Source organism: Geotrypetes seraphini, chromosome 3 (genome assembly GCF_902459505.1).
Source record: "Geotrypetes seraphini chromosome 3, aGeoSer1.1, whole genome shotgun sequence".
Lineage (NCBI taxonomy): Eukaryota > Metazoa > Chordata > Amphibia > Gymnophiona > Dermophiidae > Geotrypetes > Geotrypetes seraphini.
Window position 1 is genome coordinate 219,520,445 of NC_047086.1, and position 1,153,433 is coordinate 220,673,877.

At 44.7% G+C, this 1,153,433-nt stretch overlaps 7 protein-coding genes and 1 long non-coding RNA gene across 14 annotated transcripts; 6 read left to right on the forward strand and 2 right to left on the reverse strand.

The window, feature by feature from the left end:
- Window positions 1-39,309: 39,309 nt before the first annotated feature.
- Window positions 39,310-68,203, reverse strand: LOC117356349. Its single transcript, XR_004538622.1, has 3 exons — window positions 67,982-68,203; window positions 41,170-41,314; window positions 39,310-39,424 (listed from the first exon to the last, which is right to left on the reverse strand). It is a non-coding gene; the product is annotated as an uncharacterized LOC117356349 (long non-coding RNA).
- A 124-nt stretch (window positions 68,204-68,327) lies between these two features.
- On the forward strand, window positions 68,328-108,910 carry RHEBL1 (RHEB like 1). The gene is made up of 8 exons (XM_033935455.1): window positions 68,328-68,700; window positions 69,716-69,787; window positions 93,809-93,876; window positions 102,556-102,638; window positions 104,279-104,335; window positions 104,635-104,682; window positions 104,761-104,845; window positions 107,552-108,910. The coding sequence occupies exons 1-8, from the start codon at window positions 68,649-68,651 to the stop codon at window positions 107,639-107,641; spliced, it is 555 nt and encodes a 184-aa protein (XP_033791346.1). The 5' UTR covers window positions 68,328-68,648; the 3' UTR covers window positions 107,642-108,910.
- Window positions 108,911-188,773: 79,863 nt separating this feature from the next.
- LOC117357919 (histone-lysine N-methyltransferase 2D-like) lies at window positions 188,774-293,324 on the forward strand. 5 transcript variants are annotated; one of them, XM_033939181.1, is made up of 5 exons: window positions 189,162-189,782; window positions 197,846-197,973; window positions 201,178-201,261; window positions 292,731-292,845; window positions 293,096-293,324. In XM_033939181.1, the coding sequence occupies exons 1-5, from the start codon at window positions 189,748-189,750 to the stop codon at window positions 293,202-293,204; spliced, it is 471 nt and encodes a 156-aa protein (XP_033795072.1). In that variant the 5' UTR covers window positions 189,162-189,747; the 3' UTR covers window positions 293,205-293,324. The 5 variants fall into 5 exon arrangements, with proteins under 5 accessions (XP_033795074.1, XP_033795075.1, XP_033795076.1 ...); XM_033939182.1 differs by having other exon boundaries at window positions 292,734-292,845; XM_033939183.1 differs by lacking the exons at window positions 189,162-189,782; window positions 197,846-197,973 and adding an exon at window positions 188,774-188,925.
- On the forward strand, window positions 293,291-761,824 carry LOC117357250 (histone-lysine N-methyltransferase 2D-like). Its single transcript, XM_033937621.1, is given in 55 exon segments — window positions 293,291-293,297; window positions 293,454-293,531; window positions 293,534-293,562; window positions 294,087-294,249; window positions 324,211-324,376; window positions 341,329-341,443; window positions 351,342-351,523; window positions 358,933-359,090; window positions 385,568-385,660; window positions 385,790-386,751; window positions 392,309-392,369; window positions 400,105-400,159; window positions 413,773-413,861; window positions 413,864-413,898; window positions 414,162-414,272; window positions 414,370-414,474; window positions 414,640-414,821; window positions 435,575-435,739; window positions 435,908-436,017; window positions 436,807-436,854; window positions 443,019-443,228; window positions 443,354-443,503; window positions 469,906-470,022; window positions 470,148-470,272; window positions 470,586-470,766; window positions 471,128-471,205; window positions 478,945-479,064; window positions 479,885-479,969; window positions 480,364-480,587; window positions 490,905-490,978; window positions 491,088-491,138; window positions 491,273-493,087; window positions 540,169-540,330; window positions 545,869-546,020; window positions 547,779-549,925; window positions 550,634-550,757; window positions 585,556-585,643; window positions 607,962-608,028; window positions 623,961-624,193; window positions 654,100-657,909; window positions 658,285-658,425; window positions 658,693-658,857; window positions 660,350-660,494; window positions 698,140-698,221; window positions 698,330-698,505; window positions 698,741-698,901; window positions 699,362-699,500; window positions 699,594-699,733; window positions 729,623-730,775; window positions 731,278-731,414; window positions 731,650-731,780; window positions 741,315-741,600; window positions 748,056-748,129; window positions 757,755-757,863; window positions 758,790-761,824. Coding segments are annotated over 55 exon segments (16,059 nt in total). The 3' UTR covers window positions 758,883-761,824.
- Window positions 761,825-791,800: 29,976 nt separating this feature from the next.
- Window positions 791,801-859,441, forward strand: PRKAG1 (protein kinase AMP-activated non-catalytic subunit gamma 1). Of its 2 annotated transcripts, none has more exons than XM_033939108.1 (13): window positions 791,801-791,996; window positions 811,896-811,947; window positions 821,846-821,952; window positions 834,489-834,570; window positions 834,711-834,769; window positions 834,939-834,984; window positions 847,077-847,131; window positions 847,538-847,664; window positions 848,063-848,228; window positions 848,425-848,462; window positions 854,264-854,410; window positions 854,511-854,604; window positions 857,307-859,441. In XM_033939108.1, the coding sequence occupies exons 3-13, from the start codon at window positions 821,881-821,883 to the stop codon at window positions 857,321-857,323; spliced, it is 903 nt and encodes a 300-aa protein (XP_033794999.1). In that variant the 5' UTR covers window positions 791,801-791,996; window positions 811,896-811,947; window positions 821,846-821,880; the 3' UTR covers window positions 857,324-859,441. The 2 variants fall into 2 exon arrangements, with proteins under 2 accessions (XP_033794999.1, XP_033794998.1); XM_033939107.1 differs by having other exon boundaries at window positions 791,801-791,956.
- LOC117357251 lies at window positions 857,957-902,580 on the forward strand. Its single transcript, XM_033937622.1, has 6 exons — window positions 857,957-858,054; window positions 861,515-861,639; window positions 862,731-862,868; window positions 865,174-865,321; window positions 865,426-865,608; window positions 895,312-902,580. The coding sequence occupies exons 1-6, from the start codon at window positions 857,957-857,959 to the stop codon at window positions 899,690-899,692; spliced, it is 5,073 nt and encodes a 1,690-aa protein (XP_033793513.1). The 3' UTR covers window positions 899,693-902,580.
- Window positions 902,581-969,575: 66,995 nt separating this feature from the next.
- On the reverse strand, window positions 969,576-1,009,911 carry WNT1 (Wnt family member 1). The gene is made up of 4 exons (XM_033937623.1): window positions 1,009,814-1,009,911; window positions 978,409-978,662; window positions 972,922-973,187; window positions 969,576-970,365 (listed from the first exon to the last, which is right to left on the reverse strand). Exons 1-4 carry the CDS (start codon window positions 1,009,909-1,009,911, stop codon window positions 969,877-969,879), a joined length of 1,107 nt encoding a protein of 368 aa, XP_033793514.1. The 3' UTR covers window positions 969,576-969,876.
- Window positions 1,009,912-1,016,709: 6,798 nt separating this feature from the next.
- On the forward strand, window positions 1,016,710-1,050,272 carry WNT10B (Wnt family member 10B). Of its 2 annotated transcripts, none has more exons than XM_033938465.1 (5): window positions 1,016,710-1,016,844; window positions 1,026,140-1,026,322; window positions 1,031,102-1,031,364; window positions 1,044,578-1,044,954; window positions 1,048,173-1,050,272. In XM_033938465.1, the coding sequence occupies exons 2-5, from the start codon at window positions 1,026,255-1,026,257 to the stop codon at window positions 1,048,629-1,048,631; spliced, it is 1,167 nt and encodes a 388-aa protein (XP_033794356.1). In that variant the 5' UTR covers window positions 1,016,710-1,016,844; window positions 1,026,140-1,026,254; the 3' UTR covers window positions 1,048,632-1,050,272. The 2 variants fall into 2 exon arrangements, with proteins under 2 accessions (XP_033794356.1, XP_033794355.1); XM_033938464.1 differs by lacking the exon at window positions 1,016,710-1,016,844 and adding an exon at window positions 1,025,151-1,025,296.
- Window positions 1,050,273-1,153,433: the final 103,161 nt, after the last annotated feature.

The window sequence follows — 1,153,433 nt, forward strand, 5'->3', positions numbered from 1 at the left end:
CCAGTGCACAGACACGCAGCGAGACCCCTACAACTGCCCCATACCGGACACCTTGCAGTACATACTGAGCTTATCTCAGGGGGACCTAAAACCCACTTCCATCAAGGTCCACCTAAGTGCAATCACGGCATACCACGCTGGCCTAGACAGCAAACCAGTGTCGAGGCATCCAGTAATCACAAAATTTCATGAAGGGACTGTCCAATCTGCACCCACCGGTCAGACCATCACCGCCCGGATGGGACCTCAACTTGGTGCCGCATCTTCTCACCTCGACCCCTTCAAACCTTTGGGGGAGGCAGACCCCGTATTCCTGGCTGGGAAAACCCTGACCATCGTGTCTACCGACACACTCCCTCATGAGAACAGGGTGGTACCCAGAACCCACCCCTGATTCTTGCCGAAGGCGGCTTCAGCGTGCCTCCCGGCACTCTACATCTCCCCACAGGGAGGCACACTGCCACCTCAGCAACACCTCCTGGACTGTGTGCGGGCCCTGACTATGCAGCAGATTAGACAAGCTTCAATTGTTCGTCTCCTACGACCAAAACAGACCAGGACTTCCGGCCACCAAACGCAGGCGCGCGCGCTGGATATAAGAGTGCATCCCCTTCACCTATAGAAAAGCGCAGCATCAACCGCAGGTGGGAGCCAACGCCCACCAGCGCAGAACCATAGCCAACACAATGGCACATCTGCACCACACACCAATAGGGGACATCTGCGATGCAGCCACTTGGTCCTCCATGCACACCTTCACCAAGCACAGGTTCCCTCCCGGGAGGGACAGCAACCACTAGCACAGCCTTGACAAACACTGATCAAGTAGGGTGTTATAAATATCGACAAACACTGTTCAAGTAGGGTGTTATAGATATTGATAAAGTAGGTCTTCCAGCACTCCTTCCTAGACTGAATGTGGAATAGGCAAGTATGAATTCTCACATGCAAGTACGATTTGTCACTGTTGACCAGTTGGTTTCTCACTGTTCATTGATTGTCATTGACCAATTTCACTGTTCTGTGAGTTAAGTAGGTCTTCCAGCAATCCTGTCTAGTCTGAATGTGGAATAGGCAAGTATGAATTCTCATATGCAAGTACGAATTGTCACTGTTGACCAGTTAAGAATTGTCACTGTTGACCAGTTGGTTTTCTCACTGTTCATTGATTGTCATTGACCAGTTTCGCTGTTCTGTGAGTTAAGTAGGTCTTCCAGCACTCCTGTCTAGACTGAATGTGGAATAGGCAAGTATGAATTCTCACATGCAAGTACGAATTGTCACTGTTGACCAGTTAAGAATTGTCACTTTTGACCAGTTGGTTTCTCACTGTTCATTGATTGTCATTGACCAGTTCACTGTTCTGTGAGTATTATTGCTCAGTTAACACAGCACTTTATCTAAAACCTTGTTTCCACAACTTTACCTGCTTTGCCTGATTACCCTGCCCGGCTCGGCCTCCACAGCCAGGCGAGGGATGCACAAAGCGCTAAGGTGCAGGTCCAGTCGGTACATCCCTCGGCTAGGGAGTCACCCATATGTGGCTGACTCATCCTGCTTGTCCTAGGAGAAAGTGTAGTTACTTACCTGTAACGTAGGTTCTCCGTGGACAGCAGGATAGTCAGCCACACAACCCACCCGCCTCCCCATACGGCCGACCCGGCCACAGCTAGAAACATCCTGGGGATTAGGGGGAAGCAGGGGGAAATGGGTAGGGCTCGGGCATGCCCAGTGGGGCCCGGGCACTGCACATGCTCAGAGAAAAAAAAAAAAAAATCTCTCTGAGCTATTGGAGAGCTTATCCGCAAATTGGGAGGTGTTGGGACAACACCCATATGTGGCTGACTATCCTGCTGTCCACGGAGAACCTACGTTACAGGTAAGTAACTACACTGAGTCACTGAGGCTGCTCCATGCTGTGTCTGAGCCTTGCTGCCTCCTGTCCAATGGCTCTTTATCTCTCCTCTCTTCTTTTTCCCTGCCCCAGCTCTCAGTCTCTTTTCTTAGATTGTGAGCCTATCAGGACAGATAAGAAAAATGCTTGAAGTACATGTATGCAAACCACTTTGGGCTAGATTCACTAAGCAAACCGATTACTTTGCGAGCCCTTTGCAACCCAATTTCCCTCTAACCCGATTCACTAACCTGTGTAGCGATCCAATCCCAATCCTCCCATGCAAAATAGCCAAGCGATTGATTCACTAACAATTGCTTGGCTATTTTGAATCAGGTCTTACTATTGTCAAACTGAGTTACCGACAGGTCTGCAGGTTTCTTGACAGGCCTACCTGTCTTTTTAATTCATTTTTTTCCATGGCACAGATATTTTGCATGTGTTACACATGCAAAATATCTGCACCATAAAAAAAAAAAAAAAAAATGAAAAGACAGGTAGACCTGACAAAAAAAAAGCTGAGGGCCCCCCCCCCCCGACAAATGCGATCCCCCCGGTGACCCACAAATAACAGGAGGGATGCCCACTCCCTCCTGCCACCAACTGACTCACCTCCCAACTGGCCCGTCTCACCCCCCGACCGGCACAGCACTCACCCCTCCCCGGCCCGGACCGATACTGGGGAAGGGGTAAAACGCGAACCTCACAGACCTGACGGACCTCGCAGATCTAAACTCGTACAGCCTTAAAAATCTGAGGTCCGTGTCGGTCCGTGACCGTGGCGTTTGTAATTGCTGTTGCTGACAGACCTTGATGAGATTTTTGCACTGACGGATCCATCTCAGCATAGGGAGGGAAAAGTGTTAGGATCCGTCAGCGCTAAAAATCTCTTCCAGGTCTGGCAGAGCCAAAGACTAGTGCTGGAGCGGCAGAGTAGAAGCCAAGAGAGCGGGGACATAGGTTTTGGATGTGCATTATGGAAAAGAAGTCTCCAAACTCCAGCACTAGTCTCTGGCTCTGACAGACCTGGAAGAGATTTTTAGCGCTGACGGATCCTAACACTTTTCCCTCCCTATGCTGAGACGGATCCGTCAGTGCAAAAATCTCATCAAGGTCTGTCAGCAACAGCAATTACAAACGCCACGGACACGGACCAACACGGACCTCAGATTTTTAAGGAAGTACGGGTTTAGATCCGTGAGGTCCGTCAGGTCCATGAGGTCCGCGTTTTACCCCTTCCCCCAATACTGCCTGAACCTAAAAGTTGGGAGCAGGAGGGGTGCTCAGTCCCTCCTGCTCCTCCGGATACAGCGAGCATCTGCTTGGGCTTTAGGCCCTGCCCCGGTGCATCATGTGATGCACAGGGAGAAGCCTAAGGCCCTGATTGGCTCAGGAGCCTCGGGTTCCTCCCCCCTTGGGAGGGGCCTGAGGTGCCTAAGCCAATCAGGGACTTCCTTAGGGCTGAGCCCAAGGGGGGAGGAACCCAAGGCGCCTGAGCCAATCAAGGCCTTAGGCTCCTCCCTGTGCATCACATGATGCACCGGGGAAGGACATAAGGCCCAGGCAGACATGTCGTTGGACCCGGAGGAGCAGGAGGGACTGAGCATCCCTCCTGCTCCAAACTTTTAGGTATGGACGGTGTTGGGTCGGACCGGTCGCAGGAGGGAGGCCTATGGAGTAGGAGGGACTGAGCACCCCTCCTGCTCCCAACTTTTAAGGACGGGGGTGTTGGGTGCCATGCCAGTCAGGAGGCTTTTTTTTTTTCTTTTTTTTTAATATGCCTGATATTTTGAGGCCTATTTAAAAAAATGAAAAAGAAAAAAAAAAAGACGGCAAAAGTCCTGACAGCAGTGACAGGAGGCTGCTTCTCCTGTCACTATTGTCATTGTCTGCGCATGTTTCAGGATCACTCTCTAGCAATCCATGCCATGGGTGGAGGGGGGGGGCGTGTCAACGATTGTTCCCATTTGCATGCAGGCCTTATGTGAATTCGTTGGCCTGCATGCAATCGGGAACGGATTGGAGACAGAATCTTGGGTTAGTGAATCTAGCCCTTTAAGTGTAGTTGTAAAACTATGAAAATGAAAACTATGAAAATGTAAAACTATGAAAAGCCTCAATCCTTTTCCTTTTCCCTTCTCTACTGGATCTCTGCTCCAGATCTTGCCATACACAAAAAAAGTTTGGCCAATCAGGTACCAACCTGATTCACTAACCTCTGTACCGATCATCCTCCGATCTGCACATGCAAATGAGAGGGAACAGCATGCAAAGTAGGAAGGACGCGATTCACAAAAAAATTTCAGGAACACCGACTGTGCTGCCCGATCAAAAAACAAGTGACTGCTGAGGACCAATCACTGGTGCAAAAACCCTGCTCTGTGCCCCGATTCTGCTTCTCCCGCTTTTTGCCCCAACTCCGTGGCTTTAACCCACGTGAAGCCCCGCTTTCAACCCACGGGTTAAAACCACAGACTCGCAAAAGTTTCCAGCTCTAAAAAAAAAAAAAAATGTTTCCTGCTCTTCCTTCGCGGTGAGCATGCGCAGACCATCTACAGGCAAAGAAGATGGTCTACGTATGCTCAAGGATCGCTCTCCAGCGATCCATGCGGTCAGTTGGGGGGGCATGACTCTGATCGCCCTCATTTGCATCACCCCCATTTGTGAATCAGTCGGCCTGCCTCGGATCAGACAGGATCGAGCAAGTTAGTGAGTCTAGGCCTATGTTCAGGAGCTGGGCGGCACTAAGTCCACATGACACCCCTTGCCAGGACTGGCACAAAAGAGATAACAGTATTGTACTTATGGAAGGTTTTGCTACCCTTTGTCTGCACCCCTCCCCCCATGCTTATCCCATTTGTGTTGCACCAGACCATCTACATTTAGATTAAATTACATGAACTGCCTGTGGTGCCATACAGGTATCAGAATGCTGCTACCACTGCAGGTCTTGGCACCACTAATCTGTTTAGCCTTGCTTCAGCTATGACTGAGCCATTCTAACCCTTTTATCACGTTTGTAGGTCTTTGTTGAATCCAGATTACGGCAGCAAAATGTATTCGCCATGGACAAGCAGTCTCAGTCAGCCACACATCGGTGACGTCATCTGACAAGCCCAAAATTCCAATCGATCTTCGTTAAAGGATTTAAAGTGTACTCATTCCAATTACAGGGCCTCGAAAGAGTCCTGTATTGTTATTTTTCGTCACTACCTCCCCGAGTCGGGAGTGGGTAATTTGCACGCCTGCTGCCTTCCTTGGATGTGGTAGCCGTTTCTCAGGCTCCCTCTTCGGAATCAAACCCTGATTTCCCGTTACCCATGGTCACCATGGTAGGCGCAGAAAGTACCATCAAAAGTTGATAGGGCAGACATCCAAAAGTATCGTCGCCGTCACGGGGGATGTGCGATCGGCCCGAGGTTATCTAGAGTCACCAAAGCGGCCGGGCGAGCCTGGATTGGTTTTGGTCTGATAAATGCATGCATCCCAGGAGGTCAGCACTCGTCGGCATGTATTTTGGGCTCGTCAGATGACATCACCAATGTGTGGCTGACTGATCCTGCTGTCCATGGAGAACCCACGTTACAGGTAAGTAACTTTACTTTATTGCATCTCTTTGGAAAGAAGCAATTGAACCAACACCATAGCCACAAGAGGGCACAGGTGGGCATAGATCCACCTGCTTTGAACTCAGGCCCACCCAGCCGCAGGGCAACTCTGATGTGGCTCGTGGGGATTCCCAAGCCACACCAGCTGAAGACTCTTGGATTCTCTCTCCCCCATCCTCCCAGGCATTTGGGGGTCTCTTGACTGCACTTCCTCGACCCCCCCTGGTACCAGATTTTCCATCTGGTACCAGAGGACACATGACCCCGCCCTATTCCACCCCCGGGTCCACCCCATTCCACTCCCCAAACCCAGCCAAAACACACCTCACTTCTTTGAGCCGGGACTGGAGTGCTTTTGCGCATGTGCAGATGCGCCCCGACTCTGATCTCACCAGCTTTTCAAAACCCGGACAAAGTGCCGGGTTTTGAAAAGCCGTCCAGACGCCCGGACATGTCCTCTACAAGAGGACATATCTGGGGAAATCCGGACGTCTGGTAACCCTACTTTTAAGTCCTTCACTTCTTCACCAGCAGTGAGCAGTGACTCAAACCTGTAGCTCGCCCCAGCCCTGAGCCGTTTTGATAATCGGCCGCTAAAATACATGCATTATAAACCAGCTGTAACAGATTTAGCAACATCATTAGGGGCATGGTAAATTTTAAGAATCTTCCCCAAAAGACTTAGGGCTAGATTCACTAACCTTCGATCCTTGTCCGTTTGCATGCAGGACGATGAATTCATTAAAGGCCTGCACGCAAATGGGGGCGATCGTTGACATGCTCCCCACCGACCGCACAGATTGCTAGAGAACGATCCTTGAGCATGCACAGGCCATCTTCCTTGGTCTGCATATGCTCTCAGCAGGAAACTTTTTTTTTTTTTTTTTTTTGCAAGCCCGTGGTTTTAGCCTGCGGGTTAAAACCACGGGGTTGCACCACGGGGAAGGGCAGGAGAGTCGAGTCAGGGCGGCAGGAGAGATTCGGGGCAAGAACAGGAGATCGGGGCAGGCAGCAGATCAGGGCTGAGAGCAGGAGATCGGGGCTGAAGGCAGGGTAGTCGGAAAGGACTTGAGCGACTGGTCCCCACCAGTTGCTTCTTTTTGGATCGGCCAGCCCAATTGGTGTTCTCCTCATTTGCATGAATCGTAAACGGGTCGGAGGGAAATCGGGTTGCAAAGGGCTCGAAAACCGATCGGTTTGCTTAGTGAATCTAGCCCTTAAAAAATACCACCGGTGGGGGGGGGGGGGGGGGCGGGTGTTGGAGGACTGTAGTTAAGCGACACACTTCTCTCCCGATAGCCTGGGGGCAGGAGAGGAAGAGTGTCTTTCTAAAATGTAAGATATGCTAAACATGAAACAGATTACAGACAGATAAAGGAATAGCAGGGGAGGTTTCCAATAATTAGAAAGCCTAAGAACCTTTTCACAAAACCATCTGTAAATTCATCCACCCTGTTGTACGTGTGATGTCATTTCTCAAGCTGATTTTGAGCAGGCTCCTACATTATCAGGTTAAACCCAGTTTCATTTGTCCTCCCATATCTCAACTTCCCATCACTCCCCACCACAGGTTTTTGAAAAGGTGAAAATCACTTTAAACTTATTTTGTTCCTTATTTCAAAAACACTGCTACAGGTCTGTGATGTTTCCCAGCACAGGAGTCTAATCTAATCTGAGATTTATGAGTAATGCTATGCCTGAAAAGGTTCAAGGCGGTTTACAATACAATTTATGAAGATACAGTTTAGTGCAGTGCAAGAATGCAATCGAAAATACATTAGATCCTCTGAGATTCTATGAGGTAGAGATTGTCATACCGTGCAGTTTAACAAGATAATTTGATACAGTATAAACATTTAGGGAAGGGATAAAATATAACAAGATGGGCTAATACGGATTGATGAATGATGCCATGAGTTATAGACTCTGCTCTAGTCATTAACTGGTGGCTAGTTGTGTGCCATGGTGGCGATGGGGTGAAATGTGGTTACGTGGGTCAGTTTCATTGGGTGAGTTTGATTATATTATATTAGCATTTTTTTTAAATTTTTTTTTTTGCTACTTCAGCTTGTCTGCGGTGTTCTTTGCTCACATGTTTAAAGACAATAGACTGTTTTCAGTCCAATTCTTTATATGTGAGTTTGCAAACCATCAGACCCCTGAGGAAGGCATGTTCACCGAAACACGGACCGTGTAGGGTCCGGTTGGATTTTTATCATTGTACTTTTTTAATTGAATTTTCATGGTTTTATATGTCAGTGTTTAATAAATTATCTCCAGAACATCTGTATCCACAGTTTTTGTTTTTATATTATATTAGTGACATATTCCGCCTTAACCTTGCAGTTCTAGGCAGATTGCAAAAGTGGTAAACTGGACATTATCAGGAGAGTTACAAGGTAAAGTACTAGTTACAGGCATAGCGATAAATTACGGCATTGCGTTAATATGTCCTGACAAATTTTTTGAATAGCAGGGTTATTTCCCTTCAGAGGGTTTTGTAATCAGGTGTTGCTATCAGTAAGCTGGAGAGGTAGTGGTCAAGTTTCGCTGCCTGAGTTGCTACTAGGTACAACTAAATCCGAACAACCATCAGAGCCGAAGTCTGGTTCTGCTCTGATGGTTGTTGGGATTTAGTTGTTTGGAGTCAAAGAGCTAGGTCTTCAGTTTCTTGCGAAATGTAAGGTAGTTTGGTTCAGACCTGATGATTGTTGGGAGATTGCACCATGTTTTCACGCCAGTGAATGTGAAACATTGTGTTGAATATGCATTTGTTGGAGAAGGTTTCGTCTTTCCTGACGAGGTACACTTCTCCCTCCATATTTGTGGTTTCAGCAATCGCGGTTTCAATTATTCACGGTTTTTTAGCTTGCTGGCTCCTCCCTCCAAATTACATCAGCTTGCATAGAGAAATCGCTGATTCCAAGTGTTTACAGAGAAAATCGCCGATTCCCAGCACTTTCTTCACCGTGTTTTGCCTCTCGTTCAGGAACAGGCCAGGTCTCCCACCATGTTATTTGCGGTTTCACCATATTCACAATGGTTTTTAATAGAAAACAACGAATAACGTATGAAAAAGTTATTTGCGGTTCTGTTAATCCCCTATCACAGCGAATATGGAGGGAGAAGTGTATTCCATTTTTGAGGAAATCTTTAAACCAATTTAGTTGCAGCACCTGTCACTCCTATTTCAGTGAGCTTCATTGGGAAGAGGTGGTGGTGATCTACTGAGCTGAAGGCAGTGGAACGCTGCTCTTCCGTAGTCTGTTGTAGGGGAAAACACCCTCCAGGGTTTCAAGACTAAGCTGGACAAGTTCCTGATAAACTGTGATGTATGCAGGTGAGGCTGGACTCATTTAGAGCACTGGTCTTTGACCTGGGGGCCACCGCGTGAGTGGACCGCCGGGCAGGATGGACCACTGGTCTGACCCAGCAGCGGCAATTCTTATGTTCTTAATTGGAGAAGAGCTGCTTAATGTCTGTTTGATTTTTGTAGCGCTGTGCTGTGATCGAAATCTGAACTGAGAGGGATGTTGCAAGTTGTTTGCTTACCTGGGTTTCCAGGAACTGAGCCTGGACTTTACATGCAGCAAGAAAGCACAGGCCTGCTTAAAGAAAACAATAGTACCAGCACACATCTGCGGATGCAGTTCTGTACATAAATAGAAAAAATGAGTATGAATGTGGAGTAGGGAGTGAGGTTGAGACAGCAAAATGGTAGAAAGAGGTGGAGGGTTCAAAGGGTGAGCAAGACAGAGGGACAGTGGGAGTTGAAAAGTTGATAACGAAACTGAATTGGAAGCCAATTAAGTTTTTGCATTGCAAAGAAATCTAGCTGCTGTATTTTGAAGAAATTGCGGTATCCTTTGCAACACCGTACAATCATTTTGAGACCAAAAGAACTGTGAAGCTGGAATAAAATGTTGTGTTGATTTTTATGGGATGAGAAAGTGTTACAGTAGCTGTATGATAAACCTAGAATGACAATTAAGAACTTACAGCTATTGAAAGGACTTCCAGATATAAGAGCTTATAATATTGCCTGTAAATTGTGTTATGTACCTGGTTGGACTTTTGATTCTTCAGAATTCTGTGATGTGTCTTTAAAAAACCTCCATGGGGAGAAACTTGGCTCTATTGCATGCTAGAACATGGAGCCTACCATAAGCATTAAGACAACATGTGCTCCTGAAACCAATGTGCTGGGCATGGTGTATGACAAGGAAAAACTTCAGATGGCACTTTCATTGTTAACAATACTTACCTATTATATGTAATGGTGATTTTTCACCAGGTTTGACTAGCCCTTATTATAAGTGCTGGAAAACCAATGGATCAACAACAATTTATTATTTCTATAGCACTACCAGGCACACTCAGCACTATACATTGTACATGCAAGAGACAGTCTCTGCTCGGAAGAACTTACAATCTAATTATGACAGACACACCGAGGGATAGAGGAGGAAGAACCAATCTTTTACCATATGATCTGTGACTCCAGGATTGATATTCATATTTGTAGATCAGATATTATGGTTACAGCTTATCACATAGATAAGAAGATAATTTTCAAGAGCCTCTTCCAGCAGTTCTAAAGGCTGTTGGGCAGATACTTTGAAGGGTTCCAAAAGGCAGTAAGTAAGTTGCCATCCTTTTCAAAAGACTGTGAACAACTGGCAACAAAAGTTTAGGGAGTATTCCCTTAATAATTTCAAAATGAATCTACATCATGGACTAGTGTTAGTGGAGAGGGCAATGTTACGTGAACTACGTAATAAATGTCTTCTTCACATACTGTATACAGGTATATTCATCCTGATCAAGCCCCAAAAATGGGATTTCCCAAAGATGGTAAAGGTCCTAATTGTGACTATCTAAACACCACGTACTAACATTGTGTTTGGGAGTGCATGCAGATTTTGTTTTTTTTCAAACCCAAAAGGAAAATTACTAAATAAATCAAATGAAATTACATCAAAAAAATTCCCCAAAGATGTAAGCAGCTTTCAAAAACTGTCCAAATGCAACACAGTTGATCTCAAAATGATTGTAAGGTGTTGCAAAGGATACCTCACTATCAGCACACATGTGCGCAGGTACTGAGATGCTCTGCTGGGCATAAACTTTTTGTGATGCCAATACTTATGTGCAGAATAGCATTCCAGCAGCTGCGCAGATGTGTGCTGATATGGATTTTTTTTTTTTTTTTTGCTCAGACCTGTACACAGCATGTTCTTAACGCACAACTGTTGCTCCTTCATTCTGTTATGGTTTGGAGGTGGGTTTTTTTTCACCCATGCTCTTCAGGTAAGCCATTAAAAAGTTGGCATGCGTATGCAGTGGCGTACCTAGGGGGGGGGCGGGGGGGGCGGGCCGCCCCGGGTACCAGCCCTAAGGGGGTGTTCCCGGCCTTGCCGTTCAGTCCCCCGCCACCCCCGAAGGACCGCTCGCCCCCCTGGCCTCCCCGCACCACCTATGAACAGCCGCAGCAGGATCGCGTAGTCAGCGTCAGCATCCCTGCGCTGCTTCCTACGACGCGATCCCGCCCCTCCTCTGACGTCAGAGGAGGGGCGGGACCGTGGCGCAGGAAGCAGCAGGGATCGCTGACGCTGACTTCGCGAAACTGCTGCGGCTGTTCATAGGTGGTGCGGGGAGGCCAGGGGGGCGAGCGGTCCTTCGGGGGTGGCGGGGGCCTGAGCGGCAAGGCCGGGAACACCCCCTTAGGGCTGGTACCCGACGCTGACTTCGCGATCCTGCTGCGGCTGTTCATAGGTGGTGCGGGGAGGCCAGGGGGGCGAGCGGTCCTTCGGGGTGGGTCGGGGCATCAGGCCTTCAGGGTGGGGCGGGCGGGCAGGCAAGCAGGCTTTCAAGGGGGAGGGGGTGACAGGCAGGCAGGCAGGCCTTCAAGGGGGGACAGGCCTTCGGGGGGGGGGGTGCAGACATTCAAGGGGTGCAGGCCTTCAAGGGGGGCAGGCAGGCCTTCAGGGGGGTGCAGACCTTCGGGGGGGGGGTGTAGGCCTTTGGGGGGGTGCAGACCTTCAAGGGGGTGCAGGCCTTCAAGGGGGGAAAGGCAGGCAGGCCTTCAAGGGGGGGACAGGCCTACAAGGGGGGGGGACAGGCCTACAAGGGGGGGGGACAGGCCTACAAGGGGGGGGACAGGCCTTCAAGGGGGGGTGCAGGCCTTCAAGGGGGGGGTGCAGGCCTTCAAGGGGGGTGCAGGCCTTCAAGGGGGGAAAGGCAGGCAGGCCTTCAAGGGGGGGGACAGGCCTACAAGGGGGGGGGGACAGGCCTCCAAGGGGGGGGGACAGGCCTACAAGGGGGGGACAGGCCTTCAAGGGGGGGTGCAGGCCTTCAAGGGGGGGGCAGGCCTTCAAGGGGGAGACAGGCCTTCAAGGGGGGGGAAAGGCAGGCAGGCAGGCCTTAAAGGGGGGACAGGCCTACAAGGGGGTGGGACAGGCCTTCAAGGGGGGGACAGGCCTTCGGGGGGGGGCAGACCTTCAAGGGAGTGCAGGCCTTCGGGGGGGGGGGGTGCAGTCCTTCAGGGGTGGGGTTTAGGCCTTCAGAGGGGGACAGACCTTCGGGTGGGAGGTAAAGTCCTTCGGGGGGTGCAGGTCTTCAGGGGTGGGGTGTAGCCCTTCGGAGGGGGGACAGACCTTCGGGGGAGGGGGGTCCTGGTGTAAAAGTACACAGAGGGAGAGAGGGAAGGGGGGGTTCAAAGATACATGCATATGCCAGACTTTGGGGGTTAGAAATAATGGGTCTAAAAACAGAGGAGTGGGAGAGAGATGGTGCATAATGGGATTTAGGGAGGGAAGGAACAGAAAGGGAGAGAACTTGGAAACAGGGGATGGTGTGGAGGGGGGATAGAGATACTGGATAGGAGGATAGTTGGGAACAGAAAGGGAGAGATGGTGGATCCTGGGGTGGTGGGGAGTTGAGAAAAGGTGAATCTGTGGATGGAGACAAAAAAAAGGAAAGATGCCAGATCTCCGGGAGAGGGAAGGGAAACGGAAGGGGAGAACAGAGATGGCAGACGGATGGTTAGCACGGAGAAAGGAGACCCTGGCAAGCAAGACAACAAGAGCCTGGGACCAACAAGATTTGAATATTGATCAGAGAACAAAAGGTAGAAAAAATAATTTTATTTTCTGTTTTGTGATTACAATATGTTAGATTTGAAAAGTGTACATGAGACAGCTTGAAATGGGAACTTTTCTATTTTTGTGAATGGCAAGGCTGAGTTCAGTTAAAATATATGCTTTATAAGAAAATATAATAATGTGTTTTATAAAGTTTATAAGCATTGCTGGCATACTCGGTGAGGTGTTCCTAGTGTTGGTGGTGGTGGTAGCATGTCAGTGTGTTGAGAGGAAGAGGTAGTCTGGGAAATTCTGCTGAGCAAACTCTGAGCCCATTTCCACCCCCAGTTAGTCCACTCCACTCAACTGGTTCACACACTGAGTGGGTCTTTGGGTGTTATTTCTGGGTAGTTGTTTTAGAATCTCTTCCAGTGGTTTGTCAGTATCTCCTTCTGGTCCAAGGAAGGAAACTTTGTCAACCTTAGCATTGACCTTCAGAATATGTTTGTAACAGCGCTGCTTGTGTGGCATTAGGCTATGTAGTGATCGAAAGAAAAAAACAGACCTTTGCACATTTTTGCACTATATGGTGGGTGTATGAGGAGATTCATTTCCTGCACAGTTAAGTCCATTTTTTCTACTGAATAATAGTATAGGTACAATGAAAGTAAATAGCAAAAATGTTTGAGTAGATAATTAAGGAAATCTTTTTCATATTGCTTGCTTATGGACTGGGAAAAAAGACTGTTCAAGCAAATGTCTCCAGAACTGCTTTAATGGAAAAATGTGATTTTTTTTTTTTTAAGTACTTTGTGAAATTTATTGTTGTTGTGAAATTTATTGTTATACTTTGTTTAAACTTAAAAAGCGGTGTCATTAACAGTGAATCTAATCGAAAAATCGATTCAACAGGGTGAATCGGATCGAATGAAATATTTTTCTCTGAATCGGGCAGCACTATTGGCTACCATGAGAATGGGCTACTGGGCATGATGGACCATTGGTGTGACCCAGTTAGGCTATTCTTATGTTATGTTCTCATCTGTAGGGGCCTTTGTTTTCACTTCTTATTTTAATGTATTTTTTTCCTGGGAACTTATCAGTGTTTTTTTATAATGGGAACAAAAATGGAAGAGAATTAATGTGTGTGGAATGGGGGGGGGGTAACTAATTTCTTCAGCTAAATAATTCAATCCACTTCAAACAGACATAGGAGAACTCACGCACCATTCACACACCCTCCAACCAAAAACGTCAAAAGAAAAAAACTGTTCGACAACCTCCTAGCCATTCGAGCTGCAACACTTGACCCCCAACTCTACAACCTATTGACCTCGACCACAAACTACAAAACCTTAAAAAAAGAAATAAAAACCCTTCTATTAAAAAAACACATAAAACCAAACTAACATAATCAGAACTGTCCCAAGCATCACCTGCAACTACTCCATATGTACTTCTGATGTCATGACAATTCAGACATAATTTATGTTATGTTATGTTTGGAATAATGGTTACATAAATGAGGTTCAATAAAAGAAAATTTTCTGTGGGAGCATTTGTTGGAACTTCTGTTATCCTGATTTCTTCTATCTGTGGGCTTTCTTTAGCTAACCTACTTATCTGGGGCTTTCCACTTCTGCAGCTGCCCTTTTCACGGTCCACTTTGCGCTTGCACTCTCTGGGGAGGGGGGGTTGGGTCTGGGCTTGGTGGGGTAGGTGTGTCTGGTAGTTTTGTCTGGGTGGTGGCTGGGTGTTTCTTGGGTGCTTGTTGTGCGGATTGGTGTGTCTGGTGAGCGGTCTGGGTGTTGTTGCTTGTGGGGGTTTTTTTCATTATAAAATATGGCTGAGGGTCTAGTCCGGCTTATTATTCTTGTGGGTTCTGGGGTGGGATTTGTTTGCTTGCCCCAAGTTTTGGCCTTTTGTTGTGTATTGCTATGCCTCTCATTGGCAATTTTCTCTTGGAAGAGGCTTGTTCATGCTTGTTGTTGCTGTTACTCTCATTCTGTGTTCTTTTTGATAATGTATAAGTTTCTGTACAGACCATGGTTGCTTGTCTGGACCTTTTGCCATTCTCAATAAAAATACTTTGGAAAAAAAAAAAAAAAAAAAAAGAAAATTTTCACTGCCTGTTTCTATTCTGACCATTTATTCCATTTCATGGTTATTGCAAAAAAAAAAAAAAAAAAAAATTTTACATGAGGGGGGGGGGGGGGGGTGTCAAAAAATGATGGGCCCCGGGTGCCACATACCCTAGGTACGCCACTGTGCGTATGGTTTGCGTGCAAACGAAGAACGGGCATTAAATTCTCACAAACTCTTCTACACCTCCTCAGATTTGATGTTAAAGCTCAGAATTGTGCTCAGTCTTCAGCACGATTCTCTGCATTGGGACAGAAGAGCTGATAGCCAGTGCCTGATTTAGACTTGGTGAGGCCCTGGGCCTAAGCTTATATAAAGCTTGGAGGCCCCTTGTTAATAAGTTATATCATATCATATCATATCATATCATATATTTATTTATTTAATTTGTTTTCTATCCCGTTTTCCCCCAAAAGCTCAGAACGGGTTACAGGTTAACATACATAATATACATTACCCTTGAAACAATATGTAAATGGAATTTTTAAAATAATTTTAGCATTATCCTATGACACCATATTGTTTGGCATGGCAATGAGGGCTAAAAGCCAAATATCCTCTAATAACAATAAGCTTCTACTCATTATGACAGGGGTTGCCATACAACAGATTACAGATAATTGGAAAAATTGGGATAGGCTGAATTATAGCTTTTGGTGGAACTCTTTGTGTCACATATTCAAAATGGAAAGGGTAATTGCCATGCAGCAGGCAAATTTTAAGAAATTTCAGGTTATTTGGGAGCCATTAGCAAGATACTGTAAAGATTGAAATTACTGCAAAGAATAAATATTAATTTTTTCCCTTTTGTTCATACATGTCCAGGGTGGGGTGGGATGGGTGGGAATATTTTATGATTTCTTTTGCTTATGAATAATTGTTGGGTATAAGGGATGGGGAATATTTGATGAGAGTTCGAATTTGATGATATATTAAGTGATGTTAAAGTATAAAATGATTGTATGTTATGTCACACTTATTGTGAGTTTTAAAAATGAATAAAGATTTATAAAAAAAAATAATAATAATTTTAGCATATTTTTTAAGCATTATATTTTTTAAAAAAAATTTTGTCAGCTAATATATATATATATATATATATATATATATATATATATATATATATATATAATTGCTGACAAAATTATTATTTTTGATCATTTTCTGAACTTTTGTGAGGCCCAAACTGTAGCTTATTTAGCTGATAGGTAAATCTGGCACTACTGATAGCCTCATTGACACAGCCATATATATGCTGTGTGCTACTGTTGACAAGGTCTTGTGCAGGGTTAGTTAGTGCTCCAAACCCCTTTTTGTATTGTGCACCCACAAAACTGTGTGCTAAAAATGTGTTAACCTCTCTGGGGGAGAATAATAATACCCCCGTGAACTACCCACTAAAAGCTGTTAAGCAAGTCTACACAAATATCTCAAGTGAAGATCATCAATAAAAGAAAGCAGAACAGCTTCCCCCCCCCATGTAAAGTGTCCCTTCAGCTTCTCACCCCCAGCTGTGCTACTATCCCCACCCCCCAAATACTTGGCATTCCAAACACTGCCTGTTTCCTCTTCCCCCTTCTGGAGCCTTTGACCCTATTCTCATCCTTAATGCGTTTTACTCCACCTCCTATTCACTCACAAATGAAAAGGCTTGATACACTAATTTAATTAAGATAAAACAGCCAGGGTTAATCAGCTGTTTATCCTGCTCTTTTTTTTTTTTCTTCCTCCTTTCAGAAAGATAAGCAGGGGTTATCTTCCTCCCCCATCCTGTTTGTAGGGCTAGATTCACAAAGCAAACTGTACCGATGGGTTTGTGACCCCTTTGCGACCAGATTTCCCTCCTGCACTATTCACTAACCTCTCCTGCGATCCGCTTCGAATCCGTGCTTGCAAATGAGGAGAAACGCATGCAAAGTAGGCAGGGACGCGATTCACCAAAGAAATTTCAGGCTGGCAAATCAGCCCAAGAAGCGACTGCTAGAGACCAGTCGAAAACGTCTTTCTGACTCTCCAGCTCCATAGAAGCCCTGCTCTCTGCACACCCTGCTCTCTGCTGTCCCGAATCTCTCCTGCCTGCCGCCCCGATGCTCGTCCCTATCTCTCCTGCCTGCTCTGCCCCAAATCGCCTCCCTACTCTGCCCCGATGTCTCCTGCCTGCTTTGCCCCGATGTCTCCTGCCTTCTCTGCCTCAAATTGCCGCCTTGTTTGTCCCCGGTTTTCTCCTGCCTGCCTGCCGCCCTGAATCTCTCCTGCCCTTCCCTGCAGAGCGAGCCTGTGGTTTTAACCCGCGGGTTTAAAGCGGGTTAAAACCACAGGCTCGCTGGGCCACAAAAAAGTTTTTAAAAGTATAAATAATCATAAAAAGTCACGTCTCGGAGGGGTCTTGACACATGCACAAACCATCTACCGATGGTCTGCACATGAGCGGGATCGCACACTTGCGATCCGTGTCAGCCAGATCAGGGCATTCCTCCAAACGCCCTCATTTGAATTTTTTACATTGCTGAATTTGTCGGGCCTGCTAGGATCGGCTACGGATCGCCCAGGAAAAACGGGTTAGTGAATCTAGCCCTAAGAGCTAGCTTCACTAAGCAAACCGATCGTGTACCAATCGGTTTGCAACCCTTTTGCGACCCAATTTCCCTCCGGCCCGATTCACTAATCTCTCCTGCGATCCGCTTCCAATCCGTGCATGCAAATGAGGGGAAACGTATGCAAAGTAGACAGGGGCGCGATTCACCAAAGAAATTTTTGAAATCAACTGGGCTGGCCGATCAACACAAACGATTGCAAACGTCTTTCCAACTCTCCAGCTCCATTGAAGCCCTGCTCTCTGCACGCCCTGCTTTCTGCTGCCCCGAATCTCTCCTGCCTGCCACCCCGATGCTCTTCCCTGGATCTCTCCTGCCTGCTCTGCTCCGAATCACTGCCCTGCTCTTTCCTGATCTCTCCTGCCTGTTCTCTCCCGAATCACCGCCCTGCTCTCTACCGAATTGCCGCCCTTCTCATCGCTGGATCTCTCCTGCCTGCCGCCCCAAATCTCTCATGCCTGCCGCCCCATGCTCTTCCCCGGATCTCTCCTGACTGCTGTACCCCAAATCGTCGCCCTGCTCGTCCCTGAATCTTTCCTGCCCTTCCCCGCACTGCCCTTCCCCGCACTGCGAGCCTGTGGTTTTAACTCATGGGTTTTTTTTGGGGGGGGTTTGTAAATCTTTATTCATTTTCAAGACTTATAGAAAGCGCAAAGAATACAATCAGAAAAAAATATATATAACAGCACTTTTCTTCGAACAAATACTAAACAAAAATACTTTACTCCCCCACACCCCCCACCCACCCTCTCTGGATGCGTGTAAAGATCATCAAGGAATTAAAGGTTCATCAATTAGTCAGTCTATTGTTTAACAAATGTATCTAATGGACCCCATATTTTTTTAAAATTTTATATTTCCCATTTGCTTCGCATACATTCTTTCATATCTGTAATACAAGCTAAGTGTTTCCCACCAAAAAGAATAACTTAGTCTATCCCAGTTTTTCCAGTTTTTGGTTATCAACTGCATGGCCATCCCTGTCATGATCAGAAGAAGTCTGCTTTTATATATATATATAATGGATTCTTAGCTTTCAACAATGTCCCAAAGAGGATCACATCGTAAGACAATGGTATCGAGGCCTTGAGCACCATATTAATTTGTCCCCATATTGATTTCCAAAAATTGAGTACCAAGGGACAATAAAACAACAAGTGATTCAGTGTCCCTACTTCAAGATGATAGTGCCAGCATTTATTAGACTTTGAACTATCCAACTTTTGTAAACGAACTGGAGTCCAAAAAATTCTATGTAACAAGAAGAACCAAGTTTGTCTCATAGATGCTGATGCTGTACATCTCATCCTCCAAATCCAAATCCGTGGCCATTGAGTAAAGCAGAAATCTGCTGCTTTATCTCAATGCTCCAAATGTCTTTTAAGCTTGTTTTAGGTTTTTTTCGCCAAATAATCAGATATTAAAGCAGGTTAAAACCATGGGCTCGTTGGGCTACAAAAAAAGTTAAAGTTAAAAAAAAAAAAGTTGCAGCTCAGAGGGGTCGTAGATGCATGCGCGGACCATCTACAAGCAAAGAAGATGGTCTGCGCATGCATCAGGATCGCTCTTCTACGATCCGCGTGGTTGATTGGGGACGTGCCTCTGATTGTCCTAATTAGCATAAGAACGCATTGTGAATTGGGGGCTCGGACATGGATCAGACACTAAGGGCTAGATTCACTAATCTGCCTGATCGTGACCGATCCATGTCCGATTCAGGCAGGTCCGATGGATTCAAAAACCAACAATATTCTAATGGGGACGATCGAAGGAACGGCCCATCCACTTTCCCTGTAGATGGTCTGCGCATGCGTTCGTGTTCGTTTCTGCTCCATTTTTGTTTTTTAGTTTTGGGGGGAGGGGCCCCGACACTCCTGTTGGCTTGAAGGGCGATCCCAGGTGGCAGCAGCCTCTTAAACTCACTGGCCCTGACTCTCCTGCTCTCTATTGCCTTCTCTGCAATACGAGCCCGCAGGTTTAAAGTGGGGCTGCACTGTGTAGTGCAGCCCCGCTTTAAACACGCGGGTTAGCACTGCAGGGAAGGAGGCAGAGAGCAGGAGAATCGGGGCAGCAGAGATCAGTCTGGGCGGCAGAGATCAGGGGGAGTTTGGATTCGGGGTAGAGAGCAGGGTGGTAAGTAAGGGCAGAAAGCAGGGTGGCAAGAGGAGAGTTGGGGCGGTGGAGCTGAAACGCAGGAGAAGGGCAGAAAGCAGGGTGGCGAAAGGAGCTAAACAATGCGGCAAACAGCCACTGCTCTCCCCCAAATCTGGCCCAAGGGCTTCTGCAGAGTAAAGGCAGCGAGTCAGGGCAGCAGAGATCAGGGCGTGCAGAGAGCAGGGCGACAATGGAGCTGGAGAGTCGGAAAGGATGTTTGCGACTGGTCCCCAGCAGTAGCTTCTTGTGTTGATTGGCCAGCCCTTTCGGTTTGCAAAATTTGTTTAGTGAATCGCGTCCCTGCCTACTGTGCATGCCATTCCTCTCATTTGCATGCGCAGATCGAATTCGGATCGGCAGAGAGGTAAGTGAATAGGGCCAGAGTAAAATCGGGTTGCTAGATTTACTAACCTGCCCGATTGTGACCGATCCATGTCCAATCCAGGCAGGTCCGATAGATTCAGTAACCAATAATATTCTAATGGGGCGATCGGAGGTACGCCCCCATCCGCCGACACAGATCGCTAGTGTGCTATCCTGATGCATGCGCAGACCATCTGTAGATGGTCTGTGCATGCATCTAGAGCCGTGACTTTTTCTTTTTAAACTTTTACTTTTAAACAGCCCAGCGAGCCCGTGGTTTTAACCCACGGGTTAAAACCACAGGCTCGCAATGCAGGGAAGGGCAGGAGATCAGGGCTGAGATGGGGCAGAGATCAGATCGGGGCAGGCAGGAGATCAGGATGCCAACTCCCTCCCCGTGCCTTTAGCTAGGCCGGCTGGCTGGCCGGGTCCAGCCCACACCCTCCCCATACCTTTAAAATCGTTGGGAACAGGAGAGGTGATCAGTCCCTCCTGCTCTAGGCCATCTCCGACACGCACTGGGGCCTTAGGCACCAGTGCATGGCCTAAGGTCGCAGTTAGTGTTGAAACATTTTATTAATTTTCCAAGAAACAAAGCAGCAAACACTAAACATGACATAACAAAGTACAACAGCCCCATCCCACCCCAATCACCTCTCACCCAAAGGTTGCATTCCAGCTCTAGAAAGTCTACCACAACATGAGGCTCGGAGATCTGTGTTCTGATAATCCCCGAACCCACACTCCACAATACATAAGCAGCCTGGTAGTCACTCCACCGCCCACCACAAAACCCCCTTATGGTCAGAAGCAGTCCCCCCCACCCCCTTCTCCAAACTAACACCCCAAAATCAAGAGAAGCCCAAACCAAGAGAGCACATGATTCCCAAAACTAACTACAGAATGCTCACTCCATATCTACCATTCCTAAGGTCGCAGTTAATATCGGAGGAGGCCTGGAGCAGGAGGGACTGAGCACCCCTCCTGCTTCCAATGATTTTAAAGGTACGGGGAGGGGGAGGACGTTTGCGACTGGTCCCCAGTAGTCACTTCCTGTGTTGATCGGCCAGCCCAGTCAGCTTCAAAAATTTCTTTAGTGAATTGTGTCCCTGTCTACTTTGCATGCCGTTCCCCTCATTTGCATGCACAGATCAGAATCGGATCGACACGGAGGTAAGTGAATCGGGCCGGAGTAAAATCGGGTCGCAAATTTGACCACGAATTTGGACTTGGAGGATGAGATATACATTACATTACATTAGTGATTTCTATTCCGCCTGTGCCTTGCGGTTCTAAGCGGATTACAGTTAAAAGAGATCAGGACATTACCGAGAGAATTACATTACAACGATTTAAATAAATTACATGTTGTGGTATAGAAATACAAGTATAAGATATCTGAATTTATCGATAGAATAACTTGACAGGGTTCAAGTAGTTACAAGGTTCAGTGGGGAAAACAATATAGGCAACTGAAGAAAGATACCTAACTTTGAAGGAATCAGTTGAGTGGATACCTAAGGGAGATGCTTATTTAGGAGAAGGTTAAATGGATACCTAAGGGAGATACTTATTTAGGAGTTTGGATATTTTTGGTAAATGAGGTTCAAGGGGATGACTAGTGTGTTATTTGCTGGGGAGAGTGCATGTGCGATTGGGGAGGGGAATATTAAGTAAGGACGTGTTTCTTGAAAATAAATGTTTTGATTTCTTTCCGAAACACTTTGATGTCTGTTGTTTTGATCATCAGTTTGGTGATGGTAGGGTCAATTTTCGCTGCCTGAGTTGCTAGAAGGCTGTCGTAAAGTTTCTTACGTCGGGTACCATTATGAGGGGGGAAGGTGAAAAGATTCTGAGTTCTTCTTGATCTGGGTAGTCGGTAGCGGCAAAAACGGTTGTTCAGGTAATTGGGGGCCATACCATGGGTTACTTTGAAAAGTAAGCAGTAGAGTTTGAATTGAGTTCTTGCTTTTATCGGAAGCCAGTGAGAGTCTACATAGGCGGGTGTGACGTGGTCGAATTTGCTGAGCGAGTAGATGAGTCTGATAGCTGTGTTCAGCATCTATGAAACAAACATGTTTTTTTCTGTTACATAGATCTTTTTGGACCCCTGTTAGGTTGCACATGTTAGACAGTTCTAAATCTAATAGATGCTGGCATTGTCAATTGGACATAGGACACTGAATTATCTGTTGTTCTATTGTCCTTTGATACTTAAATTTTGGAAGTCAATATGGGGTATGATTAACAACATATTGGAATCATCAATTACACTGACGTATGAGGAACGTTATTACATGTTAAACCCCCCTATGGATTGTTATAAATGCCACCTTTTTCTTGTCATGACCGGGATAGCCATGCAGATGGTAACTCGAAATTGGAAGAACTATGACCGCCTAAATTTTCCTTTCTGGTGGGCAAATTTGTGCTCCAGCTATAGATATGAAAAACTGAATGCCGATAGTTTGGGGCACAGTAATTTATTTAAGCTGGTTTGGGGGCCGTTGACATCATATATTACCTCACTATAGTAGGTCTTTGATTATGAGTTATTTTTGGTTTATTTTCGTACACATCCAGGAAAGGGTGGGTGGGGGGAGTGGCTATTTCTGTCCTAATTTGACTTTTGAGTATGTCCACCTGGGGTGGGAGGAGGGTGGGAGGATATTTTTAATCTATATAGGGTAAGGTTATTGGGACAGTCTATGTTTCTGTGTTTTATTGAATAATCATTGGGTGGGAGGGGGAGAAAATGGTTGGTTATGTATATTTGTAAGTTGAATGTGCTTTTATTAACTTATATGATATAGATTTGTGTATTGCACTTTTGAAGTTTAGAAAATCAATAAAGAATTTTTAAACAATAAAAACATTTTTTTTTACTTTTTTACTCACGAGCCCGTGGTTTTAACCCGCAGGTTTAAAGTGGGTCAAAACCATGGGCTTGCGCTGCAGGGAAGGGCGGAGAATCGGGGCAGAGAAGAGTGCGGGCGGCCAGTAAGGGTCGGGGTAGAGAGCGCGGGGCGGCAAGCAGAATCACGCTGGAGAGCAGGGAGCAAATTGTTCACTTTCCCCTTTCCCCACCGCAGCTCGCGCAAGCTGGGCTCCCTGGGACTCCTTGCCTCCCACTCAGGGAGGTTGCAACTACCATGGAACGAGATCCTTGGGAAAGCCTGCATTTCCATCCAAACCATAAAGAGACCCGAAGGGATCCACCATAATTTAAACAATCTCCCCAATTCTCATGTGTGAGCAGTTGATGGGGGGATTGAACCCTCCTGAGAGGCAGCACCTAGACAAGCTGACAAGCCTCAAACCAATCGCGGCAGAGAGCAGGGCAGAGGGTCAGGGCAGAGCTCAGGGCAGAGAGCAGGGCTTTGAGTTGGCAGGGATTTCAGGGCAGCAATGGAGCAGAAGAGTTGGCAGGGATGTGTGCAACTGGTCCTCAGCAGTCGTTTGTTTTGGGATTGGCCAGCCCAGTTGGTATTCCTCTTTTTTGTGTGTGTGTGAATCGCTGCCTGTTTATATTTGCATGCCATTCCCCCTCATTTGTATGTATATATGAGGCAGGAAACATGACATGAGCAAAGGGTTAAAGAGCAAAACAAGCTAGCTGGCACCTGGGCTGAGACAGCTGAACACCTTTTTGATTGAGAGAAGAGAAGTGTCCATACAATCTAACCTCTGCTCCCCAGTTGCTGATACTCTGTAGGATAAAAAGTGACCCAGCCTGTTCCTCTGTCTATGTATCTAAAGGGAACCAGGCCTGGGAGAGACAGAATGGTTAGGGACTGAGTCCCTTTATCTGTAAGGACAAGTTAGGGAGGAACAAACTAGCTAAAGTTCTACTTCCCTGGCATCTATTGCAGCATTGCTTTTGATTTTGCTCTAAAGCTCCAAAAATAGAAACAGAAACATCTGCAGTAACCATTACCTCTTCTTTGAGAGATCCCATGTGCCTGTCCCAGGCCCTTTTGAATTCAGACACAATCTCTATCTCTACTACCTCTTCTGGGATACTGTTACATGCATCTACCAACCTTTCTGTAAAAAAGTATTTCCTCAGATTACTCCGGACCCTATCACCTCTTAACTTCATCCTATGCCCTCTCATTGCAGAGTTTCCTTTCAAATGAAAGAGACTCGACTCATGCACATTTACATTACGTAGATATTTAAACATCTCTATCATATCTCCCCTCTCCCACTTTTCTTCCAAAGTATACAGATTGAGATTTTTAAGTCTGTCCCCATACGCCTTATGATGACCACATACCATTTTAGTAGCCTTCCTCTGGACCAACTCCATGCTTTTTATATCTTTTGGAAGGTGCAGCCTCCAGAATTGTACACATTATACATGAGGTCTCACCAAAGTCTTATACAGGGGCATCAATACCTCCTTTTTCCTACTGGCCATACCTTTCCCTATGCAACCTAGCATCCTTCTAGCTTTTTCCGTCAACTTTTCAACCTGTTTGGCCACCTAAAGATCATCACATACAATCACACCCAAGTCCCACTCTTCTGTCATGCACATAAGTTCTTCACCCCCTAAAATGTACTGTTCCCTCGGGTTTTTGCAGCCCAAATGCATGACCTTGCATTTCTTAGCATTAAATTTTAGCTGCCAAATTTCAGACCATTCTTCGAGCTTCACTAGGTCTTTCTTTATGTTATTCACACCATCTGGCATGTCTACTCTATTGCAGATTTTGGTATCATCCGCAAAGAGGCAAATCTTACCCGACAATTCTTCAGCAATATCGTTTATAAAAATGTTAAAAAGAACAGGCCCAAGAACAGAACGTTGAGGCACACCACTGGTAACATCCCTTTCCTCAGAGTGATCTCCATTGATCACTATCCTCTGTCGCCTTCCACTCAACCAGTTCTTGACCCAGCCCGTAACTTTGGGACCCATCCAGAGGGCACTCAGTTTATTTATTAGATGTCTGTGTGGAACACTGTCAAAGGCTTTGGTAAAATCTAAATACACCACATCTAACGCACATCCTCTATCCAGTTCTCTGGTCACCCAGTCAAATAAATTGATCTTATTTGTCTGACAAGACCTACCTCTAGTGAATCCATGTTGCCTCCAGTCCTGTGATCCACAGGATTCCAGAAACTTGACCATTCTCTGTTTTAAAGGTGTTTCCATTAATTTGCTTAGCTGTAATACCCTACTTCTTCCTTTCTACTTTTGTGGAGAAGGACCACATCTGCCCATCTCCAGTCCTCCTGTACCACTCCTGACTAGAGACTCGTTGAAAAGGTCACTCAGCGGAGCTACTAGAACTTCTCTAAGTTCCTTCAGCACCCCAGATGTACACCATCTGGCTTCATCACTTTGTCTACCTTTATTTTAACTAGCTCCTCATAAACACAACCCTCTGAAAATCGATCAGGATCTATTACCGGTACTCCTCCATCCCTAGTCACGTTTGTCTTCTGTGGTCCCACTCCCGGCACTTCAGCCGTGAACAGAGAACAGAAATATCTGTTAAGCAATTTGGCCTTTTCTTTATCAGCTTCCTCCCCTTCACCTTTGAGTCTCACAATGCCACTTTTGCACTTGTTCCTATCACAAATATTGAGACTACTTACTGTTGATGGCTGTAGCCTGCTTTTGTTGTATGTTAATTTAAATTAATATTCTTATTTCTCAAGTTTTATTTTGGCTCCTCACCAATAAACAAAGCTGTGGATCATTAAGAATAGCCTTACTGGGTCAAACCAATGGTCCATCAAGTCCCTTAGCCGGTTCTCACGGTGGCCAATCCAGGTCACTAGTACCTGGCCAAAATCCAAGGAGTAACAATATTCCATGCTACCATTACAGGGCAAGCAGTGGCTTCCCCCGTGTCTTAATAACAGACTATGGACTTTTCCTCCAGGAATTTGTCCAAACCTTTCTTAAAACCAGCTACGCTATCCGCTTTTACAACCTCTGTTAACGTGTTCCAGATCTTAACTATTCTCTGAGTGAGAAAATATTTCCTCCTATTGGTTTTAAAAGTATTTCCCTGCAGTTTCATCGAGTGTCCCCTAGTCTTTGTAATTTTTGATGCAGTGAAGAATCGATCTACTTCTACCCATTTGACTCCACTCAGGATTTTGTAGACTTCAATCATATCTCCCCTCAGCCTTCTGACTGTTTATTGAGATAAGTATGGTTTTCTATGTTAGTTATTGAACATTTGGTAAGTGGCCAGAGGAGCTGGTCTCACATCCCCTGTTAACATTATTCATAAGTTTGCTCCAGGGGTTGACTGGCAACCCCAGTTATAACATTCTGCCTGACATGCCAGCTACATCTCTTGCAGACTGATCCCACTGTAGATTGCAGGTCTTCAACACAAGCACTGAAATATGTTGATGACCAACTTTGCTGATGCTGTAAGAAGTCATAAGTTCAGCACATCAATGCGGCTGGACTCCCTGGTTTGGACATGCTCTTAGTGCTGGCACTGTAGTTTATTCAGCATTTGGGCAACAGTGTTTTGAGTCTTTCTGTTGGAGGGAAAGACACCATTTTCCACTGCAGGTCATCACTAAAAGCTATATTGGCATTTCTTTATATCTCAGCTACAAAACTGCCAGTTCTACTCTGCTTCCCTTGAACTGTAAATTCATGACCATGTGTTCTAGAACCTTCTTTCAAATAAAAATAATAGTTTTCTTGTTTACATGTTTGAGGTATTTGAACAGCTCTGCCATATCCTCTCTCTTTTCTCCTTGAGGGTATACAATACATATTTCACTTCTTAAATCTCATGTCACAGGGCTTTAATGTAAATCCTTACACCATCTAGGTAGGCCTTCTTTGGACTACTTCCATTTTGTCTACATCCTGCTGGAACTGCAGACTTCAGAGTTGGGCAAATACTCCAGCCGAAGTCTCAGCATTGATTTGTAGAGGTATTATCACCTCCTTTTTTTGTTGATAGCATCTCTGCCTATCAATCTTGACATTCCTTTAGATCTGGTCACCACTCTGTCACACTGTTTTACAACCTTGAGACGATCAGATATGATAAACCTCACATTTCCCTCTGTATGGTGTGAATCAATATCTTGCTATTTTCTCAATGGGTTGTTTATCACTCAACCAGTTCTTGACCTAGCTTACCAGCCTGTAACCTAAACCTTAGATCAGTTTTCTGAACCCAGGGCTGGATTCACAAAGCAAATCGATCGTGTACCGATTGGTTTGCAACCCCTTAGCGACTCCAGCCCGATTCACTTACCTGTCTTACGACCATCCTCAGATCCGCGCATGCATATGAGGGCAACGGCATGCAAAGTAGGCAGGGACGCGATTCACTAAACAAAACCCTGCAACACCGACTGGGCTGGCTGATCAAAAAAAAGTGACTTCTGAGGACCAGTCACTGAAGCCCTTTACGACTGCCCTGCCTTCTGCAGCCCTGTTCTCTGCCCTGTCAGCCCTGATCTCCTGCTGCCCCAAATGCCTCCTGCAGCCCCGAACATGCCTGCCTGCCTGCCCCAACTCTCCCACCCTTCCCTGCACTGCAAGCCCATGGCTTTATCCCGCGGGCTTAAGCGAGTTAAAACCACAGGCTCCTAAAAGTTTCTCAATCGCCTATTTAAAAAAATCTATGCCAGCCCTGAGGTCCAGCACTTTTCAGGTTCCCTGGCTGCGCTCAGTGTAAAAAAAAAATAGAAGAAGGAACCCCCCCCCCCCCCCAACTCCGACAGCCCGAGCGATCCGTGCCTGCAGATGGAGGCGTTCCTCTGATTGCCCTCATCTGCATGTTGGAGTTTGCTGAATTCATTGGACCTGCCCGGATCGGGCCGGATAGGGCAGGTTAGTGAATCCTGGCCTCAGTCCTGGAGTACCCCCTTGCCAGTCAGGTTTTCAGGATATTTATTTATAGTATTTATATACCACTGAGAGTCAAAGTGATTTACATTCAGGTACTCAAGTATTTTCCCTCTCTGTCCTGGCAGGCTCACATTCTATCTAATGTACCTGGGGCAATGGGGGATTAAATTACTTGCCCAGGGTCAGAAGGAGCAGCGAGGGATTTAAACCCACAACCTCAGGGTACTGAGGCTGTAACTCTAACCATTGTGCCACACAATCCACCATGAATATGCGTACACTTGATTTGCATACACAGCCTTCTTTATATGCAGATTTATTTCATGCATATTCATGGTAAACATCCTGAAAACCTGACTGGGAAGGGGGTACCCCAGGATCGAGTTGAGAAACACTGGCTTACCAGACACAACTTGCACCTAACATAAATATTGTTACCTTTTTTACTTACTTCATCAAAAAAAGTGACATAAACAGAGCATTTAAATGTCGAAGACCCTGCCAACTTTATCACCTCATGTAATTTCACTCAAAAGGAAGTTTGCCAGAAACCAGAAACAGCCCAATAATGGACCTCGTGACACAAACCAAATCAGAAGGGTGTCACTAAAAAGTAACTATATAAAGTAACTAGACATTATGGCCTTCTTTTACTATGCCGCAGTAGAGGTCTATCCCACAGCCCAGGGCACCAAATGCTCCCAACGCTCGTAGAATTCCTATGGGTGTTGGAGCAGAGTTGGAGCATTTAGTGTCCCGGGCTGCAGTAGAAACCACTATCGTAGCTTAGTAAAAGGGGGGCGGGGGTGGATATTGTTCATTACTGACAAATGTACGGTAATATATTACAGTTACGCATTACTGTTGCACAAAAATATCATTACAGTTACTCATTACTTTAAAAAGTAATATATTACAGTAATATACTACTGCCCAACACTGCCAAGGATGTAGAAGGGAAGAATGTGCACTGGTTCTGTACAGTGGCCCTCTCCAATGCTGCCACACAGCTAAATGGCAGTGTCTTGTTGGACCCACCTCCTTAGGGGCACAGAGAAAGAGGTGGGGGGCTAATGGGACAGCATAAAGACGGTAACATTTACGTTGATTTACATCGAAACTAAGGTTGTCTAAATTACATTCCAGATCTTTATTTTATATCTTTATTTTTGTCACCTTTCATCCAGGGAGGGGGAATTGATTATGGGATGGAGGGGGGGGGGAAATTAAAAGATTTGGAAGGAGGGGGTGGGGGAGGGAGGAAGGGGGAGGGAATGGGGAGGGCCGGGGTAGGGAAGGAGTGAAAGGGGGGTGATAGGGGGGATTATGGTTTATTATATAAAATATTTGGAGGAATGATAGAGTTTTATAGAATATATGGATTAGAATTTTAACATTTGTGAAATCATTTGTAAAGAATATCTTTCTTTATAATATATTTGTATTTTTACTTTATTCTTTCAATAAAATGTTTGAACATAAAGACGGTAACATGAGCTGCTGAGCCACCTCACCTGGAATATATATTGAAAAAGAAAATCCATATTGAAAGATTAAAGAAGTTAGGACTCTTCAGCTTGGAAAAGAGATGGCTGAGGGGAGATATGATCGAAATCTACATAATCCTGAGTGGTGTAGAACGGGTACAAGTGGATTGATTTTTTACTGCATCAAAGATTTACAAAGACTAGGGGACACTTGATGAAGTTACAGAGTAATAATTTTAAAACCAGTAGGAGGAAATATTTTTTCACTCAGAGAATAATAGTTAAGCTTTGGAATGCATTGCCAGAGGATGTGGTAAGAGTGGTTAATGTAGCTGGCTTTTAAAAAGGTTTGGACAAGTTCCTGCAGGAAAAGTCCTTAGTCTGCTGTTGAGACAAATACAGTGGTACCTCGGTTTACGAGTGCACCAGTTTGCGAGTGTTTTGCAAGACGAGCAAAACATTTACTCATTACGTCATTTGATGTAACTTTGATGACTCTCAGATGAGTTGAAGGATATTTGTATTTTTTTGTACCTCATTCTGATTAGGACAATTCCACTCCATTTATCACTTACAAACATCTTGGGAAGAGGGAGGCAAGGGAAAACTATCTGGTCAGATCGAAAGCTGTCAAAAAGGCAGTCAGGGAGGCCAAACTACGAACAGAAGAAGATCTAGCACGGAACATTAAAAAAGGGGATAAATCCTTCTTCAGGTACATTAGCAACAGGAAGAGAAACAAGGATGGGATAGAGCACCTTAGGCAGTCAGATGGAAACTACGCGGAATCTGATTCTACCAAAGCAGAACTACTAAACGAATACTTCTGCTCAGTATTCACCTGTGAAGCACCAGGAGCTGGTCCGCAACTACAGACAAGAGACAGCCAAAAAGACCTGTTTCAAGATTTCGAGTTTACACCCAGTAGCGTCTACTACGAACTTTCAAGACTCAAAGTAGACAAAGCCATGGGACCAGACAATCTACACCCCAGGATGCTCAGAGAGCTGTGTGAAGTTCTAGCTGAACCACTATCCGTGCTCTTCAATCTTTCCATGCACACGGGAAGAGTACCCCTGGACTGGAAAACAGCTAACGTAATTCCACTCCACAAAAAGGGCTGCAGAACAGAAACAGAAAATTACAGACTGGTGAGTCTCACATCCATAGTGTGCAAACTCATGGAAACACTGATCAAACAGGAACTCGACCAAATACTAGACGAAGAAAATCTACGTGATCCACACCTACACGGATTTACCAGGGGAAGGTCCTGTCAATCTAATCTGATTGACTTCTTTGACTGGGTGACTAGTCATCTGGATGCCGGGGAGTCCCTGGACGTGATTTATTTGGACTTCAGCAAAGCTTTTGATAGCGTCCCATACCGCAGGCTGTTAAACAAACTAAAATCTATGGGATTAGGGGATATCACTGTTTGCCGACGACGCCAAACTATGCAACATAGTAGGTAAAAGCAGTGTGCCTGACATTATGACGCAGGACCTACGGCAGCTGGAACAGTGGTCGTCAACTTGGCAGCTAAGCTTCAATGCTAAAAAATGTAAAGTGATGCACCTAGGTAAAAAAAATCCACACAGAACTTACACACTAAATGGTGAAACCTTGTCCAGGATCAAGGCAGAACGTGATTTAGGAGTGATCATTAGTGATGATATGAAGGCTGCCAATCAGGTGGAGAAGGCTTCGTCCAAGGCAAGACAAATGATGGGCTGCATCCGTAGGGGTTTTGTCAGCAGAAAACCTGAAGTCATAATGCCGTTGTACAGATCCATGGTGAGACCTCATCTGGAGTATTGTGTTCAATTCTGGAGACCGCACTACCGGAAAGATGTGTTGAGAATTGAGTCGGTTCAGCGAATGGCTACCAGGATGGTCTTGGGGCTCAGGGAACTCACGTACGAAGAAAGGCTAAAAAAACTGCGGATGTACTCGCTGGAAGAACGAAAAGAGAGGGGAGACATGATTGAGACCTTTAAGTATATTACGGGACATATAGAGGTCAAAGATGCTATCTTCTGTCTTACAGGGCCCTCAGTTACAAGAGGGCACTCGCTGAAAGTCAGGGGAGGGAAATTTCATGGTGATATCAGGAAGTACTTCTTCACCGAAAGGGTAATCGATCATTGGAACGAGCTACCTCAGCAGGTGATTGAGGCCAACAACGTGTCAGATTTTAAGAGAAAATGGGATATTCACGTGGGATCTCTAGGGGAATAAAAGTCAGGGAGTGGGTCATTGGTGTGGGCAGACTTGATGGGCTAAGGCCCTTTTCTGCCGTCAATTTCTATGTTTCTATGTCTTATTAGAGATCCAGTGGGCAAAGGCTCGTAGTGCTTTCCCGATGACCCGGGTTAATGTGGCATCTCGCTTCGTCCTGTGACCAGCAGCCCTTGGTGCATATGTGCAGGAGATTTGCTCCCCAGCTGAAATTGGATGTATCCATTGTGAGGGTTACCTGGTGGAGTGGGGGTTGGAGGGGTGTTCCCTTGTAGAGGTTCTGATGACTCTACCACCAGCTGAAAGCAGATCTGGCCGGCTGGTTGATTGCCACCCTGTGCATTAAGGATTGACAATGCTGGTTCCATCCCTTCTTTAGGTGCCACTGGAGGAGACACATGTGCAACTTGGCCAGGGGAACCACACAGATGGATACTGTGAAGTGCCCTAGGTAGCATAGTAGCATCCTCGTTATAGTCTGTTCTGTGGAGGCTATGCGTTTTGCTAAAGTTACAATCGACTGGCCTCTCGGGAAAGGGAGGAAGGCCTTGCTGGCAGGTGTGCAGATCTTGGCCCCGATGAACTCCAAGGATTGGGTTGGTTGGAGTTGTGATTTTTGCAGGTTGATTAGGAAGCCAAGTGTTTGGAGTAGGTTGATTGTGGTGCTGACTGCCAAGGCTGTTTCATGTGCTGAGGTTCCTACTAGTAGCCAGTCATCTAGGTATTGAAATATGCAACAGACTGCCCAAGTCTATCATGCAGGCCCCATGCTGGCAGCTGCCCTCTATAGCACACCCTGCCCTCCTCCCGAATCCCCTCCACACACATACTCCCCGACCTAACCTCCAACCCTCCCAAAAACACACGCACCCAGCACACACTCACCACCCACCTCCCAATTACAGACCCCACGTCCTCCGAACAGCAGAAGCTGTCCAGGCCAACAGGTAAGTCCAGTGACATCAGCAACCCTCTCACATGGGCTGACCTGGTGGCTCACTGCTCACAGCACTCCGCGCTGTCGCTCCTCTGGTCTGTCGCCGCCATCCGGAAGGTCCAGCTCTCTCGTTCCCCACTCTCCAGCAGGTCCCCTCTCAGGAAGGTTAGAAGCACCTAGTTCTTGTAGCACTGACTAGGCCTCCGCCACTGTACGAACACATCTCGTCGCGCTCCCCACCGTCACTGCCAAGCCAAATGGATAAAGCCACCGATATCTGAGGCCCTCTCTGCGAAGATAGGTGGTCACCACTTGCATATCCCTCCGCTTTCGCAAGGTGGAAGCCACCACATCTTGATAAATGTCCACCCACAAGTTATTCCATTTGTACTTCCTCTGCTTCCACACTGCATGGAATATTTCCTCCTTCACCCGAAAGCTGCCCATGAACAGAACAATGTCACGGGGCAAATTGGATTTAGGGCGCCCCAAAGCCCGATGCGCTCGTTCTATTTCTATTTCCGGCACCCGCTCCTCACCAGCCAGAGCACTAGTGAGGATGTCTGTATAGATGTCCAAGACTGTCTGGTGGGCATCTTGATAGGCACTTTCTTCCGGCAGCCCCCGGATCCGGAGATTACACCTCCGGGTTTTGTTCTCCAGATCTTCCAACTTTTCTCACATCGCCAACTCCTCCGCGCGTACTGCTGCCACTGCCTGCTGCACTGCAATGATGTCCTCTGTCATGGTGTTAACATGTGCTTCCACCGCATCCTGCCTCTTCACCAGCTCCCCCAAATCTTGTTTTAAATCTGTTACTGCTTTTGTGACATCATGACGCAGGGATTGCATTTCTTTACGAATGTCAAGCAGCAGATCTCTCAAGGAATCTGGCACCTCCTGGGAGCTCCCCTGCACACCACCTCCCAGACGATCCTGGAGTTCCACGCCACCCCCCTTAGCTGCTTCCGACACCGCCATTTTGGCTGCCTGTGGCGGGCTAATTTCCGCTGTCTTCAGGGCTCCTTGCTTCTTTCCCGCAAACCGTAGCTGTCTAACTTTCTCCTTGTGGACATCCTACGCGTCCGTCAGGGGGTCATAGGCACTGCTTATGGGGTGATTAGGCAATGATTGCAACGTCTCCACCAAAGCTCCCATCAGGGTCTCCTCCACCATATCAATACTTCCGTGCACTCTCCACTCCACCACTCCACTCTGGTGTTCTCCGCTGACAAACAGGGCTGACTGAGACCTCCCACCGGCAAGAAGAGAGGTCACCAGGTGCCCCAAAGAAGGAACCAGCTCCCACCAATGTGAGCCTAACTCCTTTCAAGAAGTTGAGCCTGGAACAGCAGTGCCAGTAAACACCAACCCCATGGGCCATCCAGGGAACCATACTGGAGCAAGCGAAGGGAGCACGCCGCAATGGGTCACTCAGGGCAACAGAGGGTATAGCTCCAAAACAGTGCGGTCGTGCGAACATGGGGCATGGAGCTCGTCCGTCCAGTGGTCATCAAGAAGGGCACCCGCCCGAGATCACGATCACTAGCTCTCCAGGTCTGTCCATCCGCTCCGGCGCTCCCTGCCTGCCGCCCACAAATTCCCTCACAGTGTGCTCACCTTCCATTTCTCATGCGCAGGCAGGGGAGATGCATGCCCAGCAGACTCTCCAGCACCACTTGGTCAGCGGGCCGAGGATCCGTTGCTGAGATGCGGTCCATAGATAGCCCGTTCGCGCCGCTGCCGGGATGCCACGGTGCCTGGGGGGTGCTTCCCCTTCTACCACCGATGCGGAAACCGCCGCGCCACCGCCAGCATGTAGAAAGTTGGTGTTTTGCAGCGGCTGAAGACAGAGCCTCTGAACTTGGCTGCCATCTTCGTTGGTGATGTCACTTTCTCCCCCTCTGGCTTTCTTTAAGACTGACTCCACAATGATAGAGTGGTGTGGGAGTTGAGGTTTAACAAAGCCAGGTGTAGGTGACACTTGGTACTTGAGGTCCAGTCTTTTTGAGACCGCTGGTCCCGAGAGTGGTGTCTGCCAGAACTTGTTGCGGCAATCCAAGAGCATGTTGTGAATCGGCATTGCTGTCAGAGTTTTTGGAGTGTCCAGGTATTTCAGGATGCCTTTCTCCTCTGTGCGTGTTTCTGTGGTCACTGCTGAGGAGAGCTCCAGTGCTATGGACACTTTCTGGAAGAACTTCAGGTATGTAAAGTCCTCAGGTGGAGGCGTGGGTATTGAAGTCTTGGGTGCTGATTCGTCGGGAGTCTCTGCTAGAAGCGCACCCTGCTGGTCCTCCCCTTCTGATGGTGAGTTGAGGCTGTCTTGGTAGGAAAGCTGCAGCTCTGGGGGTGAGGAGCGTGTGGGGGTTGCCTTTGCTGGTCCTGAAGAGGTGGCTGTCTCTTCCATGGAGGATGGAGCAGACAGAGAGGGCATAGGGGCCGCCTCTGGCATAACCAGCTGGGAGATGAGGTTGTTGAACAGGTCCAGGAGCTGTTGGTGTGGTGAAGGCGCTGCCTGGGGTCTCTCATGGGCTGCGGTGCTCTGTGCATTTGGGCGGCCTGTCGCCTTACACCTTCGGATGGGAGAAGGGGAGCTGGATGTAGAGGATGGTGATCTGTCTCTTCTCCTGCACTTATGGTGTCTGGGAGGACTGAGGAGGGATACCTGTGTCTTCTGTGCCTGGCCTGTCTGTGATAGCTCCTTGTGCAGGTCCCTGATCCTTTTCTCCTCTCTGCAGGCTGCTGAAGGTCTGAGCAGGAGTCTGGGTTGTATTGGGTGCACTGTCCCTTTAAGAGGGCGGTGTCAGGGAACTCTTTGGCAGATGTGGGTGGGGTTTCGCATGTGAGCTGTGATGTCGACATCGAGCCCGTTGAAACACTACTTGGCACCGATGGCTGCAGGGAGGGCCGTTTCCCCTGAAAGGGAAGGCCGGGAGCAGTCTGATGCCTCAGAAGTCTTCACCGCCGGTTGTTGCAGTTGTGGGGAAGATGCTGTTTCCACTGGGAGTAGCAGAAGCAAGCGTGGCGTGGAAGGTTTCACTGCCGGATCCCTGAAGTGAGCCGGGATGGTTGTCTTTGCCGTCACTAGTGTGCGGGCTTCAGGAGGGGCAGCTTGGTAGTTGGTTGTCTCTGTTGCCCGGGGCAGGTGGGCCTCAACCTCCGTAGTGAGTCGGGTTGGTGGCCTGGAAAGTCCTGAGGCAGGTGGGTGAGGAGATACCCTCACCTCCTCGTGTGTCGCTGGCTGCTTCTGTTTTTTTAGTTTTCGGCGGCTTCTCTATGAAGTCCCAGAGGGTCTGCAGCCTGTGCTTGCGAGTCCTTGGTGACATTTGCAGGCAGAGCGGGCAGGCAGCCCTGAGGTGCGCCTGGCCCAGCCACCAGACACAAACTTCATGGGCGTCTGTGGTGCTCATCATGGTCATGCATGTCGGGAAACACTTGAATCCTGTCATAAGAACTGCCATCTCCGGATCAGACCTTCGGTCCATCAAGTCCGGCAATCCGCACACGCGGAGGCCCAGCCAGGTGTACACCTGGCGTAATTTTAGTCACCCATATCCCTCTATGCCTCTCGTAAGGAGATGTGCTTTTAAATCCTAGAACGGTGGATTCCGCAATAACCTCCTCTGGGAAAGCATTCCAGGTGTCCACTATTTGTTGTGTGAAGCAGAACTTCCTGATATTTGTCCTGGACTTGTCCCCTCTTAGCTTCAGTCCATGTCCTCTTGTCCGTGTCACATTGGACATTGTAAATAATTTTTTTCCTGCTCTATTTTGTCGATTCCTTTCAGTATTTTGAAAGTCTCAATCATATCCCCTCGCAGTCTCCTTTTCTCAAGGGAGAACAATCCCAGTCTCTTAAGTCGGTCCTTGTATTCCAAGTTCTCCATACCTTTTATTAGCTTCGTTGCTCGTCTCTGCACCCTCTATAGCAGTTTTATATCCTTCTTTAGGTTGGGAGACCAATGTTGGACACAGTATTCCAAGTGTGGTCTGACCATTGCCCTATAAAGTGGCATTATAACTTTCTCCGATCTACTTTGCCCTATAAAGTGGCATTATAACTTTCTCCGATCTACTCGTGATTCCTTTCTTTATCATGCCTAACATTCTATTTGCTTTCTTTGCCGCTACCGCGCATTGTGCCGACGGTTTCAGAGTCCTATCTATCAGTACACCCAGGTCTCTGTTCAGATAGTCACTTCCATTAAACTCCTCGGTGTTACTTTCAACGGAAAACTCTCTTTCCATGAACAAATAAGCTCAGTAGTTAAGAAATGTTTCTACCGTTTTCGAATGATTAGATCTCTTGCCTATTAGATCAATCATCATTAAATATTCTTATTCATTTGTTCGTTATTTCATGCTTGGATTACAGTAATGCACTATACAAATAAATCACTAATAAAGAAATAAAACGTCTTCAAATTATTCAAAACACTGCCATTAAAATTATTTCAAAAGCACGTAAATATGATCATGTCACACCTCTTGATCAATGCTCTCTGGCTTCCTATAGATCATCGAATTTCCTATAAAATAATGTTGCTAACTTACAAGACCAAAACTTCCGGCCAACTTGATTTCATTAACAGGCTATTAATCCCCTATACCCTCCATTGTACATTGCGTTCATCTAATCAAAACTTGCTAGCCATCCCCTCTTTAAGATACATTAACATTATGCGCACTAGCATTTTTTCTGTCACGGCCCCTACCATCTGGAATTCAGCACCAAATTATATAAGAGAAATTACATCGCTTGATAAATTTAAAAGTAACTTGAAGGCTTTTCTTTTTAAAGACGCATATGATGTATAATAGTCCTTTTAAGGACGGTAGTGGAAATCTGTTCCTTGCCATCTTTTAATCATTTTAGCTTATTTTACATTATTCTAGACTTTTTATACGTTGTTCCCCTTCCTTTTGTCTTGATCCCTCTTCCCCTCTCTTTCTCTTTGTACAAATTGTATTTTTGCCCTTCTCCATCTTGTATCGGTAAGTTAATGTTTGTCAGTGCGTTTGATTGTTTGTAGTATTGTTTGTAATTTGTTTTTAATGTACGTTCTTATTATACTTTGTTTTTATATTATGTAAAACCGCTTTGAATTTTTAATAATGCGATATATCAAATTTTTAAATAAACCTGAAAACTTTACGTTCTTCTTTTGTTGCATTCTCATCTTGTTGGTTGGTTGTAGGAGAGCAGGAACTGTCTGCTGGGCAGATGGTAAAAACTGAGGCTGCATGGCTACAGCAGAAGTATATAAAGGGGGCTAGCACATGCTCGGTGGGGGCTACCAAAAGCCTTCTTCTGAGCTCTGGGAGAGCAAATCCGTTTTCAGGGCCGTCGGATGATGTCACCATGGGTGGCTGACTCATCCTGCTTGTCCATGTAGAACCCCTGTTACTAGTAGGGAGGGGGATTATACTTTTTCCAGGGTGTGTTTGATTGTTCCTCCTCTCTCTGTTTTATCCCATTGCCACTCATGAGATAATGGAAGAATGTTCCTGCCATTCTCACCCTGTATCTGCATGAAAAACAAAGGGCAGCCCACCCAGCTTGAACTGAAGCCTATCCCCCTCCCTCCTCACCAGCTTCCAAAACAAAGGAGTGCCTGGGATACACCTCACACACCCGCTTCAGACTCTGCTGGGTCTAAACCTTTGTTTACAAACTAAGCGGCCCGTGCACCCACCACCTCAGCCTAGAGTTTTCAGAATGTATTTTGTGTGCTCGTTTTGAAAGAGCAATTAAACTCTATACAATATAGGGTTATTTTGCAGAAAGGCTCATGATGTCACGATTTGTAGCAGGAAGCATGCTCCAGATGGATGGAAAATCTGAGGAATTATCTAAGTAAGCCTGAGGAATGGTCAAGAGTTTAGCAACTAAGAATTTTCATGCCAAATATACAGAGTTATGTTTACTGGGTGCAAAAGTCCAAGGCAGCAGTATGTGGAAGGAGAGAGCATGAGGTATTCAGTAGAGTAGAAAGATCTCATGGAAGGGAAAATGCCATTTCTCCTACATAAGCTTTCCTCCCACCCCATGGAATTAACAGTCCAGCCACCTAATAGAATTTAGTAGGTTGCAGCCTTATTAACATAACTTAGGCCTAGATTCACTAAGCCCACCGATCTTACCCGATCCGTGGGCGATCTGAGGCAGGCCGATCGATTCACCAACCATCTTCATGCAAATGGGGGAAATCGGAGGCATGCGCCTCACCAATGACACGGATTGCTGGAGAGCAATCCCGATGCACGCGCAGACCATCTACTTTGCCTGTAGATGGTCTGCACATGCGTTTGCTGTCCGTTTTGTTTTTTTACTCGCCCCAACTCTCCTGCTCTCTGCTGCCCTTCCCTGTAGTGCGAGCCCATGGTTTTAAACCACGGGTTTAAAGCGGGTTTAAACCACAGGCTCACGCTGCAGGGAAGGGCGGCAAGCAGGAGAAGAGAGCTTTTTTCGGCAGGAGAATCGGGGCAGAGAGCTAAATGGAGGAGGGCTGGTAGAAGTTGGCTAGGATTTCAGGGCTTAACCTAAATAAACTAATCCAAGTGGTATATGTGATCAAAACCAAGGTATATATAAATTTACCACTTATCTGGAAGAGTACATCAAACATATAACAATTATATGTAAGGTAATATGATTATTTTTTTGATACATACAGGAAAAGGCCTCAGAAATGGAGCCTACGCACAGTCGTGTAATCACGGACTGGGTTGGTCTGCGTAGTTTTAATGCTCCTTGCTCCAGTCATGGGCCAAAAACCTGTTTTCTAATATCTTATTTTACCATAAAGAATTCAAACTCGTTTTCCCTCTTTATAACTTCAGTTCAAAGATTCACCATTATTTCAAATATTAGTCTTTTTTTTTTTATTATTTTTTTTGTATAAACTGTTTTTATGCACTACTCCATTAAACTAAAAACGGTGACTAATATGTTACTTATCTTTAAAGCGGTGCTTAGCCTATAGAAAATGCCGACGCGGCCAGCATTTTGCGGAGTTATTTTCTTATCCGCTGCTTCAGGGCCAAAATTCAGGCATTACAAGCTTCTGCATCAAAAAGAAACAAATGTTTATTTATTTTTATATTAGAATTCATCTAAACTATCAAGTAAAACAGTACTTACTACGTTGCTCTATACCAGTGGTCTCAAACTCAAACCCTTTGCAGGGCCACATTTTGGATTTGGAGGTACTTGGAGGGCCTCAAAAAATAGTTAATATCTTATTAAAGAAATGACAATTTTGCATGAGGTAAAACTCTTTATAGTTTATAAATCTTTCCTTTTGGCTAAGTCTTAATAATAATATTGTCATTTATAGCTAAAGAGACATACGACCAAGAAACAATTTTATTTTACTTTTGTGATTATGATAAACATACCAAGGGCCTCAAAATAGTACCTGGCGGGCCGCATGTGGCCCCTGGGCCGTGAGTTTGAGACCACTGCTCTATACAATCCACAGTTTTCAGTTAACAACAAGATGGCGACAGCGTCTATTTAAAGCACTCAAAGACGTGCTTACTTGATTATTCCCTAGATGTTTGATTGGTGCACAACAGTTTTCAAACCCCACAGATCTAAAGGGTCACACAACAGGAACTAATAGAAATATTGCCATTCCATGTTTTTATTAAGACCGCTTGGATACAAAGTATCCAGACGGTTAATCCATCATTGTTCATGCTGGGCTAGAAAACGCCTAAAGTTATCTCTTCTACTCCCTGGTTTTATTACTTCAATTATCAACGCACGCAATGTCCAAAAATGATGATTTTTTTTCTATACAGTGTCTTGCAAAAGGAGCACTCATATTTTTATTCTTAATGTTACTTTTATGTTCTGCAAGGCGAATGTTAAACTTTCTAGACGTTTGTCCTACATATATTAATTCACACGGGCACTTAAGGACATACACCACCCCTTGAGTTTTGCAATCAGAAGTGTGGCTTAGAATAAATTCTTTTTTATTTCTCGGATTGCAAACTTTCTTAGTACATATCATTATCTCACACATTTGGCAACTCCCGCTTGTGTGATTATCATTTCCCCTAGTGAAGGTAATGTTTGGGAGCATTGAGGGGCATAATATCTCTTTAAGATTACGATTCCGTCGATAAGCTATTCTTAAATGACAATCCTTAAACACTCCTGCTATTATCTCCCAATGTTTCTTGAGAGATCGGACAATCTGATAACTATTTTCTGCATATGTTAATACACAAGTTATGCACTGCTCTTGCATAGCCTGATTACCCTGAACTTTGGGAGTCAAAAGAAATTCACGATGGTTACAGTAAGCTCTTTTATATGCTGCTGTTATTATTTTCAAGGGGTAACCTCATTGCAAAAATTTCTCTTTCAGGACATTTGCCTGTTTTTTGAATTCTGCAGTAAATGTACAAATTCTACGAATTCTTAAAAATTGAGAGAAAGGTAAACTTCTCTTCAATGAACCAGGGTGAGCCCTGGAAAAATGAAGTACAGAGTTATAGTCCTTTGGCTTAGTATATACTTTTGTACAGAACTTCCCATCAGTAATCTCCACACACATCTAGAAAGAAAAACTGTAAGAATGAGTGAATTTTACTTTTGGGTGGCACATATTAATATATGTTAGACAGCTTGTTAGTTCTTCCAGTCCTCCATTCCAGATTAGAAATATATCATCAATATACCTAGTCCAAAATTTAACATATTCAAAAAAATTGGACTGGTATATACATTTCTGTTCAAATTTATCCATAAATAAATTAGCTACCGACTGGGCCACTGTTATACCCATCGTTATACCTGATCTTTGACGAAAAAGATGATCTTCAAACATAAAAAAACTATCTTGTAGGACTAAAGCAGATAACTGGCATATAAATTCCGTCGGAACTTTAGGGTTAGTTCTCTTATTCAAAGTTTCCCGGATAATGTCCAATGCTTCATCCTGTGGAATTATGGTATAAAGAGAACAAACATCAATAGTGACTACCAGGGAATGAGGATCTGGATAAATTCCCTCAAGTTTTCTTAAGAATTCTGTTGTGTCCTGGACATAAGAAGATGTTTGTTTCACAAAATTTTGAAGAAACTTGTCAATATATATATTGAAACAGCTTCCAGTAGTGCTCCACGATTAGAGACAAAAGGTCTACCCGGGGGGGGGGGGGGGGAGAGGGGAGGTTTGAGATTTATGTATTTTCGGTAACAAATAAAAAATTGGAATCTTAGGATATAGCACATTAAGAAAACGAAATTCCCTTTTGGTTAAATAACCTTTATCTAATGCTTGTTTAGTTAAAGTATTAACTTTAGCCTGTAAAAATTCCGTAGGATCTGTAGTGAGGACATCATAGTCCTCACTAAAAAGTTTTCTGTGTGCTTCACCTACATAATCATTTCTATTTAATAAAACTATCTTACCACCCTTATCAGCTTTTCTTATTATCAAGTCTTTATCCATCGTAAGAGTCTTGATGGCAGATTTTTCTTCTCTACTAATGTTATGATGTTGTCTATAACAATGTTTATTCTTTTCAATCTTTACCATGTCAGCCTGAACAAGTTTATGAAAAGTTTCAATTACTGGGTCAACTGGACCTGGAGGCATCCAGGTTGATTTTGGAGTGACTACTGAGTTCTCATCCTCTGGTTCTAGGATTTCAGGGCGGCATGGAGCAGGAAAGTCGGCAGGGACATGTGCGATTGGTCCTCAGCAGTCGTTTGTTTTGGGATCAGCCAGCCCAGTTGGTGTTCCTTTTTTTGTATGTGTGTATCACTGCCTGCCTACATTTGCATGCCGTTCCCCCTCATTTGCATGCACGGATCGGATCGGGTGCGGGAGGAAGGTTAGTGAGTTGGGTCGGGGTTGCAAGGTGATCACAAAGTGGTCGGGACACGATCGGTGTCCTTGGTGAATCTAGCCCTTAGTGCAGTCCTGCAAACATACCTGAGCCTTTATCAAACAAACAAAGCCAGCCTTGAGTGGCCTAGTGGTAGACCTACTGCTTCAGCACCCTGAGCTTGAGAGACTAAATCCCAGTGCTGCTCTTTGTGACCCTGGAGAAATTGAGTTCCTGCGGGGACAGGGACAAATTTGTCCCCATTTCATTCTATAATGCTAATTACTGTTACTCCACCCTCCAGCACAGTTCCAGAGCTTTATTATTAATTGAGTGAAAAAAAAATCGGTATATCCCCCCCCTCTTTGTACTGTTTGAAAGAGTAACGTTTCAATTAACGTTTACTTGTTCTACTCCACTCAGGATTTTGTAGACCTGTATCATATCCCCCTCTCAGCTGTCTCTTTTCAAAGATGAAGAGCCCGAACTAGTGAAGTCACTCACTTGAGTGCATACAAGTCTATCAGGAGTAATACAGATCATATTTCAGTTCAAATCGGAAATTGCATTATAATTCTGGATACCCACAACACAAGCTCACAGGCAATGTTGCCCCTGAGACCCCCCACCCCGAAAGATACAGTCTAAACATTTCCCACTGAAAAGGTAAGTTCTAAGGCTTCTTGTATGCATTAAAACAAAGGACATTCTGTTCCACATCAGAAAGTATACCTGTCCCTTCCAAGCAAACCTTCACACTCCTGGTATTCTCCCCTTGCCTGCTGGACGTAATTATCATATACATCGGAATAATACCATTCAACACTCTTTAGGACTACCTCACCCAGCCTGACTTCTACCATGCTCATGACAGCAACAATGTGAAATTAATAGGTTCTGAACTTAGTGGCCTCTAAATCTTCTGCAATTAAGGCCTATCTCATTGCCACTGAGAACTGATTGCATGTGAGGAAAAAAGCACCAGCATTCAACAAGAGCATACCTCCTTCAGCAGATTCTAGACAGGATATCTGATGGGCCCCTCCACCCAATACAAAATGAAGTCCTCACCTCTGGCTCTTTGATCAATTTTCCACTTGTATACCCTCAACTTGACCTGATCGCTACCTGCAATTACATCACTTTCTTTTCCAGGGATAAATAAAAAAAAGATTTGACATTGATATGTGAACATTTCTTAAGAAAGAACTAAATATTTCATGGGGTGTCCTAATTTTTTCACATGATTGTATATAGTATTAGACCCCTAGTATATGTCAAGTTAGGTAAAAAAAACATGTATTGTGCAATTTGTAACCTATTAACTGTTTATATGTATGTTTAACCTGTAACCCATTCTGAGCTCTTTGGGGAAAACGGGATAGAAAACGAATGAAATAAATACATAAATAAGCAAGCAGTGGGTTTTCCCAAGTCATTGTAATAATTACATTATACTTCTCACGAGGGGCGTTCAATAATTAATCTACCTGAATATGAAAGTAGCAAGCGCTTTGAAACAAGTCTCTGCATGTTATGACATGTCTCAAGGTTACTCTTACACTGTTGTGGCTCTGTGCAAGTCTAACATTCCAAGAGACAGGATGTCAGGAAAGTCCTTATGTGAATCAAGTAAGAAACTGCTAGATTTGGAGCACCATTCAGTGATAAAATTTATCAAAAAAGAAAGGAAAAAGCCAAAGGAGATCCATGAATGCATGACTGTAGTTTATGGTGAGTCTGCCCCATCATCATACAAAGTAAAATTTTGGAGCAAACAGTTTAATTGGGGTAGAGAGTCCATTGAAGATGACCCTCACATTGGACGGCCTATGGAAGCAAGTTGAGGATTTAATTTTGTAAGACAAATTAAGGTTTCCTGAATAGCTGAAAAAATGGACATCTTGGCAGGTACAGTTTGGAAAATAATCAATGAAAAGTTGAGCATGTCCAAGGTTAGTACAAGATGGGTTCCAAGAAAGTTGACATCATGTTAGAAGGTCATGAGGCACCAATGCTATCAGGAGAACTTGGAGATGCTCCATGAAGACCAGGTTAATTTTTTTCATTGTTTGGTGATTGGAGATGAGGCTTGGGTTTATCACAGAGATCCTGAGCCCAAAATAGAGTCGATACAGTAGAAGCACAAATCATCCCCCAAACCAAAAATGTTCAAGACAGAAAAATCTGCAGGCAAAGCCATGGCAACTGTCTTCTGGGATGATGAAGGACTTTTGCTTCTGGAGTTCATACCACACAAGACAACCATAACTGGGGAGAGTTACGCCAACACAATAATAATTTTGCGGGAGTTAATCAATGAAAAAAGATGAGGAAACTCACAGCAGGCATACTGCTTCTTCACAACAATTTGCCAGTTCACATGTCACGACAATCACAGGCTGCCCTCTGAGAATGAGGGTTTCGGTAGCTGAACCATCTACTCTACAGTCCTGACCTGGCTCCCTTGGATTAGTTCCTCTTCCAAATTTTGAAGAAATCTCTCCGCTGACAGTGGATTTCAAGTGATGATGTCAAGGAAGCTGTGACATCCTAGTTTGAAGGTCAAACAGAATAATTTGTTTCAAAGGGGTTAAAGTCTTTGCTGGAAAAGTGGATGAAGTGTATGGAGCTATCAGGGGACTATATAAAAAAATAAAACAAAAATGTGAAAACTTTTTCCTACTGAGGTAGACAAATTATTGAATGCCCCTCGAATATTCTGCTAATACCATCATAGTTTTATGTGATGGCACCACGGAGTGATACAAAGGCATTATAATATTCTCAGTTTTGTTCGCCATTCCTTACTTAATAATTCCTAGAATTATATTTGCCTTCTTAGCGCTGCTAAACATTGAACAGAGGGTTTCAACGTATCATCAACAAGACACCTAGGTCTTTTTCCTAGGCAGTAACTCCTAGTAAGGAACCTTGCATTATGTGACTATAGTTTGGATTCCTCTTTCCTACGGATGTGTTTTGCAATTGTTCACATTAAATGTCATTGGATATTTGGATGTTTACATATGCATGCAAGTGATCAGAAAACTGGCCCTTATGCGAGTACTTGGTGCTTTCACCTGGGCAGCTCCATATAGAGTTATCCCCTAAGTCCCTCCGTTTCTCAATCTTTGCCTCCAGATGCCGGGATGTCATGGCCACTGTGTCCAGCTTTATACCAAGGAAGATCAGCACTCCGTTTGGACTTTTCATGAGCCAACCGAATCTCAAACTGCTTAACCAGTCTTTAAAACCCCTAAGCAGTCTCTTGAATGCATCAGTGTTTCCCAGGGTGGCTTTAAACCATTATTCATGACTAGGTGATTGCTTAGGTTTGGGTTACATGCTGCTACCTTAGCAGAATATTGCAGGGTTAAACGTATACCCAGAGGCCTTCGCATGCGTACTGAGCCACGCTTATTCCTAGACAATACCAACTTTTTGCAGAAATGGAATGCCATTTTGAATAAGTGTTCATATGATTTGATGCTATTGATCATTGAGACCACCAAGGTAGAATTAAATGAATATAAGATTGATTTACAGACACAAGTTGAGTATCTGAAGGATCATATTCAAGATGATGTTTACACCACACAATATCAAGAGCTGACCAAGAAGTTAGATGACTTTAAACTGGAATTAAGAGGGACCAAGATTAAAAAGCTTCGTAGGGATGAGTTGGACTATCAACGAGGTTTTGTTTATACATGGATGGATAAATCCAGACGTAAAGTTAACAAGCGTCCCACGTATGCTCAGACCTCCAGTGACACCTCAGAAGAAGACTCACACCCTAACACCGCACGGAGTGTCACAATTGCGCCAGGAACAGTGGCCTCCGTTCAAAAGAAGTCTTTTTTAGTGCCCAGTACCAAACCAGGCAATCAACGGCCTTCGAGACACAAGAACCCTAAACCATAGGTTGTTCCCAAATATTCAATTTATTTCAGAGAATACTTACTGATGTTGAAATGCAAGTCCTTACCAAAGGCCTTGCATTTGTTCCTACCACACACTATAATTCACTTGACACTTGTATATGTCTTTTTAAATTCATCCGTAAGCTCAAACTCAAGCATTTTTTTGAAGACATACATGCCAGTCAAGACTTACAGATAGATGTTAGTGTAGAGGATACTAGGATCACTTCGAGGAGATTGAAATCCACTTGGTGCCCACCGGGTCCAGTTGATCCCCACATTCAAGTTTTTGAAAATCTGGTAGCGTGACATCATTGAACTTGAGTCACACCAATCCCGTGTTAAAGACAATCTTACTCCTCCTCAAAGAACAGCATTAAAGTCCCTGTCATCGGATAAAAATATTGTAATACGATCAGCTGACAAAGGTGGAGGTATTGTGGTTTTGGACACATCTTCATATATCCAGGAGGCCCAGCGACAGTTATTAGACAACATATACTATAAGCCTATCGATCATGATCCCACCACAGAAATAACTGAGGGCATCACACATCTTTTAATACAGGCCCTGGAAGCTGGCACAATTACTGAAGGGGAATATAAGTTTTTGTGCTGTGTACATCCTGTCATCCCAGTAATATACTTTGTTCCCAAAATTCATAAATCCATGGTGAATCCGCCTGCCCGCCCTATAGTGGCAGGAATAGGTTCTGTTTTAGAACCACTGTCGGAATTTTTAGATCTTCAACTTAAAGATCAAGTCCCGTTATCTCCTTCATACATCAAAGACATGGGAGCCATGATCCAGCTTCTGGAAACTTTTCAAGATGTACCTCCTCATGCCATTCTAGTATCTCTAGACATAGCCTCATTATACACCAACATTCCACAAGATGCAGCCATTCATATTATTACTCATCATTTACAACAGAAACACCTGTCTGTTCAACGGGTTCAATTTCTAGTTAACATAGCCAAGGTAGCCCTTGGCATGAATTATTTTCAATTTGACCAGTCATTCTTTCTCCAAATTAAAGGCACAGCCATGGGTGCCAAAATGGCCCCCACCATTGCATGCCTATATGTGTCAGCATTTGAGCAAAGATATATATATCCTTCTGAATATTTTTCACATTTATTAACGTGGAAACGATACATCGACGATGTGTTTGCTGTTTGGTTGGGCACCCCTGAAGAGTTAACAGCATTTACCTTGTGGTTAAATCAAGGTGATCCCAACCTTCAATTTACCACCAATTTCAGCATGCATTCTTTGTCATTTTTAGACATTAACATCTCTTTGCAGGATGGCAGGTTTTCTACTACCATCTTTAGGAAACCTACAGATAGGAATACCCTCCTGAGGTATGACAGCCATCACCCTAAACATCTGCGTGACAATATCTCGACGGGCCAGTTTTTAAGGCTACGCCGCATATGCTCCACTCAAGAGGATTTTTTGCTTAAAGCTGAAGATATGAAGCAACGCTTCAGGGAACGTGGGTACCCTCACTCTGTTATCAAGAAAGCTTTTAAAAGAGCTTTATTTGCTCCAAGAGAAGTTCTTTTTGCTTCTCATAATAAGGAGTCTGAGTCTTCTCCAGTGTGTGTTATCCCTTACTCCCAGCAAGCTTTCAAGATCAAACGCATCATAAAATCCCATTGGAGTATCTTACAACATCATGCTGTTTTTCATGATCCTCCGCGTTTCGCCTACTCCCGTAGTTGAAACCTTAAACAATGTCTGACAAGGTCCCAATTTTTATCCAAGGACCTTGTGTTGAGTACACCTGGGAGTTGTCATTCCCCTTGCTCATCCTGCAAAGTCTGTCCTTACAGTGTGCCACTCACTAACATCAATGTACCTTCATGGATGCATCAACGTACTAATATACCTTCTACCAACTGTCTAACTAGTGGAGCTGTGTATGTCATCCAATGCCCTTGTAATAAGCTATACGTGGGTCATACCATCAGAAGCATTAAAGTACGTATTGGAGAACATCTTAGCAGGATTTCCACTCGAGTGATGGAAGCCCCTCTCACCCAACATTGGGTTACTGAGAATCATCATCTAACTTCCTTGCAATTTTCAATTTTGGAAGTCCCTGTGCTACCCCGTGGAGGCAATCTGAAAGCCAAGCTACATGTGAGGAAGCAGTTTTGGATTTTTAGATTAAACACCTTGCACCCACAGGGCCTCAATAGTGAAATTGAGTGGCGCGCTTTTTTGTAAATCTCTTTCTTTGTAAATCTCCATTTTTCTATATCTACCTTTGTTGCTTTGAGAAATGCATTGTTTTTAACTGGGCAGTCCCTTCAGTCTTTTGGCATCACTGTGTTTCCGTACTTGGAGTGACGTCATCACGTGCATTAGGCATGAGATTACGTATTTGGAGCCCTTTAAAATCTCGGCGGTTTTTCCGCTCTGGTTACCTTTTCAAAGCTGCCAAGCTGTGCGCTTCGCTATATGAGACTTTAGTCCTTGCTGGTGAGTCTTTTTTTCCTGTATAGCCTATAACTGCACTTTAATTTTACATGAACTCTTTTTACATGAACTCTTTTTAAATTTGATTTTGAATAAAGCATTGATTCATTTAACTTTTTCTTTCCAGAATCTCTTTATACCCATTGCATGAGCGTTTTTTCATCTTTTCCTGTGCGTTCCCTGAGGCAGGACCGAAACATGCATGTCGGAACTCGCAAGCTGCAAGTTAAGTTTGTTTAGTTTTTTGACTACAAGCTCAGTAAACAGTAGTTTTTTCACATCAAAAACATATATGAAATGATATAATGCTCTGTTTACTTTTCATGCGATGATTGGGCTGTGAGGTGGTTTTTCTGGGGTTCGCCCCAGTTTTCCCCTCCATAATTCTGAGCAAACCTGTGAACTTTGTTATATCATCCATATAATACTTTGAATTGGTCTTGAGTGATTTTTTCTCATTTCAATATAGGTTTGGGCAAAGAGCAGCTGCAATCAAAGCAAAACAACAGATCCAGAGAGTGAGACAATTCAAAGAAGTTGCATACCTTGCATCAATGCATACTTTAACCCACAGGAAGAATGGGCAGTTTTCAAATAGCCCACTTACCTGGCTCTAGAAAATTGTCCTAATTTCACACACACACATAGACGCACAGAGCAAAGGTTACTACACAAATATGATGTTCAATTATGTGTTGTTATAGAATTGCAGTGGGATAGGTGGTTTGGGATGATCATGATGATGAGTTTAATTAAGAAAACCTGGGGGAAGTGTCTAAAGTTGAAGGTTCATCTCGGATGTGTGGTTCTGCTATGTTGCTGCCTACAGCACCTGGTATTCCCAGGTGGTCTCCTATAAGAACATAAGAATTGCCACTGCTGGGTCAGACCAGTGGTCCATCATGCCCAGCAGTCCGCTCCCGCAGCAGCCCCTAGGTCAAAGACCAGTGCCCTAACTGAGACCAGCCCTACCTGCGTACGTTCCGGTTCAGCAGGAACTTGTCTAACTTTGTCTTGAATCCCTGGAGGGTGTTTTCCCCTATAACAGCCTCCGGAAGAGCATTCCAGTTTTCCACCACTCTCTGGGTGAAGAAGAACTTTCGTACATTTGTATGGAATCTATCCCCTTTTAATTTTAGAAAGTGCCCTCTCGTTCTCCCTACCTTGGAGAGGGTGAACAACCTGTCTTTATCTACTAAGTCTATTCCCTTCGATGTTTTGAATGTTTCTATCATATCCCCTCTCAGTCTCCTCTTTTCAAGGGAGAAGAGGCCCAGTTTCTCTAATCTCTCACTGTACGTCAACTCCTCCAGCCCCTTAACCATTTTAGTCGCTCTTCTCTGGACCCTTTCGAGTAGTACCGTGTCCTTCTTCATGTATGGCGACCAGTGCTGGACGCTGTATTCCAGGTGAGGGCGCACCATGGCCTGGTACAGCAGCATGATAACCTTCTCCGATCTGTTCGTGATCCCTTTCTTAATCATTCCTAGCATTCTGTTCGCCCTTTTCGCTGCCACCATCTAAGTACTAGCCAAGTCTGACCCTACTTAGCTTCTGATAGTAAGAGTGGGCCTACTCAGAACTGCCAGGCTATAAGCTAAAAGGCCAATGGACCTTCTCTGCATTCACTGAAAGTAATAGCATTTACACTCTTAATTGCTTTGCTTTCAATATTAAGTACCAAAATTCCTCTTATACTGCCCAGGGCCAGCCAACCAGGCACAAACTCAGATTTGGGTACCAAACAGAATAATGTTGTCACCAATATCTTTGTAAACATTTTAAAGTTGCTATGAGCTACATGTTGTTAGATTTTTAAGGCAAAGTAGGTGGGATATGATATACTGCCTTTAAGTGCTTACATTCAAAGCAGTTTACACATTATATACAAGTACTTATTTTATACCAAGGACAAAAGGAGATTTAAGTGACCTGCCCAGTGTCACAAGGAGCAGGAGTGGGATTTGAACCCTGGTAAGCAGACCAGTGCACTAACTACAAAGCTACTCCTCATTCCTCATTTTGTTGGGAGCCCCGCTCCAACGAGGCACGCGAGTGCCATTCCTGCCCCTGCCCCGAGCCAGCGGGAGAAGGATTTGACCAGCAGTGGCCGAGCTCCATTTTGTTGGGAGCCTCGCTCCAGCGAGGCACGTGAGTGCCGTTCCTGCCCCTCCCCCGAGCCAGCAGGAGAAGGATTTGACCAGCAGCGCTAACGGCGTGCAGCCGTTCAGCGCACGTCAAAGGCGCGTGCGCCTTAGTACGCGCCTTTGTGAAGCGTCCTTGGTGAAGAAAACCTCACAGATCGAACCTGCCGCACAAGACGAGGCTAGGTAATCGACCTTCCCCATCCGACCCCCACGGTCTCCAACGGCCCACGTTGAGTCCAACAACCTCAGGGTACCCAAGCCGCCTTCCCCCTCGCCCGGCCAGGCCTGTAAACATGCCTCCGTCCCCAGAAACGTCCTGGGAGCCCTTCCCCCCACAGCGGCTAAAACGGACCTCCTACTACAGCCCTTTTACCCACTACCTCCAACACCAACAGCCAGCTAAACTTTTCAAGTTCTCTGCCAAACTCAGACACTCACACTAAAATAGCCAGTTCTTTAGATGCATGCGCAATAGCTAGAGGCACGTGTAACCACTAGAGGCACGTGTAGCTGTCAGAGACATGTATAACTGTTAGAGGCATGTGTAATTATTAGATGCATGCGCAATCGTTAGACAACCGGTAGACATAGTTAATTATTAGAGGCATGTGTAATGGTTAGATATATGTGAATGCGCTAGAGGCACCATTAGATAATATACCAGCATGCGGTAGGGGCATGCGTTACTGTTTGATGCATGCATAACTGTTTAGGGGCATGTGCAATCGATAGATGCATGTGTAATTGTTAGTTGCGTGAATATCAATCTAGAGGCATGTAGAGGCATGCGTTACTGTTAGATGCATGCATAACTGTTCAGGGGCATGTGCAATCGATAGATGCATGTGTAATTATTAGCTGCATGTATAATTAATAGACGAATGTACAATTATTGAAGCTTGTGCAAGCGATAGAAGCATGTTTAACTGTTTGCTGCAAGTGTAATGTTAGATGAATGCACAATTATTTTATTGATGTACAATTATTGATGCTTGTAATTAGGACTTCATAAGAACTATATCCACCCGGGTCACCTACTGGGACACCCTAAGAACAATATACACCTCAGTCATCTTAAAGAACCACATCAATCCACCCAACAGCCTACAAAGTATAATCCAAAAATTTTAGCGATACCAAACAGTCCCGTCAGGAAGAAACACACTCTCCTACAATCATGAATCTCCCACTAATCTTTCTAATAAATGGTAGCATCAAAAATGTTATCTCACTCTACCCACATCTACAATTAATCTACTACCCCGACCTATCAGACACGCACATCATTAACCCACAGGTAGACACAATAAATCACATTAATGTTATCTCAAATAAAAAAAAGACACCAACGAACCTTTAAAAAAAGAACAAAGGAAGTAAAACCCATCAGAACCACCACCTCCACCGAAACTATCACAACCACATCTATTCCCTGTGCATATCTTAATACAAGATCTGTCCAGAATAAGGCCTTCCTAATTAGAGATTGGATCATAAGCAAGCAAATAGCCTGCCTCTTCCTAACCGATACATGGCTATTGTCTGAAGATGATCCAATAATAATTGATCTCCTACCTGACAATTTTAAAATCCTTACGCTAAACCGCGCAGATAAAAAAGGTGGAGGATTAGCAATTATTCTTAAAGAAGGATTTGAATTCGAACTAGTGGATTCCAAAGTGACCGACAAACTAGAGATCTTAGCCTGTAAAATCAGTAACAATCAACTAGAAGAATCCCTATCTTGCATACTATTCTATGTCCTACCAAAAAGCTGGACCAAAGCCAAAGAGGACTTCTGTGAATTTGTCCTACACAATTCAATTGGGCCTTCCTACAATATCATAGCAGGAGACGTAAACATACACCTAGATGAAGAGAACAATGCAGACACAAAAGAGTTTAAAAACTTTCTTTCCCTACTCAACTACAACCTCCCTGTACCCACACAAACACACGAAAAAGGTCATCATTTAGATGTGGTAGCCATGTCCACAAAGGAAATCCTTAACCCTGCAATCTCTCTACCTGTAGGCTCCTGGAGTCACGACATCTGGTCTGACCATTTCACTTACTATTTCAAATTAATCTGGTCTCACCGAAAATCTAAAACACGTCCGATGATAAAAAGAGAGCATCACACAAGAGGGTACATTAATCCAGAAGACTACTGGTCTCAATACGAACTGCAAACAGAGATAGTAGAAGGAGTCGATTTCTGGGATCACTGGACAACAACCAGCACATCAATCCTAGATAAAATAGCCCCTAAACATAATAGCAAAAACAATGCAAATAAATATAACAAATGGTTTGACACCGAACTCCTAAAATCAAAACAACTAGCTAGACGACTAGAAAGAACCTGGAAATAAACAGGAGAATTGGCAGACCGTAACAAATGGAGAGCCAACATAAAAACCTACAAACAACTAATAAAAGACAAACGTAAAGCATTCTACTCTACTAAAATCAACTTATCTTGCAATAGTTCTCAAGGAATCAATACAAAGGAGCTGTTCAACCTGATCACAAATCTATTTGACCATACCCGTGCACAACTCTAAACTAACCTCTGCAAATGACCTAGTGCTGCATTTTGATTCAAAAATTAAAAACCTAAGAAACAACTGTTTAAAAAACGTCCCCAGCGACCACCAAATAGCTAACGATCAAGGAAACGAAATACCAGCAGACATGATCTGGAGTTCCTTTCAAGACTTAGACTGGAATAACTACACCAAACTATACAACAAATACTCTAAATCTTACTGCGTCCTGGACTCATGCCCCCCAGAAATTATGAAAGCAGCGCCATTAGAATTTAAATTATCATTGCTACACTACTTAGCCCATAACCTAAAAAACTGGAAGTTCCTCACTAACAACGATCACATAATAATAATCTCAATCCTAAAAAATAGAAAAGAACCATCAGCGTTAATAACCAACTACAGACCTATAGCATCCATCCCACTTATTGTAAAAATCATGGAGGGATTGGTTTACACCCAACTGATGGAATATCTCAACCAGTTCTCTCTCCTCCATGAAACTCAATCCGGTTTTAGACCTTTATTCAGTACGGAGACAGTAATCATGGCTATCTTAGACTATCTGCGACTATTGTTTAGCAAGGGCCACAATGCCCTGATCTTGCAATTTGATATGAGCTCTGCTTTCGATCTGGTAGACCATGAGAAATTGCTTCAATGCCTGGATGCCATTGGCATCAGGGATGAGGTGTTAAACTGGTTTCGGGGCTTCCTTACATCTCGCACCTATCAGCTACGTTTCAACTACGATCTCTCCGATACCTGGAGCAATTCTTCCAGTGTGCCACAAGGGTCACCGCTATTCCCATTGCTTTTCAATGTCTACATGTCCTCACTGGGCAATTGACCCAGCTAGGGATAAAACTATTCAGTTACGCAGATGACTTTACGCTCATCATCCCATTTGCTAACTCTATCTTGGAAACTATTCCTAAGACAACAGAAGCAATAAATGTGATGGAACAATGGATGACAGACTTCAAGCTCAAACTTAATTCAGAAAAAATGAAATTCTTTATTGCTTCCCCTCACCCGTTTGACACCAAAACCCCACTAAGCATCAACGATCTTAGTTACCCTATTCAGTCCACCATGAAGATACTGTGTGTAACTCTAGATCAGTGCCTAACCATGAAAGACCAGGTGGACTCCTTAATCAGAAGGGGTTTTTTCACTCTCTGGAAACTGAGATCCGTTAAGTCATATTTCGATACATCAGCATTCAGAATCCTGGTACAATCCCTCGTACTAAGTCAACTTGACTACTGCAACATCACCTATTTAGCAATTTCCCAAAAGAATATGCGACGTCTGCAGCTTGTGCAAAATGCAGCGGTCAGACTTATCTTCGGGTTAAAGAAATTTGATCACGTAACTCCTTATTACCGGCAGTTGCACTGGCTACCGACAGAAGCACGCGTAAAGTTTAAGTTCACCTGCATCTGCTTCAAAGTACTATATTGTCTAGCCCCTAAATACATAACAGACCTTTTTACCTTCTCCACCAACAAATACAAGAGAATCTCACACCTGAATTTCGTTTCCCCCAGTCAGAGGTTGCAAATTAAAAAAAACACTACGAACACCTTCACATCACATCACATCACATCAAGCAGCATTATGGGGCAAAGACCTAAAACAATTGCTCTCGCCCTCCACTTACGAGGAATTCAGGAAGCGCCTAAAAACATACCTATTCCTGAAGTACCTAGACAACTGACCCACACTCCACTCTCAACAACGGTTTTCTTGACCTATTTCTCACTCTCTTCTCTCATCAGGTCACTCATTTTGTACCTCTTGTAATCTTTTGTAAACTGCATAGAACTTCACGGTATTGCGGTATATAAACTGTTGTTATTATTATTATTCCTTCACTCCATGCCTTCTTTTAAAAGCTTTATTTTAACTATCATATTGTATAGATTTTAACTAGCTTTTTCAGAACATGCAATCAATCACAATTACCCCTGTCACTCACATGGAGTATGGTTTCTTAGTTTTGTCCAACCGAGTGCAATACAATTATGCAAGAGGGCCTACTAGCTGGCTCTTGAACTGTTTATAGAATGTAGTAGTTACCCATCAACCCCTAGCAATTTTATAGCTAATAGCATGTATGGTAGGTGATTGACATATTAATACCTCTTTTCCTCCTCATGATAGGTAACCCTACCTGTTTCCACAGAAAAACATAAAAACAGTGTAAAATAAAGGTAGATAGAGACCATATAGAGTAGACTATCCAGTTTGCCCATCCATGCTATCTACTCTCCCTTAGAGATCCTATTTACTTGCTCCAAGCTTTCTTACATTCAGATACAATTTTAATCTCTACCATCTCTACCGGGAGGGCTGTTCCATTAATTCACCACCTTTCCATGAAGTATTTCCACAAGTTACTTCTGAATCTGTCCATTTATACCTTCATCCCATGCCCTACCATCCCAGAGCTTCTTTTCAATTGAGACTCACCTCCAGTGCATTTATGCCATGGAGGTACTGAAACATCTCTATCATATCTCCCCTCTGCCTCTTTTCTTGCAAAACAGATATATTAAGACCTTGAACTCTGTCCCTAGATGTTCTATGAAGAACACCACTGAACATTTTAATAGTTGTCCCCTGGACCAACTCCATCCTGTTTATATCTTATTGAAGGTGCAGCCTCCAAAATTGTATTCTAAATTAGGTTTCACCAGTACATGGACTGAAGCTAAGGGGGGACAAGTCCAGGACAAATATCAGAAAGTTTTGCTTCACGCAACGAGTTGTGGACACCTGGAATGCTCTCCCAGAGGAGGTTATTGTGGAATCCACCGTTCTAGGATTTAAAAGCAAACTAGATGCACATCTCCTTATGAGAGGCATAGAGGGATATGGGTGACTAAAAATTACAAGTAAAGCTGCTAATAGTGGAAGGTAGCAGGCTGAAAGGCAAGTATCTAACATGGAGAAAAAGACCTCAGTGTTTCAAGGAAGCAACCAAGAAACTATATGACCAGTTATAAACTGTCATACAAAACATATCCCAGGTCAAAAAACTCCATGAAAAAGGTTTATAAAATTACAGTTTAAAATACACAAGTTAAACTGCAAATAACAGCAAAAAACTGTAAGAAACTTGCACTTATCTTCCATTCATCTCCCAACAGGCAGTGGAATTAGATATCCGTTGCTCCAGGACGGAACCAGACACAATTTTCAAATAATGAACTCAGTATTCCCGACAGGCCCTGTTTCGCCAAGTGGTCACCAATATCTTTGTAAACATTTTAAAGTCATCACCCAGCAAAGATACCAGTGGCTATGAGCTACATGTTGTTAGATTTTTAAGGCAAAGTAGGTGGGATTTGATATACTGACTAAAAATTACGCCAGGTGTACACCTGGCTGGGCCTCCGTGTGTGCGGATCGCCAGACTTGATGGACCGAAGGTCTGATCCGGAGATGGCAGTTCTTATGTTCTTTACAGGGGCATCATTACCTCTTCCCCCCCCCCCCCTACTGGCCATTATGCCCATATTTCCCTCTTTGTGACAGATTCTCTAGCATGTATAGTTCTAAACAGCTCTGCCTTTCTAATATCTATATCCTGCTTGTCTTTAATCGTATGGGTCTCATAATCAAAACTTAAATACATCTAAAAACCCGTCCCTAAGTGCCGATAATCAAACTGACTTTCTGGATGTGTTGAAGGACTTTTTATGCCTCTGAATGCCGCTGTGCGCCCAGCACTGAAAGGGGCATATCTGGAGGAATGGTTAGGGCAGTATGTGGACCGACCTAGACTTAGTCGTCCTGCAGGAATAATCAAATGTTTTACTAGACATCCTGGATGAAACTTAAACATTGTAAGTTAGACAATGTAAAAATAGGTATAAGTGCCAAAAGGTATCCAAAGTGACCAGATAACCACTGCAAAGAAAGTAAAGACCCTTACACTCCCCCAGTATTCACTGACCACCTCACTCCCCCACAAAGATCAGAATAAAAAAGTACATACCTGTCTCCAGAACATCAGCACCTGGTATAGGAAAGCCTAGTAGAGCTGCACACAGGTGTCTTAAATAGTCTGGGGGGTGGGCTAGTGAACTATAGAGAGAAGGACCCAGGCCCATAAGCCACTCTAACCACTACATTTATAGTGGAACATGTGCACCCCCGAACCCTACTCTACTGCCACATATGTGCCACCTGCAGCCATAAGGGTTATTGGGGTTGTAGACAGGTGGGTATAGTGGGTTTTAGGGTTATTTTGGGAGGCTCACTATAACCTATAAGGGAATTCTAGTGAGATATTTATCTAGCACCCTTTTTGTGAAGTTCACAGCAATGCCCTCTAAGGTGCCCCACTGCTCTGTTGCCATGTCTGGGTGGCCAGACCATTACAAGATTGCCCCCTCCCATGTCCAAATGGTCTTGTTCTGGGCGTTTGGGACTTGGATGAAATTTTGGTCGAAAATGTGGTATAAAGTGAGACGTCCTGGAGGTCTGGACAAACAATAGCTGGTCGTCCAGATAGATGATTTTTGAAAAAAAAATAAATTATTCTAGACGTATTTTTCGAAAATGGGCATTTTCCCACTGCTGACATTGGACATCTAGTGCCATCTACACAAATTGGACTTAGACGTATGTTTTGATTATGGCCCTCCACATATCTGACTCCTGGAACTTTATCAGCAACCAAGGCATCAGTCTACTTGCTTTATTTCCTTGCAATCATAACATATAATTATTTTATTTTTTTCTCTCTTTATCTTTCTTCCACTTTAATCCTATGGCTATGAACTTGCCCCTATGGATGGCCTTAAGAAAGGCATTCCCAAGCTACCTCAGGAAACTGTTCCCATACATCATTGATTTGCTGGCATTAATCAATATTTTTTTTTCTCAGTGCTTGTGTTTCCTCTCCATTAAATAACAAAACTGTAATCCTCTGTCCTCCTCACAGTCCCATAGCTCACACCACACAGGAACAAGTCAGACCACAAAATACTTTCCATCCCACACCCTATTATCCTCAGCATAATGGATGAACATATGCATGTATGGAATCAGTTCTTGAATATGAACCTTACACTGTAGAAGAAGAAGAATCACATGCCTCGGGGTGAATTTCTTGCCTTCCATGTCCCATTTAATCCTTCAAACCCATTCACCCTTGGGTTAGATATTGTTAAAAATTTTTATCAATGTTCGGATACCCAACCAAAGCTCCTCAAACACTCAGCATAAAAAAAACCTTGTTTGATGTTAGGGGAATTTACATTTACTATAGTATTTTTCTAATCTTTAATTTTTTTTGCTTTGATATTTATTTATTTTATTTTAAAAATTTATATACTGTTTAAACCTAAACGGTTTACATGTTGTTACATACATACTTCAGTATGACAAATAAAATCAAACAAACATTAACATATAATCATCGGAAAATCACGTAAAGTACCCATCAAAAGAACAATTGCAAAGATCAGTTCCTAGAAAAATGCATTAACAAATATCTGCATTTTCTGAAATTACCCTTGTCATAACATTTTCGTAATTGACCAACAAGTGAGTTCCACACAGTTTGACCCCCGCACAGCAAAAGACCATTTTGAATTAGCATTTGTTTTTAATAATGAAACAGTCTTCGATATTGCTATATACAGTACATGCAAACGCTGGCATTGGATCTCTCTACAGAACAAGACTCCTCCCTCTCTTCTTACTCTCCTTTTTCCTGGAGGTAAATTGCACTTTGTTGTAGTCTGCTCAGTTTTTCTTGTTCATATTGCCAAGGATATATCCCTATTGCAAAATACACAGTGTGAGTACATACAAGATCTCACTCCTTATCCAGGACTGTTTTTTCTTCTTCGTCCTCCGCTATGCTCCACCCTTCTGGTTAGCTGAGTATGGAACATCACACTCGGCACCTCCTAAGCACAAAGTTCCACAGAATTCCAATAGGCACCAACACTTGCAGGATTCTTTGCATACCCAAAGATCACAGGCTGCAGATACAAATCCTTCCTGGATAGAATCTTCATGTTCCAAGCGAATAGACAGCAAGTCTGGCTGAGAAACTGCATAAATGAACCCAAACTGACTTACAACGCATTCCGAAAATCAATTTAAACCGCCCTATTCGACCAATTCATTGACTAAAACAGACCACCCTCTCTCTCTATGATATTCCCCTCTGTAAACGCTATTTAAATCTCTCAGGAAGCTCCAATTTTCATGTATTCTTTATCCATGGAACTCCAATTAGTATGTAACTTTTCTATTTTAAGCTTCTTGTTATTCGCTGACTGTCCAGCCTTCTTTTAATGTGAACCGCCTAGAAATCGCTTGACTATGGCGGTATAGAAAAATAAAGTTATTATTATTAAAATTATTCTTATGCAAAATTCTAAAATTTTAGCTCACTGTGGCCTTTCGGGGTGGCTTCTTGCAACCACCAATATACCATACTAGCCAAACCAACACAAGAACTGCACAGCCTGCCAGAAAGATCTGGCAATGTGAAAGCCTCTGTTTCTGCTAGGCTTGACAAGACCCCCCCAGTCCATCACCCCCTTCCCATTTTCCCTTTCAGCTTGCTTGGGTATGGCAGAATTTACTGCCATGGTTTAAGTGCCTATTGTGCACTGCCCGCTTCCAGAAAGCTTTCCTCTTATCCCCCACCCTAACTTTACAGTACCAACTGGGAGTTGTACATAAATTAGGGATTATAATTTGGGGCATTCGAACTTCATATGATCATAGTAGGGACAGTATTGGCTACTAGAGGAGCCAGGTGAACTCTAATATGTTGTGTGGCTCAAGATGGAATAGCTGTATCCAAGTATGAGCATCCTTTCTAAATGGTTGTTATTGTGGTAGGAGTGTTTGAAAATGAGAAGATATGACAAACCTGCTGGTCCCAGAGAAGGGTGGGGTGCAAAATGCATTCTTAAGCATGTCTATTGACTTGCTCGGGTACTAATGTACTGTCACATTGATGTGGTAGTATACTGGGGTTACCAGATATTCAGATTTACCCAAACGTCCTCTTTTTAGAGGACTGTCCAGATAGATTTAGAAAACCTGGCACTTTGTCCGGGTTTTGGACAGCCCTGGCTCTGCCAGAGCTTGGGGCCACATCTGGGGGAAGGGGCCCTCCGAGCATGTGTGGGTGTGATGCAATGAAGTCACCTGTGTGTCATGTCATCACATCACATCCATACATGCTAGGAGGCCTTCCAGACACGGCCCCGAGCTCCAGGAAGAAGAGAAGATGAGATCGTTTGAGGGCAAGGCTGAGGGCAGAACGAAGCAGGGCCACATGTCCTCTTTTTTTCCATAAAAAATATGGTAATTCTAGGTATATTATCTTGCCAAATCACATTAATGTTAAAATAAAGCTATGGCAAAAAATTATACCACTGCTACGACATGTTTCATCTTGAATTATTGGTCTGACTGGCTCTCCCTTTGTTCAAGTGAGCAAGGGTCTGTCCGGTACAGTTTGGAGGCTGGACCAAGGGGTCTTAGAAGCTATTGTTAATATTGTGATTGCAGTTTGACAGACAGACCCAGGTACAGGCACATCTGTTTCTTTCCAGGATTAATTATTCTGCAAACACAATCTAAAGAGAGGAGGGGCAGGCCCTTATATCTCTTGGTTCTGATCTCTGAAAGACAGAAAAGTGAGAAAAGGGATGAAATAAGAAGGGTTGCTTAGCATTATCTGTGAGCAGGGCTAGAGATGAACCAAGGGTTTCTAACAGCTAGGCAAATCTACAGTCAGCTCACAGTCCAACATTTCCCCTTCCTTCTCTCCCCCATTACATATTGGCTGTTCTCTGTTCTGTTTTGGCTCCTTCCCCAATCCCCATCTCTTCCCTGCAGCCTGCCTGGAAAGAATGTTCTGGAGTCGCATATATACCCCTGCCACTCTGGAGTCTGAAGAGGCTAACTGCACCCTGACCAGAAATTAAGCCCTACTACTCAGCAAGCTAGGCTGCAGAAGTCAATGTGATATTGGCAAGACAGCAATGCTTGACTTTTGAGTATCTGTGCTTGTGCAAGGCTGCCTGCATCTAGCCCCCTTCAACAAGAGTTTGCATTAGATGGGGCAAAGTGCTGTAGGCCTGGAGAGTATGTGAGTACTTAGAAGGCCTTGTGCAGAATTTCTTGTTTGGGCGTAGTTTGGCGTTCAGATAGTGACAATGGCAGCAGGAGGAAGGGAAGAAGAAGAAATGCTGGACATGATGGGGAATGAAGGGAGATGCTAGTCATGAAGGCAAGTAAGTGGAGGGAAGGAGAGATGATGGTTCTACTTCCTAATCCAGCACCTCTTCCTCTGTTGCTTTTGCCTCTGTCCCAAGCTTGCTCCATAGTTCCATTTCCTTTTTGTCTACAAATAGGTAATATATAGAAATAAAACAAAACAAAGGGTGATACCTTTTTTGTTGAACTACCGATCGGTTTGCGAGCCCTTTGCAACCCGATTTCCCTCTGACCCGATTAATTAACCTGTGTCCCGATTATCCTCCAATCCGTGCATGCAAATGAGGGGGAATGGCAGGCAGCGATTCACAAACAAAAAGCCTGCAACACCGACTGGGCTGGCCAATCACAAACAAGCGACCAGTCGCTCAGGTCCTTTCCAACTGCCCTGCCTTCTGCCGCACTGCTCTCTGCCCTATTTTTCTGCCCGTCTGCCCCGATCTCCAGCACAGTGGAGGTAAACTTCAGACACAATCTTGTTAGTATCTAGCTAGGTTGGATTACTACAGCTACTGAGCTGGAAAATGAACTGAGCAGTCCGGCTTTGGCCTTGCTTTCTTTGAGCCCAAGGTTGTCTACTTTTGTGTCCGATTTCCTGCAGCCCCGACTCTCCCACCCTTCCCTACAGTGCAAGCCCGTGGTTTTAACCAGCAGGCTTAAAGCGGGTTAAAAAAAAAAAGTTCCTAATGAGAGCATGCGCAGACCATCTATAGGCAGGCTCAAGGATCATTCTCTAGCGATCTGTGCCGTGGGTGGGAGGCATGTCAACGATCGTCCCCATTTGCATGCAGGTCTTTTGTGAATCTGTCGGCCTGCATTCAATCGGGCACGGATCGGACACGGAATCGGGGGTTAGTGAATCTAGCCCTTAATGCATTTTTAAAAAATTAACTTTCAAAGGTAGCCCTTCTTCTTCAGATCAGAAGCCCTGATTGTAGAGCTATTTTAACTTCATTAGATATGCAGCCAATGGTACAAGGAAGGGCAACTAGACCTTTCTCAAGTCTTTTCTCACATTCTATACTTATGGAAAACGGGATTGATGTCCTCCCTAAAGCATCACAGAAAAGATCCCAGCCCTGAGGTGGGACTGCTGTTAATGTTTCACAATCAGAGACAATAGGTGTTGAGGAGAATCTGAATGGCTTTGCAGGCACTTGATCCCCTGCTGGGTTATCTAACTCTCTCACATCTTTTGGGGGCTAGGACTTTTTGAATGCCCTCTTCACAGAAGCAAAATGTTCTCTTTCTAAATGCTCTGCCTGCAAATAACGTCCCACCCAATTTTCTCCTTTCTGTCTGTTCTCCTCTATTACATTCTAATGTTCATGGGATTAATTTCTATCTCCTCATTTCTAGGTCTAGCACTCCATTCTCAGTTCTCTGCATCTTGCTCCTAGCTTTTGGCAGAAGACATACAGAAGCACTAGAAAAATATAAGTGCTCAATATTTAAACCCCATAAATGGCATTTATTTAAAACAATTTTATTGATGAATATTGGAATATACAATAACATAAGAACCCACTTCAGCAGTCATCAGCATTTTGTTGTATAACCCCTAGGCCCCAGCATTTTAACGTATAACCCCCTAGGCCCCAGCAGTCCTTCCCACAAATGTATCATAATACCAAGCTGCCATCTAAGCCTAGATTCACTAAGGACACCGATTGTGTCCCGATCACTTTGCGACCCTGACCCGATTCACTAACCTTACCCCAGACCCGATCCACGCATACAAATGAGGGGGAATGGCATGCAAATGTAGGAAGGCAGTGATTCACTAAAAAATTTCAGGAACACTGACTGGGCTGGTCAATCAAAAAATAAGCGACTACTGAGAACCAGTCACTCATGTCTTTTCTGACTGCCCCGACCCTCCTATTGCCACCCTGCTCTCTGCCCAGACTCTCCTGCCCTTCCCCGCAGTGCGAGCCCATGGTTTTAACCTGCGGGTTTAAAGCGGGTTAAAACCACAGGCTCGCAAAGTAAAAAAGTTAAAAAAAAGTTTCAAGCTCTGCACACTATATTACACTACAGTCATTACTGGAAAGCCACGTTGGCCCTTTCCAGGGATACTGGACCCTACATCAAAGGAAAACAATCTTGGTGCACCCATATCCAGCTGCTTCTTGGAAGAGAAGTCTATAGATTTTTATCCAAGACTTGATTTTTTATCCAAGACCTTGAATCCCTCTACACTGGGGTCCATGTAGTAAGTCCAATAGCTTCCTGTGAGAGGTCCTACGACATACTCCTCTTCACCCCGAAAGGAAATAAGGGCACCTTAACCCCAGACTTATCACTCCAAAAGAAGGCAAACAACGGTCCGCGGTCCGCTCTATAACTTTCAAGCTCTGTCATAGCTTTTAGCTGCACTGTCTCCCTGAGAGGCCATACTGTGGGAACTAGACGACATGCTACATTTCTCACTGAGCTGTAAGATTCCTTGATCATTTATTTTTATGTGTGATTAAAAATACCAAATTGTTATAATATGCAGGAAGGTTTGCACAGCACTGCCTTGTGATATGAAGAGATAAACACAATGCTAAGATGTTATGTTCAATGCTTTAGTGTTTAAAAGTGATATTACCTTATAAATAGATAAATCAGCCAGAGAACAGCTTTGTACGAGTGGCTTCCTGATTGGTCATTTGGGCTGCAGCTGCTAACTGATTGGCTGTTCAATTCATATTTTCTCTCAAGCAAGTCGATGTGCAGCAGCACTTAGTTGGCTCCGCATTTGTTCGACAAGGTTAGCTACATCATTGGACCCCTGAAGAAGGTCTTGCGCCAAAACACAGCCTGTGTTGGGTCCGTTCTATACAAATGTATATTGTATTAAGTTTTTTGAAGAATTAAATATTTTAAACGTTGGTTTCCACAGCTTTGTTTTTGTTTGATATTCAATTTAAGCTGTATCAGGAAATAATAGTCCAGGGAAGCTAATTTTTAAAGATCTCTCTGAAAGTGCTGCATTCATTTCTGAGTTGCACTCTATTCAGCAGCTTTCAGTCACTAAGCAAATCTCAGCAGCACATGTTGATGCACTTTGTAATGATTAGGTGAGTTCCAGTGAATAGGGAGATCTACTTTACCCCCCCTTTTACTGAGAGCTCCTTTTACAAAGCCACGCTAGGGCCTTAACGAACGGGATAGCGTGCGCTCAATTGCCGTGTGCACTAGCCGCTACACTTCCTTTTGAGCAGGCGGTAGATTTTCAGCTAGCGTGCACTATAGCGCATGCTAATCCGGTGCGTGCATTAAAAATGCTAGCGCACCTTTGTAAAAGTAGCCCTAAGCCATGGTAGAAGTTTCTACCATGGCCCAGAATCCTAAATGCTCTGATGCTCATAGAATTCCATGAAAATCAGAGCATTTAGCGATCCAGGCCATGGTAGAAACCTCTACTTCAGCTTAGTAAAACAGGGCCTTAATTTGATTGGTTTACTTACATATTCTGTATAATTTTTAATTTAATTTGTTCACCTGTACCCTTTTTGCCCTAAAAGGAATCCAAGGCAGTTTATAGAATCTAATAATATGCAATATTAATACAATATAATACAAAATCCCTAGCACAGACTGACCTACTCAGTATTCTTGCTATCATATCATTGATAACAAAAATTTATCTATTTTAAATACATTCCTCCTCCAATAAATAAGTTGTGGTTGGTATATTTTTATGGACTATCTAAATACATTTTTGACTTGTACATTTTGATACTTTTATAGGTCCGCTAACCGATTTAGCATGCACTAAATGCTAAGGTGCCCATAGAATATAATGGATGCCTTAGCATTTAGCGTGCCTTAATAAAAGGGCCCCTTAAAGCAGTGGTGCCTCATGCATATTTTTTATGCCCCTGATCTCAATTATATGTTGGTGAAAAGTTTACTTTTTAATTTTGCCTTTGATTGGGAAGTTAATAAAGGACATAAGGTTCTGGACTTTCTAACACATTATGAGATATAAAATTCTGTTGCATATCAACCTCCCTCCAAGATCTGTTTTTGTTATGTAGCTGCACAAAGGGAGGAAGGCAAAGTGCTTACAATGTAACTTCTGGATAAAGTGGAGGAAATGAAGAAGGTGTGAGTAAAAAGGAGTTACAAAAGCCAATAGAATAGTGTGAGGCTTTGTGCACAGTTTAGTACAGGTTCTTTGCACAATTTTGTGCACTATTATGTCAAGGTTGTTTAGTGCACATGAAATAACTGGGTAGACAGTGCACGACTCATTGAAATCAAATGGTAACAAAGATATTAGCTATTAAATGTGGAAGCAAAGATCTGGAAACACACAACTTAAATGATTAATCATGATTTTCTAATGCCAGGTTTATTATTATTATTTTTTTAGGGGGGGGGGGGGGTGGAAGGAGGCTGTGATTTGAGGAGAAAGAAATGATTTGCTCAATTTCTGTTGCTGGTGTTAGTGAGGTTTTGTGCCAGTCTATTTTCTTGCACTAGCCTAAACTACCACAACTTTCCTTTGCTTTTAAAAAAAGCTATAGGTAGAATCCCCCCCAGGATAAAGAGCTAAGGTTATTGTTGCAGAGTGCAGGGTTAATCAGGTGCTGTAGCTGTAATATGGGAATGGGCCTGACTGCAGAAATCAGCTGACACCAAACCAATAATATTACTGTGTGGAATATACATATTAATTTCAGACACCAGATACCACATATGCATAAGCTATGCACTCAACACTCTCCGAGGTGTTGATACATCTCAGCAAAATATTGGTTCCGTTATTAACACACACCTGTGACTGCACATTTCCATGGCCACCAGTGTTCTGTTTGCCTACAGTTTTTGCACACAAATTATTGCATATATATATATATATAATTTTTTTTTTTTTACTGCATGGGGGCATAAGTATTAGTTTTTACAAATATGTTAAGAAACTGTGCACAGATCTAATGCATGGTTTATTATATTGGCCCAACAGAGAAACCAAGAAACATATGTTGACCAATATAGTTTCAGTACAGCTCAGCATCACAATCTCTAAAACAACAAACTGATTCAAGATATAGGATGAAAATAAAACATTAAGAAGCCAGGGATCTTTTTTTAGAAAGGTCTTTTGACTTTACTCTTTGACCCATCCAGAGTTATTTGGCAGCTGGGATTCTCAAGGGAAAATCTTTAGGAATGTGACCTCCCTCCTTACCCCCCTCAACACACACCCCTCCCAAGCTGGCAAACATAAACAGACCGAATGGCCAAACAAAAACAAGAGACTTCCACTGGATGTGCGTGCTATCTATGCTATGTAATATCACACATAGCTCCTACATACATTCGTTAACCCACCATATTTTACTATTCCTCATCCTATTGTCTAAATTTACTACTGTTAATGCATATTCTGCAACTAACTATGGGATCTCTTCTCCTACTGCCTATGCAATATACTGCCTATGCAATCTACACTATACACATCACCCTTACCTTGGTAAATCTTAAGTATAAAGGGCAATACATCTTTATCTGCTATTTTGTTATTTATTCAAGGTTCCTTCACGGACAGGGGGTATACCTCAAGAAAAACAGGCATGAGAGACAGGAAAAGCTAACTACTGACCAAGGCCAGTATCCTTATCTAGCAGTCAAACTGGTGGGATAAATGCATGGGCCAGAAAACAAAGACAGAACTTATAAAGAAAACCCCAGGTCTTCAGATTACCCTAGTCCAGTGGTCTCAAACTCGCGGCCCGCCAGGTACTATTTTGAGGCCCTTGGTATATTTATCATAATCACAAAAGTAAAATAAAACAGTTTCTTTATCATGTCTCTTTGCTATAAATTACAATATTATTATTAAGACTTAGCCAAAAGGAAAGATTTATAAACTATAAAGTTTTACCTCATGCTAAATTATCAGTTCTTTAATAAGACATTAACTATTTTTTTCTGAGGCCCTCCAAGTACCTATAAACCAAAATGTGGCCCTGCAAAGGGTTGAGTTTGAGACCACAGCCCTAGTCTGTCTTTAATCGTGCCCCCTCCCCCCAAACCACCACAAAGCCGTGCCCGAGATCTTCAAATTTGGGGAAAACTGTCTACTGTTAAAGCAGAATTTCAGGATGGCAGGCTCAAAATCTGTCCAAGCTGAAATATAACCCCCCACTTCGTATAGAATAAACGCAAAATACAGGTTCAGAGAAAGAAAATAACTGCCCGAAATATGGGCGTTTCTTCCGACATCCGGCTGTCCTAACCCCAAAAAAAATTGAACTGCAACACAGAGCTCGAATGCCATGCCTTACAATATATTTACACTGCATATTTTGCTTGCTTGCTTTACTCATGAGTATTCTATATAGCAGCTTGATTTGCATGACTACATTGCATTAGCTTGTATTACATAATAATGGTGGTGTTGGATGATTTTTTTTTTCACATGTGCAACGTTGCATTACGTCCAGGATTTGTTGTTCTTTCCTCCGGACCGAGGCCGCGTCCTGCACAAGCTCCACCCACCACAGTCTGCTATTCCAAACAATGAATGGGTTGAAGGCAGCAAAAGGCGACTCTCACCGCGCAGGCGTCTTGGCTTCCAACAAGCGAGCCAATCGTTTCGTGCCATGCTGCCTCGACACCCGCCTCCATCACACAAGCGAACCAATGGGGCGAAGGGGGAGGCGGAACTCCGCCGGCTACGGCTGGGTATTTCATGGCGAGCCGGGTGGCGAATCGAAGAATCTGTAGTAGCGGCGGTTAATGCTGAGGGGGGGATTAGACTAGCGGACGCATCTGCAGCAGGCGCTTGTTCTTTATTTGCAGCACACCTGGGTCCGTGAGCGCGAGTCGACGCGCCGCACGGGTAGCACGAGAGTACCGTTTGTTGTCATCACGTGACCGTGCCGCGAGGCGCCCGGCTATCCGCCTTTTGCAGGGTGTTTTTTTTCCCCCGCCCTCCACACCCCTTTACTCCTTCCTACTCCGCGCGCTCTCTCGGCCGGTGGGAGTTTGGAGTGTGCGCCTCGGGCGGTTGGTCGGTTGGTGAGCGTCTCGCGCCGGGTCCTGTGGACATGCCGATGCCGAAGTTCCGCAAGGTGGTGATCCTAGGCTACCGCTCGGTTGGTAAGTGACGTTGCGCGCATCTCCGGCGAGAGGCATGGGGAAGCCTCGAGGCATGCTCGTCGTGCCCATGTGGCCTTGGACTGGGAGGGATGCTATCGCTCTCCTCGCTCCTCCTTTTCTGGGCTGCGTCTGGGATCGTGACTCGCCCTTTCTGAGCACGAGTTTTAATTTTCTTGCTCTGTCCTTGCGTTCCTAATCGTAGCCGAGGCATGCGAGAGTGCGTGGCTTGCCCGAGGCATGTTACTCTTAACCGCCGGGTTTTTTTTTTTCCTTCCTGCGACTGGAGGTGGAGGGAAGAGGGGCTGAACAGATTAAGGAGGGCTTCATACATTGGTTTTTATCAAAGCGCTTGTTATATGTTCGCATTGTTTGTGGCTTATCTGGGCCCCTCCTTGTTTCTGAGGGGTCCGGCTCGCATGTTGGGAAGCTAAGAGCGCTGGCCTTGCTTTCCTCGGGTTCTGGCTAATTATTTTTAAACTTTGTTCTGCCCTAATATTCATAATCTGATAAGAGAAGGGGGGGGGGGTTTGAGAAGTAATCAAAAGTGACCGATATCCTGGAGGCCGCATAGAGAATCGTGAGCTTTAGGCGGAATTTACTTGTGCCTGGCGGGTTTAAATTTGGGGTTGCTCGAGGAAACGAGATTGTTCTGTCCACGTGCGGATGCTTTTTTTTAAACTACCTCGCCGCGGTAATAGTTGGTATTGCCCACCAAGGCAACGCTAAGTGTTTCTCCTCTCTTCTCCCCCCCTCCTCCCCTCAACTTCTTTTTTTGGGGGTTTGTATTTATCATGAACGTGTCCTGTGTCAAAGGCAAAAATTGCTAAACGCGAGTCCAGTTTTATCTTAACAGAACCCTACACAATCCATGCACTCAGAAGTATGATTCTTTCTACCTGTTAAGGAATTAGAGTGGAAGGAACTTGTTTTCTTATGTAATTTTTGCACTACGTTTTATCTGGGGGAAGGGCTTTCTGGATGATTGAGCTTTTTCTGTTTTGGTTTTTCCTTACAGGGAAATCGTCACTGGCACTTCAGTTTGTTAAAGGACAGTTTGCTGAGGATTATGATCCAACTATTGAAAATAGTAAGTTGTGGGTGTGGCTTTTGGGGGGGTTTCCCTTTAGGCACTTGATGACTATATGTACACTTATATTTTAGTTCATAATCTTGAGCTAAAAAGTATGAGGTATCTGCTGGTTATTGCACTATTAGTGTGGTAGTGCAGAAAATCAGTAATGAAGTTACAGCTAGAATAGGAAATGTTTATCCTCAAACTGACATAGTTAAATCTTTATATACAGTTATTCAAACCAACATAAGGTAACTATGGAAATAAAACAAACATAATGATGGAAGTAAGGTGATGGCTAGAATACTGACTTCCCCCTTTGTTCTCTACAGACAGCAGGAGACACACTTGTTGAATTCTCACCTTGCATTTTAATACTAATTTTAAAGGCAAGTGCAAACAGTCCAGGGATAGCAAGTGTGACTGTATTTCCATGCTGTCTGGGGAGAATCATATTAGAGATATAATGGCCATCTCGGCTACTCCTTTTATTAAATAGTACAGAAGGATTTATCTGACATCCAAGGGGATTCATGGATGCTGAATAACTGTTTTACTGGTTGATTGAGAGTGCTATGAACACAGATCTCAATCTCTCCTGTACCAACACAACAGCAGTCCTGACATGCAACAGCCTCCCTCCTCTCCCTTACAAAGTGGCAAAGTATGTGGTGGTCCTGAACTGTAAACCCCTCCCTCAAGCCCTGAAAAACTAGAAGTGGTGGCAGTCCTCAGCTGCAAATCCCCCCCACTTCCCTCAAGTCTCTTAAGCTGCTGATTTGGGGGGGAGGGGATTTGTATACCAGCAGTGCTTCAGGGAGGGAGGTGGAGTTTGCAGCTCATGACTGCAGCCACTTCTAGTTTTCGGGGCTTGAGGGAGGGGGTTTTGCGGCCCAGGGCTGCTAGTGCTTCAGGGGACTTTTCCCACTGGCAAATCCCCCTCACACCCTGGTTAGTTTGGGTGAGTGTCTGTTAACTGAGATTTTACTGTAAATAAAATTGCAAAGTATGAAAGACAGGACTTGACAAACATTGGGTGCCATGATCCAATTTCTAAGCACGATGGTGGCCTGGTACCTGAGATTTCATACCACTGAAAGATGATGGGGCTTTTCCCTACCACATCACTGCCTAGAACCTCTGCCTTGTGTAGCGATCAGGCTCTGCATATACTATACTATATATTATCTTTAAAGACTGTTTATTCTCCCTCCCCATCAGCTATCTTGTTAGTCATTAAACATAACACAAATATCTGTGATGCATCTATCACAAGGCCCCTGCATTGGAAAATGCAACTACAGTACTAGCAACCACAAACTTAAACCTCAAGATGTTAAGATTTGCAATTCAACCCCAGAGAAAGAGAAACAGTACTCTACACTTGGAATATAGAAAGAAAGCAGTGCAGATTTACAGTAAAACTGCATTTTCTGTTCATGAAATTATTTAAAAAAAATTTTGACTTACCTTATTTTCTGGCCATATATTCATGTTTTTATCCCAGTTTCTTCTTTTCTTAATTTTCTTTCCAATGTCTGCAGTCTACCTCTTCTATCCTTCCTGTCTTCACTTCCTCTCATACATCATCTCTGACTTTAACCTTTTCCTTTCAGTTTTCCTCTATCTGCATCTATTTACAACTTTCATTCTCCCTCCATTTATTCTCCAGGTTGTTTTTTTTGCTAATTCTTCCTTCTCCTTCCCCTCTTCCAGCATCTTTTCTCTTCCCCCTCCTTTTCAGTCTTCTAACCAGTATCTACTATCTTGCCCCCTCCATCCAGCATATCCTCTTTCTTCCAACACATCTCTCTTCCCCATCATCTTATTTACTTCTTCCAACACTACCTATCTGGGGAATGGAGTGGGGGGGGGGGGCAGGCCTGTCATAGGCAGCTGATTCCTGCTAGTGGTGGCCACAAGTGGTACTCCATGCTCTTGCCCAGCCACCTGGAGGAGGGGAGAGTGGAGTTAGTGGTGCATTTGGATTTCGAGCAGCCCTACCTTCAGTCCTGCTAAACTGTCTGGCAATAGTGAATCTGGATGCTGAGGCTCTGCTGGTCTCAATCTCATCCCCTCTGATCCTGATTTTGAGGGATGGGATTGAGACCAGCAGAGCCTATAGCAATTTGGTAAAAGGCCCCTGTGGTATGTGGCTTCATTTATTGCCAAGACGGTTTAACATGACTGGAACAGAAGACAGGGCTGATCACAATCCGAATGCACTGCTGATTCCCCTCCTCCTGGTTACTGGCAAACCGCATTGAGGACTGCCATGGGGAGGAATCTGCTGTATGTCAGGCATGCCTCTGATCCATGACTATTCCCCACAGCAAAGACCCCCCTGTAAGTTTTGGGATTTTTTTTTTTTTTAAAACTAGTGGTTGAAGTACTCGGTGTAGAATATAATTAAAAAATTGGAAAAGAGTGAATTATAGTTTTTGGCGGAGATCAGTGTGTCATTTATAAAATGGAAAGAGCATTAGCTGTTCAAAAAGGATATTTTTTTTAAAATTCTTTATTCATTTTTAAACTTTCAACAAGTGTACAATATAAGTAATACATAGATTTACTAACAACACTTGGTATATCTATCAAGATAATAACAAATGTATATGTATCTAAACCCTTCTCCCCCCCTCCCTTTCCACACTATTTTCTTAATTGAATCAATCTTTTTCATAGTTCTTACCTTTTTTTCCTTTATTTATACAATCCCTCCCCTTTCTCCTCCATTCATAAGTAATGTTAAGAAAATGGTGTTTATTCATTACAAAACAATGTCAATGGCTCCCATATTTTATTAAACCTTTTATAATTTCCATTTTGTATTGCTATTGAACATTCCATTTTGTATAGATGACAAAGTGAATTCCACCAGAAATTAAAGTTAAGTCTGCTGTGATCTTTCCAATTGGTAGTAATATGTTGCATGGCAACTCCTGTCATAATCAATAAAAGTTTGTTATTACTTGCCGATATCTGACTCTTTTTTCTCATAGACATGCCAAATATCACAGTATCATAAGTTAATGCTACAGGATTTTCCAATAAAGAATTTATTTGATCCCAGATCGAATTCCAAAAGGCTAATATATAGGGACAATAAAATAAAAGATGATCCAAAGTCCCTACATCAAGCTTACAATGCCAGCATCTATTAGACAATGAACTATTTAACTTTTGTAATCTAACTGGGGTCCAAAATGCTCTATGTAAAAGAAAAAACCAAGTTTGCCTCATAGATGCTGACAGTGTACATCTTATTCTCCAAGACCAAATTTGTGGCCATTGAGATGCTGAAATTTGATGTTTAATCTCAATGCTCCAAATATCCCTAAGACAATTTTTAGGTTTTTTATTGACCAATTCACTAATAACTTTGTACCACTGTGCGGCCTGGTGACCCAGAAAATCTGCCTGGAAGCATAAAAATTCCATGCTATATTGAGAATTTAGATTTTTCCATTCAGGGAACCCTGCCTGAATGGCCTGCTTCAATTGCAACCATTTATAAAATTGTGATTTATTCAGTCCAAATTTATTTTGCAATTGTGTAAACTCAAGCATATTTCCATTTGAAATAACATCATTTAAAGTTCGTATTCCTGCATTTAACCAATGCTTCCAGACAATCTTAGATCCGCCAATTTGAATCTTGGAGTTTTGCCATATAGATTGATTTGTTGATTTATTTATAGGAATTTCAGTTAAATTACTTACATACCTCAGAGTTTTCCATGTATCTAATAAAAGTTTATTTTCTTTATACAATCTGGGCATCTTGATACTGAGAATGTGACAAAGATGTAAAGGAGACATGAGTCGCCATTCCAAATATAACCAATCTGGAGTGTATTCAATGAGATCTGGGAGGACCCAATACATACCTTGACATAAAATATAGGCCTGATGATACCTATAAAAATTTGGGAAATTTACCCCACCCTCCTTAATTGATTTCTGTAAAGATACCAAAGCAATTCTAGGAGTTTTGCCAAGCCAAACAAACTTAATAATTATTGAATTCAATTTTTTATAAAAAGAATTTTGGAAAAATACCGGAATCATACACATTTGATAGCAAACCACAGGCAATATCATCATTTTTATAGTTTGAACTCTCCCCCCACCAAGATATATGTAATGGATTCCATTGTTCACATAATTCCGAAACCTTTTTTAATAAAAGTTTTTCATTTTCTTTTACTGTATCTTCTATTGAATTTTTAATCCAAATTCCTAAATATTTTAATCCATCCTCTTTCCAAACAAAAGGAAATGAATCAAACATAGATTTTATGCAATGTACATTAAGCAAAAGTATTTCAGATTTATTCCAATTGATTTTATATCCTGAAAACATTCCAAACCTTTCAATCAATTCTAACAAACACGGTATAGTTGAACCTGGATTGCGCAAATATAATAAAATATCATCCGCATAAGCAGATAATTTGTATTCCCATTCTTTCAGGGGAATACCCTGTATCCCCTTTGTCTGATTAATAGCTATCAATAAGGGTTCTAACACAATATCAAACAGTAAAGGAGATAGAGGACATCCCTGTCTAACTCCTCTATGTAGTTTAAAACTTTCAGATAAATTATTATTAATGTATAATCTTGCCATAGGGGAGCTATACAAAGTTTTAATCATTTGAACAAAATCAGGACCTATACCAAACCAATCCAAAGCCTGATACATGAATGACCATTCTACCCTATCAAAAGCTTTTTCTGCATCTAAAGATAGAGCAAAAGCTGGTTCATTCATCATTTTAGTTAAATTTAAAGTATGAAATGCCAGTCTTGTATTGTTAGAAGAATGTTTGTTAGCAATGAAACCCGTTTGATGTACATCAATTATGTAAGGGAGAGCCTTTGCCAATCTTAATGCCAGTGCTTTGGCCAATAATTTTCCATCTATATTAATTAATGATATTGGCCTGTAATTCGAAACCAAAGTGGGATCTTTATTTGGCTTTGGCAAAACAATCACCACAGATTCTGCCATGATACTTTTAATACAACCTTTATTAAGTTGGAACTGATACTATTTTAGTAAATAGGGTAAAAGATTTAAAAATTCCATACCTTTTTGAACTTTATCATCAGAAGACTCGGAAGAATACAACTCTTTGTAAAAAGCCAAAAATTGATTTAAAATATTACTAATTTGATTATGCATATTTCCTTTCTCATCTTATTGCAATTATTTTTATTCTTCTCTTCTTTGCTTTAAGATAATTTGCAAGTAAACTTCCTGCCTTATTGGATTTTCCATAATACAAGGTTTGCGAAGAAAACAAATCTTTCCTTGCCATTTTTGAAGAAATTTTAGCCTTTAATAAAGCTTGCAGATTTTCATGATTCCATTTATCAATTAATTTGGACTCCAGCAGTTTAATTTCTTTTTCCAAATCTGAAAATTGTTTAATAAGTTGTTTTTTAATATATGCAGAATAAGAAATAATATTACCTCTTATAGTAGCTTTAAATGCATCCCATAAAATTTCCGTATTAATATCTGCTGAAGTATTTATTTGGAAAAATTCCAAAATTTTTAATTTAATTTCTTCAAGAAAAGTTGAATCCGAAACCAATGCATTATCAAACCTCCATAATGATCTATTATGTTAATTATTCTCTAGTGTAAGTGTAATCCACACTCCTCCATGATCAGACAAAATAATTGGATCAATGGAGGCTTGTGTCACTTGTTGCACCATGGAATATGATACCAATATGTAATCAATTCTTGAAAAAGATTTATGAACTGGTGAGCAAAAAGAGAATTCCTGATCATTAAAATGAAGAATATGCCATATCTTTCAAATTACAAGTATTCACCAAATTATCTAAGCCTAATGATTTTATATTTTTGCTTCTTTTTTTATCCAAAAAAGATCCATAACAGCATTAAAATCTCCAGCTGCTATTAAATTAGAAGCAGCCAGTGGGAGTATTAATTTTTGTATATTTGTAAAAAAATCTTTTTGATTCGAATTCGGGGCATAGATATTTATTAAAGTCAAAGTATTATTTCCCATACTCATTTCCACTTTTATCCATCTCCCTAAAGGATCAAAATCCATCATTTTGAATGAAGCTAAATATTTTTTGTTAACTAATATAGCCACTCCTGCCTTCTTCCCCACTGCAGGAGCGAAGAAACAGTGTTTCACCCAATTATCTTCTAACTTTCTGGATTCTGCCACTGACAAGTGTGTCTCTTGAATGTAATACACATCAGCCTGTTGTCTTTTTAAGAATGCTAACATTTTTTTCTCTTTACTGGGTGATTAAGGCCATTGACATTGAGTGAAAAGATTTTAATCTCCATCATTCCAATTAATTTTTACAAAATCTTTTTCATTTCTTGTATCTGAACAAAAAACTGAAATTATTTGAAATGAATAAACACCATTCTCTTTTATATCCCCCATATCAACATCCCTACCCCAATTATCAATTTCCCTTAACCCCCCTCCCACCCCTCCCTCTCCCACCCTTAATATTGACTGATAAAACCTGTTATCCCAGGACAAGCAGGCATGATATTCTCACATGTTGGTGACATCATCTACGGAGCCCCGATGCGGAAGCATTTTCAAGCAAACTTGATTGAAGATTTAAGTTTGCTCTGCTGCTCCACGCATGCGTGCCTTCCTGCTCCACTAGGGGGCGCATCCCCTCGTGGTCTCCAGTTCAAAATTTTCCGCTGAGCTTAGAAGTCGTGTTTTTCAGGCTCTGCCCCAACTGCCTTCTAGCACCGCGATTTTTCCTTGTTTTTTTCTCGATTAAGTCGCTGTGCGCGAATTCTTTACTTTTCAACTTGATTCCTGCTTCGTTTTTGACGACCCGGAGGCTTCCGGGTCCCCGTGGCCGCGTGGCTACTCGAGCCGCAGCTACTTTCAATTCTATGTCCCGGCCTTTGACCGGCTTTAAAAAGTGCACCCGGTGTGAGCGGCTTCTTTCCATCACAGACCCGCATCGCCGGTGCATCCTCTGCCTGGGGGCGGCTCAACCAACCGACTCCTGCCCCCAGTGCGCTACTTTCCAGAACCGGGCCCTCCGTCGAAGAAAAGGCCGCATGGCGGACCTTTTCGCCACAGACCAACTCTCTACCTTGGCCTCGAGGTCGGCCCCGGCCTTGACCTCGGCCCCGAATACCTCGGCATCGCCCCGAGACCCGAATCCGAAGCCCTCGGGACAGCAGAAAGCCTCGGCCCCGGGTAAGTCCCCTCTTCCTTCTTCAGGTTCCGTAACATCGAAGAAGCCAGCCTCGGGGACACCATCGACGCATGGCGGAAGCCCCATGCTTACAGCCCCGGCTAAGCCCTCCAAGCCTTCGGGCCGTGCCTCCACCACACGGGAATACTCTGATACGAGGTCGCCCCCGGTGGAGTGCACCGAGGCAGTGGACATGCCTTCGATGCTGTCCGTGCCCGTCTTCCAGGACCTACTCCGAGCGATGATCTCGTCGGAGCTGTCCGCTGCAATGGCCCAGTTACAATCGGCCTCGACCTCGACCCCGCAGGTGCCAGACCAGCCTGAGCCTCGCATCGAGCAACCTCGGGGAAAAGTGCGCAAGCTTCGCCGCATCCCATCCTCCTCGCCGAGGCGCCCGAGACGCTCTCCCTCCACAGACCGCCGCGGGGCAAAACGTCGTGCTAAAACGACAGAAACCTCGAACCGCCGTACCTCCAAGAAGGCCCGAGGTTCACCAACTCTACGAGGCTGTTCTACACCTCGTACGGGACCACTAAGGGTGGCTGAGTTATCACTCTCCAACCTGCGCATCCTCTGAACTCCCCCTCAGACCTGGACCCCGACCCAAGGTGGCAGGTATTCTCCGAGGGAGTCCGGGTCGAGGTCACCGATTCGACATCGATCGGTACCCCGAACCCCGGCATCGTCTCCGAGGGGCTCCTCGAGACGCCGAAGATCGACGACCCTGGAACACTCTCACAGTGCTTCCCCGGTCTCGGAGCGTGGATCGGAGCAGGAACCTCGATACTCGAGGGAAGCCTCCCCATCCTTCTCCACCCGACGGAGGTCTCGTTCACCGACCCCGCACGGGGCCCCGGGAACATCCCGCCCATCCTTCACTCGCTTTGTCCAGGACATGGGCCACGCCTTGGACTTAGACCTTCAGTCCGACTCCAGATACTCTAAGGAGTACCTAGCGGAGCTGGATATGCCATCACTGCCCAGAGAGTCCCTTCGCTTACCACCTAACCCGGTACTCCAACAGGCCTTCTTCAGGAACCTGGAGACCCCCTACATGGTCACAGCCGTACCCTCCAAAATGGAGGCCAAGTACCGCACAGTACCCTACCCGGGATTCGAACAACCACAGCTCTCCCACCAGTCGCTGCTAGTAGAATCCTTGAAAAAGGCTCACCCATCCCGGGTCTCAGCTGCGGTCCCCCCAGGCCGAGAAGGCCGAACCCTGGACAAGTTCGGCAGGAGACTATATCAAAATGCAATGATGGCCTCTAGGGTGCAAAGCTACACTTTCACCTTCATATCCTACCTCAAACACCTCATTGGACTATTGAGAGCCTTTGAGACTGACCTACCGGCCTCCCGGCAAGAAGCGTTTGGCCTGCTTTTAGAGTCCCTTTCCAACCTGCGCCTCCATCTATTCCATGCGGCCTACGATAGCTTCGAACTCTCCTCCAGAGAGGCAGCCTTTGCTATCGCCATGCGCCGACTAGCTTGGCTGTGCCTGGTCGACATGGCCTCAACTTGCAGGACCGGTTGGCTAACCTCCCCTGCGTGGGAAAAGAACTGTTCGATGACACTATCGAGGCGGCTACAAAACGCCTCTCCGAACACGAACGCTCGTTCGCCTCCCTCGTCCGGCAAAAGCCTAAACCAACCGCGTCCAGGCCGTTCAGGGCCCCTCCGCGCTGATACCCACAAAAATCCACTCCTGCCTTCTCGCGGCCTCCACCCAGGCGCCCGCAGGCCCACCATCGGGCTCTACCCAAGTCCCAACCGCCTGCGACTACCAAACCATCCCCGTCCTTTTGACGGGATACGTGGAAGGGGGCGGGCCCCCTCCGCCATAGTCCCAGGCCTCCTTCCCATCGGGTGTCGCCTCAAAGCCTTTTACCCTCGCTGGGAACAAGTCATGTCGGACGCATGGGTCCTTGGCATGATCTCATCAGGATACTCTCTCAACTTTCGGGCCATTCCTCCAGACAACCCTCCAAGGAATTGCCCTCCCAACCGGACGCAGCTACCCCTGCTCCTCTCCGAAGCTCGAGACCTGCTTCGCCTGAGAGCAGTGGAGCAGGTTCCCTCCGATCAACGGGGGAAAGGCTTCTACTCCCGTTACTTCCTGGTACCGAAAAAAACGGGAGACGTACGCCCAATACTAGACTTGAGACGCCTCAACAAATTTCTGGTACGGGAAAAATTTCGGATGCTTTCCCTACCGACCCTCTACCCCCTGATCGACGAGGGCGACTGGCTCTGCTCCCTCGATCTGAAGGAGGCATACACACATGTCCCAGTACACCCCGCTCACTGCAAGTTCTTGCGTTTTCAGGTGGGGGACTGGCACCTACAATACCGAGTCCTCCCCTTCGGCCTAGCATCATCACCTCGGGTCTTCACCAAGTGCCTAGTGGTGGTCGCAGCAACCTTACGTTCCCAGGGCCTCCAGGTATTCCCCTACCTGGACGATTGGCTAATCAAAGCCCCGTCCAGGGTAGGGGTTATCTCAGCGACCCAACAGACTATTACCTACCTACAAAGTCTGGGGTTCGAAATAAACTTCCCAAAAACCCATTTAGTTTAACCTTTGTCACGAATGTTCAACAACAATTATGGACAGTATGATCTGATTACCACTCTGATACTGTAGGTTTTCTTTCATTATGTTTATTTCCGCTGTTGCTGCCCGGGTGGGGTGGGGAGGGGAGGGGAGGGGATGATTGGGTGGGTTGGGGATTTGGGAGAGTTTGGTTCTAATCACAAAATGTCTTTGATGTCTGTATCTGTGTGTTGACTTGATGATTTAATAAACATTACTTCTATAAACTTCCCAAAATCCCAACTACGCCCCTCGCAGTCCCTACAGTTCATCGGGGCCACGCTGGATACGGTTCGCCTCCGTTCCTTCCTCCCCCCTCCGCGCCTAGAGGCGTTATGAGTCGAAGGATCTCTCTGCTGACCTCGGTATCAGCTCGACAGATGATGACTCTCCTAGGGCACATGGCCTCCACCATCCATGTCACACCCTTCGCCCGCCTCCATCTGAGAATCCCTCAATGGACCCTGGCCTCTCAATGGCGTCAAGACTGGGACCCGATTGACCGTCACGTGACGGCGACTCCTTCCTTGCAGAGATCGCTCCGCTGGTGGGCCGACTCTTCAAATCTTTCCAAAGGTTTACTCTTCCTCGCCCCTCATCACAGCAAGGTACTCACCACGGACTCGTCAGAGTACGCTTGGGGAGCCCATCTGGACAGCCTACGCACGCAGGGGATGTGGTCAGCGGAAGACCGCCGCTGTCACATCAACGTGCTAGAGCTCCGGGCCATCTATCTCGCAGCTGTAGCTTTTCAACATCTGCTCCACGACCGGGTTGTCTTCATCCGAACCGACAACCAGGTTGCAATGTACTATGTAAACAAACAAGGAGGAACAGGGTCTTGGTCCCTCTGTCGGGAAGCCCTGCGCCTCTGGAAATGGGCAATCTCCAACAACACCTTCTTTCGAGCGGTGTACATACAAGGAGAACAAAACTGCCTGGCGGACAGACTCGGCCACCTCCTCCAGCCACACGAGTGGTCACTGCACTCTCAAACCCTACGACAGGTGTTCAAACAGTGGGGGACACCTCAAATAGATCTGTTCGCATCCCCCCACAATCACAAACTGCCTCTCTTCTGCTCCCGGATGTACTCCCCGGACCGGCTCGAAGCCGATGCCTTCCTCCTAGACTGGGAGGGAAGGTTCCTGTATGCGTTTCCGCCGTTTCCTCTGATCCTGCGGACGCTTGTCCACCTGAAAACAGTACAAGCCACCCTGATCCTGATTGCCCCTCGCTGGCCACGCCAGCCTTGGTTTTCCCTTCTACTTCAACTCAGTGTCAGAGATCCACTGCCTCTGCCTCTGTTTCCCTCTCTACTGTCACAAGGTCAGGGTTCGTTGTTACATCCCAATCTTCAATCTCTTCATCTGAATGCTTGGTTTCTCTCCCCCTGACTGCTCTCTCCATGTCTCAATCAGTCAAGGAGATATTGGAGGCCTCTAGAAAGACCTCGACGAGAACCTGCTACTCCCAAAAGTGGACCAGATTCTCAACCTGGTGCTCCGCACACAGCTAGGACCCGGTGTCGGTCCCCGTCCCTCTGGTCCTTGACTATTTACTTCAATTATCTCATTCCGGCCTAAAGACCAACTCCATTCGAGTACACCTCAGTGCGATTGCGGCCTTTCATCAGCCCCTGGAAGGGAAAGCCCTCTCGCTCCATCCCTTAGTCTCTCGCTTCATGAAGGGTCTTCTGAATGTCCACCCTCCTCTCAAACCCCCTCCGGTGGTTTGGGACCTTAACGTGGTTCTGGCTCAACTAATGAAACCTCCATTTGAGCCCCTAGACAAATGCCATCCAAAATTCCTCACTTGGAAGGTGATTTTCCTGCTCGCGCTCACTTCCGCCCGGCGGGTTAGTGAACTACAACCTCTGGTAGCGGACCCACCTGTCACTGTATTCCATCATGACAAGGTGGTACTCCGCACTCATCCAAAGTTCCTGCCTAAAGTAGTGTCTGATTTTCATCTCAATCAGTCCATTGTCTTACCTGTGTTTTTTCCCAAGCCCCACTCTCACCCCGGAGAGGTGGCGCTCCACACTCTTGACTGCAAGAGAGCGTTGGCCTTTTACCTCCAACGCACTCGACCACACCGGAAAGTCCCACAATTGTTTTTGTCTTTCGACCCAAACCGGTTAGGTCACCCAGTTTCCAAGCGCACCTTGTCCAACTGGTTGGCCGATTGCATCTCCTTTTGCTATGCTCAGGCTGGTTTCGCGCTGCATGGTCGAGCAATGGGACACAAGGTCCGAGCGATGGCAGCCTCCGTAGCATTCCTCAGGTCCACACCTATTGAGGAAATCTGCAAGGCTGCCACGTGGTCTTCGGTTCATACCTTCACCTCCCACTACTGTCTGGACTCACTGTCCAGAAGCGATGGCCGGTTCGGCCAATCGGTATTGCGAAATCTATTTGCTTAAATCGCCAACTTCCCTCCATCCCTTTTCAGTTAGCTTGGAGGTCACCCACATGTGAGAATATCATGCCTGCTTGTCCTGGGATAAAGCACAGTTACTTACCGTAACAGGTGTTATCCAGGGACAGCAGGATTCTCACAACCCGCCCACCTCCCCGAGGTTGGCTTCTTTGCTAGTTAAGTGAACTGGAGACCACGAGGGGATGCGCCCCCTAGTGGAGCAGGAAGGCACGCATGCGTGGAGCAGCAGAGCAAACTTAAATCTTCAATCAAGTTTGCTTGAAAATGCTTCCGCATCGGGGCTCCGTAGATGACGTCACCCACATGTGAGAATATATGCCTGCTGTCCCTGGATAACACCTGTTACGGTAAGTAACCGTGCTTAACTGCACATACAAGACCAAGTAAAGCATAAATTGAAAGCTCTATACAGACCACAATTATAGAACAATGTTGTATGTAATAATCATATGTATTAAAATATTAATAAATAAAAAAACTAAATAAAGATCTTTCACTCACTTTATAAATGAGAAAAGAGAATGTGAAACTCTATATTTGCTAAAAATATTAGACTTGTAAGAAGCCCAAAAAGAAAAAGTAATTATTGATAATATGTACCCCTTTTTTATTATTATATATATTTTTTTAATTTTAAAATTTATATATTCCCCTTAAGTAATCTTAAAGGAACCTATTAAACCCTAAAACTAGAGTTCCTTAAAACTCTTTGTTAACAGAAATTATTTGTATTTAAGACTTTTCAAAAATCTCTAACTCATCAAAACATATAAACTAAATCTGTCACTATAAGTTCTGTATATTAACATCTTATCTTCATGAATGTAATATAATAACTTATCAGATTTTAGTGACTTTTCAATATATGTAGCAGGAAAGAAAAAAAATCATTTCAACTTTAAAAAGTCATCTTTTGAGATAGAGAGATTAAAGGCTCATAGAGAGACAAACTGCCTTTTTCATCAGCATTCCATTTCACAGTTCCCATTCAAAATAAAACAGAGCCAAACTGTCATTTAGCTCACAGGCTCATCAAAGCTCATAGTTTTGTTGTCAATAGTTATTTTCATAATCGCAGGGTATATCAGGCCAAATCTAGCTCCGATGTCTCTTAACTTCGGCCTCGTATCTAAAAAATTTTTTCCTTTTATCTGCCGTTGTTTTAGCGAAATCAGGAACGATTTGCACTTTGGCATTCTGACATTTTAAATTTGCATGTTCTTTAGCCATTCTTAACACCTCTAAAACTTGTTGGTGTCTTAGCAACTTGAAAATTAGGGGGCGAGGACCTTGTAAAGTATCAGGTCTCCTCATTGGTATGCGATGTGCACGTTCAACTTCTATCGGGTATTTGGATTTGAGGGGCAGGACTTTCATCAAGAAGTTTTCAACAAATGAGACCGGGTTATTTTTCTCCACCCCTTACGGTACACCCAAAAGTCTCGGGTTACTCCTCCTCATGCGATTCTGGCAATCCTCCATTTCCCTGGTGAGTGCAAAGATTTTATCTCTGTCCAGTTTATATTGCCTTTTTTCAACTTCAAAACTGTCCATTCTCATTTCTAATTTCGTTGTTTTGATTTCTAGCACTTCAGTTTTTTAATTTAAAGTCGCTATTTCTTCTTGTTTTTTTGGCGTTTTTCAAAAGAATTTCTTTTATTTCTTGTAGTTCTTTCCATAGATCGATGTCACTTTTATCCCTTGACAATGGACATTTCGACGGTGTCGCCGGCTCTGGCTTAGCTCTTTTGACACTGCCAGAATTTGAGGGCATCATATCGGACTTATTCTGCTTTCCTGAAGCCATAACGTTTTTGTTTTTCTTCTTTTTATATTTTAAATAAGATTTTTATTTTCGTATTTTTTGTCAGTAATGTCTGAATACGGAGCCTCTGCCTTACCCGACCATCCTCGTGCACTCGCAGGCTACACTCCCCTCAAAAAGGATATTTTAATAAATTTCAGGATGTGTGGGGGCCATTAATAAATTATTGTAATGAATAGATATAATTTTTCCCTGATTAACATAAATGAAAAAAAAGGGGGATGGGTTTTTGATTTTCATAATTTGTTATGAAAGGAAGGAAATTTATTATATTATATGTAATATTTGATATTAGTATGGTGGGAGGGGAATAAATCTTATTTAATAATAATAACTTTATTCTTATATACCGCCAACAATCTTGCGACTTCTAGGCGGTTTACAATGAAGAGAAACTGTACAGACAGCGAATTACAGAGTATAGCATTGAACATCTAGTGATAGTAACAGGAGAGTTACAGGGCTGTGTATTACATGGTTTCACAATGAGTAGCATTATACAGTCGACGATATTCAGAGCATAAGTAGGAGAAGAGAAAGGAGATTGCGCTTTGAGTTACAAAGGTGCAAGGCTGCGAAGGTGAAAAAGATAACATAAGATGTTGATGAGAAGTAAGTTAAGTTGGTACATTTGAACTAAGGACGGGCACCAGTGGGAAAAACTGGTAACAATTAAAGATAGAAATTTTGGCAGAAGAGGGTAGATGGACTCCTTGGGATGGGAGGAGGCTCCGATTTTAGGGGAGAAGTCTGGTTAGGTTATAAATTTCTTAAACAATGTGGTTTTTAGTTCTTTCCTAAAGATACTATATGATTCTTTGGCGGCATAAGTGAAGTAGCCTGTCCAAGTTGAGGAAATTTGTGGAATTGCAAGTGATGTATTAAATTAATTGTTGTTATTTTCTGTGCACTTAATGTAACATATAAAATGAATAAAGAATTAAAGAGATCCCCATTTTGGGGCCATTTCTTTGGCCCAAAAATCCGTTTATATTTGAATTTTATACGGTAGATGCTAGCTCCTAGATCTTATGACAATTTATCAAGGCCCAATAAGAGACAATTAGAATTACACATAAACAGGAAAACTACAGAGGAAAACTCCACAACAAACTGAAAAGTATGTACTGTACTTGGAAGGATACAGGGGGAACAACAAATACTTATTAAAAATTCAAAACTTATTTAAAGTCTATATTTGTACAAAGCTTTGAATTTAAGCCTCTTCTCAAATTAACACTTCTTTTTTTTTATTCTCCTGTATCCATCTAGGTGCACTTATACTGTACACTGGGTTTTTTGCTATAACTAGAATAAAACAAGTACAGTATAGGCAGTTCTATTTGCTAACTAGTTCACTCTAGGTGAATTAGAAATCTTATTTCCTTAATGTGTTGGCATAAAGGGAATCTGCCCAATCACCTGCTTCTGTAATTATCTGAGTGCACACAAAGAATCCATTTGGAATTTCATACTCGCAAAGATTGTAGCTTTTTCAAATGGCTACCAATTATTCATAGCCAATTCTATTTGGTTGAATGATTTAAACTTGAATATGAACCTGGGGCTCTATGGTATTAAATTCTGCTGAAATAAACACTTGATCTGACTTAATGTTGCTGCTTTTATTATTTATAGCTTAATGTCAATATTCAGCTGAACAATTTTTTTGTTGTATTCATCTGAATAGTAAAATATGCTATTATCCCAGGACAAGCAGGCATGATATTCTCACATGTGGGTGACGTCATCTACGGAGCCCCAGCGCGGACAGCTTTTCAAGCAAACTTGCTAGAAGTTTCAAGTTTGCACACTGCACCACGCATGTGCATGCCTTCTGCCCACTAGAGGGCGCATCCCACCTCGTGGTCCTCAGTTCAATTTTTTCCGCGGAGCAAGAAAGCCCTGTGGATCTGAGCTCCAGTGTTTTGCCTTCTAGCTGCCGCGTTTAGTTTGTTGTTTTTTCATCGAATTAGTTCGCGGTGCTGCTTTCGTTCTGTTCTTCTCTTAAAAAAAAAAAAAAAAAAAAAAAAAATATTTTGTTTTTCGTTGGGCTCCGGGGGCTCCCGGAAGCCGTGGCCGCGGGACGTTGGTCGTTCCCGGCCTTCTTCTTTTTCTTCGTTGATGTCCCGTCCTGTTACGGGATTCAAAAAGTGCAGCCGGTGTGAGAGGTTACTTTCCATCACTGACCCTCACCGGTGGTGCATTGTCTGTCTTGGGCCCGAACATCCGACAGCGTCGTGTGATCGCTGTGCAACTTTCCAAAACAGGGCCCTCCGTCGCCGTAAGGCCAGAATGGCTGAATTGTTCGCCGTCGACGCGCCGCCTAAGGCCTCGACGTCGGCCTCGGCTTCGGCCCCGGCCTTGACCTCGGCCTCGGCGTCCTCGGGGGCCTCGGCTTCGCCTCGGCCCTCGTCTTCGAAGGCGTCGTCAGCGAAGCCAGCTTCGGGTAAGTCCTCTGTTCCATCCCCTTCAGCAAAGAAGCCATCCTCGACTCAGGCTAAGGCGGGTGGGTCGACCCCGGCCCCGCATCGGACCTCGACTCCGCACACCCCGAGGGAATACTCGAGACCGAGGTCGCCCTCCAGGGAGTGTGCCCCGGACTCGGAACTCCCCACCTTCGTGGGGATTCCGGCCTTCCAGGATCTCCTTCGAGCCCTGATCTCATCGGAGCTGTCGGGAGCCCTGGAAGTGTTGCAGCGTGCTGCGGTTCCGGCGGCCTCGACCTCGGCCGGGGCGCCTTCGGTCTCGGAGGCCCCGGCCTCGGCCCCCTCGACCTCGGGAGCCCCGGCCTCGGCGACCTCGGTCTCGGGCACTGTGGCCCCGTTCACCTCGGTCTCGGCCCCGCCCCTGACCTCGACCTCGGGGGAGCCTCCTGAGCGTAGTGTGAGACCCAAAGAAAAGTTGCGCAGAGTGCGCCGTCTTTCCTCCTCTTCCTCCGGGTCTTCCCGGGACGCCTCGCCCTCGACGCGGCCTCGGACGAGGCGCCGATCGAGGAAGTCTAAGCGGCCCCGAGGCTCGCCTCGGCGCGATCGTTCCTCGTCGTTCGGGGGCGAGGCGCTGCAGGTGTCGGAGTTGCGCCTCGACAACCCGAGGCTCCTCCGCTCACCTCGTGGGAAGTCTTCCCGTGCCGCCTCACCGAGGAAATGGGAGAGTGTTCCACGGACCCCGGGGTCCTCGCCCAAGGGTTCTGCGAGGAGGATAATTTCCCCTTCCCCCTCGAGGGCCTTGGAGAGGGGATCCTGGGATTCGGGATCTGTTAGGGATCCTCATTATTCTCATGAGGCCTCCCCCCTCTCCTCGGTGGGGCGGTCGAGAACCCCGTCTCCCCAGGCTAGGCCGTCCTCATTTTCATCCTTTGTTCAGGACATGGCCCGAGCCCTGGGGATTGACCTGATGGTAGGTTCTCAGTATTCCAAAGAATTTTTGGAGGAACAGGACCTTCCCACTCCTCCTAGAGAGGTGCCTAGACTCCCTCTCAACAGTGTCCTTCTGCAGACCTGGCTGAAGAACTTGTCAAACCCTCTTACAGTCACGTCTGTGCCTTCAAAAATGGAGTCGAAGTATAGGACGATTCCCCCTAAAGGGTTCGATAAAGCGCAGCTCTCCCACCAGTCTCTTCTGGTGGAGTCTGCTCTTAAAAAATCACAGCCCTCACGGGTTTCTGCGGCGGTTCCACCCGGCAGGGAGGGGCGGACCCTGGACAAGTTTGGCCGTCGCCTCTATTCAAATTCCCTGATGGCCACCAGGGTTCTAAATTACGCCTTCACCTTTTCCTCCTATTTGCGTGGTATGGTGAAGGACCTTCCTCAATATCGAAACTCGTTACCGGACTCCCAAAGAGCAGGATTCGAGCAGTTTATGTCCAACCTGTCTCAATTGCGGTTGTACCTATTCCATGCAGTGTACGACGCCTTTGAGCTGGTTTCGAGGGTGTCGGCCTTTGCAGTGGCCATGCGCCGCTTGGCCTGGCTTCACACCCTCGACATGGACCCAAACCTGCAGGAACGTCTTGCAGACTTGCCTTGTGTGGGGTCCGAGTTATTTGACGAGTCATTGGATGCGGCGACCAAGCGGTTGTCGGAGCAGGAGCGCTCTTTAGCATCCCTGGTCCGCCCCAAACCTAGGCCCCCGCCGCAGAAACCTTTCCGGCCTCCGCCGCGCCGATACCCTCAGAAGTCGACCCCGGCTTTCTCGAGACCGCCTCCGAGACGTCCGTCTCAACGAGGCAGAGGGGGACAAACCCAAGCCCCGGCGCAGGGCCCTTCTAAGCCCGCGCCTTCCTTTTGACGGGCTGAGCGGACGGGGCGGGTTCCCCTCCGCACTTTCACAGAAACCCCTTCCTATCGGGGGGCGTCTTCGGTCTTTCCGGGAGGCATGGACGGGGATTACCTCAGACGCTTGGGTGCTCCGGATCGTCTCCGAGGGCTACTCGCTCAACTTTGTGTCCTCGCCGCCGGACAGTCCCCCAAGTTTAGTCTCTTGCAACCGTTCGCAGCTACCGACCCTTCTGACCGAAGCCAAAGCCCTCTTGAAGCTTCGGGCGGTCGAGCCGGTCCCCAAGGACCAGTGGGGTACGGGGTTTTACTCCCGTTACTTTTTGGTCCCAAAAAAGACCGGGGACCTGCGCCCCATACTGGACCTCAGGAAGCTCAACAAATTCCTGGTCCGGGAGAAGTTTCGAATGCTATCTCTCCCGGTTTTGTATCCTCTCTTGGAGGAAGGGGACTGGATGTGCTCCCTCGACTTGAAGGAAGCGTATACCCATGTTCCGGTGCACCCCGCCTGCCGAAGATTTTTACGTTTCCAGGTGGGGGACCTCCACCTCCAGTACAGGGTACTGCCCTTCGAAGTGCATGGTGGTGGTTGCGGCAGCCCTGAGGTCTCGTGGGCTCCATGTGTTCCCTTACCTGGACGATTGGCTCATCAAAGCCCCGACCAGGGAGGGGGTTATCTCAGCGACCCGACAGTCTATTGCCTTCCTGCAAACTCTCGGGTTCGAGATAAACTTTCCAAAGTCTCAGTTGAGGCCGGCTCAGTCTCTTCAATTCATAGGTGCGGTGCTGGACACGGTGCGCCTGCGCTCCTACCTTCCGACCCAGCGGTTGGAAGCCTTGGTACGGATGGGCCGCCAGGTCTCTCAACTATCGATGGTGTCGGCCAAGCGCATGATGATGCTGCTCGGTCATATGGCCTCGACGGTACACGTCACGCCGTTTGCGAGGCTGCATCTGAGGATCCCTCAGTGGACCCTCGCATCCCAGTGGCGTCAGGAGTGCGATCCGGTGTCTCGCCTCATTTCGGTGACTCCGCTTTTGCGGAAATCGCTGCGTTGGTGGACAGACTCTTCAAATCTGTCCATGGGGCTACTGTTTCGCACTCCCCCTTTTCACAAGGTCCTGACCACGGACTCCTCGGAGTACGCGTGGGGAGCCCACCTCGACGGTCTTCGCACGCAAGGCCTGTGGTCGGCAGAAGACCGTCGGTGTCATATCAACGTGCTAGAGCTTCGAGCCATCTTCCTAGCACTTCGAGCCTTCGTTCACATATTGCAGGACCAGGTGGTCCTCGTCCGCACGGACAATCAGGTGGCAATGTACTATGTGAACAAGCAGGGGGGAACGGGGTCTTGGCCCCTCTGTTCCGAGGCTCTTCGCCTTTGGGAGTGGGCGGTCTCCCGGAACATCTTCCTCCGGGCGGTCTACATCCAAGGAGAACTGAATTGTCTGGCGGACAAACTCAGTCGACTCCTGCAACCGCACGAGTGGACTCTACACTCAGCAGTTCTGCACGAGGTTTTCGCTCGCTGGGGAACGCCACAGGTGGATCTGTTTGCCTCTCCGGAGACACACAAACTACCACTGTATTGTTCTCGGATGTACTCGCGGGATCGTCTGGAGGCGGATGCCTTCCTTCTCGATTGGGAAGGGAGGTTCCTGTATGCATTCCCTCCTTTCCCTCTAATCATGCGAACGTTAGTACATCTAAAATCGTCCACAGCCACGATGATTCTCATAGCACCTCGATGGCCGCGTCAGCACTGGTTCTCCCTGCTGCTTCAGCTCAGTGCCAGGGAGCCTCTTCTTCTGCTTGTCTTTCCTTCTCTGCTGTCTCAGAGTCAAGGATCCATGTTACATCCCAATCTGCAGTCATTGCACCTGACAGCTTGGTTTCTTGTTCCCTGACTCCTCCGGATCTGTCTCAATCGGTGAGGGAGGTGTTGGAAGCCTCCCGCAAGATCTCGACGAGGCTTTGCTATTCGCAGAAATGGACCAGGTTTTCCACCTGGTGCTCGTCTTTTCACCTGGATCCGGTATCGGTTCCGGTATCCTCGGTTTTGGACTATTTATTCCATTTGTCGCGCTCTGGCTTGAAAACCACTTCGGTGCGTGTTCATCTTAGTGCGATTTCTGCTTTCCACCAACATCTGGATGGACGCCCTCTGTCACTCCATCCCTTGGTGACACGCTTCATGAAAGGGTTACTCAGGGTTTGTCCCCCTCTTACGCCTCCTTCTGTCGTGTGGAATTTGAATGTGGTTTTAGCTCAACTGATGAAACCCCCTTTTGAGCCACTCAACAAGTCCCTCTTGAAATTTCTGACTTGGAAAGTGGTGTTTCTGATTGCCCTCACCTCCGCTAGGCGGATTGGGGAGTTGCAAGCCTTGGTGGCGGACCCCCCTTTCACCGTCTTCCATCATGACAAGGTGGTTCTCCGCACCCATCCTAAGTTTGTCCCTAAGGTTGTTTCTGATTTCCACCTCAATCAGTCCATTGTCCTTCCTGTGTTCTTTCCTAAGCCCCACTCCCATCCGGGCGAGGCGGCGCTTCACACGCTTGACTGTAAGAGGGCGTTGGCGTATTACCTTCAACGCACCAAGTCTCATCGGAAGGTCCCTCAATTGTTTTTGTCCTTCGATCCCAATCGATTAGGGCATCCAGTTTCCAAGCGCACTCTGTCTAACTGGTTGGCTGCTTGCATTTCCTTTTGCTATGCTCAGGCTGGCCTTCCTCCCCCGGGTCGAGTCACGGGGCACAAGGTCCGAGCGATGGCAGCTTCGATAGCTTTCCTCCGATCCACTCCGATGGAGGACATATGTAAGGCTGCCACTTGGTCTTCGGTTCATACATTCACCTCTCATTACTGTCTGGACACTTTATCCAGGAGTGACGGCCGGTTTGGCCAGTCAGTTTTGCAAAATCTGTTTTCCTAAATTGCCATCCTCCCACCTGCCCTTTTTTGGTTGGCTTGGAGGTCACCCACATGTGAGAATATCATGCCTGCTTGTCCTGGGATAAAGCACAGTTACTTACCGTAACAGGTGTTATCCAGGGACAGCAGGCATATATTCTCACAACCCGCCCGCCTCCCCGGGGATGGCTTCTATGCTAGTTATGGAACTGAGGACCACGAGGTGGGATGCGCCCTCTAGTGGGCAGAAGGCATGCACATGCGTGGTGCAGTGTGCAAACTTGAAACTTCTAGCAAGTTTGCTTGAAAAGCTGTCCGCGCTGGGGCTCCGTAGATGACGTCACCCACATGTGAGAATATATGCCTGCTGTCCCTGGATAACACCTGTTACGGTAAGTAACTGTGCTATTCCTACAGCTCATACATAGGAGTCTGTATGGGTGCATAGCACTCCCACCTCCAATATTAAGTAAATTTCCAATGGGTGATCTGTTTCCACTCAATATTGTTTTGAATAGTCGATTCCTGTGTCAGGTTATACCCCAGAAAGTTTGAAGAGTATTCATGTTAGAGCAGGGGTGTCAAACTGAAATCACATAAGGGGCTAAAATCTATTTTTTTTTTTTTAAATTTCTTTATTCATTTTTAAACTTGCATCAAGGGTACAGTAAATATCAAACAATTATAATACAACATCACTTGAAAAATCTTCAATATCATACACCAAGAAGATTTAACTCCCACCCCCTCCCAAATTCATATACAACTAATACCACATGAAAATAATATCTTATGACAATCATATATTCTTAATGGAAAACCAAGAAACCCCCCACCCCAAATCCACATGTTTATTAAAATTGGGAAAAGTGTAACTTATTCATTACTGTAATTTAATAATGGTCCCCACACATCCTTAAATTTATTATAATAACCTTTTTGAACTGCCAATGCTCTTTCCATTATACACATGACAAACTGAATTCCACCAAAAACAATAATTCAGTCTTCTACAGTCCTTCCAATTATGTTATTTGTTGGATGGCAACTCCTGTTAATATCATCAAAAGCTTGTTATTAGCAGATATTTGACATTTAGCTCTCAGACATGCCAAATAAGATTGTGTCATATGACAATGCTACATGATTCTCTAACAAGCAAGGGGCTGAAATCTAAAACACAGGCTTAAGTTGTGGGCCAGATTTTTTTATTAAGATGTTACCCCCCCTCCTTTGCTGATGCACAGCATGGGCCCCAGAGCCAGTGGTGGCTCCGATGCTCACAGACTTCTGTGAGTGTCTGATCAATCGCCACTGGCGCCAAAACCCACACTACGCCTCCAGCAAAGCAGGGGGGTTATTCTTAGTAGAAGTATAGGGATACAATCTCTCCAACCCCACGCCGACTACAAAATAAATGACTTATCCTCTCTTAGGTCCTAGTTCATGCTCGCTGTCTTTAATACCAGCTCTGACAGGATACATATTTCAAATCTGGCATATTGTAATCACAAGATAGAAAATAAAAACTTTTTTCTTTTTTTTTTTTGTAAATCTTTATTCATTTTCATTTCTTACATCAAGTGAAAATACATACTAAAAGACAATTATTTCATAACACTTGAATTACATTCAAATACTCTTATAATATAAAATAAATATCCTCCCTTTTTGTCAATATTTCTATTTCCAAATAAAATAAAATTACCCCCCCTATATACTTTTTTTCAACCTTTTTGTTGTCTGGTCATTTTGCTCTAAGTCCCAGTTCCTCTTTCTGATTTTGTCTATCTTCTAATTATCTTTCCTTTTTTTTCTCTCTCTCTCCTGCTCCAGTCCCTGTCTCCCAAAATATAGATTTTTCCCTTTCAACTTCATCTTTTTTCTGCCTTTGTCCCATCAAGTCTTGCCCTTTTTACATCCTTCTCCTTTTTTTAATTTTTCAGCTACCTATCAGTTTTCCATCTTCTCTTATTCTGTAGCTCTCCCATTTCTCATCTCACTCCTTTCCCAGCCTCCTATTTACTTCTCTCTCTCCTCTTGGTCCAGCATTTTGCTTCCTCTCTTTCTGTTCTTCCTTCCCCCTTTTGATGCTGAACAATGAGATGGAAGGAAAAAAAGATGCTGCATCTTTCTGTCCCTTCCACCCCCAGGCTTAACATTTCTCCCTTTCATTTCCAGATCCAACTTCTCTCCCTTTCTCTTCCCAACTGCCCCCGATCCCATCTCTCCCCTTGTCAGCCTGCCTCCCTCCCCCCAGGTCCACCATTTTTCCCAACAGTTCACCCTTCAAGTATCTTTTGCCCTCTCCCTTCATCTTTCTCTCCTCAGCTTGCCTTTCCCTCCAGTGCCGATCCCTCTCTCCTCGCAGCCCGGCGTCTTTCCCTCTGATCCCACCAAGGAATCTGCCAGCCTCAGCAGTTTGAGTGTTGTACGTGGCTCCTCTTCTTGCTTTTCGCTTGCCGTGGTCTCACTCCAATGACGTTCAACTTCCTGTTTCCACCCAGGTGGACGGAAGGCAGGAGGGGGGGGCGCCATAAACACTGCCAAATTGCTACTGAAGTTGGACTGGCACAGGAGGGAGGACATGCTGGGCTCAAGAAGGGGAAGGTCGGGAGCATTGCCGTGGGCCACATAAAAAGACCTGGCAGGCCGGATTCAGCCCGCAGGCTTTGTATTTGACACGTATGTTAGAGAGCTAGTAGCGTGACTTCTGATTCTCATTAATATTTCAATTGTGTTTCAGCACTAAACAAGAGCTTGATGATAGGTGAAGAGGAATTCCAGTTGCAGCTGGTGGATACAGCTGGGCAGGTGAGTTTCAAGGGCTATGGTATGTTAGGATGGACTTACCAGGCATAGATGCCACCTAACTCAAGTCTTATGTCTAGCTTCTATTTTAGCTGTTGGTTCTAAAGTTGTCATAGCTCGTATGGAATGATTGTTGGCACAGTCTAACTGCTTTGGGATATGTGGGGTCTGTAGCTTGAGTATAGGATCTCTTGTGCCTGTATGACAAGAACTATAGCATCCTGATCAATCTAGAGGCTTGTGGCTTATGCCCATCTACTAGTAGGTGGAGATAAAGAACATCAGATGTACTGTATTTCAGATGTTCCCAATATGTGTGGAGGGGTACATGGCACTGGCATGTTTCCATCTTTCGCTCCCTTCTCTTTTTTTTTTTTTTTTTTCTCCTACCCTATACCCTGACACTCCTATTATAACTTGCCTGCACAACTGCTAGCATTAGCACAGGGATTCCCTCTGGCAGCCTAAGGGTGTTTGCTAGGCCTGGCCCATCTCTAATGCAACTTCCTCAGCGGCAGGCCCAGCCTAGCAAATTTGCTACTACTAGTTGGGGTAGGAGAGGAGGTGCTGCTGAGAGTTGGTGGTGGGGGGTGGTGATGATTGTATTGCCACTGGTGGTGGTGCTAGTTGGGTGAGTGGGAAAAGGGAGAGGTGGTGCTGGTGGGGGGAATACTGAACTTTGGGGAGGAGAAATGTAGATTGCAGAGGGAGACATGAAAGCCACAGGGTTGAGGATGTGGGCAGAAAGAATACAGGTAATGTGTAGAGAAGAGATAAGCATGAATGGGGAGGTAGAAGGGCAATACTGATTTCAAGAGGTACAAGGACACAGGGTAGATACTAGACATAAGTAGGGATGCATAGGGAAGGTGGACATGGAGAGAATAGATATGTCAGAGAAACACTGCAAGTAAAGTGAATAGGAAAAAATAAAATACTCGGGGGGGGGGGGGGGGTGTCTTGAGTAGCAGGGGGAGCTGCAAAGCAGCTGTTGGCTTTGGGAGGGTTGGGAGGGGTCCTACAGCTCAGTTGATCTCGGGCTTTCAGGGAGAGGGCTCTTTTTTTTTTTTTTTTTTTTTCTATACCGGGCAATGCGCAGCTCAATATAGCAAATACGCATGCTACTGTGGTGTAGGAGCTAGGAGCATTGTGCTGCAGAGACGCCAATGCAATAACTACTTGTTCTGAGGAAGGAAACTGGGTCCTAGTTGGGATTTTGTTGATTTATCATTTTTTATTTCCTTTTTTTTTTTTTTCAAATTCTTTATTCATTTTTCTATCTTACATCAAGAACACAATAGTACATCATTTAAACCTTGTAAACATCACTTGTACTTCTTTTAACATCATCTTATAAACATATTTATACCTTCCCCTCCCACCCTTCCCACAAATATTTTAATCAAAAATATCATAAATATTATCAGTTGATCAAACCTTAATATAACTTTATAGTTTATACCCACCAAGTTTGTCTCATAGATGCAGACACCGTAGATCTCATTCTACAAGACCAAATTCGTGGCATTGAGACGCAGTAATTTAATGCTTTATCTCAATGCTCCAGATGTCCCTAAATTCATTCAATCTAGTCCAATTTAGTGTTATTAGATGAATGTCTTCCAGCAACTAATCCAGTTTGGTGCATATCAGTAATAAAAGGGAGAGCCTTGGCTAAGTGTAACGCCAAAGTCTTAGCCAAAAGTTTTCAGTCTACATTAATTAATTATGTAGGCCTGTAATTTGAAACCAATGTGGGATCTTTGTTTGGATTTGGCAAAACTATAGTCAATGATTCCGCCATAGTACCTGTAATGCAACCCTTATTTAGTTGAGACTGATATAATTTCAATAAATGAGGAAATAGGGTAATTTGAAATGATTTATAAAATTCTACCGTGAAACCATCACCACCTGGAGCGGATCCAACTCTAAGAGAATTCAATGCTGTTTCTAATTGTTTTAATGATATAGGCTCCAAAACATTTTTTTATATGCTCAGGAATTTTCAGACCCTCAATTAGATTCAAAAACTCTAAACCATCTTTTCTCCTATTTTCATAAGGCTCAGAAGAATATAGGTCTTTATAAAAATTTAAAAATTGACTTAAAATGCTTCCAATTAGTGTGTCTCCTTTCTCATCCTTTATTGTAATAATTTTTGTTTCTTTTCTTCGCTTTAAGATAATTTGCCAATAATCTTCCCACCTTATTTGAACTTCCATAATATAAAGTTTGTTGGGAAAACAAATCCTTACAAATTTAGATGAAATCTCATATTTACCTTTTGCTTTTAATAAAGCTTGCACGGTACTTTGCTCCCATTTATCAACTAATTTAGCTGCCAAATGTTTAATTTCTTTCTCCAAATCAGAAAACTTAAGTTGTTTTCTAATATGCTGAATATATTTCCTCTCATGGTAGCCTTAAATGCATCCCATAATATTTCTATGGTAATTTCTTCTGAAGTATTAATTTGAAAAAATTCAATCATTTAATTTAAATTCTTCAAGGAAGTTTGAATCCACAATCAGTATATTTATCGAATCTCCAAACAGACCTATATTTTTGCTCTTCAAACTTAAATTCAATCATTTAATTTAAATTCTTCAAGGAAGTTTGAATCCACAATCAGTATATTTATCGAATCTCCAAACAGACCTATATTTTTGCTCTTCAAACTTAAATTCAATCCATACACCCCCATGATCAGATAAAATGATAGGATCTATGGATGCTTTTGTAACTTGTTGAACTAATTGATTTGAGACAAAAATATAATCTATTTATCCCAGGACAAGCAGGGCAGGTATTCTCACTAATGGGTGATGTGATCCAACGGAGCCCCGATGCAGACGCCTTGCAAGCATTCTTGCTTGATAAAACTCAAAGTTTCGAGTCGCCCGCACCGGGCATGCGCGAGTGCCTTCCCGCCCAGCACAGGGCGCGTCTCCTCAGTTCTTACTTTTCCGCAGAGCCGAGAAGTCGTCTTCGATTCTCTGCGTGAAGTATTTTCACTTGTGCCTTCTGAAGTCCGCGGTTTTGGGTTCTTTTCTCTTAATCGCTGATTTTCATCGTACTTTTATTTTTCAAAAAAAAAAAATTTCTACATATTTAAGATATAATGATAAGATGTACAAGTGCTTAAATTTATTTTATTTGTTATAATTTTTGTACACTTGATGAAAGTTTTTAAATGAATAAAGAATCTTTAAAAAAAATTTCTTCCATCCGTTCAACTGGGCAGACCACGTGGCCGCAGCCCCGCGGCTTCGATCTTGCGGCGGAGCTTTTCCGGCCTATGTCCCGGCCTTCTACTGATTTTTAAAAAGTGTTCCAAGTGCCAGTTACTTGGTTTTTTTTATCCATTAGTGGATCCATAACAGCATTGAAATCCCCCGCCACTGCTAAATTAGAAGCAGCCAGTGGGAGTAAATTTTTGGAGCTTATTAAAAAATTCACTTTGATTCATATTTGGTGCATACACATTAAACAATTCCAGGATATTTCCCATGCTCATTCTTACATGTACCCACCTATCCAAGGGATCCGAATCCATCAATTGAAAATTAGCTGAACATTTTTTTGTTTATTAATATGGCCACCCCAGCTTTTTTGCCAACTGCAGGGGCAAATAAACTCTGTTTTATCCAACCCCCTTCCATTTTTCTTGACTCCACTATTGATAAGTGCGTCTCTTGGATAAAATATAAATCGGCATTTTGTTGTTTCAGGAAATTAAAGTCACGTAAACCCACAGACGGGCATTAATAATTATATGAAAATAAAGACTTTGCTCCCATTCTGGATGTGACATCTCCAGTGCCTCTTTGTGCTATCTTTCCTACAGCATTTTAAGGCTTTGTTCCCTCTTTTTGGCTCTTTAGTATTTTTTTTCACACATAAGGTTGCTCTGAGTTCTGAAGTTTAGTGCTGTGTTAAGGGTAAGATTCTAAGTTTGTGCATAGTATTTTGCAGTGGCGTGATTGTGTGTGTATTGGCTTTATTGAGGTGATATTGATTTTGATAAATCAGACAAGGATTTAGACACTTTGCAGTATCTGATGTGTTAAAGTGCAAGAAGAGCCGCCTGTTCTTGTAATTCCCAGTCTCATGAGACAGCAAAATCAAGCTCTGAGAGAAAAGGGCAGGTGGGGTGTGACTGTTGTGAGAGCACTTGCCCATAATGACAAATCAGAATTCATGTTTTAATTTTCCCAAAAACTATGTTACTAATGGCAACTCCTGTAGAAGTCTTCCTTTTCTCCTGTTATAAATAGGCCCCCATCTAAGTGTTCAGTTTCACTCAGTTTTGAAAAGTGGTGTGCTCTTCTTTTTTTTTTTTTTTTTAAATTCTTTATTCATTTTACATCTTACAGCAAGTGTATCATAAAATAACTTTTGAACTTATAGAATATTACTTGATTCTCTTATCAATTTAACTTAAATTATAGTATTTAAACCCTCCCTCCCTACCCTATTCATATGTAGTTGCATATATCATATAATATATAATATATACTGTCATATTAATCTAATCATTTAATTTCAAATCAGAAATCCCACCCCCCATACTTTGCAGTTATACCTATTAGGGAAAAATGATAATCCAATAATTACTCATTACAATATTCTTAAAAGGGGCATGTTTTATGAAACAGAAATATAATGGATCATGCTACATCTGCCTTGGCCTGTATGCCAGTTGCAGTGACCTGTATTTATGTATGTTGCCTGGTTGGTTTAACAATAAAATATCTATTTCAAAATCTTAGCTGCTTGGAGCTCAGGGGTATTTGGTTGAAAATTTTTTGACCTTGGACAGTGTCCTGCAAATATTTCAGCGCCAGGGCACACTAAACCCATTACCACAGCCAGAAAGCATTGAAGTGCATTGACATTGACACAATGTCGCTGATGAAAGCGAGCCAACATGGCTTCTGCAAGGGAAGATCGTGCCAAACAAACTTACTGCACTTCTTTGAGGGGGTAAACAGCCAGTTGGACAAAGGGGAACCTGTAGACATCATTTACCTTGACTTCCAAAAGGCCTTTGACAAGGTACCCCTTGAGCGGCTACTTAGGAAGCTGTGGAACCACGGGGTGGAAGGGGATGTACACAGATGGGTCAAACACTGGTTGGCAGGCAGGAGACAGAGGGTTGGAGTGAAGGGTCACTACTCGGGCTGGAGGAAAGTCACGAGCGGAGTTCCGCAGGGGTCTGTACTTGGACCGCTGCTGTTCAATGTATTTATTAATGACCTGGAAACGGGGACGAAATGTGAAGTTATAAAATTTGCGGATGACACTAAACTCTGTAGAAGGGTTAGAACTACGGAAGAGTGTGAGGACCTACAAAGGGACCTAAACAAACTGGAGGAGTGGGCGAATAAATGGCAGATGAAATTCAATGTAGGGAAATGCAAGGTCATGCATATAGGGAGAAAGAACCCGATGTTCAGCTACCAAATGGGGGGACTAGTATTAGAGGGAAGTAACTTTGAAAGAGATTTGGGTGTACTGGTGGATACAACAATGAAGTCAATGGCGCAATGCGTAGCAGCCGCGAAGAAGGCAAACAGAATGTTGGATATTATTAAAAATGGTATTACGACCAGAACAAAAGAAGTCATCCTGCCGTTGTATCGGGCAATGGTGCGCCCGCACCTGGAGTACTGTGTTCAGTATTGGTCACCGTACCTTAAGAAGGATATGGCAATACTTGAGGGTCCAGAGGAGAGCGACACGAATGATTAAGGGCATGGAAAACCTTTCATACACTGAAAGATTGGAGAGGCTGGAGCTCTTCTCCCTGGAAAAGCGGAGACTCAGAGGAGACATGATAGAGACCTACAAGATCATGAAGGGCATAGAGAAAGTAGAGAGAGATAGATTCTTCAAATTTTCAAAACATATAAGAACAAGAGGGCATTCGGAAAAATTGGAAGGGGATAGATTCAAAACAAATGCTAGGAAGTTTTTCTTTACTCAGTGGGTGGTGGACACCTGGAATGCGCTTCCAGAGCACGTAATAGGGCAGAGTACAGTACTGGGGTTTAAGAAAGGATTGGACAATTTCCTGTTGGAAAAGGGGATAGAGGGGTATAGATAGAGGATTACTGCACAGGTCCTAGACCTGTTGGGCCGCCGCGTGAGTGGACTGCTGGGCACGATGGACCTCAGGTCTGACCCAGCAGAGGCATTGCTTATGTTCTTATATATGATGTCATGTTGACATCCAAGCATGTGTGGAGGCCCTCTGGCAACGACCCTGAACCTGTCACTTAACGTGGGGGATCCTGGAGGAGGGGGAGATGCAGGGAGAGGAGACACACCAAGTTATCTGCACTGACTGCCTATAAGACATGGCTTGCACTGCGAGAAGCATATCCTGTAAACAGTCATCAGGTGCCTCTCCTTGCGGTGTGCTGTAGCACATAGTTTGCGATACACTGATCTAGGGGTACTTGGTCTGAAGTAGGGAAACCTGCTACCTAGAACCCTGGGCAGCATCCTCACTTCAGTATATTCTGTCTCTATCTGTGGATGGTTGTATCCTGCGCAGCTCCCGTGCTGGCTCCTGACCTGTTCCACAGGTCTGGTTGCACTTTGGGGTTGTAAATTCTCTGCTTTAGATTTCAACACATGATGGTTCAAGACCCTCCTTGATCTCCCTGGATGCCTTTAAAAGCTGTCCTGCCTTTTTAATTGAGAAAAGAGGCAGAGTAGCATTTTGCAGAAGTCAGTACCACCAGTGTTGCACAGGATGCTAAGATAAAAATTCTGGAAATGAGATTGCTGCACAGGAGGCCTAGATTAGAGAATGACACGGGGAAAAAATCTGTCCCCGTCACCGCCCCGTCACCGGCCCACCATCCTCTGCACCGCCCCGTCACCGCCGTTCCCTTCACCGCCCCGTCACCGTCACCGCCATCCCTTTCACCGCCCCGTCACCGCCACTGCCATCCCATTCACCGCCCCGTCACCGTCCCCGCTGCATCCATATAAGCCTTAGTACTGTAATATTTAGCTTATTCCTTTCTTATAAATCAAAGTTCCTGCTGCTGAACTAGAGAAAGAGATGTTCAGCTGGCAGGGCTTTGTTTATAAATTTTTATCAACACAACTAATATACTATTTTATCCTAAAGCAAAAAATAAATAAATAAATATTATTTTTTTTTCTACCTTTGTTGTCTGGTTTCTGCTTTCCACATCTTCTCATTGAATTCCTTCCATCCACTGTGTGTCTTCTCTCTGCGTCTTCCATTTGCTGTTACTGTGCCTCTCCCTTAACCCCCCCCCCCCAATTGGTCTAGCACCCATCTTCTTCCCTCCGCTCCCGCATAGTCTGGCATCTGTCTTCTTCCCACTCTGTCTTCCACATTTCCCTTGGGGGTCTGTTCCTCTCCACCCTCCTTCAATGTCTGTTCTATTCCTTTCCACCACCACCCTTCCCTCCCTCCTTTACCATCTGTTCCTTTCTACTACCCTTCAGCTCCTCTCGCGTGGCCTATCTACCTTCCTTCCTCTTATTTTCATGGCACGTTACAATGTAATTTGTGCAAGCCACTGGAGCCTGCAAGCTCGGTCCCTGTCCCATCCCCACAAACCATCTCGCTTCTGTGCTCCTATTTTCTCCATTTCTAATATCTCCCCTATGTATCTGTCATTGCCCCCCCTGTGTCCATATACCATCCCCATGGCATGTCCCCTTTATGTCTCTGTCCCTATGCCCCATGCACATAATTTCCCCTCTTTCTGTTACCTTCCTGTGTCCAGATTTCCCCTATCTTCCTCTTCCATACCAGTGTGTCTCTTCTTTTCAACCCCATCTAGCTTTTTTCCCTCTTTCTTCCCCCCCCCCTGCTTCTAGCATCTGGCTCACCTGCCTGTCCTTCCCTTTCTTTCCTGCTGTGGATTTTTCTTCCGTTTTCATCCCCTTGGCCCAGAATCCTTTTTCCTTTCACTCCCTCCTTCCAATTTGAGCCGGGAACACTAGCGATCGCACGGTCCCCGCGGCCACTACCTGCCTGCCCGGTCGATCCTGGTGTTTGGCCGGCTCTCTCCCTTCTCCTCACCTTGGTTTGTGGGTTTTCTTTTTCGGCAACCTGCGCGCTTTCCCAGGGAGCCGCACGCGCGGCTGCTCAGTGTTCGATCTTCTGCTCTGCTGCAACTTCCTGTTTCCGGTTGCGTCAGAGCAGAAGATCGAGGCTGAGCAGCGGCGGGTGTGCGCGGCTCTCTGGTAGCGTGCGGGTCGCCGAGGAGGAGGATCTGCAGACTGGGGTGAGGAGAGGGGAGAGAGCTGGCTGGACACTGGAATCGATTGGGCGGGCGGGTGTGAGCTGCGGGGACCGCGCGATCCTTCATGCCTCACTGCGGGGGACAAGACCAGTCACCGCCCGTCGCCGCAGCGACTGCTAGTTTTCTTCCCTGTTTTCGGCGGGTGACCCGCGGCTAAAATGCGGTGGCCGCGGGTAAACCGCCACCGTGTCATTCTCTAGCCTAGATGGCAGAGGTCTGGTGAATGGGTGTAACCCACAAGCCTAGATTGATCTATTGGAACTAAGAGAAATTTTAGGATGTCTTTTTCATATTGGAGATGTATTATCTATACACATTGTAGATATCTGTTTTGCTGGAGATAAATGACTATTTTAGTAATGCTGCTTTCTTTTCTCAGGATGAGTACAGCCTGCTGCCTCATTCATTCATCCTTGGTATCCATGGATATGTGTTGGTTTACTCTGTCACTTCTTTAAAAAGGCAAGAACTCTTGTAGCTCTTCTAAAGCAGAAAAGTTAACACTTTTTGGATATTTCAAGGGAACTTGCAGTACTGGAAAAATTCCAGATTTCTAAAATGGGTGCCTGCTGCACCTGGCCAAGGCCTGCAGTAAGTAGATTGCTGTTTTGTGGGAGGCATTATAGAACAGAGAATGACACGGGGAAAAAATTTGTCCCCATCCCCGCGAGCTCGCCCCATCACCATCCCTGCAAGTTCAGTCCCCGCAAACCTAGAGAGAAGATTTAACTTAAATAGGAGTTAACCATAGTGGATGGGATTGGGTAAGGGAGGTGGAGAGGTAAGGAGAAAAGGCAGGGGAGATTGATAAAGAAGAGTCAAAAGGGATAGCGATTCAAATAGTCTCAATGTATCTTATTCCCCAGCGACTTCTCCCTACTTTCTCTTCCCCAGTTCCAGCACTCTTCACGTGTGGTCCAGCAGCTTCTTCCCGCCAGCCATACATCTCCCTCCCTTCTCCATTACCTTCTGTTTGTGGCAATTTCTATAAGGCTATGCATTGAATTGCAGCCAGAGCCTTGAAGTCGCATTGCGTTGGCTGCTGGAAAAGTCTCCTCCGATGCAACTGGAAAAAGGAAGTTGCCTCGGAAGAAAATTTTCTAGCAGCCACAAGCAACGCAACTTCAAGGCTCCGGCTGCAATACAACACTTAACCTTACAGAAATGGAAGGGAGGGAGGGGGCTGCCGGACTGCGCATGCTCACCCCTTTAACTGTGGATACAAGACCATTCACTGCTCCATGGGGCAGTGAATGGCCTTATCCCTGTACTCGTGGTGACTCTTTTTTTTTTTTTTGTCACCATTTTGGTAGGTTACCCTCAGCTATCGGCCACCATGTCATTCTCTAGAACAGAATTAGAAATGGAAAGGGGGGCATTGGGGAGAAGTAAATTAGCTTCTCTGGTAGTCTGGTTTTCCCACAGAAGATTTAATCTATTCCTGCTCTTCCCCCTACCCACCAAAGGTTATTGTCCCTATTCTCCAAGTCTTTGGCTTAGTCTAAATTCTCAGTTCTGAGAAGCTTTCACAGTTAAACCAGCCCAAAATATGGGTTTGGGTTTCAGCTGAAATTGGTAATTTTTTTTTTTTTGGCTGAATTAAAAATACCTAGCCCTCCATAGGCCTACCTTAAAGAAGCTCTAGTGGTCTCTTTAGGAGCAGGAACAAAGCCCACTTGCTCATGCCCCATGATGCTGCAAAAGAATGGCACAGGAGGTCTGACAACTGTTTTGGTGGGGCAGGGACAAATGGGCTTTGTTCCTGCTTCCAAAGAAGCCACTAGATCACAAAAGCTTGCTTCTCTAAAGGTAAGCCTAGAGAGGGAATCTGGCAGGATGGGGGAGAGGTTCAGAGTGAGTAGGGCTGCCAAAAGAACAACCAGTCTTGGTCAGGCTGTAGAAATCTTTTTTTTTTTTTTTAATTTCTTTATTCAGTTTTGCATATTACAACAAGTGTATCAGAAAAATTCATATAATCTTATAAATACACACTATTTTAGGTGGTTGCAATTGAAGCAGACTGTAGAAATCTTACAGGATGTTAAAACTCCCATATTATGAGTTAAGCATTTGGTTTAACTTTCTTTGTTTTTCCCTTGTAGCTTCTTAATTGCCAAGGTCATTCACAGCAAGCTGCAGGATCGTAGAGGCAAAGGCTTGTAAGTTTTGGGGGTTTATGTCCCCTTGTCTGTCATTGAGTTAACTTGTAGGAGTGTGGTGTGGTTAGAGCTACAGTCTCTGCACCCTGATGTTTCAGTTCAAACCCTGTGCTGCTCCCCATGACCCTGGATTAGTCACTTCCAGGTACATTTAGATAGATTGAGTTCATTAGGACAGATAAAAATGCTTGAAGTAACTGTACAGCTTGAATATATAAAATATCTGTTGGGACTGAAGTTGAAAGAAGGAACTGGTGGTACCCTTAACCTGAATGACTGTATTTGTATTTTATCTATAGGATGCCTATTGTCCTGGTTGGAAATAAAACTGATCTTGCTTCTCAAAAGTAAGCATGCCATCTACTCATACTTAAACTTTGAACATCTTTTCATGTGATCACACCTAACACTTTCTCCTTTTTCAGCCGAGAGGTTAAAGCAGAAGATGGGAAGAAGTTGGCAGATACATGGGGTGCTGCTTTCATGGAGGCATCTGCTAAGGATGGAGAGGTAAATATATCCTGAAGGATGGAGGGGAAGCAATTTCATGGCTTGGTACTTGTCACTCCTGATCCTTTTTAAAAAGTTAATTATTCTTTGCTAGCCCTCAATTTTGTTTTGAGGAGTTAGTTTAAGCCTCCCCTATCTTCACATTGCTAGAGGCTGATAATAAAGGGGGAGTTTAAGGCTACAAGCTTTTAATAATGCGAACTGTACATTCCATCCAGTTGAATTTGAATTATGAAGGTTCTAACGGGTTCCAATCACTAAAAAGTATAATTTAAAGTATTCAAAAGTATAATCCCAATCAGCATATCCACTTATAAACTAAAATCACCAAATAAAACATTAGGGAAAAGGTTTAAAAAGATTTGGGGGCCATTGATTATTTATTCTAATGATCAGACATCTTAAACACCTCAGTATTGGAAAAGATAGAGAGAGGGTGGGAGTATGAATGATAATAATTGATAATTGTTAATTATTAGTATATGGGATGGAGGGATGGAATTCTTTTATATTTATGTATTTGGAAGATTACAAATAAGATTGTCAAGTGATTAATATATTTCTGATGGATTATTGTACACTTATAATTTTTGAAAACGAATAAAGATTTATTAAATAAAATAATGCGAACTGTACAGTATTTTAGACCAGTGTTTTTCAACCTTTTTATACCCATGGACCAGCAGAAATAAAAATTATTTTGTGGACAGGCAAACTACTAGGACTAAAACTTAAAAACCCCGTTTCTGCCTCTTCTCCGAACAAGGTCCCCGCAAATCATCTGATCCCATCCACACAAGCCTCAGTTATGATTTTATATTGAATGTATTTTATTAAAGTATAAAAAGAAACAATATTCTGTACAATTGTCATTGTATAAATACAAATACAGAGCAAGGATCAACAAAACCCCTGTCTCCCCTCCCCTTCACATATATATCCCCTCTACTATCAAGAAAACTGAACAAGTCAAATTATTACAGAATGCTAAACAGAAATATCATGCTAACAGAATACTGCAGTCACACATGACAGGAATAGTTTTAGGGGAGTGCAACTGCCCCCTGGTCAGAGCACCCTAAGTCAGCAGGAAGCTAAAGAAGCATTGCCTGGGCTTTGCAGTCCTCAGTTATGTCTAACATCAGATCTAGCAGGATATATATTTAAAATCTGATATATTCTAATCACAAAATAGAAATAAATATTTTTTCTACCTTTTTGTCGTCTCTGGTTTCTGCTTTCATCTTCTTTTCACTCTTCCTTCCAGTGTCTGCCTTCTTTCTCTTCAATCTAGCATCTGCTCCTTCCATCCACTATATGTCCTCTCCCCCTTCCATATGGTATCTGTCTTCTTTCTATGCCCCTCTCCATCCAGCCTGTGCCCCCTCTCTCCTTTTTACATGATTCATTACAGCTTCACTGCTCTCTTCATTTTTATCTCTCCTACACCAGATCTACCATCGTTGTCCCTCTGCTTATTTTTCTGCTGACCCCTTCCCATCATCAATCTCTCTACTTTCTCATGCCCGTCTAAGTTTCCAAGTTTATTAATAAATTTGATAAATCGCTTATTTGAATTACTAAGCGATGTACATAGTCAAAATATAATATAGTAAAAATAAACAGAATTAAATACAATTTCATATAAAACAGACATGAATCGGGAGGGAAGGAATAAAAAATTACAATTTTCAGTTTGTGGTAGAAAGTGGAAAAAAACAATAGGGTAGGGGTAATTAAACCGCAGCATGATTAAAATCTCACTGAGAATTAAATGTTAAAAGCATCTTTGAATAAATAAGATTTTAAAAGTCTCTCCCCTTCCCCTCCTCTAATCTCCCTGACAGCTGTTCTCTTCCTTTTTTCCTTCTCCCTTCCCTCCAGCAGTATCTCCTCCTTCCCTCCAGGGCCAGTAGCAGCTTCTCAGACTCCTTTCCATCCTCCCCTCCCAGTAGCATCTCTCCTCCCTCTCCAGTAGCAGGGGTCCCTTTTTTTCCCTTGCCCAGCAGCTTCCCAGACTCCTTTCCCTCCCCTCCAGGTCCAGTAGCAGCTGTCCCTTTTATTTATTTATTTTTTTAAATTTATTTATTATTATTATTATTATTTTTTTTTTTTTTTTGCAATGCCAGCAGCTTCCCAGTCTCTTAACAGTGTCTTTCTCCCTCCCAGCAACTCTCCTTACTTCCCACCGCAACGATTCAGGAAGGCTGCCTCGGGTCCTTTGTTGGGTCGCGCCGCCTCTGAGGAAAGAGGAAGTTGCATCATCAGAGGCAGCCGCGACTCAGCAAAAGCCCCAAGGCTGCCTTTCTGAATAGCTGAGCTGGTAAGTAAAGGAGAGCTGCAGAGAGGGGAGAAAACCACTGTTGGAGGCTCCCCAAGATCTCTCCAGCCCAGCACGGACCAGATGAAAATAACTCCTCGATCTTGCCGGCCCTGCACAGACTGGCAGAAATTTCCTGCGGACGGCAGTTGAAGAACAGTTTTAGACTACTGTAAAAGCTTTAGTATGTCTGTTCCCACAGTGCTTTTCAGGTTTTGAAACCTGTTTACCAAGGGCTATCTGAATTAAGAGATGTTCTTTGTTTTAGCAATACCTTACTTTGATTTGGTGGAAACATTCAAATTTTAAATATCTTCTGTGCTGGCAAGGTTAGAACTTCAGAGATGTTACTGAAAATAAAACACTTGCTTTTCTTATCTTTACAGAAATGTCACAATATTTTCACCAAGATCATAGAGGAGATAGACCGTGTAGAGAGATCTTTCGGAGATGAACGTAAATGTGCCCTGATGTAATTTTTTCACATTGGGGCATCACCTGGGACCTGGAAGGTGTGACAGTTGGTTGTCTGCCTGGTTTACTGTAGTAACTTATGCTGGAATGAATCCATGTTCTAAATAGATCAGATGTCTTGCTAGTTCAGATCTGTGAAACACCCTGTTCACTCTAGATTCACCAATGTGTACATAGTTTGCACTGGTAGTGAATGCTAGTGGATTACTGACTGTGGCAGGCTCTTTGACACAATTGCACATGTTATATGCCATGCCCATAGTTGCAGTCTGACTCAAAATTATTATTTTTTTTATTTTTCAAAAATTCTTTTGTTAAAGGTTTTTTTCCCCCTTCTTTAAATAGTCAAGTTACAAGACATATCCCAGACTTGGGGTGGGTGTGTCTTGCTATGAAGCGTGTTTTGGATTTTTTGTTGGTTTGTTTCATGTCATTGGGAAACAATGTAATTGGTGAAGTCTTGTTTATTTTTCTTTGTAATCAGTATTTTGTATTTGGACCAAAGGGTGAAATATGACCTAGTCCCTACCTGCTATACAGGCATGTATCTACCTACAATTTTTTTTCTTCATATTACTCCTGTCAAGTGTCAAATTCAGTGAGTTCTGAGACTGGAAAAGTGAAAGATTAACATACAGCCTTGCATGCTGAATTTCAGACATGCTTTTCCCATACCATACCTTTCTACCCCGATCAGTGTTTTTTTGTTTTTTAAAAATTTACAATGTAAAGCTTGAGCTACACAAGAGGAGGGAGAGAAGCCCAGTCTTGCACATCATGGGCACTGGGATATTAGATGTTTAATACAGATAGGAGAATAGGGTCTCGTTAATGCCTCCATGTTTTGCTGCTATTTCTCTGCTCTCAATGGATGAGTAATGGGGGAAGGAAGAGGGTAAAACTGTTATTGCTGCTAGAAGTGGATCCTGTGTATGCCAAGATAGCCCAGCAAATTGTGCTGGACTAATGGCTCAAGTGAGCTGCCTTGCAGGTGCTATGTTAAGATAGTGTTCTCCAGTCCACAAGGGAACACTGGTGAGTTAAAATATTGGTGCCTTATTTTTGTTTTGTTAGTCTGATTTAGGGCATTTGGTTGAGAAAAAATGTTATGAATGTGAAAAACATTAGAATTTTTTGTTTGTTTTTTGTATTTTCTTAAAGGTTATGTTTACAACATGTCCCTTTTTGGAGGGCTGAAATACTGTTTACATAATGGTTTATTTAAAATGAGCAGATTTGTTTTGTATGTAAATAAAAACATTAGACTTCTGTGCAGTGTCTCCCTAGTGTCATTTTATCTCGGTGGGTAATACTTGTGCAAGTTTTGTAGGAGACAGGTTGTTTGTCTCCAAAAGGCAATGCAATCCTTTTTTGTTGAGTATGACAACTGTAAAGGAAAGTGAATTATCCTGCCAAAATACAACAAAACAAAACAACCTGGAACCGTAACAAATAAAATATATGTGAAGGGAGAGTTCTGAATGCACAGTGCCTAATGTGCTGCTCATGGCTGCAAAATCAAAGATCATGCATCTGAGAGAATAACCAAATTAGATGTCAAAACAGCATTGGCTCAAATGAAAATGGGGAAACAATCTGCTGCTGACTAGCTAGTGAGCAGACTTAAGAGGTTCTTGCATGAATACATAGTCAAGTACTACTTTGTGATATACATGCAAATTTTAATTTTTGTTTAAATTTAAATGGTTTAAAAAGTGGCAACAGCTACACTATGTCATCAAAAAAGGGCATGTCCCCTCTAATAACTCCAAAGCAAAACACCCCTCCTTTAGCAGCTCTCCAACCCAGCCACTGATGGATAATAGTTCACCATGACCAGCAGGTGGAGACTGAAATAAAACATTTTGGCTGTAATACAAGTAACTGTGCTTATCCCAGGACAAGCAGGCATGATATTCTCACATGTGGGTGACGTCATCTACGGAGCCCCGGCGCGGACAGCTTTTCAAGCAAACTTGCTAGAAGTTTCAAGTTTGCACACTGCACCACGCATGTGCGTGCCTTCTGCCCACTAGAGGGCGCATCCCACCTCGTGGTCCTCAGTTCAAATTTTTCCGCGGAGCAAGAAAGCCCTGTGGATCTGAGCTCCAGTGTTTTTGCCTTCTAGCTGCCGCGTTTAGTTTGTTTATTGATCGGATTAATCGCGGTGCTGCTTTATTTTTCGTCCGTTTTACAAAAAAAAAAAAAAAAAAAAATAATAATAATTGTTTTTCGTTGGGCTCCGGGGGCTCCCGGAAGCCTGAGCCGGGGAACGTCGGTCGTTCCCGGCCTTCTTCTTTTTCTCGTCGATGTCCCGTCCTGTTACGGGATTCAAGAAATGCAGCCGGTGTGAGAGACTACTCTCCATCACCGACCCTCACCGGTGGTGCATTGTCTGTCTTGGGCCCGAACATCCAACAGCCTCGTGTGATCGCTGTGCTACCTTCCAGAACAGGGCCCTCCGTCGCCGTAAGGCCAGAATGGCGGAATTGTTCGCCGTCGACGCGCCGCCCAAGGCCTCGACGTCGGCTTCGGCCCCGGCCTTGACCTCGGCCTCGGCGTCCTCGGGGGCCTCGGCGTCGCCTCGGCCCTCATCTTCGAAGCCGTCGTCATCGAAGCCAACTTCGGGTAAGTCCTCTGTTCCATCCCCTTCAGCAAAGAAGCCATCCTCGAGTCAGGCCAAAGCGGGTGGGTCGACCCCGACCCCGCATCGGACCTCGACTCCGCACACCCCGAGGGAATACTCGAGACCGAGGTCGCCCTCCAGGGAGTGTGCCCCGGACTCGGAACTCCCCACCTTCGTGGGGATTCCGGCCTTCCAGGATCTCCTTCGAGCCTTGATCTCATCGGAGCTGTCGGGAGCCCTGGAAGTGCTGCAGCGTGCTGCGGGCCCGGCGGCGTCGACCTCGGCCGGGGCGCCCCCGGCCTCGGAGGCCCCGGTCTCGGCTCCCTCGACCTCGGGAGCCCCGGCCTCGGCGACCTCGGTCTCGGGTATTGCGGCCCCGTCCACCTCGGCCTCGGCCCCGCCCCGGACCTCGACCTCGGGGGAGCCTCCTGAGCGCAGTGTCCGCCCAAAAGAAAAGTTCCGCAGAGTGCGCCGACTTTCCTCCTCGGCTTCGGGATCTTCCCCGGACGCCTCGCCCTCGAGGCGACCTCGGACGAGGCGCCGATCGAGGAAGCCTAAGCGACCCCGAGGCTCGCCTCGGCGCGATCGTTCCTCGTCGTTCGGGGGCGAGGCGCTGCAGGTGTCGGAGTTGCGCCTCGATAATCCGAGGCTCCTCCGCTCACCCCGGGGAAAGTCTTCCCGTGCCGCCTCGCCGAGGAAACGGGAGAGGACCCCACGGACCCCGGGATCCTCCCCCAGGGACTCCCCTAGGAGGATGATTTCACCCTCCCCCCTCGAGGGCCGTGGAGAGAGGATCCTGGGATTCAGGATCGGTTAGGAATCCTCAGTATTCCCATGAGGCCTCCCCCCGCTCCTCGGCGGGACGGTCGAGAACCCCGTCCCCCCAGGCTAGGCCGTCCTCCTTCTCATCTTTTGTCCAGGACATGGCCCAAGCCCTGGGGATTGACCTGATGGTAGGTTCCAAATATTCCAAGGAATTTCTAGAGGAACAGGACCTTCCCACTCCCCCTAGAGAGGTACCTAGACTCCCTCTCAACAGTGTCCTCCTGCAGACCTGGCTGAAGAACTTGTCGAGCCCTCTTACAGGCACGTCTGTCCCGTCAAAAATGGAATCAAAGTATAGGACGATTCCCCCGAAAGGGTTTGATAAGGCGCAGCTCTCCCACCAGTCCCTCCTGGTGGAATCTGCCCTTAAAAAATCACAGCCCTCACGGGTTTCTGCGGCGGTTCCACCCGGCAGGGAGGGGCGGACCCTGGACAAGTTTGGCCGTCGCCTCTATTCAAACACTCTGATGGCCACCAGAGTTCTAAATTACTCCTTCACCTTTTCCTCCTACTTGCGTGGGATGGTGAAGGACCTTCCTCAATATCGGAACTCGTTACCGGACTCCCAAAGAGCAGGATTCGATAAGTTTATGTCCAACCTGTCTCAATTGCGGTTGTACCTATTCCATTCAGTGTACGACACCTTTGAGCTGGTTTCGAGGGTGTCGGCCCTCGCAGTGGCCATGCGCCGCTTGGCCTGGCTTCGCACCCTCGACATGGACCCAAACCTGCAGGAACGTCTTGCAGACCTGCCCTGTGTGGGGTCCGAGTTATTTGACGAGTCTTTGGAGGCGGCGACCAAGCGGTTGTCGGAACAGGAACGCTCTTTAGCATCCCTGGTCCGCCCCAAACCTAGGCCCCCGCCGCAGAAACCTTTCCGGCCTCCGCCGCGCCGGTACCCCCAGAAGTCGACCCCGTCTTTCTCAAGACCGCCTCCGAGACGTCCGTCTCAACGAGGCAGAGGGGGACAAACCCAAGCCCCGGCGCAGGGCCCTTCTAAGCCCGCGCCTTCCTTTTGACGGGCTGAGCGGACGGGGCGGGTTCCCCTCCGCACCTTCACCAGAACCCCTTCCCATCGGGGGGCGTCTTCGGTCCTTCCGGAAGGCATGGACCGCGATTACCTCAGACGCTTGGGTGCTCCGGATCGTCTCCGAAGGCTACTCGCTCAATTTTGTGTCCTCGCCACCGGACAGTCCCCCAAATTTAGCCTTGTGCAACCGGTCGCAACTACCGACCCTTCTGACCGAAGCCAAAGCTCTCCTGAAGCTTCGGGCGGTCGAGCCGGTCCCCAAGGACCAGTGGGGGACGGGATTTTACTCCCGTTACTTTTTGGTCCCAAAAAAGACCGGGGACATGCGCCCCATACTCGACCTCAGGAAGCTCAACAAATGCCTGGCCAGGGAGAAATTTCGAATGCTATCTCTCCCGGTCTTGTATCCTCTTTTGGAGGAAGGGGACTGGATGTGCTCCCTCGACTTGAAGGAAGCATATACCCATGTCCCGGTGCACCCCACCTGCCGAAAATTCTTACGATTCCAGGTGGGAGACCTACACCTCCAGTACAGAGTCCTGCCCTTCGGCCTGGCCGCGTCCCCACGAGTATTCACGAAGTGCATGGTAGTAGTGGCGGCAGCCCTGAGGTCTCGCGGGCTCCATGTGTTCCCTTACCTGGACGACTGGCTCATCAAAGCCCCGACCAGGGAGGAGGTTATCTCAGCGACCCGACAGTCTATTGCCTTCCTGCAAACCCTCGGATTCGAGATAAACTTTCCAAAGTCTCAGTTGAGGCCGGCTCAGTCTCTTCAATTCATAGGTGCGGTGCTGGACACGGTGCGCCTGCGCTCCTACCTTCCGACCCAACGGTTGGAAGTCTTGGTACGGATGAGCCGCCAGGTCTCTCAACTACCAAGGGTGTCGGCCAAGCGCATGATGATGCTGCTCGGCCATATGGCCTCGACGGTACACGTCACGCCATTTGCGAGGCTGCATCTGAGGATCCCTCAGTATACACTCGCATCACAATGGCGCCAGGAGTGCGATCCGGAGTCGCGCCTCATTTCGGTGACTCCGCTTTTGCGGAAATCGCTAAGTTGGTGGACAGACTCTTCAAATCTGTCCACGGGACTAATGTTTCGCACTCCCCCATTTCGCAAGGTTCTGACCACGGACTCCTCGGACTACGCGTGGGGAGCCCACCTCGACGGTCTTCGCACACAGGGCCTGTGGTCGGCAGAGGACCGTCGCTGTCACATCAACGTGCTAGAGCTTCGGGCCATCTTCCTAGCACTTCGAGCCTTCGTTCACGTAGTACAGGACCAGGTGGTCCTCGTCCGCACGGACAACCAAGTAGCAATGTACTATGTGAACAAACAGGGGGGAACGGGGTCGTGGCCCCTCTGCTCCGAGGCCCTTCGCCTCTGGGAGTGGGCGGCCTCCCGGAACATCTTCCTCCGGGCGGTCTACATCCAGGGGGAACTGAATTGTCTGGCGGACAAACTCAGTCGACTCCTGCAACCCCACGAGTGGACTCTACACTCAGCAGTTCTGCACGAGGTCTTCGCTCGCTGGGGAACGCCACAGGTAGATCTGTTCGCCTCTCCGGAGACACACAAACTACCACTGTATTGCTCTCGGATGTACTCGCGGGATCGTCTGGAGGCGGATGCCTTCCTTCTCGATTGGGACGGGAAGTTCCTCTATGCATTCCCTCCTTTCCCTCTGATCATGCGAACGTTGGTACATCTCAGATCGTCCACGGCCACGATGATTCTCATAGCTCCTCGGTGGCCGCGTCAGAACTGGTTCTCCCTACTGCTCCAACTCAGCGCCAGGGAACCCCTTCTTCTGCCTGTCTGTCCTTCTCTGCTATCTCAGAATCAAGGATCCATGTTACATCCCAATCTGCAGTCATTGCACCTGACAGCTTGGTTTCTTGTTCCCTGACCCCTCCGGACCTGTCTCAATCAGTGAGGGAAGTGCTGGAAGCCTCCCGCAAGATCTCGACGAGGCTTTGCTATTCGCAGAAATGGACCAGGTTTTCCACCTGGTGCTCATCTTTCCTCCTGGACCCGGTATCGGCCCCGGTACCCTCGGTTCTGGACTACTTATTCCATTTGTCGCGCTCTGGCCTGAAAACCACTTCGGTGCGTGTCCATCTTAGTGCGATTTCCGCCTTCCACCAACACCTGGATGGACGCCCTCTGTCTCTCCATCCCTTGGTGACACGCTTCATGAAAGGATTACTCAGGGTTTGTCCCCCGCTCAAACCTCCCCCAGTCGTATGGAATTTGAATGTGGTTTTAGCTCAACTGATGAAACCACCCTTTGAGCCACTCAACAAGTCCCTCTTGAAATTTCTGACTTGGAAGGTGGTGTTTCTGATTGCCCTCACCTCCGCTAGGCGGATTGGGGAACTACAAGCCTTGGTTGCGGACCCACCCTTCACCGTATTCCATCATGACAAGGTGGTCCTCCGCACCCATCCTAAGTTCGTCCCGAAGGTTGTTTCTGATTTCCACCTCAATCAGTCCATTGTCCTTCCTGTGTTCTTCCCTAAGCCCCACTCCCATCCTGGCGAGACGGCGCTTCACACGCTTGACTGTAAGAGGGCGTTGGCATTTTACCTTCAACGCACCAAGTCCCATCGGAAGGTCCCGCAATTATTCTTGTCCTTCGATCCCAATCGATTAGGGCACCCAGTTTCCAAGCGCACTCTGTCTAACTGGTTGGCGGCGTGCATTTCCCTTTGCTATACTCAGGCTGGCCTTCCTCCCCCGGGTCGAGTCACGGGGCACAAGGTCCGAGCAATGGCAGCTTCGATAGCCTTCCTCCGTTCCACCCCGATGGAAGACATATGTAAGGCTGCCACTTGGTCTTCGGTTCATACATTCACCTCTCACTACTGTCTGGACACTCTGTCCAGGAATGACGGCCGGTTTGGCCAGTCAGTTTTACAAAATCTGTTTTCTTAAATTTGCCATCCTCCCACCTGCCCTTTTTGGTTTGGCTTGGAGGTCACCCACATGTGAGAATATCATGCCTGCTTGTCCTGGGATAAAGCACAGTTACTTACCGTAACAGGTGTTATCCAGGGACAGCAGGCATATATTCTCACAACCCGCCCACCTCCCCGGGGATGGCTTCTAAGCTAGTTATGGAACTGAGGACCACGAGGTGGGATGCGCCCTCTAGTGGGCAGAAGGCACGCACATGCGTGGTGCAGTGTGCAAACTTGAAACTTCTAGCAAGTTTGCTTGAAAAGCTGTCCGCGCCGGGGCTCCGTAGATGACGTCACCCACATGTGAGAATATATGCCTGCTGTCCCTGGATAACACCTGTTACGGTAAGTAACTGTGCTTTCTCCCTAATATATTCAGTCTGTTCTGTCTTCAAGCAGGTGTGGTAAGCTGTTGCCAGTCTTCACTAGATTAGTGTAGGCCTGTTGGAAGTTTAGTGGCCTTCCCTCTTCTGCCCCCCGACAGTACAAAAGTACAATCCAAACTCCCTCCTAGAACCCCCCTCCCACCCACACACTATTGTACACTCCCTCCTCCTTACATAAAAGCATCTATTGATAGATTCATAATTTGTTCAACTTTGCCCTCTAAGGATTCCATGTATGCAAGAATATTATCTGCTTCCTGGTATCTCCAGCTTCCCAAATGATGAAGCATGTAAGCCAGGGCTTCTGCCACCATCTATGTTTGTAAAACACATTTGTGGGTAACTGAAACTATTTTATGACGCCAAACAAGGGCTCCCTATTTATACAGCCAGATGCTGTAGGGGAGTCCTGTATCAACTGAGCCTTAAATTGATCTGCCCAAAAGGACTGACAGTTGACCACATGCTGCCAGAACTGCTGAGTTTTAAGGCAGGACCAAAAGGCATGGCCAAAGGCATTCCCTAGCAATCCATGTTTGAGACAAAGCAGGGATGGAATACCCCCACTATAATACAATTGCTGCTACATAAAAGGCATGCAGGATAATTCTATAATAGCACAGTCAGTTGTGGCATGGGTCTTAATCCCATTAATGTGCCCTGTACTAGCTACCTGGGAGTAGGATATGAATTGCTTTATAACCTGGACAGTTATTTCCTGGCTGAATCTGTATCAAAGCTCACAATTTAGCCCCCATATGCTTGTTGAATTGTGCTCAAGCAAGGGATACCACATAAGTGAACAGATTGCTCCAGGTGTTCTCTCTCTTCCCCCCCCCCCCACCCACATGAGCTGAAGTCAAATGTCTGTAAAGCCCCTTCTTCATCTGATGTTCTAAATACTCTCTTGTTTCCAGTCTTGAAAGACTGTTCCCTCTGCCTGGGTCAAACCATACATTTCCCCTCGTAGTAAATTTGTCACCCCTAGATCATCCCAATAGTTTTGAACCAGTGCCATGTGGCCTGTAGTGGACAGAGGAGCAGATTGACCCTGACCTCCAAAGGGGTTTGATTCTGTGGTATAGCAGTAATTCAAGGATTCCATCTCTGTAGGCCTATGCTGTATATGTGCAACCCAGTCATCCAAATGGTGTAAAAGACAAGCATGCATGCTAGGCAACCCTATGCCCCCCCCCCCCCAGGCCTTCCACTCACCATCACCTGGAGTTGTAACTTAGGTTTCTTAGAGGCCTGGCAAAACTTAGTGAACAGATGATGCAGTTTACACACATCCTTACACAAGGACAACATCTGAAACAGCCATTATCCCAGGACAAGCAGGCATGATATTCTCACATGTGGGTGACGTCATCTACGGAGCCCCAGCGCGGACAGCTTTTCAAGCAAACTTGATTGAAGTTTCAAATTTGCTACACTGCACCACGCATGTGCATGCCTTCTTGCCCACTAGAGGGCACATCCCCACCTCGTGTTCATTCTCTTCCGCGGAGCCAGAAGCCCTGTGGAAATTGTGCTCTTAGTTTTGCCTTCTGTCACCGCGGCTGTGTCTCTTTTTTGACTCGGTCGCTGTGTTTCTCTTTTTTGTTCCTTTTATTTTTCAGTTTTTGTCGAAAAAAAAACCCAAAAAAAAACTTTTTCGTTCGGCTCCGGGGGCTCCCGGTAGCCGCGGGCCGCGGGACCTCGCTTGTTCCCGGCTGGTTTTTGGGCCCATGTCCCGTCCTGTGACGGGCTTCAAAAAGTGCACCCGGTGCGATTGGCTTCTTTCTATTACCGATCCTCACCGGTGGTGCTTGCGTTGTCTGGGCCCTGAGCACCCCACCGACACTTGTTCCCGGTGCTCCACTTTTCAGAGGAGAGCTCTCCGCCGCCGTTAGGCTCGTATGGTGGAGCTCTATGCAGTGGACCCCGTGGCGGGGAAGGCCTCGACGTCGGCTTCGGCCCCGGCCTTGACTCCTTCGTCCTCGCCCCGGGAGCCCTCGACGTCGAAGCCGGTGTCTTCGACTCCGAAGTCGGCGAAGGGTAAGTCCTCACTTCCTTCTTCACTTTCAGCCTCGAAGAAGCCATCCTCGAGTTCCTCGGCGGGGGCGGGTGGGTCTGGGTCGTCCTCGGCCCCGCCCCGAGAGCCGAAGTCGGGTGCCCCGCGGGAATGCTCTGTACCGAGGGAGCACCCGACGGCCCCAGATCTGCCAACTATGATGGGGGTTCCCGTCTTCCAGGACTTACTCCGGGCTCTTATCGCCTCGGAGCTGTCCGGGGTCATCACGCACCTTCAGCAGGCTTCGGCCTCTGCTGCCCCGGCGTCGGTGACCTCGGTCTCGGTGCCCTCGACTTCGGGCCCGGGGGGGGGTTTCGGCCCCGACCTTGCCCTCGGCCTCGGTTGACCAGCCTGAGCGGCCTCGGGACAAGGTGCGGCGAGTTTGGAGGATCTCTTCCTCTTTGTCGAGGTCCTCCCGGGGTTCCTCGCCCTCGGGTCGGCCTCGGGCGAAGCGTCGATCGAGGAAGCCCAAACGCCAACGGGCTTCTCCTCGACGCTGCGGTCGCTCCTCGCCGACCGGGGCCAAGACCCTGCGGGTCTCCGAACTACGCCTCGATAATCCAAAGCTGTTCCGTTCGTCTGAGGTTGAGTGCTCGAGGGACTCTTCGCCAAGACGAAAGGGGCGTGCCTCGGTACCCCATACCCCGGGGACTTCCCGAAGGGGTTCCTCGGGGCATGGGCGGTCCCCGACCCCGCCTCGATCGCTCGGTGCGGCTTCTTGGGGTTCAGGGTCTGGCACGGGAAGGGAACCTCGTTACTCACGCGAGGCTTCTCCTTCCTTCTTGGCGAGGCGCTCGTCTCGATCTCCTCCACCTTCAAAGCCCTCCTCTTTCTCTAGATTCGTTCTAGATATGGGAAGGGCTTTGGACCTTGATCTGGGAGCAGGATCATAGTACACCAAGGAGTTTTTGGAGGAGCAGGATTTACCCTCTCCCCCCAGAGAGAGACCTCGGCTCCCTCTTAATAAGGTTCTTAGCCAGACCTTTTTGAGGAACCTTGACTCCCCTCTTACAGTCACAGCGGTGCCTTCTAAGATGGAGTCCAAGTATCGCACTGTTCCGTGCAAGGACTTTGATAAGGCACAGCTGTCCCACCAGTCCCTACTGGTGGAGTCGGCTTTGAAGAAGTCGCAGCCTTCCAGGGTCTCTGCGGCAGTTCCCCCTGGACGGGAGGGACGGACCTTGGACAAGTTTGGTTGTCGCCTCTATTCCAACTCTTTGATGGCGACCAGGGTCCTAAATTACGCATTCACCTTCTCGTCTTATTTGAGACAGATGGTGAAGTCGTTGCCGAGGTATTATGGAGTCATGCCGGATTCCCATAAAGAGGATTTTGGGGCTTTTATGTCCAATTTGTCCCAACTGCGTCTCTACCTCTTCCATGCTGTGTATGACGCATTTGAGCTCGCCTCTTGCGTGTCCGCCTTCTCGGTGGCCATGCGTTGCCTGGCATGGCTCCGTACCCTGGATATGGACCCGAATTTGCAAGAACGTCTGGCCAATCTTCCATGTGTTGGCTCAGATTTGTTTGACGAATCCTTGGAGGCGGCGACCAAGCGTTTGTCTGAACACGAGCGCTCTATTGCCTCGTTGGTCCGTCCCAAACCCCGGGCTCCGCCGCAGAAGCCGTTTAGACCCCCTCCGCGGCGGTACCCGCAGAAGTCGACGCCGGCCTTCTCCAGGCCACCGCCCCGACGTCCCCAGCAGCAGGGCGTCCCAACCAAAGCCTCTAGCACAAGGAGCGTCTAAACCCGCTCCATCTTTTTGATGTGATGCGCGGTTGGGGGCGGGCCCCCTCCGCACTGTCAAAAGACCCCCTTCCTATCGGGGGCCGATTGCAGGCCTTTCTTCCAGCCTGGGCCGAGATCACGTCGGACGCTTGGGTGCTCCGGATCATCTCCGAGGGTTACTCGCTAAACTTCTTAGCCATGCCGCCAGAACATCCGCCGGGGGCTTCTCTTGGCTTTCGAGCCCAGCTTCCTCTTCTCCTGACCGGAAGCCAGGTCCTTGTTGAGCCTTCGGGCGGTGGAGCCCATGCCCCCGAACCAAAGGGGACGGGGGTTTTACTCCCGTTACTTTTTGGTCCCGAAGAAGACAGGGGACTTACGCCCAATTCTGGACCTCAGGAGGCTCAACAAGTTCCTGGTCCGGGAGAAGTTCTGTATGTTGTCCCTTCCAGTCCTGTACCCTCTGTTAGAATTGGGGGACTGGATGTGCTCCCTGGACCTGAACGAAGCATATACTCATGTTCCTGTGCATCCCGCCTTCCGCCAGTACTTGCGGTTCCAGGTGGGGGAGTTGCACCTCCAATATCGCGTCCTTCCCTTCGGGCTGGCCTCGTCTCCTCGGGTCTTTACAAAGTGTATGGTGGTGGTCGCGGCTGCCCTAAGATCTCAGGGACTGCAGGTCTTCCCCTACCTGGACGATTGGCTGATCAAGGCTTCGTCCCGGGAGGGGGTTATCTCAGCGACCCGACAGACTATCAGTTTTCTACAACGTCTGGGGTTCGAGGTAAATTTTCCCAAGTCGCAGTTGTGCCCGGCTCAATCCCTTCAGTTTATCGGGGCCGTGCTGGACACGGTTCGCCTTCGTGCGTTCCTTCCCTCGTCGAGACTGGAGGCTCTGCTTCGCCTGGCCCGCCAGATTCTGCGGCAGCGCTCTGTCTCTGCGCACGGGCTGATGATTCTGCTCGGCCACATGGCTTCGACAGTTCATGTCACGCCGTTTGCCAGATTGCATCTGAGAATTCCTCAGTGGACCTTGGCCTCCCAGTGGCGTCAGGATCGAGACCCGCTCTCCCTCCCTGTAGCGGTCACTCCTTCCTTGAGACGATCGCTCCGTTGGTGGACCAACTCTTCCAATCTTTCCGGGGGTTTGCTCTTTCTCGTCCCTCCACATCACAAGGTCCTGACCACGGACTCTTCGGAGTATGCGTGGGGGGCTCACCTCGACGGTCTGCGGACTCAAGCGCTATGGTCGGCGGAGGACCGTCTGTGTCACATCAATGTGTTGGAGCTTCGTGCCATCTTTCTGGCAGCTCAGGCGTTCGGTCATCTGCTGCGCAATCAGGTGGTCCTGGTACGGACGGACAACCAAGTGGCAATGTATTATGTAAACAAGCAAGGGGGAACGGGCTCCTGGTCCCTGTGCCAGGAGGCCTTGCGCCTTTGGGATTGGGCGACTTCCCAGAACATCTTCCTGCGGGCGGTTTACATTCAGGGAGAGAAGAATTGTCTGGCCGACAAACTCAGTCGTCTTCTCCAGCCGCATGAGTGGTCGCTAAACTCCCGAGTTCTGCACGAGGTCTTCGACCGCTGGGGAACGCCTCAGGTGGATCTGTTTGCCTCCCCGGAGACTCACAAACTGCCCCTCTACTGTTCACGGATTTACTCCCAGGACCGTCTCGAGGCAGACGCCTTCCTTCTCGACTGGGAAGGGAGATTCCTTTATGCGTTTCCTCCTTTTCCTCTGATCTTGAGGACGTTGGTTCACCTCAAGTCATCCAGCGCCACTATGATTCTCATTGCGCCTCGTTGGCCTCGTCAGCACTGGTTCTCCCTGCTTCTTCAACTCAGTACCAGGGAGCCTCTACTTCTGCCGGTGTTTCCCTCTCTGCTGTCTCAGAGTCGGGGTTCGCTGTTGCATCCCAATCTTCAGTCATTACATCTGACGGCTTGGTTCCTTTCCCCCTGACTTCGGCGGTCAGGGAGGTGTTGGGAAGCCTCGCGCAAGACCTCGACTCGGCTTTGTTATTCTCAAAAGTGGACCAGATTTTCATCCTGGTGTACCTCGCACCATCTGGATCCAAGTTTGGTTCCGGTGTCCTCGGTTCTGGCATATTTGTTGCATTTGTCCGAGTCTGGGCTGAAGACAACTTCCATCCGGGTACATCTTAGTGCTATTGCTGCTTTCCATCGGCATCTAGAGGGACGTTCTCTCTCTCTCTTCATCCTCTGGTGGTTCGTTTCATGAGGGGTTTAGTTAATATTAATCCTCCTCTGAAACCTCCTCCTGTAGTTTGGGATCTTAATGTGGTCTTGGCTCAACTGATGAAACCTCCTTTTGAGCCTATTGACAAGTCTCTTCTTAAGTTTCTCACTTGGAAGGTGGTCTTTTTACTTGCGCTCACGTCTGATCGTCGGATTAGTGAGCTACAGGCTTTGGTTGCGGACCCGCCCTTTACTGTATTCCATCATGACAAGGTGGTTCTTCGCACCCATCCTAAATTCCTACCTAAGGTTGTGTCTGATTTCCACCTCAATCAGTCTATTCTTCCGGTGTTCTTCCCGAAGCCCCACTCTCATCCTGGTGAGGCGGCGCTTCACACGCTGGACTGTAAGAGGGCGTTGGCTTTTTATCTCCAACGTACCAAGTCTCATCGGAAGGTTCCTCAATTATTTTTGTCCTTTGATCTGAATCAGCTGGGACATCCTATTTCCAAGCGCACCTTGTCCAACTGGCTAGCTGTTTGTATTTCTTTTTGCTACGCTCAGGCTGGTCTCACGCTCCATGGTCGAGTCACGGGGCATAAGGTCCAGGCGATGGCAGCTTCTGTTGCGTTCCTCCGGTCTACTCCTGTGGAGGACATATGTAAAGCTGCCACTTGGTCTTCGGTTCATACGTTCACCTCCCACTACTGTCTGGATACTTTGTCCAGAAGCAACGGCCGGTTTGGCCAGTCGGTGTTACATAATCTGTTTTCCTAAATTGCCATCCTCCCACCTGCCCTTTTTTGGTTGGCTTGGAGGTCACCCACATGTGAGAATATCATGCCTGCTTGTCCTGGGATAAAGCACAGTTACTTACCGTAACAGGTGTTATCCAGGGACAGCAGGCATATATTCTCACAACCCGCCCTCCTCCCCGGGGATGGCTTCTTTGCTGGTTATGGAACTGAGGACCACGAGGTGGGGATGCGCCCTCTAGTGGGCAAGAAGGCATGCACATGCGTGGTGCAGTGTAGCAAACTTGAAACTTCAATCAAGTTTGCTTGAAAAGCTGTCCGCGCTGGGGCTCCGTAGATGATGTCACCCACATGTGAGAATATGCCTGCTGTCCCTGGATACCACCTGTTACGGTAAGTAACTGTGCTTTTTGGTAAAATGATTATAAAATTAATATGGCCCATCAAAGAGATCAGAAGATCCCTCCAACAATACCTGGGTCCTATCCATCAAATAAGTCATGTTCAAAGAATACAAATCAGTGGTATTCATAGCCAACAGGGTACTTAAATGCACAAATTAACCCTCTGCTCAGTGCCATGGAAAGTGCTCTCCCTACAACCATTTGACTTCCAGAGAGGAAGAAAGGGCCTATGACTTCTTGAGATTAAGCTTCAACCCTGAATAGTCCCCATACTCCTTTACCAGCTCCAATAAGTGGCCTAGGAAGTCCCTTGCATTCTCTAAATGCACCAGAAGATAGTCTACAAATGCTGGAAGCTTAAAAACAGCTAGACCCATCGGTACCTCCTAGATCATAGGCATATGATGACTGTCTCTAATGAGGGGATCTAAGGTAACACAAATAATAGAAGCAATAGGGGACATCCCTGCTGGTTCCTGCAACTAATAGGAAAGCACTCACACTCGATCATTAATTACAATTTTTGCTTGTGAAGATGTGTACAGGGTACTAACACCTGATAGCATTAAGCAAGGAGATTGGTCGATATGAGGTCACTAAAAGAGAATGACATGGTGGCTGTTACCCACGGCTAGCCGCGGGTAACCCGCCAAAATGGTGACCAAAAAAAGGTCACTGCAAGTTCGGGAACAAGGCCATTCACCGCCCCGTGGAGCGTTCGATCCGGCAGCCCACTCTCGCTGGCCATCCATGCATCTCCCTCCCTCCTTTTCCCTTACCTTTTCTTCTTGAAACTGGTGATTTCTATAAGGCTACGAGCTGTATTACAGCCAGAGCCTTGAAGTCGCGTCACATTGCCTGCTGGAAAAAGTCTCCTCTGACACAACTTCCTGTTTCCGGTTGCATCGGAGGAGACTTTTCAAGCAGGCAACCCGACGCGACTTCAAGGCTCTGGCTGTAATACAGCTCATAGCCTTATAGAACTTGCCAGTTTCAAGAAGAAAAGGTAAGGGAAAAGGAGGGAGGGAAATGCACGGCTGGCCGGCGGGAGGAAGCTGCTGGACTGCATGAAGGGTGCTGGGGGGATGGAGAGGAGAAGATGCTGAAGACGGGGCCGGGGCGGTGAAAGAGACAGGGGGGATGGTGAAGGGGACGGCAGAGACTGGGACGGGGCGGTGAAAGGACCAGCGGGGACAGGGCGGTGCAGAGGATGGTGGTCCGGGGACATTGACGGGGACAGAATTTTTCCCCATGTCATTCTCTAGTCACTAACTCCAGATCTGTAAATTTTAAATTCTTTTAGTGTTTTCTCCAGACTGGCACATTTTATTGATGGGTAATGGCTCACCATGACCAGCAGGTGGAGACTGAGATATAAACTTTTAGCTGTAGTACAGGAGGTTGGAAGGGAGGAGGAGTATTATTAAAATTTTCCTGTATATACTTTGCTGATATCGGGATTGTCTCCCGCTTACCTTTTTCCTCATTTTGTGTTGCATAGCCCTTCAAGAGAAATTAGAAACTTTTACTTATTTGCTCATCCAAAAATTAATGGGTGTAAAGACCTTAGATTAGGACCCTAGCATTTCAAGCTGGTAGGCAACAATCTTGGTTAGGTAAATGTATTCAGCAAGCTATGTTATCCTATTGCAGTTTTTGGAAATGAATTAAGACCACTTTGTTCAATAAGTTTATTACTTAGTGTTATTATTGAAATTCTATTTTACAAATATTTGTGGGTTTTTTTTTACTGTATTGTATTTCACTCATTGTCCAGTTCTTTAGTGTAAACCGCCTAGAACTTTTGGTTATGGTGCTATAAAAGAATAAAATTATTATTATTATTTCGCAGTACACTCAGCCTGTTCTCAGTCTCCAGCAGGTGGGGTTGGTAAGCTTGTGCAGTCTTTCCTAGTTTAGTGTAGGCCTATTGGATTCTGTTTAGGCCTTCTTGTCCCATTTGGTGCCAGATTGAGCTTGGGGGACCCTTTTGGGGGTCCATCTGACCTCAGGGGGAGGGGTATCACACTCAATGGGTTGAGTCCTTCCCCCATTTCCCTGAAATTTTTTTGGTTAGAGGTACCTCAGCTGATACCAGTAAGAAATATAGCTTTGAGTGCCATGTGGGGTCTGTTCCAATTCAAGAGACAAGAAAATTTCATTTAAGGAATGAGAAAGGTCAAAGATGGACGAAAACTGTAATAAACACAAACAACATCAATGCAGGTGCCATAAAGCGGTAAAAGGGGCCAAAAGAGACTACAAGGAAAAAATAGCCAAGGAGGCCAAAAAGGTCAAGCCGTTCTTTCGATATATTAAGAGGAAACGACCCGCGAAGGAAGTGGTGGGACCGTTGTATGACCATGGAATAAAGGGAGTGCTGAAGGAGGACAAAGCAATTGCCGACAAACTGAACACATTTTTTGCGTCTGTATTTACTGAAGAGGATATACACAGCATACCGGAACCCATCAGGCTATATGCTGGAAATGACATGAAGCTGGCAGGGTTGATGGTCAGTCTAGAGGAGGTATGTAGGAAGATTGATAGGCTTAACAGCGATAAATCCCCGGGGATGGATGGCATCCATCCGAGGGTCATCAAGGAACTGAAAGGGACTATAGCTGGACTGCTTCAACCAATAGCCAATCTGTCAATCAAATCAGGAAAGATTCCGGAAGACTGGAAGGTGGCGAATGTTACGCCAATCTTTAAGAAAGGTTTGAGGGGAGATCCAGGAAACTACAGACTGGTGAGTCTGACCTCGGTACTGGGAAGGATGGTAGAGGCACTGAAAAAGGACCGCATCATTGATCACCTTGACAGACACGGTCTGATAAGGACCAGTCAGCACGGTGTTCAAATGCAGATCGTGTTTGACGAACTTGCTGCACTTCTTTGAGGGAGTAAACAGGCAGATAAACAAGGGCGACCCGGTCGACATTGCATATCTGGATTTTCAGAAGGCGTTTGACAAGCATCCACATGAACGACTACTTCGGAAAATTGCAAGCCATGGCATTAAGGGTGAAATACTCACGTGGATTAAAAACTGGCTGGAGCATAGGAAACAGAGAGTGGGGTAAATGGACAATACTCGGACTGGAAGAGCATCACCAATGGGGTGCCGCAGGGCTTGGTGCTTGGACCTGTGCTCTTCAACATCTAAAATGATCTGGACATTGGTACGACGAATTAGGTGATTAAATTTGTGGACGATACAAAGTTATTCAGAGTAGTGAAGACATGGGGATTGCGAAGATCTGCAACGTGACACAATCAAGCTTGAGAAATGGGCATTGACATGGCAAATGAGGTTCACCATGGATAAGTGTAAATTGATGCATGTCGGTAACAAAAATCTCATGCACGAATACTGGATGTCCGGGGCGGTACTTGGAGAGACCTCCCAGGAAAGAGACTTGGGAGTTCTGATTGATAAATCGATGAAGCTGTCCGCGCAATGCATGGAGGCAGTGAAAAGGGCGAACAGAATGCTAGGAATGATAAAGAAGGGGATCACGAACAGATCGGAGGAGGTTATCATGCTGCTGTCCCGGGCCATGGTACGCTTTCACCTGGAGTACTGCAGCACTGGTCGCTGTACATGAAGGACATGGTACTACTCGAAAGGGTCCAGAGAAGAGCGACTAAAATGGGTAAAGGGCTGGAGCAGTTGCCATACAGTGAGAGATTGGAGAAACTGGGCCTCTTCTCCCTTGAAAAGAGGAGACAGAGGGGACATGATCAAAACATTCAAGATACTGAAGGGAATAGACTTAGTAGATAAAGACAAGATTGTTCATCCTCTCTAAGGTAGGGAGAACGAGAGGGCACTCCCTAAAGCTGAAAGGGGATAGATTCCGTACAAATGTAAGGAAATTCTTCTTTACCCAGAGAGTAGTAGACAACTGGAATGCTCTTCTGGAGTCTGTTATAGGGGAAAACACCCCACCCTCCAGAGATTCAAGATAAAGTTGGACAAGTTCCTGCTTAACTGGAACGTATGCAGTTGAGGCTGGACTCGTTTAGACAACTGGTCTTTGACCTAAGACCGCCGCGTGAGCGGACTGCTGTGCAAGATGGACTAAGGGTCTGACCCAGCAGCGGCAATTCTTATGTTCTTATGTAAATGTGCTGGCAGCAAGCAGTGGAGAAACCCAGGCTTCTTCCACCGCCCACATAGGGATTTCCCTAGCCACCAATGGGCAGGGAGATAAGGTTTGCCTTACCGCCGATGGTGCTGGGGATTTCCCTTTTGTGGCTGCTGGCTGGTAGCAGCTGAGGTGGTACAGGCCTCTTTGCTGCTGCAGGCCTCAGGGGAGTTTTTCTCGGCAGATTTTGTGCCAGTTTTAGCGGGAAGCTCCTCCATTTTGTCTACTGCCAGGTCTCCTTCTTTGGAAGGGAGTCCTGATTTGCCGCCAGTGGTTTTTTCACCAGATTTTGTGCTAGCCTTGTGCAAGGCTTATCTTCAGGCAGCCAGGGGTCCAGTTTCTTCTCCAGGGGTCTCAGGTTTTTCAGGGTGGGGGTTTCACCCTCTATATCCACCCCCATTCGGCCCCCTGCAGCGCCAGTTCCAACCCAGTCTCCCCCCCACCCCCCCGTTTCATCCAAACATCCGAGGATCTCATGGGACGAAGATCTCCAAGGTAGGGAGAACGAGAGGGCACTCTAAAATTGAAAGGGAATAGATTCCGTACAAACATAAGGAATATTATATGGATTGGGATGGTACAGACAAGTTTTGAAAGGGGGGACTTTTCTTGAAGCAGCCTAATGGCGAAACATGTCGAAATGGCAAGTCCCTTCCCAATGAGATAAAGAAGAAATGAAAAAGGATTAAACCAAGATAAGTTTTAAAATTTATATAAGGATTAAGTTATTGAGTTTTGCACGTAACACTTTAAAAGTTTGATAAAAACAAGAAAAAAATAAGAATATAATGGGGCTAATGAAGAAGCCATAGCCATAAAAAATATATTTGGCAACCATGGAAAATGTCTGGTGACCAAATGGCATTGAAGCCCTGATAGAATGTAATGAGGAGTTTAAGAGGCTAATGGACATTGAATGGTATATACTAATGTGAATATTTTATCAATGTCTGATTTTTGACTGCAGGAGATACTGGCACTCATCTTGACATTGGACCATCTGTTGTTTTACTGTCCTTTAATACTTAGTTTTTGGAAGTCGATATGACATATGATGTAGTCATATGTGGGACGTTATTACATCTTAAACCCCCTTTGGTGGGCAAATTTATGCCTCTGCTATAGGTATGAGAAAATGAATGCTAATATGTTCTATAGGAGGCACAGACATCAGTTGGTCCCACTGCATAGCTCTAGGGTCCTTCTTCATTGATGGATTCGCTAAACTTCATAGTCTCAACCTAGCACATCTGCTCCTAGTGCTCAAGAATGCTGAGACAGGTCTCTAGTACTCTAATGAGGTCTCACCAGAGACTTATATGGAGGTATTATTACTTCTTTTTTTCCTGCTGGACATTCCTCGCCCTATGCATCCAATCATCTTTTAAGCTTTTATTGTTACCTTTTTTACCTGCTTGTGGCCACCTGAGTCCTGCTCCTCTTTAATGAACAAAGGTACTTTTCCCTAAATTGTCTTTCCCTCAGGCTTTTGCACCCCCAAAAAATGACACTTTATTAACACTAAATTTTAGATGCCAAGCTTTTCTAGGTCTCTTAAATCAGTGTTCTTCAACCTTTTTACACCTATGGACCGGCAGGAAAAAAAATTATTTTGTGGACAGGCAAACTACTAGGACTGAAATTTAAAAACCCCGTTTCCGTCCTGTCTCTGCGAGCTTGGTCCTCGCAAACCATCTGATCCCATCCGCACAAGCCTCAGTTATGATTTTATACTGAATATAGTTTCAAGTTTATTTATGATTTGATTAATCGCCTATTCCAAATTCTAAGCGATGTACAAAATTGGTAAAATAAATTGTCTAAAATATACATAAAATAGACCATATAATTAACAAGGGGATAAGTCACAAAACAAACTAATTAAGATAAGACAAGAATACAATAGGACAGGTGGGATAGAAATACAATCTTAGATAGGAAAGAATCAACAATTAAAGGTAAAACACAACAGGAATCGAAGGACAAATAAATAAGTAAAATAAAAGTAGACAAAAGAGCAATTAACGAAAGAGCAAATTAACATTGAATGCATCTTTAAAAAGAAAGCTCTTAAGTTGGCTCTTCAATTTTTCCAAATTCTTCTCCTCTCTTAAGTATAGCGGGAGTGAATTCCAGGTCTGAGGCGCCGTAACAGTAAAAATAAATTGCCTTCGAGTATTGATAATTTTGAGAGTGGGGATGACCAACAAGAGTTGGTCGTTTGATCTCAAAAATTTGGGAGAATTATAAGGTATCAATGCTTTATAAATAAAAGCTGGAGTTTTATATAATAGAGATTTAAATGTAAGTAAAGATAATTTGTATAGAATACGATGGGACACCGGAAGATAATGCGCATTTTGAAGTAAGGGAGTTACATGGTCGAACTTCTTTGCTCCCATAATTAATTTGATAGAGGCATTCTGGATTATCCCAGGACAAGCAGGCAGCATATTCTTGACTGATGGGTGACGGCACCGACGGAGCCCCGGTACGGACAATTTTAGAGTGATTGCACTCTAAGAACTTGGAAAGTTCTGGCATGCCGCACCGCGCACGCACGAGTGCCTTCCCGCCCGACAGAGGCGCGCGGTCCCCAGTTTCTTAGTTTCCGCGGAGCTAAGAAGACGCATTTTTTCAACGGCTGTTGAAAATTTTTTGACTTGCCTTCCTGCTCGCGTAAACCTTTTTGGCTTTTTGCCTGTTTCCTTTTTCTTTCATTTTTGTAAAAAAAAAAAAAAACAAAACTTTTCTTTTTTAGTCAATTTGGCTTTTCCCCTGCGGGGCCTTCTGCCACCATCGAGGCCTCGGCCTTCGATTTGGCTGAAGCCGTCTTTACGTTCATGCCCCCTCAGCCAGGGTTTAAAAAGTGCCAGCGGTGTGCTCGGCCTATATCTCTCACGGACCCACACAACTGGTGCTTACAGTGTTTGGGTCCTGAGCATCAGGCCTCCACCAGAACCCGCTGTGCCACACTTAAAAAATGAACATTAAAAAATCGCCAAATACACTTCCGGTGACGTCACCACCCTGAATGGCGGGTTAGAGCCGGAGCTCTGATCCTCGAGCGAACGTTCCCCCGATCAGGAGCAGGCAAGCCGCGGTAGCGAGCGGGGCACCCGGTGAGCTGTGCGAGTGCAGCGGAGCGGCTTCAGAATATGCCGTCTAAAAAGAAACCCGACGAAGGGAGACCGCACGAGAAGGCGCCAGAAAAGAGCGGCCTGCGCCAGTCGCGCGGAGCCTCGTGCGCGTCCCAGCGTGAGTCCGGGGAGAGCGGGTCCGATGAAGAGTCGGAGAGGGGGTCTTCTCCGAGACTGCGGAGAAAGGATTCATCTTCCGCAGCTGTGACTAAAGCAGACCTCCAGCAATGGGTCTGCGACATTAAGCAGGAAGTTGCTGGAGTCAAAGGGAAAATCCGGGATGCAGTGAAAGAAATCAAGAGGGACATAGCCGACCTCATGGGGAGAGTGGAGGAGACTGAAAGGAGAATGGGGGAGCAGGAGGAGGTGGTACAAAATTTGAGTGGGGCATTTGAGGCAGCCCAAAAGGACTGGCAGGACTGTTACCACCGGGTGGAGGATTTGGAAAACCGGTCCCGCCGGAATAATGTCCGCATCCGCGGTGTACCAGAATCGGCGAATTATGCAGATGCGGTGAAGGTGGTGCAGGAGATATATCACTCTCTCTTCTCCCTGGCTGACGACGGTGGAGAGCCCAGTGGGGTCTTGAAAGTGGACCGGGCTCATCGCACACTGGGACCCAAGCGAGATGACTATCCAAGGGACATTATTGCATGTCTCCACAATTATGCAGACAAGGAGCGGATGGTGCGCAAGGCCCGTGATCTGGGGTCGTTTGAGTGGAAGACCCACAAAGTGGAGGTGTTTCAGGACCTTTCTGCTATTACTTTGCAACGCAGGAGAGAGTTTCGCCCGATCGTGATGATCCTGAAGCAGAACAACCTCAGATATAGATGGCTGTTCCCCTTTGGGCTCCTTCTCACTATTAACGGTGTCCATAAGAAAGTGACCACTGTAGCGGAGGCTGGCAAACTGTTGCGGAAGGAGGGGATCCTTACTGGAGAGGTTCTGATGTCGGACCGGCAAGGGACCCAGCAGTCAGAGAAATTTCGCTGGAGAGAGCGTGTGACCAGGTCCCGAAAGCCGGGTGCTGGTGGTCGAGCGGTGGAGGAACCATGTGGAAGAGGCGGAGCGGGACCTTCCAATGGCACTGGCGAGTGAGCAGTGGCGAGTGAACAATAGCGGATCCTGCTTGGCTGCACTTGGACAATTGGGACTGTCAATGCCTTGACTGGGCAGATGTGTGGCTGGGACTGTGTGGGGGGTTGGATGTGAGGGGTTTTCTTCATGGGGGTGAGTGTGAGAGGGTGCCTATGGGAGTGAGACTGAGGATGAATGCTTGTTGGGGGGCTGGGGAGGGGAGGGGGAATGGATGAGGGGTTCATGAGCTGGGGGGGGGGTCACCCGGAGTCATGGAAGGGCTGAGGAGCAGGTGGATATGGGTAGGGTTGGGAGGGGGGTGGGGCTGGTGGGGGGTGGGGATAGGGGGATGGGTAGGTGACAGCATGGGCTTTTGGATCTGGAGTGGGGGGAAGGGGAAGAGGGGTGCAGGGTGTGGGGCAGGATTCTTGGGTCATGGGACCTGATTCTTTGAGATTGGGCAGTTTCAATGTTAAGGGCCTCAATATGCCACGTAAACGCCAGCTTTTGTTGAAGGAGTTGAAAAGGCTGCGTATTGATATCAGCTTCATTCAGGAAACGCATTTTGTGCGTCCTGGGGAGAAGCTGGTACAATATAGAGAATATCCGGGAAGGGTCTGGGCCTCTAATAGGACAGAAAGGAAAAAGGCAGGGGTGGGCATTTTGTTTGCTAAACGTCTTAAGATCGTGCCTGAACGGGAATGGAGGGATGAGCGGGGGCGCTGGGTGATTTGGGTGGGGCAGATAAATGGGGAGGTAGTCACCCTGGTGAATTTATATGCCCCGAATTCTAAACAGGGTTCTTTTTTCGATGAGGTATTGGCCAAGGTACTGCAGGTTAAGAAGGGGTCGGTGATTGTGGGAGGGGATTTTAATTTAGTTATGAATCCCAGGTGGGACTCTACGGGGGTTGGAGGGGACCGGCTTAAGTCCGATAGGAAACGCCTTAGACATTTGGTTGACGTACTCAATATTGTAGATGGGTGGAGATCTCAGCATTGCCTGGATAAAGATTATACATACTACTCCCATGTTCATGGGGTCTATACTAGAATTGATATGCTATATCTGGATAAGGGATGGGGGGGTAGACTACTGGGGTCCTCCATTGGGGACATTGGCTGGTCAGATCATGCTCCCATTTGGATGGATGTGCGATGGGGAGCTTCGAGAGTAGGGGATCACTACTGGAGATTGAATGATAGTTTATTGAAAGATCCGCAGATGGTTCGCAAGGTGGAACAGGTTATTGAGGACTTTTTGGAGCATAATAATGTTGATTCCTACTCTCCGATAACAATATGGGAAAGTTTGAAGGCCGTACTGCGGGGGGAGCTTATTTCTATGGCCGCTCATAAAAAGAGGCTTCAATTGCAAAAGGAACGGAGTCTGAGAGAGACTTTACGTCAACTGGTAGATCAACATAAGAGGGGCCAGGGGGGAGCTCCCCTTGGGCTTCGGATAAGGGAAGTTCGGGCGGAATTGGGGAAGATGGAGGATGAGGAGATTCAATTCAATCTTGAACGTCTTCGTTTAAGGTTCTTTGAATCTGGTAATAGAGCGGGGAAATTGTTGGCTCATCGTCTGCGCCTGCAGCAGACGCAGTCTAATATTATGGCTATTAAGGATGGCTCGGGACAAACATTGACAGCTGAGGGGGCTATTCATGCACGATTTCGTGAATTCTATCAGCAGCTTTATACGCCAGAGAGTCAGGGGTCGGGGGAAGAAATTGGGAAGTATCTTCAGGATTTGGGCTTGGCATCCCTTACGGCCTGTGAAGCGCAGGGGCTGGATGAGGACATTACGTTGGAGGAGGTACATACTGTGATTAGACAATTGAGACCGGGGAAATCACCGGGCTTAGATGGGTTCACGGGGTTGTTTTACAAGAAGATGTCTACATTGGTGGCTCCATTGTTGGTGCGTTTATACAATAATCTGAGAGAGGGAGCCCAATTGCCCTTTTATATGCGGCTGGCTGGGATCACGATTTTACCAAAGCCAGGGAAGGATGCCACTCAGTGTGGGAGCTACAGGCCTATCTCACTGTTGGGTATTGATACCAAAATTCTGGCTCGAGTGCTGGCTGATCGTTTATCCCCTCACATGCCGACACTTATTCACCCAGATCAGGTGGGATTCATAGGGGGAAGGCAGGCGGCAGATGGAATCCGCAAAGTCTTGAACTTGATTTGGCAGGCCCGACGCAGTGGAGGTCCTTGGGTAGCAGTGGCGGTGGATGCCGAGAAGGCCTTTGACCGCGTGGATTGGCGTTTTATGGAGGCAGTTCTTCACCATGTAGGTCTGGGGGCCAGATATGTGTCTTGGATTCTGTCTTTGTATAACGGACCTCTGGCGTGTGTGAAAATTAATGGGGTATACTCTGCTCCTTTTGAGCTCAGGCGGGGAACGAGACAGGGTTGTCCGCTCTCACCTTTGCTTTTTGCTTTGGTGATTGAGCCTCTTGCGCAAAAGATCCGACTAGCCTCTGGGGTGAAGGGCGTACGGGTTCAAGGGGGTGAGCATAAATTGTCCTTATTTGCTGACGATATTTTAGCAATTGTGGAGGGCTCGGCGGAGTCCCTTAGATCCCTTCAGGATCTTATGACAGACTATGGGGCTTTATCAGGCTTTAAAGCCAATATGACAAAAACGGAGATACTTAATATATCGGTCCCGGTAGCGGATATTCCGTGTATTCAGAGGGTGGTGCCCTTTCGATGGGTTAAGGGCCCTATACGATATCTGGGTATTCAGTTGGGGGTGGATTGGACATCCCTATTTCAGCTTAACTATATTCCCTTGGTAGCATCCCTAGCTAGGGATATGGATCGGTGGGCCTCATTATATGTGTCTTGGATGGGGCGCATGGAGGTTATTAGGATGTTGGTACTGCCGAAGTTCTTATATTTTTTTCAGGTTTTGCCTATTGAGGTCCCTAGACAGTATCTTCTCCGATGGCAGCGGAACCTTTTACGATTCGTGTGGGGAGGTAGACGACCCAGGGTGGCTCAATGGGCCATGTTCAAGTTTAAAGCGGAAGGGGGTCTGGGACTCCCCCATTTGGAGCATTACTACCGCGCGGCTCAACTCCGAGCGGGAGTGGAGTGGCATGCGCCATCTTTGAAGTTGTGGGTGCAGGTAGAGCAGGGAGTTTTGAGTGGCTCGGGTGGGGCTCGTACCCTAGGGTCGCTTATGTGGGGGGACTTGGGGGCACGGGAGTTGGGAAGCATTTCTAACCCGTTTACTAATTGGACAATGAGGGTGTGGAAGGGAGAGGCTGGCAAACTCTTGGGTCGTAGTAAGGGGTTGCATCATTTACCAATGTGCACTGCCTCTGATTTCGTACCGGGCAGAGAAGGGGGGATATTTGTGCGGTGGGCAAGGAAAGGGTTGCAGTACTTTGGCCAATTTATAGAGGGAGAGTCCATTCGTGCTTTTCCAGAGATCCAAAAGCTTTATCAGCTTGATTCTAAGGACCTCTTCCCGTATCTACAAGTGAAAAGTTATTTGCAGAAGGCTAAAAGGGCAGATGTTGCAGCTTATAGCTGTTCTGACTTTGAGCAGCTTTTGGGGTCCCCAGTGCGCAGAGGTTGCATTTCGCTGCTGTATAAATGGGTGCATCAGGATAAAGGCCGGAAGCCTTCGTATTTACTGGCTTGGGAAGGGGACTTGGGGCAGGTGTTTGAGGCATCTCTGTGGGAAACTATTTCGTATAGGATACATCATTTAGCTGTAGCCCCTATGTTGGTGGAGAATGCGATTAAAATGCTGGTGCGCTGGTATCTCACCCCAGTGACTCTGAGCAAGATGTCCGCTACGGGCACAGCCTTCTGTTGGAGGGGATGTGGGCAGCGGGGAACATTCTTTCATATGTGGTGGAGTTGCCCCTCCATTCAAGACTTCTGGAGCCAGGTGTTTAAGTATGTGGGGGCTCTCCTTCAAGTGCCTCTCGCGAAAAGAGCTGAGGTGGCCTTGTTGGGGTTTCCCTCTGGAGGGGTAGATGACACCCAGGATAGATTGGTGCGCTTGGCTTTTACAGCGGCTAGGTTGACTGTGGCTCAACACTGGCGCAGTACTGCTTCACCTACTTTGGCTCTGGTGCGAGAGAAATTGGGATGGGTGTGTGAGAAATATCGGCTCTCGGCCCTGTTGACTAGAAAATGGCAGCAATATCACGATATTTGGGGGAGATACCTGGCAATGGAGGGTTTGGGGATGAATAGTTCTGTTGTCAGCTGAGTTATTGGCTTCGGCCGGATGGGTTTTGTGGGGGTGTGTCTTCTTGGGGTTCTTACTGGGGGTCTGTGACCTTAGGTCCACTTCTTTTCTGATTTTTCTACTTTTCCTCACGTTGGGGTGTAATTGTGCCTATTGGTGGTGTTCTTGGGTTTTTGGGGGGAGCAGGGGGCTGTCACTAGGGGGGGGGGGGGGGTGGGGGGGTGACATCAGGAGATTTGTTGATCTGCAGATTACCTGCCTGTATTGTAGTTGGATATTCCTGATGTTTTGCTGTGATGTTTTTCTCTTGTCATAAATAAACAGTTACAAAAAAAAAAAAAAAAAAAAAATCGCCAAATACAACAGCGATTACTGTTCGGTGCCGAGATGTCCGATCCCGTTCCATCGACCCCGACTTCGGCACCAGTTCAGTCGGCACCCTCTTCTTCGACGCCGCGCAACACCGCACCGGCGTCCCAGCATTCAGGTAAGCCGGCTAAGAAGCCTTCCCCGCTGGAGCGTCCTCCGGTCTCGAGTGCAGTGAGTCCAATCCTGCCGACTGTGAGGCGCCAGCGGAAGCGCTCCGCCCCTATCGAGGTGAGTCCCTCGACATCGGGCTCCTCATCTCCGGGGCGTCGAGGGGCACCGCAGGTACCGCAGAAGAAAAAGGCGGTACCGGTGCCATCCCTTGATGACCGTATTACGGCCATTCTCCAAGTACAGCTGAAGGAGCAATTACAACAGCTCCTTCCAGCTATCCTGGCACCGAACCTTCCGGTGCCGGTCCGCACTGAGCCGGTGCCGATAGTGGAACAACCTGTGCTGTCGGTATCCACTCCTTCGGTACCGCTTCACTCGACCTCATCGGTATCGATGCCAGTCCTTGCACCGGAGCCGAGAGCTCAACATCAGTCGGTGCAGACTTTGGCACCGGTGCCACCGATTACATCGCCTGGCTCGGTATCGATGAGATCGGGTAAGTCGGTGCGCAAAACCCGACATGTAGAACCATCTACTCCAGAGTCTCGGGACCGTTCTTCCCATGTCAGGGATCCTGATCTGTGGGGAGATTCAGAAGAACCCTTTCTCTCTGAAGGAGAATGTTCCTCAGATGAGGAGGATTCTGCTGTACCTGACCCGTCCTCTAGGCATGACACTTCATCTTTCTCGACTTTTTTGAAAGATATGTGTGACTCTTTGTCTATTCCTTTGGAGGCTGAGTCCAAAAAGTCTAAAGCTTTTTTGGATGCCCTTGACTTTGACCAACCTCCAAAGGAATTTTTGAAGCTCCCTCTTCACAACATCTTGAGGGAGACTTTCTACAAGAATTTGGAGACTCACGTAAATTAGACTCTTTATACAAGGTAATTCCCATTCCTGGGTTCGACAAACCTCAACTTTCACACGAATCTTTACTTGTCGAATCCACCCTTAAAAAATCTTCAGGAGCCAGTGTATATGCTTCTGTACCTCCTGGCAGAGAGGGTAAAGCCATGGATAAATTTGGTAAGAGGCTCTACCAAAATGCAATGTTGGCAAATAGAGCTGGTAATTATGCTTTTCATTTTTCTTTCTACCTTAAACATCTCCTTACCACCATGGCTTCATTTGAGAAGTACCTTCCCCAACGGAAACAACAATCCTTTCACCATTGCTTGTCGTCTCTGTTTCAACTGCGTAAGTTCATGGTTAGGTCCATTTACGACACTTTCGAACTTACTTCCAGAGCGACAGCAATGTCTGTGGCAATGCGTCTCCTGGCCTGGCTTCGGGTATCTGAACTTGATGTTAATCATCAAGATCGTTTAGCCAACGCCCCGTGCCTAGGGGATGAGCTTTTTGGGGAATCCATGGACTCGACTACTCAAAAGCTGTCTGCTCATGAGACACGCTGGGATACCCTGCTTAAAAATAAGAAAAAGCCTCCCCCAGCAAGGCCTTTTAGACAACAGTCAGCCTATCAACGCCGCTTCACAGCTCGCCCATTGCCAGCAACAGCTCAGCAACCCAGGCGTCAGCGGCAGCAACAACGTCAGCCTCCCAGACAACAGCAGCAACAGCAGCCTGTGAAGCCACCTCCACAGCAGAAGGCACAGACCTTTTGACTTAATTCTCCAAAGTATAGCCAGTACTCCTGTATCTGCTCTCCTGCCTCAACCTATAGGAGGTCGTCTCTCTCTGTTCCTCAGCCGGTGGGAAGTTATCACTTCGGACCAATGGGTCCTCAACATCATCCGCCACGGCTACTCTCTCAACTTTCAGACTCTTCCGCCCCAAAGCCTGCCAAAAGAGTCTGCTTTGAACAGTCCTCAATCGGCCCTCCTTATTCAGGAAGTCCAATCCCTCCTCCTTCTGAACGCTATAGAAGAAGTTCCTCTAGATCAAAAGGGGCAGGGATTCTACTCCCGTTATTTTCTAGTACCCAAAAAAACAGGAGATCTCAGACCAATTCTGGATCTTCGCGATCTCAACAAACATCTGGTAAAGGAAAAATTCAAGATGCTTTCCTTAGCCATTCTTTATCCTCTTCTCAATCAAGACGACTGGCTATGCTCCCTCGATCTCAAAGAGGCATACACTCACATAACGATCAATATAACCTCAAGACGGTATCTCCGTTTCATGATCAATCATTGTCATTACCAATACAAGGTGCTGCCCTTCGGTCTTGCTTCCTCTCCAAGGGTGTTCACCAAATGTCTTATTGTGGTAGCTGCTTTTCTACGCTCTCACCACCTTCAGGTATTCCCTTACCTGGACGACTGGTTAATCAAGGCCACATCCGCTCAAGCAGTTCTCCTGGCCACCAACCAAACCATCCTGTTTCTACGAATACTGGGATTCGAGATCAATCTACCCAAGTCTCATCTCATCCCCACTCAGAGACTTCAGTTCATTGGAGCAATGCTGGACACACTCCTCATGAGAGCATATCTACCATCCAATCGTCTTCAGACCCTTCAGTCTCTATGTCAGCAGGTGCTTCCACAACATTCCATCTCGGCCAAACAAATGATGATACTCTTGGGTCACATGGCATCCACAGTCCATGTCACACCCCTCGCACGTCTTCACCTGCGCACTCCTCAATGGACCCTTGCTACTCAGTGGTCCCAAGCGACGGATCCTTGCTCACGACACATATCTGTGACATCATCTCTTCGTCAGTCTCTACAATGGTGGTTGGTATCCTCAAATCTATCCAGAGGTCTTCTGTTCCATCAGCCTCCTCATCAACTAGTCATCACCACCGACGCCTCTCCTTATGCATGGGGAGCTCATTTGAACGACTTCCAGACTCAAGGTCTTTGGACAGCCCAGGAAAAGAAGCATCACATCAATTTCCTGGAACTCAGAGCGATGTTTTATGCCCTCAAGGCCTTCCAACATCTTCTCTTTCCTCAGGTCCTTCTGCTGTGCACAGACAATCAAGTGGCCATGTACTACATCAACAAACAAGGTGGGACAGGCTCTCGCCTCTTATGCCAGGAAGCACAGAAGATTTGGACTTGGGCCATAAATCACCATCTATTCCTGAAAGCTATCTACATTCAGGGAGAACAGAATTCCTTAGCGGACAAGCTCAGCAGAATTCTCCAGCCTCACGAGTGGACACTCGATCCTGTAACTCTACAGTCTATCTTCGCTCAATGGGGCACTCCTCAGATAGACCTCTTTGCAGCTCCTCACAATCACCAGCTGCCCCTATTCTGCTCCAGACTCTACTCTCCTCACCGTCTGGCAGCGGATGCATTTCTCCTCGACTGGTCCAATCTGTTCCTGTATGCTTTCCCTCCTCTGCCTCTCATGTTGAGAACCTTATTCAAGCTCAAGAGGAAACGAGCCACCATGATTCTGATTGCTCCGAGGTGGCCCAGGCAACATTGGTTCTCCCTTCTACTTCAACTCAGTTCCAGGGAACCTTTTCTTCTTCCTCTGTTTCCTTCTCTGCTTACACAGCATCAGGAGACCCTTCTACATCCCAACCTCCAGTCTCTGCACCTGACAGCTTGGTATCTCTCGGGCTGACCTCTCATGATACTCTTTTGTCTCAGCCTGTTCGTTCCATTCTTGATGCCTCCAGGAAACCAGCCACTCTGCAATGTTACCATCAGAAGTGGACGAGATTTTCTTCCTGGTGTCTTCTTCATCATCTTGATCCCACTTCCCTGGCAGTGGAGACGTTGTTGGATTATTTGCTTTCTTTGTCTGACTCTGGCCTTAAGTCCTCTTCCATCAGAGTCCACCTCAGTGCCATTGCTGCTTTTCATGAGCCGGTCCATGGAAAACTTCTCTCAGCTCATCCCCTGGTGTCCAGGTTCATGCGGGGTCTTTTCAATGTGAAACCACCTCTTAAAGCCCCTCCTGTTATCTGGGATCTCAATGTGGTTCTTTCCGCCTTAATGAAGCCTCACTTTGAACCTTTGGCTACCTCTCCTTTCAAGTTTCTCACTTGGAAGGTACTTTTCCTTATTGCTCTTACCTCTGCCAGGAGAGTCAGTGAGCTTCATGCACTGGTTGCAGATCCACCTTTTACGGTCTTTCACCATGACAAGGTGGTTCTGCGTACACATCCAAAGTTTCTCCCTAAGGTTGTCTCTGAATTCCATCTCAACCAATCCATTGTTCTGCCTGTTTTCTTTCCAAAACCTCATTCTCATTCTGGGGAACAAGCTCTGCATACTTTGGATTGTAAAAGGGCTCTAGCTTACTATCTAGAGCGTACGAAACCCCACAGATCAGTTCCCCAACTCTTTCTGTCCTTTGATCCGAATAAATTGGGACGTCCTGTTTCTAAACGTACGTTGTCTAATTGGCTGGCAGCGTGCATTTCATTCTGTTATGCTCAGACTGGACTGTCACTGTAAGGTTCTGTCACGGCCCATAGAGTCCGAGCAATGGCAGCATCTGTAGCTTTCCTCCGTTCCACTCCTATTGAGGAAATCTGCAAGGCTGCTACTTGGTCCTCAGTTCATACTTTTACATCTCATTATTGTCTGGATGCATTCTCCAGATGGGATGGACACTTCGGCCAATCTGTTTTGCAAAATTTGTTTTCCTAATGGCCAACCTTCCCTCCATCCCTCTTTTTGTTAGCTTGGAGGTCACCCATCAGTCAAGAATATGCTGCCTGCTTGTCCTGGGATAAAGCACAGTTACTTACCGTAACAGGTGTTATCCAGGGACAGCAGGCAGATATTCTTGCGTCCCACCCACCTCCCCGGGTTGGCTTCTTAGCTGGCTTATCATAACTGGGGACCGCGCGCCTCTGTCGGGCGGGAAGGCACGTGCGCGGTGCGGCATGCCAGAACTTTCCAAGTTCTTAGAGTGCAATCACTCTAAAATTGTCCGTACCGGGGCTCCGTCGGTGCCGTCACCCATCAGTCAAGAATATCTGCCTGCTGTCCCTGGATAACACCTGTTACGGTAAGTAACTGTGCTTTATCTGCAATCTTCTAATTTCTTTTTGAGCCATTCCCTTGAATAATGCATTACAGTAATCAATATATTTTATTAAAGTATAAAAAGAAACAATATTCTGTACAATTGTCATTTTATAAATACAAATAATACAGAGCAAGGATCAACAAAACCCCTGTCTCCCCTCCCCTTCACATATATCCCCTCTACTATCAAGAAAACTGAATAAGCCAAATTATTACAGAATGCTACACAGAAATATCATGCTAACAGAATACCGTAGTCACACATAGCAGGAATAGGGTTAGGGAAGTGCAACTAGGGCAACTGCCCCCCTGGTCAGAGAGAGCCTTAAGCCACTGCCTGGACTTTGCAGTCCCCAGTTGTCTAACACCAGCTCTAGCAGGATATATATTTCAAATCTGATATATTCTAATCACAAAATAGAAATAAAATTATTTGTTTCTACCTTTTGTTGTCTCTGGTTTCTGCTTTCATCTTCTTCTCACTCTCTTCCTTCCAGTGTCTGCCCTCTCTGTCTCTTCAATCCAGCATTTGCCCCTTCCATCTATTGTCTGACCTCTCCCCCTTCCATATGGTATTTGTCTTCTTTCTATGCCCCTCTCCCCTTTCCATCCAGCCTATGCCCCTCTCTTTTTATGATTCATTCCAGCTTCACTGCTCTCTTCATTTTTATCTCTCCTACACCAGATCTAGTATCTTTGTCCCTCTCAATTTCTCTGCTGACCCCCTTCCCATCTCATTCCTGTCTCTCCCCTTCACCTCCTCTAATCTACTTGCCAGCTGTTTCCTTCCTTTTTTCTTCTCCCTTCCCTCCTCCCCCTGTTCAGCAGTAACTCTTTTCCCTTTCCCTCCTCCCCTCTCAGCAGTATCTCTCCTCCCCAGGTCCTGTAGCAGCTATCCCTTTTTTCCCTTGCCCAACAGCTTCCCAGACTCCTTTCCCTCCTCCCCTCCCAGCAGCATTTCTCCTCCCCAGGTCCAGTAGCAGCTGTCCCTTTTTTCCCTTGCCCAGCAGCTTCCCAGGCTCCTTTCCCTCCTCCCCTCCCAGCAGCATCTCTCCTTATCCCTCTCCAGGTCCAGTAGCAGCTGCCCCTTTTTTTTTTTTTTTTACCATGCCAAGCAGCTTCCCAGCCTCTAACAGTGGCTTTCTCCCTTCCCAGCAACTCTCCTTACTTGCCAGCGCAGCGATTCAGGAAGGCAGCCTCGGGTCCTTTGTTGGGTCGCACTGCCTCTGAGGAAAAGAGGAAGTTGCATCATCAGAGGCGGCCGCGACTCAGCAAAAGCCCCAAGGCTGCCTTCCTGATTTGCTGCACTGGTAAGTAAGGACAGCCGCTGGGAGGGGAGAAAGCAAACTGTCGGAGGCTTCCCATGATCTCTCTGGCCCTGTGCGGACTACAGCTCGATCTTGCCAGTCCTGCACGGACTGGCAGGAAATTGGAGATGTTGATCTTGCCGGTCCTGCGTGGACCAGCAGGAATTTTCTGCGGATCGGCACCGGTCCGTGGACCGGCGGTTGAAGAACAGTGTCTTAAATAATGCCCACATTTCTATTTAAGATTTTTGTATCATCCACAAAGAGAAAAATCTTTATAGATAGACCTTTGGCAATATTTATAAAAATGTTAAAAAGCAGCCCAAGAATTGAACCTTGTGGCACACCACTGGTAATATCCCTTTCTTCAGAGTGAGCTCAATTTACCACCACTCAAAACTTGGCCCATTTTGCTTCAGTGTCCTGCCCTGTACTTGCCTCCAGCTGTGCCTTCTTTGGCCTCTGGACTGGCGCACCTTCGAGTTCATCTCCATTGTCTCCCGCTGGATCCGACGCTGTGAAGTTTCCCTTTATCATGAGAACAGCCTTACTGGGTCAGACCAATGTTCCATCAAGCCCAGTAGCCCATTCTCATTGTGGCCAATCCAGGTCTCTATTACCTGATCAAAACCCAACATTGGTTCGGCTGGAAGGCCACTGAGATAAGTGTTGTTGCTCTTCTATAAAGTACATATTCAGAAGCAATTAATAAATGGATTTTAAGATTTGATAATACAATAATAAATGAAACAATATTTAAAAATTGATTAAAGGGTTGTATCCCCAGTTAGTTAGATAGCTTTTTTAATTAATTAAAAATAAATAAATAATTAAGTTTAGGAATAAGGTTTTGAAATAAATGATTACATCACATGCATTCAGGATGAGGACTTGAAATAACATCTAAGTTATAAGAGGTCTCTTTACTGAGAACAATGCATATTTTATGATACTTCAACCTCTCTGTTAAATGTGGGGTGTCCAACCTGCGGCCCCATGAAGTATTTTGTGTGGCCTCGGTTGAGGGCGATGCAGTATTTTCCTCTGCTGCCCTGTCTTGCCGGCTCCCTCCTCTATCTTGCTGCAGCGTTTGTGTGGCCCCAGAAATATTTTTCGGCCAATGCGGTCCAGGGAAGCCAAAAGGTTGGACACCTCTGCTCTAAATTATTAGAATAGTGGGTGACTAAGAGTGAAATATTAATCATTTATAAATTAGGACACTGATGTGCAAAAGATTGCTTAAAGTAAATATTATAAATTATCCTTTATACCCCCTTTCTCTTTACAAAACCCAAGGAGTAGCAACATTCCATGCTACCGATCCATGGCAAGCAATGGTTTCCCCCATGTCTTTCTCAATAACAGACTATGGATTTTTCCTCCAGGAAATTGTCCAAACCTTTCTTAAAACCAGCTATGCTATCCGCTCTTACCACAACTTCTGTCAATGAGTTCCCAGAGCTTAACTATTCTCTGAGTGAAAAAAAATTTCCTCCTATTGGTTTTAAAAGTATTTCCCTGTAACTTCATTGAGTGTCCCCTAGTCTTTGTAATTTTTGGCAGAGTGAAAACTCGATCCTCTTGTACCTGTTCTACTGCACTCAGGATTTTGTGGACTTCAATCATATCTCCCCTCAGCCGTCTCTTTTCCAAGTTGAAGTTCCAAGAGTCTTTTTGTTGCCCTTCTCTGTACATTTTTTAATTCTGCTATATCTTTTTTGAGATGCAGTGACCAGAATTGCACGCAATACTCAAGGTGCAACTGCATCACATAGTGATACAGAAGCATTATAACATTCTCATCTTTGTTTTCCACTCCTTTCCTGATAATTCCTAACATTCTATTTGCTTTCTTAGCTGCTACTGCATACTGAGCAGGGGATTTCAACATATCATCAATGAATGACATCTAGATCCTTTTCCTGGGTGGTGACTCCTAATGTGGAACCTTGCATTACATGGCTGTAGTTCAGGTTTCCCCCCCCCCCCTACATGCATCTCTTTGCACTTGCTCACATTAAATGATACCCAGACTCACAGTTCCTTTCAATTTTTCATAATACTCTTGTGATTTAATAACTTTGAATAACCTTGTCATCAGTAAATGTAACTATCTCACTAGTTATTTGCATCTCTAGATCATAAATAAATATTTTAAAAAGCAATGGTCCCAGCACAGACCCTTGAGCAGATTAACAAAATTGCAACCCCTTCTAAGATAGGAGGAAAAGCCTCAGAGCACAGCACAGGACCTACATCCTCAGAAATTTAACATTGCATGTATTGGTATTATATAAGATATAGGTGGGGTGGGATTGGGAAAGATAATAATTGCTAATTGTTTTATTATTAATAAATGGGTGGGTGGAAAGGGATTCTTTTATATTTTAATGATTATAAGTAAGATTGTCAAGTGATTTGTTAAAAATTTTTCTGATTGATTATTATACACTTGTTGCAAGATATGAAAATTAATAAAGATTAAAAAAATAAAAATAAAAACATTGCATGTATTGAATGTTGGGTTGTCTCACGTGTTTCTATTATGTTTAGACAGAAGAACCCCACTATTTACCCTTCTCTATTGAGAATACTGACCATTTAACCCTACTCTCTGTTTTCTATCTTTTAACCAGTTCTTAATCCATAATAGAACTGTAGAATATTGTGTATAATTCTGGAGTTCACACTTTCAAAAAGGTATAAATGAAGTTGGTCCAGAGGAAGGCTACTAAAATGGTCAGTGGTCTATGTCAGTGTTCTTTTGACACCTATGGATTGGCGGAAATAAAATAATTATTTTGTGGACTGGCATCGGTTCGCGGACCGGCAGTTGAAGAACACTGGGCTAAGTCATGCCCATCTCTGCCCCAGACCCTGCCTCTATAATAGTACTAATTGTAACACCATTTTTTCCATTAATTTTTCATCTACAGTGGTACCTCGGTTTATGAGTGCACCGGTTTGCGAGTGTTTTGCAAGACGAGCAAAACATTTGCAAAATCATTGCCTCAGAAACCGAGCATGGCTCGATTTACGAGTACCCCCCCCCCCGCAATCCGGCACCCCCCCCCTGCGATCCGGCACCCCCCCTGCCTCGAACCGGCACCCCCCCGCCACGATCCGACCCCCCCCGACACGATTGGGCACCCCCCGACATGATTGGACACCCCCCCGACACGATCCGAACCCCCCCCCCCGACACAATTGGGTACCCCCCTGCCGCTTCTTACCCTCATCTGGGCACTCTTGAAGATCGGCCCTCGTCTGCTGGGCCTTGAGGATCTGAGTATGCTCAAGGCCTGCGAGTTCACATTCTGAACGGGAACGTGAACTCGCAGGCCTTGAGCATGCTCAGATGCTCAAGGCCCAGCAGACGAGGAGTCCGATCTTCTAGAGTGCCCAGATGAGGGTAAGAAGCGACGGGGGGGTGCCCAATTGTGTCGTGGGGGATGTCGGATCGTGTCGGGGGGGGGTGCCCAATCGTGTTGGGGAGGGGGTTGGATCGTGGAGGGCGGGGTGCCGGTTCGAGGCAGGGGGGTGCTGGATCGCGGGGGGGGGTGCCGGATTGCAGGGGGGGGCTTCGAGGGGAGCAATGCCGGTTCTCGGGGGGGGGGGACGCATCAAAGCGAGTTTCCATTATTTCCTATGGGGAAACTCGCTTTGATAAACGAGCATTTTGGATTACGAGCATGCTCCTGGAAGGATTATACTCGTAATCCAAGGTACTACTGTATACACACACATCAAGTTCAAGTTCACTTTATTTTTGATGAATCGCCTAATTAAAACATTCTAAGCGATGTACATTTAAAAACAGATTATAAAAGAACATTCAGTCATATTAGTAAAACATTAAAAAAAACAATAAAACACGTATTTGTTAAATAATTAAATAATACATTAAAAACAAACATGAAAAAGGGAGGAAAGGGGGGAAAAGTTACATATTTTCTAATGGTGTAGGAAAAAAAACATATATTAGGAAAAAACATAAAATAGGGATGAGAAAAAAAAAAGAGAAAAATTATTCATTAAAAGCATCATTAAATAAAAAAGTTTTTAAGAGTTTTTTAAAAGAGATAATATCTCTATCCTTTCTAATAAAAAGAGGCAGAGTGTTCCAGAGTTGGGGAGCTAAAACAGAGAACATATCGTTTCTCCTTGTTCCCACAATTTTGAGTGAAGGGACCAAAAGTAACTCTTGTTGTGATGAGCGAAGAGTTCGATTAGAATGATAAGGTATAATCATTCTAAATATAAATTGAGGGGTGTAATATATTAGAACCTTAAAAACTAAAAATGCTATTTTAAAAGTTATGCGATGATTAATAGGTAACCAGTGTGATTTAATAAGAAGGGGTGTTACATGGTCATATTTTTTTGCTTTATGTATAAGTTTTATGGCCGTATTTTGGATTATTTGGAGTCTTTTCTTTTCTTTTTGGGAAATATTGTATAGCAAAGAATTACAATAATCTAATTTAGAAATGATCATGGAGTGGACAAGGATATTAACAGATTTTGGTTCTAAGAAGGATGAAATGGATCTTATCAGACGTAATTTATAAAAACAGGATTTAACCGTTTGACTTATGTGATCATGAAAAGATAAGTTCGTATCAATTATAACTCCTAATATTTTTATGGATGAAACAGATTCAATTGGATTATTTTCAAGTAAAAAAGGAGAAATTAGTATAATGTCTTTTTTCCATGTAAATAACATTGTTTGTGTTTTTTGTATATTTAATGAGAGTTTATTATTACAGAGCCAATTTTTTATTGTATCCAATTTGGAGTTGATGGCTATAATTTCATCATATTTTCCGGGATCAAGTGGGTGGAGAAGTTGGATATCGTCAGCATAGGAAAAAGTTGTAAAGCCTAGTGATTGACAAATTGTAAGAAAAGGTGAAAGAAAGATATTGAATAAAAGAGGAGATAGAATAGAACCCTGAGGTATTCCAAAAGGCGAAGTGTAAGGGGTAGAGTGATCTTCTTTGATTATGACAGTTGAGGATCGGTTGGAAAGAAAGGATTGAAACCATTGTAGTACTTGTCCTCCAATACCGAAGGATTCCAAACGATTGAGTAGGAGAGCATGATCTATAGTGTCAAAGGCTGCTGAAAGATCCAAAGAAAAAAGGGCGACCGATCTGTGGTGGTCTAAGTAGTAATGAATATTGGATACCAAGCCTAACATTGAATACTCTGTGTTATGGTGTTTCCGGAAACCGGTTTGATTAGGGTGCAGTACGTTTGATGACTCAATGAAGTCAGTTAATTGTTCGAAAACCAGTTTTTCAGTTATTTTTGCTAGGAAAGGCAAGCTTGAAATTGGGCGATAATTGACTACGTCATTACGGTCAGCATTATATTTTTTCAATATTGGGGTGACGATAGCTTTTTTCCAATTAAGAGGGACAGTAGATGTAAGAAAACTCTGTTTAATAAGCGACTGAATATAGGGACCAAAGCAAGAAATGAATTTTTTCAAATAAAAAGGAGGGATTAGTTCTGAACGAGAATTTTTTAATTTAATTCTTTGAAGGACGCCTTCTATTTCTTTTAAGGTTGGAATTTTAAAATTTAAACATTTGGATGTAGGTAGCGTGAGGTCAGTATTATTGTGTAAGGTGTCGTCAAATTTCTTTGTAGTAAAGGTTTCTCGTATTAGTGCAATTTTTTTACAGAAGTAATCAGCTAGATCTTGAGCTTTGAGTGTATTTTCCAAACTTTTATTATTATTATTTTTTTTAAACTCAGGAGAAATGGATTTAAGAATTAAGAAAATTTCAGAGCTATTATTGGCCTTGTTAATTTTATTAGAATAGAAATGTTTTTTTGTTTGATTAATTTTATTTTTGTAAAAGTGCGCTTGTTCCTTATAGCGTTGTAAGTTAATAGATGTTTTTGATGAGCGCCATTTTCTTTCCAGAGAACGGAGTTGTGTCTTAATAATAGATAGTTCTGTAGAATACCATGGATTACGTGCTTTATGAATAGGTATAGTTTTAGATATTAAAGGTGCTTTTTCATTCAGACAGGTTTCTAGTAAAGAATTCCAAGAAAGGAGATGGTCATCAACTGAATCAAAGTTAGGAATATTTGTCGAAGGACTGAAAAAAGGGGTAATATCGGCAGTTTCTAATTTAGAAAAGTCTCTAAAGAAGATTTGTTTTGGAGGATCAGAAGAGGATACTGTTTCTGTTGAGTAAGTGTAGCAGCAAGCAATAGAGATTAAGTGGTGATCAGACCATGGTACAGGAGAAATGCAGGGTATCGCATGAGATATAAATTGAGATTTAGTAGTAAATATCATATCTAGAGTATGTTTTGAGGAATGGGTAGGCTCCTTTATGTGTGTAACCAAATCTAAGGTTTCAATGAACTTGAACATGTCAGTTGTATAATGATTATTAAGGTCGTCAAAGTGGATATTGAAATCTCCTAATATTATAGAACATGTAGAAGCTGAACAGAAATCAAAAATTAAGTTTTGTAAAGCAAATAGTTTAGTGTGATCTATAGGAGGGGGAATGTAGAGTAAAAGGAGATCAGTTTTAGGATTCTTATTAATTTGGACATGTAAGAATTCGATGGTATTATTATTAAAAGATTGGTTGCATATTGAGATTAAGTTTTTTTGAAAAATAACAGCCACTCCACCTCCTTTGCGGTTTATGCGATGATTCCAATAATAGTCATAGTTTGGAGGACAGCAGTATGAAAGAAACGCCTCGTCACCAGATGTAAGCCATGTTTCTGTAATACATAAGATATGAAGACCCTGAAGAAGAATAACATCTTTTAATAAGTGATGTTTATTTCGAATAGATCTTGAGTTTATAAGACCAATGTTTAATGATTGATTAGTGCAAGGAGAGGGATTTCGAATAGAGGTAAAAGTTTTTAATTTGAGGTTACTTGAACTTACAGACGAGGTAGGAATTGTTACGAGTGATTGGGGAAAACGTTTGTTAGGTATTGATGTAATAGGTCTAGAGGGCCTATTCCCCCACAAGACTGAGATGTTACTATTTGACATATTTAAAATGTCTGAGTTATGTAAACCAAAAATGCAAAATGTCAAAATAATCAAACCAAAGCGATAAAAGGGAAACGATTTATAAGTATGATAGAGAAATGTTAAAAGAAGTCCTGGAGAAGAAGGGGGGGCACGCCGAGGGTGCGCTCGAAGGAGCGCACAAAGGAGCAGGTTCTGCTCCTTATGCGCGCTCCTTCGGCGCGCGCCTCTGCGGCGTGCGCCGCAGAGCAGTTCTTTAAATAGGGCATACGCTGACCTTGAGGGGGGCGGAGTCCAGCGGAGTTCGCGGCGGCAGAGGAGCAGTAAGGTAAAGAAACTGAAAATACAAAATATAGTTGGTAAACATCTCAATTCCACCTTGAAAATTCACTCGACAAATTCAAGACTAAACTAAAAACGTTCTTATTCCAAGACGCATACCATAGCATCTAAATATTTCCTTCCAACAGCTAGTAATATAAATATGAACCGCTTTTAAGAAGTGATTCCCTTTCCTGATGTTATATCCTCCCCCTTCCCTTTTTTAATTTGTTTTTAATGATGTAATTATTAACTTTCTCCTCCCCCTTCACCCTCAAGCTCATGTTCGTATCTATAATTTGTCCACTTAATGTTCACACTTCCCCTCCCCTTATAACAATTTATTTTAACCTTTCATTTTTAGCATTGTAAACCGGCCAGGTGCAAGTTGATGGTCGGTATATTAAAATTAATTAAACTTGAAACAACACATAATGGTTAACCACAAAATTAAAATACACAACTATGCTTTTCAACATTCATTCCTACCAGAAAACAGATAACCCCTTGCAAATGCAGGACCAAAAACTAAAAGTACTAATATTTACAAACAAACCCTAAGATGCAAGACTCTGCAAGCAGTCCATCCCCAGAGGAAAAGAAACAAATGCATTTCTTCCTGAAGACAGCAGATGTAAATCAATCACCAAATAAAAAAATAAAAGCATTCCCCCTACCGATGTTGTCTCTCTCTTTCTATGCTGTGCTTTGCCTTCTGGCCTGCCCCCCGGTGTTGTCTTCAGGCCGGTCCATGGTGCGATCAATGCGGCTTCTTCGGGCCGGCTCCCTGAGTGCTGCATTGCACAAAGCTGTGGGCAGCAGCTCCTCGTGGGCATCTCACACCTCATCTGGAAGCCTTCCCTCTGACATTGTGATGTCAGAGAGAAGGCTTCCGGTTCCTTTACCCACAGCTTTGCGCACTGCAGCACTCAGGGAGCCGGCCCAAAGATGCCACGTTGATCGCACCATGGATCGGCGGATGAAGAACACTGTCTTCTGCTTGATGGATGTGCCAGCCCTGTGAACCGGCGGTTGAGGAACACTGGTCTATGTCATAAGGCGTAGAGGGACAGAGTTAAAGATCTCAATATGTATACTTTGGAGAAAAGGCAAAAGAGGGGGGATATGATAAAGACATTTAAATATGTACGTGACATATATATGCACGAGGTGAGTCTCTTTCAATTGAAAAGAAACTCCAGGGTGAGAGGGCAAGGGATGAAGTTAAGAGCTAACAGGCTCAGGAGTAATCTAAGGAAATACTTTTTTACAGAAATTGTGGTAGATGCGTAGAATCGTCTCCCGGTAGAGGTGGTAGAGACAAAGACTATGTCAGAATTCAAGAAAGCATAAGACAGGCACATGGAATCTTAGGAGATAGTGGATGCTGCGGATGGACGGACTAGATGGGCCATTTGGACTTTATCTGCTATCATGTTTCTATTACCGCCTATCCCGTGACTTTCTAATTTCCTCAGGAGCCATTCAAGAAGTACATTGTCAAATGCCTTTTAAAAATCCAAATACACAATATTGACTGGCTCACCTTTATCCACGTTTACTTTAAACAATTTTTATTGATAACAATCATATAACAGTAACAATATCAGCAAAGTACAAGTGAATCCAAACCAGGAGATACATACTATTCAAGTCATCAAATATTTTATAGTAAAGCACAAACACCCCCTCCCCTTCCAGCCCCCCACCCTACACATATGTCTGAAAAACCTCTGTGCACAGTGCTGTATTATACATCATTCTACCCCAATGAGAAAACATCCAAAACTTACTAAACAAACCAATCTACACTGTCCCCCACTGCACCCTCCCTTCTTCCCTCGCTAACCTTTATTCACATGTTTATTCATTTCTTCAAAGACATGTAGCACACTGATGAGGCAAGATTTAATTTGTCTAAATCTCTCAAGCTCGGAGTCGACTTTTGAATTTGTGACTGCTTGTTACAGCTTAGTGTGCTCTTTAATTGGTTTTGCATTATAAGATATGGGGGGAGGGTTGGATGGGGGTGGGGACTACAATGCAATGTGCTTATACCAAAGAAAACTGTTATACTTTGTTCTGTTTGCGTGTACTTTGACATTTAATAGATTTAAGCATAATTTGACTAAATCCATGCTTATGTACAGGGTGCTCACAGAAACACTCCTTGATTTTAAATGGTTACAAAACCAAAATTTATTGGAATATTCTTTCATATGGCATCTGTTGATTACATACACTAGATGTGCGCCCCACCTGTTACTCGGCAAACATCAATGTAATAATTGAGCTCGGACCAGACTCTCTGAAGCATATACGGCGTGATCGTGTTTATACGTTCAGTGATGCGTTCCTGCAGATCATCCATAGTTGCGGGTAGTGGAGGTAAGTACACTCTGTCTTTCATGTACCCCAAAGGAAAAAGGCACAAACAATAATGTCTGGTGATCTCGGGGGCTGCTTGAGGAACAACCTGGTCATTTTGTCGCATTGCATTGTTTGAAGGTTGTAACTTATGCACTAACTGCAGCTTATAAGGAAGAAAGTGCAAGTGATTGTGTAAGATCTTGCTAACTGTGCTTTTTAGGACTTGTATTTGCTGTCATCTTATTTATAAACATATTCCAATAAATTTTGATTTTGTAACCATTTAAAATCAAGGAGTGTTTTTGTGGGCACCCTGTATATGCTCTGTAATTTTCTTCTTTATAATAGTCTCTACCTTTTTGCCTGGCACTAATGTCAGACTCACCAGTCTATAATTTTCTGGATCACCTCTGGAACCGTTTTTAAAAATTGGTATTACATTGGTCACCCTCCAGTTTTCTGTTACCATGCTGGATGATAAAGATAAATTACAAATTTCTAACAATGGCTCTGCAAGATCATTTTTTAATTCTGTCAGTATAGGAGTGCCCTTATCCATGGTTTACACCGAGTGCTCCCCCTGCATTCTACCCCACTGTGCTGACAGCTCCCCCCCACCAGCATACCTCTTCAAATCTTCATCAGTAGCAATAAGCATCTCCTGCTTGCTGCTCATGCTTGGCATGAGCTCCCTCCTGAGGTCATATCTGGGCCATGGGACTAGGAAGTGACATCAAGGAAGAGAGCTCAGGCTGCTGCGAGCAGCAGGCAGGAAATGCTGCTTGCTGCCAGTGAAGATTTGAGAAGGTAAGCTGGTGCTCAGGCCATGGTTAATTGCGTTATAATAGCATTCGCTGTTATCCATGGATTCACGTATCTGCAGTAGGTTTTGGAACCTATTACCCGTGGATACAGGAGCCTTACTTTACTCTGGGATGTATACCATCCAGTCCAGTTGTGAAAATGACCTTTCTCCTGAACAATTTGTTTCCATTATACATAAAAGTAGTCATAGGTTAGTTCCACATTAGGGAAAACTAAATGAATCTTGTCTTGAAAGATGACTTCATATAGATCTTTGTGACAAATTTGTTCTTTTCCTGGATACTTCTGCTTGACATAAGCATGAAAGTTCACCCATAAAGCTGATGTCAACTTGTTTGGATACTCTTTCATTAAAGTTTCTACTGCAGCATGTAGCACTGCTTCTGAAGCTTCTAAATCAACTAACAATTAAAATTTGTTTGTAGCATAATTGTAGACTGTTGCTCTTTGTCTTAAGTGTGCTTCCAGGGCATCTACTATCAGAATGAAAGATTTCACTCAAAATTTGTCTCTTAGAGAAAATTCTTCATCAGCATTTGGTGCAGCTTCATCATTGGTTTGTATCTTTCTCACCCTCCTTTTCTCTGTACATTTGAATTTAACTGCTTATTCAATATCACCAAAGTTTCTCAAATATTTTTCATAAAGTGGGAAAGTGATGCGTGTAGATTTGTACATGTGGTAAGTGCAATCTGTGGATCCTGGAAAGCCTTACTGGTTTTGTGAAACTCCTTCAAATGAGTCCATAAGTGTAGCATAAAAACAAACTCCAGTTCCTCCATTTTTTCCATAAGAGTACCAGCTTGCAATCTAGTATCACCCTTTATCCCAGGACAAGCAGGCAGGTATTCTCACTAGTGGGCGATGTCATCCGACAGAGCCCCAATGCGGACGTCTCACAAGCATACTTGCTTGAAGAAACTTCAGAAGTTTCGAGATGCCCGCACCGCGCATGCGCGAGTGCCTTCCTGCCCGATGGTCCGGGCGTGTCTCCTCAGTTATTTTCGTTCCGCGGAGCTGAGAAGTTTTGCTTCAATTATGCGCTAAGTGAACCCGTGTTCTTGCCTTCTAATCACTGCAGTTTTGGGTTATTTTACTCTTTATCGTGTGTTTTATTCATTCGGTTTCTTATTTTTTAAAAAAAAAAAATTTCTTCCGGAAATTCAACCGGGTCGGCCGCATGGCTCAGGCCCCGCTCCTTCGATCTAGCGGCGGAGCTTTTTCGGCCTATGTCCCGGCCAATTACCGATTTTAAAATGTGCAGCAAGTGCCAGCGCGTGATTTCGTTGACGGACCCGCATCGACGCTGCCTGCAGTGTCTTGGTCCAGAACATATTCCGAAATCGTGCCGGCCTTGTTCCACTCTCACAGCACGTGCTTTTAAACGTCGCTGTTTTTTGTGGGAGTCGATGTTCAAGATGGAAGCTGCTAAGGAGCCTTCGACTTCAGCTTCGACCAGCGCTTCGCCTACACCTGCGAAGCCTTCCACTGCTCCTGCTACATCAGGTCTTCTGAAGCCGGCCTCCTTCATTCCGGCTTCGACCCCGCCTCCTGCTCCGGTGCCTTCTTCAGTCTCCTCAGATCAGGTACCTCCTCAGACCATTCCCCCGGTGGTTATCAAAGTGCCGAAAGCTTCTAAGCCAAAGCACTCGACCACTCGGGACCGTGAAGACCGTTCAGGAGGTCCCATTTCGGGTGCGGCTCCCTCCTTGTCGGCTTCGTTGCGGTCGATTATGGAGGCTCAATTCATTGAGATTATGACCACAATGGGGCCCAAGTGGCTGGCTACGATCCAGGGTGATCAACCGGTTCCCCCTCGGGGGGGCGAGCCGCCCCCTCCTCCTCCCCCTCGCCGCTCGCTCTCGCTGCTCGGGGAGGATGAGCGACGCTTGGCAGCCGGTCCCTCGAGGCGTGCTTCGTTTAGTGACATGCCGCCTCTGGAACCCATTACTCCCCCGGGCGAGGATGTTTGGAATCTTCCTTCGGGTAGTCGAAGCCCTGGGCATCGCCAGGAAGAGTTCTTCCGCACTCCCTATCAAGCATGGAATGCGTCTCGAGAGGCATCGCACCCCCCTCTTCGCTCTACTGCCTCCAGTCCTATATACTCCTTGGAGGCTTCTGGGGATCACTCTAAGCATCACCGGTCCAGATCTCCTTTGAGACACCGGGAGGGGCATCGGTCCAGGCATTCCTCGAGGCATTCCTCCAGGCATTCTGCAGTATCGCCTCAGAAGAAGCTTCCTCGGGTGGGATATTCCTCTTCGGATGTCTCTCCCCCTCCGGGCTCGGAGTACGAGGATCCCTATGGCTCGTTCTCGCCCTGTCGATCACAGGTCTCCCTGGATCCCGAGGCTTCGACTTCGTCCAGCCTGTCCCGCCGGCCTGTGTTGGCAGACCAATTGTCCTTTTCGTCTTTCCTCAGGCAGATGGCGGATGATCTCGACATCACCTTGGACTTCGGTTCCCGATACTCCAAGGAATACCTGGATACCATGCATTTGCCTCATCCTCCTGCCGAGTCTCTTCGTCTCCCTCTGCACAAACTCCTCGACCAAACTTTTATGAGGTGTTTTGAGACACCGTACTCTATTCCTGCTGTTCCTGGCAAACTGGATGCCAGGTACCGAACGGTGCATCACATGGGGTTCGAGGGCTCTCAACTCTCTCATCAATCCCTGTTGGTCGAGTCCTCCCTCAAAAGGTCTCATCCATCCCAGGTGTATGCCTCGGTGCCTCCGGGCAGAGAGTGTCGGACCATGGATAAGTTCGGGAGGCGCATATACCAGAACTCGATGATGGCATCCAGAGTTCTCAATTACACTTTTCATTTTGCAACTTATTTGGAGTTCTTCCTGCCTGTGCTTCGGAAGTTTACACCTTACATCGAGTCTCAAGCTCGCTTTGAATTTGAAGAGGTGGTCGCCTCGCTGTCCCAGCTGCGCCTTCAACTAATGCAATCCTCCTATGATGCCTTCGAGCTCTCGGCACGAGCTGCTACTTGCTCCGTGGCCATGCGTCGTTTGGCCTGGCTTCGGACCATTGACATGGACCCGAACCTCCAGGACAGGCTTGCCAACGTCCCCTGTGCGGGTGCAGATTTATTTGACGAGTCTATTGAGACCGTGACGAAGAAGCTGTTGGACCATGAAAAATCCTTTCAATCCATTCTTCGTCCCAAGCCTAAGCCTGCACAGTCTCATCCTTCTCGACCACCCTTGATCTATCAGCGGCGCTATGCACCCAGGCAGGCTCCTGCTGCGAGACAACCAGCGAAGAGACAGCCTCCACAGAAGGCTCAGCAAAAACCCCAGCCTTCTGCTGTCCCTAAGGCCCCTCAGCCTTTTTGACTCTCTGTTAGGGAGCATAACCAACACCGTTCTGCCATCCCCTGTTTTTCCCATCGGGGGCCGCCTCCATCATTTTTATCATCGATGGACGACTTTCACCACCGACCTTTGGGTCCTTACTATCATCAGGGAAGGATATTCTCTTCAGTTCCATAGGGTCCCCCCGGACCACCCTCCAAGAGAGTATCCTTCCAACTTGATCCAGATCGCCCTTCTTCTTCAGGAAGCTCAGGCTTTGCTCCGGCTTTGGGCCGTCGAGCCGGTCCCTGTGGACCAACACAACCGGGGGTTTTACTCCCGATACTTCCTTGTTCCGAAGAAGAAGGGCGATCTGCGTCCAATTCTGGACCTCAGGATCCTCAACAAGTTCCTGGTCAAGGAGAGATTTCGCATGCTGACCCTTGCTTCTCTCTACCCCCTCCTCGAGCAGAACGACTGGTTATGCTCTCTGGATCTAAAGGAGGCCTACACTCACATTCCCATTCATCCGGCCTCTCGCAGATTCCTCAGATTTCGGGTGGGACATCTACATCTGCAGTATCGAATGCTTCCATTCGGCCTGTCCTCGTCTCCCAGAGTCTTCACAAAGTGTCTGGTGGTAGTGGCTGCTGCACTCCGGAACCAGGGTCTTCAAGTATTTCCCTACCTCGACGACTGGCTCATCAAGGCCACCTCGGCCACTGGGGTCATCTCGGCGACACTAACAACGATTTGGTTCCTGCAGAGTTTGGGCTTCGAGATCAACTTCCCAAAATCTCATCTGCAACCGACCCAGTCTCTCCCCTTCATCGGGGCGGTTCTGGATACTATTCAACTAAGAGCATTCCTTCCTCCACAGTGCCTGGATGCTCTTCTTCATCTCTGCCAGTCAGTATCTTCTCGCCAGTCCATCTCAGCGAGACACATGATGGTTCTCCTGGGCCACATGGCCTCTACAGTTCATGTGACTCCTTTTGCCAGACTTCACCTCAGAATTCCTCAGTGGACCCTGGCTTCTCAATGGACACAGGTGTCAGATCCTTTGACTCGTCACATCATAGTCACTCCTGCTCTTCAGCAGTCTCTACATTGGTGGATGACCTCTTCAAATCTATCCAGAGGTTTGCTGTTTCACATTCCTCCCCACCAAAAAGTTCTCACGACCGATTCCTCGACCTATGCATGGAGAGCTCATCTGGACGGTCTTCGCACTCAAGGCTTCTGGACCAGTGCGGACCGGCTGTGCCATATCAATCTTCTGGAACTCAGGGCGATCTTCTATGCTCTTCAAGCGTTTCAATATCTGCTTCACGACATGGTGGTCCTCATTCGCACAGACAATCAGGTCGCCATGTATTATGTCATCAAGCAGGGGGGCACGGGCTCGGCCTCCCTCTGCCAGGAAGCTCTCAGAGTCTGGGATTGGGCAATTCGCCACAACACCTTCCTCAAAGCTGTCTACATTCAGGGGAAGGACAATGCATTGGCGGACAACTTGAGTTGTCTCCTCCAGCCTCACGAATGGACTCTCCATTCCAGGCCCCTTCATCAGATCTTCTCTCAGTGGGGGACGCCTCAGATAGACCTCTTTGCTGCCCTTCCCCCAACTTCAAACTGCCTCAATTCTGCTCCAGGATCTATACTCCTCATCGCCTCGAGGCAGATGCCTTTCTGCTGGATTGGGGGAATCACTTTCTGTATGCGTTTCCTCCATTTCCTCTCATTCAAATGACTCTGGTCAAATTGAAATCCGACCATGCCACCATGATTCTGATAGCTCATCGGTGGCCCAGACAGCCTTGGTATTCCCTTCTACTTCAACTCAGCAGCAGGGAGCCAATCTTTCTTCCAGTCTTTCCTTCACTGCTTACTCAGCAACAAGGATCTCTACTCCATCCCAACCTGCAGTCTCTCCACCTGACAGCTTGGTTCCTCTCAACGTGACTCACTGTCAGTTTTCCCAGGCGGTGAGGGATGTGCTGGAGGCTTCCAGGAAGCCTGCTACTAGACAATGCTACTCCCAAAAATGGACTAGATTTTCTACCTGGTGTGTTTCTAATCGTAAGGAGCCTCAACGAGCCTCCCTGTCTTCTGTTTTGGACTATCTTTTGCACCTATCTAATTCTGGCCTCAAGTCTACATCGATACGAGTCCATCTGAGTGCAATTGCGGCTTTCCATCAGCCTCTGCAAGGGAAACCTCTCTCTGCTCATCCTGTGGTTTCCAGATTTATGAAAGGTCTTTTCCATGTCAATCCTCCTCTCAAACCTCCTCCAGTGGTTTGGGATCTCAACGTTGTCCTTTCTCACCTTATGAAACCTCCTTTTGAGCCTCTCAACAAGGCTCCGCTGAAGTTTCTCACTTGGAAAGTGGTTTTTCTAGTTGCTCTCACTTTTGCTCGCAGGGTTAGTGAGCTTCAGGCCTTGGTGGCGGATCCACCTTTCACAGTATTCCATCATGACAAGGTGGTCCTTCGCACTCATCCGAAATTCCTGCCTAAAGTGGTCACTGAATTTCATCTCAACCAATCCATTGTTCTTCCTGTGTTTTTTCCAAAGCCTCATTCTCATCCTGGAGAATCAGCTCTTCACATTCTGGACTGTAAACGTGCTTTGGCTTTCTACCTGGATCGCACCAAACCACACAGAACTGCTCCTCAACTTTTCGTCTCCTTTGATCCAAACAAGTTGGGAAGACCTGTATCAAAGCGTACCATCTCCAACTGGATGGCGGCTTGCATCTCTTTCTGCTATGCCCAGGCAGGATTACCCCTTCCCTGTAAAGTCACAGCCCATAAGGTCAGAGCAATGGCGGCCTCTCTAGCCTTCCTCAGATCGACACCGATTGAGGAGATTTGTAAGGCTGCCACTTGGTCCTCGGTTCATACATTCACCTCTCATTATTGTCTGGATACTTTCTCCAGACGGGATGGACAGTTTGGCCAAACAGTATTACAAAATTTATTCTCCTAAGTTGCCAACTCTCCCACCATCCCATTGAGGTTAGCTTGGAGGTCACCCACTAGTGAGAATACCTGCCTGCTTGTCCTGGGATAAAGCAATGTTACTTACCGTAACAGTTGTTATCCAGGGACAGAAGGCAGCTATTCTCACGTCCCACCCACCTCCCCTGGGTTGGCTTCTCTGCTAGCTACCTGAACTGAGGAGACACGCCCGGACCATCGGGCGGGAAGGCACTCGCGCATGTGCGGTGCGGGCATCTCGAAACTTCTGAAGTTTCTTCAAGCAAGTATGCTTGTGAGACGTCCGCATCGGGGCTCTGTCGGATGACATCACCCACTAGTGAGAATAGCTGCCTGCTGTCCCTGGATAACAACTGTTACAGTAAGTAACATTGTTTTTCATTCTCATTAGTATGAAGATGACTTAAGAGTAGTGATCTTGCAAGGCCCACAAGCCAATGGCGGCTTGCACTGTAGTCTGGGTTTCTTGCCCTCCTCCACATGATTCAATGCTTCTCCTTCCCATCAACTGCTCTTTCACTCTTCAGGCTGCTGGCAGCATGAATAAGGTAAACTAAGGTTAACTAACTAACTACTACTACTAACTAACTACTCCATCCCTCAGACCAAGAACTAACTAACTACCTCTATCCCTCCCTCAACACTTACTGACCAACACCTAACAGCCCCCACCCTAACAAACATCCTAAAAAAAAAAAAAAAAATTTAAATTAAGAAATAATAACAATAAACCTTTGTAATGGCAGGAAGGACTAGAAGCAGCAAGACTTCAATCAAAACAGGCAGTTCAGTCACTGAGAGCACCCAGGGGGTGGCTATGGTCCGAGTACAGATGGAAGGAGAACCAGGACGGAGGGCAGAGGTCTCTGTACAGACCGAGGCCATCCCCTCAAAGATGTCAACAGTCTCAACGCAGACAGAAGTAATGGATCAACCGGACGAAAGCCTTTTGATGGAGCTAAAGAGCCTGAGAGAGGAGGTTCAGCGCTTAAGGAGCATCCGAGACGACGAGACCTTCATCGATGGAGTAATCCAGGAGCTGTCTCAGATCGCTGAACAGGAACCTGACAAGACCACCCTGGGAACACCCATAGCATCCAAAACGGCCACCTTGAGACAAACTACCGGAATGCAGGAAGTGGTTGGAGACGCTGACTCCTGGCAGTTGGTGACTTCCTCCACAAGAAAATGCAGAGAACCTAACTCTGTCTCTTTTTCCCCCATACAGGACAGCTCAACATCAACACCTCATATCGCCCTGAGGAACAGATATCAGCTGCTACAGGAAGGTCCGGAGAAAGAGCTACAAGTAGTTGTTCAGCAGACGGTTCCAACTCTGGAATCAACAGTACAGCCCACCCCTAAGAAGCGCAGAGTGGTGGTCATCGGAGATTCGCTGCTGAGGGGCACCGAGGGACCAATCTGCAGACCAGACCTACAATCAAGAGAGGTCTGCTGTTTGCCAGGGGCCAGGATCCGGGATGTCACTGCTTGCATTGACAGACTCATCAAGCCCCGAGACCACTTCCCCATGGTTCTAATCCACGTCGGAACCAACGACACCGCAAGGAGCAGCCCGGACAGCATACCTGAAGACTTCAGGGCCCTGGGGGAGAAGCTGAGGTGGATGGATGCGCAGGTAGTCTTCTCCTCGATTCTCCCAGTGAGGGGCAAGGGCAGAGCCAGAGAGGATCGAATACAAAGGGCGAACGACTGGCTGCGAAGATGGTGCAAGGAGATGAACTTCGGGTTTCTGCACCATGGAGAAGCATTGCAAGGACTACAGGGACACGACGGGCTACACCTAACCAGAAGAGGGAAGAATGTCCTTGGACACCGCCTAGCCCGCCTACTCCACAGGGCTTTAAACTAGGTAAGTCGGGGGAGGGTACAGGCACAAACAACATACCAGGCGAACTAAAATGCCAATACATTTATGAGGCTGAGGAAAGTAGACACCGAAATTCTGGGTCAGGGGTGAGTGCACACACTTTTGAGTCGGGAGTAGGGTCACATCATATTTATGGGTCACATTGTAATTCCGGGTCTAGGGGGAGTACACACTGTAGTTCTGGGTATATGGGGAGTACACATTGTGGTTCTGAGCCTCAGGAAAGCACAAATAACACAAACAATGCTAAAGGTGTTCAAATAGCTCAAACAGGAATATCCCCACTGAGACATAACAAAAATATAACATGGACGGCTATGTACGTCAACGCACATAGTTTAGGAAACAAGATCCTGGAATTGGAAACAGAACTAAGGAATGCCGACCTGGATGTGGTGGCGATATCCGAAACCTGGCTCACAGACTCCCATGGGTGGGACATGGTCATACCGGGTTACAACTTGCTTCGCCGGGACAGAGAGGGTAGGAAGGGAGGGGATGTAGCATTATATACTAAAGATGACATTAAGGTCACAAGAATCTCAGATGTCCAGTATACTGGGGAATCCCTTTGGGTTAATTTGGCCAGAGGGAAGGACAAATGCTTGTATCTTGGTGTAATTTACAGACCCCCAAGACAACAGGATGACCTGGATATGGAAATAATCGAAGATATAGAAAATATCACCTTGCGTGGGGACACAGTATTGCTAGGTGACTTCAACATGCCTGATGTGGATTGGGTTACACTTACTTCTGCTTCCGGCAGCAGCAGGAGGCTATTAAACTCTATGAAAGGAGCAAGCCTCAGGCAACTGGTGTTGGAACCGACAAGGGATCAGGCAATATTGGACCTGATACTTACCAATGGAGAAAGTGTCACAGAGGTCTCGGTGGGCGACACATTGGCCTCCAGTGACCACAACATGGTATGGTTCAATATCAGGAAAGGTTTCACTAAATCTACTACACTAACCAAAGTCCTCAAATTCAAGGACACAAATTTCAAAGAAATGGGAGACTTCGTTCACCAGGCGCTACAAAGCCAAGAAGAAACCGATAACGTGGAAGACATGTGGTCGACTTTGAAAGCAACCATACAAGAAGCAACAAACCGCTATGTAAAATCAGTAAGTAAACGGCGAAGGAACAATAAGCCACAGTGGTTTACTGCGGAGATCTCAGACCTGATCAAGGAGAAGAAAAAAGCATTCATCTCTTACAAACAATCAGGGAAGCAGGACTCTAGAGCAAAATACCTGGCCAAATCAAAAGCCGTCAAAACAGCAGTCAGGGAGGCTAAATTCCTCATGGAGGAGTCTCTAGCAAAGAACATCCAGAAGGGAGATAAATCCTTCTTCAGGTATATCAGTGATAGAAGAAAAAACTCAGGCGGGATTGTACGTCTTAGGAAACCAGACGGAGACTATGTGGAAAAGGATTCGGAAAAAGCCCAACTATTAAATGAATACTTCTGCTCAGTCTTCACTCGAGAAGCGCCAGGGCTCGGCCCTCAGCTACAGACAAGGGTTGGCTCAGTTGACCCGTTTAGTAACTTTGAGTTTACACCCAGCAGTGTCTACGGTGAGCTGTCAAAGCTCAAGGTTAACAAAGCAATGGGGCCGGACAACCTGCACCCCAGGGTGCTTAGGGAGCTGAGTGATGTCTTGGCGGAGCCACTGTCCGCGCTCTTCAACCTCTCCCTTAGTACAGGCAGCGTCCCGTTGGACTGGAGGACGGCTAACGTCATTCCACTCCACAAGAAAGGCTCAAAGATGGAGACAGCAAACTACAGACCAGTGAGTCTAACATCGATAGTGAGCAAACTAATGGAAACTCTAATCAAACACCAATTAGATAAGATCCTGGATGAGGAGAATCTACGGGATCCCCGACAACATGGATTTACTAAGGGGAGATCCTGCCAATCCAACCTGATCAGCTTCTTTGACTGGGTAACGGGGAAGCTGGATATTGGGGAGTCCCTGGACATCATGTACCTGGACTTTAGCAAAGCATTCGATAGCGTACCACACCGCAGGTTACTGAGCAAGATGAGTTCTATAGGATTAGGTAACACATTGACGAAATGGGTTGGGAGCTGGCTTGGAGGTAGGCTCCAAAGGGTGGTGGTGAACGGCACCCCCTCCGAAATGACGGAGGTGATTAGTGGAGTACCACAGGGCTCAGTCTTGGGCCCAATCCTATTCAACATCTTTATAAGAGACTTGGCAGAAGGGCTTCGAGGTAAAATAACATTATTCGCCGATGACGCCAAACTGAGTAATGTAGTGGGCAAATGCACAACAGACGAAGATTCAGTGCCCGACAACATGATGCACGACCTACTCCTACTGGAGCGATGGTCTAGGACATGGCAACTCAACTTCAATGCCAAAAAATGCAAAGTTATGCACCTGGGCAGCCAGAATCCATGCAAGTCTTATACCCTTAATGGCGAGATCCTAGCAAAAACGGTAGCAGAACGAGACTTGGGGGTAATCGTCAGTGAGGACATGAAGTCTGCCAATCAAGTGGAGCAGGCTTCGTCCAAGGCAAGACAAATCATGGGCTGCATACGAAGGGGTTTCGTCAGTCGTAAGGCGGAAGTCATTATGCCATTGTATAGATCCATGGTGAGGCCCCACCTGGAATACTGTGTGCAATTCTGGAGGCCGCATTATCGCAAGGATGTGCTGAGACTGGAGTCGGTGCAAAGAATGGCCACCAGGATGGTCTCGGGACTCAAGGATCTACCATACGAAAAACGGCTTGACAAATTACAGCTATACTCGCTCGAGGAGCGCAGAGAGAGGGGGGACATGATCGAGACGTTCAAGTATCTTACGGGCCGCATCGAGGCGGAGGAAGATATCTTCTTTTTCAAGGGTCCCACGACAACAAGAGGGCATCCGTTGAAAATCAGGGGCGGGAAACTACGAGGTGACACCAGGAAATTCTTTTTCACTGAAAGAGTGGTTGATCGCTGGAATAGTCTTCCACTACAGGTGATTGAGGCCAGCAGCGTGCCTGATTTTAAGGCCAAATGGGATCGGCACATGGGATCTATTCACAGGGCAAAGGTAGGGGAGGGACATTAAGGTGGGCAGACTAGATGGGCCGTGGGCCCTTATCTGCCGTCTATTTCTATGTTTCTATGTTTCTATGTTATGTGAAGAAATATTTTCTCCGGTTAGTTATAAGAACATAAGAATTGCCATACTGGGACAGAACGAAGGCTGTAGCTCTGACCACTACACCACATTCTCAACATATATCACAGAAAACTAACAAATGTCAGAAAAGCATAAAACTTAACCTTCTAACATTTATTAATTTTTTTTTTTTATGACCAGATTTTTAAATTTGCATGCAATTGAGGCAACACAGGCAAATCTATATCATGCATATTCATTGTGGATATCCTGAAAACCCTATAAGATTAGATGTGTTCCGAGGACTGGGTTGGGAATGGCTGAACTAGTGGATATGCAGCATCTCCTTGAGTTTGTTAGCAAAGTGTCTTGAAGTGCAGAATCTATGCCTGGGTTTACATATGATCCAAGGGATGTTTGGGATGGATTAGCCAATCGGAGCATAAAGGTTACCATAGCCCTGTTCATGGCAGCAGTAAGGATTGCCTCAACTTTTCACTGTCCTAATAAGTCTTTTAGAGGCAGTGATGAAATGTCTGTGGTGATATTTTAAATTTAGACTATGCAAGAACAAGTCTGTGGCATCCAGCTCTAAATTAGATGCATATTCACTGGGAACTTCGGCGGACTTCGCCTAGTAACGATGGCGCCGCCAATCCAGAGATTCTACAAATACTGCGCCCAGAAAGCGAGCTCGAAATGGTAAAACCAAGCCATCATCAGCCAGCGGAAAACACTGAAAAAAGAGGAGGCAGAGGCGAGAAAGGAGCCCTGCAGCCACCCCCTCTGACTCCCACTCCCTGGGCCTGCTGAAGAAGCTAGGCAGCTTAGAATTGAGAGACAAGGTCATGAGGTCCAGGTCAAGGAGATCTCACGTCCATAAAAAGAGCTAGAACGCCTGAGCCCCAAACTCAACAACCAGGATGCAGAAGAATACACTATTACCAACATGCACACTTTCCAGCGTACACAGCGCTGTACACTGGAACCTACAAGAAAATGAGCCACGCTCAGATTCCGCGGAGAGAAAGTCTATCCAAACCCCGCTAACCGAAGATGAAGATGAAAGTCCACCCATTGCAGTAGACCAACTTCACCTGCCAACTGAGGACAACACCTACTGCCTAAGCTGTAGAGAAATACCCCCATCCTAATACTGACCAAATGATCGGCGGTCATGAGCTATTCCAGTAAAGACCGCGGCATGCCTTGAAAAGAGAAATCGCTCTGAGCCACCAAAGATAAAGAGCGATGCAGGGGGAGCCTACCAAAAATTTGGAGTCCTGAGATACCAGGAACCACTGAAACAACAGTGAATAACAGTACTGCTTCCACTATCTCCTTCCAGGAAGAAGGAAGGAAAAGCGAGCATGATGTAAAAGAAAGGATGACATCCCCCTAGAAAGAAATAGTGGTACCATCCGAACTGACACCCCATATGACGGAAATAAGGAATAGGAATCCCCGTTGAACAAGGCCTGCAACATCGCAACTGCAAAGCTGAAGCCATGACCACAAGGAATCCCATGGACAACCGCACAGCTCTTTAGAACTCCAAAGGACAAGGCTAAAATGAAGCCATCGGTAACTTAGAAGAAGTACGTGAATGAATTACACCAAACCAGGCTTTCTAAGAGGTGCATGAATATACCAACATCGCCGCACATTATCGGAACCCCGAGTGAAGAAATGAACCACACGAATGATACACTGGCACGCCCTTGACACCTACTCCACCTTGCTGTTTGCTAACCCATAAGGCAGCAAAACCAAGTGTAGGCAGCCAAACTCAGGGCAGAAACTTACGCTTCAACAGTCACTGTACGTCAACTCCTCCAGCCCCTTAACCATTTTAGTCGCTCTTCTCTGGACCCTTTTGAGTAGTACCATGTCCTTTTTCATGTATGGTGACCAGTACTGAACGCAATACTCCAGGTGAGGGCGCACCATGGCCCGGTACAGCGGCATGATAACCTTCTCTAACTGTTCATGATCCCCTTCTTAATCATTCCTAGCATTCTGTGTGCCCTTTTTACTGCCGCCACGCATTGCATGGACAGCTTCATCGACTTGTCGACCAGTACTCCCAAGTCTCTTTCCTGCGGGTCTCTCCAAGTACCGCCCCAGACATCCTGTATTCGTGTATGAGATTTTTGTTACCAACATGCATCACCTTACACTTATCCACGTTGAACCTCATTTGCCATGTCGCTGCCCATTTCTCGAGCGTGGTTATGTCACCTTGCAGATCTTTGCAATCCCCCTGTGTCTTCACTACTCTGAATAACTTCATATCGTCTGCAAATTTAATCACCTCACTTGTCGTACCAATTTCCAAATTGTTTATAAATATGTTGAAGAGCACGGGTCCAAGCACCGAGCCCTGTGGTACCCCACTGGTGACGCTTTTCCAGTCCGAGTAGTGTCCATTTACCCCCACTCTTTGTTTCGTATCCGCCAGCCAGTTTTTAATCCACGTATTTCACCCTCGATTCCATGGCTTGCAATTTTCCAAAGTAGTCGTTCATGTGGAACCTTGTCGAACGCCTTCTGAAAATCCAGATATACAATGTTGACTGGGAGATCTTGCCTTACCAATCTGCTTGACTTCTTTGAAGGTGTGAATAAACATGTGGATAAAGGTGAGTCAGTTGATATAGTGTATCTAGATTTCCAGAAAGCTTTTAATAAAATTCCTCCCGAGAGGGTCCTGAGAAAATGAAAACATCATGGCATAGGTGGCAAAGTTCAGGTTGATGTGTAATGTCTTCTCTTGGGCAGACCAGTGACCTTGTGTGCGAAGCCCGTCCAGGTGAGCTCCCCAAGCATACATGGACGCTTCTGTGGTGAGTACTTTCTGATGTGGAGGGATGTGAAACAGGAGACCTCTGGAAAGAAAACAGAGGGTAGGGCTAAATGGTCATTCTTCTCAATGGAGGAGAGTAAACAGTGGAGTTCCGCAGGGGTCTGTACTGGGACCGGTGCTATTTAACTTATTTATAAACGATCTGGAAATTGGGACGAGTGAGGTAATTAAATTTGCAGATGACACTAAACTGTTCAAAGTTGTTAAACGCATGCAGATTGTGAAAAATTGCAGGCGGACTTTAGGAAACTGGAAGACTGGGCATCCAAATGGCAGATGAAATTTAATGTGGACAAATGCAAAGTAACATGGTGGCTGTTACCCATGGCTAGCTGTGGATAACCCGCCGAAATGGGGGAGAGAAAAGAGGTGGTCGCTGTGGATATGGGGAGAAGGCCATTCACCGCCCCATGGAGCGGTGAATGGTCTTGTCTCCGCAGTGAAGGGAGGGAATGCGCACGGTCACCGATCGCGCTCCATCTCCTATACTGATAGCCGCCGCCCGTTTGCTGCCGCCGCCCAAGCATCTCTCTCCCTCTATATCACTGCCGCCTGAGCCCGATCGCTGCCGCCTGATCATCTCCCTCCCTGCTCCTTAACTTCGCAGCAGGCAATTTCTAAATGTGTTTCCTACCAGCAGCCGGAGCGTTGAAATTGCATCAGAGATGGCCTTTCCTGCAGCCACACGTGATTTCAACACTCCGGCTGCTTGTAGGAACCACATTTAGAAATTACCTGCCACGAAGGTAAGGGGCAGGGAGAGAGAAAGGGAGGAAAGGTGGGGTGGAGAAAAACAGATGCTGAAGGGAACTGGGGGAAGGTGGGCTAGAGAGGAACAGATGCTGAAGGGAACTTGGGGAAGGTGGGCTAGAGAGGAACAGATGCTGAAGGGAACTGGGGGAAGGTGGGTTAAATAGGAACAGATGCTGAAGGGAACTGGGGAAGGTGGGCTAGAGAGGAACAGATGCTGAAGGGAACTGGGGAAGGTAGGGTGGAGAGGAACAGATGCTGAAGGGAAATGGGGAAGAGAGAGATTCCAGACTATAAGGGGGGGAGCAGAGGGAAGAAGATGGGTGCCAGGCCATTTGGGGTGGGTGGGATGAAGGGAGAGGCACAGTAACAGAGCAAATGGAAGACGCAGAGAGAAGACAGACAGTGGATGGAAGGAATTGAATGAGAAGATGAGGAAAGCAGAAACCACACACCAAAGGTCTAAAAAAATTTTCTATTTATTTATTTCCTTTTTTTTTCTTTAGGATAAAGTAATATATTAGTTGTGTTGATAAAAATTTATAAACAAAGCCCTGCCAGCTGAGCATCCCTTTCTCTAGTTCAGCAGCCAGAACTTTGATTTATAAGGAAGGAATAAGCTAAATATTGCAATACTGAGGCTTATATGGATGCTGTGGGGACGGAGTGGGCACAGTGGTCGCGGGGATGAGGGCAACAACTTGGACAAATTTTTTCCCCGTGTCATTCTCTAATGCAAAGTGATGCACATTGGAAAGAATAACCTGAATCACAGTTACTGGATGCTAGGGTCCACCTTGGGGATTAGCGCCCAAGAAAAGGATCTGGGTATCATCATAGACAATAAGATGAAATCTTCTGCCCAATGTGCGGCAGCAGCCAAAAAGGCAAACAGGATGCTAGGAATTATTAAAAAAGGGATGGTTAACAAGACTAAGAATGTTATAATGCCCCTGTATCGCTCCATGGTGCGACCTCATCTGGAGGAATGCGTTCCAATTCTGGTCTTCTTATCTCAAGAAAGATATAGCGGCACTAAAAAAGGTTAAAAGAAGAGCAACCAAGATGGAAAGGGGATGGACTCCTCTCATATGAGGAAAGACTAAAACGGTAGGGCTCTTCAGCTTGGAAAAGAGATGGCTGATGGGAGATATGCTTGAAGTCTACAAAATCCTGAGTGGAGTAGAATGGGTACAAATGGATCGATTTTTCACTCCATCAAAAATTACAAAGACTAGGGGACACTCGATGAAGTTACAGGGAAATACTTTTAAAACCAATAGGAGGAAATATTTTTTCACTCAGAGAGAATAGTTAAGCTCTGGAACGCATTGCCAGAGGATGTGGTAAGAGTGGATAGCGTAGCTGGTTTTAAGAAAGGTTTGGACAAGCTGGTTTTAAGAAAGGTTTGGACTAAGACCATAGAGTTATTGAGAAAGACATGGGGGAAGCCACTGCTTGCCCTGTATCGGAAGCATAGAATATTGATACTTCTTGAGTTTTGGCCTGGTACTAGTGACTTGGATTGGCCACTGTGAGAACGGGCTATTCTTATGCTTGCATAACGGGCTATTCTGTGGAGCAGCAGCGTGTCTGGCCGGCTCCCTTGCTCAGTCGATTGTTCCCTTCAAAGCTGCAGGTGGCGGCTCCTCGCGCTATCCACTCTTGCATCGGAAGCCTCTCTGACGTCACAACATCAGAGAGGCTTCTGACACAGGCGCGGATCTCGCGAGGAGCCGCCACCTGCAGCTTTGAACGGAACGATTGACTGAGCAAGGAAGCCGGCCAGACACACTGCTGCTCCACAAGGAAGGGAACGGAAGGGGAGGGGAAAGAGAAATGCTTCTGCTGCATAGGAAAGGGGGATCCTAGGGAAATGCTGCTGCTGCTGCACAGGGAAAGGGAGAGGGAGGGAAGGGGAAGAGAAATGCCTCTGCTGCACAGGAAAGGGGGAAGGGAAATGCTGCTTCTGTTGCTGCTGCACCCAATTGGGGAAAGAGAGGGAAGGAAGGAGAAGGAAGACAAGGGAGAGGAGAGGCACAAGAGATGCCAAGTTCATGGGAGGGAGGGAAGGAAAGGAGACACCAGACTAGGAAGGGGGAGGGAGAGATGCCAGGGTATGGGGGGAGGGAAGGTGACAGATGCCAGACCAGGGGAAAGGAAGGAAGGAGGGAGAGAAAGGAAGGAAAGAGATGTCAGACCATGGAAATAGGACGGAAAAAGAGAGATAGGAAGGGAAGGTAAGACATGGAAATGTAGATTTTGAAAAGAAAGCAGAAAAAGATGAATACAAGGCAGAAAGTGAAGACGGAGAGAAAAAAAGTCAAAGGACAAGAAGGCCCTGGAACCATAGTTAAAAGCACAGAAAAATAACGTCACCAGCCAACAAAGGTAGGGAAAATGATTTTATTTTCAATATAGTGATTGAAATGTGTCAGTTTTGAAAAAGAAAGATATTAAACTTTAAATGTGAGGGCCGCAGAAAAAAATAGTTAATGTCTTATTAAAGAAATGACAATTTTGCATAAGGCAAAACTCTTTTATAGCTTATAAAACTTTCCTTTAACAGTTAAAAGGAGAGATATGCAAAATTGTCATTTCTTTAATAAGACATTAATTATTTTTTCTGTGGCCCTCCAAGTACCTACAAATCCAAAATGTAGCCCCACAAAGGGTTTGAGTTTGAGACCACTGGTCTAAGCAATGATAGACCATTTTTCTGGTATGTACGATTTTGATCTCCCTTCCATGCTGCCTGAAATGATTTTATTAAAGTAAAGGTTTTGAATTAGGTTAAACATTTGACTCTCCTTTGTTTACAGAAATGCCAATTACCTGATGAGGATTTGAGTCCTATTGTCCTCAGAGAACTTCTATTACAGTCATGCAACTTTATCAGTAGTATCTAACTTCCTCTTTGACCACTGATGATGCATTTGTTCAGAATTGCAGACTTGACTTTAATATTTCATATACTTTAATAGTCAGTTAAGATGTATGGCGCTAAATACCAATCATTAATCTCACACTGTTTCAAGAGGGCCTAATTTGCAGATAAAAAAGGAAGTGGAACTGGGAAAGGCCTGGATGGGCCAGGAGCAAGATGAATTAGAGATTACAGTAATTGTTCTCAGCTTCGCTCCAGGCTCATAACCTACCCTCCTCTTCCCTGCAGGCTATTTGGGAGGAAGGGACTAGAACAGAATGCCCTTGCTTCTTTGGAGTCTGAAAATAAGTGGTGGAACAATTTCCAGTATATCCCCTTCCTCTATTTTTGTAACCCATTATCTCCTGTCCCTCTCCCCAGCATGGTCTAACATTTCCCTGCCCTTTATCCCTATCTTTCCATCCCTCCCCACCATGGTCCATCATCTCACCTCCTTTCTCTCCTCCCCTTCGTGGACCATCATCTCACCTCCTCTCTCTCCTCCCCTCATGGTCCAACATTGCTCCTGCTCTCTTTCCTTACATTCTTCCCACCTCTCGCCCCATGATCTAGCATCTCTCTAACCACCCACCCCCTGTTCAACATTTCTCCTTCTCATCCCCTGCTCCAACATATTTCTTGTTCTTCCCAACTGCCCTTCCATCTAAGATCTTCCCCTCCCAGGACCTACCTGTTTCCCCTTGGTCCAACATAGTAACACAGTAAATGACAGCAGATAAAGACCCGAATGGTCCATCTAGTCTGCCCAACTATACATGCTCTACAAATTAATCATTTTATTTAAATAGTCCTTTTTCTTAGATATTTCTGGGCCAGAAACCCAGAGCCCTGCCCGGTAGTATGCTTAGATTCTATTTATTGGAGTCTCCATCAAGGCTCACTCCAGCCCATCTTAACTATCCCGCCATCAACTGAATGTCCATATACAGGACACAGACTGTGCAAGTCTGCCCAGTACTGGCCTTAATTCCTTCAATATATACTCATTATTTTCTGATTAGAGATCCTCTGTGTTCATCCTACGCCAATGTTTTCCTCTCCACCACTTCACTTGGGAGCACATTCCACACATTAACCACCCTCTCCGTGACAAATTTCATTCCTCTGCTCGCAAAATTTGTTACTCATCAAACTGTAAACTCAAAAAGAGACTGACACCCTATATAGAAGACTTTTTGTCTTTTGACTGTACCGTTTGGCTTCCTGAAGAAATGATGAAATGTGGCACGTCAAGGCCAAAGAACTTTATATAACAAGATAAGTGCTGATTAGTATTTTTTGATCAGAATGTATGTGAAACGTATTGTGAATGGTATTTAGTAGCAGGTAATCATTCATACCACATTTACAAAAATTATTGACATCACACCATCAATATGGAAAATTATAGAGCAACGGAGAAAAATAAACCTCAATAGTATTTTTTGATGCCATACTCAGTATTACATCTTTGTAAAGTGGAAGTTTTGCAATGATTGAGTGGTGAGGTTTTTTGGGTACTTTGTTCGCCTTTGACCTCCATGTCTCTGAGCACAACCTATCCACATAAGAGTACAAAAAAACCTTTCTACAAATATATTTTTTCACTTTATTATAGTGTTTAATGTAAGCGTGTTGTTTACTAGTTTCCTGATTATACTTTTCACGCTTTTTATTTTTTAATTTTAATTTTGTGTCCTTTTTGTTTTTGACATAAAACTGCAGTGGTAATGTATGGGGTGAGAGGAAAGTAAAAGAGACGCTGGACCAAGTGTAAGAGAGACACCCTGGAGTGAATGAAGGAGAGAGGAGAAATGTATTACTCCCCACACATGGTCTACCCCTGCCCCCCAAACTGGAAATCTGCCTGAGTCCCTGTAAAATCCCTTTCTCCATCCCATTGCCCACCAAGTCTCTCTCTCTCCCTACTCTTTCATAATTTGTTTTTATCCCAGGACAAACAGGCAGCATATTATCACATATGGGTCATGCACGGATCCCTGGTACGGACAGCTTTAAAAGTATATTGCCACTTTAAGAACTTTAGAAAATTCGTGACTGACCGCATTGCGCATGCGTCTTCCCACCCAACGTAGGTGCGCGGCTCCTCAGGTCTTAATTTTCCTTGGAGTTAAGAAGTCGTGTTTCTGAACGTTGTTCAGTTTTTTTCCAGTTGCCTTCCCACTTACGTGGTTTTTTTTTCTTCGTTTTTGTTTTCTTTTACAATATGAAGAGAAATCTTTCTTTCCTCTTTCTCTCGGGGTTTTTTTGCCACTGAGACTCATTTTTTCCTCAGCCATCGTTTTTGGCTGATGCAGTCTTTTTGACCATTTTTTCACTAAGTGCCTAAGATGAAATTCTCTTCCTGGCACTTTGTATTTCTGGTTCCTTTACCCGGACCATCAGGTGAAACTTGTGCCCTTTTTGCTATCCTGCAGATATCTTTGAGATACTCCAACAGCACAGATTGTTCGGGACCGGCATGGGCATTGGTCTGAAACTTTTGTCATTGAAGACAATGGCATCGACACCAGCATCAGAAGACATTGCTCCATCTGGTAAGACAATCCAGAGGCCACCAGTTTTATAATCGGCATTGCGGGTCACTTTGCATCGAGTTACTTGATGTTGACCATGTAACAATGTCCACCTTCCGACTTGCCTCAACTTCGAGGTGTGCATCCTGATAAGGTCACCCTCTTTGAGGCAAGCCTTGATACTAATGGTACAAGCAGATAACCCAACAGTACCGGTGATTTTCTTCTGGACACAGCTCGATGTGCTGCTCTGTCTGAAGTGACTTGGAGGGCTGCATCTCCCTGTTTATTTTGGTACTGGTACAGTCTACTTGGTCCTATGGTACCACAGCTGGGTTTTCCTTCAGAGTGACATCGATCTCATCACCGGTCCACTTCTTCAAGGACTATCCAATTAGCATCGTTCCTCCTCGGATGTTTCAAACAGAAAACAGCGCTTTTCCATGTTCTTTGCAAACAACCACAGCTTCGCATCATACCTCTTCTGACATCGGACCGGTACCGGTCTCGAAGCAAGCATTGTTTTTTTCCTCGATGCATTTCTTCATCGCATCCTTCCAACTGATGTCTCATTTCAGACTACAAAGTCTTCACTGAATTCTCCACTATATATTCTTCTGAAAGAATTTCTGTTCCTATACACAGTTGGGGAAAAGAGTTACTACTTGAGCTAGAAGCTGATTTCTGTCTACAATGCAAATTCAATGAAGGTCTTAGATTTTGATCAACCTCCTAAAGATCTTCTCCGCTGTTCCTCTTTATCAGCCTAATCCTCAACTAATCGGACTCGACTCCAACTATATTATTCCCATTGGACTGATTACCACAACTGGATTCTAAACATTATTTGAGAGGAATACTCTCTTCACAAGCACTAAGAAACTTTGACTTTGTCTGTGCCACCATGCTGGGCGGGGCAACCTCTGGACAGATTTGACCATCGCCTTTACCACAATTCCATGCTGGCCAACAGGGTCATAAATTACAATTTCTGTTTTTCCTGTTACACTCACTCAACTATGAAAGTATATGGTTTGATCTGCTTACGATACTTTTCAATTGTTTTCCAGGGCCTCTTCAATGTCAGTGTCCATGAGTCATTTACACTAGCTTTGAGCTGCAGATATAGATATTAATCTACAACCCCTACCTAGACTGTATCAACCTGGATCCATATCCTAAGGAGGAATCTAAGAGTCTGTAAAGTTAGATTCCTCCGCATGGCATACATCATGCAACTTGCAGCTGTTTCAGGATTTCACCGTGGGGTAGAAAGCCTGTAAAGTATTTTTTTTCCTGTTGTCTCCATAGCAACAGCCTCCCTCACGGCTTGCCTCTTCTCTATCGAAGACTGCATCTTCATCACAGTCGCCCTCTTCGAGTCGAGCCATTACACCTTTGGTACCGGCAGAAAAGCCAACGGTACCAGTGTTTCCTTTCCAGAATGGATGGATGCGCCCTTTTGCTTTCAATTCTACATAAAGTGACAGTCTCTAACAAGGGTATAGAGGCTGTAAGTTAGATTCCCGCCACCTTAACACTGCTTCAGCATTCCACCATGCGGGATAGAACCTGTAAGGTGTTTTTTTCCTATTGTTTCGATACAATTATCCATGAAATGGCGGGATCTAACAGGGGTATAGGTAGAACCTGTAAGTTAGATTCCCACCATATTAGAACCTTCCACTGTTTATTCTTGAAGCAGGATCAACCAGGTGTTATTTTTCTTACATGTCTTCCACTGTTCTATCAATATTTATACAGTACCTTTTAAAAGACATCCATATAGCACAGTTACTTACCGTAACAGGTGTTATCCAGGGACAGCAGGCATATATTCTCACATGTGGGTGACGTCATCTACGGAGCCCCAGCGCGGACAGCTTTTCAAGCAAACTTGATTGAAGTTTCAAGTTTGCACACTGCACCACGCATGTGCATGCCTTCTCGCCCACTAGAGGGCGCATCCCACCTCGTGGTCCTCAGTTCCATAACTAGCAAAGAAGCCATCCCCGGGGAGGCGGGCGGGTTGTGAGAATATATGCCTGCTGTCCCTGGATAACACCTGTTACGGTAAGTAACTGTGCTTTATCCCAGGACAAGCAGGCATGATATTCTCACATGTGGGTGACCTCCAAGCCAACCAAAAAAGGGCAGGTGGGAGGATGGCAATTTAGGAAAACAGATTACGTAACACCGACTGGCCAAAACGGCCGTCACTCCTGGACAGAGAGTCCAGACAATAGTGGGAGGTGAACGTATGAACCGAAGACCAAGTGGCAGCCTTGCATATGTCCTCCACAGGTGTAGAACGGAGGAAAGCCACAGAAGCTGCCATTGCTCTGACTTTATGCCCCGTGACTCGACCCGGGGGCGGAAGACCAGCCTGAGCATAGCAAAACGAAATACAAGCAGCCAACCAGTTGGACAAGGTGCGCTTGGAAACAGGATGTCCTAAGCGATTAGGATCAAAGGACAAAAACAATTGAGGAACCTTCCTATGAGACCTGGTGCGTTGGAGGTAAAATGCTAACGCCCTCTTACAGTCAAGCGTGTGAAGCGCTGTCTCGCCAGGATGGGAGTGGGGCTTCGGGAAGAACACAGGAAGAACAATGGACTGATTGAGGTGGAAATCAGACACAACCTTAGGTAAAAATTTCGGATGGGTGCGGAGAACCACCTTATCATGATGAAACACAGTAAAAGGAGGGTCCGCAACCAAGGCTTGCAACTCACCAATCCGTCGTGCAGATGTGAGGGCAATCAGAAAAATTACCTTCCAAGTCAGAAATTTCAAAAGAGATTTGTCGATTGGCTCAAAGGGAGGTTTCATCAGTTGAGCCAAAACCACATTCAGATCCCACACGACGGGAGGAGGTTTCAGAGGGGGACAAACCCTGAGTAGTCCTTTCATGAAGCGTGTCACCAAAGGATGGAGCGAAAGAGAGCGTCCATCCAGGTGTCGATGGAAGGCCGAAATGGCACTGAGATGAACACGCACAGATGTCGTCTTCAGACCAGAATTAGACAGGTGCAACAAGTAATCCAGAACCGAGGACACCGGAACCGAAGCAGGATCCAGGTGAGAAGAGGAACACCAGGAGGAAAACCTGGTCCATTTCTGAGAATAACAAAGCCTGGTCGAAATCTTGCGGGAGGCTTCCAACACTTCCCTCACGGGTTGAGAAACCCGGGGCGAAGTCAAGTGGCAAGGAACCAAGCTGTCAGGTGTAACGACTGAAGATTGGGGTGCAACATCGAACCCTGACTCTGAGACAGCAGAGAAGGAAACACAGGTAGAAGTAGAGGCTCCCTGGTACTGAGCTGAAGCAGCAGGGAGAACCAGTGCTGACGCGGCCACCGAGGCGCAATGAGAATCATAGTGGCTGCGGATGATTTGAGACGCACCAACGTTCTCATGATCAGAGGAAAAGGAGGGAACGCATACAGGAACCTCCCTCCCCAGTCGAGAAGGAAGGCATCTGCTTCGAGACGGTCCAGGGAGTACATCCGAGAACAATACAGGGGCAGTTTGCGAGTTTCCGGAGAGGCAAACAGATCCACCTGCGGGGTCCCCCAGCGGTCGAAGACTTCGCGCAGGACCCTGGCGTTGAGCGACCACTCGTGCGGCTGAAGAAGCCGACTGAGCTTGTCCGCTAAGCAGTTCTGTTCTCCCTGAATATAGACCGCCTGTAGGAAGATGTTCTGGGAGATCGCCCACTCCCAAAGGCGAAGTGCCTCCCTGCAGAGGGGCCAAGAACCCGTCCCACCTTGCTTGTTCACATAGTACATCGCTACTTGGTTGTCCGTGCGAACGAGGACTACCTGATCTTGAAGCAGGTGGTCGAACGCTCGAACCGCCAGAAAGATGGCCCGAAGTTCCAGCACGTTGATGTGACAGCGACGGTCTTCGGTCGACCACAGACCTTGGGTCCGGAGACCGTCGAGGTGGGCCCCCACGCGTACTCCGAGGAGTCCGTGGTCAGACCTCGGAACCTTGCGATATGGAGGGACGAGAAATAGCAAACCCCCGGAAAGATTGGAAGAGTTGGTCCACCAACGGAGTGATCGTCGCAAAGAAGGAGTCACCGTAATGAGACGGGACACCGGATCGCAATCCTGGCGCCATTGGGAGGCCAGGGTCCACTGAGGAATTCTCAGGTGTAGCCTGGCGAACGGAGTGACGTGGACCGTCGATGCCATGTGGCCCAGAAGCATCATCATGCGCTGGGCCGACACCACAGGCAGTTGAGAGACCAGACGGCCCAGCCGAACCAAGGCTTCCAACCGAGGCGGCGGGAGGTACGACCGTAGGCGCACAGTGTCCAGCACTGCTCCTATAAATTGAAGTGACCGGGCCGGGAACAACTGCGACTTGGGAAAATTTACCTCGAACCCCAGTCGTTGAAGGAAGGTGATAGACTGTTGGGTCGCTGAGATAACCCCCTCCCTGGTTGGGGCTTTGATCAGCCAATCGTCCAGGTATGGGAAAACATGAAGCCCACGAGATCTCAGGGCTGCCGCGACCACTACCATACACTTCGTAAAGACTCGAGGGGACGAGGCCAGGCCGAAGGGAAGGACCCTGTACTGGAGGTGCAGATCTCCCACCTGGAACCGTAAAAATTTCCGGAAGGCGGGATGCACCGGAACATGGGTGTATGCTTCCTTCAGGTCGAGGGAGCACATCCAATCCTCTTCCTCTAAGAGAGGATATAAAACCGGGAGAGACAGCATTCGGAACTTCTCCCGGACCAGGAATTTGTTGAGCTTCCTGAGGTCCAGTATGGGGCGTAAGTCCCCGGTCTTTTTTGGGACCAAAAAGTAACGGGAGTAAAAGCCCGTCCCCAGCTGGTCTTTTGGGTACCGGTTCCACCGCCCGAAGCTTCAACAGGGCCCTGGCTTCGGCCAGAAGGATGGGAAGTTGGGCCCGATTGTAAGGGGAAGCCCCCGGAGGTTGATCCGGCGGCGCTGACAACAAATTGAGAGAGTAGCCTTCGGAGACGGTCCAGAGCACCCAAGCGTCGGATGTTATCTCGGTCCAAGCCACATAGAAGGACCGGAGACGCCCCCCTATGGGAAGGGGTTCCTGTGAGATCGCGGAGGGGAACCTGCCCCATCCGCTCAGCCCGTCAAAAGGAGGGCGCGGGTTTGGAAGGACCCTGCGCCGGGGCTTGCGTCTGTCCCCCTCTGCCTCGCTGAGATGGGCGTCTAGGCGGCGGCCTAGAAAAAGCCGGGGTTGACTTTTGGGGATACCGCCTCGGAGGAGGACGGAAGGGTTTCTGCGGCGGGGGTCTAGGCTTGGGACGGACCAAGGAGGCCAACGAGCGCTCCTGTTCCGACAACCGTTTGGTCGCCGCCTCTAAAGACTCATCAAACAACTCGGACCCCACACAAGGCAAGTCTGCAAGACGGTCCTGCAGGTTTGGGTCCATATCGAGGGTGCGAAGCCAGGCCGACACTCTCGAAACCAGCTCAAATGTGTCGTACAAAGCATGGAAAAGGTACAACCGCAATTGAGACAGGTTGGACATAAATTTGTCAAATCCCGCCCTTTGGGAGTCCGGTAAGGAGTCACGATATTGAGGAAGGTCCTTCACCATGCCACGCAGATATGAGGAGAAGGTGAAGGCATAATTTAGTACCCTGGTGGCCATCAGGGAATTAGAGTAGAGGCGACGGCCAAACTTGTCCAGGGTCCGACCCTCCCTGCCGGGTGGAACCGCCGCAGAAACCCGGGAGGGTTGTGTCTTTTTCAGGGCAGACTCCACCAGTAAGGACTGGTGGGAGAGCTGCGCTTTCTCAAACCCCTTGGCCGGCACCGTCCTGTATTTAGCCTCCATCTTGGACGGGACGGACAGGACTGTAAGAGGGTTAGCCAGATTTTTCAGCCAGGTCTGTAGGAGGACCTTATTGAAGGGTAGCCGAGGAGCCTCCCTAGGCGGAGTGGGAAGGTCCTGCTCCTCGAAGAATTCCTTCGAATATTGGGAACCCGCCGTGAGGTCCAACCCCAGGGCTCGGGCCATGTCCTGCACAAAGGTGGAAAAAGAGGACGGCCTTGCGGGCGGTGAAGGGGTTCTCGACCTCACCGCCGAAGAAATGGGAGAAGCCTCGTGAGAATAATAATGGGGATCCCTGCCGGACCCCGAGCCCCACGAAGTCAGCTCCAAAGGCCTCGAGGGGGTAGGAGAACGTCCCCGCCTCGAAGAGCCTCTAGGCGAGGTACCCGGAGTCCGGGGAACGGGGGCACTCTCCCTTTTCCTCGGCGAGGAGGAACGGGAAACCCTTTTAGCATGGGACCGGAGAAGCCTCGGGTTATCGAGGCGCAACTCCGACACCTGCAATGCCTCGCCCCCGATCGGCGAAGAACGATCACGCCGCCGAGGAGAGCCCCGCGAGCGCTTCGGCTTCCTCGGCCGGCGCCTCGTCCGAGGTCGAGTCAAGGGCGAGGAGCCCCGGGAGGACCTCGAGGAGGAGGAGGAGGAGGAAAGGTGTCGCACCCGCCGCATCTTGACTCGGGGCCGCACGCTGCGCTCAGGCGGTGCCCCCGAGGTCGAGGTTAAAGCCGAGGCCGAGGTCGGAGGAGCCCCGATACCCGAGGTCGCCGAGGCCGGGGCCTCCGAGGTCGAAGCAGTCGGGGCCGAAGCCCCCTGCAGCTGTGCAAGGGCCCCCGACAGCTCCGACGAAATTAGAGCTCGGAGGAGGTCCTGAAAGGCCGGAATCCCGACGAAGGTCGGGAGGTCCGAGTCCGGGGAAGGCTCCCGGGAGGGCGACCTCGGTCTCGAGTATTCCCTCGGGGCGTGCGTGGCCGGAGCCTTAGGCGGGGCCGAGGACGTCCCACCTGCCTTGGCAGGAGCAGAGGATGGCTTCTTTGCAGACCCTGTAGGGGATGGAAAGGAGGACTTACCCGAGGCAGGTTTTGTCCCCGACGTCGACTTCGAGGTCGAGGCGAAGCCGAGGCCCCCGAGGTCGCTGAGGCCGAGGTCAAGGCCGGGGCCGAAGCCGAGGCCAACGTCGAGGCCTTCAGAGGCGCGGGGTCAACAGCAAACAACTCCGCCATTCTCGCCTGTCGGCGGCGGAGAGCTCTGGGCTGGAACGTGGAACAGCGGTCACAGGAGGCCGTAGGGTGATCGGGGCCCAGGCAAATTATGCACCACTGGTGGGGGTCAGTTATGGAGAGCAACCGCTCACACCGGCTGCATTTTTTAAAGCCCGTCACAGGACGGGACATGAACGATGAAACAGGCCGGGAACGAGCGACGTCCCGCGGCCACGGCTGCCGGGAGCCCCCGGAGCCCAACGAAAAGAAAAATATATATATATATTTTTTTTTAAAAAACGAATCGAAACGACACGAAAAAACAAAAATAGTAAGCACAGCGACTGAATGGAATTCAGACGCGGTGGCAGAAAGGCAGGCAAAGGGAGCTCAAAATCCACAGGGCTTTCTGGCTCCGCGGAAAAAATTGAACTGAGGACCACGAGGTGGGATGCGCCCTCTAGTGGGCGAGAAGGCATGCACATGCGTGGTGCAGTGTGCAAACTTGAAACTTCAATCAAGTTTGCTTGAAAAGCTGTCCGCGCTGGGGCTCCGTAGATGACGTCACCCACATGTGAGAATATCATGCCTGCTTGTCCTGGGATAAACTTAAGTCTTTTTCCCTACATCTGTTGTTTTAATGAACATTCACCACAATTTTACTCCATTGTCTTTTTGATTCCAAAAGCCCGGAGGTTTGGGACTGGCTGTAGGGGAGGAGGAGGCCATTACATTTAAAAAACAAAATTATTTTTGTTTGAGAATGTTTTTCTCTTCTCTAAATTGCTATGCTTCCCAGACCTCCAAGAGACTCTTCCTTCAAGTCGTCTTTTCTTCTTTTGAAGAAAAATTTTCACATCTACAGAGGAACTGAGGTTTTTACTTCCACTATTTTCCTCATTCCAACAGGGATGGGAGGTTTAGGATCATATTTAGAAGCCTGAACAGATTTCCTCTGAAGGAAAAAGTTTCATTTGTTCCCTTTAGTGATTTTATATTTCTTCTCAGATTGCAATGACCAGTGCTTTTGAACTTCTGGATTTTACTCAGTTTTCAGATAGCGCAGCACCTACTTTTTGGCCTTGTACCCTCTTCCACAGTAGGCATCAGGGGCCTGGTTGTAGTGGCAGCAGCATTACAGACAGGGTCTCCAATGTTTTTTTTCCTGTCTAAACGATTGGCTTATCCATCACTGGGGATTCAAAATTTTTTCCTACATCCCAACTTCAATTTGTTTCCAATCTGAGATTATCAAAACTCTGCTATACACCCTCAGCACTGATTCAGCTTTGCGTGCAATTTTATCTTCTCCCATCAATCTTGCCAAGACATCTGATGGTACTCCTAGTCACATGGCATCTATGCAACATGTTTCTCCGTTTAAGTGTCTTCTTAAGACTCCTTAAGAGACTCTTGCATGTCACTGGTCTAAATCTCATTGCCCACTGTTTCATTAAAATCTGTAGTGGTGGATGAGCTCTTCCTTCCTTTCCGGGAGGTTTTTTTTTTTGTTCCATATTCTTTCACATCAGAAGGATCTGACCATGTACTTGTCCTCCTACCCTTCTGGGGTTTATCTGGATGGTCTTCGCACTTAATGTTGCTAGTCTTCTTTCAAAGGTACACTAAAATCATCCACATAAAAGTAAATCATCCACATAAGAGCCTTAAAGGACCTAGTCTGCTAGGGATACAGGACCCAACACGGTTCGCGTTTCAACAAAAAGTCTTCAGGGGTCCCTGGGGGTCCTATAAAGGCGAGTACGTGGGAAACAATTGTGTGGTCCTTTAAGGCTCTTATGTGGATGATTTACTTTTATGTGGATGGAATTATTTTATGTGGATGATTTTAGTGTACCTTTGGAACTTTGATACTTTCAAATAAAGTCCATTTGGGAACATTGTCACTCCACAGAGTTTTGATTTTCTCTGGATTTTCTTTGTGGATATTTTGGGGTCAATTCCTTTTGTTTTTTGCTAGTCTTCTTTCACCAGTTCTTTTCTATTTATATTTCTGGTAACTCAAAGCACTCTACAATGCTTTCGTAACATTTCAATGCATTCTGATTCACTACATCCTCCTAACCACCACAGACGTTCAGGTTGCAGCGTATTACACACATAAACAAGGAGGCAGAGGTTCTCTCCTTTGTTGTCCAGAAGCCCAGAATGCTTGCAACTGGGCGACTGTTCACTATATGTTTTTGAAAGCAATATGCATTCAAGAAGAGTAGTTTTCTCTCCCAGACGGATTCACTAGGTTTTCTTCATTAAACTTTGCAGTTTCACCATTTTCTTTTCTCTCTTTGGGGGACTCCTCAGATAGACCTGTTTGTGTTCCCCTCCACAATCACACATTGCCTCTATTGTGCTTCAGGCAATATTCTCCCTAACGCCTGGAACCTGATGCGTTTTTCTCTGGATTGGATATGAAAGTTTCTTTATGAGTTTCCTCCAATCCCTTTCATCTTTGAGCCGCTTCTCAAGCTCAGGCAGGAATTGGGGTGATGGGACAAAAGCGCACGAGACTTCAGCGCACCAACATGGCAGCGCCGACAATTCGGCGCAAGACCCTGGTGCACCGCCTAAAAAGTGACTTTTAAAGAGCTCTGACGGGGTGTGTGTGGGGGGAATCCCCCCACTTCAGACTGTTCGCACTGCCGTTGGGGGGGGGTGCAACCCCCCCATTATAGAGAAAACTTAACTTTTTCCTAAAAAATCGGGAAAAAGTTAAGTTTACTCTATAATGGAAGGTTCCAACCCCCTCAACGGCAGCACAAACAGTCTGAAGTAAAGTGTGTATGTGTGTGTGGGGGGGAGGGGGTTCCCCACTCACATCCCGTGTCGGAGCTCTTTAAAAGTGAGCATCCTTGGTTCTTCCTTCTACTTCATTGCAGTATCAATGAACCGATGTCTCTTCAGACTTTTCCATCTCTTTTGCTGCAAAGTCACCGATCTCTTCTGCTTATTAATCTACAGGCTTTACACCTGACAGTTTGCTACCTCCCAGGTTGACATGGATTGGGTTTCACCTTTCTCCTCTTGTCAGACCTTTCATGAAAACCCTCTATGAAGAGATGGATGGGGTTTTGTTCTGCTTAGGTGTACTTTTCATCATCATGATGCTGTACCTCCTCTTTTCAGCAGTATTGGATTTTTTCTATATTCATCCAATTTAGGTCTTGCGACCATTTCAATTTGAGTTCATTCCAGTGCTCTCAATACTTTTCACAGTCCAGTTGATGATAGATATCTTATTGCTCATCCTGTTTCTGTTCAGATTTCTTAACATACCTTTTCAAGGTCAAACCTTCTCCCAAACCATCTTCAGTAGTTTGGGGTCTCAAGTTATTCTCTCTAGACCAGGGGTGTCCAACATTTTAGCTTCCCTGGGCCGCATTGGCCAAAAAAAATGTTTCTGGGGCCGCGCAAATGCTGCAGCAAGACAGAGGAGGGAGCCGGCAAGACAGTAAACACCCTGGGGCAGTAGAGGAAAACACTGCATTGCCCTCGACCGAGGCCGCACAAAATACTTCACTGGGCCGCATGCGGCCCTTGGGCGCAGGTTGGACACCCCTGCAAGTCTAGACTTATAAAGTCTTTTTGAATCAATGTTTTCGTCTTATCTAACTTCCTTACTTCTGTTCAAGGAATGAGTGGTCGTCAAGCACTGGTGGTGGATTCCATTGTTCAGTTTTTCCTGATAACACAGTTGTACTTAGCACCCATTCAGAATTCCTTCCAGAGGTAATTACGGAATCCTTCTACTCCATCTACTGTACTTCCAGTGTTCTCTCCTAAAACTTTCTGGAAAAATGGCTCTTCCTTCTTTCATTCAAAACAAACCTGGGTATTCAGCCTCACAAAGCATCGCCTCCACTTTTCATCTCTTCTAATCCCCTCATAAGTTGGGACATCCTGTACATAAGAGAACTATATCTACAGGGTTAACAATTTCTATTTTTTCACTTATGCTCAAACTGGGCTCCAACTGCCAGTTGCACCACAGCACGCAAGATCTGAGCTATGGCAGATTTTCTTGCTTTCCTACGCTCTGCTCCTATCAATGAAGTATGTAAAGCTAATACTTGGACCTCAGTTCATATATTCACTACCGTCTGGAATTCTTTTCCAGACGGGAGGGTCACTTCGGCCAAGCAGTATTGTACAATTTATTTTCTTAATGGCCAACATTCCCTCCATCCCATTCTAGTAAGCTAGGAAGTCCCACATATGAGAATATGCTGTCCTGGGATAAAACACAGTTATGGTAAGTAACTGTGCTTTCTAGTCCCTCTCTCCTCTCCCACCTCTGGTCCACATTCCCCCTCCTCTCTCATCCTCTGAGCTAACTTAAAATAGCTCCAGGAGGCCCCGCAGTCCAGACATTGATTCCCCTTCTCAGTCCATCTCCCTCCCTAACCCCTCACCTTTGCGGTCTTTCAATATCAGTTTTCCTTTTTTGGAGGGGTCCCAATGTGGCAGCCATTCTCACAAGTTGCCCCAGAGTTTTCCCTCTGTCACAATCTGTCTTCTCCATAGTTGCCAGGTCTGCAGTTTTTTCCCCCAATTAGGCTGCTTTGGAACACTGGTTGCAGGAAATTTTGAGTAAGAACATAAGAACATAAGAACATAAGACTTGCCTCTGTCGGGTCAGACCGGAGGTCCATCGTGCCCGGCAGTCCGCTCACGCGGCGGCCCCTCAGGTCCAGGACCTGATAGTGCTCCTACCCTAAAACTCACATATGCTTTTCGCTTTTATCCTGTAGTGTAACCTTCTATCTATACCCTGTAATCCCCTTCTCTTTCAGGAAGTCATCCAGTCCCTTTTTGAAACCCAGTATTGTACTCTGTCCTATTACCTCCTTTGGAAGCGTGTTCCAGGTGTCCACCACCCTCTGAGTGAAGAAAAACTTCCTTGCATTCGTTTTGAATCTGTCCCCTCTCAGTTTTTCTGAGTGACCTCTTGTTTTTGTTGTCCCCGCTAGTCTGAAGAATCTGTCCCTATCCACCCTCTCTATGCCTTTCATGATTTTATATGTCTGTATCATGTCTCCTCTCAGTCTCCGCTTTTCCAGGGTAAAGAGCCCCAGTTTGTCCAACCTTTCGGCATATGAAAGGTTCTCCATTCCCTTTATCATCCTAGTTGCTCTCCTCTGGACCCTCTCAAGTATCGCCATGTCTTTCCTAAGGTACGGCGACCAGTATTGGACACAGTATTCCAGATGCGGTCGCACCATTGCTCGATACAATGGCAGGATGACCTCCTTCGTTCTGGTAGTGATACCTTTTTTGATAATGCCCAGCATTCTGTTCGCTTTCTTTGAGGCCGCTGCACATTGCGCCGCTGGCTTCATTGTTGTATCCACCAATACCCCCAGGTCTTTTTCTAGGGTGCCTTTCCCCATCTCCCTTCCTCCCATCGTATAGCTGTACATGGGGTTCCCTTTCCCGATGTGCAAGACCTTACATTTCTCCACATTGAAGCTCATCTGCCATCTTTTTGCCCACTCGCACAGTTTGTTCAGGTCGCTCTGTAGTTCTTTGCATTCCTCAACAGTTTTGACCCTGTTGGAGAGTTTTGTATCGTCCGCGAACTTGATAACTTCACATTTCGTGCCCGTTTCCAGATCGTTAATGAATATATTGAACAGCAGCGGTCCCAACACTGACCCCTGGGGGACACCACTCGTGACCTCTTTCCAGTCAGAGTAGTGTCCTTTTACTACTACCCTCTGTTTCCTATCCATCAGCCAATTTTGGATCCATCTGTGGACGTCCCCTTCCACCCCGTGGTTCCACAGTTTCTTCAGCAGGCGCTCGTGGGGTACCTTGTCAAAGGCTTTTTGGAAATCCAGATAAACTATGTCAATGGGGCTACCTTGGTCCAAATGTTTGCTTATCCCCTCAAAGAAATGTAGTAGATTCGTTTGGCACGATCGTCCTTTATAGAAACCGTGCTGGCTTGATCTCATCAGTTTATTTTTTTCTATATGCTCATTGATACCCTCCCTGATCAGTGATTCGACCATCTTCCCTGGAACTGAGGTCAAGCTCACCGGTCTATAGTTCCCCGGGTCGCCTCTCGATCCTTTTTTGAAGATTGGTGTAACATTTGCTATCCTCCAATCTTCCGGGATTATCCCTGATCTTAAGGATAGGTTGCAAATATGCCTGAGTAACTCCGCTATTTCGTCTCTGAGCTCTTTCAATATCCTCGGGTGGATCCCATCTGGGCCAGGAGATTTGTCGATTTTTAATCTATTTATCTGCCTTAGAACGGCTTCGAGGCTTACCTCCATGCATGATAATATACCCTCCTGATCCTCCTTGAAGATTTTTTCTGGTTCCGGCACGCTGGATGTGTCTTCTTTTGTAAAGACCGACGCGAAGAACTTGTTTAGTCTATCAGCCACCTCTTTTTCCTCCTTCACCACTCCTTTCTTGTCTCCCTCATCCAGGGGTCCCACCTCCTCCCTTGCTGGCTGTTTCCCTTTTACATATCTGAAAAATGGTTTAAAGTTTCTTGCTTCCTTGGCTAGTCTCTCCTCGTATTCTTTCTTGGCTTTTCTGACCACTCGGTGACATTCTTTCTGATGCTCCCTGTGCTCTTTCCAGTTTTCTTCCGTTTTGTCCTTCTTCCACTTCCGAAATGATGTTTTCTTGTCTCCTATCACTGTCTTTACTTCATTGTTTATCCATGCTGGGTCTTTAGTCTGATTCTTTTTGCCTCCTTTCCTAAATCTGGGTACATATAGGTGTTGTGCCTCGCTTACTGTGTCCTTGAGTAGGGACCAGGCTTGCTCCACAGACAGAGCTTTCTTGTAGCTGTTTCTGAGTTTCTTCTTCACCATTTGTCTCATGGCATCATAGTTCCCTTTTCTGAAGTTAAACGCTGTTCCCTTTGTTCTCTTCCCCTTTGGTAATCCTACTTCCACTTGGAACAGAATCATGTTGTGGTCACTGTTTCCTAGCGGTCCCATTACTTCCACTCCCTTTGCAGGTCCTTTAAGCCCGTTGAGGATCAGGTCCAGGATCGCTGCCCCTCTCGTTGGAGTCTGTACAAGTTGTTCCATGAAACAATCCTGGACGGCTTCCAGGAACTCCGTTTCCTTCGTGCATTTTGAATTTCCAAGATGCCAGTCTATCCCGGGATAGTTGAAATCTCCCATAACTATAGTGTTGGCGCTCTTGCATTCCCTCCTCAGTTCGGCTACCATTTCTGTATCCTCTGCTTCAAATTGCCCAGGTGGACGGTAGATCAGACCCATCTTTATCTCGGATCCGTTTTTTCCTGGTATTTTAACCCACAATGACTCTAGTTGTCCATTTACCGCTGCTGTATCCACACTGGTTGAGTGAATGGTTTCTCTTATGTACAGTGCTATTCCGCCTCCCTTCTGATAATTCCTATCTTTTCGGTAGAGTTTATACCCTGGCAGTACTATGTCCCATTTGTTTTCCTCGTTCCACCATGTTTCCGTGATCCCTATGATGTCTAGGTTCTCATTTTTGGCCATGACTTCCAATTCTCCCATTTTGTTCCTTAGGCTCCTTGCATTAGTGTACATGCAGTTCAAGTCCTGGCATTTAGTCTTCCTCGCTGTTTTCCCATGTGCTTCAGTCCTCTTTCTGTCCTCTTCCTGGCCAGCCAACTCCTGTATTTTATCTCCTTTGTCCTCCCTTTGTGATATGTTTCTATTGCCTCGCCCATGTGGCATGTTCGTATTTACTACTTCCTGAGCCTTCCATTCTTCCTGATCCTTTTTGACTTCCCCTTGTAGTATGTTTATCATGTCCTCCTCCCTCTTCGGGTTGTGGTTTTTTTGGGCTGGTTTTAGATTTTTGTGCTATAAATTGGGCTTCATCATGGCGCGGTATCCTCAAATTGGCTTGGCATTCAGTAAATCAGCACTTAGTGCAGACCATGTGTTCAGTATCCCATCTATGACGGCCCTTGCCTGCCCTCTCCCCACAGCCAATCATAATCAGAGCATAGCCTTCTCCAGGGCTGAGCCCTATCTCTAACACTATCAACACTCAACAGCTACCCCCCCCTAGACTAGAGCCACTACTATGTCTTAAGTCATTTCCTGCCTGGTCCCCCCCAAACACTAACAGGAAGATTAGGAGTGTAGCTCCACTGAGAACAGGATTTTCAGTCCATTGCTAAAGCAACAGGATTAAACTCTCAGCCCCCCCAACAAAACAAGCACAAAAAAACCTACAAAAACTCAAAACCAATACAGGCCAACATTTATTCGACTGATGAGGAATATGTTCTACCTGACAAATACTTTGCAGATGAATAAGGTATGTTATGACTTTAATTATAGCTGATTATGTAATTTTTATGTTATGCATTCTTGGGAATATGAAGAAATAGGAGGAGGTGCTGAAAGGTGGAACGAAAAAAATGGAAATTCACTGGACTAAGTGTATAGCCCTTGATGGAAACTGTCCCAATTGAAGTTAGTTGGGCTGATAACTTTTCAGCACCCCCTCCTACATTGGGCTGTTTTGGGGCTGCGTTTTCAAGGTAATTGGGCGAGATTATTTTTTTAAAAAGTATCTGGCATCACTGGTCCTCTCTTATGCGACTAACTGTTTCTGCCGAGGAAGAGATGTCCCGACCGCGGGGCCCACTGGAGCTGGGGGGGGGGGAGGGAGGCAGGGTAGCTGCCCTTTGTGCCCTCCCCTAACGCAGGCCCTGCCTCTTAACTTCATCCTATGCCCTTTTATTCAGAAGCTTCCTTTCAAATGAAAGACTCCCCCTATGCTTTTATACCACATAGATACTTAATGTTTCTATCATATCTCCCCTCTCCTCCAATATATCTATATATCTAGAGAGAGATCTTTAAGTCTGTCTCCATACGCCTTATGACGTTCAGTTGCATTACTTGCTGCTTTAAAATGCAACACAATAAGAGGAAAGGTGAGTTATTAACTGGGGTTTGAACATAAAATCCTGCTTCGGCTCGCAAGAAAAGAGCAGTAGAAAAGGAAAGAAATCCCTTCGTTCAACAATGGCAAGGTCGACGGGAGAAAGACAGATGAAGCAGGCAGGATTTGAAAGGGGGAGAACTGTACAGTAAAAACTTAGCTGTCGCCTCCGAAAAGCTATTAGGCCCGCTTTAACTGAGCTCACTGTGCATCTTTCTCCAACTCCCAGCGTCCAGGCCAGATTGCATTACCGTACTTCTTCCAACCCAACCCCTGCTTTCCGGAGCGCGGCCCGACTCAGGTCACCTCCCTTCCCACGTGCTCGCCGGATTACAAGGGGTTAAGGCAGTGGCGGAGGGATCGCTGACTGCTACGGTCACCTCACCCCCGACGAGACCGTGCGTGTCCTTCCCCGCCGCTTCCCGGGGAGCCGCCAGCGCAGCTTCGCTAGCACCGGCGCGCTTCACGTTACGAGTGTCCTGCTCGGTCGTGTGTCCGCTTGTTGCACCCGACTACGGACTCCCTTCCACCTTCGGCGGTGCACAAATCCAGCGCCGGGACTCCTTTCTCTCCGGCTGCGAAGATGGCCGCCTGGGTGCGCGCTCCCAGCTCTGTTTCCTGAAGCTGCCGCCGCCCGGGAGTCCTGAGGCCTTGCATCCTCCGCTCGCCCTTCCTCTCCTTCCCCCCCATTGCAGTCGTCTACTGGAGGGCCGCCATGGTGGCGGCGAGGAGCTGCGGCGGGGCCTGAGCGCGCTGAGCCTTGGCTCCCGCCCCGCGCCAGGCCCAGGCCCCGCTGCCCGCCCGTCTCCGTGCGATGGTTCCCCCGGTGAGGGGCTCCGAGTCCGGCAGGTGAGGGGAGGCCGAGGGGCCCCGGGGGTGGGGTGGCGCTGGGCCCGCCGCTCTTCCCACCCGCTGTCTGTTTTGCTCGTTCCCAAGAGGTAGTTGCTGCTGGGGTTTGTGGTCTCTGACGCTGTTTTTCTTTGTAGGGGCCAGTGAAATACATTGGGATAGAAGAGAGGCTTCACTTTTTTGCCTTTTGCATGCAGGGCCTAATTTGGTGTGCTGTGTTCTGAGGGACTTATATTGAGGTTCATTTTCTGGGATTTAAAACGAAAGTTTGCATGTGTGTATAGAGCTTATATATATATATTTTATGGGGAAGAGTGTCGGTAAACTGATTTTCTAGCTGGGGGCCGCAGCGAAGGTGGAGTTCGGGGAGTGGGGGGGGGGGGGGGTCCGTGACTGGATCTTCTCCCCTTTAACCGGATGATATTAAGCGTGTGAACTGTTGTGTGTGTTTGGATGGCTGATGGTACTTTTGGGGTTTACTGACGTCTAAGTGTTTGCCGTATGATGTTTATCCCCTACCCTGCTTTGGGGGTGTGTACAGTTCTCATTGGGCTTTTATTTTCGTAGTTCTTTTCGTTTGTTCGGGGCCTTGTTGACACGTCCTGTTAACATTTGCAGTGATTATTGTTCAGGTTGGCAATGTTTTCCCTTCTATATGTGGTGTTTGTTTTTTTTTTTTTGTTTGTTTTTTTTAGTGTTTAAGATTAGTTTAAAGATAACTATTTTACTTTGGATGGAAGAGATGATTACTATGTCATTGAGAATTTTTGCTTTTAGTTTTTTGAGCCCTGCAGTGCTTGAGAAATGGGTCTCTGGAGCCACATGTTTGTGTATTTGTCCTGTTTTATGTTCTCATTCTAACTGGGGTGATGCATATGGAGGTTTTGGACCACGTTGAAGTTAGCACAGTATTCTCTCATGCAGGGCTCAGAAGAGGACCATTTAAAGCCTCTTGTCCTAGCTTTGAATTCTGCTTTGCTTTCCTCACTTCCTCTTTTATTTTTCTTCACTTGTTTCTGAAGATAGGACTTTACCACAAGTCTTCTGTTCTTTTATAGACCTGCTCTTGGCATTTATGAGATCTGAGTTAGGTCTGGCTTTCCTAAGCTACATCTGCCACATCCCTCTTAACAGGGTAAGGTTGGAGTGGGCCAGGCTCTACTTTGTATGGTAGAACAGCTTCATTTATCTTCAGACAGGTCAAACCGTTTGTTTTTTTTAAAGCTTCTGAAGGCCTTTGTCAGAAAAACTTGTTCTTATAATAAATTATGTTGGTACAATGAGGGACTTGACCAAAGGGCAGAAACGCAGCAATGTGAGCTAAACTAGTGATCCTGGTAGCTTTGACAGATGGGCATATTACAGGTTCTTTTTCTCCTTTTGTCATGATTTACAACTGTTCCTGTATGTATAAACAAGGTTTCATTGTAGTATATGGAAGAATGGAAAAATGAGATCTCCCTAATACACACAATAAGCTATGTTGTGTGAACTGTATGCAGTTCTGTATACAGGCATGGTAGAAAAGGACATTTAAAATATTCACCCCTAGTGTCTGTTTTGATGGGTGTTGCATGCACTTTTGCAAAAAGTGGATTAAAGGTTTAAGGTATGTACTTTACGGTGAACAGCTGTTGGTGGGTGGGGTTTTTGGGGTGTTTTTTTTTTTTTTTTTTTTTTCAAACTTTGGTATAGTATTATTTCTGACGTGACATTAATATTGTGGGAGAATTTCATGTTTCTATTACTAAACTGGTGAAGTTTTCTGTAGTGGACAGGATATTGGTGATCAGATCTCCTTGAAATTTTTGTCCTTTCAGCAAATATGCCATGACATGGCAGGTGACTTTTTCCAGTAATACTAGTATTGAATGTTCCTGTTTTATATTTATATTAACAGCTTTTATGCAGATTAACCCAAGGCAGTGTACAGTAGGTATAATTCAACATAAACTTAGGGGCTCTTTTACTAAGGCGCACTAGTCAATTTAGTGTGAGCTAAACACTAACGCGCCCATTATAGCCTATAGACGCATTAGCGTTTAGCATGCGTTAAAACAGCTAGCGCAACTTAGTAGAAGGACCCCTTAGTTTTGTTAACAACATAACAGTAGTAAAAAGACCAAATATAGACATAAATATAATGAATGAGGAAATTAAAATTGAAACTTAATAGTACTACCACAAAACAGTTTTAAAAAATATACTTAACAGCACTGAAATTCAGATAAGAGAGAGATAATACATACAAAAAGAAGACATAATACGAGGGACCTTCAAAATGTTTCCGCACTCTTATTTTTTAAAACACTATTTATTAAATATCTCAAAAGCAAATTGCAACACTTTTCCACATAATCACCGTTTCCTGATTGACTAGTCACATGACACTCTATGACACTCCCTCTTATAATTTCTCCTGCCCCAACCATTTCCCCAGAAAATATGAAGTGCAGAAACATTTTAAAGAACCCTTGTTCTTATGAAACATCTAATAAGCACAAATCAGAACATTCAGTTAACATAGGCCCTCTTTTACTAAGTTGCGGTAGACCGTGGGCCGGAGCACTAAACGCTCCAACACTCATAGGAATTCTTTGAGTGTCAGAGCATTTAGCGCTCCGGACCGTGGTAGAAACCTCTATCACAGCTTAGTAAAAGGTGTGTGTGTGTGTGGGGGGGGGGAACGGACGGACAGACTAGATATGCTTTTCTATAGTATAGCTTATCCTATTTACTTTGTGATAAAAACTGAAAAAGACATTACACAGGCTGTTGGTGTAAGACAAGCTGAATTGTGATTTAGGATGCACTGGCATGCTGAATGGCAGAAAAGGAAGTTGGATTTGTTTTTAATACTGGTTATAAGAACTGCTATCTCCAGATCAGACCTTCAGTCCATCAAGTCCTGCGATCCGCACATGCGGAGGCCCAGCCAGGTGTACACCTGACGTAATTTTAGTCACCCATGTCCCTATATGCCTCTCGTAAGGAGATGTGCATCTAGTTTGCTTTTAAATCCTAGAACGGTGGATTCTGCAATAACCTCCTCTGGGAGAGCATTCCAGGGAGAACATTCCAGGTGTCCACCACTCGTTGCGTGAAGCAGAACTTCCTGATATTTGTCCTGGACTTATCCCCCCTTAGCTTCAGTCCATGTTCTCTTGTCCATGTCACATTGGACATTGTAAATAATTTTTTTTCCTGCTCTATTTTGTCAATTCCTTTCAGTATTTTGAAAGTCTCAATCATATCCCCTGCAGTCTCCTTTTCTCAAGAGAGAACAATCCCAGTCTCTTAAGTCATTCCTTGTATTCCAAGTTCTCCATACCTTTTATTAGCTTCATTGCTCATCTCTGCACCCTCTCCAGCAGTTTTATATCCTTCTGTAGGTTGGGAGACCAATATTGGACACAGTATTCCAAGTGTGGTCTGCCCATCGCCCTATAAAGTGGCATTGTAGCTTTCTCTGATCTACTCGTGATTCCTTTCTTTATCATGCCTAACATTTTATTTGCTTTCTTTGCCGCTGCTGTGCATTGTGCTGACTGTTTCAGGGTCCTATCTATCAGTACATCCAGGTCCTTTTCTTGTTCACTCTTACCCAGAGTTGCACCTGACATTCTATACTCGTGTTCCTTGTTCCTTCTGCCTAAACGCATTACTTAGCACTTTTCCACATTAAACTTCATCTGCCATTTCTCCGCCCATTCCTCTAACTGACACAAATCACTCTGGAGTTCCTTGCTATCCTTCTGCGATCTGATTGCCCGGCATAGCTTTGTGTTGTCTGCAAACTTGATGATCTCACTGGATGTTCCTTCTTCTAGGTCATTGATGAAAATATTAAATAAGATGGGTCCAAGTACCGAGCCCTGGGGCACACCGCTAGTCACTTTCTCCCAGTCTGAGAACTTCCCATTTATGCCCACTCTCTGCTTTCTGTTCTCCAGCCATTTGACTACCCATCTTTGTATATCCCCCTCTATTCCATGGCTTTGTAGTTTCCTGAGAAGTCTTTCATGTGGAACGTTGTCGAACGCTTTCTGGAAGTCCAAGTATATTATGTCCACCGGTTCTCCACTATCAATTTGTTTGTTCACGGTCTCAAAAAATTGAAGTAAATTCATTTTAATAAGCCTGGCATGCCTTTGAGGAGAAGGCTTGATGCAGTAGCATAGCAATACTGGACTTAGGAAAATCTGGTTTGTTGTAGGTGTAGAAAGGAAAGTAATATGGGAGAGGGTTAAAAAAAAATCAATCTACAAAAGTTTCCCTGGACTCAGTGAATCTGCATTTGTTCTATCTTACAGAATTCCAGAGATAGGCTGCTGCTGCTAAGTTTGTGAAGAGTGGGGTCTATAGTATTCTTGTTATTTCTTTATTTTGTTTCAAATTTATTTTTGGTCTTCTTTCATAGTGTATTGTCTTTTTGGATCCTTAAACTGCACTACTTTTAGGATATTTTTTTTAATATATGAGGAGGCAGAAGTGTATTTAGTTTATAGGTTCAGTCACCCACCCTTGCTTCAAGGATTGGCATTAGAGTGGACTCTCATGACTGTGGAAGTGTATGGACGTAGAGAGATAATCTTTTATAACTTTTGACTTTCATTATCTTTAATTTATGAAGCTTGTGGTTATGCGTTTTCTCCTTTCTTAAAGTGAGGTTCTCCTAACTATACTCTCCTTGAAAATAATAGGCACGAGAAGATTAGACTTGTTTTCCGTAATGGGCCCCCAATGGTGGAACTCAGAATATATTAAAAATGAAAAAGATCTTTCCTCTTTAAAAAATCACTAAAAACTCATCTTTTTAAAGAAGCTTTTAACATTTAAATTTAAGACTTGTTTTATATACTCAGATTTTTAATCCTCCCGTCCCCCTTTTGTTCTCCTTTTTTGTTTTTCTTCACAACGAAAAAAACTTGTAAATTTCCCACTCTCTCCTCCCAATTCATGTTTGTCTTGTTGTCACGTAATTGTCATTTGTTTGTCTTTTTTGCATCTCTACTCTTTTTATAATTATGTACATCGCCTAGCAAACCGATTAAGCGATTCATCAAATACTAATAAACTTGAAACTAGTTACAAGCATATACTGGTGGTAGTCATGGTACATGGGCTTATTGTGCCACTGGGGCTTGCACATGTCTGAGAAGCTGAAAGCTATGCCATTGGTAGTTTTACTACCAGCAGGGCCTCCTAAGGTGGACAGGTTTCAGTGGAGATGTCAGACTAACGATGTACCATTCATATGGGCAGTGGTGGAGACTGAGGATTGTGTTAGATGTGACAACATCGAATTTATACTGCACAGAAGAAAGGCCCGGCAATCTACTGTATTCTGCCATGAAAACTTGATGATCAAGTTGCAAGGACTCGAATACGGGTCGATGGCACCTAACTGGTGGTAGTAACTATGGTTTCTGTTTGGATGTAAGCACTCAGAACTGGACACAGTACTACTAATATCGTGTGTAGGTTTATAAGTGATGTTTATGAAGTATTGGATAATAGTTTTCTTGCATTTGCGCTGTCATTGGATTTCACAGCAGCCTTTGATCTTGTAGATCATAGTTGTTACTTAATAGATTATCTACATTAGGATTAGGAGCTATAATACTTAAATGGTTTGAGTCATTCTTAAGGGATAGGTTGTATTCAGTTGTTACTTCTATAGAGTGGTCAGATAAATTAGGTTTACAATGCGGTATCCCACAGGGCTCCGCGCTATTGCCTGTTTTATTTAACATTTATCTGGCACTGTTATTGATCGAAGAGTGTGGAATTAGGGTCTATTGCTGTGCAGATGATATCCTATAATTAGAAAAAATAGAGAAAAATTTCTCTGTCATTAAATACAGTTCTTAGAGGTCTTGAACAAATTCAAAAGTGGTTAACAAAGAATAAATTAATGGTAAACTTTGATAAAAGTTTTAGCTGTTGGTTGACAGGACATTTACCTGTTCTGAATGCATCTTTGCATTTTCAGGGAGGGAAATACACCTTGTGCAGAAATTTAAATATCTTAGGATTATCATGGATTCTCAGTTTACATTTTTTGCACAGGTATCAGAAGTAGTAAAAAAAAAAATAAAAAAAGGTTTTACATCCTAAGATCCTTAAGATCTGTGAGAGATTTATTTATATGATAATGACAAGTTTTCATACTTTGATCCATGTTTTTCTGGTAGCTAGATTTGATTACTGTAATGTGGTTTATGCAGGTCTTACTAAATTTAATATCAGGCGATTACAGACCTTGCAGAACATTGCTATAAAGTTGCTAGGACATAAAAGTAAATATCATGTAACCTCTCTTTCTAAGCACTATCATTGGTTACCAATTGTTTATAGAACTCAGTTCAAAATATTAACGCATTCTATACCATGGTTCCTGATTATTTGAATTAATTGACTATTCCGTATTCTTTAGCATGTATGTTAAAGAACAAGATGGGAATCCACTCGTAATAAAGCTTTCTTTTTCCTAGCGCCCAATATTTGGAATAGTCTCCCAAGGCACATTAGAGCTGAAATAAATATTAAGGCTTTTAAGACATTGTTAAAAATCTATTTTTTCAGGTGGCACTTGGAGCAGATTTGCTGCCTGTGGATCATATTTACTGAGAATTCTTCAGGTGTTCCTTAAATGCACAGTGTAATTAATATTTGTATGTTATGTTGTGTGTTATGTTCTTTGTGTGTTATCCTATTTGTTATGGCGTTCCTTTTTTATTTTTATTTGTTTGAAATTTTACTGATGTAAACTGCTGAGAACTATGTTAAGATTTGGCAGTACTGTATATAAAATTTTAATCAATATAAATGTACTAGTTAGATTTAGGCAGACTTTTTTTTTTTTTTTTTATAATTGACCCTGAAAATTGACAAAAGTCCTTGTGTCAATGGTGCAAAATTTGAAGGAGTGTTCTGATGCAGCTATTCATACTGAATTTCTGAAAATTTGACAATGCAAGGATGATAAAAAAAAAAATCTGAAGTCTGTATTTACTTGCTCTGGAGTTATAGCAGCTGATGATAGACTGGTCAAAATCTGTCATGACAAACTGTGACAAGTTTTAAAGACACACTTTGAGCAAAATGTTTTAAACAAGCTTTTGCATCCATAATGCTCATACTAGCATCACTGAAACTAGCATAAAAAGTTGTGCTGGACTGCCAAAAATTAGTATTTTTCAATTATTTTCAGCTTTTTTGAGCAGCTAAAATGACATTTTATTCAATGCTGTGCACGATGCAATGCTACCAACACCCAGTAAAACAAGTTGGGGGGGGTTGTCTAGCTTAGTAACTATTGCAACTAAGGATCAGATATTTGGAAAAACTTTTTTTTTAAATGCTGTGCTAGTTCTGCATACAAATTTTGAACAAAATCTGAGACATAATGGTGGGAGCTTTTTTTTTTATTTTAGACCACTTGGTATGGAATGACCCCCAACACTTATAACCTATGTGGGAAAAATAACTGCCTTCTTGGTTAATCAATCAGTTGATAAAATGTAATTGATAATTAGATTCAGCTAATTGTAGCTGTTGAATCTGAACCTTGCTATGAGAGTAAAGTACTGTATTTATATGTATAATAGGCACATGCACGTAACATTTGCTATACCAGTTAGTTTTTCTAAAGCATGCTATTGCAAAACTAATACATTTTGGTTTTAAGGGCTATTCCTTTTTTTATTTTGGGTGTTTGTACTCATTAGTCCATGAAAGTGCAAAAAGTCTAAAAAGAAATTAAGCCTTAATAATAAATATGCTAATTTTGCAATTAGTGCATCTTAGTAAAAAGTATACTGGTATAGTTTGCTCATTCACATAGTGTGAATGCTTGGTAAAATGTGCATAATATGTGCGGTATTCATATAAATATGATAAATCACTACAAAATTTCTACAGAAACCTATGCTATGGTCAAAGAAAGTTCCTGAACATAAAAATAAAGTTGTTGAAATATATGTCTGGAAAGGGTTGCAAAGCCATTTCTATTGCTCTGAGACATCACTGAATAACAGTGAGAGTCATTATCTCCAAAGGGAGAAGACTTGGAACAGTGTTGAATCTTCCCAGGAGCGGCTGGCCTGCCAAAATTACTCCAAGGATGCAGCGACAATTCATCTGGGAAGTTGCAAACCTTCCCGGAAGAAGATCCAAAGAACTGCAGGTATCTTTAGCTTTAGCTAAGGTCAGTGTACATGACTCCACAATAAAAAAAGACTGAACAAAAATGGGATTCAGGAAGGTAGGCAAGGTGGAAACTGTTACTATCCAAGAGTAACATTTTTGCAAATTTGAAATCAGCACTAACACCTGGATGATCCCCAGGCTGCTTGGGATAATGTTAGGGATAGCTGAGTTCAAAGTTGATTTTTTTTTTTTTTTTTTGGATATGCAGCATTCCACAGTGAAAGTATCATACTAAACAGCTACATGTGTTAGTAGTGTGATGGATTAGAGATGCTTTCCTGCCTTTGGACCGCGACAACTTGCCAGTATTAAAGGAACCATGAATTCTGCTCTCTACCAGAAGATTCTTAAGGATAATATCCAGTCATTTGTCTTTGAGCTGAAATTATAATTGGGTTATGCAGCAAGACAATGATCTAAAACAGTGTTCTTCAACCTTTTGACACCTATGGACCAGCAGAAATAAAATAATTATTTTGTGGACCGGCAGTTGAACACTGAGCTAAGTTGTGGGCCAGACCCTGCCCATCTCCACCAAGTCTCCGCCCCAGACCCCGCCTCCATAATAGTACTAATTGTAACACCATTTTTTCCATTCATTTTTCATATATATACACATACACAATATAATCTTATTAACAACACATAACAGTTAATCACAAAATTAAACTACACAAAGCACACTGAATGCTTCTCAATATTCATTCCTACCAGAACACAGATAACCCCATGCAAATATGGGACCAAAAACTAAAAGTACTAATATATACAAACAAACCCTAAGATGCAAGACTCTGCATGCAATACAACCCCAGAGGAAAAGAAATAAATGCATTTTTTCCTGAACAGTGCAAAATACAGACAGCAAATGTAAATCAGTCCCTTTTATGTACTTTTTCTTTAAAATTGTATTTCCTCCCCTCTTTCCTATTGTTTCCCGTGGTTTTAAAAAGCAATTACCCATGTAGGTCTCGTTAATGTATTATGCATATGTGATTTCTCCAAAATCATATTTTTACCTTTTGTACAACGCTTTATAATTTGGAAAAGCGTTCAATCAAATAATATGAATAAACTTGAAAACTTGAAAATTAAAAAATAAAATCATTCCCCCTACCATTGTTGTCTCCCTCCTTCCATGCTGTGTGCCTTGCCTTGTGGCCTGCTCCCGCCTGGTTGTTTTATGCTGCCCCCCCCCCCGGTGTTATCTTCGGGCCGGCTCCCTCTTCCTCAGTGCTGCAGTGCATAAAGCCATAGGGAGCGGCTCCTCGCGCATCCCGCGCCTCTTCTGGAAGCCTTCCCTCTGAAGTTGCAACGTCAGAGAGAAGGATTTTGGTTCCGGCGCAGGACGCACGTAGGAGCCTCTGCTCATGGCTTTGTGCACTGCAGCACTGAGGAAGAAGGAGCCGGCCCGAAGACAATGCTGCATTGATCGCATTGTGGACTGGCGGCTGAAGAACACTGCCTTGGGCTCAATGCACATGCTGGCCCTGCGGATCGGAGGAAATTTCTGTGGACCAGCACCGGTCCACAGACTGGTGGTTGAAGAACACTGATCTAAAATACAAAAGTAAGTCTACATCTGAATGACTGAGGATAAACTAAAGTTTTGGATTGGCCTAGTCAAAAGCCCTGACTCAAACCCAATAGAGATGGTCGTTCATGCACAGAAATCTACAAATGTGTCTGAATTAAAGCAGTTCAGCAAATAAGAGTGGGGTAAGATTCCTCTACAGCAACGTGAAAGGTTTTTATATAAAATTATAGAAAGCATTTGGATTGCAATTATTGTTGCTAAAGGTGGTGCAGCCAGTTATTTAGGGGCCAGTTACTTTTTTTACACAGGTGGTAAGGATGTTGGGAAACTTTGCTCCTTAATTAACCCCCCCCCTTTTTTTTTCCAAAAACGCAAGTGGTTTTTTTTTTTTAGCGCAGACTGGCACGCTGAATACTTTGTGCTGCTCCCGACGCTCATAGAGTTCTATGAACTTCAGAAGCAGTGCAAGAGCATTCAGTGCACCAGCTAGCACTAAAAACCACTTTTTGTGGTTTTGTAAAAAGGGGGAGGGGGGGGGCGGGTAAATGAAGTAATAATTTAAAGATTGTGTTGTATTTACTCAGGCTCCCTCTGTCTAATGTAATTTTACATGTTGCTTAAAAATCAAAAAACATTCAGTGTAACATACAGTATATGCAGTACTAGGGGAAATCAGGAGGAAGGGGGAAAACTTTTTCACATCATTGTAATTTTAACTAATTTCTCTCATTTGTGTGTACGGACAGCATTATATAATATAGGAAGTTGTGAATGTAACTGTAGTGTTCATTGTACTAAGCTGGAGATGGGGCCCTCAGATAATTGTCATATGCTTTAAATTTTATGCAGGAAGTTTGACTTGTTTTATGGACATCTGTGATACAGCATAGGCTTATTGAAGAGGAAGCCTACTTAGGATAGGGTTACTGAAGGCTTGATCACGCCAGGGAAATTAGGGGTGGGATGGACTGATGCCATTCTAACTAGGCTTGCTCTAATTTTTATCTTTTCACATAAGGACACATCACAATTTGCCTGTGGCTTTGGTATAGATAACTTGAATATTTCTTAGCTAGAAATATTATATTGTTGATAATTTACTCCTTAGTGTGTAGTAGTCTCAAGTTTGTAAATGATTAGACTATTTTTAGCAGACTAACTGTAAAAATAAGTACATTGACTTGAAGTGGATAGTGTGGCCCCAATGTCACTGGTCCAGGGCTAGAGAATGACACAGGGACAAATTTGTCCCCGTCCCCATAGGAACTCAAGTACCTCATCTCGTCCCCGTGTCTTTGGTTGCTGTCTCTGCCTTGAACACTTATGATTTTAAAGTGTGTTAGGTTTGTGCAGATGAGGACGGAGCTTTCAGGAATGGGGCAGGGACAGGAAAGGAATTTAAGAGGACGGGGAAAATTTTGTCCCTATGTCATTCTCTACCCAAGGCAAACAGGTTATTGGTCAGATAATGCATGCCTAGAAAATGTATGGTTGTTTAGTTAATTCATCTATCTTCCAGTTCTTTTCTGCTTTGTACAGATTGGCAACAGGGAACTCTATCCATGCTCTGTCCTGTTTTAGCTTGACAGTGTCCAGCTGACTTTCTCTGTTTTAGACTGACATCTTCCCTCGCTTTTTTCCTAGGTCTCTCTGTGACGGACGATAAGTCTGGAATAGGAATGGAGGATCGGAAACCCACCGATGAGGAGAAAGACTCTGAGGCATCGGGTAAGTCCACTGGGACTGTGACCTGTTCTCTGCATCAGTTTTATCCTATTGGTGCTCCATAATGAATGTGGTGGCATTCTTGCTTTCTGCATTCTGAGCAGAAATTGAAGTGCCATAGCCATGTACTAATTGCATTTTGTGAAAGCTTTACACTCACTATTCTGTAGTCTAGTTTTCCAACTGGGCATCTCGGAATTTGAACTTGCAGTCACCTGGTACTAAACTGGGAACAGTGCTGCTGAGTTAATGGAGCAGCTTCTTTGTCTGTACTGATAGGAGAACCCTGTCTGCTTTAGCCAGATTGCTCATATCTAGCCTCCTAATTTGTGTGCTGTGACACTTGTTGGTGATCCTTGGATTTTCTTCTTTGCACTAGTATAGGGGTTGGAAAATATTTTTGGGCAGAGTACAAAAAGAAACACTCTTTGTGAGCCTTTAAAGAGGAAGGCATTCTAAATTAGGGAGCAACCTGCTGGTCATTTGGTGGTATTTGTGCCAGGCATTATGTTTTGTGACCTTTTTGTAAGTTAATTAACCTCTCTATAGCTCTGTTCCCTCAAGTGTGATTTGAAAGTGTTGCTGATGTTTAGCACTGTGGAAACTGTCATAAATACAAGATTTTAAAATTGGTAGCAGGAGTTTTTCACACAAGATGTTAATGTCCACAATACTTACTTTACTCATGTAGAGTTAGCAGGGTATTACTTTCATAATAGGGCTGAGGCTAGCTTTTGAATCTTGGAACTTGCAAATCTGTAACTTCTCTTTACTAGTAGAAGACACTGGATTGTTGTTTTTTTTTTTTTTGTTTTTTTTTTTGGGGGGGTTTCTTAAGATACTTGATGCTACAGTGTTTTCGTCTGCCATCAATAGCAGTGTTCTTCCCCAGAAATTTTTTCCAGCCGGGTGGCATGAAAAAGTAGCCGGGTGGGGCAGGATAGGGAAATTTGGTGGTGGGGAAAATCAATGGCTCCTTTTACTAAGCTGCAGTAGTGTTTTTAGCATGTGCAGAATTGCGCTACATGGCTAGAACTAACGCCAGCTCAATGCTGGCGTTAGCGTCTAGCACGTGCGGCAATTCTGCGCGAGCTAAGCGTGGGTAAAACCGCTATCGCAGCTTAGTAAAAGGAGCCCTAAATGTGTACTATTTGTATTAGCTATTTGTATTAGTTAATTATTAGTTATTTTCCAATGCTCAATATGACTTCCTTTCTTAAGGTTTGACACTTACTTGTTCCATAATATTTTTATTAAATTTAACAAGTATCCAATTCTAGAAGTGAATAATTCGATATTTGCCCTCTTTCAAATGGTATAGAGCAGCGTCTCTCAAACTTTTTTTTAACTCCGGCACACTAAACGGAGCAAATGTTTTTTTGTGACACACTAAATGCAGCAAATGTTTTTCATGGCTGGAAAAAATTTCTGGGGGGAACACTGTCGCCGTTAGTTTTCAAGGTCCAATCACGTCAAAGAATGATGCTTATCTGGGCAGTTGTATAATAAAAAGAATGGATAAGATAACATGAGAAGTGAAATTGTCATGAATCGGAGGGATACATACCCTGTAGGTCCCAAAAGCAGGCTTGTGGATTAGATATAAAGTATGAAGGCAGTGGTGTACCTAGCATATGTAAACACTTTCAACACTGAGTGTGAGATGTCCAAAAATGTAAGACAGGAACAGCATAGACTTAACGCAATCCAAAAAATGAAGGAAAAAGCCTCAGAAAGGGCACCAAAACGGCTCAAAGAGGTGGTAGAGTGTTCACCTCACTGGCAAAAAACCTTCATTGTATGATAAAGTCTTATGCTGTACTGTAATGTTACAACAAAAATTAACATAATAGAGGAAATATTCCACTTATCTTCACTGATCGGTACACCAACGATGGCCAGCATTTCACAAATTCATGCTGCCTCAGGGTGTATCCCGACCGATCAGGTTTCTTTCTGAACAGAACCCCGCAAATTTTTGGGGCATACTGTAAACCATATTAGTGTATCCTGCACTCAAGGTCAGGACCGATCAAGTGAAACTGGTTTCTTTTGAGAGAAAGGCAGCCCCAAACCCTGTGGATTTACCAGTTGGCCTCATTTGAGACTGTTGTGCTCCTTAGGAGAAAGGGGCTGTCTCTTTTCTGTCCTAGACTTTGAGCTACTTGAATTTGACTTAGTTGTTGGTCTTAGATTCTGAGTTGTATTTGCTTTTGGATTCTGAGGAAAGAAATCCTCAGAATTTCATAAGGCTGAAATTTGGGTGAAAACCAAGCATGAACAATTTTCCTTGATTGATCAAGGAAGAAAATAAATCCATTGTTTTGTAGGATCAGTAAGTCATGAAGATAGGTTTTACGTTTTTAGAAAACATTTCAGTCCTTGATCAATTATCCCCTGATGGGAAATTCCTTATTTTTTTGGTGTGATGTATTGGGTGATGAGTTTCTGTAAAGAACCTTGGGGTTGACACAGAAAGGCTTGAACCATATGTGGATATTTGGTTTTCACTGTGATTGCAATATGATGCTATGCAAAATACTGATGGCATGCTAATTTTATAGAGAAGTAAACAAATTTATTGCTTATCCAAAGAAAATATCTTAGTAACAACACTTTTTTAAATAAATTCTTCAGGACCATTAGAGGTGACACTCTCATAGCAATTTCAGTGGGAGCATACTTCACCATATATCTTCATCAGTCCAAAGTATTGTATTTTGTATTTCTTTTTAACTTATTTTAAGATGTGAATCCATGTTTCGCCAATACAGGCTGTTATCTCAAGGCAATATCCCCCTGCAAAAAAAACATGAGTTAATTCTTGGGGAAGCAACAACTTCAAAATATTTCTTCAAGAATTCTTCCCCTGACAGTCTCACCCTATATGTTAATCTTCCTTTCCATGTTCTTCACAATTCAAAACATGTGAAAATCTTAGAAAGGAAGATTAACATATAGGGTGAGACTGTCAGGGGAAGAATTCTTGAAGAAATATTTTGAAGTTGTTGCTTCCCCAAGAATTAACTCATGGTTTTTTTGCAGGGGGATATTGCCTTGAGATAACAGCCTGTATTGGCGAAACATGGATTCACATCTTAAAATAAGTTAAAAAGAAATACAAAATACAATAATACTTTGGACTGATGAAGATATATGGTGAAATATGCTCCCATTGCCATTGCTGTGAATGTCACCTCTGATGGCCTGAAGAACTTATAAAAAGTGAGACTCATATGTAGGCGCAGAAAAACAGATGCCAACCTGTGCTTTCACTTTTGGTTTTGTTCAGACATGTGCACATGCCTTCTACCTCCATCTGCTTTTGAATCTTGCAAGGACTTCCTTCTGATTACAAAAGGATTCAAAAACTTGCATGAAATCCTCTCTGTGAAGCCTTTGTATGCTAACCTGGTTCTGATTTAAAAAAAAAAAAAATTCTCGCAATAGCTGTGCATCTGCAGCCTGTTTTCTCACTGCGTTGCTGTGGAATACTTAGCCTCAGTTGCATTAATTTTAATAGTGTGTGGTCATGTATTCTGCATAAGTTGACACCTGCAACTTTGTATTGCTTGGCGTGTACAACCTGCTGTGAATTCATAGCACACAGTAACTTTGCATTGGCCCTTTGGGCTCTGCAACCCATAAAAACATAACCTTACTGGGTCAGACCAATGTTCCATCTAGCTCAGTAGCCCATTCTCATGGTGGCCAATCCAGGTCCCTAGTACCTGGCCAAAATCCAAGGAGTAGCAATATTTCATGCTACCAATCCAAGGCTTCCCCCATGTCTTTCTCAATAACAGACTATGGACCTTTCCTCCGGGAACTTGTCCAAATCTTTCTTAAAACCAGCTAGGCTATCTGTTCTTACCACAACCACTGGCAATGCCTTCCAGAGCTTAACTATTCTCCGAGTGAAAAATAATTTCCTCCTATTGGTTTTAAAAGTATTTCCCTGTAACTTCATTGAATGTCCCCATATCTTTGTAATTTTTGATGGAGTGAAAAATCGATCCACTTGTACCTACCTGTTCTACTCCACTCAGGATTTTGTAGACTTTAATCATATCTCCCCTCAGCCGTCTCTTTTCCAAGGATCATTGCATTATATCAACATTTTGGTAGGGCATATTTAGTCTAAAGGATACTTTTTGAATAAAGTTATAGAAGCGTCGCCCAAGGGGCTGTGTGAATTTCTGGAAGTCTTGAAATAAGATGGTGGTCTTTTATATTTACTGTTCTATGATTTATGACTGTATTAAGCAGCCTCAAGTAGGGGGTATAGCAAAAAAAAGTGGGTTTCAATGGCATGTGGGTGGGGTTGTGGGAACCTTTTTTTTATATGTAAGCTTTTGTTTATAGCACTTTTTTTTTGTTTCAGTTTAATATTTTTTTGATGCCTTTGCTTTATTGTACGTCATTTAAAAGAGCTTTGGCTCTGATCTAACATTCATAATCTTAAATCAAGTCTGAAGAGGCAGTTGGATATCCAAGGAGGGCAAGACCATAGCAGAAAAACTAAATAAATTCTTTGCTTTGACCTCTACTGTTGATGTTGGGGAGAAAACTCAACTGGACTGATCTTTGAAGATGGTGATTGAAAGGAACTTGAAGCAAATAACACTGAAATGGGAAGATGCACTAGAATAAATTGACAAACTAAAGAATAAGAAATCATTAGGAATAGATGGCATTCATTCCAGAGTTCTAAAAGAACTTGTATATGACATTTCAGACCTGCTACTAGCACTCTGTAACCAATCATTAAAATGAGCCTTTGTGCCTGAGGACTAGAAGGTGAGCAATGTAACACAGATTCTTATAAAAAGGGCTCTAAGTTAGATGCCAAATAGTATTGTGAACAGAATAGTCAGGACTCGGGCATATGTGTAGACATGATTTAATGGGGAAGAGGCAATGTGTATTTAGCAAAGGAAAGTCTTGACTTACTTTTCTAGTAGAATTAAAGGTGTTGACAAGGGTGAGCTGTTCAGTATAGCCTATTTGGGGTTTAAGAATGCATTTGACAAATCTACCAGAAGATCAGTGCACCAGCTACCATCCAATTGCTAACTTTTCTATTGTCAAATAATTTTTATTGAGCTCCGCACAGAAAAAATACAGATAATTCAAACCAATACAGACAAGCCCAAATTTCCAAAACACACAAATCCCCCCAACCCAACCCCCCGTAGTGCTCCATCCAGTCAAGTGCATGAGATGATAAAGTGAAAAGTTCACAATGACTCAAATAAAACATACAATAACATTTGATTCAGCAATTCAATAAATGACTCCTCGCCAGGGGAGTTTGCTAACTTTCTATTCATTGCCAAACTCACTGAAAAAACTTTTCAATCAACTTTCTGACTTTCTAGAGAAAACCAACGCCTTCCATCCTAATCAAACAGGCTTTCGCGCTAACCACTCCACGGAACTCTCTAATTGGCCTCACCACCACTATCCTCTATTATCATGACCACTGTAAGTCTGCCCTGCTAATAATATCCCTTGGCCTTACAGCATTCAACATGATTGATCACGCTCTTCTCCTTAACCGTCTTCAAAGTAACGGAATCACAGGCTATGTACTAAAGTGGTTCTCCTCTTACTTCTCTGATAGAACCTTCATAGTCAATTTCAACAATTCAACTTCCACTCTCATCTCGCAAACATACGGAGTTCCCCAGGGTTTTATTCTTCCCCCCCTGTTGTTTAACATATTTTTAACCCCCCCACCAACTCTGGCACAATCAATTGGATTTACCGTCCACGACATCCAATTACTCTACCCCTATTAATCCAACAAATGCAGATGATATCTAGGAAATAAACACAAAACTTGACAAGATTGACAAACTTGACGGCTGATTCATAATAAACGATCTCTAAATGTAACAAAAACAAGGGGTATCTTTATTCCTAGTTTCTGACAAGGAAAATCTGAAAGAACCTATATGTTTAGACTGCAGCCCAATTCAGATTGATACTAAAATCAAACTCTTGGGGGTCAACCTGGATAAAGACTTCAATTATCATGATTAAATTAGTGTATGGGTGTCAAACATAGTGGGCCAAAATTAAAAACTTGGACAAAGTCACAGGCCAATCTTGATATTTACTGAAAAAATGTCTACAACTGAGGAAGCCAAAAATAGAGAACTGCAAGACTAAGATTGTAAATATAAAAGTGGCAAAGAAGCATTGTGGGCACATAATAAACTACCCCCCCCCAAAAAAGGAAAAATAATAACAAAACCTTGCGTGTGGAAAGGTTTAAAAATGCATAAATAGAGTCTGCTGCAGAGTGTGAAAAAAGTGTAGCTGTCCTGCACTAACAAATGTCACAGTGTGGCAATAGACTATAGAAAACATATAAACCATCAGCTGATATTTTATGGGGACTTAAGATAACTTAAAATAACTATGTGCACGTTGAAAATAAAAAGGAAGAATGAAATAAAGCCATGGTGGCTCTTACATAGTAGAGACAATCTGTAGCGCTCTGAGCTGAGCAAACTGAAAGTAAAACCGGCTCGAAAAATACTGACAATTTAAAAAGGGGGGGTCACATGACAAGTGGCGCAGTCATGAGCAAAAAGTGGCACGAAAAGAAACGTTAAAGAAATTGATGGTCACATGATAATTAAAATCCGATTAAAAATAATAAAAGTGAAAGGTGTAAAAACAACTGACACATCGTGAAGATAGTATAGCTGTCATACATTGATATACCCGGCGGGCCAGCTCTAGTAGACATTTGGTATTTTCTCGCGGGCCAAATATAATTACACTGCAGGCCAGATTTTGACATCGTTTGATACGATTGATCACCAATTACTCTTTGATAGACTTCATTCTGTAGGGATTACAGATGAAGTTCTAGCTTGGTTTACATCATACTTTAAGGATCGCACATCCACAGTTATTTTCAATGAATCTTTATCCTTACCCTCACATATTACACATGGGGTTCCTCAGGGATCTATTCTTTCACCTTTGCTTTTTAATATTTTTTTGGCTCCACTATTGACACTATGCCAATCCATTGGATTTCATGTTTTTGCCTATGCCGATGATATACAATTATTGCACCCATTAGTTAATAACAACATAAATGAAATTTTGGCTATTAATGAGAAACTAGATCAAGTGCATCATTGGCTGGACAAAAACAGACTAGCTCTTAATATTAAAAAAACTAATGTCATGCTTTTTCCCTGGAAGGATAGTTTTTCTCTTGTTACTCCTATTTCAATTTCAAACGTTCCTCTTCAATTAGTTAAAAATATAAAAATTTTAGGAGTAATCTTTGATAATAAACTCAACTTTCATGACCATATCAGTAGCATTGTGAAAACTACCTTTTACAGATTGCGGAAAATTTGTTCTATTTCTAAATTTCTCTGTCCTAAAGCACTAAATATACTTATTCATTCTCTGGTGATATCTAAAATCGATTATTGTAATTCCCTATTCAAAGGAATTGCTTTACAAGAAATAAAACGACTACAAATTATTCAGAATGCATCAATTAAATTAATAACTAAATCCAAAAGTTTGATCATGTAACACCACTCCTTAAAAAGGCTCACTGGCTTCCTGTTATGCATAGAATTACTCATAAATTATGTACAATTATTTTTAAAACTTTATATAATAAGACCCCAGCATTTTTATTTAGATTACTTATCCCTTATTCTGCAAAGAGAACCTTGAGATCTAGCGAACAAAATCTTTTATCTATTCCCTCTCTGAAAATTATCAATACAAGGAGACAATTTATCTTCTCTTGTACGGCACCGCAGACATGGAACGCCCTCCCTATGTTTTTACGGGAGGAGAAAGAGTTTGTAAAATTTAAAAACGAGTTAAAAACTTTCCTTTTTAGAGATGCATTTGCAAGTTAATCTTTTATCTTATTGTTTTGTTTATTTTATTCCCCTCAAATGTCTTATTCCCCTTTTGTATTTTCCTTTGATGTCTCCTCTTTACTTTACAAATTGTATTTCATCCCTCCTTACCTTGTGTTTAACTATGTTAATTTTTAGCATAATAAGTTTATTTATTAATTGTATGGACTGTTTTGTTACCTAATCTATGTAACTTTTTAAATGTACACCGCTTAGAAACTTTGTTTAAGGCGGTTAATCAAGCCATCTAATAAACTTGAAACTTGAAACTTGATCTCTGAATTAGTGCAATAACTCAACGATGCTTCTATAAACTTAGATTAATTTGCTCAATCACATTGCTTCTAGACTCATCCTCAATGTAAATTCCGATTCACTCACTGGTGGTTTCCCACATCGACTACTGCAATTCTTTATATCACGGCATCACACAAAAGGAAATCCGCAGACTTCAACTCATTCAAAATATGGCTATCAAACTCATACATAGAGCAAGGAAATTTGACCATATTACCCCTCTACTCTGCGAAGCACACTGGCTCTACATATCGCATCAAACAACATACAAAATTCTCCTACTTGTTTTCAAGATTAAACAAATTCTCCAGCCTTTCTTGATAAACTCCTCATTCCCTGTACTTCATCACGAGCCTTACGATCCAGTATTCAAAATTTACTTAATATCCTATCCATAAGAGAACTATTCTACACACGCAATACTATATTCTCTGTCACAGCCCCTTCTCTATGGCATGCCCTACCATCGGATGTCAGACTAGAAGAATCCACTGATAAATTCAAATGCAATCTAAAGACCTTTCTATTTAGGGATGCCTTCCATATTTGAAAAAAAAAAAATGCCTTCAGTACACGTGGCCTAACGGAGTAATAAATAAGAACTGTTTTTATGAAGCGATATCCTCACCCTATTGTTTTCTCCACCCCCTCTTACCTCCCTTTTAATTTATTTTATCTCGATGTACTTTACTTCTCCTTAACAATGGACCCTTTTGTTGTTATATGTGTCTATCTGTTTTGTCCACTACGAAACGCCCCCCTTTTTAAAAAAAAATTTAAATTTTAGAATTGTAAACCGTCTAGGTAACCATTGATAGACGGTATATTAAGTATGAAATAAATTTGGAAACTTAGTGGGATAGATGGCTATGTTTTGCTGTGGGTTGATACTGGTTAAAATATAGGGACATTTGGATTACCGTATATACTCGAATACAAGTCGAGACCCCCCCTCCCCCAGGAGGAAAAATGGTTGACTCTACTATATAAGTCGGGCGGCTTAATATTCAAGTGCCCTGCCCTGTCATGCTCTGCACCCAGCCTCCTCCCTACCAAGCTCTGCACCCAGCCCCCTTCCCTCCCTCCCACTCCTGTCAGGCACTGCACCCAGCCCCCTTCCTTCCTCCCTCCCCTGTCAGGCTCTGCACCCTCTCCCCCCCTCCCTGTCCTATGATCAAATCTCCTCTTCCGATCTGAACTCCTGCTCATGTTGCTCAGTGGCCGAAGAAACTCGATCTACGACAGCCAGGTAGCACAGGAGCTCGCGCTGTACCTCCACTAGGGATCGGCAGAGGAGGTATGAGGATAGGGTAGGGAGGGGAGACAGGGTGCAGAGCCTTGTAGTGGGAGGGGGTGTTGGCTCGAATATAAACCAAGACCCCCCCATTTTGGGGCCAATTTTTTAGCCCAATAATCACGGTTTATATTCGAATATATACGGTAAATAGTTTTCTCAGTAGAAAAAGGTGTCTAGTAGAGTGTCTGGGAGATATGTACTGGGACCAGTGCTGTTAATGTGTTCTAGAAAAGGAAACAGTGTTTAAGGTGATAATTACATAAAATGGTTTAAAGTTTGCTACAACATGAGCAGATTGAGGAACTGCGGAAAGATCTTAAGAGATTGGGGAACTGGGCATTTAAATGGAAGATGAAATTTTATGTGGACAAATACAGAGCAATGGGAAAAATAATCCTTGACTTTAGGTGTTTTGAGTAGCCATCATCTTCTAGTACAAGATTTTGTAGTCCTTAACAGTAATGCTTCTCATGGGGAAGGACAACCTATGATCCGCAGTCTTACCTTGCTGCCTATAAAGTTGCTCCAGGTCCCTTAGGTGGTGTCGGCTGTGAGACTGCTATAGCCCCTAACCTTGATCTAGTTATAATGTCCTTGCATAGATAATTTCCCCCCTTCACATTTGTGACTCTAAAAGTAGATTTTGCAACAGTATTTGGGAAGCACTGCCTCATGGGACATTGAGTGGTATTTGCAGTTCTGGTTGCCCTGTTTCAGAAAAGATAGTGAAACTAGAAAAGTATGGAAAAGGACAACAAAAATAAGTTGCTGGATCAGCTCCCTTTCTAAACAGGTTAGGGTGGTTCAGCTTGGAGAAAAGATGACTGAGTTTATAAAATCAAGTGTAGTGCTGATACTGGGCACTTTATGAAACTTGTAGCAGATTTGAAAACAAATTGTAGATTTTTTTAATTTTATTTACTACTCTGTCAGAGTTTGTGGCCCAAGAACAAATTTAAGACATCTGGTGTAGCTGGGTTTAAAAGGAGTTTGGGTAAATTCTTATTTGCATCTGTCAGGGATTTTCTAGTGACCCATAACTGAATATTTGATTTCATCTGGCATGGTACATGTTGTATCAAGGCTCTGCAATATTAGTAGTCATCCAATTGTATTTTTGTAATCAAAATAATGATAAATAACAGATGAAGGAACAACAATAAAACAGATGTAAGGATGCACTTTCAGCAAAACAAAAATGTTAAGCTTAACATTTTTAATGTACAGGTAGTCCCTGGGTTAAGAACAAGGTCATATTTTTTAAACTGTTCTTCAGTTGAATTTGTATGCAACTTGGATCCTGTACAGTACATTAAGCATTAAAGAACATTAAACATTAAAAACAGTCCTCAAAATAAAGTACTGTAGTTTAAATAGAAAGAAAGAGAAGAGGTTTACACTTTCATTCTTCATTCATCCCACTTTTCCCTCGCCACTGCCACATCCAACATTTCTCCCTCTCATCTTTCTCTTCCCCATGCATCTGTACCTCACACCTCTCCCACCATCATGGCCAATATTTCTTTCTCCCTCTCTATGCCCAACAATTCACTTCTTTCATCATTTCCCCATTACACCATCTCTCTTTTCGTCTTGCTCAGACACCCATGACCAACAATTCTCCCTTTCTATTCCCTCCCCACCTCGGCATCTCTTTCCCTTACTCCCTCCATTCTTCCATTCTATGTCCCCAAGTTCATGCTCCCTCCCTCCTTTCTTCCTTCCATCCTTTGTCTGAAGTTTGTACTCTCTCCCTTTCCTTGGTGTCCTAATGTGACATTTGTCGTCCTTCCCTCCGTTCTGCATCCCAAATTCATGCCTCCTTCCCTCCCTTCCGTGGGTGCTTATCTCCGCTGGCCGGCTGTCTCCTCCCAGCCGTTCTTCTCTTCACAAAGCTGCAGCCACGGTTCCTACATGTGGCCTGCAGCTGACCCGGAAGCTTTCCCTCCAGTATCGGAGAGAAGGCTTCCGGGTCAAACATGTGGCATGTGCAGGAGCTGCTACTTGCAGCATTGTAAAGAGAAGTGCGACTGGGAAGAGGCAGTTGGCCAGCGGAGGTAAGCACCCACGGAAGGGATGGAGGCAGGCATGAATTTGGGACGCAGAATGGAGGGAAGGACGATGAGGAGCATATTGGGTTGCAGGAGGAAGGTTGTCTTTGGACAGGAAGGGAGGTAGAGGGGTCATGTTGGCATAGGAAGGGAGAGGCAGGACCCCGGTTTGTAAGTACGAAGCCAACATAAGTTGGACATTCTTAACCTGGGTACTGCATGTATTGCCCCTCTTCCCATAATACCCCCACACCACCTTTAATTCACTACTACACTTACCAGGAGGCTTAACTTTTATACCTCCCAGTGATGCAAAAAATTCAAAATAAAGTGTTGTGCTTTAGGAGCCAGATATTGAATATAAACTTCCCAAACAGACAGAAATAATATCCTATACTTTTAAAATGACATTTCCCCCCCCCTCAATTCAAATGGCATTAAATTACAGAATTGGTTATGCTGTTGCCAAAAGGTTGGAAGTTCAGCTTGCACTCGCTTTTGCAGAATGCAGTTTTTTCCATAATATTATTTTGGCCAATAATTTTAGTTTCTTGTACAATCGGGACCAGTGGGTTATTTCCGTCCACCTGCCAGGACTAGTTATTTCCATCTATCCGCCAGGATTTTATAGGAAGCCTCAAACTTCAGAGACGAACCCCTCCCCCTCTTAACTCATTTCCTTCCTACAAGCCATGTTATAGGAGCTTGTATTTCTGCTCGTGTTTCATTTCGTGTAAATTCAGTTTTTGTGTTCACGGTTTTCGCCCTTGTGCTCTGACTGCGGGAGATTGCAGACCTTTGGAAAAGTTTGCTTCTGGGGGCTTCCCTGCTTGTCAGTAAACCCCCTGGACAGCCTGCACATCAGATTGGGGCTCAGGTTCCGTTCCCTTCAGAGCTTGCTCACCTCAGGTTTATCCACTGGTGGGTCGAGCATAGGCTGTGTGGGTTCCATGGAAGTATGCCAGGGATTGGAGCCAGACTGCATTCCTCCACCAGTAGTCTGTGCGACGTGTCCGAGGATGGTGGAGGTACTCGGCTGTGGAGGTCCGGCTGGTGGGACAGTCAGAAAACTCAGTCCATCTTTCCAGCTATATGAGGCAGAGGATCTTCCTGCGAGCTGTTTCAGTTCTGTCTGCAGTATTTTCCAGTCAGCACATGGTTCTGTGAGTACAGGCTGACAGCCTGAATCAGCAATTTTGGAGGGGGTCTTAATAAAGGGTTTTTGGGTGGTTTTCCTGCATATCCTACCCCCACCCCTAAAATCCTAAAATTGCCATTTTTGAGTGTTCTCTGTAGCTTTCCTACCCTATTTTTAGTTAAAATGGCCATTTTGGATTTTTCCTGATTTGAATTATTTTTTATACATCCTAGCTTTGTTTTTGAAAGAAAGCCTCCCCAGGGCAGGATGTCATGGATTCATGCCTCATTTGTGGTGGAAGGCTGTTAGATATGCAGCCACGTGTGCTGCGGCCCGTGAGGGGTGCGAGGCTTGTCTAGATTTGCTGCCTTTGCCCTCCAAAGAGGGTCTTCTAATGCCTTCTGCACCGATTCCTGCAAAAATAGTGTTTGGAGGGGAGGGGCCCTGGGGAGTGTGCAGGCAATGCTATGGTGAAATGCAAGCACGTTTCCGGAGATAAGCCTTGTAAATTTTCCAAACAGTCCAAAACTGGTATGCAGGGATTGGCTCCCGCAGCTGAAGATGGATTTGCCCCGGATTTTGTTAATATGCTTTATCCCAGGACAAGCAGGCATGATATTCTCACATGTGGGTGACGTCATCTACGGAGCCCCGATGCGGAAGCATTTTCAAGCAAACTTGATTGAAGATTTAAGTTTGCTCTGCTGCTCCACGCATGCGTGCCTTCCTGCTCCACTAGGGGGTGCATCCCCTCGTGGTCTCCAGTTCAAAATTTTCCGCGAGCCTAGAAGACGTGTTTTTCAGGCTCTGCCCCAACTGCCTTCTAGCACCGCGATTTTTTCTTGTTTTTTCACGATTAAGTCGCTGTGCGCGAATTCCTTACCTTTTTACTTGATTCCTGCTTCGTTTTCAACGACCCGGAGGCTTCCGGGTCCCCGTGGCCGCGTGGCTAATCGAGCCGCGGCTACTTTCGATTTAATGTCCCGGCCTTTGACCGGCTTTAAAAAGTGCACCCGGTGCGAGCGGCTTCTTTCTCTCACAGACCCGCATCGCCGGTGCATCCTTTGTCTGGGGGCGACTCATCCAACCGACTCATGCCCCCAGTGCGCTATTTTCCAAAACCGGGCCCTCCGCCGAAGAAAAGCCCGCATGGCGGATCTCTTCACCCCGGACCAACCCTCCACCTCGGCCTCGAGGTCGGCCCTGGCCTCGGCCCCGGCCTTGACCCCGGCCCCGGAAACCTCGGCATCACCTCGAGACTCGACCCCGAAGTCCTCGGGACAACAGAAAGCCTCGGCTCCGGGTAAGTCCCCTCTTCCCTCTTCAGGTTCTGTAACAGCGAAGAAGCCAGCCTCGGGGACAACGGCGACGCATGGCGGAAGCCCCATGCTTACAGCCCCGTCTAAGCCCTCCAAGCCTTCGGGCCGTGCCTCCACCACACGGGAATACTCTGATACGAGGTCGCCCCCGGTGGAGCGCACCGAGGCAGGGGACATGCCTTCGATGCTGTCCGTGCCCGTCTTCCAGGACCTACTCCGAGCGATGATCACGTCGGAGCTGTCCGCTGCAATGGCCCAATTTCAATCGGCCTCGACCTCGAATGTGCCAGACCAGCCTGAGCCTCACACCGAACAACCTCGAGGAAAGGTGCGCAATCCTCGCCGCATCCCATCTTCCTCGGACTCCTCGCCGAGACGCCCGAGACGTTCCCCCTCTGCGGACCGCCGAGGGGCAAAACGTCGGGCTAGAACGACAGAAACCTCGAACCGCCGTACCTCCAAGAAGGCCCGAGGTTCACCAACCCTACGAGGCCGTTCTCCCACACCTCGTACAGGACCACTAAGGGTGGCTGAGTTATCACTCTCCAACCCGCGCATCCTCCGAACTCCCCCTCGGACGCATTCTCCGAGGGAGTCCGGATCGAGGTCACCAATCTGACATCGATCGGTACCCCTAACCCCGGCATCGTCTCCGAGGGGCTCCTCGAGACGCCGAAGATCGACAACCCCGGAACACTCTCACAGTGCTTCCCCAGCCTCGGAGCATGGATCAGAGCATGAACCTCGATACTCGAGGGAAGCCTCCTTATCCTTCTCCACCCGACGAAGGTCTCGTTCCCCGACGGGGCCCCGGGGACATCTCGCCCATCCTTCACTCGCTTTGTCCAAGACATGGGCCACGCATTGGACTTAGACCTCCAGTCCGACTCCAGATACTCTAAGGAGTACCTGGCGGAGCTGGATATGCCATCACTGCCCAGAGAGTCCCTTCGCTTACCACCTAACCCGGTACTCCAACAGGCCTTCTTCAGGAACCTGGAGACCCCCTACATGGTCACGGCCGTACCCTCCAAAATGGAGGCCAAGTACCGCACAGTACCTTACCCGGGATTCGAGCAACCACAGCTCTCCCACCAATCGCTGCTAGTGGAATCCTCCTTGAAAAAGGCTCACCCGTCCCGGGTCTCAGCAGCGGTCCCCCCAGGCCGAGAAGGCCGAACCCTGGACAAGTTCGGCAGGAGACTATACCAAAACGCAATGATGGCCTCTAGGGTGCAAAGCTACATTTTCACCTTCACATCATACCTCAAACACCTCATTGGACTATTGAGAGCCTTTGAGACTGATCTACCGGCCTCCCGGCAGGGAACATTCGGCCTGCTTTTAGACTCCCTCTCCAACCTGCGCCTTCATCTATTCCACGCGGCCTACGATGGCTTCGAACTCTCCTCCAGAGAAGCAGCCTTCGCTATCGCCATGCGCCGACTAGCTTGGCTGCGCCTGGTCGACATGGACCCCAACTTACAGGACCGGTTGGCTAACCTCCCCTGCGTGGGAAAGGAATTGTTCGATGACACTATCGAGGCGGCAACAAAACGCCTCTCCGAACATGAACGCTCGTTTGCCTCCCTTGTCCAGCAAAAGCCCAAACCGCCAGCGCCCAGGCCATACAGGGCCGCTCCGCGCCGCTACCCACAAAAGTCCACCCCTGCTTTCTCGCGGCCCCCACCCAGACGTCCGCAAGCCCATCACAGGGCCATGCCCAAGTCTCAACCGCCCGCGACCACCAAACCATCCCCGTCCTTTTGACGGGACACGCGGAAGGGGGCGGGCCCCCTCCGCCGTAGTCCCAGGCCGCCTTCCCATCGGAGGTCGACTCAAAGCCTTTTACCCTCGCTGGGATCAACTCACGTCGGACGCATGGGTCCTTGGCGTGATCTCATCAGGGTACTCTCTCAACTTTCGGGCCATTCCCCCGGACAATCCCCCAAGGAATTGCCCTCCCAACCGGACCCAGCTACCTCTACTCCTCTCCGAAGCTCGAGACCTGCTTCGCCTGAGAGCAGTGGAGAAGGTCCCCCCCGACCAACGGGGGAAGGGCTTCTACTCCCGTTACTTCCTGGTACCGAAAAAAACGGGAGACCTACGCCCAATACTAGACTTGAGACGCCTCAACAAATCCCTGGTACGGGAAAAGTTTCGGATGCTCTCACTACCAACACTCTACCCCCTGATCGACGAGGGCGACTGGCTCTGCTCCCTCGATCTCAAGGAGGCGTACACACATGTCCCAGTGCACCCCGCTCACCGCAAGTTTTTGCGTTTCCAAGTAGGGGACTGGCACCTACAATACCGAGTCCTCCCCTTCGGACTAGCATCATCACCTCGGGTCTTCACCAAGTGCCACGTGGTGGTAGCAGCAACCTTACGCTCCCAGGGCCTCCAGGTATTCCCCTACCTGGACGACTGGCTAATCAAAGCCCCATCCAAAGAAGGGGTTATCTCAGCGACCCAACAGACTATTACCTACCTACAAAGTCTGGGGTTCGAAATAAACTTCCCAAAATCTCAACTACGCCCCTCGCAGTCCCTACAGTTCATCGGGGCCACGCTGGACACGGTTCGCCTCCGTTCCTTCCTCCCCCCTCCGCGCCTGGAGGCGTTAGTAAGTCTGAGCCGAAGGATCTCTCGGCTGACTTCAGTATCAGCCCGACAGATGATGACCCTCCTGGGCCACATGGCCTCCACCGTCCATGTCACACCCTTCGCCCGCCTCCATCTGAGAATCCCTCAATGGACCCTGGCGTCTCAATGGCTTCAAGACCGGGACCCGATCGACCACTCCGTGACAGTGACTCCTTCATTGCAACGATCGCTCCGCTGGTGGGCCGACTCTTCAAATCTTTCCAAAGGTTTGCTCTTCCTCACCCCACCCCACAGCAAGGTACTCACCACGGACTCGTCGGAGTACGCTTGGGGAGCCCATCTGGACGGCCTACGCACCCAAGGAATGTGGTCAGCACAAGACCGCCGCTGCCACATCAACGTGCTAGAACTTCGGGCCATCTACCTCGCAGCTGTAGCCTTCCAACATCTGCTCCGCGACCGAGTGGTTCTCATCCGAACCGACAATCAAGTAGTGATGTACTACGTAAACAAACAAGGGGGCACAGGGTCTTGGCCCCTTTGTCGGGATGCCCTGCGCCTCTGGAAATGGGCAATCTCCAACAACACCTTCCTTCGGGCGGTGTACATACAAGGAGAACAAAACTGCCTGGCGGACAGACTCAGCCGCCTCCTCCAGCCACACGAGTGGTCACTACACTCTCAGGCCCTACGAGGAGTGTTCGAACGGTGGGGGACGCCTCAAATAGACCTGTTCGCGTCCCCTCACAATCACAAGCTGCCTCTCTTCTGCTCCCGGATATACTCCCCGGACCGGCTCGAGGCCGACGCCTTCCTCCTCGATTGGGAGGGAAGGTTCCTGTACGCGTTCCCGCCGTTTCCTCTGATACTGCGGACGCTTGTCCACCTGAAAATAGTACAAGCCACCCTGATCCTGATTGCCCCTCGCTGGCCACGCCAGCCGTGGTTTTCCCTTCTACTTCAACTCAGTGTCAGAGATCCACTGCCTCTGCCTCTGTTTCCCTCTCTACTGTCACAGGGTCAGGGTTCACTGTTACATCCCAATCTTCAATCTCTTCATCTGAATGCTTGGTTTCTCTCCCCCTGACTGCTCTCCCCGTGTCTCAATCAGTCAAGGAGATATTGGAGGCCTCTAGAAAAACCTCGACGAGAACCTGCTACTCCCAAAAGTGGACCAGATTCTCAACCTGGTGCTCCTCCCACAGCCAGGACCCGGTGTCGGTCCCAGTCCCCCTGGTCCTTGACTATCTACTTCAACTATCTCATTCCGGCCTAAAGACCAACTCCATTCGAGTACACCTCAGTGCGATTGCGGCCTTTCATCAGCCCCTGGAAGGGAAAGCCCTCTCGCTCCATCCCTTAGTCACTCGCTTCATGAAGGGCCTGCTGAACGTCCACCCCCCTCTCAAACCCCCCCCGGTGGTTTGGGACCTTAACGTGGTTCTGGCTCAACTAATGAAACCTCCATTTGAGCCCCTAGACAAATGCCATCCAAAATTCCTCACTTGGAAGGTAATTTTCCTACTCGCGCTCACGTCCGCACGGCGGGTTAGTGAGCTACAAGCTCTGGTAGCGGACCCACCCTTCACGGTATTCCATCACGACAAGGTGGTACTCCGCACCCATCCAAAGTTCCTACCTAAAGTAGTGTCTGATTTCCATCTCAATCAGTCCATTGTCTTACCTGTGTTTTTTCCCAAGCCCCACTCTCACCCCGGAGAAGTGGCACTCCACACTCTTGACTGCAAAAGAGCGTTGGCCTTTTACCTCCAACGCACTCAGTCACACCGGAAAGTCCCACAACTGTTTTTGTCCTTCGACCCAAACCGGTTAGGTCACCCAGTTTCCAAACGCACCTTGTCCAACTGGTTGGCCGATTGCATCTCCTTTTGCTACGCTCAGGCTGGTCTCGCGCTGCATGGTCGAGTAACGGGACACAAAGTCCGAGCGATGGCAGCCTCCGTAGCCTTCCTCAGGTCCACACCTATTGAGGAAATCTGCAAGGCTGCCACGTGGTCTTCGGTTCATACCTTCACCTCCCACTACTGTCTGGACTCCCTGTCCAGAAGCGATGGCCGGTTCGGCCAATCGGTGTTGCGAAATCTATTTGCTTAAATTGCCAACTTCCCTCCATCCCTCTTCAGTAAGCTTGGAGGTCACCCACATGTGAGAATATCATGCCTGCTTGTCCTGGGATAAAGCACAGTTACTTACCGTAACAGGTGTTATCCAGGGACAGCAGGCATATATTCTCACAACCCACCCACCTCCCCGAGGTTGGCTTCTTGGCTAGTTAAGTGAACTGGAGACCACGAGGGGATGCACCCCCTAGTGGAGCAGGAAGGCACGCATGCGTGGAGCAGCAGAGCAAACTTAAATCTTCAATCAAGTTTGCTTGAAAATGCTTCCGCATCGGGGCTCCGTAGATGACGTCACCCACATGTGAGAATATATGCCTGCTGTCCCTGGATAACACCTGTTACGGTAAGTAACTGTGCTTTATCAGGCATACTTGGAAAAACTCTCTGCCTGTTTCCCTTCTGCTGGCCTCTGTGCCAGTCACAGGGACCCCTGCTCCTGTGGACCAAGGTATTTTATCTTGCCTCCCCTTGTGGATGTCAGTAGGTAAGCCGGGGGTGTCAGCAGGTAACCAGAGGTGCCAGCGGTAGTGCCAGATATGCTTTCCATACCTTTGCTTTTGCAGGGGGGGGGAGCACTGCAGCGGCCGCAGAGGTGGCAGATCTACAGGATCCAGACATGGATTTGATTTCTAAATCTCTCCAGGAATTAAAACTACAGTCTGAGCAGCCTATTACTGCAGAATGTTCCCTCATGAGTGACTGGAGGCCCCAATTCACCTTTTTCCTGATCATCCTGACCTTGTTCGGATTTTTGTGGACATCTGAGAATCTCCTGAGGGTCTTGTGTCTTGGGTAGTGTATTGCAAACTTTGTGCTGAGGTGAGATTCCGAGTGTGCTGCCAGTGAATGATGTGTAGTGAATCTGTCACTGCCAGCTCCGGCACCTCGCCTCCTTTCCGCCCCCTGCGTACTTCTGTAAATGTTCTGCCACACGATAGCTCAGGGCTGCCCCTGCACGGACCTATGACCATACGCGAATATTGATGTGATGTCACATGCATGTGCACATGCGTGTGATGTCATGGCATTGATTTCTGCGCATGCTCAGAGGGCGGAACTGTGAATGGAACAGGCGGGGCCATGTGTCCTCTTTGTGTCGCAAAAAACATTGGCTCCATTAGTGTGCTGGAACTAAAAAAGAAAAAAAGTTTGCGTGATACTGGTCTTGGCTATTCACAATGTCCCAAATTAGAGGTTCCAGAATAAGCCCAAAAGGAAGGTGCAAAAATAAACATCACTGTTTTGTTCTCTGGCTTATAGAAAAAAATCTTTGATATTTATATAGAAAAAAATCTTTGATATTTAGTTAACCCATATTTCCACAGATGGGCCTCAATTAGAGAGCTTGAATAGCTCAGAAAAAGCCCTGTAAAGCCATAGGAAATGAGAATTTCAAACATAAAGATTAAGTAGCCCAGTTGAACACCTTCCCGCATCAAAACTGATTAGCAGAGAAGGCATCAACTCACATCCTATCCAAGGAAACTAAAATCTTAACAAATATTTTTTACTACTGAATGAGAGATCTCACGAAACCCACTTGTGGGCCTGCCAGTAGTTGAGGAAGAATGTGCGCCAAACAATTGATTAGAATCTTGGCAGATAATTTTACCTCATAGTTAATAAGTGAGATGATCTATAGCAGTCAATCCTATATGGGTCCCTACCCGGTTTCAAGAGTACTACACTTTAAACTTTTGTTAGTGTCAGGCAGCATTCCTATATGGATAAAGGAGTTAAACACGGTAGGTAGACATAGGGTAACCTCCTACTGCCAACATTTTGTAAAACTTCAGAGGTGAAGCCATCTGTACTAGGGTTTTATTTAGTGGGCTAGTATATATGACCCATCTTGCTTCCTTTTCCGAGATAGAAGCATTCAAGCGAGCTCTTTGAGACTCGTGCAGGTTTCAAGTTTATTATGGCTTGATATACCGCTTTTCATTTCCAAAGCGGTTTACAACATTACAAATCTTTAAAAATTAACAACATCAAAATTGTAGCAATTACAAATGCAAGTATACAGGTAGACAAATCTCATGACCAACTACAACACACACAAAAGGGAAAAGGGTAAGGCTACATTGCTAAAATAAAAAGGTGGTATGGAAGAAAAAGACAAATGGGCAAGCTGCGAAGTATAGGTTAAGTTCAAGGTTTAGGGCTCGTATGCTTCTTTGTAAAGAGAGGTTTTGAGCATTGATTGTGGCATTTCCTGGCTTGATAAGTAAGTCATGCTATCTAGACCCTGATCTTCAGGAGGGGAGAAGAGAACACAAGAATAGCCTTACTTGATCAGACCAAAGGTCCACCAAGCCCAGTAGGGTGAAAAACAGAGGCCATTCCAGGTCACTAGTACCCAAAGAGTAGCAACATTCCATGCTACTGATCCAGGGCAAGCAGTGGCTTGCCCCATGTCTTTTTAAATAACAGACTATGGACTCTTCCTCCAGGAAATTGTCCATAACCTTCTTAAAACCAGCTACACTATATACTCTTACCACAACCTCTGGCAAAGCATTCCAGATCTTAACTATTCTCTTTAGTGAAAAAAAATTTCCTCCTATTGGTTTTAAAAGTATTTCCCTGTAACTTTGAGTGTTCCCTAGTCTTTGTAATCTTTGACGGAGTGAAAAATCAATCCACTTGTACCCGTTCTACTCCACTTAGGAATTTGTAGTCTTCAATCATATCTCCACTTAGCCATCTCTTTTCCAAGCTGAAGAGCCCTAACCGTTTTAGGCTTTCCTCATATGAGAGGAGTTACATCCCCTTTACCATCTTGGTCGCTCTTCTTTGAACCTTTTCTAGCGCCACTATATCTGAGATAAGGAGACCAGAATTGAATGAGGTCGCACCATGGAGCAATAGAGGCGTTATAACATTCTTAGTCTTGTTAAAAATCCCTTTTTAATAATTCCTAGCATCTTGCTTGTTTTTTTGGCCGCCACCGCACATTTGGTGGAAGGTTTCATCGTGTTGTCTATGATGACACCCAGATCCTTTTCTTGGGCACTAACCCCTAAGGTGGACCCTAGCATCGGTAACTGTGATTTGGATTATTCTTCCCAATGTGCATTACTTTGCATTTGTCCACATTAAATTTCATTTGCCACTTGCCCAGTCTTCCAATTTCCTAAAGTCTGCTTGCAATTTTTCACAATCTGCATGCGTTTTAACAACTTCGAACTTTGAACAACTGCGGCACTTCACTATTTACTTTCCTCCATTGAGAAAAATGACCATTTAAACCAGGGGTCTCAAAGTCCCTCCTTGAGGGCTGCAATCCAGTCGGGTTTTCAAGATTTCCCCAATGAATATGCATGAGATCTATGTGCATGCACTGCTTTCAATGCATATTCATTGGGGAAATCCTGAAAACCTGACTGGATTGCGGCCCTCAAGGAGGGACTTTGAGATCCCTGATTTAAACCTATCCGATAACCAATTCCTAATCTACAACTGAACTTTGCTACTTATCTCATGGCTCTTTAATTATCTCAGGAGCCTCTCGTGAGGAACTTTATCAAAAGCTTTCTAAAAATCTAGATAAACTACATCAACCGACTCACCTATATCTACATGTTTATTCACACCTTCAAAGAAGTCAAGCAAATTGGTGAAGCAGGATCTCCGTTGACTGAACCCATGCTGACTCTGTCTCATTAAATCATGTTTTGTCTAAATTTTCCACAATTTTATTTTTTTATAATTGTTTCCACCATTTTGCCAGGCATTGAAGTGAGGCTTACCTGTCTAATTTCTCGGATCTCCCCTGGAACCCTTCTCCGACCTAACAGGAGTATTATGTTACATCCCTTCTGGATTCCATATGCTAGATGTTCAATCCCAACCTGCAATCCAGGAGTTGCAGAAATCTAACTGAGCACATGCTCCTTCCCTCTTAGCCAGAAGTCTTTTGAATTGCTGTGCTTTTTTTTTTTTTGTTAAAGTTCATTTCTTTCGGTGGCTTCAGTGCCTTAAGACCCCTTTCCGCTGGTCCTGCGGAGCTGGACTGTTGCTTCACAGATAAACTCAGTTTTTTTTCTATTTCTTCGCCTGCCAGATTTTCCAGACTTTGGTTGACTGCAAAGACTCCACTATGGCTATAGATTTTTTCATAGTTGAACAATACTGTATGTCAGAGGTGTTCCTTCATTGGTGTAGAGCTTACTGCTGCTGCTTTATATCTGCTTCCATGAGAATCTATCAGAGAGCAGAACTTGTAAAGATGGTTCTCCTATTCTACTCATCTTAACACCTTGGTTTCTCAACATGTCAAACTATGTTTGACACTCGAGGCGTGGAGCCTGTTCAACTTGGATCTTCTCATCTGTTGTTCAGTGGCCTCCACTCTGGTGTAGCGCCTATAAGTGGATTACTTTGTTTTGGCAGTTCTCCATTGCTAAGACTGCTCACAACTTTCCGCATGTTCCACACAATTTTTCTCTTGAAGACTTCTATTACACCTACAGCACACCTCATTAGCCATTGAATTTCAATGAATCTCTTGGGAAGATTCTTACTTTGCCTCTTCCCAATCTGTCACAGATGTATGTTTTTTTGCCGGAACATATCTCTCCCCATCGTCATGCCTCCGCAGGAGCTTTCCTCTCTCTTCAAAACTGGACTGATACCGCCATTGTTATTATCTTTATCAAACAGATCAACAGGATGTTCTCCATACTTTATTGAGGTTTCTATAATCCCCTCCCCCCAAAAAATGAGGACAGTAGAAGAAAACTTCAATTCCTTTGTTATTCTAATGAACTTGGAGATTGGGGAGTGTATGTAGGGGAGGAGGATTTACACTTTTTAGGATGATATTTACACTATTTAGGATGATATTACACTTTTCAAGCTTCATTTGCATTCATTTTGGTCTACTACCTGGAAAATTTCTACTCCTTGCGTAATCCTCTGATTATTCCTTAGTACGTTGCTGTAGCTCACCAGAGTTGTTTTATTCTCACTGGTGCACAGGGGCTTAAATTCCAATCCCTTCAAGGGTCCATCCTTATATTTTCAATGAAGGAACTAACTCTGTTTAATATAATTACTTGCTTCTATTATGTCGCATGTCATACTGCTATTTTTACATTTTTTTTTCTCCATTCCTCTTCTATTTTCTATGAGGAATGGCTATTGTGTTATTTACAGTTCAGACTTTTTCTCTGTCTGTTATATATTCTTCTGCTTCATGGCTCATTATTAAATACAGCCACCATTATTCACAATTTTTTTTAACTATTCTCTAAAACCCAAAACACTCACCCCAGAAGGGTGATGCGCCTCCCTGGTGGAGCTGCTACCCTAGGCTCAAAGGTTGTGCAACTGGGTCCCACTACTGCTCCTCAAATGACATCATACCCTCACTGGCATCTTTTCTCCTTTATTCCTTTTGGATCAATCAAGTTTTTTCTCTATTGCATTTCTTCCTGCAATGTATTCTATTCTTTTCTTCCTTGCTGACCCTTTCATTACTTTTGCCTATGTTGTTCCTTTCTCTGGAAACTTCAGCAAATCCAATATTTGGTACAGTTTCTATGACACTCTAGAGTACTGGAGTACTTTTTTTTCCCTGTTGTGGTTGTTTGGGCCTCTAATTTTTTTTTTTTTCCCTCTGACCTATCTATGTGCTCCTTCATGTTTACAACCTGCCATGCTTTCAGTGGAATAGGTCTAATGCTTAGACTGGCTGCCTTACCACTTTGAGGTTTTGAGTTCAACTCCCAGTGCAGCTCCTTGTGATTTTGGGCAAGCTACTTAACATTTCAAAACTGTTATTTCTAAGTACTTCATTTTCCAAATTTCAAACAACTGCTATGTTGGATTTTAATTTCCCTGGTGCTCTTTTCTATTATTCAAGCACACAACATACTTCCTTTCCACTAGTGGTCTTCATGTTCCATTGCCACTATTTGTCTCTTTTTCATTTGGATATACCCACATTATCCCAGGACAAGCAGGCAGGTATTCTCACTAGTGGGTGATGTCATCCGACAGAGCCCCGATACGGACATCTTGCAAGCATGTCTTGCTTGAAGAAACTCAGAAGTTTCTAGATGCCCGCACCGCGCATGCGCCAGTGCCTTCCCGCCCGATGGTCCGGGCGTGTCTCCTCAGTTCTTTTTCTTCCGCGGAGCTGAGAAGTCTATCTTCAATTTGCGCCCATTGAATCTCTTTTTTTGCCTTCGGTTTTGCCGCGGGTTGAGTTCTTTTGGCTCTCCTGTGCATTTATTTCTTTCTTTGATTTCTTTTTTCAAAAAAAAAAAAAAAATTTTCCTTCCGATACCGGGTCGGCCGCGTGGCTGGGGCCCCGCGCCTTCGACCTTGCGGCGGAGCTTTTCCGGCCTATGTTCCGGCCGATTACCGGTTTTAAAAAGTGTAGCAAGTGCCAGCGCGCAATTTCGCTCACGGACCCTCATCGACGCTGCTTACAGTGTCTGGGACCGGATCACTTCCCGAAATCGTGCCGACCTTGCTCCACTCTGACGTCGAGAGCGTTTAAGCGCCGCTGTCTACTGTGGGAGTCCATGTTCAAGATGGAAGCTTCATTGGATCCTGCAGCTTCGACATCGACGGGTGCTTCGACTCCTTCAGCGAAGCCCTCTGCCTCCCCGGCTGCTTCGGACCTCCTGAAACCGGCATCGTTCACACCGGTTTCGGCCCCGGCTTCGGCGCCGGTGCCTTCCTCTGTCTCCTCGGAGCAGGTATCGACCCCTACAGTTCCACCGGTGGTGCTCAAGGTGCCGAAGACTGGCAAGCAGAAGCACGCAGCACCGAAGGAGCGCGGAGACCGTGCGGAAGGGCCCCCTTTTGGTGCGGATCCCTCCATATCGGCTTCGTTGCGGTCCCTTCTGGAGGCTCAGTTCGTGGAGCTCATGCAGACCATGGGGCCTCGGCTGATTGCCACCATCCAGGGTGACCTCCCAGCTTCGGCTTCGAGGGGCGGACCGCCCACTCCTCCTCCTCCTCCTTGCCGCACGACCTCGTTGCTCGGCGAGGAGGAGCGTCGAGCGGTGTCCGGGTCCTCGAGGAGGTCCTCCGTTAGTGCTGTGCCTCCTTTGGAACCGATTCCCTCGAGGAGGGCCTCCCTTAGTGATATGCCTCCCTTGGAGCCCATCCCCTCGAGGAAAGCCTCGTTTAGTGACCTGCCTCCCTTGGAACCGGTTACTCCGCCCCATGACTCAGTGTGGCGTCCACCTTCGGGGCCACCCAGTCCTGGGCATAGCAGGAAGCAGGACGAGTTCTTCCAAACCCCCTATCAAGCTTGGGCGGCGTCGGGGGAGGTGCCGACTCTTCCGCCTCTGCGATCGATGGCATCGAGTCCGATCTGCTCCTTGGAGGCGTCTGACCCAGTTTCTCACAGACGGGCTCGATCCCCTTCCAGGCATCGAGAGGGGCATCGATCCAGACATTCTTCGAAGCATTCCTCTCGGCACTCGACCGTCTCGCCTCAGAAGAAATTGCCTCGGTTGGGGTATGCTGCTTCGACTGGGTCTCCTCCTCCGGGCCCGGAGTTCGAGGACCCCGAGGTTTTCTACTCGTCCTGTTGCTCACAGGCCTCTCTGGAGCCTGAAGCCTCTTCTTCTTCTAGTCCATCTCGCAGACCGGCGACGGCGGACCAACTGTCCTTTTCATCGTTCCTCAGGCAGATGGCAGATGACATGGACATTACTCTCGATGCTGGGTCTCGATATTCCAAGGAGTACCTCGATACCATGCACTTGCCTCGTCCTCCGGCAGAGTCCTTGCGGCTTCCCCTGCACAAGCTCCTCGACCAGACCTTCATGCGATGCTTCGAGTCTCCTTACTCTATCCCTGCGGTCCCTGGCAAATTGGATGTGCGGTACCGCACGGTGCATCATAAAGGCTTCGAGGGTCCTCAGATTTCTCACCAGTCCCTCCTGGTCGAATCCTCGCTCAAGCGGTCTCATCCTGGCCAAGTCTATGCTTCAGTGCCTCCGGGCCGCGAGGGCAGAACCATGGATAAGTTTGGTCGACGCATCTATCAGAATTCGATGATGACGTCTCGAGTCCTGAATTACAATTTCCACTTTGCAACCTACTTGGAATTTTTTCTACCTGTGCTTCGGAAGTTCACACCATACATCGAGTCCCAGGCTAGGTTTGAGTTTGAGGAAGTGGTTGCTTCGCTGTCCCAACTTCGGCTTCAGTTGATGCAATCTGCCTATGATGCGTTCGAGCTCTCAGCCCGAGCGGCGGCCTGCTCGGTGGCGATGCGCCGGTTGGCCTGGTTGTGGACCATTGATATGGACCCGAATCTTCAGGACCGCCTGGCGAACGTCCCGTGTGCTGGGGCGGATCTTTTGATGAATCCATCGAGACTGTCACGAAGAAGTTGTCTGACCACGAAAAGTCCTTCCAATCTATCCTTCGGCCGAAGCCTAAGCCTAAGCCTCAGCAGTCTCGACCTTCTCGCTCGCCGTTGATTTATCAGCGGGGTTATCAGCCGAGGCAAACTCCACCTGCGAGGCAACCGGCGAAGCGACAGCCTCCCCAGAAGGGTCAGCCTAAGTCTCAGTCGCCTGCTGTCCCTAAAACCACTCAGCCTTTTTGACTGTCTCGTCGAGGGCATAACCAACCTCGTTCTGCCTCCCCCTGTTTTTCCCATCGGAGGGCGCCTCCATCATTTTTATCATCGCTGGGAGGCCATAACAACCGACCTCTGGGTCCTTACTATCATCATGGAAGGATACTCTCTTCATTTCCATCGGGTCCCTCCGGACCACCCTCCAAGAGAGTATCCTTCCAACTTGACTCAGACCGCCCTTCTTCTTCAGGAAGCTCAGGCTTTGCTCCGGCTTCGTGCCGTGGAACTGAACCAGGGGTTTTACTTCCGGTACTTCCTTGTTCCGAAGAAGACGGGCGACCTGCGACCCATTTTGGACCTCAGGGTCCTCAACAAATTCCTAGTCAAAGAGAGGTTTCGCATGCTTACACTTGCTTCTCTCTACCCCCTCCTCGAGCAGAACGACTGGTTATGCTCTCTGGATCTCAAGGAGGCCTACACTCATATTCTCATTCATCCGGCCTCTCGCAAGTTCCTCAGCTTTCGGGTGGGACATCTCCATCTGCAGTATCGAGTGCTTCCATTCGGCCTGTCTTCATCCCCCAGAGTCTTCACCAAATGTCTGGTGGTGGTGGCCGCGACCCTCCGGAACCAAGGTCTTCAGGTATTCCCCTACCTCGACGACTGGCTGATCAAGGCTCCCTCGGCCTCAGGGGTCATCTCAGCGACCCTGTCAACGATTCTGTTCCTGCAGAGTTTGGGATTCGAGATCAACTTTCCCAAGTCTCATCTACAGCCGACCCAGTCTCTTCCATTCATCGGGGCTGTCCTGGATACCGTACGTCTCAGAGCATTCCTTCCTCCTCAGCGCATGGATGCTCTTCTTCATCTCTGCCAGTCTGTGTCTTCTTGCCAGACCATCTCAGCGAGACACATGATGGTCCTCCTGGGCCACATGGCCTCTACAGTTCATGTGACGCTGTTTGCCAGACTCCACCTCAGAATTCCTCAGTGGACCCTGGCATCTCAGTGGACTCAGGTGTCGGATCCGTTGACTCGACACATCACAGTCACTCCTGCTCTTCGGCAGTCTCTACTCTGGTGGATGACCTCTTCGAATCTATCCAGAGGTTTGCTGTTTCATTCTCCTCCCCACCAGAAGGTTCTCACAACCGATTCCTCGACCTATGCCTGGGGAGCGCATCTGGATGGGCTTCGCACTCAGGGATTCTGGACCTGTGCGGACCGACTCCATCAAATCAATCTTCTGGAGCTCAGAGCCATCTTCAATGCTCTTCAAGCTTTTCAACATCTGCTTCACGACATGGTGGTCCTCATTCGCACCGACAATCAGGTCGCCATGTATTATGTCAACAAGCAGGGGGGCACGGGCTCGGCCTCCCTCTGCCAGGAAGCTCTCAGAGTCTGGGATTGGGCGGTTCGCCACAACGCCTTCCTCAAAGCTGTCTACATTCAGGGGAGGGACAATGTCTTGGCGGACAAACTGAGTCGTCTTCTCCAGCCTCACGAATGGACACTCCATTCCAAGCCCCTTCATCAGATCTTTGCTCAGTGGGGAACGCCTCACATAGGCCTCTTTGCGGCTCCCCACAATTTCAAGCTGCCTCAGTTTTGCTCCAGGATCTACGCTCCTCATCGCCTCGAGGCAGATGCTTTTCTGCTGGATTGGGGGAATCGCTTTCTGTATGCGTTTCCGCCATTCCCTCTCATTCAAAAGACTCTGGTCAAGCTGAAGTCCGACCATGCCACCATGATTCTGATAGCTCCTCGGTGGCCCATGCAACCTTGGTTCTCCCTTCTACTTCAACTCAGCAGCAGGGAACCGTACCTACTTCCAGTGTTTCCTTCACTGCTTACTCAGCATCAGGGGTCTCTGCTTCATCCCAACCTGCAGTCTCTCCACCTGACAGCTTGGTTCCTCTCAACGTAACTCTGCACCAGTTTTCCCAGGCGGTGAGGGATGTCTTGGAGGCTTCCAGGAAGCCTGCTACTCGTCAATGCTACTCCCAAAAATGGACTAGATTTTCTTCATGGTGTATTTACAATTCTAAGGAGCCTCAGCGAGCCTCCCTATCCTCTGTTTTGGACTATCTTTTACATCTGTCTCAGTCTGGTCTCAAGTCGACATCTATACGAGTCCACCTGAGTGCTATTGCGGCTTTCCATCAGCCTCTACAAGGGAAACTTCTCTCTTCTCATCCTGTGGTTTCCGGATTTATGAAAGGACTTTTTCATGTCAATCCTCCTCTCAAACCGTCTCCAGTGGTTTTGTCAATCCTCTAAATGTTGTCCTTTCTCAGCTTATGAAACCTCCTTTTGAGCCTCAGGGCTCCACTAAAGTTTCTCACTTGGAAAGTGGTTTTTCTGGTGGCCCTCACATCTGCTCGCAGGGTCAGTGAGCTTCAGGCCTTGGTGGCGGACCCACCTTTCACAGTATTCCATCATGACAAGGTGGTCCTCCGCACTCACCCGAAATTTCTGCCTAAAGTGGTCTCTGAATTTCACCTCAACCAATCCATTGTGCTTCCAGTGTTCTTTCCAAAGCCTCATTCTCATCCTGGAGAATCAGCTCTTCACACTCTGGACTGTAAACGTTCTTTGGCTTTCTACTTGGATCGCACCAAACCACACAGAACTGCTCCTCAACTTTTCGTCTCCTTTGATCCAAACAAGTTGGGACGACCTGTATCGAAGCGCACCATCTCCAACTGAATGGCGGCTTGTATCTCTTTCTGCTATGCCCAGGCTGGATTACCCCTTCCCTGTAAGGTCACAGCCCATAAGGTCAGAGCAATGGCAGCCTCTGTAGCCTTCCTCAGATCGACAGCGATTGAGGAGATTTGTAGGGCTGCCACTTGGTCCTCGGTTCATACGTTCACCTCTCATTATTGTCTGGATACTTTCTCCAGACGGGATGGGCAGTTTGGCCAAACTGTGTTACAAAATTTGTTCTCCTAAGTTGCCAACTCTCCCTCCATCCCATTGAGGTTAGCTTGGAGGTCACCCACTAGTGAGAATACCTGCCTGCTTGTCCTGGGATAAAGCAATGTTACTTACCGTAACAGTTGTTATCCAGGGACAGCAGGCAGCTATTCTCACGTCCCACCCACCTCCCCTGGGTTGGCTTCTCTGCTAGCTACCTGAACTGAGGAGACATGTCCGGACCATCGGGCGGGAAGGCACTGGCGCATGCGCGGTGCGGGCATCTCGAAACTTCTGAGTTTCTTCAAGCAAGACATGCTTGCAAGATGTCCATATCGGGGCTCTGTCGGATGACATCATCCACTAGTGAGAATAGCTGCCTGCTGTCCCTGGATAACAACTGTTATCCCAGGACAAGCAGGCAGATATTCTTGACTGATGGGTGACGGCACCGACGGAGCCCCGGTACAGACAATTTTAGAGTGATTGCACTCTAAGAACTTAGAAAGTTCCAGTAGGCCGCACCGCGCACGCACAAGTGCATTCCCGCCCGACAGAGGCGCGCGGTCCCCAGTTTCTTAGTTTCCGCGGAGCTAAGAAGACGCGTTTCTCTCAACGGCCGTTGTGAGAAAATCTTTTTGATTCTTCCCGCTCGCGTAAACTTGTGAGGGAAATATTGTTTCATTCCTATTTTCTTTATTTAAAAAAAAAAAAAAAAAAAAAACATTTGTTTTTTTCCTTCTTCTTTCGAATTCGCCCCGGCGGGGCCTTTTGCCACCATCGAGGCCTCGGCCTTCGATTTGGCTGAAGCCGTCTTTACATTCATGCCCCCTCAACCCGGGTTTAAGAAGTGCCAGCGGTGTGCACGACCAATTTCACTCACTGACCCACATAATTGGTGTCTACAGTGTCTTGGTCCTGACCATCGAGCGTCTACCTGCACCCGCTGTGCGAATTTGAAAAAGAGAACTCTTAAAAATAGAGAAATTCAACAGAAATTACTGTTTGGTGCCGAAATGTCTGATTCTACCACACCGACACCGACGGCACCGGCGCAGTCGGCACCCACATCATCGACACCACGCGATACCGCGTCGGTGTCGACTCCTTCAGGTAAGCCGGCTAAGAAGCCTTCCCCGTTGGAGCGTACTCCGGTCTCGATGGCAGCGAGCCCAATCCTGCCGATCTCGAGGCGCCCACGGAAGCGCTCCGCCCCAATAGAGGTGAGCCCCTCTACATCGGGTTCCTCATCCTCGGGGCGTAGAGCGGCACCGCAGGTACCACAAAAGAAAAAGGCGGTACCGGTGCCTTCCCTCGAAGAGTGTATAGCTGCTGTTCTGCAGACACAACTTAAAGAACAGTTACAGCACCTCCTGCCTTCGCTCCTGGCACCGAATCTTCCGGCACCAGTTCGGTCTGAGCCACCGGTACCGACAGTGGACCGTCCTATTTTATCGACTTCCACTTTGTCGGTACCGGTACAATCTGTTTCCTCGGTCTCCATGCCGACTCTTGCACCGGAGCCAAGAGCTCACCATCAAGCTGTACAGACTTCGGCTCCGGTGCATACAGTGACATCCCCCGGTACCGAGTCAGGCAGGTCAGGGAAATCTCTTCGCAAATCCCATCATTTAGAGCCTTCCACACCGGAATCTCGAGACCGGAGTTTTCAAGTTCGAGATCCTGACTTGTGGGGTGACTCAGAGGATCCTCTTCTTTCTGAGGGGGAATGCTCTTCTGGTGATGAAGACCCGTCTGCTTTGGGACCCTCCTCTAGACCAGATGTGTCTTCTTTTTCTTCCTTTTTGAAGGAGATGTGTGATTCTCTCTCCATTCCTTTGGAGGCTGAGTCAAAGAAATCCAAAGCTTTTCTAGATGCTCTGGATTTTGACCAGCCTCCAAAGGAATATCTTAAGTTACCTCTCCATGACATCTTGAGAGAGACTTTTTATAAGAATCTGGAATCTCCTTTAACTATCCCTGGAGCTCCCCGAAAATTGGATTCCTTGTATAAAGTCATTCCTATTCCTGGGTTTGACAAACCCCAACTGCCTCATGAGTCCCTTTTGGTTGAGTCCACCCTAAAAAAGTCCAAAGGGGCTAGTGTATATGCTTCAGTCCCTCCTGGCAGAGAGGGAAAATCCATGGACAAATTTGGAAAAAGGCTATACCAAAATGCGATGTTGGCCAATCGATCAGGAAATTACGCATTTCATTTCTCTTTCTATCTTAAGCAGCTTATTCAAAATCTCACTGCTTTTGAGAAATATCTTCCTGATCGGAAAAAGTCTGCTTTTCACCAAACTTGTTCTTCTCTTTTACAGCTTCGTAAATTCATGGTCAGATCAATTTATGATACCTTCGAACTGACCTCCAGAGCCACAGCTATGTCAGTAGCCATGCGACGGCTGGCCTGGCTTCGGGTTTCAGAACTCGACGTCAATCACCAGGATCGACTAGCCAATGCACCTTGCTTGGGGGATGAGCTGTTTGGAGATTCCATGGACTCCACTACTCAAAAACTATTGGCTCATGAGACTAGATGGGACACGCTTCTTAAAACTAAGAAGCCTCCACCGACCAGGCCTTTTCGTCCACAATCGACCTACCAACGTAGATTTGTGGCTCGTCCTCTGCCTCAAGCTGCACAACAGCCTAGACGTCAGAGACAACAACGACCAGCTGCTAGACAACCTCAACAACAGCAGCAGGTAAAACCTCCACCTTCGCAAAATTCTACTCAACCCTTTTGACTTGGTTCTCCAGAACATAGACAGTCTTGTTCCTTCTACCCATCTTCCACAGCCTATAGGAGGACGCCTTACTTATTTCATAAGCCGTTGGGAATTCATCACGTCAGATCAGTGGGTCCTAAACATCATCCGCCACGGCTACTCTCTCAACTTTCAGACTCTACCTCCTCCAAGTCAACCAAAAGAGTCTGCTTTGAACACTCCTCAGTCTTTCCTTCTTCTCCAAGAAGTTCAATCCCTCCTCCTTCTGAACGCCATAGAGGAGGCTCCTCTAGATCAGAAGGGGCAGGGGTTCTACTCCCGTTATTTTTTAGTTCCCAAAAAAACAGGAGATCTCAGACCCATTCTAGATCTCCGCGATCTCAACAAATGTTTGGTCAAAGAAAAGTTCAAGATGCTTTCTCTGGCCACTCTTTATCCTCTTCTCAATCAAGGCGACTGGCTATGTTCCCTCGATCTCAAAGAAGCATACACTCATATACCGGTCAATCTGGCCTCCAGACAGTACCTACGCTTCATGATCAATCGTCATTACCAATACAAGGTGCTGCCCTTCGGTCTTGCCTCCTCTCCAAGAGTGTTCACCAAATGTCTGATTGTGGTGGCTGCCTTTCTACGATATCACCACCTTCAGGTCTTTCCTTACCTGGACGACTGGTTAATCAAGGCCAATTCATCTCAGACTGTTCTCCTGGCCACCAACCAAACCATCATGTTTCTTCAACTTCTGGGGTTCGAGATCAATCTACCCAAATCTCATCTCATCCCCACTCAGAGACTTCAATTCATCGGAGCTGTCTTGGACACAGTCCTCATGAGAGCGTTCCTGCCATCCAACCGTCTTCACACACTTCAATCTCTGTGTCAGCAGGTGCTTCTACAACTTTCCATCTCTGCCAAGCAAATGATGATACTCTTGGGTCACATGGCCTCCACAGTTCATGTCACACCCTTCGCACGTCTTCACCTGCGCACTCCTCAATGGACCCTAGTTACCCAGTGGTCCCAAGCGATGGATCCTTGCTCACGTCACATATCTGTCACATCATCTCTTCGTCAGTCTCTACAATGGTGGTTGATATCCTCAAATCTCTCCAGAGGTCTTCTGTTCCATCTACCTCCTCATCAACTAGTCATCACCACCGACGCCTCCCCTTATGCCTGGGGAGCTCATTTGAACGAGTTCCAAACTCAAGGCCTTTGGACAGCCCAGGAAAAGAAGCATCACATCAATTTCCTGGAACTCAGAGCGATGTTTTATGCCCTCAAGGCCTTCCAACATCTTCTCTTTCCTCAAGTTCTCCTGCTGTGCACAGACAATCAAGTTGCGATGTACTACATCAACAAGCAGGGTGGGACGGGCTCTCGCCTCTTGTGCCAGGAAGCCCAGAAGATCTGGACTTGGGCCATAAATCACCATCTATTCCTGAAAGCTATCTACATTCAGGGAGAAAGGAATTCCTTAGCGGACAAACTCAGCAGAATTCTCCAGCCTCACGAGTGGACACTCGATCCTTTCACTCTACAGTCCATCTTCGCTCAATGGGGCACTCCTCAGATAGACCTCTTTGCAGCTCCTCACAATCACCAGCTGCCCCTTTTCTGCTCCAGACTCTACTCTCCTCACCGTCTGGCAGCGGATGCATTTCTCCTCGACTGGTCCAGTCTGTTCCTGTACGCTTTCCCTCCTCTGCCTCTCATGTTGAGAACCTTGTTCAAGCTCAAGAGGGAACGAGCCACCATGATTCTGATTGCTCCGAGGTGGCCCAGGCAACATTGGTTCTCCCTTCTACTTCAACTCAGTTCCAGGGAACCTTTTCTTCTTCCACTGTTTCCTTCTCTGCTTACACAGCATCAGGAGACCCTTCTACATCCCAACCTCCAGTCTCTGCACCTGACAGCTTGGTATCTCTCGGGCTGACTTCTCATGATACGCTTTTGTCTCAGCCCGTTCGTTCGATTCTGGATGCCTCCAGGAAACCGGCCACTCTACAATGTTACCATCAGAAGTGGACATGGTTTTCTTCCTGGTGTCTTCTTCATCATTATAATCCCACTTCCCTTGCAGTGGAGACCTTGTTGGATTATCTTCTTTCTTTGTCAGACTCTGGCCTCAAGTCCACTTCAATCAGAGTCCATCTCAGTGCTATTGCGGCTTTTCATGAGCCAGTCCATGAAAAACTCCTCTCAGCTCATCCCTTGGTGTCCAGGTTCATGCGGGGCCTTTTTAATGTTAAACCACCTCTTAAAGCCCCTCCTGTTATCTGGGATCTCAATGTGGTTCTTTCCGTCTTAATGAAACCTCCATTTGAACCCTTGGCTACCGCTTCTTTCAAGTTTCTCACTTGGAAGGTTCTTTTCCTTATTGCCCTTACCTCTGCCAGGAGGGTCAGTGAGCTTCATGCACTAGTTGCGGACCCACCTTTTACAGTATTCCATCATGACAAGGTGGTTCTGCGTACGCACCCAAAGTTTCTTCCTAAGGTTGTTTCTGAATTCCATCTCAACCAATCCATTGTTTTGCCTGTCTTCTTTCCGAAGCCTCATTCACATTTAGGGGAACAGGCTCTGCATACTTTGGACTGTAAGAGGGCTCTTGCTTACTATTTAGACCGCACTAAGCCCCACAGATCATCTCCCCAACTCTTTCTGTCCTTTGATCTGAATAAATTGGGACGTCCTGTTTCTAAACGTACGTTGTCTAATTGGCTGGCAGCGTGCATTTCATTCTGTTATGCTCAGACCGGACTGACACTGGAAGGTTCTGTCACGGCCCATAGAGTCCGAGCCATGGCAGCATCTGTAGCTTTCCTCCGTTCCACTCCTATTGAGGAAATCTGCAAGGCTGCTACTTGGTCCTCAGTTCATACTTTCACATCTCATTATTGTCTGGAAGCTTTCTCCAGACGGGATGGACACTTCGGCCAATCTGTTTTACAAAATTTGTTTTCCTAATGGCCAACCTTCCCACCATCCCTCTTTTTGTTAGCTTGGAGGTCACCCATCAGTCAAGAATATGCTGCCTGCTTGTCCTGGGATAAAGCACAGTTACTTACCGTAACAGGTGTTATCCAGGGACAGCAGGCAGATATTCTTGCGTCCCTCCCACCTCCCCGGGTTGGCTTCTTAGCTGGCTTATCCTAACTGGGGACCGCGCGCCTCTGTCGGGCGGGAAGGCACTCGCGCGTGCGCGGTGCGGCCTACTGGAACTTTCTAAGTTCTTAGAGTGCAATCACTCTAAAATTGTCCGTACCGGGGCTCCGTCGGTGCCGTTACCCATCAGTCAAGAATATCTGCCTGCTGTCCCTGGATAACACCTGTTACGGTAAGTAACTGTGCTTTACGGTAAGTAACATTGCTTTCTTCCTTCACCACAGCAATTAGGATGGCAAAATGGTCTAGGCGCTCATCTCATAGAAATGTGCTCCCATGGATTTGAGCCCTACTACTAGTAGCATTTCAATTTCCCTTATGATTGTCAGGTTTTTATAACTTTTCTAATTCTTCACAGCCATCTACTTTCTTTGGTGGCCTTGACCTCTCTTGCTTCTACACAACCATTTCTGAAGCACCTCTAATGCAAGAACACGTAGCAACAGTAAAGTGCAATACTGAGGACTCTAGCCTAGGCACCTTGGGTTGTGAGTTCGGACCCTGAGCATCCCCTGTGAACATGCTTGAGTAACGTAGGGTTTTTTTTCCTCTCTCATTCCATTTGTAAAACTTCACTCAGGCATATAGTTCTGGTATTGGGATCAAATCTCCAAGATTCAGATTCCAGGCCACTTTTGGTACATACTAGAGAATGACACGGTGGCGGTTTACCCGCGGCCACCGCATTTTAGCCGCGGGTCACCCGCCGAAAACGGGGAAGAAAACTAGCAGTCGCTGCGGCGACGGGGACAAGGCCATTCACCGCCCGCGGGGCGGTGAATGGTCTTGTCCCCGCAGTGAGGCATGAAGGATCGCGCGGTCCCCGCAGCTCACACCCGCCTGCCCAATCGATTCTAGTGTTTAGCCAGCTCTCTCCCTTCTCCTCACCTTAGTTTGTAGATTTTCTTTTTCGGCGACCCGCACGCTATCAGAGAGCCGCGCACCCGCTGCTGCTCAGTTTCGATCTTCTGCTCTGACGCAACCGGAAACAGGAAGTTGCAGCAGAGCAGAAGATTGAACACTGAGCAGCCGCGCGTGCGCGGCTCTTTGGGAAAGCGTGCAGGTCGCCGAAAAAGAAAACCTATAAACTAAGGTGAGGAGAAGGGAGAGAGCTGGCTAAACACTAGGATCGATTGGGCAGGCAGGTAGTGGCTGCGGGGACCGTGCGATCGCTAGTGTTCCCGGCTCAAATTAGAAGGAGGGAGTGAAAGGGAAAAGGATTCTGGGCCAAGGGGATGAAGTCGGAAAGAAAAACCCACAGTAGGAAAGAAAGGGAAGGACTGGCAGGTGAGCCAGATGCTAGAAGCAGGGGTGGGGGAAGAAAGAGGGAAAAAAGCTAGATGGGGTTGAAAAGAAGAGACACACTGGTATGGAAGAAGAAGATAGGGGAAATCTGGACACAGGAAGGTAACAGAAAGAGGGGAAATTATGTGCATGGGGCATAGGGACAGAGACATAAAGGGGACATGCCATGGGGATGGTATATGGACACAGGGGGGGCAATGACAGATACATAGGGGAGATATTAGAAATGGAGAAAATAGGAGCACAGAAGCGAGATGGTTTGTGGGGATGGGACAGGGACCGAGCTTGCAGGCTCCAGTGGCTTGCACAAATTACATTGTAACGTGCCATGAAAATAAGAGGAAGGAAGGTAGATAGGCCACGCGAGAGGAGCTGAAGGGCAGTAGAAAGGAACAGATGGTAAAGGAGGGAGGGAAGGGTGGTGGTGGAAAGGAATAGAACAGACATTGAAGGAGGGTGGAGAGGAACAGACCCCCAAGGGAAATGTGGAAGACAGAGTGGGAAGAAGACAGATGCCAGACTATGCGGGAGCGGAGGGAAGAAGATGGGTGCTAGACCAATTGGGGGGGGGGGGTTAAGGGAGAGGCACAGTAACAGCAAATGGAAGACGCAGAGAGAAGACACACAGTGGATGGAAGGAATTCAATGAGAAGATGTGGAAAGCAGAAACCAGACAACAAAGGTAGAAATAAAAATTATATTTATTTATTTATTTTTTGCTTTAGGATAAAATAGTATATTAGTTGTGTTGATAAAAATTTATAAACAAAGCCCTGCCAGCTGAACATCTCTTTCTCTAGTTCAGCAGCAGGAACTTTGATTTATAAGAAAGGAATTAGCTAAATATTAACAGTACTAAGGCTTATATGGATGCAGTGGGGACGGTGACGGGGCGGTGAATGGGATGGCAGTGGCGGTGACGGGGCGGTGAAAGGGATGGCGGTGACGGGGCGGTGAAGGGAACGGCGGTGACGGGGCGGTGCAGAGGATGGTGGGCCGGTGACGGGGCGGTGACGGGGACAGATTTTTTCCCCGTGTCATTCTCTAGTACATACCTAATTTTTTCCATCCTAAGGACTATGTCTTTTTTTTCTATTTCATTATCTTCATAACTAATTTTCCAGCCATCTGGTCATTTGCTTCCATTGGCCTATATTTCTTTCTGAGTATTCCTCTTCTGATGACAGCCACATTCTTGGTTACTCTCTTCACTGAACCTTTCCTACCAATTCTTTCAGGGGGAAAAGTCCTACTTCTCATCATTAGCATTCTGATGTCTGAGCGCTGTATTCTTTTTTTTTTTTCTCTCGGTACAGTTTGTAGCCCGAGGTATCCTAATAGTTAACAGGACTGCCTGACAGTGTGTCGTCCTGGTTTCAAATCTAACTTGAATTTTTACATATGTTTCCAAAATTAGTTTATTCTGCTCTGTAAAATTTTCAAACTTTACTACTTTAACAGAAGCTTTTCTTGCTATTTCCTGATTGACTCTTGATTCAGTCCCTTCCAACTAGTTCTCCTTTGTTTTCTTTTCAACATATATTATGAGAAGAACTGCTTCTCCTTTGTTTTTCTTCTAATACTCCAGATGAAGTCGTACCATGGAGCGATACAGGGGTATTTATAACATTCTTAGTCTTGTTAACCATCCCTTTTTAAATAATTCCTAGCATCCTGTTTGCTTTTTTGGCTCCCGCTGGTTTCATCGTATTGTCTACGATGACACTCGAATCCTTTTCTTGGATGCTAGCATCCGGTGACTGTGATTTGGGTTATTCTTCCTAATGTGCATCACTTTTGCATTTGTTCACATTAAATTTCATCTGCCACTTGGACGTCCAGTCTTCCAATTTCCTAATGTCTGCCTGCAATTTTTCACAATCCGCATTCATTTTAACAACTTTGAACAGTTTAGTGTCATTTGCAATTTAATCACCTCACTCTTCGACCCAATTTCCAGATCATTTATGAATAAGTTAAATAGCACCGGTCCCCGTACAGACCCCTGCGGCACTCCACTCTTTACTCTCCTGCATTGAGAAAAATGACCATGTAACCAACCCTACCCTCTGTTTTCTATCCGATGACCAATTCCTAATCCACAACTGCACTTTGCCACCTCTCCCATGACTCTTTAATTTTCTCAGGAGCGTCTCTTGATGAACTTTATCAAAAGGTTTCTGAAAATCTAGAAACACTACATCAACTGGGTCACCTTTATCCACACCTTCAAAGAAGTCAAGCAAATTGGAGAGGCAAGATCTCCGTTGGCTGAACCCATGCTGACTCTGTCTCATTAAATCATGTTTGTCTAAGTGTTCCACAATTTTATTTTTTATAATTGTTTTCATTTTGCCCGGCGCTGAAGTGAGGCTTATCGGTCTGTAAATTCCTGGATCTCCCTTGGAACTCTTAAAAAATTGGCATAACATTGGCTACCCTCCAATCTTCAGGTACTATAGACAATTTTAGCAACAGGTTACAGATCACTAACAGCAGGTCAGCAATTTCATGTTTGAGTTCTTTTAGTACCCTGGGATGTATACCATCCGGTCCAGTGATTTATCACTTTTTAACTTGTTGATTTGGCTTAGTACATCTTCCAGATTCACCGAGATTTCTTTCAGTTCCTCCCCATCATCACCCTTGAAAACCATTTCCGGTTCAGGTAGATCTCTTACATCTTCTTCTGTAAAGACTGAAGCAAAGTATTCATTCAGTCTCTGCGTTATGGCCTTATCCTCCCTGAGCGGTTTGCTCCTTGATCATCCAAGGGTCCCACAAATTCCCTCACAGGTTTTCTGCTTCTGATGTACCTAAAAAAATGAGTTTTTGCCTCTTTTGCAAGTTTATCTTCATATTCTTTCTTAGCTGTCTTTATCAATGCTTTGCATCTTAATTGCCAGTTCTTGTGTCTCTTATTTTCTTCATTTGGATCCTTTTTCCATTGTTTAAAAGATTTTTTTTTTTGGCTCTTAATATATTACCTCTTTCACTTCACCTTTTAATCATGCCAGCTCATGTTTCCTCTCCTTTCTATCTTTGCCGATACGTGGAATAAATCTGGTCTGGGCTTCCACGATGGAATTTTTTTTTGGGGGGGGTTTTAATGTATAATCTTTCTTTATTAGGCAAAACTAACAGCATACAGAAACAAGAAAGAACAAAAACACATCCACAGAGCAGGGCCACCCGCCCAAGCAAGGCAGGTTAAAAATACAAATCAATAATGCAGCAAAATACAGATGGGATGGTATTTTTAAATAACATCCATATCTGGTTTACAATCCTAACCTTTGCAACTGATCCTTTTAGCTTCTTTTTAATCATTTTCCTCATTTTATCAGTTGCCTTTTCAAAAATTAAATGTTTCTACAGTAGATTTCTTTTGCCCGTTACTCCCAGTTTCAGCTGAAATTTGAAAGTTTCCCAGCGGACCCAACACAGTTAACTCCTGTACTATGCCTTGCATTCCACTAAGGACCAAATAAATTGCTCCCCCTCTTGTTGGTTCCCAGTAGTGCTGCCCGATTCACGATTCGAATTAGGTGAATCGATTCAAATCGGTTCGTTTTGGTATTAAACCGGACTCACCGATTCAGCCCCGATTCAAGTTAATTCTTTTTTTCACCACCGGCCGCTGGACTCATTCCCATCTAATGTAATTTCCGGTTTTGCGAAACCGGAAGTTACATCGGAAGAAACGAAAGGACATGGGAGCGTCGAGGGGGGAGCGATCAGACCTCGTAAGCAAAGGGTAACCGGCAGGGGGGGCTGAGAATCGGCAGGGGGGCTGGTTAGTCTTGTGGGCTGGGAATGGAAGCTGGGAATCGGCAGGGTGGCTGGTAAGTCTTGGGGGCTGGGGATGGAAGCTGGGAATCGGCAGGAGAGCTGGTGAGTCTTGGGGGCTGGGGATGGAAGCTGGGAATCGGCAGGGGGGTCTGGTGAGTCTTGGAGGCTGGGGATGGAAGCTGAGAATCGGGCAGGGGGGCTGGGGAAGCTGAGAATCGGGCAAGGGGGCTGGGGAAAATTAGAATCGGGCTAGGGAAGCTGAGTATCAGACTGCCCGATTCACGATTCGAATCGATTTACCATGACAAAAAATCGGCCTCCCAATTTGTTGACTGACCCTCCCCCTTCACCCCTAAAGCAGGAGCGGCACGCTGCCTCTTGCTGGCCTACCACTCCTGCATTAGAGGGCGAGTGGGGAGGGTCAGTTGGGAAGTGGCTTCCCCGCATCAATTTACCTAATTTTAGCAGCCTGCCCTGCAGAAGATCGCTGGCTCTAGCGATCTTTGCAAGCTGCCATACATCGTCCGAGTTGTCTTCTCTCTGCCGCGGTCCCGCCCCTTCTCTGATGTCAGAGGAGGGGCGGGACTGCGGCAGAGAGAAGACAACTCGGACGACGTATGGCAGCTTGCAAAGATCACAAGAGCCAGCGATCTTTTGCAGGGCAGGCTGCTGAAATTAGGTAAATTGAATACTCAGGCCTTCAGGGAGGTGCAGACGTTCAGGGGAGGGGGCCCTGATGTAGAAGTACATGGAGGGAGGGAGGGAAGGGGGGTTCAAAGAGACATGCATATGCTGGACTTTGGGGGGAATAAATAAGGGGGTCTAAAAACAGAGGAGAGGGAGAGAAATGGTGGACAATGGGATTTAGGGATGAAAGTTACAGAAAGGGAGAGATGCTGGATGAAAGGGTAGTTGAGAAAAGGTGGATCTGTAGATGGAGATGAAAAAAAGGAAAGATGCCAGACCTCTAGGGGAGGGAAGGGAAATGGAAGGGGAGGACAGAGATGGCAGATGGATAGTTAGCATGGAGAAAGAAGAAAGAAGGAGACCCTGGCAAGCAAGCTATCAGAAGACAACCAGAGCCTGGGACCAACAAGATTTTAATAATGACCAGACAACAAAAGGTAGAGAAACTAATTTTATTTTCTGTTTTGTGATCACAATATGTCAGATTTGAAACGTGTATCCTGCCAGAGCTTATGTTAGACCACAAACGTGAGCTAGGATTTAACAGAGAGAGGAAAAGTCTTTATTTTGTTTATACCACAGCACCAGTGTGTTTAGGAGAAGGCAAAGGGGGTGAAGAGGCTATGAAATAAACCCATCAGGATGTTTGAAAAAAACGGGCAGGAAAATCGAATCGAAAAATTGATTCAGTAGGCTGAATCGAATCAAAAATTCTTTTTTCCTGAATCGGGCAGCACTAGTTCCCAGACCAGTTGCTCCTAGAAGCAGTCATTTATGACATCTAGGAATTTTACCTCCCTCGCACTCCCTGATGTAACATTTAACTAGTCAATGTTGGAGTAATTGTCTTAATATTTCACAATCTGACACACAGTCTTCAGTGGCTACTAACTCTCTCCCAAGACGTTCCCGGTCCATGAAACCATGCAGAAGCTCATTTTGGCTCAGGCAGGTCTCCGGGTGGTGAAGGCTATGAGGCAGTTATCCAGCTCATTTTGAGCCAATGGATATCCAATCCAATCCTATCCTTGGTCTTATATCCCGGGTCATTCCCAAAAGGAACTCGATCCAGTTAACAAAATTATCCCAAAGAGCATAGAAAACCAATAATTGGATAGAAGATTCATCTATTACAAATCCTTATTTGTCGGTTAAAAATTTCTTGAACAGATACGTCTTCAAAGTTTTTTTCTAAAACATATCAAAGAGGAGAGGAGTCTAATTTCTGAGGGAGGTCATTCCAAATTTTTACCATGGCAATTGCCACAGAGTGTGAAAGCCTACCTAAAGTTTGAGTACCTCTAATAGAAGGGAATACTAATTTAAATTTATGTATTCCTCTAGTGCGAGATTAGAGAAACTGGGCCATATACTCCCTTGAAAGAGGAGACTGAGAGGGGACTTGATCGAAACGTTCAAAATACTGAAGGGAATAGACTTAGTAGATAAAGACAGACTGTTCACCCTCTCCAAAGTAGGGAGAACAAGAGGGCACTCTAAAGTTGAAAGAGGATAGATTCCGTACAAACGTAAGGAAATTCTTCTTCACCCAGAGAGTGGTGGAAAACTGGAACGCTCTTCCGGTGTCTGTTACAGAGGAAAACACCTTCCAGGGTTTCAAGACAAAGTTGGACAAGTTCCTGCTAAACTAGAACGTACGCAGGTGAGGCTTTACTCATTTAGAGCACTGGTCTTTGACCTGAGGGCCACTGCCTGAGCGGACTGCTGGGCAGGATGGACCACTGGTCTGACCCAGTAGCGTCAATTCTTGTGTTATGTTCTTAGTAGAAAGAGATTGTTGAGAATTAAAATTTAAGCTTCCTAAAGTGGGTGCTCTGGTGGTTGTGGTTACCAAGAAAACCACATTGCCCATGGAGGGAGGAGTGGCACTGAAAGACACTCTGGATAGAAAGCTGGAGACCTCCATGAAGTTGTCTTTTGAGATTGCAGCTGTGTGTAGTTCTTATGTGGTATCTGCTTGACTTCAATGGATTCAACAGATTTCAGATGGGATGGTGGAGTCCAGAGCTGCTCTTTTGCCGGAATTCCCAAATGTTGAGACTGGACTGGTGTATCTGGCAGATGCTTTTTATGATATCATTTGTACCTCAGCTAAACAAATGTCTCTCACGGTAGTTTCTCGGAGATCATTGTGGCTTTGCCATTGGGCGGTGGATGCTGCTTCAAAACATTTGGTACGGCTACCTTTTAAGGCTGCGTATAATTTGGAGAGGACTTGGAGGTGTTAAGGATTTTGGGGATTCCAAATCTCAACAATTTCTGGAAGACAAACTTAAGGGTTCCTTTAAGGCTCTATCTCCCCTAATCCGCTTCAGAGACACCAAGCAGTATAGGCTGTGTAAACCTTCTTACACTTCCTCGTACAATTCCAAACCAAGGTTTTTGCAGAAAAGTTACTTGATATAGTTAAGACAAGTTTATCCACAGGAACCAAAAGCATGGAAAAAGTCTACTATAATACCAACAATCAAAGATTTCAAAGTAAGTCCCTTAGAAGAGTCTAATTATCGTCCGATTGCAAATATCCCTTTCCTAGCCAAACTTAAAGAAAAAATTGTTTTATCCCAAGTTTCCGAATTCATCGAAAAAGCACAAGTTCTAAATCCAAACCAAACTGGGTTTAGAAAGCATCATTCTACGGAGCTTTCATTGTTTGGATTGACCACTAACATCCTCTACCACCTTGACCACCACAAATCAGTTGCTTTTATTTCTCTGGGCTTATCCGCTGCTTTTGATACAATCGATCACAAACTACTCTGTATGATATCAAAATTAGAGATCAAATTCTGGACTGGTTTGTTTCCTATTTTCTGATAGAACCTCAAAAGTCATCTTTAAAAGAGACTAACTCTAACTCTTTTTCTAATGAGTGTGGTATATCCCAGGGTTCCATTCTATCCCCGTTGCTATTTAAAATATTCATGTCTCCCCTCTTGACTCTGGTCAGTCAATTAGATTTTCCATATTCGCTTACGCTGATGACATTGTTAATTCACCCAATAATCTTGACAGTCAAGAAGATATATCCCTTATAAATCAAAAGATGGAAAAAATATATAATTGGCTGAACACTAATATGTTAGCATTAAATATCAGTAAAACAAAGGTTATGATTTTCCCAGTAAGAGATGGCCTGTCCTTATCCACCCCAATCTCAGTTTCATCGACTCCCCTACAAACAGTGCAAACATTGGGTTTCACCTTCGACACTACCACAGTCATATTAGCTCGGTAATCCTAAACTGCTTCCAAAGACTCCATATGATTTGCTCACTTTCCAAATTACTTGATCCAGCATCCATCAACATCTTGATTTACTAGTAATCTCATGTCTCGATTACTGCACTGTTCTTTATAAAGGCATAATCCAGAAGGAAATAAGACGCTTGCAGATTGTGCAAAATACTTAGATTAAAATGATATCTAATGCAAGGCAATACGACCACATTACGCTGTTACTAATTTAAAGCCCGCTGGCTTCCTATAGAGCACAGAATAGCCTATAAAATCCTTTTACTAACATTTAAAACCCGTACCACTAATCTTCCTGATTTCATTCTTATTCCATACCCCCCCCCCAAAGGTCCCTCTGCTCCACATCTCAATATTTACTTGCCATTCCATCTCTTAGACATATTAGTGTTCTCCCCAGAATTTTTTTCCAGCCGGGTGGCATGAAAAAGTAGCCGGGTGAGGTGACATGGGGAAAATTAACCTCCTCTTTTACTAAGATGCGCTAGCGTTTCTAGCGCGCAAAAAAACCCCCCGCACTATGTGGGAAAACTAATGCCAGCTCAATGCTGGCGTTAGCGTCTAGCGCATGAGGCAATTCTGCATGTGCTAAGTACACGCTAAAACCACTATCGCAGCTTAGTAAAAAGAGCCCTAAATGTGTTCTATTTTTATTAGATTATTATTATTATTTTCCAATGCTCAATATGACTTCCTTTTTTAAGGTTTGACACTTGTGCTAGAATATTTTTACTAAATTTAAGAAGTATCCAATTCTAAAAGGGAATAATTAGATATTTGCCCTCTTTCAAATGGTATAGAGTAGGGGTGCCCAATACGTCAATCGCGATCGACAGGTTGCTCGCTCAAGCGACCCCAGTTGATCGCAGAGCGGGTTCCCTTTTTCCCTTCTCTTTTTTCACCTCCTGACTGGCCCACTCCTGAATTCTGCTGCTGCCGCCGCTGCTCAACATTAAAAAAAAAACCGGCTTGGAGAACTTATGTTCCGGGGGCTAACGTGTGCTTGTACCGGCTTCCCTTCTCTTCCCTCTGAAACCGGAAGTTATGTCGGGGGGGGGGGGGGAGAGAAGGGAAGCTGGCATGCACATGTTAGAGCCCCGTTCGCGGGCTAAAGCGGGAGACAGGTCAGTGAAGCTTGCGATTTGCTCTTCTTGCTGCCAGGTCCTGCCTACTTTCTGTTTCCTCAAAGGCAGGACCCGGCAGCATTTTTCCCAATAGGTCGATCTTGGGCCGCTCAGCCTTCCTCTCCTCAACGTCAATTCTGCCATCGGAGAGGAAGTTCTGGCCAACGGAACGTCCTCTCCGACGGCAGAATTGACGTTGGGGAGAGGAATGCTGGTGGGCCCGAAGCAGGGAGAGCTTGGTCAGCGGTGGGCGGCTTTGGGGGCCTGTTATCCGATGGCAGCGGCAGTGGCTTGGGGGAGGGCAGGGAGGGAGAAAGAGGGCAGGCAGGGAGACAGAAGGAAAGAAGAGAAACAGAAAAAAAGAAAGGGGGCATGAAGAGAGAAAGAAAGAGAGGGCAGGGAGAGAGAAAGAAATCGTTGGGGGGGGGAATGTAGTTAGGAGGAGAGGAAGCATACAGGCTAAAAGAAGGGAAGAAAGATGGATGCACAGTCAGAAGAAGAAACTGCAACCAGAGACTCATGAAATCACCAGCCAAGGTAAGAAAAATGATTTTATTTTAAATTTAGTGATCAAAATGTATCTGAATTTATATCTGCTGTCTATATTTTACACTGTGGTCCCCTTTTACTAAACCGCAATAGAGGTTTTTAGCGCAGGGAGCCTATGAGCGTCGAGAGCAGCGCTGGGCATTCAGCGCAGCTCCCTGCGCTAAAAACTGCTATCGTGGTTTAGTAAAAAGGGAGGGGGGTATTTGTCTGTTTTTGTATGGTTGTTAGTGAGGTGACAGTGCATAGAGTCATCTGCTTTGACCTCTTTGAAAAACCCTGGAATAGGAATGATGATTAACATTTTCTATGCGTACAGTGTGCTTTGTGTTTTTTTTTAATTTTATTGTTGTTAGATCATTTTGACTTGGTCATTTTAAAAGTAGCTCGCAAGCCCAAAAAGTGTGGGCATCCCTGGTATAGAAGTTTAAAAAGGGAAATGCGTTAATGAAGTCATTAGGTTCAATCTAGCCTTTTATTTCAGCATGAAACAATTAAAAAAAAAAAAGATAAATATAGCTCATCCAATCATACAAGAAATGGCTCTACAGCACCTCTAATAATGTTTTGATCATTAGATTACTTCTTGAGGTCTCGATGAGGATATGAAATAGATGCGATCCCCACTTCCAGGCCTCTTCCACATAATTTAAGGAGAGGTGTTACTGAGCCTTGAAGGAGACCTGGGTGATTGATCTTTATCTGCTACTTTTTTTATTTTGCTGTTGTGCAAAATGAGAGCTAGGGCAAAACAGTTTAGATAAAGATGCAGGTAATAATTAGCAATGTATTAAAAATATTTTATTTTTATTTGCTTATAATGTCATTTGAAAGCTGCTTGATGTTAATACAACTTTAATTTAATTCTTTATAGTGTATGTGGGGGGGATGGGTTGGGGGGACACACAACATCTACATCAACAGTAAAGTTAGAATAGGGTCATTAAATCCAGTGGCATACCTAGTATATATGACAGCCAATGCTGATCATTTTTTAACAACCCCCTCCTATATAAAAAAGATATTTTTAGTAATAATCCATGAGTCACACAACAAGGGTGCACCTAGGAAAAGGCAGTATCTTAAACACTGCAGTGAGCACTAGAACACCGACATACGCATTGTAAAACTAAACAAGCCAGATCCTGCACAGTCAATTGATCCAGAAAGCCATATCCTTTTCATACACACAGACAGATACACCCTCGCCCAATATGGAATAATCACAATCTAAAAATAGAACTATGTAGACAAAAGTTAAAGTGAACAAAGAAACCAGACTCTGCATATATTGCAACACCACAGAAACAGTGACCCGTCCCCTAATACAATGCAAAATATAAAGACAGTAGATGTAAATTTGAAAACAACTGCTACATAACAATCACCACTTTACAAATTAACAATAGAAATAAAACAAATAATGAGAAATAAGAAAATACCATTTTATTGGACTAATCCATTTTTCAGTTAGCTTTCAGAGGCCAAATCTTTCTTCAAGACAGTACAGCAGGGGTGCCCACACTTTTTTGGCTTGCGAGCTACTTTTTAAGATGGCCAAGTCAAAATGATCTACTAACCATAAAAATTTAAAAAACAGAGCACACTGTATGCAGAGAAAGTATTAATTATCATTTGTATTCGGTTTTTTTTTCCAGAGGTCAAGGCAGATGATTTTAAAAATATGCAATGTGACCTCAGTAACAACTATACAAAAATAGACAAATATACCCTCTCCCCTTTTACTAAACCGTGATAGTGTTTTTTAGTGCAGGGAGCTGCGCTGAATGCCCCGTGCTGCTCTCAACACTCATAGACTCCCTGTGCTAAAAACCACTATTGTGGTTTAGTAAAAGGGGGCCATATTGCAAAATATAGACAGTAGAAATAAATTCTCAAAACGGACACATTTTGATCACTAAATTGAGAATAAAATCATTTTTCCTACCTTTTTGTCTGGTGATTTCATGAGTCTCCGGTTGCACTTCCTTCTTCTGACTGTAAATCCAATATTTCTTTCTTTCTGCCCCTCCCCTTTTCTTTCTGTCTCTCTTTATTTCTCTCTCCCACTGCCTGCCTGTCTTTCTTTCTCTTTCCCCCTGCACCGCTCTTTTTCTGCCTTTCTTTCTCTCTCTCTCCCTGCTTGCCTTTCTTTCTCTCTCCCCCTGCCCCCCCAAGCCACCATGCCAATTTCTCCCTGCAGCGTCCCCGAGTAAGGCCAGGCACGTACAAGCGCCGGACTCTCAAGACTTTACCTCTGATGTCAATTCTAACGTCGGAGGGGATGTTCCAGGCCAGCCAGGCAGTGATTGGCTGGCCCAGAACTTCCTCTCCGACATCAGAATTGATGTCAGAAGTGAAGTCTTGTGAGTCTGGCGCTTATACGCGCGTGGCCTGGCTCAGCTCGGGGAGGCAGGAAGAAAAAGATTGCAAAGGCAACACGATCGACTCACATCCCCATGCGATCTACTGGTCAATCGCGATCGACCATTTGGGCACCCCTGCAGTACAATATATTGCTGTTATGGTATCCTGTCCTGACCTGAGGAAAAGGGTTTAGTCCTAAAAATATTGCCTTATTTCCATTTCCTATTTATAAACTTTAATCAATACAGTTACAATACTATTTGATTCTATGTAAAGCAACAAAAAAAAAAAGATTTTCTATCTTTTGTCGTTTCTGCTTTAATCATCTTCTCTTCGCTCTCTTCTTTCTATTCAGCATTTGTCCTCGTTCCCTTCCATGCAACAACTGTCCTCTCTCTTTGCCCCTTCCACCCAGCCTCTGCCCTTTCTCTCTCTACCCCTTCCAACTACTGTTCACCCTCTCTCTGCCCCTTGCATCCAGTGTCCGCCCTCTCTCTGTTCCATATGGCATCTTCCCTCTTTCTATGTCCCTTCATTAAACTGTATATCCTGTGCCCTTTCTCTCCTTTGTACATGATTCATTTCAGCTTCACCCCCTCCCCTATGCTCTGGCATCTCTCTCTTCTCCTCTTCTCCTTTCCTTCTTTCCTTTCCACTCCATTCCAGGGTCTGGCATCTCTATCTCCTTCCCTTCTCTCTCCCCCTGCCCTGGCATCTCCCTCCTATCTCTCCCTCCTTCTCTGGCACCTCCTCTCCTTTCTTTCCCTCAAGTCTGGCATTTTGTCTCCTTTAGTTTCCCTTCCTTCCCCCTATGCCCTGGCATCTCTCTCTTCTCCTTCCATCCCCCCTCTCACTCCATTATCTGGCATCTCTTCTTCCTTTCTCTCCTTCCTTCCACCTGGTCTGGCATCTGCCTCCTCCCCTTCCCCTATATGCCCTGACATCTCTCTCCCCCCCCATGGTCTGATAGCTCCTTTCCTTTCCTTCACTCCCATGGTCTTGGCATCTCTTTCTTCTCCTCTCCCTTCCCTGGTCTTCCTTATCCCCTCTCTCTCCTCAATTGGGTGCTGCAGCAGCAGCACTTCTCTTCTCCTATCCCCTCCCCAATTGGGTGCAGCAGCATCATTTCTCTTCCCCTATCCCCTCCCCAATTGGGTGCAGCAGCAGCATTTCTCTTCCCCTATCCCCTCCCTAATTGGGTGCAGCAGCAGCACTTCTCTTCCCCTATCCCCTCCTCAATTGGATGCAGCAGCAGCACTTCTCTTCCCCTATCCCCTCCCATCGGCAGAGTCACGAGCTTCCCTCCATCGCTGACCTATCTTCCATAGGTCAGCGACGGAGGGAAGCTTACAACTTGCTGTTCTTCCTTGCTTCGAGCCTTCCTCGTTGCTTGGTCTTGCCTTTGTGGAAACAGAAAGTAGGCAGGACCCGGCAGTGAGGAAGGCCCGAAGCAAATTGTAAGCTTCGCTCTGTTGCTGATCTGTCTCCGTCACTGACCTGTCTCCCTTAGCTTCCCTCTGTCGCTGCCCGGAGCGAACTCATGCCCCGGGGCTCGAACGTGTGCGTTCCAGCTTCCCTTCTCTTCTCCTCCCCCCGGGCCATGACTTCCGGTTTCAGAGGGAAGAGAAGGGAAGCCGGCACGCACATCTTAGAGTCCCGAAGCATGAGTTCGCTACGGGCTAAGGCAGCAAATCTCCAAGCCGGTGAGAGGTGGGTTTTTAAAAAAAAATGTTGAGCAGCGGCAGCAGGATCAGCGATGGATGGCAGCCGGGCGGTCATCTTAATTCGTCGGGCGAAGCACCTGACTAAAAGGCCCTAGGGAGAACACTGCATATCAATATGATGCATTCAAACATCTTTTTGGTTACCGCACCATCCCTCTGGAACTCTATACCAAATCATTTACGAGAAGAAACTTCTTTAACTTACTTCACGTCCAAATTAAATACCTACTTTTAGGGACACTTTTTAATGTATAACAATCTGGTTAAGGATGCGATCCTTTTGATTTTTTTATCAATTTACCTGGCAATCTATCCCTAACCTTATGTTTTCTATCCTCTTCTTTGTAATTTTACTTTAAATAATGTAGTTCTATCGTTTTCCTCATGACCGAGTTAGTTCATTTGTCTTGTTATTCCTTTGTCAACTGATATTTAAGGTTCTGTTTTTATAATTGTATGTTATTTTACCCTTTTGGATGTACACCATCTTGAAGTTTGATTTGTCGGTATACCAAATTTTTAATAAACTTGGAAACCTTTGTCCCTCTAAAGCGGCTACCTCCCAGCCAGTCTGTCCGCAGGCCTCATACGTTCCACAGTGACGGGTCTTGGCTCCCTCTGCCGAATCTATTAGGGGACGGCTGTCTTCCTTCCTGGTGGAGTGGGCCAAGATAATGCCAGATCAGTGGGTATGAAATGTTGTTCAAGACAATTACAAGTTAGAATCTGCGATGTGAGGAGAATTCTTTCTTGGTTTCCCCGTGTTTGGGGGCATCCAAGAAGGAATCTGAGAAGCACCCTCAGTTTGCTTGTGGAACACAGGAAAGGGGCCAGGGAAGGTACTCCATTTGGAGGGGTCAGTCAGGCCCATTCTGTATTACAAGAGGGTCAATCAGTTTCTCAATGTCGACATAAAGCAACACTCAAGGATGTCACCTTGAAGACGGTCTTTCTGACTGCCATGGCGTCAGTTCAACAGGTGTTGGAGTTTCAGGCATTATTCTGCAGAGATCTGTTTTTGTGCTTCTCGGATTTAGGGGTCTCGTTTCGGACAGTTTCTTACTTTCTTCTTAAGGTTGTTTTGACCTTTCATGCCAATCAGTTTCTCTCCCTTCTGGGAAGAGGACTGCGGGTCTCGATTTTGTTTCTTGTGATTGCTTGATGTGCATAGAATGCTCCTGTACTATTTTCAGATTATTAATGGCGTTAGGCATTTGGATCACCTTTTTATCTTATTCTCAGGACACAATAAGGGTATGGTAGTATCCAAGGCATCTGTAGCTCGCTGGGTCAGAGAGGCTATTGCTTCTGCTTATTTGTTGGCGGTCAAGCAGTTGTCGGCGGATCTCCATGGTCACTCGACCAGAGCAGTGGCTGCTTTATGGGCTGAGTCCAGGGGATTCTCCTTGGAAGAGATTTGTAGAGTGGTGACAAGGTCGTCCTCGCACATATTTTCTAAACATTAATGGTTGGATGTGGCGGTGAGTGCAGAGGCATTTTTTAGTGCTTCAGTCATTGCTGAGGCAGCATTTGCTTCCCATTACATCCCACTAATCTCTGGATTCATCTACTGCTGTTGTTAAGGAAGGAAAAATTATGTTCTTACCTGCTAATTTTCTTTCCTTTGGATGAATCCAGAGCCCCACCCTTTATTACTATCTGCTGTTGGTTACCTCACGGAGCATTCCTGTTGTGTGTTATGGTTGGTAGTTGATTTCAGTTTGGGTGTTTTTTTTCAATTTGATGATATTTATGTGAAAAGTTTTTTTACTTGTGCAGTTTGTTTATTCCTAATGCTTTGGCAAAGAGCGATGCTAATTGGCCAAGAGGATCACCTGCAAATCAGTTCTCTATCTCCACCTTCTGGTAGATGTGTGCTGTCCCACTAGTCTTTGAATTCATCTGCTGCATCTAAAGGAAAGAAAATGAGCATGTAAGAACATAATTTTTCTATAGCCTCCTGGTAGGACTGTTCATATACGACTTAATTCTTCAGTCACAGTCTGTCTTTTCAGTTCTCTGTTAACGCTATAGTACAGAATGTCTTTTCTTTTCTATGCTTTTGTTCCCTGTTTCATTCTACAACATTGTTTATTCAACGGGAACCATTCTTTTTCCTCTCATTTCCTGTCTTCTCAAGGGGAAATGAATGGCTTTCTGGGATTTTCTCATTTGGCACTTCTATATGTGCCATTTTTTTTTCTTTCACCCCTTTTTACTTTCTTTAGTCCTTTTGGTGTCTTCCTTGTCAAACTCTGACTCACCCAGGTCATCTCTTCTTAGAGCCTCTCTCCATATTGCTATTCTTTCCTTCATACCCTTTCCTCTCTCATAGGATGAGCTTTATGCTTTTTGTTCTTTTTCTTCCCTTGCTCTGCCTGCTCAAATAGGACAATATATATACTGTATATTGTCCTATTTGAGCAGGCAGAGTAAGGGAAGAAAAAGAAGGCTATATCTATCTATCTGTCCATCCCACTTTGTCCCACATCCCAAGTGAGAATATGCTGCCTGCTTATCCTGGGATAAAGCATAGTTACTTACCGTAACAGGTGTTATCCGGGGACAGCAGGCAGATATTTTCACTTTTCACATTCCACCCACCTCCTCTGGTTGGCTTCTTCACTTGGGCATGGAACTGACGTCCTTGTGAGCCGGTCGGGTAGTGTAGGCAGACTTAAAGCTTTCTAAAGCTTAAAGTGACAGTACACTTTTTACACTGTCCATACTAGGCTCCGTGGATAACGTCACCCACATGTGAGAACATCTGCCTGCTGTCCCCGGATAACAGTTACAGTAACTGTACTATATAGCAGAATACTTACAGGAAGTAGTAGCAAAAGCTGTAATGTGAATAACATTTTAAATGTCTAGTATGCAGTTTAGTCATAAGCAATGCTGCAAATGTATCCAAGATGAGAAGAAATTTAGAAGAGCTTAAAGAGAATACCATGTTAATAATATGGTTGCACTGCTTATTTGCTGTACCTCATAGCCAAAGACTTGAGTATCTCAGAAATAAAGACTAATGTTGAAATTGCTAAATACTTCCGTAACAATAATTTTGCAGCAATTCTGAAAAGAATGGGTAGAACCAAGCTAACGCTCCCACAAGAACTCATACTTGGAATGTTTAGAGAAGTATATAAAAAAACAGGCCTATTCTGATGACAGTTGTGAACAAAATCAAGAGAAAATAGATGGCACTGTTACGGCCAAAATCCTCAACATTGGGCTTAAGAGAACTGTTGAAGATATGCTGAGAATTCTGAAACCCATTTGTGAAGCTTTAAACAAAATACAGAAAAATCACTGTTTTATTGCTGATGCTGTTGAAATTTGAAAGGAACGGAGTGAGCATTTAAAAACAGAACTGCTCAATGACAGAATTATATTACAAGCATAACCTCCCCACACACAGAATAGGACAGTTCATTTTCTTGCAAATATTGTCAATATCTGATACCAAGGTCAAACTAAGTGCTGAAGAAGATGAGTTAGCTATGACATGGGTAACCAGCAATCATCCATCTGTGATGCCAACTATAATAAACTTCAGAGCTAAGAGAGAACCATTCAAGAAATATGTTTGTTGATTTATTTATTTAATTAATTTATTTATTTAGTTATTTATTTATTTAGCCCGTTCTCCCAAAGGAGCCCAGAACAGGTTACAAGAGTACATTCATAGTAAGGGTAGGACAAATTTTAGTGAGAAATACAGACTTTACAGCATGGACAAAAAGGTTTAGATTACAGCATTTACAGTATAGACTACAGTTCTTCAACCACCGGTCCGCGGACCGGTGTCGGTCCGCAGGAAATTTTTGCCGGTTCGCGCAGGGCCGACAAGATTGACTCACTTCAACTTCCTGCCAGTCCGCGCAGGGCCAGCAAGATCAACATCTGAAGCGTGTGCTGGGCCGGAGAGATCTTGGGGAGCCTCCGACAGTGGCTTTCTCCCCTCTCTGCAGCTCTCCTTTACTTCCCAGCGCAGCGATTCACGAAGGCAGCCCCGGGCTTTTGCTGAGTCGCGGCTGCCTCTGATGATGCAACTTCCTCTTTCCTCAGAGGCGGCGCGACCCAACAAAGGACCCGAGGCTGCCTTTGTGAATCGCTGCGCTGGGAAGTAAGAAGAGCTGCTGGGAGAGGAGAAAACCACTATCAGAGTCTGGGAAGCTGCTGGGCAGGGAAAAAAAGGGACAGCTGCTACTGGAGAGGGAGAAGTAGAGATGCTGCTGGGAGGGGAGGAGGGAAATGAATCTGGGAAGCTGCTGGGCAAGGAAAAAAAAGGGACAGCTGCTACTGGAGAGGGAGAAGGAGAGATGCTGCTGGGAGGAGAGAAGGGAAATGAATCTGGGAAGCTGCTGGGCAAGGGAAAAAAAGGGACAGCTGCTACTGGAGAGGGAGAAGGAGAGATGCTTCTGGGAGGGGAGGAGGGAAAGGAATCTGGGAAGCTGCTGGGCAAGGAAAAAAAGGGACAGCTGCTACTGGAGAGGGAGAAGGAGAGATGCTGCTGGCAGGGGAGGGAAGAGAATTACTGCTGGACAGGAGGAGGAGGGAAGGGAGAATGAAAAAAGGAAGGAAACAGCTGGCAGAGAGATTAGAGAAGGGTTAGGGGAGACACAGGCATGAGAAAGTAGAGAGATTGATGATAGGAAGGGGTCAGCTGAAAAATAAGCAGAGGGACAACGATGATAGATCTGGTGTAGGAGAGATAAAAATGAAGAGAGCAGTGAAGCTGGAATGAATCATGTAAAAAGGAGAGAGGGGGGCACAAGCTGGATGGAAAGGGGAGAGGGGCATTGAAAGAAGACAGATACCATATGGAAGGGGGAAAGGACAGACAGTGGATGGAAGGGGCAGATGCTGGATTGAAGAGATAGAGAGGGCAGACGCTGGAAGGAAGAGAGTGAAAAGAAGATTGAAAGCAGAAACCAGAGACGACAAAAGGTAGAAAAAAATAATTTTATTTCTATTTTGTGATTAGAATATATCAGATTTGAAATATATATCCTGCTAGAGCTGGTGTTAGACATAACTGGGGACTGCAAAACCCAGGCAGTGCTTGTTTAGCTTCCAGCTGGCTTAGGGCGCTTTCTGACCAGGGGGCAGTTGCCCTAGTTGCACTCCCCTAAAACTATTCCTGTCGTGTGACTGCAGTATTCTGTTAGCATGATATTTCTGTGTAGCATTCTGTAATAATTTGGCTTGTTCAGTTTTCTTGATAGTAGAGGGGATATATGTGAAGGGGAGGGGAGACAGGGGTTTTGTTGATCCTGCTCTGAATTATTTATATTTATAAAATGACAATTGTACAGAATATTGTTTCTTTTTATACTTTAATAAAATACATTCAATATAAAATCATAACTGAGGCTTGTGTGGATGGGATCAGATGATTTATGGGGACCGACTCGCGGAGATGGGGCGGAAACGGGGTTTTTAAATTTTAGTCCTAGTAGGTTGCCGGTCCACAAAATAATTCTTTTTTTTCTGCCGGTCCACGGGTGTAAAAAGGTTGAAGAACACTGGTATAGACATAACATGCAAACTAACAAATACAGACTTAGTGGACATTGGGTGGTTTAAATTGTAGCATTTTCAGTGTAGATATAACATGGAGGTGAACTAGCTTTTCTCTGCAGGTGGGTGCATCTTTGTTGTCAGAGAATATGGTAGTAATTCAGGTTATATTTGCGGTGGCATGTGAGATTTAGTGAGATTCCATTTGATATATTAGGTGGTCCGTCCGGAGTGTAGATGTGGGTCTTCAAAGAGCTGGGTTTGTAAAGAGGAAGGTTTTCACGGCTTTTCTGAAGTTCCAAAGACTTGTCTAGTGATCTAATGGATGGGGGGATGATGTGCCACATTCTGGGTATGTAATGAGAATATGAGCATCTTCCAGCTGTCTCAGATGTGAGTGAGAGGCCGAGTGGCAGGACCAGCCGTTTTTCTGTTTGGGATCTCAGTGATCAGTTGGGGACGTAAATTTGTAGTTTTGATGCTATGTAGATTGGTGTCATTTTGTGGAAAGTTTTGAAATAGAGAATGACGGTGACAAAATTCATCACCGTTCCTGTCCTCGTGGATAACCGCGGGAAATAAACCCATGTCATTTTCTAGTGTCTAGTTCATCCTCTGTCCTTCTACACCAGCGTTATTCAAAGCAAAGCTTGCGGGTCAGTGGTTCTGGCCATTCATACTCTGATTCTTCCCTCTTTCCTTAAAGAATGACATGAAGATGGTTTCCCACGGTTATCCGTGGGGACGGGAACGATGATGAATTTTGTCACCGTGTCATTCTCTATTTTGAAAGCTAACACCAAGGTTTAAAGGCGCATTGTTTTTTGATAGGCAGCCAATGCAGAGTTGACATGATTGCAGAAGCCCAAGTTGGATTCTGGCGTTTTACACACCTTGTAAACGGGAGAGTATTTTTGCGGTTAAGCCCATTAGTAGAGCGTTGCAGTAATCTAAACGGGATAGTACAAATGCATATAGTAGCTGGGCGAAATTGTTTTCTGAAAAGTAAACACGGATGCATTTTAGTTGACGGAGGTAATAGAATGATGAAGATACTAAATTTGATACATTGTCTGAGAGCGACAGGTTTGAGTCGAGGATCACTCCTATGCTGCGGACATTGTCTTTGGCTGTGAGGGTGTCATTTCCCCAGGAAAGAGATGAGTGGGGGTATGTTTAGAAGTCCTTATGTGACGTTCTTTTTTTTGATGTGTTGAGCTTTAGTTCATCCACTTTTTATTTCTGTTAGGCAGCAGTGAAGTTTTTTCATTTGCACATCTCAGTGTTAAAGAAAGTCACACCAGTGAACTGGTGGAGGTCACTTCTTAAGCACTTGATTTAGACTGTTGAAGTACTGATTTCACTTTCATTAGCAGTAGTTTCTTCTGCTGGCATAGAATATGTTCTTTGGACTCATTCATTGTGAAATTGTTTTGGACCCAATAAAGCAGGAAAGCTTATTTTTTTTTCTTTTTCTAGATTAGGTACAAAGAAGAAGATGAAGATTAGTGAGCTACAGAAGACAGTATTTTAAGTTTCTCCTGTGTGGACCTGGTTGATAGTCTAAAGTTTTTAAAGATATGTTGTTTAACCACATCAGTTAACATGGATGTTTAAGCAATAATGTTGTTGTTTTGGTTAAATAAAACTATTTAACTTGTTAAGGTATTGATTATTTTTCTGCTTTCAATAAAGTTCAGCAGAAAAGTTGTCCAAATATGAATTATTAAACTGAGTTAGTTCAATTTGCAATAATTTCATAATTATTTATCTATGTATTTCTAATAGTATAACCAAATCAGTAATTTTTTGGTTGTAAAACTAATCTGAAAAGTTATTTTTCAAAAAATGAAACCTTCATCTGGTTGTAAAATATTAAGATTATATCAGCAAGAATGAGTCTTTCTGCAGAAAACATTGATTTAAATCAAGTCTTTCTGGCTAATAATGTATTGTAAAGTGATTGATTTGGTTTAAATCAAATCCTCCAAACAAAATATTGCCTCCTATCCCATGATTCTTTAATTTTCTCAGGAGCTTCTCAGGAATTTTTGTCAAAAACTTTCTGAACATTTAGATACACTATGCCAATCGGCTCTTTTATCTATATGTTTATTCATATTGTCAAGAGAAATGCAACAAATTGGTGAGGGTTGAACCCATGCTGACTCTATTCCATTAAGTCATTTTTGTGTATGTGTTCCATAGTTTTATATTTTATAATGGTTTCATTTTAACTTCCCTCTCTGATGTTCTACTTTGAAGGAGAAGGCCTGTAATGCTAAATACTACCTAGTTTGTCTGCTATTATGATTTCTCATTTGATTGAGTCATTTCAAAGGAGCATGATCCATGACAGATGAACTCGTTTCCAATAAGGTAATAACTTAACATCTCTAAGGCCTCCTTAATGACCAAGCATTCTCTCTCTACAGTAGCATAATTCCTCTCATGGAGAAATAACTTTCTACTCAGGTATATCATGGGATGTTCCTCTCCCCTTTTCATTTGCCTCTGAGGCATCAGTTTGTAAGATGAACATTTTGAAAAATCAACTTCCTTTATTATAGGAGGCTGACATAAGCCATTCTTAAGCTGCTTGAAGGCCTGTGCTCCCTGCTTCTGCCATTTGTAATTGGTTGGGATGGTGACATTTAAGCATTTCAATTAGGGGATTTGCGTGTTTGGCAAAATGGGGTATAAACCTTTCATAGTTTCCTGGGTTTGGAGGGATATTATGTAAATGCTTTTTTGTGGTGGGTTGAGGAAACTCTTGAATACTCTCCACCTTAAAGATTTTACCTGTCCTTGCCCCATAGCATAATCTCTCTCTGGGCAGAAATGCATTTCTAGGTATTCAGGGTAAGTGCTTCCCTCCTTTAGAACTACTCTGACTCTGGGCATGCGAGTCTTGCAGTCTGGGCTAAAAATTATTATTTTGTCTCTATATATGGCTGCATAAATATGGAATTTAAGGATGTCGTTGATAAGCCTTTGGTAAGGAGCAGCAGCCTCATTCAAACGAAAAGGGAGACACCTAAACTGGTAGAGTCTTATTAGAGTGCCAAGGACAGTCTTTGGTCATAATTTCTGTGCAAGGGGAATTTGACAGGAGCTTTTGATCAAGTCTAATATCAAATACTCAGCTTGTTCTAAATGGTTCAAGAGCTCATAAGAACATAAGAAGTTGCCTCCATTGGGTCAGACCAGAGGTCCATCACGCCCAGCGGTCCGCTCCCGTGGCGGCCCATGACCTGTGAAGTGGTTTCTGACTATTCCTATAACCTACCTCTACTTCTATCTGTACCCCTCAATCCCCTTTTCTTTTAGGAACCTATCTAGACCCTCCTTGAACCCTCATTGATGCATGGCATAGAATATACATCAAACTACAATATAGCACTGACCTGGTAAAAATCTTTGTGAGCCATCTGTTTTTGGAACAAACAGGGCTAGACCAAGGGCTCTGGGAGTCTTCTGTAATGCCTAGGTGCTCCATTTCCTTCTCCTGCCTAATAACGTCTTCTTGCTTGGCCTTAGGCAAATAAGGGCTCTGCTTTTCCTGGAACAGTATGAATTTCATACTCGGTTAAATGATTTTATCCTAGGACAAGCAGGCAGCATGTCATCCACGGAGCCCAATATGGACAGTGTAAAAAGTTTTCAGAAACTTTGTGACTGCCTACACTGCGCATGCTTGAGTGCCTTTCCGCCCAGCGCTGGATTGTGGTATCTTAGTTCTTCGTTTTCTGCGGATCGAAGAAGTGCTTTTTCAGGACTCTGTCCATCGTATGTTGCCTTCCTGTCAATGATTTTTCCTTTTGAACCTTTTGGCTAGTTTTTTCCTGTTAATTTCTTCTTTGGTCTGTGAAAACTTAATTAAAATATATTTTTTCTTTTTTTTCTATTGTGCCCCAGTTAGGCCTTTTGGCCCTCTCTATTTGTCCTTGGTATTTTTTCCTCTTCATTGTCATTATTGAGTTTAACCTCGTTGCTGTGATTTTTCCCATCCATGTCGAAATCTTCAAGCAGGTTAAAAAAGTGCTGTCTGCCAGCGCCCTATCTACATCAATGACCCACACAGTTGGTGTTTGCAGTGTTTGGGCCCTGAGCATCAGGTAGACAGTTGTACTTGTTCTACCTTACAGAAACACTCATTGAAGGCTTGTCGTATTCAGCAGGAAAAGCTGTTTGGAGGGAGAGAGGAGAAAATCCACTGAAGAAGGCATGAGGGAGCAGAGAGAAGGCAGAGGGTGAGGGGCTGAGGCGAGAGGTTGCTCTGCCCACTCCCTGACATCACCCGAAGCAGACTCGAAGCTCCCCCTTAAAAGGGGAGGAGCCAAAGGCGCGCAGCTGTTCGGCACGCAGCGAAGGCGAGCGGCAAAGGCGCTCACCTTAGCGAGAGCACCTTTGCGAAGGGCCTCAAGAAGGGCCAAGTCACTACACCCAAGGACACCAGGGAAGGACAGCAAGCAGGCAGAGAGGGATAGAGAGAGGATACCAGCAGCAAGCAGAGAGAGAGAACGACAATGGAAGCAGAGGGAAACCAGAAGATGAGCTTTCCAGTGTTCTGCACAGACTGTTATATGTATGACTACCTCCCCTCAGGGAGACAGTCATACATATGCGGTCAGTGCCAGGAGCTGGAAAGCTTGAAGAAGGAAGTAAAGTGACTAGAGGACAAGATACAGGAGCTAGAAGTACTTCACACTACAGAGGACCCAATCAGGACAGCTATAGACTTCATGAATGAGAGAGACATTGAGGAGGAGGTCAGTGAACTCGAGAAATTCATTGAGGAAGCCTACATGAGGAGAATGGAAGAAAACCAACTTCAGATGAACGATGAAGTTACACCAACACCAACATGGAAGGGAGAACAAGAAGCAGATGACCTCATAGAAGACACCCACAGAGGAACATCGCACGAGGGAGAATAAATGGCTAGTCGATGCCCAGGAGAGGAAGTAGCGAAGCACACTGAGGACATTGACCTGAGACCGAAGCGAAACCTAAAGAAGGGGAAGTCAGCGATCCTAGTGGTAGACTCGATCCTGAGGCATGTGGACAGCCACATAGCAGGAGGGAGAGAGGATCGACTGGTGACCTGCCTACCAGGAGCGAGAACCAAGGACATTGTGGACAAAATGGGAAAGATCCAGGAAATGAAGACAAGAAAATACCAGGATCTAAATTGCATATATACTAATGCAAGGAGCCTAAGAAACAAAATGGGGGAATTAGAAGCCATGGCCAATGCAGAGGACATAGACATAATTGGAGTCTCTGAAACGTGGTGGAATGAAGAAAACAAATGGGATACAGCAATGCCGGGGTACAAGCTCTATCGCCAGGACAGGTCAGGACAGAAAGGAGGTGGAATAGCCCTATACATAAAAGAAAGCATACAATCGACAAAAATGGACACAGCAGAGACGACCAATAAGCTGGAATCGCTATGGGTTAAAATACCTGAAAGGAAAGGGCCTGAAATAAAGATGGACCTATACTATCATCCACCTGGGCAAACTGGAGATATCGATGAAGAAATGGAAGCCGAGATGAAGCGAGAATGCAAAAGCGGTAACATGGTTATTATGGGAGATTTCAACTACCCCGGGATAGACTGGAGTCTTGGAAGCTCAAAATGCGCTAAGGAGACAGAATTCCGGGAGGCTATACAAGATTATTTCAGGGAGCAGCTTGTTAGAGAACTAACGAGAGGAAATGCCACTCTGGATCTAATCCTAAATGGGTAAAGGGGATCTGCAAAGGAAGTAGAGGTATTGGGACTGTTGGGAAACAGCGATCATAATACAAGACTTGGATTCTCCCAAAAGATCTCTCCATATCAGTCTCTGAGCTTTGAATAATCTGCAGTGCTGACATCAGAAGGAAGGCTTCTAGGTTAGCCTTAGGCAGCATGCAGGAAATGCACGTGGCTTTGTAAAGTACAAGTTAAACTGGAAGGCAGGAAGAACGAAGCGCTACTTGGACGAGTGAGGTAATTCATCTGCGGGAGCCCCTCAAGAGGTGCCTCCATTCCTGCAACCCCATTGGGGATTCTCTTGGTATCTCACTCCCCACTCACAAACATAAAGGGACTGTAATAATAAAAAAACTCAAATACCCTTAGTGCAAATCCTGTTCTCAAAAAAAGAGATTTCACTTTTTACTCCTTTACAATAGCATAATTTTAAACCTCTTCCTAAGGCTCAACAATGCACTGTGGACTTAAAACTCAAAAAGTCACTACTATGCTTCAGGAATCTTGTAAAGGGGGAGAAAAAGCCTCAGACTAATGCCTGCTGCTAATTTTATAAGCATTCAGGCTACTATTAGAGTTACCTCATCGGCATAAAAAACCCCTCCTCCAAGTATTCCTACCTTCAGTAATAAATATTTTTTCAATAATAAATACTTTTCAAATATTTCAATAAATTTGACAATGGCCAGCCAGCATTTCGCTAAGCTTTGTCGGGGCTTCCTGGGCTGCACTAAAAAATGATATAAGTAGACATATTCTCAGTTATCAAACAATGCAATGCCTGTAGTTTCCCGCTTCATCCCTGTGACCACTTTTGTGAATAGGGACCACATCCACTCTCCTCCAATCCCCGGGAACCACTCCCATCGCCAGAACCTCTCTGAGCTCCTATCCACTCCCACTGAAGACATCTGTAAAGAAGCCACCTGCTCCTCAGTTCATATCTTTACATCCAACTATTGTTTGGAAAATCTTTCCAGATGGGATAGTTCGGTCAAGCAGTTCTACAAAATGTATTCTCCACTTAGATGCCTTCCTTTGAACCCTTTTGGTTTTGCCAGGCTCATAGTAGTTGTCAATAACCCTCTTCTCAGAGGCATGATCCTGGCAGTTAGGGAGTCCCATGTGTGAGAATATACTGCCTGCTTGTCCTCAGATAAAACATAGTTTCTCAAATGTTGTGGAAGTTATCTGAGGATAGCAGGCAGATATTCTCATAACCCTCTTTCCCTTGGTTGGCTTCTTAGCTTTGTTACTAAACTCACAGTCCCGCAAGTTGAGTGGGAAGGCACCTGCATGAGTGCAGTATGGGCATTCTTAGAGTTTTAAAGAGACACTGTACTTTTTAACTGTCTTATGATGGGTTCCGTGAATGACGTCGCCTATATATGAGAATATCTACCTGCTGTCCTTAGATTATGCCCACTACATGTGAGTAACTATGCTTTCCCAAAACCTCTGCTCTACAGGGGTAAAGGAATTTAGGATCAGACTCGAGGGATGGGACATGAGGATGCTCCTGGCTATGACAAAAAAATATATATACAGTATACGGGGAGGGCGGGATGGGGAAATTTGGTGGTGGGACCCATTTGACAAAAAAACCAAAAACATCGGAAAAGTGACCGCAAAGGTGAGGGAGAAATGCCCAGACCGTGAGGACCTAAACTGCCCTAAAGCACTGCACTGAGATGACAGCCGGGCGCTTACCTAGGCTAAAAGATGCTAGGGAGAACACTGTAGAATTTGGTTTCTGGAAGTTAAGCCATAAATGTATTAAAATTAGTCCAATAAAACAATCACCATATTTCCATTTTTTATTTATAAACATTTCATCAACACAGCTACAATACTACTTTATCCTAAAGCAAAAATAAATAAAAAATATAATTTTTTTCCTACCTTTGTGTTTGGATATTCCCATTTGCACTAGAGTTCTCCATAATTTATTGTAATCCACACAGTCAAAAGCTTTGCTGTAGTTGATGAAGCAAAGATATAGGGTTTTTTGGTATTCTTTGCACTTCTGCAATATTCATCTAACATTGGACTAGGACTCGAGCATGAGTTGATGGCACCTAATAACCTTTATTGCCTGGTTTCTGCTTTCCTCATCTTCTTGTAATTTTCTTCCTTCTATTCACTGTCTGCCCCTTTCAGTAACTGTCTGCCAACCCCTTTCCATCTTTCCTCTTGCCCACCCTCCCCCCCATTGGTCTGGCATCCATCTTCTTCCCTCTGTTCTAGAGAGTTGCGTGGGGACAGAAATCCCACCCGTCCCCGTGAGGAATCCCTCCGTCCCCGCGAGGAATCCCCTCCGTCCCCGCGAGGAATCCCCTCCGTCCCCGCCCGTCCCTATAAACTTCAGAAATAGTTATTTCATTTAATTATGCTACTGAATTAAAGGCTCTGGTAGAAACCCATTTACAAATAAGCAAAAATACTTTATTAATTTGGAAATATTAATTGGGAAGAATACATACTTTGTAAACGGGTTTCTACCAGAGCATCTATAAATTTTTATCAACACAACTAATATACTACTTTATCCTGAAGCAAAAAAAAAAAAAAAGAAATAGAATTCTTTTCCTACCTTTGTTGCCTGGTTTCTGCTTTCAAGTTTCAAGTTCAAGTTTAATAGCTCATTTGATTAATCGCTTAATCGTAATTCTAAGCGATGTACAATTTAAAATACATTCAGAGGGAAACAAACATTACAGACTTTAAATAATAACATTAAATTAAAAATAGTCCAATATACTCATAACAAAAGGCAATGAAGGGAAGTGAAATACAATTCATGATAGAAAAGCAGAACAAAAAAAGCTGCTGTAAGAAGGTAATTTAGATTCGCGGTTAAGGGCAGGGAGGTTTGTCAGACTGGGGCTGTTGTCGGTCTGTCGGGGAAGCGCCACAAAAGTAAGGGACCTGGCCGGCTGTGCTGCACCCGGGGCGGACTGCCCCCCTCCCTTGGTAGCCACTCGAGCCGCGAGGCTACTCTTCTTCTCCTTACCAGCCCTGCCTGCAGCACAGAGCCGAGCTGAAGTCTTCCTGACGTCAGCGCTGACGTCGGGAAGACTTCCGTTCGGCTCTGTGCTGCAAGCAGAGCAGGTAGGGAGAAGAGCCGCGCATCTGAGTACATCCAGCCCCGCAGGAACCCCGCGATCCTCGGAGGCATCCCCATAGGATTCCCGCGACCCTAGGGGCCGTCCCCATGGGATTCCCGCGACCCTAGGGGACGTCACCACGGGATCCCCGTGACCCGAAGGGGGAATCCGTGGAATGCCCGCAGGTCCCGCGGGATTCCCGTCATCCCCGTTCCCGTGCAGCTCTCTACTCTGTTCCCCCCATGGTCTGGCATCTCTCTCCTTCCCTCCCCCTCACTCTTCATTTCCTCTACTCAGATCTGATGTCTGTCTCCTTCCCCCCATGCTCTGGCATCTCTCTCTTCTCTATTTTCTGGCTCTGTCTAAATTAAATTCTCTTACTATTCAGTCCTCGGTTTCCCTCTTGTCACTGGGTCTACCCACAGATTGCCACCTCTTTCGTTCACTCATCCACTATCTCAATCTTCTTCCCCCCCCCATCCAGCATATGCCCTTTTTCTTTATCCCCTCCTTCCATCTAGTATGTGTTCTCTTTCTCCACTTCCATTCAGCATCTGCTCTCCCCTCTCAACTAACATCTAACGTCTGCCCTACTCTGTCTCCCCCTTCTTCCAACTTCCATCATCTTCTCTCTCCCCCTTCTCTCCACCTCCATCATCTGCCCACTTAACCTCTCCCCCTAGTTGGCCCATCTCCCTCCCTTCCCTGCACCTTCACGGTCACCTTTCTGATGTTTTCTTTGTCAAACGGGCCCCGGCATCGACGGTAAAATATTATCTTGCAAGCGGTGCTCGGCCCAAAGCTTCCCCTCTGATGCGAGCTGCCAAAGCAGAACCAGAAAGCTGCGTCAGAGGGGACGCTTTGGGCTGAGCACCGCTTGCAAGATAACATTTGCTGTTATGCCGGTGCCCGTTTGACAAAGAAAACATTGGAAAGGTGACCACAAAGGTGAGGGAGAAATGCATACGAGAGTCCTTCCTTTGTATGTTCCATTTGAATTGATTGGTTGATATAGTTTTTCTATCTTAGTTTGATCAGCTAATAGTTGCTGTGACATACTTGATTTAAAATAAGTCTTGCAATATATCATGACTGTTTATATAACAAATATTTGGAACAGTCATAAAACAATTGAATTTTATTTTCAAACATTTTTATTAAATTTTATGAACTGTAACAAAGGTAAGAAACATGTTTTTAGTACAAAAAAATAATTGATCCCCAGTCCCCTCCCTACTTCAGTGTCATCTCCTCCCACCTCTTTTAACAAGAACTGGTCACAAGCTACAGGTGACCTTGGTTTTTATTGCCACCAGTGTTAGATAAAAAAAAATTACACACCAAGAGTGAAAAGCTAAGTCTAAGCCGCCCCTTCAAAGTGACCATACATTCATCTTCTGGACAGCTTGCTCACAGTAACAACTGCATTCAAAATATTTACAAGGAATTCAAAATGAGGCTTTTTCCCCTTGGAGACATTTGTTGAAGATAGTTATTCCATGTCTTTAAAAAATAATTGTTTATGCTTAAATGACCCTTTAGATTCCTGGACCTCCCATACCATAAGCTGATCCCATCCAAGACTACAGGATACATTTACACGCAATTTAACACATTTTACACTGATCTTGTGCAGTATATTATCTGCAGTCATAACAGGAATTATCAGGATGGTTAAAACAACCTTGTCTGTCCATAATAATTATAATATCTTTGACAAAAACAAACAAAATATAAAAATTCACAGGTAGATAAAGCAGCACAATCACTTTTTAGTATAAACTTTCAAATTACTGGTATATGTGATCGATGAGCTGTCCTAAAATGCAATATTGTGTTACAGAAACAGTAAAATTCTGATGCTTCACGGTAACGTTATTGACAAAAATGATATAAACACAAACTGACACATAACTTAAAAACAGGATGTGATAGACGAAATTGTGATATGGAAGGGTAGGGCGGGGAATAAGGGAAATGAAAGAGGGAAACAGCAGAGATGAACGGGGAGGGGTGAACGTATTTTGGAGTTGTGTATTTGGATTGTGTATGAATGGGTTAGTATGGATGATATTTTTTTGCTGCTTATTGTAAGCCTATGCAAGTATCCATGGTAATACCATTTTTTTTCTGTACTTGGGGGGGGGGGGGGCGGCGGCCCTTGCCCTTGCCCTTGCCCTTCCCCTGTTCCCTTTCAAGATAATTCTCTGTATTATTACATTATTTTCTTAGTTTTTGACATTGGCTAGTTTGAAGATCATGACATTGAATGTTGCAAGCATTCATTTACCTGTTAAATGAACCAAAATGTTAAATTATCTGTAGAGGGAGCATACCGATATAGTATATCTACAAGAAACTCACTTGAATTATCTGGAACATAGCAAGCTTCAGAGAGACTGGGTGGGTCATATCTATTTTTCTGCTTATAATTCTAGGCAAAGAGGGGTAGCCATCCTTATTCATAAGAACATACCATTTAATGTTCACAAACGGATCCAAGACCCAGAAAACAGATTTATCCTTTTAGCTGGAGAACTATGGGGCCGACAAATAGTATTAGGGAATGTGTACTTCTTGGACAATATCATCTGGAAGCTTCACCAAAGGGTCTTGCATCTATTCCAGCCTTGGCTGCAGATCTTACAAATAAAACCAGCCCCCCTCTCCTAGGTCACCTCCCAGGACACTCCCCTCCCAGTTCAGTTTGTTTCTGCAGCCTTGCTGAGAACTTCTAGTTTCTGCTGCTCTTGAGTTTTTTTTCTCAATTCCTAGTATTTTATTTGGTTCTGTGCCGCGGGTATTGCCCAAGTGCTGCGGATTCACTTTGGGAGAGTGATCCTTCGGCAGGAGATTGCAGACTTTTCCTTAAAGATTGCCTGTCTGCTTCTGGGGGTGCCCTGTTAGCAGAACCTGTAGTAAGCCTTCCAGACAGCCTGCAGATCAAATCTCCATATTGGGAGCCATCTCACCCCTGGTTCGTCTGCTAAGGAGTAGAGCGCAGGCTGCTGCGGTTCCATGGAGGCATGCCGGGATCGGAACAGGACCGTGTATCTTCCCTAAATCCCCTGAGGGGTCCTGGTGGTCGTGATCTGAGGTGGCAGGGAAGGTGAGGCAGTCAGAAGACCTGAAAATACAGTTTTATCAGCTCCTGAGGTATTGATTTATAGATTTATTTCCTAGTCAAACAACTCGCCCTATTACTCAACATGTTGATACTGCATATTCTTACTAATTGTATTCTGTATTCACTGACTGTTCAGTGACTTCTTCACCATTTGTATTCTGAATTTCGCTGGCTATCCAGCCCCCTTCATTGTAACATATTAATATTATATTTCTTACTAATTTGTACTCTGTAATCACTGACTGCTCAGCTCAGTGACATCTTCCCTATTTGTATGCTGTAATTCGCTGATTGCACAGCTCTTCACTGTGAACCGCCTAGAAGTCGCAAGATTATGGCGGTATAGAAAAAATAAAGTTGTTATTATTATTATTATTTGCTTGCACTGTGTATGCTGGCTGCCATAGAAATGCATTGCAGCACATGTCTCTGAGGAACCTGTGTGTCTCTGAGTTTGGCCCTGTTCCCCCCCTCCCCCCCACCTGTAAAATCGCCATTTTTCATGATTCGCTGCATTTTTCCTGGGCCATTTTAGGGCAAAATCTGCACCTGTGGTGGCCATCATTAAAGTTTTTAAAAGTTTATTTTTTGGACTTAGAAATCTCAGGAAGAGTCTGGCGGTTTCTTCTCTACGTGTCCAGATTGCGTGACTGTTGTGTTTGGGTCACTGTTCTCTCAGGGATTCTCTGGCGTCTCACCCAGACGTTGTATGCTTCTTACGGAGGGTGGGGAGGCTGCGGTCTTCCTTGAGACTGCCTTGTCCTACATGGAATCTGAATCTTGTTCTCCACTCGCTGGCTCGTCTGCCCTATGAATACCTGGATGGGCTTTCTTTAAAATATCTTACCATCAAGACCGCTTTCTTTGTGGTGGTCACTTCTGCACAGACAGTGTCAGAGCTTCAGTCTCTGTCGTGCAGAGATCCTTTTCTACGCATCACGGAGTCTGCAGTTATTTTGAGAACCGTGCCGCCTTTTTCTTCTGAAAGTGGTTTCCGCTTTCCGACTTCCCGACTTTATTCCGTTGTGTTCCAAGTTTAAGGACAGTGTTTTGTGGTCTTTGGATGTGCGGTGTCTCCTTTTGAGATACCTGGAGGCTACAAATGACTCGTCTATCGGACCATCTATTTGTTTTGGCGGCCCCACACATCGGGGTCGGCCTGCTTCCAAGGCTGCTATCTCTTGATAGATCCATACTGCTATTTCCGCTGCTTATGTGTCAGTGGGAATGGCTTCCTTGTGGGCTGAATCCCGTGCGGTCTCGCCTGATGTGATTTGTAGGATGGCCACTTGGGCGTCTCTTCATACCTTTACGAAGTTTTACCTACTTGATGTGGTGGTTAAGCATGAGGCTGGTTTTGGGGCTTCAGTCCTGGTGGCGGGCGCATCAGGCCCCCCCTGGGTATTGGGACTGCTTTGATATGTTCCTGTGGTGAAGCTTCCAGAGGTTATTGTCCAAGAAAGAAAGATTAGGTTACTCACCTGTGTTAATTTTTTTTTCTTGTAAATAGCCTCTGGAAGCTTCACACCCACCCATCTATTCTGTCCGATTCGCAGGTCGCCTGCCAGTAACTGGTAAGTTGGATGTCTGTCTTTGACCAGCCTCACTAAGAATCTCATAAGTGTTCTTTTATACAAGGTTAAGGGGTTAGAGGGGTTCCAGAGTGGTGTCCCTTCTGATCTTCAGGCTGTGTCTCCTTTAGAGAAAAGTTGCTCAGTTTTGCAGTTTATGCATGTTCAAATTTCTAGACTAAATATGGCCTTTTTGGGGTGTTTGTTGTTTGTGTTTGGTTATTATGAGCAGAATTCACTTGTAGCGGGGAGTCCCTGCACCCCCCCACTCTCTCTTCTTGTGTTTCCTGGTTCTCCTATATGTTCCTGGCTTTATTACCTACTGAGCTGGAAGAGGAGTTTCTTGGGAGGTGACCTAGGAGAGGAAGCTGGTTTTATTTGTAAGTTCTGCAGCCAAGGCTGGAATAGATGCAAGACCCTAGGGTGAAGCTTCCAGAGGCTATTTACAAGAAAAAAAAGATCAAAATCAAGTCGTTCTTATTCGTACAGACAATCAAGTAGCCATATACTACATGAACAAGCAGGGAGGAACAGGATTCCTTCTCCTTTGCCAGGAAGCTCAGAAGATTTGGAATTGGGCAATTCCTCACAACATTTTTCTGAAAGCTTTCTATATTCAAGGAGAGAAAAATTCACTGGCGGACAAATTAAGTCGCATCCTGCAATCTCACGAATGGATGCTCAATTCACCAACTCTCCATCAAATTTTTTCTCAAGTATACCTTTTTGCGGCTCCCCTCAACAACAAACTGCTCCAGTTCTATTCCAGACTCTACTCTCCTCGTTGCCTGGAGGCAGATGATTTTCTCTTGGAGTGTATGAACAAATTCCTCTATTCGTTCCCTCCTTTTCCTCTTATTCTCAAACAAGAATATGCCACCATGATTCTGATAGCTCCTTGGTGGCCCAGCCAACCTTGGTTCTCCCTTCTACTTCAACTCAGCAGCAGGGAACCACTTCTTCTATCAATATTTCCGTCTCTGCTTACACAGTCACAATTCTCTTCTTCATCCCAACCTGTGCTCTCTACATCTGACAGCCTGGTACCTTTCGGCATGACTTCAATCCGTCAGTTTTCACAATCTGTCAGCGACATTTTGGATGCTTCCAGAAAACCTGCCACAAGACAATGTTACACTCAGAAATAGACTAGGTTTTCTGCTTGGTGCGATCTTCATCAGGAGCCTCAGTCTACCTCCTTGTCTTCAGTTCTGGATTATCTATTTCATTTATCTCAATATGGCCTCAAATCCACCTATGTTTCAGTCCTTCTCAGTGCAATTACTGCTTTTCATCAACTGTTAGATGGAAAAACTTTCTCTGCTCACCCTGTAGTTTCTAGATTTATGAAAGGACTTTTCAATGTCAAACCACATCTCAAACCACCTCCAGTGGTTTGGGATCTGAATGTTATACTTGTTAAATGAATGAAACCTCCATTTGAACCAATATTTATGGTTCATCTTAAATATCTTACTTGGCAGGTTGTCTTCCTCGTCTCTCTCAGGTCTGCTTGCAGAGTCAGTGAGCTACAAGCTTTGGTAGCGGACCCACCATTTACAGTATTCCATCTTGATCAGGTGGTACTCTGCACTCATCCAAAATTCTTACCTAAAGTAGTTACAGAATTTCATCTCAATCAATCAATTGTTCTTCCAGTGTTTTTTCCTAATCCTCATTCACATCCTAGAGAAACAGCTCTTCATACTCTGGACTGCAAACGTGCTTTCGCCTACTATTTGCAAAGGACTAAATCACATAGATCTTCTCAACTTTTTGTCTCCTTTGATCCAAACAAGTTGGGTCATCCTGTTTCCAAAAGGACAATTTCCAACTGGTTGGCTTGCACCTTATTTTGTTATGCTCAGGCTGGGCTGCACCTGGAGGGTGAGTCACAGCCCACAAAGTTAGAGCTTCAGTAGCTTTCCTTAGATCCACTACTATTGATGAAATATGCAAAGCTGCTACTTGGTCCTCGGTTCATACCTTTACTTCTCATTACTGTCTGGAATCCTATTCCAGATGGGATGGCCATTTTGGCCAAGCAGTATTACAAAATTTATTTTCCTAAACGCCAACACTCCCACCATCCCATTCTGGTTAGCTTGGAGGTCACCCATACGTGAGAATATGCTGCCTGCTTGTCCTGGGATAAAGCATAGTTACTTATCGTAACAAGGTGTTATCCAGGGACAGCAGGCAGATATTCTCACAACCCACCCAACTCCCTGGTTGGCTTCTTAGCTGGCTATCTGAACTAAGGAGACGCATGCTTTACGTTGGGCGGGAGGGCACTTGAGCATGTGTGGTACGGTCAGTTGCAAACTTTCTAAAATTCTTAAAGCAAAAGAGCTTTTGCAGCTGTCTGCATCGGGGCTCCTTGGATGACATCACCCATATGTGAGAATATCTGCCTGCTGTCCCTGGATAATACCTGTTAGGGTAAGTAACTGTGCTAAACACCACATGGGTTACTCCATCTTTCATCTTTACCATATATACTGTGAATTGAAAAAAAATCACACCAAAATGTTTTTTTGCCGTATCTTCCATAGAACTCGGCCAATTCTTATGAAGTTTAATGCATTGTGTCCTGAATGAAGTTGATGTAAAATGTTGTAAATATTTCCCACCGTACCACAACACTACCTTGTGAAAATGAATTGTTGCTTTGGGATATGTGCAGAAACAGACAATAGTTTGTAAACAGTCTGTGTATCAAAATGGTTTACACTGCAGAAGACCGAATTCTGATAAAGAAATTGGTACTTCTAAAAGGTTACAGTAGTCAACAATTGCTGAAAGAGTTCTCACAGAAGGGTTGGAACAAAAATGGCCTTGAAGTGCTGTTACGCAAGATCCGAGCAACAGGCACTGTGGATTGTAAGCCAGGCAGCAGATGACTGTGCTCGATTTGCACACGAGCACATTGCCGTACGCAATCTTGTACTGAGCCAGGAGGACACCACAAACGCACAAAACAACTTGCCAAATGGCAAGAGAAGCAGGAATAAATCAGACAACTGTGGTTAGGATAATTCATGATGATCTGAAATTAAAGCGTCTTAAAAAGTTTTGTGCCCAAGAGTTAACTTTACACAACAGACACCTGCCTGAAATAGTGCAAGCAGCTTTTGACCAAGTACTTGGAGCATAATGTCTGCTTCATCTGGTTTACAGATGAAAAGATATTTACAATAGTTCCACCGATTAACACACAGAATGATCGCCATCATGTGCCTTCAACAACACTAAGAACAAAAAACAGAATCCAACACAATCTGCAGTGAGGAAGAGACAGTACAAACAAAAGCAAAGGAAACTGCAGACAAGCGTACAAGATGCAGACTATGTTTATTATATCTTTTTTTTCCTTTTATTGGAAAATAATGCAATTAAAAACATCCAAATTTATAGAGTTGTATACAACACAATTCATTGATTCATTACATCATTATTACATAATAAATACTAAAATTTTAAAATTGAGTGGGCAGACTTGATGGGCCATGGCCCTTTTCTGCCTTCATTTTCTATGTTTCTATAATGTCTGATATTTCTCAACCCTCCCATCTCGCCCTCCAATCTCCACCCCCAACCCCTGTGGAAGGATGGGTGCAGGAGATATGTATAGTGTAAGCACAGATTTATAAATCAGAGATCAATTGGGATGATTGTTTTGAGAAGTAATCCAAATTTCATATGTACTCCAAATGATATTATAATTCTGTAACTGATTTCTCCGAAGAACTGTTAATTTATACATCTGCTGTATATATTTTACTTTAACCAAATAAGTGCCATTTTGAGAGAAGCAGGCCTCCCGGTATACAGCTGACAGCGTGGAGATAACCTGGTGTAAACGAATCCCCTGAAGTAGCCTGCTTTCAGGCGAAATAGAAGATCTTTTCTATCGGGACGAAGATGTTTCTTCAGATGAGTGTTTGACTCTCTTATACACGCTACTATGCAGGTTTTATAACCACGCTACTAGACCCTGTTTTGAATTTGCCTACAGCTGTAGCTGATTGCCACATATATAGTTAGTTTGGGGCTGTTTCACCTATTTACAGAAAATTATAGGACGTTGAAATTCAAATCCTTTGAGAATATTTTGAAAATTATTCTTTTAAAGAGATACTGAAGTATGAAAGTAACTTATAACTGTACGGAGTTGTTTTTTTTTTTTTTTTTTATAAACCCGTGATGAGGTGGTGAGCTTTGGGTACTTGTGTAGTCCCGGCGACCCACAATTGAGGTTTATTTTTCTCCGTTTATTTATGATTTTGTCAAATGTCCTGTTTTTGTTATTTTTGGTGTGAATGAACCCCTACTTTAACTATCTACAACGTATATTTATATAATATATTTTACTTTAGCCAGTAATAGTCTCAGCCCTGGTAGTTCTGGTTGTTTCCAGGCGGATGCCAGAACAAGTCTTCTTGCTGTCATTATCAAATGTATCCATTTCTGATACTTCAAAGGTAGGGCTTCTGGTCCTTTGTTCAACAAACAGCACTCCATGGTCTTAGGGATTGGAATGCCTAGTACTTCCTCAATAAAGGAAATTACTTTTTCACAATAAATCTGTGCTTTAGTACAGTACCACCAAATATGTTCAAAAGTGCCTACTTCTATACATCCTCTCCAACATTTATCCGATCCATTCCCATACATAGCTCACAAGCATGCTGGCGTATAATACCAACAAAAAAGCATCTTATATCAATTTTCTATAGTGCCATAATAAGAGAGAATGCAATATTTTAAACCATTCCTTGTCAGAGTAAGTTTTACCAGTAATCTTTTCCCAGCGACGTCTATATTTCAAAGGGGGATGAAGATGCCCCAATTGTGCACTATATAATCTAGTAATGCTTCCTCTCCCACTCTCTCTTATCATTGCCGTCTCTAAATCCGACTGTTGTGCAGCAACTGATTCTTTTAAAACCATTTTTCTAATAAAACTTTCGATTTGTCTGTAATAAAATAAATCGTTTGGTACGAGGCCATATTCTTCTCTCAGTAATTCAAAAGGGATAATTTTCCCATCTTCCAACAATTGGCCTAATACTTTGAGACCTTTCTTTCCCCAGAGATGAAAGGCCACATCAACTTCTCCCGGAGTAAAATTAGGCATATATATAATAGCTACCCTCATAAAATATTTTTTATCCCCGTAGCATCACCTATGTACCTGAATCCACAGGTCAAGAGTGTGTCGTATTACAGGGTTAGAGTTCTTAGCTATTATAGAGAGTTGTGAGAATTGAAGCCAAAGTATTGTCCACAGTGGAAACCCTCCCAGTAATTCCTGTTCCGTACATACCCAAGATTTTCCACTATCCCATTTCCAATTTACTAAATATCGTAATTGGGCTGCTTGATAATAATATTGAAATTGTGGTACTGTCATTCCTCCCAATTTTCTAGGTTGATACATCATTGCCGTGAAACTCTTGGAGTTTTATGGTGCCAGATAAAAGTGAATATCTTCCGCTCTAGCTGTATAAAAAATTTTTTTGGGTAAAGGTATTAGTAGGGCTGAGAAAAGATATAACAGCCTCGGAAGCACCACCATCTTTATTGTTTGTACTCTACCCAGCCAGGAAATATTTAGATGTTTTCATCTTTCAATATCCTGCCAAATCGCTTTCAGAAGTGGGAGATAGTTAACAGCATATAACAGTTCTACATTTTTTGTTAAATTAATCCCCAAATATCGTAAAGATTGTTGTGCCCATTTAAAAGTGTAGTTACAAGAAATCCATCCTCTAACTAAATCTGACAAGGTAATATCCAAGATTTCTGACTTCGACATATTTATCCGAAATCCTGACATCTGTCCAAAAGTTGTAAGAACTTCTACTACAGCTTTCAGCGAGGTGGAAGGGTCTCGTATTGTGAAAAGAATGTCATCTGCAAGTAATAAGATTTTTGTTTCCAACCCACCGCAGCTTATACCAGAGATGTTTGGAGTTTGTTACACCAATTGTGCAAGAGGCTCCATAACTAATGCAAAAAGAACGGGTGATAAAGCACAGCCTTGGTGAGTCCCTCTCCCCAAAATAAAGCATTCAGTATATCCACCATTGATATTAATTGAAGCCAATGGGGCCTTATATAACAATAGGAGCCAGTGTAGGAAAGTTCCAGATATCCCCAACTTTTCTAACACTTGAAATAGATAATGCCAATAAACCCTATCAAATGCCTTCTCGGCATCGATACCCAAAATAAGAGTCGAATCATTTCCACCACCAGCTTGACATAATATATGACAGACGGATATTACTGAAGGTCTGTCGACCTTGTACAAATCCCGATTGATCATCAACCACTAGTTGCAGCATATATATTTGTAGACGTTTAGCTAGAATCTTAGTAAATAATTTATAGTCCACATCTAGTAATGAGATGGGTCTATAAGAAGAGCAGGATATCGGATCTTTACCAGGTTTTAATATCAAAGTTATACCTGCTAGATGCCATGAATAGGGCAGTTCCTGTCTGTCTACCAAGGTATTAAAAAATTTCAGCATTGGGATCAAAGTCGTTCGAAATGTCTTATAAAATTTTGCAGTAAAACCATCTAATCCTGGTGATTTTCCCAGTGGTGTATTATTTATAAACCATGTTAGTTCTTCCACTGTGATAGGGAGGGAAAGTTGCAGAGTAAGACTAGGTAGCTGTATTGAATCCAAATACGCACGAATGTTAGCTTTTTCCACTATATTTTCAGGTTGGTATAATTGTTGATAAAAGTTAATAAAAGCTTGCTGAATCTGGCCTACAGTAGTACAATCTCCAGTGGGGCCTTGTACACGAGTGATAGCATTACGAAGTTGTCTTTTTTTCAGCTTATGGGCCAAGATTCTACCCGCTTGTTTCAAAGTATTCTTGGCATAGCCATTGGAGTCTAATACTTATTATCTCCAAATCTAACGCCTGAAGATCTAATTTAAGTTGTTGTAATTTTGCTTCTTTATCAGGTGATAGTGTCCCACCCTTACGGTTCCATTCTAGTATGTAAATCTGATCACGCAACTCTCTAATCTTATGCATACGTTCCCTCCGAACGTGTGTCCCCAGGGCAATAATTTTACCCCACATTACGGCTTTTAAGCATTCCCAAAGGGTCTCTGGAGAAGTTATTACATTACATTACTGATTTCTATTCCGCCAATACCTTGCGGTTCAAGTTATGTTATATCAAGTTAATTTGCAGTTAATGTTACCACCTTTTTACAAACCAAGGAACCTGGACACGGTCCGTGTTTTGGCTATACGCCTTCATCAGAGGTCCCTAGTTGACAAGGTATCAAATTAAATCGCAAACAAAAATAAACATGAACCTGTGTAATCGCTGGATGAGAATAATCACTGCCACAAGCTGAATTGATAGGGTTCTGTATGTCAACTCTCATCTCCTTCCCAGGGAGCTGCTCCTGCCCCCTTAATTTGTTTTCTGCAAGTAAGTTGCTCAGAAGTGCTTCTAATCTGTTCTGTGGTTTTATTATTTTCGGATATTTTTCTCAGTGTTCATTTGGAGGCTTTGTACCCAGAAGTTTGCATTGTTGGGACCTCTGTCTGGGAGAAGACGCTGACCCACGCAGCTGAGGTCTGCTGCTAGCAGGATTAGCCCTTGGGGACACCTAGATTTGCCAATCTGATTTTAAAGTAGTGGCCAAAATTGTGGAAATTTGTTTTTTTGAGATCATAGAACTCTATTCAACTGTTGCTCCAGTTACTTATTTAATCCTGCAGTGAATGATAATTTATAAACATTCTTTGTTTATAAACATTACTGGTAATATTGTGTAGTAATTTTATTTTGTGGTTAGGAATGACGTTTTAGTGATTTGACACCAAAAAGGTAAGCAATTGGTTGTGTTTCTTTTGATCTGTATTGCTTAGATTTTGAGTACATACAGTAGGTTGTTTCATTTTCATGCTCTGATATTTAGCCTGTGTGCAATATGACAATTTGAATTGCTATTTTTCATTAATTGTGATTTAATTGAATTGAATGAATATTGATTGTCTAAATACACTAAAATTACAGCTGTATGCTAAATTTTACAGAAGAGACTTGACTGGTTACCTATAAAGAGAGCAACAGCCATAACCTTAAGAAAAGAAGGCTACAGTTGCTGAGAGATTGCAGCCAAAATTTGTCAAGATGTGTACTAGCCGGGGTACTGAAACTCTACAAGCACTTTGAAGAGACTAGAAGCATCAAAAACAAGGCTGGAAGGGGCTGGAGAAAGGTTATAACACCTCAGACTGATAAGATAGTGAGAATTGCTGTACAGAATCGGACATTAACTGTCACTGATGTCAATGTCACTGGCTGAAACAGGGGTGTCGGTGTCAGGCTGGACAGTTTTCTGGAGACTGGTGAAAGCAGGCCTGTGAACAAGAATTCCCAGAAAAAAACCCTTCCTCAATGCAGTTCAGTGACAGAAATATTTGACTTGGGTAAAGAGCATGCCAGCTGGACCACAGAGCAGTGAAAGAAGGTGTTGTGGAGCGATGGGACCTGAATCTCTGTATTTGGGAATGACTGTCTACTATGTTCGTTGGTGATTAGGCAAGGGCTATTTTCCAGAGTGTACTACTGCCACCATGAAGCATCCTCTGAGTGTGATGGTGTGGAGCTTCATATCCAGAGATGATGTGGGTTGATTGCAGGTGCTTGATGGAATGATAATATGCTGACAAATAGATAAAGGAGGTCCATTCAGCCTAAGGTCCCTCAGCCACAGATATCTTTGGTGTCATTTGACCATTCATTTTTTCAACAAGATGGCACAGGAGGTACATTCCTATGGAAAGAGACTCTTTCTGGGCTGCTCCGAAAGTAGTTTGACCAAGTGCTGTCACATGGGTGCCGCTGAGCCCAGGAAGACCGGGAGGGGCCCCTGCTGTGCTCAAGACTCCCAGTACAAAGCTTCACTACAGATTTTATGAACCTTATGTAGTATATTTATTTGAACTGCTGGGGATCCTCAGCATCTGTTTGCAGCATACCAGTGGCAATGGTGCAGGAGAGAACTCACCTCAACATGCACCCTGACCAGATTGATGACACAGACCTGGACCAGGAGGTTCAGTTTGTTATAGAGTGGGAGGATGGAAAGTCCAATTCCTTGCCACTTTTGTCCCAGGATGAAGTTTTCTCTGGCAGAGATCTGCTAGCTTTGCATAAGAACAGCAGTCAAGAAGCAGTGGCAGTCCTGGATCAGGGAGAAGAAGATCCCCATCAGTGCGCTGGTTGTTCAAAACATCTATGCTCTCAAGCATTATTTCCACTTTGCTATAAGAATTAAAGCTGGACGTTCCTCCAGCTTCCTCGTCACAGTGCTCAGTTATGAGTAGCTCTGTGGTTCCAACCACGTTTTTGCCCTTGTATTACATTACATTACATTAGTGATTTATATTCCGCTTGTGCCTTGCGGTTCTAAGCGGATTACAATTTATAAGACTGGACATTTCCAGTAGCGGTGCAGTGCATAAATTCAAGAAAGTGTCAAGATACAATTGTTAATCTGGGTTTTTCGGAAGAGCTTGAAAGCTAATAGTAGATTATGATAAGTAGTTGTGATGAGTAGATATAGTAAAGTCAGGATTCTGGTAGGTTGTTGTGATGAATAGAAATAATAAGAGTCAGGGTTCTGATGTATTGCTATGGTGGTGATGGTGGTGGTCATGGGAGTATTTTCTATTGTTGTTGAGGGGTTATGATGATGGAAAGTGTTTTTTGAAGAGATGAGTTTTGATTTCTTTTCGGAATATTTTGATGTCTGTTGAATTTATCAGTAGGTTGTTGATGGTGGGATCAATCTTTGCTGCTTGTGTCACCAAGCTGGTCAAGCACCACTGGGAGTCACCAGAAGAGTCCCTGCAAGTGGCTAAGACTATGGCAAAGCTTTATCTGATGGCGCTGGATTTTCAACAGCTGATTGTTCAGCTGAAGGTGGACTCGCTTGTGGTTCAGGCCACTAGTGAAGAAGGTATGGTGTTAAAAGATACTCCAGGACTGTAAAGTGGACTTGCTCTTCAAGCAACAATTTGATGCTTTGGCTCTAGGGATTAAAACAGTAGCTGTCTTCCTTTGTGGGACTTGCTTGCCATACCCACCTATCTTGAGCCTCAGGCCTGCAGAATGATGAGATCCCCAATGCTCCTCTCTGGGTTAAATTATATACTCTTTCTCCGAAAATAAGACCTATCCTGGAAATGAGCCCTAGCATGATTTTTAAAGATGCTCCTAATATAAGCCCTAGTTAAGATTGACCCCTAAAGCCCCCCCCCTCCCGAATGTCCCTAACACTCCCTGACTCCATCCTTCACACTAGTGCTACCTGATTTGCTGAAAAAAATCGGATTTGTCAATTTAGCAACCCCCACCCCTGCTGCTTTAGGAGGCATTACAGCGGAGGTATGTCAGTCTCACGGTGGGAGGGTTGTTGGGGTTCTGCTGTACAGGGGAATGGGAAAGAAGGGAGGGATAGAAAGATGCTTCACAAAGGGATGGGTGAGAGGGGAGAAATGATGCGGCACATGGAGGGGAGAGAAAGGAAAGTGGAAGAATTGGGGTGGAGGAGAGGAAGGAGAGATGATTGTTGTACATGAAAAAAAGAAGACATCTCCGAAAGTAAGCCCTAGTGCATATTTTGGACCCAAAATTAATATAAGACACTATCTTATTTTCGGAGAAACACTGTAATAGATTATAGATATCATATAGCTATCACCAGAGTTATGAGCAATGTCTCAGCCTATGCTATCTTCCCGATGAATGCTCTGGATCAGCCAGTGGGTGGGGGGACTCTGCCTCTAAAGATATGTTAAGCAAGATTCCTTTTCAGGGGCAGATGCTTTTTGGCAAGGGCCTAGATGACCTGATGGCCTGTTGTGGACTATTGCCCCAAGGTCTTACTAGACAACAGACCCTGGACAGCCTGGAGTTGGGGGTCATATCAGAGGTTCAGTGGGGGCAGAAAATAGGAAACCTCGGGCTCTCTTCTCTACAGCGTCCAAGAAAGCACAATGATGCAAGGCAGGGGCTGAACCCCCGCTCCCATGTAGGGAGCAGACTGTCAGCCTTTTGATTGATTGATCTCAGATTGTTGCAGACTGATGGGTCCTAGAGGGGTACAAAATTGATTTCTGTGTCCCCCCCCCCTGCCAGACCACTTTGTAGATTTTCCAGCTGGCTGGCCAGAGAGAGCCCTCAAAGTTCAGGCTTCAGTACAAAGGCTACTGGCTCTTCGGGCAATAGAGCTGGTCCCGGACGCAGACTCTGACTTGAGCTGATAGTCCATATACTTCATTGTGCCAGAGAAAAACTCTGATAATTGGAGGCCAATTCTAGACCTCAAGTTGGTCAGTACGGTACTGAAGGTACTGCACTTCTGCATGGAGACCGTTCGGTGAGTCATAGCAGGGGGATTTCTTGTCTCCGTTGATCTGACAGAGGCCTATCTTTACATTCCCATCTTTCTGGCCCACAGGAGGTACTTGCAATTTCATGTGCTGGAGCATCATTTTCAGTTCTGTGTGGCTTCCCTTTGGCCTGGCCATGGCACTTTGCACCTTTACAAAGGTGATAGCGGTGGTGACAGCACACCTTCACAAATCTGGGGTTCAGTGCCACCCATATTTGGATGATTGGCTCATCAGAATTCCATCCAAAGAGGAAGGTGAACTGGTGGTTTTGAGAGTGACTTGGGCTGGATAGACAACTTCAAGAAGAGTCAGCTGGAACCGACTCGGCGCCAGGAGCACCTGGGAGTCGTGTTCAAAATGGCCCTAGGCCAAATGTTTCCATTCACACTGAAGCTCCAGAAGCAGACTTTGAAGCTTCTCCAGAGGCTGGTTCGGACGACATGGCATTATCTTCAGGACCTGGGGTCGATGGTGGCAACCATTGAGGTGGATCCCTGGGCCAGAGTGCACATGAGACCCCTCCAAGACTTTCTCCTCTCTTGCTTGTCCCCCTGGCTACATACAGCGAAAAGCAGCCTTTGGTGGTGGCTGAGGTCAGCTGCTCTTTTCCAGGAGCATGCCTTTTCGTATCTCCTCCTGGGAGATACTAACGACTGATGCCAGCCTTTACAGTTGAGGGGGAGTCATTGCAACAGGCCTAGGGGCATTGGACTCAGGTTCAGCAGAGCTGGAACTTGGAGCCATTCATTCATTTGGTGCTTCAGGCACTAGAAAAGTCTTTGGAAGGCAAGGCAGTCAGTCTTCTCAAATAATGTGACCGGTAGATATGTCAACAGACGAGAAGGCACCAGAAGTTCCCTGTTGTGCCTAGAAGCTCAACTTTTTTTTCGGTGGGCAGAAACTTACTTGCAGTCTCTTTTGGCCTTGCATGTAGCAGGAGAAGAAAAGGTGCATGCTGACTTTCAATAGGCAGACTCTTGCCCTGGGGGAATGATCACTGACTCTACATTCATTTGATGCCATAGTTTGACGGTGGGGGCCTCCAAAGATACGAACTCGGAAGCGAGGGGTTGGGCACGTTAGTCCAACTGTGACTGGAGACGAGAGCTCTTGTATATGTGTGTCTTGTGGCCCATGCTCAGTTGAGTCATTTGTAGGATTGTGAATCATCCAGGTTTGGTGGTCCTGGTAGCACCTGATTTAGGCTTCGTAGACAATGGTATGGCATCTCCAGAGGGACGAAGGACTCAGACTCTCAATCCAAGCAGATCTTCTCACTTGGGGACCAGCTCCTATCGATAATCCGGAATGCTTTAAGCTTATAGCATAGCTCTTGAGTGGGTGGCCATGACGAGCAAAGGTTATTCATATGTCGTCGCCCATTGCTCAGAGCTAAGATGCCATCGACGGTGGCAGCCTATGCTAATTGATTCACTGATTTGATTCACCGAATTGATTTGATTCACCAATTTGAATCAAGTGAATTGATTTGATTTGTTTTTTTAAAAAATCAGCCTCGCAGATTCAGTTACTAACTCTCCCCCTTGCCTCCTAAAGCAGGAGCGGCAGCGCTGAATCTTGCTGGCTTGCCGCTGCTGTTTAAGGGGTGAGGGTCAGTCAAGAAGTGCTGCCTTGGCTTCCCCCTGGCCTCCCCGCTCTTACGTAAAGATAATCGGCATCCTGCAGAGAGGATCGCGGTGCTGTAGAGAGGATCTTTGCAGGCTGCCGTAGTCCTCAGCACGACATTGGCTCTGCCGCAATCCTGCCCCTGACGTTAGAGGAGGGTCTGCACCGCGGTAGAGCGAACGTGGTGCTGAGGACGATGGCAGCTTGCAAAGATCGCTACAGCACCACGATCCTCTCTTCAGGCTGCTGATTATCTTAAGGTAAGAGCGGGAGGCTCGGGGGAGGGGGGCCCTGGTGTAGAAGTTCACGGGAGGGAAGGGGAGGTTCAAAGAGACATGCATATACCAGACTGGGGGGGGGAAGAAATAATGGGTCTAAAAACAGAGGACAGGGAGAGAGATGGTGGATAATGAGATTTAAGGAGGGAAGGAACAGAAAGGGAGGAGAGAAGGACACAAGGGATGGTGTGGAGGGGATGTGGGGGATAGAGATACTGGAAAGGAGGGTAGTTGGGAAGAGAAAGGGACAGCTGGTGGACCCTGGGATGGTGGGGAATGAGGGAAAGATGCTGAATGAAGGGTAGTTGAGAAAAGGAGAGATGGTGGATCTGGGGATGGTGGGGGTCCATCGCTGCAGCTGAAAAAATGGAAAGATGCCAGACCTCCGGGGAAGGGAAGGGAAACGGAAGGGGAGAACAGAGATGGAAGATGGATAATTAGCACGGAGAAAGAATAAAGGAGGAGACCCTGATTAGAAGACAACCAGAGCCTGGGACCAACACGATATGACAACAAAAGGTGGAAAAAATTTTATTTTCTGTTTTGTGATTACAATATGTCAGATTTTAAATGTGTATCCTGCCAGAGCTGGTGTTAGACCGTGAACGTGAGCTAGGATTTAACAGAGAGAGGAAAAGTCTTGTTTATTTTGTTTATACCACAGTGCCAATGTAGGTTGGAGAGGGCAAAGGGAGTGAAGAGGCTATAAAATAAACCCATAGGATGTTTGAAAAAAAAAAAAAAAAACAACAACAAAAAAAATACCCCACCCAATTGGGCAGGAAAATCGAATCGAAAAATCGATTCAATAGGCTGAATCAAAGCAAAAAAAATTTCCCTGAATTGGGCAGCACTAATGCTATGGCCTGGAAGTCCTTTCTTTCAGTGATGGTGTGCGATGAAGGATGTAGAGCATTCACGAGCTTCGATTTTAATAGTTCTTGACTTCTTGCAGGAAGGTCTTCAGAAGGGGCTGTTGGTAGGATCACTGAAAGTGCAGATGGCAGGCCTTTTATGTTTCAAGTTTGGGGGGGAAAGAGGCTCCCTAGCCTCTCATCCAGATGTTGCTCGGTTAATTAAAGGGGCTCTGAGTTTGAACTCTCTGGCACTTTCCTGTTTTCCTTACTGGAACCTTAACATCGTGTTACAGGGTCTCAGTACAGCTCAGTATAAGCCCATAAGGGAGGCTTCCCTTTTGGATCTTACAATCAAGACAATATTCCTGGTAGCGATTACATCAGCACAAGTTTCCGAGTTGCAAGCTCGTTCCTGCAGGGGACATTCCTTATATCACAGAATCAGAGCTCTCCTTGTGCACGGTTCCTTTCATCTTTTCGAAAGTGGTCTTGGCCTTCCACGTCAACCAGGAAGTATGTTTGCCCACCTTTCGCCCTAGAGGGGTTGAAGAAAAAGGATAAAACGTTAAATTTGCTGGATGTCAAATAAGTGGTTCTTTGGTACCTCAAAGTTACCAATGAGTTTTGCCTATCAGATCAATTTTTTGTTCTTACCAGACATGCCAAGAAAGGGAGACTTGACATCTAAAGCCTTGATTTGCAGATGGATTCAAGTGGCCATTTCCTCCACATTTGTGGGCTGTGGTAAACAGCCGATGATCACATTTAGAGCACATTCTACTAGAGGAGTTACTGCCTCATGTGCAGAGTTTAGGGCTGTCTTGCCCATGGAGATTTGTAAAGTGGCTTCATAGTCTACTCTCCATACCTTCACCAGGTTCTGTAGGGTGGACATTGCATCCGGGAAGGATACCGCTTTCGGGGCCTCCATCTTAAAGGCAGGTGCAGTAGACCTGCCCTAGACTCTGGGGATTGCTTTGGTACATTTCTATTGTTTCAGGGCCACTAGATACATTGCACTAGAAAGATTTGTTTCTTACCTTGGTAATCTTCTTTCTTGTATATGTATCTAGTGATCCTGAAGCCCTGTCCTGTGAATGGGCTTTGCCTGCCTTCTGCCTTAGGATCAATAGTCTGGATATGAAGAATTCTCTGTATGACAGAGGAGGTGAGAGGATTAAAAAAAATAGATAATGCGATTAAAAAAAATAGATAATGCATAGGAAAATCCTTAGGACTATATGGTCTGGTTTAAGCCTTTGTTTGATAGCAAGCCATGCGGGTAGCTACAAGCTCTGTACATGGTTAGTGCTGGTTGTACAAGTTTGGATGTTATGTTGATTGCTATAAGAACATAAGCAGTGCCTCTGCTGGTTCAGACCAGAGGTCCATCATGCCCAGCAAGTCCGCTCATGCGGTGGCCCATTAGGTCCAGGATCTGTATAGTGATCCTCTATCCATACTCGGTGTTCTCCCTAGGGCCTTTCAGCTGGGCGGTCCGCCTGGGTAATTTAGATGACCGCCCAGCTAAATTCTTCTGCCACTGCTGCTGCTCAACATAAAAAAAAAAAAAAAAGCCGGCTTGAAGATTTCACCTTAGTCCGTAGCGAACTTATTCTCCGGGGCTCTAACGTGTGCGTGCCGGCTTCCCTTCTCTTCCCTCCGAAACCGGAAGTTATGTCCAGGGGGGAGGGGGGGAAGAGAAGGGAAGCTGGCACGCACATGTTAGATCCCCGAAGCATAAGTTCGCTACGGGCTAAGGCAGGAGACAGGTCAGTGAAGCTTTCCATTTGCTCTTCTTGCTGCCGGGTCCTGCCTACTTTCAGTTTCCGCGAAGGCAGGACCCGGCAGCATTTCCCCCAATCGATTGTGATGTTGGGCTGATCAGCCTTCTTCTCCAACGGCAGAATTGACATCGGAAAGAGGAATGCTGGTCGGCCCGAAGTAGGGAGAGCTTGGGGGGGGGGGCGGCGGCCAGCGGCTTTGGGGCCTGTTCCCCGATGGCAGTGACATTGGCAGTGGCTTGGGGGAGGGCAAGGAGAAAGAAAGTAAGAGGACAGGAAGAGAGAAAGAAAGGGCAGGAAGAGAGGAAGAAAAAGTTGTGGGGAGGGGAATGAGGTCAGGAGGAGAGGAAGCATACAGGCTGAAAGAAGGGTAGCAAGATTGGATGCACAGTCAGAAGAAGAAAGTGCAACCAGAGACTCATGAAATCACCAGACAATAAGGTAGGAAATAATGATTTTATTTTAAATTTACTGATCAAAATGTGTCTGAATTTATATCTGCTGTCTATATTTTACACTATGGTCCCCTTTTACTAAACCGCAATAGCGTTTTTTAGCGCAGGGAGCCTAATGAGCGTCAAGAGCAGCGCTGGGCATTCAGCGCAGCTCCCTGCGCTAAAACTGCTATCATGGTTTAGTAAAAAGAGAGGGGGGGAGTATTTGTCTATTTTTGTATGGTTGTTACTGAGGTGACAGTGCTTTGACCTCTTTGAAAAAACCAGAATAGGGATGATTATTAACATTTTCTCTGCGTACAGTGTGCTTTGTGGGGATTTTTTTTTTTAATTTTATTGTTGATAGATCATTTTGACTTGGTCATTTTAAAAGTAGCTCGCAAGCCCAAAAAGTGTGGGCACCCCTGCTCTAGAACATCGCTCCTTAGTTTTATCAAGTGGTGCAGTGAGGGGGGGGGAAGGGTTAACTTCTTTTAGCATGTTGTTCCATTAATTCTGAGTTCGGTGTTACAATATGTTGTTCTTGGTTTTTAGTTTACACATTATTTATTCTTTTCTATGACATGTTCTTATCGCAATTTTACTCAAAAGTATAAATAGGTATCCATATTCAAGTTATCACGGTGCTCTGGTTTTGACTCCAGTATTTGTCACTTCCGTCCACCAGGTCTGGCTATCCGTTACCGTCTCATATTTTAAAGACTCACTCGTTATAATTAGCGGTGATCCACATGTCTCTTCGTAATGGACATGTCCGATTTTAGCATTTGGATCTTAGTACTATGGGTTTGGTCTTTTCTGGTTTCCTGTCTATAGTCTGCTTTTCGTCTGGAGTCTTTTGAGTGTTGAATTGCATTTTATGACATTTTTGTGGTTATAATTGTATGACATGTCTAAATCGGTCAAGTTATCCATTCTTTCTATTATTTTTTGTCCCCTCATACAGTGGCAGACCGCCCCGGGTGCCAGCCCTAGGGGGGTACACAGCCAGCTGGATCCAGAGCCTTCCAAGCTGCTCTAAATGGCACCTGCACCTCAGCACGGCTGCCGTACTTATTCTGAAGCAGAGTCGGCAGCCGCACTGAAGTGCAGGAAGGTCCTGCGATGACTGCATTTGCCGCCTCTGCCTCCAGAAGACGTAAGTGACGTCAGAAGGGGAGGACCGGCAGCTGCAGTCATTGCGGAACCTTGCTGTAACTCCCTGTGTCTGCCGGCCCACCCCCTCCAACATCACTTACATCTTCCAGAGGCAGAGGCAACAGAAGCAGTCATCATGGGACCTTGCTGGTTTGGAGGGAGAGAGGAGTATAGAAGGGTGATGGAGGGAGAAAAAGGAGGTCAGGGTGGTATGGAAGGGTGGTGGAGGGAGAGAAAGGGGGCAGATACTGATGGAATTGGTGTGCAGGGAAAGGAGAGAGAGACATAAGGGGGAAGGATACTGGATGGAATTTGGTTGGAGGGAAAGAAAAGGGGCAGATGCTGATGGAAGTGGGGGGAAGGGAGAGAAGAGAGTGAAATGCCAGACCATGGGGGTGTGGGAGAGGGAAGGGAAGAAGAGGAGAGAGATGCCAGACCATTGAAGGAGGGAAAGGAAGAAGATGGATGTCAGAATAATAGGGGTGAAGGGAGAGATGGAAGGGGAATACAAGGAGATAAGATGCCATAAAGAAGGGGCAGAGAGAAGGTAAACAGTGGATGAAAGGAAGAGAGTGTCAAGACTATGAGGAAAGCAGAAACCAGAGAAGACAATGTAGAAAAAAATTATATTTATTTATTTTTTTGCTTTAGGAGAGATGCATTGCTGTTTCTGTGGTGTTGCATTGTATGCAGAGTCCAGCTTCTTGGTGGTTCAATTTAACCTTTGTCTACATTTTTCTATTTTATCCCCTTTTTACAAAACGGTAGAGCGTTTTTTTTAGCACCGGCCATGGTAGTAATTGCTCAGAATTCTATGAGAGTTTGAACTATTACCACCATGGCTAAAAACCACATTACAGTTTTGTAAAAGGGAGAGGGGTTAGTTTGTGATTACATATTCCATACTAGGCGAAGGTGTGTTCGAAAGACATGGTTTTCAGTTAGGATTGACTGTGTAGGATTGATCTGTAATAGTCTGGCTTGTTTAGTTTTACAATGGGTGTATTGGATGTACTGCTCACTGCAATATGTAAGATGCTGCCTTTTCCTAGGTATACTCTTGTGTGATGTGTGGATTGTTACAAAAAATCATGTTTTTCATACAGATGGGGAGGGGGTGTCAAAAATGATGGGCCTCGGGTGTCACATATGCTAGGTACGCCACTGCCTTCATAGTTTATATCTAATCCAGAAGTCTGCTTTTAGGACCTACAGGGTATGTATCCCTCTGATTCATGACAATTTCACTTCTCATGTTATCTTATCCATTCTTTTTATTATACAACTGCCCAGATAAGCATCATTCTTTGACGTGATTGGACCTTGAAAACTAAGGGCATCAGTGTTCTCCCCAGAAATTTTTTCCAGCCTGAAAAGCATTTGCTGCATTTAGTGTGCCGGAGTTAAAAAAGTTTGAGAGACGCTGCTCTATACCATTTGAAAGAGGGCAACTATCTAATTATTCACTTCTAGAATTGGATACATCTTAAATTTAATATATATATTATGGAACAAGTGTCAAACCTTAAAAAAGGCAGTCATATTGAGCATTGGAAAATAACTAATAATAATTAACTAATACAAATAGTACACATTTAGGGCACCTTTTACTAAGCTGCGATAGTGGTTTTACCGCACGCTTAGCTCGCGCAGAATTGCCGCACATGCTAGATGCTAACGCCAACATTGTGCTGGTGGTAGTTCTAGCCGTGTAGCGTGGCAATTCTGCACGCGCTAAAAACGCTATTGCAGCTTAGTAAAAGGAGCCCTTAATTTTCCCCACCACCAAATTTCCCTGTCCCGCCCAACCGGCTACTTTTTCATGCCACCTGGCTGGAAAAAATTTCTGGGGAGAACACTGCATACTCTTCTATCCCCTTTTCCTTCAGGAAATTGTCTAATCCCTTCTTGAATCCCAAAACCGTACTCTGTCCTATTATACCCTCTGGAACCGCATTCCAGGTGTCCATCACCCTCTGGGTAAAGAAGAACTTCCTAGCATTGGTTCTGAATCTGTCCCCTCTTAACTTTTCTGAATGCCCTCTCGTATTTGTAGTTTTCGAAAATTTGAAGAATCTGTCCCCCTCCACTTTCTCTATGCCCTTCATGATCTTGTAAGTCTCTATCATGTCCCCTCTAAGTCTCCGCTTTTCTAGGGAAAAGAGCCCCAGTTTCTCTAATCTTTCCTTATATATTTGTCCAATAGTCTCTGGAGGTTACGGGAAGTGTTGATGATTAAAAGATTTATTCACAATAAATGTTCAAATATCAAAATATATATAAACCATATATTTTTTTATTTTCTTTTATTGTGATTTCATTGTGTACATGTTATTGACTAGTGTGTATTGACTGTAGTGTGTATATCTCTTTTCCTAAAAACTTTATGTAAACCCGTTCTGGGCTCCTCGGGGAGGACGGGCTATAAAAATGAACAAATAAATAAATATTGCTCAAACTGCCAATAGCTATTGGAATTATGATTTATATATTTGGGACATTTATTGTGAATAAACTTTTTAATCACCATTTCCCATGACCTTCAGAGACTATTGTTCCATTGTTTTGGATTTACCAGTTGAGTTGGGACATAGGGCCCTTTCTTCCTTTTTGTGATTACTATGTTTGTTACAAGAGCAGAACAGAACTGTAGGTATTGGGGATTTTCCCCGTTTTCCCTCTTTCCAATTATGTCTCTTATTAAAATACTACTTGATTGCTTTTGTACAAACTGAGGGGGCAGAAGCAGTTCTCTGGGAAGGAGGTGGAGTTGAAAACATGACTGACAGTTTTCTGTGAGCAACTTGCGAATTGAGATACAGAACTCTATCATTTCAAGATCAGTAAACACATCTATAAGAAAGATTACCAAAGTAAGAACCTAATCTTTCTTTCTATACTAAAATATGAACTGAAACCAGATTGTAAAGAATGAATGGAGTATATTATGGCGATCCAAATAGTCGAAAAACTGAGATGTTACCAGTCCATCCATAAGCTTTGTAAAGAAAGGGCTAAGTTAGTTGATCTAAAATTAGATGTTAAATTACTAGACTCCTTTCTGTTTTTTACAGTTGGAGTGTGTCTGTTGTGCAGACTGGATGGACCATTCATGTTTATCTGCTGAGAGTGTGGTGCAGTGGTTAAAGCTATAGGCTCCAGCACCCTAGGGTTGTGGGTTCAAACCCATGCTGCTCCTTGTGACTCTGGGCAAGTCACCTTTCCCCCCACATTGCCTCAGATACATTAGATAGATTGTGAGCCCGCTGGGGACAGACAGGGTAAAATGCTCGAGTACTTGAATAAATTCATGTAATCCGTTCTGAGCTCTTCTGGGAGAACGGTAGAGAAAATTAATAAATTTACTACAAATGAACCTCTCTTCTAACTGAGAGTATTAGGCATATGGTCTCAGTCTCACATCCCCACTCAGAATTTCAAGCTCCCTCCAATCCTTCCGCAAACACCTGAAAACTTGGCTCTTTTCAAAAATCTAACACCTCCCGCTCTTTGGCACCCTGTTCCTCTTTATCTTCTTAGCTCCTTTCCTATAACCCTTCATTGTAGCTCCTTTTCAACCTAACCCTGTAAACCGTGCCGAGCTCTACGCTTGTGGAGTTGGCGCGGTATACAAACCTAAGGTTCAGTTTAGTTTAGTTTAGTCTCTCAAATTTACTGCTAAGCACTTTGTTATTCTTCTGATTCTGTGTGTGATGTTGTACTTAGGAAGGGTTTGCAACATACTGTCGGTCTGTTTTTATATCTGTGGTCCCTTAAAACAAGAAGATGACAGTTCTTCTTTATCACCTAGCAGATGGAAATGTTTCCTCTGGGGAGAGTGACCCTAATGAAGGTGAAAGTGCCATCTTGTGTGGGGGAAATTCAGCACCACCTCAAACACAACAGCAGCCTACAGCACAATCCAGGTAGAGAATCTTGTGGAGAAGCAAAAGAAGATGGTTGAGCTGTATTTTGACTTTTGTTTAATGAAATTTATGCAGTTTATTGCATTCTAATCTGTTCTTAAGTTTTTAAACTGCATTAGAAGATTTTGCTATTGGTAGTATATTAGTATTAAAATGAAGTATGGGATGCTCGCTGTCATTATAGAGTGGTAAAGGTTGGCCTGATCTTGTGCTTTTTTTTTTTTTTTTTTTTTTAATATTGCTGGTATAGCAAAGTGGAGCACAGACGGTGTGCACTCTGTAATTGTGGTGAATGGAGCCCTCCATGGGCAGAGGGTAGCTGCATCGCTACCAGCCTTCAGCAGACTGGATGGAGCTGACATCACGCTTCCTGGACAGGGCTGACTTCTGTTCTCCTGTGTGCCAGGAGACATTATATTGGGATGAGCTGTCTCGGATTGGATTCATGGAGAGTGTGTTGCCGAAAGAACTCTTTGAATCTACAGTGGTGAGTAGGGTGTAGGATGTTTGTGGTAGCATATTGTGCCCTATTTGGTCATCCTTGATTGCCAATTTGAGGTAGAATAAGTGATGTGATTATCTTTCTCTCCCCCCCCCCCTTTCATTAGGGCATTGCTGGGTTCATCACTGGTGTGCATCATGGTCACTTGGTGTTCATCATGAAGATGGAGCAGAGTTGACCGATGTATACAAGCTGTCTTCTCAGGGATCTCACAGGTGATGTGGATCCTGTTCTCCTGTTTTAAAGAACTCCTTCCCAAGTAACACCGACTTCCTAAATCTTCCAGTCTTTAAACACTCTCCCCGCTCTTCATTATTGCCATGGTGTAGGACTAGATTGGTGCACATTTGGAGCATTTGCTAAAATTCAGCTAATTTTTCCCTGTCCTGAATTCTTGGTTGTTACAGGGCGAGGGGCTTATGTTTGTTACATTCACTGTGTTTACAATGCACTACATAAGAACATAAGAAATAGCCTTACTGAGTCAGATGCAATAGTCCATCTAGCCCAGTATTCCGTCTTCACATGTATCTTGCATAAAGTGGTTTGGTTTGTATGCAACAAATTATTTGGTTTGGTTAAAATAAACTTTGCCTGCATCTTGTGCATTTGTCTAGCAGTACCTTTCTTTGTCTTTTGTTCATCGTAATTTTACATGCAGATCTCTTGGATTCTCTTTTTGTCCTTAAAAACCCAAATGGTAGCAGCTACTAAATTCGTTATCTCTGCTTTATGATAGAAATGTGAATACTGTAAACGAATGGGTGCTACCATTCAGTGCCACTCGAAGGGATGTTTGCGATTCTATCACTTCCCATGTGCAGCTGCAAGTGGTTCTTTTCAGTCCATGAAGACCTTAAATCTGTTGTGCACAAATCATGTGGAGGAGGCAACTGAGATGGGTAAGTTTCTAGTGCTTGATACAAATAGTCTTCTTAGGTTTCTATACGTGCCTATAGTGGGAGAGGGAGAAGGAAAGAAAGGGAAAATATTAGTGTGTGCTTCAAAATTGTTTAGTAGAGGTGTATACTTCAGTGGAGTCTTGGCAACACATAAAATCACTTGAATTTGTGACCCTTAACATAACAGCAATCTTAAGTTGGAAAGCATTCTCTCTCTTCCTTGGTAGCTGCATATATATTTAAGCCTTATTGGGGCGTTTAATTCTTGGAGAACCTGTATACTTGTAGCATTTGCTTCTATGTATGTTTCTAATAAGATTATTTCTAGTGCAATAAGGCACAACGTTGCTTGAACCTTGAGGTTGTGTATCTCTGATTAGCGAGATCTGGTATGTAGAGAGCCTCATTTACAATTTTTGCTCCACCTCGCCTCTCTCTGGGCTTATCCTGATAACTCGCTCAAGTTTTACTCAATTCTACTACGCGAGATGGGTAGAAGCCTGTCTGTTCTGTTCATGTTTATTTTTCCTTTTAATTTCATTTTTTAAAATCCTGTCATGAGGCTTTTTGGTGCTGCAGAGGATCACAGTTACGAGACATCTCTGTTTGCAAGAGAACACACTCTGAGGGCAGTAGTCTTTAGCCAAGGGGCACCTGCTTGGCCAACCTGTATTAACAATCCAGGAACTTGGGGACCGTTCCCTTGGGAGTGAGCTTGCTCCAGTTTTTGTTCGCAGAGAGCTTGAGTGCAGGCTGAGTGTCCCTGTGGTGGTTTTTCACCATCATTGGGTATTGACTGTGCCCCCTCTCACACATTCAGATGGGGGTTTGAGGTCTCAGTCTGGCTGGTAGGACTGAGAAGCAGTCTGAAGAAGCAAGATATCCAGGTTTCCAGGCTTGTCTGAGGCAGAAGTTCTGTGGCAGCAATTTCAGCCTAAGCAGCTCCCAGCACCTCCATGGCACAGTGAATACTGACTTTAACAGTCTGTGAGAGAAATTGGGAGGGAGGTCTCTAAAAGTAGCTTTTAGAGGTTTCTTGGGCTAGGGTCTTCTACCTCTAAAATCATATCCCCTGAATTTGACTCCTTATTTAACTCCCTCAGACCATTTTTGGCGCTAACATTTTGGGATTTCTCAATTTTAGAATAAAAGCCTCTATTTGCCTCAAAACATTTTGCTTTGGCTCAAAATCGGTTTCGATTGGGCTTCTACAATCTAGAATACTTCAGGATTCCTTTCCAGATGTGTGCTGGATGGCTGGCCAATGACCATTTGCATCCCATGTGCGTGTGTGTGTGTGTTGGGGGGGGGGGCAGTGTGGGAGCCAAATGGCTTAGCCTTCTCGAGTCCCTCTGGTGGTATGGGGTTCCAGATTGGACTTGAGTTCCAGGTCAGAAATCCTGATTGGAGCTGAGGAATGGTGTAAGTGTCCCCCCGACGGAAGTGCAGCCCCTCATCTGCTGAGAAACCTCAGAGTGGCACACAACCTTCAGCAAGGGCCCTCTGGGTGTCCTGGTCCGGCTTTTTGCTCTAGATTAGAATTTATAAGTGTGATGAAAGATGTACACTTAAATTACAGTGGTCGCAGTGACCCCTCAGGGGTTTCAGCAGTGGTAGCACCAGGGGTTCTTCCCTCTAAGAGCACAGTTTCTCCACAGCAGAGCCATGCACAAAATATGGGGGTACAGTCAGAAGAGGACTGGGATGAAGTGGAGTATGTATCTATGCCTTTACTTTCCCAGTCTGGGTTCTCAGTACTAGAAGATTTTGTCTTGCGCCTGGGAGGGCCAGGCTCCAACCAGATGGTAGCCCTGGATTTCGGAGATGACCCAACTGTGCACAGACTGTTTAAGTCCACAGTGCTTTGGAAATTATTACTGAGTCTCTCCAAGAATTAAAGATAAAGCCTCCACATATCTCTACTGCCCAGTGCTCACTTAAGTAGCACTAAGACTCGGACCATATGCTTTCCATCCCATCTGGACATTACTAAGATGCTGACAGGCAATTACTAAGATGCTGACAGACAATTGGGAGGTCCTGGAGGGGCCCCTTTGGGTGGCTAAGGCTATGGCAAAACTTTACTTGATGGACGCTGAATTTTATCTGATGTTTATTCCGCAAAAGTTAATTCCCCTAGCAACAGCAAGCAGATGAATTCCAGAGACCAATGGGATAGCTCACATTCTACCAGCAGGCGGAGGAGATAGAGAAACTGATTAACAGGTGGTCCTATTGGCTGGCACTCCTCCTGTTTATCTAGTATTCTCTATCTTCACTATGGCTTCAAACTACACTAAGGGAAGGTCATTTCCCACCGGAACTAGGAGAAATCATAATTACTCCTATCCTAAAGATCCCAAAGGTCCTATAGGACAATCCTACAAACTACAGACCAATCGCCTCAATCCCACTATATATCAAACTAACAGAAGGCCTAGTCGCACAATATCTCTCCAATTTCCTTGAAGACCATCACATACTGCATCCATCCAATCTGGATTCAGATCTAACCATAGCACAGAAACTCTACTGATATCACTATTAGACACAGCCCGACAACACCTTAGCAAAGGGAAACAAACTACTTCTCATTCAACTTGATCTCTCTGCTGCATTTGACCTAGTTGACCACCCACACTACTCCAGACATTAGACGCAATAGGAATCTCTGGTAATGTTCACAACGGGTTTCCAAGGCTTCCTTAAAACTCGAACATACAGAGTCAAGTCAAAAGAGCATCTATCCGACCCATGGTCAAACCCATGTGGAGTACCACAAGGATCACCATTATCTCCTATATTATTCAACCTCTTCATAGCATCCCTCGGCAATACCCTAGACGCCCTAAACACAATATCATTCAGCTATGCGGATGATATAACAATCCTCATCCCCTTCAACATACAAGACCCCTTAATCCACAAAACCACCTGAAAATAATAATGGAAACGGTAGAAAAATGGATGTCAAGTCATGTGAACTCGGAAAAAACTAAATTCCTACTATTAGAGAAGGAAAAAAAACCTTCATGCACAGAACTGGAATTAAACACAATCAAGTACCCAATGCAAAGCACACTCAAGATCCTAGGAATTCAACTAGACAGAAATTGCACAATGCAGACCCAAATCCACAAAATCATCCAAAGAGCATTTTTTCACAATGCGTAACCTAAGAAAAATAAGAAAATTCTTCATCAAAGATCAATACAAGATAGTAGTACAATCCCTAGTACTAAGCATAGTAGATTACTGCAACAGCCTATACCTATCATGCCCAAACTACATGATAAAACAATTACAGACTGTTCAGAACACGGCCCTCAGACTCATCTACTCCCTCAGCAAATTTGACCACATCACCAATGCTTACCTTGACTCACACTGGCTACCAATAAAAGCAAGATCCCAGTTCAAATTCTACTGTCTACTATACAAAGTAACACACGGAACAGCACCCAGCTACCTAAACAAAAGACTACACCGTAATCTCTCACACAGATTAAGGAGAACTCAAAACCTATTCGCTTACCCTCCTCTCAAAGGTACACGACGCAAGAAACTATACGACAGCCTTTTAGCTACACAGGCAGCAAAAATTGACACTACCATTTCCAATCTACTGATCAATTCAATAGACATAAAAGAATTCGAAAAGAAATCAAGACTCATCTCTTCAAAAAATACTTTCCATCATCTTAACCTCAACATAGCACTAGAAAATATACACACGAACACCACCACCATAACTATACCTAAACATTGTACAACTCACTTCAACAACCTACTATTTATCTACTATGTGCTCTAAATTTCTCCTGGAAACTTCCAGACTAACAATTGTAACTTGATACATTCCTGATTCTATGTACTGTAATATTCCTGAAATTGTACAGTCTCCTAATTTGTAATCCGCTTAGAACCGCAAGGCACAAGCGGAATAGAAATCTGTAATGTAATGTAATGTATCTCCCAGCAGGAAAAAGTCGCTATTCAACTAGCTCCTGAATTCTGGCTGTGGCTGGAACTTTATTTTCTCCTGTTGAGGTTTCTCTTCAGTGAGACTGCCATTCTGTTTCTCCTGTTGAGATTTCTCTTCAGTGAGCTGGCAGTGCTATTTCTCCTGTTGAGATTTTCTCTTCAGTGAGACAGGGGTGTCCGGCTGATCGGTGCCGGCTTTAGAGGTTACACTTGGGCCCCCCCTTGTCCCTGCCTCACCCCTCCCTCCAGTGATAGAGGGTCTGACTGGGTCTCAATATTTTTCTTCTTTCCCTTCTCTGTAAAAAAAAAAAAAAAAAAGAGACCACAGTTGTTACATTTTGCCATGCTTTTGCTGCAAACTGGCTTCATCCGGCCCTAGCAGCAAGCTGTGAGTATGTCTGGCTTTTACGGTTGTTTGAACTTCAGGTTCTGTTTGGGAGTCTTAGTACTGTGGGTTCGGTCATCGTACATTTAAGGTATGGATATTTTATTGAGGCTAAGTTTTATGACTAGAAATCCGTGGAGGGTAGCCGGGACTTCCCGCCCTTTGCATGCACGCGCTTGATTTCCTTGTTGGTTACAGCGCGGCAGTAGCGATGCGATTTCATGCTCGTACTTGTTCTCATTGTTGGGTTTCAGTGCAGCAGTAGTCCTGTTTATTCTGAGGCTCTCTTTCATCGGTGTTTGTCACGGCCATGTGCAGCTGATTGTGCAGGTGCCGGTTTATAGCAGCATGAGATGGGACATGTTTTTTCCGGCGCTGTGGGCCGTTCTTCTGGTTATTCCCTGAGTCTGATTTTATTTTCTATGCAAGCCGCGGCAGGGTAAATTTTGCGGGGCTTGAATCCAACTATGTTTCTAGGAGCGTTGATGCAGCGGCCACGTGTCAGTGAGGAATCCGGCGTGCGCTTGGGTCTCCGGCGATGGCAGGAGAGCTGCAGCATTCCGATAGTTTGTTTTCCAGCTGACTTTGGTCAGGGTATGCCGGGGCTTTTCTCCTTTCCAGTTCAGACAAGTTGTATGTGTTTCATTAACTTTGGGACAAGCTTGGGCAGATTTATATGTCTATGTCTGTGTTCCAGCTGTACTCCCTTGCAGGAAGCTGCTTGTTTAATCGGACTCTGAGGTTAGCACTCAAGGGGTTTACCAGAGAGACTCTGACCTGTGCTAGGTCACCCAGTCTCGGTTTGTCTCCGGACTGGGGCGACATATGGCAACTCACGGCACGGTGAGATCAGCAGTAAGATAGTGCCCTGTATTACACACAGGTATCTCATTGTCTCTCTTGGGGTCCCTGCAGATTGAGCCTTTGTCTGTTGGTGACTGTCCTTATTTGGGCCTCTGTGCTGAGCTGCATGTGTCTAGTAGTGGCACAGGATATATATGCCTAAAGGTAGTGCAAACAGTTTCCAAGTTCGGACTGTCTCTATGGGCATAATGACACTGCGCATATTCCTGCGGCCAGGACTCTTCTTTCTCTATTTCTGAGGGGGCCTGGACTTCAGATTTCCATGCTTATCACGCTGGTTTCCTCCTGTCACCATTTTCTCATGGCACATGCTAGACGGGCCCCCCGACCAGACAGGAAGGGCTTTATAGCTCCTTTTAACAAGGAGCCAGTTACCTATTCTATCAAACCCGCGGAGGATAACGCGCTTTGTGGCTGTTAGCCTCATCCCTGAAGCTCTCATTAGCGATGTGAGCTTTGTCTGATACCTGTAAGGATGCTGTTGTTTTCCACAGGGCGGTAGATGCAGCATCTTGATTGAGTCTAGTACGTATTTACTTTAAAGGACATAGATATTTTGCTCATGTTGCATGGGGTTAGTACTGTTTTCATGGTTCCAGTATATTCCTCTTTACATTGTGAAACTTGATTTTTCCTAGGAGAATCTTCTTGCAGATCCTGCAGTCTCATCCTGCCATTCCCTGACCTTCTGCGCTTCATCTTTGCATCCTCCTCAGGTTTCCAGTTCGTTCTTGGAGTCTCTATGTTTTGTGTTTTCCTTTTCAGTGTTACTAGTCCTCAGGACAGTTCTTGTAGTTCTTCGGGAACTAAGGGATGTTGTTGCACTTACTTCATGGTGCCCGAGATGGGGGCATTGGAGCAGGCTGGATCCCATATCTGCTGAATTAGTTTCTCTGGGTTACACATTTCTGCAGACAACCTGGGAGGATATTTACATTTTCTCTATGGACTCCGAATCGGCACTTGGTTTGCCTGCCTCTCTTGGAGCAGCACTTTCGGTTTTGGCACATGCCATTTCGCCTACCCAAGGCTTCACGAATGTTTTAGGTGATGTGGGGCAGTGGTACCGTTTTGGTGCTACCAGGCGATTCATCTAATTTCTTCTTGACTGCCTGCTTGATTCGGACGACTTCCAGTCGGGCCATTTGACTGACACGAAAAGGGTGGTATTTTTTCCTCAGTTCTTTACACGTGCATCTTCGAATTTGCACAGCGCTCTTTTCTCCTGTACTATTATAGGTATATTGGGGTAATGTTTTTATTCATATAGGAGAGACATGTGTTTCTTTCCGGGAGACTTGGGCGTGGAGTCTCGGTCTCAGATTGGTATTCTTCTTCGCTTACCATGACCAAGAGTATGGGATTCTGTACAGTTTCTGGGATCCAATTGCTGACTCCACTGGGAACTTCGAGCTTGCTTTCCCCCTTCTTACGCTACAGCAGTCGCTTTTGTTCCGGTGGTTCCCGGTAGCTCAGGGCTCCAATTATTTGATATGTTCCTCCTGCAGCGCTCTGTATGATTTGGTGGCTCAGCACGATTTCTCTTTCAAGGCATGCCTCGGTCTTTGCTGAACTAGCTCATGACCACCGACCATCCCGGGCTGTCGGGTTGGGGGGCTCGGTGGCTTCCATCCTCAGCTCCAGGAGTCTGGTCTTCAGAGGCGACTCAGTACTTGTTCATTCTTCTACTCTTGAGCAGGGTCAGGTTACCTTTCTGGAGCTTCAGATCATTCTTCCGGATTGCCGCTAAGGTTCCTTTTGGTCAGTATTAGGATGGGAGTATTTCTCTATAGCTTGGGCAGTAGGTGTTGTACTCAGTTGGCAGGTGAAGTTGGTCTGCTTCAATGGGTGGACTCTCATCTTCGTCTTCTGTTGGCAGATCCTTTTCTGGATCAGGATAAAAGTTTGGATAGACTTTCTCTCCGTGGAATCTGAGCATGGCCCATTTCTTGTATGTTACTGTGTACAGCGCTGTGTACGCTCTGGAAAGTGTGCATGTTAGTAATAGTGTAATCTTCTGCATCCTGGATATTGAGATTTGTGGCTCAGGCGTTCTAGCTCCTTTTATGGACATGAGATCTCCTTGACCTAGACCTCATGGCCTCGTCTCTCAATTCTAAGCTTCCTAGCTTCTTCGGCGGGCCCAGGGAGTGGGAGTTAGAGGGGGTAGCTGCATGGCTCCTTTCTCACCTCTGCCTTCTCTTTTTCGGTGTTTTCCGCTGGCTGGTGATGGCTTGGATTTGCCATCGCGAGCTCACTTTCTGGGCACAGTATTTGTAGAATCTCTGGATTGGCGGCGCCATCCTTACTATGCGGATTTGATGAGTCTTTTGACTGCCGGACTAAGGAGTTTCCTGGTATCTCCGGCTTTGCTCGCCTAGGGTCCGATCAACATGGATATTTGTACTACTTTAGTATGACGACCTAGTTTTTTGAAAAATCTTGGCTGATGTGTAAGGGTTATGCGAAGCAGGTTGTTTCTTCTCTTCTCCAGGTGCTACGGACGTCTTCTCCTGTGGCTTCTGCTTCCTTTTGGAGGTCTTTCCTTTCTTGGGTGCTTCTTAACGTTTGAACCACTCCAGAGTTCCTTTTTGGCACAAGTGTATTGCCCAGGGCTTAGCGTTCAGCTTCTAGTGCCATTCTTGGCTTGTTACATGGGCTAGGTATATTGCTCTTCGCTTACTTCTCAGCTTCATGTAGTTCAGTTCCTAAACAGAGTGCGGTATATTCATGCGCCTCTTAGAAAGCCCGGTTTGAAGTACAATCTTCACGTACTTCTTCTCAGTTTACCGAAGGCTTCATTTCAGCCTTGTCTTTTGGGACTCTAAAGGGCTGTGCCGTTGAACATGGGGTTTCTTGTGGCCATGGCTTCAGCTCTGCAGTTTTCTATGTTGCAGGCCTTGTTCAACGGGGATTCCTATTTCTGATTTCCGAAATATGGGGTATCAGTTCGGATGGTACCACTATTTCTTTCTAGGGGGGTGTCATCCTTTCTTTTATGTCATGCTCGCTTTTCCTTCCTTCTTCCTGGGAGGAGAAATTGGGAGCAGTGCTTTTATTCACTGCATTTTTTGATACGTACGTAGCGTTCTCTGCGAGCTCGGTTTCTAACGACTTTTAGTTGTTTATATCTCCTTTTTGTATTCTTCAAGGGCCGCCTCAAACGTATGGCGGCATCCGGAGCCTCCATCGCTCAATGGGTCCAGGAGGACATTCTTTATGCTTGCTTGCTGGCAGGGAAGCGGGTGGCGAAAGAACTTCATGACCATTCCGCCGGAGCGATGGCTACTTCTTGGGCTCGGCCCCAGAGGTTTTTTTCCTTGGAGGAGATTTGTCTCGCGTCTAATTGGTCTTCCGGGAGTGCTTTCTCTCCGCATTTCTGCTTGGATGTAGGGGGTGCATGCGGTAGGGGCGTTTTGTGCTTCGGTTGTTGCGGAGGCGGCGTTTGCTTCCCACCCAGATTGAGGATTGCTTTGCTACATCCCATTGGTCTCTGGATTCATCTGCTGCTGTTGCTAGGGAAGGAAAAATTATGTTCTTACCTGTTAATTTTCTTTCCCTTAGACGCAGCAGATGAATCCAGAGCCCCACCCTTTCTGGATATTGTCTCTCGGTTTTTTTCTTTTGCAACTTTCGCAGTTTGTTATTATGGCAGGTTGTTTTCCTGTATTATTGCATTTTGAGATTTGTTATGGGAAAGAAGTTTTTTACATGCTATGCCTATTGATGGTTACGGATGCTTGGGCAAGGAGCTATACTAGATAAACAGGAGGAGTGCCAGCCAATAGGACCACCTGTTAATCAGTTTCTCTATCTCCGCCTGCTGGTAGATGTGAGCCTATCCCATTGGTCTCTGGATTCATCTGCTGCGTCTAAGGGAAAGAAAATTAACAAGTAAGAACATAATTTTTTTCCTTCCCTGGTTGCCGCAGGTTACCAAGTGTACCCCTATCTCCTGTGAATGGGAAGTGGTGTACAGGACCGCAGGCTGGATTTTGTCCGTGAGAGGCAATTGGAGGCTGCGGCATTGGGGTTGAAGGCAGCAGCGTCATCACACTTGCTTGGGTTTTGAGGTTATGTTGTGCTCTGGCAAAGGATGCCAATGTGGCTCCCCAGTCTTTTATGTTGAGAATGGATTATTTGGCAGATGTTTTGTATGATCTTTTCAGGGTCCTGAGCAAAGTTTCTGCGTATGCTGCAAGTATTTCCATCTGTAAAATGCTTTGGATCAAGACAGTAGGTGGGGAGATTCAGCCTCTAAAGTTACACAGAGACATTTGCTTTTTAAGAACATAAGAAATGGCTTCGCCGGATCAGACTCTAGGTCCATCCAGTCCGGCGACCCGCACCCGCGGAGGCCAAGCTAGGTGTTCCCTGCTGAGAAACCTTGTTTACTCGTATCCCCCAATGTGATTTGCAAGAAGGTGTGCATCCAACTTGCTCTTGAATCCCAGAATGCTGGTCTCCTTCACGACCTCCTCAGGGAGAGCGTTCCAAGCGTCCACCACTCGTTGTGCGAAACAGAACTTCCTAATATTTATCCTGGGCCTGGTGCCCCTTAGTTTCAGTCCATGACCTCTTGTCCGAGTCACATTTGACAATGTGAATAACGATGTTTCTTGCTCTATTTTGTCAAATAGGGTCAACTGCTCTTTGGAAAAGGGCTTGACAACTTTTTTTTTTTTTTATCTTTATTCATTTTCAATCGTAAAACAATGCATACAAGAATTCATACAAGTTATTTGAAAAAACAGAGAGAGAGTCAGGCTTGGCAGATACTCCAATCCAATCCTTGGTCTTATATACTGATTCATCCTGATGATGGGGCTCGAATTGGTTTACAAAAGATTAAATAATAGGACAAGGAAAGCAAGATATAAAGTACAGGTATCATCATTTATAATCCTTATTTATGTTGAAGAGTCAGTTAAAAATTTCTAAAATAGATGAGTTTTTAAAGTTTTCCGAAAAGTTAATAAAGAAGGAAGAAGTCTAACTTCAGCAGGAAGATCAGAAACATAGAAACATAGAAAATGACGGCAGAAAAGGGCCACGGCCCATCGAGTCTGCTCACTCTAATGACCCACCCCCCTAACTTCTTCCCCTAAGAGATCCCACATGCCTATCACATTTTTTCTTAAAATCTGGCACGCTGCTGGCCTCAATTACCTGCAGTGGAAGATCAGTCCAATGATCAACCACCCTTTCGGTGAAGAAATACTTCCTGGTGTCGCCATGAAATTTCCAGCCCCTGATTTTCAGTGGATGCCCTCTTGTGGCCGTGGGTCCTTTAAGAAAAAAGATATCATCTTCCACCTCGATAAGGCCTGTGATATATTTGAACGTCTCAATCATGTCTCCCCTCTCTTTACGTTCCTCGAGTGAGTATAGCTGCAATTTACTCAGCCTTTCCTCATACGGGAGATCCTTGAGTCCTGAGACCATCCTGGTGGCCATTCGCTGAACCGATTCAGCTCTCAGCACATTCTTTTGGTAATGTGGCCTCCAGAATTGTACACAATATTCCAGATGAGGTCTCACCATGGATCTGTACAACGGCATTATGACTTCGGGCTTCCGGCTGACGAAACTTCTACGGATACAACCCATCATTTGTCTAGCCTTTGATGAAGCTTTCTCCACTTGATTGGCAGTTTTCATGTCTTCACTAATGATCACTCCTAAGTCTTGTTCTGCTGCAGTCCTAGCTAAGGTCTCACCATTTAGGGTGTAAGTTCTGCACGGATTTCTGCTGTCAAGGTGCATGACCTTACACTTTTTGGCATTGAAGCTTAGTTGCCAAGCCGAGGACCAAAATTTTGCAAAAGTGAAAACAAAATAATAATAATAGTTTATATACCGCAGGACTGTGAAGTTCTATGCGGTTTACAATGATTAAAAGATGGTACAGAATGAGTGAACTTAACAGAGTTAAAAGCTAGTGATTAACAGCTCTAGGGATCAGTTATTGTGGAGAAAGAGTTGTGTGGGTCAGCTGCCTAGATACTTCAGGAACAGATATGTTTTTAGGCATTTCCTAAATTCCCCATAAGTAGTAGGCTTAAGCAATTGTTCTAGATCGTAGTGCTGCCTGATGTGAGAAAAGGTGTTGATTTATTTTGAGTTTACATCCTCTAACTGGAGGGGAAACAAAGTTCAAATGTGAGCTTCTCTTATGTCTGTTGGCTGAGAAAGAGAAAAGGTCAATGTTAGGGGCTAGACTGAATAGTACCTTAAAGCAAAAAAAACCAAACTTAAACTTTACACGTGCCTCCATCGGCAAAAGATCAACAGATCTTGCCTAAAGCTTTAATTCTCTTAATAGAAGGGAAGGCTAGTTTATATTTATGAATTCCCCTGGAGTAGAGGCTGTTGAGAATTAAATGAAAGAGCAGTAAATGGGGAAAAAAAATCCCATATAGAATTTTAAATGTTATGCTGGCACATTTGAGTTGGACTCTCCATTAAACCGGAAACCAGTGCAAGGCTTTCAACAAAGAGTAACGTGATCATATTTACTCTTACCAAATATCAGTGTTTTGAATAAGTTGCAGCCTTTTCATGTTACACTTACTTAAGCTGATATAAAGAGAATTTAAATAATCCAAATGAGCTAATATAATTGCCTGAACCAAAACAACAAAATGTTGATGAAACAAATGACAAACCCTTCTCCCCATCCGAAGACTGAAAAAACATGTTTTCATTATATTATTGATTTGATTTGATAAAAAAAGAATGGAATCCAGAACTCCCCCCCCCCCCAATTTTTATTTTTTTATTTATCAAAGTTTTCATACAATTCTTAAAGAACAGTAGTTCGATTGATATTTGGTCTGAAGAAGAACGACATTAGTCCATATTATCGATTATTGCATTGGCTAGCGTTGGAAGCAAGAATATTATTTAAGTTTTCTTGTATTTGTTTTAAACTGATTTCAGGAGAGTCTCCAATTTATTTGTCACCTCACTTTAAATTTTATAGACCATCAAGGATTACAAGAAGCTCCAGCTTATTTACCTATCCTAAGCCAATTGGTGTCAGATATAAGACCTTTTTTTGAAAGGACCTTAGCGTTTCAGGCAGGCAAACTACAATGTTGGCTCGATGAATGTTTTCATCAAGCCATGTCTTACTGTTCCTTTCAAAAATTAGTAAATTCTGCTTTGTTTGACAAATTTATCACATAATTAGGTCTTTTTAACATTGTAATTACTTTACTAACTTTTACTCCTGATTTTATATGTATGTATTTCATGGTGTAAACTGCCTAGAACTCTTGGGTAATAGCGGTATAAAAGAATATATTATATTATTATTATTATATAAAGGATAAAGATATACATCAAAATAAAAGGAAAAAATATCATAAATATCTAACACAAATCTTTCTAGCCCACATTAATTTGGGGGAACCACCTTAATAAGTTCAAGTACAATTAAAGAAAATAAGATATTAATCTTGAGAAAAGATACAGGTATAATTAAAAAATAAATAAATCCAACATAAGAAAATAGAAATATTCCCCCAAGTTACATCATTCTAGTGCTTCACTTCTTATTCTCGGACTCCTTTTAAAGATCAGTTGATAACTATTTTACTTTATCTTTCTCTTGTTCCCGAAAATTTAAAAATTGCTGAAGCTGTGTGGAATCCCAAAAAATAAATTCCTTCTCTTGTAGTTTAATTAAACATTTACAAGAGAATTTTAGAAAAAACTAGTGGCTAGGGCTAAAACCCTAGGTTTTAACTGAAGAAATTCCTTCCTTCGCATTTGGATAGCTCTAGCCACATCAGGGAATATCAATACAGTATCACCACAGATTTTTGTTTTTATTTTTAAAATATAATTTCATAAGTAGTTTTTTTATATAATTCACTTAAACAAGTCATCAAAAGAGTAGCCCTAGTTTTAATAACATCTTGGGAATCTTCAAGAAAATGAGTTAAATCAAATTCAGTAGAAACTAAAAGATCTGTTCCCTGATCTGATGTTACTTTTTTTTTTTTTCTGTGGTATATAGTAACAATTTTGTATAGAAAAAGATTCTGAGCTTTTTCAAATATTTTCGTAATAAAATCTCTGGCGATATTAAGTGAGTCATGGGAAAATTAACAAATCGGAGATTTTTTTGATCGTGACTTAATTTCCAGTTTAGAATGAATTACACAGGCATCCTTAACTGCAGAAGTCGAAACTTGCTGCAGCGTGGATGTATGTGTTTCAACCAACATTAATCTTCTATCTACCAAATCTAAGTTGGAATCCACACTTTCAAGCTTCTTTACAACTTCGACTGAAAAATCTGAAGATTGTTTAACAACTGATTTTAATAGCCCTTCCGCACTCTTATTTAATGATCACAAATCTTTTCATTTGGATCCTCTGAGGTATACCAATTATCATCACTTGAATCCAATAAAGTTAATGCTTTAGGTAATGACATATGTTGTAATTTGGATACAGTTATTGACTTTCGGGGTTCCTCAGAAGTTTCACTGGGGCTACTTTAGTCCCCCCAACATCGGATAATTGTGGAAGAGGTGGGGGTCCTTTCAAGGGGACTTAACGATGCCCTCGAAATGGAAGCATACTCTTGGTTAACTTGTGAGGTAGTCACTGGTATTAGATGACGGTCCATAGGGACGGCTGCGGCAGGGGTGGAGCTTTTGGGTTTAGCTTTTCTTTTACCCATTAATATATTCACACACACACACACACAAAATTTTTTTTAGATCTTACCCAAAGATGGTATACCCTCTCAACACCTCCTGACTCGTGGCTTCCAAGGGGTAAGGCATGCACCCTTAGGGCATTCCCCTTTGGCCACTCCTTGCAGCTGCAGCAGTTTTCACATTGGAGGGGGCGGACCCAATGATGTCACTAGCTGCCTCCCCCAATGCCTGACCAAATTGGGAACAGTACCACAGGCAGGAGAAAAGTTCAGGCAAACAAACAGAAAGTTGCTCTAGCTGTTGCAGTGCAGGTAAAAGTCTCTTCTCTCTCCAAGCAGCCTCGGTAACTCTCAGTTCTTTCTCAGCTGCAGCAGTTTTTCACATGGAGAGGGTGGACCCCGATGATGTCACTGGCCGCTTACCTAATGCCTGCCCAAATCGGGAACAGTCCCACAGGCAGGAGAAAAAGTTCAGGCAAACAAACAGAATGTTGCTCTAGCTGTTGCAGTGCAGGTAAAATCCTCTCTCTCCAAGCACCCTCCGGTAGCTCCCCAGCCCCCCCCCCCCAATTTTTGATGAAAATTCAATCAAGCATCACCAGAATTTAACAACAGTGAAGAAGGCAATTGATCTAGTTTAGGACCAAACCATAGGAGTTTTGTCGTAGTGGTATTTATATATTTATTGTGCCCAAAAGAGAATCAGAAGACTGGAGGCTGATACTGGATATGAAGTCTGTCAGTGCTGCCCTCAAGATACCACGCGTCCTCATGGAAATGCTGAGGTTGATCATTGCCTTTGTGGCGCTGGGGGAATTTCTTGCCTCGCTGGATTTTACATAGGTCTAGCTACATGTCCCCATTTTTCCTGGTTATAGGAAGTTCTTGAGGTTCCACATTCTGGAGCAGCAGTTCAGTTCTCAGCACTTCCATTTGGGCTGGCCATGGCACTGCACACTTTCACCAAAATAATGGTTGTAGTAAGAGCACACCTATGCAAGGAGGGGATATAAGTACATCCATAATTGGATGATTGGCTGATACAAGCTCTGTCTGAATTTGAAGGAAGGACAGCAGTGCAGTGCATAGTTCGGTTTTTGCAGAGTCTTGGATGGGTCATAAACTTCCAAAAAAATCCACTTGGAGCCTATTCAATTCCTGGAGTATCTGGGCGTCTGTTTCAACAAGAAAGGAAAATGTTTTTTTTTCCGGAAGACTGCAGAGTGAAGCACTGACAGCTTGGCATTACATGCAGGTGCAGGGGTCAATGGTGGCAACTATAGACATGTTCCTCTGGGCGAAAGCACATTTATGTCCTCTCCAGCACTCGCTCTTATCCTTCTGGTCCCCACAAATGGATGTGTTGTAAATGCCCCAGCCTTAGACCAATAGAAGCATGTTGCAGTATGAACTGGTGGCTGGAACCACAATATTTATCCTGGGGAGTGCCGCTCTGCATCTCCACTTGGGCGATTCTGACAACGGAAGCCAGCCTTTATGCCTGGGGAGCTCATTGTAGTGGTCGCCTGGTGCAGGTGAAAGGTCACTTTGGTCAGCCACAAAACTTAAAGACTTGAAGAAAGCGACAGGTATATTTTATTCAGCATATACGGATCCCTGAGCCCCCAAGCTGGCAACTTCAGAAGTCCCGAAACCGGGAAGTTACAGAGATATTTATACACTTTTCTGGCTATACAACTGAATTCTAGAAAGAACTTCTCAGGTGTTACTTTTCTTAACAATCATTGGTCTTAAGCTCACACTAGTAGGTCACTAGCAGGTCACTTATCTAAGCCCTGCAGTCTTTCTGTTACATGTCTAGGAGGGCGGAATACAATATTGTGTATGATGAGATAATCATAAGAAGCTAAAACACCCAGTGCAGGCAGGCTAGAACATGAGATAAGTTAGATCTGCAACTAAACATAATTCAGCATTTTATTAAAGAGAAAACTTAATTTAAAACTCAGGAAAACCAGTCCCAGACTCCTTCACAGGGACGTTGGTCCATCTCACAGAGGAAGTTATCCATCAACTGGTTGGAGCTGAGAGCCATCTGTCTGGCGCTGCAGGTGCTCAGAAGCTCACTGTAGGATAAGGATGTAAAAGTTTTCTCGAACAATGCAGTGGCAGTAGCTTATGTCAGTGTTCACGTAGACAGCAAGAGTGTTCCTATACGGTTGAGGCCCAAATGCTGATTCTGTGGGTGGAGATCCACCTGTTGGCACGCTCAGCGGCACATGTAGTGGGAGTGGACAGACTCTGGAGAATGAACTCTATCTCAGGAAGCATTCAATAGTATTGTGAGTTGGTAGGGGTACCCGAAGTTCAATCTGATAGCATTGGTGACCAATAAGAAAGCGGCATTGTTTTCAGCTGAAGATACAAGCTAGGAAGCACTGGTCTGGACGTCCTGGTGCAACAGTGGCTGCAGATAGGGCTCCTTTATATGTTTTCTCTGTGGCCCATGATAGGCAGAGTCCTTCGAAGAAGGGGGTTGTTATGCTGCTGTACCGGGCCATGGTGCGCCCTCACCTAGAGTACTGCGTCCAGCACTGGTCGCCATACATGAAGAAAGACACGGTACTACTCGAAAGGGTCCAGAGAAGAGCGACTAAAATGGTTAAGGGGCTGGAGGGGTTGCCGTACAGCGAAAGATTAGAGAAACTCGGCCTCTTCTCCCTTGAACAGAGGAGATTGAAAGGGGACATGATCGAAACATTCAAGGTACTGAAGGGAATAGACTTAGTAGATAAAGACAGGTTATTCATCCTCTCCAAGGTAGGGAGAACGAGAGGGAACTCTCTAAAATTGAAAGGGGATAGATTCCATATGAACGTAAAGAAGTTCTTCTTCACCTAGAGAGTGGTAGAAAACGAACGCTTTTCCGGAGTCTGTCATAGGAGAAACCCACCCTCCAGGGATTCAAGACAAAGTTAGACAAGTTCCTGCTGAACTGGAACGCACGCAGGTAGGCCTAGTCTCAGGGTGCTGGTCTTTGACCGGAGGGCCGCTGCGTGAGCGGACTGCTGGGCACAATGGACCACTTTTCATCCAGCAGCAGCAATTCTTATGTTCTTATAAGAATGTCACATCTGGGGCTGGTTGTTCTTGTTGCACCGGACAGCCTGAGGCGTCTGGTGTGTGTGTGGTGCAGTGGTTAGAGCTACAGCCTTAACATCCTGAGGTTGTGAGCTCAAATCCCTCATTGCTCCTTGTGTCCCTGGGCAAGTCACTTAATCACCCCATTGCTCCAGGTAAACTAGATAGAGTTTGAGCCTGCCAGGACAGATAGGGAGTCAAAACCAAAAAGTTCCCCCAACCCAAAAGAACAAAATGGAGGACAGAGACAAGCAAACCAACCAGACCGACCTACTGCTAATAAATGATTGTAAGTGGGATACCCTCAGTCTCACAGCCTGCATATAGGAACAAGTCCTTAAAGCACCAGCTGTCACAATCAAAACCCACAAGGGTATTTACTTGTGAAACATCCCTGGGTTACCCAACTAAATTTAACTAATGCACAAAAGTGCTAAGTGAAAAAATGTGAGAAATAAACCAAAGAAATCAATAAAATACAGTGGAATGGTTCGCATGTCTCTATCCCCCATTCGGGGGTAAATGGCGTCCAAAATCAACCGGGCTGGCTCAAGAATAAACAGGAGCGAAAAAAGAGTACTTAGCTTCTCAGTAAGTCGAAAATGTAGAATAACCAGCTTAAAGTTGACCTATCCAACGGGGCTCCGTTTCAAAGGGAAAAACCCTCCTTCCTCAGGAATCAGCTGTGAAGTTGTGCTATGCTCTCAATACCAGCCAAAGGATGAAAAGTCCGGAATGAAGATGGCGCTATCCAAAGGAGAACGTCTCTAAGCATTTAACTGCAAGGCTTCTGACATAACGACGTCAGTAAGACGTAAAATGATGCCGGGAAAGATTGAAAACCCGAAAAAACTACAACATACCAGAACGATGATTATCCCAGGACAAGCAGGCAGCATATTCTTGACATGTGGGTGACGTCATCCATGGAGCCCCGTCGCGGACAGCTTTTCAAGCAAACTTGATTGAAGATCTCAAGTTTGCTAGTGCTAGTGCTGCACCACGCATGCGTGTGCCTTCCCGCTCAGCTAGAGGGCGCGTCTCCTCAATGTGGTCTTCAGTTCTTAGTTTTCCGCGGAGCCAGAAAGCCCTGTCTCTCTTCTCTGCGATCCTGTGCCTTTCTTGCACCGTGGCTTCTTTTCTTGTTTTCGAGTCAGAAGTCACTGTGCTCTGCACTTTATTGTTTTCTTTTTTAATACCAAAAAAAACTCCAACTTTTTTTGTTTTTGGTTCTCCGTGACTGGGATGTCCTGGTCTTTTTGTGGCCGCTCGGCCTCGCCTGCACCACGGCCCCCTCGTTTTGCCTTATGTCCTGGCCTCTCACTGGGTTTAAGAAGTGCACGCAGTGCGGTCGGGTTATCTCGTGTGTATCCTTTGCCTCAGTGTCGATCACCCCTTGGACTTCTGTCCTCGTTGTGCCACCCTTCAGCCTCAGGCTCTTCATCAGCGTTGACCTCTTCACCATGGAAGCTGGTAACACCTCGACCCCGGTCTCGGTCTCGACGTCGACCTTGAAGACCTCGGTCCCGGGCAAATCTCTGCCTTGAAGTCCTCGGGGACCCCGGCTTCGAAGACCTCGGGGACCCCGGCTTCGAAGACGGCTTCGGGTAAGTCTCCTCTTCCTCTTTCAGGTTCAGCTCAGCTACCGAAGAAGCCTTCCTCGGAGTCTCTGGCCACCCAGGCAGCGAGCGTAGTCCTGCCGGCCTCGAAGAGACCTACTCCCAAGCATGCCTCCACTTTAAGGGAATACTCTACATCGAGGTCGCCCTCGTTGGAGTGCAGTGGAGCACTGGTTCGTCCGAATCCTATGGTCTCCGTGCAGATGTTCGAGGATATGCTTAAGGCTATTTTAACCTCGCAGATCTCCTCGGCTTTGGTCCAACTTGCCCCTGCCTCGACCTCGCTCATTGCGGACCAGCCTGAGCATTGCGCCAGGGACTCTTGAGGCAAGTTGCATCAGTCTCGATGCTTGTCCTCGAGTGATTCCTCGCCGGTTCCATCGAGGCGGACTTCTCCCTCCGCCCGGCCTCGTGCGAAGCACTGGTCGAGATGTGCAGATATTCTCGCAACCCTCCCACCTCCCCGGGTTGGCTTCTTTGCTAGCTATCTGAACTGAAGACCACGTTGAGGAGATGCGCCCTCTAGCTGAGCGGGTGCAGCACTAGCAAATTTGAGATCTTCAATCAAGTTTGCTTGAAAAGCTGTCTGCGACAGGGCTCCATCGATGACATCACCCACACGTCGAGATTATCTGCCTGCTGTCCCTGGATAACACCTGTTACGGTAAGGAACTGTGCTTGTTGGGAATGTCATTCAAATGGTACAGTGCCATTCGATAAACTCATTTAATCCTGATAGTTGTACAGATTGGAATTCAAAAATCCAATATTGTTCCCTGCGTTGTAAATAGGAGATTTTATCTCCTTCATAGTTCTCAGGAACCTATTCTATAATGCCCCAACGTAGATCTACAAAAGAATGATGGTGTTGAACACAATGGGGAACCATAGGAGAGCTTAAAGATTGAGTATTGATCCTACTCCTATGTTCTATAAGACGAGTTCTTATGGTCCTTTGTGTCCGCCCCTCATATGCAAGGTGGCACAGACAGATTATGATGTATATAACCCATGATAGTTGCATGAAATGGTGGATTTCAAAGCATAGATTTTTGAGTCTGTGGATGAATCCATTCGCTCCCCTGAATGATATTTTTGCAAATGCCACATCTGGTACTACATTTTTTCTGATGTTCATTGTTAGTAAAACTCCTGATCTCTGATGAAAATCTAGAGCGAACTACATGGTTCGCCACATTCTTGGTCCGAGAATAGGCAATGCAAGGTTGGTCCTGGAATATAGAATGAAGTTGAAGGACATGCCAGTGACAGATAGGGAAACATGATAAAGTACCTGGACATAAGTGGTATATAAATAAAATAAACAAACAAACAAGATCTGGCTGTCTAAAGAGGAATCAGAGTCTCAGACTACCCTATCAGCCAGGGTTAGTCTCACAGGGCCTAGTCACCCTGGAGGATCCGGAGAACTTTGGTCTTTCGGCATGACTCTTGAGTGTGCAGCATTATCATGCAAAAGCTATTCGAAGTGGTGATTGCCACTTTCTAAATCCAAGAAGCAGGCAACCTTGGCCACCTGTGTGAAGGCCTGGAAGTGCTTCTAGGACTGGTGTGCACAGAAGAGGGATGACCTGGTCACGGCACCGGTTCTGCTGAACCTGGCTTTCCTTTAGAAAGGGCTGGAGAAAGGCCTGGTGATTCTAGTGCAATATATCTAGTAGTCCTGAACAATAGGGGCTTGTATTTGAACCAGCAAGTTGCTTGCAGAAAACTGTCAATCATGTCTTCAACTCTACCTCCTTCCCAGGAAGCTGCTCCTGCCCCCTCAGTTTGTTTTCTGAAAGTAAGTTGCTCAGAGATATTTATGATCTGCTCTGCAGTTTTTTATTTTTGGGTATATTTTTTCTTAGTATTTGTTTGGAGGTTCAGTGCCCAAAGGTTTTCACTTGTTGGTACCTCTATCTGGGAGAAGATGCAGACTTGTGGTGTGAAAGTCTGCTGTTAGTGAAATCATCCCCTCAGGGACACCTAGCTAACCAGCCAGCTATTTTTTTTTTTTTTTATAGCTCAGGAGCTGTCTTCTGCATAGCTGCTCGCATCCTTGATTTAGTCAGGAGCTTGAGCTCAGGTAGCTTGGATGCCTCCTTGGCTTGTCTGAGATTAATAGTGGGCTGGCTGTGTGGTCCTCCGCGATGAGGTTTTTTGGAGGTTGAGGCTCAGTCCGACCTCGGTTTGACTGGCAACCTGAAGACCAGGTTCATCTAGCGAATCTGTGAGGCAGATCCGTTCTCCATTTGTTCCAGCTGAGTTCCTATGCTGGAGCAGGAAGGCACCTCATGGCACAGTGAGTAAGGCTATTATAGCCTAAGGGGAGAATGAAGGTGGGGGGAGAGAGGACAGTCTTTAAAAGTTTATTTTTAGGGTTTCTACTCCCAGAGCCTAGGTCCCCCTCCTCTAAAACCCCTTTTCCTCTGTTTTTTATCTATCAGGGAGAGATCTCCATGGACCATTTTTGGCACGATTTTCCTGGTGGTGGCCATCTTGGATTTTAAAGTCTTTTTTTTTTCTCTCTAAAGCCTCCATCTGCCTCAAAATTCCTGGATTTTGATTAAAATCAACAGGGATGGACTCCTTAGATCTTTTTACCCCTATATCATTCCAGGTTTATGATGAATGTCCATGTCCCGTGTACAGCAAGGTGGAGGGCGGGAACCTTGGGCTCAGCCTCCTCTGAGTCCTCCAGGGTTGGGATCCGCAGAAGGTTTCTAGAGCTCTCTGAAAGTGCATTGCCCCAGTGCAGATGTGTGGTGGCTGCGGAGCCTAGGAGGACTGGGTAGGGGGTCCCTGCCAGGGTCCTCGAGATCACCAGTCCAAGGCTTCACCCCAGATTTTGTGAGCCTCATGTGGGACACCTATTTCTTGTACAATCCCACTTTATTCTGGGACGATTGAGTTAATTCCATATACCCGCCAGGACTTTGTGGAAGCCTCAAATTCCCAGAGACTTGAGCTCCACCTGTCTCACCTCAGCACTGCCCCCTCAGGATTCAGTTTTCCTTTCTACAAGCCAGGTTGTAGGAGCTTGTCTTTTCTGTTCCTGTTTTATTTTGTGTAATTTCAGTCTTTTCTTTCGTGATTTTCGCCCTCATGCTGTGGAGGTTCCCTGCAGGGACAGCTCTGACGGCGGGAGATCACAGACCTTTGGAAAAGTCTATTTCCAGGGGATTCACTACCTGTCAGTACACCCTTGGGACAGCCTGCCCTTCAGATCAGGGCTCATGGACTGTACCCTTGGGAACTTGCATACCCCAGGTTTGTCCTGCTAGTGGGTCGAGCGCAGGCTGCGTGGCTCCATGGAGGAGTGCCTAGGTTTGGGGCCAAACTGTTCCTCCACCAGATGTCTGTGCCGGCATGTCAAGGGTAGCAGAAGTTACCTGGCCTTGGATTGTCTGGCCAGTGGTCTGTCAGAAGAATTGAAGTCCAACTTGCCTACTTCCTAAGGCAGAAGATCTCCCTGTAAAACTGTTTCAACTCTCTTTGCAGTGTTTTTTCCATTCAGCACATGTCACAGTGAGTACAGGCTGACAGTTCCCTTTGTTTTTCACGATTTTGTTTTAAAGTTATTTTTAGCACTTGCAAGCTTTGTTTTTGCAAGGAAATCATTCAGATGGACTCCAGAGGATATGATGGATTCATGCCTTGTTTGCGGTGGATGGCTGTTGGGCGTGCTGCCGTGTTCCACATGTGCTGCAGCCCATAAGGGGGTGAAATTTGCCCTGACCCTGTGCCTTCGACCTCTGAGAGGGTCTTCCCGCTATTCCTGCACAGGTACCTGTGAAAATGGTGTCAGGGGACCCTGGGGAGTTTAGAGGCGATGCATAGGCGAAATGCAAGCACTCTTTGCAGGGTGCGATCTCGCAGTTCGTCCAGACATTCCATTGAGAGTCTGCAGGAGCCAGCTCTTCCCCATAGGATAGAATTTCCCTCCATTTTATTAATATGCTGTATTGGACTTCTCTGGATAAGAAACCTCTGCCTTAACCTTTTTGCAGGTCTCATTGCAAGCCTTGGGCACCTCCTCCTCTTGGCCAGGGTCTTGTCTCTTGCCTCCCTTCTGGGGTCCCAGTTGGTGCACTGGTTATGCCTGCGGTTGCTCCAGATGCCTTTTCCAATGCTTCGGCTACCAGTACTGTGGCAGCCCTGGCAGATCTCCAGGATCAGGATCTGAGTGGAACCCACTGTGCACAGATTGTTTTCCCCAGCCTGCACTTCTGGTGGATTGGATTTCAGAATCTCTGCAGAAATTGAAATTGTAGGCTCAGCAGCCTGTCACTGTGACATGTTGCCTTATGTGTGATCAGCGGCCGTCATGCTCATCCTGACATAATTTGAATCCTTACAGGCATTTGGAATGTGCCTGAGGGTCCCTTGAAATGTGATTATGCCATGTTTAGGTTTTCTGACCAGCCTTTATGAGAGTGCCCTTAGAATGGGTTTAGCACTCAGTTTTGGGGGGTCCCTAGTTCAGGCATCCCCTTCTGACAATGCAGACTGTCTCTTATAGCACTGTTTATCCCAGGACAAGCAGGCAGGTATTCTCACATATGGGTGACGTCATCGACGGAGCCCGGATGCAGACGCCTCACAAGCAGACTTGCTTGAGAAACTCAAAGTTTTTGAGTCGCCCACACCGCGCATGTGCGATTGCCTTCCCGCCCAGCGTAGGGCGTGTCTCCTCAGTTCTCAGTTTTTCCGCGGAGCCGAAGTCCGTCTTTGACTCTGCGTTTAACTTCGTTCCTTTGTGCCTTCTCTCCAACTGCGGTTTGTGTTTTTCCTCACGAATCGCTGTTTTTTAGTTTATTTCTTTTATTTTAGTTAAAAATAAATAAATTTTTTTTTTCTTCTTCCGTTCGTTTTCCGGGAAGGCCGCTTGGCCACAGCCCGAGGGCTTCGATTTTGCGGCAGCTCTTTTTCCTTCTATTTTCCAGCCTGCCACGGGCTTCAAAAGGTGTAGCAAGTGTCAGTGTGCATCTCTCTTACGGACCTCACGGACGCTGCCTCAAGTGCCTTGGGCTGAAACATCATCCTAGGTCGTGCCTGCCATTGCCAAACATTTCAGCCTCGTGCTTTTTAAGCGTCGTTGCATTTTGGTGGACAAGCCTCTTCGAGATGGAGTCTTCTCGGATCCCTTGACTTCGAAGGTGTCCTTCGGCCTCGACTCCCACCGAGGCTCCTTCATGCACCTACTGCTTCCACCTCGAGCCTCATCAGACCTTCCATCATTTGCCAGTGGCTCTTGCTTCGACGTCATCTGCTGTATCTTCCCCTGTTTCCTCAGGTCAGATAGCTCAGCAGTCGGTTCCGCCCGGTGGTGATTAAAGTGCCTAAGACTCCCAAGTCGAAGCCACACACACACTACTCGAAGGAACCTCCAGCCAAAGCAAGTGGTCCGGTTTCAGACGCGGACCCGTCCTTTCCAGCTTCTTTCCAGACCATGTTAGAGAAGCAGTTTATTCAGTTCCTTACTAACATGGGATCCCAAACTGCTTCCTCTTATCCAGCCTGGGCATTCAGCAGACTCCCGCAAGGTCGAGCCGCTTCCCTTTGCCCTCAGTCTGAACTTACACACTCTTTGCAGGGAACAGAGTCTCTGCTAGTGTCTGGTCTGGTATCCAAGCACGTACAGCAAGGAGAAGATTCTTTGCGAGTGCCTCGACGAGAATCCTCACACTCTATACAAGGAGCAGGAGTCTTTGAGAGTGCATCGAGGTTCCTCCACCTAGCCTCTGGAGCTTTGATCTACAGCCTCTAGTCTTATTCATACATCGGCATCGGCTGCCACGTCTCGAGGCGAAGTCTCCTCAATCCTCGAGATTTGGTTCCAGACACAGTTCTCACCAACATTCGAGGCCTTCATCGAGGCATCCTTCCAGGCCATAGTTCGTCTTCTCACGACAGACCATCTTCTCGAAACCTCGATCTACTCAACCTCGACCAGACCTCGAGGATGTCCCAGTCTCGATTGCCTCGTCCAAGTCACTGGGTGATGCCCTTTTTCCCTGCCGAAGCTTTATCTTCGACACAGGCTGCCTTGACATCCTCGAGTCCTTCTCGAGGCAAAGCATTGGCAGATCAGCTATCTTTCTCGTCTTTCCTGCGACAGATGCTGTAGACTTGGATATTCAATTGGATACTGGCTCCAAATTTTCTAAGGAGTATCTCGAAGTCATGCATCTTCCTCAACCCCCGGCAGAGTCTCTTAAGCTTCTACTTCATAAGCTTTTGAATCAGACTTTTGGTCGTTGCATGGAAACACCTTTTTCCATACCAGCTGTTCCAGGAAAATTGGATTCTAGATATAAGACTGCATCGCAAAGGGTTTGACAACTCTCAGCTATCTCATCAATCCCTGCTCGTTGAGTCCTCCTTGAAAAGGTCTCATCCTTCCAAGGTTATGCCACCATCCCTCCTGGAAGGGAAGGGAAAACTATGGACAAATTCGGACGTTGCATCTACCAGAATGCTATGATGTCCTCTAAAGTCCTCAACTATAATTTTCAATTCATCACTTACTTTGAATTCCTTATTTCTCTTTTACCAAAGTTTTTGAATTATTTGGATACCCAAATGCATTTTGAGTTTCAGGAAGTCATTGCTTCTTTATCTCAATTACATCTGCATCTCCTCCAATCATCTTATGAATGCCTTCGAGTTATCTGCCCGAGTGGCTGCTTACTCTGTAGCTTGCCTGGCTTCGTACCATTGACATGGACTCTAACCTTCAAGACCGCTTAGCTAACATTCCTTGTGAGGGCAACGACCTCTTTGATGAATTGAGGCAGCCACCAAGAAATTATCTGACCATGAAAAAAATTATTTGCTTCTATAGTCAGACCTAAGACAAAGCCAGCTCTTGCCAAGCCTGCACGCCCTGCTCTTATCTATCAAAGGCGTTTTTCCTCCAAAGCCATCTCCTTATACTCGCCCTCCTCTGAAAAACCAGCAAACCTCGGAAGCAACAGAAACCCCAACCTTCTGCTGCTACCTAAGGCTTCTCAGCCTTTTTGACTGTTTACATCAGAGCATAACCTCCACCATTTTGTCTCTGTCTCCTTTTCCCCCCTATAGAAGGTCGTCTCTATCATTTTTACAACAGTTGGACGATAATTACATCCGTCCTCTGGGTACTTACCATCATCAAAGAAGGATACTCTTTTCATTTCACTCAGGTTCCATCAGAGCTTCTTTCAAGAGAGTATCCTTCTAATCCATCCCAGACCGCCCTTCTTCATCAGGAAGCTCAAGCTCTTCTTTCTCTCCATGCCATCGAACCAGTTCCCTTGGAAACAGCAGAACAGGGATTTTTACTCCCGTTACTTCCTTGTTCCGAAGAAGACGGGCCGAATCTGCGACCATTCTGGATCTCAGGGCTCTCAACAAATTTTTAGTCAAAGAAAAGTTTTGAATGTTGTCCCTGGCATCCCTTTATCCCCTTCTCGAGTAGAATGACTGGTTATGCTCTCTGGATCTCAAGGAGGCCTACACTCATATCCCCATTTATCGCGCCTCCCGTCAATACCTCAGATTTCGGGTGGGGAATCTGCATTATCAATACAGAGTACTACCCTTCGGCCTGGCCTCGTCTCCCAGAGTGTTCACCAAGTCCCTGGTAGTGGTAGAGACAGCTCTCCGAAACCATGGTCTTCAGTATTTCCCTACCTCGATGACTGGCTCCATCAAAGATTCCACATCTCAAGGGGTTATTGTAGCGATCCAACGGACTACCTGGTTCCTACAATAGTTTGGGATTCAAAATCAACTTTCCCAAGTCTCAACTTCACCCCTCTCAGAATCTACAATTCATTGGAGCTGTTCTGGACACTGTCCAATTCAGAGCATTTCTTCCACAACAACGTCTGCAAGCTCTTCAAACCTCTGTCATACAGTGTTTTCCCGCACTTCCATCTCAGCGAGACAGATGATGGACTTCTGGGTCACATGGCCCTCCACAGTACACGTGACTCCTTTTGCCAGACTTCACCTCAGAATTCCTCAGTGGACCCTGGCATCTCATTGGACGCAAGTTTGCGACCCTCCTTCTCGACACTTTTCAGTCACTTGTTCCTTGAAGAAGGCTCTACCGTTGGTGGATGCTCTCTTCCAATCTTTCCAGAGACTTGCTTTTTCAATACGCCCCCTCATCAAGAAGGTCCTCACGATAGACTCTTTGACCTATGCTTGGGGCGCTCTTCTCGATGGTCTCCGTACTCAAGGCCACTGGACCCAGGACGGATCGTCAATGTTGGAACTCAGAGCTTTTCAACATTTTCTTCACGACCAGGTAGTCCTCCTCCGGACGGTCAACCAAGTCGCCATGTTTTTATGTCAACAAACTAGGAAGGACAGGATTTGCCTCCCTTTGTCAAGAAGCTCTGAAGGTTTGGGACTGGGGCAATCCGCCACAACACCTTCCTCAAAGCTGTCTACATTCAAGGGGCAAAGAATTGCTTGGCGGACAACTTGAGTCGTCTTCTGCAACCTCAAGAATGGACTCTCCATTCCTCGCCCCTTCATCATATTTTTTTCACAGTGGGAACTCCTCAGCTAGACCTCTTTGCGGCTCCCCACAACTTCAAACTGCTTCGGTTCTGCTCCAGGATATACTCTCCTCACCGCCTCGATGCAGATGCTTTTCTTCTAGAATGGACGAATCTTTTCCTCTATGAATTCCCTCCATTTCCTTTCATTCTCCAAGACTTCTGGTCAAATTGAAGAATGATCATGTCATCATGATTCTTATCGCTCCTCGGTGGCCAAGACAACCTTGGTACTTCCCTTCTACTTCAACTCAGCAGCAGGGAGCCATACTTCTACCAGTTTTTCCTTCTCTGCTTACACAGAGTCAAGGGATCTCTGCTTCATCCCAACCTGCAGTCTCTATACCTGACAGCTTGGTACCTTTCAACGAAACTCCTCTTCAGTTTTCTCAATCTGTAAGAGATGTTTTTAGAAGCTTCTAGGAAGCCTACCACTAGACAATGCTATCACCAAAAATGGACTAGATTATCTATGTGGTGTTTTTCTCATCATAAGGAGCCTCAATATTCCTCCTTATCTTCTGTTTTGGACTACCTGTTGTACTTATCCAATTCTGGCCTCAAGTCTACATCTATCCGAGTCCATCTCAGTGCAATTGCGGCTTTCCATCAGCCTATTGAAGGGAAACCCCTCTCTGCTCATCCAGTGGTTTCCAAATTCATGAAAGGACTCTTCAATGTTAAACCTCCTCTCAAACCGCCTCCTGTGGTTTGGGACCTCAATGTTGTCCTTACTCAACTCATGAAGCCTCCATTTGAAACCAACTGATAAGGCTTATCTGAGGTATCTCACTTGGAAAGTGGTGTTTCTCATAGCCCTCACTTCTGCTCGAAGAGTCAGTGAACTGCAAGCTTTAGTTACTGGACCCACCATTCACTGTGTTCCATCATGACAAAGTGGTTTCTTCATACTCATCCTAAATTCCTGCTTAAAGTGGTCTCGGAATTTCATCTCAACCAATCCTTTGTACTTCCAGTGTTTTTTCAAAAACTTCATTCTCATCCTGGAGAATCAGCTCTTCATACTCCTGGACTGTAAACGTGCTTTGGCCTTCTACTTGGAACGCACCAAACCACACAGAACTGCTCCTCAACTTTTTGTTTCCTTCGATCCAAATAAGTTGGGCCATCCTATTCCAAGCATACCATCTCCAACTGGAATGGCGGCCTTGTATCTCTTTTCTGCTATGCCCAGGCTGGATTACCCCTTCACAGTAAAGTCACAACCCATAAAGTCAGGAGCAATGGCAGCTTTCCGTAGCTTTCCTCAGATCTACACCTATTGAGGAAATTTGTAGAGCTGCTACTTGGTCCTCGGTTCATACCTTCACTTCTCACTATTGTCTGGATACTTTCTCCAGACGGGGATGGACAGTTTGGCCAAACAGTATTACAACATTTATTCTCCTAAATTGCTAACACTCCCACCATCCCTTTCTGGTTAGCTTGGAGGTCACCCATATGTGAGAATACCTGCCTGCTTGTCCTGGGATAAAGCACAGTTATTTACCGTAACAGGTGTTATCCAGGGACAGCAGGCAGCTATTCTCACAACCTTTTCTTCGGTTTTCAGAAATGGGGTAGTGCTACTTTCTTGCCAAAAGTAGTCTCCAGTTTTCACATCAACCAGGCAGATACAGTTGCGAGCTTTCAAACCCTCGTCCAAGAAGAGTGACAAAGCTCTGAAATTGCTGGATGTTTGTATAGTGTTTGTTCATTATCTGGACATGATTAATGAGTTTTCAGCTGTCACTTCATCTGTTTGTACTGGCTGCCGGGGCCTGCCAGTTTCAAAAGTGACCTTTTCTAGATGGATTTCATGTGCCATATCTTCAGCTTATATCGGCAGCGGAAAGCAACCTTAAGGCACATTTCACTAGGAGCGTTGCTTCCTCATGGGCGAAGTCTAGAACAGTTTTCCCTGAAGAAATTCATAGAGTGGCCACATGGTTCTCTTTCTCCATAAGTTTTATAGGGTAGGATATCGTAATTGGGTACTGCATTTGGATTTCAGTACTTTCAGCAGGCTCATCTGTCCCACCTAGATTCTGGGGAACTGCTTTGATATGTCCCACAAGTTCAAGAATAATGTGCCTCTTGCATTAGATGGGTTAGATTAGGTACTTACCTTGATAACCTCCTTTCTAGTAAATAGGCACACCATTCTTGAAGCCTGCCCTGTCAGATGTTCATTAGCCTGCTTACTGTCTCAGACATGTCAGTATTACCGGATATCTTGTTTATTTCCTTTGTCCAGCATAGTTTAAGAAAAGAGGAGCCCACTCCTATTTTGAAGAGACTAGAGAGTATCTTTCAAAAACTCCGAGGCTGTTAGTTCAGGTTGCACTCAGGTAGGTGGCTTGTTCGTTCCATTCTTGTTATATGTTTAAATATTTCATGATTGTTTCATGTTAAATGTGATATGAGCAGAACAGACTTGTTTTTTTTGGGGAGACTCCCTGTACCCCTCTTCTCTAGGGCTGACCATCTGCTTTGATATGAAACTGAGGAGTTACAGAACACCCCAGAAATGAGGGGAGGTGGAAGCAGAAGAAAATGTAAATGAGGCTCTCATACACTAGATCTCATGAGAGATACACACCTACAGGTTCAAGAATGATGTGCCCTATTTACTAGAAAGATTATCATCAAGGTAAGGTAACCTAATCTTCCCATTTGTCTTCATTCCATCTTCTGAGTTGTCATGTCACAGGACCATGCATGTGTTCTTCAAGGCATTTACAGTTATTCTTGCACTATGTTTATTGTCAGATGATGCACGCTGTATGCTTTGTGATGCACCTGGGGACCTCCGAGATCTCCTTTTCTGCACCAGTTGTGGTTTGCACTATCATGGTGCATGCCTGGAAATTGTTGTGACACCGCTGAAGCGCTCAGGTTGGCAGTGCCCGGAGTGTAAAGTATGCCAGACATGCAGGTAAGTGCCACCCTCCTATCTATAAATGATTCTTGCTCTTATGCTGTGTCCTTGCTTGGAATAAACTATAAGTATGCATGTGAAGTTTAGTGTGAAAACACTGCTGCCAGTATTAATCTATAGAAACCTGAAGGCAGATAAAGGCCAAATGGCCCATTTAGTCTGCCCATCCTTTAATAAAGAACATTACTGTATTTTGCTAAACCAGGTACTTGTATTTTTGCAATTTTTCTTGTATTCTGTATGTATAAGAACTTCCAAAATGTGCTTCCTTGTAGTAGCTGATAAGCATGAGATTCTTGAGAGCTAGTTGAGCTATAATCCAGATGTTATCCTCCTATGTTTTCATTGTAGCTCCTGTCTTCACCATGTCCGGGTTTGTCTGACATGTTATATAGTATGAATAGAAATGAGTTGATGAACTGGCATCTTTTCATATGGTGACTTGGTTCTGTTACATATACACAGGAGTCTGTACAGAGTACTCGGGGAGCCAGCCTGCTTGGCATTCATGAGGAACATGGGGTCTGTTCCTCTGGGAGATGCTTGCCTGCTGATTTCTTCAGAGGCTTGAGCGCAGGCTGTGGTGCTCTTGAGTAAGAACCCTCTGCGCAGCTTCTCCCTCAGTCACTTTGTGAGGAATTTTAGGGGTAGAAATCCATGGTTGAGGTCTGTTCAGCCGGAAGCCAGAAGATTTTCATTGACGGTCCTTTGAGGCAGAAATACCATACCACACTTCACTGCAGTGCAAGTTCCCACTAGGATTCAATGCAGTTATACAATAAGATTATTGATCAGAGTTCATGAACAGGGATAGGGTGTCGAGTTCATGTCACTGGTTTCAAGGAAAAAAAGGTGGGGTTTTAGTCTTTTCCTGAAGATATACGATATTCTTATTTAGGCGCAGGTGCAGTGGGAGGTTGTTCCATATTTTGGGTGCCTGGAATGTGAAGGTGGTTTTCATGCAGTCTCTTACGAAGTATTTGTGAAGAGGAAGGGAAGGTCATTTTGAAATGTTGTTGCAGTCTGGAGTTGAGAAACGTTGATGTCTGTGCTTAGCCCTTTTGAGTTTTTGCCATAGATGGCTTTGTGTTTCATGCGTGCAATTTTATATTGTATTCTCTTTCTTATGGGGAGCCAATGTAATTCTCTCAGGAGTGGGGAGACATTCTCAAATTTGTTTAGTCAGAAGATTAGTCTGGCAGGTTTTGAAGCAGCTGCAATCTTTATTGGTAAGACCACAGTATAGGGAGTTACAGTAATCTAAGTAGGGGAGAAGAACTGGTTGCACAATTGTTCTGAAGTTAGACTGACTCAGAATGGATTTGATCACTTTCTGTTGTCTGAGTAAAAAGAATTTCCTCACCAGATTGTTGATATGATCAGTGAAGATGAGGTCCAAGTTTGTAATTACACCCAGAATCTTTGAAGTTTTCTCAAGTTTGAGTTTTTCTCCAGATATCAGCACCAGATCTGTGTAAGGTAGGGAGTTATAGTTTCTGAACCATAAAACCTTAGTCTTTAGCTTGTTGAGGTTGAGAAAATTATTTATTGTCCATACACTGAAGTCTTCGTTCAACTTTCCTATGTGTTTGGTGGTGTCTTCAAAGATGTTGACAACTGGCTCAGCAGGAAGATGTCATCTGCATAGGGGAATATGTGGATTTGAGAATTTCCTTCCTAAAGCGCTGAGTTATATATTAAACAAGGAGGGAAGCAGAACTGGGATGATTGGAAGTCCTTTCCATCCCTTTATTGTCACATGGCTGTTCAGTGTCTGGATGATTTGGATTCCCTGACGTGGTCCGGCAGGCGTGGCAGCAGATCACTGTGATGATTCCTCAGTGAATTGCCTTTTCAAATCAGTTTCCATTTCCCATGCCATTTCTGACGCACTCTTTATGTAGAAGCTTGATGCCCAGCAGCCCTCCCACATCGCAATGCTCCATTATGTGTGGCAGTAATGCACAGATAACCATTTTTTCCTGCTCATCCAGACATCACCTCCTTAGTCCCTGACTGGGAGTTTGCCTGAAGGCTCTCTAAAGGTGGCCAAAGCTACGTCTAGGCTCTATCCTATAGCTCCAGATTTCCAACAGCTGTTTGTACAACCTAAGATGGACTCCGCAGTATCACAAGTCAACAAACGCACCTCCCTTCCTAGTGAGGATGGAGTGATGTGGAAGGACAAAGTCCTTAAGACAGTTTGAAGTGCTGGCTTTGGGTATCAAAGCTGCTGCAGCTGCCTCTTTCATGGCATGGGCTTGCCATACCAGATTGCAGACTAGTTCCTCGGAGCTTGGGGACTCCTGTCCCCACATGTTTGAGGGAATGAATTATGTGGTCGATGCCCTTTAAGATATCATAAGAGTCCTGAGTGAGGTTGCAGTTTACTCAGTTTCTGCTCACTGAATGTTCTGAATCAAACAATGGCGGGCGACTCAGCCTCCAAGGCCACTTTCAGCAGATTACTCTTTAAGGGACAGATGCTTTTTTGGCAAAGGGCTGGATGAACTCATGGCCAGTGTGGCAAATTGCCATCCCATATCCCTCCTGGATGGCAGGAGCCATCATTCTATCTGAGGCGACAGAGGCAGTTTTCGTGCTCTAAGAGATCTTGCCACTTTTCCTCCAGTTTCTCTTGTCAGAGGACCTTTCAGGAGGCCAGACAGATTTGGTAGTTTTAGGCACCAGGGCTCGGCCTCCAAGAAGCAGCAATAATGCCAGGACGACTACTGTGCCTCCTCATATCAGTGGGTGGCTGTCAGATTTCTGGAAGGAATGGGAACAGATTTTGTACAACTGTTGGGTTCTGGACATTATTTGGGAGGGGCACAAGGTCAAATTTTCTCTGCCCCCTCCAGATCTGTTCCTTCACTCCAGCTGACGGCTGGAGGAGGAGGTCAAAGACCGAGCAACAGTTCAATGACTCTTGGACATTCATGTCATAGAACCAGTTCCCGAAGAAGTATCGGGCTCGAGCACATACTCGTCTATACTTCATAGTGCCCAAGAAAGGCACCAAAGATTGGAGGCCCATTCTGGATTTAAAGTCTGTAAATGAGGCTCTAAAGGTTCCCCACTTTCGCATGGAGATGGGCTGCTATGTTATAGCAGTGGTGGCTCCTGGACAATTCCCTGTCTCTCTGAATTTGATGGCGGTGTATCTTCACATCCCCATCTTTCGGATCAAAGGAATATTTAAGATGCCACATTCTGCAGTGACACTTCCAGTTGTGGTCCTCCCTTTCAGATTGGCCATGGCTACCTGCACCTTTCCAAGGTGTTGGTGGTTATAGTAGCCCACTTACGCAGGATGGGTGTCCAGGTGCAATCTTTGACCTAGATGATTAGCTGATCAGGGCCCCTTCTCTACAGGATGGCGGTTCAACAGGTGGTGAGCCTCCTGCAGAACCTGGGTTGGATAGTCAACTTTCAAAGAGTCACCTTCAACCGATTCGGTGCTTGAAATATCTGGGAGTGCATTTTGACGCTGCACAGGGTTGTGCTTTTCTTACCAAGCCACACAACTGAAGCTCAGGAAGCAAATCATGGAGATCTTAGCTCTTCCAAGTCCCTCGGCCTGGTATTACCTACAGGTTGCTAGGCTTGATGGCTGCCTTCCTTGAAGTGATTCCCTGGCTGAGAGATCATATGCGCCCACTCAAGTACTTTCTCCTGTCCCAATGGTCTCTGCAGCACCCCTCCCTGCAGACGCAGCTCCCCTGGACTGTGGAGGCAAAGCACTCCAGGGGAGATCTTGTAGAGGGGTATGCATCTCAGAATCAATACAATCCATGCCAGTCTAAGTGGCTGGGGGCTCACTGCCTGTATTTGCCTCCTTTAAGGCAGGTGGACTCTCTCGGAGAGCAAATCGTCTGGAATTGAGGGCCCATTCAGTTGGCCTTGCTGAAGTTGCAATCTTTCCTGACAGGGAAGGCAGTCAGTGTTTTCAGGACAATGACACTGCAGTGACTTACGTGAACAGACAAGAAGGCATCAGAAGCACTTCCCTTCCTCCTGGCGGCACAGATGTTATTCCAGTGGGTGGAACTTCATTTGCAAGCTCTCTCAGCTGCCATATGGCAGGGATAGAGAATGTCCAGGCCGACTTTTCTCAGCAGGCATATTCTGGATCCGGGGGAGTGGTCTCTGTCCCAGATGGCGTTTTCCCTCATTGTTCAGAATTGGGGCAAACCTGACATGGATCTAATGGCCACAGGCAAGAATATGAAGGCAGTTCGTTTCTACAGTTGAAGAGCCAAGTGGGGAAGTGTAGAGCTAGATGCCCTAGTTCAGCCCTGGCCCACAGAGCAGCTTCTCTGTTAATTGTGTGCCATGGTGGGTCAGATCATCTGCAGAATAGTGAACCATCAGGGTCTGGTGATTCTGGTTGCCTCGGACTGGCCCCGCAGGCCTTTGTATGCAGATTTGGTGCATCTGAAAAGAGGCAGGGGCCTCAAACTGTCGGTTCATGCAGGGCTTCTCAGTCAAAGCCAAATTACTGTGAAGAATCTGGATCGTTTTGGTCTTACAGCATAGTGCACAGTCCTGATTTGGAAGGGTTACTTGGAGGTTGTGGTAATAACTCTCCTTAGAGCAAAGAAACCTACAATGGTTGCGGATTACACTAAGATCTGGAAGACCTTCCAGTTAGTGTGCCAGGGAGCAGGTAGAGCCTGAGAGGGCTCCCATCCCAGTGATCCTTGCATTCCTGCAAGCCGGGCTTGAAAAGGACCTGGCGGTTTTGTGTCTCAAAGTGCAGGTAGCTTTTGGGTTCGAAGTGGCTTGCATTCTCTGACGTCTCACTCAGATGTCACTCAGCTTTTGAGGGGGTTTCTCAGATTATGACAGAAAGAAAGGAAGAAAGAGACAGGGGCAGGGAGAGAGACAGAAAGAAAGAAAGACAGACATATATTCTAGCACCTGTTAATGTAACGGGCTTAACCACTAGTATAAAAATAAATTACTATTATTATTAAAGAGTTTCATTTTTAAATTACCACATGTGCCTTTTAGCATTACATGTTGCACCTGCAGTAAAGCTGATGCATATGTCTATAGGTATTTTTGTACACTCAAGGATTCTATAACAGTCCACCTATTCTATAAAGGACGCCTCTACTTTCCTTTATAGAATACTGGAAATACAGAACTATAATTTAGGTATGAGCACTTAGGTAAAAATTCTATAAACTGCTCAGCGAATTCAGCATTTAAAAAAATCTGTGCTGAATGGTATTCTGTAACAGAGTTCTGGGATTGATTTCGCACTTTTATCACATGGACAAGAACGGTCATGAATTCTGTCACGTGCCATTCTCTAATTGATGCCTTTATACTGTTAATATCGCTTAGCCGCCAGGATTCACACTCAACTTTGGGCACAAAGAGTTACACGATGAACCCAGGTGTAAATCCTGGTGTGCAAGTGGGCATGGATCTCTTTAATGTTATAACACCACACATTTTTAAGGGAATATCCTTGGCTCGCAATGCCCTTCCCTTGGCCATACCCCTTTTGTAGATCCATGTGGATCCATATTATGCACACCGTTTCCATCTTGGGACCTCAATGTGGTCCTGAAGGGCCTGTCCCGTGCTCTGTATGAATCTCTTAATGGAAGCTTCCCCTGTTGGATCTCACAGTTAAAACAATGTTTTTGGTTTGCCATAGTCTTGGCGAGAAGGATCTAAGAGTTACAGGTCCTCTCATGTAGGGAACCCTTTCTTCATTTTATGGAGTTAGGTGTTTATCCTAGGACAAGCAGGCAGCATATTCTCACATGTGGGTGATGTCATCCAAGGAGCCTGGTACAGACAGTGTTAAAAGTGAACTGTCACTTTAAGTTTTAAGAGACTTCATGAGTACCTTCTCGCTCAATGCCAGCTCATGGTATCTCAGTTCTTCGCTTTCCATGAAGCAAAGTGCTTTTTCTGGACTCTGTAAAGTATGTGTTGTCCTTACCTGTACGTTTTTTGTCTTCGAGTGGCCTTTTGACCATTTTTTCCCAAGTTACTTTTTTCATTTATTAGCTTTGTTTTGAAACATAAAAAAAAACCTAAAACCAATTTCTTTTCCTTCACTTGGGCCTTTTGGCCATCCTGTTCCTCCTCAGTGGAGCTTTATACCCTTTTCTAGAATGAAACGAATGGCTATGCTCTCTGGACCTCAAAGAGGCTTACACAAATATATCCATACATCCTGCTTACAGAAAGTTTCTGTGGGGTCACATAGGTCATCAACATTTCCAGTACAAAGTTCTGCCATTCGGCCTGGCTTCTTCTCCAAGAGTATTCACCAAGTGTCTAGTAGTCGTGGCAGCAATCCTACGTACTCATGGATTTCATGTGTTCCCATATCTAGATGATTGGTTGATTTAAAAGCTGCATCTACTCAAGATGTACTTTCCACAACACAGTTTACGATAACATTTCTTCAGCAACTTGGGTTCGAAGTCAACTTTCCAAAGTCCCAACTTCAACCTTCTCAAGGTCTGCAGTTCATAGGAGTCTTTCTGGACATGGTTCATCTATGGGCTTTTCTACCTCAACAAAGACAGGACACTTTGCTTCAACTTTGCAATCAGGTCTCACTTCTGCAGACCATTTCAGCCTGACAGATGATGCAGCTCTTAGGTCATATGGCATCCACAGTCCATGTTACCCCTTTCGCAAGGCTCCATCTCAGAACAGCTCAGTGGACTCTAGCATCTCAATGGTCTTAAGCTCTCAATTCCTTTTCTCAAAAGATTAGTCACTCCACCTCTTCATCAATCTCTTTGGTGGTGGATTGATTCCTCCAATCATAAGAACATAAGAATAGCCTTACTGGGTCAGACCCATGGCCCATCAAGCCCAGTAGCCTGTTCTCACGGTGGCCAATCCAGGTCACTAGTACCTGGCCAAAACCCAAGGTGTAGCAATATTCCATGCTACCAATACAGGGCAAACGGTGGCTTCCCCTATGTCTTTCTCAATAACAGACTATGGACTTTTCCTCCAGGAACTTGTTCAAACCTTTCTTAAAACCAGCTACACTATCCGCTCTTACCACATCCTCTGGCAACGCGTTCCAGGGCTTAACTATTCTCTGAGTGAAAAAAAAATTTCCTCCTATTGGTTTTAAAAGTATTTCTGTGTAACTTCGAGTGTCCCCTAGTCTTTGTAATTTTTGATGGAGTGAAAAATCGATCCACTTGTACCTGTTCTACTCCCACTCAGGATTTTGTAGACTTCAATCATATCTCCCCTCAGCTGTGTCTTTTCCAAGCTGAAGAGCCCTACCGTTTTTAGGCTTTCCTCATACGAGAGGAGTTACATCCCCTTTACCATCTTGGTCGCTCTTCTTTGAACCTTTTCTGTGCCACTATATCTTTCTTGAGATAAGGAGACCAGAATTGAACGCAGTGCTCCAAATGAGGTTGCACCATGGAGTGATGCAGGGGCATTATGACATTCTTAGTCTTGTTAACCATCCCTTTTTAAATAATTCCTAGCATCCTGTTTGTTTTTTGGCCACCGCCGCACATTAGGCGTAAGGTTTCATCGTATTGTCTACAATGATACCCAGATCCTTTTCTTGGGCGCTAACCCCCAAAGTAGACCCTAGCATTCGGTAACTGTGATTCAGGTTATTCTTCCCAATGTACATCATTTTGCATTTGTCCACATTAAATTTCATCTGCCACTTGAACACCCAGGTTTCCAATTTCCTAAGGTCTTCCTGGAATTTTTCACAATCCACATGCGTTTTAACAACTTTGAACAGTTTAGTGTCATCTGCAAATTTAATCACCTCACTTGTCGTTTCAATTTCCAGATCATTTATAAATAAGTTAAATAGCACCGGTCCCAGTACAGACCCCTGTGGCACTCCACTGTTTCCTCTCCTCCATTGAGAAGAATGACCATTTAACCCTACCCCTCTGTTTTCTTTCCATAGGTCTGCTGTTTCCAACCCTCCACATCGGAAGTACTCACTACAGAGTGGTCTGCCCAAGAGAAGACAATACACATCAACATGTTAGAGCTGAGAGTAATTCACAATGCTCTAAAAACCTTTCAGAACAGTCTTTCCATTCAGGTCTTCCTAGTCCACACAATCAAGTAACAATGCAACACATCAACAAAACAAGGAGGAACAGGCTTTCTCCCTCTTTGTCAAGAAGCCAAGCACATTTGGAACTGGGTGATTGCTCGGAACATATTTCTCAAAGCCATATATGTGAAAAAATTAGGACACCCCATGAAATATTCAGTTCTTTAAAAAATGTTCACATATCGGTGTTAGATCTTTTTTTTATCTTTATCTCTGGAAAATAAAGTGATTACAGGTAACAACAAAAATTTTTCCTTGATTCCACTCATAAAACAAAAGATAGCCACAAAAATGTATATTCTAATGAGGAATAATTTAGGATACCCCCACAATATCCTCCCACTTAAAGTGGCTCAGATCACACCACAGGTGTATCACATTAGGAGCACATGATTAGAACATCGTTTGCTCAGCATTTTGAAGGAGATTTGCCCCTACTTAAACCTCAGACATTTAGTTTGTGTGCTTATGACTGCTGCGGTGAGAGTAAGCACCATAGTGAGATCAAAAGAGCTGTCTGAGGCTTTCAGAAAGTAGATTGCGAACAGGGGGAGAAAAGCAAGATGGCGATTTGAGTGGACGTGTGTGTCTAAGCTCCCATGCTAGAGGCCTAACTTTGCCTTTTAAACTCTTTACTTACAGTTGTTTACGATGCCTAAGATAGTGCTGAACGTCAATATTCTTTATAACACAAAAGCATATATGGAATGATAATAACGTTTCTGTTTACTCTCCATGCGATGATATGGGCTGTGAGGTGGTTTTTCTGGGGCTTGCCCAGTTTTCCCTCCTTGATTCTGAGCAAGTTTTTGTTGAACCGAGTTATATCATTAACTTTACTCTTTGAACAGGTCCATAGAGTGATTTTTTTTCTCTTTTCAATAAGAGAAGGGGAAGGCAGAGGAATATCCCTCTTCCTTTGTCAGCGACTTCGACACCGCATCAGACTGCAATTACAGCCTTTGCAGTCCTGATGGCGTTGAGTGTGTCCGCAGCTGAGCCCCAAGAGCAGCCCAGCATGGAAAGCGAGATTTCGCTGAGCCCTTTGGGACCTGACCCGCCCCCTCCTCTGGGAGCAGCAACTGAAGTCATCCTTCGTTCGGAGGGACCTCAGGAGCAACTGAGAGGGGAGGAGACATCACTGCCTGTGATCCCGGAGAGGATTGCAGTGGGAGGAGGTGCACTGCAGTCGAGCGGTGGTGAGTCTGGAGGAAGTGAGACCTGGGAAGGAGAACCAGACCCTGGGATACCTCAGCTCAAGCGGCTCGTGAAACTGGCAGTGGGTACTCTGGACTCACTATGGGGATCTATAGAAAATCTTCAGACAGTATGTACGGGATTCATATCCCTCATGGCTGATGTTTCAACTAAAGTCGAAAAATTAGAAATAGACTTTCAAGATCAAACGAAGCAAGTCGGGGATATTCAAAAATCTATAATAGAGATTAAAACTGTTAATAAACAGCAAGCAATGGATAAAGTTTTTCTGCTTCGCAAGATTGAAAACTTGGAAAATTAAAATCGGAGTTTAAATTTAAGGATTTTAAATTTTCCTATATCTAAATTTAAAACTCCCAGAGAGACTTTCAAGGACTTTTTAATCTCTATATTAAAAATTTCAAAAGGGAACATACCACCTTTGCAAAAATTTATTATTTAAAAAGAACAATAAAAGAAATTAATACAACAACTGAACAAGAATTATCAGCACATAAGAACATAAGAAGTGCCTCTGCTGGGTCAGACCAGAGGTCCATCACGCCCAGCAGTCTGCTCATGCGGCGGCCCAACAGGTCCAGGACCTATGTAGTAGTCCTTTATCTATACCCCTCTATCCCCTTTTCCTTCAGAAAATTGTCCAATCCCTTCTTGAACCCTAATACCTATCACACCCTCTGAAAGCTCATTCCAGGTGTCCACCACCCGCTGGGTGAAGAAAAACTTCCTAGCATTGGTTTTGAATCTGTCCCCTTTCAGCTTTTCCGAATGCCCTCTCGTTCTTGTAGTTTTTGAAAGTTTGAAGAATCTGTCCCTCTCCACTTTCTCTATGCCCTTCATGATCTTGTAAGTCTCTATCATATCCCCTCTAATCCTCCTCTTCTCCAGGGAAAAGAGCCCCAGTTTCTCCAGTCTCTCAGTGTATGAAAGGTTTTCCATACCTTTTATAAAACGTGTCGCTCTCCTCTGAACCCTCTCGAGTATCGCCATATCCTTCTTAAGGTACAGCGACCAATATTGAACGCAGTACTCCAGATGTGGACGCACCATCTCCCGATACAACGGAAGGGTAACTTCTTTTGTTCTGGTTGTAATACCCTTCTTGATTATATCTAGCATTCTATTAGCTCTCTTGGCCGCTGTGCACTGTGCCGATGGCTTCATTGTCTTGTTCACTATTACCCCCAAGTCCCTTTCTTGGGTACTCTCAGTCAATAACATCCCTCCCATCGTATAGCTGTACCTCGGATTTTTGCTTCCCATATGCAATACTTTACATTTCTGTACATTGAACTTCATCTGCCATCTCGTCGCCCACTCCCCTAGCTTATTCAGGTCCCTTTGTAATTCTTCATAGTCCTCTTTAGTCCGAGCAGCACTAAATAGTTTGGTATCGTCTGCAAATTTTATTATTTTGCACTTCGTCCCTGTTTCTATATCATTTATAAATATATTGAATAGCAGCGTTCTGAGCACCAAGCCTGCGGAACATCACTCATGAGTCATGACCCTCCTCCAGTCCGTAGTAGTGGCCTTTTACTTCTACCCCCTGCTTCCCACCCGCCAATCAATTTCTGATCCATCTGTTGTACGTCTCCTTCCACCCCATGGTTCTTCAGTTTCCGAAGTAGGCATTCATGGGGTACCTTGTCAAAGGCTTTTTGGAAATATACGATGTCTATGGGGCCCCCTTTGTCCATCCATTTGTTAATTCCTTCGAAGAAGTGCAGTAAGTTCCTTAGGCACGATCTCCCCTTGCAGAAGCCATGTTGGCTTGAGATTAGAAGTTTATTTCTTCAAAATGCTCATCGATCGCTGTCTTATCAGCGCTTCCGCCTTTTTCCCCGGAACGAGGTCAGACTCATCGGTCTGTAGTTCCCCGGTACCTCTCGATCCCTTTTTAACGATGGGCGTAACACTTGGCTATCTTCCAATCCTCCGGGATTACGCCTGTTTTCAAGGGATAGATTGCAAAACTTGCTGTAGTAGTTCCGCTATTTCCTCCTTTAGTTCTTTCAGAACTCTGAGTGGATTTCATCTGGGCCACGGTGATTTGTCAGTTTTATATTTTTCTAACTGCCTGCATATCGTCTTCAAGCTCTTACCTTCCATGGATGTTAGTTTATCTCGTTTGGTCTCCTTTGAAGATTTGCTCATGTTCGGTATGTTGTATATACAGACGAAAAGAAAATGTTTAGTCTTTCTGCCACTTCTTTCTCCTCCTTCACTACTCCCTCTCCTATCTCGTATCCAGCGGTCCCACCTCCTCCCTAGCCGGCTGCTTCCCTTTAACATTATTTGAAGAACGGTTTGAAAATTTTCGTGCTTCCTTGGCTAGCCTTTCTTCATATTCTTTTTTGGCTTTCTAACCCATATGGTGACATTCTTTTTGATGCTTCCTGTGCTCTTTCCAGTTCTCAGTCTTTTGCCCCTTTTTCCATTTTCCTGAATGAAATTCTTCTATCACCATCGCTTTCTTCACTTCTTTGGTTATCCATGCCGGGTCTTTTTGTTTTCGATTCTTTTTTGCACCCTTTTCTGAGTCTTGGTATAGGTAGATTTTGCGCCTCGCTCTCACCTTGTCCTTGAATAAAGACCAGGCTTGTTCTACAGACTGCCATTTCTTGAGGTGTTCCTAAGTTTCTTCCTTACCATACTCTCATCGCTTTGTAGTTTTCCTTTCTTGAAATTAATGGTTCTCTTTCCCTTCGGTTATTCCTACTTCAACTTTGAACTTGATCATATTGTGATCGCTGTTTCCCAACAGTCCCACTACTTCCACTTCCTTCGCAGGTCCTCTTAGCCCATTTAGGATTAGATCCAGAGTGACATTCCCTCTCGTCAGTTCTCTAACAAGTTGATCCATGAAGCAATCCTTTATAGCCTCCAGGAATTCGGTCTCTGGTGCATTTTGGAATCATCAAATCTTGAATTGTCCGGATGAGCTACACTAATAATTTCCTTAGTATTTGATTAGGATAATGAAATGACCTTGAAACTTTATTATAATTTGTAACAAGTTTCTTTTTTGGGAGAAAGAATATACATATATCCGGATGTTTCTAAATTAACTCAGTCAAGAAAGAAAGAATTTCTTACATATCGGGACAAAGTTATTTTATTGGGTGCCTCCTTCCAGCTAAGATTTCCCTGTAAATGTTTTGTTGTATTCCCAAACAATATGTATATTTTTTTTATGACCCAGATCAATTGCGTTTCTTTTTAGAAGGGAAAGGAGTTTTGTTTGCACCCAGTGATTTCTGGAATAATTCAAGTCCGTTATTGATGCCATCAGTTTCACTCTAATTTTCTTTTTATCATGATAATATGTTCTCTTTCCTGGAAGAGTTTCTTTTTTTGGTTTTTTTCCTCCTCCTTAATTTGAAGACTATGTTTAAGTTAATTATTGCTTTTTGGCATATTTCTGTTTAACCCAATAGATAATTGGATGTACTAATATCGTTTTATTTCCTGTTAAACACAATCCTGTACTTAATTGAAAAATTAAATAAATATTTTTTAAAAAACCAACAACAGAAAGAAAATTGCAGCAGCATATAAGTTTGATAAAGGATTTAAAAAGATCTCGAAATAATTTGACATTAGCCATTTTACGGTCCGGAAAATAGTGTACAAGTGGAAGACTTTCCAAACAATTGCCAGCTCTCCCATCCAATCACTCTGCAGTTTTTGGTTTTTTTTAATGCTTGGTTGTGGTAAGATGCGTCTCCTGAATAAAGGCCACATCAATTTCTCTCATTTGATATAAGTAAGCATCTTCATCCTCTTAACCGGCGAATGCATTCTGGCCACATTAAAATCAGAAAACTCAAATTAGCCATTATCCCACAAGAAATGTCTGTCTGAACACAGGAGTACCAAGAATCAAATCCTTCTGAGAGGTCTCCCAGCTGAACCTCTGGGAAGGTGCATCCCCAAGCAGGCTGCAGGAAACTATCTCCCTGTTTGCCCCCCTGCCCTCCCAAAATCCCTCCCTCAAAGACCCACCATCTCCAGTCACACCAACATACATAACCCATACCAAAACCCACACCCCCAGACATACCCCCTTCTAGAGAATGACACGGGGGAAAAAATTTGTCCCTGTCACATACCCAATCCCTGCGACCACCCACCCTGTCCCATGACCACTGTCCCCGCCCTGTCCCCATGACCTTGTCCCCGCCCTGTCCCCACTGTCCCTTGCCCCCATCCCCGCGACCACTGTCCCTGCAGCATCCATACAAGCCTCAATACTGCAATATTTAGCTTATTCATTCCTTATAAATCAAAGATCTGGCTGCTGAACTAAAGAAAGAGATGTTCAGCTGGCAGGGCTTTGTTTATAAAATTTATCAACACAACTATATCCTACAGCAAATAAAATAAATAAATATATATATTTTTTCTACCTTTTGTTGTCTGGTTTCTGCTTTCCTCATCTTCTCATTCATTTCCTTCCATCCACTGTCTGCCTTCTCTGTCTCTTCCTTATGCTCTGTTACTGTGCCTCTCCCTTCCATCTCTCCCTCCACCCCCACCCCAATTGGTCTGCACCCATCTTCTTCCCTCCGCTCCCCCCATAGTCTGGAATCTCTCTCTTCTCCATTTCCCTTCAGCGTCTGTTCCTCTCTAGCCCACCTTCCTCAGTTCCCTTCAGCGTCTGTTCCTCTGCACCCCACCTTCTCTAGTTCCCTTCAGCGTCTGTTCCTCCATACTCCACCTTCCCCAGTTCCCTTCAGCGTATGTTCCTCTCTTCCCCACCTTCGCCAGTTCCCTTCAGTGTCTGTTCCTCCGCATCCCACCTTCCCCAGTTCCCTTCAGCGTCTGTTCCTCTCTACCCCACCTTCCCCAGTTCCCTTCAGCGTCTGTTTCTTCTCTACCCCACCTTCGCCAGTTCCCTTCAGTGTCTGTTCCTCTCTAGCCCACTTCCCCTAGTTCCCTTCAGCGTCTATTCCTCTCTACCCCACCTTTCCCAGTTCCCTTCAGCGTCTGTTCCTCTCTACCCCACCTTCGCCAGTTCCCTTCAGCATCTGTTCCTCCGCACCCCACCCTACCTTCTCCAGTTCCCTTCAGCATTTGTTCCTCTCCACCCCACCTTTCCTCCCTCCCTGCCCCTTACCTTTGCAGCAGGCAATTTCTAAATTTGTTTCCTACTAGCAGCAATTTCCGGTTGCATCAGAGATGACCTTTACTGCAACCACACGCAATTTTAACGCTCTGGCTGCTTGTAGGAAGCAAATTTTAAAGAAATTGCGTGCTGCGAAGGTAAGGAGCAGGGAGGGAGATGATCAGGTGGTGGTGGCGATCGGGTGGCAGTGATCGGGAGGGAGATGCTTGTGCGGCAGTGGCGATCGGGGGCGCTGGCTATCAATATGGAGGGAGGGAGCGCGATCGGTGACCATGCGCGTTCCCTCCCTTAACTGCAGAGACAAGGCCATGCACCACTTCACTGGGCGGTGAATGGCCTTGTTCCTGTAGCCGAGGTGAATACTGTTTTCCCCCACCGTTTCGGTGGGTTACACGCGGTCACCTGTGTCATTTTCTTCCCCCTTCCACTTGTACCCCCATCCATACCATCCCAAATCCACAATCCCCTCTAACCTACCAAGCTCCCCTTTAGATAAAAAGACTTGAGAAAACCCCCTACCCCTACCCCGAAGGCACACATGAAACCTCCAACAAAACAGCAAGCATTTATGACATAAAGAACTGTACATGAGAAGTTATGTGGAAGTACAGTGAAAAACAGAAGCACTATACAGTTCAACCAACTACAAGCATTCCACATGGAGTTGGGGGAGCACTGGTTGAACTCCCATGTGGGCACCCACCTCAGCCCCCGATGCACAGCTATGAAGCATTCCACTCCCTTCACAGAAGGCGCTGCTCCAGCGACTCCCCCAGAGTGTGGAAAATTAGAGAGAAAATATTAGCAGAGAAACATAAGGGAGTGTACTGTCTACGATGCTCACACCAAATGTCCACTCAGGGAAGCCCTTGTACAAAAATCCAAAGGTCCCTCCAGAGAGTCACAGGTCGTGGTGCCCCACTCCATCAAAATCTTGACCTTGGCAGGGTATGAATCTATGAAGCTTTCCACTCCCCTCACAGAAAGTGCTGCTCCAACGTGTCCCCCCCAAATGTGAAAAATTAGAAAAAAATAAAAGTAGTAGTGAATAATTAGTGAGAAAATATTAGCAGTGAAACATAAGGGAACGTCTAACAGTGATGCTTACACCAGATGTCCAACTCAGGGGTTCTCCAGATAGTTGTAGGTTGTGGTGCCCCGCTCCATTGAAATCGTGACTGAGCAATATGGTGCCAGGGCCCTACTCTTCGCCACTACTTCGGCAGAGTAATCATTGAACTTTAGTAGTGATGTGCCTTTGTAGTCCAGTTTTCCTTTCTTCTAATACAAAGCCATAATACGTTCCTTGTCCGCAAAGTTGAGAATACGAGCCACACAGGTGTAGGTCTTGGAGCATCGTCCTTTCTTGGGCCTACCCAGTGGATCCCCTCAGTCTGCATGCATGTGCCTGTTGGTGTGAGGCCCACCGCTTCGGGGTTCCAAGTTTCCATAATTTATTTCAATTCAGAGTCTTTCACAGTCTCCGGGAGCCCGACCAGTCGAATGTTATTTCAGTGACTCCAGTTTTCTTGGTCCTCGAGTTGCGAATGCAGCACCTGACAGCACATTTTTAGCTTGTGAATTTGGGCTTCCATTGCTGTCGAGTGGTCTTTGGTCTGCGAGATCCACTGCTCTGTTTGAGCAAGGCGCTGACCTTGACGCTCCAACCCATCTTTTATATCCTTCACCATTGCTTGCAATTTCGACCGCCAAGAGGGTTTCTAGTCAGTTCTTTGACTAACTCATCTTGTAGTGTGAAGGATGGGGTCAGTGATAGTACAAACACCATCTTGGAAAAGTCATCTCTGTGCTTCTCCCTGAGTGGCCTCCAGGTTTTGGTTGGCATACCGCAGAGACCCACGCCTAGGACTTCCCTGCTTTACCACAAAACAGCCCCCAGGTGTCTATTGTCGGGGTAAGCCAAAAAGGTGAGAGTTTGACAAGGGGAGTCAGGAGCCAAGGTGAAGAGCAACCGCTTAGTTCTGTATCGTCATGTGACCCTCATGTGCGTAATTTATTGTTCATATGTTTGCTTGTTAAATGTTTATTGATAATTATTCTATTTCCTGAGTTTCAGAACAGAATGTGTATGTTGCCGGGGAAGCTTCCCGTGTCCCTCCTTCTCTTTTCTTCTGTTTAAGTGGAGTTGATTGCTTTGGTGCCAACTGAAGAGGGAGCTGTTCTCCAATGCAGAAGGGGAGGAGTTCAAGATCTTAGTGATACCCTTCTGCAGATCCGTGGTTAGTGGGAATCAACAGCTAAAGTACGGACGCCTGTGTATTTAACAAAAATAAGATTATCAAGTAAAAAACCTAATCTTTTATTGGTGTCTGGATAGCTACATTTTGGATGATCTGTGTGAAAAGTATTGAGCAGATCCAGGGACAGTAGGAAGTTATACCAAGATGTATTACTTTTTTAGCCTTTCTGTGTGCAGAAACTATTTGCTTGCTGTTGCAGATGTTTTAATGATTCCTGTGTCCTCATTATTCTCTCTTGTAGGCGGCCTGGGGAAGATTCCATGATGCTGGTGTGTGATGCCTGTGATAAGGGTTATCACACCTTTTGCTTGAAGCCTGCTATTGAGAGTTTGCCCACAGACTCCTGGAAATGTAAGGTATGTGAGAGTTGGTTATAGGTAGGGGAACTAACTGAGGTTAGCACTTAAAAATTTTGCTTATCTTCCTGTGTAGCCCATGGTTGTAAGTGGGGAAACAAGGCTTCTGATGACAATCTTGAATACCGCAGCCACACCTTAGGTAATGCCACCTGATGGCTTCTGGGATGGAAGTTTGTTGTCTCAAAGCTAGAGCCATTTGAGAGACTTTACTGGGCATGTGTAGTATTTCCAGCTCAAATATTCTGTATCCAGCTTCTTCAATTTCTTATTCAGTGCAATATGTCTAGTGGTTCTGAACTGTAGGGTTTTGCATCTGAACCTGCAAATTGGTTGCATAAAACTGTCAATCATCTTTTCAACTTCACCTTCTTCCCAAGAAAATGCTCCTTCCTCCTCAGTGGTGGCTTCCTTTGTGGCATGTTCTTGCCACACCCATCTGTCTCGAGCTTCAGACTTAGAGGATGAAGAAGATCTCCCAATGCTCCTATCCGGGGTGAATTATACAATAGATGCTCTGTGTGATATGATCAGAGTTAGGAGCAAGGTGTTGACCTATGTGATCTCTGCTCGGCAGATGCTATGGATCAGACAGTTGGCAGGAGATTCTTCCTCTAAAGCCACATTTTTAGGGACAGATGCTATTTGGCAAGGGTTTGGATGACCTGATGGGAAGTGTTGTGGACCGTCATCCCAAGGCCTTTGATGGACAGCAGAACCCAGATGGTTTTAGGATTCTGGAACGGGGCGGCTTTTGAAGATTCTGTCCTTATGCGGCAGGCCAAGCAATGCAGAGGTCCTGTCAGAAATCACATCAGAGTTCCAGTGGAGCCAGGAGACAGCAAACCTTGGGCTCTTGCTCCTTTCAAGCCTCTAAGAAATCAATGATGCCACTACAGGGGCCGAGCTTCCCCCACTGCTCCAGATAGGGGGCAGGCTGTTGGCCTTTTGTTAAGTCTAGGCTCTGATTTGGCACAGACTGTTGGGTCCTAGAAGTGGTTCACGATGGTTACAAAACCAAATTTTCGGCTCCCTTTCCAGAATTGGGCTCGGGCAGATATTCCATATACTTCTTCATGTGAAAGAAATCCTTAGAGGACTGAAGCCAATTCTGGACCTCAAGACTGTCAATGCAGCCCTGAAAGTGCTGCATTACCGCATGGAGACGGTTGGTCATAGCTGCAATAGCACTGGGGGAATTTTTCGCCCCTCTCGATTTGACAGAGGCCTAGCGCCACATTCTGATTTTTCCGGCCCACAGGAAGTACTTGTGATTTCATATGCTGGAGCAGTACTTCAGTTCTTGGTGCTCCCCTTCGGCCTAGGTGGCACCTCACACCTTTACCAAGGTGATGGTTGTGGTGGCGGCAGTACACTTCTGCAAGACTAGGGTCCAAGTGCACCCATATTTGGGCAACTGGCTCATCAGAGCTCTGTCCAAGGAGGAAGGCTAATTGCAGTGGTGCAACGCCTCCAGGACTTGGGATGGATTGTCAACTTTAAGAGGAGTCAGCTGGAAATGACCCAGTAATTGGAGTACCTGGAAGTTTTGTTTGACATGGCCTTGGATCAGGTTTTTCTTCCAGAGCCACACAGACTGAAGCTCCAGAAGCAGATTTCGGACCTGCTTTAGAGGCCAACTCCAACAGTGTGGGCACTATCTGTAGGTCCTAGGATCGATAGTGGCAGCCATAGAGGGATTCCTTGAGAAAGAGCGCACAGGGGACCCCTCCAGATTTCCCTTCTTTCTCCCTGGTCTCTTCAGACGTACTCACGTCAGCAAATCAGGGGTATGCTTCTTTGCATTTCTTTCTGGGAGATACTATCAACTGCTGCCAGCCTTTATGGTTGCAGAGGTCATTGCAATGGGCACCCATTTCAGGGTCATTAGACACTAGCTCAACGGAAGTCCATAAATCGCCTGGAACTCGGAGACATTCGACTAGCGCTTCAGGCACTAGAGAAGTCTCTGACAGTGCGGACTGGTGGCCTATGTCAACAGGGAAGGAGGCAACAGAAGTGCCTGTTGTGCCTAGAAGCACAACTCCTCTTTTGGTGAGTAGAAACTCATTTGCAGGCTTTCTTGTCTGCATATGTAGCCAGAGTGGAAAATATACCAAATTGGATCAGCAGAGCCGAGGTGATCCAAGATGGCCGCGGTCGTGGTCTGCTGAACGCCGTCGGCAAGCCTTACTTCTTAAAAACTTACTTCTACGGCGTTGGTGCTGCAGAGAACAGGAGTGTATAAACCCCTTCCCCCTCATAGTGCAAACGGGAAGGCAAAAGGTAAGCAATAGGGTGGTGCGCATTTGTCCTGTGCGCCAGTGTTAGGGTGGAATTGTCTGCACGCCAATGTCCATGCATTTGAGGGGTCACCCTGTCTCAGACTGCAGAATGCTCTGGATCTTGTTTGGGGGTCTGGAGCTGACGTCGGAGAGAAGGCTTCTGGGTCATGCTATGTGCAGCAGCTTCTCACGTCCCTGCAACAAGTGCCGCTGAAGGTAGGAAGGAGCAGCCCAGCTGAACGGCCCTGAAGGAAGCGAGTGCTGACCTGGAGTGAGGAAGTAGGGAGAGAGAGGACATGATCTGGGAGGAGGGGGGGGGAGGCGTGGTAGGAGCGTGTTGAGAAATGAGAGGGGTACGATTTTGGGACAAAGGCTGGAAGGCAGTGAGGGGGTCACGAACTTGGGACATAGGGAGGGAATAGAAAGGGAGAATTGTTGGGCATGATTGTGTGAGTGAGAAGGATAGAGATGGGTGCACATGGGTAAAGGAAGAAAGGAAAATTGGGCAGAGAGAGAGAGGAGTGAGGTAGAGATGTATGGGGAATAGAAGGATGAGAAGGAAAAATGTTGGATATGGTGGTGCAGAGGGAATAAGAGGGACAGATTGAAGGGGATGCAAGGGGAAAGAATGTTGGATATAGTGATGGAGGGAGAGATGTAGCATGTTGCTGGGGAGGGGTGATAGAAGGAGAAATGGGCATGGGGCTGGTGGGCAGTTGTAAAAAATGCACATGATCTGGGGAATGAGAGAGGGAGAAATGTTGCCATTAGGGGTGGAGGACAGAGGAAGAAAAGTTGGACTCATGGAGGGTTGGAGAGAGATGTTGGTTGGGGAAGGGAACGAGGCCCAGAGGAGAGAAAGCATGCAGGAGACTGAAAGAAAGAAATATTGGATGCACAGTCAGAAGGAAGTGCAACTAGAGACTCATTAAATCACCAGACAGCAAAGGTAGGAAAAATGATTTTATTTTCAATTTAGTGACCGAAATGTGCAGTTTTGAGAATTTATATCTGCTGTCTATATTTTGCACTATATTTGTCTATTTTTCTATATAGTTGTTACTGCATATTTTAAAGTCATCTGCCTAGACCGCTTTGAAAAAAACCCAAGCCAAATATAAATGATCATTAACATTTTCTCTGCATACAGTGTGCTTTCTGTGTTATTAATTTTATGGTTACCATTATGTATTAAGATTATATTGTGTGTGCTGTATATGAAAAATGGATGGAAGAAATTGCATTACAATTAGTACTATTATGCTGGTGAGGTCTGGGGCAGAGCTTGGGTGGGGTACTCGGTTGATATTTGTTAGGGGGTACTTGCTTGAAGAAGTTGAGAAATACTACACTAGTGGGTCGAGCACAGGCTGCGTGGTTCTGTGGAGGTGCGCCCGGGATTGAGGCCAGACTGTGTTCCTCCAGGTGTGCTGTGAGATGTGCTCGAGGGTGGTGGAGGCGACCAACCGTGGACATCAGGCCGGTGAGGCAGTCAGAGTATCTCCATGTGAGCTGTTTCAGCTTTGTCTGTGAGTACAAGCTAACAGCTTGAATCAGAGATTTTGCGGTGGTCTTTAAAAAGGGAGTTTTATGTGGTTTCCCTGCATGCCCTATACCCCCCAACCCCCCCCAAAAAAACCCCCAAACAAACTAAAATTGCAGTTTTTGAGGGTTCTCTGTGGTTTTACTGGGCTATTTTTGGTCAAACTAGACCTTGGTAGCCATATTGGATTTTTCCAGATTTAATCTTAAAGTTATTTATTATACTTGCCAGCTTCATTTTTGAAAGAAACCCACATAGATTACCTCCCCAGGGCAGGATGTCATGAATTCAAGCCTCATTTTCTGTGGATAGCTATGTTCCACATGCGTTGCGGCCTGCAAGAGTTGCGAAGGCTTGTCTGGATTGGGTGCCTTTGACCTCCAAGGAGGGTCTTCTAGTGCTTTCTGTCCTGACTCCCGCAAAAATGGCATTGGGGGTCCTGGGGAGTATAAGGCAATGTTTCTGTAAAACACAAGCGCGTCGCAGGAAATAAATCCCGTAAATCCTCCAAACAGTTCAAACCTACGTGCGCAGGGGTTGGCTCCCACTGCAGAAGGATAGGTTTTCCCTGGATTTTAATATGCTTTATCAGGCATACTTGGTTAGAAAGTCTCTGCCTGTTTCCTTTCCACCAGACTCCGTGCCGGTAAAGGGGACCCCCTGCTCTGGTGAATCTGTGTCTTTTCTCCTGCCTCCCCTCGGGGATGTCGGCACGTAAGCCTGTAGTGCCCACAGTTGCGCCTGATATGCTTTTCATGATTCTGCTTTTGCAGGGGAGCACTTCAGCGATGCAGATGTGGCAGGTTTCCAGGATCTGGAGAGGTGTGGAGCCCCTGATTTGGAGGAGAATCCCACTGTGTACAGATTTTTCAAGCACGCGCATCTTGTGGATAAGATCTCTGAATTTCTCCAGGAATTAAAGCTACAGTCTGAGGAGCCTGTCAGTGCAGAATGTTCCCTCATGAGTGACTAGAGGCTACAATCCACCTCTTTTCCTGATCATCATGACCTTGTTTGGAATCTTATGGACATTTGGGAAACTCCTGAGGATCCCTTGAAATGTGTTCACACCTTGTTATCCCATGGCGGATGCCTTTAACAAGTGCTTTGCTTCCCTGAAGGTGGATTCCTTGGTGGCATAGGTCACCAAGTGCACTTCTCTCCCTAGTGATGGGGGATTTTGTCATCAAGCGTCTGTTTGATTCTGCGGCTGCTGGTGTTAAGGTGGTGGCAGCCTCTTCTTTCGTGGCAAGGGCATACCATTCCAAACTGCGCCATGTTCCTAATACTGTGGTGCTTTGTGACTTGTATTTTATAATCTCGGAAGTGGATTATATGGCTGATGCCTTGTATGACATTTTGAAAGTCTTTGCTAAGCTTTCTGCCTATTCTGTTTTGGCTCACTAGATGCTCTGGATCTGGCAGTGGTCTGGCGATTCTTCTTCTAAAGCGACCTTGAGACGGTTGCCCTTTAAGGGACAGCTGCTGTTCGGCCAGGTTCTGGATAACCTTGTGCTAGTGTGCAGGATCTCAAGCCTAAGTTGCTGCCTGTGAATGGATCCCGACCTTCCAGAGGTTTGGAGTGTTCTAATTTTCATCCCTTCAGGTGGTCCCGTCTGTACTTGGGCCCGTCTGCGAGCCAGCGATCATCTTCGTCTGCCAGATCGTGATTCGGTGGTTCTCGACGTCAACTGTCCACAAGGAGTCGTACGGTGTCTCCTGCAAAGAAGCAGTTCTGACACCAGGCCAGTGTGCCGTTCCTCCCCCCGCCCCCCTGTGCATAGGGGGTAGTTGTTGGCTTTTCTGGTGGAATGGCAGGCCATTACCTCTGATTGCTGGATCTTGGAGATTTTCAGGGATGGCTACAATCGAGTTTCTCTGTCCTCTGATTGAGTATTTTCTGGATTTCCTAGCGGGCCGCCTAACATTACGATCAACAAACGAGAACAAGTTTTAATATACGGTTTATCTTTCTCTTAACTCGTAACTCTCCCTCAATCCTACTGAACTCTCATCTCCCTAGTACTACCACAAAGCCATTTCTAGTAAACAACAACCAGTCACCACTGTGGCCTATACTCCCATATCCACAGTGCTACCAAGCTCCAAGATGGCTGAGTCTTCCCTAACTTGAAGAACGCCTATCCCCCAACCATGTCTTTCCCCTCAATACCTGCCCTAACCTACCCTTTCACAGAGTTATTTTGGTCCTAGGTTTGATACATGGGCTTCAGGTCCCACTCATTTAAGGTGAGGCTACAAGCTGTTGAAGGAAGTGGGTGCATTTAATGCATTCAAACTTGCAGGAAACCTTTCTTTCTTCTAAGTGTGTGTTTGGGGTGGCGCAGCTTCAGCAACATAAGTGAATGCAGTCTATTTCTCCAGTGCAATGAAGAAACATTACCGATCCGGTGGCATAAGACGCGTATATTTTTCCCCATCAAGACCACTTTATGTACAAATTATCAGGGACTCCTCCCATGTATCCCTCTAAGTTCATCTTTTGGAACAATGTTACCATGGGGTCTCCTCAAATTCTCTGACCCAATACTTTCACCAGATAGTTAAAAAAAAAAAATGGTTACCCAAAATTAGCAATCCCAGGGAGCATGAAAGAAGTCAGTTTGTTGATAGGTTGAGGCATACTGAGGACTGGATGATCCCTTCCTGAACTGCTTGTGTTTGAGAGCAGTAAGCCCTATGTATTATTCTAAACTAGTCTTATAGCCCGTTACATTAACGGGTGCTAGAATATATGTGTGTGTGTCTGTCTTTATTTCTTTCTCTCTCTCTCCTTAGCCGCTTTCTTTCTTTCTGTCTTTCTTTTTCCTTGGCTGTCCATCACCACCCCTTGCCTGCTCCCCCTGTCCATTCTCCCTTCCTTTTACCTCCCCTGTGTCCACCACCACCCCTTCACTGCTCTCCTTATGCAGCAGCAGCAGCCCTTCTCCCTTTGTTTTACCTCCCCCCTGTCCAGCAGCACCTCTTTCCTTCTCCCCCCTGTCCAATATTAGGTCTCCGTTCCTTTTTCTTCACCCCCCCTGTCCATCAGCACCTCTTTCCTTCTCCCCCTGTCCAGCAGTAGGCGTCCCTTCCTTTTTCTCCCCCTCTCCTCCTTATCCCTACGATACACTTACCTTGCTCTGCCCCTGATCAGAGGTTCCCGACAGCCGCCCAGTTGCACCCATTGGAAAAGTTCCCTCTGCCGTATCCCGCACCCCTCCTGACGCGACTACCGCTGTCTTTCTTTCTTTCTGTCTCTGTCCCTGGCCCCCTTTGTCTTTCTGTCTTTCTGTGCATCTCCCTGCCCCTGCGTCTTTCTTCTTTTCTTTCTGTCTCCCTTCCTCCCTCTGTCTGTCTGTCCAAAGCAGCATTCCCTCCCCCTCCATTTCCCTCCCCCACACCAGTTCACTGCAGCAGCATTAGCGTTTCCTCTACCCCCCTTTCCCTTCCCGTGGTACAGACTACAAACCTGGCAATTCCAGCGTGTGCAGCAGTCTTCACACGCTGCTTCGGGTCCTTCTACTGGCCTGATTTACTCTGTCATGTCACTGATGACATCATCAGAGACGCGGCAGAGCAAATCAGGGCAGTAGAAGGGCCCGAAGCAGCGTGTGAAGACTGCTGCACATGCTGCTTGAATTGCCAAGGTAGTTGGATCCGCGGGAAGGGAAGGGGTGGGCGGCAAAGGACTCGGGTCCCGAGCTGGGGCGGAAAGTTGCTGGGCTCCTCGGTGGGGGCGCTGAGCGGCCGCGATCCCTCTCCTCCGAGACACCCCCTCGCCTGCCCGCTCACCCGCTGGAGGAACGGAGATCGGCGGCTGGCTGCGGTCTCGGCTTGTGGAGGCATCGGCGGCTGGTGACGTAAGCGCGCATGCGCACTCCTACCTAAGGTGCCCTACATCTCACGGAAAACGGACGCACGCAGATGGGAGTGCGCATGCGCGGCCTAGCATTTTATTATATTAGATTGACTTTCATATAGGTGTGTGCCATGTATGGCTCTAAATATGAGGTCTGACAAGTTCATGAACTTGCCACCATGCGCTTATATTGGCAGCACAGTACAAACAGCTCGATAAGGTGGATCATTGGTTTGACCCAGTATGGTTATTCTTATGTTCTTATGATTTACTTAAGAAGGGTCTTGATGGTTAAGAACATTGAACTCCCAAACCTAATTCAAGCTTTCAGTGACTCAGAAGATGATTAAAGTCCTTCTGGAGGGGATATAATTTGGTAAAGTGCTTTGTGTTAAGAGGAAACCACACCCTGATCCAATTGCTCAGAGCCACCAAGTTTTTCCAAATGATTGTCTGTGTGTGCCCCAAGAGCCTGGAGGTCCATAGGCCTGTTTTACCCTCCCCCCTTTTACTAAATCACAATAGTGGTTATTAGCGCAGGGAGCTGCACTGAATGCTCCGCACTGCTCCCGATGCTTATAGAGTTTCTGTTTTTCTTGTGGCCATTACCTCAGCGAGAAGGGTCTCGGAGCTACAGACCCTTTCAGAGAGCCTTTCCTTAAATTCACTGAAGCTGGAGTTTCTTTACGCACTGTCCCATCTTTTTTGCTGAATGTTGTTTCAGTGTTCCATGTCTATCAGGAAGTCAGATTGCTGGTGTTCCAGTCCACAGGTTCCAAGAAGAAGGACTGGATTTTGAAGAAGTTGGATGTTAGAAGAGTGCTTGTTCAGTATCTTGAGATCACCAATGAGTTCCAGCTCTTCGTGCTGATAAATCCAGCTAAGCATGGTGCACCAACTTCCAAGGCCATGATTTCCAAATGAGTCTGTAGGGCCATTTCTTCAGCATATATTGTTTGTGGTGACTAGAAGTGTGGCTTCTTTGTGGGCAGAAGCTTGGGTGGTATCCACCGAAGAGATTTGTAGGGCAGCGACTTGGTCCACTTATTTTCCAAGTTTTATAGAGTAGATGTAGCAGCAAAGGAGGACTCCACTTTTGGGTACTCGGTGTTAAGGGCTGGTGCAATGTCTCACCCTAGATTTTTAGGACTGCTTTTGTACACCCCATCTGTCCAGAATGACACATCTATTGCACTAGAAAAAGAGATTAGGTTCTTCCCTTGCTAATATCTTTTCAAGTAGATAGGTGTGTCATTCTGGAGCCCAGCCCTGCCATTTGTGTCCTGGGCCTGCCTAATATCTCAATTGGAAAGTTTGAGTCCAATCTGATATTTGGTTGCCAGTCAGACCTTAAGGGTATACAAAATAGACCTTTCTGTAGTGTTTTGGGGTATTATTTATTCTGGGGTATTATTTATTTTCATATTTTAATTGTTAATGGCAGCGTTTATTATGTCCATTATGTTTCAGAGCTGGACAGAATTGTTTGGGGAGTTTCCCTGTATCCCTCCTTCACAGGTGTTTCTAGAAGAGGCTATTGCCTGCTTTAGAACAAACTGAAGGGAGCAGCAGAGCCTTCTAATGAAGTAGGAGGGCTTCAAAAGCTGGAATGGATTCCTTCTGCATGGCTTGTGAGCACTGGGATATTACCCATCCGTCAGAATGACACACTTATCTACTAGAAAGATATTTGCAAGGTAAGAACCTAATCTCTATATTCTGCCCTGAGATGTTGGTTATCAGTAAACTGGAGTTACCATCCAGCTAGTCCTTGTACATTGGTCTATTTGGGAATATATTTGAGGTGTGGGAGGGAGTAAGCATGGTGATAAAATGGATAAATAAAAAATGATTGTTTCTTAAACAGATGTATATAATTGTTGTTTTACTGATTTGTTCTGCTGTATTGGTTGGTCAATTTTAGTTAGTAAAGAGTTCCATAATAGAGGAGGCAAGGAAACATGAAAAAAAATTCAGCAGATTACTTCTCGTCCTTCAGTTATCATTAAGCTGAACACAGACATTTACTTATGACCAGGGTGGAAAGTCAGATTGTTTTCCTGTGCATAAGCATTTGTTGGGAAAAACTTTTCCAAGGTGGGATCCAGAGAACAATTGAGTGGAGATTATGGAGGGTAGGGTTCCAGGGGTTTTCTGGAGAGGTAAAGTATAACAATCCATTAACTGTCCTAATCTCTCTCATTTTAGAATTGCCGGGTATGCAGAGGTTGTGGCTACCGGCCAGCACAGCTGCCGCCAACATGCCAGTGGTACCAGAATTACACGATGTGTGAGACATGCCATCAGCAGCACAATGGAACTGTGAATTGTGGCCCATGTACTAAATCAGAGCTGGCAGGGAGTGTACCATTCAGCCAGACCTACCAAAAGTAAGCATAGGAGTTGAGGTTTCTCCGTATTTGAGGAGAGGTGTGGGGGGGAGTATAACCTCTCTTCTTCATCTAAAGTTGTTTTGTTATTGCTGAGGAGAGAGGGAGGATATTTCCTTATCAGAGGAAAGGCTTTCACTTTAACAGTAATTTCCTCTTGCTTGGACTTCTAGCTCATTTGGAACCAGGATTAGGATCTGATGCCACGAGCCTTCATTCACATTGATTGCATATGTTCAGATTCTTTATCATCCCTCCAGACCGGCACAGAACAGATGGGTTTACGTTCCTCTGTCAGCAGGTGGAGACTGAGATACATTGACTTTTGGCTGTAGTACAAGTGGGCTGTGCAGTTCATCTACAATCAGTCTGTTCTCAGTCTCCAGCAGGTGGAGGTGGTAAGCCTGTGCAGTCTTTCCCTTGTTTAGTTTACGGCCTGTTGGATTTGATTAGTGGCCTTCTTGCCCCTGTTTGTGGCTGCTGAATAGAGTTTGGGGGTGCCTCACTCGAATGGTCGAGTCCCTCCCCCCATTTTTCCCCACCTCCCCCAAATTTTTTGTTTTAGAGGGTCCTCAGCTCTAAACCTTGCCACAGTTCAGGCAAGGCATATAGCTTTAAGAGTTGTATTTAACCCACCCTTCCAAATATCCTGAGACAGTGCTGGTCTGAAAGAAAGCTTTATATTAACTTTAAGTGACTTTAATTGTTAACGGTGGCTTTTACTTTCCCTTTTAGTGGTTCGCAATAAGCACTTTAAAGAAGCAGAAAATGCTCATTCTGTTCCCAACGAGCGGTGGATGCGGCCGGCGTATGCATGAAGTATTCCGGCCGCTGTGAAGGGGAATCCTTGTCGGCTTTGGGTGCTGGCGAGCAGTGTTCCTCTTCGCATGTTCACTGCTTGTCGGCTGTAGGCAGTGGGGAAGCCCGGGCTTCTCCTGCCGCCCACACAAGGTTTTCCCCATCCACCGACGGTCAGGGAAATAAGGTTTACCTTACCACCGATAGTGCTGGGGATTCCCTTACCACTACAGCAGCTGCTGCCTGCTTTAGTGGCTGGGTCTATTTAGGCCTCTTTGCTGCTACAGGTCTCGGGGTGATTTTTTTTTTTTGGCAGGCTTTTTATTGGTTTAGACGGGAAGCGCCGCTATTTTGCCTGTGGTCTCAGGTGCCCTCCCTCCTGATGTAGAGAGACAGGAACAGGTCCTAAATGTTTCTTCTGCTAATGCAGTGAGTTCTTTTTTGCCGGCAGGGGGTTTTGCCGCCAATTTTGTTTTAGCCATGTACAAGGCTTACTTGCAGGCGACTGGGGGGTCCTGCTTCTTCCCTGGGGGGTCTCTGGTTTTTTTGGGGGGGTTGCCTTTGCCTTCAATGTCTGTCCCCTTTCAGCCCCCCCCCCTCGGCGTCTGCTCCTGTCCAGTCCCTCCCATCTTCGTCCAAGCGGCCACGGATTTCTTTGAACAAGGATTTTTTATTTGTGGACATGGTTTCTCCTGATGAGGACGTGGACCTTTTGGTTGATCCACAAGATCATCTCGAGTGGGGGGTGTGGGGCAGTGTTTGTGTGTGTGATGATGTTGAGGACAATTGTTTTTCTAAGATGCTGGTAGGCGAGGATGCTTTGCTTGTGCACATTTTTCACTGGAGAAGAGCTGCAGGAGCTTATTCTTCAGGTTTCTATGGTTTTGCACTTTAAGGAGGAAGCTGTGGACCTCCTGCTTCGGGGGATCCAGTCAGCCTCCCATTCTTTTCCTATACATCAGGATATTCGGGATATGGTGCACACAGTGGAAGACTCCGGACGCACCTTTCCGCTTGGCAAAGTCCTTGACCAGGCTCTACCCCATCTTTGGGGATAGGGATACCTTTAAGTCTCCTGTGGTTGATGCGGTGGTCTATCGCACATAGACATATGGTTCCAGTTGAAGGCGGTTCGTCCTTGAGAGACTCCCAGGATAGCAAGATGGAGTCTCTTCTTAAACAGAGTTTTGACGTGGCTGCCTTAGCTGTCCAGTCTGGCCCGGGCTGGTTTCTGATGGTGTGAGCGGGTCCTTGACTGGTCCTTGACTTGGTGGATTAAGAGGTGGCTAAAATTGAGCTTGGCGCTTCTTATCTGTCATGTATGTATGATCTGTTGCGAGCATCTTCCAAATCCATGGCAACTCGCCGTACCCTGTGGCTTCGGGGTTGGTTGGTGGATGTATCTTTTCCTTTTCAGGGCTCCTTCCTTTTTGGGGAGGAGTTGGATAAGCTTGTTCAGGCTTTGAGTGACTAATGTACCACAGCTTCCAGAGAACCATCCTCGCCAGATGTCATGGGGTGGCGTCGCCCATGGGCATTTGTGTAATTTTCATTGGTACCGCCCTGCCTGAGGTGCGGCCTCTTTTCCTTCCATAGGACGTTTCTTTCAGCACATGCAGTCCTTTCGGGGAGCCCATTGGGGGGAGGGGGTTTGTGACTCCACCGGAGGTTGCTCTTCCATTCGTCTGGCCAATGACTCGTTGCAGGTTCTTCCCCCGGTTCTGTTGGGAGCTAGGTTGTGGGAGTTTTACTGGGGGGTGGACCAAGATCATAGTATATCAGTGGGTCCTAGAGGTGATTTGGGACAGCTGTGCTCTTGAATTTTTCCAGCCCTTGCCAGATCATTTCCTCTTTTCTTGTCAGGCAACTTGTAAGAAGCAGGCATTTCATCAGATGTTGTAAAGGTTGCTGGACTTCAAAGTGGTAGTCCCAGTGCTGCCTCAGGAGGTTTGCACTGGCAGGTTATCCAGTTACTTCGTGGTGCTTAAGAAAGAGGGGTCTTTTCGGTCCATCTGGGATCTGAAAGGTGTCAAAAAGGCGCTTCGGGTTCCGTCGTTTTGCATGGAAAGCCTGAAATCTGTGATTCTTTCCATTCAGCCTAGGGAATTTCTGACTTGTCTTGATCTGACTAGAGGCCTATCTGCATTTTCCGATTCAGGCCTCCAATCAGAGATTCCTTCGCTTTGCTATTTTGGGAAAGCACTATCAGTTTTGTGCACTTCCGTTTGGTCTGGCCACGGTGCCGTGGACTTTCACCAAGATTATAGTAGCAGTGGTGGTGGCGGCCCAGTGCAAGGAGGGCATTCTGGTTCATTCCTATCTGAATGACTGGTTGATTTGAGTCTTTTCAAGAGAGCTCCCAGGTCACGACTTGGGTTGTGGAGTTCCTGCAGTCACTGGGCTGGGTGATCAACCTGTCGAAAAGCCGGTTGATTCTGTCTCAGCGCTTGGAGTATCTCGGAGTTCTCTTTGACACCAGCCTGGAGAGAGCCTTCCTTCCCAAGGCCCAGGTGTTCAAATTGCAGTCACAGATTCCCTTCCTGATGAATTGTTATTGTCTGTGGGTGCGGGATTTTCTGCAGGTCTTGGGGGTCGATGGTGGCCTCCCTAGAAGTGGTCAGGTGGGATTGGGCTCACAAGTGTCCCTTCAGTATGTTTTCCTTCGGTGGTGGTCTCCGCAGTTCCAAGATCTGGACTCTTCAGTCCCTCTAAGGGGGCTAGTTCATTGCAGCCTGCACTGGTGACTACAGTCTTCCAATCTGTTTCAGGGTGTGAGTCTAGATTATCTCCATTGGACCGTGCTTCTTATGGACGCCAGTCTCCTCAGTTGGGGAGCTCAATATCTCTATTGCTTAGCTCAGGGCAGGTTTGTCTCCAGTGGAAGTGTCCTGGTCGATCATTATTCTGGAGACCAGGGCCTTTCGTTTGGCGTTGGTGGCTTTCCAGATGTTGCTGGAGGGCAATTCTGTCAGGTTCTCTTGGACAATGTCATGGTGGTGGCTTACGTCAATCGTCAGGGGGGATAACCAAGAGTCATCTCTTCTCATGTAATGGGCAGAGACTCATCTTCTGGACATCTCTGCTTTCCACATAACGGGAATGGACAATGTTCAGGTAGACTTCCTCAGTCATCATGTGCTAGATCCCGGAAAGTGGTGTCTTGGGCTAGAAGTCTTCAAGGATTGTTCAGATCTAGGGCCAGCCGGTCATGAACCTCATGGTCACAAATGTCAGTGTCAAAGCACCGAGGTTCTTCAGTCAGCGCAGGGATTACCAGGGCCAAAGGCTTGGTTGCTCTGGTGCAGGCTTGGCCGACAGACGGCCTGCTGTATTTCTTTTCTCTGAGGCCAATGGTGGGCTGAGTTGTTCTTTGAATTTCTCAGCATGCAGGCCACTTGATCCTGGTGGCTCCAGACTGGCCCAGGCACCCCTGGTATGCAGATTTGGTTAGTTTTCTGTTGACAGATCCTCTTCCACCGCTCCTCTCTCCTGACCTTCTGACTTGTCCCATTCTCATGTTTGATCAGGGTCCCTTTTGTCTTACTTGCATGGCTCTTGAAAGGGAACGCCTAAGTAAGAAAGATTATTTGGATAAGATGATTTCCACCCTCTTGGTTTCCAGAGACTTTCCAAACCTCTCAGGTGTATGTGCGCATCTGGTGGTCTTTTAGAGAGTGGTGTTCCATTCGTGGCATGGTTCCCCTTCAACGCGTCTTTGCCTCACATCATGTAGTTTTTGCAGGATGGCCTGGAGTGGAGCCTTGCCTGGTCCTCCCTTAGGGTGCAGATTGCGGCTTATGTCATCTTTTTGCGGCCTGTGCATAGTTGGCGGTTGGCCTCTTCTCTGGAAGCGATTCGCTTCTGAGATTGGTGAAATTGCTTTGGTCACCTCGTCATGCTTTGGGTGCCAGCTTGGGATCTCAAATCTGGTTCTTTCCGTGCTCATTCATCTCTTTTCGAGCCTCTTGGCTCTTGCATGTTGAAAGACCTTTACTCTTTAAAGTGGTGTTCCTGGTGGCCATTACTTCTTTGAGATGCTTTTCCAACTGTAGGTCTTCATTCCTGGGAGTTTTCTAGTGGTGTGGGTCATGCTGTGGTCAATTCCCCCTTTCTGCCGAAGGTGGTTTTGTCTTTTCATGTCAAGTAGTCCGTTTTCCTTCGGGTGCATGTACTATGAGTCTTTTTTAAATGTACTTTTTCTGCGTATCTTTTCTGTGTTTGTTTTTTATTATACTTTTGTGCCTTCCATTAACTCGGTTTCATTGTTTTTCTTTTTCTTTTTTTTTTTTTATTGAGTTTTATTTTTGGGCCCTCTTAAGGCCTATCTCCAGCCCGGATTGTCAAGCTTTTTTTTTGGTTTATAATCTGCTTGACCTTCCCAAACCTTTTAGTCTTTTGACTTTTCACACAATGATTTTTCCTTTGATGTCCAAGTCTTTTAGTGGATTTAAGTGGTACTCTGTTACGTCCCTTCCTGGATTCCATACACAGGTGTTCAATCCAACCTGCAATCCGGGAATGCAGAAATCCAACACTTTCTGAGCAAAGTTTCTGTGTACTAGCAGCCAGCCCGGCTCATTCTACATAGATTGGGCAGATTTCTATGGGATGTGCAAAGATTCGAACATATATTCTGATGTACCATGGTAATCTGTTTTTAGGAATGATATTGATGTTCACATCCTGAAGCAGCTGGAATAGTAAAATGCTGGCCATCACGATGTGCTTGCAAAATCTTTCCTCAAAGCTGTCTACATTCAAGGGGAGCAGAAATCTTGGCAACCTCAGCAGAATTCTCCATCCTATCTTTGTCAATGGGGCACTCCTCAAGTGGACTTGTTTTGCATCTCCTCACAACCACCAGTTGCCCTAGTTCTGCTCCAGACTTTACTGTCCTCACCGTCTGGAAGCCTATGCGTTTCATCCCATTCCTCTCATTTTAAGACTCTCTTCAAAACTCAAGCAGGAGTCAGCCACCATGATTCTCATTGCTCCTCAGTGGCCTCGGTACAGCATTGGTTCTCCTTTCAGCACAAGGGAACCAATACCTCTACCAATCTTCTTTTATCTGCTACACAGAATCAAGGATCTCTTCTTCATTCCAATCTGCAATCGTTTACACCTGACAGCTTGGTTTCTCTCGGGCCTGACTGCATCTGAACTTCTCTCTCTCAGCAGGTCCGGAAAACGCCTCCAGGAAACCAGCAACTCAACAGTGTTATAGCAAAACAGTGTACTCTTGTTTTCTTCCATGTGATCTTCTTACTCATCATGATCCAACTTCCTTGTTAGTCCGAGTCTAGGACGTCTCCACTCAGCGATACTGGTAGTACCTCCTTGCCAGTCAGGTTTTCAGGATATCCCTCAATAAATATGCCATGAAAGAATTTGATCTAACGAGAGTGCATTGTATGCAAATCAACTTTTCTGAATATTCTTTGTGGATATCCTGAAACTCGATTGGGCAAGCGTTGGTACTCTGGGACTGAGTTGATGAAACCACAGCTCTAAAGGATCTGTTTAAAAATTGAACTCAAACTTTTGTTCAGCTGTTTCCCAGCAAATGGCTATCATCGCAGGTTACCTTTCTATAGAGGATTAAAAGGGATATCAAAATTTCCTTTAGTCTGAGTCTTCCAAATATAGGACTGATTTAGCCTGTTTGTCCATAGAGAAATAAATTTATTTATCTGTAATCGTCTTTCTCTTTGGACAGCAAGATGTTGGTCATACACACACAACTCCATCTCTCCTGGGAGTTAAGAATTTTTTGTTTATTTTTTAATTTTAAGCTGTATTATATAACTGAGGGAGCAACAGATAACCTAAAAGCCTAAGACTTTCCTAGCTTCAGCTAGTGTAAGTTCAATATAAATGCCATTGGATAACATCACTCACATGTGTGAATTTGATTTAGGAGGGAGTTCATTAATATGTGCTACTGTTAAGACAAGTTATTTTACCACAAGTTGTACTGTTTTAGCACAAGGCTTCATTGTATACATTAGGACCCTGTGCTAAAATATCCCGTCTTAACAGTAGCACACATTGATGAATTTCCCCCTTATTCTGCTGTCTATGAAGAGCACCAGTTACTGGTAAGTGGTTTTGCTTTTCATCCCAACAGCTAAGTCCATTGTAGTGACTTTGTTTGCCTAGAACCCAATCACAAGGACTCTTTTTGTAGCCTTGAATTCAGGCCTTAGATGTAAGCATTGTCCAGCTTTCCCAGCCAACCTAGGAAGCAGAAGATTGGAATGACAAAGTGCACCTATACCCTCTGCATTGCAATACACAGCACTGCCAGTGAGTTACTGGCAGAGATGGTTTTAGTGCCAGTAGTGCTCTGTGCTCACAGCAAGAGCAGTGCATTGCTTAGTATAGATCTCTTCTCCTCTGGAATACTTTGGGGAATGGTGATCAGCAGCTGCACAAGTCATATACACACCTTAAGTTGGATCTGGCACTGGGCTGGCCCAAGGATCTCCTTTCTCCATCCTTAATGAGACTGATGAAGGCTACCAATAAATCCTTATTTCTTCTCTCTCTTCTTCATGATCTTGCTAGGCATATGTGTTTAAAAAAAACTGTAAACTGTTGCATGCTTTCAGGGCCTCACTTACACAAAGTGGTGATGTGACGGATGCACCTTGCCTGGCACCCTTGTTAACTGACCCTGTATGCACAACATGTAAGGACAAGCAGGAAGAGCAGATGGAAGGATTGCCCAAAGAAATGAAGAGTTCTAAATGTGAAGCTAAACCACTAGGTGAGTACAAACAAGAAACTTTGATTTAGGAACAAAATTGTTTAGGAAACAGGTGCATCATGCTCACCAGCCAGGCAAGCTCTCTTTACTCGCACACATGCACACTCCTGCTCTCTCTTTTTCCACAATGCTTGCTGTTGCACATGCGAACAATACAGACTTCCTCTTCCTTACACAGACTGCTGCACACATGGATGCATATGCTGCTGAAGAGCAGTGCAACCAGCCCTTACTCTGGTATATAGGACTGGCTCTAGACCTTTGTCTCCCAACCACTTTGTCTTTCAGACTTCCTCAGATGTGCTATTGAAAAATCACTCTTATTTTTAGGTCTAAGCTAGCATCCAGACCCTGCCTCAGTATTTCATATCAATAAGAGACACCAGTAATAGCTTCTAAACATGCAGGAACTTTTTTATGAGCACATGTGTAGTTACACACAGTCTGAACCCCATGGTGTGGGAATTAATGGGCAGCATGCAGAGTGGGTTGTGCTTTGAACTGCCCCCACATTGCACTGAATCTTTCCTTTTAGTTTTCCCAGTCTCTTCAATTATAGATTTATCTAAAAACATATTACTCAAAACAAATAGGAGAAGGACCCCAAGACACAAAAAAGCTATTCCAGCTACTAAAAGTTCTCACAGACACCACAGCCTACATAGCCATCAGCAACTCCACCCCTCCTTCAGCCACCCTCTTAGCCACATACTTCAAAAACAAGATCACAAACATCAGAGCCATGTTCAACGGAACCCCCTCACACATAAAGACTTCTTTTCCCCCCACAGAAAAAGAACCAGTCGCAGCAGATAGAAGTTGGTCCCATTTCTCACCCATGCAATGGTCAGACTTCAACAATCTATATAATAAATACAGCCATGCAGCCTGTGACCTCAACCACTGCCCCCCATACCTACTGAAAACCTCAAGTACATTATTTCGTTCCCTGCTTCTACAATGGATACAATCTTTACTATCAGAGGGTCATTTCCCACAAGAACTCAGTGAAATCATCATAACTCCGATATTAAAAGACCCCAAAGGAACAACGGACCAACCATCCAACTACAGACCCATAGCGTCAATCCCACTGTACGTCAAGCTGATGGAAGGCCTCATAGCCAAAACCATAACCTCATACCTAGACAAACACAACTTACTCCACCCCACACAGTCTGGCTTCAGAGCCAACCACAGCACGGAGACCCTACTAGGAACACTAATGGACACTGCCAGACAATACCTCAGTACAGGCAAGAAAATCCTGCTCATATAACTAGACCTTTCTGCAGCCTTCGACCTGGTTGATCACAATATTCTCATACAAACTCTAGACTCCATTGGAATCTCAGACAAAGTACTTTCATGGTTCAAAGGCTTCCTACAATCCAGAACCTACAGAGTTAAAACAAAGCAAGAAAAATCAGAACCCTGGTTCGACCCCTGAGGAGTTCCCCAGGGATCACCCCTATCACCCACACGATTCAATATATACATAGCCTCCCTCAGCTTCTACCTAGACAAACATGGCATAACCTCATACAGCTATGCAGATGACATCACCATTCTTCTCCCCTTCGATCACCCAAAACCCACCATGACAAGTACAGTACACAAAACACTCAAAACAGTAGCAACATGGATGACAGAGCACAAATTAAAACTTAACCCTGACAAAACAAACTTCATCCTCCTAGAAAACAATAAAACTCCTACCTTAACAAATCTAGTAATAAACTCGATCTCATACCCTATTCAACCCACACTAAAACTTCTGGGAGTGCTAATTGACAGAGGCTGTACCATGCAACCACAAATCAACAAAGTAATAAAAGCATCATTTGTGACCATGAGAAGTCTAAGACAAATCTAAGAAAATTCTTCGACAAGCAACAATTCCTACTTTTGGTACAATCCCTTATCCTTGGACTAATAGACTACTGCAACATACTATACTGCAACATACTATACCTTCCATGTACAGCGACCATGATAAAACAATTACAAACTATACAAAATACAGCCCTAAGACTCATCTACTCATTGAAAAAATATGACCACATCACAGAAGCATACCATGACTCTCACTGGCTTGCAATACAAGCAAGAGTACACTTCAAATTCTACTGCCTATATTCAAAGCTATTAACGGAGAAAGCCCAACCTACTGGAATAACCAACTAACTCAATCCTCCTCATCCAGGCACAGGAGAACCCACTCACTTTCACACACCCACCGTCCAAAAATGTCAAACGAAAAAAACTATATGACAACCTAATAGCCACCAAAGCAGCTAAACTGGACAGACAAATCACCATTCTGTTGTCATCGACCACAGACTACAAAACCTTCAAGAAAGATACTAAAATTTCCCTACTCTTCAAAAAATATATAAAACCTATCTAATATGACCAGTTCCTACCTAAACCCCACCTACCCACTCTACACCCTTAATATACTCTAATATGCTTCTAACTACCCAACTAATGCTAAAATGCCTCCATTCACCCAACACTTACCACCTTAAGATCTTGACAACTCTTTGGCAAGTCTTATGTAACTCTTATGACATCTCTTAATGCTATTCCTGTAAACTTTTATGTAAACTTTTATGTAATCTATGAAAACTTATGTAATCCGCCTTGAACCGCAAGGTATTGGCGGAATAGAAATCACTAATGTAATGTAATGTTATAATTTACATAATCTTATTAAAATAGCATTATTTAAACATTAAAATATAAATTAACCTATAAATTGATATAATTTAAAACATGACAAAAACACACTGATTTTCATAATTCCTATAAAAATTAAATTGAATATTAGCCTAAGAAAGGGGAACATTCTAACTCCCTGAAGAAGTCCAAACAAGTCTAAATCAGGGACTCCCAAACTGTGAGTCCCTACCCTTGATAATTACTAGGTTAAAACTACAAATTGAGGCATCCTTGTTATCCTCCCATTCCTTCCTTCACCAATCAAGTAAAAAATGACCATTTAAAAAGGGAATTGAAAGGGCAGGGAGCACACTGAAAGAGATGGAAGAGATTTTGGGATCAGGACAAGTGAAGGAGAGAATGAGAGACAAACCTGGGGAAGGGTGTGTTGAAGAGTCTGTGGGGAAGAAGTGAGTGATGGTGAGGCTGGAAATGAGAGAGATGGGGTGACACAGGCAGGGAGTAATTGAACCTTGAGGTTTGGGAATCTGGATAAACCGTATAGGTGAGGTGGTGAACCTGAAAAAGGTGGAGGGGGGGGATAATGAGTGGACTTAGGGAGGTGGGGTAGTGGGCAGAAAATGGATAATTCTGTATCACCTGTTAGACCAGTATAGTCCTTACGAATGGGTTATATACCTCACTGCTACCAGCAGGTGGAGACTGAAAACAAACTTGTATTTCAGGATAGAGTACCCCCCTAGCAATCCAGTCTTCTGCAGCAGGTGGTAAGACTAATTTGACTCCCCTCTGCAGCAGGTGGTAAGACTAATTTGACTCCCCTCTTAGCACTGTTGGAATTTGTTTTTGGACTCCTGGGTTCCTCTTTTATGCCAGATGGAGCTTGAACGGGTCCTGTTTGGTGATCCGTCTGACCTCGGGGGTGTTAAACCCGGTGGATCTCAGTGGTCCCTTCCCCCACTTCCTCCACCTCCCCCAAATTTTGTAGAGGTGCCTCAGCCGGCAGCCTGGCCCTCTGGTTGATCAGGCTTCCAGCTTTGAGAGACATGGAGTCTGTTCTCACTAAGTTAAAAAAAAAAAATCCTGAGGCTCATTTTCCTTTAAAACTGCCTTTTTTAAAATTGTATTTCTCATCTAACCAGCACTTTTTTGCAGCTAGGGCGGTTTTCAGCACAATGAGCAGTTTTAAAGGGGAAAAAATGCTCATTGTGCTCCAGAGGCAAGGTACTCACGGCCGGCCTGTGCAAGTGTTGTGCAGGCCAGAGCGGTGGGGGAGCCTCGTTGGCAGTGGATGCCGTGTCGGAGCCCCCGCATACGGTGGACCCTTGCTTAAGGGGATTCGCTCTGCTTCCCTCTCTTTTCCTATGCATCAGGATATTCGGTACATTATGCTCACACAGTGGCAGGTGCCGGAAGCTCCTTTTCGTTTTGCATGCTCTGTAGCCCGCCTGTATCCCATTCCTGAAGGGGATAGGGACACTCTGAAGTCGCTGGTGGTCTCAGCCATCTCTAAGAGGCATACTGTTGAGGGCGGTGCAGCATTGAAGGACACTGAGGAGCATAAGTTGGAGTCCCTCCTTAAACAAAGTTTGATGTGACAGCTCTGGTGGTCCAGGCGGCTATGTGTGGTGGGCTGGTGGCTTGGGTGTTTTCGCTGGGCTAAGCATGTGCTTGACAGTAAATCTGAGGATTGGGAATTGCTAAAGCGCAAAGTGGCAAAGATTGAATTGGATGATTCTTATCTTTCAGATGCCATGTATGACCTATTGCGAGCTTCTGTACGTTCTGGTGCGCTCACCTTTTGAACTGTGGGGCGACTGCTCTTGGAAGGACCTTACTCTTAAAGCAATCTTCTTGGTGGCCATTACTTCTGCTAGACGTGTTTCTGAGCTGCAGGCTTTCTCTTGTAGGGCTCCTTTCCTGGAGTTTTCTAGGGAGCGGGGGTTGTCTTGCGGCCTGTTCCTTCTTTTCTGCCAAAGGTAGTTTCTCCTTTTCATGTCAATCAGGCAGTGGTCCTCCTGGTGTTGGGTAGCCGGGAGGGCTCTTCTGAGCCAAGACAGTTGCGCAAGTTGGATGTCAGTCTGGTCCTTCGCTCTTATGTGCAGAGGACCCAGGAGATCAGGAAATCAGATCATCTCTTTGTCCTTCTAGCAGGTCCTCGTAAGGGGGATGATGCTTCTAAAGCTACTATTGTGCGTTGGATCAAGGAGACTGTTGCTTCTGCTTATGTTCTGAAGAAAAAGTCTGTTCCAGAATTTCTCAAGGCTCATTCCACTTGGGGTCAGGCAGCTTCTTGGCTGAGTCTTCTCTAGTGCCTCCAGTGGATATTTGCAAGGCTGTAGTTTGGTCTTCTCTGCATTCCTTTGTCAGATATTATCGTGTGGATGTTCAGGTATCGTGTGGATGTTCAGGCTGTATTCGTTGAGTGTGTTCTGGTATTGGCCCTTTGGGGGTCTCACCCTTGATGGGTACTGCTTTGGTACTTCCCATTCGTAAGGAATATACTGGTGTATCAGGCGATACAGAAGGAGAAATTAGGTTCTTACCTGCTAATTTTCTTTCTGTTAGCCTGTAGACTGGTATAGTCCCCCACCCTATCTGTCTTGGTGTGGTGATTGCGGATTTTTGTTTTGCTCGTGTGCAGATTTTGTGTTTTCTGCGGATTCTAGTATTTTTCTAGGGCCGGGAAGAATTAAGAACAGCGGCTATGACTCAGCTGGCTTATCTGGTGAGCTGTGGGGATATTTTCTATTCCAGGGTTAAGTTCTACACATGTTCCAATGGTTATTTACAAGTGTTTGTTGTTTTTATACTCTTGTTCGGAGTATGTTTTACTGTTTTTTAGTTGCAGTTTTTCCTAGGTTCTGCTTGGCTATTCAGCAGACTGGATTGCTAAGGGGGAGTCTATCCTGATATATAAGTTTGTTCTCAGTCTCCACCTGTTGGTAGCAGTGAGGTATATAACCCATTCGTAAGGACCATTCTGGTCTACAGGCTAACAGGAAGAACCTAATTTCTCCATCTCGCTGGAGAGATGGGAGTAAGCAATCCTGTGGTGATAGATGAGAGAGAGATAGTTTGTCAGAAATGAGTGTTGAACAGGCGTGCATGAGCCCTAAAGGAGTGAACCTGGGAGTATAAAAGAGAAATCATGATCTGGAGTTGTTGGGGGAGGGAGCCTGTGGTGGAACAGTAAGAGAGAAATGGTAAGTTTGGGTAAATGCAAAGGGAAGGTAGGGAAGAAGGTTTAGAAGTAGAAGGAAAAAAGAAGGAGGGAGCAGCATGAGAGCAGACTGAAGGGAAGAATAGAGTGGACAGGGAGAATAAAGGGAAAGAGACAGTTCACACAATGCTCCCTACCACTTGCTACCATGCCAGCCCTCCTCTCTATATCTATCTCCCTAAGTACAAAATTGCTGATACCGCCCCCACTATCTACAGCCCCCATCTAAATCCAAGCAGGCCAACATGTTGGCTCAGTAGCAGTCCTGTGAGAAGGGCTTGAGAGGCTTTGCCACAACCTGCAAGCCCTGTGTCTCAAGCATGGTGAGCTCACCAAAATTTATTACTTCAAAAAAGCAAAACTTTTCATACTTACCTGTTAATGAAACTTTAAAGAGCACAACTAATGTGTTTGGGTATTTGCTTTGGTTAACATCTGGGGGTCATGTGAAATTGACTGCTGAAATGGGGTCACATTAGAAAAAAAAATTAGAGAAACACTGGTCTAAATCAATACATGCCTCCTTTTTAGGTCTACCAAAATACAGAATTTTATACTGCTAATAAGAAGGGAAAACTGACTCAAGATACGCCTTTAACTGTTTTGAAATGTAATAAAACAAATCTTTTTCATATCTCCACTGCCTGCTCTATACTACATTTTTGGTCCATGTAGATATACTTTTGGCCTGAAAAGGTTATGAACTATACTCTAGAACTAATTTGTATCCCCTTCCAGAAATGTGGGTGGATGAGGTGGTCAGGCTGTAAATGTACTGGGAATGGAGGGAGATGAAATTTCTCCATGGCTCTAGAGCAGGGGTGTCAAACTCAGGCCCATAGGCCAAATTTGGCCTTCTGTTTCTTCCCTCCCTACTTCCCGGCTCCCTGGTCTCACCTTTAAAGCAGCCTGCAGAGGATCGCCGGTCAGCTATACCGATTCTAGCAGGCTGCTGCAGCCACGTTATAGTAGGGGCGGGACTACAGCAGAGGGAATGTGCTGTGGAGGCCGACAACAGCCTGTTAGGATCACTACAGCCGACAGGCGATCCTCTGCAGGCTGCCCTAATTAGTTGAAGGTGAAACTGGGAGGCCAGGGAGGGGGAAGCGGGAGGACGCTACAATGAAGGGGGCCCTGGTGTAGACGTACATGGATGGAGGGAAGGAGGTTGCGTCTAAAGGGCCTCTGAGCATGTGCTGATATTATGACGTCGCACGCATGTGCACATGATTTGATCACGTCACATTTATGCATGCTTGGAGGCACATCCAGGCAGTGTGTGTGAGGGGGGGGAGGGGAGGATGGGTAGATTGTTCAGTAATTTGCAAATATGTAAGTGCTGTTTATTGAATTTTTTAATGTATAATTGTTGCACTTTTTATATGCTTAATAAAATCAATAAAGATTTTTGAAAAAAAAAAAAAGAGCTGGGGCCTTCCAAAACCCCAGACAACAAGCGGTTTTTAAAAATCTGTCCGGACACCTGGACAGTCCTCTAAAAAGTGGACATGTTCCGGTAAATCCAGACATTTGGTAACTCTACATAAATGAACAATTAAAGACTTGTGCAAAAATTTATTGACTATGAAACTCTAAAAATTTGGTAACATAAGTTTTCACACCCTTTTTCTTAGCAAATGCAAATTATCTTAGTTTCCAAAACTTGCCTTAATGAGCTCATAACTTAAAGGCCACCTATTTCCAGTCAAAGTAATTGAGCTAATTCAAATACTCTTGGATGACGTGAATGGTAATGGTATTTGTACATCGCTTTGATTTCATGTAAATCAGGAAGACAGTTTTATAAACTGTTAACTAAATTTGAATCATGGATCTAAATCTGCTGTACACACTGATGTGTGCAAAGAACTTAAGAATAAAGATATTCAAATGTACAGGTTAGGGGAAAGCCATAAAAAATTTCAATTAAGTTTTAACATTATTTGAGGAAGTATCAGGTCTGTCATTCTAAAATGGAAACAGTTCGATACCACCAAATTCTAGTCAGGCTATGTTTGCTTATTTGTTCATTTGATGTACTGCAGTTTCTAAATAGATCAATGTAGTTTACAATAATTAAAACAAAAATATGAAAAGAATTACAAATTGATATAGGAAAGAGTTACTAGCAGAGAAAATAATTTTAAAACCATTACCAATTGCAGTCTAGGCCCACAAACTACTCAAATACCAGTCCTCTCACGACCCAAAGGCAGCATGAAAATAGGTCTGGAGATGACATTTGAATTGAGTGAATGATGGTCCTGACCGAATATAAGAAGGTAAGTCCGAGTTATGGATTATTTCATAATGGCTTGCTTCTGAGCTGGATGTGATAGATGGTGGCCATTGAAGGATCTCAGCAGACGTGATGGGTTATTGGAATGAGCATTGAGGCTAAATAGGCAGTGAGTTATGGTGGTATGCTTTTAAGGTCAAACATAAAATTTTCAACTGAATGCGATATTGGCTAATGAGCCAGTGAAGACAACGCAAGCAAAATGTAGCATGATCGTATCCTTTTTAAAATCTATAGCCATAGATTAAGGAGCTTCTGAGGAAGGTAACTGAGCCTTAAAATCACTTAAAACAAGTAAAACCAAAAAACCTGTGGTATCTGCAAAGACTGGGAAAATGTTCACTGTTTTAACAATTTTAAGATTATTCTGCAAACATAGTCATATAGGGTGACGAGAAGTACATTCATTACTGCTGAATCTTGTCCTGCAGTCTTCAGATCTTGCCAAAGGATTCAGGTCTGGGCTTTGATTGAGCCACTAAAGAGCATCCATTAGTGCTGCCCGATTCACAATTTGAATCGGTTCACCGATTCACTTCGGGTGAATCGATTCGAATCGAAACAAAACAAAATAGGCTTCCCGATTCGGCTGACCCTCCCCCCCTAAAGCAGGAGTGGCAGCACTGCTCTTGCTGGCTGGCCAATGCCACACCTGCTTTGGAGGGCGAGGGGGGAGGGTCAGTCAGGGAGTGCTGGTGTCTGGCTTCCCCCCCTGGCGTCCAGCTTCCCCCCTGGCCTCCCCGCACCGTTTACCTTATAGGAGCAGCCTGTAGAGAAGATCGCGGTGCTAGCGATCTTTGCAAACTGCTTCAGAGCTGTTTCTTCTGATGGAAGTCATCTGTGCAATGCATGGCGGCGGCGAAAAGGGCGAACAGAATGCTAGGCATGATTAAGGGGATCACAAACAGATCGGAGAAGGTTATCATGCCACTGTACTGGGCCATGATGGTACGACCTCACCTGAAATACTGCATCCAGCACTGGTCGCCGTACTTGAAGAAGGACATGGTACTACTTGAAAGGGTCCAAAGAAGAGTGACTAAAATGGTTAAGTGGCTGGAGGAGTTGTCATACAGTGAGAGATTAGAGAAACGGGACCTCTTTTCCCTTGAAAAGAGGAGACTTGAGAGGGGACATGATCGAAACGTTCAAGATAATGAAGGGAATAGACTTAGTAGATAAAAGACAGGTTGTTCACGTTCTTCAAGGTAGGGAGATTGAGAGGGCACTCACTAAAGTTAAAAGGGGATAGATTCTGTACAAACGTAAGGAAGTTCTTCACCCAGAGAGTGGTGGAAAACTGGAACGCTCTTCTGGAGGCTGTTATAGGGGAAAACACCCTGCATGGATTCAAGACAAAGTTAGACAAGTTCCTGCTGAACCAGAACGTAAGCAGGTAAGGCTAAACTCAATTAGGGCACTGGTCTTTGACCTAAGGGCTGCTGCGGAAGTGGACTGCAGGCTGTGCTGGGGAGAAGGGGAAGAGATGTTTGTTCCCTGGTGGTCCAGTGTATATTCCCCGCTGAAATTCTCCAGAAGATTGTAAAGGTAAATAGCCAGCGACGCACCCGGGCCGGCACACAGGAACGAGCTTTTCATACTCCCGGCCAGCCCTGCACTGCTCCTTGATAGGCTGCCGCAAGTTCTTGAGGGATTCGTGGTTCTCGCGGCAGCCTGTCAAGGAGTGGTGCAGGGCCAGCCGGTAGCACAAAAAGATTGCTGCTGTGTGGTCAGCCTGGGTGTGCTGCTGGCTACTTACCTTTACAATCTTCTGGAGGATTTCAGCACGGGATACACGCTGGACCACCAGGGAACAAACAGGTACGCGAGGGAGGGTAGTAATTGTTAGTGTCTGCCTGGGCAGAAGATGGGAGGGATACCTTCTGTTCTGGCCTACCACTAGGTGGTTTAAGTTAAAGGGAACGGTTAATCTGCTGGCTGGGTTAGAGGGCAGAGGGAGTATGGGATAATTAAGCCATTGTGACATCACTGATGAGGTTGGATCTTTTTAGGGGGCAGAGGGTACAGGGAAGGAAGGTGGGACAGTGTTCAAAGCCTGGCAGGGAGGGGGGGACAATATTCAGAGCCTGGTAAGGAAGGGGGCTTGGATTACATCCTGATAGGGAATGGGACTGAGTGCAGGGCAGAGAGGGAAGGGGGCTGGATGCAGAACTTGGCAGGGAGGAGGGCTGAGTGCAGAACCTTGCAGGGGAGGGCGTGACGGAGGGGACACTGGGTGCAGATCCTGGCAGGGTATGGCACTTTAATATTAAGCCCCTGACTTATATTTGAGTCAACCATTTTTCCTCCTTTTTTGGGGGAAAAATGGGGGTCTTGACTTATATTCAGATCGACTTGTATTCGAGTATATACGTTAGTCCACAAGCACCAAATACAGATCATGCTTTCATCAATTACATCCATTCATATCTTCCACTAGGAGAGAACCACGACTAGCAGATTAATAAACTTCATAACTGTCTCTCAGAAATCAAAAATTGGATGTTCACAAACAAACTACAACTAAATGCCTCCAAAACAGAACTCCTATGGATCTGGAAAGAGCACTGCACCTATACCAGTCCTTCTCTCGTCTGGGAATCTACAACCATAACTACCAAAGACCCAAGCACACAGCTTAGGGGTACTCCTTGATTCCAACCTATCACTTACCAACGATATCTCACAAGTGGTCTCTTCCTCATTCTGCTATCTCCGACAACTCTGGAAAATGAGGAACGACTTCTCTGAACCCAATTTTACCTAACTGTTCTATGCCTTCATCCTCTCCTGCATGGACTACTGCAATGCACAATTCAACGGACTGATAGCAAAAAATCTTCAGCATCCACAACGTGTACAAAACACAGCAATTAGACTTCTAAAGAACCTTCATATCCACCACCCCATATCCCAAACAATAGCATTAGCCCACTGGCTACACATAGCTAAACGCTGCATCTTCAAAGGCTTAGTACTAGTATACAAGCCCCTACACAACTTGGCGCCCTGCTACATATCAGCCAAAATTCATACCTTATGTTCCGAGCAGACTGCTCTGCTCCCAGGAAGAAACATGTCTACAAATACACCCTGGTCGTGGCCTCTGATGAGAAAGTGCCACATGCTGTTCCTACTCCCATTTCTTACCAAAATACTGGAATCAACTACCGCTAGATATCAGATCCCTCAAAGGGATTTTGAGCTTTAAGAAAGCAATAAAAACTTCTCTTCACCTAATTCCCTGCCAGTATCCTTATAGTATAGTACCTAGACTATAGCTCCTTCTGCACATCAACATTATTAACAGACTATCAGAGCGTCCAACCCACCTACACTATCTTCTTCATTTTATGTTCAGTCTTTTTTTAATTAAAATCCTAAAATACAAAATTTTTGATCTTGCTATACAATCAACTACTAAGCCTACTTTGAACCCTCCCCCATCCCAATCAATCCCTCATACTACCAAATAATAGTATATCCACAAGACCACTATTACTCACACACATTGCATATCTGTGCCATTAACAAGAACCAAAAAAGACTGTTATGACCTATGCGCTTCTATAAAGATACAAACATACCCAAAACAGCCCTTTACCTCAAATGGGGCCTGAAAATGCAAAAATGAATTGATACCCATAAGAGCAACACCCCACTCCAGGTTCAGGAGACATGCCCGTCGTGGGGATTAGAGAATAATGCACCCTACTCAGGGGCTAAAGTCTTTAGGTCTTTGGGAAAAGAATCCAGAATGGGCCCCTAAGGCCTCGAAGGTTCCACTCCTAAAACTCCTCCCCCCTTTAGAGTACAGCAGGCAGTTCTAACTCTACAATAAGGGAAATAAGAAACCTGAATGAAACACCATCCTATTTCAAATGCCCCAGCTATACATCAATAATGTATTCCAGTGTCCTCTAGTTGATTTAAAATATGATTGCAGATCCGTGGGGATAACGATTGTATGTAGGGGCCCCAAATGGAGTAGTAATGCTGTTGGCACTTGAAAGTTCCTGAGTTGGCACTTGAAAGGCCCTGAGTTCCAGTAACAATAACTCATGAAATTCATTGCTCCAATTCCAAAAGGAAGGCACCACATCCTGAGTCCAATATTGAAGAATATGTTTCTTGCCCACTATATATGCCTTTAATACCCACAGCTTTGAGCCTTTACCCCGAACTCCCAGAAAAGAAGTCCCAGTAATATACCTTGTAGATGGAAATTAATAGAGTGTTGTAAAATACACTCTAGATATTTAGTGATCACTCTCCAAAAGGACAAAATAGGATTGCAGCCCCACATACCATATATAAAGGAGTTAGAGGCTTTCTGGCATCTCCTACAAAGATCAGTTGACAGACCACTCATAAGAAGGTGGAGTATGTGGGGAGACATACGCTTGACACAGCACCTGATATTGGCATTCTCGTAGTTCAGTTGAGGTCACCCAAGTAGTGATGGAGCAAATGAGTCGCAACAACTCAGGTGAAGTGCTCTTGTAATTCAAGTCTGCTCTCCAGGTTATCGCTAGCTTATATAGGTCCTTTGTAGGTACACAGTGCAACAACTTTTTGTAAAGTGAAGAAATTGAGGAAGGGTCCTCAATTGGGGTCTCATATAAATCCTCCAAAAGATCAGCAACCTCCAAAGTCAAAAAGGCAGCTGGTAATGATTTTATGTAGTGTATCAACTGCTTATAAGCAAAGCCATCAGACCAAGAAGCACTGGGGCCCCTCAGAGAGACCAAAGACCTCATTTGTCCCGTCCCCCCCTCAGTAAGAACATGTTTTAGTTGTCCAGGTCCCATAGAACCCCAAGAATGAAAACTGGAGCTCTCCATCCTTGGTAAAAAAAATCCCCATTTCCCTTTAAGAGTAGGAGGCAGCTACTGTGAGGATCAAATCATCTCCACCCAGCCAGATCCTTCCACAAACTCTTAGCAACTCTAGTTATTACAGTGAAGGTATGAGCATGTAAAATATAAAGACTTAAAGAGGCACACCATGAACGTTCCATTTCCATAGAAGAATAGTAAGTAGTGGTATTAAGCCAGTCCCCAAAATTACAAAAGACAGATGCCATATTATATAGTTTAATGTCTGGAATCCCCAGACCGCTACGTCTTCAATTACCCAAAAGAGAACACAATCTCAATTTGACCTCCCCCCACCCACCCAAGCAAAAGTAGGTCAGTAAACCATTAAGGACTTTAATGCCTAGATTTCAAATATAAGGGGAGCGTTTGTAAAAAATATAACCATTTGAGGGGAAAACAACCATAGCATACAAACTAATATGCCCCATAAGAGATAAAGGAAGCGGTGTCCATTGTTGAAAATAAGATCTGGTAATAGTCAGTAAATGAGAAACATTGAGCTCATATAAGGTAGAAGTGTCAGTGCTCAATTGAATGCCTAAGTATTTAAATGAGTTATGGGCCCTTTGTAAGGGACAATGAAGCGGTCTCTTTGGGCACCAGCCTGGAAGTGTCACCAAATATTCCGATTTAGTCAAATTCAGTTTGAATCTGGAGAAATTCTCAAATTCAGCAAAGGCCTCTAATAGCGCAGGCAGAGAACCCTCAGGCTAGGTGAGGTGTATGAGAATGTTGTTGGCAAAAGCAGAGAGCTTAAAGGTTTCTGACCCAACGAGAACAACCGCTATCTCCAGGTTGCTCAGAATGTGTCTAAATGAGTCTAGAACCAAAACAAAAAGAGGGGACAATGGACATCCCTGCCGTGTTCCCTATGCACTTTAAAGAACTCTGACACACCTCCATTAACCCCAGTTTTCACTAGAGTATCCTGATATAATGTTCGAACACCTGACAAGAGGGCTCCCAAAAATCCATTGGCCTGTATTGCTGCAAACATAAAGGATCAATTGACCCAATCAAATGAGTTTTCAGTATCAAAGCTGATAGTAGTGATGGCACAGGGTCAATTTTTTTTTACCTTCTCCAAAGACAAAAGGATTCGACTTATGTTCTTTGTTACTGTATGACCCCAAACAAAGCCCACTTTAGGCAAACGCTAAAAGATCTGGCAGGACCTGAGCCATTCTATTGATTAGAATCTTCGTGAATAGTTTAGCCTCATAAGCAATCAGAGATATTAGTCTATAGGAGTCCATTAAAAGGAGATCTTAACCAGGTTTCAAAAGGACTATGATGAGGGCTTCTCACAGGGAGTTAAGGAGCATCTCTCAAGAAAAGAGTTAAACACAGTGGTGAGGCAGCCTGAAATATCAGATTGAAAGAGCTTATAGAATTCTGCGGAAAAACCATTGGCCCCTGGCGACTTGCCCAGAGGGCTATGACCAATTTTATAAAGAACCACCTCCTTGGTTATTGGGGAGTTAAGATTTTGCCTTTGTGCATCAGTAAGGGATGGGATAGCCACATTAGAAAGACACATATTGCTGTCAAGACCTGGGTTCTCAGAAAAAGTGTAAAACTGTGGTTAGAATTCACAAAAAACGTGAGAAATTCCCAAGTCTGCTCTGAGAATATTCTCCTTTTTATCCTTAAGCTGAAGTACTCACCTAGGACCCTAGGCTTTAGCTACAAGCCTGGCCAAAAGAGAGCCAGGACTTTTGGCATATTTGAACAATTGGAATGTATAGTATTGACTTGATTCTTTTGCCCTATCATGTAGTAATTGGTTAAGGATTGCCTGCAAGGTCAACCAGCCTGCCTTGTGGGTTCCCAAGGGGTCAGCACCGTATCGGTGTCTAGCTAGTTATGCTGTTGTTGTCTTCCATCTTTTTTAATTCTGCCTCCCCAGCACATTTCTTATGGGCATTGTATCTTCAGCCAGACAAATGAATGGTCAGAGACACAGGGAGGACCTATACCCACCAAATACAGTCGAGAGGAAAGTGAAGATGAAATCGGCAAGTAATCTATTCATGATTGAGACCCATGTGCCCGAGAAAAACGTGTATAATCTTTACCATCTGGAAAAAGAAATCTCCAAAAACCCAACAAGTCCAGGGAATCACAAATAGGTGTGACCCCTGACAAGAAGACTTATCTCATAAAGGATCAAAGACAGTATTGAAATCCCCTCCCATAATAATTGCTATATTAGCAATTAATGAGTGTGTTATATAAGGTTTCTAAAAAAAAAAAAAATCTTGTCATATGTATTGAGGGCATATACATTAACCAGCATTAACTCCTGTCTATTTCCTGAAATGTGGGCAATAATATTTCTTCCCAGGTCATCCTTATAAACTGAGTGTTTGTCCACGACTATGTCTTTCTGAAGCAAGATGACTACCCCTGCCTTTTTCTGTATAACAGGGTTTTCAATTATATTACTCATCCACCATCTACAAAGTTTATTATGTTTCAAGGCTGATAAATGCGTTTCTTGAAGTAGAGCTATGTGTGCCTTATGCCTTATTCAAGGTTTGCAAAATCTTACTGTGTTTTATTGGTGAGTTCCAAGATATGATTTTATAAGACATTGCACAAAAGACAAATAGTCCAAAGAGAAATACAATTACCCCAAAAAGGAGGCGGTTGAGCACCCCAGCCTGCCCCCTATCTGTTATCCATTCTTGTGTATTCCTATCTAAATGTTCCCCAAATATCAATTCAATCGCTCCACCATTCATATTCCACTCACACCCAAATATCTAATAGCTGCAACAGCTATACTCCCCAGTCCCTGCTCCCTCCCATCCCCCCTTCTCGAAGCTGCGTAGGCTTTTCCTTCTTCATTTTAAATGACCATCCAGTCTGTAATTCCCAAGCAAATGCATTCCTCTTGTATGTTGATCTTAATTCTCTCTATGAAGTCTAACTCAGGATAAACAAACTGTATGCTGAACTAACTTCTTTCTGTGAATTCTAATTCATGACGAGCAACTGTATATTGAAAATTTCTGTGTGTATGCTAATTTATGATGAACAAACTGTATTCTATAAATATCAGTAACCTGTATTGACCAAGTACTTTGTAACTCGTTTTGTCTTTTATTATGTATGTGACCTTGTAACCCATTCTGAACTCTCTGAGGACAGGATGTAAAACCAAATAAATAAAGTAGAGGGCCCTCCTTTCCTAGGGTCCTGTTTGTTATCTTTGGATGAGAAGTCAGCTGAGACTATACCCATGAACAGTATGGCAAAAACAGAGATCTCCTGAAGGGGAAAATACTTCTGATAGGCTGTTCCATAAAGAGGAACTGATAGTGCTCATTCTCCAAGTGATATCTTCCCTGTGTGTGCCTAAAGTTAACAGTTGAGGTAATACTGGAAGGGGTCCAATCCTGGAGGTTGTCAAGTGGCTCTCTAATGTAGATGGAAACTGGTTAAAAGATTTTTTAAAATCCCAAAATAGAGATGTTGATGCTGGTTGTGACACAGTAAAGCTGAGGCTTCGCTGCAGTTGCTAGAATTAACAGAAGCACTGGCAAAGTACCACCACAGAAAGAAACAGCAACCAAGGAGAGAGGGCTGAAGGCAACATGCTAACAGAAGCGAGAGCATAGGTGTGAGCTCTGTGGGTGTTTGAGCACCCTCAGTATTTTTGGGACCTCGTGACCCCGTGCATCTCTTCCTCTTCTGCCCACCTCCCTCCCTTCCCCTCACCTTCCTGCAGTGGCGTATCAAGATGGGGGGCGGTCCGTCCCAGATGCAGTCCATAAGGAGGTGCTCCGAGGCTGGCATCATGAACATCTTCTGGCAGCAGCAACATTCGCAACTCACTGCTCTTGTCAGCTTTAGGCTTTCCTCTCTGCCAGGTCCCATCTACTTCCTGTTTCTGCAAAGGCAGGACCTGGCAGAGGAAGGCCTGAAGCCAATGAGCAGCGAGTTGTGAACACTGCTGCTGTTGACCAGGGAGGGGTTGATGAAAAGAGGGAGGGAATTGCTGTACCCAACTGGGGAGAGGGAGGGAGAAGGAAAACCAGGGAAGGCAGAGGAAAGGAGGGAGGGAATGGAAGGAATGAAGGGAGATGCCATGGTATGGAGGAAAGGGAAGGAGAGAGATGCCAGACCAAGGGGAAATGAAGGAGAGGAGAGATGCCAGTCCATGGAGGGGGAGGGAGAGATAGAAGGGAAGGATTACATTACATTAGTGACTTCTATTCCGCCTGTACCTTGCAGTTCTAAGAGATGCCAGGGCATGGGGGGATAGAAGGGCAGGAGACAGATGCCATTCGGTGGGGTGGGAAGGAAGGAAAGAAAGAAAAGAGAGATATGCCAGAGCATAGGGGAGAGGGTGGAGACAGAGCAAAATGGAGAGGGGAAGAAGTTGAAATGAATCATGTAGATTTTTATGAAAGGGATATAGAAAGAGGGAAGATTCCATATGGGTGGGGGAGAGGGTGGATAGTGGATGGAAGGTACAGAGAAAGAGGGTGGACAGTGGATGGAAGGGGCAACGAAAGAGGGTGGATTGGTTGGAATAGGCAGAGAAAGAGGGCAGAGGCTGGATAAAAGGGGCAGATTCATGGAAGGGAGAGGGCAGATGCAGAAAGAAGAGAATGAAGAGAAAATGATTAAAGCAGAAACGACAAAAGGTAGAAATTTTTTTTTGTTGTTGCTTTAGAATAAAATAGTATTGTGGTTGTATTGAGATATACCTATATATCTATATCTATATCTAGTATATGTATTTATTTATTTTTTGTTTGTAGACATTGCATTTGATTGGTTTGAGTTCCCTCAGGACAGGTTTGGGTATCACTGAAGTGTTAGGAAAACCCTTATTTGAAGCCTGTTCTACATACGCATTTGTGGAATATCACTTAGCCAGAAATTTCTTATTAGAGAACACAAGGAGTTTGTTACCATCCCATCCCTGCAAATTCTGTTAAAATTATTACTGAGGATTTACCATGGGTCTCCGTTCCAGCGTCATTCTCTGTGGTAAAGCAACATGTTAGATATACTACTACTATTTAACATTTCTATAGCACTGATAAGCATATGCAGCGCTGTATAACATATTTAAGAGATGGTCCCTGCTCAGTAGAGCTTACAATCTAAATTAACAGCAAACAAGACAAGCAGGGGCTTAGGGAGGTTTTCGGGGTGCTTAGGGTGAGGGGTTATGAGTTAAATGCATTGTCGATGAGGTGGGCTTTTACTCTAGATTTGAATAGTTCTAGGGATGGAGCTTGACGTACTGACTCAGGCGATTTGTTTCAGGCATAAGGTGCATCAAGAGAGAAAGGGTATAGTCTAGAATTGGTAGTAGAAGAGAAGGGTACAGATAAGAGAGATTTGCATGATGAACAGAGTTCCTAGGGAGGAGCATAGGGAGAGATGAGAGATATTGAGGAGCTAAAGAGTGAATACATTTGTAGGTCAATAAGAGAAGTTTGAACTATATGCAGGAGTGGATGGGGAGCCAGTGAAGTGAGTTGAGGAGAGGGGGTGATATGAACATAGCAACTCTGGTGGAATATAAGTTGTGCAGGAACATTCTGAACGAATTGAAGGGAAGAGAGATAGTTACGAGGGAGGCCAGTGAGAAGCAGGTTGCAGTAGTCTAGGCGTGAGGTGATGGGGGAGTGGATAAGGGTTCTGGTAGTGTACTCAGAGAGGAAAGTTATAGAGAAAGAAGGAACAGGTTTTGGTGGTCTGTTAGATTTGCGCAGGGAAGGAGAGAAAAGAGTCATCTTTGACACCAAGGATTTTAGCTGATGAGACAGGGAGGATGAGTGTGTTATCCACTGAGATAGGGGGTGGGGGGGAGAGAAGAGATGTAAGTTTGAGCGGAAGAATAAGTAGTTCAGTCTTAGCCAAGTTTAGTTTTAAGTGAATGTAGGACATCCAGGCAGCAATGTCAGACAAGCAAGCTGAGACTTGGGCTTGGATTCCTTTAGAGATTTCAGGTGTAGAGAGGTAGATCTGGAATTCATCAACAAAGAGGTGATATTGAAAACCATGAGAGGAGATCAGCCACCAAGGGAATGAGTATAGATGGAGAAAAGATCCCAGGAGAGAGCCCTGGGGGTACTACGATCAATAGTGGGAGAACAGTGGAGGAGGATCCACCACTGCATACACTAAAGGTGCGATGTGAAAGATAGGAAGAGAACCAGGAGAGAATAGGGCCCTGGAATCCAAGTGAGGACAGTGTCTAGGAGAAGACGGTGATTTATAGTGTCGAAAGTAGAGGATAGATCAAGAAGGATGAGAATAGAGTAGTGGCCTTTGGATCTGACTAGGAAGAGGTCAATGGAGACTTTGGCAAGGGCAGTTTCAGTAGAATTCAGGGGTGAAAGCCTGATTGGATTGGGTCAGTGATGGTCAGGGATGATAGAAAATCCAGGCAGTGTCAGTGAACAGCATGTTTTGAGTAGTTTGAATAAGAAGGGGAGGAGGGAGGTCAATAGTTGGCAGGGCAGGTAGGGTCCAGTGAAGGTTTTTTGAGTGGTGGTGGTGGAATTACAGCATGTTTGAAGGCATCAGGGACAGTTGCAGTGGAAAATTATACACTTCTCTCTCAGTATTTGCAGGGGTTAGGGGCAGAGCTGGCCCACGAATATTAAAAAACTGCAAATAATATTTGGGCTGGTTCTGACCCAAACCCTGCCTTTCCCCAGAATCCCGGACCTTACCTTAAGCCCTCTGAGACTCCCTGGAACTGTACCTGGTGGTCTAGAAGGCTTTCGGGGCAGGAGCAATCTTCCTACGCTCCTGCCCCGTGCAGATCACTCATAGGAAATGGCTGCCGAGAGACTATGGGAGCTCACGGCAGCCATTTCCAATGAGTGATCTGCACGGGGCAGGAGCGTAGGAAAATCGCTCCTACCCCGAAAGCCTGCTAGACTACTAGGTAAGGTTCCGGGGAATCTCAGAGTGCTTAAAAATAGCCCCAAAAATTAAAAACAATTAAAAAATCGCGAATAACTGAATCTGCAGATACTGAAATCGTGGATTCAGAGGGAGAAGTGTAGATTGAGGATATGACAGATAGAAGGGGTGACCGTAGGAGAGATAGCATTGAGTAGAGGGGTAGGAATCGAATCAGAGGAGCAGGTGAGTTTGGAAGAGGAGAGATGTGCAGTTTCCTCTTCAGTGAGTTTAGGAAAGGAAGAAAAAGATGCAAGGATTGAGGGAGGATTTACAGAGTGAGCAGAGGGAGGGAGAACTGGTGGTGTCTTGGTTGAGAAGTCCAGGTTAATTTTGTGGACCTTGTCATTGAAGTAATAGTCCGGGGGGAAAGTGATGTAGGGGTTCGAGGTGGGGGGCACTTTGAGCAGAGAGTTCAGCGTGGAAAAAAGATGGTAAGAGATGGAGCCGAGAGAGTTGGATGGGTGTAGTGCATAATTTTTTTGGGCAAGTCTAAGAGCAGACTGGAAGAAGATCAGGAGGAATTTGAAGTGAATAAAGGCAGCATGGGTGTGGTATTTGAGCCAAAGATGTTTGGCAGGAAGAAAAGGAGTGCAATTGAGGTGGAAGAAGGAGTTAAAATCTACAAGAGGGTGAGAGTAGTAACCCAACACCTCTGTGACCAGCTGAGCGAAGTGTATGGGAGAAAAGGTAACCTCCGTGACATAGGGAGGTAGCTGAGGCAGAATCATCAGGATTGATCCAGGTCTTAGTGCATGCAGTCGGAGTGATCAAGAGATAAAGAGGTTGTGGATGTAGGCAAGCTTGTTGGAGATAGAAAGGGCATTCCACAGGGGCACATGAAAGAGCAAGGAGGGCAGCAGAAATAAGTTGGTGACATTGCAGTGTGATCCACATGAGCAGGCTGAGAGTTGATTGGACCAGGATTGGGATTGATGTCTCCAGCAGAGAGGAGAAGGAGCAGGAAAGTACGGATGAGAATAGGGAAGGTATGGGAGGGGGGGTGTCTGCAACATTGTACACAAGATGCACATAGGAAGAGTGGGTTTGGCTGAATGAGTGTAAAAAAGTGTTGAAGCTTTAGGGCTGAGAAGAGAGTAGTAGACCAGAAGGAGGGAGAGGTGATGAATTCAAAAATTGAGTGTTGTGGTGGTGGGGTTTCATTGGTTTGGGGTGAAGGGAGATATTGGGAAGAGCCAATGTGAGGAGGAAGAGGTATACAGGAGCCATAAAAGTGGAATAGAGGAGAGGGAAGCACTGGGAGAAATATGCAAACAAGACCACCTCAGTAAAGCCTCCTTGGTAGTCATAAGATGTGTTCTAGATATGGGAGATTTTTCCTAGGGCTAGACTTATGAAGCAGTGCTGAGGCTGGAACGGGCTATGGGGTCTTCTGCGAAAGGTGCAGTTATATTAGGGGAAGGTAGCAAGGTTAAAGTACAGTATGTGTAAAAATAAATCCTCATCCCCACAAGAAAGAAATATCTGAGGCAGCAAAAAATTATTGAACACCTGGTCATGTGATTAGAAGCAATCAGGCCATGGGCTAAGAGAGAGGGGAGGGATGACAATCCAATTCTGATTTGGGCTGCTCAGAAGAAAAGATGGGAGTCTTGCTTTTCCTACAGAGACAAGCATAATGCATTGCATGTACAACAGAATAATCACTTGCAAGAAAGCCAGTATTTAGTACAGCAGATGAAAGTCACCACAAGAAAAGATATGATAGCAGAACCCGAAGGATAAGGGAAGGGAGGAAACCAACCAAATAAAATGTAACAGATGCTTTAAAAAAACCTTTGCAGAAATCTCTCATAAACTTTTATAGGAGATGGGCAATTCTAATGTAATTACAAAAGCACATACAGGAAGAAACATCATTGATGACAATTCTGACCAACTTATTCCAACTCATTCAAAATAAACAAACCCAAGAAAATGTAGTAAAGTAGGAGCTATAAGACTACAACTTAAAACCAAGTTAGAAACAGCAAAATCTATTAAACCTCTCAAACTGTGCACACAACTCCAAAATGTAGGCATTTTTTTTTTTTTACCTTGACAACGGATTGCTAAAGCTTCCAGAAGATGATAATAAGCCTACCCTGAATCTGTGCAGTGACAGCATGGCAGCCTTTTAAACATCCCTTTCTGTTGGCAGAGGGAATAAATGACACATAAATGGGGTCAATTTAAAAAATGAAAATTATACAGTGAAAACAGCATCTAAAGCAGGGGTGTCAAAGTCCCTCCTTGAGGGCCGCAATCCAGTCGGGTTTTCAGGATTTCCCCAATGAATATGCACGAGATCTATTAGCATACAATGAAAGCAGTGCATGCAAATAGATCTCATGCATATTCACTGGGGAAATCCTGAAAACCCGATTGGATTGCGGCCCTCGAGGAGGGACTCTGACACCCTTGATCTAAAGCCACTTTTTGTTTAATATAAAGGGCCATACTGTTGATCCTCATTGTATTCAGTAATCTTTTATTGTCCCTGAAGTAGGGTTCTGCTGAAACATGTCGGACTTCTGATAGTACTGGATTTTTGATGGGCATTCCATTATACACATTGACAGTATTTATAGACTTCTAACAACCCACTTCTTTGTTTTATATGTGGTGTAATTTCTTTGCTAATATATGTTCTTCTGGTACGTCCCTTCTAGATTCTATACACAAGATATCCAATCCATTCCCGCGATCCGGAGCCTTCAGAAATCCACATTTTTCTCACCATATGCTCCTACTACTGAGAGCGAGACAGAGCCCCCCTGCAGTTTCAATTTCTGCGAGTGATCCATGCAGAAGTCTTTCTAATCTGTTCTGCATCTTTCTCTTATTTTTTTGTGATTAAAAGTTCATTTTCGGTGGCTTGGGTGCTGTCTGACCCCTTGCAGTGGTCTGCTGGAGAAAAGGAAGCAATTCCACAGAGCCGGACTGTTGCTTCACGGAGAAACTTCTATGGACCTATGGGGCCAGCCTGCTCTGTGCCACCTATTTCAGGCTCAGGGTCCATCCCCATGGGAGCTAGCGTGCCTTATAACCTTGTCAGAGGTTTAAGTGCAGGCTGGGTGCATCCTGAATAGTAGCCCCTCGGAGTTTTGCAGCGCCGACTGCATGTCCCCTCTTTAGTTGTGTGAGAGGTTCCAAGGAAGCAGAGGTTTCATTCGGGGTCCATCTGACTGGCAGTCTGAAGATTTTGAAGTTTAGTCCTTTTGGAGCTTTTCTGAGGCAGAAAATCTTTCTCCTCCATTCAGCTGCTGTAAAAAGAGCTGACAGGCATGTCACTTCAGTGACATGCCATTATTTCCTATTGGACCATTGGGGGTGGAATGTAAAACAGCTGACCCACTTCCCTCCTTCCCCTCTCTTGCCCTTTCTCCCCATTGTTCCCACATCCCTTAAGTTAACTCAACTTGTACTCCACTAATCTTCTGTAAACCGCATAGAACTTAACGGTATTGCGATATATAAACTGTTATTATTATTATTATTTTTAAGGGTTTCTGAGGGTAGGCTTCAGGGTTCCCACCTCCCCAAATCGTTACTTTTTCTATTCAAAAATTGTTTATTTTTGCTGATTTTTGGCACAAATTCGCTGTGATGGCCATCTTAGATTTTTATTGATCTTTTTTTCTAGGCTTAATTTCTGCTTCAAACCTCCTCGCTTTTGTTTAAAATTGGTAGGAATGGACTCCTTAGCTCCTAATATGTTGAGTACATATTTGGATTGCATCAGATTGCAGGCACAAGGGTGCCTGTGTGCCGTGTGCCACAGCATACTAGGGGAGGGGGCAGGAGCTTTGGGTCTTGCCTCTTCGGGTTCTTGAGGGCTAGGGAGCCGGTGTGAATCCAGGACCTGGGAAGGAAATTCTGCCTGATGTCTGTTTTGGAGGATGGCGTCAAGCGTCTATACACCGAGTTATGGGACTCCTGAGCAGTGCCAACAACTCAGTGAGACCTGATTGCTGCCCCAGGGTATGCATTTTCTCCAGAGTTTGTTCAGTTCTTGTGGAGAGCGTATTCCATGGATCGAGCTCTTTTGACGTGGCAAGTGAGTGCATCTCCTCCTCCAAACAGGTCTGTCCATTGCTGGAAGTCCCTCTACAGGACTCCTCTATGGCAGCTACCACAGATCCAGATTGTCTTAGCTTGCACATGTATACTATGCCTATTCTATTTCCTGACACTGCTTCCATCCTCAGCAGGTCAATTCAGTGGGATATCTCAGAGAGTCCGGATCTGGGTGAGGACCTTTCCATCTGCAGACTCTTCAAATGTGTATCTATCCATCATCTCATCACATATGCCATGAAAAAACTCAGCTTGGAATCTCAGCCCTCTACTTCACAGTGTTTGGTCATGAGCCACTTTAATTTTCTGACCTCCTTTTTTTCTGCAATGGGATGCCCGGAAGAGTTGCTTTCGGTTGACTAAAGCTGTGTCTAAGCTTTATCCTGTGGCTCCTGAATTTCAGCAGTTTTTTGAGCCGCCAAAGGTGGATTCTGAGGTGGTGCAGGTTTCCAGGTGCACAGCCCTTCCTAGCGATGGAGGTGTTATGTTTAAAGACTCCTAAGATCGCAGAGTAGACATTATTTTGACTGCTTATCCAGATGTTATCAGATTTCTCAGCGGGGCGCTTCGCTTTTATCATCCTTTGTGCCTGCCTTTTCCTATATGGAATCTTAGTATTATTCTGCAGGGTCTTGTGGAAGCCCTTACTGAGCTGCCACCTTTCTATGGATAACAGATTTGGGATGTGTTCTCCGTACGTTCCTTCCTTTCTGACGAAGGTGGTTTCTGGTTTTCATGTCAACTAAGAAGTTCGTTTACCTGTTTTTCACTCCATGGAGTCGGCATGAAAGGATCAGATCTTGCGCAGATTGGACATGCAGAGAGTCCTCCTCCACTATTTGGAGAAAACTAATGATATTCACCTTTTAGATCATCTCTTTGTCCTGATGGCCTAGCCTTGTCGAGGTAAGTCAACATCTAAGGCTTATATCGCCTATTGGTTCCTTATGGCCATTTTGTCGACTTAACATTGCCCATGGCAAACATCCACCAGTTTCTCTCAAGGCCCATTTGACTAGAAATGTAGCTGCATCGTGGGTGGAAGCCTGAGCAGTCAGATGAAATTTAGTCTTCTCTTCATACCTTTATCAGATTTTACAGAGTAGATGTGGCAGCCGCTTTTGGGTCCTCGATATTGAGGGCAGGCTCTTCTACCCCTCCCTAGACGATGTCATTGTTTGGTATGTCACCTTGCGTATAGAATCTAGAAGGGAAGTAGCAGAATGGAAGATGAGGTTCTTACCTTCAATAATCTTCTTTCTGGTAGTCCCTGGGTGATTCTATACGATTCACCCTCTTAATATAGGCGCCTGCCTTTTTCATCCTCGTTTTTTTTCTCTTTACAAGCCGATATATCTTACAGCCATATGGGGGGCTTCACTCTTTTATGTGAATACAGTAGTTACAGATGGCAGGTTTCCACACAGCAGGTTAGTTCTACATTGTTCTTAATTGTGCTGCTTGTTTGCTGTTTATTAATTATGTTATTATTTCTTACAGAACAGACCAGATCTTACTTATGTTTCTGTGCCTCCTACTTTGTTGTTGCCTTGTTCCAGTGTGGTTGCTTAGCTTTCTGACGTAACTGCAGGGGTCTCTCTCTCAGTACTAGTATGAGAGAGGAGCACATGGTGAGAAAAGTGGATTTCTGCAGGTCCCGGGTCACGGGAATTGATTAGACACCTTGTGTATAGAATCCTCCAGGGACTACTAGAAAGAAGATTATCGAATGTAAGTACGTAATCTTCCATTATCATCTATTCATTTTATTGTTTTGACTGATTATATTCCCAGATTATCTGTTACTATTTTTTATTTACCATTTGAGTATATACCTTGATATTTTTATGTCTACTCACATTTTATGAAAGGAGAAGAATATGAGTCTTCAGACATGTTAGTGTACATCAGTGGTCTCAAACTCAAACCCTTTGCAGGGCCACGTTTTGGATTTGTAGGTACTTGAAAGACCACGGAAAAAATAGTTAATGTCTTATTAAACAAATGACAATTTTACATGAGGTAAAACTCTTTGTAGTTTATAAATCTTTCCTTTAACTGTTAACTCAAGCTACTTCACAATCGTGTACAGACGCAGGAAAGCGCTTATGTGAGGTTACAGCCCATTGGATGCGACCGCTGGACACTTGTGGAGTGGACAATCGCATACAGACTGAGGGCCTCAAAATAGTACCTGGTTGGCTGCAAGTTTGAGACCACTGGTGTACATGGACTCCTAGTTTAAAATGGGGTTTCAAAAGCATGATGGTGAAAAGCTTAAGGGCTGGTGTGTATGTATTTTAAAAGAGGAGGATTGAGTCCTGGAGTGCTTTATTGTGTACTAACTTTTGTTTATCTTGAAATTCAGAGAAACCGGTGAAAGAGTCAGAACCACCAGAAGAGGAAAAATTAGAAGAGGCACAAATAGAAAAGTTGCTTTATCCTAGTACTGCACAGACAGGTGAGATGCATGTTCTAATGTAGATAGAGAAGTCATTTAGGACCTCTCATACTTGGTGTCAAAGACTGTATATCAGTGATCCTAAGAAGCAGACAACTCATCTCTTTATTTCTTTTCTTTCCTCCTCAGTACATGATAGTGACAACACATCAAGGGCCAAACAGTGGGATGTCCTACATGATGCTGAGAGGTACTTGGGCTCTGACCAAACTGCTCCTGCAGAGGTGATACCTGACTGTTCCTCCCCAAGAAAAAAGCCTGAGATCATTTCAGAACCGGGTAATCCTCCTCTTTCCCCACAGGCACTGGATACACAGCTTCCAGCAGTGGAGTCCTATTCTGAATCTGCCTCACTAGGGCAGGAGGAAGCTGAGAAGGAACAGCTAGTGGAGTCACAGGAGATGAACATTGAAGAGCAAGAACTGCCAAAGAGTCTGAAGAGTCCAAGCTATACAGTGTCTATGGACAGTCCGTCTTCCTCCCAGGACTTCGCTGGTGCTGTTTGTAGCCTAGGTCTGGTATCTGAAGCTTCACCAGTGACTCCTGTTGAGCATACTGAGGCTGATGTTCCAGCTGGAAGGGACAGTCAGCAGATTTCCGTTTTGCGTGCTGATAGCACAGACAGAAATTTGCTCTCTAGCAGTGGGGAGTGTGAGGCCCCATTAAGTTTCTTCTCTGAGCATAAGTTCTCAGAAGTGGAGGAAAGTATCAGTATAACCCCTATGGAGGTTTTTGCAGACTATAAGCTAAGCAGGACAGAAAGGCAGTCTTTGTATGACAACTCAGAAATCCCTCTCAGAACTCGGGACCTCTTCATAAAATCAGACATTGTGAATGAGATCTCAAATCTCAGCCAGGGAGATACCTCAGGCAGCTTTCACGGCTCTGACCCTATGGGATCTCCAGACCATGATGGGGGGTCACTCTCCATGGACCTCTGCATGACATCAAAGGATGACAGCTCGGTGAGGATGTGTGGGGATTCCCTGGTGGAAACAGATGACTCTCTGCTTTTTGACCCCTCTGGAACTAAGATGGAAGGAGAAAAGTCTCGGCGCAGGAGCTCCCCTGGCCGATCACGGGTAAAACAGGTATTCTTGTTTCCATTGCCGGAGTTTGAATAGGAATTACTAGGAAGGGTGAATCTGTACTGTCTTGTATGTCTGAAAGAACAATCATTTTCTTTCTGCCAGTTTTCTATTAACTCATATAGTAGGACATATGGATAATTCTTCTTAATGAATGCAGTTGACCAGTACAGCACGAAATGTTCTTACAGGCACTTGTCTAAGGTTTGTATTTCCTCATATTCTTCCTTAATCTAAAGCACTTATTAAGGCTTGAACTAAATAAGAATATATATGGTTAACATCATATTAGAATGCATTCTTTTTTGGTATACCATAACAAATTCTTATTTCAAATATAGATAGCTCAAAGTATGAAAAATGGCTGATCCTTCTCCCAAATGCCATGCTCTAGCTTTAAACTCATAAAGGCCTAAGCAGTTGGCATTCAGTACTGAGAAGTTTGTGTTTCAGAAATAACCCATCCCCTTTTATGAAATGGTCAGGAAAATGGGTGAAGGACTGTAGGTGGCTGACAGTAGACAATACTCCCTATTGCTGCTTTTTTTTTCCTTTCCTTTTTTGTGCCTTTCCTGCTGCATATACACAACTGGTGCCTCATCCTCACTTCAGGATGTCTGTCCTGCAGCTATAGTGATAATTTGATAGAAAAGAAAACATGATTACAACACATTTGCTGTGAACCATGGTCCTCATCATATGCATATTCTGTAACTCAGGCCCATTCTAAATAAGCTAGGGAGAGACTGATTATCTTAGGTTGAGGGCTGATCTGGTGAGGTTACAAGGCTGAGAAGTAATGGCTGCTGGAGATGAAGGGTGTGGAAAAGAGAGTAAGGAGGAGATGAAGGAGTGGGAGCTGATAGCTAAACGAAATCAAAGATTAAAAGGCAGTTGGATGAGAGACATGGAGTGGTAGAAAATGTTGGAATAAGAAAGGTGAGAAAAATAGTAATAGGGCAGAAGAGAGATATGAAGGGAAATGACAGGAGAGAGCTATGTCTAATGGGAAAGGAAAAGTCAAAATAAAAAGCATAAGAAAGGAGGGAATAGTTAGGATAGAAACAGTTATTGGATAAATTTGGTGAAAACTTTTTTTTAATTTTCAAAATTTTATTGTTAAATTGCCAACAATACAAAGCTAATAAAAAAGTACAATACATAAGCTCAATACAACCATCAACCCTAAGAAACCCATAACGACCCACCCTATCTCCTCCAATCCCCCCCCCCATGGTCTTACAGCCAGAAGAAATCAAAATACAATTCCAACACAACCATCAAGACAGTGTTTCACCTTGGGTACGCTCTCCAGGCTATATAGGCATCCCATATTTTACAATATATGTGCATAGTGTTATGTCGTATGGCAGTCAATTTGGACATAAGCTGTAGGTATTCCAGATTTAGCATAGACAGCTGACATTACCGGACAGCCCGGTTGCTGCCATCTAGCCGCCAGGACCATTCGTGCTGCTGTGAAAATATAGGCCACCAGATGTTGTTTGTAGCTTGCGTAGCCAGGCAGAGAAACATTCAGAAAGCAGCAGACTGGAAGAAGAGGGCAGTGCTTTCACAAAACACGCACCACCAACTGTCCTACCTGGTGCCAATACAGTTGAATAACTGAGCAGGTCTACCACATATGAAAGAAATCTCCCCTGACTGCACACCCTCTCCAACATTGATCAGAAGCAGTGGGGCAAACTGATGGATCTTAAGAGGTGAAAGATATCATAGACAGTACATTTTGTACCCATTTTCTATAACAGTATAGGACACTGAGAGTTGAAAGAGCCTTTTATAGCCATTTTCTATAACAGTATAGGACACTGAGAGTTGAAAGAGCCTTTATAGTGGCGCTTCCAAGATACCAAGCCACCCTGCAACCCTAAGACCCCCTCCCAAGCCTCCCGATAAGGATCTACTGGGGCTTCCCGCAATAAAAGAGCTTTGTAAATCCTAGAGATACCCCCTCGACCCACCCCCAGATGAAGAGCTTACGTTCCAATACTGTTTTCCCCAAACCCAACTCCCAAAAAGTGTGTTTGTACAAAAAGGTACGCAGTTGAGCATAAACCACAGTATCCCTGGTCCTCCCATACTTGACCCAGTGTCCTAAGTCCTGCCCTGACCCAACGACCCCTAACTGGTTCTTCCCAGCCCGCCAAAAAGCCCTGGGTGATGCAAATTGGGGCGGCAGCAAAAAGGGCGAACAGAATGCTAGGAATGATTAAGAAGGGAATCACGAACAGATCGGAGAAGGTTATCATGCCGCTGTACTGGGCCATGATAAGCCCTCACCTGGAATACTGCATCCAGCACTGGTCGCCGTACATGAAGAAGGACATGGCACTACTCGAAAAGATCCAGAGAAGAACAATTAAAATGGTTAAGGGGTTGGAGGAGTTGCCGTACATTGAGAGATTAGAGAAGCTGGGCCTATTCTCCCTTGAAAAGAGGAGATTGAGAGGGGACATGATCGAAACATTCAAGATAATGAATGGATTAGATTCAGTAGATAAAGACAGGTTGTTCACCCTCTCCAAGGTAGAGAGGACGCGAGGGCACGCTCTAAAGTTAAAAGGGGATAGATTCCGTACAAACGTAAGGAAGTTCTTCTTCACGCAGAGAGTGGTGGAGAGCTGGAATGCACTTTCGGAGTCTGTTATAGGGGAAAACACCCTCCAGGGATTCAAGACAAGGCTGGACAAGTTCTTGCTGAACCAGAACGAACGCAGGTAGGGCTGGTCTCGGTTAGGGCACAGGTCTTTGACCTGGGGGCCGCCGCGTGAGCGGACTGCTGGGCGCGATGGACCGCTGGTCTGACCCAGCAGCAGCAATTCTTATGTTCTTATGGAGAAAGAAAACCCTCTCGGGAAACATACTTTTCTGCAGATTATACCAGGTATGCAACATAACAGCCCAAAAGAGGTTAGCATGCAAAATTCAATCCCGGAGCGCTGCCATGGGCGCCCAGGGCAATTTCCAGCGAATAAAGGACTACCATGGGCGGCCAAGGGCAATCCTCAAAAGAGATCCAAATAACAATTTCCTGCAACAGAGCAGCTCTATAATAAAGTACAAAGTTGGGTATCCCCATGTCCCCTTGAGATCTATCTTGATGTAAAATAGAACGCCACACCCTAGGGAGCCACCATCTCCAAATGTGTGCGAAAACCTGTCGGTGGAGCCTCTGAAAAAATGTGGAAGAAAGCTCAATAGAAAGAGCCATAAAGAGATATAGCAGTTTAGGTAGGAGAATCATTCTGACTGCATTATTTCGACCCAACCAACTAGTATTCAAACCCTCCCACCTTTTTAATTCCACAAAAATCTCATGAAGTAGCCCAGGATAATTAGCCCGAAAGAGCTCCCCAGGATCTGAGGTCAAATTGACCCCTAAATACCGAATAGCTGAAGATGCCTACTGATATGGGAATTGCAGGCATAAGGCCGACATCTGATCCGGAAGCAAATTAATATTCAGAACCTCTGACTTATGAGGATTGATCTTAAATCCAGAGAGGACACCATATTCTCCCAGTACCCAAGATAACGCCACCAGAAACGTCCCAGGTTTCCGCAGGGTCAAAAGGACATCTGCGAATAACAAGATCTTATGTTGTTGCTCCCTCACCAGGAGATCCCTACTATATTAGAGCAGTGTCTAATCCTACACGCCAGGGGCTCAATTGCAATAGCAAACAGGAGCGGAGAAAGAGCACAGCCCTACCGAGTGCCCTGGCAGAATTCAAAAGGCTGCGTAAGATGCCCATTAATCCATAAAGAAGCCAGTGGGGCAAGATAAAGTGCTGAAACCCACTCAAAAAAATCTGCCCTGAATCCTCATTTTGTGTAGTTTACGGAATAGGAACGCCCAGCTCACTCTATCAAACGCTTTGTCAGCATCCAGAGACAAAATAAGAGAGGGTGAGCCAGACGTCCTAGCCGACCAAACAGGATGGAGTGCAGATTTAATATTATCAAAGGTTTGTCTGTGACGCACAAACCCTGCTTGATATTTTTTTTTTTTTTTTTTTTAATCAATTTAGCTACAACCTTCTGCAGCTGGGTAGCCAAGATTTTAGTAAAGATCTTATAGTTACTATCTAAAAGTGAAATAGGTCTATAAGATGGACACTCTGTAGGAAGCTTCCCCAGCTTAAGAAGTAAAACTATAGCTGCCAACCGCCATGAATAAGGCAGCGGTTGTCCATCAAGGGAATTAAATACCCTGGTGAGAATGGATGGCAAGATATGCGAGAAAGACTTATAAAAGCTGCTGATAAAGCCATCCAAGCCGGGTGACCTACCATTAGGCAATGACTTGATGGCCTGCACCGTCTCATCCACTTCTATAGGGCTGGAAAACAAAGAAGTTTCCGCTGCTGTTAAACTAGGCAATGGGAGAGACTCTAGATAAGTATCCATTTCAGCCTTGGTATCCATATCCTGGGCACTATATAAGAGTTGATAGTAATCGTCAAAGAGCTTGCTAATTTCCTGAATAGAAGTGTGAGGCCGTCCCGCATTATCATTAATCTGAGAAATATGATTACACACAATTTGTTTTTTCAATTTAGTAGCCAGAAGCCTGCTAGCTTTATTATTAAATTCAAAGTGAGCTTGGTGAACCCATTGTAAAGACTCACTTATACTAGCCAACTCCAGATCTTGCAAGGCCCGGGTCAATTCCAGTACTCTTTCCTTGGTAGAAGCCAGCCGCCCATCTGTCTCCTCCCTCCCCCCCCCCCCACTCTGCACCTCATGTAACTCCTGCCTCAATTTCTCCTCTTGTTTCCAGGACTTATAAAGATTTGCCTGTAGAGCTGTGATCCAGCCCTGTATAACAGCCTTACATCCTTCCCACAGAATCCTAGGAGAAATATCCCCTTGATCATTAAACTCCAGATATTCTACTAAAGCCTGAGTCAGCTGTTCCACCTGGCCTGGGTCAGCCAGAAGAGAATCTGAATACTGCCAAGAAGGCCGGGGGACTAAAATCACCCCCCCCCTAAGAGAGAGGGTAACTGGATCATGATCAGCTATAGTGCTAGTCTGAATATCACAAGCAACTACCCACTCCAACACCTGGCCATCCCCTAACCACATATCTATTCGAGAACCAGAATTATGTACTGAGAAATGAAAAGTATGGGCCCGAGACTCAACATGATGCCCTCTCCAGATGTCACTCAGTCCCCAATGCGCCATAAATTATTTCAGGTGTTCCCAATCCGCTCCTGCATAATTGACCCAGGCTGCGGTATTATCCTGAGCAGGGTCAAGCGTTAAATTAAAATTCCCCCCCACCCCACCATCATTATCATGCCCTCTGCTTACTGCAACAATAGCTTATCTAGTTGCTGAAAGAACTCTCCCTGATTCTCATTGGGGGCGTAAACATTAACTATTGTAAAATGGGAAGAACCCATTACTAAATGGAGCAGCAGATATTGCCCCTGTGGGTCTCGCCTAATCCGTTTAATCTTAAATTGTAAGGGCTTAGCTAACCATATGCCTACACCCCTAGTCTTTTTCCCCCCTTGAACATTAGAAGCAAAATAAGTATGAGGGTACCAGGGATGATGAACCAAATGCTCATGTCTTGCAAGCAGGTGAGTCTCTTGGGTCAGCAAAATTGAAGCCTGATGCCGCCGAGCTTCCTCTATTCAGGCCTCGTGCATTGCAGGACACCAAAATACAAGTCGTCATTCTAGAGCAGAGAGTTGCGCGGGGACAGAAATCCCACCCATCCCCGCCATTATTCTCTCTGTCCCCGCCAGGATCCACTCCATCCCCACCCGTCTCCGTCAGGATCCTCTCCGTCCCCACCCATCCCCGCAAGGAATTATCTCCATCCCCGCCCGTCCCCATAAAAAGCAGCAATTACTTCTGACAGGATCATCAATTCCACAGTTTCTTTTGTGTTTGCGCTGCTGTTTTCCTTGTGGATTCTCTTTGGTGGAACCCTTTTTTGTTTTCTGTTCAGGTAATTAACTTATAAACCCCCTCTTTTACTAAGGCTAACGTGTCCATTATATTATATGGACGAATCCTGCTTCCAAAGTCTTCCATCCCCGTGGGAGTCCTGTTGGCTAGAGGGGGGTCCCCGTGGGAGTCCTGTGTGCCAGAAGGGGGTCCCCGTGGGAGTCCTGTGGGTTAGATGGGATTTCCGCGGGACCCATGGGATTCCCGTGATCCCCTTTCCTGTGCAGACCTCTATTCTAGAGACCAACCCTCACAATGCCCCATCCCACAAGCTGAACGAGACAAAAAAAAAAAAAGAGGAAACACAAACCCCACACACCTACCCAACAGGACCAAAAATAAACAAGCCAAAGAAGACACCAGCCATCTCCGCTATAAGACCTTGCCCCCCCTACCCACCCATCATCCCCAACAATCCCCCTCCCCCCCCAAGCACCAGCAACCCTATAATCCTACAAGCAGAAGAATCCATCAGGAAAAACAAAACCCCAAAAAGAAAAACAGGAGGAAGGAGCCAATCAACATGCCCCATATATCAAACATATCCCTAACCCAAAATATTCTGACAGAAGTTACTATAACAGCAAGTGTTCAAGTGAAAATCAAATGAAATAGGCCTTAAAAATAAAACCAAGGCCTAAGTCTAGGTCCTAAAAAGGGGGGGGGGGGGTGTGGAAGTACACAGTAGCGACCCTCATTATCCAAAGGGAAAGGCCACTAGCCACAAAAAAGAAATATCAAATCCAAGAGGCAAAACAGTAAACCTTTCACTTTATACCCTTGGACGGTGTAGACATAGGGGATTGCCGCTGTAGCCACCTCTTGCGCAAGACAGAGCACTGCCACCGAGGCAAGGGCAACTTAGAAGGCTCCCGGGGAGGCCTTAGAGCAGAATCAGATTGAAGCTCGGGGAACTTGTTGATGGCCTCCTCCTTCGTGCGGATCTGATACAACTGCCCATCTTTATAGTATGCCAAAGCAAAAGGATGCTGCCATTTATATCTGATGCCCCTATCTTTCAAAAGCAAGGTAAAACGGCGCATCTCCTTCTTTCTGCGCTTTAGCGATATCCTGGAAGATTTCCACCTCATATGAATCACATGGGATCAAGCCATGTGCATGATCCCGCTCTTTCAGTTTAAAGTCACATGACTATGTCCGGGCTACATTATCCCACGGGCAACCCAAGGCATGATGCGCCCGTTCCAATTGAACAACAGGCAGCGGCTCCACAGATTCCTGTTCCTGAAAGATAGACTGCACCATTTTAGTCACAACCTCTTCTACTTTCAAATATTCTGGGGACTCAGGTAGGCCTCTAAAATGCAAATTGCAACATTGTCCTCTATTCTCTAAGTCCTCAATTTTGTCCGGCAATTGAAGCAAAGTTTGCTGACAGTCCTACAGCCCGCGGTCACAACCTTCAATAAATTCAGCCTGTTCGTCAAGGCGCGTCTCAGTCTCCGCCACTCTCCGCCCCAGCATAGCAATCTCCCCCCACAGGTCGGCTGCAAGCGAGTTAAGGTCCCTCCCGGACTGCCTTGATATCCACTTTAATTTCAGCCATCCAGGTGCAGACTTCTTCAAACTACCCTGAGTCCCCCGCCGGCGCTGACGCAGCAGAATCCACCTCCCCGGCACTTACCGAGGGTTTAGCGTGCTCTGTCATCATCTTCTCCCCAGATGGGCCAACCACGTGGCTCGGGGGGTGCTGTTTAGTGTAGCCAAACTCCGTCAGCGTGGCTCCTCGCTGTTTCAGCGCCATCATGCTGTAGAACACCTCCCTCAACAGGGATTAGAAGTAAACCCCCGCAGCAACTGCCAGAGGAGGAAAAATATAAAGATTATGCTGCGGGGCACTCGGATCTAACAGCTGAAGCGTCCATCTTGGCTGCTGACATCACTTCCTCCTTGGTGAAAACTTTTTTTAATTTTAAAATTGGGTGTACAGTATTTTTATATTTATTAAATAACATAACTTCTTACAGTTTTAAGCAGTTTACCATATATTAACATTTGGTAATAAGGATTTAAAGAATAATGACAGAGGAAGAATCAGGGTGAAATAGTGAAAAGGGGATTTCTTCATTATATGTAGCTAATATGCTTGACATCGAACATCATATATTAATAAATAAACTTAGTGCCCTCAGGTTGGGCTCCAAAGGAATGGGATGGGTCAAGAACTGGATGAGTAGAAGACGACAAAGGGTGGTGGTTAATGGGGATCGCTCTGAGGAAAGGGATGCTGCCAGTGGTGTGCCTCAAGGTTCTCTTCTAGGGCCTATTCTTTTTAACATTTTTATAAGCGATATTACCAAAGGGCTGTCAGGTAAGATTTGCCTCTCTGCAGATGATACCAAAATCTCCAATAGAGTAGACACCCCAGATGGGGTGAATAACATGAAGAAAGACCTGGCGAAGCTTGAAGAATGGTCTGAAATTTGGCAGCTAAAATGTAATGCTAAGGAATGCAAGGTCATGCATTTGGGCTGCAAAAACCTGAAGGAACGGTACAGTTTAGGGGAGTGAAGAACTTATGTGCATGACAGAAGAGTGGGATTTGGATGTGATTGTATATAATCTTAAAGTAGCCAAACAGGTTGAAAAGGTGATGGTGAAAGCTAGAAGGATGCTAGGGTGCATAGGAAGAGGTATGGCCAGTAGGAAGGAGATATTGATACCCCTGTATAAGACTGGTGAGACCTCAAATAAAATATTGTGTACAATTCTGGAGACTGCACCTTTACAAGGTATAAAAAGGATGCAGTTGATCCAGAGGAAGGCTACTAAAATGGTATGTGGTCTTCATCATAAAACGTATAGGAACAGACTTAAAGATCTCAATATGTATACTTTGGAGGAAAGGTGGGAAAGGGGAGATATGGTCGATATGTTTAAATACCTACGTTGGATAAATGCATATGAGTCGAGTCTTTCATTTGAAAAGAAGCTCTGGAATGAGAGGGCATAGGATGAAGTTAAGAGGTGATAGGCTCCGGAGTAATCTAAGGAAATACTTCTTTACAGAAAGGGTGGTAGATGTGTGGAACACTCTTCTGGAGGAAGTAGTGGAGACAGAGACTGTGTCTGGATTCAAGAAGGCGTGGGATAGGCATGTGGGATCTATTAGAGAGAGGAAGAGATAAAGGTTACTGTGGATGGACAGACTGGATGGGCCATTTGGCCTTTATCTTCCATCATAGTTGGAATTTTTATTACCAAACAATATAATTGACCAGTGTATATCATAGCCAGTATTTCCCACTTACTACATATAACTTCACTTTGTTGTATTCATTTTATTTTATGTATTTTATTCTGTCCTCCCACTTCTTCCACCTTTTTGCTCCATAGTTATCTAACTGACCATCACTTCTCTGTTCCATGTGATACTCCTCCAGAGCAGAGTACTGTTGGCTACCCCACACTCCACTATTGATCCACCTTGTGCACAATAATTTTAAAATTCTGTATACTTTAAAATTTTTCTTTATTCTTTTTGGCAGAATGTTATAAGGCTTCGGTGCTCCTCAGGCCTAACCCTCCCCAGCAATATTTCTTTCCAAGTATTACCCATCCCAGCTTTCTCTAACCCCAAATCAGCTTGAATCCTTTCCCCTCTGTTAGTAGCTTTAGCATCCAGCTTTTTTTCTCCAAGGACAAGTAGGAGGTGGTGGCCTTCATGTGGGTATGTTCTCCAGCTACTTGTGATAGGAGGCAAGAGGCTGATAAGCACAGATCAAGAGAGGAAGACTTTGGAGGGATAATGTCTGAAGATCTCAAGGTGGCGAAACAGTGTGACAAGGTGATGGCCATAGCTAGAAGGATGCTAGGCTGCATAAAGAGGCATAACCAGCAGAAGAAAGGAAATAGTGATGCCCTTGTATAGGTCATTGGTAAGGAAGGGAAAGGGATTGGGACTTGTATACTGCCTTTTTGTAGTTTTACAACCAACTCAAAGCAGTTTACATACAGGTACTTTAAGCACTTTCCATATCTGCCCTGATGGGCTTACAATCTATCTAATGTTCCTGGGGCAGTGGAGGATTAAGTGACTTGCCTAGGGTTACAAGGAGCAGTGCAGGGTTTGAATCCACAATCTCAGGGTGCTGAGACAGTAGCTCTAACCACTACATCACACTCTCCTCCTAAGGACCCACTTGGAGTACTGCATTGAGTTTTGGAGGGCTGTGTCTCCTTATGCACATAAAACCTGAAGTGGTTCAAAAGAAGCTGAAAAGATTTGGGGGTTGGTGCCAAAAGATGTATGAGAAGAGATTTGATAACCTAAACGTGTTTACTCTAGAACAGTGTTGCAAACTTTGTTGAGCCGCAGCACACTAAAAGTGGCTGCGGCTCGAGGCATCCAGAAGTGTGTGGATGTCACGTGCATGCAAAGGCCCTCCAGACGGTCCCTGAGGCGTTGGGTGGGTGGGGGGATGCCGGCAGGAAAGATGCATGGAGAGGAGGAGAGGCACTGACTGATTGCCTACAAGATATGCCTCTTGCTGCGTGAGGCACGTCCTGTAGGCAGTCAGCTGGCGCCTCTCCTCCCCAGCATCTTACAGCATAACTGAAATCTCAGGAGGCACACAGTTTGTAATATACTGCCCTAGAGGAAAAGAGGAACAGGGGAGATGTGATATGGATGTTTAAATACTTGAAACATATTAATATACCAACATATCTTTTTTTTTCAGAAATAGGGTAATGATAGAACTGAAGGATATAAATTGAGATAGCAGAGCAGCAGGCTAGGAGTAACATCAGGAAATACTTTTTATAAAGGGTGGTGGATGCCTGGCAGGGTGGATTTGATTTAAATCCAGTTGATTTAAATCACTAGTCAGAAAGAATGTATTTAAATCATGTTTTTTCCATTGCTTTCACTGCCACTTAGTACTGCCCAAAAAAGGAATAGTTGCTTGTTTCAGCTCTTTATTTCTTCATAACAACTGTATCAAAATGATGGTAACTTGCACTAATAATAACAAATATATTTTTGCTGAAATATGACAGTTCCTGAAGACAGTTTTTAAGAAATATGATAAGATCAAAACATTTACCAGCCTGAAGATCATGCCTATTCAGACATGTTCCTTTTGTCATCTTCATCAAAGAATGTCTCATGATGATTCATTCAGGCCATCAGGCTCTGTATTTATTTGTCGCAATGTTTGCGTGCTGCAGGCATGCCTGCCTTACCCATAGGTAGAGGAACTTCATTAACTGGGTGTCTTTTATGGCCTGCTGCCATGATAGGTTTTCTCCTCCAAGGAGAGGATAGACTTGTGGAGTATTCAGCTCAAAAGGTTTCACTTTTTCATTTTTACTGCTTACCCCTTCCTCCTTACACTTAGCTCCTTTATCCAGAAATATAAACTTAGCACGTAAGAGGTAAACAGTTGCTTCTGTGTATATAAATTTGCAAAGGAACAGTGGGGCTGAGGTCATTTTCTTAACTCTTTTTTGCTGCAAAGAAGTATATTATCTCTGCAGACACAAATTCACAGTTTTGAGAAATACAAAACCAAGCACCTCTAGGAATATTTTCTGGATAAAAAAAAATTGCCCATGATATGAATGGATTTATGGAATTTATTTACAAAAAATGTAAACATTGCATGAATATACAGCCTCAAGCTAAGTAATCAAAAACTAATCCTTATTTCATATTGATTAACTTTTGGACTATAATGTACTCTAAATAGAAAACTATACTATATAGTTGGGGGGGGTTGTGGTTTTATTTTTTTTTTTAAAGCATTTTATTTTATTTTTTTAAATTTGATTTTCTTTTTAAATCATCGATTTTTATCTGCCCTAATGCCTGGAATACCTTCTAGGGGAGGTGGTAAGAACAAAAACAGCAAATGAATTCATAAATGCACATATAGGGGATCCATATATAAAAAGAGCATGGAATCATTGCAAAACTAAATGTCCTTCCAGCTTTAAACAGAGTATAGAGGGGTGTAGATCAGTGGTCCCTAACCATTTTGACACCAAGGACCCCTTTTATAGAAGCAAATTTTTCCTGGGACCAATGGGGGGGGAGGATTCAGGGTGGGTTGGTAGGGCAGTTTTATACACAATATACGTTTCATTTCTATTATTATTAAGTTATAAATAGAAATTATACAACTTATCATAATGCAGAATCAGTGGGAGCCCTGAGCTTGTTTTCCTGCAACCAAACTATCCCATCGGGGGACGATGGAAGACAGTGACACGCGTGCAGAAGAACCCCGATGACCCCGCCAACCCATCACCCTGCACAGCACCTTTCAATCTCTCCCTCCCATCCCCCAAGTGCAGCAGAACTCCGATGACCCTGTCAACCCATCTCCCTGCACAGCACCTTTCCATCTCTCCCTCCCATCCCCCACGTGCATCAGAACCCCGATGACCCTGCTTACCCATCTCCCTCGCTGCTGCTTTTCAGAACGGAGGTCGGCGGTCAGCGGGGTTCTGCTGAAGGATCTCTTGTGTCCCAGCTGTTAGATGGCGGGCCGTGGACCAGGGGTTGGGGATCCCTGATGTAGATTACATGAAGCAATGGGTAGAATTCTGGCTACAATTAGTGCAAATGCCATTTGTCTAAAGGCTAATCCACATTCAATAAAATTGTAAACTTTTGTGAGTAGAATAGTCGGCCCATATCTTTTAAGAATGAGGACCAAGAGGAAAAAACATTTGATTATTCCCAGACTTGAATGGGATAGGAGGTGTGGACAGTTGAAGACTTGGATAAAGTGGATGATTTGTGTGTGTAGTGCTTTAACAGCCGTCTCAGTTAAGTGAAAATATGGCATTATACAAATATGCCATTATACTTTTATGGTTTCTGGGGGCACATTTAGAACAATTCTGGAAAAGTTTCAAAATGTTAGAAGTTTTTAGATATTAGATAACCATGTAGCTTTGATAATTAAGCATAGTATTGGGTGGATACAATGGCACAATGTTTTCTATATTGACCTCAAGTAACATTATATTGATTAAGCTATGTTGCAGCAAATTGTTGGGCAGATTGTATGGACCATGTGGATCTTCATCTGCCATAATTTACGTTAATTTTTAGTGTTGTCCTGTGCGTGCATATCTTCCTGCCTACTTCTGTTATATAGTTGCAATTTTTTGTACAATCCCCCTCTATTCCTCGACAAGTGGGTTATGCATCTCATGTCGCGAGACTGCTTGTAGGAAACCTCTTTTACATAATTTTTTCAGACCCTCCCTTCTTATCTCAGCACTTCCCCCTAAGTTACAGTTGCTTTCCTACAAGTGAGACACTAGGAGCTAGTCTTTTCTGCTTGTGTGTAATTTTTCTTCTAATCTTGTGTTTTCGTGCTGCAGAGGTTCCCAACGGGGACAGCTCTGACTGCGGGAGATCCCAGACTTTCCAGATAAAGTCTGTTTCTAGGGGGTTGGCTACCTTGCAGTACACTTCCTTGGCAGCCTGCACCTTCAGATCAGGGCTCAGGGACTATTCCCTTGGGAACTAGCTTACCCCAGGTTTGTTCGCTGGTAGGTTTGAGCTCAGGCTGTGTGACTCTGTGAAGGTATGCCTGGGATCAGAGCCGACTGGATTCATCTTCCGGGTCGCATGCATGGTGTGTTCCGTGGATGGCAGAGGTCCCTGGCCGGTGGAATCAGGCCAGAGGGGCAGTCAAGAAGACCAGTCCTGTTTACAAGGCTTGTTGAGGCAGAGGATCTCCCTGTAAGCTGATTCAGTTTCTTTCTGCAGCTTCCTAGCACACAGCATGGTACAGTGAGTATAGGGCTGACAGCCTGTCACAGTGAATTTGGGGGGTGCTCCTGCAGCAGGCCATCTTGGATTTTCCTGTTTTGAATCTAGTTATTTTTTGCCTCTACAAGCTTCGCTTTTGCAAGAAAACCATTCAGATGGACTCATCAGGGCAGGATACTTTGGATTCATGCCCTGTTTGTGGTAGATGGCTGTCTGGCGAGCAGCCGTGTTCCACGTGTTCTGTGGCGCCTGGAGGGAGTGAGACTTTGTCAGCCCTGGTTCCCTCGAACCTTTAAGGGGTCCTGCCGCTCACTCCAGCAGGGGGCCAGTCCAGAAAATAGAAATTGTACCCCGGTGACAGAATGCTTTCAGCCCCAGTGAAATACAGCTGCAATTCGGTGGCAGAGTTTAAGAAATCCTCCAAAGGCTCCAAAAGGAGTTCTCAGGAGGTGGTTGCTGACTCGGATCAGAGTAATATGGTCGCAGATGTGTGCACCTATTAGGAATCTAGCTGCAGTGTTTTGAATTAGCTGTAGGCATGATAGATTGGTTATGCTTGACCCTAGAAATAACGTGTTTCCGTAATCTAAGCGACTAGTAATGAAAGCATTTGTTAATTTTGTTGAATTATTTATAGAGAGCACAGGTGAGGAGGGGAGGGAGAGGAGGACATAGTGAATGGACAGACTGAATGGGCCATTTAGCCTTTATCTGCCATCATGTTTCTATGTTTCTATTCTTTAGATTTTGCTGGAAACATTTAGATGAGATTCACCTTTCTCTTAGGTAACTGGGGAGTTTGGGGCCTGGATATCCCAAATATGTGATTATATAATCAGGCTTATTTGTTGCGACACATTAGAGATTGGATTGTTCCAAGATAACTGTTAGATTACACTAGAGTTGGAAAAGCATTTTATGCACCTTATGTTTTTTTTCATTATTATATATTATGGTTTTCCTGCTTCCTTATGTGCTACATAAGTGTATGATTTATCATCCTTTGAGAGAGGTTTTGAGACTGCTTATAAATAAATTGAGAGGCAGTCCCTCCACACCAATTTATTAACTATTTGGGGAAAATGTGATGATCAGGCTAGAAAACCTGACGTTCCTAGACTGGGAGGCTGCAGGGCTAGTTATGGTAGAAGATTTTAGTTACATCAGGAGTTTTGTTGCCACTGGAGGACCTATAGAGCAAGATAGGGGATGTTTGGGAATCGAGGTTTACATACAATCAGATGCAACATTATATCAGATCTTTGGGTAGAGCGAATCTTGGAAATAGGATAAGTCAGAGGTTGAGGAAATTCTTTGTTGATATCTCTGAGGATGTGGTTCCTGCACATCAGAGGAGAGTAGGGATTTTACAGAAATTAAACATAGATGTAAAAGAGATTTGGGGATTATCTTAGTTACTTGGGACATTCTGTAAACCATTCAGGGAATACCACAGGTTGTCACTAATGCGGGGTTTAGGGAAACATTTTTTTAGGGTGCGGTTGCAGGCCTACTACTCTCAACAACAGTTGCACAAGTCTGATGCAACTCAGTCTCCTTTATACTCCAAATGTAACCTAGCAGATAATACTATCATTCATGCCTTTTAGCAGTGTCCTCAGATTCAACAATTCTTGCACTCCATTATCTATTATATGTCTCTCATTATAGGAATTCTAATGTTTAACATGGACAAGTGTAAGGTGATGCATGTTTAACATGGACAAGTGTAAGGTGATGCATGATGGTAACAAAAATCTTGTACACGAATACAGGATGTCTGGTGCAGTACTTGGAGAGACACACCAGGAAAGAGACTTGGGAGTACTGGTCGACAAGTCGATGAAGCCATCCGCGCAATGTGCGGCGGCAGCGAAAAGGGCAAACAGAATCTTAGAATGATTAAGAAAGGGATCACGAACAGATCAGAGAAGGTTATCATGTCACTGTACCGGGCCATGGTACGACCTCACCTGGAATACTGCGTCCAGCACTGGTCACCGTACTTGAAGAAGGACACAGTACTACTCGAAAGAGTTCAGAGAAGAGCGACTAAAATGGTTAAGGGGCTGGAGGAGTTGTTGTACAGCGAGAGATTAGAGAAACTGGGGCTCTTCTCCCTGAAAAGAGGAGACAGAGGGGACATGATTGAAAACCTTCAAGATAATGAAGGGAATAGACTTAGTAGATAAAGACAGGTTGTTCACCCTCTCCAAGGTAGGGAGAATGAGAGGGCACTCTCTAAAGTTAAAAGGGGATAGATTCTGTACAAATGTAAGGAAGTTCTTTTTCACCCAGAGAGTGGTGGAAAACTGGAACGCTCTTCCGGAGGCTGTCGTAAGGGAAAACGCACTCCAGGGATTCAAGACAAAGTTAGACAAGTTCCTGCGGATCTGGAACGTACACAGGTAGGGCTGGTCTCGGTTATGGCGCTGGTAGGGGCTGCCGCGGGAGCGGACTGCTGGGCATGATGGACCACTGGTCTGACCCAGCAGTGGCAATTCTTATGTTCTTAGACACCCCAGAATACTTATAGGCAAGCAAATCCCAAGGAGGAGTGCAATTAGCACACTATTGAAGTGGAAACTTTCTTATTTCACAGAAATCTGTTCTACAACATTGGGTGGGGGGGGGGGATGAAGCCCCTGGATATTGGCACTGGTGAAATTAAGTATACCAGCTTATGGTTTGAGAGGCACAAGAAGGAAAACATTCATTTAAACATAAGAACATCTTTTTAAAGATTTGGTATGGATACATTCAACATCTTACACCTTGTGGGCGAAGTCGAATTCCTGTAACGTTTTGAGATGCCATTTCAGTGTTGGGGGTGGGAGGGGAAGAGTTAAGATACACATTTTAGTTTTAGTTTAGTTTATTATCATTTCTAGCCTGCCTTTATCCAAGGCAGGTTACAAAATGTACATGCATAATAAAACAATTAACAAAACAACTTGCCTATAACAATCAAACTTCTCACCAAATGACATACTTCATGGTACAGAGTGCATACCTTCCTATCCACTGTTTCTGTTATTACATCGTGTTAAGTAAGTACCATATTTCATAGCATAAAATAGATGTACATAAGAACATAAGCAGTGCCTCCGCCGGGTCAGACCATAGGTCCATCCTGCCCGGCAGTCCGCTCCCGTGGTGGCCCAAACAGGTCACGACCTGTCTGAATCACCAGAAGGGGCTCCCTTGCCACCTTGGTTTCTCATTGAAGTCCTATCTTCCCATTGAAGTCCTAACCCTCCGGTCTTGCACATGCACGACCTGGTTGGGTTTCTATACTTATTACCTGGTTAGCTTTCTATACTTGTGTTACATCCCAGCTCCTCCCTCAGTATCCCACGATCCCTTTATCCCTCAGGAATCCGTCCAATCCCTGTTTGAATCCCTGTACCGTACTCTGCCTGATCACTTCCTCCGGTAGCGCATTCCAAGTGTCCACGACCCTTTGGGTGAAAAAAAACTTCCTTGCATTTGTTTTGAACCTATGTCCCTTCAGTTTCTCCGAATGCCCCCTCGTACTTGTTGTCCCCTTCAGTCTGAAGAATCTGTCCCTATCCACCCTCTCTATGCCCCTCATGATCTTGAAGGTCTCTATCATATCTCCCCTGAGCCTCCTTTTTTCCAGAGAGAAGAGCCCCAGCCTATCCAACCTCTCGGCGTATGGGCAGTGTTCCAGCCCTTTTACCAGTTTCGTTGCTCTCCTTTGGACTCTCTCAATTACCGCCATGTCCTTCTTGAGGTGCGGCGACCAATACTGAACGCAGTATTCCAGATGTGGACGCACCATCGCTCGATACAATGGCATGATGATTTCCCGCGTCCTGGTTGTTATGCCCCTTTTTATGATGCCCAGCATCCTGTTGGCTTTTTTCGAGGCTGCTGCGCACTGTGCAGATGGCTTCAGTGATGCATCCACCAGCACACCCAAGTCTCTCTCAAGTCTGCTGTCTCCCAACAATGCCCCCCCCCCAATTTGTAGTTGAACAACGGGTTCTTTTTCCCTATATGCATGACCTTGCATTTTTCCACGTTAAAGCGCATTTGCCATTTGTTTGCCCAGTCTTCCAGCTTGTCCAGGTCCCTTTGCAGGTCCTCACACTCCTCCCTGGACCTAACTCTGCCGCACAGTTTGGTATCGTCTGCAAATTTTATAACCTCGCACTTTGCCTCCTTTTCCAGGTCATTGATAAACGGCCCCAGCACCGATCCCTGTGGCACACCGCTTGTGACTCCCCACCAGTCAGAATATTGGCCCTTCACTCCGACCCTCTGCAGTCTACCCGACAACCAGTGCTTGATCCATCTGTGCACATCCCCTCCCACCCCGTGGTTCCACAGCTTCCTAAGCAGCCTTTCATGTGGCACCTTGTCGAAAGCCTTTTGAAAATCGAGGTAAATGATGTCTATGGGTTCCCCATTGTCCACCCGACTGCTTATTCCCTCAAAGAAGTACAGAAGGTTCGTTAGGCACGACCTTCCCTTACAGAATCCGTGCTGGCTTGTTCTCAGTAGGCCATTCCTCTCGATGTGCTCGCAAATGCCGTCCTTGATCATAGCTTCCACCATCTTCCCTATAATTGAAGTCAGGCTCACCGGCCTGTAGTTCCCGGGGTCACCCCTCGATCCCTTCTTGAAGATAGGTGTGACATTCGCCAATTTCCAGTCCTCTGGTACCTCACCAGTTTTCAAGGATAGGTTGCAAACATGCTGGATTGTGCCCGCTATTTCTTGTCTTAGTTCCTTCAGAACCCTTGGGTGGATCCCGTCCGGGCCCGGTGATTTACCGCATTTTAACCTGTCTATCTGTTTGAGGACATCCTCCTTACTTACCTCTATGTGCTCCAATTTTTTGGCCTGTTCCCCACTCATGAGCTCCTCTGAGTCCGGTATATTAGATGTGTCTTCGCTCGTGAAAACCGACGAGAAGAACGTGTTCAACCTCTCAGCTACCTCTTTATCCTCCTTAATCACTCCCTTCCTATCCCCATCGTCCAACGGCCCCACCTCCTCTCTCGCTGGTCGCTTCCCCTTTACGTAACTGAAGAATGCCTTGAAGTTTTTTGCCTCCCTGGCCAGCCCCTCTTCGCATTTCCCTTTCGCTTTTCTAACCTCTCGGTGGCATTCCTTTTGGCATTTCCTGTGCGCCTGGTGATTTTCCTCCGTTGGGTCCTCTTTCCATCTCCGGAAGGATACTTTTTTGTCATTTATTGCCCTCTTTACTTCAGTTGACATCCAAACCGGGTCCTTTGATCGCTTGTTCTTGCAGCCTTTCCTGAAACTGGGGACGTACATTCTTTGTGCTTCCTGCAGGGTTTCCCTGAATAGGGTCCAGGCGCTTCCCACAGTCTCCATCCTAAAGATGTTTCTGAGCTTCCTCCCCACCATTTCCCTCATAGCAACATAGTTCCCTTTCTTGAAGTTGAGCGCAGTTGTTGCGGTCCTCCTTACTATGGGTGTCCCCCTTTCTAATGTGAATCTGATCGCATTGTGATCACTGTTGCCTAGTGGTCCTCCCACTTCTACCCCTCTTGCAGGCCCCCCTAATCCGTTTAGGATGAGGTCAAGAGTAGCACCCCCTCGCGTCGGTTCTTTGACTAGTTGCTCCATGAAGCAGTCCCTCACAGCTTCTACAAATCCTGTTTCCCTAGTGCAGTTGGAGTGACCCGTACTCCAGTCTATTCCCGGGTAGTTGAAGTCCCCCATCACTGTTACACTTCCAGTCCTGCATTCCTGTCTCAGTTCCGCTTCCAAGTCGTGTCCGACTCCTTCTGGTGTACCAGGTGGGCGATAGTACAGCCCCAGTTTTATGCCTGCACCCTTGTTTCCCGGCAATTTGACCCATAGCGATTCCAGCCCCTCTGCTTTTGTTGCCATATCCATCCCGACCGAATGGATAGAGTCCTTTATATATAGTGCTATGCCTCCCCCCTTCTTGTGGGTCCTGTCCCTCCTGTAGAGCTTGTACCCCGGCAGCACCACATCCCATTGATTTTCCTCTGTCCACCAGGTTTCTGCAATTCCAATTATATCTAGGTCCTCCCCCTTGGCCACGACTTCTAGTTCACCCATCTTGGCCATGAGGCTTCTTGCATTTGCGTATAAGCACCGCAGGTCCCGTAGGTCCCGTCGTTTTTCCTTCACCTCTGCATTTACCTGGGCCGCCTGCCCTTGGATTTCGGGCAGTTCTCCCGTTCCCTGTGCTTCTGCTTTGCCCTCAGCCTTTACCCTCTTAGCTTTCAGCTTCCCCACATTCTCGCCACCCCACTTCCCCGCTTTTCCTCTGGGTTTTCTAGCCCTACCGGCCCCCTCCTGGGCTATCATCCCTTGAGCCTCTGTTTGATCCCCCTTGCCTTGTGGTACCTCTATATTGCCCTCAGCTTTCGCCCTCGTGCCACCCAGTCCCCCTGTGTCTCCATGCCCCTTAGTCTTCTCCCAGCAAGCTCCCTTTACCTGATGTTTCCCTCGCTGTCTGATCATAAGATCCTCCGGTCCCTCTGCTTCCTCCCTGCAGTCAGCCCGTTCAGCATCTGTTCTGGATACTGTTGTCCGAAGCGTCAACATCAGATCAGCTGTCGGCTTTCCCCCTCTCCTCAGTTTAAAGCCCTCTCGATCTCCTTCCTCACATTGGCTGCCAGTAGTCTAGTTCCCGCTGTGCTCAGGTGTAGGCCGTCCCGCCGGTAGAGCTTGCTCTTTCCCCAGAAGGACGTCCAGTTCCTCACAAAGTGGAAGCCCTCCTCCTGGCACCATCTCCTCAACCATGCATTCACAGCCTGGAGGTCTGCCTGCCTCTTTGCATCTGCTCTCGGTACAGGCAGGATCTCCGAGAATGCTATCCTCCGTGTGCTCCGCTTCAGCTTTCATCCCAGGACCCTGAACTGGTCAGTCAGTGTGGCCATGCTGAAGTTCCTCTGGCTCACATCATTCGTTCCGACGTGGATTATTACCGCAGTCTCCTCTGTCTCTGCTCCGTCCAGGATCCTCTCGATCCTATCAGTGATGTCTCGTGTCTTGGCCCCTGGGAGACAAGTCACTAGCCGGTCCTCCCTTCCTCCAGCTACGTGACTGTCTACCTCTCACAAGATCGAGTCTCCCACCACAATAGCAGACTTCCCTTTCCTCAGTAACCTCCTCTGCCTCAGGTCCGTGTCCTTGGTGTAGTGCGGTGTCTCTCCCTCGGGGTCCCGGTGAGTCGCGGTCTCCTCCTCTTGCGTGGTTCCTCCGCTAGGTCCTTCCCCGGTGTCGCCTTGTGGATCCTGGGTCTCGTCTGCCGACATCCGTCTGTGCAGCTGCTGGTCCCGTTCCTCCACCTTCTTATAGGCCTCCTCGATGAATCTCTCGAGGTCCCTCACCTGGTCCACAATGGGACCTGCTCCGTCTGTGTTCTGGGTTGACCAGCTCGTCTCCTCTGTGGTGCGCAGTCCCTCCAGTCCCTCCAGTTCCTGGACCCTGACTCTCAATCTGCCGACCTCCATCCTCAGGCTTTCCAGTTCCTGACACCGACTGCATATGTACTCCCGCCTTCCCAAGGGGAGGTAGTCGTACATATTGCACTCTGTGCAGTATACCGGAAAGTACTTCTGGGATCCTGGGTCCTCCATCGCTCTCGTAAAGTGCTGGTGTGCTCCTGCTGATTGGAGCCTGTTATTTTGTTAGCTTCAGAATCCAACTGTCGTCACTGCAGGCGCTTCACAAAGGCGCGCGCCTTCATTGGCGCGCTGAACGGCTGAGCGCCGTTGGCGCTGTGCTCTTTTAAATGTTCCCTTTCGGTCAGGGAGAGGGGCGGAGCAGGGCTCCCACGCTGCCTCTCTTCGGGAATAATCTGGATACGCTGTCTCCCGCTGGTGGCCTGAAAGGGGGCCCGGCTGGCTGCTGTGCTCTTTTAAATGTTCCCTTTCGGTCAGGGAGAGGGGTGGAGCAGGGCTCCCACGCTGCCTCTCTTCGGGAACAATCTGGATACGCTGTCTCCCGCTGGTGGCCTGAAAGGGGGCCCGGCTGGCTGCTGTGCTCTTTTAGATGTTCCCTTTCGGTCAGGGAGAGGGGCGGAGCAGGGCTCCCACGCTGCCTCTCTTCGGGAGCAATCTGGATACGCTGTCTCCCGCTGGTGGCCTGAAAGGGGGCCCGGCTGGCTGCTGTGCTCTTTTAGATGTTCCCTTTCTGTCAGGGAGAGGGGCGGAGCAGGGCTCCCACGCTGCCTCTCTTCAGGAACAATCTGGATACGCTGTCTCCCGCTGGTGGCCTGAAAGGGGGCCCGGCTGGCTGCTGTGCTCTTTTAAATGTTCCCTTTCGGTCAGGGAGAGGGGCGGAGCAGGGCTCCCACGCTGCCTCTCTTCGGGAACAATCTGGATACGCTGTCTCCTGCTGGTGGCCTGAAAGGGGGCCCGGCTGGCTGCTGTGCTCTTTTAGATGTTCCCTTTCAGTCAGGGAGAGGGGCGGAGCAGGGCTCCCACGCTGCCTCTCTTCGGGAACAATCTGGATACGCTGTCTCCTGCTGGTGGCCTGAAAGGGGGCCCGGCTGGCTACTGTGCTCTTTTAAATGTTCCCTTTCGGTCAGGGAGAGGGGCGGAGCAGGGCTCCCACGCTGCCTCTCTTCGGGAACAATCTGGATACGCTGTTTAAATTCCTGCAAATCTTTCAACTGTCGTAAATACACAGGTAATTTGTTCCATTCCATAGGTCCTATGCAAGAGAACACACTTTTCCTTGTATTCTCTTAATGAAGGCTTTTTGAAGATGGAACAATCAAACTTGCCTGCGTGGAAGATCTTAATTGTCTCATTGGGACATACAGTGCCAGGCAATCACATAAATACCTAGGCGTCATTTGATTAAAACTCAAATAAACCATCATCAATAGTTTGTATTTTACTCGAAACTCCATAGTCAGCCAGTACATTGCAATATAATGTCTTTGTAACATGCTCAAATTTTCCAATTCCACATAGCATTCGTATTATTGAGTTTTGAGCCACCTGCAAGACATGCATACATATTGCTGGGATCCCCCCCAACAATATTGCAGTAATTCAATCCTGCGAGTACCACAGTTTGAACAACTTTCTTAAAATCATACCTAGATAAGTATGATCAAAGATTATTTAACATTCTCAATTTAAAGTAAGATTTTAAAATTACATTCTGCACATGCGAACGAAAACTAAGTTGAGAATCCAGCAAAACCCCTAAAAGGAACACTTTCAGTAATTTTTATCTGACTATTTAACACGTTTAGTGTTAAAGGAGTATCATCAAACTGATCTCTCGACAGCAACATAATCTTAGTTTTTGCCAAAGTCAGCATCAATTGGTCGTCCAATTTTTTTTAACCAACCCCAATTCTTATTTCTGCTTGCAACAAAGAACCTTCTGCAGGAATAAAAATTGGATATTATCTGCATATTGTAACCGGCACTAGAGTCTAGCCACGGGACTCCTCACTGCCCCTAGTGGTTACAGCCAAAACTTACACCAGCGTGTGACCCAGTAGGGAGTCACCCTGCAGACACTGTATTAATAAGTAAAACAAACCAAAAATCAGAACCAAGGCACACAGCTCCAGGGTTGGTTCTTCAAAAGAAAATTTAATTGTCAGAATGGTAAAAAATGCAAAAATAATTCAACTTGCAAAATACAAAGAAAAAACCCAAAAGGAAAACTTTGAGTAAAGTTCAGGATTTTCTCCTCACCACAGTCAAAAATCTGTGATTCTGCTCTCCACAGAGCTTCTTATAACAAGGCTTCCAAAGCCTGCTCCTTAGCAGATTTCCAAAGAGTTCAGTTCTCTGCTATGCTGCACCAAACACTCACAAACAGTCTCTGCAAAAACACAAGCCTCCAACTTATTTTATAGCACTGCTGGGTCTAGGGGAGTACCTCAAGTTTGCCTTCCACAAGCACACAACAGCTTTCAAAAATCCCGCCCAGTTGGCAAACTTCTCCCCACTAAAAAGGCACTCTCAGCTTCTTTCACAAAATGAGTAGAGAACAAAACCCCACAGTTCAAACAGTCCATGTAGCTGGCTGGAAAACAAAACCAGCCCAAAATATCAATCGACAAAAAAAACCTCAGTTTGCTCAGTCCTGGAAAAGGGTTGCCAAGCCTACTTCCATTGGCTCAGGAACCACTTCCAAGCCCTCAGGGACCAGCTCGCCCTGCAGCTCCATTGGAATTTCCTGCTCTGCTTCCAGCAACTCTGAAGTGGGTCCCGACTCTTCCACTTCCATGAGGTCACAAGTATTACCCATGCTTGAGCTGGGAAGCTCTTCTTTAGGGAGACCTGAGCTTCTTCCCTAACCTGCCTAGTAGCTTGCTAATCTCTACTGATCTTTCTAGAGAAGAGCCACCCCCAGCTCTAGCTGAGCTTGCTCTCACCTGGGCTTCTCTCTGGCTCCCCCGGTGGTCAGTAGAGCAATAGTCTTCCTCATTTTTCTTAGGACTAGGTTTAAAGTCTATGTTCCTAGCCCTCATGTGTGGATGGTTATCATTGTGCAGGGTTTCCTCTTCCCCCCATTCTGGGTCAGTGGCATCCTCAAGCGGGGCAGATTGGTACTGGGAGCTAGCCATGGCAATCTCCCTTTTGGGCTTCTTGGCACCCTTTCTTCCCGCTTTCATAGTGACCTTGGCAGGCCCGGAGCCTGACTGGTCACAATATATCCTATATGACACACCATGCTGCTTCAGTAGTTTACAAAATGGAAACAAATACAAAATAGCTTGGACCGCTGCTATTCAATATATTTATAAATGATCTAGAAACAGGGACGAAGTGCTAAGTAATAAAATTTGCAGATGACACCAACCTATTTAATGGGGCTAGGACTAAAGAAGACTGCGAAGATTTACAAAGGGACTTGAACAAACTAGGGGAGTGGGCGACGAGATGGCAGATAAAGTTTAATGTAGAGAAATGTAGGAAACAGAAATCCGAGGTACAGCTACACGATAGGAGGGCTGTCATTGAGTGAGAGTACCCAAGAAAGGGACTTGGGGGTAATAGTGGACAAGACAATGAAGGCGTCGGCACAGTGCACAGTGGCCGCTAAGAAAGCAAATAGAATGCTAGGTATAATCAAGAAGGGTATTACAACCAGAACGAAAGAAGTTATCCTGCCGTTGTATCGGGCGATGGTGCGCCCGCATCTGGAGTACTGTGTCCAATATTGGTCGCCATACCTTGAGAAGGATATGGCGATACTCGAGAGGGTTCAGATGAGAGTGACACATTTGATAAAAGGTATTGGAAACCTTTCATACGCTGAAAGATTGGAGAAACTGGGGCTCTTTTCCCTGGAGAAGCAGAGACTTAGAGGGGATATGATAGAGACTCACAAGATCATGAAGGGCATAGAGAAAGTGGAGAGGGACAGATTCTTCAAACTTTCGAAAACTACAAGAACGAGAGGCCATTTGGAAAAATTAAGAGGGGACAGATTCAGAACCAATGCCAGGAATTATTCTTCACCCAACGGGTAGTGGACACCTGGAATGCGCTTCCAGAGGGCGTGATAGGACAGGGTACGGTATTGTAGTTCAAGAAGGGATTGGACAATTTTCTGAAGGAAAAGGGGATAGAAGGGTATAGATAGAGGGTTACTGTACAGGTCCTGGACCTGATGGGCCGCCGCGTGAGCAGACTGCTGGGCGTGATGGAACCTCTGGTCTGACCCAGCAGAGGCACTGCTTATGTTCTTATGTAACCCTATCAGTGTCTTTCTTTGAAAGACAGACCCCTGGTCACATACATCTGTCTTCTTATCCTTCAGAATGATTGGACCCAGCAGCACTGGCTATCCACCTTGCAGGATCTCAAAGTCCCTCCTTGAGGGCCGCAATCCACTCGGGTTTTCAGATTTCCCCAATGAATATGCATTTGAAAGCAGTGCATGCACATAGATCTCATGCCTATTCATTGGGGAAATCCCTGAAAACCCGGACTGGATTGCGGCCCTCAAGGAGGGACTTTGAGCCCCCTGCACCTAGGCCACTGTTTGATAGACTAAATCATGACATCTTATTGAGGAGACTATCAAAAGCAGGATATCCAGGAAGGCTATCAAATACCTGGTTCCCTTATGAAAGCCACATCATAGAGACCTCTGCAAATGTGCTTCTGTCAAACTGTCAATAAACAGTTTTTTTTCAACAATCTTTGCTAAAGTTGGTAAAACTGAAACAGGTCTACAATTAGTAATCTGATCTGCCACTAATTTAATATCTTTAATTACTGGCTTTACAGTTGCTGTCTTTAACAACCTGGGCAGCATTCCGTCTTTCCAATATCAGATTCACTATCATTGTGATTTCAGGTACAATCCTTTTCTCTAGCTCTTTAAGAATATAGGAGAACAATATCTATTAAAGACATTAAGGGACAACATGATGATAGATCTTACGAATTTGCTTCTGATCAGCTTCCCTAAATTCTTCCCCAATTTAACATATTCTCAACATCAAAATCATCTATCTTTTATGAAGGTGGAATAGCAGCTAAAATATTCTCAATCTTAATATAAACAAATTCGCTAAATTCTTCATCTGTAAAAGTGCTTAACACAACCTTATCAGTTGACTCCTGGGTCCAATTTTCTATCTACATAAACAGATCTCTTGGCCTGTTCAAAGAAGCTTTCAATTGCTTTTGGTAATAGTTACTTCTAGCTTGTTTAATCATTGCTTTATATTTATTCATCCTTATCAAATATGATCCTTTTGCATCTCCATCCCTGCCTCTTTTGCCATTGACACTCACTTAAATGCAACTCATGCTGCAATTGTAAAAGACCTTGCTCAAACCATGGGCATCGATTTCCCCTCTGACTTACACTTATTAGCTTTGCTGGTGCCATCATCTCCATTGCATTCTGGTTACATTTACAGGATACCGATGGTCATAAGGAAACAGGTCACTGGACATTGATAAGCCATATGAGGAGGGGAAGTTGGGAGTAAATGATACATATTGGTTGCTTTGTCTAATGGAATGTTTTATTAAAGCTGCATCCTGAGTTTTGTATTGATTAATAGAGTATCATGGGAGAGGGGAAAGGAATGGACATAATATATGTAAAGTTTGACCTGTTATAATTGAACTGTCAAGTATCTTTTATGTCATTTGTTCAATAAAATTGTTAAAACATAAGGTTTAGAGGCTTACTGAAGGAGAACCAGTGGAGATTTTAGGGATCACTGGAGAGACACAGATGGTTTAGGGATTACTGGAGGAAATAGCTGAACTCATGGCTTTGTTTCTCTCACCCAGGGTCGTAGCAGCAGCTTTCCTGGAGCGCTCGGCCTCGAGGTGGAACCAGTGCTGTAGGAGGAGACATGGGAGAGGCAGAGGAAGATCACGGTTAAATCCACAGCCTCCTCCATTGAAACACTAGCAGTAAGAAATGCAACTTGCAAACTTCTGAATTGCTTGCTGAAACAACTATTCTAAGGAAAGGAAGCAGCTATTAAGTGCAAGGGGGAGGGGAGGGTCTCTGTCATGGGCTGTTTGAGCTAAAGTAGTTTGTGTGAGGAGAAGGTTGTTTGAAGTCTGTGTGCAGCTATTTGCATTGATAGCGTCGGAAGGTTTTTCTATATACTGTTCTTGGCATGGTCCATATTTTCCTGTGTGGTTCTTGATCTGTGTTCTTTCTTCTCCAGTTAGCAGATATTGACAGCTCCCCAAGTAAAGAGGACGAGGAAGAGGAGGATGACACTATGCAGAATACAGTGGTGCTCTTCTCCAACACTGATAAGTTTGTCCTTATGCAGGTAGGGAGCTGTACTGTATACTTGGATATGTTGTGTAGCTCTCATGCACAGAGGATAACATTTTTAATCCTCTCTTTTTTATCTCCTTTGCTATTAGGATATGTGTGTGGTATGTGGCAGCTTTGGTCGTGGTTCTGAAGGGTATCTCCTGGCATGCTCTCAGTGTGCCCAATGTTATCATCCATATTGTGTCAACAGTAAGGTAGGATTCAGAACCCAATGTCTTACTCTGAGAGAATGGATAATGTGACACCCATTCGCTGATAATAAAGAGAAATGATTCCATATATGAGAATCTCTTGTTCTTTATCAACCCATTTTTCATTTCCTGTTCATTGTGGTGGTGAGGTATTGGTTTTTCTTGCAGATTACGAAGGTGATGCTGCTGAAAGGCTGGCGTTGTGTGGAATGCATTGTTTGTGAGGTTTGTGGAAAAGCCTCCGACCCCTCTAGACTGCTGCTCTGCGATGACTGTGACATCAGTTACCACACATACTGCCTGGAGCCCCCTCTGCACACTGTGCCAAAAGGTGGATGGAAATGCAAATGGTGAGAACATCTTCAAGATCCTTCATCCTGAGAATCTTGAGGTGTTGGACTAAGATTAGTACTTCTGTTCTTAGATGTTGGAATTGTAAATTCAGGGGGCAATATATAGCTGGTGGTTGTAAGCATTTTTTAAAAAACACTGGCCACTGTATTAGACCCGGATATTCCATGATGGCCCTGTTTCAGGGATGGCATTCAGCATCTGGATTTAGGGTGGCTGCAGGGAGTTCCAGATTCTTTGAGGATAAACAGGATACTGTAGTCCTCACAACATGGATAACACTATTTGACAGAGCCTTGCACAAGAATTTTTCTCCAGAACTGACATAAGAATTTTTGAGTTGGCTCAGCTATGTATTATGACCATCTCCCACCAGATGCTGTCCTGCTGAACCATGCCAGTCTTATTGTATAGTCTGTTGTGTTTATTATTCGCCTTATACGATGCGAAATACAAATCAACAAGCATAATAAATGTCATTACAGACGTAAAACCATCCAAAAACACAAAACATAAAAACATACAACGATAAACAGCAATTAAACATCAATGTTCATAGCATGTATTCACATAGCCACAATAGTAGTCCCTCATTCTTCAACCATATTTCATTTTGCAAACCAGATGGCGTTTTAGCAATCTTTTAAATGTTTTCAAATTCCCCTTTCTCCTGTTGTGGAATCATGTTCCATTATTTTTTAAGAGGAGCTGTTGTGACATATTTGTCAGTTTTCCTTGGCTCTTTTCTTTCAGATTTTGTTGAAATTGTGTAAATTCCACAGACATAAACTATCCTTCCCCTCTCTACACGGCATCCTCCACGCAGGTAAACTGGGTAGATCCCTCCTCTCCAAAATCACCGGCCTCTGGAACGACCTCACTGTCCCGCTGCGGAACCTGGACTCCCTCCAACTATTCCAAAAACAACTGAAAACTGGCTTTTCTCTAGCATATAATAATCTCTTCTCCTGATTACACCCCCCTCTTTTTATGCTTTGTAAAACTCTTTCTCTTCTCTCTTCCCATGTTTTTTAAACTCTGTAAACCGTGTCGAGCTCCACTTCAGTGGAGAAGATGCGGTATATAAACCTAAGGCTTAGTTTAGTTTAGTTTAGTTATGTGGTACTCTTTCCAGTAGTCACTCTATTTTTTGAGTGATTGATTAACTGGCTGTCTCAACGCTGTGTAGGTCTTTTTATATTTGCACTGCAGCTATTTTTTCTGAAAAAAAAATGTCCAAAAGTGCTCTTTTTAGTGCAACAGACACTCCATTCCTGAACATATGGATAGTCGTCCCTTCTCGTGAGAATTGTTGTAAGGAACTTCATTAGCAATCTTTGCCTCCCATCCTTCTGGCTATCCTCAATTTCCTCAGCTGTCTCTCTACAAGCGAAATGGTAGGAGCTGATCTTTTCTGTTTGTGGTTGAGTTTTTGATTCTATTTGGGCTTTGGTTTGTTTTTGTGTTTTTTGGACTGTTTGCGAGCTTTTCAGTGCTGCATAGGATCCCACTCTTGGGATTACTCTGGCTACGAACAGTGCAGACTCTGAGATAGAGGGTCTGGACTTCTTTGTAGTGCACCCATTTGGACAGCCTGCACTACCATTTCGTGGGCTTAGGGGACTGCTCTCTTGGAGGCAGGCTTGCCCCAGGTTCATCTGCAGTGTTTTTAGGTGCAGGCTGATTGGCTCTGTGGCATTTTCGAGGATTGGTGCTGACTGCTTTCCTCCCCGTTTGCATGCATGTGATCCGGTGAGAAGTTGTGGTCTCTGGCCGGTTCATTGGACCTCTAGAGGCAGTCAGAAGACACAAGCAGTCGGATTCCAGGATTGTTGAGCAGAGGTTCTCCCTAATGGCATGGCACAAAGTCAGAGGGAAGGGGGTCTATTTAAATAGAATTATTTTGTTGATTTTAGAGGGGGGAGTCTGGGTTTAGAGTTAGTTTCCCCCACCTCTAAAATTGCTAATTTTTATTCCCCAATGTAGCCCTCCTGGGTCATTTTGGGACGCTAAAATAGTTCGCCGCCGCAGCCATCTTGGATTTCCCAACTTGAAAATAAAGCCTCTCTCTCGCTTCAAAACACCTCGATTTGTTTAAAAACAGGTGTGATAGACTCTTCAGGCCAGGATACCTCTTGGATTTATTATGCCATTTGCAGTGGATGACTGACGAAGGATCATTCGTGTTCCTCGTGTTGCTTGGCAGGGGAGGGGGAGGGGAAGGGGCAAGAGCATCTGGGTTAGCCTCTGCTGGTCCCTCAAAGGGTGTTAGTGCCCAGTTGGTCCAAGGGCCTGGCAAAAAGTCCAGATTTGAACCAGGGAGCCACGCAAGTGCATCTTCAGCAAAGCGCAGCTGTAACACGGTTGTAAAACCCCAGAAAGGAGCTTGTGAACATCGGCAGGGGCTGTCTGGACATCCTAGTCAGGGTTTTCCCCCTGAATTCATCAATATGATGTTCGAAGCTTACATGATTAACTAGGGCTGCATGGAACCTTCAGGGTTTGTAGCCCAGTTGGCGCTGGGGATTCCTCCTTCCCCCAAGAGCATAATTCACCATCAACAGTGCCATGTACATGATGGGGAAGATCAGTCTGAGGAAGACTGGGACAAAAAGGGCTGTTTTGATGCCTCTCCCAGTCAGGGTCTACTGAACAAGGAGATGCTGCTTCATCTCTAGAGTGAGCTGGATTTGGTGGAGGCCACAGATTTCAGGGAGGACCCGACTGTGTGCAGGCTATTTAAGCCTTCAGTGTTTTTGGAGGTGACCATGGAATCCCTCCAGGAATTAAACATAGAGACTGCAAAGTCCTCTACTACACTGTGCTCGCTGGAATTAGGTAAAGGGATGCGCGGGAGGCCAGGAAGAAAGCTGGACACCACTGCACTTCCCGACTGACCCTCCCCCTTGCCCTCTAAAGCAGGAGTGGCAGCGGCCGGCCAGCAAGAGACAGCGCTGCTGATCCTGTTTTAGGGGGTGAGGGGGGAGGGTCAGTCATTGAATCGGGAGGCCGATTTATTTATTTATTTATTTTTAATTGTATCGATTCACCCAAAGTGAATGGGCAGCACTATTCCCAACCTCAGCTCTTACCACAACAGGCAGTGCACTGCTTCTGTCTCCTGTAGTAGGGCACTAAGCTCCATTCTACGCCGACCTTCTAACCCCGCCCTGCCAGCACTCTGATTGGCTGGTGTTCTTCAAGAGGCAGATAATTACATGCCAGTCAGGAGGGGGAAAAAAGAGAAGGGAATTATGATTGGCCAGTGTTCTCCGCGAGATGGATTAATTGCATGCCAGTCAGGAGGGGGAAAAAAAGAGAAGGGAATTATGATTGGCCAGTGTTCTCCACGAGACGGATTAATTGCATGCCAGTCAGGAGGGTAAAAAAGAGAAGGGAAACTGCGTGGCTACGCGATCGACTCGGGTTGCCTGAGCGATCGATGTATTGGGCACCCCTGCCCTAGAGGGTTAGGTCATAGTGATTTTTGGGCCTCCAGACAAGCACTAGTTTTCGGGAGGGCCTCTGGACCAGAGATTCTTTCAAAACTCCAGACAAAGATTTTTTTTTTTTTTTGGGGGGGGGGGGAAGCTTGCATCCCCAATCATCAGGATCCTGCTCTGCCACAACTCTAAGAAGCAGTTAATGACACCAAGCCATCAACTGAGCACGCATAAGAGGGAGGTTATCAACCTATTGGAGAACGTGGGCAGAGATCACCACAGATCACTGGGTATTGGACATTATACAGGAGGGGTACAAGCTCAAGTTCTTTCATCCCATCCTGGACCTTTTTCTAGATTCTCTAGCTGGGAGGCCGAGAAAGAGCAGCCAAAGTCAGAGCATCAGTGCAAACGTTGCTGGATCCGGAAGCTCATAGAGTCCATACCAGTAGAAGACTCGTGCTTTGGCAGATACTTGATATGCTTCATAGTGTCCAAGAGAGGCTCAGAAGATTGGAAGCTGATTCTAGACCTCAAAGTGGTGAATGTGACCCTTAAGATTCCACGTTTCCAAATGGAGGCGGTGAGATCGATGATTGCCTCAGTGGCACTGGGGGAATTTTTCACCTCCCTGAGCACAGGACATTTTTGTGATTCCATGTGCTGGAGCAACATTTCCAGTTGGCAGCCATGCCCTTTGGGCTGACCATGGTGCAGTGGGCTGTCCCCAAGATACTGGTGGTTGTTGCAGCACATCTGTAGAGTGGGCATGCAAGTTCATCTATATTTGAATGATTGGCTAATAAGAGCCCAGTCAGAATCCGAAGGCAAACTGGTTGTTCACAGAGTAGTTCAATTTCTTCAGAAGCTGGGCTCGGTGGTCAGCTCTCGGAAAAGCCAACTGGAGCCAACGCAGATATTGGAGTATCTGGGAATCTGGTTTGACACAATGGAAAACAGTTTTCCTCCTGGAAGCCTGCAGAGAGAGTCTACTACATCAGATTCGGGAGTTTCGGAATGAGTTTTATGTGATGGCCTGGCATTATTTGTAGGTACTGGGATCAATGGTTGTGAGTGTGGATGTAGTCCACTGTGCAAGGGTGCTCTTATGTCCGCTTCAGGATCTGCTCCTCTCTTGATGGTGCCCGCAGAGGGATGCGCTTCACCAGCAGCTGCCTTGGACAGCAGAAGGTCATTGCAGTCTAACCTGGTGGTTGGCACCCCAGTCTCTTACCAGTGGAGTTCCCCTGCACATCTCTTCATGAGTTACTCGTTATGATGAAAGCCAGCCTATACGACTGAGGGGGGGCACATTGCTAGGGGCATCCAATTCAGGGATGCTGGTCCCCTTCCCAGAGGAAGTGGTCAATCAACCTTTTGGAACTTCAAGCCATCCACCTGGTGCCTCAGGAGTTTAGGAGCACATTGCAGAAAAAAGCGGTATGAATCTTTTTAGACAGTGCAATGGCAGTAGCCTATGTCATTGCTAGGGGGGCACCAAAAGTGTTGCTCTGTGCTTGGAAGCTCAGATGCTGTTTCGATGGGTAGAGGCCCATCTTCTGCTGCTCTCGGGTCCTCATGTGGCAGGAGTGGACAGTGTGCAAGCGGATTTCTTCAGTCAGAAGACCCTGGATCCTGAGACGTGGTCACTGTCTTAGGAAGCCTTCACCTGCATTGTGCATCAGTGGAGGTGCCTGACATTTGATCTGATGGCATCAGCAGCCAACAAAAAAGCAGTTCAGTTCTTCTGTCAAAGACATGAGCCAGGAAGTGGATGCCTCGGTACAACCCTGGCCAAAGACAGGTCTTCTTTATGCTTTCCCTCCGTGGCCCATGATAGGCCGACTTCAGCTTATGCTCATGGCGGGCCAGGGGCCGGTGATTCTAGTAGTACCAGACTGGCAGAGGTGACCTTGGCATGCAGACCTGGTCCATCTGCAATAGGATTAAAGTCTCTTCCCTGTCATTCACAGCTGCTTACATAGGGTCTAGATTGCGTGCACAATGCTGGCGCGGTAAAGGCTATTCAGGTGGATGTTGTTTTCACCTTTCTAAGATGTAGGAAGAAGTTTGACTATAGCAGATATATTGTAAAGCCAAGCTTGGCACTGCAGGAAGGTCTGAAAAAGGCCTAGTGGTTGACTCTCTGACAGTTCAGATTTCAGGACTCTCCTGTTTTGGTTCTAGGATTGATGAGTGCCATAGCAGCACATCCAGATGTGGCCAGGTATTTTTGAAGGGCATGTTAGGCCTCTGGTGCGACAGCCTTTTCCAACATGGAATATTAATCTGGTCCTCCAGGTTGTTGGCAAGAGCACCCTACAAATCTCCGGAGCAAGCTTTGCTGATGTACCTCCCATTAAGATAGTGTTACTTGGTAGTGATTACTTCCACCAGATGAGTGTCAGACTTTCAGGCTTTGTCCTGCAGAGATCCATTTCGGATTCAGGCGTGGTCTTGCACATAGCCCCATCTTTCTTACCGAAGTGATTTCCAGTTTTCAAATAAACAAGAAGTATGCTTACCTGTCTTCACTCCGTCGGGATCGAGAAAGAGTGATCAGGTTGTTGTTGATGTGTGCAGACTTATGTTGTGGTATCTAGAGGTTATGAATGAATTTCGATTTTTCATCTGTTCATATTGACTGGAGCTGCCAGTAAAGGTCAACCTGCCTCAAAAGTTGCCATTTCTTCAGCATATATCCGTAAAGGTGCACTCTACTAGAGGCTTAGCTTCCTCATGTTTTTCAGTGCTCTGGAAGCTTCGTACCATCAAGAAATATTTTGATGAAGTCCCTTCGGTTGTTGGTGCAATCTTCCATTTTAAGTATGCTGGACTACTGTAATATTGTATATGTAGGGTCTTATTTTAAATTCTTAAGAGATTAAGGTAGTCCAGAAACACTGCTATTCGCCTCATTTTTGGTTTAAAAAAATGGGAGGCTATCACTCCTTTCTATCACAAACTGTACTGGCTACCGGTGGAGTCTAGAGTCTTGTTAAAATTTTTCTTCGTATTTGTTACAAAGTAGCATTTGGTCTGTCACCAGGTTATCTTCTTCCTCATTTTAATAAAAATACACGGAGAGTGCAGTTATTTACTTATCCTATAAATCTGCCACTACAAGAGGTTCCTTGAGAAAACTTTCTCTTTTCAGGCCGCTAAAATGAATACATGGCAGCATATAAATAAATAATAATTATTATTATTCATGAGTGTAATATTTGGCTGTATCTCCTGACGAATCTCTTGAGCTGCAACTTGGTGTTTGTGAACGTATGGAAAGAAATTTTACAAGGTAGATGTGGCGGCCACAACAGGTTTCACATTCAGGTCTTCAGTTCTGACAGCAGGCTTATCTGTCTGAACCTAAACTCGGGGCACTGCTTTGATACATCCACACACTAGAAAGGAGATTAGGTTCTTGCCTTGATAGTCTTCTTTTAATAGGCAAACACTCCATTTTTGAAGCCCGCCCTGTCAGATGTTCATCTTGCCTACGTACTGCTCAAAGTGCCAGTGAATCCAGACATCTTGTTTCTTTCCTTTGTCCAGCCTTGACAAGAATAGAAGACACGACTGCTGCATTGAAGAAACTAGAGGATATTTATGAAATCTCCCATACTTTTTGTGCAGGTGGCACTCAAGTTGGTGGCTTATTTGTTTTTCACCTTGTTATGTATTGGAAATGGTTGTGTTTTGTTTATCTGTTATACTGTATGTTTATTGACGATAAGCAAACAGATATATTTTTCAAGGAGTGTCCCCGTGCACCTCCCTCTTCTGTTTCCTCTCCAGGGCTGACCGTTTGCTTTGGTACGAACTGAGGAATTGGATGGCAGTCCAGAAGAATGGGAGGTGGAGCAAAATAGTGCTAATGAAGCTCCCTATAAGAATTCTTGTGAGAAGTGATTGACTACCCACACGTTCAGGAATGGAGTGCAAATGGACCATATTATACACAAGCCCGGCAACACGTTCAGGAATGGAGTGCAAATGGGACCATATTTATACACAAGCCCGGCCATGATCCCTTTCATTATGTTTGTGTCCAAAGATAAATCAGAGTGATTTGTGGGCATGAAAGTCAATGCAAGAAGGCTTTTTTGGTCACAGAAAAATTTCTCTCCATCATAAGAATAGCCTTACTGGGTCAGACCAATGATCCATCAAGCCCAGCAGCCCATTCTTACGGTGGCCAATCTAGGTCACTAGTACCTGGCCAAAACCCAAGGAGTAGCAACATTCCATGCTACTGATCCAGGGCAAGCAGTGGCTTCCCCATGTTTTTTCTCAATAACCAGATATGGACCTTGTCCAAACCTTTCTTAAAACCAGCTATGTTATCCGCTCTTACCCCAACCTCTGGCAATGTGTTCCAGATCTCAATTATTCTCTGAGTGAAAAAAATGTCCTATTGGTTTTTAAAAATATTTCCCTGTAACTTCATGATGTGTCCTCCTAGTCTTTGTAATTTTTGACAGAGTGAAAAAACGATCCGCTTGTAACCCGTTCTACTCCATGACAAATTTAACCTAGTAAACTGTATATTATGATATGTTGTATCAGAATTGTTGGTTTCTGTGTGTCCCAAAGCTACACTTGGGATGTGTCAACATGGGATTGTGATAATCATCCTCAACATTAAGTGTTAGTAGAGACCATCAGGGATTGGTGATTGTTAGATTCCTATCAGAAGAAGAATAATGATTTGTTGTCTCTGATGCTCCGAGACCACAGTTCAGGTCACCTGATGGAGGTGGAGGCACCTTGATATTGTGACTCTTTGGAACATATAATGCATCAGTTTTGCTGGTGTCTTCCAGATGTTCCCAATAAGAGGACAGCTATCCTTCTGGCATCAGAAAGGGTGCAGCAGTCATCAGCCTGCAAGGAACTGGGACTCTGCTTCTGATTCATTCCAAATAACTTAGGAGGATGTGTGGCACCTCCTACTGTGATGCCCTTGCCTTTGTCAATGGCAGCCTTTGGGAGCTGCTTATGATGTTTGAAGAGAGAGCGGTGTGCTTCTTTACTGAATGTGATGCTACTGCTTGCCCAAACCGACCCTAGTAAAACTGTGTATATTGCCTGCAGAAGACACCTTGACACCAAGGTTTGGCAAGAGTAGTGCTCATCTTTGGTATATATGGGGATAAGGCTTTACTGATACATTGGTTCCTTGGTGTCTCAATGTCCTTGATGTCTCAGTGTACTAACTAAGGTTAGTAGCGATTCCAAACTTCTCCTTTAGGAGTATTTTTCTGAGTCTGTTTTTGAACACACCTGGGAGTCTGAAGACAAACCGAGGTTTTCTCAGATATCTCCCCACCGAAAGTAGCTGCTTTCATTGAGTTTGTGATGGAGATTAGCTCATGCTGTCCCATTTAAGTTAGATACAGAAGAGGAGCCTAGGGCAGAACATTGGTTATCCTTCAGTTCTTCAACTTGCCCAAGGTACTATGATAGCACTTGTTCACAGAATCCTGAAGGAGGCTTAGATGAGAACATAGGATACCCCTCTCTGTATTTCTCCTTTTTTTTTTAAATCATTTTTATTAGGAAGGGAACAACAAGGTTTATTAGTAAATTAACACCTATCCCAATAAACAAGTCAACTAATCAGTCTCTATGGATAAACTCCAAGATCAAAATTGGCGGAGCTCAAATCTTTGGAAGAACTGGATTATTGCAGGCATTCGATCTCTAAATGATGTTATTTCAGAAGGTAAACTGCTGGAATTTTCACAATTGCAACATAGATTTGGTCTTAGTAAAACACAAAGTTTTAAATGGTTGCAATTGATGCAGGCCATTCAGGTTGGGTTCCCTGAATGGAAAACATTGAATAATCAATATAGTTTAGAGTTCTTATGTTTTCAAGCAGACTTCCTAGGGCATCAAGCCGCATTGTGGTATAAATTAATATCTGGATATTTGAATAAAAAACAAAAAATGGTCTAAGAGACATTTGGAGCATTGAGATTAAGCATCATATTACTGGCATCTCAATGGCCACTAATTTGGTCTTGGAGAATGAGATGTACAGTGTCAGCATCTATGAGACAAACTTGGTTCTTTTATTACATAGAGCTTTTTGGACCCCTACACTTTGCAAAAATTAGATAGTTCTAAGTCCAATAAATGCTGGCACTGTAATCTGGAACTGGGACGTTGGATCATTTACTGTATCATTGTCCCTACATTAAAAGTTTTTGGAATGCAATTTGGCCCACAATTAATAATATTGATGGAAATCATGTAGCAACTATCATATGATACAGTGTTATTTGGAATGATGATGAGAAAAAAAAAGTCAAATTTCACCAGAAAATAATAAGCTTTTACTAGTCATGACAGGGGTTGCCATTCAGCATATAACTAATAACTGGAAGAATCATAGTAACCTTAATTATACATTTTGTGGAATACAATTTGTCATATATTCAAAATGGAAAGAGCAATAGCAATACAAAGAGGGATATATCCTAAATTTATAAAATATGGGGGCCATTGACAAAATATTGTAGTGAATGAATAGTAGGATTTCTCTTCTTCTTTTTCTTCTTTTCAATATCTTCTTTGTGACACACATGGAGGGGGGTAGTGAAAATAATTTTTACACAACATGCTATAATATGGTATATAATATGTATGGGGTGATTGGAAAGTACTTGAAGGGTGGGGGGAGGGAGAGGGGATAAAAATATGTTTAGAATATTATGTATTAGATGTAAAAGTGATATTGTGTATTCATTAGTTGTAATTCAATATTTTGTACACTTCATGTAAAATTTGAAAATGAATAAAGAATTATAAAAAAAAAAGGAAGGGAACAACAAGGTAACAGATACAATAAGGACACCAAAGGTGTCAAAATACAATAATTGACTCTGTATACTGAATGCAGAAGGCTCCAGTAGGCAGCAGAATCTGCTCTCTAAAGAGCCAAAGTTTCAGGACTCACTCCTCAATACCCCTGGGAGTAGAGCTTAGAGCTTGGAGTCTTTTGGCGAGAAATTGTTTCAGAATACTACTATAGTAACATACCATGTAGCATGCCTATCAGCTTTTCATGGGCATTTGCTCTTGTGACATAATATTGCAGACTAGCAGAATTTGCTGACACAGTCCCTAGAAAACTCTAGCCAAAGGGAAGGAGTGGTGAAAAATCCCATGCTCTGTTCAACCTATATTTTCATTATGACATCCAGTGCTTTTGATATGGAGATTGATGTTTCAGACTCCCCTGGCTGTGGGCTTTAGACCTTAAGTTTGATATGCAGGAAGAGATTCCTGATGTACCAGGCCATATAGAGAATTTCTTTGGAGATAAGGTGCAAGAAGCTGCTATTCTTATAAAGCAGCATTGTGACACACTTAAGACCCTCTTCAGCCCCATTTCCTCTTCTAGGAGGAATCATAGTGATGGACAGCAGAGATTCTACTACACTCAAAGGAATACTACTATCCTCATTCCAGTCAAGATAGTGATCTTGTTCTCATTCCAGGCATTAGAAGGTCAGAAAACCAGAGCTGCATCCTAAATTAGGGACACATTTTTGACTGCCTCCAGAAGAAACATAGCTTCAGTTTACCATATCTGTTCTGAACAACCTAATGGTATGAGGACTGCTAATTATTTTTTCCCCCTCAAATTGGAGGTCCCTCATAACAGGCCAGTGGGTTCTGAAAGGTAAGCTTAAAATGAATTTATCAGCTTCTTAACAAGGGGGATTTTAATAAAACAATACAAAAATAAAATGTTACATACAATAATATCTTCTGATCAGATATACAGAAAGTTATTATATGGTTGCACTCTAAATTACAAACTGTTAAAGCTGCACTATCTATCTGCAAATAACCTTTATGATGACTTATGTGCACAACAGAAGAGCGGGACTTGAGTGTGATTATATGTGATGATCTTAAGGTGGCCAAACAGGTAGAAAAGGTGACCGCAAAAGCTAGAAGGATGCTAGGGTGCATAGGAAGAGGTATGGTTAGTGGGAAAAAGGAGGTATTGATGCCCCTGAATAAGACTTAGGTGAGACCTTATTTAGAATATTGTGTACAATTCTGGAGGCTGCACCTTCAAAAAGATATAAAAAGGATGGAGTTGGTCCAGAGGAAGGCTACTAAAATAGTATGTGGTCTTCATGATAAGGCAGATAGGGACAGACTTAAAGATCTCAATCTGTATACTTTTGAGGAAAGGCGGATGAGGGGAGATATGATAGATATGTTTAAATGCCTACATAATGTAAATGCGCATGAGTCAAGTCTCTTTCATTTGAAAGGAAACTCTGCAATGAGAGGGCATAGGATGAAGTTAAGAGGTGATAAGCTCAGGAATAATCTAAGGAAAAACTTTGCAGAAAGAGTAGTAGATGCATGGAACAGTCTCCCAGAAGAGGTGGTGGAGACAGAGACTGTTTCTGAATTCGAAAGGGGCCTGGGATATGCACGTGGGATCTCTCGGAGAGAGAAAGAGATAATGGTTACTGCGGATGGGCAGACTAGATGGGCCATTTGGCCTATGTCTGCCATAATGTTTCTATGTTTCTAATACAGAACAGAAATATTTGTTAAGCAATTCAGGCTTTTATTTATCAGCTTCTACATATTCCTCCCCTTCACTTTTGAGTCTCATAATGCCAATTTTGTACTTCTTCCTATCACTGATACATCTAACTCAAGACTCAAAGTAAACAAATCCATGGGACCAGACAACCTACACCCCAGAGTGCTCAGAGAGTTATGTGAAGTCCTGGCGGAACCATTATCCGTGCTCTTCAATCTTTCCCTTTGCACGGGAAGAGTCCCCTTGGACTGGAAAACAGCTAACGTTATTCCACTCTACAAAAAGGGCTGCAAGACAGAGACGGAAAATTACAGACCAGTGAGTCTCACATCCATAGTGAGCAAGCTCATGGAAACACTGATCAAACAGAAACTTGACACAATCTTGGACGAGGAAAACCTACGTGATCCCCACCAACACGGATTTACCAAAGGCAGGTCCTGCCAATCTAATCTGATTAGCTTCTTTGACTGGGTAACTAGACAAATGGATGCCGGGGAGTCCCTGGACGTAATATATTTGGACTTCAGCAAAGCTTTTGATAGCGTCCCACACCGCAGGTTATTGAACAAGCTGAAATCACTGGGATTAGGGGACACACTAACTGCATGGGTTGGGGATTGGCTAAGCGGTAGACTTCAAAAGGTAGTGGTAAACGGTACCCCCTCCAAAATGTCAGACGTGACCAGTGGAGTGCCACAGGGCTCGGTCTTGGGCCCGATTCTATTCAACTTATTCATAGGAGATATGACCCAAGGGCTTAGAGGAAAAGTATCATTGTTTGCCGATGACGCCAAACTGTGCAACATAATAGGTAAAAACATTTTGCCTGACAATATGACGCAGGACCTACTACTACTGGAACAGTGGTCACCGACTTGGCAGCTAAGCTTCAATGCTAAAAAGTGTAAGGTAATGCACCTGAGCAAGAGAAATCCGTGCAGAACTTACACACTAATGGTGAAACCTTGGCTAGGACCTCGGCGGAACGTGATTTAGGGGTGATCATTCATGATGACTTGAAAGCTGGCCAATCAAGTGGAGAAGGCTTCCTTCAAAGCAAGGCAAATGATGGGTTGTATTCATAGGTGTTTTGTCAGCAGGAGACCCGAAGTCATAATGTCGCTGTACAGGTCCATGGTAAGACCTCATTTGGGGTATTGTGTTCAATTCTGGAGACCACACTACCGGAAAGATGTGCTGCGAATTGAGTCGGTTCAGCGAATGGCCACCAGGATGGTCTTGGGGCTCAGGGATCTCGTGTATAAAGAAAGGCTAAATAAATTGCAACTGTACTCACTTGAGAACCGAAGAGAGAGGGGAGACATGATTGAGACGTTTAAGTATATCACGGACCGTATTGAGGTGGAAAATGATATCTTCTGTCTTAGAGGACCCTCAACCACCAGAGGGCATCCGCTGAAAATCATGGGAGGGAAGTTTCATGGTGATTCCAGGAAGTACTTCTTCACCGAAAGGGTGGTCGATCATTGGAACGAACTACCTCTGCAGGTGATTGAGGCCAACAGCGTGTCAGATTTTAAAAGAAAATGGGATACTCACGTGGGATCTCTACGGGAGTAAAGTCAGGGGGGTGGGTCATTGGAGTGGGCAGACTTGATGGGCTATGGCCCTTTTCTGCCGTCATTTTCTATGTTTCTAAGTGTTTAGCATTGAGTTGTTGTTGTTTTTTTTTGTATAAATATTTTTTTATTCTTTTTTTTTTTAATTCTTACATCAAGTGAAATACATGTAATACATTCAATTATACAAAAACACACTTGAAATTATCATTAAATTTTCTTACAATGTGAATTAAATAAACCCCTTTTTCAGAATTTATATCATATTAATATTACAATAGTTTTCCCTCCCTACCCCTTTCTATATGTTCTATACATGTGTTATTATATCTGATCAGTGGAATAAATTGTCAATGGTCTCCATATTTTATTAAATTTGTTAATATAACCTTGTTGTAATGCCAGTACTTTTTCCATTTTTATATATATGACAAATTGAATTCCACCAAAAAGTGTATTCAATTTAGTGTAATCCTTCCAGTTCTGAGTAATTTGCTGTATGGCTACCCCTGTTAAAATTAATAAAAGTTTATTATTATCAGCAGAAATCGGACATTGTGTTCTCATTGCTGTTCCAAATAATATTGTATCATATGATAGTCCAACATGATTTTCTAATAAATTATTAATTTGGGGCCAAATTAATTTCCAAAAATTGATTACCCTGTTATTTTTTTCCAATTTCTTATTTGTGGAAGTCCTGTTTTTGAGCATAGTGGAGTTTTTTTCTGACCATGAAGCTGAACTGATTTCTTTTTCTGCACTTGCATTACAAGGATCTTGTTAGTATTATAATGAGCAATCCATGTAATGCTGTAAACATTTTGCCCACTTTTTATGGGCAAAATTTTCCTACTGGGTCTGAGCTTGTTGTAGCCTTATCTTCCTGTCCACTTCTGCTTGTGAAGGAGACCTGTATATCGCATCAATGTAGCAGTAGAGGAAAACAGGAAGATGAATATAAAATATTTAATTTTTTAAAATACCCAGATAGCATTGTTTATCATAAAATCACAAAATCATGCTGTTTTAATTAAAAACATATTTTTAATTTTTGAAAATGTTACAGAAATAATCACTAAATTAATGGCTTTAATATATTAAATTACTCTTGAGTAGAGGCTTTTAGTAATCAATATATATAAATTCAATTGACGCCACACTCGCCTATATCTTGATATCCTTGGTATCACTTATTGCTTACAGGAATTTCATAGTTTCATAATTGTTTTATCATTTCATTGCAAGACCATTCCAGACTTCTTTCAGAAACTTTACATGGCCTCAGCGGCTACACTCGAGCCCCATTAAGTAATACTCGAGCCCCATTCAGTGTATCTACATAAGATAAGATACGTTTTCTATTGATTCTAAGTTATATATTTATTTGAACTATATTTAAAGATTAAAAACTATTTAAAGGACGAAGAGGAGGCTGGCTATTTTAGGCTCGAGTATTACATTAAATATGACACTCGAGTGTAGCCGCTGAGGCCGTGTAAAGTTTCTGAAAGAAGTCTGGAATGGTCTTGCAATGAAATGATAAAACAATTATGAAACTATGAAATTCTTGTAAGCAATAAGTGATAAATATCCTCTTCTTAAGAGTCCACAAAAGAAAGAAAAAAAAAAAGCTTTGCAGGTTAGTCTGATGTTAATTACTTAGTCGGTAATTACAATTCAGTGAAAGGATCTTGGTGTTATCATAGACAATACGCTGAAGCTTTCCACCCAATGTGTGGTGGCGGTGGCCAAGAAAGCAAACAAGATGCTAGGAATTATTAGAAAAGGGATGGTTAACAAGAATTAAAATGTTATAATGCCTCTTATCGCTCAATGGTGCAACCTCACCTTGAGTATTGCGTTCAGTTCTGCTCTCCTTATTTCAAAAAAGATATAAAATTTCAAAGAAGAGCGACCAAGATAATAAAGGGGATGGAACTCCTTTCATATGAAGAAACACTAAAGAGGTTAGGGCTCTTCAGTTTGGAAAAGAGATGGCTAAGGGATATATAATTGAAGTCTACAAAATCTTGAGTGGTGTAGAACAGGTACAAGTGGATTGATTTTTTTTTTTTTTTTTTTTTACTGCGTCAAGATTTACAAAGATTAAGGGACACTCAGTGAAGTTACAAAGTAATACTTTTAAAACCAATAGGAGGAAATATTTTTTTATTCAGAGAATAGTTAAGCTATGGAGCATGTTGCCAGAGAATGTGGTAAGAGCAGTTACTGTAGCTGGTTTTAAAAAAGGTTTGGACAAATTCCTGGAGGAAAAGTTCATAGTCTGCTGTTGAGACAAACATGGGACAGTAACATGGAATGCTGCTACTATTTGGGTTTTTGCCAGGTACTTGTGACTTGGATTGGCCTCCATGAAGATGGGATATTGGGCTTGATGGACCATTGGTCTGACCCAGTAAGTCTATTGTGTTTTTATGTTCTGTTATATTTATCATAGTTGATGGTTAGCAAAATACATTACCTTTACTACTGTAGCCTGGTGCAGTTAAAGATGTTTCTTTTTTCCTTTAATCCCTTTTCTTTTTATTATCTTTGATTCCTTTTCCTCTATTCTTTCTTAGTTTATAATGTCCCATTGAAATGGTTTATGAGATGTCTGGGTGTCTGAGATACTCTTTTCCCCTTGAGACTTAATGGGGTGAAAAGGGGACAGGAGAGGTTCCAAAGACATAGTTTGGGTGGCAAAGTTAGAGCTTAAATTTTCTTTGGGGATGTATACTACTTCTACTATCAAACTCCCCTTCAGAAGGTCCTAAACCCTCACCTGTTTCCAAAATTCCTTTCCAGAGGTTACCAGAAACTAATATCAAGGTCTATGACAGGTTACAGCACAGGTGTCCAAGGCCTGCGGGCCAAATCCGGCCCGCCTAGTCATTTTATGCAGCCTGCGGTCCAATGCCCCCAGTTTTACCTTGTGGCCGGTTCATTCCTCCTCATAGCCATAGTGTGCACGGAGCCGCGTGCAGCGACTCCTCGCACATCCCTTTCCTCATCAAGAAGCATTCCCTCTGTCGTCAGAGAGAAGGCTTCCGGTTCAGGTGCAGGATGCGCGAGGAGCTTCTGCACATAATTGTTGTGAGGAGGAGGGAGCTGGCCACAAGATGACACCGGGGGGCATCAGACTGCGGGCCGCATAAAACGGTCAGGTTGGAGCCGGCCCGAAGGTTAGACACCCGCCGGAGGGAGGCACATCATGGAGGGAGGGAGACAACAAAGGTAGGGGGTATGGTTTTATTTTCAAGTTAATGTTTGAACTGTGTCAATTTTGAGCATTTTAATCTGCTGTCTATGTTTTGCACTGCTCAGGAAGAAATACATTTGTATCTTTTTCTCTAGGGGTGGTTCTGCATGCAGAATCTTGAATCTTAGGGTGTTTTTTAAAATACAGTCAAACCTCGGTTTGCGAGCAAAACATTCTCGCAAATCTTGTCTCACAATCTGAGCATTGACTCGATTTGCGAGCCCCTTCCCAAGAACCAGCATCGTTCCTCCCCCCCGCTCGTGAACGCTCCCCCCAAACAGCATTTAGCCTTACCCCATCTGGCACCGGCACACAGCCCACAGGACGTGCCAGTACCGGTGAAAGAAGTACCTGCCTCTTGCCTGGGCCTTGAGCATCTGCGCATGCTCAAGATTCTCAATTTTGAGGGTTTCTGACTTAGGGTTCAAGTCTTCCACCTCCAAAACCCCTGTTTCTGTTTTTTTGAATTTTCAAAAAGGTCTCAATGGGCTATTTTTGGTACAATTTTTCTGGCAGTGGCCATCTTGGATCTCAAACTATCTTTTTTTCAAAAGCTTCTATCTGCCTCAAAACCCCTCAATTTTGATTCCATCAACAGGGATGGACTCCTTAGCGGGTGAGGATGCTATTTAATGTAAAATTTATGCCGCTTGTCCAGTGCATGTGCCACTTGTGCCACAGTGCATTTAAGATAGGGGCAAATACTTTGAGCTTAGTCGTATTCTTGTCCTTCAGGGCTGGTGAACCATTGTAGGTCCAAGAAATGTGTAGGAAGTACTGCCTGGGACCCTCTTTTCATGTTGATGCAAAGCAGAGGCACGTGGAGTCTTGAGACCCCATGAGAGTCAAACCAGAGGATGTGCAAGATTCATTTATCCCCAGAGTTGTGAATCTCATGTGGAGAGCTTTCCTAATGCAAGCAGCCATTGGCCCAGGGTATGTCTTCTCGCTTGGTGTGTGCTTCTCAGTTAAACAAGCTGGGTCCTAGCTCCAGTGACTTTTTGGAGCAAGACTGGCTGGATTAAAGATCAGATTCCATTGTGCATTTATCTCGGGGCTCTGATACAGACCTGGATGACTCCGGTTCCTGTTTAGGTTGGCAGTCCAGAGGCCTCTTTGGCTCTTGACTAGGGGGATGACCCTTATATCTGCTGCCTCTTCAAATCTGTCTCTGTCCACCACTTTATTTTTGATGCTGTCAAGGAATTGAAGCTGGAAACTCACTTCCCAATGCACAGTCATGAATGGCTCTAACACTCAGACCTCCTTTTTCCCGGTGTATCTGGACATTACTGCTCTGGTTATGGACCAGTGGGAAACCCTGGAGTGGTCCTTCAGGGTTGCCAAGGCCATGTCCAGACTTTATCCCATGGCTCCTGAGTTCCAGCAACTCTTTGAGCAGCCGAAGGTGGTGGTCTCAGTGGTGGCTCAGGTCACCAAACATACTGTTCTCTCAAGTGAAGGTGGTGGTATGCTGAATGATGCTCAGGATCACAGGGTGGCCATGATTCTTAAGAGGCAGTTAGAAGCTCTCCGTGCTATTCCTTCTTTTCTTCTGAAGGTGGTGTCAGACTTCCACGTCAACCAGGAGATTCACCTGCCTGCTTTCCAATCTACAGGCTTTGACAAATAGGATGGAGTGTTGAGGAAGCTAGACATGTACAGAGCTTTGCTTCAATACTTGGACAAGACCAAAGATTTTTGCCTGTCAGACCACCTGTTTGTGCTCACTGGCCAATCTCAGCTTAGTAGGCCAGTATCGAAGGCATCTCTAGCTAGATGAATTTGCATGGCCATCTATTTGGCATATATTACCTGTGGTAGGCAGCCACCAGTTTCGCTCAAGGCGCACTTGATTAGGGGTGTCACTAATTCATGAGCAGAGTTTTGGGCATTTCCTCCCACAGAAATTGTTCTGCATATTTTTTTCCAGATTTTCCAGAGTGGATGTAGTGGTTTGAGAGGGTTTCTACTTTCTCAATAAAAGGTCCACAACTTTGGAACTCTATGCCTTTAGCACTTCGATTATTGAGCTCATCTGATAAGTATAAAGCAGAGTTTAAAATATTTCTTTTTTCAGATGCTTATCATACTAAACAGTAACATTTGGCTTCTGAGAGTGTTCTGCAAGACACAAGAAGTATTAACCTAAATGCATTTCCCCTTCTACTTTCCTATAACAATTGTAGTTCTGCTTTTAACCTTACTGTATGTTGTGATTTTATTTACATAAGAAATGCCATCTCCGGATCAGACCTACGGTCCATCGAGTCCGGTGATCCGCACACGCAGAGGCCCAGTCAGGTGTACACCTAGTGTAATTTTAGTCACCCATATCTCTCTATGCCTCTCGTAAGGAGATGTGCATCTAATTTGCTTTTAAATCCTAGAACGGTGGATTCTGCAATAACCTCCTCTGGAAGAGCATTCCAGGTGTCCACCACTCGTTGCGTGAAGCAGAACTTCCTTATATTTGTCCTGGACTTGTCCCCCTTAGCTTCCGTCCATGTCCTCTTGTCTGTGTCACGTTGAACATGGTGAATAATTTTTTTTTCCTGCTCTATTTTGTCGATTCCTTTCAGTATTTTGAAAGTCTCAATCATATCCTCTCGCAGTCTCCTCTTCTCAAGGGAGAGCAGTCCCAGTTTCTTAAGTCATTCCTCGTATTCCAAGTTCTCCATACCATTTATTAGCTTCGTTGCTCGTCTCTGCACCCTCTCCAGCAGTTTTATATCCTTCTTTAGGTTGGGAGACCAATGTTGGACACAGTATTCTAAGTGTGGTCTGACCATTGCCCTATAAAGCGGCATTATAACTCTCTGATCTATTCATGATTCCTTTCTTTATCATGCCTAACATTCTATTTGCTTTCTTTGCCGCCGACGGTTTCAATCTATCAGTACACTCAGGTCTTTTTGTTGTTTTTAAACATGGAAACTTAGACGCCACTTTTGGGTCCTCGGTCTTGTGGGCAGGCCGTTGCTTTGGTATATCACCATACGTATGGACTCCAGAGGCAATTTAACAGAATATAAGATTAGGTTCTTACCTGGATATACTTTTTTTCTGCTAATCTCCTATGGAATTCGTACAGCCCACCCTCGATATATTCTGTTTCGCCTGCTTTTCTGCCTTCAATATTTCTAGATTCCAGTCTTGGAGTTCTGTTGCTGTCAACCAGATGGCTAAGCGCAGAGAGATCCTCTATAAGTAAGTGTATTCCTCAGCCTCTGGCTCCCTTAATGTTAGTTTCAGTTGCACACAGCAGATTGTTTCTCTGTGGTTGTTTTAAATTGCTATGCAGTCTTGTTCTGATTCTTATTTTCTAAGTTATAGAGCAGAACAGAATTGTGTAATGTATGTAGGGAATTTCCTTGTGCCTCTCCTTCTTTGTATTTTGTTCCAGTGGAACTCAATGCTTTGGGATGTAACTGGGAGGGCACTGTTTTACCTCTGTATGGGAAGTTCTCAAAGCTGTAAGTATTCTCACTTCTGCAAGTCCAGTTCACGGGAACGGATTGATCACCATACGTATGGACTCTGGAAGAGATTAACAGAAAGGAGATTATCCAGGTAAGAACTTTATCATACATTGTGTCACTTAATTGTTGTCAGTGCAGGACAACATAAATGGAGTAGAGAATTCAAGAGAAGCTAGGGAGAGGTGAAAGTAGTAAGGAAAATGGTGGTTTTTTCCTGGTGTTTATCCAATAAACCCCTGCTGGCTGTATATATTTGTTTATTTATTTGTATTGAGTGTGTTTACAGTTGAAACCTAAAATCAGAAGCCCTAGCTAAGATCCAAGATTGTTGCATGTGGTGTAACTTTTGTGCACCCTTTCAGTATAGGTGATATTTGTCATCTGTTTCTCAGGTGTGTGTGCTGCATGCAATGTGGCACAATCTCCCCAGGTTTTCATGCTGAGTGGCAGAATAATTACACACACTGTGCCCCTTGTGCCAGCCTAGTCACGTGCCCCATCTGCCGAGTGAAATATGTGGAAGATGACCTTCTCATTCAGTGCCGGCATTGTGAACGGTGAGACTGAAGCCTTAATGACTATATTTGGCAATCTAGTTGAAGGTCATGGGCAGTGTCGAGGCCTGAGGAAGTGAGGACAGTGCTGCCTTAGGTTAAGCAACAGGCCTGGACAGTGCACATGAATTTATATGCTCATTGTAACAAAGGTTTCTGTTTTGGTTGTAGGTGGCTCCATGCTGTTTGTGAGAATCTGTTTACTGAAGAGGAGGTGGAGCAGGCAGCAGATAAGGGCTTTGACTGTACTTCTTGTCAGCCTTATATCATCAAACCAGTTGGTATGTATAGATAATTTGGAAAGGGGGGAGGTGGTGGCAAGTGTGTCTTGTTACAATTCTGCTTTGAGGAGACATCTCCATAAGGTTGACAGATGTCCGGGAAAACCCGGACATGTCCTCCTTTTTAGAAGGCTGTCTGGGCGCCCAGAAGGATTTCCAAAACCTATCAGTTTGTCTGGGTTTTGGAAGGCCCCAAGCTCATGGTCACATCTGGAGGGCCTCTGTGCACGTGCAGACTTTGACATTATGACATCACACACATGTGCATGACATTGTGTCAATGTCGGTGCATGTGCAAAGGCCTTCTAGATGTGGCCCCGAGCTCAGGGAAGGAGACATGAGGTTCATGTGGGGGAGAGACGGAACGGGGCGGAACTAGGTGTCCTCTTTTTTTTTTTCTTCTTCTTCTTCACACAACATGTAATTAAACTCTGTAATTCGTTGCCAGAATGTGGTGAAGTCAGCTAGCTTAGCGAGGTTTAAAAAAGATTTGGATAATTTTCTAAAAGAAGTCCATAAGCCAATATTGAGATGGTTTGGGGAAATCCACTGTTTATTTCTAGGATAAGCAGCATAGAATCTGTTTTGCTACTTGGGATGTAGCTAGGTGCTTGGGACCTGAGTTGGCCACTGTTGGAAACAGGATACTGGGCTTGATGGACCTTCGATCTGTTTCAGTATATCAATTCTTATTTATTTATTTATTTTTTTTATTAAGAGGAAATCTGGTAATCCTACAATCTCCAGCCAGAATTATTCTCATCCTGAATGTTTATATGTTCTTTACAGTTCCTGTTGTCCTACCTGAAATAATTCCAATGAAAATAAAAGAGCCAGGTAGGCTTCTGCCTTTGGGCAGGTTTTAGCTACTTGCATGTCCAGCACTGGGGCTGTGTGATTTCTGTCCTTGCCTCAATAGAACACAAAGGCTTATGAGTTCATGCTGACCATTGTGTATGTCCCTTCTCACTCCTGACCCTTATATATTTGGAATAGTGACATTTAAGCTTTGTGTGGAATATGAGTTTTACATGAAGTTCTGTTTTCAGGATATCAATGATGAATGTGTGTGAGATAGCTTTGTATGCAGATTACCATTGTGTGGTTAGCCTGAAAACCAGAATGGTTGGTGTGTCATGTTGACTGGGCTGTGACCTGTTGGGAATAAATATGGACCATTAAGGGGGCATTGGACTTTTCTTCTTTCAAGGGTGAATACTGATTTGAGTGATTGTGGAGAGCACAGAGGGGTTAAAGTTGTCACTGTTTAAAAAAGAAATGTATGTATGGTTGAACTGCAGATATCTAGAATGTTATACTTTCTGCTTGCTTGCTTTTGCATTTTTTGAACTCCCGCCCCCTCCCCCTCATCATATTGGGCTTTCAATACAGTTGGAGCTAGACTTGGGATCTAGTTCCATGAGCCTTTATTTACAACTGCCTGGAGAGTTCCCTCTCCCCAATTTTATATTTCATACTATCTTATTTTAGGACAGACCACTTTCTTGACTTTGGATCTTAAATCCAGCCATTAGGTGTTACAATTGCATGTGTACCTAGAATTGTGCCCATAATCTTCTGCGTGTCAATGTACAGCACTAATCAACAAATCACATAGACAAAATTTCTACAACCAGAGAATCACAACTGCCCTAATTCAAGTTATAAAAAAACATGATGAAAAAGAGACCTCTGAAAACAGCAACCCTTTTCAGTCCAGAAAAGTCTTGCAACAGGATATAACAAGAATGATAGGTCTCAGAAAAAATTCCATGTATTTTCAAAATATCATAATAATAAGAATATAGATCAGCAATGTACTTATCATCTTAGTTGCAGTCTGGGATCAGATAACACCATAGACCTAAAAATACAAGACAAAACAACCACCCCATACATGGATTTACTAGCCTATCAACTTTCAAGCACATCACTCAAAGGAACACTAACATGCATGCTCTGCTACATAACTCCAGGAAACTGGAACACAGCAAAACCAATATTTGAAGATTTTATATACCGAAACTCACTAAGACAATCTACAACTTAATCCTAGGAGACCTCAACCTCCACCTCGAAAACCAATCCTGCAAACAAGTAGAAACCTTACTATCATACCTCGAGGCCTTAACATACAAGATATTGATGGGAACTATGTAGAATTGGACTCCGATAAAGCCAAAATCTTAAATGAATACTTCTGCTCAGTCTTCACTTGCGAGGCGTTGGGATCCGGCCCTCAGCTGCAGACAAGTGAAAGCATGGAGGACCCATTTCGAAACTTCGTGTTTACGCCCAGCAGTGTCTACTATGAGCTATCAAGACTCAAAGTGAACAAAGCTCTGGGACCAGACAAACTACACCCCAGGGTGCTCAGGGAGTTGAGTGATGTCCTGGCAGAACCGTTATCCGCACTCTTCAATCTTTCCCTAAGTAATGGAAGAGTCCCGTTGGACTGGAAAACGGTTAACGTCATCCCGCTCCACAAAAAGGGATGCAAGACGGAGGCTGCGAACTACAGACCGGTGAGTCTAACATCGATAGTGAGCAAACTAATAGAAACTCTAATCAAACGTCAATTGGACACGATTCTGTCCGAGGAGTATCTACGAGATCACGGATTTACAAAGGGAGGGTCCTGCCAATCCAATCTGATCAGCTTCTTTGACTGGGTAACAAGAAAGCTGGATACCGGGGAATCCCTAGACATCGTGTACTTGGACTTCAGCAAAGCATTTGATAGCGTCCCACACCGCAGGTTATTGAACAAGATGAGTTCGATGGGATTAGGCGACACATTAACTGCATGGGTTAAGGACTGGCTTAGTGGTAGACTTCAAAGGGTGGTAGTAAACGGCACCCCCTCAGAAACAACGGAGGTGATCAGCGGAGTGCCGCAGGGCTCAGTCTTGGGCCCGATCCTATTCAACATCTTCGTAAGTGGCTTGGCTAAGGGTCTTCGAGGTAAAATTACGTTATTCGCCGATGACGCCAAACTATGCAACATAGTGGGCGAGAGCATAACAGACAAAAGCACAGTGCCTGACAAAGGCTCAATATCCGACAATATGACATATGACCTGCTCCTACTGGAACTAAGTTTCAATGCCAAAAAATGCAAGGTCATGCACCTTGGCAGCAAAAATCCATGCACGCCTTACACCCTGAATGGTGAGACCCTAGCAAGGACTGTAGCAGAACGAGACTTGGGGGTGATCATTAGTGAAGACATGAAGTCTGCCAATCAAGTGGAGAAAGCTTCATCCAAAGTTAGACAAATCATGGGTTGTATCCGTAGGAGCTTCGTCAGCCGTAAACCCGAGGTCATAATGCCTTTGTACAGATCCATGGTGAGACCCCATCTGGAATACTGTGTACAATTCTGGAGGCCACATTACCACAAAGATGTGCGGAGAGTTGAGTCGGTTCAGAGAATGGCCACCCGGATGGTCTCAGGACTCAAGGATCTCCCATATGGGGAGCAGCTGGATAAGTTGCATCTATATTCACTCGAGGAACGCAGAGAGAGAGGGGGGACATGATCGAGACGTTCAAATATGTCACGGGCCGTATCCAGGTGGAGGAAGATATCTTTTTTCTAAAAGGTCCCATGGCAACAAGAGGGCATCCGTTGAAACTCGGGGTGGGAAATTTCATGGTGACACCAGAAAATATTTCTTCACTGAAAGAGTGGTTGATCGCTGGAATAGTCTTCCACTGGAGGTGATTGAGGCCAGCAGCGTGTCAGATTTTAAGAAAAAATGGGATTGGCACTTGGGATCTCTTCAAGGAGGGAGTTAGGGGGTGACATTGGTATGGGCAGACTAGATGGGCCTTGGCTCTTTTCTGCCGTAGGTTTCTATGTTTCTATATTAGACCCTCAAGCCATACATGAAAAAGGACACCAACTCGACATTGCAGCCTACATGTCCCAACAGCCCATACAACCAGAAAACAAAGCATCAAACGGAAACTGGTACCGTTCCCTCTGGTCAGATCACTATACTTACTCCTTCAAAATCAACTGGAACAAAAGCAAACCAATTACTCAAAAAATAACTTACAACTCACGTAAATACATCGACCCCACCAAATTCTGGACAGAAACATACACCATAATCCAAGACTACAATCCCAAAGACTTCATCTCACAATGAAACCATCTAAGTACAGCAACCCTAGATGAGCTAGCACCAGAACAACCCAAAACCAGAATCCATAGAAAATCAGACAAATGGTTCAATAACGAGCTACTCCTACTCAAAAGGCAATGCAGACAACTAGAAAGAAAATGGAGAAAAAGTAGCCAAGATTCCACAAAAATAGCATGGAGAATACTGAACCAAAAATACAAACAAAAACTGAAAGAAAAAAGAAAGACATACTACTCAAAGCAAATAGGAGAAGAATCCCAAGACACAAAAAAGTTATTTCAATTACTAAAAGAACTCAGACATCACACCCTACCTAACCAATAACAACTCCCCCCCTCCCTCAGCCACACTCTAAGCCGCATTCTTCAAAAACAAGATTGCAACTATCAGAGCCACGTTCAATAGAACATCTACGCACCTAGAAGAAATCAGTTGCAACAGACAGAACCTGGTCCCACTTTTCACCTATACAATGGTCAGACCACAACAAACTTTATAATAAATATAGCCATGCAGCCTGTGACCTTAACCACTGCCCCCCATACCTATTGAAAACCTCCAGTACACTATTTTGCACCCTGCTCCTACAATGGATACAAACTTTACTCACAGATGGCCTTTTCCTGCAAGACCTCAGCGAAATCATCATAACTCCGATCCTAAAAGATCCCAAAGGAGCAACGGACCAACCATCCAACTACAGACCCATAGCCTCAATCCCACTTTACGTCAAGCTAATGGAAGGCCTCATAGCTGGAGCCCTAACCTTATACATAGAAAACCACAACTTATCCCACCCGATGCAGTCTAGTTTCAGAACCAACTACAGCACTGAGACCCTAATAGGAACACTCATGGACACCGCTAGACAACACCTCAGCACAGGCAAGAAAATGCTGATCATACAACTAGACCTCTCCGCAGCCTTTGACTTGGTAGACCATGACATCCTTTTACAAACACTAGACTCAATAGGAATCACAGGCAAGGTACTATCATGGTTTAAAGGATTCCTACAATCCAGAACTTACAGAGTTAAAACAAACAAAGAAAAATCAGAACCATGGTCCAACCCCTGTGGAGTACCCCAAGGATCACCTCTGTCTCACACACTCTTCAAACTATACATTGCTTCCCTCAGCTCCTGCCTAGACAAACAAGGCCTAACCTCCTACACATATGCAGATGACATCACCATTCTCCTCCCCTTCGACCAACCAGCGCCCTCCATGGTAGGCACAGTACACAGAACACTTGAAACAGTAGCAACATGGATGACGGAACACAAACTAAAACTTAACCCTGACAAAACAAACTTCATCTTCCTAGAAAACAGCAAAATCCCAACCTTAACAAACCTTGTAATAAACTCGATCTCATACCCCATACAACCCACACTAAAACTCCTTGGAGTGCTGCTTGACAGAGGCTGTACCATGCAACCACAAATCAACAAAATAATAAAAACTTCATTCGCAACTATGAGAAACCTAAGACAAATTCAGAAATTCTTCAACAGAAAAAAATGCCAACTCTTGGTACAATCTCTAATCCTAGGCCTAATAGACTACTGCAACATACTATATCTCCCCTGCCCAGTGACCACGATAAAACAACTACAAACAATACAAAACACAGCCCTAAGACTCATCTATTCACTGAAAAAATACGACCACATCACAGAGGCATACCACGACTCACACTGGTTCCCAATACACTTCAAATTCCACTGCCTACTATTTAAAGCTATAAACGGAGACAGCCCAATCTACTGGAACAAACGACTAATTCAATCCACCTCAACCAGACACAGGAGAACCCACACACTATTCACACACCCACCAACCAAAAATGTCAAACGGAGAAAATTATATGACAACCTACTGGCCACCAGAGCGTGAAACTGGATAGACAACTCATCAATCTGCTGATCTCGACCACAGACTACAAAACCTTTAAAAAAAGAATCAAAAACCCTACTCTTCAAAAAATACATAAAACTAATATAACACAACCAGATCTGTCCCAAGCTTCACCTGCAATACTATACACTCCTTAGCAAATTAGAAAATGTTCAAACTATTCCTTATGTATTTCTTAATATCATGACAGTTCTTATGTAATCCGCCTTGAACCTCAAGGTAATGGCGGAATAGAAATCACTAATGTAATAAAGAATTAAATTGGAGAGTGTATGCAGATAATCGCTCCACTTTCAATCTCAGTTTTCTAAGCAGCCAAGCCCAACAGCAGCCCTGTTTCACTTCAAGAGCAAGGCGCTACTACTTCAAATATCTTAAGTAAATTTCAGCATAGACTCACCATAAAGTAAATATGGTACAGGAAGACGGCGTTTAAATAGGGCAAAAATTCCTGACAAAACCCTACCGCTATGTCCAACGCAACACCAACAAGACATCAACAACGTAATTACTCAATGTCACGACATCACGTAAAAAACATTAAATGACGTCAAAAAAGGAATCTCTCTAAAGGATATACAAACACATTTCCACCTGATAAAATTTTCATTAGTGAATGGTCCAAAACTAAAACACAAAAATAGCTCAAAAAGTGCTTCAAATGTATACATAACAAAGATCTTCCAGCAAAGGTGTACAGCACTGCCAGTGAGCCACTGGGTCAGCCATCACTGCTGTATTTTTCATCATGATATGGGACACACTGGTCTGAAAAAACCTTGAGCCTTCACCATCTAGATAAAAATATATATACATATATAGGCACTTGAGGATGTTAAGTGACGGGGCCTTTATTGCATTCTGTTGAGATACTATGTGCTCTGCTACACTGCCTACTATTTCAGCCTGATGTTTTTCCCCTTAGAACCCCAGTATTACCGCTTTGAAAATGTGTGGCTGACAGAAGCAGGTATGTCAGTACTGCGCAGTCTCTCCATGTCTCCCCTTCACAAGAAACGTCAGCGGCGCTCAAGATTCTCTACCACAGGGGAGTTGGGAATGGAAGCTATGGACCCTACTGGACAGGATGAGAGAAAGGAAGGAGAGCTGGAAGGAGAAGAACCTAAGTTAGAAGGTACAGAACATTGATGGCTCTTTGCTAGCTTGCCCGCTTTAACTTGCAGCTATATCAGCCTTGTCTCTGAGTTTGTGTATGTTTGTTTATGTATGACTTGTTTGTGTGCATTATTTTCATTTCAGTTCCTGTTGGTGTTGAACCAATGGATTGTGAAATAAAAATTGAACCTCCAGGGAGTCCAGAGCGAGAAGCTGGCGGTGAAGTGGAACCTGGCAAAGGGATTGATGAACTGGAGGATGGAAAAAAAAGGAAAAGGAAGCCTTATCGACCTGGTGAGGAATCCATTTGGCTGTTAAAAAATTTGGGGTGAACATTTGGCAGTGAATACTGCTACTTGATTTTATTCTTGTATGCATGGATCAACTAATCGACTGAAGACCTGAACACCCTCCCTACACCTTAACAAAAGCAGCTGTTGAACAGGGTTAGCCAAGGGCATCTGATGCCCATGCACACCTTGAACCATGTGCTCCCTACTCCTTCCTCAGGTCAGCAGCATTTCCTGTTCTGTTCTCTAATTCCCCCTGCCTCCCAAATTTCCAGCCTTTTTCCTTCATCTCTCTATTCCCCACCCCCAAGTGGCCAGCATCTCATTTCTTCTTCCCTACCCTTTTCTTGGCTGCAACATCCTAGTGGGGCCTCAGATTAAATGAGACTAGGCATTACATGGACCCTGTGAGTATAGTATTGCACTCAAGAGTTGTCCTACCACCCTCAGATAGGAAGTTTGTCTGGGGGAGGGGGGGGTAGAAAACGGCAATGAAGTGCAGGCCTGTACTTTCAGGGCCCATGCAGTGCTCAGTATTTAAGCTTTGGCCTGGTAGAGGAGGAGGAGGGTAGGGAGTAGTAGCAGCAAGACTGCCAGAAGGAAGGCTCTCATGCATGAGAGCTGCATTACCACCTTAGGCAGATGCTTAGTAGCAGAGCCAGCATGCTCTAGAGAGGCATGTGGAAAACTGAGGGGTTTCAAGTTGCATTTAAATAGAAGCATGATGGAAGATAAAGACCGAACGGCCCATCCATAGTAACCATTATCTCTTTCTCTCTGAGAGATCCCACGTGCGTAACCCATGCCTTCTAGGAGTACTCAGCCATAACCTTCGAAAATCAGGTAACAGTGGTAGTTAAAAGAGGCATTTTTAGATAATTACATTCTATTAAAAATATATTAAAACATCCATACTGCAAACTCTATTGCATGCATTATTTGTGTCCAGATTAGATTATGCAACATGGTTTACCTTGGTTTAACCCATAACTTACAAAAAAGATTGCAAATACTTCAAAATGCTGGCATTAGGCTTCTAGGGAATGCCAGATTATACAATCGTGTTACGCCTTTATATAAATTTAAACTGTTATGTCTAGTTCACAAAGCATTATGGGAACATGAACCAGACTATTTGAACAGATGGACTACTTTGTAGACACCTATAAGATAGCCAAGATCCTTGCAAGATTTTAGGCTTGCATCTTCTCAATTTTAAAATTGGCTATTGGTGCCACTACTAGAGAGAGAGTATTTTTCTGGTTAGCACCAAATGCTTGGACACACTACCCAAAGAAATTAGAGCAGAAGTAAATTATATTAAAAACATTATTTCTTAAGATGGCATTTGATGATTAAAGGATGATTGGGGGGGAGGTCAGCAGAAATTCAAAGAAATGAGGGACATTGTACTATTAGTCTTGGTTATACGTTAAGAGTTTTGATAAGTAATAGGAGTATGTATGGATTTCTGTTTGGATGTGGTTAGGTCTTTACTATTATTTTAATAGTTTCTTTACTTTTAGACTTGGTTTTGGGAAACTGTAAACCACTCTGATCCGATAAGGCTGGATGATATATCATGTTTTTAGATAGAACATAAGGCCTTGGGGGGCCAGTTTGTGGTTCCTTTAGTGGGAAACTGTTTTACTAAGTCATTTCTACCAAAATTCTTGTACAATCCCACTGGACGACTGGGTTAATTCTGTATACCCACCAGGACTTTGTAGGAAGCCTCAAATTCCAGAGACTTGAGCTCCACCCCTCTCACTTCAGCACTGCCCCCCCCCCCTTAAAGGGATTCAGTATTCCTTCCTACAAGCAAGGATATATAGGAGCTTGTATTGTTTAAAAACATAAGAATAGCCTTACTGGGTCAGACCAATGGTCCATCAAGCCCAGAAGCCCGTCTTTTCTGCTCATGTTTATTTTCTTTAAAATTCAGTCTTTTCATGTATTGTTTTCACCCTCGGCAGAGGTTCCCGGTGGGAACAGCTTTGACTGCAAAAGGTCTGCTTCCAGGGGATTGGCTGCCAGTCAATGCATCCTCTGGACAGCCTGCACTTGAAATTGGGACTCAGGGACCCATTCCCTTTAGAGCTTGCTCACCCCAGGTTCATCCGCTAGTTGGTCGAGCGCAGGCAGCATGGGTCCGTAGAGGCATGCCCGGGATCAGGGTCAAACTATATTTCTCTGCTTGGCGTCTGATGTGACATGTCAGAGGATGGTGGAGGTACCTGGCCATGAATGACCGGTGAGGCGGTCAGAAGAATTGGAGCCCAGTTTGCCTGCTTCCTAAGGCAGAAGATCTTCCTGTAACTGTTTCAACTCTCTTTGCAATTTTCCCAGTCAGCATGTCACAGTGAGTACAGGCTGACAGCCTGAATCAGTGATTTTGAGGGGTCTTAAAAAGGGATTTTTGAGAGGTTTCCCTGCATGTCCTACCCCCCCCTAAAAATCACAGTTTTAAAGGTTTTTCTTGTGTTTTTCCGGGGCTATTTTTAGTCAAAATTGGCACCTGCATCAGCCATCTTGTATTTTCCTAATTTTGTTTTCAAGTTATTTTTAGCATTTGCAAGCTTCGTTTTTGCAAGAAAACCACTCGGATGGACTCCCCAGGGCAGGAAGTTATGGATTAATGCCTTGTTTGTGGTGGATGGCTGTCAGGTGCGCAACTGTGTTCTACATGCCCTTTGGCTCACGAGGGGGCAAAATTTGCCTGGACCCTGTGCCTTCAACCTCTGAAGCGGATCTTCTCGCTATTCCTGCCCAGTTTCCTGAGAGAAAATGGTGTCGGGGGATCCCATGGAAAGCGCAAGCGGCACGAAGTTGAAATGCAAGCATTTTTCAGGGGCGAAATCTCACAGTTCGTCCATGCTTTCCACAGAGCGTCTGAAGAGCTAGCTCCTGCCCCAGAGGATGGATTTTTTCTCAGTTTTATTAATGTGCTGTATCGGGCTTCTATGAGTAAGAAATCTGTGCCTGTTCCTCCACGAGGCGTTTGTGCGACTGGTGGCTGAGGTGGTCAGAAGAATTGAAATCCAATTTTCCAATTTCTCTGAGGCACAGAATCTCCTGGTGAGCTGTTATAGCTCTGCTTGTAGTTTCTCTCATTCAGCATATGTCACAGTGAGTAAGAAGAGGCTGACAGCCTAAATCAGCAATTTTGGGGGGTCTTGAAAAGGGGCTTATGGGTGGTTTCCCTGCATGCCCTCCCCACCTCTAAAATCCCCAAATCACCATTTTCTGAGGGTTCCTTTAATTTTCCCGGGCTCTTTTTCTTCAAAATCGGTACTCGCAGCGGCCATCTTGGATTTTTCCCGGTTTAAATTAAAGTATATTTTTCATATATGTGAGCTTTGTTTTTGCCAGAAAACTTCATAGATGGCCTCCCCAGGGCAGGATGGGATGGATACATGCCTCATGGCTGTCAGATGTGCAGCCGTGTTCAACATGCGTTATCAATGGAGGTTTGCTCGGATGTGGGGCCTTTGAACTCTGGGGAAGTTAATCAAGCGCCTTCTGCCCCAACTCCCGTGAAATAGCATCAGGGGGCTTTGGGAGTGCGCTGGCGAAGTTTCGGCAAAACGCAAGCGCGGATCTGGCGAAAAATCTCAAAATTCTTCAAAGCATTCCAAAGCTGAGGCGCAGAAGTTGGCTTTCCCCCAGAATTAGTGAATATACTTTATCAGGCATACTTAGTTAAAAAGTCTGGATGAACTTATGGCCATTGTTCAGGATTGTAATACCAAGTCTTTGCCTGGGATTAGGTCCCGCCCGTCTAAGAATTCAGGGCATCCTAATTTTTGTCCCTTCTGGTGTTCTTGTCCATACTTAAGTCCTTCCTCAGGACAATTGTCCTCTTTGTCTGCCAGATCACGCTTCAGCGGGCTCCACCATCAGCAGACCGCTGCAAGTCGGCTAGCAGCTTCTGGTAAGAAACAGTTCTGATACCAGACCGACATCTCTGCACATCAGGGGGCGGTTGTTGGCCTTTCTGGTGGAATGGGAGGCCATTACCTCTGACTACTGGGTTCTAGAGGTTCTCAAAGATTGCTACAAGTTGGAGTTTCTCTGTCCTCTGGTTGAGTATTTTCTGGATTCCCTTGCAGACCGCCTCGAGAAGGTGGTTTGGGTACAGGCCAGAGTCCGCAGACTTTTGGATCTTGCGATAATCGAACCCGTGCTAGAGTGAGACTTGGGGGCTCTGGGAGATACTAGATATACTTCATCGTTCCAAAGAAAGGATCCAACGATTGGAGACTGATTCTGGACACCAAGGCAGTCATAGTAACATAGTAGATGACGGCAGATAAAGAATTGAATGGTCCATCTAGTCTGCCCAACCTTACCCTCTCTTTAAATTACTGATTTAATTTAAATTTTCCTTCTTAGCTATTTCTGGGCCAGAACCCAAAACTCTGCCCGGTACTGTGCTTAGGTTCCATGTACTAAAGTTTCCATCAAAGCTCACTCCGGCCCATCTAAACCATTCCAGCCATCAAAGCCCTCCCCAGCCCATCCTCACCAAATGGTCATATACGGACACAGACCGTTCAAGTCAGCCCAGTACTGGCCTTAGTTCTTCAATATTTACCATTATTTTCTGATTTGAGATCCTCTGTGTTCATCCCATGCTTTTTTGAACTCTGTCGCCGGCTTCCTCTCCAACACATCCCTCAGGAGCGCATTCCAGATATCAACCACCCTCTCTGTAAAGAAGAATTTTCTTACATTACTCATAAGTCTACCATCCCTCAACCTCAAATTATGTACTCTGGTTTTTTACCATTTTTCTTTCTCTGGAAAAAACTTTTTTCTACTTTAATATCTTTCAAGTATTTGAACGTCTGAATCATGTCTTCCCTGGACCTCCTTTCCTCTAGGGCAGGGCTCTATGGCCTGAGTTATCATTTTATCTGGCCCGCGGAAAAATTGTGTGGAAATGCGCCAATTGGACTAATTTTCCAATGAGAATCCGCAAAAAAACAAAAAACGGGTTGTTAATAGATTTCAAATGTTCAAATGCATTAATTAAAATTGTGTTCAAATATATTGATATTCCATATTATGTTAATATTATTCACAACTTTATTTAATACTGAATCATAATTCTATACTTCGCAGTATTTCTTTGTACTTGTTTGGCCTCGATCAACAGTGTTAATTCATGGCATTGTAGGTAGCTCTGTGACTAATCTTTAAATTGAATCTGGAAGTCTTGGGAAATTAGATTGTTTCAAAATCTGTTTGACTATGATGTTGCTGATGTTCCAAGTCAAATTCAAATGGAAATTATTGAACTTCAGGCAAATGAACATATTAAAGATAAATACAAGGAAGGAAATATGATCGATTTTTTAATATATTTTTGAACTCTGAGCAGTTTCTAAATTTGAAGAAATTTGCTTGTAAATTTATCTCCTTTTTTGGGACAACTTATCTTTGTGAACAAATTTTTCCCAAATGAAATATATCTGATGACCATTTGAAGTCGCTACTTGTAATTAGCGTTTCAAAATTTGAACCTCAGTTAATAAGATTTTAAAAGCACAAAAACAGTTCCATTATTCACATTAATGGTTTTATTTTAATTTGTGATGAAAATATGAGCATATGCTGGTAGTGTTCGTCATTAATATTCAATAATTTAATCTCGCATACTCTGTAATTAGTTTATAAAATTTTCTGCTTTCAATAAAACTCGTATATCTAGAGTTATTTATCTTTTTTTTACTACGGCCCGCTGAAAAGTGCTGAAGTACCCAATGGTGGCCCTCGTGGTGAAATGTTTGGACACCCCTTCTCTAGGGTATACATATTCAGGGCTTCCAGTCTCTCCTCATATGTCTTTTGGCGCAAACCTCCTAACATTTTGGTTACCCTCCTTTGGACTGCTTCAAGTCTTCTTATGTCCTTCGCCAGATACGGTCTTCAAAATTGAATACAATACTCCAAGTGGGGCCTCTCCAATGACCTGTACAGAGGCATCAACACCTTCTTTCTTCTGCTGGTTATACCTCTCTTTATATAGCCCAGCATCCTTCTGGCAACAGCCACTGCCTTGTCACACTGTTTCTTTGCCTATAGATCTTTGGATACTATCACCCCAAGGTCCCTCTCCCCATCCTTATATATCAGCCTCTCACCTCCCAACACATACAGCTCCTTCTGATTACTAATCCCCCAAATGCATTACTTTGCATTTCTTTGCATTGAATTCTAGTTGCCAGATATTAGACATAGAAACATAGAAAGATGACGGCAGAAAAGGGCTATAGCCCATCAAGTCTGCCCACCCTACTGACCCACCCCCTTTAGTCTATGCCCTAATAACCCAATTCCTTAACTTAACCTTCGTAGGGATCCGACATAGGCATCCCATTTGTTCTTAAAGTCTGATACGCTGCTTGCCTCGATCACCTGCACTGGAAGCCTGTTCCAATGACCCACCACTCTCTCCGTGAAAAAATACTTTCTGGAGTCGCCATGAAATTTCTCGCCCCTGAGTTTGAACGGATGTCCTCTTGTGGCCGAGGGTCCTTTGAGAAAGAAAATGTCATCTTCTACCTCGACACGTCCTGTGATGTACTTAAATGTCTCAATCATGTCTCCCCTCTCCCTACGTTCTTCGAGAGTGTAGAGTTGTAATTTGTTCAGCCTCTCTTCGTACGAGAGACCCTTGAGGCCTGTAATCATCCTGGTGGCCATCCGCTGAACCGATTCAATTCTGCGCACATCCTTACGGTAATGTGGCCTCCAGAATTGTACACTGTATTCCAGATGAGGTCTCACCATGGCCCTGTACAATGGCATTATGACTTCTTCTTCCCTCTACCCCCCCTCCCACGCATATGGTGTGGCATCTGTCTTCTCTTCCATCTCTCCCTCCCTCCATGCCCCCCAGCAGATTTTATCATCTCTCTCACCTCCTTTCCTCCCCTCAGATATGGTATCTGTCACTCAGAGGGAAGGGAGAAAGGTGCAGGACCTGCAAGGAGGAAAAGAGAAAAGGAAAGAGAAAAGCTGAACCATGGGGGTGAAGAAAGAGTGAGTGAAATATTGAACATAGTGGAGGAAGGGAGAAAAGAGAGAGTGTGAGAAACACATTGGTGTAAGGTAGTAATACAGAGGAGAAGCAGGACACAGGGAGATATACAAAAAGAGGGGAGATGGTGGGATAGGATGGGAACATAGGAACAGGGACAAAAAGGGGAATGCTGCATCTGCATAAGAGTGGTATATGGACACAGAGAGGTAATGCTAGACATGGGAGGGTATATGAACACAGAGAGAAGATGGCTAGACATGAGACCATTCCTCTAACTTTTTTGCAGATCGTTTTTCATGTTTTCCACTCCCTCGGTGTCTACTCTGTTACAGATTTTGGTATTATCAGTAAAAAGGCAAACCTTTCCTTCTAACCCTTCAGCAGTGTCACTCACAAACATATTGAACAGGATCAGCCCCAGCACCAAACCCTGAGGGACTCCACTACTCACCTTTCCCTCTTCTGAGCACATTCCATTAACCACCACCCTCTGGTTTTTATCTGTTAACCAGTTTCTAATCCAGTTTACCACTTTTGGATCCATCAGGTTTGTTCAAGAACCTCCTATGAGGAACCGTGTCAAAGGTTTTGCTGAAATTGAAGTAAATTACATCTAACATGCCCTTGATCCAAATCTCTGGTCACCCAGTCAAAAAATTAAATCAGGTTCATTTGGCATGGTTTACCTTTAGTAAAGCCATGATGCATTGTTCACTATCACTCAACTAAATATGTATTCTTTGAGCCGCAACAATTGACTAATTTTGTGGTTATGTCCCGTTTGGACAAGGATAAATCTAAATCTTGAGCTCTAAAAGAAAAATGGTAGCTCCGTTCCCGATGTATAGAAAACAGCATTACTTTGATGTATTGATTAAATTTTTTTTTCTTAGCTCGCCAGTACAATTTATTGGATCTAACGAGGACTTGAGATAATTTCACCATAATAATTTTTCTTGTAATTTTGCTTAACTTTTGTTAAGTATGGATTTATTGTTTCATGATTGTAATTTGCTTTGGTTAAATTTGCTTTCTGAACAAGTTATACTTGATATTATATTTAAATCAATAAAAAATACATACAAGGAGAGGATGCCTTGGAGGAGCGTAAAGGGGATGTCAATATAAGATAGTAATAAGCTCGATCTGTACCTGATCACAGGCCACAGCCCAGGAAATACTCTTTCCCAACCTATGGGCTCCTTTTATGAAGCTGCGTTAGCGGTAGCGCGCGCTAAAAATGTGTGTGCGATAAAGCCGCTAACGTGGCTTTGTAAAAGGAGCTCTATAGTCTTCATGTTCTAAAGCCACAATTTTTGGTTCTATAATAGGGGGGCAATAAGAGCAAATATGTCTACGATTACATTGGATAATTTGGAGGAAGCCTCTTTAATTATTAAAGTAGGGGCTTGCTGTCTGTTATATTTTTACTGCACACCAGTGTAACCTGACACACATAAAGTATGATTTTTCTCCATTTTTCTCTTCTCTGCCTCTGATCACTTCTATACACACACAAGCCACAACGAGCCTCCCTTCATATATGCACCCCACTTATTGACATCCCCTTTACGCTCCTCCAAGGCATCCTCTCCTTGTATGTGCATGCATAGACCCAAAGGCATCCCTATGTGCATACCCTCAGTCCTCAGTTTTCCTTTTTTCACCTCAACAAGCTTCCAGCTTTCTACTCCTATTAAGAATCCCCCCTCCTCAGCCCTCATTTTCTCTACCTCCTGCTGTCATGTGAATTACACCTCTCCCAAACTCTGCCTTGTCACTCTTACAGAATAACCCAATTTCTGCAGTGATCCAAAAAATGATCCTATAAGCAATAATATTTTCTCAATTTAACTATAATTATGAAAATATACTGAGGCCTTGTGCAGTCAGTTGGTCATTTGCCTACTGTGCACACAACCCATCAGTAGGTTTTCTGTCAGGTAGCTGTACTAAGGCCAACTCGGCCATCCATTTACTTTCAGTTTATAAATGAGTAACCATCCTGGGGAGTGCAGTGTCATCCAGCCCACTAATAGTCTGCCTTAAAACAGTGAAAGCAAGCAGTGGCCTTCATAAATCATTTGCAACTTGATACTTGAAACCTACGAAAATACTGTATTTCAGTTGTGCTCACAAATAATTATATTTGCAGATGTAACCAGTTGAGTACAACTGTATAAAGGATCTTCAAATGAAAATGAATTTTTTTAAAAAGATAGTTAAAGTTAAAAAGATTTTTCCCATCTTTTGTCATTGATAAGAGGCTAATTTAATGATCTGTGTAATTATAGTTATCCCAGGACAAGCAGGCATGATATTCTCACATGTGGGTGACGTCATCTACGGAGCCCCAGCGCGGACAGCTTTTCAAGCAAACTTGATTGAAGTTTCAAGTTTGCACACTGCACCACGCATGTGCTAGCCTTCCTGCCCACTAGAGGGCGCATCTCCACCTCGTGGTCTTCAGTTCAATTTCATCCGCGGAGCCAGAAGCCCTGTGGAAAATTGTGCTCTTCAATTTGCCTTCTGTCGCTGCGGCTGTGTCCTGTTTTCGACGCGGTCGCTGCGTTTTTCTTTGTTCTTTTGTTGATTTCTTTCAGTTTTCGTCGAAAAAAAAAAAAAGTTTTGTTTTTCTTCCGTCGCTCCGGGGGCTCCCGGTAGCCGCGGCCGTGGGACCTCGTCTGTTCCCGGCCGCTTTTTGGGCCCATGTCCCGTCCTGTGACGGGCTTTAAAAAGTGCAGTCGGTGCAACCGACTCTTGTCCATCACAGACCCTCACCGGTGCTGTTTGCGGTGCTTGGGCCCTCAGCACCCGACTGACTCTTGTTCCCGGTGTGCCACTTTTCAGAAAAGGGCTCTCAAACGCCACCGGGCCCGCATGGCGGAACTTTTCGCCGTTGATTCCCCAGCCGGGAAGGCCTCGAGTTCGGCCTCGGCCTTGACCTCGGCCTCGGGCCCCTCGACTTCGCCACTTCCTTCGGTCCCATCGAAGCCTGTTGCCTCGTCCAAGCCTGCCTCGGGTAAGTCTTCACTTCCCTCCTCAGCTCCGGGATCGACCAAGAAGCCATCCTCGGGCTCCTCGACGGCGGGAGGGTCTTCCTCCGCCCAGCCCAAGGTGTCCAAATCGATTGCCCCGAGGGAATACTCGAGACCGAGGTCGCCCTCCGGTGAGCATCGACTGGACTCGGTGCTGCTGCCTGGGATGGGGATCCCGGCTTTCCAGGACTTGCTCCGGGCTTTGATCGCCTCGGAGCTGTCCGGGGCCATTGAGCACCTGCAGCAGGCTTCGGCCTCGACTGCATCGGTCTCGGCTGCCCCGCAGTTGGCGACCTCGGTCTCGGGTACTGTGGCTTCGGGCCCCGAGGCTCGTACTACCTCGACCTCGGCTTTGCCCTCGGACCCGGCATCGGTGGTCCAGCCTGAGCGTAGCGTGCGGCCCCGTGACAGGATGCGCCGGGTGCGGAGGATCTCGTCCACTTCTTCCTCGAGGTCCTTGCGAGGCTCCTCGCCTTCGGGCAGGCCTCGGGCGAGGCGCCGTTCGAGGAAGGCCAAGCGATCTCGGGCCTCGCCTCGGAGGCGCGGTCGCTCGTCGCCGCTCGGGGGCGAGACCTTACAGGTCTCGGAGCTCCGCCTGGATAACCCTAGTCTTTTTCGCTCCCCTGTCAGAGAGAGTTCCCGTGCCTCTTCGCCGGGGCGGAAGGGACGGGCCTCGGTACCTCGTACCCCGGGGGGTTCCCCCAAGGGTTCCTACAGACATGACCGGTCCCCGACCCCCTCGAGGTCCCGGGAGCGAGCCTCATGGGGATCGGGGTCGGGTAGAGAGCCGAGGTACTCCCGCGAGGCCTCCCCCTTCTGCTCGGCGGGGAGATCTCGGACCCCTTCTCCGCCTGCCAGACCTTCGTCATTCTCCAGGTTTGTGCAGGATATGGCGGGTGCTTTGGGCTTGGACTTGTTGGCAGGTTCCCATTACACCAAAGAGTTTTTGGAGGAGCAGGATCTTCCTACTCCCCCAAGGGAATCCCCTCGCCTTCCGCTGAATAAGGTCCTTCATCAGACCTTCCTCAGGAATTTGGAAGCCCCTCTTACGGTCACGGTGGTGCCGTCTAAGATGGAGTCGAAATACCGGACCATTCCTCCTAAGGGGTTCGAGAGGGCACAACTCTCTCACCAATCGCTCCTGGTGGAGTCGGCGCTCAAGAGGACGCAACCTTCCAGGGTGTCTGCAGCGGTCCCACCTGGGAGGGAAGGGCGGACCCTCGACAAATTTGGTCGTCGCCTCTACGCTAACTCTCTGATGGCGACGAGGGTCCTAAATTACGCCTTTGCATTTTCTTCGTACTTGCGTAACATGGTGAAGGACCTCCCCAGTTATCGGGACGTCATACCTGATTCCCATAGGGAACGGTTCGTCACCTTTATGTCAAATCTCTCTCAACTGCGCCTGTACCTATTCCATGCTGTGTACGACGCCTTTGAACTCGCCTCGAGGGTATCGGCCTGTGCGGTGGCTATGCGCCGGCTGGCGTGGCTCCGTACCCTCGAGATGGACCCCAACCTGCAGGAGCGTTTGGCGAATTTGCCCTGCGTGGGTTCTGAGTTGTTTGACGACTCCTTGGAGGCGGCGACCAAACGTCTGTCGGAGCAGGAGCGCTCTCTTGCCTCCCTGGTCCGCCCTAAACCTAGGGCCCTGCCGCAAAAACCTTTTCGGCAACCCCCGAGAAGATACCCGCAGAAATCTACGCCGGCCTTCTCGAGACCTCCGCCCCGACGCCCACCCCAACAGGGTAGGGGAGGTCAGTCTAAACCCCCAGCGCAGGGAGCATCCAAGCCGGCGCCGTCCTTTTGACGGGATGTGCGGTTGGGGGCGGGCCCCCTCCGCAGTATCGCCGGACCCCCTCCCCATCGGGGGTCGACTCAGGTCCTTTTACGGGGCTTGGACCGAGATTACATCCGACGCATGGGTGCTCCGGACCATCTCCGAGGGCTATTCGCTCAACTTCTTAGCGCAGCCTCCAGATATGCCACCCAGCGCTTGCCCGTCCAATCGGAGCCAGTTGGCCCTTCTCCTGGTCGAGGCCAGGGCCTTGTTGAGCCTACGGGCAGTGGAGCTTGTCCCTCTCGACCAGCGGGGTCGGGGTTTTTACTCCCGTTACTTTTTGGTCCCGAAAAAGACCGGGGATTTGCGCCCCATTTTGGACCTCCGGAAGCTCAACAAGTTCCTGGTCCGGGAGAAGTTCCGTATGTTATCGCTTCCGGTTTTGTACCCCCTGTTGGAGGAAGGGGATTGGATGTGCTCCCTGGACTTGAAGGAAGCATATACCCATGTTCCGGTGCATCCCGCTTTCCGCAAGTTCTTACGGTTCCAAGTGGGAGATTTGCACCTTCAGTATCGGGTCCTTCCCTTTGGTCTGGCGTCGTCCCCTCGGGAATTCACAAAGTGTATGGTGGTAGTCGCGGCGGCCCTGCGCTCTCGGGGGCTACAGGTCTTTCCCTACCTGGACGATTGGCTGATCAAGGCCCCGACCAAGGAGGGAGTTATCTTAGCGACCCAACAGACTATCATCTTACTTCAACGTCTAGGGTTCGAAGTGAACTTTCCCAAGTCTCAGTTGTGCCCGGCTCAGTCTCTCCAGTTTATCGGAGCCGTGCTGGACACGGTTCGCCTCCGCTCTTTCCTCCCCCCTCCTCGGCGGGAGGCCTTGCTTCGGTTAAGTCGCCAGGTTTTGGGGCGATCCGTGGTGTCGGCTCAGCGTATGATGATCCTTCTGGGCCACATGGCATCGACGGTCCACGTCACTCCCTTCGCCCGCTTGCATCTGAGGCTTCCTCAGTGGACTCTGGCCTCTCAATGGCGGCAGGATCGCGACCCAGTCTCTTGTCCGATAACAGTGACTCCTTCTTTGAGACACTCGCTCCGTTGGTGGACCAACTCTTCCAGTCTTTCAGGGGGTTTGCTGTTTCTCGTTCCTCCGTGTCGCAAGGTCCTGACCACGGACTCCTCGGAATACGCGTGGGGGGCACATCTCGACGGTCTGCGAACGCAGGGTCTATGGTCGGCCGAGGACCGTCTTTGTCACATCAATGTGTTGGAGCTTCGTGCCATTTTTCTGGCTGCTCGAGCTTTCTGCCACCTACTGCACGATCAAGTAGTGCTCGTGCGGACGGACAACCAGGTGGCGATGTATTATGTAAACAAGCAAGGGGGGACGGGCTCTTGGTCCCTATGTCAGGAAGCGCTGCGCCTTTGGGAATGGGCGGTCTCCCAGAACATCTTCCTGCGGGCGGTTTATATTCAGGGAGAGGACAATTGTCTGGCCGACAAACTCAGTCGTCTCCTTCAGCCGCACGAGTGGTCACTCAACTCCCGAGTGCTGCGCGAGGTCTTCGACCGCTGGGGGACTCCTCAGGTGGATCTGTTTGCTTCTCCGGAGACTCACAAACTGCCCCTTGTTCGCGGATGTACTTCCCGGACCGTCTCGAGGCCGATGCCTTTCTTCTCGACTGGGGAGAGAGGTTTCTCTATGCGTTTCCTCCTTTCCCTCTGATCTTGAGGACCCTGGTTCATCTGAAATCGTCCAGAGCCACTATGATTCTCATTGCGCCTCGTTGGCCTCGTCAGCACTGGTTTTCCCTGCTCCTTCAACTCAGTGTCAGGGAACCTCTACTTCTGCCTGTTTTTCCCTCTCTGCTGTCTCAGAGTCGGGGTTCGCTGCTGCATCCCAATCTTCAGTCCTTACATCTGACGGCTTGGTTCCTTTCCCCCTGACTTCGGCGGTCAGGGAGGTGTTGGAAGCCTCGCGCAAGGTCTCGACTTGGCTTTGTTACTCCCAGAAGTGGACCAGATTTTCATCCTGGTGTTCCTCGCACAGGCTGGATCCGAGTTCGGTTCCGGTGTCCTCGGTTCTGGAATATTTGTTGCATTTGTCCAAGTCTGGGCTGAAGACGTCTTCTATTAGGGTGCATCTTAGTGCGATTGCTGCTTTCCACCGGCAACTAGAGGGGCGATCCCTCTCTCTTCATCCTCTGGTGGTTCGGTTCATGAGGGGCCTAGTGAATGTTAATCCTCCTCTGAAGCCCCCTCCTGTGGTTTGGGATCTTAATGTGGTCTTGGCTCAGCTGATGAAACCCCCTTTTGAGCCTATTGACAAGTCCCTTCTTAAGTTTCTCACTTGGAAGGTGATCTTTTTGATTGCGCTCACGTCTGCTCGTAGGATTAGTGAGCTGCAGGCTCTGGTTGCGGACCCGCCTTTTACTGTGTTTCATCATGACAAGGTGGTTCTACGCACCCATCCTAAATTTTTACCTAAGATTGTATCTGATTTCCACCTCAATCAGTCTATTGTTCTTCCGGTGTTCTTCCCGAAGCCCCACTCTCATCCAGGTGAGGCGGCACTTCACACGCTTGACTGTAAGAGGGCGTTGGCCTTTTATCTCCAACGTACCAAATCTCATCGGAAGGTTGCTCAATTGTTTTTGTCCTTTGATCCTAATCGTCTAGGACACCCTGTTTCCAAGCGCACCTTGTCAAACTGGCTGGCCGCTTGTATTTCTTTTTGCTACGCTCAGGCTGGTCTTACGCTTCCGGGTCGAGTCACAGGGCATAAGGTCCGGGCGATGGCAGCTTCTGTTGCGTTCCTCCGTTCTACTCCTGTGGAGGACATATGTAAAGTTGCCACTTGGTCTTCGGTTCATACGTTCACCTCCCACTACTGTCTGGACACTTTGTCCAGAAGCGACGGCCGGTTTGGCCAGTCGGTGTTACGTAACCTGTTTTCCTAATTGCCATCCTCCCTCCTGCCCTTTTTTGGTTGGCTTGGAGGTCACCCACATGTGAGAATATCATGCCTGCTTGTCCTGGGATAAAGCACAGTTACTTACCGTAACAGGTGTTATCCAGGGACAGCAGGCATATATTCTCACAACCCGCCCACCTCCCCGGGGATGGCTTCTTTGCTTGATATGGAACTGAGGACCACGAGGTGGAGATGCGCCCTCTAGTGGGCAGGAAGGCTAGCACATGCGTGGTGCAGTGTGCAAACTTGAAACTTCAATCAAGTTTGCTTGAAAAGCTGTCCGCGCTGGGGCTCCGTAGATGACGTCACCCACATGTGAGAATATATGCCTGCTGTCCCTGGATAACACCTGTTACGGTAAGTAACTGTGCTATCTTCTCACCTTTCTCTGCCCTAGTAGAATTCTGGCCTTGGCCCCCAGCTGCACTGACAGCAGCATCTGTTGGTAAGGTGTCAATTTGCAGCTTTTACTGCAAGACAGTATTCAGTTCTGGAAGTTACATCTCCAACAGTGGTCTAGAGCAGTGTTCTTCAACCACCGGTCCATGGACCAATGCCGGTCCACAGAAATTTCCTGCCGGTCCACAGGGCCAGCATGTGCATCAGGTCCAAAACAGTGTTCTTCAGTCACCGGTTCACGGTGCGACTGATTGGGCATTATTTTCAGCCCGGCTCCCTCTTCCTCACCGACCCTGCACAAAGCCACGGGCAGCGGCTCCTATGCACGTCCTGCACCTGAACTGGAAGCCTTCTCTCTGATATCGCAACATCAGAGGGAAGGCTTCCAGATGGCCCATGACTTAGCTCAGTGTTCTTCAATCACTGCAGACCGATGCCGGTCCACAGAATAATTCTTTTATTTCTGCCAGTCCATAGGTGTAAAAAGATTGAAGAACACTGCTCTAGAGAGGCTACCAGAGTGATGTAGGCTTTACACCTAAATTCATATTAAATGAGATTTAAGGATCTTAAGATGTGTATTCTAAATAGAAGGGTCAATAATGTGATAGAGAGATGTAGGTAACAATGCAAGAAACAAACCTTTTGTTCATGGGCTCAGTCTTTAGTTCTGGAGGGCTACAAAGTATTTGGTGGGGTTGGTTTTTTTGTTTGTTTTTTTAGGATAGCCTTAATTGGATATGCATGAGAGAGTTGCAGATTTTTCAGTTGCGTATTCATTAGGTCTATCCTAACAACCCAAATTATTTGTAACTCTCGAGGACTGGAACTTGAGACCTTTTTATTGAACAAGACGTCATGATATAAGGTGGAAAAGATGCTAGATGATTGTCATAATCTCCCAGCAGAGATGGTGAAAATAGAAACAGTAGAAGAATTCAAAAATGTCTAGGATAAGCACAAAGGATTCTTATTTGGAAAAGATAAAAATCAATTGATTTTGGTATATAGAAACATAGAAATAGACAGCAGATAAGGGCCACGGCCCATCAAGTCTGCCCACTCTACTGACCCTCCCTATTTATCTTTGCGGATAGATCCCACATGTCTATCCCATCTGGCCTTAAAATCTGGCACGCTGCTGGCCTCAATAACCTGGATTGGAAGACTATTCCAGCGATCAACTACCCTTTCAGTGAAGAAGAACTTCCTAGTGTCACCGTGCAGTTTTCCGCCCCTGACTTTCCACGGATGCCCCCTTGTTGTCGCGGGACCCTTGAAAAAGAAGATATCTTCCTCCACCTCGATGTGGCCCGTGAGATACTTGAATGTCTCGATCATATCTCCCCTCTCTCTACGTTCCTCGAGTGAGTAGAGCTGCAACTTCCCTAACCGCTCCTCGTACGGGAGCTCCTTGAGTCCCGAGACCATCCTAGTGGCCATTCTCTGGACCGATTCCAGTCTCAGCACCTCCTTGCGGTAATGCGGCCTCCAGAATTGCACACAGTACTCCAGGTGCGGTCTCACCATGGATCTATACAGTGGCATAATGACTTCCGGTTTGCGGCTGACGAAACTCCTGCGTATGCAGCCTATGATTTGCCTTGCTTTGGATGAAGCTTGCTCCACTTGGTTTGCAGATTTCATGTCTTCCCTGACAATCACTCCTAAGTCTCTTTCCGCTTCAGTTCTTGTCAGGATCTCGCCATTTAGGGTGTAAACCTTGCATGGATTTCGGCTCCCCAGGTGCATGACTTTGCATTTTTTGGCATTGAAACTAAGTTGCCAGGACCTAGACCAGCCTTCCAGTAGAAGTAGGTCATGCATCATATCGTCTGCCATTGAAATTTTGTCTGTTGTGCTTTTGCTCACTACATTGCTTAGTTTGGCATCATCGGCGAATAATGTTATTCTACCTCGGAGCCCTTCTGTCAAGTCTCTTATATAGATGTTGAACAAGATCGGGCCCAGGACGGAGCCCTGTGGCACTCCACTTATCACCTCTGACATTTTGGAGGGGGTGCCATTCACCACTACCCTCTGAAGCCTACCTCCAAGCCAGTTCCCAACCCATTTGGTCAATGTGTCGCCCAATCCTAAAGAACTCAACTTGCTCAGCAACCTACGGTGTGGTACGCTGTCAAATGCTTTGCTGAAATCCAGGTAGACAATGTCCAGGGACTCACCAGCATCCAGCTTCTTCGTCACCCAGTCAAAGAAGCTGATCAGGTTTGATTGGCAGGATCTCCCTTTAGTAAATCCATGTTGGCGGGGATCCTGTAGATTCTCCTCGTCCATGATCCTGTCCAATTGGCGTTTGATTAGGGTTTCCATTAGTTTGCTCACTATTGATGTGAGGCTCACTGGTCTGTAATTTGCCATCTCCATCCTGGAGCCTTTTTTGTGGAGTGGAATGACGTTAGCCGTCTTCCAGTCCATCAGGATGTTACCTGTACTAAGGGAGAGATTGAAGAGTGCGGATAGCGGTTCCGCCAAGACATCACTCAACTCCCTGAGCACCCTAGGGTGTAAGTTGTCAGGCCCCATTGCCTTGTTGACCTTGATTTTTGACAGCTCGCAGTAGACACTGCTGGGTGTAAACTTGAAATTACTAAACGGGTCAACTGGTTTAACCCTTGTTTGTGGCTGAGGGCCGATTCCAGGCGTCTCGCGGGTGAAGACTGAGCAGAAGTATTTATTTAACAGTTGTGCTTTATCCAAGTCCGTCTCCACATAGTCTCCGTCTGGTTTTCTGAGACGTACTATCCCGCCCGAGTTCTTATTTCTGTCACTGACATACCTGAAGAAAGATTTATCCCCTTTCTGGATGTTCTTTGCTAGAGACTCCTCCATGCGGAATTTGGCCTCCCTAACTGCTGCTTTGACGGCTCTTGACTTGGCCAGATATTCTACTCTAGAGTCCTGTGTCCCTGATTGTTTGTAAGAGACAAATGCTTTTTTCTTCTCTTTGATGAGGTCCGAGATCTCCGTAGAGAACCACTGTGGCTTGTTGTTCCTACTCCGTTTGCTCACTGATTTAACATAGCGGTTTGTTGCTTCCTGTATGGTGGCTTTCAAAGTTGACTACATTTCTTCCACGCTGTCGGTGTCTGCTTGGCTTTGTAGTGCTTAGTGAACGAAGTCTCCCATGTCTTGGAAGTTTGTGTTCTCAAGGACCTTGGTCAGTGTGGTAGATTTCGTGAATCCTTTCCTGAGATTGAACCATATCATATTGTGGTCACTGGAGGCCAAAGTTTCACCCACCGAGACCTCTGTGATACTTTCTCCATTGGTAAGTACCAGGTCCAGAATTGCCTGATCCCTTGTTGGTTCAATTACCAGTTGCCTGAGTCTTGCTCCATTCAAAGAGTTTAATAGCTTCCTGCTGCTGCCGGAAGCAGAGGAAAGTGTGACCCAATCCACATCAGGCATGTTGAAGTCACCTACCAATACTGTGTCCCCCCGCAAGGTGATATTCTCTATATCTCCAATTAGTTCCATATCTAGGTCATCTTGATGTTTTGGAGGTCTGTACACTACGCCAAGATACAGGCATTTGTCCTTCCCTCTGGCCAAATTTACCCAAAGGGATTCCACAGTGTACTGTACATCTGTGATTCTGGTGACCTTAATGTTATCTTTAGTATATAATGCTACACCACCCCACATTTTACCCTCCCTGTCCCGACGAAGCAAGTTGTAACCTGGAATGACCATGTCCCACCCGTGGGAGTCAGTTAGCCAGGTCTCAGATATCGCCACCACATCCAGGTCGGCATTCCTCATTTCTGTTTCCAAGTCTAGGATCTTGTTTCCCAGACTGTGGGCATTGACGTACAAAGCCCTCCATGTTGTGTGTTTGTTGTATATCAGTGGGGACAATCCCTCTTTATCAGCTAGGACACCATGAGCATTATTCGCGTGTCTCTTATAGCATTAAACCAAGAAAGGAGTTGTGTAGAAGATCTTTATGGTGCTAATTTGGTGTTATATTTTGTTTGTGGGACTGTTGACTTTATTCTATCTGGTCATATAGAGCAGTGTTTTACTGTATATACTCGAATATAGGATGAGATTTTGGGGCCAAAAAAAATAAGGGTCTCATCCTATATTCGGGTCATCACCCAATCCCCTCCTCGATTTGATGTAGGCCTCTAATAGGCTGGGACAGGAGAGATCCCTTTAGTCTCCTGCCCCGGTTGACACAAATAATTTTTTTAACCACCCCCCGCGTATCTTTTCTACTAACAGCCCCCCTTCCCCCGGTACCTTTTTAGTTATCCCTGGTGGTCCAGTAGTGTATAGACAGGACTGCGTTCCTGCCCTGTGCACCTCCTTTAACTCGCCGATTGGGGCTCGTGGCATACAGGAATGCAGGAGTGAGCTTCTTGAACTCCCGAATGACCCTGCGTCGCTAGCAGAATGGCTGCCACCAGTTCTTGCGAGACTTGCCTGTGCACCTCGAGCCCTGAGCCCCGATCGGCGATTCGAAGGAGGAGCGCAGTCCTGCCCATACACCGCTGGACCATCAGGGACAACTAAAAAGGTACTGGGGGGAGGGGTGGAGGTGGTGGTGGTAAAAAATTTTATCCCAGGACAAGCAGGCAGGTATTCTCACTAGTGGGTGATGTCATCCGACAGAGCCCCGATACGGACATCTTGCAAGCATGTCTTGCTTGAAGAAACTCAGAAGTTTCGAGATGCCCGCACCGCGCATGCGCCAGTGCCTTCCCGCCTGATGGTCCGGGCGCGTCTCCTCAGTTCTTTTTCTTCCGCGGAGCTGAGAAGTCTATCTTCAATTTGCGCCCATTGAATCTCTTTTTTTGCCTTCTATTTTGCCGCGGGTTGAGTTCTTTTGGCTCTCCTGTGCATTTATTTCTTTCTTTGATTTCTTTTTTCAAAAAAAAAAAATTTTCCTTCCGATACCGGGTCGGCCGCGTGGCTGGGGCCCCGCGCCTTCGATCTTGCGGCGGAGCTTTTCCGGCCTATGTCCCGGCCGATTACCGGGTTTAAAAATTGTAGCAAGTGCCAGCGTGCGATTTCGCTCACGGACCCTCATCGACGCTGCTTACAGTGTCTTGGACCGGATCACTTCCCGAAATCGTGCCGGCCTTACTCCACTCTGACGGCGAGAGCGTTTAAGCGCCGCTGTCTGCTGTGGGAGTCCATGTTCAAGATGGAAGCTTCATCGGATCCTGCAGCTTCGACATCGACGGGTGCTTCGACTCCTTCTGCGAAGCCCTCTGCCTCCCCGGCTGCTTCGGGCCTCCTGAAACCGGCATCGTTCACACCGGTTTCGGTCCCGGCTTCGGCGCCGGTGCCTTCCTCCGTCTCCTCGGAGCAGGTATCGACCCCGACAGTTCCACCGGTGGTGCTCAAGGTGCCGAAGACTGGCAAGCAGAAGCACGCAGCACCGAAGGAGCGCGGAGACCGTGCGGAAGGGCCCCCTTTTGGTGCGGATCCCTCCATATCGGCTTCGTTGCGGTCCCTTCTGGAGGCTCAGTTCGTGGAGCTCATGCAGACCATGGGGCCTCGGCTGATTGCCACCATCCAGGGTGACCTCCCAGCTTCGGCTTCGAGGGGTGGACCGCCCCCTCCTCCTCCTCCTCCTCCTCGCCGCACGACCTCGTTGCTCGGCGAGGAGGAGCGCGAGTGGTGTCCGGGTCCTCGAGGAGGTCCTCCGTTAGTGCTGTGCCTCCTTTGGAACCGATTCCCTCGAGGAGGGCCTCCCTTAGTGATATGCCTCCCTTGGAGCCCATCCCCTCGAGGAAAGCCTCGTTTAGTGACCTGCCTCCCTTGGAACCGATTACTCCGCCCCATGACTCAGTGTGGCGTCCACCTTCGGGGCCACCCAGTCCTGGGCATAGCAGGAAGCAGGACGAGTTCTTCCGAACCCCCTATCAAGCCTGGGCGGCGTCGGGGGAGGCGCCGACTCTTCCGCCTCTGCGATCGACGGCATCGAGTCCGATCTGCTCCTTGGAGGCGTCTGACCCAGTTTCTCACAGACGGGCTCGATCCCCTTCCAGGCATCGAGAGGGGCATCGATCCAGACATTCTTCGAAGCATTCCTCTCGGCACTCGACCGTCTTGCCTCAGAAGAAATTGCCTCGGTTGGGGTATGCTGCTTCGACTGGGTCTCCTCCTCCGGGCCCGGAGTTCGAGGACCCCGAGGTTTTCTACTCGTCCTGTTGCTCGCAGGCCTCTCTGGAGCCTGAAGCCTCTTCTTCTTCTAGTCCGTCTCGCAGACCGGCGATGGCGGACCAACTGTCCTTTTCATCGTTCCTCAGGCAGATGGCAGATGACATGGACATTACTCTCGATGCTGGGTCTCGATATTCCAAGGAGTACCTCGATACCATGCACTTGCCCCGTCCTCCGGCAGAGTCCTTGCGGCTTCCCCTGCACAAGCTCCTCGACCAGACCTTCATGCGATGCTTCGAGTCTCCTTACTCTATCCCTGCGGTCCCTGGCAAATTGGATGCGCGGTACCGCACGGTGCATCATAAAGGCTTCGAGGGTCCTCGGCTTTCTCACCAGTCCCTCCTGGTCGAATCCTTGTTCAAGCGATCTCATCCTGGCCAGTTCTATGCTTCAGTGCCTCCGGGCCACGAGGGCAGAACCATGGATAAGTTTGGTCGACGCATCTATCAGAATTCGATGATGACGTCTCGAGTCCTGAATTACAATTTCCACTTTGCAGCCTACTTGGAATTTTTTCTACCTGTGCTTCGGAAGTTCACACCCTACATCGAGTCCCAGGCTAGGTTTGAGTTTGAGGAAGTGGTTGCTTCGCTGTCCCAACTTCGGCTTCAGTTAATGCAATCTGCCTATGATGCGTTCGAGCTCTCAGCCCGAGCGGCGGCCTGCTCGGTGGCGATGCGCCGGTTGGCCTGGTTGCGGACCATTGATATGGACCCGAATCTTCAGGACCGCCTGGCGAACGTCCCGTGTGCTGGGGCGGATCTTTTTGACAAATCCATCGAGACTGTCACGAAGAAGTTGTCTGACCACGAAAAGTCCTTCCAATCTATCCTTCGGCCGAAGCCTAAGCCTCAGCAGTCTCGACCTTCTCGCCCGCCGTTGATTTATCAGCGGCGTTATCAGCCGAGGCAAACTCCACCTGCGAGGCAACCGGCGAAGCGACAGCTTCTCCAGAAGGGTCAGCCTAAGTCTCAGTCGCCTGCTGTCCCTAAGACCACTCAGCCTTTTTGACTGTCTCGTCGAGGGCATAACCGACCTCGTTCTGCCTCCCCCTGTTTTTCCCATCGGAGGGCGCCTCCATCATTTTTATCATCGCTGGGAGGCCATAACAACCGACCTCTGGGTCCTTACTATCATCAAGGAAGGATACTCTCTTCATTTCCATCGGGTCCCTCCGGACCACCCTCCAAGAGAGTATCCTTCCAACTTGACTCAGACCGCCCTTCTTCAGGAAGCTCAGGCTTTGCTACGGCTTCGTGCCGTAGAGCCGGTCCCGACGGACCAACTGAACCAGGGGTTTTACTCCCGGTACTTCCTTGTTCCGAAGAAGACGGGCGACCTGCGACCCATTTTGGACCTCAGGGTCCTCAACAAATTCCTAGTCAAAGAGAGGTTTCGCATGCTGACACTTGCTTCTCTCTACCCCCTCCTCGAGCAGAACGACTGGTTATGCTCTCTGGATCTCAAGGAGGCCTACACTCATATTCCCATTCATCCGGCCTCTCGCAAGTTCCTCAGATTTCGGGTGGGACATCTCCATCTGCAGTATCGAGTGCTTCCATTCGGCCTGTCTTCGTCCCCCAGAGTCTTCACCAAATGTCTGGTGGTGGTGGCCGCGGCCCTCCGGAACCAAGGTCTTCAGGTATTCCCCTACCTCGACGACTGGCTGATCAAGGCTCCCTCGGCCTCAGGGGTCATCTCAGCGACCCTGTCAACGATTCTGTTCCTGCAGAGTTTGGGATTCGAGATCAACTTTCCCAAGTCTCATCTACAGCCGACCCAGTCTCTTCCCTTCATTGGGGCTGTCCTGGATACCGTACGTCTCAGAGCATTCCTTCCTCCTCAGCGCATGGATGCTCTCCTTCATCTCTGCCAGTCTGTGTCTTCTCGCCAGACCATCTCAGCGAGACACATGATGGTCCTCCTGGGCCACATGGCCTCTACAGTTCATGTGACGCCGTTTGCCAGACTCCACCTCAAAATTCCTCAGTGGACCCTGGCATCTCAGTGGACTCAGGTGTCGGATCCGTTGACTCGACACATCACAGTCACTCCTGCTCTTCGGCAGTCTCTACTCTGGTGGATGACCTCTTCGAATCTATCCAGAGGTTTGCTGTTTCATTCTCCTCCCCACCAGAAGGTTCTCACAACCGATTCCTCGACCTATGCCTGGGGAGGGCATCTGGATGGGCTTCGCACTCAGGGATTCTGGACCTGTGCGGACCGACTCCATCAAATCAATCTTCTGGAGCTCAGAGCCATCTTCAATGCTCTTCAAGCTTTTCAACATCTGCTTCACGACATGGTGGTCCTCATTCGCACCGACAATCAGGTCGCCATGTATTATGTCAACAAGCAGGGGGGCACGGGCTCGGCCTCCCTCTGCCAGGAAGCTCTCAGAGTCTGGGATTGGGGCGGTTCGCCACAACGCCTTCCTCAAAGCTGTCTACATTCAGGGGAGGGACAATGTCTTGGCGGACAAACTGAGTCGTCTTCTCCAGCCTCACGAATGGACACTCCATTCCAAGCCCCTTCATCAGATCTTTGCTCAGTGGGGAACGCCTCAGATAGACCTCTTTGCGGCTCCCCACAATTTCAAGCTGCCTCAGTTTTGCTCCAGGATCTACGCTCCTCATCGCCTCGAGGCAGATGCTTTTCTGCTGGATTGGGGGAATCGCTTTCTGTATGCGTTTCCGCCATTCCCTCTCATTCAAAAGACTCTGGTCAAGCTGAAGTCCGAACATGCCACCATGATTCTGATAGCTCCTCGGTGGCCCAGGCAACCTTGGTTCTCCCTTCTACTTCAACTCAGCAGCAGGGAACCGTACCTACTTCCAGTGTTTCCTTCACTGCTTACTCAGCATCAGGGGTCTCTGCTTCATCCCAACCTGCAGTCTCTCCACCTGACAGCTTGGTTCCTCTCAACGTAACTCCGCACCAGTTTTCCCAGGCGGTGAGGGATGTCTTGGAGGCTTCCAGGAAACCTGCTACTCATCAATGCTACTCCCAAAAATGGACTAGATTTTCTTCATGGTGTATTTCCAATTCTAAGGAGCCTCAGTGAGCCTCCCTATCCTCTGTTTTGGACTATCTTTTACATCTGTCTCAGTCTGGTCTCAAGTCGACATCTATATGAGTCCACCTGAGTGCTATTGCGGCTTTCCATCAGCCTCTACAAGGGAAACCTCTCTCTTCTCATCCTGTGGTTTCCAGATTTATGAAAGGACTTTTTCATGTCAATCCTCCTCTCAAACTGCCTTCAGTGGTTTGGGATCTAAATGTTGTCCTTTCTCAGCTTATGAAACCTCCTTTTGAGCCTCAGGGCTCCACTAAAGTTTCTCACTTGGAAAGTGGTTTTTCTGGTGGCCCTCACATCTGCTCGCAGGGTCAGTGAGCTTCAGGCCTTGGTGGCAGACCCACCTTTCACAGTATTCCATCATTACAAGGTGGTCCTCCGCACTCACCCGAAATTCCTGCCTAAAGTGGTCTCTGAATTTCACCTCAACCAATCCATTGTGCTTCCAGTGTTCTTTCCAAAGCCTCATTCTCATCCTGGAGAATCAGCTCTTCACACTCTGGACTGTAAACGTGCTTTGGCTTTCTACTTGGATCGCACCAAATCACACAGAACTGCTCCTCAACTTTTCGTCTCCTTTGATCCAAACAAGTTGGGACGACCTGTATCGAAGTGCACCATCTCCAACTGGATGGCGGCTTGTATCTCTTTCTGCTATGCCCAGGCTGGATTACCCCTTCCCTGTAAGGTCACAGCCCATAGGGTCAGAGCAATGGCAGCCTCTGTAGCCTTCCTCAGATCGACACCGATTGAGGAGATTTGTAGGGCTGCCACTTGGTCCTCGGTTCATATGTTCACCTCTCATTATTGTCTGGATACTTTCTCCAGACGGGATGGGCAGTTTGGCCAAACTGTGTTACAAAATTTGTTCTCCTAAGTTGCCAACTCTCCCTCCATCCCATTGAGGTTAGCTTGGAGGTCACCCACTAGTGAGAATACCTGCCTGCTTGTCCTGGGATAAAGCAATGCTACTTACCGTAACAGTTGTTATCCAGGGACAGCAGGCAGCTATTCTCACGTCCCACCCACCTCCCCTGGGTTGGCTTCTCTGCTAGCTACCTGAACTGAGGAGACGCGTCCGGACCATCGGGCGGGAAGGCACTGGCGCATGCGCGGTGCGGGCATCTCGAAACTTCTGAGTTTCTTCAAGCAAGACATGCTTGCAAGATGTCCGTATCGGGGCTCTGTCGGATGACATCACCCACTAGTGAGAATAGCTGCCTGCTGTCCCTGGATAACAACTGTTACGGTAAGTAACATTGCTATTTGCATCGGCCAGGTCAGGAGACGGGAGGAATCTCTCCTGGCCCGGCCTACCACTAGACCACTAGAAGTGGAAGAGAAGGTGGGACAGGGTGCAGAGTCTAGCAGGGAGAGGGGACAAGGTGCAGGGCCTAGAGCCTAGCAGAGAGAGGGGACAGGGTGCAGTGCAGAGCCTGGCAAGTAGTGAGGGGGACTGGCTGCATAGCCTGGTAGGGAAGGGGGGGAAGAGGGCTGGGTGCAGAGCCTGGGAGGGAAGGGGACTGGGTGCAGAGCCTTGCAGGGCAGGGAGGGAAGGGGTCTTAGTGCAGAGCCTGGAAGGGGAGGGCATGAGGGAGAGGACACTGGGTGCAGGGCATGGCACTTGAATATTAAGCCCCCGTCTTATATTCGAGTCAACCATTTTATTTTATTTTTTTTATTTTTATTTTTTTCCTCCTTTGAGGGGGGGGGGATTGGGGGTCTCGACTTATATTCGAGTATTCAAGTTTTCATCAAATAACAGTTTGAGAAAGAGGAAGTCCATGAGAGAATATTCAGTTAGAATGTGAAAAGATATAGGCCTCATTGAGGGTACAAATGTGGAAATAATGAGCTTGGATTTTAAATATGTTTTTCCTGAAGGTATTGGTGGTTTCATGGTGCGGCAGCGGAAATCTCACACACGAACAAAGAAAGGCTTGGCTGCACTGCTGGAAGCATGCCGAGAAAGCTTGAACACAGAGATGCATCCCGAAGAGGGTATGATTAGATTTTAGGAATATTGTTGATTCAGTCCCCTCACCCATGGGATACAAAATAAATCAGCAATTCTGTGTACTTTATGTATTTCTGGAGGCTATATGTAATGAGGCTGCTTTCTCTAGCTTCATCTGCAGATCCTGTGGTAGAGGGAACTATAGAGTCCAGCATTGCAGAAGTGGATGATAAGAAGAAGAGACGTGGAAGGAAGAAGAGCAAGTTGGAGGATATGTTCCCTACATATCTTCAGGTTTGAGAGTACAGCACTTGCCCCGTGACATACGAGTCTCCCTAGCAGAAAAAAAAACTGTTTGGAACAGAAGCTTTAGAAACTGAAACAAAACCAGTTTTAGACCTGCTAATGCATGTGCATCCATTCACCTCTGAGTACTTCAGTAGGGTATGGTGAAAACCAGTAGACATGCACTTGCCCTTTGAGGTCCACATATGTCTGGCATGGTTGTAATGTTCTGGCTTGCATAGACATTTTGCAAATATGATTTCTTTGTACCTTGATATCATTTCTTGTTTCATGATCCGTTCTGTGTTTCCATCAACTGCAGGAGGCTTTCTTTGGCCGAGAACTGATTGACCTGAGTCGGAAAGCATTGCTGGCAGCAGGAGACAAAAATACTGGCCCATCTGTGGGTCAGGTAGGTCAAAGCATCAAAGCTGGCATCTATGCTTCTGGCATGGTCCAGAAGATTGCTGTGAATGGAACAGAAACTCCAGGGCAGGAGAGAGGTAAGCAAGAGAGAACATAGGAAGAAAGTGAAATAATTTGGTTTCCTATTGACTATGAAATGTGGACCACTTTGTTTTTAAAGATGTGACATGATATTGTTGTAGAGCTGATAACATGATGGAAGTTGTACATACCAATGTTTTCTTTCATTGCTGAGGCTGCTTTAGTTTTTGGAGTGATAGAAATGTCCCTCTTGCCCTAAGTGGAAGAGACTTAGATTATAAGCTCTTTTGTAACAGGGAGATAACTACAGTACCAGAATATAACATGTTTTGAACAAAATCCTGAAAAAAGGCTCATGGATGTTTTCATACCCTTGTTCAAGTAAGACCAACCTGGTGTGTGCTGTTCTGTCCACAGGCGATGACAACTTGATGGCCAGTTCTCTGGAGGGACATGAGATGTCTAAAGCTCTTGTAATTAAAACAGAAACATCAGGTGAGTACCTAGCATCTATTACTGATTGCCTGTAGGAAGAATTTGCATTTCTTATGGTTTGATACAAAGAGGGACATATACTAAATTTATAAAAATATGGGGGCCATTGACAAAATATTGTAATGAATGAATAGCTGAATTTCTCTTCTTCTTTTCTTCTTTTCAATATTTTCTTTGTGACACACATGGAGGGGGGGTAGTGAAAATAATTTTTACAAAATATGCTATAATATGATATACAATATGTAATGAATGATTGGAAAGTACTAGAAGGGAGGGGGGAGGGAGAGGGGATAAAAATATACTTAGAATATTATGTATTAGATATAAAAGTGATATTGTGTATTCATTAATTGTATTTCAATATTTTGTACACTTCATGTAAAATTTGAAAATGAATAAAAATTATATACAAAAAAAAAAAAAAACTTGATGTGTGTTTTGGCAGGGGGGTATACAGTACCTTATTTCTCAAGCTACTGATCTGAGGGAGAGGTTGTAACATAGAAGCATGATGGCAGATAAAGGCCAAATGACTCATCTAGTCTGCCCATCCACAGTAGCCATTATCTCTTCCTCTCTTTAAGAGATTCAAGGTGCCTATCCCAGTGCATTGTAATAAAGGGGCTCCATGGATAGGGCAGTAACCATTCATGATGTACTAAAAGGGTTTGGAAAAGGTGGGTGCGCTTATCTATTCCCCCCACCTTCCCCTTATAGTGTGTGCATTTGTATATATGAACACACATACAGTAACCTGAGGCAGCACAAAAACATATTTAAGTATAAATTTCTTCAAGTACTATTTATTACAATATCAGCTACAATATGATTATTTGGAATAATACTAATATCTTAATAGACAAAAAAATCCTATAAACTGTCCTAATAGGAAAAATGATATAATATTTGGTTTCCTAATCAAATGAAGTCAAACCCTTCTTACAGCTACAACTTGAATATGATTTACTACTACTACTTCTGTAGCGCTGCTAAATGTATGCAGTGCTGTACATTAAACATGTAAAAGACAATCCCTGCTCAATAGAGCTTACAATCTAAATAAAACAGACAAAACAGAACAAATGGAGGTTAGGGAATTTCTCTGGAGACAAGCAAGGGATATGCAGGCACACTTGTTGGTGAAGTCCTGTGACTGAGCCTTTGTGCCGGTGCTCTCCCCTAGCTAAATAAGCTTTTGGCTTACTGGGCATGTGAGGAGTCCCTACACCCAGAGCCCCTCCCCTCTGCTGTCAGTTTTTCTTTGACTGTTCCTGTCAGTCAGCTCATTCTTCTCTTCATAGAATTAAAAAAACAAAACAAAAGAGAAAAGTAGCTGTTCCGGTACATCAAGTCCTTCAACACCTTTAGTTGACAAATTGGCAAAAGCCCCTATCAGTTTCCACGGCGTCTTAAGTGTCTAGAGCTGAAGTACAAGATTCAAGCTGCACCTGGGCACAACCTACCGCAGCTACTTCATCAATCAATGGTATCAGAATCAGCTATTAAAAAGGCTAAGGCTTCAATGGGGTTGTTGTCAGCACCCCCAGGGAAGGATCTTCGCCTCCTTGACTCCATGGACCGCAAAGTCTATCAAGGATCCATGCTTTCATCAAAAATCATTGCTTATCGGTTGTAAATTCGCCATTTTCTACATTCTATATTTCAGCAATTAGATTCTGCCCCTCCAGAAGCGATACCAGAAATCTACATACCATTTGATTAAAACCAACTATGATGCTTATTACATGACATTTCGTACTGCGGCAATGGCCATAGCAGCCAGGCGCTCAGCATGGCTGCGAGCATGAGATCTTAGAGAGGATCTCCATGACAGATTGGCGGATGCTCCCTGCTTAGGAGACAGTCTTTTTGGTGAGAAGGTGCAGGCAACTTTGACTCAACTTAAAGAGGATTCCTCAGCTAGTAGAGAGCTCTCAGTACATTCTTCAGATCATTTCCAACAGTTTGGACGCCCTTCTTCATATTCTTATCGAAGAGCGTTTCATCAGCAGTTTTTTCAGCAGTATTATCCTTGGTGCAGGTTTATTCTGTATAGCTGCACTGCTCTTCAGAGATCACAGCTTTCTCTTTACACCTAGAAGCAGTGCTTGAGAGACAGGAAACAGTCACCTACACCTCAGCTTCCTGTGCTTAAACCTAGTCCCAGTTTTTGACCATCTACCAGTGGAGGGGGCAGCTAACACAATTTATTTCAGCTTGGCTGGCCATCACAACAGATCAGTGGGTTCTCAGCATAGTTTCCCAGGGGTACGTCCTCAGTTTCCTTCACAACTTCATACCCTCCCAGCCTCCGGGCCCTTCCAGGGCTCTCTGCTCAACAACAATGCCATCGAGCAGGTTCCAAGTGTTCAAGCGAATCAAGGATTCTACTCCCAGTTTTTTTCTTTTTCCCAAGAAAACACAAGGCCTTCATCCCATTCTCAACCTCAGGTCCCTCAATGCCTACCTAAACAAAGAGAAGTTCAGGATGATTTCTCTTCCAGTAATTCTTCCTTTCTTAACAGCAATACGACTGGATAGTCGCCCTAGACTTCAAGGATGCATGCACTCACATTCCAATTCATCCTTCCTACTGGCACTTCCTTCGCTTCATTCTGAATCAACATTTTCAATGCAATGTCCAGCCTTTTGGCGGCACCGAGAGTATTCACAAAGTGCCTAGTGGTGGTAGCAGCTCATCTGCAAAAGCAACACCACAGGGTAGTCTCTTATTTGGACGATTGGCTTCTAGTAGTTCACTCAAAGGACCAGTTACTACTCTTTATTCAGACCACAGTTCGAATCCTCTGGTCTCTAAGGTTTATCATCAACTTCCAAAAATCCAATCTGACTCCAACTCGCTCCTTCACGTTTATCAGAGCTCTGCTAGAGACAGACACTGCAAGGGCTTATTTTCCTCGAGACAGATATCAGTCCATCATTGTTCTGGTGGACCTTTTCTGCCAGCTCACACCAATCTACATCTCCTGGGTCACATGGCAACCTTGATATCCATAGTGCCGAATGCAAGATTCCACATGAGGCCTTTACAGTTGCACCTAAAGTTGCACTGGGATCAGTGCCATAAGTCTCTCGCCAAGTTGGTTTCACTTCCTGCAAAGATTCAGGATTCCCTCCCTGTCCCTACAAGAGGGTTGTCCCTTTCAGCCTCCACCTCCTCTTATCACTATAAAATACAACTTGGTCTCAGCCTTCATCAAACTACACTTCCCCCTCCCTATTTGCAGTTTCGATATTTGCGGTTTCTATTATTTGTGGTTTTTTTCCCCTCAGGGCCCCCCCCCCTCGAGAATCGCTCATTGGCAGCCCGCGTAAAAAAAAAAAACAAAAACAGTCCCGGGACTTGGATCGGGATGAGGAGGGAGGCAATTGAAGGAGGCGGAGGGGGGGGGGTCATCATTGGTGGAGGGGTGCGATTGGAGGCGCTGGAGGCGAGCATCTGCCCCAGGAGCATGGACCTTACCTGGTGGTCTAGCGGTGACGCAGGGCAGGAGCGATCTTCCTACACTCCTGCCCCATGCAGAGCCGTGCTGTGAGTTCCCATGGTCTTACGAGACTACAACAGAGAGTTCCTAGAACCCTAGAACTGAAAGGTATTGGCGGGATAAAAGACATCAAAGTAATGTAATGTAAATAGGTGGAAAATTGTGAATTTCTATACAAGTATGCGGGAAAACGCTATCCCCCCTTTTGGTGATAAAAAACCGGCGCATCCACTTCCACCCAGACCATGCAGTGATCCGACACCTCCCCAGGGCCTTCCTCTGCCAAGGAGATTAAAGAAAATAAACTTTGATGAACAAAAATGTAATCCAAGCGGGAATAAGTACCATGAGCCCTGGAGAGGTGCATGCAGTCCCATTCCCTTGGATGTAAAGATCTCCAAGTATCTATTAAATTCAAGGCTGAGATGACTGTCTTAAGTCATTGTGAAGGCCCTCTCCCCAGATAGCAGACCAGTGGACTAGTCCACATCGGGATCCATAACCAGATTTATATCTTCCAGATCTGTTAGGTTTGCCAATTGATATAGATTACAAAGGCCTAATAAATGCTTATAAAAGCTTTTATCTCTGTGTGCTGGGCCATATACCACTAGTAGCGTGAGGTCTCTCCCCTGTAAATTAAGGTGAAACAACAGAAATCTGCCATGGGAATCCTTATTCAGAGTAACCACTTCACATTGTAGGGACTTGTGAACCAATACTGCCACTCCTCCATGGCATCCTCCTGAAGAGAAGTAAACCTTCCTTAACCAATAGCGCTGGAACTTCAGATGCTCCGCATCAGAAAGTCTGGTCTCCTGGAGACATGGTATATCGGCCCCATGGCGCTGTAAGGATTGTAGAATTTTTGTGCATTTTATAAGAGAAGTAATCCCTCCCACATTCCAGGAGACTAACTTAGCAGAAGTAGAGTGTATACCAGAGAGAAGAATTACCCAAAAGATAATTTCCCAGAGAGAAAGAGCGAGAGGTGCCCAGCCTTCGCCTCCCACCTGGTCGAGCTGCGAGGAGACATAAACATAAAGAAATGAGAAGTGAACAACGATTTATATTCCAGGAGAACACAATATCCTTGCAGATTCCCTCAGCAAGAAACTCGATCCTCATGATTAGACTCTCAATCCTGCCATCCTACAACAAATAGTCCAATAATGGGGAACCCCTCAAGTGGATCTCTTTGCTTCTCAAGACAATGCCCAATGCAGTCAATTTTGTTCATTCCGTCCAGTTCCTCAAGCCATAGCAAGAGATGCTTTCTCCATTCACTGGGAGAACAATCTGCTTTATGCCTTCCTACCATTTCCTCTAATTTCCAGAGTGTTTCAGAAGGTTCCCAGAGACAAAGCGCATGTCATATTCATAGCACCTCATTGGCCCACCTTTAGTTTCTTGTTTCATGAGAGGCTTCACTAACCTTAGGTCTCCTCTACGAATGCCTCCACCATCATGGAATCTCAATGTAGTCTTGGATGAGTTGATGAGGGTTTTCTTTCAAAAACGAAGCTGGCAAGAGTGAAAAATAACTAAAATCAAATCAGGAAAAATCCAAAATGGCCACTGAGGCCCTGTTTTGACTAAAAATAGCCTGGGAAAACCACAGAACCCTCCAAAACAGAGATTTTAAGATTTTAGGGGTAGAGGGGTATAGGACATGCAGGGAAACCACCTAAACCCCCTTTTTAAAGACCCCCCCAAAATCTCTAATTCAAGCTGTTAGCTTATTTTCACAGAAACATGTGATGACAGTAAACTGCAACTTTTTTTCTCACTGTGCTAAGAGAGAACTGCAAGCAGAGCTGAACATAGCTTACAGGGAGATTCTTTTCCTCAGTCGACTGGAAATCTGGATTTCAAGTCTTCTGACTGCCTCACCGACCTGACCACCACAGCTGGAGACCTCCACCACCCGTGGACATGTCGCAGAAATGCTTGGTGGAGGAACGCAGTCTGGTTCCGATCCCAGTCATGCCTCCACAGAACCGCTCAGCCTGCACTCCACCTAACTAGCGGACGAACCTGATGACTCAGGTCCACCTTGATCCACTCAGGGCTTTTGATCCATGTGCCCAGGGCTCCCACCGCCTGCCTTCCAGGTGCTGAGATCTTGAAGCCATCTGCTTATTCCTGCCGGGGCTATTCTTCAGCAGTTGCTTCACAGCAAGCCGAAGTCCACAGTGGTGGCCTGTGCGAAGGTTTGGAGGTGTTACTAGGCAGGTTGACCCTTCTCTTCCATTGATTCCTCAGGTCCTGGAGTTTCTGCAAGATGGCCTGAAGAAAGGTCTAGTACAGATTGCTGGGCTTTTGTGTATGGGCCTTCTTTCCCTGAGGGGCTCATTGGAAGTCCATCCAGATGTGGTTCATTTTCTGTAGGGAGTGTTGTGGCTAAGGCCTCTCCTGCGCCTTCCCTGTCCAATCTGGAACCTTAATCTGTTTCTTTTCTCTCTTGCTTGCCCTCCATATGAGCCTCTTAAGCAGGCGTCACTGATGGATCTCACGCTCAAAGACGGTCTTCCTGGTGACTGTTACCTTAGCCTTCAGGGTTTCGGAGCTGCAGGCCCTCTCCTGCAGGGATCCTTTCCTGTGTATTCTGGATTCCATGGTGATGCTGCATAGTGTTTTTCTTTCTTCTGAAAGTGGTTTCCGCTTTTGTGAATCATGGTGATGCTGCATAGTGTTTTTCTTTCTTCTGAAAGTGGTTTCCGCTTTTGTGAATCCTGCTTTTGCTTCCTCTGGTTTGCGGGAGCAGGACAGAGTGTTGCGGTCCTTGGATGTGCGCAGAAGTTTATTGCAGTATCTGGAGGTCACCAACAAGTTTCACCTCTCTGACCACCTGTTTGTCTTGGCGTGTCTTGCCCGCAGAGGGAAGCCAGCTTCTTACGGTTACCATTTCCAGGTAGATTCTCATGGCCATTTCCGCGGCTTATGTGGCGGCCAGAAAGAGGCTCCCCCTCGGGGTCCAGGCTCCTTCAACCAGAGGTATTTTCCTCCTTGGGCAGAGTTGTTGGCTGTTTCTCTGGATGAGATTTGCAGGCCGCTACCTGATCCTCTTTGCATACATTCACCAAGTTTTACAGGATCAATATGGCATCCAAGCAGGTTGCTGCTTTTGATGCCTCTGTGTTGGCAGCAGGCTCATCAGTCCCACCCTGAATTTTCGGGATTGCTCTGTTACTTTCCACTGGTCCTGTAATAAAGTGGGATTGTACAAGAACGAAAGATTAGGTTCTTACCTCTGCTAATCTTCTTCCTTGTAAATCCACATTTTATTTCGGGAACCCGCCCTATACTTGCTGATTCGCAGATTGTCTGCCTTTACAAATACAGATAAGTTGCATTTCTGTTCAGATTTTCTTAGAGTGCAATCAGAATGGGGTTAGCACTCAGTTTGGGGGGTCCCCAGTTAAGGCACCCTCTTCTGTCAGACTCCTATGTACCAGATGCAGGCAATGTTTATTATACCAAATATTCCATGCAGTTGAAAATACCACCTTATAACAAACCAGGGGACCTGACACGGTCCGTCTTTCGGAAAACATTCCTTCCTCAGAGGTCCATGGTTGCTAAGGTATAAAGTAAACCGCAATAAAAAGTATAAAACAGTCGTCTGTAAGGTATCCTTCTCCACTTAGAGTGTGCGACGCAAAACTAGTAAAATAGTAAAAAGTTTTTATTTATAAGAAATATGAAAGTATCTAGGAATGCAGATGTCCGTTAGGCATAATCATGAGTGGAAAAAACTAAATTTATTCTTATCCAGTGTTAATTCATCAACAACATCTTTAAAATCTGTAAATATGCTTATGATTTTTTTGCTCTCTCTCTCTTTAACCCCTGCTTTTACGGAGCCATGCTAGGAATTCTATGAGCATTGGAGCTAATACTGCCATGACTGGCAATAATAAAAATGCCTATTGCAGCTTCATTAAAGGGGGGGGGCCTAGATTTATTATTGTTCATTTGTTCATCTTTTTCATGTTTTGTCATTTTCTTTGCTGAATACAGTTTTTCTTATGTATTTCAAAAATTTTCAATAAAAATTATTTTTAAAATGAACATTTATCCCACCCCCTTTTATCAAGCCATGCTGTCAAGCAGCGCAAGCTAAATGCTGAGCCACCCATAGGAACAGAATGGGCAGCTCAGCAGCATGGCTTGATAAAAAGAGAGATTAGTTGGTAAAGATTATTTTCCTCCTATTTTTAACTGCAGCAAGTTCGTTAGAAACCAAGGTACCTACTGCTGCCAACACAGTCTCCAGTGTGGAGGAGAAAGCTACTCTCATACCACGTGAGGACATTAGCTCTGATATGGATAAAGGTGATTCCCGTGGTAAGTGTCCATTTATCTAGAAGGTACTATCTGAGTGGTAGTGGGACTAGTTTTGCAATGGTAATTTGATGTAGTGATTTGTTTGAATGTGCTCAGATGTGTGGAAGCTGGACTGACATTGATGGAATTAGTTTAGCAGGTGATATTGGTGAGGTGACAAGTTGCAAGTTTATTGACTTTCTTTACCGCTTTCTCACTTAAAAAGGAATATAAGCGGCTTTCAATGTTAAAAATCAAAAGAATAATTAGGAAAGGAAATACAATAATAAAATAGGACAGCCCCTTCTCAAAACTACCCAAAGGACAGACAGCCATAAATAGACCTTTATCAAAAACAATTCATTGCTCCTTCCCAAAGCCACCCAAAGGAAAAACTATAACTATATTGTATCAATTAAAAACAATTGATGACAAAAAAATAAATGATGATGCTTTGAAGTGGAATAATGACTGGATTGGTATTAAGTGAGTCAGCATGGCAACTGAATTGATGTAGCTCAGATAATGATGGCTGTATTAGTACATTTTAGGTAATGTGGCTGATTTGGGGTAAAATAATTGTAACTAGTTTTGTATTGGATGGGTGAAATGGTGCCTAATTTGACAGGATGGCATGTTGACTGAGCAGTATAAATTAGATGAAGTTCCATAGCAGGTGGATTACCTGAAGAAGCGACAGCAGTGTGTGCAATGTGTTCAGTTTCTTCATTTGTGCAGTATAGGATGTGATGTGAGTTAGTGATATAGGGTTTGGGGATTGAAAAGACTACTTGTCGTGCCATCTCAGTACAAATGCTAGTTTGGGGTTTGTCTTTCATAGGTGCTGTTCCTCTGAGATCTCTTCCCTCTGCCATTTCTGTTGAGCCTTGTCAAGGGGTTGGTCAGCCACACTTTGTGGAAAGCAGGTAAGTATGAGCCTAGGCACTATCAGCGTTGTGTAAGAAAGGAAAATGTTTATGGTCAGACTACTATGACAGAAAAGATTTTATTTATTATGTTTTGCCCTACGTGTACTAAAGACTGTGGAAATAGGGGAGAAGGGATGAGAGGCTGCTCACTCTGATAATGGGGTGGTATTTTGTGAAGATTATTGAGACATCCTTGTGATTTTTTTGTGATAGGTGGAACTTGTTTTCTAGGAGTGCAGTAGCTCTGCCTGGGCCTGACATGTTTTCCATGTTACAAATCTATCCTAGATGCTGTTTCTAATCAGAATGGTGGTTTTCCATCTCATTTTCCCTTGTTAAAGGAACAGATTTCAATTTTTATTCCCCTCCTCTTTTATCCACTTCCCATCAGGGACCGAAGTGGGTTCTTTAGCCCTGAGCATTGTGAGATGGACAGTCCCTGGACCACACCATCAACACCTACTACACCAACAGAAGGGGAGGGAGAAGGACTCTCTTATAATCAACGGAGTCTACAACGCTGGGAGAAAGATGAGGAATTGGGAGAACTATCAACCATCTCACCTGTTCTCTATGCCAACATGAATTTCCCCAACCTGAAGCAGGATTACCCAGGTGAGCAATATTAACATATTGCATGGAGGAGGTTGCTTAGTAGTTAGAGCTGTTGCCTCAGCACCTTGAGGTTGCGAGTTCAATCCCAGCCTGCTCCTTGTGACTAGGCAAATCACTTAACACTACTTTGCCCTAGGTAACAAAGTTAGAATGACATGGTGAAAGGTTCTCGCATCAAATAGTGGTTAGTCCGCGGGAATGGGAAAAATATGGCTGTTTATGGCAGGAACGGGAACAAGGCCTTCTACTACCCCGTAGGAGCAGTAAACAATCCAAAAAAATAGTATCAAGATCAGCGCGGCAACACCCCCCTCTCCCGAAGGCTCAGCATCTACTCCCCAGCTCCCCTTGCGCCTTCCTTACCCAAATGAGTCAGCTGCTCCACCCTGAAAAATCTTCAGAGGCTTGCTCCAAGACCTTCGTTCAGCCAACGAGCCTATCCTTGATGTAACCTCCGGTTTTGCAAAACTGGATGTTACATCAAGGATGGGCGCATCGGCTAAGCGAAGGCCTTGGAGTAGGCCTCTGAAGATTTTTCAGCATGGCGATAGTTTTAACTGAAGGAATCAGGCACACCAATGTTGAAAAATCTTCAGAGGCCTGTTCGAGGCCTTCCTTTAGCCAACGAGCCCCTCTTTGATATAACTTATGGTTTTGTGAAACTGGAAGTTACATCAAGGAAGGGTTCGTCGGCTAAAGGAAGGCCTTGGAACAGGCCTCTGAAGATTTTTTGGCATGGCACATCTGGCTTGTTCGGGTAGTAGGTGCGAGGGGAGCTGGGGAGGAGGTGCTGACCGGTGGGGGGGGGGTGATGTTGCCTGCTGCTATTGCTGTACTTGAGGGGGGAGGGGTGCTGGCAGGCTGGCTGGCTCCAGAGCTGGAGCTGAAGGATCGTGCTGGATGTGGACTGGGGGAAGAGAGGTGTTGGACCTATTTTTTTTTTTTTTTTTGGGGGGGGGTTAAGTTGAGGCTGGAGGGGAAGGGAAGGGAGAGAGGTACTAGACTTATGTAGAGAGTAACTGGAGCTGAAAGGAAGAGAGGTGCTAGGCCTAAAGCTGGGAACTGGAGGGAAGGGATTGATATTGGATTTGTGGGTCAGAGCTGTAGCTTGAGAGAAGGAAGAGAGGTTCTGGATTCTTGGGTAGTGTTGAGAGAGGCTGGAGGGAAAGATAAGCTAGGTGTTTAATTCATGGGAGAAGTGCTGAGGGAACGGAGAGAGGTGCTAGACCTGCAGGGAGGAGGAGAGGGAAGGGAAAGAAATGCTGAACCTAGGGGATGAAGGGAGTGAAATATTAACACAATGGAGGGGTGGAGGGAGGGAGGAAAGAGAGGGTGAGAGACACTTTGGTGTAAGGGAGTAAGAGGGGAGAAGCTGGACACAGGGAGATATAAGAAAAGAGGGGAGATGGTGGGCATGAATGGGAGCATAGGGACAGGGACACAAAGGGGAACACTGCATGGGGGTGGTATATTGGCACAGTCAGTGGGGCAATGCCAGACATAGGATGGTATATGGACACACAAGATGGCTAGATGTGAGGGAGAAGAGGAGCGCAGAAGAGAAATGTTGGACTTTGGGGGGTGCTTAGGAACACAAAGGATTGACACTGGACACGGAGGGGATAGGGACACAGAATAGTGTTGATGATGAAGGCAGGGAGATGAGCACAGGGGAAATATCAGAAAGGGGAGTATAGGAGACAGAAGTGAGATGCTGAACATGCACAGAGATGGAAGATGAATGGTGAGCATGGAGAAAGAAGACATGTCAAATGATCAGGAGACCTGGCAAGTGAGTTAAGAGTAGACAGAAGGAAACAGAAACCAGAACCTGAGACCAATGTGATGTGAAGAATAAAATGACAGACAACAAAAGGTAGGAAAAAATAATTTTATTTTCTATTTTGTGATTAGAATATATCAGATTTAAAGTACATATCTTGCTAGAGCTGGTGTTAGACATAACAGGACCAAAAAGCCCAGGCCGTGCTTCTTTAGCTTCCAGCTGGCTTAGGGCTTTCTGACCAGGGAGCAGTTGCCCTAGTTGCACTCCCCTTTGTGTCATTCTGTACTAATTTGACTTCAGTTTTCTCAATAGTGGAGAAGGATATTTGTGAGAGTGTGGAGAGGGGAGATAGGGGTTTTGTTCCTTGCTCTGTATTATTTGTGACTTATAAAATGACACTTGTTCAGAAAATTGTTTATTTTTATACTTTAATAAAATAAGTTCAATATAAAGTCATAACTATTTGAGGCTTGTGCGGAGAGGATCAGATGTTTTATGGGATGGGGATGGGGCAGGGATGGGGACCAATTTCATGGGGATGTGAACAAATTTTCCCCACATCATTCTCTAGATGACATGTGTGAAACACAAGGCCCGCGGACTGAATTCGGCCCGCCTGGCCTTTTTATGTGGCCCTCGGCAATGTTCCCGATCTTCTCCTTTGAGCCCAGCATGTCCTCCCCTCTGCGCCGGTCTGACGCTGCCAAGCTGGAAAGTCCGCCTGCCTCGGCAGTGCTGTTCGTGGCTCGCCCTCCGTCCACCTGGATGGAAACAGGAAGTTGCGCGTCATTGGAGACAAACCGTGGCAGGCAAAAAGCAGGAGGAGGAGCCACGCACAGCACTCTAGAATCGCTGAGGCTGGCAAATTCCCCGGCCCGGCAGCTACATTGGACCAGCGTCGGAGGGAAAGGCACGACAGGCTGTGAAGAGAGCGAGATGAAGGGAGGCAGGTTGGACCTGGGGTAGTGTGGAGAAAGAGGGAGAATCGTTGGGAAGAGAAAGGGAGAAATGGTGGACCTGGGGGGGAGGGTGGGACGCAGACAGACAGGGGGAGAGATGGGATGGGGGCAGTTGGGAAGAGAAAGGGAGAAAAGTTGAATCTGGAGATGGAAGGGGATGGAAAAATGTTAGGCCTGGAGGTGGAAGGGAGAGAGAGATGCAGCATCTCTTTTTTTTTGTTTGTTTTCTTCCATCTCATTGCTCAGTATCAAGGGGGGAGAGAAGAAGAACAACAGAAAAGAGACAGAGCAAAATGTTGGACCAAGAGGAGAGAGGAGGAGAGATAGAAGGAAATAGGAGGCTGGGAAAGGAGTGAGATGGGAAATGGGAGAGCTGCAGAATAAGAGAAGATGGAAAATTGATAGGTAGCTGAAAATTTAAAAAGGAAAAGAATGAGAAAGAGGGCAAGATTTGAGTGGACAGAGGCAGAAAAGAAAAAAGGAGAAAAGTTGAAAGGAAAAAAATCAATATGTTGGAGACAGGGACTGGAGCAAGAGAGAAGAGAAAAAAAAGTACAGCAGACACTGGAAAGAAAATTAGAAGATAGACAAAATCAGAAAGAGAAACTAGGACCAAAAGCAAAACGACCAGACAACAAAAGGTAGAAAAAATAATTTTATTTTCTATTTTGTGATTACAATATGTCAGATTTGAAATATGTATCCTGCCAGAGCTGGTGTTAGACAGCAAGCATGAACTAGGACCTAAAAGAAAGGAAAAGTCTTTTATTTATTTATTTTGTAGCCAGTGTGGGGTTGGAGAGGTTGCATCCCTATACTTCTACTAAGACTTACCCCCCTTCTTTGCTGGTGCGCAGCGTGGGTTTTGGTGCCGTCTCTGGCAATTGATCCAGTGCTCACAGAAATACTGTGAGCATCGGAGCCGCCACCGGCGCTGGGGCCCACACTGTGCGTCAGCAAAGGAGGGGGCAAGTATCTTAATAAAAAATCTGGCCCACGACTTAGCCTGTATTTTAGATTTTGGCCCCTTATGTGATTTGGGTTTGACACCCCTGCTCTAGATTGTGAGCCTGCCGGGATGGATAGGGAAAATAAGAGTACCTGATTAATATTTAGTGCAGTGTATCACAAACTGTATGCCGGGGCACACTAGTTTGCCTCCTGAGATTTCAGGTGTGCCATGAGATGCTGGGGACGAGTAGAGGTGCCAGTTGACTGCCTAAAGCAGGGGTCCCCAAAGTCCCTCCTTGAGGGCCGAATCCAGTCAGGTTTTCAGGATTTCCACAATGAATATGCTTGAGATCTATGTGCATGCACTGCTTTCAATGCATATTCATTGGGGAAATCCTGAAAACCCAACTGGATTCGGCCCTCAAGGAGGGACTTTGGGGACCCCTGGCCTAAAGGATGTGCCTCTCGTCGCAAGAGGCACATCCAGTAGGCAAGCAGCTGGCGCCTCTCCTCTCCACATATCTTCTCTTCCATAGCAAAGCAGCAGATGAATCCAGAGACTAGTGGGTATAGCTCACATCGACCAGCAGGTGGAGATAGAGAACTGATTAACAGTTGGCCTTAAAGCCTGGTGTTCCTCCTGTTGATTCAGTTTTGCTCTATCTCCCAGCAGGGGTTGAGCTAACTCTCTAGCTCCTGGATTCTGGCTGCTGCCGGATAGATTGGTGTTCTTTTGGATTCCTCTGTTGAGACTAGCTCTCTTCAGTAGGTCAGGGGTGCCTGGCTGAGCGGTGCCGGCTTTGGGAGGTACACCTGGGCCCTCCCAGGTCCCTTCTCCCACCCTCCCCTCGATTGATTGAGGGGTTTCTTGAGTCGCTGCAGGAGTGCTTTCTTTCTTTCTTCATTCCAGTATAAAAAAAAAAAAAAAGGGGCCGTCTTCCTGCTTGTGCTGAGCCGTGCCGTGTTTGAATCGCTTCCAGTACACTTACCAACTGTGACCTGGCTTCTGGTAGAGCGGACGAAAATTTGGGTGAGTAAGTTTACTTACTCGTTTGTAGTGGTTCTTTGTCCGCGTTCCCAGGTGCCGGGGTAGTTGGTGGGCGGAGTCGGCGTTCGGCGGCATTACTCCGCGTGTGAAAAAAAAAAAAAAAAAGTTTTTGTTTGGGTGCTGGAACGAGGTATGGCTACGGAGGCTGGTCAGCGGTGTTCGTGCTGTGGGAAGCGCAGAACACTGTCGGGCTTTTGCTCTGCCGGGTGTATTGAACACACCGGCAGACGATGCTTTTCTGCAGGCATGTGATGTGGCCAATTTCCCGTGTAAGGGTAGGCTCGATCGATGTCCCCGCCGCTCGAGGTCGACTCGGGGTTGCTGCAGGGCTCTTCCACGGTTGAGGGGAGTTCGGCGGCGGTGGGTGGAGTCAGGAGCGCTGGAAGAGGGCGCGGTCCCGCTCCCCGGCACGGAAGGGCGGTTTAGCGTCCCTTCAGTTGGGCTCATTTTCTCCTGAATTTGTGATGCTGTTGCACCGGGCATTTATGTTACAGGGCTCGCAGCCTGCCCAGCCGGTGCCTGTGGCCGGTCCGTCCATTCCTGTGCCCTCTACCTCTGCTGGGTTGAGTGGTGATAATGCCAGACCCACTGCGGGTGCGATGGTGTCGCAGGTAGCAAAGAAACGCAGACTCGCGACCGCGGACGCGGAGGATAATTTGCCAATGTCCCCTTTTTCTCTTCCTGAGTCTTTGGAGGAAGGTGAGGTCTTAGATTGGGAAGCAGAGGATCCCCCGGGTAGGGAAGTGGATGACCCTTCCGCTCTCCGTCTGTTTCATAGAGAATAACTTTCTTCCTTAATTTCAAAGGCCTTGCAGAGTTTGAATATCTCTCAGGAAGATACTAAAGTGTCAGGTAACCCCCTGATGGCAGGAACGCATAGGCCGCCTAAGTCCTTTCCGGTGCATGAAGCCATGCAAGAACTGTTCTCGGCGCAATGGGTTACGCCGGAATCCAGTCTAAGAGTTGCAAAGGCCATGCGGCTCTTGTATCCGGTTGACCCGACCGAACTCGAGAAGTTTAGGTTGCCCAGGGTGGACGCATTGGTGGCAGCGGTAACTAAGAAGACTACCTTACCGGTGGAAGGGGGAGTTACGCTAAAGGATGCACAGGATAGAAAGATTGAGTCTTCACTGAAAATGTCCTTTGAAGTGGCTGCGGTTTCCTTACAGGCCGCAATCTGCAGCTCTTATGCGGCGCGAGCGTGTCTGCAGTGGTCGCAAGGGATGGCGGATAATTTAATGGAGTCCGGGGGTGCGGTCCCTTCGGAACTGGCTGATTTGGAGTCAGGTTTGGCTTATTTAGCAGACTCCTTATATGATATTATTCGGGCTTCTGCGAAGCAGATGTCTCTTTCGGTGGTGTCTCGCAGGTCTTTATGGCTCCGTCATTGGGTGGCAGATGCTGCATCCAAGCTTCGGCTTGTGAAACTCCCTTTTAAAGGGGGTTTATTGTTTGGGGAAGATTTAGATAGATTGGTGAAGGATTTTGGGGATACCAAAACACAGCGTTTACCGGAAGATAGGGTTAGGCCCCCTGTGAAATCCTCATCGTCTAGACCTCGCTTCCGGGATGTTAGGAGATACAGGTCCGGTAAACCATTCCTCAGATCCGCATCTGGTTCTTTCCCTTCTTCGAGACCTTGGTTTCAGCAGAGAAATTCCTTTCGTACGGCGAAAACCTCTTCAGGTCAGCCAGCGCGGGCCGCGGCAAGTCGCGCTCCACAATGACGGGGTCTTGGCTCCCTCCGCCTTTCCCTTAGGGGGACGGCTGTCGGCGTACTGGGCGGAGTGGGCCAAGATCACGTCAGATCAGTGGGTTTTAGACATTATTCACGAAGGGTACAAGTTGGAGTTCGCCTCTCCCGTCGTAGATTCTTTCTTGGTTTCCCCGTGCAATGGGGCGGCCAAGGGAGACTCGGTACGCATGACTCTTCAGGGGCTGCTAGATCTGGGGGCGGTGGTACCGGTGCCCCCGGAAGAGGTAGGCCGCGGGATATATTCCCTTTACTTCATTGTACCAAAGAAGGGTGGGTCGTTCAGACCGGTGCTGGATCTCAAAGGGGTCAACAGATTTCTCAGTGTTCGCCATTTCCGGATGGAAACGGTTCGCTCGGTTATTGCGGCTGTAAGACCGGGAGAGTTCCTCACGTCCCTCGATCTCAAGGAGGCGTACCTCCATATCCCGATCTGGCCTCCGCACCAGCGGTATCTGCGGTTTGCGATTCTCGGCCAGCATTATCAATTTCGGGCAATGCCCTTTGGCCTGGCAACGGCTCCCCGCACCTTTTCCAAAGTGATGGTGGTGGTAGCAGCTTTTCTACGCAAGGAAGGGATTCGGGTACACCCTTACTTAGACGACTGGTTGTCCAGACAGGAGAGTTTAGCGGTAACTCAGAGAGTAATCTCTCTCCTGCAGTCGTTGGGGTGGATCGTCAACTTTCTCAAGAGTTTTCTATCCCCGTCGCAGTCCTTGGTGCATCTGGGGGTCAGGTTCGACACTGCTCTGGGGAAAGTGTTTCTACCCCGAGACCGGGGAGAGAAATTGCAGGCTCAGATTCGCCTACTTCTCGGGGCGCCCAGACCTCGGGTTTGGGATTATGTACAGGTTCTAGGCTCCATGGTGGCGACTCTGGAGGTGGTCCCCTGGGCTCGGGGCCACATGAGGCCCTTGCAACAGTCTCTTCTCTCTCGCTGGTCCCCAGCATCTCTGGACTACAATTTGCGTCTCCAATGGAGTCCTCGGGCGGCTCGCAGCATGCAGTGGTAGGCTACACGAGTTGCATCTTATGGCGAGGCATGCCGTTGGCTACGCCGGACTAGGTGGTGGTGACAACGGATGCCAGTCTGCTGGGCTGGGGGGCCCAGTGTCTGCAGGCTTCAGTGCAGGGGGTGTGGTCCTTAGAGGAGGCCCAGTGGTCCATCAATTTGCTGGAATTAAAGGCGATCAGACTGGCGCTGCGGGCTTTTCAGGCCCTGGTTCAGGACAGGCCGACCAGGATCTTTTCGGACAGTGTCACGGCGGTGGCATATATCAATCGTCAGGGGGGCACCCGGAGTCCGCAGTTGGCCGAAGAGGCAAGGAGGCTGTTTCGGTGGGCAGAGGTGCATGTTCCGTTTCTGTCGGCGGCACACATCGCAGGTCACGAAAACGTGCAAGCGGACTTCCTCAGCAGAAATCTGCTAGATCGGGCGAGTGGGAGTTGTCTGCTCGAGCTTTCGACCTGCTAGTCCGTCGTTGGGGGCTGCCAGTGATGGATCTCATGGCCTCATCCCGCAATGCGAAGTTGCCCTCGGTTCTTCAGCAGACGCAAGGAGAAGGGATCGGAGGGGGTGGACGCGTTAGCTCTCCCGTGGCCTCCAAATTCCCTTCTGTACGTGTTCCCGCCTTGGCCCATGATAGGTCGGGTGTTACAACGCATCTCTCTCTTTCAGGGCAGGGTGATCCTGGTGGCTCCGGATTGGCCACGTCGGCCGTGGTACGCGGATCTGATTCAGCTTTCAGTAGGCGACCGGTTAACGTTCAAGGTAACTCCAGACTTACTAACTCAGGGTCCAATCTTGATGGAAGATCCGGCCCGATTTGGGCTTTACGGCCTGGCTATTGAGCGGTCGAGGCTGAAAAAGAAGGGCTACTCAGAACAGGTTATTGCACGCTACTTCAAGCTAAGAAAATTTCGACTTCTGCCTCGTATGCGAGAGTCTGGAGATTTTTGATGCATGCTGTGGACGACAGGGGATTGCGCCCTTCCATGCATCTCTGCCGGCTATTCTGGCTTTTCTGCAGGAGGGCGTGGCGAAAGGGATAGCCTATAACTCTTTAAAGGTTCAGGTGGCGGCCATTGCCTGTTACAGGGGCCGGGTTGTCTCGCTCATCGCTCGCTTCACAGCCGGACGTAGTCCGTTTCCTCAAGGGGGTTCACCATATCCGCCCATCCGGTAAAGCGAATTTGTCCAACATGGAATCTTAAACATCGTCCTTGGTAGTTGCAGGGGGCACCTTTTGAGCCCCTGTCAGCGGCAACATTGAAGGATGTCACGTTGAAAACAGTGTTTTTGGTGGCGATGGCTTCGGCGAGGCGAGCTGTCGGGAACTACAGGCGCTTTCTTGCAGAGAACCCTTTTTAAGTTTTCGGAAACTGAGGTTGTCGGTGCGAACGGTGCCGTCCTTCCTGCCTAAGGTTATTTCGTCATTCCATGTGAACCAGAGTTTGTATCCTGCCATCCTTCCCGAAAGGAGATTGGGGAAAACGATTTTCGTCTTTACGTCTACTGGATGTACGACGCATGCTTCTCCATTATTTGGGGGTGACGAACGATTTTCGTCGGTCGGACCATCTCTTCGTGTTGTTCGCAGGCAAAAACAAGGGGATGGCGGCGTCTAAAGCGTCCATTGCTCGTTGGGTCAAAGAAACTATTGCTTCGGCTTATCTGTTGACAGGGAAGAAGGTACCCGGATCACCTTCATGCGCATTCCACTCGGGCATTGGCTACGTCGTGGGCGGAGTCCGGTGGGATGTCTTTGGAGGAAATTTGCCGGGCGGCCACGTGGTCGTCTGGGAATACCTTTTCGAAGCATTACCGTTTAGACGTAGCGGCCCGTTCGGAGGCAAGTTTTGGCGCTGCAGTGCTGGCGGATGGCGGCATTGGCGTCCCACCCGGTTTGAGTTTGCTTTGCTACATCCCACTAGTCTCTGGATTCATCTGCTGCTTTGCTATGGAAGGTAAAATTATGGTTTTACCTGTTAATTTTTCTTTCCTTTAGAAGCAGCAGATGAATCCAGAGCCCCTCCCCAAGTGCACTGTCTGTTTGTAGGTTGTTTGTTTGTTTGTTCAGTTGGGGTATGGTTGGTAATTGTATTATTTCATTTCTGAGTGGCACATTTTCTACTGGAATGAAGTTTTGTGGATGCTCATTCTCCTTTCGGGATGCTTGGGCAAAGTGCATAACTGAATCAACAGGAGGAACACCAGGCTTTAAGGCCAACTGTTAATCTCCACCTGCTGGTCGATGTGAGCTATACCCACTAGTCTCTGGATTCATCTGCTGCTTCTAAAGGAAAGAAAATTAACAGGTAAGACCATAATTTTACCTTCCAGCACCCCCTCCCCCCCACTGGCAGCTCAGGGCCCGTCTAGAGGGCTTTCGCGCATGCGCAAATGTCAATGTGATGATATCATGCATGTGCATGACATCATTACGTCGACATCCACACACTTCCGAATGTGTCAAGCTGCAGCAACTACATTTAGTGTGCTGCAGTTTGACAAAGTTTGCGAGACTGATTTAGTGAATTGTAAACTGCTTTGGGTGAATCTCTTCATGAAAAAGGCGGTTAATAAATAATAAATAATGACTAACTCAACTCAAAATTTGTTAATAGAATTCCCAGCTTTGTTGGACCTTGGTTCAGATGTGTGAGGAGATGCAGAATATTTTGTTGCCAAAGACAGTGGTGATGATGAATGGAGGCTTATTCTTTTTATGAAAGCACTTTTAATGGATTTTCTTTCTTTTGCCCTTCATCATCATCATCATCATAGCACAAACCTTTACTGTCTTACTCTTCCTTCTAGATTGGTCCACTCGATGCAAACAGATTATGAAGCTGTGGCGTAAGGTCCCTGCCACAGACAAAGCTCCTTATCTGGTGAGGCTGCTGCTAATATATTGTACTCTTGGAACTTATGGTTTTTTAAATTTATGAGCTCAGAGAGAAACCCTTCTAATTTGTTATATTGTTTTTTAATCTGTTGTAGCAAAAAGCCAAAGATAATCGAGCAGCACATCGTATCAGCAAGGTGCAAAAGGTACATGAGTGGGAGCTACATCTCAGCCTGCGCTTCCTGCTGACTTCATCTGTGTGTAATAGCTTATCTGTGCTTGCTGCTGACTACTTTGTCTGATATTTTTTCACTATTTTATATTTTATTTTTTCATACAGCAGGCAGAGAACCAGATCAACAAGCAGCCCAAAGGTGAAGGGGGACGGAAAGTAGAGAGGCCATCTCTTCATCTCCAAATTCCCTCTCATATAGGGCACCAGTCTGGTTCCTCACAGGTTCCTCCTGTGACAGAGCTGGCTGGCAGTATACCCATTGGGCAGTCTGTCTTTAACACTAGCTCTAGTTTGTCTACCTCATCCAGTGGGTTCCTGAAACCTTCCACCACAGGCATAGTTGGAGCTGAGGCTCCCAGTGACTCCTTTAAGCCTCCTCCACAGTCCCCTGCTCAAGTGCCTTCACATGACCCCTTTGGAAATGTCCCTACTTTTTCCTTGGAGTCTCGTTTCCAGTCTTCCTTGAGTCAAAGTCCAGCCTCCAATGGCTTCCAGACTTACGCCTCAACTGGACCCTCACTTTTTCCAAGCTCACGGCCTGCAAGTCAGCCAATAGAGTTCCACCCAACACCCCCTGGTACTCCCCGAAATCAGCCCTCCACACCAGACCCTTTCTTCAAACAGTGCTATTCAGGTGGTTCATTGGACAATTTGGTGGTCCCTGGGAGCCCAGGGTCAAAGCCATCCTCATTAGGAGACTGTGGATCAAAGCCTGTTGAACCCTTACTGTCACCTTCACATTATGGGGAGCAGAAGAAAACAATGGACAGTATCCTACTGCCTATAAAAAAAGAGGATGTAAGCCTGCAACCAAAGCATGATATGGGAATGATATCTCCTGGGTTTGTGCAAGGCGTAGTCTTTGCTGACTCTCCCTCTAACACTCACCTTGGGACAGAGATGAAATGTGCCAGTAGTATCTTTAAAGCACCTTTAACCCCACGGGTTCCTCAGGTAGAACCTCACAGTCCAGCACCAGTACAGAGGACACTGGAGCCCCATGGGCCAACACAGGCTGCCTCACCACAGCAGCATCCTGAGGTCTATACTTCTCTTTCTTACTCTGATCCATTTGCTCAGCCCACCGAAGGCAGCTGCGCTACTCCTAGGTCACTTCTCTCAGACCCTTGCTCTCGAGTACCTGCTAGTCCACAATCGCAGGCTAGCTCACCAGTGACTCCCAGGCCACTGTCCAGTGAGGCTGTTTGTCAATCCCCAGTCACGCCCCGCTTCCAGTCCCCTGAATCTTACTCAAGGCCCCCCTCACGCCCTCAGTCTCGAGATCCTTTTTCCCCCATGCACAAACCTCCAAGAGCTCAGTTGGCAGAGTCAGTCTTCAGACCTGTGCAGATATATAACTCTCCAGGTAGTAGTGTGGGGTTTCAACAAAGCCTGCCCCCTCCACAACCAGTTGAGCCCCACTGCAAAGTGCCAGCCAGCCCACAGCAGGGTTCTTATGCCAGGTCTCCAGGTGCTGGTGTGTTCCCTGGCTCCCAAGGCCAACTCTGCTTTACCTTTCCTCAGTCTCCCTCAGAATCTGCTAAGGGCTCTCCCTCCCATCAGCCCAACCTCCCTCAGTCTCATAGTTTGAATAGCCATTTTACTCCCACACAGCCTATGAACAAAATGCAGAGTAGCAGCTACTCCTCTCCCAGATTCCACCAGGCTGGCAGCCCTGGATCAGAGAACTATAGTTTGTCTCCACTGCGGCCTCCCTCTGTGCTTCAGCAGGATGGGCCCTACCTTGGTCATAGCTCTGGGCAGCGCACAGGAATCCCATCACCAGCAGAGAAGCGGGAAGAAGCGACTGGTCACGCTAGTCCCCTGGCAGCCCCTTCAAGAGAGGTGTCTGAGTTACAGGGAACTGCAGAAACGGTGCTCAACAACATCAGTCAAACAGAGCTGGAGAAACAAAGACAGGTATGGACAGCATGGTTTACAACTGGAGGGTGGGGACAGTGGCTAAACACTTGAATATTTACAGTGAATGAAAACCTGGTCTAGTAGTCATTTTATAGCAAAGTATCATAGTAAATGATGGCAGATAAAGACCTGAACAGTTCATCCAGTCTGCCCAACAGTCACAACATTATTAATTCATGATTAAATTGTCTTTCTTTGATAGATCATAGAAGTTCAACTGGTACTGTCCTTAGGTTCCAACTACTGGAGTTGCCATAGAAGCTCACGCTAGCCTATCCAAACCAAACCATCTTGTCATTTGCAGGATACAAGCTGTAAAAGTCTGTCCAGCACCAACCTCATGTTCCAAATTACTAGAAGTTCTGTTGAAGTTCTCCCCAGCCTCTCCTAAACAGAATTGCCATATATGGGGCCTAGACCATGCAAGTCTGCCCAGTACTGGCCTTAGTTCTTCACAGCTGGAGTCGCCATCTAAGTTTCATTCAACATATCACACACACATACAATCACTTAAATTTTGAGTTTATACCATTCATTTTCTAGTTAGAGATACTCTGTGTTTATCCCACACTTTTTATAATTCTTTCAACTTTTTCATTTCCACCACCTCCCTCAAGAGGGCTTTCCAGGCATCAACCACCCTTCCATGAAACAGAATTTCTTGAAATTATTCCTAAGTCTACCACCCTGCAATCTCAATTCATGTTCTCTAATTTACCATTTTTTCTTTCTCTGGAAAAGATTTGTTTCTTTATCATCCCTCCAGACCGGCACAGAATGGATGAGTTGTGGCTTCAGTGTTGGTTGGCAGATGCGGTCTCTGAGTCTAAGCTTAGTAAATTTCCTTTTTGGGATTTCTTCCTCTTTGGGGAGGAGTTGGATAAGCTTGTTCAGGTCTTGAGTGGGCGTCTGCGTGAGTTTTATTGGTAACACCCTGGCTAGGGCTCTGCCTCTTTTCCTTCCAGAGGATTCTTCTTTCAGTTCATGCAGTCCTTTCAGGGAGCATGCCGGGGGTAGGGGGTTGAGTGTTGACTTCCCTGGTGGTTCCTCCTTCGCCTGTCTGGCCCAGTGACTTGCTGTGGGTCCTTCCCCCGGTTCCAGTGTGAGCCCTATTGTGGGAATTTTACCGGAGGTGGGCCAAGATCACAATGGATCAGTGGGTCCTACAGGTGATTCGGGACAGCTATGCTATGCTCTCGAGGTTTTTATTATTATTATTTATCTATTGAATTTTTTCAAATTATTAAACAAGCACTTCTATACTTGAATACAAATTTACATCATTAATCAAGAAACTTAATAAAACCTAACATCACTGACAGTAATGTTAGGAAAAGAAAAAGTAGAAATTATTTAGTCCACAAACATAAAATATAGGTCCAAGTATTAGTATAATAATAAGGAAATATACTCATTGATTACAAGAACAGCTCTGGAGACAATGATGTAAACCCCCGATAGCCTGGACTTAAACTGCTGATGGAGCTATTGGACCAATCATCACTCCCCCCCCCCCTTCCTTGGCAGATATAAATTCCAACAATTGTTTTGGTTCAAAAAATAGAAAGTGTTATCCTTGTAGTGAACCACAGCATTTTGCTGGAAATTTCAAAATAAAGGATGCTCCTAGAGCCAAAGCTCTAGGTTTATAAAGAAGAAATTATTTCCGTCTCTTCTGTGTCACTTGAGAAATATCAGGAAAAATCCTAATAGCTGAGCCAAAGAACTTATCATTCATATGTCTAAAGTAAAGTTTAAATACAAACTCTCTGTCATGCTCTAAGGCAAACATTACTAATAAAGTTAATCTTTCCATAACTACTTCCAGGAAATTCTCTAAGAAATCTGTTAAGTTCATTCATCCCTTCTCCATTTCTCCACTTTCATAAGAACATAAGCAGTGCCTCTGCTGGGTCAGACCAGAGGTCCATCATGCCCAGCAGTCTGCTCACGCGGTGGCCCATCAGGTCCAGGACCTGTATAGTAATCCTCTATCTATATCCTTCTATCCCCTTTTCCTTCTGGAAATCATCTAATCCCTTCTTGAACCCCAGTACCGTACTCTGTCCTATCACACTCTCTGGAAGCGCATTCCAGATGTTCACCACCCTTTGGGTGAAGAAGAACTTCCTAGCATTGATTCTAAATCTGTCCCCTCTTAATTTTTCCGAATGCCCTCTCGCTCTTGTACTTTTCGAAAGTTTGAAGAATCTGTCTCTCTCCACTTTCTCTATGCCCTTCATGATCTTGTAAGTCTCTATCATGTCCCCTCTAAGTCTCTGCTTCTCCAGGGAAAAGAGCCCCAGTTTCTCCAATCTTTCAGCATATGAAAGGTTTTCCATACCTTTTATCAATTGTGTTGCTCTTTTCTGGATCCTCTCGAGTATCGTCATATCCTTCTTAAGGTACGGCGACCAATACTGGACGCAGTACTCCAGATGCGGGCGCACCATCGCCCGATACAATGGCAGGATAACTTCTTTCGTTCTGGTTGTAATACCTTTCTTGATAATACCTAGCATTCTATTCGCCTTCTTAGAGGCTGCTGCGCACTGTGCCGACGGCTTCATTGTCTTGTCCACTATTACCCCCAAGACCTTTTCTAGGGTACTTTCACCCATTACCAGGCCTCCCATCATGCAGCTGTACTTCGGGTTACTGTTTCCTACATGCAAGACTTTACATTTCTCTACATTAAACTTCATCTGCCATCTCATCGCCCACTCTTCTAATTTGTTCAGGTCCCTTTGTAAAAATAGGAGTAGAACTCTCCTGTTTCTTCCATGTGGATATATATTGAGCCACGGTAATAGGCAGCAAATTATCTTGTGAAATCATTAAAATATCTTTCAGATATCTACGCATCATCTCAAGTGGAGATAAAACTGAAGACTTGGGAAAATTTAAAAGTCTTAAGTTATTTCTTCTCTGTTTATTTTCCATATATTCCAGGGGGTTTTTTTGAATAGAGGATCTTTCTTTAATAATCTCTTTATCACAGGACAAGCAGGCAGGATATTCTTAACTGATGGGTGACGGTACCGACGGAGCCCCGGTACGGACAATTTTAGAGTGATTGCACTCTAAGAACTTAGAAAGTTCTAGCTAGGCCGCACCGTGCATGCGCGAGTGCCTTCCCGCTTGATGGAGGCGCGCGGTCCCCAGTTTATTAGTTTCCACGGAGCTAAGAAGACACGTTTTTTCCAACGGCTGTTGGAAAGTTCTTTTTTCACCTTCCCGCTCGCGTGTTTTGACGTGAATTTTTTCACTTACTACTTCTTTTTCAATTAAAAAAAATATATATATATACATATATATATATATATATAATTAATCTTTTTTTTCTTTATTTTTCGCTTGGCCCCAGTGGGGCCTGTTGGCATCATCGAAGCCTCAACCTTCGATTTTGCTACTGCCGTTTTTCCCTTCATGCTCCCTTCACCGGGCTTTAAGAAGTATCAGCGGTGTGCACGCCCTATATCTCTGTCCGACCCGCACAATTGGTGTCTTCAGTGCTTGGGTCCAGAGCATAGGGCTTCTACGTGCACCCGTTGCACTTCTCTTCAAAAGAGAACTTTGAAGAATAGCCAAATTCAACAACAGCTTCTTTTCGGTACCACCATGGAGAGTCCTCTGGCATCGGTGGCATCATTCAAGTCGGCGCCGGCCCTTTCGACACCGCAGGATGTGTCTTCGGTGTCGCAACCCACAGGTAAGCCGGCTAAGAAGCCATCCCCTACAGTCCTCGGCCCGCCAGTCGAACAAGCAGTGAGCCAAGTCCTGCAGACTGCGTGCCGGCCCCGTAAATGCTCCGCTCCTATTGAAGTCACTGCCTCTTCATCGGCATCTACTTCGCCTGAGCGTCGAGCTGCACCGCAGGTACTGAAAAGAGAAAAGTGGTACCGGTGCCTTCTGGACCATCACTGGATGACCGTATAGAGTCCATTCTCCAGGTCCAGCTTAAGGAGCAGTTACAACAACTTCTCCTGGCTCTTCTGACTCCGAACCTTCCAGTGTCGGTACCTGCTGAGCCTTCGGTGCCGATCGTCGACCAGCCTATTTTGTCGGCATCGACTTTATCGGCACTGCTGCATTCTGCCTCTTCGGTATCCATGCCTATTCTATCGGCGGAACCGAAATCTCTGCGTCGGGTGGTTCACTCGGCCTCTGACCTGGTACCGCTCTTTGACCAGAACATCCGTACCGTTTCTCATACTTCCCCGGCCACGGTATCGATGCGCTCTGGCAAATCGGTACGCAAGACCCGGCATGCAGAGGTCTCTACTCCTCTCTCTCTCCGATGATCCTCTCTGTACCGATGATAATCTTTCATCGGATAAGGCTGACCCATCTGTGCAGGAACCCAATAGTAAGCCAGAGCACACTTCCTTCACTAAATTTCTTAAAGAGATGTCAGACACCCTTTCCATCCCTTTGGAGTCTGACTCCAAGAACTCCAAAGCATTCCTTGATGCTTTGGACTTTGATCAACCTCCGAAGGAATTTCTCAAACTACCATTACATGACATTTTACGGGAAACCTTCTATAAGAATCTTGAGACTCCTCTCACTATTCCAGGGGCTCCTAGAAAGCTGGAGTCTCTTTATAAGGTTATCCCCATTCCAGGGTTTGACAAGCCTCAGCTCCCACATGAGTCTTTACTTGTAGAGTCGACCCTGAAGAAGACTGCAGGCTCTAGTGTGTATGCTTCTGTCCCTCCTGGCAGAGAGGGTAAAGCCATGGATAAATTTGGCAAACGTCTTTATCAGAACGCGATGTTGGCCAATCATTCAGGGAATTATGCATTCCATTTTTCCTTCTACCTGAAACATCTCATTCATCTGCTAACCACTTTCCAGAATTATCTCCCGGAACGCAAGCTTCCTGCTTTTCAACAATGTACTTCCAGTCTGTTCCAGCTTCGGAAGTTTATGGTTCGCTCCATCTACGATACATTTGAGCTCACATCTAGAGCTACGGCAATGTCTGTAGCTATGAGACGTTTGGCCTGGCTCCGCGTTTCAGAACTTGACGTTAACCACCAGGACCGTCTGGCCAACGTTCCCTGCTTAGGTGATGAGCTCTTTGGCAAATCTCTGGATACCACCACCCAGAAACTTTCAGCTCACGAGACTAGATGGGATACCTTGTTGAAAACCAAAAAGAAACCCCCACCTGCTCGTCCTTTTTGGCAACAATCATCCTATCAGCGTCGTTTCTCAGCTCGACCTCTTCAACCTCATCCTCCTCAGCCTCGGAGACAACGCCAGCAACAGCACCAACAGGCTCGCCAACAACAACAACAACCTGCGAAACCTGTTGCTCAGCCTAAGCCCAATCAGCCCTTTTGACTTCCTTCTCCAGGACATAGCCAGTCTCCCCTCTTCCTCTCCTCTACTACAACCCATAGGAGGACATCTACAATTTTTTCTGAGCCGTTGGGAGGTAATTACAACAGATCAATGGGTTCTATCCATCATCACTCACGGCTACTCCCTAAACTTTCAGGCTCTTCCTCCATCAAGTCCTCCAAAGGAGTCTGCTTCCAACAGGTCTCAGTCCCTTCTTCTCGGTCAAGAAGTTCAGTCCCTCCTTCTACTCAACGCCATCGAAGAAGTTCCTCCAGATCAACGAGGTCAGGGATTTTACTCCCGGTACTTTCTAGTCCCCAAAAAGACCGGAGACCTCAGACCCATATTAGATCTCAGGGATCTCAACAAATGTCTGGTCAAAGAGAAGTTCAAAATGCTCTCTCTTGCCACACTCTACCCTCTTCTCACTCAGGGCTACTGGCTATGCTCCCTGGATCTCAAAGAAGCCTACACACATATCCCTGTCCATATGATGTCCAGACAGTATCTGCGCTTTCTCATCAATCATTCTTATTACCAGTACAAGGTGTTACCTTTCGGTCTGGCCTCCTCTCCCAGGGTTTTCACCAAATGTCTTATTGTGGTAGCCGCCTTTCTCCGCTCTCACAATTTTCAAGTCTTCCCCTACCTGGACGACTGGCTGATCAAGGCTCCTTCCCCTTAGGCAGTACTTCTTGCCACCAACCAGACAATCGGATTTCTTCAACTTCTGGGCTTCGAGATCAACCTTCCCAAGTCACACCTCATTCCAACCCAGCGACTTCAATTCATTGGCGCAAAACTGGACACTGTTCTCATGAGGGCATTTCTTCCATCCAACCGCCTTCAGACCATCCTTCATCTCTGTCAGCAGGTGCTTCCACAGCTTTCCATCTCGGCCAAGCAAATGATGGTACTCTTGGGGCACATGGCATTGACAGTGCATGTCACCCCCTTCGCACGTCTTCACCTGCGCACTCCTCAATGGACTCTAGCTACCCAGTGGTCCCAAGCGACGGATCCCTGTTTGCAACACATATCTGTGACATCGTCTCTTCGACAGTCTCTGCAATGGTGGTTGACATCTTCAAATCTCTCCAGAGGTCTTCTGTTCCATCTGCCTCCTCATCATCTCGTCATCACCACAGATGCATCCCCATATGCCTGGGGAGCACACTTGAACGATCTACAGACTCAGGGTCTATGGACTGCCCAGGAAAAGAAACATCACATCAATTTCCTGGAGCTCAGAGCGATGTTTTATGCCCTCAAGGCTTTTCAGCATCTCCTCTTTCCTCAAGTACTACTGCTTTGCACAGACAATCAAGTTGCAATGTATTACATCAAGAAACAGGGTGGGACGGGCTCTCGTCTGTTGTGTCAGGAGGCCCAAAAGATTTGGTCTTGGGCGACAGCTCGCCACTTATTCCTGAAAGCTGTCTACATTCAGGGAGAGCAGAATTCCTTAGCAGACAGCCTCAGCAGAATTCTCCAACCTCACGAATGGACTCTCGATCCCATGACCCTCCAGTCTGTTTTCGCTCAATGGGGCACTCCTCAGGTGGACCTTTTCGCAGCTCCTCACAATCACCAACTGCCCCAATTTTGCTCCAGACTCTACTCCCCTCACCTTCTGGCAGCAGATGCGTTTCTCCTGGATTGGACCAATCTTTTCCTTTATGCATTTCCTCCTCTGCCTCTCATGTTGCGGACCCTGTTCAAGCTCCGGAGAGAACATGCCACCATGATTCTCATCGCTCCACGGTGGCCCAGGCAGCATTGGTTCTCCCTTCTACTTCAACTCAGTTCCAGGGAGCCCATCCTTCTTCCTCTATTTCCTTCTCTGCTTACTCAGCATCAGCAGTCTCTTCTGCATCCCAACCTTCAGTCTCTGCACCTGACAGCTTGGTATCTCTCGAGCTGACCTCGACTCATTCCCTCCTTTCTCAGCCCGTCCGTTCTATCCTTGCTGCTTCCAGGAAGCCGGCCACTCTTCAATGCTATCAACAGAAGTGGACCCGGTTTTCTTCCCGGTGCCTTCTACATCATCATGGTCCAACTTCACTAGCTGTAGAACTAGTGTTGGATTATCTCCTTTCTTTGTCTAACTCTGGACTCAAGTCTACTTCTATCAGAGTTCACCTTAGTGCCATTACTGCTTTTCATGAGCCTGTTCACGGAAAACCTCTTACTGCTCATCCTTTGGTTTCCAGATTCATGCGGGGCCTTTTCAACGTGAAACCACCTCTCAAGCCCCCTCCTGTAGTCTGGGATCTGAATGTGGTTCTTTCCGCCTTAATGAAGCCTCTTTTTGAACCTTTGGCCACAGCACATTTCAAATTTCTCACTTGGAAAGTGGTCTTCCTTATAGCTCTCACTTCTGCCAGGAGGGTCAGTGAGTTGCATGCACTAGTGGCCGATCCACCTTTCACTGTTTTTCACCATGATAAGGTGGTTCTCCATATACATCCAAAGTTTCTCCCTAAGGTTGTGTCTGACTTTCATCTCAATCAGTCCATTGTCCTACCTGTATTTTTTCCGAAGCCTCATTCTTATCCAGGTGAATAGGCTTTGCATACCTTGGACTGTAAACGTGCTTTGGCTTACTCTCTTGAACGCACTAAACCTCACAGATCATCTCCTCAACTGTTTTTGTCCTTTGATCCTAACAAGTTGGGTCATCCTGTATCTAAACGCACCCTATCCAATTGGCTTGCTGCTTGCGTTTCATTCTGTTATGCTCAGTCGGGCCTGACACTGGAAGGTTCTGTCACGGGCCACAAAGTTAGAGCTATGGCAGCGTCTGTAGCTTTCTTCCGCTCCACTTCCATTGAGGAAATCTGCAAGGCTGCTACTTGGTCCTCAGTTCATACTTTCACATCTCATTATTGTCTGGATGCATTCTCCAGACGGGATGGACACTTCGGCCAATCCGTTTTACAAAATTTATTTTCCTAATGGCCAACCTTCCCTCCATCTCTCTTTTTGTTAGCTTGGAGGTCACCCATCAGTTAAGAATATCCTGCCTGCTTGTCCTGGGATAAAGCACAGTTACTTACCGTAACAGGTGTTATCCAGGGACAGCAGGCAGATATTCTTACGTCCCACCCACCTCCCCGGGTTGGCTTCTTAGCTGGCTTATCTTAACTGGGGACCGCGCGCCTCCGTCGGGCGGGAAGGCACTCGCGCATGCGCGGTGCGGCCTAGCTAGAACTTTCTAAGTTCTTAGAGTGCAATCACTCTAAAATTGTCCGTACCGGGGCTCCGTCGGTACCGTCACCCATCAGTTAAGAATATCTGCCTGCTGTCCCTGGATAACACCTGTTACGGTAAGTAACTGTGCTATTTCTACCTTCTTAATTTGGATAATCTGTTCCTCATGTCTTTTAATTTCATCTGCTTGTTCTCTTAACTTTTCCTCGTGAACCCCAACCTGGGAGCTGACAGAGTCAGTAACTTAGTCATTGCCTTCTGGAGGTTAGAGTTCATGATTTCTATAGCCCTCCATAGTTCCTCTAAATTCACTACTGCTGGCTTAGTCAATTGTCAAAACTGGATGTTGATACTCACAGAAGCTGTTCCTATTCCTGCTTTGAGTGCTGATGTCAGAGCTTCAGTGGGGACTTCTTCCTCCATTGCTTCTCCTTGGGGGCTAGAGAGCAATCCACCTTCCAGGGTAAGCTGTCCAGCCATTCTCTCTGCAGGGCTGCTTCCTGGTTGGACAGGACTTAGCCCCTGAATCGGGCTAAGAGAAACCCGATCGTCACTAAGGTTCACTGAGCCCAGTGAACCTGCTGGAGTCAGGGGTGTCTCCTTTGTCTGGCAGAAGAACCCAGCTTCCATCTTTGTCTGTACTAAGTTCTTAGAGCTCCCGGACCCGGAGGAATAGACTGGGTAGCTCCCTTCCTCTTCCCCATTCGGGACTCTTTCTGTGTTTGGTCCACTGCACGTCTGAGACCTAAAGGTAAAAGACAAAGGCCAGCCAGGCCTAGCAGCCAGCGTGTAGTGTCTGTTCAAAACACCATCTTGGATCTCTTCCCCCCGACCAGTTAAATTGTACTGAATATCAACCCGGAAGTTTGTGCCTAAGACAGTGGAGGGTTCATGCTCTTGATTTTTTTACCAGCCCTTAACAGATCTTTTCCTCTCTTCTCCTTATCAGGCAACTTGGAAGAAGCGGGCATTTTGTCAGATGCTGCAAAGGTTGTTGGACCTCAAAGCAGTGGTTCCAGTTAGAGAATGACACGGTGGCGGTTTACCCGCGGCTACTGCGTTTAGCCACGGGTAACCCGCCAAAAACGGGGAATGAAAATTAGCAGCCACTGCGGGGATGGGGACAAGGCCATCACCACCCCGTGGAGCGGTGAATGGTCTTGTCACCGCAGTGAGGCATAAAGGATCGTGCGGTTCCTGCAGCCCCCACCCGCCCACCCACTCGATCATTTAACCAGCTTCCTCTCTCCACCTCACCTTAGTTTGCCGGCTTTATTTTTCGGCGACCGGAACGCTTTCAAAAGAGCCGCGCACGCACGGCTGCTCAGTATTCAATCTTCTGCTCTGACCCAACTGGAAACAGGAAGTTGCAGCAGAGCAGAAGATTGAACTTTGAGCAGCCGCGCATGCCGGTCTTTGAAAGCGTGCCGGTCGCCGAAAAAGAAAACCGGCAAACTAAGGAGAGCTGGAGAGCAGTAGCGTACCAAGGGGGGGGGGGGGGGGGGCGGGAGGGGCGAAAAAGGTAATGGCGCCAGGCCTTGGAGCACCGAGGCAGACCGCTTCTCCTCCCTCCCAGCCGAACCCTCGCTGACCCTCCTATCTCTCCCCCCCCGTGAACCTTTCCGACCCTCCCAGCGAAAGCAGCAAACCTCCCTCCAGTAGCGTCGGCTTTCTCCTCCCTCTGCCGCATCACTGGGAGGGTCGGAAAGGTTCATGGAGGGGGGGAGATAGGAGGGTCAGCGGGGGTTTGGCTGGGAGAGGGGAGAAGCGGTCTGCCTCTTGCTCCATTACCTTCTTCGGGCAGCAGCAGCGTTTACAATTCGCTGCTGTTGCCGGCTTCAGGCCTTGTTCTCTGCCGGGTCCTGCCTACTTCCTGTTTTCATGAAGACAGGACCCGACAGAGAGGAAGGCCTGAAGCGGGCAACAGCAGTGAATTGTGAATGCTGCTGCTGCCCGATGAAGTTCAGGACATCAGGACATTGGGGAAGGAGCAGGGAGAAATCGGCTGCTGGCTTGGGGGTGAGGGTAGAGAAAGAATCGTGGAAGTGGAGAAATTGGCATGATGGCTTTGTGGGGGCTAGGGGGAGAGAGAAAGAAAGGCAGAAATAAAGAAGGGTCAGGGGGAGAGAGAAAGAAAGGCAGAAATAAAGAAGGGTCAGGGGGAGAGAGAAAGAAAGGCAGAAATAAAGAGGGGGTCAAGAGGGAGAGAAAGAAAGGCAGAAAGAAAGAGGAGGGCCAGGGGGAGAGAGAAATAAAGAGGGAGGCCAGGGGAAGAGAGAAAGAAAGGCAGAAATAAAGAGGGGGCCAGGGGGAGAGAGAAATAAAGAGGGAGGCCAGGGGAAGAGAGAAAGAAAGAGGGGGGGAGGAGAAGAAAGAAGGACCAGAGACTCATGAAATCACCAGACAAAAAGGTAGGAAAAATGATTTTATTTTCAACTTAGTGATCAAAATGTGTCCGTTTTGAGAATTTATATCTGCTGTCTATATTTTGCACTATGGCCCCCTTTTACTAAAACGCAATAGCGGTTTTTAGCGCAGGGAGCCTATGAGCGTCGAGAGCAGCGTGGGGCATTCAGCGCAGCTCCCTGCGCTAAAAACCGCTATCGCAGTTTAGTAAAAAGGGAGGGGGAATATTTGTCTATTTTTGTATAGTTGTTACTGAGGTGACATTGCATAAAGTCATCTGCCTTGACCTCTTTGAAAACCCGCAGAATATAAATGATAATTAACATTTTCTCTGCGTACAGCGTGCTTTGTGTTTTTAAAATTTTATTGTTGGTAGATCATTTTGACTTGGCCACAAAGGTAAGGGGGAGGGAGGGAGGGGAGCTGCTGAAAGACATCTAGTAATCCTTGCAGGCTTGACTGTGCAGGGAATTATTTTTGTAAAATCATGTTTTGTTATGTGACTGGCATTATCTAGACTTTAATTTCTATGAATGAATAGAATGAAAATGATATAAAATTACTTGCTTGCGGGGACCGCGTGTTCCGGCTCACACAAGGAAGGAGGGGGTGAAAGGGAAAAAGTTTCTCTTCCTTGGAAATAGATTCTGAAGTGACCTCATCAAAGAAGACCAGCACCAAATGTACAAGAAATCCCTTAAACAATGTCAAAAGAGCCCAAAATAGAAAACTGCTACTGCCTTGAGACTCCATTATTGAAGGAATCAACTTGAAATCACAGAAGAGACAGGAAAAGGTTAAATGCCTCATGGAATCCTCAGGTACAAAACACAAACCAAATTGTGAATGAAATCAGAGCAGACAGTAAGAATTATAAAATTGATGTCATTATCCATCTGGAAAAAAAGGCGTACTAGAAATAATGCCTCAGCAATACAATTTTCAGAAGTTCTATTTGCTCATGGTAAGGGAGAAGAGAGACTGCTAGTGATGGTGGGGGGACTGATAGAAGATATGAAAGAAGGGTGGTAGAAAGGAACAGATGGTAAAGAAGGGAGGGAAGGGTGGTGGTGGAAAGGAATAGAACAGACATTGAAAGAAGGTAGAGAGGAACAGACCCTGAAAGGAAATGTGGAAGGCAGAGTGGGGAGAAGACGCTGGAAGGGAAGAATACAGATGTCAGACTATGGGGGAGCGGAGGGAAGAAGATGGGTGCTAGACGGGGACGGTGACGGGGCGGTGAATGGGATGGCAGTGGCGGTGACGGGGCGGTGAAAGGGATGGCGGTGAAGATGACGGGGCGGTGAAGGGAACGGCTGTGACTGGGCGGTGCAGAGGATGGTGGGCCGGGGACGGTGCAGTGACGGGGACAAATTTTTTCCCCGTGTCATTCTCTAGTTCCAGTGCTCCCTCAGAAGATTTGCACCAGCAAGTATTACATTTATCCCAGGACAAGCAGGCAGCATATTCTCACATATGGGTGACATCAACCACGTAGCCCCAATGCGGACAGCTTTACAAGTAGACTTGCTTGAAGAACTTTTAGGAAGTTCGTAACTGCCGCACCACTCATGCGTGAGTGCCTTCCCGCCCGACGTAGGGCGCGCGTCTCCTCAGCTCTAAGTTTTCCGCGGAGCTGAGAAGCCCTCGTTTCAAGGCTCTGCGCAAGAGTTAGTTTTACTCATGTCTTCTTGCCGTGGCTCGTATATTTTCTTTTTATTTACTGAGTCACTGTGTTACACATGTTTAAAAAAAAAGTCTTTGTTTAATTTTTTCAGTAGTGTTACGGCGGGGCCTGTTCCGCAGCCTCAGCCTGCGGGCTTCGATTTAGCCGTGGCCGTATTTCATTCCATGTCCCGGCCAGTCACAGGATTTAAGAAGTGTAGCCGGTGTCAATGCGTGATCTCCATCACTGACCCACATAAGTGGTGTGCAGTGTTTAGGACCTGATCATCTTCCGGAGTCGTGCATCCACTGTGCTACACTTCAAAATCGAGCCCTTAAACGTTGTCGAGTTCAGATTGAAAAAATCTTTGGAGTAATGAATCTTTCTTCAACTAAAGCCTCGATCCCGATTGCAGCCTCGACTCCATTGAAGTCTTCTGTGGGGCCCAAAGCTTCATCCTTGACCTCGCTAAAACCTTCCTCGATGGGGAAGTCCTCATCCTCGGGGAAGTCAGCTAAATCCTCTCCGGATGGGCCGTTATCTTCAGTGTCTCTATCTGGTAAGCTATCCAAGCCAACCCATCAGGAGCCACTTGCCATTTCAACAGTGGCCCTGGTGGACCTGGTCGCTTCGAGACTCCCCAGGAAGCGTGTCTCAAAATTGAGGCAACACTCTTCCTCGAGGTTGTCTTCCTCGGAGTCCATAGCCACACCTATTGTACTCGGTGCCGGCTTTGCAGAATTTGTTGGAAAACTATTCTGCATCAGGAGTTTGGTAATATCTTGCCAAATTGACTCCTGCCTCGACCCTGCTTCCTGCAGTCCAGCCTGAGTACTCAGCAGTAATACAAGGAGTTGAGTCCTTGAGAGTACCTCGAGATCAATCTACACGCTGATACAAGGAGTTGAGTCTTTGAGAGTACCTCGAGATCAATCTACACGCTCTATACAAGGAGTTGAGTCATTGAGAGTACCTCGAGATCAATCTACACACTCTGTACAAGGAGTTGAGTCCTTATCAGTGTCTCGACTTAGATCTCCAACCTCCAGTCATACCTCTACACATAAGGCTTTGCCTTCTTCAAAGCACAGAGTGAGAACTCCTCGACATTCCTCATCGAGGCTGGATTTGACGCGATCACGGGCCCGTGATTCGAGACATAGTTCCTTCACATCATTTGTCGAGGCATTCATCGAGGCCCAGGTCTTCTCGAGACAGACCTCGTTTATCTAAGCATCGAGACTCTTCAAGGCCACCAACTACTTTCTCAAGGAAATCTATTGTGGAGCCTCAGTATTCTCGCCAGTTAAGTTCTTCTCCTGCGAGGCGTTCTGCTTCTTCTAGAAGTGGTATTTCATCTTTACCTCTGCCTATGGATTCAGATCTGTGGTACCAATATTCCAGAGAGGCTTTGCCTTCTTTCTCTGCTTTAAAGGATATCTCGAGAGGTTCTCCTTCACCTTCACCTCAACAAGGTCACTCCTCTTCTGATCCAGTGTCCTTTACAAAATTCTTATGTCAAATGAGTAAAGATCTCAACATTACCTTGGAGTTGGAAGAACTGGGTATGCCTAATCCTCCAAGGGATTCTCTCAAATTACCCATGAATGGCATTCTTTCTCAAACTTTCAAGAGGAATCTAGATACACCGTACTCCATTCCTGCTGTGCCAGCAAAGCTGGGATCTATTTATAAGATGGTACATTGTAAGGGATTTGAGAAGTCTCAACTATACCATTAATCTCTTCTCGTGGAGTCTTCTTTAAAAAGATCCAATCCTGCCAAAGTTTATGCCACCATTCTTCCTGGCTGAGAGGGCAGGACCATGGCCAAGTTTGGCTATTGGCTGTATCAAAATTCTATAATGACAAATAGAATTTTAAACTACCATTTTGTCTTTACATCATATCTCAAGCATTGAGTCAAGGCTATGCCTACTTTCTTCAAGTATCTTCCAATACATTTCTTAACAGAATTTCAGCATATGCATTTAACTCTAGGTCAACTTTGCATGCATATGGTTCATGCTGCATATGTTGCTTTTGAAATGTCCTCCAGGGTCACTGTGTTCTCGGTGGTCATGCATTGCCTAGCCTGGTTACACACTGTAGATATGGATCCAAATTTGCAGGATCAACTGGACAACATCCCATGTCAGGGGAATGAGCTGTTTGATGATTCGATTGAGGCAGCTACAAAATGCTTGTCTGAGCATGAGTAATCATTTGCTTCTATAGTTCGGCCGAAGCCAAAACCTTCCACTGCTAAGAGTTACATACCTCCTCCATTTTATCAGAGGCGTTATCCTCAAAAGGCAGCACCTTATTCAAGGCCGCCTCCTAAGAAACAACAGCAGCAACAACAAAGGCAGTATAAGCCTCAAACTCCTGCTGCGCCCAAGTCTATTGAGCCTTTTTGACCATCTAACACAGAGCATAACTTCAATCATTCTGCCTCTGTCCTCTCCTCTTCCCATAGGAGGTAGTCTCCATCATTTTTATCATCGATGGGAACTAATTACATCCGACCTCCTGGGTCCTCACATTAATCAGGGAAGGCTACTCTCTTCACTTCTTTCAGGTTCCACCAGATCTCCCCCCAAGAGAGTATCCTTCCAATCTGTCACAGACCACCCTTCTTCTTCAGGAAACTCAAGCTCTGCGTCGTCTCCGTGCCATTGAGGAAGTTCCTCTGGAACAACAGAGCATAGGGTTTTACTCCCGTTATTTCCTTGTCCTGAAGAAGACGGGAGATCTGGATTTCAGAGCTCAACAAATTTCTTGTCAAAAAAATTTGGGATGTCTCTAGCATCTTTGTATCCCCTTCTGAATCACAACAATTGGTTATGCTCTCTGGATCTCAAAGAGGCTTACACTCACATTCCCATTCATCCAGCCTCCCACAAGTTCCTCAGATTTTGGGTGGGAAATCATCATCTCCCAGAGTTTTCACCAAGTGCCTAGTAGTGGTGGCAGCAGCTCTGTGCAGCCATGGTCTTCAGGTTTTCCCATACTTGGACAACTGGCTCATCAAAGATTCAACAGCTCAGGGGGTTATTGTAGTGACCCAGCAGATTATTTGGTTCCTCCAACACTTGGGGTTCAAAATAAACTTTCCAAAATCCCAGCTACAACCCTCTCAAAACCTACAGTTCATTGGAGCTGTACTGGATACTGTGCAACTTAGAGCATTCCTTCCTCAACAGCGTCAGGATACTCTCATCAGCATTGTCTCAAGGTGTTGTCCCTCACTTCACTTTCAGCGAGACCACATGATGGTTCTCCTAGGTCACATGACCTCTACCATTCATGTGACTCCTTTTGCCAGACATCACCTCAGAATTCTTCAGTGGATCCTGGCATCTCAGTGAGCACAGGCTTATGATCCACTCTCAGCACATTACAGTGACTCCTTTGTTGAGACAGTCTCTCCACTTGTGAATGCTCTCTTCCAATCTATCCAGAGGTTTACTGTTTCAAATGCCCCTCATCAGAAGGTCTTCACGACAGATTCCTCAACCTACGTTTGGGGGCTCATCTCGATGGTCTCCGTACTCAATGGCATTGATCCAGCACAGATCGTCAGAGCCACATAAATCTGTTGGAACTCAGAGCGATTTTCAATGCTCTCAAAAGTTTTCACCATATTCTTCACGATCAAGTAGTCCTCATTCGTACAGACAATCAAGTAGCCATGTACTATGTCAACAAGCAGGGAGGAACAAGATCACTCCCTGTTTACAAGGAAGCTCAGAAGGTTTGGAATTGGGCAATTCTTCCCAACATCTTTCTGAAAGCAGTCTACATTCAAGGAGAGAAAAACTTTCTGGCGGACAAATTGAGTCGTCTTCTACAACCTCACGAATGGACGCTCAATTCATCACCTCGCCATCACATTTTTTCTCAGTGGGGAACCCCTCAAATAGATCTCTTTGCGTCTCCCCACAACAACAAGCTGCCTCAGTTTTGCTCCAGGATCTACTCTCCTCACCACCTGGAGGCAGATGCTTTTCTCCTGGATTGGATGAACAAATTCCTGTATGCATTTCCTCCATTCCCTCTAATTCTTAAGACACTCGTCAAGCTCAAACACAAACATGCCACCATGATTCTGATAGCTCCTCAGTGGCCCAGACAACCTTGGTTCTTCCTTCTACTTCAACTAAGCAGCAGGGAGCCACCATTACTTCCAGTTTTTCTATCTCTGCTTACACAGAATCAGGGTTCTCTACTTCAGCCCAACCTGCAGTCTCTGCACCTGACAGCGTGGTACCTTTCAACATAACTGCCAATCTACAGTTCTCTCAATCTATCAAGGACATTTTAGAGGCTTCCAGGAAACCTACTACTAGGCAATGCTACAACCAGAAATGGACTAGGTTTTCTGCTTGGTGTACCCTTCATCACAAGGAGCCTCAGTCTACCTCCTTATCTTCAGTTCTGGATTACCTGTTTCACTTATCTCAATCAGGCCTCAAATCAACATCCATTAGAGTCCATCTCAGTGCAATTGCGGCTTTTCATCAGCCACTAGACGGGAAATCACTATCTGCTAATCCTGTGGTTTCCAGATTTATGAAAGGACTTTTCAATATCAAACCATCTCTCAGACCGCCTCCAGTGGTTTGGGATATCAATGTTGTTCTTGCTAAGTTGATGAAGCCTACATTTGAACCAATGTCTTCAGCTCATCTTAAATATCTCATTTGGAAAGTGGTCTTTCTCATTGCTCTCACGTCTGCTCGCAGAGTCAGTGAGCTGCAAGCTTCACAGTATTCCATCACGACAAGATGGTCCTTCATACTCATCCTAAATTCTTACCAAAAGTTGTTTCAGACTTTCATCTTAATCAATAAATTGTGCTTCCAGTATTTTTTCGAAAGCCTCATACTCTGAACTGCAATCGTGCTTTGGCTTTCTACTTACAAAGGACTAAGCCACACAGTTCTTCTCCTCAACTTTTTGTCTCCTTCGATCCAAACAAGTTGGGACATCCAGTTTAGAGAATGACACGGGGAAAAAAATCTGTCCCTGTCACTGCCCCGTCCCCGGTCCACCATCCCCTTCACCGCCCTGTCACCGCCATTCCCTTCACCGCCCCATCACCGTCACCGCCATCCCCTTCACCACCCCATCATCGTCACTGCCATCCCATTCACCACCTCGTCACCGTCCCCGCAGCATCCATATAAGCCTTAGTACTGCAATATTTAGCTTATTCCTTCCTTATAAATCAAAGTTCTGGCTGCAGAACTAGAGAAAGAGATGTTCAGCTGGCAGGGCTTTGTTTATAAATTTTTATCAACACAACTAATATACTACTTTATCCTAAAGCAAAAAATAAATAAATAAATATAATTTTTTTTTCTACCTTTGTTGTCTGGTTTCTGCTTTCCTTATCTTCTCATTCAATTCCTTCCATCCACTGTGCCTTTTCTCTCTGCATCTTCCATTTGCTGTTACTGTGCCTCTCCCTTCACCCCCCCCCCAAATTGGTCTAGCACCCATCTTCTTCCCTTCCAGCGTCTTCTCCCCACTCTGTCTTCCACATTTCCCTTCAGGGTCTGTTCCTCTCTACCGTCCTTCAATGTATGTTCTATTCCTTTCCACCACCACCCTTCCCTCCCTCCTTTACCATCTGTTCCTTTCTATCACCCTTCAGCTCCTCTCGCGCGACCTATCTATCTACCTCCCTCTCTCTTACTTTCGTGGCACGTTACAATGTAATTTGTGCAAGCCGCTGGAGCCTGCGAGCTTGGTCCCCAAACAATCTCGCTTCTGTGTTCCTATTTTCCCCATTTCTAATATCTCCCCTATGTATCAGGCATTGCCCCCCCCCCGTGTCCATATACCATCCTCATGGCATGTCCCCTTTATGTCTCTGTCCCTATGCCCCATGGCATATCCCCTCTTTCTGTTACCTTCCTGTGTCCAGATTTCCCCTATCTTCCTCTTCCACACCAATGTGTCTCTTCTCTTTAACCCCATCTAGCTTCTTTCCCTCTTTCTTCCCCCCCCCCTGCTTCCAGCATCTGGCTCACCTGCCTGTCCTCCCCTTTCTTTCCTGCTGTGGGTTTCTTTCTCTCCCTCTTCATCCCCTTGGCCCAGAATCTCTTTCCCTTTCACTCCCTCCTTCCTAGTGTGAGCTGGGAACATGCAAGATAGCGCGGTCCAGCAGCCCCCTCCCGCCCAATTGCAGCGTTCCGTCAGCTCCCTCCCTCCACCTCACCTTATATGCAGAGTTTGCCGGCTTTCTTTTTCGCCCAGCCGCCCGCATTCAAAAAGCTGCGCATGTACGGCTGCTCAGTTGTTCAATCTTCTGCTCTGACGCAACCGGAAACAGGAAGTTGCAACAGAGAAGAAGATTGAACAACTCGAGCAACTGCGTGTGCGTGGCTTTTTGAACGCATGCGGCTAGGCGAAAAAGAAAGCCGACAAACTCTGCATATAAGATGAGGTGGCGACTCATTTTTCCTCTGCGATTATGCCTTGTTATCAGTATCAAAATGCCTAGATTATATAAAGATTGCTTCAAGTCTTTTTATCATCTGCAAAAAGGCAAACCTTAACCTTCTAACCCTTCGGCAATGTTATTCACAAATATATTAAAGAAAATTGGCCCCAGCACCGATCCTTGAGGCACCTTGCCTTCCTTCTGAGTGAATTTTGTTCACCACCACCATTGCTGTTTGTCTGCCAACCAGTTTCTAATGCAGTTCACCAGTTTGGGTCCTAACTTAAGCCTATCAATTTTATTCAAGAACCTCCTCCTAAGAGGAACAATGTCGAAATGTTTTGCTGAAATCTAAGTAAATTACATCTAGTAAACATCCTCGATCCAGTTCTCTGGTCACCCAGTCAAAACATTCAATCAGATTCATTTGCAGGATTTATCTTTAATAATACCGTGTGGCCTCAGATCTTGTAACCCATTGGATTCTAGGAAATTCACTATCTTTTCCTTCAGTGAAGCTTCCATTACTTTTCCAATAACCGAAGTGAGGCTTACTGGCCTGTAGTTTCTCACTGTCACCTCTTTTGTAGTTTTATTTAAATTGACATACCACTTAAAAAAACTGTGAGCGGTGTACAATGATGACTATATAAAACAGGGATGACATTAAAGACCACATCCTCTCTTCTCCAATTGCCCAGAACATCTCCCATCTCCAAGAATTTATTGAACAGATCTTTAAGAGGATTCTACCAGAACCTCTTTCAGCTCCCTCAGTATCCTGAGATGGATCCCATCAGGTCCCATGGCTTTTCCACCTTCAATTTTTCAAGTTGGTTCATAAACACTTTCTTTCCGTGAGTAGTGCAATATTCACTCCATTCTCATATGTAGTTTTGCAAGCCAATCGTAGTCCTTCAGGATATTTTCTTCCGTTAACATACAACAGAAGTACAGTTGTACCTTGGTTTACGAGCATAATTTGTTCCAGAAGCATGCTTGTAAATCCAAAGCACTCATATATCAAAGCTTATTTCCCCATAGGAAATAATGGAAACCCAGATGATTCGTCCCACAACCCAAAAACTAATGTACAGTGTAAAATAACCCAAAAACCAATGTACCTGTATAAAATAAAATGGAGAAAGACACCGAGCCGCCAGAGGAAGAGGAGAAGAACATACAGCCTGGGTGGCTCTCCGATACTACTGCTCCTATCCTTAGCAGCCGCTGTTGCTTCCGAGGCTGGGATTGGTACATGCTGCAGAAGCCGGCGTGGCACTGTGTGGAGCAGAAGCAGCGAACGTGCAGGCAGTATTCACTCATGCTTTCCAGGCTCCACAGCATCTCAGTGCACACCTTACAGGAACGTGAAACACCAGGTTTTGCCATGCTTTCCCAGGCTCCGCAAGTGTCCCAGTGCACACCCTGCAGGGAACATAAACATCCCACCAGCACTGGCCAGACCTGTGCGCACGCGCTGACCCCCACGTCCCGGAGCTCCAAACGCGGATAGTACAGGAGCTCTAACAGGTGCGTGAGGTGCACACAGAAATAGCCCTGCCTCGAGCGAACACATGCACTGTCGCATCTCTGGAGAAGATGCGCTCACCAGTACCTTCCTCAGATCCCGTCACCTCTCAACAAAGACGTACTTCCAGCAGGAAGAATGGTATTTGACTGCTCGTTTTGCAAGTCACAATTTAGCAAATGTTTTGCTCGTCTTGCAAAACACTCACAAACCGCATTACTTGCAAACCGAGGTTTGACTGTATTTGTTTAGCTTTATCTTCATCATGCCTTCACATAGCAGTTGTAGCTTCTTTCAGTGTCACAATTCCAGTCTTCCTTTCTTCCTCTAATATACATGAAATATTTGTCTCCAACTCTTTACATTTCTAGCCATTTGCTCGTCTGCTTATGCTTTCGCCAGATATGTTTCTCTCTCTCGGCTTCCTTCATTCAGTATTCCTTTCTGCCCTCTTCCCTATTGGGTTTTTTTATATTTCATGAATGCCAACTCTTTTTGTCTTTATTTTCTCCCCCACTTAGAGAACCTATATTTTTTTTGTTTATTAAAAATTTGATATTCTGCCTATCGTACTTCTAGGCGGTTTTACATTGTAAATAATTTAATGAGGTAAATCACTAAAAAGGAGGGTAAATAAATATGAGACTAACAAGACTAACTGGAACAAGAGGGTCAAAGGTAAGAAATCCATCTTAAAAAACTAAAGTAATCCAAAGAAGGGAAAATACAGGAGGGAGGGATTTCCTTTTTCTTTTATTTATTTTCCTCACATAAAGGTTGGTAGCCATTTTTTTTTTCAAGGATAAACAGGTATAATCTCACATGGGGGTGATGTCATCCACAGAACCCTGTACTGTCCCTTTAAAAACTATATCGCCTGGTAGACTGTTATAGTCCTTACGAATGGGTTATATACCTCACTGCTACCAGCAGGTGGAGACTGAGAACAAACTTGTACAGGTATTCGTTGACTTACGACCGTAATTAGTTCCAACTGACAGGTCGTAAGTTGATCGGGACATAAGTCGGCCTATGTTAGACTAAGGTAAGAATACTGTATTAGACTGGGTAATAATATTGTAACCATCTTAAAGTAATATTTTATCAACATTTTCTTACTTTCTAAGTCAAGCACAGCTCAATCCCTTTGTGGTGAACATTCATTGTGGTACCTCCTCCTCTTTATATTATCACTGCTCCGTAGCAAGACTTAGGAGTGTGGGAGACTGGGGCTGCTAACAACTGGTGGGGGAAACTAGTAAACGCGTCGTAAGTTCAAACAGTCGTAACTTGAATAGGTCGTAAGTCGACGAGTACCTGTATATCAGGATAGCTTCCCCTCTAACAATCCAGTCTTCCTCAGTCTCCAGCAGCTGGTGGTAAGATTAATTCAGCTCCCCTCTTAGTACTGTTGGAATTTGTTTTGGACTCCTAGATTCCCCTTTTGTGCTGGACGGAGCTTGGACGGGTCATGTTTGGGGGATCCGACCGCGGGGGTGTTAAACTCGGCGGGTCTCGTGCTGGGTCCCTTCCCCCCAACTTCCTCCACCTCCCCAAATTTTTGTAGAGGTGCCTCAGCCAGCAGTCTAGCCTCCTGGTTGGTCAGGCTTCCAGCTATCTAAGTGGGAAAAAAAAAAATCTTGAGGTGTGCTGGCCTAAAGGGCTCATTTCCCTTTAAAACTGCCGTTTTTATTGTTGTTCTCATCTAACCAACATTTTTTCTTACAGCTAGGGCGGTTTTCAGCACAATGAGCACTTTTAAAGGGAAAATGTGCTTGTGCTCCAGACGCAAGGGTACTCGCAGCTGGCCTGTGCAAGCGTTGTGCAGGCAGGAGCGGTGGGGAAGTCTCATCGGCATGCAGTTGCCAGAGGCCAGGGCACCCCGCCACATGTACCTTGTGAGTTGGCTTCGGATCGTGGGGAAGCCCGGGCTTCCCCCGACGCCCATGAGGAGGGTTCCCCAGCCGCCGACAGTCAGGGTGAAAAGGATTCCTTTACCGCCGGAGCGGCTGAGGATTCCCTTTTCGCGCCAGTTTATTCCTTGGCCTCAGTGTCGGGAAAGCCCCAGGTTTTTTCAGATGCAGCATGCTGCAGGAGCTCCGATTTTGGCGGTTTCAGGTCCAATATTCGGCAGGAACCTTCTTCATTTCTGTGACTTCAGGTAACCTTCCCCCTGTTCTGGAAATACAGGGGCAAGGTATGGCTGGTTCCCCTGCTGGGGCAGGGAGTCCCTTGTGGCCGCTGGTTTTTTTTTTCCCCTGACTTTATGTTGGCACTATGTAAAGCTTATGTGCTGCCGGCTGGAGATTCCGTGTCCACTCCAAGATGGAGGGGGGTTGCCCTCGATGTCTTCTCTGGTGCGGCCCCCATACATTGGCGGTTTTGCCCCCCTCTGCTCCTCATCCAAATGCCCAAGGGTCTCTTGGGATGAGGATTTTTGCCAAGAGGAGCAAGATGGTATTGATGAGGACCTGGACCTTTGGGGAGATTTCCAGGATCTTATTGGGCGGCCAGATTCCACCAGCGAGGGATTCAAGCACCCCCCTGCTGGCGAAGATATCCGTGGTGCACATTTTTCAGCGGGAAGAGCTTCAAGAACTAATTCTTCAGATCTGCTCAGTTTTGCACTTTGAGGCTACCGTGTCGGAGCCCCCGTGTACGTTGGACCCCTTGCTTAAGGGTGTTCGCTCTGCTTCCCACTCTTTTCCTATGCATCAGGATATTTGGGATATTATGCTCACTCAGTGGCAGGTGCCGGAAGCTCCTTTTCGTTTTGCGTGCTTCATGGCCCACTGGTACCCTATTCCTGAAGGGGATAGGGATACTCTGAAGTTGCCGGTGGTGGACACGGTGATCTCGGCCATCTCTAAACGGCTTACCGTGCCTGTTGAGGGCGGTGCAGCCTTAAATGACCCTGAGGAGCATAAGTTGGAGTCCCTCCTTAAACAGAGTTTTGATGTGACAGCTCTGGCAATCCAGGCAGCGATGTGTGGCAGGCTGGTAGTTTGGGCGTGTTTTTGCTGGGTCCAGCATGTGCTTGACAGTAAATCTGAGGATTGGGAATTAGTAAAGCAAGAAGTTGCCAAAATTGAATTGTGTGCTTCTTATCTTTCAGATGCAATGTATGACCTATTGCGAGCTTCTGCCAAGTCGTTGGCTTTTGGAGTAGCAGCACATTGTACCTTGTGGCTTCGCGCTTGGTCGGCGGCTATAGCATCCAAAGCTAAGTTGACAAAGTTTCCTTTTAAGGTGTCTTTCTTATTTGGTGAGGACTTGGACAAGTTGGTTTAGACTTTAATTGATTCTAAAGTGCCTCATTTGCCTGAGGATGGGCCTAGGCTGCTGGCTCAGGGTGGTGCTGCTCGTGGGCGTGATTTCCGCCATTTCCGCCCTGGTCAAGGGGCTGCCTCTTTAAGTCTTCTGGGCTCTCTGGAGGCAGGTTCTTCCAGCAGCACGCCCGCCAGATCCCCTGCTGCCCGTCCTGCCCAATGACTCTTTGCCGCTGCCTGTCTTGGTTCCAGTGGGTACCCTGCTGAGAGATTTTTATCCGAAGTGGGCAGACATCGCGTCCGATCAGTGGGTTCTGGAGGTGTTTCAGGACGGCTATGCTCTGGAGTTCCTTGCCAAATCATTTTTTCGATTCTCCCTCGCAGATGGCATGGAAGCAGCAGGCCTTTCGACAGACACTTCAAAGATTGTTGGATCTCCACGCAGTGGTTCCCGTTCCCCCTCAAGAGTGGGGCACAGGTTGGTACTTGATTTACTTTGTAGTGCCAAAGAAATAAGGGACCTTTCAGCCCATCCTAGATTTGAAGGGGGTCAATAGGATTCTTCATGTGCCCTCCTTCCACTTGGAAACACTGCAGTCTGTGATTTTGGCAGTTCAGCCGGGGAAGTTTCTGATCTCTCTAGATCTGACGGAAGCCTACTTGCACATTCCTATTCAGGTCTCCCATCATCAATTCCCCCGCTTTGTGATCTTGGGGCAAAACTATCAGTTCTGTGGACGTTCACCAAGGTGATGGTGGTCGTTGGGAAAAGAGGACATTCTGGTTCATCCCTATCTGGATGACTGATTGATTTGAGCGAAGTCGTTCCAGGAGAGCATCCGGGTCACGGCTCGGTTGGTGGAGAGTCTGCAGTCGCTGGGATAGGTCGTCAACCTTTCCAAGAGCCCGTTGTCTCCATCTCAGCACCTGGAGTATCTAGGAGTGCTGTTCGACACCTCCTTGGGGAAGGTCTTCGTTCCGGAGGCAAGAGTAAGCAAATTGCAATCTCAGATTCGCCTGCTTATGACATCCCGGTGTCCTTGGGCGCAGGATTTCTTCCAAGTCTTGGGGGTCGATGGGGGCCTCCCTCAATGTCGTAAGGTAGTCGCGGGCCCATATGCGGTCCTCTTCAGTATGCTCTTCTCGGAGGTAGTTGCCTGAGAGGTACAGTCTGGATCACCCTGTTCCACTTTCAGGCTTAGCTCAGGGCAGTCTTCATTGGTGGCTCCAGACCCCCCCCCCATCTTGTACAAGGGGCGAGTCTGAATCAGCTGCAGTGATTGGTGCTGCTCACGGATGTACTTCTTCTCGGTTGGGGAGCTCAGTGTCTAGGTCACTCAGCTCAGGGCACCTGGTCCACTGAGGAGGCTTCCTGGATGATAAATGTCTTAGAGACCAGAGCCATCCATCTGGCTTTGTTAGCCTTCCAGTCCTTTCTGTTGGGCAAGTCAGTCAAGAGTTCTTTCGGACAGTGCCACGGCAGTGGCCTATGTCAATCAGGGGGGCACTAGGAGCACTTTTGTGCAAAAGGAGGTGGCTCTGCTCATGCTTTGGGCAGAGTCTCACCTTCAGAGCATCTCAGCCTCCCATATAGCCGGAGTGGAGAATGTTCAAGCGGACTTCCTCAGTCATCACGTGCTAGATCCCAGAGAGTGGTGTCTAAGCTCCATGGCTTTTCAGTTGATAGTGCAGTCTTGGGGTCAGCCCCTCATGGACCTGATGGCCACAAGTGTCAACGCCAAAACACCCCGCTTCTTCAGTCATCGCAGAGACAGGCCGAGGGTCTGGATGCTCTGGTTCAACCATGGCCAGTGGAGGGGCCATTAGTGGGCAGAGTTCTCTGCATAGTTCGACTTCCGGGCCTTGTGGTTCTGGTGGCTCCGGATTGACCCAAGTGACCATGGTATGTGGATCTGGTGAGGCATCTGGTGGCGGATCCCCTTCCTCTGCCTCTCTCGGATGACCTTCTGACTCAGGGTCTCATTCCAATGGTCAATCCGGGGTCCCTTCTGTCTTATGGCTTGGCTCTTGAAAGGGATCGCCTAGGTAAGAAAGGGTATTCAGATAAAGTGATCACAACTCTCTTGGGTCCCGGAGGCTTTCTACCTCTCGTGCTTATGTGAGGGTTTGGCGTATATTTTGAGGAGTGGTGTGCTGTGCGTGGAGTGTTTTCATGCTTCCTTGCCTACCATCTTAGAGTTCTTGCAGGATGGCCTGGACAGGGGATGGCTTGGTCTTCTCTCCGGGTTCAGCTTGCGGCCTTGTCAGCCTTTCGTGGGTTGTTGAAAGGTCAGCGTTTGACTGCCATTCCTGATGTGATTTGCTTCTTGCGGGCAGCCAAATTGTGCAAGCCTCCCATACGCCCCTCTGTTCCATCTTGGGATCTGAATCTGGTTTGGTCCATTTGGTGCGCCCTCCTTTTAAACCGTTGGGCGACTCTTAAAGCGGTCTTCTTGGTGGCAATTACTTTTGCTAGATGTGTTCCTGAGCTGCAGGATTTCTCTTGTAGGGCTCCCTTCCTGGAATTTTCTAGGGATCTGGTTGTCTTGCGGCCTGTTTCTTTTCTGCCAAAGGTAGTTTCTCCTTTTCATGTCAACCCGGCAGTGGTCCTCCCGGTGTTGGGTAGCTGGGAGGGCTCTTCAGAGTAGAGGCAGTTGCACAAGTTGGATGTCAGTCGGGTCCTTCACTCTTATGAGCAGGACCCAGGAGATCAGGAAGACAGATCATCTCTTTGTCCTTCTAGAGGGTCCTCGTAAGTGGGATGGCGCTTCCAAGGCTACTGTTGCACGCTGGATCAAGGAGACTATTTTTTCCACTGTTCCAGAATTTCTCAAGGCTCAATCCACTTGGGGTAGGGCCACTTCTTGGGCTGAGTCTTCTCTAGTGCCTCCATGGGATATTTGCAAGGCTGCAGTTTGATCTTCTCTGCATTCCTTTGTCAAACATTATCGTGTGGATGTTCGGGTGTGTCAGTACGCAGTGTTCGGTGAGCGTGTTCTTGTGTTGGCCCTTGATGGGTACTGCTTTGGTACGTCCCATTAATAAGGACTATACCAGTCTACCAGGCGCTACAGAAAGAGAAATTAGGTTCTTACCTGCTAATTTTCTTTCTGTTAGCCTGTAGACCGGTATAGTCCCCCACTTATCTGTCTTGGTGCGGTAGATTGCGGGTTTTTATTTTTGCTCGCAGATTTTGTTTTTTTCTGCGGGTTTCTAGTATTTATTCTAGACCGGAGGAGAATTAAGAACAGCGGCTATGGCTCAGCTGGCTTAGCTGGTGAGCTGTGAGGATATTTTTTATTCCATGGTTAACCCTTCAGGACCATAAGGATCGTAGGCCAATTTTTGTGGTTTTGACGACATTTTTATGGTAAAAAGGGCTTGCAGATGCCAAAAAATTGATTTTTTTTGTGAAATATCATTATTTTTTTTAAAAATAAATCAAACTTCTGGCTTATGGACAGTGTGGCAAGTGAATCTTCTCGTCAATCTGGCAACGACGCTAATGAATGAATGTCGGGAACCAGTTTGTTTACATAAAGGCAGTATCATATGGAATCCGTACATAGTCAAATTTAGAACTGTAGTACTATCCCAATCAAAATTTATAGGATTTTAAAGTTATGGGACAAATATGTCCCTTGGTACCTGAAAGGGTTAAGTTCTACACATGTTCCAATAGTTATTTACATGTGTTTGTTTGTTTTTATACTCCTGTTCGGCATATGTTTTGCTGTTTTTCAGTTGCAGTCTTTCCTAGGTTCTGCTTGGCTATTCGGCAGACTGGATTTCTGGGAGGGGGGAGTCTATCCCTGTGTTCTTCCTAGCACCTTTTAGCCGGGCGCTCCACCCAGCTAATTTACGTGAGCGCCCAGCTGTCATCTCAGTCGCAGATTCGCCTCAGCCTGACTTTTTATTTTATTTTATTATTTTTTTTAAAGCGCCAGGAAGCGGGGGGGGTTTCAGCTTTACTTCTTTTTCTTATTTTTCCTACTGCTGGTCGGTTTTTACGGTCGCAGCTGGAGGTAGGAGACTCCAGGCTCATTAAGACCAAGTGCGCGAAACCGGAAGAACCCTGATAACCTGTTTGCTTTTGTTCTGCCGCTGATCCCGTAAGATGGGCTGGCCGCTGCTTGCAGATCTGTTTCTGCAGGACATTGGTTTCGCTTTATGCAGGAAAACCAATCGGAACGAGGAGAGTGCAGAAGCCAGCAGTTGCCGTGCTTAAGTAATGCTGCTGGTACACAGAAAAGGAGGGAGAAGTGCGTAAAAGGAATAAAGCAGGCCCAAAAAGTAGAGGGGGAAGGGATTGCAGCGGTTATAGATTAAGGTCCTTTGGGGACTCTGGGCATCTATGTTTTAAAAAGCTTTCATTTGTAGAGCGAGAAACTTGTAGCTGATGTGGCTGCCAGCTGATCTGGCCACCAAAATATGTGAAACAGTGAACTGTTATTAGTGCTTATTTTATATAGGCACAAGATTGATGTTTCCATTAGGTGTCAGCTAGAGTGCTGAGATTCGGTGAAGTGATTAATGCAGATGGCAACCTAGGCATTTCTCCCTTTCTGTCAGCAGTGAGTTAGAATAGGTGGAGCTAGCAGTCAAGACTGCCAGATAACCAAGAAAGTGGAGCTTTCACTTTAGTATATGTATGCTGGATGCCACTGTGTTCCTACTTCATGACTTCCTGTTTATAGTCTTGAACACATAGGAGGTCCTGCACTTCAATTTTCAGCTGCAGACCTGTCTGCTCAGATCTGGTGAAACAGCAAGGAACAGGCCAAGGAGAAAGGGGAGATACTGGACCACCAAGCAGAGGAGAGACAAGATGCTGGTCTGTCGGGGAAGCGGAATGAAAACAGAGGGGAACAAGGAGATACTAAACTATGAGAAGAAGATGGAAAGCACCAAGATGCTGGACTGCCAGGGGCAGAGGAAACGGGCAAAGGTCCAAGACCAAGAGGTTACTTAGAGAGTCTAATAGCCTTGAACTTGCCCTGCATAGGTACTTCTGGCTAAATATTTTATAAACTAAGTCACTGAATATAGTAGAGGGTATGTGTTGTCGTAGCTTAAAGAGCGAGGAAGTCAAAATAATAATATATGACTGAATAAGACTTCTCAGTATTCAAATAAGCAAATATATATCTGGCTTATAAAGTAAGTTAAGTGTTCACATACACTCAGAATTGTGAAATTTGACCAAGAGCGATAGCTCCTATAGCCAAAACCCACCGCCCCATCACTGTCTATGACTTATTTTAAAAGAGACTTGAAATGAGCATACTGTTCAAACATACTGTGTGTGGCGCAGTGGTTGGATCTACAGCCTCAGCACCCTGGGGTTGTGGGTTCAAACCCCGCACTGCTCCTTGTGACCCTGGGCAAGTCACTTAATCCTCCATAGCCCCAGGTACGTTAGATAGATTGTGAGCCCACCGGGACAGAGAGGGAAAATGCTTGAGTACCTGATTGTAAAACCGCTTAGATAACCTTGATAGGCGGTATATAAAATCTTAATAAACTTGAAACTTGAAACTCATACATTCCTTTCTCATCGGCAGGAGCTGAAAGATATTGGAGCCAAATATGGGCTCATGTACTCCGCGAGGATGAAGGTCACTTACAATAACTGCACCACTTCATATGTTGATCTAAACGACCTCAATGATTTCTTAGATTCAAGTTTCAAGTTCAAGTTTCAAGTTTATTAGTTGACTTGATTAACCGCTTAATACAAGTTTCTAAGCGGTGTACACTTAAAATTTACATATATTAGGGAAACCAAACAATACATACAATTAATAAATAAAATAGTATATTAAAAATTAACATACAATTAATAAATAAAAATTAGTATATTAAAAATTAACATTACAAAAACAATAGGTGAGGAGAGGATGAAATACAATTCATAAAGAAAAGAAGAAACATCAAGGGAAAATACAAAAGGGTAATAAAAACATATGAGGAAAATAAAATAAGCCAGAGCAATAAGATAAAAGATTAGTTTGCAAATGCATCTTTAAAAAGAAAAGTTTTTAACTCATTTTTAAATTTTGCAAACTCCTTCTCCTCCCGTAAAAACATAGGGAGGGCGTTCCAGGTCTGCGGTGCTGTACAGGAGAAGATGAATTGTCTCCTCGTTGTTAATAATTTTCAGTGAGGGAATCGATAAAAGATTCTGTTCGTTAGATCGTAAGATTCTCTTTGCAGAATAAGGGATAAGTAGCCTAAATAAAAAAGCTGGGGTCTTATTATATAAGGTTTTAAAAATAATTGTACATAATTTATGAGAGTGATTCTATATATAACTGGAAGCCAATGAGCCTTTTTGAGGAGAGGTGTTACATGATCAAACTTTTTGGATTTTGTTATTAATTTGATTGATGCATTTTGAATAATTTGTAATCGTTTTATTTCTTTTGAAGCAATTCCTTTAAATAGGGAATTGCAATAATCTATTTTTAGACATCACCAGAGAATGGATCAGTATATTGAGTGCTTTAGGACAGAGGAAACTTAGAATAGAACGAATTTTACGCAGTCTATAAAGGTGGTTTTTCACAATGCTACTAATATGATCATGATAATTAAGTTTATTATCAAAGATTACTCCTAGAATTTTTATATTTTTTCACTAATTGAAGAGGAACGTTTAGAATTGAAATAGGAGTAACAAGAGGAAAAACTATCCTTCCAAGGAAAAAGCATAACATTTGTTTTTTTAATATTGAGAGCCAATCTATTTTTGTCCAGCCAATGATGAACTTGATCTAGTTTCTTGTTTATAGCCGAAATTTCATTTATATTATTGTTATTTAATGGATGCAATAGTTGTATATCATCGGCATAGGCAAAAATATGAAATCCAATTGATTGGCATAATGTCAACAGCGGAGCCAAAAAAATATTAAAAAGCAAAGGTGAAAGAATAGATCCTTGTGGAAACCCCTTGTGAAATATGTGACGGTAAAGATGAAGATTCATTAAAAATAACTGTAGATGTGCGATCACTAAAGTAGGATGTAAACCAAGCTAGAACCTCATCTGTAACCCCTATAGAATGAAGTCTAGCAAGAAGTAATTGGTGATCAATCGTATCAAATGCTGCTGAAAGATCAAGCGAGGTTAACAGCACCGATTGATGGTGATCTAAGAAATATTGAATAGAAGTTGTCATACCTATGAGAGAATGTTCCGTACTATGGTGCTGTCTAAAACCTGTTTGATTTGGATGTAACACTTTGGTTTGTTCTACAAACTCTGAAATTTGATTAAAAAACAATTTTTTCAGTTAACTTTGCCAATGAATGGAATGGTTGGAATATTGGTCTATAATTAGACAGGTCAGTTTGACTAATATTTTTACCTTTCATAATTGGTCGAATATATGATTTTTTTCCAGTCTAAGGGCACAGTATGTTGGTTTAACTTTCTGTAACTAATATGTGAATCAGAGGTCCAAAGATGTCAAAATATTGTTTAAGAATTATTGGTGGTATTTGATCAGCTTTCGAACCTTTGATATTCAGAGTTTTTAAGAGTAACCTCAATCTCTTTTAGCGGATTGGTTATTTTGAATTTTGAACATTTAGACGATAATAAATCTTGATTAATTTGATCTAAATCAGTTGGAAGGGATAGTTTTTAAATGATTTCTTGATGTTATTAATTTTTTCAATAAAATAATCAGCAATTTCTTGGGCTGTAGGAATTATGTTAACTGAGTCAATTGTTTTTCTTTTTATTTGAAGTTATATTATTAAGGATGGTATAGAGAATAGAAGGGTTTTTGGCCTTAAATATTTTGTCGAGAAGTTAAATTTCATTTTAGTTTGATTTATTTTTACTTTATAGAGTTCCGAATATTCCTTATATGTAGGCTAAATTAATATAAGTTTTATCCTTCCTCCATCTACGTTCAAGGGATCTTAAGTTGTTTTTTTAGAAGTAGAAGTTCTGCGGAAAACATGGGTTACAAATTTTTTCGAGCAGAGATGGTTTTATTTTGTATTGGAGCCAACATATTTAAGGTAGATTGAATGGCCGATATTCCACCTGTTAGTTATATCGTCTATTGTCTTAGTAGCTGAATCTGAAAAATCCAACTCTAATGTAGATTGTAAGGATTCACTCTGAAAGTTCTTTAAAATTCCCTAACAGCAATTGTTTGTTGTTTAACTTTCTGTTCTATATATGTTCTATATTCAGCCAAAAACGCCATAACCTGACTATGTACAGGATACATACCATTGCCCTTGTATTCTCAATAATGGAATAGCATTGAATTATTGTTTAGTTCCGGTGTGGAACTGCCCAATACTCCATGTGTTTCTCACTGTTCTCTGCAGGAACACCCTTGAACTGTTTGGTTAGTGCACACATCAGCGTGGGTATCCCTCTATACTCATGCTCTGTGTTTATCGTTCTGATTCTTCTCTTCATTTTCTTTTCCCCTCTTTTTCTTTGATGATATACCTATGGAGTGGTCAATATATTCTCTGTTTATGCTGTGTACATACTTGTGACTGTATATATTTAATGTCTCATTTCTTTGACAATGGCTGATTTGCATATACTGTCTTACAATGTTAATGGCTAAATCACCCAATTAAAAGGACAAAATAGCAAATTATATTAAAAGTTAAACATCCTGATGTTATCTTTCTCCTCTGCCTCTGCACTTAAATTATCCATCAAGGGATATTCGTCCCATTTGTCATCCCCTGCTATTCCCAAAAAGAAAAATGGTGTATCTATTCTCTTCCTTAATGATTTACCTATAACCATTTTAGCTCATAAATCAGATTCAGAGGGAAGGTGGTGCCTAGCCATGTTGTGCTGCACTCAATGGAATATGTACTTCGAAATGTTTATGCTCCTGTTCTTGATCACCGTGAATTTTTCAGAGAATTACAGACTATTCTAATGGAGTTTAATACACAAACCATTATTATTGGGGGAGATTTCAACCAAATTACAAGATTACTGGCTAGATAGAATTTCCTCCTGTAAACCATCCAAATTAAAATCCCATCAAGAATTACTTAATCTCAAGAATAACTTCTCCCTGATTGACCCCTGAGGCTCTTGAACCCAAAGGGTAATGGAATACTCTCATTTATCTCCGCTACATTCTACATACACCATTCTACATACATATTATTTAGTTTCGTCCCAGCTTACCCACAATCTGTCTAATGCCATCGTACATCCGATCACACTTACAGATCATGCGGCTATCTCACTGCATCTCACTATCTCTCCCCCAATCCCTCGATCTCCTTCCTGGAGATTAAACAATCATATCTTAATGGACGAAGATATTGCAGAAAACCTCAAATATTTTACTGTTGAATTTTTTACACTTAATTCCAATGATCCTGATCTTTGTCCCTCCATAATTTGAGAAGCATACAAATGCCACTCTCAGGGGGTGAATTGATCAAGCTCTCCGCTTGGATACAGGAAACTTCTGACTCAAAAGAATCCGAACTAGAACGCTCTATTGGACAGCATATGTCCAGTCTCACACATGACCCCGCACTCTATCACCAACTACTGAAACTCAAATATGAATATAACTCTCTTTCAACCTACAAAGCCAGACAAGATTTATTCATGCTCGCCTCTGTCATTACATCGGAGACAATACCATGGGTAGACCTCTAGCTAGATACCTTCAATTGAAAAATAAAAAAAATCAATATTTCATCAACCCAACCGCATCGGATCAGATTGTTACTTCCACTGATTCCATGTCTGCTCAATTTGAATCCTTCTACTCAAATCTCTATAAATCAGAACTTTCTTCTCCTGGTGGGGTCGGATATGCCTCTATAAAAATGACCTTAGCACCTAGACTCACTTATGTCCTATCCATGCTACCCTCCCATGTAATGACCTCTTTGTTTCAGTGGATCAACCAAAAACTCTTCATTCATTTGGAACAATAAAAACCCTTGCATTGCCCTTACCAAACTTAAAGCGTCAAAATAATAATAATAATAACTTTATTTTGTATACCGCCATACCCAGAGAGTTCTAGGCGGTTCACAAACAATTAATTAAAACGATGAAATCAATGGAATTAACCTTTTAGGAATGTACAGGTCATTGAAGTTGACAGGAATGTACAAGATGTGTACAATAGGAAGGTAATATTTTATTTACAGGAATATACCGGTCATTGAAGTTAATAGGTTTGGTGGGTAAAATAAGAAGGGAAGGTGGAGGTTCACGTGTATTGATGGGAGTTGAAGAGGTGCGAGGAGTTGTTAAGGGTTCTGTCCGTGGAATAAGTGAGTTTTGAGTTTTTTTCTGAAGTCAAGGTAGGTGGGGGGTGTCGAGTACAATTTGGGCTAGCCATGAGTTTAGTTTAGCTGCCTGGAAGGAGAAGGTTTTGTCAAGGAACCTTTTGAGGTGACATAATTTTAGGGAGGGGGAAGGCGAACTGCAAGAGTTCATATTATTGTGATTTAGCTTGAAGTGAGGGTTGAGGTAGCTTGGGGATAGACAAAATACAATTTTGTAGCAGATGGCAAAAGACAATGGTGGTATGAATCTCCCAGACTTCCATTTCTACTCCCTAGCTTCCTTGGCCAAATATGCTGCTCATTGGGCTTACACCCAACCTCATCAAGATTTACCCCCCTGGATGGAAATGGAATCACATATTTTGTCTTCCTTACCCTATACATGTTATGTGCACTTATGAATATTCCTAAGCAACTTAAAGATTCCACCCTATTGAGTATGACATAACAAGCTATTCGTTATATTGATGGTAAGGCAGATTTATCTTTTCTTTACCTATTCTACAATGTCCATTTGGAACAATCCCAAACTCAAACATAATGGAAAATGGCAAAAAGCTGGAATATGGATTGTGGATCAGGTACTAAAAATAATTTGATTGTACCATTCTCAGTATTAAGTACTCAATTTCCTCAGATTAAGCATTTTCAATCTCAATGGTCATTATTGTCTGCCGCTTTTGATTCTATAATTTTTCACTCTACAGCAGATCTTTCTCACAATTTGAACACATTTCATCGCTGGAGTGACCTTGTGCTATCTTGCAGAAGGGCGATCTCTACTTTCTATAAAATTCCGAGGGATCACCGGTACACTTTTTCACCTCAAGATCTCTCTCACTGGTCAACTATGTTGACATCACCCATCTCCGACGTGGATTGGAAGTTGTACTGGTCCAAAACCAACCAACCACTTCTCTCTTCTAGAGTCTCTCAATCCTATACTTCATTACTTGGCAAGCTCATTCATCTCACTTATCTCAATTATTTTGTAGATAACTCTAATACATCTAGATCAGTGATCTCAAACTTGTGGCCCGGGGGCCACATGCGGCCCACCAGGTCCTATTTTGAGGCCCTTGGTATGTTTATCATAATCAAAAATGTAAAATAAAAGTTTCTTGATCATATGTCTCTTTAGCTATAAATTGCAATATTATTATTAAGACTTAGCTAAAAGGAAAGATTTATAAACTATAAAGAGTTTTACCTCATGCAAAATTGTTATTTCTTTTAATAAGACATTAACTATATTTTCTGAGGCCCTCCTAGTACCTACAAATCCAAAATGTGGCCCTGCAAAGGGTTTGAGTTTGAGACCACTGATCTAGATGTCCCTCATACTATAATAGATACTATGTTTGCAACTGCCCTTATGCATATTCTTAAAAACTGGAAATCGGCATCTCTCTTGGATTATACTTTTTGGTGGAACTCATTATGTCTATATCATAAACACGCACAATATGCTATAGAAAAGCTTCATATCTCCAGAAACTCTAGACTCTCCTTCCATGATTCCGCCAAAAAGCTACCATGGCTATTCCTCGACCAATTTATACAATCACAATCTAATACCTGACCACTCCATTTCTTTTTGCATGTATGCTGTCCTGATATCTAGTTTATACCCTCCATTTACTTCATTCTTTCTTTACTTATTACTTTCTCATTATTCCCTCTTACTGATTCAGTATATACTTGTGCTGATTGCCTTCGTTAGTAGACAATAGTTACTTGGTTTTAATACCATACGGCGGTCTTTTGCCTGTTTTTACATTTTTTTATATTATGTTATGTATTTCTTTGTATTTGTATTACAAAATTTCAATTAAATTTTTAAACTTAAAAAAAAAAAAAAAAGACCAGAGGAAACATAAATGGAAGACGACAGAGGGTAGACCAGGGGACTGTGGCAACTCTGGTCCTTGAGGGCAGGAAATCAGTCAGGTTTTCAGGATTTCCTCTATGATATGCATTGAAAGCATTGGGGAATATCCTGAAAATATAGAAACATAGAGTATGACGGCAGAAATGGGCTGTCAGCCCAACAAGTCTGCCCACCAACAAAGAACCCTCCCTCTAAAAGAACCCTCCCCCTAAGCATTTCCCGGAGCGAACCCCTCATGCTTATTTCACTTCATCCATTGAAGTACGAGCACGGTTACTGGCCTCAACTACCTGACGTGGAAGACCATTCCAGCAATCAACCACCCTTTCGGTGAAGAAGTATTCCTGATGTCACCATGAAGTCTCCCACCCTTGAGTTTGTAGCAGATGCCCTCTTGTTGCCGTGGGACCCATAGGGAAAAAGATATCTTCTTCCACCTCAGTACGGCCTGTAAGATATTTGAATGTCTCTATCATGTCTCCCCTCTCTCTGCGTTCTTCGAGAGAATATAACTGCAGCCTGTATGGGAGAACCTTGAGTCCTGCGACCATCTTAGTGACCATTCGCTGAATCGATACCATTCTCTTCAAATCCTTTTGATAATGTGGCCTCCAAAACTGAACACAGTACTCCAGATGAGGTCTCACCATGGACCGGTACAATGGCATTATAACTTCGGGCTTTCGGCTGACAAAACTTCAGATGCAACTCAGCATTTGTTTAGCCTTGGCTGAAGCTCTCTCCACTTGATTGGCAGTTTTCATATCTTCACTAATGATTGCACCCAGGTCCCGTTCTGCAACAGGTCTTGTTAAGTTTTCACCATTCAGGGTATATGTTCTGCAGGGGTTATTGCTACCAAGGTGCATAACCTTACACTTTTTGGCATTAAAACTCAGTTGCCAAGTATTAGACCATTATTCCAGTAAAAGTAGGTCCTGCTTCATAGTGTCGGGCATGGTTGCGCTGTCCACAATGTTGCATAGCTTAGCATCATCGGCAAATAATGTAATTTTACCTCGAAATCCCTGAGATAGGTCTTGTACAAAGATATTAAATAATATTGAACCAAGACCGAGCCCTGCGGCACTCCATTGGTCACTTCCGACGTTTCTGAGGGAGTACCATTTCCCACCACCCTCTGAAGTCTACCACCGAGCCAGTCTTTAACCCATGCAGTCAATGTTTCTCCTAGTCCCATTGTATTCATCTTGTTTAATAACTTACGGTGTGGGACACTATCAAAAGCCCTACTGAAGTCCAAATAAATGATATCCAGGGACTCTCCCCTATCTAGATGTTTTGTTACCCAGTCAAAGAAGCTTATCAGTTTGGATTGACAAGACCTTCCCTTCGTAAATCCATGCTGGTGGGTATCCCTCAATCTCTCGTCATCCAGAATCGTATCCAATCTATTTTTAATCAATGTTTCTATAAGTTTACACACTATTGATGTGGCAGCTAATGGCTCTGCCAGGACATCTTTCAATTCCCGAAGTACTCTGGGGTGTAGATTATCCGGTCCCATGGCTTTGTTCACTTTTAGCCTTGATAGCTCGTGGTAGACGTTGCTCGCGGTAAATTCAAAATCCCAGAATGGGTCCTCCGAGCACCCTCTTGTTTGTAGCAGCGGTCCGGATCCCGGCGCCTCACAGGTAAAGACTGAGCAAAAGTAGCTATTGAATAGTTCGGCTTTATCTGAGTCTGAGTCTACAAAGTTACCGTCAGGTTTCCTTAGGCGTACAATCCCGTCTGTGTTCTTTTTTTCTGTCGCTAACATACCTGAAAAAGGATTTATCCCTTTTTTAACATGCCTAGCTATATTTTCTTCCATCTGGAGTTTGGCATCCCTGACTGCTGTTTTAACAGTTCTAGATTTCACCAGATATGTTTCTTTAGCTTCCGGTCGTTGTGATTGTTTGTATGATACAAATGCGCTTTTTTTTTGCTTTACTAGTTTCGAGAACTCCGTGGAGAACCACTGGGGTCTATTATTTCTCCATCGTTTACTCACGGTTTTTATGTAGAGGTTGGTTGCTTCCTGCAGGGTAGATTTCAGAGCCGACCACAGTACCTCCACACTGTCCGTCGTATCCTGGTTTTGCAGCGCCTCATAGACAAAATTTCCCATGTTCTGGAAGTTATCTCCCTTGAAGTTAAGGACCTTTGTCGATGTATTTGACCTAGTGAATCCCTTCCTGAGGTGAAACCACACCATGTTGTGGTCACTGGAGGCCAAAGCATCTCCTACCGAAACCTCTGTGACACTGTCTCCATTGGTGAGTAACAGGTCCAGAATCGCTCGAACCCTGGTGGGCTCCAATACCATTTGTTTGAGGCGTGCTCCCCGTATAGAGGCTAGTAGCCTCCTGCTGCCGCTGGCCATAGCGGAAAGTTTGTTCCAGTCTACATCAGACATATTGAAATCCTCCAACAGCACAGTGTCTCCACGAAGAGTGATGGTCTCGATGTCTTCGATTAATTCTTTGTCTATGTTGTCCTGTTGTCTTAGAGGTCTGTACACAACACCAAGATACAGGCATTTGTCATTGCCCCTGGCAAGGTTCACCCAGAGGGATTCCCCCATATACTTGACGTCTATGATCCTGGTAACTTTGATGTCCTCTTTAATGTAAAGTGCTACCCCTCCTCTGGTTTTGCCTTCTCTGTCTCAACGGAGAAAGTTATATCCTGGTATAGCCATATCCCATCCATGGGACTCCGAGAACCAGGTTTCTGTTATCGCCACCACATCTAGGTCGGCATTTCTCATTTCTGTTTCCAGTTCCAGAATTTTATTGCCCAAACTACGTGCATTAACATACATAGCGGTCCATTCTCTATGTTTGTCCGGTCTGCATGGAATATTTTCCCGTTCAAATTAGTTTGTCCCCCTCAGTATTGTCTTTGACGCAAATACTTACCTCAGACTCAAAGATGGAGTGGTTATTTACCCTACCAGGATGAAAGTGAGTCCCCTCTCCCAGCTCACCTAGTTTCAAGCCCTCCGGAGCAGGCGAGCCAGACGTCGTCCAAAGACGTTCTTCCCTCTTCTGGTCAGGTGTAGCCCGTCTAATCCCTTCAGTCCTTGAAGTGCCTCTCCATGGTCCAGGAAGCCGAAGTTCATCTCTTTGCATCATCTGTGTAGCTACTCATTTGTTCTCTGGATACGTTCTTCCCTAGCTCTCCCCTTGTCTCTTACTGGAAGGATGGAGGAGAAGACCACCTGCGCCTCCATCTGCTTCAGCTTCTCACCCGACTGGATTCCGGCCCTCGAGGACTGGAGTTGCCCACCCCTGGGGTAGACAGAGGGTAATGGTCAATGGAGATCGCTCTGAGAATAGGCATGTTACCAATAGTGTGCCTCAAGGTTCTGTTCTTGGGCCTGTTCTTTTTAACATTTTTATAAACGATATTGCTGAAGGGCTGTCAGGTAAGATTTGCCTTTTTGTGGATGATACCAAAATGTACAATAGAGTAGATACACCGGATGGTGTGAATGACATGAAGAAAGACCTAGCAAAGCTTGAAGAATGGTCTGAAATTTGGCAGCTAAAATTTAATGCTAAAAAATGCAAGGTCGTGCAAAAACCCGTAGGAACGATACAGTTTAGGGGGTGAAGAACTTTTGTGCACAACAGAAGAGCGGGACTTGGTGTGATTGTATGTGATGATCTTAAGATGGCCAAACAGGTTGAAAAGGTGACGGCGAAAGCTAGAAGGATGCTTGGGTGCATAGGAAGAGGTATAGCCAGTAGGAAAAAGGAGGTATTGATGCCCCTGTATAAGACTCTGGTGAGACCTCATTGTATACAATTCTGGAGGCCGCATCTTCAAAAAGATATAAAAAGGATGGAGTCGGTCCAGAAGAAGGCTACTAAAATGGTGCCTTGTCTTCATCATAAGGCGTATGGGGACAGATTTAAAGATCTCAATGTGTATACTTTAGAGGATAGGCGGGAGAGGGGAGATATGATAGATATGTTTAAATACCTACGTGGCGTAAATGCGCATGAGTTGAGTCTGTTTCAGTTGAAAGGAAGCTCTGGAATGAGAGGGCATAGAATGAAGTTAAGAGATGATAGGCTCAGGAATAATCAAAGGAAATACTTTTTTATAGAAAGGTGGCAGATGCATGGAACAGTTTCCCGGAAGAAGTGATAGAAACAGAGACTGTATCTGAATTCAAGAGGGTGTGGGATAGGCACGTGGGATATCTCAGACAAAGAGTTAATGGTTACTGCGGATGGGCAGACTAGATGGGCCATTTAGCCTTTATCTGCCATCATGTTTGTATGTTTCTAACTTTATCGAAGGCTCAATCATCTCACTTATCTCAATTATTTTGTAGATATTCTAATACATCTAGATCAGTGATCTCAAACTTGTGGCCACATGCGGCCCGCCAAGTCCTATTTTGAGGCCCTCGGTATGTTTATCATAATCAAAAATGTAAAATAAAAACAGTTTCTTAATCATATGTCTCTTTAGCTATAAATTGCAATATTATTATTAAGACTTAGCTAAAAGGAAAGATTTATAAACTAAAGAGTTTTACCTCATGCAAAATTGTTATTTCTTTAATAAGACATTAACTATATTTTCTGAGGCCCTCCAAGTACCTACAAATCCAAAATGTGGCCCTGCAAAGGGTTTGAGTTTGAGACCACTGATCTAGATGTACCTCATACTATAATCCCAGTCGTCACTACAACCAGCCTTCCTTATCTGTAAGGTCAAATAACCAGAGACAATCTAGGCAACAAACAGCAAAAAATCACAGTCTCAATCTCACTCTAAGCAGCAGTCATCCTTTGTGTCTTGCTTCTGGAAAGTATTGCCAAAATCTCGCTCACTCTACTTCTAGATCTCCCCATTGGGGGAAGACTTCATCATTTTCAACAACACTGGACTCTCATTACATCAGACTAATTTGTGTGCCAGGTAGTTGCTCAGGGTTATGCCCTACGCTTATCATGAACACCTTCAAATCACTTGCCAAGAGAGTCTCTTTTCAACTCCTGCCAGAAGACCCTCCTTCACCAAGAGCTCTCAGTTAGAGAATGACACAGGGAAAAAAATTTGTCCCCATCTTCGCCCCGTCCCCATGAGCTCGGTCTCCGTCCCCATAAGCTCGGTCCCCACCCCACCCCCACAAACTCAGTCCTGTCCCCTCCCCTGCAAGCTCAGTCCCTGTCCGCGCCCCATCCCTGGAAAGATAGAGATAAGATATGTATATCATAATAAGTACTCAGTGAGGATGAAAATAAAGACTACATAAAAAAAGAAATAAAAATAAAGTAGTAGGTAACAAAAAGGAATATATAATTACAATCAAGCTAAAATAGAAAAAATGAACATGAGATCTATAAAACAAACAGAAAACAGTCATGAAGAAAACTAAGCTGGTCTCTGAAGTAGGAGGAAGCAGACCAGCTAAGTGGATAATGAGGCAAGCAGTCCCCGGCAGAAGAGGCAGGCCAGGAAAGCCTCCCGACATCAGCACTACTTCATTGCCCAACACCCATGCATCCAGACAACAACAGCACTACAAATTCCTCCTGCAGGGGACCAGGCTCCGGAGGGAGGGAAGAAGCCAGCAGCATGGCCATCGGACACAGTGCAGTCCCTTCGTGTGGTCCAGCTGCCCCCTCCCTATTGCCGCGGTCCCGGGCATCTTCCTCCCTCCATCCCTTCCCCTCACCTTTGCTGGCGATTCTCCGAGCTGCCCGAGCCTTTCATTAAGTCGTGTGCGGCCACCTGAAACTTCTCCTCTGACGCAATTTCCTGTTTCCGATTGCGTCAGAGGAGAAATTTTAAGCAGCCGCCATGCAACTTGTTTAAAGGCTCGACCGTGCCACTTGGAGAATCGCCAGCAAAGGTAAGGGGAAGTGAAGGAGGGAGATGCCTGGACGGCGCCAATCGAGATGAAGGAGTGAGTAGGCTTCTGAACCACACGATCGGTGACCACGCGTGTTCCCTCACTTAACTGCGGAGACAAGGCCATTCACTACTCCATGGGGTGGTGAATGGCCTTGTTCCTGTGCCCGCGGCAACCATTTTTTCTCTCTCTGTTTTGGCAGGTTACCCGCGGCTAGTCATGGGTAAAAGCCACTGTATCATTCTCTACTCTTAGCCCTTCTCCAGCTCAGAGAAGTAGAGGATTCAAGTATTTCCTAATACTGAAATAGACCGGAAGTCTCCATGCAATTTTAGACCTCTGTGATCTGAATAAATACTTCACGAAGGAGAAATTTTACATGGTATCTCTGGGAACCCTGTTACCACTATTGGAGAAAACCATTAGTTTTGCTTTCTAGACTTAAAGAAGCTTACACTCACATCAATCTTACCTGCTCACAAGATATATCTTAAGTTTTGAGTGGGCTGTCAGCATTCTTAGTACAGAGTCCTACCCTTTGGCCTAGCTTCAGCATCAAGAGTGTTCACGCAATGCCTGGTGGTAATAGCTGCAACCCTGTGCTCATGGGGGTTTCACATATTTCCTTACGTAGATGACTGGTTGATCAAGGCCTCATCATCGCAACAAGCTCAGCATACTGTCAACTCAACAGTTTGTCTTTTGGAACTCCTGGGGTTTGCAGTAGAATTCGCATCTATAGCCAACTCAGAGTTCAAAGGAGCTCTCTTGGACACTTCTCGAGATTGAGTTTTTCTACCTTTAACAGAGTCGACAGTCTCCTTCACCTGTGTCAGAAAGTCGTCTTCTACACATAATGGCACATCAAATGCTACAACTACTGGGTCACATTACTTCGACAGTTCACTTCATTCTGTTTGCCCATCTACACCTCAGAGTTTCCCAATGGACTCTCTTGACCCAATGGTCACAAGCCACCAGATCTCTATCTGCACTAATACAAGTGACCTCAGACCTTCGTCACTCCCTCAAGTGGTAGATGTTTCTGTTCAACCTCTCCAGAGGCCACCCCTAGAAGCTCCTTACCACAGACACTTCCATTCTAGGCTGAGGAGTCCATCTTAACGGCCTCCACACTCAGAGAGCCTGGACTCCTCAAGAGAGAACTCTCCATATTAATCTGCTAGAGCTCTGAGCAATTTGCAATGCCCACCCCCTTCCAAGATTGCTTACAGAATCAGATTAGTCCTCATCTGCACTGATAATCAAGTCGCCATTCTCTACTTGAACAAACAAGGAGGCACAAGGTCTCACCCCCTCTGCTTGGAAGCAATAGATTTGAACTTGGGTAATTGCTTGCAACTTCTCAAAACAATTTATCTAGCAGGAAAGTAGAATGTCTTAGCTGACAAACTGAAAAGATTCCTTCAACCTCTTACATGATCTCCAACTGGGGGACCCCAAAATAGATCTCTTTCCTTTGTCCCACAACAACAATCTTCTGCTCTTCTGCTCCAGACTTTACACTTCAATTGCCTGTAGCCAGATTTCTTTTTGCTGGACTGGAGAAACAAATTCCTTTATGCATTCCCTCCGGTACCTCTCATCAGGAAAACTTTACCAAACTTCACCAAGATCAGAGCACCATGATCCCCAATTCATCCTGTTGGCCACGTCAACCAAGTACTCTCTCCTTCAACTCACTGTTCAGGAGCCCATCACACTTCAACTGTTTTCAGTATTGCTCACACAGAATGAAAGTTCTATCCTTCATTCCAGTCTATGCTCGTTAGCACTCATAGCATGGTATATGTCTCTGACTAAGTAAACACTTTTACCCTGTTTGCTCCAGTATCAACTATCATTGAAGCATCCAGAAAACTCTCCACAAAAGTGTTACCAGTTCAAATGAACTTGCTTCACTGTCTGGTGTGACCTCCACTCTCTAGACCCTATCACTTGTCCGTTTCCTTCTGTTCTGGAATACCTTATTCACCTCTCCAATTCTGGTCTAAAGACTATCTCAATTTGGATTCATCTCAGTGCCATTAGTACTTTTCATTCTCCATTGGAATAGAAACCTTTATCTGTTCATCCCTTGATTTCCAGATTCATGAAAGAACTTTACCATGCCAAGCCTCTATTGCCTGGGACCTCAATGTTGTTTTCTCTGTACATATGAAATCTCCCTTTGAACCTCTTTCAATTTCCTCACTCAGACATCTTACTTGGAAAGTGGTCTTCCTTATAAATAAGCCTTTACATTTACACACCAGGTTAGTGAGCTACAAATACAGTGGTGCCTCACACAACGAACTTAATTGGTTCCAGGAGCAAGTTTGTTATGCGAAAAGTTCGTTATGTGAAACGCGTTTTCCCATAACAATACATGTTAAAAAAAATAATTCGTTCTGTAGCATAAAATATGCTAAGATGACATAAAAAAAGATAAATTTTTTGTTATTATTTTTATTTAGATACATCTAAAAACATACATCTCCCTGTCCTTTTACTTCCACTATCTTCCTATCCCATCTCTATTCCCTTTTGTCCCTCTCCCCATGATCAATCATCTCACCACCTCTCTCTGCCCTCACCCTCAGGGTTCAAGATTGCTTCCACTCTTTTTCCTGTTGTTCTCTCTGCCTGTCACCCTATGATTTAGCATCCCTTCTGCCCTTGTCCAATATTTCCCCTTCTCTCCCTCCCTCTCATCCCCTGCTCCAACATGTGCTTTCAGCGGCCTTCTCCCCCCTTAAGCGTCTTTTCTTCTCCACTCCACCTTTCCTCCCTCCCTGCCTCCACCTTTGTGGCGCTTTTGCACCCGACCGACAACAGAACAGGCCCGGTCGGACAAATCTCCCTGTCCTGTAGCCGCGAATCTAAATTACCTTCTTACAGCAGCTGGATTATTGAAGCTGCTGTAAGAGGTAATTTAGATTCGCGGCTACAGGGCAGGGAGGTTTGTCGGCCGGGCCTGTTGTCGGTCGATCGGGGGACCTGACCAGCTGTGCACATTCTTCGGGGCGGACCGCCCCCTCCCCCCTCTTTCGTTCGCCATTGCCTTCTTCCTACCTGCTCTGCCACAGCCGCACACAGCCGACCGGAAGTCTTCCTGATGTCAGCGCTGACGTCGGAGGAAGGGAGGGCTTTGCTTAAGCCCTCCCTCCGACGTCAGCGCTGACATCGGGAAGATTTCCGTTCGGCTGTGTGCTGCGACAGGGCAGGTAAGGAGAAGGAGACTACCCTCGCGGCTCGACCAACCCCGCTGCGATCCAACCCCGCAGGAACCCCGGAAGGATGCAGCTCGGGCGACTTCGTTGTGTGAAACGAAGTCCGTTGTACGAATCAAGACATAACGTTCGTTGTGCGCAGCGTTCGCTGTGCGAGGCGACCGTTATGCGAGGCACCACTGTACTTGTCTTGGATCCCACCATAGATAAGATTCTATCATGATAAAATGGTTCTCTGAACATATCCGAAATTCCTCCCAAAATTCATCTCCAAGTTTCATCTCAATCAGACCATAGTTCTGCCTGTTTTCTTTCTAAGGCCACTTTCTCACCTTGGTGGAATAGTTCTTCACACATTGGACTGTAAACATGCTCTTGCATTCTACTTGGATTGCACTAAGCCTCATAGAATGTCCTCTCAACTCTGTGGCTTTCAACCCTAACACACTTGGGAATTCTTGTCATCAAGAGAACCATCTCCACTTGGCTTGCAAACCGTATCTCCTCTGCATATACTCGTGCTGGACTGTCACTTGAAGGCTGTGTTAACTGCTCATAAGCTATGACGACTTTAATAGCCCTTTTTCACTCAACTTCTGTTGAGGACTTCTGTAAAGTGGCCACTTGGTCCTCAATACATACCTTCACTTCACACTACTGTTTCAAATAGCACTTCTGAAGAGAAAGTCGGTTTGAACAAAATTTATTCTCTTTTTAGACATCAGCTTTTCTTCCAACCCCTTTGGGTTTCACCAGACTCATGTTTTTTCACTGTAACCCTCTGCCTAAAGGCATGATCTTGGCAGGTTGGCAGTCCCATATGTGAGAATATTATACCTGCATGTCCTTGGAGAATGCATAGTTATTTACCAATAACAGGTGTTCTCTGAGGACAGCAGGTTTATATTCTCAGAACCTGTCCATCTCCCCTAGTTGGCTTCTTAGCTTTGTTACTGCAGATCCCACAAGCCAATATCGGGGGGTAGGCACTAGCATGCGTGCAATACGGGTAGTGACTTAAAATTTAAATTGGCAGTGTACTTGGTATCTGTCCATACTAGATGACATCATCCACATGTGAGAATAAATACCTGCTGTCCTCAGAGAACACCTGCTACAGATAAGTAACTTTGCTTTTTTGAAAGCCTTTCTTAACCTTGAAAGTTGTGCTGCTTAGTGGCGTAGTAAGGAATGTGTGGTCCACCCTGGATGCAATCTTCCTAAGGGCATGATACCCCTCTTCTGCTGTGTTTGTGCGCCCCTTGCCTTCCCCCATACCTTTTTTCCTTTCCACGTCAGCATCACCACTCTCTCTGATGTAATTTCTGGGACTCATGCCTAGGAAGTGACATCAAAGTGCGCGCTGACACCGACATAGGCATGTACTCACACCGGAGAAGTTTAAAAGGTACGGGTCGCGTGTGTTGGGAGAGCAGGTGATGGGTGCCACTCACCCTTACTATGCCACTGGTGCTACTGCTGTCTCTGAGTAGCCCTTAAATGGTCAGATAATTTTGGGTTTGCTTGATGAAATTGTTATATGGTGTAGTTTTTTTTTACATTAAATCTCAGAAAGTGCTATGGATATTTCCAGTAAGTTTGGAAAGTAACTGCCTTTCTTATGGTGGACTGCAGATTTAAAAAATATATATAGGCACATAAATAAGCTGCTTCATTTTTGAAAAAGAAATAACTTGGCAGACTGAATGCACTAATTGGTCTTATTCTTTTATCATCTATTATGTGATGTTTGAATTTTCTGACACCCCCCCCCTCCCCCGACTCTGAAGAACAGATGCTAAAAGGGATGGTAGTCTCCTCCAGGTTTCTCCATTTCAAACTGAGTGCTCTTTCTCTCTTTCAGCGCCAGAGACTGCGGGAGCTCCTCATTCGACAACAGATCCAGAGGAATAATTTGCGTCAAGAGAAGGAGGCTGCAGCAGCCACTGCTTCCCAAGCAACCTGGAACAGTGATGTCACCAACCCAGCCTTTGATCTAGCAACCAGGGGGGTGCAGCCTTACCAGGTAGCATTATAGGCCCTCTTATTTCTGTGTGTATGCATATTGATGTGGTACTTCAGTTGTTCTGAATAAAGAAAAGAGGACAGTTTAGTGTATCTATAGCATTGACTAAATGGAGTAGTGAAAATATGCATAAATTCACACAGGGGATACTTTCAGGGTGGGAAGTGGGAGGAAAACCACATTTTAAGGGTACAAAGCAAAAAAATATTTTTGCTTCCTTATTAAATATTTTTATAAAAACGTACTGAACATTGTGAGGCTTGTACAAAAGAGTGACTATGATTATAAATGTTAGCTAACAGAAAGCGGATCGTTTCCTAAGTTATCCAACCCACAGAACTGTCATCAATCAAAAAAGAAAAGGGGTATAAAGGATAATTTATACAAAATCTACTTCAATAAATTTTTTGCACATTGGTGTCTGACTTCTTTGTTGTAATTAATCTATTGTTTCTAATAGCCCATTTTTTATCATGCAAATAAAAACCTTTTTATAACAACACACACCCCAATACATAAATTAAGAGGCTGAAGTATCATAGAGGATGCATTGTTCTCAGTAAAGAGACCTCTTATAACTTGGATGTTATTTCAAGTCTTCATCCTGAATGCATATAGTGTATTCATTTACCTCAAACCTCCTTCCTACCTCAAGTATTGTATATTAATTTAATTTATTAATTTAATTAGAAGACTATCCATTAACTAACTAAGAGTACAAACCTATCTTTTGTTAATGGATAATAGATAGTCTTCTAATTAAATTAAATAATAAATTAAATTAATATACAATACTTGAGGTAGGAAGGAGGTTTGAGGTAAATGATTACACTTCATGCATTCAGGATAAAGACTTAAAATAACATCCAAGTTATAAGAGGTCTCTTTACTGAGAACAATGCATCCTCTATGATACTTCAGCCTCTTAATTTATGCATTGGAGTAAGTGTTTTGTTATAAAAAGGTTTTTATTTGCATGATAAAAAATGGGCTATTAGAAACAATAGATTAATTACAGCAAAGAAGTCAGACACTAATGTGCAAAAAAATTTATTGAAGTAGATTTTGTATAAATTATCCTTTATACCCCCTTTCTTTTTTGTATGATTATAAAGGTAGCATGTCTTTTATAAACTAGGTTTCTACCCCAAGTAATGCACAAATGTATGCTTACTCCAAGGAAGGTGTAAATTTGTACGTGTACACATTTTATGAAATAAGCATATATATCTTAACTTCACCCAAGTTGCACCCTCAAGGAATGCCTACCTACAGATTGGAAGCTCAAAGTGTTCTCTTAGAAGTTGCTTGGTTGCAGAAATGAAGGCATTGCCTGAGAGCCACAAGATTCTATCACACAGAAGAAAGGCAACTGATTGGACTCAGACAAGAGCATTACTCCTGCAATAGGGATGGTATGCTGAACCATAGGGTACTCCATCTGTGCTCATGAGTGTACTGCAAAGGATGTCAATCACAGGTTTTCAACTCCTCCTCCATGGTCTCTGCTGCACCCTTCAGTTCTTCCTTGTGCATGCGAGTATGACATTGTCTGATCTGCTCCATTCATTTCTTTGTTTTGCTGTCCCTTTTTCAGTTTTTGGTCCATTCTAGGTTTTTTGCACAGCTTCAAGGGATTGCTGTGCCTGCTTGGAGAGAAGATATTTCAGTCTGCAGCTGACAAGTGTGTCCTTCAGGGACCTGTACAGCCAGCTGAAGATTTGTGGAGCTCAAGGTTCTGGGCCCTTGGAACTTGCTTCCTTGACTAGGTCAGGAGCTTGAACGCAGGCTGTTAGACATCAATAGCGCCCTTCAGGGGCGTTCACAGTATTGGTTTTCTGTGTCATGCGTCGCAGCCAAGGGGGGGGGGGGGGTTAGAAGATCAATCTAACTACAGTCTGACTGGCAGCCCAATGTTCCCGATGTGGCAGCTGACCAGAGATTTGAGGCAGAGAACCCTTCCAGATCCAGTTGCTCTTTCAAGGAGCTGAAGCAGATTGTAGCATCATTTACCTAGTGTATGGACTGTGAGTACAAGGTGTTACAGCCTATGGGGAAATTGGGGTTGTGGGAAAGTCTTGAAAACTGTATTTCTAAATTAGGTCTTTGATCCCCTTCCCCAAAAATCCTATTTTTTTGTGGTTTTTGGTAAGCCCTGAAGCGTTTTTAAGCTATTTTCTGGCACCAAAATTCTACTGCTGCATCAGTCTTGGTTTTCCGGGGTTTTTTTTCTAAGTTCTCCAGCTCCTTTAAAACACCTTAGTTTTCCTTAAAACTGATAGGGATGGATTCCTCAGACTCTTAATACTCTTATATCATGTCTTATTTGTGCTGGATAGGCAAATGAGGAATGCCCTTTTGCCACATGGCATGAGATGAAGGGGCAGGAGCTTCAGGCTTAGCTCCTCCTCAGGCCCTGAGGGCTGGAGAATGGCTGATAGTCCTGTTGGAGGGGGGGGGGGGTGAGAATGAAATATCTTCTGGAGCCTAGGAACAGTGACCATGTGTACCATAAGGGCATAGATGCTTCGCATCCCAAGTAAAGGCGGTTACTCCACCCTAAGGGGCAAGGAGAGTTGCCCTCTCAGGCCTTTACCCCAGAATTTATTAATCTCTGGCAGGCTTTTGCACAAGGCAGCTCTTCTTCCGTGAGAGCAGAGGCTATTCTGGATTCCAATGGTCTATTGGACAGGGACCTGGAGGATGAGGGGTCATATTTAATCTCCTTATTGTCTCAAAGTGAAGCTTTCCTGGGGGAAGAAGTAGCCTCCCATCTGGAGGACCAGGAGGTGAGCTCGGCTATAGACCAGGAGGTGAGCTCGGCTATAGACCAGGGAGAGGATCCCTTGTTCGCCAACTTTTCAAATCCTCTGCAATACTAGAGATCATTACCGAGTCCCTTTGAGAACTAAAGATAGATCCTTCACAAACCCCATCCTCCCAGTATTCTGAGTGGGATCTGAGCTCAATCCACATCTCATCCATCACAGAGCCCTGGGAGACCCCCAAAGGCTCCCTGAAGGTGGCTAAGATCATGGCTAAATTGTATTCCATGGCTCAGGAATTCCAGCACGTGTTGCTATTCCAAAGATGGATTCCCTGGTTGCCCAAGTGACTGAACACACATTCCTACCTAGGGAGGGAGGCATGGTCCTGAGGGATCTGCAGGACCACAGAGTGCATATGGTTCTGGTAATGTAACTAGTTTTAAGAAAGGTTTGGACCATTTCTAGGAGAAAAAGTCCATAGTCTGTTATTGAGAAAGACATAAGGGAAGCCACTGCTTGCCCTAGGTCGATAGCATGGAATGTTTCTACTCCTTGGAATTTGGCCAGGTACTAGTCACCTGGATTGGCCACCGTGAGAATGAGTTACTGGGCTTGATGGACCATTGGTCTGACCCAGTAAGGCTATTCTTATGTTTTTGTGTTCTTATGTCCTCAGAAGGCAGTTTGCGGCACTAGCCTTAGGGATTAAGGCTTTAGCTGTGGCCTCCTTTGTGGCATGTGCCTGTCATTCCAGGCTCCAAAATTAGAGCCTGATGGAGTATGAGCCCCTGCCACAGCTTGTGTTAGCTGAAATAGACTATGTAGCAGATGTATTCTGATATCATCAGAGTCATGGGGAAAGCATTTTCAATCTCCACCCGTTGTATGCTTTGGATCAGACAATGGGCTGGTGATTCAGCCACTAAAGAAACACTGAGTAGCTCCCGTTCAGGGATAAATGCTGTTTGGCAAGGGACTAGATGATCTCATTGCCAAGATCGCAGACCCAAGATCTTTACCAGACAGCTGACCCCGAGCAGCTAAGCTGGGGGTCCTCCCTTGCCAGTACTCAACAGGATCCTCTACCCAAAGAGCCTTTCAAAGTTTCAGACAGAAATTTTCCAGGAACCTGTGGAACCAAGGTTCAGGTTCCCACTCCACAATGCCAGCCAAAAAGCCACAGTGATGCCAGCTCTCAAGCCGCTTCTTTGAAGATTGGAAGTTGTCTCTTGGACTACCTGGAGGCTTGGGAATGGATAATGTTTGGACGCTGGATCCTGGAGATTATCAGAGAGGGTTGCAAGATAGAGTTCATGCACCCTTTCTTCGACTGGTTTGTGGATTCGCAGGCAGGCTGGCCAGAGAAGGCAGAAAAGGTCCAGGCAATGTTAAGACGGTTGCTGGATATTCAAGCCATAGAACCAGTCCTTCCAAAAGACCCTGGCTCTGGCAGATACACCATATACTTTGTTTTGCTCAAGAAAGGCTCAGAAGAGTGGAGGCCTATCCTGGATCTGAAACATGTCAACGCAGCCCTGAGAATTTCTCTGTTCCAGATGGAAGACCATTTGGTTGTCATTGCAGTGGTTGAGCCAGGAGAGTTTCTGGCCGCCCTAAATATGATAGAAGCTTACCTTCACATCTCAGTCTTCCCAGAACACAGAAAGTTTCTAAGATTCCATGTATTGGAGAATCACTATCAGTTCTCAGCCCCTTCCTTTTGGGCTGGCAATAGCACCTCGAACTTTCACCAAGGTGGTGGTGGCTGCTTATCTCTGCAGATCAGTTTGTTTTGTGTACCCATACGTGGAAAATTGACTCATCATAGCCTAATCCTGAATAGATGGAGAGAAAGTGGTGGAGGCGTTACTGAGCTTGGGATGGATTGTGAACTGTTAAGTGAGGGAATTGGGATCCCCAGCTGACATGGAAGGCTTTTCTCGAATGTCAGCTCTGACATCGGAGGGAAGCCTTCTGGGTCAGCTTCGGTGAAGGGGGGCATGCCCAGCTGGATGGCCCTGAAGGGAACAAGTAAGGGAGAGGGGGATATCAATGTGGGAGGAAGGAGCACTTTGGAACATGAGGGGCAAAAATTTGGGATAGAAGTTTCAAGAGATTCAGCCACTCTTTCATTTTCAAACTAACTGAGCTCTGGAATGAGTTCCTGCTTTCACTTAGATGTCTAGGTCCCTTTGTTTTAATTCAGAAAGCTCTGAAAACTTTCTTGTTTACTAAACACTTTGGAAACTAAGCCATTCTAGATTTCATTCTTCTTTTATATTTATGTACTATACTTACATTATTGTAAACCAAGTCAAGCACCTTTTGGTTGAAGACCAGGTCTATAAAATTAAGTTTTAGTTTAGATTTAGTTTATAGTGGAGAGAATATTTGTGAAGGGGAGGGGAGACGGGTTTTGTTGATCCTTGCTCTGTTTATAAAATGACAATTGTACAGAATATTGTTTCTTTTATACTTTAATAAAATAAGTTCAATATAAAATCATAACTATTCGAGGCTTGTGAAGATGGAATCATACGGTTTGTGGGGACTGAGCTCGCATGGACAGGGCAGAGATGGGGACCAAACTCGTGGTATAATTAGCTGAGGAAGAGCTTTTTGGTAAGTTGGCTATGACCACAGTGCAGGCACCCTGAGACCCTGAGAGCTTGGTCAGCTTTGCCCTGCAGTCAGTCACCCACTGAGTTAGATATGGTTGAAGTAGAAATCCACTTTCTTTTCTTCAGTTTTCTCCTCATTTTGTTTTCAGGACAAGGGTATTTTAGGGAACATAAGCAGCTCATCTCCAGGAGGTGGGAAGCTGGCAGGTCCAGTAATGGCACAGGCTGCATTTTCGCAGGATGTCAGATTGTCCAGACCACCTCCTGCAGCAACTCCTTCGAGCCTGGACATTGGGGTCAGGTAGGTACAAGATATTCATAGAAATATAGAAACATAATGACAAGATAAAGACCAAATGGCCCATCCAGTCTTCCCATCCACAGCATCCACTCTCTCCTACTCTCCCTAAGAGATCCCACATGCATGTCCCATGCTTTCTTGAATTTAGATTCTTTAGGACATCAGGCCGCCCGATAGTATAAATTAATTTCTGAATTCTTGAATAAGAAACCAAAAAATAGTCTTAGAGAAATTTGGAGCATTGAAATAAAGCAGTAAATTTCTGCATCTCGATGGCCACAAATTTGGACTTGGAGGATGAGATGTACAGCATCAGCATCTATGAGACAAACATGTTTTTTTTTGTTACATAGATTGTTTTGGACCCCGGTTAGGTTACAAAAGTTGGACGGTTCTAAATCTAATAGATGCTGGCACTGTCATCTAACAATATATAAGAGCCTCAGTTGTACCTTCAATAATATCATATATTGTGGTTGGACATCAGGCCGTTTGAATCTAGACTCTTTGTCACCACCACCTCTACCAAGAGACTATGCCATGCATCACCAACCTTTCTGTAAAAATGTATTTCCTTAGATTACTCCTGAGCCTATCACCTCTTAACTTCATCCTATGCCCTCTCATTTTGTAGCTTTCTTTCAAATGAAAAAAACTCTCCTCATGCACATTTATGCCACTTAAAAACATCTCTATCATATCTCCCCTCTCCTGCCTTTCCTCCAAAGTATACATTTTGAGATCTTTAGTTTTGTCTTCATACTCCTTAGGATGAAGACCACTGACTATTTTAGTAGCCTTCCTCTGAACTGACTCCATCCTATTTATATCTTTTTGAAGGTGCGGTCATTTAGAGTCACAGAAGCTGCTCCTACTTTTAGATTTGGTGGGCATTGGAAGGATTAGGGAGTGTATCTGCTCATAGATGAGAACATTGGCATTTTGGAGGAAGAGGTCTTATATATTATGGAACATTCATAACTGTTAAGCATTTTGCAGCCTGTGAAAGAATAAAATGTGATTCCTTTGGGGGATGGTAGTAAAGAATTCACTGCTTCAGTCCCTATGGAGTTCAGTGAGCTATGTAGGCCTCTCTTTGGTAGAATCGAAGTGCTCTGTTCATTCTTCCCTCAAGTTTATTTATTTTTTAAAAAGTTTATCAGAAAGTATGAGGAAATAATAACATTCAAACAAAATAACAGCCAGATTCACAAAAATTTGGACCCCTCTTGATGAATATATAAGGACTCATGTAAATCCCAATTAACTTTACTTTGTATATTAAATATACTATATTTTGCATATTATTATATATATTTTGGTATCTGCAGCTTATTGTTTTGTTTTATTCTTATACTTTTGTATTTGTAAAATTTCAATTTTTTTAAAAAAAAGTTTATATACCACATACAACTATGCGGTTTCCATACCACATACATAAAATCTTGTTTCCCTCCAATTATCACACTTAACATAGACATGTCTAAACAGCATCGTTAATCATCCCTGTTATAATAGGGATAGAGCACAAATTCAATCAATTCAGAAATACAAGCAAGCTTTAAATCATACATCGATGTCGTAAAAATTCTAAAAGGCGATTATCAACTGAATTATACCTTAGCATAAAAAGACATTGGCAAATAATTGAGTTTTCAACAACTAGTTTGCTAAAAACAAGAAGTATAATTATTTTGGTTGTATAATATGAATGATAGGGAAATGTTCATTTTTGTACTTCATTCATTGTTCTTGCAGTTCCAGGCAAACAGTGGGAGCTTCACAGCCGTTTTTTCCACGAGCTGCTTTCCAGGGAGCTCCACAGCAACAGCACTTATGGCATCTGCAGCAACGACCTTCTACACCTCGCTTCCAGCAACCCTTGAGTCTTGATATAAATAGACCGGCTTTGAATGGCACAGTGGGGCTTCCCTCACGAGTAGCAGTACCAAGTGAACAAATTCCAGCCTCATCAAGTACAATGGGTGCGCCTTATATAGAACTACGCCACAACACTCAGAAAGGAGTCCCTGGGGCCACAGGTGTTCCTCTTGCTCAGCAGAATATTCCAACAAGACCCCGTTTCTTTTTGTCAAACATGGAAAATCAGAGCCTCCAGTCTATGGGTATACGGGCTCAGCTGGCACCTGTGCAAAACAATGGGCTTGTAAATCCTCTTCTGCAGTCCCAAAAGATTTCAACTTTGTCATCATCTCCACAGAATTCTGAGGCAAATAATAGCCAGCGTACTCATTCCAAGGACATGTCACTCTTAAATTCTGGGTTAGATATACTGTCCCAACATACTCCTCGCACACTTTCCACTTCAAATGCTAACCTTTGCTCTAGGGGATTAAAGGAAAGTGCAGACTCTGGTGCTGTTTCCAACTCTGCTACAGTCCCCAGTAAGGTTCAACTTAGCATGAATAGCACAAGGCTTCCTTGTGTAGATCCTGTAGAGCCTGACTTGGATGTTGACTTTGATTCTCATAAGGATCTTGAAGATGATGATGACCTTGCCAACCTGAGCCTTGACCCTGATGTTGCAAAAGGGGATGATGATCTTGGTAACCTTGATAATCTTGAGACCAATGATCCTCACCTTGATGATCTTCTCAATGGGGATGAGTTTGACCTCCTGGCTTACACTGATCCTGAGCTGGACACAGGAGACAAAAAGGATATCTTTAATGAGCACCTAAGGCTGGTTGAATCAGCTAATGAAAAAGCAGAAAAAGAAGCCTTACTTAAAAGGGAGCCTTCTGACTCTTGTATTCAAAGCTTCCCACTTCTCACAGAGCAAGGCAAGGAAAACATTCAAAAGAGCCAGGAAAACAGAGTTAATCACAGATTGGAGGACTTATTATCCTCTGGATCCTCTCCCTCTCCAGTTTCTAATGCTGGCTTTGAAAAAAAACTTAAGGGTCCAGGTGTTGCCAAGGAGACCAACGTAAGGATTTCAGCAGACATAAAACCAAAACTGGAGGATGATGGCTTAAAATTATCTACTTGCCAGTTCTCAGCTAGCACTATTGAGAGGCAACCTATTATCATCAAGTCTGAAGCTATCCAGAATGCAGATAAAATGGCTGTCTCTCATGGTCCTAAAGCAGGACGTAGCCTACTATCTTCTGGAAATAGCCATTTGACTACCAACAGAACCACAGACACTTTAGGAAACGTGAGAGGTGGACTGGCACAGTTGTCAAACAAGGAACACTCAACACTTTCATATGCTTCCTCTGTTCCGGTGCTGTCCCAGAAACCCATGATGAATCAATGCAATCCACCACTGGAAAAGTTTGACTTGAGTGGGAGCCCCCTGAGCTTGCCTAGTACACACAACTCATCAGTTGATGACTTAGATAAGATGGAAAGCTCTTTGGTAGCCAGCGAACTTCCACTCCTGATTGAAGATCTTTTGGAACATGAGAAGAAGGAATTGCAGAAAAAGCAGTTGATGTCTGTTCAGCACCTTCAACCAGCCCAGCAGCACGCCATGATGGTTCGTCCTTCGGGACTGGCCCATCAGATACCCCAAACACAACAGCAGCCACAGCCACCCCATGATGAGCAATCATCCAGTCTTGTTGGGCCCCAACAGCAGCTTCCATTGGGGACAGTTATAAGACAACAAAACTTGGCAAATGCTCCCCAACTCCTACCACAGCAGCAGAGACCTGTTGGACCTCAGGCAGGGCAAGTTCTGGCTCCCAGCACAGGAGTGTCCCAGAGTCAGGGACATAATGTTGGAGTACAGCACACAACGCAGCCTGTGATGCCGCAGCAACAAGGACTGCTTCCAAAGCAGATAGTCGGTGTTCAGCAACAGCCGATGGGGATGAAATCTCAGCCACTTGTTGTTCAGCAGCAGCAACATCCAAACAACTTCTTCCCAGACACAGGTGCCAGAAAACTACTGTTCTCCTTGTTACTACTGGTGGGAGGGAATGGTAAATTCTGGTAAAGGCCATTCAGCTGGTAATGACCTGCTTATGCCCTGTTGTAAGGTTTTAGGGATGGAAGGGTGGATTAATTGTTGGATATTTTTGGCAAAACATTCAATATGTTTCTGCCAGATTCTCAGCTTTTTGCAAATAATGAAAAAATAATTTCATCTTCAACCTACAGATAACACTGGGATTCTTTTACCTTGTGGTTATGGATTCATGTGTTTCACGGTGGGTAGAGCTGCCAGAATGTACAGCATGCTATAAAATGTATAGAGGTGCATTATTGAGGGATCTTCTTAAATTTAAGTGCTCCAGTGCTGAAAAGTTTGGATCCATAAACATAAGTGTCATGGAAATGGGATCCCCATCTATAATTTGGTAATTACTGCCCTCTGTTTCAGTTGAAGGCTGGCTACATCGTACTATTGATATGATTTGCAGAGAATGTATTTGCTGGTCAGTGCAGAAAATATATTGCTGGTCAGTGCAGGAAGGATCCCATAAAGTGGTGGTTAGTTGGGCAAACGTATCTATAATCTAATTCATTCCCTGCACTTATGGAGGATTAGGGTGCAGAAGCAGTTTGATCTGCTCTGAGTAGGTAGGGCAGTGCAGGCTGTTTCATGGTGATAGGCTAAAAGATGCATTTGACTGTTTTAGATCTAGATAAATTTGCTGCTGAGGACATTATGGACCCCATTGCCAAGGCCAAGATGGTGGCACTGAAAGGCATCAAGAAAGTGATGGCCCAGGGAAGCATTGGAGTCTCTCAGGGGATGAACAGGTAAGAGGCTGAAGGAAAAGCATTATTTGAAGTTTCCTTGCAGTAATAAACCCCCTTCACATTATGTTTTTCTTTGCGTTTGTTTTACATTTGAAGATAAAGTTAGATTAATAGCTGTCACAAATAACAAAAATTATATAGCTTTTTTCCTTTCACCAACTTGCCAATTTCATTTGCATGGGTTCTACATAGCAAAGCAAAGTTGCTTATTTATAGTGGGTTCTTCATTGACAACAGGATGTGTCATCCACACACCGGTGATGCCATTTGACATCGCCAGAAACAGATTAACTCTTCCAAAGTTCAGAAAAGCCTAGAATAGGCCTTTCTGTGCAAGTGCTAGCCAAGAAAAGCCTACCATCATGCCTGTTAACTTCCTCTCTCAGAGCATAACCCAGCTTGTAGGCAGGTTCATATGAAAAGGGGAGGAGGTGCGGGTGGTGGGGGCTATGTGGATGACTTATCTTACTGACTGTCCTCAGAGAATTCCTTCCACACACAAACAACTTTTGTTTTCTCCATGGACAAGCAGGATGAGTCTGCCCTACATTAGTGAGGCCTATGAATAGGGATGTAAAAGGGTGGTAGATAAAGGAATGTTACATGCTTACTCTTTGCAGCCCATGGGCAGAGCTTTGGTAGGATGAAAATGCATGAAGGAGCCATGGGTTAGATGTTCTGTTAGGGTTTCCACAGCTGGCATTGTGCATGTTGCAGGTTTCTGGGTCTCACTGCTTCTTTGTCAAGTAGAAACCAATGTTTCAGCCATCATGCTGTGGCTTTCTTCAGGGTATGCTCTGAAGTCTGCAGTGTGACTTTGGAAATAGTGGGTTAGTTAGTAGAGAAAAGACAGGTTAAGAAAGGCAATAATTTTTAGTGTGAGAGAACCTAGCCATGAGCTAGGAATAACACTGAGATAACTGGGTAATAAAACATGTAATGGGCAAGAGTGAAAAACACCCCAAACCCAAGGAGTAGGCTGTATAAAAAAGGCTTAAAAGGCCTTCAAGCAAACGCCATAAAAGAGGTTAAAGTTTAAACAAAATAATTCTCCGGACAAGCAGGCCTTCATTCTCATGGCTGAATGATGTTATCTGACAGAGCCCAGCACGGACCTAGCTAGCTATTATGTAGAAACTTCTTATAGCACCCACCCGTGGGTGCCTGACGCAGGAGCAGAGGTCCCTCAGTCTTTGTTTTTCCGTGGAGCTAAGAGGACACATTCAGATGTTGTCTCCTCAGGATTTTTCATGTGTACATTTGTGCTTTCCTATTGAGTCTTTTTCATTTATTCTTTTCTCCATTTTTCATTTTTTAGTTGTGTCCCTTTCCCGTGTATCTTTTAGTTTTTGTGGCCCTTTTAAGTTTTCTTTACTTTTTGCAGTGTTAAGCATACATTTGGGCCAGAGCCTTGACATAAATTTGAGCATGCCCCTTTTTACTTCACAATTAAGAAGTTTACTTTGATTGTAATTCTTTTACTCAGTATCAAAAAAGACCTCCAGTGGCTTCAAGAGCTGCGCCCAATGTAATTGTGTGATCTTGGTTACAGACACACACAATTGGTTCATCGGATGCCTTGGACCTGCCCGTATCCCTAATGATTGTTCTCTCTGTGTACAAATGAAGTTAAAGACACAGTGAGCTTATCAGGTTCAACAGGAGAAGCTGTTTAGCTCCTCAAAAGCTGGTTCATCAACTTTGGCATCAGAAGTATCAACATTGATGGCTGCCCAGGCATCAGGAAGTGCACCGGCATCGAGGGGGGTCTCCATCTCGACATCAGGTGCTGCTAGCCGTGGGACCGGTCTGCATTGGACCCAACACTGAGGATGCATACAGGATCAACATCATCCTCATTGGAACTGATGGATTGCAATGCTGAGCGTTGGGAGAAACCCAAGAATCAGTCCTCCTCAACAATGACGTGAATGCTGGTACATTGGAGACTCTAATAGCCGAGAAATGTTGGCATTGAGAGGATCACTCCTTTTCTATAGTGGAGGTGCCAATGTGTAAGTCGTCGGACAGCCAGGTCCCCACTTCTGGCTCCCCAACCTTTGCCAGTGCCTATCTCCAATGAGTAGTATTGAACTATTCTCAGGGAGGAGCTAGCACGGATCCTACAATTTCAAACCCACTCAGGCATCAAGGATGCTTGACCCAGTTAGGGCTCTTCACACAGATTTCCGTTGAGCTTCAGGGAGAAGTGAGGCCTGGACCTCAACACCAGTACCTCAAAGTGTGCCAACATTGGCATCAATGAATGCAGGGCTACTTTCGATGGGGGAGGAGTTTGATGGTAGTCTTGTACCTCGACGCCCTTTAGGGCATGGGAACTATCCCACTGGACCAAAGCATGCTGGGGTTCTAGCCAAGCATTCAGACTTGGAAGAGAAATCTGACTGTGACCGCTCATAGGACTCAGAGGATCTATATTATTTTGGGAGGAGGAGTCAAATGGAATCTATTCTAACCCGTCATCACTTCAGGAGAGAAGGAAGTCGCCATCAGAATCTCTCTCTTTCACCATTTCTGTCAGGGAGATGGTTTTTTCCGTTCCATTTAAGTTGGAGATGGAGGAGGGGTCTAGAGCCAAGATGTTGAAAGTCTAGGACTATGAATCTCTTCCCAAGGAAGGGGGTCACAGTGCCATTGCACTCTGTCCTTAAGTAAACACTGATGAGGAACTGGGAACTCTCTGTTCCCCCCCCCCCCCCCCCCCCCCCACACACACACACCCTTCCCTGTGCAGGTAGCTCCTAAGAAGGTAGATGCATGAAGGCTCCTGAGTTCGAGAGGGCCCAGCTTCCTCACCATGCTTTGGTAGTAGAATCCACTTTCAAATGGGCCAAAAGTGCTAAAATTAATGCCTCGGCTCCCCCAGATAGCGAAGCCAGGATTTTGGATTCCGTGGGAGGAAAATTTTTCAGACCTTGGTGCTAACTTCTTGCATCCAATCCTACCTGCGCTATATACTTAAAGCCTCTGATACATAGTATATTATTTCCTGGAGACTCTGTCTCCCTGGAGTAGGCTGAAGAACTTAGCCAGCTGGCCAAGAAGCAGCTGCAGTGTCAAAAGTATCTGGCCAGGAGTGCTTATGAAACTTTTGAATTTGATATTGCATTCAGACTCTCCACAGTGGGTGTGGGGATTCCTAGATTCTCATGACTGCATATCTCTGGCCTGGAGCCAGCAGTTCAGGAGAAGGATAATGGACATCCCCTGCTGTGGAGACAGTCTTTTTGGGACTGAGTGAAAGAAAGAAAGATGATTGATTTTATTAAGTAACATAGACACCATCCACTCTAGGTAACCTGCAACTGCATCTTCTTCTACTAGGAAGTTTTGTAATGGGCAAAGAAGGCATTCCTATTACTTTCAAACAGGGTGGATTTAATTTAAATCATTAATCAGAAAGACTTGATTTAAATGTTTTGTTTTACAGAAAGACTCAATCTTGCTGGTATAATCTTAATATTTACAACCAGATAAAGGTTTCATTTTTTGTAAGATAACTTTCCAGATCAGTTTTAAGGTTATATTAAAAAAAAAAAATACTAATTTAGTTGTACTACAATTTAATAGGTTAATTACTGTATTTCCCCATATATAGGCCGCAACCTATACATGGGTTTTATAAACCTGTGTATGGGGCGCGGGCTAGTTATATGGTGCGGCCTATTTAAAACTTTTGACTCATCTGCCCCATCCCCACTACCTTTTTAGGAAGCTCTCTCGCTTGGGTCTCCAGCAGTGCAGGGCAGCCGCAATCTCTTCAGCATCCAGCCTGCCCTTGCACTACATACTGAGTGGCTGAGGTCAGTTCTTGCAAGTCCCGCGAGAGCTGACGTCGGCCATTCAGCGGGCGGTGTGGGGGCAGGCCGGATGCCGAAGAGATTGCGACTGCCCTGCACCGCTGGAGACCCAAGCCGCACACCAGCGAGAGGGCTTCCTGTAAAGGTACCGGGGGTGGGGGGGGATGAATGTAAAAGGTAGGGGAGGTACCGCAAGATAAGCCATGGCTAATACCATGGGGCGGCTTATTTTCTAGTTTTTAAACATAGGCCACCCTTTTCTGCGGCCTATATATGGATGCAGCCTATGCAGAGAGGTGGCCTATATGCGGGGAAATACGGTATTCATATCTGGACTAGAGAATGATACGGGGATACATTTTTCTCTGTCCCCGCAAGAGCCCCATCCAGTCTCCGCAAGTTTTGTCGCTGTCATTGTACCTGCCTGTTAACCGCACAAACCTCGAACACAAAAATTTGTCCTCATGTCATTCTCTAATTTGGACAACTTTTCTGCTGTACATTATTGAAAGGAGATAAATAATCATTACCTTAATTTAAATAGTTTTATTTAACCAAAACAACATTATAGCATATGTATTCTTGTATTTGCTTAAATATCCATGTTAACTGATGTGGTTAAACAAAATATCTTTTCAAAAAACTTAGACTATCATCCAGGTCCACACATGAAAAACTTAAAATATTATCTTCTGTTTATCCCAGGACAAGCAGGCAGGCATTCTCACTAGTGGGTGACGTCATCCAACGGAGCCCCGATGCGGACATCTCACAAGCATACTTGCTTGTAGAAATTTTTAGAAGTTTCGAGTTGCCCACACCGCGCATGCGCGAGTGCCTTCCCGCCCGATGCACCGGGCGTGTCTCCTCAGTTCTTTCTCTTCCACGGAGCTGAGAAGTTTGCCTTTGAACTCTCTGCGCGAAGTTCCTTTTTTGTGCCTTCTGTGCCCGCGGGTTTGGGTTCTTTGTGATCATTCCTGTTGGCTCACGTTGCGTTTTGTTGTTCCCCCCCCCCAAAAAAAAAAATTTTGTTCGATCGTTCGACTGGGCAGGTCGCGTGGCCGTGGCCCCGCGGCTTCGACCTTGCAGCGGAGCTTTTTCGGCCTATGTCCCGGCCTGTTACCGGTTTTAAAAAGTGTGTCAAGTGCCAGCGCGCGATTTCGTTGACGGACCCGCATCGACGCTGTCTTCAGTGTCTCGGGCTCCAACACCTTCCGAAATCGTGCCGGCCTTGCTCCATGCTCACAGCACATGCGTTTAAGCGTCCCTGTTTGGCATGGAGGCGTCCCCGATGCGGCCCACTTCCCAGGGCGCCACGCCTTCGACTTCCGATTCTACATCTTCAGCCTCGAGTCTGCTCAAGCCTGCCTCGTTCGTGCCGGCTTCGACCTCGACGCAGGCTGCGGTACCTTCCGATGTCTCTTCAGGTCAGATAGCGCAGCCTCCTATCCCTCCAGTGGTGCTTAAGGTGCCCAAGGCCTCCAAATCCAAGCCCCCTGGCGGCCGACTGACCGACGTCCGTGCAGGAGGCCCCATTTCTGATGTGGATCCCTCTTTGCCGGCGTCATTTCATGCCTTGATGGAGAAGCGGTTTGTCGAGCTCTTTACCAAAATTGGGCCGACGCTTCTCTCCAAGATCCAGCCTGGGCACGTGGAAGCCTCCCGCGAGGTCAAGCCGCCTCCGGTGCCTCCTTGGCGCACACTTTCATTGCTGGGAGCAGAGTCTCGACGAGTGTCTGGTCTGGCTTCGGGGCATGTCTCGCAAGGAGTAGAGTCTTTGCCCATGCCACCTTTGGAGCCGATACCCTCGTTCCATGGCTTGCCTGGTCCGGACCCTCGGCGATGCCGGGCCTCGGGGGACCTCATCTCAGCCGCTGATGCTTCGATCCACGGCCTCCAGTCCCATCTACTCAGTAGCTGCCTCGTCTGGGCGTCGCTCACCTCGTCGCTCGAGGCCTGCTTCTCGACACAGCTCCGGTCGTCGATCGAGGCACTCCTCGAGGCATTCATCGAGACACGCCTTGTCTCGTCGGAAGCAACCTTTCCGGGAGTTTTCTCCAGAATACTCGCCTCCTCCTCCCATGCCGGAACTTGAAGACTGCGGGGGTTCGTTCTCTCCGTGCCGGTCCTCGACATCGGCGGACCAGGCCGCCTCATCGTCTTCGAGCCCGCCTCGTGGCCCGGCTCTGGCAGACCAGTTGTCCTTCTCGTCCTTCCTGAGGCAGATGGCGGTGGATCTGGATATCACCCTGGATTCGGGTTCCAAGTTCTTGAAGGAGTATCTGGAGTCGATGCATCTTCCTCAACCTCCTGCCGAGTCTCTGCGCCTGCCTCTGCACAAGCTTCTGGACCAGACTTTCATGAGGTGCTTCGAGACCCCGTACTCCATCCCGGCGGTTCCGGGGAAGTTGGATGCTCGCTACTGCACGGTGCACCATAAGGGCTTCGATGGGGCACAGCTCTCGCACCAGTCTCTCTTGGTTGAATCCTCTCTGAAGCGGTCTCACCCCTCCCAGGTCTATGTTTCCATCCCTCCTGGCCGGGAGGGCAAAACCATGGACAGATTTGGCAGGCGCATCTACCAGAACTCGATGATGGCTTCTCGAGTCCTCAATTACAGCTTTCATTTTGCCACCTACTTTGAGTTTTTCCTCTCCATCCTGCAAAAGTTTTTACCCTATCTGGACACTCAGGCTCGCTTCGAGTACTCTGAGGTTCTGGCATCGTCCCAGCTCCGCCTGCAGATGATGCAATCGTCTTACGACGCTTTCAAGCTCTCGGCCAGACCGGCAGCCTGTTCGGTGGCCATGAGGCGCTTGGCATGGCTTCGCACCATCGATATGGACCCGAATCTCCTGGACAGACTGGCGAACGTTCCCTGTGCGGGGGTGAACCTGTTCGACGAGTCCATCGAGGCGGCTACTGAGAAGTTATCCAAACATGAAAAATCTTTTCAGTCTATCCTCCGCCAGAAGCCCAAGCCTGCCATCTCTCGTCCGGCTCGTCCTCCTATGATTTATCAGCGGCGCTACCCGCCGAAGCAGGCCCCTGCCATTCGGCCGCCAGTGAAGAGGCAGCATCAGCAGAAGCCCCAACAAAAGCCTCAACCTTCTGCTGTTCCCAAGGCTCCCCAGCCTTTTTGACTGTCTCGTAGGGAGCATAACTTCCATCGTTCTGCCCTCCCGCTTTTTCCCATCGGAGGTCGTCTCCATCATTTTTACCATCGATGGACGACTATTACCTCCGACCTCTGGGTCCTTTCCATCGTAAGAGAGGGATACTCTCTTCAGTTCCATCATGTTCCTCTGGAACATCCTCCAAGAGAGTATCCTTCCAACTTAACCCAGATCGCCCTTCTTCTTCAGAAAGCTCAGGCTTTGCTCCGGCTTCGTGCCATCGAGCTGGTCCCTGTGGACCAACGGAACAGGGGTTTTTACTCCGGGTACTTCCTTGTTCCGAAGAAGACGGGCGACCTGCGTCCTATTTTGGACCTCAGGGTGCTCAACAAGTTTCTGGTCAGGGAGAAGTTTCGCATGTTGACCCTGGCTTCTCTCTATCCCCTCCTCGAGCAGAACGACTGGTTATGCTCCCTGGATCTCAAGGAGGCCTACACTCATATTCCCATCCATCTGGCCTCCCGTCAATACCTCAGATTTCGGATGGGACATCTTCAGTACAGAGTGCTTCCTTTCGGCCTAGCTTCGTCTCCCAGAGTCTTCACCAAGTGCCTGGTTGTGGTGGCCGCAGCACTCCGGAACCATGGTCTGCAGGTGTTTTTTTCCTACCTCGACGACTGGCTCATCAAGGATTTCACATCTCAGGGGGCCGTCCGGGCCACTCAGAGGACAATCTGGTTTCTACAGAGTCTGGGATTTGAGATCAACTTTCCCAAATCCCATCTTCAACCTTCACAGACTCTCCCCTTCATCGGAGCTGTTCTGGATACTATTCACTCAGAGCGTTCCTTCCTCCTCAGCGACTGGCGGCTCTTCTTCATCTTTGTCATTTGATCAATGGAACAAGCTTCCAGTACAGGTAATCGAGGCCAGCAGCGTGCCAGATTTTAAGAATAAATGGGACTCCCATGTGGGATCCCTACATGGGTCAGGGTAAAACATTGGCTAATCTTAAGGGGAGGGTCTATAGAGTGGGCAGACTTGATGGGCCTTGGCCCTTTTTCTGCCGTCATCTTTCTATGTTTCTATGGTCTCTTCTTGCCCGTCCATCTCGGCGAGACACATGATGGTGCTCCTGGGCCATATGGCCTCTACGGTTCACGTGACTCCTTTTGCTAGACTTCACCTGCGGATTCGTCAGTGGACCCTAGCTTCTCAATGGTCGCAGATCTCCGACCCTCTGACTCGTCACATTCAGGTCACTCCTGCTCTGCTGCAGTCGCTTCGCTGGTGGATGCTCTCTTCCAATCTTTCCAGAGGTTTGCTGTTTCACATGCCTACCCATCAGAAGGTCCTCACGACCGACTCCTCGACCTATGCTTGGGGGGCTCATCTGGACGGGCTCCGCACCCAGAGCTATTGGACGAGTGCGGATCGTCTGTGCCATATCAATCTCCTGGAACTCAGGGCGATTTTCAACGCTCTCACTGCTTTTCAGCATCTACTTCACAACATGGTGGTCCTCATTCGTACGGACAATCAGGTCGCCATGTATTATGTCAACAAGCAGGGAGGCACGGGATCGGCCTCCCTCTGTCAGGAAGCTCTGAAAGTTTGAGATTGAGCGATTCGCCACAACGCCTTCCTCAAAGCTGTCTACATTCAGGGGTCGGACAATGCCTTGGCGGACAACTTGAGTCGTCTTCTACAGCCTCACGAGTGGACTCTCCACTCCACGCACCTTCATAAAATCTTCTCCCTGTGGGGAACGCCTCAGATAGACCTCTTTGTAGCTCCCCACAACTTCAAACTGCCTCAGTTCTGCTCCAGGATCTACACTCCTCATCGTCTCGAGGCAGATGCTTTTCTTCTAGACTGGGGGAATCTCTTTCTGTATGCGTTTCCTCTCATTCAAAAGACTCTGGTCAAGCTCAAGTCCGACCGGGCCACCATGATTCTGATTGCTCCTCGGTGGCCCAGGCAACCTTGGTACTCCCTTCTTCTGCAACTCAGCAGCAGGGAGCCCTTCCTACTATCAGTGTTTCCATCTCTGCTTACGCAGCATCAGGGATGCTTCATCCCAACCTGCAGTCACTACACCTGACAGCTTGGTTCCTCTCAGCGTAACTTCCCTTCAGTTTTCACCAGCTGTGCGGGATGTTTTGGAAGCTTCAAGGAAGCCTGCTACTAGACAGTGCTATTCCCAGAAATGAACTAGATTCTCTACTTGGTGTTTTTCTCATCACAAGGAACCTCAACATGCCTCCTTGTCCTCTGTTTTGGACTACCTTTTGCACCTGTCTCATTCTGGTCTCAAGTCTACATCGATCAGAGTCCATCTTAGTGCAATTGCTGCTTTCCACCAGCCTCTTCAGGGGAAACCTCTTTCTGCACATCCTGTGGTTTCCAGATTCATGAAAGGTCTTTTCCACGTCAATCCTCCCCTCAAACCGCCTCCAGTGGTTTGGGACCTCAATGTTGTTCTTTCTCAACTTATGAAGCCTCCATTTGAACCTCTTAACAAGGCTCCTCTGAAATTTCTCACTTGGAAAGTGGTGCTTCTCATCGGCCTCACTTCTGCCCGTCGAGTAAGTGAACTTCAAGCATTGGTTGCGGATCCGCCCTTTACAGTGTTTCATCATGACAAGGTGGTCCTCCGGAATTTCATCTGAATCAATCCATTGTTCTTCCTGTGTTTTTTCCAAAGCCTCATTCTCATCCTGGAGAATCAGCTCTTCACACAGTGTTACAAAATTTATTCTCCTAAGTTGTCAACTCTCCCTCCATCCCATTGTGGTTAGCTTGGAGGTCACCGTAACAGTTGTTATCCAGGGACAGCATGCAGCTATTCTCATGTCCCACCTACCTCCCCTGGGTTGGCTTCTCTGCTAGCTATCTGAACTGAGGAGACACGCCCGGTGCATCGGGCGGGAAGGCACTCGCGCATGCGCGGTGTGGGCAACTCGAAACTTCTAAAAGTTTCTACAAGCAAGTATGCTTGTGAGATGTCCGCATCGGGGCTCCGTTGGATGACATCACCCACTAATGAGAATAGCTGCCTGCTGTCCCTGGATAACAACTGTTACGGTAAGTAACTGTTACGGTAAGTAACATTGCTATCTCACTCATCTTCATCTTCTTATTCATAATCTGGAAAAGAAAAACAAGCTTTCCTAATTGTTGCTGTTTTCTGGGTCTTGCCACATATGGGTAGGTAGAATCAATGTTTCAATCGTCATGCTGTGGCTTTCTTCAGGGTATATCATGAAGAAAGCCACTGTATAATGGTTGAAATGTCGATTCTACCTACCCAGACACGGCAAGACCTAGAAAACAGCAACAATCAAGACACCAGCCATGGAAGCTTATGAGAACACAAGCTTTCCTGCTTTATCGGGTCCCAAACAATGAAATCAAACCATTTACCAACCTAAAGAGTCTGCCTGTTCAGACATGTTCTTTTTGTCATGTTCATCAAAGCACTTTTCATGATATTTATTTCGGATCACCAAGCCTTGCATGACTTTGTTGCAGTGTTTGCATTTTGCACACCTGCCTTACCCTTAGGAAGAGGATCTTTATTAAAATATTCCCAAACTGGGTCTTACTGCTTACTGTCATTATAGGTTTCTCCTCCAAGGAGAGAATAATATGATAAACCTCAGACTATACATTATCCCAGGACAAGCAGGCAGCATATTCTCCACATGTGGGTGACGTCATCTATGGAGCCCCGATCGGACACTCTCGCAAGCAAACTTGCTTGAAGATCTTCAAGCTTGTGAGAGTACCGCGCATGCGCGGGTGCCTTCCCGCTTGAGCTAGGGGGTACGTCTCCTCCTCGTGGCCTCAGTTCTTCATTTTCCACAGAGCCAGAAGCCCAGTTCCTCTGCTCTGCGAGATCGGAGTGCCTCTTTCACCGCGGCTTACTTTGGTTTTTTATTTTCGGGTGAATTGCTGTGCAGTGCATTTAAAAAAAAAAAAAAAAATTGTAATCGTAAAACGGTTTTTCTTCCAATTTCTGTCGTTGACCCGGGGCTCCGGGTCCGACTTGGCCAGTGAGCCTCGAACGGCTGCGGCATCGCTTGGGCCTATATCCTGGCCGGTCTCTGGTTTCAAAAAGTGCACTCAGTGTGGTCGGTGATCTCTATCACTGACCCCCACCGTTGGTGCATTGAGTGCCTCGGGGCCGACCATCATTTGGACTCCTGCCCACGTTGTGCTACTCGTCAACCACGGGCGCTTCGGAGGAGAAGGGCCAGGATCCTCAAACTGTTTGGCATGGATCCGGCGGCGGGACCGACCTCTGCCCTGACCTCGGCCTCAAAGGCCTCCACTTTGTCGAAGTTGCCCTCGTCTGTCAAGTCCTCGTCTGCCTCGACGAAACCTGTAACTCCGGGTAAGTCTCCTCTTCCTCCCTCAGGTTCTTTGGCGAAGAAGCCTACCCCTGGGTCTCAGGGGGGGTGCGACAGCCCATGCCCCGTCCAGACCTCCTCCAAAGCGTGCCTCCACTCAATGGGAATACTCTTCATCGAGGCCGCCCTCGTTGGAGCGCACTGCTGCACCTCCTCGACCTGATCCGATGGTCTCGGTGCCGATGTTCGAGGACATGCTGAAGGCCATCCTGCAGACACAGATCTCCTCGGTCCTGAGCCAACTTGCCCCGGCTTCGACCTCGACCCCGGCTGGCCAGCCTGGCTCGACGTCCCTCACGGACGGTCTCGACGGCTTTCCTCTAGTGGGTCATCCCCTGCTACTTCGAGGCCCGGGTCCCCACCCCGTGTGCCTCGATCGAAGCATACCTCGAAGTCCACTCCTTTGAGGCTTCTGCCCTCAAAGAGGTCGAGGGACTCGCCTCCTCGGGGCAGATCTCCTGCCCCGCGTTCCTCGAGGCGTTTCAGGGAGCCGGTGCGGTCTTGACACACTTCTTGCTCCCATCGGCAGTCCTCCCCATCAGGGGTGGTTCGGGGTCGAAGACCCCTCCCTCGAGGCCCTCGGGGAAGTTGGTTTCCCCTCCGGTTCCTCTTACCCCTGGCTCTTCCCCCAGTGGAGGATGCAGTGGGGGCTTCTCTGCCTCTCCGGGCCCTCGAAGCCGAGCGTTTTCTCTGCCCTTCTCGGACATGCCTGGTTCGCGGATTCTGCGTCAGATGTTCGATTGGTGGGGGATCCCACAGGTAGATCTGTTTGCTTCCCCCTAAACCACAAGCTGCCTCGATACTGCTCCAGGATCTATTCCCCACACCGTCTCGAGGTGGATGCGTTCCTCCTGGACTGGGCGGGCCTGGTTCTCTATGCATTCCCGCCCTTTCCTCTGATTCTGAAGACTCTAGTCACGCTCAAGTCTGTGCACGCCTCCATGATTCTCATAGCTCCTCAGTGGCCCAGGCAGCCCTGGTTCTCCCTGCTTCTTCAACTCAGTGCCAGGGAGCCTCTCCTTCCGGTTTTTTCCGTCTCTGCTTTCTCAGAGTCGGGGTTCTCTTCTGCATCCCAACCTGCAGTCCCTACATTTGACGGCTTGGTTAATCAGCACCTGACTGCCTCAGTCCAGTTCTCTCAGTCTGTTCAGGATATTCTCGAGGCGTCTAGGAAGTGGTCCACTCGACAGTGTTATTCTCAGAAGTGGACCAAGTTTTCCTCTTGGTGTTCGTCGCTGAGCCTGGAGCCACGGTCTGCCTCCTTGCCTTCTGTGCTTGGTCTCAAATCCACTTCTAAGAACATAAGAAGTTGCCACCACTGGGTCAGACCAGAGGTCCATCACACCCAGCGGTCCGCTCCCGCGGCGGCCCATCAGGTCTATGACCTGTGATGTGGTTCCTGTCTATTTCTGTAACCTACTTCTTCTTTTTATCTGTAACCCTCAATCCCCTTATCTTTTAGGAACTTATCTAAACCTTCCTTGAAACCCTGCAATGTGCTCTGGGCTATCACAACCTCCGGAAGCGCATTCCATGTGTCCACCACCCTCTGGGTAAAAAAGAATTTCCTAGCATTTGTTCTAAACCTGTCCCCTCTCAATTTCTCTGAGTGACCCCTTGTATTTGTGGTTCCCCACAGTCTGTAAAATCTGTCCCTGTCCACTTTCTCTATGCCCCTCAGGATTTTGAAGGTTTCTATCATGTCTCCTCTAAGTCTCCGCTTTTCCAGGGAGAACAGCTCCAGCTCCAAATCTAGCAGTTTCTTATTTGATTCGTTGGAGCGCACTGCTGCACCTCCTCGACCTGATCCATTGCGGCTTTTCATCGGCCTCTTGAGGGGAAACAGCTTTCGGTTCATCCGGTGGTTTCCCGGTTTATGAAGGGCCTTTTCAATGTTCATCCTCCCCTCAAACCTCCTCCCGTGGTTTGGGATCTCAATGTTGTCCTTGCTCAGTTGATGAAGCCTCCTTTTGAACCTATCGATCGGGCTCATCTGAAGTATCTCACATGGAAAGTGGTCTTTCTTATTGCACTCACGTCTGCACGCAGGGTCATTGAGCTGCAGGCTTTGGTTGCGGATCCGCCTTTCCCCATCTTTCATCATGATAAGGTGGTTCTCTGCACCCATCCTAAGTTCTTGCCTAAGGTGGTTTTGGATTTTCATCTCAACCAATCCATTGTTCTTCCTGTGTTTTTTTTCCTAAGCTCCATTCTCATCCTGGAGAGGTGGCTCTTCACACTCTTAACTGTAAGAGGGCGTTGGCTTTCTATGTGCAATGCACTCAGACTCCTCGGACTGCTCCTCAACTCTTCATATCTTTCGATACGAATCGGTTGGGGCGTCCCGTATCCAAGCGCACCGTGTCCAACTGGTTGGCTGCTTGTATTTCTTTCTGCTACGCTCAGGCTGGTCTTCCGTTGCAGGGTAGGGTCACGGGGCATAAAGTCAGAGCGATGTCAGTGTCTGTTGCTTTCCTCAGGTCCATGCCTATTGAAGAGATCTGCAAGGCTGCCACATGGTCCTTGGTTCATACCTTCACCTCACACTACTGTCTGGATACTTTCTCCAGGCGAGACGGCCAATTTGGCCAGTCTGTGTTGCGTAATCTGTTCTAATTTGCCAACTTTCCCTCCTCCCTTTTTGGTTAGCTTGGTGGAGAATATGCTGCCTGCTTGTCCTGGGATAAAGCACAGTTACTTACCGTAACAGGTGTTATCCAGGGACAGCAGGCAGATATTCTCACAACCCACCCACCTCGCCGGAGTTGGCTTCTTTTCTTGCTATCTGAACTGAGGCCACAAGGAGGAGACGCGCCCCCTAGCTCGAGCGGGAAGGCACCCTCGCATGCGCGGTACTCTCACAAGCTTGAAGATATTCAAGCAAGTTTGCTTGCGAAAGTGTCCAATCGGGGCTCCATAGATGACGTCACTCACATGTGGAGAATATCTGCCTGCTGTCCCTGGATAACACCTGTTACGGTAAGTAACTGTGCTTACAAAGTTCCCAAGACTTGTGGAGTATTCTGCTCAAACGGTTTTACTTTTATTTTTACTACTTGCCCCCACCCCACACTTAGCCTCTTGTGTATATATAAACTTGTAAGGAGTTGATTCTCTGTACATTGATTTGCAAAGGAACAAGGCTATGGTCTTTTTCTCAACTCTATATTTTATAACATTTTTGCTGTGAAGAAGTAGCATCATGTTTCTGCAGACACAAATCACAGTTTTGAGAAATGCAAAGCCAAGCATCTGTGATATCTTCTAGATAGAAAAATTGTCTGTGACATATGAATGGATTAATGGAATTCCTATACCAAAAAATTTTAACTTTTCATGAATATATGGCCTCATGCTACATAATTAAAAACTAATCCTTATTTCATGTTAAATATCTTATGGTCTATAATGTATCTTAAATTTTAAAAAAAACTACCTTTTAGAGAGAATTTTCCTCAAAAATGCATTTTATTTAAAAAAAATTTAATTTAAATAAAATCTGATTTAAATTTTTTAAAAACAGCATTGATGTTTATCTACTCTCCTCTCAAAGGTGTAGGTACCCACCGCCAACTTGATCAGTTTAGCATTCCTAACCCAAGTATTCTTGACCCCCCTGTCAGCTCCCCAGCTCCCCAGTTAAAGTAGGGGATGAGCTTTTGACTGGCTACAGGAAAGCTTACCAGCAGTTACAGTAACTATCCCAGATGACCTGCTGGTAAGAGGGAGGTTGAATTTTTTTCCATCGGAGATGGCCCCTTGTAACCTTCAGTAGGTACATCAAATATTCCGTCTTAGCTACACAATGAATTGGCATCAACGATCACCAAATTGCCCACTGAGAGCTTCATTCCTCACTGCTCCACACTAACATGTACTGATACACAAAATCACCACCCTTTTGAAGGGGGGATGTCCCTAGACCTAAGGACCTTGATCAAATTCCTGGTCAAAGAAAAGTTTAAGATGATTTCTTTAGGCATCCTCCTTCCAATGATTCTGGGAAAACATTAGCTGTGCTCTCTGGACTTAAAGGACATTTGCACCCATATATCGATAATTCACAGTCACAGGAGATATCTCGGATTTTGAATAGAGATATACTACTTCTAGTATCACATTCTGCCTTGCATCAACTCCCAAGGTATTTACCAAATGTCTAGCAAGTAGTAGCAATATTTTTACACAGACTAGGAGTATTTGTGTTTTCCCTATCTGGACAATTGACTGGTCAAGAGCATGATTCAGGAAGGAGCATCAGAGTCCATTGCACAGAACTATTCAAGTGTTGGAGCTACTAGGGTTCATGATAAACTACCACCAAGTCCCACCTACTTCCTGTTCAGAATTGGGAGTGCATATGAGCCCTGCTAAATACTTTGCAGACTCGGGCATTACCAGCATCTAGTGAGAGCTATACCTTAGTAAGTTCAAAGCAGCCAGTGAGTCACAGCTCAACACAGATGAGGGAGATGCGTTAATAACAATATAAGTTAAGTCATTTTATAGAAATATATTTATAAACGAACAGATAAAAAGAATAGATGAGGATTGCAGCCGTGTTGAATTATATTACTCGTGGCAGTCTGAGGATCCTTGGTATAATAGGTGAAATATCTTTAACGTCTACCTGCCTTTGAAAGAATACTCAACGCTTTGATAATGTATATGTGATGAGATTGATTGGCCATATGGCCTCTATAGTGCATGTCATACCTAGAGCATGAGTAGCTCAGTGGACCCTAGTTTCTCAATGGTCTCAGGTTGCTGGGAACAGAGTGGATGTCATCCAAGTGCTGTCAGAATTGAGTGAATAAATTCTCTGGTGGACCATTCGATTAAGTCTGACCCTGAGACTTCCATTCCAAATTCTACCTCCTCTGAAGGTTGTTAATCACATGCGTCCAATTTAGGATGGCTTCACACTCAGGGAAAATGGTTGATCAGGAAACAGAACTCTACATCAACCTCTTGGAGCTAAGGGACTATATGGAGTGCTCTTAGGGCTTTTAGAGATCAGCTTCAGAATCAAATTGTTCCTCATTTATACAAAGAATTAGGTTGCAGTGTTTTATGTGAACAAGCAAAGGGGGTATGGACTCCTGCCCTCCTGTGTCAGGAGGCAGTGGGGATGTAGCAATGGGCTCTTTCACAGGATGATCCTTTAGGATGGTCCTTTGGACCACATACCTTGCGGGCAAAGACAACAGACTGAACAGGGTTTTCCAACCTCCACAAATGGTTGTTCAATAGGGGGCACAGCCCACAAGATGTTCCGAGGAATGAGGCACCCTTTCGGTGGATTTTTTTTTGCCACTCATCTCAAGTAGCAAAGTTCCTAAGTTCTGTTCCATACTCAAGTCACATGGCAGACTAGTGTTGGATACCTGGGTTGGGGAACAAGTCTTCTGTATGAGTAACCTTCAATACCTCTCGTACAGAAGACTTTGCTGAAAATCAAGCAAGATTGCTGAAACCATGTTCCTAATCACTCTTTATTGGCCAATTATAGATCTGGTTCCCTCTTCTGACGTTGTCCTCCAAAGAACTGTGGAGATTAGACTATTTTCTGACCCTCATCACTCAACATCTAGTCCCTGGCTCTGGATGTTGAGAGCATAGAATTTGAAATCTCTGGGCCTGTCTGAGGAGGTTTTCCAAATCTTGCTTGCTTCCAGGAAAGACTCCACTAAGAGATGTTAAGCTTTTAAGTGGAAGAAGTTTGGTATGAGGGCAAGGCCCCTAGATCCATTCCTTGCCTTACATAAAAACAGCTTGAATATTTCCTCTGCTTCTCTTGTTCTGGTTTGAAAACCAACTTTGTAACAGGTCACTTAGTAACATATAAATGACAGCAGATAAAGACCTGAATGGTCCATCCAATCTTCTTACCATTCTTGTGTAGAGGAGATAATTCTCTGTACAGATTCTAGTTGTTTGATTCATGTAGAGGCTTGCTTTTGAGCCACTTGAGTCCTGTCATCTGAAGATTTTGATTCTAGAAAATGGTATTTCAGGTGGCAGTCACTTCAACTCGCAGAGTCAGTGAGCTTAAGGCTCTAGTAGTTGGTTCGCCTTAGACTAATATTTCATCACAACAGAGTAGTTCTCCGCAGTCACTCAAAGTTCTTTCCTAAAGTCGTCAGTTCCATCATAGTCAGTGAATTGTTTTTGCCACATTTTTCTCCAAACCACATGCTCATTCTGATGAAAGCATACATTTAGGCTGCAGGTGAGCCCATAGTCTACAGTCCACCCAGCTTTTTGTTTCTTTTGACCCAAATCAGTTAGGGGTAGCCATTGGCAAACAGTCTCTAGTTGGCTGGCAGTTTGTATTTCTATTTCTTATGCCCAGGCTGGGCTGACTCTTGGGGGGTGATGTCAAGCCTGTTAATGACATAGTGACATTGGTAACCCACCTTGAGATCAGCCTCCATAGAGGAGTATTTGCAAGGCTGCGATGTGGTCATGTGTTCATACATTCACATCTCAGTACTGCCTTGAGCAGAATTCCCAATGTGACAACTGGTTTGGTTCAGGACAGTCCTGAAGAATTTGTTTGTTATCTAGAATCCAATTCCATCCCCCTAGGCCCCATATTTTGTTCTGTTCTTAGGCTGCACCTTCACAACAATATGTTTTATTTTGATTGTTGAACAGGCCTTTCCATTTTGAGTTCCTTTTGTTCTAGCCTTCTTGCTTTTGGTAATACTTGGTAGCTAGAGATTCCTAGTTGTGAAAATTGAAGGCCTGATTGTCCTTGGAGAAAGCGAAGTTACTTACCTTTAACAGGTGATACTCTGAGAACAGTAGGCTGAACATTCTCACATACCTTCCTGCCTTCCTTTGGAGCCCTATTCTAAAAGCTATGTCATAGGACCTGAAAGACCTCTGTTCGCACATTGGACTGAAAGGCACATTGCATGGCTATGGTTTTACTAGATGTTTCTACCTATTAATAGCTAGTTACCTCCCTGCCATGTTCTGTCAGATGTTGTCACCCAGCTGTGAGAATATTTAGCCTGCTGTCCTTGGATAACACCATGATAACAGGTTAATAACTTTGCTTTGCCTGAAAGCAAAAGTATATGTGTATTTTTTGTTTGAAATGAGATATATACGGTAGTTTAGTACACTGCTGTCAGATTATCTTGAATGCCTAAATTGTTGGTTAATACTTTACTACATTATTGATTAATATCTCAAATTTAATTTTTTGTTGTTGATTTATAATCACATTAATTAATAATAATAATAACTTATTTTTTGTATACCGCAAATACCACAAACAGTTCAGAGCGGTTTACAGTGTAAGAGGACTGTACATATACAGCGATGGTACAATGTAAGGGAATGTACTATGCAGTTGAGAGGCAAGTTACAATGCAGGAGACTGTACATAGTTTTAGCATAGGTATTAATACAGCAGAAGACAAAGCAGAATTACGGTGCAGGAGTCTATACATCTTACAGCAGCGATATTTATACAGTAAAAATACTGTTTGAGAGAATTAAAGAGTAAGATGAGGTGGTAGGGTTTGGTTATTTGGGGGGAGGAGGTTCGAGAAATTTATCATAGAGGTAAAGATTTGAGGGAATTTCCTGAAGTAAGATAAGATGGGGCGAGATGAGATGAGGGTGGATCAGGCAATCTGTCCATCTGCCAGCTTGGTATGAGAGAGTTCTATAAAGGAATCTTTTGTAGGTGCATCCTTTTGGGGATGGGTAAGCAAACAGATAGGCATTGCGCGTTCGATTGGTTGCTTGGGAACGCAAAGTTGTGAGGACAGATATATCGGGGACAAGCCAGTTAAGGTTTTGAAGCAGAGGCAGGCGAATTTGAAGATGACTCTCGCTTCTATTGGCAACCAGTGAAGTTTTCTGTAGTAAGGGCTGATGTGGTCTGATTTTTGAGGCCATAGATTAGGCGGACTGGCAGTGTTTTGAATGAGTCTTAGACGTTTTGTATGGTTTTCTTGTAGGAGCCCAAATATATAATATATCAGTATATCCAGGGTGCTTAGATTAGGGATTGGACCAGCAGTCTGAAGGAGAGGGAAGTTCGAAGTAGTGTTTGATGGTTGCAGAGTTTCTAGAGGGTATGAAAACATTTTTTTGACCTGGGCATTGGTGTGATCTTCGAAGGTCAGGCATTGGTCTAGGATAACTCAAGGATTTTGATGGTGGGGATTAATAGGGTAGTAAGTTAGACCGTTGAGTTGTAGGATGGTGGCCGTTAATTTGTGGTTGGGACTTGCAAGGAAGAGTTTAGTCTTTTCTGGATTTAGTTTTAGTTTGAACCGAGTTGTCCAGTGTTCGACCATGGTGAGTACTGATGAGATGTGCTGTTCTGTTTCTTGTGATAATGAGGAGATGGGGATGACAATTGTAATGTCATCTGCATAAATGTAGGATTTCAGTTTTTGGACTGACAAATGTGACCCAGTGATGCCATGTATGATATTGAATAGAGAAGGTGATAGGGGGGAGCCTTGTGGGACTCCACAGGGGTTGGACCAGGTATGGGAGTAGGCTCCCTCTGTGTGTACTCTGGTAGGTGCGGTTCTTTTAGGAAGCCTGTGAGCCAGGTTAGTACCTGTCCCGAAGTGCCTATAGAATCAAGGCAACTAAGCAGAATGTCATGGTCTACCAGGTCAAAGGCACTATGAGGTCAAACTGGAGTAACAGAGCGTTGTTTCCCTGGGAGAATAGTTGGAGGAGGTAGTCGGTTAGTGATGCTATGACGGTTTCCGTGCTGTAGTTAGTGTGGAATCCAGACTGGGAGTCATGCAGGATGTTGAATTTTTCGAGGTGTGACATGAGGTCCTGGTTGACAAGGCCTTCCATCATTTTGAGGAAGAATGGTTATGTTGGCAATGGGTCTGTAGTTAGTGGCTGTGGAGAGTGGTTCTTTGGGGTTTTTGATAGTTGGGGATATGAGGATGTGGCCGAGTTCCAACGGGAAGTAGCTGGTGGATAGGCAGAGAGTTACCCAGATGAAGAGTTCCACTTCTCATTTTCTCTGTTTCACATCAAGCATACATACACTACTTTTTGCTTTCAGGTGACAAAACATTCAGACTAGTTAGGAACCGTGGGCAAGATGCATAGATCAGTGGAAAAGTACCAAATGGTAACCATTACAGAGCAAGGGATGATAGTATCATCTGTAAAAATGTGTGACCAAAAGAACTACGAATCTATGCTAGACAAGGGGTTAGGAGAAACAATAAGGGGTTAGGAGAAACAATAACTGCATGGGTCAATGACTGGTTGAGTGGTAGACTTCAGAGGGTGGTAGTTAACGGTATCCTCTCTAAAACATCGGAGGTGACCAGTGGAGTAACGCAAGGTTCAGTCTTGGGCCCGCTACTTTTCAACATATTCATAGGGGACCTAGCCCAGGGGCTTCAAGGTAAAATAACATTATTTGCTGATGATGCCAAACTATGTAATATAGTGAGCAATAGCAATCAGCCCGATAGTATGACACAGGACCTGCATTTGTTGGAGCATTGGTCCTCGACCTGGCAGCTGGACTTCAACACTAAGAAATGCAAGGTCATGCACCTCGGCAGCAAAAACCCGTGCAGAACTTACATCTTGAATGGTGAGCCCTTGGCTAGGACTTCAACAGAACGAGACTTGGGAGTGATCATCAGTGCAGACATGAAAACTGCTGATCATGTGGAGAAGGCTTCAGCTAAGGCAAGACAGATGCTAGGTTGCATCCGCAGAAGTTTCGTCAGCAGGAAGCCTGAAGTCATAATGCCATTGTACAGAACCATGGTGAGACCTCATCTGGAATACTGTGTGCAATTCTGGAGGCCACATTACTGGAAAGATGTGCTGAGAGTGGAGTCGGTTCAACGGATGGCCACCAGGATGGTCTCGGGGCTCAAGGACCTCTCGTATGAAGAGAGGCTAAAAAATTTGCGGCTCTACTCTCTCAAAGAACATAGGGAGAGAGGAGACATGATCAAGACGTTTAAATATATCACCGGCCGTGTAGAGATGGAAGAGGAGATTCCTCTTTCTCAAGGGACCCTCGGCCACAAGAGGGCATCGCTCAAACTCAAGGGCGGGAGATTTCATGGCGACCACCAGGTAAGTATTTTCTTCACCGAGAGAGTGGTTGATCCTTGGATAATGAGCTCCCGGTGACGGTAATCGAGGCCAACAGTGTGCTAGATTTTTAATGAGCAATGGGATGCCCCATGTGGGATCCATGGAGGGTTAAGTTAAGGAGATCGAGTCCTTAGGAGTGGGATCTCTAGGAAAGTAGACTTGGGGGTGGGTCAAGTAGAGTGGGCAGACCTGATGGGCTATGGCCCTTATCTGCCGTTCTTTTCTATGTTTCTAAGGCAATACTGTTTAGTAAAAGCATGGATGATGGTCTTACAGATCTCATCCAGCAGGAATGAATGGAAATTGACCAGGGTGCTAGTTATCATCTTGGGGCAGTGAATGCAGACCTTGTTAGAAAGAAAGAAAGAAAGATCTGCCTGTCTGTAGGAGGAGGACATAAATCTGATTTATCCTCTGATGACAGTGTTTATTTTTGAGCAATGGTTATGTTGGAGTTGAAGGAAACAGAGGTATGACAGTTTTGCAGAGGGCTAGTCATTTCAATGAATAGGTGGAGAATTAACTACATTCCAGAGTATGCAGATGTTATCTGGAGTGGAATATAGTGGAAACGCCTAGTGTACTTGAATGTAACTCATTTGAGCTACTACTGAAAAAGAGGCATGATAAATCCAAATAAATAAAATTAATAAATAGATGAATTTAGCTTGACAGATAGCAGGATTTTACCAGTTAGAACCTTTATTTCATCAGAAGTTGATTTATTTAGTTGCATAAACTTTTTATTGTTTTGAATTTTCTGCAATTCAGTCTAGATTTTTTGAAAGTCCTTGGTTCAAATTTTTAAGCTGTGACCGTGTCTGTGTGGGCTTTATGACTATAACATTTTAAGATATCCAGTTTCTGTTGCAAAGATAGGATTCTGTACTGAAGCTGTTGTCCTCTAGTTGCAAACTTTGAGAAGTGTGTCGCTCAATACCTTTAACTCCTCCCCTTCACCAGTGGAGAATAGTTCCCTCTTCAGGTTTCCTTCTGCAGGTGAACTGAGAAGGTATGTTCTGATCTGCTCTGTTTCTTTTATTATTTTTGGGTAATTTTGTCCGTCGGTTCTTTTTCTTGTGTGGCTTCAGCCGTGGCATTTAATAACCTTTAAAATCTGGCTATCAAATGCACCAATATTTCTTGACCATCTTCTAATACCGTATACTCCATATAGGACATTAAGATAAATCAGAGCAGCATCTTCTCACTATTTCCCTCCCTAAAAGGTATTGGTACAAGAGGTCTATCTATTTTTCAGTCATAGCTCCTCAGCTTTGGAATATTTTATTTGCGTGGTGAAACATCATTAGAAAAATTCAAAGGCTTTCTAAAGAGTTTTCTGTATAAGGATGCCTTTGAGATATAGCAAGACAATTATTCTATGTTTAAAACTTTATGTTCCTGAGATTCTAATTTCTAATTAGTCTTCATTTGTAGGATTCAACTTTTTATCTTCCCCTTTTCATTTCTTTTCACTTTTTACCCCATCCTGATGTTACCCATATATGTTCTCTTTTTGCTTTAATTATTGTAGTTCATCCCCTTATCCTTTTGTACCTGTATTGAATTTTGTATATGCATATTATTTTGTATTAATGTACTATATAGTCTCTTCTCCATTTTTAGATTTGTAATACGCTTTGAAATATTTGACAGTGCGTGCACATCAAATTTTAATAAAAACTTGAAACTTGTCAGAAAATGGTGGATTCTGAGGATTTCCTGGAGATAGGGTTAGGTTCCCCACTTCCAAAACATCTTTTCTGTGATTTTTGCATTTCAGGAAAGCTGCCACGCACCATTTTTGGCACGATTTTACTGGCAGTGGCTCCAAGTCATGAGGGCGCAAAATGTGTATGGAGATGGTGGAAGTCCAGTAACCCCAGTCAGGGGTCCTTGGAGGCCACCTGACCAGGGTTTTTTTTCAGACTTTGTCATTCTCATGTGGAGAGCCCATTTGATGGGCCTGGGGAGTTCTGTGTTGCCTGCAAGAATGCAGGAGAGTTCTTTTCTAAGAATGCTTCCCCTCCTCAGAACAAGTAGATTCCAAGCGTCAGTGACCAATTGGAGCAGGACTGAGAGGTCTGAAAATCCTTTTCCATACCTGTATTATCTCAGGGCTTGGCTATGTCCTTGGATGATTTGCATCCCTGTCCAGGGCTGGAGGTCAGACAGGCTGTGGCTGCTCTTGATCAGGGTGAGGGTCCCTCAGTGCACCATCTTTTCAAGTCTGCATCTGCTTCACATGTTATTTCGGACACTGTGAGCTGAAGTTGGACCTTCAGCAGCACCCCTCCTTCCATTGTTTTGTCATGTGTGGCCCGAATGCACAGACTACCCTTTTGCTGGCACTTCCAGATATCACTTCGTTAGTCACTGATTTATTTATTTTATTTATTTCTTCCATTTGTCTATCGCACATACCTATACAAGCTCTAGGCGACATTACAGAAGAAGGGGTTAGAAGAGAGTAGGGAGGACTTTGAAGGGCAGGAAGGAGTGGAGAGGAGAGAAGTATATAGGATATTTCATAAAAATTCCTAACTTTACAGATAGGAGCATCATCTATGTAAATCAGGGGTCTCAAAGTCCCTCCTTGAGGGCCACAATCCAATCGTATTTTCAGGATTTCCCCAATGAATATGCATGAGATCTATGTGCATGCACTGCTTTCAATGCATATTCATTGGAGAAATCCTGAAAACCCGACTGAATTGTGGCCCTCAAGGAGGGACTTTGAGATCCCTGATGTAAATGATATCTAAATGAATTAAAGTATTATGTAAAAAAGAATAGAAGGGAGGAATCGTTAAACCAGGGGTGCCCAATATGTCGATCGGGAAGGCAACGCGAGTCGATCGTGGAGCCCATCCTGGACTCCGTGATAGACTCGTGTTGCCGTCCCGATCGACCGGCCGATCAGCCTTCCTCTCCCCGACGTCCCCCACCGCCGCCCCAAGCTCTCCCTGCATAAGCCTCGCTGATAAGCGTTCCACTCCCCAATATCAATTCTGACGCCTACGCTCTTTCCGTTTTTACCATGCACCTCAATTTCGCGGTGTCGCAGGACTCCATCACGGGCGCCGCCACCACAGCTGCACCCACATGAACAAACGCCGTGCACAGGTCCCAGGGCAGGCCGCGGGCTCACTGCGCCAACCATGCTGCGAGCCCGAGCTCCGTCACGTTCCTGGCCATTGGTGAAAAGTCCCATCAACTGTAAAATAGTACTTCTCTTGGAATGAAGGCTTTAAAAACAGTAAAGGGCAATAATCCATGAACTAGCATCAGTTTTTCACAGAAGATAAAAGCGAAGCATTTCCTTTTATCAGGCAAAACTACCAGTCCATAGAACTGCAGAGGTGTTAACAACTTGGTCCTCAGATTTTCTGAAGATTTCCTATATAAGACTGCCTGGAGCAATTTAAGAGCCTTATTTTGACCAATATGCTATTTCATTCCCTATTTGACCATACGTAAGATTGTGTGTTTTTTAGTTATAGATGAAAAAAACCTCTTATTTTATAATGTGTATTCTATTTTGAATGATATGTAGGATTTTTAATTGAGAATGCAGTTCTGGGCCAAGGAGCGACTCCCAATTGTATTATCCCACCCGCTTTCCTGAATTTATTGTAGTTCTTTCCTTTTTCCCTCCTGTTCATGTCTGTCAGATTTGTTTTTAATGTACAACAATTATTAATAGATTGTAAGCCACCTAGAATGATTCCCAATGGGCATGGTAGTAAATAAATGATAAACTTGAAGAAAGAAAGAAAGAAAGAAAGAAAGAAAAGGGGCATGGAGAGAGAAAGAAAGAAAGAAGGGGGCAGGGAGAAAGAAAGAAAAAGTTGGGGGAGAGAATGAGGTCTGGAGGAGAGGAAGTATACAGAAGGCTGAAAGAAGGGAAGAAACATTGGATGCACAGTCAGAAGAAGAAAGTGCAACCAGAGACTCGTGAAATCACCAGACAATAAAGGTAGGAAAAATGATTTTATTTTCAATTTAGTGATCAAAATGTGTCTGTTTTGAGAATTTATATCTGCTGTCTATATTTTGCACTATGGCCCCCTTTTACTAAACCGCAATAGCGGTTTTTAGCGCAGGGAGCCTATGAGCATCAAGAGCAGCGCAGGGCATTCAGCGCAGCTCCCTGCGCTAAAAAAATGCTATCACAGTTTAGTAAAAAGGGAGGGGGGATATTTTACTATTTTTTGTATAGTTGTTACTGAGGTGACATTGCATAAAGTCAGCTGCCTTGACCTGTTTTGAAAACCCATTGGAATATAAATGATAATTACCATATTCTCTGCGTACAGTATGCTTTGTGTTTTTTAAATTTTTATTGTTGGTAGATCATTTTGACTTGGTCATTTTAAAAGTAGCTCGCAAGCCCATAAAGTGTGGGCACCCCTGCATTAAACAATAGAATTCAGTTAATAAAATAAGAATAGGGGTAAAAACAATGGAATAAATTTAAAATAATTCATAAACTGGAAGAAAAAATTGAAAACAAAATCAAATAGTAAGTCTGGCAGAAGTTCAATTTCCTGAAGCAGCTCTGTTGCCTCAGCATATTTTAAATAATCCCAACGGCAAAAGTCTAGATGGGACAGATATCAGCTCAGGCTTTCCAGCTGCTGCAACCCTGACTCATCGCTTTCAGGCAGAAGATGCACAGAGATAGAACAATCCAGCACCGGACCACACTGCTCTCGGTGGGTGGCAGATGCTCATGGGCAGCTCCCGAAGAATACAGCACTCTGCCTCCATCGGACAACCGGGAGGAGGAGTCCACGGCACGGTCCCAATCCACGGATGCGGAGACACCACCAGCTCCTTCCCAATGAGAGAGCAGACGACGCCCCATCCTAGACAACCACCAGCAGCAATCCACCATGCCTCTACTGGTCCCGCCTCCATCAACAATCTCCCCGCAGCGATCTCCAATCACCATTGATCACTGATCAGTCACTGATCAGTGGGAATCCCCAGTAAGCTTCCTAATGGTGGCAAAAGCTATGTCCAGGCTATACTCTATGGCTCTGGAATTCCAATGGCTGTTTCTCAGCTGAAAGTGGATTCCATGCTAGCTCAAGTGACCAAGTGTACTTCCCTTCCTTGTGTGAGATAGGTGATGCTGAAGGAAACACTAGCTTTGGAACTCAAAACAGAAGTGGTGGCCGGTGTTCCCTCTAAGCTGAGCAGGTGTCCTCCAGCTGCATTGCTACCACTAGGGGGTGGAATATTTTCAGTCGCTAAGGACAGGTATGTTCCCTGGAGTCCTGCAGAACTTGCCTGTCCCTCACAATTGAAAAATGTGACAGTAAAACAGCACCCTCTATTGGTGAGACTGTGGGTGGAGGACTCCTGCTCAGCTTAGAGGGAACAGTGGCGCCGCCGCCTCCTTTGTGGCACCTGCCTGTCATACTAGGTTGACACCAGGTCCTACAGAGCAGGAGGACATCTGTTTCCACTTGATTATGGAAGGAATGGACTATGTGACAGATAGTCTGTATGTCATTATTAGTCATGAGTAAGGTATCAGTTTAAGTTTCATTAATTTTTAATATACTGACCATCAACGAGTATCTAGCCGGTTTACAATAAAATGCTATAATAGTGATAAAAAATGATGCTTAAAAGAGATATCTATAAAAAGGAAGGGGAGTGTACATTGAAGACAATGACAAAACGAACTTGAGAGTGATAATTAGAAGGGAGGAGGGGGATAAAGTTACATTGTTAGAGGTAAAATAATAATAAAAAAATAAAAACAAGTTGAAAGGAAATGGAAAGTGAGGGAAAGAACATTAGGGATGGGATCGCTTCTTGAAAACGGTTGGTTAATTTTAAGAAGGAATTTTTCAATTGTGCAATTGAATGCATCTTGGAATAGAAACGTTTTTAAGTTAGTCTTAAATTTATCGATTAATTTTTCTTGACGGAGATAAGATGGTAGAGCATTCCATAGGGTTGGGGCTACTACTGAAAAATTTGATTTCCTAGTATAGAAAAATTCCTTTATAGAAGGGATGAAAAGTAAGTTCTGATCAGATGATCTGAGAGTTTGTGAAGGGCACAGAGGGATGAGAACCTTATTGAGGAAAGATGGTTGATGGGAGAGTTTAATTTTGAAGACCAACATGACGGTTTTATAGGTAATACAGTGTGATGGGAAGCCAGTGAGATTCTTTCAGAAGAGGGGTGACATGTTCAAATTTCCCTAACTTGTATATAAGTTTTATTGCCGTGTTTTGAATTAGTTGGAGTCGTTGCAGTTCTTTTTGAGTAATGCCATTGTAGAGAGAATTGCAGTAGTCAAGATAAGAGATAACTAAGGAGTGAACAAGAGTTGTGATTGCTTCTGTGTCTAGAATTGATGTAAGGGAGCGTATGAGTCGGAATTTGTAAAAACAAGTTTTTACCACTGAACTAATTTGCTCATGAAAGGAAAGGTCTTTATCTATGATTACCCCAAGTAGTTTTATTTTTGTTTCTATTTTTACGGGGTAGGATTTAATGAATATCTTTCCTATTATCGTTTTGTTGTTTTTAACATAAGAACATAAGCAGTGCCTCCGCTGGGTCAGACAAGAGGTCCATCATGCCCAGCAGTCCGCACACGCGGTGGCCCAACAGGTCCAGGACCTGTGCAGTAATCCTCTATCTATACCCCTCTATCCCCTTTTCCAGCAGGAAATTGTCCAATCCTTTCTTGAACCCCAGTACCGTACTCTGCCCTATTACGTCCTCTGGAAGCGCATTCCAGGTGTCCACCACACGTTGGGTAAAGAAGAACTTCCTAGCATTCGTTCTGAATCTGTCCCCTTTCAACTTTTCCGAGTGCCCTCTTGTTCTTTTATTATTCGAAAGTTTGAAGAATCTGTCCCTCTCTACTCTCTCTATGCCTTTCATGATCTTGTAAGTCTCTATCATATCCCCTCTAAGTCTCCTCTTCTCCAGGAAAAGAGTCCCAGTTTTTCTAATCTCTCAGCATTATGAAAGGTTTTCTATCCCTTTTATCAGATGTCGCTCTTCTCTGAATCCTCTCCGAGGTAACGCCATATCTTTCTTTAGGTACGGCGACCATATTGGACGCAGTACTCCAGATGCGGACGCACCATCGCCCGATACAACGGCAGGATAACTTCTTTCGTTCTGGTTGTAATACCCTTCTTGATTATGCCTAGCATTCTATTTGCCTTCTAGTGGCCGCAGCGCACTGTGCCGTCGGCTTCATTTGTCATGTCCACCATTACCCCCCAAGTCCCTTTCTTGGGTACTCTCCTTCAATAATATCCCTCCCATCGTATAGCTGCACCTCGGGGTTTCTGCTTCCCACATGTAGTACTTTACATTCTCGACGTTGAACTTCATCTGCCATCTCGTCGCCCATTCCCCTAGTTTGTCAAGGTCTTTTTGCAATTCTTTGCAGTCCTCTTTAGTCCAAGCTCCTCTAAAATAGTTTGGTGTCGTCCGCAAATTTTATTATCTCACACTTTCGTCCCTGTTTCTAGATCATTTATGAATATATTATAATAGCAATGGCCCAAGCACCGAGCCCTGCGGGACACCACTCGTGACCCTCCTCCAGTCCGAGTAGTGGCCCTTCACTCCCACCCTCTGTTTCCTACCCGCCAAACCAATTTCTGATCCATCTATGTACATCTCCTTCCACCCCATGGTTCTTCAGTTTCCGAAGTAGGCGTTTCGTGGGGTACTTTGTCAAAGGCTTTTTGGAAGTCTAGATATATGATGTCTATGGGGTCACCTCTGTCCATCCGTTTGTTAATTCCTTCGAAGAAGTGCAATAATGTTAGTTAGGCACGATCTCCCTTGCTGAAACCATGTTGGGCTGGTTGTCAGAAGTTTATTTCTTTCAAAAATGTTCGTCGATGTTGTCTTTTATAAGTGCTTCCACCATTTTCCAATGGAACCAAGGTCAGACTCACCGGTCTGTAGTTTCCCGGTCACCTCTTGATCCCTTTTTTAAAGATGGGCGTAACATTGGCTATCTTCCAGTCCTCTGGGATCACGCCTGTTTTCAGGGATAGATTGTAAATTTGCTGCAGTAGTTCCGCTATCTCCTCCTTTAGTTCCTTCAGAACCCTTGGATGGATTCCATCCGGACCCGGAGATTTGTCAGTTTTTAGTTTTTCTAGCTGCCTGCTTGGAAAGAGTAGGCCACATGATTTATCGAGGTTAAGAGCAAGTTTATTAGCGTGAAGCCAGTCGCTTATCTTGTCTAGTTTATTATTAATTTCTTGTATTTCTGAGATATTTGAAGTATCAATGGAGTGAAGTAACTGAATATCGTCAGCGTAAGCGAAAATTGTGAAACCGATTGACTGTGCTAGAGTGAGAAGAGGGGACATAAAGATGTTGAATAGCAGGGGAGATAGAATGGAACCCTGTTGGACGCCGAAGGTTTGAGCGACTGGGGGTGAGGTTTCCTCCTTTGAGTAAACTTTAAAACTGCGTTCATTGAAATATGAGGTGAACCATAAGTGAGCAGATCCTGTAAGGCCGCAGTCTTTGAATCGGTCGATGAGGAGGGAATGATCAACAGTATCAAAGGCTGCGGACAGATCTAAAGAAATAAGAAGAACAGATTTCTGGTGATCAAGAAAATAATATATAGTTGAAATGAGAACTAGTAATGATAATTCAGTGGAGTATGAAGAACGAAAACCAGTTTGATGCGGATGAAGGGCATGAGTTTTGTCTATGAATTCTGCAAGTTGATTATAGATGATTTTCTCTGTCAATTTGGAAATAAGGGGGAGATTATCGATAGGACGGAAATTTGCTGGCAAAGTGGGATCTAAGTTTAGATTTTTTAATTTTGGAAAGAGGAGAGCTGATTTCCAAGCTTTCGGGACGATACTGTCGGAGAGACTTTTAGATACCATTTCCAAGAGAAATGGTCCAAAGAAAGAAAAAAAAAAATTTAAGAAGTAAGGGGGGAATACTCTCTAAAGGGTTGTTGGGCATGTTATGGTTTGTAAAAGTTGGAAGAGGTTGGCTAGGGAGGGGGGCTTGAAGCCACCGGATGCTCTGGATCAGGCAATGGGCAGGTGATTCAGCCTCCAAGGCTACTCTAAGCAGATTACCCTTTAATGGGCAGATGCTTTTTGGCAAAGGCTTGGATGATCCAGTGGCCAGCATGGTGGATCACTAAGCCAGATAACAGAACTCGACATTCCGCTGGGGGGAAGCAGAGGCACTTTTAGTTCTTCTCGGAGATCCCAGAGACCTTCCAAGGGTCCAGACAGAGATTTGGCAACTACAGACACCAACAACTCTTGGTGGTGTCACAGCCAATAAACAGTAATGCCAAGTCAATTGCCATACCTCCTTGCATTGGGAGACGGTCATCTTTCTGGACATTATTCGAGAGGGTCACAGGAGTGAGTTTTCTCACCCTCTTCCAACTCTGTTAATTGCCTCCTCTGCCAGATGGTCAGAAATGGAGACCAAGCAACAGCAATTTAGACATGAGTTGAAGATAATCTAATCTGCTCAGTATCCATTGTACATCTGGAATAGCGTCCAAACACCAACACTTAGCTGGTGCAGTCTAGCCAAAGTAAATATACAAAGCTGCAAATTTTTGTTCATCAGTGGTGTGGCATGGTACTGACACGTTAAGCAAACAACATCCCTTCAATATAGGACAGTGTTTGCGCATAATATGGGAGCAGGAGGCACCCCATCTCCAGCCATAGAGATTGAATTGGGAGGGGGGGGAGCGTGACAACCATATGTCAAAAATCTCCATCTTGCCCATAGTGTCTCCAACACAGAGCAGTGCAATTACCATACATCATTTTCAATTTATATGGGGTTTAATACCATTTGTAATACATTTTGTATCCATTCTCAATATAACCTGTAGACATTGTCAGCTTAGTGTAAATCATGTTTTATTGTTGAACATCACTGAATAGTACACAAAACCTAGCACATGGAATCCTCCAGGGACTAACAGAAGATTATCGAAGATATAAACCTAATTTTCCAATATTGGTTCCACCATGTGCAAGGTTCTACCATGACAGAGTAATTGTTCAAACTCATCCCAAATTCCTGCCTAAAGTCATCTTGCAATTCCATCTCAACCAATCTGTAGTTCTGTATATTTTCTTCCTGAAGCCACATTTCTATCCAGGTGAAGCATCTCTTCACATCAGGGCTCATTCTACTAGAGGTATTTCCTCTTCTTGGGCAGAATCATCGTGATCTCACTGGAGGAGATTTGCAAGGCTGCTATTTGGTCTTTCTTACATACTTTTACCAAGTTTTACAGGATCAATGTGGCAGCCAAGTAGGATGCTGTTTTTGGTTCTTCTGTCTTGGCAGCAGGCTCCTAAGTCCCACCCTAACTCTACGGGACTGCTCTATTATGTCCCACTTGTTCAGAAATAGAATGGGATTGTACAAGAATGAAAGATTAGGTTCTTACCTTTGCTAATCTTTCTTGTAAATCAATGCTCTATTCTTAGAACCCATCCTGGGAATTGCTGTTTTGCCGATTGTCTGCCTTTGCGAGTACATGACTTCTGGTTTACTTACCAGCCTTTCTAAGAGTATCATCCAAATAAGCTTTGCACTTTGTCTTGGGGGTCCTTAGTTGTAGCGCCCCCTTCCGTTAGTGCAGCCTATGTCTCATTATAGCATGGCTTATTTCAGGTTTATGCTTTTTAATAACCTGTTTCGATCGTTTCAGTTGTTTTATTGTTTTATTTCATGTTATGAGCAGATTAGACTGCTTTGTCAGAAAGTTTCTCCTGTACCCCTCCCTTTTGTCTGTGTCCTCTACACTTGCTTTTCTATGAACTGAATACCTGAGGGCAGTGCTGAGGTAAGAGGGGAGGGTCTAAAATATTATATAAATGAGGCTTCCTACAAGCAATCTTGTGACTGGTGATGCATCACCCACTTGTCCTGGAATAGAGCGTGGATTTATAAGAAAGATTAACAAAGGTAAGAATCTTATCTTTTGTTTTCCTCTGTCTCATATCTTTTTTTCTAGCTCTTCTATGTCCTTCACAGTTTCACACCATCTTTCCATTTATGTATTCCTCTTAGATAGTGTAACCTATGTATATATGCCCTCGCTGCCATCCTTCCCAAGTTCCCATTCATTCACTAAGTCCCCACACTCTCACTTCTTTAATCCTTCTCCTCAATTTGCCACATTATCTCAATCATGAAAGCCATACTTGCTACCTCTGTTAGTTCTCCATCAACACCAGGCTTATTCCTTCTTTCTCCTGCTACCCTCAATATCTCCACACACATACCATCCTCTGCCATCCCTAGGATAACCCCATTTCTCTTAACCATACCTGACTTCCCACCCCCATACTCATTCTCTCATTTCCCTTTCAAGATCTATCCCCTCACATGCTTTTAAAACTCACTGTGCAGTGATCAGAGTTTGCAGAAGGAGAGCAGGGGGATTTCTCAGATTTTCTAATTTATAGTCAGCAATGGCAGTAATATCAGCCAGGGAGAGGGAGCAAACTGACATCGATGATTGCAGTGACAGGGGAATGAGCAACAATTCCAACTCAGGCAGGTAGCACCAGTGATTTGCGATAGCAGTACAGGATGCAGTGATGGCAATTGCTGGGGGTTGAGGAGGCACAGACCTGCAACATTTCCAGCATGGGTTAACAGCAATAGTGATCATTTAAGGTGGGAAGAAGCATAAGTAGGGAGTAGTGATTGGGATTTCAAGTACCTGACTTATTTCTGAACTTTCTTGAGCCTGCAAGCCACATGTGTTGGTACAGGTTTGCTTTTTATGCAAAATATTTAGTGATATTCTATCATGTCATAAGGCTCTTGTTGAGATCTGTTGCTCTAGAACTGAGGTGTAAAACTCAGGCCCGCGTGCCAAATTTGGCCTGCAGGGTAATTAGATTTGGCCTGCGATTTGGCCCTCTTGTCATTCCCTTCCTCCATCCCAGTCTCACCTTCAAACAGCCTGCAGGATTGGCGGTGGTGTAGCAATCCTAAGCAGGCTGCTGTCAACCTTCACAGCACGTTCCCTCTGCCATGATCCCGTACGTCAGAAGAGGGGCGGGGCCATGGCAGAGCGAATGTGCTGCGGAGGTCAACGGCAGCCTGCTTAGGATTGCTACAACACCAATGATCCTCTGCAGGCTGTTTGAAGGTGAGACTGCGCTAGAAAGAAGATATAGGCCTTCAGGGTGGCGGGCCCTGGTGTAAAAGTACACGGAGGGAGGTAAGGAGAGTGAGGGAAGGCGGGGTCCAAACAGACGTGCATATGCCGGACTAAGGGTGGGGGGGGAGGCGAAGAAATAATGGGTCTAAAAACAGAGGAGAGGGAAAGAGATGGTGGACAATGGGATAGAGGGAAGGAAGGAAGGAACAGAAAGGGAGAGAAGTTGGACACAAGGGATGGTGTGGAGGGGGGATTGAGATACTGGATAGGAGGGTAGTTGGGAAGAGAAAGGGAGAGATGGTGGACCCTGGGATGGTGGGGAAGGAGGGAGAGATGCTGGATGAAAGGGTAGTTGAGAAAAGGAGAGATGGTGGATCAGGGGATGTTGGGGTCCATTGTTGCAGCTGCGGGGATGGAGACGAAAAAAGGAAAGATGCCAGACCTCCGGGGGAGGGAAGGGAAGGGAAACGAAAGGGGAGTACAGAGATAGAAGATGGATGGTCGACATGGAGAGAGAATAAAACGACAAATGGGAAGGAGATACTGGCAAGTGAGTTATCAGAAAACAACCAGAGCATGGGACCAGGCAACAAAAGGTAGAAAAAAATAATATTTTCTGTTTTGTGATTACAATATGACAGATTTGAAATGTGTATCCTGCTAGAGCTGGTGTTAGACAGCAAGTGTGAACTAGGACTTAAAAGAGAGAGGAAAAGTCTTTTTTATTTATTTTGTTTACATCCCAGAGCCGGCGTGGGGTTGGAGAGGTTGTAACCCTATACTTCTGCTAAGACTAAGGGGTCCTTTTATTAAGGTGCACATTTAGTGCGCACTAAATCGGTTAGCGTACCGTAATAAAATGACTCCTAAGTATCTTAATAAAACAATTCGGCCCTCAACTTAGTCTATGTTTTTGATTTCAGCCCCTTATGTGATTGAGTTTGACACCCCTGCTCTAGAATGTAATTATTTTGCAGAATATACTGTCTACTCTGGAAGCTGCCAGAGAAAATCCTTGCTTTTGACACAAGGATGAGAGACATTCATACTTGTGAGAATATAATGGTGGTGATACTCTGTCCCTTTTACTTAACTTTTTTGTTTTTGTGCTTAAAGGCAACAGGTATCTTTGCTGGCTCAGCGTTTGACAGGTGCTCCAGGGACAAACGAAGCCCAGAACCACATCTCTGCTGGCAGTATACAGGTGAGAGGAAGGTCAGCAGTAGCATAACACAAAATTTAGGAACAGCAAAACTAATGAATTGATATGCATCTCTGAAGGGGGAAAGAATAAGTTATTCTTTCATAAGAACATAAGAATTGCCATCTCCGGATCAGACCCTAGGTCCATCAAATCCGGCGATCCGCACACGCGGAGGCCCCGCCAGGTGTATCCTGGCATAGTTTTGCTGTGTTTTTACATGGTGACTCCATTTAATACAATGGAGTCAAGTCATTCTTCCTTTCTAGTGCGACAGACTACATTATTCCTGAAACTGTGGGTAGTCAATCTATTCCTACAAGAATTCTTATAGAGCCTCATTAGCATTCATTTGCTACTCTTACCCATCTCTCTAGGCTGTCCTCCAGTTGCCCATTTGTATCTCGACAAGCAAGATGGTAGGCGCCTGTTTTTTCTGTTCATGTTAATTTTTTTCTTTAATTTTGTTTTTTGCTTATTGTTTGTGAGGCTTTTCAGTTCTACAGAGAATCCCAGTCTTAGGTCATCTCTGGATGCAGGAGAGCGTAAACTGTAAAGGTTAGAGGTCTGCATCCAAGGGGCAGACTGCCTTGCAACACACCCACTTGGACAGCCTGCACTAACAGCCTGGAAGCTCAGAGACTGGTCCCTTAGGAGCAAAGCTCGCCCCTGGTTCTGTCTGCAGTGGACTTGAGCGCAGGCTGTGTGGCGTTTTTTTCCAAGATTGGGGCTGACTGCATTTCCTCCTCCCAACTGTGTGCATGAGGTTCTAGTGGGAACTGAAGTCTCTGGCCGGTCGTTGAGCCCGAGAGGAGATGAGCAGTTCAGATTCTTGGTTTGTTTGAGGCAGATGTTGCTACTACTATTTATTTCTATAACGCTATTAGACATACATTAAACATGTGAGAGACAATCCTTGCTCAATAGAGCTTACGATTTAATTAAGGCAGACAGGACAAATAGAGGTTAGGGAATTTCTCACAGAAAAAATGATAAAACAGACATGAACTCATTGCAGGCCTTCTTCCTGGGCCTACCTTAAGCTCTGCTGGTCCAGTAGTGATCCAGGGCAAGAGTGATCCTCCTATGCTTCTGCCCTGTGCAGCCTCACTACTCAAAATGGCTGACGTGAGTTCCCACAGTAACCTTGTGAGACTGCCATTAATTCAATTTATATTCGTCAGCCTTTCTCCCCCCCCCCCCTTTATTTGGGGGAAAAAAGGTTACCTTGGTTTATATTCGAGTATATACAGTTTGTAGCATGAGGCTGTATATTCATGCAATGTTTACATTTTTTGGTAAATGAATTCCATTAATCCATTCATAATGTGATGGGCAATTTTTCTGTCTAGAAGATATTAGCAAAGATGCTTGGTTTTACATTTTTCAAAACTGAATTTGTATCTGTAGAGGGAACATGGTATTTCTTCACAGCAAAAGTGTTATAATATAAACAGAGTTGAGAAAAAAGACCTTATCTCTATTCTTCCTTTGCAAATCAATGTACACATTGATTTGCAAAGGAACTTAAGTGCTAAGTTTATAAATCTTGGCAAGGAGTTAAGTGTGAGGAGGGAGTAAAACTGAAAGTGAAACCATTTGAGCAGAATACTTCACAAGTCTTGGGATCTTTCTGTATATAACCTGAGATTTATCATAATTATTCTTTCCTTGGAGGAGAAAACCTGTAATGGCCGTTGGCCATAAAACAGGACCAGTTTGAGAATATTTTAATGAAAGTTCATCTACCTATGGGTAAAGCAGGCATGCGTGTAAAATGCAAACACTGCAATAAAGAAATGCAAGGCCTGGTGGCCTGAATGAAACAACATTATGAGAAGTGATTTGATGAAGATGATAAAAGGAACGTATTTGAACAGGCAAGATCTTCAAGTTGGTAAATATTTTGATTTCATCGTATTTTTTTAAAGACCACCATGAGGAATTATCATATTTGAGCAAAAATATATTTGTTGTTATTTCATATTACCGTCATTTTGATACAGTCATTATGAAGAAATAGAGTTGATGCAAATATTTCTTTTGGGGCAGTACTGAGTGGCATTGAATACAATGAGTAATACTAAATAATCAGGGATGGTATCAATAATAAAATAATAGCATTGACTTTTTAGTTTACGGAAATCTTATCATCAACCTAAAGGATTCTGGAAACTATCCACCTTCAAGATCACCAGCCTCCTGTGCTACAGTTTCAGAGTTATGTGTCCAGGATAGAGTTGGCAATCACATCATATATATCACATATTCACAGTATATCACCTAAAAGAAAGGAAAAAATCTGACATCCAGGAACCACCATAGATATGTTTGTGATAAAAACCAGCAGTTTAGAAAGAGGTAATTGATGAAAAAATTGCTCAGTTTCTGTAACAAATTCTTCTTTCCGTGTAATTGAAAATCCAAACTTCATTAATATAGTTCAGTCACTGAGACCAAAATACAGTCCACTCAGCTGAGCAGATGTTGCAGGGAAACTGCTGAATAAAGTGTGTGACAAAGAAATGGAGTAATGTGCAACAGGTCTGGAGGGTAAAATTGTTAACCTAAATCTTGATGGGAATGTCAACAATGATCCTGTTATATGTGCTTGTATAACAACAGAAGAAGAGCATGTCTTTCTTGCAGAAAGGAAATGAACATACAGCGGACTTCTTATAGGAAGTAGCAGCAAAAGCTATAATGTGAACAAAAACTTCAAATGTCTAGTACGCAGTTTAGTCACAGACAATGCTGCAAATATATCCAAGATGAGAAGAAATTTTGAAGAGCAGAAAGAGAATACCAAGCCAGTAACGTATGGTTTGAGTGCTCATTTGCTGCACCTCCTAGCCAAAGACTTCAGTGTTCCAGAAATAGAGTAATGTCTTTGACATTGCTAAATACTTCCATAACAGTCATTTTGCTATAGCAGCTCTGAAAAGAATGGGTGGAACCAAACTAACGCTTGTACTAAATGTTAGATGGAACTCTAGTGGACTGTTTTGTGCAGTATATCAAGAATTGGCCTTGTCTGCTGATAATTTGTGAACAAAATTGAGACAAAATTACAGCCCAAATTCTCATCATTGGGTTTAAGAGAAATGTTGAAGATATGCTGAGAATCCTGAAACCCATTTCAGAAGCTTTAAACAAAATACAGAAAAATAGCTGTTTTATTGCTGATGCTGTTGAAATTTGGAATGAACTAAGTGAGCACTTAAGAAAGAACTGAACAACAACGGAATTAAATTATAAGCATTAAAAAATGAATAGGATAAGCACTCTTTCCAGCTCATTTTCTTGCAAATATTGTCAATATCCGATACCAGGATCAAACCTTAAGAGCTATAAAAGAGGAGTTAGCTATGATATGGGTATCCAGGAATCATCCATTTGTAATGCAAACTATAATAAACTTCAGAGCTAGGAGGGAGCCATTCAAGAAATATATGTTTGCTGATTAAGTTTTAAAGAAAGTCACACCAGTGAACTAGTAGAGGTCACTTATTAAGCACTTAGATTCAGAGATTGTTGAAGTAATGATTTCACTTTTAAGAACAGTAGCTTCTTCTGCTAGCATAGAAAGAATATTCTCTTCCTTTGGACTCATACATTCCAATTTGAGAAACTTGTTGTTCTTTCCCAGATTGTGAACAAACAGGATGATAAAGATAGAATGAGCTACAGAAGACAGTATTTTAAGTTTTCATGTGTGGACCTGGCTCATAGTCTAAGTTTTTGAAAGATATTTTGTGTAACCATTTCAGTTAACATGGATGTTTAAGCAAATACAAGAATGCATATGCTATAATGCCATTGGTTTGGTTAAATAAAACTATTTAAATTGTTAAGGTAATGATGATTTTTCTCCTTTCAATAAAGTATAGCAGAAAAGTTGTTCAAATTTGAATGATTAACCTATTAAACTGGAGATAGTTCACATCACAGTTATTTCATAATTATTTATCTATGTATTTCTATAATAGTATAATCAAATCAGTAATTTGTTGATATAACTGTAAAACTAATCTGAAAAGTTGTTCTTCAAAAAAATGAAACCTTCATCTGGTTGTAAATATTAAGATTATACCAGCAAGAATGAGTCTTCCTGTAGAAAACCATGATTTAAATAAAATCATTCTAATTAGTGATTTTAATTGTGATTTAAATTGCTTTGATTTAAAACAAATTCTCCTTGAATGGGAATATCCAGATACACTCCTGTAAGGTCAAAGGAGGTCAAATATTCTCCCAGTTGAACAGTTAGCAAATCGCCAATCTCAGAGTTTCTATTGAAAATCTCAGGATCCATATTTCTTTGACCCATTTCAAGTCTAGATTTGGATGAAAGATATCCTTCTCTTTCAGGATCACAAAATGAAGCATCTCCAAAGCCCCTGCTCCTCTAGAGGAACCAGGAATGACCTCTTCTAAATGTACTAAGTGTTTCGAGTCTCCTGGACTTCTCCCACTTTTAACGGGGAATGGCAGGAGACTATGAACACATCTAAGAAAGGTCCCACTAACTCTGATGCTCGAGAACCCAGTAGTACCAGGTGATATGTTTTTACCAGAGGTGAGTCCATATCAGGCATCTGCCCTCAGAATGCTCTACAGCAGTGGTTCCCAACCCTCTCCTGGAGGACCACCAGGCCAGTCGGGTTTTCAGGATAGCCCTAATGAATATGCATGAGAGAGATCTGCATATAATGGAGGTGCCAGGACTGCAAATCTGCTCCATGCATATTTATTATGGCTATCCTGAAAAGCCGACTGACATGGTGGTCCTCCAGGATAGGGTTGGGAACCACTGCTCTACAGTATTGGTCCCTAAATTCTCAGTGAACTCCAGGTCCTGCCAAATACCCAGAAGCTCCTTTACTATCTCCCCTTTGGATGCCCACTAGAAATAAACCTACCATGCTGGGATGTAGCTAATTTCTTTGAGCAATACTTCCAGATCTGAAAGTTTATCTAAAGCAATGCTGCTCAAATGGTGGACTGCACTCTACAGTCTTGACTCCACAGCCTTGCTATGTGGACCACAGGGGTGCAGTGCTCCTACTCCCCCTCCTCGTGCCGGATTAGCACCGCAGCAGCTTACCTATCTCCTGAATATCCTCCAAATACTGCAGCTGGTCACGATAAAGATAAAGCCAAAAGCTGCCCCTCTGGCCAGCAGAGCCCTTTCTCTGCTGCACTCACTTCTCTTTTGTAACTTCCTGTGGGCGGATGCGGAAGAAAAGGCTCCACCAGCTGAAGAGAGGCAGCATTCAGCCCCTGTAAGCTGTTTGCATCTTTACCACAAGCAGCCTCCAGCACACAGCATGGCACAGTGAGTAACAGACTGACAGCTGTTAAAACAAAATCTTGATTTGGAGGGGTGGGATCTTTAAATGTATATTTTTTGTTTGGATTCTGGGGTTAGACCCAGGGTCCTCCATCCCCAAATCGCTAGTTTTTAGACCACAGTGTAGCTCCCACAGGCTGTTTTTGGCGCTAAAATAACTACTGCAGCAACCATCTTGGATTTCCCGATTTGAAAATAAAAGCCTCTATCTGCCTCAAAACACTTCAGCTTTGATCAAAAACAGGTGTAACGGACTCAGGCCAAGATAGTCAAACCTCGGTTTGCGAGTGTTTTGCAAGATGAGCAAAACACTCGAGCAAATCGTGCCTCGCAAACTGAGCATTGACCCGATTTGCGAGCGCCTCCAGAGAACTGGCTTCACCGCCGCGAACGCCCCCTCCACCCACAAATCCCCCCCCCCCCCCGTGACTCGGTGTCACCCGATCTGGCACTGGCGGGCAGCACCAACTCACAGGATGTGCCGGTGGCTGAAGATCCTGCTTCTTGCTTGGGCTGGGCCTTGAGCATCTGCACATGCTCAAGGCCTTCTGGCTCCCGCTCTCCGATATTCTCTGGTTTCCTCCTGAATTCATCAATATGATGATTGAAGCTTATATGATTAACAAGGGCCATAAGAAACCCTTGAGGATTGTGGCCATCTTGGCTCCTTGGGTTCCCCCCAGGAGTGCAATTTCCGAGCAACAGTGCCATGAGCAGGATGTGGAGGTCCAGTCTGAGGAAAACTGGGATGATAGCTGCTCTATATCAATGCCTTTACTTTCCCAGTCTGAATCTTCCATAGCAGGAGATGTTGTTTCATATCTAGAAGGGCTGGATCCAGACCTGGTGGTGGCCCTTGATCTCGAGGGCGACTCGACTGTATGCTAGCTGTTAAAATCCTTGGCGCTTTTGGAGATAATTCCTGGAGAGATTCATTGGTTAACTAGAGAGTCTGCAGTCCTCAGCCGCACAGTGCTCACTTATGAGCAGCATTAAAATGCAGACCACATGTTTCCCCTCTCATCAAAACATTACAAAAATGCTAATGGATCATTGGGAGGTCGTGGAGGGACCCCTTTGGGTGGCCAAAACCAAGGCAAAGCTCTATCCAATGGATGCTGAATTTAATCAGCTATTTGTTCCACCGAAAGTGGATCCCTGGTAGTGCAGGTAACCAAGTGTACTTCCCTCCCAATGAAGGCGGTGTGGTTTTAAAAGATACTCAGGATTGCAGGCTGGATTTTGTTCTTAAGAAACAATTTGAAGCCATGGCCTCAGGTTTTAAAGGAGCTACAGTAGCATCCTTTGTTGCCCATAGTTGCCACTCCAAGTTGTGCCATCATCTGGAGGCAGTGGCCGAGAGGGATCACCAGTTTCTGATGTCCGGAGTGGATTATGTAGCTGATCTCTTCGGTCATGAGTAAAGTGTCTACTTATTCTATTTCTGCCCCACAGGATGCTATGGATCAGACAGTGGGCAGGGAACTCCTCTTCCAAGGCGATCTTGAGTAAATTATGCTTTAGAGGAAAACTAATCTTTGGGAAAGGTCTGGGCAATCTTATGTTCAATGTACAGGATCATAAGCTGAGGACTTTACAAGACAGCAGACCTTGAACCCTTAGGAGGTGCATTCATTTTTGTGTTTTAAGACGATATCTCCAGTTCTTGGAAGGTCTTTACAGACCAGAGATCATTTCAAAACTCAAGGCAAAGAGTCGGAGGAGCCAGACATCCCCAATCTTCACAGTTGCTCCTAAGAAGCAGTTATGAGGCCAAGGTCTCCACGCATCAGGGGGAGGTTAACGCCCTATTAGGAGGCATGAACAGAGATCACTGGGTGCTGGATATTATCCAGGAGGGGTACAAGCTAAAATTCTTTAATCCCCTCCTGGACCTCTTTCTGGACCCTCCAGCTGCGAAGCCAGAAAAAGTGATCAGAGTCTGAGCAATGATACAAAGGTTTCTAGATCTAGAAGCCATAGAGCCTGTACCAGAAGTCTCAGGCTCCGGCAGATACTCAGTATATTTCATAGTTCCCAAAAGATGCTCAGACGATTGGAGGCCAATTCTAGACCTCAAGGCTGTCAATGCAGCCCTCAAGATACCACATTTCCGTATGGAGACGGTGAGGTCGGCAGTTGCTTCAGTGGTGCCCGGAGAATTTTTTGCCTTCCTGTATTTGATGGAGGCCTATCTGGACATTTCCACTTTTCTGAAGCTCAGGAAGTTCTTGCAATTCCATGTGATAGAGCAATACTTCCAGTTCGCAGACTTGCCCTTCAGGTTGGCCATACCTGCCCTTCTGGCTGACCATCCTACCACACTCCTTCACCAAGGTGATGGTGGTAGTTGCAGCACACCTACACAGAGCAGGTATACAGGTGCATCCATATCTGGACGATTGGCTGATAAGAGCCCAGTCCAAATCTGAAGGAGAATTGTCTCTGCAAAGAGTGATTCAGCTACTACAGAGGCTGAGCTGGGTGGTCAACTTTCGGAAAAGCCACCTGGAGCCAACACAGATATGGGAGTCTGGTTCAACACAATGTAGAACAAGGTGTGCCTGCTAGAAGTCAGAGAGAAGCTCCTGCTTCAGATACAGGAGTTTTAGAGCAAGACAGCTCTTACAGTCTGGCATTACTTGTAGGTGCTGAGATAAATTGTAACGTCCATAGATGTGGTTCCCTGGGCAAGAATGCACTTGTGTCCACTCCAGGATGAGCTCCTCTCCCATTGGTGCCTACAGAGTGATGCACTGTAGAAGCAGTTCCCTTGGACAGTAGAAGCACGTTGCAGTTTAGCCTGGTGGTTGGAGCTCTGTCTCTAGCTTGAAGAGTTCCCCTTCACAACTCCTAATGGATGATCCTGACGATGGATACAAGCCTATATGGCCGAGGTGAACATTGCAAAAGTTGTCCGGTTCAGGGCCGTCAGTCTCCTCAGAGGAGGTGGTTGATCAACTGCTTCAGACTTCGAGCCATCTGCCTGCGCTTCAGTCTTTCAGGAGTGCATTGCAGAGCAAAGTGGTATGAGTTTTCTTGGACAACACAACGTTAATAGCCGATGTCTGACATTAGGGGGACACCAAGAGTGCTCCTCTTCACTTGAAAGCCCAGGTGCTATTTTGGTGGATGGAGACCCATCTCTTGGCACTCTAAGTGGCACGTGGCAGGAGTGGACAGTTTGCAAGCAAATTTTTTCAGCCAGAAGACTCTGGATCCCAGGAAGTGGTCTCCATCTCGGGAAGTCACCTACGTTGAGTCAATGGGGGCACCTGATTTTCAATCTGATGGTATCAGCGGCCATCAAGAAGGCGGCTCAGTTGAAGATATGAGTTAAGAAGTGAAGGCTTGGCTGCCCTGGTACAACATGGACAAAGACAGAATGACTTTACGTCTTCCCTCCATGGCTAATGATAGGCAGACTTGTACCCATGATCTAGTGGTGATTCTAGTAGCATCAGACTGGCCAAGGCATCCATGGTATGCAGATCTGGTCCATCTGCAAAGGGATCAGGGTCTCAGACTTCCATGCCATCCAAGACTGCGCACATAGGGCCTATTAACCGGGATGATCCGTACTGCTTTGATCTTATGGCATGTCTCTTGAGTAAACGGCGCTAACGCTCAAAGGCTATTCGAAAAGAGTGGTGACCTCCCTTCTAAGATGTAGGAAGAAATCTACTCTAGCCACCTATGTGAAAGCCTTGAATGGTTCTGAGCCTGCTGTGCTCTAGAGGAGTGAGGATTCAAGCTCAGCTCCAATATCAGTGGTGCTTGCCTTCCTGCAGGAAGAACTGGAAAAAGGCTTTGCGGTTGGCTCACTGAAAGTTCTGATAGTGGGACTCTCGTGTTTGAGCCTGAGGTTAATAACAGCATTGTAGCCACACATCTGGATTAGGTCAGGTTTTTTAAAGTGTGCTTTGTGCTTACATCCTCCAGTCTTTTCCAATGTGTAGTCTTAATCTGGTCTTATGGGTGCTAGCTAGAGTGCCCTATAAACCTCTAGAACAGTGTGTGTCAAACTGTGTGCCAAGGCACATCGGTGTGCCTTGAGAGATTCCAGAATTTTACTTTATGAAGGGAATTTTTAAAAATAAGTATACACTAGAACAGATCAATGTTTATCCCAGGACAAGCAGGCAGGTATTCTCACTAATGGGTGACGTGATCCAACGGAGCCCCGATGCGGACGCTTCTTTGAAGAAAAACTCGAAGTTTCGAGTCGCCCGCACCGCGCCTGCGCGAGTGCCTTCCCGTCCAGACCAAGGCGCGTCTCCTCAGTTCTTACTTTTCCATGGAGCCGAGAAGTCCGTCTTTGACTCTCTGCGCAAAGTTTTCTTCCCTTGTGCCTTCTAAGTCCACGGTTTTGGTTTTATTTGATCTTAATCGCTGATTTTCGTCATGTTTTATTTAAAAAAAAAAAAATTCTTCGTTCCGTTCGACCGGGCAGGCCACGTGGCCGCAGCCCCGCAGCTTTGATCTTGCGGCGGAGCTTTTTTGGCCTATGTCCCGGCCTATCACCGGTTTTAAAAAGTGTGCCAAGTGCCAGCGCGCGATTTCGCTAACGGTCCCTCGTCGACGCTGTATTCGATGTCTCGGGCCTGAACATCTCCCGAAATCGTGCCGGCCTTGCTCCACACTCACCACATGTGCCTTCAAGCGCCGTTGCGTTTTGTGGGAATCGCTGTTCATGGAGTCCTCGACGGAGCCATCGACCTCGAAGGGACCTTTGCCTTCAACATCATTCGCAACTCCACAGCCTACCACCTTTGTGGCGCTGAGTCTCATCAAGCCCACCTATATTTTAAGTTCTTGTAAACCGTGACGAACTCCACAACATCCGTGGAGATGATGCGGTATAAAGGTTTAGTTTAGTTTAGTTTGTCCCGGCTCAGACTCCGGCACCTGCTGCGATGCCTTCCTCAACCTCCTCAGGTCAGGTAGCTCAGCAGCCCATTCCTCCAGTAGTGTTGAAAGTGCCCAAGACCTCGAAGTCCAAGCACTCACACACTGCCCCAAGGGAGCACGAGGCCCGCGAAGGTGATCCCATTTCAGATGCAGATCCATCCTTGCCGGCCTCATTCCAGACCATGCTACAGAAGCAATTCATCGAGCTCTTTACCACGATGGGGCCTCAGCTTCTTTCCCAAATCCAGCCTGGGCCATATGGAGACCTGCCGCGAGGTCAAGCCCCCTCCAGTGCCTCAGCGGGGAACACACTCTCAACAGGGAGCAGAATCTCTGCGAGTGTCTGGTCTGGCAACAATGCATGCATCGCAAGGAGCAGAGTCTTTGCCCATGCCTCCATTGGAGCCGATACACTCGATGCAAGGAGCACAGTCTTTGCGAGTGCCTCCGTTAGAGCCGATTCACTCGATGCAAGGAGCAGAGTCTTTGCGAGTGCCTCCGTTGGAGCCGATTCCATCGATGCAAGGAGCAGAGTCTTTGCGAATGCCTCTATTGGAACCGATCACCCCAACGGGGTTCGAGCCGTTACGGCAACCACCCCTGCTTTGATCAACCGCTTCCAGCCCCATCCACTACCTGGGGGCCTCAGCGAAGACCTACTCGCCTCGCCCTTCGAGGCCGACCCCTCAACACAGTCCACATCACCGATCGAGGCACTCCTCGAGGCACTCGTCCAGGCAGGCCTCACCTCATCGGAAGCAAGCATACCTGGAGTATTCCCCACCGACCACTACTCCTCCACCGATGCCGGAGCTCGAGGACACAATGGGATCTCTCTCACTGTCACGATCCCTGTCCCCTATGGATCAGGAGGCCTCGACCTCTTCGAGCCCGTCTCGAGGCCCTGCAACGGCCGACCAACTGTCCTTCTCCTCGTTCTTTCGACAGATGGCTGATGACATGGACATCCCCCTAGATACGGGGTCCAAATTCTCGAAAGAATACCTGGAGACTATTCGCCTCCCTCAAACACCAGCAGAGTCCCTAAAGCTTCCCTTACACAAGCTGCTGGACTAGACCTTTACACGGTGCCTCGAGACACCTTATTCGATCCCCGCGGTGCCGGTTAAGTTGGACACCAGATACCGCACTGTTCATCGGAAGGGGTTCAACGGATCTCAGCTCTCCCACCAATCCCTGCTAGTGGAGTCCTCACTGAAGCGTTCTCACCCCTCCCAGGTCTATGCCTCCGTCCCACCTGGTAGAGAAGGAAAGATCATGGACCGGTTCGGCAGGAGAGTTTACCAGAACTCCATGATGGCCTCAAGAGTCCTGAATTACAACTTCCACTTCATAACATATTTGGAATTCTTTTTGTCCGTACTTCAGAAGTTCATGCCCTACGTGGATCCCAGGGCACAATTCGAGTACCAGGAGGCGCTGGCTTCGTTATCCCAGCTCCGGGTGCAGCTTATGCAGTCCTCCTACGATGCCTTTGAGCTCGCGGCTTGGGCCACAGCATGTTCGGTGGCGATGCGCTGGCTGGCGTGGCTGAGGACAATCGACATGGACCCCAACCTCCAGGACAGGCTTGCCAATGTTCCATGCGCTGGCTCCGACCTCTTTGATGAGTCCATCGAGGCGGTAACCAAGAAGCTCTCGGACCATGAGAAGTCATTCCAGTCCATCCTGCGTCCGAAGCCCAGGCCTGCTCCTCCTTGTCAATCACACCTGCCGCTGATCTACCAGCGGCGCTACCCCCCGAAACAGGCTCCCCTCATCCGACAGTCTGTGAAGAGGCAGTATCCTCAGAAGCATCAGCAAAAGCCTCAACCATCTGCTGTTCCTAAGGCTCCTCAGCCCTTTTGACTGTCTCAAAGAGAGCATAACCTCTGTCACTCTACCTGTTTCAGCAACTCCACCTATTTTTTCCACCGATGGATGACCATCACCACCGACCTCTGGGTCCTCTCCATCGTCAAGGAGGGATACTCCCTTCAATTCCACCAAGTTCCTCTGGAACATCCTCCAAGAGAGTATCCTTACAACTTGACACAGACCACCCTTCTTCTTCGGGAAGCCCAGGTCCTGCTGCAGCTCGGCACCGTCGAGCCGGTCCCTCGGGACCAGCAGAACAAGGGGTTTTACTCCCGGTACTTCCTTGTTCCGAAGAAGACTGGCGATCTGCGACCCATTTTGGACCTCAGGGTGCTCAACAAGTTTCTGGTCAAAGAAAAGTTTCGCATGTTGACCTTGGCATCCCTGTATCCCCTCATCGAGCAGAACGACTGGTTATGCTCTCTGGATCTGAAGGAGGCCTACACTCACATCCCTATTCATCCGGCCTCACGCCAATTCCTCAGATTCCGGGTGGGACATCTCCATCTTCAATACCGAGTGCTTCCCTTCAGCCTGGCCTCATCCCCCAGAGTCTTCACCAAGTGCCTGGTAGTGGTAGCCGTAGCGCTCAGGAACCACGGCCTCCAGGTGTTCCCTTACCTGGACGACTGGCTCATCAAGGATTCCACATCTCAGGGAGTCGCCCTCGCGACCCAGAAGACAATTTGGTTATTACAACATCTGGGATTCGAGATAAACTTCCCAAAATCCCACTTACAGCCTTCCCAGACTCTCCCCTTCATCGGGGCAATCCTGGATACTACCCAACTCCGAGCGTTCCTCCCTCCCCCACGCATGGAGGCTCTTCTTCACCTCTGCCATTCAGTGTCCTCTCGCCCTTCCATCTCGGCAAGACAGATGATGGTCCTGCTAGGCCACATGATCTCTACGGTACATGTGACCCCATTTGCCAGACTTCACCTCAGGACCCCTCAGTGGACCTTGGTGTCTCAGTGGTCCCCAGACGTCCCACATCCAGGTCACTCCTGCTCTGCAACAGTCTCTTCGCTGGTGGATGCTATCCTCCAATCTCTCCAGAGGCTTGTTGTTCCAAACCCCCCGCCATCAGAAAGTCCTCACGACCGACTCGTCGACTTATGCTTGGGGGGCTCATCTGGACGGCCTCCGCCCCAGGGTCACTGGACCAGCACGGATCACCAGTGCCACATGGAACTCAGGGCGATCTTCAACGCTCTCCAGACCTTCCAACATATCCTTCGCGACCAGGTTGACCTCAACAAGCAGGGAGGAACGGGATCACCCTCCCTCTGCCAGGAAGCTCTGAAAGTGTGGGATTGGGCAACTCGCAACAACACCTTCCTCAGAGCGGTCTACATTCAGGGGGTGGACAATGCCTTAGCAGACAACTTGAGCCGTCTTCTACAACCTCACGAGTGGACCCTCAACTCCACGCCCCTTCATCACATCTTCTCCCTGTGGGGAACGCCTCAGATAGACCTCTTTGCAGCCCCCCACAACTTCAAACTGCCTCATTTCTGCTCCAGGATCTACACCCCTCAGCGCCTCGAGGCAGATGCATTCCTCCTGGACTGGACGAATCGCTTTCTATATGCGTTTCCTCCATTTCCTCTCATTCAAAAGACTGTCAAACTGAAGTCAGACCAGGCCACCATGATCCTGATCGCTCCACGGTGGCCCAGACAACCTTGGAACTCCCTTCTACTTCAACTCAGCAGCAGGGAGCCATACCCTCTACCAGTTTTTCCATCTCTGCTTACGCAGCAGCAGGGATCTCTCCTTCACCCCAACCTGCAGTCTCTACACCTGACAGCTTGGTTCCTCTCAACGTAACCCCTCTGCAGTTTTCCCAACCTGTGAGGGATGTCTTGGAAGCTTCAAGGTAGCCTACTACCAGACAATGCTACCACCAAAAATGGACTAGATTCTCTGTTTGGTGTGTTTCTCAGCACCAGGAGCCTCAACATTCCTCCTTGCCTTCAGTTCTGGACTACCTTTTGCACCTGTCAGTCTGGCCTCAAATCTTCCTCCATACGAGTCCACCTCAGTGCAATTGCTGCTTTCCACCAGCCTCTTCAAGGGAAACCCCTCTCCACCCATCCTGTGGTTTCCAGATTCATGAAAGGACTTTTCCATGTCAACCCTCCCCTCAAACCGCCTCCAGTGGTTTGGGACCTCAATGTTGTTCTTTCACAGCTTATGAAACCTCCATTTGAACCTCTTCACAAGGCCCACCTGAAGTATCTCACTTGGAAGGTAGTGTTTCTCATTGGCCTCACTTCTGCTCGACGAGTCAGTGAGCTCCAAGCCCTGGTCGCGGACCCACCTTTTACAGTCTTCCATCATGACAAGGTTGGTTCTCCGCACCCATCCGAAATTTCTCCCGAAAGTTGTCTCAGAATTCCATCTTAACCAATCCATCATTCTGCCAGTATTCTTTCCGAAGCCACACTCTCACTCTGGAGAATCTGCTCTTCATACTCTGGACTGTAAGCGTGCTTTGGCTTTCTACCTAGATCACACCAAACCTCACAGAACTGCTCCTCAACTTTTCATCTCCTTCGATCCGAACAAGTTGGGACACCCCGTTTCCAAGCGCACCATCTCCAACTGGATGGCGGCTTGCATCTCATTCTGCTATGCCCAGGCTAGATTGCCCCTTGACAAAAAAATCACAGCCCATAAGGTCAGAGCTATGGCAGCTTCTGTAGCGTTCCTCAGATCGACACCGATTGAGGAGATTTTTAAAGCTGCCACGTGGTCCTCGGTTCATACCTTCACTTCTCACTATTGCCTGGATGCCTTCTCCAGACGGGATGGACAGTTTGGCCAAACAGTATTACAAAATTTATTCTCCTAAGTGCCAACTCTCCCACTATCCCACTATGGTTAGCTTGGAGGTCACCCATTAGTGAGAATACCTGCCTGCTTGTCCTGGGATAAAGCAATGTTACTTACCGTAACAGTTGTTATCCAGGGACAGCAGGCAGCTATTCTCACGTCCCACCCACCTCCCCTGGGTTGGCTTCTCTGCTAGCTATCTGAACTGAGGAGATGCGCCCTGGTCTGGGCGGGAAGGCACTCGCGCATACGCGGTGCGGGTGACTCGAATCTTTGAGTTTTTCTTCAAAGAAGCGTCCACATCGGGGCTCCGTTGGATCAAGCCACCCATTCATGAGAATAGCTGCCTGCTGTCCCTGGATAACAACTGTTACAGTAAGTAACATTGCTTTCTCAACATGCAGTACGCATACCCTTAGGGGTACGCAAGCCACTTGTTGGGGTTACGCACCACCATGGATATTGCCTGACTGACTGCCTCTGCCTAAGCCGCCTCCACCACCGGGGATCCCTCCTTCCTGCCCTCCGTCAAAGCCAACCCAACCCCAGCCCCCACTCCTCTCGGCTGGATCCAACCTCTCCCCAGTTCCCGATTCCCCCACCTACCAGTTCCCTGCCGCTATATTTTGAAAACTTCATGCAGCCAGCAGCGCAATGAAACCAGCATCCCATCGTCTGCCTGCTTTTCCTGGAAGTGTTCTTTCTGCAGCCTATGCAGAACGCTGCACAAAGAACACTTCCGGGGTACTGGCAGATGACAGGAGGCATGCTTCATTCCCAATTCCCCCACCTACCAGCTCTCCACTGCTGTATTTTAAAATCTTTGGGCAGTCAGAGGCACAATGAAGCCAGCCTCCCGCCATCTGCCTGTCCCAGAAATGTTGTTTCTGTAGTGTTCTGCCTACACAGAATGCTGCAGAAAGAATACTTCTGAGGTAGGCAGGAAAACGAGGGCAGGCTGGCTTTGTTGTGCCTCCAGCTGCCCAAAGATTTTAAAATACAGCAGTGGGGAGCTGGTAGGTGAGGGAATCGGGAACTGAGGTTGGATACTGCTTAGAGAAGTGGGGGCTGGAGTTGGGAATAAGGGAAGGACAAATGCTGCACGTGCTGGGGTTAGGAAGGGAGGGAAGAGAGATGCTGCTGGTGGGTGAGGAAACAGGAAAAAAGAATTGTTGGATATAGGTGTGGAATGAGAATGAAAGACATGGTGCACATAGGGAAAGGAAGAAAGAGGAAAATTGAGCATATAGAATGAGGAGCGAGGTAGAGATGCATGGGGAGAGAAGGATGAAAGGGAGAAATGTTGGATATGGTGGTGGAGAGGAAACAAGGACAGATTTATACGGAATACAAGGTGGAGGAATATTGGACATAGTGATGGAGGGAAAGATGTGGCATGGTGCGGGAGAGGGATGATAGAAGGAGAAATGAGCATGGAGATGGTGGGCAGTGGTGAAAAATGCTGCAGGGGATGAGAATGGTAGAAACATTGGATGTGGCAGTAGAGGGGGTGGTAGAGATGCCTGGATCTCTCAAGACAGATGGACAGTGAAAGAGAGAGGGAGACATGTTACCAGTAGAGGTGGAGGACAGAGGAAGAAAAGTTGGACTCGTGGAGGGACAGAGAGAGATGTTGGTTGGGGAAGGGAATGAGGTCCAGAGGAGATGAAGCGTGCAGGAGGCAGAAAGAAAGAAATTGATGCACAGTCAGAAGGAAGTGTAACTAGAGACTCATGAAATCACCAGACAGCAAAGGTAGGAAAATGATTTTATTTTCAATTTAGTGATCAAAATGTGTCCATTTTGAGAATTTATATCTGCTGTCTATATTTTGCACTATATTTGTCTATTTTTCTATAGTTATTACTGAAATGACATTGCATATTTTAAAGTTATTTGCCTTGACCTCTTTGAAAACCCCCCAGTATAAATGATGTTTTTTTTAATTTTGTGGTTACCATTATGTATTAATAAGATTATATTGTATGTATATGAAAAATGGATGGAAAAAATTGCATTACAATTAGTACTATTATTATGGAGGTGGGGTCTGGGGCAGAGCTTGGGTGGGGGTACTTGGTTGATATTTGTTAGACTTAGGGGGTACTTGGCTTGAGAAACACTGGAATAGATGGTATATACGTCACATACGCAAGAGTCTGTCAATGTTATGAGTGTCTGTGTGCGTAAGGATACAACTGCCCATGCAAGCATCTTTCTTTGACGTGATTAGTCTTTGAAATCAAACAGCAAGTTAATTTTAATTTTTTATTTTTTTTTTAATTCATTCATTCTTCAGCCCAAAAGAGCCCAGAACGGGTTACAGGGTTACATACACTGCATAGTCAATAATAATAATAATAATAATTTTATTGACAGTTTTTCTGATTCTTCAATTGTATACATTATAAAGTTTGAAATTTTTTTTTTTTTTAATAAATCTTTATTGATAATAATTTTATTTTTGTATACCACCACACCACATAGTTCTAGACGGTTCATATATAGAGAAAAATTATACAATCAATAAGTAAAATACAATTGACTTAAAAATTCATTAAATCAAACTAAAATAAACAATTTAAAATCAATATACAATTTACAAGTCAAGATTCAAGACATCAATTTACAAATATGGGCAAGATATAGTTGGATACAATGACCAAGTTATGGTAAATAGAGAACATCTGAGATACACTAAACAACTATAGTAGATATAATATCCTAGATATTCTAATTAACTATACATGCTTTGGTGAGGAACTTAGCACTATGGCCCAGTTTAAAAGTTTATCTGAGATCATTTAGGCTTGGTCTTTTCATGGAGCTGGATTTGTGAAGAGGAAGGTTTTCATTGCCTTCCTAAAGTTCCATAGGTTGTCCAGCTCTCTGATAGATGGTGGCATGAGGTTCCATAGTTTGGGCATGAAGTGCGAGTAGGTGTGCCTGTGGGCTCATTCTCTATTGAGGCGCATCCAGGGGTTAGGGATAGCCATCTTTCTTTCTGGGATCTTAACAGTCAGCTTGGGTTATAGATTGGTAGCTTGGGAATCATTTAGCCTGGTACCAATTTCTTGAAGGTTTTGAATGCCAGGACTTGAGCAACAAAGAAATCAAGGCTTTGTTACCGTTTGGATCTTGTTATCTTTGCAAACTTGGATTTTCAGCTCTGACAGAAATTAAATTGAAAAAAACAGAGAGCAACTGCAGATGGTGGATGATGAAATGCATATTTGCTTGTCGACTATCAAGCCATGTTTTGAGTTAATTTGCACTCAAAAACAAGCACATCTATCATACTGATTAGCAGTTCTATTCTGTCTACTTTAGTTTCACCATTGTTACATTTACGTATCCATAACTTAAAGAACTTTAAATAAATAACTCTCAAAGTTAATTTCTTGTTTTTTTTTTGCAATTTTATTATTTTGTTTTAATGTGTTCGTGAAAAATAATTGCTCCATTTATTGTGCCAGAGTTAAAAAAAATTAGAGACACTGCTCTAGAGCAAGCTTCACTGATGGGTCTTACAGTTAAAACACTGTATTGGAATTGCAGGCATTGTCATGCAGAGATCCCTTCCTCATTTCACATTCAAGAATAGTACTGCTTACAGTACCATCTTTCTTACCAAAAATAGTCTCTAATTTTCATATCAATCAGGAAGTACAGTGGTCTTCTGCCTTCATACCCTCAGGATTGAGGAAGAGTGATAAAGTACTGAAATTGTTAGATGTGTGCAGAGTGTTGCTGAGGTATCTGGAGGTTACGAACGAATATCAACTGTTGGATCATCTCTTTGTGCTGGCAGGTGCTGCACTTAAAGGCCGACCAGCTTCGAAACTGACCATTTCAAGATGGAGCTGTATGATCATTTCTTCAGCTTATATTGGAAGTGAGAAGTGACCGCCTATATCTGTAAAGGCACATTCCACTAGAAGTGTGGCTTCCTCTTGGGTGGAATCTTCAGAGATTTTCTTGGAAGAAATTTGTAGAGCAGCCACATGGTCCTCTCTATATACGTTCACAAAGTTTTACAGGGTGGACATAGAGGCCAAGGAGGACTCCACATTAAAACATCCATCATCTGTCCCGCCTTAAACTCTGGGGACTGCTTTGATATGTTCCACAGGTTCAGGAATAATATGGCTGTCGCACTAGAAGGAAAGATTAGGTTCTTACCTCGGCAATCTTCTTTCTAGTAGATACACATTATTCCTAAAGCCCACCTTGTCAAATGTTCATTTGCCTGCTTACTGCCTTGAACATGCCAGGGAATCCAAATATCTTGTTTCTTTCCTTTTTCCAGTATTGACAAGGATAGAGGATGCAACTGCCATTTTGAAGAATCTAGGGGGTATCTGACAAATTAACCCACACTCTTAGTGCAGGTTGCATTCCGGTAGGTGACTTGTTTGTTTTCACCTTGTTATGTATTGCAAATGGTTAAGTTTTGTTTCATCTGTTATATGTCAATGATATGAGCAGAAATATATGTTTCTCATAGAGAGTCATAAGAACATAAAAAGCGCCATCTCCGGAACAGACCCTAGGTCCATCAAGTCCATCGATCCGCACACGCGGTGGTCCCGCCAGGTGTACCCTGGCATAGTTTTAGCCCCCATATCACTCTAAGCTTCTCGTAAAGAGAAGTGCATCTAGCTTACCCTTACCCATGTCACTTCATGCCACTCATAAGGAGATGTACATCTAACTTACCCTTAAATCCTAGAACAGTGGATTCCGCAATTACCTCTTCTGGGAGAGCATTCCAGGTGTCCACCACTTGTTGCGTGAAGCAGAACTTCCTGATATTTGTCCTGAACTTATCCCCCCTTAGCTTCAGCCCATGTCCTCTTGTCCATGCCATATTGGACATTGTAAATAATGTTTTTTCCTGCTCTATTTTGTCGATTCCTTTCAGTATTTTGAAAGTCTCGATCATATCCCCTCGCAGTCTCCTTTTCTCAAGGGAGAACGGCCCCAGTCTCTTAAGTCTTTCCTTGTAATACAGGTTCTCCATACCTTTCACCAGCTTTGTTGCTCGTCTCTGCACTCTCTCTAGCAGTTTTATATCCTCCTTTAGGTATGGAGACCAATGCTGGACGCATTATTCCAATATGATGAAATGCATATTTGCTTGTCGACTATCAAGCCATGTTTTAAGTTAATTTGCACTCAAAAACAAGCACATCTATCATACTGATTAGCAGTTCTATTCTGTCTACTTTAGTCTGACCATCACTCTATAAAGCGGCATTATAACTTTCTCCGATCTACTCGTGATTCCCTTCTTTATCATGCCTAGCATTCTATTCGTGTTCTTCGCTGCCGCCGCACATTGCGCCAACGGCTTCGGTGTCCTATCGATTAATATTCCCAGGTCCTTTTTCTGTTCAGTTTTTCCCAGAGTTGCACCTGACATACTATACTTATGTTCCTTATTTTTTCTGCCTAAGTGCATCACTTTGCATTTTTCCACATTAAACTTCATCTGCAATTTATCTGCCCAATTCTCCAATCGGCTCAAGTCACTCTGGAGTTCCTCACTGTCCTTCGGCGATTTGATGGCCCGGCATAGCTTTGTGCTATCTGCAAACTTGATGATCTCACTGGATGTTCCATCCTCTAGGTCATTGATGAAAATATTAAATAAGATGGGCCCAAGTACCGAACCCTGGGGCACACCACTAGTCACATTTTCCCAGTCCGAGAGCTTCCCATTTATGCCCACTCTCTGCCTTCTGTTCTCCAGCCATTTGCCTATCCATCTTAGTATATCTCCTTCTATTCCATGGCCCTGCAGTTTCCTGAGGAGTCTTACATGTGGAACTTTGTTGAACGCCTTCTGAAAATCCAAGTATATAATATCCACCAGTTCTCCATTATCAATTTGTCTGTTCACTGTCTCAAAAAATTGAAGTAGGTTCGTCAAACATGACTTCCCTTTCCTGAATCCGTGTTGGCTGGCTTTCATCAGGTCGTGTGTTTCTAGGTGCCGGGTTATGCTATCTTTAATCAGCGCCTCAACCATCTTCCCAGGGACCGACGTGAGACTCACAGGTCTATAGTTGCCCGGTACTCCTCTTGATCCTTTTTTGAATATCGGCGTGACGTTCGCTATCTTCCAGTCATCTGGTATCTGCCCTATTTTGATTGACTGGTTGGCAAGTACCACTCCCTATTTTGTTTACTCTCTAGGTCTAATATCTTCTTTGGTAGAAACTGAGGAATTGGAGGACATCTGAGAGAGATGGGTAAGCAGAGAAAAAGAATGCTAATGAGGCTTTCTACAAAAATTATTGTGGGAATAGATCGACTACCCACAGGTTTAGGAATAAGGTGGTCTGTCTACTAGAAAGAAGATTACCAAGGTAAGAACCTAATCTTTTCTTAATAAAAGAAGAATATGTACTGACTACATTTCATCCAGCATAAAAAAGTGACTACCCACAACTTATTCACCAGAGATGGTAGTAGCTACAGTACAGAACCTACAGATGTAGTTGATGACATTCTTGATGCAGATATAGCAACGGTGAACATTGACCCATTACAACAGGAGATACACCACAGAAGTTAATGAAAAATTAAGATGATTGACTACAATTTATTTGAATCCTGCAGATGAATAATAGAGTGTTGGCATTAAATTTGAGAAATTCAGATCATAATTCACATATCCTAGCTTAGGTTCATTACTTTGATATGTACCAGGGGTGTAGCCAGAAGTCCATTTTTGGGGATTCCAATACTGCGTGCGCCCCCCCCCCCCCCCCCTTTTCTCTACAACCACTTGCCACAGTAAAATATTACCTTTGCTGGTAGAGATGCCAAGCCCCATTGGCAGAAGACATCTCCCACTTGAAATATGAATGGGTAAATTCACAAATAATACAAAGAAAGATGAATATATGTTATGTATAATAGGTAAAATATATTTATATTTAACTCATGTTGAAACACCATTATTGAACCTTGAACATCATAACTCTTGATAAAAGGAAGCCACTCCCTCATAAGTTACAATGATAAGCCAGATGGACTTGGTGTGAGGAACTGTGGTTCTCCTGCAGGTGATAGAATCAAAGTACAGTTTTTTAAAATAGTTTATTGCTATAGGGTCAGTGTTGTTGAAGACAGTTGCCTATTAATTTATTTATTTTTTTGTCCAAGGGGATGGTAAGTTTTGTTCTGAGCTAGTATATTTTAGATTTGTCATTCAATTTCCCTACCCATCTTTGCTTAGGAAAAAAAACTGCATGACTATTGAAACCATGAATGATGAAACATTGTAGCTATGTGTATTCTCTGAGCAGCTATACAATTCTCTTGCAGGAGAAGAATGGCACAGATTCATCCCAATCACGCCCAAATCCTCCATCATTTGCTCAAGGTGTTATCAGTAAGTATATTTCACACCAGCTATAACAAATCTGGGTATAGAATTTACATCATATTCCCTTCTCAAAAACACCAAAATATATATTTCTAGTGCAATAGGTATGTCATTCTGGACAGTAGCGTATACTCACCATGCTTGTGAGCCTTGCAGAAGGAGTCCATTCCAGGTTTTCAAATCCTCCTCCTTTTCCAGAGAGCTCTGCTGCCCACTTCAGTTGTTCCTTCTGCACATGAGCTGGAAGGTGTCTTTCTGATCTGCTATATTACTCTATTATTTTTGGTATTTTATTTTGTGGATTTTGCGGCTATCAATGTTCCAGAACTTCCTGGTTTGGGGATAAGCTCTGCCTGCGTAGAGAAGAAGCAGACTTGGGTCTGCAGCTGGCAGGTTAATCCCATGGGGACCTGTTTGGTCAGCCTAAAGAAAATTTTGTGGAACTTGGGATCCACAGGGGGCTCAGTGGGACTCTTCATTTTGCCAGCTACAATTTTGCCTCCTTCTCCCCCCCCCCCCCTTTATGTGCATGGTTCTGCAGTGGTTGAGGAATCTTCTCTTCTAGGAGATATATGATTGCAAACAGGAGCAAATATGCAAGAAGCAGTGGTGACTCTCGGTCAAGGGGAGGATCCCAGAGTACACTGGCTATTCAAGTCTTTGGTGGTATTAGAGCTCATTACTGACTCCCTGCAGGAGTTGCAGTTAGACTTCCAGCAGGCCCCTTCCACTTAGTGTTCTATCCTGAATGGTGTGAGAGCACAACAGATGTCTTTCCTTGGCATTCTGATATGAGTGTTTAAGTCACAAAGCACTCCTTAAAGGTAGCCAAGACAGTGACTAGGCTGTATCCTATGGCACAGGGGTGTCAAAAGATGTTTACTCAGCCTAAGGTAGATTCCTGGGTTGCTCAGGTAACCAAGTGCGCGTCCCTGCCAAGTGAGGGAGGTGTAGTATTAAAGGATATGCAAGATTAGTTCAAAGCTTTGGCCTTTGGAATCAAAGCAGCTGCAGAAGTCTCTTTTGTGGTACGCACTTGTCATACCAAGATGCGTGGGCTCAGCTTGGCAGAGGATGAGCCTTTGCTCAAGCTTATGCTAGTAGAGGTAGAAAATTGAATGAATGAATAAATAAATTATGTAACCGATGCTGTCTAAGACAGAGTCATGAGCAAATTCTCAGCTTATTTCATTTCCGCTCACAGAATGCTCTGGATCAGTCAGTGGGTGGGAGATTCCATCTTCAAGGCTACTCTCAACAGACTCCCTTTCAGAGGACAAATGTTGTTTGGAAAGGAACTGATGGCCAGTGTTACAGATTGCTGTCCAAAATCTCTGCCTGACAGCAGTCTATGTACCTCTACTAGAGCACTGTTCTTCAACCGTCGGTCTGCGGACCGGTGGCAGTCTGCAGAAAATTTCTGCCGGTCCATGTAGGGCTGGCGAGATTGAGTTGGCTGACTGTGGTTTCTTCCAGCCTCAGGCGATCAAGACAGGCTGCCGATGTCTGGGCCTACCCTCTGTGAGTCTCGCCTGTTCGGAAACAGGAAGTTGAAACAAAATAGGCGGGACTCAGAGAGTAAAGGTCCTGACGTCGGCAGCCTGTCTTGATCGCCGCCCCTGCCAAGTTGCTGAAGAGGGCTGTGGGGAAGTTGCAAGTGGAAGGGAGATGGTCAGCGTGTGCGGGAGCAAGATCCTGGGGAGCCTTCGACAGTGGCTGTCTCCCCTCCCAGCAGCTCTCCTACTTGCCAGAGCAGTGATTCACCGGCAACTTCCTCTTTCCTCAGAGGCGGCAACGGACCCAAGGCTGCCTAAGTAAATCACTGCTGCAGGCAAGTACTGAGAACTGTTGGAAGGGGAAGAAGCCACTGTAGGAGGCTGGGAAGCTGCTGGATAAAGGGAGAACTGCTACTAGACCCTGGAGGGAAGTAGAAGGAGATTTGCTGGGAGGAGAGGAGGGAAAGGGCTGGGAAGAGAGTTAATGTTTGATAGGGGGAGGAGGGAAGGGAGAAGGAAAAAAGGAAGGAAACAGCTGGCAGGGAGATTACAGGAGGGGAAGGGGGTCAGGGTAGAATGGAGAGATCAGATGAGGGAAAGGGGAGAGAGAGGAATGAGAAAGTAGAGAGAGATTGATGCTGGAAAGGGGGTCAGCAGAGAAATGAGAGAGGGATAAAGATGCTAGATCTGGTGTAGAAGAGATAAAAATGAAGAAAGCAGTGAAGCTGGAATGAATGATGTAAAAAGGAGAGAGGAGGCACAGGCTGGATGGACAGGGGAGAGGGGCATAGAAAGACGTCAGATACATATGGAAGGGGGAGAGGGCAGACAGTGGATGGAACGGGCAGATGCAGGATTGAAGAGACAGGGCAGATGCTGGAAGGAAAAGAGTGAAAAGAAGATGAAAGCAGAAACCAGAGACAACAAAAGGTAGGAAAAAATAATTGTATTTCTATTTTGTCATTAGAATATATCAGATTTGAAATATATATCCTGCTAGAGACATAACTGGGGACTACAGTATTCTGTTAGCATGATATTTCTGTGTAGCATTCTATAATAACTTGGCTTGTTCAGTTTTCTTGATAGTAGAGGGGATATATGTGAAGGGGAAGGGAGACAGGGGTTTTGTTGGTCTGTGCTCTGTATATTTGTATTTATGAAATCACAATTGTTCAGAATATTGTTTCTTTTTATACTTTAATAAAATACGTTCAATATAAAATCATAACTGCGGCTTGTGCAGATGGGATCAGATGGTTTGCGGGGACCGAGCTCGCGAAGACGGGGCAGAAATGTTTTTTTTAAATTTCAGTCTTAATAGTTTGCCGGTCCACAAAATAATTATTTTATTTCTGCCGGTCCACGGGTGTAAAAAGGTTGAAGAACACTGCTCTAGAGCAGGGGTACCCACACTTTCTTGGCCTGCAAGCTACTTTTAAAATGACCAAGTCAAAATGATCTACCAACAATAAAATTTTAAGAAACGCAAAGCACACTGTATGCAGAGAAAATATTAATTATCATTTATATTCTGGTGGTTTTTTTTAAAGAGGTCAAGGCAGATGGCTTTAAAATATATAATGTCACCTCAGTAACAACTATACAAAAATAAACACATATACCCCCTTCCCTTTTACTAAACCGCGATAGCGTTTTTTAGCACAGGGAGCTGCGCTGAATGCCTCATGCTGCTCCCGACGCTCATAATAATAATAAATAATAACTTTATTTTTCTATACCATCAACACCCAAAAAGTTCTAGGCGGTTCACAGAATAAAGAGGACTGGACATTCCAGTGATGATATAAAGCACACAGAAAAGCAGTATAATATTTTAATAGTGAAAAATACATTAAGAAACTATGACATAATCATCAATCAAGTAATGAATTTTTTGAACAAATAGGCTCCCATCGCTAAAAACTGCTATCGCAGTTTAGTAAAAGGGGGCCATAGTGCAAAATATAGACAGCAGATTAATTCGGACACATTTTGATCACTAAAGTGAAAATAAAATCATTTTTCCTACCTTTGCTATTTGGTGATTTCATGAGTCTCTGGTTGCACTTCCTTCTTCTGACTGTAAATCCAATATTTATTTATTTATTTCTGCCTTCCTTTCTTTCTTTCTACCTCCTGCATGCTTCCTCTCCTCCAACCTCATTCCATTCCCCAACCAACTTCCAGATCTCATTCCATTCCCCAACCAACATCTCTCTCTGTCCATACACGAGTCCAACTTTTTCTTCCTCTCTCCCTGCCCCTCCCCTTTCTTTCTCTCTCTGCCCCCTTTCTTTCTCCCTGCCCCCTCCCCTTTCTTTTTTTAAATTTTTACTTTAACAAGTTTTATTGAATTTTCACAATGGCAAATACACCAGATATCCAAATCCCTACCCCAAAACATAAACAGTCATACTGGTACTCTTCAATATAAGGCAATACTATCCTACCCCAAAACATAAACAGTCATACTGGTACTCTTCAATATAAGGCAATACTATCCAACCCAAAATTTCCCCCTTCCTCTCTTTCTTTTTCTTTCTCCCTGCCCCCCCTTTTTCTTTCTGTCTTTCTTTCTGTCTTTCTCTCTCCCTGCCCCCCTTTCTTTCTGTCTTTCTTTCTCTCTGCCCCCCTTTCTTTCTTTCTCTCTCCCTAACCCCCTCCCTTTCTTTTTGTCTGTCTTTCTCTCTCCCTGCCTCTCCCCAAGCCACCGTTGCCGACTTCTCCCTGCTTATCCAATGCCAGGCCAGGCGCCTACAGGCGCCGGGCCAACACCCTTCCCACCCGATGTCATTTCTGACATCAGAGAGGAAGTTCCGAGCCAGCCAGGCAGTGATTGGTCTGAAACTTCCTCTCTGACGTCAGAATTGACGTCGGGTAGTAGGGGGGAAGGTTGTGGGCCTGGTGCTTGTACGCACCTGGCCTGGTGTCAGGGAAGCAGGGAGAACAGAACGCAAAGGCAACGCAAGTCTGTCGCGGAGCCTGGGATGGGCTCCGCAACTGACTCGCGTTTCCTTTGCAATCTACTGGTCGATTGCGATCGACCTTTTGGGCATCCCTGCTCTAGAGGTTCTAAGTTTCATAATTCCAGGTACTTTGACATTTCTCATGAGGAGCTTCATGTCAGAGTTCCTATCAGGACCTAGACCAGGGGTAGGGAACTCCGGTCCTCGAGAGCCATATTCCAGTCGGGTTTTCAGGATTTCCCCAATGAATATGCATGAGATCTATTTGCATGCACTGCTTTCATTGCATATTCATTGGGGAAATCTTGAAAATCCGACTGGAATATGGCTCTCGAGGACCAAAGTTCCCTACCCCTGACCTAGACGAAGCCATACCTCCACTTCTCATCCCACAGCAGCCTCCAAGAAAGTGCAGTGATGCCTGGCCCAAAGTCTTCCCCCTGAGGATAAGAGGAAGGCTCTCGGTGTATGCAGAACTCTGGGCACAGATATTGTCAGACTACTGGATGCTGGAGATTATTTGGGTAAGGTACAAGCTCGGGTTTGCCTATCCCTTAACAGACTGGTTTGTGGACTCTCTGATGAGGCCAACCAAAAAGGTCATGCAGAGTCTTGGCAACAGTACAGAGACTTGTAGAAATACAGGTCATAGAGCCAGTTCTGCCAGAAGAATTGGGCTCAGGCAGATATTTCATAGTGCCTAGAAAAGGCTGAGAGGATTGGAGACCCATTCTGGATCTCACACATGTCAATGAGGCCCTAAAGGTTCCATGCTTTCACATTGAACCATGTGATCAGTCATCGCAGTGGTGGTTCCGGGAGAATTTCTAGCTTCCCTAGACTTGATCGAAGCCTGCCTGCACATTCCTATATTTCCAGAACACAGGAAATTCCTGAGATTACATGTGTTGGAGAGAGATCAGTTTTCGGCGCTTCCCTTTGGGTTGGCAACAACACCCCCGCATATTCACCAAGGTGATGGTTGTGGTGGTAGCAGCACATCTCCACAGGGCAGGATTGCAGGTTTCATCCATATCTAAACAACTGGCTGATCAGAGCTCCATCATTATCAGAAGAGGAACAAGCAGTGGCTTAAGTAGCCCAGATCTTGCAGAGCCTGGGCTGGATAATGAATTTTTGAAAGAGCCAATTGTTTCTGTCCCAATCCCTGGAATACCTGTAAGTACTATCAACATAGCATTAGGCCAAGTCTATCTCAGATAAAGGATATGATGGCCAAGCCAGCTCTGTCTGTGTGGCACTATCTCCAATTACTAGACTCCATGGCAGCCACTATGGTCAAAGGCTCACATGCATTCTCTCCAGAATGCACTACTATCACGATGGTCCCGACAAAACGGACTCCCTTCAAATGACTCTCATGGACTCTGGACCAAATCAGAGTTCTTAAATATCACCCTTTCCCCAGACCGAGAGAGGGCCCTATGCTGTCACTTCCCCTTCTGTTGAGTGAAAGGCACTATGCGCTATTTGAGAATTCATCTAGGCCCTCCTTACTTTTGCCCTTATGATCTAAATTACAACCTGATGTTTCAGAGAATTAAAGAAGAATTGAACACTTCCGATTTGGGTGGATTGAAAGGTGCTTGAGGCTATGCAATGGTGGCTTTTTGCCTTTGTGTGGGCCTGCAAACATCTGCGAATTAGTGGGAGGGTATTGTGCCTACGTTAAACAACTAGGTGACCTTGCTGTACCATCCCTTTTGAAATATTAGGTGGCCCAGCTGAGGGCGCTTCTGGTTCAAACTTGCAAACCCTGGGTGGAAATTGAACAGGGCGGAGATGACTTGATACCCCTTTTGCATTTGCTTTGGCTCCCGGGTAGCAGGAAGTACATGGGGGGGAGAGGAGGAGGTCTGAAAGCATGGTGACCACCCTGCGGGTCTGGCGCTCTGGAGCATCTGGCCCTGCAGTGAAGGGGAGATTCCTAGTATACCACACTTCGGTTTAATCCCGAATTTGTTCCTGGGGATAGGGCAAGGGTCTTTCAATGGTGGGAACTTCAGGGGTTGGTGTGCGTGATACAATTTATTGAAATGGAGGGGTAGCACTGCGACCCTTTGGAGACCTCCAGGAGAGGTACGGCCTGGAATCTAGAGACTTGTTTCCCTACCTCCAAGTGAAGGGCTATATTCAGCGAGCTGGGATTTAGAAAGAACTCCTGGGTGGGGAGGGGGGGAATGAATTTGAAAAGCTATTAGACCCGGAGGTGAAAAAGGGCATGATTGTGGAGGAGTGTGTGGCGCAGTGGTTGGAGCCAAAGCCTCAGCACCCTGGGGTTGTGGGTTCAAACCCTGCACTGCTCCTTGTGACCCTGGGCAAGTCATTCAGTCCTCCATAGCCCCAGGTACGTTAGATAGATTGTGAGCCCACCGGGACAGATAGGGAAAATGCTTGAGTACCTGATTGTAAAACCGCTTAGATAACCTTGATAGGCGGTATATAAAAACCTAATAAACTTGAAACTCGAAACTATTTCCACAATATATGCTTGCCTCAAAAATAGGTGCGCTGTGTCCCTGAAATATACATCTGCTTGGGAAGCAGATATGGGCCGGTGTATCACCCCAGAGGAATAGGACATGACTTAGAAGCATACTTCTACACTTGGCCTGGCCACTGTGATGGTGGAAAATGAGTATAAAGCATTGTTACGCTGGTACGCACCTCTCTGGTGGGGGAGATGGAAAGTGTTGGCTGGGATGCAGGCTTCTAGGTACCTACTTACATATGTGGTGGGACTGTGGAATGGCTCGGGGGTTTTGGATTTCTGTATTTTGAGTCTTATCTGTTTAGGACAGAGTTCTAGAGCCCTCACTTGGACTAGTATTTCTGGATCATTATGATACTACTTGGTATGAGGGGGCAGTTTCTTTAGCTGTTTCTGACGGTGGCTCGCCTTGTTCTGGCTGCCAGTTGGAAACAACCCCCAGCTCCAGATGTGCAATCAGTGCTGAACAAATTGGACGACTGATATTCTTTGTATAGGCTGAAGGCCTTGAAGTATTATAGGATGGGGAGCTTCATTAGGAAATGGCAATGCTATGAAGAGTGGAAACTGTACAGTGAACGTGTTGCTCAGTTTTGTGGGGACTTTTGGGGAGAGGGGGGAATTAATGCTGCTGACTAACTTTTGTATAATGATGGTTATTCTGTATATTATGCCTCTCGGTTGTATTGTTCTTGTTCTTATTGTGCTTATAGATGTTCTGCTTTGTATAATGTAACTTGACAAAAAATAAAAGGGGAGGGAGAGAAAGAGAGAATAAGACCCCATGTTGCCTGTACTGTGTGTGGCAACATATATATTAATGCATGTAAACTGGTATATGTTTGATAAGAGAGACAATTTTCATGTCCCTAATAGGACATTCAGAAGAGAGTTGGGTTTTTTGGGGGGGTTTTTTATTTATCAAATTTTAAACATTATCATTTATACAAATAATAAAGAAAGGAATTTTACAGAAACAAAAAAGAAAAATAATATAACCTCAAAAAGTTATCTCACTAATTTCCTCAAGTCCACATAATTTGAGAGAGAACAAAACAGGCATTAAATGAAACAGAAACATTCAAACATAATCATGATCAAAAAAAGATCAAACACAATGGTGCTTTAATACTACTAAAACTCCAAATATTAATTATGTGGTGACAGAAGAAGAAGAACTAGCTTCATGATGTTGTAAAAATTGTTCTAACTGAATAGAGTCCCAATAAACATAATCATTTTCCTTAAATTTAATCAAGCATTTACAAGGAAACTTTAAATAAAATGTGGCACCCAGAGCTAACACCCTAGATTTCAAAACCAAAAAAGATTTTCTTCTTAATTGTGTTGCTTGGGCCACATCTGGAAATATCAATACATTACCTCCACAGAATTTAGTTTGCTTATTTTGAAAATAAGCTTTCATTATTAAGGATTTATCTATCTATCTTGTACACGTTATAAGAAGTGTAGATCTAGTTTGGATTATATCCTGTGAATCCTCTAAGAAACCAGTTAAATCAAAATCAATTTGTTCCAACTGATCTATACCCTGTTCTATGGAAACTTTTTTCCTCTGAGGAATATAATATAAATTTGTTAGAGGCAAATTTTCTACATCCCTAAAACTTCTTTACAATATTACTTAACCAATATTTCTGGAGACAACAAATGAGTTTTAGGGAAATTGACTAGGGGTAAATTTTTTGCTCTCTGCAAATTCTCCATTTTTTCAAATTTCATATGAGTGATATGAAAATCCTTAACAGCTGTTGTAAAAACTGCTTGTAATGTAACCATTTGTGACTCTGTTGTTCTAATCGATTTTTCCATAATCTTTAGGTTGGAATCAACATTTACAAACTTATCAATCACTTCCTGTGAGAATTTAACATTCTGTGTCACCACAGAATTTAATAACCCCTCCATTCGAGTGTTAATTTGCCATAAATCTTTCAAGGTAACTTCCTGAGGTTCAGCCAGGGGCTCTCTAGCAAACAAAGCCTCATCCTGAAAGGATAAGGCTTTTGGCATCACCCCATAAACTAATGAGGGTGATGTCTGTTGCTCAGAGAGTCCCACCGACTGAAAACTGGAGCCAGGATTGGGCTCCAAAACGTCAGGAATAATTGGTGGAGGCAGTGGAGTTCTACCTGGAGGACTAAGAGATGCTAGCGAGTTCGCTCCCTGGCTATGGCTTAAGGCACTAGATGAAACAAAATGTCTGTCTATGGGACCTGACAATATAATAATAATAATAATTTTATTTCTTATATACCGCTGTTCCATGAAGTTCTAAGCGGTTTACAGTAGAGATAAGTAAGATTAGTTAAGATGAAGAGAGAGTACTTAGACACCTATATAGGCGTAGACACCTTAGCTTTCCCTTTTCTTTTTCCCATATTTTAAAATTTAATACATACAGTTTCTCCCGTTTCTCCCAGTGTTTCCAAGGGGCTCCCAAGGGGCAGGTCGAGCCCCTTAGGGCACGCCCCTTTGGCCACGCCCTGCGGCGTCCCTTTCAACCACGGAGAAAGGACCCGCGTGACATCAGGGCGTCTGTCTCTGCAGGTGCCTGCAGGGATTCAGCTCCCGACCTCCGGCTTGAGATGTTACAAAAGCGCTGCGGTCCTGGGCAATATTAGGTCCTGAAGGTAATAACACCACAAATCCTGTGGCTCTCCAGTCTCCTGCAGTCGCAGCGTCCCTTTCAACCACGGAGAAAGGACTAGAGAGTTGCGCGGGGACAGAAATCCCACCCGTCCCCACCCGTCCCCGCCAAAGTCCCACCCGTCCCCACCCGTCCCCGTGAGGACTCCCACCCGTCCCCACCCGTCCCCGCGAGGAATCCCTCCGTCCCCACCCGTCCCCGCGAGGAATCCCCTCCGTCCCCACCCGTCCCCGCGAGGAATCCCCTACGTCCCCGCCTGTCCCTATAAACTACAGAAATAGTTATTTCATTTAATTATGCTACTGAATTAAAGGCTCTGGTAGAAACCCATTTAAAAATAAGCAAAAAGACTTTATTAATTTGGAAATATTAATTGGGAAGAATACATACTTTGTAAACGGGTTTCTACCAGAGCCTCTAATGTTTATAAATTTTTATCAACACAACTAATATACTACTTTATCCTTAAGCAAAAAAAAAATAATAATAATAATTTTTTTCCTACCTTTATTGCCTGGTTTCTGCTTTCTTCATGTTCTCATTCAATTCCTTCCATCCACTGCCTCTCTTCTCTCTGTGTCTTCCATTTGCTCTGTTACTGTGCCTCTCCCTTTCTCCCCCCTCCCAAATTGGTCTGGCACCCATCTTTTTCCCTCCGCTCCCCCCATAGTCTGGCACCTCTGTCTTCTTCTCTGCCAGCGTCTTCTTCCCATTCCCTCTTCCCCATTTCCTTTCAGTGTCCTTCTCCCCCACCATCTTTCCCATGTCCTGTCAGGCAGCATCCTTCTCCCCTCTCTGCCTTCCCCATGTCCTTTCAGCGGCCTTCTCCCCCCTCTGTCTTCCCCATGTCCTTTCAGCGGCCTTCTCCCCCCTCTGTCTTCCCCATGTCCTTTCAGCGGCCTTCTCCCCCCTCTGCCTTCCCCATGTCCTTTCAGCGGCCTTCTCCCCCCTCTGTCTTCCCCATGTTCTTTCAGCAGCCTTCTCCACCCCTGTTTTCCCCATGTCCTTTCAGTGGCATTCTCCACCCCTTTGTCTTCCCCAGTGCTTTCAGGGTCCTTCCCCCCCTCCTCCCGTTTACCCCATGTCCTTTCAGCGTTCTTTTCCACCCCTTTGTCTTCCCCAGTGCTTTCAGCGGCCTTCTCCCCCCTTAAGCGTCTTTTCTTCTCCACTCCACCTTTCCTCCCTCCCTGCCTCCACCTTTGTGGCGCTTTTGCACCCGACCGACAACAGAACAGGCCCGGTCGGACAAATCTCCCTGTCCTGTAGCCGCGAATCTAAATTACCTTCTTACAGCAGCTGGAGTAGTGAAGCTGCTGTAAGAGGTAATTTAGATTCGCGGCTACAGGGCAGGGAGATTTGTCGGCCGGGCCTGTTGTCGGTCGATCGGGGGACCTGACCGGCTGTGCACATTCCCTGGGGCGGACCGCCCCCTCCCCCCTCTTTCGTACGCCATTGCCTTCTTCCTACCTGCCCTGCCGCACACAGCCGACCGGAAGTCTTCCCGATGTCAGCGCTGACGTCGGAGGAAGGGAGGGCTTTGCTTAAGCCCTCCCTCCGACGTCAGCGCTGACATCGGGAAGATTTCCGTTCGGATGTGTGCTGCGACAGGGCAGGTAAGGAGAAGGAGACTACCCTCGCGGCTCGACCAACCCCGCTGCGATCCAACCCCGCAGGAACCCCGCGACCCTCGGAGGCGTCCCCACGGGATCCCCGCGACCCTAGGGGGCGTCCCCACGGGATCCCCGTGACCCAAAGGGGGAACCCGCGGGATCCCCGCGGGTCCCGCGGGATTCCCGTCATCCCCGTTCCCGTGCAGCTCTCTAGAAAGGACCCGCATGACGTCAGGACGTCTGTCTCTGCAGGAGAAAAGAGTTTTTTAACCAGTGCTGCGTTCAGTCCTTTTTTCAATATAAGTATTAGAAGTGAGTTGCCACGGGGAGAAAAAGCAAGATGGTGCTCGAGCAAGACGCGAGTTGAGAGAGCTCCCGTCGTGTTAGGGATTTTCCTCTTGAATTACCTCCGGTTATGCCTAACAGACGGAAAAGGCAGAGGGACAACCCTCCAGCTGCTCCAGAAACCTCAACACCGCGACAGACTGTGATAACAGCATTCACAGTCCATCAAACCTCAGCGGGCGTTTCTGCTGCTATGCCAGAGGAAGTGCATAGCTTAGACGGCGATTTGTCGCTGAGCCCGCGTGGACCACACACTCCCCCTATGCCTGGAGACACTGAAATGGGACTGACGAGCTTGGAGGACTCACAGACTGGATCTGGAGAGGAGTGTCCCAAACGTCCAGCTAACCCAGATGTCAGCACGTCGTCATCGACTCACGTTTTGGAGCCAATGCAGCATGGAGTTCTTTCCCGCTGGGACTGAATGGTAGTGAGAGAGAGGGAGGCCGTGTCCCACGGAAGGAGCCATATCTCAACCAGCTGATTTTTTTCCCCCCTCAAGCCACTTGTGAAGCCACCAGCGATTACTCTGGATTCTATTTGGACCACGATAGAAAACCTTCGTGCAGTATGTACTAACTTTGTTACTAATACTTTAAATTCATCTGCTAAGATAACTCATTTGGAGATAACCCATTTGTTCAACTTCAGAAGGAAGAGTTAACTAAATTGGAGAAAACAACAAACGAAATTAAGACTTTGCTTGTTAAACAATCTACTGATAAAATGTTATTAATGAGGAAAATAGAAAACTTGGAGAATCAACAAAGAAATTTAAATTTAAGACTTTTAAATTTTCCAATTGCTAAATATATGTCTCCTCTAGAACTTTTAAAAAAAATTTTGGTAACGGTGTTGAAAGTTCCAGACTCCAACTTACCCCCTGTACAAAAAATTTACTACTTAAAAAAGATTTCAGATGATACTCAAGGGGAGAAAACTGAAACTGAGTTAGATGTCTCTGCACTTATGGAATATTTTGAGATAGAGGTGCTAGGCCGTGCTACATAAAGAAATGTTGTTGAAGCTATACTTTAAAATGAAACAGGCCTCCTATTTAGGTGAAAAGGTGAATATATTTCCAGATGTATCTAAATGGACTCAATCTCGCAGGAAAGAATTTCTTACATACCGTACAAGAGTGATTTCTTTAGGGGCAAGTTTTCAATTAAGATTTCCTTTCAAGTGTTTTGTTTCCTATCAAGGGAATAAGTATATTTTCTTTGAACCTGCCCATTTGGGTTTCTTTTTGGAAAGTAAAGGGGTTCCTATCGTGGTCCAGAGCGAAACAGTATAATGTTATCATGGAATGTTAGGAATGATGTATGCTCGAGTAATTTTTCCTTTTTATTATATTTAGTTAAATCCTTGATTCTCACAAGGTGGTTTCTTGATGCTTTTTCTCCCCCCACAGCTGGACTATGTTAAAGATTTTTCTTCTTTTTATGTTTCATATTCATTTATCATTTGATGAATTGAAGAGATGTATTCAGTATTTCCTGTACAATTGTGTATGTAATTATTTGAAATGATAAATAAATAAAAAAGAAGTGAGTTGCCACAAGTGTAAGTGGAATAAAATCCTCTACATATGTTTGTGCAACACTGAGGTTTTCTTTCCCTTTTTTTGATAGGAGCCCTTGATTGTTTTGGGTTTTTTTATTGGATGGTTTTGGAAGTTTTGCTAATACTCTGTGGTAGTCATTGCTGCTCTTCTCAGCGCCAAGAAGCCTGCAATGGCTCAGCTTATGCTAAAGCATGGGTCATATTTCAACACTAGTGCACAAAAGAGAAAGTTGAGCCACTTAATTCAATGATCACGGTGGTGCTAGCTTTCCGCCAAATAGGTCTTGACAAAGGCCTCACAGAGGCATCACTCAGGGTCCAAGTGGCGGGCTTCTCGTACTTCAGAGCCCTTGGACACAAAGCCCCCATAGCTTCTCATCCAGACATAGCCAGATCCCTAATGGGGGCACTAAGGCTCAGACCACCAGTAAAACAACTGTTTCCTTCATGGAACCTTAATGTGATTTTTGCATGGCCTCAGTCAGGCTCCTTATGAGCCTATTCAAGAGACATCCTTCTCGGATCTTACCTTCAAGACCATTTTCCTCATTGCCGTTAAGTCAGTGAGACAAGTCTCGGAGCTGCAAGCCCTGTCATGTAGGGAGCTCTTCCTCAAGATCACAGAGGCTGGAGTTTCTTTATGAATGTTTCCATCCTTTTTGCTAAAGGTCTTTTCAGGGTTTCATATCAATCAAGAGATAAGATTCTGTTACATCCCTTCCAGATTCCATACTCTAGGTGTTCAATCCCTTCCCACAATCCGGAAGTCGCAGAGATGGCTTCATCCAAGGATAAACTCGATTTAAAGTCTCATCTCGCTTAAGTTTTTTTTATTTTTGTCTTCTTAATGTCCTCTCTAAATAAGCAAATCTTATTAAACATATCATTATGTTGTTTTTTAATATCTTCAGGTGGATTATTCTGTTTCAGCTTTCTTTCATCATCCGCAATCTCTTGCTGTAAATCCATTTCGGTCTGGCAAGTAGATTCAATTATCAGAAGCATAAGATCTCGACTATATCTATTTAAAATCACATAGAACTTCATGGTCCTGCAGTATATAAACTGTTATATTATTATTATATTATTATTCTATTTTGAAATAAATATTGGATCAGCTTGAAACATTTTAGGTGCTTTACAAATGCATAGGCCTCTAGGAATCTTTATGCATAGGCCTCTAGTATCTTTAACATATTGTGCCAGTGTGTCAGCATGCAACTCAACTCTAACAAGTCTCTGATATGCATTTTCTAATTTCTGCCATGATGCTCCTTATGTCGACTCACTATCTGTTTCATGGAGAGATGTTCTTTGCAATAGTGCAGTCACTTGGTCATCGGAATATCCAAACAGATCTGGAGTTTTGTTGAGCCATAGTAAATCACACCCCAATCAATCTGATAAATCACTTTAACACAGGTGAAAAGGTTTTTCTAACTGAGCAGAACAGAATGAGTCTCCCCGTATCCCTCCTCCTTATGTGTTCCTATATAGAGCTAACACCTGCTTTGGTACAAACTGAAGTGGCAGCAGAGCCCTCTGGAGGAGGAGGAGGAGTTGAAAACCTGGAATGGATTCCTATTACACAGCTCGTGAGCATGGGGGGGGAATACCCTATGGTCCAGAATGACACACCTAACTACTAGAAGCAAGATAAGAACCTAGCATCTTTATAGAGATAACATCATAGAAGTAAACGCCATTTCTATTTCCACACATACACAGTAGTGGAATGTGTCCTTGAAAGATAGTAATCTGAAAATGTTTGTCTGGTGGTTGAGTCACTCCCACCCAATAAAACCCCCTCATATTTACAGTTAACCTCAGTACTTAAACTAAACTAAACCTTAAGTTTATATACCGCATCATCTCCACGGAAGTGGAGTTCGGCACGGTTTACAAGAACTTAAAAATGAGAAAGGGTACGAAAAGGTTTACATAAGTTTATAAATCGAGTGGAAAAGTAAGGGAAAATAAATTACATGTTAGAGAAGAGCCAGGTTTTTATTCCGCAAGCAACTAAAAACCTGGCTCTTCTCTAACATGTAATTTCTTTTCCCTTACTTTTCCACTCGATTTATAAACTTATGTAAACCTTTTCCTACCCTTTCTCATTTTTAAGTTCTTGTAAACCGTGCCGAGCTCTACTTCCGTGGAGATGATGCGGTATATAAACTTAAAGTTTAGTTTAGTTTAAGTACTGAGGTTAACTGTAAATATGAGGGGGTTTTATTGGGTGGGAGTGACTCAACCACCAGACAAACATTTTTTCTCCATTCTCCATTTCCTATCAAACATTCTGGAACAACCCAATTGTTATAAAGTGTGCCTGTTGTCTCCACTATATTCTCCTCTATAACAGTCTTAACTCCACATTTGTCTGTAACCCATCTTGACTTCTGCCTTATTCTTGTATATTTCCTAAATACTCTGTAACCCTCTTGAATTGTAAGTCACCTTGAACCTAGTTAGGCATAGTGTGACCCAGAAATCCTAGATTAGGTTAGATTTTAAATACATTGTTTGAGATTGTTTGCATGTTTACAGATAGTAGTACAACAGTTTGATTGTGAAGACAATAATACATTGAAAATAGTCGGGGGTATTTTCAGCTGGGTAGTTTGTAATGCCCATATTTCTTAAATGATGGACTGTGGCTGATGGCTGCAGTTGTCCAGTACATACACCTCAAGGATGATAAGAAGTCTTAAGTACTTCTCTTTGAGTGCTTGCTGAATTTTTTTTATGTCTTCCCTCTTACTTCAGATGAAGCAGATCAGAGGCAATATGAAGAGTGGTTGTTTCACACTCAACAGTTATTGCAGATGCAGCTAAAGGTGCTGGAGGAACAAATTGGAGTCCACAGAAAGTCAAGGAAAGCACTCTGCGCAAAACAGCGCACTGCCAAAAAAGCAGGCCGAGAATTCCCTGAGGCAGATGCAGAAAAACTCAAACTGGTCACAGAGCAACAAAGCAAAATCCAAAAACAGCTGGATCAGGTGAGCCTGGTTACATAAGAAGTACTATGCTGTGTCAGTCCATCAAGCCCATGCGCTAAAACCGCTAGTGCACCTTAGTAAAAGGAGCCCTATGTTTTTCTGCTACAATATAGTGATGTATTTTGTTTGTTAAAATTTATTTACTGTTTGCTGGCTTTATACTTCTTTGAAGCTTCCTTTTCCCTCATGGAAATTCCTAGTTAGAGGTTAAATGGACAAAAAGAAGTGTGCTCTTGTGTATGCCCAGAAGATTTTTTGTGTGTTTCTTGGCTCTAGGAGAATAGATCTAAGATGGAATCATTAATGGTGATATCAATTGTGTGTGGCTGTCCTTGTTTGTCTATATTATTTACACTTTAAAACAGTACTTAATTTCACAAAGTATCATCTAGTCTAACAGGTAACAAATTTAAAACAAATCTGACAAAATTTACTTATTTGTAGCAGGTGTATTCCAAGAATAGCAAGATAGAAGTCTTCAAGTATAGGCAACATCATCTTACATCATCTTATTAAGCATGGGCCAGTGAGGTACATTTCTGTGTGGTGTTCCACATATTGGTGCTGTTATACTGGACCAATTCAATTTTCTATACAGCTAATTATTTGGCAGAAGTCAACTCGTAAGAGGAGGTAGGTGGATATTATGAAGCCTTCTAATCTACTTGGTTTTGGAGAACACCACCTACAGGTCAGTAACTTTACTTTCTCAAAGGAAAGGCTTAATAACAAGTACTCACATATATGGGCATCCCTAGCTACTATTCTGCCTTAAACAAAAGATTTTAGACCGCACTGGGAAAGAGCAGGATATAGAGGGAGGAGCCTAAGGCCCTGATTGTCTCAGACACCTAAGGCCCCTCCCTGTGCATTATATGATGCACTAGGGAGGGAAAGCCCCGCCATTCTGGAGCAGCGAGCCTACGAGCAGGATGAGAAGGTACAAGGACGGCAGGGGACCTCCGGTGGCAAGATGGAGTGGGCATCCTTCTTGCCTTTTTTTCAGGGGGGGAAGGAGGGTAAAGAATGTTTGGAGTGGCACCTGGCACGGGAGTGGGCCTTCGGTGGCAGGGGGAGTGGACATCCCTCCTGCCAGTTTTCTTTTGGGGTGGGAAGTTTGGGATGGCAGGAGGAAGTGGCCATTCCTCCTACGTTTTCACAAGGGGAGGGGCATTTCATGGTGTTGGTCCCTCATGGGGGGAGGGCCGTCATTGGTAGGGGGTGCTTTTTTCTCTTTCCTTTTTTTTTTTATGGGACAGATATTTTGTGTATGTAACACGCACAAAATATCTGTGCCATTGAAAAATAATTTTTTTAAAACCAGGCTGACCTGTCGGTAACACAATTAAAGATGTTAATAGCGATTCCATACTATGAAATTGCCTGTAACCCGATTGACAATAATGTAACAACTGAAATTTATCCAGATAATCCAGCAGTTGGTCATACACTACCTTCTCAATAACCTTGCCTAGCAGTGACAAATTTGTTAGCAAGGTTACATGCTTTGGGTATTGGGTGAGTGGTGTTAGATTGGTTCCTCTCTTTTCTAGAGAATAGACTCTTTTGTGTGGAGATAGGGCAGGTGAAGTCTGGTTGGTTACCTTTGAAGTATGGGGGTCCCGCAGGGCTTAACATTGTCCATCTATTTGTTTCTGTTGTGTAAGAAGTTAAGGGACCTGGGTTTAAATTTTCATCTTTATGCTGATGATACTCAGTTTTTGATTCTAGTCTTACAATCTATGACAGAGGCCCTGGATAAGCTTCGTAAGTCTTTCCAGGTTATTCAGGATTATCAGTTGAAGTTTAATGTTTCCGTTGTTTCTTGTGCATTGGTCTTACGAATTAGCTGCGAGTATTGTGTAGACTGAGGGATTATTTGTTAGAGGATAATTTTAGAACTACTATTGTGATGATGTTGAAGTCGGTCTTTAATTACTGTAATGCTTTGTATTTAGGCTTGCTGCAGTACATTCTTAAGGCTTTGCAACTTACTCAAAATGCTTCAGCGCGCATTATTGCACATGTGTCACAATTTGAGCACATTACACAAATCTTGAAGGATTTGCATTGGTTGCCTATCAATGCACGCATTGAATTTTGGATTCTTTGTTTAAATTTTCAAGTTGTTGCATGATAGTAGTCCAAAGGCAGTATGCTCTTTGTTGCAGTTTTATCAGCCAACACGGAATTTGCTATCAATGGGCAAATTATGTCTGGATGTTCCCCCCTTGAGATCAGTGAAGCAAACTGGTTATTGTAATACGATGCTATCAGTACAGGGCCCTATCTGCTGGAATAAGTTACCATTAGCTTTAAGGCAAGCTTCCACTGTATTACAGTTCAGGAAAGAGCTAAAAACTGTATTGTTCTCACGCACCTTTACAATTTGAATTTGTGTATGCTGATTTGGTAGCCAGTTTCTAGTAAATTTGATGTTTAGGTTTATATGTGCAAGGGGGTAACTTACATTGTCATAGATATTGATCCTTGATGGGTCTTTTAATGTATGATAGGATGATTTTTATCTTATGACTTGTTATGTCTCTTTATTATGGATGCTCTGTTGTAATCTGCACAGAATTGTCGGATATGCGGACTATAAATTTGTTAAATAAATAAATAAGCAACATAGCCATCTTTTTCAGATTTACCTTTTTTCAAGTAAGATGTAACTACAGCAACCTTAAGTTTGTTCAGAATAGTCCTCTGTTGTAAAGTGAGATTGACCAAATAAGCTACTGAAGGAGAATGATTTCTCTTAAGACAAAGCAACAAAATCCAAATAGCACCAAAAGGTTCAACAAGAACTGAAAAAGGAAGCGTGTCCAGAACAGCTTAAGAATGTAAATACTGGGGTACTTTCAAAACTTTGAAATCTGAAACTACTTTAAACTCTTTCCAGTTGATAACCTCAACTATGTTCTCACTCTGGACTTCATTATCTTTAACTTTTAGTACAGATCCTAAATTTGAATAATGAATATTCTTCCCCTGAGATAAGATATTTAGGACTCCTTTTACAAAGCCGTGCTAGGGCCTTAACACGCGGAATAGCGCTCGCTAGCTGCTACCGCTTCCTTTTGAGCAGGCGGTAGATTTTCGGCTAGCATGCACTAATCCAGTGCGTGCGTTAAACGCTAGCGCACCTTTGTAAAAGGAGCCCTTAGTGTATTTCTCGATTCTATCAAATCATCTAGAATTAGAACCACCAAACATTCTTTATTACCTGGGTTTGTAACAGAAATCAAGTTTAAGTTTCAAGTTTAATATATATTTGATTAATCGCTTTATCAGTTTTCAAAGCGATTTACACATGATTAAAATTACAATATAAAAGAAATTTTAAAATAGTTAAAGACAAACGAGACATAGACAGTTACGAGACGAACTGGAAACATTGGGATAAGTAGGGGGAGAAATTACAATATATTTAAGCAGAGTGGGAAACAAATAATGGAAAATACATATGGATGGGATAAGAATAGGGATAATTGAATAAATGTTATGGAGAGGAGAATAGATTGGTTCCAAGACTTGTAAAAATATTTTTAAATGAGACCAAATAGTGTTAAATTACAAAGGCGTCGTTAAATAAGAAAGTTTTCAGTTTACTTTTAAATTTTTCTAAGTTGAGTTCTTCACGTAGATAATTGGGGAGAGAATTCCAGGTTTGGGGAGCTGTGACTGAGAAGATATACTGCCGATGCGTATTTATTATTTTTAGCGAGGGAATTGTTAATAAATGCTGTTCATCTGATCTTAAAGTTCTATTAGAGGAGTAAGGGATTAATAATTTATGAATAAAAGCCGGAGTTTTAAATAGAAGGGATTTAAATGTGAGTAAGCAAAGTTTGTATATCAACAAAACCAAATATTTTCTGGAAATAAAAGCTAACTCCCACCTCTTTTAAAATCCTTGGTCTTATTTAGACATACATAATCTATAGGGCACAACTGAACTGAAGATGTTTCTCAAAGATGGTCACTAGAGGAGACTTAGATGATGTCAGCTAACTCTTGATTAAATCCCTGAGATATCTGATGTTAAAGACTGGGCGGAGCTTGCTCCCACACCTTGTTATTGCAAAAGGACCATTTCAGGCTTTGGCCCCCCCCCCCTATAATTGCTCTGTTCAGTGCTCAGGTCCTGAGCGCCAACAATTTCAATGTGATCTCTATATAAAAGAGATCCCTTAAAGTCCGCAAAATCCACTAGTATACTAAATTTTTGGATCTGCATTGGCATCATTTTTGGGTATGGTAGGAGACTTGGCACCAGATGCATAATCTACATTGGCATTGAGCACAACAGGGGATTTGATGCCAGACACAGAACTTGCATCAGAATCTTCATTGCCAAGGAAGCATTGATGATATGCTAATTGCTCTCCACCACATTGACAGCCTTCTGGATCCTAGAGGTCTCCTATAGTTTGACAAGCTATACCACAAGCTGCCTTCTCTTCAGGAGGAGATCCAGCCTATGCTCAAAGATAAACTTTCAGGGCTACTGCATAAGCAATCTACACAGACTTACAGGGTGCTTGCACCAGCCTCAGCCCAGTCTGAGGAAGTTTTTGAAGAATTCTGAGTCAGTTACAGGATGTAACTGACTAAGGGTATGGAAAACCTTACATACACTGACAGACTGAAAAGGCTGGGGCTGTTCTCCCTGGAGAAGCGGAGACTCAGAGGAGACATGATAGAGACCTTCAAGATCCTGAGGGGCATCGAAAAGGTTGACAAGGACAGATTTTTCAATTTGAAAGAAACCACAAAAACAAGGGGCCACTCGATGAAATTGAAGGGGGACAGGTTTAGAACAAACGCAAGGAAATTTTTTTTCACACAGAGGGTGGTGGACACATGGAACACCCTTCCGGAAGCCGTGATAGGAAATAGCACAGTACAGGGTTTCAAGGAAGACCTGGATAGGTTCCTGGAGGACAAAGGGATTGAGGGGTACAGATAAGAGCAGTGGAAGGTTTAGAGATAAATGTAGAGGTAGGTATAAAATTAGTCAGGGACTGCTGCTCAGGCAATATGCCTGATGGGCCGCCGCGTGAGCGGACCGCTGGGCGGGATGGACCTCTGGTCTGCCCTGGCGGAGGCGACTACTTATGTTCTTATGTTCTTATTCAATTCTTTTTTCCTTGGGGGATGATATTGTTGGGTTGATTACTACATATATGACTACAGTGGGATCTTGAATAGAATAGACTCCTGTTTAATCTGGTCAAGATTGAAATCATGGTGATCAATAATGGATCAAATGTCTTCTCTTATTTGAGCATCACAGTACAGGGTGCTTGAATCTCGGTAAAATCAAGTTTAAAGAGTCTGGCTTTGATGTTGGATCCTGTATTGTCCTTTCAATTGCAAATTTCTAAAACTATTCAATCATGTTTTTAATATTTGAGATTGTTTGTTTGAAACCATGCTGAAATTGATTTTTCATATGGTTGTGTAGTATCTTAGAATTCAGAGACTAGACTTTTGTAATGTTCATTACCTGAGATTGCTGCAATGTAAGATCCATGCTTTGTGGGTAATTCAGAATGCAGCTGTTAAGATTTTGGGGTTGGGTAAATTTGAACCTGTTTCCCCAAAGATGAAACAATTGCACTCACTTCCTGTAAACTATAGAATTCAATATAAAATACTACTTCTATTAATTATTTCTATAGCGCTACCAAGCGCACGTAGCACTGAACAGAGTCACAAAGAGTAAAAAAACAGTCCCTGCTCGAAAGAGCTTAAAATCTAAAAAGGCAAGACAGACAAACAGGATGTCATGGATACAGTTAAGGGGAACGGTTAATCAGCAGGCTGGGTTTAAGGGCAGAGGAGTAGAGTTAAGGATTGAAAGCTATATCAAAAAGGTGGGTTTTTAGTCTACTTTTAAACAAGGGAAGGGGCTTGATGGACAAACTCGGGTAATTTATTCCAGGCATAGGGGGCAGCTAGATGAAAGGAATGAAGTCTGAAATTGGCAGTGGAGGAGAAGGGTAACGCTAAGAGTGACATATCTGAGGAACTAAATTCTCTGGGAGGTGTATAAGGAGAGAGAAGCGAGAAGAGATATTGAGCAGCAGAATGAACACACTTGTAGGTCAGCAATAAGATCTTGAACGGTATACGATGGCAGATAGGGAGCCAGTGAAGTGACTTAAGGAGAGGGGTGATATGTGCATAGCGAGGTTGGTAGAAGATGAGTCGCGCAGCAGAGTTTTGCATAGATTGCAAGGGGGAGAGGCGACACTGAGGGATACCAGTTAAGAGTAGATTGCAGTAATCTAAGCATGAGGTTACAAGAGCTTGAACAAGGGTCCGGGTAGTGTGCTCAGAGAGGAAGGGGCGAATTTTCAATATCACCAAGAGATAGAAGCAACAGGTGTTAGCAGTTTGTTGGATATACGTAGAAAATAAGAGGTCAGAATCGAAGACCATTCCAAGGTTGTGTGCAGAGGAGACTGGAACAATGATAGTATTATTTACAGAGATGGAGAAAGGAGGAGGAGGAGCAGAGGGTTTAGGAGGAAAGAGTAGCAGCTCAGTCTTGGACATATTTAGTTTCAGATGACGGCTGGACATCCAGGCTGCAATGTCAGCCAAACAAGCGGAGACTTTTTCTTGGACTTTAGGTGAAATTTCAGGTGTAGAAAGGTAGATCTGGGAGTCATCAGCATATAGGTGATACAGGAAGCCATGGGAGGAGATTAGGGCACCAAGGGAAGAGGTGTAGAGAGAGAAGAGCACCTAAGACAGAACCCTGGGGTACACCAACTGCTAGCAGGGTAGCAGCACTAAAGGTGCATTGGGAAAGATAGAAGGCAAATTAGGAACATAAGAACTGCCTTCTCCGGATCAGACCTTCAGTCCATCAAGTCCGGCGATCCGCACACGTGGAGGCCCAGCCAGATGTACACTTGGCGTAATTTTAGTCACCCATATCCCTCTATGCCTCTCGTAAGGAGATGTGCAACTAGTTTGCTTTTAAATCCTAGAACGGTGGATTCCGCAATAACCTCCTCTGGGAGAGCATTCCAGGTGTCCACCACTCGTTGCGTGAAGCAGAACTTCCTGATATTTGTCCTGGACTTGTCCCCCCTTAGCTTCAGTCCATGTCCTCTTGTCCGTGTCACATTGGACATTGTAAATAATTTTTTTTCCTGCTCTATTTTTTCGATTCAGTATTTTGAAAGTCTCGATTATATCCCCTCGCAGTCTCCTTTTCTCAAGGGAGAACAATCCCAGTCTCTTAAGTTGTTCCTCGTATTCCAAGTTCTCCATATCTTTTATTAGCTTCATTGCTCATCTCTGCACCCTCTCCAGCAGTTTTATATCCTTCTTTAGGTTGGGAGACCAATTTTGGACACAGTATTCCAAGTGTGGTCTGACCATTGCCCTATAAAGCGGCATTATAACTTTCTCCGATCTACTCGTGATTCCTTTCTTTATTATGCCTAACATTCTATTTGCTTTCTTTGCCGCTGCCGTGCATTGTGCTGATGGTTTCAGGGTCCTATCTATCAGTACACCCAGGTCCTTGTTCGCTCTTACCCAGAGTTGCACCTGACATTCTATACTCGTGTTCCTTGTTCTTTCTGCCTAAATGCTTTACTTTGCACTTTAACACATTAAACTTCATCTGCCATTTCTCTGCCCATTTCTCTAACTGACACAAGTCACTCTTGAGTTTCTAGCTATCCTTCTGCGATCTGATTACCCAGCATAGCTTTGTGTCATCTGCAAACTTGATGATCTCAGTGGATGTTCCTTCTTCTAGGTCATTGATGAAAATATTAAATAAGATGGGCCCAAGTACTGAGCCCTGGGGTACACTGCTAGTCACTTTCTCCCAGTCTGAGAACTTCCCATTTATGCCCACTCTCTGCTTTCTGTTCTCCAGCCATTTGCCTATCCATCTTAGTATATCTCCCTCTATTCCATGGCTTTGTAGTTTCCTGAGAAGTCTTTCATGTGGAACCTTGTCGAACGCTTTCTGGAAGTCCAAGTATATTATGTCCACCGGTTCTCCACTATCAATTTGTTTGTTCACAGTCTCAAAAAATTGAAGTAAATTCATCAAACATGATTTCCCTTTCCTGAAGCCATGTTGACTGGCTCTCATCAGGTCGTGTGTATCCAAGTGCTGGACTATGCTATCTTTAATCAGTGCTTCAACCATCTTTCCAGGGACAGACGTAAGACTCGCAGGTCTGTAGTTGCCCGGTTCTCCTCTTAATCCTTTTTTGAAAATTGGCGTGACGTTCGCTATCTTCCAATCGTCTGGTATCTGTCCAGTTCTAATTGACAGGTTGGCAAGTTTTTGCAAAAGCTCTCCGATTTCAACCTTCAGTTCTTTTAAGACTCTCGGGTGAATTCCATCAGGTCCAGGGGATTTGTCACTTTTAAGATTGTCGATCTGGTAGTATATCTGGTCCAAGTCCACTTCTAGTGTGGTGAGGCTGTCCTCTATTACTCCTTTGAACACTTTCACTGCTTCTGGTATTGTTGCGGTGTCCTTTGTAAAGACAGACGCAAAGAAGGAATTTAGTCTTTCTGCAATTTGTTTGTCTTCCTTGATGTACCCTTTTCTTCCCTGGTCATCCAGCGGTCCCACCGCCTCTTTTGCAAGTTTTTTTTCCTTTTATGTATCTAAAGAAGGGCTTGAAATTTTTGGCCTCTTGCACTATTTTCTCCTCTTGGTCCTTTTTGGCATTACTCACCAACTTGTGACATTTCTTCTGATCATCTTTGTGTTTGTTCCAAGCTTCGGTTGTTTTCGTGCATTTCCATTTTTAAAGGAGTCCTTCTTTTCTTTTATGGCTTCCTTCACCTCTCCAGTAAGCCATGCCTGTTCTCCTTTGCCTTTAGTTTTCCTTTCTTTGGAAATCCTCGGAATGTAGAGATTTTGTGCTTCTGTGATAGTATTTTTCAGTAGGGACCAAGGACCATGCTTGATCTACTGTTTTAACTTTGTCCATCTTTTTCTTGAGCCATTGTTTCACCATGACTCTCATGCTATCGTATCTTTCCTTTTTAAAGTTTAAGGTCATGGTTAAGGTTTTGGTATGTTTCCCTTTCCCGATGTCAAGTTTAAAGTTGATCATGTTGTGATCACTCATCCCCAGAGGGACCGTAACTTCTTTTGTCGGTCCCGTAATGCCATTTAGGACCAAGTCCAAGGTGGTGTTTCCTCTCGTCGGCTCTCCCACCATTTGTTTCAGGAAGCAGTCCTCTAGCGCTTCCAGGAACTTGGCCTCCTTGCCCAGTTCGAGGTTCCAAGGCCAGTCTATCCCTGGGAAATTGAAGTCTCCCATGATTATTACAGTACCTGTCTTACATTCTTGTTTAATTTCCTCTATCATTTCTGAGTCTGTCTCCTCCGTCTGTCCTGGGGGTCTATAGTAAAGGCCAATTTTTGTGTCTGCACCATTGTGTCTAGGAATCTTGATCCAGGGGGACTCCAGCTTCTCTGTCCTTTCCGTCGTAGCCTCTCTAACATCTTCTACTCCATCCTGAACATATAGAGCAATACCTCCACCTTTCTGCCCTATTCTTATCTCTTCTGTATAGTTTGTATCCCTGTAGTACTGTGTCTCATTTGTTTTCATCATTCCACCATGTTTCTGTTATGCTAATAATTTCCAGTTCATCGTGTCTTGCTATTGTCTCTAATTCTCCCATTTTGTTTCTCAGACTTCTAGCATTCGTATACATACATTTGAGTTCCCTTTGTGTTACCTTCTAGGACTTTCTAAGCATAGCAGTCTCTACTGTTTCTTTCACGGTATCCTTTTCTACTCCTGTGTTGTTTATATGCTTTGTGGTCATCCCCTCCCGTGTCTGAGTAGTTGTCCTGTCGCCCGGGCCATCGACTGGTGGTTGACTGTCGGTTTTCCCCTGCCCTTTAGTTTAAAGCCTTCTCAATGGCCCTCTTCATGTTGCCTGCCAATGCTCCTTCCTTGTTGAGGTGTAGTCTGTCCTTTCTGTAGTACTTGCTTTTTCCCCAGAACGCCGTCCAGTTACGCACGAAGTCAAAGCCTTCCTCTTCGCACCATCGTCTCATCCAGGCATTGATCGCTTGCAATTCCCCTTGTCTCTTTCCATCCGCTCTTGGTACCGGGAGGATCTCGGAGAAAGCCACCTTCACCTCCCTGATCTTCAGAGTGAGCGGAGCTGGCCCTTCATCTCTTCTCGGTCATACTTCCGTCCGCTCACATCGTTGGTTCCCACGTGGATAAGCACAGCAGTGTCCTCTCCCCTGCGCTGTCTATGATCCTGGAGATCCTGTTGGCCACATCCTTCACTCTTGCTCCAGGCAGGCAGGTGACGATTCTATCCTCTCTCCCTCCTGCGGTGTGGCTGTCCACATGATGTATAATGGAGTCTCCTACGATGATCCCCATCTTCTTTATTCGGAGGTTCCTTGGGGGTCGTAAATCCGTGTCCATGGTGTAGGGCCAATCTTCTTCCTCCTGCGATACGCTTGAAGTTGTTTTCAGCTCTTTGTGTGGGGGGATGTCATCATGCGTTCTCTCTCTTTCTCCTGGTGTGCGGTCGTCCCCTATCTCAGCTTCAGTCTCTTCTGAATTTGTAGGGGAGGACAGATTCACAGAATCTAAATGAGGACAGCATATCAAGGAGTAAACTGTGATTTAAAGTATCCAAGGCAGCAGACAGGTCAAGAAGGATAAGGATAGATTAAAGGCCCTTAGATCTGGCCATGAACAAGTCACTGCAGACCTTAGTGAGGGCAGTCTCTGTGGAGTGTTGGGGGCGAAAACCAGATTGTAGAGGATCGAGAATCTGTCGAGTTGAAAGGAAGACCAAGCAGCGACGGAAAATAGCACTCTCGATTATGTTAGATAGGAACGGAAGAAGGAAGACAGGGCGATAGTTGGATGGACAAGGAGGTTCCAGAAAGGAGTTGAGAAGCGGCTTAACCACTGCAAGTTGAAGGCAGCAGGGACAGTTGCAGTGGAAAGAGATAGATTGAGAATATGGCATAAGGGTGGGATAACAGTATGTGAGATGGGGTCGGATAGAGGGGTGGGAATAGGGTCCGAGGGACATGTAGTAGGCTTGTAGTGGGCTCATCCTGAGGGCTCTCAAATTTTTTTTTATTAGACGACTGTGTGAAACACTGTCAAGACTTTGCTAAAATCTAAATACACCACATCTAGCACACTCCCTCTATCCAATGCTCTGGTCATTCAGTCAAAGAAATTGATCAGATTGGTTTGACAAGACCTACCTCTAGTGAATCCATGTTGCCTCCGGTCCTGTAATCCACAGGATTCCAGAAACTTCACCATTCTCTGTTTTAAAAGCGTTTACACGAATTTGCATACCACAGAAGTCAGACTTACTGGCCTGTAATTCCCTACTTTTGATAGTGTTCCACACCGAAGGTTATTAAACAAGATGAACTCGTTAGGACTAGGAGAAACACTGACAGCATGGGTACAAGACTGGCTTAGCGGAAGGCTTTAAAGAGTGGTGGTAAATGGTATCCCCTCAAAAACATTGAGAGTGATCAGCGGAGTGCCGTAGGGCTCGGTCTTGGGACCGATGCTATTTAATATCTTTGTTGGGGATCTGACTCAGGGACTTCGAGGCAAAATTACACTATTTACCGACGACGCTAAACTATGCAGCGTTGTGGGCAGGGCCTCAGAACCTGACAGTGCAACCAGGCCCAACACTATGGAGCAAGACCTGCTTGTATTGGAAAAATGGTCTTGTACTTGGCAACTAAACTTTAATGCCAAGAAATGTAAAGTAATGCACCTTGGGAGAAGAAATCCATGCAAAACATACACCTTAAATGGTGAAAACTTAACAAGAACTACTGCAGAAAGGGAGTTGGGAGTTCTCATCCGGGAAGATATGAAAGCTGCTAATCAGGTGGAGAAAGCTTCAGCGAAGGCCAGACAAATGCTGGGTTGCATCAGAAGGAGCTTTATCAGCCGAAAGCTGGAAGTCATACTACCGTTATACAGATCCATGATGAGACCTCACCTGGAGTACTGTGCCCAATTTTGGAGGCCACATTATCAAAAAGATGTGAAGAGAATGGAGACGATACAGAGAATAGCCACTAGGATGGTCTCGGGACTTAAAGACATCCCATATGAAGAACACCTTATCAAACTGCGCTTATATTCTCTTGAAGAGCGCAGAGAAAGGGGGGACATGATAGAAACATTTAAATACATCATGGGCCACATTAAAGTGGAGGAGGAAATCTTTTTTTCTAAAGGGTCCCACTGCGACAAGAGGGCATCCACTAAAACTTAAGGGGAGAAGATTCATGGTGACACCAGGAAATACTTCTTCACTGAACGGGTGATTGATCGATGGAATGATCTTCCCCGCTAGTGGTCGAGGCCAGTAGCGTGCTCGACTTCAAGAGTCGATGGGACAAACAGGTGGGAGTACTACAGAGTTATGCTCAATTGATAGATACTCCAGGGAAGAAGGGTCCTTGAGTAGGCAGACTAGTTGGAGGGAGGGTTCTCGAGTGGGTAGACTTGTTGGGCCATCGGCCCTTTTCTGCCTTCATATTCTATGTTTCTATGTTTCTACTTCTTCCTTTTTTTGAAAATATGTTTATTAAAGGATCAATGCATACGAGAATATACAGAGTATGACCATACAATAGGGACATCATGTACAATAATCAAAGGTGCAGGCAGAGAATGAACAAACATGAATAAATCCACAACATATCAACTCCCATACAGATCCAATTTTGAAATGAAACCCTCCCTTCCAACCCCTCCCCCCCCACCCTGTGCACCCGGGATCTCTAACCAGCCCTAAAAGGAGCTCCAATAATCCAAATAGGTTCTAGATTTCCAGCTCGCTGCCCCCCGGCGATGCTGCCGTTCCCACCCAGCCATCGGAGACATATGAGCCCGCCACTGTTGCACTGTTGGCCGCGTTGTACCAATCCAGTGGCGAAGAATTACCATATTTTCGCGGATATAACGCGCACCATTGTAAAACGCGCACAGGGGTATAGCGCGCAGAAATCACGATGATATGTACAAAAACTTTTCTATACCGCGCTCAGGCATATAACGCGCATGCTGCCCGACTCTCCTCTGGCCACCCCGACTCTCCTTTCGCTCTCCCCGACTCTCCTCTGGCCACCCCGACTCTCCTTTCGCCCTCCCCGACTCTCATCTGGTTGTCCCGACTCACCCTGACTTTCGGTGCACTGCCCCGACTCTCCTCTGGTTGCCCCGACTCACCGTTCACCCGCCCTGACTTTCGGTGCACTGCCCCGCCTCTCCGTGCCTGTCCCCCCTTGAAGGTCTGCCTGTCCCCCCTTGAAGGTCTGCCTGTCCCCCCTTGAAGTCCTGTCCCCCTTGAAGGTCTGCCTGTCCCCCTTGAAGATCTGCCTGTCCCCCCTTGAAGTCCTGTCCCCATCCTGAAAGCCTGATGCCCCCCCTCGACGTCCGATTCTTCTCCCCCCTCGGCAGGACCACTCGCACCCCCACCCCGAAGGACCGCCGACTCCCCGACAATATTGGGCCAGGAGGGAGCCCAAATCCTCCTGGCCACGGCGACCCCCTAACCCCACCCCGCACTACATTACGGGCAGGAGGGATCCCAGGCCCTCCTGCCCTCGACGCAAACCCCCTCCCCCCAACGACCGCCCCCCCCAAGAACCTCCGCCCGTCCCCCAGCCGACCCGCGACCCCCCTGGCCGACCCCCACGACACCCCCACCCGCCTTCCCCGTACTTTGTGTAGTTGGGCCAGAAGGGAGCCCAAACCCTCCTGGCCACGGCGACCCCCTAACCCCACCCCGCACTACATTACGGGCAGGAGGGATCCCAGGCCCTCCTGCCCTCGACGCAAACCCCCCTCCCTCCAACGACCGCCCCCCCCCAAGAACCTCCGACCGACCCGCGACCCCCCTGGCCGACCCCCCCACCCCCCTTCCCCGTACCTTTGGAAGTTGGCCGGACAGACGGGAGCCAAACCCGCCTGTCCGGCAGGCAGCCAACGAAGGAATGAGGCCGGATTGGCCCATCCGTCCTAAAGCTCCGCCTACTGGTGGGGCCTAAGGCGCGTGGGCCAATCAGAATAGGCCCTGGAGCCTTAGGTCCCACCTGGGGGCGCGGCCTGAGACACATGGTCGGGTTTGGCCCATGTGCCTCAGGCCGCGCCCCCAGGTGGGACCTAAGGCTCCAGGGCCTATTCTGATTGGCCCACGCGCCTTAGGCCCCACCAGTAGGCGGAGCTTTAGGACGGATGGGCCAATCCGGCCTCATTCTTTCGTTGGCTGCCTGCCGGACAGGCGGGTTTGGCTCCCGTCTGTCCGGCCAACTTCCAAAGGTACGGGGAAGGGGGGTGGGGGGGGCGGCCAGGGGGGTCGCGGGTCGGCGGGGGGGGCGGTCGGAGGTTCTTGGGGGGGGGCGGTCGTTGGAGGGAGGGGGGTTTGCGTCGAGGGCAGGAGGGCCTGGGATCCCTCCTGCCCGTAATGTGGTGCGGGGTGGGGTTAGGGGGTCGCCGTGGCCAGGAGGGTTTGGGCTCCCTTCTGGCCCAACTACACAAAGTACGGGGAAGGCGGGTGGGGGTGTCGTGGGGGTCGGCCAGGGGGGTCGCGGGTCGGCTGGGGGACGGGCGGAGGTTCTTGGGGGGGGGCGGTCGTTGGGGGGAGGGGGTTTGCGTCGAGGGCAGGAGGGCCTGGGATCCCTCCTGCCCGTAATGTAGTGCGGGGTGGGGTTAGGGGGTCGCCGTGGCCAGGAGGGTTTGGGCTCCCTCCTGGCCCGATATTGTTGGAGAGTCGGCGGTCCTTCGGGGTGAGGGTGAGAGTGGTCCTGCCGGGGGGGGGATGTATCGGACGTCGGGGAGTCGGCCGGGCAAGAGGGCTTGGGCTCCCTCTTGCTCCGATCGTGGATGCGGGTGCGGGTGGGAACGCGTGCGAGCGGTCGTTCGGGGTGGGGGTGCGAGCGGTCCTGCTGGGGGGGTGAATCGGGCGTCGGGCGGGGTGGGAACTATGTTTAAAAACTTTTGTATACCGCGCTCAGGCATATAACGCGCGAGGAGTATGCGCGGTACGTAAAATCACGTATAACGCGCGCGTTATATCCGCGAAAATACGGTAGTTTCTTTGTGATTTCTAAGGCCACTAAAAGAAAGCGCCGTCCAGGGTCGCTAACACCCGCTTCCACCAGGGGACCTGTGACACCCAACAGCAACGTCTTGTAAGACCAGTCTATAGATAGTCCTATAACGTTTTCCAGCTCCCGAAGCACAGAAATCCACAGGGGCCCTACATGTGAGCATTCCAAAAAGTGATGTACCAAGGTGTCCCGACGAGCCGGACATCTGGGGCAGCAGTCATCAGGCCATAGCCCCATCTTCCGTCCCTTACATCTCGTTAAATAAGATTGGTGCAGAATCTGCAGATGTACTTCCCTCAAACTCACATTAGGGGAGGCAGAGGCACATTCCTGAAAACACCGAACTAATTCGTCAGCAGTGACCTGCTCTCCCAATGCTGAAGTCCAATCCGTTGCCATAGCATCAAGAAACCTATCAGACCGTCTTTCCCTCCCCACTTTATACCACTCCGAGAGCGTGTTAAAGTCAGATGGGGCGGACAAAAACTGGTGATCCAAGGAAGTGAAAGTGGGCAAGCTGCCCTCCGGCGAACGGAGCGCCAAACAATAACTACGCATCTGCAGGTATGCAAACATAGACCCTGCGGTCCAACCCCAGCAGTCCCGACATGCCAAAAAAGAGGGAACCGATCCTGACCCCACTTCAATCACCTGCCCCACAAAGCGACACCCAGACGTCCGAACTGAGGCAAAAAATGCGTGCAACGAACCAGCAGGAAACTTAGGATTACCCACCAATTCCGTAAAAGGCGAAGGACCCACCGCGCCCCCCAAGGAAGACCGCCACCAGCTCCAGGCCATTCGTAAGGGTCGAAGCATAGAAGGGCAGGGTCCCGCCCCATCCCACAGGAGGTTAAAAACTGACACCGGAGCTGACAAAATGTACCAGAATCCAACCGGGGCAAACCTGGCAACTCCCGTATATAATTCATGCACCCATCTCAACAAAGCAGCCACATTGTAAAGACGCAAATCGGGCAAGTTCACACCACCGTGCTCTCGCCCCCTAATCAGTTTGTTATAGCCAATTTTCACCCGGCGGGAGCGCCATACAAAGGACGAAACGACCCCCCGATAAGCCTGCACATCCTTCTGTTTAACCCAAAGGGGCACCATTTGTAGTGGATACAGGAGTTTCGGCAAGAGGACCATTTTAATAAGGGCAACGCGTCCCAGGGGCGAGAGGGGAAACTCCATCCATCTCCTACATAGAGCTCGGACTGCATCTAATTTATCAAGTACATTCTTCCGATATATCACCCCCGGATCCGCATGCAGATATATTCCCAGATATTTGAGCGTACCCTTAGACCATTGCAACGGAAAGGAAGAATCATGCTGCAAAACACACGGGGGGCGGACCGCCAGAGCCTCTGACTTATCAAAGTTAATTCGCAACCCAGAAAAGGCTCCAAACCTCCGTATAAGATCAATTAAACGAGGAACCCCTTCTTCAGCATCTCCCAGAAAGATGAGCATGTCATCCGCAAACAAATTAATTTTAAATTCTTGGGAACCCAACCGAATACCACGCAAGTCGGGGCTCTGACGGAGCTTAGCCGCAAGAGGCTCTAGAGCCAAGACAAAAAGCATCGGAGAGAGGGGACAGCCCTGGCGTGTCCCCCTCTCGAGTTCAAAAGAAGAGGTAAGCTACCCGTTAATCAGGATTTGGGCCGTAGGATGAGCGTATAATGATCGAATCCCAGTCAGAAAGCTCCCCATAATGCCGAACTGAGGAAGAACCCAAAAAAGATAATCCCATAACACTTTATCGAACGCTTTTTCCGCGTCTAGACTGACTATAAGGGCATTCTTCTGTCCCGGGTGTTGCCCAACAAGTTCAGGATTCTGAAGCACCGAAAGCGCCCTCAGCACATTAGCAGATGAATAGCAGCCCAGCACAAAACCTGCCTGGTCCGAATGAACTAAGTTGAGCAAAACCCGACCCAGGCGAGCCGCCATAATAGCAGCAAACAACTTGATATCTTGATTGAGCAGAGAAATAGGTCTATAGGATCCCAGCTGATCTTCCGCTCGACCCGGTTTCGGGAGAACCACAATATTAGCGTGAGTTAGTCTATGCGGAGGCAGTTCACCTCTACTAAGAGCCCCACACAGGGCTTGAAAGGGGCCCACCACTCGTATCCCCAACAACTTATAATATTCAGAACCCAGTCCGTCAGGCCCAGGGGCTTTAGCCAATTTTAAGGCCCGAATAGCTTGTTGGATCTCCAACCCTCGCACCGGGGCATTTAACACCTCCCGCTGCTCATGTCCCAGGGACGGAAGCTGTAGGTCCTTAAAGAAAGTCGTCCTCTGTTCTGTGTCACAGGTCCCCTTATCATATAGAGCCCTATAGTAGTTAACAAAACTCTGCTGTATCCCAGCTTGGGCAGTTATCTCTCTACCATCAGGCGCCCGAATCTTTGAAATTATTTGCTTCGGAGCCCTGGAGGTAACCAAAGATGCAAGCAGTTTCCCCGCTTTGTTACCCCAGCGGTGGAGGCGATATTTATACAATCTGATATCTCTGAGGGCTCTTTCCGCCAGTAAGTCATTAATTTGCCTACGTAGGTCAAAATATTGAGATCGAGCTGCCGTGGCACCCGGAGCATGTAAACTCCCACGCAGCGCGGCCAAACGTTGTGTTAAGTCCAACAGTGTCTTATCTTGGGCTCTGCGCTTGCGGGCAGTGTACTCTATAATTTTACCCCGCAAGACCGCCTTGCTCGCCTCCCAAAACACCACCTCTGATACATCAGAAGCAGGGTTGTCGTTCACAAAGAAATCCCATTGTTGTTCCAGAAAATCCTTAAACTCATCATCTTCATATAACGTGGGATTCATACGCCAACTGGTAGTCGACCCCTGGGGCCCCGGCCTATCAATGAGCTCCAGCCAAACCAAGTGGTGATCTGACAAAACACTGTCTTCAATCACCACTCGTGGAATACCCGCCAGCAGAGAAGGAGCCACCAACAGGTAGTCCAAACGACTATGAACATCATGCACTAGAGAGTGAAAAGTGAAGTCAGATTCAGTAGGATGCAGTGTGCGCCAGACATCAATCGGACCCAGTTGGTGCATCACAAAGTTCACCCCCTTGTGATCGCCTCCTTTCAATCGGGGCTTAGGCGGCTTGCAATCAACAAGTGGGTCTGCAGTGATGTTAAAGTCCCCACCTAGTACCAATTGGTATTCAGAAAAAGCGTCAGAGCCGCTACTAATACAGAAAAAAATCTATGAGAGTATACATTAGGTGCATAAAGAGAACAAAACACATATTATCCCAGGACAAGCAGGCATGATATTCTCACACATGGGTGACGTCATCTACGGAGCCCCAGCGCGGACAGCTTTTCAAGCAAACTTGCTAGAAGTTTCAAGTTTGCACACTGCACCACGCATGTGCTAGCCTTCTTGCCCACTAGAGGGCGCATCTCCACCTCGTGGTCCTCAGTTCAATTTCATCCGCGGAGCCAGAAGCCCTGTGGATAATTGTGCTCGGATTTGCCTTCTGTCGCCGCGGCTGTGTGCGGAATTTCGACGCGGTCGCTGCGTTATCTGTGTTTTCTTTCTTTGTTTTCTTCCTTTTTCAAAAAAAAAAAAAAAAACTTTTAATTCATCCGTATCGCTCCGGGGGCTCCCGGTAGCCGTGGCCGAGGAACCTCGTTTGTTCCCGGCCTTGTTTTGGGCCCATGTCCCGGCCCGTAACGGGATTTAAGAAGTGTGATAGGTGTGATAGGCTTTTGTCGATCACTGACCCTCACAGGTGCTGCTTAAGGTGCTTGGGGCCCCATCACCCGACAGCATCGTGCCCTAAGTGTGCCACCTTCCAGAAACGGGCCCTTACTCGTCGCAAGGCCCGTATGGCGGATCTCTTTGCCGTCGAGACCCCGACGGGGAAGGCCTCGAGCTCGGCCTCGGCTTCGGCCCCGGCCTCGACCTCGGCCTCGACCTCGGCATCGGACCCCTCGGCTGCCTCGAAGCCGGTTGCCTCGCAGAAGCAAGCCCCGGGTAAGTCTCCGCTTCCTTCCTCAGTTTCATCGACCAGGAAGCCATCCTCGGGCTCTTCGTCGGCGGGACCGTCGACCTCTGCCCAGGCCAAGGTGTCTAAAGGGTTAGCCCCGAGGGAATACTCGAGACCGAGGTCGCCCTCTGCGGAGCGCCCCCAGGTGTTGCCTCCGGGTCTCACGATCCCGGCATTCCAGGAATTGCTTCGAGCTTTAATTTCCTCGGAGCTCTCCGGGGCCATTGAGACCCTGCAGCAGGCTTCGGCCTCGACGCCTTCGGTCTCCGCGGCCCCGCAGTTGGCGACCTCGGCCTCGGGCACCGGCCTTTCAGCGGCCGAAGCTCCCTCGGCCTCGACCTCGACGCTTCCCTCGGATCCGACCTCGGTGAGACAGCCTGAGGTCAGTGTGCGGTCCCGAGACAAGCAGCGCCGGGTACGCCGGATCTCCTCGTCCTCGTCCCCGAGGTCTTCCCGGGGTTCCTCGCCCTCGAGCAAGCCTCGGGCGAAGCACCGCCTCAAAAAGGCCAAGCGGTCTCGGGCCTCGCCTCGGAGGAGTCATCGCTCGACGACGCCCGAGGGCGGGGCTTTGCGGGTCGAGGAACTCCGCCTCGACAACCCCGATCTCTTGCGGTCCCCGATCCGGGAGAGTTCCCGTGCCTCCTCGCCGGGGCGGAAGGGACGGGCCTCCGTGCCCCGTACTCCGGGGGGTTCCCCCAGGGAGTCTCTTCGGCGGGCTGTGTCCCCAACCCCTTTGAGGTCAAGGGATCGTGCCTCGTGGGGTTCGGGATCCGGTGTGGGGATCGAGTATTCTCGCCAGGCCTCTCCCTTCGGCTCCGTTGAGAAGTCTCGGTCACCCTCTCCGCCCGCACGGACATCTTCTTTTTCTAAATTTGTCCATGACATGGCGAAGGCTCTGGGGGTGGACCTGTTGGCGGGGTCACACTATACCAAAGAATTTTTGGAGGAACAGGATTCTCCTGCCCCTCAGCGGGAATCTCCCCGCCTGCCGCTGAACAAGGTCCTCCTTCAGACCTTGCTGCGGAACCTTGAGACCCCTCTTACAGTTGCGGTAGTGCCCACCAAGATGGAATCCAAATACCGGACACTTCCCCCTAAGGGGTTTGACAAGGGGCAGCTCTCCCATCAGTCGCTCCTGGTGGAGTCGGCTCTTAAGCGTTCGCAGCCTTCTAGGGTCACTGCGGCGGTCCCCCCTGGGAGAGAGGGTCGGACCCTCGATAAATTTGGCCGTCGTCTATATGCTAATTCCCAGATGGCCACGAGGGTCCTCAACTATGCTTTCGCCTATTCTTCCTACCTCAGATCAATGGTGAAGGATCTGCCGGACTTTCAGGGGGTGATCCCGGATTCGCACAGGGATAGGTTTGCCACTTTTGCGTCGAACCTGTCCCAACTACGTTTCTATCTCTTTCATGCGGTATACGACACATTTGAGCTTGCCTCGAGGGTATCGGCTTGTGCGGTAGCCATGCGCCGGTTGGCGTGGCTGCGGACCTTCGAGATGGACCCCAACCTGCAGGAGCGATTGGCCAATCTACCCTGCGTCGGGTCGGAGTTATTTGACGACTCCTTAGAGGCGGCTACCAAGCGGCTTTCTGACCAGGAGCGCTCTTTGGCGTCTCTGGTTCGGCCGAAGCCTAAGCCATCACCTCAGAGGCCATTTAGACAGCCTCCTAGGCGGTATCCTCAAAAATCGACACCGGCCTTTTCAAGACCTCCACCCCGACGTCCAACCCAACAGGGTAGGGGGGGGCCCTCCAAGCCCGCTGCGCAGGGGGCATCCAAGCCAGCACCGTCCTTTTGACGGGATGAGCGGCTGGGGGCTGGCCCCCGCCGCGAGGTCGCCCAACCCCCTCCCCATCGGGGGTCGGCTCACGGCTTTTGCCAGGGCTTGGTCAGGGATTACGTCAGACGCATGGGTGCTCCGGACCGTCTCAGAGGGCTATTCGTTAAACTTCTCCAGGCAGCCTACAGACATGCCTCCCGGGGAGTGCCCGTCCAATCGGAGCCAGTTGGCCCTTCTCATAGAAGAAGCCAGGGCCTTGTTGAGCCTCCGGGCGGTAGAATTGGTGCCTCTCGATCAGCAGGGCCGGGGATTTTATTCCCGTTACTTTTTGGTCCCAAAGAAGACCGGGGACTTGCGCCCCATTTTGGACCTCCGGAAGCTCAACAAGTTCCTGGTCAGGGAGAAGTTCCGTATGTTATCGCTTCCGATTCTGTATCCTCTATTGGACGAGGGGGACTGGATGTGCTCCCTAGATTTGAAGGAAGCGTACACCCATGTTCCGGTGCATCCCGACTTTCAGAAGTTTTTAAGATTTCAGGTCGGGGAGTTGCACCTGCAGTACCGTGTACTACCCTTCGGTCTGGCTTCGTCTCCTCGGGTGTTCACGAAATGTATGGTGGTGGTCGCGGCTGCTCTGCGCTCCCGGGGGTTGCAGGTCTTTCCCTATCTGGACGATTGGCTGATCAAGGCCCCGACAAGGGAAGGAGTTATTTCAGCGACCCAACAGACTATCACGCTTCTTCAGGGTCTAGGGTTCGAGGTGAACTTTCCCAAGTCTCACTTGCGCCCGACTCAATCCCTCCAGTTTATAGGAGCCGTGCTGGACACTGTTCTCCTCCGTGCCTTCCTCCCTTCCCCACGTCTGGAGGCACTGCTCCGCTTGGGCCGGCAGGTTTCGCTACTGCAGGTAGTGTCGGCTCAACGTATGATGGTGCTTTTGGGGCACATGGCATCGACGGTCCAAGTGACCCCATTTGCCCGGTTGCATCTGAGGATACCTCAGTGGACCTTGGCCTCGCAATGGCGTCAGGACCGCGACCCAGTATCTCGACGCTTGACTGTGACTCCGTCTTTCAGACGCTCGCTCCGTTGGTGGACCAACTCTACCAATCTGTCCGGGGGTTTGCTCTTTCGCGTCCCTCCGCATCGCAAGGTCCTGACGACGGACTCTTCGGAGTATGCGTGGGGGGCTCATCTAGACGGTCTGCGAACGCAGGGCCTATGGTCGGCTGCGGATCGTCGCTGTCACATCGTGTTGGAGCTTCGTGCCATTTATCTGGCTGCTCGGGCCTTCGGTCACCTCCTGCGCGATCAAGTGGTTCTCGTTCGAACAGACAACCAGGTGGCCATGTATTACGTGAACAAGCAAGGGGGGACGGGCTCTTGGCCTCTGTGCCAGGAAGCCCTGCGCCTTTGGACATGGGCCGTCTCTCAGAACATCTTCTTGCGGGCGGTTTACATTCAGGGGGAGCTGAATTGTCTGGCAGACAAACTCAGTCGTCTTCTCCAGCCGCACGAGTGGTCGCTGAACTCCCGGGTTCTACGCGAAGTCTTCGACCGCTGGGGGACTCCTCAGGTGGATCTGTTTGCTTCACCCGAGACTCACAAACTACCCCTCTACTGTTCTCGGGTGTACTCCCGGGACCGTCTCGAGGCTGATGCTTTTCTTCTCGACTGGGAGGGGAGGTTCCTTTATGCGTTCCCTCCTTTTCCTCTGATTTTGAGAACGCTGGTTCATCTAAAATCGACCACAGCTACTATGATTCTCATTGCGCCTCGTTGGCCAAGACAGCACTGGTTCTCCCTGCTTCTTCAACTCAGTGTCAGGGAGCCTCTGCTTCTGCCTGTCTTTCCCTCTCTGCTGTCTCAGAGTCGGGGTTCGCTGTTACATCCCAATCTTCAGTCTTTACATCTGACGGCTTGGTTCCTTTCCCCTTGACTTCGGTTCCTGTTTCTCAGTCAGTACGGGAAATTTTGGAGGCCTCTCGGAAGGTCTCGACTAGGCTATGTTATTCCCAGAAGTGGACCAGATTTTCATCCTGGTGCTCCTCGAACCACCTGGACCCGAGTTCGGTGCCTGTGTCTTCGGTGCTGGAATATCTGTTGCATCTGTCGAATTCTGGTCTGAAGACGACTTCCATTCGAGTGCATCTTAGTGCCATTGCTGCATTCCATCAACATCTTGAGGGTCGTTCCCTCTCTCTGCATCCTCTGGTTTCTCGTTTCATGAGGGGTCTTGTGAATGTTCATCCTCCTCTCAAGCCTCCTCCTGTGGTGTGGAATCTTAATGTGGTCTTGGCTCAACTAATGAAACCACCTTTTGAGCCTATCGACAAATCTCTTCTTAAGTTTCTTACTTGGAAAGTAGTCTTTTTGATTGCGCTCACGTCCGCTCGTCGGATTAGCGAGCTACAGGCTTTGGTTGCAGATCCTCCTTTCACTGTGTTTCATCATGACAAGGTGGTTCTTCGCACCCATCCCAAATTTTTGCCTAAGGTTGTGTCTGATTTCCACCTCAATCAGTCCATTGTTCTTCCGGTATTTTTTCCGAAGCCCCATTCTCATCCTGGTGAGGCGGCGCTTCACACGCTTGACTGTAAGAGGGCGTTGGCTTTTTATCTCCAACGTACTAAGTCTCATCGGAAGGTTCCTCAATTGTTTTTGTCCTTTGATCCTAATCGGGTAGGACATCCGGTTTCCAAGCGTACCTTGTCCAACTGGTTAGCTGCTTGTATCTCTTTTTGCTACGCTCAGGCTGGTCTCCCGCTCTCGGGTCGAGTCACGGGGCATAAGGTCCGGGCGATGGCAGCTTCGGTTGCTTTCCTCCGTTCTACTCCCATGGAGGACATTTGTAAAGCTGCCACCTGGTCTTCGGTTCATACGTTCACCTCCCACTACTGTCTGGACTCCTTGTCCAGGAGTGACGGCCGGTTTGGCCAGTCGGTGTTACGTAACCTGTTTTCCTAAATTGCCATCCTCCCACCTACCCTCTTTCTGGTTGGCTTGGAGGTCACCCATGTGTGAGAATATCATGCCTGCTTGTCCTGGGATAAAGCACAGTTACTTACCGTAACAGGTGTTATCCAGGGACAGCAGGCATATATTCTCACAACCCGCCCACCTCCCCGGGGATGGCTTTTCTTTGCTTGATATGGAACTGAGGACCACGAGGTGGAGATGCGCCCTCTAGTGGGCAAGAAGGCTAGCACATGCGTGGTGCAGTGTGCAAACTTGAAACTTCTAGCAAGTTTGCTTGAAAAGCTGTCCGCGCTGGGGCTCCGTAGATGACGTCACCCATGTGTGAGAATATATGCCTGCTGTCCCTGGATAACACCTGTTACAGTAAGTAACTGTGCTTTTCTTCCCCAAAAAAACTCCTGCCCAGATCACATATCGCCCCTCAGGGTCCTGTATTACTTTGTGCATAGTACAAGGATGCTTTTTATGAAAGAGGAGAGCAACACCTCGCTGTCTGGAGTTGTAGGAAGCAAAAGCTACTTCCCCTACCCACTCCCTCTTCAGTGTAACATGTTCTGTCACGCTGAGGTGCGTCTCCTGAAGCATTAAAACATCTACTTTTAATTTCTTACAGTATTGAAATAATTTGCTGCGCTTTGAATGCAAGCCATCAATGTTAAAGCTGGCAATCTTAACAGAACTCACAGTAGTAGTTGGTAAGAAGTAAGTTCCCCCAGAGACAACAGGCCTGTGGGGCAGCAGTGCCGGCCTCCCAGCCAAACCGGCACGCCACCCACTGAAGTTTCAGAATATTGCTGGTCATAGACCCCCGGGTGCTCCCAAGATACAACCCACCCTTCCACCCCTCCCCCAACAAAACTTCCTGTTCCTTCAGATAAACCCCCCACCCCCCACAGATATCTCCCTTATCCAGTCCCCCCTTCCGTAACCCCTCCCCAACCCATAACCACACTCTCTTCCACACTCTCATAACACCAACCCCAGCAGCAAGCAAACACAGATACTCTCACTCCCCTCCCCAAAGCTCCCCCTCCCCCCATCTACCCCCGTAACCTTAAAACAAATACCAGAACTGTCCAGAACCTGCAAAAAAAAACAAAGATATGTGCAGGGACATATAACTAGAGACATACAACTGGAGACCTGGAAGGACAACAACATAGTCCCCCTCAGAACCAAAATAAGTTCCCGGGGAGGGGAGGCAGTCCTGCCGTAAAGATCCCCGTTGCAAGTGCTCCCCGAGAGGTCCCCTCCAACCAAAAAACAGAATCAAAAAACACAGTCTCTCACAAACAGTCCCACACGCAGAGACCGGAGACATCAGCAGGGACCCCAAGGGGCCTCTCCCCTCAAGATAGAAACATAAAGATGAAGAGGGGAACAACACAGCTCCGTCAGGTCCAGATCATCCAGAAGGTAAAGATCGGTCGAGTCTTCAGAAGAGGCCTACTGGGCGGGAAGGCTCTCGATGAAGCGCTTGAGTTCCTCCGCCTGGGACACAGTGAAGGTGCGATTTTCATGGGTCAGGCGCACCTTGGCTGGATATAAGAAAACAAATTTTATTCCCCTTGCGACCAGCTGCGAACAATATGGTGTGAAGGTTCTGCGCTGTTCAGCCACCTTAATAGAGAAATCTTGGAAGATCAAAATCTTGGCACCCTCATATTCCAGACGCCGGGACTTCTTAAATAGCTCAAGCAGACGGGCTTTGATAGCATAATTATGAAAGCGGGTCAGCACAGCTCTCGGTCTACCAGCGCTCTCGTGCTCTCGTCGCTGTCCCACCCGGTGGGCTCGTTCCACCACCACTGGGCCCGCATGCTCCGGGAGGCCCAACTCCTTCGGCAGCCACTTCTCCACAATATGGAGGAGCTCAGGGTCCTTAACAGACTCTGGAATTCCGATGATCCGGAGATTCTTTCGTCGGGCTCTATTTTCCTGATCTTCAACTTTCTCCATGAGCTGACCAACTCGAGTTTCCAGCAGGTCTAGCCTCCCGTCTGCTACCCCAGCACGATCCTCCTGGGCCGACATCCTCTGCTCCACGTGCTGCAGCTGAGCAGCTTGTCCCGCCAAGGTGTCCTTCAGTTCATCCATAGAGGCATGCAGTTTAGCTAGTTTGTCATCTAGCAACTGTGACAAATGCCTCATGGACACCTGCAGCACATCGTCGGATCGATCCGTTGGGATGTCGGTTTGCGTGCCGGCCATCTTGCACGCTGGGCTCCCACACTGCTTCGCCGGCCGAGAAACTTTCAGCGGCATGCCCCGCGGCCAAAACTGCGTTCTGCGCCTCTCCGAACCGCAACAATGTGCCCCTGCACTAGCGCCTGCACTGGCATTCAAAAAATTAAAGTTTCACCCGACATGGGCGGCGATTAGGGGGGAGAAACCGGGAAGTCGGAGCGGAGCTCTGTGCACGGACATCCGCTCAGGAACCCGCCATCACGTGACCCCCCCCTACTTCTTCCTTATTGCTACCTCTCAGCTGCAATCTCTGCTGTCATTGAAACATCCAGAAAGCTTTCCACTCAGCGCTGTTACCGCTTCAAATGGACAAGATTTTCCACCCGATATACAGTGTATTCTTTTGAACCTCTCACATGTCCACTTGCATCCATTCTGGACTTTCTTCATCTCTCTAACTCGGGTCTGAAGGCAACTTGGTTTGAGTACATCTCATTGCTATCACTCTATTCTGGACAAGAAACCTCTCTATTAATTTCTTAGTAGCCAGATTCATAAAAAGACTTAACTATACAAAACTACCTATCAAGCCTCTACCTGTTGTCTGGGATCTTAACAAAGTATTATCTACTCTTATAAAGTCTCCTTTTGAGCCACTCACAACTTGCTCTCTCAAACTTCTCATTTGGAAAGTACTTTTCCTCCTAGCTCTCACATTGGCACACTGTGTCAGTGAACTTAAAGCATTTATGTGTGATCCTTCATACACAAAATTTCCAGGCATGTCCAACTTCGAACAGGTCATGATCTACTTTTTCCAGCCAAAAGTGTCAGTGATCTACCACCATGAAAATTAAGTTTCACATTAGTTTCAAATTAGATCTTAACCCAATAAAGTTGGAGGATCCCCTCCCCCCCATATTTAATGAACCTTCTGTCATTTACTTGGATGTGATCAGCTGTTAAGCAAATTAAGCAAAAACAAAACAGACAAAGATCCAGTAAGAACTGCGAGGGGAAATGGAAAGTACATTTTTTCTTAAAGTTTTATTGAGTAATAACTTTCTTTAACTGTCTTAATAACTTTCTTTAACTTTTACTGAGTAATTTTTGTTAAATTTAGTTTGAGTATTGATCCAGGCTGATCTTGCACAATCTTTAATATTTCATTCTTGCTCATTAGTAAGAAGTCTGAGCCTGCATTTCATCCACCAGCTTTTTGAAATTGGGTGAATATTGCATGAGGGCCAGTCTCAGGGACTCCTGGAGATGTTCATCTGCCATGTTGGAACGTTGTGTACTCTGTCATTTTCAGATGGGAAAATTTAGATTCACATAAATAAGTTGAACCGAAACAGGAGTGTACAGCTTCACTGAATCTTCTCAAGTTGGGAAATTCATCTCTAGGCACTAGCTTCCGAAATGATTCTTGCTTAGCACGAGTCTTGAGAAAAATGTCATTTTTAAGGTTAATATTTCATTTTCAAGGGATGGCTTGTTCAATGAGTAATTTTTACTGATAGCAGCTGCAGTTTCTTTAATGTCCACATCTACTTTGAATGGGTATGACAAGTACTCCACAATTGTTCCAATTTTTGGAAAGTCACAGAATCTATTTTCAAATTCCTAGATAACAGAACAGATTTCTATCACATACTTCTCGTTCAGAAAAACAAAATTTGGATATTGTCCCAGATGGTCCTGGGACCATGAAAATGATCAAAAGTGTTGTTTGCAAGGTCAGTCATCATTAGCTCAAATTTGCTCTTGTAGGATGAAACTGTAATCATCTCGTCAATGCATTTGTTTTTACCTTGTAGTTCAAAGTTCATGTCACTTAGTTTGCCTGTAAAGTCAGCAAGAAATGCCAGATCACATAACCATTCCTCATTGTCTAACTCTGCTTGGTCATCTCCCCTCTCCTTCAAAAAACTTCTTATTTCATTCAGCAAATCACGAAATCTTTGCAGAAATTTGTGCCTACTTAGCCACCTTACATCTGTGTACAAAATGATTTCCGCTGCCCCTTCATCAAGAGTAAGATTGAAAAACCGACTTTGAAGTGATCTTCCATGAACTGAATTTACAATTTTGAAAGTGATGTCCATGACAGTCTTTGTATTGATTCTCTTGCTTGCCAAAACTTGCTGGTGAATGATGCAGTGATAAGAAAGGAAATCTGGAAAGTCATCATGCTGTCTACAGAGGGCTATGAAACCCTTACCCTCACCTGTCATTGCTCTTGCTCCATCAGTAGTGATGGAAACAAGTCTATGCAATGGAAGATTACACTTTGTCACAAAAGAATGGAAAACTGAATATTTCCTGACCGGTAGTTCTCCCTTTTAAAGAAATCATTCCAAGTAGTTCTTCTTTAACACTGAAATATTCAAAAAATATCCGGATAAAGACTAGTACTGTAACTGGGCTATGTCTCTTATGTCTGTAGCCTCAAACATTTTAAAACGATAAGCATTTGAGGATTGAGCAGTTAAGGCAGGGGCAGCGACAAAACTCACGGGGACGGGGAAATTGAATTCCTGCGGGGACAAGGACAAATTTGTTCCCGTGTCATTCTCTATCACCTAGTGACAGGGCGAGCTTCTGGAGAGATGGAGCCAAGTGGGGCTGGCGATCTACCTCTGACCCCTCCACGATCTACAGAATAGTGCTCCAAACTCATCCAAAATTCTTACCCAGCATTGTCTCATAATTCCACCTCAACCAGTCCATATTTTTATTTGTTTTCTTTCCAAAGCCACATTCCTATCCTGGAGAAGCAGTTCTTAACACTGTGGACTGCAAATGTGCTTTAGCATACTACCTGGACCGGAAGAAACCTCATAGAGGATGCTCCCATCTTTCTTATAGCTTATGACCCTAATAGATTTAGAGTTCCTGTTACCAAGAGAACCATTTCCACTTGGCTGGTGGACTGTATTTCCTTTGCGTATACTCAGGGTGGGCTTAGGCTGAATGGCCGTCCCACATACCACAGTGTCCGAGCTATGGCTGCCTCGATAGCTCATTTCCGCTCTACATCTTTTGAGGACATCTTCAGAATGGCTACTTGGTGTCACACTCATCCACCTCCCCTAGTTGACTTCTTAGCTTTATTACTGAATTGATAGTCCCATGAGCCAACATTGAGCGGGAAGGCACTGGCTCATGCACAGTATGGGCAACACCAAAAAAGATTAAAATTATAGTACAGTTGATAATGTACGTACTAGTTTCTGTGGATGATGTTACTTGCATCAGAATATGTGCCTGCTGTTGTTGGAGAATACCTGCTATAAGTAAGCATCTTTACTATTCCATATTTACCTTTTCCACCCCTTTCCTCATTTTGTAAATTTCTATAACAATGAACTCTCCTCTTTTTTGTAACAGATAAAACAGAGCATCTTAGTTAATTGATGATCAAGCTCCCCTCTATTTGACTCCATCAGGAGGCGGAGGGTGTATCCTAGCCTGTTGATGCGCCACCCTAGCTCTGCTCATCAATAGGCTAGGATACATGTGATTGTAGCACAGTGTAGACATGAGTATTGATATTTCCCCATCTCTCTCTTGTATCTTGGGATACAAGTGAAATGAATAGGGTTAGAAACTTTGATAAGCAGAGTTTAAAACAGTTATGGGTAACCTTTGGCAACACTGAGCTTTGGAATAGAGTTTCAGTAAGAGAAGTAAAACTGAGGGCATTCTTTTGTCTAGCTTATAATATTCTATGCTGAATTTAGCTTTGGGTTGTTTTTTTTTCATAGGTTCGTAAGCAGCAGAAAGAGCATACAAACTTGATGGCTGAATATCGGAACAAGCAGCAGCAGCAGCAGCAGCAGCAGCAGCAGGCAACTGCAGTGATGGCACTAAGTCCTTCCCAGAGCCCCAGGGTCATCGCCAAAATTCCAGGACAGATGATACAGGGGCATGTAGTACAGCAACAAAGTGGCACCATAGGGCCACAAGGAAACCAGTTTGTAGGCCAAGCTGGCAATCTGCATGTGTCCTCATCAGGAATGACTGTGCCAGTTCAGCAAGGTGTATCCTTCATGAGTTCAACACTGACGCAACAGCAGCAACATCACCCAGCTCCAGGAGGAAGTGCCACTGTTCCTGGAACATCTGGAGGCTTCTTCCCAGCAACTACAACTTTGCGAGGTTTTCCTAATAACAGTCGACTAATCCAGGAGAGGCAACTTCAACTGCAGCAGCAAAGGATGCAGTTGGCCCAGAAGCTACAACAGCAGGGCATTTTAAGCCAGGCATCTCTACATCAGCAGAGTCTTTTAGGTCAGATAGGTCCTCAGAGCATGATAGGTCAGCAACAGACTTCAGCACCTCCACAGAATAACCTGACTCCTCCAGTGGGTGCCAAGCAGGGTCTAATGGGAAACCCCCAGGAAATTGTCCAGCAGCTCTCACCACAACAGCAACAAAATCTAATTGGTCACTCGCAGGTGTCTGTATTGCAGCATCAGGGAGTTATAGGTCACCAGACACCACAGCGACAGGTTTTAATGAATCAACAGCAGAGAGTTTTAGCTCCACCCCAGCTTGTCCAACAGCAACAACAAAACATCATGGGTCAGCGATTGGTTTTATCACAACAGCAGCAAGGAATTATGGGACTGCAGTTGCAGCAGCAGGGACTAATAAATCCAGTAGGTCAGCAAAAAGCTGAACATATGGGATCTACCAACAGCCAACAACAAGTGGGTCTTTTGAACCAGTCTCAGACTTTGCTGACCCAGAACTCCATATCTCAGCATTCATCTCTAATGGGCCAAGCACAACCATCCCAGCCTGGAGTTGTCGGACATCAGCCGACTCTTCTTAAACAGACACATCATTTCCCACAACACTCTGCTCTTGGTCAGATGCCAACAGTGGTGCACTTGAGTCAGGTGTTGCCACAAGCTACACAGAACACAGTCAGCCAAGATCATGGAGGTGTAGAGAATGAGGCGTCACAAGAGGCAACAGAGGGACAGCAGCACCGAGTCCAGCTGCAAGCACCTGCAGTTGGTGGTCAAATAAATCAGGACTCTGGAGGGCAGCTACAGGTGATGGCCCAAGAACAGGTTCTTCAGAGTCAGAACCCTCCTACTACTCTGGTGAATCAAGATCAGGCTCAGCTAGTTCTACATCTACAGCAGCTGCAGCAGCAGCAACCACAGCCACCATTACAGCTGCAGCTTCAGCCATTACAGCTGCAACCACAGCAGCTACAGCAAGGACGAATGGGAGAACAACAGATACAGAAGCACCAGCAGGATATTGGCCAAGTTTTGTCACATCAGCAAAGCATACTGAGTTCGTTGCAGCAGCCTTTGAGAATGCAGAACAGTGGCATAGTTCACCAGTCACTACTTAGTCAGCAAAATAGTGATGGTCATCCTCAAATAGGAGTCAACTTAAGAAAAGAGCAACCTTCATCAGATTCTCACTTACAAGAAATAACCCGTGCTCCTTACTTGTCTCAGCAGAGCTCAGGAGGGGAAGCACAATGCATTCCCAATCAGCCACAAAGCACTATGATGGTTCAGCAACAGAGGATAATAGGACAGGGACAGTCACAGCTGTCTGGCATTGAGCAGCAAGCTAAAGTAATAGGAGGCCAACTCCAGACTATTAACCAACACAGGTTACCAACTGCAGTGGGGCAGCAGAAAGTAGGACTAATGGGTCAGCAGGCATCTCATGCCCAGGGAATTATGGGGCCACAAAATACATCTTTAATGGGGAATATTCGAGCTCATTTGCAAGGAGTTATTGCTAGAAGTCCGCAGCTGCGACATCTCACTCCTCAGCAGCAACAGCAATTGCAAACCCTACTTCTACAGCGCCACCAACTTCAGCTTCAGCAGAACCAGGCTATGAGGCAAGCCCTTCCATTTCAAGGACAGGTTCAAGCTGCCTCTGGCAAGCCTACTCAGTCTCCATCAACTGCCCAAAGTCAGATGGGGCGACCACAGCAACAGCCAGGCCCCATTTTTGAGGTGAGGACAGTAGAACCTAGTGCAGGGGTTCATAACCAGGCACAGCAAGGATTCAATATTCACCAGTCTTCAGCCAGTCAACAAGAATCTCTCTTAGAGCAGCCTATAATGAGTTCCCAGCAGAAAGTTGTTGAAATAGTACCCGATACAGTTCTAAGACCTACAGAATTGTTACAGTTTTCAGCATCACAGACTCCAGTAACTCTACCTATTAAATCATCTCCAAGTGTAGAGCGTTTGAGTCCGCTTCAACAGCCACAGCTGCAACCACAGCTGCTGCAGCACCCCCAGCACATTCAACAGCAGTCACAATTACAGGCCTGGCAGCAGCACCCACCCCGGGAGCAGCAGCAGCAGCTGCCACAACAGGCACCCCGGGAGCAGCAGCAGCAGCTTCCACAGCAGGCACCTCGGGAGCAGCAGCAGCGGCAGTTGCCACAGCTGGCTCCCCAGCGGCAATTGCCACAGCTGGCTCCCCAGCAGCAGCGGCAGTTGCCACAGCAGGCTCCCCAGCAGCAGCGGCAGTTGCCACAGCAGGCTCCCCAGCAGCAGCGGCAGTTGCCACAGCAAGCTCCCCAGCAGCAGTTGCCACAGCAGGTTCCCCAGCAGCAGCAGCAGTTGCCACAGCAGGCTCCCCAGCAGCAGCAGTTGCCACAGCAGGTTCCCCAGCAGCAGCAAGCTCCCCAGCAGCAGCAATTGCCACAGCAGGCTCTCCAGCAGCAGCGGCAGTTACTACAGCAGGTTCCCCAGCAGCAGCAGAAAGCTCCCCAGCAGCAGCAGTTGCCACAGCAGGATCTCCAGGAGCAGCAGCAGGTGCCACAACAAAATTCTAATCAAGAAATTTCTGAAGAACCAAAGAATCTTTCTGCTCCATTTTATGTGAAGTTGCTGGGGTCCATTCCAACCTTACAACCATCAAAACATGATAGTCCCAAAGAATGTAATACACACTCATCAGAGGTTAGTTTTGTTGAATCAGCATCGGTTTTCAGAGTAGTCTCCCCCTCCTGTACTCAGAAGTCAATCCAGAACCAAACTGCGGAGGATTCCATCACCAAAGTTTTGGTATCTCCAGATCCTCTGTATAATACGGAGCTTCCAAACTCTGGAGATGTAAAAACAAAGATATCCCCAAAACCAACTATATCTGTACAAGAGAAGAATAATGCATCATTTGTAGCAACTGAAAAGAGGAACACAACAGGAACTTTGCACATAACAAATCCTCTGGTAAATGGGGAAGTGGGGAAACAGCCATCAAGTCAAGAAACAGGACCAACGAACGCTTCACAGGAGACTGGAGAGCAGCCAGAAAATATTAAAGACCATACCAAACAGGACACTAAAGAAAGTAGTGGGCTAGCTGTGAAGCGAGAAGCCAATGGAGAGCCTCTGCTGCCAGGGTGTAGGTCAGAGGCAGGCCACTTGCTCTTACAGAAGTTGCTTCGTGCCAAGAATGTGCAGCTAGGATCTCAGCATCCAACAGAAGGGCTGCATGCAGAGGTGAATGGGCATGTGGACAGCAAGCTCTCTGTATTAGAGGACAAACTGCAGCCAGTGCCTCTCAACAAAGAGGTGAGACTTTACACTGCACACAAGAAGCACAGAGAAATGGGGAATCTTAAGGGTAGACAGCATATTTTTCTGTTCTGAACTGTAAATATCAGACTAGCAAAATAATCAATCTTTTCTCCTCTCCACATAGAGATGTAGCAGAGGCCAGTAGGAAATAGCATAGCTCCTTCTCTGGAATTTAGGAACATGAACACACACACAATGAGATAAAGGTTTCATGTTCAGCTCGCAAATCTTCTAGTTTGCTAGTTATTGTGGGGAAATTTAGATGTTCCAAACCTAAGGGATGCGAGCAGACTTTGTTCACAGCCCTTCAGAATGTGAGGAGGACAGAATGCATAGGTGTGAAGATAACTCTTTGTATCCATGTCACAGGACGGGTCCTGCAAGAAACCCCCTGCTTCCAAAGCCAAACGATCACAGAAAGCTGGGGAGAGAGTGTCTACTTCACGCAAGAAAATTAAGAAGGAGGATTGCCTGAAGTCCACAGATGCCATTGTGAAACAACTTAAGCAGGTGTGTTATTCAGCCTGCATTTGAGCACCTTGGTTTAGGTCACCTACATGATATTTCTGTATGCTCATTGTGAATAGAGTCATCTACATGCTCTTGCTGGGAACACTTAACTCCATTCAGTGAGCACCAGTGACATGTCCCTAATCTTGCAGCATACTGTACACTTACTGACTTCTAAGAAGCAAACAATATGTATGAGTATTTGCTTATTTCTTTTTCATTTACAGTAACTGATATTGTGTTGGTTATTTTTGTTAAATATTGTAGGAGCTGTCTTTGTTGCCTCTTATGGAGCCAGTGATCACTGCCAACTTTAATCTCTTTGCACCCTTTGGCAGCAGCCCCATCAATGGAAAGAGTTCCCTGAAAGGGTCTTTTGGGAGCGCAGTGCTGGATAGCATGCCAGATTACTATACCCAGTTGCTTTCAAAAGTAAGGCATTGCATGGATAGCTGCTTTCTAAAAGAGAGAAAATAGCTAGCATCATTCAGTTTGTCTAACTTAAGGTATAGAAGATAGCTACCATATGGTATAGAAAATAGCTAACTTTTATGAGTTAGAGAGGCCTCAGAAGAGGTGAGGTAGCAAGACATGTCCTGAGAAGTCACTTGAAGATATAATTTCTAAATTACTCTGCAAAGATGATTCTTAATCTATATCTGTACAGCTCTGTATGCTAGCAGTTTGCAGTAGTGCTGCCTGATTCAGAAAAAAAGTTTTTGATTCAATTTGGCCTATTGAATCAATTTTTTGATTTGCTTTTCCTGCCCAATGGGGTATTTTTTTTTTTTAACGTCCTGGTAGGTTTATTTTATAGCCTTTTCACCCATCCCACCCACCTTTGCCCTCACCAATACCACATCGGTGCTGTGGTGTAAACCATCTAAATAAAAAAGACTTTTCCTCTCTCTGTTAAGTCCTAGCTCATGCTCGTTGTCTAATACCAGCTCTGGCAGGATACACATTTCAAATCTGACATATTGTAACCACAAAATAAAAAATAAAATGATTTTTTTTTCTACCTTCCACTGCCATATCCAACATATGTTTCTTTTTCACTGTCTACCAATCTTTCTCTCTCTCCCTCCCCGCCTTGTACCCTGGGTCAAACCTCTCTATTCCCCTACATGCAACATTTCTCCCTTCTTCCCCTCCATTATCATGTACAACATTTCTTTCTCTCTCCCCATGCCCCATCTCTCCCTGCCCTCCACCCTATGTCCAATATTTCTCCCTTTCTCTTCTCCATGCATGTCTCCTTTCCCTCTACCATATGTAGAATTTCTCCCTCTCACCCCTTTCTACCTCTTTGCTTCATCTCTCTCTTCCTCTCCTCCACCCCAACAGTTCTTCCTCTCTCCTCCCAAAGCAGTGGCGGTGGTCAGCCTTAAAGAGGCAGCGCTGTGAACAGGCTGATTGTGGCCTTCCCTGCAAGGGCTTCCCTCTGCCGCCACATCAGTGATGTCACTGGTGACACGGCAGAGCGAGAGCCCCAGTGGAGCAGGGTGCGAGCAGCCCATTCAGGGTACTGCCTCTGCTGACAGGCCACCGCCACTGCTTTAGAAGGCCTTGGAGGTATGTCAGGTCTCACCTGGAGGGGGGTTCACTGAATTGGTGAGTCTGTTTTTTTTTTTCAGACAGCGAATCGATTCACCGAGATGAATCAGTGAATCGGGCAGCACCAATTTACAGTAGCAAAACACCATTTCTCTCTATTTTACAAAATAGAACTACTCCCATTAGGCCATCTTTATAATATAATTGCCCTACCTACAGGTGTTGACACTGGATTGTTTCCTTGTTTGTTTCTGCCACTGGTGTCGGGCCAGCCTCCTCTTTTCCCATGTAGTATTTGGCTGTACTCTTGGATCTCGTTGAAGCAGATTGAATTATCTTTTTTTTAATTTTTTATTCTTTTCCAAAGAACAACCTAAGTAACCCCCCAACTCCTCCATCCTCCCTACCCCCAACCCCACCTCCCTCCGTCCAGCAGAAGATGGTGAATGGCATGATAACAGAAGATCTGAATGAACCACAGAAGGACTCGGATGATGCCAGAGAACAAAAGGGTAAGGGTGACACACCTCTTGGACTGTTGTGATAACAATGGGGACAGACTCCATGATAGAAGGCTTTTTCCGAAGTATTTGTATTCTGTATAAATAACAAGAGATATGGGTGGCATTATAACCAGAGCCTTCAGTTAATATCAGTAAAATAGATATAGGGGCCAATATTCAAAATAATTGAGGTTCCTAAATTTGTGCCCTATTTTTAGCCAAACTTAGGAACCTAAATTTTCAACTGAAAATTCATCTTAATTTAGGAACTTGTTATGCTTTTAAATTTGGCTTCTCTGGTTCCAATGCTGATAATCAGTGCTAAGCTCCTAACTTCTTTTCTCTGTCCCAAATCCACCCCTTTGGCATCTGCTTTTTATACTCTTAAATTTGAATTTAGTGAAATTTTGAGCATAACTTTAGGCAGGCAGACTTAGTAAATATTCAAAGATGCAAATTTAGAAGCATTACTCTGTTAGAAGCATAAATCTTTTGAATATTGAGACCTTATTTTTTGTTGGCGTGATGCTTGGACCTTTGATCTGACCCAGTATAGAAATATAGAAAGATGATTAAGGCCAAAAGGCCCATCAGGTCTGACCATCCGCAGTAACCATTATCTCTTCCTTTCTCTAAGAGATCCCACGTGCCTATCCCAGGCTTTCTTGAATTCATACAATCTCTGTCTCCACCACCTCTTATGGAAGACTGTTCCATGCATTTACCACCCTTTCTGTAAAAAAAAAAAAAAAAAAAAAAGTATTTCCTTAGATTACTCTGGAGTCTATCACCTTCCTCCTATGCCCTCTTATTCCAGAGCTTCCTTTCAAATGAAAAAGACTCTACTCATGAGCATTTACATCACGTAGGTATTTAAACATCTCTATCATATCTCCCATCTCCTGCATTACCTATAAAGTATACAGATTTGAGATCTTTAAGTCTGTCCCTATATGCCTTATGACGAAAATCACACACCATTTTAGTAGCCTTCCTCTGGACCGATTCCATCCTTTTTATATCTTTTTGAAGGTGCGGCCTCCTGAATTGTACACAGTATTCTAAATGAGGTCTCATCAAAGTCTTATACAGGGGCATCGATACCTCCTTTTTCCTACTGGACATACCTCTCCCTATGCACCCTAGCATCCTTCTAGCTTTCGCCATCACCTTTTCAACCTGTTTTGCCACCTTAAGATCATCACATACAATCACACCAAAGTCCCACTCTTGTATCGTGCAAATAAGTTCTTCACCCCCTAAATTGTACCGTTCCTTCAGGTTTTTGCAGCCCAAATGCATGACCTTGCATTTTTTGACATTAAATTTTAGCTGCCAAATTTCAGACCATTGTTCGAGCTTCACCAGGTCTTTCTTTGTGTTATTCACACCATCCTGGGTGTCTACTCTTTTGTAGATTTTGGTATCATCCGCAGAGAGTCAAATCTTACTCGACAGCCGTTCAGCAATATCGTTTATAAAAATGTTATAAAGAACAGAACCTTGAGGCACACTACTGGTAACATCCCTTTCCTCAGAACTATCTCCATTGATCACTACCCTCTGTCACCTTCAACTCAACCAATTCTTGACCCACCCTGTCACTTTGGGACCCATCCCGAGGGCACTCAGTTTATTTATTAGACATTGTGGAATACTGTCAAAGGCTTTGCTAATACACCACATCTAGCGCACATCCTCTAGCCAATTCTCTGGTCACCCAATCAAAGAAATTGATCAGATTTGTCTGAAAAGCCCTACTTTTAGTGAATCCATGTTGCTTCTGGTCTTGTAATCCACAAGATTCCAGAAACTTCACCATTCTCTGTTTTAAAAGCTTTTCCATTAATTTGCTTACCAAAGAAGTCAGACTTACTGACCTGTAATTCTCTACTTTTTCCTTACTTCCACTTTTGTGGAGATGGACCACAAACACCCTTCTCCAGTCCTCCTGTACCACTCCCAATTCTAGAGACTCATTGTAAAACTCGGTCAGTGGAGCCATCAGAACTTCCCTATGTTCCTTCAGCTCCCTCAGATGTACACCATCCAGCCCCATCACTTTGTCTACCTTTATTTTAGCTAGCTCCTCACGAACACAACCCTCTGAAAATCGATCAGGGTCTACCACTCCTACATCCCTATTCACGTTTGTCTTCTGTGGTCCCACTCCCAGCACTTCAGCCGTGAACACAGAACAGAAATATTTATTTTATTTTTTTTATTTTTTATAATTTTCTTTATTTGATTATTCGTTACAATACATTAATAACAAATATTCATGAATAACAACAAAAACTCAATATAGAGAACATTAAAACATATATAAGGCAATTAATCAACCATGTCCACATTATCGTGGTCGCCAGTAAGTACTTTACAAGCTAGTGCTGTTTCTAATATTAAGGATAGTATGATGACACATGCTAAATTAGAAAAAATGGAAAACTCTATCAGGGCTAAAAATCTTTGTTTATTAAATTTTCCGATTACACATTTGTCTCCGATGGAACTCTTGAGAATGTATTTGAAGGAGATAATTCATTATACTAAAGTGGAGGCTTTTGAGGTTGATAACCTCTATTACATCTCAAGAGATTCTAAGGAAATGGCAGATGAAAGTGAAATGGATAAAATGGTGTCACCTGATAGTTTGAATATATCACAGTTCCTAGAATCGTCTAAAGACATAATAGATAAGCGACCAACTCTTCTCGTGGCCTTTAAGACAGAGGTGGAAAAACGAGCTATTTTAAAATTATATTTTTTGAAAAAACAAGATCTGTTTTGTGGCCACCATGATTCTGATAGCTCCTCAGTGGCCCAGACAACCTTGGTTCTCCCTTCTACTTCAACTCAGCATCAGGGAGTTACTTCTTCTACCAATTTTTCCACCTTCTTATACAGTCATGGTTCTTGTCTTCAACCCAACCTGCCCTTCCATCTCTCCTTTCACCTCCATTGGTCTGGTATCTGTCTCCTCTCCTTCCCCCCTGCTCTGGCATCTCTCTCTCCGCTCCCTTCCTCCTGTTCTTCCTTGGTCTTCCTTCTCAATTTATTTTCTGCCTCTGTCTAAATTGTTTTTTACTATTCAGTCCTCAATTTCCCTCTTTCACTGTGTCTACCTATAGCTTGCCACCTCTTTCCCTCACCCCTTCCAGTAACTAACTCTATCCTCTTCCCTCAATCCTGCATGTGCCCTTTTTTCTTTCTCCTCCCCACTTCCTTCCAGCATCTGCTCCCCTTTCCCTCACACTTCCATTCAGCAGCTGTCCCTCCTCTCCCCCACACTTCCATTCAGTGTCTGTTTCCCTCTCTCTACCCCTTCCATCTACTGTTCACCCTCTATCTCGCCCCTTCCATTCACTGCCCTCTGTGCTCTTTCCATCCAGTGTCCACCCTCTCTCTCTCTCTTCCATATGGCATCGTCCCTCTTTCTATGCTCCTTCCATAAACTATCTATCCCATGCCCCTTCTCTCCTTTGTACATGATTGATTTCAACTCTGTCACCTCTCTGTTTTTCTCTCTCTGTCACCACCCCCTCCCCTATGCTCTGGCATCTCTCTCTTCTCTTTCTTTACTTCCCACCCACGGTCTGGCATCAACCCTTCCCTGATTCCCGGCATCTCTCTCCTTTCCTTTTTATTCCATCTCTCCCTCCCCCTCCATGCTCTGACATCTCCTCCTTCCTTTTCCCTTGGTCTGGCATACCTTCCTCCTTCCCTCCATGCCCTGGCATCTCTTCTTCCCTCCAAGCCCTGGCATCTCCTTTCATTCCCTCCAGTTGGGTACAGCAACACTCTCCCCAATTCTCTCCCCCTCTGTTCCCTTTCTTCCTTCTGTCACCCAAGGCCTGGTGTCCTGAACTTCATCGGGCAGCAGCAGCATTCACAATTTACTGCTGTTGCCGGCTTCAGGCCTTCCTCTCTGTCGGGTCCTGTCTTCATGAAAACAGGAAGTAGGCAGGACCCGGCAGAGAGCAAGGCCTGAAACCGGCAACAGCAGCGAATTGTAAACGCTGCTGTTGCGCAAAGAAGGTAATGGCGCCAGGCCTTGGAGCAATTGAGGCAGACCACTTCTCCCCTCTCCCAGCCGAACCCCCACTAACCCTCCTATCTCTCCCCCCCCCCAAGTGAACCCTTCCGACCCTGCCTGCGAGATGACCGAGCAGCAAACCTCCCTCCAGTAGCGTTGGCAGCCGCAGCGCTAAACAGGCTGCTTCGCGGCTTTCTCCTGCCGGTGAAGCGTCACTGATGACATCATCAGTGGTGCGGCAGAGGGACTCACCGGCAGGAGAAAGCCGCAAAGCAGTCTGTATAGCGCTGCGGCTGCCGACGCTACTGGAGGGAGGTTTGCTGCTCGGTCACCTCACTGGTCACCTTAAATAAGGAGGGAGGGAGCGCAATAGGGACCGGTCTGGCTGTGCACCTCCCATAAGGATGCATCTGGAGCGGACCCCCCCCCCCCCTTTGGTACGCCACTGCTCTCCTCTCAGTGCAGCCCTGTTAGAGCCTTTCCCTTAAAAAGTATAGTAAAATTTCAGTTATCCGGCACCCATGGGAATTGGTGGATACCGGACAACTGTTTTTCTGGTTAATTGAGAGTATGTTAGAAACCTTGTTTAATACGCACTCAATTCCTCTCCCCTTCCTCCTGAGCCGCAAACCCCCTCACTCTCTCCTTAACTGATGTGCAGCAGTCACCAGGATGCACAGGCTGCTCATGGCAAGTCTTGGTAAAGCCTTTCCTTTGACATATCACTTCTGACACCTCAGAGAAAAGGCACTGTTGGGTTGACCACGAGCATCCAGTTTTGAGGCTGCCTTCTGCCACGCTTCAGGTAAGGAAGAGAGAGAGGGAGCAAGGGGTTGGCGTCTCAGACTGCCTCATGCTTCTCCACTTCCGGGCTTGAGGGAGGGAGAAAGGGCTTTGCGACTCAGGACCGCTGCCACACTGGTACTTTGGGGAGGGAGGGGGGTTCATAGCTGCTTTGGGGCTTGAGGGAGGGAGGATTTGCAGCTCAGGATGCTGCCGCTGGTGCTTCGTGGGACTTCCCCCGCCCTTATTCCCGGCAATTTTTTTTTTTTTTTTTTTTTTGCCAGTTGCGTGTGAGTCCTGGTTAACCAAGACTCTACTGTACTGAAACTATATTTAAGTATTATAACGAAGTAACTGTATTTTATTACTACCAAACTCTGGATATTACTATCTTATTGCCAATGCAACAATTAGTAGATGACGCTTCAATCAGAATTATTGGCTATATCCAGTTAATAGAATCCTAGGTATGGAACAGTTGTCTGAAACTCAGTATGGACAAAACTAAATTTTTACTGTTAGGACAAGACTATGGTCTTTGGAATGACAATATTTTGAAAATAAGTGATCAAAGATTTACCTTTGAGAATAGCATTAAAATTTTAGGAATCACACTTACAGGTTTTTTGTCTCTTAAGATTATTCACTTACAAACTGTTGTAATATTAGAAATATTAAAATATCAAAAGGGATATCAAGACAATATACATTCCAGTGCTAAGAAAAAACATCAAATACCTTTGCCTACAGTAGAACATTAGAGGCACAAAATTGGGAAATATACCAAAAAGAAATAGGGAAATAAGTAACCATTAGAAGCACTATCACCATTCATTGTCTCTAGCCAAACAATACAGTGAATTTAGGATATCATACAGATGCATGGAATTCATCCTTAGCTGTAATAAACTCTAATTATTGCTTGAAATCAAATAATTTTTTTTTTTTTTTGTGCTTAAAGCCTACAACACATGTAGATGGAACCCCAGGAAAATGTAGCTTCAAGAGCTAAATTACTGATCCATAAAGCTAAGAACTCATGCTTCCTCTTTTGAGTCGGTCTAGATAAATCTGGAAATATTCTGACCTTAGATCCCAAAAACTGAGAATTAATAGTATGGAAATATAAATGCAACACAGAATTTTTCTCATTCTCAAATGCAAAGGTCATTAATACAATGTGTCTACAAAAAGTCTGTAAGGTTCATCACAGACTCATCCTGACATTTCCAGGAATTATATCGCATGGGCAGTAGCCTTGCTGCTTTCCTAAAAGGGCTTTGCTTGAATCAACCAATCATCCAGAAAAGGATGTACCAGAATGCTTCCTTTCTAATGGCTGCCTCTAGTTCCACCATCACCTTGGTGAACACGTGCAGTGCTGTCTCCAGCCTAAAAGTACACAAAACTGAAAGTGCTGATTCATAACTAAGAAGCAAAAAAATTTCTGACTGTAAAGGAGGCCTGTATATCTCACCAGAAGAAAGGGGTCCAACTTCGTCTGCAGTAAAAAAACAGACCAGAGCAAACAAACCAAAACTGCAGGCTTGTACACAATGCAGGCAAATTTTATTGTGACAAATCAATCGTATCTAAAAACCTTTTACCAAGTGAGGGACCCAACAAGGTCCGTGTTTCGGACAACCTTCATCAGGGGTCCATGGTGATAAAGGAAAAAAGAAAAAATGTCACAAAAGAAAGCTGAAAGAATAACGTTTGATGGCACGCCGAAAGTCGCCAAAGTACTGTAAATATCCACCAAAGTAAAAATTGCTGTAAAGTTTCCATAAGCTATAAACGAACTAGAACCGTATATCTCACCAACATAAATACAATTTCCATTCCCTCTTTCCAGATTAATCTACAATGCGTCTTTACCCCCTATATCTTGCAATTTTGTCACTTAATATTATTCTTTTTTTTTTTTTTTAATTGTTTATTTCTATTTAATATTATTCTTAACATATAACGCCACTCCTCCACTCTTTTTACCTACCCTATCTCTCCTGAATAGATTATAGTCAGGTATAACTACTGTGACTGCCACTAAATCTAATTTAACTTCTACTATTAGAGCTATTAGATCTGGAATTTTGTAACCCATATTATGGCTTTGGTATGCAGCACTTTCCAGCTATCGTCCTTTTGTTTCATTTCAATAACTTTATTTATCATCTCATATTCCTGAGAGTTATTAATTACCTTAGATCATTTTACACCCATTCCCAGTAAATTTAGTTTAAAGCCCTCTTCAGTACATTAGCCAATCTGTTACTGAAGACACTTTGTCCCTTGGATAGATGGGCATCATCTCTGCTGAGCAGGTCTAGAAAAATCATTTCATGGTCTAAGAATCCAAAGCACTCATATCTGCACCATCCACGTAGCCAAGCATTCAGCTCTATGATGCAAGTTTCTCTTATTTGTCCTTTACCTGAGACAGGAAGTATCGACAAGAACACTTCCTGTGCACCTAATATCTTTACCTTCCTTATATAAAGATCTTTTGCTGATTTTATAGCTCTTTTCAGTTTGAACCATAGATCTTCCACCGCTCTTAGTCCTTCCATCCCATCAGCTCATTCTTCAGTTACTCCCCCATTTTAGCAAAGTCAGCATGCTTAAAATCCAGGATTTTGAGCTTTGTGCATCCACATTCCCGTTTAGCTCTTACGTCAAACCATTCAGCATGATGATCACTGTTGCCAAGGTGGGTACCCACTCAGATGTTAGGAACACTATCTCAATTTGTGAGCACAAGATCTAGTGTTACCCCTCCCCTTTTGGGTTTCATCACCATTTGAGCAGCACTCTGTTCAGGACCATCATTTCCTCCCTCTGCCTTTCAAGAACAGTTCTCACCATAATACATAAGTGCAACACATGCATACACACATAGCAGTACCTCTTCTGGGAACTCCCAACACCACAAGAAATGCAGTGCCCTCTCTGGGACCCACCTAACCTCCTATAATCCCCATGGGCCTACTTTCACATTTCCTGGTGGTGTAATGGTTTCTAGACAGGTGAAATCCCTGGTCATCCTGTCCATGCCAGCTCCCTCCTCACAATGGTTACTGCGACCTCTAGCAGCAGTCTCATGGTACCACTATAACAGTAGCCATTTTGAGATGGGAGCTAGCAACAGCAATTGAGGACTGCTGCTATCTGGAAGATCACTAAACAAAAAAAATGTGAAGGTAGGCCTGGGGGTGGGGACGTTCTCAAAAATGCCACTGTTTGTGGGGTTAAGAAGCCCTGAAGGCACCATTGTGATTGTGGGGTTGAATGGCCCCAGAAGTGTCACTGCTAGGGTGGGGAAGGTATGGAGGGATGTTGGAATTTGGTGATCCCCCCCCATGTTTGATCTGACTTAATATGAGCTGGAATTTGCATAAGTCCTGGTGGCCAGCACGTGTCCAGAAAGACCCAGATATTCAATGCCATTGCCTGGACATAGTCATGCATTGAATATCTGGGTCCAGTTTAGCAAGCGATAATCAGCTTTTAAAAATACTGACCGCCGCCAGTTGAATATTGATCAGTTAATTTCCTAAGGAATTATAAAATTAAAGAAAAAGGGTATCCTTTTTTAATATACAGTCAGTTATCTTTATTCTTGGTAGTATGGTTTGTGAAAATGTTTGCAAAATAATGAATAACAAAATGCTGAGTCTATGGGTAAATAGAGATTAGGTTCCAGCAGTACACCTTCTGCCTGAAAATTGTGAACAGTGGATCCTTTTGGAAGAATAGGGTTACGTTCCTGCATGGGACAGCAGTTGAAGCACTGAAGTCCCATTCTTACCACCCTCCCTCCCACTAGTGTTCATTCTCTGCTTGTAGCATGAAATGATTTTATAATGTAGCAATGATATAGTTAATGTTGCTGGGGTTATGAATTTTGAATTTGAATTATTGCCTGACCCAATAGATCATTTATTCTGAGGGACTTAAAGTAAAAATGATATTGTTTTATAATTCTGCTTGGAGTTAAGATGGTTTTATAATTATTAATTCGATGGATTTAAAAGTGAATTTCTAATGTGGTCTTTGAGCCAGCACAGCCATCTGTTCAGAAAGGTGTTAAATGCTCCATTCAATAGAACACAAAAGGAAGGACTGAGCCATCTGCATTCAGAAAGTGTTAAGTATCTGACCAGGGTGGATAACAGGATCTAGGCCAGAAGACCAAATTCATCTCTGAACAACAGAAGCTTATTTTTGTGTTAAATGCACCTATTACAAAAGAAAGAATTAAGGCATCACCTTCAGAAAGTATTAAGTACACCTATTCAGATGAGACAAAAGACATGGCCAAGGTGGATACCAGAGCTAAACAGAACTTTAACAGGATGTTTATCAAACAGAAGCCCTTCACACCAAATTCATCTCAGAACTAACAATAGAAGCTCATTTGATCAGATAACCTCATTTGCCTTTCCTCCATTTTAAACCACTCAAACATAGATTCACACCTCATCTAGCAAGGACAGTAACAATTTTAAGGACTATTCACTTTGTGAGTAACTTTTTGAATCCAGATAAATTATTCTTTCTGCTTTAGCAATATTTGTCTTGTGCAATCTTATTGTCTTTGCTCAAAAGGTCCCACCTGTAACTGCCTACCTGCTTGGTTTTTAATGCTTTTAAATAAACTTTCTGTTTGCTTATATATATACCAGGGATCTCAAAGGGCCATAATCCAGTCGGGTTTCCCCAATGAATATGCATTGAAAGCAGTGCATGCACACGGATCTTATGCATATTCATTGGGGAAATTCTGAAAATCCGACTGGATTGCGGCCCTCAAGGAGGGACTTTGAGACCCCTGGTATATACTGTGTATATATATATTTAATTATTATCAAGCGAGCTAACTTTCCCCAAATTAATAGTTCTTTATAATACCTATTTCTCTAAGCCAGAGAGGAATGTGTATTATTGGTTAAGTTCCATCCAATTAATAATAATTTTCAGTAACATGCTGAGCCTCATGAGACTCCTTCTGGAAGTCTCAGCAACCATTTTTGTCACTGAAAGAGCATGGGCAGGAGCGAGTTGGAATCGCTCCTGCCCCAGTGTTCCACTAGCCCACTAGGGAAACAAGGTAGGCCTGGGGTCCTTTCTCTGGGTCTTGGGGGATTGGTAAGGTCCAGGGAGGGAGGGGGAGTATTGACTTTTCTTGTCAAGTATGGCGCGATGACAATGGGAAGTGCCGATCCATGAATAGTGGTGTGAATGGGGAATATTGGTTGCAATTCATGCAACTGCGGATGTGCAAATTCATGAATCGCGAACATGCGGATAACGAGAATGGACTGTATAGGTACATGTTCATAGAGAACCACCACAATAATAAGAATAAGTTATCCATGCTATAGAGTCCACAGTTCAAAAAATATCCATTTCAGGCATATATGGTGGGATTGCCCAGAGATACAATGGTTTTGGCCACAATTCAGAACTGTAGTCCAGGAAATCACTCAGATACATTCTGGGGAGAACCTGTGCTAAGAATAAATTAGAAAGCATCCTACTAATAGGAACACACATGGTTATCTCAGCTAACAGGGAGATAAACTACCCAATTAGCAGACTTTCTGAGCAGTTTAGAATATAACAACAAAGCAGTAAAAATAATAGGAATGTGCAATAGCTAATAAGAGATTAGTCAACGAGCCAGCAAATCCTCCCAAGGAAAATGAGCAGGAACAAAGAAGAAAAAGTCATCAAGTTGGTCGAACATATCCTGAAATAGGGATGTCTTTTGTTTATTTTTAAGCGCCTCCAAGGAGTGCTTCTATCGGGGGAAAACAGGGAGGGCATTCCAGAGTGATGGACCTGTCTCACTAAAAGCTTTAACCTGATAATATTCAAGCAGATAACATAAAAAGATGGTCGCACTAATTGGTGCAGTGACCTAGGAATATAGGGAGTCATCAATCATGACAGATATTGTGGGAAACCTGAATGGTAAACGTGAGCTAACATAAGGATCGTAAATGTTGTTCTATGATTGATGGAAATAACCAGTTGTCTTCAATGAAACACTAGAGTTAATATGGTCAAATTTCCTAGAGTTTGTAATCAGCTTAACGGACATATTTTTTACTATTTGAAGTCTTCTAATCTCAAAAGAAATTTTTACAGTTCTCTAACCCCTATTTCTCCTGTTTGTCTGTTTTGATTAGATTGTAACCTTTGTCAAGCAAGGATTGTCTCTTATGTGTTTAATGTACAGCACTGCGTATGTCTAGCAGCACTATAGAAATGATTAGTACTAGTAAAGGTTCAGGTAACCATTGAGAGGAGCATTACAATAGTCTATTCAACTAATACTAAGGAACATGCAAAGCATAGTAAATAAACACCACACAGAATACAGCCTCCAAAGCTGGAAAAAAACAACTTTGAACAATGTTATTTCATTTTGAATGTTAATTGTTCTAGTTGAATGTCGAAAACCTTCACAGAAATGCTAATGTGGTGCTGAGATCCTGCAATCATAATGGGGGCAGAAGAATCCAGGCCAACTTTCCAAGTGAAAAGAATACCCTGGAACTTTCCAGAGTTTAATTTTAGCCTATTGGCAGCTGGTCACTGCACAACTGTATCAAGTTTGCTGTTAAGATCAGCAATTTCTTGTGAGCTGCTACAGTCCAATGTCTGGGAATTTGTTTATCATAGACATACACATAGGGTGTTAAATCTAGTGATTGGAGAATACTGAGTAAAGGGGCCATGAAGATATTAATAATGGGGGGCTAGCAGTGAACTCTGAGGGGCACCACTGGGAAGACTAAAAGACTTAGGAGCTGTAGAATTTCACCATAAAAATATGTTTGTACAGTCTGATAAGAACAGTGCCTACCACGCCTATATCTAATAACCTGATCAGTAAAAGATTGTGAAAGCTGCAGATAGAACAGTAATATTGATCTCCTTGGACTTACCTTGATCAAGATAAATCTGTCATAATCCAAGAAAAGGAACCAAGTCTTAGAAATTGAGTTATTCAACTGGCTAAGTAATCAAGAAAATGCTGATTCAAATGCAACAAACCACATCTTTCTATCATTTCATTTGCCAGAGATATACTGTTTCAATTAACAAATTGTTGTATCTGATAAATAGAACCCAACTGACATTGTTGCCTCATTTCTCAAGCGTGCACTAAGACTTGGTACCTTTTCTTAGATTGTGACACAAATGTTGTAATAACTAAGAGAGCTGTTTCACTGCTAAGAAATCTCCTGAATCCAGTTTGATTTAGAACATTAGTTTTTTCAGAAAGAATGCCGACCTGGATGTGATGGCGATATCTGAGACCTGGCTCACAGACTCCCACGGGTGGGACATGGTCATACCGGGTTACAACTTGCTTCGCCGGGACAGAGAGGGCAGATTGGGAGGAGGTGTAGCATTATATACTAAAGATGACATTAAGGTCACAAGAATCTCAGATGTCCAGTACACTGGGGAATCCCTTTGGGTTAATTTGGCCAGAGGGAAGGATAAATGCTTGTATCTTGGCGTAATTTATAGACCCCCAAGACAACAGGATGACCTGGATATAGAAATAATAGGAGATATAGAAAATATCACCTTGCGTGGGGACACAGTATTGTTAGGTGACTTCAACATGCCTGATGTGGATTGGGATACACTCACCTCTGCTTCCGGCAGCAGCCGGAGGCTATTAAACTCTATGAAGGGAGTTGGTCTCAGGCAACTGGTGTTGGACCCAACAAGGGATCAGGCAATACTTGACCTATTACTTACCAATGGAGAAAGTGTCACAGAGGTCTCGGTGGGCGAAACATTGGCCTCCAGTGACCACAACATGGTATGGTTCAATCTTAGGAAAGGTTTCACTAAATCTACCACAATGACCAAGGTCCTCAATTCAGGGACACAAACTTCCAAGACATGGGTTTCTTTGTTCACCAGGCGCTACAAAGCCAAGCATGAAACCGATAGCGTGGAAGAAATTGTGGTTGACTTTGAAAGCCACCATACAGGAAGCGACAAACCGCTATGTTAAATTAGTAAGTAAACGGCGAAGGAACAATAAGCCGCAGTGATTCACTGCGGAGATCTCAAACCTCATCAAGGAGAAGAAAAAAGCATTCATCTCTTACAAACAATCGGGGAAACAAGACACTAGAGCAGACTACCTGACCAGGTCAAAAGCCGTCAAAACAGCAGTCAGAGAGGCTAAATTCTACATGGAGGAGTCTCTGGCAAAGAATATCCAGAAGAGAGAGAAATCCTTCTTCAGGTATATCAGTGACAGAAGTAAAAACTCATGCGGGATTGTACGTCTTAGGAAACCAGACGGAGACTATGTGGAAAAGGATTCCGAAAAAGCCCAGCTATTAAATGAATACTTCTGCTCAGTCTTCACCCGTGAAGCGCCGGAGCTTGGCCCTCAGCTACAGACAAGGGCTGACTCAGTTGACCCGTTTAGTAACTTCGAGTTTACGCCCAGCAGTGTTTACGGTGAACTGTCAAAGCTCAAGATTAACAAGGCAATGGGGCCTGACAACCTACACCCCAGGGTGCTTAGGGAGTTGAGTGATGTCTTGGCGGAGCCACTGTCAGCGCTCTTCAACCTCTCCCTTAGTACAGGCAGCGTCCCGTTGGACTGGAGGACGGCTAACGTCATTCCACTCCACAAGAAAGGCTCAAAGATGGAGACTGCAAACTACAGACCAGTGAGTCTAACATCGATAGTGAGCAAACTAATGGAAACTCTAATCAAACACCAATTGGATAAGATCCTGGATGAGGAGAATCTACGGGACCCCCGTCAACATGGATTTACTAAGGGGAGATCATGCCAATCCAACCTGATCAGCTTCTTTGACTGGGTGACGGGGAAGCTGGATGTTGGGGAGTCCCTGGACATCGTGACCTGGACTTTAGCAAAGCATTCGATAGCGTGCCACACCGCAGGTTGCTGAGCAAGATGAGTTCTATAGGATTAGGTGACACATTGACGAAATGGGTTGGAAACTGGCTTGGAAGTAGGCTTCAAAGGGTAGTGGTGAACGGCACCCCCTCCGAAATGACGGAGGTGATCAGAGGAGTGCCACAGGGCTCGGTCTTGGGCCCGATCCTATTCAATATCTTTATAAGAGACTTGGCAGAAGGCCTTCGAGGTAAAATAACATTATTCGCCGATGACACCAAACTATGTAATGTAGTGGGCAAATGCACAACGGACGAAGATTCAATGCCCGACAACATGATGCATGATCTACTCCTACTAGAGCGCTGGTCTAGGACCTGGCAACTTAGCTTCAATGCCAAAAAATGCAAGGTTATGCACCTAGGCAACCATAATCCATGCAAGACTTATACCCTCAATGGTGAGATTCTAGCAAGAATGGTAGCAGAACGAGACTTGGGGGTGATCGTTAGTGAGGACATGAAGGCTGCCAGTCAGGTGGAGCAGGCCTCATCCAAGGCAAGACAGATCATAGGTTGTATACGCAGGAGTTTCGTAAGCCGGAAGTCATTATGCCTTTGTATAGATCCATGGTGAGGCCCCACCTGGAATACTGTGTGCAATTCTGGAGGCCGCATTATCACAAGGATGTGCTGAGACTGGTGTCGGTTCAGAGAATGGCCACCCGGATGGTCTCGGGACTTAAGGATCTCCCGTACGAAGAATGATTAGACAAACTACAGCTATACTCGCTCAAGGAGCGCAGAGAGAGGGGGGACATGATCGAGACGTTCAAGTATCTCACGGGCCGCATCGAAGCGGAGGAAGATATCTTCTTTTTCAAGGGACCCACGGCAACAAGAGGGCATTTGTGGAAAATCAGGGGTGGGAAACTACAAGGTGACACCAGGAAATTCTTTTTCACTGAAAGGGTGGTTGATCGCTGGAATAGTCTTCCACTGCAGGTGATTGAGGCCAGCAGCGTGCCTAATTTTAAGGTCAAATGGGATCGGCACATGGGATCTATTCACAAGGCAAAGGTAGGGGAGGGTCATTAGGGTGGGCAGACTAGATGGGCCGTGGCCCTTATCTGCCGTCTGTTTCTATGTTTCTGTGTTTCTAATTGATGAGCTAACACAATAGATGCTACAAAAGTTTGCAACCATCATGATGCTGAGAGAAGCATCTTTAATAACTGGGTGAACAAAAGCACTCTTCAGTCTCTAGGGACAAGGCTTTGCTTTAGACTGGCAGTGAACTATAGCATGAATAAAAATGGAAAGTGTTAGAGAGAAATGTTTAACCGGATGGTATGAGATTGTATGGGACAGTAGTAGGCCTAACAGTACCATGAGCTTTTGTAATATCAGCCATAAATGGAAGGTTAAAGCATGAGAACTTGCTAATAAAACATTACTTTCAGCATTGAAAGTGGGGGAAATACATGAGCTATGAGATAAGGAAAGAGATATAATGGTTATGGATGATTGCATTGTCTAATGCAGTGGTTCCCAATCCTGTCCTGGAGGACCACCAGGCTAGTCCGGTTTTCAGGATAGCCCTAATGAATATGCATGGAGCAGATTTGCATGCTTGGCACCTCCATTATATGCAGATCTCTCTCATGCACATTCATTAAGGCTATCCTGAAAAACCGACTGGCCCTAGTGGTCCTCCAGGACAGGGTTGGGAACCACTGGTCTAATGAAGCCCAGCAACCGTATCAGAGAAGTATTTTGCCATGACTTCAGCTATCAGGGATACATCAGAGTCATCAGAACTATTAGGAGTAATATTCATGCTTAGATAAGATTAGGCAAATTATGAATATTGAAAAATGGGAGATCATTTGACGCAGTGAGAAGTGAAAACCTAGGGATGTGCGCCTAGGGATGTGTCTTCACTGCTCCTGGGGCCCTGTACTTTGTCAAGTATTTTATCCATCATCTCCGAGGTTTTTTTTTTAGCTTAATTGCTTGAATACCATGGAGTGTACTGCTTATGGACAGATACCTTTCTAAATCGGGAACACTGAAAAGATAAAAGCCGCAGGCCTGTTGGTAAAATGGTAGACTCTCCCTTAACTGTCTCCAGAATTTACCGAGGGGCAGCTTACTACAGTGGTCACATGAGCAATTGAATCACAGCTGGAGCACTTATCAGGTCAAATAGTTCACCTGGAAACTTTGCTAGCGGAGACAATCTGTCGCACTGGCAGATGACTTTAAAATATGCAATGTCACCTCAACTATAGAAAAATAGACAAATATAGTGCAAAATATAGACAGCAGATTATACATTTTCAAAACTGACACATTTCGATTACTAAATTAAAAATAAAATCATTTTTCTTACCTTTGTTGTCTGGTGATTTAGTTTCTGGTTGGACTTCCTTCTGACTGTGCATCCAACATTTTTTTTCTTTCTGCCTCCTGTATGCTTCCTCTCCTCCGGACCTCATTCCCTTCCCCAACCAACATATCTCTCAGTCCCTCCATGAGTCCAACTTTTCTTCTTCTCTTCTCCACCCCTATTGTCAACATGTCTCCCTCTCTCTCCCTCCTCTGTTATGATCTTGCATCTCTCTGTTCTTCCTCAGGGTCTCTCCCCCTCTGTGTCTTCTGTCTGCACCTTCCATAGTCCAGCATCTGCCTCCTGTCTTTCCCCTTTAGTCCAGGTCTCTCTCTCTCTCTCTGTCTTTCTTCTACTTACAAACAACCCTCCCCCCCCCCCAATATGTCCAGCACTGAGTCTAATAAGTGCTCCAAAAATTAGCAATGCAGCACCCTTTCAGTGTCCAAACAAGGAAGGCAGCCAACCAAGGAAGGCAAGGTCACCTATGCTTCTAGTCACTGTTCCTGACTTTCACTCAGAAAAGCCAAAACTAATAGCCAGAACAGAAAGCCGCCAGTACACGTTTAAGACTGAGCTACCTCAGGGTAGGGCCCTTCACATAGTTTTTGAGTGCCTCCAGAATATCACAGGTCGTGGGTCCAGAATCTGCCATAATACTGGAAATTGGACTAAAACGGACTCCCTTGTAGCGCAGCTCCACACAGTATGGCACCAAAGCTCTGTGACGTACAGCGACCTCAACTGAATAATCTGCTCTGATAGTTCAAAGACCCTTTTTTTTCTGTACAGAGTCAACAATCACTCCTTATCAATGAAATTCAGACTTACGGCCATTACTGAGTGAGGCCATTGCTCTTCATCTCTGCGAGGGCCTAGGCGATGTACCGCTCCACTTTAACACACATGCCTAGATGGGGCTAGGCCCACAGCCTCCGAGAGCCATTTTTTCCATCACCAACCATGCAACATTTCTACTCTGTACTTCGAGGTCATATACCCTCATGCTGCAATATATGCTGTTCCACATTGCAATTCCATCCCGCTGGTGCCCCTCGCGACAGGCGCGGCCTTACCTCTACTGCTTCCCGCACTTATTGAGAGAGGTCGTCTTCCACGCTGTGACCTCTGCTTATCGAGGACCAATGTTTAAAGTTAATTACAGCAGCTTGCAGAGCAAACCTAGCAGGCTGCCGTTGGCCTTCGCAGCCCGTACCCTTTGCCACGATCCCACTCCTCTTATGTCAGAGGCAGGATTGCGGCAGAGGAAATGTTTACTCTGCAGGTGCCGTAATTAACTTTGAAGGTGAGACTAGGGGGAAATCCAAAGGACGCTGAGGGGGAAGCGTTTTACAGGTGAGACTAGGGGAGAATCCAGAGGACGCTGAGGGGGAAGCCAAGGAAGACAGCCGGGCGCTCACCTAAATTAGCCAGGCGGAGCACCCGGCTAAAAGACGCTAGGGAGAACACTGCTGTTTTAAGATATTGCTATTAACCTATAGGTGAACTCATACAAACAACCATCACTATTGAATGACTGTTTCCTGCTGTGTTTCAACTTGGGCCCTGTGCTTTAGTTCTGATGTGTTGCTTCAAATTCCAACTGTCTGTACTGCGCATCAAGAGGTTACATATAAGGGGGCATTTTTTGCTTTGGCCCCCCACATTGTGGAATAGTTTGCCAATGAACTTTGCTTTTGCAAATCGTTTAAAGCTTGTTTTTTTTAATTTGGCATTTGAGCTTTCTTTGCCTGATAGTGAGTAGACATTGAGGATCAGGGCTGTATTGTATAGGTGTGGAATTTAATTTTAATATACGTATTTGGGATTCTTCTAAGGTTGGTTCTGTTTAAGGTCTGTTCTTTCTTGAAATGAAGTTTCTTTTTCTTTAAAAAAAATTTTATTTAATTGGAATTGTACACTGCCGGGATTGCTATGTGCATTAGGTGGTATATAAAATTGTAAACTGTATTAATGATCTGGTATCAGGGAAGGAGAGGTCACTGTTTTGATTCACAAATCACTACAGTGTAAAATGGATTTATTATTATTACATTATTACATTAGTGATTTCTATTCCGCCATTACCTTGAGGTTCAAGTTAGTAGATAGGGACTCAGATGGTAGGTTTCTTCTGTTAAAGCTCTGGGGTTTTAGGGAAAGAATTAATATTACTGGTATGATTTGGATAGATTTAGACCTACCTCCATTTTATTGTGCTTAGAGGGGTTGGAGATTTTCCACATCTCTTTATGGTGACCCATATTTTATTAACTATTTTCTCAAAAAATTGGACGCTATTGTATGACATAATGCTCAACATGTGCATCAGCCTATTTTGTTTTGGTCCACGGCCAAGGCTGTGTTATGTGGTGACATTATAGCATATACTAGTACGCAAAATAAATGCATCACAGCATGTATTTTAAATCTGGAATCCACAACTTCAATTGGCTAACCATAAAGTTAGCCAATTCCGTTCCTCTACTAATCAGGAGACTTTGCATGCTACTCGGGTGGTGTTGAACTCCCTCATTCTTGAATGTACCACCTGGATGTTGTTATACTGTAAAGTTAAACTTCATAGATTTGGCAATAAAACAGGCAAGTTGCTAGCTTAGGTGGGTAAAACATGAGGAGAGTCTCGAGCAGTCGCAGCTTCTTCAAAATCACAAGAACTTACTACCCACCATGCAGAGATAGTGAGCCTATTTGTAAATTATTTTCAATCACTTTATTCTGTGGAGACGTCCTCGGATTGTATAGGCCATCTTAACTTATTTAGGACTCTGGTATCCCCAAACTACCTTTGGATGTTCTGCCCAATTTGAATATGCTTTTAACCGTGAAAGAATTGCAGCAAGCTATTGGATTTTTGAAATTAGGTTCTGCTCCAGGGCCAAATGGCTTTTCTGGCAAATTTTATAGACATCTATAGGTCTCTCTCTGGGGATCCTTACTTGAATATTGCAATGAGGTTATATGAGGATATTCTTTTTCTCCCATGATAATCTGGCTTTGATTACTCTATTGCTCAAGTCAAAACTACTTGCAGACTTGGTAACGTCATATTGTCCAATTTCTATATTGAACGTGGATATCAAATTGTTGTCTGGTATTCTTGCGCCCAGGCTGGCTGCTATACTGCCCCATCAAGTGAGACAAGAACAAATGAGGTTTGTTAAGGGAAGGCAGTTGGGTTTTAATGTGTATAAAAGTTGCTTTTGGCAGTGGCTTGTTGCCAAAGTAATCGGATGCCTTCCTTAGTTGTCAGCCTGGACACTGAAAAGGCTTTTGACAAGGATAACTAGACCTTTAGTAGGATTTTTCTGCTTTTTTTTTTTCCAGGTGTAAGAACTTCTGCAACCACAGCATGGCTAGGAAATATTGTCACCAAAACTGCTGCTCAGGTTACAGCTTCTGTCTATATAGACAGAAAATGTTACCCAGGCATATGGAATGGTTCCATGTGCAAGCTGTCTTCAGCTTGAATCCCTCATGAAGGAAGTAAAGGGAACTGAGAGAGGAGGTGGCAAGACCGAGAAGCATCCGTGAGAATGAGAGGTACATTGATGAAATGGTTCATGAGGCATCAAAGAGTTTAGGCAGTGGGGAAGAATAGGCTCTGCTGAGGGAATAAAGCTGGACTCAGATTACGAAACCCTATAAGATTGACACTGTGACTTCATCTGTCCTTGAACTGAAGAACCAGTATGCTGCCCTGAAAGTGGAGGAGATGAGAACATCCTAGGGAGAGGAAGGACCAAAGCTTGACATCCCAAGAATTGCTGGATCCATGACCACTAGACGGCATAAGGTAGTGGTGGTTGGCGATTGTCTTTTGAGGGGTACAGAAGTGTCCATCTGCAGACCAGACATTATGTCCCATGAGGTATACTGTGTGCCTGGAGCCAAAATCCAAGATGTTATGGAGAGATTGCCAAGACTTATCAAGCCTGATGACTTATCTGATGCTGCTTATCTACGTTGGCACTATTGATACTGCCTGGTACTCCTGCAAATGTATAAATAGTGGCTTTGGGAGAGAAGGTGAAGCAGTCAGGTGGTATTCTCGTCTATCCTCCCTGTCGAGGGTAAGGGCCAGGCCAGAGAAGCACAAATCCTGGAGATGAATACGTGGCTAGGTGGATGGTGGTGTTGAGCATTTTGGCTTCCTGGACCATAGGATAATTTTCCAAGAGCTGCTGAGCAGGGATGGTATCCATATCAAAGAAGAGAAGAAGTGTCCTCATCAACAGGCTGGATAATTACATTACATTAGTGATTTCTATTCCGCCTTTACCTTGCGGTTCAAGGCGGATTACATAAGAATTGTTATGATATTAAAAAGTACATATTGATAAGATATTAAGAAGTACTTAAGGAATAGTTTGAACATTTTCTAATTTGATAAGGAATAGTTGGTAATGCAGGAGGAGTTTGGAACATTATTGATTGTGTTATATTGGTTTTATGTATTTTTGAAGAGTAGGGTTTTTGTTTCTTTTTTGAAGGTTTTTTAGTCTGTAGTCGAAGTCAGCAGATTGGTGAGTTGTCGGTCCAGTTTCGCTGCTCTGGTGGCCAGTAGGTTGTCATACATTTTTCTTTGTTTGACATTTTTGGTTGACGGGTGTGTGAATATTGTATGGGTTCTCCTGTGTCTGGTTGAGGTGGATTGAGTTAGTCGATTGTTCCAGTAGGTAGGGCTGTCTCCGTTTATAGCTTTGAATAGTAGGCAGTGGAATTTGAAGTGTACTTTGGCTTGTATTGGGAGCCAGTGTGCGTCATGGTATACCTCTGTGATGTGATCGTATATTTTCAACGAATAGATAAGTCTTAGGGCTGTATTTTGTATTGTTTGAAGTTGTTTCATCTTTATTGCTGGGCAGGGGAGATATAGTATGTTGCAGTAGTCTATTAGGCCTAGGATTAGTGATTGAACCACGAGTTGGAATTGTTTTCTGTCGAAGAATTTCCAAACTTATCTTAGGTTTCTCATAGTGGCGAATGATGTTTTTATTATTTTGTTGATTTGTGGTTGCATGGTACAGCCTGTGTCTATCAGCACTCTGAGGAGTTTTAGCATGGATTGAATGGGGTATGAGATCAAGTTTATTACTAGGTTAGTCAAGATTGGGGTTTTGCTGTTTTCAAGGAGGATAAAGTTTGTTTTGTCCGGGTTAGGTTTTAGTTTGTGTTCTTTCATCCATGTTGCTTCTGTTTCAAGTGTTCCATGTATTGTGCCTATCATGGATGGCTCAAGTTGATCGAAGGGGAGGAGAATGGTGATATCATCTGCGTAGCTGTAGGAGGTAATGCCTAGTTTGTCTAGGTAGGAGCTTAGGGAGGCAATGTATAGGTTGAAGAATGTGGGAGACAGGGGTGATCCTTGTGGCACTACACATAGGTTGGACCATGGTTCTGATTTTCTTTGTTTTGACTCTATAAGTTCTGGATTGTAAGAATCCTTTAAACCATGTTAGTACTTTTCCTGAAATTCCTATTGAGTCAAGAGTTTGTAAGAGGATGTCGTGGTCTTCTAGATCAAAGGCTGCGGAGAGGTCTAGTTGTATGATAAGCATTTTCTTGCCTGTGCAGAGGTGTTGTCTCGTGATGTCCATGTAGGGTCCTAGTAGGGTCTCAGTGCTAGTAGTTGGTTCTGAGTCAGACTGTGTGGGGGTGGAGTAAGTTGTGGTTTTCTAGGTATACGTTTAGGGCTTTAGCTACTAGGCCTTCCATTAGTTTGACATAAAGTGGGATTGAGGCTATAGGTCTGTAGTTGGATGGTTGTTCCATTGCTCCTTTGGGGTCTTTTAGGATTGGAGTTATGATTTTGCTGAGGTTTTGTGGGAACTGGCCATCTGTGAGTAGGGTTTGTATCCTTTGTAGGAGCAGAGTGCGGAATAGCGTACTGGAGGTTTTCAATAGGTATGGTAGGCAGTGGTTAAGGTCACAGGCTGCGTGACTGTATTTGTTATATAGTTTGTTGAGGTCTGACCATTGTATAGGTGAGAAGTGGGACCAGGTTCTGTCTGCAGCTATCGATTCTTTCTCTGTGGAGGAAATTGAGATTTCTTCTAGGTGAGTAGGTGTTCCATTAAATGTGGCTCTGATATTTGCAATTTTATTTTTGAAGAATGTGGCTAATAATGTGGCTGAGGGAGGGGGAAGTTGTTATTGGTCAGATATGGTGTGGTGTTTGTGAGTTCTTTTAGTAATTGGAATAACTTTTTTGTGTCTTGGGATCCTTCTATTTGCTTTGTGTAGTATGTCATTCTTTTTTCTTTCAGCTTTTGTTTGTATTTTTGGTGTAGTGTTCTCCATGCTGTTTTTGTGGAATCTAGGCTACTTTTTCTCCATTTTCTTTCTGGTTGTCTGCATTGTCTTTTTGAGTTGGAGTAGTTTATTGTCAAACCATTTGTCTGATTTTCTATGGATTCTGGTTTTGGATTATTCTGGGGCAAACTCATCTAGAGTTGCTGTACTTAGAAGGCTCCATTGTGAGATGAAGTCTTTTGGGGTTGTAGTCTTGGATTATGGTATCTGTTTTTGTCCAGAATTTGGTGGGGTCGATGTGTTGACGTGAGTTTGTAAGTTAACTTTTTGTGTAATTGGTGTAAATCTACTGAAGAGAGCTTTAAACTAGTAGTGATGGGGCAGGGTGATCAAAGTCCCCAGGTGAGTATAAGCCCTCAGGTAAGTAAATCACTGAATACTTCTACATGGATGGAAAAAGGGGGCAATGTCTGGAAAGCAGTATATACTAATGCTCAAAGTATGGGAAATAAGATTCTGGATCCAGAAGCTGTGATGGGAGGAAGATGAGTTGGATTATAGTGGTCATCACAGAGACATGGTTCATGGAGTAGTAACATTGAAACATAGATAGATGACGGCAGAAAAGGGCTACAGCCCATCAATGTCTGCCCACTCTGCTTACCCACCCCCCTTGTCTATGCCCTAATGACCCAATTTCCTTATCTTGACCCTCGTAGGGATCCCACATGGGTATCCCATTTATTCTTAAAGTGTGGCACGCTGTCTGCCTCGATCACCTGCACTGGAAGCTTGTTCCAATGATCAACCACTCTCTCTGTGAAGAAATACTTTCTGGTGTCGCCATGAAATTTTCTGCCCCTGAGTTTGAGCGGGTGCCCTCTTGTGGCCGAGGGTCCCTTGAGAAAGAAAATATCATCTTCCACTTCGACACGTCCCATGAGGTACTTAAATGTTTCGATCATGTCTCCCCTCTTCCTACGTTCCTCAAGAGTGTAGAGCTGCAATTTGTTCAGTCTCTCTTCGTACGAGAGACCCTTGAGCCCCGAGATCATCCTGGTGGCCGTCCGTTGAACCGATTCAATTCTGCGCACATCTTTACTGTAATGTGGCCTCCAGAATTGCACACAGTACTCCAGATGAGGTCTCACCATGGCCCTGTACAACGGCATTATGACTTCAGGCTTTCGGCTGACGAAACTTCTATTGATACAACCCAATATCTGCCTTGCCTTAGATGAAGCCTTCTCCACTTGATTGGCAGTTTTCATGTCTGCACTGATGATTACTCCTAAATCTCGTTCTGCTGAAGTCCTAGTTAAAGTTTCTCCGTTCAAGAAGTACGTCCTGCATGGATTTCCGCTTCCGAGGTGCATGACCTTACATTTCTTAGCATTGAAGCCTAGCTGCCAGGTTGAGGACCAACTTTCCAATGTAAGCAGGTCCTGCGCCATATAATTCTGTAAACTGCATTCACTTACTATATTACATGACTGGGATATGTAGTTATACTGGGTTATAATCTGTTCAGGAAAGACAGGGTAGAACGAAAAGGAGGGGGAGTAGCATTATATGATAAAGATCATATTAAAGCCACACAATTGCAGGATCTGCAGGGCAAGTAAGAGGTATTGTGGATCAATTTGGAAAGAGGGAATGGTAAATATATTTACATTGGTCTTCATAGACGGAAGAAGTGGACAGAAATTTAATAGTAGATTATATCAAAAAAAGGGGAAGTTTTATTAGTAGGTGATTTTAACATGACAGATGTTGATAGGGGTATCCCTCTTGCAGGATCTTCTAGAAGTAGAGAGATCCTGGATTCTCTACAAAGAGAACTATTCCAGCAGTTGGTACTGGAACCAATGCGTTATGGGGGTCATACTGGACTTAGTGCTTACAAACGGAGAAAGTGTTTCTGAAGTAACAGTGGGGTGATCTGGCATCCAGTGATCACTGCATGGTATGGTTTAATATTGAGACTGGTATAGAGAGGGCACATTCAAAAGTAAATGTTCTAGAATTTAAAAAAATGAACTTTGTTCGGAGGGGGATTACGTTAAGTAATTGTCTGGATGGGAACATCTGGAAGGAGTAGAAATTCAGTGGGCAAAACTGAAAAGAGTTATTGTAAAGGTGACAGATCTTTTTGTGAGGCAAGTAAGTAAAAGAGGAAAAGAAGGCCGCTTTGGTTCTCAAAAGTAGTAGTTGAGAAGGTAAGGAATAAGAGGATAGCTTTCATTAACTACAAAAGATTGCAGAAAGAGGAAGACAGGCAAAAATATCTGGAAAAGTTAGGAGAGGCAGGTTGAGTAGTCAGGAAAGCAAAGATACAAATGGAAGAAAAAATAACTGATACGATATCAGTGAAAGGAAGAAGTGCAAAAGTGGCATTGTGAGACTCAAAAGTGAAGGTGAAAAATATGTAGAAGCTGTTAAAGAAAAGGCTGAAGTGCTTAACAAATATTGCTGTTCTGTGTACACAGGTGAAGTACTGGGAGCAGAACTGCAGAAGATAAATGCGAATAGGGATGGAGTAGTGGTAGATCCTGATTGATTTTTAGAGGATTGTGTTCAAGAGGAGCTAGCTAAATTAAAGGTAGACAAAGCGATGGGGCCGGATGGTTTAAATCCGAGGGTACAAAAGGAAGTTAGGGAAGTTCTGGTGGATCTACTGACTGATCTTTTCAATGCTTCTCTAGAGTTGGTAGTGGTTCCGGAGGACTGGAGAAGGGCAGATGTGGTCCCTCTACACAAAAGTGGAAGTAAGAAAAAAGCAGGTAATTACAGGTCAGTAAGTCTGACTTCTGTGGTAAGCAAATTAGTGGAAACGATTTTAAAACAGAGAATGGTGAAGTTTCTGGAATCCTGTGGATTACAAGACCAAAGGCAACATGGATTCATTAGAGGTACGTCTTGTCAGACAAATCTGATCAATTTTTTTTATCTGGGTGACCAGAGAATTGGATAGATGGAATATGCTAGACGTAGTATATTTAGATTTTAGCAAAGCCTTTGACAGTGTTCCACACAGATGTCTAATAAATAAACTGAGTGCCCTCGGGATGGGCCCCAAAGTGACAGACTGGGTCAGGAACTGGTTGAGTGGAAGATGACAGAGGGTAGTGGTCAATAGAGATTGTGCTGAGGAAAGGGATGTTACCAGTAGTGTGCCTCAAGGTTCTGTTCTTGGGCCTATTCTTTTTAACAATTCTATAAGCGATATTGCTGAAAGGCCTTTGGGTAAGATTTGACTCTTTGCGGATGGTACCAAAATCTGCAATAGAGTAGATACCCCAGATGGTGTGAATGACACGAAGAAAGACCTAGTGAAGCTTGAATAGTCTGAAATTTGGCAGCTAAAATTTAATGCTAAGAAATGTAAGGTCATGCTTTTGGGCTGCAAAAACCTGAAGGAACAGTACTGTTTAGGGGGCAAAGAATTTATGTGCACGACAAAAGAATGCAATTTGGGTGTGATTGTTCCTTGACCTCATGTTACTCTTCCCCCTGCTTTCCTATTATAAATTGTATTTCCTCCCTCTCATCCTACTGTATCGCATGTTTTTATCAATATTTTAGTGTTTATTGTATTTCTCCTCTAATACTATTAGTTATTTGTATCCATAATAATTTTATTGTAAGCTGCTTAGCTGTAATATGATTTGTGGGATAGCAAATATAAATAAACTTGAAACTTGATGTTCTTAAGGTAGCCAAACAGGTTGAAAAGGTGACGGTGAAAGCTAAAAGGTGCTAGGGTGCATAGGAAGAGGTATGGCTAGTAGGAAGGAGGTATTTATGCCCCTGTATAAGTCTCTAGTGAGACCTTAATTAGAATATTGTGTACAATTCTAGAGGCCACACTTTCAAAAAGATATAAAAAGGATGGCATCGGACCAGAGGAAGGCTACTAAAATTATGCATGGTCTACATAAGGCATATATTGACTACTTAAAGATCTCAATATGTATACTTTGTAGGAAATGTGAGAGAGGGGAGATATTATAGAAACATTTAAATACCTAAGTGGCACAAATGCGCATGAGTCAAGTCTCTTTCATTTTGAAAGGAAGCTCTGAAATGAGAAGGTATAGAATGAAATTAAGAGGTGATAGGCTCAGGAGTAGTCTAAGGAAATACCTTTTTATACAGTGGATGGTAGATGGTGGCACAGTCTCCCGGAAGAGGTGATGGAGACAAGAGACTGTGTTTGAATTCAAGAAAGTCTGGGATAGGCACATGGGATCTCTTAGAGAGAGGAAGAGATAATGGTTACTGCGGATGGGCCATTTGGCCTTTATCTGCCATCATGTTTCTTTTTGTTTTCAGTGCTTACTTATATGGGCTTCCAAGGTTGGTTTTTGCAAGCCCTTCAAACTTTATAAACTTCTCCACAAGCTTGTGTACTGGTTATTAGAGTTTGTTCTTCATTATTTGCTATCTCAAGGGGCATGCAGCTGGGCTGTCCTTTATTGCCATTATTGTTGTTTTTATCATTGGAACCTCTGCTGCATGCTCTGACCTCATCAGGGGAGTGGGGGTGGGGTGGGCTGGAGATCTGGGATCTCGATTGCTTCTCACCAGATTAAGGTACTAACTTGCAGATGATCTGCTAGCTATATTGACGAATCCCCAGATGTCTCTTCCATATTTATTATCCTGTAAAGATAAATATGATACTTTCTCTGGTTTTACTCTTAATTTATTCAAATCTAAAGTACTGCCAGTGTTGTCTGAAGAAATACGCACTGCATGACAGGCACTTTTTCTTTACAGTGGGTGGGAAATACGTTTAAAAACGTTAGAGTCATTATTTCGGTTCAACTTCCAAGTCTGTATGATCTAAATGTGCAGCTTTTGTTGCAAGAATCTTGTGTGAAACTGGATCTATGATGCGCCTGTGGAAACCAACAATGTTCAAAATCCTTGTTTTATTTCTTCAATAACATAAAATATTGTCCACATTGGTATAAAAATAGGCCCACAGAGAAACAATGGCAAACTAAAATGAAAACAGAAACTGTGGAAACCAATAATGGAACCGGATTCATTCATTTAAGATGATACTGGCACCGTGTTGGTTATATATTTTTCAAATGCTTCCATTTATTTTTTTTTTTTTTTTCAAAACGAAAGAGAAAAAGAAATTGCACAACATCATGCAAACATGTTTAGCAAGAAAAGTGAGCAAGTCTCCCTCTTTCAGTTCTTCAAAGTCCAAAGCTATATGGGGGTTTGGGTCTTTTGAATCTGACGTTTTTAACAATGGCTTGTTCTGTGTGTCACATTAGCAATTGGTTCCATAATGCTCAGAATTTTTCTGTTAACACTTTTGGAATTACAGATGACTGACCGTAGTGTATTTTAGTTGTTTTTTTTTTGACATGCAATGGGCCTTTGCCCTCCACAGGATCCTCAGGGACTCTAATCTAGAGATTGACACGGTGAGTAGAATTCATCACTGTTTCGGTCCAGCAGATAGCCACATGAATACACACCCATGTCATTCTTTAGTGTCTATCTCAATCTCAGTCCCTCTACACCAGCATTATTTAATGCAAGGCTTGAGGGTCAGTTTTTGTGCATATTCATACTCTGATTCTTCCACCTCTCCTTAAAGAATGGGCATTGGGATGGTTTCCCACAGTTAATCAGTGGGGACTAGAACAGTGATGTATTTCTGTCATCATATCATTCTCTACTCTCATCTATTGCCTTCAGCAGCTGCAGCATGGCAGTGGGTTTGAAGACATCAACATTTCTCCACAAAAATTACTCCATATGTAGCTATCTGCTTTAACCCATATTTTTTCCCCCAGGACAATCTGCCCTTGCATTTTGCTGATGAAATGCTAAAGGCATATAAGTACTTATTTCATGAGGTGACTTTGGGGACTTAAAACAATAATTTTTCTCTGTCCTCCAGGGATGTGTTCCCCTATCTTCAGATAAACATTAGGGACTAGTCTTCCTTAGAAGGATTTAAGTGAAGATGCTCAGGAGCACTGTTCCCTCTAAGCTCTGCGTGCGCACACAACTTGCCGAACCCGCACACACAAATTAAAATAGCGCATACAAAAAAATTAATATTTGCTAAATGATTTTCACTGCTAAAATGAAATGTTGCAGAAGACAGCTGTTCCGATTTTCCCATTTATCACATTTATTGAAGCGCTAAATATAAATTTTAAGTCATTCACGTGATTCCGTTATCTTTAGCAGTTGAACTTGACATGTCACGTGCCCCATAGGGCCATAGCCTATGGCCCATAGGAATATGAAACACTTCCGATTCTTTGAATTACCTGAAGTTCCGCCATATTGTTTATTTCGTGGAATTGTAGTGTGCAGCGTGGTACTGCGGTTGTATAACTGTATTCATTTATTAAATTGCAACCAGATATAACTCTTAAAATGTCTAAACCACGAATGGTGAAAAGTGTAAAACGCAAGAGAGCTGCAACAGCTTTTAGGTCTGAATGGCTTGAAGAAAATTGTTGAAACGGAGACACCGGAATCTCAAAATACAATGCATGTTCGACTGTGTGAAATATTTACCTATGATGAAGACGATGGAGTTGTGTGTTGTTATTGTAAAGATGCCAAAGCAACTGGAAAATTCTCTACTGGAAAAATATGGGATGATGTTTGGAAACTGGACTTTCTGAAATGCCATCTATCAAGTAAATCTCATACCGACAGTATTAGGAAACTCAGAAGTAAAAATCCGAATTTAAGAGGGGGACTGGTTAACATGTTGCTTGAAAGCCCAACCAAAAAAGAAAACGGGCAAATTAGTAATGAATGGAAGCGTTCCAGTCCTGATGAAATTAAGGTTCTTGTCAAGAGTGTTGTGCTGGCCATTAAGATGAATATCTCAATGCTCTCTGTTCAAGATATCAATGAGCACATGGCGAAGTATGTTAGTATACCTGATAGCTGGAGAAGCAAAAACTATGTGTTTGAATTTCTTGAAATTATCAATGGCATCGTGCAAGATGATCGTATGGCAGACATTAAATTAGCAAGGTATCATACGTTAACTGATGAAAACACAGGCATTTCTGTCATCAAGTACTTAATATTCTACTTTAAGTATCGGCCAGTCAATTCAAATGAGTATAGGACATCATTTGGTGGAATGCTACATCAATAGTAACAGCAATTAGGGAATTCTATAGGAAACATGAACTTGACCTGAATAAAATGGTTATGTTCACCTCTGATGGTGCCTCTGTTATGTTGGGCAAAATAGATGGCATTGCAGCACAGCTGAGAAAAGACATTCCACATTTAGTGCAGCAACATTGTGTTGCACATCGGGAAGATTTGGGACTTTCTGATTCATGGAAAGAAGTAAAATTGATGAAAGAAGTAGAAACTGTAATGAGAACTGTGTACACGGTGTTCTGTCGGTCTTCTACTAAATTATGCAAATTTCAAGAAATAGCAGATACATCTGAATGTGAATCAATTGCTTTCAGACCTCTGAATGAAGTGCGCTGGTTATCTAGACACTTTGCACTTAAAGCAATTATTCGAAATTATGATCCCCTGTTAAAATATTTTGAAGAAGACAAAGCTAATGATCCTATTGCAAAGTACTGCTATAAGAAGCTGGACAGTGAACAATTTCATATTACACTTGAAGTTTTGAATGATGTCTTATCAGAACTGGCTTCCTTAACCATGGCATTTCAGAAACATAGTTTGACACCATTGGAAGCTTATCATCTTGCACAGGGTAAGTTGAACAAACTTCGAATGCAATACTTAGGCGACAAGGTTAAGTGGAGTGATAAAGTCAACAGTCTTCTTGACAACAGGATGAGGTCTGGAGAAAAAGTTTCAGTGGATACTAATTCCATATTAACCTTCATCAACATCCTATGTTTGCATCTGGGTGAAAGATTTCCTGAAAATGAAGTTGACTGTACAGTAATATCACAATGCAACTTTGACTTCGGAAATGGACATATCAGATCTCTTTGTTTAAAGTATAAACAATTTCTTCCGGAGGAAAGTGTTATTATTCAGCAATACAATGACTTTAAATTCCTTGTTGCAGAAAAAAATCAAAAGCAATCTGATAAACAGCTTTCCAGATATGACGAAATTGCATTTCAGAATGATCAATTCGCAGATTTAGCAAAATTGATGGACATTGGTGCCACATTCTTAGCATCTAGTTCAGATTGTGAGCGTGGTTTTAGTCTAATGAACAATTTGAAGAATAAACAAAGGAATTATTTACATTTAGAGCATTTGGAAATGCTGATGTGTGTTAAGTCACCTTCAAGATGGAGGCTCAACAGATCTTGACAGAATTTATTCGGACTGGATAAATATGAAAGATCGCAGGGAAAAACTTTGAAAACTAAATTGCTGTTATTTTCTAAATTTTAATTATAAAGTACAATGATACCTTATTTATAGGTAGCGCTCAATGAAACATTTCAATGAAACATAATTTATGTTTATTGAAATGAGACTTTATGTTACATAAAGTGTAACTAAAATTACATTGTGTTTTCGTTAATTCAGACTAAACTCAAAGACCTGCCCATAACTGAACTCCGGGCCCTCTGGTAATCATTTTATAGCGCACACAAATTTAGTTTTTCTTTAAAATGTGCACAGATGAAATTTTTTACGTACAGAGAACATAAGAACATAAGCAGTGCCTCTGCCGGGTCAGACCAGAGGTCCATCCCGCCCAGCAGTCCGCCCCCGCGGCGGCCCAACAGGTCATGACCTGCCTTAATCACCAGAAGGGGCCCCCTTGCCCCCTAGGTTTCTCATCGAAGTCCTATCTTCCCATCAATGTCCTAACCCTCCGGCCTTGCACCTGCACGACCTGGTGAGCTGTCTATACTTATGCAACACCCCAGCACCTCCCTCAGTACCCCACGATCCCCTTTTCCCTCAGGAATCTGTCCAATCCCTGTTTGAATCCCTGTACTGTACTCTGCCGGATCACTTCCTCCGGGAGCGCATTCCATTTGTCCACGACCCTTTGGGTGAAGAAAAACTTCCTTGCATTTGATTTGAACCTATCTCCCTTCAGTTTCTCTGAGTGCCCCCTCGTACCTGTCGTCCCTTTTAGTCTGAAGAACCTGTCCCTGTCCACCCTCTCTATGCCCCTAAGTATTTTGAAGGTCTCTATCATATCCCCCCTGAGCCTCCTCTTTTCCAGAGAGAAGAGCCCCAGTTTATCCAGCCTCTCAGCATATGGGCAGTTTTCCAGCCCTCTTACCAGTTTCGTTGCCCTCCTTTGGACTCTCTCAAGAACTGCCATGTCCTTCTTGAGGTGCGGCAACCAATATTGAACGCAGTATTCCAGATGTGGGCGCACCATCGCTCGATACAGCGGCATGATGACTTCCCGCATCCTGGTTGATATGCCCCTCTTGATGATGCCCAGCATCCTGTTGGCTTTCTTCGAGGCTGCTGCACACTGTGCAGATGGTTTCATGGATGGATCCACTAGCACACCCAAGTCTCTCTCAAGTCCGGTGTCTTCCAGCAATCTCCCCCCCATTTTATACTCGAACAACAGGTTCTTTTTCCCTATGTGCATGACCTTGCATTTATCTACGTTAAAGCGCATTTGCCATTTGTTTGCCCAGTCCTCCAGCTTATCGAGGCCCCTTTGCAGTCCTCACACTCCTCCCTGGTCCTAACTCTGGCGCAGAGCTTGGTATCGTCTGCAAATTTTATAACCTCACACTTTGCCTCCGTTTCCAGGTCATTGATAAATATGTTGAAGAGTAGCGGCCCCAGCACCGATCCCTGCGGCACACCGCTCGTGACTCCCCGCCAGTCAGAATATTGGCCCTTTACTCCGACCCTCTGTAGTCTACCTGACAGACAGTGCTTGATCCATCTGTGTACATCCCCGCCCACCCCGTGGTTCCACAGCTTCCTAAGCAGCCTTTCATGTGGCACCTTGTCAAAGGCCTTTTGAAAATTGAGGTAAATGATGTCTATGGGTTCCCCTTTGTCCACCTGACTGCTTATTCCCTCAAAGAAGTACAGAAGGTTTGTCAGGCATGACCTTCCCTTACAGAATCCGTGCTGGCTTGTCCGCAGTAGGCCATTTTTCTCGATGTGCTCGCAAATGCTGTCCTTGATCATTGCTTCCACCATCTTCCCTATAACTGAAGTCAGGCTCACCGGCCTGTAGTTCCCGGGGTCACCTCAAGATCCCTTCTTAAAGATAGGTGTGACATTCGCCAGTTTCCAGTCCTCTGGTACCTCTCCAGTTTTCAAGGATAGGTTGCAAACATGCTGGATTGCGCCCGCTATTTCCTGACTTAGTTCCTTTAGAACCCTTGGGTGGATCCCGTCCGGTCCCGGTGATTTGCCGCTTTTCAGTCTGTCAATCTGCTTGAGGACATCCTCCCGACTTACCTCTATATGCCCCAATCTTTTGGCCTGCTCCCCACTCATGAGCTCCTCTGAGTCCGGTATATTGGACGTGTCCTCGCTCGTGAAGACCGACGAGAAGAACGTGTTCAACCTCTCAGCTACCTCTTTATTCTCCTTAATCACTCCCTTCCTATCCCCATCGTCCAATGGCCCCACCTCCTCTCTCACTGGTTGCTTCCCCTTTACGTAACTGAAGAATGCCTTGAAGTTTTTCGCCTCCCTGGCCAGCCCCTCCTCGTATTTCCCTTTTGCTTTTCTAATCTCTCGGTGGCATTCCTTTTGGCATTTCCTGTGCTCCTGGTGATTTTCCTCCGTTGGATCCCTTTTCCATTTCCGGAAGGACACTTTCTTGTCACTGATTACCTTCTTTACTTCATGTGTCATCCAAACCGGGTCTTTTGACCGCTTGTTCTTGCGGCCTTTCCTGAAACTGGGGATGTACAGTTTTTGCGCTTCCTGCAGTGTGTCCCTGAGAAGGGTCCAGGCGCTCCCTACAGTCTCCATCCTAAAGCCGTTCCTGAGCTTCCTCCCCACCATTTTCCTCATAGCAACATAGTTCCCTTTCCTGAAGTTGAGCGCAGTCGTTGCGGTCCTCCCCACTATGGGTGACCCCCTTTCTAATGTGAATCTGATCACGTTGTGATCACTGTTGCCTAGTGTTCCTCCCACTTCTACCCCTCTTGCAGGCCCCCCTAATCCGTTAAGGATGAGGTCAAGAGTAGCATCCCCTCGCGTCGGTTCCTTGACTAGTTGCTCCATGAAGCAGTCCCTCACAGCTTCTACGAATCCTGCTTCCCTCGTGGAGTTGGAGTGTCCCGTACTCCAGTCTATCCCCGGGTAGTTGAAGTCCCCCATCACTGTTACACTTCCAGTCCTGCATTCCTGTCTCAGTTCTGCTTCCAAGTCTTGTCCTATTGTTTCTGACACACCAGGCGGGCGATAATACAGCCCCAGCTTTATGTCTGCACTCTTCTTTCCCGGCAATTTGACCCATAGCGATTCTAGCTCCTCTGCCTTTGTTGCCGTATCGATCCCAATCGAGTAGATATAGTCCTTTATATACAGCGCTATGCCTCCCCCCTTCTTGTGGGTCCTGTCCCTCCTGTAGAGCTTGTACCCTGGCAGCGCCACATCCCATTGATTTTCCTCTGTCCACCAGGTTTCTGTAATTCCTATTATATCCAGGTCCTCCCCCTTGGCCATGACTTCCAGTTCACCCATCTTAGCCATGAGGCTTCTTGCATTTGCGTATAAGCACTGTAGGTCCCGGTGTTTGTCCTCCACCTCTGCCTTTACCTGGGCCGCTTTCCCTTGGGTCTCGGGCCGTTTTCCCGCTCCCGGTGCCTCTGCTGTGCCCTCCGCCTTTACCCTCGCAACTCTCTTCCTCCCCATGTCCCCTCCACCCCACCTCCCCGCTTTTCCCTGGGGAGTACCAGCCCCCTCCTGTGCTATCGTCCCCTGAGCCTTGGTTTGTTCCCCCTTGCCTTGTGTCTCCCCTTTGCCCTGTGGCTCCACCTTATTGCCTTCTGTTTGCACCCTGGTGCCATCTTGTCCTCCTGAATCCCCTGTTTTCCCCTTAGACTTCTCCCAGCAAGTTGCTGTTACCTGGTGTTTCCCTCGCTGTCTGATCGCGAGTTCCATCGGACCCCCGTCCTCCTCCCTGCAGTCAGCCCATTCAGCATCTTTTCTTGATACTGCTGTCCGAAGCGTCATCAGGTCAGCTGTCGGCTTTCCCCCTCTCTGTAGTTTAAAGCCCTCTCGATCTCCTTCTTTACGTTGGCTGCTAGTATTCTTGTTCCCGCCGTGCTCAGGTGCAGGCCATCCCGCCTGTAGAGCTTGCTCTTTCCCCAGAAGGACGACCAGTTCCTCACAAAGTGGAAGCCCTCCTCCTTGCACCACCTCCTCAGCCACGCATTCACCTCCTGGAGCTCGGCCTGCCTCCTTGCATCTGCCCTCGGGACCGGCAGGATCTCCGAGAATGCTATCCTCTGTGACCTCCGTTTCAGCTTCCTTCCCAGGACCCTGAACTGGTCTGTTAGCACAGGCATGCTGAAATTCCTCCGGCTCACATCATTTGTTCCGACGTGGACAATTACTGCTGTCTCCTCCGTTTCGGCTCCGTCCAAGATCCTCTCGATTCTGTCGGCAATGTCCTTTGTCCTGGCCCCAGGGAGACATGTCACCAGCCGGTCCTCTCGACCTCCGGCTACGTGACTGTCCACCTCCCTCAGGATCGAGTCTCCCACAACAATTGCAGTCTTTCCCTTCCTTAAGAGCCTCCTCTGCCTCAGGTCCGTGTCCATGGTGAATCTGGGCGCTCCTCCCTCGGGGTCCTTGGCCTCCTCTGCCCTCCTGGCCTCTCCACTAGGTCCATCCTCTGGTGGGTCCTGGCTCTCGTCTGATGACACCTGTCTGAGTTGCTGCTGGTTCTGCTCCTCGACCCTCCTGTAGCTCTCCTCGATGAATCTCTCAAGGTCCCTCACCTGATCTTCAATGGAGCTGTTTCTGTCTGGATCCTCAGACGCCTGACATGGCTCCTCTGAAGCGTGCAGCCCCTCCAGGTCCTGAACCCTGGCCTGCAATCTCGCGACCTCATACTTCAGGCCTTCCAGCTCCCGGCATCGACCGCATATGTACTCCCGCCTTCCCGAGGGGAGGTAGTCGTACATATGGCACCCCATGCAGTATACTGGAAAGCTCTGGTGTATTCCGGCTGCCTCCATTTCCATCTTATCTGCTCCGCTCTCCGGTCTCCCTCAGCTCTCTGCTCTGCTCCTTTGGTCCGTCTATTTGCTCTCCGCTCTCTCGTCTGCCTGTTCTGCTCTCTCCTCTCTGCTCTCTCCTCTGGCTCTCATCACTCTGGTCTCCTCTGATCTGTTGGTGTCCTCACTCCCTCGCTCTCCCTCCGCCTGCTGCTGCTGTGTCCTCTCTCCCTCTGCCTGGTGCTGCTGTGTCCCCTCTCCCACTCTCACTCTCCGCCTGCTGCTGCTGTGTCCTCTCTCCCTCTGCCTGATGCTGCTGTGTCCCCTCTCCCACTCTCACTCTCCGCCTGCTGCTGCTGTGTCCTCTCTCCCTCTGCCTGCTGCTGCTGTGACCTCTCACCCACACTCACTCTCTGCCTCTGGTTGTGTGCTCACCTCACACCCACACTCACTCTCTGCCTCTGGTTGTGTGCTGACCTTGGTGTAGTGCCTATGAAAAATTAGAGGGAACATTGCTCAGGAGGAATTTGCTCCATTGTATACTCTGGGTGCTCAGAACAGTGTCTCCCTGTCTTATCACTGTAGATACCTTCAAGACACTACTTCAGAATTGGACTTCCAGAAATATGCTAATGCCTGAAATGGGGATCTAAATACAAGTCTTACGGAAACACAATATAAAGCTTATGTTCTGGGCATTCGATCAGTGATGGATAATGTTTTATGCTGGGAATTACAGTACAAGTTCACCTTGTTCTTATACATATCTCCACAATGTGCCCAATATGTGAGCCTTTCTAATTGTTCAAAATGTCATTCTTTGATGGCCACAGTGGGTCAAGTGTTTTATTTATGTCTTAGATTTTCAATTTTTGGAAATGACTGACACGCTATTTATCTACTCTTTGGGTCTGTGGAGTAAAAATTACTTCTCTTTGATGACATCACTGTGCAGTGTCCCATCCCCTAAGGGTTTTAAACATTTCTTGAAACGAGCTTTTTTGTTAGGAAAAATAATCTGATCTTTTATACTAGCTAGTTGGGGTTGGGGGGTTGTTCGCTGTGGCTGTTGATTATTTGAAAATGTGTTATCTTTTCTGCTGATGATTTGTTTCAGTAAACATGATTTAATAAGGGGCTGAAATCAAGGGGAGGGAAGAATGCAAGAGGGTAGGCAGGATTGAATAAAGGGTATGTAATGACAAAAAATCCACAATGTTGCAAATATGATACTATCTTCATCCAATTTGACCTGAGCAGAAAAACATAAGATATCAGGAGAACAGATGGTGGGATGGAGAGAGGCAATTTAGGAAACTTTTCTTCCCCTTTCACTATCTTAAAAAGGAGGCAAGTAATGTGCCCTAGATATTGGTGGACATATGTTTTCAGGAATCTATATTTCATATCTTTTGAACATATCAACAAATGTAGTCACCTTTTTTAGAAAGTGGCACTCTCCAACTTCCTATTTAAACAGGGACGTAGCTACCATTGAGCGATCCTAACAAAATGCCCAAGGCCACCCAACGGTAGGGGCCGCCTGCAGTTGAACCTTCTCTTCCACATGCCATGATGCAGCACCTCCCGCGCTCAGCTACTTACCCACCTACTAGGTTCTCCATAGTTAGTGTCTGACCAGCAGGACCTATCCTCTGCCACATCACGCCATGCTGGTGCAAGTTCCTGTGGGTGGCACACAGCAGAGGATAGGTCTCGCTGGTCAGAGAGGCAGCCTTTAGAGCTGTCTTTGCTGTAGCTGTGGAGGACCTGGCAGATGGGTAAGTATCTGAACATGACAGGGGGAAGCCTATCTCTGTCCTCTATCCAGGGCTACTGAGTCCCAGCTTTGTTGCTATATTAAAGTATCTTTCACCAACTTACACTATTTTCTGAATTATTCTATCTTTGATCACAGCTTTGTCTATTCTAACCATTTCTTAATACATTAAATATATAAAGTTAGTTTATTTTGTATGTTGTTTTGGCTAGACTGTAAGCTCTAGGTAACTGGAATCACTAATATATTTGTACACGTCTAGCAAAGCAATAGAAATTATAAATAGCAGTAGCATTATTTAGATTCCTGTGCTTATCTTTTCTTGTGCTCAGATACTTCAGGGGATGAAAAGAAGAGCTTGGATTTGTTAGCAGCTTTGCCGACACCTCCCCATAATCAGACTGAGGATGTCAGGTATGCAGGGTTTGTGGGAGATGCTGTGTAGATACAGCGGTCCTATGGGAGGTATTATTCACTGTCAGAATTAGGTCACAACTTGTTTTTCTCCTTTTTCCCTTGCAGAATGGAAAGTGATGATGAAAGCGATAGTCCTTACAGCTTTGTGCCTGCCTCATCTCCTGAAAGCATTCTAGGAGAAGAGACTACACAATTCTCATTTCTAACTGAGATGGAAGAAGAGAGAGAGGATCGAGCAGTGTCCCCTGTGATACCAATTATCCCTCACTCTCGCATCCCAGGTCAGTGAAAAGGATAGCCCCTTGGGTGCACCCAGATTTTAAGGGCAGAGATGCCCCTGTGTCTGTGTTTGGTCATTGTAGACACATTGTACACCCTCATTTAAAATCAACATTTTTGGGTTAATATTTAGAGATTCCTGTACCTCGGTGTACCTCAGTTTTGTGCTGCTGTGCAGTGCAGAAGTATTAATCCAAACGTGCATGCTTATGTTTAATATACATACATCTCCTGTAGTTCTTCCAGATACCAAGTCTTATGACAATCCGAGCACTCTCCCTGAACATGCTGGGAAAGTGGTGGTGACGACAGCAACCGCAGTACAGGGTGTGTCTTGGGACAAAGGGACAGGGAGTGAAGTCTCAGTCATGCTGACAGTGTCTGCTGCAGCAGCCAAGGTCAGTGCATGTGAACAGGTGGAGAGGAGGATACTGAAAAAAGTGAGAGTATAAAGTTGAGAAGTGTGACATGGTGGGTAAGAGAGAATGTCCATTGTGAAAAAATGGAAAGATGATTCTTGCTCATCAATGATGTGCTGCTCAGCATTTGCATGTAGCAGGAGAGTGTAGTGGTAGGTAACCTGGTCTCCGTTAAGTGCTGTAGGGAAAGGAGTAGCGAAATTCCTCAGCTAAGGAAATAGTATTAAAGAGTAGATCAGAAGTAACCCATTTCAAAATTTAGAATTCCATTCCTATAGCCAGCTGGATTTAGGATATTAATACTTTCTATGTACATACTCTGTGGGGTCAATAGCTTTACAGTAGTAGTTTATGGGTGTGTAGCATAAGTTGTGAGAGTGCTAGGACATGTTCCCTAAGATATATTTGGTTTAGGGATTTTTCTACTTTTTATCTCCAGAGTTTGCCTGGTGTAATGGCGGCTGTTGCTGAGCTTCTGAACATCAAAATTCCAAGTTCTTATGAAGTGCTGTTCCCAGAAAGCCCGGTGCGCAGCACTGTGGAAGGGAAAAAGAGCCAGGCAGATCATGTTGGAGACAGTGAGTACAAATTTCACTTTTCCTGCCACTGCTTCAAATCTCTGTGCTTCTGCAGCACTTTGTGCCTGACCTTTGACCTTCCATTATATTTAGATACTAGTGATGTAAAAGAGGCCTCCCTGCCAGTTGGAAAGTTCCCGGAGAACAGCAAAGATTGGTTGAAACAGTTTGATGCTGTACTGCCTGGCTATACCTTGAAGAATGATGTGGATATCCTGAGTCTTTTTGCACAAGTAAGTGACTCCAGAAGGAAGGGAAGTTTTATGGTGAAGGATACTGAGAAATGGTTAGGGAAGGCAAAGTACATTGGCCAAGTGGGTGATGAGATCCAGCAGCATCAGGAGAGAGTAGCCTCTCAGAGCTCAGGATTCAAACAGCAGAACATATATATATATATTCTTTCATAGTGGGTCTCTGCAAAGGTCTATCATTATTTTCTTGCGTGCTTTGCCTATTTCTAACCTCTCCTTTCTAAAATAACAGAAAATTGTGGCAATCAATTTTTAAAATTAGTTTACAAGACTAATGCACTTCATATCAAATAATTAGATTTTCGGGTCTCACAACGCTACTGAATGCACTCTCACTGGTCTCCTTGACTATATCAAAACTCATCTTGATTGGGTCAAATATGTCATCCTCCTCTTTCTGGACATGTCTTTAGGGCTCTCTTGAACCAATCATTTGACTTGAATTTATTCATATATGAGGGTCATTTTATAAATGATACATACTATTTTTATGTAATTTATATGTTTTATTTTTTTTTTCAAGTATTTCTTTACAATCCTTCAATATAGTCTCCCTGCTTTGCAGTGACCGAGTCCCAACGTCCAGGAAGCTTCATTATTCCATCCAAGACATCGTTTTTGTTCAGTTGCCGAATGGCTTGGGTACCAGCAGAAGAAAGCTCTTCCAGAGATACAAAACGATGTCCACGCATAAGTTGTTTCAACTTTGGAAAAAGGTCGAAGTCTGGTGGACTCATGTCTGGACTGTAGGGAGCATAAGGTAACACCTTCCAGCCGTATTTGTGTAGTTTTTCATTGATGACATTCCCTATGTGCGGGCGAGCGTTGTCGTAAAGAATGAGTGGCCCAGCCAAGAGCAACTGAGGTCGGGTTTTGTGCATTTTTCTGCGCATTTTTTGCAAAAAATTATGATAATACACTGCTGTGACACTTCTTCCACATGGAATTTTGTCTGTGATGATGATGCCTTCATGATCATAAGCAAAAATCATCATTTTTTGACTTTTGATTGAGCTCGTTTAAATTTTTTGGGTCGTTGGGAAGATGGAGTTCTCCACCATCAATGAAAAACTATGCAAATACAGCTGGGAGGTGTTACCTCATGCTCCCTAAAGTCCAGACGAGTCCACCAAACTTCGACCTTTTTCCAAAGTTGAAACAACCTATGCGTGGCCACTGTTTTGCATCTCTGAAAGGAGCTTTCTTCCCCCGGTACCCGAGCCATTCGGCAACTGAACAAAAACGGTATCTTGGATGGAATAATGAAGCTTCCCGAATGCTGGAACTCGGTCATTGCAAAGCAGGGAGACTATATTGAAGGATTGTGAAAAAAATACTTGAAAAAAATAAAACATGTAAATTAAAAATAATAGTGTGCATTATTTATGAAATGACCCTCATATATTGATTTGTTATACTACCTGTACCAATTCAAGGATCTAAGCAGTTTACATAATAAAATAAATCATGAAAGGAAAGGAATTCCAAAATTTAAAGGAACACCATACATTCAGACACAAATACACCGTATAATAAAATAAAACTATGCTAACTGTTATCCCCAGATCAACCACTCACAAATCTCAGCTGGACCCACTAGAAGATAAAGAAAAAACGGAGTCTTCAACAATACTTTGAAATGAGAGAATGTTTGTTTTGATCAGATGAAGTCCAGGGGGGAATTCCAGAGAGAAGGCACCAAAAAATTAAAAGCTGTATTCCTAGATGTGCCTATCGCAAGCCTGGAGAACATTCTTTTGGAATCTAAAGAGCATAAAGTGCAGGAAGGAGCATAAAGAGCAGTAGATGATGAAAAATACAAAGGAGCGCCTGAGTGAAAATCACTGTATGCAAGAATTAGAATCTTGAATTTGACTCTAAAGTGAACAGGCAACTAATGTAGATGAGAGAGAAGTGGGGAAATACAGTCATATCTCAGTGCTTTTAAAGAGGAAGTATGCAGCACAGTTTTGAAGCATTTGAAGATGTTTGATCTAAGATACTGGATGCCAGCATAGACAGAATTAGAGTAATCCAGTTTAGAGATGAAAAAAGCATGAATCACTATGTGTATAGAATCAAAATCCAAGAAATCTGTTATGGTGTGTAAAGAACGCCGGACCAGGGAACCAGCCTTGATAACATTAGAGATCTGCTGAGTGAAAGACAACTTATTGTCAATCCAAACCCTTAGATAGCAACAACTACAGACAGGAACAATTGAAAAATTAAATAGTGACAGTGGGATGGATGGGGGGTTTAGTGATCCTGAAATCTAACAAGCTGCTGTTTTATCAGGGTTGAGCTTTAGTTTATGGACTCTTAACCAAATGGCATTTGAACAAAGGCAGACTTGCAATGGTCAAAGGTCAATATTGAAGGGTGAAATGGGGTAGAGAGGTAGAATGTTGTCAGCATACATATAGAACCATGATATGGGACTGAATCAGAGTAGCCAAAGGACTAATAAACATATTGAAAAGTAAAGGTGAAAGAACCAAACCCGTTCGGACCCCATATTTAACAAACATAATCTGGGGATTGCTCTGACCATGTGAAAACACAGAACGAGGGATGTGAGAATGAGGAAGACAACCAACTAAGCACCAAACCGGAGATACCTATTTGAGAGAGTCTAATTCAAGAAAGAGTGGTCTACAAAATCAAATGGAGCTGATAGATCCAAGGATATTGCAAGAGTCATGTACCCTTTGTCCTATGTAAATAGCTAGGAACAGAGGTGTCTGTGGTTTCTGTACTATGTCTCTTCCTGATTGGTGTGGATGTAGAATCTTAGTTTTAGTAACAAAATCCAGCAGTTGAGAGTACATTACATTCTCAGTAATCTTAGAAATAAAGCTTAAGTTGGAAATTGGGCAGAAACTAGAAGCTATAGAAGAATCAAGTGATTGATTCATAAGCATGGGAGTCGCCCAGGCTTTTTTCTAAATGGCTGTAACAGTCCCAATGGTAAGACTGAGTGGGAGTCGCCCAGGCTTTTTTCTAAATGGCTGGAACGGTCCCAATGGTAAGACTGAGTAAGTAAGGCTAGGGTCAACACTATGAGTCCACACATTGGCAATTTGAGCCAATGGGCATGGTGTAAAACATATGTTGTTGTTGTTGTTGTTGTGAAGATAGTCAAAGAGGGAATCAGAAATGACCCCTAGATGACAGGAGGCATTATTTGACACACAGGAAAATCTTCTACTGTCCCAGGGGAATTCACAGGCAGAGAAACAATAGGTATTGAACTACGAAGCTATAGAAGGATCACATGATTGATTCTTAAGTATTGGGAGTCACCAAGGCTTTTTTCAAATGGTTGAAACAGTCCAGGTAGCAGGACTGAGTAATTAAGGCTAGGACCAACGTCATGAGTCCGTGCTTCTTTAAGCGTCTCTCCAAACCAGCACAGCTCACTGATGAGTAATAGCTCACCATGACCAGCAGGTGGAGACTGAGACATAAACTTTTGACTCTAATATAAGAGGGCTGTACAGTCCCAAGTACAATCAGTCTGCTCTCAGTCTCCAGCGGCTGGAGGTGGTAAGCCTATGCAGTCTTCCCTGAGTTAGTGTAGGGCTGTTGGATTTGGTTTTGAGACCTTGTGGTCCCCTTCTTTGGTGCTGTATTGAGCTTGGGGGGGAGGGACCCTTTCGGGGGTTCATCCGACCTCGGGGTTGCCACACTCGACAGGTCGAGTCCCTTCCCCCACCTCCCCAAAATTTTTTCAGTAAATTTTTTCAGCTGTAAGCCTTGTCACTGATACTGGCAAGGCTTAGAGAGCCAGTGGGGTCTATTCTAATTAAAGCTGTATTGTGTGGGGGGGGGAGTCTTGAGGCAATGCTAGTATGAAGGGAAGCCTTGAATTGACCTTAATTGTATTTAATTGCTAACTGGCACTTTATTTTTCAGCTAGTAGCGGTTTTCGCAATGAGCACTTTCAAAGGGAGAAACTGCTTATTATGTTCCCACTGTGAGATCAATGTGGCTGGCTTGTGTTCATGGTGCATCAGCCAGGGATGTTTCTGAAGCTTCTTATTCTGATCAATATCCAAATATCCAACAATATTTCTCTATGTTAGTTGTTACTCTTGTCGGGAGTATTGTTACTGTTATAATTTGCACTTATTAGTTCTGCTTGGCTATTCGGCAGACTGATTGTACTTGGGACTGCACAGCCCACATGTACTACAGCCAAAAGTTTGTCTCAGTCTCCACCTGCTGGTCATGGTGAGCCATTACCCATCAGTGAGCTGTGCCGGTCTGGAGAGACTGAAAGAAAGAAAATTAGCAGGTAAGAACCTAATTTCTCCTTTGGCAATTTAAGCCAGGAGGAAGGTAACAGATCCAATAGGCATGATGTAAAATGCTTGTTAACAGTTGTGAAGGTTGTCAAGTAGGGAATTGAAAATGACCCCTAGATGACAGGAGGCAGAGTTTGATGCAAAGGGGAATCCTCCACTGTCCCAGAGGAATGCAGAGGCGGAGAAATAGTAGGTATTGAAATATGAAGAGAGAGGATTTTGTCCACAAGAACTGGGCTAGGGAATTGGCACCAGGCATGTGTAGTAAGGGGTTCTTCCCAGAAAGCACACTACCAAAACTCTTATCCATGCTGTCATCACCTCTTGCTTAGATTACTGCAATGTACTTCTCTCAGGTCTTCCACTCAACCATCTCTCTCCCCTTCAATTTGTTCAAAATGCTGCTGCACGACTCATATTCTGCGAGAGCTGCCATGCTTACATTACCCCTCTCCTCAAGTCACATCATTGGCTTCCCATCCATTTCTGAATACAGTTCAGACTCCTCTTACTGACTTACAAGTATTCATTCACTCTGTAGTCCTTCAATATATCTCCTCACTTACCTCCACCACCACCACCACCCCCCGTGACCCCCCCCCCCCCGTGAACTCTGTTGGATAAGTCCTTCTTATCTGTACCCTTCTCCTCCACCGCCAACTCTAGACTCCAGCCCTTCTTTCTTGCGGCACAGTATGCCTGGAACAGGCTGCCAGAGTCAATTCATCATGCTCCATCTCTAGCAGTATTCAAATCCAAGCTAAAAGCCCACTTTTTTGAAGCTGCTTTCAACTCTTAACTTCCACTCACTGTCAGACTGCCAGAAACTCCTCAACCCTGAGGATGTCCTGTCTGTCTGTTCAGATTAGATTATAAGCTCGTCTGAGCAGGGGAACGTCTATTGAATGTTAAATGTACAGCACTGCGTACACCTTTCAACACTATAGAAATGATAAATAGTTGTTGTGGTAGTAATAATCTCACTTAGATCTTTTTAACAGATGGTTAAAGGAGCGAAGTTCCTGTCTATACCATGCAAGTAACTCCCCACTACACCTTCCATGCCTTAGCCTGTGCATCCAGGGGGAAAGAGAGAAAGTTTTAAAGGAAAATAAAGGGGCATATGTGGCATGATCATCACAGAGAAAACAGTTTGGCTGTGGAAGAGAGTTAATCCATGGGAGATGGAACTTATGGGAGGTCACTGAGTGAGAAAGAAACCAAGTGATGATCAGTCCAGATTACTGGTATAGTTGTAAAGTTAGCAAGAGAATAACTAGAGAAATTTTGAAATGGCCAAATCTAGTAAGGTCAACTATTGTGTGTTTTGGACTCATTCCTTTCTGACTCCATACTAGAGAATGATGCGGGAACTCATTTTACCATCCCATCCTGGCGAGTTCTTCTCCTGTCCCTGCCCCATTCCTGCAAGCTCTGTCCTCATGTGCACAAGCCTCAAACACTTTAAATCATATGTGTTTGTGTGGTTAAGGTAGTAGTTTAAAGGAATGGGACAGGGACAGCGACAAAATTTGCAGGGACAAAATGGGGAAATTGAGTACCTGTGGAGATGGGGAAAAATTTGTCCCCATGTCATTCTCTATTCCATATCCCACACTCTCTTCTAAACTGGCAAAAAATGTTGACCGAGTTGTTAGAAATTAGCTTAAGCTTAATCCTAATAAGATAAATGCCATTTTTTATTTTTGGAGGACTACTCCTCCCTCGTCATCAATAATAAACCCCTTAGTAGCGCATGCGCACTATGATAAACTCTGTGCCTGTATGCCTCCGCATGCGCAGTACATTGCCAAGCAGGGATGTATCCTGACCTGCCAACCCCCCATTCCTTACCCAAAGCAGCAGTGGTAGCGTTGTAAACAGGCTGCTTGCAGCAAACCCTGGCAGGGCCTTTCCTCTGTCGCATCAGCGGGATCAGGGTCCGGGCATGGTAGAGGCGTCAGGGTATAGGTGGGGCTAGTCTAGCACCCGTTACTGTAACGAATGTAACGGGCTAAAACACTAGTTCTTAATAACTATCAAGAGTGTTCAGATCACAGTTAAGAACTCTGTAAAAATCCTAGGTCAAAACTTAATAGGTGGAGGTAAAAGTACAAATTCCAATCTAATGTGGTGAACGGCTCCTTTAAAGCAAATTTGTGCTACCCACTCTCGTGTTTTTTATACTAGCCTTGTGGATCTTTGTTTTTGCAATGTTTGGATTATTGTAACTCCTTGTACAGCCTGAAATCCTCATAACTTAAAAAATTACAAACTATCCAAAACACCTCAGTTGAAGAGCACTTTTCCAAAACTCACTGTCCATTTTTTTTTGTCTGTTTTGAACTATGCAATTAATTTTGTTCTTCAAGGTAAGATTCATTTACTATAGTTTATTCTAGTGCCAAAATTCATGGCCATTGTGAGTTTTGGCACAAGAATATGCTACAGTAAATGAATCTTGCCTTGATGAACAAAATTAATCACATAGCTCAAAACTGGCAAAAAGAAAACAGACTGAATGAGTTTTGGAAAAGTGCATTTCAATTAGGTTGTTCTTTGGGGCTAAGAAATATGACCACATTACTCCATTCCTGCAGGAACATCACTGACTTCTGGTTGTGTATAGATCCCTGTTGAAGATTTCACTATTACTCACCATATTCTACTCAAGCTGCCTACTTTTCTTTCCAGACTGCTGAACCCCAGTATGCCTCAACAAATTTTATGTTCCTTTCAACTCCATCCCTTGGCTATCTCCTTATCCTTATGCAAAATTACTGTATGTTTAGACTGCACTAGAATCTTTTCTTTCAGTGTTCTGGTCCCTTCCTCAAGTGAAATAGCATACCTTTTATACTGTACTAGTTTTTAAGCCCGTTACATTAACGGGTGCTAGAGTAGATGTCTGTCTTGTCTGGGTATTTTTTTTCTTTGTCTCTCTCTCCTTGCATGCTGCCTGTCTGTCATTTTTTCTGTCTGTGAATCTCCCTGTGCCTCCTTCCTATGTCCATAGTGCCCCTTTCTATGTCCTTAGTGCCCCCAGTGCCTCCTTCCTCCCCCCCCTCCGATGTCAGCCTGCCTTCCATTGAAAACCCCCCACCCCCTCCGTTGCCTCCCATAACCCTTCCATTGAAACCCCCCCATGCCAGCCTGCCTGCCTCCCATCCTCCTGAGCAGCATATTTCCATGGAAATCCCCCCCGATGCCATCCTGCGTGCCTACCTTCCATTGAACCCCCCACCCCCTCCAATGCCAGCCTGCCTGCCTCCCATCCCCCTTCCACCGAACCCCCCCATGCCAGTCTGCCTCCCATTCCCCTGAGCAGCATGTTTCCATGGAACCCCCCCCCCCATGCCATCCTGGTTGTCAGCCTTCCATTGAACCCCCCCACCCCCCTTCCGATGCCAGCCTGCCTGCTTCCCATTCCCCTTCCACTGAAACCCCCCCATGCCTGCTGCCTGCTTGCTTGCCTCCCATCCCCCTGAGTAGCATGTTTTTATGGAACCCCCCCATGCCATCCTGTCTGGCTTCCATTGAACCACCCCCACCCCTCCTCCGATGCCAGCCTGCCTGCCTCCCTCCCATTCCCCTTCCACCTGCCTGACTCCCCCCCCCCCCCGCCGACCCGCCACAACTGAAACCCCCATTGACCCTCCCACCGCTACAGGGCTGACAAACCCGGCAGGAGCAGCAGCGTCGCAGGCACACTAAACGCTGCTTCGGGTCTTCTACTGGCCTTATTTCCTCTGCCTCTGATGTCATCAGGGATGCGGCAGAGGAAATTAAGCCAGTAGAAGACCCGAAGCAGCGTTTAGTGTGCCTGTGACGCTGCTGCTCCTGCCAGGTTTGTCAGCTTTGTAGCGGTGGGAGGGTCAACGGGGGGTCCAGCTCCGACGCGTCGCTAGCAGCGGCTTGAAAAAAAGGAGACTGAGGGTCAACGGGGGGTCCAGCTCCGGCGCGTCGCTAGCAGCGGCTTGAAAAAAAGGAGACTGTGACGTTAAGCGTGCATGCGCACTCATGCCGTCACGACGGAACAGGGAACACGACTTTCGAGTGCGCATGCGCGCTTAACATTTTATTATTATTGATAAGTTCAATCATCCTTCCATAAAGCTTCCTTGAAATCTTATTACTTTGAAAAAAAATTTCTGCAGTATTTGCTGTATTCTCCAGAGACAAGCAGGGGATATTCAGGCACACTTGTTGGTGAAGTCCCTGGACTGAGCCAGCCTGGCGGAACTCTCCCCTAGTACAGTAGGGATTCATTTTTTTATTTTTTGGGGGGGAGGTCACTACTGGGCATGTTTGGCCACCTTGCCTTCAGAGCCTTCAGTTTTTTTTCTGACCAGGCTCCTACCAGGTCACAGCTCTCCCCTTCTCCTTGCCTCATTTAAAAAAAACAAACCCAACAAACACCCAAGCTTCTCGGAGGTTTTTTCTTCCTTACGTTTTTCAAAGGAAGCAGCAGACTACAAAAAAAAAAAAAAAGAATCCAACGCCGAATTTTACCACAACATATAGGTGAACAAGACAATAGCAGAAGAATTTCACTAGAAAACGGTAACCGGAACATTTGTTGTCGATCCGTGGCAACTCTTCTCCTGAATCCGGCTGTATTTAGGACCGCAAAGACTCTTCATGGATGGCGGCTTTATCTACCAGTGGCGCTGCAAGCTCACCGAGGCCGCTAACATCCTCAATTCCTCCTCCCCCTCAGGTCCCACGAAACGGTTCTGCCAGAGGCAGGCGCATCTTCCTCCCTACAGCCATCAATGAAGAAATAGTACCGCAAGTCTCAAATTCCACCTCTCACTAAAGCCAACTACCCAAACAAATAACCTTACCCATTTCTTACTCTTTTTGAAAATGACCAATTTTTTTTTTTTTAATTTTTTTTTTGTAAGTTCTTGTTGTAATACATCTTGGATAATTTTTTGTAATCCGCCTTGAACTGCAAGGTAATGGCGGAATAGAAATCCCTAATGTAATGTAATGTAGTGTAATGTTTCAGGAGTGAAATCAAATAAGCAATCGGTGAAGTCTCTCACTAACGCTTCCCCTGCACAAATTTCAGCAGCAGTTCTCGGCTTAATAGTACAGCCTGCATCTGCTTGGCTCCGGAGTGACACTTCTGTTCCTATGCCATAGTCTTCTCATGGCACAAGCCATGATGATCCAGGTATGTCTTCCAGACCTTTTTCCTCTTCAGCCACCAGAGAGAGGGCACTTTCTCCTACCACTGGAGCTGAAGGCATTTCTCCCTCTATACAGGTAGCTCTCTTCAGATGGTGCCAGCAGGTATTTCTCAACCCCCTATGGGGACTCTGTTAGATTTTTTTCTCACTGCTGCTGAATTTTAGAAAGAACAGTTCTGTGCTTCTTCAGCAAAATACTCCTTCCCCGGTTCTTTCAATGACAGTTCACCAATCTTCTCTTCAGATTGACCAATGTCTTTCATCAGATGTATTTCGGCCAGGTCCTTTGTCTGCTCCACTGAATCTTCTCTGATTTCCTCATTCATCGCTCTGTCCTTCTCCTTAACAACAGTCTTCCCCTATTCATGATTGGGTTGAATCTCCTGATAATGCACCTATAGCCGCAGATCCTGACTTGCCAGTTCAGCCTACACTGCAACCAGACCAGGCAAAGGACTACTCTTAAGTTTCTCCAAAAGATTTCCAACCTTCTTTGCTTTTCTCAAGCACTCACACCAGCTGATAAGGGTTTTTTTCAAGTGATCCTACAATCTTGTAAAACTCCTTCAAAGGCATTGTGGCACTGCCAAAGCATCAAATCCTTTAGGACAGTGGTCTCAAACTCGCGCCCTGAGGGCTACATGTGGCCTGCCAGGTACTATTTTGAGGCCCTTGGTATGTTTAGCATAATCATAAAAGTAAAATAAAACAGTTTCTTGATCATGTCTCTTTAGCTATAAATTACAATATTATTATTAAGACTTATCCAAAAGGAAAGATTTATAAACTATAGAGTTTTACCTCATGCAAAATTGTCATTTCTTTAATAAGACATTAACTATTTTTTCTGAGGCCCTCCAAGTACCTACAAATCCAAAATGTGGCCCTGCAAAGGGTTTGAGTTTGAGACCACTGATGTACACTAACATGTCTGAAGACTCATATTCTTCTCCTTTCATAAAGTTTAGGACGTACAATTAGCTAATTGGCAAAAAAAACATTCTGCCTCTACATCTTCCAGACGTCTTGATGTGAAATATAGGGTTGAAAAGGCACCTGGTCACGATCTCCATGGTCGCAGAGTCAGCTATTCATAAATCTAAATCTTCAAAAGCCCATTTCAGTTCACCTACGGGGAAGGATCTCCGTTTCCTAGATTCAGTTGGACATAAAGTTTGCCAAGGGTCCATGCTCAATTCGAAAATCTTGGCTCATCAATTACAGAATTTACATTTTCAACACTCCATTTTACAGCAACTGGATACTGCTTCACCTGCAGAAATTCAGAATTTGTACCTAGCACTGCAGGAATCTACTTATCATTTCATTAAGACTAATTATGATGTCTATGATATGAGTTCCATAATAGCAGCAGCGGTGATTGTGGTTTGCCATTCAGCCTGGCTTACAGCTTCAGACCTCAGGATGGATCTTCATCACAGATTAGCAGATGCTCCATTTTTGGGAGATAGTCTGTTTTGTGAACAGGTTTAGGCTACGATCTCGCAGCTTAAGGAAGATTCTATAGCCATGCGAGAGCTCTCAGCACATGCTCAAGATCATATGCAACCTTATCGTGAGCCTCCCTCTTCTTTGGCATTCCAGAGATCATACCACCAACAATTTTTCCAACAATACTACCCTCGGAGGCGTTTTACTCCCTATTCTCGCCCTCCTCTGATGAGATCTCAATCTTTTCCAATGCCACAGAAGCAACATTCACAGGACCGTAAGCAACAACCAACTACTTAGCTCCCTCCATTCAAAGCTATTCCTAGTTTTTGACCTCTTATCAGTGAGAGACAGCTAATCCATTTTGTTCTCAACATGGCAGAGTCACCACAGATTGGTCCTGACAATCATCTCTTGAGGTTATTCACTCAATATTCTTCCTCGTCATATCTATTCTCATCTTCCTCCACCATTCAACATCACACATCGTCACAGTGCTTAACTCACAGTGGAAATTGTTTCATTACTGTAGAACAGTGGTCTCAAACTCAAACCCTTTGTAGGGTCCGGCGCACATTGGATGGAAGGTTTCATCGTATTGTCTACGATGACACCCAGATCCTTTTCTTGGGCGCTAACCCCCAAGGTGGACCCTAGCATCCGATAACTTTTATTCGAGTTATTCTTCCCAATGTGCATCACTTTGCATTTATCCACATTAAATTTCATCTGCCACTTGGACGCCCAGTCTTCCAATTTTTCACAATCCACATGCGTTTTAACAACTTTGAACAGTTTAGTGTAATCTGCAAATTTAATCACCTCACTCATAATTCCAATTTCTGTGAGATCATTTGTAAATAAGTTAAACAACACCGGCCCCAGTACAGACCCCTTCGGCACTCCACTGTTTACTTTCCATTGAGAAAAATGACCATTTAACTGAACCCTCTGTTTTTTATCCATTAACCAATTCCTAATCCACAACTTGCCACTTATCCCATGACGCTTTAATTTTCTCAGGAGGAACTTTCCTCTCATGAGGAACTTTATTAAAAGCTTTCTGAAAATCTAGATACACTATATCAACCGACGCACCTTTATCCACATGTTTATTCACACCTTCAAAGAAGTCAAGCAAATTGATGGGACAAGATCTCCCTTAGCTGAACCCATGCAGATACCGTCTAACTAAATCATGTTTGTCTACGTGTTCCACAATTTTATTTTTTTATAATTGTTTTTATAATTTTTTTATAATTATTTCCACCATTTTGTCTGGCACTGAAGTGAGGCTTCCCGGATCTTCTCTGGAGCCCTTTTTAAAAATTGGCATAACATTGGCCACCCTCCAATCTTCAGGTATAACTAATATGACCATTTATTTTTTTTCATCAAAACGGGACATCTGTTAATATTCAGACCCGCCCCCAATCCCGCCCTAGACCCACCCCAATCCCACCCTAGCCCCGCCCCCAGTTTCTTCCATTCATTTTTCATGTACAAACAATATCTTATTAATTCATAATGGTAAACATAAAATTTTAAAAAACCACAAAGCACACTACGCAGAGAAAATGTTAATTATCATTTATGAGTTTCAGATTTTTTTCAAAGATATCAAGACAGATGACTTTAAAATATGCAATGTCACCTCAGTAACTATAAAAAAAAATAGACAAATATAGTGCAAAATATAGACAGCAGATATAAATTCTCAAAATGGACTCATTTTGATCACTAAATTTAAAATAAAATAATTTTTCCTACCTTTGTTGTCTGGTGATTTCAGGGGTCTTTGGTTGCACTTCCTTCTGACTGTGCATCCAATCTTTCTTTCTTTCGCATCCAACATTTCTTTCACAATCCAGCCCCATCCCCTTTGGGTCCAGGTCTCTCTCTCTTTTCCCTCTTACCCTCTCCAAATCCAGTGTCAGATCTCATTTGTACCTTTGTTCCAGGTCTCCCTCTCTCTCCCTCCTCTGTTATGATCTTAAATCTCCCTGTTCTTCCCCAGGGTCTCTACCCTCTGTCTGAACTTACCATAGTCCTGCATCTGCTTCCTGTCTTTCCCCTGTGGTCCAGGCCTTTCTCTCTCTAGTCTTTCTAATCTTCTTACAACCACCCCCCTTTCTCTGCCTCTTTCTCACCTTCCTCCCTCCCTCCTTCCCTCCCAGCAGATTTTAGCTTATCTCTCTCCTCCTTTTCTCCTCCCAGGTCTGGTATCTGTCTCCTCCCCTTCCCCCCTGCTCAGGCATCTCTCTCTCTCCGCTCTCTTCCTCCTGTTCTTCCTTCTCAATTTATTTTCTGCCTATGTCTAAATTCTTTCTTACTATTCAGTCCTCAATTTCCCTCTTTCATTGTGTCTACCTATAGCTTGCCACCTCTTTCCCTCACCCCTTCCAGTATCTAACTCTATCCTCTTCCCTCAATCCAGCATGTGCCCTTTTTTCTTTCTCCTCCCCACTTCCATTCAGTGTCTGTCCCTCCTCTCCCCACACCTCCATTCTGCATCTGTCCCTTCTCTCTCCCACACTTCCATTCAGCGTCTGTCCCTCCTCTCTCCCACACTTCCATTCAGCGTCTTTCCCTCCTCTCCCCTTCACTTCCATTCAGTGTCTGTCACCCTCTCTCTACCCCTTCCATCTACTGTTCACCCTTTGTCTCGCCCCTTCCATTCTCTGCCCTCTCTCTCTTCCATATGGTATCTTCCCTCTTTCTATGCTCCTTCCATAAACTGTCTCCTTTGCACATGATTCATTTCAGCTTCCCCCCTCTCCATTTTTCTGCCTCCCTATGCTCTGGAATTTCTCTCTTCTCCTTTCCTTCCTTCCTTCTCACTTCACCCTATGGTCTGACGTCTCTATCTCCTTCCTTCCCCTCCCCATGCCCTAGCATCTCTCCCTCCATGGTCTGGTATCTCCTTTTCTTTCCCTCCCTCCCATGGACTTGGCATCTCTCGTTCCTCTCCCTTTTCCTTTTCTCTCCTTTTGTGTCCAGCATCTCCCACCTGCCTTCCTACTCGTCATGTCTGTTTTTTTTCCTTCACCCTACAACCTTCATGTCCAGCATCTTCCTGTGTTCCTTTTTTTTCTTCCTTATCTGATTTAGCAGCTTTCTCCCCTTTCCTGAGCCAGCCAACCCACCATCTTCCCACATCTCATTCAAGTACTTCCCTCTTTACCCACAGGGAATCAGCTCTTAGCTTAATTTAGAGGCGAGAGTTCCAGTGCTGCTGCGAGACTGAGGGCGATTCTTAGCTGCCATCAGTCCTGCCTTCGGCTGCGCCGGTAATGCTAAACTGCACAGTAAAACCAAAGAGAGAAGCCGCGGGACTTTCCCACTTGCCTGCATCTCTCGAAGTTCTGCCGCTCTCGATCCCGCCCCTCAAAAACAGGAAGTCACTTCAGAGGGGGCGGGATCAAGAGCGACAGAACTTCGAGCGATGCAGGCAAGTGGGAAAATCCCGTGGCTTCTCTCTTTGGTTTTACTGTGCAGTTTAGCATTACTGGTGCAGCCGAAGGTAGGGCTAATGGCAGCTAAGTGAGCTGCCTTGATCGCAGGGCCCCCTTGCCATCCCCTAATGCTGGCCCTGAGAATAGGGAGGATGATTTCGGACCTGGCAGGTCCCCCCTGACCATTTCAGCACTGTAGGGAGGGAAGGAGGGAGGCAGGCTTTAGAGTGGGAGGGGAAGCGATCGCCGGTCCGTTGTCCCCGCGCACAGCTTCTGGACGTTGTCCCTGAAAACGGGACATTTCAGCGTCCCGAAGCAGTGGGTCGGAACAACGGGACGGTAGGTCCCATAACGGGACTGTCCTGTTGAAAACGGGACGTATGGTCACCTTAGGTATAACAGACGATTTTAGTGACATGTTACAGATCACTAACAGCAGGTCAGCAATTTCATATTTGAGTTCTTTAGTACCCTGGTTTGTATACCATCCGATCCAGGCGATTTATCACTTTTTAACTTGTTGATTTGGCTTAGTATATCTTCCAGGTTCACCGAGATTTCCGGTTCAGATAGATCTCTTGCATCTTCTTCCATAACAACCGAAGCAAAGAATTCATTCAGTCTCTCTGCTATGGCCTTATCCTCCCTGAGTGCCCCTTTTGCTCCTTGATCATCCAGTGGTCCCACAGATTCCCTCACAGGTTTTCCACTTCTGATGTACTTAAAAAAATGATTATGAGTTTTACCTCTTTTGCAAGTTTCTCTTCATATTCTTTATCACTGCTTTGCATGTAACTTGCCAGTGCTTATGTCCAATCCTTTCTTGAACCCCAGTACCGTACTCTGTCCTATCATGCCCTCTGGAAACGCATTCCAGGTGTCCACCACATGTTGGGTGAAGAAAAACTTCCTAACATTTGTTTTGAATCTGTCCCCTTTCAACTTTTCCGAATGCCCGCTTGTTCTTTTATTTGTTGAAAGTTTGAAGAATCTATTCCTCTCCACTTTCTCTATGCCCTTCATGATCTTGTAAGTCTCTATCATATCCCCTCTAAGTCTCCTCTTCTCCAGGGAAAAAAGCCCCAGTTTCTCCAATCTCTCAGCGTATAAAAGGTTTTCCATACCTTTTATCAGACGTGTTGCTCTCCTCTGAACCCCTCTCGAGTATCACCATATCCTTCTTAGGTACGGCGACCAATATTGGACACAGTACTTCAGATGCGGACGCACCATCGCCCGATACAACGGCAGGATAACGTCTTTCGTTCTGGTTGTAATACCCTTCTTGATTATACGTAGCATTTTATTTGCTCTCTTAGTGGCCGCTGCACACTGTGCCGTCGGCTTCATTGTCATGTCCACCATATCCCCAAGTCCCTTTCTTGGGTACTCTCATTCAATAACATCCCTCCCATCGTATAGTTGTACCTCAGGTTTCTGCTTCCTACTTATAATACTTTACATTTCTCAACGTTGAACTTCATTTGCCATCTCGTCGCCCATTCCCCTAGTTTGTTCAAGTCCCTTTGTAATTCTTCGCAGTCCTCTTTAGTTCGAGCTCCACTAAATAGTTTGGTGTCGTCTGCGAACTTTATTATCTTGCACTTCGTCCCTGTTTCTAGATCATTTATAAATATATTAAATAGCAGCGCTGCGAGCACCGACCCTGCGGAACACCACTCGTGACCCTCCTCCAGTCCAAGTAGTGGCCCTTCACTCCTACTCCTACCCTTCACTCCTACCCTAACTGAGATGTTATGTTATAATATTGTTATATGAGTGCTCAGTTTAAATCACCATTCAAGCACAGCAGTGTTATTTTCTAATGATGTTACATCCAGACATCATAGCACCCACCTGCCTACCTCACACTTCACTAAAGATGTTAGTATAAGTCAATTTATCCAAAAAATTAGATTAAATATTATGTAAAGGTAGCACTTAGCTAGATAAATATGTTCCGAGATCAACTTCCAGTCTGGGGTGCGAGAGGCTTTGAAAAGTCTTGGTCGGATCAGTACTGCTGGTTTGTGATCAAATTGCATATATTAAGTGTCCTTATTCAAATTGTGCTCCAAAAAGTGAATCCCGTAGCAAAACTACTGCCTTCATTTCCTCTTCCTCTACACCGATCGTGTTTCTTACCTTTTGCTTTATCAGGAGGAAGATTGACAAATTTACTAAAATGGAAATCAAATAAAAAACTTCATAAATATAAAATTGGTGTTTTAAACAATATACTGAAACTATCTAAATCCTAGGTCTTCCTGTTTTATAATCTTATAAATTAGTTCAAAAACATTTGTTATACTGTGTTCTGAATTACCCTCGGGTCTTCTGCCAGGAGGAACACGAATCAAAAGTTTTACTGCTGCTTGTTCGTGTTCTGAAGAAAGTTTCAAATGTAGCGAAGAGATGTAAATACTGACGTCAATCCGGTTACTGCATTATCCAATCAGGAAACACAAACTGCTAAAGGACTTTAATACAGCTGGTAAAAGAGCTTACCGTTTTGTCCATTCAATCTTTTTATTAAATCCGTTAGGAGTAACTGTGTTCCAAGAGAAAATTAAACGTTGTTCATAATAAATCAATGTGTGAGAGATATCACCCTGTTTATGAAAATCAAAGTGCCTGACTACACAAAATCTTAACTCATCCAATGAGTGGTTAGTCTGCTGCCAATGATCCACTAAAGGAGCCTTTAATTTTCTAGTGCGAATGCAGCTTAGATGTTCAACTATCCTTAATTTGATCGCTCTCTTGGTCTGACCTATGTAGATCTTCTTACAAGGGCAAAAAATCGCATAGATAACTTGGGATATGTTACAGTCTAAATAATCTCTTTAAAAATATGTTTTGTTGTCATTAGGGATCTCAATACGATCAGTAGATAGAGAATAACAGCAATATCTGCATTTACCACAACTAGTGTGTCTGCCTAAGTTCAGATTATCTTGAGAGTGAGAGCTGGAATTAAAGTATTCACCTAGATTTCTACTCCTCTTATGTGCAAAAATCGGGGGGGGGGGGGGGTCAGAAAATACTGGATGATAATTTTAAATGTTTCAGTGTTTGTTAATAATCTTCTGCACATGAACCATCTTGCTGGTAAATGGTAGGACACAAGTTATTCTGTGGTTCAATTGTTCAGAAGTGTTCTTGGGTAATAATAACCAATCCCGATTAGCATTCCTAGCTCTTTTACTTGCCTTCTTGATAGCGTGATCTGGATATCCTCGCTCACGAAATCTCTGACTCACGATGATCGCTTGTGATTTATATTCAGCAGTAGAAGAGCATAGACGTTTCAGTCTTAAAAATTGACCGTTAGGAATACTGTCCCTAAGGCGTTTAGGGTGAAAGCTTTTGTAATGAAGCATCAAATTCCTATCATAATAATAATAATAATTTTATTTCTTATATACCACCCAACCATAAGATCCAGGCGGTTCACAGCAAGAGAACTGAGGCATATCAGTGAAGATGCAAGATACAGTAGGAATAAGTAGAATTCAATGCTAAATAATACAATAAAATACAACATGATACAATGTAGAGTGATAGAAAGCAAAGTCATCAGTGCTCTTTCTGTAATGGTAGAATCAAATTTCCCCGCTTGTAATGACAATTGTATATTCAGAAAACTGATCTTAGAATTATCAATGTTGGCACTAAACTGATTATTGGTATCACACCCATTCAAATACAATATGAATTGATCAAGTTCTGAATTAGTACCCATCCAAATAAAAATTATGTCATCAATAAACCTTTTCCAGGTTAAGCTCTTTGAAAAATAATCAGAACTATAAACAAATTCATTCTCAAACTCAGCCATAAAAAGACATGCTACAGAAGGAGCTACCGTTGCCCCCCATGACTACACTCTTTAGTTGAAGGTAGTATTGGTCCTCATATAGAAAATAATTATTCCCAATAACTAATTGACCCATGAACATTAGAAGATCCAATTTATTGCCTACTGTGGCAGATTTGGATAAATAACTTTCCATTGCCTTCATTGCAGCTTCTTGTAGTATACTAGTGTATAGAGAAGTGATGTCTAATGTCACTAGCAATATATTCATGGTTGTTAGGATAGTTAAACTTTGAATCTGAGTCAATAAATTCATGGAATCCCTAATGTAAGATCGGATCTGGTGTACATTCGGTTGTAAAAAGAAATCAATAAACTGAGATAGAGGCTCCAATACGGATCCTTGGCAAGAAACATGGGTCTCCTGGGAGGATGATTCTGAGATTTGTGTATTTTGGGGAGAAACGTGATAGTAGGAATTGTTGGACATTTACATTGTAAATATTTAAATTCTTTTATTGAAATAATACCTTCAGCATTAGCGTGACATAATTTAATATATATCGATTTCTGAAGGCGGGGAGTAGGATCACGATCAAGAAGCTGATATACTAAATTATCAGATAACTGACGTCTAGCTTCCACAGGATAGGTCTCAACGTCCATTACCACAACCCCTCCGCCCTTGTCAGCTCGAATGATCTTAATTAATTTATCCTGCGCTAAGGTATTCAAAGCTGAGCTTTGTGTTTGAGATAAATTATAATACTGTTTATCTTGCTTCTTTTCCATCTGTCCTATGTCTCGAAGAACTAGTTTTTCAAAGGCTCCTATCATATTATCAGTGGTGCCAGGAGGTATCTAAAACGAGGGGACATGATGAGAGAGTCAGAAAAAGATTCTTCCCCCTGAACCTTATCATCAGACCAACAAAAATATAATCTCAATTTTAATGATCTAAAAAATTTGTGTAGCCAGGCACGAAAAGGAACAAACGATAAACCTAGTTGTAACAGAGATTCCTCAGTAGTTGTCAAAGTTCTAGAAGAAATATTGAATACCAACGTTAGCGGTTCTTGTTCAGCTTGCACGGTCTGAGTTTGTTCTGTGTAGTACTGGGATCTGCTATTCCTCCGGTTGTAGGCAACCTTGAAAAAGAATCCGTAATTATGGGTGTAGTTGAAATGTTGCTGGAGCTGTCAGATCTAAAAACAGTTTGTTTGTGATCAATATGCAAAATGCATAAGCAATTTGATCATGAATCAGCAGTACTGATCTGACTAAGACTTTTCAAAGCCTCTCGCACCCCAGACTGGAAGTTGATCTCGGAACATATTTATCCAGCTAAGTTCTACCTTTACACAATATTTAATCTAATTTTTTGGATAAATTGACTTATACTAATATCTTTAGTGATGTGTAAGGTAGACAGGTGGGTGCAATGATGTCTAGATGTAACATCATTAGAAAATAACACTGCTGTGTTTGAATGGTGTTTTAAATTGAGCACTCATCTAATATAATAAAACGCTAGGCCGCGCATGCGCACTCCCATCGCGTGCGTCCGTTTTCCGTGAGCTGCCGGGGGTGGGCAGACCCCTGTCTTGGACGATGAGATATCATTGAGCCCAGCGGGACCAGGGACACTCCACGGCCTGGAGGGATGCAGTGTGATCCGACATTGCAGCGGGAGGCGTTGGGAGTTTCTTCGCTAACGGCACTGCCAATTTTCCCTCTGACCCCGGAAGGATTTGCATCTCAGAGGAGCGTCTCGATGGAGATGCTCTTGCGTGGAGGATCAGGCTCTCAGATGGCACCGGGATGTGTTGAAGATTTACAGAATACAAACTTGACTTCAGCTTCAGAAATTTCTTCTATTCCATCCCTAAAGCCACTTGTGAAGCCTGCTATTGTGGACATGGACGCATTCTGGGGAACCATTGAAAACTTGCATTGGGTATGCTCCCTGTTCATTGCTCCTGTTGTTGACTCTACTAAACAAATAAAAACTTTGGAGGAGAAAATACAGCAACATTCAGAGCTCCTTTTACGAAGGTGCGTTAGGGCCTTAACATGCGGAATAGTGCGCGCTAAATTGCCGCATGCGCTAATCCGGTGCATGCACTAAAATGCTTAGCGCACTTTCGTAAAAGGAGCCCTCAGTTAGAATAGATCAAGTTGAAAAATTGGTTTCTGAAGTTAAAATCCAAACTGGTCAACAGTTAAGAGACAGAAATATACTAATTAGGAAGATAGAAAATCTAGAGAATGCAAATCGAAATCTTAAATTTGCAACTCCTTAATTTTCCTGTCTCTAGATTGTATTCTCCTAAGGAAATGTTTCAATTATTTTTGACTTCTGTTCTGAAGTATTCAGAGACAGATATGCAGCCCTCCAGAAACTGTATTACCTTAATCTTAGTAAGGAAGAAGCAGTGGCAGATAAACCAACTGGATTGCATATTACTGGATTCTTAGAATCCTCTCAAGTAGAAATTACCGTCAGAGCCACACTATTTGTGACATTTGTCTTTCTCCAAGACAAAGAAGCAATTCTTCAATGATTTTATAAAACTGAAAAAGCTGAGTTTTTTGGCTCTAAAGTAGCAATATTCCCTGATGTTTTTAAATGGACACAATCCCAACGAAAGAAGTTTTTAACCTTTTGTCAATCAGTTTTGAATTTGGGGGCTACTTTTCCAACTACACTTTCCATGTATATGTTGTATTTCCTATCAAAGTAATTGTTATGTCTTCTATGAACCTGAACAATTACAATTTTTCCTGGAAGGCAAAGCAGTTTCAAGGATAGTGGAGCCAATGTCCAGGAATCTGGCCAAACATAAATTTGATTAACAGTCTCTGTATTTCCTTTTGCTTTTTCCTTAATTCCAACTTCCCTTGGTTGTGATAGGTTTTTTCTCCCTTGCTCCCTTTTGTGGACTGTAATTTAGTATGTAAGACATGATCAAAAATTTTTTCTTTGAAGATTTGTATTTCTATTTCTTTTTCAAAGTTTGTGCTTTGATTTAAATAAAAGATAATAAAATTTAAAAAAATGAAAACTTACCTAGCTAGGCGAGAGCACCAGCATACAGACTCAGTCAGCGGACTTCACCAACAAGTGTGGCTGCATTCCCCTGCTGTCTATGGAGAACATCTGTTACAGGTAAGCAACTTTGCTTTCTCTGCTCGTTACTTTGCAGTGTGTGCAGGCTGATGTTTCATGGCTTCTGAGTATTCGTGCCTTGTCTCTTTATATGTTTTAACAGTTAGTTTATGGGGATCTCATGATGCTCTGAGCCAAGGCAGATGTCGGCTGCCTGAGCTCCTGGGCCCCGAGTCTTCAATTGCCCCGATATCTGCTGCCGGAGGTGAGAGGACGGTCGAGTTCGGACGCCTTAGGCGCTGATAGCACATGGAAAGATTTCTGTCCTCGCCCGTGCCGCCGATGGCTACAAGAATGCAAAAAAAAGACCACGGCCGCACGCAGCACGGCGCGGACAAAATGGCACCGTCCACCTCAACCGCAGTTCACCAATAGCGCCGGAGGCGCTGAATGCGCTCACGCAGGCAATGGCGTTGGCAATGCAGCCTAGCATTGACAGATTATCTGAACAGCTCCTGAAACTGGAAAATTTACTTACTGAAACAACGAGCCGCACGACAGCTTTAGAAACCCGGGTATCTGGCCTGGATGATGAGCAGAGGACCCAGGACGACACACTGAAGGAATTGCAGGCCCTAACTCAAAAACAGGCAAAGAGGCTGGATGACCTGGAAAATCGTTCACGTAGATCTAATTTACGATTTTTGGACATCCCAGAAACGGTATCGGGGTCTAAGCTGCTACAAGCCCTGGAGGTATGGCTGACAAACACCTTTTCCTTGCAGGAGAGCTTGAGTCCAATACGCTTGGAAAGGGTGCATCGGCTGGGCAGGGAATAAGCCCGGGAGGCGCGACCTCAGATGGTCATAGCCAAACTCCTGAATTATAATCACAAAGTTGAAATTTTGTGCAAATACAAGCAACTCCGCGAGGACTTAAAATTTGAGGACTCTGAGGTGCGCATTTTTCAGGATTACTCAGTGGCTTTGACCGAGCGACGGAAATTATTTTACCCGCTCTGTTCTTCCCTGGCCGAAAAAAAATACGCTTTCTTTTCCTGTATCCAGCCATATTGCGCTTACACCACCAAGGACAATGGCATGCTTTTGCTACAGCCATGGAGGCAGCCAATTATATAAATACCCATGTGCTTCCTCAATCTGACCTTACTTGACTGGATGCCTGGACTCAGGAAGCACACAACTTTATTTGCTTGAAATATTTTTGGATCGGTGATCCCTGGGAGTCTTGGACCCCCACATTTGTGGGGTTCTGGGCTTCCACCTGTTATTACTGTTAGTTTATGGGGTGGTTTGGTTCTGTTTGGAGTAGCATGCTGTGATTGTACTTTTATTGGGCTTTTATTTTTTGGGTTAGCTGTACAACAAAATGCTTTATTTTTACTAGGCAAGCACTTTGTATATAATGTTTTTATTTGGTATGGATGGAGACTCGGGGCATGGAGTGGCGTTCTTTCGTGATCTCTCACACCTCTAGGACCGCCTTAGGGTGGACCTATAGTTGTCTTGTACAGACAAGAGAGTGGGGGGTAGGAATGGGTGGGAGAGTGGGGTGGATAGGGGAGGTTTGGGTTGGAGTCCTTTGCTATTATGGATATTTGTGTATATATTTCTGCTGCGAGAGAGTTTGGATCTGGATCTTACTGGGGGGTCATAAGAACATAAGAAATTGCCTTCGCTGAGGCAGACCAGAGGTCCATCTTGCCCAGCGGTCCGCTCCCGCGGCGGCCCATCAGCAGTGGTCTCAGACTATCCCTAAACCTACCTCTACTCCTATCTGTACCCCTCAATTCCTTTATCCTCCAGGAACCTATCCAAACCTTCTTTGAAGCCTTGTAACGTGATCCGGCCTATCACAGCCTCCGGAAGCGCATTCCATGTATTCACCACCCTCTGGGTGAAAAAGAACTTTCTGGCATTTGTTCTAAACCTGTCCCCTTTTAATTTCTCCGAGTGCCCCCTTGTACTTGTGATTCCCCATAATCTGAAAAATCTGTCCTCTATACATATGCTATGGGAAATGCCAAGTGAAGTGCAGGTACTCGGGCGGGTCCTGGATATTACTCTAACACCCTGGGTTGGGCTGGGAGCTTGGGGTGGAATGCTCATTCGCATTCGTCAATATCTATTGGTGTTTTTACTTTTCCTAGACAATAGCTAACACTTTGCGCATTGTGTCCTGGAATGTGTCCGGCATTACTTCCCCTATTAAAAGAACCAAGATCTTGATGCAGTTAAAACGACATAAGGCCGACATCGCCTGCTTGCAGGAAACCCGCCTGACGGATATAGAACATGGGAAATTAAGAAGATCATGGATGGGTGTTGTTTATGCAGCCTCGTCCCAGCATAAGCGGGCGGGGGTAGCGATTTTAATCCGTAACTCCTTGCCCTGTACTGCTAGGGTGGTCGACAGTGATCCCCAGGGCAGATATGTGTTGTTACATTTGACGGTAGGAACATACTCATTCTATCTTTTTAATGTGTATGCTCCTAATACCTATGACCACTCTTTCTTTGAGGGAATCACAACAAGGTTATTAGAGCGAGTTACAGACCCGGTATACTTAGCGGGAGATTTTAATCAGGTCATGGACCCGAGCTGCGATCGCTCTACACCGGGACATAGTACAGGGGACACACACACTAGAGGTATTCCCTATCTTTGTGCCACATTGGATTTAGTTGACCCCTGGCGACTTCTTCATACCACAGAAAGGGACTATACCCATCGCTCACGTGCCCATAATACACAATCTAGGATAGATTATATTCTTACTACGAGTAGGGCCTTTTTAAATGTAGATGCAGCTGGTATAGGCCCGGCAGTGACATCTGACCATGCGTTGATTTGACTTGATGTGAATGTGGGCTTTGGTCTAAGGGGGCCAGTGCGCTGGCTCTTTCCTAGTTATCTATTCTCCGATGATCATTTCAAAAACTATTTAACCACTAAATGGGAAGAATTTCTGGAATTTAATGGTCAGCATCGTCATGATCCAGCATTGTTCTGGAGCACTGCTAAGGTGGTCCTTAGGGGTGATTGTATAGCATATGTTATAGCTCGAAATCGACGCTTGTCCCGAGGAATCATTCGGTTGGAAAAAGAATTGGCGGCTGCCAAACGCCACTACACACAACACCCGACACGAACCTCCAGGGAACACTTAATATCTATAGAAACGACTCTTAATGCTTATATACACGAGCGTACAGTCAAAATGTTATTATATCAAAAGTATCGTTATCATCGCTATGGCAATTGCGCAGGGAAGCTGTTGGCGAGGCTGACGGCACAGGCCCGGGAACATCGTTATGTGTTGGGATTGAAAGATGACGGGTCATCTGCAGCATTCGACGACTCAGATAGCGCAGATATTTCATGCCCATTTTCAGAAGATATATGGTCGACGGGACTCAGGGGATGTATAACTTATTAGGGACTATCTGGCATATCGCCGCTATCTGACCGAGATGTAGCAATTCTGAATGCAGCCCTGACCCCTAAAGAACTGCAAAAGGCGATTCACTGCCAAAGAAATTTTTCTGTTCCTGGGCCAGATGGCTTCACGGCAGAATTCTATAAACTCTTATCAGTGCAGATCGGACCCTTTTTACGAGACTATTATACTCAGGTGATACAAGATAGACACTTCCCCATGGAAGAGAATGAGGCTCTGATTACATTGATATTGAAGCCTGGAAAGGAGAGTGCTGCCCCCGAGTCCTATCGTCCTATTTCTCTTTTAAATGTGGATATTAAAATTTTATTTAAAATATTAGCAGATAGACTAGCCACTCTTCTTCCGCATGTTATCGCTCCGGCACAGGTGGGTTTTGTGAGCGGCAGACAGGCGGTACACAATGTTCGTAAGGCATTGTTGGCATTGGCCCATACACAATTTCAAAATATACCAATGATGCTTCTTAGTTTGGATGCAGCCCAAGCTTTTGATCAAGTCAATTGGACTTATTTATTTGAGGTGCTGGCCTTTATGGGAATAACGGGGTTGGTATGCTAGAGCACTGGGCACGTTATATTCGTCACCAAGGGCAAGATTGTTGGTTAATGAGCTCATAACAGACCCCATTCTGATAGAAAGAGGTACTAGACAGGGATGTCCTTTGTCCCCATTCCTTTTCTTGTTGTACTTGGAACCATTTCTCCGTACCGTATCTCAAGATCCTGATATTGTTGGAGTGGACTTTGGAGACCACTCCATAAAAGTGTTAGCATTTGCAGATGATTTATTGTTTACGCTCACTGACCCCAGTCATTCTATCATCCACCTTATGCACGCTTTGAATGAATTCAGATTTTACTCGGGCTTTGCCTTGAATTATCAGAAATCTATCGCCTTAGCTAGTCCGATTGCTCTGCAGCAGACATGGGTGGGGGACTTTCCCTTTACGTGGGCGTCGACTCCGATTCGATATTTGGGAATTTGGATTCCCAGAGATCTTAAGACTCTTTATGATAGTAACTTTTCGCCTCTAATGCATGATACTTTACAAAGTCTGCAAAACTGGTCCACTTTCCCCCTCTCGGTAGCGGGCGGGTAGCCCTTTATAATATGGTACTCTTTCCAAGATGGCTGTATCGATTTCAGGTGCTTCCTTTGCTCCTCTCTTACACACACAATGCACGTCTAACTGAAGGTTTCAAGGTTTTCTATGGGGAGGTAAGCGACCCCGAATGCAATTTCTTAGGATGTGCTTGCCCAAAGATAGGGGGGATATGGTTTATTGAATGTGCGCTGCTATGCCATGGCCTGCCAAATGAGACATATTAATGATTGGTTTAGAGGTACCTCTGATTTTACTGTTACATCACTTGAATTATCTCTGTTGGCTCCATTTCATGTCAGCTATGTTCTCCATATGGCCAACCCGCAGTTACGCCCATTGATGTCCGCATACCCTATATTTGCTCCTGCACAGCAAACTTGGCAGTGGGTATGTAAATCTGCTAAATTGCCTTTTGGAGTCTCTCTGTATTTGCCCATCCAGGGCAATTGTTCATTTCAGCCGGGCATACAAAATACGTCCTTCCAAAGATGGGGGGCGAATGGATTACAATATCTCTTCCATCTGTTCTTGGAGGAGGGACGACTGGCAACCTTTTCGGAAATACGTCAGACATTTGATTTATTGGACACGGATCTCTTTGCATATTATCAGATACGTCACTATGTTCACTCTTTACCGGCGGAATGCCTGACTGAGGACAATCGGGAAGCTCTTTCGGAACATTTTAGTCTTTCTGCACAACAGATGATTCCACTTCGTTTTCATATAGTGGGTATCCGGGACTGCCAACCAGGTCCGAATTCGGACATTTTGGCTGCCTCTTGGGCAGAGGATTTACAATGCGCTTTAACGGGACAACAGCTACACCGGGTGTTGAAACACATTCAAAAGGTGTCTCCTAATATTACCCATTGAGAATTACAATTGAAGATTGTTCTGAGACTGTATATTTCACCGGAGCAGGCATCCCAGATGGGAATTACTTTACACCATTCCTGCCCGAAATGTGCTCAGGCCCATGCCTCCCTGGGTTATATGCTTTGGAACTGTCCCAAGATTCTCAGTTTTGGAAAAGACTGGGTCACTATACTACAGTACTTTGGGGCAGGCGCTGGCTTCCTCAGCCGAGAGCTTTATTTGGTTATTATAATATAGCCGCACCAAAACCTAAGGGGATGTCAGCCTTTGTGACCAGAGTGCTACTGCTGGGGAAAAAGGCAATTCTTACTAACTGGTTGTCCCGGGACCCCCCTTCCTATGCTCAATGGAGATCCCTGATGATTATTCATGTGACGTTGGAGCGAAGATTGGTGGGAGACCTGGACAGAGATCCGGGCCGCCAATTTTCTTGGATCTGGGAACGCTTTTGGCTGGACCTTACACCTCATGCCCGTAATAGATTATTGAATCTGTGAGAGTGGCCTTCTGTTTCTCGACATGGCACTGGACTCGTTGGAGTTGGGTGGGGGGGGTAGGGAGGGAATTTCTGTGTATTGGATGACTTTGCTGATTGTTTTGACTGTTGCCATGCTTTGTAGTTGAAATTAATAAAAAATATTTGAACATAACAGTTAGTTTATTCTGATTGCAACTTAGACCCTTTTACTTTTGTCTCATTGTTTTTTTCTCATTCTTTGATTTCCTTTGTCTATGCTTTCCCTTATATATTGTTGTTTTAACTCTGTAAACCTATGGCATAGGTGTTATGTCAAATGAAATGGACTTGTTCTAGTTAGGTCTCTTAACCTGTGAATGACTAAATTCTGTTTTTATTTCCTAAGTTAATTTTTTTAATTCTTAAAAGAAATGAAATCCCAAAGAGGCCCACTGAAGATTTTTTTTCTCTCAACATTGCTTTCTACTTGGCCTCCTAGTTTTTTATAGTATCTGAAGAGAAACTAAATGTCAAGCAATGTCTTACTAGTCATAAAATTGCCTTAAAAATGGTCATGAAATCTACCTTTACTACTTCAGTGTATTGCATGAAGGAAATTTATAGACATGGCTGACACAAACTAGTAGAACAACTAGTGGCTAAAGGCCTTTCTAAGGCCAACCACTTAAGGTAGTCCATTCTAAAACCGTCAGCTTAACAGGAAGTGGGCAACACCTCTCTCACACACAATGGCCTGCAAAATTCATTCATGAAATGGGAAGACCAGACCTCCTCCAGAGCACTAGACAAAGGTACTACAAAGCTTATACAGCAAAATATTAGAGGTGGGGTCAGTACAGTTTCAAGACTTCATCATATATGTCAACACTAAACATATTTGCTGAAGTTACACCCCAGGATATTAGCACAATGCTTAACAAATCTTTTTAGCACCAAGTGCTGTAGTATCACACAGTAATATTTTTCAAGTCAGTCAGTTATTTACCTGTTCAAGATTCTTTAAAGATGCTCTTAATACCTATTCCGATTCAGTTATATATGTGTCAATCCTGGTTGAACTCCAAGATTCAGATTGGTGAGATTAAGATCCTCTGGAAGCAGGCTGGCATATGCACACTGGATAATGTGTTATCAGGTGGAAAGATGCTTGACTTTTCATGACTGCAACAAACATTTGGTATCGCACAATCTCAAGTATATAAGTGGTTGCAGTTGAAGCAGGCCATTCAGAAGGGGTTCCCTGATTGGCGCAATTTAAAAACTCAGTATAGCTTGCTGGGTCTGTGCTTCCAGACAGATTTGCTGGGGCATCAGGCAGCCAAGTGGTATAAATTAATATCTGAATTTTTGAATAAGAAACCCAAAACTAGTTTTAAAGACATTGGAGCATTGAGATAAAGCTGCAGATTTCTGCATCTCAATGGCCACGAATTTGGACTTGGAGGATGAGATGTACAGTGTCAGCGTCTATGAGACAAACGTGTTTTTTTTTTTTGTTGCATAGAAGTTTTTGGACCCCTGTTAAGATTACAAAAATTAGATAGTTCTAAGTCAAATAGATGCTGGCATTTGTCATCTTGATATAGGGACACTGGATCATCTGCTCTTTTGTCCCTTGATACTTATCTTTTGGCGATCCATTTTGGGGTCAAATATATAGAATACTGGAAGTTCCATTGGCATTGACGTATGACATAGTGCTGTTTGTTATGTTATTGATGGCTAAGAGTCCAATAACTTCATATAACAATAAATTACTTTTCATCATGACGGGAGTTGCCATACAGCTTATTTGGAAAAATTGGGACAGGTTAAACTATAGTTTTTGGTAGGAATCCTTGTGCCAAACTTATAAATTTGAACATATGAGTGCAATACAATTGGGACATTATAAGAAATTCAAGGATGTTTGGGACCCACTGACAAAATTTTGTAAAGATTGATTACTAGTTTTGCCCATTGATTATACACATCCAGGAAGGGTGGGTGGGAGGGGTGGGGATATGTATTTAATTAATTATTTGTTGTAATTTTGTTTACCTTGATCATTTGTATTGTTCTTGATTGTTTTTATACTGTATGAAAGGAGGGGGGAGGGATATGTACTTATTATATTATTTGATGGAATTAAGTGCTGTCTTTATTGTTAACTGTTGATAATATGATACACTTTGTGTTGGTTTATAAAATGAATAAAGATTTTTTTAAAAAGATGCTCTTTTGTATGGTGTCAATATCCTGCTGTAACTCTTAGCTTGGGAGCATCCATTTGTGTAGATGATTTATCCTGTTTGTTGATGGAGAAAGGAATTCTTACCTGTGTTTCTTTGTAGCAGTAGGATAAATAAGGCACACAAACACACCTTCCTTCCTAAGAGTTAATGCTAAGGTTTATATTAGCTGAGGAACCCTTGCAGGACCACAATGTGTGAGAAGGTTCATGCATCATATGAATTCTGATCTCTGCTATTCTATCCTGGTGCTGTGAGATAATGTCATTTGTTTGTGTGTCTGATTTATCCCAGTGTCTAAGGAGAGCGCCTATTCCAAATAAGTATCTTTGCTATTCCTATCTTTGTAGGAAGACCCAGTGCTGGAAAAGGTTCAACATCATTATGTGGATCATGTTTCAAATCTGGATGTACGCCATCTTCCCATCATGCCTGAGGAATCATCCCCACCTCTCTCTCCCTTTGCCCCCTCCCCATCTAGTCCTGGTGAACCTAGAAACATGGAGTCAGAACCAGTACCAGAGGAAGATTCTGTGCCACCAGGCCCTCCATCCCTCCCTTCCCAATCTCCACCCAGGGAGGAGCTAAAAGAGCCTTTGAAGATCAAGCAGCGCTCACGACCTTCAGAAGATGGTGAGGAATCCAGACCTCGTCTCAAGAAGTGGAAGGGACTGCGTTGGAAGCGCCTACGCATCTTGATCACCATCCAGAAGGGTGGTTCAAAACGAGACTGTGAGAAGGAGATCTCTGAGTTTATTGAGAAATTGGGGACCACGCTGCGGCCTGAGACCCTTCCCCAGGACTTGCGCAAGTGCTGCTTCTGCCATGAGGAAGGCGATGGGGCCACCGATGGACCTGCTCGCCTACTTAACCTTGACCTTGATCTTTGGGTTCATTTGAACTGTGCCCTGTGGTCCACTGAGGTATATGAGACTCAAGGAGGTGCCCTTATTAATGTAGAGGTGGCATTGCATCGTGGACTTCTTACCAAGTGTACCCTCTGTCAAAAGACTGGTGCCACCAATAGCTGCAATCGCATTCGATGCCCCAATGTCTATCACTTTGCCTGCGCCATACGCACCAAATGTATGTTCTTCAAAGATAAGACCATGTTGTGCCCACTGCATAAGCTGAAAGGGCCTTGCGAGCATGAGCTCAGCTCCTTCACAGTCTTCCGTCGTGTTTATATTGAGCGGGATGAGGTGAATCAGATTGCCAGCATAATTCAACGTGGTGAACGTATTCACATGTTTCGTGTTGGTGGCCTGATCTTCCATGCCATTGGCCAGCTGTTACCACACCAAATGCCTGACTTCCACAGTGTGACAGCACTATACCCTGTGGGATATGAGTCTACACGCATCTATTGGAGCATGCGGTACAACAACCGGCGGTGCTGTTACCGTTGCAGCATCTATGAGAATAACAGCCGGCCTGAGTTCATGGTGCAGGTGATTGAGTACGGGCATGAAGACATAGTGCTGACGGATTCCTCTCCTCAAGGTGAGATTCTTTGAACCTAGAGGAAGCGGAGCTTCTAGAGATAGTCAAGGCCTGATTAAAGGGGAGCACATAAACATTTTGTTTCTTTAAGCTTAACTATTGATTTTATTTTTTTAAGTTTAATCTGACCTTGGAGATCTGTATGTGGGTGGAGATTAATCTCAATGTGGGGTTTCAGTTTTTTTTTGTTTTTTTTTATAAATCTTTATTTAATTTTATAATTTGACATAATAAACAGTCAATTCAAAGAAATATTCCAATACCAGTCTCAACCATTGTTAACATTATAATCAAAAAGATAAATAAAATAGCAAAAAGGAAAATAAACAATTCAATAGTATAGTACAATAGGAAAAATTTTCCTTAAAATTCTAATTATACTGGATTGGAAAAATTAGACCTCAATAAAGGGGGAGGGGTTTCAGTTTTTGACTACTTTTTAGTCTTTACAGTGGGGTTTAAGCAGAGTAGAGATTAATCTCTGGGTGTATTTTCTCTTTAGCTGTTTGGAATCGAATCATTGAACCTGTGGCGAAGATGAGGGGAGAAACTGACATGTTGCGGCTCTTTCCAGAATACTTGAAAGGAGAGGAGCTGTTTGGTCTGACGGTGCATGCAGTGCTGCGCATTGCAGAATCGGTATGTTAGCCTGGAAGGGAGTTTCAAAAACTATATTGGGTATTTCATGAGGACTAGAAGCAACATTAGTACTAGACAGAAATTGGGAGTTTCATATAGCTAATGTAACTGCAGAGGAGAGAGTAAGCAAGAGGCACAGACTCAGGCTGTAAAATGAGCCAAGTGCTGTCATATGGCTGTACAGGATCTCTAATAAAATGTCCCATGTTTAGTTCTCCTTCTCTATTCTCTTCAGTTACCTGGGGTTGAAAACTGTCAGAACTATCTGTTTCGCTATGGACGACATCCACTGATGGAACTGCCACTAATGATCAACCCAACAGGGTGTGCAAGATCAGAGCCCAAAATTCTCACCCACTACAAGCGGTAAGACTTAGATTAGGGGATCGGGGGTTGGGAGCATGTTTTCTGGAGGCTATGGTTCAGAGGACTAGATGCACAAAACTTTCCAATTGTGTACGTTTAGTGACCCGATGTACATTTTGCCAACCCGATGTTGAAAACAGTTCACCATGTGGTTTTCTGTGCAGTCGTACATTTTCCGATTCTGGTATGCAAATGACCTCATTACAATTAAAATGAGGATATTAATATTAAAATCTGCCAGTCAATCGATGGCCTAACATTGCATGTCATAATTGGATCGGTAATACCAACTCAAAAAAACTGTGTTACTGATAGATCTGACATGTTATTTTATTTTTTTCCCTATGGGCACAGATACTATGTGTGTGTATGTAGCACATGCATATCTGGCCCATAAAAAAATAAAGGTTGAGTCTTCCCTCCCGATGATCCCTGGAACAAAAGTAGAGGTGGAGGAATACCCACTCCCTCCTGCTGCTGCAAACTCCTTCCTCCCCCCCCCCCCCCACGTGCTAAGCTGAACCACACCCCCTGCAAGGTCCCCCTCCCCACACTTCGATAATAGCAGGAGGAATGCCCACTCCCTCCTGCCACTGGATGCCACCCTGGCCCCCTCCTCCATACCTCTAAATTACGATGACAGCAGGAGGGATGCCTAGTCCCTCCTGCTCATAGGACCGCCACTCCAAAATGGTGGGCCTTCTCCTTCCCAGTGCATTCCGGGATGCACAGGGAGGAGCTTAAGTTGCTGATTGGCTCAGATGCTTAAGGCTTCTCCCTTGGGGAGGGGCCTTAGGCATCCTGGAATGCACTGGGAAGGGGAAGGCCCATCATTTTGGAGTAGCAGGCTGCAAGTAGGAGGGACTGAGCATCCCTCGTGCTGTCATGTAATTTAGAGGTGATGGGGGAGCTTCCAGTGGCAGGAGGGCATGGGCATCACTCCTGCTGATTTTTGGTAAAATAGGGGAGAAGTCAGTTCAGGAAGGGGGGCTGGCCGGGGGGGTAGATGTTCGCAGCAGCAGGAGTGAGTGACCATCCCCCCTCCTGCCGATTTATTGAAGTGCGGGGAGAGGGGTCCTGCAGGGGGTACAGTTCAGCTTGGCATTTGGGGATTTCACAGTGGCAAGAGAGAATGGGCATCCTTCATGCCTCTATTTTGGTACCGGGGGTGGGGGGCGCCCATATTTTTTTTTAAGGGGCTATATATTGTGTGTGTAACACATGTTTTGTTTTTGAATTCTTTATTCATTTTTGCATATTACAAGTGTAGTAGATAAAATCATATGAACTTATAAATACACACTTGATTAACTCTCATATAACACTTTAAGTACAACATTTCATTACAAATTCATATTCTATAATATTTTGAATATTATGTAATACATCTAATATTTAAACTATTCTTATTAAATAGAAAATCCTCCCATCCCATCCCCTCCCATCACAGTATTACATACAAGTACCATTACAATGAAGCTATTGATATAACACATGTTCAGCATCTGTGCCATTAAGAAAAAAGCCCCAACAGCTGAGTGACAGGAGGTTGTTTTGGGGCTTTCCCTGCCGCTCAGCTGATTGGGCTTCCCCAAACAGGCTCTGCGTATGTGTGAGAACCAGTTTCTAAGCGAGCAATCAGATGGGATTATGACTGCCCTCTGCAAAACTCATTTGAATGGGTGGCTGTTTGAACATCGATCACGGTTTAGAAATCTGCCAAAAAATCAGCCCACAGTGACCCAAACGATCTTAACAACCATTTGTAGTGCATCTAGCCCAAAGTGAGGGAAGCTTCTGAAATTGTAAGAATTGTACATTCTGTTATGTCCCTTCCAGATTCCATATGCTAAGTGTTCAATCCCAACCCACAATCCGGGAGTTGCAGAAATCCACAAACTTTTCTGAGCACATAATGCACCCACTTATTCTGAGAGCTAGCAAACATATCCATTTACAATTTCTGCAAGCAATCCATGCAGAAGTCTCTGCAGTTGCTATGCTTCTTTTTCTTTTTTTTAGCTTAAAGTTCATTTTCTCAATAGCTTCAGTGCATTGAAACCCCTTCCAGGTGGTCCCTTGTCGGAGGAAAGGACACAGTCCCGAGAGAAACTCTGGTGGATCTGTGGAGCCAGCCTGCTGTGTGCCAAAATTTCTAGACTCAGGGTCCCTACCCCTGGGAGTTTGCTTGCCGGTGACCTTGTCACAGGGTTCAAGCGCATGTTGTAAGTGTCTGGAGTGAAACCCACCTGGGTTTCAAGGTGCAAGCTGCCTTTCCCGCCCCTAACTGCGTGGATGAGGATCTGTGGGGGCGGAAGTCATAGTCTGTGTCTGGCCGGCTAGCAGTCCGAAGATTTCAAGTCTGGTTCCATTTGAAGCTGTTTTTGAGGCAGAAAATCCTTTTCCTCCACTCTAATGCTGTTTAAAGCTGCTGACAGTCTGACACTGCATAAGAGTGAGTAAACCTCCATTATCTCCTATGGGAACTTCGGGGGTGGCTTATAAAATGATTTTTAAAGTAGTTTTTCACAGTTTCTGAGGGTCCCCTGCCTCCCCAGACCCCAAATCGCTATTTTTTATTTTCATTTTTTGGCGTGAATTTGGGATGGCAGCCATCGTGGATTTTAAAATTGATCTTTTTTTCTAACTTTTATATCTGCCTCAAAAATCCCTCGATTTGACACAAAATTGTTTGGGATGGACTCTCCAGTCCCTAATCTTTTGAATGTGGACATTGATTGTGCCGGATCAGCGACTGTGTACCATGTGCTATAGTGCACTAGGGGAGGGAGCAAGAACTTTGGACTTTGCCTCCTCTGAGTAATCTTGGACTGGGGAGCCAGCCTGGGTCCATGCCTTCCGAAGAAAATCTCACCCAGAGGCCGTCCTGGAGTTTGACGTAAAACACTGCGTTCCAAGTCTGGGGACTCTTTTGGTGCAGTGCATGTAGCTCAACAGAGCCCTGCCATGGTTGTGGAGTGGACCTTTTCACCGATTTTATTCAGCTCCTCTGAAAGGTGTATTCCTCAGACCCCGCTCGTTTGACGCAGCCAACAAGCGCATCAGGACTTTTTAGGTCTGTTGCACCTGTGGCAAAGTTTACTTTTCAGGAGCCCTCTCATCTGACTCTGCCAGACCTCAATTGCAGTAGTTGCCATGCAGATATTATGATTCCTCTGTCTCCTGCCACTGTCTTTATTTTGGTTCTGGCTGATGCCTTTACTGAGACTGGTCTCCTCAGCTGCCCTGAGCGTCTAGATTTGGGTGCTGACCCTTCTTCGCAGATTTTTAAGCAGGCTTCTGTCCATCTCTTTATGGATGCTGTTCTGAAAGAGCTCCATTTGGATTATCCACCTTTCATTTCTCAGGCTTTGGTCCTGGACCATTCTCCTGTGCACTTTTTTCAATTCAGTCCACGGCTCCTTGGTCTGGTTTCAATTCAGAACAGTGTGATGCCCCAGAAAACTCTTTCCAACCATCTAAAGCTATAGAAGAAGTAGAGAATTACAGGCCGGTAAGGACTTCTGTGGTAAGCTAATTAATAGAAACACTTTTAAAACAGAAAATGGTCAAGTTTCTGTAATCCTGTGGATTACAGGACCGGAGGCAACATGGATTTACTAGAGGTAGGTCTTGTCAGACAAATCTGATCAATTTCTTTGACTGGGTGACCAGAGAATTGGATAGAGGATGTGCACTAGATGTGGTGTACTTAGATTTTAGCAAAGCCTTTGACATTGTTCCACACAGATGTCTAATAAATAAACTGAGTGCCCTCGGGCTAGGTCAAAAACTGGTTGAGTGGAAGGCGACAGAGGGTAGTGATCAATGGAGATATCTCTGAGGAAAGAGATGTTACCAGTGGTGTGCCTCAAGGTTCTTTTCTTGGGCCTGTTCTTTTTAACATTTTTATAAATGATATTGCTGAAGGGTTGATTAAGATTTGCCTCTTTGCGGATGATACGAAAATCTGCAATAGAGTAGACATGCCGGATGATGTGAATAACATGAAGATAGACCTGGTGAAGCTTGAAGAATGGTCTGAAATTTGGCAGCTAAAATTTAATGCTAAGAAATGCAAGGTCATGCATTTGGGCTGCAAAAACCTGGGGGAACGGTACAGATTAGGGAGTGAAGAACTTATGTGCACGACAGAAGAGCGGGACTTGGGTGTGATTGTATGTGATGATCTTAAGGTGGATAAACAGGTTGAAAAGGTGACGGCAAAAGCTAGAAGGATGCTAGGTTGCATAGGGAGAGGTATGGCTAGTAGGAAAAAGCAGGTATTGATGCCTCTGTATAAGACTTTGGTGAGACCTCATTTAGAATATTGTGTACAATTCTGGAAGCCACACCTTCAAAAAGATATAAAAAGGATGGAGTTAGTCCAAAGAAAGGCTACGAAAATGGTATGTGGTCTTCATCATAAGGCATACGGGGACAAACTTAAAGATCTCAATCTGTATACTTTGGAGGAAAGGTGGGAGAGGGGAGATATGATAGAGACATTTAATACCTACGTAATGTAAATGCGCATGAGTTGAGTCTCTTTCATTTGAAAGGAAACTCTGCAATGAGAGGGCATAGGATGAAATTAAGAGGTGATAGGCTCCGGAGTAATCTAAGGAAATACTTTTTTTTACAGAAAGGGTGGTAGATGCAGGGAACAGCTCCCTGAAGAGGTGGTGGAGACAGACTATATCTAGATTCAAAAAGGCCTAGGATAGGCACATGGGATCTCTGAGAGAGAAAGAGATAAGAGTTACTGCGGATGGGCAGACTACATGGGCCATTTGGCCTTTATCTGCCATCATAGTGAAATTAATCTGACAGAGTTTTTGGAAGATACTCAGGATGTTATTCAGAGTAGGTCCACCATGGTATTAACATGCATGAGTGAGATAGACAAAATGTTAATCATGAAACTTTACTTTAAAAACAGGCTGACAAAATTTTGTGGAGATTTAGTCAGAATTTTCTCTGATGTCTCAAGAGCTACGCAATTAAGAAGGAAATATTTTTTGAAATTAAGAGCAAGAGTTTTAGCTCTTGAGGCATCGTTCTATTTAAAATTTCCATGTAAATGTCTTGTTAAATTACAAGACATAGAATATGTATTTTGGAATCCAATTCAATTGCAACAATTTCTAATATCTCGAGAACAGAAATGATATTTTTCTTTAATGCTTATTAATGACTCACTACTGAGAATATAGGTGGATTTGATTCCCAAATAGTATGGAATGGTCAAGATTCTTTATGAATCTAAACCAATTCTTAGTTACCTTTATTTTGTTAGTTGGATTAATGTATGCCTCTCCATTTATTGTAGGCTTGAAAAGGAATGTTTGTGTTTGTATATGATAGTAAAATTTGATGTAAATAACCTTTATCCTTGGTATCTTTTGATATTGTAAACTTTTAAATTTATAAATTAAAAAAAAAAAATCTGCCATCATGTTTCTATGTTTATCACCTGGATCCTGATTTTCGGCAGGTTTTTGAACAGCCTGAGGTAGATTCCGCTGTGACACAGATTATCCAGCGGGCAGCCCTCCCTACTAATGGGGGAGTGAGGTTTAAGGACTCTCAGGATTGCAGGATACAAAATATTCTTTTCTAGCGGTATCTTCAGGTAGCCAAGCAGTGGTGGCCACTTCCTTTGTGGTGCATGACTGTCATTCTGGCCTGCGCAATGCGTCCTCTGTGGAGGTGCATGTTTGACCTCAGCTGGTGATGGTTGGTGTGGATTAGATGCTGGGTGCCCTTTATGATCTCAGTAGTTGAGTTCTTAGTACATTCTCTGCTGTTGCAGTGTTTGTGCGCCAGACATTTTGGATCTGTCTTTGGACTGGGGACGCTGCCTGAAGGATCACCTTAAGCGGAAGTCTTTTCAAGGGCCAGCTCCTTGTTGGTATAGGTCTAGATGACCTCTACACAGGTGTTGCTGAGCGCCGCCCTAATTCGCTCCCTTTGAACAAGTTTCACTGGATGTCGGTAGGGGTTCGTAGTACTCTTCGTTCCTCCTGCAGGTATTATTAGGGATACACAGGTTTTTCCTCCCAGAGACATTCCCAGGGCTATGCCCGCGTTAACAGCGGTTCCAATTCCAGGTGTCCTCAGGTTCCTGTGCAGTAGTTGCCTTGCAGATATTATGAATCTTCTGTCTCCTGCCAATGCACCCATCTTATGCCTAAAAAGCTCCGATGACGCCAGGGGTCGGGCGTGGCTTCCTTATCGAAGGCTGACTTCTCAGTTTTGTTAGGAGTGGACTCAACTTTCATCAGACACTAGTTAGTCCTCCTTTACCTGCCTACGGCTTGGTTTCTGGACTCCGGCAAGTCAACGGAACGGAGTCAAAGGTTCGCGATTCTATGCATTGCCTCTTAGACATTGGGATGCTGTTACCAGTTTCAGAACACAAATTGGTGCTTAGACGAATACTCCTTATACTTCATCGTACCATAAAGGCTCGGAGGATTGGAGACCCATTCCGAATCTAAAGTCAGTCACCTGCTTCTTGCGAATTCCTTTTTTCCGAATGACAACAGAGTACACAGTGATAGCTGCTGTCTCTCCAGGCTTACTTAGGGACCCATTCAATTTAGGGGCAGTGGACTCCTAGTCCTTAATGTTAGTTGACCAATCGTCTGAGCTTCGAGCAATTTTGTTGGCACTTCAGCCCTTCTGAAAGGACAAGCGAAGCAGGTTTCTCTGACAATGCCACAGTGGTGGCGTATGTACATTATGAGGGAGCTCTAGTGCTCTTTCTCTTGGGCCAGAAAGATCATCTGCATTCCACTGGGCAAAAGCACATTTTCTCTCGGCGGCTCATGTGGCCTGAGTCGGCAGTGTTCAAGCAGACTTTCTCGGCTGAAAGTTCTGGACCCAGGACATAGGAGGCATTCCATCTGATCATACAGAGCTGGGGTCAGCCCCAGAGAGCTTCGACAGAGAACTTGAAAGCTGGGCACTTTGTCGGTCGACAAATAACGAGGAAGCTAGGGCTGGATGCCTTGGTTTGGCCCTGGCGGCTCACAAGCTCTTATATGATATTCCCTCCGTGATCTCTGGTTGGTTGGGTCCTCTTCCAAATAGAAATGCATCCTGGCCTGGTGATTCTAGCAGCTTCAGACTGGCCTTAGCGCTCATGGTATGCGTATCTCGTCCATCTTCTGTGGGGTGAGAGACTCCAGCCCACTCTTCATCATACCATTCATTCAGAAAATCACTAAAAACCCACTTATTCGACAAATTTATCTGATCCTTCTATTCCGCTCATCTCTTACCTCTTCTAATACGCTTCTTCTTCCTACCCTACCACCCCGTTCACTCAACTGTCTTACACTCCTTCCCAAATCTAATGTAACCTCATTGTCCTTACAGCATCTCTTGTTCTTGTTATATACCGTCTTGAACTGAAAAGGTATGACGGGATATAAATAAAACTGTTATTATTATTATTATTATTATATCTTCTCAGTCAGGGGACGGTGCATGGAGGAAGCATGGTTTTTCGGATGTAGTGATCTCAGTTTTTTTTTGCGCTCGATGACATCCGATACCCGTCCTATGCCAAAGCCTGGAAGGCTTTTGAAAAGTAGTGTGCTAAGAATCATATGGAGCCTGAGAGGGCTCCCTTTTTGTTTTGGTTCTGGTTCTGGTTTTTCTTCAGACAGGTCTAGAAACAGGTTTAGCAATGGCCTCTCTTACAGTTCAGGTTGCAGGCCTTTCATGTTTTAGAGTGTTCAGAGATGCTAGTTTACTTACTGCTCATCCCGCTGTGTCCAGGTTTCTGGGAGGAGCACTTCGTTTGCGAACTCCCTTGCATTTTCTTTTCCCTTCATGGAATCTTAACATCATTCTGCAGGGCCTTGGAGAGGCCCATTCAAGCCACTGAAGGAAGATTCTCTTCTGGATCTGACAGTCAAGACTGTCTTTTTGGCCGCCGTTGTCTCAGCACAGCGTTTTTTGGGGCTTCAGGCTCTTTCGTACAGGGCGTCCTTAATCAATTTTCCGGAGGTGGGAGTTTTATTCATACTGTACCTTCCTTCCTTTCTACTGAAAGTGGTTTCTGCCTTCCATGTCAAACAGGAAGTTTGTTTGTGTTTCCCTTTGCAGGCTCAGAGCGAAAGGATCGGATCTTGCACAAGTTAACTGTCAGGGGAGTCTTGCTCCACTGTTTGGACAGGATTAATTTTTCCAGCTGGCTGATCGCCTATTTATCCTGACTGCTGCGCCTCGCCATGGTCAGCCAACAGCCAAGGTTTCGATCGCTCAATGCATTCAAATGGCCATTTCCGTGGCTTCCATCACCTGCAGCAAGCAGCAGCCGTTTCACCCACTTGACTGGAAGTGTTGCTGTGTCGTGAGTGGAGTCTCGCGCAATTCATCCTTATGAACTTTGCAGAGTGGCTACTTGGCCCTCTCTTCATACTTTTACCCAGTTATTACCAAATGGATGTGGTGGCTAATTCTGATGCCGCTTTTTGGGACCTCGGTTTGAAGGCTGTCTCTTCTGTCCCTCCCTAGATGTTACCATTGCTTTGGTATGTTACCTAGCATATGGAATCTGGAAGGACATAACAGAATGGAAGATTAAGTTTATACCTTCGATAATCTTCTTTCTGTTAGTCCCTGTAGGATTCCATAGGACCCGCCTTCTCTGTGTACACTCAGTTGTTTGGAGTAGCCTGCTTCTTTCTGCCTTGATGATTCTCTTTACAGGCTTGAATGCTTTCCAGACAGTTGACAGATCCTGTGAGGAGTTTTGTGTGAGTATGCATTACTGAAGGCCTTTCTCGGGGTGCTCGTTGCACACAGCAGGTTAGTTCTACATTGTTCCTCAGTGTTTCTGATTTGCCTTTATGCCTGTTTATCGCTTGTTAATATTTTGCAGAGCAATCCAGTTCAAGAATTACTAATGTTGCTGGGGATCTTCCCCTGTATCCTCTTGTCATGGATTTGTCCAGTATGTTGCTTGACTTTGAGACTTAAGTGGATATGTTTGCTAGCTCTCAGGCTAAGGGGGTAGAGCATGTGCTCAGAAAAGTTTGTGGATTTCTGCAACTCCTGGATTGCGGGTTGGAATTGAACACCTAACGCAGGAGTAGGGAACTCCGGTCCTCGAGAGCCTTATGCCAGTTGGGTTTTCAGGATTTCCCCAGTGAATATGCATTGAAAGCAGTGCATGCAAATAGATCTCATGCATATTCATTGAGGAAATCCTGAAAACCCAACTGGAATACGGCTCTCGAGGACCGGAGTTCCTTACCCCTGACCTAACGTATGGGACAGATAGAAAGAAGATTATCAAAGGTATAAACCTAATCTTCCAGTAATTTAATTCCACAGCTAGGCTTATGTTGTCTTCTGCATACAGGATTATTCTTAATATAAATAAGTTCTGCTTTTCTATGCTGGTTTTGTTGGTTTTTGTTTTGTTTTTAATGCTGCTTAAGCAGTCCTGCATTAGCTGCTACTTCATCTTTTTTGCACTAATAATTCTTTTAAATATAGTACCATCTCTTGCAGGCCTCACACTTTGAACAGCACCAGCATGTCCAAGGCATACCAGAGTACCTTCACAGGTGAAACCAACACACCATACAGTAAGCAGTTTGTTCACTCCAAATCCTCTCAGTACCGGCGGCTGAAGACTGAATGGAAGAACAATGTTTACTTAGCACGATCCCGCATCCAGGGGCTGGGACTTTATGCCTCCAAGGACATTGAAAAGCACACTATGGTTATAGAGTACATTGGTACCATCATTCGCAATGAAGTGGCTAACCGCAGGGAAAAGATCTACGAAGAACAGGTGAGAATATCGCAGTGTAGAATGATAAATCTCTGAATTTGTGCTTCAACCTGTGGGGTCCCTGCTTTTCTTGAGAGATCACAAGGCAACTATCTTGTCAGAAAAACTTTTGTGTCCTTTACAATAGAATCATTTAATATTTACAGGAAGAATGACAAGTTAAAAGAAGCAAAGAATGATATTCCTCTAAGGTTAAGAGAATTAGGTTCATTTAAACTTTTTCACAAAAATTTAAAAACATGGTTATTCTCTAAATTGTAAACATATGTTCTTTTCTATATTTTTTAATTGGTGTAAACTGAGTTGAGCTGGATTATATGAAGATGACCTTGTCTATAAATCTAAGTTTTAGTTTAGTTTAGTTCAGAGATAGAAAGCAAGGCAAACCAAAAGGCATACACTAAAAGTTACTCTCCTCCTTGTATTAATATATTTTCCAGAGCTTTGGATTCTTGCCCAGAAATAGCTAAGAAGAAAAAGAAAAAAAAAAACAACAAATTTTTAGATTGAATCAGATTGGGCAGACTAGATGGACCATTTGGGTCCTTTATCTGCCATCATCTACTACATTACTATATATTCTGGATAAGCAGGTAATTTCCCCCTCATCGCAAGCCTTGCAGAAGGAATGCACTCCGGATTTTTTCTGTAAACCTCTTACTTCACTAGGAGCTCTACTGTCACCTACAGTTTTTTTTTTTCCTTTATTTCATGCAAGTCTGAATGAGAGTTTCTGTTCTGCTCTCCTTTTTATTTATTTTGTTCTGTTTTTCAGTTAATTTTCAGCAGTTTCAGTGCTTAGAGCTTATCATTTTCACAGTTAGCTCTGCCTGTGTGGAGAAGAAACAGACTGAGGTCTGCAACTGACAGGTAATCCCTTGTGGGACCTGTTAGCCAGCTTGCACAAGTATTTTTGAAGCTCAGGGCTGATCCTGCTTACCTTCCCTTACCTACTGCTTAGCAGTGGTTTGAGCGAAGGTTGTAAGTCTTCCATAGGAGGCCCAGTGGTGTCTTGCAGGGTTCTGGCTGATTTCATCACCTCCCCTTTTCTTGTTTTCGCATCTGTTAGTTCATGGGAATGGGGGTTCAGTTGGATGTTGTGTCTGACTGGCAGCCTGAAGATCAATATTGCAGAGGACTTTCAACATGAGGCAGTGATTTCTTCACCTTTCCAGCTACTGTAAAGATCTGAGGCAGGCTGCAGCACATTGCCAGCACAGGTTACAGTGAGAAAGGCTGTTACAGCCTGCAAAGTGAACATAACATAACAGTTTATTTATATACCACTATATACCTTTCGGTTCAATGCGGTTACAACAAGGAAGAAGATAAAATTTTTAGCATTGAAAATTAATAGAATATTAAAAAGCACAAATAATTTTTCTGTCTGTCCCAAATTGGGATTGCAGTTTAAGCTAAGTGCCAAAGAAGTAAATGGTAGGATTATGCAGAAAAGAAAAGAAAAAATAATAAAACAATAAATAAATATTACGAGGATACATATAGAGGGAAGCATATAGGAATGGGATCCTTATGGCAAGGCAAAAATGCTGACAGCAGACCCTTCTTCAGCAGTATCTCAGCGACTGCACTGAGACAGGCCGAAGCAGATGCCACTCAGGCTTAACAACATAACAAAAACAAAAGTGATATTAAAATAGATATAAATAAAAATAGTCAGTTTAAAGTCACTTCAAGTATTCCTCATTTGATGGTCTTCCATTAAGATTGGTTTAACGATCAGCACTCCTCCTCAGGAACTCAACTGACGTTCAGGTTATAAGTTGGAAACCGGTCCCCTCGATCCCGGACACCGCCCACACACCTAACCACGGAGCTCTGATGTTGTCAAATTGCAAGCAGTAAACAGCAGCCTCCACGATCCAGTCCTGGCCAGCGTGAAGAAGAAACAGCCAGTAGCTGCCGAGGAGCCAAAAGTTCAGTCTGCTGGGCAACAGCCAAAAGGCCCGAAGACATCTGCCAGCACGGAGGAGGAGACAGCTAGCACCAAACTGGAAACACTGGCACAAAGCAGGGCCAGCACTCAACAAATCCAGCAAAAAACAGAGCCCAAGCAGAGACAAACAATGTCACACTCTTCATGAACCAGGGAATCGGTGGAAGCTCCAGTAAGAATAGGTAGGCAGTTGGAGGTTTTCTGCCGTTAACAGTCAGGCAGGAGGACTAACAATAAAACTTAAAGCAAACAAAGAACAGGCTAAATAGTCAAAATAAAAAGAAAACAAAATAAGAGTGACTAATTAAAAAAATAAGAACATAAGAAGTTGCCTCCGCTGAGGCAGACCAGAGGTCCATCTCTCCCAGCGGTCCGCTCTCGCGGCGGCCCATCAGGCCCACTGCCCGAACAGTGGTCTCTGACTAATTTTACAAATTACCTCTAATCCTATCCCTATAACCTTACCTCTACTCTTATCTGTATCTTATCTGTAGAAAGTAAAAAGTACAAAACAAATGAAAAAGGCAAAAAGATGGTGAGAGGAACCATAGTGTCTAGCCTGGCGTCATCTTGAAAAAAAAATTATGGGGGGGGGTCTGAAAATACAGTTTTTAAGAGTTTCTCCATGTTTCTCTGTGTTCCCCCTCCTCAAAAAATCCTAAATTCACCATTTTTTATTTCATAGGGTTGGTTTTTTTTAGCGATTTTAGGCACCAAAATCCCGACTGTAGCCATCTTAGATTTTTAGTAATCTTTATTCCAAAAGTTTTCTGCAGCTCCAAATCTTCTTTTGCCTCAAAATTGGTTGGGATGGAGTCCTTGGGCTGTTTTACCCCAAATCCATGCCAATTGTGCAAATTCTGTGCCTCAGGAATGTCCTTGTGCCACGAGGCATGCTGTGCAGCACGAAGAGGCAGGAGCGGCTGGCTAGCTTCTCCTATTGGCTAGCATAAAGGACCAATGGCCTGCTGGGGCAGTCTTTTCTTTTTTCAGGGCCTGGGAAACAGTGACATTCACACGAAAGGATATGGCTGCCTCTATTGAAAAGTACCGATTTGGACCCTTCAGTTCCCTCCCATTACCGTCCAATCACTATACCCTTACTGACAAAAATGATGGAATCTATTATTTCTACATACTATCCTTCAAATGATATGTCATAGACCAATAGCCCTACTGGATATGGATTTCTATAGAACCCTGTGGTCATATTCTTTTGAATTAATATTCTTTTAAACTAGTACCATATTTTCTTAGCAGAAGAAAAAGGACCTCAAGTGCCATGCAGCTGCTGATTGTTAGAACTTGTCTTTGGTAAGTCAGCTGGTAGCGGGCTTTCACTGGTCAAAAAACCTCCTTATTTTTTGACTTAATATTTTTTGCGATTCTTTTTATATCATTATTTTTTTTGTGCCAGTGTATAATTTTTTGAAATTCAAATATCTGTTAAAGAAAACCCTTAACCCTAAAAGATTATACTTTGTTTGGGATGTTTATCGCCAGCTTAATGGGTGCGACAGAGCGATCTCCGTTTCGCTCTGCAACATTTAGAAGAGCTTCTTCAGGAAATTGGTTATCTTGTATTACAAAAACTGAAAAACTTCAGATACCGTTCTAGCCAACTTTCCAACTATTTAGAGAAATTGTCCATTTTGTTACCATTCCAACATGGGTTCAGAACCAAATTTTAGTACAAGAAACCCTCTTAGTGTCACTAATTTCAAAGATTCAAAATTTACAGACGCAAAAATAAATATGCAGTACTCCTGCAATGTGATTTGTCAGCCGATGTTCAATGTTGTCCCTCATGATATCTTGATCTGTATGTTATCAGATATTGGCTTAAATCAAGTAGTTCTGAATTGAGTTAGTAAATGCCTATCACTGCGATCCTACAAGGTATATTCAGAGGGTGAAACATCCTCTTCATGGAAACTGAGCTGTGAAGTACCACAGGGTTCCCCTTTGTCGCCGATTCTTTTTTAATATTTACATGACCTCATTGAAAAACTTTTGTCTCACATCTGTAGAGACTATATTCACCTACGAAGATGATATTTTTATTTTACTGAAGTCGATCCCGATCTCAGTAATTTAGTTTCAAGTATAGACATGTTGCATTTCTAAACTTCAAATGTGGGTGTTGTTCATTCAAATGAATTGAACGCTGCCAAAACTAAACTACTTTGGGGTTGGGCAAAGATTTGGAAAATCTCCCTGTCTCTGTCACACTAAAAACAGGTATTTCATTACAGATAGATTATCTCTTCCAGAGTTCTGGGTATTATCCTAGACTCATCACTCACATTTCATGAACAGAGAAATTCTTTGGTAAAAAAGTGTGTTTTAATCTGCGTATGCTGAGAAAAGTTAGTTCATTATTTCATCAAGACCATTTTTCAGTGTTGGTACTGTCCTATTGTGCTTGCCCAGTTGGATTATTGTAATTATGTTTATTTAGGGTATCAAACAGAGTAGTTTAAGAAGACTCCAGCTAATACAGAATACATCAGCCAAGCTCATCCTTGGAAAGGGAAAGTACGATCATGTCTCCCCTCTGTTGAGAAAGCTTCATTGGCTCTCCAATCCATTTTAGGATCCAGTTTAAATGTGCATGTGTCATTTTTTAAGCTTCTTTACTGAATATTCGGCCCTCTGATCCCTTTATATCGGAATAACCCTTATTCGCCAAATAATTCCAAAACACCTTCTGCTTTAGGGCCAGCTGGCAAAGCTGAGCAGCCTTCTCCTATCAGAAGAATCTAGTGCACTACATACCAGGACTGCAAGTAGATGCTCATGTAGAGCTAGTAGTCCTGGATCCAAGAGACTAGCGATGCCTGGTAAACCTTTCTCCCCAAAAGAGTTTAGAGTCTGAGCCCTTCTATCGGGAGGCACTGAGGCATGGTATATGGCATTCTTAGCCCCTTTGAGAGTGGATTTGACCACCAAGAAGTGGTGTGGCAACTAGTCCTTCTCAAATCTGGGAGCCTTTTTGATACAATACATAGTATCCACCTTCTTTAGTGCCACTTGTTCAGAGAGAGGGGTCTTCCAATTCTTCATCTGTGCATCCCTGAGAATCTTGTGCAGCGGAACTATCACAGCATCTCTGGGAAGAGAATAATAATAATAATAATTTTATTCTTATATACCGCCATACCAAAAAAGTTCTAGGCGGTTCACAACGAGATTCTAGGACCTGGAAGAGCTTGGTTAACTCTCTGAGTAAAACTTAAAGGAAAAGCATCTGCCATTTCCTTAGCAAAATGGGTAAATGAGAGGGGTTCAGGTGGAGATTTCCTCCTCTTAGGTAGAGAAAGGATCCCAAGGATATGCTATATGACCCATCCTCCGAGAGGTAGTTCAGCTGTGGTCTCCCAGGATTGGTCCATATTAAACTCAGCAAAATAGTCTTAATGAGATGCCTGAAATTGAATCTGTGCCTGTCTCGGCCATCTGAAAGTATGTTCAGGCCTCAGGGTCAGCCACTAAGATGCATGCTTCTGCCTCGGCCTTGAATGAGTTTCTTCCCCCTGATGTCGAGGGAAGCTGTGCACATGGTGGCACTGATACCAATGCTTTTCAAGACAAGGGGGTTGGAGGCCACCCCACAGGCTCAGGAAGGCACAAAATTAAATTAAGAAGCACTGATAAGGTGATCACTCAGATGTGTCCTTTCAGCTCTGCGGAAAAAAAATGAGACTGATGGTCCCATGCTTGCACGTCAGATGGGAAGGCACTCACGTATGCACGCAGGAGCTGCTGCCAAAAGCATCTTAAAGTTGTAGGGCGCTGGGCAGCATCTGCACCTGGGCTTCATTGGGATGACATCACCCATGTGTAAGGATTCAATCTGTTCTGCTTGCTGGAAAAAAAGGAGGTATAATAACCTGAATAAATTATCAGGGTTAGCAGACCATAAAATGCAGAAAGGTGCATTTTTCTGTAGAAGCAAATTCGATCACAAGGGGGTCAAGATATGAAGCTAGACAGAGAGGTCCTGAAGAAATATGTGAACAATACTTGTTTCCTGGAAAGAGTTGTCAAATGGCATTCAAAATAACCTGTAAGATAGAAAACGATAGGTGCTTAATATTGTACAGTACAAGGTTGAGAGCTTGAGTAAATAAATTGGGGGGGGGGGGCAGAATGCCTTTGGTGTTCATGGGAATGTGTATGTTCATCCACCCAGAAGAGTAGAGGACCAAAAAAGGAAGGCAAAACTCGCTATGGATAAGAAGCAATATCCACAAGCTATCTCTTATACAAGTGATGACTAGGATATATTTTAGCTAGAATAACACAGAGGGGAACCACCTAACAAACTGGTTAGGTAATAAATTGGCTCTCACATTTATAATCAGCTTGTTACTATGAGGTGATCTGGGCCAAGGTATGATGATGATTTTATTTTTTTATTCCCTTTGTTTTCTGGCTCTGAGCATATTTCTTATGTTAAAATCATTGCAGTTACCTTATTTTTGTTGTTTTTTAGAATCGAGGCATTTACATGTTCCGTATTAACAATGAGCATGTGATTGATGCAACACTGACTGGAGGTCCTGCCAGGTAAATATTCACCAGCTTCATTACACCCAGTCTTCTTGATGCCATCTCTTTAATGTATAAAAAGAAAGTCTCAGAATAGGAGGTGATCCTCCATTTTTTTTCCCAGAGCATGTGAAGAGAGAATGAACTTCATTGGTACTGTGTACTGTATATACTTGAATATAAACTGGGATTTTTGGGCCAAAAATTAGCCCAAAAATGGGGGGTCCTGGTTTATATTTGAGCCAGCGCCCAACCACCCCCCTCTCAGACTTATTGTAGGCCTCTGCCGGGCCACCAGGCTCTGCATCCTGTCCCCTCTCCCTGCCCTGTCCATTGCACCTCCTCTGCCGCTGGACTCCTTGGTGGTCCAAAGGTGTAGCGGGCAGGGTGAGCTTCCCATGCTTCTGCCCCACTGCTAATCTGGTCGGTCACTGCCACGAGTTCCAGCTTCAGCCGCTAAGCAGTACCGAGTAGGAGCGTGCTTTGGCGCTGCTGCTTGGTGCTGAGCAGCTTCCTGAATGGCTCCTGCATATTTGAGAATTCACAGGAGCCATTCAGGAAGCCGCTTAGCGCTGAGCAACAGCGCCAAAGTGCGCTCCTGCTGGATACTGCTCAGCAACTGAAGCCAGAACTTGCGGCAGCAACCAGCTGGTTTAGCAATGGGGCTGGAGCACAGAAAGCTCACTCCTGCCTGCTACACTGTGGACAACCAGGATTTCAGCAGCAGAGGAGGTATAATGGACAGGGAAGGGAGGGAGGACAGGGTGGGAGAGCCCTGGGAGGGAAGGGGGCTGTGTGCAGTGCCTGGCAGGGAGGGCACTGGGTGCAGAGCCTGACAGGGGAAAGAAGGGGGCACTGGGTGCAGATCTTGGCAGGGCACTTAAATATTAAGCCGCCCGACTTATATTCGGGTCTTGACTTACATTTGGATCGACTTATATTCGAGTATATATGCTAAGTGTTACTTTTGTTTTCCTGGGTAGAGAAGGAAAGAGGTATTTGATAATGCTGAGAAGTCTTGGATTAACTGATAAGAAATATGGAATTCTTACAACCCTTGAGAAGAGAGCTACTACAAAGGGAGAAGCACACTATACAGATAGCAATGTAGTGTTCCCCATTCTCTAAACAGGTACAGTGAGCCACATAACTGGGTTATTTGACCTCATAAATAAACAAGATAACAGTACACTTGTATTCTGCAACAACCTCGCTGTTCTGTGTGGTTTACAAAAAGAAAAGAAAACTGCGCATACACAGAGATATTACAATTCAGCTATTTAAAAGTTTTTCTTAAAAAGATACATTTATAACAATTTCCTAAATTTAAATAAGAGTTGGAATTGAAGCTCATCTTACTAAAACTCTTTTCCTAAAGAGCAGCCTGATAAGCCATAATTCTGTTAAAAAATCTCTTGTATAGACAACCTTTTACTAAGGGAAATGCAAAAAATCTAAATTCTCAAGCAAAGCATCTTCTATTTACAAAAGTAAAATGATTAAGGATATAGGTTGGTATTAAACTATATAGTGTTTTGTAGCAAATGTACCAAAATTTGAATAATAATGCTTCAATTTGCAACCAGTGTAGCTTCTGATGATAACCCGTGACATCAAATTGCTTCAGATTAAATATAAATCTGACAGCGGTATTCTGAATATCTTCTATTAAATCCTCCAGATCAGTACAATTCTATAACTGTAATGTCCTGGAATTTTTTTTTTTTTTTTTTTTTTATTTCCTAAAAAATTTTTTTTTTGAAAACCCTGAGCACAATAAAAAGAGCAAAATCACTCTTATTGGTCCGGAAAAAATTCCACCAAAAATATTTATAATCCACTTAATATTTATTGTCCATTTAATATTCAAAAAGTAATAAGTTCTATTTGTCTCCAATATAGTTGTGCTCCAAATTAAACCTGTGTGTTGTCTTCCGTTTGCAGAGTCTCATTCGACAAAAAGGCTCTCATAAGTAGTAGTCAGCAGTTCATAGTAAGAAGAACCTCTTGGTCTTCCAACCTAGGAGATTTGTATTTATAAGCAGTGTTATATCTAGTGAGGCAGCCTATTGGGTGAAACAAGGTGCCCTTATAGGGATTTTCTATATATAAAGACTGGGTTGGAAGAACAGAGGTGGTTTCTACTATGAACTGCTGATTACTATTGATAAGAGGCTTGCTTTGTTTTGAAGGATTCACTGCAGTGGAAGAAGACCAACAGATTTAATTTGGAGCACTACAGTTATATTGAAGATAAATAGAACTCTTATTCTGTTATGTCCCTTCCGGATTCAGTATGTTAGGTATTCAATCTCTTCCCACAATCTGGGAGTTGCATAAATCAAAACACTTTTCTGAGCACATGTTCCTCCCACCTTATAGAGAAAGTTAGAGCCCCTTGTAGTTTTCCAATTCTGCAAGCAATCCATGCAGAAGTCTTTTGGATTTGCTCTGCATCTTTTTCTTATTTTTTTACTTAAAGTCCATCTTGTTCGGTGGCGTGAGTGCCTTGAGACCCCTTTGTCAGAGGAAAGGATGCAGCCTTGGGAGCCGGACTGCTGCTTCACTGAGAAACTTCAGTGGATCTGTGGAGCCAGCCTGCTGTATGCCACCCTTCCTGGACTTAGGGTCCATTTCCCTGGAAGCTCACTTGCCCTTTGACCTTGTCAGGGGTTTAAACACAGGCTGTATGCATCCTGAGTAAAACTCCGGGTTTCAGGGCACAGGCTGCATTTTCCATCCCCGGTTGCGTGGAGAGGATCCTTAAGGGTGGAGGTTATAGTCTGTCCATCCATCTTCAGTCCGAAGATCTTCAAGTCATCTCCTTTTGGAGCTATTCTGAGGCAGAAAATCCTTTTCCTCCATTCAGCTGCAGTGAAAAGAGCTCACAGGCAGGCATATCACAGACTGTGAATACACCTCCATCATTTCCTATGGCAACTTCGGGGGTGGTCTGTAAAATTCTCTAAAACTTATTTTTGAGAGTTTCTGAGGGTAGGGTTCAGGTCTCCCACCTCCCCAAGGCCCACGTTTGCCTTTTCACCCTCGACTCTTCACACAGGGGCCGATCACTCTGCAGGACCCAGGCCACTTTGGCCTTACGGTATATCTCTTGAGCATGACGCCTTAACGGCCCGGGGCTATTCTTCTTTGGTGATAACTACGCTGCTTCACAGCAAACGGAAGTCCACAGTGGCGGCCTACTCGAAAGCTTTGCGGTGCTACCAGGCTTTGTGCCCCCAGCCAGCAGGAGGATCCCTCTTCTCCCTCGGTTCCTCAGGTGCTGGAGTTTTTGCAGGTTGGCTAAAAAAGAACCTTGCAGTGGCTTCCCTACAGGTTCATATTGCAGGCCTGTCCTACCTGGGCCCTGTTGCTTTGAGGGGATCTTTGGCAGTTCATCCAGACATAGTCTGTTTTCTATGGAGCATGGTTCATCTGAGGCCTCCTTTGTTCCTTCTTTGTCCGACGTGGAATTTGAATCTGTTCTCTGCTCCCTGGCTCGCCCGCCTTATGAGCCTCAGGAACAGGTGTTCTTGATAGATCTCACTATCAAGACTGTTTTCCTTGTGGCTATCATGTCCGCTCACAGAATTTCAGAGCTCCAAGCTCACTCTTGGGATCCTTTCCTGTGTATTACAGATACCATGGTGCTCTTGTGTATGGGAAAGTGGTTTCTGTCTTCCACGTGAATCAGGAAGTTCGACGTCTGGCATTTGTGCCTTCCGGTTCAAAGGCCTAGGACCAGGTGTTGCAATCCCTGGATGTGCACAGCCTGTTTTCTAGTTTTCATTGTTGCTGTTTTGCATATATTAATATGAGCAGAAATGATTTGTTTGGCGAGGAGTTCCCCATTTCCTTCTCTCTCATTATTTTCTGTAGATGTTTCTGGCTGCTTGAATACTGACTGGGATCTAAGGAGCATACTCCAGAGGAATGAGTTAAGACTTTAATTATATGAAGCTTTCTTCAGTGCCTGGTGGCTAAGGATGCATAAAACCCACTGTTTCTATAAACTGCGCTTAATAAGATCAATCAGCAAATTCCTTGAGCCTAAATCAATTAACATTTTACTTCACTCGCTGATTTTAGCTAGAATGGATTATTGCAATTCTTTACTTCTTAACATCTCCCTAAAAGAAAAAAGAAGACTTCAAATTATTCAGAATACAGCCATAAAACTAATCCATAACGCCAAAAAATATGATCACGTCACACCACTCCTGATTGACTCACACTGGCTTCCTATTAGTCACCGCATCTTCTTTAAGGTCATGTTCTTAACATTCAAAACTTTAACTTACAGCGAACCTCAATTTATAGCCAGTATGTTAACACCTCACAACTCCACGCGACCTCTTAGATCTTCCTCCCAGAATCTTTTAACTATACCATCCCTGAAAATAATTGGTACAAGGAGATCCGATATGTTTTCAGTAATGGGCCCCCAATGGTGGAACTCTCTACCACAATATATTAAAAATGAAAAAGACCCCACCTCTTTAAAAAATATCTAAAACCCATCTTTTTAAAGATGCTTTTAACATTTAAATTTTAGAATTGTTTTTTATACTTAGATTTTTACAATTCCCCCGTCCCCTTTTGTTTTTTCCTTTTTTTGTTTTCTCTTCAATATGAAAAACTTGTAACTTTCCCCCCTTTCCTCCCAACTCAAGTTTGACTTGTTGTTATATATTTATCATTTGTTTTTTTGTTAAATATGTGTCATTCGATCTGTCCTTATTTGTATTTCTATTTTTAATTTATGATTTTGTACATCGCTTAGCAAATCGATTAAGCGATTAATCAAATATTAATAAACTTGAACTTGATTTAAAAGAAAGAAGATTAGCAAAGGTAAGACTCTAATCTTTCGATCCTCCCTCAGAGTCATCTTTGACTCATCACTCTCCTCTTCACAAATCCAACAGATCGCTAAAGCCTGTAGTTTCTTTCTCTATAATATCGCCAAAATCTGACCTTTCCTGTTTGATTACACTACCAAAACCCTTAGCCACACTCTCATCACCTCTCACCTAGATTACTGCAACCTGTTTCTCACAGGTCTTCCGCTAAACCATCTTTCTCCCCTTCAATTTGTTCAAAAGTCTGCTGCATGGCTTATATTCCGTCACTGTCACGGTGCTCACATTACCCCTCTCTTCAAGTCACTCCATTGGCTCCCTGTCCGCTTCCGCATACAGTTCAAACTCCTCTTATTGACTTACAGGCTCTGTCTTTAGCAATGTTCAAATCCAGGCTAAAAGCCCACTTTTTGAATGTGAACAAAAGCTCCCAATAATTTACAGTCGCCAGTCCTCTTTCTCTTGCAATACTACTAACAATTCCACCTGCTCTTATAACTTACTTTCAGCCTCTTCCATGCCAGCTCCATACTCCCATATTTCACCATATATATCAACAGGAGTGTATCAGATGGTTTGGATGACCACCATTCCTTCACATTTCAGTTCCAAGAGACCTCATTCTAGCTGATTCAGTCCCAAGCTTCACACACCAGTTTCGCAAGGTCTTGCAGTTTTTCACAGTCCTCTTGCAATTTAAAAACTTTGTGTCATCAGCAAATTGAATTATCTTACTAGTTATTTCCATCTCTGTTCAAAGCAGTGGTCCCAGCACAAACCCCTGGGGAACCCCACTATTTACCTGATTCCTTTAAGAATATTGACCATTTAATCCTACTCCCATCTTTTAACCAGTTCTTAATCCATTGTAGGACATTACCTTCTATCCTATGACTTTCTAATTTCCTTAGAAGTCTCTCATGAGGTACTTTGTCAGATGCTTTCTGGAAATCTAGATACACAATATCAACTGACTCACCTTTATCCACATGTTTGTTCACCCCTTTGAAGAAATGTAGTAGATTAATGAGTCAAGATTTCCCTTGACTAAATCCATGTTGGCCTTGTCTCATTAATCCATTCTTATGTATATGCTTTGTAATTTTGTTCTTTATAATAGTGTCTACCATTTTGCCCAACATCAACATCAGACTCACTGGTCTATAATTTCCCAAATCTCCTCTGGAACCCTTTTTAAAAAATTGGCACTCTCCAGCCTTCTGGTACCAAACTGGATTTTATGTTAAATCTACGAGGTCTGTTCAGAAAGTTCCAGGACAGTTTGAATTGCGCACCAACATGAAGTTCTTTTGAGATGCGCTAGGTGGCATTGAGTAGCTTGAAACCTCACAAGTAACCTCCTTTTTCCATTTGTTGATACCTGTTTTTGTCTCTGAGCTACAACAGTTTCTGTGGCAGTGCATTTTCATGATTGGCTATTTTTCATCATGTGCGACCTCAATGAGCAGTGTGAAGTTCTGTTGGGTAAGACCGCTACAGAAACTTATGAAATGTTGAAAGTGGCTTATGGGGAACATGTCATGAGTCATGGGAGGTGTTTTGAATGGTATTCATGCTTCAAAAGTGGTCATGAATCAGTGGAAGATGATTCACAAACTGGAAGACCATCAACATCAACTGATGATCATGTTGATCAAGTGAGGGTTCTTATGCACGCTAATCGGCGATTAGAATTGGCAGAGGAATGCAACATCTCTATTGGTTCATGCCACAACATTCTAACAGAGAAGTTGGGGATGTCTCGTGTTGCAACAAAGTTTGTTCCACAGTTGATGGCCAATGACCAGAACAACTGCATCATTATCTGTCAGTCTTCTTGAGCAGGTAAATGAAGACGAAACACTTCTTGATAAAGTGATGAGATTTGGGTCTATGATTATGACATGGAAACCCAAGCTCAATCATCTCTACAGAGAACCAAAACATTGCCAAGACCAAGAAAAGCTCGGCAAGTTCGGTCAAACATCAAAGTGTTGTTAACAGTTTTTCTATGGTCGCGGTGTTGTTCGTTAAGAATTTCTGCCACAAGGACAAACTGTCAACCAAAATTACTATCTGAAAGTATTGAAATGACTCCATGATAGAATCAGGAGGAAGTGGCCCAAAACTACTACATGTAAACTAAACTACAAATCTACTTCCCAAAGCAGCTGCTGAGGTCCCAAGGAGAAGAACGACTGACCATTCCTCTTGGCTGCTCCCTCAAAACTGAAACAACCCGCAAACGCTCCTACTCATATTTCATACCCAGACTTTGGCACACCATCCCCCCATCTGTTAGATCACTAGATGGACTCTGGAACTTCAGGAAGGTCGTGAAAGCCTTCCTCTTTACAAACCCAGCACCTTAAAGTCATTCACCCAGAAATGCCACTCAGTCAACGCACCTACGCCACCTAATCTCACCAGATGCTACTTAGTGCATATATTTTATTGTCATATCTATATTGTAAATTATTGTCATGTCTATATTGTAATTTATGTAAATTATGTCATCTCGGTCCTGTCTCGATTATTATGGATATACTTTGTAACCCATTCTGGGCTCCTTTGGGAGGATGGGCTAAAAAATTGAATAAATAAATAAACTTTGGAGGGAGCAGTTGTGATTCCTGTATCATGACAATGCGCCCGCTCACACCGCTGTCAAAATTTGTGAATTTTGCACAAAAAACGTGATGACAGATCTTCCTTAGCCACCTTACTCTCCTGACTTTAAGCTCCTGCTGACTTCTTGTTGTTTCTTAAACTTAAATCCACACTGAAACATAAGAACATAAGAAATGCTTTCACCGGATCAGACCCTAGGTCCATCTTGTCCAGCGACCCAAACACGCGGAGGCCAACGCAACGCAAAATTTGACGCAGCGACTTTTGGCAATTCCTGAAGACACGTTTAAGAACTGTTTCCAGAAGTTGAAATGATGTTGGGAAAAGTGTATACGTAGGGAAAGGGAGTACTTTGAAGAGGACCAAATGGAATAAGTTGTAAGATTGTTTAATAAATTTTTATAAAATCAGTCCTGAAAGTTTTTGAATAGACCTCGTATTGTATTGAAACAAACAGTCTCAATTGTCAGTGAAAAAGGCTTGGATAATATCATAAAATTGAAGTCCATAGCCCATTATTGAGATGGCTTGGGGAAATCCACTGCTTATTCCTAGGATAAGCAGCATAAAATCTGTTTTACTACTTGGGATCTAGCTACATACTTAGGACCTGGGTTGGCCACTGTTGAAAACAGGATACTAGGCTTGATGGACCTTTGGTCTATCCCAGTATGGTAATTCTTATGTTCTTATGCTTTTAACAGTCCCTTTCCAAACATACCCCCTTTTATCCCTCCCCATCAACCCCATAACATGTGACAAGATACAATGGGTCAATGGTGTAAAAATTAAACAGAAACAGCAAACAGACGTGCTTATTGAGAAGTTAAAAAACATATGATAGTCGGGAAGTAGTACAAGGTTCAAAGACTAAATATTTCTGCACACCAGGATTTATATAATCTATATAGATAGAAAAAAGAAAGAAACAACAACAAAAAAAACAACCAAACATACAATAAATTCCTACACTACCATTAACAATAGTACCACTCTTTAGGGTGTCTAGGGGGAATAAGAAATAAATTTCCGGATACTAAAGTGGCGTGGCAGGTAGGCAGTAGGTTTGTGGGGGGGGGGGGGATTAGAGAGGTTGGGATTGGAGGGATATGGATGGGTGAGGGGTGTTTGGTGCCTTTTATAATAGTGTCTTTTCCTTTATGTGGTTCACATCTCTTTATTTGTGGCATGTTGCAGAGCTTGGATATCATTTATGATCAATTATTGTTTTGAGATTGGTTGGACACCTATAATACTGTTTCCTTTAATGCGAGGGAGAGGGGAGGAAGGTGATCTATGAACCTGGATGACAAATTTTGTACTATTGCACTTCTTTGTAGTTGTACAGTTGTGAAGTCATCAATAGAACTGTTGAAACATAACTATAGTACCACTCTTTCACTTTAATCTAGAACAAATCTTACCATCATTGTCCATTGACGAGATTGACCTTAAAATTTGTTGATATGTTTCTAAAAGGAAAAAGAGGCTGGACTCTATACCTCTCCACTTGAACCATCCCAAAGACTAAAGGAGAAAGCATTGTACTCTTACACCAACACACATACATTTGAAGATAAACTGTAAAGATAAACTACAAATTACTAACAATAGCTCTTAATTTTCAATTCTGTCAGTATTTTGGGATGTAGCTGGTCCAAGCAATTTGCTACTCTTCAATTTGTCAAATTGCCCTATTACATCTCTCTAGTGTTACAGAGATTTGTTTCAGTTTCTCTGACTCATCAGCAATGAATACCTTTTCTGGCACTTTATCTCCGGGGGGGGGGGGGGGGGTTCAGAGGTCAAGGCAGATGACTAAAATATGCAATGTCGCTTCAGGAACAGCTATAAAAAATAGGACAAATATAGTGCAAAATATAGACAGCAGATATAAATTCTCAAAACAAACACATTTTGATCACTAAATTGAAAATAAAATCATTTTTCCTACATTTATTGTCTGACTGTGTACTCTGAGCAACTCCTGTATAGTATCATTTCTGGATAAATTCTTGAAGTACCCCAGTAAAAGTTGTCAGTTTGCTATGACCTAGACTTACAGCTACTGTAGAGTATAAATGGACTTGCATTTATTCAGCATTGCAGTTCTGTAGTTTCACATCTAACTTTTGGTTGTTTTTTTTAAGGTACATTAACCATTCTTGTGCCCCTAACTGTGTGGCAGAGGTTGTGACCTTTGACAAGGAGGATAAGATCATTATCATTTCAAGCCGCAGGATCCCCAAAGGAGAGGAGGTGAGGACTGTTGATACAGATTTATATTTGCTTTCCAGGTTTAATCGTAATTTTTAGTCATTTTCCAGATACGTAGTAACATAGTCAATTGGATAAAAAAGACAAAATGATGTATCTTGTCTGTCCTATTGAGATTCATCTATTTCTGCTAGATTTGTATGCAGCCCAATAGTAACTTCCTCCTTCCCCTTTTAAAGCTAATCAAAAAACGCATTGTTAGTCCAATAAAAAAGGTGTCGCGTTATTTTTTTGTTTTTGTTTTATTTCTATATATTACCACCTCCCCCATATGACTGTTTTTGTACCACTTAACTTGGTCTCTAGCATGCCTAAAATGTGTTAAAGTGTAGGGGGGGTCCCCCTTCTGTTTTTTGTTACCAAGTTTGTAGCATCCTTATGGCTGCTACTATTGGACAATAGTAAAATAAATAACAAGATCCTTCTTTCCTATTCTTATTCAAGTTTGAGTTTTACTCATGTATCATCCATGCAGACCACTCCAGCCTTCTCGGAAGCCAAAGCTGCTGTACCACTGTTTCAGATTGTAATTATCAATCTCTTCAGATTATCTTAATGCTTTCTTGGAGGCCTAATGCAACCATATTACTGCTGTTTAAATTGATAATGGCTGCTCTGTGCAGTATATACCAGTGCTGCCCTAGAAACATGTTGTAATCATAACATATGTTTTATTCTTAATGGGTGGGGGCAACTGGTTTTCACTCTGTCTAAAAGCCACCAAGGGACCTTCCTTAATCTATGGCTTAATCCATACCAAATTTGGATCTAAGCCAAAGGAATGCTAAAAACGAATAGAAGAGTTAGATTTTAATAATTTGGTTCAGGGGATAATAGGGTGGATATTTCTCCTTAGGCTTAAGGTTAGTAGATTCTCAATTTGTCCTTTGCTTTTCTTGCCTTCATAGCTGACCTATGACTATCAGTTTGACTTTGAAGATGATCAGCATAAAATTCCCTGCCACTGTGGAGCCTGGAACTGCAGAAAATGGATGAACTGAAGTTTTAACATCCAGCAGTGGGTCATGTAAGAATGAATCCCTCACCAAGATGCTGCACTAAGTAAGGAATGCTGTCTTCGGCTACTGCAAACAGCTGTCCTTTCTCCAAACTCTCCACAAGGCTGGAATGCACTGTGGGACTCAGTTGCTGCTAGGTGAGGAAACTTCCTTTGAATGGAAGATAGGTACTGCTGACACAGAGAGGCACAGGGTTCCAGGCTTCTAATTGCCACACGAACCAGCCCTCAGTTGTGGCCTGATCACAGAGCTCACGGCTCATATTTCTGGACTGCTGCTCAGTTACAGTCTCCAGTTTCTTGGCTATGAATTGCTGTGCCCCATGTTACCATGAGTAGGACGGATCAGCATTGCACTCAGCCAAAAATGGCATTGGATGTAGAAAACTCACTGAAGCACCTGATGGAGCCTGTAGATAATCCCTGCGAGGACAGAAATCCCTCGAGGTCTGTACAGAAAACTTCTTGAATGATGTATCTTTTTGTTCTCTGAAGCTCACAGATCCTTTTGCTGTGTACAAATAAGATTAGCAAAATAATATAAAATATTAAAAATAAAAAAAATCACTTGCTAGTTACCAACGTAACGAAGGCTTTGAAGTAAAGACTCATCCAGCTAGACAATCCCAGACTCCAGGAGACAAGATAGATGTTTCTACCGAAGTGAATGATATAGACAGGCACATGTGACTCGTGTCACCAAGAGAGAAATAAATCTCAAGAAGCACCTGCACTCATACCTACCTCATTCAGTGTTGGAGTGTAATGTGCAAATATACCCCCTCCCGTCCTGTCCTCTCCCTGTCATCAAGACTAAATCAGGGCAAAGAGGTGCTTGTATGCAGTGGCAGGAAGTGTTGGTGACAGTTGTGAGGTGTTTGTCAACCTTTGGAGAGTTAGGGGAGGAGGATGGCAGGAAATGTTGGTAGTTTGGGGTGTTTGTCATCCCAGACATGGAGTTAAAGGACATTGGTCAGAGCACAGCAAATCATGCACCTTCTGACCAGTGGAGGCCTGTGGAGTTTCCAAGACCACCTCTGGAAGGATGCTTTCTTCAGAAGCTGTGTGAGCGGTGGGGGAGGGGGAGGTCTTGAATCATGGACCCTCTTACCTTGTTATGTGTAGAGTGGTCCTTGAGTGGAGCAGTTTAATCACTCAAAGATAAATTACTAATTGGGAGAAAAGGGTTGCGTTCTGTTACTTTCTGCCTGAATCATTCTATCCTCTCTTTGTCCAAAACATTTCAGGACAAGTCAGAAAGGAAATCAGTGGTCGGGGGGAGAGAGGACATTGCAAAGGTTTATGGTTGGCATTAATTTTACTGGACCCCTTGCTTTGGGCCCCCCTTCCCCATTAAAAATACACTGCTGCTTTCAGCCAATTACTGTTTGTGCAAAGACTTTTTAGTGTCTGCATATTGCAGAGGGAGGGGGGTTATTTATCTATTTATACATGTAATATATATATGTGGAAATCTAGAAGGAAAGGGAACACTGAAGCCTGTGCTCTCATTGGCTGGGGAGTGAATCCTGCACTGATTGGATAGAGAAGTGATTCTGATCCTTCAGGTGCCCTGATGAGTGTTCCCAAGTTCTGAGGGGGGGGGGATTAAAATCGAGTGTTGGCGTTGGGATTTCTTTTTGCCCTTTTTCTTTTTGTTTGTTTGTTTCCGTATAACAGTAGTTGGCCTTGTATGGTAACTCATAGTCCGTACATTAAAAAAAAAAAAATACCATTACTTGTCACTCTCATCAAACTGCATGTTAAGAGATGACCAGGGTCTACGGTTACTCCTTCTTGTCCAGCTTGTTGGCCACTGGCAAGGAGAAGCCAGGAAGGAATGGGGCAAGGTTTGGGAATGGATATATGATTGGGAAAGATGAGCTCTGTTTAACGCACAAATTAAATTGCCTCCAGCACTGACCTTCCCACCTTTTGGGCTTGTGTTGGAATTCAAATCTTCCACCTCCGCAGGATTTACTCTTTTTTTTTTTTTTTCTTATCCCAAGAGACAGAAGAACCAGCAGGTGCTAGAGGCCACAAGCACTTCCAGTTGAAACCAGAGAGAAAAAGTGCTGTTGCATTTTAACTAACGCTGCTTCCGCAACTGTTCAAAGCTGCAAAAATGTTTTTAAAAAAGTAAATATTTGTAAATAATGGAGTTGTGTAGAGAAATGGCCATTTTTACCTATAAACCACTGGACGATCTTTTAGAAGTCTGAACAATCCGTACATAATTTAAAAAAAGACTTTAAAAAATCCTAACCTTTGTGTTGGTTTGTTTTCCAAATTATTGAAAAGATTACTTAGGGAAAGCATAAAGAATTCCCAGCCAGGCAAAAGCAAGATAAGCTAGGCAGGAAGTCTGACTTCTTAGATTACAGTAGATATAGAGTAATGTAGATTCTAGGTGATCTTATACAGTTTTTAATTTTTATATAAACTATAATCCAATCCCAAACTAAAATGTTCGATTTATTTTTAATTTTTTAATGTTCCCTGCCTGTATAATTGCATTGAAGCATTATGGCTTTGTACACACACATTGTTTTGGGGTTTTGTTTTGGGTTTTTTTTGTTTTTTTTACAATTCCCCCCTCCCCCTCAAATAAAGAATTATTACTCCCCCACACCACAAAACACAAAACAAAATAAAACTTTTATTTTTAAATGTGATGTGTGGACTTCTGAGAGAGGACCTTCTTTTTGCATTGTGAGCATTCTGTACAGCAAAATTGTCCTTTGTAACAAAATAAAATTATTCCTTTTTATAAAAAATAAAAAAAATTAAAAATTGTACGTGGCATGTTTTGTATTGGATATAATTTTGAAATGTATATAATTTATGTGAAAGATAAAGGGAGCAGATTTAAGTTTGCTTCTTTTCTTTGTTTTTAAAGGACAAATAAAATGCATTTTAAATATTGGTAAACTTTTCACGCCTTTAATTGAGGTGAGTGTTTTAGGGTTCTTGACCTTGTATGTTACATGCACTAATCTAACTTAAGTTTGCAGCAGGGTGGGTGGATTAAAAGTAAAATGAAAATCTGAACATCACTCTGCAGGTTAAGTATCATTCTAGTGCAATAGGGGTGTCATTCTGGACAGATGGGTAGTAGCCCCATGCTTGTGACAGAAGGAATCCACTCCAGCTTTTGAATCCCTCATTCTTCACTAGAGGGCTCTGCTGTTCCCTTCAGGTTTTTTTTCTTTTGCACACGAGCTGGAAGTCTTTCTTTTTTTTTGGGGGGGGGGATAATTTTTATTGAAATCAGGGAACAGGCATACCGAAACTCAGCAGAACACACCAATAAAATAGAATACAAATTAGAAAAAAATCAGTCCATATCAGAGGGCTCGTCCGCTCTGTATATTTCTTTTTTTTTTTTTTTGCCTTTTTAATTAATTTTTTTACAGTTTTCGGTGCTTAGACCTCCCCTCATCAAGGGTTCAGCTCTGCCTGTGTGGTGGAGAAGCAGACTGAGGTCTGCAGCTGACAGGCCAATCCCTCTCTGGTACCTATTGGCCAGCCTGCAGAAACTTTTCTGGAGCTCCGGATCCATTCCCCTTGTAGCATTGCTCACCTACTGCATCGCAGGGGCTTGAGCGCAGACTGTCGAGCATCCTTAGGGGGCTCAGGGGGCTCCACAGGGTGCTGGCTGCATTTTGCCTCCCCCCTATTTGTGTCCACAGGGATTCAAGGTTCAGTCAGACTGGAAGCCCAAAGATTCAGCATTGGAGAGTGGTCTGTGTGACATAGTGATTTCTTCTCTCAGATCCACCTACCTTAGAAGCTGGGGCAGGCTGCAGTACATTCCCAGCTCTGGTCACAGTGAATAAGGCTATTACAGCCTATGAGGAAAGTTGGGGGAGGGGAGGGTCTTTAAAATCATTTTTTCAAGTCTCTGTCCCTTCTCATAGGTTTTCCCACCTCCACAATCACAAAATTGCTGGGGGGGGGTTGTTTTAGTTAAGGCATTTTGGAGCCCCTTTTTGAAAAGGTGGTCATCCTAAATGCAGGAGCACAGAGTCCGCGGAGCCCAAGAGACCCAAGCTGGAGACTAAAGGAGACTCCGTGCTGCCTAATATGGCATTTTCTCTGAAATTTTTCAGTCTAACATTGAGAACTTATCTAGATGGCTGAGATCCACAAGGGTCGCCTGTCAGCGCACCAGGAGGTGCGCAAGGGGGCTGGGGCTCCCAAGGTATGTCTGCCTCAGTGTCAGAGGCTGGCCAGTGAGCCTTTCCAAGGGAGACTCAGAGTATGAGGGATCTATTTTTATGCTCTTGCTGTCACAAAGTGAGTGCCCTGTTAGGAGATACAGGGTCATAGGCAGGTGCAAGTGGGCAAGATATAGTGGTGGTCCTCAATAAAGGGGGATGACCCCACAGTCCACCGGCTGTTTAGACCCTTGGCTCTGTTAGAGCTTATCGCTGACTCTTTGCAGGAATTAAACTTGGATTCCCAACATGTCCCCTCTGCTCCCTGCTCTATAACAAGCAGAGCGAGAGCCTAATCTTCTTAAGTTTCTCTGAAATCCTGATATCAGTGTACTGGTCACAGGTCATTGGGATGCTTCTGAATGGTCCCTTAAAGTAGCCAAGACAATGGCTTGGCAGTATCTAATGGCACAGGAGTGTCAGCAGCTGTTCGTTCAGCCCAAGGTAGATTCCTCGGTAGCGCAGGTAACCAAATGCACATCCCTACCAAGTGAAGGAGGCATGGTATTAAAGGATATGCAGGATCGCTGAGTGAATGTGATTCTTAAAAGACAATTTGAAGCACTGGCCTTGGGAATTAAAGCAGTTGCAGCGGCTTCCTTGTGACACGTGCCTGTCATACCAGTTTGCGGGGATTTGAGCCTTTACCCCAGCTTCTATTAACTGGAGTGGATTACTCACCAATGCTCTCTACAACATCAGAGTCATGAGCAAAGTTTCAGCTTATTCAATCTCAGCACACAGAATGTTCTGGATCAGACAGTGGGCTCTACATGTGCGCGCTTCACTCTACCTTCTCTCAAAATGTTCAACGTACAATCCAATCACTCAATTCTAAAGGAGGTAAATCCGAGAATATTCCTCCATTTATTCTTAAAAAGTTCTTCTCTATATTTGGTCCATATATTCACAAATTCATTTGTAGTAGTTTGCAAACATCAACTTTACGAGTGCACCGGTTTGCGAGTGTTTTGCAAGACAATTTGCGAGTCCCCCGACCGCTAACCGGCATTGCCCCTCCCCCCGTTCGCAAACGCTGCCCCCCCCACCGTGAACTGGCATCGCCCCCCTCACGCAAACTGGCATCACCTGCCCACCCAAACTGAAAGCTTACCCTCCAGTGTGGCACCAGCATGGAGCACCAACCCACAGGAGGTGCTGCCACTGGTGCCCAAAGATCCGACTGGGCCTTGAGCATCTGCGCATGCTCAAGGCCTTCTGGCTCTCGTTCTCTCCGAGAATCTCGGGGGAACAAGCAGTGGCTCACATGGCCGGGTCCTGCAGAGCCTGATATTTGTAGGGCAGCAACTTGGTCCACTCTGCATACATTTTCCGAGTTTTATAGAGTGAATGTAGCAGCAAGGGAGGACCGCCTTTGGATCCTCAGTGTTAACTGGCCAGTGCAGTGATTCCACCCTAAACCCAGACTACAAATCCTTCAGAAAAGAAATAAAAACCCTGCTATTCAAGAAATCTTTAAAGACAAACACAGCAAGAATCATCTCAATCCCCAATAGCAACCTGCTCCATTCTATAATACCACGGGAAATGTCCAAATAGCTCCTTATGTAATCCACCTTGAACCGCAAGCTAATAGTGGAATAGAAATTACTAACGTAATGTAATACATATTCTAAGTTTTATAGAGTGAATATAGCAGCAAGGGAAGACCACCTTTGGATCCTCAGTGTTAACTGGCCAGTGCAGTGATTCTGCCCTAAATTTCTGGGACTGCTTTTGTACATCCCATTCATCCAGAATGACACATCTATTGCACTAGAAAAAGAGATTATATTCTTACCTTGCTACTATCTTTTCTGGTAGATAGAAACATGATAGCAGATAAAGGCCAAATGGCCCATCTAGTCTGCCCATCCGCAGTAACCATTATCTCTTTCTCTCTGAGAGATCCCACGTGCCTATCCCAGGCCCTTTTGAATTCAAACACAGTCTCTGTCTCCACCACCTCTTCTGGGAGACTGTTCCATGCATCTACCATCCTTTCTACCATATTTTCTTAGATTACTTTGAAGCCTATCACCTCTTAACTTCATCCTGTGCCCTTTCATTGCAGAGTTTCCTTTCAAATGAAAGAGACTCATGCACATTTACATTACAAAGGTATTTAAACATCTCTATCATATCTCCCCTCTCCCGCCTTTCCTCCAAAATATACAGATTAAGATCTTTACGTCTGTCCCCATACGCATTATGATGAAGACCATTTTAGTAGCCTTCCTCTGGACCAACTCCATCCTTTTTATCTCTTTTTGAAGGTGTGGCCTCCAGAATTGTACACAATATTCTAAATGAGATCTCACCAAAGTCTTATATATGGGCATCAATACCTCCTTTTTCCTACTAGCCATACCTCTCCTTATGCAACCTAGCATCCTTCTAGCTTTCGCTGTCACCTTTTCAACCTGTTTGGCCACCTTAAGATCATCACATACAATCACATCCAAGTGCCTCTCTTCTGTCGTGCACATAAACTCTTCACTCCCTAATCTGTACTGTTCCCTCAGGTTTTTGCAGCCCAAATGCATTACCTTGCTTTCCTTAGCATTAAATTTTAGCTGCCAAATTTCAGACCATTCTTCAAGCTTTGCCAGGTCTTTCTTTATGTTGTTCACGTCATTAGGAATGTCTACTCTATTGCAGATTTTCATATCATCCGCAAAGAGGCAAATTTAATCAACCCTTCAACAATATCATTTATAAAAATGTTAAAATGAACAGGCCCAAGAACAGAACCTTGAGGCACACCACTGGTAACATCCCTTTCCTCAGAGATATCTCCATTGATCACTACCCTCTGTCACCTTCCACTCAACCAATTCCTGACCCAGCCCGTCACTTTGGGACCCATCCTGAGGGCACTCAGTTTATTTATTAGACGTCTGTGTGTAACACTGTCAAAGGCTTTGCTAAAATCTAAATACACCACATCTAGCCCACGTCCTCTATCCATTTCTCTGGTCACCTAGTCAAAGAAATTGATCAGATTTGTCTGACAAGACCTACCTCTAGTGAATTCATGTTGCCTCCGGTCCTGTAATCCACAGGATTCCAGAAACTTGACCATTCTCTGTTTTAAATGTTTCCATTTACAGTACTTGCTTACCACAGAGGTCAGACTTACTGGCCTGTAATTCCCTACTTCTTCCTTACATAACATAACTTTATTCTTCTATACCACCATAATCAAACAATTTCTAGGTGGGTTACACAGAAGAAGGCTGTGGACAATCAGCGAAATACAATTAACTAAAAATTCAACAATTTCTTAACTATGTTTAGTATAAAATTTTTGTTAACCATAGTATCCACGCTTAGGAAATGAATTTATCAAACAGCGCTGTTTTAATTACTTTTTGAAATGCACCATAAGACAACATAACTCCACCGATACAATTACCCCACCAGGACTGCTGCTTTACTTGCTTGAAATGCAAGGGTCTTATCCAAAAAAATCTTGTATCTGCAACCATTAATTTTTGGATAGGCAAATAGATTAGAAGTCCTAGTTATCCTTATTGGGCTGTATAACGCAAAATGAGTTAAAGGTAAGTTGGGGCAATTCCCCAAATCAACTTAAAACATGTACAAGAATATTTGAATAATATTCGTGCCTCTACCCAGGAGCCAATGTAATAGTTGGTGATAGGGACTAATATGATCATTTTTCCTCAGTCCGAATATCAGTTGGACTGCCGTATTCTGTACTATTCTCAGTCTTCTCAAGATTTTCTTTGGTGCTCCCAAATAGACAATATTACAGTAATCCGGTATAGACAAGACTAATGCCTGTACCAATAATCTAAAGGATAATGGATAAAAATATTTTTTTATGGTCTTTAATTTCCATAGTGCAAAAAAGCACTTCTTTACCACTATATTCGTATGTTCTACAATGGTTAACTGAGAATCAAGTGTGACCACATCCACCCTTCACCAGTCCTCCAGTACCACTCCTGACTCTAGAGACATTGAAAAGGTCAGTCAGCGGAGCTACCAGAACTTCTCTAAGTTCCTTCAGCAACCTAGGATATACACCATCCAGCCCCATTGCTTTGCCTACCTTTATTTTAGCTAGCTCCTCACAAACACAACCCTCTGAATGATCAGTGTCTATTACTCCTCCATCCCTATTCACATTTGTCTTCTGCGGTCACACTCCCGGCGCTTCAGCCATGAACACAGAACAGATATATCTGTTAAGCAATTCAACCTTTTCTTTATCAGCTTCTACATATTCCTCCTTTGAGTCCCACAATGCCACTTTTGCACTTCTATCACTAATATATCTAAAAAATGTCTTGTCTCCCTGTTTTACCATGTCAGCTATTTTTTCTTCCATTTGCATATTTGCTTTCCTGTCTACAAGACCAGCCTCTCTTAACTTTTCCAGATATTTTTGCTAGTCTTCCTTTTTCTGTAATCTTTTGTAATTTATGAAAGCTAAACTCTTATTCCTTACCTTCTCAGCTACTACTTTTGAGAACCAAAGTGACCTACTTTTACTTATTTGCCTCACAAAAAGGTTTGTCGCCCTTATAATCGCTCCTTTCAGTTTTGCCCACTGCATTTCTACTCCTTCCAGACGTTCCCATCCAGACAATAATTTCTTGACGCAAACCCCCATCTGAACAAAGTTAGTTTTTTAAATGTCTAGAACCTTTGCTTTTGAATGAGCCCGCTGTATACCCATCTTAATATTAAACCGTACCATGCAGTGATCACTAGATGCCAGATGATCACCCACTGTAACGTCAGAAACATTTTCCCCATTTGTAAGCACTAAGTCCAGTATGACCCCATCCCATGTGGGTTCCATTACCAACTGCTGGAACAGTTCTTCTTGTACAGAATCCAGAATCTCTCTACTTCTAGAAGACCCTGCAATAGAGATACCCCAATCAACATCTGGCATGTTAAAATCACTTATTAGCAAGAGTTCCCCTTTTTTAGATATATTTGGAATGTCTACTATTAAATTTCTATCTACTTCTTCCATCTGTGAAGGAGGCCTGTATATCACACCAATATAATATATTCACCATTCCCTCTTTTTGAATTGATCACAGTGCCTCTTCCTTGCCCTGCAGATCCTGCAATTGTGTGGCTTTAAAATGTTCTCTAACATATAACGCCACTCCTCCTTTTCTTCCTACCTGTCTTTCCTGAACAGATTATAGCCCGGTATAACTACATCCCAGTCATGGTTCTCTGTGATCGCCACTATATCCAACTCCTCTTCTTCCATTACAGCTTCTAGATCTAGAATCTTGTTTCCCATACTTCGAGTATTAGTATATACTGTACTGCTTTCCAGACATTGCCCCCTTTTCCTATCCGTGTAGAGGTATTAAGTGATTTACTTACCTGAGGGCTTGTACTCACCCAGGAGCTTTAATCACCCTGCCCCATCACTTCTAATTTAAAGCCCTCTTTAGTAAATTAGCCACCATCCCTCCTCAGCAGCCCTTGGAAGATCATCCCATGGTCCAGGAAGCCAAAACGCTCTTGATGACACCATCCACATAGCCAAGCATTTATCTCCAGAATGCGAGTTTCTCTGCCCTGGCCTTTACCCTCAACGGGGAGGATGTCATTCTGGTGCCCTGCCCTGTCAGTTATTTCCTGTGCCTGTTTACAGTCTCAATTAGAAAGTTTGAGTCTAATCTGAAATTTGGATGTCAGTCAGACCTTTAAGGGTATGAAGAATACTTATTGCTATAACACATTGTAGTATTATTTGAGCTCTATAAAAGTTTGTTTGGCATGATTGTTTTGCTGTTTTGATTGCTCAATTGCAAAATTTAACATGTTTGTTATAATTTCAGAGCAGAACAGAGTTGTAGTTTGGGGAGTTTCCCTTTACCCCTCCTTCACATGTGTTTCTATATGGGACTATTGCCTGCTTTGGTACAAACTGAAAGGGGGCAACAGAGCCCTCTAGTGAAGGAGGAGAGATTCAAAAGCTGGAGTGGATTCCTTCTGCACAGCTCACAAGCATTGGGATATTACCTGTCTATCCAGAATGACACACCTATCTACTAGAAAAGATAATTGCAAGATAAGAACTTAATCTCTCTTTATGGTCCATTTACTTTTGGATCCCAGCCAAGTCCTGAACAGCATCAAGGGCTCTCTCCTACCACCCAGGTACTACAAGACTACCATGAAACATCCAGGTAGGTCCTGAGGGGAGGGGGGAGGGGAGAATCTAGGGATGGGTGAAGAGTTGGGCACAAGGGTGTAGGACTTGTTCTCTGGGGAGAATTTTGAACAGGAGGAATTGTGGAAGGGGGTTTTGATAGAGGTTGTTGACAGCTGATATTGGAGGAACAGAAAGAGAAACTGATAAGGCAGGAAAAAAAGCTCTGGGCTGGAAGAGGAGAAAACCACCAGAGCAGTGGCATGTAATGCATCTTTTTATTTTCTGGACCTACACCAGGGGTGTCAAAGTCCATCCTCGAGGGCTGCAATCCAGTTGGCTTTTCAGGATTTCCACAATGAATATGCATGAGATCTATTTGCATGCACAGCTTTCATTGTATACTAATAGATCTCATACATATTCATTGGGGAAATCATGAAAACCCGACTGGATTGTGGCCCTCGAGGAGGGACTTTGACACCGCTGGCCTACACCGTTTTACATGCAGTGGCAGATATTCCCATGCTATCTGCTACTGTGTGGTAAATATAAGGTAAATGCTGGACATGCCCCCCTGCATTTATCACAAAGGTTTTGCATAAGAACATAAGAATAGCCTTATTGGGTCATAAGAATTGCCGCTGCTGGGTCAGACCAGTGGTCCATCGTGCCCAGTAGTCAGCTCACGCAGCGGCCCTTAGGTCAAAGACCAGTGCCCTAACTGAGATCAGCCTTACCTGCGTACGTTCTGGTTTAATCCCTGGAGGGCGTTTTCCCCTATAAAAGCCCCGGGAAGAGTGTTCCAGTTTTCTACCACTTTCTGGGTGAAGAAGCCCAGTAGCCCATTGGTGGCCAATCTAGGTCACTAGTACCTAGCCAAAACCCAAAGAGTAGCAACATGTCTTTCTCAATAACAGACTATTTACTTTTTCTCCAGGAAATTGTCCAACCCTTCTTAAAACCAGCTACAACCTGCAATGCGTTTCAGAGCTTAACTATTCTCTGGGTGAAAAAATATTTCCTCCTATTGGTTTTAAAAGTGTTTCAAAGTGTTTAAAATTTGATAAACCGCCTTATCAAATATCAAAGTGGTTTTACATAGTATAAAAAAGAAACTATATAAAATACATTAAAAACCGATTTCAATACAACAGTCTTACACTCTGACAAACCATGACTTACTGGTACAGAAGGTAACTGGGCAGAACTACAATATTTTGATAGAAAAGAGCAGGGGGAGGGGAAGAACAAGTGGAAGAGGGTAGCAGGCAAATTATCTGGTACCCGTTCTACTCCACTCAGGATTTTGTAGACTTCAATCATATGTCCCCTCAGCCCTCTTTTCCAAGTGAAAAGCCCTAACCTTTTTACTCTTTCCTCATACGAAAGGGGTTCCATCCCCTTTATCATCTTGGTCGCTCTTCTATGAACCTTTTCTAGTGCCGCTATATCTTTCTTGAGATAAGGAGACCAGCATTGAATGCAATACTCCAGGTGAGATTGCACCATGGAGTGATACAGAAGCATTATAACATTCTTAGTCTTGTTAACCATCCCATTTTTAATAATTCCTAGCATCTTGTTTGCTTTTTTTGGCCACCACCACTGCACATTGGGCAGAAGGTTTCATCTTATTGTCTACTATGACACCCAGATCCTTTTCTTGGGCGCTAATCCCCAAGATGTGGACCCTAGCATCCAGTAACTGTGATTATCCCAGGACAAGCTGGCAGCATATTCTCGCATGTGGGTGATGTCCCGGTATGGACAGCTTTAAAAGTGCATCGCCACTTTAAGAACTCAAGAAAGTTCGCGAACTGCCCGTACTGTGCATGCGCGAGTGCCTTCCTGCCTGATGTAGGCTCGCAGTACCTCGGTTCTTAGTTTTCCACAGAGCTAAGAAGTCATGTTTCTTCAGAGACAGGCAGGGGATATGCAGCCTCACTTGATGGTGAAGTCTCTGACTGAACCTACTGTGTCGGTACTCTTTCCTAGTTATAGTAAGCTTTTGAGCTTACTTAGCATGTGCAGGATTGCACTACTTCTCGAGCCCCTATCCCTCCTCTCAGTTTTTGTTTTCTGACCCGCTCCTAGACAGTCGCGGCTCTCCCCTATTCTCAGAAAAATACAATAAATTAAATAGAAATAGTACTCTGTTTCCCCGAAAATAAAACCTACGCCAAAAATAAGCCCTAGCATGATTTTTGAGGTAGATCTTAATATAAGCTCTACCCCTAAAAATAAGCCCTTAGTCACCTGCAGCAGCGTTTCCCCGCGCACCCCCCCCCCCCCCATCCTCTGCCAACCCTTCCATCTCTTCCGCTGATCGTGATACCGAAATACTGTACCTTATAACAAATAGCAGCACCACAGCAATGTAGACAGGCTGCTCACGGCCTTTTACTGCCCGGGCATTCCTCTGTCGTGTCATTGATGATGTCATCAGCAACACGGTACACGCACCCAGGCAGGAGAAGGCCGCTAAGCAGCCTGTCTACATTGCTGCAATGCTGCTGTTTGTTACAAGGTACAATATTTCGGTCTCGTGGTCAACAGGAGAGATGGAAGAGTCAGCGGCTGGGTGAGTGACAGGGCCGGGGGAGAGAAGGGATACAAGCTGGAAGGGTTCTGTACAAGGGATGGGAGGGAGGGTTACAAGCTGCAAGGGTTCTGCACAAGGGAGGGAGGGATATAACCTGCAAAGGTTCTGCTGCATAGGGAGATGGGAGGGATTGAAAGACACTGCACAAAGGGGATGGGTGAGAGGGGAGGAAAGATGCTGCACATGTGGTGGAGAGAAAGGAAATAGGAAGAATTGAGGTGGAGGAGAGGAAGGGAGAGATGATCATTACATGAAAAAAAGAAGACCTACCTTGAAAATAAAACCTAGTGCCTTTTTTGGGCCTAAAATTAATATAAGACAGTGTCTTATTTTCGGGGAAACATGATATTTCTTTTTAAGAAAGCCTTGGCTTTCTAGCCCTTAGGGCAAACTGTGAAAAAAAAAAGTGAGGTAAACTACCTAACTCAGCACAAATCACTTCAGTAAAAAGGGAACTGAATTTCCTCACATTTTTCGTACTAAAGAGAAAAAAAAGCCCAGTATACTTCAACTGGGACAAGAACCGTACTGTTTTTCTCTCGGACTTGCCTGCCGACTTTTCTGACACAGCGGCCATTAAGACCACCACGAAGACTCAGTCAGCCATTATGTCTACATCTTTGACGTAGCTGCACGCTGGCACGGAGAAAAAGCTGGCAAACCAACAGCTGATTTCTCCGGCTGCCTCCCCTCAGGGCCCTGCTTCCTCCCCTCAGGGCCCTGCTTCGGTTCCGGCGGGGGAGGGTAGCGTTAAACTGCCAGCGCTGTTAAATAAAAAAAGATTCAGCACAGGCAGTGCCGTAGAAAAAGGACAGGAAGAAAATCTCGACGGTGCAGAGGCTGAATACTCCTTTTCCACCGTTGATGACTACAGTGGCACATCCCGCTAGGTACCAGCCCTCGACCAGCGGCTTCTTAAAGAAGATTTCCTGCGGACCCGGTTGTGGCCTCATGATCCTCTCCCCTGTTAGCTGTCACAGATTTGCCTTCAGCGTCTCAACAAGGAAAACTCCAATCTAAGAGTAAGAGGGTTGCTACTCCTCAAGACACTCCACAGGTACCTCCTAAACATTTAGGTCTGTCTCCTACACTTACAGGCTCTCCTTCTCTTGCAGTTACAGGCTCTCCTTCTCTTGCTTTTCAATCTTTTCAGTCCATGTCCAGCTTTTTCACCTTTTTTCAACAGTTTATGCTGGATAGTGCAGGGCTTTTTCATCACCCAGTTCCTGTGCCTCCTATCCCTGTTCTGGAGCTTCAACAATGTCCTGACTGTGTGGAACCTCTGCCCTCTCCACCTGAGGTTGACATAGCTCCAAATATGGATTGGGGTCCTAGGACTTCTATTTGTTCCTCTCCAACCCAGGGTCCTTAATCTCCCAGAGAATGGCTGGACCAAGTGAAACCCTTGTCTATGGATCCAGAACAGCCTAGAAACATAGAAACATAGAAAGATGACGGCAGAAAAGGGCTACAGCCCACCAAGTCTGCCCACTCTACTTGTCCACCCCATTAAGCCCGAGTGCTAATGACCCAGCTCCTTAACTCGACCCTTGCAGGGATCCCACGTGGATGTCCCATTTATTCTTAAAGTCGAGCACGCTGGTGGCTCTGATCACCTGCTCCGGAAGTTTGTTCCACTGATCCACCACCCTTTCTGTGAAGAAATACTTCCTGGTGTCACCACTAAATTTCCCTCCTCTAAGTTTGAGCGGGTGCCCCCTTGTGACCGAGGGTCCCTTGGGAAAGAATATGTCATTTTCCACCTCGACACGACCTGTGACGTACTTAAATGTCTCTATCATGTCACCCCTTTCCCTGCGCTCTTCTAGAGTATAGAGCTGCAATTTGCCCAGTCTTTCTTCGTATGAGAGACCCTTGAGTCCGGAGACCATCCTAGTGGCCATCCGCTGGACTGACTCAGCTCGAAGCACATCTTTACGGTAATGTGGCCTCCAGAATTGCACACAGTATTCCAGATGAGGTCTCACCATGGTTCTGTAAAGTGGCATAATGACTTCAGGTTTGCGGCTAACGAAGCTTCTATTGATACATCCCATCATTTGCCTTGCCTTGGATGAGGCCTTCTCCACTTGTTTGGCAGCCTTCATGTCTGCACTGATGATTACTCCCAAGTCCCGTTCTTCTGAAGTCCTAGCTAGTGTTTCTCCATTCAAGGTGTATGTTCTGCATGGATTTCTGCTGCCGAGATGCATGACCTTACACTTCTTAGCATTGAAGCCCAGCTGCCATATTGAGGACCAGTTTTCCAACGTGATCAGATCATGCATCATGCTATCCTTGAGATTGCTTTCGCTTACTGTATTACACAGTTTGGCATCGTCGGCAAACAGTGCTACTTTACCCTGAAGCCCTCGGGTCAAGTCCCTTATGAATATGTTGAAAAGGGATGGTCCCAGGACCGAGCCCTGCGGCACTCCGCTGGTCACCTCCGAAGTCTCAGAGAGGGTGCCGTTGACCATCACCCTCTGAAGTCTTCCACTCAGCCAATCATTGACCCATGCAGTTAGTTTCTCACCTAACCCCATCGATTTCATCTTGTTTAATAGTCTACGGTGTGGGACACTGTCAAAAGCTTTACTGAAATCCAAGTACACTATGTCCAGAGACTCTCCCGAGTCTAGCTTTCCTGTCACCCAATCAAAGAAGCTGATAAGATTGGATTGGCATGACCTGCCCCTAGTGAATCCATGTTGGCAGGGATCCCTTAGATTCTCCTCATCCAATATCGTGTTTAATTTACCTTTAAGTAGAGTTTCCATGAGTTTACACACTATTGATGTGAGACTCACCGGTCTGTAATTCGCAGGCTCTGCTCTGCAACCCTTTTTGTGCAGAGGAACGACGTTAGCTGTTTTCCAGTCCAGGGGGACTCTCCCCGTACTTAGGGAGAGATTGAAGAGCATGGCAAACGGTTTTGCCAGAACATCGCATAGCTCTCTGAGCACTCTTGGGTGCAAATTGTCCGGTCCCATGGCTTTGTTCACCTTGAGTCTTGACAGTTCTCTGCAAACATCAGCAGTTGTGAACTCAAAATTCTGAAATGGGTCTTCCATGCTTTGCTTTGTTTCCAGCCGTGGCCCGTGCCCTGGTGCCTCACAGGTAAAGACTGAACAGAAGTAATCATTCAGTAGTTTGGCTTTATCGGAGTCTGTTTCCACATAATCCCCGTCTGGCATTCTAAGTCACAGAAGAGCACTCCTCCTCAAAGTTTTTGCAAAAGGTATCCTCTCTTCTTAGTCTCAACCCAGATACAACTTCTTCAGGTAGCAAGGATTTTCAAACCATCCTTCAATCTTGTAAGTGTCCAGGAAGGGAGCTTATTGCCTTACCAGTGCATTAGATCCTCCAGGATCTGCAACTTACAAACTGGCAAACACCATGGTAAGTATCCACGGCTTCTTGTACAATCCCTCTGGAGGCTGAACACTAGGGTCTTGCATCCGTTCCAGCCTTGGCTGCAGGGCTAACAATCAAATTTTGTCTCCTTCCTCTGAGAATACCTCCCTGGATATTTCCCATGATTCTCAGTTTGTTCCAACAGCCTTGCTACTGGGTTCTTATCTCTTCTGCTCGTGATTTATTTTTCGATTTCTAGTCTTTTAATTTGTTCTGTAACATAGGAATTGCCCAAGTGCTGCGGATTCACTCTATGGGAGTGATCCTTTGGCAGGAGATCACAAACTTTTACTTAAATATTTTCTGCTTCTAGGGGGTGCTCTATTAGCAGAAACTGCAGTAAGCCCCCTAGACAGCCTGCAGATCAGATCAGGTCTCCAGGATCAGGAGCCATCTCATCCGGGGTCGTCCACTAAGGGGTAGAGCGCAAGCTGCTGCGGTTCCATGGTCTGGGATAGGAACCGGACTGCGTGTCTTCCCTAAGTTCCCAGAGGGGTCCTAGTGGTCATTGTCTGAGGTGACAGGGAAGGTGAGGTGGTCAGAAGACCTGAAATCCAGGTTTTCTCAGCTCCTGAGGTACTAATCTCCTTGCTTGCACTGTGTATTGCTGGCTTGCCATTGAATTGTATTGCATAAGAACATAAGAATTGCCACTGCTGAGTTGGACCAGTGGTCCATCATGCCCAGCAGTCCGCTCACGCGGCGGCCCTCTGGTCTAAGACCAGCACCCTAACTCAGACTAGCCCTACCAGCGCACATTCTTGTTCAGCAGAAACTTGTCTAACTTTGTCTTGAATCCTTGGAGGGTGTTTTCCCCTATAACAGCCTCTGGAAGAGCGTTCCAGCTTTCTACCACTCTCTGGGTGAAGAAGAACTTCCTTATGTTTGTACGGAATCTATCCCCTTTCAACTTTAGAGAGTGCCCTCTTGTTCTCCCTACCTTGGAGAGGGTGAACAACCTGTCCTTATCTACTAAGTCTATCCCCTTCAGTACCTTGAATGTTTCGATCATGTCCCCTCTCAATCTCCTCTGTTCGAGGGAGAAGAGACCCAGTTTCTCTAATCTTTCGCTGTACGGCAGCTCCTCCAACCCCTTAACCATCTTAGTCGCTCTTCTCTGGACCCTTTCGAGTAGTACCGTGTCCTTCATGTACAGCGACCAGTGCTGGACGCAGTACTCCAGGTGAGGGCGTACCATGGCCCGGTACAGCGGCATGATAACCTTCTCTGATCTGTTCGTGATCCCCTTCTTTATCATTCCTAGCATTCTGTTTGCCCTTTTTGCTGCCGCCACACATTGCATAGACGGCTTCATCGACTTGTCGATCAGAACTCCCAAGTCCCTTTCCTGGGAGGTCTCTCCAAGTACCGCCCCGGACATCCTGTATTCGTGCATGAGATTTTTGTTACCGACATGCATCACTTTACACTTATCCACGTTGAACTTCATCTGCCATGTCGATGCCCATTCCTCGAGCTTGATTATATCGCGTTGCAGATCTTCGCAATTCCCCTGCGTCTTTTCTACTCTGAATAACTTCGTATCATCCGCAAATTTAATCACCTCGCTCGTCGTACCTATGTCCAGATCATTTATAAAGATGTTAAAGAGCATGGGTCCAAGCACCGAGCCCTGTGGCACCCCACTGGTGACGCTCTTCCAGTCCGAGTATTGTCCATTTACCCCCCCCCCACTCTCTGTTTCCTATGCTCCAGCCCGTTTTTAATCCACATGAGTATTTCACCCTCAATTCCATGGCTTGCAATTTTCCGAAGTAGTCGTTCATGCGGAACCTTGTCGAACGCCTTCTGAAAATCCAGATATACAATGTCGACCGGATCGCCCTTGTCTATCTGTCTGTTTACTCCCTCAAAGAAGTGCAGCAAGTTCGTCAAATACGATCTGCCTTTGCTAAAACCATGCTGACTGGTCCTCATCAGCCCGTGTCCGTCAAGGTGATCAATGATGCTGTCCTTTATCAGTGACTCTACCATCTTTCCCAGTACCGAGGTCAGACTCACCGGTCTGTAGTTCCCTGGATCTCCCCTCGAACCTTTCTTGAAGATCGGTGTAACATTCGCCACCTTCCAGTCTTCCGGAATCTTTCCCGATTTGATCGACAGATTGGCTATTAGTTGAAGCAGTTCAGCTATGGTCTCTTTCAGTTCCTTGATGACCCTCAGATGGATGCCATCCGGTCCCGGGGATTTATCGCTCTTAAGCCTATCAATCTGCCTACATACCTCCTCTAGACTGACCGTCAATCCTGTCAGCTTTCCGTCTTCGTTTCCAGCATATAGCCTGATGGGTTCCGGTATGCTGTGTGCATCTTCTTCGGTAAATACAGATGCAAAAAATGTGTTCAGTTTGTCAGCGATTGCTTTGTCCTCCTTTAGCGCTCCCTTTATTCCATGGTCATCTAACGGTCCCACCACTTCCTTTGCGGGTCGTTTCCCCTTAATATATCGAAAGAACAGCTTGAAGTTCTTCGCCTCCTTGGCTATTTTTTCCTCGTAGTCTCTTTTGGCCCCTTTTACCGCCTTATGGCACCTGCGTTGATGTTGTTTGTGCTTGTTCCAGTTTTCATCCGTTTTTAACCTTTTCCATTCCTTAAATGAAGTTTTCTTGTCTCTGTTCGCTTCCTTCACATCTACAGTGAGCCACGCCGGTTTTTTGTTCTTTTTCCTCTTGGATCCCTTGTTGATATACGGTATATATAGATTTTGCGCCTCGGTGACTGTGTCCTTAAAAAGGGACCAAGCTTGCTCTAGCGTTTTTACAGTGCTTATCCTCTTCTTAATCTTCTTCCCTACCATGAGTCTCATCCCTTCGTAATTCCCTTTTCGGAAGTTCAGTGCTGTGGTTGTTGTTTCGGAACGATGTTTCTCCCCTGCGTCCAGATCAAAGCGGATCATATTGTGATCGCTGCTTCCCAGCGTCCCTTCTGCTTCTACTTCTTGTGCTGGTCCTCGCAGGCCATTTAGAATTAAGTCCAGAATTGCATTTCCTCTAGTATTTTCCTTGACAAGTTGTTCCAGGAAGCAATCGCCTACAGCATCCAAAAACAGAGGTGCCTAGGTTCCAGTCTATTCCCGGATAGTTGAAGTCACCCATGACTGTGTTGCCTCCCTTGCAGTTGCGTTTAATCTCGTCTGTCATTTCTCCATCAATTTCTTTGGACTGCCCTGGGGGTCGGTAGTAGATGCCGATCTTCGTTTCCAGGCCATTTGTTCCTGAAATTTTGACCCATAGAGACTCTAACTTATCCGTCAGTTGTGGCGTGTTCTCTCCAGCAGATTCAATTTTCTCTTTGACGTATATGGCAACGCCCCCACCTTTTTGAGCCACTCTGTCTCTGCGTTATAGTTTGTATCCCGGTAGCACAGTGTCCCAGATGTTTTCCTCAGCCACCATGTTTCCGTGATGCCTATGATGTTAACGTTATCTTTTTGTGCTATGGCTTCTAATTCACCCATCTTATTTGTAAGGCTCCTTGTGTTTGTGTACATACACTTGAGTTTTACGCTTTTTCCTTTCTTGCATTTCCTTCCCTCTTGTGTCCTTTTCGATCTCTCTTGCTTGTAATCTGGTGAGTCTTTCCCTCTATTTTCTTGCACGGTATCCTCTGGGTATACCAGTTCCCGAACCATCAACTCTCTCTCTCTGTCGACTGTCGGCATATGTCTCTGTGTGTGTCTGTGTACCCACGAGATAGCGATTTTGGGGGGTGTTGAAAAGGGGTTTTTGGGTGGTTTCTGTACATGCCCTAGTCCTCCACCTCCCCCCCAACCTGTAAAATCATAAAATTGCTGTTTTTCCGGGTTCCCTGTGATTTTCCCGGGCCGTTTTAGGGCAAAATTGGCACCTGCAGTGGCCATCTTGGATTTTTATTAAAGTGTATTTTTTGACCTTAGAAGCTTTTATGGAAAAAGAAAAAGGGCTATGCCTGTTTCTCCCACTCAGACTCCAGTCATCAGTCTGTTCCACCTTTGGATTCCAGCATGTCGATTTGTTCCTTTGCTGGGGTGCCAGAAAGCAGGCGGCCAGCCCCCGCCATTGCTTCTGTTTCTGCTTCTGTGTCTATGCCTTTGCTATTGCCTGTTTCTTTGGCGGAGTCCGCGGACGTGACTAACTTAGCAGATTTTGGGGATACACAGAACAGTGGGTTCCGAGACCTTGGGGATGACCAGGTGGTGCACAGGCTCTTCAAGTCTAGCTGCCTGCCCGACCTTATTTCGGAGTGACTGCGGACACTGAAACTTAATTTAGATCATGCGGTTCAGGCAGAATGTTCAGTCATGGGTTCTGAGCCCCCGCTATCCGCTTCATTTCCAGACAGTGCGGTTTGGCAGAAATGCTCTTAGTCTGAGAGTCCCCAGAGGGTTCCCTGAAGTGCGCAAGGGCCATGGCAAAGTTGTATCCCATGGCATCGGAGTTCTCCAAGTGCCTAGTCACACCGAAGGTGGGTTCGGCTGTGGCTCAGGTCACTAAGTGTACCTCTACACTTGGATGGAGGGGTTGTCCTGAAGGATATTCAGGCAGTAGGGTGAATTTTGTTCTCAAGCATCTCTTTGATTCCGCTGCAGTGGGAGTGCGAGCTGCTGTAGCCACTTCCTTTTTGGCTCGGGCATGATTCCGAGGAGATTGTCCTTCGTGATCCTGACTTCCTGTTATCCGAGGTGAATTATTTGGCAGACTCGCACTCTATGACATCTTGAAAGTTTTTGCTAAGCTGAGAGCTTCTTCAGTTTTCGCTCGGCGAATGCTATGGATTCGCCAGTGGTCAGGTGATTCTTCATCTAAGGCTACGCTGAGCAGGTTACCTTTTAAAGATTCGCTCTTGTTTGGCCAGGGTTTAGATGACTTTAGGGCCAGTGTTCAGGACCGCAAGCCTACGGTGCTCCCTGGCTCTAACCTCCAACCAGGGGTGCAGAACAGCTGAATTTTCGTCCCTACCAGCGCCTTTCACAGTTCGCCAGGACAGCGTTTTGGAGCTCCCTCCAGACCTCCCTTTGGAGGTGCAGCATGCCAACAATCTTCCAACTCTCATCCTGCCCCTCCCAGGAGAGAATTATGATGCCGGGTGTCTGGCAGGCCTCCCCCCCCCCCCCCCCCAGGTTTGAGGGTGGCTTTCGGCCTATATTCTGCAGTGGTAGGAGATAACTTAGGACCAGTGGGTCCTCGAGGTGCTCAGGGAGGGCCTTCATCTGTAGTTTTTCCTACCTCCGCCAGACTTCTTTCTGTATTTTTGTGGGAAATCCGGACATAGCCCACAAGGAGCGTGCCACAGTGTGCAGGTTGCTGGATCTGGCAGCCTTAGAACCTGTTCCAAAGGGGGAGACTTGGGCTCTGGGAGATACTCGATCTTATTCATCATGACAAAGAAAGACTCCGAAGATTGCAGACCTATTCTGGACCTGAAGGCAGTGAATTCCTTCCTGCGGGTTCTGCATTTCTGGTTGGACACGGTGTGTTCTGTTGTGGCAGCAGTGGTGCCCGGGGAGTTTTTGGCTTCCTTGGATCTCACGGAAACATACCTCCACATCCTGATTTTTCCAGATCACAGTAGGTTACTGAGATTTCAAGCAACTTTGCTTTTTCTACCTTTATCTGAGCATGTTATTTTTCCATTTGCTTTGGTTCCTGTGTCTCCTGCTTTTCTCAGTTTTTTTAGCTACCGTATTTTTCGCTCCATAAGACGCACTTTTTCCACCCCCAAAAGTGGATGGAAATAAGGGTGTGTCTTATGGAGTGAATACCCACCCACCCCTTACTTTAATTCCTCCGGTGGTCCAGCGCTGTAGGGAAGGAGCTTTCAGCCTCTTGCCCTTCCCTCCGGCTGACTCCTGAGCGGTGGCAGCAGCGTCAGAGCAATGCAGAAGGCAGGCGTGAGCTTTTCGTTTCCTGCCTTGTCCCTGCACTGCTCAGTGATGGAGGAGAAGCCACCGTTATATAGCCATCACGCCGCCAGCACTCACCCTTCTCACCATGCTGCAGATCGGCTGCGCTTCCCACCCGGCCCACGAGGTGAGAAACTGGGGCTGGAACAGTCGAGCACACACAGCACCTATTGACTAATAAAGAGCAGCCTTAGCCGGCCTGGAACTGAGAGAGGGGAAGGGGCAGGTCCTGGGCCGAGTTTTCTTTCATTAGTGCCGTCTGGATTTTTACTTATTTTAAAGATAATTGTGTCCGTTTCATTTTGATTTCCTTTCAACCGACTTTTTTTGTCGGTATAGAACCCCATATGTTAAAATAAAATTTAAGAGGGCAGGGTATGCGTGTTTCTTTTATTTTTTTGGAGGGGAACCAGGGAGAGTTGCAGGTCGGGTCCTCGCTTGGAGACCTGTTCAATGGAAGTACCCTATGTTACCAGCTGCCGGTGCTGCCTCTGGACAGGCCGGTGCCCCAGCATGTCCTCAGCCACAGAGGAGCCATCAGCTCCAGCTCCACGCTCTTCAGCTACCCCAATCCTAGGCAGCTCTCCCAGAGATGTGGAGCAATTTCTTATGACAGTTCTGATCACACTGCATTGAGGAATTAAGGTAAGGGGGGGGTGGCCCCTGCCTGCCTGCCTACCTACCTGCCAGCCACTAGGCCTGCCTGTCCTGTCCCGGCCTACCACTAGACCACCAGAGAGGGGACAGGGTACAGAGCCTGGCAAGGAGGGGGGTACAGGATGCAGAGCCTGGCAAGGAATGTGGGGTTGGGTGCAGAGCCTGGCAGGGAGAATTTGGTTCAGAATATTTTTTTCATGTTTCCCTCCTCTAAATCCATTTACATTTTTTCCTTTTCCATGCCCATCATACATTTCCCTCTTTGTCTCTGTCCCTATACTCTCCCTATATTCAGCATTTCTCTTGTGTTTAGATTGCTCCCCAAGTCCAGCATTGGCCCTCTCTGTCCTTATTCAGTCTCTGTGTCCAGTAGTGCCCCTTTCTGTCCATATCCCCCACCTGTGTCTAGCATCACCTTTTTCCATCCCTATCCCTAGTTATACAGTATCTCCATCTGATGCTGCCCTTAAACACACCCACTTCCGAGCTTCGGCATCACTAGCGGCACCTAATTTTTTAAAATCTATTTTAAATTGATTTTTAATAGTACAATCAATTAAACAAATTAAAATGCTTAAGTTAGGCACCAGCAGGCACCCCTGCCAGTGCCTAACTTTCAGCAGACAACGCCATATCTTGTAACATAAAAGAAGTATCCACAAGCCTTTATGTATAAAGAGTATTCAACATGACAAAAGATATTAAAGCAAAGAGTAATTACAAAAAAATTTTTTTAAATCTTTATTCATTTTAAAGCCAAAAATAAGTGCAACATATTATACAGACATTTTACATTTTAACAGCACTTAAATTCAATCAAAATTATATTCTATGACAAATACATATATCATCCTCCCCCCCTTTCTACATATCCAAAAATTGCACTCAAATTAAAAGTATCTTCCCACCCACCCACCCTGGTGATCAAAGGGCAAAAATCAACAGTCATTCCTTACAGAATTTTGTCAATGATTCCCAAATATCCATAAACTTTCTATAATGTCTCTGCTGTATAGCAATCATACATTCCATTTTAAACATGTGGCATAGAGATTCCCATCAGAAAGTATAATTGAACCGATCCCAACTTTTCCAGTTTCTCATAATAAGTTGTATGGCAACCCCTGTCATAATAAAGAGAAGTTTATTATTCTGGGAAGATATTTGGCTTTTAGCCCTCATTAACATGCCAAATAGCACGGTATCGTATGACAATGGCACTGGATTTTCCAACATTTTATTCACTTGACCCCCAAATGGATCTCCAAAACCCAAGTATCAAGGGACAATAAGTACATTAAATGATCCAAAGTCCCTACCTCAAGATGACAGTGCCAGCATCTATTAGACTTGGAACTTTCTACTTTCTGTAAATGAACAGGGGTCCAAAAAGATCTATGTAACAAAAAAATCCATGTTTGTCTCATAGATGCAGACGCCGTACATCTCATCAGTCCAAATTCGTGGCCATTGAGATGCAGAAATCTGCTGCTTTTTCTCAATGCTCCAAATGTCACGAAGACCAGTCTTTAGTTTCTTATTCAAAAATTCAGATATTAATTTGTACCACTGATGACCCAGGAAATCTATCTGGAAGAATAGGACCGGTAAACTATACTGATTTTTAAGATTTTGCCAGTCAGGGAACCCCTTCTGAATGGCTTGCTTCAACTGCAACCACCTATAATTTTGAGACTTAGCAATACCAAATGTTTGTTGCTGTCGTGAAAAGTCAAGCAGTTTTCCATCTGATACTGTATCATCCAGAGTACGTATGCCCGCCTTCATTCAATGTTTCCAGATGACCTTAAATCCGCCAATTTTAATCTTGGAGTTTAGCCAAAGGGACTGACAGGTGGATTTATGAATCGGAATAGGTGTTAAATTATTAATAAATTTTAATATCTGCCATGTATCCAATAAAATTCTATTGTCCTTATACAGCCTAGATAACTTGATACTTAAGATGTGACCCAATCTCAATGGAGACAGGAGTTGCCATTCCAACCATAACCAGTCTGGAAGATTTTCCATGAGCTCAGGGAGGATCCAATACATACCCTGACGCATTATATAGGCTTGATGGCACCTATAAAATTTGGGAAAATTTACCCCCCACCCCCGCCCCAATTGTTTTTTGTAAAGATACTAATGCAATTCTCGCAGCTTTCCCCAGCCAAATAAATTTAGTGAGAATGCTATTTAACTTCTTGTAAAAGGACCCCTGAAAAAACACTGGCAACATACCCATTTGGTAGCAAACCACAGGCAAAATCATCATCTTAACCGTTTGTACTCTCCTCCACCAAGACAGATGTAAAGGGTTCCATTGCTCACTTATTTCTGTGACCTTTAGCAATAAATAATTTTTCATTTATTTTCATCGTCTCTTCCAGCGTTTTATGAATCCAAATACCTAAATATTTTATACCTTCTTCCTTCCAAAGGAAGGGGAATCTAATATAATAAAGCCCTAAGCGCGCATGCGCACTTCCACCTGCATGCTCCCATTTTCCGTGCACTGTAGGGACCCGCAGGTAGGAATGCGTGTGGCGGCGCGGAGCCTGTCGGCCGCAGCGGCTCTTGCCGTCTAAAGGATAAAGCCAAGAAGCACAACGGACTTTAATTCCTGCCTCCCAGGCTTCTCCTGCTCCGGCTGGGCCCGCATAAAAAACCCAAAAAAACCCAGAGCTTGCTTCAAGTCCGGCAAGGGCTGCGGGTCCTTAAACCTTCCGATTCCAGCAGCGTCTGATTGCCTCTCCCTCCTTGAGAAAAAAATCCATGTTGGGAAATATACGCATGACAGAATATTCGATATTGGCATTCCCTCAGTTCTGTCAAAGTCACCCAAGTATGGATAGTGCATATAAGCCAAAATAAATCAGAGAAAGTAATGACATACTCCAAATCTGCACCCCAATTTACAGCTATGTTAGAGAATTTTTTTTAGACACAAACTTCAAGAACTTTCTGTGGAGAAAGATCGATGGGAGTCTCATACGAGTAATGCATATCCACCAAAAGATCGTCAACCTCCAAAATCAAAGATGCTGCAGGCAAAGATTTTACATAATGGCAAAACTGTCGGACCATGTAGTATTTTGCCCTTGCAGGGAATCCAGATTCTGCAACGTCCTGTGCCCCATCCAGAAGCATTCCCTCTGACATTGCGACATCAGAGAGAAGGCTTCCGGTTCAGGTGCAGGATATACGAGGAGCCACTGCACATGGCTTCATGCACACTGCGGCTGTGAAGAGGAGGGAGCCGGCCACAAGATAACACCGGGGGCATCGATTCGGACCACGGGCCGCATAAAACGGCCAGGTTGTAGCCAGCCAGAAGGTAAGACACCCGCCAGAGGGAGGCACAGCATGGAGGGAGGGAGACAACAAAGGTAGGGGGAATAATTTTATTTTCAATATAATGTTTGAATTGTGTCAATTTTGAGAATTTTAATCTGCTCAGGAAGAAATGCATTTGTTTCTTTTTTTCTGGGGGGGTTGTACTGCATGCAGAGTCTTGAATCTTAGGCTTTCTTTTTTATATATTAGTACTTTTAGTTTGTGATCCCATATTTGCATAGGAGTTATCTGTTCTGGTAAGAATGAATCTTAAGAAGCATATTTACAATGGGCTAAATTCACTAAGCAAACCGATCATGTACTGATTGGTTTGCGATCACTTTCCAACTACGGCTTGATTCACTAACCTTCCTCCAGACCCCATCCACACCCAATCCGATCTGCGCATGCAAATGAGTAAAAAGGCATGTAAGTTTCTTAAGGCATCGATTCATGAAACCATTTCGTCCAAAACGACTGGCCTTTCCGATCCAAAAAGTTTCAACTGCTGAGAACCAGTCACTTTACATCCTCGCCGACTATTCCTGCTTAGCAACTGCCTTGTGCATGTTAAGAACTCCATTCAAAATATATATCTACCCTGCAAAAAATCCAAAATGTATCTAAACTTTAAAAATATGTAAACTTTCATGTACATAAGCGTTAGAAATCTTTTTTTTGAATTTTTTTCAGAATGTGTATAGCGAGCGCGGGAGTTAATCTCGGATTTGTAATGTGCATGGCGAGAAAATCGCGGATTAACCCCGTGCTCTCCTTGTGCATTGTACATTTCATATATCAATGCCAAATTAAAAAAAAAATCAAAAATAACTTTTAAGGGCCAGCTATCCCTCCCCCCTTTCCTTCCAGCTAGATTGTCGCGTGCTTCTGACGTCATGGGGTCGCCTTTGGTTGCTTCATGCTTCATGGCAGAAAGAGCCACAGTATTCCTGGTATTCGTAGGCTGTATAAAACAGCGTGTGATCCCAGCGCATTCAACTGTTGTTAACTGTTGTGCCTTCTAGCAACTTAACAGTTCTTTTCCTGAGTTGTTAAGCTGTTTGGAGTTGTTAAGCTGTTTGGAAGTGCGCAATAAACTTCGAGATCAATCTGTAAAAAAAGAACGAATTTGAAGAATTCCACAGCTCGCTCACAAACCTCTGATGCTATTTCTTCTTAAACCTCTCCAACAAATTTTCCAAAAAGCTACAGTCACAGCTTATACAGCTTGCAACAGCACTTAAGAAAAAAAGAGAGGTTGGTAAAAACTACAGTTCTTATATTGTATTTTTTTACGACAATAATGCTTTGCAGTAGGCGCATTTGGAGCCCACCAATGATGTCCGCGATTAAACCCTGCCCTATTTCTACGCAGTGAAGTCCTAAAGAGCTAGTGCATGCGTTATATGCTTCAAAACCAACAAGGATACAGTGCACACGCGTGTCGATCAATGTTACAGCAAGATGTGTGCACAAATGGGAGCGTGTTTACGATTTGATCATTTGCATGGACACGCTTTACTGAATCGATCAGCCAAAATGACTTGGACACGAATCGGATAGATTTGTGGACTTTAGTGAATCTAGCCCAATGTGCTTTGTATACTTTAATTTTGTGGTTAACCATTATGTGTTAATAAGATTATATTGTGTGTGTATATATGAAAAATGAATGGAAAAAATGGTGTTATAATTAGTACTATTATGGGGGCGGGGTCTGGGGTGGAGATTGGGCAGGGTCTGGCCCCCGACCTAGCCTGTGTTTTGGATTTCGGCCCCTTAATGCGATTGAGTTTGACACCCCTTATTTAGGGGAAACAACCATGGCATATAAACTAATACACCCCTATAAGAGATAGGGAGAGAGCCGCCCAATGCTGAAACAACTAGCAACATTCGGTGCAATAGACAGATGGCTCCTCTAGTTACTCACTGGTCGTCACATGGCCACGGCATTGATGAATTAAGGTATACTGTTTTGTGGCTTAGTTTAGAAGTTGGCATAGTTTAGAAGGAGATACTAGTCAGATGTTATTGAAACATGAGCAAAAATTCATATTCTTGTGGCGAACATTGGACCCAGGAGGCCTGAACAGTGAAATAGAGTGGTTTCAGTTGTGATGGTATGGATTTTGTTGTTTGGGTCCCCTGGAGTAGGTTTGAGTTCATAAGGACACGCCTCAGTTAGGCGTCTCGGGGTTGGTCATATTTAGGATTTCGTCCCTCAGTGGGAGGGTTTTAGATATGTTGATTCAGCTGAAGTTTGAGGATATAGGAGTAGTAGCACATATCCCGAGGGGGGGGGGGAGAGTCATCTAAGTCGTCATTACGTTTTACATATTTTGGCACATGTAAGGCTGCTCTGCACCTGAAGTTCACTTTACCCTAATGCTGTCAGTCAGTTCGGGTTTGGGAGCTCCGTTCCTGGGTGAGCCGTTAAAATATTGATAAATTAGATAAATATAATTGCTTAAACATTGTAAATTATAGGAAAACTGTGGTAGAAGTTCACACTAATAAGGTTTTAGGTAATAGATAACGGTGAATTAATGATTGTTACAGTGTCCCCTCCTGAAGAAGCTCCAATTTGTGAATCTCGAGTTAGGGGGGGGGGGGGTCAAGGGAAATGAGAGACAGCATTCACTAGAGTTTTAACATAGGACTGGAGCAGTTGCTGAGGAGTCACAGCCCGATCACCACTAAAGATAAGTAAAGAATGGAAGAAATAGAGTTTAAGATCTAAGTACTATGCAGTGGTATGAGATAGTGAACAACTGTGATGGTCTCATTTACAACTGCCTCCGTGTGTATCACTAGAGGTTGGTTGTTGGGTCTGAGCTTTTCACATATATATATTTTCTATTTATGATTATAATTGGGTGCTAGATCTAAGTAAACACTTTACAGGATAGCTGTCGAAAAAAAACCCTGGGGATTGCAATAGGCAATGCCATACAGTAATACAGCAATTTAGGTAACAGTTGCATTTTTACTGCTGCAATTCTTCCCATCCACCCAAGTGTCAAGCCCTCCCAACGATCCAATTCCTGAAATAATTGCTTCTGCAGAGCCGGGAAATTGCCCTGAAATAAATGAGCAGGATCTGCAGTTAACTGGACCCTGAGATATTTGATGAATTTATGCACCCAACGAAAAGGGAATTGAGATTGTAACTCCTGAACCTGCTGCATCCCTAAATTCAAATTGAGGATCTGATTTTTCCATATTCACCTGGAAACCTGAGGCCTGGCCATAGACTGATAGAACCTGGGTAAGCTCAGTCAAGGATTTTGCCGGGTCACTAATAAACAATAGAACGTCATCTGCAAAGAGTAAGATCTTATAAATCACCTCACAGCCCGTAAACCCTATATGTCAACATTCACACGAATCAGGCAAGCCAGTGACTCCATCACTATGGCAAATAACAGCAGGGACATGGGACATCCCTGTCGAGTACCCCTCATCAAAGTCACCAGTTCTGACAGATGACTATTAACTTTAAATTGCAAGGGGGTCATGTGATGCCATGCTCTGAGGAGGTTGCGGTTATCTTCCTCTCCGGCCACCAGCCTACTTAATCCCATCTGTACTACTCATTTTACTCACCCCCGGGACACCGCCGATTGTGGCACTTACTGTGCTACACCCATGCATTTGCCGGTGCCTCGAGGTTTTGGATGGCTTCCAAAAACCTCCGGAAGGAAAAGGATCGGAGCCGCGTGCAGGAGCCCAAGATGGCGCAGGCTGTGAGCCCCGCTGGCCCATCCTCGGCACCAGCATGGGTGTCAGCTATTACAACAGAAGTGACCGCGGCGATAGCTTCGATCCTGGATGCCCGGTTCCACACCCTGGACTCCAAGCTGGACATGCTGCAGGGTAAGCTGGAGGCTGTGGGCCGCGATCTCACCCCAGTTTCAGCAGCAGGTGAGTGACCTCGAGGTTCGGGTAGGCAGCATGGTGAAGAATCAAACTGCTTCAGGGCGCAAGTTGGAGGTGAAAGGAAAGGATAGGTTTTCTGTCTCTGTCCATGCTGGAAGTAATCAAATATAGAATGTTGGGTGTTTACTCTCTTAATGGTTTGGGAAGAGGTCATTTAATTTATGTTAACGAAGTTAACTCTCAGACAATGAAGGCTCGACCCCCCACTACTATGTACCGGTTGAGATAGATAAAGGAAGCTTTTTACATCTTTTAGCTTTAAACAATGAAGTACATATCCTGCTCCTTTTTGATTACTTCTTTGAAGCCTATGTATCCTGTCACTAGATATGGTCTGTACTTACGTCATCTGCTAATACCACTGAAGATATATAATGAATGCAGACTAATAAAAAAAACAGGCTATCCCTTTAGAACTCTGTCTGTGTATCTTTCTTTCTAAGGGGAATTGCCTCTGGACGTCTGAAATAGATGACAGAATGTTTTGCAGGACGATTTCGGGACCAAGAAACGGATCCTGTTCGTTTCAGGAGGTGCTGGAACAACGTCTGGATGACTTAGAAAATCACTTCAGATGGAATAACCTGCGCTTTGTAGGTCTTCCTGAGACCTTTCCTGACCCGGATCTCCATGCCTTTTTTGAGCGCTGGCTGCCTGAGGCCTTGGAGCTCCCGGAGGAGTTGGGCCCCCTGAAGGTGGAACGCGCTCACCGGCTTGGCATGTGATAGGAGGGAGTTGTGAGACCACAGGTGATTATATTGCAGGTCATGAACTTTGTCCATAAAGATGCGGTGCTGCGAGCGCTCCGAGGAGGCCACCAGCTAACATATCAGTCTCATTGGGACTATTCCTCAGTGGTGTCCCAGCAGCAGAGGCGGTTTAGCCCTATCTGTTCCCGTCTATTTGAACACAAGATCCACTTCACTCTGTTATACCCAGCGAAATTGCGGATCACATATAATGGCACCACCTGCTTCTATGAGACTGCAGTGGAGGCTCAAGATTTTCTTAACCGCCTGGAGGACACGAGTGTCTCCCCCACCTCGACGGCACCGTTATGGGGCTATCCCTATTCTCTATATGCCAGCATCGCATTGATTGTGAAATCTATGAAGGATTTGCATAGAGGGTCGTGGTGAATTGTTTTTGATGCAGGAAGATTTTCACCCATGACACAGCAAGAGCGAAACTGAGATTTCCCCGTCAGGTGGACTGCTTATCCACGAGGCCTGGGTAGTGGGGCTTGCGAGTAAGCCTGATTGGATATAGCTGGGACTTCGTGGTTTTTCCTTTTTCCTTGCTTAAGTTGCAATATTTCTGACTGTGCCTCTGGACTGCAATCTTTTTTCATACAATGTTTGTATGTGAGATTTTGGCATGCTGGGTGTGAGGTATTTTGGGGGGGCTGCTACTGTGCCTCATTTTCTCACCACTGTTTTTGATATAGTGAAGACACATAAGTGGAGGATTTTTTTTAAGCCATATGAAGCTTAACTGAGGCTTTTTCTCCACTTTTTTTCTGTCTTCTTTTTTTTCAGACTGTGAGTATGTGTGTGATGTGTGAGTGGCCTTGCAGTGTCCCATAAGACCCTTGAATGTTCTGTTTAGGGCGCATTCTGAATAAATGGTGATTATTTGTGTCCCTATCCTTAGTTAGTTTGAAGTAGCTATCCCCATTGCCCATTTGACTTTGTTTTTTTCCTGGACTCTCTTTGCCTACACCACACTGACTGTTGCGCCTCTTTGGCATCTCTGCTCCTTGCTCAGATCAGCTGCTCTTAGCTGTATCCTTCTCTTCCACTGCCACTTCCAGACTTCCTTCCTTTCATCTATCTGCCCCATATGCCTGGAATAAACTGAGTTTGTCTACCACACCCCTTCTCTTATCTTGTTTAAAAGCAGACTGAAAACCCACCTTTTTGTGTAGCCTTCAATCCATAACCCCACTGTCCTAGCCAGCAGATTAACCATTCCCCTTAACTGTATCCATGGCATCCTGTTTGTCTTGTCTGTTTAGATTGTAATTTTTAAGCTCTTTGGAGAAGGGACAGTCTCCTTCCTGACTCTGTACAGTGCTACATAAGTCTGGTAGTGCTGTAGAAATAATAGTAGTAGTAGTAAAACTACTGTTACACTAGAAATAGAATTTGCTTCCTGTATCTTTCGCCATTTGTCCTCCTGGAAATGATTCATTGGCATGTTCTGCTTTGCACCTAATTCAGAGCATTTCTTTTAGCGTTATAACTGTTTTGTTTTAAACTTTGTTTATTTTATTTTTTTTAGCTTTTACGTGCTCCGGACTTTTCTGGCTTTTTTTCAGCTATCACTAAAAAATGGCACGCAGGAACTCAATTGCCCCGTCCCAGTGAGTTTTGTCACGGTCACTGTCCCTGCCCCATTCCTGTAAGCTCTGCCTTAACCGCACACGCCTCGAAAACTTATGATTTTAAAATGTTTGAGGCTTATAATGACAGAGCTTGCAAGAGTAGGGCAGGGACGGGAAAATGAGTTCCCGCTGGGACGGTGAAAGATTTGTCCCCCATGTCATTCTCTACCTATCACGCCTCTGATTGGCTCCGGGGCGGCTCATTAAGTGTATTCGCGGCAGCATAAATAGTTCACAGGAAGACGCAATTTCTTTTTCCAGTTCCGTCGCGGACGTTACGTAGTCTGGCGGATGGGGAGGAGCCAAGTAGACTAGAGAGCCTGCGCAAGAAAGATAGGCCAGTGTGGGCGGAAGTGAAGCTTGGTAGAGCCGCAGTGCGGCCGTTCCTGGGTCAGCCGTGGAATCTTGAGCGTCCGCCATGGAAGCGGTGAGAGGGGCGGGGGAGAGAGAGAAAGACCAAATCTTATGTGAGCCAACTGTATAGATGCCGAGCCCCTCCTGTGTCCGGGGAAGGGTTATTTGTGTTGCATTTAGCTCCCCCCGCCATCCTTTTGAAAAGCTGGCTTCTATATTTTAAGAATGAACTTGCCATGTAAGACATTGGAAACATAGAGTGAATATTATTAACACTAGAGAATCCCTGAGAGCAGCACGAGTTGAGAACGGTTTTAATACATAGCCACAAACAGGAGACAGTGACGAAACACGGTGTGTGAGATAGTTACAACACGGAGAGTGACAAGGCACGCTCCCATTCAAGTGGTGCTTTAACCCTTTCAGGACCAAGGGACATATTTGTCCCATAACTTTAAAATCCTATAAATTTTGATTGGGATAGTCTACAGTTCTAAATTTGATATGTACGGATTCCATATGATACTGCCTTTATGTAAACAAACTGGTTCCGACATTCATTCATTAGCGTCGTTGCTAGATTGACGAGAAGATTCACTTGCCACACTGTCCATAAGCCAGAAGTGTGATTTTTTTAAATAAAAATGATATTTCACAAAAAAAATCAATTTTTTGGCATCTGCAAGCCCTTTTTACCATAAAAATGTCGTCAAAACCACAAAAATTGGCCTACGATCCTTATGGTCCTGAAAGGGTTAACACCGTGAGATCATGTTGAAAGAAATGTGTGTTTGCTCACTAGGTAGTTTGGTAACTCTGTTTTAAAAGAATTGAACGTGTCAATTGTTCATAGAGTTGTTTTATGAATGAGTTACGAATTGAGAGAATTTATACTGTAGGTCTAATAATTGGATTAGACTGAGCAATAGGTAGGGAGGTATAAGATTAAGTTGGGTGGCCCTGGCGAGACTGTGATTAAGGAGAGGAGGAGTAGCCTAATGGTTAATGGGGGGAACCTACCATGCCTTTAATGATGGTCGCTTAACCGGTTCCAACCAGTTTAGCGTGGAAGTATTCTACTGCCCAATTATCAAAAGGGCTCACTGTGGTCTTTTCCGATCTTCTTGGCAGACTCCAGCCTCTGCGATGCAAATGTATTACAGTAAGGTCATTAATATTTAAACGAGCACTCCAGGTGATTCTCTTATCGCCGAGTGATTCCCTAATTTTGAAGATTTGCGGACAAAATTTTCCGGCAGGGTCTGAGCTGTCGTAGTCTTACTTTCTGGTCAGTGCCTGAGCGCTGATTGGCTCAGGCATTGACAGGAAAGTAAGAAAGATCAGACCTCCCTTCCCTCCCCCCCCCCCAAATAAAAAATGAAGGATTGCAGGAGTGATGCCCATTCTTCCGCAGCCAGGGTCCCCATCCCCCTGATGCCCACTTCCTCTTCCTGGCGGTGATTCTCCCCCCCCCCCCCAAACAAGCCCCCAGCAACTGCCCCCTCCCCATGACAGAAGGGATGCTCACTCCTTCTTGCTGCCAGTGATTCCCATCCACCCCCACCAACCCACCTCCAGCAGGAGGGATGACAATTCTCCCAACACTCCTAATTGGCCTGGGCCAATCAGCGCTTTAAACCCCTTTCCCAGTGCTTCAGAGGAAAGGCCTTACCAGGGCTGCCCGCAAGCAGCCTGTTTTGAGGCTGCCTCCTGCTGACCAACTGCGCTTTGGGTAAGGGAGGCAGAGAGCAAGGGGTTTCACTGCTCAGGACCGCCACTTGTTTCTGCCATTTTGGGGCTTGAGGGAGAAGGGCTTTGCGGCTCAGGACTGCTGCTGCACTGGTGGGGTGGGGGGATTAAGATCTGTGTTCTAACGCAAAACTCTCAATCAACCAGAAGAACAGTTATCCGGCATCCACCAATCCCCATGGTGCTGGATAACTGAGATTCTACTGTAGTAGTAGCAGCTTCTAAAATATTCTTAGACTAAGTGGATGATCTAAATAGTACTACATCTTAGTAGCACTACAAAAATGATTAGTAGTAAATAATAGCTTAAATGTTTATCTTAGACTAAGTGGCTAGTCCAAAGGGCGCTCTCTAAAGTTAAAAGGGAATAGATTCTGTACAAACGTAAGGAAGTTCTTCACCCAGAGAGAGTGGTGGAAAACTGTGAATGCTCTTCTGGAGGCTGTCATAGGGGAAAACACTCTCCAGGGATTCAAGACAAAGTTAGACAAGTTCCTGCTAAACCAGCAGCAGCAATTCTTATGTTATGATGTTGTCAATTTTATATTTGAAAGAAGACCTGCAAAAGTTGTTTATTAATTTTGTATGTGTCTGTGTAGTTGGGGTGAGCATACTTTGATATATTGTGTTTAAAATTCAGTGCATAAAGCTGCTTTGGACTATTTGAATCTTTGAAAGTGGTTCAGGTTTGCAATTTGGGCAAAAACCAAGACTGGATCAGCCTATGATATGGAGCCAAGAGGTAATTTTTGTGTGTTCAGGGAAATCTGTCCTGCCAGACTAACTTGATATTGTCTTTTTAAAAAATGCTAGTATCGTAGACTGCAGCAACAACAAAAATAATTTCACTCGGCATCCTATAGGAATTTTAAGAGCAGAAATATGTGAGAGGCCTGAGCTCAGATCTCATTAGACTGTTGGGGGCTGGAGATCATTCAGAGCAGTTACAAGCTCAAATTTGCTCAGCCTTTGACAGACTGGTTTGTGAACTCCCTGTCGGGACGATTGGAGAAAGCAAGTAAGGCTGCAGCTACAGTTCAGAGGCTGTTAGATGTTCAGGCCATATAGTTTGTGCCTTCCAAAGATTCAGGCAGATACTTCATTTATGTCATGCCTAAGAAAGGCTCAAATGATTGGAGACCCATTCTGGATCTTACACACATCAATGCAACACTGAAAATTCTGCACTTTCACATGGAGACAGTATGATCAGTCATAGTGGTGGTAGTGCCAGGGGAATTTCTGATCTCACTGGATTTGACAGAGGTCTACCTGCACATTCCTATATTTCCCGACCACAGAATGTTCCTGAGATTTCATGTCTTGGAAGACCATTACCAGTTTTCGGCCCTTCCGTTTGGGCTGACAAAAACACCTTGCATATTCACCAAGGTGATGGTGGTGATAACTGCTCATCTGTACAAGATGGACTTGCAGGTTCATCCATATCTGGAGGACTTGCAGGTTCATCCATATCTGGATGACTGGCTGATCAGAGTTCTGTCATTCCCAGAAGGAAAACAACCAGTGGCTTATGTGGTCCAGGTCCTGCAGAGCCTGGGTTAGATAGTGAATTTCCAAAAGATCCAACTGGTCCTGTACCAATACCACGGAGTTTTCTTCAGTACGGTAGAAGGCCATGTCTATCTTCCAGAGGTATGCTGACAGAAGCTTTGTACCCAGATAGCGAACATGTTGGCCAAACAAGCTCCATCCGTGTGGTACTACATCCAAATGCTAGGCTCCGTAGCAGCCACAATACACGTTGATCCCCTAGGCCAGGGGTGTCCAGTGTTGGTCCTCGAGGGCCGCAGTCCAGTCGGATTTTCAGGATTTCCCCAATGAATATACATGATGTCTATTTGCATGCACTGCTTTCATTGTATGCTAATAGATCTCATGCATATTCATTGGGGAAATCCTGAAAACCCGACTGGATTGCGGCCCTCGAGGACCGACATTGGACACCCCTGCCCTAGGCGAAGGCTCACTTGCGTCATCTCCAGAGTGCATTGCAATCGCAATGGTCACCTGAATCGGACTCCCCGCAGATGTCTCTGCCATGAAACCCGGAAGCCTGGAATAGTATGGGCTGGTGGTTCCGCTCACAGGCATTATAAAGGGGCATGTCCTTGCAGAATAGCTTCACTGCAACAGATACCCAACCCAGGGACATTGGCTGACCTCCTAAAGGAAGTGGTTGATCTACAGATTGGAACTTCGAGCCATTCGATGGGCATTGCAAAGGCTGCAGAAGAATCTGGAGGTTCGAGTCTTCTCGTCCAATGTTCGATCTGATGGCAATAGCAAGAAATTCTTCAGTCGAAGATCTGAGCTCAGAAATGCAAGTCTAGACACTGGTCCAGCCGTGGCTGGAGATCAAACTCTTGTACGTGTTTCTTCTGTGGCCCATGAAAGGCTGGATTATCCACAGGATTGTAAGCCATCAGGGAGTAGTCATTCTCGTGGCTCCAGATTGGCCATGTAGTCCACGGTATGCAGACCTGGTGCATCTTCAGAGGGGTGCAAGTCTTTGCGAGTCTAACCGAACCTTCTTTCTCTGAGACCAGTAGTCATAAAAGATTCAGATCGCTTTGTTGTTAACGGCATGGCTTTTGAGCGCATGTTGCTAGCACACAAGGGATACTCAGAAGTGGTCATTGCTTCTCTCCTCAGAGCCAGATACCTTATGACAGTCTCTGCTTATGCTAAGGCATGGGAAACTTTCCAGCACTGGTGCCTTTATCCCAGGACAAGCAGGCATGATATTCTCACATGTGGGTGACGTCATCTACGGAGCCCCGGCGCGGACAGCTTTTCAAGCAAACTTGCTAGAAGTTTCAAGTTTGCACACTGCACCACGCATGTGCGTGCCTTCTGCCCACTAGAGGGCGCATCCCACCTCGTGGTCCTCAGTTCAAATTTTTCCGCGGAGCAAGAAAGCCCTGTGGATCTGAGCTCCAGTGTTTTGCCTTCTCGCTGCCGCGTTTAGTTTGTTTCTTTGATCGAATTAGTCGCGGTGCTGCTTTATTTTTCGGTTCGTTTAAAAAAAAAACAAACATATTTTGTTTTTCGTTGGGCTCCGGGGGCTCCCGGAAGCCGGGGCCGTGGGACGTCGGTCGTTCCCGGCCTACTTCATCTTCTTCGTGGATGTCCCGTCCTGTTACGGGATTCAAAAAGTGCAGCCGGTGTGAGAGGTTACTTTCCATCACCGACCCTCACCGGTGGTGCATTGTCTGTCTTGGGCCCGAACATCCGACAGCGTCGTGTGATCGCTGTGCTACCTTCCAGAACACCTCCGTCGCCGCAAGGCCAGAATGGCTGAATTGTTCGCCGTCGACGCGCCGCCCAAGGCCTCGACGTCGGCCTCGGCTTCGGCCTCGGCCCCGGCCTTGACCTCGGCCTCGGCGTCCTCGGGGGCCTCGGCCTCGCCTCGGCCCTCGTCTTCGAAGTCATCGTCAGCGAAGCCAGCTTCGGGTAAGTCCTCTGTTCCATCCCCTCCAGCAAAGAAGCCATCCTCGACTCAGGCGAAGGCGGGTGGGTTGACCCCGGCCCCGCATCGGACCTCGACTTCGCACACCCCGAGGGAATACTCGAGACCGAGGTCGCCCTCCAGGGAGTGTGCCCCGGACTCGGAACTCCCCACCTTCGTGGGGATTCCGGCCTTCCAGGATCTCCTTCGAGCCCTGATCTCATCGGAGCTGTCGGGAGCCCTGGAAGTGTTGCAGCGTGCTGCGGTCCCGGCGGCCTCGACCTCGGCCGGGGCGCCTTCGGTCTCGGAGGCCCCGGTCTCGGCTCCCTCGACCTCGGGAGCCCCGGCCTCGGCGACCTCGGTCTCGGGCACTGCGGCCCCGTCCACCTCGGTCTCGGCCCCGCCCTGGACCTCGACCTCGGGGGAGCCTCCTGAGCGGAGTGTGCGGCCCAAAGAAAAGTTGCGCAGAGTGCGCCGTCTTTCCTCCTCTTCTTCCGGGTCTTCCCCTGACGCCTCGCCCTCGACGCGACCTCGGACGAGGCGCCCATCGAGGAAGTCTAAGCGACCCCGAGGCTCGCCTCGGCGCGATCGTTCCTCGTCGTTCGGGGGCGAGGCGCTGCAGGTGTCGGAGTTGCGCCTCGACAACCCGAGGCTCCTCCGCTCACCTCGTAGGAAGTCTTCCCGGGCCGCCTCGCCGAGGAAATGGGAGAGTGTCCCACGGACCCCGGGGTCCTCCCCCAAGGGTTCCGCGAGGAGGATGATTTCCCGCTCCCCTTCGAGAGCCTTGGAAGGGGGATCCTGGGATTCGGGATCTGTTAGGGATCCTCATTATTCTCATGAGGCCTCCCCCCTTTCTTCGGTGGGGCGGTCGAGAACCCCGTCTCCCCAGGCTAGGCCGTCCTCATTTTCATCCTTTGTTCAGGACATGGCCCAAGCCCTGGGGATTGACCTTATGGTAGGTTCTAAATATTCCAAAGAATTTTTAGAGGAACAGGACCTCCCCACTCCTCCTAGAGAGGTGCCTAGACTCCCTCTCAACAGTGTCCTTCTGCAGACCTGGCTGAAGAACTTGTCAAACCCTCTTACAGTCACGTCTGTCCCGTCAAAAATGGAATCGAAGTATAGGACGATTCCCCCGAAAGGGTTTGATAAGGCGCAGCTCTCCCACCAGTCTCTCCTGGTGGAGTCTGCCCTTAAAAAATCACAGCCCTCACGGGTTTCTGCGGCGGTTCCACCCGGCAGGGAGGGGCGGACCCTGGACAAGTTTGGCCGTCGCCTCTATTCAAATTCCCTGATGGCCACCAGGGTTCTAAATTACGCCTTCACCTTTTCCTCCTATTTGCGTGGTATGGTGAAGGACCTTCCCCAATATCGAAACTCGTTACCGGACTCCCAAAGAGCAGGATTCGATAAGTTTATGTCCAACCTGTCTCAATTGCGGTTGTACCTATTCCATGCGGTGTACGACGCCTTTGAGCTGGTTTCGAGGGTGTCGGCCTTCGCAGTGGCCATGCGCCGTTTGGCCTGGCTTCGCACCCTCGACATGGACCCAAACCTGCAGGAACGCCTTGCAGACTTGCCTTGTGTGGGGTCCGAGTTATTTGACGAGTCATTGGATGCGGCGACCAAGCGGTTGTCGGAGCAGGAGCGCTCTTTAGCATCCCTGGTCCGCCCCAAACCTAGGCCCCCGCCGCAGAAACCTTTCCGGCCCCCGCCGCGCCGATACCCCCAGAAGTCGACCCCGTCTTTCTCAAGACCGCCTCCGAGACGTCCGGCTCAGCGAGGCAGAGGGGGACAAACCCAGGCCCCGGCGCAGGGCCCTTCTAAGCCCGCGCCTTCATTTTGACGGGCTGAGCGGACGGGGCGGGCTCCCCTCCGCGCTTTCTCAAGTAACCCTCCCCATCGGGGGGCGTCTTCAGTCCTTCCGGGAGGCATGGACCGGGATTACCTCAGACGCTTGGGTGCTCCGGATCGTCTCCGAGGGCTACTCGCTCAACTTTGCGTCCTCGCCACCGGACAGTCCCCCAAGTTTAGCCTTTTGCAACCGCTCGCAGCTACCGACCCTTCTGACCGAAGCCAAGGCTCTCTTGAAGCTTCGGGCGGTCGAGCGGGTCCCCAAGGACCAGCGGGGTACGGGGTTTTACTCCCGTTACTTTTTGGTCCCAAAAAAGACCGGGGACATGCGCCCCATACTGGACCTCAGGAAACTCAACAAATTCCTGGTCCGGGAGAAGTTTCGAATGCTATCTCTCCCGGTTTTGTATCCTCTCTTGGAAGAAGGGGACTGGATGTGCTCCCTCGACTTGAAGGAAGCATATACCCATGTTCCGGTGCACCCCGCCTGCCGAAGATTTTTACGATTCCAGGTGGGGGACCTCCACCTTCAGTACAGGGTTCTGCCCTTCGGCCTGGCCGCGTCCCCACGAGTATTCACGAAGTGCATGGTGGTGGTGGCGGCAGCCCTGAGGTCTCGTGGGCTCCATGTGTTCCCTTACCTGGACGACTGGCTCATCAAAGCCTCGACCAGGGAGGGGGTTATCTCAGCGACCCGACAGTCTATTGCCTTCCTGCAAACCCTCGGGTTCGAGATAAATTTTCCAAAGTCTCAGTTGAGGCCGGCTCAGTCTCTTCAGTTCATAGGTGCAGTGCTGGACACGGTGCGCCTACGCTCCTACCTTCCGACCCAGCGGTTGGAAGCCTTGGTACGGATGGGCCGCCAGGTATCTCAACGATCGATGGTGTCAGCCAAGCGCATGATGATGCTGCTAGGCCATATGGCCTCGACGGTACATGTCACGCCATTTGCGAGGCTGCACCTGAGGATCCCTCAGTATACCCTCGCGTCACAGTGGCGCCAGGAGTGCGATCCGGAATCTCGCCTTATTTCGGTGACTCCGCTTTTGCGGAAATCGCTACGTTGGTGGACAGACTCTTCAAATCTGTCCACGGGGCTACTGTTTCGCACCCTTCCGTTTCAAAAGGTCTTGACCACGGACTCCTCGGAGTACGCGTGGGGAGCCCACCTCGACGGTCTCCGCACGCAGGGCCTGTGGTCGGCAGAAGACCGTCGCTGTCATATCAACGTGCTAGAGCTTCGGGCCATCTTCCTAGCACTTCGAACCTTCGTTCACGTATTACAGGACCAGGTGGTCCTCGTCCGCACGGACAATCAAGTAGCAATGTACTATGTGAACAAACAGGGGGGAACGGGGTCTTGGCCCCTCTGCTCCGAGGCTCTTCGCCTTTGGGAGTGGGCGGCCTCCCGGAACATCTTCCTCCGGGCGGTCTACATCCAGGGAGAACTGAATTGTCTGGCGGACAAACTCAGTCGACTCCTGCAACCGCACGAGTGGACCCTACACTCAGCAGTCCTGCGCGAAGTTTTCGCTCGCTGGGGAACGCCACAGGTGGATCTGTTTGCCTCCCCGGAGACACACAGACTACCACTGTATTGTTCTCGGATGTACTCGCGGGATCGTCTGGAGGCGGATGCCTTCCTCCTCGATTGGGACGGGAGGTTCCTGTATGCATTCCCTCCCTTCCCTCTGATCATGCGAACGTTAGTACATCTCAAATCGTCCACGGCCACGATGATTCTCATAGCACCTCGGTGGCCGCGTCAGCACTGGTTCTCCCTGCTGCTTCAGCTCAGTGCCAGGGAACCTCTTCTTCTGCCAGTCTTTCCATCTCTGCTGTCTCAGAGTCAAGGATCCATGTTACATCCCAATCTGCAGTCATTGCACCTGACAGCTTGGTTTCTTGCGCCCTAACTTCTCCGGATCTGTCCCAATCGGTAAAAGATGTGTTGGAAGCCTCCCGCAAGATCTCGACGAGGCTCTGCTATTCGCAGAAGTGGACCAGGTTCTCCACCTGGTGTTCGTCTTTTCACCTGGATCCGGTAGCGGTTCCGGTATCCTCGGTTTTGGACTACTTATTCCATCTGTCACGCTCGGGCTTGAAAACCACTTCGGTGCGTGTTCATCTTAGTGCGATTTCCGCTTTCCACCAACCCCTGGATGGACGCCCCCTGTCAATCCATCCCTTGGTGACACGCTTCATGAAGGGGTTACTCAGGGTTTGTCCCCCTCTTAAGCCTCCTCCTGTCGTGTGGAATCTGAATGTGGTTTTAGCTCAACTGATGAAACCCCCTTTTGAGCCACTCAACAAGTCCCCCTTGAAATTGCTGACTTGGAAGGTGGTGTTTTTGATTGCCCTCACCTCCGCTAGGCGGATTGGGGAGCTACAAGCCTTGGTTGCGGACCCCCCTTTCACCGTCTTCCATCATGACAAGGTGGTTCTCCGCACCCATCCTAAGTTTGTCCCTAAGGTTGTTTCTGATTTCCACCTCAATCAGTCCATCGTCCTTCCCGTGTTCTTTCCTAAGCCCCACTCCCATCCTGGCGAGACGGCGCTTCACACGCTTGACTGTAAGAGGGCGTTGGCGTATTACCTTCAACGCACCAGGTCTCATCGGAAGGTCCCTCAATTGTTCCTGTCCTTCGATCCCAATCGATTAGGGCACCCAGTTTCCAAGCGCACTCTGTCTAACTGGTTGGCGGCTTGCATTTCCCTTTGCTATGCTCAGGCTGGCCTCCCTCCCCCGGGTCGAGTCACGGGGCACAAGGTCCGAGCAATGGCAGCCTCGATAGCTTTCCTCCGTTCCACTCCGATGGAGGACATCTGTAAGGCTGCCACTTGGTCTTCGGTTCATACATTCACATCTCATTACTGCCTGGACACCCTATCCAGGAGTGACGGCCGGTTTGGCCAGTCAGTCTTGCAAAATCTATTTTCCTAAATTGCCATCCTCCCACCTACCCTTTTGTGATTGGCTTGGAGGTCACCCACATGTGAGAATATCATGCCTGCTTGTCCTGGGATAAAGCACAGTTACTTACCGTAACAGGTGTTATCCAGGGACAGCAGGCATATATTCTCACAACCCGCCCGCCTCCCCGGGGATGGCTTCTATGCTAGTTATGGAACTGAGGACCACGAGGTGGGATGCGCCCTCTAGTGGGCAGAAGGCACGCACATGCGTGGTGCAGTGTGCAAACTTGAAACTTCTAGCAAGTTTGCTTGAAAAGCTGTCCGCGCCGGGGCTCCGTAGATGACGTCACCCACATGTGAGAATATATGCCTGCTGTCCCTGGATAACACCTGTTACGGTAAGTAACTGTGCTTTCTCTGCTCTGATCTCTGTGGTATTAGCCTTCCTCCATTCTGGCTTTGACAAGGGACTTGCATTGGCGTCCTTCAGAGTCCAAGTTGCGGGGCTTTCTTGTTTCAGGGCTCAAGACCATAAAGCTTTGTTAGCATCTCATCTGGACATAGTCAGATTCTTCATTGAACCTTATTGTGGTTTTGCAAGGCCTCAGTCAGGCTCCATGCAAGCCACTGAAGGAAGCATCCTTGAAGGATCTGACCCTCAAGATCAGTGGTCTCAAACTCAAACCCTTTGCAGGGCCACATTTTGGATTTGTAGGTACTTGGGGGACTTCAGAAAAAATAGTTAATTTCTTATTAAAGAAATGACAATTTTGCATGAGGTAAATCTCTTTATAGTTTATAAATCTTTCCTTTTGGCTAAGTCTTAATAATAATATTGTAATTTGAACTAAAGAGACATATGATCAAGAAACTGTTTTATTTTACTTTTGCGGTTATGATAAACATACTGAGGGCCTCAAAATAGTACCTGGCGGGCTGCAAGTTTGAGACCACTGCTCAAGATGGTTTTTCTTGCAGATATTTCTTCAGTGAGAAGAGTCTTGGAGCTTCAGGCTCTACTTTGCAGAGAGCTTTTCCACACGTTCAGAGACCAGAGTTGCTTTGTGCACTGTTCATCCTTCTTGCCAAAGATTGTTTTGGCTTTTTATGTCAATCAAGAAGTCAGCTTGTCGGTGTTCCAGTCCACAATTTCTAAGAAGGACCCGATTCTGAATTACAGTGGTACCTTGGTTTACGAGCATAATCCGTTCCAGGATCATGCTCATAATCCAAAATGCTCGTTTTTCAAAGCAAAGTTCCCCATAGGCCTTAATGTAAACTCAGAAGATTTGTTCCACAACCAAAGTTTGCAATGATGGCCATGGGGTGAGTACCTGCCTGCAGGTGCTGCAACGATTCCAAAGTGGTACCTTCCTTCCCTCGGGGTCCCCGTGCGGCTGCCCTCCCGCTTCGGCCGATGCCTCTGCCGTCCGTCAGCGCCTCCCGGCTCCTATCCAAGCCGGCTGCCATCCTAAACGAGCATGCGCGCAGCTTCACCTCTCCTCTCCTGTCAGCTGCTGCCCCAACAACACACTCACCAAGTACAAGCACGCAGGACGTCCTGACAGGAGAGGAGAAGTGAAGCTGCGTGCATGCTCGTTTAGGATGGCGGCTGGCTTGGATGGGAGCCAGGAGGCGCTGACGGACGGCAGAGGCATTGGCCGAAGCGGGAGGGCAGCCGCACGGGGACCCCGAGGGAAGGAAGGCACCACTTTGGAATCGCTGCAGCACCCGCAAGCAGGTATTCACCCCTGGGCCACCATTGCTGAGTGCTCATTTATCGGGGCAGTGCTTGGTTTACGAGACAAAAGTTTGCTGAGTGTTTTGCTCGTTTTGCAAAACATTTGCAAACCGGTGCACTTGTAAACCAAGGTACCACTGTAGTTGGATGTGAGAAGAGTGGAGGGGAGAGTGGTGCAATGGTTAAAGCTATACAGCCAAAGCACCCTGAGGTTGTGGGTTCAAACCCACTATGTTCCTTGTGACCCTGGGCAAGTCACTTAATCCCCCCCATTGCCCCAAATACATTAGATAGATAAGCCTGCCAGAACAGACAGGGAAAAATGCGTCAGTATCTGAATAAATTCATGGAAACCGTTCTGAGCTCCCCTGGGAGAACAGTATAGAAAACTGAATAAATAAATAAATTCTATGATATCTTGAGGTCACCAACAAGTTCAGGCTATCTGACCACCTTTTTCTGCTCACGAGCCAGGCTAGACGTAATGTACTGGCTTCCGAGGCCACAACATTCAGATGTATCTATAGGGCCATTTTGTCAGCATATTTGTTTATGGAAAACAGGCTCCTGTTTCTGTAAAAGTGTATTCTACTAGAAGAATGGCTTTTTCATGGGTGGATGCTCGGGAGATCTCCCCCGAGCAGACTTGTAGGGCAGCGACCTGGTCTAATCTACATACATTTTCCAAGTTTTACAGAGTGGATGTACTGGCAAGAGGTCTCCACCTCAGCGTTATGAGCCAGCGCAGTGATCCCACCCTAGATTTCTGGGACTGCATTTGTACCAGAATGACGCACCTATTGCTTAAGAACATAAGAATAGCCTTACTGGGTCAGACCAATGGGCCATCAAGCCTAGTAGCCTGTTCTCATGGTGGACAATCCAGGTCTCTAGTACCTAGCAAAAACCCAAAGAGTAGCAACATAACAAGCTTCCGATCCAGGGCAAGCAGTTGCTTCCCCCATGTCTTTCTCAATAACAGACTATGGACTTTTTCTTCAGGAAATTGTCTAAACCCTTCTTAAAACCAGCTACGCTATCTGCTCTTACAACAACCTGTGGCAATGTTTTCCAGAGCTTAACTATTCTCTGAGTGAAAAAATATTTCCTCCTATTGGTTTTAAAAGTGTTTCCCTGTAACTTCAAGTGTCACCTAGTCTTTGTAATTTTTGACTGAAAAAATCGATCCACGTGTACCCATTCTACTTCACTCAGGATTTTGTGGACTTTCAATCATATCTCCCCTCAGCCATTGCTTTTCCAAGCTGAAAAGCCCTAACCTTTTTAGTCTTTCCTCATATGAGAGGCGTTTCATCCCCTTTATCATCTTGGTCGCTGTTCTTCAAACCTTTTCTAGTGCTGCTATATCTTTCTTGAGATAAGGAGACTAGAACTGAACGCAATACTCTAGGTGAGGTCACACTATGGAGCGATACAGGAGCATTATAACATTCTTAGTCTTATTAACTATCCATTTTTTAAAAATAATTCCTAGCATCCTGTTTGCTTTTTTGGCCACCACTGCACATTGGGCGGAAGGTTTCATTGTATTGTCTATGACAGGGGTAGGCCCTTTCTCTGACGTCAGAGAAAGGACGGGGCCGCGGCAGAGGAAGCAGCGCAGGGCTCAGAGAAGGGGCGGGACCGCCGGCAAAGGAAGCAGCAGGGCTCACTGGCATCGGGAACCAACGGTAGGCTGCTTCTCCGTGCAGGGGGGGGCTGGGGGATGAATCGGACATCGGGGGGGGGGGGTTCGAGCGGTCCTTCAGGGTGGGGGCGGCCAGAGGTCCTTCGGGGTGGGGCATCAGGCTTTCAGGGTGGGGACAGGACTTCAAGGGGGACAGGCAGACCTTTAAGGGGCAGAGGGCAGGGCGGCGAGAGGAGAGTCGGGACGTAATAGCAGGAGCAGGGCAGCGATTCGGGGCAGAGCTGCGAGAGGAGAGTCGGGACGGCAGGAGGTTTTAATTCAAGGAGCAGCATGCGCGGTATACGCGCGTGCACGCTATATATTTGTTTACATAAATTTTAGTTTCCCGCACGCTATACCCATGTGTGCGTTTTACACGGGTGCGCGGTATATGTTTGAAAATATGGTAAATCATGTTTGTCTGGCTTACCGGTCTGTAATTTCACCTGTTCTCCCCTGGAACCCTTTTTGAAAATCAACATAACCTTGGCCACCCTCAAATCTTCAGGTACTACAGACGATTTTAGCGACAGGCTACAGACTACCAACAGCAAGTCAGCAATTTCATATTTGAGTTCTTTTAGTACCCTGGGATGTATACCATCCAGTCCAAGCGGTTTATCACTTTTTAACTTGTCAATTTGGCTTAGTACATCTTCCAGATTCACCAAGATTTCTTTCAGTTCCTCCCCATCATCACCCTTGAAAACCATTTCCGGTTCAGGTAGGTCTCTTACATTTTCTTTAAAGATTGAAGCAAAAAATTCATTCAATTTCTCTGCTACGGCCTTATCCTACCTGAGCACCCCTTTTGCTCATTGATTATCCAACAGTCCCACAGATTCCCTCACAGGTTTTCTGCTTCTGATGTACCTTATAAAATTGTTATGAGTTTTTGCCTCTTTTGCAAGTTTCTCTTCATATTCTTTCTTAGCTGTCTTTATCAGTGCTTTGTATCTAACTTGTCAGTGCTCATGTCTCTTCTTATTTTCTTCATTCAGATCCTTTCCATTCTTTAAAGGATTTTTTTTTTTTTTGGCTATACACTTCTCCCTCAGTATACACGGGGGATGGGGCAGAGCCGGACCACGAAGTGTAAAAAACGGTGAATAACTTCTCATCCGGCTTTGACCCACCCTGCCTACCTCCTGCCTTCCCCCTAGCATCCCAGCCTTACCTGGTGGCCTAGCGGGCTTTCGGGGCAGGAGCGAACTTCCTATGCTCCTGCCCTGTGCAGATCGCCAATAGGAAATGACTGCTGTGAGTTCCCGTAGTCTCAAGACTACAACGGGAGCTCACGGCAGCCATTTCCTATTGGCGATCTACACGGGGCAGGAGTGTAGGAAGATCGCTCCTGCCCCGAAAGCCTGCTAGACCACCAGGTAAGGAGTAATCTATAGCGCTACTAGACATTTTAAATCCTGAAGGGAGGCGGGAAGGCCCTAAACTATGCTTTTTTCTCCCCCCCCCAAAAAAAAAAAAAATCACAGATAATCGAAACCGTGAACCCCGAAACCGTGAATAGGGAGGGGGAAGTGAAATAGCTTCTTTCACTTCACCTTTTAACCACTCTGGCTCTCGTTTCCTCTTCTTTCCACTTTTGCTGATATGTGGAATATATCTGGTTGGGGCTTTCACGATGGTATTTTTAAATAACGTCCACGCCTGGTTTACAGTCCTAACTTTTGCAACTGAACCTTTTAGCTTCTTTTTAATCATTTTCCTCATTTTATCATAGTCACCCTTTTGAAAATTAAATGCCTCTACATTAGATTTCTTTTGCGACGTCCCTCCCAGTATCAGCTCAAATTTGATCACATTGTGATCACTGTTTCCCAGTGGACCCAAAACAGCTAACTCCTGTACTATACCTTGCATTCCACTGAGGACCAAATCTAAAATAGCTCCCCCTTTTGTCGGTTCCCGGCCAGTTGCTCCAAGAAGTAGTCATTTATGATGTCTAGAAACTTTACTTCCCTAGCACTCATCGATGTAACGTTTAACCAGTCAATGTTGGAGTAATTGAAATCACCCATTATTATACTGTTGCCCAATTCTCCAGCTTTCCTAATCTCTGAAAACAATTCTTCATCTGTCTGCTCATTTTGTCCCAGGGGGGGGTCGGCAAATGCAGTTGTCGCTAAAGCTGTTAAAAACAGGCATACTACGATTGCTAGCTTTAGTGCATCTGGGCCCTAATCTTTTGTTAATGACAAAGCAATCAGTAAGAGCAACGGGGAGGGGGGGGGGAATTCTGCCTTGTACCTCTTCCTATGGAAAATTCAGGGGAGAGTCTACCATTATTTCTGAATCTTGCCATCTGTTTGCTGTGTAGTGTCTTGATTACTCTTAAGAATATAGGACCACAAATAAAAGTTTCTACAACTTGAAGCAGCAATGGCCACCCTACCTTGTCAAGTGTCTTCTCTTTATCTAATGCTAGGAAGGCCATGGAGAGGTTTTTTTTTTTCTCTTAGTACAGTGCTCGACTACTCCCAGTATCTGAAGAATTTCTACCTTCGATGAAACCTGTCTGATCCTTCTAAACTAATGATCAGATTAAAACCAATATGTTTAGCCTCCCTGAGAAACAGATGCACAAGCTTCAGTCTCAGAAGCAGGAGCTGTATGCTCCTTAGGCCTGGGATTACCTGTACCTCTTTGGATCTGTGTCGGCAGTTCTGGAGGATAGTGCCTTGATCAAAATTCATATGTAACTATTACAGTCAGAATTTCTCACTTGCTGGGTTGCTTGGACTCTGAAGCTCAAAGGAGCAGCTTTTCCTTTCAGGGGTGCTGTGTTAGAACCTGGCATGGTAGAAGAATCCTCCACACTTGCTCAAGGGTATCCCTCTGGATTCTCTTGAGTGGATAATTATAACCACCGATATATGTCTTAAGAGAGAGCTTGAAACTTTTTTGTTGTTGTTGTCACAGAGCTGGAAACTTTTACGAGCCCATGGTTTTAACCCATGGGTTGAAAGCTTGGCTGCACCACGTGTTAAAACTACAGAGTCAGGGCAGAGAGCAGGAGTTTTTAAACAAGCGACTGGTCCTCAGCAGTCGCTTGTTTTTTGATCGGGCAGCCCAGTCGGTGTTGCTGAAATTGTTTTGTGAATCGCGTCCTCCTACTTTGCATGCCGTTCTCCCTCATTTGCATGCATGGATCGTATCGGAGGATGATCGGCACAGAGGTTAGTGAATCGGGTCGGTACACAATCGCAAACATGATCAGTGGGCTTAGTGAATCTATCCCACAGTTTCCTGGGGATTGTTCCAAGCCCGCTCCAACAGAGTATATACCCTCCGAATATTGTCGCTCACCTGTTGACCCGCAATAAATCCAGATTGATCTGGATATACTAGGCGAGGAGCCCAACTCTTTAAACGGTCAGACAACACTCTTGTAAAGATCTTAGTGTCCACTCTCAATAGAGAAATCAGATGGGCGCAATTCAGCGGATCCTTCCCCTCCTTGGCTAAAATAGTGACCCTCGCTAGGCACATAAAGAAGGGCAATTGACTGTCGCTCTCCAAGGAATTGAGAAAGCTCAGAAGGGGTGGCAGAAGCATGTCTTGATAGCACTTATAATACTAAACGGTAAATCTGTCCAGCCCTGGTTATTTCCCCAACTTCATGGATCATAAAGCCCGTCAAGCTTTCAGCAACGTAATAGGTCAATCCAGCCTCACCACATCCCCCTCCTCAATCTGAGGCAATGTAAGAGAGTCAAGATATTGTTCCAGTCCCGCCTATACCTCCACCTTCAGAGTATAAATTATTCTACAAACTCATATAGCATCCTCCCTCTTCAAAAGCTCTCCCGAGGCTGCCTGAATAGGAAAGATATTATTCCGTGACTGGCGAGCCTTCAACTGATGTGCTGCCTTAGAAAATTCAAAATATTTCTTCCTCAACCATTACACTCACACCATGTGCGATGCGACCCAACTGCTTCTCAGCTGCTTTCTCCTTTTTTTTTTTTTCTGTCGCCATGGATTACACCCATGATCAGCTGCCACCTGTAGCAGTTACATGGGCGGATTACCGCCTGGAATTTTTTCAGGACTTGGCAGCCTGCATGCTACAGAAGCACCGCTTCTTTCGAGAGGTCACTTGGGCGCTCACTAGAGCTAATGTGAAATGCAGATGGTCTTATCCATTTGGGCTTATTACTAAGAATGATGTGCGTACTAAGGTCTCCTCTTTGAGGGAAACTTGGGCATTGCTACAGAAGGAAGGTGTAGAGATCCTGGAAGATTCTGGCCAACATATGGGGGGTCATACAGAATGCACGACAGAGACTGGCAAGCTTCAGATGGCAAAGAGTTGAACGAGGGGCTCGTGGAAATGTACAGTCATCTGCAGTGGCTCCGTCTGGATGTTATTGATTTGCAGAGGATTGCTGATGCTTTATTACTGCTACTTTTTGATATTGGACTATTGAAAGATCTTTATCAGCTTGGCTGTTCATGGACCTTGATCTATAGTGCTCTCTCATGTGCTATAACACTATGATGGGAGACTGGGGGCTACGGCCCTGTAGGGGGTTAGAAATGGATGAGAATGGATGTGTGAGTACATGGGAAACATGTGGACTATTAGGGGAGAGGGGAGTGTTTTCTATGGGGATCTATATGGTAATTTGTTCATTGTTGGGTCTCGGGCAATGGAGATTAGTTACTTCCTTGGTATAAGGTGGGAGGTCTTGTTGATCCCATTTGGAGGGAGGGGGTGGACGGGAAGATGGGGGGGCTAGATGAAGTACAGGGGTGGGGGGAAGATGGGGGATGGGGATAGAGAGAGGGGTAGGGAATGGGGCTATAGTTTCTCCTTCTTTAATTCTCAGCAAACATGGTGGGGTAATGTTATAAATTAGAGGAATTCCTCAGGGCTAGATCAGAGCTACCAGTTTAAGCTCCCATCCGTGTTGTTGACATCACTTCCTCTGAGTGTACCTTTTAAAAGTTTTCTTGTCTTTAAGTCAGCAGCAGCAATTTATACAGCCTGTTTGCACCATCTCCAGAACCTTCTCTATGACCATAGAAACATAGAAGATGACGGCAGATAAGGGCCATAGCCCATCAGGTCTGCCCACTCTACTGACCCACCCCCAAGTCTACTATCCTAGGGGTCCCACTCCTGGTGACAGGTTCCCTTGGCTTAACCCTCTAAGGGATCCCATTTGCTCTTAAATTCTTGCACGCTGTTTGCCTCGATCACCTGACCGGGAGCTCGTTCCAAGGATCAACCACTCTCTCGGTGAAGAAATATTTCCTGGTGTCGCCATGAAATTTCCTGCCCCTGAGTTTGTGGCTGAGGGTCCTTTGAGAAAGAGAATCTCCTCTTCCATCTTGATACGGCCGGTAATATACTTAAACGTCTCGATCATGTCTCCTCTCTCCCTACGTTCCTCGAGTGAGTATAGTCACAAATTTTTCAGCCTTTCCTCGTATGATAAATCCTTGAGCCCCGAGACCATCCTGGTGGCCCTCCGTTGCACCGACTCTACTTTCAGCACATCTTTTCGGTATTGTGGCCCCCAGAATTGCACACAATATTTCAAATGAGGTCTCACCATGGTTCTATATAATGGCATTATGACTTCAGGCTTCCGGCTGACGAAACTCCTGCGGATGCAACCTAACAACTGTCTTGCCTTAGATGAAGCCTTCTCCACATGATCAGCAGTTTTCATGTCTGCGCTGATGATCATTCCCAAGTCTCGTTCTGTTGAAGTTCTAGCTAAGGTCTCACCATTTAAGGTGTAAGTTCTGCACGGATTTCTGCTGCCGAGGTGCAGAAGCAGGAAGTTATGTTAGAGAGAAGGCTCTGTGGGGTGACTGGACAAAAGCGCATGAGACAAACGCACACCAACATTTGAGAGCGGACAATTGAGTGCAAGACTTCAGCGCGCCGCTCTAAAAGCTTATTTTAAAGGGCTCCGATGAGGGGTGTGGGGGAGAACCCCCATACTTTACTTAATACTGTTCGCGCTGCTGTGTTGGGGTGGGGGTGGTGTAAGCCCCACATTATACAGAAAACTTAACTTTTTTTCAGGGAAAAGTTAAGTTTTCTGTATAATGGGGGGGTTATAACCCCCCAAAACCACCCTCAAATGCAGCGCCAACACTATTAAGTAAAGTGTGGGGGTTCCCACACACACACCTCCCATCGGAGCCCTTTAAGCTTTTTGTGTGGCGCGCTGAAGTCTTGCACTCAATTGTCCGCTCTCAAATGTCGGCGCACGTTTGTCTCGCGCGCTTATGACTTTGAACCCTCTGCAGTTGCTATATGAAATTCTGCTGCCGACTGCTAGAGCCAAGAAATCCTTTAAAAATTACATTTGGGGGAAGGGAGCAGAGGATTGAGAGGCAAGGGGTGATGCCTGATCACTAGCTGGAGAGGGGATAGGAGGGAGAGATGCTGGATTATTTGGGGTGGAAATGCTGGACCATATGTGGGGGGGTGCCTTGATAATTTTAGCACACTGTAACCCAAATCTTAACACCTTTTGGCCATTAAACCTGAAGTTTCGACAGAAGGTAGATGTTTTTAAATAAATAAAAATTAAATTTCATCATGTTTGCAGGTGTGCGTTGAAGCTGAAGTTCTGCCACAGAAATGTGCTGCTATCTCAGAAGGTGAGAGGCTTCAAATTTACATTTTATCAAAATGTGGAAAAATCAGGCTGAATGTACACACTATTCCTGTTGGGTGACTTCGTAGCTCACATGTCCAAGATGCTTCTCTCCAGTACAGTTCAATAGAGAATACCATTGTGCTATGGGGATTTTGATTGATTATAAATGCAAATATGAATAATGCTGTTTGTGTAAATACTGTACTGCATTTTTGTTAACTTTGAAAAATTAATAAAAGATTTAAACAAAAAACCCTAAAAAAAGAGAATACCAATGGCTACGCCTTCTATTTTCACTTAGCTTTTCTAATGTACAGCTTCAGCAAATACTCTAAGATGCTTATACTTGTTTCAATTCTTCCTCCTTCTTTACCACATATATATGCTGTCTAGCCAAAGACCTCAGAAACACCACTCCTCCGTCCCATAAAGGTGATACTTTCCGGGGAGAATATTGTGTTAGATCCTCACTGGTCAAGGCTCCCAGCTTTATCAACTTTTTATTTATCCTCAATCTCTAAATTTCATAAATTAATCTTCATTCTGATATTAAAATTTTTTTTAACTCTTTTTACTTATCTTGGCAATAGTCAACCTTATTCACATATTGGTAGATTTAGCGATAGGACCCGACATGTTTTGCCTTAGCTTCGTCGGGGATCCATTCTATAATAAATAATATCAAAAAGATTAAAATCTCTTAAATTAATTATCCGTCTCGAGTTATGTTTTACCTACCACTGCCGCTGTCATCCAACTCATATACTATCTTTTGTAAAATGGTGGCGGCATTATCAGGGCTCATTATTTATAATTAAACAGCTGAGGCCCCAGCTCCTTATGGGAGAAATTCTGCTGTTGGAATAGTCTGCCTCCTGCCCCATAGACGCAGAACAGATCCAACGTATTACCACATCAGCTGAGATTTCCCAGTCCTCATTGGAGGAATCAAAATAGGGTGGCCCACTCTATTTAAGCATTCAACCCAGTCGGCTCCACTGTGTTAAGCCGATGGATCCAACACTGCTCTTTTGCATTTATATATATATATATATATATATATGGTAAAGGAGGAGGAAGAATTGAAACAAGTATAAGCATCTTAGAGTCTCTCCAGTACAGGACATGCATCAGCAGTGCTATGGAATCTACGGAAGGTGTTGTGTTGTTTGCTATCAGTGCTAGTATAGCTTTTTGAGGTTGCTATACATCGCCCTCAGGAACACTCCTATCATTGGTGACCAGTCTCCAGCAGGGTCACCTGATGGAATTATGGTACTCTAAGCCAACATGTTTTGGCATCTCTTCCCTCCCAGGTCTGGCATTTCTCCCTTGCTTGCTTGGTCCAGTTTCTGTTCCAAGTTTTCAAGTTTATTTAAAATTTTCTATCCCGCCCTAGGGAGAACCTTCAGAGCGGCTTAGTCTAAAACAAGATTTAATAATACAATATGCAAAAAATAAAAACATCATAATACATAAAATTAGGATTCAAGGGGAGAAATACAAAAACTATAGCAAAGGAAAGGAAAATAACATTAGGGACACTCTTCTGTTTTCCAAGATACCAATAGCACTGCTCATTAAACCTGAGAGTATACATCACAAAAAAGGTAGGTTTTCAAATTTTCCTTGAACTTGCACGGACTGTCCCCTGTATATGACTTCCCATTAGTTCCCTTCATTATTTTCTTTGTACTTATTTCTTTTAACAATTTCAAATTTTTCAACTTTTATTTCTTCTGGAGTTAGGCCCCTCTGTCCCCTCTCAAGCCTGAGGCCCCGTTGGGGGCCCTCAATTGATTTTCAGTCTTCTTTCGTTCAACTCTTGATAGCAACTGAGTCCTTCAACTTCGTGTTGGCAGTTTTTCCACCAATGTCGAAGCCTTCCATTAGCTTCAAGAGCTGTTCTCGATGCAACAGGGCCATTTCAGTCACTGACCCCCATAACTGGTGTCTTCAGTGCCTTGGTCCTGAACACAGAGTCGATTCTTGTTCTTGCTGCTTGAAGCTGCAAAAGCACTCCTTGAAGGCTCAACATTTACAGCAAGAAAAGTTGTTCAAGTTTCTTCTAACTTCCGCAATGTCAACTGCATTGGACATCAATAAAGCTGCATCGACACTGGTGTCTGGACCTCCTCAGCATTGGCCTTGTCAACACCAGCTCCATCTGGTAAACCAGCTAAGAAGCATTCTCATTCTTCTCACCATTCGACTCCAGCATTGAATAAGTTGATGCATGGCAAACGACATCGCAAGCGATGTCCATCTTTACAGCGTTTGTCACCTTAGAGATGTGCCTCTACATCAAGGTCCCCAATACCTCAACACCCTGTTGCACTGGAGGTACCGCTGGAATCCTTGGTATTGTAATTACCCATTTAGGATCAGCTTCAAGAACTGTTCCACAATGAGTTGGCAGCTATGGTCTGAAACCAATCAGCACCAGTTGCTGCACTGACTCTTCCAGTACCAGCAAAGCCAGAGCAAGGCTCATAGGGGCTGCATGATACCCGTTCTAAATCTCCTGCTCAGTACAAGTTCAGATCCCGACGCCAAAGCACATCATCTTCATTGATGTCGAACCGACATCGGAGGAGGCATCGAAGTCCTTCTCGATGCTCTCTTCAGCACCATAGCCACCGTTGCCTCTCAGCGTCGCACCTCTTCCAGAAGTGAATATTCCAAGTCTTCAGGTATAGAAGACACAGACTCTGACCTTTCTCCTCATGACTACTTTGATCCAGAATACTCAGCACCAGCGTCTTGTGCTCTAGAGTCAGATCCAGCTCCTCCTCCAAGGCGCAGATCACTACCAGAAAGTCTATCTTTTACAAAATACATATGACAACTGAGTAAAGCTCTCCTAGTAAGAACAGAAGCTGAATCTGAGCCAAGGACATTGCTTTTTGACGCCCTGGATTTTTAGCAAGTTCCTAAAGATCTTTTGAAACTCCCTTTTCGTAACCTTATGAAAGATACCATGTTTAAAAATTGGGAGACTCCCCTTCTTGTCCCTGCTGCATCTCGAAAATTAGACTCTCTCTTTATAGAGTATAATCCTGTTCTGGCTTTGCAACATTAATCCCTTCTGGTGGCGTCTGCCTATTCCAGAATTTACGCCAGTACTCCTCCTGGTAGAGAGGGGTCATACATTGAACAGGTTTGGTCATAGGCTCATTCAAATCTCCATGCCTTCAAGCCATATCCTCAGTTACAATTTCCATATGATCTTTTACTTAAGGCAACTACCATATATACTTGAATATAAGTTGATCCGAGTATAAGATGAGGTACCCTCCCCCCCCTCCGAGGAAAAAATGATGACTCAAATATAAGACAGGGTGGGGGGAAGTTAATATTCATGTGCCTTCTCAGGATTTGTGCCCTGCCCTCCCCTTCCAGGCTGTACACCCAGCCTCCCTCACCCCCTTCCAGGCTGTTCACCCAGCTACCCTTATTCCCTGCCAGGCACTGCACCCAGCCCCCTTCCCTCCCTGCTCAGCCAGGCTCTCCACCTGTCCCCCCTCCCTCCCTGCCAGACTCTGTACCCAGCTCCCCTCCTTGCTCTGTACCCTGTCCCCCATCTCTCCCGATGTCCTGCAGGCCTCCACCAAGCCTCCCGTATGACCTGGTAGCCAGAACAGGAGGGATCCCTCCCATCTCCTGTCCCAGCCAACTCTGTCAATGTTTTATCTCCCTCCCACCTACCCCTGCGTATCTTTTTAAATCCCTGATGGTCTAGCGCAGGGGTAGGGAACTCCGTTCCTCAAGAGCCGTATTCCAGTTGGTTTTTCAGGATTTCCCCAATGAATATGCATGAGATCTATTTGCATGCACTGCTTTCAATGCATATTCATTGGGGAAATCCTGAAAACCCGACTGGAATACGGCTCTCGAGGACCGGAGTTCCCTACCCCTGGTCTAATGGCATAGCGGGCTGAAGCAAGCTTTCTGTGCTCTTGCCCTGCACTGAGCCCCTCCCTGAATGGCCGCCTCGAGTTCTCATGGCCCACAGTGTACCGGGTATGAGCGAGCTATCCTCGCTGCTGTCTTGTGAGAACTCAGGACAGCCATTCAGCAAGCAGCTCAGCACCGGGCTGGAAAGAGAATAGCTCACTCATGCCTGGTACACCACTGGACTGCGAGAACTCGAGGCAGCCATTCAGGGAGGGGCTCAGCGTGGAAAGCTTACTCCTGCTCTGTACACCACTGGACCACAAGGGTTTCAAAAAGAGTCAGCCGGGGATCCCTACTGTCTTGGCCTACCCCACCAGGCTATACGGCAGGCCCGGCAGAGGCCTGCACAAGTCCGGGAGGGGTTTGGGTGGCAATGACCAAAATATAAGCTGAGAAAATCTGTTTATATTAGAGTATATATGGTAGTTCAACACCTTTCTCACTTTGAACAATTTATTCCTCACTTTGAACAAATTATTCCTGTTGATCAACTCCCTGATTTTCAACAAACTACTCATGATCTTGAGAGACTTGAAAATTCATTGCCTGATCAGTCTTTGATGTAACCTCCTGGGCATCGGCTTTAACAAGTGTAGCTTTGCGTTTCAGATCTTCATCCCAATGTACAAGATAGATTTGCAAATATTCCTTGTTTGGGAGATGAGCTTTTTGGTGACAAGATTGAAGAGGCTAAGGTCACCAGGCATGAACAAAGTATGTCTACACTATTGGCCTCTAAACCAGCAAAACCTCAACCTGCTAGATGCTACCACAAACCTAGGCAGTCAACTTATAAATGTAACATAGTAACATAGTAGATGACGGCAGATAAAGACCCGAATGGTCCATCCAGTCTGCCCAACCTGATTCAATTTAAAAATTTTTTTTTTTTTTTTTCTTCTTAGCTATTTCTGGGCGAGAATCCAAAGCTTTACCCGGTACTGTGCTTGGGTTCCAACTGCCGAAATCTCTGTTAAAGACTTACTCCAGCCCATCTACACCCTCCCAGCCATTGAAGCCCTCCCCTGCCCATCCTCCTCCAAACGGCCATACACAGACGCAGACCGTACAAGTCTGCCCAGTAACTGGCCTAGTTCAATCTTTAATATTATTTTCTGATTCTAAATCTTCTGTGTTCATCCCACGCTTCTTTGAACTCAGTCACAAAAGCGCCTTAGAAACCAACATTCCCAGAAATCTCAAGCCTCTACTCAGCAGAAGTCAGCTTAGTCTCTTTGATGTGCTTCTAGAGAGCTTAGCCCACTGTTAGGTCTATGTTACCTCTTCCTCATCCCATCAGAGGTCGTATCGCCCACTACCACCAATGTTGGACTCTAGTCACCACAGACACTTGGGTTTGGCAGGTGGTGAAATAAGAGTATGTTATTCACTTCTGAGAAGTCCCTCCAAACAGTCCTTTTTCAATTCCCAGCAGATGTCCCTTCTTCAAGAACTCTCAAACCTTCTGCAACTCAGTACCATCGAACCAATAGGTGGGCCAGGGGTTCTACTCCAAGTACTTCCTCATACTGAAAAAGACGGGTGGGGTGGAAGTCTATGACCAAATCTCGACCTGCAAGCTCTCAACAAATATTTAGTCAAAGAAAAGTTTCAAATTCTCTCTCTAGAGACATTATACCCACTCCTGGACCAGAACAACTGGCTTTGCTCTCTAGATCTCAAAGAAGCATACACACACATCCCCAGTCTACAATGCCACAGACAGTACCTCAGATTTCAAATAGAACAACAACATCCTCAATACAAGGTGCTTCCCTTTGACCTAGCCTCAGCACCCAGATGTTCAGTGTTTAGTTGTGGTGGCTGCAACACTCCGCTTTTACGGCCATACCAGGCTTATACAAGGAATCATGTGAAAATTCTTCAACAGAGAACAGTCATAAGGGATCAGTATCTAGAAAAATGCATTTACAAATAACTGCGTTTTAAGTAATTTTCTAAAACTGCCATTTTCACAGCATTTTCATAATTGGCTGACAAGTGAGTTCCACAATTTAACTGGTCCCAACATATTTTGGATTAGCATTTGTTTTCAGTAAAGCTACATTTTCAGAATGCAGAGATCTATTTGGTAAATAGTTGGTCATCCTGCTCTTAAATAGTTCAGGTATGACACCCATACAAGAATTTGCCTTCAGTGCTGGATTATCTTCTCCATCTCTCTGACACTGGTCTAAAAACCACCTCAGTATGTATCCATCTCAGTGCTATCAGTGCCTTTCATGTACCTTTGAATAACAAACCTCTGGCTATACACCCTTTGGTATCTTGGTTCATGAAAGGCCTCATGAATGCAAAGCCTCCAAGTCTCCTCCAGTTGCTTGGGACCTCACCACTTTGATGAAGCCTCTATTTGAGCCACTTACGACTACTCTCTTGGAAAGTGGCCTTCCTTATTTGTATCATGTCTGCATGCCGAGTCGGTGAATTACAAGCACTTGTATCTGATCCACTTTACACAACTTTCTATCATGATAACTATTCTTCACACTCATCCAAAATTCCTACCTAAAGTAGTTTCTCAACCAGTCTAGTATTGCCTGTCTTCTTCCCAAAATCTCATTCCCATCTTGCTGAAGCTGCACTCCACACATTGGATTGTAAACATGCTTCGGCTTACTACCTGGATTGAACCAAGCCTCTTAGAACTTCCACTCAACTGTTCCTTTCATTTGATCGTAGCAGGCTAGGAATTCCTGTAACCAAGAGAACAATCTCTTACCATGGTTAGCGGACTGTATCTCTTTCTGCTATACTTGGGCTGGACTGCCAATGGAAGGTCGGGTAACATCCCACAAAGTAAGAGCAATGGTTGCCTCAGTGTCTTTTCTCCATTCCACTCCCAATGAGGACATTTGTAAAGCAGCTACTTGGTCCTTGGTTCATGCTTTCACATCCCATTACCGTCTAGAACAGTGTCTCTCAAACTGTTACCGGCACGCTAATTGGAGCAAATGTTTTTCGTGGCACATTATAATTGAAATTATAAAATTGCAAAAACAACAAAAAATTAAATTTTAGAGTTATTTCTTTAAAGTTCTTTAAGCTATGTATGACTAATTGTAACAATGGTGAAACTAGATAGAATAGAATTGCTAATCAATGTGATGGATGTTCTTATTTCTGAGTGCAAATTAACTCAAAACATAGCTCACTAGTCGACAAACACAAATTTCATCATCCACCATCCACAGTCATTCTCTTTTTTAAAATTTAATTTCTGTCAGAGCTGAAAATCCAAATTTGCAAAGATAAGATTCAAATGGTAACAAAGCCTTGATTGCTTTGTTGTTAAAGTTAGGATAACTACTGCATAAAAAATAAAATTATTTGCCTTTATTTTCAAGGACCAATCACATCATAGAATGATGCTTGTCTGGGCGGTTGTATCCTTACGCACATGGACTCTCATAACATTGACAGATTCTTGCATTCTGTGGCCACTGGACCCTCGCCTAGTCTGATAGCGCCCTAAGTGGGCCACAGGAAAACTGCTCTGGCGTGCTGCCCAATATGGAGGCAAGCCCTACAGGCAAATTATCAAACAAAAGAGTCAAAATGAAAACCAGGCAATTAGTCATAAATACAATGAGGTGCATCCAACCCTTGCCAGATTATTGTTCAAGGGATTTTTTATTCCTCAGTTTTGCAAAACAAGAAACAATAATTAAAAAAAAAAAACTCAAGGCAAAAATCGGGATATACCAAAGTCCCTGTGCCTCAGCAGTTTCAGCTAGGCCTCGCCTGGGCCTAGGCCTTATTATGACCCTAGAATCAGGCCTTATTCAAAACGGAGTTCAAATCCAGATATCACAGTGCATTAACATTGCTTTCCCAAAACATAAATGTAAAAGAAAATGTTCGGAAGGCCCTCAGCTCTGCTCCTGAGCTGGGGCAGGAGAACTGTCAAGTTTGTCTTCAAGCTATATACAGCATTCAAATAATCCCACCCAAGATCTTGACAAACTTCTCCCAAAATACAGTTCTCAGTTCCAGCGAATTACTGCATTCAAACAAACAAATATAGTTCCATAAAGCAGAACATATCCCAAGCAAAGCAAACTGAGAGCACCAACAACAGTCCTTCATGAAACACCAAAAAGAGCCCTGCCCCTGCCTGGGGCCTTGAATTGGGCCTCAGCAGTGCTGTGAGCCCATGTAGCAAAAAGGAGAAAGGAAAAAAAAAACCCAACTCTTTCAAATTAAGCCACAGGCTGTAACACAAGCCCTGTTAATTGTCCATGCAAAAATCCAAAACAGCATTTAAAAAAAAAACAAAAAAACCCAGTTAAGAGCAGTAGCTAGATATGGAAACTTCAACTGTAGGGTCATGAACAAAACAAGCACAGTTTTAGAGCTCAGTGGGCCTTACAAGCAACACCTATTTCCATGGCTTCAGGTTCTGGAAATACCTGTTCAAAAGTCTCCATTTCTTCCTCTTGAGGTGGGGCCTCAGCTTCCTGGCATGGAGCTATCTCATCCACCTCCATAAGTTCCAGATTATTATGTTGCTCTGGTCTGGCTGGCTGCTGAGCAGTGGAGAGAGAGAATCATTCCCCTTCCTTGTCCTCTCTAACTATGGAGAAACTGTTGCTGGCTTTTCAGTGTGTGAGCCCCACCCTGCTCTCTGTGGGCCTTCACTGCCCAGAGGCTCCCTTGGGCTCCCCCTGTGGATATTTGAGTAAGTGCAAGGTATTCTCACAGGGGCATTTTGCCTAAACCTAATGTTAACAGGTTGGAGACAAACCTTGCAGAGCTGGGCTGAGTCTCCATTTCCTCTACGTCTGAGCTGTCAGAAAGAAACTCATCTTCAGCCAGGTTCTCCTTAGTGTAATCAGGGAACCTAGGCTGCTGTGCTTTACATGGCTTGGGAACAACTTTCCTGGCCTTAGTTCTGCCTCTCCTGGGGCTTTTAACTGGGAACATGTCAGTCACAGAGTCTGACTGGTCACAATACACAACATAAATGTCATCTATTCTAGTGTATACTTATGAAGGGAATTTTTAAAAGTAACAGTCTGGAATCTCTTGGGGCACACAGTTTGAGAGACACTGGTCTAGAATCTCACTCCAGACGAGATAGTTAGTTCGGCCAAACAGTTCTACAAAATTTATTCTCCATATAGATGCCAAATTCCCTCTATTTACTTATTAGCTAGGGAGTGCCACATGTGAGAATATGCTGCCTGCTTGTCTTGGGATAAAGCACAGTTACTTAACCTGTGATAGTAGTTAACCAAGGACAGCAGGCAGATATTCTCACAGACCACTTGCCTTCCTAGTTGGCTGCTTCTTTTTTTTTTTTTTTTTTACTAAATTGATGGTCCCACAAGCTGACATTGGGTGTGAAGGCTCTCACACATGCATGGTACGGGCCGTCTCGAGACTTCTCAAGAGTTAGTGATACTACACTTTAGGACTGTCCATACCAGGCTCCATGGATTATGTCATCTACATGTAAGACTATCTGCCTGCTATCCCTGCATAACACCTGTTACAGGTAAGTAACTGTGTTTTATCACTAAACAGTGCTCCAAATTTAGCAGTTTCTTACTTGATTCGCATGAGGACTCTCCTGACATCCCTTCTCTTGGAATGTTAGACTCCCACTGAACCGCAGCTGTGCATGAGTAATCTTGAGACATGTCACAACAAACACAGACTTATTTCAATACGCTTGCTACTTTCTTTCATATTCAGGTAGATAAGTGTTTTATTTAAAATAAAATGGCAATGGACATGACTGCTGTTGTGATTCGGTAAGTGTTGTCCTGCAAAAGACTGAGAAATGTGGAGTATTTTTTCTTCATTATAGCATAAACCCTAAATGGTACTTCTGTATCAGTCTGTCCCTGGCTTTTTTGGCCCTTTTGCATAAGGAAGGTCCAAGTCTCAGCTGGTCTTGTTTCTGTTCTATACAGCCCTGGAGTCTGATGACAATGTTTATACCCGGTTCATGAAGTCTCATCGATGCTATGACCTGATTCCCACCAGCTCCAAGCTGGTTGTGTTTGACACCTCTCTGCAGGTAAGACAGCATCCCCTATATCCCTCTTTGGATAAGGCCACAACATGCAGCCATCTCCTTTTCCTCTAGGAAGGACAGCAAGAAATAGATTATGCTAGGACTCTAAGGGCCATCTTGTCTATGCAGAATCCTTTGAGTTGCAACACTCTAATCCTCAGCATGCTGTAAAAATTTAGAAATATAAATGATATTAGCAGAAGTTTATAACGCTATGTCACACACATTTGATTTTTTACTTTAGTAATTGTCCAGTGATGCCCAGTATTTCAAAATGGGAAAAACAATGTTATGAAGAAGCCACAGCTTTGAAATATATTTCCTTTTGAGACATAAGTGATCCCACCATTCATACATATTTAGTTTAGTATTATCTTTCCAGTGAGAAACAACTAGGACAGCCAAGGCTGACCTTATATTGAGCAATTTTGTATGGATATCCTGGATTCTTAATCTTGATGTTGGTGAATGTAATATACAAGGAGACGCTGAAAAGTTCTCAACCAACCAACTTCCTAAATTCTGAGCGTTATTTTGCCACTGTGGCTGGAAAGAGTGTTATCTTATTTTCTTAAATGTCAATAATGAAATTCTATGATGATCTTGCCGGTAATTTGTTACCAACTGGATATGTTACCAATTTATTTTCAAGGGTTCTTTTACAAAAAGTTAAATATATTGACAAAATTTATTTGGCTAGGGAAGAAAGCAAGATTTGCTTTAGTATCTCTACAAAAACCAATTGCGGAGGGTGGGGTAAATTTTCCCAAGTTTTATAGGTATCATCAAGCCTATATAATGCGTCAAGGTATGTATTGGATCCTCCCTGAGCTCTTAGAACATTATCCAGACTGGCTATTTCTTGAGTGGAAAATCATGTCCCCGCTGAGACTGTCTCATATATTTATTTATTTATTCAATTTTCTATACCGTTCTCCCAGGGGAGCTCAGAACGGTTTACATGCATTTATTCAGGTACTCAAGCATTTTTCTATTAAGTATTAAAATACCTAGGTACGCTAAGGATAATGTGATTTTATTGGACACATGGAAAACAATTAAATTTATTGATAAGTTAACAGATGTTCCCATAATAAAGTCTACTTTGCAGTCCTTATGGTTAAACTCCAAGATTCAAATAGGCGATGCTGGGATCGCTTGGAAGAATTGGATGCAGGCAGGTATTCAGACATTAGATGACGTTATGTCTAATGGAAATCTGCTTGATTTTTCACAATTGCAACAGTCATTTGGAATTTTAAAATCTCAACAATATAGGTGGTTGCAATTGAAGCAGGCTATTCAGAGTGGCTTCCCTGAATGGAAAAATTTTAAAACATATTTTAGCCTGCAAATCCTTTGCTACCAAACCGATTTAGTAGGCTGCTCAGTGGTACAAATTGATTTCTGGATTTTTTAATAAAATGCCAAAAAATAGTCTTAGAGACATCTGAAGCATCGAGATAAAACAGTATATTTTTGTGTCTCGTTGGCCACGAATTTGGACTTGGAGATTGAAATGTACAGCATCAGCATCTATGAGACAAACGTGGTTATTTTTGTTACATAGGATTTTCTGGACCCCCAGTTCGATTAAATAAAATGGATAGTTCAAAGTCTTATAGATTCTGGTATTGTCATATTGGTATAGGGACTTTGGATCATCTGTTGTATTTTTGTCCGTTTATATTACTATATTGGAAGTCAATTTGGGGACAAATAAATTTAGTTCTAGATTCAAATATTCCAATGTCATATGAAGCTATAATTTGTGGAACAATTTTATATGTGAAACCAACTCTAGACAAATATAAGAGTCGTCTATTTATGATCCTAACAGGTATAGCCATTCAATTGATTACAAGTAATTGGAAAAACCATGATAGAATTAATTATACATTTTGGTGGGTGAATGTGTGTACTACATACAGATACGAACAAATTAACGCAGAGTGCAGGGGTATTTAATAAAATATGGAGCCCATTGACTAAATTTGTAAAAAAATAATAATGTATTTTCATCATATCTTTTCTTTGGTTTATTTATCTTTACACATCCAGGGGGGTGGGGGGTTGGAGGGAGGGGAATAAATATTGATAGTGATATTTGGGTAACTTTATTCTTCATTTGTATTATATATTAGGATATATTATGATATTATTATATGCAGGAAAATGAAATTATTGAATGATATTTATGTTACCTGTATAGATAATAGTGTAATATCTAGTGTTCTTTCATTTGTATGACACTGTTTTTGATTAAAAATCAATAAAGAATTAAAAAAAAATAATGAAATTCTATGTTTTGACATTGTTTCAAAAAAATGTAAAGAGGAACCAGAGTAAAAAAATACACTAACTCTTTCAATAAACTCCAGTTATATATTTATGCTGGAAGCAAAAACTGCCTGACCCCTATTAGCAGACACTCATTCACTGAATTTATTATGAAATCCAAACATAGGGGAAAAGACCTCAGAAGCCATGGGGCAAAATTTGCACCGGAGTTATGAAGGGGAACTTAGGTTGCTCACTGTCTCCCCCCCATGCTTCTATCACTGGCCAAAAAAACCCCTGTGTGCAGCTTAGAATTAAACTAGATTTTCAAAGTTCTTATATAAAATTCACAGTGTGTCTATACAAAATAACAATAGTAGAAGAGCTAGCAAGGCTTATCTTATCTTTTTAATCAGACAAGACTCCTTAGGGAATGCTTGCTCCTCCATGTCTTCTCACTTCGTTTTTGCCGTTGATGGCCAACGTTTCATGATCCAAACAATCTTTGCATCTGGGCTCTCGAGGGGAAAAACACGGTGAGCCGTATTGTGCATCAGGTCGGCAAATGCAGTCGCTGCTAAAGTGGTCAAAACTGGTTTAGCGAGGATCACTGTCTTCAGTGTATCTGACCATAATTTGGAGTTGGTAGTAGAGGAGAAGGGTATAGATAAGAGGGCTTGCCCAGTGAACGGAGTTCACATGGAAGAGTGTCGGGAGGGATAAAAGGAGAGATACTGAGGAACTGCAGAATGAATACACTTGTAAGTCAATCAGAGGAGTTTTAACTGTATGCAGAAATGAATAGGGAGCCAATGAAGTGACTTGAGAGGGGTGATGTAAGTATAGTTACTGGCGGAACATGTCGTGCAGCAGAATTTTGAATGGAATGAAGAGGAGAGAGATAGTTACAAGGGATAGTTATTTAAAAATACCATCATGGAAGCCCGGACCAGATGTATTTTACATATCAGAAAAGGTGGAAAGAAGAGGCAATGAAAGCCAGCGTGGTTAAAAGGTGAAGTGAAAGAGGCTATTAGAGCCAAAAAATACCCTTTAAAGAATGGATAAATGATCCAAATTAAGAAAATAAGAAACACAAGCACTGGCAAGCAGGGCAGGATTACTTCTTCGAGGGCCCCTAGGCACACAAGTACATTGGACCCCCCCTCCCCCGCTAGCCCCACCCATTCCCTGCCCCGCCCCCATTTATTTACCTGTTTTCTTATTTACATCTTTATTTCCACTTGTACTTCTTTTTTCTTTTATTATAAAATTCAAAACAAATAACAAAGATACCAGTGCCAGTGTACAGTTTTAGTTCTATGTAAGCCACATACATCTCTGAACAAATCCCCGCTTCCTTCCCTTCCCACCTACTTGCCCAGAACTTTAACTCAGAACCCTTTCCATACATATATAAAAGTGTTCAAATGCTTTGTACAGCAGTAATACCAAAACATGTATATATTAATAACAAAGTTTGCAATTCCTCTCAACTGCCTCACTCTGTCATCCAACTTTAACCCAGATGTATAAACAACCAAATCTGTAACTCCTTTGGTACATTCCACTCCATGTATGTTAATTTGTAACAAAACAAGGCAAGCGGTCCACACAAAAAAATCCAACGTGGAACAAAAGAAGATCAGCAGACAATAAGGAGATCCAAATCAGGTTTATTCAAGAAGCTCCCAGGAACCATGCCTGTTGCATTTTGCCAAACAAGGCTTGTCAATGCTAACAGAAAACCATGTCTTTCATCCCCACAGGACACAGAACCATCTTCACCCAGTATGGAATAAGTAATCACAAACTAAACACCCCCCTTTTTTTTTTTTAACACAAAAGCACAGAAGAGGTTTTTAGCGCTGGCTGGCGGGCTGAATGTTCTGCTCTGTTCTGACTATTATAAGAATTCTATGACCATCAGATCAGTGCAGAGCTTGTGCAATGCTTGCTTGTGCTACAAACCGAAGGTACAGTTTAGGGGGTGAAGAAACAGTGGTGCATATTCCCCAATACTGAACAAAATATAAAGATAGCAGATGTCCGTTCCTTGGACACCATCTTGCGGTGTCCCTCAGGGATCACCCCTATCCCCTATTCTCTTTAACATCTATATGTCCTCCCTGAAACTCCTCCAATTATCCCCCTTGAAACAATCTACACATACGCTGATGACATCCTTGTCCTCCTTGAGACAGACCAAAACCTCACCAACCTCCACGAGAACATTACAGCTTTCATAATGAGACTCCATTCCTGGTCCTTCTCGGTACAGATGAAATTGAATGAATCAAAAAGAAAATTACTCTGGCTCGGCCCAAAATTAGAACACCTGCCCACCCGCTTCACACTACCCTCAGGCGCTGCACTGCAGCTTGAGTTCTCAAGCAAGGTCCTTGGCATCATTATCGATTCTTCTCTCTCCCTCAATGACCACCTCAACTCCTTGGATAAATCATGCTTTTTCAGCCTCCACATGCTGAGGAAAGTAAGATCCTATTTTCACCAACAACATTTCGCCGTCCTTGTCCAATCCATTATCCTCTCCAAATTAGACTACTGCAATGCCATCTACTTAAGCCTATCAAAAAAAAGTCTTCAAATACTCCAGCTAATCCAGAATACTGCAGCCAAGTTGATCTTTGCAAAACGCAAGTCTGACCATGTCTCCCCAATCCTAGCCAAACTTCACTGGCTCCCAGTGATTTCCAGAATCCAATTCAAATGCTCCTGCCTGGCTTTTAAGATCATTCACGGCATCCTTCCTCCCTTAATCCCACTATTTTATAACTCCTCGAGTCCTGACTCTACCAGACTTGCCCAAAGGTATAAATTATCCTTCCCCTCTCTACACTGTATTCGCTATGTAGGCAAACTGGGAAAATCCCTTCTCTTCATAATCACAGGTCTTTGGAACGACCTTACTACCCTGCTGCGGAATCTGGGCTCCCTCCAATTATTCCGCAAGCATCTGAAAACCTGGCTTTTCACTAAAATGTAATTCTATCCCCCCTTACTCTTCTATATATAAGTTCATGTAAACCTTTTTTTCCTTCTTTTCCTATATTTTAAGTTCTTGTAAACCGTGCCGAGCTCCACAACATCCGTGGAGATGATGCGGTATATAAACTTAAGGTTTAGTTTAGTAAATTTGAAAAAAGAGAAATAACAAATCACTTTACAAATTAACAAATAAAAATAAAATAAAAAATGGAAAATAAGATACCATTTTATTGGACTAATACATTTTTAATTGGCTTTCAGAGGTCAAAACCTCTTTCCTTAGGACAGTAAAGTGTACTGCTGTTACAGTATCCTGTCCTGACCTGAGGAAGAATTTGGCCTTTGAACGTTAATAAAAAATGTATTAAAATTAGTCCAATAAAAAGATCACTATTAACACATTTCTAACTTTTCTAATAGAGACCAATCAAGTGTATGTTTCGGAGTTGGCACCAAAACTGAACTTAAATCTAGGTTCAGGTTTAAAGTCAGACCTTACAACAAGATTCAGGTTTAAAATCTTTACTGCTCTAGAAAAGGGGAGCTTGGTTTTTTAAAGTCTTGTTTTTCTGCTTTTGTAATGTACTTTCTTTTTGTGTAAATCTATCCTATTAAATATTGAATTCCCCCCTTACCTTATGTATGATAATGTTTTGTCCTAGTCTGTGAATTAGTATGTGATATCCCTGATTTTTTTTTTCTTGTATACCACTTAGATGTTAATTAAGCAGGATATCAAATTTTAAATATACTTGAAACTTGAAGTTTTATAAATTCTGTGTGTGCTCTGCTCAGTGGAAAGGGAAACATAAGAATTGCCGAGAGAGAGACAAAATGGCAGCGGCGTGCTAACAGCTTGTCAGTTATGCTCCACCGTGCCTTGCTATTCCTAAGCTTATATCTTTTGGAAGAAGAGTGTTTTTCTCTTCCTCTTCATTGACGATGCTTCATACCAAACGCAAGGGATTTCTCCGGGCTGATCCCCCTTTGCCCAGTCAAGTTTCGCTGGAGCGTTTTCTCACCAGCTCTCTGGCCAGTTTTGAAGGGGGTAAGAGCCCAGCAGTGACTCCATTGGAGGGAGCCTCCAGAGCTATGGGATTCAAGATCTCACTCTCCCCTCCGGCTATCCATTTGCCACCTAAGCCGACTCCAGAGGACGTCGAGAATGTGGGCCCAGCACTCCTGAGTCCAGCGGCCTCACGCAGTGGGGAGCCCGACACCGCTCTGAGCACCGAGTTATCAACAAGTCCAGGAGCTCAACTAAGGTGACATTGGACAGCATTTGGCGGGTATTCCAGAAGCTTGAAGATGCATCTACAAAATCTGCCGGTGATATCAGTAAAATAGTGAGTAAATTGGATGACCTTTCTACCTCGGTAAATAATATGCAAATTGAAACTTCAGGCAAATTTGACCAAATTAATAAAGAAATTGCCACAGTTCAACAATCGACTGGAACTTTGATTAAAGATAGACTTTTCTTTTTAAAGAAGATTGAACAACTGGAAAATCATAGTAGGAGACTTAATCTTAGCGTTATAAATTTTCCTAAGTCTCTGCCTATTACTCCACTTGATATGTTTAAAAAGTATCTTATTGAGAATTTGAAATTTCCTCTTGAAGCAGTTCCTCCCATAAACAAAGTATTTTATCTTCCACAAAAAGTTGAATCTTCTTTACCGATCAAGCAAAATGATGGACCTCATTCTATGGATTTAAATAATCTGACTGATATATTGGAAACCACTCAAGAAAATATTGAATATTGTGGTACATTAATATTGTCCTTAATATTCGAATAAGATCTAAATGCTATAATGAGAACCTTCTTCCGACATTCTCAGGACCTATTTTTGGGCCAGATAATCTGGATTTTTCCAGATGTGACAAAATCTACACAAGATCAGAGGAAGTTGTTTCTTGCTATGCGAGAGGAAGTAGAGTCTGGGGCAACTTTTTTGCTCAGCTATCCTTGCAAATGTTTGATAAGATACACTGGAATTAAATATCTTTTATACACCTGAGCATCTTCGTAGCTTTCTGGATACTAAGAAAATGCTGTAAGGGTAGCAGTAATTAATGATCAGAAGTCCAAATGCATGTTAAGCCATTTCTTTTATTATATTGGTTATTGTTTCCTATTAATGAGATCTCCCTATCTCTGAAATTTTGTCTCTCCCTATATAATTGGTCTTAAGAGTTGAAAATTTCTTTTGAATGTTTTCAATCTAAAAATTTAAATACTGGAAGGATTTTCCTTGATTATTATGTTAATATTGGAACTTATTGTGTGTTTGTTATTGAATACTCTGATTTGCTGTAACAAGTAACAACTGGATACTTGTGATATTGTTTGGAAAAAGGATAAATAAAAATTAAATAAAATAACAATTGCCATACTGGGACAGATCAAAGGTCCATCAAACCCAGCATCTTATTTTCAAGAGTGGCCAACCCAGGTCCCAAGTACCTAGCTAGATCCCAAGTAGTAAAACGGATTTTATGCTGCTTATCCTAGGAATAAGCAGTGGATTTTCCCAAGCCATCTCAATAATGGCCTATGCACTTCTCATTTAGGAAATTATCCAAACCTTTTTAAAACCCTACTAAGCTAACTGATTTCACCACATTTTCCAGCAACGAATTCCTAGTATTTTTGGAAAGAGTAAACAAACAATTCACATCTACCCTTTTCACGTCACTCAGTATTTTATAGATCTCTATCATATCATCTCTGATACCGTCTCTCTTCTCCAAGCTGAAAAGGTAATGGATGGATTTGTGGAACATTCTCACACAGTCTGGGTTTAGCCGGTTCTCCTGACTCTCCCACCTCCCTTTTCCCAGGGCCTGGACACTGTTCCCACGCAGGTGGGACTTGCAGAGAGGCAGCTATCACTGCCAGCTGCCTGAAGATTCAGTTAAATGGCCAGCCCAGGGAAGAGATAGTTGGGGGAAACTGAGGGGAGAGAAGAAACAGCATGAAGGAAGGGGAGGGAGGGTTGGAGAAGCATTATGGAAAGAAGAGAGTGTTGGAGAAAAGAGCATGGAATAGGGTAGTGCTAGATGTGAGGGGAGAGATAGAAACAACAGGAGAGGAGGTTGGAAGGAGAGAGAGGAACACCTGCAGGAGAGGGGTTGGGGTTTGGAAGGATAGAGAGAAAGAAGCACCAATGGGAGGGGGGGAGGGTTGGAGGAAGGGAGAGAGAGAATATCACTAAAAAGGTACAGAGGATGGGAAGGGGGACCAAAGAAATGGGTGGAGTGTGGGTGAGGCTGTGGGTGGGGGTCGTGTCCTCCATTTTAAAATTTTTTTTTTTTGTCTTCACAAATTTGGTAACCCTACTCTTGGAAAAGGTGTGGTTAGGGCTATTTCTTGGAAGGACCAAAGCCACTTTGGAGGTGATAAACTGGTTTGACCAGTTCGATCAGATCGGATTCCCCAATGCACAAAACTGCCCGCCACATGTTTTTCCTCTCGATCGCCCATTTTCATAAGAACATAAGAATTGCCGCTGCTGGTTCAGACCAGTGGCCCATCATGCCCAGCAGTCTGCTCATGGAGCGGCCCTCTGGTCAAAGTCCAGCACCCTATCTGAGACTAGTCCTACCAATGTACATCTTTGTTCATTATGAGCTTGTCTAACTTTGTCTTGAATCCCTGGAGGGTGTTTTCCCCTATGACAGACTCCGGAAGAACGTTCCAGTTTTCTACCACTCTCTGGGTGAAGAAGAACTTCCTTACGTTCGTATGGAATCTATCCCCTTTCAATTTTAGAGAGTGCCCTCTCGTTCTCCCTACCTTGGAGAGGGTGAACAACCTGTCCTTATCTACTACACAAACCCAGTAGAAGATTCCACGATCACAGCACACGACTTGGCTGATTTCTTCATCTCAAAAATATCTAAATCAAGACTTGCCCTCCCAAACACACAAGACTCCCACTGGAACTACACCATCCTCCAGGACCCTGACTCCTCTTCTAAAGCCGACATGAGCTGGTCCAACTTCAAGGAAACTGACTGGCTATCGTTCATCAAGTACTACAATAAATATACAAAATCTTACTGCAAATTAGACCCCTGCCCCCCCAACATGATGAAATCGGCCCCCATTAGCTTCAAAACCAACCTTCTAAGCTGGATCAATCTTCAACTATCCGTTGGGAAATTCCCAGAAGACCTAGGCCAAATTATTATTACCCCTATAAAAAAGAACAAAAAAGAAGCAATCAACAACATCGCCAACTACAGACCCGTCGCAAACATCCCCCTGGCTGCCAAATTAATGGAAGGCCTGGTAAATGCTGACCTAAACAAATACTTAGACAAATTCAACCTACTGCATACCAACCAATCTGGTTTCAGACCCGGCTTCAGTACCGAAACTATAATGGCCTCCCTTCTAAACTTCCTACACTCCCTTCTCAGTCAAGGCTCCAACGCTTTGATCCTCCAACTGGATCTAAGCAGCGCCTTTGACCTAGTTGACCACTCCATCATGCTGAACTGTTTAGAGTCAATAGGCATCGCAGGAAACACCCTTAACTGGTTCCGGGGATTTCTCGAACTCAGGTCTTATCAAGTACTCAAAGACGATAACCTCTCCTTCAGCTGGAACAACAACTGTGGACTCCCCCAAGGCTCCCCGCTCTCACCGACCCTCTTCAATATCTACCTCATCTCATTGGGACACCTATTACAGAGCTTAAATCTCACCTTCCACATTTACGCTGACGATATCACCGTCGTACTTCCATTATCCGATATTTCTCCAAGTTTCATCACTTACCTATCCAATATCCTAAACCAAATAGAGCTGTGGATGAAGGCCTACAAACTCAAACTGAACACAGAAAAAACCAAATTTTTCCTAGCCTCTCCCAACGAGCAGATAAAAGATAACAAGATCCTCGTGAATGGCAAAGATTACGAAATTGATCAATCTATCAAAATACTAGGGGTTACCCTTGACAGACACCTAACACTAGAAAAACACACCGATCTAATGTTCAAAAAATGTATCTCTACCCTTTGGAAACTTCGCACCATCAAAAAATTCTTCGACGAATCATCCTTTCGTCTACTTGTACAAGCCTCCATCTTGAGTACTCTGGACTACTGCAACATCATATTTTTAGGAGCATACAAAAAGTCCCTCCAAAAGCTAAGATTAATCCAAAACACGGCCGTCCGTCTCATCTTCGGACTCAAGAAATGGGAACATGTCTCTCCATACCTCCAAAGACTCCACTGGTTACCAGTAGAATCCAGAATACTTTTCAAGTTTGCCTGCATCAGCTTCAAAGCGATCTTCGGGATGCTACCAACTTACCTAGCTTCCCAATTCCTCACCTACTGCCCAAAAAAGACTTCCCGCAGAACAAACCTCTTTACTTACCCATCTCTGAAATCATGTCACTACAAGAAGTACCTAAACAGAATGCTTTCTTTCCAGGCAGCCCAACTGAACACATGGCTAGCAAAACCTATACTCGAAGCCACATCGTATGCGGACTTCAGAAAATCTCTGAAAACCCGCCTCTTCAACACCACCTAAACTCTCCCCCTACCAATTATAAACCGCCTCGAAAGTCCTCCCCCAACGTTTAATGCTGTACCTCTCTCACGCTCATCATATATATCTAGTTGTAAACAGCACTGATCCCTTGTAACTGTTCATATTGTATCATCCTATAACTTAGTATAACATCCTGTATCTGATTGTAAACATCCTGTAACTATTCTCTTGCTATCTTGTTATCCTGTTATCTTGAACCTACTGTAATCACCCCAGTACCCGCTCACTTGGTACTTCCTGTATCTTATTGTAAACATCCTGGAACTATTCTCTTGTTATCTTGAACCTACTGTAATCTCCCCAGTACCCGCTCACTTGGTACTTCCTGTATCTTATTGTAAACATCCTGTAACTGTTCTCTTGTTAATATCCTGTACCTCATTGTATACACCCCAGTACCCTGTACCTCATTGTAAACATACTGTAACTGTTTTTTCGTGTTAATATCTCGTACCTTACTTGGTACTTGGTACTTCCTGTATCTTATTGTAAACTTCCTGTAACTGTTCTCTTGTTAATATCTTGCACCTTATTGTAAACACCCCAGTACCCTGTACCTCATTGTAAACATACTGTAACTGTTTTTTCATGTTAATATCTCGTACCTTACTGTAATCACCCAATACCAGCTCACTTTGTATCACCCTGTATCCTACTGTTAACACTGTACTCTCTCTAGACACGACTCCACTGTAAACCGCTTCGAACTTAGGGTATAGCGGTATATAAGAAATAAAATTATTATTATTATTATTACTAAGTCTATTCCCTTCAGTACTTTGAATGTTTCGATCATGTCCCCTCTCAATCTCCTCTGTTCGAGGGAGAAAAGGACCAGTTTCTCTAATCTTTCACTGTACGGCAACTCCACCAGCCCCTTAACCATCTTAGTCGCTCTTCTCTGGACCCTTTCGAGCAGTACTGTGTCCTTCTTCATGTACGGCGACCAGTGCTGGACGCAGTACTCCAGGTGAGGGCGCACCATGGCCCGGTACAGCGGCATGATAACCTTACAAATGAACTTGAACTTTTAGCAAGAAATCTTCTTCTGTAATTACTCTAGCTCAGTGGTTCTCAACCCATTCCTTAGGGCATACCCTGCCAGTCAGGTCTTCAGGTTATCCACAATGAATACACATAAGAGTTTTGCATACTTCCTCTACAGTATGTATATCTGTCTCATGCATATTCATTGTGGATATCCTGAAAACTTGGTTGGGAATACCTCAAGAGCTGGACTGAGAATTGCTGCTCTAGCCCATGTCCAGTAAGGGCCCTGAAATTCGTGCATAGAGTTGGTGGTTTTTTGTTTTAATTTAGTCCTGTATTGTGCTGGTAGCCAGTGAAGTTTTTGCAGAAATGGTGTGTTGTGATCACATCTCTTACAGGCTTATTTCCAGTGCAATAGGGATGGTGTGCTGAACTATAGGGTTGTCCATCTGTGGGTCTAGCTGTGCCCCCAGGTTCCTGACCTGTGTTTGAAAGGGAAGTTTGTAGCTCCCAAAAGGGATTTTGATGTCTTGATGTCTAACCAGTTTTGTTAGGGACATACCAGGGCCTAATTTTACTTGGGTTCACTTATTTTGGCACAATGTTTGTATCATACTTATGGAGTACCTGCGCCTCTGTATGTGCACTGAGCATTCTGAATCTTCTTTCTCTTATATAGGTGAAGAAAGCTTTCTTTGCTCTGGTCACTAATGGAGTGAGAGCCGCACCTTTGTGGGACAGTAAAAAGCAAGACTTTGTGGGTAAGTGCCACTGATGGTCACTTTTGTTACTGAGACATGTAGCACAAGCAAGAGGAGGGGAGAGGGTTGCAGTGGAGCAGATGTAGAAGGAGGGGGCAACATCAATTCCACATAAACCTGAGCTTTGCTTTACTCTTCAGGGATGCTGACAATCACAGACTTCATTAATATTCTTCATCGCTACTACAAGTCTTCCATGGTAAGAAGTATTGTGTTTTTGACAAGGAAGAGGTGCACAGCATTGTCAATGGACTCTTTTTAATGTTAATTGGAGCTGCAGTGCACAAAACCAAAGAACTTAGAAAAGGTCTCAAGTGTCTGGGTGATATGTTCTTAATAACAACCACTCTTCTGCTTCTCATTTGCAGGTGCAAATTTATGAGCTAGAGGAACATAAGATAGAGACTTGGAGAGGTGAGTATCTATTATGTACACATAGTGTATGTATTATCCCATCCTCTGAGACCCATGTACATGGGCTGTTACATGTTCATGGGGTATCAAGAAGCTATACCAAATAACATAGAAAACCTAAGGTAGATATTTTTTAAAATGCATAAAATTTACATTAAAATATACATTAAAAATGTTCTTGAACCATTCATTTTTGTCAACAATTTTTTAAGACCATTTGGTCCAAAAATAAATCTTATTTTAGGGATTCAGCTCACATGATAAATATATGCAGGTTTTGATGGTGCTTGTTGCAGCAGGTTTCTGGGTCTTGCTGCATCTTGTTAAGTAGAAATTGACATTAGAGAATGACAGGGTGACAAAATTCATCACCGTTCCCGTCCCCACAGATAACCGCGGGAAACCATCTTTATGTCATTCTTTAAGGAGAGAGGAAAGAATCGGAGTCTGAATGGCCACAACCACTGACCTGCAAGCTTTGCATTGAAGAATGCTGGTGTAGAAGGACTGAGGTTGAAATAGACACTAGAAAATGACATGGGATTATTTCCCGTGGTTATCCGGTGTCATTCTCTAATTGACATTTCAGCCATCATGTGGCTTTCTTCAGGGTGTGCTGTGAGGTCTGCAGTTTGTCTTTATGATTGATTGGGCTTGAGGTGAATGAGGCAGGAAAGTCTGTTGGTCACCAGTTTGAATATTGGTAAGTAGGTCAGTTGGTCAGAAATTATAATTTTGATGGCAAAATCAGTTGGTCTCTTTTTTCATAGAATTGAAAGGTCACTGATGAGGTTTCTACCTAATGAGAAGCTAGTGAAGTGAGATTAGAGCTAGGATTATATGGGCATGTTTCACTGTTTTGGTGGCATCCTAGAATTTTTTATTTTTTTAATTTATCTTCTAAACTACAATTTTCAAAATTAATGTTCTGCAAAAGGAAAATAGGGCTTTACTGATCAATTTTAGTCATAATATAACTTATTCTGAACTTGAAATTGTTTTTTGTTCTACTGTATATCCTAGTGCATCTTCATGCCAGAAAGTTCAGTTAGAGAACAGGAGCCCTGCATGGTGAACTAAACTGAGATCATAAAGACAAGACCAGAACCCCAGGGAGAATAGTCTCGATGCTTTCAAAGTACTCATAGCCTGAATCAGTGTCGCAGACTTTTTGAAGCCACAGCACACTAAAATCAGGGCCACAGCTGGAGGACATACATTGATCACATGTGTGACATCACATCGACGTCTGCGCATGTGCGGAGGCCCTCCAGCTGCAGCCCTGAGCTTGCTAACCCTGGCTGGAGAGGAGAGGAGGCACCGGCAAGGAAGAGAGGTGCCGGTGCCAGCTGACTGCCTACAGGACATGCCTCTTACCGCGAGAGGCATGTCCTGTAGGTAGTCAGCTGGTGTCAGCACCTCTCCTCCTTGCTGTTATCTCGCGACACACCTTGAATCTCACCACAGTACACAGTTTGTGATACACTGGCCTAGATCATTGCCTTTCCCTTAGATTACTTTGCTTCTTTTAATTGCTATATCCCTACTGTTCTCAGTGACAGAGAACATTTTCATGCAATCTACTGTTGACATACCTGCTGTTTAAGACTGTTGGACCATATTTCAAGCATGTGATTAGGTATTCAAGTTAAAACTGGCTTTGTCAACAGTAAAGGAGTCTTTAAAATTAGTGACTGTAGATAAGAATAGCTGCATAGGCAAACCATTGGGGGATCATCCAGAGTATCCTTCTGATTGTGGATGAGTCATGTAGAATGAGCAGCCTGAGCAAAAAGTTTATGTAAGGCTGATGGTCAAAGGAGGAAGCTTCCCTTTACAGGAAATGAGACCAGTTTCCAGTGACAGGCAATGACATTCTGTAAATGCGCCAAACAAAAGAGGCTTGGCAGCCCCCTACACAGTAATTCCTATGCTCACAAAAACACGAAGAGGAGCTCAGCAGCCCCTACTTAGAAGTTACTACCCACCATATCTTTCACTGTGCTTGGTAGCTCCAAATTAGATGCAAAGCATTGATAATGAAAGCTAAGAAAGAATATGAAGAGAAACTTGCCAAAGAGACAAAAACTCCTAACAATTTTTTTAGGTACATCAGAAGCAGAAAACCTGTGAGGGAATCTGTGGGACCGTTGGATGATCAAGGAGCAAAAGGGGCACTCAGGGAGGATAAGGCCATAGCAGAGACTGAATAATTTCTTTACTTCGGTCTTTATGGAAGAAGATGTAAAAGATCTACCTGAACCGGAAATGGTTTTCAAAGGTGATGATGCGGAGAAACTGAAAGAAACCTTGGTGAATCTGGAAAATGTACTAAGCCAAATTGACAAGTTAAAAAGTGATAAATCATCTGGACCGGATGGTATATATCCCAGGGAACTAAAAGAACTCAAACATGAAATTGCTGACCTGCTATTAGTGATCTGTGTAACCTGTTACTAAAATCATCTGTAGTACCTCAAGATTGGAGGGTAGCCAATGTTAACATCTATTTTTAAAAAGGGTTCCAGGAGAGATCCGGGAATTTACATACCAGTCAGCCTAACTTCAGTGTCGAGCAAAATGGTGGAAACAATTATAAAAAATAAAATTGTGGAACTCGGAGACAAACATGATTTAAAGAGAGAGAGAATCATTATGGGTTCAGCCAAAGGAGATCCTGCCTCTCCAATTTGCTTGACTTCTTTGAAGGGGTAAATAAACATGTGAATAAAGGTGAGTTGGTTGATGTAGTGTATCTAGATTTTCAGAAAGCTTTTGATCAAGTTCCTCATGAGAGGCTCATGAGAAAATTAAAGAGCCATAGGATAGGTGGCAAAGTTCAATTTTGGATTAGGAATTGGTTATTGGATAAAAAACAGAGGGTAGGGTTAAATGGTCGTTTTTCTCAATGGAGGAGAGTAAACTGTGGAGTGCCGCAGGGATCTGTACTGTTACCAATGCTATTTAACTTATTTATAAATGATCTGGAAACTGGAACGACGAGTGAGGTGATTAAATTTGCAGGTGACACTAAACTATTCAAAGTTGTTAAAACGCATGCAGATTGTGAAAAATTGCAGGCAGACCTTAGGAAATAGGAAGACTGGGTGTCCAAGTGGCAGATGAAATTTAATGTGGACAAATGCAAAGTGATGCATATTAGGAAGAATAACCCAAATCACAGTTACCGGATTCTAGGGTCCACCTTAGGGGTTAATGCCCAAGAAAAGGACCTGGGTGTCACTGTAGACAATATGATGAAACCTTCTGCCCAATGTGTGGTGGCAGCCAAAAAAGCAAACGATGTTAGGAATTATTTTAAAAAGGGGTGGTTTTTGGCCAGGTACTAGTAACCTGGATTGGCCACCATGAGAACTGACCCAGTAAGGCTATTCTTATATTTTTATGTTTACTGTTGGAGAAAAATGACAGGCTCTGCTCTCTGGATCCACCCAGCCCACAGGAATTATCTTTGTTTTTGAGTAGGCACGTGCCATTTTCAATACAAAGTGCTTCCATTTGGACTAGCATCAGCACTCAGAGTATTCACAAAATGTTTAGCTGTGGTGGCTGCAATACCCCGATCTTAGGACTTTCATGTATTTCTTTATCTGGACAACTAATTCATCAAGGCTTCTTCACCTCAAACAGCTCACCTAGCTGTCAATTTAACAATCTGTCTGTTGGAGCTTCTGGGATTTGCAGTCAGTTATCAGAAATCCCATCTTCAACCAAATTAAACTCGAGATTATTGGAACCCTTCTAGATACAGCTCAAGCTTGTGCATTTCTGCCACAATAGAGACTCAACTCTAATCCAAATCTGCCAAAAAGTATCAATTCTCCAACATATCTCTGCATGCCAAATGCATCTGCTAGGTTACATGGCATCAACAGTTTTAGTGACTTTGATGAAGCCTCCCTTTGAACCACTTGCATCTTCCTTTCTCAAAACATCTCACTTAGAAAGTAGTTTTCTTAATCTTCATCGCATCTGCATGCTGAGTCAGTGAATTTCAAGCGCTTGTGTCAGATCCTCCTTATATAACATTCTACCATGATAGGGTAGTTGTTCGCACACATCCTAAGTTCCTCCCACGAACCGTCTCAGAATTTCATTTGCATAATTCTATAATTCTACCTATCTCCTTTGCAAGACTGCATTCTCACCCTGGATAGGCTGCACTACATACAATGGACTGTAAATGTGCACTGGCTTACTACCTGGATCAAACCAAGCTTCACAGAACTTCCACTCAACTGTTCCTGTCGTTTCATCTTAATAGACTTGGAGTTCCTGTCATCAAGAGAACCATCTCCACATGGATGATGGGACTATATAACTTAGTGCTATGTTCAGGTTGGGCTGCCACTGGAAGATCATGTTACAGCACATAGAACAATAGCAACCTCAGTAGCTTATCTACATTCCACTCCCATGAAGACATCTGTAAACAGCCACCTTCAAATCCACTATTGTTTGGAGATTCATTCCAGATGGGATAGTTGGTTCAGCCAAGCAGTTCTACAACATATATTCTATGTTTAGCTGCAAACTACCCTCCATCCCTTTAGGTTTCAGCTAGGGAGTCCCACGTGTGAGAATATGCTGCCTGCTTGTCCTGGGTTAAAGCAAAGAAAATAAAGGATGTAAATTAAAGAACTAAGGCCGGTATTGGACAGACCTGCATGGTCTGCATCCCATATATGGTGGTTTGGTGTAGAATGGGCTGGGGTAGGCATCAATGTGAACTCCACTAATATGGAACATGAGGAAGTTACTGGCCAGACTACGGCAGATATCCTGCAAACAACAGGATGGTTAGATAGGCTGGAGTGAGCTTGGATGGCAGCTTCAGCATTTGGAACCTAGGACAATACCAGACTTTACAGTCTATGGCCCAGAAATATCAAAGAACAGACAAGTTAATCTAATCATGTATTTTTTAAATGGACATCACTTATCACAGGACAAGCAGGCAGCATATTCTTGACTGATGGGTGACGGCACCGACGGAGCCCCGGTACGGACAATTTTAGAGTGATTGCACTCTAAGAACTTGGAAAGTTCTAGCAGGCCGCACCGCGCACGCGCGAGTGCCTTCCCGTCCGACAGAGGCGCGCGATCCCCAGTTTCTTAGTTTCCGCGGAGCTAAGAAGTCGCTTTTTTCAACGGTTGTTGAAATTTTTTCCTTAACGCCTTCCCGCTCGCGAAACCTTTTTGGGAGTTTTTTCCCTTCTTTCTTTTCTTTTTTATAAAAAAAACAAAAAACGAACGTTTACTTTTTATTTTTCTCGTCATTTCGGTTTTGCCCCGGCGGGGCCTACTGCCACCATTGAGGCCTCGGCCTTCGATTTGGCAGAATCCGTTTTTACTTTCATGCCCCCCCAGCCAGGGTTCAAGAAGTGCCAGCGGTGTGCACGGCCTATATCCCTCACGGACCCACACAACTGGTGCTTACAGTGCCTAGGTCCTGAACATCAGGCTTCCACCTGCACCTGCTGTGCCACGTTAAAAAAACGTACCTTAAAAAATCGCCAGATACAACAGCGATTACTTTTCGGTGCCGAAATGTCCGATCCTGCGGCATCGACACCGGCATCGGTCCCATTGCAGTCGGCACCCACTTCGTCGACACCGCACCGGCGTCGCAACACCCAGGTAAGCCGGCTAAGAAGCCTTCCCCGCTGGAGCGTCCTCCGGTCTCGATTGCAGCGAGCCCAGTCCTGCCGACCGTGAGGCGCCCGCGGAAGTGCTCCGCCCCTATCGAGGTGAGTCCCTCGACCTCGGGCTCCTCATCTCCGGGGCGTCGAGCGGCACCGCAGGTACCACAAAATAAAAAGGCGGTACCGGTGCCTTCTTTGGATGAGCGCATTGCAGCCGTCCTACAAGTGCAGCTCAAGGAGCAGTTACAACAACTCCTTCCTGCCCTCTTGGCACCGAACCTTCCGGTCCCGGTCCGGTCTGAGCCGCCGGTACCGGCAGTGGAGCAGCCCCTACTGTCAGCGTCCACTGTTTCGGTACCGGTTCACTCGGCATCATCGGTATCGATGCCAGTCCTTGCACTGGAGCTGAGAGCCCAGCATCAGTCGGTGCAGACTTCGGCACCGTTGCAGTCGGTAACATCTCCCGGTACCGTATCTATGAGGTTGGGTAAGTCGGCACGCAAATCCCGACACCTAGAACCCTCTACTCCGGAGTCTCGGGACCACAGCTCCCATATTAGGGACCCTGATCTGTGGGGTGACTCCGAAGAGCCTTTTCTTTCTGAGGGTGAGTGTTCTTCGGATGAGGATGATCCTGCTATTCCTGATCCATCCTCCAAACATGATTCCACGTCTTTCACTTCTTTCTTGAAGGACATGTGCGAATCTCTCTCCATTCCTTTGGAGGCTGAGTCTAAAAAATCCAAGGCCTTTCTTGATGCCCTTGACTTCGACCAGCCTCCAAAGGAATTTTTGAAACTCCCTCTTCATGACATCTTGAGGGAAACTTTCTATAAAAACCTAGAGACTCCTTTAACTATCCCAGGAGCTCCCCGCAAATTGGATTCATTATACAAAGTAATCCCTATTCCTGGGTTTGATAAGCCACAGCTTCCCCATTAATCTCTGCTTGTGGAATCTACGCTTAAAAAGTCTGCGTTGGCTAGTGTATATGCTTCTGTCCCTCCTGGCAGAGAAGGTAAAGCCATGGAAAAATTCGGTAAGCGGTTATACCAGAATGCTATGCTCGCTAACAGATCTGGTAATTATGCTTTTCATTTTTCTTTTTATCTCAAGCATCTCCTTACCACCATGGCTTCCTTTGAAAAGTACCTTCCTGAGCGGAAACGACAGGCTTTTCACCACTGTTCGTCTTCTCTTTTCCAGCTCCGTAAATTTATGGTAAGATCCATTTACGATACCTTCGAACTTACCTCCAGAGCGACGGCCATGTCTGTGGCCATGCGCCGCCTTGCCTGGCTGAGAGTATCCGAGCTTGATGTCAACCATCAAGATCGGTTGGCTAATGCACCATGCCTGGGGGATGAGCTCTTTGGGGAATCCATGGACTCGACCACCCAGAAGCTCTCCGCCCATGAGACACGCTGGGATACTCTCCTCAAAACAAAAAAGAAGGCTCCACTGGCACGGCCTTTCAGACAGCAGTCGGCCTACCAACACCGTTATGTGGCTCGTCCATTGCCATCAGCTCCCCAGCAACCTAGGCGTCAACAACAACGACAGACTCCTAGACCACCACAGCAACAACCTGTGAAGCCGCCTCCACAGCAGAAATCTACGCAGCCCTTTTGACTTAATTCTCCAGGGCATAGCCAGCGTCACCACATCTACCCACCTACCTCAACCTATAGGTGGCTGTCTCTCTTTTTTCCTCAGCCGGTGGGAAGTTATCACTTCGGACCAATGGGTCCTCAACATCATCCGCCACGGCTACTCTCTCAACTTTCAGATCCTTCCGGCCCAAAGTCTGCCAAGAGAGTCTGCTTTGAACACTCCTCAGTCTTCCCTCCTTCTTCAGGAGGTTCAATCCCTCCTCCTTTTAAACGCCATAGAGGAAGTTCCTCTAGATCAAAAGGGACAGGGATTCTACTCCCGTTACTTTCTAGTTTCCCAAAAAAACAGGAGATCTCAGGCCAATTCTAGATCTTCGCGATCTCAACAAATGCTTAGTCAAAGAAAAATTCAAGATGCTTTCTTTAGCCACTCTTTACCCTCTTCTCAATCAAGACGACTGGCTATGCTCCCTCGATCTCAAAGAGGCATACACTCACATACCGGTCAATCTGACCTCCAGACAGTACCTCCGTTTCATGATCAATCACTGTCATTACCAATACAAGGTGCTGCCCTTCGGCCTTGCCTCCTCTCCAAGAGTGTTCACCAAATGTCTGATTGTGGTGGCTGCCTTTCTACGCTCTCACCACCTTCAGATCTTCCCTTACCTGGACGATTGGTTAATCAAGGCCAATTCATCTCAGACAGTACTCCTGGCCACCAACCAAACCATCCTGTTTCTACAACTTCTGGGGTTCGAGATCAATCTACCCAAATCTCATCTCATCCCCACTCAGAGACTTCAATTCATTGGAGCGGTGCTAGACACAGTCCTCATGAGAGCGTTCCTGCCGTCCAACCGTCTTCAAACTCTCCAATCTCTATGTCAGCAGGTACTCCCACAAAGTTCCATCTCTGCCAAGCAAATGATGATACTCTTGGGTCACATGGCCTCCACAGTTCATGTCACACCCTTCGCACGTCTTCACCTGCGCACTCCTCAATGGACCCTAGCTACCCAGTGGTCCCAAGCGACGGATCCTTGCTCACGACACATATCTGTGACATCATCTCTTCGTCAGTCTCTACAATGGTGGTTGATATCCTCAAATCTCTCCAGAGGTCTTCTGTTCCATCTACCTCCTCATCAACTTGTCATCACCACCGACGCCTCCCCTTATGCCTGGGGAGCTCATTTGAACGAATTCCAAACTCAAGGTCTTTGGACAGCCCAGGAAATGAAGCATCACATCAATTTCCTGGAACTCAGAGCGATGTTTTATGCCCTCAAGGCCTTCCAACATCTTCTCTTTCCTCAAGTCCTCCTGCTGTGCACAGACAATCAAATTGCGATGTATTACATCAACAAACAGGGTGGGACAGGATCTCGCCTCTTGTGCCAGGAAGCCCAAAAGATTTGGGCTTGGGCCACAGATCACCAACTATTCCTGAAAGCTATCTACATTCAGGGGGAACAGAATTCCTTAGCGGACAAGCTCAGCAGAATTCTCCAGCCTCACGAGTGGACACTCGATCCTTTAACGCTACAGTCCATCTTCGCTCAGTGGGGCACTCCTCAGATAGACCTCTTTGCAGCTCCTCACAATCACCAGCTGCCCCTATTCTGCTCCAGACTCTACTCTCCTCACCGTCTGGCAGCGGATGCATTTCTCCTCGATTGGTCCAATCTGTTCCTCTATGCTTTCCCTCCTCTACCTCTCATGTTAAGAACCTTATTCAAGCTCAAGAGGGAACGAGCCACCATGATTCTGATTGCTCCACGGTGGCCCAGGCAACATTGGTTCTCCCTTCTACTTCAACTCGGTTCCAGGGAGCCTTTTCTTCTTCCACTGTTTCCTTCTCTGCTTACACAACATCAGGAGACCCTTCTGCATCCCAACCTTCAGTCTCTGCACCTGACAGCTTGGTTTCTCTCGGGCTGACTTCTCATGATACTCTTTTGTCTCAGCCCGTTCGTTCCATTCTGGATGCCTCCAGGAAACCGGCCACTCTGCAATGTTACCATCAGAAGTGGACACGGTTTTCTTCCTGGTGTCTTCTTCATCATCATGATCCCACTTCCCTTGCAGTGGAGACCTTGTTGGATTATCTTCTTTCTTTGTCTGACTCTGGCCTCAAGTCTACTTCCATCAGAGTCCACCTCAGCGCTATTGCTGCTTTTCATGACCCAGTTCATGGAAAACTTCTCTCGGCTCATCCCTTGGTGTCCAGATTCATGCGGGGTCTTTTCAATGTGAAACCACCTCTCAAAGCCCCTCCTGTAATCTGGGATCTCAATGTGGTTCTTTCCGCCTTAATGAAGCCTCCATTTGAACCTTTGGCTACCACTCCTTTCAAGTTTCTCACTTGGAAAGTACTTTTCCTTATTGCTCTTACCTCTGCCAGGAGGGTCAGTGAGCTCCATGCACTAGTTGCGGATCCACCTTTTACAGTCTTTCATCATGACAAGGTGGTTCTGCGTACACATCCAAAGTTTCTCCCTAAGGTTGTCTCGGAATTCCATCTCAACCAATCTATTGTTCTGCCTGTCTTCTTTCCGAAACCTCACTCTCATTCTGGAGAACAGGCTCTGCATACTTTGGACTGTAAGCGGGCTTTGGCTTACTATTTAGACCGTACTAAGCCCCACAGATCATCTCCCCAACTCTTTCTGTCCTTTGATCCGAATAAATTAGGATGTCCTGTTACTAAATGTACGTTGTCAAATTGGCTTGCAGCGTGCATTTCATTTTGTTATGCTCAGTCCGGACTGACACTGGAAGGTTCTGTCACGGCCCATAGAGTTAGAGCTATGGCAGCATCTGTGGCTTTCCTCCGTTCCACGCCTATTGAGGAAATCTGCAAAGCTGCTACATGGTCCTCAGTTCACACTTTTACATCTCACTATTGTCTGGATGCATTCTTCAGATGGGATGGACACTTCGGCCAATCTGTTTTGCAAAATTTATTTTCCTAATGGCCAACCTTCCCTCCATCCCTCTTTTTGTTAGCTTGGAGGTCACCCATCAGTCAAGAATATGCTGCCTGCTTGTCCTTTGATAAAGCACAGTTATTTACCGTAACAGGTGTTATCCAGGGACAGCAGGCAGATATTCTTGCGTCCCACCCACCTCCCTGGGTTGGCTTCTTAGCTGGCTTATCCTAACTGGGGACCGCGCGCCTCTGTCAGGCGGGAAGGCACTCGCGCGTGCGTGGTGCGGCCTGCTAGAACTTTCCAAGTTCTTAGAGTGCAATCACTCTAAAATTGGCCGTACCGGGGCTCCGTCGGTGCCATCACCCATCAGTCAAGAATATCTGCCTGCTGTCCCTGGATAACACCTGTTACGGTAAGTAACTGTGCTTTATGGGCAGACTGGATAGACCGTTCAGGTCTTTATCTGCTGTCATTTACTATACTATATGTTTCACGAGCCAAGCTGGCAGGAAGGCATTAGCGCATGTGCGCTACGGGCAGTCTTAAGAACATAAGGATTGCCGCTGCTGGGTCAGACCAATGGTCAATCGTGCCCAGCAGTCTGCTCACGCAGCGGCCCTTAGGTCAAAGACCAGTGCCCTAACTAAGACTAGGCTTACCTGCGTACATTCTGGTTCAGCAGGAACTTGTCTAACTTTGTCTTGAATCCCTGGAGGGTGTTTTCCCCTATAACAGCCTCTGGAAGAGCGTTCCAGTTTTCTTCCACTCTCTGGATGAAGAAGAACTTCCTTACGTTTGTACGGAATCTATCCCCTTTAGAGAATGCCCTCTCGTTCTCTCTACCTTGGAGAGGGTGAACAACCTGTCTTTATCTACTAAGTCTATTCCCTTCATTATCTTGAATGTTTCAATCATGTCCCCTCTCAGTCTCCTCTTTTCAAGGGAGAAGAGGCCCAGTTTCTGTAATCTCTCACTGTACGGCAACTCCTCCTTAACCATCTTAGTCGCTCTTCTTTGGACCCTTTTGAGTAGTACTGTGTCCTTCTTCATGTACGGCGACCAGTTCTGGACTCAGTGTTCCAGGTGAGGGCGCACCATGGCCCGGTACAGCAGCATGATAACCTTCTCAGATCTGTTCGTGATCCCCTTTTTAATCATTCCTAGCATTGTGTTCGCTCTTTTCGCCGCCGACGCAGACAGCTTCATTGACTTGTCAACCAGTACTCCCGAATCTCTTTTCTGGGGGGCTCTCCAAGTACTGCACCGGGACATCCTGTATTCATGTATAAAATTTTTGTTACCGACATGCATCACCTTACACTTATCCACATTAAACCTCATCTGCCATGTCGCAGCCCATTTCTCAAGTCTTTCAATACATTTAAAGAGAGAGTACGCTATTTGCACTGTTCATACCGCACTGCGTGGATCATGTCACCCACATGTGAGAATATCTGCCTGCTATCCCTGGATAATACCTGTTACAGCTAAGTAACTGTGCTTTATCTTAGATTCCATAAATCCTTTAAAACGCGTATGTTTAGCTTCAATTACTTGTTAAATGGAGTTTATATGGATAAAACTAGATTTATAATATTCCCTTTATATATAAAGGTCTTTATGAATGTTATCTTCACTGAACCTGATTGGAAGGTTGTGGAATACAAGAATGACCTGAATTAAATTGAATGATGTGTCACAAAACTAATCCATTTGGAGATATTACCCTGAGTGTAAAAAAGCTAACTGGGATTGAGGAGTAAGCCCAAATTTCCAGTATTATACTCCTCACTTAATGTTAAGATAAACAGCTTGTTCCTTATCTCAGTAGTTCACATGTGAATGTTGTGTGGTGTTTTTCTCTTGTTCATTTCCAGAGGTATATTTACAAGATTCCTTTAAGCCGCTGGTCTGCATCTCTCCCAGTGCCAGGTGAGTCCTGCTTACTTCTCACAAATATGCCACTCCTTTCTCAAAATGCAGACCCAGAGATCAGCAGGGAGCATACAGGGGCTCTCAATTGGGCTCCCTCTTTCTCAGTCTACATATGATAATGATGATGATTCTTTTTGATACTTTATTTACTTCTTCTGAGGGGGGAAGTACAGAGTGTCTCTGTTTTCCTAAAAGTTTGGATCTTAGGTTACTGACACCCTTTCAGCTCTCTTCTCAAGATTATACTCTTAAAGCATCTCTCCCCAGGTCCCTAGCAAAGCTCTGATTTCCACTTGTCCTGCTTATGCTTCTGTTCCCACGTGTGCACTCCTTCTTTTATACAGGCTTTCTCTACCCCCTTAATTTTAAAGTACCTCATGTACACCCTCTTTTTCCTCTTCAGTTTATTTGATGCTGTGTCCTCGCTGATCAAGAACAAAATTCACCGTTTACCTGTCATTGACCCAGATACTGGGAACACTCTTTACATCCTAACGCACAAACGCATTCTCAAGTTCCTGAAGCTTTTTGTGAGTATCTGATCCCCCCTGCCTCATCCTGTTCAGTCATATGACACACTCCCACCTAATCACTCTTTGATTCTTCACAATTTTTCACTACTTCAACCATCCCCCAGCTCCCATTCTTCCTCCTCTTTCCTTCTCTGATGTCTTCCCTCTCTATTCATCTGTCTTTATCTTTATGCACCCTTTTTTTGCCCAGGCTCTACAACGAATCTTCTCGTCTCACACCATCCTATCTATATTGCCCCTCATTTTGTCTCTCTCTGCTTTCTCTCTCCTGTCCAGTCACCCTCCTTCCTGATCCAATTCTGAAACCCCCACCACTGATCAACTTTGAGTTTTTAGGTAGAATGACAATATCGTTTCATTATCTGTCTCTGTCTATCACTCACCTCTCTTTGTAGATTGCTGATTTAGCAAAACCAGCCTTTCTGTCCAAATCTTTGGAGAAGTTGAACATTGGCACATACAACAACATTGCACTAGTGCGCACTACCACTCCCGTGTATGTGGCACTAGGGATCTTCGTGCAGCAACGGGTGTCTGCGCTGCCTGTAGTGGATGAGTCAGGTGAGAAGAGAGATGGGAAAGAGCACAGAGGTTACGGGAGACCTGGCATGCTGGGTTTGTGAGCTTGTAGTCTTCATGCATAAACTAGAAAGAGCACAAAGACCACTTCATGGCGCTAAGCCTCTGTGGGATGTGCTTCCTTCTGTATGTTTTGGTCTCTTTTTGTCTTCATTTCAGTCTCACTTTCTCATTTCAGGTCGAGTGGTAGATGTCTACTCCAAGTTCGATGTCATTGTAAGTAACTCTCAAACATTCTTTCAGTAAGTAGATCAAAAATGAGGTTATCCCAGGACAAGCAGGCAGCATATTCTCACATGTGGGTGACATCCACAGAGCCCGGTACAGACAGTGTAAAAGTGTAATGTCACTTTAAGCTTTAGAAAACTTTTAAGACTACCCACACTGCGCATGTGCCAAGTGTCTTCCTGTCCAATGCTGGCTTGCGAGGTCATCAGTTTTTCATTTTCTGCAGAGTGAAGAACATGTATCTAAATTTTGTCTAGTCGAGTTTGCCTTCCTGCTTCATATTTTTCCTTCATTTCTTACTTGTTTTTCTTTTACATCCTTTACATTTTCAAGTAAATTTCTTTACTTTCATTTTCATGGCCTGTAGGCCTTTTTGCAACCTTTGTCCCCATCAACGGCTTTTTGGCCTTCTTATTACTCGACCCGTGCTGTTGGTCTTTCCTGCTGGATCTCTTCCTGATCTTCCAGGGCTAAACAATTTTTTTTTAAAAACCAAAAATCAACCAAACAAGAAGAATAAATGCCTTACCAAACAAATGTTTTTATTCTTTTTGTTCCAGTATTTAATTTTCTATAAGAAGATATTAGGCCTGGAGATGGGTGTCCATCGACATCGACATCATCAAGCGTCATGGGCATATCTCACATTGAGTCTCTTGATGCAGGCTATTATTCTGAAGTAAGCCTCTTCTTGAGGTTACTGCTTCAACACCCTGCTGCACCTATAGTACTAGCTGAACAGCATATAATACCAGTGCCACCTTTCCACAGATTGCTCTTCCTAGTGGTATCAATTCCCTTCAGTACCGGAGAGCATCGACAGTTCATTGATCTCATCACCAGTGTCACTGGCATTTTCAGCATTGAGTCACTCGATGCATGCCTGTCATCAATGCCATCAATCATCAATGCAGGCTGTCACTTCTGAAGTGTTTTGCCCATTGAGGTTGTCAACGCTTTGACACTTGTGGAACCTAAGGTACCAGCTTCATAGCCCTTAGAACCAGTGCAATCTCTCACCATATGCAGAATATCTGTATGGTGAATGGCTGGCCATCGGCTTACAATAATTTTGACCTTGATGCCCCTATTTTACCTTCAGTACTGACACGGCTTTAGCATCGGACTTTGATCAGTACCGCTTCATCCTGTGTTTTGTACCTGCATCAAGAGTCGATATTGACACAATGTTTTCCTTGGTACCCTTTCTGCTCCTGTATCTTCAATGATTGGTACCGGTGCTTCCTTTGTCTCCCTCGGTACTAACCTAACCTCATCGTAATATAATCTTGTCCTGGACTTGATAAACTGCAATGGTCACATTAATATTGCTGCACCACCAGGACATGACGGCTGGACTATGGATAAGTTTGGATGCTATCTTTATCAGACCTATATGTTGGCTAACAGAGTTCTCAATTTCAACTAATGTCATTTTATCTCTGACAGCTTGTACAAAATTTGGCTGGTTTCAAACAGTATATTCCATTTCATCTCCTGCCAGAATTTCCAGACTTCAGTCGACTAGGAAGCATCCACTATGGCTATAGACTTTTTCATAGTTGAACAATCCTGTACGTCAGAGGTGTATCTTCATTGGTATAGAGCAGGGATCTCAAAGTCCATCCTTGAGAGCCGCAATCCAGTTGGGTTTTCAGGATTTCCCCAATGAATATGCATTGAAAACAGTGCATGCACATAAATCTCATGCATATTCATTGGGGAAATCCTGAAAACCCGACTGGATTGCGTCTCTCAAGGAGGGACTTTGAGACCCCTGGTATAGAGCCTACTAATCATGGAACACCTCTGCTGCTTTTTTCTGTGTCTCTGCTCCCAACAGGAATCCATCGGAGGTGTAGCATTTGTAAAGATGGATCTCTTACCCATCATAACTCTGTTTCTCACCATGCCAAGCTTCTGAACAGAGGGATTCATTCGGGGTGTGCAGCCTATTTAGCTTGGATCACCTCGTCTATTTGGAAACGGTTTCACTCTGGGTGTAGCATCTATAAGTGGATTACCGTAATTTGTTTTTTGCAGTTCTCCTCTGCTGTGACCGCTCACTCTCTCCAAATGTTCCACATTGCAGATTTTTTTTTCATTGGAGTCTTTCTGTTGCACCTACAGTGCACCTCATTCAGCCATTGAATTTCTATGACCCTCCCTGGGAGATTCTTACATCGACTCTTCACAATCTGTCAAAGATGTTGTTTGACAGACAGAAGATATCTTTCCTCATCGCCATGCCTCCACCGGTGATTTCCTCTCTCTTGGAATTGATCTAGCACTGTACCATCAGTGTTACTATCCTTATCAAATAGACCAACAAGATGTTCTCCATACTTTATTGCGATTGCTATACTTCCCTCAAAAAAAAAAGAAGACAATAGAAGACAGCTCCAATTCCTTTGTTATTCTAATGACCTTGGAGTTCTGGGAGTGGCTATAGGGGAGAAGGAGGCCATTTATACATCCTATTAAGGATGATATTACACCTTACAAGCCTCACTTGTATTTATATCTGGTCTACCTGCAAAATTTCTACACCTCGCATAATCCTCTGATTATTCCTTCGTACCTTGCTATGGCTCACAAGTCCCCTATTTTCAGCCTCAGCTCCAAACCCATTTTTACCTTCCCCCCCAGCCCCCTTCTCCAATTTTTTCATGAGGAAGGAGCAAAACCAGTTCAAAACTGTTCCACCCACCCCATCCAGTGTTTAACTTCAAAGAAAAGCACTGCACCGCACTGTTGCTGACCTCGGCGTCTTCTGTCTACTGCGGCCAGCCCTAGCGGAAACAGGAAGTTGTCAGAGGATGGGCCACAATGAAGAGAAGATGGCGAGGCCAGCAGCAGCAGCACGGCACAGCACTTTTCTTTTGAAGTTAAACGCGGCGGGCGGGTGAGCAGGCAAGGTGGAGAAGTAAATGCCGGCAGGGGCGCCTGTACCCGCCCCCTCCCATTCCGACGCCTATGGAGGTTTCTCTAGCGATGCCGGAGGGGGGAGTCGCCGGCGTGTTTCCTACCTCCGTGTTTGAAAATGGAATTCGACACGGAGGGGGGACACAGCACACTGTCAGGAAACACGCCGTCCTAAGTGCATATGGGCGCTTAGGATTTTATTATAGAGGATAAGCTCAGCTCACTACCAGCATCTATAAAAATGCCTACTGAGCTGTGAGGAGGTAGGGATACTTCCTGTTTACTTGATTGGAGCATTTTGAAAGGCTATCAGGGCTATGGGGTGCTGAATGGAGAGAAAGGTGACAGCAGCTCTCTATTAATTTTGGTTTTCTTTATTTCCTTTTGAGTGCTGCTGTTTTACTTCATTCCTGAGATGAAATAAAGTGTTAATTTTTAGTACATTTTGCTGCATTGTAGGTAACATAGTAACATAGTAGATGACTTCAGATAAAGACCCGAATGGTCCATCCAGTCTGCCCAACCTGATTCAATTTAAATTTTTTCTTCTTAGCTATTTCTGGGCAAGAATCCAAAGCTCTACCCGGTACCTTGCTTGGGTTCCAACTGCCGAAATCTCTGTTAAAACCTACTCCAGCCCATCTAAACCCTCCCAGCCATTGAAGCCCTCTCCAGCCCATCCTCCCCCAAACGGCCATATATAGACACAGACCGTGCAAGTCTGCCCAGTACTGGCCTTAGTTCAATATTTAATATTATTTTCTGATTCTAGCTCCTCTGTGTTCATCCCATGCTTCTTTGAACTCAGTCACCGATTGCACAAGCGTGGATATGACCTGTATTTGCTCAGGAGGAATGTCAGGAAATACTTTTTCATAGAGAAGGTGGTAGATGCCTGGAGTGCCCTTCCTGGAGAAGGTGGTAAAGGAAAAAAAACAGTGGCAGAGTTCAAAAATGCATGAGATAGACACAAAGGATCCATGAATAATAAAAAGAGGACAGTATTGACACAAAACTCTACAGATCAAGAGCTATAACATAGAAGATGAAGGCAGATAAGGGCCATAGCCCATCAGGTCTGCCCACTCTACTGACCCACCCCCAAGTCTACTATCCTAGGGATTCCACTCCTGGTGACAGGTTCCCTTGGCTTAACCCTCTAAGGGATCCCACATGGGCATCCCATTTGCTCTTAAATTCTTGCACACTGTTTGCCTCGATCACCTGCACCGGGAGCTCGTTCCAAGGATCAACCACTCTCTCGGTGAAGAAATATTTCCTGGTGTCGCCATGAAATTTCCCGCCCCTGAGTTTGAGCAGATGCCCTCTTGTGGCTGAGGGTCCTTTGAGAAAGAGAATCTCTTCTTCCATCTCAATACGGCCGGTAATATACTTAAACGTCTCGATCATGTCTCCTCTCTCCCTACGTTCCTCGAGTGAGTACAGCCGCAAATTTTTCAGCCTTTCCTCGTACGATAGATCCTTGAGCCCCGAGACCATCCTGGTGGTCATCCGTTGCACCGACTCTACTCTCAGCACATCTTTTTGGTAGTGTGGCCTCCAGAATTGCACACAGTATTCCAAATGAGGTGTCACCATGGTTCTGTATAATGGCATTATGACTTCAGGTTTCCGGCTGACGAAACTCCTGCGGATGCAACCTAACAACTGTCTTGCCTTAGATGAAGCCTTCTCCACATGATCAGCAGTTTTCATGTCTGCACTGATAATCACTCCCAAGTCTCGTTCTGTTGAAGTTCTAGCTAAGGTCTCACCATTCAAGGTGTAAGTTCTGCACGGATTTCTGCTGCCGAGGTGCATGATCTTGCATTTCTTAGCGTTGAAGCCCAGCTGCCAGGTCGAGGTCCAAAGCTCCAACAAATGTAGGTCCTGTGTCATACTATCGGGTGAATTGCCATCTCTCACTATATTGCATAGTTTGGCGTCATCAGCGAATAGCGTTACCTTACTTTGAAGCCCCTGAGTTAGGTCACCTATGAATATGTTGAAAAGGAGTGGGCCCAAGACTGAGCCCTGCGGTACTCCACTGGTCACCTCCGATGTTTTAGAGAGGGTACCGTTAACTACCACCCTCTGAAGTCTGCCACTCAGCCAGTCATTGACCCATGTAGTTAGAGTTTCTCCCAGCCTCATTGATTTCATCTTGCTCAACAGCAGTGGTGGTACTTAAATTGCAGTCCAAGCACTGAAACCAATGCCAGACAGACTTCTATGGTCTGGGTCCAGTATGTGGCAAGACGAATCGGAATAGGCTGGAGTTAGCTTGGATGGCAAATCCAGTGGTGGGGCAGTGTGGCCAGTATTAGGTATACTTCTATGGCCTGTGTCCCGTGTGCAGCAATATGGATCAGGAGCAAGAATGCACACGTTTACCATATTCATATAGTCTGAATACAGGTCTTGCCTATCTCAGGGGAGAAGGGGAAAAACATCTAATAGTGGAACTTAGCAAATAAAATTAATAATTGCTGGATTGTTGGTTTAACATTGCTTCAAAAATGAATGTGACTGTTGGGCAGACTGAATGGACCAATATATGACCAAGGCCTTTACTATGTATGTTACTATAGAAAGTGTGCTAAAACTAAGTTACTCTTTTACTTCCTTGTAGTGCACATCTTTGTGCCCTTTAACCCTTATCTGAGCAAAGTAATTTTATTGCACAAAAAAACCCTAAACCTGAAGTAAAGCAGAGCACTAAGCTTTACACACTTTGACACCAGCCCTCTCACTGTCTATGTTCCTGCCTCTGCCTTTCATCTCTTCCTTCCTATCTCTCCTTTCTCATTTCCCTTTAATTTCTGTTGTTCTATTTTAATTTTCCTACTTTGTACTGCACCTAGAACTTGGCTGCTGAAAAGACTTACAATAACTTGGATGTAACAGTGACGAAGGCCCTGCGTCATCGCTCTCAGTATTTTGAGGGTGTGCTCAAGTGCTTCAAGCATGAAACCCTGGAGACCATTATTGATCGCTTAGTGGAAGCAGAGGTGAGGCTAGTGGCAACACTTCAGGGAAGAGCATTTCTTCAGTGCTGGAAGAGCATGTCTCAGTGCTGATTTCTTTCCCTCCCTCTCTTCTGTCTGCCAGGTGCACCGGCTGGTTGTGGTGGATGCGAATGAAGTGGTGAAAGGAATAGTTTCTCTCTCAGACATTCTGCAGGCTTTGGTTCTGACTGCAGGAGGTAAGTTTAAGGCAGCCTTTCTCTGGTGTTTGCAGCAGGGCTTCTTTTATCTGTGGGCAAAAGGGGACAGCTGCCCTGGTCCCTGCGTAACATGGATTGTTGCATAAGTGACTGAGGTCAGATTTCACAGCTCGTCACACTAGACCAGTGGTCTCAAACTCAAACCCTTTGTAGGGCCACATTTTGAATTTGTAGGTACTTAGAGGGCCGCCAAAAAAAATAGTTAATGTCTTATTAAAGAAATGACAATTTTGCATGAGGTAAAACTCTTTATAGTTTATAAATCTTCCCCCCCCCTCCGAAGGCCTGCATATTCCCCCCTTCTTCCCCCCCGGCCTCCCGGTCTTAGTTTCAAATAATTACCGCAGCCTGCAGATAGGATCACTGGTGCTGTAGCATTCCTTGCAGGCTGCCATCGGCCTCCACAGCACATTCCTTCTGCTGTGGTCCTGCCCTTCCTCTGACGTCTGGGGCAGGATCGTGGCAGAGGGAATATGCTGCTGAGCACGATGGCAGCCTGCCAGGATCGCTACAGCACTGGCAATCCTCTCTGCAGGCTGCGGTAATTATCTGAAGGTAAGAGCGGGAGGCCAGGGGGAAACCGGAGGACACTGCAAAGAGTGGGCAGCACTAGTACAGACCGTGGGCCGCAAAATAGTACCAGGCGGGCCGCATGTGGCCCCCGGGCCACGAGTTTGAGACCACTGCACTAGACTGACCTCAAAGCAGCAGCCAATGACTGCAATTAAACACATCTCCTGTTGTCTGATGGAGGATTGTGATGGGGCAGCCATGTTGAGTACCTGATTGTAAAACTGCTTAGATAACCTTGATGGGCGGTATATAAACACCTAATAAACTTGAAACTTACCTAGAAAGGCTAAGGTTAGTTATCAGTCTCTGGAAAGAGGGAAAGGGACTTACAATGGGGGAAAGAGGGATGTGGAGGGATGGAGCGAGAAATAGGGAAGAGGATCTGGATGGAGGTTAGAGGGATGGAAATAAGGGGAGTGAAGAGGGGTTAGAGTATAGATAGGATTGAGGGAAGGAAGGGATACAAAAGAGGGACTGGAGGGAGAGAAGGAAGAACAGTAGGAGTCAAATGCAGGGAGAAGAGGGTAAGAAGTCAGTGGAAAAAAGGAGGGGAGGGATAGAAGAGATGAAGGGAGGTGGTGAAATGGGAAAAAGAGAAGGAGGAGAAGAATGGAGAGAGGAAAAGGTTAGAAAGGGGGGAGGTGTGTTGGAGATAGGGTTGAAAAAGGTTTGAAAGGTACATACTATTTATAAAGGGAATGAGAGTGGGGAATGAGAAGCTAAGAACGAAGCTGGATTCCAGGAAGGAAAATGAAGCACAGGAGGAAAATGGAAAGCTTTTAGGTAGTAAGAGGCAGAAAGAAGGAGATTTGAGGATTGGAAAGTTAGAGGAAGGAAGGATGATGGGTAAAGTCTAGCTAAAGATGCAGAGAAAAAAGATGAAAAGAAAGGATCAATGTCAGATGTATAGAGAAAGGAAAGAAAGAAAAATGAGATCCTGGAAAAGAACTTAGTTGAAGATAGACTTAAAGAAAGTGGAAAGAAGACCAAGATAACCCCAAAAACAAAGGTAAAAAATTAAATGTCTTTTTTTTAAGGATTGGATTATGTCAAGATTATGAAATATGCATCTCTTCTACTTTTGTATTTTGTAGAGCAGAGGAGGAAATGTCTGTTTCTTTTTCCAGTACAGTATTACACAGGCTCATAGTCTGGCTTCCTGGGGTTTCTATTTCAGGTTCTGTTTGAATATTTGTTTTAATTTGTTGTCCCTTATTCTGTGTTAGTTGGTGATCTGTCCATGTTCAGTATATGACCAAGGTAAAGGATTTTGCTAGCATTTAGTATTGTATAGGCTTTTCTGAGTTCCAGAAGGAACCAGTTGTAATAGTATTATGTTTCATAGGTTAAGTGGTTATTTGAGTCTTGGCAGTTAGTAATGTTTTGGTATGCAAGGTTTTCTATAAATATTTTCAATGTCTCCACAGTTTGCCTAGTAATGAATCGAGTTGATGTTAACTAAGGTCACATCAGACTTTGAAATATTTTATTTTTTTATGTATGTAATTTTTTGCATATTAAAGTAGTAAGGGGAACTAGGAACTAAATCTGAAGTCACATGCAAGCTATATAGACTCCAGATGTCAGTCCCATATAGGGATAAATGAAATGCTTAATGCTTCATGGTATGTTTGTCCTGGCTGTTTGACTTCTTTGGACTAGATGCTTCTCCAGTTCAAGATGTTTGATATGACAAAAGACAACAATGTAAAGATAGGTGTGGCTTAGGAGATGATTCAGCATTTATTGGGTGAATGATTCGAGGAAAGGGCAACCTGGCAGAAATAAAAAGGAGACCATCTAGAAAAAGTTTACCTAGGACCTCTGTGTTGTTAAAGTAGCCCTGCTTTAACCCCCTCTTTTACAAAATTGTGATAGCAGTTTCTAGTGCGGGGAGCCATGCTGAATGGCCCGCGCTGCTCCTGACGCTCATAGGAACTCATAGGAGCGTTAGGAGCAGCTCGGGCCATTCAGCGCGGCTCCCTGCGCTAGAAACTGATATTGCAGTTTTGTAAAAGGAGGCCCAAGAAATTGCATGTGACTGGTACCCCTCCATCTTCTACCCTGCATTGCCTCCTGCTGACCTTTATTTCTTTCCTTCATTCCAGGGGAAAATGCCTCGTGAAGGAAAAGTGTAGGGATTTGCTGCTCCGAAGGGAGTTTGCAGCTGTGGAGCCTCTAGATCCACTCCTGGAAAAGAAGCACAAAGCCAAAATAAACTCTTAACTGCAGAATGAGCCCCTCCCTAAGCAAAAGCCAGAGAGATCGTCCATGTAAGAGGGCAGTGGGAGAGAGTGTATCTCCTTATATCATCCCTCAGAGACTGCTCTACAGTACCAGCCCTTCGCTAAGAGGGAGAGACTCTTTGGTAATACCAGTGTCTTCCTAAAAAGGGAAACCCTTCTGTAATCCCCCTCTGTCTGGATTTGCTGCTCCTCGGATCTCCTTTTGCAAGAATGGGGACATAGGTCCCTAGTGGAACTGGAAAGCATCTCAACACTTTTGGCTTCCTTTTGTTGAAGGTGATGCTGGAATGAATACAGGGGGCTGAAGGATTCACCATGTTTGTTCCTTGACAGAACATCTAATCTCACATAGGGATGGATGGGTAGGTGGAGGGGAGCCAGTGTTGCTTTCATCCATTGGTATTAGAATCTCAGTGTCTGTGCATGATAATTAACAAATGCACTCAGTATTCCTGCCTATAAATGGACCAGTGCAGGTAGAGGGCTTCTGCTGTTGTTCATTCATAGTCGAGATGTTGATGATTGTCTTGTACAACAAAGAAAAATGGGGAGACCCAATGATCCACATCTATGCCCTCTGGTCACTGTCCCCTCTCTTGGAATCCAACAGGTATTACTGGATGATTTAATTTAATATAAACAGGATTACAGGATAGATGGTCTTCATGGTGCTCCAGTTAAAGCTAACAATCTGCTGTTATTACATCTTAATTCAAGGACTATTTCAGATACAAAATAATACAGTATTCAGTCAATTATCTAGCAGTCTCATTGTAATAGATATTAGCAGAAAAATTAGATATTTAAAACCTTTCAGAATTTATATCCCTTATGATATGTGGCAAAGAATGCCACGTTGTTGGTCCACTACCTACAAGAGTCCTTTTTTCTTGTACTCTGAGACTTGATACAAAACACAGATGGCAACAGCAGCTGGATTTCATTTACTGATTGTAGCTGATGAGAGAGAATATAACTTTAAAAATTATTTAAATATTCAAGAGCCAAATTATATAAGATCTATTAAAAATAAACCTCTCAATAATTTAAAAGTGACTTTTGCCATAACTGAGAGCCAACCCCCCACCAAAATACACATTTGGCCACTACATTTTGTTAAGGATGAAGTCTATGCAGTTGTTTATGCGACATACCCAGAAGGACCATATTCCAGAATCCAAGTGGGACAAAGCCATTGCCTGTACAATTAACTGTAGGCATTTAGGGCTAGATTCATGAACGGGCCCGATCCGGGCAGGTCCGATGAATTCTCCAAAGTCCAATATGCAGATGGGGGCGATCGGAGGAACGCCCCCATCTGCCTGCACGGATCGCTGCATGCATCTTGACCCTTGCAGTTTACTAGACGAGTTATTGCAAAGATGGCAGTGAAGAATTGTAATTTAACTATCAAGCGAATCTACATGTCTAATAAAAGCAATCTGCGATAGAGAAAAGTACCCCTGAATCTCTGCAGGAAATGTTCTTTTTATTATACATATACATGCAGGTCCTGCTAGGGTGGTAAGATTGGCATGCAGGAAAAATAAAAGCAACCATCCCCTGGGGCACTGCTCGGTGCAATCGGGCTCTAAGGAAAGCTGCCGCCCGCACGGAGCCTCGGAGAGTTTTGAAAAGCCTTCTGGCTTTGGATCACCTCCGGGGTGGCAGATCGCCAACCTCTGCCCTCCTTGTGAATTTGCGCCATGCTCCGCCCACCGTTCCGGTTTCGGGACCGAGGAGAAATTGAGCAAGCAATGATCCCCTGTGCTCATTTTGGAGAGCGGGGGAAGGCGAAGAGCGCCTTTCACATTGTGGGCTCTGCGGTGCCGGGGCAATGTGCTGCTTTCCTCTGCCAGGACCTGATGCAATCCATTCATGTCCTAGCCGCGACTTTTTTTTTTTTTTATTTTTATTTTTTAGCCCAGCGAGCCTATGGTTTTAACCCGCTTAAACTCGCGGGTTAAAACCACGGGCTTGCAGTGCCGGGGAAGGGCAGGAGAGAGCAGGGCTTCGGAGAGTTGGAAAGACATTTTCGACTGGTCCCCAGCAGTCACTTCTTGGGTTGATCGGCCAGCCCAGTCGGATCAGGAAATTTGTTTTGTGAATCGTGTCCCTGTGTACTTTGCATGCATTTCTCCTCATTTGCATGCACAGATTCGAAGCGGAACGCAGGAGAGGTTAGTGAATAGTGCAGAAGGGAAATCTGGTCACAAACCGATCGGTGCACGATTGGTTTACTTTGTGAATCTGGCCCTTAGGTTCCAAAAATGCTTTGATCATCTGGATCATCCTAAGTTAGAGAAAACTTTCCTTACTCCCATACCACAGTAAGGCTTCATGGTTAGTTTAGCACTGACTGTCACTCCAAAGGTGTTAATCTCATTCTGCAGTGAAACTGTGGATCCTGCCTGAGGCAGATCGCTTTTCTGCCACCTATCCATAGGATGTTAGTTTTCTCAGGGTTCATTTTTAATCCATTATTTTGCATCCTTGCTTGTATACAGTCAAAAATGTCAGTCATGTGGGTGTATTTTTTTCTGTAAAGTATTGAATATTAAAAGAATGTCATCAGCATAAGAGTAATGTAACAACTCCATAGACTTTAACATTCCTCCTAAGACACTCGAGCATAAAATAGAGGAAAGGGGGGGGGGGGAATCCTGGAGGGACTCTTTCAGTCAGTGTCTGATCAGTTTTACAAAATTACTTGTAAAGTTAGATTCTTGAAAGAAAAAAAAAGTATTTGACCTGATACAAGACACTACCTGTGATTTCACCTTCATTCAAATAGAGTAATAAGATTCCATGTACATGTGAGGGAGCTGAATCCACAAAAATAAAATAAATCAAATGCAGCTGAAAGATCTAGCTCCATGACAGACGCCTATTTCCCTTTGTCCGCAAGGATCCTCAACTCTATTAACAAAGCAGCTAATACTGTTTCCCTGCTGACTAGACTATGGAAACCAGGTTGAGATCCGTCCAATAAAAAAACATCAAATGTTATAATTAGGTTACTACTGCCCTTTCTTAACTTTTGCCAAAACCAACAAATTTGCCATTGGCTGATAGAACATAGTTTATTATCTAGTTTTTCTCCTTTCAGTAGTGGCTGCAAAACTATTTGTCCCGCTATTTTGGGAAAGCTACCATCCTACAAAGATTGGTTCACCAACTTTCAAATCCAAAGAAATTTAAAATCTGGCTTTTCCTTCAACATCTTGACTGAGCAGGGTCTAAACCAGGGGTGTCCAACCTTTTGGCTTCCCTGGGCCACATTGGCCGAAAAAAATGTTTCTGGGGCCACACAAACGCTGCAGCATGACAGAGAAGGGAGCTGGCAAGACGGTAAACACTCGAGGGCAGCAGAAATAAACACTGCTTCGCCCTCGACCGGGGCCGCACAAAATACTTCACGGGGCCGCAGGTTGGACACCCCTGGTCTAAACAATAGAATCCTTTTGCAAATTTAACCATTCTTAAGGGAACAAATACAAAACCAAATACATCCTAATAGCAGTCCACCAGGTAACCCTGACTATAAAAATAATCTTATCCCTTCTAATCCTGCTATTGAGGATGTTATTCCCTGGATATTATTCTGAAACTTCTGGATTGTTGTGCTGAAAAAAATGTTTACTCTCCACTTTCCTCACCAGCTGAGACCAGAAGTACTTGACATGCTAGGAGAAGAGCTCTGTGTTTATATTTAACAAAGTATAAAGCCTCAGACTCTCGATTGTGTGTTCTTTTTTAAATTTCACATATTTTTGTATTTAAAATCTGTATTCTTATTTTTTATTCTTGATATCATGAAGGAAGAGAGACTGTGCCCAGAACAGTCTTGATTCTGTTGTGTTTTTCTGTCAGTAGTGCAGCCTTTTTTTCTTTTTCTATATGTGCCATGTCATAGCATATTATGTCTGAAGATTGTGGTGCTGTTAACACATCTTGCGAACTCCAGCCTATAAACACATGTTAAAACTTCATCTTTTGCACATATTGTCAATTGTGATTTGGTAATTAAAGTGAAAAAGCTTTAGATTTGTTTCTCTGCCTCCCTGAAGGCTTTTTGTGGATTTACTATCTGTAGGTGTGGTCCAGCAGCATATAAGCCTGCGGTCAGCCCAAAACAGTGGGAAAGTATTAGAGAAGGCAGATTTTACATGTCGGGAGTCTTTTTCGGATACATGTAATTTGTTTTATTCACAAAGCATAGAATTTAATTCAATCTGATAGCAAGGTGGCATTCCTTAGAGCTCCAGCCTGTTGTGTTTACATAAACTCCAAGTGACTCTCTTTAGGTTCACAGAAACATGCAAGGGTCCTGTTCCTCCACCAACCTTGGCCATACCATCACCACTCTATATTTGAAGGAGGAGCCTCTGAGATATTGTTGAGGTAACCCTGAGATTTTGATACCTTGACCCTACCAAGAGCTACTTGCTTTGCTAGTTAGAAATGTGAAGCTATTTAAATTTAGCTCTTCAAATTAAACTTTTATTATTGGGGGACCCAAGAGAAGGGAGGGAATGGGCTGGGTTCAATGGGAAAGGAAGGGATAAGATGCACTACAGTATATTCTGGGGGATGTGTTGTCCCTTCTATGTAGACAGCAGCTTTATAGCCTTTATTGAGTTCTCAGTTGAAAATATTAGATCTGTCTGGCCTTCTGGATGGCTTTCGCTTCAGGACAGAAGAATGCCTGTGAGATCTAGAGCCAGCACTCATCCTCACCCTGAGAGAATATTTGTATCCACATTGGATGGAGGTCAAATTCCTGAGTAGATCCTTCAGTTCTCTGTCTGGCCTGGAGACCATTACCCTGGGACAACATGTAACGGGTAAGGCTCTACCTACATTTTCTAAATATAATGTATACTTCCTTTAGAGTGAGAAGAAAAAGATGAATCTTTATACCTTACAAAATCACAAGTATACTAAAACAACCTGAATTACTGTGCCTCAGAAACTTGGAAGAATTTAGTCCATTGGCCTCAGCCTGCACTTATAACATAGGCCCTGGCAGGCAGTTTCCATTGAAAAGTTAATCTTTGAGGAGACATTTAGGACTTTTCAGCTTTCAGAGGTGGGAGACAGTAGATATTTGAGGAAAAAAGCTGAGTGCTCTATAAAAGTCCTGGGAGTCAGTGAATGCAGTGTCTGGGATGATGCTAAGTTTTGAGGGCTGCTGTTTCTGCTATAAAATTGGGAGTGGGAGATCTGCATTCTCTGTGTTGTGGGAGTTTCAGACTTTAGTGTTTCTTCTTTCTATTTAATTAGTTGTGGAGCTGGGAATGTTTGTCTTTGAGCTGCCTGTCATTCTCAGCTTGGATGGGCTTGATTCTCTCCGACCTTCTTCAGAGTGGCAGCAAAAGGCTACGAATGTGAGAGACGCTGTTAGCCACAGACTGTCAACAGGTAAGTGGAAGAAATATCTGCCCTAGGCAGGTTTTGTTTGTGATAGAGAATCACTGCATGGGATGGCAATACCAGGGCAGCTAGTCTAGTTATTTTGTGGCATTCTAGTACATTAATTCCTAAAGCTGTCTGGGGATCCCACTACCAGTCAGGTTTCCAGGATAGCCCCAAAATGATTGAGAGAGATTTTCATACATTGGAAACCTGGTATATTGTGTCATGCACATTCAGTATGGATATTCTGAAATTCAGACTGGCTTGGACAGACTCCCAGCAGATGCTGCCACAGCTAGGAGATGGGCAAAGCTTTAAGGGAAGTCTAGATAGGCTGTGTATAAAATGAGGTCTGAGAGTAGAGCATTGCCTCAGTCTTACTAAGAGGGTGCGCCCACATCTGGAGTACTGTGTCCAGTACTGGTCGCCGTACCTCAAAAAGGACATAGCGGTACTTGAGGGAGTCCAGAGAAGAGTGACAAAACTGATAAAAGGTATGGAAAACTTCTCATACGCTGACAGATTGGAAATGCTGGGGCTATTCTCCCTGGAAAAGCGGAGACTTAGAGGAGACATGATAGAAACCTTCAAAATCATGAAGGGCATAGAGAAGGGACAAATTCTTCAGGCTGTGGGGAGGCACAAGTACAAGGGGGCACTCGGAGAAATTGAAAAAGGACAGGTTTAGAACAAATGCTAGGAAGTTCTTTTTCACTCAGAGGGTGGTGGACACATGGAACGTGCTCCCGGAGGCTGTGATAGGCCAGAGCACGCTACAGGGGTTCAAGGAGGGTCTAGATAGGTTCCTAAAAGAAAAGGGGATTGAGGGGTACAGATAGAAGTAGAGGTAGGTTATAGGAATAGTCAGAAACCACGTCGCAGGTCATGGACCTGATGGGCCGCCGCGGGAGCGGACCGCTGGGCACGATGGACCTCTGGTCTGACCCAGTGGAGGCAACTTCTTATGTTCTTATGATAGAAGAAAAGGCTCAATGCTAAAGGGGGAAAGAGCATTAGAAAAAAAGTCAATCTGTTGGTGCTTGGAAGGGTTTCCAGCTTTTTCAGTTAGGGATTAGTGAGCATAGGTGAAAAGAACAGATTAATGTCAAAAGCTGACAATATTCAGCAATATGTGTAGGGGGGTGCAGAAAAGTTCTCAGCCCAATCAACCGACTTCCTAAGTTCTGAGCGTTATATTGCCACTGTAGTTGAAAAGTGTTATCTTATTTTGTTAAGTGCCAATTTGCAGAAATGAAATTCTCTTGTTTTGACATTGTTTCACATCATTGATTGAACCATACCCATGTCTTCTCTTCTTGGTTGGGCTGAGAACTTTTCAGCACCCCCTCGTACTCCTGGTCTGTTGATGGTATGTGCTGTGTATAACAGGAAAGCTTTGAGCAACTTGTGTAATTTTAAGTTGCCTCTTGCTCCTTCAAAACTAAGTCTGAGATCTGATGACATCGGCTTTATGTACAGTAACCTGAGGATTTTTTTCCCACTATTTTATATCCGTTCTCAGCTTATTCACTGCAGTGTCAGTGCCCAGGGCCATTCACCAGAGTACCTTCCATAGTCCTGAATCCATTGTGTAATAAATGAGGAGTCTCTTATTCTGTGCACCCCCAGCTAACCCAAAGCAGGTCACTGAGTCACCAGGCTGGCTCTGCATGTAAGATTTTATTTGACTTTACACCATGAAAGAGTGCTGCAACAACCATGTCTTAAGATCTTCTAATTGCATGGTATTTTCTGTCCCCCCCTCCCCCCACCAAGGTAAACACCAGCTGTTTGAGCCAGGGGATTTTCCACAGAGGGATACCTGATTTACTTTATAGTGGAGTGTCACACATTCCAAGTTGTGCAGCACTCTCTGCCATCAATTTCTCTGAGCCTGCATAAATCAGCAGGAGTCCCACCATTGCTTTGGATGATTCTCTTTTTATTTTCCTTATATTTTTTTTTTTTTTTAAGTGGTTTGGGGGGAGGTTTTTTTCTTCTGTTTTTGTTGATGCCTTGTGTTCAGCTTCTTGCAGGGCTGCCCGTAGGCGTCAGCACAGAACAAGACTCACTTAGTCACAGTGAGATCTAGTGCTGCTGCTGAAGCTGTTTCCATGGCAATTCTTTTATTGTCATGTGATTGGTTAATTTCAAAGGGGGTGGGATAGAGAGGGTCAGGCGTGGCCATCTCAATAAGCTGCAGGTGAGTTCGGAGGTCGCCACAAGCAGTGCACCTGATGTTAAGAGATGGAGGGCTGTGAGCTTGGAGGAAATCCGTCTGTTGAGACTAATTGTAGTGCTCTTCTTGCAGCTGAGATGAGTGTATATAATACAAACCACGTAATATACAGACATCATCTATTCTACAGTTATAGCACAGAAGGTTTTTTAAGTCTAGAAAAGTCCAGCACAGAAACACCTCATCAACAACTATTGAACAGCAGATATTCTGTAATCATGTAAGTTTGTAGACTGTGTAAAACATGTTTGTCAGGTTACTGTTCAGTGAAAGAAAATGAAAATTGGATGCTTTACTGACATGACAATATTTCTTACCTTCTAGCAGCAGCAGAATGGACTGTAGGAGGTGGCCGGGAAGATATGGTACTGTGCCAGGAAAGTACAGCAAGATTCCAAGGAAGGGCCGGGAGGATCCAGGGAGGTACGGCACTGTGCCGGGCACGGACTACGAGATGCTGGGGAAGTACAGCACTGTGCCATGCACAGGCAGTGAGATGCCAGGAAAGTATGTATAAGCAGTAGTGATAAAACCTTTGGACTTTTTATTCAAACAAAACCCCAGCTGTCTTTAATAATCATATCATTGCTATGCACGTATGCAGCCACTCCTAGAGTTCAAAGGACTGATTTACCACCTGCTTTTTGAGACAGATTTTGATGAGCAGAGTTTGCTAGTTGTGTCTGTCATACATGAGACACTATGCTCACTTATTTTGAATTCTTGGGGGATGTATTTTCTTCTCCCCTCTGTAGTTTTGTCCCTTGGGTACCTCATTTTGCTGTTGTTACTACCTTCAAAGACCCCAGAGCTGGGCAAAAGAGTTGCCAGGTATGGGCTTCATAATCATTAGGCCCTGACCTCTGCTGAGACTGGCATTCTAGTGGATGCTATATTTGATTCCACGAAAGGACTTGCAGAGATATTAGGAACTAGATTCTGATTCCAGTCTTGTATACACGGGACTTCAGATAGTCCTATTATATCAAATGGCAACTGGGCTATTGGCCAGGCTGAAAGTAACCTCTGTGACAATCCATAAAATCATGTGGTGTTGCTTAGGATATTGTGCTTTCCAAGTTGCTAATCTGTAACAGGTATTCTCTGAAGACAGTAGTTCACCAGTAACTTCATGAAATAGCTCTGAGTGGGGGGTCAAACAACTCCACAAGGTAAGAGAGAGAGATTGCGTGATTGGAGAACTGTTGTTTTCAGAGGAACTGCTGTTTTCAGAGAACGCTTTTCTGAAGACAGATTCCAAAAGTCACACGAGGGGGATTTCCTGACGAAAATTGGCTTTTAAAAATAAAAGCTACACGAGCCCACCAAAAGTTTTTTTTTTTTTTTTTTTTTGTCAGGAAAAATCCCTTTTCTGTTTTCCCTTTTTACAACTTGAAATAATATTATGGGATCTAGGGGAGTGGAGTTATGCTCGATCGCTTAGAACTCATGGAGAATGGGATAATCCAAACAACAATGAGATAATGACAATAATAAGATATGATTGTTTGCATTAAATTCTTTATTGTTGCCTTGATAATCTTCTCAGTGTAGGTAAATCCAAGATGGCAACTATCACCACCATAACTAATATTCTGGACCCTAACTTATCCATGTAAGGTCAGATCAGCTTGAACCTAACAAAAGAAGATACAGTCTGGTACCCAGTTAAAAATGATGGCTGTTAGGGAGGAAAAAAACAAAAAGTTCAGGGGCCATTCTGTAGACTTTAATATGCCCCAGAAAGAAGGCAACAGCTCTCTTGCAAATCAGGTAATGACTGACCTCTTCAACTTTGTGAAAATTTGGCTGGGGGTGAGGGGATGGGAATTGGAAGAAAAATTAACTGATTAAGGTAGAAAGCATTTGGAATACATCTGGAGTTGCATCCCATTAATGATAAATCCTAATAGAGAGCAGATAAGTCACTAAAGCCTGGAAATTGGCCTGAAGTAAGTGTCATCAAAAATATGACATTCCACAAGCACTAAATATACAGGGGTTTTTTCAGCAGCAGGGTCAAAATGAGGTTGATGTCCCATGACAATGGTGAAAGCTTGATGGGAACTTCATTTGTAACAAACCCTACTTAAATGCAATAATCAGAGGCTGTACAGAAATAGGGTGGGTTTTTTTACATGCTGGTGAGGGCACCAATTGCACTGAGGTGAATTCTCAAAAGCTGGTATTGATGCCAGATTTTGAGAGCTGTGAAAGTGTTTGTGGGACAGCAGGAGGAGTCTAGAAGTTTGCCTTAAGCTATAGAAAACATTATCCCAGGACAAGCAGGCAGCATATTCTTGACTGATGGGTGACGGCACCGACGGAGCCCCGGTACGGACAATTTTAGAGTGATTGCACTCTAAGAACTTTTAGAAAGTTCTAGCTCGGCCGCACCGCGCACGCGCGAGTGCCTTCCCGCCCGACAGAGGCGCGCGGTCCCTCAGTTTCTTAGTTTCCGCGGAGCTAAGAAGACGCGTTTTTTTCAACGGCTGTTGAAACTTTTTTTCTATTGCCTTCCCGCTCGCGTAAACTTTTGACTATTTGGCCTTATTTGGTTTCTTTTTTCTTTTTTGTAAAAAAAAAAAAAAAATTTTCTTTTCTTTTTCTTAATTTGATTTTCCCCGGCGGGGCCTTCTGCCACCATCGAAGCCTCGGCCTTCGATTTGGCGGAAGCCGTTTTTCCTTTCATGCCCCCTCAACCGGGTTTTAAAAAGTGCCAGCGGTGTGCTAGGCCTATATCTCTCACGGACCCACACAACTGGTGCTTACAGTGTTTGGGTCCTGAGCATCAGGCCTCTACTTGCACCCGCTGTGCTACTCTAAAAAAACGAACATTAAAAAATCGCCAAATACAGCAGCGATTACTGTTCGGTGCCGAGATGTCCGACCCCGTTCCTTCGACTCCGGCTTCGGCACCGATTCAGTCGGCACCCTCGTCTTCGACGCCGCGTGATTCCACACTGGCGTCTCAACAGTCAGGTAAGCCGGCTAAGAAGCCTTCCCCGCTGGAACGTCTTCCGGCCTCGAGTGCAGTGAGTCCAATCCTGCCGCCTGTAAGACGCCAGCGGAAGCGCTCCGCCCCTATAGAGGTGAGTCCCTCGACATCGGGCTCCTCATCTCCGGGGCGTCGAGCGGCACCGCAGGTACCGCAGAAGAAAAAAGCGGTAGCGGTGCCATCCCTTGATGACCGCATTACGGCCATCCTTCAGGCGCAGCTTAAGGAGCAATTAGAACGACTCCTTCCTGCTATCATGACACCGAACCTTCCGGTGCCGGCCCGCACCGAGCTATCGGTACCGGTTGTGGAACAACCCGTATCGATACCGATTGTGGAACCCGTGTTACCTGCTTCCACTGTTTCGGTGCCGCATCACCTGACCTCATCGGTATCGATGCCAGTCCTTGCACCGGAGCCGAGAGCTCACCATCAATCGGTGCAGACTTCGGCACCGGTGCGACCGATAACATCTCCTGACTCGGTATCGATGAGGTCAGGTAAGTCGGTGCGCAAGACCCGACACTTACAAACATCGACACCTGAGTCTCGGGACCATTCTTCCCATGTCAGAGACCCTGATCTGTGGGGAGACTCAGAGGAACCCTTTCTTTCTGAAGGCGAATGTTCCTCAGAGGAGGAGGATTCGGCTGTCCCTGACCCATCCTCCAAACAGGTCACTTCCTCTTTCTCCTGTTTTTTGAAAGAGATGTGTGAATCCTTGTCCATTCCTTTGGAGGCTGAATCCAAAAAGTCTAAAGCTTTTTTGGATGCTCTTGATTTTGACCAGCCTCCAAAGGAATTTTTGAAACTTCCCCTTCATGACATCTTGAGGGAAACTTTCTATAAGAATTTAGAGACTCCTTTAACTGTCCCAGGGGCCCCACGTAAACTGGATTCTCTATATAAAGTAATTCCCATTCCTGGATTCGACAAACCTCAACTTCCTCATGAATCCTTATTTGTCGAATCCACCCTTAAAAAGACTTCAGGAGCCAGTGTATATGCATCTGTCCCTCCTGGCAGAGAAGGAAGGGCCATGGATAAATTTGGTAAGAGGCTCTACCAAAATGCTATGTTAGCAAATAGGGCTAGTAATTATGCTTTTCATTTCTCTTTTTATTTAAAGCATCTCCTTACCACCATGGCTTCTTTCGAAAAGTATCTTCCTTCACGAAAGCATCAACCTTTTCATGCCTGCTTGTCGTCTCTTTTCCAGCTACGTAAGTTTATGGTTAGATCCATATATGACACCTTTGAACTTACATCCAGAGCGACAGCAATGTCGGTGGCTATGCGCCGTTTGGCCTGGCTTCGGGTATCCGAGCTTGATGTTAACCATCAAGATCGGTTAGCCAACGCCCCGTGCCTAGGGGATGAGCTCTTTGGGGATTCCATGGACTCAACCACACAAAAGCTCTCTGCTCATGAAACGCGCTGGGATACCCTGCTTAAGAATAAAAAGAAGCCTCCTCCGCCAAAACCATATAGACAGCAGTCGGCCTATCAACGCCGCTTCACAGCTCGTCCATTACCTGCCACTGCTCAGCAACCCAGGCGTCAGAGGCAACAACAACGTCAGCCTCCCAGACAGCAGCAGCAGCAACAATCTGTGAAACAACCTCCTCAGCAGAAGTCACAGCCCTTTTGACTTCATTCTCCACAGTATAGCCAGTATCCCTATTCCTGCTCTCCTGCCTCAGCCTATAGGAGGTCGACTTTCTCTGTTCCTCAGCCGGTGGGAAGTAATCACTTCGGACCAATGGGTCCTCAACATCATCCGCCACGGCTACTCTCTCAACTTTCAGACTCTTCCACCTCAAAGCCTGCCAAAAGAGTCTGCTTTACACAGTCCTCAATCTGCCCTCCTTATTCAGGAAGTTCAATCCCTACTCCTTCTGAACGCTATAGAAGAAGTTCCTCTAGATCAAAGAGGGCAGGGATTCTACTCCCGTTATTTTCTAGTTCCCAAAAAAACAGGAGATCTCAGACCAATTTTAGATCTTCGCGATCTCAACAAACATCTGGTAAAAGAAAAATTCAAAATGCTTTCTTTAGCCATCCTTTATCCTCTTCTAAATCAAAACGACTGGCTATGCTCCCTCGATCTCAAAGAGGCTTACACTCACATACCGATCAATGTAACCTCAAGACCATATCTCCGATTCATGATCAATCATTGTCATTACCAATACAAGGTGCTGCCCTTCGGTCTAGCCTCATCTCCAAGGGTATTCACCAAGTGTCTCATTGTGGTAGCGGCATTTTTACGCTCTCACCACCTTCATGTATTTCCTTACCTGGACGACTGGTTGATCAAAGCCACATCCGCTCAAGCAGTTCTCCTGGCCACCAACCAAACCATCCAGTTTCTACGAATTCTGGGGTTCGAGATCAATCTACCCAAATCTCATCTCATCCCTACTCAAAGACTTCAATTCATTGGAGCGATCCTGGATACACTCCTCATGAGAGCTTTCCTACCATCCAATCGTCTTCAGACCCTTCAGTCTCTATGTCAGCAGGTACTTTCACTGCCTTCCATCTCAGCCAGGCAAATGATGGTACTCTTGGGGCACATGGCATCTACAGTTCATGTCACGCCCCTCGCACGTCTTCACCTGCGCACTCCTCAATGGACCCTTGCTACTCAGTGGTCCCAAGCGACGGATCCTTGCTCACGACACATATCTGTGACATCATCTCTTCGGCAGTCTCTTCAATGGTGGTTGGTATCCTCAAATCTATCCAGAGGTCTTCTGTTCCATCAGCCTCCTCACCAACTAGTCATCACCACCGACGCCTCTCTGTATGCATGGGGAGCGCACTTGAACGAGTTCCAGACTCAAGGTCTTTGGACAGCCCAGGAAAAGAAGCATCAAATCAATTTCCTGGAACTCAGAGCGATGTTTTATGCCCTCAAGGCCTTCCAACATCTTCTCTTTCCTCAGGTCCTTCTGTTGTGCACAGACAATCAGGTTGCGATGTACTACATCAACAAACAGGGTGGGACAGGCTCTCGCCTTTTATGCCAAGAAGCCCAAAAGATCTGGAATTGGGCCATAGATCACCATCTCTTCCTGAAAGCTATCTACATTCAAGGAGCACAGAATTCTTTAGCGGACAAACTCGGCAGAATTCTCCAGCCTCACGAGTGGACACTCGATCCTGTAACTCTGCAGTCTATCTTCACTCAATGGGGCACTCCTCAGATAGACCTCTTTGCAGCTCCTCACAATCACCAGCTGCCCCTCTTCTGCTCCAGACTTTACTCTCCTCACCGTCTGGCAGCGGATGCTTTTCTCCTAGACTGGTCGAATCTGTTCCTGTACGCCTTCCCTCCGCTGCCTCTAATGTTGAGAACCTTATTCAAGCTCAAGAGGGAACGAGCCACAATGATTCTGATTGCTCCGAGGTGGCCCAGGCAACATTGGTTCTCCCTTCTACTTCAACTCAGTTCCAGGGAACCTTTTCTTCTTCCTCTGTTTCCTTCTCTGCTTACGCAACAGCAGGAAACCCTTCTACATCCCAACCTCCAGTCTCTGCACCTGACAGCTTGGTATCTCTCGGGCTGACATCTCATGATACTCTTTTATCTCAGCCTGTTCGTTCCATTCTGAATGCCTCCAGGAAACCAACCACTCTGCAATGTTACCATCAGAAGTGGACGAGATTTTCCTCCTGGTGTCTTCTTCATCATCTTGATCCAACCTCTCTGACAGTGGAGACATTGTTGGATTATTTGCTTTCTTTGTCTGACTCTGGCCTTAAGTCCTCTTCCATCAGAGTCCACCTCAGTGCCATTGCAGCTTTTCATGAGCCAGTCCATGGAAAACTTCTCTCAGCTCATCCCCTGGTATCCAGGTTCATGCGAGGGCTTTTCAATGTGAAACCACCTCTTAAAGCCCCTCCTGTTATCTGGGATCTCAATGTGGTTCTTTCCGCCTTAATGAAGCCTCCATTTGAACCTTTGGCTACCTCTCCTTTCAAGTTTCTCACTTGGAAAGTACTTTTCCTTATTGCTCTTACCTCTGCCAGGAGGGTCAGTGAGCTCCATGCACTAGTTTCTGATCCACCTTTCACTGTTTTTCACCATGACAAGGTGGTTTTGCGTACACATCCAAAGTTTCTCCCTAAGGTTGTTTCTGAATTCCATCTCAACCAATCCATTGTTCTACCTGTTTTCTTTCCAAAACCTCATTCTCATTCTGGAGAACAAGCTTTACATACTTTGGATTGTAAAAGGGCTCTGGCTTACTATCTAGAGCGTACGAAACCCCACAGATCAGTTCCTCAACTTTTTCTGTCCTTTGATCCAAATAAATTGGGACGTCCCGTTTCTAAACGTACATTGTCTAATTGGCTGGCAGCGTGCATTTCATTCTGTTATGCTCAGACCGGACTGACACTGGAAGGTTCTGTCACGGCCCATAGAGTCAGAGCAATGGCAGCTTCTGTAGCTTTCCTCCGTTCCACTCCTATTGAGGAAATCTGCAAGGCTGCTACTTGGTCCTCAGTTCACACTTTCACATCTCATTATTGTCTGGATGCTTTCTCCAGACGGGATGGACACTTCGGCCAATCTGTTTTGCAAAATTTGTTTTCCTAATGGCCAACCTTCCCTCCATCCCTCTTTTTGTTAGCTTGGAGGTCACCCATCAGTCAAGAATATGCTGCCTGCTTGTCCTGGGATAAAGCACAGTTACTTACCGTAACAGGTGTTATCCAGGGACAGCAGGCAGATATTCTTGCGTCCCACCCACCTCCCCGGGTTGGCTTCTTAGCTGGCTTATACTAACTGAGGGACCGCGCGCCTCTGTCGGGCGGGAAGGCACTCGCGCGTGCGCGGTGCGGCCGAGCTAGAACTTTCTAAAAGTTCTTAGAGTGCAATCACTCTAAAATTGTCCGTACCGGGGCTCCGTCGGTGCCGTCACCCATCAGTCAAGAATATCTGCCTGCTGTCCCTGGATAACACCTGTTACGGTAAGTAACTGTGCTTTTCTTCCAATGGAAACCAAGACTTGTAGTATGTTTCTTTCTAGAAGATGAGAATGACTTCTGACACCCTTTCTGATAGGCTGAAGGATGACTTATGTCCCCCTTAACTAGGGCCAGTTGCTCGCTTTATGCCACTACAACTGGTGTGCAATGTGGAGGTCACCTGTTTTTCCTTACCTGGTGCCCATTTTTTCTATAAAATCACTAGCCAGGGACTGGATATTGTGATGGAACAATGTTCTTTGTTGTGGATGACCAAGTTTGGGCAATATCCAAACTTTGTTTCTTCACAGACAAGATCCATAGGAGCTGAAATCTGACTGTCATAAAAAGGAGCTATGACTATAATAGATCCTTAATGAATTCTGCGTTCATTAGCATCCCTCTAGACCGACACAGAAACGGATGGGTTTACGCTCTGCCAGCAGGTTGAGACTGAGATACTAAATTTTGGCTTCAGTACAAGTGGGCTATGCAGTCCTTATTACAATCAGTCTTTTATCAGTCTCCAGCAGGTGGAGTGGTAAGCTTGAGCAGTCTGTGCTGAGATTTGTTTGGGCCTGTTGGATCTGATTTAGTGGATCTTTCTGGTCCCTTTTGCTGTCTGGACAGAGCTTGGGGGAGCCTCTCGGGAGTCCTACCAACCTTGGGGGTGCCACACTTGGACGGGTCAAGTCCCTCCCCCCATTTCCCCCACCTCCCCAGGTTTTCTGAATTTAGAGGAGCCTCAACTGTACGCCTGGCTACCTGTTCGGCAGACTACAGTGTAGAGTTGCTGTGGGGTCTGCTCTCTTGAGACTGCTGGTGAGCTGTGAGAAATTTAAAAAATAAATTAAAGACACAAGAAATAAAAGGAGCATAAAGTGGTGGTCCTGAGGCCACCGTTTTTGTACAGCAATGTGCATGGGTTTTTGGCACATTCAGTATGAGCGCTTAAAAAAAGCAGCACAAGTGCATTGTATGTGGGCAGTGGATGCACAGAATGTTTCGGCTGCCTCAAGGGGGCTTTGGGTGTCTGCGTGTCAGGCTCCCCTTTGCGTGTGCACCACTCGTCAGCAGGAGGCGGTGGTGACGCCCGGGCCCCACCTGCCACCCACACCAGGGTTTTCTCATCTGCCGGAGGTCTGGCAGATTCGGTGTTGCGGACCACTGGGGAGACTAGGGATTCCCTTAACGCTGCAGCTGGGACTTATAGTGTTGTTTCTGTAATGGCAGGGTCATGTTTGCTTTGGTGCCACGTCTTATTTCAGGTGACAGCTTAGCGACGGCCCTTCCCTCTGTTTTGGAGGGAAGCACATGTATTTTGCCTACAGCCTGAGGCAACTTTCCTTCTGTCTTAGAGAGACAGGAACAAGTCTTAAATGTGTCTTCTGCTCCTGCTATGATTTCTGGATTGCCGCCAGGTTGTTTGGCCCTGATTTTATGTTAGCCATGTGCAAGGCTTATTTACAGGCAGTCGGTCGGTTCCGGGGGTCTCTGGGTCTTCTGGGGAGGGGTTTCTTTCATGGCCACCCCCAATCAGTCCCCTGCTATGGCTGCCTCTATCCAGTCTCCTCAGATATCGTCGAAGTGGCCACGGGTGTCTTGGGATAAGAATTCTTTTCTGGCTGATCCATTTTTACTGGATGAGAACTTAGATCTTGGGGAAGACCTTCCAGATCCATTAGGGGGCCTGATGTTTTGGATGGAGATTTTTCAGAGGCACCAGTTGGCGAGAACACGTCGGTTGTGCACATATTTCATCGGGAAGAATTGCAGGAGCTCATTCTTCAGGTGTCTTCAGTTTTACACTTTGAAGAGGAAGCTAAGGACCCCCCCCCCCCCCCTTGTGTGATGGACCCTCAGAGGGATCCGGTCTGCACCCCGCTCATTCCTTATGCATCAGGATATTCAGGATGTAGTGCACGCTCAGTGGAAAGTTCTGGACGCGCCTTTTCATTTGTCACAGTCCATGTCCAGACTCTACTCCATTGCTGATGGGGCTAGAGAAACCTTTTAAGTCTACTGTGGTCGATGCAGTGGTTTCTGCAGTTGTGCACAGACATATCATGCCGATGGAAGGAAGCTCAGCCCTGAGAGACCCTCAGAACTATAAGATGGAGGCTGTACTTAAATGAAGTTTTGATGTGGATGCCCTGGCTGTGCAGGCAGCGATTTGTGGTGGTCTGGTAGCCCAGGCTTGTTTCCGGTGGTCTGAGAGAGTTCTTGACCATTAAACGGCTGACTGGTCCTTAGTGTATCAGGAAGTTACTAGGATTGAGCTGGGAACTTCTTACTTTCTGATGCCATGTATGATCTGTTGCGTTCCTTGACCAAGTCTATGGCTCTCGCTATAGCGACCTGCCTTACCCTGTTGCTTCAGGGTTTGTTGGCAGATGTAGCATCTAAGGCTAAGCTCAGTAAGTTTTCCTTTCAGGGCCCCTTTCTTTTTGGTGAGAAGTTGGATAAGTTGGTTTAGGCCTTGAGTGACTCTAAGGTACCTTGGTTACCAGAGGACCGACCTCGCCAGGCTTCGTGAGATGGTTCTGCCTGGGGATGTTTGAGTGAATTTCGTAGGTACCACCCTGGCCAGGGTGCGACCTCTCTTCCTTCCAGAGAATGTTTCTTCCAACGAATGCAGTCCTTTTAGGGGGCCTGCCGGTAGGGTTGCGACTCCTCCGGAGGCTCCTCTGCCGCCCATCCAGCCCAATGACTCATTGCGTGTCCTTCCCTCGGTTCCAGTCGGATCCTGGTTGCGGGAGTTTTACCAGGGATGGGCCAAGATCACAACGGATCAGTGGGTCCTAGAGGTGATTTGGGATGGTTATGCTCTGGAGTTTGCGAGACCTTTGCCAGATTGTTTCCTCTTCTCTCCTTCTCAGGCAACTTGGAAGAGGAGGGCTTTTCAGCAGACTCTCTCAAGTTGCTGGACCTCAAAATGGTAGTCCCAGTGCCTCCTCAGGAGATTCGCACCGGCAGGTACTCCATTTACTTCGTGGAGCCCAAAAAAGAGGGGTCTTCAGCCCATTTTGGATCTCAGAGGGGTCAACAGAGTGTTCCTGGTTCCATTTTTTTCTTATGGAAACCCTGAAGTCCGTAATTCTTGCTTCCAACCGGGGGAATTTATGACTTCTCTCAATCTGATGGAGGCATATCTGCATGTTCCCATTTGGGACTCCCATCAACGTTTCTTTCGTTTTGCAATTTTGGGAGAGCATTATCAGTTTTGTGTGCTTCCCTTTGGTCTAGCTACAGCGCCACACACCTTAACCAAATTTATGGTGGTTGTGGCAGCAGCCATGTGCAAGGAAAGCATTCTGGTGCACCCCTATCTGGATGGTTGGTAGATTCGAGCAAAGTCATTGCAGGAGAGTCCTGGGTTACGGCTCGGATTGTGGAGTTTCTCCAGTCTCTGGGTTGGATGGTCAACCTGTCCAAAAGCGCTAGGAGTATCTCAGCATTCTTTTCGACACGAGTTTGGGGAGAGTTTTTTTCCAGAGGCCAGGGTGTGCAGATGCAGATTCGCTCTCTGATGGCTTGCCGATGTCTGTTGGCGCAGGACTTTCTGCAAGTCTTGAGGTCCATGGTGGCCTCCTTGGAAGTGTTCCGGTGAGCTCGGGTTCACGTGCGTCCTCTTCAGTATGTGCTTCTTCGGTGGTGGTCACCACAGATTCACGATCTGGACTTTCCTGTCCTGCTTCGGGGATTAGTTTGTCGCAGCCTGTGCTGGTGGCTCCATTTTTCCAATCTGGTTCAGGGGGTGTATCTTGATCAGTCCCAGTGGACAGTGCTTCTCACAGACGCCAGTCTCCTTGGGGAGCTCAGTGTTTCGGTCACTCGGCTCAGGGCTGCTGGTCACTGGTGGAAACGTCCTTGTTGATCAGTGTTCTGAAGACCAAAGCCTGATCTTCCCTTTGAGTGCAGATTGTCGCTTTAACTTCCTTTTGCGGTTTGCATTTGGCCTCCTCTCCAGATATGATTCGGTTCTTGAGAACTGTGAAAATGCTCTGGCCACCACTTCGGCTGTCAATTCCTGCCTGGGATCTCAATCTTGTTCTCTCCATGCTCGTTCGTCCTCTGGTTTTCTTGGTGGCCATTACTTTCACGAGACGCGTTTCAGAACTACAGGCCTTTTCGTGTAGGCCTCCCTTCCTGGAGTTCTCTAGGGAGTGGGTCATGCTACAGTCAGTTCCTTTCTCCTTTCTTCCAAAGGTGGTCTCGTCATTTCATGTTAACCAGTCCATGGTCCTCCCGATTTTGGGTAGTCAGGAGGGCTGCTTGTAGGGTTTTTTCTGCGAGAGTTGTTGGTTTGGATGTTAGGGGAGTTTAAAAGAGCAGCAGCATTTGGTTTGGCTGGTTTAGCTGGCGAACTGTGGGGCGTTTCTGAAAAGTTCTTGTTCTAATCAGTATCCAACAGTGTTTTCCTTGTTTTCTCCATGCGAGTGTGGCGTTAGGATGTTATTGTTTTCAGCCTAGTTATTTTCTGCTTGGCTATTCGTTAAGACTGTAATAAGGACTGCACAGCCCACTTGTACTGAAGCCAAAAGCTAGTATTTCAGTCTCCACCTGCTGGCAGAGGAGCGTAAACCCATCCGTTTCTGTGCCAGTCTAGAGGGACTAAAAGAAAGAAAATTAGCAGGTAAGGACCTAATTTCTCCTTTTGTCACAGTTTTTGCCACCAGAGGTATAGATGGGTATGTTTGTTGCCTATTGAAGGGAAAAGGTGCATGCTGCTAATCTATCTTCTAATTCTCATACCTTCCTTTCATGAGCAATCTTAGCCAGATCTGTCTTGGGTGTGCCACACTAGTGTTTGCCATATCCTGATCCAGAGAACATTTGTGGGGAATTTCAGATATCAATTAAATTCCTCTGTCAGAATTTTGCCACTTAGCTGACAGGAGAAGACTTATGGTCATCCTGTGAGAGAAATGAGTGTTTCCTTTAACAGAATGGCAGCTCTGATCCTTTTCAGTTTATTCAGGTAGAGAACCTGGTTGTCTGAATTAGGACAGTTTTGTTGAGCCCCCTAGTTCTGGAAAGCCTTCATGGCTGTCTGTAACTCCAGATTGATGTGTAATTTGTTCTCCTGAAGAGACAAGGGGCTCTAGATATGAAGCCCTTATAGGTATGTCCCACTAGCCTAGATTGAGAGTTTCAATAATTAACACAATTTGCTGAATAGGAATTTGGAAGGGTAAATCTCAAGTCAAATTGGATTGGGAAAGCCACCAAAATAGGGTGTGTCTGAACAGGTAGTAGAGGTTAAAACAGCACACAATACCAATAGGAGTCGATATATATATGCTTTTATTCAAAATATGTTTATCAATATACCAGCATATTATTGCAATAAATAAGCACCTCAAAATATATAAAAGTAAATAAATAGTGAAAAGTGCTCAGTTCCCTTTGTCTCCTGCAAGGTTGGTGCCGCTAAGAGAGCAAATGGACCATCATGCCACTTTTCAGTCCCATCAAACAATCAAGCTACACTAGTTGCTTCTTTTCCAAAATGCAGCATTGCTGATTTACTCAATAAAATTGAAATAAAGTGACACTTATCTTAATGTTTAAAGTAACTAAGCGTGTTGGAAAAATATAACAATCTAGTGGCCCAGCAGGAGATTTTTCTTTTTCTCTTATGCTTCAAAGTGGTTCGTGCTCAAAACGTGCGATTTTCTTGGCTGCTCCCCCTATTTAGACCTAAGTTTCACCCCAATGGAGCTTCCTCAGGAGGAGATTAAATGAAACCAAAGCAGTCGAAACAATCCAAACCCCGTGGATAACACACCCACCGGGAAATGTAAGAACAGGTTTAAAAAGGTTAAAACTGTAACAGCTTTCAACAAAATGGAGATTTTTGACTTTCAAAAAAAGAGAAATATCAAAACAAAACAACCCAAAAGGAGGACATATATAAGTCAACATGAAAAAAGTCCCTACCATAATCAGAGTTGGTAGACAGGGAACCAAATCTTTAATCTCACAAAAATTAAATTATGTGAAAAGAGTACCCCCAGTGTGTGAACGAAAACTATGCGAGCAACAAACCAAAGTTTGATTACGGTAGGGACTTTTATCATGTTTCAAAAAAGTGAAGACATAGTGGAAGCATAATCTAGTGGGCCCCTTTTGTAAAGTACCATAGAAGAACAGTTAAAAAAAAAATAGTGTTGGGGGTTGTTAAAATAAATGGTAACATGAAGGATTTTGAATTGTTAGAATGATGAAAGTCCTAGCAAATGTAGGCAATGACACCATCTAGGTCTCTCTGTAATATAGTAAGTGAATGCAGTTTACAGAATTATATGGCGCAGGACCTGCTTACATTGGAAAGTTGGTCCTCAACCTGGCAGCTAGGCTTCAATGCTAAGAAATGTAAGGTCATGCACCTCGGAAGCAGAAATCCATGCAGGACGTACTTCTTGAACGGAGAAACTTTAACTAGGACTTCAGCAGAACGAGATTTAGGAGTAATCATCAGTGCAGACATGAAAACTGCCAATCAAGTGGAGAAGGCTTCATCTAAGGCAAGGCAGATATTGGGTTGTATCAATAGAAGTTTCGTCAGCCGAAAGCCTGAAGTCATAATGCCGTTGTACAGGGCCATGGTGAGACCTCATCTGGAGTACTGTGTGCAATTCTGGAGGCCACATTACAGTAAAGATGTGCGCAGAATTGAATCGGTTCAACGGACGGCCACCAGGATGATCTCAGGGCTCAAGGGTCTCTCATACGAAGAGAGACAGAACAAATTGCAGCTCTACACTCTCGAGGAACGTAGGGAGAGGGGAGACATGATCGAAACATTTAAGTACCTCACGGGACGTGTCGAAGTGGAAGATGATATTTTCTTTCTCAAGGGACCCTCGGCCACAAGAGGGCACCCGCTCAAACTCAGGGGCGGAAAATTTCATGGCGACACCAGAAAGTATTTCTTCACAGAGAGAGTGGTTGATCATTGGAACAAGCTTCCAGTGCAGGTGATCGAGGCAGTCAGCGTGCCAGACTTTAAGAATAAATGGGATACCCATGTGGGATCCCTACGAGGGTCAAGATAAGGAAATTGGGTCATTAGGGCATAGACAGGGGGTGGGTAAGCAGAGTGGGCAGACTTGATGGGCTGTAGCCCTTTTCTGCCGTCATCTTCTATGTTTCATCTTCTATGTAACTGGGTCTGGCAAACTTCTAGGAGTTCTAATCATTACTGCATGTACAGAAATGCCGGTGTTCACATACTTAGAACTTGGCAGACTATACGAGCCTTATGTTGACTGGAAAAGTGGAGATGACAGGCCACAAGAACCTAGAAAGCCAGATGTTTGAGTGTCAGCTGTGCTACTATTTTACCTTGTTACAAAGCTTTGTGGTTAGATGTGGGAAAGGAGGGATGCTGGGTATGAACTAAATAGGTGATTGTGCATACCTGTCTACCCACTAGGCTACCATGCAAAGGAGAAGATGGTGAATATCGTTTGGAAAGGTGTGATGTTCTACAAGTGGTCACCCTCTGACTGGAAGGTGGGACATATACTTAGCAAGTGAACAGGGATAATTAGCCAAATTAGATGGATCAGTTCAGTCTTTCTTCCTCTGCTGGGCACACTTTACCATTAGACTCCATGGTTAAAAAAAAAATCTTAGGGTTTTGCTCCAGTACTTGGAAAAGACAAATGGCTTTCGTCCCTTCTGGCTGGGATTCCCATGGCCATCTCTTTGGAGTGCATTGCCTGTGATAAACAGCCACCAATCTCGTAAAGTGCACTCGACCAGGAGAGGCCAACGCAAGCAGCAGGTATGAATTACTGCTAATTGCTGGCAGTGAATTGAAGGATTTTAAAAAAATACTGGGGTGGGGAGAATCTACAGGATCCCTACCAGCATGGATTCACAAAGGGAAGGTCCTGTCAATCCAATCTGATCAGCTTCTTTGAATGGGTTACAAGGAAACTGGATATGGGGTAGTCTCTGGACGTCGTGTACTTGGACTTCAGCAAAGCTTTTGATAGCGTCCCGCACCGCAGATTGTTGAGCAAGATGACTTCGATGGGATTGGGAGTGACATTGACGACATGGGTCAATGACTGGTTAAGCGGTAGAATCCAGAGGGTAGTGGTTAACGGTACCCCCTCCAATACATCGGAGGTGACCAGTAGAGTGCCACAGGGATCGGTCTTGGGTCCGATCCTTTTCAACATATACATAAGAGACCTGACTCAAGGGCTTCAAGGTAAAATAACACTATTCGCCGACGACGCCAAACTGTGCAACATAGTAGATAACAGCACCTTGCCCGACAGTATGGAACAGGACCTGCTCTTATTGGAACATTGGTCCTCGACTTGGCAGCTAGGCTTCAATGCCAAAAAATGTAAGGTCATGCACCTTGGCAGCAGAAACCTGTGCAGAACTTACACTCTAAATGGTGAGACCTTAGCTAGGACTAGGGCAGAACGTGATTTGGGAGTAATCATTAGTGAAGACATGAAAACTGCCAAGCAGGTGGAGAAAGCTGCATCCAAGGCTAGACAAATGGTGGGATGCATCCGTAGAGGTTTCATCAGCCGGAGGCCCGAAGTCATAATGCCCCTATACAGATCCATGGTGAGACCTCATCTTGAATATTGCGTTCAATTCTGGAGACCACATTATCAAAAAGATGTGCGGAGAATCGAGTCGGTTCAGCGAATGACCACCAGGATGGTCTCGGGACTCAAGAACCTCCCATATGAGGAAAGACTAAATAAACTGCAGCTATACTCGCTCGAGGAACGTAGAGAGAGGGGGGACATGATTGAGACTTTTTTAAATATATCACAGGCCGCATCGAGGTGGAAGACGATATCTTCTTTCTTAAAGGACCTTCAACCACGAGAGGTCATCCACTGAAAATCAAAGGTGGGCAATTTCATGGCGACGCCAGGAAGTATTTTTTCACCGAAAGGGTAGTCGATCATTGGAATGAACTTCCATTGCAGGTGATTAACGCCAGCAGCGTGCTCGATTTTAAAAAGAAATGGGATATGTATGTGGGATCTCTAGCCGGGTGAAGTCTGGGGGTGGGTCATTAGCGTGGGCAGACTCGATGGGCTACAGCCCTTTTCTGCCGTCATTTTCTATGTTTCTATGGGAGTGGAATTAAGACCCTTGATCTCCTTGTGGGTGGGGTGGAAGGGAGAAATGCTGGGAATCTTCGACTGGTGGGGCATCACAACTATGCTGCTTCTACAGTAGGTGGACCTAAGTTCAAACTGTGTTGGCCTGGGCCAACTCGTGGCTGTGCCACGAGTTAATGAGAAGACAAGACATACAGTTCCTTCAGTCATATCTGGCAGAACACTTATAAATACCAGTTGTGGTTTAAGTTTAGATTTTGGCTTCAAATACAGAGTCAGAAAAATACTTCTAGATATCTGTATTATATAGTTATTATATTCAACCCCTGACAAGCTTCTGCCAATATGGTTTCCAGGAAGCTAGTTGGCCAAATATACCTGATGTAGAGATAAGATACAGTGGATACAAATCTTGTTCTCGCAACTCTACCTCACTTATTGTCTTTTCCCATACTTTCCTTCCTGACCTTTGTGCTTACTGCTAGTGCCAGATCTAGTGTGTGAATACCCAGGGATCTGTGTTTCACAAGTAGTAATAATAATAATAACTTTATTTTGTATACCGCAATACCAGAAGCAGTTCAGAGCGGTTTACATAGGAAGCAACTGTACACAGACAGCGATGAATTGAAGGATTAAAAAAAAAAAAAATACTGGGGGGCTACTAGATTATGCTTTCTCTGGATCAGTCCCAGCCCTGTGAAACTCCCTTCTGTTAGAAATTAAACTAGCACTGTAACCCCCCTCCCGAAAAAAAAGAAAACCTTTTTTGGTCCATAAACAGAAACAAGACCTATATTTCAGATGGTGTTCCTTGGTCCTTGGAAGACTGTCTCATATATGTAGTAAAACTTGCTTCTGATGACTGTAAATATACCCGAAAGTAACTGATTTTGAGCTACTACTGAAAAAGGTATGAGCAAATCCAAACATCTTGATTTCTTTCAGATCTCTTTGTATACACATTGTTTCCCTTTATTTACACTATTACCTCCTATATATTTTAAACATTTTAATCGGTCAGTTAGCTGCAGAGTTGCTTACTTCGTAATGAGGGGTTGGAGGATTTCCACAGACAGCAGGGGAATGCAGCTACTTCATATGGTGACATCTCTGATGGAAGCCAAAAAACAAAAGCAACTATGGAGACAATGGTCTTGATGTAAAAGTTTAATGGAAATCTTTGCAAATAAAAGTGATGCAGATAAATGTTGAATTCATAAAAGACACAAGAAAATATGTGGTGTGGACCTGACACGGTCCGTGTTTCAGTTATGGAAAACCTTCTGGGGTCCTATGGAAATATGTAGGAATGTAAGAATGTGAAAGTACAGAAATAATATTGCAAGTGAAAAAGATAGTGATGATGTGCATGCATCTGAATGGGATGAATATATGGTGATAGTGAAGTGGAAAATATAAATTTGAAATTCATAAAAAGTTCACATACACTTAATGATGTGTTTAAATTGATGTACGTTTTTCGATTAATTTTAATTGTTTAAAAGGGACGGTGAAGTACAACCTGGGTAACCCAAAAAAGAAAGGTTGTAATAGGCAAGATGAAAAATATATACTAAAAGGAAGAAAGATATGAGGACAAAGATAGAGTATGCATGAAAGCATTCAAGAACCTGTGGGCTGAAAGGTGAACAGGCAAGAGTAAAGAATTAAGAACACTGAAAATTAAAAACAAAGAATAAATAATGAAAGTCAAATGTAGCAACTGAGACCTCAGATAAAATGAATTATGAAATCATAAAAGCATAACAAAACTCAAAAAAGCACCCTTCCCATTTTTAAGAGAGATTAACCTGATACGCTTGAATGTTTTCTCTGTAACAACTCTGAAATTCTATGCCAACCCATTTACAGCAATAAAAATCTCTTGATCATTTCAAAGCCCATGCCTTTGAACTTTAATGCTTAAATAAGCGTTTTATAAAATTTTTAATAAAACTATTTTTAAAAATAATAATCTATGCCTTTTCCCTATTTTCTTCGTATCCTTCATAATTGGCTCTCTCCTCCCTCATGTACTTACCTTATTCTGTCCTTATATTGTTTTTCTGTCCTATATTTGATGTAGGTCTTCCCCCTTTTTCCTTTTGTTATCCATTAAGTTTGTCTGATCTATCGAATTTTTGTTTTTTCAGTACAACAGTTTATCTAATTTTAATTATCCCCTATTTTTAATGACTGTATATCGCTTAGAATTTTGCTAAGTGATTTTATCAAATTTTAAATAAACTTGGTTACTCGGGTTGTACTTCACCGTCCCTTTTAAACAATTAAAATTAATCAAAAAACGTACAACATATTTTAAATCAAATATTTAAACACATTAAGGGCTCCTTTTACGAAGCCGCATAACACGCGTGCTAATTTTCCAGCCGTGCTAGCCGCTACCGCCTCCTCTTGAGCAGGCAGTTGTTTTCCGGCTAGAGCGTGGGTTAGCGCGTGCTAAAAATGCATGTGCGATAAAGCCGCTAACACGACTTTGTAAAAGGAGCCCTAAGTGTATGTGCACTTTTTATGAATTTCAAATTTATATTTCCCACTATCACCATAGTCATCCCATTCAGATGCATGCATGCTATATATCCATCGCATTCAGATGCATGTACACCATGCATATTGCAATATTACACATGTACACCATGTTCACTTGCAATATTATTTCTGTACTTTCACATTCTTACATTCCTACATATTTCCATAGGACCCCAGAAGAACATTTTCCACAACTGAAACATGGAACATTTGGGTCCACACCACATATTTTCCTCTGTGTGTTATGAATTTCACATTTGTCTGCATCACTTTTATTTGTGAAGATTTCCATTAAACATTTACATCAAGACCATTATCTCCATAGTTGCTTTTGCTTTTTTGAAATCTGTGATGGATCCATTGTGCTGGTTTATGGTTTATTTATATCCCGCCCTTACCCAAGGCGGGTTACAAAATTACATACATATACATCAACAACAAATAAACAATACAACACAAGTTACAATAAAAATTAAATAGGCGATCAGCACCCCACTTTCATCCTAAACTCTGGTGCTCTCCTTTAGCTGGAGAAGCTGTTGGCTTCATGTGGTTGGTAGATTGTTCCTCTACTTAGTCCACATGTTTACCTAGTGTGATTACTGACCTTATACTGTTCTGTTGGGGATGGAGGATGGGAAAGTGTGGCTGCATTCCTCTGCTTTCTACAGAAAGCCCCTATTAGAGGTAGGCGACTCTGCTTTCTTTATAGTAGATGATGACAGGTACAGTTCATCCAATCTGCCCAACAAGATAAACTCATAGCATAAAGTGTGATGTAATACTGCATATGCATACTTGGTCTTGATTTATCCTTGCCATTTTCATGGCACAGACCATAGAAGTCAGGGCACAGATCATAGAAGTCTGCCCGATTCTAGGCTCCAACTATTGAACCTGTCATTGAAGCCCCACTCCAGCCCTTCCAGATCTCTCCAGCCATAATTGGGGCAAGAACTGTAGAAGTCTGCCTGACATTGGCTTTGTTTTCCCAACTACTGAAATGGAATCTGTCTAGCCATGATCAGGGTACAGATTGTAGACGTCTACCCAACACTACTTTGCTTCTCAGTGCTGTTTGTGGTGGATGGAGAAAATCAATAAGCAGAGAGGATATATAGGACTGTTTGGCCAAAAACCACATCCTGCCTTGACTCCACAAATAAGATTATTTAGAGACTACTATAGGGTGAAAATGTTTATCATGGGTATCAGCAAAGGTGCAAGGCAAGACTTCTTGAGCTGTAGTAGAAGTGAGTGATGATAATGCAGAATTTGCAGTTAAACACCACAATTTTTAGTGTGAGCATGGCACTTTGGTATGCTTCCTGTGGTATCAAAGATCATCTGATCTTTTCTGGGCAGCATGCACTCTGGAGAACTTAGACTTCTTGATTGCAGCATCTGAGACTGCTGAGTAATGGGGCAGGTTAGGTCCTAGGGCTTGACTGACTTTGTATATGAGCTCTAAGTGCTTGGAAATCATTTGCATAGATAGAGGCATCTGTCAGATGCTAAATTGTAGATCTTACAGGATCTGATGAACAAGTAGGACTATGATCTGCTTGGGAGCACTGCAGGACTGAAGTATCTTTAGAAAATTGTGCTTATTGGGGGGGCGTGGCCTGCGAGTGCACGAGGATGGTCGGGTAAGGCAGAGTGTCCGTATTCACAGACATTACTGACAAAAATACGAAAATAAAAATCTTATTTAAAGTATAAAAAGAAGAAAAACAAAAACATTATGGCTTCAGGAAAGCAGAATAAGTCCAATATGATGCCCTCAAATTCTGGCAGTGTCAAAAGAGCTAAGCCAGAGCCGGCGACACCGTCGAAATGTCCGTTGTCAAGGGATAAAAGTGACATCGATCTATGGAAAGAACTACAAGAAATAAAAGAAATTCTTTTGAAAAATGCCAAAAAACTAGACGAAATACAAGAAGAAATAGCGACTTTAAATAAAAAAACTGAAGTGCTAGAAATCAAAACAACGAAATTAGAAATGAGAATGGACAGTTTTGAAGCTGAAAAAAGGCAATATAAACTGGACAGAGATAAAATCTTTGCACTCACCAGGGAAATGGAGGATTGCCAGAATCGCATGAGGAGGAGTAACCTGAGACTTTTGGGTGTACCGGAAGGGGTGGAGAAAAATAACCCGGTCTCATTTGTTGAAAACTTCTTGATGAAAGTCCTGCCCCTCAAATCCAAATACCCGATAGAAGTTGAACGTGCACATCGCATACCAATGAGGAGACCTGATACTTTACAAGGTCCTCGCCCCCTAATTTTCAAGTTGCTAAGACACCAACAAGTTTTAGAGGTGTTAAGAATGGCTAAAGAACATGCAAATTTAAAATGTCAGGATGCCAAAGTGCACATCGTTCCTGATTTCGCTAAAACAACGGCAGATAAAAGGAAAAAAATTTTAGATATGAGGCCAAAGTTAAGAGACATCGGAGCTAGATTTGGCCTGATATACCCTGCGATTATGAAAATAACTATTGACAACAAAACTATGAGCTTTGATGAGCCTGTGAAACTGGAAATGTTTTTAAATCAAAGGGAACAACCGATGACAATGGGGAACCTATAGACATCATTTACCTTGATTTTCAAAAGGCTTTCGACAAGGTGCCACATGAAAGGCTGCTTAGGAAACTGTGGAACCACGGGGTGGGAGGGGATGTGCACAGATGGATCGAGCACTGGTTGTCGGGTAGACTGCAGAGGGTCGGAGTAAAGGGACAATACTCTGACTGGCGGGGAGTCACAAGCGGTGTGCCACAGGGATCGGTGCTGGGGCCGTTACTCTTCAACATATTTATCAATGACCTGTAAAAAGAGGCAAAGTGCGAGGTTATAAAATTTGCAGACGATACCAAACTGTGCGGCAGAGTTAGGTCTAGGGAGGAGTGTGAGGACCTGCAAAGGGACCTGGACAAGCTGGAAGACTGGGCAAACAAATGGCAAATGCGCTTTAACGTGGAAAAATGCAAGGTCATGCATATAGGGAAAAAGAACCCGTTGTTCAAATACAAATTGGGGGGGGCATTATTGGGAGACAGCAGTCTTGAGAGAGACTTGGGTGTGCTGGTGGATGCATCACTGAAGCCATCTGCACAGTGCGCAGCAGCCTCGAAAAAAGCCAACAGGATGCTGGGCATCATAAAGAGGGGCATAACAACCAGGACGCAGGAAGTCATCATGCCATTGTATCGAACTATGGTGCGTCCACATCTGGAATACTGCGTTCAATATTGGTCGCCGTACCTCAAGAAGGACATGGCAGTGCTTGAGAGAGTCCAAAGGAGAGCAACGAAACTGGTAAGAGGGCTGGAACACTGCCCATACGCCGAGAGGTTGGATAGGCTGGGGCTCTTCTCTCTGGAAAAAAGGAGGCTCAGGGGAGATATGATAGAGACCTTCAAGATCATGAGGGGCATAGAGAGGGTGGATAGGGACAGATTCTTCAGGCTGAAGGGGTCAACAGGCACGAGGGGGCATTCAGAGAAACTGAAGGGAGATAGGTTCAGAACAAATGCAAGGAAGTTTTTCTTCACCCAAAGGGTCGTGGACACTTGGAATGCGCTACCGGAGGAAGTGATCAGGCAGAGTACGGTACAGGGATTCAAACAGGGATTGGACGGATTCCTGAGGGATAGGGGGATACTGAGAGACGTGCTGGGATGTAACACAGGTATAGAAAGCAAACCAAGTAATAAGTATAGAAATCCAACCAGGTCATGCATGTGCAAGACCAGAGGGTTAAGACTTCGATGGGAAGATAAGACTCAATGGGAAACCAAGGTGGCAAGGGGGCCCCTTCTGGTGACTCAGACAGGCCGTGACCTGTTCGGGCCGCCGCAGGAGCGGACTGCTGGGCAAGATGGACCTGTGGTCTGACCCAGCGGAGGCACTGCTTATGTTCTTATGTTCTTATTAATTTGGCTTATTCACTTCATGGAATTGAAATTTATTCTTCTTGATTTTTATTTGATCTGATTTATTATCATCTTTAATATATTTGAGAATAAGCTAAATGACAGTTTGGCTCTGTTTTATTTTGAATGGGAACTGTGAAATGGAATGCTGATGAAAAAGGCAGTTTGTCTCTCTATGAGCCTTTAATCTCTCTATCTCAAAAGATGACTTTTTAAAGTTGAAATGATTTTTTTTCTTTCCTGCTACATATATTGAAAAGTCACTAAAATCTCTGATAAGTTATTATATTACATTCATGAAGATAAGATGTTAATATACAGAACTTATAGTGACAGATTTAGTTTATATGTTTTGATGAGTTAATAGAGATTTTTGAAAAGTCTTAAATACAAATAATTTCTGTTAACAAAGATTTTTAAGGAACTCTAGTTTTAGGGTTTAATAGGTTCCTTTAAGATTACTTAAGGGGAATATATAAATTTTAAAATTAAAAAAATATATATAATAATAAAAAAGGGGTACATATATTATCAATAATTACTTTTTCTTTTTGGGCTTCTTACAAGTCTAATATTTTTAGCAAATATATAGAGTTTCACATTCTCTTTTCTCATTTATAAAGTGAGTGAAAGATCTTTAGTTTTTTTATTTGATTATTAATATTTTAATACATATGATTATTACATACAACATTGTTCTATAATTGTGGTCTGTATAGAGCTTTCAATTTATGCTTCACTTGATCTTGTATGTGCAGTTACAGGTTTTATCAGTCAATATTAAGGGTGGGAGAGGGAGGGGTGGGAGGGGGGTTAAGGGAAATTGATAATTGGGGTAGGGATGTTGATATGGGGGATATAAAAGAGAATGGTGTTTATTCATTTCAAATAATTTCAGTTTTTTGTTCAGATACAAGAAATGAAAAAGATTTTGTAAAAATTAATTGGATTGATGGAGATTAAAATCTTTTCACTCAATGTCAATGGCCTTAATCACCCAGTAAAGAGAAAAAAAAGTTAGCATTCTTAAAAAGACAACAGGCTGATGTGTATTACATTCAAGAGACACACTTGTCAGTGGCAGAATCCAGAAAGTTAGAAGATAATTGGGTGAAACACTGTTTCTTCGCTCCTGCAGTGGGGAAGAAAGCAGGAGTGGCTATATTAGTTAACAAAAAATGTTTAGCTTCATTTAAAATGATGGATTTTGATCCTTTAGGGAGATGGATAAAAGTGGAAATGAGTATGGGAAATAATACTTTGACTTTAATAAATATCTATGCCCCGAATTCGAATCAAAATGATTTTTTTACAAATATACAAAAATTAATACTCCCACTGGCTGCTTCTAATTTAATAGTAGCTGGAGATTTTAATGCTGTTATGGATCTTTTTTGGATAAAAAACCAAGCAAAAATATAAAATCATTAGGCTTAGATAATTTGGTGAATACTTGTAATTTGAAAGATATATGGCATATTCTTCATTTTAATGATCAGGAATTCTCTTTTTGCTCACCAGTTCATAAATCTTTTTCAAGAATTGATTACATATTGGTATCATATTCCATGGTGCAACAAGTGACACAAGCCTCCATTGATCCAATTATTTTGTCTGATCATGGAGGAGTGTGGATTACACTTACACTAGATAATAATGAACATAATAGATCATTATGGAGGTTTGATAATGCATTGGTTTCGGATTCAACTTTTCTTGAAGAAATTAAATTAAAAATTTTGGAATTTTTCCAAATAAATACTTCAGCAGATATTAATACGGAAATTTTATGGGATGCATTTAAAGCTACTATAAGAGGTAATATTATTTCTTATTCTGCATATATTAAAAAACAACTTATTAAACAATTTTTGGATTTGGAAAAAGAAATTAAACTGCTGGAGTCCAAATTAATTGATAAATGGAATCATGAAAATTTGCAAGCTTTATTAAAGGCTAAGGGTAAATATAATGAAATTTCTTCAAAAATGGCAAGGAAAGATTTGTTTTCTTCGCAAACCTTGTATTATGGAAAATCCAATAAGGCAGGAAGTTTACTTGCAAATTATCTTAAAGCAAAGAAGAAAAGAATAAAAATAATTGCAATAAAAGATGAGAAAGGAAATATGCATAATCAAATTAGTAATATTTTAAATCAATTTTTGGCTTTTTACAAAGAGTTGTATTCTTCCGAGTCTTCTGATGATAAAGTTCAAAAAGGTATGGAATTTTTAAATCTTCTTGAGGGTCCAAAACTTCCTGATCATATAAAAAGAAGTTTAGAAGAACCTATATCATTAAAAGAATTAGAAACAGCATTGAAGTCTCTTAGAGTTGGATCCGCTCCAGGTGGGGATGGTTTTACTGTGGAATTCTATAAAACATTTCAAAATTCTTTATTACCCTATTTACTAAAATTATATCAGTTCCAACTTAATAAAGGTTGTATTAAAAGTATCATGGCAGAATCTGTGGTGATTGTTTTGCCAAAGCCAAATAAAGATCCCACTTTGGTTTCGAATTACATTAATTAATATAGATGGAAAATTATTGGCTAAAGCACTGGCATTAAGATTGGCAAAGGCTCTCCCTTACATAATTGATGTACATCAAACGGGTTTCATTGCTAACAAACATTCTTCTAACATTTCATACTTTAAATTTAACTAAAATGATGAATGAACCAGCTTTTGCTCTATCTTTAGATGCAGAAAAAGCTTTTGATAGGGTAGAATGGTCATTCATGTATCAGGCTTTGGATTGGTTTGGTATAGGTCCTGATTTTGTTCAAATGATTAAAACTTTGTATAGCTCCCCTATGGCAAGATTATACATTAATAATAATTTATCTGAAAGTTTTAAACTGCATAGAGGAGTTAGACAGGGATGTCCTCTATCTCCTTTACTGTTTGATATTGTGTTAGAACCCTTATTGATAGCTATTAATCAGACAAAGGGGATACAGGGTATTCCCCTGAAAGAATGGGAATACAAATTATCTGCTTATGCGTGAAAGGACACATTTGAAAAGATAGGTTTTCTGTCTCTGTCTATGAAAGGACACATTTAAAAAGGACACACACATTTTATGTCTTTTGTTCCTGCCTGTGTTGGAGGTGATCGGGTGTGGGGTGTTCGTGTTTGCTCTCTTGATGGTTTGGGAGGAGTTCATTTAATCATGTTAATGAAGTTTCGTCTTTAAGACAATACAGGCTCAAACCCCCTGCCATGTACATATCCTGCTCACGCACCCCCTCCCCTCTCTTGTCCATCCCCCTTTTCCTGTGATGGCTACCACTGACCCATGTGAAAAGATATATAACTGGATGTATTCTGAAAATTAAACAGGTAATTTCTTTGGGCCTTCTGTGAATCCTTCTTACCTAAGGAAATTGCCTCCAGACGTCTGAAATAGATGACAGAGTGTTTTGCAGGGCAGTTTCGGGACCAAGAAACGGATCCTGTTCGTTTCAATGCGGATGATATTTTATTATATTTGCGCAATCCAGGTTCAACTATACCGTGTTTGTTAGAATTGATTGAAAGGTTTGGAATGTTTTCAGGATATAAAATCAATTGGAATAAATCTGAAATACTTTCGCTTAATGTACATTGCATAAAATCTATGTTTGATTCATTTCCTTTTGTTTGGAAAGAGGATGGATTAAAATATTTAGGAATTTGGATTAAAAATTCAATAGAAGATACAGTAAAAGAAAATGAAAAACTTTTATTAAAAAAGGTTTCGGAATTATGTGAATAATGGAATCCGTTACATATATCTTGGTGGGGGAGAGTTCAAACTATAAAAATGATGATATCGCCTGTGGTTTGCTATCAAATGTGTATGATTCCGGTATTTTTCCAAAATTCTTTTTATAAAAAATTGAATTCAATAATTATTAAGTTTGTTTGGCTTGGCAAAACGCCTAGAATTGCTTTGGTATCTTTACAGAAATCAATTAAGGAGGGTGGGTAAATTTCCCAAATTTTTATAGGTATCATCAGGCCTATATTTTACGTCAAGGTATGTATTGGGTCCTCCCAGATCTCATTGAATACACTTCGGATTGGTTATATTTGGAATGGCGACTCATGTCTCCTTTACATCTTTGTCACATTCTCAGTATCAAGATGCCCAGATTGTATAAAGAAAATAAACTTTTATTAGATACATGGAAAACTCTGAGGTATGTAAGTAATTTAACTGAAATTCCTATAAATAAATCAACAAATCAATCTATATGGCTAAACTCCAAGATTCAAATTGGCGGGTCTAAGATTGTCTGGAAGCATTGGTTAAATGCAGGAATACGAACTTTAAATGATGTTATTTCAAATGGAAATATGCTTGAGTTTACACAATTGCAAAATAAATTTGGACTGAATAAATCACAATTTTATAAATGGTTGCAATTGAAGCAGGCCATTCAGGCAGGGTTCCCTGAATGGAAAAATCTAAATTTTCAATATAGCATGGAATTTTTATGCTTCCAGGCAGATTTTCTGGGTCACCAGGCCGCACAGTGGTACAAAGTTATTAGTGAATTGGTCAATAAAAAACCTAAAAATGGTCTTAGGGATTTTGGAGCATTGAGATTAAACATCAAATTTCAGCATCTCAATGGCCACAAATTTGATCTTGGAGAATAAGATGTACACTGTCAGCATCTATGAGGCAAACTTGTTTTTTTCTTTTACATAGAGCATTTTGGACCCCTGTTAGATTACAAAAGTTAAATAGTTCATTGTCTAATAGATGCTGGCATTGTAAGCTTGATGTAGGGACTTTGGATCATCTTTTATTTTATTGTCCCTATATATTAGCCTTTTGGAATTCGATCTGGGATCAAATAAATTCTTTATTGGAAAATCCTGTAGCATTAACTTATGATACTGTGATATTTGGCATGTCTATGAGAAAAAAGAGTCAGATATCGGCAAGTAATAACAAACTTTTATTGATTATGACAGGAGTTGCCATGCAACAAGATCACAGCAGACTTAACTTTAATTTCTGGTGGAATTCACTTTGTCATCTATACAAAATGGAACGTTCAATAGCAATACAAAATGGAAATTATAAAAGGTTTAATAAAATATGGGAGCCATTGACATTGTTTTGTAATGAATAAACACCATTTTCTTAACATTACTTATGAATGGAGGGGAAAGGGGAGGGATTGTATAAATAAAGGAAAAAAAAGGTAAAAAGAACTATGAAAAAGATTGATTCAATTAAGAAAATAGTGTGGAAAGGGAGGGGGGGAGAAGGGTTTAGATACATATACATTTGTTATTATCTTGATAGATATATCAAGTGTTGTTAGTAAATCTATGTATTACTTATATTGTACACTTGTTGAAAGTTTAAAAATGAATAAAGAATTAAAAAAAAAAAAGAAAATTGTGCTTATTGGCTGGTGTCCTGTGGAGCTGAGCTGCAGAAGTTTGGAGATTTTTTTATAGAAAATAGGTAGGAGTAGTGCTACATTTGTTTATCTAGATCATTTCTTTGCAGAGGTGAGGCAAGACTTATGGATCTAATGAAGGTGGTGTTATGTGACCCTTCTCAGTTGTAGGCACCAGAGTCTTTTCATATTGAGGAGGCATGTTAGCAGAAGAAAGTACATCAGTGCCTAGTTTTGAGGGGTGAGAGGCCATTTCCCTACTGGTTGAAGGAGGAGGCCTCCCCAAATTCCAGTTTAACATGCTTCAGTTTTTCATTTGCTTCCTTCTTCTGCTTTGAAACAGCCCAAGTTGACCTAAGATCTGCCTGGGACTGGGCAGCGTTGGTGGTGGTGAAGTTGAAAGGAGGCATACTGGTGCATACCAGAGCTTGTGGAAGTGGGAACTGCTCCTTGCAGGCCAGTCACTACTGTTTGAGTGCTGCACCTAAGCCTGCCATGTGCTTGGGCGAGGTGGAACAACAGTGCCATAGGTTGACCATAGGTTGTATCTTGTTGGGTGGGAGAGCTGCTTGGAAGTAATTTGGATGTTGCTGAGGTCTTCACATGATATGCAGACTGAGTCTCAAGTAAGGGGGACTGCCATGGCAGTTGCTGCAGAAGGTCAGGTTCTGGAGCCCTTGGAGATGGCGCTGATGCCCTGCTTCTGTTCACTTCTCTACCCAGAAAGCAATGATATGATTTTTATTTTAATCTGCTTGCTCTTGTCTTTATATATATATATATATATGTATAATTATGGAGAGAAGTGGAGAACAGTTGATCCAAATGCACAAAAAAGATAGACTGAGGAGAGGGGGAGTTTTATTAAACCCAGGAATACTTGCTTACTCGTATACTCACAAGAAACCTAAAGGCTCTTCCTCAACTAGAGTCAAGTACCAGTACATTGGATCTGTTATAGACATCATTGTACAGTGTGCCTGCATCTCTCTTGCTTGTCTATGGAGAACACTGCACCCAGCCTTTCCTTCCCTGATATAGTTACAACTTTTTTCAGGATGTGTGGTTTTAATAGATGTACTTTTGATGTATAGTGCAACATGCTATAAGGTGCTCTTATATGTTAGGTGGCAAAGTATGAAACAAGTGGATGCCTGGTTTTCAACCCAACTATTAAAGACTAATGTATATGTTCCTTTTATTTTCAGGTATCTTGAAATGCCGTATACAACAGACTTGCCATACAGACCAGTCCAGGATACTAGAGTGCACAGTCCTCAATTGATGCAGAATTCTGCCAGCTGGCAAGCTGCTGCTCCTATGCACCCTCATCCAGGGAGAAACATTCAGAAGACAGAGGATGAAATGTGGGAGAGGAGGACTGAAAAGAAAACTAAAAATGTGAAAAAAGGAGACAGAAAACCAAAGGCGACAGCACCATCAGCGAATAAGGTAAAATCTCAAAAGGACATGAAGGACCCAGTCAGAAAACGAAGGAAGGGACCTTCTGAGACACCGATGGATTGGAGAAGTCCCGGAAAGTCTGGGAAGCACAGAAGAAGAGAGGAATTTAGTGAGTTGTCTCAAGATCCTGACTCTGTATATGAGAGATGGGAGCCCTCTTATCACAGACATAATAGAGAAAGAGATTTAACCTATCCACCTTGGGCACAGTTTGTAGAAGCAAAAGAAGCCACAGGCCAAAACCCTGGCAGAAGATGGGGCCAAAGTCAGAAGCTGCCGCCATCTGGGTTAGATGGAAGGAAGAAAGAAAAACTTCAGAACCAAAGACCCAGAAATGGTAAAGAATTTCCACAAGGATGGTCTGAGCATGCAGAGATCTGTAATGAGCTTGAGGGTCTGCCAAGTTATGAGATGTGTATGATGATGAAAAGTGAGTCAGACCTGGGTATGTCAGACATCCTAAAGGAAAATGAAAAAAAAATTCCCCCAAAATGGGTACTGCCTCCACCTTACATTCCACCTCCCGCATATGAAGCTCCGCATCGGGTCCTTAAAGTAAAGAAAACGCTAGTTGATAAGTCAGCTCAGAAACCCTCAAAAGGGGGGAAGCTGGGGAAAGCCAGTTTATATGAAAGGACAGCAGTGAGATCCAGACTTCAGTGGGAGGAGTCTAATAGGAGCAAAAAGAGTGAAGATCAAGAATATGTGGAGTGTTTCAAACCAAACCAAAACAAACCCTGTCGTGCCATGAAGGATATCACTGAAGAATGTGTGCATGGATTTGTAGAAACCAAAAGGGAAGGGACCACAGCAGGTACTGAAAAGAAAATAAAGTTTGACCCAAAGACCTATAGAAATGTAATGTCTGGTTGGAAGTTTCCTCAAGGCTTCAGTACGTGGAGCAAATTCTTAAAACACCAAGAGCCTGATGAAGGTATATCCCAAAGAAAGAATGTCCCACCGCAATCTCAAATGCAAGAAGATGCAGAAAATATCTATGAGACTGTAGAATGGGAAAGGCCGCCATCAAAGTCCAAGAATTCTCTAGAGGAAAAACTCAAGAAAGCAAATTTGATGAAGAACCATGTCAGAATGGGCAAGAAGCCAGGACAGACCACTCTCACTGGAATCCAAGCAGAAAGTCAACATTTAGTTTCACCTTCAAAAGCAGCATTGAAAAATTACATGCCCTCCAAGACTGGTGGACTAGGTGCAGAACAAAGGATCAAGGAAAAAAAGATAAGTAGCATAAATAAGATACCAAACACCAGTCATCTACAAAACCAGGATGTTATAAAAGAAGATAAAACCAAAGAAAAGCCCTCCAGCCCTTTTGTGGATAAATCTTATAAAGTATACCAGGATAAGTTACCTTATAGATGGGGCTTCAGCTACACTGCTAATCCCATGGATAAGAAAACAGTTTTTAAGAATGTAGATCGGCAGAAGCATTATGTTGGAGAGATGCCTAAATGGACAAGTCATCTCAAGGCACATCATGCAAATGGTTCTAGACTCCAAGACCAAACTTTCTACAAGTCAAGTGATGACATCTTCCAGCATGCCAGCCATACATTGCCCAGGCAAAGCAACCCACAACACTTGAGCAACACTGAGATGAAATGGAGCTCATGGGATAGGAAAAGATCAGGACTAGAAAAAGAAAATCTATTTCCTAGTGAGACTAATATGATCAGGGCTGGTAGGGAACATGAAATATCAATATATGCTCAGACTTTAGGTTTACCAAAGTGGAAAGAACTCAGAGCAACCAACAGTCTACCAATCCGAGATTCAAGGTGGCAACATGGCTTGCAGCAAGATGTTCAGAAAAGCAGTGGCAAACCCAAAATCCAAGAATCTGAAATTTCAAATATTCCACAGGTTTCAGCAGGGCAGCATTATGAACTAGTTCAAAAGCCAGAGAAGACACCTCAGGCATCTTCAATGGAGAATGATGGAATGTTTATCATAGATGCCACTTGTGTGATTGTTAGGGCTGAATATATTTTCCCACCTAGTAAACAGAGGGTAAAATATTTACACCCTGAAACTTCAAAGGAATATAAAGCAAAGGAGAACCAGGAATTTTCTCTAGAATCTTCTCAAAAACAGAATGAGCAGATTTATGACAGACTTCCCCTGAGGTCTCCATGGCAGGAATTGATTCTGAGGAACCAACAGAGTCATCGAGTGAACAAGCTTCCACGTGGTAACAGCAGTGAAAGTGTATCTGGTATCCCAAGAAAAAGTCATGCACATAAATTACAAATGTTCCATCACCCAAGCCCTAAGAACTTGGAAAAATCAACTAGGATTTTAGGACTTTCCCTTACAGACTCAAACCCTTTGGAAACAGGACAGGACAGCAATGCAACTAGCACAGCAAGCTTACATCAGAATTCTAATGACAGCACTCAAAGGCAAGAGAATGAGGAATCACTTCAGACTATGAAAGGTTCCATAGTTCCTCGAGGTCTGGCTGATGTTTGGAGCCAGGTGACAAAAACCGAAGATGACCTTCAGCTAAAAGATCCCATGACTTGCAATGCTTCAAAAAAAGATCTAAATAATCAAGTGGCTCCCACAAAATATTCTATCTGTCTGGGGATTGTGTACAAGCCATCACTTGATGTGAATGACCAACAAGGTGAAGGTTGCAGATGTCCAGAGCTAAATGCAACAGAGAGAAAAAGCAACACTACTGTAAATATCCCATCAGCCAATCAGTGGTCTATGAGAAGTCCTATATCTGTGGATAGTACATTACCTGCAGTGGGTAAACCAAATTTGAATGTGTGGGAGACAATCCAATCTCAAAGTAATCTCCAAAAATATAATATTGACACAGTGAATGAGTCAAACCTTTTGAAAGAAAACATCATGAATCCTGCGGTGGTAGAAGAGGTGAATAGTTACTCATCTACAAGTAATTCTCACCTGCCTTTTCAGGAATTGGGTTATATTAAAACTGAGCCTTCCCAACATATAAGAAACATAGAGGCCAAAAAGGAGCTAAATTTTGCCATAGATGGGAAGACCTCATGCCCATATCTAGTACACGAGGTAGCTGATAGATTGATTATGAATGAGGCGTTATATACCAAAACTGTGCTTCCAGTAGAAAAAACCTTTGACTATGCTAAAGACCAAAGTCTTGACAAAGATAAAATCACTGAACCATTTGAAGCAAGTGAGCTGGCGGATGGAGTACCTAAAAGAGTTGGAGCTCTCCTGGTGCCCTCACCAGAAAAGGTTTACTCTCAACTAGAACTCCTTCAAGATTCAAAAACCAGTGGGACTGACACAAAGTCAAGCCTTTACAGTGATGGGAAATTCTCACATGACCAGACTTTGGGAAGCCATATAAAGATGTTGAGTAGATGTCCTGGAGATAATGATCTTGATCATGTCTCCTTGCAATCTAGAGTTTCACAAGAAGCTAGCAATGAGACCAACTGGAGACTGAATTTTAGCAATTGCAAGCCAAACCATGAAAGAACACCACTGAAGCATTATACAAAGAAACGTGGGTTGTATGCTAAGGATTTGCAGGAGGCTGTTTCCCGCATTCGACGCCACACAGCTCCCGATTCAGACACAGATGAAGATGAAGAAACAGATTCTTCGAGTATGATAGAAAACGCATCAGGAGATGATGGGACTGGAAGAGAAGGGCAGGTGGAGGCTGTCACTGTCTCCAGCAGTTCTGATGGTTATGATTCTGATGTTACTGTGATTATATGTAGTGAGTCCAAGGATGTCAACAGAGAACATGCACCAGGACAAGTAATTCAGTGCACAAGTCCTGATACTATAGAAAGATTGAGAGACTCTGAAGAACCTTTCCATAGAAGACCACAAAATAGCAGCGACTCTGATTGGCTAGTTTTAGTAAAGCCTCCAGTGGAATGGGAACAACCCACACAAGACTCCCCATATCTCAGAAAGTTAAGCATTAGATCAGACCTGAATATACATACACAGACAGGTAATGGTGGAGAAAGAGCAGACCTTAGTAGCTGCATTGAGCAAGTTCTAGAGGAGCTGACCCAGGCTGAAATTGAGCTATTTGGAATACATCAGAAGGAGGAATGTGCCACAGTCCTGGAGAATGAAACCTAGCCAGGAGAAAATAGCAACCAGGGATGAGAATCTCTACAAAGGCAACAGTATATTACAATTGCTAGTAGTATTAATACACTAACAGTCACTAAATAAAATTATCCCCATCATCAAACCATGCTGGGCCGCCTCCTACCCACAGAGCTGCTTTTATACAAGTCTGTGTAACCCATTGTCTTTTCACAGCATGGGGCCCAGGCACATCTAAGTGAGCGCACACACATTCATTCTATTGGTCCCAACTGATACCATCTTCTAGGATCTTAAGCATATTATATAGATTGATTATTGTTATTTTAACCCTTTATTTGGCATTGTTGCTCAGAAGCAACATGTGTTTCTGTGCTTCCAAATTCCTGCTCAACATCAAGTTACGTAGAGCAGCTGTTTCACCATCTGCCAATTAAAAGGTTAAAATGAATAGTGCTCATGGCAGAGCTTATCAAACTATGGGTTGGGACCAAATGAAGTAACAAAACCTGTGTTTGGTTTGTGACCTGGGTGGATTCTTCAAAGGTGCATCGCTATTCTTCACCTCCAGGGAATCACACAGTTTTATTTGGCCATGGGATCATGGCCAGCAGAAGAGCTCTTGCTCATTTGTTTTGTAAGGGAGAGATGGTTCATACTATCCCATTTAAGCTAGAGACTGAGTAGTAGCCCAGGACAGAAGCAATGGATATCAACCAATTCCTGGACATCCCCTCTTCTCTCCCAGCAGGCTGTAATAGTGCCCAGATTAAATAGAGGCCTAAGGAAACTCTTCAGTTTTGGCTGAAAAAGAAACTGCAGTTGAAACTTATTGCCTTGTTTCAACCAAAATTGAGAACTAAAGTAGAACCTACTGGGGATTGTCAGAGCTTGCAGTCAACAGCCCTCTGCTAAATTTACAGATTATTATTCCAGGAACTGCAAGCACAGGCTGACAACTGGGAGAGCCATTTTAACAAGGAATTCTCAACAAGTCTGGCACGTTTAGGTTCCCAAGTCATACAGGTGTAGTTAAATATCCTCTGAAACAGGAACTTTGTGAGAACATATATATTTTTTTAATCATGATTTCACGCTTTTTATGTTTACCCAAACTGTGCACAAATAAGAGAAAGTAGCATTGGGATATTCTCCACTTTTGTATTTAGTTAAAGGACAAATCATGCTATAAATTCTTACTAAAATAAAGCAAAGGAGTCCAGTCACTGCAGACATTATACCAGCCTGATACACAATCTAGAATTTAAAAAAAGCACATGGTTACTGAATATGAGGTCTTACTGCCCTGAAGATTTACAATCAAGAGCAATATATTTCTCAAAATATTTTCTAATATATAAACTTTGTTTCATTGTAATATCTCTTTCTTACTAACACTTTAAGCTTGACCAGTATTTGTGCCTGAAAACAATCACTGCAAGTTCCTTAGAACCTAGCTTCTGCATGCCACAAGTCTAATTAAAATTCTGTATTTTTTTCATGCCCAACAGAGCCTGGAAATACTGTAGAATCACCTAAATAGTATTCAAGCCATACACCTGGACCTGAGCTAATGAAAACTGAAACTATATTAAAAGACTGTTTTTACAATGGCTGACTGTGCACCTCATTTGGAGTGACAGCTGATGTCATATCTCCACAGGAAGGCTAATTCCTAAGGAGCTGCTTATCCCAAATTTATGGATTTAAATTTGTGCTAAATGTTTGTATCAAAAGTATTTATTTGGAGCACTATATTTACCATATGAGCTACTATGCAAGATCATAACTGCATTACTTGCAGCAACCACATTACTGAAAAAAAAATGTAAAAGTAGCTCCCTCTCCTAGACTATCTTACAATTGCTTATGGTATAATGCTGTAGTCAGGGCAGGAGTGATCCCCAGTCACTCTTGCCCATGGCATCTTGTGTCAATCTTGCAAGATTGCCACTAGAGATCATGGCAGCCATCTTGAGAGCAGATCTAGCATGGGCAGGAGTGACTAGGATCACTTCTACCCTGGCTACATCCCTAGACTCAAATATGAAAACACCCACTCTATGCTTAAATCCAAACAGTCAAAACTTAATCTAGTTAGCACAAGATCACAACAGGGTGAAACCCCCGAAGGCAGTGTCTTCAATGTTCAATCATTGCACTTCATACTTTATATGGGTGAACGCTCCAATTACTCAAAATATTGAATGGTACAAAATATTAATGTGTACTCATCATAAAGGGCTGATTCTTCCAGGTTCTGACACGTTTTGCCAGACCAGGCTTCCTCAGAGAACCCACAAATAATTTCTTCCAAATTTGTGATCTAATGTTCCTTCCTACTTGCTTTTTATCACTTGTGTGGTTCTGAGCACTGCTAACTAGATTGTTTTGACTGTTTGGATTTAAGCATAGAGTGGGTATTTTCATATTTGCATCTATTTCATGTATCTCCCACATGGTTATTCCTTATCCCAGATTCATATTTTGTACATCCCTAGACTGCCAGGGTTTATAAAAGATAGGCCCAAGGGGGGCACCTTCTGGTAGGCATGGGGGAAAGTGATGCCTGTTTGGAGGAGAGGGAGGAAGACAGGAGAAAGCATATTTCAGCTTCCACTGAAAACACAGTTAGTTTCTGCTGAAATCATGGCCTCAGCCTTTGCCAAAACTGAAACCAGTCAGGATTTTGGGCCAGCTTCAGCACCATATCTGAAACCAAAATTTGGTCAGTGTCTACCATGAAAACCCTGAAGGACATACATGGATCAGCTTAGCCTTCGCCCATGGTTGGGATTCAAAGATCATCTTCGGCAAGTGATAGACTATCATCTCGGCCAATGCATCCATTGGACTTTTAGTCTATCTTGCTTGGACTTCTTTGGGAACTTTGAGTTTTTTATTTACTTTAATTTTATTCCTTTTTTTTCTTTTTTATTATTTGAATTGTTATATCTTTACTATTTAATCATAGTTTTCTCAGGTACTTTAGCTAGATTGTGAGCCGTCAGGATAGTTAGGGAAGTTCTAAGTACCTAATTTTATTTTATTGTAATCCATACTAGGCTCCTGGGGAGGATGGGCTATAAAAATAAATAAATGTGAGAATATGAGCAATCCCCCTTTTAACAGAAAGGCTGACTCTATGTACAGAGTCAGAAAGTTTCTGGATTTGAAAAGCAGTAGCAGGTTCCTCACCATTTTATGGTAAGCAAATCCCTCTCAAAGGCATCAAAAGTTCTAAGATTCATTCCTTGGTGTCCTTGGGGAGAGCAGCTCAAACTTGGGTATCTGTTTTATAGCCCACCTATGTAGTGGAGTTTCCTGGCACACACAGGAGAAGCAAACAACAAAAGGAATTGACCCCAAACTATCCACAAAGAAGAAAATCCAGAGAAAACCAAAAAAACTCTGTGGAGTGACGATGTTCCCAAATGGACTTTATTTGAAAGTATCAAAGTTCCAAAGGTACACTAAAATCATCCACATAAAATAATTCCATCCACATAAAAGTAAATCATCTACATAAGAGCCTTAAAGGACCTAGTCCGCTAGGGATACAGGACCCAACACGGCCCGTGTTTCGACAAAAAGTCTTCTTCAGGGGTCCCTGGGGGTTTTATAAAGGTGAGTACGTGGGAAACAATTGTGTGGTGAACCGGAAGTGAGACAGGAGAAGGCCAATGAGCTCCTTTTGTTAGCAAAGAGAAGCCATGTACAAAACACAGTCCAACTGATTTAGATTTTTAATACTGTTGAGAGCTTCTGCAATGTGTGTTGGCACCTGGATACTCACTTGGCTTCAAACTTCAGACCTAAATTATGATCTTCAAGAAAAGCTTGCAGATGTATTGTGCCATGGAAAGATTTTCTTCAGAGAATAAGGTGCAAGAAACCCTTGCAGTCATAGCAGCCTGTGTACAAAGACTGTGAGTACATGTTTCCCTTTCTGCATGATTGGCTAGTCAAGTATTCATCTCTTGAAGCTGCAGAAGGTTTAATGCATAAATTACCCCAAAACTCACCCAAACACGTCTCGGCAATTGGGGTTTGTAGGAGCCCCACTAGATGCAACTCAGGCAACAGCCTTTCCTCATCAGAATATCACCAATTTAGTGTCCAAAGTGGAAGAAATTCCAATGAGGTGACAGGTATCTCCATAGCAAATGCTAAGGATGCTGAGCTATATGGCCTCAACAATACCTGTAATACCACTGGCATGTCTCAATTTTTTTTGAACAAAGACATATTACTGAAAGGTGTCCTTGAGTTTGTGCTAGAAGTTAAGGTATAATGCTCAGTGCTGTTTTTTTAGATACAGCGAAGATTGATCACTACATTGTATATCTAGAGTAACATACTGATAAGCAAGAATTACTGTGGTATTTATTGTATGTAATTCAAAAATTTTTAGATACATTATAAAATACCGGCATAAAACAGAATATGATTCTGAAGGATAGAGAAATGAAATATGTGCATTGTCAACAGATTAGCTTCACAATATGTGTTACAGGGAATGAATGAAAGATCAGCGTGGGATGCTCACATTTTGATTTATATTGTGGTAAATTGCATCATGTCATAATGAACAGCCCTGATACAGCTATTAACTGGCGAAACAGTGGCCAATGGTTAAAGTGAACTATAATGCTCCAGAGACAAGCGGGGGATATGCAGGTTCACTTGCTGGTGACGTCCATAGACTGATCCTGTGTGTCGGTGCTCTCTCCTAGCTACACTAAGCTTTTGGTTTGCTAGATGCAGGAACTCCCGCCTTCCAAGGCTTCTTCCCTTGCCTTTCAGGGTTTTTTAAAGCTGTTCCTAGGTCGCAGCTCTCTTTCCTTCCCTCACATTCAAGAAAAGAAAAGGAAAAATAATATACTAATATTTACAGTGTGTCATCCAGCTTCCATTTATGAACAGATTCCACAGCTATTAAAAAGAAGCAGGGAATTTGATCTTCCATCTTCTCGCAAACCCTCCCCCCCCCCCCATGAAAAGAGAACCCCCTCAGTAGTCCCTCCAGAACCCAACCTGATGAGCAATGGCCAATCTGTTCATGGCTCAGCGCATCAGGAGAAATGCCTTTGGCAAGACTGCAGGCTCCTCCACTCCCTCCCCCCCAGGGTCCTGTTTCAGCCCACTGGGGGAGGTGGATTTCCTCTTCCGACAAGGGTGCTGTTTTAGCCCACTAAGGGAGGTGGATCACCACTCCCTGCCCCCAGGTTCCTTTTTGCCCGTTGGGAGAGGTGAATCATCCTCACATTGGCTGATCGGGAAAAGACCGCGTTTGCTTTGAGACACAGGCAACAATCAGAGCTGATACAGAGTACATCCCCTTCACCTTCAGCCACAGCAATTGCAGTGCAGGCCAACAGTTCACAGTCTTCTGCAAAATGCCAAGCACAGATGGGGAAGGCTTTCACGGGTCCAGTCTCGGCCTTGCAGTTCTCTCCCATGTCAAAGAACAAAAAGCAGCAGCTGGATCCTTCGTTCCTTCCTCCCTGTTTCAGCACTACTAGGGGAGGTGAACCACTGTCTCCTAACGAGGTCAGCATGGGAACAAGCAGTGGAAATAGCCAGGGTGCAGCGGGGCCATCAGCTGGTGGGAGTTGCCTGATGATCCATCCCTTCTCCACTAGCAAGCACGATGCCAACATCAGAAGCTCACCTGAGGCCTGCAGTTTCCTCATGCTGCCTCTAGACTATGGAACTGCTCCTGCGGGCAACTTCAGCCTTGTAGTCCTCTCCCTCTTCAAGCAAGCATCAGCAGACAGGAAAGGTAAGCTTCCATAGCTCCTAAGGGTGCCCCTCCCCCTCCAAATCAATTAGAGTACTGAAATTGAAAATCCAGGATTCCCTCTCAAATGAGGCAAATTAAGCTGTTCCTTTAATGGACAGCTGGGAATACTTTCCTACTCTTAAACTAGGAGCTGGAATGCTTAGGGTTCAATAGAACTTAGTGATCTCATAGTTACCATGCTGAATCCCTTGTGCTATGTTCACAGCTTTGAGAATCCAAGCCTGGTCTTAAAATGCTAGCAGATGGCTTGTACTGGAAGTCCATTCATGTGAACTTACCAGCATATCCTTGCAGGTTTAACAGCTGATCTTTGCATGCTCCAGAAGCTGATTTGTTCTGCTACCATAGAATAAAAGCATTATCCCAGGACAAACAGGCAGCATATTCTTATGTATGGATGATGTCACCAACGGAGCCCCGGTACGGACCACTTTAAAAGTGCATCGCCAATTTAAGAATTCAAAAAGTTCACAAAAGCCTGAACTGCACATGCGCGAGTGCCTTCCCGCCCGATGAGGGTGCACGGTAGAGAATGACACGGTGACAAAATTCATCACTGTTCCCGTCCCCACGGATAACCGCGGGAAACCATCTTCATGTCATTCTTTAAGGAGAGAGGGAAGAATCAGAGTATAATTGGGCACAACCACTGACCCGCAAGCTTTGCTCTGAAGAATGCTGGTGTAGAAGGACTGAGGTTGAAATAGACACTACAGAATGACAGTCTCTGGTATCCAAAGCAGATATTGTGATGTCATAATGCCTCATTCCACCAGTGCCTAAGAGCCAATCACATCAGTGATGTCACAATGGCTTCATTATCCTTGGCTCCCATAAGAATCAGAGTATGAATGGCCATAACCACTGACCCACAAGCTTTGCTTTGAAGAATGCTGGTGTACAAGGACTGAGGTTGAAATAGACACTAGAAAATGACATGGGATTATTTCCTGCGATTATCCGCGGGGATGGGAACGGTGATGAATTTTGTCACCGTGTCATTCTCTAGTGCACGGTCCTTCAGTTTCTTAGTTTCCGTGGAGCTAAGAAGTCGTGTTTCAACGGCTGTTGAAAAATTTTCGCTGCCGTCCTTCTCTTGTGGTTTTCTGACTTTTTATTCAGTTTTTTCTTTTCTTTGTTTTTAGTTTAAAAAAAACAACTAAATTATAGTTTAATTATTTTTTTTTTGTACCGTCGTCAGTTTGGCTTGGTGGAACCTTATGGGTCACCATACTGTTTTCTCCCCACCTTATGCCTGTTTTTCCATTCAGTTCTAGCAATGTCGAGACCTCGGCCTTGCCATTTTCTTCTTCTCACCAGTGCATTTTCATGCGGGTTCTTCACAAGCAGTTTCTCTTCGGTTCCGTCAGGAATCCGGTACCCAGCGCACCAACATCCCTCTTCCAGCCTGCACGACATTGCTGCTTCCAATCCTACCTACTATTTGGAAAATGACTCCCAACAAGACAGTAGATTTGGCCTGTCAGTCCTCCTAACAGAAGCTAGCTCCCCTCCCCCACCCCACCCCCCCTCTCCCCAACTTACCTCTCCCTCCCCGGGCACATTTTCAACTCCAGGCTGCCTTCTTGAAAAAAAAAAGATAAAATATTTGAAAAGACTTCTTCTTTTTTTTTAATACTGTAATTCTTTATTCATTTTGAAACTTAAAATAGTGCATACATGAATACATTACAGGATATATTTAAAAATAGCACTTACAGCTTTCAATAAAATATATAAATAATATTTTCACCCTCCCCTCCTATTTCCATATAATCAAGAAAACAATCACACTATATCTCACTCACTCCCTCCCACCCCCTCCCTGGATGTGTAAATTCTAATCAGAAGTAAAGGGAAATATCATTCTAGTAATATCAATAAAGTTAGTAAATGGACCCCATACCCTTTTAAACCATTTATTATCTCCTTGCATAAATATCATTTTTTTCGTATCTATAAACTAAACATGAGTGCCACCAAAAAGTAAAATTCAAGCGATCAAAATTTTTCCAATTTTTTGTGACCATTTGGATGGCTACCTCAGTCATAATACCTAACAGTCTGTTTTTATGTTTATCTATTGGTGGCTTAAGGGATAAAAATGACCCACAGATTACCGTTTCATAAGATAACGGAATCACTATCGCTAAAATCAAGTTACTATGTCCCCAAATAGATTTCCAGAAGGTAAGTATTAAAGGACAATAGAATAGTAGGTGATCCAGTGTCCCTATGTCCAGATGACAGTGCCAACATCTATTGGATTTTGAACTATCTAATTTCTGTAAACGAACAGGGGTCCAAAAGCTTCTATGTAACAAGAAAAACCAAGTTTGTCTCATTGATGATGACGCCGTACATCTCATCCTCCAAGACCAAATTTGTGGCCATTGAGTAGCAGAAATTTGTTGCTTAATCTCAATGCTCCAAATATCCCGAAGGCTCATTTATGGTTTCTTATTTATATAACCAGATATTAATTTATACCACTGGGCGGCCTGATGCCCTAGGAAATCTGTCTGGAAGCATAGGACTGGCAAGCTGTACTGATTTTTTTAGATTTCGCCAATCAGGGAACCCCTTCTGAATGGCTTGCTTCAACTGCGATTGTACGAAACACGGACCGTGTTGGGTCCCTTGCCTGGTAAAAGGTTTTTAATCAAAGATTTACTTGTCATAATAAAGTCTGCCTGCATCGTGTACAAAGTCTGCAGTTTTGGTTTGTTTGCTCTTGCTTCAACTGCAACCATTTATAAACTTGAGATTTTGCTATGCCAAATAATTGTTGCAATCAATTAATCTGCACTGTCAGTATGAATATCTCACAAAGGGAGTAAATCTTATACAATTGATCATCAAAACAGTGGTAAACTTGTCCACTATTTTGTCTTACAACCCTTGTTTGTACTTATTTTTAATCGCTTATTTTTAATCCGGATCCTCAGTGGCACCACTTAGAGCTCAATTTATCTCATTGCTCTAAGATTTATGTGTCAACTCGTCATCGGGTCCCACTTTTTAATCTTATTTATCTATTTAATTTTGACTTTTATATTTATATATATTAAACTTATTTAAAAGTACTTTAAGCATATACTTAGCTTAAATCATGTGGTCTCTGGCTAGGGATTTAAATGCCAACATGTTTCGCTTTCTCAGCTTTGTCAAGGCTTAACCCTTATAAAAACATAAAAGCCATAGTTATTTCTTATTCATTCAAAAACAATGTAACCCAGTTTTAGTTTCCACTGAGAAACAAAGTATCTTTACTCTTACCTAACTATTACACCGCCAGGAACTGTGACCACTACGTCTTCAGATATGGCGGTGGCGTTCTTTCCGTTTTAAATAAAGAGGACCCAATCGACTGAAACCATAAATCTTAGAGCAATGAGATAAATTGAGCTCTGGTGCCGCTGAGGATCCGGATTAAAAATAAGCCATTAAAAATAAGTACAAACAAGGGTTGTAAAATAATTGTTGCAGTCATGAAAAATCAAGCATTCTCCCATCTGATAAAACATCATCCAATGCTTCCAACAGATCTTAGACTTACCAATTAGAATTTTGGAATTTAGCCATAAGGATTGACATGTAGACTTCTCTACTGGAACATCTGTTATTAATAAATTTCAAAGTTTTCCAGGTGTCAAATAAAATAGTATTGTCCTTAACATATCTGGGTAACTTGATACTTAAAACATGAGACAGCCGCATTGGAGACATGTGTTGCCATTCTAAATAAAGCCAATCAGGGAGATGTTCCATGAGCTCAGGAAGGATCCAATACATATCCTGACGCAGTATGTAGACCTGATGGTACCTATAAAAATTGGGAAAATTTACCCCACCCGCCGCAATTGGTTTCTGTAAAGATACTAAAGCAATTCGAGCAGTTTTTCCCAACCAAATAAATTTAGTAAGAATACTATTTAATTTCTTATAAATGGACCCCTGAAAATAAGTTGGCAGCATACCCATTTGGTAGCAAACTACAGATAAAATCATCATTTTAACTATTTGGACTCCCCCCCCCCCACCAAGACAGATGTAGGGGGTTCCATTGCTCACACATTTTTGAGACCTTTAGCAATAAAGATTTCTCATTTACTTTCATCATGTCTTCCAATGTTTCTTGAATCCAAACACCTAAATATTTTATACCCTCTTCTTTGCAAAGAAAAGGGAACGTGTCAAATAATCCTTCTGGACAATGTACATTTAGTGGAAGAACCTCCAATATACTCCAATTTATTTTATATCCAGAAAATTTCCCAAATCTGTCAATCAAATCTAATAAATGTGGAATAGTAGTTTCCGGATTCCTCAAAAGAAGCAAAATATCATCTGCGTAAGCAGAGACCTTATATTCCTGACCTGCAAGGAATACCCTGAATCTCCTTTGCCTGTTGACTAGCCAATAGCAAGGGTTCCTAAATAATATCAAAAAGCAAAGGGGATAATGGACACCCTTGTCTAACTCCCCTCTCCAGATGGAAACATTCTGAAAAAGTATTATTGATATATAATCTGGCAGAAGGGGAACTATACAAGATTTGAATCATTTGTATAAATCCAGAATCAATACCAAACCAATCCATTGCTTGATACATAAAGGTCCATTCTATACAAAGGCCTTCTCTGCATCCAAGGACACAGAGCAGGCTGGATCTTCCATGGCGTTTGTTAAATTTAACATATAAAAAGCCAATCTAGTGTTGTTTGAAGAATGGCTTTGAGCAACGAAGCCCGTTTGGTGCATACCTATAATATAAAGGAGAGCCTTTGCCATGCGTAAAGCCAATAACTTAGAAGTTTTCCATCTACATTAATCAAAGAAATAAGCCTGTAATTTGAAACCAACATGGAATCTTATATGGCTTCAGCAAAACAGGTGCAAAAGTCCCACCCTAGATTTTTGGGGCTGCTTTTGTACATTCCTTTTGTCTAGAATGACACACCTATTACACAAGAAAAAGAAATTAGGTTCTTACATTGCTAATATCTTTTTTAGTAGATAGGTGTGTCATTCTGGAACTCCTGCCCTGTCAGTATTTATACCACCTGCCTACTGTCTCAATCAGAAAGTTTGAGTCAAAACAGATTTTGATGTTACTTGGACCTGTAACACATTGTTGGGGGAATGTTTGAGCTCAATAAATGTTTCTGATTGGCATGGTTGCTGCGATGCTTCAATTATTCAATTAAAATGTTTAATATGTTTATTATACTTTCAGAGCAAAACAGATTTCTAGATCAGGGAGTCTCCCCATACCTCTCCTTATGTGTTCCTACATAGGGCTTTCACCTGCTTTGGTACAAACTGAAAGGGGCAGGCGAGCCATCTGGAGGAGGATTTGAAAACTTGGAATAGATTTCTTCTGCATGGCTCGCGAACATGGGAATAATACCTTACTGTCCAGAATGTTACCCATCTACTAGAAAAGATATTATCAAGGTAAGAACCTAATCTCTTTAATGGCCTGGATATAGGGCCATTGCTTGCAGGATTCTAAAAGGTAACCATGCTGCATGACTCCTTGCCAAGGACTGGAGGAAAAGTCCATGAAAATTATTAGCCAGGTAGGATTAGGAGATATTGCTTATCCCTGAAAATAAGCTATGAGAAAAAGACCTACTTTTTGGGGTTTGCTGGGTACCTGTGACATAGGATGCTGGTCTCGATGATCCCTGGTCTGATTCAGCATGGTGGTTCTTATGACAGCAGTGTTTGATGACCTAGAACTGTTACTGCAGTGACCAGACCACATGTGTTGGGTAAGGGGAGGATATAAAGTAGAGTGGTAGACCCCTTGAGCAGTTGCAAATTAAAGCTTATGTAACCAGATCTTTGCCCTTGACTGAACTGGAAGTATTTTTAAAAAGAAAGAAAAGAGGAAAGCTTTAGATCAAACAGACTATGAGTGATAAAATTCTTGTGACATGCCTAGTTCATTCACTAGTTCTGATTTTGGAGTCAGTTTTGGGTGTGTTTCGTTTTTTTCTTCTGCCCTATCAGTTAAGTTCCCTGAAATTCTTACTACACATGGTAACAATAATTCTTCAGAGCAAAGAGCTTCAGGCCAGAAAGAGTTGTTTTGGAGCTGTTGTGTGGGGTGGATGAGAATGTCAGTAGCATTTCCCTAACCCTTGCGTCTGTCTTGTTACACAGGTTGATAGATTCTTCAGTCACAGAGGCAGGGGAGTGTGGGGAGCATGAAGTCTTCCTTTGGATTCCAGTGTGTACCGATCTTTCCTCAGTGCCAGTTTTTTTGAGTTTGGAGGCATTTTGTTCTGTACACACACTGAAAGCACCATTGACCAAACAAATGTAGACATGTTCATCTTGCTTAATCTTAGCAGTATTCATCTGCTGCTAATATGTAATATATTTTAGAAGGTATTAATGATCCCATTTGGGATAAATTATTCCAGAAGAGGTATTGTACAGTATTCAATAACTACACGAGGGGGTGTTGAAAAGTTCTCAGCCCAACCAAGAAGGGAATGTCAAAGAGCCATGAAACTTACAAGTTATTCTGTTTATTCACCGCTAAGTTCAACATACTTGGCACATTGTGTCTGAAGGTTGTGACAAGGAAACTTGAGCTGAAAGTGGTGCAGATGGTTAGTTTAGAGCTACAACTGAATTCAGACCTACCCCTTGAGAAATAAGTCATCCCAGTGGTTTATGTATGTGATGCTAGTTTTCATTTTTTTACGCCAAGTTTTACAAAAGAAGGACCTAGTAATGGTGATCCATGCAGTGGCATACCTAGGGTATGTGGCACCCGGGGCCCATCATTTTTTGACCCCCCCCCCCCCCCTCATGTAAAATTTTTTTTTTTTTTTTTTGCAATAACCATGAAATGGAATAAATGGTCAGAATAGAAACAGGCAGTGAAAATTTTCTTTTATTGAACCTCATTTATGTAACCATTATTCCAAACATAACATAACATAAATTATGTCTGAATTGTCATGACATCAGAAGTACATATGGAGTAGTTGCAGGTGATGCTTGGGACAGTTCTGATTATGTTAGTTTGGTTTTATGTGTTTTTTGAATAGAAGGGTTTTTATTTCTTTTTTTAAGGTTTTGTAGTTTGTGGTCGAGGTCAATAGGTTGTAGAGTTGGGGTCAAGTGTTGCAGCTCGAATGGCTAGGAGGTTGTCGAACAGTTTTTTTCTTTTGACGTTTTTGGTTGGAGGGTGTGTGAATGGTGCGTGAGTTCTCCTATGTCTGTTTGAAGTGGATTGAATTATTTAGCTGAAGAAATTAGTTACCCCCCCATTCCACACACATTAATTCTCTTCCATTTTTGTTCCCATTATAAAAAAACACTGATAAGTTCCCAGGAAAAAAAATACATTAAAATAAGAAGTGAAAACAAAGGCCCCTACAGATGAGAACATAACATAAGAATAGCCTAACTGGGTCACACCAATGGTCCATCATGCCCAGTAGCCCATTCTCATGGTAGCCAATAGTGCTGCCCGATTCAGAGAAAAATATTTCATTCGATTCGATTCACCCTGTTGAATCGATTTTTCGATTAGATTCACTGTTAATGACACCGCTTTTAAGTTTAAACAAAGTATAACAATAAATTTCACAACAACAATAAATTTCACAAAGTACTTAAAAAAAAAAAATCACATTTTTCCATTAAAGCAGTTCTGGAGACATTTGCTTGAACAGTCTTTTTTCCCAGTCCATAAGCAAGCAATATGAAAAAGATTTCCTTAATTATCTACTCAAACATTTTTGCTATTTACTTTCATTGTACCTAGACTATTATTCAGTAGAAAAAATTTAGTTTGTTCAATCAAGCAGAACATTCACTCATAGAAGTCCAATGTCCACACAGGATTTGATTGAACAAACCAAATTTTTTCTACTGAATAATAGTTTAGGTATACTGAATAGCAAAAATGTTAAAGCCACACAGAAAAGCAGTAAAAGTCAATAGGTTCTCCAAGTGGGAACAACCTGATGTCTCAGCACTTGAGGAAAAGACCACGTAATAATGTTTATAAGATAAATCATATAAATGATTATACTGAAGCAGGGTGTCCTCACGTGAGAGGTAAGCGAGAGGAGAGAATTCTCCAGTGCTTTACACAATAAGGCTCCTCTGCCTGCAGTGCACACCATCATAGGACACCTCAGGTGTGCTCAAATTAATCAATGTGATTGTCAGTTTGAAAGTGGCCCCCACAATATTAGGTGGTAAGGGTTAAGTGAAAGGCGTACTGACAAACGCCAGGTCCCAGGTTCAGTTCCTTCACAGAAGTTTCATTAGGGATAGAATCAAATAAGAAGCACAGCCAGGGGTGATTATATAAAGAATATATTATAGAAATAGTCTTACAGAAAAGTAATATTTATAAGCATTACAATTAAGCAGAGAGCATTACACTTAAGCAGAGAACAAGCAGTCTCACTGCCTTACAGAGGTCAGAGGCAGAGAGGGACATAGAAGGTTGCAGTTCTAGGAAGCTTCGTGTTTCATAGATAAAGGGCAGGATAGACAGAGAGAGGGAGAGCCAAGACAGAACCAGAGTGCCAAGCAAAGAGCCAAGAGGTAGTTAGATAGAAAGAGAGAGAGGTGGCCAAGACCCCTCTCCTGATAGCTTGATAGAAAAGAGAGAGGGTCCCTTGATAGAGCAGAGAGCAGGCTTTTATACCTTGGAATCTTATTCTGAATAGAGAAAATATTGTATCTCCCAGTATCTTTCTGTTTAGAATTTGTAAACTGTTTGAGACAATGGTTAATTTAATTAACAAAGGAGGGTGAGAAACCTGATGGGATTAAGTCTCTGGCTTGATCTGTGCACCATTGTCCTAAGCACCCTCTTAATCAGACATTAACACCTTTTAGCTAGCCATGATTCAATCAGGGCTACTTGAAACTTAAAATATATCAATCAGGGCTACTTAAAACAGTTTCCCTGCACTAAGGGTCTATCTGCCTTCCCATGCCAGGGTCAGATTGATATAATCTCCCAGAGGCCTCTAGGCTGACAGTGATAAATTAAACAGTGATAAACAATTGGTCAATCACAAGAGTGCAAGATCAAACAGGTTGTTCCCACTCAGAGAACCTATTGACTTTACTGCTTTTCTGTGTGAGTAGATAATTAAGCAAATTTCTGATAGCCTACAGAACTGATTCTCACCTTCCATCCCCAGCCCCCAAGACTTACCAGACCCCCCCTGCCGATACATTTACTTACTGCCTGAACTGGATATTAAATCGTGGGGAAGAGAGGAGAAATGCGGGGAAAGAGCCAGCCAAAACTAGTATTTGTTGCTGCTGAGTGCACCAATCCAGGGCAAGCAGACGCTTCCCCCATGTCTTAATAACAGACAATGGACTTTTCCTCCAGGAATTTGTCCAAACCTTTCTTAAAACCAGCTACGCTATCTACTTTTAACATAACTTCTGGCCACTTCATTTTTAAGCTTAGATCTTTCCTTCCAAACAGAGACCTTGCTAGATGTCAAATACAGCACAAGGTAACTTCACATGGACTTAACTGTGCAGGAAATGAATCTCCTCATACACCCTTCTATTCTCTATTCAATCCTTAATAATATAACTCCAAGCAAAAATAAACATCTTGACTCAAATACTATAATTCCAACAGCTCAAGAAATTGCTGATTATTTCATTGATAAAATTAACAACATTAAGAAATCATTTAAAAATTCACTCCTTCCAACTGATTTAGATCAAAGTCATCTTGACTTACTGTCTTCAAAATGTTCCAAATTTAAAATACCGAGCCTAAAGGAGATTGAACTTATTCTAAAAACTCTGAACATCAAGGGTTCCAAGGCTGATCAAATACCACCACTATTTCTTAAACAATATTTTGACATCTTTGGACCTAAGATTCACGTACTAGTTACAGAAAGTTTAAACCAACACACAGTGCCATTAGACTGGAAAAAATCATATATTCGACCAATTATGAAAACAAAAAATATTAGTCCAACTGATCTAACTAATTTTAGACCTATTTCAAACATTACATTTTTGGCAAAATTAACTGAAAAAATTGTTTTCAACCAAATTTCAGAGTTTATAGAACAAACCAATGTGTTACATCCAAATCAAACAGGTTTTAGACAGCACCATAGTACGGAACACTCTCTTATCGGTATGACAACTTCTATCCAATACTTCTTAGATCATCATCAATCGGTGCTATTAACCTCGCTCGATCTTTCAGCAGCGTTTGATACGATTGATCACCACTTACTCCTTGATAGACTTCACTCTGTGGGGATTACAGATGAAGTTCTAGCTTGGTTTACATCATACTTTAAGGATCGCACATCCACAGTTATCTTCAATGAATCTTCATCCTCACCCTCACATATTACACATGGGGTTCCTCAGGGGTCTATTCTTTCACCTTTGCTTTTTAATATTTTTTTGGCTCCACTACTGACACTATGCCAATCCATTGGATTTCACGTTTTTGCCTATGCCGATGATATACAATTATTGCACCCATTAGTTAATAACAACATAAATGAAATTTCGGCTATTAATGAAAAACTAGATCAAGTGCATCATTGGCTTGACAAAAACAGACTCGCTCTTAACATTAAAAAATCTAATGTCATGCTTTTTCCCTGGAAGGATAGTTTTTCTCTTATTACTCCTATTTCAATCTCAAATGTTCCCATTCAATTAGTTAAAAATATAAAAATTTTAGGAGTAATTTTTGACAATAAACTCAACTTTCACGATCATATCAGTAGCATTGTGAAAACTACCTTTTACAGATTGCGGAAAATTCGTTCTATTTCTAAATTTCTCTGTCCTAAATCACTAAATATACTTATTCATTCTCTGGTGATATCTAAAATCGATTATTGCAATTCCCTATTTAAAGGAATTGCTTTACAAGAAATAAAACGTCTACAAATTATTCAGAATGCCTCAATTAAATTAATAACTAAATCCAAAAAGTTTGATCATGTAACACCACTCCTTAAAAAGGCTCACTGGCTTCCTGTTTTACACAGAATCACTCATAAATTATGCACAATTATTTTTAAAACTTTATATAATAAGTCCCCGGCTTTTCTATTTAGGCTACTTATCCCTTATTCTACAAAGAGAACCTTGAGATCAAGCGAACAAAATCTTTTGTCTATTCCTTCACTAAAAATTATCAATACTAGGAGACAATATATCTTCTCTTGTACGGCACCGCAGACATGGAACGCCCTCCCTATGTTTTTACGGGAGGAGAAAGAGTTTCTAAAATTTAAAAACGAATTAAAGACTTTCCTTTTTAGAGATGCATTTGCAAGTTAATTTTTAATCTTATTACTTTGCTTATTTTAATTCCCCTTTAATGTCTTATTACCCTTTTGTACTTTCCTTTGATGTTTCTTCTTTACCTTACAAATTGTATTTCATCCCTCCTTACCTTGTGTTAACAATGTTAATTTTTAGTTTTTTAAGTTTATTTATTAATTGTATGGACTGTTTTGTTACCTAATCTATGTAATTTTTTTTTTAAAATGTTCACCGCTTAGAAACTTTGTCTAAGGCGGTTAATCAAGCCATCTAATAAACTTGAAACTTGAAACCATATAGTGCAAAAATGTGCAAAGGTCTGTTTTTTTCTTTCAATCACTACATAGCCTAATGCCACACAAGCAGCGCTGTTACAAACATATTCTGAAGGTCAATGCTAAGGTTGACAAAGTTTCCTTCCTTGGACCAGAAGGAGATACTGACAAACCACTGGAAGAGATTCTAAAACAACTACCCAGAAATAACACCCAAAGACCCACTCAGTGTGTGAACCAGTTGAGTGGAGTGGACTAACTGGGGGTGGAAATGGGCCCAGAGTTTGCTCAGCAGAATTTCCCAGACTACCTCTTCCTCTCAACACACTGACATGCTACCACCACCACCAACACTAGGAACACCTCACCGAGTATGCCAGCAATGCTTATAAACTTTATAAAACACATTATTATATTTTCTTATAAAGCATATATTTTAACTGAACTCAGCCTTGCCATTCACAAAAATAGAAAAGTTCCCATTTCAAGCTGTCTCATGTACACTTTTCAAATCTAACATATTGTAATCACAAAACAGAAAATAAAATTATTTTTTTCTACCTTTTGTTCTCTGATCAATATTCAAATCTTGTTGGTCCCAGGCTCTTGTTGTCTTGCTTGCCAGGGTCTCCTTTCTCCGTGCTAACCATCCGTCTGCCATCTCTGTTCTCCCCTTCCGTTTCCCTTCCCTCTCCCGGAGATCTGGCATCTTTCCTTTTTTTTGTCTCCATCCACAGATTCACCTTTTCTCAACTCCCCACCACCCCAGGATCCACCATCTCTCCCTTTCTGTTCCCAACTATCCTCCTATCCAGTATCTCTATCCCCCCTCCACACCATCTCCTGTTTCCAAGTTCTCTCCCTTTCTGTTCTTTCCCTCCCTAAATCCCATTATGCACCATCTCTCTCCCACTCCTCTGTTTTTAGACCCATTATTTCTAACCCCCAAAGTCTGGCATATGCACGTATCTTTGAACCCCCCCCTTCCCTCTCTCCCTCTGTGTACTTTTACACCAGGACCCCCCTCCCCCGAAGGTCTGTCCCCCCTCCGAAGGGCTACACCCCACCCCTGAAGACCTGCACCCCCCCCGAAGGACTTTACCTCCCACCCGAAGGTCTGTCCCCCTCTGAAGGCCTAAACCCCACCCCTGAAGGCCTGCACCCTCCCCGAAGGATTGTACCCCCCACCCGAAGGTCTGTCCCCCCCTGAAGGCCTGCACCCATCCCGAAGGCCTGCACCCACCCCGAATGCCTGCACCCACCCCGAAGGCCTGCACCCCCGAAGGCCTGTCCCCCCCCTTGAAGGCCTGACCCCCCCCTTGAAGGCCTGCCTGCTTGTCCCCCCTTGAAGGCCTGTCCCCCCTTAAAGGTCTGCCTGTCCCACCCCCTTGTAGGCCTGTCCCCCCTTAAAGGTCTGCCTGTCCCACCCCCTTGTAGGCCTGTCCCCCCCCTTGAAGGCCTGACCCCCCCTTGAAGGCCTGCCTGCTTGTCCCCCCTTGAAGGCCTGTCCCCCCTTAAAGGTCTGCCTGTCCCACCCCCTTGTAGGCCTGTCCCCCCTTAAAGGTCTGCCTGTCCCACCCCCTTGTAGGCCTGTCCCCCCCTTGAAGGCCTGACCCCCCCTTGAAGGCCTGCCTGCTTGTCCCCCCTTGAAGGCCTGTCCCCCCCTTGAAGGTTGGCACCCCCCCAAAGGCCTGCACCCCCTTGAAGGCCTGTCCCACCCCCTTGTAGGCCTGTCCCCCCCTTGAAGGCCTGCCTGCTTGTCCCCCCTTGAAGGCCTGTCCCCCCCCCTTGAAGGCCTGCCCCCCCCCTTGAAGGTTGGCACCCCCCCAAAGGCCTGCACCCCCTTGAAGGCCTGTCCCCCCCCCTTGTAGGCCTGTCCCCCCCTTGAAGGCCTGCACCCCCTTGAAGGTCTGCACCCCCCCCCCGAAGGCCTGCACCCCCCGAAGTCCTGTCCCCCCACTTGAAGGCCTGCCTGCCTGTCCCCCCCTTGAAGGCCTGCACCCCCTTGAAGGTCGGCACCCCCCCTGAAGGCATGCACCCCCCCTGAAGGCCTGTCCCCCCTTGAAGGCCTGTCCCCCCCCTTGTAGGCCTGCACCCCCTTGTAGGCCTGTCCCCCCCCCTTGTAGGCCTGTCCCCCCTTGAAGGCCTGCCTGCCTGTCCCCCCCTTGAAGGCCTGCACCCCCTTGAAGGTCTGCACCCCCCCCGAAGACCTGCACCCCCCCTTGAAGGCCTGCCTGCCTGCCTGTCACCCCCCCTCCCCCTTGAAAGTCTGCCTGCCCGCCCGCCCGCCCCACCCTGAAGGCCTGATGCCCCGACCCACCCCGAAGGACCATTCGCCCCCCTGGCCTCCCCGCACTACCTATGAAGCAGCCGCAGCAGGATCGCGACGTCAGCTATCTTTGCGCTGCTTAGGAGCTGCTTCCTGCGCCGCGGTCCCGCCCCCTCCTCTGACGTCAGAGGAGGGACGGGACCGCGGCGCAGGAAGCAGCGCCCAAGCAGCTGAGGGATTGCTGACGTCGCGATCCTGCTGCGGGCTGCTTCATAGGTGTGCTGGAAGGTCAGTGGGGCGAGCGGTCCTTCAGGCGTTGGGGGGGACTGAGCGGCAAGGCCGGGAACACCCCCTCAGGGCTGGTACCCGGGGCGGCCCGCCCCCCCCCCCCCTAGGTACGCCACTGGATCCATGCCTTAATAAGTAGATTGGGATACTGCAATAGTTTGTAATATAACCTTCCTAAGGACAAGTTGTGTTGTCAGTGAGTTTAGAATACCTCAGCTCAGATCTTAACTGGTACCAAGTCATGATATTGTGGGACTACCATGTTCTACAAGAGTTTTAGGGTCCATTTTAATATGATGTGTCTGGTATCTAAAGTACCGTATCATAATGGTCCACATTATTTGGTGGCTTAGCTAATGTCCTCGTACATCAAAAAGGTAGTGGTACTCTTCAGCACGCTGTAATGAACTAGAGACCAGGCTTTTGCCATTTAAGTCCTGTAAAGCTTCAACAGGAAATGGATTTATTAATATTTCATACCAGAGCAAAGGCATTCAAAAGAGCTGGATAAACAGAACGGGGCTGGTATTTAGCTGGTGGGATCCCCTTTTCAAGTACTCAGCAATTCTATCCGTATAAATAGCAACACTGAATAGACATGGAAAGTGGTAAGTTAGATTGTAAGCTCTTCTAAGCAGGGACCGTCTATAAATGCCAAAATGTACTGTGCTGTGTACGCCTTTCAACGCTATATAAGTGATTAATAGTAGTAGGAAAGTGGTGACCAGTGACTATGCTGCCAATAGCTGTTGAGGCCTGCCAGTCCAGTGGTTCATGAATTCCACAGGCTTTAATTAGTGGCTATCTTAATTAAAAACCATTTTATTGAAATGTTAAAACATACACAGAGAGAACAGATGTGCAACACCATACTTAATTATCCCCCTTTCCTATCCTCTTGACACCCCCCAAGACCCTCCTCATTCCATCCCTCTGCAGATGTTCTCCACCATCAAAGAATTAACATTCTCAGAAGATCTTAGTTCTTATTGGCTGCTGAGATAGAGTTTGAATCTTTGTCCCTCCCCCCCCCCCCCAATCAAAAGAAGCTATCTAGGTACAGCCACTAATCAGTGCCAAAGCTATTGTAATGTATCTCGTAAGGTATTTGAAATTAAAGTTCTCCCAAGTGAAATCAAATATTGTAAATAAGAATTCCAGACCAACAGAAAGTGTCTTTTATGTTTGGGGGCACCTTCTGCTGCTTTTGCCTCCTAGGTAATCGGCAAATGGAGGTGTTTTTTATTTTTTTTTTTACTTCAGTAATCAGATGGCACCACTGCTGTTCAAGATTGCAGCATACATTTACAGGCAAGAAGACTAATTTTACAAAACAAGCGTTCCTTCCCCCTTTATGCTTTCCCTGAAAGAACCCAGAATTATTGAATTAGCTAACTTACTGGCTGAATAACACCACCGAACAGAATTTCCAATGTCACCTCTGCCTCTCTCCTAACCTGACCTCTCGTCTGTATTAAAATCTGGCTTAGTAATTTAAACCAAAATACACACTACTACTGTGCATCTATCAAATATGTTATAAATACTCAAAATACATAAAATCCATGTTGGCTGTGGAAAAGCACATAAATATTATTCAAAAACACCTCTTACCCACTCACCGTAGGACAGCAACTGCTGGACCATTCATTGGGTTTGTCTTTTCAATCATAGGTCTACCACCCCCTCCATATTATATCCTAAATATGCATCAATATCAAATATTTAGGAAAAAGGGAACTTAGCTTGTGGACATCTGATCTAAACAAAACGTCTAATTTCTGATCTCAACGGAGCCCGTTTCACCCACAGCTTCTTCAGGAGATCAGGAAATATGGAATTCTCATACAGCAGAATTCACTTTACCAGACGGGCAACCCCTTCTCTCTTCTAGACTTTCACAATTTCAATGAGAGATATCGCTCAACAATGCGGACATTGCAAACTTCCAAATCTCACTGCGCTGAGGAACCCCATCTCAAAAAATGGTTTAGTAATTTAAACAGCCCAGTTTTATCCAGATAATTCAAAGAAAAATCTTCACCTAGATTTGTGTGTTTATCACTCACCAGCAAATGCATAACTTCCTTTCAAGAGTGGCCAGCCTGCTAGGAACATGAAATTGAGTTTTATTTTTATGGTAGAAATTAAGTTCTTTTGCTGTCTGTAATTGTAAAACGGAGAGCTAGTTTTATATTTTAGAGGATTTTGATGATGGCAATTTAAGCCAGCACCGGACAACAAAGCTGGACCTTTTGACTCCTGTAGCTGCCTCTAGCCTTGCATTTTCTATTTATTTCTTGTTATAGCTGTTTCCGCGAATGTATCTTTGTAGGAATTTAGTGAGCAGCAGTTTCTAAATCTTCCTGAATTAAGGAAACACTCATTCCAGGGCTGCGAGAATGTTTTGGTCCTCCTTAGCCATACCAGCAACTTTTCATTAGAGGGCGCTGCAAGCCTATCATTCTGCGACACTTATTACAGAGCAAAGTAACTAGACAGTGCAAATTAATTTTGTATGAAAGAAAAATATTTGTACTTTCACTCATCTATAGAGTATGAAGCATACAGCGATGACAGAAATCAAGATTTCAAGAAGAAATTTGTAAATGTGCTACCACATGTACAAGTGCTGCTTTTGCGTATCAAAAACTTTTTAAAGAGAAAAACATAAAATGCTTCTGTAGTCTTGGTAATAGAATGCCAAGAAGACTTTTAACACTTGGTGTACCAGGTGGAAGGTGATTGCCAACGACAGGCACTAAGGAAATGATCAAGCCTTGTAGAGACATTAAGGGCTCCTTTTACTAAGCTGCGTTAGCGTTTTTAGCGCACGCAGCAGATTAGCGCGTGCTAACCCTGCGCTCCGTGACTAGAACTAATGCCTGCTCATTGCTGGCATTAGCGTCTAGTGCACGCGGCAATTTTGCGTGCGCTATTCCACACGTTAATGCCCTAACGCGGCTTAGTAAAAGGAGCCCTAAGTGGAGAGTGACACAGTTATGATTATATATTTAAATCTTTTTATTAAAGTATAAAAAAGAACAATATTCTGTACAACTGTCACAATCATAAAAGGAAAAGAATAACACAGGATCAACAACAACAAAAAAAACACATCCCCTCCTGCTTCACAAACATGCCTTCCCCCTATACTCCTTTTCTGCCCCACTTACAAAGGCATCAGAAAGGGCCTGAGTTCTTATTGCCCTTCCCAGCACAGCCATAAGTACCCAAATAATCCAATTCCAAAGAGCAACTGAAATAATTCCCACCACCACCTTGTACCTTCCAACCCCAACAATATCTCAGAAATCTGAGAAACACACCGTAGCAAATATTAGATCTAACCCATTCTGTTGAAATGTCCAGGGGGACAAAATACAACCCGCTCTATATGGCCTTGCGGGGGACAATTGGACCCTATGATTTATCTTTTTGTAATTTACATTATTTTAAAAATGTGGTTTCCAATTGAAAACCCAACTCCAATTAATTAGTCAAAAACAATAAAATAACACCACTAAATTAATCAAGAAGGATTATGAATCAAAAATAGCAGTTAAATAACAAATGAGCGTAGCAACAAATTAATCAAAAGTAGTTAAGATCAATGAATTCATTGAAAGTAATTAAAGTCTGATGAATTGATCCAAAATAATTAACATCATCTCAAACCCAGAAACTTATATAATTATGGTGAGAAATTGGTGAGTTACTCAAAATTAATTGAAAACGTCTGACAAAGGTAGGGTGGAGTATATCCAGTGGATATTAGGGATTATAAATTTACTGTCACGGTTATGTAGAGAGAGAGAGAGAAAGCAACATAGTAAACTATATGGCACTTCTTCAGATAGAGTTATTTATGGGTGGTATTTCACAAACTCTCATTAAGCCAATTCTGCCCAATTAAAAGTTCTTACCTGTTAATTTTCTTTCCTTTAGACGCAGCAGATGAATCCAGAGCCCCACCCTTTCTGGATATTGTCCGTCGGTTTTTTCTTGTGCAACTTTCGAAGTTTGTTATTGTTGATGGTTGTATTCTGTATTATTGTCTTTTGAGATTTGTTATGGGAAAGAAGTTTTTTACATGCTATGCCTATTGATGGTTACGGATGTTTGGGCAAGGAGCTATACTGGATAAACAGGAGAAGTGCCAGCCAATAGGACCACCTGTTAATCAGTTTCTCTATCTCCGCCTGCTGGTAGATGTGAACTTGCATATTGGATTGCAGATGTTCTGGAAATTTAGGGAGAATTCCTCAACAGGGGTGTGCACTTTAGCATTTAGCACATGCTAATTAGTCATCGGTGTGTGCTAAATTGCATAGCGCTCGTTGATGAAAGCCCCCTTAGTGTCTGAAGAAGGATCTAATTTAGACATCATACTGCTGGGACACAGTTTGGGGCAGGACTGGGGGTGCCTATGACATCCACTGAAAATACAGAATACTGTACGTCAGTTGTATGGCTTACTGTATCTGACCACAATCCTCCCAGCTTCTTACTTCTCCTTTGCTCTGCTCACCACAGTACTGTATCTTATTGCTACTCCACACTACTATTACTCCCCAGCCACTGAAACCCACAAAATAGTGTACCTTCAAGGCATGCTATTTAGCAGGGGGCAGGCAATGTAGCCTGAAGAAGAGACTAGTCAAGGTCTTTTTTGTGTGACGACATGCTTGGATGATGGGGATACCATGTGCAGGTAAGTTCCAGGGAGCTCAATGGAAACGTTCGAACCAATCATGGAGTTACAGCTGGCAAGCCCCTCTTATCTGTACCCTTCTCTTCAATTGCCAACTCCAGACTCCGTCCCTTCTTTCTTGCGGCACTGTATGCCTGGAATAGGCTGCCTGAATCAATACATCGTGCTCCATCCCTTGCAGTGTTCAAATCCAAGCTAAAGGCCCACTTTTTTGAAACTGCCTTCAACTCTTAACTCCCACTCACTGCTATCAGATACCTATACCCACTATAATCTCACCAACCCTGAAATGTCCTGTCTAAATTAGATTGCAAGCTCTTCTGAGCAGGGACTGTCTATTGTATGTTAAAATATACAATTTACAAAGGATCACAAATATAAATTGAACTGGGATCCCCAAGAAATTAAACAGATATGCCCTTCTTTCTCTACTGAACACACAGGGATGCGATCTGGCGGAAACAGGAAGTTGTGTCAGAGGAGAAGCTTCGAGGCAGCTGCATGCAACTAGTGAGAACAGCTGCTGCATCAAGGCTCCTCTGAGAGAGAAAACTGTTTGGAAAAGCACTGCGAAGGTGAGGGGAAGAGAGGGAGATGGCCCGACAAAGGGAAGAGATGCCTGGATTATGAGGCCCAGCGCAGCTGCCCTGTTTGTCCTCCCCTAACACCGGCCCGGGTCATAGCACTACACCAGAGGGCCCCCCCACCCCCTCTGATGTTTTTAGGCCCGAGGCATGTGCCTACTGGGCCTACCCTTAATCCGGCCCTGTACTGAATAGCAAAATGTAAGATGAAATGATCTACTGTTTGCCTGATGAAGGTTTACAATAGCAAAATCCTGTTTCCAGTTTTGCTGTTTCATTTGGCTTACTGAGGAGTTATTTACTTCTCCCTTCTGCTTTTACTTTTAACTATAAGCATCAGATGTAACTAGGTAAAAGTTGTAAACATTGGCAAAATTATCACTCCAGTAAAAGTGAAAGTAACAAATGTTATCCTGTAGTACTTTAAAAGTAAAAATAATAATTACAATTCATTACAGTTAGTTACAGTAATTAGTTACATTTACTTAGTTACTGTGGCCTAGATCAAACATGTCAAACTCTGGCCCGTGGGGTAATTAAATTTGGCCTGCGAATGAATTCCCTAATTTGGCCTGCGAGAAAATATCCTGCTGCTTGCTCTCTTTGCTCAGCGGCGACAGAGAGAAGCAACCACCAGTTCCCGGGTCAGAAACAGGAAAGGACCAGCCATGAGACAGCGAGGAGAAGCGCGCAAGAGGGCGAAGAGGATGGGGAAATGGAGGCTCCAGCTCAGGAAGAGTGCCCCTTGCAGCTGTACCTCTGGAGACGCAGTAAGCATGTGACTCGCTCTGACAGCTCTCACTGCGTCCTTAGATTCCAATACTGGCAGAGGCTGTTCGTCAATACCTCCGGTGGCAGTAGTAACAACGGTGGTACCTGGCAGGCAGAGTCAGCACTCTGAACAGGTTTCTCCTGGCCTGCCCCGCTGGGGCCTTTCCTCTGCAACGTTACTGATGATGCGGGAAGAGGGAGCACTGGCGGTTAGGCTGTTCATGCTGCTGCTGTTTTAGGAGGCTCGAAAGTTGATGTCTCATGGGGAGGGGGGTCATCAATAAGGAAGTGCTGCACAGGGGGCTAGGAGGGCTGGAAGGCTGCTGCACAGGGGGATGAGAAGGAGGGATGGATGGAGGGCTGCTGCACAGGGGGATAGGAGGGATGGAAAGCTACTGCATTTTGGGGGAGAGAGGAGAAAGGAAGAATTGTTGAACATGGGGTGGAGGAGATGGAGATATGCAACAAAGAAGTAGAAAGGGGTGAGGGAGAAATCTTGCATTTGGTAGAGGGGAGAGAGACATGCATGGAGAAGAGAGAGAAATGTTGGACCTACGGTGGAAGGCAGGGAGAGATGCATGGGAAGAAAGAAATGCTGCATATGATAATGGAGGGTAGGAAGGAAGAGATGCTGCATAGAGGAGAATAGAGAAGTTTGATCAAGGGTACAAAGCAGGGAGAGAAAGAGAGACAATGGGAAAGAAATGTTGGATATGGCAGTAGAAGGGAAGGTATGGAGATGGAAGATAGATGGTCAGCATGGAGAAAGAAGAAAACATCAATTGGGCAGGAGACCCTGGTGAGCAAGTTAACAGACAGACAGACAACAAAAGGTAGAAAAATAATTTTATTTGCTGTTTTGTGATTGCAATATGTCAGATTTGAAATGTGTATCCTGCCAGAGCTGGTGTTAAGACAGTAAGCATGAATTAGGACCTAAAAGAGAGAGGAAAAGTATTTTTTATTTATTTTGTTTACATCATAGAGCCGGCTAAGGGGTCCTTTTATTAAGGTGAGCATTTAGCGCACTAAATCGGTTAGCGTACCTTAATAAAAGGACTCCTAAGTATCTTAATAAAATAATTTGGCCCACGACTTAGCCTATGTTTTAGATTTTGGCCCCTTATATGATTGAGTTTGACACTCCTGGCCTAGATGCACAAAAGTCACAGAGAACATTCCCAGAGACTTTGGAGCACTGGGAAAGAAGTTGAAGCAGATAGGAGCACAGGTGGTCTTCTCATCAATTCTTCCAGTAAGAAATAAAGGCAGAGCTAGAGAAGAGCGTATCCAACGGACTAACGAATGGCTCTGCGAATGGTGCATAGAAATGAACTTTGGATTCCTAGACCACGGCGAGACGCTCCAGGGACTACAAGGACCAGACGGACTCCACCTAACCAGGAGAGGCAGGAACGTATTTGGACATCGACTGGCCCGCCTACTCCATAGGGCTTTAAACTAGGTAAGTTGGGGGAGGGTACATACTTATATCCCAGAGCAGTAAGAAACCACCCTGAGGAGGCAAGTCGCACCCACACTTCTGAGTCTAAAGTAGGTACCAATGATATCCACGATAATTCAGGGAGAATTATCAATGATAATTTAGGAGACACACTAACTCATAAGGGAATCTCTTCACAGATATGGAGGGCTATGTATGTTAATGCACACAGCTTGGGCAATAAAATTCTAGAATTGGAGACTGAAATAACAAACGCCGATCTAGACGTGATAGCGTTATCCGAAACCTAGTTTACGGACTCGCATGGGTGGGATATGGTTATACCAGGCTACAACCTACTTCGTTGCGACAGAGAGGGTAAATTGGGAGGAGGTGTAGCACTGTACACTAAGGAAAGCATCAAAACTACCAGAATCACAGATGTTAGATACACCGGGGAATCCCTCTGGGTGAACCTGGCCAGAGGGAATGAAAAATGCCTATACCTTGGTGTGATATACAGACCTCCCAGGCAACAGGAAGACAAAGACATAGAATTAATCGAGGACATAGAGAACATCACACTGCGCGGCGACACAGTAATGCTAGGAGACTTCAACATGCCCGATGCAGATTGAACACACTCTCCGCGACTACAAGTAGCAGCAAAAGAATTTTAACCTCCATAAAGGGTGCACATCTCAAGCAAATGGTATTAGAGCCCACCAGGGACCAGGCGATACTAGACCTAGTACTCACCAACGGAGATAGCGTCTCGAAAGGCTCAGTAGGTGATACACTGGCCTCCAGCGACCATAATATGGTATGGCTTAACCTCAAGAAAGGTTTCTCTAAGTCAAACACAGCAACGAGGGTTCTCAACTTTAGAAGCACAGACTTCAACCGCATGGGAGATTTTGTCCATCAGGAGCTACATAAACAATCAAAATCTGACAATATGGAGGCTATGTGGTTGTCTCTGAAGTCCATCCTACATGAAGCAACAAACCGATACATAAGAACAGTAAGTAAATGCAGGAGAAACAAAAGACTCCAATGGTTCAGTAAAGAAATTTCAGACCTAGTTAAAAAGAAAAAGGAAGCATTTATCACCTACAAACATTTAGGAAAACAGGAGGCGAAAGAGGACTATCTAGATAGATCTAAAGCTGTCAAAAAAGTAGTCAGAGAGGCCAAACTCCAAATGGAGGAAGATCTAGCACAGAACATTAAGAAAGGGGATAAATCTTTCTTTAGCTATATTAGTGACAGGAAAAGAAACAAAAATGGGATAGAACGCCTGAAGCAATCGGACGGTAACTTTGCAGAATCAGATTCTGCCAAGGCAGAACTACTAAACAAATACTTCTGCTCAGTCTTCACCTGTGAAGCGCCGGGAGCTGGTCCACAGCTTCAGACGGGAGATAACAAGAAAGACCCGTTTCAAGATTTCGAATTTACGCCCAGTAGCGTCTACAACGAACTATCAAGACTCAAAGTAAACAAAGCCATGGGACCGGACAACCTACACCCCAGGGTGCTCAGGGAATTAAGTGAAGTCCTGGCAGAACCATTATCTGTGCTTTTCAATCTTTCCCTACGCACAGGAAGAGTCCCCTTGGACTGGAAAACCGCCAACATAATCCCACTCCACAAAAAGGGCTGCAGGACAGAGACAGCAAACTACAGACCAGTGAGTCTCACGTCTATAGTGTGTAAGCTCATGGAAACACTGATCAAACGGAATCTTGACACAATCCTAGATGAAGAAAACCTACGTGATCCCCACCAACATGGGTTCATCCAGGGTAGATCCTGCCAATCTAATCTAATTAGCTTTTTTGACTGGGTTACTAGACAACTGGATGCCGGAGAGTCACTGGACATGGTATATTTGGACTTCAGTAAAGCATTTGATAGCATCCCACACCGAAAGTTATTGAACAAGCTGAAATCGATAGGATTAGGAGACACTCTAACCACATGGGTTGGGGATTGGCTGAGCGGTAGACTTCAGAGGGTGGTGGTGAACGGTACCCCATCCAAAGCGTTGGATGTGATCAGTGGAGTGCCGCAGGGCTCAGTCCTGGGCCTGATTCTATTCAACTTATTCATAAGAGATATGACGCAAGGACTTAAAGGAAGGGTATCACTGCTCGCCGATGACACCAAACTTTGCAACATAGTAGGCAAAAGCTTGTTACCTGATAATATGACACAGAACCTACTGCTGCTGGAACGATGGTCAACTACTTGGCAGCTAGGCTTCAATGCTAAAAAATGCAAGATAATGCACCTGGGTAAGAGAAACCCACGCAGAACTTATGTACTAAATGGTGAGACCTTAGAACATAGAAACATAGAAAGATGACGGCAGAAAAGGGCTATAGCCCATCAAGTCTGCCCACTCTACTGTCCCACCCCAATAAGTCAGAGTGCTGCTCGACCCACGTAGAGATCCCACGTGGATGTCCCATTTATTCTTAAAGTCAAGCACGCTAGTGGCCTTGATCACCTGCACCGGTAGTTTGTTCCAGTGATCCACCACCCTTTCTGTAAAGAAATACTTCCTGGTGTCACCACCAAATCTCCCTCCTCTGAGTTTGAGCGGGTGCCCCCTTGTGACTGAAGGTCCCTTAGGAAAGAATATGTCGTTTTCCACCTCGACACGACCTGTGACGTACTTAAATGTCTCAATCATGTCACCCCTCTCCCTGCGCTCTTCTAGAGAGTAGAGCTGCAACTTGCCCAGTCTTTCCTCGTATGAGAGACCCTTGAGTCCGGAGACCATCCTAGTGGCCATTCGCTGGACTGACTCAGCTCGAAGTACATCTTTACGGTAATGTGGCCTCCAGAACTGCACACAGTACTCCAGATGAGGTCTCACTATGGTTCTGTATAGTGGCATTATGACTTCAGGTTTACGGCTGACGAAGCTTCTATTGATACATCCCATCATCCTCCTTGGTTAGGACCACGGCAGAACGCGATCTAGGGGTGATCATTAGTGATGACATGAAGGCTGCCAATCAAGTGGAGAAGGCTTCCTCCAGGACAAGACAAATGATGGGTTGTATCCGTAGAGGTTTTGTCAGCAGGAGACCTGAAGTCATGATGCCGTTATACAGATCTATGGTGAGGCCTCACTGGGAGTACTGTGTTCAGTTCTGGAGACCACACTACCGTAAGGACATGCTGAGGATTGAGTCGGTTCAGCGAATGGCCACCAGGATGGTCTTGGGGCACAAAGATCTCACGTATGAAGAAAGACTAAAAAAATTGCGGCTTTACTCACTTGAGGAAAGAAGAAAGAGGGGAGACATGATTGAAACATATAAGTACATCACGGGTCGTATCGAGTCGGAAGATGATATCTTCTGTCTCATGGTACCCTCGACCACCAGAGGGCATCCGCTGAAAATCAGGGGAGGGAAGTTTTATAGCGACTCCAGAAAGTACTTCTTCACCGAAAGAGTGGTGGATCACTGGAACAGACTCCCGCCGCAGGTGATTGAGGCCAGCAGCGTGACGGATTTTAAGAGAAAATGGGATACTCACGTGGGATCTTTAAGGGAGTGAATTCAGGGGGGCGGATACTTGAAATGGGCAGACTTGGTGGGCTATAGCCCTTTTCTGCCGCCATTTTCTATGTTTCTATGTTTCTATGATATTACCGACTGGATTGCTGTTGGCTGATTCCCAAACAGTGATCGATACACTAACAAGTTTGCACGCAAATGATTTGCACAGAGGTGCAAATCATTTGTATGCAAATGCAACCGATTCAATCGCTCAGTGAGTGATTGACACATGCGCAAAGCCCTAACAGCAGTGACAGGGAAAGCAGCCTCCTGTCATTGCTGTTAGGGCTTCTGGTTTTGTTTTTAATGGCATAGATGTTGTGCATGTGTTAAAAAAAATGTATCTCTGCGTCATGCCCTTCCACCCTGTGCCGGCACCCTGAGCCACTATCCCCCCCCCCCGACCCACTGACCAACAGCAAAATAGCAGGAGGGATGCCCACTCCCTCCTGCCACAAAGGAACTCCCCCCACCCAAAAAAAGGCAGGAGGAATGGCCACTCCCTCCTGCCACGAACTCCCTCCCCCTGCCTGAAAAAAAGTGGGCATCCCTCCTGATGTTTGTTTTAGGTTCGGGAGGGGTGCCACATTTGTAAGGCGGGGCACATGAACGATTGTCGGGGATCATTGGAGATGGCCAGCGGCGGTGGGGGATTTTTTCTTTTTTGTAATGGAACATATATTTTGCGTGTGTAATATATGCAAAATACCTGTGCCAGTGGGAAAAAAAACCCCAGGCAGATCAGTCGATAACACAGTTTCCGACAGGTCTAGAGCAATAGGGTTTTACAATTGATAAAACTCGATGCTAAATAGCCAAGCAATGTTAGTGTATCAATCACCTGGGTTTTACTAATTTGCATGGGTCAGATCAGATCGGAAAAATCTTATACACGAATACAGGATGTCTGGTGCGGTACTTGGAGAGATCCCCCAGGAAAGAGACCTGGGAGTACTGGTCGACAAGTCGATGAAGCTGTCTGCACAATGTGCGGCGGCTGCGAAAAGGGCGAACAGTATGTTAGGAATGATTAAGAAGGGGATCACGAGCAGATCAGAGAAGGTTATCATGCCGCTGTACCGGGCCATGGTATGCCCCCACCTGGAATACTGTGTCCAGCACTCGTCGCCATACATGAAGAAGGACTCGGTACTACTCGAAAGAGTCCAGAGAAGAGTGACTAAAATGGTTAAGGGGCTGGAGGTGTTGCCGTACAGTGAAAGATTAGAGAAACTGGGCCTCTTCTCCCTTGAAAAGAGGAGGCTGTGAGGGGACATGATTGAAACATTCAAGATAATGAAGGGAATAGACTTAGTAGATAGAGACAGGTTGTTCACCCTCTCCAAGGTAAAGAGAACGAGAGGGCACTCTCTAAATTTGAAAGGGGATAGATTCCGTACAAATGTAAGGAAGTTCTTCTTCACCCAGAGAGTGGTGGAAAACTGGAACGCTCTTCCGGAGGCTGTTATAGGGGAAAACACCCTCCAGGGATTCAAGATAAAGTAAGACAAGTTCCTGCTGAACCAGAATGTACGCAGGTAAAGCTAGTCTCAGGACACTGGTCTTTGACCTATAGGCCGCCACGTCAGTGGACTACTGGGCATGATGGACCATTGGGCTGACCTAGCTGCGACAATTCTTAAGTTCTTATGAAAATGGGCGATCGAGAGGAAAAACACGCGGTGGGCAGTTTTGTGCATTGGGGAATCCAATCCAATCGATCGCTAAACTGGTCAAACCGATTTAGCAACGATCGGGACATGATCGGTAAGTTTTGTGCATCCCCCAGTATATTGACAGTAAGGCAGTGAGTGGGGTGTTTGAGAGAGTTGTTCCTCAGTTTCTGGCAGAGAGAGGGAAGCAAATTGTACTTAGGGAGCATAAGTTGCAAGGTTGAGTTGTAACTGGGATTAGTTTCTTAGCACTTCTATAAAGCAAAAAGAGAGTTCCCACTAATGTCCTTCTCCATGTTCAGTGTGACTGGAGTAGAGGACTCCCAAAAATTACTCTTGGGAAAATATATGTATAACTGCTTGGCAGATCCAAGTGCTGTACACCACCCCAAAATAATAAAAGAGATCACCACTATCACAGTCTACCTGATGGTAGAAAGACCGCAAATAGGGACACGCCCTTAAATGCAGACCTCTTGGTCAATCACCGTACTTATTTGGTATTAATAGTACAGTTTGTTCACTCAAACTGTAAATTAGGAAATATGAAAATAGCAAAGTACTATTAACACCAAATAAGTGCGGTGATTGACCAAGAGGTCCACATTTAGTGGCGTATCCCCGTTTGCGGTCTTTCTACCATCAGGTTCTGAGCACTTCGGGTATTATTTGTTGATATCACTGGTAGATTGTGATAGCGGGTGATCTCTTTTATTATTTTGGGGTGGAGTAGAGGACTTTACACTTCCTATCCCCTTCCTGTCCTGGCTATTTTGGATTCTGTGATAACCTTGAGCCTTCCTCCCTCCCTCTCTCTCTCTCTGTGCTGCCTGACATTTCAGTGACCAGGACTCCTTCCTGTCTCCTCTCAGTGAATCAGCCCAGAAAACCCCCTGTGGAACTCCGGAAATCGCCTCCCCCATACGGGGGGGCGGGATTCCCTACAGGAATGAAAAAGCAAAACAAAAATGGCAATTTGTAGCTTATTTTAAACTGGAGCCCTATAATTATTGGGAGGATGACACAGGTGGGGTGGAGTAAGCGAGCTCTGAGCTGCAGGGGTTCTACCTCCGCTTGGACAGGCCCTTCCCAAAGGCACAGACAGATCTGTGGTAAAATTAGAACAACAGGAATCACTTGGCTCCCGACTCATGTTATTTTATAAAACTCTTCCAGGAAAAAGGAGCTCATTCCATTAACATACACACTTGGCAGAAAATATCAGCCCCCCACCCCCAGGTAATGCAGCTTTCTTCCTCAGAGCCAATGTGTCTCTCTGCAGCCAGAATCCTCCCTGCTCCCCTCCTGTCTCTTGCAAAAGGGAAATGGAGGTGAGAGGTTAGAGCTCCTGAATCAGATTGGTCCAATTCAAGGTAATATCACAGTCTGCACCAAGCAGTCCCCCACCCCCACCCCCTGAGTCCCCACAGTGTGGTCTCTTGAGCTGGAAAAAACTTCTATCCAAAAGCTATAAAAAATGTATAATAATAAAACTACTCCTTGTCGGATTTATTTCCTGTGTTTTTGTTTTTGTTTTTTTTAAATCTTATTTGGCTCATACAGGCAGGGCTGATATAAGGGCAGACCTTAAGTCATGTGCCCCCCTCCCCCACCCAATCTCTTCCTTGGAGATCCACTATCTCCTAGCTTTGGGAGCAGTCCCCTCTCCTTCCCCCAAGATTCTCAAGCTTACATATTACATACACTCTTTCCGTCTTTCCTATCAGGAGCACATACTCAGGCTTCACCACCCTCCCATCCCACCTGAGGCCTCAAACAAGGCCACTGGAAACACTAATGCTATGGGTCTGGTTGGGGTCCTGATAGCTGTCACAATAGCTCAGGTTACACCTGCTGCTGGATGACATCTGCTTCAGAGGTTGCCACCCCGTTAGCAAGAACTGCAACCCAGGAATATACAGTATGCAGGTTACAATTTGCCATAGTTAAAGTGCAAGATTTTCAATACAAGTTTTTATCCTAATGTGACATACATTGAGGATCTAGTGCCAATATACATTTCTTTGTAATCCACCAGCTGTAGGCAGGGGAGTTGGGTGAAGAGGTATGTTTTTATTGCTTTTCTAAAGATCAGGAGTCCGCAAGAGACCTGATTTGTGGGGGCAGTTGATTCCAGTGGTTTGGTATAACGCGGGAAAAGGTACATCATTTGGCACAACCATGGGGCATTTTGAGGCGTATTTCATCCTGGGCTTGGAGGATCCTTCAGGTTCACAGGCAGGCCAGGTTTTCAGGATATCCACAATGAATATAAACATAACATAGTAACATAGTAGATGATGGCAGATAAAGTCCCAAATGGTCCATCTAGTCTGCCCAACCTGATTCAATCAAAAAATTTGTTGGGGTTTTTTTTTTTTTTTTTTCTTCTTCTTATCTATTTCTGGGCAAGAATCCAAAGCTCTGCCCGGTACTGTTCTTAGGTTCCCACTACTGAAGTCTCTGTCAAAGCTCACTCCAGTCCATCTACACCCTCCCAGCCATTGAAGCCCTCCTCAGCCCATCCTCCCCCAAACGGCCATATACAGACACAGACCGTGCAAGTCTGCCCAGTACTGGTCTTAGTTCTTCAATATTTACTATTATTTTCTGATTCTAGATACTCCATGTTCATCCCACGCTTTTTTGAACTCCATCACCGTTTTCCTCTCCACCACCTCTCTCAGGAGTGCATTCCAGGCATCCATCACCCTCTCCATAAAGAAGAATTTCCTTACATTGCTCTTAAGTCTACCTACCACCCCTCAACCTCAAATTCTGTCCTCTGGTTTTACCAATTTCCTTTCTCTGGAAAAGATTTTGTTCTACATTAATACCTTTCAAGTATTTGAACGTCTGAATCATATCGCCCCTGTCCCTCCTTTCCTCTAAGGCAGGGGTGCCCACACTTTTTGGGCTTGCGAGCTACTTTTTAAATGACCAAGTCAAAATGATCTACCAACAATAAAATTTAAAAAAAACACAAAGCACACTGTATGCATAGAAAATGTTAATCATCATTCCTATTCCAGGGTTTTTCAAAGAGGTCAAAGCAGATGACTCTAAGCACTATCACCTCAGTAACAACCATACAAAAATAGACAAATATACCCCCTCCCTTTTTACTAAACCACGATAGCAGTTTTTAGCGCAGGGAGCTGCGCTGAATGTCCAGCGCTGCTCTCGACACTCATAGGCTCCCTGCGCTAAAAACCTCTATTGCGGTTTAGTAAAAGGGGACCTTAGTGTAAAATATAGACAGCAGATATAAATTCAGACACATTTTGATCACTAAATTTAAAATAAAATCATTTTCCCTACCTTGTCTGGTGATTTCATGAGTCTCTGGTTGCACTTTCTTCTTCTGACTGTGCATACAATCTTTCTTCCCTTCTTTTAGCCTGTATGCTTCTTCTCCTCCAGACCTCATTCCTTCCCCCCAACTTTTCCTTCCTCTTCCCTGCCCTTTCTTTCTCTCTGCCTCCTTTTCATTTTTTTCTGTTTCTCTTCTTTCCTTCTGTCTCCCTGCCTGCCCTTTTTCTTTCTTTCTCCCTGCCCTCCCCCAAGCCACTGCCACTGCCATTACCATCGGGGACCAGGACCCAAACGCCACCAATAACAGGCCCCAAGCTCTCCCTGCTTCGGCCAACCAGCATTCCTCTCCCCGACGTCAATTCTGCCGTCGGGAAGAGGAAGGCTGATCAGCCCAAGATCGTGATCAACCTATTGGGGGAAATGCTGCCGGGTCCTGCCTTCGCGGAAACAGAAAGTAGGCAGGACCCGGCAGGAACAAGAACAAATGCTTCACTAACCTGTCTCCTGCATTAGCCCGTAGCGAACGCTTGCTTCAGGGCTCTCAACATGTGCGTGCAGGCTTCCCTTCTCCACCCCCCCCCCCTCCCCGGACATAACTTCCGGTTTCGGAGGGAAGAGAAGAGAAGCCTGCACGCACACGTTAGAGCCCGGAGCATAAGTTCGCTAGGGACTGAAATCTCCAAGCCGGTTTTTTGGTTTTTTTTTTTTAATGTTCAGCAGCGGCAGATGACAGCTGGGCGGACCGCCCAGCTAAAAGGCCCTAGGGAGAACACTGGAGAGGAAGGCTGATCGGCCCGTAGATCAGGACGGCAACACGAGTGCGATCAACTCGAGTTGCCTTCCTGAGCTACTGGTCGATCGCGATCGACGCGTTGGGCACCCCTGCTCTAAGGTATACATATTCAGGGCTTCCAGTCTTTCCTCATATGTCTTTTGGTGCAAACCTCCTATCATTTTTGTCACCCTCCTCTGGACCGCTTCAAGCCTTTTTGTGTCCTTCGCCAGATACGGTCTCCAAAACTGAACACAATACTCTCACCAACGACCTGTACAGGAGCATCAACACCTTCGTTCTTCTACTGGTTACACCTCTCTTTATACAGCCCAGCATCCTTCTGGCAGCAGCCACCACCTTGTCGCACTGTTTTTTCACCTTTGGATCTTTGAACACTATCACCCCAAGATCCCTCTCCCCCTCTGTGCATATCAGCCTCTCACCTCCCAGCATATACGGCTCCTTCTGATTATTAATCCCCAAATGCATTACTCTGCATTTCTTTGCATTGAATTCTAGTTGCCAGATTTTAGACCATTCCTCTAACTTTTGTAGATCCTTTTTCATGTTTTCCACTCCTTCCTCGGTGTCTACTCTGTTACAAATCTTGGTATCATCAGCAAAAAGGCAAACCTTTCCTTCTATGCATGAGAGATTTGCATACCAAAGAGGCAGTGCATGCAAATCTCTCATATGCATATTCATTGTGGATATCCTGAAAACCTGGCCTGCCTGTGAGCCTTGAACTGAGTGGCTCTGGCCTAAATCTTTATATTTCAGTGGTTCCCAACCCTGTCCTGGAAGACCACCAGGTTTTCAGGATAGTCTTAATGACCATGCATGAGAGAGATTTGAATGTAATGGAGTGATAGGTATGCAAATCTGTTCCATGCATATTCATTAAGGACTGGCTGGTGGTCCTCTAGAACAGGGTTGAGAACCTCTGTTTTATATGCTGGAGTCCTCAATTCTTTAGCTTCTCTTACAGGTCCATATGTCCCCTACCCATTTTTCTTGCTCTGTCAATGATCACAGGACCCTGGACCCTCCCATGCTTGTTGGGAGTTCACCTGACCCAGTGCCTTTTTTTTGGTACCTGAACTGTGGAATGTCTTACCTCTACAAGTGGAAACCTCCTACACCTGGTTTAGATCAGCCCTCTAGACTCATCTTTTTAACAATTCTTTTTGCAAATAATGGTTGTAGTGAGTTACAAAATAGCCATCCCTCTTTTTGTGTTCAAATATATTTTATTGAGCTCAGCATGAAAAACAAGCAAATACACAGAGTGAAACACAAACAAGCTCTAATTTTTTTGTGGTTTTTAACAGACCTCCCCCTTATGCTACCTCCCCCCGGGTCCTCCTTCCAAGTACAACTCCTAATATAGGCTATAGTATAGTACAAAAATAAGCAGGCATACATAAATTAACAGAATAATACAGAAGAACACAGTCTCAACTGTTAAGCAAGCGGCTGCGAGCCAAGGGAGTCAAGGTAGTCCAAAAAGGTTCCCAGGTGCGCTGAAAGGAGCGCCCTGGGAGAGAGGAAAAGTCCGGCACATCCTGTTGTTCCCACATCAGGAGGGTAATCATCCGGCACCGCCAGAGAGAGTAGTCTGGCGCTTCACCCTCAAGCCATTTAAGTAAGATACATTTCAAGGCGGGAAGAACAGTCCATTTGAGGAAGGCAGCAGCCCCCCTTTTTCGAGAGGAATAGTGGGGAACAGCTCCAAATAAAAACAAGGGAGAGCGTTGAATAGTAATGTTCCAAATGCGCTCCACAAAAAGAAAAATGGCATTCCAAAAGGAGCGAATAGTAGGGCAAGTCCAGAACATATGTCCCAAGCCTGCTTCAGGGGCCCGACATTAGAGAATGACACGTGGCGGTTTACCCGCGGCCACCGCATTTTAGCCGCGGGTCACCGCCGAAAACGGGGAAGAAAACTAGCAGTCGCTGCGGCGACGGGGACAAGGCCATTCACCGCCCACGGGGCGGTGATTGGGTCTTGTCCCCGCAGTGAGGCATGAAGGATCGCGCGGTCCCCGCAGCTCACACCCGCCTGCCCAATCGATTCTAGTGTTTAGCCAGCTCTCTCCCTTCTCCTCACCTTAGTTTGTAGATTTTCTTTTTCGGCGACCCGCACGCTATCAAAGAGCCGCTGCTGCTCAGTTTCGATCTTCTGCTCTGACGCAACCGGAAACAGGAAGTTGCAGCAGAGCAGAAGATTGAACACTGAGCAGCCGCGCGTGTGCGGCTCTTTGGGAAAGCGTGCAGGTCGCTGAAAAAGAAAGCCTGCAAATTAAGGTGAGGAGAAGGGAGAGAACTGGCTAAACACTAGGATCGATTGGGCAGGCGGGTGGGGGCTGCGAGGACCGTGCGATCACCCGTGTTCCCGGCTCAGACTGTAAGGAGGGAGTGAAAGGGAAAAGGATTCTGGGCCAAGGTGATGAAAACGGAAAGAAAAACCCACAGCAGGAAAGAAAGGGAAGGACAGGCAGGTGAGCCAGATGCTAGAAGCAGGGGGGGGGGGAAGAAAGAGGGAAAAAAGCTAGATGGGGTTGAAAAGAAGAGACACACTGGTATGGAAGAGGAAGATAGGGGAAATCTGGACACAGGAAGGTAACAGAAAGAGGGGAAATTATGTGCATTGGGGCATAGGGACAGAGACAAAAAGGGGACATGCCATGGGGATGGTATATGGACACAGGGGGGGGCAATGGCAGATACATAGGGGAGATATTAGAAAAGTATATAAAATCGTACCCGTTTGAGGCTTTTATGTATGCAGCGGTGACGGTGACGGGGCGGTGAATGGGGTGGCAGTGGCGGTGACGGGGCGGTGAAGGGAATGACGGTGACGGGGCGGTGCAGAGGATGGTGAGACGGGGACGGGGCGGTGACGGAGACCAATTTTTTCACCGTGTCATTCTCTACCCGACATCTAAGACAGTCAGCTGACTCACGAAACCCCGAAAGATAAGCCCTATTAGGAGAAATGTACAAACGGAGGACCAACTTATAATGTTGTTCCCAAAAAGTGGTATATTTACTGCGGACAGCCTGTAGAATCACATCTTCAGGTAACTCTACCGCAAGGTCACGAGCCCAGGCATCCCGCAATTTAGAATGGTCATACAAGGGGGATTCATCCTTCCCTCTTTTTGTTACTTTGCTCATGTTTTGCCCTTCAGCGGATGGCCTTGCTGTAGACACTGATGGCTCCAGGTTCCTGGCCCAGAATCTTGGATAAAACTTTACAGTAAGCTCCGTGTGATTGTGTTATTTATGGATTTCTTTCTAATGTGGTTTTTACATTGTAAACTGTTTTGACTTGCAATCACAAATAAGGTGGTGCATTTAAGAATCAATTATTGATAAATGAAATGATAATAAACCAGGAAAACTGATTTCCCACCGTGGATCCTTGTGGTCCTGAGCAAGTCACTTTATACTCCTTTGCCACAGGTACAAAACTTAAATTGTGAGTTTATTAGGGACTGAGGGGAAGGTTCTTTAGTGTTCGTGGTAAAATCTGACAGGCTGCTATCGCAGCCACTATTGTAATGATTTCAAAAAGATGAGTCATTCTAAAAAAAAACCACGCATGCAAATGAGGTTTACAGAGAGTTGTGGAAGGTCACTAAATTTACATGGGATGAGTCGCTGGTGATAGCGAGTGGTACATGTGAGGAATACACCAGCAAATTTTTCTAAAAAATCCCAAATCAAAAATCAGCAGGACGGATGCCTACTCCTTCCCGCCACCATCAAGCAACCCCCTGCCATCCCCAGCAGTAGGAGGGATGCCCATGCCCTCAAACAACCGTCCTGACACATACACCCCGGCAGCAGGAGGGATGCCCACTCCCTCCCACAGCCTCTGTCAAGCAACCCTCCCAGCAGTGAGAAGAATGCCCACTCCCTCCTGCCACCACCGTCAAACAACTCCCATGATAAACCCCCCTCCCCTGGCAGCGGGAGGGATGCCCACTCCTGCAACTGCCGTCATGCCCCCGATGACCCCCACCCCCTACTTTCTTAATGAAGGCCGGCTTCCCTCTGACCGGCAGGTCTGCCTCTTCAAAATGGCAGGCCTTCTTCATCTGGAGAAGGGGCCTAAGGCTCTGATTGGCCTAGGTCATTAAGGCCCCTGCTATGGAAGAAGCCTTAGGCACCTGGTCCAATTAGAGCCTTAGGCCCCTCCCCAGCACATCCCAGAATGCACTGGGAAGGGAATGACCCCTCCCCTCCCATTTTGAAGAGGTGGGTCTGCTGGCCGGAAGGAATAGGCATCCCTCTGACAAACCTTTGTGAAGAAGGTATGGGGGGGGAGGTCTTCAAGGGTATGATGGTGTGGGTGGGTGTGTGGGGGAGGTGTTGGGATTGTTTGACAGCAGTGGTGGGAGTGAGTGGGCATCCTTCCCAGTGTTGAGGAGTTGTTTGATGGCGGCAGGAGGGAGTGGGTATCCCTCCTGCTGATCTTCGATTTGGGGTTCTCTTTTTTTTTTAATTGGGAGGGTCTGAGCTGTCAAACTTTACTTTCCTGTCAGTGCCTTTGCCAATCAGCACTCAGGCACTGATCAGAAAGTAAGGCTATGACAACTCAGACCCTGCTGGAAAAATTTGCCTGCAAATGTACTACAACGAGGTTAGGGAATCGCCTGGAGTGTTCATTTTAATATTAATGACCTTGATAGAAACATAGAAATAGACAGCAGATAAGGGCCACGGCCCATCTAGTTTGCACACCCCAATGACCCTCCCCTACTTTTCTCTGTGAATAGATCCCACGTATCTATCCCATTTGCCTTAAAATAGAGCACACTGCTGGCCTCAATAACCTGAAGTGGAAGGCTATTCCAGCAATCAACCACCCTTTCAGTGAAAAAGAATTTCCTGGTGTTGTTCTGCATTTGCATGGCAGAATCGGAGACAGCTAGGAAGCTCGGTAACGAACACTGTGATACATTCTTTTGATAGGCCAGTATAATACTGCCCAGCAAAACTGGCTGGAGCAGTTTTAGAAACCGTGTTAAAAGCATGTTAAGTTTTGAGACTCTTCCTCTATGAAAGTACCTGCATATAAGATTTGGAAACTGTTTTGGTTGTACCACAGAAAGACAGTATGTCAAATCCATGACCCTTTAGCATTGCACCATGTATGCAGCTCCTCTTTTCTGGTTTAGAGGCACCATGTAAGTCTGTATCCTTTGCAACCAAGTCCTGGATTCTAGACAAAGCACAGTATGATGGGATAGGTGGAGGGAAGCTGTTGAGAACAGTAGTGGCAGTGAGTTCCTAACCCTTCTCTTTATTTACCAGCATAATTGTGATACCCGGCCTGGGATGTGGCCAGGCAGATGGCATAGTTTTTAGAATGTGTGTGTATATGTTGTATATGGTGCTTCTGTCCTTTGTTTTATGGAGTCCCTTTCCCTTTTCCTGTATTGTTATGATTGTATGTAAATCACTTAGATCCTTAGTTGGTACAGGCTGTATATCCAACCAATAAAATAATAATAATAATACTTCCTATGAATGATGAGGCAGAGCCAGTGGAGGCAGTGCAGTACAGTGCTACTCCCAGAATTTTAGTTGCCTAGGGCAGTGTTTCACAGCTCGGTCCTGGAGTACCCCCTTGCCAGTCAGGTTTTCAAGATATCCACAATGAATACGCATGAAAGACATTTGCATATAATGGAGGCAGTGTATGCAAATCAAGTTTATGCAAATTCAATGTGGATATCCTGAAAACCTGACTGGCAAGGGGGTACGCCAGGACTGAGTTATGAAACACTGGCCTAGGGCTTCTGCCATCCCTGTGGGGAAAGAGGAGTCTGGGACCGAGTAAAAGAGACACAGGAAAAAAAGCAGGAACGGGTGCATTGAGCCCTCCTTGGTTAGGGTTATCAGATTTTACTTTAGTAAAATTCGGACCCCTAGACCTTGTTCCACCCATCCCTACTCCATTACGCCCCAGTTCCGCCGCAGCCCTACCCCCACTGCCTGCTGTCAGGCAGGAGGGCATCCGCATATGTGCGGATGGGACACGATGCCATGTGCACATGCGCGCAACATCATTGCGTGGCATCCACACATAGGCGGATAGGCCCAACGCGATTTGAGGAAGCTTTTCAAAACCTGGACAAAGTGCTGGGTTTTGAAAAGCCATCCCGATCCCCAGACATGTTCTCAGAAAGGAGGACATGTCCGGGGAAATCCGGACGCCTGGTAACCCTATCCATGGTGACAGTTTGCCTTCAGCTCATACCTGATCTAGTCAAGGGCCTCTCACTGGCGTGTTCTGTGCATGAAATGCAGTTGAAGCTGTAGGGTTAAAATAAACATACCGTATATCAGGGGTAGGGAACTCCGGTCCTCGAGAGCCGTATTCCAGTCGGGTTTTCAGGATTTCCCCAATGAACATGCATTGAAAGCAGTGCATGCAAATAGATCTCATGCATATTCATTGGGGAAATCCTGAAAACCCGACTGGAATACGGCTCTCGAGGACCGGAGTTCCCTACCCCTGCCGTATATACTCAAATATAAACAGAAATATTTTTTTTGTCCCAAAAAATGGGAGTCTCAGTTTATATTCGAGCCTCTCATCTCTCCAGGCCACCCAATGACTGGCATTTTTCTTCAACCCCACCCTATTCTTCCACACTAGTCTTCATCACCATTGCCTCCAACCACCTCATAACAACCGACATTTCTTTGTGAACCCCACTCTCCACCGAATCTGACGCCAATGTCACAGCAGCCAATATTTCACCCCTCCAACCTCCTCAGCAGCCAACATTTCTTTCCAACCCCTCCGACTCCGATGCCACCGCCACAGCAACCAATATCCCCCTTCTGCGATCATCCGATAATCAGCTATTTGCTGGGGTTACCCGATACTTTTATTGGGGGATGGGGGAACTGTTATCTTGATTTATACTCAGTTAGGTGTATATTTGAGTATATACGGTACTTAGAACGCTGTGGTGCTGATTTTTGACAGGTGCAGGGACTAATCTTTGGCTTGGGGGAATCAAATAAACCAGCTTCCACCCTATCCCTCCAGCCTCTGTAGTTGCTGGTGCTGTCTGTCTGGCTAAGGCCCCAGTGATCCACCCCATTCTGCTACCTTTGTCATTTCTGTGACGAGACAGTTGACGATCCAGATGTTAAGGCACTGATTGCAGAAGGGTCCATGCAGAAGAGATGAGTAAGAGAGACCCCTGCAGTGAGGGCCAGATCTGATTATTGGCCTTGAATGTTGGAACTACTTGCATTTGGAGCTGAGGGAATACTAATCCTTGTTTTAGGAAGAGTCTGAAGAATTGCTCATTTTTGAGAGTGTAAGTAACTGTAGTTATATTTTTGAATTGCTGTGGTACTGCAGCTTTTTAATGCTGTTCATTGCATGGGGATTTGTGGCATCCACAGGCAGTATAGGGCTGTATTGTTTATATTTCATGAAGTCATTTAACATGGTGGCATCTTTCACTTGCACAGTTCTGTTACCCCAGAAGGCGGACTGTCTCTGACTACAATGTGCTCTGGGAAGTTTCCCTGTATGGCAGCCTTCCCCTGTGAACTGGAGACTTTTTGAGCTTCTGGCTCACTTGTCTTTTTGCTGACCCGGGCTGAGGTGTCATTTCTGTGGCGAGACAGTTGAGGACTATCCAGATGTTAAACCGCTGACCACAGATGGGTCCATGCCCTACGATGAGTAAGAGAGACCCCCTGCAGTGGAAGTGTCTGATCTGGTTTCAGTCTTGTGGCTGGGACTGTCCTCTCTCCTCCTTGATCATACACTTTAGCTACTGAAATAAGAGCCATTATACGGATTAGAAAAATGCACCAGAGAACTTTGAATCTATTTTATAGTAGTTGAAACATTTTCAGTCTCCACCTTGTCCCATTCAGCGGAGGTTCTGGTAACCTCCTGCCACCCTATGAGTCCTGCACAGAAATAAAGGTTACTTCATAAACCCCAATCTACACGGAGATGGCAATGTGTTTTTGACTAGCTTTAGTGATGGGTAAAAGATGACAATGACAGAAAATATAAGTGAATCCCGAGAAGCATTCCAATGATATTGTAACTGGGAAGAGTGGCATTGAAGGGAGGTTGATGGGTGATCAGAAGATGACTGAAACTAGAATTTTGTGGCTCATCACGTGTTAGGAAGCTCAGATCTTTTATGTCCTGTCTTATCTGTTCTAAAGTATCTGATGACTAATTTCAAAAGGCATATATGTTCCTGGATTACTTTAGTATGTTGATCATAAGGTCATTTATGCAGTGATCTGGTCCTTTTATATTTTAACATGGAACACAGACATCCTCAGCAAGAGGTACCTCACCTGCCACACAGCCATCCTTTCTGTACGTAAGGTCTTACTTCCCATGTATAAATAGAGAGAACTTTGCATTTCACTCACCAGGTTGCCTACCCCCTGATATATTTTAATGTGCACTATTAGAGGTCAGCCCACTCCTGGTACTGAATGAGTTAATAATGGCTCTGGTTCCCCAACCTCTTTCCTCACCACTCCCTTCCCAGTTCAGCTTCTAAACTATTTTCCTGGAATGTGAAGGATTTAGCGGGTGAAAGCCAGGACCACAGGAATGTGTGACTCATACTCCTGTTCCCTGTAGTTCCCCACTGTCCTTCCTTCTTTCACCCCTGGGTGGCAAGGGGCCTTTGGTGATAATATCTGGGAATTCGTGGCTGGATTCATATAGTCAAGCTCCCTTTGCTGGCAATACGTTGGAACTCAGCAGAAGGGCCCTGATGCCAACCAGGCTCTCAATGTGTTGGCCATTGGTGAATGACCCCCTAGTGACTGCACCCCTTGTCTAATGATATGCCCAGCAGATAGCATCTGGAATTTATTTATTTCCTGGAACTTGAAACAGCTCTGAGAAATGTTAAGTGAAGAGGAGCCATTTCCATGTCATGTCGTGGCGCTAATGCAGAGACAGCATTTGGGCCTGTGACTGTCATCGTCTCGTCTGTCGACGAGACGGAAGGCAGACAGTGTCCCTTTGCCTGCCCCCCTACCAGTATAACCAGTTGTTTGGTGGGTTGGGAGCGGAGAGGAGACATTGCCATTCTCTGCTCTCCCTTTCTGTTCCCTTCTTTGGGGCTGTGTGTCACATGTGGCTCCCATGTGTGCTGCAGATTTACCTTCCCTGAGAACTATCCATCTTCTGGAACTCATCACCACGAATGCAAGCAATTAAGAGTTTGAGCGGAGAGCCCTGATGGAGACTGAGTTGGTGCCACGGCACAGATTTAGGGCCAGGAAACCACACAACCTGAGCAGGAGCCAGCTGGCATCTTGCCCACTGCACTCCTGACTCCTTCACCTTCCCTTGGACCTTGCACCACATCCAAGAATATGCTCACCAGGCTAGTAACGGTAAACCATGGAGGTTTAAGGGGACTCATCTACTCTAGATTTTCCTTGCTGTTTCTAGGGGAAATCAGCTGCATTCTCTCCTCAATCTCCCCCCTCCACTTTCTTAAATTAATTTTCTCTATTGGTACTACCCGGACTGCCAACAAAGTTCTACTTCATAAACTCCTGAATAAATAGTACTGATATTAGTGTTTACAGATAACTGGTCAGTTACTCTTAGAATGATATTTTCTGTACACACTGCAAGTGTTTTCTTCCCACAAACTGTTTTTCTCAGACCCTTCGCTGTGGAGAAAATTTATACTGCTGAGTAATCATTTTCAGCTGCTCGTGGAGCTGGACTGGACAGTTCACTTTCAGCCCACTTGGTGGTGCCAGGCTACCAGACAGGTTAAGGCAAACTAGGGTAGCTGTTTAACAGACCCCAGGCAACACTATCAGGAACCTTCCTTATACATGACAGGGGGTATGTGTTTGTGTTGCTCTGGCACGAAGCAGTATTTGGAGGCTGTGGTATGGGATGTCTCTCTAAAGCAGTGTTCTTCAAGGCCAGGGACCAACATTGGCCCCTAAAAACCTATGGGGTGTCTTTCATCAGCATTCTGGTTTGTTGGGGGGGGGGGGTTTCTTCACTACTTTGTCTCTCTTTTCAAGCTCATGACAGAAAGCAGGAAATGGATGGAGAGAAGAGCTGCATGCTTGAAGGCCAAGTCATTTTTTTAGCAGAAAAAGGTAATGCATTTTAAATGCCCACTTCCTGGAGGATACCCCCAGAGAAATGCTTGAAGATGGCTTGGTAGGGATGGATGTCATTGACACAGTTTCAAGTTTATTTGGGATTTGATAAAATTGCTTTTTCATAGATTACAAAGCGATGGAAAAAAAAAAATGGGTGGGGGGGAGGACAAACAATTTTAGGGGGAATCACAGGCATACTTTCCACGAGAGGGAAATAGAGGGAGGAACTACAAATCAGTATAGGAAAGAGAACAAAAAAGGGAAAAAAAACAGAAGGGCATGACTGGACAGATGCAAGGCAGTGGTTATTCAAAAAGTGCGGTCAGTGTCTCTGATGTTGTACTGAACGACAGCACTGTCACTTTCATTAGACACAGCCCTCCTTCTACTCATTTGGATCCACAATGGTTCCATCTTAAAAATTAGTGAGCCTGGTGCCCTGTGATGTACTTGGGCTTCCACTGCTGAAGGCGTTTCATATGTGCTTGAAAGATCGTGAATGAAGGCACTCTGCCAGAGACAGAGCCCTAACCTGGCAATTTAGTACCTGTGGCCACATGTAAGCTACATCAGTGACGCGGCAGAGGGAGGAGAAAGCCACGAAGCAGCCGACGCTACTGGAGGGAGGTTTGCTGCTTTTGCTGGGAGGGTGGGAGCGCGATAGGGACTGGGCCGGCTGTACATCCCCCCCTAAGGCTGCACCCAGGGTGGATTGCCCCCCCCCCTTGGCACACCACTGCATCTGCATCTGAAAAAAAAAAACCCGGAATATGAATGATAATTAACATTTTCTCTGCCTTTCAGTGTGCTTTGTGGGTTTAAAAAATTTTTTTATTGTTGGTAGATCATTTTGACTTGGTCATTTTAAGAGTAGCTCGCAAGCCCAAAAAGTGTGGCCACCCCTGCTCTAGATTACTGGTTGTGTGAGGGCATCTTGGGCTGGGTATTCTTCCATGCTATTCTACTCTTCGCTGATGCTTGGAGATGGCTCCCTTAATTCCTAGACATATCGAATGGATGAGCTCGTCTGCCCATAATCTCTTTGTGCTGAATTTATCTCTGCTTCCATGGTGGTATTGGAAGAGGAGACAGGGGCCTCCCAAGCACCAGCCTGAGGGGGGATGTTGGAGAGGAGGGCTGTCACAAATAAACCTGAATGCACACTGTGTATGATGTGTGTCACACACATCATATATATATATATATAAAGAGAGCTAGCGCAGGGCCTTTGCAAAGATGCCAAATTATCCAGTTCCAGAAGAAAGAAAGACTATTTGGCTAGCCCTGGCTTTAACTATTGAAGTCAATGTTACAGGTCCCATAATGCATCAGGATATGAAATTGTCAGAAACTGAGGTCTGGCCTAAAATCTGCCTCCTGAAGCAGGGTAACTTGTGAGCTCTGCCTTTGCAATGTGGTGTGTGCTGGGGCAATACGAATGAGAACACTGGCTCCTGCGAATCACTGGCTAAGGGCTCCTCACTACTTCTTCCAGACTTTCTTGAATTCTGTTACTGTTGTGATCTCTACCTCCTCCACTTGCGGTTGTGTTATGTATCCACCACAATGCTGTATTTAGACATTAAATATTGTAGTGTTATACATGAGTTTACTGCTCTGTGAACCTCAAGTCGTGACTTCTTGTTCTAGAACTTGTTGTAGAACTTGTTGTTTTTGCACTTATAGTTTTGAGAAATTTGAATATATCACATCTCGCTTCTCCCACTCCCCCCCCCCCCCTTTCAAGTGTGATAGTCTGGGCAAGGAACTCCTGGATAAGATAATTTATATTCCACCAGAATTTTGAAACCTTATGAGATTATTCCAAAATAAATCTGTGCCCCACAAGTAGCCTTGGATTTAAGCTGAAGTACCATCAGGAAATAATTAATATTTTTTTAAGGATCATTAAATGTTTGGCTTTGTACTCAAGCAGTCATTACTGTTGGGGCCATGTAGGAATGTTTGTCATTTTGATGGGATTTTGCCAGAGCTGCTGAGTTATCCAGAATCCAGACTTTTTGACCAGTCCTGGTTTTGAACTCGCATTCCAAAGTAGTCTGGAGTCACTGATTCTACCTATTGAAATCAGAGAATCCCATAAATCACCAGGATGAGGTTGTTAAAAATCCAGGACTGGCATGAAATCTCCCTCCTGGAACTGGGTAACTTGAGATCTCTGTAGATGGATAGAGCCAAGAGGTCAGGGTTTCAGGATACCATGAATTCAGGGATTCTCAAACCAGCCAGTTAGATTTTAGGATAGCCACAATTAATATGTATGAGATCATCTGCATACAATGAAGGCAGTGCATGCAAATTTATCTCATTTATGCTCATTGTGGGTACCTGAAAGCCTAGGGTAGTGTTTCTCAACATGAGGTACGGTACGCGAGCCGCTTGTACGTCATTGGCGCTGTACGTCTCCCAACTTTCTTCTTACATTACATCTATGCAGCGCTGGCGCTGTATGTCTCCCTTCCTCCTGCTATCACGTATCTCCTGCCTTCCTCATCTTCTTTCTCCAACCTCCCTCCCTGAACAGCAGCAGCAACAGCTCACTGTGTGACCTTTGCTAGGCCAGTCCGCCTCCGACGAAAAAGGAAGTTTCATCATCGGAGGTGAGCCGGACTAGCAAAGGCCCCAAGGCTGCCTGATGGAATCACAGGCTCAGCAGTACTCTCCCTAGCAGCAGCTCACTGCGTGCTTTTAACTTCCCCGTACAGCTGCCGCTAGCGTTAGTTTAGCCGCAGTTCCATCAGGCAGCCTTGGGGCCTTTGCTAGGCCGAACCAGCTCCAATGAAAGAGGAAGTTGCATCATCCAAGGCATGCCGGCCTAGCAAAGGCCACAAGGTTGCCTGATTGAACCGCGGCTAAAGTAATGCTAGCGGCAGCTGTATGGGGAAGTTAAAAGCATGCAGTGAGCTGCCACTAGGGAGGGGAGAGGTACTGCTGGACATGGGGAGAAGGAGAGGTGCCGCTGGACAAGGGAGAGGGAACGAGAAGGGAGAAGAGGTGCTGCTGGACCTGGCAGAAGGGGAGGGGGAAGAGAAAGGTGTTGCTGGATTTGACGGAGAAGGGGAGGGAAAGAAAAGGTGCTGCACGCTGAAGGGGAGGGTGAGATGGTGCATGGGGAGACAGCATATTAGTTGTGAGTGGGAATGGGGGGAGGGAAGGAAGGAAAATTGTTGCAGGATGAGTGAGAGTGATGAGAGAAGGAGAAATAGCCATAGTGTGGAGGAGATGAAGAAATGGGGCATGGGGAGAGAACATGTTGTGAATGGGGTTGGGGAGAGATGGGCTGGGGGTTGGAAGGAGGGATGTAACACTTGAGGGAATGGGCAAAGAGAAAGAGAGAAAGCATGCAGGAGGCAGAAAGTGTTGGACTCATGGAGAGAGGGAGAGATGGACGGGGAGGGCAGAAAGAAGGGAAGGAGAAATGTCACACTCAGGAGAAGGTGGAGAGGGTAGAGAGTAAAAAGTTGACTCATGGAGAAGGGAGGGAATGAAGACTGGAGGACAGGAAGCATGCAGGAGGCAGAGAGAAAGAAATGTTGGATGCACAGTTAGAAGGAAGTGCAACCAGAGCCTCATGAAATCACCAAACAACAAAGGTAGGAAAAATGATTTTATTTTCAATTTAGTGATCAAAATGTGTCTGTTTTGAGAATTTATATCTGCTGTCTATATTTTGCACTATTTTTGTCTATTTTTCTATAATTGTTACTGAGGTGACATTGCATATTTTAAAGTCATCTGCCTTGACCTCTTTAAAAAACAAAACAAACCTGAATATAAATGATAATTAATATTTACTCTGCATACAGTGTGCTTTGTGTTTTTTTTTAATTTTGTGGCTACCATTATGTATATATGAAAAAATGAACTGTAACCTACTTTTCCAAATCAGGTGATAGGTGCCTTCACCAGAGGCAGTGGAGAGTACAAATGCAAAACAGCTATCTTAACTGTATGCACTGCGTTTAAGTTCAAGTTAAATTTATTTAATATATACTGCAAATATAAAACAAAAATGTTAAAATCTAAGTGGTTTACAATAAGTATAAATTAAGGGAATAAAATAAGACAAATTACTACGTTTAATGGAAAAACAATATAATAAATTGCAATAGGAATTGCAAGAGAAGAGAATAGTATAGAAAATTGAATAAATATGGCAGAATCTTTAACCATTGTTTTGCCGAAGCCAAATAGAGATCCTATGTTGGTTTCAAACTACAGGCCTATTTCTTTAATCAATGTAGATGGAAAACTTCTAGCTAAGCTGTTGGCTCTAAGATTAGCCAAGGCTCTCCCTTATATGATCGGTATGCACCAAACAGGGTTCATTGCTCAGAGACATTCCTCAAAATAATACCAGATTAGCTTTACATATGTTAAATTTAGCAAAAACAATGGGCAATCCGGCCTTCTCTGTTTCATTGGACGCAGAGAAGGCCTTTGATCGTGTGGAATGGACTTTCATGTATCAAGCAATGGATTGGTTTGGTATAGGATCTGGATTTATTCAAATGATTCACACCTTGTATAGTTCCTCATATGCCAGGCTATATATTAATGATACATTTTCTGACCGTTTTTGTCTGGGGAGAGGAGTTAGACAAGGATGTTCCTTATCTCCTTTGCTTTTTGATATTGTTCTGGAACCCTTGTTGTTAGCTATACAGCAGGCAGAGGAGATACAGGGGATTCCTTATGCAGGTCAGGAATAAAAGATCTCTGCTTATGCAGATGATATCTTGCTTCATTTGAAAAATCCTGAATCCACCATTCCGCATTTACTGGAATTGATTGATAGGTTTGGTAAATTCTCTGGATACAAAATTAATTGGAGTAAATCAGAGGTTCTTCCGTTACATGTGCATTGTACAAAATGATTATTTGAGTCATTCCCTTTCTTTTGGAAGGAAGAGGGTATAAAATATTTGGGTATTATGATTCAGAGAACTTTGGAAGACACAATGACAGTAAATGAAAAATCTTTATTGCTGAAAGTCAAAGAAATGTGTGAGCATTGGAACCCATTACATCTTTCTTGGTGGGGGAGAGTCCAAACTGTAAAAATGATGATTTTGTCTGTAGTTTGTTACCAAATGAGCATGTTGCCGATTTATTTTCAGGGGTCCTTCTATAAAAAATTGAATGGTATTCTCAGGAAATTTATTTGGCTTGGTAAAACTGCTCGAATTGCTTTAGTATCCTTACAAAACCCAATTACAGAGGGTGGGGTAAATTTTCCCAATTTTTATCAGTACCATCAAGCTTTCATAGTGCGTCAGGGTATGTATTGGATCCTTCCTGAGGTCTTGGAGCAACTTCCAGATTGGCTTTATTTAGAATGGCAACTCATGTCTCCTTTGAGATTGTGTCACCGTTTAAGTATCAAGTTACCTAGGATTTATAAGGACAATGGCAGACATTAAAATTTATTAATAACATAATACCTATTCCAATTCATCAATCCACATGTCAGTCCTTATGGTTAAACTCCAAGATTCAAATTGGCGAGTATAAGATCCTCTAGAAGCAGAAGCTGCGGGCGGGCATAGGCACACTGAATGACTGCTAAGGAAGCTATGGAACCACGGGGTGCAAGGGGAGGTCCACCGATGGATCAAAAACTGGCTGGCGGACAGGAAACAGAGGGTTGGAGTAAAGGGCCATTACTCAGATTGGCAAAGGGTCACGAGCGGAGTTCCACAGGGGTCGGTGCTGGGACCGCTCCTGTTCAATATATTTATTAATGACCTGGAGGCGGGAACAAAATGTGAGGTTATTAAATTTGCGGATGACACTAAATTATACAGCAGGGTCTGTACAACCATGGAGGACTGCGAAGACCTCCAAAAAGATCTGACAACGCTGGAAGAGTGGGCCAAAAAGTGGCAAATGAGCTTCAACATAGGGAAATGCAAGGTCATGCATATTGGGAAAAAGAACCCGATGTTCACTTACAAGATGGGGGGGATCACCGCTAGGGGTGAGCAACCTTGAAAGAGACCTGGGAGTGATGGTGGACACAACATTGAAGGCGTTGGCGCAGTGCGCCACAGCCTCAAGGAAATCGAACAAAATATTGGGTATCATTAAGAAAGGTATCACAACCAGGACGAAGGAAGTCATCCTGCCACTGTATCGTGCAATGGTGCGCCCGCACCTGGAGTACTGTGTCCAGTACTGGTCGCCGTACCTCAAGAAAGACATGGCGGTACTTGAGAGAGTCCAGAGAAGAGCAACTAAGCTAATAAAAAGTATGGGGGACCTCTCATATACTGACAGACTGAAAAAGCTGGGGCTTTTCTCCCTGGAAAAGCGACGACTCAGGGGAGACATGATAGAAACCTTCAAGATCATGAAGGGCATAGAAAAAGTGGATAGGGACAGATTTTTCAAACTAAGGGGAACCACAGGTACAAGGGGGCACTCGGAGAAATTGAAAGGGGAAAGGTTTAGAACAAACGCCAGGAAGTTCTTTTTCACCCAGAGGGTGGTGGATACATGGAACGCGCTGCTGAAGGATGTGATAGGCAGAAGTACGCTACAGGGCTTCAAATAAGGTCTGGACAGGTACCTGGAGGACAAAGGGATTGAGGGGTACAGATAGGAGTAGAGGTAAGGTTATAGGGACAGGATTAGAGGTAAATTGCAAAATTAGTCAGAGACCACTGTTCAGGCAGTGGGCCTGATGGGCCGCCGCGGGAGCGGACCGCTGGGCAAGATGGACCTCTGGTCTGCCCCAGCGGAGGCAACTTCTTATGTTCTTATGTGATATCAGACAGAAAGATGCTTGACTTTTCACGACTGCAACAAACATTTGGTATTGCAAAGTCTCAAATATTTAACTGGTTACAGTTGAAGCAGGCCAATCAGAAGGGGTTCCCTGAATGGCGCAATTTAAAAACTCAGTATAGTTTACCGGGCCTGTGTTTCCAGACCGATTTGCTAGGGCATCAGGCAGCCAAGTGGTATAAATTAATATCTGAGCATCTGAATAAAAAACCAAAAACTAGTCTAAGAGACATTTGGAGCATTGAGACAAAGCAGCAAATTTCTGCTACTCAATGGCCACGGATTTGGACTTGGAGGATGAGATGCACTGCATCAGCATCTATGAGATAAACCTGGTTATTTTTGTTACACAGAATTTTTTGGACCCCTGTTCGGCTACAAAAGGTAGATAGTTCTAAGTCTAATAGATGCTGGCATTGTCATCTCGATATAGGGACATTGGATCATCTGCCCTTCTTTTGTCCCTTGATACGTAGATTTTGGCAATCCATCTGGGATCAAATTAATAGAATACTGTAAATCCCAATGGTATTGACATACGATGCAGTATTATTTGGTATGTTATTAATGCCCAAGAGTCCGATAACTCCAAATAACAATAAATTATTTCTCATCATGACAGGAGTTGCCATACAACTTATTATGAAGAATTGGAAAAACTGGGACAGGTTAAACTATAGCTTTTGGTGGGAAACCTTATGCCAAACCTATAGGTTCGAATGTATGAATTCAATGCATATGGAACATTATAAGTTCAAGGAAATTTGGGATCCATTAACAAAATTTTGCAAGAAGTGACTATTAGTCTTACCCTTGATTCCTGAATGAAAGTTATACACATCCAGGATGGGTGGGAGGAAGGGGGGAATATGTACTTATCTTGTCATATGATTGTAATTTTATATGTCCTGATCATTTGTATTATTCTTTGGTCTGTATGAGTGTTTTTACACTCTCAGGAAGGGTGGGTGGGAGGGGGTGGGGAAGGAGATATGTACTTACTGTATCATTTGTTGAATCTGAGTGCTGTTTATTCTGTTAACTGTATGATAATATGTTGCACTTTGTGTTGGCTTTTAAAATGAATAAAGATTTTTTTTTTTTAAAGAAAATTAAATAAATAAATAAGGAAAGGAAAGGGGGAAAAATAGGATCCCCATAATGTAAACCACACCCCCCCTCCCCCAGCTTAGGAGCATATCTTTCCTTCCTAATTGTATTTCCCGTATTTGTGCCTTTTTCCTCATTTATTATAGTTCTACCCCTATTCCTTATGTGGCAAGTTAGTCCGTAGTTGTTTTTGTCTATGTTATAAATATTTTTACTATACCCCCCCCCGATTTTATTATGTAGATCGCTTAGAAACTATTATAAGCGACAGCATCAAATTTTAAATAAACCTGAAATCTGAGCAGAATGCTTGAGAGATTGCTTTAGTTAACCAGGCACTGGTCTGAATATCAGCCAGTGCCCAGTTAACTTTAAGGTTGGTGGTCATACCTCGAAATTCAAAGCCGGGCGCCGAGCACTCTGTGGCATTGAATATTTGAGGGTTAGTTCAGCCTGCAGCCCTCTATTCCTTTATACAACACTAGTGTAACAGGCTGTAGACATGCATGACATGTTACTTATTGGGGTTTCATGAAGAGATTCACCCAAAGTATACATTGAATAGTAATCAGGTACTCTTAATAGAGACATAGAAATACGATAGCAGATAAAGGTCAAATGGCCCATCCAGTCTGCCCATCTGCAGCATCCACTATCTCCTCCTCTCCCTAAGAGATCCCACATGCGTTTCCCAGGCTTCCTCGAACTCAGACATAGTCTTTGTCTCCACCACCTCTAATGGGAGACTATTCCATGCGTCTACCACCCTTTCTATAAAAATCATTTCCTTAGATTACTCTTAACTTCAACCTATGCCCTCTCTCATTCCAGAGCTTTCTTTCAGATGAAAGAGACTCACCTCATGTGCATTTATGCCATGTAGGTATTTAAACTTCTCTATCATATCTCCCCTCTCCCAAATTTCCTCTAAAGTATACATGATGAAGACTGCACACCATTTTAGTAGCCTTCCTCTGGACCGACTCCATCCTTTTTATATCTTTTTGAAGGTGCAGTCTGGCAATTTTAGGTTCTTATGTTGTGCTGTGTGAAATGCATCTATGCCTGTTCTCTGTTACTGATTCAATATCTGACCATGCAGGCATTGATACAACAGTGGACCCCTAATGCTGGCATGCCCTGAACAACTGACTCTTTTGTCTTCTATGGCTGGTCTGTGCTTTAGCAATCAGCCAAAGGGGAAGCTTAAATTAAACAGACATCGATATTCTCCCTATACAAGTTTCAAGTTTAATAGTTGATTTGATTAATCGCTTAATCGTATTTCAAAGCGATGAACAAATTAAAATTACAATTTCTGGGAAATAATACAAAACAAAACAATACATATTAACTTACAATATTAAAAAAAAAAAAATTACGATTACAAACTTAAAAACACAAGGAAAGGAGGGAGATGAAATACAAATCATTATAGGAAAGTAGAACAAAAAGGGGAAATACAAAATGAATAACAAAAAAACAGTGTAATATAATACAATAAAATATTCTGAGCTGTAGTAAGTTTCGTCAATTATCAAAAGCGTCTTTAAAGAGAAATGTTTTTAAGTTAATTTTGAATTTCTCAAGATTCTTCTCTTCCCTTAAATAAATTGGAAGGGTATTCCATAACTGAAGTACTGTGACAGAAAAAATAAATTGTCTTCTTGTATTGATGACCTTAAGGGATGGAATAGTTAATAAATTATGTTCATTAGATCTGAGGGTTCTGATTGGAGAATATGGTATCAATAATTTGTAAATAAACGCTGGGGTTTTATTAAGAAGGGTTTTGAAGGTGAGTATGCATAGCTTATATGTTATATATTGGGGTTTTAGATGGATTACAATATATAAAAATCATAAAATAGTAATAATAATTCATTGTTCATTTTGGCCCAGATTCTCAAATCGGCACCAATTTTCTAGGCACTGGTAGGCGCCCATGCCTCTGATATAAACGCTGTCCAAATGCTTTTTATAACCAAGATTTGAGGCACATACCGGCACACAGAAAATGGGCATCAGAATTGCACCTACATAGATGCTTTAGGCAGCTGAATGCCAAAGTAGGCATGGCCAATGCCGGAAGTGGTGTTAGGCGGCCTAAAACACCTACGTAGGTGCGATTTCATGTGAAGCTAGGCGGCGGAAATGTAGACCCAGAAAACTCTGGCCTACATTTCCAGCTCAAAAAGCTTACAATGGAAACAAGTCCGCAAATCAATAGATCAACTAGAGAAAAGGACTTGTAATAAAGAGAAAGTCTATGGTATACTGCAGTACTCTCAGATACCTGTGCTGTTAAATCATTATAGATTTCTGTAAACAGCTTTTTATTAGGTGAAAGATATCATTCAGTGGGTTCTGCATTTATTTATATAAAGTGCAAATGCTTAGTGTGAATCATCTACTGGAGCACTTTACTTTTGGATGATTCGCACTAAGCATTTACACTTTATATAAATAAATGCAGAACCTACTGAATGATATCTTTCACCTAATAAAAAGCTGATTACAGAAATCTATAATGATTTAACAGCACAGGTATCTGAGGGTACTGCAGTATATCATAGACTTTCTCTTTATTACAAGTCCTTTTCCCTGGTTGATCTACATTTCCAGCGCCTATCTTTCACATTAGCGCAATTCCAAAACTGGCGCTGACACGCGATTCGACACACAATCAGTGGTTGCTTTTAACATGGCCACTGATATCGGTGCCAGTTCATGAATCCCGGCCTTTGTGCTTGCCAGTTTCACTTGGTGGCTGCAGTAAAACTGTAGGATAGGACTGGCAGAACAGCCCCAGGGGTGGTTGCCTCTCTTGCGTTTCCTTCCCCTCCCCTCCTTGCAAGGTTGCAAGGCTGGTAAAGTGTGGGAGGAAGCATTTTTCAGGATGCTGCTACTTCTCCTGCTACAGCCCACAACGTTGATGGATCTACTCAGCAGAACCGATGAGTCCTGGGAGAGGAAAGGAGCAAAGTACTGAGAATCATTTCTCCGTTTCATCTTGGCCTGCCCAGAACTGGCTGTTCTTCATACAAACTGGCTGTGGATGTGGGACTGAGGAATAGAAATTATCCAACATCAGAGAAGGGGGTGAGGAGGGGGTAGTGAGGTGAGAACTTAATAAGAGCAAAAAGGGTCGGGTTAAAGAAGATACAATCTTGAAATGCTATCATGGGCAAAAATACTATGTCCCAGCATAAGTAGGTACTAAGTTAATGGTGTTTATGTTTTCCAGTTCCATTTATAATTCTCTTTATCTTTGTGGTATGACGGGTTCTGCTGCAAATGTGTTATGGGGGCACCACAAAGTGGAAGATTTCCATGGCAGGCCTTGAGGGGGAAGGGCAGATTGCCAACACCATCTCCAGCCAGTGGAGAGTTAAGTAGTTTGGCCAAAACCACAAGGAGTTACTTTGGGATCTGAACCTGGGCCCTCTGGTTCCCAACATTACTCTGTCCATTAGGTGGCTATTAGGGTCCTTTTAGTAAGTTGAGGTAAAAAGTGGCCTTTGTGCTTTTGTGGGTTTTTCCTGTGTGCTAAGGCTATTTTTACTGCAGCGGTAAAATGGATGGTTTGCATTATTTCTATTAATGTCTAAGCGCTAATGTAAAAAAAACAACAACAACCAAATGCAAAAAGAGGCAAGTGAGATGTCTTAATCCAACCAGAAAAGCTACATTTATTAGTCCACAATAAAGTCCAACAGAGAAAACTCTTTCATCTGCAGTGGTCCTGCACAGTTGTTCAACAAAATTATTGCATGAGTACTTCATTACTATCTCCTCTCATTCTTTTAAGATTGTTGCTCCCTCCTTATGGCTTGTATGCATTTTTTTTTCCTTCACTTAAATGGTAGACATATAACTAGTTTGACTTCTATGATTGCATTGTTCATATCTTTTATTTCAATTGCATTGTTTGTATTTTATCTAACTGCTGTGAACCGCCTAGAACTCCCTGGGTATGGCGGTATACAAAATAAAATGATTATTATTATTACTAGTCTTTAAGCTCGTTACATTAACGGGTGCTAGAATAGATGTGTCTGTCTGTCTGTGTTTCTTTCTCTCTCTCTCCTTGGCCGCTGTCTGTGTCCTTCTGTCTCCCCCCCCCCCCCCCCCCCCCCCCCCCCCCCGAGCAAAGCTGTCTGCCCATAGCACACACCTTCCCCCAAAGCAGCCCCCTTTCCCTCTCCCTGTCTCTCCATGGCCCCTTCTGTCTCCCCCCAGCACACCCCTCCCCCCAAAGCAGCCCCCTTTCCCTCTCCCAAGGGAATCATTTCTTACCCTCCCTTCATCCCGGCATCTTCTGGCCTGCTCCTCTTCAAAGCAGCCTGCAATTGTGGTGGCCGGCTTTAGCGAACCTCGCAGGCCGCTCTCCAACTCGGTAGCACGTTCCCTCTGACGCGATCCCGTGCGTCAGAGGGAACGTGCTACTGAGGTTGGAGAGCGGCCTGCGAGGTTCGCTAAAGCCGGCCACGATCGCAGGCTGCTCTGAAGAGGAGGACCAGTGGCGGCAGCAGAGAGCGAGGGCGGGAGGTGTGTTCCCTGCCGAGGACGCGGGCAGGGAGAGAGCTTGCCTGCGCTTCCAGTTGGTGAGTGAGGGCGGGAGGAGGGGAGTGGCCAGAATGTTCCCTGACGCCAGGTTCTAAAATGGAACACGGCCACGGATCACATACCACAGCGGCAGGGATCACGCTGTTTTAACAGCGCATGCGCTGGTAAGCTTTTATTATATAGGATTACTTACCAGCATCTACTTTGAAGACATTAAGGGCTCCCATGATAATCCTGCACTAAAAGCTCACAAAAATATAGCTACACGAACTGATTAGCACAGGAATGACCACTCTCCACCCCTGACATACCCCTCCAAGAAAATTAATAAAGTATTTTTTTTTTTTTTATCATGCACCAATTTGGCAGTTATTGCAGAAGGCCTGAGCGTATCTCACAGTGCCCAATTTTAAGCTATGGTAAGCACTTGAAAGGCCTTTTAGACTGGAAGAATTAGGGCACCTTTTACAAAGGTGCGTTAGGGCTTTAACGCATGGAATAGCGCGCTCTAAATTGCCCTGCGCGCTAGCTGCTACCGCCTCCTCTTGAGCAGGCGGTAGTTTTTCGGGTAGCACGTGCTAATCCGGTGCGTGCGCTAAAAACGCTAGCGCACCTTTGTAAAAGGAGCCCTTAATTCCTTCTTCGTGTTCCTTCTCTTCTGTCATTCCAAAGAAGCCAGGAAATAATAACTTTATTTATTTATTGAAAGGGCTTTATTATCCTCCTTTAAGAAGAGACTCGCCCAAAGTGTGGTGTATCACAATCCATGCCTCTTACATTTTGATTTCTCAGCCAGACCATGCTAGTTTTCTACTTACTAGATTATGTGCTCTAAATTGATTTTTAAATCAACAAAAGACAGTCTATTTGGTTCCAACGCCCTCCCCCCCCTCTGAAATTGCCAATTGCTAAGACTATTAACACATGATCTGCTCTGTCATTCCAAAGATTTACAGCCAGAGAGAGACTCAGAGGGCTCAAGCATTGTTCCAACAAGGGGAGTGGGGTTGAATTGCGACCTTCTAGGCACTTCCCCCTATAGATATACTAAAAGTTACCCCCTCCATATTCCATTTTGTATCTGGCCTATAGAGCTGGAACCTCTGCTCCTGGGCCTGGACGGTTTCTTGATTCTTTGCCAACTGCACGATGCCTGGCAGCACTCTGCCTCTGATGGGCATATTACTTGGAGGTGATGTTCCTTGGTGGAAAAACTGAGTAACTTGAGAACCTTATTATATATTTCTTGCTCGTCACCACAGGGAAAAAAAAATGGTTTATTTTATTTATTTTACAGAATTTAGAAAGAAGTCAGTCTGAGCAGGAAAAGGTGGTGTCCTTTGGCAAGTTTCCAGGCTAAATGACAGGCTTGGACCAAACACCATTTATTTTCCGCGCACTGTGTCAGGGCTGCGAGGCCTTTCCAGTGACCTCTGTCATGCCTTAATTGTTTATCGCTCACGCTGACAGACACACAGTGGCACGATGCCCTCGTTCTTTTTATATTGCTGCTTAGATTAAACAGGGAACCAAAATTTCTCGGACGTGCGATTGCAGCTTCAGGAACTGGATCCCGTGTAAAACTCAAAGTTTAAAAATATTCTTCAGTTCTAGCATTAAAAAAAAAAAGACCCTTTCCATGTATTTTTTGCATTCCGCCCGAATTCTATACTTCTTATCAGACCCCTCCTGCCCAGATCTCTGCCTGCCCCCTTCTTCCTTTTCCTCTCTCGATTGCCCTGGAGAGAGGGGAATTGCTCTCCTGACAGGTAACCGTACCTACATTCAGAGCAACATTATTCCCACACCTGTTAACATGCCAGATCTGACTTCAAATAGATCAGATCCCAGCCTTGTAGAGAATCAAAAAACTATCTCCGCAAGTTTAAATTTATGCTTGAATTAAATAAATAAATACAATTATAAAATGTCCTAAATAAAGTGCACAGAGTGCTTTTCAAGTACTGTGAAAATGACATAAAGTGCTCAGTCACCAACCAGCTGTTAATAGAACACGGGGGTTATTTAGAGCGTTCATATCTCACTGCACTGAATGAATTGATTTCAGCCTTGTACCTCTGCTGTTGATCTGCCTCGGGAAGGGGTAAAACGCGGACCTTACGAATCTAAAACTGCACGTCTTTAAAAATCCGAGGTCTGCGCCACTTTTGAGGTCTGTGCCACTTTTAGTCTCTGGCTCTGACAGAGCTCTATGACAATTTAACTCTGACGGATCCTAGCATAGGGAGGGAAAAGCATTAGGATCCGTCAGAGTTAAATTGTCATAGAGCTCTGTCAGAGCCAGAGACTAAAAGTGGCACGGACCTTGGATTTTTAAGGATGTGACCTGCAGTTCAGATCCGTGAGGGAGCCGGGGTACTGAGCTGAGCAGCAGGGAAAGCGAAAGCGGACTTGTCAATGCACGGACCTCGGATTTTTAAGGACGTGCGGTTTTAGATCCGCGAGGTCCGTAAGGTCCATGAGGTCCGCGTTTTACCCCTTCCTATCTGCCTCCAATTTTGAGTTTTTACTGCCTGAATCAGATAAGTAAAGATAGTAAATTTGTTTAATGGCATATTATAGTGTACATATTGTTTTCTGGATGGCAGCAAGAGGGACTTTATAGTGCAAGGATGGTCCCTCATTACAACCAGCACTTTTTGGTTGGTGACTGAGCACTTTATGGCATTTTCACAGTACTTGAAAAGCACTCTGTGCACTTTATTTAGGACATTTTATTACTGTATTTATTTATTTAATTCAAGCTTAAATTTAAACTTGAGGAGATAGCTTTTTGATTATTTATGTTTTAACACAAGTTATTACAGTAGTTGCTCCTTGAGTTTTGTTTTTTTGTGTGTCAATGTAGAGAGCCTCATGTCAAATGCTGGCGTCCAAGGTGCTGTCAGAAGGGCAAGACGGGAGCTGAACCTTTACCCCACAATTACAGGTACCTCGCCCCTCAGTCAGGCCCTGGAAAATCCGAAGCAGATCTCTCCCAGAAGCTGCTGCTTCTGAAAATAAAAGAGACGGCTGCTGAATCGCTTTGGTTTCCCAGTGCTAAGCGTGTTTGTGGGGAGGTTGGGAGCGCCCCAGAGACCACAGTATACATGAGAGGAGGCATACTTTCCCCCTGCAGGCTTGGGGTGAAGGATCTGCTACTGTGCTCCAGCCTGGGCCTAATTGAAAGCAGGTGGCAAAGTGCTGAAACACACAGCTTTATTTTCGGCAAAGAGGGGCAAGGTCGCTCTCCCACACCCAAGAGAGGGGAGGAGCCCACCCCGATGCGAGGATGCTTATTATAACAGTGTCACAGAGCGGAGACCACAGCTCGACAGAAATAAACCCGCGGCATGATCTAATGTTTAATGCTAAGGCGAAAAGCCTGCTCCAGATTTCACACCTGTTTTGAGGTCGTTTTGTCCCCTTTGCGCAGGCTCGAGCTGTGCACGCGGCCTTGCATTTTTTTTCCCCCCGCTTCCGAGAAAGAGGCCGGAGTTCTAAAGGATTCTTTCGCTCCGCCCTCTTGCAAATCCTGCGCCCATCGTGCAAACTGTGTCATTTTGTGAGGAGAAGGAGAAAGTAGACAGGCTGAGCCCCCATGTCTTTTCCCATAACGCATTAAGAGTGGAGAGGAGGTTCATCTCATAGTTTATTTGGAGTTGCAACTTTGGGGGGGGGGGGGGAGTCCTGATCACCCAGGAAAGCAAGACCATGAAAATCTGGGCCCGTCCTACTTGACTCTCCTTGAGGGTTATGAAGAATTCGGAACTGTAAATCCCCCCTCCCCACAGAAGGCGCCGCCACAGCCTCGGTAATGGTGAGAGGACTTGCTCGCCAAAGCTTTCAGCACCATGTTGGTGGACAGTTCCTTACTGTTTGCACCTGAGCTCCTCGCACCGGGAGAAATCTAGATGCAGCTCTTGGATAAAATAGATTTAGTACGGGCACTGCCTTGCCCTTATTCACTGCCAGACAAACTGCATCCTCATTAGTATATTCGTAAAGAAGTGTGTTGTGTGCTTCTGCATTTTAGCCAATTGTAAATGAATCATATGAGACTTTGGAGGTTGCTATAATAACAAATTTCCCTCTGTGAAAACGATCAATTTCAATAAAATTTAGGATCTATCATCCTGAATAAAATTGCAATAAGCCTAAACTCACACTATCCCAAATTTTATTGAATTGGTCAAGCTTTAACAGAATTATGCAGAAAACAAGCTCTGTGTGTGTGTGTGCATGTATACAGTACAGTATATACACATAAGAATACCCAATGGGTCAGACCGATGGTCCATCTAGCCCAATGTCCTGCCTCCAACAGTAGCCCATCCAGGTCTCAAGTACCTGGTAAGGTCCCCAAAGTGTAGCAAAGCGTATGCTACCGATCTCAGGGCAAGCAATGGCTTCTCCCTTTTCCCGCTTGTCTATCGCAACAGCTGGCTATGGACTTTTCCTCCAGGAATTTGGCCAAACTTTTTATAAAACCAGATATGCTAACCACTCTTAACCACATCTTCTAGCAATGAGTTCCAGAGTTTAACCATTGACTGTAGAAAAAAAAATTCCTCCTATTCATTTTAAAAGTATTACCAAGTCCTTTATTGAGCATCTTCTTTGTACTTTTTGAAAGAGTAAAACATCAATTCACTTTTCCCAGTCTACACCATTCAGGATTGTGTAGATCTCAATTGCATCTCTCCTCAGCCATCTCTTCCAAGCTGAAGAGCCCTAACCTCTTTAGCCTTTCCTCATATTAACAGGGCAGGATTAACTAATAGGTCAACTAGGCACGTACCTAGGGCCTGAAATAGTCAGGGGGGCCTGCTGAAAGATGACTTACCATGCCATTTTTTTTTCAGATGGCAACGGACCCCCCTCTTCCTTCCCTGCATGACAACGGGCCCCCACCCGATGACAACAATGCCACCCCCCTAGCAACGGGCCCCCACCCGATGACAACGTCGGCCTCCCCCTGGCATCAATGGACAGCAATGCAGCCAATGAAGCTCGAAGAAGGTAAACATAGAAACATAGAAGATGACGGCAGAAAAGGGCTACAGCCCATCAAGTCTGCCCACTCTGCTTACCCACCCCCTGTCTATGCCCTAATGACCCAATTTTCTTATCTTGACCCTCGTAGGGATCCCACATGGGTATCCCATTTATTCTTAAAGTCTGGCACGCTGTCTGCCTCGATCACCTGCATGGAAGCTTGTTCCAATGATCAACCACTCTCTCTGTGAAGAAATACTTTCTGGTGTCGCCATGAAATTTTCCGCCCCTGAGTTTGAGCGGGTGCCCTCTTATGGCCAAGGCCTTAGACTTAGTGGGGATGGGCGGACCCGCTATGCCTAAGGCCTGATTGGTCCAGGCTTCTAGAGCCTGGGCCAATCAGGCCTTAGGCTTCGGAGGGATGGGCCGGGAAGGGGCGGGCCTACCTCATTTCGATGAGGCGAGCCTGCCGGCTGGACGGGCAAGACCTGTCTGGCCAACAAGAAAAGGTTAGTTTGGTGGGGGGGAGGTTTGGGGGCTGTTAGCGCGGGAGGGGGGGGCGGAGGGGGTGCGTCTTCCGGCAGGAGGGATTGGGCACCCTCCTGCCGGTGATCGGTAGTGTCGGGGGGGGGCATCTTCCGGCAGGAGGGTTTGGGCACCCTCCTGCCGGCAATCGGACAGGCGGCCGCAGCCCGCTATACTTATAGCGGCAGAGAGATCCCTTGCCGCGATAAGTTTAGCGGGCCATGTCTAATCTAACCCGATTCTCTAACCAGCGTCTGTACCATGGACGCCAGTTTCAGAATCGGGGTTTAGTGTAGGCCCGATTCTGAATAGGACACCTCTCCCGGGCGTCCTATACAGAATTAGGGCCAAAAAGTATATCTGAATTCAAGCAAGCATGGGACAAGTACTTTGGATCTCTAAGGGAGAGGAGGGAATAGTAGATGGCATGGTTAGGCAGACTAGATGGATCATATGGCATTTATCTGCCTTCATTTTTCTATGTTTCTACAATGTCTAGGATTTCCCCTTTTCTCCAGTCATCTTGTATATATAGGGTTACCTTATGACTCCAGAAAAAGGAGGACTGATAGAGACATCTGGGTTTAACTTCCAATGAAAGCAAAACCCGGATGTCTCAATTTGTCCTCTTTTTTGCTGGAGCCATATAGTAACCCTATGTATACACTTCCCCCTCCGAATCTGCAGTTTCAGCATCTGCGGATTCGGTTATTAGCGATTTTAAACCCAAAAACCCATTTTAATTTTTCGGGCTATTTTAAGCCCTGTAAGCACTCCCTGTAAGCAGGTTTTCGGGGCAGGAGAGATCTTCCCACGCTTCTGCTCCGTGCAGATCACTCATAGGAAATGGCTCGAGAGACTAAGGGAGCTCAAGGCAGCCATTACCTGTGAGCGATCTGTACGGGGCAGGAGCATGTGAAGATCGCTCCTGCCCCAAAAACCCGCTAGACCACCAGGTAAGGCTTAAGGGGGGGGGGGGGGCTTACAGGGCTTAAAATAGCCAGTGGAAGCGGGGGTTAGGGCAGAACCAGCCTGAATATTATTCACAGTTTTTTAATATTCTCGGGCCGGCTCTGCCCCTAACACTCGTGGATACGGAGGGAGAAGTGTATAGCCTGATATGCAAGTTTTCCTATCCTATTACCATCCTTCTAAACTCTCTGTAATTCCTCTTTCTTCTGATTTCTAATGGCTCAAGAAAAATGTAAACCATCTATCTATTTTTTACATCATACAGTATAAGGAAATGGAAATGGATTAGGGACCAGACCATCAGGATTAATCTAAAAAGTCCCTTCCGTGCAATTGACTCTACATGACTACCACTTCCCTCTGGTATTCGCTGATAGTCAAGTCCTTGTTCATGTCATGAAGTGATTTGTGAAAACCACCGGTGGCTTTGTTTGTCTGTCAATCCCGCTGTTTTTGTAGTGCAGTGCAGAACCAGGGAGAACTGGGTTTAATTTCCACTGCAGCCCCTTGTGATTCTGGGCAAGTCAATTGCCCCAGTTACAAAATAAGTACCTGTATATAATATGTAATCCACTTTGATTGTAACCATCTTCTTTTTCAGGTTATCATTAATGAATATATGTGAGAAAGATTTGCATGCAGTGGACCTAGTGTGGATGAAATCTCTTCTAAACATATTCATTAAAGATAGCCCGAAAACGCCATTGTTAGGCCCTGGAAGACCTGGAGTGAATGCCACTGCCTTTCACCCATCTTGGCCATGCCCATAACCTAGCCATTTTCATCTACACTTCACCTCACCACCTATCTTCTGTTCTCCCTAACGTCACAGCTACATCTTAAAATGATGAGCTCTGCTTCGAGGTTGATTTGGGGTTTCTCACGCAGAGAACATATTACCCCGGCGTTAAAACAGCTGCACTGGCTTCCGGTGGTGCAAAGGGTTTGCTTTATGCTGTTATCAGTAGTACATCAGAGTTTGTATGGATGTGTTCCGTTGAATTTTCAAACCCTGTGGGAGGTGTAGCGGCCGAGGAGGTCTGAGGGTACTATGAGATTGACCTCTACGAAGGAGAAAACTGTCTGCTATGCTAAATTTAGAACGGCAATGGTGTCCGTGGCAGGAGTAAAATTATGGAATTCCCTCCCTGGCGTTCTGAGGACCTGGTCTGACTGTTTACAGTTTAGAAAAATGTTGAAGACACAACTGGATGTGGAGGCTTTTCTCAGAAACTTTGTTGGTGGATATATTTAATAAGAAATCTGAATTGTGATTATTGCATTACACTTAGGGCTCCTTTTACAAAAGTGCCCCGCACGCTAGCCGCTACCGCCTCCTCTTGAGCAGGTGGTAGTTTTTCAGCTAGCACGCTAATCCGGTGCGTGCACTAAAAACACTAGCGCACCTTTGTAAACGGAGCCCTTAGTGAAGACTGACAACATATAATTTCCTCCAGTTTTTGACGTTATCGTTTATGCTATCAGTGATTGTACTGTCTCTGAGCCATTGTGAATGTTTTCTTTATTAACCGCTTAGTCATAGGCGGTCTAGAAATTTTAGAAATAAATAACTCCTCCCACCCCACTGCAGTAGGCTCCACCCTTTACCTTTACTGCTTCTGCACACTCTCCTACAATTCTCTCCCTATACCTCCTCTCCTTCCTTTCTCTGCTATAATGCCGTCACTCCAGGGTTGAGTATACTGTACTCTGTGGCAGTCAATCAACACCAGCACCAATGCCACTGAAAAAATATATACTTTATTCTCTAGCAAAATACAGTAGAAGTGATTTTATGCAATGTATTTCTGTAAATAAAAAAAAAACACACACACACACTTGAAAGAAAAACACACAATTGAGTTTGTCCAACAGACTGGGCTTGGTTTAGAATCTGTCCAACATCGCATGATAGAATTATAATAAATATTGACTATTTACAAGAGAAGTTACATCAGCATTTCAGTGCACCTTGTTCATGAAACTAAAAAAATATTACAACTTCAGAACAGAGAGAATCCTGCTACAAAAATATTTGGTAACTTTTAGCAAAGATTGGGAAGAAAAGATAATACATTTGACAGTAATGTAAACTAAGGCTGTTTGTGAGTATGCTTATGATGAAGTATGGGGGAGGGGGGAATTGCAACTCTGGGGTTTGTCTGTGGCATGGCATAGAGAGCTTGTGCTAGTGTTTCTTTTCATATGAGATACATGTGCTTTCAAAGTTTAATCCTTTCCTTTCACATCTTTCTCCTCACCTCATCCCCCCCCACCTCATTATGCACAGGTAATATGACAAGGAAGGTTAATGTGAGAACTTGAGTTCATTCAAGTTGTTTGAGAATGGCTGGTTTTATACTTTGCTCCCAGCTGCTAACAAATTGAGGCCTGGATGCTCAAAGCTCTGGCACTAAAACAAACAGGACCAAAAAAACAGCCTTCCAATGCTCAAAGCTAATGATATGCAAATGATATGCATGCTGAGAGACTGAAAGCAAGAGGGAGGAAAATGCCTGGCCCACACGCACAAGGGTTACCTTGTGTAAGGTTACCATATGGTTCCAGAAAAAGGAAGATGGATTTAGACATCCAGGTTTTACTTCCACAATGGAAGTAAAACCTGGATGTCTCAATCTGGAGCCATATGATATCCCTAGTTTTGTGGTATGTGCAGCCGTTGTGCACATGCCCAGGCCAAACCCACATCGATGCCATCCTTCTGTGCCTTTAAATATCAAGTTTTCTTCCATTTGAAAGGCTTATATTGAAGCACAGACTACAGGTGCTAATGTGTGCTCTCGTTTCTGGGTTTGCTTGGACCTGCACACATTTGTTTCTCAGTTCCGGTACTTAAAGGCTTGCATGGGTTTCCTTCGTAGGGTTACCTTATGGCTCTAGAAAAAGGAGGACGGACTGAGACATCCGGGTTTTTTTTCTTCAATGGAAGTAAAACCCAGATATCTCAATCCGTTCTTCTTATACTGGAGCCATATGGTAACCCCATTCCTTCCACTTCTACAAGAAATCAAACTCGGCAGATTTTAAACAGAAAATCATAACAAATTACCTCTTCAAACCGTTCAATGCCAGTTCCAAGCTAGTGTAGGTTTCCAGTGTTGAGCGTAGAGAGTTGACAGAAATCCCACCCATGCCCGCCCGTCCCCGCCAGGATCCTCTCCATCCCCACATGTCCCCGTCAGGATCCTCTCCGTCCCCACCCGTCCCCGTCAGGATCCTCTCTGTTCCCACCCATCCCCGCAAGGAATTACTTCCATCCCCGCCCGTCCCCATAAAAAGCAGCAATTACTTCTGACAGGATCATCAATTCCACAGTTTCTTTTGTGTTTGCACTGTTGTTTTCCTTGTGGAATCTCTTTGGTGGAACCCTTTTTTTTGTTTTCTGTTCAGGTAATTAACTTATAAACCCCCTCTTTTACTAAGGCTGACGTGTCCATTATATTATATGGATGAACCCTGCTTCCAAAGCCTTCCATCCCCGTGGGAGTCCCGTGGGCTAGAGGGGGGTCCCCGTGGGAGACCCGTGGGCCAGAGCGGGGTCCCCGTGGGAGTCCCGTGGGTTAGGGGGGATTCCCGCAGGACCCCCGCGGGACCAACAGGATTCCCGCAATCCCCATTCCCGTGCAGACCTCTAGTTGAGAGCAGGGTTTGCTTGTGCCTTGTTCTCTGAGCAAATGACCTCAATAACATCCATCTGATTTCATTTAAATACGATTGGCGGCCATCTTTGGTGTGCATGTTTCTTCCTGCACTAAAGCCCTCTGAGCATTCTACTCCGATTAACCCAGGTGCTAGTCCTGAGCTAATCGACTCTGCCAGCGTTAGGTTCTGGGCATGGGGGCCTGAGACCTTCATTCCCCTCTCCCTCCCCCTGCCAAACCCTCCAGTATCTCCCCTCCCTCAGCTCAGTCATTGCACACTATAGGCTTTTCTCCATCATCCATATATCCTCGTTTGTTCACTAGAACTGGTGATTTTTCTGATGTGGAAATGTCCTAAATTAGTCCCTTTTGCTTCTTCGTATAGCCCGCTATCAACCTGACTTCAACAGAGGCAGTTCCAGGAGGACTCATGGGTCTGAAAGTCTGGTAGAGTAGTCCTTGATGTTTGGGAATTCGCAGGCACCTCCCTGGGTGACATCAATATGGCAGTGCCCGGGGCACTGGTAGCACCCAGAGCAGGAATCCCAGTGCCGGCAGCCTCCATCCTCCATCCCTGCCTTCACAAGCACTCGTGCAATACTTGTGTGTTAGTGCAGTTCAAGCAACTGACGTGGCAGCACCAGTGAAAAGTGCAGTTGCATCTCTCGGTGACCTGCTCTGACCGGGTCCTGTACCCTCGCCCACAGCAGAGCAGCTCACAGCCATCCAGAGCCAGAGAGGAGCTGTTACAGGTGCGCCCTGCAGTGCCCACGATGCCCGTCTTACCGCTGTACGTACAGAAGTTTGGTGACTTCTCAAAGTAGACCAAGTCCTGGACAGAAGGCGGCTTGTGTGCTGGATTCTCCGGTTCCAGGTGGTACATGTCAGCTCTGGATGCCCGGTTGCTGCCCTTGTTCCCATAAATGACCCTGGAGGCACCATCGAAGCGATCCTTCAGAAAGTCTCCCACCGTGCGGAAGGTAGGAAGTCGCATCCAGCAGGTTTTCACAGTGCAAGAGCCTGACATGCCATGACACTTACACTCCTGTCGCATCTCAGAAAACACCGTCTGGAAGAAGTGTGGTGAAACTCTGTTAGTAAATCTAGGATTTGGGGAATGGAGAACGAGTACAAGAGGAAATTTGGCATGCTGCCAGAGGCTGTAAGCCAATGTGGGTGCCAGCTGGGGCATAGTAGTTTGAGCCCACTTACAAGAATGTCCTCAGTGCTAGAATCCCAACAGGGCAACTCCCTTGGGGCAGGTCTAATGTGAGACAATGATATTATATCTGCCGACTGAGTATATTTACTCAGTTCTAAATATTTCTCTGTCTGGATACAGTGTTTGTTTAATTACCATAACAGTAAGTAAGAGATATTGGCAAGAAACAAATATTAAGAATTAAGAGCAGGTTTTCTATAAAAGTTGATGTATTCTGTCCAAAACTGCTTGTCCCACACATTTGGAAAGCAGAAGCTATGACCTCCCTTCCCCCTACCCATCGCTTTCCAATTAATTCATTTTATTGCGATTACAAAAATTGTTACCATTTTCTCACAGACTTGTCTGCAGATAGCAGCGACCCTAAGAGTCTGGCCAGATGAGCGCTGTGATTCACTGCAGAGGTTGTGAAATGAATTATTCATGTTTCCACATGGGGAAAACAGCACCCTCCAACCAACCACCTCAAGCCTCATCGTTCATGAATATGTCACAAATCAAACACTCATTCTCTCTTTGCACTCTCCCTCCCTGTTACCCTCCCGCTATACACATTTCTCCTCCCTTCCTTTCCTTCTGTCTCTCCCATTCTTATCTTGCTCACTTTTATGTCTTCTAGTTCTCCTTCTTCCCTTTCTTCTTGAGTTCTCTTTTTTTCTCTCTCTCCTTTCTTGTTGGAAGCTGATTTATCTCTGGAGCAGGGGTTCTCAATCCAGTCCTTGGTTTCAGGATACCTACAATGAATATGCATGAGATAGATTTGCATACAATGGAGGCAGTGCATGCAAATTTATCTCATGCATATTCATTGTAGATATCCTGAAAATCTGACCGGCTAGGTCTGTCCTGAGGACTGGGTTGAGAACCCCTGCTCTAGATCAATACTGTGTTTCCCCGAAAATAAGACTGTCTTATATTAATTTTGGGGCCAAAAAACGCACTAGGTCTTATTTTCGGGTAGGGCTTATTTTTTTCATGTACATGATCATTACTCCCTTCCTCTCCTTCATCCCAATTCTTCCTCTTTCCTTTCCTTCCCCCACATGTTCAACATCTTTCCTCCCCTCTCACCCATCCCCATGTGCCTTCCCTCTGCAGCATCTTTCTATCCCTCCCTCCCTCCCTCCCATCCCTTTGTGCAGCAGAATCCTTGCCCATCTTCTATCCCTCCCTCCCTCCCATCCCCCTGTGCAGCAGAACCCTTGCCCAGTTTTTATCCTTCGCTCCCTCCCTCCCATCCCTTATACAGGAGAACCCTTGAGTACCCCCTGCCGTGCAGCTGAACCCCCACTGACCCTCCATCCTTCCCTCCCATCCGAACCCCGCTGACTGCGAGCCCTACATATCTCCATCCAGAACAGCATCGGACCGGCAACACTCTAAACAGGTTGTTTCACGGCCTTCTCTTATCGAAGCCTTCTTTGTGCTGCGTTACTGATAACATCATCAGTGATGCAGCAGAGGGAATTCCCCGATGAGAGAAGGCCACGAAACTGCTCTGGAGGGAGGTATGTAGGGCTCACGGTCAGTGGGGGTTCGGATGGGAGGGAAGGATGAAGGGTCAGCAGGGGGGGGTTCAGCTGGGTGGCAGGGGGCGGGGAAGCACTGCTGCCAGCAAATCCAGGGAATAGGGCTTATTTTTAGGGTAGGTCTTATTTTCTGGGAAACACAGTAGTTCTCAAATCTGTCCTTTGGGATGCTCAGTTGATCGCAGTTTTTTAAAGAATATCCACAGTAAGAACATGCATGAAATATTTGCATAAAAAACATGGGTATAGACCTTGGATATCATAGACTGCCTGCCTTATTGTTTTCTAAGCCAGTGTTTCTCAACTCAGTCCTGGAGTACCCCCTTGCCAGTCAGGTTGTCAGGATATCCACAATAAAAATGCATGAAAGAAATTTGCATATAATGGAAGCAGTGTATGCAAATAGAGTTTATGCATATTCATTGTGGATATCCTGAAAACCTGACTAGCAAGGGGGTACTCCAGGACCGAGTTGAGAAATACTGTATCTAAGCCCTGAAATATTTACTTGCATGACTTCTGTTGTAGTCAAATATGCCTCGTGAATATCCTGAAAACCTGACTGACTAGGTGCCTCTGACGATAGGTTTTGAAACCACTAATCTGGCCAGAGACTCTACATCAGGGATCTCAAAGTCCCTCCTTGAGGACCACAATCCAGTCGGGTTTTCAGGATTTCCCCAATGAATATGCATTGAAAGCAGTGCATGCACATAGATCTCATGCATATTCATTGGGGAAATCCTGAAAACCCGACTGGATTGCGGCCCTCAAGGAGGGACTTTGAGACCTCCTGCTCTACATGGATTTTTCCTGTGGGTTTATTCACTAAAGATATTGCACCGTGATGAAAGACTATGCAGGAGGGGCTTACCAGTCTTCCTGCTTCATTATTATGAAGGTTCATCAGGAACTTCAAGTCTCGTCCTCGTTCACTGGAATCCACAAACTCCCGACCAAAGACCCTCCCAAAATCAATGTTGTCACTGCAGCCACCCCAATGCCAGTCTGGACCCCCAGCGCCCCTTCGCCTATAGTCACATGTGCAAGATTCAATAGACCCTTCAGAGCAGGACCTGGCCACTGAGTGTGTGACTCCAGCACTGGTCAAGGCAAAGATGAAGGCAGTTTCCCTGCAACCTGTAGAAGAGAAAGAATGCTTTACCAAATGCTGACCAGAGATGAACTTTCCCTGCTGATCCCACAGTTACACTGACAATAGAATTTAATACTAATCATTTCTATAGTGCTACTGTATGTCTACTGTACTGTAGACATTATATACAGGTACTTTTTCTGTCCCTTGTGGGTTCACAATCTAAAATGTGGTACCAGGGGCACAATGGAGTGACTTACCCGGGGTCACAAGGAGCTGCAGTGGGAAATGAACCCAGTTCCCTAGGATCAAAGTCCACTGCACTAACCATTAGGGCTACTCCTTCCCTCCCATTTACTGTTCAGAATTCTGATGTCTCTTCGTCAATAAAGCTGTTTTGCTTCTATTTTTAAGGAATTTTATACAAAATCAGAATTTATCAATATGTGTGTGATGCTTAATGTGGATGGAAATGCAATGATAAAAAATAAAGGCCCGAGGCTGTGAGAGTGCTGATTTGTGGATCGATTTTTCACTCCATCAAAAATTACAAAGACTACGGGACACTCGATGAAGTTACAGGGAAATATTTTTAAAACCAATAGAAGGACATTTTTTCACCCAGAGAATAGTTAAGCTCTGAAACGCATTGCCAGAGGTTGTGATAAGAGCTGTTTTAAGAAAGGTTTGGACAATTTCCTGGAGGAAAAGTCCATAGTCTGTTATTGAGAAAGACACGGGGGAAGCCACTGCTTGCCCTGGATCGGTAGCATGGAATATTGCTACTAATCTAATCTAATCCTTAGGTTTGTATACCGCATCATCTCCACGTTCGTAGAGCTCGACGCGGTTTACAGTAGGAGAAATAGGAAGGAACTACAACAGAGGGTTAGAGGTAGAAGTGTGAAGAAAATTTAGAGGACTTGGGATGCCAAGATATAAGAGTTTCCTTGATTCCTAAGTTGGAGGGAGACTTACATTTTTTGAGAAAAGCCAGGTTTTCAGATGTTTGCGGAAAACTTGGAGAGAGCTCAAGTTCCAAAGAGGGGAGGTAAGGTTGTTCCAGAGCTCAGTGATTTTGAAGTGGAGGGAGGTCCCTAGCTTTCCTTGGGTTTTGGCCAGGTACTTGGAACCTGGATTGGCCACCGTGAGAACGGGCTACTGGGCTTGATGGACCTTAGGTCTGACCGAGTAAGGCTATTCTTATGTTCTTATCTTGTCTCTGGACAGTGGTTACATGCTTGTAGATGCCTGGACAGTCAACTTATCTGACTCAAACGTAATCTTTCTGCTTGCAAGACCATTGAATCCTGAAAGGGTTTTCCTGTTTCAGCACAACGCTGCTTCAAAAGGGCCATTTTGAAAGTGTTGGTGGAGTGGATTACAGTGTATTCCAGCCATCCCCTGATGAAGTGTTGTGGCAAAACGAGGAAACCCTGTCGGGATTTTATGGTTTTGCAAGAAGGTGGATTACATTTGGGACAAATATGCTTTTTTTTTTGTTGTTAAATCTTTATTTATTTTAAAACCAGCACAAAGTGCAACATATTATCAATCAGTTAACACAAGAGACAACACTCAATTCCTTCAAATGATACAATAAATATATAACCCCCTCCCCATCCCCACCCTTCCTAAAAAGTGTAAAAACACTTAATATAATGCAAATGATCGAGATAAACAACCTTGCAATCAAATAATAAATTAATTACATATCCCCTCCCATCCACTCATCCTGGATGGTTCATAGACAACGGCGCAAAAGACAAAAACGTGCGCCGACAATTGAGCGCAGCGCGGAGGCGCGCACCGCACAAAATTACAGTTTTTAGGGGCTCCGACGGGGGGTTTTGTTGGGGAACCCCCCCAGTTTACTTAATAGACATCGCGCCGGCGTTATGGGGGGTTGTAACCCTTCACATTTTACTGTAAACTGAACTTTTTCCCTAAAAACAGGGAAAAAGTTAAGTTTTCAGTAAAATGTGGGGGGTTACAACCCCCCACGCCCTCCCACAATGCCCCCACAACGCGGCGCGATGTCTATTAAGTAAAGTGTGGGGGGTTCCCCCCCCACACCCCCCCGTCAGAGCCCTAAAAACAGTAATTTAGAGCGGCGCGCGCCTCCGCGCTGCGCTCAATTGTCTGGGCGCGCCTTTGTCCCGGCGCGCTTTTGACCTGACACCATCCTGGATGTGCAGAATTAAAGGGCAAAACTAATAATCAATTCTTACAAAATTTTGTTAATGGGTCCCAAATTTCCTTGAACTTCTTATAAAGTCCCAAATGCATTGAATTCATACGTTCAAACTTATAAGTTTGGCACAGTGTTTCCCACCAAAAACTATAGTTTAACCTTTCCCAATTTTTCCAATTCTTCATAATAAGCAGTATGGCGACTCCTGTCATGATGAGAAATAATTTATTGTTATGTGAAGTTTATTATTATTACTATTATGTTGGCTTTACTAATTGTTTATAGATCTGCTTGATACAAGATTGATTGGACAGCATTTTACAGCAGCACTTCAAGCGTTGAATGTAGTGACACTAATAATAATTACATAGTAACATAGTAGATGACGGCAGATAAAGACCCGAATGGTCCATCCAGTCTGCCCAACCTGATCCAATTTAAATTTTTTATTTTATTTTATTTTTTTAATTTTTTCTTCTTAGCTATTTCTGGGCAAGAATCCAAAGCTACTGTGCTTGGGTTCCAACTGCCAAAATCTCTGTTAAGACTTACTCCAGCCCATCTACACCCTCCCATCCATTGAAGCCCTCCCCTGCCCATCCTCCACTGGCTGGGAGGGTGTAGATGGGCATTGATCATTTTGAGACTTTTATGTTTTAAATAAGTGGAGTTTACTTTGTTGACTGATAATGAACATGAGCTGATGGCTGCCCAGCTTTTGCTATAGATGCATGCTCTATTTGTTGAGGTCTTTTTGTTTTCTTCACTTTTTTATTGGATCGGGACATTTCTATGGTATAGTGTCACTGTCTTTGTGAAGTGAATGGGAATTTCTGAAGGAAAAGGGGATAGAAGGGTGTAGATAGAGGGCTAGTATACAGATCCTGGACCTGATGGGCCGCCGCGTGAGCGGACTGCTGGGCATGATGGACCTCAGGTCTAACCTAGCAGAGGCACGGCTTATGTTCTCAATGTGTGCATCATACAGGATTCTGTAACACAAGGGTGTCCGACCTCGGTAAAGAGTTGCGCGGGGACAGAAATCCAACCCATCCCTGCCAGGATCCTCTCCGTCCCCACCCGTCCCCTTCAGGATCCTCTCCGTCCCCACCTGTCCCCGTCAGGATCCTCTCTGTTCCCACCCATCCCCGCAAGGAATTACCTCCATCCCCGCCCGTCCCCATAAAAAGCAGCAATTACTTCTGACAGGATCATCAATTCCACAGTTTCTTTTGTGTTTGCACTGCTGTTTTCCTTGTGGAATCTCTTTGGTGGAACCCTTTTTTTTTTCTGTTCAGTTAATTAACTTATAAACCCCCTCTTTTACTAAGGCTGACGTGTCCATTATATTATATGGACGAACCTGCTTCCAAAGCCGTCCATCTCCGTGGGAGTCCCGTGGGCCAGAGGGGGGTCCCCGTGGGAGTCCCGTGGGTTAGGGGGGATTCCGTGGGACCCCCGCGGGATTCCCGCTATCCTCGTTCCCGTGCAGACCTCTAGACCTCGGTCTTCGAGAGCTGCAATCCAATTGGGTTTTCAGGATTTCCTCAATGAATATGTATGAGATCTATTTGCATGCACTGCCTCCATTGTATGCAAACAGATATCAGGCATATTCACTGGGGAAATCCTGAAAACCTGACCTGGTGAGAGCTGAGGTTGGACAACCCTGCTGTAAGTGTACATGTTGATGCTTGGCAGGCCCATGTCTCACCCTGCTCCTTCGCCATGTATGCTACAGTCCAGGGCTTAGGGCAAGCGTGTATAAGTGGCACACCTTTAACAGAATTATCCCGCATGTGTTTTAGACATAAAGCACTTACTACCATTATTATTAACATTCCATTTATTAATTTATAGTCTGCCACAGCCTTTCAGTTCAAGGTGGATTACAAGCATAAAAAAGCTGGCCATTTTCCAGATGTTATGACAATTTAAGCATACCCCTTAGAATAGACATTTTCTAAAAACATACGAGGGCTGCTGAAAAGGTCTCAGCCCAGCCAAGACGAGAATGATGTGGAGCCATGAAGCTTACAAGTTATTCCACACTTTTCATATCACAGAAACAAAAAAGTGTCAAGAAAAGTGTGGAATAACTTGTAAGCTTCATGGCTCCACATCATTCTCGTCTTGGCTGGGCTGAGACCTTTTCAGCGGCCCCTCATAAGTAGACTACCATTGAAACTACAGCCTATCTTATTTTCTGTTACTACTACCTGTATTAATTTATTGTATTTAACCATGTTTTAGTTCATTTTTCCTTTTAAAGTGCCTTGATTATTATCTAAGGTTGGAAGGGGGTAAAGCAAATTCTATAAATACTTTCTCTAGCAAAATGTGCCATAAGTCCATCCCTCTGAATACGAACAAGAATTGCTGCCTTTAAAGATGACAATATCTCTGATCCCAAGAAACAATAGGCTTGTGGAGAGTTGATGTCCAAGCCGAAGGCTTTATTATACCAAATAGATAATCCACATAAAAATGGCTCAGACCTCCTGATAAATGATTTTAGTATTTCTTTATTTACTTAGGTCTTGGATCGTTGTGGACGAAATAATGAATATTATTTTTTCCTTTTAATATTTCTTTGGATGGGGGTTACCATCCATGGCTTCATATATTGTAATTCTAATCCATTGTTTAAAATGTAAAATTTGAATTAAAAAAAAAAAAAAGTCTCGGGCCTGAACCTCTGGAAACATATGGACCCAACACGATTCGTGTTTTGACACTATAGTCTTCTTCAGTACATCTCCACAGCGCAGAGGTTTACATTTTTTATTTAACCCACAAGACTGCTTTTAGGACCAATAGGGACCCCTGAAGAAGATTATAGTGGCGATGGGTCCATATGTTTCCAGAGGTTCAGGCCCGAGACATTTTTATGTGGATTATTTATTTGGTATAATAAAGCTTTCATCTTGGACATCAACTCTCCAAAAAAAACCTATTGTTTTTTTGGTCGTGTCTCCTTTGTGGAGGGATCACGGTCGACTTTCTTGTTCTGGAATATCTCTGATCCCTTCATCTAAAAAATCCCCACTTTTTCTGAGTCCAAGACTGACCTCTGTTGACTATCTTGCCGAAGACGTTTGGGCCCTGGGTGGTGGGGCAGTTCCACCTGCGGTTCCGGAACTGCCACTTACACTCCTTGATGGCGCTCTGCAGGCCACTGCTGATGCTGTGCAGGATTCCCGGATTTTGGCGAATCAGTTTCCTCTGCTTCCGACTCAGTAGCTGCAGACTGGGGTCCAAAACCAGCTGCACATTCTTGGAGTCCATTAATAAATTTGTGGAGGTGGCAACATTTACAATTCCCCTAAACAGGGCATGAAAAGAAGATCCTCATTATTTGATTATTGACTAGTTCAGTGACTATAATAGCACGGATTTCACTCTAATTAGCGAAAGCACATTTTTTTCTTGTGCAGTTAGGGCTGCCTATTGAGAAGAATTCCACACACCTTGTCGTGCCTTAGATTAGAACTTGCCAAAGCTGTCCTGGTGAATCCACAGTCCATCAGGTTTTCCACAATCAACTACATTTGCAAGTGTATTATTATAAGAACTGTACATATTCCTTGTGGCTATCCTGAAAATGTGACCAATGCTGGGATCACCTGGACAGTTTTAGGGACACGTTCTTTAGAACTTAGAAAGGACAGATGCTATCTGTTTCCCATTTTCCTGCAACCATCCTCAGGAAAGATCAGGGCAATAGAACAAGCCGTGGAGACTTAGAGAAAGGTCAGTCTCTGGCACTTGGGGGTAATTTCAGGACAGGATGCCAAGGGAAGTTCCAGGGGAAAAAAAAGTCTGTTTCTATTAAATTCTGTTGATGATACGTTTGGACCACATGGTCAGTTTTTTGATTGGTTTATAAAGGCACACATAAATGTTGGAGAAGGTGTGACTGTGTGCAAAGACATTGTAACACTAGCCCTACTCCGCTCAGACTACACTCTATGAATGCTCGTATGCAAACTGCAAAACAATTTTTCAATGCACCTAGATTTTTACAGGTGCGTACCATTTTCCACACTTTAGATAGGGTAGGAAAGCTTTATAGCAGCGGCCTCAAACTCCAAGTACTATTTTCAGGCCCTCGGTCTGTACGCAATTGTCCAGTCCACAAGTGTCCGGTGGTTGCTGTAACCTCACGCAAGCGCTCTCCTGTGTCTGTATGCGATTGTGAGGTGGAGTCCAATTGTGTGCAGATGCAAGAAAGCGCTTGAGGTTACAGCAGTGAGATGGTCAACGTTCCAGAACGTAAGGTAACCATTGGAGAAATGGTTGGAGGCAGTGCAGCTTGTGCGTGTGTCTGGTGCTGGAAGAGGTGAGAGCTCAAGGCAGTTGTGCATGCCTGTTATAACTGTTTTAATCTTTTCTTAATTCAAAGGAAAAGGAAAAATGTTAAACTTTAACTGTGAGGGCCACAGAAAAAAATAGGATACACTTGTCCCTCCGAATCTGCGGTTTCAATACCCGCGGATTTGGTTATTTGTGATTTTTTGGGGTGAAAAGAAACGCTGCATCCTGGACCTTCCCCAGCCCTTACTTGGTGGTCTAGCGGCGACAAGGGGCAGGAATGATCTTCCTACGCTCCTGCCTCATGCAGAGCCATCATCAAAATGGCTACCATGAGTTCCTGTTATAGTCTCGAGACTACAACGGGAACTCACGGCAGCCATTTTGGTGATGTCTCTGCATGGGGCAGGAGCATAGGAAAATCTATCCTGCCCCGGGTCGCAGCTAGACCATCAGGTAAGGTCCAGGATGCAGGAGGAAGGCGGGGGTGGGTCAGAGCTGCCCCTAAAAGTTATTTGCATTTTTTAAATATTCACGGGCCGGCTCTGCCCCTAACCCCCTTGAATATTGAGGGGGAAGTGTAATTGGAGGGCCGCAGAAAAAATAGTTAATGTTTTATTAAAGAAATGACAATTTTGCATGAGGTAAAACTCTTTATAGTTTATAAATCTTTCCTTTAACAAATGTATAAACTATGAAGAGTTTTACCTCAAGCAAAATTGTCATTTCTTTAATAAGACATTAACTATTTTTTCTGTGGCCCTCCAAGTACTTACAAATCCAAAATGTGGCCCTGCAAAGGGTTTAAGTTTGAGACCACTGACTTATAGTCACCTCCTGGTCAGTACTCTTAACAGGAGAGAGCATTGGTGACAGACGTTACAAAATAAATGCAGAGAATTTAATCTGCTACTGTGCTAAAAGGTCCTTTACTGGTGGATAAAAAGCCCACTCTAATAGGCAAGAATCCTTGTTAATAAAAATTATTTTCCATAGCTGCAGAATGAGGCAATGTCTTTTTCAAGACAAACTCTATAACACAGAATACTTCTTTCCTGTTTATAATTTAGCACGGAAGGGGATCAGAAAACCTTTAGAGGTCAAATAAATTAGAAGAACTAGGGTTTGAGACTCCCTGTTAGACAATTTGTGATTTTAAAATGTATTTTTATTGGAAGAGGCAGCAATAAGGGGGTGGGAAAATATTTTCCCTTATCATTTATAGAATATAAGAATAAAGTAGAGGGGTTGCCGTGTTAATCTCACTGAATACACAGAAATCAAGGTTAATAAGTAAAAACAGCAAAAAGTAAGGTGATATTAAACCTGTAAGTCAGCGTCAGCGTCCCCCCCCCCCCCCCCACACACACACGCACACACAGACTTTTCTCGATAATAAGGACATGAGAAAAAGACTCCCAGCCTGAAAAAGCCTCAAGCCCAAACAGCAAAGCTACTGGATGAAAGCCTCCTTCAAATCATTACAACAGCAACCAAAAAAGCGACCATTTTCATGTACGGCGTCTGCATCTGAGACAAACATGGGTTTTTTTTTTTGTTACATAGATCTTTTTGGACCCCTGTTCGTTTACAGAAAGTAGATAGTTCCAAGTCTAATAGATGCTGGCACTGTCATCTTGAGGTAGGGACTTTGGATCATTTACTGTACCATTGTCCCTTGATATTTGGGTTTTGGAGATCCATTTGGGGGTCAAGTGAATAAAATGTTGGAAAATCCAGTGCCATTGTCATACGATACCGTGCTATTTGGCATGTTAATGAGGGCTAAAAGCCAAATATCTTCCCAGAATAATAAACTTCTCTTTATTATGACAGGGGTTGCCATACAACTTATTATAAGAAACTGGAAAAGTTGGGATCGGTTAAATTATACTTTCTGGTGGGAATCTCTATGCCACACATTTAAAATGGAACGTATGATTGCTATACAGCAGGGACATTATAGAAAGTTAAAGGATATCTGGGAGCCATTGACAAAATTCTGTAAGGAATGACTGTTGATTTTGCCCTTTGATCATATACGTCCAGGGTGGGTGGGTGGGAAGATACTTTTAATTTGAGTGCAATTTTTGGATATGTAGAAAGGGGGGGGGGATGATATTTGTATTTTGTCATAGAATATAATTTTGATTGAATTTAAGTGCTGTTAAAATGTAAAATGTCTGTATAATATGTTGCACTTATTTTTGGATTTAAAATGAATAACGATTAAAAAAAGCAACCATTTTCAATATCTAGGGGTCCACCTCCTGGGGAATGCTATGTATATGTAGCTGGCCGTGAAAGGGGGATGAGCTGTGCACCCAAAATGAGAATGGAAAAGCATTCTGAAATGCAGGGATCTTGGGGAGCCAGCACCGAGAAAAACAAGAAAATGGGAAGGTGTTGAACTGAGTGTAGGATCTGGCTGCTGGAGACCCAGTGAGGAAGAAGACAAGAGCTGAATGGGATGCTCAGTGGGACCCTGCAAGCGGTCAGGCAGCTGTACTATATATCCGTACAGTAGAACGGATGGACCTATCGGTCTTTTTCTGCCCACATTCATGACAGAAGGTCAGAGATTCCCCCTGGAGCGTTGAAAAGATGCTAGCTGTAAAGATAATCAAAAAGGATTGTGGACTATAGATTCAGATCATATAGTAATTCAAATTCACACTATAGATTTTATTAAGTAATAAAAATTTATTAAGTACTGTATTTGGTACGGAGGTGGGTTTCAAGCCTGTGATGTTAAAAGGAGCGCAAGAGAAGATGGCTTCTTTCTCTTGAAGAAATCCCAAATATGGGAAGATTTACTCCATTATCTGAGGCTTGTCCCACAGATAAAATCTATAGTGTGAATTTGAATTACTATGTGACCTGAATCTATAGTTCACAGTCCTTTTTGATTATTTAATGGTTCTTAATATATGTATATTTATTTATAGAATAACCATTTAACTTTATCTTAGCTGTAAAGATAATCCACTGCTTGGCTGTCCAGTAGAGCCAAGAGGAACCGGCAGGTAATGTAAATTAGCCTAAGTCTCAACATCTTCGCTAGGAGAAATGACTGTCTGGTTTCTTCGTAGGTCAACTGCAAAGCGGTACCAGGCAAGAGGCAACGTGTAACAGGTGTATATTGGGACAGTTAAAAAAATCCCCGTGAATTAGGGAAAATTGGCTTGTTTAGGCCAGGGAGTTCTCCAGACCTATCTTCAAAGCTCAGCAAGAGTTGAAAGAACTCAGATTGGATTTTTTATTTTGCAAACATGGAACAAGGGAGATTTTGTCTATTGCCCGAAACCACCCAGATTAGAGACCCAAGGAGCCTGCAAAGGCAGGTGACTGAGACCCTGGTGGATGGTCCTGTTATAGGGGAATTTAAATGACAAGAGTTACAGCTTGTTAGGGGGGGGGGAGCGCCAAGTAATAAATATCTGTGTGCATATCCCCAGGTTTCTCCTTTAGGAATAAAATAACCTGTCAGTATATTTACAGTATAAGCATCGGAAATTCTAGTACAGAATCCGTGTTAATCTAACACAATAGCTTCAGTCAGCTAAACTCACAAGCCCCTTTTCACTTTTAATGGCAGGTTCAGGTAAGTCTGCTCAGAGGCTTAGATGCTCCGACCTCCGCTTAACTGGCAGATTTTTAAGCCCAGTTTAAACTTCGAGCGTGGATGCCCCTTTCTAAAAGTACGATCCTTTCCAATATCAAAGGCCAAGTCAGCGCTCTAAAATCCACTTTCCCCCCCCCCCCCCCCCACCGAGCATTTTTGCATATAAGAAACAGCGCTCAGAATCTCTCATTATAACATGGTCTCTAAGTCTCTTCTTAAGGAAGCCACCCCAGTTTAAACCTTGTCCCTCTTTACCCAGCCAATAACCCTCTTCAATGTGGATTTAGGAGGTCCAGTTCAGACTTGTAACACTGCAGTTTGCTGAATACTGCTGGGTTTAAGCCCTTAATTTGGTCAGACTATATATAAACCCATAATAAAATAATTCTAGTATTCAGCCATGCATAGTCCGTGGATTACATGCCAAGTCATTTCAATTTTACATGTGTTTCATATGTTTGCAAGATCTAGCAAAATATGAAAGTTGTTGCACCTGAGCCCACTCATCCATCTATAATCTCAAACATTGCAAAGAAGTCTGAAGCCATAATTCTCAGTAAGTCATATCAGAAGTCTTGGGGTTCCTATCACCCTAGTTATTAAACTGGGAAAATGACGCACTTTAACGCAGAGACTAGAACTAAAAGGAGTTATTTGATCCGAGGGGTAAAATTTCAGGTGGAGAAGAATGAAAGAGACTTGAAATGTTTGTTACACGGAAATGGAAGCCTGGACCACGTGGGGAGTGGGCGCTGGAGAGACAAAATTAGTTACTACCCTGCAAACGCACCTTACACTCAAGACACATAAAAGCCAGAAAGCGCTAAAGAGGTAGCCAGAGTTTGCTTTCTAGGAGGGATGTGGCCACTTGTCAGGTTTTCTCTCCTCTTTCTAAGTAAATTAGGGATTGGGACTTGTATACAATTTTTTGGGGGAGGAGAATGTGGTGTAGTGCTTAGCGCTACAGCCTCAGCTCCCCCCCCCCCAAGGTTGTGGGTTCAAAACCCGCACTGCTCATTGTGACCCTGGGCAACATCATTTAATTCTCCACTGCCTCAGGTGCATTAGACAGACTGTAAGCCCACCAGGACAGGGAAAATGCTTGAAGTACCTTTGAATGTGGGTGTAAAACTACAAAAGCGATATATTAAGTCCCAAATCCCTTTCCCTAGTCTCACAACTACACTTCAAGCATTTTCCCTATCTGTTCTGGTGGGCTCACAATCTGTCTAATATACCTGGGGAAGTAGAGGATGAAGTGACTTGCCCAAGGTCACACGATTTGAACCCACAACCCCAGGGAGAAACGTGGGGTCCTGGAAGCAGCGGATCTGACCATTCCGTCCCTTTCCCCCCGAGGGGCAGCTCCTTCACTTCTACCCGCGAAAGGCTAGCGTGAGATCTTTTGAAGGAAGACTTACCACCATCTCCCGCTGTTATTCACCGCCAGAGTGTTGGACAAGGAGGAAAACGTCAAAACCCAGAAAGTTTTGAAGCTCAAAATAAACGCTAGTGGCTTCATGGCTCTCGGGGGCAGGAGGCGTCTCCTCGGATGAAAGGGAGCCCTGGCACTGCAGAGCTCTCTCCCTCACAGGGGCTGTAGGACGAGCTTTTCTCTCAAGCAAAAAAAAAAAAAAAAAAAAGCTGGAAAGATTATGTAATATGTGAATATATCTCTTCTAGGCCAGACTTGTAAACTATACACGCGAAAGAAAAGAGATTATTCTGCTGCCTTAAGAAATAGGAAAACGGGAGAGAAGGCTCCAATCTTCTGGTTTCTGGAGGAAAAACAAAAAAGTAGGGAGAGGTCGCGAGACAGATGTGCAGCTGATGTGGAGGATTGCAGCTTCGGCCGCTGTCCCTTCAGTGTCTCCTCACCTCTCGCCTGTTCTTATAGGGAGCAGAAGGAGGGTCTCTATCAGCTGAAGCCCTCAGTCTAACAATGAGGGGCAGGAGATACATTCTGCTCCTATTCACAGGGGCACAGCAAGTAGGAGCAGTTTTCCCATCAAATTGCTCAGGGACGGGGGGGGGGGGGGGTTGAGGTTGCAATTAATGCCCTTACAGACAACCTCCACCCCAAATCCTTCTCCACATACAAAACCCTCCGAATGCATAGAGGGGAGATCGCTTGTTCCCCCCCTCCCCCACTTCTCAGGTCCCCTTGCCCCCCCCTCCCCCACTTCTCAGGTCCCCTTGGCCCCCCCTCCCCCACTTCTCAGGTCCCCCCTTGGCTTACTCATAGTTGAAGAGGATGGTGGGCTGGGAAAAAAAAAATATTTCACCAAGCAGCTAAAATCGAGAATGACTCCTTCAGACAAAAAAAAGTTGGGGGCGGGGGGAAGGGAGGAGCAGAGAGGGGAGAGGTATCCCATACATCATAGATAAAGTAGCGTGACTACTTTAAATGTAGTGAAATCAAACAAAAAACTAAAGATAGGATGATGATTTGCTATATCAGTAACACAGTGTATATATATATATACATTAAAAAGCCACCGACCCCCCTAAACGAAAGAAAACTTATAGAGAGCCACTCCACGCTGCCTCTTGTGACCTTGGGCAAGTCACTTAATCCCCCCATTGCCCCAGATTGTCAGCCCGCCAGGACAGGGAAAAATGCTTGAGTACCTGAATAAATTCATGTAAACCGTTCTGAGCTCCCTTAAGAGAACAATCTAGACGATGGAATAAATAATAATTAAAAAAAATAATGGGGAGGGGAGTGATGGGTGTCCCTTGAAAGAACGTTTTCTCCTCGGGATCCCCCTTAGCCACATGGTCTCTGTCTTCTTCCTGGAAGCGCTGCCTTACTTTTTGTCATCAGAGGCAGACTTGGGAGTTTCTGGTGTCTTTTTTATTTTTTTTTTCCTTTCTTGGCTGCAATTTTAGAAACGTCATTGTGAGCTTCTGAACTATTTGTCTTCTTCTTCGTGTGGTCTGGATCTAGAAGTCAGGAAAGCAGAATCAGCGACATGGACTTTATTAATGGCTAAGGATCTGGTCGGCTTTGATCTAAAACTTTGGAAATCCTCCCCCCCCCTCCCTGTTTCTGAAACAATGAAAATAGACTTCTGAAGATGTGTGCTGATGATTGAAAAGCCATTTATTTCTTATAGGTACTTATATACCGCCTATCAAATTATCTAAATGGTTTAAAATCAGGTCCTCAAGCATTTCCCCTAGAACAGGGGTGTCAAAGTCCCTCCTGGAGGGCCAATCCAGTCGGGTTTTCAGGATTTCCCCAATGAATATGCATAAGATCTATTTGCATGCACTGCTTTCATTGTATGCTAATAGATCTCCTGCATATTCATTGGGAAAATCCTGAAAACCCGACTGGATTGCGGCCTTCCAGGAGGGACTTTGACACTCCTAGAGTCAAGGAGAAGCCCCTGAAATATATACTTATCAGTGGGGGAGGGCATCGGTTTGGGGGGTGGAGGTGGGGGACATGGAGTACAGAGATCATATTAGCCTGGGGGGGGGGGCAGGGATACGGTTGCCAATTCAGTACCAGCACCTGGAACGTTTTTTGGAGGGGGCACCGCCCCTATATTCCCTCCCCCCAATATGCCCAGATGCAAGACAGAAGAGTCAGGTGAAATCCCACCATGTGGATGCAGGTGTCGAGGAAGAGCTCCCCAGCCTCTCCTGTGGCACATCTAGCCAGTGGGATCTTCAGGATTACCATAATGGATACCCAAGAGAAATCTACATATAAGGCGTCTTTAAAATATGCATATTTGCCTCATGAATATTCATTATGGCAATCCTGAAGATCCCCCCTGGAGAGATTTGAGAAAGCATTTCTGCTTGGCATCTAAGTTGACTGGGTACCTGACTATCTTCCCTGCAGCAGATCCTGTCAAGCTGCTTTGTCTAGTTGCCTCACCTTTAGCTGCAGCAAAGTTAAGATTTTGTAGCTAGAGGCGAGAGAGAAAGAAATGATTTCCTTTCTCCGGAACAGGAGAACAAATAGCTGAAATCCCCTTTCCACAATGAAACATGGAAAGCAAAGGGATATTGTACAGTATTTTGATAGTCCCGGTGCTGTTTACCTGCTCTCTGGCAGCTGAAAAGTTTCCAAAGTGGAAGGCAGAGAGGGCAGATAGCAAGTATAAAGCATCGTTTAAGTTTTGTGCTCTGTGGCTGAGTTAAATGTCTACTTTCCTGATAGAGGGAGAGGTCTGGTTGTTTAAGTGTTCCATTGCATAGGTTCCATCTCCTGCCTCCGCTATAGGGGACGCTGGCTGGCAGAGTGCAGTTCCAAGCCTAACCGGCCAGGGGGCGCTGCTGGCTTCATTATTCACGTCTCTGGTAGAGAATGCCTGGTTCACTGGAAGCTGCTACCGAAAGGGAGTTTGGCTGCTTCTGGGTATCAGTTTGTGTGCCCATCTGTCTTATGTTTCTTTATTGTTAACTTTAACTTACTTAGAAACTACTAAACCCTCCATTGCCCTAGGTAAAAAAAACTTACTTTGTAAGCCCAGTAAGGACAGGGAAAATATCTATTGTACCTTTATGCACTTCATAAAACAAAAAAAAACCCCCAAAACGAGCAAGCAGCTTCCAACAGGGGAATTTGTATCTAGCAAATACATAAAAGTAGCAGAGGTGTCTAGTTCACCAGTTCAAGGAGGGAAGCTTTTGGACCAGTCCTGGTATTAAACTTACATTTCAAAGGCATGTGGACTTTGCACTTCCAAGCTCTACCCAGTACTGAAGGACCCCTAATATGTGAGGATAGGGTTGTTACAAAATCTCTCTCCTAGAACTGGGCAATTTGGGAACTCTGAACTAGTTGGGGGGCAGGGGAGAGAGAGAGGTGCTCAGACACGTAGATACAAGCAGTTGTAGGGGTGCACAACCACAGTCCTTGAGGGCCACAACTCACTCGGACTTTCAATATGTCCATAATGAATATTCATGAGATTGATTTGCATATAATGAAACCAGGAAACGCAGCATGTCATTGTGGAATTCTTGAAAACCCGACTGGGTTGTGGCCCTGATATCTTAGTGTACAGCATAACATCACATGTTTAGTCACTGATATGCAAATAGGCCCTGTGCAAAACTTTTGCACTAACCTGGGGGAGCACATTGGATGCATGTGCACATGGCTTTGCACTAAGGGCACCCAAAAGATGCACACAGGTCTGGACGGAAGAAACATTTGTGCATGTACTAGAATCATATTCTGTGCATTAAATTTTTCAAACACCAGCACATGTGTAAATGTGTGTCAATACCAGTTTCTTCTGTTCAGATCTGTGTGCAGCTCTAGCTGCTCTTAGAGCAGAACCAGCGTATGGCCACTCATATGGTCTCGGGACTCAAGGATCTCCCGTATGAGGAAAGGCTGAAAAAATTGCAGCTATACTCATTCGAGGAACGCAGAGAGAGGGGAGACATGATCGAGACGTTCAAATAGCTCATGGGCCGTATCGAGGTGGAAGAAGACATCTTCTTTTTCAAAGGCCCCCACGGCAACAAGAGGGCATCCGTGGAAAATCAGGGGCGGGAAACTACACGGTGACACCAGGAAATACTTCTTCACCGAGAGGGTGGTTGATCACTGGAATGATCTTCCACTGCAGGTGGTCGAGGCCAGGAGCGTGCCTGATTTTAAGTCAAAATGGGATCGCCAGTGGGATCTCTTCACAGAGAAAGGTAGGGGAGGATTATTGGGGTGGGCAGACTTGGTGGGCCGTGGCCCTTATCTGCCGTCTATTTCTATGTTTCTAACCGTGTGCTCTCAAAAGTCCAGAACACCTCCCCCTCTGTTCTGTCTATTTTTAAAAATCTTTTTTTGTACCCTGCTCTTCATGGAGGCCAGAAAAAAATATCAGGGGTCCTGTATGCTGGCAAGAAAAAGAAGAACTGGGCATTTAAATCCTCACAAATGCAAGTGCAGAAAGATGAGGTACCCCTTCTATGTCTCCTTAGCATTAGTTAAAAAAGACAAGGACCTATCTTGAGGACTCCCTCTTAATAAGTGACTCTGAGGCTGGGATGTTACAGGGAGGAGCTAAATTTTAAAAGATGTAATCGCGGCCAAGGTTTACCTTTGAATCTGGCCTTGGTGTGAAAATTCCTGCTCTGGGTTGGTGAGTTGGTGACAGGGGCAGAGATAGGCTTCCTCCATTTAAACCTCCCCTTCCAAGGGTCCATTCTGGTTCCTGCTCCTTGGAGGTGGCATTCCCTCCCACCCACATTCTTTTTTCATATGTTTTTCTCTAGATTATGTACTGTGCCTGTGTATTTTTCTAGGTTGTCGCAGCTGGCAGGACACCTGATCTAACTGCTGTTTAGAACCCTAATTTTATGAAGCTGTTAAAATTAAGGTATATCATTTTGGGTCATTTGACTCGGTAGCGGGGCGTGGAGGTCCATGCTTGCTCTCTAAATCCTAGCTGGATGAGTTTTATTTGTTTGAGTACGAGCTATCTAGCTGCTTAAGGCAGGTAGATTATCATTGGACAGATACATACATGTCATTTTATTTCTGCTCAGGTGTGGAATCTAATATTTGGTTCTCTAATTTTACAATAAATGGTACTATAGCCTTTTATTATCATACTTATGATCGTGTTCTTTTTTGATGGTTGCATGTGTCAATATAGGATAAAAATTTGTATCATAAACTTGTAGTGAAATTATGACAAATCCAGTGCAAATCATAACCTGTTAAACTGTATATTATGTATGTTTAACCTGTAACCCGAGATCTTTGGGGAAAACGAGATAGAAAATTAATTTAAAAATAAAAAATAAAAAATATATATATAGTTATGGCTATTACCTTCTTTATACCTACTCTTCATTGCATGTGCAAGTAAGCTGTCCAGAAACTAAATAGAGGTTCTTTCCCCCCTTTTTTGTTCCCTCTTTCTCTTTCTATTACTCTCCCCTCATTAGAGACTTCTTAATCACTGTGGATCATATTCTAAAAGCGGCGCCTTAAGTTAGATGCAAGGGGACACCCTACCAGCGCCTAACTTAACTGGCAAAGCCATTAAAAAATTATTTAAAAATTGTTTTAAAAAAATGTAGGCACCTAGAGGCACTTACAAAAACAGCACCTTCGTCGCACCTACAGAGGTGTCTTAGAATGCCTGGGGTCAAAGTTGGCATGGTTAACACCGGAAATGACCTTAAGCGTTCTTAGGCGCCTCTGTAGACATGATCCATGTCAAACCTAGGTCCTTCAAAACCCTGGCCTACATTTTTGTTTGAGGTAGCGGCAATTCTACAAACGACGCCATTGCGTGATTGACACATGATCAGCGGCCATTGTTATGCTCTTTGATTTGGTGGGGGAATGCTATGGCCCGGCCCATCACCAGTTCTTAACTCCACCTCCTACCTTCTTCCAGCATTGGACTTTAAATATTCGGGGCAGCCACTGCGCAGCGTCAATGAGCAGGCCTGCTCACGGAAAGCCTGGTCGTTGACGCTGCACGGCAGCTGCCCCTAAAGTACAACGTCGGAAAAAGGGGTGGGAAGGCAGGCACCGATTGGCGCCCGCCAATATGGGGGGGAGGCCATGGTCCCTGTGGCCTCCCCCGTTCCGACGCCTATGACTGCTGATGTCGGCACTGCTTGTACAATCCAGCCCTGTGGATATACTGAAAACCTGAGTGGCTGGGTATATGCTGAGGACTGGGTTGAGAAATTCTGCTTTACACTCTTTCCCCGTTCTCACTCCTGTTCATGTTTCCTCCACCCTCCACCTGATGCTCTCCCTCCCTGGAACTGACCTGTTTTGGTGTTCCATATGAGGCAAAATTGAAAGTATATATTTTATGATATTCAGCTTTACCTCATATTTTGCAAAAATCAGAATCAAAATTTAATAGGTATAGCAATACAGCAAATATTAACAGATTGGAAAAATGGCTCAGTTCTGACTGAATGTACGTACCTGGTGGAATGCTGTTTGTCTGGTAAGGAAATATGAAGAGTTACCTGCTGTTAAAATGAATGTTTTTTCAAATGTTAAAAAAGGTATGGAGGCCTCCAGATGTTTATTGTCTGACTTCTGTATAATTTATTGGTCATTTTGCCATTGTGGGGCGTGTTATAATGTTATAATAGTTCATAAGTGTACATTTATTTACTAATTCAATAAAAAGTTTAAACTGAGATTGTAAGCTCAATTGAACAGAGATTGGGGGGCGTGGAAGGAGGGGGTTGTGGGGAAGGAGAGGGGGCAGAGAAGAGGACACAAGGGGTCATCACTGCCCCAGGCACCTCCTACCCTCGCTATACCACTGATAGAGTTGAATATAATACTCCTAAGGAATTGTTACTTTCTGATGGATTTATATTGAAAGTTGACCGTGTCATCAAGATCCTTCTCTTCATTTAGATATACTATTGTCTTTTAAAATTTCATATAGATACAGTGATTAGAGCCACTTTCTACAAATTACACTGTCTTAGGAAACTTCGATCTTTTCTTGATGAATAACATTTTTAAGTTCTTTTGTTAAATTCTTTATTCATTTTCAAATTTACAATAAGTGTAACAATATATCCAAACAAATTAACAATAAATATAACACTTAATAATCATCAATGGTACAAATAATGTGCTCTTATCTCCTACCCTTCTTATCATATAATCAATACCTTATATAATATGTAACAATAAATTTACCCTCCCCTCCCCCCCTCACAATCAAACTTGTAAATTTAAGGGGAAAAAAAATAAAATAAAATTTTTAAATTCTAATTTAAGCAATCATCCTCTCTAAACTAGATTGTTGCAATGGGTTATACCGTCTTCTCTCTAGCAATCTGATATCCAGGTGATTCAGAATACTATTGCAAAGATGAATTTTAAACGAAAGCGGTCAGATCATGTAACACCTACTTAACTCCCCCTCCCCTTTTACTAAGCAGCAGTAGAGGTTTCTACTTTGGCCCAGAGCACTAAATGCTCTGATGCTGCTCTGATGCTCATAGAAATTCTATGAGTGTGTGACAGGGTGAAGTTCCTGTCAGGACCTAGCAGAGGGAGTCTGAGCGGTGGAAAAGAGCTCATTTGCATATGAAATCTTGCAAAGGCACCTGGGAGCTGTCCACTCATTCTGAGTGGAAAAGGGTACTGAAAAGAGCTGCACCTGAGCAGAGAGCTGGGCAAAATAAGAACTCCTTTGGGAACCAGGTAACTCTCAAAGGGAGGAATGCTGGCTTTAACTTAATTCTTAGTAAGCCTGTAGACCAGTCTGTCCAGTAGTGCTTGGAGCATAGAGAGGGTTCAAGCTCAATGACCAGTAGAGGGCCTGGTAGAGAAAAAGAGACTGAGTGATTGAGAGAGTCCTCAGGGTGCGTGTCCAGGAGAAGACAACTGAGTGACTAAAAGTGGGTCTGGAAGAAGGAGCAGCCAGAGGGCCCAGTAGAACTTGGAGTAACCAGAGAGCACTCAAGCTTGATGACTGATGGAGTGACCAGTGAAGAGTGTCCAGTACTCATGGGGACCCAAAAGGACAGGGATCAGAGGACTGGCAGTGGCCCCACAAGGAACTAGAAGAAGAGATCAAGGTCCTAGGCTGATGGGGACTGGTGAGTGATTGGCGGCGGGGCCAGTGGCAACCAGTGGAGAGACTGATAATGGTACCAGAAGCTGCCAGAAGACCTAGAAAGAAGAAGCCTGAAGAACCAGAGATCATTGTCCAAAGGTGACTGGTTAGTGACTGGCGAAGGGATCGGCGGGACTGATTGTGACCAGCAGAGGGACTGGTAATGGTACCGGAAGTTGCCCAAAAACCTAGAAGTCCAGGGAGGGATTGTAGAGGACTCCAAAGAGAGAAGTTCCGGAGGGGCCTGGTTGTGTATGTGTGTGTGTGAGTGAAATGTGTTTTTATTAAAGCTTGGTATTGTTTTAGCAGAGCCTGATGTCGAAGGAGTGAGAAAGAAGACCAGAAATGCCTGGAGGTGAAGAAGTGATGGGTGATGACCACTCGGCCCGATCACAGAGCATCAGAGCAGCATTGGCACATTTAGCACCCTGCGCTGCGGTAGAAACCTCTACCGCGGCTTAGTAAAAGAGGGCCTTAGTAAGACTCCATTGGCTGCCTATTAAGGCTCGTATTATTTTCAGATGATCTTGTTGGGCTCATAAGATGTTTGTGGGTACTTATCCAGAATATTTATTTTCTTTGTTCTCATTTCCATTATCACCATTGTCTTCATGAGTTAGAGATTCCTGTTTGATTTACTTTCTATCTTTTGTTAGGGTTAAATATATATTTTTTTAAATCCTCTTATTTCCTTATTGGTATTCCTTATCTATTGAATTGAGGATAATTTCCTCTTATTTATTATTTCAAACGCAGCAGAAAATCTATTTGTTTATTAAAAAAAAAATTCTTAGATTTATATTATTATGTTATTGCGTTCTTAAGGTTTTTCTTTCTCTGCTTTGAACCTGTTTTAGGGAGTTGGTGGAATACAAGCACTATTGTGCTGAGAATCGGTTCAGCGAATGGCCACTAGGATGGTCTCAGGACTCAAGGATCTCCCATATGAAGAGCGCCTAGGTAAGTTGCAGCTATACACTCTCGAGGAACGCAAAGAGAGGGGTGATACGATAGAGACGTTCAAATACGTTACAGGCCACATTGAAGTGGAAGAAGACATCTTTTTCCTCACAGGACCTACGGCAACAAGAGGGCATCTGTTGAAAATCAAGGGTGGGAGATTTCATGGTGACACCAGGAAGTACTTCTTCACCGAAAGGGTGGTTGATCGTTGGAATGATCTACCACTTCAGATAGTTGAGGCCAACAACGTGCTCGATTTTAAGAAAAAATGGGACAAACATGGGGTTACTTCGTTTAGGGGGGAGGGTTCTTCGAGTGGGCAGACGTTGGGCCGACGGCCCTTTTCTGCCGTCATACTCTATGTTTCTGTTATTGCTCCTACCATTACCGTTGTGTGCAGCCTGTCAGTCTTCTGTGTAGTTCTCTGCATGTGTACTGAAAGCTAATAGCCTCATTGCCATCTTCCTAAATATGCTCTACACTGGTATCTAATGCAAGGTTTTGCATAGGGTTAGCTCCTCCTGTGCAAAACCTTCTTTTGCATCTGTGTGCCACAACACTGTGCACTACAGCTGTTCTGACCCTGTGCACAACCTTGCACATGTCACCGTATCAGCCACTGGGTGAGGCTGTAAATGAGGGACAGAGGCCAGCCGGGGTCTGAGCCCCTGTCTTGCCAAAGACTGGCCTCTGGGCTGTGTGATATGATCAGGACCAGCAGGAAATCCGCAGGAGATTAGAGACAGTGTTAGGACACCTTTTTTGTTTTAGACTTTTGTGACCCTTTTCAGGCCGTTTTATTTCCCCTTTAATCCCCTAATGTAGCAGCCTTTCCCTGCCGTTCCCCTGATTCAGTCATGCAGGGGGAAGCGGATTAAACCCCAATCCCTTTAACTGGCTCCTTTCAAGACAAATGGACCTTCAGTGGCTTTTCTTCTAAAGAGCCTTTGGAAATCTCTCTTAGAGGATCATTTACACATTAAATTAAAATCCCAATGATGCAGCAACCTTTGGGTGATAAAGGCAAAAAAGTGACAGCTTTGTGTCTACAGGCAGAAAGAGGGAAGGGAGGACAATTTAAGAGCTCCAGATCTCTTGTGGAGTGTTATACTTAAGGCTGTTTGAAGGCATCTGGGAGTGACGGCAGATAATCTTTATAACCACATCAGTTACTGCAACTTGTGACTTTGGTTATGGTTTTAATGAATAACAGGTTACTGATACACAGAACTTCCTTTACTACAGTAAAAAGAGCAAAAGGGAGCCTTACCCTGTTTCATTTCTTAGCCGATCTTATTTCATTCCAACCCCTCCCCCCTCCCCTTTTATCTTAAAGAAATAAATAGATCTTTTTTACATCAAAACATAGAAACATGATGGCAGATAAAGGCCAAATGGCCCATCCAGTCTGCCCATCCGCAGTAACCATTATCTCTTTCTCTCTCCACGATATCCCACTTGCCTGTCCCAGGCCCTTTTGAATTCAGACACAGTCTCTGCCTCCACCACTTCTGGGAGACTGTTCCATGCATCTATCACCCTTTCTTTAAAAATTATTTCCTTAGATTACTCTGGACCCTATCACCTCATAACTTCACCCTATGTCCTCTCATTGCAGAGTTTCCTTTCAAATGAAAGAGACTCGACTCATGCGCATTTATATTACGTAGGTATTTAAACGTCTCTATCATATCTCCCTTCTCCTGCCTTTCCTCCAAAGTATACAGATTGAGATCTTTAAGTCTGTCTTATTTAGTGTCTGGCACTCTTCACCCTGGAAAACTGAGACCAAAAGGGAAATGGGATAAAGGTGTAAACTTTAGGAAAGAGGTGAAAGCTTGATTCTTCTACCAAACTTTTAATGGAAGACGCTCAAGGACTAACACCTTCGGCAAATACTGTAGCAGGGTTTGTATATCAACACGTTGAGATCTAACAATTTCGCTGTCATTGCACCTTCTCTTTGGAATTTGCTATCTAATCACTTACGCATCGAATCTGTATTAAATCAATTTAAATTAAAATTAAAAACATTCTTGTTCCAGGATGCTTTTGGACTATAACTGTCCTTTTAAGGACCAAAACAAAGCTTTATAGCTTTTTACCCTCACCTATTGTTTTTCCCTCTTACTGTGCTCTTTTCTTTAAAGATTGTAGTTCATGCCCTTTTTCCCATTTGTGTGAAATAAGTTTATATGTCTTGTTATGTGTCTTATTAACCTATCCTGGTCTTGTTTAGTATTTCTAATTTTAATCTGTTTTTATGAAATTTTTTGCATTGTACACCGCCTAGAAATTTTATTAAGCGGTATAAAAAATTTCAATACAGTTGAAACTTTGAACTTGATATCCACTCCTACCCAAGCTGAGATAATATTCAGGCACCTCTCTGACTTCATGTAAGTGGTGTAGTAAGGGAGGGCAGGAAGAGCGGACCGCCCCGGGCGCCATCTTGGTGGGGGCGCCGGCATCTCTCCACCCCCCCATGCCATGCTCATGCCTTCCCTTCCCCGCCCCCCATACCTCTTTATAATCTTTGCCAGCGCGAACAATTACTCTAGCCTGTTGCTCGCGCCGGCCTGGCCGCCCTCTGAAATCATTCCAGGTCGCGGGGCCAGGAAGTGACATCAGAGGAAAAGCCTACGCCAGAACAAACAGCAGGTCGGAGAAGCAGCTCACACTGGTGAAGGTTTAGAGGTACAGGGGTGGGAAGGGAGGGTGTGAGTGTGGTGAAGGAGCGGAAGGGTGAAAAGGAGAGCACAGGGCATCCTGGGCGTCTCCTACCCTTGCTACACTACTGCTTCATGTGCAACTTTCTTTAAATTACTCCCCCTATTTTCTAACTCCTGGTTTTCTGTCTTACCTACCTACGAGGTCTGTTCAAAAAGTTCCAGGTCAGTTTGAATTGCGATCCAATGGGAAGTTCTTTTGAGACGTGCTAAGTGGCATTGGTTAGCTTGAAACCTCACATGTAACCTCCTTTTTTTCTGTTTGCCGATATCGGTTTTCATCTCCGAGCTACAGCAGGTTTTGTGAAAGTGTGTTTTCACGATCGGCTATGTTTCATCATGTGCGACCTCAATGAGCAGCGTTACAGCGTGAAGTTCTGTTTTAAATTAGGTAAGACCGCTACAGAAACATATGAGATGTTGAAAGTGGCTTATGGGGAACATGTCATGAGTCGTGGAAGGTGTTTTGAATGCGTCAAAATTTGTGAATTTTGCGCAAAAATGCGATGACAGTTCTTCCCCCAGCCACCTTGCTCTCCTGACTCGGCCCCTGCTGACTTGTTCCTAAACTTAAATCCACACTAAAAGGAAAGCGATTCAACACCATTGAAAGCATAAAGCAAAATTTGATGCAGCAACTTTTGACGATGCCTGAAGATACATTGAAGGACTGTTTCCAGCACTGGAAACGACGTTGAGAAAAGTGAATACATAGGGAAGGGGGCTCAAAGGAATAAGTGGTGAGATTGTTTAATAATTTTTTATAAAATCAGTCCTGGAACTTTTTGAACAGACCTCATATATGTTCCACCTTCACTTACACCCTGTGCTGTCCATTAAAATGTTTTATTGCAGATTGTGTTGACATTGTAACATATCATATTACGCCAAATTTTGTATTCTTATATGAATATTTATACTGCTGTAATTGTCTATTGCCTATGTTTGACTTACTCTTGCTCTGCACCGCCTTAAGTGGATTCCTTCAAAGAGGCAGTAAATCAATTCTAATATATAAATCTACCCAAAAGAGAATTGAACACTCAGCAACAAGAGCTTAACTCTGATACCATATGAAAGCCAATGAAAGAAAAAGCCTCAGTTATACAGGAGGGGGGGAAAACCACCCAACCATCCTTTCATCATAGGCAGAAAAAAAACATTTGTGGCTACTATATATATCTAGAGAAGTGCAACAAGAAAAACATGAGAATCAATCATATTTCTAATTCCACTGTACAAAACTGTGATAGCTTAAACTGCAAGTTCAGGAAAAACTATGTGCAGCCAGCCTACGATTGTTTCGTGTCTGACATGCCACTTCTTCAGGGCTACAAAGGCTCACGTAGCAGGAAACTGCTTCACACTTTTATGCATGCGGTGGCAACTCAGGGATACTGCCAACTGCTGCAGAGCTTGGAGATTTCTGGCTGCTAGACTGGAAGAGGTGGTCTTCAGTTAGCAAGGCTTGGAGATCTCTGCCAGCTCAATTATTTATACAGTACCATATTTTTCGCTACATAAGACGCACCTGACCATAAGACGCACCCTAGATTTAGAGAAGGAAAAACCAAGCAAAAATATTCTGAACCAAATTGTGCCTCTGAACCCAGCCCCCTAGAAAAATAGTCAAATATACTGCAGCAGACAGATTTTGATCACTAAATTGAAATCTTACCTTTGTTGTCTGGTGATTTCTGGTTGCACTAGATAGTTCTTTCTTTCTTTTTTTTCCTTCTTTCCTTCCTCAGGCCCAAGAATTGTCTCTTTCAATTCCCTCCTTTCTTCCTATGTCCCAAGTTCGAGCTCCCTCCCCCTCGCTGCCTTCCAGCCTTTGTCCTTCCTCTCTCCCGCACCGAAGCCTGCCTGCCTTCCTCCCTCCCGCACCGAAGCCTGCCTGCCTTCCTCCCTGCCTGCCTGCCTTCCTCCCTCCCGCACCAAAGCCTGCCTGCCTTCCTTCCTGCCGCACCAATTCCTTCTCCCTGGTCTGCCACTCGCCCACTGCTGCCACAACTCCACAAAGGGAAGGGCTGGCGGCGTGCAATTGGGCCCACAAGTCTTCCCCCATTCTATTTGCTTTCTTAGCCACTGCTGCAGATTGAGCTGAGGGTTTCAATATATCCTCAACGATGACACCTAGATCCTTTTCCTGGACAGTGACTCCTAACACAGAACCCAGAATCACATGGCTTGCACACATTAAACATCATCTGCCATGCTCACATGCCACCGAGGAAGATGTGGGGGAGTTGCCAGTGCCAGAAATGGTATTCAATTCTGATGAATCAGAGAAACTCAAACAAATCTCTGTAACATTGGAAGATGTAATGGGAAAATTTGACAAATTGAACAGTAGCAAATCGCCTGAACTGGATGGCATACATCCCAGAGTGATGATAGAATTGAAAAATGAACTTGCCGAGCTATTGCTAGTAATTTGTAATTTCTCTCTACAATCCAGCATAGTACTGGAAGACTGGAGGGAGGCCAACGTGAAACCAATTTTTAAAAAGTGTTCCGGAGATGATCCGGGAAATTATAAACTGGAGAAGCAGACAGCGGTACCAGGCAAAATGTTAGAGCCTATTATAAAGAACAAAATGGCAGAACATATATATAAGCATGGATTAATGAGAGAAAGCCAACATGGATTTAGTCAAGGGAAATCTTGCCTCACCAATCTACTTCATTTCTTTGAAGGGGTAATTGAACATGTGAATAAAGGTGAACTGGTTAATATTATGTGTTTGGATTTTCAAAAGGCATTTGACAAAGTACCTCATGAAATACTTATGAGGAAATTAGAAAGTCATGGGATAGGAGGTAATGTCCTTTTATGGATTGAGAACTGGTTGAAAGACAGAAAACAGAATAGATTTAAATGGTCAATATTCTCAATGGAGAAGGGTAAATAGTGGGGTTCCCCAGGGGTCTGTGCTGGGACCGCTGCTTTTTAACATATTTATAAATGATCTAGAGATGGGAATAACTAGTGAGATAATTAAATTTGCTGATGGCAAAGTTGTTCAAAGTTGTTAAATCGCAAGAGGATTTCATGAGACTGGGCATCAAAATGGCAGATGACTTTTAATGTGAGCAAATGCAAATGGATGCATGTGGGAAAAAGGAAGCCAAACTATAACTATATGATGCTTGGTTCTATGTTAGGAGTCACTGCCCAGGAAAAGGATCTAGGTGTCATTGTTGAGGTTACAGTGAAATCCTCAGCTCAATGTGTGGCGGTGGTTAAGAAAGCAAATAAAATGATAGGAATTATCAGGAAAGGAATGGAAAACAAAGATGAAAATGTTATAATGCCTTTGTATTGCTCTATGGTATGGTCGCACCTTGAATACTGTGTGCAATTCTGATCACTGTATCTCAAAAAAGATATAGTGGAATTAGAAAAGGTACAGAAAAGGGTGACAAAATTGATGAAAAGGATGGGACAACTTCTCTATGAGGAAAGGCTAAAGCAGCTAGGGCTCATCATTTTGGAGAAGAGACGGCTCAGGGGTGATATGATAGAGGTCTATAAAATGCTGAGTGGAGTGGAAAGGGTAGATGTGAATCACTTGTTCACTCTTTCCAAAAATACTAGGATTAGGGGGCTACAAAGTATAGATTTAAAATAAACCGGATAAAATGTTTCTTCATACATTGTGTAATTAAACTCTGGAATGTGGTGAAATCAGTTAGCTTAGCAGGGTTTAAAAAAAAGGTTTGGGTAATTTCCTAAAAGAGAAATCCATAGGCCATTATTGAGTATGTTGGGGAAACACACTGCTTATTCCTAAAATAAGCAGCATAAAATCTGTTTTACTATTTGGGATCTAGCTAGGTACTTGGGACCTGGCTTGGCCACAGTTAGAGAAACCACACAACGAAACACCGCTTCCAGCAAAGTGGTGTTGATGAGCTGGAAACTCCCAGATTTATTAATAACATAAGTTAAAAATAAAATGCATAAAACAATACCAGTGATAAAAACAGTTATAGCCAGTAATAATAACAAATAGTCCCAGGTTTATACCAGTCTGTGTAAAAGTAAATCAATCATCTGTCTGCGGGCGATTCCACCGTAGCATATACAATGGCAGCAGCTAGTAGTGACCCAAATATAGTATGGCAAATCAGCCGGCAAGTGGTGTAGCAAATTAGGAACCAAATGGATGAGTCAGAGCCCACCCGGTCCGTGTTTCGGCGTGCAGAAATGCCTTCATCAGGGGGCCCCTTATTTAAAATCACCCAGCTGATTCAGAAAGAATTTGTAAATCACTCCCCCCCTCTTTGACAAAGGGGCGCTAAGCTTTTTAGCATGCGCTAAACGCAGGCTAAATGCTAACGCGTGCATGTTATCCTAGCAGTTAGCGCATGGGTTAATTTAGCGCACCTTTGTCAAAGAGGGCCTCGGTGTTGCAAATATCTCTGACGCCAATGCTGAGCCAAAAAGCCAAGAAGTGTTTCGTTGTGTGGTTTCTCCTTTGTTCAGTGGAGTTCTGAGATTCCTTGTTTGTTTTAGGCTACTGTTGGTAACAGGATGCAGGGTTTGATGGACCTTCGGTCTGTCCCAGTATGGCAATTCTTATGTTCTTATGTACATTTTTTAAATGAATAGGAGAAAATATTTTTTACACTCAATGAATACTTAACCCCTGGAACTTGTTACAAGAAGAGGTGGTTACAGCGTCTAGCATATCTGGTTTAAAAAAAGGTTTGGACAAATTCTTGGAGGAAAAGTTCATAGCCTGCTATTGAGATAGACATGGGGGTTGCCACTGCTTGCCCTGGGATTGGTCGCAATGGCACCTAACAGAAACATACAGAACTATTTCTTATCAAATGGGCGACACAGGCTTGTTTTAAAGCAGTTTCTAAACAAGAACAAGTACAAGTTTTCGATGAGGCTGATGTGGGTTACAGCCAGTGAAGTGAGAAGCACTTTTTGAATCTTCCTCTGATGCAGCGGTGGAAATGGCGAAATGGGCATCCCGTTAACTGAAGCCTGCTGAGATAAGTGTGATGTTTGAATCTTTCGAATCTTGTGACTGTGTGTCACATCCCCGGTGGCTCTGATTGAAACTAACAACAGTGCTATAATGGAAACGTTTTGATTGCATGAAGAACCCTCTTTACCAGTTTGCTGCTAATCTTTGAAATGTTATGCATCCTGGGGGTTAAATTTGGGTAATTTGATAATTTATTAGACATACTAGTTTTTTAGTCCGTTACATTAACGGGTGCTAGAGTATGTCTGTAGACTTAGGCATTTCTTTTTTTCTGTATGTCTGTCTTTCTTTCTCTCTCCCTGCCCCCTTTCTTTCTTTCTTTCTGTCTCACTCCCTGGCCTCCTGTCTGTGTTTCTTTCTTTATGTCTCTCTCTCTCTCTCTCTCTGCCCCCTGTTTGTCTTCCCTTCTCCCTTACTTTTAACTTCCCCCTGTCCAGCAGCATCCCTTCCCTGCTCCCCCTGTCCACCAGTAGCCCTTCTCCCTTCCTTTTACCTCCCCCTGTTCAGCAGCACCCCTTCCCTGCTCCCCCTGTTCACCACTAGCCATTCTCCCTTCCTTTTACCTCCCCCTGTTCAGCAGCACCCCTTCCCTGCTCCCCCTGTCCACCAGTAGCCATTCTCCCTTCCTTTTACCTCTCCCTGTTCAGCAGCACCTCTTCCCTGATCCCCCTGTCCACCAGTAGCCCTTCTCCCTTCCTTTTACCTCCTCCCTGTTCAGCAGTACACCTTCCCTGCTCCCCCCCTGTCCAGTAGCACCCCTTCCCTGTACCCCCTGTGCAGCAGTAGCCCTTCTCCCTTCCTTTTACCTCCCCCCTATCCAGTAGTACCTCTTTCCTGCTCTCTGTCCAGCATCCGCTAGACCTGGCAGCCTAGGACAGTCCGCCTCGCATTATCGAAGTGGGCTGGCCTAGCAAATGCTCCGCAGCCGCACAGCTCAGTGGGAGTGACAGAGTGGGGCCAGTCTTCAGCGACGGAGGAGGAGGGCGAGAAGTAGTAAAGATCGGACACTAAGCTCTCTATATTCCGTGGCCGTCTTGGCAGCAGGGGCCCTGGTTTACTGAGGTCGGACCCCCCCAGCCAGGCAACAGATCCATATGGCGGCGAAGATTAAGCCGGAGGGGGATAGGCCAGATGGCTGCCGAGGCTTTGTTTCCGCAGCCATCTTTCCTGTCGGGGCAGGAATGTTGCTGGGGAAACACGTGCAGGCTCCTGCTGCACATGCGGGGACACAGCACTACAGAGGCACGGGAATACGGGGATTGAAGTGCGCATGCGCGCTAAGGGTATTATTTTAGCGGATATCGATTAGTGCAATATTATGTTTGCTAATATGGGATGCATGCAGTGGAGTTTTTTGAGCCAATGAATGAAAGTGAGCCAAGCAGGTTTTATGTTCCCCGTAGGGGGTTCGACAGTGCTGTGTTCTTTACATCGTTTATTGTGAGCTTCTATACCGCTACAAATGACTGGGGAGTCAATTCAGAGCAGTTTGCATGAGCTTCTGTAAAAAGTGTTACAATAAGGCATAATTATGGCATAATCAATCATCTTACTTATGTTACCGGCACATCGATCGTCATTCTTATTTGCGTACGTTCATACTAAATCAATCGTCCTACCTATATTCACATTTAATATTAGGTTTACTATTGCAGCTAAGTTACACTATCCCCCTCTTCTACTAAACCACGCTATGAGCGTCGGGAGCAGCGCGGCTCTCTGCACTAAAACCGCTAGCGCAGTTTAGTAAACGAGGCCTTATATTTACACACCTCCTAAGGCAGGGGTGTCAAAGTCCCTCCTCGAGGGCCGCAATCCAGTCGGGTTTTCAGGATTTCCCCAATGAATATGCATGAGATCTATTAGCATGCAATGAAAGCAGTGCATGCAGATAGATCCCATGCATAATCATTGTGGAAATCCTGAAAACCCGACTGGATTGCGGCCCTCGAGGAGGGACTTTGACACCCCTGTCCTAAGGAGTTCGGCCTATTCAACTAAGTATGTATCTGTATCTACATCTGAGGCTTTTTCTCCAATTTTTGATGGGCAGTGCTGTGAACTTGGGTCCTAAGTGTGATCGAATGCGTATGCTATAGTGTGTTTGAAATTCAGTCCTCTTTGTGTAGTGTAGCTGTAAATTTCCTCTCATTGAGCACCATGTCCTGCTCCCAAAAGGTGAATGCTCCATAGGATTGTCAACTGGTGCCAATTTCACCCAACAGGTTTGATCCAGTCCAGGTTTTACCATCGCATGCAGGTACTTGTAGTTCTATTTTCCAAACCGGCTTCCCTGGGAAAAAGCAAGACTACAAGTTCATGCATGCAGTGTGTAAACCCAGGGCTGGATCAATCCTGTTGGACAAATCTGGAGCCAGTTGGCAATCCTAATGCCCCAGGTGTTTCCAAGAAAACACGTCCTTGGTGCATCTATTGATTAATAATTATTTTAAGCAATTTTCAAGCACACCTTGATAAGATGCCTATACATGTTACATGCTATGAACTCCAGAAGGAAGCTCTCTTTGGTACAATGCAAGTATTAACCATGACAAGTGTTAGCAGTAAATTTGAAACACAGATCATACTGCATAGGGGAGTGTGTGGTGCAGTGCTTAGAGCTACAGCCTCAGCACCCTGAGGTTGTGGGTTTGAATCCTGCACTGCTCCTTGTGACCCTGGGCATGTCACTTCATCCCCCCCAAGTACATTAGATAGAGTGGGAGACTGCCAGGACAGTTAGGGAAAAATACTCGAGTACTTGAATAATTTGTAATCTGCATAGAATTGTAGGATATGCAGAATCTAAATTATTAAAAAAATAAATAAACCTATACCCTGGCTTAGCAGTAAAGTTCAATATTATCAATGTATGCATAAAACTAACCCATTTAGAGACATATATTATTTAATTTTCTATACTGTTCTCCCAAGGGAGCTCAGAATGGTGTACATGAATTTTTTTTCCTGTCTGTCTTGGTGTGCTTGCAGTCTATCTAATGTATCTGGGGCAAGGGGGGATTAAGTGACTTGCCCAAGGTCACAGGGAGTAATGTGGATTTGAACCTGCAACCTTGTGGTGCTGATGCTGCAGCTTTAACCACTGCACCACACTCTCCCCCCACATCAAGAACAGCTTTTGGCCCTTTTCACACTCAGAAACGTAATCATGCCTGTCTCCAGTTCACATTAACCACATGCTATAAAAATAGTTACCAAAAGAAAAAGTGGGGAGAGAAGAGGATGGGAGGAGTAAAGAAACGGTGGAGCAAGTAAGGGCTAGAGGGGAGGCAGCAGGAAAAAGAATGAGAAAAGGAACACAGATTTTTTAAAAAAGCAACGAAAGAGTTTAGGAGAGAAAAGAAGGAAGAAGGGCCAAGCACAAGGGGAAGAGAAGTGTTGCTCACGAAATTAAAAAAAGATTTTTTACTGCTTGTAAGAAAAAAGATAATCCTTACTAGAAGATTTCTCAGTTCGCCCTGGGGAGACCAGAGGCTGAATCACTAGCTTAATTATGCTGCAGAGCAGATGTTTCACTGTTCAACAAAAAAATGATGGATTCTGAGGGAATGAAGAAATCGTACTAAGTTCTACATATTTGGAGAACTAAAGCTGATTTTGCTTTTAATGGCAGTTGCTGAACTAATGCACAGAAAGATGGGTGGAATCACACCCAAAAAAGCACCAGAGGCAGATGGACAGGCAGACTACAGTACCATACTAAAAAAACCAAGGAGCAACTACTATAATAACTTGTGTTGAACCATAAATAATCAAAAAACTATCTCCACAAGTTTGAATAAATAAATACATACAAATATAAAATGTACTAATAAAGTGCAAGAGTGTTTTTCGGGTACTGTAAAAATGCCATAAAGTGCTCAGTCACCAACCAAAAAGTGCTGGTTGTAATGAGGGACCATCATTGCACTATAAAGTCCCTCTTGCTGCCATCCAGAAAACAATATGTACACTATAATATGCCATTAAACAAGTTTACTATCTTTACTTATCTGATTCATAATTGTATTTATTTATTTATTCAAACTTGTGGAGATAGTTTTTAGACTACAGTACCACACAGATGACAACAGACAGACCCTGCCAATACCCACCCCAAGCTGGCAAATAAGCAGAAGCTATTCTCCCCTCCCCCCAAAAAAAGAGTTATATTGTCTATATATTATAAAATACAGTATCTTAGGGCATACTGCTTCTCCTTGGCCTACAGCTCTTAATTTACTTCATTTTGACAGTAACTTTTCTCAAAAATTGCATTCCTGGCTTTATGAAATTTGTGTGGGCAGAACTAAATTCTCTGTTTCCTCCCCTACCATATTGTTCATCCCTTTCCCCAACTTTTTATTTTTATTGTAATCGCTGATTCCCTCTTTCCTCAAGTTCTCAATTGGATTTCATGTTTTGTTTCCCACCCAATTTAATTTTTACTTTGTTTATTTTAAATTTTTATTGTAAACCGCTTAGATTTCCCTTTGGTTTTATATTTGCGGTATGTTTTGTTTAAATGATTTTTATTAAGCCAACAGGAAATGACAGATACAGAGTATTCAGCCAAAGAAGCAGGGCTCAAAGAGAACAAATTTTGTTGATAATTCAACCCCACCCCACCACCATCAGTCGGAAAGAACAATATACTGGAAGACAACAAAAGAACAGGAATAGTAGTATAACACAGTCAACAATTCTTGCTTGAACTTGGATGGACTAGAGAATCTATTGATGCACCAGAAAGAGAGAGTGAAGAGTGAGCAGTGCCAAGCAAAGATGGACACGAGTGAAACTAAATTAAGTTAAACATCGTGAGAAATCATTTTAAAGGAACTAGATATGCAGGAAGAGAGAACGAGAACAAAACCCCAGAGGAGGGTAAGAGATGGCAGTGAGGAAGAGGCATGGTCGGAGGATGGATAGAGGTGGCAGTGAAGGGGTGTGCAGTAACAGACAGACTGGGAAATAGATGGCAGTGAGGGATGGAGCAGAACTGGAAGCAAGGGAGGGTGCGGTACTTTAGGGCATGGGTGAGCAATGGCAGCAAGGAAGGAGTGTGGGAGTGTTGAGGGGGACAACCAGCTTTAAGGAGAAACTGGAAGTCAGCAGTCATCAGATCTGATGTTGAAAAATCCCTCACTCGACCCTAACGTGCCCGGCAACTTTAGACCTATCTCCAATCTACCCTTCATCTCCAAGATCCTGGAAAAACAGTGCTAAACCAATTACACTCCTTCATCGAGGAACAAGGAGCCCTATCCACCTTCCAGTCAGGATTCAGGAAATTCCACATGTACTTAAGCCGTCTCTCTCGACATCATTGATGACTGCTGGAAACTGATGGATAAGGGTAATGATATCCTTCTGGTGTTACTGGATCTCAGCGTAGCGTTTGACACTATTGACCGTCCCCTCCTCATTGCACAACTCTCTGAAATTGGAATACAAGACACTGCATTACGAAGGTTCGTGTCCTTCCCATATAATAGATCCCAAAGCATACTACTCAACAGTGCACTATTGAAACCAAAACCAATCAAATACAGTGTTCCGCAGGGGGCTCTACTATTTTCCCTATTAGTCAATATCTACATTAGACCTGTCCTAGACATAGCCCACAAATACCAAATACAGATTCACTCCTTCAAGTTTATTAAAAATTTGATTAATCGCTTATCATGGTTTCTAGGCGATATACTTTAAAATATGGGAACATAAAAAACAAAACCATTTAAGACAAATTACATGGCCAATCAGACTTACTATTAACTACAATAAATTCAAGAAAAGTAAACATAAAGAGGTAAAAAAAAAAAAAGAGGAAGTGAAGAAGGGGAGGGTTGTTCTTATTCATGGCTCTGGCTTACTAAATTGAAAAGAAGGGGAAACGTCATAGCTCGAAAGCGTCTTTGAAGAGGAAGCATTTGAATTTGTCTAAGGGCTCCTTTTACTAAGGTGCGCTAGTGTTTTTAGCGCACGCACGAAATTACCACGTGCTAAACCGCGTGCTCAACGCTGGCGTCAAGGTCTAGCCTGCGCAGCAATTTAGCGCATGCTATTCCGTGCGTTAAGGCCCTAACACACCTTAGTAAAAGGAGCCCTAAGTCTTTTTCTTCCCTAATGAGATTAGGGAAAGAATTCCAAATGAGAGGGGCTGTTACTGAGAATATTGTCGTGCGGCAAGTGTTAATAGAATCTTTAGCAAGGGAACGGATAATAATAACTTTATTCTTTTATACCGCCATAACCAAAAGTTCTAGGCGGTTTACACTAAAAAGAGCTGGACAATCAGCGAAATACAATAATATAGTAAAAAAATACAAATATTTGTAAAATAGAATTTCAATAATAAAACTCACTAAGTAATAAACTTATCGAACAAAGTGGTCTTCATTAATTTCCGAAAACAGCAATATAGCTTGCTGAATACATTTACCTAACTAAGATTGTTGCCTACCAGCTTGAAATGCTAGGGTCCTGTCCAAGAAGGTCTTATATCTACACCCATTAATTTTTGGATAAGCAAATGGTCTATGCAACACAAAATGAGGAAAAAGGTAAGCTGGAGACAATCCCGATATCAGCTTAAAGCAGATACAGGAAAATTGCCTCCAACGGCAGCCAATGAAGTAAACAATAATATGGACTAATATGGTCATTCTTTTTTAAACCAAAAATCAATCGAACAGCTGTATTCTGAATTATCCTTAATTTCCTTAGAATTTTTTTGGGTGCTCCTAAATAGATGATGTTACAATAGTCTAAAATAGATAAAACTAATGCCTGCACCAATAGTCTGAACGATAAAGGATCAAAATATTTTTTTATGATTCTTAATTTCCACAATGTAAAAAAGCATTTTTGTACCACTAACTTCGTGTGTTCTGCTAGTGTCAAATGTCGGTCTAGTGTGACTCCCTAGTGTTGTGTTGTGTTGTGTAGTAGCTCTGAGAGCTCTGGAAGGAACATGGGCGATGAGAAATTTGTCAATAAAGGCAGGAGCCTTAGTTGTTTGTGTTTTGAAGGTTATCAAAGCAATTTTATGTTATTCTATGGGGGATGGGAAGCCAATGGGCTTTTTTCAACAGAGGGGTGACATGATCGAATTTCTTGGATTTGGTGATGATTTCGATAGCAGTATTTTGGATCAATTTAAGTCGTCTAATCTCTTCGCAGATGACGTCCAACTATATCTACCACTAGGAGAAACCCACAACTCCCAGATTATGAAACTCCTCTCAGAAATCAAAAACTGGATGTACGTCAACAAATTACAGCTAAATGCCTCCAACACAGAACTTCTTTGGATCCACAAAGAGCACTGCAACTACATCCGTCCATCCCTGCACTGGAACTCAACTACCATAACTGCAATGGACCAAGGATGCAGCCTAGGAATACTCCTTGACTCTAACCCAGTGTATCTCAAACTGTGTGCCTCCTGAAATTCCAAGTGTGCTGCGGCACACTGAGGAGGAAGAGAGGCGCCTGCCAGCTGACTTCCCTACACGATACAGTGCCAGCGCTGCCCGATTTGCCAAAGGCCTGCATGTTTCCCCCTTCTCTCTAGTGTCCTCCGGCTTCCCCCCTGGCCTCCTGGTCTCACCTTGAAAGCTAATTACAGCAGCCTGCAGAGGATCGTCGGTAGGTAAAATGATTTTATTTTCAATATAGTGATTGAAATGTGTCAGTTTTGAGAATATATATCTGCTGTGTTTATTGTGTATATATGGAAAATGAATGGAAAAAATTGCATTAAAATTAGTAAAGGGGATGGTATCTGGAGCAGAGCTTGGATGGGCCTAGGGAGGTCTGCAGTTGATATTTGTTAGACTTAGGGGTACTTAGCTTGAAGTAGTTAAGAAACACTACTGTAGGCAATCAGCTGGCGCCAGTGCCTCTCCTTCTCTCTGGCCCTCTTCACTGCTAGCACCCCCTACTGGCATCTCAGGGCCCATCTGGAGGGCCTCTGCAAATGCGCGGACGTCAACGTGATGATGTCATGCTTATGTGTGATGTCATCACCGTGACGTCTGCTCACTTCTGGGTGCCTCAAGCCGTGGCCACTACCTCTAGTGTGCCCCAGCTCGAAAAAGTTTGAGAGATGCTGTTCTAACCTATTGCTTTCCAACCATATCACTCAGGGGGTATCTTCCTGCGACAATTCTGAAAAATAAGGAACTACTTTTCTGAGACTGACTTCACCCAACTACTCTATGCCTTCGTCCTCTCACACATTGACTACTGTAACATGCTTTTCATTGGACTCATAGCGAAGAACCTGCAGCGTCTCCAGTGAGTACACAATGCAGCAATCTAAAAAAATCTCCATGCCTACGACCCTGTCTCCCAGGCTCTATCATCAGCTCACTGGCTACCCATAGGCAAACATTGTGTCTTCAAGGGCATGATGCTAGCATTCAAATCCTTGCATATGGCACTAGACTACATGACAACCAAGTTTCCTCCATACGTGCCAAATAGGTCCGTCCGCACCCAGGATAAAATATGCCTCAAAACGCCCCCTGGTTGTGTCCTTCAACTGCAAACCACCAAATGACATTCCTACTCTCACTTCATACCGAGCCACTGGAATCGACTGCCCCCACAGATCAGATCCCCTGAAGGACTCCTCAACTTTAGGAAAGCAATACAAACATACCTTTTCACCTAACTCCCCTGCCCATGACCGATGGATTACAAAGAAATGTATAATGTGTCACATTAGGATAAAAACTTGTATTGAAAAATCTTGCATTTTAACTATGGCAAATTGTAACCTGTTAACTGTATATTATGTATGTTAGAGAGAGAGAGAGCACAGAACCAGAGTGGAATTGTCCCAATCAGAAAGGTGAGCATCCCAAGAAGGCAGTGCAGGCAAATCTCTCTTATGCATGTTCACTGTGGATATCCTGAAAACCTGGCTTGGCAGTAGATCTCGAGGACCGGACTTGGGCAGCCCTGGTTTAACACATATATATGACAGCAATGAGCCTCAATGGTAAGACAGAGGATGTTAGGTTTAATACCTGCTGTCTTTATGCCAAAGAGGATTTCTTTCTGGAGTTCAGAAGAGATATATACACATACGAGTGATATCCTGCACAATTCTTAGGTCCTTGGATAGGATTTAAATTTGTGAAGGACACGACCTGTCAAAAGATTATGATGGGGTGCTAGCCCATCCTAGCAGAGAATGACGGGGTATGGTTCAATCAATGATCTGAAACGACGTTAAAAACACAGAATTTCATTTCTGCAAATTGGCACTTAACGAAAAAAGATAACACTCTTTTCAGCTACAGCAGGGGTGTCAAACTCCCTCCCGGAGGGCCGCAATCCAGTCGGGTTTTCAGGATTTCCCCAATGAATATGCAGTAGATCTATTAGCATACAATGAAAGCAGTGCATGCAAATAGATCTCATGCATATTCTTTGGGGAAATCCTGAAAATCCGACTAGATTGCGGCCCTCCAGGAGGGACTTTGACACCCCTGAGCTGCGGTGTTTCTGATCTGAGGAAGAAGGGTTTACTTTCGAAAGCTAATCATAAACTACATTAAGTTAGTCCAATAAAAAAAATATATTTTTTTTCCTTTGTGTTTTTGTTTTATTTCTACATATTACCAGCTACAATGGCAAACTACGGATCTGGGGATCTTCTGTTTCTCTCTTTGTTGTACAAATTACTTACTTGGCACTAACTCTTTTGTTGGCAGTGTCCTTCCAACAAAAGTTGGAAGCTGGAGTTGGAGTTGATCTTTGCTATCACTGTATCCCATTTTTAGGACAAGTTGGAGAGCTTATCACGAGACACAAGGTTGTGTTCATCCCAGGAAGATTTTGTCACAGAGAGGGCATCCTGTGAACTTAACAGTATTTGCGGTGTAAAAGTGAGTTTTTATGTTATGTTATGCATATAAAAAAGCTTTGCACGCACATTGATCAACATTATTACAACCCTCTCGTAAAGTTAGGGACACCTCACTGGCAGGGCAGGATTAATTTGTCGAGGGCCCCTAGGCACACAAGTACACTGGGCCCCCCTGCCCCGCCCTACCCCACCATGCGCCCAGGTGGAAACAGGAAGCTGCGTCAGAGGGAAGCTTTGGGCAAGCAGCACCGCTTGCACAATTACAGTTCCCGTTGCCTTTCTTACCCGGGTTACTTGCTTGTCTTACTTTCCGTCGATGGGTGGGGGGGCCGTGTTGAAGATCGGGGTGGGGCCCACGTTGCCAATCGATGCTGGAGGGGCCCATCACCGTTTGGAAAAAACAATGTTGATGCCCTCCTTCATCGGGCCCCCATGACCATTTTGGGCCCTAGGCACGTGCCTACTTGGCCTATTGGTTAATCCTGCCCTGCTCACTGGTATGCATGTTGCCCCACTTTTCATCATGCATTTCGAATCAAATGCATTATTAAATCTCATTGGGGTATTTTGCGCTATCACTCTATTTTTCAGGAGAGTCCCCATTTTGCGTTCTCTAAGGCAGAGGTTCCCAACCCTGTCCTGGAGGACCACCAGGCCAATCGGGTTTTCAGGATCACCCTAATGAATATGCATGAGAGAGATTTGCATATAATGGAAGTGACAGATATGCAAATCTGCTCCATGCATATTCATTAGGGCGATCCTGAAAACCCGATTGGCCTGGTGGTCCTCCAGTACAGGGTTGGGAACCACTGCTCTGAGGGACCTAATTTGAGGCAATATCTCATGAGATCTTAGTTCCTCTCGTCTGCAGCAACATCTCAAGCACAGAGTGTAACGGGTTGTCACCCTTGTGGCCATTGTAAGATTTGTCAACATAGGCCCTGTTTTACTAAGGTGTGCTAACCGAATAGCACGCGCTAAATGCTAACACATGCTAATCGGTTAGCGCACCTTAGTAAAACAGGGGGATAGTGTTGCATTGACTCAAATAGAGCCAGTGGCTTTGCGAGGGTGAGCGGCGCCTTCTCTGCCCCTCCCCCACCTCCACACGCTCTTTCCATGACCCCTCCCCTTCCCCCATACCTCTATAATGTTCCTGGTGCAAGCAGTAACCCCCAACCTGCTCTCACGCCAGCGTTGGCTCTTCCTCTGACGTCACTTCCTAGGTGCGGGTCCAGAAAGTAACATCAGAGGAAGAGCCGATGCTGGCGCGACAGCAGGTTGGGGGTTTCTGCTCGTGCCAGGAACGTTACAGTGGGGGGGGGGGGAAGGAAGCAGTGCACATGAGTAGCAGTGGCAGGGCGGAGAGGACGATGGGTGCCCTCGCCAAGACAGCACCCGGGGCAGACCGCCTCTCCCTTACTACGCCACTGTATTGCACTTATTGAAAATATTGAAAATGAATAAAGATTTATTTTTTTTTAAAAACCCCAAAACATTTGAGAATTTTGAGGCAGGAAAACAACAACTGACAGGTATTTTCCCTTAACCCCCTCTTTTATTAAGGCGTGCTAGCCGATTCAGTGTGCGCTAAATGCTAACGCATTCACAGAATATAATGGACGCATTAGCGTTTAGCGTGTGTATTTAGCGCGCACTAAATCAGCTAGCGCGCCTTAGTAAAAGGACCCTTAAGTTATTTAATACACTTTTTATAGATGGCGTTCTACAAGTCATAAGATTTTGATACGGTTATTTGTATTCATTTACAGAGACCTCTGCAGGGCACAGGTCTAATCTAATCTAATCTAAACTAAACCTTAGGTTTGTATACCGCATCATCTCTACATTCGTAAAGCTCGACATGGTTAACAAGAGTTAGGGTAGAAAGGAACTCCAGTGGAGGGAAGAGGCAAAATGAAGAGAAAATTTAGAGGACTAGAATAACCAGAGAGGGAGGAGGAGTTACATTTTTGAGAATAACCAGGTTTTCAGATGTTTACGGAAGAGTTGGAGGGAGCTTAGATTCCTAAGAGGGGAGGTAAGGTTGTTCCAGAGCTGAGTGATTCCGAAAGGGAGGGAAGAACCTAGTTTTCCTACAAATGAAACGCCTTTTAGAGAGGGAAAGGAAAGTTTCAGTTTTTGGGTGGATCTGGCAGAATTGGGGTTAGAGGAGTTCCAAGAAAGAGGAATGAAGGGAGGGAGGATACCGTGTAGGATCTTGAAAGTGAGGCAGGCACATTTGAAGTGGACTCTGGAGATAATGGGAAGCCAGTGGAGCTTGGATAAAAGCGGTGAGACGTGGTCGAATTTGTTTTTTGCGAAGATAAGCTTAGCAGCGGTATTCTGAATCCGCTGGAGTCTTTGAAGGTTTTTCTTTGTTAGGCTAAGGTAGATAGAGTTGCAGTAGTCCAGTCTGGAAAGGATGGTGGATTGAACAAGGACGGCAAAGTGTTTTTGATGGAAACAGGATCTCACTTTTCTCAGCATGTGAAGGCTGAAGAAACAACGTATAATCTTTCGAGTTCCTTAAAGCAGGATACGAAATGTGGTCATGTTGTTAAAGATAATTTATTCATTCATTTATTTATTTATTTTTACTAATTTTTGGTTGAAAGAAGTATTTTGATATTGAAGAAAGAAGATCTGGCACGCGTATGCACCTACCACAGATGTGGAGGGAGCGACGGTGCCTGTACTTCTGTGGAAGCTGGGCCAGATTCATTCTGGTGGTTGTTGAAGAGGTCTGTGGCACCTTCAGTTTGGTCAGTCTATGAAGTTGGTTGTACAAAGATGGCTTTGATCCTTCAGCAGGGTGGATGGAAGCTGGGTTCGGTACCAGATAATAGAATGGCAGAGTATGTTCTGTATGCCAAAGGGTTAGGATATTCTAAGGGGATGGTGGTTCATCAAATGGCTGGTTTTGCCTTTTTTAGTAAAGCCTTTGATTGGGGAAGTCCAGCTTCAGCGATCCTGGTGCATAGAATGTTCACTGGGTGGGAACACGCGATGCTGTATTGCCCTGATTCTAGGATCCCGATTACTCATGACGTTTTAATACCATTACTTCGGGTTTTGTCTTCCATAGTATACAACGGGCTTGAGGCCCTTTTGTTCAAGGCTGCCTTTTCACTGGCTTATATTGGAGCGCTTTGAATGGGCGAATTAGTGGCCACCGTAGGAGACATCTAAGGGGACAGCAGGTTACAACTTGAACACGTAATGTTACAGGATGACACTTTACATAAATAAACTGTTCGATGAAAAACGCACCATGCAGGAAGGAGGTCAAATTATTGCAATGAAGCGAGTGGTTGGGATGGAGGCTTGTTTCATATTGCATATAGTAGACTGTCTGAAGATTTGCCTGGTGGTAGGGCAAACCTTGTTGGTCCACGCAGACAGAAAGGTGTTAACCAGGTACCAGTATGCAGCTGTTTTAAAGAAAGTATTGAAGTTTCTGGGGGTGGATATGTCTGGTTTTGATACCCATTCATAGGTACAGCGACTAGTGCTGTTGCAGCTGGCATGGGTGAGGAAGTAATTATTTGCTGTTGGTCTTCGAGGGCTTTTAAGGGTTATATTCATTAAAAAAAAAAAAAAAAAATAGGAGGAGAGTATGGCGTAGTAGCTACAGCCTCAGCACCTTGAGGTTGTGAGTTCAACTCCACACTGCTCCCTGTGACCCTGGGCAAGTCACTTAATTCTCCACTGCCCCAGGTACATTAGATAGATTGTGCGCCCACTTGGACAAATGGGGAAAATGCTTGAAGTACCTGTATGTAGACTGCTTTATAAAACTACAAAAAGGCAGTATACAAGTCCCAATCCCTTTACCTGTGGGGAGAGGACCTGACTCCTTCAATTGGGGGCTATATTTCATTACTCCTGCAAGACTATTGCCTATTTTCCTTATTTAATGTCTTATCAAGGCCTTGAGGTCGGTTACATGACCCTTTGATTTGGTGTGGCTGCTGATCCCCCTCCACCTTGCCATGTTCAATTGTTGGAGACATAACTGGTTGGATACACTCAGTTTGGATTGTTGGCCATTTGTGTATCCATTGAGTTGGACACAGGGCAATGTATCAGACTCTACTTGGCCAAGGGACATCTGTAAGTTCAGATTTCATGGCTGGGAGTGTGTGACATGCATTGGTGTCATCTGTTGCCACTCTTGTACAATTTGCAATTCAGGCCCTGCCACTCAAGATTGCCGATTATCGACCTTGGATATAGCAACAGAAAACGCCTCATTGACACAGTAAACGATGACGTGAGACTTATTATCAGTTGGTATTAAACTACATGGGTTGTTTAGTCAGATGTCATTCCCAGATCTCAACAATTGGGGGGAGAAAACATGGGTGCACGGTCCAGTGAAGGTTAATAGGCAAGATAGGCTTTTGGCTCATGGCTTGGAATGGCTTTCAGCTGCTGAGTGACTGGATGGAATGGATATTTTTCTCAATGGTTTTCAGGAATTCATGGAACATTTTGTTAATGCCTGTGTTTTTTTTAGGTCACAGCTTCATTTGTATTGGGGGAGGGGCCAGTGAAATTAGCCACTGTTCCCCCTCTTTGGTGGATTCCTGAGCTACTGTAATTTTGGCTTATGGGGGGATCAGCACTGAACAGAAATTATGAATGAAAGATCAGGTTTCTAGTTGGGGTCATGAGACCTGGTGAACTGGGCATGGGGAACATGCCTGCTCCTTAAGCCTTAGCTAATTTTTTTTATTTTTTTTGTATACTGGTATTGTATTTCAAGGAGTGTGTGGCGCAGCGGTTGGATCTACAGCCTCAGCATTCTGGGGTTGTGGGTTCAAACCCCACGCTGCTCCTTGTGACCCTGGGCAAGTCACTTAGTTCTCCATAGCCCCAGGTACGTTAGATAGATTGTGAGCCCACCGGGACAGATAGGGAAAATGCTTGAGTACCTGATTGTTAAACCGCTTAGATAACCTTGATAGGCGGTATATAAAAAAACCTAATAATAATATTTTGTGTATACTGCTTTTTATCCTAAGCATTATACATTGAACTAATTATGGCAGTGTGTGAAATGGAGCTTACCAGCAAGGCAGTTAATTTGATGATGTCTGCTACTCAGCTGTCATGGCTTTAAGTAATATTCTTGTAAACTTATAGCTTGGGTGTGGAACTTGATTGCTGTAATAATTAATGATTATATTAACAATATATGACGCTGTGGCCTGGTTTACTTCCACTTGGTTGTTGGCATTATTATTGGTATGTTGTCTAATGTGGATTAAGCTGTGGGAAAATATATTGGGTGGGGGGGGGGTTTATGGATGCCCAGGATTGGAAGTCCCAGTTCCACAAGTTATTGCGTGGAGCTTGTTATCAGATGGAAGGTCCCAGGTGAGTGAAACCTCCGCATTCTCTACAGTTCTTTTAGGCTCTGCGGTCCCAGTCTTTTCCTAATAAATATTTTCCAGTGAATGAGTGTGATTACTTTCATGCTCCTGTCTGTATGCAAGTGTTCGGATATTAAAATGCTACAAACAAGCCTTGTGGCTCTAAAATGGATCACCAGGTGTTGATAAGATGACCTTGTATGCAGGAGAGCTTTTTAGAAGGAGGGGGGGGGGGTGGGGGTGGATTTGAGGGAGTGTAAAGGGAGCGGGGATTTGTAAAGGAAGAGTTGATGCACATTTTTTCACATGTATCAGTAATTTTATTTGGTCGTGTTGAATGACATGTACATTGCATACTGGATGCAAATGTCAATAAAAACGCAAACTGAATTTTAAAAAAAGAGAATGCTACAACCCATTACCAGATGCGGAGGTGAGGAGTGGTCTGGCAATACAGCTGCTGCCTCAACACCCTGAGGTTGTGGGATCAATCGCAGCGCAGCTCCTTGTGACCTTGAAACAAATCATTTAATCCTTCATTGCCCCAGGTTCAAAATAAATGCTTGTATATACATAAAAAGCACTGAATGTGGAACCACAAAAAGGCAGTACACGAGGACCATCCCCCCTAACTCCTTTCCAGTTCTGTTCTGAGTTTTATTCCTGAACTACATGCGGTAAGGGCATTGCCTTAAATTTAAAGCGCACTTGATGGTGTCTGTGCCGGGGCTCTGTGGGTGATGTCACCCACCTTTGAGAATACATGCATGCTGTCCTCGGAGAACGCCGGCTACAGGTAAGTATCGTTGGTTTGTGGGTTGTGATTGTTACTTTTTTAAAGTATTTTGTTAGTTACTGTTAACTGAGTCGAGCTCCTTTCTGGCAGAAGACCCGGTATATAAAGCTAAGTTTTAGTTTAGTTTAGATTTAACCCACTGAGATACTTCTGACTTTTTTTTCCTTATACTTGGCTGATATTGCCTTTTTTACTTATTCCCCTTTCTTGATTTGTTGATCATTACTCCCCCATTTACTGGGGGGTCTCCTTATTGTTTTCTTGGGTGCTTGAAAGATTGTCTTAATATTTCTCTTTTTGATGTGCTTAATTTAGCACTTATTTCAGGAAATGAGTCTTCTTTGCATTTGTGTAATATAAGATTTTTATAATATAGTTTTCCAGATTCCTTTGTTTATTTTACCATTTTATCTCTATTTGCTGTGAGCTGTCTTGTGTGTAGTTCAGTCCTATGTATCCCCCTTCCCTGGCTATATCTTCCCATCTAATGTGTTACCTACACCCAGCAGAAGAGATCTCTCTCCCCCCAACACACACGTATCCCTTTCTGTCCCATTCTGTCCAGCACCTCCTGCTGGTTGAGATAGAGGCTCCTTTCTCCCTGCCTGAATTCCTCTTTCAAGCCTCCCAACAGTGGGGATCTTTGAAGCAAATGGCGCTCCTCAAACCTCAGCTGGCTGGCAGGATCCCAGAAGAAAGTTTTTCTCCCTCGCTTTACAGTAGCTTTTCATTTCTGAAGCAGCTAATCTCGGTTAACACCCAGCAAATGAAAAGCCAAGGGGGAAATTCACAGACACTTTATCCCAGCGAGTTGAGGCAGAAACACAACAGGCCAGGAGTTGTTTGGAATTTGGGTGCTGTAGGGAAAAAAGGCGGCGTGTGCCTGTGTCTGACTGTTCTTAGGGAAGGTGTGTACCCCAGTCAGTGTATGTGATTGCACACCACATGCATGCCACATGATCTAAGTATGTGCTGGGTTGGTTTTTTTCCCCTTGCACAGTGAGGGTTTGATTGCTAGCACTGGTTGCCTAGTCAGGAATAGTTCATATGTGTTAGGTAAATCTCTCAACAGTTTATTGCTTATGTGGTATGACTGGGACGGCGGCTCCTAGACTCAACCAATGAGGCTGGAATGTTGTACATAGCTGATGGGATGCATGTAATGGTGTTGGGTGTTGTTGTCTGTGCTTAGAAGTGGCTGGAAGGATGATGCCAGTGTGGTTCAGGTGACACTGATATCTGTGCTCGGTGATGTAGTTGTGATAGCATTACCCATCTTCAGATGGATGGGCTGGGGATCGCTTTCCATGATTAGAAATTGTAAGTCGCACGGTGCAGGAAGGTCTCAAGTTCAGAAGAACTGCTGATCTCTGATATTTCAAATGCTACTGTGAGAAATCATACAGAGACAGCTGTGTAGACATTAGGTTCAATGCACAGTCCGGATGTAAAGGCAGTTGTGGCTATGGCAAGTCAAAGGCATCCTCCAAAGTTTCCCATATGTTACATATCAAATACATATATCACCTTTCCCTCTACTTCTACCTTATCCCTCCATCCTACTCTGCTCCCTCCTTCCTTCAAGAGTCTCTATCCCCTTCCCACTGTGTTATTATCCCCTTCTTCACTACTGCTGTTGATATATCAAAATTCCTCTTGGTGTTCAGACTGCCAAGTAATAGATATACCAAAGGAGAAAGAACTGATTATATGTTCCATCAGAGAAGACTTCAGGATTTACAGAACTAGAAGTCCATGAAATATTAGTGCATATAGATTAGGAATTGTTTTCAGAACATAAGAGTTGCCATACTGGGTCAGACCAAAGGTCCATCAAGCCCGGTATCCTGTTTCCAATAGTGGCCAATCCAGGTCACAAGTACCTGGCAAGATTTCATGGAGTAAACAGATTTTATACTGCTTATCCTAGGAATAAGCAGTGGATTTCCCCAAGCCATCTCATTAATGGCCTATGGACTTAGGAAATTATCCAAACCCCCCCCCCTTTTTTTTTTTTTTTTTTAAAAACCATGCTAAGCTAACTGCTTTCACCACATTCTCTGGCAATAAATTCCAGATTGAAGAAATATTTTCTCTGGTTTGTTTTAAATCTACTATTTAGTAGCTTCATTGCATGCCCCCTGGTCCTAGTATTTTTGGAAAGAGTAAACAAGCGACTCGCATCTACCCTTTCCACTCCATTCTGTAGTTTATAAATCTCTAGCATGTCTCCCTTGAGCCATCTCTTCTCCAAGCTGAACAGCCCCAGCCCATATAGCCTTTCCTCAAAGGTTTTTGCCAGGTACTTGTGACTTGGACTGGCCACTGTGGAAACAGAATACTGGGTAGATAGACCATTGTCTGACCCATTATGGCTATTCTTATGTTCCATCCCTTTTATCATTTTCATCACCCTTCTCTGTACCTTTTCTAATTCCACAGCCACCTTGTGAGGTTGGATTCTCACATCAATAACATTGTTCCATGGTTCAGCAATTTTACTGATAACTAGGAAAGGAAAGGCAGGTTTTTTCAGTATACAGTATATACATCTATTTTTTTTTTAAATTCTTTATTCATTTTTAAATGTACAATAAGTGCATCATATAATATAACAAATAGATCATAAATATATCACTTAATAGTCATCAAGAGTACACATAATATGCTATTAATCCCCACCCTCCCCAACCCTTCCTATTATATAATCAAATAAAATTATCCCCCCTCCCCCCTCGTAATTGAACCTGTATATGCATCTATTAACAACCATGTGGTGAAAATGCCTGTATACCGTGTACACCTTTCTGTGCTATAGAAATAATAAACCACAGCAGTAGTGGTAGTGGTTGTATGCTCTGTAATGCCAAATCATAAAGATCAATTCTAATAAAAAGAATTTTTTTTAAAGCTCCCCTCCCCCCACTGATTTCTCCATTTAGTGCCAGGGTTCTTAACCTGGGTTTCAGGGGGCCAATGAGGGTCAGATAAAAATTAACATTTATATTTACTATACAGCCCAGTACTGTTGATTTTTCTCGTAGATAACGAGAAAGTAGATGTAGTAGCAGTATAGTATAATCTCATTATAACGGACTTTAAGGGACCTGGAAAAACGGTCCGTTATATCTAGAGCCCATTATATCCAGCGTTGCATTTTTTAAAAACTTTATTTAGGTCAACTTGAAACAACGTTCAATCAATGAACAACAGTCACTGCACAAGTACATCAAGAACAAAACCCAGCAAAACATTGGTATGGCACGAAATGATTGCAAAACCAGAACACTAAAAGATGTTCTAAAGCATTATGTCATACTGTACTGGAAAGAAAAATACTCTGTCATTTTCTTCTGGGCTGCATTTTGATACTATATCACCGGCACGCCACGCGCCTTGTAGGCGGAGCCTGCATGTCCGTTATAGCCGAAGAAAACTACAGCTAAAAGCGGCTCTAGGGACCAAATTAGTTGTCCATTATATCCAAAAGTCCATTATATGCGAGCCTGCTATATGCGATGATTTTCTGCATGTTTATAAAGGCGCTCGGCCGGGACCAGCGGACCTCGCCCGCTATAGGCAAGGTTCTGTTATAAGCAAGTCCGTTATAATGAGATTATACTGTAGTAGTAATGGTAGTAGAAAATGTAATGTAATGTAATGTAATTTATTTCTTATATACCGCTACATCCGTTAGGTTCTAAGCGGTTTACAGAAAATATACATTAAGATTAGAAATAAGAAAGGTACTTGAAAAATTCCCTTACTGTCCCGAAGGCTCACAATCTAACTAAAGTACCTGGAGGGTAATAGAGAAGTGAAAAGTAGAGTTAGAGGAAAAATAAAAATAAAATAAACATTTTAACAAGACAGCATTGATCTAAATACTTTGGAAGGTAGAAGAGAGGAGAGAAAGGAGCTGTTGAACAGTAGAATTCTGGAGAAATTTAAATGATAGAAATAGAACAAAACAAAGACAAAAGGCAAAACAATAGATAAGATTAAAGATAAATCATAAGCTGGAAAGAAAAATAAAATAAAACTTTGTCTTCAATCCACGGTTTCAGCGTCAGTGATGAAGTGGAGCAAGTAAGTTTAGGAGGAGCGATTGACGTTTCCAGAAAGGGCTTCTTCAGGGAAGAGACTTGGCAGACAGTCCCAGGATGCCTATGTCTCCTCCCCTGCGATGTTCTCCCATCCATGCATTCCCTCCCAGACACACTGCCCGTGCCCCAGCCACTCCAAGGAGGCTGCCCCAGATGAGGCCCACGGTGAATGCAGGATTCTCTCCTCTGCGGGAAAGCCGCCCGGAGCCGACAGTCGATCTTCTTAGCGGATTGCATGGGGGGAAGAGTTCACACTCTTGGTAGGATCGGGTCTGTGTGCTCTCGGTGGTTGTGGCTGGTCTCGTTGCTGCTTAGGTGTAAAAGCAGTTGATCTCCACTGCTGCTGATATTTAAAAGCAGGCAGATTGATCTCTCCAATGGACTGCAGGGGGAGGAGTTCACGCTCCTGGCAGGATCAGGTCTGTGGGCTCTTGGTGGTTGCGGTAGGTCTCGCTGCTGCTTGTATGTAAAAGCAGTTGTTTTTCTACACAGTAGCAATAGATCCAGTGCCATAGTAAGAGGGGGAGGGGCGGTTCGCCGCAGGCACTGTCTTTGTGAGGGTGCAGGCACCCATCCTCCTCTCTATTCACCTGCTCCTTTCTCCCCCACTACCACTTGCACACGCCCCTTCCCTTTCCTCGTACCCCATTAACTGTCACGGCATGAGCAGCAACCCCAACCCATTGCTCGCACCAGCGTCGGCTCGTCCTCTGACATCACTTCCTGGACCCGCGCCTAGGAAGTGACATCAGAGGAAGAGCCGACGCTGGCACGAGCAGTGGGTTAGGGTTGCTGCTCGCGCCGGGAATGTTAAAGAGGGATGGGGGAAGGGAAGGGGATGCGCATGGCAGGAGGGGTGCGGGGAAGGAGCAGATGGGTGGGTGTGGGGGAGAGGCACCTTTCATCCTTGCTATGCCACTGAGTAGATCTGTGTTAATTTGCCCAAGGGGATTGTATTTCATAATTCTAATGAGTGGCCATTACTTTTTGCATAAAAAAGGAGTGTTTTATTTAGCATTAAAGTTTATTTTTATATATTTTTATGAATTTAATTGTTATGAGTTAATATGTATCATATTTTTGTAACTTGTATATTTGTATAATTCCTTTAATAAAATGTTATACATTGAAAAGGGGAAAGGAAAAGGGGGGAATGAGGGGAGGGGAGGGGAGGGGAAGGGTAGTGGGGGGGGTTGATTGGGATTATATGAAAATTTATTTTGAAGGAATGCTAGAAATATTTATGTAAATATGATATTTTTAATTCTAATTGAAATGAAATCTATTTGTATTATATTATTTCCTTCAATAAAATGTTATAAATTTTAAAAAGTTTAATAATACTTTGTGTATGCCGTGTATATATATATATATATATATATATATATATATATATAAGACAATCAAATCTCAATAAATAGAGTACATTATATTCATTGCATGCAAAGCTGTGTTTACATGACTATTTCTGGGGAAGGGGTCCATTGCTTTCATCAGACTCTTAAAGGGGTCCGTGACTCATAAAAGGTTAAGAATTATCGATTTAGTGTTTTTCCTGTTGCTCTGTTTTCAATCCCGGGGGGTGTACAAGTTACATCCTCTGGCTTGGAAATGTGAGCTTTGGACTGGGAGATCTGGGCTCAGAAATGTGGACTCTTTGCTTTAGGCTGCTATCTTTGTGTTCTATGATCCTCTGGGCCAGGGCTGCCCAAGTCCGGTCCTCGAGATCTACCAGTAGGATATCCACAATGAATATGCATGAGAGAGATTTGCCTGCATTGCCTTCTTGGTATGCAAATCTCTCTCATGCATGTTCATGGTGAATATCCTGAAAACCTGGCCTGCCAGTAGATCTCGAGGACTGGACTTGGGCAGCCCTGCTCTGGGCGGTGGTGTCTGCCTTGTGGCCTCAAAGAGTCTTCACTGTCCCTCTCTGAAACCTGTTGATAATTCACCTCTATCTGACTCTTTCCAGCTGCACTCTGAGGAACAGATGACAGAAGTGATCAGACCAAAGCGTTACATTTGAACCAATATTCATCTCTGCCTTTTCTCCGCGCACCCCCCATCTCAACATTACAGACATCACAGACCCTAAGTCAGCAGCATTCACATGAGTCACTCATGTCTACCACAACCAAAACAAACATAAGAGGCAAGGGGTAGAAGGGAGGGGATGGGAGAGTGAGCCTGCCTTGCCCTTAATGTGCTATCGCACACATCGACTATCCCTGCTGAGATCTGCTTTTTTAGGAAAGGGTGCACACAGCAGTAATCACATCCCTGCAATGGGCCTGAGAGTGCAGCAGGGTCACAGGTGAGCCCTTAATATATGTCTAGATCAGTGGTCTCAAACTCGCGGCCCGAGGACCACATGCGGCCCGCTAGGTACTATTTTGAGGCCCTCGGTATGTTTATCATAATCACAAAAGTAAAATAAAACAGTTTCTTGATCAAATGTCTCTTTAGCTATAAATGACAATATTATTATTAAGACTTAGCCAAAAGGAAAGATTTATAAACTATAAAGAGTTTTACCTCATGCAAAATTGTCATTTCTTTAAAAAACTTTAACTAATTTTTCTGAGGCCCTCCAAGTACCTACAAACCCAAAATGTGGCCCTGGAAAGGGTTTGAGTTTGAGACCACTGGTCTAGATCAACAAATCTGCCCCTACCCTCTTCATGCCTAGAAGTAGCAGAGGGTGACATAACCACCCCTTGGAAAACCAGGAAGTACAGAAGGGGGTTTGCATAAAAGAAGGGGGGTTGCCTGTAAAAGAAGGCAGCATCTGACAGGAATCACACAGCCCCTCCCCCCCTCTTTCCTTCACCCCTGGAAGGAGTGATCCGAAACAGTAGCCATCTAGCTGGTCCCTTATGAAAGGGAGCACAAAAAAAAGAAAAAGGGGATGGCACATCCATTTCCTTCTCTCTTGAAGGAAACATGATGATCATACAGTCGCCCCTGCCTCTATGGATGAAGACAGAAAGGGGGGGGGGGTCACCCGTCCATCATCTCTCCTGTAGAATGTGACACCTGTCCCTGGGGAAGCGGTCACTGGAGGTAATCATCCAGCCACCCTCACTGGCCCCATAAAACATTTCATCTGTCTCTGGTAATGCAAAGCACACACGAGCAAGTGCTTAAAGGGGAAAGAAAGACTGACGAATCAGAACTAGACAGGGGAGAGAAAAGGGAATGGCATCCTTTCCTCTCTACCCAGGGGACAGGAAAAGAGACAGTCGAAAGGAAGCGTTTGGGAGAGAGCGCGAAGGAAGGAGGGCCTGATACCTGCAAGGAAACCACAAACTACAGAGAGCTGGCTGACAGGTGAAAGGCAGAGAGATGAAAGGGGAGCAGCTGCAAAGGGGAAGAGAAGCAAATCGTGGACAGGGACTGAGGGAGTGGCTGTTACAACACAGAGGAGAGGAGCAGCTATCAGTGCCTGCGAGAGAAGGGAGGAGGGAGGCGAAAAATCAGAGGGCAGCAGAGGAAAGGAACTCCTTGAAAGCGAAGGAGACCCAGATGGCACCAGTGCCCCGGACGGGGAGGTAAGGTGGCAATATTTGGCCTTGGCATCCCTCGGTTTTCCACAGTTGGAGTGACATCTAGAACTTGTCAGGTCAGGGAAGGATGAAGGGCATTGGAATTTATCACCAGTTTTGAAGGGGACGATGAGTTGGGGAGGGGGGGAGTTGGAATGAGCTATGGGGTGGAGATGGAAGTGGAGGAGGACAAAGCGGAAAAAGGCGTTTTTTTAAAAAAAAGAAAATGTATTTCTCACTGCTCCAGACCGAGAGAAGCACCCTAGGTAGAAGTTAATGGGAATCCGTGCTGCCTCTTAGACTTGTATCTGTGGCAGCGCCTGAACCTCTTATCTTCCTGACCCCGTTCCTGTGAGCTGAGCTGGAAAGGGAATCAGGTGCTCTGAGGTGCAGCCACGGCACTGACGAGAGTTTGCTTGTCCGGGAGGGGATTCGATCCGTGCTCTGCAGTGATTTCAAACCGAAGCAGGGGAATCTAGGGGGGGGGGGAGAATTCTCTCTATGGGCTTTGCTTTAACTTTACTGAAGTCTGCATTGTGCAGGGCTCAGAGAGTAGGAGGAGGTGGGGGGAGAAAGGAGGGAATGAACCATAGTTAGGAATGATTTATCCTGTGAATAGTGATGGTAATTTTGGGACCTTTCTGGTAATGAGTGGGACTTGTATTACCTGACACTGATTTTGCAGCAAGGCTGTCTTCTGAGGTCCCCAGCTGGGGGTGGGGGTGGGGGGTGGAATCAGCAGGTATGGCCTGGCCGATGGAGAATGGACTAAGAAGAGGCCAAATACTTGGTTCACTCTGGATCTGGGTCTTTCCATTGCACTAACTGAATCCTTTGCTGCTTCTGTAGCGCTAAGGCTCAGTTTCTCAAACTGAGGAGGAGTTGGAGCCCCACATGGGCCAGGAGATGAAGAAGTCGCTGCTAGTACAGCCCATCATTGAGAGAAAAAGAGAGTGGTCAGAGGATGGCCTGGAGCCCCCTCCCAATCATCTGTCCCTGGCTCCTTATCTGCTGCTTCTTGCTCCGCAACCGGTAAGTGGAATGCGCTCATGGGCTCAGTCTTCCATGCTCCCATCTATCCATCAGTTCATTCACATAGGCTAGCTAGGGGTAGGGAACTCCGGTCCTCGAGAGCCGTATTCCAGTCGGGTTTTCAGGATTTCCTCAATGAATATGCATGAGATCTATTTGCATGCACTGCTTTCAATGCATATTCATTGAGGAAATCCTGAAAACCCGACTGGAATACAGCTCTCGAGGATCGGAGTTCCCTATCCCTGACATAGGCCATCCACCTGTCTCTTCAGATTCATAGTCAGTCAGTCATTCAGTGGCCCTTCCAGCCATCCATCGTCTCCTCAAACTATCTGCCTTGTTCTATGTGTGTGTGTGAGGGAGAGGAGTTCATTGGTTGGTTCAACACCAGAGATCAAGCTATTAACTTATTTTTATCTGGCTTATTTTTTGTTTTGTTTTTTATCTGGCTGATGATTATTATTCTTTTTTTTTATTATTATTGGAAAGTAGAACCTATGTGTGCAGCTCAGTTCTTTGTGGCACCCGATTAACTGTTAGTCTGAGTGTGTTTCTTTTTTTACCAGTTTGGGCAAAAATTTAGTTGAGTATTTTGATTTTTTTAATACTGAATTACAAGACCTTCTGATCCCTGACGCAGGTGGAGATGCCGAAACTTGGCCCGTGTCAGGTCCGTCATTAAAGCAGGATTACCCGGAACTTGACGGCCCTTTGGGCTTGCTTTCTTGTTAATTGCCTCTTTCTCCTGTTCAGTTATGAAGTTTTGTATTCTTCTCTTCATCAATTCATCCATGACCCATCATCTTTCAGCCATTCACCCTTCCGTGGATCTACTATCCATCCCTTCTTCTGTTTTCCATCACCCCCTTTTCTTTTCTTCCATCTAGCCATAAAGTCCATCAACCACCCTTTCTCCCTTTCACAATATGCTGCTGTGCTCCAGTTTAACTTGTGTTTGTTTTCTTACATTCATGCAAACTATGAATAAGGTGATGATACCCAAAGAAATGGGTACAGGATAGCAGCACATGGACTGAGGAGTCGATTGCAGCTTGCCAGCTGTGTTTCCATGCACAGCTGCATGGGTGGGGCGAACGCAAAATTCGCCCTCTATTGCGGGAGCACGGAGAGGATGTATATATTGGATTATATATTCTTACTTCCTGTTTTGTAGCCAATTGCTCTTTATTAAAGAGGTGGTAAAAGATTATTTCCCCTTCAGCATAAACATGTTTTGATCTGTTGCTCTCTTGTGATGTGTTTTGGCAGCGAGAGCACTGTTCTTCGTGCCCCTCCCTCCCATGCCATGGGAACTAGAGGTCTAGACCTCGGGTAGCAGTAAATATGCTTTTCACCCACCTAGCAATGACCCCCATGGGGATCTAAGTGAGTATTTTCAGAGCTGCCTTTCAGTCACTGAACATGATCAGGGGTAAAATCCAAGAGTAGCTACAAAGCTAATGTGGGTTCATGCACCATGGGGCAAGGTTCTGAATGGGATCTCAAATCATGAGGCAGCCATGATATCTTAGCACTTAGGGCAGGAATGTATCCTGCAGCATCATGGAGCAGGAAAATGACTGATGCAGAGCTATCGAATAGAATGGGGATGCAAGCATCAAAAGGCAAGGCTGAACCCCGCGGCATTAGAACAGACCTGAGCCTCGGCAATGCCATTGCTCAGAAACATCAGCCAATTCACACTCCCCAGATTCCAGGTGGGTTCAATGGTTTTCCCCCCCTGCTGCTAGTCAAGAACATAGCTTCTTTTGCATTTCCTGTGCACAGATGCCATGAAGGAAAATATGGTCAAGTGCAATTTTTTGTTTTTCAGATAATATGAGCAAATAATGTGATTCCTTCAAACCTGCATCATCCATATGGGCAGCTCATGTAACAAACTCATGCAATTGCTTGAGTCTAAACCAGTGGTTCTCAGCCTTTCTTCTGTTGTGCCACACCTGACAGACATTGTTCCCCTGTGTGACACAATGAATACTACAATTCATAGCTGAAAACACAGTATTTAAATCCTCCATCCCACCCCCTCGCAATGGTGGTGACTATGAGGAGAAGAAGCGGGTGGCTGGAAGCCTGCAATGACTCCGTCTCGGGATGTTGGCAGAGGAAGATGTGCGGGAATTACCAATGCCAGAAATGGTATTCAAGTCTGATGAAAAGGAGAAACTCAAACAAATCTCTGTAACGCTGGAAGATGTAACGGGTCAGTTTGACAAATTGAACAGTAGCAAATCACCTGAACCGGATGGTATAGATCTCTAGTATATGTCGAGTTAGAATAAAAACTGGTATTGAAAAAACTTGTAACTATAGCATTAACTGTATATTATGCATGTTAACCTGTAACCTGTTCTGAGCTCGTTGGGGAGAACGAGATAGAAAACGAATTAAATAAATAAATAAATATGAAGATTTCAAGCTTTTGACTTCTAGGTCATCAACTCTCCCCCAACATGTCACGCACATAGTTATTAAGGAAAGCACATTTGTTGTCAAATTTCTGGTGACACACTGGTAGAGAACCACTGGTCTAAACTAGAGGTCTACACGGGAACGGGGATCGCGGGAATTGTGGAGGTCCCTTGGGAATCCCCCTAACCCACGGGACTCCCACAGGGACCCCCCTCTGGCCCACGGGACTCCCACGGGGATGGAAGGCTTTGGAAGCAGAGTTCATATAACATAATGGACATGTCAGCCTTAGTAAAAGAGGGGGTTTATAAGTTAATTACCTGAACAGAAAACAAAAAAAGGGTTCCACCAAAGAGATTCCACAAGGAAACCAGCAGCGCAAACACAAAAGAAACTGTGGAATTGATGATCTTGTCAGAAGTAATTGCTGCTTTTTATGGGGATGGGCGGGGATGGAGGTAATTCCTTGCGGGGATGGGTGGGGACAGAGAGGATCCTGGCGGGGATGGGTGGGGACGGAAAGGATCCTGACGGGGATGGGTGGGGACGGAGAGGATCCTGACGGGGACGGGTGGGGATGGAGAGGATCCTGGCAGGGACGGATGGGGACGGAGAGGATCCTGACGGGGACGGGTGGGGATGGAGAGGATCCTGGCAGGGACGGGTGGGGATGGAGAGGATCCTGATGGGGACGGGTGGGGACGGAGAAATATAGAAACATAGAAGATGATGGCAGAAAAGGGCTACAGCCCATCAAGTCTGCCCACTCTGCTTACCCACCCCCTGTCTATGCCCTAATGACCCAATTTCCTTATCTTGACCCTCGTAGGGTTCCCACATGGGTATCCCATTTATTCTTAAAGTCTGGCACGCTGTCTGCCTCGATCACCTGCACTGGAAGCTTGTTCCAATGATCAACCACTCTCTCTGTGAAGAAATACTTTCTGGTGTCGCCATGAAATTTTCCGCCCCTGAGTTTGAGCGGGTGCCCTCTTGTGGCCGAGGGTCCCTTGAGAAAGAAAATATCATCTTCCAGTTCGACACGTCCCGTGAGGTACTTAAATGTTTCGATCATGTCTCCCCTCTCCCTACGTTCCTCAAGAGTGTAGAGCTGCAATTTGTTCAGTCTCTCTTCGTACGAGAGACCCTTGAGCCCCGAGATCATCCTGGTGGCCGTCCGTTAAACCGATTCAATTCTGCGCACATCTTTACTGTAATGTGGCCTCCAGAATTGCACACAGTACTCCAGATGAGGTCTCGCCATGGCCCTGTACAACGGCATTATGACTTCAGGCTTTCGGCTGACGAAACTTCTATTGATACAACCCAATATCTGCCTTGCCTTAGATGAAGCCTTCTCCACTTGATTGGCAGTTTTCATGTCTGCACTGATGATTACTCCTAAATCTCGTTCTGCTGAAGTCCTAGTTAAAGTTTCTCCCTTCAAGAAGTATGTCTTGCATGAATTTCCGCTTCCGAGGTGCATGACCTTACATTTCTTAGCATTGAAGCCTAGCTGCCAGGTTGAGGACCAACTTTCCAGGTTGAGGATCCTGGCGGGGACGGGTGGGGACGGAGAGGATCCTGGCGGGGACAGGTGGGGATGGTGAGGATCCTGGCGGGGACGAGCGGGGATGGGTGGGATTTCTGTCCCCGCGCAACTCTCTAGTCTAAACTATGCCACCTTCTATACAATTTCAGGCAGCCAAGTAATGCATTATCTCTGACACCGTATGCAGCGAAACCATTAAATAGGCAACAACAACTATGAACTAGATTTGATTTTAAGGGCTAACTGGTTCACTGTTGGGTAATTGGTGTATAGACCTTCTACTTGCCCAGGCTGCACATTGTAATCGCATCAGATTTTTCTACAAACCAAATTTCATGAATTCATTCACAGATAAGATCTGCGAGATGCAAGAGCGGTAGAAATGGTTGTGATGATCAATCAAAGTATGTCTGTGTTTTTTTGGGTTGTTTTTTATTTTTTTTTTTTTAATAGGAGCTCTATTCCTGCTACCCTGGTAACAGTTGTACCATCTTGTCTTTGGTGGTGGTGGGGGGGGGGGGGGGGTGGCAAGTTTCACATCCCATATTCAATAGCTTTTTAGTCTCAAACAGCCAAGACAGCACCGTGCTCAGCTAATAATTCAAATTCAGTGTATGATTCTACTTCAGATCTTACTTACTGCTACAAAGCAATGGCTTTCGTCTCTGAACTTTGGGAGCTGTGAGTCCCATCAGTCAGCCAGTTACAGTTTAAGAAAACTGAACTTGATAGATTTGATAGAGAACTGCTTTCTCTGCTTTTAAGGGATACGTTTTTCTCCTCTCTTCCAGAGTTCTGTGCAATGACATCTTGGGACTCAAGATACATGGCGACCCTGTTCTGACGCCAAACACTGTCTGTTTGACCCTTCCTGGTCTCAGCAAGCGGCAGATGGGCCTCTGCGTGAGGAGTCCTGACGTCACGGCATCAGCTCTTCAGGGCATCCAGATTGCAATCCATGAGTGCCAGTATCAGCTGCGCATGCAGCGCTGGAACTGCTCAACTCTGGAGAGTGGTAGCAAAGTGCCCCATGACAGTGCCATCCTGAAGAGAGGTACATGTGGCAGCCCAACAGAGAGCTGCACCCCTGCTCCTATGCGTGATAATGTCAGTCTACCACAGTGATTCCCATACCTACCTTGGGGGAACCCCAGCCAGTCTAGTCTTCAGGATATGCCAGTGAATTCTTATATCCAGCCTCGACACCCTGAGGTTGTGCGTGCAGGCCCACGCTGCTCCTTGCGACCCTGGGCAGGTCACCTGCTCCCCCATTGCCCCAGGCACATTAGATAAACTGTGAGCCCACCGGGACAGACAGGGAATTATGCTTGAGTACCTGAATAAATTCATATAAACCGTTTTGAGCGCCCCTGGGAGAACGGTGTAGAAAACTGAATAAATAAATACCAGGAAGCAGTGAATGTAAATCAATCTCATAAATATTCATTGTGGCTATCCTGGAAACCTGTTTGGCTGGGGTTCCCGCAGGACAGATGTGGGAACCACTGGTGTACCTTTTCTTCTTTATTTCCTATCGTGCCTTTTTCAGTCAGAAAAGGCTGCTTCAAGTGTTTGGGAGTGACTGTGCGTTGTAGAGAAGTGTGTTGTACAGTAAAGCCACACTATATATGTCTGCACTTTGAGTTGTATGTGAACTGGATCTTTCGCAAGCTATTGGCCAAACATGAAAATAATTAGCAGGTGTTTTAATACCTGAGCTTTGAAGAGCACAGAAGAAGAAAGCTCAGGAACTACAGCATCTTTTAACGCTTCATAAGTTGGCCCAGTAAGGCAGTGGTTCTCAGCTGAGTCCTGAGGACACACCCAGCAAGCCAGGCTTTCAGGATATCCACAACGCTTACAAATGAGAGAGATTTGCATACCAAGAAAGCAGTACATACAAATCTATCTCATTCACATGCATTGTGGCTATCCTGAAAACTTGACTGGCTGGGCTTGCCCCAAGGACTGGGTTGAGAAGCCCTGTAAAAAAGGACATGGAATATGATATCAGACAAAGACTGGGAGGTCAGTTTTCAAAGTGAATTACCTGGGTGAATGCCCAGAGCTGAAAAATGTCCCACACAATCCCCAGCAGCTAAATTTAGCAGCCCCTGTTTAAGAACGAGTTTACATTTAGCTGCTGGAGCTGGGGGGGGGGGGGGAGGATAGAGGGAAATCTGGGAGATAGGGACTTAGCCAGACAGCAGATTTTGAGTGGGCCTTAGCACAAAGTAGGTGGGCACCACATGTTCCCACCCCCTGTCCCCTACTCAGAAAACATACCTAAGCCCTGCCAGCTGAAGTCCCCCCCCCCCCAATGGTGCTGAAAATGCTGCTCTTGACCTCGGCGGTCTGCTATAGCTCTCTGAGCTGCTGGTACTGACATATTCTTAGATTTGCCCTTCCATTGGATCTCCAACTAGAAAACTCTCTAGAAAAATTTAAAACTAAACTCAAGCCTTTTCTTTTTAAAGATGCCTATGCTCTCTAATCCCAGCTTGCTCAAATAATTCGCGTACAACTCTCCGAAGTAATTTGGAAAATCAAAACGCTTCTTTTGAAGCGAACCCTACCATAATGTATTCCCCCTTCGCCACTTACCTCCCTTTATTTTTATTTTCATCTAGATATAGTTTCAAACTTACCTCCTCTCGTCTCTTGTACGTGATGTTTGATTATGCCTCTTTACTTTTTAACTCTTGACATTTTATTTTTATTTTTATTTTTTTGCAAATATATTTTATTGCTTTTTCAAAAAAGAAATACAATCTCACAGAAATGCAAAGGTGTACAACAATACAGAGTGATTACCAATATCCATCACAACTTCACCGTAAACCAGATCTGTCCCCCTCCCCCCATCCCACCCTCCCATCCCCAATCCCCAATCCCTACTGAAACAAAACACACTTTTCAATCCGGTGCAGTTCCCAGAGATACATTTAAACATTCAGTATATGACTACGTGCTCTAGGCGTTAAAGTGTCCCAAAAAGGTGTCCAACAAGTGCAAAATAACCGTCCCTGATCAGTGTCCAATGATGGAAAACAGAGCCGCTCCATAGAAGCTTGGTGAATCATGAGCGTACGCCATCGAGAGAGTGTCAGAGAGTCTGCAGTAATCCAGCAGAGCAAGATCGCCTTTTCCCCCAACAATACCGCTTTGGACAGAAAGCTTCGAAATCCCTTCGGTTGCGGACAAAGGAACACAATCCAATGTAAACAGCATAATCGGAGCTAGAGTAAAATTGTAAGTCCACATGGTTTGAATATGCACATTGAGCTGATGCCAAAAGGCAGTAATCCTGGCACAGGACCAGAACTGGTGACCCAAAGTAGATGGTGAGGGGAGACATTTGAGACATTGGTCAGACGCACACATTTTAGCACGAAATTGGTAGGAAGTATGACATTTTATTTTTAAATCTTATTTTATTGTAAACCGTTTAGATACCCGACTGATAAACGGTATATCATAAATTTAAAAAACTTGAAACTGAACATGTACAGGTGCCAGCATTGGTGGCTCAAGGGGCTGCAGCAGACTGCTGAGGTGGAGAAAAGTGTGTTTGGTGCCACTGGGGGGCGGTTTTCAGCTGGCAGGGCTTGGGATCCCTGCCAGTTACCGATAAGAGTGCACCATTGCAGTGGCGTACCAAGCATATGTCACACCCGGGGCCCATCATTTTTTGGCACCCCCCTCCCCATCTGTACGAAAAACATGATTTTTAGTAACAAGCTACACGTCACACATGAGTTCCTAGGAAAAGGTAGCATATTACATATGCAGTGAGCAGTACATCAATACACCCATTGTAAAACTAAACAAGCCAGACCAGCACAGATCAATCCTACACCGTCAATCCTAACAGAAAACCATGTCTTTCGAACACACAGAACACAGAAAACACCTTCACCTAGTATGGAATATGTCATCACAAACTAACCCCTCCCCCTTTTACAAAACTGTTATGTGGATTTTAGCCACGGTGATAACAGCTCTGACGCTCATAGAATTCTGAGTATCAGAGCTGCTATCACCACGGCTGGCGCTAAAAAACGCTCCACAGTTTTGTAAAAGGGGGGATAAAATAGAAATACATAGACAAAGGTTAAATTGAACCAGCAAGAAGCTGGACTCTGCATACAATGCAATACCACAGAAACAGTGACACATGTCTCCTAAAGCAATAAATAAATAGAAAATGTTTGTTCTACCTTTGTCTTCTCTGGTTTCTGCTTTCCTCATCTTCTTGTTACTCTCTTCTTTCCATCCACTGTCTGCCATCTCTCTGCCCCTATATGGCATCTTCTCTCCTTCTATGTCCCTTCCAGAAACTGTATGCCTCCCCCTTCCATCTCTCCTTTCACCCCCATTGGTCTGGCATTTCTCTCCCCTCCTTCCCTTTCCCACACCTCTCTTATACAATCCCTTTCTTCCCTCATTTTCCTTTTCAATTTATTTTCTATATCTATCTAGATTACGTTCATACTACCCTCTCATCAATTTCCTTTTTTACTGTCTACCTACAGCTCGCCACCTCTTTCCCTCATCCCCTCCAGTATTTCCCTAACTCAGTCCTTTCCCCCATCATGTGCCCTCCTTTTATTTATCCCCTCCTTCCATCATGTGCCCTCTTTCTCTACCCCTTCATCTAGTACCTTCTCCTCTCTCTGTCCACTTCCATCGTCTGCTCCCCTCTTTCTCTCCTCTCATTTCCTTCCTGCATTTGCTCCCTTATCTCTCCCATCTGCACTTCCATCCAGCATAGGCTCCCCCTCTACCCGCAACACTACCATCCAATGTCTTGCCCTTTCTCTCTCCATCCACCCCTCTTCAATCAGCACCTGCTCCCTTTCTTTCCCTCCGATCCAATTCTATCCAGTATCCTTCCCCCTTATGTCTCTCTCCCCTTTCCCTGTACATCAATTCCATCAGCACTACCCTTCCATACCACCCTGCCCCCTTTCTGTCCCTGCCCCACTCTTTCATTCCAGCAGTCCTGCTTCTTTCTCGAAATGACTATAGCTGCCGGCTGCCGGTCCACCCCACTCTGACGTACTAGCTCTGGAGCAGAGTCGGCAGTCACGTGCCGGAAGTGTCCACCCCCTCCGATGTAACTTACTTCTTCCGGAGCAAAGCCAGCAGACAAGTCATCGAGGGACCTTCCTGCACCTCAGCGCAGCTGACGACTCTGTTTTTCAACCTTTTTACACCCGTGGACCGGCAGAAATAAGAATTATTTTGTGGACCGGCAAACTACTAAGACTGAAATTTAAAAAACACATTTCCGCCCCGTCTCCGCAAGCTCAGTCCCCACAAACCAGCTGATCCACCCAAGTCTCAGTTATGATTTTATATTGAACATATTTTATTAAAGTATAAAAAGAAACAATATTCTGTACAATTGTCATTTTATAAATATAAATATACAGAGCAAGGACCAACAAAACCCCTGTCTCCCCTCCCCTTCACATATATCCCCTCTACTATCAAGAAAACTGAACAAGCCAAATTATTATAGAATGCTACACAGAAATATCATGCTAACAGAATACTGCAGTCACACATGACAGGAATAGTGTTAGGGGAGTGCAACTAGGGTAACTGCCCCCTGGTCTGAGAGAGCCCTAAGCAAGCTAGAAGCTAAAGAAGCACTGCCTGGGCTTTGCAGTCCCCAGTTATGTCTCTAGCAGGATATATATTTCAAATCGGATATATTCTAATGACAAAATATAAATAAAATAATTTTTTCTACCTTTTGTTGTCTCTGGTTTCTGCTTTTATCTTCTTTTCACTCTTTTCCTTCCAGCATCTGCCCTGTCTCTTCAGTCCAGAATCTGCCCGTTCCTTCCACTGTCTGCCCCTTCAAGAAACTGTCTGTCTCTCCCTGCCATCTCTCCTCTAGACCCCCCCCCCCCCCGCCCCTTTGGTCTGGCATCCATCGTTTTCCCTCTGTTCCTTCATGGTCTGGCATCTTTCTCCTTTCATTTCTCTTTCCCTCCCCCCAGTGGTTTTTAGCATCTCTCTCTTCTCATTTCCTCCGCTCAGATCTGATATCTCTGTCTCCTTCCCCGTTCTCTGGCATCTCTCTCTCCTCTCTCTCTTCCCTTCTCTGGTCTTCCTTCTTTATTTTCTGCCTCCGTCTAAATTAAATTCTTTCTTACTATGCAGTCCTCATTTTCCCTCTTTTCACTATAGTTACCCACAGCATGCCATCCCTTTCCTTCACCCCTCCACTAACTCTATCTTCTTCCCCCATCCAGCATATGTCCTTTTTCTTTATCCCTCCTTCCATTCAGTATGTGTTCTCTTTCTCCACTTCCATTCAGCATTTTCTCTCCCTTCTCCCCACTTCCATCATCTTCCCCTTCTCCCCACTTCCAACATCTGCCCTCTTCTCTCTCCCCCTTCTCTCCACTTCCATCATCTGCCCCTTCTCTCTCTTCCCCCCCTTCCATCATCTGCCCTCTTCTCTCTCCTCACTTCCATCATCTGCCCCTTCTCCCTCCCCCTTCTCTCCACTTCCATCATCAGCCCCTTCTCCCCACTTCCATCATCTGCCCTCTTCTCTCTCCCCTTTCACCCCACTTCCATCATCTACCCCCTTCTCTCAATCTCTCCATCCACCACAGGCCCATCTTTCTCCCTTCCTCACCTTTCCGATTTTGGCAACAAGATCGGCAACACAACTAATATACTACTTTATCCTGAAGCAAAAAAAAAAAGAAAAAGAATATAATTTTTTTTTTCTACCTTTGTTGTCTGGTTTCTGCTTTCCTCATCTTCTCATTCAATTCCTTCCATCCACTGTCTCTCTTCGTCTTCCATTTGCTCTGTTACTGTGCCTCTCCCTTTCTCCCCCCTTCCAAATTGGTCTGGTACCCATTTTCTTCCCTCCTCTCCCCCCCCATAGACTGGAATCTCTGTCTTCTTCCCTTCCAGCATCTTCTCCCCACTCTCTGTTCCCCATTTCCCTTCAGCGTCTTCTCCCCCCTCTGTCTTCCCCATGTGCTTTCAGCATCCTTCTCCCCCCTCTGTCTTCCCCGTGTGCTTTCAGCGTCCTTCTCCCTCCTCTGTCTTCCCCATGTGCTTTCAGCGTCCTTCTCCCCCCTCTGTCTTCCCCATGTGCTTTCAGCGTCCTTCTCCCCCCTCTGTCTTCCCCGTGTGCTTTCAGCGTCCTTCTCACCCTTCTGTCTTCCCCGTGTGCTTTCAGCGTCCTTATCCCCCCTCTGTCTTCCCCATGTGCTTTCAGCGTCCTTCTCCCCCCTCTGTCTTCCCCGTGTGCTTTCAGTGTCCTTCTCCCCCCTCTGTCTTACCCATTTGCCTTCAGTGTCTTTTCCTCTCCACCCCACCTTTCCTCCCTTTCTCCCTCCCTGCCCCTTACCTTCGTGGCGCTTTCACCCCCCCCCCCCCCCAACAGGCCCGGGCTGACAAACCTCCCTGCCCTGTGGCTGGCGATGTCTAAACTGCCTTCTTACGCCAGCCAGAGTGTTGTAGTTGCATATGGCTGCCGTAAAGGTCGTTTCTGATGCAACTTCCGGTTGCGTCAGAGACGACCTTTACAGCAGCCATATGCAACTACAACACTGCGGCTGCCATAAGAAGACAGTTTAGACATTGCTGGCCACAGGGCAGGGAGGTTTGTCGGACCGGACCGGGCCTGGGGGTGTGTGTGAAAGCGCCACGAAGGAGGGCGTCAGTAAGGAGGGAGAGAGCGCGATAAGAGACCAGGCCGGCTGTGCACCCCCCCTAAGCCTGCACCCGAGGCAGACCTCCCCCCCCTTGGTACACCACTGCACCATTGTTGGGCGTCAAAGTATGTAATGGGGATTTGTACGCCTTATCAGCAGACTTTGCTCATAGTTAAGGCAGGGCCAAAGCTTGTGGGTTCCTCTGAGGCTCATACACTTTGTTGAAGCCATTTTTCAAAGGTAGGCTGCACCAGATAATTTTCCCTTCAAAATTTGCATGAAGACCCTTAAATACCAATGTTCTCCATTGATCTTGATACTAGCAAGGATATTTAAAAACTACCCCTTGTACCAGCTATTCGCAACCCAGTCCTCACGGGGCACCCAGCCAGTCAGGTTTTCAGAATATCCACAGTGAGTTTCAATTTCGGTTCAGTTTATTTGATAGACCGCAAATATAAATCATAGTTAAAATCTAAGTGGTTTACAATATGCATGAGATAGGTTTACATGCAAATGAATATTCATTGTGCATATCCTGGAAACTTGGTGAGACTAGGGGCTCCTTTAACAAAGGCACGCGCTAAAATGCCGCACACGCTGGCCGCTACCGCCTCCTTTTAAGCAGGCGGTAATTTTTCAGCTAGTGCGCGCTATAGCGCATGTTAATCCTGTGTGTGCGCTAAAAACGCTAGAGCACATTGGTAAAAGGAGCCCTAGGTGTTCCCTGATGACTGGGTTGGGAATGGCTGCCTTGTACAGTCAATACACTGTCCAATTTTCAAATCCTACCTGACTTCCTGTTTAGCTTGCCTTCCTACTAAAGCTTCCCTGTGCTTACTTATTGATTCCACTTATTAGAATTTGTAACCACTTCCATGACCTAATACAGTGGTTCTTAATCCAGCCCTCAAAGCACCTCCAGCCAGTCAGGGCTTTCGGGATATACTTCTTTTCGGAAAGGGTGGTTGATAACATGGAATGTCCTCCTGGTGGAGGTGATGAAAATGAGGACTGTGACAGTGTTCCACCCAGGCATCTAATAAATAAACTGAGTGCTCTTGGGATAGGCCCCAAAATGACAGACTGGGTCAGGAACTGGTTGAGTGAAAGGTGACAGAGGTAGTATTTAATGGAACTCGCTCTGAGGAAAGGGATGTTACCAGTGGTGTGCCTCAAGATTCAGTTTTTGGGCCTGTTCTTAACATTTTTATGAGATATTGCTGAAGGGCTGTGTGGTAAAATTTGCCTCTTTGCAAATAATACCAAAATTTGCAATAGAGTAGACGCTCCTGATGGAACATGTTGATGAATCTAGTGAAGCTTGAGGAATGGTCTGAAATATAGCAACTAATATTTAATACTAAGATATGCAAGGTCATGCATTTAGGCTGCAAAATCCCAAGGGAATGGTACAGTTTAGGGTGTGAAGAACTTTTGTGCATGAAAGAGGAGTGGGACTTGGGTGAGATAGTATGTGATGATCTTAAGGTGGCCAAACAGGATGAAAAGGCGACGGTGAAAGCTTAGAATGTTGCTTGGGTGCATAGAGAGAGGAATGGCCAGTAGGAAAAAGGAGGTATTGATACCTCTGGTAAGACCTCATTTAGAATATTGTATACAATTCTGGAGACTGTACCTTCATAAAAATATGAACAGGATGGAGTCAGTCCAGAGCAAAGCTACTAAAATAGTTGGTAGTCTTCATTAAAGGCATATGGGGATAGACTTAAAGATCGCAATATATATACAGTGGTACCTTGGTTTACGAGCATAATTCGTTCCAGAAGCAAAAAAATACACCATTCACATAATTATTTTTTATTTTAAAAAAATTTCTATACCGTTTAAAACTAAATGGTTTACATAGTTTACATACATAATTTCAAAACAAAACCATGATAGAGTAAATATACAAACAATCCTCAGAAATCATGACTAGAAAATAATACCATAGCTTTGCATAATAAAGATCATGAATAGTTTATCAACGCTGCCAGAGAGGAAAATTATTGACTAGAGAAAGGCGTCTACAAATAACTGTCTTATGTAATTTTCTAAACATGCCCCTTTCATGACAATTTCGTATCTGACCACCAGGGAGTTCCATATCTTAACTCCTGCACAACAAAAAGACATTTTACCAGTCTCAACACGCCTTGGATTCACAGTCGTCCTCAGTAAAGCTAAATTTTCCGAGCGCAATGATCTTTTTGGTGTATAGCTAAGTAAATTATTTTTAAACATAAATTATAGTAATATAGTTGTATAATAGTTTTGGGGGGAATAAAATCTCAAAAGCACACGTTTTGGACGCGTGCACTATAAGAGTGTCTTATGCATGCTTGTTGAAAGCCGACGCTTGCACCTCCCCTCCCTCCTTGTCCCCTCCATCCAATAGCACTGACACAACAGCTGCATGCGATGCATGCCTATGACGTGCGCATATATTGTGCTCCAATAAGGCACGCCCACGATATGCGTGCCTATGGCGTATCTTTTTCCTGGCACGTGCGCACATTTACGCCTCTTTCCGTGGACTAATCTGCGCATGTTACGATCGCTATCGCCAGCGACTCATCTCATGTAAATTTGGCGACCCTCCGTGAACCTCCGCAAACCTCATTTGCATGTGTGGTTCTCGAGAATGACTTGTCTTTTTGAAATCGTTCCATTAGGGCCGCGAGAGTGGCCAGTCAGATTTTACCCAGCAATATTAGAGAATCCAGCCCTTGGTTCTTTGCCAGCAGTGAGCAGCAACACATTCCCCTTGCTTGTGCTGGTGCAAGCCTTCCCTCTGACGCAAGTTACATTGGAGGAAAGGCTTGGAGCCGGCAAGATCAAGGGGAATGGGTTGTGGTCCACTGCAGGTGAAGACCTAAAGGAGTTAAAAGTGCTGGGGGAGGGGCCAGGGGAGTGGAGCTGTGACCGCCTGATGGCCTAGGGAGGAGGAAGAAATGTCAGGCAGGAAGGGTGTCTGGCGACACCCCTGTCATAAACTAGCCACGCTTTCAGAATATCTCAGTGAATATACAGTATATGAGCTAAATTCTGTATTGGAGACAATGCAAGTAAACCTAGCTCATGCATATTTATGAGGTTTGTTCCAAAAGTGTGACCAGTTTAGGGCCCTCAATGACCAAATTGCCCATTCCATTTTAGAACTTCCTTTCCAATGATAAATGTGTGCTTTCCGTACATTTATGCCTTTGAGAGGTCCAAATATTGCTCTCATATCCCTTGTCCTTTACTCATGAGCACACATATTTAAGTCCTTGTGCCATTTTATGGGGCTTAGAGAATAGGTTCTAAATCATTTCTATAGAGCTGAAAGGCGTATGTAGTGCCGTACATTTAACATTTAATAATAATAACAATAACAGTTTATATACTGCAGGACCGTGAAGTTCTATGCGGTTTACGTGCCGAGCTCTACGCTTGTGGAGATGGCGCGGTATATAAACCTAAGGTTTAGTTTAGTTTAGTTTAAAAGATGTTACAAATTAATTAGAATTAACAAGGTTAGAAGCTAGTTATTAACAGTGCTAGAGATCAGTTATTGTGGGGTAGGATTGTACAGGTTAGTTGCCTAAATACTTCAGGAGACAGTCACTGCTCAGAAACTTAAACCCCCTTTTACAAAACCGTAGCTGGCCGCGGCGGAAATAGCTCCGACGCTCATAGGAATTCTATACGTTTTGGAGCATTTGCCTCGCCGGCCCATGATAGAAACCTCTACCACAGCTTTGTAAAAGCCAGCATTAACCAGCTAAGGTAATCACATAAATAGGACCTCATAAAACAGCCGAATATTGCCGTGAAACTTTTATCTAGCCGCGTATGCCTGAGTATTTAATGCCAGTGTCTAGACTTGGCAGTAGGAAAACTGACTCAGTTAATTGAACCAACATATGGGAAGGACCTGCTGGACTGTGACGTGGCTCAGAGATATATAACTCTGAAGAGGGGGAGGTTACCCCTTCTTGGGCTAAGAGTTTTTCATCCAATCATAGCTTGGTATGACTACAGTAAAGACAGGTCCAACTCAAGAAGGCATAAAAATTACTTATAACTGTATTCAGTAATTCTAGATGATACTGCTTTCAAAACTTTAAACGAAAGGAATTGCATTCAGGTTGTACAGAAGGTGTAAAAATGCACTTAACTTATATGCAAAATACAACTTCTCAGGGTCCCGACGCGGCCCCATTTCGGCGGTCTGCTTCAGGAGACCCCGCCACTCGAGAATTAAATTTTTGCAAAATATCACAATAGTGAAAATATTCAAACTGTGATCGGTCAAAAGCTGAAAAATTCTGAGCAACCAAGTGAGTGTCTAGACTTGGCCTGAAATTGCAGATCTGGGTATAAATGATGTCAGAAAGAGAAATTTCCCTCAGTCATCAAATACGTAGCTCAAAATTCAAAGAGGCTCAAGGAGGTGAAACCCCCAACCACCTGATCATTGCATGAGCCTCCATATTTTTTAGCTTGTGGAAATTTTAAACATTAAAGTGCTGTTGAATTCTTAATCTCATAAATAACTGAAAAAAATTAAAAAGCACTTATCTAACATAGTAACATAGTAACATAGTAGATGACGGCAGATAAAGACCCGAATGGTCCATCCAGTCTGCCCAACCTGATTCAATTTAAATTTTTTTTTTTTTTCTTCTTAGCTATTTCTGGGCGAGAATCCAAAGCTTTACCCGGTACTGTGCTTGGGTTCCAACTGCCGAAATCTCTGTTAAGACTTACTCCAGCCCATCTACACCCTCCCAGCCATTGAAGCCCTCCCCTGCCCATCCTCCTCCAAACGGCCATGCACAGACACAGACCGTACAAGTCTGCCCAGTAACTGGCCTAGTTCAATCTTTAATATTATTTTCTGATTCTAAATCTTCTGTGTTCATCCCACGCTTCTTTGAACTCAGTCACAGTTTTACTCTCCACCACCTCTCTCGGGAGCGCATTCCAGGCATCCACCACCCTCTCTATTTTTATTATTATTTTTCAGTTATTTATAAAATTAAGAATTCAACAGCACTTTAATGTTTAAAATCTGCACGAGCTAATAAAATGTGGAGGATCATGCAATGATCAGGTGGTGAGGTGGTTGGGGGTTTTACCTCCTTGAGCCCCTCCAGGTCTTTGAATTTTGAGCTACGTATTTGATGACTGAGGGAAGTTTTCCTTTTGACATCATATATTGACTTTTGCTTCCCACATTGATATCTCTGGTATTTATTTCTCTGTTACTGATTTTTGACTAAGATTTGGGTATAAAGCCAGATCTTAGTGTGTTGAAAATATGCTGACTGCCGCCGGCTGAATAGCTGCTAGAGAATGACACGGGGTCAAATTTGTCCCTGTCCCCGCAGGAACGGGGACGGGGAAAAATTCATCCCCATGCCATTCTCTAATATCTACTCCTTGGAAGAAAAATTGCCCATGTCTATACCCATCCAATTCTGCCATCTGGTGAGTGACTTATTTTCATAGTCTTTGGAAAAGAATGGACCATGTCCATGTGTTTTAAGTCTTGCAGATAACAAGGTGGACTTGTTCAAAGGGACTCATTTGTGCTTGTGTGGGTGACTGTATTTCCATATCTGTGTATATTATTAATTAACATTTATTTATTTATGAGGCTTTATTTACCATCTTTTTCATAAAATTCACCCAAGCTGGTGTGCATCTCTGTAATATTAGTTTGGATTTCTTTGTTTTTGGCACCACAGCAACTTGGTCACACTGTAGCAAATATATGGTTAAAAAGAGCAGTGTACAGCCAAATGTGAGCCAGAGAGACGGAAAGGAGAGGACAGGGCTAAAGAGGGTCAAAGAAGGGAGGAGAGAGAATGAAGGAAAAGAGGGAAGGGAGAAAATAATGCTAAAGATAGAAGGGAAGGGGAAGATGGGAGGAGATAGAGGGAAAGGAGTGAACCAGAAAAGACAACAGAAGAAAGAGAGGGAAGGTGGAAGAAAGAAAAGAGAGAGAGAGAGATAGGAGAGTATGAGGGAAGAAAGGAGAAGGAAAGCAGAGAAATCAGGGTCTTGTTTATACTTGCCCTGTGTGCAGCAGTGGAGGGGTTAATCTGAGCTCTTGGCTGATCCTCTTCCAAAGGGAATTTCCCAGGGACAAGTCATTGCATCTTTGTGGTTGCCCTGGCTTCTGCAGAGGGGCGGGAGTTTAGTTTTCCTCCCAGGGCAGGAGGTGGGGGGGGGGGGCACCCTAAATCTCAGATAGGACCCAGCAGCTTGTAACTTATATTGTATCAGCAGCCTTTAACTTAAACCAGGAAGAGTGAGACAGTGCTGGGAGGGACAGGGATTCCTAGTTTTCAGAGCCTGAGATCAGAAGACAGGAAACTATCAGCCTTGCCTTTGGTTCAGATGGTGCTTGTGAAGACAGCTTGGGGTGCTCTGAACAGTTTGTGAGTGCTGTAAGTTGAGATTTTGTGGGGGATCTTGATGCAGAAGATTGCTCAGGGTGGGTAATGTGGATGGGGAAGGAGACAGCTCATGGCTTCCACGTTTCTACTACTCTAACTCCTTCTTCCTCCACAGGGTTTCGTGAAAGTGCGTTCACCTTCTCACTGCTGGCCGCTGGAGTGATGCACTCGGTGGCCACTGCCTGCAGTCTGGGCAAGCTACAGGGTTGTGGCTGTGAGTATAAACGACGAGGCAATGAGGAGAAAATCCGTCTGAAGTTAAACCAGTTGCAGCTGCAGGCCTTGGCCAAGGTGAAGGGCTTGGCACCAAACTTCTCTCCAATGCTCCTGGAGGCACCACGGAGCAACCCGCAGGATACCTGGGAATGGGGAGGCTGCAGCCATGAACTCAAGTTTGGGGAGAAGTTTTCCAGAGACTTCCTGGACTCCAGAGAGTCTCCTCGAGACATCCAGGCCCGCATGAGGATCCACAATAATCGTGTGGGCAGACAGGTAGCTAGAGGGCACATCTCTTTCAATATGTCAGCCTTAGGTGGGGTTACCATATGACTCCTGAAAAAAGAGGACGGATTGAGACTAGAGGTCTGCACAGGAACGGGGATCGCGGGAATCCCGCGGGTCTCGCGGGGTTCCCGCAGGAATCCCCCCTAACCCACGGGACTCCCACGGGGACCCCCCTATGGCCCACGGGACTCCTACGGGGACCCCGTCTAGCCAATGGGACTCCCAAGGGGATGGAAGGCTTTGGAAGCAGGGTTCGTCCATATAATATAATGGACACGTCAGCCTTAGTAAAAGAGGGGGTTTATAAGTTAATTACCTGAACAGAAAACAAAAAAAGGGTTCCACCAAAGAGATTCCACAAGGAAAACAGCAGCTCAAACACAAAAGAAACTGTGGAATTGATGATCCAGTCAGAAGTAATTGCTGCTTTTTATGGGGACAGGCGGGGATGGAGGTAATTTCTTGCGGGGATGGGTGGGGACGGAGAGGATCCTGATGGGGACGAGTGGGGACGGAGAGGATCCTGACGGGGACGGGTGGGGATGGAGAGGATCCTGGCGGGGATGGGTGAGATTTCTGTCTCCATGCAACTCTCTAATTGAGACATCTGGGTTTCACTTCCATTGCTTTCAATGGAAGTAAAACCTGGATGTCTCAATCCGTCCTCCTTTCTCTGACTGTAGCCGTAGAAGCGTTCCACAAAGGGGGCCTGACCAACGGATTTGCTACTGTCACCTTACTGGGACAGTACAGGATATTCTCCTCTTGCAATTGTGTATTCCCTTATACTTAGTATCCCCCCCCTTCCATCGCCTCTTCTTCTAGCAAATAGGCTTCTTGCCTGATGTGATGTAACTTCTATCCCCATCTCTATATGGGCCTCTTGTTTGTAAATTGCTTTAAACCTGTACTGGATAAGAGCAATATAGAAATCTTGATTAGATTAATTTGGAGACCAATTTTGGCTGATGTTCAGGTAGCTTTGGGCTAACAGTTGTTTTTGTGGTCAGAGTTTGGCAATCTAGAAGACCAACTTCCACGCCTCTCTGACTCTATACACCGTACTGAGCAAGTGTCTGATAGGTTCATGCTCTGAGAAAAGTGGGACAACTTCTACCCCTCCCCCATTCCCCTGCAAAAAAGCACTTTGTTCCCATATATTTTTTAAACAGCTAGTCTTTTGCTTTTTTTTAGGGGGGTTTGTTTCCTCTATAGTATGCCAAATGAAAACTCAGCAAAACAGTCCTAAGCAGCTTCCTAGACAGAATTTTGCTGGAAAATTTTAATCTCGGGGGGGGGGGGGGGGGGGAAGAGGGGGGAAGGGTGAAAGATAGATATTCAAAGTGATGTAAGTGGTCAGGAGAAACTCCTGGACATTTAAACTGCTTGTCCTGGGCTAACTAACTGGCCAGTGCCACCCATGCCAAAACTGGCTAGTTTGTGGACAGTCTGGGGGTGGAGTTACTGCAGTGTGGAAACCTAGCCAGTTAGCAGAGATTTTCAGTCTGCTAACCGGCCGAGCAACCATGTAAATTTAAGACAGAAAAAAAGGCTATCCTATCTTTATGCGGAAAAGTCAACTGGGCACCAGTCTAAATAGCAGCTGCTGCCCTGTTAACTTCCTGGTCATGGCATAAAGTGCTGCCGTCCCCCTCCCTCCCTTGCACCCCCCCTCCCTGAGCACCCAGAACCACCCCTTCCAACCCACTCACTAGAGTTGCAGCAGCCATTTTAGGGTGGCAGCCACATCGAGCGAATGGGCTTTGCTCCTGCTCATTTCCCCACTGGACTCTCAGGGACATGGGCAGGTAAGCTGTGGGGGAGGGTGAAGGGGGAGAAGTCCAGCGGGAGCGAGCCTTGCCTTGCTTTGCTTCAGGGAAGTGGGCATCAAAAGGGGGAAGATCTACTTAAAAACTCTGGTGGCTAGCACCCCAGAAATTAGCCCCAGATTTTGGCTTTGAATATCTGGGGCTAATTCTGCCTTTGGTGGTTGGTGTTAAAAAAAAAAAAAAAATGGTGTCATGCCCTGAATATTGACCAGTGGATTTTTAAAAATGTATTTATTTATTTTAACTGCTAGAAATTGTAGTTTACTGTAAGATCATGGGAGCAAACTGACCTGTTGGTACTGTGGTTGGTGTCTGTCCTCATTTTCCCAGAAAATTCAGTCTGAGTGTTCCTCTTCAGTGCGCAACTTAGAGCCAGATGTATTAAGAACTGTCTCCAATTATGGGTCCAAGGGGGAAATGTTAGCACTTTAGAGCAGAAGCCATCTGATGGAGGCACATTGTAACATATCACTTATTTTATACCGATATGCACAATGTAGAGCAGTGTTTCTCAGCTCGGTCCTGGAGTTCCCTTGCCAGTCAGGTTGTCAAGATATCCACAATGAATATGCATGAAAGACCTTTGCATATAATGGAGGCAGTGTATGCTAATCAAGTTTATGCCAATTCAATGTGGATATCCTGAAAACCTGACTGGCCAGGGGGTACTCCAGGACCGAGTTGAGAAACACTGATGTAGAGGATTTCTACCCTATTCCGATCAAATGTCTGCTGCATCCACAGCATGAGAAGAGCCTTGGATGGGGAGAGAAGGAGTTAAAGACACTTGCCCGAGTAGGAGAAGAAAGGGGATAGGGAAGGCTGAGAGAATTCTTGTTTTCCACAGAGTGGTGGAATTATGGCATGTTTTGCCAGCAGGAGTAATCGTAGCTTTGGTGCTAAATGTGTTCTACAGCAAATTGGACACATTTAGAAGAAAAGCTCTTTGTGGCTCAGGTGATAGTGTTCCACGCCAGGGCGAAGCATGAATCCAGTGATTGTGACCTGTGGAATCAGGACGGAATTCTCAGAGCTCTGTATTTTCTTGTCCTGGACTATCATGTAGGGGGGAGATGTTAGGCCATTGGAAGCTGGGCAGGTTTGGTGGATTTGGAAGGATCATTGGATTTTTAGATTTATTTCTCACCTATTATATAGCCACACTCAAGGCAAGTTACATTCATGGGAGGGGGCATGTGGATCTGTGGTTAGATTTTGACCTAACCAGCTCAGGAAGGGAAAAGGGAGATGTATGAAGTGAAAGGTGAAGGAGGATTATGGGAAAGTGGCCATGGGAGATGTGGGCGCAGGGAGGGCAGAAAGAGGAGAAGTGAGGCTTTCATTAACTCATTCCCCACTGACTCTCTCTACAACCAGGTGGTGATGGAGAATATGAAGAGACGATGTAAATGCCACGGCACTTCTGGGAGCTGTCAGTTCAAGACCTGCTGGAATGTGACCCCTGAGTTCCGTCTGGTCAGCTCGCTGCTGCGGGAGAAGTTCCAGCATGCCATGTTCATTGACTCGCATAACAAGAATACTGGTGTCTTTCACCCACGGCTGCGCCGGCGCCAGCTGGCCAAGGAGCTTGTCTACTTCGAGAAGTCCCCTGATTTTTGTGAGAGAGACCCCAAGATGGACTCCCCTGGCACCCAAGGTCGTATCTGCAACAAGACCAGCCCGCAGATGGACAGCTGCAGTAGCCTCTGCTGCGGGCGAGGCCACAATATCCTGATGCAGAGCCGCCGGGAGCGCTGCAACTGCCGCTTCCACTGGTGCTGCTACGTCTTGTGTGAGGAGTGTCGTGTCACTGAGTGGGTGAATGTGTGCAAATAGAGCAAACGGAGCTGCTTCAGTACTGCTGGACTGAGTGAGCAGATGTGCCTGTAGGTGTCCACTCCCAAGGCACAGTCAAGAGATACAGGCATGAGGCAGAATCAGCTGAGGGACAGCAGCAGTCTTATCATCCAGCCATGCAGAAGGAGGAGGAATCTTACAGTGCAACGTCAACTGGGGCACCGAGCCTCTAAATTAAAATACAGCCTGAATGATGCAGTCCTCTGTCCCACCAATGGCTGAGATAGAGGTGTTTCTTCCTCTCACTGTTCTGTGGATTTCCATTTTCAAATTTCCTTTGAATATGAATGCTACCAAAGTCACAAGATCCTTAGCAAGGCGAGGATTCAGGGACCACAGGAGATAACAGAATGAGGATTCAGGGACTGTGAAAGTTCACCAGGCGAGCGTCCAGGGACCATGGGAGGCCAGAGGATAAGGATCTCAGAATGAGAGGAGGTGAGAGGATAATAATCTGGGCACTGGGGGTGTTTACAAAGTGAAGAAAGAGGCACTGTCGTAGGTCACAGGGTGAGGATAATCAGCTGCACAGAAATGTGTGCTTGGATTCCTACTCACCTGCCATCTCAAAATCCAGCCCTGAGTCCTAGTGCCTGGCCTTCTATGTGTGGGGAGCACTGGCGTTATTTTCTGCTTTGTCATAGCTACCTATGGAGAAGCAAAGGATCCGGAGAGCATCCCTTTCCACAGCAGAGAAAGAGAACTCACAAATCTGTTCATTTTCAAGTATTTCAGGGATCTAGGAGACTCTGGGAACATCAACCTTTATCTACAATGACTTAGAGGCTGAATACAAAGAAACTGGGGCATATACAGAGAGCTGTTTCCTTACTGTCACAGGCACTCCTGCTCCCAGGATGCACCTCTTGGTTGCTATAAAGACAGAAACTAGTGGCAGCTTATAGACCAGAGGGACCACATCCAGCCAGTCAGGTTTTCAGGATATCCGCAATGAATGTACATGAGATAGATTTGCATACAAATTAATGCAGATTTCTCTCGCACATATTTACTTTAGATGTCCTGAAAACTTGACTGACTGGATGTGTCCTGAGGACTGGGTTGAGAAAGATGGTCAAAGGTCAACAAATGAAGATAGAAAACACCTTGTACAGTGGTCTTCATGAGAGAGATTTGCATACAATAGAGGTGGTAGGCATGCAAATCCCTCTCATGTATATTAATTTGGGATATCCTGAAAATGTGAACCCTTGGGAGTCCCCGAGGAATGGGGATGAAGACCAAAGCCTTAATACTTATATATATTCTGTCTGTTTTTCTGCAGCCAATATATCATTACTAATACACCATCAGTGTACATCAGGGCAGTGGTGGAGTAAGGGGAAGGCAGACCGCCCTGGGCACCGTCATCTCTCCTCCTCTCTGCCCCCTGCTTCTTCCCACTCTTTCCCTTCCTCGTGCGCACCTTCAGTTCACCCCACCGTACCTCTAGCTCTTCGCCAATGCAAACAGTAGCTCCAACCTGCTCCTTGTGCCAGCCTCAGTGCTCCCTCTCTGATGTCACTTCCGGGTCCCGCAGCTAGGAAGTGACATCGGAAGGAGAGCCAGTGCCAACATGTGCAGCAAGTCAGAGATGCTGCTTTCGCCGGGGAAGGTAAACCGGTGCGGGGATAGGGAAGGGGAGCATGTGCATTGGGGGGGGGAGAAGAGGGTGAGGGGGGGGGGCTTCCCACCTTCACTAAGCCACTGCACCAGGAGTTCTCATCCCAGTGCTCAGGATACACCCAGTCAGTCAGGTTTTCAGGACACCCACTATGAATATGCATAAGAAGGATTTGAATGCACTACCTCCGTTCTATCCCAGAAATGGGTTGTGCACCTCTGTTATAGACAAACCAGTTTATGGAGGCATGAGCTTTCAAGGACTTCATCATATGGTCTCTTGTCTTCATAAGCTTATGCCTCCTTAAACTGGTTAGTCTATAACAGAGGTGCACACAGGTCGGGTGTTCTATATCGTCCTAATAAATATGCATGAGATAGATTTGCCTATGGAAGAAGATATGCTGAAGACAGAATTTATGCACCCCTGGTCTATAAGGTCCCACTTGCCTCTGTCATTTTTGCTACTCTGGTCTACCATGACAACCCCTTCTGGAAGTTTTGGTTATTATACGTTCTTAGTATAGCAGCATCTTTGCATCCTGAGGGAGAAGGGAGGGTAATTTATTACAATTCATGTCTTGTCTTTCTGTTAACTAAATTAAACTGAAGTAATTTTTTACATGTTTTTAGTCACTGCTTTTGCTTTGTTTAATAGCTTTACTGCCTAGAAATTCAGATCCAGCTGTGAGAAAAGCAGGTTCCACTGTAGATCCTATCCATCTCCTATTATCTTCTAAAAAACCAACTTGTGTTTGAGTTTTTAAGAAAGAGAATGATACAGACATGGCGGAAGGATTGGGGGGTTTACTATTGGGGAAATGATTCTCTTACAGCCATGTTCTAACTCTCTCTGTGAGGACATCAGAAGCCACTGTCCCTGTTCCATGTGCGCTGAGAGTCCTTCCCTGTGGCTTGAGGCAATCCATGACCTGCGGGTGCCACCAGACTTGTAAAGCATTCCTCCCAGACTAAGGGCTGTAATTATCTACCACAACAAAGGCAGCCAAAGCTTCAGAGGGAACATCTACCTACCCTGCCCCCGCCTGGCCGGGAGGCGCTGACAGCAGCTTTGCAGAAAGACCAAAGGAAGGGGAAGGTGTTTCCCTTGCCAACATCTAAGGAAAACAAGATTATGCCATCACTACTTATAAAAACCCTGTGAAAACCAACTGGAGAAAATAATGTACAAAAAAGCACTAGCAATGAATCAGAAGCAGAGAGAGAGAGACGCACACACAGGCAAAGAGGCAGACTGACACATACATTTGTGAGGAAGGAAAACAGAACATGACACATTAAGAGAAAGGAAAAACACAGGGAAGGTGTGGAACAAAGAGGGCAGACTAACGGAGAAAATTACAAGGGGCTACAGCATACAAGGGGGCTAGATCCATGACCGATCCAGGCAGGTCCGATGGATTCTGCAACCAACAATATTATAATGGGTGCAATCGGAGGCACGCCCCCATCCGCCGACATGGATCGTTAGTGTGCGATCCTGACGCATGCTCAGACCATCTGCTTTCCCTGTAGATGGTCTGCGCATGCTCTCTCTGCACAAGGACGACATTTGCAGGGAGGAAGGCAGGCAGGGAGGGCGGGCTCTCACTGCAGGGAAGGCAGCAGAGATTCAGAGCTCGGGGCAGAGAGCAGGGCATGATGGGACAGCTTGGAAACTTCCTGTTAATGTCAACTGGATTACAAAAGGGTAGCAATTCATGTTTAATCTGCTAAAATCAGTCAATATTTACAGATAAGTTTGCAAAGCTTCAGTTTCAGTCTTTTAGCAGCCAAGTGCTGCTGTAATAACAGGGAAAACTACACATGGTTTGGGCACCTATAGAGGGAAGGTGGCAGAAATCCAGAGCTCGGGGCAGAGCAGGGCATGATCGGGACAGAGAGCAGGGCAAGACCGGGGCAGAGTGTAGGGTAGCAATGGAGCAGGAGAGTCGGCAGAGACGTGTGCGGCTGGTCCCCAGCAGTCGCTTCTTCTGTTGATCGGCTAGCCCAGTTGGTGTCCCATATTATTTGGGTGAATTGCATCCCTGCCTACTTTGCATGCCGTTTCCCCTCATTTGCATGTACGGATCAGAGGAGAGGTTAGTGAATCGGGTCGGAGGGAAATTTGGGTGCAAAGGGCTCACAAACCGATCGATACACGATCGGTTTGCTTTGTGAATCTAGCCCAAGGTCTAGTTCTATTAGGAAAAGAAAGTAGACTGTAAATCCTTACCTTGATCAGGGCAGGAATGTGTAGGCATAACATGATAAAGAGTAAGCTGATAATTCTCTTTTTTATTGGTTTTAGCAAATACAATGCACAATCTAAAACAATAAACCATATTAAAATGATACAAACTAGCTGGCGTTACCTCATTCACGTTAATCATACTAACTGAAACCAATATTCACCCTCCCATCTCCCACAATAGCCCCTTCCACTACCCTAGAACAAGCAAGCGAACAAAAGCAACAGTAATCTGCAACCAGCTCCATTTAGTTCTAAAATAATTCTCTATCACAGGAGATGATGCAAATACACTTACCTGTAGCAAGTATTCTCCAAGGAAAGTAGGCGTATATTCTCACATGTGAGTGACGTCAACCACAGAACCCAGTATGGACACTGCCAAGTAAACTCATTTCAAATCTATAGGCAGTGCCCATACCACGCGTGTGCCAGTGCCTTCTTGCCCAATGTCAGCTCATGGGACCATCAGTTCAGTAACAAAGCTAAGAAGCCAACTAGGGGAGGCGGGCAGGTTGTGAGAATATATGCCTGCTGCCCTCGAAGAATACCTGCTTTCTCCGAGGACAAGCAAGCATAATATTAACTAATGGAAGAGGACAGGTGACATGATCAAGTGAATGCAATGCGCACCAGGAAAAAAAATGTGTCCACTTGAAGCAATAACAACACTTAGTGGAAGGCTTTCTAGATGCTTCAATGACAGAGAGACCTCAGTCGAAAGGTGGAAAGAGTTCACTTGTCCGGAGTTAAAACCATGCTGTTAGCACTAGAGTGTGGGTGCTCGGATGAAGGAATGATCCCTCATATTGAGTGAGCAGAGTTGGAAATGGTTGCAATTTCCATAGTGCTTGGAGGAGAGCTCCAGTAGTAATGGAAACCAAACTTAGTGAGGCCAGAGAGGTGCCCTACTCCTGGAGATGTTTCAGTAGAGTTTTCCCTATGAGAGGGATTAGAAGAAAAGCATAAAGGAAGTTGACTCCCCAGTCTTCAGAAGCAAGAAGATGTTGAGAGTAAAGAATCTGGAACAGAATTGCGGAAGCTTGTGGTTGTGAGGGAAAATTAAGAGATCTATGTCCAGTGTTCCCCATCGAGAGAAGATCTGATGTAAGACAGACATGCTGTGAGACTATTCGTGAGACTTAAAAAGTCTGCTCAGATTGTCTGCCAGAACATTTTGCTTCACCACCAAGTAAACTGCTCTGAGAGTTATTCCCTGAGCAGTTGCCCAAGACCAAATCTGGCTTGCTCCATGCATAAGGAGTAAGATTCAGTTCCTCCATGCTTGAAGGAGATGGTCCTGGAATGTACTGAGATCGTTGTCTATCAGTTGCAACTCAAGGAGATTGACATGAAAGTTTCCAGTAAATCACTGAAAACCTTTTCACAGATGGGAAAAGGGAGCAATGTCTGGAAAGCAGCATATACTAATGCTTGAAGTATGGGAAACAAGATTCTGGATTTAAAAGCTGCGATGGAAGAAGATGAGTTGGATTTAGTAGTGATCATGGAGACGTGGTTCACAGAGACCCATGACTGGGATGTGGTTTTACTAGGCTATAATCTGTTCAGGAAAGACAGGGTGGGAAGAAAAGGAGGGGGGAGTAGCGTTACGTATATGTTAAAGACTGTCCTCCATTGGTATTTCCGAACAAGTTTTAAATTGGTTTAAATCATATTTTCAAGACAGGTCCGCCAAAATTATTTTCAATAATTCATCATCAGGAAACTATACAAACTCTTATGGTATTCCTCAAGGTTCTGTTCTGTCCCCCCTTTTATTCAATATTTTCTTAGCTCCACTTCTCACACTAAGTCAATCCATTGAATTCTCCATTTTTGCTTACGCAGATGACATCCAGCTCTTACATCCATTAAATACTGCAGATTCTAATGAGATAATAAACATAAACAAATTAGTCAGTAGCTAAAAGGCAACATGTTGGCTCTGAATCCATCTAAATCTTCAATAATGTTTTTTCCATGGAAAAAGGATCTTACACTTGCATCACAAATTTTCTTGGACAATTGCCCACTACAAAAAGTGACGACGACAAAAATATTGGGAGTATTATTGGACCATGAATTATCCTTCCATGATCAGATTAGTTCCGTAGTTAAAAACTGTTTTTATAAACTATGTCTCATTAGATCCTTAGCCAAAGTCTTAGAATCAAAAGCTCTTAATGTTCTAATTCATTCCTTGGTTATTTCCAGGCTGGATTACTGCAATACATTATACCTTGGCATAACTCAGAAAGAAATAAGAAGGTTACAAATTATACAAAACACAGTAATAAAAATTATTACTAACTCCACAAAATATGATCGTGTTACTTCTCTTTTGCAAAAAGCACACTGGCTACCTATCTCACACAGAATAATATATAAAATTGCATTATTAACCTTCAAAATTCAACAAACCAATACACCAATATTCTTACATCGTTATTTAATACTATATTCTCCAGCTAGATCTCTAAGATCAACAGATCAGCATCTGCTCACCAGTCCATCTTTGAAAATAATAGGCACTAGAAGAGCTACAATTTTTTCTATCCTAGTACCCCAGCTTTGGAACAAGCTACCAATTTATCTACGTGCTGAATCCTCTTTAGAAAAATTTAAAAACACACTAAAAAGCCACCTATACAAAGTTGCATATGAATCATAGATTGGATAACTTTTTCTATCAACAATCTTAGGATCAAACAATTAAATTTAACCAGATCTGTATATAGGTCACAATCTCTCCTATTCACTCTTAGACCTAGTTTTATTTAAAATATTTTTTTAATTACCCTCCTGATGTTTCCCCTTAAATGTTTTTCTATTCCTTACATAATTGTAGTTCACCCCCCTCTTTCCTTATGTATCACTATCTATTCTGTATATCAATGGTATGTTTATTGGTATAGTTTTATCTTGTCCCCTAAAATTATTATTGTTATATGCATTGAAAATATTTGATATTGCGTTTACATCAAAATTTTAATAAACTTGAAACTTGATATTATAGCCAAGTAAGATCATATTAAAGCCACACAATTGCCCAATCTGCAGGGCAAGGACGAGGCACTGTGGATCAATTTGGAAAGAGGGAATGGTAAATACAGTGGCGAAACCTAGCATATGTGACACCCGGGGCCCATCATTTTTTTGACACCCCCCTCCCATCTGTATGAAAAACATGATTTTTAGACGCAATCCACACAACACACATGAATATCTAGGAAAAGGCAGCATCTTACATACTGCAGTGAGCAGTACATCAATAAACCCATTGTAAAACTAAACAAGCCAGACCAGTACAGATCAATCCTACACAATCAATCCTAACAGAAAACCATGTCTTTTTGAACACATAGAACACAGAAAACACCTTCGCCTAGTATGTAATCACAAACTAACTCATCCCCCTTTTACAAAACTGTAGTGTGGTTTTTAGCCACAGTGGTAACAGCTCAGATGCCAACGCTAAAAAATGCTCTACAGTATTGTAAATGGGGAGATAGAATAAAAATACGTAGACAAAGGTTAAACTGAAGCACCAAGAAGCTGGACTCTGCAAACAATGCAACATCACAGAAACAGCGATGCATCTCACCTAAAGCAAAAAAAAAATAAATAAATATAATTTTTTCTACCTTGTCTTCTCTAGTTTCTGATTTCCTCATCTTTTTGTCACTCTCTTCCTTTCATCCACTGTCTATCCTCTCTCTGCCCCTTTTATATGGCATCTTCTCTCTTTCTATTCCAGTTCTAGAAACTTTATGCATCCCCCTTCCATTTCTCCCTTCACCCCCATTAGTCTGGCATACATCTTCCTCCCTTCCCTCCTCCAATGGTCTGTCCTCTCCTCTTCTTCCCTTCCTTCTCCCACACCCACATGTTCTGGCATTTCACTCTCTCCTCTCCCTTCCACCCACTTCCATCAGCATCTGCCCCCTTTCTCTCCCTCCACACCCTTCCATACCACCCTGACCCCCTTTCTCACCCTTCACCATGATTCCATACCACCCTGACCCCCTTTGTCACCTTTCACCATGATTCCATACCACCCTGACCCCCCCTTTGTCATCCTCCACACCCTTCCATACCACCCTGACCCCCTTTGTCACCCTTCACCATGTTTCCATACCACCCTGACCCCCTTTCTCACCCTTCACCATGATTCCATACCACCCTGACCCCTTTGTCACCCTTCAGCATGATTCTATACCATACTGACCCTCTTTGTCACCCTTCACCATGATTCCATACCACCCTGCCCTTTGTCACCCTTCAGCATGATTCCATACCACCCTGACCCCCCTTTGTCACCCTTCAGCATGATTCCATACAACCCTGACCCCCCTTTGTCACCCTTCAGCATGATTCCATACAACCCTGACTCCCTTTCTCATCCTCCAAACCCTTCCATGCCACCCTGACCTCCTTTCACCACCCTACTATGCTCCTTTCTTTCTCCATCCCAAAGGTCCCGCGATGACTGCTTCTTCTCCAGATGGAAGAGGTAAGTGATGTCGGAGGGGGCTGGGCTGGCAGACACAGTTAGTTGCGGCAAGATCCCGCGATGACTGTGGCTGCCGGTCCACCCCCTCCCCCCCCCCCGACGTCACTTACCTCTTCTGGAACAGAGGCAGTAGACGGCGCAGTCATCGCGGGACCTTCGTTCACTTCAGCGTGGCTGCCGACTCTGCTCTAAGTACGGCAGCTTCGCTGAGGTGCAGTTTGGAGCAGCGCAGAAGGTTCCAGATGAGGCCGGCTGTGCACCCCCTTGGAGCATGCACCCCCCTTGGTACGCCACTGGGTAAATATATTTACATTGGTGTGATAAGAACATAAGAATAGCCTTACTGGGTCAGACCAATGGTCCATTAAGTCCAGTAGCCCGTTCTCATGGTGGCCAATCCAGGTCCCTAGTACCAGGCCAAAACCCAAGGAGTAGCAATATTCCATGCTACTGATCCAGGGCAAGCAGTGGCTTCCCCTGTGTATTTCTCAATAACAGACTATGGACGTTTCCTTCAGGAAATTGTCCATATCTTTCTTAAAATCAGCTACACTACGCTATCTGCTCTTACCACAACCTCTGGCAATGTGTTCCAGAGCTTAACTATTTTCTGAGTGAAAAAATATTTCCTCCTTTTGGTTTTAAAAGTATTTCCCTGTAACTTCATCGAGTGTCCCCTAATCTTTGTAATTTTTGATGGAGTGAAAAATTGATCCACTTCTACCCGTTTTACTCCACTCAAGATTTTGTAGACTTCAATCATATCTTCCCTCAGCCATCTCTTTTCCAAGTTGAAGAACCCTAACCTTTTTAGACTTTCTTCATACGAGAGGAGTTCCATCCCCCTTTATTATCTTGGTCGCTCTTCTTTGAACCTTTTCTAGTGCTGCTATATCTTTCTTGAGATAAGGAGACCAGAATTGAACACAATACTCCAGGCAAGATCGCACCATAAAATGATACAGGGGCATTATAACATTCTTAGTCCCAGTAAAGCGAGAGACGGGCGTGGTTGCAATGTTCTTTGTGGATCCAAAGGAGTTTCTCTGCTTCTGACAATGCAAGTGTTGAATAAGTCCTTGCCAACCCCAATGCTCGACATCGAACAGGGATGTATGGCTTTGTTCTCAATCAACACCTTGATGTATCTTGGGCTGGGCAAAGGCAGGCGTGCAGTCTATGTAGACTGCATCTGCAGTAGCCCTGAAAGCTCTTGTTTGAACATAGCCTGAAACCCTTTCTGAAGAGTCAATGCCTGCACCAGCATGGACATCGGCGTGAAAACAGTCTGCAGTGAATGTTGTCTGGGAGACAGTATTGAGGCATGCCTAGAAGGAGACATGATCTGCAATAATGGAGAGCGATGAATAGTGCATCGATGCGCACTATGTTCAAGGAGGTGGACACTGTGCCATGTCTAGAAGCGGAAGAATGTTTTTGCTTCTTACCTTTGTTATGCGCTACCTCCCCCAATGGGTGAGCCATGGAGGAAGGCCTTTGAAGAGAGCCCAGTGCTTTCTATGTGGCGTTAGTGCATGCGATGTCGATACTGATGCCTGTGTCAATGCTGGCTGTGCATTGGATCCCGAATCTCCCACCATGCTCTGTGTCGATGCCAAATCAAAATATGCAGACAGAGGTCATAATGAATATTTCGATGGTCAGGACTAGTCAGTGAACACACCAATTATGGGCATCAAAGCCTGAAATGGTCTCATTACATTGAATACATTTCATGAAGTCACTCCAAAGCAGAGTCAAAAGGCTCGATGGCCCAGGGAGCTTGAGTGAAAAGTATGCCAGAAACCCTGGGGCTTGAGTGAAAAGTATGCTCTGTGGGGCGAAAAAGAACTTGAAGTGGCTCAAAGGCCCAAAGATAAAAAACTAGAAAAATGAAAAATTATGAAGAAAACTATAATAAAATTAAAACAAGAAGGCATAATTTCTAAGTTTGATGCACTGAGAAGAAACTGAAGACACAGCTTCTCGGCTCCACGGAAAACTAAGAACTGCTGGCCCCGTGAGCTGATGTCAGGCGGGAAAGCACTGGCACTCACGTGGTATAGACACTGTCTAAAGATGTAAAGTGACAGTGTACTTGGCAGTGTCCGCACTGGGTTCTGTGGATGATGTCACCCATATGTGAATATTATGCCTGCTTGTCCTCAGAGAAACAATAATACAAATGAGGGATACCTTTCTGCTGTTCAGTTTTCCTCTACCTGTTGCAATATGGTATCCAACTGCTGACACTTTAAGAGTTTAAATTTGATGACCTGGGCACTATGCGCTGTCCTGTCAAGGTCTTATGTGGAGACGAGACCGGCAGAGTTAATGCATTGGGAAGGTGCGCCCATGCCTCTGCTGTTTTGAGGATCGGGAGCAATTTCCCATCTTTATAAAACAGGAAGGCAAAGGGATATTTCCAGTGGTACTTGATGCCTTGAGCCCTGAGGTGTTATGTTAGAGACCTAAACTCTGATTTACATTTTAGGGTTGCCATTACCAAGTCTTGATAGACCTCTACTCAGTAAGAGTCCAAACAGAAATTTCCCACTTTACAAACTTTACATAGGACTTGTTCTTTTAACTTATAATCAGTAAAACATGCTAAAATGGCCTTTAGTTTATTATTTCTTGGAGTCCCAAGAACTTGATGTATGTGTTCCAATTGGACAGCATCATGCTGCATTAAATGTTGATCACCACTAAGAAGTGCGATGACCCATTTTTTGCATCATTATTTCACAATTATTATAAGACGGAATCTCTAGAATGCCTTGAAACTTAGATCTTCTATGTTCTCTGTTTGCTTTGAATATCTACATGGACAGAGTGCTGATAGAATTGAAAAATGAACTTGCAGAGCTATTGTTAGTAATTAGTAATTTTTCTTTAAAACCAGCATAGTACCAGAAGACTGGAGGGTGGCCAATGTGATGTCAATTTTTAAAAAGAGTTCCAGAGGTGATCTGAGAAATTATAGACCAGTGAGTTTGATGTCACTGCTGGGCAAAATGGTAGAGACTATTATAAAGAGCAAAATGACAGAACATATACGTAAGCATGGAAAAATAAGAGAAGTCAACATGGATTTAGTCAAGGGAAATCTTTGAGGGGGTGAATAAACATGTGGATAAAGATGTGCTAATTGATATTGTATATTTGGATTTTCAAAAGGCATTTGACAAAGTACCTCATGAAAGACTTCTGAGAAAATTATAAATTCATGGGATAGGGGATAATGTCCTATTATTGATTAATAACTGGTTGAAAGACAGAAAACAAAGAGTAGGTTTAAATGGTAAGTATTCTCAATAGAGAAGTGTAAATAGTGGAGTTCCCACAGGGATCTATGCTAGGACCACTGCTTTTTAACATATTTATCAATGATCTAGAGATGGGAATAACTAGTAAGATAATTAAATTTGCTGATGACACAAAGTTGTTCAAAGTTGTTAAATTGAAAGAGGGTTGTGAAAAATTGCAAGAGGACTTTGTGAGACTGGAAGACTGTGCATCAAAATAGCAGATGACGTTTAATGTGAGCAAGTGCAAAGTGATGCATGTGGGAAAGAGGAACCCAAACTATAGTTACATGATGTTGGGTTCTGTGTTAGGAGTCACTACACATGAAAAGGATCTAGGTGTCATTGTTGAGGATATGTTGAAACCTTCAGCTCATTGTGCAGCGGTGGTTGCTAAGAAAGCAATTAGAATGTTAAGAATTATCAGGAAAGGAATGGAAAACAAATATGAAAATGTTATAATGCCGTGTATCTCTCTATGGTACATCCACAACTTTAATACTGTGTGCAATTTTGGTTTCTGTATCTCAAAAAAGATATAGCAGAATTAGAAAAAGCACAGAGAAGGGCAACGAAAATGATAAAAGGTTTGGGACGCCTTCCCTATGAGGAACAGCTAAAATGGCTAGGGCTCTTCAGCTTGGAGAAGAAACAGTTCAGGGGTCATATGATAGAGGTCTATAAATTACTGAGTGGAAAGTGTAGAAGTAATTCGCTTGTTCACTCTTTCCAAAAATATTAGGACTAGGGGGCATATGATGAAGCTACTAAGTAGTAGATTTAAAACAAACTGAAGAAAATATTTCTTCACACAATGAGTAATTAAACTCTGGAATTCATTTCCGGAGAATGTGGTGAAATCATTTAGTTTGGCAGGGTTTAAAAAAAGGCTTGGAAACTTTCCTATTGAGATGGCTTGGGGAAATCCACTGTTTATTCCTAGGATAAGTAGCATAAAATCTGTTTTACTACTTGGGATCTAGCTAGTTACTTGGGACCTGGGTTGGCCACTTTTGGAAACAGGATACTGGTCTTGATGGATCTTCAGTCTGTCCCAGCATGGCAATTTTTATGTTTGCCCTTTTCTTCAAATGATCTGTTCCTGGCCAGATCCAAAGGTCTCTGCTCCATCCTCATCCTTCTTGATCCCCAGCTTTTGACATGATAAATCAGCACCTATCCATCGATACACTGTCCGTGCTTGGATTTCAGGCCTCTGTTATCACTTGGCTTTTTTCTTATCTTTCCCATCACACCTTTAGTGTATGCTGTGGTAGATCCTCTTCCACCACTATCCTGCTGTCGGTCAATGTACCTCAGGGCTCTGTCCTAGGACCACTTCTTTTTTTCCATTTACACTTCTTCCTGTGCTATAATCTCCTTCCATGGCTTTCAGTATCACTTCTATGCCAACGACTTGCAGATCTAACTCTCTACACCTGAAAACTTAACAGACATTCAGTCCTGGTTTTCAACCTGCTTGTCTGACATCGCTACCTGGATGTCTCGCCGCCATCTACAATTAAATATGGCTAAGACTGAGCTCCTTATCATTCCACCTAAACCTGTCTCTCCCACTGTTCTCTATTTCTGTGAACAACACCCTTATCCTCTCTGCCTCTCCTTCTCTTCACATATTCAACAGACTGCCAAAACCTGTTGTTTCTTTCTCTACAATATCGCTAAAATCAGACTCTTCCTTTCTGAGCGCACTGCCAAGACCCTCATCACCTCTTTCCTAGACTACTGCAACCTGCTTCTTACTGGCTTTCTGCTAAACCATCTCTCTCCCCTTCAATCTGTCCAGAATTCTGCTGCACTCCTCATATTCCATCAATGTCACTAAGTCCACTTTACCTCTCTCCTCAAGTCACTTCATTGGCTCCCTATCCTTTTCCGCATATAGTTCAAACTCCTCTTACTGACCTACAAAGGTATTGTCTACGATGACACCCAGATCCTTTCTCTATTGGGAAGGGTCCCTTAGAATCCACACATCTCATAATCAACTCATCTAGTTTCTCCAAAGTGGAGAGTCCAAGGCATGGGCTCCATGAACCATCCCAAGGGAATTAGGTTATCCAGGCAGAGAACTAAATGAATTTCACCTATACTGCACATTCGCCTGCACCAAGAGTGTTACTACAAATTTCCACTCAATCTCGGTTATACCCTGAAGTTGTACCACAAGGACTCTGTATTTTAGGGAGCAGTGGGCCGTACCATTTTCAGCAGCCTGAATCAGTGATTTTATTAGGCACCGCTATACCGCTATAACAGCTCTGGGTTCAGTACACAAAGCTAACAGCCTTTTTCTTTTTGGGCTGGGCTTGCTATACGCTATAACAACTTTGCCATTATTATTATTACTATTATGGCGTTTGTGTCACATGGTAGATACATTCACCAGTGAGGAACAACATATAAAGGGCAATTTTACAGGGTGCCCATAAAAATATCCAAAATTACAGCTTTTCTATAAAGGAAACATAGGCATCTAGGTGATTTTATAAAACAGACTCTTGCATGCACCTGAGTATATTTTGTAAAATAGGATTGTATGTCACAATTCCATTCCTGCTCTGAGGCAGGTGCAAACATGTGTGTGTACTCTGTGTGTGTCTGAGTTATGTAAGTTATTTCCAATCAGCCTTGTTTTGTATAATATTAAGCATGTAAGGAAAACCAAATACCACAAGGCAGGCAGACAAAAACAAAGATGAGGCTTTCAGCTGAAACAGAGAGGTCATGACCAGGAAAAATGAAAAAAGATATGTACCTCTGTCAGTGTATGGGGTCTATGATGTAATGCTGCTATGATGGAATCCCTTAGGATAAGGCTGGCAAAGTGTAGCAATGCCTGGTTGAGGAATTTTGCTCAGAAACAGGAGAAAGATTATTTAGACTGTTTGCCTGTTTTGGATAAAGTTATCATCCTTGGCCTTGGGATGATATGTTAGTACCGTGCCTAGAAGCTACATGTCTAATGTCTATGAGATAAGCATAAACATTTGCACTGAAATTCTTAATGGGCACCTCAAATTCATGTATTCGCGCCTGCAAGCTCTCTTCACATTCTTCTTTCAGCAAAATTGTGGTTCTAGGTGGAAGGGAAATATGTATCTTAGTGAAGGCAGGGGAGCTACTTAGCCCTAGGGTTGAAGAATCAAATGAGACAGCTCTTGTTTTGCAGTGTCTTATGTTTTATATATTAGGAATCTCCTGTGAATTTTGAACATAAAAGCTAAAAAATAACACAATAAAAATCAGGACAGATCTGCCAGTTTCTTATTACTTAGAAGAAGATGACGGCAGAAAAGGGCTACAGCCCATCAAGTCTGCCCACTCTGCTTACCCACCCCCTATCTAAGCCCTAATGACCCAGTTTCCTTATCTTGACCCTCGCAGGGATCCCACATAGGTATCCCATTTATTCTTAAAGTCTGGCACGCTGTCTGCCTCGATCACCTGCACTGGAAGCTTGTTCCAATGATCAACCACTCTCTCTGTGAAGAAATACTTTCTGGTGTCGCCATGAAATTTTCCGCCCCTGAGTTTGAGCGGGTGCCCTCTTGTGGCTGAGGGTCCCTTGAGAAAGAAAATATCATCTTCCACTTCGACACGTCCCGTGAGGTACTTAAATGTTTCGATCATGTCTCCCCTCTCCCTACATTCCTCGAGAGTGTAGAGCTGCAATTTGTTCATTCTCTCTTCATACGAGAGAGACTCTTGAGTCCCGAGATCATCCTGGTGGCCGTACACTGAACCGATTCAATTCTGCGCACATCTTTACTGTAATGTGGCCTCCAGAATTGCACACAGTACTCCAGATGAGGTCTCACCATGGCCCTGTACAACGGCATTATGACTTCAGGCTTTCGGCTGACGAAACTTCTATTGATACAACCTAATATCTGCCTTGCCTTAGATGAAGCCTTCTCCACTTGATTGGCAGTTTTCATGTCTGCACTGATGATTACTCCCAAATCTCGTACTTCTCCCCCCTTCCCCTTTTACAAAACCGCAAAAGCGGTTTTTAGTGTAGGCTGGCAAACTGAATGCTCTGTGCGGCTCCTGACACTCATAGAGCATTCAGCCCGCCCGCCTGCACTAAAAAACGCTTTTACAATTTTGTAAAAAAGGGTGGGGGGATGAAATGCACTAACAAAGGCTATAGTATAATGGAACTTGAGCAAGAAGGTGTATATAAATATCTCAAAGTAAAAGAACACAGAACAATCTACTACAAATTACTGAGAGAAAAGATCTGGAAAAGATATTACTAAAACTAATATTAAAAAACAGTAGAGAATAATAATAATATATTTTTAATATACCGCTATACCAAAAAGTTCAAAGCAGTTTACAAGGAAAGTTAATACATACATGAATAGAAATAACATAAGAGGTAAAATAAGCAAGTAAATTTGGAATAGATCAGTTTAAAACATAAGATTATCCCAGGACAAGCAGGCAGGTATTCTCACTAGTGGGTGATGTCATCCGACAGAGCCCCGATACAGACGTCTCACAAGCATATTTTGCTTGAAGAAACTCAGAAGTTTCGAGATGCCCGCACCGCACATGCGCCAGTGCCTTCCCGCCCGATGCTCCGGGTGTGTCTCCTCAGTTCTTTTTCTTCCGCGGAGCTGAGAAGTTTACTTCAATTCTGCGCCAATTGAACCCGTTTTTTCGCTTTCTGCATCGCTGCGGTTTGAGTTCTTTTGCTCTTGCCGTGTGTTTGTTTCTTTCTTTGATTTCTTTTCTAAAAAAAAAAAAAAATTTTTTTCTTCCGACACCGGGTCGGCCACGTGGCTTGGGCCCTGCGCCTTCAACCTTGCGGCGGAGCTTTTCCGACCTATGTCCCGGCCGATCACCGGTTTTAAAAAGTGTAGCAAGTGCCAGCGCGCGATTTCGCTCACGGATCCGCATCGACGCTGCCTGCAGTGTCTGGGTCCGGACCACCTCCCGAAATCGTGCCGGCCTTGCTCCACTCTCACAGCGCGTGCGTTTAAACGCCGCTGTTTGTTGTGGGAGTCGATGTTCAAGATGGAAGCTGTGTTGGATTCTTCGGCTTCGACATCGACTGGTGCTTCGACTCCGTCTGCGAAGCCCTCTGCCTCTCCTGCGGCTTCGGGCCTTCTGAAACCGGCATCGTTTACTCCGGTTTCGACCTCGACCTCGGTGCCAGTGCCTTCCTCCGTCTCCTCGGAACAGGTACCGACCCCTACAGTTCCACCGGTGGTGCTCAAAGTGCCGAAGGCTGGCAAGCAAAAGCACTCGGCACTGAAAGAGCGCGGAGACCGTGCAGAAGGGCCCCCTTTTGGTGCGGATCCCTCCATATCGGCTTCGTTGCGGTCCATCTTGGAGGCTCAGTTTGTGGAACTCATGACCACCAAGGGACCCCGGCTGATTGCCACGATCCAGGGTGACCTCCCAGTTCCGATTCCGAGGGGCGGGCCGCCCCCTCCTCCTCCTCCTCCGTGACGCACGACCTCGTTGCTCGGCGAGGAGGAGCGGCGGTCGATGGCCGGTCCCTCGAGGAAGGCCTCCTTTAGCGAAATGCCTCCCTTGGAGCCGATCCCCTCGAGGAAGGCCTCCCTTAGTGACTTGCCTCCTTTGGAGCCTATTACCCTTCCCCATGACACAGTGTGGCATCCACCCTCGGGACTTTCCAGCCCTGGGCATAGCAAGAAACAGGACGAGTTCTTCCGAACCCCCTATCAAGCATGGGCGGTGTCGCAGGAGGCGTCGAATCTTCCGCCTCTCCGATCTACAGCCTCGAGTCCTATCTGCTCTTTGGAGGCTTCTGGGGATCAGTATTCTCACCGGCGGTCTCGATCCCCCTCCAGGCATCGAGAGGGGCATCGATCCAGGCACTGTTCGAGGCATTCCTCTCGGCACTCGACCATCTCTCCCCAAAAGAAATTGCCTCGAATGGGGTACTCTGCTTCAGCTGGGTCTCCTCCTCCGGGTCCGGAGTTCGAGGACACTGAGGTTTTTCACTCACCCTGTTGTTCGCAGGCCTCTGTGGAACCCGAGGCCTCGTCTTCTTCCAGTCCTTCTCGACGACCGGCGCTGGCGGACCAACTGTTGTTTTCCTCGTTTCTAAGACAAATGGCGGATGACCTAGACATTACCCTCAATTCTGGTTCTCGATACTTCAAGGAGTACCTCAATACCATGCACTTGCCTCATCCCCCAGCCGAGTCCCTGCGCCTGCCTCTGCATAAGCTCCTCGACCAGACCTTCATGAGATGTTTTGAGTCTCCTTACTCCATCCCTGCGGTCCCTGGAAAATTGGATACTCGGTACCGCACGGTGCATCATAAGGGCTTCAAGGGTCCTCAACTTTCGCATCAGTCCCTTCTGGTCGAATCCTCTCTCAAGCGGTCTCATCCAGCCCAGGTGTATGCTTCGGTGCCTCCGGGCCGTGAGGGCAGAACCATGGATAAGTTTGGACGACGCATCTATCAGAATTCTATGATGGCGTCCCGAGTTCTGAATTATAACTTCCACTTTGCTACTTATTTGGAATTCTTTCTTCCTGTACTTCGGAAGTTTATGCCCTACATCGAGTCCCAGGCTCGTTTTGAGTTCGAGGAGGTAGTTGCTTCACTATCCCAGCTTCGTCTTCAGTTGATGCAATCTTCCTATGATGCCTTCGAGCTCTCGGCCCGGGCTGCTGCCTGCTCTGTGGCGATGCGCCGTTTGGCCTGGCTGCGTACCATTGACATGGACCCGAATCTTCAGGACCGGCTGGCAAACGTTCCATGTGCTGGGGCGGACCTTTTTGACGAATCCATCGAGACATTCACGAAGAAATTGTCTGATCATGAAAAGTCCTTTCAGTCCATTCTTCGGCCGAAGCCTAAGCCTCAGCAGTCTCGACCCTCTCGACCGCCCTTGATTTATCAACGGCGTTATCAACCGAGGCAAGCTCCACCTGCAAGGCAACCAGCGAAGTGGCAGCCTCCTCCGAAAGCTCAACAAAAGCCTCAGCCATCTACTGTCCCCAAGGCTCCTCAGCCTTTTTGACTGTCTCTTAGAGAGCGTAACCAACCTCGTTCTGCCTCCTCCTGTTTTTCCCATCGGGGGGCGCCTCTATCATTTTTATCATCGCTGGGAGGCTGTCACCACCGACCTCTGGGTCCTTACTATCATCAGGGAAGGGTACTCTCTTCAATTCCATCGGGTACCTCCGGACCACCCTCCAAGAGAGTATCCTTCCAACTTGACTCAGACCGCCCTTCTTCTTCAGGAAGCTCAGGCTTTGCTCCGGCTTCGTGCCGTCAAGCCGGTCCCTGTGGACCAGCGCGACCGGGGGTTTTACTCCCGGTACTTCCTTGTCCTGAAGAAGACGGGCAATCTGCGACCCATCCTGGACCTCAGGGTCCTCATCAAGTTCTTGGTCAAAGAGAGATTTCGCATGCTGACCCTAGCTTCTCTCTACCCCCTCCTCGAGCAGAACGACCGGTTATGCTCTCTGGATCTCAAGGAGGCCTATACTCACATTCCCATTCATCCGGCCTCCCGCCAGTTCCTCAGATTTCGGGTGGGACATCTACATCTACAGTATCGAGTGCTTCCATTCGGCCTATCCTCGTCTCCCAGAGTCTTCACAAAGTGTCTGGTGGTCGTGGCCGCTGCACTCCGGAACAGAGGTCTTCAGGTATTTCCCTACCTCGACGACTGGCTCATCAAAGCCCCCTCAGCCCCAGAGGTCATTTCGGCGACCCTGGCCACAATTTGTTTCCTGCAGAGTTTGGGCTTCGAGATCAACTTCCTCAAATCTCATCTACAGCCCACCCAGTCTCTCCCCTTCATCGGGGCGGTCCTGGAACCATTCGACTCCGAGCATTCCTTCCTCCTCAGCGCATGGATGCTCTTCTTCATCTCTGCCAGTCGGTGTCTTCTCGCCAGTCCATCTCAGCGAGACACATGATGGTCCTCCTGGGCCACATGGCCTCTACAGTTCATGTGACGCCTTTTGCCAGACTCCATCTCAGAATTCCTCAGTGGACCCTGGCTTCTCAATGGACACAGGTGTCGGACCCGTTGACTCGACACATCATGGTCACTCCTGCTCTTCGGCAGTCTCTGCTTTGGTAGATGACCTCTTCGAATCTATCCAGAGGTTTGCTGTTTCACACTCCTCCCCACCAGAAGGTTCTCACAACCGATTCCTCGACCTATGCTTGGGGGGCTCATCTGGATGGGCTTCGCACTCAGGGATTCTGGACCAGTGCGGACCGCCTCCATCAAATCAATCTTCTGGAGCTCAGAGCCATCTTCTATGCTCTTCAAGCTTTTCAACATCTGCTGCACGACATGGTGGTCCTCATTCGCACAGACAACCAGGTCGCCATGTATTATGTCAACAAACAGGGGGGCACGGGCTCGGCCTCCCTCTGCCAGGAAGCTCTCAGAGTCTGGGATTGGGCTGTTCGCCACAACGCCTTCCTCAAAGCTGTCTACATTCAGGGGAAGGACAATGTCTTGGCAGACAACTTGAGTCGTCTACTCCAGCCTCACGGATGGACTCTCCATTCCACCCCCCTTCATCAGATCTTTGCACAGTGGGGGACGCCTCAGATAGACCTCTTTGCAGCTCCCCACAACTTCAAACTGCTTCAGTTTTGCTCCAGGATCTACACTCCTCTTCGCCTCGAGGCAGATGCCTTTCTGCTGGATTGGAGGAATCGCTTTCTGTACGCGTTTCCTCCATTTCCTCTCATTCAAAAGACTCTGGTCAAGCTGAAGTCCGACCATGCCACCATGATTCTGATAGCTCCTCGGTGGCCCAGACAACCTTGGTTCTCCCTTCTACTTCAACTCAGCAGCAGGGAGCCGGTCCTTCTTCCAGTGTTTCCTTCACTACTTACTCAACATCAAGGATCACTGCTTCATCCCAACCTGCAGTCTCTCCACCTGACAGCTTAGTTCCTCTCAACGTGACTCCTCACCTGTTTTCCCAGGCGGTGAGGGATGTCTTGGAGGCTTCCAGGAAGCCTGCTACTCGGCAATGCTACTCCCAAAAATGGACTAGATTTTCTTCCTGGTGTGTTTCCAATTCTAAGGAGCCTCAACGAGCCTCCCTGTCCTCTGTATTGGACTATCTTCTGCACCTGTCTCAGTCTGGTCTCAAGTCGACATCTATACGAGTCCACCTGAGTGCTATTGCGGCTTTCCATCAGCCTCTACAAGGGAAACCTCTCTCTGCTCATCCTGTGTTTCCAGATTTATGAAAGGTCTTTATCATGTCAATCCTCCTCTCAGACCTCCTCCTGTGGTTTGGGATCTCAATATTGTCCTTTCGCAGCTTATGAAACCTCCTTTTGAGCCTCTCAGAAAGGCTCCGCTAAAGTTTCTCACTTGGAAAGTGGTTTATCTAGTGGCCCTCACGTCTGCTTGCAGGGTCAGTGAGCTTCAGGCCTTAGTGGCGGATCCACCTTTCACAGTATTCCATCATGACAAGGTGGTCCTTCGCACTCATCCGAAATTCCTGCCTAAGGTGGTCTCTGAATTTCATCTCAACCAATCTATTGTACTTCCAGTGTTTTTTCCTAAGCCTCATTCTCATCCTGGAGAATCAGCTCTTCATACTCTGGACTGTAAACATGCTTTGGCTTTCTACCTGGATCGCACCAAACCACACAGAACTGCTCCTCAACTTTTTGTCTCCTTTGATCCAAACAAGTTGGGACGACCTGTATCGAAGCGTACCATCTCCAACTGGATGGCGGCTTGTATCTCTTTCTGCTATGCCCTGGCTGGATTACCCCTTCCTTGTAAGGTCACAGCCCATAAGGTCAGAGCAATGGCAGCCTCTGTAGCCTTCCTCAGATCGACACCAATTGAGGAGATTTCTAAGGCTGCCACTTGGTCCTCGGTTCATACATTCACCTCTCATTACTGTCTGGATACTTTCTCCAGACGGGATGGACAGTTTGGCCAAACAGTGTTACAAAATTTATTCTCCTAAGTTGCCAACTCTCCCACCATCCCATTGAGGTTAGCTTGGAGGTCACCCACTAGTGAGAATACCTGCCTGCTTGTCCTGGGATAAAGCAATGTTACTTACCGTAACAGTTGTTATCCAGGGACAGCAGGCAGCTATTCTCACGTCCCACCCACCTCCCCTGGGTTGGCTTCTTTGCTAGCTACCTGAACTGAGGAGACACGCCCAGAGCATCGGGCGTGAAGGCACTGGCGCATGCGTGGTGCGGGCATCTCGAAACTTCTGAGTTTCTTCAAGCAAAATATGCTTGTGACATCCATATCGGGGCTCTGTCGGATGACATCACCCACTAGTGAGAATAGCTGCCTGCTGTCCCTGGATAACAACTGTTACGGTAAGTAACATTGCTTTTTTTGTAAAAACACGGAACGTATTAAGGCGTCAACCTATCAAACAGATGGGTCTTTAACAGTTTTCTAAAATCAAAATAAGAGGTGGCCTCTAACATAGTTTTTCCAAGCCCCATATTCAATTTAGTGGCCTGGAAAGCGAAAGCTCTCTCAAGAAACTTCTTATAGTGACAGGATTTAATAGAGGGATAGTTAAACAGGTTAATCCTACGTATACTCTTGTTAGAGTGACTCAAGAGAAAATGAAGAGCAAGATAGCCTGGTAACATACCGAAAACTGCTTTATAACAGTTACTAAAAAATTTAAACAGAACTCTGGACTCTACTGGCAACCAATTAAGTTTTTGATAAAAAGGAGGACTGTGTTCCCATTTTTTTAAATCCAAAAATGAGGCGAGCAGCTGTGTTCTGAATCAGTCTCAGTTTCTTGAGTATTTTCTTGTAAGCCTCTAGATACATAATATTACAGTAATCTATACTCAAAATAGAAGACTGCACTGGTAGACGAAAAGAGGCTTCGTCAAAGAACTTCTTAATGGTGCGGAGCTTCCAGAGTACCAAAATACATTTTTTAAACACTAACACGTCAGTATGTTTTTCCAGGGTAAGGTGTTTATCCAGAGTTATACCTAGTATTTTTATACATTGTTCTATGTTATACATTGTTCTATGTTATATTCCCATCAATCAGTTAGCAATCACCATGCGCTCATACAACGTTGGATCTATAGATTGGTTAGCGAGTTAGCGATTTTAAGATGTGGTATGGTGATTTCATCCCCTGAAGACGCGTCAGCGAAACAGGGTCTCCCGTTGGGATTTACAATTATTATTTTTTTTTTTTAATTTTTTATTTATCATTTTAAAATTCTTAACAAAATCAAACATTTTGTACAGAAAGATTGTTAGATCAAACACAAAATTATAAGATAATCATTTACATGATATAAAAAGAAAAAATTCTAGTCGAACAATCTCAAGTCCTCTATAATATGATCCAAGATTATTTATGAGTGAACTTTAGGAAATCAATTTATAATTCTATACAAAGAAAACAGTATCACATGCCTGGCTTGAGGAATTATTCTAATATCAAATCCAATTAGTATTACTATTACATTGTTGTTACTGTAGTAGTTGTTGTTCCTTCTTTTTCCAGACGTTTCAGTGTCAGAAAGGCTGTAAGTTGAGATGGTTCAAAAAACACATACTTATTATCTCGATACCTTATTATACATTTACATGGGAAACGTAAAAAGAAAATACCACCCAGCTGTGTAACTCCTGCTTTCATCAAAAGAAACTGCCGCCTACGATTCTGAGTTTCTCTACTAACATCTGGAAACATTTGAATTTTCAAACCCAAAAATTCTTTATTCTTATTTCTAAAGAACATTTTCAAAATCCAATCCTTATCCGGCAGCAACGCCACAGATAATAAAAGAGTTGCTGGTTTAACCAAATCTTTATCTGATGTTTCCAGAATTGCTGTCAAGTCTTGTTGAAGGTCTTGTATTTCCTGTTTCTTGTCCTCCGAGTGTTGATCCCCTTCTTTAATAGGCAAATAATATACTCGAGTGAGAGGAGGCAATGATTCCTCAGGAATATTAAGTATCTCCATAAAGTACCTTTTTATCTTCTCTCTCGGGTTTATAGATATAATTTTAGGAAAATTCAACAGTCGTAGGTTACTAGTCCGATAGTTATTTTCCATAGTTTCCAATTTTCTTCTAATAATTTGATTATCTTTTATTATTGTGGATTGAACTTGTTTGATCATTTTCACTTCGTTTTCAATTTCTCCCACTTTTTCTTTAACATTAGAAATTTCCTGTTTATTTTCCTCTATTGTCTGTTTTAGAATTTTTGTATTCTTTTCACCTTCCTTAATTTGTTTAGTTAGTGAGTCTCCCAGTTTGGAAACTAAGTCCCAAATTGAATCAAGAGTCACTTCAGCTGATTTTTCATATTTAAAGAAAGTCTCATGTAAAATTTGAGAAGGCTCACCTTGACTGCCTTCTGTCTGTTGGTCTGGATTTTCTCCTCCTTTTACTTCATCCGCTAGAGGTATCTCTGGGCTTAACAAAGCCATAGAGACTTCACCTTGCTGGCTCCCCGGTGTTACAGCCTCAGGGTCAGAGAGTGCTGCAGCTTCTAGCCCACTCCTTTCCCATGGGGAACTCGCACTCAGCGGTGGGGGAGGTGGATTCCTTTGGTCGGGGCTCAGCGTGGTATCCAGCCCCAGGACTTCCGGTCCGGCGTCACTCCACGCCGCAGAGTCCAGCGGGCGATTCCCCGACACCACTGACTCCCTCTGGATACGCTGGAGAAAATGCTCAATCGAAGCAAGAGGGGGGTGCTCAAGACGCCGCGAGGCAGCAGCAGCGCTCTTCCCCCGTCTCTTCGGCATCGTGACCGACGAAAATCCAGTCACTGCTGCAATGAAAAGCGGATATGCCCACAGCGTCTCACCAGACACCGGTACGAATCGCCATCTTGGATCGTCTCAAAAATCAGCCCAACCCATTGTGATTATTCGGGATTTACAATTATTCACCACACACTTGTGGTGTGTGGAGATATATTCCTGGACAAGATAATCTTTATGTTGGAAAGAGCTTTCAGCTCTGAGTTTTGGAGAGTTTGTAGCCATGCAAGCTACTCTTCATACAGTTAAGTACTCCATAAGCTTATGTTTATTTTGAAGACAGCTGTTTCGCTAACTTGTTTGATAAAAGGCTTTGGTGGCTAGACTGAGCTTTTCCTTTACCTGTTAGGTTACCTTCCCGGACAAGATTTTTTGCATCTCATATCCATCTACTTTTGGACTTTCTGCTTTGGCTATTCCTGCAGAAGGATGGGAGATTGGACAATCAACATTCATCTGGTGGAGGGTTTGTTTTTTTTATGATTGATGATGAACTGAGGGCTCACTCGCTTGTAGCTTTGGCTGCTTGATGAGGTCTTTTTCTCCACCTCATTATATTGTATGTTGTTAATCTCCTTCCTCGGTAGAAGGAGATAAAGTTGAGTGTGTTCAAGTGGTTATATTTATCTCTTTCAGTGATTTGGTATGTATAGATTGGTCCCATAAAGGTTTTCAAAGACTGGATGCATAAACAAGAAAACTCCTTCATACCCATCAGGTATTTTATAAGAATAAGTGCATAATGAGGCTTCACATCCCAAGAGCCATTTCACAGAAATAGATTATTTGCTCAGAGATTACTATTGTAGAGGCCCTTTTTGTAAACTGCAGTAAAATCTGGGCTTAATGTGTTTTACACAGGACTTTCCCATCTGCTAAGCCCAGATTAGAGAATTACATGGGGATGGGTTCCGGGTTCCTGAAGTAAATCTACAGTTAAAGGAAAATTGTATCCAGTTTACCGTGGGAACTGCCCCACGGGAGAGGTAAAAAGCCTTGTCCCTGTGGTAAAATAAAATTGTGGTTGGACTTAGCATCTCCTCCCCAGCTCGCCTAATTTTACCTTCAGGAGCCAGTCATGCCACAATGAAGAATCTTCAGAGGCCTGCTCCAGAGGCTGGAAGTTACATCAAGGCGGGGCTTGGCAGAAAGAAGGCTGATGAGCAAGCCTCTGAAGATTCTTCATCATGGCTGGCTGGCTCCTGAAGGTAAACTAGGTGCTCGGTAAATAGAAAAGATGGTTTTCTAATGCAAAAAGAAAATACACACTGGGGGCTGGATTCTCAAAACTTACCATGCCTTTAACGATGATCGCTAAACTGTTTCCAGTCGGTTTAGCGTGCCAGTATTTTACTGCCTTATTATCTGAACGGCTCACCGTGGTCTTTTCTGAGCTTCCTAGCAGCCTCTAACTCTGCCATGCAAATGTAGTACAATGAGGTCATTTCTATTAAAATGATAGTAAAATGGGCTCATTAATATTTAAACAAGCACTCCGGGCGATTCTCTGTCATCACTGGATGATTCTCTACATGAAACACTGGATTTTAATGACTAAAAATTACCAGCTGGTCTGGGGATGGCGGGACTGTGAAAAGCGTGTCTCAGGAGCGTGTTTCTGGCTGTGACTCATGATAAAAATGTTTAAAAAACACACTATTCACAAAAATTATAGTAATATAGTGATGGGGGAAAAATCTCAAAAGCATGCGTCGCAAGCATGTGTATTAGAGGCATGCATTAAAAGTGTTGAAAGTCGACGCTTGCACCTCCCCTCCCTTCCCCTCCATCCAAAAACACTGGCATGCCCATGATTGACACAATGACATAGCATGTGCTGGCAGTTCTCCGCCCTTCCTATCCACCCATGCCTCTTTCCCGTGGACTATTCTGTGCATGTGCCAATTGCTATCACCAGCGACTGATCTGCGACCCTCCGCAAACCTCATGTGCATACACGGTTCTTTGAAAATGGCCCATCAGATTTTCCCTGTGATATTAGAGAATCCAGCCCTGGGTGATTCTTTGCTGATTTAAAAAGCAGTAAACAAACTCCAGCAGTATATTGGTGATGGGGAATTAAATTTTATGAAGCAGAACCACTTGGGGCTGGGTCACATCAAGTATATATGAGCTTACCTCTTATTCCTTACCTTCTCAGCTTCTACTTTTGAGAACCAAAGTGGCCTTCTTTTCCTCTTACTTTTACTTACTTGCCTCACAAAAAGGTTTGTTGCTCTTACAATTACTCCTTTCAGTTTTGCACACCGCATTTCCGCTCCTTCCAGATGTTCCCATCCAGACAACAATTCCTTCACATAATCCCCCATCTAAACAAAGTTATTTTTTTTAAAGTCTAAAACCTTTGCTTTTGAATGAGCCCTCTCTATATCCATTTTAATATTAAACCGTACCATGCAGTGATCACTGGATGCCAGATGATCACTCACTGTAACATCAGAAACACTTTCCCCATTTGTAAGCACTAAGTCCAGTATGACTTCTTCCCACGTGAGTTCCATTACCAACTCCTGGAACAGTTCTCCTTGTAGAGAATCCAGGATTTCTCTACTTCTAGAAGACCCCGCAATAGGGCTACCCCCAATCAATATCTGGCATGTTAAAATCACCTATTAGTAAAACTTCCCCTTTTTTAGATATATTCTGAATATCTACTATTAAATCTCTGTCCACTTCTTCCGTCTGTGAAGGAGGCCTGTATATCACACCAATGTAAATATATTCACCATTCCCTCTTTCCAAATTGATCCACAGTGCCTCTTCCTTGCCCTGCAGATCCTGCAATTGTGTGGGTTTAATATGATCTTTAACATATAACGCTACTCTCCCTCCTTTTCTTCCTACCCTGTCTTTCCTGAACAGATTATAGCCCGGTATAACTACATCCCAGTCATGGTTCTCCGTGAACCACATCTCCGTGATCGTCACTATATCCAACTCATCTTCTTCCATCACAGCTTCTAGATCCAGAATCTTGTTTCCCATACTTCGAGCATTAGCATTTACTGCTTTTCAGATATTGCCCCCTTTTCCCATCCTTTGTGTAGACATATTCAGTGATTTACTTACCTGGGGGCTTTGATCATCCTGCCCCATCACTTCTAGTTTAAAGCCCTCTTCAGTAGATTAGCCAGCCTGCTGCCAAAGACACTTCTTCCCTTCTTTGATAGATGCACACCATCCCTGCTCAGTAGCCCTTGGAAAATCATCCCATGGTCCAGGAAGCCAAAATGCTCTCGACAACACCATCCATATAGCCACACATTCATCTCCAGGATGTGAGTTTTTCTGCCTTGGCCTTTACAGAATATTGTTTCTTTTTATACCTTAATAAAATGATTTCAATATAAAATCATAACTATTCGAGGCTTGTGTGAAAGGGATTAGAAAGAGTTTGCTATTCACTGACACTTTCAAGTCTTAGGGGGGTGGGAGGAGATCAGTAACCACTAGGAGATGAAAGAAGGGTTGTGATTTTTTCTTCCATTGATCAGTTGCTCAATCAGGGTACCTTTTTGTACCCTGGAAGTGATTTAAACAAGTTTCAAGTTTATTAAAAATTTGATAAAACGCTATTATAAATTCTATGGGGCTCATAATAAAAAAAAAAAAACCACACGTCTAAAAAGTGGTCTAAATGGGTACTTGGACGATCACAAAGCTTCATCGTCCAAGTATCCATAACCAAAGCTGGTTCTAGACGTATCTAAAACCAGCTTAGGCCTTTCCCCTGCCTCTAAATGCATAGAGCGAAAAGAGGCATTTTTAAAGGAGGGGAAAGGGTGGGAGGTGGGTCGACCTACACCTAGGTGTACAGCAGGTATAACCAAACCTTTTGATAGGTTGCCTAGTCGGCACTTATATAAATCAAAACAGGTATAAGTGCCGAAAAAGGGCTCGCTGAGCTGATGGCGGCTGGCGCTATCAGCTCAGCAGCTCAGCAGCCCGGCAACCTACCCACCCCTCTACCACAACCATCGCAGCAGGTGGCTCATCTCCCTTGCCGCGATGCAATCACCTCTCTACCCAAACTGCCTCTACCCGCAGTTCAGGTAGAGGGGTAATCGCATCGCAGCAGGGGAGATAGCCAATTTCTCCTGCCACGATACATCACCCCCCCCCCCCCCCTACAACGATCGGGACAGGAGGGAGCCCAAGCCCTCCTGCCCCATCGAGCCGCGACCCCCCTCCCCCAACGATCAGGGCAAGAGGAAGCCCAAGCCCTCTTGCCCTGCTGAGCCGCGACACCCCCCCACAACAATCGGGGCAAGAGGGAGTCCAAGCCCTCCTGCCCCGTCAAGCCACGCCCCCCATCAATTACAATAGGGCCAGGAGGGAGCCCAAGCCCTCCTGCCCTCGATGCACCCCCTCCCACGATCGCCCCCCTGAACCCCCGATCAGCCCCCCCGCCAACCCCATTGAACCCCCTCCACCCCCAATCCCCCTCCCCATATCTGTACAAGTTGGCCGAACGTACGGGTCCCAAGCCTGGCCGGCCGGCAGGCCAGTAATCCCTGGAATGGTGGGCCTTAGAGCCTGATTGGCCCAGGCAGTTCAAACCTCCTGGCCCTCCTGGCCAGGCGACCCCCCCTACCCCCATCCCCACTAAGGTATGGGCAGGAGGGATCCCAGGCCCTCCTGCCCTCGATGCACCCCCTCCCACGATCACCCCCCTGAACCCCCGATCAGCCCCCCGCCAACCCCATTGAACCCCCTCCACCCCCAATCCCCCTCCCCATACCTGTACAAGTTGGCCGAACGTACGGGTCCCAAGTCCGGCCGGCCGGCAGGCCAGTCATCCCTGGAATGGTGGGCCTTAGAGCCTGATTGGCCCAGGCAGTTCAAACCTCGCCCACAGGTGGGGCCTGAGGCGCCTGGGCAAACCAGAATCAGCCCAGTAGCCTTAAGCCTCCTCCTTCGCCTAAAAGCCCTTGTTTTGGGCATTTGGGACTTAGGCTTTTTTTAGGTTGATTATATAGTGTAAGTTAAGACGTAGTGGTGGTCTGGGCATTTAAACAGCTGAACGTAGATGCAGGCCATTATCAAAAAAACCTCCTTTTGGACGTTTTTTTTAAAATAATGGACATTTTCCCTGCTTCTACTTTCAATGTTTAGGGCCTTAGATGTTTTTTTGTTTTGTTTTTTTAAATTCTTTATTCATTTTATAACTTTCCATAAGTTCAACATATGATACAATCACATTACACTTTAACATTACTTAGTAATCCATCAGAACTAATACATATCAAATATCCCCTCCCCTTCTATCATCAATTGTATTTAAACATAAGAAAACATAACATAACATATCCCTCCCCCCTCCCTACCCTGAACGTGTATCAATAAAGGGAAAAAAAAACATATTCATTTTATACAGTATTTTGTTAATGGTCCCCATACAGCCCTAAATTTCCTAAAATGTCCCTACTGTATGGCAATTATTTGTTCCATTTTAAAAATGTGGCCTATATTCTTCTGAGCCTTATGAAGATAGAGGAAAAGATGGTTTAGAATTTTTGAATTTAATTGTTGGGCCGAAAATTCCCAAGCATATAAAAAAAAGTTTAGAAGAGCCTATATCATTAAAAGAAATAGAAACAGCGTTGAAGTCTCTTAGAGTTGGATCCCCTCCAGGTGGTGATGGTTTCACTGTAGAATTTTACAAATCATTTCAAATTAACCTATTACCTCATTTATTAAATTGATATCATTATCAACTAACTAAGGGTTGCATCACAGGTACTATGGCAGAATCATTAACAATCGTTTTGCCAAAGCCAAATAAAAATTCAACTTTGGTTTCAAACTACAGGCCGATTTCACTAATTAATGTAGATGGAAAACTTTTAGCTAAAATATTGGCTCTACGTTTGGCTGATATGCACCAAACTGGATTTGTTGCTGAAAGACATTCATCTAATAACACTAGGTTGGGTTTTCATATGTTAAATTTAACAAAAGCCATGAATGAACCAGCTTTCTCTGTGTCTTTGGATGCAGAGAAAGCTTTTGATCGGGTGGAATGGACCTTTATGTATCAGGCATTAGAATGGTTTGGTATAAGTTCAGGATTTATACAAATGATTCAGACATTGTATAGCTCCCCATCTGCAAGATTGTATATTAATAATAATTTATCAGAGCGTTTTATTTTGCGAAGGGGGGTTAGACAAGGCTGTCCACTATCTCCTTTGCTTTTTGATATTGTATTAGAACCCTTGTTATTAGCTATTCAACAAGCAAAGGGGATACAAATTTTTATAGGTATCATCAAGCCTATATTTTACGGCAGGGTATGTATTGGGTCCTCCCAGATGGAAAATGTCCCAGATTGGTTATATTTGGAATGGCGACTCATGTTCCCTTTACATTTATGTCATGTTCTCAGTATTATGATGCCTAGAAAATATAAAGATAATAGAATATTAATGGATACGTGGAAAACATTAAGATATGTCAGTAATTTAACACCTAACCCAATACTAAAATCAACAAATCAATCTATATGGCTTAAATCCAAGATTCAAATTGGCGGATTTAAAGTCGTCTGGAAGCATTGGATTATTGCAGGCATACGGGTTCAGTGGCGTACCTAGGGTATGTGGCACCCGGGGCCCATCATTTTTTGACACCCCCCCTATGTAAAAAAATATTTTTTGTAATGACCATGAAACAGAATAAATGGTCAGAATAGAAACAGGCAGTGAAAATTTTCTTATATTCCAAACATAACATAACATAAATTATGTCTGAATTGTCATGACATCAGAAGTACATATGGAGTAGTTGCAGGTGATGCTTGGGACAGTTCTGATTGTGTTAGTTCGGTTTTATGTGTTTTTTGAATAGAAGGGTTTTTATTTCTTTTTGAAGGTTTTGCAGTATGTGGTCGATGTCAATTGGTTGTAGGGTTGGGGGTCGAGTTTTGCAGCTCGAATGGCTAGGAGGTTGTCGAACTTTTTTTTCTTTTGACGTTTTTGGTTGGAGGGTGTGTGAATGGTGCGTGAGTTCTCCTATGTCTGTTTGAAGTGGATTGAATTATTTAGCTGAAGAAATTAGTTACCCCCTCATCCCACACACATTAATTCTCTTCCATTTTTGTTCCCATTATAAAAAACACTGATAAGTTCCCAGAAAAAAAATACATTAAAATAAGAAGTGAAAACAAAGGCCCCTACAGATGAGAACATAACATAAGAATAGCCTAACTGGGTCAGACCAATGGTCCATCATGCCCAGTAGCCCATTCTCATGGAAGCCAATCCAGGTCACTAGTACCTGGTCAAAACCCAAAGAGTAGCAACATTCCATGCTACCGATCCAGGGCAAGCAGACACTTCCCCCATGTCTTAATAACAGACTAGGACTTTTCCTCCAGGAATTTGTCCAAACCTTTCTTAAAACCAGCTACGCTATCTGCTTTTACCATAACTTCTGGCCACTTCATTTTTAAGTTTAGATCTTTCCTTTCAAACAGAGACCTTGCTAGATGTCAAATACAACACAAGGGAACTTCACACGGACTTAGCTGTGCAGGAAATGTGAATCTCCTCATACACCCACCATATAGTGCAAAAATGTGCAAAGGTCTGTTTTTTTCTTTCGATCACTACATAGCCTAATGCCACACAAGCAGCGCTGTTACAAACATATTCTGTAGGTCAATGCTAAGGATAACAAAGTTTCCTTCCTTGGACCAGAAGGAGATACTGATAAACCACTGGAAGAGATCCCAATACAACACCCAAAGACCCACTCAGTGTGTGAACCAGTTGAGTGGAGTGGACTAACTGGGGGGTGGAAATGGGCCCGGAGTTTGCTCAGCAGAATTTCCCAGACCACCTCTTCCTCTCAACACATTGACACGCTGCCACCATCACCACTAGGAACACCTCACTGGGTAGGCCAGCTATGCTATAAACTTTATAAAACACATTATTATATTTTCTTATAAAGCACATATTTTAACTGAACTCTCTGACATCCTCAGCCTTTCCATTCACAAAAATAGAAGGAAGAAAAGTTCCCATTTCCTGCTGTCTCATGTCCCCGGCCTAAACAATATTTTTTTTCTGCAGACCCTTCAAAAGTCTGACCAAATCCTCGTTTCACTTGCATTATAAAGTACTGAGGATGCCATCTCTCCCCAATCCCAGGTCCTAAAGTCTAAGACAGTAGCGCAAACTAATGCTGCCAGATTCAGGAAAAAAAATTTTGATTCGATTCAGCCCTATTGAATTGGTTTTTCAATTCGATTTTCCTGCCCAGTTGGGTGATTTTTTTCAAAACTCCTGGTGGGTTTTATAGCTTTTTCACCCCCTTTGGCTTCTCCTAACCACACTGGCGCTGTGGTGTAAATAAAATAAAGAAACAAAAAGGACTTTTCCTCTCTCTGTTAAATCCTAGCTCACGTTTGCAGTCCAACACCAGCTCTGGCAGGATACACATTTCAAATCTGACATATTATAATCACAAAACAGAAAATAAAATTAATTTTTCTACCTTTTGTTGTCTGGTTATATTTCAAATCTTGTTGGTCCAAGGCTCTGGTTTTCTTCTGATAACTTGCTTGCCAGGGTCTCCTTCTTTCTGCATGCTAACCATCCATCTGCCAACTCTGTCCTCCCTTTCCATTTCCCTTCCCTTCCCAGGAAGTCTGGTATCTTTCCTTTTTTTCATCTCCCTCCACAGATCCACCTTTTCTTAAATACCCTTTCATCCGGCATCTCTCCCTCCTTCCCCACCATCCCAGAGTCCACCATCTCTCCCTTTCTTTTCCTAATTACCCTCCTATCCAGTATCTCTATCCCTCCTCCACACCATCCCTTGTGTCCAATTTCTCTCCCTTTCTGTTCCTTCCTTCCCTAAATCCCATGGTCCATCATCTCTCTCCCTCTCCTCTATTTTCAGACCCATTATTTCTTCCCCCCCAAAGTTTGGCATATGCACGTCTCTTTGAACACCCCCTTCCCTCCGTGTACTTCTAAATCATGGTCCCCCTTAAAGTCTGCCTGTCCCCCCTTGAAGGCTTGTCCCATCCCCTTGTAGGCCTGTCCCCCCCTTGAAGGCCTGCCTGCCTGTCCCCCCCTTGAAGGTCTGCACCCCCCGAATGCCTGCACCCCCCCGAAGGCCTGTCCCCCACTTGAAGGCCTGTCCCACCCCCTTGTAGCTTCTCCCCCCCTTGTAGGCCTGTCCCCCCTTGAAGGCCTGCCTGCCTGTCCCCCCCTTGAAGGCCTGCACCCCCCCGAAGGCCTGTCCCCCACTTGAAGGCCTGTCCCACCCCCTTGTAGCTTCTCCCCCCCCTTGTAGGCCTGTCCCCCCTTGAAGGCCTGCACCCCCTTGAAGGCCTGCACCCCCCCTCGAAGGCCTGCACTCCCTTGAAGGTCTGCACCCTCCCCCCCGAAGGCCTGTCCCCCACTTGAAGGCCTGTCCCACCCCCTTGTAGCTTCTCCCCCCCTTGTAGGCCTGTCCCCCCCTTGAAGGCCTGCCTGCCTGCCTTTCCCCCCCCTTGAAGGCCTGCACCCCCCCCCCCGAAGGCCTGCACTCCCTTGAAGGTCTGCACCCCCCCCGAAGGCCTGTCCCCCCCCTTGAAGGCCTGTCCCACCCCCTTGTAGGCCTGTCCCCCCCTAATAGGCATGTCCCCCCTTTAAGGCCTGCCTGCCTGCCTTTCCCCCCCTTGAAGGCCAGTCTCCCCCTTGAAGGCCTGCACCCCCCCTTGAAGGCCTGTCCCACCCCCTTGTAGGCCTGTCCCCCCCTTGAAGGCCTGCCTGCCTTTCCCCCCTTGAAGGCTTGTTCCCCCCCTTGAAGGCCTGCACCCCCTTGAAGGTCTGCACCCCCCCCCAAAGGCCTACACCCCCCCTGAAGGCCTGCCTGCCCCCCTTGAAAGCCTGCACCCCCTTGAAGGCCTGCACCCCCCCCCCCCGAAGGCCTGCACTCCCTTGAAGGTCTGCACCCCCCCCCGAAGGCCTGTCCCCCCCTTGAAGGCCTGTCCCACCCCCTTGTAGGCCTGTCCCCCCCTTGTAGGCCTGTCCCCCCTTTAAGGCCTGCCTGCCTGCCTTTCCCCCCCTTGAAGGCCTGCACCCCCCCTTGAAGGCCTGTCCCACCCCCTTGTAGGACTGTCCCCCCCTTGTAGGCCTGTCCCCCCCTTGAAGGTCTTCCTGCCTTTCCCCCCTTGAAGGCCTGTTCCCCCCTTTGAAGGTCTGCACCCCCCCCAAAGGCCTACACCCCCCCCGAAGGCCTACACCCCCCCCGAAGGCCTGCCCCCCCCTGAAGGCCTGCCTGCCCCCCTTGAAGGTCTGCACCCCCCCCCCGAAGGCCTGTCCCCCCTTGAAGGCCTGCCTGCCTGCCTGTCACCCCCTCCCCCTTGAAAGCCTGCTTGCCTGCCCGCCCGCCCCACCCTGAAGGCCTGATGCCCCGACCCACCCCGAAGGACCGCTCGCCCCCCTGGCCTCTCCGCACCACCTATGAAGCAGCCGCAGCAGTATCGCGAAGTCAGCGTCAGCGATCCCTGCGCTGCTTCCTGCACCACGGTCCCGCCCCTCCTCTGACGTCAGAGAAGGGGCGGGATCGCAGCGCAGGAAGCAGCGCAGGGATCGCTGACGCTGACTTCGCGATCCTGCTGCGGGCTGCTTCACAGGTGGTGCAGGAAGGTCAGTGGGGCGAGCGGTCCTTCGGGGGTGGCGGGGGACTGAACGGCAAGGCCGGGAACACCCCCTTAGGGCTGGCACCCGGGGCGCACCACCCCCCCCCCCGCCCCCCCTTTGGTACGCCACTGTACGGGTTTTAAACGATGTTATTTTAAATGGTAAACTGCTTGATTTTTCACAGTTGCAGCAAAAATATGGTCTTAATAAAACACAAAGTTTTAAATGGTTGCAACTGAAGCAGGCTATTCAGGAGGGGTTCCCTGAATGGAAGAATCTTAATAATCAATATAGTCTGGAATTCTTATGCTTTCAGGCGGACTTCTTGGGACACCAAGCCGCACAGTGGTATAAATTGATAACAGGATTTATAAATAAAAAACCAAAGACTGGCCTCAAAGATATTTGGAGCATTGAGATTAAGCATCAAATTTCTGCGTCTCAATGGCTACGAATTTGGTCTTGGAGGATGAGGTGTAGAGTGTCTGCATCTATGAGACAAACTTGGTTCTTTTTGTTGCATAGAGCATTTTGGACCCCAGTTCGATTACAAAAGTTAGACAGCTCTAAGTCTAATAGATGCTAGCATTGTAAACTTGAAGCAGGGATTCTAGATCATTTATTATTCTATTGTCCCTTTATCATGGCCTTTTGGAAATTAATTTGGTCCCAAATTAATTGTTTATTAGAGAATCATGTAGCATTATCATATGATACGATTCTATTCGGTACATCAATGAGAACAAGGAGTCAGATTTCATCAAACAACAATAAACTTTTATTGATTACTAGTCTTTAAGCCCGTTACATTAACGGGTGCTAGAATATGTGTGTGTGTCTGTATTTATTTCTTTCCTCTCTCTCCTTAGCCTGTTTCTGTATTTCTTTCTTTCTGTCTTTCTTTTTCCTCGGCTGTCCACCACCACCCCTTGCCTGCTCCCCCTGTCCATTCTCCCTTCCTTTTTCTTCCCCTGTGTCCACCACCACCCCTTCACTGGTCCCCTTATCCAGCAGCAGCCCTCCTCCCTTTGTTTTAACTCTCCCCCTGTCCAGCAGCACCTCTTTCCTGCTCCCCCTGTCCAGCAGGAGGCCTCTCTTCCTTTTTCTGCCCCCCTCCGTCCAGCAGCACCTCTTTTCTGCTCCCCCTGTCCAGCAGTAGGCCTCCCTTCCTTTTTCTGCCCCCCTGTCCCTTAACACCTCTTCCCCTATCCAGCAGAACCTCTTTTTTGCTCCCCCTGTCCAGCAGAAGGCCTCCCTTCCTTTTTTTGCCCCCATCCATCAGCACCTTTTCCCTTGTCCAGCAGTACCTCTTTTCTGTTCCCCCTGTCGAGCAGTAGTCCTCCCTTCCTTTTTCTGCCCCCCCCCCGTCCATCAGCACCTCTTCTCCTGTCCAGCAGCAACCCTTACCTCCTTTATTTTTTGTCTGCCCTCCACCGACATCTGCCTAAAGCCGCCGCGGCCTGCAGGCACCGACAGCCTCTGCGGCCTGCTCCCACTCCCTCCTCACCGTCGCTTGTGGTGGCTCCGTGCTCCGTGCTTAACTGCGGCGGCCTGCAGCTGCTGACAGCCGCCACGGTCTGCAGCCGCCAACAGCCACCGAGGTCTACAGCTGCAGTGGCCGACAGCCGCCAGGGCTATTAGGCTTCCATCTCTCACTTTTGCCAGCCTGGTCTGGCCTGTTCGCCTTGCCGTATTTTTTTTTTAGTTGAAACACGCGGCGGTGGCTCCTCTCATGATCCCCACCTGTGTCGGAAGTCCGACGCAGGCGGGGATCGTGAGAGTAGCCACCGCTGCGTATTTCAACTAAAAAATGCAATATGGCAGGGAGCAGGCCAGACCGTAAGCCGCGCATGCGCACTTCCTATGGTTCGCTACAGCTCACGGAAAATCGGCGCACGCATAGGAAGTGCGCATGCGCGGCTTACCGTTTTATTATATTAGATGACTGGGGTCGCCATTCAAAATATCACAAGTAATTGGAAAAACTGAGGTAGACTAAATTATACCTTCTGGTGGAATTCGTTATGTCACATTTATAAAATGGAAAGCATAATTGCTATTCAAAAAGGATATTATAATAAATTTAAAAAGATCTGGGGGCCATTGACAACTTACTGTAATGAGTAGATATCATTTTCTACTGAAAGTATATTTGCAAATGGGGGAGGAGGATGAATTAAAATTTTGCTGTAGGTTTAATCAATAGAAAAGAATATTTATTTTTGTATATTTTTGATTAATTGCTAAAGAAAAGGGTAGGTGGGGAGGGAATAAATTTATTTATTTGATGTTATACTAGAAAGAAATTCAAGTGATGTATTTAATTTTAAATGTTTTATTATTTGTACACTTGTTGTAAGATTAAGAAATGAATAAAGAATTAAAAAAAAAAAAAGTGTGGGACAACGAATTCCACCAAAATTATAGTTCAACCTATCCCAGTTTTTCCAATTTCTCGTAATTTGTTGTTTGGCAACCCCTGTCATAATAAGCAAAAGTTTATTATTATTAGCAGAAATTTGGCTCTTAGCTCTCATTGATGCATCAAATAATACCGTGTCATTTGATTATGCCCCTCCACGCGTTTTACAGTAAAAAAATTTAAAAAGGAAGGAAGGGGATAAATTTAATTTGATAAGATTAATTGTAGAATTTCAAGTGATATATCTATGTTAAAATGTTAATACCAATGTTGATGTACTTGGTGTAAGTTCTAAAATGAATAAAGAATTATTTAAAAAAAAAAAACTTAAAAGGGGTCCAATTAACAAACTATTAATGACATAACTTTACTTACATGAGACAATATGGGGAGAAATACAATTTTGAAAGAAAGAGAGAACAATTAAGGATAATAACATGGGGAAAGGGAAAAATCAATTGTAGTATAGAAAATGAGCATGGAAAGTCCCATAGATCAATTAACAGTCATATGCGTCTTTAAATAAGAAGCTTTGAGGCCACCCTTGAATTTATCTAAATTCTGTTCAGACCTTAAATATGATGGTAACGAATTCCATATTGTTGGGGCTTTCGTTGCAAAAAAAGAAGCCTTACGGGTACTAATGATTTTTAGGGATGGGACATGAAGAAGATGCTGTGATGCAGATCTTAAAGTTCTTGGAGGATCATGTGGAATGAGGTATTTATGGATAAAAGTGGGTTCCTTGGTTTTCATAATTTTGAAGTCTAGATAAAAATATCCTTCTTTGTTGCCCTGGACATTTCTTCTCATTCCATTTTCACTGAAAGATGTCCTAATTTGGGGCCTGCCCTAGCAGTGGCGTAGCGAAGGTAGGAGGTGCCTGGGGTGGTGGCACCCCCCTGCACCTTCCTTTCCGAACCCCGCTCTTTCCATGCTTCCCCATTCCTTCCATGTCCTCCTGTTCCTTCCCCAACCCGCCCCCCCCCCCACGTCACACTCGCACCCTCCCTTCCCCCGTACCAGCACGAGCAGCTTTTCTAACCTACTGCTCACACTGACTTTGGCCTTCCCTCTGACATCATTACCTGGCCTCGCAACCAGGAAGTGATTTCAGAGGGAAGCCAGGTTGGCGCAAGCAGCAGACTGGAGAAGTTGCTCGCACTGGTGAAGATGTAAAGAGGTACGGGGAAACGGGAGGGCACGAGGGTGGTGTGAGAGGGTGGAGAGGTGCCGGTGCCCCCATCAGGACAGCACCTGGAGCAGTTCGCCTCCTGCCACCCTTAATACACCAATGTACCCTAGTCCCACCCAAAACACACCTCCAACATTCCCCCGTAATATTTGAATGAACTGCAGTGTAAGGCACCCAAATTCTGCCTTTCGAAAATTGTGATTTGAATATTTTTGGCAGATGGATAGTTTTTTTTTAGCCATTTTAAGACGTCCTGCTTTAAAAATGAGCACTTTTTATATCTATAAAATACTAGTGTAAATGACAGAAACTACAGACACTTGCAGATTCAGCATATACATTTGTCTGTGCCTGCACTGTATAGTATAGTTTATTCATTTATATCCCACCTTTATCAAAGAGGGTTACAGAAATGCATACATATTAATCATTACAAACATTACAAACCTCCCCCATAAACACATCATTCAAATCCTAAGATAAATATAAGCGCTCAACGCTCATATTTCATTTTACAAAATAGATATTGTTTCAAAAGTTTCTTAAAAGTAATCAAATCCCCCTGTTGTCTAATATTTAGCGGGATATTGTTCCAAGTATCAGGGCCAATACAAGAAAACGAACCTATTCTAGTCGTTTGCAATCTCATTTGCTTTAGAGAAGGGACATTCAAATCCCCTCCATCGACTGAACATAGGATCCGGGTTTGGCCCATAAAAAGAAATGCGGTCAACCAGATATTTTGGTGCCATCCGACGAACACACAGATACATCAACAATAACAATTTATACAGAATGCTATAGTCTATCTTTAACCCATAGAGGCATGCTCATTCAAACTCCCCCATTGTACACACCTACTGGCAAAGTACGTGTCATCATGACATGCCATGCTACCCATTTATGCATGTATATCTGCATTTATATAAAATTGCCCCGTAACTCAGGTTCAGAAAACTTTAAAAGAAAAAGCATATCTGTACCAAGACAGGGAGCCAATCAGGAAGTAACTGAAATGGTAATTGTAAAAGCCCATTTCTAAACTGTCCAATGCAACTCCTGGGACATAACGATTGGTCAAAGATGACCTACTTAAACTGGAGAAGAGGAGACTTAGAGGGGATATGATAGAGACTTACAAGATCATGAAGGGCATAGAGAGAGTAGAGAGGGACAGATTCTTCAAACTTTCGAAATATAAAAGAACAAGAGGCCATTTGGAAAAGTTGAAAGGGGACTGATTCAAAATGAATGCTAGGAAGTTCTTTTTTACCCAACGTGTGGTGGACACCTGGAATGCGCTTCCAGAGGGCGTAATAGGGCAGAGTACGGTACTGGGGTTCAAGAAAGGATTGGACAATTTCCTGCTGGAAAAGGGAATAGAGGGGTATAGCTAGAGGATTACTGCACAGGTCCTGGACTTGTTGGGCTGCCACATGAGCGGACTGCTGGGCACGATGGACCTCAGTCTGACCAAGCGGAGTTATTGCTTATGTTCTTATGTTGTAACTATGACCTAACTGTATTAATAACTGTATTGATCTACCTGTCAAATGTCCATGTCAAACAGTCTATTGTAACTTCCTGTAATATAACCCGACCTTGAACTGAATAGGTAAAGACGGAATAGAAAAACTGATTAACATAACATAACTCTGTAATTCTCAATAGATTTCCAAAAATTAGGTGCTGGGATGATGCGTGCTAAGCGCTGATACTAAAACGGCAATTGTGTTATAGAATACTAACGTAAGTCTACATTTAAGCACCTAACCAAATGGCTGTTATAAATGCTTACGTTAGAGAGTTGCACAGGCACAGAAATTTCATCCATACTTGCTCATCCCCACTGAAATCTAACCCATCCGTACTGGAATCTGGCCCATGCCCACCCATCCCCAGTGAGATCCATTATATCTAGGGTTGCCAGATTTTCCAATCAGAAAATCCAGACCTCTAGACTAGAGAGCTGCATGGGAACGGGAACGACAGGAATCCCGCGGGACCCGCAGGGATCCCATGGGTTCCCCCTTCGGGTTGCGGGGATCCCGTGGGGACGCCTCCGAGGGTCGCGGGGTTCCTGCGGGGCTGGTTGTACTCAGCCACGAGGCTCGTCTCCCTACCTGCCCTGCCGCAGCACACAGCTGAACGGAAGTCTTCCCGATGTCAGCGCTAACGTCGGAGGGAAGGCTTAAGCAAAGCCCTCCCTCCCTCCGACGTCAGCGCTGACATTGGGAAGACTTCCGGTCAGCTGTGTGCTGCGGCAGGACAGGTAGGGAAAAGGCAGTGGCGTACCAAGGGGGGGTGGGGAAGGTGGTCCGCCACGGGTGCAGCACAGCCGGCCAGGTCCCCCGACCGACCGACAACAGGCCTGGTCTGACAAACCTCCCTGCCCTGTAGCCGCGAATCTAAATTACTTTCTTACAGCAGCTTCAATACTCCAGTTGCTGTAAGAAGGTAATTTAGATTCACGGCTACAGGGCAGGGAGGTTTGTCGGACCGGGCCTGTTCTGTTGTCAGTTGGGTGGGGAAGCGCCACAAAGGTAAGGGCAGGGAGGGAAAAAGGAATTGAATGAGAACATGAGGAAAGCAGAAACCAGGCAACAAAGGTAGGAAAAAATTCTATTTCTTTTTTTTTTTTGCTTTAGGATAAAGTAGTATATTAGTTGTGTTGATAAAAATTTATAAACATTAGATGCTCTGGTAGAAACCTGTTTACAAAGTATGTATTCTTCCCAATTAATATTTCCAAATTAATAAAGTCTTTTTGCTTATTTGTAAATGGGTTTCTACCAGAGCCTTTAATTCAGTAGTATAATTAAATGAAATAACTATTTCTGTAGTTTATAGGGACGGGTGGGGACGGAGGGGATTCCTCGCAGGGACGGGTGGGGACAGAGGGATTCCTCACGGGGATGGGTGGGATTTCTGTCCCCGCACAACTCTCTACTCTAGACCCGCTCCCAGGCCCGCCCTGTTCCGCCCATCCCTACCCTGTAATGCCCTAATCCCGCCCCCAGTACCACCCTAGCTCCACCCCCGCTGCCTGCTCTTGTCTGGCAGGGAGGAAGTCCAGGCATGCACGGATGCCACACGATATCATGGGTACATACGCATGCGCGTGATCTCATCACATGGCGTCCACTCATGCATGGACTTCCTCCCTGCCCTGCGATTTCAGGATGCTTTTCAAAACCCGGACAAAGTGCTCAAAAGGAGGAAATGTCTGGGGAAATCCGGACATCTGGTAACCCTAATTATATTTCAACAAATAATCTACACCATCCCCACCTGTACCCATGGGAGCCAACTTTTTTAAATGATTGGGGGTGCTAAACCCAATAGAAATTCGCTTTCCCTAGACACAATCAAGTAATTTGTTCAATATTGCAGGTGCTCAAGCATCCATAGAGATGGAGCCTATGCCTGTACCTGTAACCTTCAGAAAGCAAAGATTCTTACCTGTAGCAGGTGTTTTCTGAGGTCAGCAAGCATATATTCTCACTTGTGGGTAATGGCATCCACGGAATCGAGTATAGACACTGCTAAATGCACTGTCACATTAAATATTTAGGCAATGCCCTTATTGTGCACTTGCTGGTGCCTTCCCGTACAACATTGTCTCGAACAACCATCAGTTCAATAAAAAAAAATATATGCCTGCTGTCCTCAGAGAACACCAGCTACAGGTAAGTATCGTTGCTTTCTCTGAAGACAAGCAGGCATTATATTCTCACATGTGGGATTCCCAAGCATGACTCTAGAAGAGGTTAAGGGATAGAGGGAAAGTTGACACTTAGGAAGCTAAAAGATTTTGCAGAACTGCTTGTCCAAACCAACTGTCTCTTCTGGAGTTTTGTTTTAAACAGTAATGAGAGGTAAACATATGTATTGAGGATGTTACCAGATTTTCCTTTGGGAAAATCCAGACCCATGGCCATGCCCCCAGGACCGCCCAGTTTTGCCTCTTTCCTGCCCTGTTCTGTCCCTCCCCAGCTCTGCCCCTAGACAGCATTTGCATATACACTGTGCAGCCGGTGGAGTCAGGGTACCACTCTCCCATCTTGTACCATTGCTACTGCTTTCCTAAAGTAGCAGCACAGCAGCAGTGGCAAACTGAAACAAACCAGCACGGGATCTCCCCATACATGTCCGTGGCTACCAGCTCTGCCTCTCAAGAAGAAGTGATATCAGAGAGGGCAGGCTGGCAGCCAATGTATGGGAAGGTCCCACAGCTGGTCTGTTTCAGTTTGTCACTGCTGCTGCTGCTGCTTCAGAAAAGCAGCAGCAGAGCAGTGGCGTACCAAGGGGGGGGGGCGGGGGAGGGAGGTGCGCCCCGGGTGCCAGCCCTGAGGGGGGTGCTCCCGGCCTTGCCGTTCAGTCCCCCCCACCCCCGAAGGACCGCTCGCCCCACTGACCTTCCTGCACCACCTGTGAAGCAGCCCGCAGCAGGATCGCGACGTCAGCGATTCCTGAGCTGCTTGGGCGCTGCTTCCTGCGCCGCGGTCCCGCCCCTCCTCTGACGTCAGAGGAGGGGCGGGACAGCGGCGCAGGAAGCAGCGCCTAAGCAGCGCAGGGATCGCTGACTTCGCGATCCTGCTGCAGCTGCTTCATAGGTGGTGCGGGGAGGCCAGGGGGGCGAGCGGTCCTTCGGGGTGGGTCGGGGCATCAGGCCTTCAGGGTGGGGCGGGCGGGCAGGCAGGCAGGCTTTCAAGGGGGAGGGGGGTGACAGGCAGGCAGGCAGGCCTTCAAGGGGGGACAGGCCTACAAGGGGGTGGGACAGGCCTACAAGGGGGTGGGACAGGCCTTCGGGGGGGTGCAGGCCTTAGGGGGGGTGTAGGCCTTTGGGGGGGTGCAGACTTTAAGGGGGTGCAGGCCTTCAAGGGGGGGGACAGGCCTTCAAGGGGAGGAAAGGCAGGCAGACAGGCCTACAAGGGGGGGACAAGCCTTCAAGGGGGGGACAGGCCTTCAGGGGGGTGTGCAGGCCTTCGGGGGGGTGCAGACCTTCAAGGGGGGGACAGGCCTTCAAGGGGGGGGACAGGCAGGCAGGCCTTCAAGGGGGGACAGGCCTACAAGGTGGGGACAAGCTACAAGGGGGGGACAGGCCTTCAAGGGGGAGACAGGCCTTTGGGGGGGTGCAGGCCTTCAGTGGAGGGTGCAGACCTTCAAGGGGGTGCAGGCCTTCAAGGGGGGGACAGGCCTACAAGGGGGGGGACAGGCCTACAAGGGGGTGGGACAGGCCTTCAAGGGGGGTGCAGGCCTTTAAGAGGGGACAGGCAGACCTTTAAGGGGGGACAGGCCTTTGGGGGGGACCATGGTTTAGAAGTACATGGAGGGAAGGGGGTGTTCAAAGAGACGTGCATATGCCAAACTTTGGGGGGGGGGGAAGAAATAATGGGTCTGAAAATAGAGGAGAGGGAGAGAGATTATGGACCATGGGATTTAGGGAGGGAAGGAACAGAAAGGGAGAGAAATTGGACACAAGGGATGGTGTGGAGGAGGGATAGAGATTCTGGATAGGAGGGTAATAAGGAAAAGAAAGGGAGAGATGGTGGACTCTGGGGTGGTGGGGAAGGAGGGAGAGATGCCTGATGAAAGGGTAGTTAAGAAAAGGTGGATCTGTGGAGGGAGATGAAAAAAAGGAAAGATACCAAACTTCCTGGGAAGGGAAGGGAAATGGAAAGCGAGGACAGAGTTGGCAGATGGATGGTTAGCATGCAGAAAGAAGGAGACCCTGGCAAGCAAGTTATCAGAAGAAAACCAGAGCCTTGGACCAACAAGATTTGAAATATAACCAGACAACAAAAGGTAGAAAAATTAATTTTATTTTCTGTTTTGTGATTATAATATGTCAGATTTGAAATGTGTATCCTGCCAGAGCTGGTGTTGGACTGCAAATGTGAGCTAGGATTTAACAGAGAGAGGAAAAGTCCTTTTTGTTTCTTTATTTTATTTACACCACAGCGCCAGTGTGGTTAGGAGAAGCCAAAGGGGGTGAAAAAGCTATAAAACCCACCACGAGTTTTGAAAAAAAAATCACCCAACTGGGCAGGAAAATCGAATTGAAAAACCAATTCAATAGGCTGAATCGAATCGAAATTTTTTTTCCTGAATCTGGCAGCATTAGTTTGCGCTACTGTCTTAGACTTTAGGACCTGGGATTGGGGAGAGATGGCATCCTCAATACTTTATAATGCAAGTGAAACGAGGATTTGGTCAGACTTTTGAAGGGTCTGCAGAAAAAAAATATTGTATAGGCCGGGGACATGAGACAGCAGGAAATGGGAACTTTTCTTCCTTCTATTTTTGTGAATGGAAAGGCTGAGGATGTCAGAGAGTTCAGTTAAAATATGTGCTTTATAAAAAAATATAATAATGTGTTTTATAAAGTTTATAGCATAGCTGGCCTACCCAGTGAGGTGTTCCTAGTGGTGATGGTGGCAGCGTGTCAATGTGTTGAGAGGAAGAGGTGGTCTGGGAAATTCTGCTGAGCAAACTCCGGGCCCATTTCCACCCCCCAGTTAGTCCACTCCACTCAACTGGTTCACACACTGAGTGGGTCTTTGGGTGTTGTTTTGGGATATCTTCCAGTGGTTTATCTCCTTCTGGTCCAAGGAAGGAAACTTTGTTATCCTTAGCATTGACCTACAGAATATGTTTGTAACAGCGCTGCTTGTGTGGCATTAGGCTATGTAGTGATCGAAAGAAAAAAACAGACCTTTGCACATTTTTGCACTATATGGTGGGTGTATGAGGAGATTCATATTTCCTGTACAGCTAAGTCCATGTGAAGTTACCTTGTGCTGTATTTAACATCTAGCAAGGTCTCTGTTTGAAAGGAAAGATCTAAACTTAAAAATGAAATGGCCAGAAGTTATGGTAAAAGCAGATAGTGTAGCTGGTTTTAAGAAAGATTTGGACAAATTCCTGGAGGAAAAGTCCATAATCTGTTATTAAGACATGGGGGAAGTGTCTGCTTGCCCTGGATCGGTAGCATGGAATGTTGCTACTCTTTGGGTTTTGACCAGGTATTAGTGTCCTGGATTGGCTACCATGAGAATGGGCTACTGGGCATGATGGACCATTGGTCTGACCCAGTTAGGCTATTCTTATGTTATGTTCTCATCTGTAGGGGCCTTTGTTTTCACTTCTTATTTTAATGTATTTTTTTTCTGGGAACTTATCAGTGTTTTTTATAATGGGAACAAAAATGGAAGAGAATTAATGTGTGTGGGATGAGGGGGTAACTAATTTCTTCAGCTAAATAATTCAATCCACTTCAAAAAGACATAGGAGAACTCACGCACCATTCACACACCCTCCAACCAAAAACGTCAAAAGAAAAAAACTGTTCGACAACCTCCTAGCCATTCGAGCTGCAACACTCGACCCCCACTCTACAACCAATTGACATCGACCACAGACTGCAAACCTTCAAAAAAGAAATAAAAACCCTTCTATTCAAAAAACACATAAAACCAAACTAACACAATCAGAACTGTCCCAAGCATCACCTGCAACTACTCCATATGTACTTCTGATGTCATGACAATTCAGACATAATTTATGTTATGTTATGTTTGGAATATAAGAAAATTTTCACTGCCTGTTTCTATTCTGACCATTTATTCCGTTTCATGGTCATTACAAAAAATATTTTTTTACATTGGGGGGGGGGGTCAATAAATGATGGGCCCCGGGTGCCACATACCCTAGGTACGCCACTGCAGCAGTGATAGGGATGCTAGGGGCAGATGCTGGTGGATGTGGGGTGGGAGAGAGAAAGGGAAAAGATGCCGGTGGATGGGTGATGGGAGAGAGAGAGGGGATAGACACTGGTGGAAGTGTGGTAGGAAGGGAGAGAAGGGGCAGAAGCTGGTGGAAATGGTTTGGGGTGGGAAGAGAGAGAGAAAGGGCAGATTCTGTATAGAAGTGGGAAGACAGATTTTAGATAGAACAGGGGGGAGAGGACAGATTTTGGGGGTGGGGTAGAGAAAGAAGGAAGATGATAGAAGGTGAGGGAGAGAGGGGGCAGACATATGAAAGGGGAAAGATATAAAGAAGAGGGAAATATTGATGGAGGGGAGAAAGGGGAGATGTTAGATGGAAAAGGAAGGAGGAAATAAGCTGTATAGAAGGAGGAATACAGAAGCCTGAATAGAATAGAGGAGAGACAGGAGAGAGATGATGGAAGAGGGAAGTGAAAGGAAGAGAGGAGCAGACTTTATGAAAGGAGGAGACAGAGGAGGAAGATACCGGTGGAAGGGGAGAGACAGTATAAAAATGCTGGATGGAAAGGGGAAGAGAGAAGGCAAACATTGTATAGAAGGGGGCAGATGCTGGATGGAAGGGGGAGAGAAATGAGCAGATATTTGGAGGGAAGAGACAGAAAGGAGGAAGATAATGATGGAAGGGGAAAGAAAGGACAGGTATAGGGGGCAAACACTGTATAGAAAGAGGGAGAGAAAGAGAGCAGAATTAGTGAAAGACTATGAATAAGGGGAAGTAAAATAGGAGAGACAGGGTGAGGGAAAGAGATGGAAAGCTGCCAGTAGACCATAAAAAGAGGGAACTTGAAGATTAGATAGAAAGAATGAGTTAAATCTGGACATACAGGTAGAAAAATAAATTGAAGGAAACCAAAAGGAGGAGAGAAAAATCCTAGCAAGAGATTTAAGATGGAGGAAAGCAGAAACCAGAGAAACAAAAGTAGAAAAAAAGAATTTTATTTTTAATTCAGGATAAAGTAGTGTGGTACCTGTGTTTACAGAGATTAATAGATAGAAAATAGATTTAAGATAATATCTTTTCATTGAACAAATTTTAATACATTTTTGATCAACTGTCAGAGACAAAAACCTCCTTTCTCAGGTCAGGACAGTGACTGTCTTGATTGGGGAAGGAGGTGTTGGCCTCTGAGAGCTAACTGAAAAATGTTTTACGTCCTTTCAATAAAATATCTTATTTTTCATTTTTCATTTATATTTGCTATTCTCACATCAGGCAGCATTATGGGGTAAAGATCTAGAACAATTGCTTACGCCTACTTCTTATGGGGAATTTAGGAAACACCTAAAAACATATCTGTTCTTGAAGTATCTAGGCAGCTGACCTGTACAATTCTTACTCCACAATAACTGATCCCTAGAGCTGTTAATCACTAACTTTTAACTCTGTTAAGTCCACTCAATTTGTACCATCTTTTAATCATTGTAAACTGCATAGAACACGGTCCTGCAGTATATAAACTGTTATTATTATTAATGTACGGTGTGTATAATACCATCAGGGTAATGTAATGGAAAACTTTTGCTCACACCAACTCAGTCCTTTGTTCGTGAAAAAAAAGGTTTTGCTCACATGAACTCAGTCCTTTGAGGCTGCACTCTTCAGCTCTTCGGCCACAGGCAGCATCAATGAAGTAAACATTCTGCCTTCAGAAGCCCCAAAAGCTTTCCCTCTGTTAAAGCTTCTTGTCCCCGGACAGAGAATTAGAGCAAAGCCAGTCTCCCTTTTCCAGTGGGGGTAGGAGGATTCCCAAAGAGACCATGTGAAATTTCTCCTTCTACAAGTGTTTGTTTAGACCTTGGAGGTCTAGAATTGGTTGAAGGCCTCCAGTCTTTTTTGGTATCAGGAAATACTTTGAGTAGAACCCCCGACCTCTCTCCTGCAGAGGAACAGGCTCTATTACATTCTGCTGGAGAAGGGCTGAGATTTCATGGTGAAGGATGGTCTTCTGGAGGAAGGTAAAAGAGACTCTTTTGGTCGGTGGTTTGGAGGTTTTTTGATCCAAAGTAGGGCCTCAAAGCACCCACTGGTCTGTTGTGACAACAGACTAATGTTGATGAAAAAAGAGCAGGAGGTAGGTTCAGGAAGATGTTGGCAATACTCTCTAGAAAAGAGTCAAAAAGATGACTGTTGCTTTGATTGAGAATGAGGTTGTGACTTTTGTTGCTTTGCATGGGAGCACTGATTAGCAGACCTAGAAAATGATGAAGATGGCTGATTGTAATGATGTTTCATATTATAATATTTACAACATATGGGTGGAGCACAATATCTTCTATAATAAGAAGATTTAGAGGTTTGTGGCTTAGACACAGTTGTCATAGTATTTGTGTGAGTGTTTTTTTTTTTTAAATACGATCGACCACCTCTTCAATTTTGTCTCCAAACAGATCATCACCCTTACATGGGACATCAGAGAGGAATTTTTGTACTGAGGTTTCAAGATCAGAGACTCTGAAACAAGATACATCAAATGCATCAAAAATGCCTCTAGCTAGAAACTTCCATGTAGTAAATACGTTTTTACATAACTGTTGGAATTCTTTTAGTTTTTCTTGTGGGAGGAATTCTTCAAAGGCTGGAAGTTGTTAAATTAAAGATCTTAAATAAATGGAAGTATCGAATTGGTAATCCAAGATTCTATTTGTTAGCACAAATGATTGAAAAATGTGTTTACCAAAGAAGTTTAATGCTCTGGTTTCCTTCCTGGAGGAGCAGAATCATGAATATTTTAAAACAGATTCCACAACTAGGGAATGATGTTGAAGTTGTGTTCTCTCAAACATTTGTATTTTATACATTGTGTCAATTTTTTTAGAAGCTACCTGGACTAATACAGGGGTCTCCAAATTCTTTTTTATATTGAAATTTTACAAATACAAAAGTATATGAATAAAACAAAGCAATAAGCAGCAGATACCAAAATAATAGGGTATCTCTCATGACTTTATGCAAAGGCACTTTAATACAATTCTCTGGAGGCGATTCATAATCAAGAAACTCAAAAGGCTCAGAGTGAGGTTCCTCTTCTGTCTCCATTTTAATGGGTAGAGCTTGATCCATTGGTCTGACAAAGCCAGTAAAAGACATGTTTTCTAGCAGAGACTTATGTCTTTGAGGTGGAGTAGAAGGATCAGAAGGAATGCCATAAGGTTCTTCTGCCTACAAGTCTGGGAGTTCTTCATCTGAATTGTAGGATATGTCCGAGTCTTCAAAATATTCCTTCATAGATGAATAGGAGTATGCATTGAGAAGAGTGTCAACTGTGCATCAAAGAGTATTAAGGCAGGAGTTAATGTTTTGACCCAGGTGATAATTCCTCTGCTGATGACGATGCATGCCTGGAATGGGTCTGTGTTGACCTTGACACTTGATGTCAAGCAGGGGTGCATGACCTCATCCTTGATTCACACTTCGACATATCCTCAGGCTGGGCTGAGGCAGGAATGGAAGCCTTTAAAGCCTGTGAAAACTGCATCTGCAGTAGCCCTAAAAATTCTTGTTAGAGCATAGCCCGGATCTCCTCCTCAGGACCGGATTACCCAATAGGCCAACTAGGCACGTGCCTAGGGCCCGAAATAGTCAGAATGACATACCAGACGGCAACAGGCCCCCCCCCTTCCCTCCCTGCACGGCAACGGGCCCCCACCCGATGACAACAACGCCGGCCCTTTCCCCAGCATCGACTGACGGTAATGCAGCCAATGAAGCTCGAAGAAGATCCCGCGATGACTGCGTCTGCCGGTCCATCCTCCTCTGACGTCACATACTTCTTCCGGCAGACGCAGTCATCGTGGGATCCTCTTCGAGCTTCATTGGCTGCATTGCCATTGGTTGATACTGGGGGAAGGGCCGGCGTTGTTGTCGTTGGGTGGGGGCCCGTTGATGTGGGGGGGCCGGCATTGTTGTCGTCAGGTGGGGGCCCGTTGCCGTGCAGGGAGGGAAGAGGGGGGCCCGTTGCCGTTGCTGTGTGGAAAGGGTGGTGGAGGGAGAGAAAGGGGGCATATGCTGATGGAATTGGTGTGCAGGGAAAGGGGGAAAACAAGGGGAAAGGATACTGGATAGATTTAGGTTGGAGGGAAAGAAAGGGGGCTAATGTTGATGGAATTGGTGTATAGGGAAAGGGGGAAAACAAGGGGGAAGGATACTGGATAGATTTAGGTTGGAGGGAAAGAAAGGGGGCAGATGCTGATGGAAGTGGAGGGAAGAGAGAGAAGATAATGAAATGCTAGACCATGGGGGTGTGGGTGTGGGAGAAGGAAGGGAAGAAGAGGAGAGGAGAGAGTTGCCAGATCATTGGAGGAGGGAATGGAAGAAGATGGATGCTAGACCAATGGGGGTGAAGGGAAAGATGGAAGGGGGAGGCATACAGTTTCTGGAAGTGGCATAGGACAGGGTAGTTGGGAAGAGAAACAGAGAGATGATGGACCCTGGGGTGGTGGGGAAGGAGGGAGAGATGCTGGATTAAAGGGTAGTTGAGAAAAGGACAGATGGTGGATCTGGGGATGGTGGGGTCAATTGCCGAAGCTGCGGATATGGACAAGACAAAAAGGAAAGATGCCAGACCTCTGAGGGAGGGAAGGGAAACGGAAGGGGAGGACAGAGATGGAAGATGGATGGTTAGCACGGAGAAAGAAGAAAATGACAAATGGGCAGGAGACCCTGGCAAGCGAGTTATCAGAAGACAACCAGAGCCTGGGACCAACAAAAGGTAGAAAAAATAATTTTATTTTCTGTTTTGTGATTACAATATTTATTTTGTTTACACCACAGAGCTGGTGTGGGGTTGGAGATGTTGTAACCCTATATGTCTGCTAAGATTAAGCCTTAGTCACTTAGGGGTCCTTTTATTAAGATGCACATTTAGCGTGCGCAAAATCAGTTAGCGTACCTTAATAAAAGGACCCCTAAGTATCTTAATTAAAAATTTGACCCACGACTTAGCCTTTTTTCCAGATTTTAGCCCCTTATGTGATTGAGTTTGACACCCCTGATGTAGAGTGAGGCAGTTAGGCGATGTAAATTTGGTTATTAATATAGACTTATATTTCAGATAGTATTACTGCTTTACAATATATTTGAACGCTTTTATATATGTATTGAAAGGGTTCAGAGTTAATGTCCTGGGTAAGTAGGTGGGAAGGGAAGGAAGGGGGATTTGTTCAGAGATGTTTGGGGGTTGCAGTGTACTTGTGTGCCTAGGGGCCCTTGAAGAATTAATCTTGCCCTGCTCCTCCTGCACTGGAAAAGACATTGGTGTGAAAACAGTCTGGGGTGCCGGTTGTCAGGAGACCTCAATGTTGAAGCACGCCTGGGAGGAGATATGATCTGTAGCAATGGAATGTGATCCATGGTGTGTAACAATTACTATGCGTCGAAGAAGTGGACACCTGGGAAGACATTGTGCTACACTGAGAAGGGAAGAAATCCCATTATTTATTTATTTGTTTATTTCATTGTATACCTTGAGGTCACATTTATTTATTTATTCATTCAATTTTCTATACCATTCTCCCAGTGGAGCTCAGAATGGTTTATATGAATTTGTTCAGGTACTCAAGCATTTTTTCCTGTCTCTCCCAGTGGGCTCACAATCTGTCTAATGTTCCTGGGGCAATGGGGGACCAAGTGACCTGCCCAGAGTCACAAGGAACAGTGTGGGTTTGAACCTACAACCTCAGGTGATGAGGCTGTAGCTATAACCCCTGCACAATACTCTCAGATATAGTGTGGTAGAAGATAGCATGGTAACCATTGTTTGAGAGAGTTGACAAACATAGTTAAGAAGCATGGTAAAACATAAATGGTGAGACATAGCATGGCAAGCATACTATTACAAAGCATGTCTAACATAGTAAGGCAAGCATGCATGACGAAACATAGCATGGGAGACATTGAACAGTCACATTGTGTGGTAAACATGGTATGAGAGATTGTAGCATGGCAGACATAGCATGGAAAACATAGTATAGTGACTATGGTTTATAGTATAGTATAGTAGGACAAAGATGGCAAACAATATGACAGTGTGTGGAAGAGCATTGTATGAGAGAACATGGTATGGTCATACATAGAATTCGAGACTTGAGACAGTGGGGGGTCAGGGCACTTTGTCAGAAGGTTCAGAGAATTTGGATTAGCGTACTCTCATAGAGGTCATGAGAAGAGGTGAGTTTTTATTGCCTTCCTGAAGACCTGTGGTAGGTAGTGTAAGATCTTTTTCGGGCATTTTCCAGGTGGAGAGTGTGTCCCGAGGACACACATAATCATTTTTCTTCTTGCGAGTGAAGCGGTTGATTTGGGGTGTAGGGCAGAAGTTTGGAAGCCATATAGGCCAGTACCATGTCATGGAACTGTTTGTAGGCCATTACTAGGCCTTTGAATATGCTTCATTTGTTGATTGGCAGCAAATGGGCAGCACACAATGCCGGGGTGATCAGGTCTCGTGTGTGGAGATTATTCAGGAGTTGGATAGTGGCATTTTGTACTTGCTGTAGTCGATGGAGGTTTTTTGTAGTGAGTCCATTTAGGATCCCATTACAGTAGTCCATATGGAAGAGGACAAAGGCATAGAGTAAACATAGAAACATAGAAATAGACGGCAGATAAGGGCCACGGCCCATCAAGTCTGCCCACTCCAATAACCCTGCCTATCTATCTTTGCGGATAGATCCCACATGTCTGTCCCATCTTGCCTTAAAATCTGGCACGCTGCTGGCCTCAATAACCTGAAGTGGAAGACTATTCCAGCTATCAACACCCTTTCAGTGAAGAAGAATTTCCTAGTGTCACCGTGCAGTTTCCCGCCCCTGATTTTCCACTGATGCCCCCTTGTTGCCGCGGGACCCTTGAAGAAGAAGATATCCTCTTCCACCTCGATGCGACCTGTAAGGTACTTGAATGTCTCGATCATATCTCCCCTCTCTCTACGTTCCTCGAGTGAGTAGAGCTGCAACTTCCCTAGCCGCTCTTCATACGGGAGCTCCTTGAGTCCTGAGACCATCCTGGTGGCCATTCTCTGGACCGATTCCAGTCTCAGCACATCCTTGCGGTAATGTGGCCTCCAAAATTGCACACAGTACTCAAGGTGCGGTCTCACCATGGATCTATACAGTGGCATAATGACTTCAGGTTTACGGCTGACGAAACTCCTGCGTATGCAACCTATGATTTGCCTTGCTTTGGATGAAGCTTGCTCTACTTGATTTGCAGACTTCATGTCTTCCCTGACAATCACCCCTAGGTCTCTTTCTGCTTCAGTTTTTGTCAAGATCTCGCCATTTAGTGTGTAAATCCTGCATGGATTTCGGCTTCCCAGGTGCATGACTTTGCATTTTTTGGCATTGAAACTGAGTTGCCAGGACCTAGACCATCGTTCCAGTAGAAGTATTATTATTATTATTAGGTCATGCATCATATCGTCTGCCATTGAATTTTTGTCTGTTGTGCTTTTGCTCACTATATTGCTTAGTTTGGCATCATCGGCGAATAATGTTATTCTACCTCGGAGCCCTTCTGTCAAGTCTCTTATGTAGATGTTGAACAAGATCGGGCCCAGGATGGAGCCCTGTGGCACTCCACTTATCACCTCTGACATTTCGGAGGGGGTGCCATTCACCACTACCCTCTGAAGCCTACCTCCAAGCCAGTTCCCAACCCAATTGGTCAATGTGTCACCCAAACCTAAAGAACTCATCTTGCTCAGCAACCTGCGGTGTGGTACGCTATCAAATGCTTTGCTGAAATCCAGGTAGATGATGTCCAGGGACTCACCAGCATCCAGTTTCCTCGTCACCCAGTCAAAGAAGCTGATCAGGTTGGATTGGCAGGATCTCCCCTTAGTAAATCCATGTTGGCGGGGATCCCGTAGATTCTCCTCGTCCATGATCCTATCCAATTCGCGTTTGATTACGGTTTCTATTAGTTTGCTCACTATTGATGTGAGACTCACTGGTCTGTAATTTGCCATCTCCATCTTGGAGCCTTTCTTGTGGAGTGGAATGACGTTAGCTGTCTTCCAGTCCATCGGGACGTTACCTGTACTAAGGGAGAGATTGAAGAGCGCGGATAGCGGTTCCGCTAGGACATCACCCAACTCCCTGAGCATCCTAGGGTGTAGGTTGTCAGGCCCCATTGCCTTGTTGACTTTGATTTTTGACAGCTCGCAGTAGACGCTGCTGGGTGTAAACTTGAAATTACTAAACGGGTCAACTGATTTAACCCTGGTCTGTGGCTGAGGGCCAATTCCTGGCGCCTCGCGGGTGAAGACTGAGCAGAAGTATTCATTTAACAGTTGGGCTTTTTCCGAGTCTGTTTCTACATAGTCTCCATCTGGTTTTCTGAGACGTACTATCCCGCCCGAGTTCTTATTTCTGTCACTGATATACTTGAAGAAAGATTTATCTCCTTTCTGGATGTTCTTTGCTAGAGACTCCTCCATGCGGAATTTGGCCTCCCTAACTGCTGCTTTGACGGTCCTTGACTTGGCCAGATATTCTACTCTAGATTCCTGTGTCCCTGATTGTTTATAAGATATGAATGCTTTTTTCTTCTCTTTGATGAGGTCCGAGATCTCCGTAGAGAACCACTGTGGCTTGTTGTTCCTACTCCGTTTGCTTACTGATTTAACATAGCGGTTTGTTGCTTCCTGTATGGTGGCTTTCAAAGTTGACCACATTTCTTCCACGCTGTCGGTGTCTGCTTGGCTTTGTAGCGCCTGGTGAACGAAGTCTCCCATGTCTTGGAAGTTTGTGTCCTTGAATTTGAGAACCTTGGTCATTGTGGTAGATTTCGTGAAACCTTTCCTGATATTGAACCATATCATATTGTGGTCACTGGAGGCCAAAGTTTCACCCACCGAGACCTCTGTGATACTTTCCCCATTGGTAAGTACTAGGTTTAGTATTGCCTGATCCCTTGTTGGTTCAAATACCAGTTGCCTGAGTCTTGCTCCATTCAAAGAGTTTAATAGCTTCCTGCTGCTGCCGGAAGCAGAGGAAAGTGTGACCCAATCCACATCTGGCATGTTGAAGTCACCTACCAATACTGTGTCACCCCGCAAGGTGACATTCTCTATATCTCTGATTAATTCCATATCTAGGTCATCTTGATGTTTTGGGGGTCTATATACGACGCCAAGATACAGGCATTTGTCCTTCCCTCTGGCCAAATTTACCCAAAGGGATTCCCCAGTGTACTGTACATCTGTGATTCTGGTGACCTTAATGTCATCTTTAGTATATAATGCTACACCACCTCCCATTTTACCCTCTCTGTCCCGGCGAAGCAAGTTGTAACCTGGTATGACCATGTCCCAACCGTGGGAGTCTGTGAGCCAGGTCTCAGATATCGCCACCACATCCAGGTCGGCATTCCTCATTTCTGTTTCCAAGTCTAGGATCTTATTTCCCAGACTGTGGGCGTTGACGTACATAGCCCTCCATGTTGTGTGTTTGTTGTATCTCAGTGGGGACGATCCCTCTTTATCATCTGGGACACCATTAGCATTATTCGCATGTCTCTTACACTCCCTAGACCCAGAGCTAAGACTTGTACCTGTCTCGAACTCCCCATGACTATAGTGTGCTCTTATCTCAGACTCGGTAATGTGTGTACTCTGTGGGGGTATTCCCGTTTGGGCTACTTGAGCTCCTATAGTGCAGTTTGCAACGTGTGCACTCTCGCTGGTCCCAGAATTACAATGTGTACTCCCTCTAGACCCAGAATTGGTATGTGTACTCCCCCTAGACCAAAAATTGTAATGTGTTCCAGAAATATACTGTTTACTTAGCTCAGTCTCAAAAGAGTATTGGTAGCTTAGCTCGTTAGGTGGGTTGTTTGCGCCCGTACCCTCCCCCAACTTACCTAGTTTAAAGCCCTGTGTAGTAGGCGGGCTAGACAGTGTCCAAGGACGTTCTTCCCCCTCTTGGTCAGGTGTAACCCGTCTGGTTCCAGCAGTCCTTGCAGTGCCTCTCCGTGGTGTAGAAACCCAAAGTTCATTTCCTTGCACCATCCCTGCAGCCAGTCGTTCGCCTTCCGGACTCGATCCTCCCTGGCACTGCCCTTGCCCCTCACTGGGAGGATCGAGGAGAAGACCACCTGCGCATCCATCCTCCTCAGCTTCTCTCCCAGGGTTCTGAAGTCTTCGGGTATGCTCTCCGGGGTGCACCTGGCAGTGTCGTTGGTTCCGATGTGGATGAGAATCATAGGGAAGTGATCCTGGGGTTTGATGAGTCTGCCCAGGCTAGCGGTTACATCCCGGATCCTGGCCCCCGGCAAACAGCAGACCTCTCTTGATTGCAGATCAGGTCTACAAATTGGTCCCTCGGTGCCCCTTAGCAGCGAATCCCCGATGACCACAACTCTGCGCTTTCTAGGGGTGGGCCGACCTGTTGACTCTGGAACTGGAACCGTCTGCTCAACCACTTCTTGTACCTCATTGTCAGGACCCTCCTGTAGCAGCTGGTTTCTGTTCTTAAGGGGGATATGTGGTGTTGATGTAGAGCTGCCCTGTATGTGAGAGAGAGAAACAGAATGAGGTTTTCTGCGTTTTCCTGTGGAGGAAGTCACCAGCTGCCAGGAATCAGCATCTCCAGTGACTTCTTGAATTCCGATGGTTGGATTCAAGTCTGAAGTTTTGTGAGCTTTGGGTGTCTCAAGGATGGTCTTGTCAGGCTCTCGTTCGGCGATCTGAGACAGCTCCTGGATTATTCCGTCGATGAATGTCTCGTCATCACGAATGCTCCTTAAGCGTTGAATCTCCTCTCTCAGGCTCCTCAGCTCTAGCAGAAGGCTTTCGTCTGGCTGTTCAATTGGTTCCGTCTGAGTGAAGACTGAAGACATCTTTGAGGGGATGGCCTCGGTCTGTACAGAGACCTCTGCTCTCTGCCCAGGCTCTCCCTCTGTCTGTACGAAGACCGTAGCCATCCCCTGGGTACTTTCGGCGACTGAGTTGCCTGTCTTGACTGAAGTCTTGCTGCCTCTAGTTCTGCCTGCCATATATAAAGGTTTTTAAATATTATTATTGTTTATTTAACTATTATTAATATTTTTTATTTTTTTTTTTAGATTTGAATGGGGGCTGTTAGGAGTTGGTCAGAATGTGTTGAGGTTGGAGGGATAAATTAGTTAGTTTGTTCTTGGTTAGAGGGATATAGTAGAATGTTAATTGACAGTTAAGGTTGCCTGTTGTGAGCTAGAGAGGACAGACTAATTCAAATATTATTAAATATTAGAGGATAGATGATAGTGTGACTGCCTGTTAGAATAGAGTGATTGGTGTGGTCCGCCTGTTAAGTGTGCTTGTTGGTTAGGTAGGAGTAGAGAGTTGAAAGTTGAAAGACCTGGAAGAGGGAAAGATTGAAGAAAGGCTGAAGTTGATAGGTAAATTAGCTAGTTGTAGGATTTTAGAGACCAGCTGAAATTGATAGCCCTTCCTTGATGCCCTTCTTGAGGCCCTTCGCAAAGACGCTCTCGCTAAGGCGAGCGCCTTTGCCGCTCGCCTTTGCCGCGCGCCGAACGGCCGCGCGCCGTTGGCTCAAGCCCTTATATGGGGGAGATCTGCAGTGACGTCGGGGGGGGCGGAGTTACCACCGCGTCCCGTCCACCTTCTCCTCTGACGATATCAGCGCTCCTGTCCGCTCCCCTGCTTTGCCTCCACCGTCTCCTGTAAGTACCTCTGCTGCTATTCCTCCCCTTTCTCTGTCTCCTCCGTCTGTAAGCTCTCTGCTCCCTTTCTCCTTCTTCGCCTCTCCGTGTGCGTTCCGCCCCTTTCTCCGCCTCCCTGCACGTTCTCTGCCCCTTCCTCCGCCTCCTGGTAAGCACTCTGCTCCTCTCGCCGCTGCTAAGTGCCTCCTTGCTCTCTCTCTAGTTCAACCTGCCTGCCTGCCCTCACTCCCTGCAAGCACCCTCTGCCGCTACCACGTGCTTGCCTGGCTGGCCTAGAGCTGGCCTAGAGTAGTTGAGAGAAGTCTGGTTCTGAGAAGTATCGTCTGATTTTCCGTAGTTGCCAGAGGTAATAGAATGAAGCGGTTACTACATGGGAGATATGGTCAGAGAGCAAAAGGTTTACATCAAAGATCACCCCTAGACTGCATACTTTGTCTTTGGCCGTCAGGGTGGCCGATTTCCAAGAGATTGATGGGCAGGCAAGTTCAGGGTCACCTCTCCGTATCCAGAGTAGCTTGATTTTCATCGTGTTTAGTTGCAGCTTGTTTTGGTACATCCAGCTTTTTATTTCTGAGAGGCAGATAACTCTCACAATTCATAACCCTCCTCCCCAATACCCAGGCAGTCTCCACCAATTCATTTAGGAATCTTCAGGCTATTGACCCTTGCACTATCTCTACCACTGTTTCAACCACTAGGTTATGGAAGTCTGTCAATAAAGTTGTCTTTTCCTATAATTCCATTCTCTCCTCTGCTCTAGATACTCTTGTTCTTCCCATTCCACGCTCTGTATGGTGTGCCAAACCCCAGCCCTGGCAGACCTCCAAAATCTGCTACTTACTTTCCTGTACCAGATATGCTGAATATCTTTAGCTCAAATCCTGTACTCATGCTGACTTCCTGCATTTCAAATTCCTACTGACCTCCTTCCAGTTTGCTCTTTCACTTTCCAAACAAAACTACTACACTCATTTGACTAACTCTCTTTGCTCCAACCCTTGCCATCTCTTTGCCACACTGAGCTCTCTACTCAAGGTGCCCTCACCTCCAATTCCCCCTTCACTTTCTCCCCACACTATGGCTAAGTAATTCCATGGCAAGGTTCACAAGATTAACCTTGATATTTCAACTAAGTCAACTCCACTTCCTCCAGTCCATTCTAACCTTCCTTCAACCCCTGCCACTTTTTCTTCCTTTTCTGAATCATTGAAGAGGAAAATGCACATTTTCTTTCCTCCTCCAAACTCACTGCCTGTTCCTCTGATCCAATTCCTACCCATCTACTCAGCACTATCTCTCCTGTCAACCCCTCCATCTGTCATATCCTCAATCTTTCACTTTCCACTGCAACTATTCCTGATGCCTTCAGACAGGCTGTAGTTACACCACTCCTCAAAAAAATCTTCACTGGACCCTATCTTCCCGTCCCACTATCACCCCATCTCTTACTTATTTATTTCATTTTCTATACCATTCTCCCAGTGGAGCTCAGAATGGTTTCCATGAATTTATTCATGTACTTGGGCATTTTTCCCTCTCTGCCCTGGTGGATTCACAATCTATCTAAAGTACCTGGGGTAATGGGGGGATTAAATAACTTTCCCAGAGACACAAGGAGCAGCATGGGTTTTAACCCACAACCTCAGGGGGCTGAGGTTGTAGCTTTAATCACTGCACCACACTTTCCTCACTCTCTTCTCCCTGTCTTATCCAAGCTACGTGAACATGCTGTTCACCACTATTGTCTTGACTTTCTTTCATCCTAAGCTATTCTTGACCCACTTCAATCAGGCTTTCAACCTCTATATTCTACAGAAACTGCCCTTGCTAAAGTCTCCAATGACATGTTCCTGGCCAGATCCAAAGGCCTCTATTCTATCTGCTGCTTTTGACACTGTTGATCACCACTAACTCCTTGATATGCTGTTCTCACTTGGATTTCAGGGCTGTTATTTTCTTCCTATCTCTTTTCCATCATACTTTTACTTTCCCAATTAGTTACCGCATTACTTTCAAAATATTACTTCTTGTATTTAAAACTTTAATCTTTAAAGAACCACAATTTATCAATAGAATGCTCATCCCCCACAATACTCCCCGGTCTCTTCGATCGACGGCCCAAAAACTCCTAATGATCCCATCATTGAAAATCATAGGCACTAGAAGACATGATATGTTCTCAGTAATGGCTCCCCAATTGTGGAACGCTCTTCCCCAGCATATTAGAAAAGAAAAAGACCTTAGCCAATTCAAAAATCTTCTAAAAAGTTACCTCTTTAAAGACGCGTTCAATCTGTAACTTTCTTTCTTCTAGATGAAGATATTACGGTTAAGTTTTATTTACCCATCCCATTGTTTTTTCCTTGTTTTTTATCTATTTTCTTAAGCTATGAAGATGTAACTTTACCCCTCTATCCTTCACGTTTCGTGTATGTCTCAAAACTATTAGTTTTAAGTTATTTTGATTACTTATATAAACTTGTTTTATGAAGTTGTAAATCGCTTAGTAACTTGAATAAGCGATTCATCAAATACAAATAAAAACTTGAAACTTGTAGGTTCTGGTGGATCCTCCTCCACTGCTATTCCACTGTCAGTTGGTGTACCTCAGGGCTCTGTCTTGGGACCTCCTCTTTTTTCCATCTATACTCATTCCCTTGGTACTCTGATCTCCTTCCATGGTTTTCAGTATCATCTTTATGCTGATGACTGCCAGATATATCTCTCTAATCTAGAAATTTCTACAGGAATCCAGGCCCAAGTTTCAGCCTGCCTGTCCAACATTGCTGCCTGGATATCTTACTGCCATTTAAAACTGAACATGGCCAAGTCTGAGCTTCTTATCTTTCCTCTTAAACCCACCTCTCATTTTACTCCATTCTCTATTTCTGTGGATAACACTCTCATCCTCTTTGTCTTGTCATCTGACAATCTTGGGATCATCTTTAACTCCTCTCTCTCTTTCTCTGCATAAATCCAACAGATCACTAAAGCCTGTCATTTCTTCCTCTATAATATCACCAAAATCCAACCTTTCCTTTCTGAACACACTATCAAAACCCTTATCCATACTCTTTTCACCTCTTGTCTAGATAACTGCAACTTTCTTCTCACAGGTCTTCTACCAAGCCATTTTTCTCCCCTGCAACCCATTCAGAATTCTGCTGCACGAGTTATATTCCGCCAATATCATTATGCTCACATTACCCTTCTCCTCAAGTCACTTCATTGATTCCATATCCATATCCATTTCCACATGCAGTACAAACTCTTCTTATTGACTTACAAGTGTATTCACTCTGCAGATCCTCAGTATCTCTCCCTATACTCCGCCTGGGACACTCCATTCATTGGGTAAATATCTTATCTGTACCCTTCTCCTCTACTGCCAACTTCAGGCTCCATCCCTAGAACAGGCTGCCTGAGTCAATACTTGAAACTTCATTTCTTAAAGTGTTCAAATCTAGGCTAAAAGCCCACTTTTTTGAGGCTGCTTTAACTCCTATCTCTTAGCAATGTTTGTTTTATCATTCCCTCTGTGAGAAATTTCCTAACCGCTATTTGTCCCATTTGTCAGTTTTGTTTCAATTGTAAGCTCTGTCGAGCAGGAATTGTCTCTTACATGTTAATGTATAGCGCCATGTATGTCTGGCAGTGTTATAGAAATGATAATTAGTAGTAGTAGTAGATCTGTGACTTGGAGGAGGTGGAGAAGAATAGGAAGGGATATCATATGATATGTTTGCAGAATAGTCTGGAAGATCTTCATTGGAATGTATAGATAGATCAGCATCAGAAACATCAAAGTATTCTCTCTGAGATACCTCCAATGCAGAGTGTTGAATAGAGCACCAAGGGAAACGTCAAGAGTGCGTCAAGGAGGATCAAAGTGAAACAGATGAATCATGCTTCCTCTAGGATAATGGATGCATCAAGCATCTTTCTGGATGGCAATACTTGACGTCAAGTGGGAGTGACATGCCGACATCTTCAGGCTCGCCTGAAGCTGTAGCAGAGGCTGCAGGAGCCTGGGTAGGCTGAGACTACAGTAGCTCTTCAAACTCCTGTTGGAGGAGTGCTCTAAGTTTCTCTTGTATTTTTGGAGCTGGTATTGATGGAGGCAAGGGTGCCAAAGCAGTCTGTAGTACCAGGTGTTGAGGCATTGGAGATCTCAATGTCAAGGCATGCCTCTACATTGACACCAGTTGGAGTGAAGGCAAGTGGTCATCCGCACATCAAAACTTGCATTGAGGAAGAAGAAGAAGCCTGGGAGGACACCAATGCATGTCTGGTAGGGGAGACATTTTATGCTTCTTAGCTTTCTTATGCAGATTCCCTGATACACATTGTACCAATGAGGAAGAAGTAGAATCCTGCGCTGCATTGACTATGTTAAGATCCCAGGCAACCAACAGGCTGAGGCTTTATAAGCAGTTTAGTGTGGTAAAGTCCTTTCATGAATCTAGAACCTAGGAGATGAACAGCTAGAGATCTTTTGTCCAGTAAAAGGCACTAATACCACTGAAATGTACTCGAATTGAACTGGTTTTGAAACCAGAGTCTGAGAGGTGAAGAAGGTACTCTAGGATAGATGGAAGTGGACATGTGATTGGGTCAAGAGTATGCATTATACACCAGGAAGAAAATCTCATCCATTTGAAGTAGTAATAGTACTCAGTGAAGGTTTCCTAGATGCTTCTATGACTGAAGAGACTACAGCTGAAAGGCAAAAGGCATTTTTACCTGTTTGGTGAAAGATACTACACTGTTAGTACTAACAAGACATATGAGGAGAGACTGGAAGCCCTGAATATGTATACCTTGGAGGAAAGGAGGGACAGGGGAGATATGATTCAGACGTTCAAATACTTGAAAGGTATTAACGTAGAACAAAATCTTTTCCAGAGAAAGGAAAATGGTCAACAAGAGGACATAATTCGAGGTTGAGAGGTGGGAGACTCAAGAGCAATGTAAGGAAATTCTTCTTTAAGGAGAGGGTGGTCGATGCCTGGAATATGCTCCCGAGAGAGGTGGTGGAGAGGAAAACAGTGATGGAGTTCAAAAAAGCGTGGAATGAGCACAGAAGATCTACAATCAGAAAATAATAGTAAATATTGAAGAACTAAGGCCAGTACTGGGCAGACTTGCATGGTCTGTGTCTGTATATGGCCATTTGGGGGAGGATGGGCTGGGGAGGGCTTCAATGGCTGGGAGGGTGTAGATGGACTGGAGTGAGCTTTGACGGAGACTTCAGTAGTTGGGCAGAGCTGTAGATCCTTGCCCATAAATAGCTAAGGACAAGAAGAAAAAAAACAAAAAAACACCCCAACAAATTTTTAGATTGAATCAGGTTGGGCAGACTAGATGGACCATTCGGGTCTTTATCTGCCGTCATCTACTATGTTAGTATAAGAGATGGTTGGGATGTAGGAGGGATCCATCATTCTGTGTCAGGAGTGTTGGGAATGGCTTGAGCTTGCACAGTTTCTTGGATGAGAGTTCTAGAAGGAGTGGAAAGCCAATGAGATGCTATGAGGATCATGGTGCTCCAGTCCTGGTGAAGTTTGAGTAGAGTTTTCCTGATGAGTGGCATTGGAGAAAATGCATAGAGGAATCTGTTCCCCCAATGAATGAAGGCATTGGATGTCTGGAACAGAATAGCAGAATTTTTTTGTTAAGGGGAAAAGCGAAGAGATCTATGTCCAATGTCCTCAGTTGGAGAAAATCTGCTGTGCTGAGAGACTATTCTTGGGGTTGAAGAAGCCTGCTCAATTTGTCCGCTAATACATTCTGCTTCCCCTTTAGGTAAACTGCTCTGAGAACTATGTCATGAGCAGTTTCCCAAGTCCAAATCTGGATTGCTTCCATGCAAAGGGGGTGAAAGCTTGAGCCTCCTTGTTTGTTCAGATAGAATATGATGACTTGATTGTCTGTGCAAATAAGGACTATTTGTACATCCCCAGGTTTAGAAAAGGGTGCAAAAAAAAAAATCGAACAAAAGACCCAGTATGGATAACAAATGAAGTCAAGAAGGTGATAGGAGACAAAAAAAAATCGTTCCGAAAATGGAAAAAGGACCAAACCAGGGAAAACTGGAAGGAACACAGGAAACACCAAAAAGAATGTCACTGAGTGGTTAGGAGAGCAAAACGAGAATACGAAGAGAAACTGGCCTGGGAAACAAGAAATTTCAAATCGTTCTTCAAATACGTTAAAGGCAAGCAGCCGGCGAGGGAGGAAGTAGGACCGTTGGATGATGGAGACAAAAAGGGAGTGGTAAAGGAGGAAAAAGAGGTAGACGATAGGTTAAACAAGTTCTTCTCGTCTGTCTTCACAAGCGAGGACACATCCAATGTACCAGAACCCGAAGAGATCTTAAATGGAGACCAAGATGAAAAACTGTCGACAATAGAGGTAAGCCATGAGGATGTCCTCCAACAGATAGATAGATTGAAAAGCGACAAATCACCAGGCCCGGACAGAATCCACCCAAGGGTATTAAAAGAGCTAAGAAACCAAATAGCGGAAATACTCCAACGAGTTTGCAACCTATCCTTGAAAACTGGGGAGATCCCGGAGGACTGGAAAATAGCAAATGTTACACCTATCTTTAAAAAGGGATCGAGAGGTAACCCGGGGAACTACAGGGCGGTAAGCTTGACTTCAGTTCCAAGCAAAATGGTAGAAGCGCTGATAAAAGACAGCATCTGTGAACACATAGAAAAAAATGAGCTAATGAAAGCGAGCCAACATGGCTTCTGCAAGGGAAGATCATGCCAAATGAACTTACTGCACTTCTTTGAAGGGATAAACAGCCAGATGGACAAAGGGGAACCCATAGACATCATCTATCTCGACTTCCACAAAGCCTTTGACAAGGTACCCCATGAGCAGCTGCTTAGGAAGCTGTGGAACCACGGGGTGGAAGGGGACGTTCACAGATGGGTTAAACACTGGTTGGCAGGCAGAAAGCAAAGGGTTGGAGTTAAGGGCCACTACTCAGACTGGAGGAAGGTCATGAGCGGTGTTCCGCAGGGGTCGGTACTCGGACCGCTGCTGTTCAACGTATTTATTAATGACCTAGAAACAGGGACAAAGTGTGAAGTTATAAAATTTGCGGATGACACTAAACTCTGTAGCAGGGTTAGAACTGCGGAGGAATGTGAAGACCTACAAAGGGACCTGAACAAACTGGAGGAATGGGCGAATAAATGGCAGATGAACTTCAATGTAGAGAAATGCAAGGTCATGCATATAGGGAAAAAGAACCCGATGTTCAGCTACAAAATGGGGGGATTAGTACTAGGAGAAAGTAACCTTGAAAAAGACTTGGGTGTGCTGGTGGATACAACAATGAAGTCAACGGCACAATGCGCAGCAGCCTCAAAGAAAGCAAACAGAATGTTGGGTATTATTAAGAAGGGTATTACAACCAGAACGAAGGAAGTCATCATGCCGCTGTATCATGCGATTGTGCGCTCGCATCTGGAGTACTGTGTCCAATATTGGTCACCGTACCTTAAGAAGGACATGGTGATACTTGAGAGGGTTCAGAGAAGAGCACAAAAATGATAAAAGATATGGAAAACCTTTCATACGCAGACAAGTTAGAAAAGCTGGGGCTCTTCTCCCTGGAGAAGCGGAGACTCAGAGGAGACATGATAGAGACTTACAAGATCATGAAGGGCATAGAGAAGGTGGAGAGGGACAGATTCTTCAGCCTATTGGGAACCACAAGAACAAGGGGATACTTGGAGAAATTGAAAGGGGACAGGTTTAGAACCAATGCTAGGAAATTCTTTTTCACTCAGAGGGTGGTGGGCACCTGAAATGCGCATCCGGAGGTTATGACAGGACAAAGTACATTAAAGGGTTTTAAAGAAGGATTGAATAAATTCCTGAAGGATACAGGGATTGAGGGATAAAGGTAGAGATAGGATTATGAAAGGATATAGATAGATGGACAAAGGGGATTGAGGGGTTTTAGACAAAGGATCACCTTACAGGTCATGGACCTGATGGGCCGCCGCGGGAGCGGACTGCTGGGCGCGATGGACCTCTGGTCTGACTCAGCAGAGGCAACTTCTTATGTTCTTATGGGAAATTGGTCTTGGAATGTCTTGAAAACATTGCCAATGGAAAAGAGCAGAGCGAACCCCACTTTATTAGCAACTAATAATAAAGTCATATAAAACATGAATGCATGTATCAAACCAAGGACTTGACCATCAACTAACAGAAGTCACATCTATGCCCATCTGAAATATAAGAGTTCATAGGAGTTCTCTTAGCATTACTCAGGGTCAAGCTTTTCTACTTCAGCTGAGAGTCAACAATCTAATTCATCTGTGTCAAACAGTCTCCACCCTTCCACGCATAACTGCATATCAGATGCTGTGTCTTCTGGGACATTAGGCATCCTCTGTACATGTCACCCTGTTTGCACATCTTCACCTCAGAAACACACAACCCCTGTTGAATAAATGGTCCCAAGTTATGGGACATCTGTCTGCTCTAATCCAAGTCACCTTGGACTTCTGCCATTCCCTCCAGTGTTGGATGGAGCCTCATAACCTTACTCGAGACCTTCCCTTTCAAACTCCCACCACCAAAAAATTCTAACCTCAGATTTTTCAATGTTAGAATAGGGTGCTAATCAGGACAGACTCCACACTCAAGAAGTATGGTCTCACCAAGAACAAATCCTCCATATGGCGTACTGAGCTGTTTGCGATGATGAAGCCTTGACCAACCAGTCATCCAAGTAGGGAAACATATTAAATCTCCATGTGCGAAGGGCCGCTGCCACTACCACTAGGCATTTCATGGAGACATGAGGGGCCAAAGCTAGTCCAAAGGGCAAGACTTTGTATTAGAAGTGTTGAGATTCAATATGAAAGTGAAGATACTTTCTATGAGCAGGTAGGATGGAGATGTGAGTCTAGGCCTCCTTGAGATCTAGATAGCAAAGCCAATCTTCCTTTAACAGTAGAGGTACAAGGGTTCCCAGAGAGAACATGCAAAACTTCTTCAGTATTTGTTTAGGCCTCAGAGGTCTAGAATAGGTCAAAGGCTTCTAGTCTTTTTTTTTTTTTTTTTTGGTGGGGGGGGGGGTATTAGGATATACTTCAAGTAGAATCCCTGGTCCCTCTACTGCAGAGGAACATGTTCTATTGCATTTAGCAGGAGAAGGGCCAAGAGTTATTGGTGAAGGAGGGGCCTCTGAAGGGAACTGAAAAGAGACTTTTGGTGGCTGGTTTGGAGGTTTTCTGAGCAAGTGCAGGGTGTAGCCCTGAGCAACAACTCAGAGCTCCTACTGATCTGATGTTATAAGAGTCCAACATTGGTGAAAACGAATCAATCTGCTTCCGATGGTTAGATTGCAAGGAAGAATCAGGGAAGTGTTGTCAATACTCTCTAGAAAGGAGTCAAAAAGACAATTACTGTTTGCATTGAGGTAGGGTTATGATTTCTGTCTCCTTTGTTGTCTTGCACAAGGTCATTGAGGAACAGGCCTAGAAGATGAAGAAGAAGGGTGATTGTTTCTTCTTTTGCTATTGTAATAATAGGAATGTCTGGAGGAATCAAAATATCTTCTAGACGATGATGAAGATTGAAAGGTTTGTGGTTTAGATAAAGTGGTCATAGTATCTGTGTGTTTTTTAATTTTATTATATCAGCAGCTTCTTCAATTTTTTTTCTCCAAATAGATTGTTTCCCTTACAAGGCACATTGGAAAGGCATTCTTAGCCAGGCCAAACGGTACACTGCAATTGCTACTGCAGGCGTTCTGGAAAAAACATCAAAAGCTGCTCTAGTCATGTACTTTCTAGTAGTAAATAAGTTCTTAAATAGTTGTTGAAATTGTTTCAACTTGTCTGGAGGTAGAAATTCCTTAAATTTTGACAATTGGTTTAATGAAGATATGAATTAAATGGACATGTAAAATTAGTAGTCCATTATTCTGTTAAGGAGCATGGATGACTGGAAAATGCGTTTGCCAAAAGATTCCAGCATTCGGGTTTCTCTGCCCAGAGGAGCAGAAGCATAAGATTGTGAGATGTTTGAATGCTTAAAGGCAGATTCCACAACTAATGAATAGTGTTGAAGTTGAATTCTGTCAAATCCTGGACATGTTTGAATTCTGCACATTGTATCTATTTTCCTAGGAGCTACTTGAACAGATAGAAGAGTCTTCTAATTTTAAACAAAGTGTGTTTCATGACTTCATAAAAGGGGGAGGAGCTAGTTTTTTTTATCAAACTCTCCAGTAAGTTGCTCCATTTTTTTGAATCTTAGTAACGTTCTGTGAAACAGTAGGAGATAGTCCAGCATATATTTTATAGATGGCCTCAAGTGTTACCCATATATAATCCAGCATTATCTGTGCAAGGTTTCATCAAGGGAGGTAAAAGTGGAACCAGTTCACCTCCCTGCAACTGCTTCCAGCAGAGACTCAGCCTGCCCAAAACCACTCTGGGTTGCTTCCGATGTCAACGAACCTGTCAGGAAACCTAGCAACTGGGCCCCACCTGAAGCAATGCTTGGGAGCATATTCTTCACCTCCTCACATTGCTGCTCGCTAAGCTGCTGTACTTAGGGTTCCCATAAGGCTCCAGAAAAAGGAGGGCAGATTGAGACATCTGGATTTTACTTTTATTGAAAGTAGGGTTACCAGATTTTCCTTTTTTTTTTTTTTTAATTTATTTATAATTTTTAATACTTTACAATATCCAACAATTCAAAAGAAAAAAGGAAATCACATAAAACAATACATAATCAAATCATACATACAAAGCTCCTTTCAAGCCCACATTAATGGGGAGTATATCTTGCTATTTCTAATAAAATAAAGTTCAAGAAATATAAAGGATAATGATTCTTGGTTCATATTTAATGAACCCTGAATCATTCCTTAAACTGGGGTACTATTATATTAATTCTCCTCATATTTCTCAGTAAGGTGAAACAAATCTCATTTCTATTTCTTTTCTCTTGCAATTAAGAATTGTTGTAGTTGTATTGGATCCCAAAAAGAATATTCGGTATCTTGTAGTTTAATCATACATTTACAGGGAAATTTCAGGTAAAAGAATGCATCCAGTGCCAACACTCTATCCTTCAGGTTACCAGATTTTCCATCTGGAAAATCTGGACCCCCTAGACCCGCCCCCCCAGACCTGCCCAGTTCCACCCATCCCCACCCTGGTCCTGCCCCAGCCCCGCCCTCTACTGCCTGCTGTCGTCTGGCAGGACATCCGCGGATGCGCAAATGTGTCACGATGACATCATGCGCACGCCGTCATGTGCGTGATATCCTTGCGTTGCATGCACCGATGCTCCACTGCGCGAAGGAGAGCTTTTCAAAACCCAGACAATGTGCTGGGTTTTTGAAAAGCTTTCCGGACCCCCGGACATGTCCTAATTGAAAGCAATGGAAGTAAGGAGGAAGGATTGAGACATCTGGGTTTTACTTCCATTGAAAGCAATAGAAGTAAAACCCGGATGTCTCAATTCATCCTCCTTTTTTCTGGAGCCGTACGGTAACCAAAGCTGTACTCTCAACGCTGAGGGCAGATACAATCCCTGAGAAATGGATTGTAAGAAGCCGAGAATTTCTATCTGGTGAAGGGGAGCTCTGGTGTGTAGTTGGGTAGGTAACTGCTGTCTGCCCTGATGTTTAGGCATACAAAAAGGTAATATTTCAAAAGCTGGAAACAGTTTTCAAGAAGAAAACCCCCACAGAGTGAAACTTGCAGTGTCTCATTTGGCAGCCATCTTGTTTCCCCCCTGTCTGCCATTATTTTCTACTCATAGTACTATGTCCTTTGTTTAGAGCATTTGATGTTAAGGGATAGAATGGTGAGGTAAATATTTTAGTTTTAAAGGTAAAAAAAATAGAAATAAAACAACAAAAGGAAAAGTATTATTAGTCCAATGAAAATGTGTCATCTTATTTTCTTTATTTTATTTCTAGATCCTAAGTGGGAAATGACTGTAATAGATGAATAATGCGCAGTATGTGCTGGCTGGGGCAGAGAGAGTCAGTGGGAGATTGAGACTGGCTCAGGAAGTGTTGCTGTAATTAGCAGGGATGAGTTTTGGTGTAGGCAGAAAGACACTGGCAGGCTCTCAGCGCACTGAACTCACTGCTCCTGACAAAACATGTGCAACAGGAAATGCCCCACAATCTGTCTGAAAACCCGGACACAGACCGGCAGGAACCGTGCGGTCTCACCACATCTAAGTGAGCAATGGGAAACTGGCCAGAAGGTAGATGGGACAGAGAGACAAGAGGGCACAGATCTGCTTCTGGCCTTTCAGTTCTAGGCTTGTAGTATGTGATATCAGCACAAGTAAAAACCCTAAATGGATAATAGCCAATAATATCCAAAGAATCACAAGAATAATCCAAAATTGGCTAATACACCTAATCCCTGGGGAAAAAAGTCTAAGGAGATGGGGAAAAACTACAAATAGATGAAATAGATGAATAAATGAATAAATAAATAATGGACATCAGTATGAGCCCTTCATAACTGAATGAACGTAGGCCTCTGGCTCAGGCAATATCTCAAAAGGTGACCAGCACCAGACCGAAGTCTAAATGAGAGTAGCCTCATACATCATGTAGTCCATATATACCAAAAAGATATGTGGAAAATTTCACACACTCCCAAAACCAAATAGACTTTTTAACACCAGGGAAAAGGGGTTGAATGGACAACACATGTACACTGTACCTGAAAGCACACCATGTGAGCAAAAACTATATTGGTGTATGTGTTAGTATAGTTTTTGCTTACATGGTGTGCTTTCAGGTACAGTGTACATGTGTTGTCCATTCAACCCCTTTTCCCTGGTGTTAAAAAGTCTATTTGGTTTTGGGAGTGTGTGAAATTTTCCACATATCTTTTTGGTATATATGGACTACATGATGTATGAGGCTACTCTCATTTAGACTTCGGTCTGGTGCTGGTCACCTTTTGAGATATTGCCTGAGCCAGAGGCCTACGTTCATTCAGTTATGAAGGGCTCATACTGATGTCCATTATTTATTCATTTATTCATCTATTTCATCTATTTGTAGTTTTGCTCCATCTCCTTAGACTTTTTTCCCCAGGGATTAGGTGTATTAGCCAATTTTGGATTATTCGTATGTGATATCAGCCAGGGTTGTTAGCTCAGATTGTTAACTGAGCAGGTACTTGGTATGAAACAGGGACTCTCTCAAACTGTGTGATTGAGTGCCAGAGGCTAGGCAGAAGAGTTTATGCTTTTTATCTTTACTAATCCGTTGTTTGAGGAATTAAATCTCCCTCTCTTCTTTCGTTCTTTCCTCCTATCTAATCTTTCTCATTCAATCTCTCTCCATTTTCATTATCTAGGTATTCTATATCTTTGCTCTCTTCTCTTTATGTCTTTTTTTTTTAACCTTCCTTTTCTGTCTGTCTTCCCCCCCCCCCCCCCCCCACTGTTTGTGTCTCTCCCAAAATCTTTTTCTCTCTCCATTCTCCATCTTTATTTTTCTCTCATAGCATCTATCTCATTCCTTTTTTCTTTCTCTGACCTAGTATCCATCTTTTTTCTCTCTCCCCTCCCCCTCTCTTCCTCATAGATGCCAGATCTATAGAACCAGTGGATATTCAAGCTCCCTCAATATTGTGCAGACTCCACTGTGTCCAGGGAGGAATGATTTATGTTGATTTTAAAACCCCAAATAGTTTTGAGAAGTTGGCTCCTTTTTGATCTATCTGTTTGTCTCCCCATCTGTGTGTCTCCACTAAACCTTTTCTCTCTTTCCAGTGCTTTCTCTATCTCTGTATTTCTTCCCACCTCTCTGCCACCTTCCCCTTCCCTCTCTTTCTCTTACACGCAGATACACACAGCACAGAAGAAACCACAAAGTTCAAAAATTCCAAGTGGATTTTGTCAGCTGAATTGTAGTCAAAGCCCAAGGAAATGAGCCAACTTCAGACAACTCATCCCAATAATTTCATGATTTATCCACAGATGCTTTGAGGGTTCCAGCTTAGTCCTCCTGTACTCCAATCATTTAATCATTGCTCCTTTTACTAACTATTACTAGTTGGAGAATTGGACTGACTCCCTCTTTCAGATAAACATAGTTTACTAAAATAAGCAGGCCGTCTTCAGTGACACTAACTTTTCTCTGGGGTCAGACATATCATTCATTCTGTTTCTGAACAAATACACCAACCCTCAAACACACTGGAATAATAAAGATATTTCTTTCCTTGTCTGCTTTGTGGCTGGAAGTCTCCCATTGAGACCAAATACAATAGACTCTCAGTTAACCGGCACCCATGGGGATTGATAGTGTCAGTTTTGTTAGTGGCCCCCACTATATATGGTGGTAGGGGTTAAGTGAAAGGCGTACTGACAAACGCTGGTCCCAGGTTCAGTTCCCTCACAGATGACTCACCAGGAAGTAGAATAAAGAAGGCATAGCCAGAGGTGATTGCATAAAGAATATATTATAGAAATAGGCTTACAGAAAAGCAATATTTATAAGCATTACAATTAAGCATTTACAATTAAGTAGAGAGCAAAGTAGTTTCCCTGCCTTACAGAGTCCAGAAGGAAGCGTGAAGTTTCAGGGAAAGGCAGAGAGAGAGAGAAAAGGGGGATGGTCTAAGCTTCGTGTTCCATAGATAAAGGGAAGGATAGCCAGAGAGAGGGAGAGCCAAGAGAGAACTAGAGTGCCAAGCCAAGAGCCAAGAGATAGATAGATTGATAGAGCAGAGATGAGGCTTTTATACCTTGGAATCTTATTCTGAATATAGAAAATATTGTATGTCCCAGTATCTTTCTGTTTAGAACTTGCAAACTGTTTGAGACAATGGTCAATTTAATTGACAAAGGAGGGTGTGATACCTGCAAGCATGGAAGATGGGATTAGTCTCTGTGCTTGATCTGTGCACTTGGACCCATTGTCCTAAGCACCCTCTTAATCAGACATTAACACCTTTTAGCTAGTCATGATTTAATCAGGGATACTTGAAACATATCAATCAGGGCTACTTAAAACCATCTTCCTGCCCTCAGGGTCTATCTGCATTCCCATGCCAGAGTCAGATTGATATAATTTCCCATAGGCCTTCGCTGACATAAGTAAAGCCAACTAAAAATGCTGAATGGTAGCGACAGCTAGGCTGACAGATAGATGCCAGAGCAGTGGTGTACCTAGCATATGTGACACCCGGGGCCCATCAATTTTTGACACCCCCCCCCCCATCTATATGAAAAATATGATTTTTAGTAACAATCCACATATTGCACAACAAGAGTGTACCTAGGAAAAGGCAGCATCTTAAACACTGCAGTGAGCACTAGAACGCCAACACATACATTGTAAAACTAAACAAGCCAGATCCTGCACAGTCAATTGATCCTGTACAGTCAATGGTATCAGAAAGCCATGTCCCTTTCATACACACAGACAGATACACCCTCGCCCAATATGGAATAATCACATACTAAAAATAGAAATATGTAGACAAAAGTTAAACTGAACTGCCAAGAAACCAGACTCTGCATACAATGCAACACCACAACACCACAAAAACAGTAATACATGTCCTCTAATCCTGTGCAAAATATAAAGACAGTAGATGTAAATTTGAAAAAACTGATACATAACAATCACCACTTTACAAATTAACAAATAAAAATAAAACAAATAATGAGAAATAAGAAAATACAATTTTATTGGGCCAATCCCTGTAAGCTCAGTCTCCATCCCCACAAACCACCTGATTTCATCCACACAAGCCTTGAATTGTTTTATATTGAACTTATTATATTAAAGTATAAAAAGAAACAATATTCTGTACAATTGTCAATTTATAAATCAGCGTCTTCTCCCCACTCTCTCTTCCCCATTTCCCTTCAGCGTCCTCAGCCCACTCTCTCTCCACTTTCCTTCAGTGCACGCACATAAAAACAAGCAAGTAATTTTATATAATTTTCATTCTATTCATTCATAGAAATTAAAGTCTAAGTAATGCCAGTCACATAACAAAACGTGATTTTACAAAAATAATTCCCTGCACAGTCAAGCCTGCAAGGATTACTAGATATCTTTCAGCAGGTCCCCTCCCTCCCTCCCCCTTACCTTCGTGGCCAAGTCAAAATGATCTACCAACAATAAAATTTTAAAAACACAAAGCACAGAAAATGTTAATTATCATTTACATTCCGCGGGTTTTCAAAGGGGTCAAGGCGGATGACTTTATGCAATGTCACCTCAGTAACAACTATACAAAAATAGACAAATATACTCCCTCCCTTTTTACTAAACCGCGATAGCATTTTTTAGCGCAGGAAGCTGTGCTGAATGCCCCACGCTGCTCTTGATGCTCATAGGCTCCCTGAGCTAAAAACCGCTATTGCGGTTTAGTAAAAGGGGGCCATAGTGCAAAATATAGGCAGCATATATAAATTCTCAAAACGGACACATTTTGATCACTAAATTGAAAATAAAATCATTTTTCCTACCTTTGGTAATTTCATCAGTCTCTGGTTGCACTTTATTCTTCTGACTGTGCATCCAATATTTCTTCCCTTCTTTCAGCCTCCTGTATGCTTCCTCTCCTCCAGACCTCATTCCCTCCCCCAACTTTTTCTTTGTTTCACTCTACCCCCTTCTTTCTTTCTCTCTCTCCATGCCCCCTTTCTTTCTCTATGTCTGTCTCTGTCTCTCTGTGCCCCATTTCTTTCTTTCTTTCTTTCACCCTGCCCCCTTCTTTCTTTCTCTCTCCCCATGCCCCCTTTCTTTCTATGTTTGTCTTTCTCTCTCTCTCTCCGTGCCCCATTTTTCTTTGTTTCACCCTGCCCCCTTCTTTCTTTCTCTCTCCATGCCCCCTTTCTTTTTCTATGTCTGTCTTTCTCTCTGTCTCTCCCCATGCCCCATTTTTTTTCTTTCTTTCTGGCTCCCTGTCCCCCCCTTTCTTTCTTTCTGGCTCCCTGTCTCCCCCCTTTTTTTCTTTCTTTCTTTCTCCCTGCCCTCCCCCATGCCACCGCCATTGGGAAACATGCTGCTGCCACCGCCACCGGGGAAAGGCTGCCACTGGCCATCGGGAATAGGCCGGTGCCGAGTTCGCCCTGCTTCTCTTCCTCGCTGGCCAACCAACTCTCCCCGCTCGACGTCAATTCTAACATCAGAGAGGACGTTCCGGGCCAGCCAGGCAGCGATTGGCTGACCCAGAACGTCCTATCTGATGTCAGAATTGACGTCGGGCAGCAAGAGTTGGTCGGCCCGCGGGGAAGAGAAGCAAGGAGAGAGAACTCTGCACCAGTCTGTTCCCGATGGCGGCAGTGGCAGCCTTTCCCCGGCGGCAGCCTATTCCCCTTGGGTCGTGCACCCGGGGCGGACCGCCCCCCCCCTCCCCCTTGGTACGCCACTGTGCCAGAGAAATGTAGTTTCTGGTTGCTTAGGAGTTACAATTAAAAACAGGCCTAACTAATACTATACCCCATATTATGCCATACCGGTCATGTGGTAGGCGAAGTGTGGGTGTACTCAGGTGTGGCATGCCAAGTTTACACTTAAATTTCCACCAGAAATTGATTTTATTTTTATTTAAAGTACTACAGTATTTCTTAGATTTTTTTCTGGTTGCTTGAGAGTTCTGGTTAATAGAGAGTCTACTGTATATTGCAATGCTTCAGTCATATCTGTTCTTGCTATGCCTGATGCTCTATGAAAGGAAGGGTTGCATTGAACACTGATTTGTAAATACATTTAGAACCTGTAGTGGTTAATTCTTTTTAATCTATTATTGTACATTATGAGGTCTTCTTTCTGCCATTCTGTTCCACGGCAGAATTTTCAGAGCTGTGGTGGGACCTGTGTCACGTCACTGCATGATCTATGAAAAAAGTTGTACCACCTCACTGGATGTCAAAGGTGAAGCTGAGTGGCGTGAGGTATGGCAGGATGTGGATGGGGAGCTAAATAATAAGATAGGGTATTAAACTATAACAAAAAGCACATTGGGCAGACAAAATTAGCCCTATGATCCATATCCACTGTTATGTCTTGTGTTTCTGTTGAGATGGGGTGTGGAATGAGTGTGGGGTGTGGAGTAAGCAAGTAAAACAGTGAAGCAAGTTAAATGAGATGAGGTGTGGTGGGGTGGGATGAAATTATTTTTGGCTTCTTTTATTGGTGTCTGTCCATCCTGGTTTATTGGGAATGAATTATAGGGGGTTGGGGGGTCTAAGTTCACCAACCTGTTCATGCCAAAGAAGTTACTGATTTAGGCAGGATGCTCTGCAGTCAGGTTCTGTACTGGGATGTTGCCTGGTGAGATTCACAGGGGAGGAATATACAGTGTCATTATAACCCGCCCACATACATTCAATAAGCAGGTTTATGGCAACAACATACGGTAACTTGTTGAAAGTTGTAGAGAGTCAACAGCAGAGCTGGCCCTCAGCCCTCTCATTTTTTTTGGGAGCAGCTTTCTCTGGACTTGGTGCTTCCCTCTTTCAATCAGCACTCCGGTCCTCAGACTGTCAGCATCCCAACCAGGGAGGGGCAGGTGTCAGGCAGAGCTCCCTGGCTCCAGGCAAGAAGTGAGGAAAGTGTTCAGTGTATTCATTAGGTGTATAATGTAACATAGAAACATGATGACCCATCTAGTCTGCCCATCTGCAGTAACCATTATCTCTTTCTCCGAGAGATCCCACGTGCCTATCCCAGGCCTTTTTGAATTCAGACACAGTCTCTGCCTCCACCACCTCTTCTGGGAGACTGTTTCATGCATCTACCACCCTTTCTGTAAAGAAGTATTTCCTTAGATTGCTCCGGAGCCTATCACCTCTTAACTTCATCCTATGTCCTCTCATTGTAGATGGGCCCTCTGAGCTCCTCTCTCTCTTCATAGTATTTTTCCCAACTTTGATTAAAGTTTCTCCATGGAGAGGGGCCCCAGGATCAGGAGTTGAGGAGAGCAAATTGTTCTGCCTCTTAAAAATCCTGAAATAGCTTCCTGACTTCCTGTTCTAAACAGGAAGGGTCTAAACATTTAGGCTATGCCATCAAGGCAAGAACTTAGAAACTCATCAATTTGGGCAGCGTTTTTCTGGGGCCCTTCCAGGACAGCCTTGAACTTTCCTTCTACCTCTCCACACAAATGTGCAAAGCTGCTGGACAGCTAAAACATAAGTCTTCACTCCAGCTCTGTGTGTGACTGGCATATACACCTCTCATGATGATATAGCAAACTTTAATGGTGACTTCTGTCTTGCAAGCATACTTAAGGTAAATGAGTTTCATTTGCTGTTTTGCAGCACTTATTTTATGGAACAGCATACAAAATAAAGGTTTGTCTTTAACCAAAATACAGATCTAGATTGCTAACCAAAGTCGGCAACATTTTCTTTTTTCTAATTTTGCTGTTTTTACATTTCTGCAGGATCCAGGAGCTACAGTGACAGATGTCCTACCAACACAGACCATTAATATATTCTTATTAGCAGAAAAGAACACAGACCAAGCCTGAAAGATAGCATGGAGAAGGGGGCTACACTTGCCCACTTTATACTCTTCCCATGTTGCAGATGGAGGGAGGAAGCTACTTCGTACATACACCCTCAAAATAGCTCCTCTCCCACCCCACCCCCACCTCCATCTCAGTCCTCTTATTCCCCTCCCCTAATCACAGAGAATCATCTCCTGCACATCTGCTTTTTCAAGAAACATTCTAGGTAAGAAGCAAAAATAAAGAAGCCTCTAAACATCTGGAAGATAAATTATAAATCATAAGCTGAAAATCCTGCTACAGGTAATAATCAGGCATGGCAGCTCATTTCCCAGCCTTACGGGGCAGGTCAGAGCATGACAGTCTCCAGCACCAGAGGGACTTTTCTAGGTGCTTGACGCTGGCTGTCTCCTTACCTCCACCCCTCAGCACATGGGTGAGGCAGATACCTAGGCTGTTTCTGATCTGATACCTGCAGAAACAAAGCAGCCTGTCAATAAATGGCAAATATTTGACAGGCTTCAATAAATGACAGGGAGAGGGAGATTTTCCATAGGAACATGGAGTTGAGGGAGAAGGCTCAGAATCTATAACGAGAAGATGGTGATTGCTGGAATAACTGGCCAACAGAGGTGGTGAAAGCCAGTACTGCGACAGAGCAAACATGCCAGGGACAGATATCAAGGGCATTGGTTGGGAAAAGATTGTGAGTTTCGGGAAAAGACATGAGAGGGACAGGGGTGCTGGGGCAGGTTTCAGTAAATAAATTTATATTCTCATGTACTGTAGAGCACTAAAGAGTCAGAGAAGAAAATAGGGGGACAGGCAGGATGAGTCAACTGCTTTCATCTGTCATTACCATGCACTGAAAGAGAATCGGAGAAATGTGAAGACAGATAAAGACCATATGACCTATCAATAACAGTTAATAAATTGTTTATTGTAAGCTTCTATACCGCTACTAATGACGGGGGAGTCAATTCATAGTGGTTTGCATGAGCTTCAGTAATGGTGCTACAATACATGAGTTTCAGTAAAGGTGTTACAATGCATGAGCTAACTATATGTATATCATACTTATTTATACCATCTATGAAATAAAATACAAACAGGTCAATATTCAGCCACCATGGACAGTGTTCCTTTTAATTAACACCAGCAGTGGCTAAATAAAGCAGAACCTCTATGTGAATAGCGAGCAGCACTGAGTCCAGGTAACATTTACAGCACTACCAAAACAGCACTCTGGATAAAGCTAGGAGAGCAATATTTCTGTCCTAATTTTATTCCCATAGTTATCTGGAGAGTGATCTGAATATCACCGCTCTCCAGGTAACTTACAGCTCTGCCCATGCACCATCTTGGCACCTTCTGGATACTGCTGAGGTGGTCTGCAAGGATAGTCAACGGAACTCTCCAAAGAGTGCTACTGAATATCCATGGCTAGTGCCAGCTAAGCCATAATGGTGGCCATTATTGAGACAAATGGCTTTGAACACCAACCTAAAAAATATAATTTCTGCTAGATCAACTTAATATATTTCTTGACTACATTTTGGTCTCTTCCTCAAGTCTGCATAGAATGGCTGTTTGATGAAAGAACATGCTTTGTGGAGCTCCCAAGCCCTGCTGCAATACTAATGATTTTTTTTCTAGTTCTCTGCCCCAGTGAAATTACAGAGAGCTGGCCGGTTTTGGTTCAAGTATATAATGAGCAAAATGAACAGCAAAAAAGCAACAAAAAGCTATGCAGCATGCACAAAGGTAAATGAAGGCTTATGGCAACAAGCAATGGCTGAGTGTATAGCTCAACAAGCTGGTGTTGGGCCCATGGTGGCAGAGGCTGTTGAGCTGGGTGTAGAAACTGCCAGGGTCCCTTTGGGACATGAGAAAGCAACATTAGATTCACTAAATGGTGGAAATCCAGATAGACAATGCTGCAATTAACTATAAGTTGAACCTGATCCAAAATAGGAACTGCAGGAAGTAGTGGGGAGTTGTGGATTTCCTCAACCGAGGATGATCTCAGGGAACTACATAAGGAATCTTCTGGCTTTAGAGAAGCCTTATAGAGAGCCTTCTAAAAGAATGGATTTGGAAAACCACTCGCATCAAAACAATGTGTGGAAGATCTGCTATGGCCAATGAACCTGATAACTGATAGGGCATATAGAGTGTCTATGTAAAGATCTACCACATTGTGTTGGCCCTGTAAAATTTTGTTAAAATAACTGAATTATCAGCTTAGAGTACTGGTAATGCAGAGCACTAGAAAGACTAAAAATCTTTAATTTTGGAATAATAAATTGATGCTGTTCACTGACTTTAGCTCTAAGGCAGATAAGATATAAATTCAATACAGAGAAGTGAGAAAAATCAGATCTATGTGCATAATATACTGCAGATGTACCCAGCAAAGATGTGCATTTTATGGAAGGATGACGGTGTTGTCTTCTCTGCAGTAAGTGAGGCTGAGGACTTCCTACAAACTCACTTTCCTGCAGATGCCAGGTGGGAGTGCAGCTCAGAGAAAGTCATAGGAGAATTGAGCCAGTCCTCAGCAGCGGAATTATGAGGGGGGGGGGGGGCAACTTATTCTATAGTAGCAATGGCTGATGGAGTGCAATGACCCTAAGTAGAGGATCATGGCAATGGACTGGAACAGACACTCGGGTTTTGTTTTGTTTTCTGAGTACAATCAATTGCTGTCAATATTGGTTAAAGTATTCATGAAACACTATTAAGATGGACAGTCAGCACAGTGTCTATACTAGTGAGGTGGGTAGTTAAATTTGGTCAGCAGAGGGAGGAGAAGCTTCATGTTCAGTCTGTGGCAAAGAAGTCGTAGATAACCTTTAAACATACAGTTAGAGTTTGCTGTCTCACATTGATACTAGTGGCATACAGCTGGGTGCCCTTTGTATTGGAGAGTGGAGGTGTGAGGGCAGACTCTCGGGAAGTGTGAAACCATGACCAGTGTTTTAAAATAACTAACAGATGCACTACAGTAAACGATCATCACTAAACTTGTTTTGACAGCAGTAGCGACGATTGCTTTTACTGACCTGATTCACAAAACAGCTTACCGCGTGTTTTTCCCCTCGATTGCCCATTTTCCAATCTGGCCATGCAAAATTAGCTAAAAGCCCATGCACTAACATTACTTGGCTATGCAAAAAAAAACAACAAACAAACCCAAAGCCCAGGATCTTTAGCAATCAGAAAAAAACAACAGGTAACTGTGTTACCGACAGGTCTGCCTGTTTTTTTTCTTCAATGGCACAGATATTTTGCGTCTGACATCTGAGCAAATCAGGACCTTAGGCCCTTCTGGAATACAGAGGTAGGAGCCTAAGGCCCTGATTGGCTCAGATGCCTAAGGCCCCTCCCAAGGCGTCTGAGCCAATCACATGGTGCACCGAGGAGGAGACAGCCCATTATTTTCGACTGGTGGGCCTCAGGACTGGAAGGACTGGAGGGACCTCGGAGCTAGAAGGACCCAGCTCCCAATGTCTACCAAAGATACAGGGGGTGGTTCGGGGAGTGGGGCTGAGGTTTGGGGGAACATCTGGTGGCAGGAGGGAATGGGCATCCCTCCTGACTTTTTTTTTCTGGGTGAAGGGGAGGGGATGGTTCGGGGGGCCTCTGTTGGCAGGAGAGAGTAGGCATCTCTCCTGCCAATTTTCTTTCATGGGGGGGGACAGCATGGCAGGAGGAAGTGGGCATCCCTTCTGCTGTTTTCACTGATGGGGGTGTTGGTTGATTCCCGGTGCTGGGACGTCGGGGGGGGGGGGGGCTTTTTTCTTTTTTTATGGGGCAGATGTTGTGCATGTGTAACACACGCACAACATCTGTCCATGAAAAAAAAAGAAGAAAAAAATGTTTCCTGCCACAAACAGTTGAGTGGCAGGAGGCTGCTTTTGGAGCTTCCCCTGCCTCTCAGCTGCTCGGGCTTCCCTTTGCCAGTTTTGCAAATGTGTGAGAGTCGCTCTCACACCGATCAATCAGACGAAAAAAACGGGAATTATGACGACCCTTTGCGTGAATCATTTGCATGCAATCTGTTGGGTACATTGATCGCTCTTCCACAATCGGCCAGAGAATCGGCCAACAGCAATCCAGTCGGTATTAGCGATTATGTGTAGTGAATCCAGGCCTAAGTAAAAATAACTAGTTACAGTACTTAAGTAAAAGATTTGTCACTTTTCTGGTAAAGTACAAGAAATATTTGTTGCTTTTACTTTCACTAAAGTAATAATTTTACCAATGTTATTACTTTTATATAGTTTCATCTGATGCCTGCAGTTAATAAGAAAAAGTAAAAGTGGAAGCAAGATGTTGCATGACGAGTCCTCAGTAAACCAAATGAAGAAGCAAAAAGTAGAACAGGATTTTGCTAATAGGTAAAGGCTTATAGTTTTGATATATCTGTGGTACAAACAAAGCAGTTTACACATATTCTGCCAAATATTCAGCACTATTTAATTGGTTAGGAACAGCTTCTGGATGGTTAAACTACATTTGCCAAGCTAACTGCTAATATTCAGAAGGAGACAGATGTCTATTTCCCACTGAATATTAGCAGTTAGTGGCTTAAACTTGACTGGCTATATCACATGATAGCCGCTAATATTAAGCGCTGACCAGCCAAGTTTAGTGGCCATGCAAAAAGCAGGTCTATCTTTGACCACTATAATTTAGACAGTCAGCGCTTAAAATTGAAATAGCCGGCTAGCTTTGAACCGGTCAAAGATAGACCGGATATTCAGTGCCAGTCATCAGAAAAGGCCTGGCATTGAATATCGGAAGTCAGTACCAACCGCGGGAGTTAGCCAGCCTCCTTCTCCCGATTTCAATATGGGCCCCATTATATTCAGGTGCTTTCTCTGTCCCTAGTGGGAATACCCTGTCATACTAACAATAGTGAATCATCTCATCTTAAATTTTGCTGTTCAGTGAATATAGCCTATGAGAACAGAGGAGTTGCCTGTATTTGTTGAACTGGTTACTGCTCTGAAGCCAAACAAAACAGTAATGAGTTGAGTCACTTTGAAATGGAAATGAAGCTGATGCTGGCTGCAGTTCTTGGTGAACAGATATATGTCTCTACCACAACAAACTACTGGTCATCCCAAGGAAAATTTTACACTGGATTGATAACAGTCTTTAGAGAGGGAAATCTCCTTGTCTGGCCTTAAGAAGATGAAAGGTTTTGCACATTTGGCGGGGGAGGGGGGGGAGAACTAGAAATGGTGCTCAAAATTCAATCATTGAAAAAAATCAGCACTAAGGATAATTCTATAAGAAAGTGTATGCCCTTTATAGAATCATGTTTAGCACCAGTTCCCAAGTCTAACTTTAGGCATCAGCATTTATGCCTGCTAAAACCTGGTGTGAATGCTGGCGTTCTCAGCCCAACCAAGGAGAGAATGACATGGATATGGTTCAATGAAAGATCTGTAACAATGTCAAAAACATAGAATTTTGTTTCTGCAAATTGGCACTTAACCAAATAAAATAACACTCTTTTCAGCTACAGTGGTAAAATAACTCTCAGAATTTAGGAAGTTGGTTGGTTGGGCTGAGAACTTTTCAACACCCCCTCGTAATCTATAACTATACCTGCAACATTTTGGAATGCCTGACATAACCATGGCCACATCTTCTTATGAGTTATATGCTCAGTGGTGTAGCTATAGCTTTAACCACAGAGCCACACTGTGAGAATCTCATACATATTAGTGATGGGTGAAATAAATGTATTGTTTTCATCACCACAATTTCTTTTCTTTTCTTATACAGGATGGTATAGAGGAGAAAAGAAAACCATGAAGTTTGCTATCCTAAGAATTTGGCAGGAACCCACTGACCACTCAAGCAACTGTTATTTCTGCATGATGGATCCTTCCAAACATCGAACTGGCAAGCATTCATCTGCAATCATATATCCGTACATTCCTTCATCCAATGCCACAGTGCCACATTTCTCTGAGTTCCCAACACCCACTCCCCCAGAGAGAGAGAGTAGCTGTCTTCAGAAGAGAGTAGCAAGTCAGAGAGCGAGGGAGATGTTGTAGATCCAGTTTACAATATCAATGGTGCAGCTGATGAGAGGAACCCATACAATCCAAACCAAAAAGACCTCAACGACTTGATCAGAGATCTTGGCCTCATCAAGTCCAATGCCAAGCTTTTGATGTCTAAGCTCAAGCAGTGGAACTTGTTGGGTATGCAAATCTGGGCTCTATATATAGAATCTGGGGTTTGATGTTCTTCCATCAATCTCAAAGACATTCGTATGGAATTTGCCATCAGAAGAAAAATTACTAGAACAATAACAATGATTTCAAGTTTGTGAAAGCCTTCTCTAGACTTGGACAACATGATGACGACAATGAAAATAAATATATAAGTGATAAGATAGTGCTGCTGCTAATGCAAATAATGACAATGATGATGATAAAAGCATTCCTGCTATGTCAAATGTTTTAGGGAGAGATTCCTTTGATCAGTACCTGCAGAACCAGTCAGAAGGCATCAGTAGTATTTCAGCCAGGTCTAATTTGAAGGAAAGTTCTATCAGATTGAACAGTCTACTTCCAGCCAGTGGAGCCGTTGAAAGCCTTTTTTAAGCTAGCTATATACTCGAATATAAGTCGATCCGAATATAAGTCGAGTTCCCCTTCCCTCCCAATATAGAGGAAAAATGGTTGACTTGACTATATTCACGTGCCCTGCTCTGTCAGGCTCTGCACCCAGCCCACTTCCCTCCCTCCCCTGTCAGGTACTGCACCCAGCACCCTTCCTTCCCTCCCCTCTCAGTCTCTGTACCCTTCCCTCCCTCCCTCCCGTCAGGCTCTGCACTCAACACCCTTCCCTCCCTCCCTCCCCTCTCAGGCTCTGCACCCTTCCTTCTTTCCCTCCCTCCCCTGTCAGGCTCTGCACCCTCCCGAGAATTCATGGAAGCCAGTAAGGAAGCCGCCAAGCAGCAGTGCCAAATCGCACTCCTGTTCGTGCTGCTCAGCAGCCGAAGAAACTTGAGCTGCAGCAGCCAGTTAGCAGCGGGGCATGAGTTCGGAAAGCTTGTTCCTGTCCACTGTACCTCCACCAGGAATCAGCAGAGGTATGAGGAGAGGGGAAAAGCTTGGCAGCAGCAGCCTGCAAATTCTGGGAGGGGGCGTTGGCTCAAATATAAACCGGGATCCCCATTTTTGGGCCAATTTTTTGGCCAAAGAAATCCCGGTTTATATTCGAGTATATACGGTAATGACTCAGGAAATAATCCCATGTCATTTTCTAGTGTCTATTTCAACCTCAGTCCTTCTACACCAGCATTCTTCAAAGCAAAGCTTGCGGGTCAGTGGTTGTGGCCATTCATACTCTGATTCTTCCCTCTCTCCTTAAAGAATGACTTGAAGATGGTTTCCCGCGGTTATCCGCAGGGACGGGAACAGTGATGAATGGATTAAATTGGGGAATAATAAGGTTGTTGGGATAAAAACATTAATAGTACTTGCATTCATTGAGTCACAATACTTTCACTTTTACTCATAAAGTATTATATCAGGCAATAATCTTTTTTACTTTCATCTAAGTAAATGTTCTTATTTATTTATTTTATTTATTTATTTATTTAGATTTTTATCCCGTTCTCCCAGTAGCTCAGAACGGTCTACAGATAAACATACACAATGGAGAGTAATTAGACAAATAACATGTTCTATAGGTTAAATGTTTGGACATACAGGACTGCGAAGTAGTTAAATACAGGGAGTATACAGTAAATTAAGAGAAGAGTTTAAGTATATGTAGTTTAGTTTAGTATCAGTCATTTAGTTTGGTATGAGTAGTTTAGTTTAGTACAAGTTAGTTGAGTTTCGGTACAATTTATCAGAGTACAGACTAAGAGAGGACTGTACTGAAATTTAGGGAGAAGTTGGACAGGGGAGGGAAGAGAGAGGGGGGGTTTAAGGGGGTGTGGACTGAGGGTGACTTTTAGTTGAAGAGGAGGGTCTTTACCATTTTACGGAATGTCAATAATGAGTTCTGTTGTCTGAGTTGAGGGGGAAGTTGGTTCCAGAGATGTGGAATAAAGTGGCTGTAGGATCGTTTGCGGGCAGTTTCTGAGAGGAGGGACCTTCCAGGGGGAATGCATAGGCGTATTTCCGATTTTGAGCGGAGGGTGCGGGTGGGTGTGTAGATGGGAAGCTTGGATTGTATGTAGGAGGGGGTGGTGGTATAAATTCTTTTGTGGGCTATTGTTAGGGCCTTGAAAGCACAGCGCTGGCTAATTGGGAGCCAGTGTTCAGCGCGGAGTGCCGGGGAGACAGGATCATGGTAGTTGAGGTTGTGTAGGAGGCGGATAGCTGTATTTTGGACCCTTTGTAGGCGTTTGAGATTATTTTTGGTTAGGCCATTAAATAGGGAGTTACAGTAATCCATTCTGGAGAGGACATATGCGTAAAGGAGTTGGGCGAGGTCAGGTGTGGAGATGTAGGGTTTGATCCTTTTCAGTTGGCGGAGGTAGTAGAAGGAGGTGGAGATTATTTGGGATATGTGGGCAGATAGGGATAGGTGTCCGTCTAAGGTTACTCCTAGGCTGCGCACCTGATCTGTTGCCTTTAGTAGAGTGGAGTCCCATGCTAGTGTGGGACGTGTGTATTTGGTGCTTTTTTTCCTGATCCATAAGAGTTCGGTTTTAGAGGCGTTAAGTTGCAGTTTGTTGTTTGACATCCAAGCTTTCATGTCAGATAGGCATTGTTGTAGGTTAGCAATTTGGGACGATCGGTTCTCGCCTAGTGGGAGGAGCAGCTGGATGTCATCTGCATAAGAGTGGATTTTAATGTTATATTTCTGTGCTATATCAATGACAGGCCTGATGTAGAGGTTGAATAGGAGGGGGGATAGAAGGGCGCCTTGAGGAACTCCATATTTGATAGGCTTGGGGTGAGATTTATGTGTCCCTAGTAGGACAGTTTGGGTCCTTTGATGGAGGAAGGAGGTGATCCATTGGAGGGCTGTGTCCTTGATTCCGAGGTCATAGAGTCTGGATGTGAGGAGGTGGTGGTCGACTGTGTCAAAGGCAGCGCTGAGGTCAAGTAGGTCACTGTACTTTTACTATAGCATTAAGACATGCATTTATTTTTACTCATACTTAAGTACTTTGACCAAGTACTTTGAACAACGCTAATTCCAAATGCTGGATCTTCGCTGTGATTTACTCTCTTAATTGCAATAAGGTTTTTATTCAACAGTTTTGCATGGTTAGTTGAACAGGATGTTCCACCATGCTTGTGTGGAGCTATATTAGCTGGAGTGGTTGGATGGATGTGTGAGGAATAATCCGCTATAATAATTCCCTTAGCGCGCATGCGCACTTCAATTTTCGTGGTTCCATGTGTCTGTAGCTCCGTGGCCGGCAGAATGTTAAAGGATGCGGCACATGCGCACATTTGAGGCTAACATCGGAGAGAGAAGGAGGCGATAGCGACCGAGCTAAGGAGCTAGGGGAGGGAAGGCCACAACCACTGTCACTCCCTGGTCGCATGGCCTTTTCTTCTACCTCCACTCTCCCCTCTGGGTCAGAGCACCGTTGCAGCTCACAGGAGCTGAACTCTCTGCCCGCCCGGCAGCAAACCAACACCCCTTACCTCTGAATGTGTTCGTTGGGCGGGTCGAGGATGAGCATTTGTTTATTTGCGCTGGAGGCTGGTGGCGCTACCTAAGGGGGGGAGGGAAAGAGGCAGAAAGACAGACAGACACAGACAGCGGCCAAGGAGAGAGAGAAAGAGACAGAAAGACAGACAGACACACAGACAGCAGCCAAGGAAAGAGAGAGAGAGAGAAAGAAAGAGACAGAAAGACACACAGACAGCAGCCAACAGAGAGAGAAAGAGACAGAAAGACAGACACACAGACAGCGGCCAAGGAGAGAGAGAGACAGAAAGATACACAGACAGCGGCCAAGGAGTGAGAGAGAGAAAGAGACAGAAAGACACACAGACAGCAGCCAAGGAGAGAGAAAGAGACAGAAAGACACACAGACAGTGGCCAAGGAGAGAAAGAGACAGACAGACACACAGACAGCGGCCAAGGAAAGAGAGAGACAGACAGAAAGACAGACAGACAGCGGCCAACGAGAGAGAGAGAGAAAGAGACAGAAAGACACACAGACAGCAGCCATGGAGAGAGAGAGACAGAAAGAAAGACAGACAGACACATCTATTCTAGCACCCGTTAATATAACGGGCTTAAAGACTAGTAATAATAATAATAACAACTTAATTTTTTTATACTGCAATACCTCACAATTCAGTGCAGTTCACCACAAGAAAAACTGTGGAAACACAGCAATAATACATCAATCCATAATTGATAAAATCACAATTTTCTTAACATTGACAAATGTCAATATACAAATTTATCAAATAGATGATCTTCTAAAAGCCTGATAATGCTGCCAGACAGACATCCTTGTCTCTGCTTTTTTTCTGTTCATATGTTAGACATTCCAGTTTGTAAAATGGCTGTTCATGCTGGACATCATCAGCAAATGGACATCCATCTCACACATTTTTGAACAGGAAATCCTGACATATTTCCTGTTGGAAAATATGTGTGAAATGGCTGTCCATTTTGTATGTTATGAGCTGGACATCCCTTTTCTAACTTGGATGTCCTTTCAAAAATGCCCTTCTATGTTCCTAGGCCTGAAGGGCTTTTTTATTTATTCCAAGTACTTACTCAAGAATTTACCTTTTATTAATTAGTGCTTTCCTTAGGGTTAGCATTCAGGCTTGCGCTATGGGCCTAATAAGTTAGTAAAGATCATGCCCTAGTTCATTTGACTCTCTCTACACTGACTTCCCCTGGATGATCAAGAACAATCTGCACACTGAATGTGTAGCTACTGCAACAATATTTGATTTGTTAGGAAGTGGAAAGGGCAATAAGGGATTATTGTAAATAAATCACAATGGTGAAGTTGAAGTATCAATTGGGAACCCTGGGATGCTTTGAAAACAGTGATATGGGGTAAATTTATTGAGATGGGACAAGACAGAAATGGGAGAAAAACATAAAGGTACAAGAACTTAGAGAGTCTCTGCAGGGAATAGAGTGGAAAAGCAATCACTAGATGAGGTCACTCCTGGTGTTGTTATTTTGGTAAGAGAAGTATTTAATGTGTTCTTGGTGGAAATTGTGGAGTTTCAAATGTGTAAAGTGGGGAAGGCTTGTTATACAAAAAAACTGACAGAATTCTAGCAATGCAGCTGCAGTGAAAGACGGCCACCCAAGCAATACTTCAGTTTAAAGATGGTCAGATCTCCATATGTACTACTCAGGAGAGTAAAGTCTATATTTGGGAAATTATTATACAAAGCTATACCAATCAGAAGTGTGACCTTCTGAGGCACTCATTGGTGACTACTTGGAGAAGGTAAAGCTGCCATTTCTTGAGGTAGAAAAGGCAGAACAATTAAGTTATTTGATATACAGTGGGTAGTAGCTACTTTGGTTCTGAAGAAATCAAAAGACCAAATGGCTTCCCAGTAGAGTTTTATAGAAAATGTCTCCCTTCGATACTAACTGTGCTGCTCAGGGTGTTTAAGGAAGCTTTAGAAGGGAGAGCAGTGCCTAATTCATCCACCCAGGTGAATGTGATGAGTTTACCAAACCAGGTAAGGTTCAAGATATCTGCAGTTCTCATAGGTTTATCTCTGTAATTAACATGGACGCAAAAATTCTTGCCAAGTGGCTGGAGAAAGCTATCCCTGGGCTGGTGAATCACAATCAAATGGGTTTCATCAGGGAAGGAATGCTTCTGACGATGTCAGTACAGAAGAAACAAGGCAAACAACCCCATGACAAACATAACAATAAAAAAAAAAGAGTGAGGAAGGACACATCAACCTTGGGTAGAAATGAGTTTATTAAATACAACCATTTATATAAAATGTTTGATATAATCAAGCAATCTTTGGATATCTTCCAAGCCCACATCAACTTTGGGTAGAAATGAGTTTATTAAATACAACCATCTATATAAATTATTTGATACAATCAATTGTATCAAACATTTTATATAGATTGCTGTATTTAATAAACTCATTTCTAACCAAGGTTGATATGTACAGTTCTTTCCCCACTCTGTTTTTTATTATCTGACAATGTCAGGACAGCTTATAATCTGATACATTTCTCTAATGTTTGGTTTAAGGAACCAGTGATATTTTTAGCCTTGGATACCAAAAAAACATTTGATAGGGTGGAGTGCCTTATTTGTTCCAGCTACTCAACACGTAGAGGCAGGATTCAATAATGCAGTGCAGGTGCTATATTGAGCCCCAACAGCTAGATTGTGGATTAATGGTTGCCTTACTGATCCTCTTCTGCTTGTAGGTACCAAGCAAGGGTGTCACCTTTCCCCATTATTGTTTGATTTCACAATGGAGCCTTTTGCCTGATATACCTCTGGTGATTTTGTGGGTTTCTCAATGGGAGGAGAATGCATGAGGTTGGATCTATATGCTGACAATATACTGATTTTTACTGAGCTAAGCATAGTCTAGTTCTTCCATAGTTCATTAGGGAGTGTTGGAAATTTAGTGAGATTTTGGGTTACAAGCTTAACAGGTAAGTTTAATTTGATACCTCTTAATGTATTGGAGGAATTGATGAACAGGTTGCTCCCTATTATCCATTTCAATGGAGTATCCAAGATTTACAGTATTTGGGGGTGGCAGTTCATGATTATTTCAATATAATTTATGACTTCTAATGTTAAGTAAAATTAAAAAGGATCTGTGCAGGTGGAAGCACCTTCCCCTGTCCTTGTGACTAGAATTAATGTGGTTAAAATGAATAGAGCACCGCAACTAATTGTCCTTTTTATCATGCTGCCTTGTAAAGTTCTGGATTAGTTTTTCCATGATTTGAAATGATATGTTGTCAATTTTGTGGTGATGGGGGGAGAGGGGCCCAGGATAGCTCTGAGAAAGCACACTCACCTGTAGCAGGAATTTTTTGAGGATAGCAGGCATATATTCTCATATATGGGTGATATCATCCATGGAACCTGCCACAGACAATGTACTGTCACTTTAAATATTAAGAACCACCCGTACAGTGCACGTGCTAGTGCCTTCCTGTCCAACACTGGCTTGTGGAACCTGCAGTTCAGTAATATAGCTCAGAAACCAACTAGGGGAAGTGGGCAGATTGCAAGAACATATGCCTGCTGTATTCGGAAAACACCTGCTATAGGTGAGTAACTTTGCCTTCTCTTAGAACAAGCAGGTATAATATTCTCACATGTGGGACTCCCAGCTGCCAGGATCATGACTCTAAGAAGAGGTCAGTAGTTAAGAAACATGAACCTGGCGAAGCACAAAGGTTGGAGGGAAAGTTGGAATAAATATTGTAAAACTGCTTGCCCAAACTGACTATACCTTCTGGAATGATTCTCTAAACAGTAATGGGAAGTGAAGGTATGGATTGAGGACCATGTGACTGCTTTGCAAACGTCCTCGGTGGATGTAGAGTGAAGATGGGCTACTGAAGTTGACATGGCTACCACTTTGTGAGCAGTGACATGGCCTTCAAGCTTCAGTACAGACCGAGCATATGCAAAGGAGATGCAGTCCACAAGCCAAGTGGATATGGTTCTCTTGGTGACAAAAACTCCAAGTTGTTGGGGGTCAAAGGACACAAACAGTTGAGTAGATGCTCTGTGAGGTTTGGTGTGATCTAAGTAGTAAGCAAGAGCATGTTTACAGTCTAAGGCAGGGGTGTCCAATGTCGGTCCTCGAGGGCCGCAATCCAGTCGGGTTTTCAGGATTTCCCCAATGAATATGCATGAGATCTATTTGCATGCACTGCTTTCATTGTATGCTAATAGATCTCATACATATTCATTGGGGAAATCCTGAAAACCCGACTGGATTGCGGCCCTCGAGGACCGACATTGGACACCCCTGGTCTAAGGTGTGGAAAGCTGCTTCACTAGGATGAGAATGAGGTCTTGAGAAGAAGGCGGATCGGGTAGACTGATTGAAGTAAAATGGTTCGGAGATGACTTTCAGAAGGAATTTTGGATGTGTTCAGAGAACAACCCTAACATGGTAGAACAACCCTAACATGTTTTCAATACCAGATACTGAAGTTTGCTAACCCTGTATGCAGACAAAAGGCCTATAAGGAATATTTTTTTCCATGTACGATTTTTGAGTGAAGAAGTGGAAAGAGGCCCATAAAGAGAATTCATTAATATGGAGAGAACTACATTAAAATCTCAGGTAATGGCAGGAGGCTTGAGCGGAGGCTTGGTATGGTAAAGAGCCTTCATGAACCTGGAAACTAAGAAATGCACAGATAATGGCTTATTTACTAATGGTGAATGAAAGGCATTGATAGCACAGAGGTGAACATGTACAGAATTGGAAAGGTCCAGAATTGGAAAGGTGAAGAAGATAATACAGAATTGATGGTAGAGGACAAATGATTGGATTTAGTGAGTGGAGATCACACCAAAGAGAGAGAAGCATCCATTTAAAACAATAGTATCACTGTGTGGAAGATTTTATGGAGGCTTTGATAATTATCAATAACTGACACTGGTGCAGATAGGGTGAAAGCATCTACCTGCTGGGAGAAAGATACTATGCTGTGAGTGCTAATAAGTGCAGATTGGGGTGAAGGATAGAGCCTTCATTCTGTGTGAATAGTGTTGGAAACAACTGTAGCATTATGGGTTCCTAAACACTAAGTTGTAGGAGGAGAGGGAACCATGGTTGACGTGGCCAATGTGGCGCGATGAGAATCATGGTGCCTTGATCTTGGTGAAGCTTGAGTAAAGCTTTCCTGACGAAAGATATTGGAAGGAATGCATAGAATTTCTCTCATCAGTCCAGTAGAAATGCATCTGATTCCAAATGATTGGGAGTGTCGAGGCTGGAACAAAAGTGTGAAAGTTTGTTGTTGTGGGGGAGAGCAAAACGATCTACTTTGAAGGTCCCCAATCCAAGAAGATCTGATGCAAGACAGATGCGTGAGGGTTGAAGGAGTCTGCTCAGTTTGTCTGCTAAGATGTTCTGTTTCCCTGTGAGATAGACTGCTCTGAGGAAGATGTATACAATCACACAGTTCCATATTTCTATTGCTTCTTGGTAGAGAGGGCAAGAACCTATGGCTCCTTGTTTGTTTACATAGAATATGGTGACTTGTCAGTTCGAATAAGGACTACTAGATTCTTCAGGAATGTCAGGAGGGCGTTGCATATTGCTCAGAGTTCTAGATGATTGATATGGAGAGTTTTCTCTTGAGTATTCATACTCCCTGATTGTGGAGGTCATCAAGATGGGCTCCCCAGCCTAGCATGGAAGAATCTATTGAAAGGAGCTTCTGGTGGAGAAAAGGCTGAAAGAGAAGGCCTCTGGAGAGGTTGGTTGGAAGCATCTACCACTGGAGGAAGTGCTGAGGTCACTTGTATTTCTGCAGATAAGGATCCGGTAGCTTGAGACCATTGTGATGAGAAAGTCCATTGTAGAACTCTGAGATGTAGACATGAGAATGGATTGATGTGTACTGTTGAGGCCATATGATCCAGAAGATGTAACATTTGGCATTCAGAGATGCATGACAGGATGGAGACTTACACATGTGGATTAGATTATCAATTCTCTGCTGAGGTAGAAAAGCTTGACTCTAAGTAGTGTCCAAAAGAGCTCCTATGAACTCTAAGGTCTGTGTGGATGGGAGGTGTGACTTCTGGTGGTTCACTGAAAATCCCAGTAGCTCTAATAGATGAACTGTGGAATTGATGGCATACTGAGCTTGCTGTGATGATGAACACTCTCAGTGCCGATGCCAGGCAAAAAGGTAATACCCTGTACTGGAAATTATGAGAACCCACTCAAAAACAGTGCTATTTCCTGTGGGCAGGTAAAATTGGAATGCAAGTGTACACCTCTTTAAAGTCTAGAGAGCAGAGTCAATCATTGTTCTCCAATAATGGTAAGAGAGCTCCCAGAGAAATCATGCAACATTTCTCCTTCACTATGCATTTGTTGAGAGTGCAAAGGTCTAGAATTGGGTGAACTCTGGTCTTTTTTGGTAGTAGGAAATACTTGGAGTAAAACCCTCAGCACCTCTCCTGCTGAGAAACTTCTTCTATTGTACTGAGCTGGAGAAGGGCTGAGAGCTTTGTTGAAGGAGGATTTTCTGGAAGGAGTTGAAAAGAGACTCTCTTGGAGGGTGTTTCAGAGGCTGTCATAGTAAGCAGAGAGTATAACCCTGAGACACCACCAGCAAAACCCATTGATCTGTTGTTATGAGGGTCCAACAATGATAAAAGTTGTGGATTCTGCCGCTTATAGGAAGGTTTGGAGGGAGAGATAATGAGATGTTGGCAGTGCTCTCTAGAAGGGAGTCAAAAGGACTGTTGTTGCTTGGATTGGGGTTGAGACAGAGATTTTTGTTGTCTAGGACATCTTTGATAAGACTATCATGAAGATGTAGAAGGTTGATTATACCGATGTCTGGAAGGATAGTAAAAAGAACACCTAACGGTATTAGAATACAATAGTGTTGAGTTGATTAAGTTGTTTGAGACACTTGCAATTTGGATGAAGTCATCATGCAATCATTGTGGTTTTTTCATTTTTTTTTCTGCAGCCTCTTCAATGCAGTCTCTGTTAAAGAGGCAATCCTGGACTGAGGTGTCTAAATCAGAAATTCTGAGCCAAGCCTGACTGTGTATTGTGATGGACACTGCTGAAGTCTGTTAGGTCAAATCAAAGGCATCAAATGTAGAACCAACCATATATTACCAGATGTTGAGAGAAATGGTGTGGCAGCTGTGTTAGTCCACTCTTAAAGATAATATATAGAAATAAAATGAAATAAAACAAAACAAAAAGAATTCAGATGATACCTTTTTATTGGATTAACTAGAGCATAATTAGATTAGAAGAAGGATTAAGGTCTCTCTCTATTCAGGCTCACACAAACATTTTACATTATGTTCTGAGAGCAAAACAAGAGTATCAACAGAAGAAAGGAGGAGCATAACTTTTATAACCTAAAAAAAGAACAAAGATCAACGTGGGAAATAAAGTAAAGAGAATTCAATTGGAAACAAAAAAGAAAAATCCTAGCATTCGAGCAAGCCTTGAACTCTGCCAAGAGAGCAGAACAAATTACCACAGGAAATCATAGAACAAAACTAAGCTCAGCAGGTCCCTGGGCCCCAGAGAAAGCCTGACTCAGTTTAGCCTCAAATTCAAAATATATTCAAGGTCTTTATGGATAGCATAGCGCTTGACAGACGATAAAGACCAGAATGGCCTAGCCAATCTGCCCAGAAAGGTGGATAGGGTTGTACCTGATGCTCTGTGCAGGTTACCTCAATGTCTTATTTTTGTAGCTGTACGTGCTGCTGCAGGAAAAGTCCAAGGAAACATCCTTTCTGAGAGGAGAGGAGGACATTTCTCTGGGTAATTATACATTATTTTGTTCTGAGCTTTGATAATTTTGGGAATAAAAGCTAAACTGTAAGTTCCTTTATATAGACAGTTTAGATCTTAAAAGAGCAAACTTTACTTAGCTAGTTTCCACAGTATAAAAGCCTTTTATAGTTTTACAGTTTTTAAACTTGAAATTTCTGCTAGAGATAGTCTCTGGCAGGCAGAGCAGGGTCTGGCTTAGTCTTCATACCCACCTTCCCTCCCCACTCCTATCCATCCCAAGTTCAATTCTTTACTTATAATTTTAATTTATAGTCAATTATTCTAATTACTAGTGTTTAAGCCCGTTACATTAACGGGTGCTAGAATATATGGCTGTCTGTCTTTCTTTCTTTATGTCTCTCTCCCTGCTCCTGTTTCTTTCTTCCTTTCTTTCTGTCTTTCTCCCTCCTGCAATTTTTTTCTCTCTCTCCCTGGCACCCTTTGCCTGTCTGTCTTTATTTCTGTGTCTCTCTGGTCCCCTGTCTGTCTTTATTTCTGTCTGTCTCTCTCCCTAGCCTCCTTTGTCTGTCTGTATTTCTTTCTGTGTCTCCCCCCCCCCCCACTTTCCTTTGCAGAAGCAGCAGTGCTATTTCCCTTCCCCTCCAGATCCCTGTGAAGTAGTAGCAGCATTTCCCCCCACCCACCCCCCATTCCCTTCTCTCCCCCCCCCCACTTTCCTTTGCAGAAGCAGTAGTGCTATTTCCCTTCCCCTCCAGATCCCTGTGAAGTAGTAGCAGCATTTCCCCCCACCCATCCCCCCATTACCTTCTCTCCCCCCCCACTTTCCTTTGCAGAAGCAGCAGCGGTATTTCTCTTTCCCTCCAGGTCCTTGCTGAAGCAGTAGCAGCATTTTCCCCCACCCCCCATTCCCTTCTCTCCCCCCCCACTTTATTTTGCAGAAGCAGCTGTGATATTTCCCTTCCCCTCCAGATCCCTGTGAAGTAGTAGCAGCATTTTCCCCCACCCACCCCCCATTCACTTCTCTCCCCTACCACCACTTTCCTTTGCAGAAGCAGCAGCGGTTTTCCCTTCCCCTCCAGGTCCCTGCTGAGTAGTAGAAACATTTTCCCCCACCCCCCATTCCCTTCTTACCTTGAGCTGCCCTGCTCTGTTCGGCCCCTCCCCCTTCCCTTCCCGTGTGCTGGCCTGCTGCGGCTGAAGGTTTTTTTCGGCGACTCCTCCTGTTAAAACTCCCCCCCCTCCCGCAACCGCTCCTGTTCAAAGCGGCCTGCTGAGGTTCGCGGCCGCTGTAACGAACCTCGCAGGCCGCTCTCCAACTCGGTAGCATGTTCCCTCTGACGCGATTGCGTCAGAGGGAACGTGCTACCATGTGGAGAGCGGCCTGCGAGGTTCGTTACAGCGGCCGCGAACCTCAGCAGGCCGCTTTGAACAGGATCGGTAGCGGCTGTTGCAGGAGGATTGGGGGGGGGGGGGAATTCGTGAGCGGCGGCAGGACCATGAGGCAGGATTGAGTTTTTCGGCTTCCCCTATCTGGGGAAACCGCCGTGCCGAACTGAGCTGCGCGTGGGGCCGTAGTAAGCGCGGGGCATGCTGCAGTCTTGGCGGCCACGGACATACGGATCATGGAAGCACGCTGATAAGACTGCGCATGCGCCGCCTACGGTTTTATTATATAGATGACAATAGGAGAACTGTTTATTACATATTCTTATTACATTTCATTACTTGCTAAAAATCAAACACTAAATAACTCATAACATAAGAACATAAGAACAAACTGAGTGAGTGGGCAAATAGATGGCAGATGAGCTTCAATGTAGAGAAATGCAAAGTTTTGCACATAGGGAAAGGAAACCCGATGTATAACTACACGATGGGGTGGATGGTACTGGGGGAAGGCAACCTAGAAAAGGACTTGGGGGTTTTGGTGGATAAAACACTGAAGCCGGCGGCACAATGTGCAGCGGCCTCGAAGAAGGCGAACAGAATATTGGGCATTATCAAAAAAGGTATCACGACCAGAACGAAGGAAGTTATCCTGCCACTGTATCGGGCGATGGTACGCCCGCAACTGGAGTACTGCGTTCAATACTGGTCACCATACCTTAAGAAGGATATGGCGATACTCGAGAGGGTCCAGAGAAGAGCAACAAGGATGATAAAGGGTATGGAAAACCTTCCATATGCGGAAAGGCTAGAGAAGCTGGGGCTCTTTTCCCTGGAAAAGCGGAGACTTAGAGGGGACATGATAGAAACTTATAAGATCTTGAAGGGGATAGAGAAGGTGGAGAGGGACAGATTCTTCAGACTAGCGGGGGCAACAAAAACAAGAGGGCATTCAAAAAAACTGAAAGGTGACAGTTTCAGAACAAAGGCTAGGAAGTTCTTCTTCACTCAAAGGGTGATGGATCCTGGAATGCGCTTCCAGAGGAGGTGGTAGGACAGAGTACGATTTTGGGTTTCAAAAAGGGATTGGATGATTTCCTGAAGAAAAAGGGGATTGAAGGGTATAGTTAGATGGTTACTATACAGGATATTAAATGAATAGGGAATAAAATGTTTTAGATAAAAGATCACTTACAGATCATGGACCTGGGGGGCCACCGCAGGTGCGGACTGCTGGGCGAGATGAACCCATGATCTGACTCAGCAGAGGCAATGCTTATGTTCTTATGTCTCAATGCATGGTTGAGATGACAATGCATGGAGGAATTTAGATTTGGTTGGAACCGGGCAACCTTCTGGGAAAGGGGGAGCCTATTCTGAAAGCATGGACTTCACTATATCTGAGATGGAACCAGGCTGCTGATGCTAAAGTATAAAAAAGAGATACAGCAGCTTTTAAACAACAGTGTGGGGAAAAGCTGTCAGTTGCCCAGGAGTGGATGGTTCAGTGTGGAGTATCCTTGAAGGATACTATTGAAACAGGATATTTAGGGAGTCTAAATTGAGAGATTTCAATAATGGCGAAAGAAAGCCAGGAGTTTTTAAGAGAAAGGCATAATAAAGGACTCAAATTATCCTTGTCATCTTCTCAGCAGCCTGTAGATTCAAGGAAAAAACACAACTTGAAGTATCTGTATACAAGTGCTAGAAGCCTAAAAATAAAATAGGAGAGTTAGAGTATATAGCACTGAATGATGAAGTAGATAAAATAGACATCTCAGAAACCTGGTTGAAGGAGGATAATCAATGGGAGACTGTGTTACCTGGGTACAAATTATATCGTAATGATAGAGTAGATCAAATTGGAGGGGGTTTACACTATATGCTAAAGAGGGAATTGAATCAAACAAAATAAACATCCTGCATGACATAGATAGCAGTGTGGAATCCACGTGATTAGAAATTCCATATGTGAAGGGAAGGAATTTACAGGGATAGAATGAGCAGACAGATGAAGAAATGTTTTCAGAGATTAGGAAAGCTGGTAAATTGGGCAACAGTATGATAATGGGTGATTTCAATTACCCAACATTGACTGAATAAAAGTTACATTAGAAAAATGCTAGGGAGTTAAAATACCTAGATGTCATAAATGACTACTTCTTGGAGCAACTGGTCCAGGAATTGACAAGAGGGAAAGCTAGTTTAGATTTGGTCCTTAGTGCATTGCAGGGCGTAGTATGGGAGGCAACTGTATTGGGTCTGCTGGAAAACAGTGATCATAACATAATCAAATTTGAGTTGATATCTGGAGTGCCATTGCTACTGTAGTTGAATTTAATTTTTGAAAGGGCAACTATGATAAAATGAGGAAAATGGTTAAAAAGAAGCTAATAGGATCAGTGGCAAAGGTTAGAACTGTAAATCAGGTGTGGATGTTATTTAAAAATACCATCGTGGAAGCCCAGGCCTGATGTATTCCACATATTAACAAAGATGGAAAGAGGAAAAAATGAGAGCTGGCATGGCTAAAATGTGAAGTGAAAGAGATTATTAGATTTTTTTATTTTTAAACCATCCTTTAAAGAGTGGGAAAAGGATCCAAATGAAGAAAATAAGAAAAGACATAAGCACTGGCAAGTTATATGCAAAGCATTTATAAAGAGAGCTACAAAAGAATATGAAGAGAAACTTGCCAAAGAGGCAGAAACTCATAGTAACAATTTTATTAGATACATTAGAAGCAGAAAACCTGTGAGGGAATCTGTGGGACAGTTGGATGATCAAGGAGCAAAAGGGGTGCTCAGGGAGGATAAAGCCATAGCAGAAAAACTGAATGAATTCTTTGCTTCAGTCTTTATGGAAGAATCTTTATGTAAGAGATCTACCTGATCTGGAAATGGTTTTAAAGGACGATATGGAGAAATCTCAGTGACTCTGGAAGATGTTCTAAGTCAAATTGACAAGTTAAAGAGTGATAAATCACCTAGATGGGATGGTATACATCCCAGAGTACTAAAAGAACTCAAACATGAAATTGATGATCTGCTGTTAATGATCTGTAACCTGTCGCTAAGATTGGAGTGTGGCCAATGTTATGCTGATCTCTAAAAAGGGTTCCAGGAGAGATCTGAGAAATTACAGACCAGTAAGCCTGACTTCCGTGCCAGGCAAAATAGTGGAAACAATTATAAAAAATAAAATTGTGGAACACGTAGACAAACATAATTTAATAGGACAGAGTCAGCATGGGTTCAACCAAGGGAGGTCTTGCTTCACCAGTTTGCTTGGCTTCTTTGAAGGTGTGAACAAACATGTGGATAAAGGTAAGCCAGTGGATGTAGTATATCTAGATTTTCAGAAAGCTTTTGACAAAGTTCTCATGAGAGTCTCCTGAGAAATTAAAGAGTCATAGTCAATTGTGGATTAGGAATTGGTTATTGGACAGAAAATAGGGTAGGGTTAAATGGCCATTTTTTCTCAATGCAGGAGAGTAAATAAAGGAGTGCTGCAGGAATCTGTACTGAGTCTGGTGCTATTTAACTTATTTATAAATGATCTAGAAAGAGTGAGGTGATTAAATCTGCAGGTGACACTAAACAGGCAGGACGGGCTAGAAAATCAAATAAAGTTGTTAAAACACATGCAGACTAAAAAATTGCAGTCAGATCTTAGGAAATTGGAATACTGGGCGTCCAAATGGCAGATGAAATTTAATAACGACAAATGCAAAGTGATGCACATTGGGAAGAATAACTCAAATTATAGTTACCAGATGCTAGGGTCTACCTTGGGGGTCAGCGCCCAAGAAAAAGATCTGAATGTCTTTGTAAACAACATGTTGAAACTTTCTGTCTAATGTGCGGCAGCAGCTATAAGAGCAAACAAGATGCTAGGAATTATTAGAAAAGGTATGGTAAACAAAACTAAAAATGTTATAATGCCTCACCTTGAGAACTGCGTTCAATTCTGGTCACCTTATCTCAAAAAAGATATAGCGAAACTAGAAAAGTTTCAAAGAGCGACCAAGATGATAAAGCGAATGGAACTCTTCTCAAATGAGAAAAGACTAAAGAGATTAGGGCTCTTCAGCTTGGAAAAGAGATGACTGAGGGGAGATATGATTGAGGTCTACAAAATCTTGAGTAGTGTAGAACGGGTGCAAGTGGATCGATTTTTTATTACATCAGAAATTACAAAGACTTGGGGATACTCGATGAAGTTGCAAGGAGGAAATTTTTTTGTTCACTCAGAGTATAGTTAAGCTCTGGAATGCATTGCAGAAGATGTCTTAAGAATGGTTAACGTAGCTGGTCTTATAAAAGGTTTGGACCAGTTCCTAGAGGAAAAATCCACAGTCTGCCATTGAGATAGATGTGGGGGAAACCACTTCTTGCCCTGGATTGGTAGCATGGAATTTTTCTACTATTTGGTTTTTTAACAGGTACTTGTGATCTGGATTGGCCACCATGAAGACGGGATACTGGGCTAGATGGACCATTGGTCTGTCCCTGTAAGGCTATTCTTATGTTACCCCCTCTATACCATTTTTAATGTGTAAAAGTCATTTATTGGAATATTGCATTATTGGAATATTGCATTATTCTCTATACTTTTATTCCATCTTCTTGCTGTATAGGGAACTTCTGTTTTTCCCATGCATTTTTGAAATCAGTCATTGTTTTTGCCCTGACTGAGTCTCAAGAAGAGCATTCCAGGCATTCACCACCCTTTAAAAAAGTATTTCCTGATGTTCCTTTTAAGTTTCCTTCCTTGCAGCTTTATCTCCCCTAGTTCTTCAGCCTCTTTTTGGAAAAAGTTTGTTCATTAATAAGGTTTATAAAGATTTGATGAACTGCCCTGTGACCGCGCAAGCACGAGTGCATATAGTATGGAGCCTGTTTCTTCAGGTCTCCTCTTTATAGCTGAAGTCTTTCAGCAAGTTATACTGTTTTAAGGCTTAAACTATTTCAATCCAAATCCTTTGTGTCACTGCTCTCTCCAGCAGCAATGCTCCAGTTACCAGCTTCAGAGAGTAACTTGGTATACATTTCCGTAAGGCATTAAAATAAAAAGCAAAATCCCATTGTAGCAATCCCTTGCCTCAGACAGAAACAGGCTAGAGCTCCTTATCAGTTTTTCCCCTGCCCTACCATTAGTCTGGGATCGGGTAATCAGATTTCTTCTCCATGAAAAAAGAACATGTGGCCCTGCCCCATTCTGCCCCAGTTACGCCTGTTCTTCCTGTTCCTCCTCCAGCCCCTCCCCCTTCATCTTCTTTCCCAAGCTCAGGGTCATGTCTGGAGGGCCTCCAATCATGCAAGGATGAGACACTATGACATCACACATCATTGTGTCACATCTGAGCATGCTCAGAAGCCCTCTTAGATGCAGCCCCAAGCTCAGGAAACCCAGACAAATACCAGACTTTGAAAATCCATCTGGGCATCCGGACAGTCCTCTATAAAGAGGACATGTCCGTGTTTTCCCGGACATCTGATAACCCTAGTCTTGGACAGCTCTCTCTGACTCTGGCCCTTTTAAAACTTCTTGAGCTAATTTCTGGTCTTTTCCTCTTCTCCCCATCCCCCTCTCGGAGGCTGTCTCTTTCTCTGGATTGTTCTTGCTTTGCCCTAAACCGGCCAGAAGGCAGAATACTGGATTTACCTGAGGTAGAATTTCGATCTGGGGAGTACTATACAGGGGAAAGGGCAAGATTGCATAATCTCTGTCATAGGTAAGTATGGGAAAAGTTAGACTGTCTATAGAAACAGTGCTGGTTGGGGGGAAGGGGGGGGATTGCTAGAAAGAATGCAGCAGCATTGGCCCCAAAGTTTATTTTCTTTAAAAAAGTTGTTAAGTGGAAGTAGGACGGGGGTGGTCTACTAACCAGCTGGAGTCAGAGTAAGCGAGGGGTGAAGAGAACGTGAGCTCCAAGGATCCAGGAGCTAATTCCTGTTCCTTGAAGGCAGCTTTCCCTCTTCCCTCCCCTTTTATTTCTGGGATTCAGGGGTTAGTGTAGGCTAGGTGGTAGGGTGGGTTGAGTTGGGTTTCGAGGTTAGAACTAGAGATGTTGCACCTGGTGGATTTTTGGGAGGCTTGGAGGTGGGACTCATTTTGCACCAGGTAGTGCTGAATGAGGCTGTCGCAGTGATGGGTCTGGAGACCCTCTGTGTGGCATGGAGGACCAAAGCAGCTGCATAGGCCCTATCTAGGGTCATGATAGGGCTCACTCAGGGGCAGCACAAATTAATAGCTGCAACTCGTATGTTGAATATGGGTTATCTATCTAACCCACAAGGACCATGGGCCTAGTTCACTATTAACAATATGTTTTATGCTAAACTTTATCTCAGGTGAAAAGATCTCTGAAGATTTCTAACCTTTGTAACAATAAACCAATCTGCAGCCTTTTTGTCTCATAAGTGGTGCTCTGTGTATTTTATTGCTTATAATGTTTTTTCACTGAACATTATCATATAATGGTACAGGGGTAGTAGGGCGCAGAGCACTTCTTAGAGAGACAGATGTCTCCAATCTCCACGTTAACAAGCATTATTTTACAAATTCTACTTAATACAATGGGACCTAGTTACTAAGAATGCACACATTACTATCTGTCTAATGGTTATGGATTTGATATACTGTCTTTTGTGGTACAATTAAAGTGGTTTAAATTTATTATATGCAGTTACTGTCTCTGTCTCTCATAGGGGTGGTGGGGAAGGAGGGAAAGAGATGCTGGATGAAAGAGTAGTGAAGAAGAGAAAAGGAGAGATGGTGGATCTGGGGATGGTGGGATCCATCATTGCAGCCACCCTTTCACTCTTTGGTAGGGTTACCAGATGTCTGGAAGAACCTGGACATGTCCTCTTTTTAGAGGACTGTCCAGGTGCCCGGATGGACTTTCCAAAACTCGGCAGTTTGTCCAGATTTTGGAAAGCTCCGACGAGCTCAGGCCGCATCTGGAGGGCCTCTGAGCATGCGTGGATGATGTCACACATATCCACGCATGTTCCAGGCCCTCCAGACGCTGCCAGAACTCATTGGGGAAGTCAAGAAGAGGCTTTGTAGGGATGGGGCTGGGGGTGGAATAGAGCAGGACAGGAAGCAGAACAGGGCGAGGCCATGTGTCCGGGGTTTTACCACTCAAAATATGGTAACCCTACTCTTCGGGGCCACCAGCAGCATGAATGAAGTAAACACACCACCTTCCATGGCCCAGAAACTTTCCCTCTGCTACTTCCTGTTCCTGCTTAGGAATGAAGCAGTAGCAGAGGGAAAGATTCTGGGCTGCCTAAGGCGAAAAGAGGGAAGCGAGAAGAGATGCCAGACCACAGGGAGAAAGGGAAGGAGAGAAATGTCAGACTACAGGACAAAGAGGGAAGGAGAGAGAGATGCCATACAGGGAAGGGAAGGAGGAGGTGAGAAGGGAAAGAGAAGGACAGCGAGATGCAAGACCACAAAAGGGGAGGAGAGAAAGGAAGGAGGGGAAAGAGATGCCAGACTATGGGAAGGAGAGGAGAAAGATGTTAGGCCAACAGAGGGGGAGAGAGGAGGAGGAGATGCTGCACAGAGATGAGAAGAGAAGAAAGATTTTTTAAAAATGCTGTTTAAGAAAAGTTGGGATTAAGCGAGAAGAGAGAGGGAGGAGATGGTATACATGGATGGAAGGGAGGATAAGGGCAGAGAGAGGGAGGAGATGGTGCATGAGGATAGATAGGATGGGAAGGGAAGACATGGAACAGTGGATAGAATTGAGAAGGAAGCAGAAAAATTGAAGAAAGTTGAATATTAAAAGTTAATGCCATAGATTGATGTAAACAGACCGGGGATTTTAAATTACAGTCCACTTGAGGGGGCAATACTTTCAAAATAGAACAAAACACAAAGAACCCCCTCTCATCAATACTGGGCAAGTTTCTCAAATAGTATCTTCATATAACATTTAAAGGCTTTTAAATATTTAAATGTGCTCATAAGCTCTTCAGCAAGGCGCCATAGCAGCGGTACAATGTCGCTGGAAAGGTGCTTGAATTTTAATTATAACACATTGTATGGAGCAAGGATTCTTGCTTCTACTGGAGTGGCAAATGTTATGTCTCTACAAAAGTTGTTTAACAGTAGACCACTTATCTGAAAAGGTCAGTTCACGGCTCCAACACAATCTGTGTTTCGCTACC

Coding starts and splice junctions, on each gene's coding strand:
- RHEBL1 (XM_033935455.1), top strand. CDS start 68,649: ATGCCGATGCCGAAGTTCCGCAAGGTGGTGATCCTAGGCTACCGCTCG. Junction 104,683..104,760: donor ACTGATCTTGCTTCTCAAAA/GTAAGCATGCCA, acceptor CTCCTTTTTCAG/CCGAGAGGTTAAAGCAGAAG. Junction 104,846..107,551: donor CATCTGCTAAGGATGGAGAG/GTAAATATATCC, acceptor TTATCTTTACAG/AAATGTCACAATATTTTCAC.
- LOC117357919 (XM_033939181.1), top strand. CDS start 189,748: ATGGTTCCCCCGGTGAGGGGCTCCGAGTCCGGCAG. Junction 201,262..292,730: donor GAAAGACTCTGAGGCATCGG/GTAAGTCCACTG, acceptor TTTATCACCTAG/CAGATGGAAATGTTTCCTCT. Junction 292,846..293,095: donor CAGCCTACAGCACAATCCAG/GTAGAGAATCTT, acceptor TTGCTGGTATAG/CAAAGTGGAGCACAGACGGT.
- PRKAG1 (XM_033939107.1), top strand. Junction 811,948..821,845: donor ATGTGCTGCTATCTCAGAAG/GTGAGAGGCTTC, acceptor TGTTCTATACAG/CCCTGGAGTCTGATGACAAT. Junction 834,770..834,938: donor GCTACTACAAGTCTTCCATG/GTAAGAAGTATT, acceptor TCTCATTTGCAG/GTGCAAATTTATGAGCTAGA.
- LOC117357251 (XM_033937622.1), top strand. CDS start 857,957: ATGTTGATGATTGTCTTGTACAACAAAGAAAAATGGGGAGACCCAATG. Junction 858,055..861,514: donor CCTCTCTTGGAATCCAACAG/GTATTACTGGAT, acceptor GCCTCCCTGAAG/GCTTTTTGTGGATTTACTAT. Junction 865,609..895,311: donor GGCAGTGAGATGCCAGGAAA/GTATGTATAAGC, acceptor TTTTATTTTCAG/GTATCTTGAAATGCCGTATA.
- WNT1 (XM_033937623.1), bottom strand. CDS start 1,009,911: ATGGAGATTTTTTTAGATTGCTGCATTGTGTACTCACTGGAGACGCTG. Junction 978,663..1,009,813: donor CATGTTACAGTAGTCAATGT/GTGAGAGGACGA, acceptor TGCCCTGTTTAG/GGGAATTGTAAATGTTGCCA. Junction 970,366..972,921: donor ATAATGAAGCAGGAAGACTG/GTAAGCCCCTCC, acceptor CACTTCTTCCAG/ACGGTGTTTTCTGAGATGCG.
- WNT10B (XM_033938465.1), top strand. CDS start 1,026,255: ATGGCCTGGAGCCCCCTCCCAATCATCTGTCCCTGGCTCCTTATCTGC. Junction 1,026,323..1,031,101: donor TGCTTCTTGCTCCGCAACCG/GTAAGTGGAATG, acceptor CCTCTCTTCCAG/AGTTCTGTGCAATGACATCT. Junction 1,044,955..1,048,172: donor ATAATCGTGTGGGCAGACAG/GTAGCTAGAGGG, acceptor CTCTACAACCAG/GTGGTGATGGAGAATATGAA.